At 43.3% G+C, this 962,743-nt stretch overlaps 80 protein-coding genes, 9 long non-coding RNA genes, 4 other non-coding genes and 1 pseudogene across 240 annotated transcripts, besides 5 other annotated features; 45 read left to right on the top strand and 49 right to left on the bottom strand.

Annotated features, from left to right (window-relative positions):
* Positions 1-1,991: 1,991 nt before the first annotated feature.
* Positions 1,992-2,975, bottom strand: CG2113 (uncharacterized protein). 2 transcript variants are annotated; one of them, NM_139500.2, is made up of 2 exons: positions 2,883-2,975; positions 1,992-2,824 (listed from the first exon to the last, which is right to left on the bottom strand). In NM_139500.2, the coding sequence occupies exons 1-2, from the start codon at positions 2,895-2,897 to the stop codon at positions 2,288-2,290; spliced, it is 552 nt and encodes a 183-aa protein (NP_647757.2). In that variant the 5' UTR covers positions 2,898-2,975; the 3' UTR covers positions 1,992-2,287. The 2 variants fall into 2 exon arrangements, with proteins under 2 accessions (NP_647757.2, NP_001261346.1); NM_001274417.1 differs by having other exon boundaries at positions 1,992-2,812.
* An 11,620-nt stretch (positions 2,976-14,595) lies between these two features.
* CPT2 (Carnitine palmitoyltransferase 2) lies at positions 14,596-17,125 on the bottom strand. The gene is made up of 3 exons (NM_139499.3): positions 15,961-17,125; positions 15,105-15,899; positions 14,596-14,987 (listed from the first exon to the last, which is right to left on the bottom strand). Exons 1-3 carry the CDS (start codon positions 17,022-17,024, stop codon positions 14,843-14,845), a joined length of 2,004 nt encoding a protein of 667 aa, NP_647756.1. The 5' UTR covers positions 17,025-17,125; the 3' UTR covers positions 14,596-14,842.
* A 4,818-nt stretch (positions 17,126-21,943) lies between these two features.
* On the top strand, positions 21,944-22,629 carry lncRNA:CR44530 (long non-coding RNA:CR44530). Its single transcript, NR_124766.1, has 2 exons — positions 21,944-22,020; positions 22,079-22,629. It is a non-coding gene; the product is annotated as a long non-coding RNA:CR44530 (long non-coding RNA).
* Positions 22,630-24,002: 1,373 nt separating this feature from the next.
* Positions 24,003-31,369: a mobile genetic element.
* A 2,989-nt stretch (positions 31,370-34,358) lies between these two features.
* On the bottom strand, positions 34,359-36,613 carry Or63a (Odorant receptor 63a). 2 transcript variants are annotated; one of them, NM_079171.4, is made up of 10 exons: positions 36,273-36,613; positions 36,117-36,213; positions 35,908-36,052; positions 35,664-35,858; positions 35,486-35,590; positions 35,259-35,424; positions 35,104-35,209; positions 34,921-35,025; positions 34,696-34,851; positions 34,359-34,587 (listed from the first exon to the last, which is right to left on the bottom strand). In NM_079171.4, exons 1-10 carry the CDS (start codon positions 36,401-36,403, stop codon positions 34,531-34,533), a joined length of 1,263 nt encoding a protein of 420 aa, NP_523895.2. In that variant the 5' UTR covers positions 36,404-36,613; the 3' UTR covers positions 34,359-34,530. The 2 variants fall into 2 exon arrangements, with proteins under 2 accessions (NP_523895.2, NP_001163331.1); NM_001169860.1 differs by having other exon boundaries at positions 35,486-35,858.
* Positions 36,614-37,097: 484 nt separating this feature from the next.
* On the top strand, positions 37,098-38,425 carry CG34025 (uncharacterized protein). The gene is made up of 3 exons (NM_001038898.3): positions 37,098-37,546; positions 37,607-38,133; positions 38,200-38,425. The coding sequence occupies exons 1-3, from the start codon at positions 37,144-37,146 to the stop codon at positions 38,245-38,247; spliced, it is 978 nt and encodes a 325-aa protein (NP_001033987.2). The 5' UTR covers positions 37,098-37,143; the 3' UTR covers positions 38,248-38,425.
* A 142-nt stretch (positions 38,426-38,567) lies between these two features.
* On the bottom strand, positions 38,568-103,130 carry Shab (Shaker cognate b). 10 transcript variants are annotated; one of them, NM_001202108.2, is made up of 13 exons: positions 102,863-103,027; positions 100,718-100,903; positions 74,224-74,591; positions 72,671-74,072; positions 56,523-57,366; positions 55,492-55,581; positions 50,134-50,270; positions 49,255-49,668; positions 46,040-46,153; positions 42,301-43,462; positions 42,042-42,235; positions 41,711-41,981; positions 38,568-40,816 (listed from the first exon to the last, which is right to left on the bottom strand). In NM_001202108.2, exons 4-13 carry the CDS (start codon positions 74,063-74,065, stop codon positions 40,614-40,616), a joined length of 4,824 nt encoding a protein of 1,607 aa, NP_001189037.1. In that variant the 5' UTR covers positions 74,066-74,072; positions 74,224-74,591; positions 100,718-100,903; positions 102,863-103,027; the 3' UTR covers positions 38,568-40,613. The 10 variants fall into 10 exon arrangements, with proteins under 10 accessions (NP_001189037.1, NP_001189038.1, NP_001261345.1 ...); NM_001202109.2 differs by lacking the exons at positions 55,492-55,581; positions 102,863-103,027 and adding exons at positions 41,274-41,326; positions 101,360-101,404; NM_001274416.1 differs by lacking the exons at positions 55,492-55,581; positions 102,863-103,027 and adding an exon at positions 103,053-103,130 and having other exon boundaries at positions 50,134-50,345; positions 72,671-74,069.
* Positions 46,529-47,973, top strand: CG32846 (uncharacterized protein). Of its 2 annotated transcripts, NM_001202111.1 has the most exons (3): positions 46,529-46,651; positions 46,707-46,889; positions 46,953-47,973. In NM_001202111.1, exons 1-3 carry the CDS (start codon positions 46,624-46,626, stop codon positions 47,810-47,812), a joined length of 1,071 nt encoding a protein of 356 aa, NP_001189040.1. In that variant the 5' UTR covers positions 46,529-46,623; the 3' UTR covers positions 47,813-47,973. The 2 variants fall into 2 exon arrangements, with proteins under 2 accessions (NP_001189040.1, NP_728784.1); NM_167968.2 differs by having other exon boundaries at positions 46,529-46,889.
* Positions 62,033-70,253: a mobile genetic element.
* CG9970 (uncharacterized protein) lies at positions 81,493-83,123 on the top strand. Its single transcript, NM_139497.2, has one exon. The coding sequence runs from the start codon at positions 81,559-81,561 to the stop codon at positions 83,011-83,013; it is 1,455 nt and encodes a 484-aa protein (NP_647754.1). The 5' UTR covers positions 81,493-81,558; the 3' UTR covers positions 83,014-83,123.
* A 2,850-nt stretch (positions 103,131-105,980) lies between the features above and the next one.
* spz5 (spatzle 5) lies at positions 105,981-114,506 on the top strand. The gene is made up of 6 exons (NM_139496.3): positions 105,981-106,280; positions 108,902-109,046; positions 109,103-109,257; positions 111,195-111,458; positions 111,739-112,251; positions 113,888-114,506. Exons 2-6 carry the CDS (start codon positions 108,984-108,986, stop codon positions 114,054-114,056), a joined length of 1,164 nt encoding a protein of 387 aa, NP_647753.1. The 5' UTR covers positions 105,981-106,280; positions 108,902-108,983; the 3' UTR covers positions 114,057-114,506.
* A 240-nt stretch (positions 114,507-114,746) lies between these two features.
* lncRNA:CR44531 (long non-coding RNA:CR44531) lies at positions 114,747-115,333 on the bottom strand. The gene has a single exon (NR_124765.1). It is a non-coding gene; the product is annotated as a long non-coding RNA:CR44531 (long non-coding RNA).
* Positions 115,334-118,988: 3,655 nt separating this feature from the next.
* Tet (Ten-Eleven Translocation (TET) family protein) lies at positions 118,989-211,940 on the top strand. Of its 6 annotated transcripts, none has more exons than NM_001274414.2 (11): positions 118,989-119,614; positions 125,397-128,206; positions 128,558-128,698; positions 134,087-134,104; positions 146,451-146,588; positions 201,466-201,855; positions 203,113-205,645; positions 205,710-205,914; positions 205,978-206,141; positions 206,202-206,715; positions 206,870-211,940. In NM_001274414.2, the coding sequence occupies exons 2-11, from the start codon at positions 126,437-126,439 to the stop codon at positions 209,595-209,597; spliced, it is 8,601 nt and encodes a 2,866-aa protein (NP_001261343.1). In that variant the 5' UTR covers positions 118,989-119,614; positions 125,397-126,436; the 3' UTR covers positions 209,598-211,940. The 6 variants fall into 6 exon arrangements, with proteins under 6 accessions (NP_001261343.1, NP_001261344.1, NP_001246581.1 ...); NM_001274415.1 differs by having other exon boundaries at positions 128,390-128,698; positions 201,469-201,855; positions 206,870-211,660; NM_001259652.2 differs by lacking the exon at positions 134,087-134,104.
* Positions 211,941-212,136: 196 nt separating this feature from the next.
* Positions 212,137-215,892, bottom strand: Pgant6 (Polypeptide N-Acetylgalactosaminyltransferase 6). 3 transcript variants are annotated; one of them, NM_167966.2, is made up of 4 exons: positions 215,592-215,892; positions 214,675-215,409; positions 213,646-214,411; positions 212,137-213,151 (listed from the first exon to the last, which is right to left on the bottom strand). In NM_167966.2, the coding sequence occupies exons 2-4, from the start codon at positions 215,244-215,246 to the stop codon at positions 212,489-212,491; spliced, it is 2,001 nt and encodes a 666-aa protein (NP_728779.1). In that variant the 5' UTR covers positions 215,247-215,409; positions 215,592-215,892; the 3' UTR covers positions 212,137-212,488. The 3 variants fall into 3 exon arrangements, with proteins under 3 accessions (NP_728779.1, NP_001261342.1, NP_647749.2); NM_001274413.1 differs by having other exon boundaries at positions 215,651-215,892; NM_139492.3 differs by having other exon boundaries at positions 215,734-215,892.
* Positions 215,893-216,041: 149 nt separating this feature from the next.
* On the bottom strand, positions 216,042-217,248 carry mRpS35 (mitochondrial ribosomal protein S35). The gene is made up of 2 exons (NM_079169.3): positions 217,017-217,248; positions 216,042-216,953 (listed from the first exon to the last, which is right to left on the bottom strand). The coding sequence occupies exons 1-2, from the start codon at positions 217,132-217,134 to the stop codon at positions 216,091-216,093; spliced, it is 981 nt and encodes a 326-aa protein (NP_523893.1). The 5' UTR covers positions 217,135-217,248; the 3' UTR covers positions 216,042-216,090.
* Positions 217,249-217,469: 221 nt separating this feature from the next.
* Atg2 (Autophagy-related 2) lies at positions 217,470-223,809 on the bottom strand. 2 transcript variants are annotated; one of them, NM_001274412.1, is made up of 2 exons: positions 223,654-223,809; positions 217,470-223,579 (listed from the first exon to the last, which is right to left on the bottom strand). In NM_001274412.1, the coding sequence occupies exon 2, from the start codon at positions 223,452-223,454 to the stop codon at positions 217,734-217,736; it is 5,721 nt and encodes a 1,906-aa protein (NP_001261341.1). In that variant the 5' UTR covers positions 223,455-223,579; positions 223,654-223,809; the 3' UTR covers positions 217,470-217,733. The 2 variants fall into 2 exon arrangements, with proteins under 2 accessions (NP_001261341.1, NP_647748.1); NM_139491.2 differs by having other exon boundaries at positions 223,661-223,809.
* Positions 223,810-224,139: 330 nt separating this feature from the next.
* CG12093 (uncharacterized protein) lies at positions 224,140-225,587 on the top strand. The gene is made up of 3 exons (NM_139490.2): positions 224,140-224,748; positions 224,843-225,042; positions 225,101-225,587. The coding sequence occupies exons 1-3, from the start codon at positions 224,245-224,247 to the stop codon at positions 225,537-225,539; spliced, it is 1,143 nt and encodes a 380-aa protein (NP_647747.1). The 5' UTR covers positions 224,140-224,244; the 3' UTR covers positions 225,540-225,587.
* Positions 225,588-225,821: 234 nt separating this feature from the next.
* On the top strand, positions 225,822-229,681 carry AhcyL1 (Adenosylhomocysteinase like 1). The gene is made up of 3 exons (NM_139489.2): positions 225,822-226,879; positions 227,656-228,105; positions 228,170-229,681. The coding sequence occupies exons 1-3, from the start codon at positions 226,358-226,360 to the stop codon at positions 228,761-228,763; spliced, it is 1,566 nt and encodes a 521-aa protein (NP_647746.1). The 5' UTR covers positions 225,822-226,357; the 3' UTR covers positions 228,764-229,681.
* A 73-nt stretch (positions 229,682-229,754) lies between these two features.
* Positions 229,755-231,148, bottom strand: Non2 (Novel nucleolar protein 2). The gene is made up of 2 exons (NM_139488.4): positions 231,005-231,148; positions 229,755-230,930 (listed from the first exon to the last, which is right to left on the bottom strand). Exon 2 carries the CDS (start codon positions 230,877-230,879, stop codon positions 230,145-230,147), a length of 735 nt encoding a protein of 244 aa, NP_647745.1. The 5' UTR covers positions 230,880-230,930; positions 231,005-231,148; the 3' UTR covers positions 229,755-230,144.
* Positions 231,149-231,610: 462 nt separating this feature from the next.
* Mrtf (Myocardin-related transcription factor) lies at positions 231,611-280,532 on the top strand. Of its 3 annotated transcripts, none has more exons than NM_001259651.3 (5): positions 231,611-231,889; positions 268,678-269,502; positions 269,587-269,727; positions 273,405-273,470; positions 274,089-280,532. In NM_001259651.3, the coding sequence occupies exons 2-5, from the start codon at positions 269,493-269,495 to the stop codon at positions 278,357-278,359; spliced, it is 4,488 nt and encodes a 1,495-aa protein (NP_001246580.1). In that variant the 5' UTR covers positions 231,611-231,889; positions 268,678-269,492; the 3' UTR covers positions 278,360-280,532. The 3 variants fall into 3 exon arrangements, with proteins under 3 accessions (NP_001246580.1, NP_001137879.3, NP_001137878.2); NM_001144407.4 differs by lacking the exon at positions 231,611-231,889 and adding an exon at positions 235,977-236,524 and having other exon boundaries at positions 274,089-278,732; NM_001144406.3 differs by lacking the exon at positions 231,611-231,889 and adding an exon at positions 263,467-263,725 and having other exon boundaries at positions 274,089-278,458.
* Positions 242,433-246,636: a mobile genetic element.
* Acp62F (Accessory gland protein 62F) lies at positions 257,919-258,397 on the bottom strand. The gene has a single exon (NM_079168.3). It carries the CDS (start codon positions 258,372-258,374, stop codon positions 258,027-258,029), a length of 348 nt encoding a protein of 115 aa, NP_523892.1. The 5' UTR covers positions 258,375-258,397; the 3' UTR covers positions 257,919-258,026.
* A 5,924-nt stretch (positions 280,533-286,456) lies between the features above and the next one.
* Positions 286,457-342,732, top strand: Fife. Of its 4 annotated transcripts, NM_001274409.2 has the most exons (18): positions 286,457-286,795; positions 300,221-300,451; positions 308,209-308,658; positions 313,459-313,594; positions 315,586-315,926; positions 318,280-318,528; positions 318,678-318,934; positions 318,995-319,249; positions 319,368-319,609; positions 324,437-324,561; positions 324,863-325,082; positions 325,254-325,318; positions 331,089-331,270; positions 331,500-332,236; positions 332,766-333,229; positions 338,925-339,670; positions 339,772-339,933; positions 340,475-342,732. In NM_001274409.2, exons 3-15 carry the CDS (start codon positions 308,623-308,625, stop codon positions 332,828-332,830), a joined length of 2,910 nt encoding a protein of 969 aa, NP_001261338.1. In that variant the 5' UTR covers positions 286,457-286,795; positions 300,221-300,451; positions 308,209-308,622; the 3' UTR covers positions 332,831-333,229; positions 338,925-339,670; positions 339,772-339,933; positions 340,475-342,732. The 4 variants fall into 4 exon arrangements, with proteins under 4 accessions (NP_001261338.1, NP_001261340.1, NP_647742.1 ...); NM_001274411.1 differs by lacking the exon at positions 332,766-333,229; NM_139485.2 differs by lacking the exons at positions 331,089-331,270; positions 331,500-332,236; positions 332,766-333,229; ... (1 more) ...; positions 339,772-339,933; positions 340,475-342,732 and having other exon boundaries at positions 308,215-308,658; positions 325,254-327,539.
* CG33234 (uncharacterized protein) lies at positions 334,525-336,525 on the bottom strand. Of its 2 annotated transcripts, none has more exons than NM_001104013.3 (9): positions 336,442-336,525; positions 336,062-336,386; positions 335,873-335,994; positions 335,561-335,819; positions 335,399-335,500; positions 335,208-335,328; positions 334,877-335,151; positions 334,691-334,818; positions 334,525-334,631 (listed from the first exon to the last, which is right to left on the bottom strand). In NM_001104013.3, exons 1-9 carry the CDS (start codon positions 336,473-336,475, stop codon positions 334,570-334,572), a joined length of 1,428 nt encoding a protein of 475 aa, NP_001097483.2. In that variant the 5' UTR covers positions 336,476-336,525; the 3' UTR covers positions 334,525-334,569. The 2 variants fall into 2 exon arrangements, with proteins under 2 accessions (NP_001097483.2, NP_995980.2); NM_206258.2 differs by having other exon boundaries at positions 334,525-334,625.
* Positions 336,646-338,508, bottom strand: CG33233 (uncharacterized protein). 2 transcript variants are annotated; one of them, NM_206256.3, is made up of 5 exons: positions 338,399-338,508; positions 338,016-338,340; positions 337,447-337,953; positions 336,828-337,378; positions 336,646-336,764 (listed from the first exon to the last, which is right to left on the bottom strand). In NM_206256.3, exons 1-5 carry the CDS (start codon positions 338,436-338,438, stop codon positions 336,718-336,720), a joined length of 1,470 nt encoding a protein of 489 aa, NP_995978.2. In that variant the 5' UTR covers positions 338,439-338,508; the 3' UTR covers positions 336,646-336,717. The 2 variants fall into 2 exon arrangements, with proteins under 2 accessions (NP_995978.2, NP_995979.3); NM_206257.3 differs by lacking the exons at positions 336,646-336,764; positions 336,828-337,378 and having other exon boundaries at positions 337,402-338,340.
* On the bottom strand, positions 342,692-346,059 carry CG42304 (uncharacterized protein). 2 transcript variants are annotated; one of them, NM_167963.3, is made up of 3 exons: positions 344,490-346,059; positions 344,241-344,429; positions 342,692-344,177 (listed from the first exon to the last, which is right to left on the bottom strand). In NM_167963.3, the coding sequence occupies exons 1-3, from the start codon at positions 344,787-344,789 to the stop codon at positions 342,969-342,971; spliced, it is 1,698 nt and encodes a 565-aa protein (NP_728769.2). In that variant the 5' UTR covers positions 344,790-346,059; the 3' UTR covers positions 342,692-342,968. The 2 variants fall into 2 exon arrangements, with proteins under 2 accessions (NP_728769.2, NP_001286924.1); NM_001299995.1 differs by having other exon boundaries at positions 344,490-344,853.
* Snup (Snurportin) lies at positions 342,692-346,059 on the bottom strand. The gene is made up of 3 exons (NM_001144405.3): positions 344,490-346,059; positions 344,241-344,429; positions 342,692-344,177 (listed from the first exon to the last, which is right to left on the bottom strand). Exon 1 carries the CDS (start codon positions 346,011-346,013, stop codon positions 344,958-344,960), a length of 1,056 nt encoding a protein of 351 aa, NP_001137877.1. The 5' UTR covers positions 346,014-346,059; the 3' UTR covers positions 342,692-344,177; positions 344,241-344,429; positions 344,490-344,957.
* A 237-nt stretch (positions 346,060-346,296) lies between these two features.
* Positions 346,297-347,986, top strand: ProRS-m (Prolyl-tRNA synthetase, mitochondrial). 2 transcript variants are annotated; one of them, NM_139480.3, is made up of 4 exons: positions 346,297-346,491; positions 346,554-346,805; positions 346,867-347,128; positions 347,187-347,986. In NM_139480.3, the coding sequence occupies exons 1-4, from the start codon at positions 346,399-346,401 to the stop codon at positions 347,954-347,956; spliced, it is 1,377 nt and encodes a 458-aa protein (NP_647737.1). In that variant the 5' UTR covers positions 346,297-346,398; the 3' UTR covers positions 347,957-347,986. The 2 variants fall into 2 exon arrangements, with proteins under 2 accessions (NP_647737.1, NP_001261337.1); NM_001274408.1 differs by having other exon boundaries at positions 346,554-346,813.
* On the bottom strand, positions 347,942-350,099 carry CG1246 (uncharacterized protein). 4 transcript variants are annotated; one of them, NM_001202107.2, is made up of 6 exons: positions 349,977-350,099; positions 349,553-349,734; positions 349,360-349,483; positions 349,130-349,291; positions 348,942-349,075; positions 347,942-348,890 (listed from the first exon to the last, which is right to left on the bottom strand). In NM_001202107.2, the coding sequence occupies exons 2-6, from the start codon at positions 349,613-349,615 to the stop codon at positions 348,060-348,062; spliced, it is 1,314 nt and encodes a 437-aa protein (NP_001189036.1). In that variant the 5' UTR covers positions 349,616-349,734; positions 349,977-350,099; the 3' UTR covers positions 347,942-348,059. The 4 variants fall into 4 exon arrangements, with proteins under 4 accessions (NP_001189036.1, NP_001261336.1, NP_647736.1 ...); NM_001274407.1 differs by having other exon boundaries at positions 349,553-349,925; positions 350,002-350,099; NM_139479.4 differs by having other exon boundaries at positions 350,002-350,099.
* An 855-nt stretch (positions 350,100-350,954) lies between these two features.
* CG1143 (uncharacterized protein) lies at positions 350,955-352,779 on the bottom strand. Of its 2 annotated transcripts, none has more exons than NM_001274406.1 (2): positions 352,683-352,779; positions 350,955-352,514 (listed from the first exon to the last, which is right to left on the bottom strand). In NM_001274406.1, the coding sequence occupies exons 1-2, from the start codon at positions 352,704-352,706 to the stop codon at positions 351,648-351,650; spliced, it is 891 nt and encodes a 296-aa protein (NP_001261335.1). In that variant the 5' UTR covers positions 352,707-352,779; the 3' UTR covers positions 350,955-351,647. The 2 variants fall into 2 exon arrangements, with proteins under 2 accessions (NP_001261335.1, NP_647735.1); NM_139478.3 differs by having other exon boundaries at positions 351,542-352,514.
* Positions 352,780-354,722: 1,943 nt separating this feature from the next.
* Positions 354,723-355,963, top strand: CG14949 (uncharacterized protein). Its single transcript, NM_139477.2, has 2 exons — positions 354,723-354,952; positions 355,260-355,963. The coding sequence occupies exons 1-2, from the start codon at positions 354,801-354,803 to the stop codon at positions 355,732-355,734; spliced, it is 627 nt and encodes a 208-aa protein (NP_647734.1). The 5' UTR covers positions 354,723-354,800; the 3' UTR covers positions 355,735-355,963.
* Positions 355,964-356,162: 199 nt separating this feature from the next.
* On the bottom strand, positions 356,163-366,432 carry MEP-1. 7 transcript variants are annotated; one of them, NM_167959.2, is made up of 9 exons: positions 366,231-366,432; positions 366,026-366,170; positions 364,338-364,609; positions 358,594-361,079; positions 358,275-358,532; positions 357,876-358,121; positions 357,631-357,810; positions 357,221-357,569; positions 356,163-357,135 (listed from the first exon to the last, which is right to left on the bottom strand). In NM_167959.2, the coding sequence occupies exons 4-9, from the start codon at positions 361,012-361,014 to the stop codon at positions 357,131-357,133; spliced, it is 3,459 nt and encodes a 1,152-aa protein (NP_728762.1). In that variant the 5' UTR covers positions 361,015-361,079; positions 364,338-364,609; positions 366,026-366,170; positions 366,231-366,432; the 3' UTR covers positions 356,163-357,130. The 7 variants fall into 7 exon arrangements, with proteins under 7 accessions (NP_728762.1, NP_001137875.1, NP_647733.1 ...); NM_001144403.2 differs by having other exon boundaries at positions 366,026-366,432; NM_139476.3 differs by lacking the exon at positions 366,026-366,170.
* Positions 356,163-366,432, bottom strand: CG42245 (uncharacterized protein). Its single transcript, NM_001144404.2, has 9 exons — positions 366,231-366,432; positions 366,026-366,170; positions 364,338-364,609; positions 358,594-361,079; positions 358,275-358,532; positions 357,876-358,121; positions 357,631-357,810; positions 357,221-357,569; positions 356,163-357,135 (listed from the first exon to the last, which is right to left on the bottom strand). The coding sequence occupies exons 1-3, from the start codon at positions 366,333-366,335 to the stop codon at positions 364,404-364,406; spliced, it is 456 nt and encodes a 151-aa protein (NP_001137876.1). The 5' UTR covers positions 366,336-366,432; the 3' UTR covers positions 356,163-357,135; positions 357,221-357,569; positions 357,631-357,810; positions 357,876-358,121; positions 358,275-358,532; positions 358,594-361,079; positions 364,338-364,403.
* A 1,021-nt stretch (positions 366,433-367,453) lies between these two features.
* lncRNA:CR45660 (long non-coding RNA:CR45660) lies at positions 367,454-368,313 on the top strand. The gene has a single exon (NR_124764.1). It is a non-coding gene; the product is annotated as a long non-coding RNA:CR45660 (long non-coding RNA).
* Positions 368,083-396,692, top strand: Pxn (Peroxidasin). 5 transcript variants are annotated; one of them, NM_079167.5, is made up of 10 exons: positions 368,083-368,233; positions 368,621-369,006; positions 386,144-386,359; positions 386,437-386,508; positions 386,590-386,831; positions 386,988-387,653; positions 389,503-389,709; positions 389,828-390,006; positions 390,273-390,454; positions 393,868-396,692. In NM_079167.5, exons 2-10 carry the CDS (start codon positions 368,837-368,839, stop codon positions 396,515-396,517), a joined length of 4,584 nt encoding a protein of 1,527 aa, NP_523891.2. In that variant the 5' UTR covers positions 368,083-368,233; positions 368,621-368,836; the 3' UTR covers positions 396,518-396,692. The 5 variants fall into 5 exon arrangements, with proteins under 5 accessions (NP_523891.2, NP_995977.1, NP_995976.1 ...); NM_206255.3 differs by having other exon boundaries at positions 368,563-369,006; NM_206254.3 differs by having other exon boundaries at positions 368,551-369,006.
* lncRNA:CR45982 (long non-coding RNA:CR45982) lies at positions 369,129-370,106 on the bottom strand. Its single transcript, NR_133163.1, has one exon. It is a non-coding gene; the product is annotated as a long non-coding RNA:CR45982 (long non-coding RNA).
* lncRNA:CR45981 (long non-coding RNA:CR45981) lies at positions 375,518-376,426 on the top strand. Its single transcript, NR_133162.1, has one exon. It is a non-coding gene; the product is annotated as a long non-coding RNA:CR45981 (long non-coding RNA).
* On the bottom strand, positions 396,611-397,816 carry CG16986 (uncharacterized protein). Of its 2 annotated transcripts, none has more exons than NM_139475.3 (3): positions 397,702-397,816; positions 397,188-397,325; positions 396,611-397,126 (listed from the first exon to the last, which is right to left on the bottom strand). In NM_139475.3, exons 2-3 carry the CDS (start codon positions 397,275-397,277, stop codon positions 396,785-396,787), a joined length of 432 nt encoding a protein of 143 aa, NP_647732.1. In that variant the 5' UTR covers positions 397,278-397,325; positions 397,702-397,816; the 3' UTR covers positions 396,611-396,784. The 2 variants fall into 2 exon arrangements, with proteins under 2 accessions (NP_647732.1, NP_001189035.1); NM_001202106.2 differs by having other exon boundaries at positions 396,686-397,126.
* Positions 397,817-397,904: 88 nt separating this feature from the next.
* Positions 397,905-398,850, bottom strand: CG16985 (uncharacterized protein). The gene is made up of 4 exons (NM_139473.4): positions 398,767-398,850; positions 398,646-398,711; positions 398,315-398,459; positions 397,905-398,250 (listed from the first exon to the last, which is right to left on the bottom strand). The coding sequence occupies exons 1-4, from the start codon at positions 398,788-398,790 to the stop codon at positions 398,036-398,038; spliced, it is 450 nt and encodes a 149-aa protein (NP_647730.1). The 5' UTR covers positions 398,791-398,850; the 3' UTR covers positions 397,905-398,035.
* On the top strand, positions 398,568-402,305 carry CG12182 (uncharacterized protein). Of its 3 annotated transcripts, none has more exons than NM_001299993.1 (3): positions 398,568-398,882; positions 399,077-400,953; positions 401,005-402,305. In NM_001299993.1, exons 1-3 carry the CDS (start codon positions 398,828-398,830, stop codon positions 401,155-401,157), a joined length of 2,085 nt encoding a protein of 694 aa, NP_001286922.1. In that variant the 5' UTR covers positions 398,568-398,827; the 3' UTR covers positions 401,158-402,305. The 3 variants fall into 3 exon arrangements, with proteins under 3 accessions (NP_001286922.1, NP_647731.2, NP_001261334.1); NM_139474.4 differs by having other exon boundaries at positions 401,005-401,180; NM_001274405.1 differs by having other exon boundaries at positions 398,568-399,022; positions 401,005-401,180.
* On the bottom strand, positions 401,149-402,366 carry CG16984 (uncharacterized protein). Its single transcript, NM_139472.3, has 2 exons — positions 402,172-402,366; positions 401,149-402,115 (listed from the first exon to the last, which is right to left on the bottom strand). The coding sequence occupies exons 1-2, from the start codon at positions 402,275-402,277 to the stop codon at positions 401,298-401,300; spliced, it is 924 nt and encodes a 307-aa protein (NP_647729.1). The 5' UTR covers positions 402,278-402,366; the 3' UTR covers positions 401,149-401,297.
* Positions 402,367-402,556: 190 nt separating this feature from the next.
* On the bottom strand, positions 402,557-408,733 carry dos (daughter of sevenless). 2 transcript variants are annotated; one of them, NM_167956.2, is made up of 8 exons: positions 408,595-408,733; positions 406,534-407,945; positions 405,661-405,985; positions 404,828-405,594; positions 404,648-404,759; positions 404,346-404,586; positions 403,682-404,282; positions 402,557-403,625 (listed from the first exon to the last, which is right to left on the bottom strand). In NM_167956.2, the coding sequence occupies exons 3-8, from the start codon at positions 405,809-405,811 to the stop codon at positions 403,101-403,103; spliced, it is 2,397 nt and encodes a 798-aa protein (NP_728757.1). In that variant the 5' UTR covers positions 405,812-405,985; positions 406,534-407,945; positions 408,595-408,733; the 3' UTR covers positions 402,557-403,100. The 2 variants fall into 2 exon arrangements, with proteins under 2 accessions (NP_728757.1, NP_523890.2); NM_079166.3 differs by lacking the exon at positions 406,534-407,945.
* A 530-nt stretch (positions 408,734-409,263) lies between these two features.
* Positions 409,264-410,691, bottom strand: RpL8 (Ribosomal protein L8). Of its 2 annotated transcripts, none has more exons than NM_167955.2 (3): positions 410,634-410,691; positions 410,257-410,571; positions 409,264-410,063 (listed from the first exon to the last, which is right to left on the bottom strand). In NM_167955.2, exons 2-3 carry the CDS (start codon positions 410,392-410,394, stop codon positions 409,431-409,433), a joined length of 771 nt encoding a protein of 256 aa, NP_728756.1. In that variant the 5' UTR covers positions 410,395-410,571; positions 410,634-410,691; the 3' UTR covers positions 409,264-409,430. The 2 variants fall into 2 exon arrangements, with proteins under 2 accessions (NP_728756.1, NP_524726.1); NM_079987.3 differs by having other exon boundaries at positions 410,257-410,396.
* Positions 410,692-411,606: 915 nt separating this feature from the next.
* Positions 411,607-443,300, top strand: msn (misshapen). 8 transcript variants are annotated; one of them, NM_079940.5, is made up of 19 exons: positions 411,607-411,744; positions 412,409-412,542; positions 418,627-418,692; positions 430,333-430,777; positions 430,859-431,101; positions 431,214-431,713; positions 431,772-431,945; positions 432,526-432,546; positions 433,452-433,750; positions 434,188-434,329; positions 435,304-436,215; positions 437,852-438,031; positions 439,758-440,354; positions 440,420-440,575; positions 440,639-440,806; positions 440,862-441,011; positions 441,071-441,205; positions 441,281-441,355; positions 441,418-443,300. In NM_079940.5, exons 2-19 carry the CDS (start codon positions 412,465-412,467, stop codon positions 441,589-441,591), a joined length of 4,515 nt encoding a protein of 1,504 aa, NP_524679.3. In that variant the 5' UTR covers positions 411,607-411,744; positions 412,409-412,464; the 3' UTR covers positions 441,592-443,300. The 8 variants fall into 8 exon arrangements, with proteins under 8 accessions (NP_524679.3, NP_995973.1, NP_995974.1 ...); NM_001274402.1 differs by lacking the exon at positions 411,607-411,744 and adding an exon at positions 411,893-412,110 and having other exon boundaries at positions 433,392-433,750; positions 440,112-440,354; positions 441,077-441,205; positions 441,418-442,373; NM_206251.3 differs by lacking the exon at positions 435,304-436,215 and having other exon boundaries at positions 412,415-412,542; positions 433,392-433,750; positions 440,112-440,354.
* A 554-nt stretch (positions 443,301-443,854) lies between these two features.
* Positions 443,855-492,902, top strand: Spn (Spinophilin). 11 transcript variants are annotated; one of them, NM_001259642.1, is made up of 16 exons: positions 443,855-444,089; positions 456,744-457,170; positions 461,929-463,436; positions 472,429-473,548; positions 483,817-483,837; positions 483,950-484,451; positions 484,509-484,938; positions 485,002-485,354; positions 485,416-485,615; positions 485,675-485,852; positions 486,216-486,269; positions 486,384-486,984; positions 487,572-488,385; positions 488,647-488,783; positions 489,282-489,508; positions 489,574-492,902. In NM_001259642.1, the coding sequence occupies exons 3-16, from the start codon at positions 461,936-461,938 to the stop codon at positions 489,838-489,840; spliced, it is 6,405 nt and encodes a 2,134-aa protein (NP_001246571.1). In that variant the 5' UTR covers positions 443,855-444,089; positions 456,744-457,170; positions 461,929-461,935; the 3' UTR covers positions 489,841-492,902. The 11 variants fall into 11 exon arrangements, with proteins under 11 accessions (NP_001246571.1, NP_001246570.1, NP_001246578.1 ...); NM_001259641.1 differs by having other exon boundaries at positions 489,574-490,100; NM_001259649.1 differs by having other exon boundaries at positions 489,240-489,508; positions 489,574-490,100.
* CG32295 (uncharacterized protein) lies at positions 471,174-472,348 on the top strand. The gene has a single exon (NM_167954.2). The coding sequence runs from the start codon at positions 471,220-471,222 to the stop codon at positions 472,294-472,296; it is 1,077 nt and encodes a 358-aa protein (NP_728755.1). The 5' UTR covers positions 471,174-471,219; the 3' UTR covers positions 472,297-472,348.
* On the bottom strand, positions 479,745-480,986 carry lncRNA:CR45170 (long non-coding RNA:CR45170). The gene is made up of 3 exons (NR_124763.1): positions 480,844-480,986; positions 479,978-480,543; positions 479,745-479,846 (listed from the first exon to the last, which is right to left on the bottom strand). It is a non-coding gene; the product is annotated as a long non-coding RNA:CR45170 (long non-coding RNA).
* Positions 492,903-493,749: 847 nt separating the features above from the next.
* On the bottom strand, positions 493,750-494,358 carry lncRNA:CR45425 (long non-coding RNA:CR45425). The gene has a single exon (NR_124762.1). It is a non-coding gene; the product is annotated as a long non-coding RNA:CR45425 (long non-coding RNA).
* Positions 494,359-494,540: 182 nt separating this feature from the next.
* On the top strand, positions 494,541-498,775 carry CG16758 (uncharacterized protein). 6 transcript variants are annotated; one of them, NM_001274401.1, is made up of 5 exons: positions 494,541-495,004; positions 495,424-495,552; positions 497,006-497,077; positions 497,685-498,456; positions 498,524-498,775. In NM_001274401.1, the coding sequence occupies exons 1-5, from the start codon at positions 494,874-494,876 to the stop codon at positions 498,608-498,610; spliced, it is 1,191 nt and encodes a 396-aa protein (NP_001261330.1). In that variant the 5' UTR covers positions 494,541-494,873; the 3' UTR covers positions 498,611-498,775. The 6 variants fall into 6 exon arrangements, with proteins under 6 accessions (NP_001261330.1, NP_647727.2, NP_001246569.1 ...); NM_139470.4 differs by lacking the exon at positions 495,424-495,552; NM_001259640.2 differs by lacking the exon at positions 497,006-497,077.
* Positions 498,776-498,920: 145 nt separating this feature from the next.
* On the bottom strand, positions 498,921-620,492 carry Svil (Supervillin). Of its 31 annotated transcripts, NM_001299990.1 has the most exons (19): positions 609,366-610,155; positions 591,548-595,592; positions 561,919-563,521; positions 558,317-558,648; positions 555,187-555,711; positions 554,309-554,757; positions 554,060-554,159; positions 552,046-553,648; positions 537,994-538,556; positions 536,879-537,001; positions 532,570-533,044; positions 513,310-513,583; positions 512,919-513,074; positions 502,995-503,136; positions 502,418-502,928; positions 502,189-502,346; positions 500,111-502,129; positions 499,801-500,048; positions 498,921-499,741 (listed from the first exon to the last, which is right to left on the bottom strand). In NM_001299990.1, exons 1-19 carry the CDS (start codon positions 609,378-609,380, stop codon positions 499,502-499,504), a joined length of 13,581 nt encoding a protein of 4,526 aa, NP_001286919.1. In that variant the 5' UTR covers positions 609,381-610,155; the 3' UTR covers positions 498,921-499,501. The 31 variants fall into 31 exon arrangements, with proteins under 31 accessions (NP_001286919.1, NP_001286915.1, NP_995968.2 ...); NM_001299986.1 differs by lacking the exons at positions 555,187-555,711; positions 591,548-595,592; positions 609,366-610,155 and adding an exon at positions 568,718-569,237; NM_206246.3 differs by lacking the exons at positions 552,046-553,648; positions 554,060-554,159; positions 554,309-554,757; ... (3 more) ...; positions 591,548-595,592; positions 609,366-610,155 and adding an exon at positions 539,872-540,244.
* CG1146 (uncharacterized protein) lies at positions 505,534-509,343 on the bottom strand. 4 transcript variants are annotated; one of them, NM_167950.2, is made up of 2 exons: positions 509,138-509,343; positions 505,534-507,167 (listed from the first exon to the last, which is right to left on the bottom strand). In NM_167950.2, exon 2 carries the CDS (start codon positions 507,022-507,024, stop codon positions 506,077-506,079), a length of 948 nt encoding a protein of 315 aa, NP_728749.1. In that variant the 5' UTR covers positions 507,025-507,167; positions 509,138-509,343; the 3' UTR covers positions 505,534-506,076. The 4 variants fall into 4 exon arrangements, with proteins under 4 accessions (NP_728749.1, NP_728750.1, NP_647725.1 ...); NM_167951.2 differs by having other exon boundaries at positions 509,257-509,343; NM_139468.2 differs by lacking the exon at positions 509,138-509,343 and adding an exon at positions 507,659-507,927.
* On the top strand, positions 519,699-521,888 carry Cyp4d20 (Cytochrome P450 4d20). The gene is made up of 5 exons (NM_139466.5): positions 519,699-520,001; positions 520,071-520,457; positions 520,634-520,703; positions 520,766-520,962; positions 521,029-521,888. Exons 1-5 carry the CDS (start codon positions 519,839-519,841, stop codon positions 521,742-521,744), a joined length of 1,533 nt encoding a protein of 510 aa, NP_647723.2. The 5' UTR covers positions 519,699-519,838; the 3' UTR covers positions 521,745-521,888.
* CG16762 (uncharacterized protein) lies at positions 522,533-523,480 on the top strand. Its single transcript, NM_139465.2, has 2 exons — positions 522,533-522,966; positions 523,030-523,480. The coding sequence occupies exons 1-2, from the start codon at positions 522,553-522,555 to the stop codon at positions 523,378-523,380; spliced, it is 765 nt and encodes a 254-aa protein (NP_647722.1). The 5' UTR covers positions 522,533-522,552; the 3' UTR covers positions 523,381-523,480.
* Positions 541,490-550,587: a mobile genetic element.
* Positions 607,158-608,564, top strand: CG32298 (uncharacterized protein). The gene is made up of 4 exons (NM_167947.3): positions 607,158-607,664; positions 607,724-607,878; positions 607,962-608,246; positions 608,307-608,564. Exons 1-2 carry the CDS (start codon positions 607,212-607,214, stop codon positions 607,871-607,873), a joined length of 603 nt encoding a protein of 200 aa, NP_728742.1. The 5' UTR covers positions 607,158-607,211; the 3' UTR covers positions 607,874-607,878; positions 607,962-608,246; positions 608,307-608,564.
* CG32299 (uncharacterized protein) lies at positions 607,158-608,564 on the top strand. 2 transcript variants are annotated; one of them, NM_001144402.2, is made up of 4 exons: positions 607,158-607,664; positions 607,724-607,878; positions 607,962-608,246; positions 608,307-608,564. In NM_001144402.2, the coding sequence occupies exons 3-4, from the start codon at positions 607,962-607,964 to the stop codon at positions 608,424-608,426; spliced, it is 405 nt and encodes a 134-aa protein (NP_001137874.1). In that variant the 5' UTR covers positions 607,158-607,664; positions 607,724-607,878; the 3' UTR covers positions 608,427-608,564. The 2 variants fall into 2 exon arrangements, with proteins under 2 accessions (NP_001137874.1, NP_728741.1); NM_167946.2 differs by lacking the exons at positions 607,158-607,664; positions 607,724-607,878 and having other exon boundaries at positions 607,913-608,246.
* On the bottom strand, positions 608,497-608,882 carry Mzt1 (Mitotic spindle organizing protein 1). The gene has a single exon (NM_001202099.2). It carries the CDS (start codon positions 608,809-608,811, stop codon positions 608,563-608,565), a length of 249 nt encoding a protein of 82 aa, NP_001189028.1. The 5' UTR covers positions 608,812-608,882; the 3' UTR covers positions 608,497-608,562.
* Positions 620,493-620,590: 98 nt separating the features above from the next.
* Positions 620,591-621,663, top strand: CG15877 (uncharacterized protein). The gene is made up of 2 exons (NM_139461.2): positions 620,591-620,871; positions 620,927-621,663. Exons 1-2 carry the CDS (start codon positions 620,715-620,717, stop codon positions 621,601-621,603), a joined length of 834 nt encoding a protein of 277 aa, NP_647718.1. The 5' UTR covers positions 620,591-620,714; the 3' UTR covers positions 621,604-621,663.
* Positions 621,659-624,419, bottom strand: CG9004 (uncharacterized protein). Its single transcript, NM_139460.2, has 2 exons — positions 623,472-624,419; positions 621,659-623,418 (listed from the first exon to the last, which is right to left on the bottom strand). Exons 1-2 carry the CDS (start codon positions 624,349-624,351, stop codon positions 621,734-621,736), a joined length of 2,565 nt encoding a protein of 854 aa, NP_647717.1. The 5' UTR covers positions 624,352-624,419; the 3' UTR covers positions 621,659-621,733.
* A 23-nt stretch (positions 624,420-624,442) lies between these two features.
* mRpL23 (mitochondrial ribosomal protein L23) lies at positions 624,443-625,303 on the top strand. 4 transcript variants are annotated; one of them, NM_001274396.1, is made up of 3 exons: positions 624,443-624,462; positions 624,703-625,018; positions 625,080-625,303. In NM_001274396.1, the coding sequence occupies exons 2-3, from the start codon at positions 624,725-624,727 to the stop codon at positions 625,236-625,238; spliced, it is 453 nt and encodes a 150-aa protein (NP_001261325.1). In that variant the 5' UTR covers positions 624,443-624,462; positions 624,703-624,724; the 3' UTR covers positions 625,239-625,303. The 4 variants fall into 4 exon arrangements, with proteins under 4 accessions (NP_001261325.1, NP_001261326.1, NP_001137873.1 ...); NM_001274397.1 differs by lacking the exon at positions 624,443-624,462 and adding an exon at positions 624,469-624,519; NM_001144401.2 differs by lacking the exon at positions 624,443-624,462 and adding an exon at positions 624,469-624,550.
* Positions 625,271-625,948, bottom strand: CG8993 (uncharacterized protein). The gene is made up of 2 exons (NM_139459.3): positions 625,684-625,948; positions 625,271-625,621 (listed from the first exon to the last, which is right to left on the bottom strand). The coding sequence occupies exons 1-2, from the start codon at positions 625,863-625,865 to the stop codon at positions 625,375-625,377; spliced, it is 429 nt and encodes a 142-aa protein (NP_647716.1). The 5' UTR covers positions 625,866-625,948; the 3' UTR covers positions 625,271-625,374.
* Positions 625,949-626,207: 259 nt separating this feature from the next.
* Positions 626,208-630,304, top strand: CG1317 (uncharacterized protein). 3 transcript variants are annotated; one of them, NM_001299984.1, is made up of 3 exons: positions 626,208-628,041; positions 628,099-629,517; positions 629,722-630,304. In NM_001299984.1, exons 1-2 carry the CDS (start codon positions 626,485-626,487, stop codon positions 629,506-629,508), a joined length of 2,967 nt encoding a protein of 988 aa, NP_001286913.1. In that variant the 5' UTR covers positions 626,208-626,484; the 3' UTR covers positions 629,509-629,517; positions 629,722-630,304. The 3 variants fall into 3 exon arrangements, with proteins under 3 accessions (NP_001286913.1, NP_001163328.1, NP_647715.2); NM_001169857.2 differs by having other exon boundaries at positions 629,722-630,133; NM_139458.4 differs by having other exon boundaries at positions 628,099-630,133.
* A 5,156-nt stretch (positions 630,305-635,460) lies between these two features.
* CG13801 (uncharacterized protein) lies at positions 635,461-637,590 on the bottom strand. Its single transcript, NM_139457.2, has one exon. The coding sequence runs from the start codon at positions 637,579-637,581 to the stop codon at positions 635,509-635,511; it is 2,073 nt and encodes a 690-aa protein (NP_647714.1). The 5' UTR covers positions 637,582-637,590; the 3' UTR covers positions 635,461-635,508.
* A 14,757-nt stretch (positions 637,591-652,347) lies between these two features.
* MsR1 (Myosuppressin receptor 1) lies at positions 652,348-675,454 on the bottom strand. Of its 2 annotated transcripts, none has more exons than NM_139456.3 (5): positions 675,399-675,454; positions 674,652-674,847; positions 659,158-659,398; positions 654,397-655,499; positions 652,348-654,295 (listed from the first exon to the last, which is right to left on the bottom strand). In NM_139456.3, exons 3-5 carry the CDS (start codon positions 659,223-659,225, stop codon positions 654,030-654,032), a joined length of 1,437 nt encoding a protein of 478 aa, NP_647713.2. In that variant the 5' UTR covers positions 659,226-659,398; positions 674,652-674,847; positions 675,399-675,454; the 3' UTR covers positions 652,348-654,029. Both variants share the same exon structure in this region, with proteins under 2 accessions (NP_647713.2, NP_001261324.1).
* Positions 675,455-678,227: 2,773 nt separating this feature from the next.
* Positions 678,228-678,761, top strand: lncRNA:CR45426 (long non-coding RNA:CR45426). The gene has a single exon (NR_124761.1). It is a non-coding gene; the product is annotated as a long non-coding RNA:CR45426 (long non-coding RNA).
* A 1,785-nt stretch (positions 678,762-680,546) lies between these two features.
* lncRNA:CR45427 (long non-coding RNA:CR45427) lies at positions 680,547-681,016 on the top strand. Its single transcript, NR_124760.1, has one exon. It is a non-coding gene; the product is annotated as a long non-coding RNA:CR45427 (long non-coding RNA).
* A 16,186-nt stretch (positions 681,017-697,202) lies between these two features.
* Positions 697,203-715,264, bottom strand: MsR2 (Myosuppressin receptor 2). Of its 3 annotated transcripts, none has more exons than NM_167945.3 (4): positions 714,899-715,264; positions 700,424-700,672; positions 698,874-699,994; positions 697,203-698,384 (listed from the first exon to the last, which is right to left on the bottom strand). In NM_167945.3, the coding sequence occupies exons 2-4, from the start codon at positions 700,483-700,485 to the stop codon at positions 698,101-698,103; spliced, it is 1,467 nt and encodes a 488-aa protein (NP_728735.2). In that variant the 5' UTR covers positions 700,486-700,672; positions 714,899-715,264; the 3' UTR covers positions 697,203-698,100. The 3 variants fall into 2 exon arrangements, with proteins under 3 accessions (NP_728735.2, NP_001261323.1, NP_647711.1); NM_139454.3 differs by having other exon boundaries at positions 715,111-715,150.
* Positions 715,265-720,108: 4,844 nt separating this feature from the next.
* Positions 720,109-721,597, bottom strand: yellow-g2. The gene is made up of 2 exons (NM_139453.2): positions 720,697-721,597; positions 720,109-720,638 (listed from the first exon to the last, which is right to left on the bottom strand). Exons 1-2 carry the CDS (start codon positions 721,547-721,549, stop codon positions 720,343-720,345), a joined length of 1,149 nt encoding a protein of 382 aa, NP_647710.1. The 5' UTR covers positions 721,550-721,597; the 3' UTR covers positions 720,109-720,342.
* Positions 721,598-724,331: 2,734 nt separating this feature from the next.
* tRNA:Cys-GCA-3-1 (transfer RNA:Cysteine-GCA 3-1) lies at positions 724,332-724,403 on the bottom strand. The gene has a single exon. It is a non-coding gene; the product is annotated as a tRNA-Cys (tRNA).
* Positions 724,404-725,377: 974 nt separating this feature from the next.
* Positions 725,378-728,266, top strand: yellow-g. Its single transcript, NM_079164.3, has 3 exons — positions 725,378-725,896; positions 727,008-727,204; positions 727,639-728,266. The coding sequence occupies exons 1-3, from the start codon at positions 725,456-725,458 to the stop codon at positions 728,180-728,182; spliced, it is 1,182 nt and encodes a 393-aa protein (NP_523888.1). The 5' UTR covers positions 725,378-725,455; the 3' UTR covers positions 728,183-728,266.
* Positions 728,244-729,322, bottom strand: CG32302 (uncharacterized protein). Its single transcript, NM_167944.3, has one exon. The coding sequence runs from the start codon at positions 729,305-729,307 to the stop codon at positions 728,366-728,368; it is 942 nt and encodes a 313-aa protein (NP_728732.1). The 5' UTR covers positions 729,308-729,322; the 3' UTR covers positions 728,244-728,365.
* A 234-nt stretch (positions 729,323-729,556) lies between these two features.
* Positions 729,557-730,289, bottom strand: obst-I (obstructor-I). Its single transcript, NM_167943.3, has one exon. The coding sequence runs from the start codon at positions 730,275-730,277 to the stop codon at positions 729,618-729,620; it is 660 nt and encodes a 219-aa protein (NP_728731.1). The 5' UTR covers positions 730,278-730,289; the 3' UTR covers positions 729,557-729,617.
* asRNA:CR45829 (antisense RNA:CR45829) lies at positions 729,587-730,425 on the top strand. The gene has a single exon (NR_133161.1).
* An 81-nt stretch (positions 730,426-730,506) lies between these two features.
* On the bottom strand, positions 730,507-731,753 carry CG13806 (uncharacterized protein). Its single transcript, NM_139451.2, has 2 exons — positions 731,616-731,753; positions 730,507-731,543 (listed from the first exon to the last, which is right to left on the bottom strand). The coding sequence occupies exons 1-2, from the start codon at positions 731,643-731,645 to the stop codon at positions 730,680-730,682; spliced, it is 894 nt and encodes a 297-aa protein (NP_647708.1). The 5' UTR covers positions 731,646-731,753; the 3' UTR covers positions 730,507-730,679.
* A 536-nt stretch (positions 731,754-732,289) lies between these two features.
* On the top strand, positions 732,290-734,566 carry ecd (ecdysoneless). The gene is made up of 2 exons (NM_139450.3): positions 732,290-732,651; positions 732,725-734,566. The coding sequence occupies exons 1-2, from the start codon at positions 732,372-732,374 to the stop codon at positions 734,497-734,499; spliced, it is 2,055 nt and encodes a 684-aa protein (NP_647707.1). The 5' UTR covers positions 732,290-732,371; the 3' UTR covers positions 734,500-734,566.
* Positions 734,532-735,228, bottom strand: CG13807 (uncharacterized protein). Its single transcript, NM_139449.2, has 2 exons — positions 734,853-735,228; positions 734,532-734,791 (listed from the first exon to the last, which is right to left on the bottom strand). Exons 1-2 carry the CDS (start codon positions 735,172-735,174, stop codon positions 734,601-734,603), a joined length of 513 nt encoding a protein of 170 aa, NP_647706.1. The 5' UTR covers positions 735,175-735,228; the 3' UTR covers positions 734,532-734,600.
* A 254-nt stretch (positions 735,229-735,482) lies between these two features.
* oxt (peptide O-xylosyltransferase) lies at positions 735,483-739,308 on the top strand. The gene is made up of 3 exons (NM_139448.4): positions 735,483-736,432; positions 736,534-736,694; positions 737,040-739,308. Exons 1-3 carry the CDS (start codon positions 735,742-735,744, stop codon positions 738,816-738,818), a joined length of 2,631 nt encoding a protein of 876 aa, NP_647705.1. The 5' UTR covers positions 735,483-735,741; the 3' UTR covers positions 738,819-739,308.
* Positions 739,225-740,691, bottom strand: Elp5 (Elongator complex protein 5). 2 transcript variants are annotated; one of them, NM_001274393.1, is made up of 4 exons: positions 740,616-740,691; positions 740,345-740,563; positions 739,630-740,275; positions 739,225-739,567 (listed from the first exon to the last, which is right to left on the bottom strand). In NM_001274393.1, the coding sequence occupies exons 2-4, from the start codon at positions 740,391-740,393 to the stop codon at positions 739,474-739,476; spliced, it is 789 nt and encodes a 262-aa protein (NP_001261322.1). In that variant the 5' UTR covers positions 740,394-740,563; positions 740,616-740,691; the 3' UTR covers positions 739,225-739,473. The 2 variants fall into 2 exon arrangements, with proteins under 2 accessions (NP_001261322.1, NP_647704.1); NM_139447.2 differs by lacking the exon at positions 740,616-740,691 and having other exon boundaries at positions 740,345-740,504.
* A 32-nt stretch (positions 740,692-740,723) lies between these two features.
* Positions 740,724-745,403, top strand: CG1275 (uncharacterized protein). 4 transcript variants are annotated; one of them, NM_139446.4, is made up of 5 exons: positions 740,724-741,035; positions 742,325-742,608; positions 744,161-744,370; positions 744,455-744,818; positions 744,876-745,403. In NM_139446.4, exons 2-5 carry the CDS (start codon positions 742,335-742,337, stop codon positions 745,048-745,050), a joined length of 1,023 nt encoding a protein of 340 aa, NP_647703.1. In that variant the 5' UTR covers positions 740,724-741,035; positions 742,325-742,334; the 3' UTR covers positions 745,051-745,403. The 4 variants fall into 4 exon arrangements, with proteins under 4 accessions (NP_647703.1, NP_995963.1, NP_728726.1 ...); NM_206241.3 differs by lacking the exon at positions 742,325-742,608; NM_167941.3 differs by lacking the exons at positions 740,724-741,035; positions 742,325-742,608 and adding an exon at positions 741,335-741,541 and having other exon boundaries at positions 744,876-745,394.
* Positions 745,404-745,417: 14 nt separating this feature from the next.
* On the bottom strand, positions 745,418-749,512 carry CG32305 (uncharacterized protein; the record flags this gene model as incomplete). Its single annotated transcript, NM_167940.2, has 12 exons — positions 745,418-745,899; positions 745,951-746,151; positions 746,208-746,617; positions 746,668-746,936; positions 746,990-747,079; positions 747,132-747,378; positions 747,437-748,372; positions 748,424-748,557; positions 748,624-748,973; positions 749,029-749,173; positions 749,225-749,365; positions 749,423-749,512. 12 exons carry the CDS (start codon positions 749,510-749,512, stop codon positions 745,418-745,420), a joined length of 3,495 nt encoding a protein of 1,164 aa, NP_728725.2.
* A 20-nt stretch (positions 749,513-749,532) lies between these two features.
* CG32301 (uncharacterized protein) lies at positions 749,533-753,669 on the bottom strand. 3 transcript variants are annotated; one of them, NM_167939.3, is made up of 12 exons: positions 753,537-753,669; positions 753,341-753,481; positions 753,134-753,284; positions 752,737-753,074; positions 752,555-752,685; positions 751,560-752,501; positions 751,247-751,493; positions 751,104-751,193; positions 750,774-751,042; positions 750,315-750,718; positions 750,054-750,257; positions 749,533-750,001 (listed from the first exon to the last, which is right to left on the bottom strand). In NM_167939.3, exons 1-12 carry the CDS (start codon positions 753,615-753,617, stop codon positions 749,664-749,666), a joined length of 3,336 nt encoding a protein of 1,111 aa, NP_728724.2. In that variant the 5' UTR covers positions 753,618-753,669; the 3' UTR covers positions 749,533-749,663. The 3 variants fall into 3 exon arrangements, with proteins under 3 accessions (NP_728724.2, NP_001261321.1, NP_001163327.1); NM_001274392.1 differs by having other exon boundaries at positions 751,104-751,177; NM_001169856.2 differs by having other exon boundaries at positions 753,341-753,669.
* A 758-nt stretch (positions 753,670-754,427) lies between these two features.
* On the bottom strand, positions 754,428-760,539 carry ACXD (Adenylyl cyclase X D). 2 transcript variants are annotated; one of them, NM_001274391.1, is made up of 12 exons: positions 760,134-760,539; positions 759,597-759,839; positions 758,231-759,054; positions 757,887-758,168; positions 757,103-757,388; positions 756,862-757,043; positions 756,584-756,799; positions 756,204-756,528; positions 755,874-756,142; positions 755,718-755,812; positions 755,512-755,663; positions 754,428-755,265 (listed from the first exon to the last, which is right to left on the bottom strand). In NM_001274391.1, the coding sequence occupies exons 2-6, from the start codon at positions 759,717-759,719 to the stop codon at positions 757,038-757,040; spliced, it is 1,521 nt and encodes a 506-aa protein (NP_001261320.1). In that variant the 5' UTR covers positions 759,720-759,839; positions 760,134-760,539; the 3' UTR covers positions 754,428-755,265; positions 755,512-755,663; positions 755,718-755,812; positions 755,874-756,142; positions 756,204-756,528; positions 756,584-756,799; positions 756,862-757,037. The 2 variants fall into 2 exon arrangements, with proteins under 2 accessions (NP_001261320.1, NP_620469.2); NM_138984.4 differs by having other exon boundaries at positions 756,862-757,037.
* Positions 760,540-761,070: 531 nt separating this feature from the next.
* On the top strand, positions 761,071-762,863 carry CG9018 (uncharacterized protein). 2 transcript variants are annotated; one of them, NM_139444.2, is made up of 4 exons: positions 761,071-761,346; positions 761,418-762,097; positions 762,175-762,318; positions 762,569-762,863. In NM_139444.2, exons 1-4 carry the CDS (start codon positions 761,196-761,198, stop codon positions 762,719-762,721), a joined length of 1,128 nt encoding a protein of 375 aa, NP_647701.1. In that variant the 5' UTR covers positions 761,071-761,195; the 3' UTR covers positions 762,722-762,863. The 2 variants fall into 2 exon arrangements, with proteins under 2 accessions (NP_647701.1, NP_728723.1); NM_167938.2 differs by lacking the exon at positions 762,569-762,863 and having other exon boundaries at positions 762,175-762,501.
* A 30-nt stretch (positions 762,864-762,893) lies between these two features.
* On the bottom strand, positions 762,894-768,501 carry Oseg2 (Outer segment 2; the record flags this gene model as incomplete). The annotated part of the gene is made up of 5 exons (NM_139443.2): positions 762,894-766,442; positions 766,500-767,543; positions 767,599-767,885; positions 767,940-768,285; positions 768,463-768,501. 5 exons carry the CDS (start codon positions 768,499-768,501, stop codon positions 762,894-762,896), a joined length of 5,265 nt encoding a protein of 1,754 aa, NP_647700.2.
* Positions 768,502-785,643: 17,142 nt separating this feature from the next.
* CG15878 (uncharacterized protein) lies at positions 785,644-787,274 on the top strand. Its single transcript, NM_139442.1, has one exon. The coding sequence runs from the start codon at positions 785,759-785,761 to the stop codon at positions 787,097-787,099; it is 1,341 nt and encodes a 446-aa protein (NP_647699.1). The 5' UTR covers positions 785,644-785,758; the 3' UTR covers positions 787,100-787,274.
* Positions 787,275-800,057: 12,783 nt separating this feature from the next.
* CG8960 (uncharacterized protein) lies at positions 800,058-801,134 on the bottom strand. Of its 2 annotated transcripts, NM_139441.3 has the most exons (2): positions 800,752-801,134; positions 800,058-800,690 (listed from the first exon to the last, which is right to left on the bottom strand). In NM_139441.3, the coding sequence occupies exon 2, from the start codon at positions 800,605-800,607 to the stop codon at positions 800,263-800,265; it is 345 nt and encodes a 114-aa protein (NP_647698.1). In that variant the 5' UTR covers positions 800,608-800,690; positions 800,752-801,134; the 3' UTR covers positions 800,058-800,262. The 2 variants fall into 2 exon arrangements, with proteins under 2 accessions (NP_647698.1, NP_728719.1); NM_167937.2 differs by lacking the exon at positions 800,752-801,134 and having other exon boundaries at positions 800,058-800,716.
* A 4,791-nt stretch (positions 801,135-805,925) lies between these two features.
* On the top strand, positions 805,926-808,987 carry CG5707 (uncharacterized protein). Of its 3 annotated transcripts, none has more exons than NM_001259635.2 (3): positions 805,926-806,207; positions 806,825-807,005; positions 807,737-808,987. In NM_001259635.2, exons 2-3 carry the CDS (start codon positions 806,943-806,945, stop codon positions 808,757-808,759), a joined length of 1,086 nt encoding a protein of 361 aa, NP_001246564.1. In that variant the 5' UTR covers positions 805,926-806,207; positions 806,825-806,942; the 3' UTR covers positions 808,760-808,987. The 3 variants fall into 3 exon arrangements, with proteins under 3 accessions (NP_001246564.1, NP_652065.1, NP_001246563.1); NM_001259634.1 differs by lacking the exon at positions 805,926-806,207 and adding an exon at positions 806,424-806,468; NM_143808.4 differs by lacking the exon at positions 806,825-807,005.
* Positions 808,988-810,470: 1,483 nt separating this feature from the next.
* CG13810 (uncharacterized protein) lies at positions 810,471-812,217 on the bottom strand. Its single transcript, NM_139440.3, has 3 exons — positions 812,093-812,217; positions 811,779-812,024; positions 810,471-811,651 (listed from the first exon to the last, which is right to left on the bottom strand). Exons 1-3 carry the CDS (start codon positions 812,163-812,165, stop codon positions 810,498-810,500), a joined length of 1,473 nt encoding a protein of 490 aa, NP_647697.2. The 5' UTR covers positions 812,166-812,217; the 3' UTR covers positions 810,471-810,497.
* Positions 812,218-823,814: 11,597 nt separating this feature from the next.
* CG15820 (uncharacterized protein) lies at positions 823,815-825,152 on the top strand. Its single transcript, NM_139439.2, has 2 exons — positions 823,815-824,010; positions 824,166-825,152. The coding sequence occupies exons 1-2, from the start codon at positions 824,005-824,007 to the stop codon at positions 825,084-825,086; spliced, it is 927 nt and encodes a 308-aa protein (NP_647696.1). The 5' UTR covers positions 823,815-824,004; the 3' UTR covers positions 825,087-825,152.
* Positions 825,153-825,373: 221 nt separating this feature from the next.
* On the top strand, positions 825,374-826,503 carry CR15821 (annotated as a pseudogene).
* Positions 826,504-827,175: 672 nt separating this feature from the next.
* On the top strand, positions 827,176-828,594 carry CG5704 (uncharacterized protein). 2 transcript variants are annotated; one of them, NM_001299983.1, is made up of 2 exons: positions 827,176-827,324; positions 827,455-828,594. In NM_001299983.1, the coding sequence occupies exons 1-2, from the start codon at positions 827,301-827,303 to the stop codon at positions 828,436-828,438; spliced, it is 1,008 nt and encodes a 335-aa protein (NP_001286912.1). In that variant the 5' UTR covers positions 827,176-827,300; the 3' UTR covers positions 828,439-828,594. The 2 variants fall into 2 exon arrangements, with proteins under 2 accessions (NP_001286912.1, NP_652068.1); NM_143811.4 differs by having other exon boundaries at positions 827,455-828,525.
* A 444-nt stretch (positions 828,595-829,038) lies between these two features.
* CG15879 (uncharacterized protein) lies at positions 829,039-830,597 on the top strand. The gene is made up of 2 exons (NM_139437.2): positions 829,039-829,192; positions 829,363-830,597. Exons 1-2 carry the CDS (start codon positions 829,178-829,180, stop codon positions 830,374-830,376), a joined length of 1,029 nt encoding a protein of 342 aa, NP_647694.1. The 5' UTR covers positions 829,039-829,177; the 3' UTR covers positions 830,377-830,597.
* Positions 830,598-834,283: 3,686 nt separating this feature from the next.
* CG15822 (uncharacterized protein) lies at positions 834,284-844,946 on the top strand. Of its 4 annotated transcripts, none has more exons than NM_001274389.1 (10): positions 834,284-834,407; positions 836,265-836,516; positions 837,329-837,524; positions 837,697-837,810; positions 837,868-838,042; positions 839,151-839,900; positions 840,409-840,773; positions 841,005-841,513; positions 843,365-843,668; positions 843,740-844,946. In NM_001274389.1, the coding sequence occupies exons 2-10, from the start codon at positions 836,350-836,352 to the stop codon at positions 844,340-844,342; spliced, it is 3,183 nt and encodes a 1,060-aa protein (NP_001261318.1). In that variant the 5' UTR covers positions 834,284-834,407; positions 836,265-836,349; the 3' UTR covers positions 844,343-844,946. The 4 variants fall into 4 exon arrangements, with proteins under 4 accessions (NP_001261318.1, NP_001261319.1, NP_001137872.2 ...); NM_001274390.1 differs by having other exon boundaries at positions 836,218-836,516; NM_001144400.2 differs by having other exon boundaries at positions 836,218-836,516; positions 842,744-843,668.
* Positions 844,947-846,446: 1,500 nt separating this feature from the next.
* zormin lies at positions 846,447-880,681 on the top strand. 6 transcript variants are annotated; one of them, NM_001274388.1, is made up of 20 exons: positions 846,447-846,537; positions 847,866-848,402; positions 856,435-856,557; positions 856,615-857,922; positions 858,205-858,546; positions 859,677-859,853; positions 860,065-860,820; positions 861,181-861,252; positions 862,090-862,284; positions 862,397-863,822; positions 863,887-864,047; positions 865,563-867,354; positions 868,361-868,567; positions 868,918-869,093; positions 869,387-871,069; positions 871,477-872,908; positions 873,534-873,965; positions 874,468-874,550; positions 874,667-874,847; positions 875,187-875,528. In NM_001274388.1, the coding sequence occupies exons 2-20, from the start codon at positions 848,058-848,060 to the stop codon at positions 875,288-875,290; spliced, it is 10,995 nt and encodes a 3,664-aa protein (NP_001261317.1). In that variant the 5' UTR covers positions 846,447-846,537; positions 847,866-848,057; the 3' UTR covers positions 875,291-875,528. The 6 variants fall into 6 exon arrangements, with proteins under 6 accessions (NP_001261317.1, NP_001261315.1, NP_001036579.2 ...); NM_001274386.1 differs by lacking the exon at positions 873,534-873,965 and adding an exon at positions 858,042-858,089; NM_001043114.2 differs by lacking the exon at positions 861,181-861,252.
* Positions 878,580-879,649, bottom strand: asRNA:CR45802 (antisense RNA:CR45802). The gene is made up of 2 exons (NR_133160.1): positions 879,426-879,649; positions 878,580-879,364 (listed from the first exon to the last, which is right to left on the bottom strand).
* Positions 880,682-882,535: 1,854 nt separating the features above from the next.
* Positions 882,536-958,466, top strand: sls (sallimus). 13 transcript variants are annotated; one of them, NM_001274375.1, is made up of 41 exons: positions 882,536-882,747; positions 883,681-884,021; positions 891,413-892,997; positions 893,063-893,292; positions 893,355-894,719; positions 894,784-897,582; positions 897,663-903,221; positions 903,287-903,574; positions 903,640-903,871; positions 903,968-904,139; positions 904,200-904,386; positions 905,178-905,526; positions 905,588-906,899; positions 907,018-907,147; positions 910,963-916,458; positions 916,757-917,983; positions 918,344-918,411; positions 918,471-918,774; positions 918,845-918,907; positions 919,110-919,184; positions 920,007-920,111; positions 920,185-921,245; positions 921,457-921,517; positions 921,723-921,764; positions 922,463-928,075; positions 928,233-935,693; positions 935,876-936,100; positions 936,616-945,492; positions 946,151-951,289; positions 951,512-951,553; positions 951,614-951,865; positions 951,983-952,951; positions 953,031-954,698; positions 954,765-954,906; positions 955,041-956,056; positions 956,132-956,437; positions 956,561-956,581; positions 956,650-956,754; positions 956,814-957,008; positions 957,069-957,371; positions 957,575-958,466. In NM_001274375.1, exons 2-41 carry the CDS (start codon positions 883,850-883,852, stop codon positions 957,763-957,765), a joined length of 55,407 nt encoding a protein of 18,468 aa, NP_001261304.1. In that variant the 5' UTR covers positions 882,536-882,747; positions 883,681-883,849; the 3' UTR covers positions 957,766-958,466. The 13 variants fall into 13 exon arrangements, with proteins under 13 accessions (NP_001261304.1, NP_001261305.1, NP_001261312.1 ...); NM_001274376.1 differs by lacking the exons at positions 918,845-918,907; positions 956,561-956,581; NM_001274383.1 differs by lacking the exons at positions 916,757-917,983; positions 918,845-918,907; positions 956,561-956,581.
* Positions 884,696-889,841: a mobile genetic element.
* On the bottom strand, positions 908,521-909,981 carry asRNA:CR42860 (antisense RNA:CR42860). 3 transcript variants are annotated; one of them, NR_048217.1, is made up of 2 exons: positions 909,849-909,981; positions 908,521-909,081 (listed from the first exon to the last, which is right to left on the bottom strand). The 3 variants fall into 3 exon arrangements; NR_037747.1 differs by having other exon boundaries at positions 908,521-908,951; positions 909,008-909,894; NR_037748.1 differs by having other exon boundaries at positions 908,521-909,894.
* Positions 958,467-959,922: 1,456 nt separating the features above from the next.
* Positions 959,923-960,776, top strand: CG42355 (uncharacterized protein). 2 transcript variants are annotated; one of them, NM_001299982.1, is made up of 4 exons: positions 959,923-959,966; positions 960,039-960,273; positions 960,331-960,618; positions 960,674-960,776. In NM_001299982.1, the coding sequence occupies exons 2-4, from the start codon at positions 960,106-960,108 to the stop codon at positions 960,701-960,703; spliced, it is 486 nt and encodes a 161-aa protein (NP_001286911.1). In that variant the 5' UTR covers positions 959,923-959,966; positions 960,039-960,105; the 3' UTR covers positions 960,704-960,776. The 2 variants fall into 2 exon arrangements, with proteins under 2 accessions (NP_001286911.1, NP_001097478.3); NM_001104008.3 differs by having other exon boundaries at positions 959,923-960,273.
* The last annotated feature ends 1,967 nt before the right edge of the window (positions 960,777-962,743 follow it).

The raw sequence follows: 962,743 nt of genomic DNA, 5'->3' as shown, positions 1-962,743 counted from the left end.
GAGTTACCCTGTTGGCTTTCGGCAGTTTAAATTTCTGTAAGCCAATTAAGTTAGTAGGTGATGCCGAAAACGTGCTGAGCTTTAATTAACCTTTGGATTAAATTGAATCGTTTACACTTGAATCAATTGTTACAGGACTTGAGAAATGTTCAGATTTTTTTCCATTTGAAATGTTTCTAGCTGGTATTCCAGCTGAATTACCCATTTTTTACAGGTAAGCCGGGCGAGAGTGGCTCGTGGCCATTCGCATGTCGAAACGGCATTGACCCAGAAATAACCCGGATTGACCTCCCAGCTGATGGGCAGCTGGTGCCGCACGCGCCGCTCTTATCAACCGGCAAATGACAGTTTTATGATGCGGCCTCTTATCAACCGCTGCATTACTGCGCTCCGACCTTTGGCGGCTAATCAAGGATGGCTTACTACCTTGTTGTGGGCAAATCCTATGGGATTGCGCCTGTGGCGCCGACGGAAGCGGATGTGGATCAGCTTACCCGCTAGCTAGCGGCGTGTCCTTTGACGGCAACCAAGTTGGCCATAAATCAGCTACAAGTTTTGACGGAAATCCAAGACGTCAGGAGGCGCGCAGCGGGAAAGCCAGTTGTTCAAAAGGGTTTCCGCTGGGCGAAAAGCCTCAAATGAGCTGGGAAACTTAAGCTGCATCCCTGAGATGGGCGGGAAAATTTATCCGGAATATATTTTTATGAAACTGCAATTACCAGAAGTGGCCCATAACAATTACAAGGATGTTTAGCTTAGGGAGCTTCGTCAAGAAGGATTGTGGTTAAAGTTTCAAGCGAAGGTAGCTTAAAGATTTAAGTAGCTGGCGGATAAAATAGCCTAACTTAGTTGTTAAGAGTTTGCCACAAGCGTATTTAAATTTAATAAGTACATATGCAATATTAATAATGGTTTAGAGAGCATTTAAGGTTTTTGAAATCATATTTGAAGTGTACCCAACGCGAGTATAAAGTCAATAATTCATAAGCGCTTAGAAATCTACAAACATTTTCACATAAATAAATAAATAAATAAAGCACAAGTGCCGCTGCAGATCGAGTTCAGGGAAAAAAGTTAACCCCTGTGACCACAATATTTTTTCGTTCGCTTTGCTTTGGTCTACTTTTATTTACCTTTGGCTGGGACAACTTGGCGTGTGTGTGTGTGTGGGAGGGATTCAACCGGAACCATATATATGTACATAGTTCACCCGCAGGACCGAAGCCATTTTTTCGAGCCGAACAATCAGCACCTACATCGAACAATTTTGTGAGTCACCACCCACTGGGTGGCTTCTGGCTTCTGGTTTTTGGCCCTTTTGTGGCTCCACATTTTGGCCTTCCGCCACGAGTTGGCAGTAGGAAAAATGGCAAACGGATGTTGTGCGCAACGAGCCGAGTCATGACATTTGCATAACAAATTCCATTTAACCCCCGCCATGATTTTTCTTCTTTTCGCCAGGCTTCAAAACATGGAAACATGTTTATTTTAGATCATTTCCTTCTATTCCGCCCGCATTCATTCGCTCCATCATAATTATGTGTCACAAATAGCGGCAGCTCATCCATTCCCTCTTCATTATTCAATCATTTGATGCCAGTGTGCGAATTTATTGAGGCTTTAGAGCACGAAAATTGATGTTTCTGGCCGGGATTGAGGTGAGGAATCAATGGCGCAGGCTGGGGGCGTGTTCAATTCATCGTTAAATCAAATCAGCGGTACATTACACGACCGCCCACGCTCCAGCGGAATTTTCGGCCTTCAAACAGTGGGCGGAAACATCATGACGCGTTTAATTTAAAATAAATTCCAGCAGGTAATACCATTAAAGAGGAACTTTAAGACCCACAAATTGTTAGGTATATATCTTAATGGGGGAAAAAAAACACCTTTATACTTTTTCACAATGCGCTTATTGCCAATCGAGTGAATTGCCAAGAAACCAAATGACTTACAGCTTTCCCATTTACTCGAATAATTCAACATAATTTGTCAGCTGAGTGCAGGAATTCAACTAAGTCGGCTATAATTTGTTTATTTCCTGGAGGTAAAACCCCTGCGGTGTGTTATTAAAAAACCATAGCGACAGGTGTTTGCGAGAGGGCCCTCTTGTCGTATACGTGATGGGATTGGCGGGTTTTCGCTGTTGGTTAAAAGCCTTTTGGCCGGGAACCCAGACTTTAATTCAATTAGCAAAAGGGCTCAGAGGTGAACACGTGCGCGTGGTTTTGAAACGGGTCAAAGGTAGATGACAGTTTCTGGCCCACTTTTAAGCAGAAAACATCACCTAATCCTCGCGAAGCAGAGTCGGTTCCTCCGGTTTTTCAGTGAAATCGCAGCGCAGATCGGCGACCTTGGAAATGATTTCGGCTTGGAGCTCCTCGAAGGGGCGAAGCAGGCGGACGGGTTCTGTATCATCACGACCTTGAAAAAGGGTTTCTCCGCTAAAGTCTACGAACCCATACTTTCGGGCACCCAACAGAGTGGCAAGCAACTTGTCGGAGATATTGTTGTAAGTTTCAAATAGTTGCCCGAAAGCTAGTACCTTTCGGCCATCAATGGGATCATCACGACCGGATTTCTGTATCAAATCGCACAGTTGGAGAATCTCCTCCAGAGCACGTACATTGGCCTGCAAGGATCTCTGCTCGGAAAGACTGCCCGTCGGAGCTCTGCCGTATTCCTCCTCTGGAAAGGTCCTCTTGGGCATCTCGTTGACGTTGTAATGGGCAAAGGGGTTTATCATCATCCAGTTTTTATGCTGCTCAGCTTGTTGGTTGAAGAGCGTGATGCGTGACGAGACCGACGAATCCTGCGGGGATTCCTTTTTCAAGGGTCAAAGTTAATTGGCGAATCAAGCCGCTGACCGGCTGACCACTCACCTGACTTTCAGCCATTTTATAATTATGCTGGAAATTTGAACGGATGTTTGCCGAAAATGTTTGTCAGTATCGAACCGCAGTCAAGGCCTACTGTGTGTCCAGCTGCTAACCAAACATTTCAGCCAGGTGTCAAAAGTGTGGTCAACTTGCTTATTTAAGCTATGAAAATATTTTTACCCTGGAGCATATTACGTAAAGTAAAATAATTATATTATTTGGTAACTTAAATAACTAATTTTAAATGTAGTTTAGTTGTTAACATATTTTACAACAGATGATTTAGTAACTTAAAGTGATAATTGACAATTTTAAAGGCAAGGGTAGTTACGATTAGGTGGACACTTATTGCTTTCAATCATTCCACCGCTGATTGTTGGAGCCACATGGATGCAAGCACACGCATCTCATTAGAGATCGCATGAATTCCAAGCCGCATCAAAGGATTCAGGCGCGAGTTTGTCCAGGGATAATCAATCAAAGTGTCGCTTTAAATTCCCAACCCCCCCTGGAGATCCGCACCCACATCCGAGTCCACATTCAGGTCCACCCACTCGCTGGATTTTAGTGCAGCCTTAAGCCAACTCCACAGGCTGTGGCAGCCATGTGGCAAATGCGGCGGAAACAGCTCGCAAACTAGCTCCATAAATTTAAGCCTCGAATGGCGCGCAAGTCGCCGGAAGTATTTGGAGCTCAGTGCAGCCGGAAATACAAAACAAATTTCCCAGAGACAGGGAGACCGAGTGGTAGCAAAAGAAAAAAGGAATCCCGAGAAATTAATGAAACAAAACGAGGAATTGAAAGCTACGAGATAATAAAAGCTAATCTCGAATAGCACAAGTCGAGGGTTTAATATACTTTTAATTCCATCAGAATTCAAAATGGAAAATTCCACGTACACTTAAAATGATGGTTTATTCACTATATCGAATAACATGATTTTCAATGGAGGAAATAACAGCATATTTTTCATTTGTGTATAAATACGTAAACAAAAATTTTATTTGCCATATAAAATGCTAACTTTAAGTGCTGTTGAAGCGCAGAGCTTCGGATTACCATTAGTTAAAGCCAGCAAGATTGTGGCCCCAAGCAAAACCAATAAAATCTATAATACCCTCCGCCTCGGGAGGCTCCAATTAAATTCTGTCACACAATCTGCCAATCCAATTATTTTCTTTCCGAGGTCATGAACCAATAGTTCCGTCGAATGAGCATTAAGTTAAATCACGCTTTAAGCGAGGACTTCCCTCGAAGGGTATCAAAACTGTATTCCGGCGGTTTTTCTGTTACAGTTTCCTTTCCACTGCAGGAAAAGCGTGCTGGAAGCGCGGAGGACATGAAACAAAACAGACAAATGGCAAAATGGCGCCACTTCCACATCCGTTAAGCAATAAACATTAATGCGCAATTAATGCTGGTGTCAGACGTTGACTTTGGTTAGTGGTGTTGGCTGGGTGTTTCCCGGACTTTGCTCCCGCTTTCCCTTGATTTCCCCATGCGATTTCGACACAGGTCCGTTGTCTGTTCTTGATTTCCTCCACTTGCTGTGATTAACGTTTGGCGCCTCTTCTTAGCCTTTAGTTATTTATGGCTTGGCATGACAAATGAAATCAAGTGGGCACAAGGCAAACCTAATGCAAAGCAGCTTATTTCTGGCAGTCCAGCACAGCGACTTTCCACAGCTTTGAAGTCTGTGTTTGCCCACCCAACCACCTTTCAAATGCCGCAGCAACGAAAGGAAATATTTGTAGAGCAGCTTACCACCCAATGATAGGGTGTTTCTGAAAGGTTCAAGGGGCAACAGCTTTTCATTAGTGATGGTATGATTACCCATGTAGCGCACTTCCACTACTAAACACAAATTTAAAGTAAATTTCAGTAGTATTTTTATATTCTAAAGCATACTTATGAAGATAAACTATCAAAAAGAAGAGTTCTTGCTGCTTCACGTAAGTTACTTACTTGGTTAGAATAGAATAGATCTGGACTAGGGATTTTCTTTAAATACTTGTTTTCTTTAAGCTGAAAATGACGCATACTTGTCTCATAAAACTGAATCTTTGCCATCACTAGTTGTAACTAAGCCCCGCCATCTGTCAAGATGCGACAAGATGCTCGTACTTCCGCCATTTCGCCATATGTTTTTCCTATTCCCGACCGATTTCCAGTTGCATTTTCCGACCGAAGGAGTGCCAGTGGCAGTTTGGCAAGCCCCACCCCTTTTGTCAAGAGGCACTTAAGAACCTACAATGTCTGCATATGGCCCCTAAGAATTTATGTATTGTTTGTATTGGCCCCCAAGAAAATCCCCGACGCATTATTCAATTTGGAGCTGGTCGTAATGTAAAACAATTTTCCGCAAATGCAACAAAAAATATAAAGAAAAAAAAAGAGAAGAAAGAAGTGAAGGAAAACTGTCTTGGCTGGGTGAATTTTATGTGCGGCACGTTGGGCAATAAATTTTCGGGGTGAGCATTGGATTTACAAATTGCTGCCTAATTCGCCGTTTTCATTGAGCGAGAGACAAATTTATATGGTCTGCGGTTAACACCTGTTTTTTTTGGTTTCTTTTAAAGGACCCTCAACTTGTTTAATATCCTGCGATCATCGCTCGAGGTTTAAATTCCGTTTTCCGTTGTACGTACATAGTATATCCTTTCTCTAACCCATTTCACTGTGTTTGCCAAAACGAAGACAAAGCTATTCGACTTGGCCCTCAAAATTTTGTGTCATTTATAACTTGTGGACGAAACGACAAAGCGATTTATTTTGTGTTTTCCTTCGGTCTGGCTCCAGTCAAAGTTTGATAAATGAACGCATTCAGCTTCGGATTTTCCTTTTGCATACGAAAAACCCAAAGGGGACATCTGGTCGTTGCATTTTTTCAGCTTCATTTGGCAGCTGCCAGGGTCTGGTTTATGGCCTTTTTGGCCTAGTCTGTCATAATCAGAGCGTTTAATATCATCGATGTGCACTGAACGGTCGCCGAAAATCAAATTAACTTTTGCCAGCACAACAGACAGCTGATGACCTCGAAAAAAAAAAAAAAACAAGAACACAATCGAAATAAACCAAACTTCGATCACAAAAAATTAGTCAAGTCAACATGAAGTGGGAAAAAAGGGGCGAGCATTGCCACAATGTTTTTATGTCCTTTTGTTGTGATAGCTCTAGTTTTTCCCCCTCAAAAAATATGCAACAGCCGGTGCCTGAAATGTGTAAGTGTGTGGGTGATGCACTGCAAAAAACAACTTCGTAAAGAGATATATCTTTCTTTACTGGAGTTAGTGAGCTCTCTGTGTATCATACATTTGATGTATTTCTTGGCTTTGTTTTCCAGAAAATAGTTTGAATGCAACATTGTTGCTTTGCGAATTTTCTTTCTGTGCATAGTGTATGCGCTCGGGAGAATGAAAAATTGCTAGCCTGTTTCATTGATTTGATTGACACTTTTATTGACACACTGTTGGCCTTGTTGTTGCCAAGGGTTTTATGACCTGCCAATGAACGCAAAAGCCTTTAAGCCAATCGGCAGAATCCATTGAGCTTATATACGGGTAGTTTGCAGCTTTTGAAACACTTCAGCTGTAAACCCGTCCATACAGCACAATTTGTATATGCGTTTTCATATTTTTATGGGCCATTACAACTTGATTTTTTAATACTCTACATCAATTCGAATTAGGAAAAGCCAATAAAAACCTGCGCAAAAATATTATGGCCAAACCAAATGCGCGGTAATTCATGCGTTTAATATTTCATATTACTTTTACTAGCTGCAATTTATGATAGTATGTATAGGGTAGGTCATCTAGCTTAATAGATTAATGTTTGAAGTTCCTTAACTATTTTGTATTTAAATAAAAGCAGTTCATGTGGAGTAAACATAAATGTTTTATGTTCAATCTTTCAATGCTTCTTTTAATATCTTAAACCCTTATACATGGGGTATAGATAACTTTTATTTCTTTATTTTGTAATGTTCTCCTCAAGCTAATGTTTAAATGGGTTGTGCTAGACTATAATTTTTCTTTCAGCTTATTAAAAACCTCCTACGCCAGGCTATATTGAATTCCTGCGATCCAGCACTAATATTCCAACCAGCAGCAAGTAAAATGTCGGTCTAGCCATGAATTTTCATGGTCGCAACTTTGGCTTTTTATGCGTGCCACCGGAACAATGGCGGACCAAGGCCAGCAAATGTGGCCGTAAAATATGACATTTGCTGGCCTTTTGTTTGCACTGGGCAAGCGGATCTTTGTGGCTATAATTCCAGAGTTGGAAGGAGGGCGTTGCAATCGGCTAGCAATTAATCAGGCTTCATTTGCACTTAATCGCGGCCATGATTTGCACGCAACTGCGACCCAATCATGTGGCCATTGGATTCCATTATAACGGGCAGCCGCATATTCAATTTAATTTTCATTAGCCTAGTGCCATGCGGTCATCGACGAGCCACAAATTATTTTTGGCCCCCCCCTTAGCTTGGCGAAGGGAAATGGAAATAAAAACTCAGTTTTAATATGCGTTGCCCAGCAACGAGCGATTTTCCTTGGCCATTTTCCTAGCCCCTTGTCCCGCGGACTTAATTACATATTTAAATTCCAACTGCGCCGCCACCCAACGGCCAAGAAATAGCAGCAAAAATAACAGACCAGAAAATATTATGAATATTCGGGGTCTCGACTTGCAGGCCGTAGTTATGAGATACCATAAACAACATGACGTCAAAAGCGAAGAAGAGCGAAGGAGTCCATTGAAGTTGCAGTTTTGAAAAACTTCGATAATATTATATAATACTATCTGAATTATGGCCTAGTCATAAATATCATAGCCTTAAAAATCCTCTACGTGAAAAATAAAGTCTTACAATTAGTAAGGGAAATGTATTAAATTCGAGGTTACCCTTTTAGGGTAGGGTAAAACCATGCTCAAGGTCATGCCAAATGTAACTCTTAAGTGGCTATCAACTGGTCTCATTCAAAATAATAAAAAAATCATAATTTATTGTTATGTAACTGAACCGCAAATGAATTTCAAGCAGCATTGTAAAATTCTAGAACAAGATGACATAAGATTTGTTGTAGGAAATAAACTTGGAACTGCCTTTTGAGAAACGAATAAAGCTAACATATCACATAAATGAGAAACATATCACATTAAACAATTCATCCATAAAAACGTTTTAGAAACCCTTAAATTTTTTATTCAAAATTATACTCACAAATGCAAAAGCTGTAATTGAATTGAATGCAATCAAATCATAAATAGAATGTAATTACTGTCAGGAAATTGAAGTAATAGAAAAAACCCTTGTTAAATATTTAATGGTACAAGCTGTTTTAATTTGGTTTTGCAAATTAATTTATGCATTTTTTCCTACGTAATCACATATGTTGATTATTGATATGTTGATATGTAATTAATATTTATTAGATGACGCATATTAAATAGTTTCCATTAAATATTTCATTCGTTCTTTCTAATTAAATATGTCTACCAATTTCCGTTTAGCTTAATAAACTGGAATTTACGTTCATTTAATTTAAATATGTTTTAATGATAGCAATAACATTGCACTTCCTTGAACATAAAACATTATAGCGTCATTTATTAAGCCTAAATTCTGCAATTGCTAGACTTATTATGCTTTGTTGGTATAGAAATTCACATTCAGTCAGACATATTCGAAATTAGCTGGCATTACACGAGGATTAGGAATACCTCATCGCATCTGCATAAATTTTCGCAGGCTATGAAAATGGGTGGCTGCTTTTATGTGGCGCACTGCAATTTTCCTTCAATTTTCCTCGGCTTAATTTACGCGCTGTGGCTGGTTTCCCTATTGATTTATTTAGGCGTAGGCCATTCACGCCCTCTCATAACTGCTATGTACTATGTAGGAGTGTATGTATGTATGTATCTATGTGCACTCTGTGTGTTTGAATCATTCATTCATTGTTCGCTCACGCATTTCCCTACTTTCGTCGTTTTATGGTTCCCCCGTCTGGATTTCCCGCCCGCTTTTCCTTCCGCTCCGTTCCGCTTTTCCCCCCACACCGTGCAGCATTGATTCATGTTAAATTTATGCAAATTGCCTAGTATTCCGGCTGCCAGGATAAGGCTCTTCCACACCGATTCCCTTCTAAAAATAGTCTACACAAAGGAAAAAATTAGCAAAGTATAACAATGTCAAAACGAAACAGCCACTGAATTTTGCGGGGTTAATAAATAACAGTCAGCAAAGCCATTAAAGCATTAATAATTATTAAAAAAAAACATTATGGAGCACTATAGATTAGTTTGATAAACAAAACAAACTTAAGTATGATGAGCCTGAAGCCGTTTTTAAGTTAACCTACGGTCCTGTTTTCCTGCTGTGCACGATTTTGAGTTGAAGCCCTTGATTAGCTTTCTTGAAATTAAATTTTCCGTTTTCCAAAACGGGTTAGGCACTGCCTTCAAATTAAACGGTTAATTGCCTGCAACATTTAGCTGCAGCTGGCCTTGTTTCGCGAGCGGCGGACGGGGCGTATGCGTCATCTCCACTTTGCACACATCACTTGCCAGCGAGTTTAGACGACAACAATGGCATAGCTCGTGATGGGGAAGTGGGGGTTGGGTTGTTGATGGCTTACAGGAATAACCGCTTTGCTGCTTTATGGCGAAAACATGCTAGTCCCTATTTTCTTGGCCAGCAGAGGAAGTCGATGATGACGTGGCCAGAGGAGGGTCCTTCGGACCGAAGGTCAATATACTCGCGGCACGAGTGTGTGGCAATTGTGACTTCGATGCGAAAATGTTTGCGGATTTCGGTCGCCGCGGTTGTAAAATCAATTCCCATCGGCACCACCCCCACCACCACCAGCACCACCACTATTCATATTTTCCCTGTCAGCTGCATTTCCATTGCACTGAGCGATGGCAAAATCACATTTTCCCAGCTTGACAAGGCCAAAACGTTTGAAATTCCAGATCTCTGGGTAAAACGCAGCCAGAGGCAAAGCGAAATGTAATTACTACAATGAAATATGAGACACTTGACCCAGATACCCACCACCCCTCACCTTCGAGAAAATGTGACTTCCGCACGTTTGGTTAGTTTTCGAGGGTGCCAGGCATTCCCTTTTATAAAGGATACACTGGAGTAATGAAATCCCGGCCAGACGAAACACAACTGCCTCATAAAGGCCAGTAGCAGAATTATTGCATGGCTTGCAATATTCTTGGGCGAGGTCAATGTGTTTTTTGTTTATTCGCCGGCCCACAGCCCCGGGACCACGCCCCCTTCCATTCATCGGCCGTAAAGTTGGCAAGCCAACGAGAATGTGAGTGTTCTACGTGCAACTCAGCCGGATACACTGCGGAAAAATATTGCCATGATGAGCGCAGAAATTTCATAATTTAATTCTTAACGATATATTTAACTATTCAGCTGCATAGTACGATTTTTTCGTAGTTAAGTATGGCAGGATCAAGTAAGATTGCACTGTAAATAATTCACTAGACGTAATTGCAAAATTTTTCTCTATATAGCCGTGCTCCAAATGGAAAGTTACGCACTTGACGGGGGGAAATGGTGGAGTCGCTTCGGGCTATCATAACTTCTGCTCGAAGCCAACTCCCATTTGGCTGTCGCCTGGTCTTGGGCTCAGACATTTCCATTGTCCATAAATCAAATGTTGCTTTGAAGTTGGCGCTCGGTTGCTGTGGTCTCAAATACATGAAACTATATATAGCTTGGGTGGAAACTCAGGGATGAATTGTCAAGTTAGTAATACTGCGTAAAGCATTTGGAAGTCAGTGGAATGAACTAAAGATGTACAATCTTTAAGCTCTTTATACTTAAAAATCATGAAATGTATTTAATTCATTATGTTTTCGTGTTGTAGTAAATAATAACTGAAGTAAGCTTAGCTGGTTTCAAAAATTTGTATTTATTGCGTTTTAAATCCAATAAAATCAAGAAAGCAAAGTATCTCAAATGCCACGCAAAGCTTTAAATCACAGGGTGTGGGCATAAGCAAATGGCAACTAAAATTTCATGAATACTCTATGAGCCAGATCCTTCCGGCTGGAGCATTGAGCTCTGAGCATTTTCGCCCCAGTGAATTGTGAAACTTTTTGGCGCCAATGCGCGAGTGTTTCGGGGCGGACAGAAGTATTCAAAACTTTTTCGCGTTTGGTGGTAAATTGCATTTCCGAATGGCTGCTCCAATTGGACGTGTGTGTACCGAGACAATCACAAAAATTTGAGGCATACGAGGCAGTAAATTGAATTAACCTCCGCCAGGGAGGAGGTGGGGCACATCCTTGGGTGCGTGACTTCCGCTTCCTTGGCTCCAGCGAATAGAACTCAAGTTTCACTGAGTGATGAGCCCACGATGATAATAAAACTGTGGCACCGGGCATGTGGAAATGTAAACAAGTATGCCACATGTGTGACGAGGCACAATAGACTCGTCCTGACTCGAGTTGCGCAACAATGGCCGGCTTTGTGCCTCAAGTTAATTGACTTGGCCCCTTGGCTGCCACGTGGTTGTATGGGGTTAATCGTCCAGGATGCGGCAGATACGTATATGCTCCAGTTGCCGGGCAGATAGGGCACGAGCCTAAGGACCATTGTGTGACTGACATCTTAATTAAAAATGACTCATACGCGCCGTTGGCCGTGTCCCTAAACATTTGCATTTATCCCGCAACGGCGCACACAACAAGTGTCTTGGCCACATGACGCTAAGCGGTGTGTTTATACTCAAATGTTGCCGACTTATGGACTTTCTTTTGATTTTTATTTTTCTAAAATAAATACTACACATCCAATTAAAATTGTTCATATACAAGTAAGTCCCTACAAAATTATAACAATGTTCACCCAATGTCCACACAATCCAAGAACAGTTTCCGTTTAATTATTATGAAAATTTCCGAATTTATTCTGTTTGCGTTTCCATGCAATTAATTACCTGCTAATGTCATAAACATTACCAATCACTTTTGATTTTCGCTTCTTATATATTCAAAGTAGCTGCCAAAAGTTTGAATGTTTATAAGTTGTGCTTTTATTTCTTTTTTCTTTGCCCAAGTCGAAATAATGTGTAACTATAAAATTGTTTTTCTCCCCACATTTATTTACTTTTATCTATCGTTCGGCTTTTTTCAAATTGCCTTTGTTTACCAAAATGTTTATAAACAAATGTACCCAATTTCCGACTACCTCAAGTTGAATTCTTTGTTTTCCTCTCTCGGAAAAACTGGCTAACATCCAACCATCGGAAGGTGAATCAATAGCCAGAAAACGAACTCAAATAGTTTTTACCTCATTTTGGCGCATTTCTTTTTCTAGTTTTTCCCAAAAGAAATATATTTTCACCCATTTTGTTTTGCTAATTTTCCTTTGGCTTTCGTTTCCGCTGCTGGCTCATTGACTATTTGTTAATTTTGTAAATAATTACCGGCAATTAGAAATGATTATTCCGCATTGCTTTTGGCATTTATAGGACCAGCTCATTGTTTGCGCTCATGTCTCACCAAATGTCCTGCGGCAAAACCAATTAACTTGAATGCTTAACACAAGCACGAGCTGCTTGAATTGAGTTTCAAGTACTTTTTCAGACACCTGTGCAGACATTTTCCATGAATTGCTCATAAATCTGATGTTAATTACACAAGGAAGCTCGCCCCGAAAAATTGCGGCTGGGCTTAAGACGTCGTTTCCAGTAGCTGACACTTTGATATTCGAGAGCCTTTAAGACTATGATCCTTTATTGAAAATAAGGGGGAGAAAAACTGGTAATTATTTAAACGTTGTTGTTGGCTACCAACACTTGAGTACTTTTAGCCGAGTTACCTTAACCAAATTACGGTCAGCTTAATTTTAGTCATGACAATTGCCAACTGAATACAGAGCACATCCGAGTACCTGTATCAAAGGACTCTAGTAACTCATTACAAATTGGAGCATAAAATCTAACTCCGGAGGACCGTATGACCAACGGGCAGTTGTAATTTCCAGACACGTTCCCACATGACCTGGCCATTAATTCGGACCAGTTCGCAACATAATTGGCCAGGCACCTTGTAATGGCCAAAACTGATTTCCATATTAATTGCTCATTAGCCCGTGGTGCGGAAGTGCGGCTTGTCTTTTGGCCCGAGTGCATTAACATGCGGCAATAGCTTGACCAAGATTACGCATACGCACTGCGGCTGGTGGTCTGGGACACTGAGAAGTTGCTAACAGCCTTGCGGTCGTGCGGTTGCTGTGGTCGAACAAATATTATTGTTGCCGCAAATTGAAGCTGCCTGCCACGAACAAAAGACAAGTGCTTAAATCCAGCGGGGTATCCACCACCCGGCCATAAATCAATTTGCGGGCAGCCCTTGCCCAGGATAAGTTTGGCAACAGATGCCCGGCCTAATGATGCGTTCTTTAACACAGCGAGAAAGCGAAAATTAAATATTAATATTCAATTAGGAGAACAATTATTGATTTCCAGCCTGGCCTTTCTCGAACCTTTTGACTTTCAACGCAATTTTGATTAAGAAGTGGAAAGTTAAACGGCGCTCTGAGTCCGAAACTCATCAGCAGGCGATTCACGTCAGGACATTTTATCGCAGCCACATGTCGCATGCCGCAGCACAATGGACCAACAGGATGATGTACTAGGATACATATAATGCCACAACTATGTAGCCAGCTGGACGGACGGGCAGTGGAGTCCCATTTTTGAATAATTTAATGAGCTGCCGGGCGTCGGCGGCGTATGCGCAATATTAAATCCTGGCGACCGCCCATTTATCATCGACCCACATCCTCGCACACACAGACTGCGCATCCACAGCCACAGCCACATCCACATGCACATCCTTTCCAGCACGTCAGTTTAATATGTTTTTAATTGTCCGCCACTGGCAGAAGAGTCTACTTGGCTTTAATGACCTCTCCGCCGCGTAAATGTCTCCTTTTTTAATTTTTAATGCCGCCCATTAAGGCGGAATCGTGTACGTATCAGGAAGACTCGGCGAGCAAGTTAATTAATTTTTACAACGCCACGCCAGTTGGCACAAAATTTGACGATAAATCAACTGATAACGTCAGCACATTTAGCGACATCCCCATTCCCAGCCAAAAAGGCAACGTTTTGATAAACTTTTCGCCATGTTTAGGCGGAGTTCGCGATTGACGTGTGCGGCTGACACAAATCGAAAGGCAACAACTTGGCCCGAAGGGTTGGTGGCCAAGTTTTCTGGGTCAGCGTGTGGGAAATCTTTAATCAGAAACTGTTTAATGCAAGGGTTTTTCCCCCACTTATTCCGGGATAAACAAGTTGGGAACAGGGTGTGCGTGGGCACACATCTTGTTTAACTTAAGTGACAATGAAAGGTCAAAGTTTACGCATGCTTAAAAGGAGACTCAATAGTTAAACCAACTCAAAAGGGTTTGTGCCATACATCGTTCTGTGTGTTGATTTTACTTAGGAAAACAAAGGATCGAAAGATGTTTTCTTAAAAAAAAAACATTTTCTTACGCAAAATAATCTTAAATGCTTTCAACCGCTCTTATTCGATTTTACTTCAGCTCGTTTATCATAACTCTATGTTCAATTTTAATATAAACTTCTTAAACTCTTTACTTTAAAGTTGTTTTCAGCATTGTTTTAAAACGTGAGTTATTTCTCGTATTCAATTGCAAATGTCAAGCCAGCAGCATCCCAACAATATGTTAGCCAATTTATTATCCCATCAGCCGCAAAAGCCATTAAAGCAGCGGGTATAAAAGCAAAGACACAGATGCTTTAGATGGGGTAGAATGTTTTCAGTGTATAATCTATAAATTGTAGATAAAGATATTGCAATTCAGACACATGGGATACAATGTAAAAGCATCAAAATAAATCTCCCTGTTACGTTAAAGCCATATTCATTGGATTCGGGGTCGGACTCCTCACGATTTTCTCCTACTTCTTGCTACTGCTGCTCTGCTGGATGACAGCGCAAATTTTATCAAATGCCGATTCCAGACTGTCTATGAACACCTTCCCATCGGCCTGGTTTTTGTACGTGGTGACAATGGCGCCGGCAAAATCGTTCTGAATCGAATAGCTGAAAGAATAATGGGTTATCAACTGTCAGCTAGTGAACAATTTGTCGAGGCAACTTGAAAAATAGGTGCTGCATTTGTACATTCAAATACCCAATCTCGACAGGCAGTCAGCTTACCCGATTCCGAAGCCATTCTTGACCACCGGACCAAAGGAACCCGCTAGCAGGGCATCTGAACCCAGTGTTGAGGTACTAATGATGTTGTTATTAATGCGCTTGTAAGCCTCAGTCTCATAGAGATCGGGAATTGGTATTCCCTCCTTTTGGGCCGTGTGCCGAAGGGCAAAGAGATGCCGATCGAAGCCCTGGCCCATAGCCGCCTCCTTGGTTAACTGGCCATGCACCTTGCTGCAATTGTCGATCATTGCTCGTAGTTCTCCGGCGCTGGGCTTGCTCCTCTCCGGCTGGAGGATAGCTTCACAGAAGTCCCGTGTGGCATTTGTGCACGGTCGCATCGTTTCGGTACGTCCGTGTCGGAAGGCGGATGTGCTGCAGGATTCGTAGCTGCCCACATAGCCGCTGTAGGCTTGGCGATAAGCCAGCTGGAAGGACAGCTGAATGATGGAGTCCGGACTTAGGCCATACTGCTTGCATGTGGGCTTGTTGATGTGTGGGTACTTCAGCACATTCATGTCCAGATTATCTACAATGCTGGCGTTTTTATTATAAGCCTCCGAAACGGCCGACTTGGTGGCATCGTCGATTTCGAAGTTGATGGGCCGCACGTTGCTAAAATCGCCTTCGGCGGGAGTGTGCACTGTCTCCGTGGATACAAACGGCTGCTTCAAAGTATCCTTGTAGAGCTCGTTAAAGTAGCGAAGCACAGCCACTCCATCGCCCCACGAGTGCTCGAAGTTAATAGCCGTTGTTCCATCTGCACTTATAAGCAGGGAAATGGATTTGTCGAACCAACTGTAACAGAACAGGATGATTTTGTGAATCAGGCAGGCTTTACATAATGTCGACTTCTTACCGATTCTGCGCTTTTCCCGCCAGCAAATGCTTGAGCAGCGGCTCCTGCTGGTTTTCGTTAAAGACTCCATCTTCTTCGCCATCCAGACAAACGCAGAACAGAGCCGCATCCACCTCTCTCTCCAGAAGATCGGCATTTTTGGTGTTGCTAACAAAATGCTGTCTTGTCTTGGCCCACTCATCACGCTGTCCGGAGGTCAGAACACCAAGTGGCACGCTGGCTGCCTCGCGATCTGCATCAAGCTTAAGCACAGCCCTTAGTCTGCCCAGAATCACACTGGGACTCTCGATGTATCCACTGGAGTCCAGCACATTTACGGCGTACATGTGACCGCGGCGCATAACCAGAATGTGCTTGGCGTCCGGTGACTGGACCAGCTCGTCCTTGCCGATCCTAGGAATCCTAGAGGTGCCAAACAACCGGTTGTACTGGCTCATGTCCAGCGGAAAGGCCTTGAAGGCATAAGACGCGTAGGTGGCAAAGGCTTTGGGAGCCACCTTCATCCACCTGCGGTAGCTGGAAGTGTCGCTCTTCTTGGCGTTCATGTGGTACACCTCCGGCTCCAGGAGATCCGCCTGCAGAGATCGCCAGAACCGTAACGAGCTGATGATCAGGTTGGTAGCCCTAACCACCTGTTGCTGGTACTCCGGTCGCGCGTCGCTTTTCATCACCAGCAGCGGATTATAGTTGAGTGGCAGGGGCGCTCGATCGGCTAGATACATGTCGAACCAGGGCTGCGAGATGTAGCTGGTATGCTTGTTCTCTGCATCATGGCTCTTGAGTTTCGCGTGTAGTTCCATGCCGATCCCCTGGCGAAACTGTTCCACCGTTTGCTGGGTCTGCGCCTGCTCCGCCGGCGAGAGTAGTGGCTTGGTGGCCTCCAGGAAACGCCGACAGCTGTTCTCCAACAGAGGAATGGGCAATCGCGGCAAGGAGCGCTGAAAGTACAGCGTTGGCAGCTTGGAACATTGCAGGTATTGGTAGTGCTGGCCATGAGTGGTCGTTGTCCTCGACGAGTTCGTCGATATCCACGACAGATTGCGGTGCACCCGGGTCCGAAACATGGCTATCCACTCGATGGCTTTCCAAATTGAGTAACTTTTGTTGTTTAAACTCGAGAGGCGACGTTTCAAAGTCCACAACAGAAAGTCCAACAACAAGATGAAAATTCGCGAGCCAGATCAGCTGTTCGCCATTGATGATCACAGCTGATCGCCGTCATCGATAGTTACCTTACGGTATTTTTGGTATTTTTCAGTACCTGTAATGGCGCCAAAATATTTGAATATCGTATATGTTTGAAATTTACGATAAATAGATCTTTGCGGATTTTATTATTATTATGTATAACTGTACTATATTATATGGGTTAAAATTCATGTTTAATATCTTTTGTAAATTTTTTATATTTATAGCACTATAAATTGAATTTGCAATAATCAGATTCCAATCGCATGCCGGGCACGAAATTTTGAATTGTCATGATTTTATTGAATTACCATAACGACGATAATGAGAAATGAAATTACCACTCAAAATCAGCGCTGCTCTTCGCGGTCAAACATTTCGCTTTCACGGCTCGAGTTTCACATTTGGCTGACCTTATGGCTAACATTTAACATTTGAGGTCCGTGCTCGCAAAGGAAAGGGCTTGCGGATCTCCCTGAACTCCGCATAATTTCGCACTTTGCCCCGAAGGACTACGTTTCCGTATCCCTTTTCCGCATTTAATGCGCTTCGCTTTTGCACTTTCGCTGGCTTGTTAAATATTAACGCAATTTCACTTCGCCCAATTACACTGCAACCCATCCGCATCCTCATCCGCTTTCGCCGATGCCTCTTATGCAAATTTAAATGGAAAAGGGGATTCCCCTACTCACTTTACTTAATTTGAGGAATTGAGGGGCAGTGGATTTTATTCCGCAAGCGTCGACTGCAAAGTGCACAGATGAATCGATGGGAAGGAACGCTCGTGAAATTCGACAAAGTATAAAAATTTTATGCGCATTTTCATTTCTTTCTTAGCCCCGTAATTTAAGTAAACCATTTGTGTTTTTTCCGACTTACCTGGGAACAGTGACCGGTTGGAATACCCGCAGGAGCCTTTGACCCACCACGTCTGCAAGATGTCCTGACCCCTCCGAAGATCTGTTTCTTCCCCGGGAAACCCTCGTCGTCCAAGCTCCAAGCTCCTCGACCAGCAGACATCAACAGCGGGCAAACAAATAAACGCCACGCAAATGCAAACAAAACGCTGTTTATCCACGGACCAAAATCGCCAGGATGCCATTGCCAAAAAGGTGAAAGGACGCTTAAGCACTTGAGCGCCTCCGAATCGAACAAATCGATGGGTAATTGCTTTGCCATTGCCCCGCGCATTTTAAAGACCAACTGCGACTTTAAATAACTGGTGGGATAAAGGACTTCAATTGGAAAGAAAAATAAATAAATAAAATTAAATGAAATATGTTGCATACTAGCACAGATTGAATTAATGTTTTTGATATAAAATGTAAACACAAAGTTAGATTTAAAGGCGCTCTTTTGTGACATATTTTTTCCACTTTTTTCGCCGTTAATAACAAAATCTATTCAAGGACCCTTGAATGTGTTTAAAAAGCATACAATCTCGACACTCATTAACAACCAACGGTAGTATAAAATTTCAACTGTCGCCGCCAGATGCGAAAACACATAAAAAACCTCTAAAAAATCCTTTTCTTTTCTGTGCGCAGAAATCAACATTTGTTTCCAGAGTCCTTTGCCGGACAATAAAACTGTTGACCATTCTAGCACGCACAGCGTGACTGGGGATCCAGATTCGAATCCTTCCTTCCTTCCTGTCTTTCTGCACCTGAAAGGTGTGGCGAATAAGTCGCTTTCGACGGGTTGACAACTGCGTAAAAATCAGGCAAAAGCACGAGGTGACCAGATGGAAGAGTTAACTGGCAAATTCCATTTGCCCCATGATGACAATGGCAAATGGGCTTGGGTTTGGGTTTGGTCGACCTTCGGACAAACGGAGATTTGCATAGATGGCTCAGCAAAAATGCCGCATTCCAGTCGAGCAAATCATTGACATGGCCATGAAGAACGGAGATAGCTCTCAAATGGCCGCGTTGACAGCCCCAAAGAAATGGAGGCAATAACTCAGGCCTCACTGTAGGAGGTTGCACTGTAGAATGGGAATGCGATGGTCGAGGTGTTGGAGTTTATGCTACCTTTAAAATATTTAAATAGGCATAAGGATAGCCTAACCATTATTTAGTGCAATTTATATAACATGTGTTCTTTTATTTTTATTGCAATACATTCCAATAAGCACATACTAAAAGTTAATTGTGCTTACTAATTAGGATTTATTTATTATTCTGCCACACACTAGCAATGCCTTATTTTAATTTCAATTTATTGAATACTTTTCAGAGTAGTGCACATTGCAGGCGGATTAAAAAGCTAAATCAAATGTAGCCAAAATATAAGCAAAAACGACGAAGCTGGGAAACAAGGACGGCATGCTGTGGAAAGTCTGGGAAATTTGCTCTTGTTTTTCCCGAGTTGTTTCCCCGCAGGCAGGCGCGGTGGGGGGAATTCAAATTTAATTCACCAACCTGTACGTGCATGACAAATAAAGCAAGCAGATTAAGTCAAAACCCACACGCCGAAAACCGACGAAATACACAGGATTCCACCCACTTTTTGAGACCTTGAAGACATCGTAGGCTGATGAATATGTAAAAGCTTTTTGCTGCCACAGTTTGCGGCTCTTGTGTGCTATTGTGCACAAACATGTTAATTTTCATAATTGCCTGGCATGCCCCAAGAAAATAATGCAGATAATTGCTGCAATTTTAGGGACACTGAACCCGAGCCATTAATTTATGATCAGCCACGAGCCACGATGGCCAGCAGCATAATTAATATGCCACAGGAACAATCGCTGGGGAATCCTTTTCCCAGGCAGCAATGTCAAGGTTCAATGTCACCAGCAATCAATAGCTGCTGGCCACAAAGTTTATTGATATTCTTGGGTGTGGCATGCATATATACGGGGGCATTGTGGAATGCTGGGAAAATGTTTGGAAACGTGGGCATCTATAAATCTTGGTTGCCTTAATAAAGTGTGATAGTGAATATTATTAATCAGCTTGTATGAAATTGTCGAGTAGTTTTACTGCCATTTAAACAGACCTTAAAGACCCTTAGCAAAGCAATGCCAACACAATCCCAAATCGTTTAAGGAGCTACGAAAATAAAGTAATGAAGGCGAAACGCCTTCTTCAAAATCAAGGCCCAAAACACACAAAAAAAAAAATAAAAATAATGGGTATACCAATTACTAAATATGTGTAATAGCACGCATGTATGTAAATCCACGCGAAATTCCTTAACTTTTGCAAAAAGCCAAGTCTGGGATTCCGCCCACTAAACAACCGCCATTGTGATGATTTTCCTAGAAGGCCAGACAAATTGCTAGCTTCGTTTTTTTTTTCCTCTATTTTATATGCTTTTTTTGGCTTTGGCGTGGAGCAAAGCGAAATCATTTTTCACAAGAGTGAAACAACGGCTACAAGAACACATTAAATTGCTATAAAGGCAACGCCAGGTCTCAGGACTCGCCCAAAGGAAGCGCCGCCGACATGTGAACTCCTGCCTATCGTTCTCATTTTGTGCACTTGGAAAATATATGCTTTAAAAATATCCAGAAAATCGAAGGACCTTCGGCGCCAAGGATAGCCATAACAGGTCTAAAATAACATGCATCAGGATGGTTCTACATTATAGGGCTACTTGTTTTTTAAAGTGTAAGTTTCAGTCACCGATTCCCTGACCCCTGATCCCAAATTCCTGCTGATTCCTGCTCCTGGCCCTTAGGCTCCAGTCCCGCCATGACGACATGTAACTGATGTTGTTTGTTGTAAATTTAATTTTCCCTGGCTGAGTGAGCCTTGTGCTCCTCGTTAGGCCACGTCCAGAGTCCAGAGGACTTGGCCTTCATCCTGTTCTCAGCAATTGCGAGCAGATTGAATTGTTTGATTTCCCCTCGCGCAGGACGAGCAGCAGTTAGTTCGCGTGCCGGCGCACGTTTTGGCCAATTTTATGGTCGGCAATTAACAGGTCCCTAGAAGTAGGCAACACTTTTCACATGTCGTGCTGACGACCATTAATCAGGCGGAATGGGGGTTTATGGGGATTGGGAATAGCCAGGGAGCAGCAATCGTAATGGAATCGAAATGAGCGGAAATGCGCACAAATAAATCAAGTTCACATAAATTATGAAAACAGGCGCCGGACCTTCCGCTAAAAATAGCAGAAAACGGTCCACTATTTGCGTCACCGAGCAAAAAGGAAAATATTTCCACAGGCCTGCGTCATGCTGTTGTTATTTATTCGCGGTTCTTCGTTGATCACTCAAAATATTTTGAATTATTTTTGCAATATTTTCCCCCATATCCGCTCTTAATTTCGTGAAAAATGCGGACATGACGTCAGCCTTGTCCCTCTGCGAGGATTTCGTGATATCAGAGGACATGTGGGGGTAGGAATCCGTTTGTAAACGAATCCCAATGGCCGGGCACTGCAATTGCGAACATTTTTGAAGCGATTTTCATTTGCCAGAGCCGAAAATGTTCAATTGAGTGGAAGCCAAAGGCAGACGGACGGATTTACGGGAGTTCAAACAAAGTTTGATTCTTTTTGAAGGGCCATTTTCGAAAATTGTTATTGCGGCTGGTTTTTGAATGGCCCAACCATTTGTTCAAATGCGAGTTCTAATGGAATTTATATGGCTGCAAAAAGAGCATTTAGCAATCAAATGGAATTAAGTTGAATACGCAATAGAACGAAATTGCTAAAACATACGACACATTCTTCATTTGTAATTTTTAATAATGTTTATATTCCCTTGACAACCTTTAATTATTCAATAGTTTCACAATGAAAAGCTGTCATATTTTGTTTACACATATTTCAATATTTCAGTACTGTTGTCCATTAAATTACCTTACTTCCTGTGCCGAAATGGAAATATATGCAAATCAGATCTAGGCACGAACTGTGGTAAATTGGTATTTATATAAAAAAAACACTAGTGTATTCTGTGTCCATTCGATTGCAGCTTAATTTCCGCGTGGGTGGAAAATCGAAAAGAAAGACCCTGCAAATTGAAATGCAATCAAACAAAACAGTACAAAAAGGGAAGACAACCGAGTGGCTATGGCACTGAATTATGTATGCCAAGGATGGCAGGACTCTGGATCCTGTCGCAGTTGCATTTTTGCGAGGGCACGTGATTGCACTTGGCCGGTCCCATGCATTTATTTGCATATTTACCGCCGGCACAGACGCTGCTGCATTTACTCTGCATTTACTCTGCATTTACTTACTGCATTTGCATTGACTCCGAGATTGCAGGCTAGCAGCATCCACTTACACACGTCGGAATGCCGGATCTTTTGGCCGCGCACAGAATGCAAATTGCTTCGCCTCGGCAGTTGTCAACTCAACTCGCTCAGGACTATGTATGTATATAGACACAGGTTTACCCTTAAGACAGCAATCAATCCGGTTAAACGGAATGCTGGGCAATAAGTTCAACAGTGTTTAGTGCAGTCAAGCGTGTGCAGAACAGTGATTTGAATTCCAGACAGTATTGTGTTCTACAGGTGTAAAAAAAATTAGCATCCAACAAGGCCTTGTTTGCTTTATTTAATAAATTTGCTTTGCTTAAGCTTATTTTTCGTTTTAAAAACAATTTCAGAATTAAAGCTTAAAAGTGACGATCTGCTAAAATTGTGACTGATGCATGGCACAGAATAGCAACCGCTACTTAAAGGCAACTTTTTGGCCATTGCAGCCTTCATTTTGAGGCAACATGAAAATGCTTTTTGGCATCAAAGTGGCAGCGAAGGTCACTTTTTGCTAGCATTCTAGTGTTATTCAACTAAAACATTCTATATTAAAAGCTTGGCATATTTTAGGTTGTAAAATTTTTTTAATACGTTTTTGGACATTCCAGCGTTAGATTGTAAATCATAAACTGCTTATAAAAAAGGGACGATTCAATTTGTAAACAGCGAACATACGATTATCCCCTAAAAGCTTTCGTATTCAAACTTCTTTAAATTATATTCTCAAAATTCAGAACGCCCTTCTCTGCGTAAACACAAGTTATAGAAGGGGGCGTGGCATATCGCATAAAGTGGCAAGTGTTTTTGTGTGCGTCTGCCATGGAGATGGCAAAAGTATTTGCATTACCTTCTTGTTGCCACCGAGTTAAGAACAACAATTGACTGTTGCTGCCGCTGTCCTTATCCTTATTGTAGTTGCCATTTTGCTCTTCATTTGCACTGCAAATGCGCGAGGAGGAAAAGCGGAAAAGTCGGCGGAGGCGGGAAAACGGGAGTTGCAGAGGGCGGCAGCCAAAGAAGGAATGGCGAAGGAGATGGATCCTGCAGCTTAGCGTTAATTCCCATGGAACTCAAACGAATGTGCGGAGTGGCACGCAGACACAGACACAGTTACGCACACACATACACACACACACACTTGCTTAAGGATGCCCATATACACGCATAACCAAGGAGCATCAAGTGCCATTTCGCATGACTAACTTGAGCGAAATTAAAAAAGAAATTGCAAGAAAACTCGCGAACCACACCAGCGACTGAATAAAATGAAATGCTGCCCGCGGAGGAGTCAGAAAAAAAAAGAATGGAAAATCGTGAAAACTGCAAAGGAAAAAGAAAAGCGCCAAAGTGGCGCCTGCAGCTTAAAGTGCAGCAAATTAAATTTCTCCCCGGAAAAGTTGAAGCCACACTTTCCACAGCCGCCCATGGAAAGTGCCTACAGCCGCAAAACTGTCTGCTCAATTGAAGCGAACACGTAGAATGAAAAAATGCTTAATAAAAAAATTAACTTTTTTATGTACAAATCCTAAAAATCAAAAAATCTATTGTTGACATTAAAACAGAAGTTTCTAGTTAATAAGCACATAATAATAAAACCAAGTTTATATTTTAGCAAAAAGTACAACAATATATTGTAGTTAATTAGAATTCCAATACTTCTGATGTAGTTAATAAAGTCTCAAAACGCAGTTGGTCATTGCAATCTTTATTTGGTTTCCTTTAAGCGAGCGTACATTCCAGATCTATTCCTGATTTATATCTGATCTTAGTGTGGTCTACAGGCAGATCTCTTGTGACAGCCAAGTGCTGACACTAGCAAATTCTGCAATATGTATGTATGAAGTTCATACTCGATAACCAATGGGAGTCGAGTGCGACCCCTAAAGGCGTACATGCTGAATTCGCATATTTAGTATTAGGGTGTATCTAAAGATCTACTAGGGTGACCCTAAGGAATTAGGGTGGTCCTAAGTTTACTTATTAGTCGACTTATTATTATGATTCATATTATAATTATTATTAATATTATTATTATTATTGTTATTATTATTGTTATTATGTTCGTATATACTACATCTCCCTCCTTTTGAAAAATAACGTAATAACATGAAGTTATTTTCAAGTATATAATAATTTTTTTTTTTTTTTTTTTAAATGTACATTAATATTTGAAATGAATGATTAAAGAGATATTAAAAAAATATATATATTTTCATTATATTTTGCAAAGTAAAAGTTTTGTATTATAATGTTTTTATTGGTTTTTATTTTATTTGTGGTTTTTTATTTGTGGTTTTTTATTTGTGGTTGGCCAACCAAACAAAATGTATTATGAATTAAAAATTTTTAACCTATCTTTATGGACTATCTGTTTTTTATTTTTATTTCCTATAATTGTAATGTTGTCATTATCTCCTATTTCTGAAACTAAATATGGTCCTAAATAATTATTGTCAAGTTTATGACCCGTTTCGTTTTTAAGTAATATCTTATCTCCTATCTTTAATTCAAAGTTACTAATATTTCTATCATATTTTATCTTTCTATCGGCTTTTGCCTTGTCTAACATATTTTTAGCTCTTCTATATGCTATTTCTAATCGTAGCTTAACTTCTTTTGAATAGTCATCCATGTTGTAAATAGGATCTATTCTGTCTATCCTGTTAAAATCTATGAACTGTCTTGGTAATCTTCCAAATACTAATTCATATGGACAATATTCATGAACTACCGATGGTGTTGTGTTGAAACAATAAGTAAAATATTGTATCCATATATCCCAATCGGTTTTGTCAACAGATATATATGAGCGAACATACTCGTTGAAAGTTCTGTGACTTCGTTCTATTGTTCCTAATGTCTGGTGATGGTGTGCTGTTGAAGTAATGTTTTTTATCTTCATATATTTGCATAGGTCGTCTATAATTTGGTTTTTATATTCCGTTCCCATGTCCGTTATGATTGTTTTCATTGGACCGTACTTTAGAATAAAATTTTCGAATATAGCCTTAGCAACTGATTTTGCACTTTTATTTGGAATTGGTACCGTTACCAAATATTTTGTTAAATCGCAAATGATAGTAACAGCATACTCATTTCCGTTTTCTGATCTTGGCAGTGGACCAATGGTATCTATCAAAACTTTATCAAATGCTGTTGCTGGCGTTTCTGTTATTGTCAACGGTGTTTTAGTATGTTTTGTAGTCTTGGCTTGTTGACATTTTAAACATGTTTTAACATATTTACTTATTGCCTTTGTCATTTGTGGCCAATAATAATAGTTTTTTATTTTCCTCAGGGTTCTAGAAATTCCTGAATGGCCTCCTTCTGATGGATCATCATGATATTTAGACAGTATTGCTTTTATTTGAACCTTATCATTTTTATCTATCTTAGTCACCTTGTTTAATAGCGCTATTTTTAAATTTTTTAGTATTTTATTGCCCTTTTCTTTAAAATTCTTTATAGTGACAAATTCGAAGATTTGTTCACTTGGTGACAATTGTGTTTGAATGATGCTATTTATTCTTGCTTCTTCATTAAGCCTTTGAAAGAATTGATCTAAATCGATTATTTCATTAGAATAAAAATTAGTCATATCAAAACGTGTTATAATTTGTTTTCCTCTTTTCAACAAACACTTATGCTTGTCTATTTTGAGTATAACATATTTTTTGGCATCAATGTTATTGATTACCTGATAGATATTGGGCATTTTTATATTTTCTTTCTCATTTGGTTCATGCAATTTTTCACCTGCGCAGGTATTTTTCTGTCTTGTTGTTGATCTTGTTGTTACCTTTAGTATCTGTCTATTTATTGCTTTAAGTTCTCCGATTGTTATTCGGGACAATGCGTCTGCGACATGATTATCTTTCCCCTTGAGATATTCTACTGTGAATTCAAACTCCTCCAAGTCTAGTCTCATTCTGGTTAATTTTGAACTGGGGTTTCTCATTGAAAAAAGATATGATAGTGGCCTATGGTCACTTTGTACTAAGAAATGTCTACCATATACGTATGGTCTGAAGTGATTTATTGCCCAGTGAATAGCTGCTAGCTCCTGCTCTGTAGTGGACTTATTACTTTCGCCTTTTGTAAAGCTTCTTGAAGCGTATGCCACTGGTAGCTGTTGACCGTTATGGTCTTGAGATAGTACCGCTCCACATGCTTGTTTACTAGCATCTGTGGTTATGCAAAATTGTTTGCTGAAATCTGGGTACTGAAGGAGTGTTGGTTTCATTAATTCCCTTTTGAGATATTCGAATGCATCATTGCATTCGCTTGTCCATTCAAATGGAACATTCTTTTTACAAAGCCTCGTTAAGTGGCGTGATTTCTCAGAAAAGTTCTTAATAAATCTTCTGTAATAATTGCAAAATGCCACGAAGCGTCTAGCTTCGTCTGCGTTTACTGGTTTGGGGTAGTTCTTTATTACCTCATATTTAGAGTCATCTGGCAATATACCTTTGTCAGTACACTTGTGACCTAAATAAGTAACCTCTTTCATAAAGAAAGTGCATTTTTCTGGATGTAATTTTAAATTATGTTGCTTACATAATTTGAAAACGTCGGTTAGATTTTTAAGCATGTGCTTTTCAGAACAGCCTATGACTACTAAATCATCCATATACAGAAATGCTTGCGAAGGCGTTAAACCTGAAAATGCAAGGGTCATCATTCTTTGGAAAGAATTTGGGGCTATTTTTAAACCAAATGGTAATCGCGTGTAGCGGTATGCTCCCGTTGAAGTTGAGAATGATGTTATATTTCTTGACCTTTCGTCTAATTCTATTTGATGGAATCCTGACATCAGGTCTAGGCACGAGAAATATTTTGCTCGGCCTAATTGATCAAGAATATCTTCTATTCTTGGAAGTGGGAATTTATCTGCTAGCAGTTTCTTGTTTATTTGGCGATAATCGACTACTAATCGCCATCTCTTTTCCTCCGAGTTAGGCAGTGATTTCTTGGGTACCAAGAGAAGAGGGCTATTATATTCTGAAATAGATGGTTCGACAATGCCATCTTTTATTAATTTGTCAACTTGCCTTTGAATTTCTGGTTTTTGACTTTCTGGCATTCTATAGTTTTTGATATAGACTGGAGTTTTGTCATTTAATCTCAATTTTTGCTTGTAAAAATTATTAGCTGATATGGTTTCTGTTTCAAGACCAAAAATATCGCTATATTCGGTGCATAATTTTGTTAAATCGCTTTTGAATAACGATGGAAATTTAAGAAGTTTTAATACTTCTGAAGTTCTTTGTGCACTATTTTCTATATTTGCGTTGTATACATCATAATCATCCAATGATTCGCTTTTTATATTTGCGCTACTAACTATAGCGTCTATTTCAGTTGTATTAATAATTCGAATCAAGACGTTCTGAGTGTTTACGAGTGCACTTGCGATTATTATGCCAGGTTGTAATTCCTGGTTGGGGATGAGGACATGTGTGTCAGTAGATGTTAGTTGAATCTTTCGAATCACTTCTGATCTAGCTGGCAAAATTATTTCATTATCTAGTGAATGTATAATAGGAATGTTTATGTTCCTGAAATTTTTGGGCCTCAAAGTGAACCAATCTTCTTGGTCGTGGAATTCCAAAATACAATTGTATTTCTTAATGAAATCCAAGCCAATTATACCATCCCCTGGTATAGGAAAATTGTTAGGTACGATATGGAATTCATATGGTATTGCTGCATTAGCAATACACATTTCTAAATGTAGTGTACCTAGAGACTGAATTGTCCCTTGCCCTATTCCTGATATATTTGTTGTATTTTTTGGATTTAAATCGTTAAGATTATTGTTTCTGCATTTAAGCAGGGAAATTTCTGCACCTGTATCTATTAAAAGAGTTACCCATGAATTGGTACTCATATTCTTCAATCGTATAAAAATGCTTAAATTGAGATTAATTTTGTATAATTTTATTGTAGATTGTCGCTCAAGGGGGTATGTTCGTTTTCCGATTGTATGTTTCGGACATTGTGGGCATGACTTGTTTTATAGTTATGGTTTTGGTTACCTCTTGAGTAACCTCCACCTCTATTATAATTTTGGTTACCACCTCGTCCTCTGTTTCCACCATGGTAACCACCTCTGCCTCTATAGTTGTTATTGTAGGAGTTATAATTTCCTCGGCCATTACCTCTGTTTTGGTAATTTCCTCGGTAATTATTACCTCGATAGTGTCCTCTATTATTATAGAATAATACACTATTTGAATTGCCGGTCATTTCTGTACTGCAGTGTATGTATTTTTCAATCACGCTATTCATCGTGTTGAAATTTCCAGCTTCCAATATGGTTTTGAGCTTATCGTGCCCACAGTTCTTGGTCATTGCAGATATGGCTTCCTTTGTAGCGAATTTGTCTGCATTGTTGGAATCTAAACCATCATCTATATAGGCTGCTTCGAGCAACCCACGTAGGTTTTCTATCTCCGTGGTATATTGCGCTGCAGTTTTGCCGCGCTGTTGTGTACTAAGCATTTTTGCTTTGATGACATCGGGCGATTCGCCTTTAACTGATGCTTTTAATAGATTTATTATACCGATAATGGTCTTTTCATTTTCAACTTTGTGTGATAATGGACCAAGTATCTTTGTCTTGATTACCTCAACCGCTAGCATCTCCTGATCTCCTTTTGTCAGATCTATTAGCCGGAGAGCCGTGAGGAATCTATTCAAGTTTAACTTTTTGCCGTCAAACTCAGGTATTGTGGACGAAATTTGTCGCACATATTCCCTTGCTGTTGCGGCAGAGTCTGTCATTTTGTCCGTTTCCTGTATTCTTATTCCTGTATTTGAATCTGAAAGTTCTTCTTCAAGTAATTCGGGTAATGTTATTACCGCTGGAATTGCAAGATCGTGGAGATCCTCTTCTTTTATTTCTATTTCTGATTCTCCTACACTTTCGATATCCTCACCGATCTCAGCCACTATAGGTGTGCTTAAAATCGTTGGGATTGTAATATTTAAGTTGTGTCTGTACTTGACGTTTAACAAGTTCTCACGGAACCTGTTTAGAAATTTTACTGCTTGTGATAAATGATTTTTTGTTAATCTTTTCCTTTCTCTGTAAATTAATTGGCGTGCTCCATTAAAGCATCTTACCAATATCTGCGCATGCTTGTTGAGAGTGTCTTGTTGCACTTCTCTATTTGGTGTCATGCATTTATAAGACTTGTCAAAAGTTGTTTTAATTTCTTTAAGCTCGTTTTGTATTTCTTGCCAGTCCATTTAAAGAATACTATGGATTTATCTATGCAATCGAACTTTATAAATTTTGGCCTCTTTCAAATAGGTTTCTTCAATAATCTTTTTTTTTTTTTTTCATTCTAGTTTTCTGATATTAAAAATAAAAATTTTAGATCATCTTAATTCAAAATACATTTTGGATGTTTTTTTTTTTTTTTTTTTTTTTTTTTTTAAATTTTATCCAAACTATTCTCTGCTTTGCCTATATAACGCCTCTTTATTATCTTGTTATGCTTAACATATAGCGTTAATATAAACTGAGCGACTGTTACGATCGTCATGATCAAAAGGAGTAACCACAGTGACTGAATGTCATCTGTATGGTCGACTATTTTTAAGTTATTGACCACATTGGCCGTATTATCTTTTGTCTGACTATCGTCAGATCCAAACCAACCCATTTTTGTATATTTTTATTTTTTTTTTTTTGTTTTATTTTTGGGTTTTTGGTTTATTTTACTTTAAAAATATGTTGTTTTGATTTTTTTTTTTTTGTTCAATATAGTTACATTTTCCTACCTAGTTGGTGTATGGCTTTACGGGCCATTCTTCTCATCGGGCAGAAAAAGTTCCGCTCAATGTTACAATATTTTGTGTAATATTAATATGCAGCGCAGTGCATCGAGGGTGGTGTGCCACGCAGGGCAACAAAAAAAAAATATTTTATTTTTCAGCTCCTATTTGCTTCACTCTGACCCTCCTTGCGTCAGCTGGACGTCGCCGGGGTTGGCACGCTGACACTCCCTCGATGACGTAATGAGCGGGCTGCTCACCACGTTGATGATGATTTCCTCATTTAGGGGTTATGTGGTGGAGCTGCAATGTCTGCACGTATGTTCACAATGCGGTGTGAACAGTGGTCCCTCGCAGTCGTTCGGGCATCTTTTCTTGAAAACAGGCAGGCTTTTCGGATTGGGAGTTGGAGTTTTGTTAATTGTTAATGATTTTATTTGATTTTCTGAGTGAGCGCGTGTGGTGGGGATTTTTTTCTTGAGATATTCGACACAGTGGTCTAGCTCAGCTTGTAGTTTTTGAGCTTTCGACCATTGGGGTGGTGGAGTGTTCGTATATAATAGCCACTTTATGTGCGCTATTCTCTTTTTTATATTATGTCGAACTCCGCCCCTGTTTTTTCCCATCACACTGACACTCTACTCACTCAGATCGCTTTTTTCTTCATAATTGCCGCCGTCTTGGTGGATGAGCATCGAAGTTGAAAATTATCACAAGCGGTTTCCTTTAGCTTCTGCTACAACTTATAACGATCCTTTGTCACGGTCGCCATGTAGTTAATTAGAATTCCAATACTTCTGATGTAGTTAATAAAGTCTCAAAACGCAGTTGGTCATTGCAATCTTTATTTGGTTTCCTTTAAGCGAGCGTACATTCCAGATCTATTCCTGATTTATATCTGATCTTAGTGTGGTCTACAGGCAGATCTCTTGTGACAGCCAAGTGCTGACACTAGCAAATTCTGCAATATGTATGTATGAAGTTCATACTCGATAACCAATGGGAGTCGAGTGCGACCCCTAAAGGCGTACATGCTGAATTCGCATATTTAGTATTAGGGTGTATCTAAAGATCTACTAGGGTGACCCTAAGGAATTAGGGTGGTCCTAAGTTTACTTATTAGTCGACTTATTATTATGATTCATATTATAATTATTATTAATATTATTATTATTATTGTTATTATTATTGTTATTATGTTCGTATATACTACAATATCATATTTTATATAAATTATTTAATTACATTTTTTTTAAGTTTATCTTAAAGTTTTCCCAAGTGTTTTTCCTCTACATAGGTCAACAGGGTGTACATAGCCTTGGTGCAAAGGACATTGTTTCGCAACTGAGGGACACTTCCCGTTGTAGGCCTTCGAAAGTGGCCGGCTTCACACCTTTCACGTTGCAAATAAAAGGCGATGCAATTTTCATGGAAATCCTGCTACGTCTGCGGGCCAAAAGTTGGTGCAACCAACCTAATTTGGCCTTTGTGTGCTCAGATCTTGAACGGTTTGGCATTTCTTTTGTCCGTGCACCGCCGTTTACTCAATTTCATTTAGCCAAAATGGTTTTGGTGTGCCTGGGGAAATTCAAATATGCACTTTTTGTTTTGTTGGAAACTGAAATTGGTTTAAAAAAGATACGTAAATGCTACAACTCAATCAATTCCGGAAAAACCTTCAAAACGGGAAAAAGTCACATGTAAAAACAGCAACTAGCTCTACAGCCAATACTTCTCTGTTAATAAACGGAATTTTTTTTCTGCGCAGAATTTTAACCGATTTAGATGAGAAAAATGACAACTTCGTTGGCCAAATTACATTCCAGACAAACTATATTGATTGCCTCTAAGGCTATTGCAGATTGCATCATGTAAGTCATTTAAAGGCTTATCTTATTTAGTTTGTTTTTCGTAGAATTCTGTTAACTTTTATGGTGCACTTTTGGCATAGCACACAATTGACTAATGTTCCTGAAACTGGCCAATGAAGACCTAAAGTCGACATATATTTCCCCAACACGTGCTCACCCGCCTCCACATTCAGCCGTTTGGGTCCTTTTCGAGTGGTGGGATCAAAGGCAGCTCCTGCATACATATACATATGTATTAACTCCATTATGGCCAAGACAATCCAGCTAATGGAGCCAAAACAGAGCCAGGGAATAAGGGTTCTTCCTCTTGGTCCTTGGCTTGGGATGCCTCCTCGCACATTTCCTCCGCTTTCTAATGCGACACCCAATCGGATTTGTCAGCAATGTCCGGGCAGATGGTCGTAGATGAATTCTGTTTGTCCCACTGATTACGCATCAAGTGCCATGGGGAAAAGGAGCAGACTGGGCATAAGCAAATTGTGGACAAATGGTGAAAAAAGTCGAGCTGGGCACTCTGAATTCCTATGGGACAAACAGTAAACATGAATATTGTTTGCCATTCTTGGCGTTGGTCAATATGTAGACAGGATACTTCGAGCTACGTGGGCAAAGACGAATGAATTTTTACCTAAAATACATCCATATGCAGTATGGGTCGACAGCAGTTGGCGGAAGTAAATATAACTGATTTATTTTTGGATACTTCTGCCGCCTGAACAATGGAATTTTTCTTTGACATTCAAGCTGGGAAATGTAATGGAAGTTGTGCAAACATACCTTCCCATTTACTTATTGCTTTTTTTATATGTATATTTTCTAGTCTATTTGTTAACCTCATTTTCTTTGAATCAAGTAATTACGCTGCACGTTGCATATTTTCGCACTTAATTTCGCCAACAAGCAAACGCAGCGAAGTGTTAATGAAAATATTTCGCTATTCGCATTCAACAAGAGTCTCGTTTACAGCAAGTGCTGCAGTTCCTGCGGAGTCCTTAATATACGTTGCATTGCGCATACGCTCCGTGGCTCCTTGCGGCAGACAGACTGACAAGCGGAGCATACGCAAACTCGCTCGTTTGTGTGCTAGACAAACAAATGTACAGCTTTACAGGAAGGGTATTTAAGGCTGAGGAAGTAGAAGTGGGGCTTCAATGTCCTGGGAACCCTGGCGTTCCCACGTGTGCATTCGAGTGCAGCTCATTTATCATGCCAGTCTTTGACTCGCCTCCTTTCAGTGTTGACTTTTAGCCATTTCCCACGCGAACGAATACATTTTCCTAGGAAAGCGCAAAGGAAAATAGCAAACATTAAAGGTACAGTTGTCCCTAATGAGCAGTGGTCGGTGAGTCAACAACTTTTTATTTCATTGTCGGTCTAATTGGACAATTAGCAGCGAAGTGAGAAGTGTGAAAAAAAAATAATAACAAGCAAACAGCTGTGCCGCAATTTAATTTAAGGCTGCAAGTGTCACTTCAAAGGACTTACACTGCAAAATAAAACAAAAGCCCAAACTGTTGCGAAAAAGTGTTCAATATCTGTGGCTATTTAAAGTAATTTTGCCCTAGCCTTTAATATAATAAATTTAGCAATTTTATTTGGCAAGTGCGGAGTTTCAATATTTCACTCCCCCATAATGCCTGGCGAAAGGAAAAGGAAACACAAACTGGATAACAGCCTTCCCGCAATGCATAAAGCATCGTTGTCCTTGGGCAAATATAAAACATAATGCGAAAAATAAATGCTTGAAAAAGCGAGTAAACGGGATATAAGCAGCTAAAGAATATTCATGTGCCTCAATAAACCGAAAAGAAAAGATGTCCTTTTTGCGCCAGGCACTAAAGCGAGGAAAAATGATAAAACTGCGAGAAGAAAATAAAGAAAACCAAACAAAGGAAGCGCAAACAGCAAACGTGCATTAAAAGTATTGAAAGTCTGGGAGTCCCCGCCGAAACTAACAATTAAAGAAGCGATTCGCTGGTAGCAAGGCATTTAAAGCGGCTTTTATATTTATTGTGATATAGAATGCCAACAAAAAGACAATCGCCGCAGTTCTCTTTTCCGATCCGCTGGATGCCCGGCCAAATAAATAAAATTGATTAGAAGCGGCAATGGCAGCAGGCGGCATCGATGCTTCTTATCTGCCGGCAATTTCATTATTTTAATGCGCCACACGACCATCAAAACTTATGGGCGGAGCAATCTGACTGACAGCAATGGACGCAGGACAACAGACATTGGACATTCCAGTATTGATTGACCGGACTCCGCATCCTGTCAACAGTTTCAGTCAAACAAAACAGTGCGAAAAATAAAGAAGTTCAATTTTGTTCTTGCCTTATAACAGGAGTAAATACTTCATATTTTAAAAATTTATTATACAATTATTTTTACACCCAGTTCATTGCCATACATTTTATTTAACTGTTGCCCTGAAAATTAATCCATCTCAAAACAATACGCATTTTCGTCACTGCACACACGACGATTTTATTCAACTTTGTGCCCTATTTCTGGTTGACGTTCTGCAGCAGCAGGAAGTACTGTCCACTTGTCCGGACCATCTGCGAATCAATCAAGTGGAACTGGCTGTAGGAGGGGACCCTTGGGGGTGGACCTGCAGGACCTGCAGGACCTGCAGGACCCCTGCTCTGCTCTGCTCCGCTACTCACCGCCATCAGTGTGGGCAAGGACATTTGCATGAACCAGGACACGTCCAGCCTGAATCCCCGGTTCGTGCGCATCAGCATCATGCGGATGAGGTGGCGGAACTCCCTGGACTCTCCGTACCATCGCACCTGGTAAAAGGCGTTGGCAATCTCCTCGCTCTGCAAAGGGGTATTAGTCACGCAATTAGACATCAATCAGAGCGCGGATTCCCCCGTTACGTCACCCACAGCAGTCGCAAATCGCTGGCCATTGTAGCAGTACACAACTATCTGATAGCCGGCTGCCACCAGGTACATGGTCATCCGGATCATGGTGATGCTGCTGTTGTTGCCCTGCGAACAAAGACGTTAAACGGTGAATTTCTCATTCTGTTAAGTTCCTTTGGGGATACCCTCGGATCAAGGGCTCACCAATCCGACGCTCATTTGGAACAAGGCCAGGCCCCAGTTGAAAAGGCTAAGCAGGAACTGCGTGAAAGTGATGTGCCGAAAGCAGTTGTTAACCTCGGTTGCAAAGCTGTAAAAAGAGTTAAATGAAATGTTTCATTTTTAATTTCGTCACTTACTTCGCCACTCGTTGGTACTGATAAATACAGCATCGCAAGTATTCAACCCTGCGATCTGGAGGAACCAACTCAGATGTGGCTTGTTCCACCATTTGGTTAAGTGACCTCATAAGTCCCACGCTATGAAGGCACAGGACAATAAAGACTCCATCAAAGCTAACGGCACCTGAGAAAAAAGTATTTATGGTTGATATCTGAAAAAGGAAACCTCATCCATATGGACTCACACATGCCGCAGATATACAGAGAACAGGTTTCCAGGTACATCTGTATATGATAGTAGGGAAACTCTAATCCCTTGTGCTCCCAGGCGGGATACAGAGATGGCAGAGCTTAGTATGGCAAATAAATTATTATTTTACATTTATAAAAAGTATTTGTTAGTGGAATTATTGATTTATTTACGTAACATTATGTCGTAGGATCCTTTCGGTTTAGTGAAATAGCGATAGAGGTTGATTACGAAGGAGTTGATAAAGTAGTTTGTAGTAATACAAATACAGCTGTACAAATAGATAAGAATTTGCCGACGAGTGCTGGCCCAGTACCGATTCATCGTGGACTCAACCTGCTGGCGAATCTCTTTGATAACAGGTAGATCTGAAAGAAATGTATCTTTAGTGGATTAATGCGCACAACAGGAGCTCACCTGACATCCTTTCAAAGAGCTCACACTTTTGGAGTAATTCATGGCAGCGCGCCTTTCGTAGCAATTCGTATATCTGTCTATGGGCAAACAGAAAGTACCACATCTTTGCTATCGATGTTAGGAACTGCAGGGCAGTTCCAGCGGTCTGAAAGATTAATAATTAATACTCGCATAATAATAATAAGATTTTAGGTATAGTTTTGACGCACCTCTCCAATGCGTGGAATATCATGAATGTACCTGGCTAACATTTGCCAGTGCCCATAAAGCGATGCCAAGCTACTCACGCTAAGGACAATTGTCCAGCTAAAGGCGTTAGAATGTGTATCTATTATTAAGATATACCCAACCTTAGAATTACCCACATTCTGAGCACCTGTCCGCATCGGGAAGGATCCAACAGGTTGAAGCCCACCGTATAGGAGAGTCGGATCATCTCCCTGATGCTGCGATAGTTGCGCCTCTTCAGTTCGGCCGCCTCTTCCGGTGAGTACATGTCGCCTAATCGCGGCCTAATTGTGTTAATCGCCCATTTATAGGGACAATGGAGGGGGCGTGGCTCATCGGTTTGGTTTAATTAGATAGTTCAGTGCCAGAGGCAGGAAACCACGCCCAATTACGTGGGCAAAGTTTCACTAAATAATTGAAATACTTTGCACTGGCAGGCTGGGAAGGGTGAGTGATGTGATTCTCGACTTGTCCTGTGGTTAATTAGTCTGACCAGTAACTAGATCCACGTCAAGTTCGTTCGTTATTGTATCCTGTGAAAGCTTAAAGGACTTTTGGGTTCTAAGCTCTTCATTTCGCTTGGTAAGAGAGGTTTCCCACTAAAAGCTGCGAGGTTGCAAGCTTTAAGCTGCAAAATATTTCTTCTTTGCAAACGCCCAGGTTGTGGAAAAGACTAAATATGCTTATTTAAAATATTTACATAGAAGTTTTGATTTTTTATAATCTCTTGAGTGATACCTAGCAGGTACTTTCAGCTATCGCATCCCTAGTCACCGAAAGTGATAAGAGGGACGCCCCAGATTAGCAAATATCTCAATGTATTGTTTTGAATCCTTAAAGATAAGAACACATTCTTTAGAGTACTTATATCCCAAAGGTTATAGAGGCTGATAGCCATCCGCATTTCTTCTCTTAGATATTAATTTCCCCTATTTATATTCCTTCTTCAATTGTTAAAATACGTCAGTTGAACTTAAATCGCGTAGTTGGAAACATCTTCGAGCAGAAATGGTTGACTTAAATATTTTAAATTTGAATGAAGACTGTCTTCAACACATTCTTAAGTATCTAAGCATCAAAGATCTTGTAAATTTAGCGGATACCCTGCCCAGGTTTCGACAGATTTTGTTGGACAGACCGCCAACCTCGTACCCAGTACATCATGGAAACGATCCCGATGGTGTGAAACCAGTATTGTATTACTCAACAGTTGCCATCAAGCTGTTGAGGATCGTCAAGAATAACGTAAAAACTTTGGGAGTTATCCAAGGACATAGTTATGATAAGGAGGATCTAGGCAACTTTGTCAAAGACTTCCGAATTCTAACACAAGGAAGAAACAAAATTGATCTGAGGTATTGCCTTGGAGAAATGTCCAGACTTGAGGATATGTTTCGATTTTCGTCTTGCTGTAAGATCAACTATTTTATAAGTCCGCGAAAATTTAAATGATATCAATTTTTGTTTTTAGCTCGTGACTATTTGAGTGTAAACGTCCCATCTTGTATTTGTTACCTTGCGGATTTTTTTCAACTTATTCCCGGTTTGCGGGAGCTTCGACTTTCCGGATTTGCCAAGTGTTCGGATTGTGTTAAAACAATTTTGAAATGCTTTCCCAAGCTGGAGGAACTCTGGATTCGGGGAACCTGCCTCAAACTTCGATCTGATTATGAGCTGATATCGCAGATGAAATCTTTGACGAAACTGTCGATAAATGTTGGTGGTTCTAATTGTCTAGGGCCTTTGACCAATTTAACTGAACTCCGATCTCTTTATGTGGAGAGTATCTTCAGCTACATATCTCCAATTGAAATTATAGAAATCATAAAGAAGTGTAAGAAGTTGCAATTCCTATTCTGCTACTACATAAATCATGGAGAACAGCCACACGATTCCATTGCAAATATATTCAAGAGCATTAGATCGACTCGAGATCCTAACCGTCAAACCCCCCTTCAATTGCACACATATTTGGATCCACCATTGTGTGAAGAAAATGTAAGTGCTCTCAAAGTCTTTTAATGACATTAAAACAACAAAATTTATTTTATGCTTTTTATTCAGAGACAACTAATTGATGAAGCCTACTTCGAATATCGCCGGCTGCCTTGAAAGGACTTGCCTTATTTAGAAAGGACTTCAAAAACAAATACTCACCATTCTTTTATCGTCGCGAAAATAAGGACCACTCTGAAATGTTACTCAATGATTTATATATTTTCATGACTTTTCGCTCATATAGATTTAAATACGCTTTAATAAATTTGTATGCTTGTCAACGATTTCCGTTATTCAATTTTGCTGATTTACAATCGTCGTCGCCATCAGACTACATTAAAATGTATGTATCGTTAGGTAAATAATTTAAATATTAATAACATTTTGCTTTTGCACGTGTATTTGCTCTGCTCGTCATTTACTTAGTATATCTCGTTAGTTTGAATTCAAGTACAATTCGTTTGCTGCTGGCGTAAATGTTTTACAAAATAATATAACAGAAACTTCGATTTAGGGTCTTGTATATGAAATAAATATTTACAAAAGTTACAATTAATATTATGCAGTGGCGGAATGTGGCCGGTGCTCACCAAAAAACCGTGTAGATAATCCTAAATGAATTGCTTACAAAATTTTTGGATGCCTCAAGCATTTGTTAATACGTACACATATTTCTAAAAATGTTTAACTATATTACCTCGAGTTCTTGGCTTTAACATTAGTTATCGAATAAGGTTTTTGCATTGGTATTCTCTTTTTTGCTTAGTTCTTTTGTTCTTTGCTTGTGTTCTTATCGAATTCGAAAAGCGGACGTTGAGACATTTTATTATCGTCTCGTAATAAAATTTGTGTCGTTTTCTTACAGTGTGGTGTTTATTCGTGGCTTTGGGTGTGGGCGTGTGTATCTGTGAGAGGTGTTAGGTGTGGGTGAGAGTGGGTGTGTGAGTGAGTGAGTGAGTGAGTTCGTAATCCCTTTACTGATATGTTTCTAAGAGGCTAACTCGCATCCTGGCTCATCGCTGGCCGAGCAGAGGCAACTAAACAGGACAAACGCAAGCCAGTTGGACAGATCGGTTGGGATGACCCATGGAGGATATGGAAACCTGCCAAATCGGTATACTAGCACACTTAAGCCGAAACACTCTCGCACGCATACACTGAATGGAATGTGGAAAAACAACTTGGGTTGCAATAATTGACTAACACGCTCCTCGAACGCGGAAAAGTCCCTTGGCGAGGATTTCCAATTTTATTGCTTACGTATTCGGAGAACGGACTAGTGAACTAAACATCGACTCAACTATCTAACTAACTCAACTAACTAACATACATAACACTCACACGCTTCATAACTAACTAACAGTATGTGGGTTGGTACAATGCGATCCCTTGGGCTCCGATAGATGGGCCACATAAATGGCACCGCAATCATGCTGCCCTAGAATGGCATTATCATACCCACATAACAAATAACAACATCTACATCCAAGCAATATTGCATTTTCCCAACCAACCTCAATCTCTACATCATAGGTGGCAACTCAGATTATATCAGGGGACTAAGCCAAGCCAAGCTTTATCGATAAGCTCTAAGCCCTACACACACGCACAAGTACTTATAGATATAGAAACGAACCAACGATTTTCAACTACTTTTGACATTATGAATTTGAACGATACGCGAACGAACGATTTACATACAGATATATGCATGGCCATGCGATTCTAATTGGGATCTAATGGGATGGGCTGGGGTGGCGTGTTGCATCCCCTCCTCGTCTGTAACTTCTCAAGCCTCCGATCTGCGGGGTTTGGAGCGCGGTTTGAAAAATAGTTGGAGCTATATTTATATATCGCTTAGTTTGTATATATAATGTGTAAATATGCGAGCTGCGATTGCGATGCGTGTATATTCTATATTGTATATACTTATAAGTTGCATTCAAAATATGAATATTTCCGTTTCATTTGTTGCTATTTAGGCTTTTTTGGTGACTTCGTCAATATACTTTCGGTTAGCTGTGTCCTGAAGGCGGTAAATAAAGGTTGCTCTGTACACGAGTGGATTGGGCTCTGCATTATATACACTGTAGCTTTACGTTTAGATTTACTCGACCTATTATCGTAGGGTATTAATAATATTTTGCTGTTTTGCTGTTTGTACGACTTGCGCGGCTCCGAATCTCCTACATTGCAGTTCGGGTTGCTCCTTCTCTTCTCTAGTTGTAAAAATACGCAGATCGAATTCCGGGGATCTGCTAGGGATCGTCCCACCATCTCTAGACTAGGATACTGTTCATTGCTTTTATATAATTCACATTCCATGTTTGCTAACTTTGCTATCACTTTGAGTTTTCCCTTTGTATGCTTTGTGTGTGTGTGTGTGTGTGTGTGTTGTGGGGTGTGAGGGTTTCCCTAGGAAAAGGTTATAGGTTATTTTACATTTTCTAGGTGTCGGTTTGTGTGTGGATTCCTAATTGCTACGTGCCCTCGTTCCCCGCCCTCTTCGCCTCCTCGGTGTCGGCTCCTTGGAGAAGGGCCCTCTGCTCATCGTTGGCTTCTGCTTCTCCCTCCTCCTCACGATCCTCCTGGCCAGTAGCCACTGCAGCTTGGCTCGGAGGAGCTGTCGGGGGATCCTCGCCAGCTCGATGGCTCACGGGCGATGTGAAGGTCGTCTCCGAGTCTGTGTGGCAAGATGGGCTAGATTAATCACTTGATTATACAGACATATCAGCACAACGGATGACACAGGATGAGTAGTAAGAGTCCTAACCCATTTTATGAGAAAGCAGTTTATACATATTCGTGATCGGTGATCTAACTTTTACAAAATAAATATTACTTTGATTTAAAACTTATGTTCATTAAAGATTTTCCGACCATAAAATGGGTTAGTTCTTATCGCAGTGCTAAACAGGAAGCGGCATATGGGTGATTTTGGGTGAGGTGTGTAAGTGTGAAGTGCGTGAGCTCAAGTTCTAAAGCTGTTCATATCGATCTGGCGCTCGGATGTGGATAATCCCAGCTGGGTGCTAAACGAGCCTGGACAATCGAACTGGTGAGTTTGGTGCGGCACGGAAGCGATCGATGCGGATCGATCACCAATGGTAAGCACTATAGATCGGATCGGTAATACTAACAGGTCGCCCGCCCGAAGATCTCCGCTCTCCGGCGAGATTTAATGTGTCAGTGTCTGTGGGTTCATGGGATCATGCGGTGTTCATGCGGATGTGGGTAGCGATGGGTGGAGTTCGGGAGTTCAGAAGGCGGCATCGAAGACGGTGACTGACAGCCAGCCAGCAAGCGGGGGAAACGGGAGAGATAAAAAGACAGTTGTAGATGATTTCTGGTTTCGTCATGGCCGAAAGAAACCCCAGGATGCACTTACAGGATGAGATAGAAAGAAAAAGAGGGGGAAAGAGACAAAGAAGAAGGAAGCCAGCCGACAGTGATGGAAAGTATACCCCATATAATATATATAGAGTTATCTTAATTATAGGACTAATTCTATTAGTTAAAATATCATGGCGTATCCTTCATCACTGCCAGCTGGCCACCTAGTTCAACCACCACCTACCCAGACTGCTGTCCCTGGTCTGCTGGCCATCCGCCGATCCTGCGGATGCGGATGTAGAAGGAGTTCCTCGCGAGAGCAGCGGCTTCACCTGGCGCAGCGCCTGCTCCTCGGGATAGCGTGGGGTCTGGAACTTCGTGGGCTTCGATTGCAAGGTCGCTGGTCCTGAGCGCTGGTGCATTAGGGTGCGGTGCCTGAGTGGTGGTGGGGATATAGACTTAGCTAAAACTGAATGAGGTAATTTATTCGGTGAGTAATCGCTGCCGGATTCGCCCTGTAAAACAATAAAGTTAATACTCGAACTAAATACATATTACTATATAGGATAACGAACCATAACGGTGCCGTTGTCGGAGACGCCGGAGCCGGACATGTTGTCCGCCAGGAGACGCTCGCTCTCCGGATCGGACAGGACGCGCGAGATATCAGACTTGTTTTTCAGGATCGACTTGGAGCGCCGGTGGTGCTCCAGATTGGGCGAGGCGTCAATCGAGTCTATCGATGAGGAATGCTTGCTCTCGAACTTGGCTGTGGGTCGAGTTTTGATTAGTTTGATAGATCATTAACTTTCGGAATAAATGAAAGCCACCCACCTTTGGCGCCCACATTCTGTATGCCAAACAAATGCTGGTTGATCAGTTTGGTGGCAGTGGCTAAGCTCTTGCCCGGCATGAATACCGAGCGCTTCTTCTTGGGTCCTTGACCGCTTAATCCGCCGGATCCGCTGGCCGCCGGGCTACCGGAGCCTCCGGCCAGTTCTCCTTCCCTCCGACCGCCCGTCTCGTCGTCCAGCTTGGTGTCCTCGAAGCGGGCGCGAGGTCGCATGCCCCCCAGGACACTGCTTCCAAGGACTCCGGTCGCTCCACTTGGTCGCATGGCGGTGAAGCTCTGCTGGAACCGCGTCTTCCGATGCTTTGGCACTGAGTTCTCGTTCAAGCTGACTCGACTTCCCCGCTCCTGGACATCAAAGCTCTGGTAGACGTCGTTCAGGGGACTTAGACCGCCAGCTCCTACGCCTCCGGCGGCCAAGTTCCTAAGGGCCGTATCGCCCGAGGCGCTCTTCTTCACCTGGGCACGCGGTCCACCCGATGAATTGGTGCTTGGCAGGCCCACAATAAAGCCTGTGGAGCTGCTGATGCCCTGGTGCTGCTCCCTTTCGAGTGGATTTATGTACAGGTTATCCATGTCAATGTCCAGGGCGCAGGCCTCGTCATTAAAGTCGGCCGTGAGGTCTCCTTGGGACAAAAAGGGATGCGTCTGGCAACTGGCATAGGTGTCCGAGCTATCCACGCTGGCCAGGTCGGCATTATTGTTATTGCTGCCGTTGTAGTTGCCACCGAAAAGGAGCGTCCCATTGCCACCACCGCCCACTGTGGTGGTGTTGAAGTTGTTGTTGTAGTTATGGTTAAAGTTGGACGAACTGCAGATGGTGGCCCCGTATCTGAGGGACACATCCAGGGGCAGGGCGATGGTGGTGGACGTGGTGGTGCCATAGGACGACGATGTGGACGAGGACTGTGAGATGGCGGGCAAGAGGACGGCGGCGCAGGACGTTGGGGGTAATGGTGGTGGCGGGGGCAGGGCCAGAAGCGGTCCGTGGAGCGGCGGTAGAGGGGCTGGTAGTGGAGAGAGGAGCCCATAGGCTCCTGCTTGACGACCTGCTGCCGCCAGTCGCATCTCCAGACAGATCGGCTTGTGGAAGTCGGAGGTGGGCAGCGAGATCACGCCCTCCGCGTCGGTGAATTCCTTGAAGTCCTGCAACGAGTGGGTGTTCGGGATGGGAACACAGTTTCAGATACAGTCGCCAAAGCAAACTACAGGCCCAAGATATAACAGATATGGTAGAATCGGTCAAATTAGTTGAGTTCAATAAACCCATACAACATTTAAGTGAATCCTTACTAAAGCTGGACCATATCTGTTTTATCTGGGACCATAATTTCATACATTATATGCGTGTTTTGGGATGTTTTCTGGCTGCTTATTAGTGTCGGATTTAGTTCGGTGTACCTGTTGTCTGGAGTTAGCTTTTTATTGTGTGCGATTTGTTTTCTTATTATTTCGCTTGAATAACAAAAATTAACATGCAACTAGGAGGCGCCAAGTAAAACTTAAACGTGCAGCGCTATTTATTGTTAACATTTAGTCATATTTAATAAATGAAAACGAAGGCAGTGCGAGTTCTCAACTCGTTATTGGAGGCAGAGAAAGTGATTACCTATTTTATAGATATATCTAGTATAGAATATAAAGAAATCTTATATAAGTATAATAAATCATTTCAAATCCAAACGTATATTCAATTTGAATAGTTTTCAGAATTTATGCAATTTATGACTTTCTTTTAATGTTTCAAAGATCGGATTGGATCCCCAAGTTGAGCAAACGCACGAAGTTCAATCTTTCAGTACTCAGACGTGCGAACCTCTCTCTTACTTACCAAACCGCTGAAGTTGCCTTCGAAGTGGGGTTCCATACTCGAACGTTAAATAAAGTTAAGTACTCTTATCGAGATATCGAAACCAAAAAGGAAAAGTTCTAGGCGAGCAATACGGAAACAATCAGAAGAGATAGTGGAGTGCCAGAAAGTCGAGTGCGAATAGATAAACTTGATCAACAGAAATTGATTTGTTGGTTTTGTAATTTTATTTGCATAATTTGTTCATTCGGTTTGTGGTTTTCTTTGTTTTGTTTTGGATGAGTGATAACAGAAAATAAACGACTAATAATGAAGAGAGCTATAACATTGGTAGTTCCAGTAACTAAACAATTGTATATTTGGTATTTATAGTTATGTATGCATATATTCGTTGTTTTGTTGGTTTTCTGGTATTTGGCGTTTGCAAGTTGCAGCTACTATAATTAAGGCTTAGGCCATTTTGCTAGGATATAAATATTTAGGTATTAGGCTAGTTGTAATTACGTGCTTAGTGTAAATGAATAAAAGAATCGATTTAAACTTTCGTCAAGGCCTCAAGCTTCGGTCACTTGGTACAGAGTTAAATTAAGTATATAAATTAAATTAAATAATAACACATGCTGCTTTGTTTTGCTTTGCTCTCCACTCCTGGTTGCGTTCTAGATGGTAGATTAGGCTTTAGTTAATTTAAATAAATTCTTAGAATTCGCTATGTCTTTCTTTAGCTTTCACGTCACGTCACGCCAGGCCCGTTGATAATAATAATAACAACAGTTTAACAGTATAATCGTATCAGTAATAATAACATTTAGTTGTAATTTGTTGGTTTGTTGATTTAAAGCTAGTTATCGTCTAATCGCAATTCGCAGTGCCGGTCACGCATTCGATGCGCCCGACTGACTAAGTACTCTCGATTTCTATATCGAACTCGTCGGGGAGAATCTTGAGAATCTGGCTAAACGCTATTCGCGCGCAATGGAATACACTCGCCATGGCATCCCGGCAAACCCTTTAAGAAAAGAAACGAAAAAGAAACAAGGTCAACATAAAATTTTCATTTCCAATCCAATTCCAATCTCACAGGAAGCCAAACAAAACCAAAAGAAAAGAAACGAAACGAAACGAAAGGAAAAGAAAATCAAAAGTGAAACATAACGATCGTAAGGATGGGACAACACTTTGTATTTTAATGACGTGTCCTGGCTGTTACCATCTCGGGTGCTACCGTTATGCCTCTCATAGATAGTATATGTCGATGGTGCCCTCCTCGAGCATCCGCTTGAGGGCCATATAGTTCTTTGGCGAGGGCGGCGGTCGGGCCAGCCGCTTGATGCTATACTCCTTATCGTGGAACACACAAATGCGATCCTGCAACAACGTTCGGTTGGTATCGTAATCGCTGCTCTACCAATCCAACTACTTCGGGTCGAGTACGGGGTCGCCTATTGTTTAGCAGGACCTATGCGAGAAGCTCAGGGCTCTACTGATTTAAAAAAAGGGAAGTGCCACAGAAATGTACCAAAAGTGTAAAATTTCTAAATTGAAACAAAAATAGATATACATATATACGCAACTTAAATAAGATTTCTGTGACACTCCTGAACTTAAGGTCTTGTCTGGATCGGAGTTCAATGCGCTGGGGTTAACAATTTCACAGTCTGCCAATGGCGGTTATGCGGCGCTATATACAGGCTGAGCATGATGTTAGTTCGGTTTAGTTGAGATTAGTCGGAAACGTAAACGCAAACGTAAACAAAGAGCACTGATAAGGATAAACGGGTGCAGACATGCGACTAAACACAGAGCACAGTACACGGAAAAGCGGCTCGAACATTGCAAACGGGAACATTGGGTGGTCACAGCTACGTTTTTGGGGTGGGGTTGGATTCTGCAGGAGCCAAACCCCTCGTTACCTTGGTCGTGCAGAAACAGCACTCGAATTCCACGGGCACGTCCTGCTCCAGGTTGTCCATCCGCTGGTTCTGCAGGTTCTCCAGGGCCACCTGGCGCCGCAGCTCGGCCACTTCCTATAAATAGTTGGTTGTGGGGATGGTGGCATCACGTGAGTGTTTCGTTACGCTTCGCTCGTAAACAATTGGAATATATATATAAATCTACGTTTATGTACAGAAGGATCACCGGATGCTGGGCATGCCGCATGCATAATAACTCTCGGGTTAGAAATAGTTAGGTATTTGGAAGAGAGGTTAGCAAGAAAAGGGTATAACAGTCCTGTTTGCATGCGGCTCAAGCTGTGTGAGGGTGTTGGTGTTGCCTGCTAGTTGTGCTACGGAGCTGATCTTTTATTGCACACTAGAAACAACTACAACTACGAACCGTATTCAAACACAGTAGGTGAACTTTTGATTGCCATATTCCCCTAGATTTATTCCTGGCGAGCACTTAATGCTAACCTATGTAAAAATTACTGCTGATATAATTATATAGAACCCAATGGTTGCTGAAGCAGACTCACACTGGTCTAAATGTGCTCTAAATGCGCCTAAGCAATCTACTTTGGATCGGTGAGTTCAAACCCTTCTAGGACATTATTAGGTATTTGATACGATGTACCAGCAGTTCAACTGTCCATAATTATCTGCGCAATCGGCATAGAAGCTCAACCAAGCGGTATGACAAATCGCGAAAAGATCCATTCCTTTCAGAACGAAAATTTCGAGGCAAATGCCTGTGGAAATATCTTATCGAAGCACAGAATGAAGCGATCAAATCCTGAAGGCCTGTTGGATGATGATCCCAATGGTGGGTAGACAAGTTTTAATTAGAGGAGATCTTTTTTAGTCTTAGCTCCACTGATATCCTTAGCTTCTGGTATGGGCTTACCGCCATCGGATCAAAACACCTGCCAGATGAGCCCCAATCTTGCTGCCCAGAGCCTATCCCCAGCTGTCCCCGTATCCTCACTTTCGGACTACTACCAATCAAACTGGCAGCAGCCGCAACAGATGGAGTTGCAGAATCAGCAGCCGCACGGATGTGGCTTAGGCAGGATCAACCAGGGAACACCCAATGCCTACTACGAGCACGATGAGACTGAACAGAGGCGCCAGGAGCTGCGCAATCTCGTCCAGCATTTGTACGTGGCCCAGGCGAGGGTCCAACTGGAGGCCACCGAGATAAGGAAGGCTCAGTCGGTGGCCTCGGCTGCGCAGGCGCAACTGGAGGAGTCGGCCAACCATGTGCGCAGCATCACCGCCTCCTTGCACACTGCACAGCAGGAAGTGGCTGCCTCGGCGATTCGGGCTCAGATCGCCCAGCTTCAGCTGGCGGCCCATGATCAGCTGCTGTTCGCCGCTCGCCAGGATGTGGACGCGCTGTCCTCGCAAATGGTGGGTCTCCAGGCGGCGGAGGGCATTGTCCAGCCGAAACTCACAGTGGATCTCCATGCTCTTTTGGACAAGCTGAAGCAGCCACTCCAGAATTATGATCGCCCCACGGCCGTTCCCCTTATTGCACCCAGTCTGCCGGGAACATTAAGCCATCAGCAACAGATGCTCTTGCAGCAGCAACAGATGGGGCAGGTTCAAGGTCAAGGGCCGATCCAAGGACAGGGCCAAAACCAGGATCAGGGACAGGGACCTGCGAATCCCTCAAATGGACCTACCCCCAACGATTTCATTAGCTTGCCTAGGGCTCATCACTATGCCAACATGGATTACACTTAGCTGCAGTTAAATATTCCGAAGAATTATTTTTTCTATATTTTGTATGTTTCCTTTGCCCACAATAGTATATTTCATTTAAATTTGTAAGTGATTTTTGATCTACACTATTCGCGTTGTTGTGTGGGTTTTGTCTGATTAATATATATATGTTTTTCAGTAATGTCGATTCATATTGCATTGTGTTTGTGACGGTATGTAAGTGTATGGTTTAAGGATCAAATCTTCTTTAGCAAAAATGTATAAGTTGTACAAAATCAATTCGCATTTCTTTAGATGAATTTTAATTTCTGAGGTAATGAAGTTAGCAGAGCAAAAATATTGGCTTACAGACTGGAAAAATGTTAAAGGCAGAATCACAATTATTAAATTTCAAAACTATATATTCTTAAAAGCAAAATCTCTTATTAAAAAATAGTATCTACAATATACACATAAAACACTTTTCTTCCAAGGCGGCAGCATTTTTAAAATTGTTTGAAAGATATTTATATCTGATAAATATTTCCAATTTGGAATATAGAACCAAAATTCATTTCTTGTCATTTGTAAATTAACCAGAACCCAGAAAATAGTTGTAATTCAGGTTTGAATCAAATATCGAAAAATTTTGAAATTATCACAAAATAATATGGTTAAAAATCATCGATTCTATGCAGCTATTATTATTTATTCGATCAAATAGGCATTCAGGTCGATTTGGAAAATCCATAAATGCAATTTCACGTTCGCCCAAAAGAATAAATTTTTGTAGCATTGGTTCAGCCACTGAAAAGAAGACAATCAATCCGCAAATCCATTCAAAATAATCGGTTGGCAAAAAATCGAATACATATTAGAATATATAGCTGTGGCACAAATGCATTCGAGTTGAGTAGAGTAGAGTATTAGAGTAGGTTGAGTTCTTTGTGTATACTTTGAATGTACCTCCTTACTGCGTCCCCGTAAAATCTAAAAGTTGAAATGTGTGAATGTTGTTAAAGAACTTGATTTTCTCCTCAAGAGTCTTAAGTTTTTTTTTTTTTTTAATTCTTTTGTTATTTTTCTGGTTATATTTTGTAGTGGTTGGAATTTGTTTGAATAAACTCAAAAGAGAACGTGAAGCTAAACAGACTAGGGATACTAAAACTACAAAAAGAGGCCGCCAATGGGGGAAACTCAGGAATACTCAACCAAAGGACACCAAACTTTGTGGTATTCAAGAACTGAAACTCAAAACGAATTTACCCGTCTAACAGTTGGCAAATGAGGAGGAACCAAACGTGAGTAATAATTGGGATATAATTAGAATTATTATTTAAATATATTTTGATCCAGTTCAAAGGCTTCACATTTACTAATACATAGGATTACGATTTAGGAACTTTGAAAACATTAAGATATTCAAGAAATACGATTGCGAGTATGGCAATGACCAGGTATCTCCCCTTAATTCGCAGACTTACCCCGGGCGTGATCATCATCTGGATGGGCAGTCCCTTGGCCTGGGAAAGGTTGTCGTCATCGACACCGCCCCCATCTCCATCACCGCCTCCCTCGGCGCCCTCTGACCCGGGGGCGGTATTGCTGGCATTACTGGCATTGGTGGCGGTGGCCACGGCTGTTGCCGCACTTGATGCGGCCACCATGGCCAGGTTGTTGGCCACTCCTCCTCCGGTTGCACCTCCATTTCCGTTCGGGGCCTTCTGCTGAATCTGTTGCATCTGCAACATCTGTTGCTGCTGCTGTTGCTGTTGCTGCAGCAGTGCCTGTTGCTCGCGCCGATAGCTCTCCATGGCCATCATGGAGGTCTGGCGGGCATTGGGATTGTCGAAGCTGTAGGGCGGCACTGCATCCTGCTCAGAGCTGGATCCGCGTCGCTAAACAAAAGGGGAATTGGTTATAGTATAGTTCGTTCTCAAAAAGAAGTGGTAGGCACTTAGGATTGAACTCTTTGCAACACAATTTAGGACATTTCGTACTTACAAGGAATGATTCCAATTCTTTAAAATGGGGAACCATGAGAAACTTATACTTAAAATAATCATTCGAATTAAATATAAATTGGGACTAATTTAGGAATCATATCTTAAGTCCCTAAGTTGAAGTTTAGGGGTTTCTAAATCTAATGCTACTAATGTTGGGCTTATCTGGGCAAAAACAAATTAAATTGTTTGTGCCCATTTCATATGTCATCTGAAGAAATGGAAACTACGTAAATGATCTTAAAAATATATAGAATTTTATATATGTATCACTTCTAAAACAAAGGAATACTTAAGTTTCCGATATTAAAGAGACCTTATAAAGGACCCTAACCCCGAAGTTCCTTGAGGCTGACTTACGTTGTGCAGGTTGGAGTTGCGCAGGTTGGCTACGTGGTCGTAATTCTTATAGCATCCGGTTCCGGTGGTGGCCGGATTGCGTCCGCTGGTGGACTCGCCTTCGGTGCTGTTGCCGTCCGTTTGCGAGAGATTGTGGCCTGTGGGCGATCGGCGGAGCGCGTGGGTTAAACGGTGCCAATTTTTGAGTGATCGTGTGTGACTCTCGCGCTTTTCTGCTTGGCATTCGTGTATGTGTGGTGGTGGTGGGTGGGTGTATCGGTGTGTGTGGGTGTTAACGTGTTAACGTGTAGACGGATTAGATCAGGTTATATTTTCAGATTCACGATCGGTTTTTTTGGTCGTTTGGTTCATTGTTTCGGGGTTCACGCAAAGAAGCCATGAATGCATTTTGTCGCCATTTCGTTTCGCATTTGTTTAGCCGACAGACGCCAGTGGTGGTATATACACAAGGTTATATATATCGTATATAGTTTAAAATGAGTTAGAGCGGGTTTTGGATTTTATCGGAGCGCAAATGAAGGTGTTTTATTTGGTTTGGTTTGGTTCGTTTTTTCGTTTCAAATCAAAGGAGGGAAAAAAGAAAGAAAAATGAGTTCCATGAATGTACTTATTTTTCGCTATATTTTGGTAAATATTTGTTACGACGACGATGACGACGGCGACCACAAAAACGTTGGGGGCTAAGTTAGAATTAGTTTAGTTTAGTGGGATACAGTGAGAACAACATTGAAGAACGACGTCTATAGTTCAGGTTTAGTTTGGGGCTTACTCTTGGGTGTGGTCAAATGGGTTAGAACAACATTTAGTTAACTGGTTATGCTATTGGCTGATTAACACTACTATAACATTAGAATATAGTTTAGATTGCTATAAAGTTAGTAGTCAGACTAGGCTAATAGTAATGTTTCTATTAAATATAGTAGATACAAAACTGAAATAAAACGGAATATCCTGCGGAAACTTTATTGAATTTAAATTTAACTTTACTGTGTTTTTGTCCAAATAACCAATACACTTTGATTGAATTTTAAGTGATTAAATTGCTTGATTGGCTATGTACAGTTTTAAGTAAAAATTGGAGAGAATGTCCAGTGAAAACATTTAGTATTTATTTATTAAAAATAATTGAGCTTTGTACAGAAAGTATGACAGGACGTAAGAAAATTCTTAAAAATCTGAAAAATATTTTGAAAAAATATGTATCTTTTACTATCAAACTTGAAACTATTTGTGAATTTTGTGAGTGTCTGAAATGTCAAGTGCTTTGAATGGACGCGGCAAAACAAATGTGCGAAACACTGCTCTCTTGGTTTTAATTCTCAAATAGACAAAATTCCGATTCATGGTCATTTACGCCCATTCACGTTCAGGTGTGTGATCTCGTATAATTAAACCGAAATACGAAGGGAATGTTAATGAGTAAAATGGAAGGAAAAAACTTCTCCTGATGAGTCAGCGAATGAAATTGGCTCCTTACTCTGGCCTTTCCTGCATTCAAGGCTTGAACTCAAAATCTGGCCAAGCTTCAAACACCAAATATATAGACACTCATGGGTTGGCGATATGTTTGGATTAGCTGGTACAATGAAATAATACAGCGCAGTTGGGTTTTGGTTTTATTGCTAATTTCACAGACACACAAAGTTGTTTACGGCTTTAACAGTAGTACACAAAAGTACGAGTACAGTACACAGTTATTCATTTGGGTTAGTACGAGTACGAGTACGGGTACAAGTGAGTATTCATATTCACTATATGTTCTTGTTCGATCATACATGGCTTGAGCATAAATAGAGCGTACACAGTTTCTATAGATTAGTTCATAGGATAAGAGCATGCAGCGCGTTAGATTGGATTTAATTTTGGAACAAAGGATTTAAAAATGTGAAAACGAAAGATCGAGGACACACACACATATATAATAAGGTTTTATTAGTAGAAAAATAAGAGGAAATGGAAAAATATTAAGTAAAAGGCACATAAAGGCTTTTTGGAAAGTCAGTCCGGTTGCGTTTTAATAATTTTTTTTAGGACTCTAGCTTCTTCGAGCGCAATGATAGAAATGTTTGAACTATGTGGAACACAAGGCAAATCATAGGTAATCGTTCAAATATCACACACAAAAAAGGGGCTTCAAAATCTGTATATAATATGTATATAACTTGGTTCGAACTGCTCAGCTCGCTTATTAATATCGATATATATATGGTTGGGCTCACAATTTAACAAAACTTCAGCTTCGGTTGAGTGGCCTGTTGTATCTTAAAGTATTTATATATGGCTGCAAACTAGGAGCAATTTGCTTTAAATAAGGCAAGTTCTTTTGTTTTCCGTTGTGCTTATGCGTTTTTAGGAACGTATCGCCATCGTTTTGCTAAGTTTTCTGTCTCTATATTTGGAACGAGTATATTTCATTTGGTATACCTAATGCACGCTATATATCGCTGATGCGCTCACTAAATTAAAAACTAAGCTTACCCTCTCACAGCTACAACAACTAAGTTCATAAATAAGGCTTGCTCTGTTGTTGTTCGTTTTGAATATTCACATCTCTTGGGCTTCATCGATTTCAACATCGATATCGATTTGGTTACCCCATGGTGACCACTTGAAGTGTTTTATGTCCATGGAGGGAATTATTTTTGACTAGTGCGCTCGATAAATGCCTTCTTGGAGTTTACAAAGAGGTTAGGCCTAGTTATTCGCTAAGATTTAGACTAAATCAAAATTGTGCTTACGCGGATTGTATTTTCAGAGTTCGGCTCTCGAATGGCGTGTTGTGTTAGCATTTCTCATTTTCGGTTGGGTTGCATGGGGAATATGGTAATTCCTGGAAGATATTTGGCACACACATGCTGCCACACCCACTACTGCTGCAAATCACATTTGGGTACTTGAAAGTTTTGCTTGCAGACGAATTCGCGTTGGAACCAAATGGATATAGCATAAACTGGCCAGGCAATCGGTTATCAAAACAAGTAACTCAAAACCAAGAACATCAGCAAATTTGAACGGGTCTTCATTTCGTTTCAATTTCATTTAGATTTATTTTCAAGTGCTGATGTGCTGATTAGCAAAACTTTCAATATACGATAGTACGATGAAGCATACGCCTTTTGTTTTTGCATCTAGCTCTTACACACAATACAAAGATATGAATGCGGTAAGAGTTAGTTAAAGGAAATCAGGAAATAATGCATTAAAAATATAAATAATTCAATTGGCCCATCTAGCTCTTATGCGGAGTTTCAAAATAAGAGAAAAACGAACTATGGCAACGTGGCGTATGCGCGATGCATAATTACGGTTATTTAGCAGCAGCGACTGTGTGACAGCATGTCTGTATGAGTGTGAGTGTCTCGTATGCGTGTGTGTGTGGGTATGGGTATGGGGCGCCTAAAAGCAGTTACATTTAATCACAACATTCAATTGGAAAATAAATCAAAAATGGAAGTACACAATTCATTTGATTTCTGATTGATTCGAAGCTTTAAAGCAAGCCTACGCATTTGGGCTAACTGCTAACCAAATGTTATTCATTTTGCTTTTTGTTTGCTTGTTTGGAAGTACTTTCGCTTAAGTCTAGGACTCTTGTGTGTGTATGTGTGATTGATTCGTGTACGGGTGTGTGTGTTGTGGGTGTATTTGTAACAAATTGCATTTGCTCTCGACTAATTTACATATACAATAACAATCGCCTGTCATTCTCTTAGCTAATTTAGCTTAGTGTAGATGGTTGTAGGTTTTTTTTTTTTGGTTTTTGGGGTCGGGTTGTTGTTGCTGTGGTTGCCGCGGTTTGCCAGCGTTTTTGTGGTGATTTCAGGGCGGATTCAGCGGCTGTCTTCGTTGTCACTGGAGCTGTTCTGCTGTTGGGCGTCCCGCTCCTCCAGCAAACTGCGATTCAGCTCCTGGATTCTGGCGGAGAGGGCGCGGCGACGGGGCGTGCCAAAGGAGGGCGGAGGGGGCGCCTCGATCAGCGTGTTTTTCTCGCCTAGGTCAAAATCAGCCGCATTTAATTTAATTAACGTTTTTAATTCATTTGGTGTGATTTTTTGCAATTTTTCAATATTCGTATGTGTTTGTGTGTATAATGTTTTGGATTTCGAAATGGTTGGAAAATTCAAAGAATGTCGTGAGCAGAAAGTAGAAAAAGAAGAGCAGAGAAAAGAACACGTTGTAGGTAGATATTTGGAGGCTAGTATTTCTAGGCATAGGTCCCAAAACGACTTCGATTCGCTAAATTACAACTACATTTGGCTAAGAGAATGAGCATATACATCATATGGTTTCATGTGTGTTTGTGTTCGCTTTATATATATATTTGTATGTAATCAGCACTTGAAAATTTTCTAAAAATGTTTGTTGTATTTATAATAATTTTTATTTCTTTTTTTTCTATTTGACATTATCAATTAAGATCGAATGTTGAGCATTCAAATTTGCTATGGTTGTGGCGGAATCAAAACAAGAATCAAGCAATGAGTAGCAAAATGTCATCATCATAATTCGCAATTCTGGGCAAACGTCCAACTGAAGTCAGCAATTAGGCAAACTCAATTTAACTGAAGGCAAACTTAAACCGAACAACGCAACGAATTGCAATTGCCTAGCTAATCACTAGATCCTTGGCTATATATACAGGACGACTCGGGGTTTAATATATGCTTCGGATTGCAGCTGTGCAGGGAAAGTTTTCGGGAACTTATATACTAAGATTGATCGATTGCCCATTGTTATCAAATCTTATATTTATTTCTACTTTACATTACATGAAAATATGTATAAATATGTGTTCGAAACTACTGGATAATTGCAATTCAACTTAGATGAAATAAATGTTACTGTATAAATAAGAGTATAATGTTTAAGCTTTTTTTTTTCAACTTTTCTTGAAATACCCAATATTTAAAACTTCATGTGTGATACTAGTAGAATAATGTATATTTTAAATGAAGTCATACAAAATACTTTCTGATATGAAGTTTACGTAACAATTTATCAAATATCCCTGCACAGCTGAAACTAGCTAGAAAGAAAGCTGAAGCCGGGTGGAATCTCTCCCTGCACTAAGCTAAATCTGTAGGACTTTACTGTAACTTATTGAAAATACCAAAAATACACTAAGAGAAAAAGAGAGAACTCCAGAAGGAGGGAGAGAGAGTGTGCGAATATTTATGGTACAATAGTGTGTAGCTGTATTCGGCGCGTGTGTGTGTGTGTCTGTGTATCGTATCCGTGTGTCTAGGGGCTATTATTATTGGAAGCGATTGTCAAAGGCTACGGCATTTAATAGAGTTGAATAATACGAGTTGTTGGGTGGCAAAGGTGGGCTAGGCTACGTATACGCAATGTAGTCACCTGGGGCGCTTTGCACATCGAGGGTCTGCCTGCCTATATTGGGGGTGCTTTGTCTTTTACCCTTCGGATGCACGACATTTGTTTGCTTTCCTAAAATAAAACACAGTTCGGAGGGTTGAGAGGGTTAGGGCTGCGGGGTTTTTGTTCAGCGGGGCTTTTGCCGGCTTTAAAAGGGCCGTGAGATTCCATTGCCTACTTCTAGGCGCGCGGCTTTTATACAGCAGAGGTGTCGATTTAAGGGGGTTTCGGGGGTTCGGGGTGTGTGTGCTTTGTACAAGTGAAAACCCCACTAATTTCGCGCTTAATGCGATAAGTACAAAAGCATTTGCCTAATTGACCATTATTGTGTGACGCTGGGGGTGTTTCTGTACTGTAGGGTTTTTTGTGGGTCTAAGGTCTACTTAAGGGAAACTTAAATGTAACTCAAATCGCTTAACTAGTTTACAATTGATCACTCGAACGTAGGTCTGAGCTCGGAATAATCAACGGTTCAACAATTTCTATCATCTTACGGCTCAGCAGTCGCAGGACTTACGTCCGACTTCTGTGATTGCTATTTACACGCCTCTAGGCTGGATTTTAGATACAGCTTGGTAACGGAACGAAAGTTAAACCAATCTGAACTGATAGTGAGAAAAAGCGAGAAACAAAAGACCATGCCAAAAGTATAAAAATATTAAAATGATTACTTAGACAGCTAACGCCCAAAACTACACAAGAGTAAGCTAAGTTAAAAGGAAAGGGATTTTTGGGTACTTGGGTGATGTACACATAAAAAAATATGATACGATTTCACATAATTTTGAGCTTTGTTACACGTTTTCGCCATAATGAAAATTCGTAACACGGCACCGTCAACTATGACATATCATATAATTTTTGAGTAGTTATAATAGTTAGTTGTAGGATAATAAGCATAGCATGAGGCGTAAGGATCGAGTTAGCAGATCCCTTCAGTCGGCTAGTTTAGTGTTAGTAGATACGTAAGCAAGGCACATTCCTTATATCTAGTGGTAGGGGATAGATCTTACCTGTGTCGACAATCACATCGATGAGATCCATGGACTTGGCGAAGGCATCTTTCAGATTGATATGATGGAAGGAGACAATGCTGCCCTCGCGCTTGGCACGATCGAGTGCCTCGCGTCGCTTGAGGGCCTTTTCGCGGCGCATCTGATTCTTATAAAATTCAGCAAAATTGTTAACGATGATGGGAATAGGCAAAGCGATTACCAGAACACCGCATATGCAACACACAGTACCAATAACCTTTCCCAGTGCAGTTGTGGGATAGATGTCCCCGTAGCCAACAGTTGTCATTGTAATACCCGCCCACCAAAATGTTTCCGGTATTGAAACGAATTTTGTATCCTTTTCATCCTTTTCGGCAAAATATGCCAGCGAAGAAAATATGAGAACGCCCATGGCCAGGAACAGCATTAGTAGACCGAGTTCCTTATATGAGTTACGCAGCGTAAAGCCTAACGACTGCAGGCCCGTTGAGTGACGGGCCAGCTTAAGGATTCGCAGGATGCGCATGATGCGAAAGACCTGCACCACCCGACGCACATCCTGGAACTGGTCCGTTGCATTCTTATTCGTTTCCAATAGAAATAACGAAACAAAGTATGGGAGTATTGCCAATAGATCGATTATGTTAAGGCCGCCCTTAAAGAACTTCCACTTGTCCGGCGAGGCGCTAAACCTAAGTATGTACTCTAGAGTGAACCACGTGATACACACGGCCTCAACCATTGCCAATTGCGGATTATCCTGTGGTGTACCGTTGTCAATGTGTTGTAGTTGTGGTAGGGTGTTCAACGTCAGGGCTATGGTAGACAGGACTATGAATAGTATGGATATCACTGCGATAACCTGCGAACGGTAAAGAACAATCGAGACTTTGTCGAGACCATGATTCAGCAACGATTCAATTTCAATGCAATCAAATCACAACGATAATAGTAGGTAGGTACGAGTATTTGTAAGGTATTTGATATTTGGTTTTGGTTTTTATATTTGCTATATTTGGTAGGCACATAACACGATACGTTCATTCCATATCAAGTCTGTCTTTAATACACATCAAGTTTTGGTTTTTGGGTTTTAATTAATTGTAAAACACGGTCACAACAATCAGCAAATGTCAGCGAGTTCTCTCCACGAGAGTTCACTTTGATTCTGTATGACTATCTATCTGCTTTTTAATTGGGTTAAGTTGACCATCTGTGTTAGAGTTCTGGTCTCGAATCAAGCTTCTTCTGAAGATTGTTAGTCGTAACTGGGTCTGTTAATTTTGGTTGTAACTATATCGTTTCATTGGGCAGGGGTTACGCTTCATTTGGGGTCTTAGTTGGCTTTCCTAAACAGTTCTTTGTACTTTTCAAAGGCTGCTGTACTATATGTGAAGTATATATTTATTCGTCGTGAATCCTTCTTCGTAACACAAACCATAAGTCAAAATCAAAGGTTGGCAACAAACGAAAACACAAAAACATAAAACATGGGTTGGGTATCCTAGGTCTCGAAGTTTCGGGGTCTCTAGTCTAGATCAACTCTTTCTCTGGAAGGTGTGGGTGTAAGTGGTTGAGGTGGTTCTGTGGTTAGTGGTTTTCGGTGGCTAGTGGTTGGTGTGGTGTGCGTGTGGTTGTGGTTGTGGTTCGGGTAATAGTTGTGGTGTGGGTAACTGTAAGTGTGTGTTCTTGTTGTGGGGACAGATCACATGACGCAACACAAGGACATAACACACCTACATACTTATCAGCTATACGTGTGTGTGTCTGAACGGTTCTAAAATGGTATGAGGGTGAACCAGGGGGGGCACTCCGTCGTTAAATAAGAGACGCTACCCTTGGGGTCTGCAGTCGACATAATTGTTAGATTATAATCTTATCTTTAAAATACTACATTCTATGGTATGGTATAATCCTCAGAAATCACCGATTGTTACGCTCTTTCGCTGTTTGTGTATTTGTTTTGGGTTTGACTTGTTTTCTCTTGGAATATAATGTTTGGAAAACTTAAGTGGTTCAAATTCATGATTGTTCTAGCAAATGACAAAGGAAGAAATCCAAATCTAATTCAAATTCAAATGCATAACTTTCGTACCAAACGAGCTAGGAATTACAATTACGAGATAGGGATTCCAAATCAAATCGAAACGAAATTAAATTAGAAACTAGAAACCGCCAGTTGGCCATCAAATAATTGCATCTGTCACGGAAACACAAATACGCCGTGAAATTATGCATTTATTTTCCGGCCAGTCCGATGGATTTCTCTTTGTAAACAAACACACTTAAACAATTTTAATTGCTTGTCTCTAAATAATACATTTAATTTACCAAAAACTGCCAATTGCAGAGATTGAAGTGTTCGGAAAGGGGGAGAAAATGGATTTTCGGGGCACAGGAGGCCTGTCAGAAATGCAGAATTTCAATTGCGATTTCAATGCCAGATGGATTGCCATTGCCGCATTAGGCCACATGGCTTCGTATCTTATTCCGAAACTGAATCCGGGGTTCATGTGGAATGTGGGAGGGCTGAGTTTTGGGTGGAATGTTGTTGGGTGTGCGTGTGACTGACAGTCGAGAGGGGGTTCAGAGATAGATATAGAGAAAGAAAGAGAGACAGAGAGAATGAGAGGTTGAACATCTTGGACATGCCACGCCCCCAAAGTGGTATGCATAGATAACTCTTCTGTGAGTGTCCAGATCTACCATAGTAGGCCACTGTACGCAACCACGCAGTTCTGGTTTCGGAAACGGATTGGGTTCGGAATAGGAGCATGGATCATGGATCATGGATCATGGACTTTGGACTTTGGACTGGGGTTTGTGGTGGGGGAAAGCTAAATTTCATAGTTCTGCTTCGTTGGATGAGCTGACTTCTCTATTTATGGCTTATGGCTTGCTACGTATAGATACAAAAGTTAAAGATACAGATTATGCAAGTATTAGACAAAAGATACATAGTTAAGAAGGAGTCATTACGTAAGGATAAACAAAACGCACTAAAGGATACACAAACCAACAAAACCGAAAACAAACCAAAGGAGAGAAAACATTTGGATGGTGCTAGTTAGCAACGATGAGAAATTGAAGGAGGAGTTGAATAAAGTCAAAGTACAGATACTAGATACTATAGTTATAGATAGATACAAGTGCGAGAGGGCACGCGAGGGGGCTTAGAAATAGAGAAATAGAGGGCATAGACATACAGATGGGTTCATAGAGTTTAAGGGGGGATGTTCTTGCATTGAAGTGGTCTTGGTCTTGGACCGTCAAACTTCGGGAAAGTTAATTAAATTTCCATAGTTTCGGGAGATTGAGGATTGAGCGGGTGGGGCTGGGCGAGGTAGGGCGGTCGAGGGTTTCAACAATCTACTTGAGATGGTGGTGAGGCTATACAAACAAATTTACTTTCGATTCTTATTTCGCTTTCGATTGAACAGAATGCATTGGAGTTGAGTTTCGTAAACAAAAAAGCTTGTGTGCGAATTATCACTTTGGCATACTGTTGTTTTGGATTTTGGAACTGCTACCATTGCTGCTCAGTCATGAAGGTGGTTGGGGGTTTTTGGGGTATGGATAGGTTTCGCTGGGTTGAAAACTAAACATGATGTCGCAATACTCCTAGCTTGCTTACTTGATTACAGTCTCCGGAAAAAAAAAGTTGAAAACGTAACTAAATATGCACTAAACTCACAACAACTACAAAGTTCAAAGCGTAGCAAGTCGTCTAAAGCGGTTTCTGCTGCTTGAGGCCTACAAAAATCAAAACTCTGTCTATAAAGCCGTCGACAACAGAGCCATAATATGTAAAAAACAAAATATATATGTATATATAGCAATACATTAAGCTGAAAGTCGGTGATCCGAACATTGTGGATACTTTGCAAAGTTTAATCTTAAAAAAAAAGTGTATACATTTGCTTGACAAACTGGTGACCTTTCGGAAATTGCGAAAAGATTGGCAAATATTATGTAATTATAGAAAATACAAAATTTTGGCGGATATTATTGAGTATCCCAGACATATTAAATGTTATTTACGGTTTTTTATTCCTTTGGTATTATTTTATTGGCTCCCTTCTTTACAGGAAAACGAAACCTTTGCAAGTGCATGAAAAAGGATAACAAATTTGAATTAACTTCCCTGAACCAGGCTGAAATCCACTTGAATAACAAGTAATGGAAGGTCGATGGATTACAGAGCAAGATCTCAGGGGCGAAGCAAAGTGAGGAGATAGGTAAAGGTGAACAGTGAAAGATAGGTGATGAGCTGAGGTGTTGTGGAAAATAAGGACAATATACAGTCAAAAAACAATTCATGCGACAAGAAAATCGGGACAAAAGAGTTTCGACTTAAATATATAAATATAAGAATAATTTACAAATATACAAAGGTTTACATAGGGCACTCATCGCAATCGCTGTACAATCCAAACTAAATCTAGATCAAAAAGGGTAAACTTCACGTCAGTTGAATACCAGAACTAAAAATCACATTCAATTTTAATTCAAAATAGGGGAGTGCAAAACTTGGAGTGTTTTTGCTCAGTGTTCGAGTGTAGTAGTGTGAGTGTGTGTATCTGTGTGTCGATGGGAACTAAGTTCCGGCTAAAATATTTGATCAGGTTTGCATTTGGTTCACGTGGAGTGTTTTTTTTACGGGTTGTACGTTTTGTGGTTTTGGTTTTTCGGTTTTTTTTGTGGTTTTTTGGGTTTTATCAGGGGTGGGGGAAGTGGGCGTGGGTGTTTTCGGTGGGTGCATGAGTTGGTTCGCATACTTTGTTCGACTCACTAAAAAACAAACAAAATTCGATACAAACGGCTATAGAATTCAGTACGAATCGACTACGAAATTCTATACTAGTGGCATTCAAATGCAGCAAATTTGGTGGGTTAATATTTCAAGTAGGAGATTTCGTTCGATCGATATATAGTTTGGTTACGGGTCTCGTATACCGAAATCAAAAGGCTAAACTAAAACTCAAAACCGAACAGAGACGATGAATTTTACATGTGATACCCCTTTGGGATATTGGAATAGATAAATTCGATTTGATGCTAACTCAAAGAGGGGACTAAGACTTCGAAGGCACCTTAGACGTTTCTCAAAGTGTATACATTTGTGTGTGTGTGTGTGTGTAAGTGTTTTGTGTATATGTTCGAGTGTCGAAAATTGTAGGTAATCAAGGTCCAATGTTTACGAAGGAATTAGGTTAAAACACAATAACAACGAGAGTTAAATAAATTTCTTCCTTATGCAATACACACGAGATTACAACATGACATCAAATATATAGGAAAAGAATACGAGGGTTTATATACGACATACAGATATTTATATATATCATCGCCAATGGAAAGGAAAAGATCAACGCAAAAGGCAAACAACTTAACAACAATTTGGATATCATATTTTTCCAGTTTTGTTATTGTTGTTTTGGTGGTGTATACAATAAATAAAATAAACGTTTTTGAATATTTTTGGAGTATTTTTTGGGTATTTTCTGTATCTTGTTTGTCTTGCGAGCGAGTTACCACCCCACCCCCTAAACCCCCACGCCTCTAAACAAATCATCGGACACTCAACCGGGAAGACGGCAACTGGAACACCGCATCCGGCCGAATGCTGACATTCCGGCCGAATGCTGACATTACACAAAAGTCGCACTGCAACATTGTCCCCAGCTAGCCAGCCACATGCCGAGTCGGCATGTTCATTATGCTTACAATTAAGAACCTATGTACTTATGTATAAGACGAAAACGGAGGACTCGAGTAGCCACTCTCTGACAATAAACTTCATACTGATTTTGAACTTCAAGAAAGTCAGTCGTATTCTTTATTGGAAATCTTCACACTACAACTATCTGCTGAAACTTAAAAACCTTCATACATTTACACATCATATCTTCACAAAAGGCTCCACCCTCGATCACGGACTTAACTGGCGCAGCCGGTAGGATGTCCTACCTATTAATAATTACCTACCTGTAAGTAAACATGTAAGAAACGAAACAAACTATATGCAAGATGTCGACTGAAAGTGACTAGGAACAAATTTTTATAAAACAAAATTGAAGTTGTGAAGTACCAAATGAAACTCAAACATATATTCAAACACAGGAAAAAAAAAGAGAGAGGAAAAATGTAAAATAAATAAATATACAAAAAAAAAGTGCAAGTGTACCGTACTGCCGCGCTGACGTGGAATCTATCGCTGATCATCACGCCATCGGTATGTCCATACTCTGCCAAACGTCATAATTTTTATAAAAAAAGTGCAAGTGTACCGTACTGCTGCGCTGACGTGGAATCTATCGCTGATCACCACGCCATCGGTATGTCCATACTCTGCCAAACGTCATAAGTTTTTATAAAAAAAAAAGAGTGCAAGTGTACCGTACTGCCGCGCTGACGTGGAATCTATCGCTGATCATCACGTCATCGGCACTTACATACGCTGGCCAACGCATCGCCAAAGCCTCTATATACACTTATATATGTGAGCATACAATATCAACTACAATCCAATACATCCACGTACTGTACCGCCTCGTTGGCATGGAATCAAACGCTGATCACCATGCCACCGTGGTAAACAAACAAAGCACCAAAGCCTCTCTAATACATTGTACACTCAAAACGCACACTGCCATACGTCGGCGAAAAATCAAAACATAAGCAAAAATCATTTCAAACCAAGCGAGGCTCATTCTGCGTACCACAACGACAACGACACTGCATGTGTAGTGGCGCACCCATGTCTGGGTAGCCGAGGTAAGGGGAAAACGCTTGAGTATCGTCAAGTGTTCTTGCCTTTCACTCTTCTACAATGGGTTGCTACGCTCATGTATTGCACATTCAAAATAACCAAAACAAATGTACTAAAGAAGTCGACATATACAGATATATTTTGTTTCCTTTCATTGTGTAATTTTGTATATCAAACAAATACTAATACCAATCACATTGCAGAATATAAAAGGGAAAATATAAAGCCAAAGACAGACACCCATACACTCTAGTAAACAAGAAATTTGTTCATTATTTTTCAATCATACATAATATACTAAGTAACCTCAAATTTAATGTCAAAAAAGTTCGTTTACAACCTTAGGAAAACTACACGTTCAGTTGTTGGAGTTCCACCAAACACTAATAGGCCCCCACATCCCGTTAGACGTCCTGACTCCCTTCTCCCGATTTCGGAAGAACCCAAATCAATATCTTCCCAAACCCCCAATATGGACTCGGGAAACGATTCTGCCCGCCCCACTCCATCCCCTCTGGCGCCCACTGTCAGTGGTATTAGCTCCTTAATTTCAACTACGTTCAAGCCTAAAGATATCATGGCATTTGTTGAGCATTTGCCAACCTTTGATGGTACACCTCGTCTATTGGACAGGTTTATCACTAGCGTAGAAGAAATCCTGATGCTCATCAGGGGAGCTGACCAAACACCGTATGGCCTGCTTACTCTGAGGACCATCAGGAACAAAATCATTGATAGGGCCGACGAAGCCTTGGAACTGGCAAATACCCCCTTGGTTTGGGATGAGATTAAAAGCAATCTCATCCGCCTCTACTCGAGCAAGAAAAGCGAGGCCAACTTGTTAAGCGAGCTTAACACATTTTCGGACAACCTGACCTTGGGCCAACTGTTCTTTGGTATATCAAAGGTGAGAAGCCAACTCTTCTCCATACTCAAAAACAGCGAACACAACAACACTGTTGTAGATGCAAAAAAGGTTGTCTACAACGAGGTTTGTCTCAATGCTTTTATGACTGGTTTGAAGGAACCTCTCAAGACTTTCGTCAGGATAAAGTCCCCTTCTACACTTGAACAGGCGTACGAGCAATGCCAAATAGAGCAGACCTTATATAGGGCACAAAACAAGCGAACCAACAGACCAGAGCAGGGACCCAATGGATCAGACAATAAAACCTACCGAAATAGCTACGACAGCAATTACCGCAGCGGACGTAACGACCGAAATGACCGTAGGGGACCCTACTCTAACTCTAACTCTAACTCTAACTCTGGCCAAAATAGACCATTTAATTCACACAATCGCACACCCCAATCCGGCACCAAGGACAACCGGGCCAATACATCAAACCCCTTTCGAGCACCTTCACATAGTTTGAATAATATAGAGGAGAACCCTCAACCTGATTCGAATTTTCAGCAAACGGCCTCGGGAAACCAACAGGGTACATAAGCCCAGCCACGCACAACCCCTCGCTTCCTTTTATAAAAATCAAACTATCCCAGACAAACCCCCTGAAGTTTTTAATTGACACAGGCTCTACACACTCCTTCATCGACCCAAAATATGTCGACCCTAGGAACTGTGTGACCTTAGATACGCCCATAACACTCAAAACAGCCCTGAACAGTTTTAAAATATATCAAAACGTCTCTATACCATTTCCACCGGAATTCCAAATCACGGGCAAAATGACCCTTCTACCTTTCAAGTTCCACTCTTATTTTGACGGATTGATAGGAATGGACTTATTATCTTACCTAAAAACAGAAATAGATTTACTTAACCTAAATCTAAAAACCCCAAGTACCATTATACCCTTATGGACCCACAGTAACTCAACTTCAAACGTATTTAATATCTCTGGACATACGAAAACTATTTTGCCACTACCAGTGGAAACCAAACAGGGCGACTTCTACATCGATTCAATTACAATCAATGATGACTTAATAATATCAGACGGGATTTATAATGCCCAAAACAATATTGCTAATTTCGTTATCACAAACTATAGCGAGAGGGATCAGTTATTGTACCTCGAGAGCCCGATAAAAGGCATGCCATACTCCACGGCCAACAATGTTGAACTTTTCAGTATCACTTCAGACACCCCACAGCCCCAAAACTCCGCAGCGTCGTTACAAGCCCTTGGCGTCGATCACCTCTCCTCTGAAGAGAAACAAAGCCTACTTTCACTTTGCAAAAGTTATCTAGATATCTTCTACAATGAAGACAAATCATTGACCTTCACCAACAAGATTACACACACGATTAAAACCACGGACGACACCCCCATTCATACAAAATCTTATAGATATCCTTACATTCATAAAGAGGAGGTCAAAAAACAAATAGAGGCAATGTTAAATCAGGACATTATCAAATCCAGTTATTCCCCGTGGAGCGCCCCCGTCTGGGTCGTCCCAAAGAAAATCACTCCTACGGGAGAGCAAAAATGGCGTCTAGTTATCGATTATAGAAAACTCAACGAGAAGACTATATCCGATAGATATCCAATACCTAACATCGCGGATATCTTAGACAGATTGGGCAAAGCCAAATATTTCTCCACACTTGATCTGGCAAGTGGATTCCATCAGATAGAAATGAATCCCGACGACACACCCAAAACTGCATTTACAGTAGAGGGGGGCCACTACGAGTTCATTAGAATGCCGTTTGGCCTCAAAAATGCCCCAGCCACATTCCAAAGGGTGATGGACAATATTTTTGGAGACCTTATCGGAACTATCTGCCTAGTTTACCTAGATGATATAATAATTTTCTCAACCTCCTTACAAGAACACTTCATACACTTGAAAACTATTTTTGGAAGACTCAGATCTGCCAACTTTAAAGTCCAACTCACAAAATCCTACTTCCTCAGGCGGGAGACAGAATTCCTTGGCCACATCGTTTCACAAGAAGGTGTTAGGCCAAATCCCAATAAGATCGAAGCTATAAAAAACTTTCCATGTCCCCACAGTAAAAAGTCAATTAAGTCTTTCCTAGGCTTGTTGGGATATTACAGAAAATTTATCAGAGATTTTGCGAGACTTACCCAACCCATGACACAAAAATTAAGGGGAAACAATAAATCGATCATAATAGATGATGAATTCAAAAAGGCCTTTGAATATTGCAAAACCTTACTGTCTAACGACCCAATCCTCCAATACCCGGACTTTACAAAACCTTTCACACTAACCACGGACGCAAGTAATTTCGCAATAGGAGCTGTCCTATCCCAAGGTCCGGTGCATAGTGATAGGCCCGTATGTTTTGCTAGTAGAACCTTGTCGGCTGCGGAAACAAATTATTCCACAATTGAGAAGGAAATGCTGGCCATTATATGGGCGGTCCAATACTTCAGACCCTACCTCTTTGGCAGGAGATTCACTATAATCACCGATCACAAACCACTAACTTGGTTAATGAATTTCAAACAACCAAATTCTAAAATAGTTAGGTGGAGACTCCAGCTTCAGGAGTACGATTTCGAAGTCGTCTACAAGAAAGGCTCTCAAAATGTAATTGCTGATGCTCTCAGTAGACCAGAGGCCTCTGTCAACCATAACGAAGCCCTATCAATTCCTCAAAATGTTTGCCCCATCTCAGAGAAACCCCTTAATGATTTTAATATTCAGCTCCTGTTCAAAATAACCCCAGATACAAATAACGCCACACTGACCCCGTTTAAACACAAACTTAGGAGGGAATTCTGTAAACCCAATTTTCAGTATGACGACGTAGTTTGCATTCTTAGGCAGTCGTTAAAACCAAACAAGACATGCGCGGTATTTGCCCCCGACCACATTTTTCAAATGGTGGAACAAGCCTACCAAACCTACTTCTCAGCCCACAGTCAATTTAAACTCATTAGATGTTTGATCTTCCTCCCCGAAATTACTGATAGTACGGAGATCGAAAAAATTATAACCGACTATCACTATAATAGTAACCATCGAGGGATCGATGAAACATATTTACACATAAAACGACAACAGTTCTTCCCACATATGAAGGAGAGAATAACTCAGTTAATTCGAAAATGTGAAACATGTTTAAAATTAAAATACGACAGACAACCTCAAAAGATCACTTACCAAATATCCGAACTACCTTCAAAACCGTTGGACATCTTACATATAGACATTTATACTATTAACAAAAATTATAACCTTACTATTATCGATAAATTTTCTAAATTTGCGGCTGCCTACCCTATAACTAATAGGAATTGCATTAACGTAGTTAAAGCCTTAAAACATTTCATTTCCCAATTTGGTATTCCCAAAAAGCTGATCTATGATCAGGGAGCAGAATTCGCTAGCGATATGTTCAATAAGTTCTGCACTCAATTTAACATTGACCTACACGTTACGTCCTTTCAACAATCCTCTAGTAACTCTCCCGTTGAACGGCTTCACTCGACACTAACTGAGATTTACAGAATAATACTTGACGTCAGGAAACAACAGAAACTCAGTAGCGAGCATGACGAGATAATGTCCGAAACCCTAATCACATATAATAACGCTATTCATTCTGCAACTAAACATACCCCCTTTGAACTATTTAACGGACGTACTCATATATTCAACCAAACAATCCAGTTCAATAACGAACACGACTACTTAACGAAATTAAATGAATTTCGCGAGAAGTTGTACCCCCTCATCACGGACAAACTTTCAAATGACGTAGTTAGGAGAACCCTAAAATTAAATGAAACCCGAACAGACCCCGTAGACCTACAACCAGACACTTTAGTCCTTAGGAAGGAAAACAGACGTAATAAGATTACACCCAGGTTTTCGATTCACAAAGTCAAACACGACAAAGGTCATACATTGATAACTGCTAGGAATCAAAAACTACACAAATCAAAAATTCGAAAAACAGTTTTGAAAAAAGACAAAAGCAACAACGTACCCAACACTGATAATAACTGACCCCACTACCTCTTAACTTACCATTTCAGGTTCACCCTTGTGCCAACTCAGGCTATCCATGTCCATTATTTAAATGATAACGCCCCTATAGCCAAGATAGAACTAGGGAAAGCCTTACTAATTGAGAGGTACAAAATAATTAGTCATGTAATCAACCTACAAGACTACAGCAGATGTATGGAACAATTCCATCTGACCATTAATAAATTTAACCCCGATTCCACGTTGACGGACTCCGTCACAATTTTAAAAACCAAATTAACCCAAGCCCAAGTAAAGCTCAAAGCCCTTACACCTTCATATAGAAACAAACGGGGTTTGATTAACGGATTGGGGAGTCTAGTAAAGGTGGTTACCGGCAACATGGATGCCAACGACAATAAAGAAATACATGAAGAACTTGACAATATAAAGAAAAATTCCGAAGTCAGTAACGACAATCTCCAAAAACAAGTAATGTTTAACAACGAAATACTTATCCGGTTCGAAAATATCACGGACCATATAAATAATGAACAAATTTTGATAAGTAAATTCTTTGATACCTCACAAAACAAAATATACAAACACTTAAACTTACAAGATACCCTTCTGGAAGAAATACAATATTTAAATAGGATTAATTATAACATAGAATTATTCATTAACCACCTAAACGACATAACAGAAAGTATGCTATTGGCGAAAATAAATATAATTCCCAAGTTCATCCTAAATGAACAAGAAATGGATAAAATAAAAACAATACTGGAAAAACAAAATATCACAGTCAAAAATGAACAAAGTATATACAATTTCCTACAAATGAATACACTAAATTACGAACAAAAGATTATTTTTAATATCAAAGTCCCAATTTTTAAACAACCTTTTCATACCCTCGCCAGACTAGTTCCATTACCAATAAATAACACATATTTTGTAATAACCCCAAATTACCTAGCTTATAATATTAATAATAAGAAATTTCATATGACCCGTAAATGCCCCAAACTGGATAATACATTCTTGTGCGACGAGAACTTCTACGTTGATACACCACAGAACAACACATGCCTGGAACACCTTTTGAACGGAGAAAACAGTTCCTGCGATGTACGGGAAACCGGCCCCATCACCGACGTGTTCGAGGCAGAGAGAGGTTACATCTTCGCATTCAACGTGAACAAACTGAAGGTATCCCTAACAAACGGCTCCGAGCTCTCAATAATGGGGTCAGCCATCATCAGATACATTAACGAAACAATACAGATTAACGGTATCGATTACGACGGCACGGTTGACACGTTCCCTGAACAGACGGATTTTGATCTTCCCCCCATGCGAAAAGTAACTAGGAATACCACTATTACGGTACTAAGCCTAGAAAAACTGCACCTCGAAGCCACCCAAACAATGGATAAAATCCTGGCCGTCCATCACAATACTATACAGCACACCTGGACACTCTACACTCTGCTCGGATTGGTAACGTTCCTAGCAGTCATCTTATGGCTGCACCGACGAACGAAACACATCGTCCACATCCACGAGGATCATCACGTACCAATCTACGCGTCATCCATACCTTCGCTATGGCCGTCACTTCGAACTGGGGGGGGAGGAGTTACCACCCCACCCCCTAAACCCCCACGCCTCTAAACAAATCATCGGACACTCAACCGGGAAGACGGCAACTGGAACACCGCATCCGGCCGAATGCTGACATTCCGGCCGAATGCTGACATTACACAAAAGTCGCACTGCAACATTGTCCCCAGCTAGCCAGCCACATGCCGAGTCGGCATGTTCATTATGCTTACAATTAAGAACCTATGTACTTATGTATAAGACGAAAACGGAGGACTCGAGTAGCCACTCTCTGACAATAAACTTCATACTGATTTTGAACTTCAAGAAAGTCAGTCGTATTCTTTATTGGAAATCTTCACACTACAACTATCTGCTGAAACTTAAAAACCTTCATACATTTACACATCATATCTTCACAAAAGGCTCCACCCTCGATCACGGACTTAACTAGCGCGCTTTGGTTTCTTGCTGAGTTGTTTGTCGCTTTCAACGAGGCGAAGATATCAACTGAGATTTCTAACTGCTTTTGTTATTAGATAAAAGCTAGATTTGTTGGTTCTCATATTTATCATTTCGTTGAAAAAAGGATGTGTTTAGGCGTGGTATTAAAAATAAACCAAAAAAATACAGAACTAAAAACTTTGTTAGTTTCTTCTTTATCTCTGACAGAAAATCGAGTTAGTTATTGAAGAAAAAACATAAATAAAAATACGATAAAAGTACAACTGCAAAGGGCTCTGGAAATTTTTCATTACCTTTTAAATGGAACTAAAAAGTTTAAAAGTTAAACAATAATATATATGGAATGGTTGCATTCTGGCAAAAATCCAAATAAGGTTTTAGACATTGAGAATACATTCCATATATTTAATCAAATAAAAAAAAAATTAAAAATTGTAAACCTAAATGAGTTTTAAAATAAAAAGTACATAATTTAAATAAAAAGGAAATCATAATCGAATGAAAAATTATAGGAGATGCACCCAAATATGTTGTAATTATTTCCATTCTCCCACCAATATTATTGGTTAAAGCCAAAGCTAACTGAATAGATCGAGGCAAATAATCGGCTGTATAATACAAGCTGAAGCCAAACTGAGATCTTTTGAGTGAGTGTTTCAATGGTGATATTTATAGATGTGTGTGGTTGTGTGCCCGGGTCTTTAAAGCTGATCAAGGGGTATATATTTATATATATATATATTTGGTACATGGCCAGCCAGAATGAGGGACCCTGGGTCCTCCCGAAAATTCTGGTCTGATCGGAATCCTAAGCGAATTCTCCCCCTAGCACATGGAAAATGGAAATGTATTACAACACCGTTTTGGCCACTTCTCCCCAGAGTCCTTTCTCGTTACAATATTTTCGAGGATTTCTACAGCACACCTGCCGCCTGGTCATATCGCTTATTGCCCATTCCCAAACATGGTTACAGTGGGGTGTTTGGGGGATTTGGGGAAAACATTAGAGATAAACAGAGAGAGATTACTTCACCATCATCATCAACAATTAAGAGATATACGTATTAATAATATTCAGAGTAGATATAAATAGTTTATATATAGTTGTATGTATACAGGGCTTGTCAATTTCGCAATTATACTGTGTGTGATGTAAAAAAGACTGGATTAGAGAAACGATTAGTAAACAATTTTGGGCAGTTATGATTGCTCGATCAGTACTGTCTTGATCTTTTGCTAATTTGAACTCTCTGGGTGTCGTCGCGTGTTTCGATTACTAAGACTCGAACTAGAAATGAAACTCAAACTAAAACATAGTATGCATCTTAGTCTAAGAGAGGTTGTGGGATTGGTTAGGCAAAAGCAGAAATTAAGGGTTTAACTGAATGAAACTCAATGTAAATGGTGCCGTAAACTCTTCATCTTCCGATATATCATTTCCTTTTTTTTTGGAGGTTACTCCTCCCAGATCTCTAAGGACTTCCAAGATCCGTTCGATGGAGGAAGACTACTGTCCTGTCCCATCTGTACGATACATGACACAAAAGCTTGAAGCACTTCGATATGGGATTTACACATGAGATCAGCCGTATATACAACACCGATGTGGATCCCAGAGGATCTGCGCGCCAAGCAGCTGGATATATAGTAGTTAGGCGATATCATATCTTATGGTACAGATAACTGGCGGACATTCGATCGAGTAGCGAGTAACCAGTAACGAGTAACGATAAAAGTATCGAGTATATATCTTTTCGGAGTGCAAGCATATCGGTTCGAATCGCAAAAGCAAGTGATGAATTGGCAGATTTGTACAGCATTGAGAGTGGGTATTTGATAGAGAGAGTAGAGATAGATATGTTGCTGTTATCCTTACACTATTTAGTACTCAGATCTGCTCGACGGCTGAGTTATATTACAAAGTGCAAGAGCTGGCGATAGTGTAAAAATAATAGTGACTTTGCACAGAACCAAAGTTCAACTACATAAGAGTAACTCAAGAGGTAATCAAGAACTTAAAAGTTTGAAGAGAAGTTGGTAGTTGGAGGAGGGGATTACCGGGATTTGGTTATCGAACTTAATAGGGTTTCTTACGCTTGACATTGACACGGTTCACAGTTCAACGGTTAGAAACACAATACGAACACATCTATGAGAATCTTTGGGTATCGTTAAGAGGAATTTGGGAGGGCACGGAGAAAAAAGATAATCCATATATACTACAATTTTGAGAGTTTTTAACAATAAATAATAATAATAAATTTTGTAGACATGGTACACAGAAAATATCTTTAAAATCTTGAATAAAAGCATCTGAAATTAACGAAATATATATATTTTTTCTCCGTGCTGAAGTTAGGACACTATAGACTACCTTAAGGACGGGGCAACCGACTGGACTTACCCGGGCGGCGAAACTAGTGTTAGGCTTCTCGAGGAGCTCCCACAGATACTTCTGGTACTCGGCGCATTTACCTTCGCCGAATTCCTCCTCGTCGCGCTGCCGCAGGGACTCGGCCTCCTTACGCATCTCCTCGTGAACGTTCTCCTTGCGCTGGTGGTACTTGTGCTGGCAGCAGGACTCCAGGTACAGTTCGTCGACGCCCCAGTACTCCAGGTCATCACTAAACGCGAGCACGCACATCTCGTCGACGATGTGCAGCTTGCCGGTGCGATAGAAGTTCAGGATGGAGCTGAAGCTCTTCGGATGTCGGTCGAAGAAGTACTCGTTGTCCGCCAGCGAGTAGTCGTCGCACAGCTCCACGATGGCCTCGTGGGTGGTGCACTCCCTCAGCCGCCCGAGCCGCGTGTGGGGCAGCCGCTCCAGCGTCCTCCACAGGACCTCGTGCCTCACCCCGCCCACGTTGATGGACACGCGGCTGTTGACCGCCTTCGACTGGGCTATCATGAACGGCTCGGGCGGCGGTATGGAGGACATGGATCTGGAATGTGTCCGCTGCAGAGCGCCGGTGGTGTTGCTCTGGCTGTGGGTGGGAACACCGCCCGAAATCGACTGGCTGCTGGCACCACCGACGCCCACGCCACCGACGCTGCCAACGATCTGCTGGGAGGTTGTGGGAATCGAGTGCGTTGGTGATGCGACTGGGAAAGGGGCGTAGCGAACTTCCTTGCCTGCTGCTCCACTGCCCGATCCAGATCCGGCTCCGGTTCCTGTTCCTGTCCCTGCTCCTGATCCTGATCCCGTGACTGATGCTCCCGCACCGGCTCCCGCTCCTGCTCCTGATCCCACAGCTCCAGCAGGAAGACCGGCGGATGGGCCAGCAAGGTGGCCGCCATCACCGTAATCCAAGTGACGAGAAACGAGGCCTGCGGGATTAGCTGGCCCAAGGTGATAAGCAGCACCGCCAGCTGCTGGTAGAGATCCGATGCCGATGCCACCATATGCACCAGCTCCACCGGCTCCCATCGCCCGCTCCCAATCGACATTACCGCTTGTATCGTAGTACGGCTGATTATCGCCGATGTCGGCAGGTGTTGCAGCCTGCAGTCCGCGTGCAATTGCAATTGCCTCGTTATGTTGCTGATACAGGATGTCCTGTTGCTGCTGCTGATGCTGCTTGAGTTGCAGTTGCTGCTGTTGCTGCTGCTGCTGTTGCTGCTGCTGCTTCGAGTGTTGCTGTTGCTGAGTCGCTTGTTGCTGTTGCTGTTGCTGGCCAGCAGCCTGTCCACCTTGCAATTGCCCGACCATTTGTAATACTCCATTATTGGTTTGAAGCGGTGTTGATTCACCCGTTGCCCAGCGTACCGCCTCACGGTCCCTGTCGCGTTCGCCGACCATAAGTCTGCTGTAATGGGATAACCGAGATTTATTATCTATGAAAACAACAGTGATTTATCTGGAAAGTCATTGAATTTCGAATGCAATTTCGGTACACCATTTGTATTTCTACTTGAGTTGTTATTTTCGTTGTTCAAGTGAAGTGTTTTGGGACTTACCGCTACATCGCGTCAATTGTCGTCATTACAGCCTCCTTTTGGCGAATGTGCTGCTCTGTTGTCCGATGTCCTGCCCTTTTCCTCTGCCGATTGCTATCGCCGGGGAAATTGATTTTGGTTTCCGGTCGCGGTATTATCTGCCGATCTATAAATCGCTCAGTTGCGGTCTGGCAGGCTGCTGGCTGTGTCCCCGGATTCCCTCATCTTTGGCTGTGACGCTGGTTCTCCTGGTTTCCAATGGCTTTCCTCCGGCACCACTATCGTTGTTATGTCTATGATCACAGTTGTGTTCTGGTTCTGGCCCTAGTTCAGGTTGAGATTGAGATTGAGGCTCAGGCGTGGTTTGGCAGCATTTTGTGGGGCAATAGCTGCAATTTATGGCCAGAGATAAAAAGAAAGCAATCAGTAAAGGTCGCTTATTGCAAAGCAATTATATCTAACCGCATATCGATGGCTGATAAGCCGCATAAATTCCGAGCACCTCAATTATGCGTACCGTGTAATCAAACACACGGCAGCACAGTGGACATATATTGTCTCAAATAAAATATAAAATAATGTTTTGTATGTTTATAAATATATTCCTTACTAAAAAATCAAAATGGATTGCCATACCATTTCTTTTTTGAGTTCACCCATGAGTCACTATCGTTGATGCTGCCACACCCACTGTGCCACCGAGTAATGAATCAATAGTTGCGGACAACTGATAAGATAGCAAACCAATGGTGGGATAGGCTTTCCCCTTCCACCTTTGCCCTTCCATTTTCACATCGACTCTTCCTTATTTGTAGCATACATTTTGGGGCTGGGAACCTTGTGGCAATTATCGCATAATTGCGTATGCAAATGAATGCAATTGTTGGTAAATCGTGGGCCACACAAATCGAGGACGCTTTCTCTTATTTATTAGCGTTAATTTGCAATCGCCAAAAGGCGCGGCCTTTTGCATTTAAATGCCTATTTTTAGTTTCCTTTGCATATTTGGCCTTTGCCCAGATTTTAGCCCTATAATTCAGTTTCTGCCGCATTGCAATCAAATTTGAATTTTTACGCCCCGCCGGAAATGGCAAGTAATATGCCTAACGGTCTGCGAATTTTTCAAATGGATTGCCATGCGTAGTGCCCTGAAAAATGTTAACTGACCTCGGACGGTCGTTTCGAACGTCTTCATTTCGTATTCATTCTCACATTCGTATTCACATATTCACATTCTGGCCCACGTGAATACCGATTCGCATGCAGATTGCTGATTTGTGCGCCACCTGTCACTCTCACTGCCCTTTCACCTCGCGTGCCAGGGGTCAGAGTTCGCGAGTTATGGCTGCGACGCAAATTATATAGTTTTGTTGCATTTTAGTCCGACTAAATTGTTGTTTATTAGCTACTTCTCCGAGTGCCCACTTGTGCCTGGAGTTACGTAATTGCAAACGGCAACGCCAAAGCTTGAGCAGTCACATTTTTGACAACATTTCTGGCAAGTTTGAGTTGAAGGGTAATGCTTTCCAGCCGGATATGATGGAATTGGGGGTAGATATGAACAACAAATTCGATAATTTTGACATACAAATACCATTTCAATAAAAATGTGTTTTTATGAGCTGTAATTTGCCCTTTTCAATAATATATTATCATAGTTTTCTAACAATCCACGTTATCCACCGGGTACTAATTGCGTTCACAGCCACATTTTTTCATTAAATTGAAAGCTTTTGCTGGCACTGCTTGCATTTTCCATTCATTTTAATCGCGTGGAGACGAAAAGCAAAAGTTTTCCTCCATTTTTATAGCAATTATTTCTGGCGCAAAATGAAACTAAACTGCATGCAAACTCTCAGCTCTTGTTTAAGCTGCCTTTTATATTTCTGCTGTTTTTTTTTTCTTTTTTTTTTTTGCTAAGGATGCATGCAACATGTTAGCCCCGCAGCTCGACAATTAATTCCGTGATTGTGTGAGTGGATATCTGTGAATGTGGGTTCAAGTGTGTGCGAGTGAGATGTGGGCAACTTCACCTTGGAACCTGTTGATTTGCCTTGAGGCCATGGCAGAATGCAATTAATTTTCCATTTTAATGAGGTGAGACCTTTTCGTTGTTCCCAGCGAAACTTGGTCAAAAGCGTGTGAGAGGGCGAAAGCCATTTCTTTTGGCTGCTTCTGGCCTTGTCATAAAAACTCGGCCAGATAATGGCTGCTGAAATTTATGGCAGCACACACCCGCCCACACACACGCCCACCCACATTCAGTGAAGCCCATAAATCTGCAAACATAATTTGCTAAACACGTATGCAGAACATTACAAAATGGCCTTAATTGCCCTCAAATGGTTTGACATTGTCCATCGCCAAGCAGCCTTGACTCTTCCCAGACATTTGGGGTTCGGAAGAGGGCTACTCGGGTTACTAAACTGGGCTAAAACAACAGCCATATAGCCGTGAGGACATTATAAAGTTGCTGGCTGAATTTCATGACAGGGCTGAAGTCTGAGCAGCCTCATGTGTGATTAATGATTTCTTTGCTTTGTTGACGCTAATTGAAAAACGTTGGGCAGACATCAGCGAAAATAATTAGAAACTTTGGTTACTAAGGGGAAATAGGGGGGGTGCACGCTGACTGATTGAAAATTTAAAATTCAAAGGAGGTGAGGCAATCAATTACGAAGAAGCTGTGTGAAATGTCTGAATAATGAAGACGTAAGATTCTAACACGTGAGAAAAGTTAACTTTGGCAGACATCAATGCATCTAATCAAGAATGAATATGTAGAACTGTAGGCACTGAGGACTTCCCTTTCCAGCGAACTCACCGCTTTGACAAGATACATTGCATCAAATGCCAGAAATCCACTTAAGTGCTAAAAGCAAGCTTTTCCATTTGCATATTGCATGGCGGAATGCTTCCTGTTTTCGCCGGCAAGGGAAAGGGGTGAAAAATAGTCAGGACGAAACTAAAACTAAGACCGAAACAAAACTAAATTTAAGGCCCGCTGCAACAACAATATGTACAACAAATATGTACAGAAAGCGTGTCAATGTGGCCCAGACCGTAGCTCTTCCTATGCCAATTGTTGTTCCGCTTGCGAGTGGCAAACATTTATTGCCGACTCTCCAGCGTCGCCATTGCCATTGTCTAAATTTATGGGTGCCATTTTGTTTTGTTTGGTGCAAGCATTTTGCAAGTCAAGTGCATTTATTTTTAAATGCTCTACAAGGGCCGCGAAGGGCGTCTCTTCAGAGTGCGTCAGCGGCAACCTCAACACTTTGGCCGTTTTCTATCTGTGTCGGTGTGCCCGACTTCCTTTTGCTGGCGGGTCTTCCCCAATTCGACGCCATCGACTTCCGGCCACATCCACATCCGCCAGTAGCTGACCGCAGTCTGCATAGCGCGAAAAATCCAGTCAGTTTAAGACCACAGATCTGCTATAGCTAAGTTAAAGAAAATAACCTAATAAATATTGCTCTGAGTAAGCCACATTGTGCTCTATGAATGTAAACTGTGAAGGTTGTTCACACTAGGTGATATTTATATATAACTCTTAGCACTTAGAAAAGTGCTTGTTAGTTTCTTGTACTATTTCTCCCAGTGTCGTGTTCTAATTTTATTTGGCTAACAAAATTGTGCGAGGGGCGCTCAAGCAAAGTTAGTGTGAAAGTCAGTACTTTCCATTTTCTGTAAATTTAAGCAAGTTACTCTAATTGTGTTCGCCGCTTTCCTCTGACTTTTCCCCGAACTTTTCGGGGCTTTCTTTTGCGTGCCACGGCGACTTATTGGCCATTGGCATGCAAGCTGATTCTACTGCTGCTGCTGCTGCTCTGCCTCTTGACCAACTTGACTTGGCCTTGGCTAACATTTAGGGTCTCTCCATGTGTTGGTGTGTGCTTGTTTTCACTTTCACTCCGTTGCTGCACTTGGCTCTTTGCTAAAGGGGCCAAAACAGGGAGAGCACACTTTCCGGGGCATTCGTGTATTAACTTAATTGTTTTTATTGGGTATTACGCGGCTTTATGGCCCCGAGGTCCTGCATTCCGACATGGCGTCATCTGGATCTTGAATCCCTCGACCAAAATCGATGGCAACCGGGTGTGCCAGGCACCGTATTGTTCGAGTAGTAGGTGTCATTAACCCGGCACAAATTGCTGTCTGCTGCACACCATGGTTAATGGCTGCACTGCGTTCGTTACCTTTACGGCCCTCATCTGTTGGCCATGTCAACTGCGCAGTTCGACGGACTACATCAAATATTCATAATCAACTTTGGGCCATTGCCCAGCGGTGACCGTATTCCTCATATGTGCCAGCCGCCTTATTGATTTTCGATTATGGCCGCAGCGCACCCTTTCAATGGGTGCACAAAACAGAAATTTTGTTTATTTTAACACATAAACACACTATTTATTTATCACGAAACTGTGCCTGCAATTGCCTGCAGTTTCCAGTTAGCAAATGATTTTAATTTTATATTTACTTTAATTTTCTTGTCTATCATCAGTTATTTTGCTCTGTGCACTTGCCAACCTGTTAGTCGTGCGTGTTTGGCCTAATAAGTCATAGATGTTAGCAGAGGGGTAGCTAAATAATGCATACTATACCAATTCGAATCGAGTATTGATAGTGTCTTCGATTGGTTCATTGCAAAGGAGTTTATTATTTTTTCAAGAGATTACCACCCACAGATAGGCAGCACATTAGTGATTTTGGAAATTCCGCTAAACTTGCGGCCATCAAAATCGATAATGATAAATAAGTTCAGTAAATGGAGAAGATACAAACATATATGTGTAAGTAAGTAAGAGTATCTGAAACTTCGGCTGACTCTATCCCAGTTTGGTTATTTATTTCAAGGCTCGGAGCATTTATCAAGTCTGTGGCATTAACCGACTCATGAATGTTTCAAATGTCCGCTGTCCCCTGATAATGATAAATGATTTCGATGCGTCTCACCTCCAACGACGATGTAAGTTCATTGCTGGCCAAGTTCTTGTTTTGTTGCTATTTTTGGCTCGATTTATTTCACCCGGCGATCTCGAAGAAAAATAAATAATGACTAGCAAATCGCTTAAAATTCCACACCACCGCACGCAGTGAATTTTCTGCTCAAAGATTAATTGGCCATCCGAAAATAGTTGGCCGGAACCCGCTGAGACTGAGATTGAGTTCCTGGGGGCGTTTCGGAATCGTGGGCGAATTCGCGTGCCTTTTTGCAATTAAAACCAAAGTCAAATGTTTCGGCGAAGCACGTGTTTGGCTTTTGACCCCAAAAGCACCTTGTTTTAAAGACCTATTTCTGTGGAAAATTAAAATTCGCTGAAACCAAACCAGATTTCCTCGCTGAAAGCTTTTTAATAGCGGAATAATTGCCACTTAATGCCACAATTTTTGAATTACTAAATGAATAGTTTGTAATCCTACTATTGATTTATATGTATATGTATGCCGACATTAAAAGTTAGCATTTCGATTTTTCCAAAAAATGTTTTTCAACTATAAAATGTTACCTTGCCCATAGTTATGTTAAGTTGTTTTTATTTCCCAAATACACCTACTCGATAAAGCGCCTCCAATTCGTTGTGGCAAATATTTTTGTTATTTTTCCGTAAATTTCCCCGGCGAGCAACAAATTTTCTTCTGCACTTCGTTCGGGGCCTTTTTCTGTGTTCGACAAATGACGCCATTAATATTTTTGTTTTGCTCTTTGTTTTTCGCATGGATATATACGCCTTTGTTTCCCCGGCTTCTGGCATCCGAATGCACATTGGATTTTCGGTGCAGGGATTTCTGTGCTGGAATGCGGCAGAAAGTAAATCTTTGAACTCATAAAAATCGATGAGCGCACGCAGCCAATTTGTTTATCCATCAGATGCACAGATACGAAACAGTCTGTACGTCTTCGTTCGGTTTTCTTCAATTCTCATGCAGGTGACGTCATGGAATACAGATCATTAATGTTTACAAAATATTTCCAGAATTGATAGAAACGCAGGCTAGTTTTCTTCGAGTTATTGGCAGTTTTGACTGGCCACTCAGTCGAAAATTTAAGCTCTGGCAATTGGCCAGCTGAAAGTTGAGCTAATTTCTTAGGTACAGGAACATTTTTCTAGCTTCCTGTTATATCCTTAAATACTAATAGTTGTGTGTCAGCTGGCAAGAAGAACAACAAAATAAATACACAATTTATGATAATAACTTAAATTAATAAGTCACACTTGTCATTGGCAAAGTGTGACCAGATCATCGGGAAATTCAAAACCTAAACAATTTAAGTCTGAAATATGGCCCCTGGCATTTGGCCAGCTGAAAGCCAAAGAAATTGCTTTCAGACGGCGACATCCTTTGCTCCTCCTGCCATATCCTGCCACTTAGAGGATTTCTCTTCTTGCAATTATGCCAGAGGAAAATATGGCTCAAGCTGCGAGGCACTGATCTGGAAAAACCAGAACACGCAACGAGGAAAAGAGGGGAAATCTCGCCGCCGCCGGGGAAACTGCAAGCCAAAGAAAAAAAAAAAAAAAAGGGGGAAACCAACAGCGAATACATAAAGCCAAGTACAAATTGTATATAATGCCAAGGACACTGACGACCTCAAAGCAGCGCAAGCTCACTTCACAGATTCATCTTTAAAGCAGTTTCCATTCAGAGAAAATCAAGAGTATTAATTCACAAATATGAAATGTACCTTTTGCAGATTAGTTTTCGGGCTCATGCCTTACCAAGGGGCTTAATGCACGAAAGCAACAGGAAATTGAAAAACCCTGAAGTCGGAAGAGTCCGGGAAGTGAGCAGGGAATGCTTGGAACACATATCACGTATACGCCGCGTATCACTTACTCACACACACACACGAGTACGCACACACAACAAGGACGGTGCACATACACTTTAATATGGCGGGTATACGTGCGCAAGTGGCGCGAAAGTGTTGCGCATATTTGGGGTCTTTAATTTCGTGCAACGTCCTTGAGACACTGAAATTGAAATTCATAACAATAAAAATAATACCAAACGACTTAAAGGCAGAAGCCGAAACGGCTTCCTCACCACGCGGTCAAAGTGGCGGCTTCTTAATACGAGGAACTGCCAAATTGAATCGCACAAACGGAAGTCAATTCACATATTTTTACCCAACCGCAGCCAATAGGAGAATTTAAAAATACAACTTTATTTGCTCACCGAAAATGAAAATATCCACAATTTGATTAAAGGTCTGGAAATGTGTACAAATGCACAACACTTCCAAGCTGAGAATAGTGTCCACTGGCTTTAGCATCAGTAGACCTTGCTTCTTATAACATTTAGCTTCTATTTTAGGTGCCTTATTACCAGTTCCAGATCAGTATTACTATGGAGCCTAAACATGGTGTTTCAACCACTAGCTTTTCTTCCACGAAAACACTTGTTCGTGAAGGGGAATCAATACCGCAAGACAATAATAAGTCGATAAGCTCAACGATCGAAGAGGATCTGTTGCAGCAAAATAAATCCGAGAAGGAAAAGACCAAGGGCACATCTACCGACAAAAGTACCACTACCGATGGCGACCTACCCACGGTTAAGATGGACAAAATACTACAGCAACAGCGGGCCGAACTCTTGTGGAAGACGTTCACGGATGAGGAGTACAGCGACTGGAAAACGTTCAAGGACAGTAACTACAAGGTCCCGCTGCTTTCTGTTTTCTCCTACGTCAAGAGTAAACCCTTCATAGCTGAAATACCCAATTTGCCGCCCAAGATATCGGGGCCGCAATTGATGACCAATATTCTTAAGAGCAACTATGGCGCCCTCGCCCTCGTTCAGATCGGAGAGAACAAATTCAAATGCATTCCCTGCCTGCTCAGGTGCTTCTCGGTGTGGTTTGGTATACGCGACTGGCGGATAACCCGGTTCAAGTTCAAGGAGAGAGAGGTGCCTTCCGGCGGCTTCAAGGTCGTCTACGAATGGATGCGCACCAACAAACTGCCTGAATTCGACGAACTGGTGCCCGCTCTCCAAGTCGCGTGCCACTTGAAGGTAACCCTGCTGGAGAAGGAAATCTGGCAGATCCTGTCCGATGAGTCTGTGCGGGAGAAGGTTGCCTTCCTGGTCTACCTGGGCGCAAGGCGGATGCCGGCGCTCGGCGCGCTCTGCGAAGCTATGCTGTTCCGGTTGAGGAAATACTTCCTGGCGCTGGTGGGTAGCCCACACTTCGTGCGTCTGAAAGTGGACGTTCTGGAAATGTTACTGCGCCAGGACTCGATCGGTGTTAATTCGGAGATGGAGGTGTTCTTTGCCGTGATACGTTGGCTGGGGCACTCTCGCGGCCGTAAGCGCCGGGAGCACTTTCAGCGTCTGATGAAGTGCGTCCGCTTTCACCATATGCCAATGACTTTTTTGTTTAGCCTGCGCGAGTCTTTCAACCATCCGGAGAAGTTTGACCTCTTTAGCAAGGAACCCGGGATGTTGGCATTCAATACGGACCCGGAGATGATGGAATTGCTGGAGCACGCTATATACTTTATCAGTGTGCGCACCCAGTGCGATGATATCAACGAGTTTTTGTCCACCTGCGAAAGCCACCACATAGAAGTGGTCTTACCACGTTGGTGGGTCTATCACGTCAATTGCCCGTTCCACCTACGCACCATTGACTTCCCATACCAGCACCGCTTCACAGCCACGGATTTTGGCGACTACATTGACAGCATCCAGAAGGTATGGTCTGGCAAGGGGCCGCCGGACGACGGAAAGGACCTGGTTATCGACCTGGCTCTAGATCCTCTGCGAGGCGGGCAGGTGGATGGAAAGGCCAAAGAGTGATATAATCTATATTTCATATTTTCTTACTGCTTCTTAAAATTGTTTTCGAAGTGGGTCACCTCTTTTTCGAACTCTCGTTTAAATTAAAGTTGTTTAACCAATCGGCTTAGAATACGTGTGGTTAAGAACTTTGCCAATAGCAAACACCAACTACAATTTGTTCTAGCCGAACGGAGACTCAATTGGCCCGGATCAGTCAGATAGAAACCCCATTGGCAAACTCAAATATGCCCGCATAACCCATGGATATGTTAATTATCTATGTTATTTGAGCGACGAAGCGATTAACCGTGTCATTCCCGCATATTTGTTTGCCAAATCTGGCAGTTCCACCTAGCATGTGAAGGACATGAGTCCTTCGGATGAGGCGGGATTGGAAAATCTGGCTTATTTGCATGCAAATCAGCTGCGAACGCATTTAAATTGGGTAGCAGAAAGCCGCTGCAGGGATTTGTCTTTGCTTAATGCGAAATTAAAATGAAATCCATTTGGCAGACGAATGAAATTCAAATGGGATTAGTGAAGATTTTGTCATCCACTTTGGCCAGTAGCCTAGCGCAATTTCCATCTCACCTGGCAGAATCGTACAAAAAGTTGAAAAATTATAGAAATTATACATATATACATACATATATGTATATCTCGACAAAAACTTAAGCGAAATTTAGGGCGCAAATGGAAAGCGTAGCTGAAGCGCAATAAAAGCACGTAAAATGTAATAATAATTCCAATGTCTCAGTTGCCGCTACGCATGATACCCTTTTACCCCGCCCCCTTTTGCCAACATATTATACCGCCCAGTAATCCCGCCCATCTCCTAGCATTTGGCTACTTTTTCTACTGTTTACTGCAATTTGTTGTTGTCCTTTTGGTTATTCCAGGACATCTAAAGCCGACGACTCCAATAACTCTCTCTCTCTCTCTCTGCTCAATGCGCAGGTCCTTTCCAGCCCAAAAAGGGAAATTGCTCCATTCATTTGCTTAGATCCTTTGATCCGCCCGTGAATAACTTCATGAGCATTATATTGGCACTGTACGGGTATTTTAAAATAACTGTTTATTTATTTATTTATTATTCTGAAATGCATAATTAGCTTACAGGTAGTTCCATTGCCGGGCTAACCTCTGACATTTGCACCACCCACCCACCAAAGGCCACCCACCTCGTGCGCAGCCTTTACAAACGAATGAGCAGGCGAAGGCATACAGCTCAACCAATGACGTCATCACTGCTATGTGTGCGTGCTTTGAATGTGTGTGTGTGTGTGTGCGTAGGGAAACTCGTAATGAGGTTAGGTGAAGTTTTTCGTCCTTTTGCAGCTCCTTGTTCGTCGTGCTCGCCTTTGTGCCTGCCTTCGCTCCACGGCAAGGACAGACGCCACGACCTACTTTGGGATGTAAGTTGGTGGGTGGGTGGTTGGTGGGCTATAGGCGATGGGAGGTGTGTAGCGGGTGGTGGGTGAAGGGTGCACACGAAGTGCGCGTGGAAGTGGGATACTGAATGAAAATTGGAAACAGGATACAACTCTGCTAAACGAGCGCTGTTTTCGCTGTTTTCACAGTCGCTACACTTGAGGGAAATCGCAATTTCGGAAACGAAATGGGGAGTTTTTGGGCAATGAATATTTAAATAAACCTGATTCATTTTTTTTTTGTGCTATTATTATTGCAAATCTAACAGTAGAAAAGAAGATTTGTTTTGATCTCAATTGTTTTTTATACTTTGTTTTAATAATTTCTCTCAGTGAAGTTTTGTAGCGCTAGTGCCATGTTACTTGTACTTCTGTGGTTGCCTTTGCTACTGCTGCTGTGACCAATGCCACGAAAGTTGGTTAGTTGGCAATCTCGGAGCCCCTTTTCCATTTTCCCAGCTGGGTACGCGTGTACCCAGGCTCGTTTTCGCTTCCTCGCCCGTGTGACAGGTGAAGGTGCAGTCACTCCACGAGGTCACCATCTCCACCACCTTTCACCCGTTTGGGGTCACCTCGCAGCTGGAAGTTATGGCCGTTCCCGTTGCCTGTGGTTGAGTTCGAGTGTCTGATTCAAGGACACTGGCAAGGAAGCCCATTCCACGACACTACCACCTTAAATCTCGTTCCGCATCCTGCCACCTATGACCTGTCATACTCTGTGCTGCTGATGCGATTGGACTGCGAGTTGCTCAGTGACAAAAGGTAATTCGGCTTCATTTGTTGGAAAGATTTATCTTCTATTATTTAGGGATATTCTTTACTTATCTTATTATGAAACTATTGAAATTCATGAAAATCCCAACTTGTTTTTAAAAGTTAATTTGTTTAACTAAGAGTTCAGCTTTCAAAAGAAGAAGCATTAAAAGCGCCGTACTTGCATAAAACTGTCTTGTTAAACTATAACTTTTTTAAAGCTGACTCCGAACTTTTTCTTTCGACTCTTTGCTTGGGAATTAATGCCCCTTGTTTATGAATTTTCTCGTGGAAGTTTGTTTTGCATCTGAACAGAAGGGGAACAATTTCAGAGCTCTCCCACCCTTTCATGAATTTCTTTTCGAACTGCAAACATTTTTAAAGCTAAATTTCTAAACTTTTTCTTCAGCCTTTTGTTATCCGAAATGCTGCCTTTTGTTTATGATTTACGACTGAGAAGGGAAAACTCAGTTCGTTCTGCCTGCGCTGGCTTAAATGGAAATTTCTCGCAGGACCTCGAGGAAGCTTGTTTGCTTGTTGGTTACATCAGACCGCACATAACTTCAAATTACGAGCCCCTGACCACCGGAATTGAATAGCCCATTCTACCACTACTACCACTACTACTTCTGGCCATTTCTCAGCGCTGCGAGAACAGGGGAAATCACGTTGAGAGTTAATTAAACCAGGGATGGATCGGATTCGGGTAGCAGGATCGACCCCATCCTGTCCTCATAATCCACTTGTCTCCTCCACACTCTTGCCTTTTTATTACGACTATTGGGTGTGTGTGTGGGATCAGTGTGTGCTTCGGCTTTTCGTCTTTGGGCTTCCGCTTTCCACTGCCTTTGTTATCCATTATTAATTCGGCACAACAATGGGGCCGAGTGATACTATTGAATGATTTTTATTGTATTCAATTCTCATTTCCTGCCTGCTTGCGGCTTCGGTGGCCAAAGTAACACAGAACCACAGAAACAGAAACCAAAACAAAGCAAACAAAAATTAATATCGTTTTGCTATTTTTGGCACAGAGGTCCGGACTGACTGGAGCCGGCGATGGATCAGCAAAAACTACGGCACACTTATTTATTATCAGGGGTCAGAGTTCGCTCGTGAGGGGCCATAACTTCGTCACTGGCTGTTGACAGGAATAGAGACCACTTTCGGCTTTTTAATAATGAAGAAAACCAATCAAATTTGATGGCCAAAGTATCTACTTAAATGCCTGGCGGCGAAATATTTAAATATGGTTCTACGAAATAAATAATAAAAGTAGGCAATACCAACGCTCCTCTTATTTGAGTAATTAAATAATTTATTGTACAATTTTATTTCCTTGAGTACGAACATTTATTCAGCCATTGGCCATTAGTGTCCTATATACAACTAAGCAGTGTACGAAAACTAATAGTAATTTGCTTAATGTACGCCTATTTAACATTTCCGTAAACACATTTTTGGCACTAAATAATCATTGATACAACGTGAGAATTTATAGGTGAAGCCATTACCTAAAAGCTTGTGGTTGAATATTAAACTATTTTATTAGCCTAACAAACATTTGTGTAGAAATTGGTAATCCATTAAATTAAATAACAAAATGTACTGTGGCAATTTGGGCTGTTTAAACCCACTTTAATAGAAAATCCCACCCTATCGTTAGTTGCACGTTTTTCTACTTTCCTGTTAGCATTTAAATATATGGACAGATGACGGGTTTCAGTTTTTGTCTTGGGCTTTCAGCCAAATGAATCAGAGCATTGCTGGCAATTCGCGAACAGATTGAGTTTGAGATAGATGAAACTGAGATTTGCTAGATTGAAGAAAAATAAGTAACAAAGAATTCGCTTTAGGAAAGAACTTTTAGATATTATGGAGGAAATTTACGGTGGCTACTCTTCTTCAGAACTCTATATTATAAGAAAGCGCAATGATTCACATCCAAATTCCACGCACTGCTTGTAATCATCTTGTACTTGATGATCACTTCTAATTGCTGCTGACACACCTAATTGTAGACAAGATGTTCCACTGCGTCCTCCACGTGCCGCATATCCAGGCCCTTGGCTTGTCGCTTTTCCCACAGAAACTGGGCCAATTGCCAAGGAGAGCCGCCCCGCAGATATTCCGAATTTGAAAATTGTTCCTAATGTACACATTGTTGTTTGAATGTGACATGTCCGCACCGACAACATGAATGCGCCAAACGTTTAAGTCCCCCCAGTCGCCTCGACATTGCCAACTGCCTTTTTGGCTTTTGAAGTCCCGTCAGAAGTGGGGACATCTTTCCGGGGTCTGCATATCTGTGTTTTCCGCACCCATGACGTAGCGGTCACATGCCCGGGCAAGAAAAACTTTTCCGCAACTTTTCGCCAGGCGGCCAGATGCAAATACTCAGCAATACTTTCGCAAATGATTCATGTGTGCGCCGTTCGGGCCAAATTCGTTCCTAATCAATCACATTTTGTGGCACACTCGAGTGGCAAACACAACAGGAATAACATATCGCAAACGTGCGAACAGCCGCGTGAAAATAATTCCAGAGAAAATCTATAATTTCCTGTACTTTGTAGTGACTGTTCATGGAACAATTCAAACGGAAAATTATTAATCGTTTAGGGGAAATGAAAAATGTTCCATCTAAAAGTAGGCGCTAATTAAATTCATAAGAAAAATTAATATGTGATTTCATTCTATGCTGTTTGTATACCTAAAAATTAGTTTACCATCATAACATTAAGGGATATGTTATCAAATTGTAAATATATTTTTAAAGAATCAGATAGACAGACAGTTAGCTGCCATCTGATTAAGAAAACATTTTCGAGGGCATCTTAAGTTGTTATCGTGTAAATGGATTCGTGAAATCCGCAGCATGAGGAAATGTTTTCCATGGAAATGGAAAATTTGCCATTAGTAATAAGTGCAAATCACCGCCGGTTCCGCAGGCCTTCGCAACACCCTTCAATAGTTCTCTGGCTCGAGTTCAAGCAGCAACGTCAAGGTGGCCAGCCCCTCACCACCCCCCTCCACCCACCACCAACCCAGCCGCTTAGTAATGAACCAATTTCAGTTTTATTTTCGTTTCGGTTTTCGTTTTTTTTTTGCATATCTAGTCGTCGTCGCAATGCCTTTACAGCATTAATGGTCGCGTAGGCAGGCCAAAATACTTTATGGACCAGCTGACGATGCTCGATGCCAGCTATTTGTGGTGTTGTCGCACTCCCCGCCACCCCCCACTTTTGCAACGCCCACCCATGCCACATCCACCCACCGTTCACCACCCTCATCTTGCCACTCCCATCGCCGAAGTGGTCGCACATTTCGACGCATGATTTTAATTGGTTTTCCACTCGATTCGATTGTTTATAGCGAATCGATGGGGGAACAGCTGATGCTAGCAATGAATGAATTGCATGAATAACGCATACGCAGCGTTGGCACCATAGGAATGTTTTCGGGATGAAATTGAGAGTGGCCATGAAAATGACTTCAAATACAGAATACGATTCTGCTTAAAATTCAAAGTAAAAAAGTATTGAATAAAATATATATATATATAAATATACTTTGTTATTTTGCATTCTTCTATTTACACTATCTATTTACACTAACTATTTACATTATGACTGTTAATTACAATTAAAAATTCATTTAAATTGCAAATGTCATTATGAGGGCACTTTTAATAAACTTTTCTATTCATGAGTTGTTCAAATATTACTGAGCATTGCACAAGTGCGGCCAAATTTATATTATAAATGCATTATTTTAATTATGAGTCGCGATTGTGGCGACTCACTCTTGCTAATTCGAAATCTACTGTAAATTATAGCGCAAATTGGTAAGATTAATGCCCCTTTCATTGGCATGAGATGGTCAAATGGGAAATTTCTTTGAAATATACTTTGAGATTTTCCACATACGCGATTTTATATTCCTTATTTCTGGGCACTTGAAACTGCCATGGCCGGGTAATTTATCATGGACACGGGATTCCGTTGTCATTGCATTTTCATTTTTAATTTTAATTTAATGTAGTGCACTTGGCAGTTTTAATTGCGCATTACCCGACGAAAGCAGGACCATAAATTCGTGTAGTTGGATGCCGTAAAGGCCATTTTACAGCTACTTTTTATTGGCCAGCACATCCCTTAAGTCCCACCCTCTTTTTCCTTTTTTTCCCCGCCACCCATGTGATTTCCCATCCATTTTTGTCCTCGCTCAGTTTTGTACTTTTCGCTTTATTTTGTTTGTGTTTGCGGTCGTTTGCCGATTTTCCTGCCCAAGCCTGGGCTTTCCACCGCACTCACATGCGGGAAATTCTGGGCGGAAAATGGCAAAAGGGGGGGCGTCAATGTATGCACAAACATGAAACGCCCGTGGCCGCGATGTTGAACACTGCGTTAACGAGCCGGCAACAATTTTTGACACATAATTAAGTTTTTATGTTTAAACGCGTTTTTGGCCAGTGTCCGCTTCCATTCAGCGTAAATGGTGTCAGTAGGGTTCAGGGATTTTCGGGGAGAAAGGGGTATGTCTCTCGAAAAACAAAAGATTTTTTTGGGGTACTTGGTGCCGAAATGGAAAGCTGTTTGGCGAAACAAAAGAACGGCAATCGGACTTTTTCGTTTAATTGGCAGTCAGCATCCTTTGCTTTCATTTCAAATATTATCTTTGTTTTCTTCACAAACCAAATATTTACTTCACCTATTTTTCCTTTAAAATGTACATAATAATAAACATTGAATAGTTTTCGCACTTTATTACACTTACAATCAGAAATTCCTGTAGGAATGAAAGAATTCATTTCTGCCACTCAATTTATTTGTCATTTATTGCCACCTGCGATGACGTCATTTGTGGTTGAACCACATAAATCAATAAAGCCCCAACAATGCATCGAACATTCAACATTGAACAGGTGTCATTTGGCCAGATGACTGTTGGCAGGTGCCATTAACGGGGGAATTCCATGAGCTTCTCACCTGAGCCAGCGACATTTCCATCATTCTCGACATTCGCAATAAGAGAAATTGCTACCCATAAGTGGTGCAAAATAGAGGTTGCACAATATGAAAAGTATGCGATGTCAGGGTCTAACATTTTTGAATTAACAGGTATTCCGAATAGCATAGAGGTCTAAGCCGCATATGAGCTGTTTATAAATGAATAGAAAAATACAAAATATATGTTACACAAGGATATGGACTATTATTAGTTATATTCCAACCTTTTCTTTCTGTGCGCACTTGCACACTGTGCACATTTTAGCGAGGTGTGAGTTTCCGCCTCCGCAATTGCACACATTGCGTATACGCAGCGCGGGCCAAAATTACCAAAATGACACAATCTAAACGGAAATAAATTCACAGCGGGAAAATGCAAATTTTGTGCGCTGGGGGAGGAATCTGGCGAGTAGGTGTGTCGACCAAATAAGTTGCAGCCAGCGGACACAATGACCTTCCGCGCCTGCCAGCGAATTAGTGGAAAAAGCACCAGAGGAAAACCCAGTGGCGAGGCACACATTTTCCGCACCACCGACTTCTTATCAGCTGCACATATTTAAACTGATGACGCCACCGATGGAAAAGCGAGGAAAACCAAATAGGAGCAGGACAAACCGTTGCAATTGCCATCTAGTTGCTGTGTGCCGATGTGATAAATTTGAAAATGAGCTTTTCCTCGTTGTACAAAATATAATTTTTTTTCTGAAACGTTTGCCAAGAAGAACGACGCGAAATTTCGCAATAAACAATTGTACAAAAAATATAGGTACACAAGTGCGGATAAATATCGGAAGAGCTGATTGAACGAATGAGCATATGTTAACTATAAACAGCTTTCATTGCGTTATGGAAAATTATCTACACTCACGTCCCGGCTTCTTCGATGTGTTTGTACATAAACAAACTCGTCGAATTGTTTATACTCAAGTCGTAGAGCGTGAATGGCCAGAACAATAACAATAACAACAACAAAGAGAGCGAGGGAAAGGCAGAAAATCGAAATGGAAAAGCAAGTGCACTTCGGCCATTGCGCATACGCAGCGTTGACAGGCATTGGAATTAAATATGCGAAATTATTTATACGTCTGTCTTGTAAATAATTAAAAACACACCGAGCACCGAAGGCGACATGAGTAACAGTTTATTTTGGTGGCCAGCGTTTTGTTCAATTTTGCTAAATCAAAAATAAAAACCCACGCGGAGAAGGCGAAGGGGAAAGAGCATAGTGACTGCATCTCGGAAAACGCAGAATAGCCGGCTATATCTATATATATATCCGATGTGGCCCACATAGCCCCGACCGAGAGCCGGAGAGCGCCAGCGGAATCTCATTGAAAACAATCGCTATTTATAGGCCTTTGGGAAACCACCTGATAAATGGAAATTCTCCGCCAGACGCCCCGAAAGACAAACGCATTGTGTAGTACGACTTGATACCGAAATGTTTGCTTTAGATTCCCAGTGCTTAGCTCCCTTTGCCATTATTTACATTTCCCTGGTCGTAGCTTTGTATAAATTATAAGAAAAGCGTATGATGATATTCTGTGGATTTATTGGGAATTTAGTTCAAGTTTCCTACTTATTTGCACTGTTCATTAAAAATATCTAAGAGGGAGTGTAGTTTTGGCTGACTTATAGGATGCTTAATGTACCAGCTCTCGGTTTTGGTACTTCGAGTATTATACATATGTAGGGCACATCGTTTGGAACACCAAATCCAGCACATGAAACCAACTTCAATGGACCAGAAAGAAAGTTTTCCAGTAAAGAGGGAGAAGAGCAAACAATTGCAGTTTGTTTACAATGCCCAAGGAATTTTCAATTTTATGCAACCCACTTGCCCACAGCTCCTCGTCATTTTCCGATTATTTTCTTAGGGCGTGTGTGCGAGTGCCTGAATGTGAGTTTGCTTTGGAGTGCATCTGTCATCTGCCGACTGCACAATTAAACGCCCGTTGTTGCCGTCGAGAGCGTTGAAACGGAATACAATGGAGTTGCCTTTGCATGCGAGCATCAAGATGTCTCCCGGATCCCCAGGATGCAACTTGTCGCTGGATTCCCAGCGACCCAGAGGACAACAATGGCCAAAGTCAAGCTGGGAGTGCAGCCAGGCAAGAGGCTCAGAAACACACACGCGCTGCACGTAATTGTTTTTCCATTTTCTCTGCCTCTGCCTGGCTGAGTCCTTTGACAGCCCGGTTACAATGAGATAATCTGCAGCAATCTGGAGACAGGAGACGAGAGACTGGAGGATCTGGAGGGTCCCTTGTCGTGCGTTTTTTTTTTGCCAGCAGTATAGCAAAAAGTGCTACCTACTTGCAGGCGCAAATTGCACAAATTTGTGACATTCCGTTGGGGGAAAAACACATAAAATGAAATAAGAAACTTTTGGGAATACAACACTTGCACGTTTCAAGATCTGTAGGTTACTAGACGGACTCAAATAATAGAATAGAGTTCACATAAGGTTTTTAATAACGTTTGCGATGATTTAGTTTTAAGAAAGTAAGAAGGTTAAGAAATATATATTTAGCCTTATATCTTTGTGTATTGCTATGTATTGCTACATTTCTTAATTCTGTAGAACGACCCAGTTCAAAAGAACTTTTCTATAAACATAAACACCCCACCGCCAACGTTCGAGGCAATTTAATTAAACTTTAGAGAAAGGGCCGGCACTCCAGACCCTGGGGGCTTGAAACCGGAGGCTCCTTTGGTGGGGTGGGCAGTTGACAGGACTCAACTCAGCGCCGTGTCCGGTGGTACATCGTGCATCCTGCCGTGGCCTAATCGATACAGCGCGCCACGGGCGGTCGCCTGTTTTGCAAATGTGCCACAAAATGCGGCAATTGTCAATCAATTTCATGGAAATTATGTGCAAGAGGGAGGCAGGGCGTTGAAGGGCGCCTGTCAGTGGCAAGTGAGCAGAAAAAAGTGTCAGGACATGTGGCTGAAATCCACAGGCAAATAGAAAAAGATGGGAAAAGCGGAGGAAAACCTCGCCACTGCCAACTGGCAGCTCCGCACTCGAGACTCGGGTAAACAGTTTTTGATAATCTCTCACTCGAGTGCCAAACACTCGGAGAAAAATAAAAAGAAAACCGAAAATATGGGGAAAATCAAGCTAAAATTTGAAGAACATTTTCAAGCGTCACGAATGACGGCAATGATAAGTACGTCAATGTTGTTGATGACTTGGTCGAGTGTGATTATGCGGCACCAGCTTAAAGCCTCGAGAGTTCTCGAGCGGTGCACACAGATATAGCCAACACACACACACACACTCTCGCACTTAGGCACTTGCACACTCAAACAACTCTGTAGAAGTGCAAATACAGGTCTAATGCTCTAATGAAAGCACGTTTATGGGGAGCATGTTAAAATGATCTGAAAATTATTATACAAATAAAGATGAAACCACAAACTTTTAATAAACTAAATTCAATAATTTATTTTCACCGATTTACTCGATGTTAAATGCTCTAGGATAACTGATCCTAATCTAGCACCACGCATAAACATCCCACATAAAAGGAATTTTTTGCGACAACCGCCTTAAGTGCTCCGCTGAGCCATTTCAATTGGATTTTTCAGTAGTGGGCCTATTAGACCTAATGCCATTTGGGATTTGGCTTAAAGCCACTCGTTTTGCAGCTTAGCCAACTTATGTCTAGTGGCGGTAATTTGCCATTTGCCCGGGAGCACATATATTTGCATATTGGGGAATTGGAAATGCGTGCAACGATTAATGATGATGAAGCCGTAAAAAATACAAAAAAAAAAACAGAGCAATTTATGAGTGTTTTATGTATCTTAATATTAGTATTTATATTTGTAGCTTTCGGCCTTTGTATCTCATCGCACTGATCAAACAAACAAATCGGGAATTTCTGGGCGGAAGTTTTTCATCATGAAGAATCACTCGCCTGGGGAATGCGTTCTATTCTGGCATTCCTATAAACATAATTTCATAATTTTTACGATAAGTACTGACTGCAATGGAAGCGCTCGTAAAAACTGATTTGTATATTTATAATTCAAATAAACATTTAAGTTTTATTGATTTGTTTGCAATCGCCGCGAGTGCCTATGTTGATTTTTGTTGGAATTTTATTGGCAGGAAATCCATATGATTCGAATGGATTATCAGCGGGTGCCTTCAGTCAAAAAAAAAAAAGGCAAGCCTCTTAGCGAAATTAATTCGTAAACTTGGAAAACAAAAAGGATACGTCTGTGGGAGTTATTTATAGCGCACGGCCGTAAATGCACCCAAAAGGTAAATTTAGAAAATTACAAGAGTTGGGGCATCGCAGAGCAGCCAAGTTTTCCACTCAAGGCGCCTGAAAATAGGAGAGGATTGCCCCGCTCTTCCACAATCCCCGCATTTTCTATTTTAACGGTGACTGGCAGAATCCTCCGCAGGATGGGAATATATTCGTATCTACACGCCCACAGAAACCTGCGGCTGAGTGCTCATTAAATAGTAAAGGACATGCCCACACAAATACAGAGACACACAGACACACATGCCGGTGGAAAGCGTGCGGGAAAAGCTCGAGTTACCGTTGCAGGCAGCCAACTGGAATCGTTAGCACACATTGACCGGACTCAGACACTATTAATTATTCGTGGGCCTCCCTGAACCCACCACTCCATTTTTTTTTTTTTTGCCTGGCAATACAGCAACAGGAAGCATCCAGTATACTCTTGTATCTGCATCCGTGGTGCCGCACCTTGAGTGCAAATATGGCCAGATACAAGATACTCATGTCACTTCTCCATGCAACTCACACAGATACTCGCAGTCACCTGCGGCCGTGTGCTAGTGTGTGTGTGTGTGTGTGTGTTTTTAGAGCTGCCCGTGGCGCATTTCCCTTTTAGTTTTCGCCGGCGTCCTTTCAGTTAAAGTGCAACCATATATTGTCGCAGAACTGACTTGCAACATCCTCGTATGTATGCAAAATAACTACCGGTACAGTAAAGCTTAGATCTTTAAATTTTATTTGTATTTTCCAAATGAAACTGGTATCGATATTATATTAGCTGTTTTCTTTGAATCTTTTTATATTTCCCCTAAAATTTAAACACTTCTTGTCGCTTTAAGTTATCTTTAAAATATTAATGACAATAATAGTTCATTGCCGCCAAACCCATTAAATAATCATGAAATAAAAGACACTCCAGAGGTTTTACCACAAAGTTGGTAATTTAATAAAGTTAGTGAAAAGTTTATCATGAAGAGCATTTATCATGCATAGCTAATAGTTTCACATAATGGTTTGTACAATGGCAGGAGTTCTACCTCTCTTTAATGTTTAATAGTTTAGCCAGAGTATTTGAGAAGTTGCTTTAAGAAACCCTAAGTATTTAAAACCTGTAAAATCGTATCTTATAGTTTGAGCTTTCAACTTAGTCGGGCCAACCTGTGCCTCCTTCGAGCACATGACGCTGCACATCCGCTGGGTGTAGGTCCTTTTGCGGGAGGAGAAGTCGAGGGAAAAGCAGCAGCAGATGTGCCATAAATAAACCAAGACAGTAGGACCAAAACCCGTGGAGTAAAAGCCATTGCCGTAGACATTTCCATTCCGAGCTCTTCCAGCGAAACTCCTCCGTTTTTGCGCCGCAGGAGACGTGAGGCGTAAAACAACAATGAACAACGGCGGTGCAGATAAAAGTGGCAGCGACACAAAGCGTGACCATTATCCCAAAGGGAAGGAGAGAGACGGAGAAAGGCGGGTTTTTAACACGAAATTTAAGCCTTGTTTCAACCTCACAGATTTGTGCTTTTTTGTGCACCCAACTTGTTTCTGGGGATTCTCGCTTGCCTTCGCTCCCACGGAGTGCGAAAATTTATTTTTCAATTTCCTTGAGCAGCTTTGATCTGGCTCACAGGCCAGGATGTCGCCAGCAAAAAGCGAAAACTTTGCGCCAAGTCCTCGAAGCCTCTGCCCCGGTTTCCTCAACGTTTCCCTCACTTTTCCCCTCACTTTTCCTTGACTTTTTCCCATGTCTTCTCACAATCGTGTGCAGATGACAGTAACAAGTTGGAACAAAAAGCGCCAGCGCTTTTAACTTTATTAAGATATCACAAACATACGCAAGGCAGCCATGCCACGCCCACTTTCGCAGAAGAATTTTCTTTTAATTTCTAGAAATGACAAGAGAAAGGGTTTCACTTAATTGAATCTCGACGCCATTAAAAAAGAATTATGCCAGAATGTGAGTGGGGTGCAGAAAACTCATGTTTAGGTACTTATCACTTGGGTGGGGGAAAAACCGAGGCAGTCATGAAGTTTCATTATCATTTCTTTGATAATGATGACGCTAATGGTGGCTGCAGCAGCCTTGGCATTTTCACCCCTTTTGCACGCCCCTTCCGACAGCAGAAACCGCCAAGAAAGGCGGAAAAGCGTGGTCTTACTGGAAAATTCGTGGTGGCAGCTCGGATGCAGCCAAAAGATTTCCAAGAATTACACTCCATGAAACTGAGTTTAATTTCGTAATGAAACTTGCTTGATGTGCGCGGTGATTGATTATCGGTATAATTACTTGTCTGGCCTTTAATTACTTATTTTAGGGAAAGTTACTTAAGGATTGTTCTGTGATTGTATTGGGCCAACTATATTTAATTATCAGGATATTTAATTAGCTAGGGCAAACCATAATTAGCACTTAGCAAATTTATAAATAAATATGAGCATATGAGCATTTTGTTTTTAAGTAATTAGTAATATTAGATGAAATTCATTTAGCTGCGTACTTTTTTATCTGCTACTTTTGCAAGTTGAAAGCTGGTGAACAATCAATTCAAATATACCTCTCAGTCTAATTAAAGTTTTGTTTTACCTTTTCCCCGTTCGTCCCTTGACCAAGTTTTCTCTCTGCTTCCATTCTATTTTCTGCATTATATTTATTTTTCCCGTGGCATTTCCAGTCTTCTCTGTCCATTGCTGTGTCATTAGAGGTGTACCACATCGCACATCGAGGCACAGCCGCAAAAGCAATTGCATTTGAGCATTTTGCCACACATTCCCGGTAATGTTGTGTGTTTAAGTGCAGTTCTCCGTGAACAATTACCCAGACAGGACAAAATGAAATGGCTGAGTGGGCGGAAAATCGAGCCACCCACATGAAGGAAGAGTCAAGAGGCAATTAGTTTCAAGTTGTTGCCGCAAACATTTCTTGGCTGGCCATTTAGCATAAATGCGCTGGCACTTAGGCCAAAACGAGTGGCCGCCTCCAAAGTGGGCAAAAAAGTGGAGCCAAGATGAACACGACCCACAATTAATCTTGCACAGTTCTTTTTTCGCCCAATCCCCTCTCGACGAATCCATGCTAATGAGCTCCGTTTTGGGAGGCCAAGATTAATCGCGTTGCGTATACGCCGCGTTGCCCAAGAAATCGAAGCGGAATTCCTTAGGCGTGAGCAATTGGCACTCCATCTCGGAGGCAAATGCAATCCATTCGAGGTACATGAATAAATAAGCCAGCAGGCTTCGGCTTGGAAATCGGAACAGGCTCCAGAAGTCTGTGACAGCCTGGCAGGAAACTGAATACACCGAGAAAAATTGGGAACCTAAAATAGTAAAAAAATCTGATTTCATATGAGCGAACACAAATCGAAAGCACCTTTTCTAAATTCTTGCAATACAAATATTCTTGCACTGTACAAGTGTTTACCCGTCTTGACCCGCTTTGCCGCTCTAGTTCTCCAATTGAAAGGGAAAATTTGTGGCGCGCTGCCGGTTTCTTGGCAGCTCTGCCTTGACAAACAGGGCTCGGTGGAAAAAAAAAGGAGGACAACAAGCCCCAAAGTTTTGACTGCTCGGGCTGCTTTTCCACGATTTTCGCCGCTTTTCTCTGACATCTTGCCTTAAATCCAATTGTGATGTCGTCTGAGCGCCGGGTAACGCCCACGCCAGAATCTTGCACCTGCAGAATGCAGAATGCACTTTGCGGCCCATGTCAGCAGAGCGGCGACTTTTGAACTCCCACGCTCCGTTCCTCGGAGAAAGCAAAAGAAAGTGGGTGGAGAAAGCGGGCGAGTAGGCAGCGTGGCATTGCATGTGTGCCAAAAACTACGGGGCAATAATATCCGTAGCCTGTGACTCGCTGACTGCCACTGCCATTGATTTTTATCGCCTCGGGGAGCTGCACAAAGCTAAACTAGCGACTCCGACAAGAAGTTGATTTGCCATGCCGAAAGCGGATTTAGAGAATGAAATTAGAAATTATGTTGCATCGGAGATACCCTTATAAAAAACTTACAGAATTTTACGATATATTTCATATAGCAAACCATGCCACTGAAATATATAGCCTATTCCTATTCCCGAAGTCAAGCTGTTTTTGAGATCCTAACCTAGTTTCGCTGAATTGCGGCAACAATTTCCAACTCAATGCAGCACTTAGCAGCAAATCAACTCCACTGCCTACTTTATTTATGCAAAAGGGTATCGCTGGCAAAAACAAAATCCGTTTTTGTAAATCATCAGAAGCCCACTCAGGCAGGATTCAATGGGCTGATGCACTTTGCTGATGGGATGGCAATGGGCCTCCACGGGCCCCTAGTCCCCGTAACACTTACACCCCAATACCCCAATACCATCTAGCATATAGCGTACATATATCGCGTAGTTCTGGGGCCTGTCGCTGTTTGTCATATGCGATTCGGCTGCTTGCCAAATATTGATTATGTGCCCCCAAACATGAATGGAAGCGCGCTTCGCTGACTCCGCTCAAGTGGAGGTAGAGTCCGGGTGATGGGGCGCAGTCCGGAGGTCTGGAGTATGGAAAAGGGGCGAGATAAGCAAGAACTTTGGCGTATGCACGTCATCAGGACGAAAAAAGCACATCCGGGATAACTAATGTGCAAGCAAAAAACTATAAACGAACGGATGGTATAGGGGACTTCTATCCTAGGGGTAGCCTCCAATCCAGTTAACAACTTTAATGGGCCAAAAAAGCGATGCCACACTTGGCAAACTCCAATAAAGGACCAACTTGTCGGCCTAATGGGCCATAAACATTAACAAATACAGGCGAACTTCTCTCAATTCATTGTTTGTTGAAATAGCAAGAGCTCAATGGGTTGACAAATCATTTAAACCCACAACAATTTATACATTTGAAGCCGCAATTTACTTTGGAAAAAAATTATGGTAAATGCCCCAGAAATGCACCGTGGAATTTTCATTCAGCTCGTCCTTCTACTATTGCTGTGCTGAATAATTTGGAACTGCCATAAAAATGTCAGACTGCAACGGTCTGGTATTTATTTCGATAGCCAGCACAATGCATAGCTTTTAACTGGCAACTGTGTGCAAAGATAAATAAGTACAAGCGAGCAGACCGAAGTCCAAATTTATGGACAACCTTCAGGACCAACTTTCAGCTGAGTGGCAGTTCCAGATATTGGCTGGATCATAACAAAGCCAAATAAATACAAATATGCCAAAACAGCTTTTTCGAGCCGAGTATCTATTCTAGTTCCCAAGCGTTTCGTTTTGTCTAGGTTGTCAAAGTCACTATTGGTAGTATATTTTATGTGCACCTGAGATCCAATAGAAATCAGTTTATTTATAAATCAATTTGCTAGTATAAGCAAACCACTGATTGAAAACATACTATATTACGGGTGGAAAATATGTTTACCTGCTTCCCCAATTTATAAAACAATGATTTGTAGATTATGAGAGCGTGCTTGAGTGCACTTACTGCTGTTTTCCATACTTGTAACAGGCTTTTCCGCTTCACTAGCTCCCGATAATCCAAACAATCCTGTCAATCCCTTTTGGAAACCTTTCACTTGGCCAAAAATTGGTCTGAATATGGGCCACGCCTTCTGAGCACGGAAACAAAATTGGCAAATCATTAAGAAGCGTGCACTGTTGTTGTTTACACATCTAAAGCAATTTTATCACCTGCGAACAATGTTTGGACTAAGTATATTTTATGGCCCAGCCTCGCCCAATTTCCACCATAAATTCCCGAAGCATTCCTAGGTTTCCCGCTTTTTCCGCCCGTCCCTGCTGCAGGTGCAAAGCCCCTAAAAGGGGCGAAAACGCTCCGCCTTATCACAATATTTGCGGCACATCCACATCGCTTGATTATTGGCTTGTCTGTCAACTAGCATGAGTATTATATTATTTTTATTCCTTATCTAGGTTGTGGGGATCCCGCATAGGTGCCATTAAGGCCATTTGACAACTTGGGAAATGTGTTTGCGCAGCTCGGGTAATTGTGGCCGATTAAAACGCCAACGCAAACTGGCTCCAATGAAACTGTGGAAAACCTGAGCAAGTAGCATGTCGAATTACAAACGCTAATTGCTTCGTAAAGTTTCGAGAAGTGCGCCACGAGCCGAGGTATTGATTATATTAGCATAAATTCATAAGGAAATATATGCAGGAAACTAACTCATTTCACCAGAAAAGTGTATAAATAAATGCTGCACAATATTCTGGCACTTCCTATTGGTGCTCTTTACTAAAAATAACAATAGTACAGTACATAACCTTTACTTACCAACTAAAGAGTATTAACTGCACTCGCGTCTTGTTTGGGGTTTTGTTTAGGGGTTTAGTTTAAGCGTTGATTAAGTTTTTGATTTGTGTTTATTTATTATAGCATAGGAATAGATTTACTTTACATTTTCCAATTGTATTAGGAGAATTTGTGTTTTAGGGAAAATATTTGTCACAGACACACGCGCTGGAAAACAAAGAAAACTCATATTACTTTACACTTTTTTTTGTTTGAATTTTGAATGGTACACTTATTTTATTCGTCGCATTAGCATTATGGTAATGCCAGTCCTAGTGCGGACTTTTCTTTTCCGCCAGCCTATCTGTTTGCCTTTCGGGCCTTTTTTTCCTTTTCCCGTCTGTATTTGTATGCGTACGTATTTTGGGTGGTACACGCCTTACTCCGCCGAGGGAAAACACTTTTCTTGCGGCCCCGACACTCACAATTCAAATGAACTTCAATTCGGTATTATATTTTCTGTTGTTTTGTTTGCTGTTCCATTGTTTCGATTTTATTACACATTTTGGCCTGTGGAAAGTGCGGTGTAAAAGTGTGTGTACGGTGTGTGTGTGTGTTCGGTATGTACGGTGTTGTAGAGGGGGCAGGGTGGGGGCGTTTTCCGATTTTCCGCTGCTCACGCACACAGTTTTTCCAAGCACAGCACGCTCCAAAGTCTAGCCACGAACTGAAAGCGTCGGGGAAACTCCAAACTCGAGCAGCAGGAAAAGCGGAAAACCGAGAAGCTTCCAATGTCAATGCGAATCCTTTGTACGAGGAATGTGTTATTTTGGAAGGCCCAAACCTCCTGGAAAAGCGTGGCTCTCGCTCTCGTGCTCTCACTCTCTCTCGCTCTGCTACCGCTGGCTCGGAAAATTCGTTCTCTCTTATTTGGGACTTTACTCTCTCCCGCTGGTTTGTTTTCCCTGTTGTGCGTGCGATTTGACAACTACATTCCGCCCCGAAAGAAATGAGTTTTGAAGTTTTCCAAGTAGATTTTCACTTGCAAAGTTTAATTAATATGAATGTCTCGCAGACCCATCTACTTATATGTTTTTCGATCTCTCTGTTTTCCTTTTTATTTTTCCTCCTTTTCGCTGGCTTCTCATTTTCTGGCTAAATTTATTGGCCGTGCGGGCGTGCTTTTTCGTTAAAAATAGCCGCCATAGCCTCGCGATGCGTCGGCAGCCTCAGCGACAGCATCAAGTTCAGATGGGTTCTATTTTCTTTTTCATTTTTTTTGGGGGGGGGGGGGGGTGGTGGGAGGACTGTCTTTCTGGAGAGAGAGAAAGACAACTTTTGACCTTAGTCAAGCGAAAAGTGTGCTGTGCCCACCTGTCTTGGCTTATTTGTGTGCGTTTTAAGCGACTAATTGGCCAAGTTGCGTTGTGGCTGCCAAATAATTCAGGCAACTGCAACTACTCGGCTAATTACGACCCATGAATGAATAATCAAGGGGAGACTTTGGCCCCCAATTCAAGAAGAACAGAGCAGAGCGGATCAGAGCGGAGCAGAACCCCCTGGAAAACCGAAACCGAAACCCACCAGGAAGCCCGAATCGCTGTAACATGAATTTATGATTTCGCTGGCCGTGTTGTTATTGCCTTTATGATTATTGCGACGCCGCGTCTGTTGTCTGGCTTTTCCGACTATTCAGACTTTTCAGACTTTCCCGCCTGACGCCAACTAGCAACCCCCGTTTAACCGTTGTCAATCATATGACCCTGTTTTTCGTTGCTTCGATGATCTGGTATCTGGTATTTGGGCTTCCGTTTGGCAATTTGTTTTGTTACCCCGACAAGCGAATCTTGTAGTTTTTGCGTCACAAATGCCCGAAAATGCTGGCCTGGCATTATTAATGTCCTGTGACCCCAAAAAAAAAAAAAAGCTACAAATTCTTGGAGTTTTCCGCACCAGCTTCTTCTCGAAAGAAAAATCAATTGATTGACTCCGATGGCCACATTTTCTGCACTTTTGAACGCGTCACTAGAAATTTAGATTTCGTATTAGACGTTTCGGCATTTGTGCTTTCTTTTGCTTTCTTTTCGGAAATCTCTCTCGTGTCACACTTGATTTATTTTCGAAATTTTTAATTTTTCCTCATTGACTTCTTGGCATTTTTTCACGACTTTCTGCGCACACACACACTTTTTCCTTCTTTTTTTCTGCCTTCTCGCCAGGCCAGTAGTTGCATTAGATTGGTAACAGTTGCTGGCCAGCCGCCGCCGACTGAATGAATGCCCAACTGACCAAGTGACCAACCGACAAACATCCAGCAAAACACGACCGCCACCGAACGAGTCGTCCAATGTTAAGTATACGCCGTGCGACACACTACCGAAACGAGTCCTCAGGCACTAGAAAGGCACCCACCACACGTCCGTTCTCAGCTGTGGCCCAGCGCTTTTGAGAGCGTTCCGCCGGAGACACTGCTGCCGGATCCGGCGCTGCCGACGCTGCCTCGCCGACGTCGTGGTGAGTTTGCGGCCAGCTGATGGCCGACGAGTACACGGCGTTTCGAAAAGTCGCCACTGGCGGAGGGCCTGGGAAAAGCACCAGAACAAACGGGGGCTAAGAAGCGGAATAGCTGGTGCTTTGTGTGAATACATTACATACCATATAGGATGAATAAAAAACTAAAAACCAATTAAACATACCCTGTTTCTGATGCCAAAGCTACTTTATACAGCAAAACCCATCTTCTCAAATGTCTGCGTCAAATTCTTGTTGAGTTTTTGGAAAAAAAATCCTTTATAAAACCCATTCAAACTTATTAAGTTCACATTATTTATGGGCGTTTAGTTTAAATGACAGGCGTCGACGAAGGAGAAACACAAGACAGTTTATCGTGCTGAAATCACAGGCATATGCTATTCTTTTGTGCTATCCTGTTTATCTGAAGGACATGTAGTGAAAAGTTCCTGCCGCCCTTCGGTTTCCCCCTCCTTGGGTTTTCTTTGGCCGCCTTGACCAGTCATGAATATAAATTATGCCCTAAGTGACAGGAGGAGGCTGTTATGGCAAAACAATCATAAAAGACACCCGGCGAATCGCTTTTAGCTTTTAATAGTGTTGCCTATGCGCAACGCAGAGAATAGCGTTTGATAATGTATGCGAAAAAATATTTTCACATTATTTTATAGACTGTTAAAATATTTACCTAGTCATAAAATAAAAGAGATTTTAAATATGGCTTTGCAAATATTATTTATAAGTAATACTATTTTTTAGTCCCTTGAAGATGGTCCAGATAATTAAAAGGTAGTAAAATTAAGATAATTATTAAAAAATTTTCTTAATTATTTGGAGTATTAAAATTGATAATTAGTAAAATTGGTCCGGGTTTTTAATCAACATATAAACAATAAATAAACAAACTTGTGTAATATTACTTAGCTTCTGTCAGCTAGCAATCGAAGATCACAACCAAAAGGCGAAACGACCGAGTTTTTCTAGCGTTTTCGAGGCGGTTCCGATACGTTTCTTGGTTTAGAGGAGATACTTCATAAAATAGGCCGATCTTTAAGCGGATCGACCCTAAGCACCTTTAGCCATTACGTCACGGGCAGCGGGTGATGTTCGGCGAGCTAGTGGGCCAAAAATAATGGAAAAGAGGTACAAATTGCCCAGGGCAATCGACGGCTTTAATGGTTTCATTGGCCAACCGGCGGCATTGAGTTGGTGGACCCAGCCCCTAATTAACCCTTTCGCAATTGCAGCTAAGCCTTAAAACGGCGGTGGGAAGTTGGGGGAGTGGCCCCTCCACGTGTTATATACATATGTAGCCGCGATAGTTTTAGGTATAAAATGATACCTTTGGTCCCGATACCTTGGGCTCGGAGTTTGATTAATGAGCGGCTTAAGTGAATCTCAAATCGAATCTGAGCCTGCTCGGCCGGCAGACTGATGAAGTCACTAATTTGACTTAAAAACGCATTAAAAACCATTTTCGATAAGAGCTTGGAGCCCCATATTGTGATTTCGGCGAGGGTTTTCCCGTACTTTTCTGTCTAGGTCTCGTCTTTGTGAAAGTTGTGCAAAATTGGAGCCAAGAAACCAAAATTGAACGATGAAGCACCCAAGGCGACGGATAAAATTCCAAAACCGCCTCGGAAGATTTGAGAGTGCAAATCTCTTGCTATTGGCAATCAGCTGTAAACATAAATAATGTTCGAGTTTGCGGAGAGTGGACTAACTGGATACCCAGTGAGTAAATCATGTAACCATACTCATTTTTATCACTAATTATCGAATTTAAATAATTCATTTCATTTTCTGAAAATCTTGAAAATCTTACTAGATATATTTCGGTCTATTTGGCTTATACTTTGAACCATAAAAATAATTTAGGCCTTTGATAGTTTAAAACTATTTTACGGTATACATCTCTTTCAACCTTTTTAAAAATTAAATTTATTTGTTTTTTTCTAATTATGTACACACATATTGCATATTCAATACTTTAAAATAAATTGACAGAGAAATTACTGCTCAGCGCTTTCTTCTTGGTTAAAAAGTATTGTAAATATTTATTAGGAATGAAAAAAAAAAAAATAATTCCCAATATACCTGTGCTGAAATATTACCCATAATTCCAGCTTTGGCAACGCGCAAAATTGATTTAAATGCCTTCGACGAGAGACAAAATCGGAGGTAACTCCTACAATTGTGCGTGGTCTTGGCCATTAAAAGCCTTTTCTTGCCAACATTCAATGTCTGTGCCGGAGGCAGCGCCAAATCAAATCAACGGCAGCAGTCACAAATCTGCGACAGATAAAAGCTGTTAACTGACCTTCATTGGCCATAAAAATCCAAATTCATCGCCCGAACAATGCGCCGTATCTATGGGCCAAAACCGGCGGCAACGACGAACAACAATTGGCGAGCAGAAAAATTAACAATTTAAATAAATTCACTTTATTGCAGTTCGCATATTGGCGACAATGTAAAATAAACAATAAAAGTGGTCAATAAATAAGGCCCACGTCATATCGAATGGCCCGAACCACTGGACTTCCGGTCTTGAATCGGGCCAAAAAAGAAAAAGAAAACCGCACCACATATCACATTATACTATGTGGCCAACGACATGAATCACGGGCCAAAAAGTTCAAAGTTGAGCGGGCTAAATTGAGAGATTAGCCTGGGAGATCAGAGCCGGCTATATCTTTTGCTATATAGCTCTGCTCTGACCCAAGCTCTGCTTTTCTCTGCCTCTTTTCCCGAGTTTGCGGCTCTGGGCCGCTGTTAACTTGGCTAAGACCGCTCAGTTGGCTACGAGCTGCCGCCGTGAGCATTGGCAAACGCGTGAAACGGAAAAGACGAAAACGAAATCGAAATCGAAAACCTAAAGTCCAAAAACCGAAATATCCGCGCTCTTCGGTACGTGTTAAGTTTTTTAATTAGTAGAATTTTCAAGTGAGTGTTCGGTGGCAAAAAAAGAGAAAATATTTCACTGAAATACAAAGAGCATAGCTAAGCTCGACAAAAGTGCACATAGTGATCAAAAACATTTGCCAAATACTGTGAAGCAAAAACCCAAACAAATCTACAAGCCGCACACTAGGTGAGTAATTATTAAATTGAATACTTTAATTCCCGCCATAAGTTAATAAATTTCATTGGTTCGTCATCGCAGCTCTGATTTATTATAACGCTTGATTGTTTTCCTTCTTTTTGTATACACTTGTAACCAAAATGTTAGGAAACCAGCAAACACAAATTAAATCAAAGCGATCACAAAACAAAATCCACAAAAAATGCAGACAACACTTTGGGTAAATACAAACAAAATATAATCAAGTGGGGAGAAAAAACCTTGAAAAGTCGTGCTTAATTTCTTAGCTAAATGCAGGCATAAAATATATGTTTAAAAAATTATAATGAAGCTCAGCTATTTGTCTGCCTCCAATCGAATCCATTGTTTTAGTCCCTAAATTAGCTTCAAATAACCCAACCTCTTTGTGAAGGAAAATAATTCAGAGGCTTTGGAAAAAATGCCCGAAGCAGAAGTCTGTCTCTTTGATAGTTTATTTAATGGATAGAAGTAAGGATAGATATTGTGGAAAGTATACAAGTTTACCAATTAAATAAACTAGAGAGCTTAAAACTTTCCTGTGTCAAACACTCGCGTAATAAAAACTTAATAAGCAATCATTATTATTAAATAGCTTTATAATTAATTAGCAGCATTTCGTTTCATTCAGCTCTTTTTTTTAGCCTGCTAATGCTTCAATTAGATGCCAACAAAATATTTTATCCCCTTAAAAAAGTGCCAATCGGGTGAATAAGTGAGAATGTCTGGGCGAGACAAAGATAAAGATCTGACAATCGATCATTACTCAGGCGGGATATAATTAATTAAATATAGATAGATGATTTTGCGGCCAAATCATTCAAATAAATTGAATGGGGCCCAGCGATTTTGAGCACTCAATTTCGAAAATGATGCCGCAGCCAATGGATTAGCCGCTAAAGCTTGGTCAAAGATCTTTAACAATTTCATTAACTTTTGGCCCGTCGGCCTAATGATGTGCAAATGGCCCAAAACACACCATAAAACACGCTGCCACTAAAGTTGCCAAGGGAAACAATGCCAAAACCCATGTCCAACTTCTTTTGGCTGCTCTGTGATTTATGAGGTGATCGCCTGGCGCAACTTTGGCATCGGGGAAATACCAGCAATACGTGGGTGTAGCCATGTGCAAGACTCCATTAGCAGATCGCAGACACTAAATCTGGCTTCGATGCACAGCAGAAAACATGGTTGGAAACGTGGTTTCAAAATACCTAAGCTATTTTAATCTCAGAGAAATATGTGTTATTATATGTATATATAAAATTGTATAAGCATTTAAAGCCCAGCTCAACTACTAAACAACATTTTGTGTTTCAAACTTCTGTTTGATACTTTAATATGCCGTGAATGTTCATTTATTATAATTGTTTTCTTTATTTTTTCATTTTTAATATTATTAATATAATTATTTCCTGTGTACCTTGACGGACACTTTGTCATTGGCTCTTGTTTGTTGACTGATTTGTTTTGCTTGGCTCGTGCAAAAGAGCCTGTGATCCCGGAAATCCTATCGCAGCTTGTGGCAGGTGTTTTTGTATCGGTATAAATTCCAATTGATTCTTGAATGCTCGCTGTTTTTACAGGCACCCCATGTCTGAGTGTTAAAGGCAATTGTTATTGCTTTTTGTTCTATAAATAATTGTGGTACACATTATATTGAAACTATAGCAAAACTTGACACGAAATCCGGTTTTTACCATTGACTGTGACAGCTTTAGATTTGATCACTTGTTAGCATTGTTACATTATAATAATTAAAATATTTGTATAACATTTTTTGTTAATTTTTAGCTCACTTTCGTTAGTTATGTCAGCTGTTAATTAACATTTAATTACGGGATTTTTAATTTTCCCAGATTTTAAAAGTTGATTTCATACGGGAAACATGTTGGGAATTTTTCTTTGAGCTTCTTGTTCATATAAAAGCATTGCTAACTATCGAAATCTAGTCAAAGTTATCTCATAGTTTCCGCAATAAAAACTGCTTGTATTATTATATATATATTCTCTCCAACAGTTGGTAATATATCACTTTAAATATGCAAAATATCTTGCATTGATCTAAACTTAAATTGTCTATAAAACATCCGATTTAAATACCGGCATATTGAAATTCCGTTTTAGAGTCCTAATAAATCATTAGAGTTTATAAGTATTGTCATTAGCTGACAGCTCGGGTCGCCAATTGAGAACGCCCCCACAATGCATGGGGCGTGTCCAGTCCATTATCTTCGCGGCGTATACTTAATCTGCGTATACTTAATCTTGTTGTCTGGAGCTTGTTCGTCACTTTCACTTTTGGCAATTTATTTTCGCTATTTACGGGAGTTGTTCGAGTTGTTTGGCTGTTGTTTGCTCAAGAGGCTGTCGGTGGTGTAGTTCGTGTTTGTGTTATTGTTTTAGTTGTTGATTGTTTAACTTAACAATAAGCCCAAGTGAACTGTGGGCAACAAATAAGCACTTTGAAGCATTTCCGCTGCGGAAAAACCATCACTTATTGTCTGTTTCGTGTCCCAATGGAAATGGTGCGAGAAATGGTCGTGTATTTGCCATTTTTTTGCGACTAATATTTGACCAAATAACTCATGGCAGTTTCTCTTTCGCTTCAGGTTTCCGAATTCACGTTGAAGACACTGGCTGAATCGCAATCGAGTCAAATGCAAATGCAAATCGACGGCGAATGAATTGACAATGACAAAAAGTATTAAACGTCCGCCCCCCTTTAGTTGTAAACAAGTTCTTCTTACCTATGTGGTGAGTATTCCTTCTCCCAGTACTCCTTATTATACTTCAAAATCTCCTTTCTCCAGATATTAGCTTATACAGTAGCCGCCCACAGCTCGCCCCCGCCATGTGGCCTTTATGGAGCCCCGCCTTGCCAGTTCCTCCCGGCGCCACCTGGACAAACGCCCACCTGTGCCCGTCCAGGAAAGACGTACTGCGAGCACGCCGATAACTACCCCACGTGAGTAGAGTACCCATAATAGTCCCCCATTGGAAAATTGTAGAATTCTTTTATCACATTAAGCCCTAAAGGTTCCATAAGATTCCATAACTGATCATAATTATGTGATATTGAAAACTTAAATAGAATCGATAGAGACACCCAAAACTACCATACATATCGCTCTAATCAAAGTTCAAATTAATGTACCGATAATGTACCGTAAGCATATGAGCAAAAATATCAAAATGGATAAAACAAAAGGGGTGGCTCTAATCAATATTCGATTCATTTAAATGCATTTCAAACAAATGTTTGGCCACGAGACAATTTGGGCTCCAATTTAATTCGCTATAGAAATCGAAACTTGTTCGCTGGCATCGCATTAGCATAGGAGCATCGAGTGAGTATCTTTTGTGGCTGCTTCCGCGACAAGCTCTCAGATACTCAGATGCTGAGATACTCGGAAACTCAGATACTCGAACTGATGCTGTTTGGGTGCTTCTGCTCTCAGCCAGCTGGGCGAAATGCCTTGACCCAATAAACTTGAATTGACAGTTCAAGACACTTTTTGTTTGGCTCCTACTAGCACAAATGTATGTAGTATCTGGTATAGCTTTGGCGACTATCCGACGACTGGCCGCGTGCTTCTCGAATATTTATGAATGCCTCCAATGAATAATCGTGTCTGCGGGGCATCATAAGTTGCTTAGACCGGCGTTTTGGCGCGTGAGCCTGGGTATTTTGGGTGTGCTTCAGATTTCTTCGCAGAACAACGTGTTTTATTTCCAATGAATAAAACATCTAGCTTATATTGATGTTTTTCAAATTTTTGTGTTATATATCTGATAAGGCTTGAAGATATTGTCTTGTTCGGAATCCAAGATATATACACTCTTCTTCATAAGCCAAAAGCATTATTAAGTTGATTTTCGAATATAAATTCCAGTTTGATCATGGCTGTAAGATCTTAAGAATGTAATGTAAAAATTCTTAAGTTCCTGCCATGGTTTTGAATATTGCTAAAGGAACTCCAATGAAAGAGCATCGATTATTCAACACATAACCCTATAAGTGCATCTTTTGTCTTTCGTGCTCGAAGATGGCTCTCAAAAGCTGTAGTGTTATCTGTTTGTTTATCATCCGCCTTCACACGACTGGTTGGCCATGTTTGTTTGTCTATTTTTAGACCATTTCTTCGGTTCGGATTTAAATAAAATGTGCGTTAGTTGGTAATGATAATGCGAATGGCTTGATAAGCCCTCGGCGCCGACGCGGCAATTAAATAGGCATTTTTATTACAATGCTTGCATTGGAATTTCTGTGTCTTGCATAATTTCCAAAAAAAAATTAAAGATATGGGAAAGCCCCAAGCGGGTTTTTACTATATAGATATAGAGGTGGGGTCTTTTTCGCCCCTTAGCCCTCACCTTTTACTGCCTGTTTTTGTGGCACGTGACGCACATGCGATGCCTGTTGATAAGAAAAGTTAAATAAATATAAAACCGAGCCATTGCCAATTTATTATTTACGATGTCTGCGCCTACCAATTTTTTTTTTTTTTGTTATTTTGGCCTGCCCGGCGGCCGCATATTAATTATGATACTCATATTTGATTTGGCTTGGGCAACGCCGCAATTACCATTTCCATAGCAATTTTCTGGCACTTGTCAGTCAGCCGCTCTGTGACTTGCATAATTTGTGGCTCCGACAAGTGGCGATGCTTTCCCAGCCTGTTAACCATCGCCGCTTGCATCACTCATTGTTTCCCACTGCACGCAGGAAAAAAAAAATTTTAAAAATAAGGTCATTTTCCTCTTGTTATGAACACACAGAAAACAATTTCATTCAGACCCAATACAAAAATATAAGCTAAAGTTAAATTGTGTTATATATATATTTAAGATAAACTTTAATGTTTTATTTACCATAATACTATTTTAATATATATTTTATAGGTATCTCATAAAGAGCCTCGTTCGAAAGTGGGGCTATGAGGCCGCCACTCTGTTGGTGGACGAAACCTGGGAAGATTTTGCGGCTGTGGCGTGGCACGATACTCCCGTCTTCTACGATCCCAAGTCCATCTTCCCGCCCCGGGATCCCGCTGCCCAGGACTTTAATGGATATAGTTATCAGACACCCTTCGGAGGTAATCCCCAGAGACCGTCTGGGGGTGGAAACCCGCTCTTTGTCAGCAATCCCTCTACGGAAGCACCCACGTAAGTACTCGATAAAGATTAACCAGCAACTTAAACTCGCCTGTTGTTCAAGGTTTTCATTCAGATTCCATTTGTTTGTACCACAACAAAAAAAAATAATCTTGACCTTGAAAGTAGTATTTTTTGAAAATGAATCCATGAATGGATTTTAAGAACCTAATTAAAATTGTATTACTCTCAACACAAATCCTATGAATTTCAAATTAAAAATGGTGACTTGATGTTTTAAAGAGTTGTTGTACATATGTTTGTATAAATCTAAATCATTTGTCACTTTAAGGTATCTTCTGTACACCTCCTCCGGTGGAGGTCATCGCTCGGGTCACCGGTATAACTCCCAGGGCGGAGGCACCTCATCTTCTGGCGGTCACTTGTACATCAATCAGAGTGACAAGTCGACTCCCTACAATGCCACGCTCTGGCTGAAGCGCTTGGTCAGGGATCTCAGTCGGAAGCAGAGGCAACCCGACGAGGTTCAAGCGGAGGTGGTGGAGCCGGTGAACGAGCAGACAGAGGAGGCCGAGGAACAGGACAACCCGGCAGAGGATCACCCACAAAGCAAGCGCGATGTCTCGCTCAACATGGATCTCTTGGATATCGTGGGCGTGGAAGCCCCCAATCCGCTGAAGAAGCGTTCGAGGACAAAGCGCCAAAGTCCGGGGCGCTCCACCCTCTGCCAGACGACATCGCAGTTCATCACCCCGCAGGCGGCACTGAATAGCCGCGGAAACTGGATGTTTGTGGTCAACGAGCAGAACACCGCTCGCCAAATGGTCAAGGCGGAGCTTTGCGCGTAAGTACTAGTACGGGGAACCTAATTCGACGAAAATTCGTAATAGCATTATTGTTATTATACGACTTAAACTTTGAAATATTCTATTTTAAATCTGTTTTACATAAATTTTACATGGGGTTATGTCTCGGCTAATCGTATTGTGCACTGCTTGAACGTGCATGGTTTGAATACATGATATAGGTCTCTTTGAATTTTTATTTGTATAATATAATACAATTAAATTCAAATTTTTGTAATTCCTGCACTGAAATGTTTAACCCTAAAAATATTGTCTCTATTGGTCCCGAAACGTTTTACGTCAATCAGCGAACTTAGTTGCCTTATTTCTCTGTATTGAAAGTAATGCAGTAGTATTTCGTTAACCTTTTAAATAACAAATCAAATGTTATTTGTTTGCATTACGGATTAATGTTTGTGACTTATGCAGCCAGCCGTTCTTGAAGTAGCCTTCCTCACTGATTACTCGGATTTATTCCTCCTGATCCGAAGGTTCACCCCTTAACGTTTTCAGCACTTGTAATCAGTGGCTACTAGGTGTCATGTCAACCCCATTCCAAAGTTAATAATTCGCAGCGGGGCGCAGTGGTTTCCCCCTCTATTATATATATATATATTTGTTTTTGTTGAGACTAGGGGAAGTCCCTTGCCGGCCATCTCTTTCCTGCATCTGCATCCGTCCCTGTCGCACCTTTCGCACCGGGCACGTGGTTAGTGCAGGTCGAACTAAGGCCGTTTATACGCTGTCATAATTGCGGTTAAACGAATTATCACACCCCGAAAAATGAGTGAGAAATACCGAAGCAGGGCACAGACTGCCATTAGGCCATGTCCTTGTCCCCTGTGTTTTATTCCCCTCTGCTTGGTCGTTCCCCTTTTTATATATTTTTTTTGGATGCGTACGCTACTCGAAAACCTTTCCGCACACATTCGGAAAAAGCGCAAACAAATAGCAGGACCAGAAATTGGGGTGAGGTGGTTTCTGGTTCTTTGGGTTGGGTCAACGCTGCCCTAATTGTTGCCCGTTCGTCCCGCTGCTCAGTCTCGAATCGAGTCCCTTTCTGGATGCCGAATCCCTTCCCCGTTTCCAATGCCACTTGTTGTTAGCACTGAGCCCGGTACTTGGCGCAATTTGTTTAACCAAATGGAGTACCTACGCAGGCGCGCATAAATCTTTGCCGAAGAACAGCTGGGAGCAGAGCTACACACAGAGAAATTCAATGCAATATATATATATTTTAAAATTAATTCGAAACAGCAGAAGTTGCGATTTTCAGAGTTATGAAACCTTTTTTTTGTAAAGTATAGGAATACAATATTTATTTTAATAGAAGTTCCAGTGCTCGATGATATTTATTTCCAGTGCAGGGATTGTACCGTTTCTGCTTCCGCTCAGGCTGCGACTGCGACTCCTTATCAATTACGTACGATTCCCGTTTTAACGAGTTCGTTAAACTTTCAACTCTGGTCCGCCTGCGACTGAAGATCTGAGCACTTCCTCCTTCGAAGGAGCCGCAGCCGGCGCTCCTTATTTACGGCCAGCGGCCCACAACTAAATTCTGGGCAATTGTTGATTTTTAGCATTTGGTATTTCGCATTCGCATCGGCACTTATTCCGATTCCGTTTATTTTCCAGCTCGAACACCTGCTCGAACCTGTGCGAATTGCCCAACGGCTACAACTCGAGATGCGAGCAGAAGTTTGTGCAAAAACGCTTAATTGCGCTCCAGGGCAACGGGCAGAATCTGTACACGGACACGTTCTGGTTTCCCAGTTGCTGTGTCTGCACGATAGCCGCCAATTAAATGTGTCCAGCGGACGAAGGACGAAGGACGAGACCATACTCTCAGCGGCGATTTTGGCAAATTCATATCTGATAACTATAAATGATACGAAAACACACACAACACCCACACATGAAACACTCAATATCTCTCATGTTGTTACACAAACACACAATGTAGTTCTTAAAAATGTAATTTAAAATCAAAAACATCGAGTGAGGCATGCAAAATTGGATTTATGCCCACACAATCCCTTTGAGTTTGCATAGTAGCATTAGTCTTACCCTGTGAGCGATCTAATGGATATCAAATAAACAAATATTCCACGCGATGCTTTTTCAAGTTAAACGAGAGGCACTATTTTATTTGGTCTAAATAAGTTTAAATAAATATGTATAAATTCACCATTAAGCTCATAAGCTCATAAATCTCCATAAATCTGCAATAATTAAAAAGAATTCATTAAAGTTTAAATTTAAAGGGGTCATTCAACTCTTGGCAGTGCAGCAAAATTGCATAAATCCGAGTAAGCTGCATTCTTTCGAATGCGAGTCCTGCACACTGCACACATTTCATTTCCGGTACAAAACACATAATGACACAGGTAGATTTTCAACAAACAATTTTATTAAGCCCTGGGCATAGTGCAAATCGGATTTTGTGGTTTTTAATTAATATAGTTATTCCTTTGGCCGCTTTGCCAACGCAGCCCCAAAGGATTCGCAACTTTTAATTGTGCAATGGCGAAATGGGAATTTCCGCAGCGGCAAGAGCAGCAAAACCGGCAGCAATCCAGCAACAACACCTGCCGTGCTGCAAATGCAATTGCGTTCCATAAATCCAGAAACAATAATCGTAAAATAACATCAGGTGTCACGCGCACGAAACGCGGTTCAAAAAAGGGGGTCAGTCATGCATGGATTGTTGGGGATCGAGGGATGATGAGGTTACGGATGAGGACTGGAGGCCTTCGAGGATACGGCGGCGTGGCTTGTCAGAGGATATGGAATGGATGTATTGATGGTCGGCATTATTACCCGATGATGTATGCCCACGTATCCGTACATCTGTGGCACTGAAAGTGCTCCAGATGGCCCCAGTTGGTGACAGAATGGTGACTACACGAGGAGCAGCTGAAATTTGGGGATCCTGGATCCTGTACAACATACATTAGTTCTTTATCGGCATAAAGCGGAAATATGTTTACAATATATAACTACAATATAAATGCTATGCTATTAATATCGAAGCCTTGTGGGTAAGTACAAGAATGTCCTTCACCGAACACCATTCAACGTCCCAGGTGTCTTAATAAATACCAGTGAACAATTATGAGTACTCGCAGCCAGTTGTGCAATATTTCCAGTTGCATAACCAGTGCAAATTATATTGATAAGTCAGGGTTCGAGTGTGTGCATGTTCGAAAATCTCAATTAAACTAAGGTGCAACAGCCTCGTCCTGTTCTACTTATCTTTCGTACCTGTTGTGGAAAACTCTGCTCTCCAACCTACACACAGTGGGTATTTTCAACTGGCAGCGATTCAAACTGGCACAGTGGGACGGAACCCACCCACAGAGCTGCATTGAGTATTGAGGCCCATTCCACACCCCGTGACTCTGCCGAGGGTTAATTTGTCTTCTATAAGGATATGTATGTGAGCGAGAGAAAAAGAGTCCTGCCTGCTTGTATTGTGCGGAGTTTTAGCAATGATTAGCATCACGAAATGGAAAACTATTGTTCCAATACGCAGTCGAAAACCAGGTAAAAAGGTATTGACAAATCAGGTAAGGATAAGTCCGCAAAACAAAACATATCCAACTCACATGCTATGTAAAGGTGAAACTGTTGCAATTAGGGTTTAAGGGGAAAATTATAAAAATAAGTTTGCAATACAGCAAATTCGAATGTTTTGTTAAATTAATCCATTTCATCATCATTGAAATTAATATAAAATTCATGTTCCATAAACAAATATCTAAGCACATCGAACTATTATTTTCTATAAAATGAGCCAGCTCCAAATTTGATTTTGCCAGTGAAACTTTTTGGGTTGCAGGCTCCTCTAAGGACGGTCAATATCCATATTGCCCCCTACCCACCCCTCTCCTTTTAAAATCCCTTGAAAACCCAACAACTACAACAAGAACAACAGCAACAGCAGTGAGCAGCTGAAGTTTCTGGCAGTCGAACAACACCAGTAGAGGCGGTCAGAAAGAGAGGGCATCACTGGCGGCTGCTTGGCAACCGAATCGCGAGTGAAAGAGATGTCCTGCTGATGACGAGCAGTGCAGAATGCGGCATCAAAAGCAACAACAGCAACAACAAGTCAGAAGCAGCAACAATGCAGCGGCAGCGCTGCCAGCTTAGGCGTTGTTGCTGTTGTTGTGCGTTGTGTATAAAAATTTAACATCTGCTCCTTTCATGATTTCAGTTTCGGAAAACTCAAAACTCGTACAACAACGAGGGCTGTAATGGCACAAATAAAAATATATATGTATGCATCTGTGCGGAGTGTCTATCCCTCTCTTTCGCTCCGGGTATGCCCCTCTCTTTCTAGCGGCTTGTTGTTGCTGTTAATGCATTTGGCTTGCTTTACTCGTATTACGTGTGCATTTGCCACTCCGAACTAAAAAAAAAAAAAAAAACGAAGAAAACATTGAGATACTCGGATGCTGAGATACCGAGATACTCTGGAAATGCTCCTTTGGAGCTGTAAGTTGATAAAAAACCGGCGGCCAACTGGCGGATTTTAAACGGAATGAAATAAATTAAAACGTGGCGAGGAAATGCAGCCACAGGATGCTGTAGTCCTGCTGGGTGTGCCATGCATCTTATGGTGCATTCAACTTCAGCCAGTGATTTTCACTCTTCTTCAGCGTTTGCCCTTGGAGAAGTTAGTCTGAATACACGCTGGGTACATGGAATCGATCTAGGAGATGGCTGCACTTGAAGTTGTAGTTAAAAAATAAGCTAAATTTTATTTTAATATTCTTATAATCAACCTTATTGGCTAACATATCTCAACGTGCATTCGTTCCTACACATTTGCAAGCATTTTATATGATTAAAAGGTATACATACTTGAAATTGGCTAATAAATCTTACCCCTGTTTTCAGTGTATTACATTTATCATTTTTTTTTTTTTTTTTTTTTAATATTTTATTTTTCTATTCATGTTCTGTGCGCACATTTCATTCATTTTTCAAATACTTCTGCAGCACCAACTGTCAGATACATTTCTGGTTTCCTTTGCCGCACGTCTTTTTATTGTGGCTGCTTGCAGTGTGAATGTCCTTTGCTGTCCTCACAAAGGACACGCAAAAGCCAAATAAGAGCGAAAAAAGTAGAAAAAAACGCAAAGAGCGGAATGCAGAAGAACGAAGAGAGACTTGCAGCAGCTTCGAGTGCAGAAAACCCAACTATGAAGAACTTGTCTGCGGATCGTGAACTTAAGAACTATCTAAGAGGAGAAAAGGCCGGCTGCATTTTGTTGTTTGTGCAGATGTTTCTTCGAGGTTCCTCGAGGGATTTTATGGGTATGCGTTGCGTATGGGACAGGTCAGTGTTCGGAGGATTCGGATTCAGATTGAGATTCGGTTCCGGAGGATTCGAAGTCGGTTAAGGGTTGTGCCCCTAGGTTGAATGATTTTCCATTACGCAATGCAAATAGACAGCAGCGTTCCGCGTACTCGCTTTGTTTTGTTATTTTCTCTGTCAGCGCCAGGCAACAATGCAACTGTCAAGGTTTCCATTTTCCGCCGTGGATTGCTCTCTATGAAATGGCGAAAAAATGGCAGCTCCACTAATAGTTGGCATGAAACGAGGTTGCAACAGGACCGCCACGAGAAAAAAGTGAAATGAAATCAACCGCCCCCGCTCTTTGCGCAAAAGTAAAAAAGGGGCAAAACATGGCAGGCAAATTGTACCAAAATCCCGCAACGGCAGCCAGTGCAATGCCAGGATATATGGCACATGCCCACAAGGTCCTGCCTCCGTGTCCTGCGTCCAGCGCAGCAGTGGCAGCAACAGCACCGCAGCAACGTCCACGGCACCGCAGCAACAGCAGCGGGAAAGTAAAACTTATTCGGCTGGTCGAACTGCGAATGCCCTGAATTTCGAAACACATTTTGCGAGCTTATCTATTCTGATAAAATTGTAAATAAATCAATAAACTATACGCCAATTACCATATAATGCATGCTTGAATTCAATGTGCTTAATTGCTAAGTAAGCTAAGTAAGCTCCTTGGTTAGGGTATCAAAACAAAGGCAGCAGAAAATATCTCGTAGCGCACATAGATTGCAAGTTCGCATTGTGAGCGCGAAACTAGGGAAAAAAATTTTTAATTGGAACAACAACTGTACAGCGGCGCAGCAGCAGCAACAACAACAAAAGCGCACTTCAAACGCCGCATGTTCGTATCCGTGTCTTGTTGCAGCTGTGTGTGTGTGTGTGTGTGCTTGTGTGTTAATGAAAGAGAGAGGATGCAGCCGTAAATGTAACTGTGTGCGTGCGGCTGTGTGTTTGTGTGTGTGTGCCAGGACTCTCGAGCCAAAAGTTGCAGGCGCAACAGCAACAAGCAGCAGTTCGAAGTTAAATATTTAAGAATTTACAAAACTTTTTAGGGAACATAAAAATAAATACAAATTTCAAAACGAAAGAATCTTGCTCTTCATCTTTTAATGATGGTCAAACTGAAAAATAATATATTTTACGAATGACTAATAAGCACAAAAATAAATTAAAAATCATTTCTTAAAAATGCTTAAGTATTGAATGAATTATACAATATAAAACCGCTAGTTAAGAGAATTCGGTCGTCATGCTTGTTGTATTCTTAAGTTCGAGTGGAGCCCGCATTGGTTCGATGCGAACATGAACCTGTTCGCTTCGAGCACGAACTTGTTCGATACATTTTATGTTTGCTCCTTCATTTTCATTTTCATTTTCAGTTCAGTTAGTTCAGTTGTTGTGTATCCTTCGGGTGAAAAGTTTCCTACAAAACACGGACTTTTGCACCGCCGCCGCCGTTCGAGCGCTAGAAACGAGTGCGAGTGCGTGTGAGACTTACTAGCTAACTAACTGATTCTGATTCTGATTTTCGGGAATATACTATCCCTTCGGTGTGGGTGTGATCGAGTTCAAGGACTCGCGACTAACTTGTTCCAGTTTCGAAAACAGGCAGCCCCAAATAATGTGACCAATGTGACCAGTGAATTAGAATATCCAAGAGCAAAACAAAATCAAGAACTCCCGCAGATGCCGCACTTGCAGCTCCAAGTTCTTCAGCTTTTCATCCAAGTCCCGGTTTAATTTGCAGCTCCAGTTTCGCGCTCGGTTCTCTGGGTTTCCCTGCAATTTCCGCGATTTCCTTCTTTTGTTCCCTTCGTTCCGTTTTCGCGTCGCGGTTTGTTATTGTCAACTTTCGTTTTCGTGCGGTTTTTCGCGGCTTTTCTAACGGTCCAACGACGGTCGGCAAATGGATAGTGAAACTGGCTTGGATTTCCAATAGCTTCTAAGTACTCAACATTTTCCGAGGAAAAAAACTCGTGAAAGGACATGGATTAACAACTAAGGTTTGTAGTAGGGATTTAACAATATACATATATTTAAGTATATATAAATCGGGATGCTTTATGTATACCTTTTATCTATATATAACTATTCTGCGTATATAATCATTTTATTTGTGGTACCAAAGAAAATTAAATAAATGGTTTTTTTTTTTCATTAATTAAGCATAGCCATCAAACAAAAAGACAAATAGCCGCATACAGAACATAACTAACTCTTTGAAAACGAATCGTAAGGAACGTTTCCAAGAAACCAAACAGAATGGCCATATCCCTTTCATAAAACCGACTCCAATTAATAAAGCCAATTGAGCAAATGTATAAAAATGTTGAGCTCCAATCAAATATAAAACTCTACGCTTTTGTTCCTAATCCCTCAATTAAACTCACCTCTCGACCGAAAGCCAAAGAAAAACAAATTTCCAATTGAAATTTGCATTTGGGGCACAGGAAATACTTTCCAAGCGTAAACATGTAAACAAAGAGATAACAATTGTTATTGGTCATCCGAGGATCAAATTACAATAAGTGCAAGCTCAAAGAAGACCCAAAAAACAAAATCACAATCACCTAAGCAGGCAATTTCAGCGAGCTTTATTTGTGCAAGACAAATAAACAAAATAAAATAATAATATTACAGTAAAGGCAGAGGCTTCTCTTTTTGGACCGCAAACACTTATGGCAATGAGTAATGACTTTTAAAAGAAGAACTGTTTCTGATAGATACATTTTGCGTTTGTCTTAGCGCCAACTTAAATTAAAAAGCAGCGGGCTCTGAACTTCTTCTGGTTGTGAAGAGTTGAGCCGAGGCCCTGAAAACGTGCCAGAAAGCGACACACAGAGATACAAAGATACAGATACTCGTAACTAACAGTAACGTGCGTACATCTTCAAGATACTTTTTGGCGCGCTCAGAACAGAAGCGCCGAAAACAGAAAATAAAACAAGGAGAGTACATGGGAACGAGAAGCACAACAGAAAGCGAAAAGCTAAGAACACAGAAGGAGATACTTGTGCTCCTACAAGATACAGCTACAGATACAGATACATGGCAATAAAGAGAATTTAAAGAAAGATAAATAATAAAACCAAACAAATTGAGGCGCAGGCCGCGAAAGAAGTTCAAGTTCAGCGAATGTATCTCCGTGCCAGTATCTGTATCTGTTGGATGCAATTTGTCGGCCGCCTGCAAGTTTATTACCGTCTTACCCCCAATGAATCTATATATAGCTGCCATATTTTGTTTACAATTTTCCGCCGCCCACGATTCATTCATAAAACACATCAGCCCAAAATAAAAGTTGGCAAAAGGACACGCAGGCAAATTAAGGCTTTGACCTAGAGAAAAATAAACAACACCCAGGATATAACCCCTGCCCCCGTCCTCCCCCCCTCCACACACTCGTTAACAGTAACGTGCGTGACTTTGAAAGCAGGCAAGGCAAATGACAAACTCGTAAATCTCAACACACTCACGGGAAGTGGGTGGTGCGTTTTTTTTTTTGGGATGTGGGTGAAAATGCGAGGCATAAGTGCCCCTACTCCCATTCATATACGCTTAATACTCAGCCGCGTATGCCTGTCCATGGACTCCTTGCATGGCTTCATTGGGCCCCACAGCACGTTTCATTTCATCCACACCTGCACCGCCGCACCACTCCGCGCACAACCCATCCCCACACCCAAACACCCAAACACCAATACCGCCAAGCTTCGGCACAACTCAATTTGCACGTGACACAACGAGGAACGAGATGTGGAGCAGGCACTGCCAGGCGAATTAACTCGCGTCAGGAATTTAAAGAAAATATCTTTCAGATACTATATATATTTTTAAGCATTCAAGTTCTAAGCTAGAACGAAAAAATGTTATATGAGAGCTTGAAATTAAGTTTTCGTATTAATATTCGCCATCATTTATAATATTGTAATAACTTGCCTTTAAGAAATTCAAACAGAGAACCGACAGAGAATAGTCGCTTAACTAAAAACAATTTTATTGCATTTGATGGCTTGATAAACAGCTTTCACTAAATTGCCTGCGTTCCATAGTATTTGTCTTGACTTTCAAGCTACCTTCCGCACAATATAAACTCGATTAAGTACATCCACCACCTTCGCAAGGAATGCAATTTCAGCCGTCTAGTTCGTATCATTAACATAAAATGAAATAATTTCCCCACCCATTTGCCAGTTTGTGGGGCTTCTTGAAATGCTACCCGGCCGAAATGATGCACCCCACCGAAAGTGGAATGGAATTTTATTCATTAACTTGCTGCGCTGCACATTTGGCAATTGTATAACATGCATAAATATGCAAACTTATTATGGCCCGAAAAATAGTTTCGCAATAGCGCAGTGCTGGGGAAAAATGTTAATAAATATTTAGCCCAACTGCTTTTGAACAATCCTCATATGAGCAAAAGTTGTAAACAAGCGCACAATGTTCGGATAACATATTAAAATATTACATTGAAGAGGATGAGCTGGGAAACTGGTTATGGGGACGAGGAGGAGGACGTGGGTTTCAGTTGGGAAAGGGGAGCACTTCATTTGCACAAATGGAGCGTCAGCTTGACAGGCAGACTGTTGAGAAGGCGGCGGAGGCGACGGGGGCGTCCTGCAGGATCCTGGGAAATGGGATGTTCGGAACATGCTGCTGCCCAACTGTCGTTGGCTGCACTTGTTATCAAAAGAGGTTGCTGTGGCTAAGAGTATTCGCACTAGTGTGGTAGGATAGTATCTGTAGGGTTTGTAGTGAATCCAATTGTTCGATTCATAATTTATACGACTCTATTGCATGGTAATACAAATTTTCAGCTATTACGCATGTTTGAACATAGTACATGTATGCCATTACATTGATTAACTATCCTAGCCCAAAACAGGCTAATATTTGTAAGGGTATCGCAAAGTCCACAACTCCATCTCGAATTTCCATCATATTTTCCACTTTTCTCTGCCATTTCTGGTGGCTCGGCTTAGTTCAAACAAATGCGAAGTCAAACAACGACAGGTAGCACCGGTAGATGGTTTCCCTCTGGATACAGCAGAAACCCCAGATTCTGCTCCTGTTTCTGTTTCCGTTTCTGTTTTCGTCCTGTGGCTTCACGTGCTCTCCGCCTCCTCTGCACATGCAACGCTCCTCTGCATGTATGTGTATGTGTGTGTGTGTGTAGCCTAGTTCCTCGTTCTGTGAGGCTCCCTGCCCCTCCACATAATACACATATGTATATACTGCCAAAAAACAGCCCTCGCAGTCACCTAGATTCTAAACCGCCTTCTGCCATTTTCATTCCACGACTCCGCAGCGACTTTGTTTTCCAAATGACGCATTGTTCAGTCACACATACATACATGGTCTCATATATGTACATATATAGTGCTTCTGTGTGCGCCTGGTCTGCGTGTTTAAATCGCAAATTCAAAATGCGAGAAAATAAAGAATGTTGTACGTACATTGTACATACATGTTGCAAAAATGTGCTGCATTAAGAGCAGCAAACAAGAAATTTAAGTGAATTGCGGTCATTGTTTCTGCTTTCAGTATATTTTTTCCATACACCAATACTGGCACAGTTCTAAATAGACATCCCTGTCAATATAGACCATCCCGTATATGCATAACATTGAAACTTCGCCAGCGAGCTTAGCTCGATAAGATAAGATAACAACTTTGAAACTCGATCGGATAAGGGTTTGACAAACAATTTATATAATTTTCAGTGTTATATCACTACTTGGTGGCAACGGAAACGCCAAGGAAAGTGTTCTTCTCTTTAAGAAATTCATACATTTAACTATCAACAGCTATCTAAACATGGCTTCATAGCTGAGGATCCTAAGTTTTCAGTACTTAAAGAGATGGCATGGAATAGATCATAACTTTTGCCTTCGAAGTTCGGATTTGGCTTGGGCCAAGAAAGAAGGAAGAGCTAATTGCAGGCTGCACATGTTGCCATTTTCCCAACTCCTTGGCCCAATTTCGGACCAAATCGCGAGTGGTCAATGGTGCGATCGGTGGATTGGGATCGGGATCTTTATCGCGCCATGTCGAGCGTAAGACTCGTAACTCGTAGCTCGTAATTCTCCCAGGAAAGAGTGGACCAGAGGGGCCGGAGGCGGAGGACGAGTCCAAAGTTACAGCTGCAGAACAGGACAGGATGAAAGGCCAGAAGTGGAAACGCGAAACGGAATCGCATAAAACGGAAAGTGCAGCAAATTGTGGCAGCTGCAACATTTTGTGTTTTTTTTTCCTCGCTGCAGGTTCTCTTCTTCGCTTTTTCCTCCTTTTTTTGTTGGTTTGCTGCGCTTGGCCGTTGGCCTTTTACCGTTTTTATTGAAGGCACTGCCACAATGATAATGTGAGCGAGACGGCACTAGGGGTGCAAGCGGGACGTGGCGAAAGGGCCGGGGACGGGGCAATTGCAGCACGCAAATTGCAGTCGACAAAATAATCAGACTTTAATTGTCGTTCTGCAACAATGTGCAGCAGACTCAAGGCAACGCGAACCTCAAGGAACCCGAAAGAAATTAAGGCGAACGAGAACAATGGGGCAGATGACTCAGTTGACAACCGAAATCAGGCGAAAAGTTTCCCCATTGCGAAACTTCGGGGGTGAAATGTGCACGGGGATGCAAGAAGGTTAATTTTGTGGGAAATGTGTGGGAAATCTTAAGGGAAACATCTTAGGTACCAGCGCGCAATGCCAGATAGGATTGCTGAAATATGATGGTATTTAATACATTCCAAACAATCTTTTGTTTTGTATTTAAGTTGTATTGCTTTTGATATAGCTTACTAATTAATATATGCTTCATATAAAATTCATTTCCACGCACTGAGGAATTGGTTAGTTCAAGAATCTGTATAGTTATTTGCCTTAACCTCCTGCACTATGGTTAGCCGAACTTATTAATATTCCATTTTCACTCACTTTAACACCTCAAAAGTCATGCATTAATGCAGCTCAGCTTGCATTTAAAAACTGGTGCAGCTCGAGGCGCATCCAGCGCACACATAATCATCATCCTCGCACATTAAAATCAACCTCATCAACATCATCATCATCTTGGCCGACGTGGTGATGAAAAAGCCCAGGTTCCGAGCCCAATGAACTTTGTGAAGCGCAACGAAATGCTCGCTGGCCAAATGCAAAAAGCCAAAGGACGCGCTCGGCAACAAAAAAAGAAACCAAAAGTACACCTGTGCCACAAAAAATAAAGAAAATAATAAAAATAAAGGAAAAGATACAAGAGCGGGCAAAAATGGCGAAAAAAGGCAAGAAAATGACAACGGCGTTGAAGGCAACTGAAATACGCTTATGTGATTGTGTGAGTGAGTGTGTTTCGCAAGTGAGTGTGCGATTGTGTGTGTCTGTGTGTGTGAGGCTTTACAAAGCCAAAACCAACTTGGCAGCATAACTTACAAGCCAAAAAAGAAAAAAAAAACGAGACAAAACAACAACAGCAGCGGCAATAAAAAGCCAGAAGTGAGTGTCCTTTAGCTCATTTTTTTCGCTGTTCGTTTTTTATTATTATTTTTTTTTTTTTTGCCGCTTCCTGCCTCGCTGACTTGGCCGCTCATTATATAGTCAAAGACCATAATTATGTGTTGAAGTTTGTAGATGTTTGAGGCCAGTGAGGGAAAGAGAAACAGGGAAATTAAAAAAAAAAGCATAATGGCCAAGAAAAGTTTTCAGCAAGGATATTTTTATAAGAAACTCAGAAACACCTCCGTCTGAAACTTTACTAACCAAATTTATTTTTCTTCTCATTTTTACAGCTTTCAATCAAAGGATTTGAGAACAACGGCGGCCACAACAACACAAAATACTTTGGAAGCTCTTTAAGCAACTTACAAAAACAAAAAGAAACCTTTCGGCCCAAAATCAAAATTGAAAAGCAAACGAACAAAAGGCGTAAAATGAATTAGGCTAAACACACAACTTATATGAAATATAAATATTATTACTATTAAAGTCAATAACAAGTAACGCGCTAATGTTTAATTAATCGTTAAGTCCAGAACCCAAACAAACAAACAAACGGAAGACAAAGATTTTTAAGCCTACGCATAAGTACAATTTACTAGATGTAAATACTTAAATTATTTTTATATCCGACGACATATTACAAGCAAATTCAATTGAGAAACGAAGCATAAACCAGAGTACAAAAACTTAATCAATTTACAACAAGCAAGCGTCAAATATTATCAACCACAAACAGCAAGTAATTAATAACGTAAATAAAACAACAACAACAACGCATACGAAATACAAATTTTACAAATTACAAATTTACAAAGATTTTTTAAAGGAAAAACCAAAACCAAACCAAGTCTGCTACAAATTAAATCAAATATCAAAATACAAATTTTTGCCTAGCTGCCGTTTTACAAACAAACAAAAGAATAAAGTACAAAACAACCAACCACAAATCTTAAACAATTTTTAAACAACAATTTAATAAAGCACTTTACAAAGAAGAACACCATAACAAGTAAATATTCAACTTTGCATTCAAACACGCAAAACCAGTGAGTTCAAAATAAACGAAATACAAATCTTGGAGTAGCTTCAACTTATATTATAGTATACAAATCTATTATACGGATATAATCATAGTGTTTTACACTAGCCAACAAACAAACCAGTCGAATCAGAAACATTTTTACGAAGAACTCTACCTCAAAAAGCAGACGAACAAACGAAAAGTGAACCGATAAGTGTACAAAAACTAAAAACGAATCTTCGAAAAATCAGTACAAAGCCCCGCAGTTTTTCAATACAACTGCATAGCCATGCCAGTGTTTGTGCTTAAATGGCGTCTTCAATTTTAGCCCAGAGCAGCACAGGTGCTACCGTCGACAGCAGCAACTTGGGAGCAACTGCAGCAGCAGCCACATCTGTGGAGGCCACCGTGTCCAGCCTGCACAACACCCATCTCAACCAGCTGAGCAGCCTCAGCCAGCACTATACCACGCCGTACCACCATCCGCATTCGCATTCGCATCCGCATCATCACTACCAGCAGCACTATCCGCAGCAGCAACATCTGCAGCAACAGCAACAGCAGCAGCATCACGCCCAGCAGCAACATCAGCAGCAGCAGCAGCAACAGCAGCAGCAGCAGCAGCAGCACTGGGACTACTATGCCAGGCAGCAGCAGCAACATCAACAGCAGCAGCAGCAACAGCAACAGCCAGCGGCCGCCACCGGCAACACCAACGGCAACAGCAGCAACAACGGCAACAACGGCAACAACGGCAACAACAGCAACCCCGACGGCAGCAATACCACGGTTCCAGCGCCTTTGGGCAGCAGCAACAACAGCAGCAGCAACCATGCTAATGCTGCAAGTGGAGGCAACAGTGGCCAGCGGCACGGCGATGCCAATGCCAATGCCATTTCCGCCGCCTCCGCCGCAGTAGGAAATCCGGGTAACCAGCAACCGAACAACTCAGCCGGCAACGCCAACTCGAATTCGAACTCCAATTCCAACTCGAACGGCAGCTACACGCGTCCCTGGGAAATGGAGTCCAAGGACAATGGGCCACAACCCCCCCAAACGCAACCCCATCTGCAGCTGAAGAGCGGCTTCGAGCCGTTCTCCAAGCTGCCGTCGTTTCAGAGCCAGTTCCATGGCTTCAATGAGCAATTACTACCGGATGGAACACCAATGCCTGTGCCCATAGGAGCAGGAGTGCCACCAGGATCGGCAGCTGCAGTAGCAGCTGCAACAGGTTCCATACCTCCTGGCTCCGTAGGACCCAATTCAGTAGCAGGACCCGTGGGACCCACCGCCATGAGTTCCCTGCAAACGGTGGCCATGTCGCCGGCCAGCATTTCGGTCAGCTCGCCGGGCATGATGAGTGTGGGCTCACCTTTGACCCAACTCTCGAGTCTGCAGACCAGCATCACACCGCCATCAGCGGGCAGTTTTCCGGCACCACCGCCGCCGAACGCCTTCGCGCACCACCACGCCCTCAATCCGCACCACCATCATCGAGGAGCCAGCGGTTATCCCACGCCCTACGCGGAGCTGCCACTATATCCGGGATTCACCCCGTTGAGTGTCAAGAAGGAGCCGATCTCGGGCGGCAGCGACTTCGAGATGCTGCTCAAGAAGGAGGACTTTGATCTCAGCAACAGCGGTGGCGCCGGACTGATCCACCATCCGCTGCAGCACGGCCAGCCGCATCCCATACCAATGGGCATGCACACGCCCACCTCGTATGATGGCAACAACAGCAACAACAGCTATCCGCAGGCGGCTGGCGGTGGGAGTGGCAGCCACACGCCGCACACCACCACCACCCAGCCCACACCCACCACCACCACTCCGGTCAAGGTCGAGAAGTTGCTGCAGTCGCCGATAGCTCGGCTAGAAGCGCGGAAGAAAGAGCGCCGGAAACAGCGGCCCAATTCGCTGGAGTCCAGTGCCGAGAGCGAGGCCAGCGGCATGGACGTAGACCCCAGCAATCCTGGCCAAGTGGACGCCGTCTCCAGCACGGCCAACTTCAAGAGTCCGTTGAGTGCCCTGGGCATGGGGGATAGCAACGATGCCAATGCCAGTGGATGCGACAAGCAGGTAGGTGATCGAAGGGTGGGGATGTTGAAGCCGAAGGTATATATCGATTGTACGATCCATTTGCATTACAAACGAGAAGCAAAAGAAGTGAATAGTTTTTGATCGATAAATATCGGATATCTTCGACAACCCCACCGATAAACTTGCGAAACGGGGCGAACTGGCAACCGCTGCGATTAACAGGACTACGGTCGTCGCCACCATCTTCCGCCACCCACACTGAACCACCCGCCAATGACACTGCCACCACCCACAATCACAATCACACCCACCACTCACAACCATAACCACCAGAACCACAACCACAACCACTCCAACGACAACAACTCCTCTTCCTGCTCTCTTTTCCAGTCCAAGAAGAAGCGCAAGCGGTGCGGCGAATGCGTGGGATGCCAGCGCAAGGACAACTGTGGGGAGTGCGCCCCCTGCCGAAACGACAAGAGCCACCAGATCTGCAAGCAGCGCCGCTGCGAGAAGCTCACCGAGAAGAAGGTAAGTCTGCTCACTGGTTTTCCATTCTCAGATCCTGTCCCACCGAATCGAAGTACGAAAGCGGTGGGGAGTATCCCACAGATTCATTCACGGGCAGCGCAAAAGTTACTCAATGAAATTGGCGGGCACAGTGGTTTTACGGGCATTAAATCACTTTTAACTTCTTTTCTGTACGAAATGTAATGTAGATAATCAAATTTAATAATGAAATGTTTCTCCTGCTATCCTACTATCCTGCCATTCTTTTTAATTGAAATAAGAGCTTTATCTTCGGACTTCAAATTGTTGTTAGGTGGACAAGATTTGAATCAGATAGATTACCTTTTGAACCACTGTACCCAAACGGGCAGCTGGGAATCGGTGCAAACTGGTTTTGGTCCTCAAACGAGCGCCGGCGGCCAAGTCGCATCCACATGAACATTCGCATTCGAGATTCGCGGTCTTTCGCACCAGCGGTCAGTCACTCAGGATTTATGTCAGCGCAACAGATGTTCCTTGGCCAAGTGCCTCGTCCCGTCTCTTTTTGTCGGCCCCTGCGGCAGCCGTCTCTTTCTCCAGCTGCCTCGATTTCAGATTTAACTAGTAACCTACAATGAGTGGAGTGTGTGTGTGCCCAAGTGCCTGCGTACGACGTGCACTCAAGAATTCTTGTATCTGAGTATCTGAGATCCGACATCCGCGCATCCTCCAGATACTTTTACCGCTTCCCAGCTCCTTTTCGAAATCACTTAAGATGCCGCTGGCACAGGCACAGCGTGTCCTTTAAGCGTTTGGAAATCAGGTTGCACATGTGTGCGTGAAAGGTTCCCGAATCTGGGATCTCAAATTGCGCTGCATGTCGTCAGTTTGAAGTTTGGATTGGGTGGATTCGAGGTGAAGTGCGGGCTTGAGAACAAGTTCAATGGCCCAAGGACCACTAAGGATTTTCAAGTGATCTGTTGCCAAGGATATGTGTACATCTTAATTTTCCACACATATCAATTTTAAAGTTGAATGAGCGGAGTACGTATCTTATTAAAAGAAATACGACTTCTTTAAGAACGACTTTACTTTATTACAAACGACTCTCGTAAAAAGTCATATTACGATACTAAATTTGAAGGTACTAACATGACTTTTTATAATCCTACCTACGGTCGTAAAGTCTATGGTACTCGATTTAACTAGAATTTCTTTCCTTGGTAAACTGGTGTCCAGTTTTAGGATTACCCTTAAACTTTTCCCACATACTTTATAATTGGCTGGGCCTCATAAAATTAGAATTTCATTCGTATGCCGGTTACCCAAGGTCTTGTTCCAATTTCCCCCGAACTGTTGGCAAATCTCGAAGCCCCGCCAGATAATCAGGGTATTTGGAGTATGTCCAATATTGACAGACGCTTCCACATTGCGACGCTATTTTCTCGGGGCCTCAGAACACAAATACAGACGTCCGATGGCAACAACAACAGCAGCAGCAACAAATGCCCAATATGCCATATACACACATATATATACATATAATAAGAACAACAATAAAATAACGATAATAACGAAACGAGGCAACGAAAACAATAATAAAAGGAAAGGAAAGGAGCAGATGTTCACATGTTACAAACGCGGCTTTTGATCGCACACTCACACACAGATACAATACACATACCAATACACGCGAACAAAGCGGCACACACAGATACACGCAGACAGACAGATAAATAAATAAGCGAGTAGTGCGCAGCGTTTTGTCTCTCAGTCGCGATCAGCGGACTGCAAACAGGAAACAAAAAAAAAAAAAAAAAAACTGTATGGGAGAGTGCGAAAGAGAGGGGGATATGCTGCAGAGAAAGAGACGGCACGAACGGACAATTAAGGTTGACAGGAGCGAGGAGATCGGACGCTATACAAAAGGCCGTCAAACGAGAAAATGGCACGCAGAGATCTCAACTATAGACCCCTACCCCACCATATAGCCCTCCCCCTCTGTAGAGCCACTGGTTATAAGCCGCTCCCCCCGCCGCCGTTGCTACCCACCCCTTCACTACAGACGACACACATAGATAAAGTTGTAAATTTCGCGGTTTCACCGAGAGGAGCAACAGTTGACATGTCAATATGGACAGGGTATCTACAAGATACAAGATACGCGTCGCGATAGTGCAACGCCAATTTGGAGCTATATTCCTCCGCCCTTCCTCTTCCTCCTGGACAATTGACGCTTCAGTTTTACGACGCATCTTCCTTGCTTTATCATCGCCATCCGCAACATCATTATCAGGGCTTTCATTGACCAACTGCCTCACATGTCGGCTGAGCTACTGGAACACTATGTCACTAGGCTGGGGTTTATCTAAAAGTAATTAAGTGCTTAAACTCTTTAACCATTCAATAGATGGTATAAAATAGAAATTCAATATAAATATCAGCAAGAAGATACTTCTACTGTTCCGCGTTCCAATTACTTGAGCTATACATTTTCGGAACAAGCAAACTGTACTCTCTTTTGTAGGCCAGTGTATGCTGAAATTACTCATGTGCTCATATATTTATGCCTTTGTCCATGGACTTTATAATGACACGGTTTTCGCGGTTTTTTTTTCAGCCTGAAAGTTCTCAGCTAAAACTCACAGCTGGTCCCATCTGTCCAACTTCTTTGGTCCGGTTTTGTTCTTAATGGTGATAAATTTTGATCGTGAATTATTTCATTCTTCAGTTTCCCATCGATGGCGGATCAATGCACTTTTCGACTCATTTCTTTTCCATAAATAACTCATGCTTTAAGATGAACTCCAAGTCTGTCCCTTTCCGGTGTTCTGATTTCCCTCTTGTATTTTTTTCGTTGAATATTTTTTGTAATTCCTTCTTTACTTTCCCAAATCAGCTAAAAAGACCTTCGGGCATAGTCATTAACTTGGCTATTTGAATTGCTCAGCGAACTCACTCCCAACTCCGTTTTCCATCTTTGCCACAAAAAAAAAAAAAAGTGAAATCCCTGGTCAGGCCTATCTAAGAGGATATTTCCTGTGTCGCTCCATTCGTCTGGGGTATTTTTTTTCTTCTTTAAATATGCAGTTTTCTTAGGAATTTTCTCATTAAAATTTGAACATTTTTTGTACATTTTTTTTTCGCTTTCACAAATAAGAGAAAAACCAACAGCAAGACGGACAAATATTGAAAGTGTTTGAGCAGGGGGGAAAGTTAACGAAAGCCAAAGAAATCAACCCCGAATGTCCGTTTAGAGTCTAGTCAGGGTTTGAGTGATTGACTTCATTGGGCTGTCCAAGGATGCTTCCCTGGCATCTTCCGTGGCACTCCAAGAGGCTGCTCCCTTTTCGTTCTCATATTCAATTCACGCTGCGCTCCAACTTCATTGAGGCAAATGCACTGGAGTCACTAAAAACCAGCATACAGCCATAACAACTTAAAGGTTTTCGCTTCATGCATACAAAATACTCTGTAACGTGCATATGCTCACATGAAACCTCGCCGTATCCTTATCCTTAGTCCTTCTTTGGGCCAGGACGAGTGCATTGCTCCTACTTGAGGCCACACACACACACCCACACAACAGCACTCCATGTTCGTGACATACTCTCGGCAAACACACACTAACAAATGGAGAGCGTGGGCCACTTGCCAAGGTGGCTCATGCACTGTGCAAAAAACTTGGTTCCTAAGAGAAAAACTCATATCAGTATTATATGATAAATTGCAAATTATATTAAATAAGGTAGATATTTAGAGAGCTTGGGTTAAAACTTAAGACTCAGCATTCAGAAGTTGGGATACTATTTATGGCAGTGCTTCGTTTTTGGCACGTTGGCTTGCCAGCTCCTGGAAAACAGGATAATACCAATACACACACTCTCCACTGGGATACTTGAGCCACGACTGCAACGCATGGTGGTGGCAATGATGACGATGATGATGATGTTGACGCTGGCAATAATGCGCTGTATGTGCTTCATTATGAGCATGTTGTGCAATCTGATACTCGGTCGTGGTCGTGCTCCTTGAATATCCAGTTGCACTTGGGCATCCTCTTTCATCCTGCCAGCAGCTATCTCTTTCCCCGGCCATTAGCTGTCTCTTTCTGGCTCAGCTTTTGGCAAAAAACGGAAAAATAAGTTGGTCAAAAATGTGTTGTCTTTCGGTTAATTGTCGCTTGTGGCCAGGCACACGACTGCCGCCCTCTCTTCCGCTCCAGAAATCCCAGTCCCTGTCGTCCGCCAGTGATTCAATCATTCGATCTATAGGCAGCAATATGTGCGTTTGTCATTCGATAAGTCCCAAAAGATGCTGCCAGGCATGCCTCCCATCTCCATCTACTTACCCCGGAATTTTCGGTTTGAGTTTGGGTTTTTCAGTTTCAATTCGAGTTCAATGCTCTGCACTCAGCTGGCAGATAAAGTTTTGTTTTAGGTTTCAGCTCAGGTACACAGCAGAAAATGTAGAACCAATTTCATTTAGATACCAATATTACATTCCAGCAAAAACTATTATTTTCTGGATCACAGTGATTTTAAGCTATACATATATTTTTAATTAATTTTTTTTTTTTCAATTTTGGATTCTTTGTGTTTTGAAAATAAATCCTGAAATATCATAATTTCCGACTGTATCTGTAGCTCGTGTCCTGCGGCCGCCGGTCCACAAATCCTATTGAAAATTCCAGGCAGCTTCCGTTGTTTTATTTCCTTCTCGAAGGATTGCATATTCATCTGTTGCAGGAGCACACACACAATATCACTCGTAGGCCATCTGCAGAACTCGCTCGCCTGCACATCTGTTCGCATTGTGCTCCATGGCATAGGAATAGGAATCCGAATCGGAATAGGAATCAGGATAGGAATTGGAATAGGAATATGAATCCTAAGCCAGAACAGAGTTCTGAGAGCAGAACTTAAGCCTCATGCTGTGGAAACACACATGCACGCACGTCCATTTAAATGGCATTGATGAATGATGATTTTTGTGTATATTATTTTATTTTAAGCAGCTTAGGCTTTGTGGGGATTTATGCGTGCGTTCTTTAATTGCCAAAATTTAAATCATAACTTTGAGCACCATCATTTAGAACGTGCATTGTTCTCATTTTAATGGGTTCCTATTGGTGAGGCTACTCGGGCACCAAATTGCTGCCATGACAGCCAATTAGTGCGGTTATTTTCTGATAGCCCGCCAGTCGACGGTCTATATACACTTTTTCTATGTGCCATATTCCATGTACACAGTACATACGCGGTTTTATTATAGCAGTTTTATTATCCAGCGTTGAGTAATTTTTGGTTGGCCAAACTCCCTAGTGCACGGATTTATTTAATTTGTAATTATTGCTAATTATTTTATGCATCACAGCTTATTCGTATTTACAGTTGATTTATTTTCATTTCTATCTTTTTTTTCTTTCAGGAACCCAAAGCCAAAACCGTACGTATACATATTAATGTTATTTATTTTGCATTAAGCATTAAGTTATTGTTGTTTAATAGTTTTGAAACACAACAAACAATCTAAGTAGTGGTCCAATAGTGGAATGTGTTATTTAAGCCTCAAAATGTTAATATTTTCACATTTTTCTCAAAAAATTATGATGGTACGGCCTGCCAAAAATTCAAGAAATTGCAACAAAAAATATATGCAGCGGAAAGGAGTTCCTATAAAAGCTGTAATTAATATACGGACTATAATGATGATATAATTTGAACTATTGAAGCGAATGAACAATCCCATTTAGATATGTAATTAAAATTCAAGTTCCTAGAACTCCTCGGCCATATAGTTTATCTCAATTATTTGATCAATGTTCTGCAGATTTGGTTCCCATTCGTTTTTTGGGTTGTTTTGTTTTGCAGAATGCCTATTGTTTACCCTGCAGATACAAATGTATCTTTTCATCTATGTACCGATAGCTATTGTGTGGTTGTTTCGGTGCTCTTTTTTTACCAGCAGAATTGTTTGTTCTGTTGTCTCCGCATAAATTAAATAATAAAATGCTTGACTCTGTCCGTGTGTGAGTGTTCGGCAGTCTGCGCAATTGAATGCTTTTGTTGCTGTATTTATGGAACAGATTTGCCGCTCATGTGCCTGAGGATGATGGGATGGATGGGTTGATCTGGTGGCTCTGATTCTGATTCTGAATCTGATTCTGGTGGTGGTTCTGCTGCTGCCCGATGACAATCAGTCGGGTCGGGCTGCACTCACATTTATATAAATCTGCGCGCTGATCGTAAAGCGTTGTTAAATTTTAATAAATAAATGTTCACATCCTTGTTAAGTTCCCAGCGGCGAGAACATTTGCATTGATTGCACTGGCACAGACAAGCGGAAAGAGGCGAAAAATGCAAATTAATGTTATATAATTACGCATGGAAGGGAACACGCTGCGTATACTTGATGGTGATTTGCATAAGGACAAGGCTGAGAAAAAGAGGGACTTTGTGAGCACTTATCCTTGTAATAGTTAAAGGACAAAAGTGCCGCATTGCCTGTTCTTTGCACCTCTATACCCTCAATAATGAGTGCAAATCAGTTGGTCCCTCTCTTGCTGTCCATTCTTTTAATGAGAGTCACAAAATATCCATTCCGTAATTAGGTCCTTGGCTGGTGAAGCATTAAGCTGAGATCCTTGGGGCGGGCAGGTGCAATCTAGCAATTAAGCAATTTGTTGGCTGTTATTGTTTATTAATAAACAAACAACAAAGCGAGACACCGAACTGTGGCGCTAATTGCCACAGCAACCGGTTGGGAAAATGCCAGGACCGCTGCAGAGAAGCAGTCGGTTCAAATGGCTCAAATGGATCAAGGATATCCATGCACATGCCGAGTCCTAGAAGCGTGGTACCCACGGAACCCACGGAACCCTTTTTTTCTATTTTTAAAGTGCATTCCACCCGGTGTCGGCCCCCTCAGAACTTTTTCACTGCCCGCTGGCTCAATTTAAATATCAGCGATGCATGGCCAAAAGGGGGTTAAACTTGCACTTTGAGAAATGGGCATGCTTTCATAAATATGATCACTATGCAAACATAGAAATGTATGGAAAATCAAACAAACAAAACAAACAAATACCAGCATATAAGCGAGGCTCTGCCTCAGCTAACGTTTGGATCACTTACATATAAATTTATTTCTAACTTAGCCCAATTTCCTCTCAGTGCATCGTTGCCGTTCATGTGTATCTGTGTGCAAGGTGCAATTGCAGTGCATTTTTCAGCTTGACCGACTCGTCGTCGTCGTCGTCGACGGCGGACCCTTTTCACAGCTTATTCCTAACTGCGCGACAAACTAAGCAAATTCGCACCCCAGCTGAAATGTGAAATGCGGCAGGAAAATGTGGAAAAGTGCGGGGCGGCGGCGGGGGAGGAGGAATAGTCGGAGTCGGAGGAAACGGTTGTCATTTAGTCCAGTTTCCGAGGGGTTAAATGCAGCCAGAGGCGGACAGATACACACACGCCTATTTGAACGAGAATACTTAACTGTAATGGCTCAGAGGGTCAGCAGGTTACAAAACTTACTAATTGCTGGCGGCCTTTGGCACAGAATGGTGGAATAATGGTGGAAAAGTCAACTAAATGGGGCACTAAATGCGGCCAGAAGTTTCCAGCAGGGGATGTGCGAAGGATTTAAATATAATTACATAATTACGGGTTCCTGCGTCCAATTAACAATAAAATGTATCGGTTATTCATAGGCTCGAACGTTGCTTGATTTTATCTTTTGCCTACAATTTAATACATTTTAAAGGGTCAAATTATCGTTGAACATAAGCATATGAGACACGCATTCTGCCACTTTTGAATTTCAATATGTAACATTTCCTGCATTGCCTGCCAAATTTTTCGTTTCCTGCCTTCCGCTGAATTCCCTTTTTTGGCCAAATCCGTTTAAGTCAAGTGAATCAAACGAAATCACAGAGAGTATAAAGCGTAGGGCCAAAGCCCGTTGCCTTACAATTTCAATTTCCAAATGTTTCCCGGAGAAAGTTGTTGCTTGTTTTTGCTGTTTTTTTTTTCGTTGTGCTTTGCTTACAAAGTGCCTATCAAGCTGTAACAACAACAACCAAAAAAAAAAAAAACGGAATGATTGCATTTTGACAACAAATGGGAAATGGAAAACTCTGGCATATTGTTACAACAAAAACGAGGAGCAGAGTAAAAGTGAGCAGAACAGGGACGCACTTTCCAAATCGATTTTTGATTATTTTTGCTTATCATTCTGTTTGCTCCTTCCTGCTTTCGGGTTTTCCACCACCCCCCGCGGGAGAAAAACAACAAGGAACCGCCGTAAATTCAATTTAATTTTCTTTAAATATTATTTGAGACAATTTCGCCGGCATTACAACGAGAACGAGAAAAAGTGGCACACAATTTTTTGCGTCGCTCTGTGCGGAGTTTATTTTATCATGTTTACTTTCAATAACTTTCAGATATATCCCCCATTTCGCGCATAAACCTGGCAAACACAAAAAAAAATGGGGAAAACATCACCGCGTTGTGGAAAACAAATTTCAGTTCGTTTGCTATTTATTTTATTTATAGCTGAGAGCCTTTTTTTGCATTTGGCGGACTTTTGTTTGTCGGCGCAAATTGAAAATATAATTGAAACAATAAATTGTTATGTTGTCGAGCGCTGAAAGAGTTGCCGGGGATTATATGTATTTGTCCGTTTTCGCTCGACTGCCATTCCTCCTGCAAAAAGGAACGAAAAATCAATTTAATTTCAGGTTTTTTTCGCCTGACTCTGGCAACAACTAAAAGTTGGTCTCACTTCTCTGACCAAAGTCAAGTCATTTGCCAAAGTACGAAAGTCCTGCAGCGCATAAACATCCCCTAACGTGGGGGTGGTTTGCAGTCAAGACACCAGCGAGCGAAGGAAACGCAAAAAGAAAGAATTAAAGAAATGTTTTTTTCAAACAAAGCAACAACAAATAAAATAAAGTAAAAACTCCACAGAATCAGCGGCAACAACAATGAGCCGTACGTGCAACATGAATGCGCTGGAAAAATTTCACAGCACGTAGCTGGCTGTTGTAAAGGACACTGAAAAATATAGGGGCATACTCTGAAGGAAACTCAATGAAGATTGAATGTTATGATTAATAATATTCACATTCGCTTAACTTAATGTTAAGGTTTTGACTTAGCCATGCTTATATTTAAGGGCAAACTATCACTAGCCAGATAATCTATCTTGAAGAACAGAGTGCGTTTTCAAGTTCATTTTTAAATCAGAAGGGATAAGTGATTTAGTGTCCTTTTTGCCTGTGCAAGACTTAAGCTTCTGAGCAGGACTTTGCACTTAGTATTTCGCAGTGTGCGCATGTTGGTGTGATATCAAACAATTTAGCGCATTGCATTACAAGCTGTTGGCGCAAAAAAAGTTGCGATGCAAGTTTTCTAATTGCAGTGGCGCCCCCAAAGGATATTAGGAGTGCAGATTAGGAGGGGGTTAACAGCAGGGCTTAACCGGGGGTTAAGTGATGGTTAAGGGGTGCCGGGGTGGATCTCTGCGGGGAAATGCGGCTGGCACGCACTCACAAAGTGTTCTTGTTGCTGTTGCTGCTGGCACATCATCAGCTATGCAAACAAATACGCATAAATATGCACGCACACACCCACCCACCAAAGGCTTTTTGAAAGAAAAAAAAATGGGAAAAAAATGGAGGATGAGGATAAATAAGAGGAAGCTCGCGCTGAGGGAAAATAACAAACTCGACACGCACACAGCAGCTACAGCGAGCGGTACATGTGCAAATACACAAATACAGGCCCGCATACATCACCTCCGCACCCATTTGCCACTTTCACCAGCTTTTCGAGCTCCTTTCAAGCTTTCTCCCTACGCACATATTGCGTGCACAACAACAACAGCAGCAACAGCAACACCAGCTAGAAGAGGGCTGCAGAAAAATGAAAGAAAGCAACGCACTGCAATGGCTTCTTGGCTGATTCCCTGGACCCCTCACCTTTCCGCACCTCTTTTTAAATCTTTAGAGCATAACCCTGCCGGCATTACAGTGAGTAGGTGATAAGGTGAACGGCAGTCGCGATGAGGGATATTTATGTATTCAGACAATAGTACGATTGATCTATTACAATGTTCATTGTTCAAATTCAGTAGCTTTCAATAGGCGGTTTAATTATTATTTCTAGTTTCAATCCAATCCTTCGATTAACACTTGGCGACAAGCGTTGTCGATTTAAGGACCTTCGCCAAGTGAGCCACTCCAAAATCCTTCTTACATCAAACGCACATCAAAGCGGTGTGAACCCTTCGAAAGCCGGCTAATTTGGGACCACGTTTTTGCTCTTTTGAGTCGGCGAAGTGTCGAGATGCCGAATTGCACTTAATTGATATTCACTGTGGCCCAGGATGACGCACTTTTGCGCGTGAGGCACTTGCCATTCTTCCCCAGCGTTTTCAAGTAGTTGGTATAAATATTTGCATTTCACAGGCCGCCGCAGAGGGAAATAGGGGAAAAACCAGAAGTCTTGCTTCGACTGGCACCCCAAAAGGAAAAACTGACGGGCAAATGGTGAGGGATGGGGGTGGGGTGGAAGAAAAAGGAAAATATAGAAAAATTACCATAGCCTTCGTTGGCATCTTGCCCCATCTGATAAACAGCCGATGTTTGCCATGTTCGCCATGTTTGAGATGCTGCGATGCATCTGCATCTGCATCTGCTGTGCTACTTTGTCGCTGTTAATTATAAAAATTTTCCATTTTCCCTCGTTTTAGCTGGCAAGTGGAGGAAATTTTCTAAGCGAGCGCTCAAAAGCATGCTACAATTTTCCCCCGTTTGCGGCAGCTTTTGTCGAGCAGTATATATATGTATGTAGTACATAGCTAGCGTGTACATAAGCACGTACATACATATATATATTTTTAGACTTGTTTGAGCAAATTGCAAGCTGGCAGTTTCTGACGCCGGGCGGGGGGAGGTGATTTTCACAACAAAAGTTTTAGAAAAAGAAAACTGTGCAAATAAAACTTTTTGCTTTCGCTGGCTTTCCACTCGCTGCAAAAGTCCTTGCCAAGGGTAAATGCAAAGTTCGCACACACTCTCACACATTGAGAAAGTGGCAGTGGCAGTGGCGAATGAGCGAATAGGGGGAAATGCGTGTTGGCCAAAAGGATGTTGCAGGATAAAAAAAAAATAAAAAAATAAAAAGAAGGTGGAGGGAAAGCGCTGAGAAAAAGAAAAAGTGAAGAAAATGCCAAATAAAATGGTGGAAGCTGGGCTTTGATTTCATCTCGCAGGAGCGGGTAGCAGGACCCGGAGCAACCAGGACGTTTGCAGTTGGCAAAACGCTTCACTGCACTTGACTATTATTGAAGTTGGAGCCCAAGGACCAAGCAACAGAAGCAGGACCCCGGACCCCAAGTTTGTCCTTGCAAATAGAGCTGCTGGGAAACTTTTGCCTTGGGGCCTGCGAAAGCAAAGGCAACATCTTTGGCACTGGCATCCTAGCATCCTGGCATTCTGACATCCTCATCCTCATCGTCCTTTGCATATTTTAGCGCGCGATTCGTGCCTTCGCGTTGCATTTTTTATGTGTTGGTAGGTCATTGCACGTACAAAAGCCACTTTTACTGCAGCTGCCACTGCTGCCACTGATGCTGCTGCGAAACTTTGCTGCTGCTGCCAAATTAAACAACATTTCTGCTGCCAAAGCGCGCTGTTGAATTTTATTTTCAATTTATATGCCATGAAAGGAGCCCACGGAGTCCATAAATTCTATCACTCGATTGGCAGTCATTAGGGAGCAATTTATTCATTATGCAGCAGGGGTGTTAATAGATAATATCCATTTGTTAATAATCAAAAATGATTTGCAGTCTGTTTTTTTTTTTTTGCTACTTAGGTTTAAAAGCTGTGGAATTCAGAGTATTTTGATTTTCGGGTGTGCAAAATGCTTTACTTTCGTTTAATGCATTTTAATGGTCAGTCTTTTAAGGGTGGTGGCTAGGAGAAACGCGAACCGAGTTCTGCGGCTCTATCAAATGCAATTTGAAGCGCTGTGCCACGCCCCCTCATCAGCCGCCGCCCCCACCTTCTCACTTGGACGCTGTCAACTCGAAATGCATTATTTGCATTTCTTGTTCGGTCCACAGTGGTCGCGAAAAGTTTCTAGCCCGCACTTTAGACGGTTTTTTACCCGCTGCTATTTGAATATGCAATGGGAGTGGCTTTTTAATTTGCGATTCGAGCTGAGCATAAATCATTTTTGGATTTCATGCGATGAATTAAAAATTAATGCCATATCACAGGGACGGCCGAGAAGTGCAATCAGCAGGAGGATAGAGAGATGAGGCCTTCTCGTATATCCTTTTTTTTCCAGGATAGAGGATGAATTTGCTTTTTGCACATAGCACCGGCACATTTTTATCGATTTTCCTGTGGCAATGCAGGCGCTGAAATTTTTGCAACCCCAAAAACGAGTCTGAATTTTTTTTTCCTTTTTTCACCCCACTCCTTGTCGATGGACCACGCACTTTTGGAAAATACCAGAAACGCTGGAAAACTGAGAAAAAAAAGGAGCAGAGTGACTAGAGAATAGAGAATAGCATCGAGAAGAACAGAGTGGGTGGAGTGCGGCATGATAGTGCGTGCGTGTGCGTGGAACATCGAAAAGGGAGAAAAGGAAAAAATTCGCAATGAGGGTTGAAAATAAATTGCTTTTAATTTGATTTCAACTCAATTAAATCTACGAAATGGAATTTCAAATTAATTCTTTTCTGCTCGCTCGCCTCTCGTTTGCTCACTTTCAGTGGGAGTACTAGCCCTTCGGCAGCATCCACAGTCCATTATCCTTGGTTAGTCCTGCCACCAAGTCCAGGTCCCAGGGCTAATGCACTTTCATTAGCACGCATCTGCAGTCCCAACCAAGTCGAATATAACTAATTAAGTTCCGTTCTTTGGTCCCTCGGCTCTCCTGGGGATTTTCGGCCAAATGGCACAGCTGTCCTTGATTATTGGGCATCGAGAGGTGCTCAGCTTAATTGAGAAAGTTTTTAATTTTAATAATAAGCCATGGCAATTAGTTGTGTTTATGACATTTTACAATTAATTTAAAAATGACTTAACTACATGATTTTCGCTGCAATAGATTAAACTCATGACAGTTCTGTAACCATGTAGCGACAGAAAAGGCCAAGAAATTCAATAGATATGAAATGCTATTCCCTTATACGCGCAAACCAATAATCCTGTGAAGCCTTCGAGTCCTGGCTTCACCTTGGCACAATTGTTTCCCATCTCAATTGTTTTGCATTGGCAGCATAATCGGCTCAATTAACACGTAGATTCCGATGCTAGTTCCCCCATCTTGGCGGTCATAATGAATCCGAACCCAAACCCAATTCCACACCCAAACCCATCCAGAAGCAGACCCTCGAATTGTGTCACAAGGCAACCGAATGCCCTTTGTTGTGCTTTACCCCTTTTATCACTCATTTTGTGGCCTGTGACTTTGGCTGATGCTTTTCCGCTTTTTCCGCTACCCCAACAAACAATGAGCGCTCCCCCGTTCTGAACTTGACCTTGATAAATTTGTGAAGTGAGCTTTTTAGCACATATCAAAACGGTTACATCTCAAGGGGGCGCACACCGAAATCGTGAAGAGGGGAAGGTTGACATTGAAAATTTCGCATCTAAATTACGTGTAACAAATCGTCGGATGACGCATCTCGCCCCCAGAGAAAGCAGATACGTAGGTATGTATCCGGCTGGCTATCCAGATACATAATACATATAGGGGTGGCTGCAATTACAATGCCAAATGAAACGAAACTCACCCTCGTCTAAAAGTACAAATGTACATGGACGTGTATATGCAGGAAGTCAACCCCCGAAAAACCAGAAGAGAAAGAGAAAAGTCTGACAGCCGCAATCAAAATGGGATATAAGCCATAAAAAGTAAATCCAACAGGCCTTGGCCCTGGTGAATCATCATCATCGTCGGCCTCGTCCTCGGCCTCATCCTCGTCCAGAATTTCTCCAGACGGAATTTGCGGCAGGACTTCAAGGACGCCGGGCTAATCAGGAAGCTCTCGCCTCCCCCACGAAAGTGATAATCAAAATAAACAGGGCTCAAGGTGGCGAATGTTGTGGGGTTTTCGAAGTGCGACAACCTTGAAATGTTTTGCCTACGAAAATCGATGTCGCTTCCCGGAGGCTGACTGCTCCCAAAAAAAGGGTTGTCCTTGGCGCGGAAGTAATTAAGGCTTTTTTTTGACACAGGTCAAGGTTGGGAATTGGGAATTGGGAATTGGGATTAGGGTGTGCCATTCTAACTTTTGGTTTGCTCTCAATATTCAGGTGACCTTAGATTGAATGAAAACATTCCACTGAAGATAAGGAATTTCATTTGGGTATGAAATGAAGTTTAAGTATTGTAAATCAATATAGGTTGTTACCTAATACTTGATACGATACTTGAAGAGAACCAATTCATTTCTCCAAAAGCCGGAGCTATATTTTATTACCCCTTATTTTTCCACAGTGCCTGCCCAAATTGGAGCTGTTAAGTGGCTCGATGTAGGAGCTTTATAATACATCAGCCCGAACGAAGGGTTGCCGAAACTCTGAAGCACACATAAAGCAAACTTTTTATGGCTCATTAGGAGGGGTAGGAAATGCCGAGGGGTTGCTGCCGTTGTTGTGGTTATTCTCCAGTGGCTTCGCCCCCCCCAAAAATTGTGTCATAAAAAGCGAACCGGCATCCGTTGGCATCCGGATCCTACCACAAACCCAATTGGCCTAGGTCAGTGCTCGCTTTTTGGCCCATTTTGTGCGGTGTGCGTGTGGCCCATTGTGCGGTTAACTCAAATTCGAAATGGGGGCTACCTGTTGCTCGGCTCCCGTTGTTACGAGAGCCCCAGGAGCAGGACTTCACCTCCCTTCTGTCCATTGTATAAGTGAACCACCGACGGGCTTTTTGAGCTGCTCATTATGGCATCGCAGCAGCTGCCACCTGCCTTCCGTTTAATAAAAACTAATAGCCCCAATTAAGTCGACATGCGTTTTGTGTTTTCCCATTGTTGGCGCTAATAAAGTCGGCACAAAAAAAAAAACGCGCTGCACTTAATTGAAAAAAGCCTGGCTCCAGGAACCTTTCAACAGGAAGCAACGAAAAAATTGATTTAAAGAAAGAAGGTTTCGTTTTCGAGGCTCATAAACTGTCATCGATTTTTTTTTTTTTTTTTTGGCGAGGAAATGACGAAGCTTTCATCGCAGGATTTTATGCATGTGTTTTTCTTTCTCCGTCTGCAGGGCTGTTTCCTTTTTTTTACGTTTCTTTGTGTGCTTTCTGGGTTGCCTACTTTTGGCCCTATTTTCGCAGGTCGTTGGCCTTGTTTTTACGGCCTTTTTGGGGCTTCTTAAAGTCGATTGTCTGTGTTCAGCTTTATTCAGTTTTGATGGGAAGTTTTGAGTTCTTCAATGGCAGGGATTTTATTGACTTGGCTTGGAATGATAATTTTATTAGTAAATAAGCTAATGATGTTGCGTGTAGCCAATCTGATTTGTGTTCTTTATAAACAAGTTTTTTGTAATCAAAAAATCAGCGCCTTCTCCAATTTTCTACTCAATTAATTCAAGCTAAAGTATTCTAAATGATTAATTAACCAATTTAAGGCTGCCAGCATAAAATACATACGCCTACAATTCATTTGTAAGATTTATGGCTCAGATTGAGTTTTTTTTTCTAAGCAATATCCTAAACAATCATGGTTAAAGTGAACTTTACAAAACAAAAGTCTTGAGTATAACGAAAAAAATGGATTTCCATTTTAGGAATCGTACAGATTCACCTCTGAAATATTTCCTTCCACTTTAAACTCGCAAGACTTGTGCGTGCCGTGCACAACTGTACCGATTCCACTTTGTACGTAACTTTGTCGTATCGGTTTCACCCGAAAACACCTCAAGAGTTCCCAAAGGCAGCAACTAAATTTAGACGCCACCGAGTGCAACCCCAACTCACAGTAATCCCAGATACCAGATACCAGACTCCAGCAGCAATCCCCAGTCCCAGTGACATCGTCTCCATCTTCCATTTTCAATCTTGTGGCAGTCTTTTCATCATTGGGGGGCTGCAACTCTGGCACGCTCTCAACTGCGACTGTGTGACTCTTACTTTGGCTCTGCATTAAAATAATTGCTTCCGAAATGACAACTGCTGCTAAAATTGAAAAGAGCCCTGTACGCAGTCGCATTTCGTTCCCAATTCCCCGGATCCGATCCTCCGATCCCCGATTCCCAGCTCCCTGATCGCCCCCAAAAGGTTGACGTTCTTGCAACATGTGTGCGCGCCTGCGCGTGCCAACAATGTAAATGCAGCTTGGCGATTGAGATGGCAGTGGTGTACATATACCGCTTGGTGTTGTCTTGGGGAGAGAAGAGGTCACTGAGAAAAAAGTTGTTATAAAACAAAAGGCACACGTGACGAGATTGAACCAACGTTGGAAACTGCATTTGCAATATTTTCTATTTATTGTATATTTCCGCATTTTCTCGCAGTGTCTATGATGGCGTCGCGTATTTACCGTTAAGATGCAGCGGCTGTCAATCAGCCACCGAAAAGACTCAGACAAGGGCATTCCGCAGGCACTCCTGCGAAGCTGTCTGGATCCGATTTGGATCCATATGTCGGCCCCGCCGGTTCCCTTGGCCCTTGTCGATCTATTTTGGTACGAATGTGGAGCTGGGCACGCCTGCGCACACACTCAAATGTGCATCCATAATTTACATTTTCAATTTTAGTTTTCCGACTTTACCGTTCGCTTCTCCGCTTTCCCAGCACTTTGCCTAATGGTTCTTCTGAGACCCGATCGCGTCTCAGGCTCTTTTTTCCACGGCTCTGATATTTATGACCCCGCGCCGGAAATAGACTCGGAATTTGGTCCAACAGGCGGTTCACTTGCAGGCTGCTTCATGCTTATTAGAATTATCTATGGTTTCGATAACCATATGCTTTATTTTACTCTTAAGTAATTTAATTTGGCAGCCAGTTTCCTCTGCGGCTTAATGCCATTATTCAATATGGAGTTTTGAGAATGTGGAGAAGAAATTATTTTGTTGGAAATCAGGATGCGCAGATCAATTTCGGGGAACTTCTTCATAGACAAGCAATATTAGTCGGTTAAATCAATAAGAAAAATCGGCTGCTGATTTGATTGTTAACTATACGGAAAATTTAGCAAATCTTAAAACTCTAAATAAAGTTTTTATTTCTTAAAAACCGAATAAACCATTATATTATACTACTCTCAGAAATTAACATTAAAAATTCCTAAAAATATAATTTTTGTTTTGATAATTATTACTCTTAATACAAGAAAATTGTTGTATTTATTGAAATTGCATATAAATAATTTGTGGGAAGCCCATTAAAATTCTACATTCATTCTACATGGTGCGCCATCTAGCGGCCAGCCACAGCTACATAAGCAGTCCCAAACTTTGCCGACAGATGCCCCTTTCAGTAAATGTAAAATGGCTCGACAGTTGAAACGCCCTCTATGTGCAGAATTTTATACCAAATTTTGGTTTGTGTCCAAATAGCTTACTCCGCATGTAAAAAACTATTTTTACATACAAACTAACGATATTTGACATATGAGTTGACTTAACGAATATTTATGTATGCGGCATCTCCGGAAATATAAATTTCCACTTATTGAATCATCCTGATAGCTTATTTAACACATTTATCATATATTATCTCAAAAATAAATAATAAATAAATTCAAATATCCTTATTTCTTTCAGATCGTATTCGGTGCTGATGGTCAGCCCGTTCGACCCGATTCGAAACGCGGCCGAGGCAAAGGAAAGTCGTCTGGTTCCGGAAATGGAACGGTTAACGCCACAGGTATCGCCGCCGGCAATGGAACACCAACAACTGGGGTAAGTGACGTCACTTTGACTTTATTGCCCCAAACCGAAAGCCCACCACTTCACATTTTATTCATGGGAACTAATTAAGTCACGCGACGACACTGGCAGACAGACTGTCTGTGGTCGAGGGATTGCCCAGGCCCATTCCTCATACTACAAGCCAGACCCTCATCCACATCGAGACCCCGAGCCCCAAGCCCCAGATTCCACGTACCCAGATACCCAGACCCCTTCTCGGACCACCAGTTTTTTTTTTTGTTACGGCATGCCGCAAAAACGTTTTCCACGTCATCACGCCCGTCGCCACTTGCTTTGTTTGTTCAGGCCAATACACTGAGAGAAAAGAGTAATCTCCTTCATAATTTCGTCATTTCAATGAAGGTTGGCTTGTGCACTTAAGTATGATTTAGTCTTTGTTTTATACAAATAAGATTGTGGAGTAAAATATTCAAAATGACCGAGTTGTTTTGAGTGCAGGGTAGTCATAGCAACCCAGGTCGGTCGGCTTCCCCGAAAGCCAATCCCAGTCCCACTCCCAGCTCCAGATCCAGTCAAAGTGGCGTTCCCAGCCACCGTACCGGCAGCAGAGAATCCCCAACATCCCAGACATCCCGACATCGCAGACATCCCAGACATAATCTCCGCCGCAGGCCACCAACCGCACGTAGCTGGGGGTCACCACCATAAAAACCTGGCAGTAGAACGAAAGGAAAAAAAAAACACAGGCGAGCGAACGGGGCAGACAAAGTTGTGCCGCCGTGTTGACTTGCTCAAAGGCGGGCTTGTGCCACTTGTGCTATTGTGGATGTGGCAGCCACAAGCCGCACGTAGCAGCCAGAAACCAAAGGCAAAAGACCCAGGAGCCAACAGCCAAGAGCCGAGGGCCCGCAGCCCAGAGGATAGCTACCCAGCTACTTATTGTTGCCACGACGAGGGTCTGAGTCTGGGTCGGGGTCTGGGTCTCGGTCTCTGTTGCTATTTTCCCGTCTCCGACTCCGCATCCGTTGCGCTGGGAAACTCTCCATGGGACGACTCACTGACTTTGCCTTTGCCTTTCTTGGGGTAAGACCGGGGAAAGCGTCACTGGCTGCCACTGCCGGTGACTTTGACCTTTGACGGGACAGGGGATTTCCCTTTCAGCAGCTCACGCAACAGTCCTCGGTGTCAGTCCTCCATGTCGTTGCGATTTCAAGGTCGGGAGCGTCGTAAAAACATGACACAAGCTAATACAGTGAATGAATGTTACATAATACAGTGAGTGCCAGTCACAACGATCTTGTGGTTTGTTTGCGGGTCCATTTAAATGAGGGATACCACTGCAAACAGTCATGGTAATCATAATCACAAGAAAATGAGGAGATTGTTTCAGATTTTTAAGCTTGTGACTCTATAATGAGTTTCATTCATGATTAAATCCACTTCCAACCACCCCTGTTACCCCTGTGGAAGCAGCTCTCCTCTTTGTGGCTCATCACTCACGTCACTTTATGCGGCGTGGAGAGTGGAATGGAGTGGCATCCCCATGCCATTCGTCTAAGCCAACGATTTGTTTGGCAAGTGGCTTGTGGCAACATCTGCGTCTGGAGGCGAGTCTCCTCCAATGGAGCGTTGATTATGTCGTCACAGCGATTGCGACTTCTACTTGGAGACTCCCCGCGGTGGCACACATAAAAAGGCAAGCAGACATCCCCATCCAGCTGGATGTGTATCACGTGTGGCTCTGCTGGCCATAAAATCAGCTAGATGGCAACAGGTTGTCCTGGTCCTTTGCCAGCGTATTTCCCAAGTTGCAGTGTCGGGGGGAAACCACTTGAAATTTCCTCAAGTTTTGCGTCAGCCCTCTGTCTTTGCCTCTTGATTTTCCCCCGCCGATTGCAACACTTGCGAAGTTTTCCTTTGGTAAATTTTCCACAGGGGGAAAGTGAAGTGAAGTGAAGTTTTTGGTGGCCCAGTGACACGGACACAGAAACAGAAACACGGCTACTACTTCATTTTTCCCTTGCTCTTGCTGTTGCCACCGAATTCAGGTCGCGTTGCATTTGCCATGAAATCCTCCTGCCACGTCCACCTTTATTTCCATTCCACTCGCGACCTTTCACCGTGCGATAGGACAAATGGAAAAAAAAAGAGTAATAGAGTAACCGGCAAAGGCAAATCCACTGACGGCACACGGCGCTTTGGGATTTGGCCAAGGACGAGCCCGAAAAGCTGCAACATTTCCATGGTCAGGGCCATTGCAGTCCTGGCTGAAAACTCCACTCCACAAAACTCCGCTGGCGGCACGCTTTGACGCCTGCAACGCGGACCTGGGCATCGCAGTTTACACTCGAAAAAAATGGGTATAGCTTCTTTGATCAAAAATTCAAAATTAAAAACTAATAATCAAAGATATCTTTATATCTTTTAATCAACTAGAGCACTTACAAAACGTAATTAACTTTTTAAATAAATCTCAGTTTGGCTATTGATCCAATTTAAGCCACATATATTTAAATATAATATCTAAATATTAATATGATTCTTGTGAATCTACTTTGCTTAGACATGAATCTTTATAATAAAATAGTTGGAATTTCGATCAATTCCTTTTTCCGTGCACCTTTTGGCCTTCATGTTCATGTTTGCGTGCAGTTACCAACATTTTTGGCCCGACAGTCAGCCAGTTGGCCATTGTTCAGTCCAGCCGGGTCGCAGATTGGGTCGCATTGGGTTGAAATGGAGCCGTGCCGCGTCGAATCGGGTTTTGGCTTTGATGGCCTCGAATAGTCCGGCTCCACAGCTCCACAGGCGATTCAGGGTCGCCATGTCGGCTTTGTCCTTTTGGCCAACGGCAACATCAGCGACAGCGACTTGTTGCACTTCCCACACTCTCCCGATTTTTAACCAGGTCTTTATCCTCTCCCATCTGGCTGCCAATCTGCATATACATGGGCTTATATGTGGAATGTGGCTGGTGTTTGTCATCCGGGCCAATGGGGACAACACTATGTAGCAGGAAGTGGGTTTCCCATGAAAAGAATGCCATCTGTAGATAATTTATGAGGATCCTTCAAATCAATTTTAGGAAATATTTTTTGTTAAGAGAAAAAGGTATCTTAGAAAATTATTACCTATGGAAATTATTTTAGTAGTCATAGTTATCAATCAAACTTTGCAGCTTGGTGTTCTGCACATCCGCGTTGCATTTTTTCCAAACCTCTACCCCTGCACGACCAACCACCACCCACCATTCTTGTTTTTTATGGCACTGGCGTTGTTCAAGCTGGGAATGGGGCCATCCCAGCCAGCTACCGAATGCCGCCGACCAGCGACCACAGTCCAGCGCCCCTGGCAATTAGTCAACACATGCCCGGCGATGCAATCGGGCTGTCACAATGTTTGGACATGGACATGGCACGCAAAGGGGGCACAGGGGCACGGGCTGGGGTCTTTGGGCTGAGGAGGTGCCTCTTCAATTGGCAGCCGACTCGTGCACTTAACGTCTAATTAGGCGGCGCCCGCTGAAAAGCCGCTCAACGAGTTCCTCGCTCCTCTGCTGGCCAATGTCAAAGCGAAGGCTTTTTAAGACTTTGGCCACACCTTGGCCATCACTCAACGAAAAAGCAAGGCGGGCAAAAACCAAAACAAACAGAAGTTGCAGTCTGTGGGCCAGACATAATCGTAAATGCCAACATGTCGGCGCCAAGTCGGCTGGCATGGCTCTGGCTACCTCAGTGGCACAGTACCACCAGCCGTGACAGCAGCAACATCTACGGCAGCAGCAACAGCAGCAAGAGCAGCAGCAGCAACATGAAACACCAAGGGGACTCCTACGTGCGATGGCGATACAAGAGCTTACAAACAGCTCGTAAAAAACAGAGAAGCAGACCCACGGCCCGTGGCATCAGCAGCACCACCACCAAGAGTTGCAAGAGCCAGCAGCAGGCGGCAGGCAGACAATTTGTCGTCCAACTGTCCGCATTGGAGGCACCGGCAACAGCAGCAACACCAGGAACAGCAACAGCTACCCAGCAGCAACACTTGCTGCACAGCGAGAAAATGGGGATAAGAACTTAGGGATGATAGCCGAAAGAAAGTGCAAATATGAAGCGCGTATGTTAAACAGATTAGTAATCTTTATATGGAATGACATTGCAGTAGTCAAAATAATTCTTTATTAATTATTTAGTTTCCCTTTTCTAAAATTCATATATTTCCTAGAAATACTCTCAGTGCATTGGCTGGTGTCCCAAACTGTAAGAGGAGACGGCGACAGAGCGACTTTTGGCACACGCAGCACGTGAGCCGGGGCAACCTGTCTGCGGTGGCTCTGTCCTGCTGTCGCTCCTGTCCTTCTGGCATGGCACTTCCCCTGCTCCTGCCCGCTCTCCGGCTCGTTTTTCCGTTTATGAAAGACCAAAGAGACGGACGGACGGGCGGGCGGTAGATCCCGTGTGGGTCTTAAGTCGAACAATGAAAGCGCTGAAAGCGGCCACGCAACTGTTGCTGCCACTGCCACTGTGGCTGTTGCTGTTCCGAACGGGACACGCCTGCGGCACCTTCATTGAAATCCAAGCCAAGAGGGCTGGGGGAAAGGCCAAAATGAAATAAATAAAAAAGAGGCAAAGGAGCACAGGGAAAGCAGAGCGATCCAATGTCAAGGTTGCGGCGTTCGTTGTGGGTCAAGGTCGGCGAAAGACCGTGAAAGTACGCTCAAAAAGCGGGCAGCACGCCTTCGTCTAATAATAAAAAGGGCTTTGGGCTTAATTTAACCCTTTTCCGGGTTGATGTCCTTGCCGTCCGCACGAAGTTCTCGTCCTGTGGCTCGTCCTTCCGCCACGCGCCGGGGCACTTGACCCTTTTTGGCCGGCGACACAACACTGTTGCTCGAACATCCTTGAGAGTCAGTCAACCCAAAATAAAAAAAATATATAAAAAGGTCCTTGCCACCGCATCCTTGCTGGTGTCGTCAACCTTTTGTGAGCGGCTGACTCGTAACTTTCTGCTTTCTGTGGAGTCTTTTTTTCTGCGTTCTTTTGGCTGCTTTATCAACTGTTGCTTGGGGCATCATTTGCATGTCCTTTTTCTGCCGAGCTATCCTTTTTTCTTCGCCAGACAAGTCTGCCGGGCGTCTGCCCCGAAAGGTTTCCTTTTTGGCCAACAAGTTGAGTGACCTTCTTCAAAGGATTTTCACTTGTGCCTTTGCCATCGCCAACCCATTTCCTTCTCTTCATCCGCTTTTCGAATTCCTTTTAATTATTTAAGGACATTCCTGTGTGCTTGAGACATTTGGCAAATGAACACTTCAACTCGATTTCCAGGCTCAATTTTGCCTTAAATTTTTTCGTTTCAATTGTCTTTTTGCTTAATTAATTTTCTTGGCTGCTACAATGAAATTTACAACTTTTAACGCACACTCTAACACAAAAAGGACGAGCACTTCCGTTTCCTGCTTACAGCCACACACACACAGAAGCACACACACACTGCAGCACAGACTTACACAGAGGCTAAATTGCTGCAATAAATTTGAAATTCAATTTAAAATGAACATAAATTGCTTCAACTTTCGAAGCTTGTCATTTTTAAAAAACATTTTTCAACTAACACACAGGCAGAAAGCAGCAACACCCAGCCAACGCACACAAACATAAATCGCATTAAGCGCTTTAAGGCACAAAATACTGCCATAAAAATCGTTTGCTCGTTAATTTCTTGTGTATTTGTGTGCGTGCTTTATTTTTTGTTGTTTACTGCCTTGTCTTACGCTCCCCCAGCCACCCACTGCCACCCCCACTTCCCCATTTTTCCACTTTCCCCGCCACTGCCCCGTCCTTTCGCCGTACATAATGGCAGCCAGCTACAGCTTCAGCTTCAGCTTCCTCTATATACACTTGATAAATGTGCATGGCAGCGACACATACACATATAGCAGCGCACACATTCAAGGATATATACACTCAAATATATATATAGATTTCTATATGTACTTGTGTATACCTATTGCTATATTGGACAAAAAGTAAGCGAAGAAAATGAAGGCAAAACACTGGCAAGAAAATTGAACTCAATTGATACCCAGCAGCTTTTAGAGTGCAGAATGTGGTGGGTTTTTTAAGTCAACGTATATATATATATAAAAAGATTTTTCACAATAAGTTTTTTAAAGAAGTTTTAAATGTTTGTAGAAGTTTCTTCAACTTACTAAGCATGGAAGTTCAAATACCTTGTTAAGTATCCTTATACGTCAATATAAAATAACTAGCGTGCAGAATATTTCGGCATACCCCTATCAAACTCAAGGGGTATTCCGCAAGTTGTAGATGGAAATGGAGGTGGCGATGGCGATGACGATGGCAGTAGTAAAGCTTTTCAATTGCCACCCCCACACAAATGCGCGTCTATAATGCCTTATATAAACCAACTCTCTCCGCCCACCTACACCCACCTCCAGCCCCTCATGTGTGTGTGTCTGTGTGTGTGTATCTGTGTGTCAGTCTGAGTGCTCAGCTCGGTGGTGTTGAGGTTGGGTGGTTTTGCGAGGGGGTGGAGCCGCTCGCTTTAATTTTGGCATGCATTAAGTGCGCTCCTGGGGGTTGTTTCCCGTTATTATTCCGTAGATATTTTTTGTGTGTGTAATTTATTTATTCGCAGTCGCCTTGAAGTTGCAGGGCAGAGCTTTAAATTTTTCATTGCCTACTTACGCGGGCATTTTGGCTAATTGCCCGGCCGCACATTTGATGTTGGCCAATTGCAACCTTCTTAGCTCTGCATACCCTCTTCTTTCCCTCAGTCTTGCTGTCTATATCTAAACGGGAATGTATCCTTCTACTCACATGTGAAATCTGCCAGACAGACTCACCAACACACCCACACAAGGACTGGTTTTGTCTGCGATTAGTTGCAACCCTTAAAATGCCTGCATTGCTCATACGACACGTTGAACGCTTTTTGCCGGCCATTCTGCTTTGTTTTGCCCGTCTGCGTCTTCTGGCGGAGTCAACTTTTTGCCACGTACATGCTGCAACTAATTTTCTTTGTTTTTCAATATTCCTGCGATTCTCTTGGTTGTCTGGCGTCCATTCGCTCTCTCTCTCTCTCTCTTTCTCTTTCTCTGTATGTATAAGTATTTATCTTAACCACCTAAATTGGACGAAACTGCCAAAACGGTCATAGACATAATCGAAAATGCACAGGGTGTGGGCAAGAGGGGTGCAAATCTGTCTGGTCCTGGAGCTGTCTCGTCTGTCTAATGCACATTTGATGGCATTCGCTAATTGCTTGATTAGCAATGCGGTTCCCACGCCCGCCACCTCCTCCGCAGACTTCAAACGATTTGGCGATTATTCCGCCCAGAGTTCAACATAAATTATAATTAATACGGCCAACACGCAAGAATCGGAGATGAGGATGCAAGATACACACCCCGGGATCACGACCAAAGGGCGTGGCAGTGAAAAAATGAAATGTAAAAAGGCAAAAGCAATATGCGAAAGGGTTAGGCCAAGCCAAGCCAAGAAATAAATTAAACATCAAGGGCAATATCTGTGCGATCTGCAAATATGAAGATAAGCCCGGCCAACAGCAAAATCAATTAAAACCATGCAGCTTTTCAATTTAAACACATTTACACGAGGCCATAAAAGATACAATAAAAAGATGTAGCATAAACCAAAATCCTTAAGAGAAGAATTGCATACAAAGTGCATCAGTTAAAGCAAAACTACACGAAACAAGTTAGACAAGAATTAACAAACAATTATAAAAATAGCAGAAAACGCAGAAACTTGAAGATGTGCAAAAAGTACTCTCAATATTTGCGCTGCATTAAGTTTCATTTTAGTTCTGCTGCATCGTTTCTCGCACTTTATGTTGCCGTTTTTCCCGCACAAAAGCTGCAAAAAGAAAACCAAACATGCAGGCCAACAAAAAAGGGGCATGGCGAAGGGGGAGGGGTAGGGGGAAAAGCTGAGAAGTGAACACATAAATTACAGGCGAGCAGCGACGAGAAAAGCAAAAAGCTGAAGTTGAAGAAGATGAAAAAAGCCAACAACATGGAAAACTGAAAATGATAAATTGCAAACTGCACATAATTATGCAATTAAAGTTCGACGTTGTACCACGTTGTACATTGTACATTGGCTGCTTTGCTGTACTTGTTATTATTATTATTATTATTATTGCCTGGGCTGGGCCAACTTGTAAGCCAAAATCAACAGCGAAGGCAAACAGTCAGCAAAAAAGGAACACGAAATAATTCGCATAAATAAAGGAGCTGCAAGTAAATGCAACAGCAAAACGTACTGGACTTTGCCGATCGTTTGGCCCTGATTGTTGCCACTGATGGTTTTGTTTTTGCGGTTGCACCAAATGTAAATAGCAGTAAAAAGTGGGGGAAACTTGCGCATCCCACATTCATTGCACTTAAAGGTTTTTAAAGCCTGCATAACTCTCGAGGAACTTGCAAGATATTGCCTCCAGGTGTTGTTTATTCAGCTCCTGTTATTCTTAAGAATTTAATTACAGTCAACGAAAATAGTCAACTTTACTTGCAATGCTAGCCAGCAGTAAGGTCCTGCAGCGAAATCGCATTAATCGGTAAAAAAAAAAACACCACCGAAATTCATTTAATTCAGATGCGTGTTTTTACTTTTAACCGCCATTTACTTGCCCAGCACGCACACACTCGGGAAATGGGGAAAAGCGCACATTACCAGTGTGCTTGTGTGTGGGCGGGTGAAAATGGAAAGAAAACTACGAATATTTTTCGTATGCACGCCCAATTTAAAATTAATTGCCAGACACAAAAGAACACTGGCAAAATGACGATGACAAGGAGGGAAAAGTGGGCAAAAGGGGCGGCAAAGTGCGAGCAAGTTTTCCGAGGGCGTTGCTATGTGTATGGGTGTGTGTGTGTGTGAATGTCCTGGCTGTGCACTGAAGTATGCATGCAGAAAATTAAAATTAATAATTTATATATTTAAAGCACACCAGCACAACGCAACACCATGGCAGAATGCCGACAAGACGTCGATGCAGGAAGTCAAATAAAAGTGCAAATAAAAATACAAATAAAAATAATGCCATAACAAATAAAATGGCAAGAGTAAATTCATTAAATGAAAATCCCATTTTACTGCACGCTGTCTGAAGCTTCACTAAAAATAAACATAAATAAAATAAAATACAAGGGCCTACGGCGGCGGCACGAAAACAGAAAACAAACAAATTAAAAAATTATTTTTCATAATTGAGCAGCGGCAAAAGCAAAGCCAGCTGCCCCCTTCTGTCCAAACAAGGGGCGTGGCATGTGGCAGGGGCGGGAACGGCTGAATAAGAGACAGCGGTGCTAAGGAAACGTTCAGCAAATTGCAGTAAATTATGGGGCGATGGCCAAAAGGGGGCGTGGCAGGGGTGGGGCACAGAACTGGTCGCCAGATTGACAAGTTCCTTAAGACAACGGACTTGGGGTGTTACCATACCACAACCATTACTAAATCGAAGGGTTCGAACGCTTTTAATATTAACCTGATGAAGAAATTATCTGAACCTGAAGTTTTTATAAATCGTTTCTAGCCATAATTGGTTTCAAACATAATGATAATCTGTTGATATTTTTTCTGTTTGCTATGTTAATACATTTAAAAATTAAAACTTCAATCGAATTCAAAATAAGGAATACATTTTTAAGCAAATTCCCGACATACTTGCACAAATATTTCACAAAACTTCACCTGAACCAACTTTCTATTAATGTTTTTCTGCTCCTTTCATTTCTCATAAATTTTAAAAATTTGCCAGCGAATTCGGCCCATTTAAAATGCTTTAATACATGACTGAATTCGAATTCTCGGTAAAGATTCTAATCACTTTCCTAATGGAGGGTGAAACCCCCCAACCGCAGTTATTCCTTCCTGCCACCACGAATAAACAAATGGTTTTTTGTTTTTGGTTGCCCTGCCATGAAGAAGCCAACTCCCATTTTGCCATTAACGTTTGGAAAAGGGCTCTTGGAACAACCCTTTTAGCTAACCGCCACCCCAAAATGGCGCACTCATTTCATTTGCTTAAAATTCCAATTCACTTGAAAAACGAAAATTTGAATATTTTGCATATTTTATGTCTGTGTGCAGCATTTTTTTTAGTCGATGCTTATTTTGTTTTTTTTTTTTGTGTCGTTGTGTTTTGCATTAAGGAAAATTGTCGGATAAAACCGGCCACTTTTGTGCCAGAAATTCCAGCAGCTAATAATAAAAAAATATAAAAAGAAAATAATGTTGTATGGCGGCCATAAAAATTGTTGCTTATGTCGATGGAGGGGGATTTCTTCAGGCTTATAAATAATTCATACGAATCGCGCGTACAAGAAATTAAAAGAGAGAAAAGCGCAGAAAAGACAACTGAAAACTTTGAGGAAGTTTATTGATTTTCCTACGTGTCCGTATATATCTGTATATATTCATAGCTATACGTTCGTATATTGCCAACCCCCTTTAAAGGCCTCGCCCCAATAAAAATGTAAAATAAAGGCAATTTTTATTGCAATTTGCATGAATAAACTATAAAATAAGCATATAAATATAAATAATGTGTGTTGCCACAGTTACAACAACAAAAACGAGAATAACGAATAACAATAATAAGCCACAGCAATTCAGGAAACTTGGCAACAAAATAAACAAAAATGAAAATAATCGAAGCAGAGCTTCGCAGAGACAAGAAAAACAATAAGAAGTAGGGAAAAACAAAAGTAAATAAACGAAAATTGTTTCTACTTCCCTCGACGACCCCCCCGAAAACCCCATCCCAACGCCTCTTTGCCATCTTCAAGAAATCAAGAAAAATAACAAGAAGAAAAACGAAGAGCAGGAAAAAAGGAAATTTCTGCTGGAAAACGAACCGAAGAGAAAATAAAATAAATTGCATCATAAAAACGGGCCGAAAGTAGGAGCCATAAGACGGACAAAGATGGCAGCAGAAATAAATAGCCAAGTTAGAAGAAAAATAAGCAGAAGAAGCGGCAGCAGCAGTTAAATTAGAATTTTATGCAAATTAGATATATTTATAGACGAGATAAGACGGAAAAATATCAAGAATGAAGCAGCGGAGAATGCGAAATGCAATCGAAACTGAGGAAATTGAGCAGCTAATTACGTATCCAACTATTTGTAAAAAACTAGCCAAGCAAATATCCCAACCTTACTATCATATTTGTACTATTATAAAATAGTATCTTATATTTTTGGGTTTCGAGAAACCCACAAAGCACATAAAGTTTCTCCTCCAATCAACATTTTCGAGATACCCCATTTATTCGCCATACCCGGCAACTTCAATTTCCTGTTCCGAAACTATTCCCAAAAGCTAATGACCCGAAAACTTTGCTCGACCAAAGAAAAATATCCATAAAAGCGGCAAAGAAAATAAAGAAAAGGTCAGAACTGCAGGGTAATAAAAGAGGGGTATATGAAACATGTGATATAAGTTAAGTGATATATGTGCTCCAGAGTGCACAGACCCTATACTCACCCCCACCCTATTCACCCCTACCCTCACAAAAAAAAAAAAACCCACAACCCTTTAGATCTCCGGCTGTAGGTGCATTAAAACTTTGATAATTACATAACTTTTATGTATATGAAATCTCGCAAAATGTTTGGCTGCACATTTTTGCCGCAGGCTGCAGTCCAAGGGGGCGTGATGTCATACGGCGGCAGGGGCGTGGCAAAAGGGGCTGTGGGGGTTCCGTAATAAATAAACGTAAATTTTGCATGTGGCGAGTTAATGCAAACACAGACTCACACACAAGATACACACAGATGCACAGATACAGAGATGCAACCTTTTGGATGGGTTTTCCGTTTTTCGAGGAGCGCGGGCAATGGCAATGTTGGTCCAGGAAAATGTAGAATTAATGCATAAAGTTTACAACAATAACAGCAGCTACAGCATAGACAGCAGCTACAACAACAATGTCCACAACGACAGCCACAAAACTAACAAAAGTGGAGCCAGAAAGAGAGGGGCACGATGGCCAGGAGAAAGATATTACGAGTAAATAATGTTTGCCGGAGCAGCGTTGATAAAAACTGGCATACTTTATGTTTATTTAGGTTTTTCCTACTCTGCTTACACTTTTCCCAGCAATTTTCCCGTGCAATTATCAGTGGGGCAGTGGGATTGCGAGCGAGAGGGCCGATTAAAACCGGATGCCGGAAGTTGTCAAATAATGATGTCAAATGAATGCTCGCATTTCTGTCAATTGAAATGATGACTTTTACAATGAGGCAAATACAACAGAGTAAAGCTACTTGAATTCACTGAATCCTTATTGAAACTTGTTAGAGCAAACAAAAAAGACATAAAAAAGTAAGCTGACATCTTTGATTCCAAACTGCATAGTACTCGTATGATTTGGTTATGAAGTTATAAATCAGTCTTACACATTCTGCTCAAGCATTGTCTAGAATTTCTAGTGAGTTAGCCAAAAAAGCCATTATTGCGTTAGCCCCAAACACACACAAAAGATTCGCTTAGACTTTCCCTTAGACGGCCATAACCAACTGCAGTATTTCAGGTTGCTTTGTTGCCCAAAGCACAGACAATTAACCATCAAGTGGAATATTAACATTTTTGTATCTCTCTAAATGCAACATCTTGTTGCACAGAACGTGGGATGCAAACAAGCGCAAGCAGATATAAACAGTTTTCGCTTTTAATTTCAAAGTTTCGCCGAGCTGTGCAACATTTTGTGGGTTCCGACGGGGGGTGGTGTTTCGTAGAGGGGGTTCCTAGGAAGGGGTTATATGGTGGTTATATGAGGGGGTGGGCAGTTAAGCAGCCAGCGCAAGCTGCTTTTAATGTTCCATTAAAACGTGGCTGCGTTGCTGCTTCGTGTTGTTGCTGTTGCTCTGACCCAGCGGCAACAACGATAGCAACAACATCAACAACAACATCAACGTCTGGAAGCGAAACTAAAGCCATAAAAGCGACAGCAACAACACCAAGCCAGAATATATTGCGTTCTGAAGCTGAAGAGCAAAGAGAAAAATCACAAACCAAATGGTATAAAAAAAGGAGGGGAATACCAAACAAACTGCACATTGCCCGCCATTTTATATTATTATTATTTTTGTGTATTTTCGCTTGAAAGGCAGCGAAAAAAGTCTGAAATCCATTGAAAAACTATCATTACATATTTTGAACCCTTGAATAAAAATTGACTGAACACCTTTGGAGTTTCTACTTTTCTAATCGAGATATATTATTTTAAAAATCATTATATTCCACACTATATGGACATGATGTGCAGAATCCGATAATACCTTTTTCTCACTGCACCCACAGAGAGACAGAAACATTTTTAATATTGCCATGAGTTTGTGTGCCTGTGTGCTGTTTGTTTTTCGCTCTGAATGTTTCTTCTGTGTGTTTTTTGCCTGAGAATTGTCGGTTGTTTTTATGGGTTTCAATATGTACATCGTATAATTCAATGTCGGGGTTCCATTATATGTACATATATATATGTATATGCAGCTTCTTTTGCACCATCTTCGGAATTCCGCTTAAAGTCATTGCATTTGCAGTTCAAGTGTCGCAAAAGGGCCAAAAGGAGCCGAGATGAGATGAGAAGAAGAAACGAAGTTCCAGATAATTGCCAAACACGAAACACGCTCAAAAAGGGCCACTCCCCCAAAGGAATGGAGGAGGAACTGGGCGCGGCCACACCTACGCCCACATATATAGATACACCCTCGGCAACCTTTTGTTTTGTTTTTTTTTTGTTCTTCCTCGACTGCTTGCAATTTTCATATCATTTAATTAAAATCGCAAAATTTCGTACACGTTTCCATTTTCGTTTTCCTTTCCTTTCCGTTCCGTTCCTTTGCGTTCGAGTTTAAGTTTTATTTTTATGATTTTTATGGCCCGGTAAAAACGTTGAGAAAAGTGCAAAAGGCAGAAAATTAAAAATACTTCTTCGATGCGCAAGAAGCGAAAATAATAAAAATAAAAAGGGGCACACACGAAATGGAAAAAACGTGAAGAAGAGCCCGCTCGCTTCGCACAGCAGTATTCAATTGAAATGGATCGAGCAGCTTAAATAAAAATAAGAATAAAACAAAAAAACAAAAATAATAAAAATAAAAATTGAAAACGAAAATACAAATACAAATATCCCCCATATTCGTGGCCCCAAAAGGAAGCGGGCGTAACATCATTAAAAAACAGAATGAGAGCGAAAAATAAGAAATATATGCATATAAAACCGAAGTCCACCTTTTTTTTTAGCTACCCGCTGTGCTGGGCCCTTTTTATAGCCCGGCTTGATTTATTTGCCCGCCGCCACGTTTTATTTGCCAAAACACAATTTCCAAATGCAATCAACTGCTGCAATCAAATTATTCAATAAGCAAACACGAGGCGAAATCGAAAACAAAGGCAGGCCAAAAGAACAACTTTGGGTCTCGATCGAAAAACAAATAAACAAACCAGAGGAGAGACTCCTTCGAATTGCTTTTGTTGTCACCCAAAAAGGGCAACAATTGTTGCTCTTAATTCGAACGATAAGCTTTCGATCGAAGGATATGTGTTTAGCCAAATTGTAAGAGATCTGGAATTTCCTTGAATCCCACAAACTATTTTAAATGCCTGCCAGAAATTGCTAAAAACCTCAGAACTCTAGATCTAGTTACTTGACCCAAAGATCACTCGATTTCCTCCATGAAAAGCCTTAATTACAACCATTTTAATAGAAAGGCGATTCAAACATAGTAATTCTACCAAACTCATCGCAATTTATTTCGTTCGCAGAATGTTGTAAATTTAGCTCAACTCGGTTTTCCGTTTGAGCAAAGCATGTTTTTAATTTCATTTTACTTTTAAATCAAAAGCTTGCTGGCAGCTCCTTCGCCTTCGTCTTCTTCTTCTGCTGCTGCTGCTGCTGGCTTTTCCTTACGCTTTTCAGTTTTTACTTTTGTTTTTCCCCGCCCTACTCTTTCGTATATATGTATATGTATGTAGTGTGTGTTGAAGAGAGATGCAAAAAGCAAACTAATCAAAAAATTCAATTTCCTTGGAAAATTTAATTTTGCTCAGGGAAAATTCAATTTGCTTGCCTTCGCCGGCGTTTCTTTTATTTTTTTTTTTTTTTTCAAGTTCTTTTCGTGTTTTCGAGAGCTTTTCAGCGGTGGGAAGAGCGGAACTGGTCGCTTTTGTGTGGATTTTCCAAACGATTTTCTTTTTTCGATCCCCCCGCTGTGTGTGTGAAAGATAAACACACTTTTAATGCCATTACTAGCAAGTGTGTGCGAGTGTTTTTTGATCATTAGGCGCCACAAAGTATGCAGCTCTGCGCCGGATTATCGTTTAATTAATATTTATGCGCGTTTTAATGAAGCTGACAGCCCGCGCAGCGAAAGGTCACGGCCAAAATGTAAGCGAGCCAAGTTCTGAAAACCAGCTAAAAGCAGCAGCAAGTTGGCCAGCTGCAACTCACAACTCGCAACTCGCCTTGAAATTGGCAACAATGCCACAGCAGCAGCAACACCAACAGCAACAAACTAAAAACGAGTTTTCGATTTGCCCCCCGCAGCTCCCCACCAAATGTTCCTGGCCTTTTCTGCTTTTGCGCCTTTTTGCTCTTGCCATTTTATTTTGCCTTTTTGCTCTTGCCATTTTATTTTGCCTTTTTGCCTTTTTGGCTCTGGGCGCGATTTAAACATATTTTTAGCCTTACACACGGACAGACAACAATTGCATGCATATTAAATAAAGGAAAAAGAATGCGCCTTGGGGTTGCAGCCGCAGACTCATGAGATATGCTGACCCCGCAGCACTCGTTTGACTGGTCTTCTGGGTCGCAGTGGGGGAAAAGCGCCAAATAGGGGGGTTTCAGTATCGATGGCCAAAGATCTATCTGCGATTTTTGGGCGTCAATAACTTTGAGTGACAATAAAGGTAGAGATTTGTTTGCAGTAGCCATAAAAGAACTAAAAAGAATTTTTGGGATTTATAAAAGATTCGAAAGTGTAGAGCACTAAACATGGTATTTCTAAATTGTTTATCTCCCTATATCGCCCTAATATCATGCTGAGAATAATCCGATCTTTTCACCAAGCCCTGTTCATTAAAGCGACCATCGGAAAATATTAAAAGTGAAAATGCAATTTATGTGTCCATTGTCTCCGTGCAGCCAAAGGAACAGCAACAACAGCAGGCTTAACGCCTTTTTGTCGTAAATTTTTACACAAGTTCTTTCTGTGTTTTCCGTCTGAGCACAGTGGGGAAAAAATACAAAAAAAAAATTTAATTTAAATTAAATAATATTAAATATTAATATTTTCGCAACTGCAAACTAATGTGACAGCCTAATATACAACGTAATCAGTCGGGAATTTAATATAAATTATATATTTATATATCTTACTTTAATTGTTATTATAAAGATCCTCAACAGGCTGCTCTCCCAAACAAATCTTTTTCTATAATATTACAGTAAAATATATAAATAATATAAAATTCCCATTACCACTGTGCATTCCCTTGTTTTTTTTTTCCAATTTTTCGCACATTTCTTAGCTCCTGCCCGCTTGTTGCTGCTGTTGTTGTTGCTGCTGTTGCATGCCCTTTTTGAGCTTTTATGTCCTTTCTGTTCTGCTGTTCGCTGCAAAATGCACTTAAGCTCCGGGGGCAAGATGGAGCTGCAGCCCCACACTGCTGCAGCCCCTGCTCTCGAATTCCCTTTGTTTTTTGCCCGGCCAGCTCAGTTGTGCTGCCTTTTTGTTGCGGCTGTGATGTTGCCTCCTTGTACCTTTTAAATATTCGCAGGCATCCATAAATCATTCGAGGTTATGTTGAATTTTTAGACAATTTTTGTTGTTGCCGACCGTCGGCTGACCCGCTCCCCCACCGATCCCCCCCCCCCCCCCCATCCAATCCCTAGCCACCCTTTCGGCCTTTTCTTGGCATGATTTGTAGTTTATGGCCGCATTTTGCCTCGTTTTTGTTGCCATTCTTCGTTTCCTTTTGCATTGCGAGCCATATAAATAAAATAGTGGCAAAAGTTGTGGGTCCTTACTCTTCGTCTGGCAACCGAAGATTCCCATCTCATCTGAATCTGAGTCGGTGTCAGAAACGAAATGGAAAATTAGTTCCTTTTTTATGCCTTTGATATGAAAACGAATGCAGAAACTCAGTCCAGACAGGCAATTAAAAAATGAGTTGACAAGGCAGTTGAACGAAAGCTTGTGGCTTAATGATATTTGTGCAGAAGAAGAAATCGTAAATCACTTGCAGGTTGATTGCAAAATATATATTGTTAATTATTATACAAATGATAGCCTTTGAAATTGCATTTTTATCTCTATTACTCCATGCAACGATCTGTGAGTAGATAATAGTGATAATATGGCCAAAAGTTTTCCCTTCAAAATGTGAATAACTTTCCAGTATAACCGCCTGTTGGCCACGTGCGGATTTCGTTACCAATTTCGTTATTTTCCCAGCTCGCCTTTTTTTTTTCTGGCCAACTGTCTGGCCGTAGTTACCACACTCCACGCACACATTTCACTCCACATTTTTCGCGTCCCTCACCCGGCATTTAAATGGATGAAAGCGAAAGGATTTCGCCAAAGTCCAAAATCAAACAGCAAAACATTTTAGCGACGCGCCAATGCGAAAACAAGAGGGCCAAAAGCAGGCGGGAATGGAGATCGGTGAGCTTGGTATATGGCCAACAACCAGACAGGCTCAGGCTCTCTGTTATGGCTGTTGCCTTTTTTCCAGTTGACCAGGCTCGCGGCAGAAGCGAACATAAAAAAAAAAAACATAACAGAACAGAAACAATAAAAAAGGCCAAAAGCGCGAAAAAGGGTAGAGAATGAAGAGTCTGGTGTGGTCTGGAGGCTGGCTGAAAGTCTGATATTTGTGCGGTGGTTTTTTTTTTCATGGATATGCGAGTGTTTTTAATTAAGTGCAAAATAATGAAATTTTTTGCCCGAACGAGGGGAAAGTGAATTTGGTCACTTGCCGGCACGAGCTGGCACTAAGTTTCAACTAGGGAAATGTGGAAAAGTGTGGAAAACGATGTGCTGTGAAAATGGAAATGGAAAATGGCGCTGGGCTGCATTTAACCTCTTTCGTTTTGCCCAAAATGATGGCGACTGACTTAATGCAATTTCTCGCTTTTCGTTCTCAGATCGCGTCATGAATTTTCATTACTAGCAGCGTGCATTTTCGCCATCGTCCAACACTCACACACACACACACATCCGCATACACACAAAAGCTCACATGAACACCACCACTCGGAAAATCCCCGCACCGCACAGCCACGCCCCCTTTGCACCGCCCATCTTGGCCCATGGCACGTAATTCAATTTCGAACTGAAGTTAAAATTCAATTAAAATGAGTCAACTTGAGCGTAATGCAATTTCGCCAGCCAATGCCATTAGTGAAATATTAACGCAGTAAAAAGAGCAACACGAAAAATAAAGAACGCTGAGAATCAGAAATATCCAGCAAATATATCCAGACGATAGCAAAAGCCAGCTGGATAAATTATGATTTAAGCAAGGGGATCTGCAAAAAAATGGCATAGCTTTTTAGCGTTTTTTGGTAGTACAAATGTACAAATAAATACAAATTTTTTATAAAATACAGCGAATTGATGGTCAAAAAACTTTAATGTCGAATTAAAACTTTTGGTTAACAAAAAAAAGGTCAACTTCTCGAAATCACAATCATAAAAGAATTCCTTTCAGGTCACACAACAAAAGAAAAGTACTTAAAAATATTATCATACCAAATATGGCTTTGAAGTATCTGGAAAACCTTTCCATTTAAAATTCCAAGCAGATTCCAATTTAAATATGAAGCTTTTAAAGTAATTTTGGATAGCACCATTACATTAATGGGATCTAGCAACTTTCCTTGGACGCTTTTCCCAGCTTCTGGCAACCAATTTTCCCTATTTCCCGCACAGTTTTCATTGCCCAACCCCCATTGGCGTATTTCTTGTTCGCCGCTTCTTTGCTCACATATTTTTTTGGCCTTTCTTTCTCTATTTCCGCTTGGCTCGTTATGTAAGCCATAAAAGCTGAAATAATGCCTGCCCTGGCACACGCCTAAAAGTATGCTATAATTCAGACCACACATACACAAGCTCACACACACACACACACTCAGCAGCACCAACACACGAAGACAAGTCGATTGGGAGCCATGTGTGTGACTATAAAAAATGAAATTATTAAATTTTATGTAGCGTAAATTCTTTATGGCAGCACACAAAAAATAATAACCAACAATTTCCTTACACATGAGCTATTTGAAAAGGATTCTTTACATTTACCCCATTTTGTTTTTGGGCTACATATGCGGCATGTAAATATCACTATAGATTTTCTGCGCTCTTATATAACTGACTGACCCCAAGGAAAATAATAAAAAAAAAAAAAATGCTCGAGTAATCAGCAGAGCAATGAAAAACCTTTTCGTCTGACATTGAAAAATGCGCGGTCACGTTTTTTTCGCATTTTTTTTTTTTTTTAGTTGGCGTTTGGTTCGATTTCGTTTCGTTTTATTTTTAGAGCGCATAATTTTTGTTGTTCTCCTTTTGGGCCAACTTCGCAGACGAAATTGTTTTTTCCCTCGCACTGGCAAAATGTTTATTTATTTATTTATTTGCCTCTTATCCTTTTTTTTTCTGAAGCTGCCTCTTCTGCCAACGGCATCGCCATTGTTGAAGCTCGTGACTTGCCTGTTTTTTTCTCTGGCGTATTTTTCTTTTATTCCTTCCTTTTTTCCTGCTTTTTCTGGCCATTAAAACGACGCAGCATAATGGCAGGGAACGGCGGACGAGACAAAAAGCGAAAATGCAGCAGGAAAAAAATAAGAAAAGGAGTGGGATCACATCGAGCATTCACATAAATTAAACTACCTGTCGCTCTAGAGCTGTTTTCCCTCTCCCTCTGATCCGATTCCCCTTCGAAATTAGTTTCATCTGCTCCAATATCTCACATTTGACTAATCATTATCTTAATTGCTTCTTCTCATTCCAGGTAAGTCGTCTTTCCTTTTCGATGCCAGCTGAAACTGTAGAACAGTAAGTAGCGAACGCGATCTGACTTTGGGTAATTAATAATGCAGAGGAATTAATTTATAGCAATATGAGTATCACAAGAAAATGTAGCCCTCGATCATAATTTATCATTATTTTCTGAAGGTGCTTAAAAGTATGCTACCGAATATTTTAAGCCATAAAAAAATACAATTAATTTCCAATTGCTGTTCTGGTGGCCATAAAAGTAATTCACAACACAAAAATTCAGAACATTTCGAGACTGCAGCATTTAGGAAAGGATGTTGCATGCAATTTGCAATGCATTTTACCACATGCAATTCTCGTTGCTCCTTCCTCCTTTGTGAAAAGTTGCCGCAGGATATTCTGCGCATCCTTCACATTGGAGAGCACAATCAGGCGAGAGCGATAGCAGCATAACGAGAGAGATTCCTCACTCAAATATGCAAATAAGCAGCAGAATGCATTTACCAATTTCTGAACATCGAACAGTGTTGCAAATGGCAATATGTGTATGGAATTGCGAAGAAAAGTCGTGAAATGAAAGAAATAACTTAATGCCAATAAGAGCGTTGTGCATGTACCGTAATTGGCAATAATAACGGTAAAGTAAGCTATTTACATTCTGAGTAAATATTATTATTGACGGATAAAAGGCAATCAAGTGAACAGGGTTGGTAAGGGGATTAATGAAATTACAGTGTTGTAAAGAGAGCGTAATTCCCAAATGATGCAATATGAAAAGAAACCGATTATTGTAATCTGAAATAAAGTAACCTATTTTAAAGCCTCTAGCTCGGCTAGGTTTTTCGTCTTTACAACTGGAGCACATTGAGTTCCCCGAGTCCCCATCCAATTACGTGGCCAAAACTCAATGGCTTTCCACCACCGACATTGGCGCACTCATCAAAACCGACTCAACTGAAAGTCAGCAAAACAAATAAATTTTCGAAGGCAGTAAGAACGCTGGAAAACAAAGCTAAGCTAAGCCACGAGCAAAAAATGAGTTATTAATGGCAATCAATCAAAAACTGGCAAAACGCTCAAGCTGAACAACAAAGGACAACAAAAGAGTGAGGCGGAGTTAGGGGGAGTGAAATAAAAAACCGCGAGGAATTCATAAATTGATTGATTGATTTAATGAATGATTGATTAATGCATTTCAGTTGCAAATTCCCCCATGCAGAATGCAGCAGCATCATCAGCCACATGAATCCGATGCTCAATGCACTTTAAAAGATTTTTGTGTATTTCTTTTTAACTTTAATAGATATAAACCAGTTTATATCTACTTTTACAATTTCGTTGTTCCTTAATATCTCGAGAAAAGATTTTAAATTTAATTTTTTTTTTCAAATTTTGAAGTTTAAAAATGGTTTTTTTCCGTGTTAAGCCAAGGCTGGAGTGTGCAGATTGTGGCCTTCAGTGGCAGCCTTCAGCTGGCAGCTTGCAGCCTTCTGCTCCGCTCCTCTCGAGTGCCAGACAGGCGGGCGGGGAGCGGTGACTTGGGGCGGTAGGCGGGGCCGGTGGGCGGTGGGAGCGGTCCGGAGCGATGGCAATTATTGCAGAAGGAAGCTGAGCTCCGTTTGGCCGTGGCATTGTCGGAGTGCCTGGGATTCAGGAAAGCGGAAGGAGCGAATGGAGCTGCAGTCGCCCGGCAACTGCTTTAAAATGCATTTTCAATTAGGCATAATTTCAGACAGCTCCGCATACATTTGCCCCTGCGACTTGCCCCTTTTGAGTCCCCAACCAATGATGTGTGAAAACATATCCATTTGGACGTGATGTACGTTGAGGCCAAGGGATTTGATTCGGCTCATTTTGGAATTAGTTAAGGCCAATCCAATCCATATTGTGTTCAAAGAATGATTGGAATATTTTCCGTAATTGACTGCGGTATTTGATAATCAATTGTGAAATATTGAGGTTCGCTTTGTATTGGTTCTGATTTAACTTGGTTTGATTGCATTTAAATTGTTAAAACTACATTTACTTCGTGATGTAATCATAAAGTACAGGACTAAGGCAGGTTCTTATAGGTTTCAGTAACAAAAGTTCTTAAAGTAATAAAGCAACAATCACCTTAAACTATCGAATTCTTCAGCACAGCTCAATTTCTTAATCGGTGAAACTTTAATGAGAGTGCACATAAAAATGCTTTCCGCAAGCGAAACAAATTAGAGAACACCACGCCAAAGCCACAAGACTGGGAAATCCGGAAAAGTCGGTGGGGGTCGGAAAGGTCCTGGCCATATTCTACCCATTCTGCAATATAATATTGTACCAGAAACAAAGACAACGCAACACAAAAAAGGGGAAAAAAACGAACGGAAAACTTGCACAAGGTTTTTAATAACGTGGAAAACACAAGGAAAAAGCAAATATTGATGCAAGCCGCAAATTTCAATTAAGAACAGGAAGAAGAAGCAGACAGGACATCGACGTCGGCAGAGGCAGCGACGCGGGCAGCCAAGCAGCGCCAGCGACGGCGAGAGAGAAAAGCGAGCTGAGAAAAGCGAAGAGAGAGCGAGAAGAGAGGAGAAGTGGCAGTAAAGCATTTGATATAATAAAATAACGTATACGCCGGGGTGGCAGCGGCGAAAGGACGCAGGACGAGGAGCGAACAATAAGAGCAATTTAAGCCGCAGGAATGTGTGTGTGTGTGTGTGTGTGTTGGAAAAGGCCGGAAGTGGAAGAAAAGGGGGAGGCAACCGGAAGAGGAAACACCACAAAAAGGGACCCCCAGATAAAAACAAAACCCGACAACGAGAAAAGCCCCCCCAGAAACCCACTCACCATCGAAAATAATTACCACGAAAATCAATGGGCAAAAAATTGGCAAAGAACAGAGCCAAAAGAGACAGCGTAAGACGGAAAAGTAGCGAAAATTGAGCGCAAACTCAAAGGAGAAGCGGAAGAGAACGCCAAAGCGGAAGTAACGCCAAAATGCGGAGGAAAATGGCAAGAAGAAAGGCGAGGAGAAAGGCGAAAGCAAGTGCCAAAAAGGGACGATGACATGACGAGGCAGCCGAGAGTGTATATGTGTGTGTGCGTGTGTGTCTATGAGTTTGCACAACATTTTGCTACCCTTGCTGGCTGACAACCCCCAACTTTCCACAATTTCCACGCGGCTGCTGTCTATGTCTGAGGCATATCGATTTTTTCCGCCTTCCACGGGCTTTTCCGACGCTATTTTCCTCCTGCCTTTTTATTTTTCCTTTGGCGCGTCTCCCAGGAAACACGCTTTTTATTCGTGGCGAAAAGTTGACTTGTTTTGATTTCTATTTATAGCGAGGGGAACATGATGTCAATGAACCTGAAGGATTGCATTTAGTTAATCAGCTGAGCTTAATTAATGGCCAGCTTTAATGTAAAATGCAAGAGGGAATGTTTGTAATTAGGAAAATGTAGTATATACGTGAATCAAGCTCACAGATGGGTGGATAGTAAAGCAATTTGTTAATTAGAACAAAAAAAAAATAGATAAAACTCGTAATAGGAAATCTAGCCAACACTTAGAACATCATTTAGTCGGAATAAAAGTTAAAAATAACAAAGAACTTTCAAAAATCCCTAAAGTAAATGTACAAAAGATGTAATAAAGTGAGTGAAAAAAGTTTATAAGTAAAAGGGGAAAAATCTTAGGAATGTTGCAGAACTCAGCCACTTTTGCCTTTAAGTGGTAGCTTCCGTTGTAGACAAGAAGTTTCCATTTTGTCGCCCCAAAGAAATTGCATAACAAAGGGCGAACAGCGCGGAAAACTGGAGAAATTCAGGCCAGAACCAGAGGCAGAGGCAGAGCAATTGTTGCAATAGCAAGATGAAAAAAAGGGTGGCAAAAAAATTGCTCATCAAGCGGAGGACCGAGGAAAGCAGCAGGAGTAGATTTCCCCGGCCAGGATGTAGATGCAACGTCATGGCAGCGCGTGCGAAAGTAAAAACCGGGAACCCCCGGCGGCACAAAGGAATCCGGGAATCTCGTGTCTGGGACTTCGGGGACCTCAAACCTGCCAGCTAAACGCTTTCACGCTGTCTGCGTTAGCCGCTTTTCCCCAGTGCGAGTGTGTGTGCGTCTGTACGTGTATGGCTGTGTGTGTGAAGGTTGACATTATGAACTTGAAAGTTGTACATAAAAAAGCGACAGCAGCAGCGTGGAAATTGTTATGAATGAATCCATGTGGGCGGGGGACGAAATACGGAAAAAACAGCACCTGCATTGCCATGCCAACCGCCAAGTATTTATTGTTTGTTTTTGGCCGCGACGCCGGGCATATAAACAAATGTCAGCTGTTGGCCGGCCATCAATTACGCATGCAATCGCAATCGCAGGTTGAAACGAGGTCAAAACTATCGGCAAACACAAAAATTCGCGAGGGAAAACCAGTGGGGAATGGGCGAAACTCGGTGGAAAATTCACAAAACAAAGCACCTGCCGATTGAGCGATGAATGAACCACACACTCACAAGCACACTGTCACGCACGCGTCACGCACACATGTGCAATGGCCTGCAGTTCCACAGATTCATTCACACACACACAACACCATACAGCATGTAGCACATAGCATCACTCATACGCCGCGTGGTGCAACGGCGGGCGAGCCATAAAAAAGAAGTTTCGGCCATCGAAAGAGAAACGTTTTTTGGGCCAAACGCGAGGACCTTCTGGTCCCCATTTTTTGTTTTTTTTTTTTTTGCCACGATGCTCTGGGAATGCAACTGGCTCTGTGACTGTGACTCCCTGACCTGCTGCTCCTGGTAGTCCTGGGCATGCCACTGCGCTAAAACCTTGTCCAATTCCCCGACTGGCGAGGACATTTGCACTTTTATTTTCAGTCAGGGCCAGTCAGCAATGCGTTTCAAGGGTTGCCAAAGGTCGACTGGCACTGCCACACAAAACGCAACCAGTTTCGAGCCATTTTCAGGGTGGGTTCTATGACATTCTACCCAGTTTAGAATACATAAATCTTGAGAGGATTATAAGGTTTAGATTCGGGACAAGCAGTAAGGCTCTTTAAAGATTTGCATATTATTGAAATTGAAAAATACATTACAAGGTATATAAGTAGGGGGGTGGGGGAACCATCATCTTTCTATTTCGAGAAATCATTCCTACAAGAGTGCATTTTCGATTTTTCATGGGTATGAGCCAGTCGACTATCAAGACACTTTGGTTCATTGTTAGTTTGGCGCTGGCCAGACGCGAAATTTGAATTTTTATGCAGCGGCAGCAACAAGAGCAGCAACAAGGAGCGTGCCGCAAAAGTTTGTCGACCTATATAACCGATGGCTGCCGACACCCTCGCTGGAATGCCGTGGTCCCTCCTGGACCCCGAATCCGAATCCCCCAAATACCCCCTCCGTCATCACGGATCTGCGGCAGATACGTGTAATGCAAGTTCAAAGCAACAGCAGCAGCAGGAACTCCAACTATTTGGGGCGTCACGTATTCGAAATGCAACAACCTGTTGTGGGAAAAATCCAATGCCAGACTTTGGACAGAACAGCGTGGCGGGGGAAAAGTTCTGCTGCAAAATCTCGCCATCCTGGACTTCCTGCATATCCTTGAGCATTTGCCGAGCAGTGAAAGTCGTTTTGTTGAGACACGGCCCAAGAACTTTTATAATTGCAGGACAATCAATATCGAATTCGGCAAGAAGTGGTGGGAAGTCACCCTCCTGAGAGTTTCCAAGCCCCACCCCATTTGCTCCCCACCCATAAAACCACACACACTCCCTTTCTCCACTTTTCACCCTCCACCCCAGTTTCTCTATTCTTTTGTAGAAGCACGTGTACACCATAAGAAATAGATGTGCACAATAAGAAAAAAGGAAATCATCATGGCTAATCAATTTGAAAGTGATTAAAATATCCCGGAATCAACTTTCAAAGTATGCATCGTATTTATGTGTGATTTCCATACGTAAGATATTAAAATAGAAACTTCCTTTGATCCACATACGAAATCGCTTATTTTCCCTGTGTACTCATCCCCATTTTCAGCGAAAAGAAGGTGCGGCCCAGGTTGGGAATTTTTCAAAGAATGCCTGGGGGTGGCAAGGTGCACACACACCCACCCGCAAATACGCCCAACCACCCCCCACCCACCACATCGCCCGCTTTTAAGCCACCCCCCACCCAAAGGGGGTGAAAATTTTGGGTGGCGCTTTAACAAACGATAGCAATTTAGAAGATGCCAGAGGTATGCAAATTTATTGCCGGAAATGTAATTTACAAAATACGCTGCAGGCAAATGGAAAACAGCGACGTCGACGGCGACGCAGGCAGCGAAGGCGGCAGAGCGACTGCAAGCTGTTTTTGCATTTTTTCATTGTCTGCTGCTTCTGCTTTTGGTGCTTTTGTTGTTATTTTATTTGGTCATTTTTGGGGGAAATAAAAGTTGAGGTTGGCCGAAAAAAGAAGGGGAGAAAAGGAGTAAGAAGGAGAAAAGGAGAGCCTTGAAAAGCGGAAAAGCAAGGATCGCTGGGAAAAACAGGAGGCGGGGCAGGCAGAAAGCGGCTTACAACGCGTTTACATTACACAAACAATCAAATGCAACGCATGCGCCGATGAGAGCGCGACAGAGAGGGCCGAAAGACAGAGAGAGTTGTGGGAGGAATGTGTGTGGAAGAGAGAGAGCAGCTGCATATTAACTCTTCTTCGCCACGAAGAAAGTGGGAGAGGAGGCGAAGAAAGGGGGATTGGAATGCAACAAAAAATCTAAAATAAGCTCAAAGCTAAACTAACAAAATAAGAAAATTAGCAAGGCGGCACCAGAAAAGCAATACACCTACGAAAGTAAAGAAAAACAAAACAAAATGGATAAGGAATACAAAAGGGAAATTAAGAGAAGCACGAGGAGATGCTGCTTATGCAGAATGCACAGCAAAGGGCTAAAACCCAAACAACAACAACTAAAGCAGACGAGACAACAAAGAAGACCAACAGAGACAGATACAAAAGGGCTATCCAAGAAGGAGGTGGAGATTGGGGTGCAGAAGTAGCAGGAGCAAGGGGCAACAGCACAGCGCATATGAAGGAATAGCCAAAAGGCAAAGCGCAAAAAGAACGCCAAAATGCAGCGACTGCGACAGCGACAGCGCAGCAGCAGCAAAACCAAAAGCAGAAGGAGAAGCAGGAGATGGTGATGGAGAAGCTAAAGCAGCTGCTCGGCGACAGTGCACAGTGGGGTCAAATAGCGAACAACATTGAAAAAGTAATATATGTAAATAATAATAAGTTGATGATTTACCAATTTGTGTGTCTTAAAGCATAGAAAAAAGCTTATTGGTCAGGCACTAAAATCTAAGAATTCGCACATATAATTCCAAAGAGCTCTGAAGAAATTATATTTGACTTTGTTGATCTCCCACTCCCACTCATGATCAGTTGACCCAATGTGCAGGTCAAGAAAGTGCAAGAGCACGAGTTGCATTGGTATGGGTGTTCCCTGCTATGTGTTTGTATGTGTGAGTGATAGCGCGTTGGTGGCGCAGGAGGCAGTTTGTTGTTGGTTTTGACGCTGTTGCTGTGTTGCCCCCAAAACAAAAAAAAAACGCAGAGCCTTGCTGCCTGTACTTTTTGCTTTTGGCATTTTGCGGCGATATTCGCGAAATGCGCGCAGCACTCACACACAAACACATACGCGAAGCAGACAAAAGACGAAACAAAGTGCAAGACGCACACGGGAATAATTGAATTTTATTACATTGTTTGGAGAGGCACAACAACACGAGCTGCAGGAGCGAAAGAGAAAGGGCGCAAGGCAGGGAGGGGCGAGTAAGGGCGTGAAAGAGAGACGGAGAGAGTCTCCCCAACTGCACTAGTGTGCGTGTGCAACCACCAAGGCTACACACACACACACATGCTGCAGTGACGCGACTCGAAGAGAATAATGACCCCAAAGGCTTGTCGATTGTTGTTGCTTTTCCTGCTTTTATTGACTGCTATTTTCGCTCTCCCGCTCAGCGACACTGCACGCGTGTGTGTGAGTGTGCGAGAGTGTTGCAGTTCTTGTTGTTGCTATCGCTGGCAGAAGAGCAAGCAGCAGCAGCACCGCCAGAAGAAGAAGAAGCAGAAGAAGCCGGCATATGCTGCGGCTGCCCCAAGCCAAAAAACACTACTCCCCACCGCCCCCTAAAACACACCCACTCCCCACCATTTGGCAAAGCCTACCGCCCCCCAGCGATTTCCACGCCCCTGACACCACCCTTGCAGCTGCGGAAAAGAGGTCGATGATGGTGACTGCACTGCGGGAAAAATATCTAGACATTCATTAGGGATTCTGTAACAAATGGATATTTTGTAGCGTATACGCAATTCAACCTTAAAGTATGCTACACATTTATGTATCTATTAACATAACTTGTTTTAAAAAATGCAGTGCCAAATGCTGCCATGATATGTTTTAATATTTTTACTTTTTATCTCAGTGATGAGGCTACGAGTAGAAGTTTCGGCTCTTAAAAGGCGTAGACACAGGAAAAAAGAGGAGATGGCCCAAAGCGAAGGGAGAGGGCGGCATTTGGTCGGTTACAAGGTAGTGTAGGGGCTAGAACGCTGCGCAGCTGAAATGGAAAGATGAAAAAAAATAGGAAAAAGAAACAACCTATGAGGCAGCCAGCGAAGACAACAAAGGCGAAAATCGAACAAAAAATAAACAGAGAGAAATGCGACAACGAGCGGAAAAGACAAGGAAAATGCAAAGACAGCAAATGAAAAAGAAAAGCCAAATCAAAATAAAGAAATGCAAGACAACACCTGCCTTTTGCGAGCGGGTTTTTGTGTGTGTGCTTGTGGAAATTATAAAAGCATTTTCCTGGGCCTCAAACTTTGCAAAATATAATAATAATAATAATAAAAAAAGGAAATGCCAAAAGGCCAAGGAAAATAATAATAAAACAAAATTGAAATTTGTAATGAAGCCACTTTTTTGCTCCCCCCACAAAAGCACTCTCACACACACAGGCGCACACACATTTGTATCTGTGCGAGGGGGCGGAAATTGCCAGCAGAAGTGGGAACGGGAGGGAAGTGGAGTTGTGGGTGGCTATATATGTACATAGCTATAGCTTAATGGGTGGCATGAAATATTGCCGGCTAAAGTTTTTTCCAAAATGAGTTGCGTGGCAAAAGAGCAAAAGCAAAACAAAAAGCCAGATAGAAATGGGCAAAAACAGAGGAAGTTGAAGTTGCAAACTGTTGGGGGAATGGCAATTCAAGGAAACCAATTTAAATTGAGTTTGATCATCGTCCCAGCTGCCATAACGATATGCGTACATCCCACCCGAAATCAATAGAAATGGCACAATATAAAGTTGCCCCTCGAAGTTGGGGCGCTAATTCAAACTCACTCAATATTGATTCCCGGGAACTAAAGTGCCAATTAGAGCAAACAATACTCGTCATTTGTTCTAATAGAAATAATTAAAAGATTTCCTGGTATTCCCAACTATCAATTTATTTCGTCGCATTTGTTGTTTTAGCTAGTTGAAATACCTCAAGTAATTTTTAGGTTTCGTTACCAAGAAATCATTAAATAATTATATATCTATTGTGGTTAATTCTAAGTACTAAAAATAAAATATGTATTTTATATACTTTAGGGAAACGATATATAAGCTCCTTACAGCACAATGAACTTTGTTTCTTTGCAATTTGTATACCCAATGCAATTACCATCGACGGAATTTGCGATCCTATCTGGATTTAAATTCAGCCCATCTATTTTCCACTGCTTGCCCGGCTTCCACCAGTTTATTCTGCTTATCTAATCGATCTTTGATTCTTTCTCGTTTCAGGTAAGTTAAGTGCTTATCAAGATGCCAGCTATTTGGCCTAAAATATATAGTCCTGGTGCGCTGTAAGTAGCCTAAAAATATGCAACAAAGGTGGAGATCGGTTATCGGAAAGCCAATTCCCAAGACTTTGCACATTTCGCTGTCAGAAATGGCTGAAGAAATTGAAAAGAACTTAAGAAGTAAGAATTTAGGGGGCATTAAGGGGGTTATGGGTGTAGCAGCGGGGTAATGTGGGTGGCAATGTTCCCCCGTTTTCGTTTTCAGTTTTTGTTTTCTATTCGGTCGTTCCCCGTCTTTCCTTTAATTTTTTTGTGCCTTTTTCGGTTTACCGCAGTTATTTTTTACTACCTTTTTGCCGTAGCAACCGCACACAGATACACGCACACCAAGTCGCAAGACGCCGACGACGGCAGCGCAGTCGTCGAATGCCGGCGAGAGAGCGCCGCTCTCGTTCTCCCCAATGGCGGCAAACACGTTTCTTCGGCTGCGCTCGGCTCTCTCGCATGCGCTCTCGGCTCCACCACCACACGCTCACACCCGTGGCCGCACTCACACACCCAAAGACAAACGGCGCTGCCGAAGTCGTCGCCGTTGTATCTGTATCTTTTACGCTGCTTACACTCCACGTTCAGATTCAGATTCATTCTGTAAACGCGATTCCTCGAGGACGTAACGTGAAACGTCGGCCGATCAGCCCGGTTTTTGAGCAGCTATTCAACGGTTACGCGCCCACCACCCACTCACCACTAACACCGAAGAATCAGCAACGCCCCACCCCCCACTTCGGCCGCGCTTGTGCATCTCAAAGATACAAAAGTAATTCAAAAGATAAATAAGCGGGGAATTATCCGAAAAAATTAAAAGTAAATTCCACAAATACGAATCGTGTGTGCGAGTGGCAAGCTGATTGGATTTACTGGTGTGCCTGCGTAAATTCTTTAACTAAAATTGATTGTTTATTTCCGCTGCAGCAGCAGAAGCAGCGGCAGTAGCAGCTGCACGAGCAAAAAGATAACAAACACAAGCAACTAATGAAATTTGGGCCAGTTGCCAATTGAAAATGTGATTTCCTTATCAGCAACGGAGCACACAAACGAAAGAATACGTATATTAAGCCAGCGAGTAAATAAAATTAATTTACGCGCGCTTCGAAATCAAATTCAAAATGTCATTCCAAGTGCACAGCGAAAAAAAAACATCAACAGCGAAAGCGTCATTAAGTAAATAAATAAAAACAACAAAGCCCAGCAAATATTGTTCAACAACTAACCAGTAATTGTGTAAATAGTATCCAGCATAAACAATTTAATTGTTTAATTGTGTTGTGCAGCAAAGTAAATTTAATTATATGTAATAAATATTCAATGAATACGTAGTAGGATAATAATAAAGAAGTATAATCTGATAATTCCGTGCAATCTATTTCTAAAATAACAACACATCAACAACCATCACAGCCATAAAGTATATTAATAACTCAAGAACCAAACCCGATAAGAGCCAGAATCAAATTGAATAATAAGCAGCGTTAAAACGCAAAACTCATAAGGTGCATCCAATAGAAAAATTCGAAATCGCGAAATCCGACCTAGACTTGCCATATTGCGACTGAAACCCATATCCCCAGCAGCTTTAAATCGTGATAAAAAGTAAGTGATCTCCCGGCGTCTATCGAACGATATTAAAAACCCATTTAAGCCGGACACTCCCATCAACAAAAAAAAAAGCATACATCAATCATGGCAGGATTTTCTTTGGTCTTTTATCCGCGCTCACCTCTGAGACTTAAGTGAACTTATGTAGATTATTATTGATCGAATTTCCCACCCCAAAGGGCGGCACATTGAGTACGCAATGGAAGGGGACAAACAACCCTTGAAGACAGCAAAGAAATTCTAGTCATTCGAATCGTTTTGAAAGAGGGAATTTGTTTTACATTTTAATTAAAAACTTTGTCTGGGAAAATGTATAGGTCGTTTAATATTTAAAAGGCACTTTGAATATTATTTCCCTAAACGATATATAGTTTTTACAAGAAGCCATTGAATTAAAGGCTAGTTTATCATAAATCAGAAAATAAATGAGATTTCATTACCCTTCTGAGAAACGGGAAATACCAAAAGTCACGGCAGGTCGTGACAATGGTACTTTATCCGATCGAATCCCCCAACTTCGGGATGTCGAAGGTTATGACTCCGGATTCGGATTCTCCAAGGGGCTGACTAAGCCAGCTGAGAAATCACATTCTGTCTGTCATCGCAGACTCGGTCGATGGAACTTCAATCACTCAGCGACGATATCATCAATAAAAGTACTCGAGTGGAGAGTTGGAGGAACAAACAAACCGAGGAATCGAGAAACAACAACAGCATTTTTGCATTAAAATCAAAGCGTAACGAATCGAAATTGAATTGAAGACAAGATAGATGAAAGAAGCAAATAAACGAAATCAAGAAAAAAGCTCTCCAGCATTGATTACACTTGCAAAAATCGCGAAAGGGGCTGTCCGACATCCGGGAGAACCTTTTTATGAATAAATAGATATAGATATGCTGCCCTGTAGCTCTTTTTCTATTAATAATTCATTTGCTTAAAGCGAGCAAAGCATGCAATTCCTACATTTTTAATGAATTAATTAAGTTTCCCGCTTGGAAACGGTTGGAAAACGTGGAGAAGAGGCGAGTGCCCAAAAAGCCAAAAAATAGACCAGCGATCCGCCAGATACACTTTGTGTTACTTTGTATCTGCACATTGCATGACGTCGATGAGGCGTGCACCGCTCGAAAAGTTGTTTGCCTGCAACACTTTGCCGCAGCGGAGCGAAAAATTGGATTTTCTTCGAGTTGGGCAATTGGGAATGCATGGTTGTGAAAACTTGCAAAATATAGACATCATAAGGGAATTTATGTGATTATTTTTAATTGCTCAACGAATTATTGAGTAGATAGGTGTTTGCTGAGTTTTGCTGGGCTTTCTCGAAACTTTAATTCACAAACAAGAAAATCTATTCCAATTAACTGATAATGGAAAGATGAAAATGGTTTTTAGGGTCTGGGATCGTCATTTTATTGTAGGGCAAATAAAAGTTTATAGATGCATATTTAAATATTTTATTCTTGTGCTTGGAACTTGTAGGTGTAGCTTCTATATAAGTTTAATTGCCACACATTACAAACAAGATAACATAACTTTACTTCGGTTGATTACATAGACATTTCATGAAATATTCTGATCTCTTAGGAATTTTTGTTTCTTCCTATTTAATGAAAGATCGTATTTTCCGAACTGTAACTGCAATTGAAACTGCCTCAATATCAGAATTATTTAGGCCCCCAAAAGCGTAATACAAAATGGCGGTTCGCATACATTTTGTGTTGAGTCAAAGAAAATACCAAAAGGAGGCAGAAGAAAGGGTTAAATAAATGAAAAAGAAAAGGAATATTTTGCCAGAGATGGGAGAATTTTTGTTGTTTATCCAGGCGAAGGAACACTCAGAATGGCAAACATGTGGTCCGTTTCTCCTCATTTTTTGCTGCCTCTCTTTTCGCGAAACTATCTGCGAATGTGCGACTATGTATGGGTGTATCTGTGTGTGAGAGCGAAGCGCAGACAATTAGTTTTATTATGCTTTGTTGCCGAGCTTCGCTGAAATGGCACGACATAAAAAACAGTAAAAAAGACCATACACTCACTCGCCAAAAAAATAAATAAGAAAAAACAAGCTATATAAAATACGGCGCACAATAACGAGATCGTATGTGTATATATAGATTTTATATGATGTGCATCTTCAAGATACATTTACTAAAACAACCGATGCACTAATTTTCCGATGGCCAGCAGCCAAATGTTCAAAAGTAACACAAAATAAATTAGAAAGAAATACGAAATGCGAAGTACAAAATACTGAAATAAATACTCGAGTTAGGGGAATTACACGCACAGGGGAGGCGGGAAGCCAGAATTACAATTATGCAGGGCAGGCAACCATAAATATTAATTTATTAGCGTTGCGCAAATTTATCTGCGCAATTTAATTTTTTGCGCTACACTCATACAGGCACACACGTGCTCGTATCGCACACAACCGTAAAACAGGAAGAAAGTAATGTGCCGGTAGTGCGAAGTCGAACTAACAATACCCTACTTGTTATTCTGATTCCGCTTCCTTGAAATGTTGCTCTCATATGCTTCCTAAAAGTTAACCACGGAGATACTTAGACACACTAAATATCCGTAATATGAAAACTTTTTTTAAGCCAGTAAAATTTTCTGCCAAAAATGAAATGACAAATTCCTTTGGCCTCGCCTTATGCTGTCTTCTAATCTATCATTGGAATATTTCCCACATTTTACTGCCAAAAATAACAATGTCGTTCTACCTCACAATACACAATTTATATTATGTCACTTGTTTACATGCACAAACTGATGTATTGCCAAAAATTAAAATTAAAAGTGCCAGCCGTGTTCTCATAATATAAACAACATTGCAGTCTGTAAAATAATGAAATGCATTATTTCTTTTCTAAATACTCTTTACTATTATGTAGTTTAATTTTTTACTAATTTTAAATACTTATTTGAATAGCAAATAATATCATTGAAACCCCTTTCGAGCCCAGGAATATACCCCTCCAATGGCGCAATTAAATAGACTCGTATTTATGCGTGGCGGCATTTTGGCCGCGACTCAAGTTGCGAACAAAAGCAAAAGGATAACTCATAGTGTGTCCGTGCGGCGAAGGGTGAGCAAGTGTGCGTGTGTTAGTCGGGGATATATGCGTTGCATGTGTGCGAGCGAGCGGCATAACCAAGATTAATGACCAGGCAAGGGCTGCAGGCCGCTCCGCTTTGGCTCATCGCACACAACAAAAGGCAATAAAAACATAATAAATTACCATATCAAGTATACGCCCGGTAACCCCCTTCTTCTCCACCCTGGCTGTGCCGAAACCCCTGCATTTCCGCATGTCTCTGTGAATTTATCTGCCTGGCAATAGGCGCTACCTTGAGATCTCTCTTGGCTTTGCTTTCCATCCTCCCGAAGAACAAAACTTTTCCCCACATGATTTATGCAATTCAATTCATAAAGGTTGCTTTCTTTTTCTTTCTCAGTTTTTCACTACGCATTTGTACTTGCAGCCACGCCCACAATTTGTGCACGGCTCCGCCTTCTTCTGTCATTTTTAAGTAATTTCTGTTCTACTCTGCTGGCCGGGTACGAACAACAAAAAATGAACAAAAAACTTTTCCCCAAACTGTCATAAATTTTTTTTCGAATGCTGCACAAAACTTTGAGTCGCCTGGGAAAAAGTTTTCCCAGCTTATAAATCCATGTAAAAGTTTTGCATACACACGCGCAATTTCTCAACTTTTGCTCTTCCCATACACGAAAAGTACATAGCAACAAACAATTATGAGAGCAAAAACAAATTTGGCAATCAAGTTCACATGTCTTCATAAGAATCCCCCTTTTCTCCCCGCAAAAAAAAAACTCATTAAATTCCGTTTTTTTTTCTTCTGTTTAAGGAATTTTAAAAAAGTTATCTAACCCTTGGGCAGAGTTGTTTCAGGTTCTAATCGAAAATTCCTTATCAACCCTTTTTTTACGGCCTGTCTTCATTGTACCCCTACCCTCATTAATCTCAGGTATTGCAGCTGCTGCCTTCTAGGGAAAATCTCCCCTACATCTATCTGGTTTCACCTTGGGCTAAGGTCCATAAATCCAGCTGAGTGCTAGTTGGGATGTGTGTGTTATCCAAATTGATTGGTTAGGTGTTCTCGTTTCCTAATTACTTCATTGTAAGCTCGAAAAAATTAATGATGATTAATTAGACAGGCTTAAATCTCAAGTGCTTAAGTATTAAAAAGTAATAGGTAAACCCTAAATGCTAAACCCTAACTTTTTTCATAGCGCAAAAGTAAAATGTTACAATGCGCCCCAAATTGATCAAACAAATACAAAATTAAACCAAAGAAAATTATACAAACTAAATAGCTGAATTTCGCCAGCAATCAATAAAAATTCATGGAAAACTTCGTCCATTGAAATAAATGCCTGACATTTGCGCAAAAGTTTTTGCGCCTCCGCCTTTCGCCTTCATTATTTTGTTGCCAAATTTTCATTACAAAATAGCCAAGTGAAGAAAAAGAAAGAAATTTTTCATGAGTTTTTCCGGCATTAAATTAAATTTATACATAAATTAAAGTTTTACTTCGTGCAAATCATTAGAGGCACTACAAGAAAAATAAAAACAAAAAATCCATGTGAGAAAGTCAGTGGAGGCAGCTGCATGTTGCAGTTAGCTAACAACCAAAAATGTTGTTGCATGACTGGGAGTAAATTGACGAAATTTAGTAAATAGCTAATTTCGAAATATTGCATTACGGCAAGTGCACATACATACATGTATGTATGATAAAAGGTTAACTTTAAAATTAATTATAATTGAATCGAACTATTTTGAGTTCGACAAATTTCAAAGGAAATGCGCGGACAGCTGACAACGAGCATTTAGAGGCTAATAATACCCATTTGGCCATTATGCTCGACCATGGCGAATTCAATTAGCATTCGAATGCTATTCCAACAATGTTGTGCGAAAAACTACACTTGCTCTAAATGAAAATTGAAATTTCTGTCAGTAGCAGAAAGAAATTGTTGCATTCAACATTATAAATTGGCCTGTAAAATGTATTTCTTGGTAGTTTTCCTACACTAATTTTAGAAAGGGGAAATTTGATAAAAATATCTATATGCCAGCGCCTGAAATATATACACAGCATTTACAACTTTCACAATAGCATTTATCTAATGCCCAATATAAATCATTGTAATGAGCTGATACGAGAGACGAGCAAGAGCAACAAACAAACTCATAAATAATGCGATAGTTGAACCCCAAACTGCTTCCCCTCAAAAAAAAAAGCATGTACTATACGTATATATTCGTATGTATATATGTATGTACAGCAAGGTTCTGGTAGATAAACCCACTCACACTCACACTCGCACATAAAAAGTACTTACCACAGGCAGTAAATCAACTGCTTAACTTCCCAAGACATAATAGAAACTTTTTATTTGGTCTCAGAAACGAAACCAGGTTGGCATAGTTCAGATCAAATATTTAGGTTTAGTTTTGCATTTAATTTTTTCCGTTTTTAGTTTTTTACGAAAAGCAAACACGCTCAAGGAAGCCGTCAGATGTATCTAAGTATCTATAGAAAGTTGTCGCAACCAGTTTGCCAGCTTGTTGGTGAGAAGAGGGTTTTAGGGGCAGACTGACAGGCTTGGATTTATGCTGCACGTTTATTATATTTACATTTAATTTAACTCTTTCACATGCCTTTAAATTACTGTGACAAATGGTAAAAGCAAACTTAAATGTATAACTATAAATATGTACCACTATTTGTGGCGAACTGTAATCGAAAGAAAACAATTTTCATGTAATCTAGGACATCATCATAAATTACAGCAATTTCGAGAGCCATTTTCGTGTTTCTTCCTCTTCGCTTTAGACCATTATGGCCACGTTCATACGTTCACACAGACAAACCGAGTAATATACGTACACAAACGGATGATTCATGTATAAGTAACAGCCAGCGACCAAGTAAAGCCTTAATAGGTAATTATTTAAAATTTATTACGCTGGCTTTTGGTTATTATGACCAACAATTTGGCCCAGTAGACCTTATAGAGACAGCTTTAGTGCTCCACTAAAGGCCACAAAGCTAACTGGATATTTTCATTAAAAATGCTGTCAAGGAAAATGTGACATAATTAGTTTTCAAGTCACTAATAGTATTAATAAAAATACGATACAAGCGTTCAAGGTTTTTGCAAAATTATGGTCAACCTTGACTACCTTTAAAAGTAATCATAATTTCGTAATCTTTAATCGGAATTAAGCAGATAAGAGAAGTTATATTTTCAACGATATTTAATTTCATCATAGACCTGCTTATAACTTAGGCAAAAAAAAAAACCCATAAATCAGATAACGAATAGTTCTTATCTTTAACCAGATACCAAAGCCGATAAACTTCACCCGATGTCTTTATAGAGAAGTAAAATTACCCACAATTGCCTTGAGTCACCAAAACAACACGTCGAAAGTCCGAAATTGATGAAATTGATGGCAAGCGATCGAAATATTCCAATTAATTATGACTTCAAGGAAAGCCACTTGAAATTAGACATATTATCATACTTCTTCGCTGGAATTTTTTTTGCGAATGGAAACCCTTTTTCCCTCGGACTCTGTCTTTTTGTGGCCAGAGTTCACTTGAGTTTAAGTGCATTTTTGCATCTTTATTTGCACTCTGGTATTTGGTATTTGTTTTGTTGTTGCCAGTATATCTTAGACTTTTGCCATTATACGCCGACACTTTTTCATATCCTGTCTGGAGCCCTCCATATACGAGTAGACTATACATAGTCTGAGTACGACGCCCCTCCCTCGGGATCCTCACTTTTGATGTGAGAAATGCGGCTCCATGACTTTGCTAAAAACCGAAAAAGCGTGCAAAGCAAAAAGGCCAAGTAAACTGTGTGTATGCAGGAGGAGGGAAAGAAACGAAATGGTTTGGGCCAGAATAGTGCACAAACAATGCCAAAAGCGCTAACAAGCACTTGCAGGCCATCTCTATCGCACAGCCATCTATCGCTCTCCCTCTTCCTCCCTCTCTCTCTTTCTGTCTTTTGGCATGGAGTACAATTTGTCATCGCTTGTGACCATGAATCGGGTCAGGTGTCAACACCGAAAAAGCCATGGAAAATCCAGTGGAAACTGGCTTTCCAGATACATTTGTATCTATGCATCTGCCAGCTACTTTAATGCACTTTCAGCGCTCAACGTCAATATGTCAAATTGATAAAGCAAGAAGATGGCACGAAAAAATCGGAAAAAAATGGAGAAAAAATAATAGTTAAGTGTTTTGCATGGCAAGGAGGCGGAGATGCAGATTCAAGTGCCCTTTCCTTGGCCCGCAGAGTGTTGCCAAAGCAATTCTCTGGTTTTTTCTATTTTTCCCACTTTTTAGCTGTCTTGTAGTGCCAAAACCCATGATAACTGCTAACGATTATCGAGTGCCGAGTTGGGTGGAGTGGGAAAAAGATACAAAACTAGCGAACGTGCAGCGTTTTCCCATAGATACACATATCGATATGTGCGGCAGGAACGTGGTTGGAGATGGGCTTCGGCCTTATCAGTGTCTTAGCTCAGGTGTGTTAGCTGATTGTCCAGTAATCTATACGACACCATGTTTGCTCCTCTTCTCCTCCTTTCCAATATATCTACTTACATATATGTAGATACGAAAACACAACTGCCTTGCATTTGTTTGCTCAAGGTAGATTATCAGGAATAGTTTCTGCCGGATTGCCAAGCAATTTACCTGAAATTGGATTCACATATCTCCCTCATTTGCAAATAGGTTACAGGCAATTGCTCCTGATACGCTGAATTAATTCCCAGATCTTTCCAGTTGACTCAAGCCAGAGTTTCAATGTACTATTTCAAAATAAATTTGTTGCACAAACTATAGTATTTAGTGTTTAAAATTACATTCGATTTAAATGAATATTGTTTTTGGCACAAGAAGCTTCATCTCTTTAGAACTCTACAAGCTTACGCCAATTATTGCCTCAATTTAACACCTGCCCAAGAAATGGAAATTTAAAACCTGCAATATTCTTTAGAGCCAAAAGTGCACTGCAGGCCATCAAAATTCCTCTGGCTCCCATTTGGGTGCATAAGTTTTAGCCTGGCTTATCGATTGCAAACACCTGTGACAGCAATTGCATTTCAATTGCAGATTAATTGAATTGGCCAAATCGAGGAGCTGCCAGCCCAGTTGGATGAAATAGAAAAATATACAATATTTGGGCAAACATCAGACGAAGAGAAATTCTGACTTTTCGTGCACGCAAGCCCCATTTTCCCCCGATTTTCCTTCGCTTTCACCCGACAACTACAATTGTGGGGCCATCGTTGTATTTTCTGCTTTATGTTGGGCAAATATTGACATTCGTTTATTAAAATTCCTGCAGAGAGCCGAAGACTCAGTCGGCATGATGGGGTAAAGACTCAGAAGAAGGCGCTCCAAGCCAGAGAAGGTATAGAAGGGGGCGTGGCAGGGGGCAGGCAACATTTTATGTCATGTTTGCATATGTAAATGTGTCTCGCTCTCTTCCCATTTTCTTGGGCTGGCAATATTTGCTTTTAATTTTTGCTTTGTTTAAACTGCAGTTTAATTTTATTTTCCACAAATATGGCCAAAAGAAATGCAAATTGCTTGAGCCAGAGAAACGGGCTGAGATGTTAAGATACGAAGATACATCTAGTAGATACTTTGCAGTCAATTGCCAACTGCTGTTGCACTTCAAATTTAATTGACACATTTCTTCGGCCATTTTCTACTTTCTTGTATTCGGTCTGCAGAAATAGTTTTCCACATGAGCAACAATTTTCACATACACAACTTGCGAAATAAATTTTCATTTAATGCCAAGGGGCCGCAAGTCAGCAGCCAAGTTGAAAAAATAACAAATGCACGCCATACAAATTCAACAAAAAGTGCTGCAATAAAAATGGCCAACAAAAATGCAGTAACAACACTAAACAATTCAAGTGACAATCACAAAATTGCAATAACAATGCAAATAAACTTTCAACTTTATGGTTTCTGCATTTGCATTCATTTTAATTAAATTCAAGTGCCAACGAAAATGGTTTCCAAATGAAGTCGAGGCTGCAGAAATACCTCTTAAGGAAGAATTTATTGTTAACTATTTTAGAAATATATGCCAGTCATAACAAAATATGATCACAACCAGCATTAGAATAACTAACTAAGAGGTAGCCAAAAACCGCCCAAAATTTATAATTATTAGCTACTTTTTGCCTATTTTGCATACTTGATTTGTGTCGTTTTCATTTGGATCTGACTGCCGGACAAAACAATTTTGTGTGTGACATAATAAATACTTTAATGCTGGTCACTATACGATTTACATTTATTTGTGTTTATTTTCCCCCAGTCCTCCATTTCTCTTTGCCATCGAAATAGACTGTTTTGATTAACATTTTCCTCTCGTTTTGTATCTTTTCTCGTTGACTGATTGGTTTTCCTTTGTTGCCAAGTAAGTCAACACACAGGAAATGGGATATAAAAGCGCAGCTCTAATTAAGCCTTAAAGAAGGGTGTGTGCTGGGCGAAAATGGAAAAATACAGACCCTCCTAGATTAAATTGAATAAAAGTGCAAGGGAAAAGCACAAGTCATCATCGCTTGATTGGCAACTAAATCGAGGCAGGAAATGCCATTAGCCAAAGAGCATTCATTATTGTTGCGGTTGGGGTGTTATTACTAAAGTAAATATTTTAAAAACAATTAGGAAATATTTCCATCGTTTTGAGTAAATATAATTTCGTCTGTCAACATTGCATCGGGTAACTAGTTTCAATGGTTGTTATAAAAATGTGATAGTGATCACGGGATAACCCCCTAAAAAGGCCATAAAAAAACACCTGTGATATCTCAGCGAAAATTTCCCTTACAGTCTGCCGGAATCTTCCGCCATATTTCTCGATTTTTGCTCAAAACTTGGTACCATATCATACCTACATATGTACATCATATTACTAAATAGAGAACGCTTATCAGTGCCGAAATTGCCTTCAACAGAATGTTTTATGGGACCCCTTCCCTTATCATCATTCGGATTGTTTTTGTTTTGCTCGATTTCGGGGAAAATCTAGGGCAATTCATGTTTTACTCAATTAGCTGTTCAATGTCGATTTGGGAAGACATTTCATTAATTCCGCCCGGCGCAGCGGAAGTTGCCAATTACAATGAGTCACAAAGTGAATCGTACCAGTTCCCCCTCATGTAGATATAGAACACAGGTTCTATTCGAAGACCTCGGATCGTGAGGCATTCTGGTTTAATTAGATTTACTTTTATGTATGTGTGGGTCTGGCAGGGCTAAAGCGCTCCCTCGGGACGTGGAAAATGCAAAGAGATTGGAATACGACTTCGAGGGCCATAAATAACGATAATGCCTATAATTGCCAACAATTCATTATTATGGTAAGATAATTTGATATAAATGGGGTCTACGTGACCCCGACACAGCCTCAAGTGTCCCGTCCTCCCTCGGTTCGATCGTAAAACATCGTCTTAACCTCTTTGGAACCTGGGAATGCACATGGCCAGAAAGAAGGAGGTGTTCGCGACCGTGGCCCAAACACTTGGCCACTTTTATGGCCACATTCGCCGCGCCGATGAGCGAATCAATTATTCCCGCATCGTTTAACTGCACTTTTAGCCAAGGATTCCTGGGATAGAATTCATTTGCTAGTTTTATTGATTTTTTTCTGCTATGCTGTAATTAATAGGTGACATAACATGTTATTTGTGGGAAAGTTAAAGAATAATCTTTTTATGCTGTCATAAAAAAACGTAATATTATTTATAACCAAGTTCCGTTTGAGAAGCTGACAAAATTCCGTAATTATTAATAGCTTGCACAATCTGCGGGCTTTGGATAAATTGCCTAATTAGTTGGAAAGTCTACAGGCAAAGGAGGAGAATCATTCGATTCTATTACAATATTTCCTTCTTCTTAAAAGGGAAGTCGTTAATATAAATATGAATTGGTTTTAAATATGTTTTACGACTCCATTGATTGCATCTGCTACGGACTGAAAAAGATATCCATCCATTCGCTTGAAAGGTGGAAATACAGAACGTCGATGATTTATGATCCCTCGTTAAAGTCAGCCGAAAACGGAAATAGAACTCGTTTAATAAAAAACACTTTGCATTTTGGCAGACACTCGAGGGCAGATGAAGAGGGCCGTCTGGCCTGGGACGAAGTAAAAACTTAAAATTAAAACAAAAACCCAAACGTTTAATTGCGGGGAAACAAAGGAAAGAAGCCAACAGAAAATCAAAAGAAATTCCACAAAATAGGGTTTCAAAAGGGGACAATAAAAAAAGTAAACTAAGGAACAGGCAAATGTCGAATTAAAATTAATGTCGAGTTAATCGAGTTTTGTTGTTGCTGCTCAGTTTCTTTTCTCTTTGTTTTCCAGTCTTTTCTTATTTTGTTTTTTTTTTTTTGTTTTTTTGTGCTCTTCTGGCCAGCGAACAAAGCGCAAAAGGAGGAGAAAAAAAGAATCTGATTCTCAATCTGAAAGCAGTTTGTCTTCTTCCCATTTTTTAATGTGCACTCGCCCTCTCTTTCTGGAGCCTGTTTATGCTGCCTCCCTCTCTCTCGCACTCTTCTTCACTCCCTCCCATGCCGTCTCTTTCCCTTCGCAACGACCCCCCTCTCTCTCTCTCTCTCACACACCAATCCGATCCTATAACAGTGTTTACCTTGGCAGCGCGCAGCCGCAACCTCCGACTTCGCAGCCTCCGCGGGCAGCAGGCATTGTACTATTTCAAGGATAACCACTAGCCCGAGGTTCTCCTTTGTCCCATCCGATTCTGGCCTTCGGATCTGCTGAGTATTTTCCTATAAATTGCAATCGATTGATATAATTACGGGGGATACACAACCCCAAAGCGAAATCCTCATAGGGTGATGTACAAACTATTATGGAAATATATAGTTAAAATAATAAAAGTTCGAATACAACAATGAAAGTGAAAGGAATCCAAATCAAAGTAAAATCCCTAGTGGAATACATCTCAATCCTAGATAAATGGACCATATTATATACATAATTTAAGTTCGACCCATATTGTATTGAATTGTTGCACTTAGGCATACATATATAATAAGCACTTTTTCTTGATTTCACTTGGCCAGCAAACGACTTTTACTAATTAACACTTTTTTCGCTTTCCCTTGCAGGTAAGTTCTGGACATTAACCCAAATCGACGGTTGGTAAGGAGCCGAGAATCCGAGTCCGAATTCGAATTCGAATCTAAATCGGAATTGGGATTGGAATCGGAATCGGGCTAACAAGACAAGTCACTTAATGTCTGTCGCCAATTTATTCGCATTTTTTGCACCGCTCTTTGTTTTTGGGGCCAATTAGCGAAACGAGTTTCTGGTGTAAACGTTGAGGAAAGGAAAACATTTCCGCAAAATAAATAAAGTAAAGCAAAGTGCAGAGAGTGGTGAGGTGAGGCGGAGCATGAGAGAAAAGGCCAAAACCAGCTGGCCGAAACCAAATCGGAGGTATGAGTGATTCATGCGAGTGCGAGTATCTCTTAGTACGCTCCAACTCACATCGGGTTCCCCATTCCCAACCTCCAGTCTCCAGATCCACTTTAGTCTGTAGTAATACGACGAGATAATGAGTGGGGCCGTAAGGAAATTAAATACAGTGATTAAGTAACTTAATGACGTGGGATAAGCCACGGAATGAGCAGGCTTAGGGGTTGGAACCGGCCAGAACCGGCATTCCGGGTGTAATCCCAAAAAGTTACTAGATAAGTCTAGGATTTGGAGCACCACTTGAATCGTTCGGATCTGAAGTTGATCCGCCTCTTAGCCTCTTAGCTTCAAACTCAAGAGGCTCGTACATAAGTCTTGGCCAAAAGTTCACTTATTCGGCGGTCAGTGAACCTCCTACTTCGTCTTCTACAACTTCTTCCTCATTTGCATTTTGTGGCAGCGAAGAACCATTTTAATTGTGTTTAATTAGACTCTCGGCTAACCGAAATAATTATGCATAATTAAAAGGAATTTTGCATTTTTAAGGCGAATTTAAGGCATTAACCTCGACGAATAAATTATGCATGTCACGTGGCATTTAATTTTGAAAAATATCATTTGGATTTATTATATCTCCTCATCTTGTCATCTTTGTCTCATAAAGCAAAACTTAATTGAATCGATTCGAAACGAATTGAATCAAAGAGATGATATCACCTCGAATTCCCAGCAAAATATACCTCATTTTATTAGGTCATAAATTTCAATTATAAATTATTCATCACTTTTTAGGGAAAGTTTTTAATTTAGCGACAGTTCAATGAACCGAAAGTAGGCAATAGTTTTATTTTGGCCAAAATCAAACTACTATATACTCCAGCAAAAGCTACGAAAACGAGCCAATATTGCAGAGCAATTTGGCTTTTTCTCCTTCCTATTTTTTTGAGAATAAATTGTTCAATTATTTTGGGTGTGGCAAGTAGATATCTGCTGTCATTTGCATTGACTTGAAGTTAATGAAATTTTTCAAATATTCATTCAGCTTATTTGTGCGTGGGTGGCAGTGTGATATGCATATTAAAAAGTCCGCAGAATTATTATATCTGTGTAAGTCCAATTGGAATGGAGGACGAAGTTTGGCTCAAAGATTTTACATGCTAGTAGTTTTGGGAAGGGGATTCGACTCGTTGTTACCCCTTAAAAATATATATAAATTATGTTGTATGCTTTTTACTTTCATATTTAATACTCGCAACAGTCATGAGAGATCACTTTACAACATTTTAGCCGACCAACTGCCCCATTAACCCTCTGCATACCCCTTGTTCATGGGCTCACCTGGCACATATCACTGCTCACATACCGGCGCATATCAGTTTGTATGTTAAACACTTTAAACGTGTTTTCATTTTGACTTGTTTGCTTTGCTCTTTACCTTCTTTTTTTAAACTTCTTACTACACAAACTACACGGCAACTGCGACCCTTTTTCACTTTTTCATTTGACTTCGTTTCGTTGTCGGCGCTGTTGTTGTTGCTGCTGCCGTTGCTGTACAAAATTATATTTATTTTTGCATTAAGCACGAGGTCAATTAACCTCATGCCGCGTCGCGAGTTCAATAAACGCAAAGCACACACAGCGCGCCAAATACAAGCAAAACTTTAAACTACACACTCGCGTACAGCAGAATTTAACATTCGCATGAAAAAGGCAAAAAAATACAACAAAATGGCAAAAAAAATGCAAAAAACTGTGTTGTGACGTCGTTGTTGTCGTTGACATTTTGCGCATTTTACAACAGCAGCAACAACAAGAACAACGAGGCAACGCGGATTTTTTACAACGTTTTTGCAATTTTTTTTTTTACAATTGTAAATTGAGTCATTTGGTTGTAGTTGCCAGTTGTCGTTGTTTTTCACCCCTTTTTTCATTATTCTCATTTTTGTTATGCACTTGACAACGACAACATTTGAACAGCAGCAACAACTGCAACAACTGCAGCAGCAACATCAGCCAAAAACTCATTCATCAACACTTTCAAAGCGCTTTGAGATTTTGTTGTTTTTGGCCTAAGGCCACTGCTTTTTGAGGGGGGATTTGGGGGGCTCGAAAGCCCACTGGTCATTGATACGCCGGCTCGCGTGCCGTTTTGTTCTTTTTTCCGAGCAGTTCCCCCCCTTTTTTTATTTATTTATATTTATTTGCTTGGTTTTTTTCGGGGTTCTGTCATTTTTTTGCCCATACAAATTAATTGTAGTCGTTTTTTGCGGTTTTTTGCTTAGAGTGCCGCGTTGCCACGCAAAATAATAAAAAAAAAAAACGCGAGGCAAAAAGGTATTTCTGATTTGGTTGTTTATTTTGCGCCCAGCTTGGTAACCGATGACGTTGAAAATCGAGGGCGGCACACAGGTGTGCAAAATGAATGTTGAGTGGGGTAAAAGCGAATGTGAATCAATAATCGAGGCGGGGGGAAGTGCAAAAATGCTAAGTAAATGAAGACAAATTGGGTGAAATTTGTTTGAACAGTTTATTACGGGCAAATTTGTTGGCAGAGTGCTATAAAAAGGAATGAGGAAATGCTGGGAAAGTATGAATAAAACTGGAACAAGTCTTTAAATGCAGTGCAATAAATATTCAACAGGAATTGAGAGGTTTTCGAAAACACTCTTCTCACACACTCGGAAATAACGTGTTAACTAAGCCATTAAACTTAAAAATACATTTTACTATTCTTTTTGGCTAAAACTCTGCAGGCAGCATAAACATTTTTTACGATGGCATTTACAATCATGTGAAAATGTGTATAGAGAACAACTTTATGACTTGTACGCAATTATCTAGCATAAATAAAATATATTATGTTGCCAACAAACCCACCTAATTGACTAAAATATGCAAATTACTCGATTCATTAGAAGATCACTCAATTTGACTTTCAATCGATGTGCAAAACAATGAACTCGTTAAATGACTAAACGCTCGCAGCTCATCAAAATATAAACGCCATTCGCCGAAGGCGCTAAAAAATAGATACATATACGCAAAATACCCAGGCAAATCAGATAAAAGTGATTCATGGTGTCAAATTACTCAGCTCCTCAGTCGAGGTATAGAGTATAATTTTAGCTACCTCCAAATGCGGCCAGTTTGGCATTTCCGTTGGCCGAACAGAAACCAATAAGTTAAAAGCTTCCCCATTCCATGACTCACAAATATCACAAAATATACAGATAGATTTATGTGCCGGCAATTAGCCAAGTTGATCTAATAAGCCGAGCGGGAAATTTGCGCGGGGAAAACTATTGCAAATACTTACATTTCCACTTGGCCAAATCGCGGCCAAGCCACAAAACTAGTTTACGTAAAAAAAAAAAGACACACACAGAAAAACTAACACAAACTAGTATTATAATAATGACTTCAATTTTCAGGCCGGCCAGGCAAAGAGATTGTTGTAAAAATAATAATAATAACGAAAGCAGAGTAGAGCAGCGCACAAAAAAAAAATGTATTTGGCAACTTTAGCAACGAGATTCTTTGACGTGAATTTATGGCAATTGAAGACAAGTTTTTAATTATGTTTCTGCCGTCGTTATTGCTGTTGCTGTCTTTGTAGTGGTTGTTGTTGTTGTCGTTGTTGTGGCTGTTATGGCCCGGCATAATAATAATTTAAATATGGCCAGGACAGCCTGAAAATGAAGTGGCACACGGCATTAAATCATCGCGTGCAGCTAAAAAGGATAAATAAGCGTAGAGGAAGCAGAGCAAATGCTGCCTTCAATTTACTTTTTCCAATCGCAGGAATCGAATCAATTTCTGTTGCATTACTTATCGCACACAATAGCCGATTAAAATGATTTATCTGGAAATGCAGTCGAATACACTTGAAGAATAGATAGAAAGAAAATAAGCAACATTTTAGCCACAATTTTGTACGAATAAGGAGAAACTTAAATTTTGTCGAGCTGTAACGAGTAGTTTTTATTTTTTATCCACACTTCACGACCATAACGATGGCTTTTCAGTGGCCAATTAAATTCATAAAAATATGGTTTGAAAATACCAATAATAATGCAAATATGCAGTGCAACGGCAGACGGGATATAATTTCGCTTTATGTTGTGGCCTGCGAAAAATCTTCTCCTTCTGCTTGTAATTATGCGAGACTTGTTCTGCATTGGGGCTGCTGTTTTTGCAGCTTTTGTTGCTGCTTCTTCGTCTACATTGCAATTTGTATGCAAATGCAATCGGCAATGCAGCCACACATACACACCGCACACATACGCACCACACACACTATCGCAGCATAAACAACGTGATTAGCATAACAGTCGACGAGGCCGTAAATATTGCATTTTAGCATAATTGTTTATACTTTGCAGCAGCTGCCAAACGAAAGCAACGCCTCTTCGCAGTTGGGCTACTTTGTATTTAGTAAGCCAAGTAATTAAGCCAACAGCATTTCGGCATATAACTCGACTCAAGCACACTTAATGAGTTTTCCAGCCAAGCACACTACTCCCATTTGGGATCAGGACTTTGATTAAGCGCAGCATTTGCATGAATTTGGCAGGCAAAATAAACCAAAGATGCATTTAAATAATTGAACAAGATCTGCTCCTTTGAATATGTAAATCAGGAAGAAAATCCTTAAGCATTATTGCTGTTTCAAATACGTTGTAAGTTAATTAGTGGAGAGAGCATCTAGTTCTTTGAATGGAATAAAACATAGGCTTGTTTTCTCACCATTTTCCATTATTTGACCAACCCGCTTTGTCGCTATTTTAACTGCATTTTCGACTGCATCATGACAAATTTCTCACACTAGTGTCAACTGCCGACATCTACGATCGCTTTCGGCACTCGGCTTTCTGCTTTCGGCTGTCGGATGTACACAATCTTCTCGGCGAATCCAACAAGTAGAGTGGGGTCGACAGTTCCCATTCCCATTCCCAAAACCCATTTTCCATTTCCCATTCCTGCCTGAAAGTCGAGTTTCAACGAGCTGTGCTAACTTTCTATTGTACAATGCGATCCAGTCACTTGTTTTTGGCCCCATTGCGATAGTGTGTGTCCATGTGTGCCAATTGCCGCCAATGTGTGTGTGGTGTATCAACAATGCCTAACTGCCTGTGACGTTGTTGGTGTTGGATATTCTCTGGTTATGCACTTCGAAAAAAAACGCTAAATAAAAAGCAGCGCCAAAAAGAAGTATCCGCATAATATGGTAATCCTAACATCCCACGTTGGGCGCCAGTTATATTAACCGCGCAAGCTCTTCAACATTCTTAGTAATTACGCCATACTTATGTGTGGATATAGAATGCAAATAGGACAAGGCATTTTTTTACGTGCACCAATGGATAAGTATCGCTTCCAATGTGTTGCTGTTGCAGTTGCAATTTCTTTTGCAGTGTTGCTGTTGCATGCTATCCCCGTTTTGGGGGCTGCGCTTTGTTCGTGTTCATTTGGCAGTTTCCGCGCTGCAAACTTTGTAATTAACTTTTGTCACGACGATGCCAAAGTCTTTCGAGGACTCTCGGCCGAATGTGAAATAAAAACAAACAAAAAACTGCATTCTGTGAGGTGAACATGCATAAGTAATTATTTATTTGCGAGATGACAGCAAATATTTCTTAAGTATGCAACAATTAGCAACGCCAGCTTAAAAACCGATTAAAGACAGCAAACAGAAATTAAGGCCAAAAGGAGAACAATAGAAGTTCCATGGCGTGCCAAAAAAAGGGGAACAAAATTAAAGTAGAATAATATAATATAAAGGAAATGAAAGAAAAGAGAGGAGAGGAAAAAAGAATTGCCAAGGAATTTGTTAACGACTCGACATGCCAAAATTAATGGCATGCCTGGCAATAATTAAAACAAAAACAAGGCAGCACGAAGCTGACGCTGCAGAAAAAAAAGAGCAGACAGAGATGGATGGCGGCGTGGAGAAAGAGACGGGAACAGAGCATCCAAACAAGTTTTCTGACAAAACAAAAAAGCGGGGGCAGAGTAAAGCGAAATGCATTATATAACAAGCATTTCCATTCATTTCCAAATGACTTTTCAAAATGTAAAGTCTGCTCACCTTTTTTTGGATGCGATTTGCAAATATTTGATCTATTGATTACCAGCCAGTAATGTTTTATTAACAGTGATGGAAAAGGCTTATGTAAATGTACCTAGTTTTATTGGGTACCTTGGATTTTTATCGATTTTATTGGTAAACTAACAAGCCAGTACCTAAAATGAATATTTATCAGGTGTAACATGTAGCTTACCTATTCGAATTTGGTGGTACACATTTACCTTGTACCTTGCATAGTCGAAAGTAAACAGTACCTTTCGATCACTGATTATAAATAGCCCGACACAGAAAGCTGCAGTAAATGTATACTTCCACCGCCCTTTTTCAATTTAATTTATCGCAAATATGCAATCGGAATGATGATGTGAGTGGAAGGGCATGCAATCAATGATGGCTTGATGAATAGCCCTTCGGGTTGACCAACAGGAACTTTAATAATTCAGCAGGCGTAAATTGAATTAGTCGGCCATTTCTTGGGGCAAATGTCATGTCAGTGGATTATTTCAAACTTAGTTAAGCTGCCGCAGAAGCGAGCTGCTTAAGAATGCAACTGTCCGTGCTATGGACGAACAATTGCAGCCTAATTGAAAGCTAAATTGAATAAAACACACCCACACACACACACACACACTCAATCGCCGAGAACAAGCCCTCGACACACAGACACATGCTAACAAGGCAGGAGAGAAAAGAGGGAAAAAAGTGTAGCCTGCTCAACGGCGCACACTCGACACGTACAATTACAGTACGGCACACACACATATGCAATCGCAATTACTTGTGCGACGGTGTGTGTGAGTGTGAGAGGAGATAGCCAGACAGTTCGCTAGAATCTCAAGAGCCTGCAACTGTGGGGCACTGCGAGAAATAACTTTTGCTGCATACTTTTGCACACCTTCGTAAATGATATAAGGCCCTTGGTGATTTCAGTGCACCTGAGGAAAATGGCACATTCTAACAACTAGTGAGCATTTGAAAGCAATCTTTCTTTCAATGCAAACAAATAGGGTTTTTCTCTGTCTGTACCTGCATAGCCATGCCAAAGGCTGCAGGATAATGGAATGGAAAAGAGAACGGCGGACACGAGAAGAGAAACATTCTGTGCACACAAAAGGGGGCCAAGGAGCGGGTGGGAGTGGGCGGGAAAATTGTGGAAAATGCAAAATTAGCATGAATACGAAATACAAGTTAAATATTTGAGCAGCCCAAAGGTGTTTCAAGCGCCAGAGAGACGAAACGAGCATAAGAATGGAGCATTAGGAGCGGGGAGAACCGAAAAACCAGGGCCAGGAAAATGGAAAATGGAAAATGCAGGCGAGCAGGCGAGATGCCTGGATGCAATCATAGAAATTGCATTTGCCGTTAGAGCAAATGGTGCTTGCGAGTCCGAAAATGAAGTATTCTGCTGCATAAGCAGAATGGGCCTGATAAAGATTTGCTTTAATTGCTAGCCATTATTCCAAAATGGGATATGTGTGTCCAGGGGTCCTGAACTCCAAGCTGTAAACATTTAATCAGTTTTTGAGCTTTTAGAAAGTATCGTAAAAATGTTGGAAAATTCTCTTCTAAACAGTTTAAATTAGGTTTCCTGTAGCTAAATCAAAGAAAATAAGATTTCTTCACATTCTAAATTTTCATTTATTTTTCTTGTAGCTAAACAACAACATTTTTTCCATTTTCCAATACTTGCTCGACACGACAGTCTAGATAAATAGACTGCTGATAAAATTTGAAATAAATAGGAACGCACACCAGCACTAGCGATAACTAATAGTTGATTTATTTACAATTTACCCGGTGCATTTTCTTTATTTTCGCTGTCCTTTACCTTTTTTTCCCTCGTTGCTTTGTTGATTTGCTTTCCCATTGCGCCGCCTCCTCCCTGCGCCTTATCAGCAGACTTTGACTTTGGGGACATGTAAATAATTTATATTGTATACTCTGTTATGTGTGTAATTTATGACGGCCTCGCTGGCACACTATAAAAAACGAAGAGCGGAGAGGTGTTATATGGCCCTTATCAGCGTGAAAGTGGGACGGGTGTGCTGGTAACTTGGCTAGTGGCTTAGCAACAATATCAGCATGGGTTTATAACTAAATTAGCATGTATGTATGTATGTATGTTTAATGCAAGGCCAAATTGGCTTTTAAAATCAAATAATTCGGGTTCTGTTAGTATTAAGTATTACAGTATTATCGAATTAAACAGCAGAAGGAGAAGTCTAATTCAAAACTAAATTTATATTGTAAATAAAATATATTCAAAATTTTTTTGATTTAATGACTGAACTTATAGTTCGCATGTAGGGTATTTAGCGACTGTCTTGCAAGTGATTTTACCTTTACTTAACCTTATTTCGCTGCGTTTCGTTTGCTGCTTATCAAGGCGATGTAACGCACACAAGCATAAAAAAAAAGACACACACTCACGCACGAAGAGATAAACGCACACATAGCCACACTAATTGCTGTTTACTCAGCGCGCAATTTTCTTTCCGACACTCAGAGAAAAAGTGGAGGCATAACTCGGAACGCCGAGGGCCATTGCCCGCAGTGCTTGTTGTTGTTGTGGCCGTGTCAACTGCAACTCACTAATCTCGCACTATCTCACACACAGATACTCACTCACACACGCGCACGCCGTGTATCTGCGCGGTGCCATCTTTCTTTGGCGTTTTATTTATTTTACCAAGAAACAAATAGTTGCCGCAATGCAAACGGACGATCATAAAAATTTAATTAACTTTTATGAACTGGGCAAATAGTGTAGGAAATGCATTAAACGCAGCGCAGAAAAAATAGAAAAACATTTACCCAAGATTCCCCGCCGCCACTGAAAGATCTATTTACCTTTTTTACGATTTTTCATTTGCGCCGTGTTTGTTTATTTGTTTGCCGATGTCTAAGCAAATGTTTTCGCCAGTGTTTGCAGAAGTTTAATTAATATTTCAATGCTAATATTTAAGGAGGCCCAATGAACAGAGGGGGTTAAGAAAACAGTCAAATTGGCAACGATTTAACCATGAAAATATAAAATCATGTATATCATGTATTAAAATGTATTACTACGTCATGGTATAAACAAATTGTTACCTTTTGAAATGGTCCTAATTCTTTGCACACATCTGTGGGTGTGTGTTTATTTTGGGACTGTTTGCTCGTAAAATGCAAAAATTTAAATGTAAGCAAAACTAATTGGCAATTTTCAATTGGAAATTGCGTGCAAATTTATTTTAATTTTGCACCTGCGTTTGCCAGCCCCATCGATGTTGGCAATGCAAATATTTTTAGAAAGCAAAAGGAGGGATAACCCATCACCACCCCCCACCCACCACCACCTTTGCCATTTTCCTTTTTCCAGCCCGGTGTTTGTTCAAGTTATTTGGCTGCTCGGCTGGCACCTGGGCCCGGAGATAAGGAGAGGAATTCGAATTTGCCAGCTCGCATTGTTGGATTTATTTGCATGGCATTATGCGACACATACTATGCATACCAGATAAATCCATATGGACACTACACCCACCACTGGAGGAAGGTGCCCCCCTGCCAAGGTGGCAAATATTATTTCACACATGTGTAAAATATAAATCACTTTATTGCAGCCAATTTGCACAAACGATTTGCTTTGACTGCGATTCTGTTGGCCATGTATGCAAATCGTGTTTGTTGTCTGCACAAAACTCCCAGCCACATCAGCCACTTTAATTGGAAGCTGCCTTTTTGGGCCATTTTTGATTTGTGCCTTTCGCAATTAGCAGAAATATTTCGAGAGATATTCGTTTGCCCTGGACGGACCCAAGGAGTTTTGTTTTTGTTGATTTATTGCAAGAAATTTACGACAGCCACAATGTTTATTTATACCCCTGCCCCTCTTTCATCAGGATTCCGAAAAGTTTGTCTGATTGTGTAAATGCATATTTGCACAGCCAGCATTTTAAATGTTTGCAGAGCAATGCTTCATTAAAAGGGCGAAAACGCTTGCTGTATCGATAATTTCATATATCTTGTGTTTGCCGAACAACCATATACCAATATTTAAGTGGGTTCCCTCACTGTCGGAAGTTCTGTAAGTGTATCCCACCCATGAGTAGTTGGTTCCAAGTTAGGCCACAATATAAACTCGCTGGCTTAATGCAAAAGTATCTGACCTGACATTATCGATGGACCTGTCCAGAGCAGCGAAAAACTATTTTTGCCGTTTTGCATCCCTTCGCCAGGAGAGGAAAATGTAGAAAAAGTAAAACTAATAAACGACGAGAAGCAACGACAGCGACGCTTTTATGAACATAAATTTTGAAAGACTTTAATGGCGAGCGGGCACAACGACAAAAACAAATGGCAACCGCAGCTGTTGCTACGAATTTTTGCAACATTTTTCCTCTGTTTTCGGAATCGGCTGCACAAATAAATTGCGCATAAATCGTGGGCAACATAAATTTTACATGCTGCCCGGCGTTTGCGGACTGAAAACAAGTTGAAATTATGTGAGCGTGGCGGGCATAATTTATGCGATCGGATGGGGAGGCAATTAAAATATTTGTGCCAACTAACAAATATCCTTAATTAAAAAATATCTTGAGCTATGCAATATCGAGTTGGAAATTGTAGGCACCAAAGTGTAGCTCAGTCTTCAACTCTGTCGAAATTAACTTTATTTAAGAGCTGGCTAAGCGAGTTATTTATAATGCTAAGCGTGCTTATCAAAAGTTTAGAACTAACTAACTTTCGTTTCCCCTCCGTTTTTTTTCAGCAGTCACGCGCCCGCAAAAACTCCACCAAAGCAAACAAACTGAATGCAGCCGCTGCATCAGCAACATCGCCTCGTCTAAGTCCAGTGCCTGCAGCAACACTGTTGCCGCAGCAATCGCCAAATACCACATCAGCAACAGGCAACCTGCAGCAGCAGCAACAGCAGCAGCAGCAGCAGTACCAGCAGCACCAGCAACTTTTGTCGCAACAGCAACTACTGTCGCAGCAGCAACAGCAATACCAGCAGCCGCAGCAGCAACAGCAGCACTTCCAACAGCAGCAGCAGCAGCACTTGCAGCAGCAGCACGCACAGCAGCAACATTTGCCACAGCAGCAACATCAGATAACCGCACAAATCCAAACCATGAAGGATCAACCGCAGCAGCCCATGGTGAGTCAATCGGTTTCGATTTCCTATGCAATGCCATTGAACTTTTCGTGTTTCGAAACCCCCCCTACCCTTTCCCGCTGCTCAGGCAGCTTTGATTTCCATTTCGTTTTCCATTTCAAGGCAGCCAAATACGAAATGCAAAATACAAAACACAAAAAGCCCATAAATCCGCATGGCCACATTGCGTATACGTCACGTGGCCCCGGGCCCAATCAATTGCAGCTGTGCAAACTCATACTCGCCGCAGCCAGACATCGTGTATATATATATATATATATAGTAGATATAGTTCCCCATTCATTCATAAAGATTTTGTCGATTTTTATCAATGATTGCTAAATGCTTTTGAAAACAAAACCACACACACGTGAGCCAGGTGCAGATAAATTTCAGACGCAGGAAGCCAGCTGCCTGGCAACTCAACTTGCCTGCACTGAGGCAAAAAAATGTGTCGATCACAACTACTTACTTAAAATACATTGAAGTGTACATATTTCTAAAATAAGATGGGCACAATAAGGTGAATTTATGTGAGAACTTGACTTATATAAAGTGCTGAGTATCTTCAAAGCATACCAATTACTTTTTTTTTATGTGTAATCCGAATTGTGTGTGCTTTAATTTTTTACATTTTATTTGAATTTCATTGTGGCCGCCTGCCACTGCTCCCCACTTTCACTTTCATAACTTTTCTGCGCGCTCGTAAAAATGCAAATGAAAACGGGTTGAGTTTTTGGGTCTGGCCGGCAGTCTGGCTTTGTTTTTCTGGCTTATTTCTCGTTTTATTTCCTTTCATGGCGCTTCCTGTTTATTCAGGGAGCAAAAATGTAGCATAATTTGAGGCGTGTTAATTAACAGTGGTGTTTTGTGTACGCCGCGGAAGTTGTAACTCAGGCAAAAAGGAAATTTCTGTTTTGGGTTTTGGAGCTTGCTACCAATTAGACTGAGCCTAATTAGGGCACACAAAATATGATTTATGACTGGCCAATCCAGGCTAGCTTTGGCTACATAATTCATGTCAGTTTTCAACTGTTTTTATGGCCAAAATGCTTATTTATGAATGGTGTTGCAAAGGAGGTAATGGCATTGAGTTGCGTTGGTTTTTTGTCTAGACCTGGAATTAATGGGGATATGGGTATAAAAAAATGGCCAGGAAGCGGTTATTACTTCACTTATTTTATTTTACATTCAAATTGCTTTAACTTGAAGTGCACATAATTGAAAGATTATTAATGTTCGTTCCATCTTTGTTTCCAGGCACCCATGGCCTTCTACCCCACATGGCAGGCGGATCCGTCGCAGGGCTGGCAGAACCAGTTCATACAGCAGATACCACAGAACACACCGGCCATAACGTCCTTGAACTCCCTGGACTTCCAGACGCAGTCGTATGCGTATCCCTCGAACGGCTATGTGCAGTCGGGATTGGGATTCGATCCCAACTACGGTAGGTCGCCATATGCGGCGCCAGTGCAGCGCTACGACTTCCAGAGCCAGCAGCTGTCCACGGCTCCGTCGGCCATCAACCAGGTGGGTCTGCAGAGTGTGGCGGGATTCGCGCCCAGCTACGCAGGACAGGTGTCCGCCGCACCAGTGCCGCCGTCGCAGCAGCAACAACAGCAGCAACAGCAACAGCAGCAGCAGCATCTGGGAGCGGACCTCAATAAGACGATGTCGGGAAACGACACGCCTGGATATCCGCGGGTGAGCAGCGTGCCGCCGCGCTCACTCAACTGTAACGGGTATTCAGGCGATTACAGCGGTTCCCCAGCCACCAACAGCAACAGCAACAACAACAGCAGCAGCAACACCAGCAACACGAACAACAGCAACGCCAGCAACAACAACGCCACCACAGTGGTCAGCGGAGGCACCACCACGCCAGCCCCACCTCCTACAGTGGTGGCCCAGCCCGCCTCCTCGCCCATGCAGCCACCTAACCAAGCGGTGCCCCAGTCACCCACGCGCAGCAACATGCTGCAGCAGCAGCAGCAGCAACACCAGTCGCCCACGGGCAACGGGCTGCAGCCCTACGTGGCACCGCAGCAGCAGCAACAACAACAGCAGCAGCAACACCTCTCCTCGCCACCGATGCAGGACTGGAACTGGCAGCAGCAACAACAGCAGCAGCAGTCTTTGGGCGGCGAGGGCTATGCCCAGGGTGAGAGACTTCATCTGAACACACGCATCAAGTCGATGATTATGCGCAAGAGCGATCCCAAGGATCCGCCGCCAGACCTGCAGCAGCAGCCGCAGCAGGTGCAACAGCAGCAGCAGACCGGTCATTTTTTATCGTATAGCCACCATCTCCGGCCCGAAGCGGCGCTGAGCGCCAACGGACCGAGCAGTGCCACGCCCACCCACCCACTGCCCAACCTGCAGCAGCAGCAGCAGCAAGTGCAGCAAGTGCAGCAGGTGCAACAACAGCAGCAGCAACAGCAGGCGGTTGGTGGACAAGTGGCTGCCGAGCCGATCGGAGGTGGTGGCGATCACATCTGGAAGCCGCACCACGCCAACTCGTTCAAAAAGCCAAGCGTGGTTAGCGGCTATCCGGCATCACAGGATGCACAGTTGCAGCTGCAGTTGCAGCAACACCAGCCAGGACAGCACACGACCATCAACCACTCGGTCGATCCGCCAGTGGTGCCACCACAACAACATCCTCCAGTAGCCGCCGCCCAGCCTAAGAAGTCGCGAAGTCGCAGCAAAGCCAGTCGAGCAGCGGCGGCGGCAGCAGCAGCAGCGGAGGCAGCGGCGGAGATCGATCGTGATCGAAACTCCACGGATCCAGGAGGTGGTGGCCTGAAACCGCTCAGTGCTCACTATCCCCCGCATCCACATGCCGCCGGAGGACCGCCACCGGGCCAGGACTATCACTCGCAGTACATCAAGACCGAGCCTGGCTTACTTGGTCCTCCGCAGCCAAATAAAATGGAGGGCTACGAGCGGAACTACCAAAACTTCATCCAGTACGCGGACTTCTGCCAAAACGATGGCCAAGGACAGCCCGTGCAACAGCACCATGGTCATGGGCAGCAGGACTACGCCGGCTATCATCACAACTCCGCCTATTATGGCGCCGGAGCCAGTAGTTTTCAGCAGAACTTCCAGCAGAATTTTGTCCCGGGATACCAGCACTCCACCTACGGTGCCAGAGGGAAGCCGCCTGCCAACCAACCGCACCAGATCCATGGGCATGGTCAGAGCTTGATGGAACTGGACCGCAAGCCGGATACCAACAGCATCATACCACTGCCCACGAACTACGAGAAGGATATACCCGCCTATCCCATTCCGCCGCATCGCTATGCTTTGGGACACGGAGCTCCTCCGCACTTGAGTCACCACGGCATGCTGGAGCCCAAGATCGAGGACATGGGAATGCTGGGACACGGTGGAGGCTATGCCTATCTGGGGAGTGAGGGAAAACCCCTGAACAATGGGTTCTCCTGCTGCCGACAGGGTGGCACTCGTCCACCCACCGCCGAGCACTTAAAGGACGGAACCTGCCTGGGATTGGGTATACAACCCAAGGAGGAACTCATCGACGAGGATGAACTGATCGACACCCATGGCAATGGGCTCAAACCCATTGGTGGTGTGGGCAAAGCCAAGGGAAAACAGAAGCCCGATGAAATCCCTGAGATTGTGGTGAAGCACGAGAAGATCAACCCCATGTTTGACACCACGGATCGTCTGGAGAAGGGCAACAAGACAGAGATTCCCGAGTGCGAGTGCTTCCAGTCCGACAAGAATCCTCCGGAGCCGGGTACTTACTACACACATTTGGGTGAGTTTGGCCTTAATCCATTTACATCAGAACCTTAAACTAATTACAATGCATCCTGGTTTAGGCACGGCTTCGTCTCTCATGGATTTGCGAAGAGAATTCGAGGAGCGTTGCAACCTGACGGGTCGTCAGTTGAGAATCGAGAAGATCGTCTACACGGGCAAGGAGGGCAAGACTTCACAGGGATGCCCGGTGGCCAAATGGGTCATCCGGCGGGCTGATCTCGAAGAGAAGATTCTGGTGGTGGTCAAGAAACGACCGGGTCACAGGTGGGTTTCCTACATCATTCACTACTTCTTCAAGATTGATAATTTTGTATATTTGTTATCCAGATGCATAGCTGCATATATTGTAGTGTGTATGGTGGCCTGGGATGGAATGCCCCGTCTGGAGGCGGATAACGCTTACAAGAATCTGATCCCGAAGCTGAACAAGTACGGCCTGCCCACCACGCGAAGATGTGCCACCAATGAGAATCGCACCTGTGCCTGCCAAGGTATGTACCACACATCCAGTCCATGGAAATTGGGATAGATATAAATATTGGTTTCTTCAGGACTCGATCCGGAATCGTCGGGCGCGTCGTACTCCTTCGGCTGCTCCTGGTCGATGTACTACAATGGCTGCAAGTACGCCCGCTCCAAGACGGTGCGGAAGTTCCGGCTGTCCGTAAAGAGCGAGGAGGCGGCCATCGAGGACCACATGAACCTGATTGCCACCCTGCTGGCGCCGGTGTTCAAGCAGGTCTGTCCGCGATCCTACGACAACCAGACAAAGTACGAGCACGAGGCCAGCGACTGCCGGCTGGGTCTGGAGCCCGGGAAGCCCTTCTCCGGGGTCACCGCCTGCCTGGACTTCTGCGCCCACTCCCACAGGGATCTGCACAACATGCAGGATGGCTGCACGGTACACGTGGCGCTGCTGAAGCCCGGCAACCGGGACACCCGCCTCCCAGACGACGAACAGTTCCACGTCCTGCCGCTCTACACGATGGACGGCACGGATGAGTTCGAGAGCGTCGAGGGTCAGAGGGACAAGCACCGCACCGGAGCGGTGCAAATGCTGGACAAGTGAGTGTACCGTTGAGTTTTGAGCAGCCGCTCCCGGGCACTCGGAAGGGAAATCGATCGAAACCTAAGGATCTCGCTCGATTTTTGTTCTGAGTGTACTTATTCTAGTGCCTTGCTAATATGAACCTCCATTTTTTGCCTCCCAATCATATAGATTTCCCTGCGAGGTACGCGTTCGATCAACACCTTTGATACCGTGCAGAAGGCATGGCAAGAAGCGAAAGGATGGCGACGAAGCGGCGCCACCAGACGGAGACCAGGACGCGGTGGGCGATGCCAATAGCCAGAGCAGCTCCAGCAACGGTGCCCAGTCCCAGACCCAAGCCAATAACCAGCAGAGCAGTCCACCAGCCCTGGGAACCGCACACATCAAAAAAGAGAACGGCAATGGTGTGAACGCAAATGGAGCTAGTAGCAAATCGAAGGGCAAGGGAAAGTCCAATCAGTCCAATAATTCGAGTGCTTCCACGCCGGGATCCGCGCCTCCCTCGACTCCCTCGCCGCGGTGCCAGACTCCAGTGACTAACAATCCCAGTCCGGCGGGCAGTGCTTTCAGTACACCACCCGTCCACGGTTCCAATGCCAATCCCCAAAGCAATGGTGGCCAAGGCACGGGCAATCAGCCCGGACAGCTCATGAGCTCCAACTCCAGCCTGATGAACATGGCCACCATGATCGACACCTTCACGGATGCCCAGCTGCAGTCCAACCAGATCTCAAGTACTGTCCTAGACTCGCCGTACTCCTATGACTACCAGACGGCTTCCTACATAGACTCCCGGAACTACTACGGCCAGTGGCCAACGCCCCATGCTCCGATGGGCATGCAGGCGCAGGTGGGTGGACTAGGAGGAGGAGGTCCAGGAGGAACGGTGGCAGGCGTGCCACCTCTGACACCCAGTACTCCTACGGCTCAACCGCAATTGGGTGTTCCGCCGGCGACTTCCATTGCCGGAGGAACGACCACAGGAGCACCAACAGGAGCTCTTCCGGCCACAGCTCCTCCTACGGCTACCCCAACACAGCTGGAAACGAGCAATGGCTATGGACCTGGCAACTATCAAACCCTCGTCAGTAATCCCGCCTCGAATCTAACCAATCCCGGAGGAGTAACCACGGAGGTGCAGCAACAACATCAGCAGGCCCAGCAACAGTCCGCGCTGACAGGAGGAGTGGGGCCCGGTGGCCTGCCCGTAGTGGGTGGGGCACCTGGTGACCTCAAGGGCCGACTGGTCAGCGAGGAGAATCCCGACTCCACTACCTTGGTCAACCACCATCACCATCATCATAATCTCACGGAGAGTAAACTAACAGCCTTGACGGCCATGCAACCGATGACGAACCTCGCACCGCTGACGACCTCGCACCATCCGCAGGAGGGATTCGTGAAGCCAAAGCCACCGCCCAGCGACTATACGGCCCAGTACACGGCTCAGTATCCGAACAACTATCAGATGTACCCGCCTCCACCACCACCGCCGCATTCGGCGTACTCCGCCTATGATGCCTATCAGAATATGAACTATAACTATGGGTATCATCAGGCGTACTCGCCGTACGGAATGTATCCACAGCAGACGCCTCCACCCACGCCACCTCCGCCATCGCCCAACTGGAACATGTATGGTCACCATCAGACGGGGTCCGTGAACTCAGGCTATGGCAGTGCAAATCCTGCTGCAGGAGCGGGTTCCTTGATATCCAGCCATGGGTCAGTAGCCTCCGCGGGCGTGGGCCTCCAGAAAGCGATGGTTCCAGTGCCAGGACCACTGCATCATCAACAGCAACAGGTGCTACAGCAGCAACAGCAGCAGCAGCAGCAACAGCAACAACAGCAACAGCAGCAGCAGCAGCAGCAACAGCAGCAGGTGCAACAACTGCAACAGGAAGCTCCGCAAACGATATTACCCGACCTGAGCAATGGCCAAACCAACTCCGATACAGTAGCAACGCCCACGCCGACTGGAGATTCATCCAGCAATGACGCGGGACCTGGCAACCCGGGTGCTGGAAACCAAGCGCCCGCAAGTGGAGCAGGTGCAGCAACAACGGCACCTCCCATCGCCTCGCCAGGTAGCACCAATTCCACCAAAATCGAGCCCATTGGCGAGGTGGCCGAGATCAATGAGAACATCGAGGCCTTCCAGGATCCGCAAATGGGCGGCGTGGCCATAGCTCTGAATCACGGCAGTGTCTTGATAGAGTGCGCCAAACACGAGATGCACGCCACGACGGCGGTGCGCCGGCCAGATCGACATCACCCCACGCGGATGACCCTGATCTTCTACCAGCACAGGAACCTCAATCGATGTCGCCATGGCATCGACGAGTGGGAGGAGAAGATGCGGGTAAAGAAGATCAACACGGACCTAGACAACAAAGCCAAAGAAGAGCGCGAGCGACTGATAAAGAAGGCGGCTGGCGAGGATATGGACGAACTCGACGAGGATGCACTGATGCAGGACGAGCCGGTGCCCATTAAAAAGGAATCCTCCGCCAATGGCCAGCAGCTAAAGAACGGAGCCAGCGGCAGTAAAAAGAAGAAGAGCAGCGATTCCAAAAAGTCCCAGGCCAACGAGCAGTCAAAAAACGAGAAGGTTGCCCTCCACGCACCAACACTGACGACCACGTCGTGGACGACCCTGTTCCCCACGCATCCGTGCGTGGTTTCGGGGAAATACCCGGAGGGCAATAGCAGTCCGACCTCGTCCACGAACAACGCGCCCAACGGTGGTGGCTGCCCCGCCCAGCAGCAGCAGCATCTGCCTCCACCGCCTGGCAGTGGGCTCATCCATCCACCGCCGGGCACGCCCACTGGCACCGCAGCACCGCCGCCGCTGCCCACTCCGCATCAGCAGCTGCCGCAGCAGCAGCAGACCTGAATCTATTCAGGCTGAGGGGCTACTACTGGTAACCAGCCGCCGGAGTCCGCTGCATAGGCCTAATCTTAAGAATCCACACAAATCAATCCTGTTCCGGGTTTGAATTACGATTGAATCGGGCGGATCGGATAGTAATAAATTGAACACATTTCAGATATATTTGAATTGAATTTGAAAAGAAGAGTTTCTTGAACTTCGATTTAAAGCACTTTCAATTACCAAGTTTTCAACGCAAAGTTATTCCAAAAAGCTAGATTGAAACCAAAAACTTTGACAAATACATAACAGCACTAAATTTTTACTCGATTTACTTCACAAATAATGAGGAAAGTAATTGAAATTTTTTTCCAAAACCGCCAAACAAATCGAAATTAAACTGAAGAACAGGGTTGTATGACTGAAAATTCACTCAAAGCAAAGAAAAGAAACAGAGACAGAGGATTTAATTATTTTTGTAAATGCGTTTGATTTAGTGTGCCATAGGAGGAGAATTAGAAGAGTTCCCGGAAAAAGAGTTGCAGTTGAAAGAGTACAGTTGACGCTGCCGGGCCAGAGTTGTCACCATTCCACAAGAAAATATCCCAGATACATCACACTTCACTCAGCAAAAATCACACAAAAATAACAAGTTTCTAAACTGAATGAGCAGTTAGTTTAAAATCAACTATTAACTTTAGTTTCTTAAGAGCCAGCAACAAAACGATTTCTGTTAAATGAGTTATTTTTAAAGACAAGCAGGAAGCAAACTACAGAACTACAGAACAAGAACAAAACGAATACTACTAAAACAAAAACTAAATAAAGAAATTTTTGCTTAGAAACAAAAAGTCAGACTAAGAGTTAGTGGGAGTTGAAAAAAGATCATTGCCAAAAGTACAAATAAACCATTTTTTAACAAGCAACTAGATGAACGTAAAGAATTTCGCAAGACAACAAAAGAAAATAGTTGGTAACAGAGAAAAACAGTTTTTACAAAAGAACTACACTACACTACAAGAGTTTTAAATTTAGTTAAATACCCATTTTCCAACAATTTGACTATCCTTTGGGATTGGCTCGAACTTGAGTGGCAGTGCCAATCGAATTTAAATTGTATGAACGAAACAGATGGCGAATTTCTGTCATGAAAAATTATGTTTACACTGAAAGAAATTCCCCATATGCTCAGCTGAATTATCATTCGATACCAGACCACAAGCAGGAAGTTTAAAATGGTGCGAGCAGGACAACTAGAACTACAGCTAGAGAAGAATTGAATATTTTTGAGCTCGGGAGAAAGAGACAAACAGAACGGCACACGCCAGCTGAGAAAGAGATAGACCGATAAACGAGTAAGGCAGCAAGACATTTTTAAACTTTAATCATAATTTAAACTAAGTTTAAGCAAAACACACACACACACACACACGTGCAAAACACGAAAGTTAAATATATTTATTTATGCGCAAATCGACGGCAAATAAGGGGTTTAATTCTAGTTATTATTATTTCTGCAAGATTTAGTTTGAAAAACCCAAAAAGACTCGAAACCAATCAAGTATTAAGCACTAAACAACCAACAACTAATACTAAACTTATTTGCCTAACCATTTGTAATTGTTGTATAAAACTCAATGAATAATTTGCATCCATCCAAAAGGTAACATACAATTAAAGATTAGAATGCAAATGTGGCAGCGCAACTGAATTTCAAATCAAATTAGTCTACATATACATATAAATATATTTTGCACAAAATAAAACAGAAGAGCGGAATGAAAAGGATAAGCAAAACGGTTATTGATAATACGATCCTTGATGATCCTGGACGAACGGACATATAGATCGTATGTAAACTGTACGTAATGTAATTTAAATGTAAGGCAGCGAAGAAGACTTTTGAGCAACAAGAAAAAACATGTTTTGATAAATATTTAAATGTTTATATAATATATTAATATAACTTATGATAATTGATAATTGATTAACTGATTACGCAAGCCAACAACAACTATTATAGTTTGTAAATGCTTTTTTTATCATTTTCAAATAAAAGCAAATCCTTTGCCATCATTAAGTTACACACCCCAAAACGACTTTTGAGTTTCGCGGGGCGCTCGGCGTACACCTTTTACATAAACTATACGTATATTGGCATATGATAAAGCAGAAACAAAACCAATTAACACTCAACACTGAGCAGCATAAGTAATAAGCGGAAATAAGAAATCAGAAATTAGAACTCAGAAATCAGAAAAGAGCTCGAAGATATCGCACCTGACTTAGCGACATTCGGGTGCAGAATCAGATAGAGATACGATATAGCGAGATACATACATATTGTAAAACGATATACAACCCGAGAACGTATATAAAGATTGTGAAGCACGAAGCGGATGGATGAGATGGATGAAAAACGTAATTATATTTATTTAAAGTACGCGCATGGAAAGCAAACAGATATTAATATTAAATAAAACGAAAACAAAGTTAAGATCGCCAGACTGCATTTTTCATTTGCAACAACGGGGGGATACCCATACCAGCACTTCTGATAATTATTTAAAAATATTCTTTATTGGAAAACACTTCTTGTGGAGTACAAAGTCATACGGTTGTCAAACTTATGACAATTTAGAGGCTAATACTAGCATATTCGGAATCCTGTTTGAAACCAAACAAAACTCCAAAGCATACGTAACGCTACAAATTATTTTTGTGGCATTTGGAATTGGTTTGAGATGCACTATATTTAAGGTAAAGATACTCTCTGTTGCATCCTCTGTTGCATATGTGCGCTTGAGTCGGGGTAAATTGTTATGTGGCCAAGCGGCCGTACAACCTATCTAGCCTAGTTATTTACATCGAAGTGTTCTAAGTACATGGCAAGTGATACTATTGCAGGGCAGCGGTTACAGGCTGAGGACGAGGTCCTGCGAGTAGTTGTCCAGCGCTGTTTTGTTGAACGAGCCGAAGTTCCACTGCTGGAACCGATTGTCGGTGTCGCACTTGTTGGCCACCACCTCCTGGGAGAAGGGCAGCAGCTCCAGGCACCTTCTGCCCTCCGTGCCGTGCTTGAGCTGCTTGTGGCGGTAGTCGTAGTACCAATACTGGTTGCCACCCTGGCTGTGGCAGTCCCACAGCCAAACGGGCGCATTGGCATCCCAGATCTGGACGTCCAGGCACTCCTTCTTTCGCCGTAGGCGAAGGTCTCGCTTCCAGCTCAGCTCCCAGAACTGCGTTCGCTGCGGAGTCTTTATATTGTCGGCACACGCGTACATGCCCATCTTGTTGTGCTTCTTTCTGCCCAACGTGTCCAGGCACAGATTCTGATTGCCCACATTCTGCAGAGCGCCCATGGCATAGGACGGCGGATCCACCGGCGGATAGGTCTTCATCAGATCGAAGGCCACCTCCTCCATGAACCATTTGAAGGACTTGCAGTTCAGCTTGGTGCGGATGGCCTTTTGCTCCGTCAAATCGCCAGGATCCACGCTCTCGTACAGACCGTCTCCGTGGCTGTACAGGTAGTTCTTGTACTCGTCCATCCACACCTCCGCCACTCGCTTGTAGTTCTGCAAAGTAATCAAGAGTTAGTCGATGGGTCTAATTAACTGATTGATTGCCTTGATAAGAATAATAATTACTGCGAAATCGTTGGCGAAGAAATCTTAAATAAAATTTGTTGCCATGGCTGCAATCAAGTTAACTTCGAAAGCCATAAACCCCTTTTTAAATATGCGCAAATATTTTTCACAACAATGTGTCAAGTTCGGATAGCTACATGCCAGAGTAAACAAAACAAAGATATAAAGATATACCACGAAGAGGCAACATATAAATTTCTAATTAGAACCAACACGCCAAGTTTATCCGCCAAAAACAAAAACATAAAAATAAAAACTTGTAAAATGAACTAGCGAAGTTCAGAGACAAAAGAATTTTATGAGGTCTTAAAAAAATTAAGAAACTAAATGGGAGTGTCTGTTAATGTTGGATGAAACCCGTTTATGGCTCAATTTCCCATTCGCCATTTAGATTACTCTTTATTCTCTACTGCTAAACTCACCTTGTGCAGGTAATCGCCCTTCCTGGGACTCGGCTGATGGTTGCGAGGTCCGCGATAGATATGCCCAATGCGGGAGCAGGGCGCATCGTACATTTCACCACCACACATCCAGATCTTGAAGCTTAGCTCATACTGTTCTCCGCCCCAGATGTCCAGGCCCTCGTCGTAGCCGCCCAGTTCCCAGAAGAACTCCCTAGAAATGGCAAATAGACCGCCAGCCATGATGGGACTCTTGAACGGATCGGCCGGATGCTTTAGATCCTCTGGCAGCAATGGCAGGCGCTTGTAAAAGAACTCCCAGTCGAACGCTCCTCGGGCTCCCTCATCCTGCGCCCGGTAGTGGAAGTTGGTGTGGTCAATCACATCGATAAAGGGACACACCGCCGTCCGTTTGTTCAGGGCAATCGGCTCCAGCAACGGTGGCAACCAATTGTAGTTGGCCTCCACGTGGGAATCGAGGAAGATGAGCACCTCTGCAGTGGCATTCCTTGCGCCCGCCGCTCGGGCACCAATCAGTCCCGTGCGCCTTGGCAGCCTCACCACGCGCACCCACTTAAAGTGTTCCGCTATATAGGTCTCCAGCTCCTTTCCCAAATATTCGCGGTCACTGTGATCGTCCACCAGGATTATCTCCTTCATCAGCTCCGGCGGCGAGCGATTAATCAGACTGTGAACTGAGCGCATCAGCACGCTCAGGTATTCGTTGTAAAAGATGATGATCACACTGACTGTGGGCAACTTCGCTACGTACTCCTTCTTGCGACATCTGCAATTGAATTAATAGATTAAAATAAATTGGAATTGGCAATAAATTATTCGTTAACAGATATCACTGCACTGATATAATTAATTCAATATCTTCCTACTATAAAATAATAAGCATTTCAAGCAAGCAAAATGGTCTTATCTGACTTTGAAAATAAAACTGATTTGGAGCGTCACATTAGAGAAGTGCCCATTTTGGGAGCCACTGCCTTATCTCGACTCCTATATTTAGCGAAACTAAGTGCTTTTTGATGAACAACTCACAGAGGGTGGCGGATGTCGGGCACCGAGCGGTTAACCGATATGGAATCCGAGAGCAGGGCATTAAATCCATTTTCCAGGGACATTCGCTTCTCCAAGTCTCGCTGGGACTCATCGTCGAGCGTCGATGCCTTTCCGCCCTCCCCGAGGCCCACGCGCTTGGCATCCTTTTCCATGAAAGTATAGTCGTGCCAGTCCTTCTTCACCGAAGCGTCCGCCGGCGCAGCCATTTGGAGCTCCTCCTGGGGCTGCTGTTGCGGTTCGTCGTCCGCCGGATGCGGATTATCGACTTCTTCCTCCACCGGTTCGGGCTCATCGATCTTCTGCAGCTCAGGATCCTCTTCGAAGTCGGGTTCCTGTGGTTTCTGAGGTTCTGGTTGCTTTATAGCTGGCACCTTCACCTTGACATCGCCGGAAAGGCCAGCCTTTTCGGGCACGGGCTCCACGCCATGATGGACTGGCTTGTTGGTGTACGGAGTAGATGAGATCCAGCTGGTTATCAGTACGAAGAGAGTCAGTGAGATCAACAAGAGCAGCGAGGCCTTCACTATCCACTTGAGATTGGGTCGCCGCATCTTTGCCGGATATCCGTGGCTACGTGTGCGCTCTACGGGTCTCTACGTCAACCATTAATGTCGGTGAAGTATATCTCGCGGTAATGGTGATATTGGTTTGTTAGCTCAGGTGCTGCGGATGTTTGCTGGCTTGTCTCTTTATCTGGCGGCACTGCAACGTGGTCTGTGGGTGAAAGAGAATAGTAGAAAAGTAGAAAAATTCAGAAACGTAAGCACATATGTATCTTTTTGGGTCGCACATACAAAAAATACAAGATAAGCGGCGAGTCATTTTCACCAATACGAAAGTTAAGATAATAGAAATGATATTTAACTGCGCTGAAGGAACATCCGCTGGATAGTTACCTTATCGCAGACATATGTCAATGAATGTACTATAACTTAGAAACACTTCAGCGACTAACTTTGTTTATAATTCCGGATTTTATAATTTTAATCAGGTGAAACGTCATCAGCAGGTGAATTCTTATCAGGAGTTTGTTCTCACCTCTCTACGACTGTATTCTACTCAAAGCTCCATCCAAACGGGGTTGAATAAACTTATTAACTACTAAAATACTAATTAGCATAGCAAAACAAAAGTTTGCTTCCACGTCCGCGGAAATTCGGTTTTTTTGGTTCTGTTCTTGGCGCTGTTCTAATGCCATTCACACGGGCACGCCTTCATTGTAAACAGCTGTTCGGACATTCACAACGAAGGAGGGGCGTCGTAAAGGGGGATTACATGGTTGCCCAGTTTCAATTCAAAATTATTAACAAGATAAATATTGTAACATTCAAATACTTGTTATGATTATTTTTTAACAACTTCTCGCTTTATTGGTTCACTCAACTATCCAGTTTCCTAGGCAATGTTCAACATCTTCTTGACCTCCTCCTTGTATTTGCCCAAGTTGTACTCGTTTTCGCCTTCGTTTATCAGTTTCTCCACGCATTCAGCGAATGACTTGCTGGGAACCACTTTTGGAGCACCCTTCTTGGCGTTCCAGTTGAGGATTCCCTCGGCGGAGACCTTCGACTGGTTACGCTCGAACAGATAGACCTCCATGTCGGCCTCCGATTTGGTGGCCTCCCACGGCTCGGTGACAAAGGATTCGTGATAGCAAGCGGTGAGCAGATACAGGGCGTAGTCGTAGTTCTGCTTCTTCTGCGGACAGCGATCCGTGACGAAGGTAACGAGGTCCGTGTCCTTGTTGTAGCGATCGCCCACCAGGCGCAGGAACTTATCCCTGGCGTGCGCATCGAACTTCAGGTCAGAGAGCTTCAGGGTAATGGTGACGCGCCTGGCCTCCGGATTCCTGATCGTGGGCAAACTCTGGCAGTAGTCTGTGGTGGTGACCTCCAGGGGGAAGTGGCGCTGCCACTTGGCCTCTGTCTCCAGACCCTTTGGCCATGGCGTGCAGAACTTCTTGATGGCTTCGCATTGCTGACGGATGGCCGGCGGTGTCAAGTGCAGAAAGTTGGGTATCTTCATCAGCTCTGCATTGGCGAACTTCGACGGAGCTGCTGCTCCGCGTTCCGTGAATCCCTGCCGCAGTGGCAGAGGCACACTGGCCGGGTGGAACGAACGTGGTCCTGGCCAAACGGCCGTCCAGTCCTGATCCACCGCCATGCGGCCAGTGCGCGGCGGTGTGATGGGATCCCGACGGACCTGCTGGCGCTTCTGCATCTGCTGCTTCACCGTCCGCAGGCTGAGCACTCGGAATTCTGGCCGATCAGGAAGATATATCCATTATAAAACGTGTAAGCCAGGGAAACTTAATTGTTTACCTTCATCATCCTCAATTTCTTGCCGCTGCTCCTGGTTGGAAAAAACACGAATACCGCTTTGCGCCGTCTGTTTTTTCAGTGGCAGGCGCTCCAACAGGCGAGTCAGCGCACTGGACATGGTTTTATGTTTAATTTTAAGCTTAGATACCTAATTTTAACTAATATTTCCAGCGATTTATGCGGCTTTTACGTAAACCATGCGCCAACGAACATTCATTCGCGCCGAATAGCAAGCAATCAGCTGTTTACAGAAACTTGCCATTCACAGAGAAGCATACAAATAAAAGTAACGTCTTTTTAAATCATTTTGTAAACTGCTAGTTGTTTTTATTTGTACTTCATTTTTAGCTGAGGGTTTAATAAATTCTGGTAGTTCGGTTAAATTTTGCTAGAATAGTATCCGTTCTTAAACTTTTAGCAGCACCATGAAGAAATACGTCATCTTTTTCTTTTATATATATATATATTTATTCAGGTAAAATAATAAAAAATATAACTCTCATGTACTGTAATATGGCTAAAAAGGATAAGTTCAATCACACCCATGTCGGAATCACCGTTCGGGATCCCAAATCCCTCGTCACCTCGCCGTCTCGTGCAAGTGCTCCTTTTATGTACATTATTTATTATTAGTAAAACAATAGAAAACATTGCGTTATGCTGTAAGCCCCGTGAACTATAGCTACCGTTAACCTAGTCGATCTGTGAAGCAGTTGCCTAGTGGATCTCCTGCTTCCACTTGTCGCGCGCCTCCAGTTTGGCCTCCGGAATCAGCGAGCTCTTGGCGCCGCCCAGGATGTTGGTGGTGGCCTGGGTGGCCAGCACCGCCGGGCAGACGACCAGCTGAGGGATCTGGCGTACCACCGCGCCCACCGCTCCGCTGTAGCCCTTCTGGTCGTGCTCCGTGATGGCGGCTTCGATGAGTGTGTTGGCCGATTCGTTGATGCCCTCTCTCACTATGGTATAGGCGTTGGCCACGCCCTCGCGCAGGTCCTTGGGTCGTCCCTGTCGCCTCCGTTTGCCCTGCCTGCCGCCCTTCCGCTTCTTCATGGAAGGACCTGCAGATAGCATATCGAAGGTAGTCTCCGCCGTGAATTGCAGCAGGTGTATAATCCTGGAGGTGATCTCCAAGGCAGCCAGCGCTGTGCGAGCGGTGAAACTCTGGGCACCCAACTGGAATCCCCTGATAATTCGTCCATCCTTGTTGTACTGCTCGATGGGCAGCCGGAAAAGATCGTAGATACCCTGGAAAAGCTGCAGCACCGCATTCGTGGGTCCAATCCCGCTTAGGATATTGGGCAATTGATTCCGCTTGATGTCCTTCAGCCACTCCTTGGCCAGGAACTCGCACAGTTTGTTCCATCCCAGAATGCCTCTGCGGTTCACAATTTCCCTCAAATTAATTCCGGATCCCTGCAGCTGGGCAAGACCCATGATTAGGCCGGTGACCGGTCCGCGGGAGAGTTCAATCCGCCGTCCATGATAGTCAAAGCAAATGGGTAGTGCTGGACTGAAGATCACCTCGCGGAAGAACACAGGTGGAGCCGTGGCAGGATCCTCCTCCAACTCCACATCCAAGCTGTTCTCTTCAATCAGCACATTCAGGTTCCTCTCCACCATCTCCTTAACTTCCGAATCGGGCAATTTATCGGATAACTCCTCCGGCATTTTGCTCACCGACATCACCGGCATATCCGTGGCCGACGAACTGCTGCCCTCCGTTTTGGTGCCACCAGCAGCACTAGCGGAGTTTCGGAACATGCCCGAAAAGAAGTCCTCGAGAAAGAGCAGAGTATCCTGGTCAATGTTGAGTTTTATGGGCAAAATGGAGACCCTCAGGGAGCACTCTTCCGCGGAGCTCTTTTGCGGATTCGGACGCACATTCAGAGCCTTCACTATGACCATGTTCTCGTCCGGCTTATGGGATAAATTGTTGCCCGTCGGATGGTACAGAAACTTGTTAATGTCCGAGGAGCGCAACCTATCTCTTATTTCAATTTCCGACACAAGGAGCACCTGACGGGACGAGTACATGGAGGTCAACGGATAGGTTTCGTAGGAGAATCGAATCTTGGAGAGCTGCATCTCCACTAGAACCTCCAGATTGCGCTGCGATCCTTTGGGTTGTTTGAGCAGACCCTTCTTGGAACCCTTTTTGTCCTGTTTATCCTGCTCTTGAGCTTGAGACACGCCATACTTGTAGGTATCGGACATGCCAAAGCCACTGGTTGCCGACGAAGAGGATTTCTTGAGTGGTTCATCGGGGAAATCCCGGCCGCCATAAAGGTGCCATGTGAATGTCATCTCGCAAAGGGTGTAAGTGCTCTCGGCCACTGGGAAATTAGATGGAGGCCTAAGCAGGTCCACTTTCTCATGCGGCAGCTCAAAGTGATTGTCCACAATCTGCAAAGGGTCCTCGGAGATGTAAATTTGCTTGACACCGAACTTGTCCATGCGTGAAATCTCCTCGTCGTGTATGATGTCGAAATCCCGCTCCTCCAGGGACGCGTTGCCCAGGGAACCCAGCTCCTGCTGCACCTGGGAGCCCAGTGATGTCTGCGGTTGCACTTGGCTCTGGTGGTAGTAGGACTGCAAGATCACATTCGATTCAAAGTCCAGGATGTCTCCGATGACCGAGGGACTCTCGACCATCAGTGACTTGGTCTGCAGCTTGGCGGACGTGGATTTCCGTTTCTCTTTGGGCTCATCCGGGAAGTAGAATATCTCAATGCCCTCCTCCCGACCCCCTGGAGATTTCATTGCCCTGAGATTGGGCGAGGACTCTACGTCTATCACAGCATCGGCCATCAATTTGCTCACATGGTTCTGGGTGTGATCGCTCATCTCATGCTCCTCGTTGGGTTTCGGCTCTGCAGGCTTAGTGTCCTCATTCAAGATGGGCTCCTCTGGCGGACACAAGTCCCTGTCGTTGGCCACATAGGCTATAAGTTGGGCCAAAGCTGCTGCCGAATCGTAGCAAGTCTTCAGATGCATATCGTGGATGGAAGAGCGCAAATCCACTCGCGGTTGTCCACTACCTTCTGCATTCAAACGGAAGGATATATTCAAGAGTCCCAGATTCAGCACAGGTATCAGGGAGTCGTTGGACTCCTCCTTAACCAATCCCAGTTGCAGGACACAATCCTCGGCCAGCAATCGCAAGGTGCAGCCACTCATCGATGATATGATATTGCTGCTCAAGGTACAGTAGCCCAGATCCAGGAACGCACGTTGTGGAAAGAATTTCGGGCGATAGTCGATCCCAGCATTCCACACATGCAACTGCAGCTCGGAGACCAGAGCAAACGGTTCGTATTCCTCGATGGGAAAGTCGGCCACGTCCATAAAGTCGATCAGTTGATTCAGCCAAGAATGCTCCGAGTGGCAGGAGTGATGCTGCAGAATGGCGCCACATATCCCGAAGGACATCTTCATTCTCTTGATGCGCTGCTCCGGTTGCTTCTTGATCTCAGCCACGAGGGATAAAACCTCCATTCTTTTCCTGTCCTGCTGCTGATGAACACTTGCAAAGTTATAGATGGTGGGCAGCAGCTTTTCATCCGCCAAATCACTCCAAGCCAGCTCCAAATCCTGCAGCGTATTCCCGCAATGCAAGGCATCGATCTCGCCCAGTTGGATGGAAAAGAAACTCCGAGTCGAATCGTTGTCCAAGCCATTCACTGTAAACAAACGCAGCTCCTTTAAGTTCACCTGAAACTTACCGCACTCCTTGGATCGCTGGTTGGTCTCGGGATCCAGAAGATGCGAGAACAGAATCAAAGTTCCCTGCTCTACAAACAACTCAAAGGAGAAGGCTTCATTACGCACCGGTGGCGCCGGTGGAGCAGAAGCCGTTGGCTCCGCCATGGAAAAGTAAATACTACTTTCCATGGCGCTCGTACTGAGCAACAGGTTTCGTCTAAACTCTTCCAGCTGTGGCTCTGCGTACAGGTCTTTTGACTCTGGGACTTCGTTATCCGGGCTGATGTCATAGTGCGGAGAACGTGGTTCCCACATAAAGAGATCTCCGTTCAAGCGGTTGTATATCAGTTCGTACATGCTCTTGGATTCCAGCACAACTTTTACGTGCGGTATAAACGCAAATATCTTCAGCTTGGAGGACTGTGTGCAACTGTCGCAGAATTCATTGATCTCCTCCGTTTCGCCGGGTAAAAGGGAATCGGTTTTGTCCACGCTACCATCAAGTCCCTCCACATGGGAGGTGTAGCCAAAGGTACATTTTGAGCTAAACGGAGACTTCCTTGCCTTCTTTTGGCCATCCGAGGTGTCCTTTAGCTGCAGTACGTCAATTTGGATCTTCTTGTTCGGCTGCATTTTTTGCTGGCACTTCAGGAGATGCACGGCACTCTGCTTATCCGCGTCACAATAGAACACATCTAGTTCATCCGAAACGATGCTTATCTGAGACCTCGAACTAACCACCAGGGAGCGGAACTCCACTGCCAAGAAATCACGTCGCACATTCTTCTTCCACCAGGGAATCTTTAGCGGATCGTTGGCGGCTCTGCCATCCACCACAGGGAAACGCAAGTGAAGACGGAGATTTTCGGACTTCACCACAAACTCCGTTTGGTTGGGATCATCTGGATAGGGCGTTGACGACGCCGAATCCCCGGAAAACGGAGAGCTCCCAAAGAGCGCCCCTAGTCGATCGTAAATAGATATATCCAATTCCGCCGTACATTCATCCAAACTGCATTCAATTTTGTTAGAGCAACGATTGTGATTCTGCTTGAACATGAACGATGAGCTCTGGGTGAGCACGATCTCCGGTCGAATGTGGTAGCCATCCGGGCAGTTTCTCTGGCGGTCGAACTGAAGCAGATGCTCCTTGGAATTGTCCAGGACCTCGATGAGATCCACCGCAGTGGCGGAGAGAGTAGTTCTCGATGTGAGCTCCTGGAAATAGCGCTGCTGGCTTCCACTAACGATTATTGGGGCTGCTCGTAGCAGAAGGTACTGCTGATTTTGCAGCGGGATGTGATTCTCCAGGAGCGTGCCCAAGAAGAACCCACTGGCAGTGTCCGAGTAGCGAAGGTAACTTGCGTGATCGAAAACCGTGCTGCAACTGTCGATATTGGCCGTGTTCTGGATAAGAATGTCCTGGTGCAAAGCAATTCCGTAGATTTTCGAGATCTGCACCTTGAACTTGAGGATCTCGCCGGACTTCTCTGTGTAGCCCAACTCCTGCTGCAGAGTATTGGTACAGGAGGTGACCATGCTGTTTGTGGATTCGCTCATCTTTCGACTCCGTGCGTAACCGCTCCTCGGGGGATTTCCGTAAACGGAATATTCGGAGGGATCCGCCTCTGACATTCCTGTACACCAGTCTGCATTCTGGCCCAGAATCCCCGTCATCCGGGTGGGCTGCTGCAAACTGTGCATCTGATACTCACTGGGCGGAGCCGATTTCAAGCTTCTGCCCTTTTTGGGTCGCTCCTGCTGACCGCCGCAGTTGAAGCCCTTTGAGAACTCGATGAGCAGGTGAATTTGACGCGGCGTTAGCATGAAGTATATGTCGTCCAGACTCAGTTCTAGGCTGACCTTGGGCCCCACTATATTTTCCGTCTGCTTGATGTTGATCTGGATGTTTTGCGCGCCCTTGAGCTCCACAATCTTGCAGAGCTGCTCGTAGGGAGTGGGTCCAAACTGGTGATCCATCACATCAAGCACTTCGGAGGTGTGCAAACTAAGTCCCTCGATCACCAAATTGTGCTTGGCTATCATGGGCAGTGCATTGAAGCTGCTATTGGGATCTTCTTCGGTTTCAGTGTCCTGGGAGGTGGACATGGGCATCTCGTAGCCCGTCTTGTTCTTATACTCCACATGGCTGGCCTGGAAGGAGAGCACCAGCTTCCGGTCCGATCTGGGCAGTATGTACTCAATGTTCAAAGTAGTATTTGTCAGCTTGGCGCGTATGCGGTTGAGCACGTTGTCGATGGTCTCTGCGAACTTCTCCAACCCAATCAGGGCGTTATTGTGGTTCAGGAAGGGCACATCGTCATCCACCTGCTTCATGCACTCCTCGGCCATTTGCATCGAGCTGCTCACCGACGACCACATGGACTCCAGCATGGTGGTGCCGCTCTGGTAGCGTGTGACTGGCCTCAGTGTGATGGTTAGATTGTGGATCTCCAGGCTACTGTCGTTGGTCATCAGCGCATTCCACGGCACCACGACAGTCAGGCGGCCAATGTGGCCCGAGACCACCTCGAAGGCCCAGCCCTGGTCCTCGAAGAGATCGTTGAAGGCGTTGACCTTTAGGAAAATGTCCTCCACCACAGCCTTGCCATTGTAAAGGTCCACCTTCAGCTGCTCCAGGTTCAAGTTATTCTCGAAAAACTGGCCCAGGTATCGCTGCAGCAGGTAGCGACACATTTTCGTTTTGAGGCCATCCCAGGGATTGAACCACGACATCGCGACTGGGTTGTTGGCCTAACTTTCCACGTTCGCCTTCTTTGTGCGTTTTAAAATTTTATGCGAGTTGTTTTTCCAGCGCAGCAGCAGCGACAGCAACAACAACACCCCTTTGTTATTGTTTTCTGGGTGGCGAATCACGGAAACGGAAGGGAATTGAGGCTTAAATTGTTGATAAGACTCTGGTAAAAACGCTTACCACTCACATTTTTCGATTAGCGGGGGCGCAGAGCGGCTGTGGGCGGGTATATATGTGCATTATTTTGGAAAATAATGAATTAATAAAGCGCAGTAGCAAGTGACCATCAAGTTGGCCCTTGTTCTTCTTCTTTTTGTAGCTGCGACCAGTGTGGCCAGGTGTGGGCACTTCGTAAAATACCCCCTGGTGTGTGCAATGCGGGGGAGCGTTCGCAGGGGGCATTTGAAAATAAAATGATTTATTATTATGAGCCGATTTCTGGTGAGTAATTTGTCATTTAACCTTAGAATCCAGTCTGAATATTTCAAATATACATTGATTTCCTTTTAAATCTGCTTGATTTAAGTAGTCATTTTAAATTAACTTTATTTACTTTAATTTGGCGTAAATAATTTTAATTTAGTTATTAAAACAACACATAATTATCATCGGAGATTTATGCAAACTCCAAACAACCTGTTGCTACCCTGCAACAAAGTCATGCTTTGACCAGTGTTGAAAAACGCAGCTCCACAGCTGTTTTGCCAAGTTCTTAATTATATTTTTGTTTGCTTATTTTGCGCTTTTGTTTTTCTTTTGCTTGCAATTATTATGTTTATTTGGCATTACTTGACCCTCTTGTGCCTTGGGTTCGCCCTCATCGATGCGAAATCCATCAAGAAGTCGCAGGCCAATCTGTTGGAGCCAACTCTTGATCCTGATGAGAAGCTAGGGAAGATTGGGAAGTCCCCACCCGACATTTCCAATGATGTGCAACGTGTGCAGGTTCCATTAGGTGCGACGCCCGGCAAGAATGGCTGGCAGGGCAAGTGGTTTCCCCATGCCCCTGGACAACAGCAGGAAGCGATTGAATTAAAAATGAAGAGCACCACGGAGGAAGTTCCTCCGCTGGAGTTCACAACCAAGGATGGCTGGCAGGGCAAGTGGTTTCCACAAGCTCCCGGAGAGCCGCACTTGGTGAAGAAAAAACCGCTGGTCGATAACAAAACCAAGTCGGGGAAGTCCACCACACAGGATACTTGGCAGGGTAAATTGTTTCCGCAGGGTCCCAATGAATCGCACAAGACTAAACAAAGCAGCTGTGATGATGGCAAGGTGAGTTTGGCAATATAACTAATACTTCCCCTAAATACCGATGAATGCTTAGTATTAGTCATCTTTTTCTATCATTGTTATTAACAATTTTCAGAGCAATCTTGCCGTGGACTTCGATCCAAACGACATCCGTGACAGCCTGAATTTCCTATGCATCAGTAGTAATCACAGCTTGTACCAACCGGATTTGTCCAGAGAAGCCATTCTTACGGAGCACTTTCTACCTAGCGCCTATCTGCCGCCTGCCAAGTGCCTTAATGAGTCCATTAGCTACTCCCATCTGCCTGCCACCAAGTAAGGCGAACAATATTATAGTTTCCTGCTAATTTCAAATTCAAATCTGTATTATCAGTGGCCCCTATCGCCCGATGCCCGCTGAATATGGCACCTATTCCTACTTGCCTCCTCAGCGATACGTGCGTAATCTGGCGGAAGGTGCCATCGTAATGCTCTACCATCCCTGCGCTTTTCCCGGCCAAGTGAAGCAGCTGCAAGACATCGTGGGTGGCTGTCTGTATCGCCATCTGGTGTCACCCTCGCTGGCTCTGAGTCCGCAGCGACCGCTGGCCCTGCTCGCCTGGAGTCGCAGCCTCGAGATGTCCGTCGTGGATCGACAACTGGCGGCGGACTTCATCCAGAAACACGCCAAGCAAGGACCACTTGCACCGGAGGAATTGTCGCGTTTGATTGTCAAGAGACAGACCTACAAGGAGGGCCTTCTTAGGGAAGCGCACTTGGTCAACACGGCGGACGACTACGAGCTGTGCGGCTACCTACAGGAGGATATGTAGGCCAAATGTGTTAACTATTTGTTTTTAATAAACCTCGAATACTTTGCCAATTTCTTTTTGACTCATTAAATTATCCAGCTACCAGATTTAAAAGACTTGCAGCTGAGGAGTTGTAAATCACACTTTATTTACTTTGCTCATTAAAAAATAAACACATAATTAATGGTAAGAAATTATAAAAATTAATTTTTAGACGATTTCAGTTAAAAAGTCGTTACTTTGGCCTTTCTTCAGTGGGAACTTACCACACTTGCAGAATAGCACTAACGCCTTCTGCTTTTGGTATTTTCGCGTGTCTCGCTTACTGTCCTCGGTTCGGTTTAGTTCTCTTTTCTCCGGATAAAATCAAATTCAATAAGCGATCGCCAAACGATCCCCCACTTGGTCGCCACACAAACAACGTCGCCCGAAAGCCGACGGCTGCATCATCATCCCCTCTCCGGAAACTCCCATCAAGCCCCGGATCCAAAGTGTAGCCCCCCATTCGCAAAAGAAGAAGAAGAACAAAAACAATAGTGGAGAGGTGAAACAAAGGAGACTCGCACTAAAAACAATTAATTTAGCAATTTGTGGTCTCCACAACGTCGATAAATCACGTGATTGTGCAGTTCGTATAGACCCAGGCCACACCACTAGCCATTTGCAGCGCATCCTGCTTGGATTTCAGACTTTACATAACATCCAAGGCGCCCATTCAAAGGAGCAGCGGAAAAGGATTGCAAGCTCTGGAGTCGCAGAAGGTGGAACACTAGGAGCTAGAGCAAGGAGCCAATTTAAGGGATAGTAAGGAAATCCCCAGATTACCCTCTACTTCCACCATGAACAACCTGGCAGACACTGTGGTAGTTGATCCTGGATTCGGAGGCGGCGACAAGCAGCAGCAGGCTGGACCGGCGCCGCAGGATGCCAGCGTGGTGGTTCCTCCGCCGGCCACCAAGCAGTCCTCGGCTCTGAAGAAGACAAGTCGGTACAGGAGCCGCTCGCTTAGTGCCTCCTCAACGGATTCCTTCAGCTCCGCCAGCTACACGGGCAGCAGCGAGGATGGCGACGACGTGCCGCCCAGGGAGAAGGTCCAAAAGAACTCCAAAGGCAGCTCCGATTTCTGTGTAAGGAACATAGGCGCCCAGCATGCATTTGGGCGCAGGGAGATCGAGATTGCGGAGCAGGAGATGCCGGGCATCATAGCGCTGAAGAAGCGGGCGGCCGAGGACAAGCCTCTGAAGGATGCCAAGATCGTGGGTTGCACACACATCAACGCCCAGACTGCCGTGCTCATCGAGACGCTGGTGGAACTGGGCGCCAGCGTGCGCTGGGCCGCCTGCAACATCTACTCCACGCAGGTGAGATGTCGTATGAAAATGTCATAGGGTTCTTACGTATTCATAGGCTGCTTAATGCATTTAATGGAATCTCTTAAGAGATATCTTAACTCATTTTCCTATATTTATTTAAATTCATATGCATATGCGTGCTCGGTCACTTGATCTGCTCGGTCGCTTGGAGACAATTGTTGTCACGCCAGGCGACGCAAACAAATGATCAATCAAGCCATGTTAATCAATTAAGCGCCCGCGGCTCAAGTGTTTGGCAATCGCTGAGTAATTGATGTGCCCTGAATTGGGTCGCCATACCATTGGGAGTGGAAGTTACGGACGCAGTTTTAGTTCCAGCATTGGATCGGCTGCGGTTACTCGATCTGTTTGCCTATTCCTGCGGCGTGGCTGATGCAATTATCACGAGTCTGCTGACGCTAAACAATTTATGGCTTCTCTAATGAAGCGATGCGAGTGCGAGGGCGAGCGCCCTTCCCCGATCATTTATGCACCCATCCGTGCCAGCTTTTATCGCCCACGGCCCCCGACAGCCTGTCACGCTGATTCACCTGTATCGGCTGGGACTTATCAGCCAAGCTACGAGTGCCGTGCTTAGCGAGAATGGAGCCCGATGCGTTATCAGCTCGATATAAGTCAGATATTAGCAAATGTTTACGCCGCATTAGGGTGACTCGATTTATCAGGCCAACTCTCGAGGGTTTTACCTGTTTGACAATCATTTTATTAGCCTTCAAGGACTGTCATTATTAAAACAACTCAATATCGTTGCTTATTATTTTTAGAACGAAGTGGCTGCTGCTTTGGCCGAATCCGGAATCCCGATCTTTGCCTGGCGCGGCGAGACGGAAGAGGACTTCTGGTGGTGCATAGATCGCTGCGTTAACGCCGAGAACTGGCAGCCAAACATGATCCTGGACGATGGCGGCGATGCCACGCACTTGATGCTAAAAAAGTACCCGACCATGTTCAAGTTGGTCAAGGGAATCGTCGAGGAGAGCGTCACCGGAGTGCACCGTCTCTATCAGCTCTCTAAGGCCGGCAAGCTGACAGTGCCGGCGATGAATGTCAACGATTCGGTGACAAAGACCAAATTTGACAACCTCTACAGCTGCAAGGAATCCATCCTGGACAGCCTCAAGCGCTCCACGGACGTGATGTTCGGTGGCAAGCAGGTCGTGGTCTGTGGCTACGGCGATGTGGGCAAGGGATGTGCTCAGGCTCTAAAGGGGCAGGTAAATGGCACCCACAACCATTAGTATGATATACCTTTGTCACCTTTTCAATCTCCAATCGTAGGGCTGCATTGTGTACATCACAGAGATCGATCCCATTTGCGCCCTGCAGGCCAGTATGGATGGCTTCCGTGTGGTCAAGCTGAACGAGGTGATCCGCAACGTAGACATTGTGGTGACGGCGACCGGCAACAAGAACGTGGTGGTGCGCGAGCACATGGACAAGATGAAGAGTGGCTGCATCGTATGCAACATGGGCCACTCGAACACGGAAATCGATGTGAATGGCCTGCGCACACCGGACTTGACCTGGGAGAAGGTGCGCTCCCAGGTGGATCACATTATCTGGCCGGAGGGCAAGTACATCATTCTTCTGGCCGAGGGCAGGCTGGTCAATCTGAGCTGCTCCAGCATCCCCTCGTTCGCCGTGTCTATCACCTCGGCCACCCAGGCCCTGGCCCTGATCGAGCTTTTCAATGCCCCGCCCGGACGCTACAAGTCGGATGTCTACTTGCTGCCCAAGAAGATGGACGAGTATGTTGCCAGCCTGCACCTGCCCACCTTCGATGCCCATTTGACGGAGCTGAGCGACGAGCAGGCCAAGTACATGGGACTGAACAAGGCCGGTCCTTTCAAGCCCAACTACTACCGCTACTAGGACGCAAGGCGGGCGGATGCGGACAATAACACCAGCAATTAGAAGAAACAACAACGCCAACGAAAGTATTGTCTTTGCGAAGAAGTAAAACTATTTAAAACAATTGTTGACACACACACACACGGAAAACACAAAAGGATACGGAAAGGAGAACACAAAGTTACTATTACCATTGTATTGCTTAGTTTAGCTCGAGCGGAATTCTTGGTTGCTTTTCGTTAGCATTTAAAGTCTTCGACATAGTATTTAGCACTCGCTTTAGCCGCAGGAGTATTCTCTCCGTTCACCTATCCAACATGACTCTCTAATCCCCAAAACTAATCTTGCCCCAAGAATTTATCCCCATCAACATTTTTTGTAGCCAGTTACTTGAATTTATTTTAAATACTTCGAACGCCTGTCAATCAGACTGCAGTAGCTCAAAAGACGCGATTAGTTCTCTAAATGTATACTTCTAATTCGGAATTGATAATATATTTAATGGGAATTGACTTGTATAATGGTTTCTAGCATATTTGCATTACATTTCTATAACTTTTTCGCGTGAAATCCATGTACATTTTAATGTTAACGACTTTCCTGACTAATCCCTTTTTTGAGCTACGACAGCTGGGCAATAAGTGATCGATTTAACCTCTCGTATTGTTTACGTACTTAATTTGTTAATGTTTATGGCCCCCGCTTATGATTATGATTATACTTTTGTACTTTCGTTTCGTCCCGAGAGCGTTAATGGAACAGCAGTGCAAGGTATTCCATTTATTCAATTATATACACGCTGGCATATATATCAGATCGAGAATTATATATATATATACACTGCATATACACCTAATATGTATATTAGAAAAAGTGAAAAATGTTTGTAAGAAATTTGTGAGAAACGCAAAACAATAAAAAAGGGATTCTTTATTGAGCAATTAGATCTGTTCCACTGATTGATTTCTCCCCCAGCAGCCCCGTCGAAATGAAAACCAGGAAAAGTTGCTTTCGTATTTTTCAGATGCATCACTCGTCTATTTCTCTTTTTATTACTCGGTACTTGCCTTAAACTTGTTATGTTTTTCTTTGATATTTTATAAAATGTAAACTACACGAGTTTGTCATAAAAAAAATCATACACATTATGTATTATAATCGATTTTTTTTTTGTAATTTTCCGTTCATCTGAACTATTCCTAAAATGCCGTAAAGTGCATAATGTGCAAACCCGTCCTAATTAGGGTAATGCTAAACACATGCGTCAACTAAATCTTAATCAAAGGTTGTGGAACAAACAAATCCAGGCGGAGCCGAAAGTTACAGGGGATTGGTAAACCAGGCTGGCGGAGAGGCATACACATATATTTGCATCTGGAGAGGATCGGAGGGCGGATCTGATCTAATCGAGAAAGTGCGGCTTGAGATGCTTCAGCATGCCAAAGGTGCGGAAGCGGCGGATCTTCATCACCTTCATCAGCTCGTCGTCGCAAATGGCGAACTGCTTGTTCTTGGGGTCGTACAAATCGCGCTCCTTGATGATGGCCCACACCTTCTTCACGACTTCGTGGCGCGGCAGGGAGGACTCTCCCATGAGGGCGCTCAGTTCCGGTGATAGATTGTATGCGCGTGTGAAGCCGGTGCTCTTACGTCCCGATCCTGTTCCCCCGGCCGCCTTGGCCTTCTTCTTGGCCGCCGGCTTCTTGACCACCTCGTAGTCCGAGTCCGAGCCGGCATCGCTCTCGGTGCCGGAATCGTCGGCATTTAGGGTCTTGCGCTTCTTCTTGGGCGCCTTGTGCTTCGTGGGCTGTGGCCTCTTCTTGGGGCTCTGCTTCTTCTTCTTGGCGGCCTCCTCCTCGCTGCTGCTGGGGTCCTCCTCCTCGCTGGGCTCGCTCTCATCGTCGGGATCGGCATCGGGATCCTTGCCCTCGTCATCGTCTTCGTCCTCCTCGTCCTGCTGCTCGTTGATCACCTCCATCACGATCTTGTCGAACTCCTTCTTGCGGCTCAGCAACGAGCAGTTCAGCTTTCCCTCCACCTGCTCGCGCACCCTCTTTGCCGAAATGGTCGCCAAATCGGCGTCCTTCAGAACCGCCTGAATTTCACGACGCAGGTCCTCGCTGGAGATGTCCGACATCTTGGTTCGTGGTGTTCCTCGTTTTCCTGCGCTACACGTAGGGGTTTCAGCCTGCGGGTCACATTGTGGGCATTTTCAGTTATTCCATTGTACGCACAACCTAATCCCAGTCATTTTCAACTTACCGGAGATCCGTTTTCGGTGGTATATTCACGTTTTTCCGGATTCTTTGCGGCGCTTAAAAAGACAAATCTTTTTCGTTTTTTCTTTACACCAAGTCCCGGCGTCTCTATAGGGTTGCTACTTGATGAGAGCTCCTATCGGTTTCGATTAATGCGGCAGTGCTGTCGAATCTAGCTAGATGACAGGTATGTGGAAGTTTACTTTACAACTGATTTCGACAACATTAAGGAATATGTATTTATTTTTTGTTTTTAAAAATTGCGATGCGTGTGTTAGATCCATTGCACTTCTTAATAATGAGGTTTTTTAAAAGAATACTGATTTATAAAGGCAATAAACGGTGTGGTTCGGTTTGGCAATGTCCAAAAATCTGTCTCACCGCCAAAGTCTTTAAATTATTCATCTAAAATTGATTAATGGATATGGTTTTACTTTTTCATATGCAGTTTAATATATGTTTATGGTTTTAATTTGCCTAACTTTGTACCTACTCTTGTATTTGCTTAAAGTGCTATCGATTGTCAATCGTCATTGATTCAAAATTGCATTGAATCTGGTCACCCCAAATCAGTACTAAGCTGTTGGCTTATCGATAGTTTCAGTTAAACATCGATTCTTGTACCAGCTCTAAAAACGTCGCGTATTTGTTAAAAACTTTGTTAAAATAATATTTAACAACCGACTTAAGTTCGCCCCGCGCCGACAACGCCTCTCCGATGTACAATAAGTTCTTGGCTTTAACGTTGGCCGTCTACGTGTCGCGATATTCGCTGCGATTTCAGCAGCTGCAGCAACAATAACAATATATATAAAAGATACCAGCAACAACTACAACACACACACACACACACACAACCACGGCAACAACAACAGCAACGTGCGCTGAGGTAATTTTGCTATTTTTTCTGCTTCTTTTTTGTTTATTTATATAAATGAGCGTGTGTGCGAGTTTAGTGCGTGTGATGTGCGTGAGATTCCCGTCCAAATTTGATTTTTGCTGCAATTCTCATGTAGGCCCCCTTTATTTAATTGCATTTATGTATATCTATCTGGTGCTTTTAATTCGCTTTTAGCCAGAGATTCGCAAGTTTTCCCATCTCTCAATGGCTCCTCTTCGTCGGTTTTCGCTACTCCGCTTTGTGCCGCTGCTTCGCGTCTTTGTTTTGCCGGCGTTTCGACGGCTTTTGTTGTCTTCTTTTGCTCGAGACTGCGACGCCCTTTTTCCAATTGGAATATTCGCTCTCCTTAACTTACGTTTTATGATTGGAAATAAATATTGAACTAAATAAAGAAATCTGTAGCGTACAGTATAACATATAACGCGAAATTTAAAAATTTTTTATACAGTGGTCTCTCGCATGAATGCAGTGAATTTTATAGGTGGGCTGACTGTACTGTGCCTCACAAATTTATTATTGTTTTTTATTATTTCTATTTCTACTGAGTCAGTTTCGTGGGCAAAAGGCATTAGATCCAGTAATTCTGTAAATGAATTACCCGGCAACGATAAAAGTGTTTGGTGAGATATGCACATACATACGTACATCAATACATACATATTAGTATGTAACTATAAAACTGATAAAAATACACAACTCAAGATAAGAGATTAGAGTGCATGTAACTTAATTCATTCTTTGTATAATTCAGCATCCAAAATGCAATGACCCGAGGGATATCTCTGAACATTATCAGTAGAGAGAAAATACTCAAACAATTTTAAATAACTTACATATTTAATACGGTATCTTTACACATATTTATGAGTGTTTTGTAACATTATTATTGGCCGATTTAAATATTTATTTATTGCAGCGGGTGTGCTTCGTGGTGTCAGGCATCCATTTATTATTTTTTGTTTGTTTCTTTTTTATTTATTTTATCTCGTTGTCACCGCACAGTGTCTGTCAAAAGTTTGTACCCGCTACCTGTTGCTATGTGCCGGCTACGAAAGTGATCGCTCATTTTTCGCAGGCAGTGTGGAAAACAGATTTGAGATTTCAGTGTTTTTTCAGACCAATTATATGTTCTTGGCATAGTTTTTGTTTTTCTTTTTACCGATCTAACATTTCTCATTTAAGTAATCACATAAATTATCGCAGATTTTGAAATCAGGCGACGAAATAGGCAGTTTAAAAAGTATTTTTTCATTTTAATAGATCCCTTAGGAAAAATATATTTAATTATCACTTGAGAAATATGATGTTATTATTTGTATATAACATTACTAAATAAAATAAATTGCAGTTAAGAATGGTTTTCATTAATAATTATAATCTAAATATTTGGTAAAAACGAAAAAAAAAGTAAAGGAAATAATGGAAATCTCTTGAAGTTTCCCGCTGTTTCGAATCATTTTTGTTTATAGCTGCTTTAAAACTAAATGCTCGCTGTGCCGTTTCGTCATTATGAAACGACGTCAAAGTAAAAGCAGCAAAACTTTCGCATGGTGAAAAATGTTTTCCAAATTCCCGCCGCTGCTCCTGCCCCGGAAAAAAAGGGAGAAAGACTTTTTTCGCCCACGCCGAAAATTCTGACGCGCTCGATTTGTGTTTGTCTTGCTGCCGTGTTCCCATACTTTTTATGCTACCCGCTAATAATTTATGCACAAAAATCGAGAAATAAATAAGCAAAGCTGCATTAAGGCGATCCAAAAGTGAGTGTGTGTGGGGTGGTAGAGGGGAGTTCTTGGTGCACAGTGGGCCATAAAAGTCGTCCCACTCATAACTCAGGTGCCAACTATTTGTCTGTGACCCTGGACGAGGTGCTTGACTGCGGCAACAATTAGATTCGAATGGATGTGCATGTATCTTTTTATGCTTCTAGCATGTGCACCATAAAAGTGTGCAAACGCCGAAATTCGCCAATAAATTCCCTTTTTTTTCGGTGCACTTCGTTTGGCCCTGGCATTGCACTTGCAGCATGGAAAGTGTGGAAATTGTGCAATCGCCGCAAATGGAAAACTCACATGGGCGATATTTTCGCATGAAATACGCTTCACTTTGTTTACGACAAGTTTCCAATGCAAGAGCGAGGAATCGAACGCTTTAAACCGAAAAAGATTTTGCCATAGATACAGTGGCCAAAAACTCAAATACAAAGTATTCGAAAATTAAAAAAAATTTATTTAAAAATTCTTACTAAGATGTTTTTGCTATTCAAGTACTAATTAAGTGACTAAATAATGTTACGTATAATAGCTCAACAACAATGTCCATGATATGCTGGTATCCACTGTATTAAAGGGGGGGCTGGTAATAGTTGTGTGACTAAAGGCGTCATAAAACAACACGCCCACAACCATGACACAATCGAAGATGATGCCTGGTGATCCGCCGCCCATTCGCGCGATTTTCCCCGGGGCTCTGAAAATGAAAAGCCTTTTGACGTTTGCGCCCAATTTGGCCATAAATTTGAGAAATGATTCCCAACTAAATTCTGCACTTGTCAGTCGGGCGAAGCAAGAATTTTGTGTCGCTAAATCAAAACGAACGACAGCGAAAATCAGAGCTGAGTCAATTTTATTATTTTTAGTTGCTGCTTTCGGTATGTGCTTTAATGTTATACTTTTAAGCGTATATTTCTATTTGCGAATAATAAGAAATATATATATGGGCGCTATATTTAACCCAATTAGTTGAGGCGTTCTAAATTTAAATCTGCGATTTACTTTGATTTTCACTCGCCTGCATTCCTCGGCCGCAAATCAATCGAAAGAGCAAATTCGATGGGGATACTGATCGGGGATTAGTCATGCAGGTGGTTTTTTCACTGAAACTTTTGGCCAATTGATTTTGAAATCAATTCGCAGCTCGGTATGTGTTTAGATTCTGAACGAATCATAAATTATATTTTATGGCTGGAATCGATTCCCCCACGTCCAATTGCCCAATTTGTGAATTTGTTTATTGGCAAAAAATTATGCTGCGATCTGGCGAAAGTTATTTCAGAGACGTTGCTTTTCAAGGTCGTCGAAATGTTTGCAAAGGATTTTTGCAGTTAAGATCTCTGCTTTGGATGCTGGCCAAATAATAAATATGATTTTTTTCGCATTTTTCACTTGGCATATCTTTTTGTTGCTCCTTGCGAAAGGGGATGGGGCTTGGGGCATAAATAGAAGGTGCTGGGGGTTGGGGACTGGAAAATGAAATGGGGAAATATATTTTATGAAGTCAGTCGTAAATAAAATATACTTAAAGTGTACAGGCTATATTCAGATAGGAGGACTGATTGGGTTAAGATGCTTTGAACTTTAAGGGGCTATATTTGCTGACTGCCTAACTAGTTTTGGGGATAATGGGACTATGAGTACAAAAAATCTGAGTCATGTTCATATAATCCTATTTGGTAAAAATTATATACTAGGTATCACTTAAAAGACCATTAATTGCTATATGGTGACAGCCAAGGATTCGCCACCAATCAATTTCAACCTTTGGGGGACCTTGGCGCATTTCCCCGAAACCGAACCCACCCGAAGATGATTGGACTAAGTGCAGGCAGGCGCCTTGACCCACAAACCCACTTAGGAACCGATCCCAAACGATCGTAGGACCTCAAATGCCCGACCCAGTGAGCAACTCTCCTTAGTGTAGGGTGCTCGGGAAAGTAGACCGAAAACTTAGAAGAAAACTTTTCGAAATTAAGAGCCGTGCGCCGATCGCCGATCGCCGGACTCTCCGGCGAGAGGATCTTGAGTTCTATTTTCGAAAAAGCGTTTTCGAAATGCGGAGAGTAAAAGAGCGAGCAGCTCGACGAATCGGTTGTTGTTCGTGTAGGAAATGTGAAAGTTCATTGTTTCATTGAGGAAAAATGGTGAAAAAGCCAAATTATCTAACATTGGCGAGCCGCTGCTTCTGCGGCGGAGAGTCGTTCGAAAATTTTGAAGATTTCGAATTCGGTATTCGAAATGGGAGCAGATCGGCGTGCGCCCGGAATATCTACACTCAGTGGTCTCTGCGGAGGTTTCACGTTTGAACGTCTCTCGAACGAAAACAGACGATTTTCACGGAAAAGCGCAATGTGAAAGCCAAAAAAGACTAGAAATAGCCTGGCGTGACGTCCCACACAGACGACAGACAGCAGAACGATTAGCACCGTCAGTAGCGGACTATAGCGAACCGAGAGAGGATCTTACGCCCGATCTAACCGATCTAACTGATCTTAAAGTGTTTAGCCTAAGTTACGAAGTGTTACGAAAATGCCAACATTCCATTGCTGAAACCGCTGTTAAAAGATTATCGATCGATCGAGATTGAGAGTTCGAGAGAGAGAAACCATAGATTCCTGACAGCAGGTGGTTGTGTCGCGCGAGTGTTCCTAGTGCCGAAACCGCAGGATGTGTCTCCTCTAATTGCCCGCCGATCAGCGCCGACCATCGAGCCAAGCACGATCCGAGAAGAATCTCCGAAAGGACTGCACCACCGGGCTCCAGTGGTTCGAGTGGTTCGCGGGGACCATGCCGGTCATTGCCGACGCCGCCAGCGATGAGCCACCAGCAAAATGTTGCAAACATTGTGAGGGTATGCCTAGATCTTACATCCAACCTATCCAGCCTATCCGAATATCCAGATATCCACCTATCCACCACCGTTCTACATAAACAATGGCCGGAAAAGTGCAGTGCAGCGGGTTCGTTAACCGATTCCGCCGCCGCTGTTCTTGGCTATTAACTCCGGCCCAAAATCCAAACACAATTGAAAGATTTATGCTTGATTTGCCACCCATCCCCCTGCGCGCTCCCTGCTTCCCCCGCCACTTGACTGACATTAACTTTGCTCTCCATTTGTTTGTTTTAATTTTTGTTGCTCTTTTGCCCTGCGGCAGCAATTGCCGGGCACTTAGTTTTTCCTGCTACCAAAGTCAAATTGGAACAAAGCTGACGGGTCTACTTAAAATTTTTCGGCAGTAGTGGAAAATCATGACAGCCAACGCCAGCGGCTGCAAAAAAATAGGCCTCGAGATTAGCTGGGGAAAAATGGACTTTTGCCGGGATTTTGACAACATTAAAATGTGACCGGAAATGTCAAAATATTTCGCTCAGTGAACTAATTTAATTAGTTTTTCCTTTAACTTTACCACTTGCTTGTATTCTATATTCTATATTTTGTGGCTACTGTGGCAAATTAAGCCAGATTAAAATTTCGTTATTCGCTATTTAGTAAATCGCTAACAGAAATAAATGGTTTGTTTGTTCCAATTGAAATTATATATATTATCCACTTGTATATTTCTAAAAATCGTTATGTTGCGTTGAGTTTAATTTCTTAAAATAATTGGGTCGAATGTGATTGTATTCGTACAATAATTTAATACTTTAAAAAACCTCTGAGATGCATTTTAGTTAGTTTAGTTAAATTAGGCAAAAGTGTTGTCCCTAATGAGGGGAGGCTGTTTTTTTTTTTTTTAATTCGTTTTTGCTGCCTTTTGGCCGTGCGTTTTCTGCTTGGCACGCGCTCAATGTCAAACTGACCAGCCCACCGTCCCCGCCCCCAAAACATCCCACCGCCACCCACCACCCCCAGCCCTTCTCCGCTGTAGCTAACGAGCTGTTAAAAATAAAGCATTGTAAAATGTTGTCAACAAATGCAGACATTGTATGAATATATAATGTAACGAGGAACCCAGCATATGTGCTAAAGTTAAACAAAGCGTGGGCGAACCCCAGAAAACGCAGTCGCAGAATCGAAAATCGTACGGAAAATATTTGATATAGACAAATGGGAATATGCAACTCATATAGGAAGCGATCTTTCGTAACCGAATGCCTTTTGAAACAGAAGGAAAATCTTTTAAAATAAACAACAAATAAACTTTTATGCAATATTTATGAAATCAATAAATAAATATGCTTTCCGATAATATTTCTAATAGTTTCGATCTCAAATCCCATGCAACCCTTCAAAGAAAACTCCTTTTATCTTCGAATAGGCCAAAAATCCATGATAACACTTGTTGAAACTCACAAAAAATAAACTTTCGCGTGAAGCGTTTAAAAATAAATAAATTACTCTAATACCCAGAATTAATCAAACTAAAAAACAAGCGAACAACAGGCTAAGCCAAATCATCTTGGCCATATAAACGACTTGTTTACAACAATGCAATCTTGTTTACAAATAGCTGAGAAGAGGAAAAAAATTCCATTTCTTGCGGCTAATCGGAACGTAAAATTTTCCAAGCCTTGACACTCTTTCAATATATCGCGCGCATATATATATATATTTTTATTCCTTGTGATATATAGTGAATCTGATGGCTGTGATTAGACAACTGCAACAGAATGTTGGATAAAATTTAATTTTGGTTTTTTCGTTTATGGCTTTTTTATTTACATGATAAACGAGGTGGGCTGGGCAGGCAGCCTGCTCGACAAAATTAGCTGAGCCGTGCGACCAAAGCCAGAATAACATGTAATTTAATGAAAAAGAAAAACGAGACATCCACAGACGAATGCTGTCCCTTTCCAGTCTGCTTTTCTTTTTATTTTCCCCGGTTTTTACGACCATTTTCAATGTAATTTTTAGTGCTGACTGGGGCACAAGGTGTTGTCATTTTGTGTTTTCTGCGTGTGAGCGCTCCTAAACACTTTAAAATGAGTATCGCTGGGGCTATTTACAGTCGCCTTTTGCTGCAGCTACCCCTTGCCACCCATTGAATTCCCTTTGTCCGGGCATTCCTGACATCTCATTCGATTGTTGCTCTCTTTTGGGGGGGTGCGGAAAATCGTGCTGAACTGTGAATTCAAAAAGGGGGAAATTTTCATTTTAGGTTGTTCAGCCGAAGAATTTGGGGATCAATCGTTGATCGAACTGCCAAAGCTCATTGAACTGTTTGTTGCACGGCGAAAAAATGTTAGTAATTGTTTGTTAATAATATCTATAATTATAACTATATATGTACATACATGCTTTTTGGTCTGTAAAAACTTAATAAATTCAATGAAATTTCTATTATTATTTTTAATAGAAATAATCCATAAAATTTTCATCTATAAACTTAATTCGATTTCTCTCCGTGTGGCCCCAAAACTACTAACCCAAAAGCACTCAGTTTGCAATTGGAAAATCAATCAACTTGGAGGCTTTTCCAGCCAGCCGCCCAATGGCAAAAATTCAAAAATTTCACTTACAACTCGGCGAGCCGCAAACAAAGTGGCAAATAAATTTGCACTTGCATCATCATCATCATCTTTGCTATGTTATATCGTATCGAAGGGAATGAATAGGAATATGAATACACGACTACACGAATACGAGTATGAATATTGATATTCCATGGCAGCCACAGCGTCGTGTTCGATTGTTTTTCCTCAGTTTTCCCCACAGCGCGCCAATGTGTGAAAAACATGCCGCAAAATTGCCGAAAAAGCCAAACGCACACATGGAATTGTGGCCGACTGTGTGTATTTGCATTTTGCCCATTTTTGTAGTCAAATTTCGTTTGTTTTCTGAATCAGCCAGAGTTCGGATCCTCCGTCCCACTTTCGACCACATTTTGCCTCACTTTCTGGCGTCTTCTATGTTTTGGGCGAGCGTGTACAACGGGGCGTATGAATGTGTATAAATTTATTACTCCTGCTTCTCTGGCTGGTTTTGTTGTTGTTTCCAGCTTGCGCAATGTTTACACACATTAAATGGCAGCGTCCAGTCAAAGTCAAAATTCATGTACGCGGTACAAAGTAAGAGAGGAGAATCGATCGTTGGTTTTTTTTAAGGAAAAAAAACAGAACTTACATTAGTCATATAATTCCCTTAAGATGAGATCATACTTTAAGACAATTATTAAGTATACTCGTACTAAATTAACAATTTCGCGTGCATAGTAGAGCTAGAAAAGGATTACAGTTTCACCTCCCCCGCTTTACTCAATGTGCATTACTTTTGCATGTTGCAGACACATGTTCTCGAATGGGAAACCTAAACAACAACAGCAACAGGCAGTTTTTCGTGGATATATATGTAAATCCGCAGCGTATGGCAGCGCTATATAGCCCACATTGTCCAGTTTTACCTCGTTTTGCAATTTGGCCGGCCAAGAAATTCGTTGGAAAATTCGAAAAACGAAAGCGCACGCATTTGTGCAAATAAACAATGTGTGGGCGTGTGCGGGGGTGGAAAACAGGTGGGGGTGGGTGGTTTTTAAAGGGGCGGGCGCAATGCTACATACATATGTACATCTGTCTGAATAATTCACAATGGGTATTAGGCCTACAAGTGGGCGTATTAGATATTGAAATCAGTATGAAATATTTACGAACTTTGATGATCACATAACAGAACGTTAAACACTTTCTCAATTATATGATATTTAATTATATATATTAGATATAAGTTATCTAAGTAGCTAAGCTTATCAGCAGCAACAATCCAAGGCCAGTCTGAATAAACATTCGTTCCATTTGCATAAGTAGCGCTTTTCCTCTGGTGCTTTTACTCATTTTCCCTGAAAGACAGCAATAATTTGCTATTGCCACTGGAAACTACTGCATTCCAATCTCACAATAGAATCGGGAAAAATGTGGAAAATACAGAGAAGTGTGTTGAGTGGAGGAAGGGGGACTTGTCTCTGGGATCTCGAGCTGGCAATCTGCAGGTGTTCCTTTCGCTGGATAAACAAATTACCTGGCTCCTCGTCGCCCCTTTATCTTTGTATCGTTAAATTCCCCTTCTGGCTTATTGGCGAATATTTTGCCCGGTAATTTAGTGAAGTTTTCATGCGAGAAGCGTGCGTCTGTCTTTGCAAAGGTCATTCTTCATGTTTCGCATTGGCTTTTATTTAATAAACTGATTCGCCTTGCCCCGACTGCATTTATTCGCCCGTTTCGCTTATTGAAATGGAATCCCATGAATTTTTTATTGTAAATGCAACAATTTGTATTCATGGCATATCGCTAGGGTCGAGTTCAAGACCCAAGTTTATCGAGACCGGGATGATGTAGCATGACCATTATGGCCGAAATCGGGACGCGATGGCGGCGGCGGCCTTGATTTTGAACTCATTTCAATGAAAATTGCAGCATTAAAATCGAGGCCAATGGCTGGGCGAAGAACGAAAGATGGTTGGGAAAACTCGAGTAGGTTGCTGCAAGTGATTTAGGTGAATGGAGTGTAGTGGCACTTACCTTCTGCAGATAACTGAATGCAGTTCATTGCAGTTTTCTGTGCCAGGAAATGTAAATGTTATTTTCAGGACATACCCATTTTGGCTGATTTCCAGTCCATAAACTTTGGCTAAACTTTCATGATTATCTTGTGTGTGTGTGTGGGGGATGGAGAGCTCACTCGTGCAACACTCTTGCAAATGGCATCCCCAACCAGGCCCATTTAGCCCGAAAACACCCACGAAAATACACACATTTCGGAACAGAGTCCGGCGCACGCCTCATTAGAACACCTTTCAGTTTGCTGTGTAATTTTCGCAACGTTTTTAATGGCGTGCGGGGACATTTTGGCACTCGAGTGACCGTGTGCGTTTTACCTACACCCCATCCGTGCCGCATTTCCCTGCGAGTTTCCTCGCATTTTCCTTGGTTTTCCCTGGTCGCCGATTCTGCTGCGTCGCACGCAAAACTATTTAGAGAAGTGTCAAGAAATGTCTGCATTTTGCTGCGCCGTGGCCATTGCATTGCGTTGCAACATCGTAGTAGCAGCAGTCACACGCCTGCCACAGCAAATACTACTATACTATATGTATACTGTATAATATGTGGAATATACATATATATGCGATATCTGGTGCGGGCGGGCGTTGATAAATTACAAAACATTGCGTTGGCTATTTTAAATGTGGCATGAAATTTGCTTTTTGCATATAATTCGCTTTTTTAGCAGCGCTTTTTATGCTGTCAACGGAATCGCGTCTATATCTATATGGCATCTATATCCCAGGCTGTCTTTCTGACTTGACTTTCTGCCTGAGCGAAAACTATGTCAGATTCCCCAATTGCTTTCGAGTGCATAAACGAACACTTCTCTTAAACAAAAGCGTCCAAACACGCAACGCAATTGTCGAGGCAAAAAAAAAGAAAAAAAAAAAACAATAAAATGAAAAAAAAAAAAACCGAAAACCAAACGAAATTGTCATTTGCGTTGCGTTTTGTTTGTTTGGCGTTTTGTGATTTATTTTCGCTTTGACAAATGCACAAAAATTTGACCATGGCATGTCAAGAAGTGTGGTCATTGTATTTATAATGCCGCTCCGATATAGATAAATTGGCCGACGGATGGGACTGCTGAGCGATAGATGACTAGTAGATGGGTCTTCCAGAAAAAGAAACTGATTCGAAAAGGATTTGTCAGAAGCGTGATCCGAGTGGCTAATTAGTCAGGGATCCACGAAAATCTACGTGAAATGTGTTCGAAATTAGGCTGGGATTTTTCACATAAGGCGTAACAATCAGTTAAGTAATTATGAAAAAGATACATTTTTTTTTTTTTTTTTTTTTTTTTTTTACTTTGCTTTTATTTATTGAATCTTCTTGTATAAGAACTAACAATAAGTTTAAAAATCTTAACTATAACAAGTATTTTTTGAACAGTTGTATTATTTTTCCAACTGTTCTATGTTTAAACGGCCCTAATAATTTATTCGCTGGGTTGGTAGGTCCTTTCGCCGGAGACGGGAACGGCTGCTGAGCTGGATTAGACCTCGCGCTAGGTGGTTGGGGTGCGTGTGAAGCTTGCTATGGTATTTTTCCTTAAGTTCCGTGATTGCGTTGGTAACTGATGGGATATTTAAGTCTCTTTGGATGTTTTCACTCCGAACGTACCACGGTGCCCCAGTGATGGTTCTCAGAATCTTTGATTGTGCTCGCTGAATGATGTCAATATTGCTGTTGCTGGCATTGCCCCATAACTGTGAGCCATAGGTCCAGATTGGTTTCAATATAGAATTGTAGAGCAAGACCTTGTGATCTAGGCTGAGCGGAGAACCAGAGTTGATGAGCCAGTGTAAGTTGTTGGCTTTGAGTTTAAGTTGGGTTTTTTTGGCTTCAATGTGCCTGCGCCATGTGAGTCTTCTGTCTAGGTGTACTCCTAGGTACGTTACCTCGTCTGCTTTCGGGAGTGGTATGCTGTTCAACAAGAGCGGAGGACAGTCTTGTCTGTTTAGCGTAAACGTCACGTGCTTGCATTTTTGCTCGTTTACTTTTATTCGCCAGTCAGAGAGCCACTTCTCGATGTCGATGAGGTACAGTGCCAACTGTGCTGTAGCTTGGATAGGGGACCTTGAACGGCTAAGGATAGCTGTATCGTCGGCAAATGTGGATACCGTTAAGCGACTATTTGTAGGGATGTCGGCTGTATAGATGAGGTATAAGGTTGGCCCAAGAACGCTGCCTTGGGGGACTCCAGCCTCAATTGTATGAACAGTGGAAGTGGCAGTGTTGCACCGCACAGCAAACTTTCTGTCATAGAGGTAAGACTTTAGAAGTTTGTGTGTGCTTTCGGGTAGGGATGTTTTAATTTTAAACATTAGGCCGTCGAGCCAGACTTTGTCGAATGCTTGGGATACGTCTAAAAATACTGCTGTACAGTATTCGCGATATTCAAATGCAGTTCTTATTTCCGTTGTAATACGATTCACCTGTTCAATGGTTCCATGGCTTTCGCGAAATCCAAATTGGTGGGCTGGGATTATATTGTGGTATATCAGATGTTGATTAAGTCGGATCAGCAGGCATTTTTCGAATAGTTTCGAAATGCATGAGAGTAGACTTATTGGTCTGTAAGATGAAGCGACTGTGTGGTTCTTACCAGGCTTTGGAATCATTATGATCTTCATCATCTTCCATCGTTGTGGAAAGTAACCAAGTTTGGTGATGGCATTAAAGAGCTTGGTTATGTAGCGAACTGCAGAATGTGGCAGCTGGATGATCATTTCCGGTGTTATAAGGTCGTAGCCGGGGGATTTTTTCGGGCTGAGATTGTCTTTGATTATTTTAGTTATTTCTTTAGGACGAAACACAATTGGGGTGTGTTGCTGATGGCGGTTTACGGGATAGGACGGTAGCGCGAATGTGCTAGTAGCCTGGTTTGGCGTGAACACATTTTGTAGGTGAGCGGCAAATGTGTTGGCTCTGTCTTCATCACTACGGGCCCAGCCACCTGATGAATTCCTTATCGGCAAAACGGTTTCAGTCGGTGGGCGAAGAGTTGAGTGGGCTCGCCACAATGACTTTTGTTTTGTGCCTGTTGGTGTGAGTTGCTCTATGTATCGGCGCTGATCGTCGTCCTCTTCTTGTTTCAGAGCGTTGGCCAGTTTCCGTGTGGCTACTTTTAGCTTTTGTTTTGCAGTTGGGGATCTGGAAGATTGCCATTCTCTGCGTAAGCGACGTTTTACGTGGACGAGTTGCTCGATTTGTACGTTGGTCTTTTTTGAATTAATTGTATTATTTGTTATTTTGGGTGTTGCAGTAAGAGCTGCTGCAGTAAGGATGGATTGCAATGCACACGTGCAGCTCTCTATATCAGATTCAGTATTGAGTTTTGGGCTTAGCTCAATATGTGAACTTATATATTTTTTATACCTGAGCCAGTTTGTTTTGCTAGAGGTCAGTCTGGTTGGTGGTTTCACGTTTTCTGCGTATCGGCGGAGGTGAATTAGTACAGGCGAGTGATCAGATGAGAGATCCGGCAGACATTCAGCTTTAACCAAACTGCGGGAAATATTTTTCGTAACTGCGAAGTCGATCAGGTCTGGCAGCTTATTGAGGTCTGATGGCCAGTATGTAGGACTCCCGGGGGAAACATGGTCAAGTTTATTAGTGGCTTTTATTATCGTCTTATAAAGCTGTTTTCCTTTTGGGTTCACAAGTCGCGATCCCCAGTGAGTATGTTTAGCGTTGTAGTCGCCTGCTGCAATGAAGTGTGGCCCTAGTGCTTGGAAGAAATCCAGGAATTGAGCTTCTAATACTGTGAAACGGGGGGGGCAGTATACGGCCGCTAGTGTAAGGAGAGTGTTGTCATCCAGCTGAATGTTGATAGATGTGGCCTGAAGATGATTTTCCGCAAATTCTTTGTAAAAGTGGTGCTTCATACGGTTCCTTATGAGTATGGCGGTGCCACCGTGTGCTTTTCCGTCGGGATGATTTGTACCGTAGAAATGGTAGTCTCTTATTTGAAAATTGTATTTGCTTGTGAGATGAGTTTCCGAAAGAAGCATTACGTCGATATGCTTCTCATGTAGGAATTGAGCTAGCTCAAGTTTGCGCTGTGAGACGCCATTGGCGTTCCACGTAGCTATGCGTAAGGTAGCCATTATTTATTTGATTGTTGGGCTACAAGCATTTGTATCAAAAGGTTTTGATTACGCATCATGTCTTGAATGGTGGTCTTCATAAATGTCATAAATTCCATCATGCTCTGTTGTAAGGCTTGCATCATAGCTTCAGTTTTTGTTTCCTGCTGCGCAGCTGGGTGATAGTTTTGTTGTGTGTCTAATTTTGTGTGCACTTCATGTGGAGTTCGGGAGTTTTGGGTTGGAGGCGTCATACCTGATTTTAAAACGTTAGCAAATGTTGTCTTGTTAGTGTTGAATGTAGGCCAGGGAGCGAAACTAGCTGCTTTCGAGAAAATTACTTCAGGATTTGTCTCTGATGGTATCAGGGTAGCTGATCCTTGGTGTGCCCGCGCCGTGTTCATTCTTTTGTGAAGACGGATTTTCAGCTCTTTGTAGATTGGACAGCCTCTGTAGTTTGCTGTGTGATTGCCCCCGCAGTTATTACATTTTTTCTCGCATGCATTTTCTTTGTTAATTTGACACTGTTTGGAGTCGTGGAGATCTCCACAGACTACGCACACCGGGCGAAGTGTACAATATGACCTCGTGTGGCCATACTCTTGGCAGTTTGTACATTGTACAGGAGCGTTGCGTTTGTGCGGCTCTTCTACCGTGATCCTACGGTGCAAAAGGAGCTGGAGTTTGTAAATTGGGTGAACCTCGTTTTTTCTAGGAGGCTTGTTTTCTGGTTCAAGCTCAATCTTGAAGAGTGGTTGGGGCTGCCTGTTTCTGTTTTTGATATTGAACACGTTTTTGGCGTAAAATCCCTTTTCCTTTAGCGCCTCAGTTATCTCTTCGGGCGTAACATCAGACTCAATGCCCTTCAGGACTACTTGCAGGCCCTTGCTGCTTTTAAGCTGGTAGGTGTAGAAGCCTATTTTTTGTGCGGTAAAATAGTTTGTGACTTTTCTGTAGTCGTCCTCCGTTTTCGTCTGAAGTTTGATTTCGTTGATAGAACCTCTTACGAGGGGAGTTATATGAAAGCTATCTTTCCCAATAAGGCCAATCAAAGTATTTACAAGACGGCTTGTGCTCTTCTCGCGGATGTATATTGGCGGAGGCTTTGTTTTCTTCGGTTCGATATCAACGGATCCCAGCGGCACGTCCTCAGCGGTATCTACCAGCAAGGCAAATCTGTTGGTATTTGCAGGGGCTACATTTTTGATCAAGGTAGAGTTATCGCGTGTATTTTTCGGCTTGTTTCCCAAATCTGAATTTTCAGGGCTGAGCTTTCGCTTTATTGTAATGTAGCGGTCCATTCCAGTCTGCCAGGTCGACCCAGCTTTTTTGTTTACGTTTTCGTTTTGTTTTGCTGGCAGTGCAGCAGTACCGTTTATTGCTACCGTTTATTGCTAACAATCAGTTAAGTAATTATGAAAAAGATACATGCTCTTGGTTGCTTTGAAGGAAATAATTTATAATATATTACACACATTTATTTTATTGAAATCTTTAAATCCTTTTCAAGTACACCGTATGACTAAAGGTGCAAAATTCTCCTTCTCAACTCAAAGTAGCCTGGCTAATATCCTTTAAATGCCAATTAGTTCACTTTGCGAACAATTACTGCCTGCTTATGCAGCTTCGTATCTTTATGCAGCTATGCAGTTATGTATCTTTAATTAGAGTAGTTGCCGCTCGTGCAGCGGGCAATTAATGCCGGCAAGTCGGATAACTTCATTTCCGCTGAACAAACAACAACAGCTGGGCGGAGTTGTCAGATGCATATTAATAAACATGAATATTGTCAATGTGGGTCAGGCAAAGAAAAAAAAAAAATAATGGAAAAATGGCAGAATGGCAAAAAGGGAATCGAAAGAGCTAAAACGCCGGGAAGAAATAAAGACCAGACGCTGCGGGCCATATATAAAAATAGAAACGACGCGAATTGAAGTTGAAACAGGTGCATGTTGCACGATTCGAGTTCTCTTTTTGACATTTTTGTTTGCTGCAATATTTGCTCTTGGTTGGGGGTCAATTTAATGTTTGACTCTTTCGCACTTTTCAACTGTGGCAGACAGTTTTTCGCACCAGCGACTTTGTTTTTTTGGGGAATTTTGAAAATGCATACTATAGTTTTTGCCACATGTTTGCATGTGCAAAACAAATGTATGATATAGGTGTGTGATTAAATAAAACAATGTTATTGAAAGGAGTGTCAATTTAACTGCAGCTTGGCCTTTTCATTCCATTATTGTCCTTTTGTGGCAGCGAAAGAAATTGCATTTTACACTCGCTGACATGGCGCAAATCTCTGGAATCTGGCAGCACAAAACTTTTCAATTTCCCCCACAAATCCCATGCACATGCCAGTTAGTTGGCCCGACAATGCAATCAACATAAATACAAATCCCTAAACTATTTTAATGTCGACTTGACCCCAAAAACTAGCTCCTGTCCTGTTCTCTTTCGGCCCTTCCTGTGCCGTGGCTCAAAGTGTAGTGGTGTTGATGTGGTAATGGAAAAGTTTGGCCAGCAAAAAATAGACAAAAATTGGCACTCAAAGAGCCAACTTAAAAACGCATCAAAGTCGGTTTTTGGCCTTTTGCCAAAGCTGCCAACCGGGCGTATACGTAATCAGATGTGTTGCCGTCGCCGAGGAAAGTATCATGCGATGGCTTTTGCTCTGGGGAGTCAATTGTTGTGCATGAAGGCGGTAATACACTTTGAGGTTTCCATTTTCGGGTCCATTTCATAGATTATTTAGCAAGCTAACTTCTAGCGTTTATTGTGAAAGTGTCTGCCAAAAGCGAGCCATGAAAAATTACCCATCTCTGGGGATGAAAACCTTGAAGGCTACTTTAAGATGATAAAGACCTCTGGAAATTATATATATTTTGCTTGTGTTTTATCGCTAATTTCTTGTAAATATAATTTACTTTGAAAGATTCATTTCGAGCTTTATGTTCAATATAGAAAAATCTGCATTGGCGCACACTGGAAATTGGTTTTTCAACAATATCATCAGAACGTTGAACTTTGCGCCCAATAAACATGTATATCTGGTGTGATATAAGGGGCAGATATTGCTCCTGTTGTGAAACACATGCAGACACTTCAGTTCATTGACATCTAGCTAATATTTTGCCATTAGCCCGCGAAGAAGCTGTGTCCCAATTTTATGGTGGAAGGAAAAAAAAAGGGAAGAAATATGGACACCATAATGAAAATGTAAACGCAGACGTGGCCCAATATTTTACAAAGATTTTGCATAAATTGCGATGTTTGGGCCGCCAGTGCGAAGGCGAAACAATCAAATGGCAATTAACACTTTTCAGCCAAATCACATGTTAATGCCCCATTCCGATAGATATGGCCTGGCCATCTTGTGCTTTTGGGCCTAATTGATGGGCCTGGCCAATAACCTCCGCCATCTAGTTTCTGCCCACAATTAGTGGAAATTTGTTGATTTGCATAAATTTGTTTTTCCTCCCCCGATTTCTGTTCCTCCTCAATTCCACTATTGTTTAGTTCGTGATCTGTCTGATTTTGGGCTGACTTTTTTATTGGTTTCAGTTGCGCATTTCCCATCGGAATTGTTTATGTTTATGCTGCGTATTGTTAACTTAAATATTTGGCTGCCATTGCAGGCGGTTCATTAGTCACAGATTAAACGTTTAGCATGTTTTCTTGTTCTGCTAGTTTTATTAGCCGCAACTGTTGGCATTCTGTTCAGTGAAACAGCACAACTGACTTAAATATCTATATAGAAATAGATTAGATTAGAAACTCCGCATTTGATGAATGTCGTAGGGAAGTAGAAGCAATGTATATCCCACTTTATTTTCAGTGTATCTGTGAATATAAATATCAGTACTATTTGTGTATCCTTCGAGGGGGTCCAACCTTTCCACCTCGAAGGTTTAAATTATTTTTTTTCGGGCTCCCTGCCGTGGTTGTTAATTGCTCGAACAGAGCCAGCGACATCATAACCATAAATTTTGATGGGCCTGCATTTATTTTTAACCGAATTTCCCGTCGGTCCATAGTTTTTATATCAATGACGCTGCTTTACCATACTAATACTAATACTATACTATACTATGCTCTAGTATACTCTATATATGTGTGTATGCTTTTTTATATGCTTGTCAGCATTTTATATGTATGTTGTGTTTTTCATACATTCCGCTGGTTTGTCTCGGCTGTTTCATTCCTTTCTATAAAATAATTTCGTTGTCTTCGCGGCGAGGGAGGCTGAGTTTTTTTATTTTATATACTTTGTTTTTTTTTTTTTTTTAGACCCCAGGGCGGTTAGTCGGTTGGTCGAGAAAGCAACAGATTTCTTCGCTTCACACGCATTTGACTTTCAAATGAAGGACAAATATTGTATGGGCGAACGGGCGGGCAGCAACAACAAACAAACAAACAAACACACGCGGGAATTGGAAAAGCGGGGTGGGAGGGTGGTACCGTTCGGTTGGGAGGTGAAAGTGCGAGGGCGTTCTGTAAAAGTTTTGCATTAGCTCGGATTTTCCATATCTTCTGGATGCCTGAGCCTTTCCCCTTCCCCCGCTGCCATCCACTGCGAGCTTCTTCTTGTTCGAGGCTGTGCATATAAATTATGTGAGTAATTCGATTTTAAACTGTCTGTTATGTGTGCCGGTTTGGCCCTATTCGAAAAAGATTGTTGAAAAGTGGAAAAGTTTGCCAAGTAATTGCCAGGATATACATTTATTGTAAACATTTCGAAGCATCTAAAACGTATGATGTACGCCACAAATGGACTTGGATTGGTAATAGAAGTGTAGGAATTCATTTTGCTGAGAAATAAAGTTTGTTTTGGCCACTTAAAATATGAAAAGTTTTTATTGATGAGTTCTGAATGAATTTAAATATTCCAAGATTCAAAGATTCACTGTAGAATGTGACTTTTGTGAATGTCAAGCAATCATAAACAGTCGGCAAATAAGTTTCAACAAGTTTGAAAGTAATGTATCTGTTATTCCAAAAAATCCCATAATTAATTTGCAGTTGAGTATGCAACAGATTAGTGCTACTTAAATGGCATTTATGCAAGTTGACCCTCCAAGTGCCAAACTACCAAAAGTTATGTGCTTCTTGTGGTTGCTTACTTTTTTACGTTCCTCAATTTGAATTTATGCTGCACACGTTGAACTGACATAGCAATGTGGCAGAGGCGTTGTTTGCAACGTCCGGCGGCCAAACGAAAATAGATGGCACTTAAGCCGCCGCGGCAGCATTTTATCGACACGAGCCAACTGTCAGTCGGATTTGAGATTGGGGATTGGGGATCGGAGATCGGGAATCGGGGATCCTAAGCATTGTCAGACTCTCTGAGCCCAGAGCAATGGCAATAGGCCTGCTGCACGTTTTTTAGACCAAATAAGACCAAATAATGCGGCTGCAAGGCAAATAACTTGGCACGCATCTTGTCGACGCCGTCGTCTCTGCTTGACTTTATTTTTTCCCCATGGCTTTTCCCATTTCTTTTTTTTTTTCCTTTTTCTGCATGCATGAAAAGCAGATTCTAATGCATTTTCCCTGGTCTGGCCGAATAATTTCGAAACTTAACTTGTCCGCTTATGTCGGAAAATAGCAGAGGCACTACGGGCTCCATGTCCGTGCAGTTTTTGGTCTTGTTTATTTAGGACTCGGGTCGTCTGTTGGATAATTTTCTACTTTATTCTAGCTGGGTCTGCATAAAAAATGCAAAAACCAAACGTCAGACGAGAGTTTTATTTGCTGTTTTTATTATTTTGCCTGTGACTTCTGCACGTCCCTCCCTTGAATTTCCCTTTCCCCTGTGTGTGTGTGTGTGTGTTTTGTCTTCTGTTTCGTTTTGTTTTCGGCTTTAGTTTGGTTTTGCTTGGAAAATTGTTGTTTTTTCGGCTTCCCCTTGCCCAAATGTAATTAATTTACAGGCTACAGGCCAGCCGCAAAAGTCCTTCTCTAGTTGAATCTTTATTTGGCATTGCTTTCTATACATCTGCGGCTGACCACATCGAGAATCGAAGGGGATGTGGATGTGGACGTGGACGTGGATGTGGATGGCATCGAATCGGATCGGATCAGCATAGATCAAGCGCATTTTCTGCGTACCTAAATGAGCATTGGCGAAAATAGCACCGTATTTAGGTTTTAGGTCGCGAATTGCTCATCGATCTTGCGGCTCTGCTGCATGAAGTAAAGAAAACATTTCTCTATTATCAGATTTACCTAAAGTGCAGGCAGAGAGAGATTCTCAGCAAAACTCTATAAACCCAAATGTATGCTGTTTATGAATGCAACAATTCAATTTTATTTTGTGCGGCTTAGTTGTTTTTTTTTTCCCCCTGGTTTACATTTGTAAATATTTGCTACGCTCCAACAATCAGCGTTTCAATCAAACCGCTGTTAGCCGCCAAATGCAAACACACCCACCAACCCAATCCCAATCCAAGCGCCAAACTAAGAGATACACGCACGCACACAGATACTCATGCACGCAGACATGGATACATGGGGGTGGTCGTATGGAGTATCGCTTGCGAAGCTCATAAAAGTAAAATGGCGTTACACAAAACTAAACCGTGTTTCGCCCACCAATCCAGCTTTCAGTTAGTGATGCGAATCAAATGAGTGCCAGAACGTGACACTGATTTCAGATTGTTTAAAAGCCAAATAATTAATTAAATGGCAATGCAGAGATAAAGTTATATCAGTTACCATATGATGTACTTTATTTATGAACAGATAGTAATGAAATAATCTTTATTGGGTTGTTAGATTTAGATATGAAATCAGTATCAACTGAGGATAGGATAGCTTGTTTGTAAAAACCTAAACTTTAGCTCTGTCTGAGCTGAATTGCCATTCTTTCGTGTCGCGGGATCTTTATCGTTGTCATTGTCAGCGCAATCAAACACACCTGAGAAATCAATCAATCGATTTGTTCAGCTGAAACTGACTTGCCAGTTAGAGCGAGACGGCGAGTACAATCAGAGAGAAAGAGACGGAACAGCTAAGAGGGAGCGAGAGCGACTTTTACAATCAGTCGCAACATGTTGACAACAAATTTTGAACATTTGATAAAAACGAAGGCAAAAAACTGCCGACTAGCTGAGTGTGTCGCATAACCGCTGGCATTTTATGCTCGCAGGGGGGCTAAAAAATAAATAATAGCAGGGAAAAAGAGGAAAACTGAGCGAAAAGGGACAGCATCGTCAATTGTCAGGCGGCGACACATGTAAATAACTTCAAACGCAAAACAAATGCGAAATGAAAATAAAAATAAAGAAAAGTGTCAACAAACGACGAGGCCTTGCGGCCAAAGAGCTTGGATTTAAAACGAAATAGTCTTTTTGGTTTTGAGTTTTTCATGTGAAAACCGCTTCAAGAAGTTATCATTTGTAAGAAGGTAACTAATGAAATATATATATTCGCTTTTGATGCTCAATCCATTTGATGGACTCTTTAAAGACCCAAGTTGATAGGTTTGCACTCATTTTTGGGGAATGCAAGAAGGGATCCTCGCTGCAAAATTCTCCCGCATACTTGAAAATCTTGCCGAAAATCTGGTCGAATACCTTTGACAGTTGCCTTCAAAGGGAAATGCAGTCGGGAAAGCGGAGACATCCGAAGGGCTGCGCCGTCTTTTGATTTACGCCGTCCGGTGTGGAAAATTTTTACGCACACACACACATGAATTCCCAGGGGGGAAAATCCGGCTACACACATTCCATGTAAATATTTGGAGCAGCGAAGCAGCTGACAACTGTTGCCCTTGTGCAATGCCTGAAAAAGTTCCATCGAATAGAGATAGACACGAGTGAAAAAGCCCGGGCAGCTGGACAACAAATCAGCTTAGACGGAATGCCTCAATAAACTTTTACACTTTTACTTCTACTTTTTGTTACCAACTTTTCGCCTGCCGCCGGCAGAGAAGTCAACTCAAATCCATCCGCCTGTCTGTCCCATTCTTTTGTGCCCATCTATTTTCGGACGGAGATTTGTGGCGTTCCCATTTCACGTTTTCCCTGAGAAGCTCCAAGTTTTTACCTTTGACGCTGCCTAAAGGTGGCACTAAGTATGCGCCACACTATATATACTCTAGATATATATATATATAGATATATATATATTTTATAGAGATCGGTAGAGAATTCTGGCAGTTTGGTGGGCGTGTTGAAGAGGCCATTCCGAATCTGATGATTAACTTCAGAAATAATCGAATGGGACTTCGAATGAAAGAAAAAAACAATTTTTATTTATTATAAAGTTTGTTGTTATTCAATTCATGAAACATTTATTTAGCTTTCGTTGAAAAGTCCTGGCACTAAGCTGTTTGATTTCAAATTAAAAGCTATCAACTAGCATTTATAAAACCATTTTGCCTGTCGAGAATATTATGTGAAATTCGATTTATTGCTAGTTTTTTTGCTACCTCATTCCAAAGAAATGCAAATTAATTGATTTGTCACAGCAGTGAAAGTGCACGAAAGCAGGCGTAATAAATAAATTAAATGCTAATAAATTGCCAATGGAACAGGCAGCAGCATTGCTTTCTGCTGAGCTGCCCTTCTTGTCGGCTTTTTGAATTTGAATTTGTATTTGGCATAAACAAAAATGATTAATGTCCAAATGGGGGGAGCTGAATGAACAGCATTTTAGAACAAAGGCGAACAGCAGTCATCAATTGGCGAATGTCGCACGCACATCCATCATAATTATGCACATATTCGAGTTGTCTGGGAATATTTGACAACTTTATTACGCGGTCCGCAGAATGTTGTGTTTTCGGTATTCTGCATTCCGCCGGCGAGATGAGATTTACAGGTTTTTAATTAAAATCATTCCATGCGAATTTATCAAATGACGGACTGTCGCCTCGTCCAGTTTGTTTCGTGGGCGTCATTTGCATTGGGTTTTTATTTTGTGTCTTTGGACATTTGGCGCTCTTAATTTGCTTCATGTGTCACAGATGGCGCTGCACTTTGTTCGCCTCGCTTGTGGTGCAAATTTCTTTAGCGACAATTTCTTCTTTTTTTTTTCTTGCTGTTTTGTTTATTTATTGCGATTTTAGGCATGTTTCACATTCACCCGCCTCTTAATTGAGATATTTATTCGTCGTGCAGGCGATGTTTATAATTTATGAATTTGATGGCTGGTAAATTGGAAGCTGTTTTGCGCTTAATGGAAAATTAGCTGATTTAATGGGGAGCTGCTACATTTTATGCGAATCAAGTACGCAAAAAGAACAAGAAATATGAATATATATTTGAATTTGATTTAATATTACTAAAATGTATAAAAGTCCAAGTCCAAGGAAAATAGTATTGTAACGAATCTTAAACAAAATTCTAGATTTATCGCACCTATAAGCAGTGACTATTTCGTTTGAGAAAACAAATTCATTTTTTCAAGTTTAAGCAGCTGTTCCTCTGACATTCTTTGTAGTTTTATCATGCAAATGCCTAAAATTTATTAATCACTGTTTGCACAAATGTTCAACACTCAACGCGCTCGAATGTGTTTAGTTTTGTGTTTTTCGCCTGTTTGTGTGTTTGGTATTTTTAGCTTTGCCGGCCGGTTATTTTGCAAATTTTCAGATTAATTGAGGCAGTCCGCAAGGTGGGAGTTATTTGGAAAAGTGCGCCTTCAAGGTCCCGAAATATTCCAATTATCGACCACTTCTTTGTCTCCACCAGTTCGAACTTTTCAGTGAGCACTAAGTTTATATTATTTACGCGCCTCTAAGCCCAAGTGGAATAAATTAGAAAGAATAATGCTCGCCATATAGATATAGTATAAAACAATAAGACTTTGTCCGGCGTATATGTATCTTAATGACCCTCATTCTTTTGGCGGTGGAAAGGGGAAAATATCCGAGTAGCTGAGCTGCCAAGAAAAATAACATAAAAATTGCCGCAAAATATTTTCTAAATATTTGTATTTAGCGCAAGTTAAATAATCAGACAGATTACCAAAAACTGAACAACAGCACAAACTGCAGATCCAAAAGCGCCAGCTTTCGCTGTGCCAAATATATCTACGATTGTGGACACGAATTTAGAAACTAATTTTCCCACTTATTGCTTAAGTATTTTAAAACTGAGTTACTAGTCTGCTATATATTGTTAAAAATACGAAATGTTTTCCATGGGGTTACACGATTTAAACACCCACGCACCCACTTCTCTGCTATATATATATTTAAATGCATTTCCATGTGCAAAAGCAACAAACACCTGTAGCCGCGAATCGACAAGGTTGCTCCTGATTTAGCTGGTTTTCCCTGGCAACATTGCTAGCAAATGCGCTAAGCTCTCAATTTTTCATTCGACAATGTTGCAGTTGGGTGGCGTTTTCCGCCAGTGGGTGTGTGGGTGGCTCATTCACCTGCGCTGCACCTGTTTAGCCATTGAGCCGTTGAGTTCACGGTTCACTCAGCCAGGTAGCTTGTTGTCGTTTCGCTGGCAAACACGTAACTTTCAACATCAAACTTAAATTATGCAAATGTTTGCTCTAAGCGGGTGGGGAGAAGCGAGATTTCGGCAAAAAGGCGGGGCGAATCAAAGGGAAAAGTTAAAATGAGACGATGCAAATGGAAAAAGTGTGTACACAACACGAATTATGCAATGGTATATTTGCCCAAAAATTAAAAAAAAAAAGTTTAAATTGAAAAGTTTACAGAGCTGAATTAAATGTGGCCAAATTAGATGCATGCATTTCGAAGGCAATTACACTCGTTGCTTTGGTTTGCACACTGAAAGAAAAGGCGTACATGATATATAAAAGTATATTGAAGTGATTTATAAGAGCTATAGCAATAATTTGTGGGCCATGAAAAAAGAGACGTTTTCCTAAAAGAGTCGAAAGTATTGTTTCCAATGCACCAAGTGAAAAGAATATTTTTCAAAATATTTACTTATTTTACACAAATCTCCTGAGCTCTCTGAAATGGTTGCATTCAAGAATGGTATCTAACTAATTAAATTGACTCGACAACTGTCATGGAAAGTATTTGGCCAAGGACGATGCTCGCTTTAACCCCCTGTTGCCCCCTGTGGCTTCTTTTTCAGTTGCATTTCTTGCTTTTACGCTGCTAATTAATTTTCGAAGAGATACTCAGCACAAAGTCCCGCTGAGTTTTGTTTGCTTAGACCAAAATAGCTAAAAATATTCGTGGCACAAAAATAATTCAGTATTTATTTTGGCCGAAAATGACACATTTTTAGGAACTGTTGCGACTAATTGCTTTTGCGGACTGCCGGGGAATTCGCGGGTGCAAAGGTGACTGGGTGACAAATGCCCCAGAGTTCGCCATTGTGACAGATCCCAATGACGGTGATATACTCTGGGCTGACAGCTGCTGTTTGGATGCGCGGATGCTGCAGGCAGTCATTCAAGAAAATCGTGAAAAACCCCTAGTGACGTGCGAAAAGAGCAAGTGAAAAGTGAAAATTGGTATAAGCATAATGGCTGATATGGTTGCCTTGTTGTGACCAAATTTGGATGTTCTTCAACTACTAGAGTTTCTTAATGACAAAATGAAATAGCCCACAGAAGTCTTATAATTGGTTTGACCATTTTTCTTAAGCCCAGTTCAGCTGCGATTCGGATGGTGATGATGATAATGTTGTTTTTTTTTGTCCTCTTAGCCTTTGGCGTCATCGACAAGCGTCTTACCTGCTAGCACAATTAAGTTTTCGACACGTAAATGAATCATTCAAATGGCTTTTCTTTGCCTTTCTTTCTCCCTCTCACTCGCTCGCATTTTCATTTAAATCTCATGGCGGGGGCGAGCGTTGCGCATACGCCCCGTTGTACGGCCGTCGGCTCGTGTTGTGTGCAATTAATAAATTTAATTAAGAAATAATGCACAAGCCGCGATGCGAACGGGCGTCGTCGCCGTGGACGTCTTGTGTCGCTCTTTCAAGTGTGAAAATTATGATTATTTCTATATATCATTTTCGTTATTACGCGAAATTTAACATGCAAAATACAAGAGAATTATACCACGTCGGCGGCGCTTTAAAACTATTTGGCTTAAATCATAAATCAAAGTGTGCGCCGTTTGGTTGCTGGCCCACTAAGTTTTTAATTAAATCCCAATTGCAGCACCATGCATCACCGCGCCTAATCTGGCCAGCAAATACAAAGTATTCATTCTGTGCATTTATTGTTCAGCTCGAAAAGCATGTAGGAATAACACAGTTCTAAATAATTCACAGTGAAATTTCCGATGTGATTACCATATCGAATGTGTTCCGCGTTTCGCATGGATTGGTGCTGAAATCCCCATTTTTCTGTGTCCCCCAATTGCAGTCACATAGTTCCGCCCAAATGACCCGTAGCACACGAGACCGCTTGCCAAGAAATGCGTTTTCTTTCTCTTAATAGCCATTGTAATGGTCATGACTGTATGTGCGGGTGACGTGCGCTTCTGTGGCTGCCAGTGGGCACATGGCGGTCACAAACACAACCAGCCGCCTGGTAACAGTTGCACCGCCACATTTGCAGTGGCATTTCGGGCAAATGAGAAGTGGGCAGGACTTGGCTGGAAAACTGGGCAGCAGGTGGAATGAAGATTTCGAAAGTATTCTTATAGGTTGCTAGTACAGCAATACAAATTATATTTGCTATGCAACTTCGTTCCAGTTACGTAATTAGTGCAACTAACATTTCGGATTTCTTTTACTATTTGTAATTATCTTGTAATTATAGCTTGTAATTTACTACACATTTATTTACATTTTATTGTAATTTAGTTTAAAGTTTAGCTGCCTTCCTAATAAATTTCTATGAACAGTTGTAATTTCTGCTAAAGCACTTAAAGTTCGATACACCCAGTAGCATATCTTCCTTTCGAACAACATCTTTTGGGCAATCGGATCGCAGAACACAGGCCGGAATCCTCTCATTGATAACATATCCCGGCTTACACACACAAGGAGCTCCGCACATCTTGACGCAGGGTCCATTGCCGGAGTACTCGCAGGTTTCAGGACATGCTACAGGACACTCCGTCTGAGTTCCGTTGGCCGTACAGTCAACTTTAGGTCCTTGCCATCCCATGGAGTCGATGGGTTTGAAAAGTAATAGAAGGCCCAGACAGGCACAGATCTTCAAGCTCCACATGTCCGTCATTGTAGATGGGGAATACGTCTACCATTTTACCCTGATGTGTGCGCCCTATTTATTTCCATCCGTCTGATATTTTAGTATAGAAATTGAAATTAGATTTGCTACGCGATTTTGTTTCAGACCATTATACCATTTGTGTGACTTGCAGATATCAATGGAAAGACAATAAATCTTAAAAAAAAAAAAATAGTGTATTATGTTACTTAAAACAAAGGCGCGTCAGTGAGGGAAATATATTTAGTTTTCGTTGATCCTAGTATAAAATAAATGCTTTTTGGCAGCAGATTGTAGATTGTAGAACATTTTACAGCCTAATTAAACGATTAAGTACTATAAGTGTAGCCACTTTGATTTACTTCCCACCAGCGATTATTTTCGCTTAATCACTGTCAAAAACGAATATTGTGTTTCAAATTGATTCGTTTTGGCCTAAAGCCTTGAAATAGTTTTGAAACGGTTCGGCCAATTGAATAGAGACGCGAATCCTGCCAATTGACTAGCCCATCATGACTAGAATAACCAGACCCAGGAGTACCTCCTCAACCTGTCAGATTTCAGTTCATCGCATCGGGATGCCCAAGTGCCATGCCAAGATGCATAATTTCCCACATATTTTTTATATGGCTATAATATTTGGTTTTGCACTCTTGAGTCATCATTGCCGCCGACTTATTGCGAAACTATGCGAACTGCAAATTTCGCTGGCTATTTTTGCAGTTCTTATTGTTGGCATGCGCTGAGTGGCCAATAATATTTGCAATTATTTATTTCGCCTCTTGGGAGGGGGTGTGGAAGGTGGGGGGCTATTGCCAAACCGCTGAAATATGCGCCATGAATAATTCTCGGCGCACAGTGACTGCCTCCTCCCTCCGGCCCTCCTTGCTCTTCACCACCATGTGCGGAACGTGCGAAAAACTTTTATGTTCTAAAGATTCTGCAACTTTGAACTTTGGCGGCGACGCGGACATGACGACATAATTGCAATATGGCTAATGCAATCGCAATTGCGATCGCAAAGGCAAAACTCTTGCAACACACGCCCAACATTTGCTAGCAATTAATAAATTGAGTTCCCTTTTTTCGCTCTGGTCCCCGTATTTTGCCATGTTTATGAATGAAAATGCGCGCTTTCGTCTCAATTGGTGTCCAATAAATTGCAATCACACTCGTGCGAACACTAATTAGTTTGTAGATCAAAAATTATGATTAGCGACTAGCGCGCTGCAGCTGCTTTCGCGTTTTCGCAGCCTTGGAAAGTGCGTTGACCAACGCGGCGTATGCGCAATCAGTTGACAACCCACACACAAGCTCACAGTCTTGTTCTTGTGGCAACCAAAAGAAAATCGTTCTTCCTCCCATTCGGCTTCTGAATTCTGATTCTGCTTAGACAAATTACATTCGTCTATGCTCGCTGGCTTTATTGCTAATTATTTTTTCTTTTTGTATCTTTGCAGGTGAGTTTCCTTTGTGGCCAATCGATGGGAATCCATTCGAGAGTGAGATGTCATTTATGTTTAGTAAGAATTACAGTGCACTTTCGCAAATGAAAACCAGGAGTATTTTAAGAATTGTAACATTCAATTTGCACTTCATAACTGAGTGCTATTTAAAAAAGATATATTCATACTAGAGTGATCTTTTGAAACTCAAATATCTGAGTATAGGATTTGAAGGGTATTTCCAAATGTGGAATTTCAACTGTGTTCACTGTAATCTCCAGCTAACGAGGCCTTGTCTAATCGTTTCTCACCTCGTTCCCATATTGAATGTCCTTGGTTTCGCCGATTTGGGGGAAGGGTATGGCCACTGGAGGCATCCATGCAACATCACAACACAAACTTGACCGCCGACGCTGCCGAAAATATTGTTGTGCCTGCCATTAGTATTACTTTTTTCGGTGTTTTGGGAAAATGTTGACGTGCAAATTGCACGGCAAAAGTTTTCTCAATTTTCGTGTTCCTTTCTTTTTTTTTTTTTGCCGTCTGGAAAGAGTACGTCATTAGGAGGTACAAAATATTGCTGGCTATGCTGTTTATTTGTTTGTTTTACCAACGCGCGCTGTTTAATCGAAGGGGAAGGGAAGGGAAGGGCAAAGCCGATCCACGAATTCTCCGTTTTGCCATGAATTATTCATCCCTCGCTGGATGTGAGTGAGTGTATGTGTGTGTGCGTCTTGCTTATTTCAGTGTTTCATGCATAATTAAGCATTTCTGCAATTAAATGTGTGCGTGCGATTGTGCGGGTTCCAAAACTCAAACCCCAAACCCCAAAACCCTTTGAACTAACCAAACTTTATCATGGCACTCGATATTTATCCATTAACTTTGCAAAGTCCCAAGGATAAGCGTCAAATGGGATTTATCTTGACATTTTAAATGCCTTTGCTTTGTTTTGTTACTTTAACTCCTTTTACTAAATTTAAAAGATCCCATACTAAGAAACACAAAGAGTGTCACCTTGTGCATCTTATTAATAAATATGTTTAAACTATAATCACATTATTTGTATATTTCGTAATGTTTACCCAATAACTTAGAGATGCAAATCCTTGGGATTTCCTTTAAATTAACTACAAACAGGAAGAAAACAAAAATATCGTATGATTCGCACACAAATAATGCGGGACTTTAAATTGCTAGAATCTTGATGATTTTATCTAGATTTTTCCTGTTGCCACTTGGATACAAACTTATGGTGTTGTGATAAAAACTCAACAAAACAATGAAAATATTTAGCCCTGAATTGTTTGCCAAAAAATGTTCATTTTCATCTCCTTTATGCTTCGTTTTTTTTTTTTTTTTTTTTGCTTTCTTTTTGTAGTTTTTATTCTTGCCTGCTTATTATGCCTTGTTTTTTTTTTCGCCCATTCTAGCATTTTGCGTTGCCTTATTTTGTTTTGCCGGCAACAATAGAATAGCAGGCAACAACAATGCAAATTGAACGTAGCAAACTAAACATAACACACAGGCAGCCGCCTGCCTGCCTGTGTCCGACTTTTTACACAGATGTGTATATATATAGTACACTATATGTATATAGTATTTTTCACACAATAATGTGTAGAAAAACTTGCGAAATATTTTCCACTTGGCACGCAGCATGGCCAAAAGTCGTGTGTGTTTGTGCAGTTTACACTTTTAATTTTATTTATTTTTAATGCGATTTCGTTTGGTTTTGATAAAACAGAATAGAGAGTCGTCAGCTTACTCGCACAAAATTTAATGCAGAACGAGAATCCGGTCAAGTGTCTAGTCTTTATTCCACTTGGGGGGATCTGGAGACTGACTGCTTTTCTGGGTGACGATGCCAGGTCCAGTTAAATCTGAACCATTTCGTATGTAGGTGAGGTGTTCCTAGAGCTTAGCTAGTCATCCAGGGTGAGGTGAAATCTCGGGAAAATAAAACCCAAGTCCTATTGCTTCTAAATAGTGTGCCAAACATTTCGGCTCATGGGGGTGGATACACATATCTAAATAAATCTAAAATATCGCTGGGCCCTCGCCTTGCTATCATTGAAAATTCAATTTCAATTATTAGACCCGACTGTGTGTGTTTGTTGTTTGGCGAATAGTTTGAGGATGCTGGCCCCCGGCACTTAAATGTCACATTTTCCTATGTGGCTCATTTTCTTGGCTCATATTTTCGCAAATTAAATTTTATTGAGCGTATCGTTTGGGCATAATTAATTTTAATTGAGGACACTACCCACACAGACGGCCACACCCTTACGAAAAACACGGTCGTTTTGGGTCTATTTATACGAGTTGTTTCTCGGAAGGCGGATACCCTATGCAAAATGGGTAAGCCCGAACGAATCCCCCAAACTATTCCCACATTTTCCCGGAACATTCGGTCAGCACATCTATCTCTCTCTCTAATTAACTTTCAATTCAATCAGGCCTGCGTCCTGTGCAAAAATGGACAACTGACCTGACCACCGCCCATTGTGTTCTGCAGTGTAACAATCCTGCATGTGCATCCTGTTCCATTCGCACAAGTGCACTATCGAAAACGAATTCAACTTAGAGGATAGTTAGAACTAAGTTTAATTTGATTGCAAGCCAGATACTTGGATAAATAAACTATATCTTTTGATCTTAAGATGCTCTAGGATACCCCATTGTATTTCTAGTAATTCAACTGGATTCTTGTCAGCTATGATTCAGAAGGTTTTTAGATTCCACTGCTATTTTCTTTGAGTGCACACACGCACCTCACGCATGCAGCTACATAAAAGACCAGTCAACTTCAGTGGGATCTTTGTATGCAAAGCATGTCCGACAGCCGAGAGGAGTCCGCTTTGTTAGTGTTTTTGGGTTCTGTGTGGTGTGCTGTGCTGTGCTGAGTGTGTGTGTGTGATGTTGCGTGTGTCGCCCAATTGACTTTTGCTGTCGAGCAATTGTTTGGTTCAGGTAGCACTGAACCCCATCGCCCAGCAGCAACATCATCATCAGCAGCAGCAGCAGCAGCAGCAACAGCAACGCTAGGAGCAACATCAGAATCAGCAGCAGCAAGTGCATGGAAACCGCAGGCATTGAAGTCGACGCAGCCGTCACTCATTTGCATGCAACAGTTGAACAAAAGCAGCTTTAATTCAATTTCAGCTTCTGTTGCACTCAGTGGCCCGCCTGGCGCTTATTAGCTGCCATTGTTCATGGGAAGGAGCCACTCTGACTGCAACTGTGGCAACAATCAACGCCATGAAGCGCAAATTTGTCAGCACAGGCGGCTAAAAATCATTTTTCATCGACCAGTCGATCACTGAAAACTAATAACAGTATAATTACCGCAAGGGAATGCTTTTTCTACACGACCTAATATAGTTAATGCATCTTTAGCTAATGTTTTTTAAACCGCTTTTTTAATGTAACATAGATTACTCCATTTCTCGCAGTGTAGCGCAGAACTTGAGTTTAAAGAGTGCGAGAGAGAGCACGTCGCATAATGCCAGTTAAGTCGCTGACGCCCACCTGTGTCACTCAGTCAGTTGGTCAGGTGAACGTCACTTGGCCATTTCCACAATCGAGCAGCGCCCCCAAAACATTAGCCGCTCGACCAGTTTCAGTTTCAGTTTGTGTTTTTTGTTTTCCTATTCAGTTTGCCGGGTTGCTCTCAACACGCCGGACGCGAATCAAAAGCCTTTCTATACCTGCGACTGATAATGGCCTTATGAATCAGAATCAGTTAACGATTTGTGTTATCGCGGCCTTTTGTTATTGTTTACCCTGCTGATATGCCAGTGGTCGGGAAACTAATTCTAAGCTCAAAAGTAAACAGAAGCAACACCAAGAGTCTAAGAATAAATATGTAAAAGTGATAAGGAGCCGCACGAAAGCGTTGAAAGTTATTGAAAGGTGTGAAAATTTATTATTAATTCAAACGAAATTGTGCATTTAAGCTAAAACCAATTAAAAGAGAAATTTAATTAAAATTATGCAATTTAACTGCCGTCTGGTGAAAAATAAGTTAGGCATTTTAAAGTTCTTAACTAAACTCTACTTGCATTAGGAAAAAGCAACACAAAAGAATCAATTAAAGCCTTGACAAAGTGATAACTTAAAAGCTTTAACCCATAAATACCCAGAATTTTGCGATAATAAGTTATACTCAAACTAAGTGTGCATAAAGAAGTCGAATAATAATTCTCCTCCAAGAAAAAGTTATTAGTTTATCTTTGCAACTATAACTTGTGAAGGTCAAACGTGTCAGCAGCAATTAAAAGTTTGAAATAAAGGAATAATCTCAAGTGAAGAAAAATAAATCTAATACTGGCTTTTAGTTGCTAGCCACTACCAAATAGACATAAAAATGGTTTCTTGTTGGACAATCCCCCACACAAAAAAAAAAAAAACACGAACTATGTAGTGACTCATTCCATTGATAAGGCCAGGGGCCCAAAAGCAAACGTAACTGATTCGGCCAAAATAATATTTCTGATTTCAATGCCAGCATAGAATAGATGTTTTGTTGATTTGTCCGATGATGTATTTCCCCGCACCTCAGAACATGCTCCTGAAATTTGTTATTGTAGTTCACACATATTTGTTGCTTGATTGTTTGGTTGTTCGGTTGTTGTTGGTAGCTACCTGACACTTGTCAAGTTGCGATAACATGCGAAATTTCTGGCTAAGCTGCACCAAAAAGGCAATACCACTCTATGCATATTAAAAACTATAAAATAACGCTCGCCATAGATTGTTTTATTATATATCGTATTAATCTTTGGATTGTCGAGTGGAAAAACACGTTTTCAGTATTATGACCAAATTGGTAAAGAGCTCATTCAGTCGTTTATGCACTCAGAGAAACTTCTGCATTCTTTTTAAAAGATATAGTTTCAAGGAAAAGCTTATTTCGTGCAAATTTATCTGGTACTTACTGGTACTTACGACTAACTATTAATACTTGTTTCTTTTAAACCTTGGTCGGATGGCAAAATTTTGCGCAGTGCATTGAAACGATCGACGCAGCTTCTTGGCTCTTTTAATTTGTGCTGCTGGTGATCGCTGGTACTAGCATTTTTCCGCTGAATAGTTGTTGCTGGATGTTTTTCCCATTTAAATGAGTTTTGTCTATGACGTCTGCGTATTGTTTACAAATATACGTTTCAATTTGCAGCCCCATATACATGTACATTATACTATACATTATACATTATCCACCCACCCAGCGACACATGGCAAGCGATTTTCTGTTTGTTATTGCTGCGATGTTTCCCCCACGGATCCATTTGATTTTTCCTTCCTTTCTTTTTTTGGGGGTTCTTTTCGTACTTTTTCTATTTTTTCTTCTTTTTTTTTGGATTCATGGCGCTTGCATAATCCTCGCTTGTCGAAGCTGTCAGCAATGTTGCCACTGCAGCTGTTATTGGCATTCAAATGAATATGTAAACGTCGCATCTCGTAGATTGTTTTCGCCAAATCGAAACGATAAACAATGCGAGTGGTCACGATTCGAGGTGCAAAAGTCAGCAGGTAGCACGTTTCTAATAATTTAAATGCAACTGCTTCTTGCGCGCGATGAGTCACTTGATAAGCCAGACAAATTATGAGTTCTTGAGTGGGAAACCTTGAATGTAATCTTTAAGTCAAGAGTCTGCCTTTTTGTAGTTAATTTATATGTGAAAGTAATCCCCTTCTTAGTACCCCAAGAGGTAACAAGGATCAATTTATTTATTTCGGTCACAATTTGATTTACTGCGCGGCTCGGAAGATAAACTGCAAATGAAAGTTAATGTTTATGCAGCCGCAGACAAATTGCCAGGTTAAATGCGATGCCTCGTACGACAAGCATCGATTATGTCGAATTGTAACGTTAACAGCATCCTGTTTCCTGTCTTGCCAAAAGGAAGTTGGCCCACACAGACACGGACACCCACACCCACACCCACACCCACACACACACACACACTTACACTCAGGGGGCAACATCAATGTAGCATACTTTGCGGCGCGTTGATTCGTGTATGGCTGCCGGCATACGGCATACATAATTGATGTGTACTCTGAAGTAACCATGCCAAACTACCACACACACTTCTGCGGCTGCGGAAGACTGGGCTACAACTTCCGCCACAACTTCCGCTCCGCTTTGAATGATTAGTTTTGGCCATGGCAGTGCTCCTCCTGGCCGTGAAATCAAACTAAGTGCTGGGCCAAAGTCCTTTATTTTTCAACTGTTCCGCCTGGCTGGGCTCCACTCCCTCCCCGTCCCTGTCCCTGTCCCTCTTCCTGTGTGTGTGTGTGTATATAGTTTTGCCGCTCAAGGTTTTAGTTTTGTCAACATCCCTGGGATATTGTGGAGTGTGTATTTGTTCTATTTATTGATTCGTCAAGGGGTTGCTCGTCCTTTGATTATAATTTACATAATGGCAACAAGTGGAATGGAATATTCGGAAATGTTTTCTCATTTGATTTCGCCAAACTTGCGGGTTCTACAAATCTAGATTATAATTTAATATAATTTCATTTGGGATTAAATGTTTTAATCTTGTTGCAAATTTGCATTCGTAATACTTATGTTAGTTTTTAGACTTGTCGTCAAAGGTATTACAAAACTAGTATCTAGTTTATTTTGAGCAAATGGCCAATTCCGCAATTGTTTTTCTATTTTAGTTGAAATATTTTAAGCCAACTAATTCTGGGCAATTGTCGCCTGTTCAATTGTTCTTTTCGATTCATTAAATTTCGCTTTGATGCAGTGGTTTCCTTTTCATTCTCGGTTCCTTTGTCAATTTGATTGTTTTGTCATTGCCCCAGCAGCAGCATTGCGCATACGCCCAGTTGACAAATTGTAATGGCCAAGGCGTTCTTGCTCTTGTCGCCGCCGCCATCTGCAGAGTGGGCGGGGCAAGGCGGTTGGCTGTTGGCGGAGGGTGAAGGGTGAAGGACAGAGGTAGAAGGAGATTCCCTGGCGATCGGGGCGGCGACGTCTTGGCCAAGAGAAACCACTTGCATTTCGCTGGCTGCTGAAGCGAAAATAGAATTTGGCAATGGCTTTGGTGGCTCCCCTAGTCCGTCGTCCGTTTATCTCAAAAGCATGTGGCTGCGTGTGGACATCATGTCGCGCCATCGCACACAGAGAAAACCAAACGCCACATTGGGGCATGCATCAAAGGTACACGGGGAGAAATATTAGTTGAATATAAACATAATATTGATGTTTCACTAATCTACGAACTTCTTTTGAAAAGTTCGCTCGAAAGATTGTCTTTTACTTAGGCATAAGATAAAGAGTTTCCTTAATTGTTTTCTGTGCATCCTGCTGCTGGGCAATGTGTTGTTGCTGCTCTGTTGGATGACTGGTATGTTTGTTTTGTTTGCTTGTTTGCTTGCCTGTTGCAGCGGCTGCCGCTTTTCCTGCTGGTTTTCTTTTGCTCTGGCGCTCGACTTAATGACCAATAAATGTCGCAGCGCATGCAAATGCAGCGGTCGGCACAGTTATCCATTTATTTGCGGAGCAATTTCAAATTTAGTTCAGATAAACAAACAAGGCGGCAGAAAGCAGAATGTGTGACAGATTCTCCGCCCACGCAGTGTTAAGAAAAGATATTTGGAGGCGACCTAAATGCGACAATTCGGCGGAACAGTCGAACGAACAGTCGGCGGGACCATCGTCGTAACATTCGACGGAACGAACAGTCAACGGGACAGTAGGCTGGACAGTCATCGGGACAGACGGCGTAACAGTCGTGATCCTCACTAGATCTCTAAAAATACCCAAATTCGGGGGGCGACAATGTATGAGAACCTTTTTAAGCCAACCAGAAATAACAATCAAAGGAAAAGGAAACAAAAATAAGTGCCAGAAATAGGTGGACATTTGACAAGTGCATGTCAGTTGGCTAAGAGCTGATAGATTTTGGCCATTATGCTGGGATGGTAGCTATTTTCGCCGCCGATCGGCTCTAAATAGTCGCCAGATATCGCCGAATATTGCATAATATGAGGCGTGTCTGGGAATGTCGCTTTCGCATGATGCAATGCATCCGCTTGCCAAGATTTTCGGCGCAATTTCGCCACTCGCAGTTCGCCAGTTCGCATTACTGTCGCCACCAGTTACGAGTAAGTGCAGCAGTGCGCCCAGTGATTCGGCAAATTGCAATTATACATTTATAATCTATGTATATCTCTCGGGCAATTCCCAAGCCAAAAAGTGCCGCAAAATCTCAGGCAGAACCAAAAAACCCAAGGCACACATCGACTAGCAAAGAATTTGAAAAATAAATACCAAGTACGCGCTTTGCTATGTTTTCTATGCGGGGGCGGCTGTGGGGACTGGGGATTGGGCCAACAAACTAGGTTACTTGGCAGTGTTTAGCATAAATAACTAGCACACCAGTGGCCACATCATCAGCAGCAGCAGCAGCAGCAGCAGCAGAACATCATCGGAAAAGCCACATTCAAATAAATAAATGTGAGCGTGGGCAGGAAAAACAGAGAGCGACCGATGAGGAAAGTGGAAAATCAAATTAACACCGAGTGTTAAGCCATTGCAAATTAATGAATTGGGTTGGCTTTAACTATCAAATGTGGGTGAGCTATGAACGATGAACGGGAATGACAATGGCAAATATTTAATGATGTCTTTAAAATATCAAAAAGCTTACTGTTTCATTAGCAAACAAGTTTGATTATGGTGAATTATTTAATAAGTACATTTGCCGCGCTTTTTGACAATTGGGTAAAAATGATAATGGTATAATTATGAGCCACAAAATATATTATTTTCAATTTATATAACATCAATATTAAGCAATTTAACTTTTCGAACCTTTAAAATTCAAATTTCTAATTCTAATTTGCAGAGTCGACGCAAAGCGTGGACGGCGGACCTGCATCGTGGCGTTTAACGCTCGATCAGGATCTAATTGACACGCTCAAGGGCAACTTTCCCAGCTGGTTCCAGGGCTCAGCCGGCGGAGGAGGAGGAGCAGGAGGAGCAGCCAGCAAGCAGAATCCGCAGCAGCACAATCACCAGCTGGCCCAGCAGAAGCATCACCAGCTGGTGGCCACCAGTGTCATACCCATAACCATTGACACGAAGCTCGCCGCCAGCAATACAAATACACTCCAGCAACATCAGCAGCAGACGGCCATCCTGGGCCACAGTTCGTCGTCAGCATCGCCCGCATCCTCCGTCAGTTCCAACTCGTCGAAGAAGTCCATCAGCAGCAGCCTGAGCAGCTGCAGCAGCAGCAGTAGCAACAGCAGCAGTTGCGGCAGCAACCATTGCAACTCCAAGTCCGTTTCCAGTGGAGCCAAGGGAGCCGGTTCAGCGACGGCGAGCAGGTTCCTCAACAAATCCACCTCGACGTCGCCCACCAAGAGCCTTTCGAGGACTTTAAAGGCCACCCAGAAGCCGAACGGCAACCACAAGGTTGGCCAGCTGGTCAAATCCGCCTCCCTGCACAGCCTGAGCAGCGGAAGCAGCGGGAGCAGCAGCGGAAACAGCGCCAGCGGCAGCTCCTCGCTGCTGGCCACCATCTCCACGTCGCCACTGACCACCGTCGAGCTCATCTCGAGCGCCGCCTGCAGTGGCCTCCTGGCCACCAGGCTCAGCGGCAAGGATTTGGAGCACTCCTTTCAGGACATAATATTGCTGCACGAGGCCTACGACGACATGTCGGAGGGTGAGTTGTGTGCCGCTCTTGAAGGATCTCCCTTGGCATCCGTCTCCGAAATATGATTTTTCTAATATCTGCTAACATTTCCAGGTGAGCAGCGTTTGCATGCGACGTTCCTGGGCAGCAGCGATGATGGCAACAACTCGGATTGTTACGATGCCAGACAGTCACCACCAAAGGCCATCGTGGACTCCAGTCCGCTGCAGCCAGCGATGGACAAGAATAAGGAATGTAAGTTGAACTAAAATCATAGTAATTCTGCGTTTTATAGCTAAAGACAGAAAGCTAAATATATAACCATCTAGTTAGCTGACAGCTGGCAATCAATCTACTTAAAAAAGCTTCACTGTACTCACAGAACCCTTCGGTTGTTAGCTCTTCGCTTGTTTACCCAATGTTTGTCGCCCACATTGGTCATCTTTCGGCGGCTGTTTGGCATTTGTCATCTGGTGCCTCCTGCTTAGTCATAAATGCCAGCCATAGCAGCCGAGCTGCCGAGCTGCGATGCCCATCACAGCGATCATCGGTCGCCAGAGTCATCATCATAATCCTCGGATGCCCGCCTCATTATTGACGTTCGCCTGGGGGGCAGTGAGTGGGGCGGGCGATGGTGGCTCTTACAAGGCGCACACAGTTTTAATGAAGCTGTCACGGCACAACAGGCACTTAAGGCGTACACTTGAGGTGCCACGCCCCTTCGCCAGCGGCCAGCGGTCGAAAACTCATTCAAAAATTGTTTTTGTATTTTGTCAACAGTTTTCCGTTCCGTTCTTGTTGGCTGGCCTACATATTTGCTTGGCATTTTGAGTGAGCAGAAATATTCTTATTAATTTTGAATGGCCCAAGATGACAGGCCCAGTGTGTGGATATAGCATATACATTCGTGTACTATATGTGCTGCATAGTCGCTAATAGTTTTGACAGCTCTTGTCGCTTGCACATGCACGATTTTCGAGGTGTAACCGGAAATGGGTGATAAACTTCACACGCCCTGACCCTGACCAAAAAGACTCTGTGAATCCGAATGTTTATGAGCTGGCAGGGTTTATTTCTCGCCGAAAACTGCCAAAAATGTATGGTGAAAATTTCCGGCAGGCGCTCAACGAGTTATCCAACAATAAACTGCATATTTAGCAACAACCACCAGTTCACGCTGCCTGTTGGTCAGTTCGATTCAGGGTGTGTGTAAACATTTTGCGAAAAACATTTATTATAAACACATGGCTGGCAGTCAATGATGGCGGCGCTGCAGAAATGTTTTGACAAATAAACACGATGCACGCGACTCGGAAAAGCAGGGAAAAGCGGAAATAGACGGCGGCAGGGTGACAGTTGTAAAGGCATTTTTACATGCCACTGCACAGTGGTTCGTAATTACCATATACATATATATTAACTTGATTTAAATATAATAAGGCTTTTTATATAAGTATCAATAATTTATCAAATAAAAATTTGAAAAAATGTTAATACTTTTTCGAGCAATCTACTGCGCTTACTGGCCCACTGTGCCTGCCCCTTGCTGGGTTTTTTTTCGTGCATTTGCTGGGATGATGGCGTCTTGGTTTACTCAGAGCAACGTTGATCACGTAATCGATTTTATAATACAACATATAGGCACGCAGTTAGGCGAACTCATTTGTGTGAACTCACTGTTTCTCTCTCTTTCGGCCAGCTTTTCCCGCTCTGCGTGGAGATTTTCAGCACTTTTTTCGACAATTGTTTACCTGACCTTCGCCACAGCCACTGGGTTTTCTCGAAGGCGAAGGGCAGCTGACCGCAGCGAAATACACACATTTATTGCCTATCGCATAAAAACTTTTATGTGTTTAATTTGGAATTTATGTTATTGTTTTTATCAATCGAGGGTGTTGGATCTGGAGGTGTATGTGGTGTGTATCGACGAGCAGCAAGAGCACATTTCGCGCATAATTAATTTACGTTGGCGACAGTGTTTCGTCACCGAGAAGATTTTCCAGTGTTACAAGGCTAAAAACTCAAGTGTTTTCCCAGTCTGCCATAAACAACAACAAGAATTTGTTTTCGGGTATTTTTTTGTTTTTCGCTGCTATTGCTGTTGGTGTTTTGCACACATTTTTGTGTGGCACACTTCAATCGTAAAATCGCCAACAGCTGCCATCGTCGTCTGAGACAATTACGCGCCTTGGCAGCTCTCTTGGCTTTTTATGATGATTTCCGTCAAAGAGCCCAAATTACTTTAATAACGTCATCGTCACTTTGATGTCGACTTTGTTGTGGCGTCAAGTGTTTTTTCGGTGTCTACCTAGGCAGCAACAACACCGAAAATTAAATACAACGACTAAAATTTTGCGACTAACCCACTTACTTAAATTGCACACTGAATGCACACCAACCGCAGAAGTCGAAAGTGCAGGATACCGAAAGAGAACTATGCACTACTGTGCACTGTGAAAAATGTTGCTCAAATAACTTCACTTTTAATTGGCTTATAACGAAAAAAAAAGGCAAATAAGAGTAAATTAAAGGCAGTCGTTTGGGAACTTAAAGGATATTCCTGTGGTGAGCATCGAAAACCTCTCCCAAAACTGTATGAGAAATGGTTAAGAATTTCTGCTCGTACTGCATCTCTGCAGATTTCCGGTCTTAAATGCTTATTCCTGGTCTTGGTTAGTAGCCGCAACCACACCAGCCGGTGCACTGCCCTTCGCCTCCGGGTGGCTTTTGTTGCCCGGAATCGCCGTGGGGGCATAAGATTTTGTATTTTCGTTTCATTTGCGGCTTTGGCTTTATTTACCTTCGGCTACTTCCAGCCTTCTGTAGATGGACGGTGCCCACTCCTCCACACTCCACACTTTTGCCAATGACCTGCGCCTTAATGGGCTTTATTTCGTTTTAATTACATGGCTGGCTGGCCATTTTGTGAATCAATTTCGACAGTGCCCGGAATGCTAATTGAAGGTAATGATATTAGGACAGCAGGTCGTATGCTTAATATGCCAAAACATTCTCTCGAGACTGAAATTACATTATACAATGCTCGCACGCATTTAATCGGCCATTCGGATTTAATGTTGAAAGGATAATGTCCCATTAATTGATTATTTTATACGCTTTCCGATTATAATTAAAGCAACTTCGAGAGAGCATTGTCTCATCTTTCAAAGTCAAATCGTGAGCTTATGGAGATTCCTTGTTCCTCGTTTCCGATTATTTATTTTCCATCAGTTTGTCACGCGGTCCTCGCTTCACAGCGGCTTCCATTGACTGGATGCCACGTTAATTGACATCAATCTGTTATTTAGCCGCCCGGAGCAGTGGCAATCTAATCAGATTATTACGCATACGCCCCATGGGGCCACACCTTCGTCGCCAGTCGGCAGCTTCTGACTTTGGCTTCGGTCCGGGCTTAAATATTTAATTTTCCAGCCCGAACTTTTTACTCTTGGGTGTGCGTATATATATATATATATGTATATATTGTTCACACCATAATAGCCCGCACATAAAGATATTAAAAACTTTTCCTTTTTTCGCGCTGCCTTGCTCCTCCCATTCACAGCTGCCTCTCGACATTTATTGCCATTGCCCTGGCATTGTCAAAAAGCTAGAAAAAGGCAAAGTTTTCGCCCAAAATTATTTCCCCCAGCTGTTTCGAGCACTTCTTTATGGGATTCCTATGCTTGATCTCCACTCCCCCGCGAATTGTTCTATAATTTATGATTTTTGTGGTTTTTGATTTGTTGCTAACAAGTTGTCGGCCAGCTATGGTGCTATGCAGCTTACCAAACTTTTTCTCCCAGATCTCAAATTGAAGTTCAATAATTTATTATTAGGCATAGAAAACGTATATTTTTACATCATTGATTGGTTACTAACACTATTTGTTGCTTAACTAACTTGCTTCTTTGGTTCTCCATATTTTGCAGCGCTCAAAGTGAAGCTCATGGTGCGACGTCCACACTCGCAGCTCGTCGAGCAGGGCATCATACCATGTAAGTAGAGGGTTCCGAAAAGCAGATTCTATTCCTGCCCCGGGTCACAGCATTTAGCCGCTTAGTCAGATCGATAAAATACACATTAACCTCACTTAGCCGGTTCAGAGCATCTGCTGGCGTCCAATTCATCGGCAGCCAAAAAGGATATGCAAATACTGCCGTCGAACATTTCATTTCAATGGCTTTCAAATTTATGCGCAAGGAAAAGGCGAAGCCGAAGAAAAGAATCCTGGAAAATACGCAAATTTACAAACTAATTCAAAGCCCTCAACGCAGCCGAAAGTGAATTTGAATTTAGATGATAAATTTGTAGCAATGCTGAGGCGCCAAGAGCCGGGGAAAAAAAGCTGAGCCAACTTTTGGGCACTGGATCAGAAATACATTTTGTGTATCCAAATAGGAATAATAGGGGTTCATCGACGTGGCTAGGAAATGCATTAAGTGTATTAGATGTTTATGAGCAGATGATGTTTTCATATTCCCTTTACCTACATTTGTAAGCATCTGAAATAGCATCTTCCTTTTTAGGGAAACTAATTTCTTTGTTCATTTAAGTAACTTCGTTTAATTGTAATTTCTGAATTGCCTAACCAAATGTTTGTATATATTCAACAGCTCTGAAAACCTCGCCCGCTATCCACGAACAATGCAAGCAACTGGAGCGCGCCAAGACCAGCGATCTGCTGAAGGCGAAGATCCAGCAGCGACCGAATCGCGAAGATCTCGAGAGGCTGCACATTCTCGAGGAGGACGAGTGCCACATCGATCCCAGTTTGGCGGAGAAGCAACGGATGCTGAAGAAGGCTCGCCTAGCGGACCAGCTCAACTCTCAGATTCAACACCGTCCTGGTCCACTGGAGCTAATCAAAAAGAACATCCTGCATACGGAGAAGCCGATCGAGAAGATAGTCAAGGAGGGACTCGTATCCTTCAAGGCAACCAGCGAGGGCCTGCTCACGAGGCCGCAGCATCCGCACAGTTATGTGACCTTCGATGATGATTCCCTGAGCTCAGAGAGCGATACAAGGCAGACACCGCCGCGTTTGGATGAGGCTATGGTTGCCACCTCTAGTTCACCCACCGATGTACTGCAGGCGGCGGCTGCCTCGGCGGGAATAGTGACCATGGCATTGACCATGCCCACAGCTGGTCAACTGGTGGTCACCTCGCCACAGATTCTTCCCCAGCAGCAGCAACCGAAGGCTATAGTGGTGCCAGCACCAGTGCCACCACCTCCGCCGCCACCACCACCACTGCCCATGGCCAGTATCATCAAGGTGAAGCAGGAGACGGCCAATCTGTACGAGGAACTCTGCCAAAGTGTTACTGGTACTACGGCAAGTCCGGTCAATCATCTGTACTCGCCCTGCTCCCTAGCCTCTAGTACTTCCACACTAAGTCCGCTGTCTTCCATCGCCTCTCCGCCACCACCACCGATGACCACCACACGACTGCACCTTGCTCCCGTGTCCGTGAAGTCTGATGCTCCCGGGAAGGATAAGAACCGTAAGAAATCCAAGTCCAAGCCCGTGTCCAAGGCGCGCACCATTAAATTCCACGAGTACAAGGGTCCACCGAGTGCCGCCGGGCAAAAGCAGGATCAAACGCAGCCGGAAGAGACCTCCTACCAGCTGATGTTGGAGCAGCAAAACTGTCTGCTAAAGTTCCTGGAGAACCTCAACAAGAATCAGTCCATCATCCCAGCGCCCAGTGCGCCGGGTGTTATGCTTCCAGCAGCTCCTGGTGCGACCAATAACAGCATTACGGTTACTACAAAGACGGTGCCAGCATTGGCCTCGCAATCCGCTCCAGCTCCAGCTCCCATCAGCCTGCCCAATACCATATCCATAACGAGCAGTTCCGGAGGAGCCCCACTTAATTTTGGAGATGCCACCATGTTGACGCCCACGCCGGCGGCCACACCCACACCGCCCACTCTGTCGCTGATCGCTGCACCACAACAACAGTTGCAGCTGCATCAGCAACACCAGCAGCTGCACCAACCAACTCCAGTGCAACACCCACCACCACTGCCCTCGCCAGCGCTTTCGGTCAGCTCCTCGATTCCGCCCAGTCCGGCCACCAGCTACGCCGAATCCACCACCAGTTCCATCACAGACTTGGCCCGACTGGAGAAGATGAAGGTCTCTGACCTAAAGCAGCATCTCAAGCGCAGGAACTTGCCCGTTTCCGGTCCTAAACCACATCTGATTGAGAGGCTGAAACCGTATCTGCCCCTGGAGCCACTGGATAGCAATGTAACACCCGCTCCGACCTCCAACAACAGCAACACCACGCCCGAGGTGATCACAATTAGCGATGCGATGGACACGAGCAACTGCGGTTTGTTGGAGCAGCCTCCACCGGTGACCATGTTGGTTTCAGATGCAAGCATGGAGCACGAGCAGATGGATGTGGTGCAGCAACAGATGGATAACACACATCCAATGACGCTGCAGACCATTCTGCCTCCACAACCGCAAACTGCAACCATAATCCTGACCAACGAGGAATTGCTGAGGGAGCAGCAGCGCAAGATCGACGAGTTGCAGAGGCAATTGCAGCGATCGCAACAGGAACTGCAGAAGATACGCCAGCGGCAACAGCAGCAGCAACATCAGCAGCAGCAGACGGTTACCGCTCAAGTGGTGAATGCATTGCCTTCGCAGCAAATCACGCTGATCACCACGACCTCGAATGGGCCGCAGCAAACACTGACTGTAATGCCGCAGCAAGTGGAGAAGAATTTTCCCGCCAAAGTGACAGTGAAAGCTACTGGAGGCAATAGCAACCATAAGGTAAATGGACTGCAACAACAGGGATCCGCAGCCAAGAAGCCAGCCAGCAGCAACTCGAACAGCAATAGTAACATTTCCTCATCGAATCCGCCACCAATCAACCAGAAAATGGTGGTCAAGCAGCAGCTGGAGGCTAAAATCCAGAAGCAAAAGGCAGCGGCAGCAGCCGCCGCACAGCAACAGCAGCAGCAGCAACAACAACAACAACAGCAGCAGCAGCAGCAGGCACTGCAGCAACAGCAACAACAGCAGCAGCAACAGCAACAGGTGCGCCTGCTCACGCAAAAGACACAAACTGTATTCATTCCATTCAACAACAACAATCACATAAATAACGCTTCTGCCAAGACAACGACCAAGAAATCCAATGTGCCCGCCAACAATACAAATACAACCACCGCAACCATGATGCAAGCAGCCAAGCCGGCGGCAGTTGCGGCGGCAGCAGCCTCGCCAGGCAATCAACACCACAATAACTTGGGCCTGCTGTGGAACGAAGGAAATCAGACCATACTACTGCTGGGTCTGAATGATCAGCACATGACGGCGCACACGCTGGGCAATATCAGCTTGACGGCCACCACCACGACAACAGCAGCACCGCCAGCGGCTACTCCAGTTGCAGCATCTACGATAGCTCCGCCAAAGAAGATACTGAATGGCCACCAACGCACAAACTCCCTGCCCAGCATTGTCTTTCCCATCGAAACCAAGTCCATCATTACACAGCAACAGTTGCAACAACTCCAGCAGCAACAACAGCAGCAACAGCAATTCCAGCCTGTCCAGCAGCCAAAGCAGCAGCAACTCAACCAAGTGGACATCAAGCCCGCACCAGCACCACCGCCGCAGTACGAAGAGGCCACTAAGCAGCTGGCGGCCAGTAAGGCGGCAGCATTGAATGGCCTCCTACCGCTGGTCAAGATTAAAGAGGAGCCCGTTCAGTCGCCCGCTCCTAGTGCAGCTCCTCTGCCGCAGACAGCTCCTCTGTGCAAACGCAAGACGGCAAGCATTAAGTCCGAACAAGTCAGCGATGTTCTGGACATACTAATCAAGCAGGGTGAACTGCCGGAAAGTGCTGCTCTGGAGCCCATTACACCGCTGACGCCGCTGCCCGAGTTGTCCATGTTCAATGGAGCCACGCCCACCACTGCGGCTGGTGGAGCCAGCATAGTACCGCTGGTGCCCAAGCTGGAGACGCCAGTCACGCCAGTCCAAAACCTCGACGTGGCCATGGACACAAATGTGCAGCATGTAGGCTTCGCCAGCAATCAGGCCCCGAATCATGTGTTCATCGAGAGCATAGACATGGCCTCGCCCCTGCAGACCGATTCAAGCGCCATTGATGCTGAGAGCGTGGCCAAGACCTTAGATATTTTCCTAGAGCAGCATCATGCCACGCCGCCACCGAGCACACCGCCCAAAAGTTGCCACAGCGGTAGTGAAAAGCCAAACAGCCCGGATGCCAAGCTCAATCACTTTGATGAGTACGAGCTGCTGGAGCTTATGTCGCAGCAACTTGAGATGGACATGGGAGATGACTCCAGTGGCTATTGTCACGCCTCGGCGGCGAAGAGTAGCAACAACAACGGCAACCTGCGACGCGATCTCAATCCCAGCCTGCAGCCGTCCATCAATGAGCTGCTGGATGCGAGCAGTCCGGACAACGTGCTGCTGAACAATAACACGGGTGCCGATGTGGACTTCGACGCGGATAGCTTTGTGGCCCAACTGAGTCAGCACGTCACTGGAAATGGCAACAGTCCTGGGGTCAATTGCAATGGATCCATTGAATCCTCGTCGTCGGCGGTGAATAGTCACTTTGGGAGCCACAGCACACCAATGGATTGCGATGATTTCGAGAGTACACTCAACTCTTTTATGCAGGCGGTGACCCAACCGCAGGCGGGCCAACACGTCGAATACGCGACGTCGACGAGCATGGCCAATGGAACCGGAGGAGGAATGGGCGTGGACAACGGCACCGGTGGGGCAGTGGACGCCTTCAATGCTAGTGGCGATATATTCGATCTGTTCAACATGGACGATTACAAGATGAACTGGGCGGCGGGAGATTTTACAGTCTAGGCGGTTTTATGTATTCATATGGCCCTCAAAGCGGCAGGGCAGAATTTTCTAGAATTCATTAATATATTTTCCCAACTTTGTTCCGTATCGAGAAAAAACAAAACTCACAATCCAGCGTGGTGCTCACTTTTCTGAAAATATTCCTGAAGAATTCGTTTCGAAGAAAGCAAACACACACACACACAAACAAAACAAAACAAAACAAATCCTATTTATTTTCTAAATGCATTTAAAACATTTGAACGTCAGTTGAAATTTCGAAACTTTACTATTTCCAAGAAAAACTAAAAAGAATGCCAAAATTGCCGGGAGTTACACTCCAAAACCATACTTTTGCACCCTTTCCTGTATAAGCAAGAAAAACAAAAACCACAAAAAACTACAAAAAACAGCCAAAACATTTAGAAAAGCATAACAAGTAAAACTTATCATAAACTATCATTAAAACGTAAGCCTAAAATGTTGTAAAGATCGATAAAGAGAGAAAAGAAAAAAACAAAAGTACATGTTTCTAATGAAGGTCATTCCAATTTGAGAATAATGCGAGTGAAATCTAACTAACTAAACCGAATGGAAGAATGAATGAGTTGAGTCCAGGATGCGGATGCGGATCTGCAGAAGAAGAAGAAGAAGGAGGAGGAGGAGGGAGAGAAAGCGGCAAGGGAAAGAGAAATTAAGCTAATCAAAAAATTTATGAAAATCGTAAAAAAATATATTCTTGTTGTGAGAACGACTTAAGTGAAACACATTCAGTAATTTTGTTTTAAGTTCTATTTAAAATGAAATGAATTAAATTATTTAAAGCCTAGGCAGTGCTTAATTCTAATTTTAAAGCAAAATTAAATGAAATATTTAAAACACGATTTGAGAAGTATTTCCTGAAAGGAAAGAAAAAGCCTTTAAAGTAGTCGAAGCCACAAACCAGTTAAATTAATTTTAAACTCGGATCAATTTCATTTAAAATGTTAGCCAAAATATATATTCATATTTCTTTTGTTTTGCATTCTTAGGCACAGCGAATTCCGTTACTTAAACTAATTCTAATGAAAATATATTAAAAACAATTAATTTAGCTACTTCGTAAAGTAGTTAAATCCTGCGGCGTGTACTTAACGCACATTTTGTAACCGTGTCTATCGCAATTCGGAATTGTAATCGTTCATCTTTCGCAAGCACGCAAATTTGGCTAAGTGTATTTTGTAAATTGGGAGCATGCCAAGCATTCGGACGTATATTTGAGTGTAGGGCTCAATAAAATAAATTATAAATGTAAACTGAGAAAATTAATTGATAAGCAATGGACACATTTCAATAGGAAAACAGCAGAAGAAAAACCCCAATTCAAAATTGCAAAATGTGAGGAACTCAATACACCAATAAATATATATATATTTTTGTATAAGCAAATATATATACTCTACGTTTAGATCTAGTCTAAAATTTCACACAATTCACCCGCAGAGAAAAAGTTATTCATCACTCAACACTTGTTTACATTTGCAATAATCTGATTTAGAGTTGGATTGTAAGCTTAAAGTATATATTTATCATCGACGCGCTTTAAACACAAATGAGAACGTTTCCATTATAACAATTCATATATATTAATTTAAGGAGTACGTTTATTGTTAGTATCAAACTTAATTACCATAACTAAGCTTATTGTTTGATTAATTCTAAATTTAATTACCTAATTATCTAATTTAATATGTTGGCTTGAACAATTTTTGTGCGTTGCGTTTAAAAGAGATTTCATTTAAATACAATACAGAATAAACTCAATCACGTCATGAACTATGTGTATTTTTTTGCAACAAAAGGATAAGAGTCCATATAATAATACTACATACTACAAGTGATATACCGATATACTTATGTATACATATATAGATACATATGTGCATGAAATTAATGCGTAAATAAAACATTATTAATTTTTCCAAAAATTCAGTGGCCAAAACACTCGGACTTCATTTACTTACCAAACTGATTAGAGAACGCAAACAAAAACGATTTGGCCCAGTGCCTTATCAAGCTTTGAACTCTGCGTAGGATAATAAATACGCATTTAAGCGCATTACGCCCCGTCGCTAGTTTAATTCCACATTAAAATTAAAATCAATGACAGAATAATACGCAATCATAATGATTTTATGGCAGCCACAGCGGCATCAACAACATCAACAAAACAAGGCTTATCATTAGCCAAAGCGGCCATTCCTTGATTGGCGGCCCACCGCCCACTTTGGGCGTTGGGGGCGGGGCCCTGGCCGAAAATCTAGTTGAGTTGAGTTGTTTATTTTTAGACCCGAAACGAAATCAGCAAACAATATGACGCAAAATTGCAGCAGCAGTGGCAGCCATGAGTAGCCATGGCAACAATTGTCGGATATTCCATAGTTGGACGTCTGCCAAGCGTTATGGCTTACAGCTCGAGGACAAGAAACGAGCACTCTGGGCAGTGTGGAGCACAGGACCTCCTGCTATGCAGTGCTGTCCCACACAGACCCAATCTGCTTCAGAATATCCCTTGAAAGTGAACCTGTCTTCGTCGGCGGAAGGAGGTGAATCCTGCCTATTCGTCGGACTTGAAGTCAGATTTCAGTTGGCTTTGATTGGAGTAACAATAGGTTTGCATAATTTTAGACTGTTTTCTGCATTTCAACTAAGCAGCTATATTTAATTTTGAATGGCTTTCAATTAGCTGCAAGGCTCTTTGTCGATTTCCTCTATTGTACATTTGTTAAATCAAACTGAAATCAATAATCAGCAATCCAGGTATAATTAAGCATGGCTTCAACTAGTCCTTTATGAGCAGCATCCCATTCACTGGTTTAATTAGGGGCTCAAGTGCCTACCCGCAGAGTTCTGTAGTATTAAGCTTAGGTAATCAAGCATTGTTCGAAAATTCAATACTGCTTAAAGCATTTAATTTAGAATCGTTGTCCGATCCGCATTCTCACCAATTAAGCCATTACCTTTAATATCCATGGCAATTTATGCACCTATTCTGCGTTGTTTTCGGCCATTGTTGCTGGCAGCCACAGCGAAAACAACGGCGTCAACATTCCACAACAGCTGCAATATGTGCCAGCAACAGTTGCCCAGCAGCAGCACCACAAAAAAGCCATCCAGCATCACAGCACCACCGCACCACCCACGCGAATCCACGACCACCCATTGCGAACTAAATTTATACAGCGCTGACTGTAATTTGCGTTATTAAAATGGCGTCAGTTGCTTACCAAAGCGAAAAGTTTCACCACGCCCCCATCATCGTCAGCAGGTCCTTGGTCCTTGGTGCCTCGTCCTGGGCGCTGAGTCCTTGTCACAGGAGCCCTCTGCTGCCGTTTCCACGCTCGTCTAATTGTGTTTGAGCTGCGCTACAAATAAGCGACCTCCGATGGCCAGTCGAGTAAATTGAGATTTATTTCTGCGAATTTCGAGTTTAGCTAAGACACAAATAGGTTTATGGCAGGAAACCAGCAGAATGGCTAGTCCTGTGATGATGATTGGGGCGCCTAGTTGTGGGTGTCTCTAGTTATATTTCCCTTTGCTAATATTTAAATTAGAGAAAACACTTACTCACTATTTACCATTGCTTAAAGTGTAAGTATTGCAATCTATACTCTTTGCCTTTAGAACCTTTGTCCAACTTATGGACTTATAGTGGAATCCCCTGATCACCGCCCTATAGAGGTTTCCTAAACTGTTCTAGTCGAAGCCCCCAGGGAGGAGCAATGTGCGTACTTCTCCTTGCCTTTTGCCTTTTGACTCGGCCAACAGCAACAAGTTGACTTGGCCATCATCCTCCAGGGCCATCTCCACTTACCCCTGCCACTGGACACCCCCGCAACTTGGCCCGCCCCATCCATAAGTCAAACTGTTGCTTTCATTTCTCTGGTGTGAACTTTTCACTTTCCTGCCAGCTTTGCGCTCCCACTGATCGATATCAATTGATTGAGCCACGCAGCAGAGGCACACGTTCTTTGTGTCATTTGATTAACAAAAGGAATTTGCAGTGCCCCACAAATTATGACCCATTCGCCAGCAATTTCCCGGCACATTAATCAGAGTTAATTACATTGTCAAATAAAGCGTTTTGAGCCACAGGAAAGCCATTGCCATTGTTCCATCTGGCTTTGGTGTGAAAATTCAATTAACTTCGCGTTGAAAATAGGCAAAATAGCCAAATACAGTCGAGCCGAAAATCTGTCTGGCAAACTATTTGCATTGAACATTCAACAAAACGGCCAGGACAACGAGGACGAAAACAAGCCAAACAATGGCACTCGCGATTTTTGCGTCATTTACTCAAGTTTATGCTGAGACCACTTGTCGTCCTCGTAAATTGTTCTAATTAAGAAGACCAAGTTGGCGACGAAGTTGGCCAAAAGGGACGATGAGCGTAGGGGGGCTGGGCGTTCGGGCAGGTAAAATGCCAAATTAAAATCGTAATGAAGCACTTAAGTTGTGTTTCTTAGACCTTTTCTGATACCCTAGCAATGAGTGCTGGGATTATATCGGTGGTCGGAAATATTTTGTGACTTTTGGTGAAGTAAATATAGACATATGTATTCTACTCAAATTCGTTTCTTCGCTTTCATAGAAAATGTTCTATATCCTTTTAATAGTGGTAGTTGAATATCATAATTAATAGATCGCTTTTGAAAGGGTATTAGACACTCACTCACAAGTTGACGACATTTTGTATTTGGTGCCTCTTAATTCAGCCATCTTGGTTGCTGGCTAGCGAGGATTTGAGATTCAAGTGGCCCCGGCATTAGCGTCAAGTGCTCGGCTGTCTTCCTTAGGGCTTCCACATAATTAAGTTGTAGCCATTGAAAGTGCGCAAAGGATTATGCCTGGTCGTCGGATTTTAGCTCTCCGACCGCCGCCCTTGGTCCTTTGGCACTTTTTTTGCTCCTGGCTGTCGCCATTAATTGAGTGTCATGGCGAATGCAAAATAAGCTTACGCATTTAGTTGGCATAACTGTCGGGGATAAGCTACCAGCTGGTCATCCAACTCCATGACAGTTGCACTTGCAATCGGGCATCGGAAAATAGATTTTTAAGCCAATCTAATGGCAGGCAATTAGCCGGGTTTTTTCTCATTTCGAACAGATGTAATGGGGGTTAATTTTCAAACTAATGCTTGGATTTTGCATGTGGGCTTTGATCCACTCTACCTATGTTTAGCATGATGTAAGAGGATAATGCGTAAAGTTTGATGAGTTCTATTATTATTTACTAGAATCCGTTGTTTAAATGTCTTTTAACTACAAGTTTTTAGATTTAGTTCCATTGCTAGTTCAGCTTTGGAGACTTTAAAGCTCAGCCCTGAAAAGTAGGCTACAAATCGTGCATAGACTGGCATTCCGAAGTCAGGAGGCTCGAGTGCGGCTCTGGTCATCTGGTTTTTTAATCGATCCACCCCGCTGGTCCGACCCCTTGCCCTCGACACCCGACCTCTGACCTGTCGGTCCGCCTGACCGTGGGTCAATATTGGTTTGCTTTACTGCGCTCGGTTTGATTTTGTTTGCTCTTGGCTGCGAGCGTGCGGAGCGAAAACTTTTGCCGCAAGACTCTCACACGCGCAGGATTCTCGGCGAGAATGTGTGCAAATGTCGGGGATATTCCATGGTAAACAAAGGCATTTGCATGAAAATGTTTTACTTTTACTTGGAGTTTTGTGTGTGACGAGCAAACGGAGGGGAAAGCAGCCCAGTGTTTGCCCTGTGTTTTTTCTTGCCTTCCTTTTTTCCCCTCGATGTGCACTGCTAATTGAAGCGGAGTCCTTGCAGCACCCCCACGATGTTAATGCCGCCTGTAAAATGGAAAACTTAATCTGAAAAAATCAATCTGCAATAAAAATAAAATTAAGGCGCGACGGAAGAACCCATAAAAAAGGAAGAGGACATGCCGGAGGCGTAGATGGCGACGGAGGAGACATAAAGAGGAGCCGAGAAAAATGGACGCACGCAGGACCCTTGGCCAAAGGCAAAAGGTGTGCGTCAGGATTACGCGGCATTTCACCATTTCAGCATTTCGGCATTCGAGCGGCAGTGGCGAGGGTCCAAAGGATATTCATAAATAAATATCTGCAGGCATACAAATTGATAAGCTGGCAGCCAGGTCCCGACCTAAGCCCCCTGCCACACACAAGGCCGTGCCCAGGATTCGAGCCCCCAGAACCTGGCATCTTAATCGACAGACGCTGCATACCTTTTTGGGGGCCTGCGAAATCGCCAGTCAACTTCCCGGCCGAAGGGATGGGGCTCTCGAACAGGTCCAATCCAAACATCCCCCGATGACTGGCTGGCTAACAGGTAAACACTGGCTACACTCGAAAATAAAATGGTTCGGAACATGCATGAAAAAATCAACCTTATATAATCTTATGTTATGAGGATAACATTTCGAAATTTAGGCTTATGTATATGATTTTATCAATAGTAATTAGTTATACTTAAAAAACGTTCAGATTTTAAGTAGATTTTCTAAGGTTTTTAGTGATTTTTCCAAGTCTACCCCTGCGTGATTTCTTCTGCAGCATTCTGATGCCGTTCGTCCTTCAACAGACGCTGCTCCTTTCACACGCAACGCCTCAGCTCGCGTCCTTATTTTCCCTTTTCCACCTCGCGTTGGCACATTTTCCTTTTGCTGCCTCCTCAGCTTTTTTTCGCAGCTCCCCCTCGGCCCCTCACCACATTTCTTGGGGCCCATTGAATTTCATTGTGCGCTCAAATTGTTTTGGTATTCAAGCTTAAAGCACGCGACTGCTTCTATGCCTGTGGTCGGCCATCCTGCTCCTTGGCTCCTTGTGCTGCCACTGTTCCTTCTGTTTTCTGTTTTCCTTTTTTTTTGTTTTTTTTTTTTGCTGCTGCAGGTCCTGCCAGCGAGTGTGCTGGTGTGCGTGCGATGTTTTCGTCCTCGGCGATGTTCTCTGCCTTCCAGCGTATCCTGTTGCTTGCGAAACGCAACCAGTTGAACATTTCCAGCAGGACTCTCTGGGCCTCGGCTCCGCTCGGCTTTCAATATCGTCCTCCGGCGCTCTCTCGCGCTCTCGGGAAAGGATTTCTCTGCTTTTGCTCTCTCTGTTATTCGGCTGTTGCTTGGCACATGTTTAACGCGCAATTATTTTGGTCCTGTTGCGCTTTTTCCATCGCCTTTGTGAGAGTATGGGTGGCTGGATGGCTTAGTTTGTATTCAGACAAAGTCAACTTAAAGTTGCTAAAATAACGTAATTAATTCTGTTATTGAGCACTCAGAAATACACTTAGTTTCTGGTTTTAGATGGATTTTTAAAGTGCGTATATAAGTCCCTAAGGTAGCACTGGTAATCATTACTCCTTTTATTTAAGGATGAATTTTTTAAATGAAAATTCCCTAATACTTTGAATTCTAAACAAACGGTTCTTATAATTTGTTTTACTTTTAAAATTTATACTATACTTCCATTGCACAATTTAAATGTGCACCGAGTCATCAATCAGGTTGTTCCTCATTTTATCACTCGTTTATTTTAATAGAGATTAATTCATCAACATTACGATTATTATTATTATTATATTATATTATTCAATAAGTTCCGCTCCTTAAAAAGCCCCTAAATATCGTGATACCACCATCTCCATGGACATCCACATCATGATGGCCATCAGCATCATTGCTGGGCATGCAACAATTATGAAAAGTCTCCACTCGGGTACGCTTGTCCGCTCGTGTAGACCGAAATCGGCGGCAGGATGGCCGAGTGGATGGATAGAGAGCGCGCACCTTGTGGCAAGTGCGTGTGCGTGGGGGGGCGGGGCATGTGCGATAGGCGACGTTCGCAGCTGCCTGCATCCGCATCCAGGGAAATCGCTTAGCTGTTGCTTCGTGTGCGACTCGCAAGGTGGAAATTGATATTACTTTTTAATGCTGGGCCAGCTGGTGGCTGGCAGGACTTCCAGTGCGCGACAGGGAGGCGGTTATGCCGAGGAGCGGCCGTGCGACAGAGAGGGCGCGAGAAGCGAGAGCGCACTGCTTCGGCTCGAAGGACCAAAAGTGCCAGCCTCGTCACAGTTCGAGTTGAGCCGTCTCGCGAGCAGGACACCAAACGCGGAGGCTGACATATCCTGTCGCCAGGAACTTGGCAACTTGGGTACTTGGGAAACAGGAACCCAGGCTATAGGAGCTATAGCCTTTCTAACTTCTCCCGGCCAAGGTGTGCGTGTGCGCGAGTGTGGGTATCCTGGCTGTTGCTGCTGCTGTAACGGTGTGTGCTTTGTGCGTATGTGAGTGTGTGCGTAGCCGTGTTGTTGGCCAAACAAAAGCCAGAAGAAGTGACGAATAAATTTATAATCGCGCGCTTAACACACGCTACCTGAAAATATACATTTTGCAAAAAGTACTACTCTCACTTTAAGACTAAAAAATTGTTTAGACGCGCAGGTGAGTTGAATTCGTGTGTGCCAAAAATTGTTGTTATGAAAGGACTCGCGTGGCAGGCTAGCAAATAGTTTAATTTCCGGTCTGGCCATCAGGCGCACATCCGGTTTCAGTTTTATTTCCGTCTGTGCTCACTGCTCATTCACATGTTCCAGAATATATCTGCCAATTCTTAAATTCATTTCATAAATACGAATAGGACTTTTAAATTTGAAAGGGCAAAGCAATTTTTTCAGAGGTACCCACCACAAACTTAAACTTTTAAGCAGTAGTTTTCTTTTTTTGTTAAATCATATTTGCTATTTAATATTTAAGAAGAGTATATTTATGTGCCTTATAAAACTCCCAAGTACTTAAGAATTTTTCAAGACCTCGAATCGTTACTGCCAACTTTGTATTGGCTGGAAAAGTGCTTGGAAAAAGAATAAATGTATTGCAAAAGTCCCTGTCTGAATTTGATAAAATACCATTACACAAAAGGTATTGATTCCTGGTCCTGGCCCCTCCAACTAATTCCAAACGTATTAACCAGGCTTATGTCTTAGCCCTTGGGGGCTTTGAGAAAAGACGGCGGACAAACACCTCACAGGCTGGAAAATAAAACAACTTAATGAAGCAAGAAATTGAAAACATTATCAAGGCGATTAATTATTGATACTTTGATGTTGCCGGCCCCCGTCTAATTAATTTATAATTAAGTTAAGCATCTGCCCGGAGCTCACTCTTTGGATTTCGCTGCTTGAGCTTTAAGTCGAGGATGAGGAGCAACTTTAAGCTGTCTTCGGCACCTGCTTCAGCAATTTTTGCGATTGAGACTTTATGGACGTGACCCGCCTGCCGTATCGATGGCAATCAGATTGTTGGGCTGTTTGGGATGACTGGGGTGAGGCTTGGCTAATGCCTGCTTCTGGCCAGCCAACTGTCATTACTCTTGGCCCTAATCCCTGGCCGAGTTTGTGGCGCTCCACTCGAACGGATCCTGAGCCCCACAGCTGAGCCCCTGCACTTACACCTGCCATCGCGTCTGGTCGAGGTCTGCTCCAAAGTGCCTTTATTATGCCATTTTAATTTAGATTCCTATCAATCAGTAATAAGCATTGTGTCCACCCGCACAGACAGCAAAAAAAGCGTTAAAAACGAAGAGATATTAGCTATTAGGGTCAGGAGCATTAGCTTAATATCCGCTTGATTTTTATTACAAAAACTTGATTAAATTGGATTTCCACACTCAGCGGGCAAAGCGAAAATTGGGTTTAAAGTAAATTTCAGATTTATGAAGTCAGAGAATTTTGGGCTTTCTCTTAATCCATTAAATATTACTCATATTTCCGAACATGAAATGTATTTTTCCCCTTTCAAGGGTGAAACATCAATGTCATAATTTACGAATTCATTTGATTGTTTTTACAAGACTCACAATTTGTATTGATATTTCCCACAGTTTTCGCAGAAAGTTTTATAGCATTCGAAGGGAGTAAACAAAGTTGTTTAGTTTTCCTGTTTTGAGCGGATATGCAAATCAAGCGGCAAAACTCATTTCAGTTTCCCCACAAAATCGCCAACAACAAGAAGACAAGGGAAAAGTTAACCAAAACAACAAATGCTAGGCGAAACTGATGAAAAAAAAAAGAAAACTCATTCGGATCGTTTGCATAAATTTGCGTCTTATTTTGTTGGCAATTTATATGCGCAGCCGAATGACACACGCATTTTAATTGAAAGCAAATAAAAGACTCTATAATACATAATATGACAAGCCATAATCCTGACAGCAACAGTTATGCATGCTGACAGCTCGCAGCGTAGGGAAAATGTGGGGAAAAGCGTGCCGAAAACTGGGTCGGAAAAGCGGTGGACTGCCGCGGAGTGGCGGACAAATCCGGAAAATGGACAGCAGGCAAATGCTGACAGGCTGGCCAGCCCAGCGAGTCTAATGGCATTTTAAACAACTGAACTGATGGCCAGTTAGCCCGCTTTTCCCTCGCATGTGTGTGCCCATCGAAATGTATTCATTAATGTCGTCTGCAAAGTCAAAGTGTTTAAAATGTTCAACACGCCCGGGGCACATCCTGGTATCATTATATCCTTGGCCCATCAAGTACACAAACACACGCACGTACGTGTGCAGCCCCAGGATGCCCGCAAAAGGATTAGGCCCTTTGTTTTGGCCCTGCCTAGCAGATTTGGCTCATTCTGGTTGCGCTTTAATCAAAAGCAGAAATTAATTAACTTTGTGCCGAGGATTCCAGACTTATCTCTTCACGGCGTGTGTTGTGAATAATGAACGTTTCCCGGACTCTTGGATTGCGAGATGCAAAATACCAAATTGCCGCTTCATTTGCACAACAATTTTTAATAAAGCAGCAGCAAAGTGAACGAATTTTTTCCCGTCGACGACTTTTGACCGGGTTTTCCGGACGTAAACAAGCGGAGGACCCAAAAAAAAATAAAAATAAAATAACCAAAAAACTGCGGGCCGCAGATAAAAAACGCGTAAACAAATAACCGACATAAAGCGCATAAAGTGAATGATGCTGGCCACAGGCGCAAATATTTATTTTACATTTTTAAATAAGTCGCTCACATTTGTTGTATTTGGCCTGATGTCGACATCCCATTTGATATATACACATAAAAAACTGATGCAGAGTAAAAAATTCCGTTTATTTACATGCTTCTTATCTGCTTTAATGCATTTACTCAAAACATTCAATACATTTTTATATTCATAAAAACATACTGTTGATTTATGAATCAGCTTAAAGACAACATATAGGAAATACCTTACTGACTTTCTACCTTTTGGGCTTTAAATCGGGTGTATATTAATACTTATATAATTATCGGAACATAAGTTTTTCTTCAGTCACTTTGTGTTTCGTTTATCAATCTTTTAAGCATCCAAATTTCTTTTTTATATCTATTGCTTTCAGTGGGGAATTTAACTAATTGAATTTCGTTGGCATGTCCACTCAACACGAAACTCGGAGGCCATTCCCTTTTTTTGTTGATCCTTTTGCAAGTTACGCATGCCAAACTGTGCAAAGTGCAGACTTACGCAAAAAATCGAAGGCTTCTAAGTGGAAGGAGTTGAAGGATATGGGCGCTGGGTGGGGGTGGGTGAATTGCGCCCCACTCACATTTTCCAGCTTTTCCCACTCACAGGAGGCTGTCGTGCAGGGGAAATCGGTGAACGGAGCACTTGTCGTTTGCACGCTCCTCTATTTACTTTCTGCGGCTCGACGAATTCCCAATTAAAATGTTTGCCCACAGTTCTGGCAAGTAGGTAGTTTGGAGCAGCTCTTGTTCACTGGTAATTTGCATACGTGGATGCGTGACTATGTCCCGAAACACAATTTCTCGTTACGGGCCCCATGAAAAGCAACTATCCGACTCCAGGGTGCAAAAAAAGTGTTGGCTGGCAGAAATAAATTACACTTTTTCGCTCGATTTTAATCCTGGAAATGCTGAATTTTTCCCGTGAAATACAGCAAACTTTGAGTGAATTAAAGAGAGCTTTGACGTAAATTACTTTTATGTCTTGCAGCTTTTTAATTTATTTAACGGAACCAAAACAAATTGCATTAGAGTTTCAGTTAAAAGCTACAGACCATATTAATATTTAGAAATAATTTTTGTGTAACTGAGTTACTAGATTAGAAACACTTTTACTTTAGTAACCATGATTTTTAATTATCATGTTACATACAATTATTTACCTGTCCCCATTTTTATTTGACAGTCTAATTTAGATATTTCTGCTAGAAAGCCAGCGAAACCCATAGGGATTTTCTCCACTTGTCTTAACTTGGCCAAATCGCCGCTACACGGACAGTGACAAAATGCTACAAATTTTACAATTTCCCTGTGCCATTTAAGGTCTTCTTCTGGATGATAGCATTGTCCGCCGGCTGTTGGCGTTGCTATTACCGTAACGCGGAGTATCTGTAATATCCGGGCGCCACAAGAAGTAAGGAGGAGCAGGGAATAGGATACCTAGGATATATAGGCCATCCAGGCAGACAGTGACAGAAGGTAGATAGCCCAGGCACTGCGCTACTTGGTCGCCCTGTGTTTACATTTTGTTAAACGCGACCCTGACCCGCTTCCAACTCAGCCCTAGGTGTTTTGCTTCTCCTGCTCCTGCTCATCCTAGTCCTATCCCAGTCCCTTCTCACAACGTGTAATCGCTCAAAGCAGCTGATAATGGCTCCACTGGCTGCTGACGCCTCTCCAATCCTCCCAGCCCAATCACACTTGAAAAAAAAATCATTTCAAATTTCATTAATTAAATTCTTTTTAATTTAAAGAATAACCTTGTACTTTTATAGATAGATTTGATATGGTTTTATTTCCTCTTCGACCGGCTTTCAATGCGAATATATTGCATTTTGGTCCCTGTAATGAATGAAAGGACCTCTTTCTCATTGTGCACGGTAGGCAAACAAAATTTGCCGCATTGTTTGGCCTTTCTAGCTCTGAGTTCTGCGCAAAATTGACATTTTATGCCCTTTGTGTGGGTGGAGCCTGAAGTGGATTTTCCTACGGGTGGATTGCCGCATCGAATGGATCTGGGCTGGCCTAATGAAATATTTGAGCCAGCTAAGAGTCGTGTTATGAGCGCAGCTTACGCTCTGTACTTTGATTAATGTAATTGGCGCCCAAGGGTCACGGTTACAGGGGAGTTTGACACTTTGAACCGGCCGATCTGGCTGAGCTGCCTCTGTTGTGTACTCGAGATGATTAATGCATGTGCCCATCCAGCGGGCAACAGGCTGAGCTTAAAATCCAACAGAAAAGATGACGGCCTGAGATGGCCTAACTGAAAATCGAAAGTAATTTTACAGAAATGCAAAAGTTTCCGAGCGGAACCTTGGGTCAGCGAGCTGTTTACCAAAAGTTTTAGGTAAATTTGCCTTATTTTTTGGCCGCTTTTCCCCATTTTTTGGCTGACACAAAACGATATCGCTACAATGCAATGTGAAAACCGAGCGCCGAGCAACAGTTTGGCGAAAAGTTGGCACAAACATTTATCAAACGAGCTAAGCAAAACTTTTCGATCCCCGAAAAGCACGCTGTAAAAACGGAAAGAGGCAAAAACTATTTGCGGTTCGTTGACAATAAAATACCCTTTATGGCTAAGTCATTTACTCAGCAGACCTTCTGCGTTCTTTTGGGGAGCTGGGTTTTATTATTGCATAAATATTCCCCTCGATTCGGGCTCATCTCTCATCTTGTTTGTCAACCCAAGACATTAACTTCCTTATCGAAATGTATTCAATTTAGTTTGATTGCCTCAGCTCAACCATCGCAGGGTATTAGTATCGCATCCCCAACTTGGCGCAACTTTTTTTTTTTTTTGGCTTTTTGTTCGCTGGGTGTTCTCTAGAAAGTCGACATTTTTTCGCTTTGTTGTTTCTGGTTTCGTGGCTGTGGCTTCTGCGGTTTTGTGGGTATCCTTGTACCGCGATGTTTCCACAGCTCATGTGCAGGACGCAAATTACAAGGCGGTTGTGCCGGTTGGGCAATTGCCGCTCCCAGAAACAGCCAAAAGGATTGACAGTTATTAAAAATGAAACGAGGCAATTACGTTCTGGTTTGGCTGCCAGTTGTTTTTGAGGCGTGTTTTTCTGGCATGTTTAACGGGCGCTTACATTTGCATACTTCTCGGTGCGGCGATGTCTATATGGGTGCCTCTATATTAGGGTGGACCAAGGGGCTTTCAGGACTATCGAATTTGTATTTTTAGTATTTCAATGAATTAGGATGTGCACTAGGCTATATTTAGCAAGGAAGTACTTATAACGTTCCTAAAACACATTGTTATTAATATTAATGGGACACCCTGTCGTATGCGTAATATTATATCTTCACTAAAACGATGCTATTGTACTGCTATATTAGAAGGCACCTATTAACAGAGGTATCTCAACGTAGTTACTAACACCCTACTAATTTGAAAGGATTTCCCCAGTGCTCGTTGTATGTTTGTTTGTTTGTCTGAGTGCGCCTTTGCTTGTGTTTGTTTGCGTGGCCGTGCATATGCTGATTGGTGCCGAGCCTTCGTCTTATCGCAGGGCTTTTAAATTGGCAAAGCCAAACGGCACAACTCGAAACTTTTCACTTTGGCTGCGGAGCTTGGCCATAAATCAAATATGTGTTTAAATTTAGCTCGTTACTTCTTTTTGCCTTTTTTGTTTGGCTCATTTTTCATGGCGCAGCAGCATTTTTGTGGCGCATTAAACGTCGTTTTGCCGAAATTCCGGCCGCACCATTCCCGGGAAATTGAATTCCGCATTTCGTTTTTGCCGCAGGCTTTAGTTCACTTTATGTGCAGTCATTTCTGTTGGTCGACCCACCAGCCAGGCCAAATCCCAGGCGTGTGCTTAGCCAGAAAATGAATGAAAATGGCGACGAGGATGAAAACGAGGACGAGGACCATATTAAGCGCGGGGTCGGCTGACTGGCCATATGCCAACGTCTGTTTGGGCCACTCCCCTTACAAACATATAGTAGGCCAATTAAATCGAGGATTGGGGTGTGTAATACGACCGACTGTTGCTCCTGGCGGCCCTTAAACAGAGAGAAAAATGTGTTTTAAAACTACTTTAAATTGTTAAGCAGAAAGAATGTTTTGTATATATTTACTTGAAAAATTATTAGAGACTTTTATTTAAGGGAAATGCTTTAAACGTGAACTTAACCTAAAATGTTTCGTTTCTTTTTAAATTTCTTTAAAGGATGCATGAAAAATTCCAAAAATTCTCAATTTAAAGCAGCCGTATTTAAATTGTTCCATTCAAGAAAGCTATCCCCGATTTTAAGTTAGTCTTTTTGCCCGCAGTGAAGTTGCTCAACTTACACATCCGCAGATAGCGAAAAACTGAAAACTTTGCATAATAATGAGCAGTTTATTTGCCTTCCCGTGTGCATGTGTGTGTGTGTGTGTGTGTGCGAGTGCTATTGTGTGAGTGGTTTCCGGTTACAAGGTCCTGGCTTGTTCGTTTCCCGATTTTCCCGGCCACCCACAACGAAACTGAATTCAAAGTCCCGAAAAACTTGGCCGGATTCTCGTGTTTTTCTTCCATTTGCTGCAGAAATTGTTTCGTTGTTTTGCTAGCTGCGCCGCTTTGATCAGATTAGTCCTATTTTTTTTGCACTCCGTAGGTAAGGGGAATGAATCATTTTGCTGGAGGCCATTGATTTAAGGACCTGCACCTGAAGTTTTGCTTAAAGTGATGGCGTCGCTGAGCTCGAGAATGGTTGAAAACAAATGTTTGGTTTCTTTCTAACAACTTTCGTTGGTTTTTGGCCATGTGTGTGCTATGTTTTCCAAGTGGCTCTGTTTGCCATGCACTTTGTCTGCTGTCCGAGGAACTTGCACAGCAGGATGTTTGCCGAGGTCTTTTCGGTATGCGGTGAAGGCACCACCACCGACCCACCACCCACCCGCAAAGCACCCACCATCCACAGACACTGACACATGCACAGCAGGCGGTGCTCTTGCCAAACAAAACGCACATCAAATTTGCATAATTTTGCGCAAAGTAACGTTTTGCACAAACAGAGGGAACCACATTCGCATTTAACCAACCGAATGGCATATCCTTCCTTCGCAGCCCCCAAAAAATCCCAGCAACAGGCAGCAGTTCCAAAATGCGTGTAACTTGTGGAGCGCATTAGTTGGTGGATTTTATGAGTCATTTTGCATTTAACATGTGCCAAGCAGTGAAATCACTTCCTCAGCCCGTTGAGCGGGGTCCTTGGGCTAATTAAAAATACAGTTCACCAGATCTAACAATGATTTTAAAATGAGCTGTCGGCTGCAGGATGTTAGGTAGTGAGGAAAATGGGAAAATTCTCTGAGTTTCCGTCAACATGTGACTGCGTAGGTGGAAGCCACCACCACCCTGATTGAATGCTCCTGTCAACTTATTAAGTCAGAAATGTATGGCATCGGGAGCCCACGCAGCTCACACTTTTCGAGTGAATTATTAGCATTTCTAAAAATATCGCTGCGAGCTGCGTGGGAAAGTGAAGCTTGTCAGATTTACTCAGCGAAATTTTTCCGGCTTTCTGGGTCAAAGGTTGAACTGTTTCTGGAAACGAGATGCCTATTCGGTTCCCCACATTGTGTAAAGTTGAATACAAATCTGATTACAAAGCGTCGTAAAAAAAGCGCCAAGGACTTCAGATTTTAATTAAGTGCCCTTCACTTCAGTGTGTGAATCTGTGATTTGTGATGTGTAAAGTAAAAGTGTATGTTAAAATAATCCATACACAGTTTCAATTTATTAGCTGAGCCTATTTACTTAGTGATTATTCTACCAATAAAAGTAACTGCAACTTTAGCATAACTTGTTTCTTTTGAGAGACAATGGTTCAAGGACAAGGATTGCATCCTTATTAAAAACCAAATCATTGCTAAGGTCAAACCAAACCGAGAAATGGCATTCGGCGGCATTTTTCTAAAAGTTTTACGAAATAAGCCTCCTAAAAACACACAATTTCAGTACGGGCGCTGTAAATAAAATACTTGAGGTGCGTCTAGCCCTCGTGACCTTAGGCATACAAATGTGGCTATGTGCAAACATACGCCTTTGTATTTTGTATAAGCATCCCAGCAGTCAAGTTGCCTTGACATTGAGTGGCGCGCCAAATGTTAATGATGTGGCCTTAGCTGCACTTGTTGATCCCCTCGGGCGGCGTTGGCCACACTGGCAGGCTCACTCCCATTTCCACAGCGAATGTTAATGTGAATGGAAATGGACGGGGCGAATGTGAATGTGAATGCGAATACGAATCGTTTGCGGTATCCTGCCATCCGGGCACTTTGCGCCCCGGCAATCCGTATTGATTATTGCGTTTATGGCTGGCAACTCGAGCATAAAGGCGAAATCGAACACAGTACACATGTATCCTGGCAGCGGGGATCTAAGGTCCTGGCATTGTGGCTCGCACCAAGTGCAAACACAAATACTAGTTCGCTCGAGTCGTAGCAGGTCGCAGCTGTCTTTGATGGCAGGTAAATCAATATTTTCCAATATAAACGCATGAAGGCAATATGTTTTTTTTGTGTCTTTGGGCGAAAATCTTATGGCACACAAAGGCAGCTCAAAGACTCCCGCATGCAAATCAAAGCCTTTTCCTTTTTATTATAAATAAGGAGAGAAATTGAAAACGGAAAGGGCACAAAACCGAATTGCTTATGCGAACTGTGAGGAATTTTTGTAAGGAAAACCTAAAAAAAAAGAATTAAATAGAAGTATTTTCTTACTGAATAAAAATCACTTTTTCTGGTTAGATATTTTGTAAAAATATATTTGACCTGCGCAAGCATTTTAAATATGTGCAAGGTATAGAAAATATTCTGTATATCTGCTTTTATTTCAATCTGAGCTCATTTTTCTTAAATCTGAATTGGAATTTCTGAAGTAAGGACACGCATTGTGCGCTGATTTACATGGCAAAAATCATCAAAGAATATTAGATTTTGAAATTTGATTGCCAAAAACTCTCGTCTCTATTGATGTGCCTGTCCTAAAATCCTCACTCAAGGACTATTCAATTTCGATATCATGATTGCCGAGAACGTCTCGATTTCCCAGAAGACTCCCCTTTAAAATAAATTCCACTAGTTGACGATTATGCGATACTGTGAGTTGCAGCCCTGGCTTTTACCGCAACCAACTGGAGTGCGGAAAAACGTTTCCCAGAACCGGAAGTGCCGAGAACCTCTATTGGGGCACTTAAATCCGCTCATTAGGCAGCAGCTGCAGCAAGTGGCAGCTTAAAATGATATTTATATAAATGCCTTCTGCCGGCTGCTGGCAGAGGGATAATGCGACTCTGGACGCACCCCTTTCGGATGGGCGGAATATAAATTAGGGGTCTAATGGGTGCAGGAATGGCAGGAATGCCAATGGGTGTCTCCACACCGAGACAGGCACGGAAAAACACGTAGCAGCATTGTCAGTTCTCCGCTGCAATAGCGTGCTGCATCCTATGGGCTGCTTATTAAGGTACTGGCATTTTCCATTACAACTTGAGTGGTGCTGGTTGGAGCAGCTGTCATTTGGCATGCCTCACTGCATTCTGGCTACTTTCCTTGCCTCTCCATTATTATTTATTTCGAGGTGAGGCAGGAGGCGGAGGCAATATGATCTAGGACGACTACGTCTTGAGTAAACATTATTAAAATTGGCAGCGTTGCTGGGAAATCCTAAAATAACCATAGCACCAAACCAGAACGTCGAGTGTCGAGTGGAATGAAAATGGTCGTTTTCATGTGGGGAAAAGGGCCTTGAAAAATGGCAGGCATCATGGCAGCCAAGGTTATCATTATTGCTAGGCTAAAGTGGACACACACAAGGATATGGGATATGGGGATATGCCATATAGCATATAGTGTGCACAACTTGTTGCTCCGGCCTCTTTATCCCTGTCGTGCGCGCTGATTATCCTGTTTTCTTTCTCCCTTCGGGTTTATTAGAAAACTGTCAGCAACTCTCCGCATGCTCCGGCGCACACTTGACATTTATTTATGCAAAAATGTGAAATCATTTGTGAAACTTGCCGTCAACGCACAGCATCCACATCCACACACACACACACACACACACACACATCCACTTGCACATACAGCTCGCCTTTCACCCACAAACGCCCTCAAAAGGGACTCGATTGCGAAAGGATCCACGCCTCGTTGAATGTTGCCTACAAGTCAGTGGTGGACCGTAGAAAAAAGTGCGGCCCATGAATCAAGTGTTTTTTGTCTGCCTTTCTTGTGCTCGCATGGCTAAAACGTCGCCTAAAAAAGTGAATGTCGCTCCACAAGTGAATGGTTTTCTTTTTTCGTTTCCACTTTGAGCTTTTCCTGCTCGGAAAGAGTGGCTGCTAATAACTGATGATTGGATAAAAACTGGGCTGAGCTACTGCTACCCAAACCAATTTCTGGGAATTTATTAATTTGCAGCCATAGGAAAACTAAAAATATTTTCCACTTCCTTGGTCTTCTGTTGTACAGAAATTTTCTTTCTTTTACAGTAACATTTGAAAAATGTCCTTGCTAATTGGCAGCATTTGTTTGCTCGACCAGTGCTGCCAAGCAATGTCACGAAGCAGATATGTTTCTAAATTCATAAATTGTACCATACAATTTAATAGCAACTCGGCTATTTTTGGGTCAAGAGCCAAACAAAAGTACACGTCTTCATATAATCTCCAGAGACTTTAAAACAAAGCAATATAAAATTTAATTTTGCCTCTCATTGTGATTTGTGTTGTAAAATGTTTTATGACACCTAAACAACTTTCGTGAAGCCCCTAGAGATTTTACGTACAAGTCATTCATCTCAAGCCGTGCTACTCGAAAACAAGCTATTAAGACAAGAATAAGCCATGAATCGTAAGAAAGGAAAGAAGACTTCACGCCTGATTGTATTCGTTACACATAATCCTTGGAGCCTGAACGCTCCCCCAGCCCCCTGCACATGGAACTAATTTCTTTTGTCGCATTCAAATCAAAGGCACACGTGTGTCCGGTGCTCTTCCGCCGCCAGGAAGCGAAATCCGGCTGAAAGGATGGCTCATTAGACAGGGCGGCGCTCCAAGTGAAATACTTGTTTGCCAGCCCGGTTATTGCTCCATCAGCGAAAGTACGCTCTTTGTCATATTTCGTCTATTGAGTGATACAGTCATTTGCCCATAAGTATGTCTTTACCTATTCGATTGCAGTGAGAACAATATGTAGATACTTATCCTGTATAATTTACTTACAAACAACAATTATTACCACAAAACTGTGAACATTGTCGTAATAATATGTTCTAAATACTCGAATGTATTCGAATGCTTGTTACTTGTTGGGCGAATTGTGTGGCCTTTTCTCGCAGTGCACAACTAAATGTTGTAGCTGACGGAGTCACTGGGAGCAGGCCTTAACCCGAAATGCCTGGACGCATATCGGGCGCAAATATCTTTGGCACACTTCACTTCACTTAGACAAACAAGCGGGCGACAGCGGCGCTGAAGGCCGAATGAGAAGGGTGTGGGTGGGTGGCACCAACAATGCCTGGCAATAGCTATATAGCCCTGTTGTTGATTGAACAAAACAAGTTAGCAGGGGATCGAAGTGAAGTGGCTACGTGGCCCGGGTTAGCTTTTCGCCCAGATCCAGACGCAGAGCTCCCGGCACGTTCGTCCAGGATGTCTGACTGGCTGGCTGACTAACCGACTGGTTGGCTGCTTGACAGGAAGACCGGCAGTCTGGCAATTTTAACGAATTTGGCAGTGCTTCATAATTTCACTCCGGCCTGGCCGGCTTTGCATACTTTTGTCCAAGTTTTTCGGCTGTGGCCCGTGTGCTTGAGTGACTTTGATGCTGTCGAAAATGGACTCGTAGTTGGACTTAGACATCCTCAGATGCCTTTGTGTAATTTATGCCCTTGTTTTTCGAGCTGTCGACGGCCTGACAACGAACGACATCGTCAGCTTCCGGCCAACAACTACATTTCTCATTTACTAATTTAAATAAACTTTCAACAACACAACTCCGAGTCGCCCAAAGTTTTGGCCACAGAAATTCTGCATTCTGAATGTGCCACTTGAACGTAATGAGGATGTCCTGCGCCAAAAAATATGCCCACACCATGGCCATGATATCCTTCAATTTCCGCATATACAATTTGCTGTTGCACACTTAGGGGCGCCAAAATAAGGAGCACCATTGTGAGGAACTTGAATGCCCCAGGGAAGGCGCGACCGCAGCCCAGTTGGCCAACTTTCATAATTACGAGAGTAACGACAACAGCCACAAGAAGCCTTCAGATCCAGCCACATCTAGTATATATCTTTGTATATATATATATTCTGTATACACATAGCTACAGCTATAGCAACAGCAACAGGGCCGCAAATGCCGCACAGCCGTCGAAAAGTTTTCAAGTCAGCCGAATTTATGATAGAAATATACTTTCTCTGCACTTTGGGGGCTTAGTAGGTACTTAGTACCCGGAGTAAATGGAGAAAAGTCAGCTGTTGTGATAAAGTATTAATAGAGAGGGTATTTCGCAAAGTGCCCATTCAAACCGAATCGATAATGGAAAGTGTCACGAGCGCTCAATTAAATTTACATATTTCCTAGGCTAAGCAAAAATTTTCTAAAATAAATACAATTATCCCCTTTATAGAAACTATAGATCGATGAGCGTGGAAATTAAATTTACGTTAGTTAACTAAGATTGATTCAGCTCGAATGAAAATTGATAAATTTGAAACATTGGGATTGCCTGCCTGCCTGCCGTTCAGGCTAAGGGTACTCCACCCGGCCGAATATAACATTTGATTTATGCCCCACATTTCACATTCGACAGCTGTCTAATGCCAGGACATGCTCACCACAACACCCCTCCGCTCGTATCCTTACAGACCTCCAGTCCCAGCCACGCAGGCCGATTTCAAATCAAAAGGCAAAAACCGAATGCACATCGACGGCGCACAACAAATCGAGCAGCACGATGCCGACTCAATGCTGATGATGATTTAGATGGCAAAGGATCTGGAACAGTAGGTGTAGTCATAGTCGAAATCCCGAATCCGAGTCTGTTTATGAAACTGAAGGCGGTGGCGGCTGAACGGAAATGAAATCAAATCGCACAGGTAATTGGTTGCCACAATGGCCAGGTGAGAGGCCTGCCTACAACTTACTGCGGTATTTCTGGGCTTACACGGAAAAAAACTAGGACAACCCTTGGGTTCTCACCATTAGATGCATTATAGACATCTTTTACAGATAGTATTTTTTAAGAACCTATACCAAATGTGTTTCTGTCTTGTATACGAAGTTGCCTTTTATGAAATATATACCAATTAAGGCATATTTTCTTTCCCCCAGTGCTTCCTCCGTAAGCCCCGAGTGAGTATGCATTACAAATGATGGGATTACTCTGCGCAGATGATTAGGTTTGAGTTGCACAATCGAGGACCCGAACAATATGCGATGCCTGTGGCAAATTTACAAGCCAAGAGTGGAGAGTCCTGGCAAGGATGTGTGGTCGAATAATGGCCTCGGCTGGCGTCTCTTTCAGTATCTGCGCGTCCTGGCAAAGGCAAACCGCAGCAATTACTTCTATTCCTTTGCTATTGCTGGCGGATCAATTTAAATTGTGGTGTTCAATAACCGAATGCCTTCGCTGCGGTTTGCCACGCCCACGCCGCCTTTGATTAATATGTATGTTAAATACATTATCATGAAAAATGACTTGAGGCTGTGACTGGCCACGCGGCGTATGCGCAATATGTTACACAACGAAAACATCAAACGCAGGGTGGTGTTTACTTTCCTCGATTTGTCATAAATTACCAGGGCTCTTGTTGATTTTTGCGCGACCTTGTAATCAATATGGCCCAAGGCTCTCGCCTTTCGCCGATTTAATTGAATTCGCCCCGGACAGACGACCATGAAATCGGAGCTGGAATCGCATGTAATTAGCGCTTCATCAGACCGAATTAGTCCAATTTGCCATTTCAATTCGCTCACTCCCGCTAGAAAGTTAAAACCAATTTGACAGACCATATGAAAAATGCATAAATTCGGATCGCAATCAAATTAATGAATATAAGTGCTGAATATTTCATAAATAATAAAGCAGCAAAGGGCAAACTATTGGGGCGGATTGTGTGCAATTGTGGGAATTAAATATGTGTCTGTCCACTGGACTGACATTTGACCTTCCGGCAGCGCAGATTTGTTTAATTTTCCGAGCGAATTAAGGATTGAAATTTGCATTCGCAATGAAAGGTTATATACGATTCTTTGCCGTTGCAAATAGTATTTCATATTTATATATTATATATAAATATACTTTATGAGTAACTGAACTTTTTCAATTAAAAATACCTGCCAACACAAGACTTTTTAGTTGAGTAAATATTGTAGTAAGTTTGGATATTTCCGTATAACTTTTATTTCGCTTTAAGTAGGAGCATGTGGAAATATCCTGCACTGACCTGCTTTTGTGCTATTTTCCTCCGTGAATACCCGAGTACTTGCACTGCAATTCACAGGACTCCGCCTCCTCTGTGGTGCCATGCAGGGAATGTCGGAATGGCTGCGGTGGCAGTGCTGGACTCCAGAGGAGACAGCTGGAGGCGGCCGGGAAATGGGTTCCTGCAGCACCGCAGACAGACAGCTGCGACAGCGCAGACACATGTTATGTGTGGCACGATAAGTAAGCACAACAACTGGAGTACGACAGTGCGAGCAATAACTGTAATGACAGCATACGCCCAAGTCATGCGTATCGATGGTAGACATGATTATGCGTATTGTTGAGAAGAAGCCACAGCAAATGGATTAAATCCAGGTTGCGAGGTTGCCTGGATATCCTTGGCAGAAAGTGTATCTTGTGCTCATTAGCATATTTATGACAATTTATTTAGTTTGCGCTCATATTTTTAATTGACTTTGCTGACGCGCCACAAGGTCGTCCTTCTAAGGACGAGTTGAAGGCAGCTGGTTGAGAGGAGTGGAAGGTAGAAGTTAGAAGGCCAGAACGACATTGAATTCGCATTAGATGCGCTGCTAAAGTTCATGAGGCCGTTGAGCTGCTTTTACGGCTGGTTTAGCTGGCCGACATTTCGACATTGACATTGACATTGGTACATCCTTCATGCGTATGCTGAATAATTAACTGGCAATATGTTCGAGCACAAAGGCTGGGCCCTGACAGCCCTAACAGCTTAACCTTTGCCCTGCCATTTAATTACGCAACGAGTGCCTAGCACTTTGTATTATTTATTGCAAGTTTTCAGCCTAAAGAATATCCTTTCTAAGGCTACACTTATCAAATGGTAAAGTATTCAAGCGATGCATAAAATATTCTAAGAGTTACTCTTTAATCTAAAAGAATTATTACCAAGTATCTACCTAAATTCGAGCTTTTGGGCCTTGTTTTATGAGTGTATCTCGTTTGGCGAGCACTTGCTGAAAATAATTATAATTATTTTTTATTGCCAGCGGCATTCGCCGCCTTGTGGTTAATTAATTGCGGTCACTTTGCTCTCTTTTTCCCCAGTCCGCTGAAATCTTTACGGTCGTGCCATCGCTTAACGGCCATTAAGCCTTTCTGTTTCTGGCTGGTCGGGGTTTTGTTCTTATGCGGTTCGTTTTTTACAACGCACACTTTTTGTCCTACGCTCCGTTTGATTTTATTTTTAATGCCAGCCGTGCGTAATTAATGTCAAGTTTTTGCAGCACATAACTCAAAAGATGCGTAGAGATGATGTTCTAATAAGAATTTAAGCAGCATTTTCCCGCTTGTTACGACAATTAGGTACTGTCTTCGTCCTTAAATTCGGATGAGACTGTGTCAAATTTCACGCATTCCTAATGAGTTGGCACGTTGGCGCGACGCCATAAATGCGTCGCTTCCACATTCCAAGGGGAAGGTGGCGTGGCAGCGTTGCGTGTTGTCATGCAAGAAAATAGTCGTCGAGGTGCACATTTTACAAAGCGGCAATGAGCGTCTGGTGCGCTCAGGGGTTTTGTGCCCATATCCATATCAAGTTGATTTGGCTGGAGGTTTATTACTCTGCAGTGGAAGAACAATCTCATTGACGTTAAAAATATTAAAATATATTAATATACTTACTAATTCGTTTTAAGAATTAAAAACAATAGACTATGAAAAAAATTGCATAGAACTAGTTCTATATATTGTATATTTTAGAAAATCTTATCTAGGTGCAAGAATACTTACGGACAATTACCATTTTTCTCTCACTGTCGTAATATGTGATGTGCACACGGCGTATGCGTAATTTCCCCCAATAGCAAACAGGGCGTATGCGTAATATTTGCTAAGCACTCGCACAGTCGTTTGATGTTGACTGTAGCATTTGGTACATTCGAGCGATGGAGTCCGTTGTCCAATAAGTGCCCGAGCAAGCTTTGTGTAATCAGATCTGAAGGAGGAATCAAACGCATTTTGGATTGGACAATATTGGTTCCATAATCCAATCGCCCAAATGGTGGCACGCAACTTCTGTGGGGATTGTGAAGTGCATGTCCTAGTTTCGGTTTCCGAACTGAAATCATAATCAAATATCCCCACACAATGCACGGCCAATTCCCTTTGGGCCAGGGGCACAAACAATGTGAAAGAGAGCGAGACGAAGAGCAAATAAAATTTTCTAATAAATAATTTATGAAACAATAAGCCACAATACCAGCAAATTGAGTGTAAAACCCGGGACCAAATACAATGCCAGGTCATTAGTTGGTGGCAACAGTTGGCCAAAAACAGATCTCTCGAACAATGCGTGCAGCAGACAATTTCATTTGTTGAGTGAAAACACTTTGATTCGATTTCAATTAAGATGAAAGTGAGGATACAGGCGATAGGATATGGAGAACGACGACGTGTCAACAGTTTTGTGGCCACGCCGCAGAACGTAGGTGCTTCAGATGAAATCGAGCCATGAAACTTTTGAAGGACTCTTGCTTAGGCTTTTGCTTTGGCTTTGATTAAACGTCAGGTTGCAAGTATCGTCGTGTGCGACCGCAAAGCGAGTGCCACTTGAGGCACATGAGCCTTGCCACGCCCCTTCTCTACTCCATGCCACGCCCCCTACTCCAGTGATAAGCACACACCCCCCCCCCCTCCTCCCCTCTGGCATTTGAATAATTGAGTTTGCCAGCAGTTTAAACGATTGCCAACCTTTGTTTGTGCTCCTGCGAAAAGCTCAACGTTTGCAGTGGGCGTAGTTTTATTTCATTTCGACGCGTACGTGTTCCGCATTACGAAAATCCTGAGGACGATTGTAAATGGAAATGGCCATGTCAATGGGAGTACCATGTGCTGCCCGCCGATCCATTCGATTCACAATCAGAATCAGTGGCGGCAATCTGTTCGACCAGTCCTCACGCATTCCATCCCCCACTTTGGTTTATTTCCAGCAATTAAACCTTTCCAAGGACTTTCGAGGCGGCAGGAAACACGGCCCAAGATCGTGTAGCCGCCACGTAAGCCCGTCTCTGTCAATTAGCCAGCGATGGCGTTGACATCCAGTCCTCCGTCTGCCACTTGCCACTTGGCAGCTTCAAGTCCCGATGTCCTTTTGTCCTCATGACCAGAAGCAAACAGGCAGCGGTCGCTGGTTCATTAAAAATCCAGTTCGGCCAACAATGTCGCCTGTCGTTGTGGCGGCACTGTACCAAAATCTGATATCAACAGATCACAGTGAATTAATTGATGGGGAAAAACATACAACACTTAAGGCTGGCAACCTTATAAAATATATATGGTGAAATATCAACTATTTCTAATGGGCAACTAGCACTCAACCAAACATTTATTCGAGGTCCATTCAAAATAAACTGGCTAAACTCTTTTCTTTCAGTGACTTAGTTGAAAAGTTGGGGTTCATAAAATTTGTATTTAAAGCAGCTTGCACGTGTCTTTGGATTGTCCTGTCGCTCATTGAAAGTTCCACTGCTCTCGAAAGTTTTCCCCTCCAAACTTTCGCTTGTTCGCCAGGCCAAATTAATTTCCTACCAGATCGATAAACTATGATTCTTCATAGTTTCAAGTGACACACACACTTTTTGTGCAGGCACCTCAAGTAGTCGGAAGATGGAGTGGGTAACTCGGCACTCATCTTATCCTGGCTCGGGTCCTTGCTATGCCCAGCATCAGAACACGGAGTGTGTTAACAAGCCGAGCAACAAGGCAACAAGAATGGAATGGGAGGGGTTTGCACTCTGGGTTTGTAATCTGCAGACTCGCCGGGGAAATCCCTCATCGCTTGGCTTTGTTGACAACGCTTCATTCATGCCAGTCATGAGGTCGGTTTCCCAGCTGGTCTCCACTGCTGCTGGTGATTCTGGTGGTTCCAACGATGCCCCCTGCTGTCCAGTTTATTTATGAACTGCGCTGCGATTTCTCAACTGCAATTGGACCTGATGCTGTTCAGGGTGAATTTTTTGTTTGGTAGAATTCCGGCTGAAAGGCTGTTGCGCTTCATTTGGCCGAGGAATTGCTTCTGCCGTATTTTTGCTCCATTTATTTCGGACTGGCGTGCACTTCATTTGTGTCCCATGCACGTTCCGGCATAACAATTCACTTTGACACCCCGTGCAACGTTGGTCCCAATAAATCGCCGGACATTGAAAGTTTGCTGCAGCCCACACACGGAAGAATAACAAAATCTAAATGGGCATCCACTAAGAAAAATATAGTATTGATTAAATCGAAGTGTGTTCCCTACAGTATATATTTCTTGTTGAGTTCGTGTAAAGAGTGTTTCATACTATAAGCTGTAGCTCGCCAAGTTAGTAACCTAAATTGAAGTGATAATTAATTAATTGAATACTTTTTTCTTTCTATGTATTAGCCTCTTTTTATATTCGAGCGTTTCAATTTCGATTTGCTTCAGTTTCGGTCTGTTTTTTTTTTTCGCCCAGCTTTGTTTGCCTGTGCGTGACAATTGCGATGTCCTTGGGTCCGGAATGCTGCACAGGATCTAAGCGTGTGGGTTATAAATCTTGTTGGACTTTATTTAATGCATGTATTATTTCCAACCAAACGCACACCAGGACACACACACACACACACTCACACGCATACACTCAGCGACCTTTAATGCTAATGGCAATCTGATCAGTTTCATTAGCATGCACAGGACGAAGGCTACGCGCCCGCGGGGAGCTCACTTTTGGCCCAGAGCCCGATTCGGAAACTCATTCTCCCAATTTCGCGCTAATTAACTGGGTGCCAACTACAGCCGACAAAGTTGGCTGGAACTTTGCCAGCATCCAGCCTCGTCCTTGCCTCCTGTCGTCCTGCAGCCCCTCCCTCTCTGTCACTCTCTCTCGTCCTGTTGATTTCGGAATGTGTGTGCTCATGTGATTTCATGCTTGTTACCAACACCAACAACGGCCACGGAAAGTTACAATTTATGAGCACATCCTTGCGCGCTAAGCTTGTGTAAGCACGAGAGCCTGTCGTCGCTTGCCCGCCCACTTTTCCACCCAATTTTCCGCGCCCACCTTTCCGCTTTGCCTCCGCCGCCCCTCCACCTTCAATTGCTGAGCAAACACTTGTAACACTTTGCCTTACATCTTCCTCCGAAAATCGTCCGAAAATCGTCCTGATTTCGCTGCGCGGAATGCATGTCCTGTCGCTGGCATTTTGACAGCTTCAAGCGGCAACTAATTTTCATTTCCCCAAAATACAATTTAAAACTTCGTCCGCCATCCGCCAGCTCATTTGGCGTAAACACATTCCCCATGTCGGAATCTATCTCGAATGACTTTTTATGAACTTTTCAAGTGCTCGCAGAATGGCCAAAAAAAAAAAAATGGGATAGTAGCCCTTGTCAACGAATTGCATTCTGTGTGAATGACTTGGCCAAAGTTTGCAACTTCAAACTTGATCGGCATCCCTCGCTCTTAATCCGTTGTCCTGGGAACATCAATGGGAACTGGGAATTGCAAATGCCATTGCACTGGCTTATCCATACATATAGATAAATAGTGCGAGTATATATCCCCAGACCGATGCAGCTGAAATCGAGCTTATAGCTCGACAATTGAATTGCTATGTGGGTCATTTCATTTAATAATTCCATTTCCACAGTTCTCCTGGTTCCCCCCTTTGTTTGCAGTGCAGCCCAGCTGCAGTGAACGCTCGATAAGCTGGCCAAAGCATTGTGATTGCACTGCTAGATGGCGACGATCTAGAGCAGCTTATCTGGCAGCCAAAGAGCTTAGCACAGCAGCCAAATAGTTTGGTAAAACAAAAAATGTATAGTCCCTCTTTGATAGCATTGAAAAAATAAATATTTGATAATCTAAAAAATAAATTTAAGTAATTTTCATGTTACTTTGTTGTTTAAACATGACAATGTTTTATACTGGGTGTAAAAGTAATCCTTATATGCCAGCAATGAACTTCAGTAACTTAAGTCTTTATAACTCCAGCTGCAGACTGGCTAAAACAGTCTTATTGAAAATCACATTCGGGCATTAACTTTAAGGTTTCGTTGGCTAACCCACTTAGCAGGGCCAACATATTATGCAGGTCAATGGAAAAGGGACGTTTGCATGCCAGGCGACACATTATTTCCGCCTTATAAACTTTTGCCGCTCGACTTTTCACCACTTTTCCGCATGTGCGTGTATGTGTGCGAGATGGTTTGTGGCTGCAGGGGAGCGGGGAAACCCAAAACACTGTTGATGGTTATCGTAGGGAAATTTATGGAGCCCGGCTAAGTACGGTGTAAGCCGAGCGGACCATTACACGTCCGTGAGTTGAGCACTTAAAGCGCTGCGTGCAACTTTCTCCCACTGCCAAATGACTAATTATAATTTTCCGCCTCTTTCTCGGTTTATTTTCCATGTTTTCCGCCAAAAGGAGCAGCTGCAGCCGGCGGCAATAATACCGTTTTTGAGTTATGGCCAAAGTTAATTAAAAGCCAAGTGCGCAACTAGAGCTACACATAAATCAATCTGGATCGAGAGCTGGCGCAACATGCAGAACTGGTATGCCAATATACCCCTGTCAATGCCTATTTACATGGCCAATGAAAAATGGCCATCAGAGGAGAGAATAAACAATACCTGGCCAAGAGAAATGAAAACAATCCAAATCGAAATGACTTAATGCGGCTTACCAGCTTGCAGCAGAAAAAACGAACATAACGTATATAACGTATACGCACCGTCCAACACGGCGGATGCATGATTAATTGCACTTTAAATACACAAGCGAAACGAACGAGAAACGCATTTTCAACCAAGGAAAGGGCCAGTAAAAACAACCTTCAAAATGTTGCCAACAAATGTGATGTCATTCATGAAAAAGGTAAGTGACACTTCGATATTTAATGAATATATAAATCACATAGCCCCAGCATTGTTGTCACTGGCAGAAGCTCGTAATTTATGCTTAATTTCATTTTCATTCGCCAGTTGTGATTCCTTAATTATTATTCCCCCGATGATAATGAGTAGCAAATGAAATGCAATAAAAGCGGAATTTTAATTCATTTGCCTTCTGCCCACAAAGTGCGCGCACTTAAATGTATATCGTTAAGAACTTCTTTGCGCAGGCTTCATAGCCAATCAATGGAATATTTTTAAGGAATTCGTCCATTTTATAAATTCCAATATTACGAAGAACTGCATAACGTACGGACACGGCTGCAGGTAAAAGTTCGTGCATTAGCAATCGCCTAAAACCTTCTCGAACAGGCTTCAAAAACAAACGCCTGTCGGAAGGGCAAACAAAACTTTTTAATTAAAAAGCCCTTTAAATGCTTTGCCCGCCCGACTGATTTTCCCTTTTGTTTATGCGCTCGAAAAATATCAAAAATTCACAAAAAAATAAACGCAAACGGACTGGCAACAATCGAAGTGGTTCAATTATCCTGCGAAGCACCTGCCCCGCCGAGTTGGTGTCCCTTTTTTTAATGCGGAAATTGTTTTCGGGATCGGGCAGGCAAGGGGAAAATGAGGAATAAAATTATACATGGGCGTGTGAAGCCCAAAATAACACAAAAATAAAAGGGAAGGAAAGGGAAGGGCAAAGCAAAGAAAAGAAAAGAAAGGAAAAAGAAAAAGAAAAGCCCTCGAAGAGTGTAAATTCCGTAGAAATTCCGGTTTGGCAGAAAATACTTTGCAAAGTTAATAAAAACCAAGTTCGAAATGAAAGGCTGGGGAAATGCCGGCTGACAAGCAAATGCCAGCCAACTAAATGCTGCAGATTTTTGTGTTTTCGCCAAGTTTGATTAGACCAAATGAAGCACGAAATCAAAGCGGCCCAGCTTCCAAGCCAAACGAACCCATCTCAAAACAATGATGAGCCGTTGACAGTCCGTTAGCAAGTCTGTTGGCAAAAAGGATTTGGCAAAGTTTTTTCTATTTGCCATTCAAATGCCTAACAACCAGTCGGGCCATTCCGTTCTGAAATTTGGCGACAAATGCGCAGGGACCGCAGGACATCAAAGGACACCACGGGGCACTAGACCGTGAATGCAGAGCACGAGTCCTGCCAGCTGCACAACCTCCTGCAGTTTATTTGCAGCAATTTCCTTAATAGTCCGGCCGCTGTAAAGTTCCCTGACCACTGCCGCACTTGGCTCGTTACCCATTTGCTTGCGGTGGCGCCTAGACTCGCCTGTGGACAGATCCTGGCCAGGCCATCCCGACCATTTCATTCCATTCCGGCCATTCCATTCCATCCTGACCACACGTGTCCCAGTCGGTTGCCCCTTGCTGTCAGTGTGCTGCACTTTATTGTGCCTGGGTGCAGGCCATAAACAGCAACAGGCGGCAGGCAGCTGCAACTTGCAACAGGCAACTCGAAGCCTTGAGCCGAATGACAAGCACGTGCCTGCCCCACAAACTACTTGTTACACATGGGGAAAAACTAAATGTTGTTTTGAATAATATATTAAATAAAGTGATGATAATCCCTTTCTATCGATTGAATTTACACATTTATTTTATCAAATATATTAGAGGATAAACTGGTAATAGGTGTTCATTAGTTGGCTGCAACAAATAATAATTAAATTTAAAGTCGCTAGTAATTTTCTTGCTTATTAACTCGGTTGCAATTAGAAAACTTTTTACACCTGAATAAAATATTCATTGAGCTCTCAAACTTTATATTACTGCTCCAAACTTTTCAAAACAGTCGTGGTGAGCAGATAGCAGCAGTTTTGAAAACTGTTTTGAATTCATTGAATTGGATAATTAAAATTTAATACATTCCGTGTACAAAATTAGTATTCCCAATTAATATTATCTCCAATTTGAAATTAAATTCAGAAAACTCGCAACGTGTCCTCACTATTTCTGCAAGACATTCGTTATAAACTTGTGCGCAACTTTTAAGTGGTAAAATATTTGCTCGCAGCTTTCGTTTAATTTGCTATTGATTTCCATTCCGACTGCAAGGATGTCTATCCTGGCGGAATGCAAGCGCATTCATTCACGGCTGACAAGGCGCAACTTTCTCCCTGCTGGCGACCAACTTTCTCCTCATCTCTTTTCGCATTGACTGCTGTTTTATGTAGCATACTTTGCGGCCATAAAGGGCGCACATATTGCGCGCCATATTATTGTTGTGTCGGGGAAAAGCGAGTGGAAAAGCGGCGGGAAATGCGAGGGAGGGCGAGGATGGAAGGGAACAGCAGCTCTTAAACGTCAACACATAATTTTCGGCACTAAACATGAAACTATTTGCGGCTTCGGGCCATAAGACCCAGACCGGGCCAGACGGAGCAAAAAATCATAATAAATGACAAAATTAACACGGCAATAATTGTGCGAGGAGCTGTGGGCGGAGCTGAAACCGTGAGGAATGCCGAGTAGTTTACCCGTGCGCAAGAAAAATGGCGTCAGACACCTGAGCACATAAATTAAGTGGGGTTTCTGGGCTGCAGGTGGGATCTGGACAGGAAGACCGCCGAGCAAACAACTATACATTACACTAAGATTTCATGGGCTTCCCGGCAAAGTTGGCAGGCAAAATGTAGGAAGAAAGGAGCCCATAAATCGGCAGCATGAATATTACCAGGCCGACATCAAATGACATCATCAAAAATGTAGCCCGGGCTGAGCACAAAGCGGCCATAATCTGACAGTAGATGCCGCTTAGTTCCCGCCAGAGTAGGATCCTGACCCCCTGGGCACTTCCCGCACATCCCGCAAAGCCCGCTCTTAACCCTCTAAAGCCCATACCCACCCACAAAGGTAGGTAACCGAAAGCGCTGCAGCCAAAGCACTTAGCGTAATTTGCGCTGTGCGAACGAGATGGCTGCACTATATGGATCGTCCTTAATGCATAGGAAAAAATATTATAATCCATTGTAGTACTTAATCCCGACGTTGGATTATATATTAAACAGACAGTGTTACATGGTATCACTGGTAAAGTAATTAGTTCCAGGCATAACATGCTGAGTAACCAACTTTAATTTAAAGGTTTAAATGTATAGAGGTTTTTTCGAAGATACTGGCTAAGAGCTGTGCCACCATTTGTTTTCTGTGTACTCAACTGTGCGGCTGTTTGTTCCGGTTTCGTTGGCGCTTTGGCAAATAGAAAATTTCCACTTCATAAAATGCTGACATAGCAGAGCAGCACTTATGTTTTCGGGGCTCGGCTGGTCGGCCAGTCGCCTCCAATTGTTATCCTCCTGCCCGGAACACAACACACACACACACAAAGACGGCTAAGCCCGGTGAAGCCCCCTTCTTACAGGCTGTGTGCATTAAAAAGAATGACGGTAATTTTTGAAAGACTCTCCGGCTGGTGGATTCCGCCTTTGGTGCCCCGTTGTTTAATCAAAAATTACTTGCCACACTTTACGATTTCTTGGCAATTTGTTGCGCTTCAGACGCCTCCAGTGGAACACAGAAAAAAATCAAATAAAACGCACCGCGTTACTTTCACCTGCGTGCCCGTGATGACTGCGCAAAAAAATCAGAGAAAATCTGAGGAACATCAGGGTAATAACCTTGCTCACAGGGAAAACTGCTCCCTGGCTGGGAATTTGATGATTATATTCGTCTAGTTTAGATAAGCTAAGGGTATGAAAATGATCACTCACGCTAAGCTTAAAAGACAAAAATGGTGTGTATTGCTTTGACTTCATCCGCCAGATACCAAAAAGGAGTTTTTTTTGTTAAAGTCTCATAAAAAATGAGGCCAACCCTTAAATATTCATTAGTTAATTTGGCATAACTTGGAAAAAAATCGCCAGACGGCGAAAACTATCAGTGTTTTATGTTGCTTATAAACCAAACTAACAGGCCCTACCACTAAGCTTTTGATTTAAAAAAAAAAAATTTTTTATGCAATTTTTCCATTTTTAGATAGGGGTTACATCATCAATTTTTCTGAAAATTCGCAAAAATTTTACATTTCAAAGTGTGAATTACACTTTATTGACATGAAAATTACGAGTTCAACGATGTAGGACGTTTTATTTTTCTATCAATACTTTTATTACTATAGATAAAATACTGTTTATTTTTCGCCCAAAAATGGACATAGAAATTTTTAGCATAATTACAATATTTATGTAGGATTTTTTTCCATAACTTGGCAAAAAAATGGCACAGAGCAAAATCAATGACTGTTTTGTGCAGCTAATAACCACAACTAAAAAACCCTATCACTGAGCAACTGTTTTTGAAAAAATAATTTTTGACCAATTTTTTCATTTTTTGTAAGGGGTACCATCATCTTTTTTTTCAAAAAATTCACAAAAATTTTTTTTTTTATTTTTGAATGCAAATCGATTTGAAATTTATTTACGAGCACAAAAAGGTATTGCATGTCATTTTCGGCAAAAAAATATAAATTTTACGAGCTATATTAGGTAAATACCACTACTAATCAAAATAATATGGTTTATAAACATTTTTCAAATGTTTTAACTCGTATAGAAAGGAAACCTGGTTTTGTAATACACGCCAATAATCCCGTCATTTTGCTTCGCGTTTTACGTTCATGGCAAGCCAAGACCGAAATAAAGATTTACGGCTGCAGAAAATCAAACCAACAGCGCGATACGCCAATATTTATCCACATTTCCTTAGCCCCGCGCGCTGACCTCTAACTTTTCCGCTTTTCCTCTTCTGTTTTCCGCAGATGGTGGCCACCGACGAGCAGACCAGCGAACGGCAGCAGCATGCAGCGGACTCGGGAGGAGGGGCCTCCCAAACGGGGGCCCTGAACAAGATGAAGGCTACGATTTCCTCCTCGCTGCTCACCGTCACAGATAAAGGTAAGCATGATTGTAGTTGTGGATGTGTAGATTTAGGTGTGTGTGCGTTGTTTTCTGTGCGGTTATCCTTGCCGTAAGTGCATACGAATTTATGGCATGAATTTTCATACAAGTGCCCGTAAAGCTGCTTGCTAAACTTTGAGCAAACTTTGTGTGTGTTTCTGCGAGAGCACGTAAGTCGCAGCAATGAGCATTCGGCGGCTAACGGTGCGTATACGCAATATATTTTCTGCTCACGCTCGTTTGCATCGCATATTGAATAATGTAAGGGGTCAGTGGATGCTGCATGCCAAGTCATCGCCATTCACACTGTCATTGTTATGGAGTCCATAAACGCTGCGACAAAGTCAATAAAATCGGTGACTTCTGTTTTTAGCACCACCCAAGCAAACAGCTGAGTTCAAAGTAATAGCAGTAGTTCACTACAAACGATGCCAAGACTATAAATTCTTATTGGCTTCTATATATTGATATATAATAAGTGCAGAGCAAACACTTTTGTATATATGTATATCCAGTGCTAAAAGCTTGAAGAAATGTGTTGAAGTAATGTTAAAACTACTATTATCTTGAGCATTGGTGTATTTATTTAGTGCTGAAAGAAGCAGCGGGAAACATGAGAATGTTGTGTTGACTTTTGTGTTATTTTTATCACAATTTAGTTGGCCACCAGCTAAGCGAAAGCTGTGGCTTGTTGATTTTATTGCCGAGCCATTCGATTTATTAGAACGAAATGAAATCTTATTTCACGACGTTTATTTAGCAGGATCGTAAAAGAACGAGACAGATTTGTGCACATAATTTGGGCAAATATTTTGGCACTCGAGTTCCCTTCGACTCCCCAAAGGATGCAGCTCTGCGAGATTGCTCTCCAGCTAGTTGGCAAGCTCCCAGATTTTTGTGGCCAACCACAGTGAAGAGCTGACACATAATTTAAAAGCAGAAAAACTTGCAAATACTTTAATAGTTGCGCAGTTCTTTTATCTTACCTGCCACCTAAGTGCTCCCTTGAGCAGGTGAAATCGCTTTTTGTAACAAAAAGGGAAAAGGTTTTTCCTTGCCGGTTTCTCTCTCTAGCATTGTTTTATATTTACCATGCCACTTTTACGGCTGAAAATGTCAAGCGTGACTTGCCAAAAGGTGAAAAAGCACGAGGTGCAACTGTGCGTATGAGCAATGCCAGGCGCACAACAAAAGCCCGCCTTTGTCCTTGTCTCCTGACTGTGACTAATGCACCGCGACTTTTTCCGGGCCGCATAAACTTTTCGCCAGTTTCTCAAGGGTGCAATATATATAAAACACACACGGTGTATAAGCATATAATCATATAAATGTGTGCCAGTCCTGGGGAAAAGGTTTCACTTCTTCAGGTAGTTCCGCTGCACAAAAAAAAAACGCACTCGGAATAGAAAATTAAACGTTGCATAAGTGATTTTATGTAATTTAAGAGAGTGCTTTAGTAAGCTTTTTTTTCCATAGTTTTACTCCACACCAAACGTACATGTTAAATCGGATATTTGTTTTAGATTGATTATATAAGTATTTCATTAAAGTATGTGCATATATTAGTGAATAGTTTTAGTGCAATTTGAGAAACCAAATACATATTTAGCATTAGCAATTATCCGATTTAGCTACCATTTACACTACATCCTTTCCGAGCATCTCGTTTAATGAGTAACGAAGGCTGTCAGAAATGTCCGTTTTATCCGATTATTGTTTTATTTATTGCATTTGCCTGCCTGTCGCTTGCCCAATTAGCAGACCAAACAAATTATGTGCGCTGACAACAAATTAAGCATAGAGCAGAGTGTGCGGCTTCGGGTAAAACACACACTGCATTTGGGTCAGTCCACAGACTATAGTGCATGCAATCAGCGGAAAATCAACAAGTTTCCATTGGACAAGGGGCTGCATTCGCTGGTTGGTTGCTCGGTTGCCTCAGTAATTGATTACATAGCCCGTCCGCTTTTCCTCTGTCTCTTTTCCAGTTAATAAAATGTCGCCACGCCCCTCGCTGGTGCCGACGGATGCGGATACCAGCGGCAGTTACGGCTCGCCCAGCTATCAAAGCCAGCAGCAGCAGCAGCAGGACTACGGCAGCAGTCTGAATAACAACAATAACAACAGCAGCGGCGGCGGCACGGCGACAACGGGCGGCGGTGGAGGTGGGGCGGCGGCCAAACAGGAGCCAGGACGAAGGGCCGGAGCCTGCCGGGTGTGTCTGAAGTCCTTCAAGCCGGACGACTACCACAAGACGTGCTTCGAGTGCCAGCAGCGAGTGTGCGAGGACTGCGCCAGCTACAGCAAGCTGGACGAGCACGAGGATGCGGTAAGTTGCCAAGTTGCCAGTCTATCAGGCTGGCAGTCAGCAGCAGGATGTGGGTGCGGCCATGGGCTGGCCAGGATGCACCTTCCGGGCCACTAGGCAATGCGCCATGGTCGCGCGGTTCTCGCGGCAGATATAAACACTGCTTGCCGCGACACTTCATTAATAAGAAAATAGTGGAGGGTCACAGAGGGAAAATATTTCCAACCATGGAAATATACATTTAACATAGAAATTAAATATGCATTAGTAGTACTTTTAAAAGTTAGACGATGCAATTCCGTTCGGCATAGCTGAAAAAGTCACTAAAGCAATCAAAGCTTTAAAGTTGTTTTTTTTTTTTTTGCTGTGTTTATGACTACGGGGGGTGGTTACCAGCGATGGGTGTCAGTGCACATAAATTAGATTACTGGCACTGCAAAAGGGGTTCGGTGACAATGGCCAACTGGGCTTAACTGCGGCCTATTCATCGCGGGACATTAACAAGATAAAGGACGAATTAACGAGATTAAATGGCATCGCCGGCAGCGGGTAGCTGCCCTTCTCTGCTGCACTCCTCCGATGTGCTGCTCCTTACCCTGTCGCTCCAACATCCTATCAACACTTGCCGCATAATGATCATTGATAACCACACCATGCAACATTGTCTTCACCCGAACTTGTGGTAATTTGTCAAGAAGCCACGCCAACGCCCTGAACATAAAATTTAACGTTTGTCTGTCAACCTGGCCACTTTGGCTAATTGAAATTGATGTTCATGGGCGTTGACTACAGCACACAACCAGCCCACAACCGCCTGTCATACCCACCCAGTGTAATTATGGGTATTCCGATAGAGCGGATGGAGGTGGAGTCGGTTGCTGTGTATTGTGGTCCCATCCCTGGACACTTGGAGGCTTCCCTGCTGAAATAATCATTTAGAGCATGCCACACTGAGCACTAGCCAGCCATTTGATTGTTCATGAACTCCAGATATGGTCGATACCAAATGGAAATTTGATTTCAGTCACTCGGAGGAAAAGGCAAAGTAGATAGCTATGAGTACGCTCTTCAAACTAAACCGAAATGAAAATCTCTAAAATTTGTATTGATTACCATGGCAGTCTAAATCCAGGCTAGCATATCAGGATTCAAGACATATATCCTTGAGTGCTGATTATTTGGAATATATTTCCGAAAGTGCTGATTATTAAGCAATGTGGTATGGCTTATTTGCCGCTTCATGGTAGACTTCCTGCTCAGAGCTCAGCTCTCTCAGAAAAATCGATTTCCGCATGCCTTTGCATACGCGATGAAAGCAAAAGAAATCTTAAATTTTCATAAACGTGCAGCGTGCTTGGTTGCTCTTTGCTAACGTTGCTGTGGCAGCTAGGAAATAACTTTTCAGTCGATTTCTCGATGGGATCATGAACTGGCAGCCACACTACACCATCGCCATGTAATTACAGAGCACGCAACTGGGGAGCACAGAGGCAATAAACCAGAACCGGGCTCTTGTTGCAGCTGTTGCGTACAGTACAGGCCATGAGCATATGTGCACCGGAATAAAGACCTTTCTGAATCGGTATATACAAAAACTGTCTGAAAGCTGGCGGCTATCATATCATATCATTCTTACACTCTGGCGAACTTTTGGTGATTTTAAACTTATAAAGACTTGACTTTCATATTTCGAAACATGCGAATGTTTTCAGCTGATTCCCTGTTTACTCACCACAAATACAAACAATTTTGATTGCCTTTAAACCGAATTGTTGACACTTTTCGGTGGTTTTTCTCTGTGCACTGACTTAATTACAATGGCGGCAGCTTCCGCCAGTGCAGCCATTGAATGTGGGAGGAAAAAAAAGGTTGGAAGTGGGTAGGAAAGCACGAAAAGGACGTGGCTGCCACACATGACGATTGAAGCCGCCGGGCAAAATGAATCAGCAGCCAGGTGGAAATGTAACGAGCATTGTGCGGGCGTGCCGCGGAAAAAGGAAGTGGAAAATGCAGCGAGGCGGACTTGAGGGGATCGCGATGCAGGCGCACCTGTGTCCCCCATTTTCCGTGCGGATGCACTGGGGCAGGAGCAAAAGCAGGAGCGCCTGAAGAAAGGATTTTGTGTAACGCACTACAACACGCCGGCGGGTGGGCGAAAAGTTTTGTTCTGAAAGTAATTAATATTTATTCTCGCTGCCCAGCATAATGGGTTTTCTTGAGCCCTCGCCGACCACTAATAAATAGTAGAGGACGCCGTGTGGGTCCGCAAATAGATCCCAGCGCTAAGCTGGAAATTTTTAATTAGCACAGCGTGCACTGCCTGCCGCGTTGCCACAGCAATGGAAATTGATTTTCCGCCCTCTCGATTCCGCAGACCATGTGGCGCTGCAGCGTGTGCCGCCGGAAAATGGCCTCGCGTGTGTGCATTCCGCAGGACTCGACGGACTCGATGCTGGACGTTCCGGTGCTGGAGGCACTGCAGCGGCGACACTCGGACGCCAAGCTGGGCAGCAGCACGCAGACCCTGGCCCCCAGCAATGGAGCAGCCCTTGCCCCGCCGCGAAGTCCCGAACTGCGACGCCACTCGGATGTTTCGCCAGCCTCGCTGAAGGAGTTGGAGCGGGTAAGTTGAAATTTGGTATCTAGGGATCGTAAAATATAAGGACGTTTAATATCTTCATACTCATAAAAGGGTACTCAAGTTTTCTACTACAGATGGATTCTTTAACTAAACCCACATTTTAATTAAAACCCATTTAAAATGTATTTTAGCAACTGAAAGGCGGCCGCAGCATGGCGCCCAGTCGATCCAATAGTCCGCCGAGGGGCGAGGGCCCAGATGGACAGCCCCCCTTCGGTGCGCCCCTGTCGCGCATGCAGTCGCGAAGGGGGTCGCGGGTGGCACGGCAGCACAGCTACGATGACGACATGAAGACCGGACCCGTGGGTGGCAGCATGGGCGGTGGTGGTCCGGCGCTGGGTTTGGGTGCGGATGGAGCGGGCCTCGGCATTCCGACCATGCCACGCAGGTAGGAGGTTGATTTTAAGGGGTCAACGGAGCCAGATTGACCCGCAATTTCCCCCAACAGGAAGTCCGCCTATGATGTGTTCGCCCCCGGGCTGACGCAAGGTGGTGCCACTCCTGCCACGCAGCTGCAGAGATCGCCCGGCGAGGGTGGCATCATGCCGCCCATCCAGCTGCCCGGATCCAGGCGACCCTCGTTCCGGGTGCCACATCCCTCGGAGGACATCCAGAACGACGACTCGCCCGGCTCGCCGGATAAGGGCAGCCCCGTCCTGACCGTCGACGATGACCGGCGGATGCGGCGACGCGGATCGCAGCTGTAAGTGTACCACTACCTTAAAATTCATATTGACTTCAGAAACTGCGTTGAAATTAAAATCTTTTATTATATATTCAAAGTTGTGGAAATTTAAGAGCACATCCATTCCATCTTTCAGACCCGATATAGCGATGCTGCAGAATCGTGGTGCCCTGCCTGCGGTTCCGCCCTCCTCGATTCCGCCGCCCATGGCTTCATTTACGGGCCCCAATCTGGAGGATTTGGAGGCGCCGCGACGGCAAACATCAATGGACGGCGAGGCCATACGGATCGTTATTCACGACGTGGATTCGGGGCCGATTTGTGCATCTAAGCGGCGCATCATTCTGCGCCGAGATCCCACGGACAAGGCGCACCGCAGTGAGTACCGAGCTTAGGGACTAAGACACAAGGTAGCGAAGACCCGGGCTTAGCTTAATGTGTTCCTAAACTGGCGTGATGGTGTGTGTCAGTGCACTGGAAACAAATCAGGGGATAGAAGCTGTGATCTCCACAGATACAGATACAAATTGTGTATCATTTCTTTTCATTAAAACTATAAGTTAATATTGAGAATTCTGTCGATGTGTGAAGGGGACTGAGTTCGGTTTGTTTGTCCGTTCCATCCGGCACCGGTTGATGTCCTGCCCTTGGAAGCGCACCGGAAATGGGCGAGTAAACAGGACGCATTACGACGTTTGGTTATGCTAATTCGCCGGAGCTGCGGTGAAGTCGGTTGTGGGTATAGCTGGGTATCTGCGTGGTACCTTAATTCCCCCAGCAAAGTGCAGGAGCTAAGGGAGAGCCGGGTTTAGGACGGCCAGGATAATGTGGTTTGGTCCCCGTGGGCCTTAATGAAACCCAAAGCGGAAGCAGACTGGTAGCAGATTAAGCAACTGAGCGGATTTCATCGACATAAAGGCACCGAGAGCTCCGGATTCCGAGTTACGAGCTTTCAGTTCCCAGTTGCAGCAACAAGGACACCCAACACACACACACACATATACACATACAAAGGACATTTAGCTGTTCGGCATTGTTGGCCAATGTCATTTGGGTATGTACGTGTGTGTGAGTGTGGGCCGGGGTTTTTATTTCCTCGCTTTGTTTCCCACTTCCTGTCGATGTATTTTAATTATATGCATTTTTGTTGCATACCTCAAGGGGCCAGTCTGCCAGGATAGCAGGCCAAATGAATTTTTAATTATCGACAGCGGACTCGGAGCATAAAAATCAATACGAAGAGGTACGTGAGCATGTGCATTAGGATTCAACGCCAATTTAAATGGGGCATTTTTCCCCCACCCAATCGAATGGGAAATAGAAATAGGAATAGAAATGGAAAACTTCACGCCTGCTGGCCATAAATAATAATGCCCCCGAATGTTTGGCATATGCATGCATGCATGGCTGGCTCTCTTTTGGCCAGTTCATGAACACATGCGGCAAAAAGTGGCCAACATCCTGGCCAGAAGGCCAGAGGTGAACGAGAAAGGCACACTTTTCTCCTCGACACTTAAATGCACTCTCGACAAGGGCAAAGCCAATTTTCAGATTTCAAGCTGGTAACTAGAAAACGAGGTCTTACTTTCCATAATTAATATTCACAGAAATTCCCATAAACGATTCTCATAATATTCGCTGGATTATTTTTGTTCAGCCCAACTATGAAAAAACTACTTTAAATAGCTCTCAAAGCCACTCATAATTCTCTTGGCGTTCGTGGTATTTGGTAGAATCTTGTGGAGAGCTCTTAACGAGCGCCTATAATCCCAATAAAAATAACTGGCCGCCCTGCAGGCTTTTTCCCCATTTTTCCCAACGGTTAGCCACCTGTGCGACGTGCGCTTGCTAATATAAAATTTCAATTTGCATATCATAAAAAAAAAAATGTCAATACCCAACAAATACGCACAGAAACCAGCAGTGCAGGCGAATGGAATGTATTCTATACCACAAGCGATATCGTGAGTTAAGCCCGCTCTCAAGGACCTTGTCTATATAACCATACATACATATATAAGAGTATATCCATGCCCCAGTAGTGGCTGCTTAGCTCGGCATATTTGATATGCAGCGAAGCAAGTGGAATTTTAATGTGCTAAACCATTTCCTTGGTTGCTCCTGCTGGTCTTTGTTGTACAACACACCTGCACGGCTATCCGTATCCTCGTCCTTATCCACATCCTTGTGCCTGACAGGAGCGGCGTCTCCTTAACCACAGCGTACACATATACACACACATGGCTTGTGGTTGTGGCAGCTGTGCTGCAATTTCGTCTTGATGTATTGACTGAGCTGAATGCCTTGTAATTTGAGCGCTGCGCCCATGAAACATGCTACACTTTTTGCGTTAACATTTGCAGGTGCACACGCAGGTGAGCGTAATTAGCCGCTGCACTCGCATGGCTAATTAGGCATCCGATGGCGATGTGTAATTCAATTGTATCCAGGCAGCATTTCGGCGAGCTTTTCAATTATGCAGAGCTCCGAATGTTCCGATAGCAACTGTTAATCGCGATGGGGGTTCTGGCCAGGTGAGAACAGGGGCCAGGTGTAGCGGCAAATGGCGCCCTAACACGCCTAATCAAATTTAATGCAGTCTCAAGAGCCACACACACATACACCCATTTATTGGGGCGAATCACGAACCTCCGGCTTTGGCATTGCGTGCTCGCTTTCCCCAGCTACAGGTGGCCAAGTGCCACGCCTCCTTTTGGCCCACATCGTACAACTGTTCGCTTGGCTGCCCTTCATAGTTATCCGCCTCACAAGTCACTCAAAACGAGCCATTTCCTTCTATGCTACACGAAAAAAAAGCATCCTTTGTGAATAACATATAGACATTTGAAAGACCTTTGCTTGCTCAGATCCTTAGATACTTTTGAATGCAGAATGTTAAAAAAGTGAACTACATGTTTCAATCGAAGGATGTTGGCATTTTTTCCTGGCTGCTGCCAAAGGATGCTCATCGCCTTAAACGGGTTTATTAGTTTAACCCACTGAAATCCTGATAGCCAGGACATACGAGTAGTATCCTTGCTCGTCGCTTGCTCTGCTAGTTTAATTAAGAGACAATTTTTATAGCAGCTGATAGAAGCCACTAAATCGCTTACGCTCATGACTCCATGACTCGTTTTCCCGGACAGGAAAAGGATGCTGGGCTCCAGCGAGGGATTCGAGGGACTCGAAGGATGCAGGCAGGTGTGCATCGATTAAGTCGTTCGATGTGTGTCAGCTAAAAGTTTGCTCACTTAATGCCATTACGGCGATGTGCAGCATGTGTCTGCCAGGCAGAGAAGATGCAAGGACATGGCACGAATTAAAAAGTTGCCAAAGAAACGCAGGGGAGAAACTTTAAGGGCACTGCTCAGGGATAGTTTTCCAATTAAAGTGACTTAGGCCAGTTAAAGGGTACCGGCCTTCAAAGTGAATCCTGTGTGCCTAAATAATGACCTACATACAAATGTTGATTCAATTTGCCAGCATGTTTACGGCTCATGGCTAACAAAGGAAACGGATACCCAAAATAGGAATAAACCCCTGCAACCCCTCCGACCCGCTGCCCATAAACAACACACCTTTGTGTGTCTGTGCTGGGCGGCTTATTAAATCCCAATGATGGCCACATAAAAAATCGTTGGCCATCCGGCAAACAAATTGTATCATAAAAGTCTGGCCCGGCCAGGAATGGCAAATAAGCACGAAAAAGGCCAGCGGACAGTGGGCAGCGGTACAATGAGACAAAGGACATGGAATACGGCCAAAACAAGGACCTTACCTCCACTCATGATTTTTATGGCCAAAACGAATCGAAAATTTCACTCAGCTCCATGTTAAGTGCGGGCTTAAAGGCAAATGGCAGCACTCAGAGAGAAACTTACTCAAATGTTACTCAAATCGGCACTTGATTCTATTTTCAAAATAAATATTAGACTTTTAGTATCACACAAGTGGTTCTCTTATTCATAGCATTGTAATTCTTGTTTTAATTTTTTAAAGCCCATAGTACTAACCGAAAACATGTGTTATATCTAACTTTTTTAAGTGCATCAATCGCGATATATCCGAAAACCGTGGCGTCATCGAATAATTTGGGCCTTTTCCCCACTGTCAGCAAAAGGATTTGCGTTTTATTTATATATCGTTTTTATTGCAGTCTTAAGGCGAGGGTCGAAAAAAAAGTTTTGATTAAAAGACACTCAACAAACAGCGGGCTGTAAGAAAATGTCGCTTTATCCTAATTGGGTATCAATGCGCCTGAATCAACAGCGATGGCGGATGCGCAACATTTTATTGCATACTGGCCAAGTTTGCCGCCATTTCCTGCGCAAAACTTGGACCTGCCATGCTGTCCTTCCGGCTCCCTTAGTCCTTTATCTTGCGCCCTCCTTCCAGATCCCTGGAGATCTCACCTTGGAGACACAAATTCATTGTCATCGCTGCTCCGGTGGCTGGTTAACTTTCCTGGCCATTGTCTGCAGCCCGTCCTACGGCGACGGAAATCCGCTTTTCCAAGTTTTCGGTGCACAAATTGTTGAAATTAGTTTTCTGCGCCAAATGATAAGTACTTGAAACTGAACTGCAGGCCCCGAAATTGCAATTAAATTAATTAAATTGTTTGGATTCGGCAAACGAAATCTTTTCAGTTGTCGAAGACATTTTGTAAAACTCATATATTGAGGTTAAAGTTGTACTTTTCGGCGGAAATGTTAAAATCGCTAAATCTGGTGCCATCTTTAAAGCAGTTTGGTCACTTAAATTGTTATAAATGTCCGCGGGGTCAAGTTTAAGTTGGGGAATAAATTTGTGTCAAATTTGGGAGAAAGAAAAATACTGGAAAATGCACAGAAGCGCACATTCATCTACACAGCAAAACTCGCTGACTTGGCAAAAAAAAGAACTTAGCAGACAAACACAAACAGGGCGGGCGACATGGCGTATACGCAACGTGGGCATGGCTGGGTTTTTTCGGTTCAGTTTGCGACTTCTGTGGCACTGCAAAGTGCAAATGAAATCAACGCAAATTGTTGCCACATGCCCGAAATTTGTATCTGTATCTGCGAGTACGTGCCTAGTCGCAGTCCCCGATTTTTGGGCCAGTTCGAGAGCCTAACTATTGATTATTCCGTCCTCCTGGCCTCTTCGCCTAATCGCTCAGCGCGTCAGTCAGGCTCTTATTAAATCTGACATTGTCTACTCCCGCAGCACGTGGCTTTGGAATGCGCGTCGTCGGCGGAAAAACAGGAGCCGATGGCCGTCTCTTCGCCTACATTGTGTGGACCGTTCCAGGAGGAGCGGCCGAGAAGAATGGCCTGCAGCAGGGCGACAAGGTGAGTATGGTGTGTGGGTGGTGGGTGGTGTTTTGGCCAGCCTGCCATGATTGGTAATGACTGAAAGGGTGGTGGCAAAGTGCGGCCAACCGCGTTGAGCACTCGGCCAGATGGCAGTCCCAAATTAATAGCACATGATTGATGATTTTCGACACGAGATACTGAAAGTACACAGTAAATAAAATGACAAACTTCAGCAAATAACATTTGGTCACAATCTTTTATTACATTTTTACATTCAAGTCTCTAAGTAGGAAAGGATTATGTAACTAAGATCTTATGGTATTATCTCCATCAATAGATACTCGAGTGGAATGGAATGTCGCTGATCGACCGAAGTTTCGAGGAGGTGTGCTCCATCATGGACCGAACCGGAGACGTTGTGGAGCTTCTGGTGGAGCATGCCACGGACTTCCGGATGTGCGATCTCTTCGATGAGAACCTACCGCCCGGCAATGCCGGTGGCCAAAGCGGACCTCGGAGATCCGGAGACGGTCCCGTCGGACTGGGCCTCATAGCGGGTAAGTGCCGTCAATGGAACCCAGTTGATTATCCTGTACATAATGTACCCAGCAATTCAATATAATATATATATTTATATGTACCCTGCAAGTAAACATTCACATAATTTTCCTTTGTTGCTCTCGTTTCTTGTTACTTCTTATCGCGACAAACGATTTACCGAAAAACAGAACCCGAAACCACCACAGACAAATCACCAGCATCGCCAACTAGACGGAAATTACCAAAAACTCCGGTATAAAACAATTTCGTTATACTCAGTTGTGTAAGAGAATCCAAGCTGCGGCAGCAGTCGAGGAAGTGAACATACTATATTATTGATTTAGAGTTACTACCGCCTAATGAGAACACACCGAGCTATGGGCAGCAAGCCAAGCCAAACCCAACTAAAACTGAAACTGAAACTGAAACTAAAACCTAAACCATATGCATACGATATTAAGTAGCTATTAAACGCAGCTTAAGCATTGGCAGCAGTTTTTTCACACGATTTCAGCTTTCACAAAGTGCTCACGAAATGAATTGAACTCTTCGTACTTGATTGCAGCTTCCATGCTATATAATATATATATATATATATAAATACTCGTAAACTCACCTTTTCTAGTCACTGATTCAACGATTTCCTTTGACCTCTTCGTTTTGGTACACATTCATACCCGATATTTACAGTAGCTAACCGAGTAATATACAACCTGATTTCTGTGTTCCCCTTGATTTGTTTTCGATTTGAATTTGAGTTTTACTTTTGAATTCTACTACAGTTTATGATTACTAACCATGTGAAATGGCTAAATGTGTTCATTGCTATTCTTGTCATATAACCACCAGATGTACTTACATATATTTATTTTTCGGTGTTGGTAGAACTTAGTGATTTCGAGAAATTACAAATATATTACTAACATGCCCAACTAACGTATGTAGACGATTAAATAGCCACTAAGCGATATATTGATAGGAGTGGATAGTCGAGCTAGCTCAAAGAATTTGATACCGATACAGTCAGTATCGAGTTGTTTTCGTTTCCAAGTCTATTTTTCCTTGGTTCAACCTTCTTCTTCGCGGGCAATCCAATTGCCTCGAGATCACAGTAAGAACAAAGCACCAACAATAGGGTTTTAAGATATTAAAGTTTTAACGTAACATTCGTGTCTATGATATCTCGGCCCTCCGCTGGAGATTCACTCGAGAAACGAAATAAGTTTTGAGCTAATCCCCAGATCAAAAACAAAAAACAAACACCGCTTGTGTAGAACTTATCTTTAGGCTCTACGAATCGATACAATAATAACAAAGGAACAAGACCTACTGAGAATCACAAGAAAGTAACTAATGTAATGGCTCGGCTTGGGCCAGTTATAATATAGTTTATAGATAAACCGAAATCTTTATAAATGTTACTAGTGCAAATTTGTAGCGAACAGAGTTTAACAATATTTGTGTGTGTTTTAAATGTTATTGACTTTATGATATTTATATATATACTAACTTATATGTAATTGTAAGCAAATCGAAAACCAACCAAATTGGACAAAACAAAACCAAAAGAAAACATATAGACAAAAATTAGTAGTTTGTTGTTGAAATGTTTAAATGTGTTTTTAAGCCAAAGTACCCGAGACACCTATATCTGTATGGTACACGACTAAAGTCCGAGAGTTGTGCGCATTTGTAGACCCCGTACTCTCTATATGTGTGTCAGTCAGTGTTAGAGCTGTGTTTGTATATGTCAAATCGAAATTGAAATTGAAACTGAAAGTGAAACCGAAACAGAAAGTGAAATGGAAAGTGAGAGCGAAACCGGAAACGGAAGCGCAGGCGAACGCTTGGAGCCCACCTACATACAACTCGTATTCGTAGTTAAGAAACACATTAACGAAGTGCTAAACGGAGGAGAGAGATAAGTGCAGAATCATTTTCGAGAGCTAACTGAATTTACTCGTTTACCTTATAGCAGATGCTTTGTAGCTATGTAACTCCTGTCAGATGGGTGATAACTTAACATTGATTTCGATCACGACACATTGTATAGACTACCTACTTCGTAATCGTAACTCGTAACTGTAACTGTAACTCTAACCTTATATTGTAACTGTAACTAATACCTGTAACTGAATTATGTACTAAATTTATGAGAAACCTTTACAAAAGTCACTTGGGCAGGTGCAAAGGTCCCTGAAAAGAGCTCCCTGGGAGATGGAATTGTGAAAAACTGATGAAATTTTTTTAGATTATCCGCACTAACCGCCGCTCGAGGTTGAGATATTCATTTCAAAACCAATATGTATAAATTTACAACTCAACGCTATACGATACTTGAATATATATCTATATACAAACAGTTAATAGTCACTAATGCGTATACCAGCGTACCGAAATGTGCTAGCAACCTAAATTTAACTGAAAAACGGCTAACAAAGAAATGTGAAAATAAAGTCTCTCTATTTAACTGCAAAACAAAACGAACATCGTGCAAACAATTGAGAATCTCTTGCCTGGACTAGCCTTCTATCCTTTCGCAGCAGATCCGCTCAGACATCCAGCATCCACCATCCACCGACGATCCATCTAAATCAGCCAACCCCCGAAGCCATCAGTTAAATGGTAAATGAACAAAGCAACTCTATCCCAAGTACCCTGTACATTTAGCATACCCAAAGTCCAATGAATATACGTACCTCAGCCTCTGTACAGTTTTAGCACCCAGTATATCAGTATGTCCGTATATCCTTAGCGAACAAACAAAACTATTATAATAATAATATATACCTGACCAATAACAACCAGTGTAACATAGATAGGTTCTATAAGATACTTTGTAAAGCCCTACCCTCAGCCAATGATATGTATTGTAAAGTGCGCTTTCTCTTGTTTTTATGTAATGCTGCGTTATTTTCGCCTTGGTTCCATTTTATTTATTACGTATACGCCCTGTTTTCTCTTTCCTAGTTTCCTGCTGCCGCCACGCTGTATCCCCTGTACACAATTTCCACTTCCACCTCTCTGTCAATTTATGAGCTTTTGTTTGGCTTTCGCTTAGCAAATGTTTACCTTTACTTTCGTCTCGATTCTACCGCTTCGTTTCGTTTGGTTTGGATCTGTCTGTTCAGTTTGGCTTTGCATAATATCCGACTCTACTACTCTTTAATTTTGCCGCTCTCCTGCAAAATACTATATATATCTGTGAACCGTATAGTGCCGTAATCGTTCGTCTTCCGAAGCAAAGCCCTATACCATACATATTAATACATTAGTACACACACACTTTCCGTAACGATTCCTTTCAGTTTGCATTTGCTAACCGTCGAAACAAAAGCTTATTGTGCGCTAATGTACCACCTGATGTTCGTGTTTAGATAGAGACGATCAACCCAGGTTTTTGCTACCAGAAATACCACTTTGTCCAGGGTCGCCAGAGTACAGATTACAGAGAACCGAAGAAGAGACACAACACCATATAACATTTTCAGTTCGATTACTTTGGTTTGCCTGATTTGCGATTCCATTTGAGTTAGTTTCCTCCTAGATTCCTTGAGTACATCACTTTGATTTGTTTGCATTTTGCCTAATTTGCATAAGCCTACGCCTAAGTTTGACTAGCATTTAGTGGCTCTTGAATCTTAAACCGATTAGCATTTCTCCTAAACGACTAAACAACTAAAATCACTTACGAATATACTATATAGATAACAACATGTGCTGATTGTATACAAACTCAATTTTCATTTCCTGTACAACCAATGTAACCCCAGCTGGCACGAGTTATGGCTAAAAACTAAAAAATACCAATGAAAACAGTAACCAACCAAGAATCAAGACCTCGAAAAGCGAGGCGAACAACAACCGAAAACCGAAACAATCTAAATATATGTACAAAATTAAAACCAAGAGTAATACGACTGTCATCATTTAAATTGATGGCAGATTGATTGACCCCAGAGCTGTGCTGCTTCCACGCGACTGATTGATTGATTGATCTGTTGAATGTAATCAGTTAACCCACAATATGCATACGACTTTTAAAAGTATAATCAATTCGATTTGAATTTGAAGCAGTAAGCCTTGTCTTTGTTTCCCGCCCCTGTAAATATCCGTTGAACGTAGCATATGGCATCTGTAATAAGTGTTTAATACTTCTGTATATATATATATATATATATGTGTGTATATATGTTTCTGTGGCCCACCAAGCTGTCTATGTCTATGTGTTTCCATTTACTGGCATGCCTCTGTTTATTATTCATACGCAACTTTTGCCGCAAACTTCTGTGTCACTTTGAGTTATCTTCCAGAGAAAAAAGGGGGAATTGCGTTTGCCGAAAACTTTGGAGCCCACTGAAGTGCCACCAAAACCACCGGGCAGGTGTCAAGTGGGCGTGTGGGTTTCCCATAGCGGGGGGGAAATCATCTCCCGAAGGAACCCGGTGACTTTTGTCTTGGCGGACTTGTCAGCAACAGGTGCTGAAGTCCTTTAATTGACAGCTGGGAGGCATAAAATGCTGCAAATGCTGGAAATGTCGAAAATTAGAAAACTTTTAACAACAATTCAGCCCCGAATTCCCTTTTTTCGCCTTTGCGGGAGCCTTCGTCATTATTATTATCGACGACAACGACGGGCCTCAAAGTTTTCAAGTGCTTAAGCTTTTATCGCCGGCGCCTGCCTGATGCCTGATAAACTCCAATAATCCAGGCAGTACATGTGCCTGCTTACCTGTAGATAAAAATAAACATGCCCCACTCCCACTTATAAGTCAGTCCCAACACGAATTCGATTTCCACAGATGAAAAGTGCGCGGCATAATGTAATATTTTTTCTTTTCGCTCGTAAAAAGTTACCGAGCAACAGTTCGCAGTTTCGGCATACACACACACACAAGCGTTTGCTTGTGTGTGGGCTCCATTTCCGCTCGCAACACGTTATTGCAATATGGCGGCTTCCGCTGCAGATCCGCCATAGAGAAAGTCAATTCGGACGTGTGGTTGTTGCTGCTGCGCATGTACACGCCATGAATATGTTATGAAGCCACCAACTTACCAACCTACTAGGACACGGCAAAAAATAATAAAAACCCATGGGGAATTTACAGCAGCCGATGGATATGATTTTCACTGGCTGAGAACAATGTACACCTCAAATACAAAGTAGGCTAAACTTTAGGACACTTTCGTTGAAGTCTGGACAATCAACTGACCATCTAAACAATATTTTAGTTTCGAAATTTAGGGGTTAGCTTTATCAAGACATGAAGATTAGTTGCTAAGCAATTGAATCAACCGAATTCCCAGTTGAGGGGAAAAGAGTTGACATTTTTCTTGGTGCACATGGAGGAACGTATCACCAGTTTGGGCAACAACTACAGCAACAATTGCAACCTTCATGCGCAACTGCACCGCAATGACTTCCGTTTTGGGGCATAGAAAACGCTAGACAGAAGGCCCCGAGCAGATAGCATTTGCGGTCCGCTTTGTTTATCTGTGCATGGGCATGTGTGTTTTGCCTTTTGTAAATAGAGAACACATGCACATCGTTGTTCCAGTGTGCGAACATCATAATTTGCATTATGTTTATGTGCCTGCCTTTCAGTTTCGTATTTCGTATTTGTGTTTGCCCCCAGGGGGATGCGTTGCAATTTAACTGGCATGCTGCACCAACCACGCCCCGCCACCGACCCTTCGTTCTCACTCGTTTAATTAGTTTTATTTACGTTTTGATTGCTTTAATTTGTTGTTCAGTTATGTACACACACACATCGAGAATACAACAAAAAAACAAAGCGAAACAAACACGCAAATTTTCAGAGAACAAGAAACAGCCGAACAACTGTAAATAGGCAAGGCAAACAAAATGCTTTTGTTTAGGCTCTAGGCGAATAAATCTAGACTATGCCATATCTAAATATACATATATTCCTAGCGATTGTTAAGAGTTGAATAGCGACAGGCATTCGCAGGAGGAGGAGCCTTTGTGATCCGTGAACTAACGAGCTTTTTGGTCGCCACAGGAGCAAATTGCCCGCGAGAAGCTGGTCACCGGAAGGGTTCAGATCCAGGTTTGGTACCATGCGGAGCGCAGCGAGCTGGTCGTCTCCCTGATGGCCGGCGACGACCTGGCACCGCGGGATGAGGCCTACGGACATGGCAATCTGCCCGAGGCGTACGCCAAGGTCCGCATTCTGCCGAAATGGTGAGTGAAAGCAAAACGGTCCCTGCTCGGGCGCCATTACAAGATGGATAAATTAAAGAGAACATCTTAATAACTCTAGGGTTTAAAATTTAAACAACACAACGCTATTTATCTCACTCTATACTTTGCAGCACTTGCAGAAATTTCACACAACCCTAGAGGTTTCTCTGACACGCTCTCTAAACTTTTATTAACTGTTTCAAACATTAAATTTTATTCCCACCTTCAGTGGAGATGGCAGCGTGCAACAAACGGAGGTCAGCCGACCCACACAGAATCCCATTTGGAACGCTACACTGACCTTCGGCCATGTGAAGGCCGACACCTTGATGGTTCGCTACATAGACATTCAGCTGTGGGACCTGGTACCCCACACCGAGTCCATTTTCCTGGGCGAGTGCAGCATCGAGCTGCAGCAGGCCTTTCTCGATGACCAGGCAATATGGTGCCGCTTGGAGGATACGAAGGGGCTGCGTGGCATAAGCATTAGCAAATCACCGAGTGTATCGCCACGTGGCTCGATTGCAGCCGGCGCAGGGGCGCCCAGTGGCGATGTGACCCGGTTGCTGCGTCGCGACTACAATATGCAGCGCTCCAACTCCGATGACGTAGACTCCATCGGAGATGGAACTTCACTGCTGCATCCGGATCACGCCTGGATAGCTGGCTCGCGACGCGGTTCCTCTCAGTCGGAAACCATGGAGGTGGAGGTCTACCAGCTGGGCAAGGACTTCTCGCGCTCATTGCCGGGTTCGCGTCGATCGAGCTTCCAGGATGCCGAAAAGAATCGGCTGGAGGAGGACGCCATGGCCACGCCGCCCACCTCTTATCTGGTGGGCCGGCGCCGTTCGTCCGTGGCTCGGCGCGATCCGGATGAGATCTTGAAATCCTTGAAGGCTGTCCGCGGTGAGCTGGGGCGCACCATGAGTCTGGGTACCGAGCAGCACAAGCGCATGGGATCGAGACGTGAGTAGGGGGAACCACACTGAAAACAAGTAGGGCGACATAAGGTAATGCCCAAGAGCAGCAAGCCAATAGCAAAATTAAACGACTGATTCAATTGTTCTTCTATTGAAGTTCGTTGTGTACGGAGCCCTCAAAAAAAGGTCCCTGCTTGGGCGCCATGTTAAACTGATACTTGTAATCAAGATTAATTATGTTACGAGTTGAAAGCTCTTGGGAAATATATTATGTCATCGAAATTGGGAAGCGGGTCTGAATTGCTAAAGGAAATCTTCTCAATTATTATGATTTTCCCTTCCACAAAACCGAAATCTGAGCTACTCACTGCAAGAAATCTCTTGCTGCCTTTCACCTCTTCTATCTGCTATATTCCTATGTCTCTTTGCATTTCCTTCAATACCCACTAAACCTGAACTGTGCCTTGCTGCTACTTGCTATATGGACACCCACTATATCTGACATTGCATCTAACACATATGAATCTGCCACTGTCTCTATCTAATAACTTCTTCCATGTCTTTCCCTATATTAGCCACAATATCGGTGTCGCATTATCAAAGCTTTGACACACCCTACACAAACTGGACAAAACACTAAACGAAAGCCCAGCAAAGCCACACAGAACTTAATTAAATCGAAAATCAAATAAACTAAAGCACTAACTAAAGCCACTTATTTAAAGCCCTCAGCACCTGTCAGTTACTCGTAATTCTTTTGCTTAATCTAATCTAATGAAAAGGGATCACTCTCGAGTGGGCCAACAATCACCACACTGCACCACCAGAGCAACCAACCACAAATGGTAGAAAACAGAAAGCCAAAAAAAAAAACCAAAAACCTTAAACCCTTTTGTAAGATATACAAGAAACCAACATAAACTAGAAATACCTGCAAATTGAGCTTAGCAGCAAGTATTTAACAGACATAAAATGCAATAAAGCAAGAACTACAGTATGTACCACACTAGAAACACCACCAAAACATCACTCACCACTGGTAAGAATGCAAAATGAACTTGAGTTGAGATTGAGTTGCGTTTGGCATTTTGGTTTCTTCTTTTTCAATCTTAATTAGCGCCGTAAACCTGGAGTTCTTGATTCCAGCTAGCTGCATGCAAGCCACCTAATTAACGTCCACTTTCACACACAATTACATAGTATTGTAGTATCCGTCTATATGTGCTCGCATGCATGTTTGCCGAGCAGCGAAAAAGCCGAAATCTCATTACACACTCATCCAGGCTCACGTACTGCTTGATAATCCACCGGAGGACACCCGGGACACATGAAAACTTCTCGTCTGCGGTTGGGGCTTATTTAAGCTTATTGATGCCATTTTCACAGTCACAAAAAAGTTGCCAACCGAAAAAAAAAGCAGGAGGACAAAAGCCAGTAACTCGCAGTAAATTTGTGCTTAAAATGCAAAGCTCGGAGCGGGAAACCCGCTTATTACCTGTTGGCTTCGCAACAGTTCGCCGCTCACATAAACCCTTCAACGCCCCGGCGAAATAGCTGAGCCTTGAAATTAACTTTTCAAAAGCAAAAGCGGGGCGGCAAAGGCGAAATATGAAAACTCACGGCGACAGAACGCAGCCGAAACTCGCATTTTCCAGAGCCACAAACAAGCCGTTAAATATGAAAATAAGCAGAATCGCTGTCTGGGAAAAGTGTCTCTATATACACACATACATACATATATGTATTTTACATACATATATGTATTTTACATACATATCACGCCATATACACGCTGTACTCCAAATCGACGATTCCATGCTCGCTGGAGATCCTTGCTGCCAAGATGTCCCTATTGTAGTGCCAGTTCAGCAAAAAAAAAAAGTTCCCTGTCTTTGCCAATATGTTTTCTTGCTTCTTGCTTCTCGCCTTCCGTTTTCCTTTCCATTCCATTCCTTTCGATTCGATTTTCTTGCTCGACAGTTATTATTAAGCCGCTTAGCGATTGCCTCGCCTTCCGTTTCCGCTTTGCCTTTTACGCACACTCATATCCGCTGGGCTCGAGCAAACCAACAGAGAAAAATCCACTCAAGACTATATAAACGCAGCTGTCGCCAAGTTTATTTGACGTTTATTTTATTTTCGGCTGGTGTACAAAAATATTTGAACTTTCGCCATAATCCTTTTTCCGCTCTGAGCGCAGGGACACATCAAATTTGTACTGCGTGCTGTGCGCCCAATTGATTGAATGATTGATTGCCCGATTGGGAAGGTCGATAGGGAAGCCCCCTTGTTGAAAACCCACATATCACGCATGTAGCAAAACGAAGGAATGCTGACTTTCGAAAAGTAGCTCGCTATATAAATTTATTTACGAGAATATTAATTTGTAAAGCTTGTTCGTTGAAATTCAGATGGCAACCAGTACACATGACAGCCTGTGACTATTCAAATAGACTTCTTAATCATATCATTATGTCATTATATCAAAGTTCTCACTTACCTATGAGCACTAGAATGAAAATATTAAAGGTTACATAGCAGATGTACGACAAGGTGTATCCCACATACACACTGGTTATCAAAATCCCGGCCCGGCCCGTCATACTGATTAGAGCAAAGACCTTACCCCTTGAAAACAAGCATAGAAATTTATATTGCGATATTCTAGGGATAGATGGGCTCTTACCGAAGGTGAGTGGGTACGAGATCTATGAGCATGGAACCTGCCAACCTAACGCTGCATATGAGCGGATCGATTATGGCGAAGAAACTAATCAGTATCAGATTAGGATGCTCCATAAAGTTAAGGGCCACGCATCCGATAATTGAAATGCAAATATAGCCTATAATTACCCAACGACGACTTAGCCAAGTCAAGATAACACTGGTGACCACAAAGAGAGCCAGGACAACGCATCCGTGAATCATCGGATCCGTCATTTGCTCATAGGTCAGGTGGCACTGCAAGAAACAGGAAGTATAAAGGGTTCGGAATGCGCTGCAATATCCAATAGAACCTCTGTACGGCCAGGCGAATCTGCTTTAATTCCATCCAAGTGAGAGCACATCGTATCCCAATCAGTGAACGTGGCCGTAAGAACCCTTACTCTCAGCATCCATATTGGCAGGGCAAAACCTCTTAAAAGGGAAAGTGATAGATAGAGATAGATAGAGATAGGCCAAAAATCATCATCAAATTTGGGCTTACAGTCCCGACAGGCTGAAGAATATGATGAAGAAAAACCACATGATTTTGGCATGGTTTAGCAGTAGCACTTTGGTTTCGTAACACGACCCGTGCTTCTCGGTTCTGGCAACAGAGATTAGGAATGAGTTCGGTCCCCAAACTGAATCACAACTCGATCCTTACGGTTGGCGCAGGCGCGGCTGGGTTAGCGACTCCACTCCCAGACTATTCAGAGTAACCTTCTTGCCCTTGTTCATTCGGCAGATTTTTTCCATGACTTGCATGGCCTTCTCCTGGTTGTTAATCGACAGATAGTACTTTGGACTCTCGGGCAGGAATACCAGAATGATTATTCCGATGATTCCGGGCACCTGGTTGCACAACAGCAGGATGCGCCAACTACTGGGCTCCGTTCGCAATGGCAGCAGAACACCGGCCAGACCTGGAGGACGGAGAAATCTGCTCATGTGAAGATAGTAGCGAATCGATTCTTACATGGCACGTAGATCATGCTCACGCCGAGCGAAAAGCTCATAATGGTCAGCACCCTGGGTCGCAAGGAGATCTTTGTGAATTCACTCAAGTATGTCATTAAAGAAACAACTGACGCAGCAATACTAAGCGGGGGAGAGGGGAAGGATTAAGTTGAATCGATGTAGACTTGGACTACTCGCCTGTACTCACAAGAAGCCACCCACTGAACGAAGGAAAAGGAAGCCCCAAAACTCCGGCACGCAAGCCGAGAGAATGGACACAATGTTCGCAACGGTTGACGTAATCATAATGATTTTGCGCCTTCCGTACACATCCGCCAGCTCGCCCCATAAAAAGCAGGATACCATCTGGGCGGCGAAACTTGCAGCCATTAACCAGGCCAACCGCCTGTCGTGTATTCGCATTTCACAACTTGCACCTGCTATTATTACTCCAAATCCCAGCTGCTCGTTGGTCATCCAAATTTGCAGATTAAAGCAGCTTAATAAAATGATGAACTGCATCTTGCCGAAACCTATCAGAGCACAATGATCAGGACACAGAATAATCGTACGGAGCGCACCACTTACCCAGCTTGGTAAACACCTCATCTATGTCACTCATCTTTGGTACCAGCTATTATCATTATATTTCTTAAAACGTCCTACAACTGGCTAATTTTTAATGTATATACAACTATTTGCAACGAATGAAACATAAATACAGATTGCTAGACTATTTCCTCGCGAACGGTAATTTTTATGGTCCTGAGCAAAATGGCACTAATAAAATTTCGTTAATGTTTAAAACTTTATTCAAAAACAATCGACATTGCAACACATAATAATTTAGACGATCAGACAGCATTATGTCACTATGTCCTTGGGTTGAAAGACAGCCAAAACGACGCAAACTGCGGACAGTAAATGTCTTTAGAAAACGAACATTCGTCTTGGAGCACCAAAACGATACTTACTTGCCAGGCAGAGATTGAAGATGTTAAAGGTTACATCACACGTAACCCTTATGAAGAGCCCAATCATGGTGCTGCCCAACACGCCACCAAACCGCGCCAAGGATCGCACCATACAGAGTGCCTTTCCTCGCAAATTGACGGGAAGACAATCGACTAGTACCGAGGTGGCCAGTGGGATCAGGACACCAGGCAATACCATCATTAGCACGAAGAAGATTAGCACCACTGTCGGCTGCTTCATTATATTAAGCGAAATTCCCAGGATCATAGAGATCAAGATGTGCAGGGCAATTACATACTTCCGGGTCATCCAATGTACCAACACCGAGGCCAGGATAAAACATCCAATGTAGGTAAAGCCGTAGTAGACCGGATCGATCAGGTTGGTCATCTCGTCGTTGCACTTTGGTGACTCCGAATCCGTTCCATTGGTATCATCCGCTTCATGATTTATAAATGTTGGATTATTATTGACGAGGTCGCATAAACGGTTGGAGCCAGAGTTGTCCATGTTGCGGATAACTGGAAACCAGATGCCCAATCCAATGGATCTGCGTAGTTAGACAAATTCGTTAATAACTGCCCCTTAATCGTAAAGGTAAGTTGCAGTTGCACTTACGTAAAAAATATCCCAAAAATAAGAAAGAGACAAATAAAAAACTTGAAGACGTGAGGTTTGGAAAAGAGCAGCTTATACTCGTACCACACAGTCTTCCAGAAGCCTTCCTGATCGTTTGTGCTTGATTTCTCTTCACTCAAAGTTATGTCGACGTCCTCCCACTTCTTCCTGTTCATCCGGCATATCCATTTAAGGGCCAGGAGGGCCTTGTCCGGCCGATTGACAGACATGAGAAAATGTGGTGTCTCCGGCACCAGACAAATTCCGACGAGGGCCAACCAGCCGGGAATCATGAAGAACATCATTAGGAATCGCCACACGCGTAGGTTGTAGCTGCTGCTGAGGTCCACATTGAAGTTGTTGGGCAGAATAGCCATGGCCACCAGTGGACAGTAGATGAGAGCTAGACCCTGAGATTGGCTACAAATGGCTACCGTTATTGGTCGCCACTTGATTGCGTGGAACTCTCCGAGGAATCCTACCTGCAAAGATGCAACCGCCGAGAGGCTGTAGGAGATATTGGGAGATGCTTAGACACTGTGCCCCATTTTGTTGCCCGTGCCACATACAAAGTTCCAACAATAATCCGAATCACAGAAAGCGAATAGAGATCCGGCATTAAAGCAGAAATCACCGAGAAGGACAGCGCTCCTACGAGTGCCAATCGGATAACGAACTTGCGTCCATACCTGTCCGCCAGGAAGCCAATGAACAATCCGGAAGCTACCATCCCTCCCAGCAGGGAATTGGCCAATAGGGTCTTCTCCTTAGGCGAGGTATCGAACTCGCAGGAGGTCAGGACCACCAGATAGCCAGCAGTCATGGACTCAGTTACGGAGTACATGTATATGAAGAAACTCACCATGAAAATGATCACCTGACCAAGCCCATAACCTGGTGAAGACCAAATGTTATCCGTTTGGGGGGTCAAAAGCTCTATATATTCTTTTACCTATGGTTAAGAGAGCAGTGTCCACATCCATCGCCGGCATCTTTAAAATTTAGTTAACTATCTTTGCGAAATCAACAAGAACATTCCAAAATATGCTAAAACGAACGAACGAATTTCCAAATCGTAAATGAATTAAGTGTTTAGCTGCATGCTTTGTTCAGTGTAGCATTTCCTTTTTCTTAACTTAGTCCTAGTCCTGCAAAACCTTCCATTCTAGTCTGCCAAATGCCAGTGATGGGAAACTCTGATTAGAAATTGAAAAGCTTAGAGGAAAATTTCATGATCATATTTACTAATACATATCTATAATTAAATTTGAGATGTAACCTTTAGCTGCATGATGCCCATTCTCTGGGCTTGTTATTGATCTCAACTGGTAGTTGGCCGTAGCCTCTGAGTAGATAGACTTATATTAGTCGATAGTTTTCCCATCACTGTCGGTATTAATTAATACATTGAGTTGAGTTGAAAAGCTAAAGAAGATAACGTAGGGGAACGCTCTAACTTAAGATTTCCACATGAACAGGTGCCAGTCGCGTTGGATTGCCGAGCGGACCGAGTAGCCGGAAGAGTTCCGTCTTAGATTTGTCGCAGCAGCATCAGCAGCAGTTGCAGCAGCTGCAGCAGTTGCAGTTGCAGCAGCAGCAGTACCTGCAGCAGCAGCTGCCCATGGGAGTGGGCAATGCCGACACCAGTCCACCGTCCGAAGACGAGGATAAGCGCTACAGGCCGCGCTGGAAGGGATCGGTCAGCCAGTTGCCGCCGCAGAGTCCCAAGCAGGCGCTATCCCGGCTCAAGCAGGCCGCATCCGCGTCGAACGTGGCCCAGGACACGCAGCGACAGGGCCAACTGCTGACCACCAACCCACTGCAGCAACGCAAGAGCAGCATGTTCCAACTGGGCGAGTCCCAGGCATCGCCCCCAACGACCACCACCACCCACTTGCAGCGGAAGGGCAGCATGTACGTCGCCAAGGTCACCGAGACACCGCCCCACGGTACGCCCACCCGAAAGGGCAGCGTCTACCAGAGAAGCGTAGTGGGACTGAGTGTGGATAGTCCCGGAGCGGATAGCCCGCAGCGCAAGCAGAGCGTGGTCAAGACCCTCAGCGGCAGCTATGTCAACATATGCCCCCTCACGGGTGGTGAGTCCAGCTATGGCCTGAAGCTCGGACCCTCGCAGATCCATCCCAAGGGCTACCGCCTGACCACCGCGAGGTACGGCGAGCTGAAGATGGGCTTCCTGAAGATCAAGGGCAACGTAGAGGTGGAGGTAGGTGAAAAATATCCAGCTTTAATGAAAATTAAAGATACCCTGGATCTGCCATTGCGTATCCATTTTTATTGTCCTTCTTTACTGCACCTCGCTTTCAGCTAATCTGCGCCCGTAACATTGTCAACGAGGACTGCGAAACTCCGCCGGACACGTACGTGAAGTGCTACATCAAGGACGGGGACCGCCTGCGCCACAAGAAGAAGACGCGTGTGGTGCGCCACGCGGCGGAACCGCTCTACCGCCAGACCATTAAGTACCAGGTGAGCAAATGGCCCATTGTTGTCACGCCCGGCAGGTGACGATGATAATGCGGACGAGGAGCCAACACTCCGCCATCCCGATACTGGTCGCGGCCACGTCCGGATGTTATTACCAGCCGCCTGCATTGTAATGCGATTAATGGCCACTGGCCGGCCGAGCCGCATCGACAAGGCCAATTTCCGCGCCCTGCGGGTGGCTGACAGGTGGCCCAGCCTTAACCCTCTGCATGCCCACGTCATCGTTTCGCTTTAAACACCTACTATGAAGAACGCCAGGGTTTGTAGGTCCCAAATATATTTTTTTTAGTCTGATTTTGCATATAAAATTAATAATCTGCATGCATCTGAGAGTTTTCGTTGGTTTTACATTTTTCTTTTAAATATGTAAATTTAAGAGTATATCATATCTAAAGACATATCTAAAGTTCCGTGGGCAAGCGGAGGGTTAAGTCGCTGTGGGTGGTCCATATTTTTATTGGTAGCCCATGTAATTACCCAAACGAGTAACCCGTAACGATAATGAATCTCCGTGAAAACGCAGAGCTCGGACGTCTTTGGCCGCAACATCGTCATCATGGTGTGGCAGCGGTGCGTGGGCTTCGAACACAACCAAGGACTGGGCGGCACGGAGGTGAATCTGGACAAGCTGAGCATCGGCCAGCCCATCAGCGGATGGTACCCACTTTTCCCGATGCACAGCTACGGAGGCTCCGACTCGGACAACTCTCCCTGACCGAACAACCCGGTAATCGCAGTCCACATGCAGTGCCGTAATCGCCTGGAGTCGGACGTGATCGGAGTGCCACTGCACTCAGCTCAATTTGTTAGCGCCTAAGTTATGGACACCATATACGCGTACACTGTTACCCAAGATATCCATCCCCACACCCCCCCCCCCCCCTGTATGTATTAGTCATAGTTAAATGAGCTTAGCACTTTAGGCTGGCAGGTGGAATCGGGTCGGGTTATGTTAAACTACACTAAATTAAATACATTATTCGTGGTGAGAGAGCTTTGTAAGTAGGGTACACAGATAGGACAGCACCAGGATGGGGAATGGGAATGGGAATACGAAGAATACCCATATCAGACAGCACAATAATTGAGGAATCGCAGTACCAGAGGCATATTTACTCGCGTTTATATATTTTTGCTTGTTGTGTTTGCGAAATTTTAATGTTGTTCGCATTTGAACGGAAGTGGATTAGTGGAAATACATATATGTGGGTATGGAAAATGGAAACGAAACGGGCACCAAAACAATAATGTCGAAACTTCGAGGCAACGAAGTGGGTGGATCTTTCGCCCACAGAGAGGGATTTAAAGCTTGGTAGCTGACAAATGCATATTTATCCGTGTAAGTGTTAGTTAAGTGTTGCGCAGAAAAAAAAAAACCAAACCAAAACCAAGTAGGCTAGCCCCAACTATCTGTACAGCTGATAACCCCGCCAAGGTTTCAACTGCTCCACGAACTGGAAGTCCGAGTATCTGGACAACTGAAGGTCTCTATCTATGAGTATCTGAATCTCTGCACATCTGAATGTCTAGTAATATCGCAAAATCGGGAAACCAATCAACGGAATCTAGTTTAAATCGACAATCTTAATGGGTGTGTGCTTGTGTGGGTGCGAGAATTGAGTGCGATTAAAGCGTGATTAAGACGAATTTACTGTAGTCATTTTATGGTAGGACATTGGTTGCAACACAGCATGGTTGAAGATTAAAGACACCCCCTTCTCCACTTCTTCAAACTCTCCAAACGCTTCAGCCACTCAAACAGGACAATCTCGTGTAGTGAAAAGTGAAAAATTTACATTTTCGGAACTTGTGTATAAATCTAATATATCTAATCAGCGTTCTGCCAAGCGACTTGGAGTTTCAAACTAAGATTACAAACACATTAGATTTATTTATACAACGCCTACACTTCAGTCTTACTACCTAGAGTACTTAAACTGCGAACAGTTTGTGGAACTTTTACGGTCCTACCACTTTTACCGCCACTTACGTTGGCTAAAATGTCCTTAAGCTCTCTGTAACCATGACGGCAACTATATAGTATGTGTATCTATATCTGTATCTGTTCAAGGGCAGCCGCGGGCCTTCCTTATTGTTAGATGTTGCTTTAAAGATCCCAAGAGAGAAATACTTAGTAGCAGATAATCCATTGTTGTATCTTGTAAGTACTTGGTAACTGTCAAGGTAGTCAGGGTAAAAGATATATACTCGTACTCGTATATATTATATTCCTGTGTTTCTTCGGTTGGCTAATTACTATTCACAATCTGGCTGTTGTTTGATATACCTAGTTGGGTAACGAAAACTAAAATGGTTGTGCTATCTCAAAATTAAAACTACTTATTAATGTTCTAAATTCGGCACAGTGCGCTGTATCAAATACTCTTAGGTATGTTTGGTCTTTTCTACTTGCTCTAATCTACGACTACTATTATTGTACTTATTGTACTTGGCCGGAGGTGGGCATCGAGTACTTTGATATCTGTAAAAATAACACCATATCAGCGTGTAGCGTTGGGCTGGAATCTGGGGAGGATTGCGCTTCAAAAGTGCCGAGAGGGCTGTAGCAAGGCTTATAAGAATACAAATCCACTACTTGTTAAAGAATAACTTAGCCATTACCTGCGTACACTATGTAAAACAATATACAATACAAACATGAATATGAACGTACATATTATATATATATACTATTATATTTAAAAAAAAAACTGTAGAAAAACCAAAAGAGACCCACACTATATGTATATCAAATTGAGTTTCAATAAACATCAAATATTTATTTGAAGTTGTCTATTACTATTGCAGTTTCTTTCAATACAATTCTACGTTGGACATGATTAAATGTTACGCGCAGAAATAGACATGAAGGTTATGGGCCGCCTTTTATGGTTTAAAGTAAAATTGCTGCTGTTTTCAAACTCATAAACATGGAATTTCATTTAATCAGCAACCTAAAATCACCGTTCATTATTGGTAACAAACAAGCATAAGAATTATACATTAATCTACATTAATTAATTTCTAAATTTTGCGATGTTGCTGGAAGTGGAGTTGCCTGTAGGAGTTGCTCCCACAACAGCTCCCCCGTTGTTCAGCAAGGCCGTAAGTGTGGCATGCGAGGAGCTGAGCGTAGAACTTGCAGCCAGCTTGGTCTTCAACGGCGTTGTTGTGCTACCCACCACCTGACCCTGCAAGCAAGGAGTGGGTGATGCAGCCGGGAGCTCCTTGAGCGCAGTTTCATCAGACGGTGGTGTGGCTACCTGTTGTTGGTGCTGCTGCGCTGAGGCGCCCTGGAGAAGGGCATTTCTTAAATGACTGTTGTTGGTATTCCCTGACTGCTGCTGGCTGGGCAAAATATATGAATTCGTTATAAGTCCGCGGCTCTTGATGTTCAGGTCCACGAAGAACAGCCGCATCTTGTGTATCATGGCATCGGTGACGCTGAAGGTGAGCATCATGCTAAGATCTATATTGGTTTTGTGCCTATACAACTCGTGTGTTTGCTGCAGCCGGCACACTTCATCGTAGATGAGAAACAAAAACCGTGAGCTTCGATTCTCGGCAGGAATAATCCCACGGGTGGCCAACCACTCCCTGTCCTCGCCATCCGGCAGGTAGCGTATCAATTCTGGATGCTTGCTGGCTAATCGTTCCTTGCCGTCGGTGCCAAAGCCAAACGATAGGTTAGCCTGCACATCCAGCACGAACTTGGTGGTAGTCGAAATCTGCGCGGTGTTCCAGAATATCTGCCGGCGCACAGGAGTGGGCAGAGTGCCGCCCACCAATGGAGTAACCGTGGAGCGATGCTGCGGTTGTTGTTGGTTTTGCGTTTGTGTTTGTTCCTGTTGCTGCTGCTGCTGAAGAGGTTGAACTGGTTGCAAGTCCGGTTGAGAAAGCAGGAGAGCCGCAGGGTTTTGGTTCTGGGTTGGCAATTGGTTGGCCGTAGTTGCCGTGCAGGGCATGGGTTTGTTTGGCATAAAACCCGCGTTACCAGCAAACACTTTACTAATTGGGTTGAGATCCTGTTTAGCTGAGCGTTTGAGCGCCAAGCGCTGCTGATCCGTGGCGTTAGCAACCAAACGATGCTGGCGCACAAAGTTCGTGTACTGAGCCTTGGCATTCTCCAACAATGCACACGAGGACATCTTCTGAAGTGTTTCCTCATTAACAGAATGCTGGCCCAGGTTCTCCTTGATGTTGCCAAAAGCGGGTTTAAAGTAGTTCTGGGTCAAGTTAAGAAAGACCAATTAGAATTCGGTCACATTACCAAGAAGACTATTACCTACTTGCATATATTTCTTAATGAGCTCATTCACCTCAGCATCAAAGGCTTGCTGTACACTGATCCTCAAAAGTTCTAGAGCTCTCATCGCGGACTCCGCACTACCGCCACTTTCCATATTGTGAGAGCCACCAAGTCGCTGGCGAATGCGTTGCAACATGTTCTCGGCCATGTCTGGTGTGGTTACATATTTCTGCGGGTTAAATAAATATTAGGAACTTGCTTGCACAGATATATCGACTTCATTCTCCACCTGCGAGGACTCTGCATCAGAGGATGTGGATTCGCCCAGCAGGGACAAGGTGATTGTGTTGGTTTCGGGTACCACATCCTTTTCCGTCTGCTTTCGGACACCCTCCACCGGACTGGCCACCCGTGTGTCCATCGAATGTGTGGTTTGATTAGAGCAGTCGGAGTCGTCTGAGGAGGAATTGGCTGCCTGCAGTTGCATGCCCGGAGATGAACGCTGCTGCACCTCGTTAGCTGATGTGGTGCTGCTGTTTATGGAACCCCCCACGTCAGTGGGGATCTTCCAACTTCGCTGAATGACCATGTTTGGTTAGAAATTTTTTAACAATTTCAATAAGTTCTGTTTGCTGGTGGGCTGGCCGCAATCTGGGTTTTCTGATTTTCCTGGGCGCGAGCTGAGGCTATTTGTCCAGGGCCGTGTTTTCAAAGCGTCTGCGCAGAAAAGCCACCCCCACACCGCTGCCCATTTCGCCTAGCAGCCATCAGCTGATGGCGGCTCCGCACAGTCCATGTCGAATTCACCTAGCTCCAGACGTCGCTGTTGATCCAGTACTCGCTTTAAGCTATCGTACTCATCGCTTTCGACATCCTCTTCCGCCTCCATGGTGTGTGGATCCTCCTTCTGCTCGTTCACTTTCTTTTTCTGCTCTTTAAGAGTCCTTCTGTGCTCTGCCAGCTTTTGTTCAAATGCATCCATATATTGCAAAACATGGCTGGGTTGGTAATCCTCCGGGGCCTTATAGCACTTATTAACGGGCAAGCCAAGGACATCCTCCATCATAAATGGAAACAGCCAGCATACTAAGGGAGTTTCCCGACACACATAACTAGCCTCTTTATGATAAAATAGGAAGCCATCTAGGTCTGGCTTGTTCTCCGGGAAAAAAGGATACTTATGCAGAGCCTGTTCTACTGCGGAGGGGTCCTCGAAGTCGAAGTGATCCAGGAGCTTAAATTTCTTTTCGTTGTTCTCGCTAATCTTGTCATAATCGTGCTCCTCGAATCGGGCGCGCAACCAATAGAAACGAAAGGACGCCTCGCACTCCTGCACTTCCTGTAGCCCAAATGATATGGCATCCAGCACATAGAAGGTGTCCGCATCCTCAACATACACGCAGTCTAGTATTGTTTCACCCTTTTGGAGCTGCCAGTCGCCGGGCAGCGAGGATCGGAAATTCACGAACATCCAGCCCCCTTTGGAGTACGCCTTGGTGATCCCCTTGCTTGCCACCACGAGGCACCTTTTGCCCACTGGACAAGGTACCAGCAGCCACTCGTTGAGATCGTCGGGCTTATGGCGCAGCCACTCCGAGAGTTGTGGTCTGTACGGGATGCCTTTTTGGTGACCAGAACGTTTCCCGCTTTTCTTTCTTGGCACCGGTTTCTCTTGATTTTGCAGCGGACGGTAGTCATCCTGTTCCTGCTGTCGGCGGAGTTTCTGCTGCTTTAGCAGCTCCTTCTGGCGCTGCTTCTGCTGCTCACCTATATCCAGGCCTTTTTTATACAGCTCCTGAAAACTCGACTCCATATTGAAGAGTTAATCAAATCAATGTGCCGGCTAGAAATCAGTGTGACCGGGCCGATAACGATACAAAACACATACACTACAAAAAAAGTGTTCAAGCACCATTATAGTTTTAATAAAATATGTATATATAAACCATTTATTTAAAATAAATAACTTTAATGTGTTGCACCTATATTTACACAAAGAATAAAAAAATAAATTTAAAAAATAATAATTATCATTGTATTCAAGTAAATAGGTTATGCCGTTTCTCAGTTAAATATGTAGGTATATTTTGATTACCTATTGCTGGTCACACTGGGAATTCATATTATTGTTTTGCATTTACTTTGCCGGTCTTTTAATGGAATAATAGCAATAAAACAATATCAATTAAGTATAAAACATGAATAAGGCATCCCGAATTTTCTGTCCAGCCCTGATCACACCCAAAAATGCGGTGGTCAAGCAAACGGAGCAACTGTCCCGCAGCCAAAAGGTAGAGAACACTTCCATGGTGTTACGAAAGAAGTAGTCATTGAAATCATACAAACATTCCAGCTGCTGACAGAACTTGGCTTGGTAAAATCGGGCAGCAATGGCACCTACCAGATAATGCCCATGGCCCAGCGATCGGTAGACAAGTGCATTGACTTGGTCCAAAGCAACATGCAACAGGCTGGTGGGCAGAAGATCACCCTGCCCATCCTGACGCCCACAGGACTTTGGAAGAAGACGGGGCGACTGGACGGCGATATATCCGAGTTCTACATGGTGCGGGATCGCAGCGGCAAGCAGTTCCTCATGAGTCCAGTGAGAGAGTGAGCAGTTTTCTTCATTTCCGATTCCAATAAACACTTATTTCATTGATTAGACCCACGAGGAGGCAGTGACTGCCATGCTGGCCACCACCTCACCTATTTCCTATCGGCAGCTGCCCTTGAGACTCTTCCAAATCGGTCCCAAGTTCAGGGATGAGCTTAAGACTCGATTTGGTTTGATGCGAGCCAAGGAATTCCTAATGAAGGACATGTATTCCTTTGATGTCAGCGAAGAAACAGCCATGGAAACTTACACACTAGTTAATGCTGCATACGATAGGTTGTTCAAACAGCTGGAGGTTCCTTTCGTTAAGGGTAAATATAATTTCCGTACCGAAAAAAACTGCATTACTAACATAGATTTCATTTACAGTGAATGCCGCCACTGGCATAATGGGTGGCAGTGTATCCCACGAATACCATTATGTATCGCCCGTGGGCGAGGACAACCTACTGCAGTGCAGTTCCTGCGGCTTTGCTGGCAACTCTGAGGTTGTAAAGGCCCCAGCTAGCTGTCCGAGCTGTAACAGCTCGGATTTGAAAGAAGTTCGAGGAGTTGAGGTGGCCCACACCTTCCTGTTGGGGGACAAGTACTCCAAACCCTTGGGCGCCACTTTTCTCAACACCACTGGCAAGCCGCAATCGCTGGTCATGGGCTGTTATGGTATTGGCATCACTAGGGTTATTGCTGCCGCTCTGGAAGTCCTCTCCTCCGACCACGAACTCCGTTGGCCAAAGCTCCTAGCACCCTACGATGTGTGTTTAATAGGACCCAAGCAAGGAAGCAAGGAACAGCCGGAAGCGGAAGTGATAGAGAATGAACTTCTTCTGAATGTAGGAGAGATTTGCGGCCACCAGGAGTTGTTGCATGATGATCGCAAGGAGCTGACTATCGGCAAACGTTTGCTGGAAGCCAAGCGTCTCGGACATCCGCTTACGATTGTAGTGGGAGCCAAGTCAGCCCGTCTGGATTCCCCCAAGCTGGAAGTGCACACCAGCAAAGGAGAAACATATGAGCTCGATTTCAGTGAAACCCTGAAACTGGTGGCAGAACATAGCCAGCACAAAAAGAGTCTAGAACGAGGATGTTTTCAGAGTGAAACTGAAGAAAGTAAAAGTCGATCGGTTGGCCATCAGCTTTAGCTTTATGCAATAAAGGTAACAATAACACACAACTTTTTACAACCGCGCATCCAGACTGATTAAACGCAAATCAACGCCCGAGCAGCGTGCACTACTATAATGACTAGTGATCCGCGTAGTCGGGTTCCGGAATCTGCGGGTAGATCTGTACTTGAAGTTGTGGCTTGCGTGGCGGCGGTGGTGGCTTAGTCACCATGCTGGTGTACGACCAAGGCATCTGGTTGCGCAGCTCTTCGCTAACGCGGGGATTTACGGGAGCAGGATATATCTCGCTGTAGCGATTGTTTAGTGGCGACGTCACCGCCAGTTGTTGGACAGCCGGCGAAGGAGCACGTGGAGTTTGTGGCTCCGAAGGTGGATAGTTGAGGTGGTCGGGATGAGCCTCGGTGGTGCGATAGGTGTTGATGTCAGGCTGCGGGGACACAACATCTCTCTGCTGAGGAACTTGTGGTGGTAGCACCATCACCGGCGATTGCAAAGTGGTGCGATCTCCGGGTGCGAACTGCTGGGAGTTTGGACGCTGGGCACCCTGCTCCGAGGGAATGAAAATGGGCAGCGGCTTGGGTCGGATCTGCTCCGGATATTGAGGGCTCTCTTGCGGGGCCGAAGGCTGAATGGATTCCACTAGCGTGGCCTCCACCACCGGCTGGACTAATGCCACCGCAGGCTGTGGTGTCGGCTGTCGGGTGGGAGCCTGGCTCCTGCTCAAGGCGGCTGATTTCGCATTCTGCTCCGCCATGATTCCGGACAACGAGAGACAGAAGGTAACTCCAATGATGTTCAGCAGCCAGATGATGGCTACGCGACTTGTGAGGCACAGTAGAAGAATCGATGGCGTCGAGAAGTATACGCCGAAGGGCTCCATTAGAGTCCAGACATTACTAACAATTTCGCTATATGAGACTCCAATGTAATCAAGTGCATCTTTCATGGACTAAAATGTAAGAATTATAATTTATGAAGACTGGAACATAGTTTACCATACCGTTGTATGACTTATGTCGATTCCATGATACACCGTGGCCACCACATCTAGGATACTGCCAGCTAGCACGGATAGGAACCAGGGCCAATAGACCACTCCGGAGATCAGCTTGGTGGTGCGATTGCACAAAGTGGCTGGAGTGGATCTTGAGTTATTATAAAAACTAAATGGCTTTTTGCATAACTCACTTATTACCAACACCGAAGTGGCTACCCAGACTCCGCTAATAACTGCGTAGGTTATCATGAAGATGAACTCCCGGTTGGTAATGGCATAGGACGTCTGCCAATCTATGTTCAAACTAAATTGTTCGTCTGCCACCTTCAGCACCGGCTCACCACATTCCTCCTCTGTAGCGCAATTGAATAATATGTTGCAATAGCGTTCTGTGAAACCTTTGAAACAAACCCATACTCACGTGCAAAGTAAATGAGCTCCATGGCGTACTTGAAGGGATTTTCGCTGAAATCAGTAACGCCATCCGGACAATCTCGGAAGGTGATGCCCCAGATGGACAAGCCCAAGTAGGCAACTCCCTGGACCTAAAATATATATCAATGATGTTACTGACTAGCGCAATTGGAATGTTGAGCAATCTTTATGGCACTCACGAGTATGACAATTGCCATGAAGAGTATAAAGCACTTGGAAAATCCAGTGCCCATGCCGGCCATCTTGATGGAGTGCTATTCCTTCGGCGCGGGATTTTTGCTATTCCGGGTAATGGGTTGTGCAACCTGTGATCGCTGGGCCAGCCAATTGCCTACTCGATAAGACAACGCACGCTTTGGGGCTATAAATTCAATTTGAAATTACAATTCGTCAATGCGAGGTCTATCTAATCAGCTTGATTAGTTTTTTGGTGGATTTTGCATATGGAATCAGGATAGCTCAATCATTCCTAGCTCTTTCCTTGCCACACTTGAGGACAACAGACTTATCATTAGATTGGATGAATCACAAAGGGAAATTACGCTGTCGTCACTACAATAAAGTATACGCAATGTTGGCCACAAACAACGGAAACACACTCACGCCAAATCACAAATCGTTATCTCACCGTTGGAATTGAATTCGCGGCTTTCTCGGAGGTGGAATATGGTAGGCAAAACGCGTTCGCCGGCTGCCTCCTTTGGACTGAGCTCTTCCATCGAATGGCCATCGACTCTGGGTCTCCAAATGCTTCGCTCTTCCAAAGCGATAAGATAAACCTAATGAATTTAAGGGTTACACCTGTTATCAAAAGCACCAGAACGGATAGGTGACTACCCCAGATTGTGACCCGCAGTTGCACAATAGCTGCGCTGAGTGCAAATATCTTTCTTATTTTGTAATACAAATTGAGTGCGTTATCAACGAGCTTTTAGGTTTATCATTTGTAAATATAGGCGAACCAGCCCCTAGTCGGGTAAACAAATAAAGGTGTCCCACCAGTTAGCAGGAACTAAATTTTAACTCACAGCTGATGGCGAGTTTATCGGAACGACAAGTGACTGACATATCAAGTTGGACGCGCACGCTGCGTATACTTGATATTTGACACTCAGTTATGTGACTCGTGTGCTTTGGCTATCGTCTTTATAAGTTGTAAGTGATTGATTGGGCATCGGGGGTTTTCTTTATCAGAACTGATTCATAATACACCCAAAGAAGCACCTCAAAAACTACATGCAGCGGTAATTGTTTTGATAAACCTTGTTTACTCTTTGTACATGCTGCCACTGGGAAATTAAAGTTTACTCAATAAAACATATTCACACCTTGCAATTCAATTGAATTATACCATTTGTATAATATAATAATATGGTTTCTATCACAATAATGGGCTTCTGGAAATTGGTAGTAGATTATTTAAATAGAAATAGGTAAAAATAGTTTTTTGTATGATTTGGCTGTTTAAGAGTTTAATCTCTATAAACATTCTCAAAAGCTGCCTAATAAAAGTCAACAATAAATTTGCAAACATAAGATAAAGAACGGAAATAACATTTTTCTATAACACAAATTCACACCCTTCAATTGTGCATTACTTATTTATTTACAACCTCCGTCGTATAAATGCTTGAGAAATATTATCTATTGTAAGATAATTAGGGTCGTTGATTTGAAAAGTATTTGGCCATATCAGCAATAAACAAAACCTCATGCCGCTTTCTCCACAATTTTTTTTAATCAAAGTGCAAACAATTGATTCGCAATTCGTTGACTAATGACATTGGTCATCGGGCTGAAGCTGATTAACACTTTGGGCCATATATAAACACATCGATTGGATAGTTCGCGGGCTCCAACAATTTGGCAATGTTTTATTAACCCAATTGCAGTCCACATTTGCAACACGCTTTGAGAGAACATACAGTATTATTTGCTTGGAAGCGAAATATTTGCATACGTCGTGAGTTTTTTCCCACCGGAGATTCTGGGAAGGTTTCGGATATATCGTTCATGCCTGGATGAACCGCTAGCTTCATTAGGGCCTGTGCTTATCCGAGCAATTAGAGCCTCAATTTTGGCAGAGATCCCCGGGTAGACCTGGCCACCCAGTTCATCACTTCCCGCAGCGTGTGAATTGGAAATGCAAATAAAGAGACTTCGGATCTGATCAGATCACATGACTTTAATTGAACTTGGCGTGTCATAAATATTCGAGTGGCGGGATGAGTTGGAGATGAGGTTTACAGCTAGAGAGTTCAGAGGTCGACCGGCTTAAACGCGAGCCGAGAGAATGACGGGATCGGCCTCCACCTCGGCCACCTTCTCCTTCAACTTCTCCTCGTCCTTCTTCAGCTTCTGAATGGGCTCCTCCGTGGTGGTGGTGGTGGTGGTGGTGGGGGTGGAGCTGCTCACAATGGTCAGGATAGTGGTGGAGCTCTTGTCAGCCTCCTCCTTCTCGACAGCCTTTGTGGTCGTCTCCACCTTGGTGGTGGCTTCCTCGGTGTTTGTCACAGATCCAGCCAGGGCCACCGCCTCCTCTACACTCTCAATTGGCGCCGTGGACGTAATCGATGTTTTGGTGATGCTAATCTTGGTCTGCTTGCCATCGCTGCTGTCGTTATTCGAGTCCTCCTTGATGGTGGCCGAGATCAGCTTGGTGTGGTGCACCTGGAAGGTGGGAATCAGTGGCAGGGCACCACCATTGTGTGGCTGCACGGACACATGATCGATAATCAAGTGGGCGGGTACACCATCCTCCCCATCGGGCACCTTCCTGGTGGTCTGCAGCAGAATCTTGCGTGCCAGGCCATCGTCAGCTGTGGCCGGCGTGGACTCATCGGATCGCTTGGTCAGCGCGTGCTCCTCGTCCTCAGTGATCGCAGCCGGGGATTCGGGCTTCACCTCTTCCACCTCGCTGCCCGGCGCACTGGCCTGGTGCAGACTCAAGGCGGACGTGAACAGACTGTCCTCCAGATCTCCGATCAGGCCGTGGAAAGAGATCTGCTTCAGCTCGGCATCGGGATTGGCCTGCACCTGCCGCTTGACCACATCCTGTTTCTCCAGCGGCTGAAAGCCCGAGAAGATATCACCCAAATCGAAGGGTGCGGCCAACGAAGAAGCCGCCAGGGTCGCCAGCAACTAAAACATAAGTAGAAAAGTGAACAATTAGATAAGTTCAGCAACAACATGACTGAGCTTTAATATTATAATTCTCAATTCTCAACTAGGTGGACATTCCGTAGTTTCTTTGGTGTAACCACAGTGATTAAGTTCATATCTTAAAGTCCTTGAAAGATCTTCACTCACGGTGGTTAGCAACGTGCACTTCATGGCCACTGCTACTGCTGCTTTGGTCCGGTTGGTTGTGTTCAGCTCCAAGCTCAGATCGGAAATAAGTTTACAGCCCAGTGGACGGTGAGTTTTTAAAGTTTTTCGGCGCCCGCCTAACCGCCGACTGAAAGTTGCGACTAAGCTTTATTATAACGTTCAGTTAGCACATTAATCGCTTGGTTTGCCGAACTTGTTTTGGTGCCTGCGCGTGCTACTCCCTCAATGTTTGGGCCCAAACCAATTCTACTTGTCATTCGTCCGTGTTCTGTTTGTTGTCCAGCTTCACTTATTCGACACTGTAAAAAAATCTCTGGAACACTGGACCATTCCTCAGATCTAAAATATAGGAATGCAATGAGTGTAGTTTTCAAGTGAGATAAATCATACTCAGCGCATAATCCTTCTATCTAGTTAACACATCTTCATCAAAATATAACTCCTCTTTCAAATTAATGATAATATTTTGAGCCTTCATCACTCAAATTTGTATCAATTAGTTTAAATATATTCCAAGGACTTACATGATGTGACCCAGGAGTTTTAAAAACACATCTTAGAGCGGCGCTGTTAAGTCCAAGTTTGATTGTCTTAATTGCGCAAATTAACATATATTTACTAAAATTAAATTTCCAAGAAGCCGATCAAAATAAAAACAAGATCAGTCTGAAGACGTTGAAAGGCCAAAACAAGCGCACAGAAAGAGAGACCGCAAATTATTTTCGGAATATGTATGTATCTTCGAGATACTTTTACATCCCTGGGATGAGTGCACTTTGTTCCAATTACAACTGCGCCTCTTTAACACTTCATAATTAGAGCGGTCGCCATGAGATCACCGGGGCACAAAGTTGATATGCGAAATGTGCAAATTAATTTCAAAAATTTTCCGCTGAAACAAAGGTCCATGCAGAGGTGAAAACTTGTTAAAGAAACGCGCCTGGAAATCGATTTGCCTCCATATCGTAAAACCGCAAACCGTTCACTGTGCCTCCGATTTGCGGGAGAAAGACTGGCGACCAAAAAAAACGCAGAATCCGGCCAATCATGAATGAAAGTCAAGATCTGGCTGGTTATGCCGGAGTATGGGCGGCTTTAGGCGGTTAACTCTAGTGTGGGTTAACTCGATAACTCGGCGAATTATAAAAATCACAAATTTTTAATTTAATTATGAATCTATGAGGCATTCGGCGGGGGATGTGCGCAATATCTCCACATCTGCTCTCTAGTTCTCGGCCTGAGTCAACGAAATATTGGTACTTTCAAATTCTAAAGTTCTCATGCCTAAATTGTACAAAGTACCTTGATTAAAACCGCAGTAAACTTATTATACTATGAAATAACGAATCAAAGAATTATAGCCATTTCACATTTCATACAAGAATAATATTTTACTACCACACAAGGCGTATGCGTGATTTGGAGAAAGATTCAAATTGAAAGAAGCTTGGCATGTGATGAATAAAACTCTCACATTGCATATCAAATGCAAACGATCTTGATATTCTGCGATCGAGGCACAAGTGTACGTCATACGGGGCGTATGCTTAATGTGAAATAATCTTAGTAGACGGGCGCGTGTCCAGACCACATGCAATGATCCCGACAAATGCGTCACCGGAGGTGCAATGTTTATGGGCTTATTTTTGGCCAGAGCCGAGGAGTAAACAACGGCGCGAGAATTGCGTAGACAGCCCTTGCCAATGATCAATATTGGTGGGGATCCGACTGGGGGACAGTCCCTGGGACACGCTCCCAAAACGAGCACAATTAATTAGAGTCTGGGCCGCTCGAAAACAATCGTCAGTCCAGCCGAAACGGAAGCCAGGTCCGAATCCGCGCCTAGAAACCGGCGACGCAGACCCCGGAGAGTGGCAAACCCGTCGGGCAATTAACAGATGCCGATAATTACGCGGAATCGCGCCTCGCCAGCGGACGCGGCCGAAGCTCCAGCGGCACAGTCGCTATAAAAGCGCTCCGATCTGCACTAATTAACTTTAAACGCGCGAAAGTCAGGCGAGCCACCGGAGCCACTATCCCAGCAGAGCTACAGCAGCAGGCCGTATTCCCTTAGCCCCAAAAAGCCTAAACCTTAAGATGCAGGTCCACCAGGCTGTGTTTGGAGCCGCCGTGCTCGGCATGCTGTTGGCCATCGGCTGTTCCCTGCCCGTTTTGGATGCCAGTTCAGGCATCGACAACGCCACCATCGAGGAGCTGAGGGCCAGCGTCAACGATACGCCCAAGAATCTGTAAGTCTAGAAAGGATAGTTATATCCAATAGTTGGAACTCTTATAGCCAGAATATCTAATAAAAGTAGTAACAAATAAGTGATATATTATAAACTTGAAAAGATTGTTAGAAAAATTCAATATTAGTAGTTAGTATAGTCATAATATTTCCACGCATATTACTTTGTATTCTTACCTTAAAATAAATTGTGCTAATTGAAACAATACATATATGTAGAAAATGACGTAGAAATCACCAGAATTAACTAATTAATATATTTTTGGTCACGTAGAAAGTCTTCTAATCGTTTCTTCTTTTCCTTCCAGCTATGTGGTCAAGGCGGTGGTCTATGAGATCGGCATCCTGACGGAGGTGGGCGAGAATGACACCAGTTTTGAGAGCCAGGAACGCGTGGATCTGACCTTCTACGACACGCACAGCAACAAGAGTCACATTGACCTGGGCAACATCCCGCTGCCCATCCAGACCAATGTCACCGGTCAAGTGCTGACCGGCATCGCACCCGTGAATCTGGGAGCCTTCAGCAGCCCCCAGGAACTCCTAGAAACCCTTCCCCTGACCGGAAGCATTGTGAACATCACGCACAGCGACACCGCCTTCTATCAACTGAGCAGATCGAACACCAGTGCCGCGGACAAGCCACAGATTCTGGATCAGGATGCGCTGGCCAAGCTCACGCACGCGGCCCAGTTGTTCCCGCCATCGTCGCAAATTGGCCAGTCGGTGCCAGTGAACCCAGCTGCCGATAACGAGGTGCCCCAGACGGAACCCGAGGATTAGGCTTACTCCGCGGAATCTCATCGTGATGCAGTGCGTTGCTCTCCAAGCAATCTATAAATACGTATACTCTAGATCTACTTAGTTTTATGGCTTCACACTTAAGTACCTACAGTGCTAGAAAAGACTGGACGAGGACAAGAGATCGGCAACATTGCCGTGGTCACATCACAAGGTTGGAATTTCACTTTTCTATGGCAAAGTAAAAATAAATTTCGCATTAGTGCTAGGTAAATGAGGCGTCTCTCTTCTTTCCAACTGGTGTTATCTGGTCTTCGGATTGTGCGAGGTGGTCATAGTCATGTGAGTGGCGAATGCTAAAAGCATTTCCATCACTTCTCACCTCTGACGTCGGCGGATGGTGGAGTTGAGCAAAGTCGGAGGCCCGGCTGGAGCCCCTTGAGGTGCAATGAAAATCTGCTCTGGTCGTAGCATTTTATATTAACTAAGTTTTTAATTTTCTCATTTTCAGTTTGTTTGTTGTTGTTTGCTTGCTTGGTTGGTTGGTTGGTTGGTTGGTTGTGTGTGTGTGGTTTTGCATTATAACTGTAGTACATGGGGATCTTAGGTGGTAATAGATGATATATATTTTAATATTAATAGATAATGTGTAATATAAATATAAGTTTAAACTTGTACACAAAAATTAAAATGTCGAACGTCTCGTCGTCTCTCAGATCAGTTTAGAAGAGTCCTTCCCCCCCACGCTTCGCTTCATGCAACTTCCTCCTCTCTGCCTCATCATCATCATGACTGTTCGTACAAATAAGCTAGAAGATTCGAGAGAAGAACGAAGCGAGGCACGTCATCTATCTGCGGGGCGGGGACCTTTTCAAAATGTATATACATACTGCAACACACATTTGGATACTCGTAGTTCTCGTATAAATAGTTTAGTTTTTAACTAATTTACATAGTCATCATGCTGACGATGCGCTCTGGCGGCTTCTTCATAATATGCTTTAAATATAGTTAAATATATATGTATGTATGTGGTATATTTTAGTAGTAGCTACAACTTCAACTTATGTGCACACTCCAAAACGTATGTAACTAAAATCCGTAACTAGTATCTCTAGTGAATCTATGCCGTTAGCGTTATGTGTATCGCGTATCCTGTAGCCGCAGCAAGTGACGCTGGCTTGTCCCTCGTTTTATCAGGTCAGGTGGTCAACGGCTTCAACGGCGACGGCTTTTGCCACTCTGCTTTTCCCTCACCATCCGCCCCAATTTCTGATTATTTTCTTGTTCTGCATACCGACATCCGACTTACAGAAGTAAAGGAGCGGGACCGTGAGGCGCCAATGTCGCGTTCGGCTTAAAAACGAAACTAATGTTAAAGCGCTGTCAATGCTGCAAACGTTGCGAGATTAGGTTTTTGGTTGATCCAACATGCTCTTTAATCTGCAAAGACAAAAACAAATTATTAAAATATTATCATAATGTTACTCTAAACATTTTCAATCCATTGATCTGGAAAATCACGTACCTATGACATGACTCTCCATATTTGTGATGCGTGGCTTCGATGCGGGCTGTGGTATGATGGTGATCTCATCGTTGATCTTAAGCGGCTTCAACAGAGAGTCATTGGCCGCTCCCAGCGAACTGCGCGACATCCCTGCCCCAGATCCCGACCCGCTGGACTGCGCACTGTTCTTCTTGCTGTCCATCGCTTTTCTGGCCACGGTACTGTGGGCGGTGTAAACGTGCGTCTCAAACTGTTTGTACATGCCGAAGGTCGCCGTGCAAACGGTACACTTGTAGGACAGGTGAGCGGGCTTCAGGGTCATATGATGATCGCGCGACACGTGATTCAGCAGCTTCCATTGGTACATCTAAAGGGAGAGCGGCGATTTTAGACATTGTTTTCATCGTCCATTTATACGAAAAACTCACCCTTCCACAGACCGGACAGCGACCAGCATCCTTGCCCTTGTTGGCAGCCTCCTGCATGGAACTTGTGACCAAGCCATGTGAGCCCAGCAAGTGTCGCTCCAATCCCTGATCCGTAAAGAACCGGAACTGGCACTTTTGGCAATTCAAAGGCGGCCTATTGTAGATCATCTTGGGGTGAATCTGTTGCAAAACAAAGCATTTGTTAGCAAAGGGGAAAATCGGGGAAAATGGAAACTCAGCTCTACCTTCACTTTGTGCATCCACTGCATGTGGTTGCGCAGCTGCTCCAGATCCTTGATGTAGCCATCGCAGATCTCGCAAATAACAAATTGCGCCTTATTGTTACCGCTGGGACTCTGGCCGGGCTTCATTCCTGCTGCCGCTTGGGGCGCTTTGCTGGACGAGGCACCCGCACCGGCGCCCACCGAGCTCTGACGAGGTAATGGCGTTATCGAGATGCTGGGCTGTCCGGCCATCGGCTTCTTGGATGCCTGTATAAATAGATCGATATTCGATTAAAACCGGTTTTTAATGGGAGAGTCTATTTTGGTACAGCTAAACATGCTACACATATACCCTTTAAAACCCAATTCCAATGTTTAAATAATTTAATGTAGATTATAGAGCGTATAAATGTAGTTTACCTGGACAAGCTGTCCGGCTGCCAGCTGATAGCTGTTGGGTAACGAGAGTCCCGCATTCATCGCGTTGCCTCCGCGCACAGGCGCCGGATTTCGCACTATGTTCTGTTTGGGTGGCTGCGGGGCTCGCTGACGCATCTTGGCCGCATTCTGGGCAGCTAACGCGGCTGCCTGGAGGTTATTCCTCGCCTGCGCCGCCGCTTGCTGCTGCTGGATGTTGGCCAAAGCGGCCTTTTGTGCCGCCGCCTGTGCTGCCATAGCCTGGAAGGGATTAAACCGATTATAAACTTATTGCAAAAGACTTAGGTGTAGATATTCCTACCTGATAGGCGGTGGCAGTGCCCACAAGACCATGACGAGGCTTAATGCGCGGTATCTTAGCCGGTGCCTCCCAGTCGTTTGGCGGCGCCAGGTTAAGCTCCGGCCGGAACTTCTTAGCGCAGACGGGCTGATGTCGGGCCAGCTTTGCCTTGCCATTATCCTCAAAGCCGCAGTTGGGACACTGGTGGTAGGGCAGTGGCTTTATAAGGCGCGCCTTTATGTTGTGCACAGCCTCCATGTGGTAGACAATCTCCGTGGCGTTCCGTATCTCAAACGTGCAGAAGTTACACTTGTACAGCACTCCGTTCATGTGCGGCGTCTCGTAGTGATTAGCCATCGCCATGGCAGACTCCGACTTAAAGTTGCAGAACTCGCATCGCTTCATCCGGAACTTGAAGGGCGCGTTTTTCGTCTTGGATGCCTGCAGGTTGCCAGAGAGCGCATTGATGGCCATTTCAAACTCCTTGGAATTTTGCACCTGCGCCTTGCGCATCTTGCGCTTCTGCAGACGCAGCAGATCCGACTGCACGTACTCCTGCACCAGACCCACGCCAATGTCCATGAAGAACTTGCCCAACGGACTCTCAAAGTAGTTCTCCTGTCCTGGCTTGTTGCCGCCCGGATTGTTTACCGACACTCCGCCCGCTGTTGCCAAGGCAGCGGCGGGCTTGATGGCCACCTTCAAGGCGCTCAGGTCATCGTTTGCCTCCTTGATCAGCACCTTAGTCCGTACGCCCGACTCCGAGTCGTCGTCGTCGTCTTCGTCGTCATCATCGTCAGACTGCTCCGACCAGGACTCGTCGTCACCTCGCTTTTTCTTTTTCTTTTTGCCGCTTTCATCGGCCTGATCCGCTGGCTTGTCCTCTTTGTTTTGCTCGGTCATCATGTCGAACTCGTCGCCCTTGTCTGCCTCGGCCAAATCCTCAGCCGACAGCGCATACTTGGTCTCAATTGCTTTGACGACCTCGCAGATGTTTTCGCGTGGTGGCTTTTCATAGATGTAGGGTACAATGAAGGAGGGCGCTTCCAGGACAAACATGTCGTCAGTGAGACCGGGCAGCAGGTTGGCGTTGTTGGTCATGCTGGGCAGCCCGGTAAGCGATAACGTTGGCGGATTCAGCTGCACTGGACTGGCGCTCATGCCGCCCGCCATGGGAACTAGCTTAGGCGGCACAACACCCAGATTGGTGGCCGCTCCCGTCACAGCATTCGTTATGGTCACCGGGTAGATAGAATCTCGGGGACCCGACACAGAGCTCGGACTGCCATCGAGAGGCATCAACGAGCGGGCATCCTTAATGGTCAGCTGGCCCATTCCCGAGGGCGTCGAACTTCGCTGTCTCTTGTGGCTGGGCTGTTGCAGCTGCAGGTCATCTAGGTCGCTCTTGCGCTTGCCGCTGGGCGAAATACTTAGCGGTGTGTCATCTTCAATCACGACGCAGTCGTCGTCATCATCATCATCCTCATCATCCTGCACGGGCGGGGGCGGGATGGCCTTGACAACTGGCGGGAGCTTCTTTACTGGCGGCGGTGGAGCTGCGGATTCCGTATCCGAATCGGAGGCTATCAGAACAGCATCGTCGGAGGATTCACCACCACTAGAGGAAGCCGGTTTGGCTGCCTTTTCGGTGGGCTTGGCCGGCTCCTTGTGCTCCGTAATATCCTCCATTTCCTCGTCACTATCCTCATCCAGGTTAACCACACCACCATCGGAGGGAGCTATTGCCGCCCTGGCCTCTGCTATGCTGGCTTGGCCGTTCTCCTTCTGGTTGGGACTGGCCCCAAACCCATTCTCCTGCTTTGCTGGGGGCTCTTCCTCGACGACCCCTTCGCTAGCTACGCTCTCCTCGCCATCTAGGTGCGCTTTCTTCCCGCTGGCCAGTTCATCGTCAGGAACTGTGACTGCTCCCAGGGGATCTTCGGCCTCGCAGCTGTTTTCCGCTGTGCTACCGATCTTTTGGGCATCGTCTTCGTCCTCTGGCTCGTGATCTCCATCTCCGTTTGTGGTAGCCTCCTCGTCTTCTTCATCCAGTTTTGGCTCCTTCGAGCTGCTGCTGGTAATCTGTGAGTCTTCGTCGTCGTTCTCCACTTCGTTTTCCTCCACGTCTTCGGTCCCGTCCACCTCCATTATCTCGTCGGCCACTGGAGCTTGTGGAGATGCCTGGGCAACATCCTCTTTACTGATATCCTTGCCGCCCGCGGAAAGCAGCTCGAGCTTTTCATTGGAGGGGGCCTCCGGCAAGTGCACATCTTCCTCCTGCTGCTCCTCGACCACCTGCTCTTCATCGTCCTCCACAGTTGTGACCTGCTGCTCAACATCATCTGCTGATGGTTTACTCTGTTTTGGGGAACTTGATGCGCTGGCAAGCTTTGTCGTGGGCTCGGCCACGCCCTCCGGCAAAACGACATCAACTTCAGTCATTTGAGGTCCGTTCTCTGCTCCGTGGAATGTGCCCAAGTCGGTTTTTCTTCCAGCTGTTTGTGTTTCTGCAAGAGACACAATAAAATTGAAGAATTATCAAAACTGAGTTGGGAATTTAAATTTTTACTTAATTTTACTTAATGGCAGCTTCTTCTTAAGACCAACCGGAAAAATTGGCACGTAAAAGAAAACTAAAGTATCAAAAAGCAACGAATGAGCAGCACAAAGCGCAGCGGGCGAAGAGTAAAAATAAAAAGAGCTAAAACTGCAGAAAGAGGACGGCGAAGGGGCGAGGCGAGGCGAAAAATTAACAATCACCGAAAAATATTTGAAAATCTAGGTGAATTAAGAAGGTGAACTCAAGAAAAGGCGGACCAAAAACAGGGCAGCAGCGGTAGGGCAAGGGGAGCGGGGGAAGTTGAAAGAATGGTTTGATACAAAATGGCTGCCATATTGGATTAAAACTAAAATACAATTTAATATGTAATGTAAGTATGTAAATGGCTTTACACTGCAAGAAAAAAGAGAATGCAGAAACGGGGGGGGGAGTTATGGTTTGGCGATATATGCAATTTATATACTTTGGTATTAACACACTTGCCTATAAATATATATTAAACATATATTTATATATGTTTATGTGAAATGTTTGTATGTACAAACGAACAGTTACCGAGCAGAGCCAACAAAACGATTGACATACATACAGACACAAACGCACACACACCGCCTGCACACACAAATATACAATCTATATATACGGCACATATATATTTGTACGCTTGTAAGCACAGGGGGAGGGACGCAGGGCGGGGGGCGGCACGGATGACGACGTTTGGCTTTAGCTTTATTTTTTGTAGTTGTTTTTGTTGCTCGGCTGGCGGCGTGGTGGAGTATACTACCGCTGTTGTTGCTGGTGTTGTTGTTGTACTTTTTGGTACAGGAGCGTGTTTTTGCGCTAGTGTTTGTCCCTGTGTGCGTGTGTGTGCCGCGCTTGCTTGCGTATGTGTGTGTGTTTTTTCTGCTGCTATGTTGGATCTCACCTTACTTTTCAATATTCTAGGTTTCTTTCAAACTAAAGACGATTTTCAGCGGCATTTAGCATTGTTTTTGTTACTTGGCGGCACTTACATTCACATTTTCCCCTCACAATCGGCAGGTTGTTGTTTTGTTTCGCCTCCCTTTTGGTCCCTTGATCACAATAAACAAAAAACAGAGCTGCCAATAAATGAAAGATCGTTTTCTTTACGAAATAACCAGGGAAAATCCGAAAATTTTGCGTGGGGTTTTTTTAATTGGAGAAAAAAAACTGAGCAGAAAGAACGCCGAAGGCGGAGACACAAGAGACGAGGAACGAACAAGCAGGCAAGGCAAACTGGAAATGTGTGAGGCGGAAAAAGCAAAAACAGAGTTGCAACGAACAGCAGGGCGCGCGCAGGGTTGCACGGCTTATCGGTTATCGATTACCGGCCATCGATAGTGAGCCACCCAAAGGTGCCAATTGCTGATTTCGCAATTAATTTTTAATTTAATTCATATTTTCGCTCATTTTCCTTCTCTAGTAACGGTAATAGCTTTTACATTGCCGGCTATGGAGAGGGCTCTCTTTCACTTGAACGCCTCTCAAAAATAGCGAATAAGCGTGTGAAGCGCATGGCCCGCACACATGGGCCTTTGTGCATGTGTGTGTGTGTGCATGAATGGAATGGCGTGGAATGGGAGGGAAAACAAATTTGACAATTGTACGCGCGCCACGAACGAAATGAACAAAACAAAACTGAAACGGCATTGCTTGTCGCCGGTTTTACTTTGATGGATTTATGCGAATCGGCATGTGCGGAAATTCAAACAGAGCGCGCGAAAAAGTCTAGATGGCTTTAAATATCGCAGATAAATATGGCAAATTGCAACTCCCCCGCCGCCGCACCCCTCTCACCAACACACTCACTCATACTAGCACACACACTAGCGTCTTAAACTGTATACTCATCACGATACTTTTGCTGATGCTTCTTCTTTCTCCTCCAACTTATTTCAGATTACGCTGTCCCTCTCTTTCGCACCCACGGCCCCGGGGTATATACAATCGTACATATCTATCTATATGTATACATACAACTAAATATGTATGTCCGTATGTAAGTCGCCCTATGCATGTGTGCGTGTGTGTGTGACTGTGCGATTTGGTCTATATGCAAGTACAAAATTTGAAAGTAACCCGCTTCTGGCGCATTTTCCATCCCCGTCCCCTGACCTCTGCCCACCCCCTCCCCCATGATCGACAACTTGGTAGAGGTCGAAGGGCATCCGGAGCAAGGAGCAAGCCACCTAACCAATCGCCATCATCATTAAAGACCCCGAACTCAAACCCAAACCCCAACTTTATGTTATACATACACGTGACCCTTTTCGATATCGAGTAAATTAGCCAATTCATATTTTCCAGTGCAAATTTACAAAGTTAAGCGGAAATTACTGTGGCAGTTGGGTCTTAATATCTTAGAGGTGAAGTCAATTGAATCGAAAGTAAAGATACAAGATACTAATTTAAGAGATTGATCGCATGTATCAAAAAGGACTTTACCACATTTCTTCTAATCAAGTGATTAAATTATAAGATATTAGGTATCAGAGTTTAGATAATCCTGTTGTCCGAGGACTTTCTCTAGCAGATTTCGGACTTTGATCAAGATTTAAGATCAATCTGTATTGGGATTGAATATCAAACCCAACTAAGAACTCACAATTGAAATGGAAAAATGTAACATTAGATACATTAAAAAAAAGAAGAAAATAACATAAAATTTCACCACAAATATTCGGTTTTGAGTCACTAATATTTTTCCAAGTAGTATGATTCACGTAAAGTACATTACGTGATAATAATAAATATAATTAGTATGCTAATAATTTACTTAAAACGTGTAACACTTATTTAAAAAACATAAATTTGGAAAAGCTTTAGGAAAAAATCATGTTGTAGGAATCTAAGGGATCTTTAAAGAATTCTATAATTATTTTTACGATCGACGTGTCAAAACCATGATCTAATCTCAATGATTCATTTCTAAATAACAATAAATCAGCAATACATGCATATGTTTAATGCAAAAACTCAAATATATACTATATCATATCAACTTGAGTATACAGTTTAGTTCTTTGGTGAAAAATCTACAATCTATGATGACAGCGTCATTGCGAGTTGGATTTTAACACATACATATGGAAACCCCATTATTAAACTCATAAATTCACATGGCAACAAAGAAATACAAAGCATAGTTAACAATCATTTGCTGTTTTTGACCTGAATTTCTCACCTTAATCATTCGCTGCAGGTTAACTTGGTTGGTTCAACTTATAGCCAGATAACTAAGGTGTGATCTTCAATCCTCGGCAGTCTCGTCCTCCTCGTCCTCGTTGAAGGACAGCTTACTACTGGCGGCCTTGGACTTCTTGCTCTTGGATGTGCTGGATTTTTCGGACTTCTTGTTGGTTTCAGATTGGGACTCTTTTTTCTCGATGTTGGGCTGCTTGACACAGTGTTTGAAGACTATTGGCTGCGTCAGATCCGCTCGCTTTTCGGCTAATTCTGGAAGATTGAAAATGGGAGTTAGTTATGGGTCAGCAATCATCTGTACTTATTATGATCGTAGTAAAGCGTGTAAGTAAACACCTATTTACAAGTTAAATGGAGTATTTAAGTTATATAAACTATCTTAGAATGAAAAATATTTTGGGGAAAGTAGTATGCACAAATTTAGGGAGAAAAATGCCAATACATATATCAAAGCTGATATAAATAAAATAAATTTAAAAATTGCATTAACTAAAAGGAATACAAGAAAGTTTTTGAAAATTGATCTGCTTATAAAATTGCCAGGAAGGTGACTAATATGCCAGCAATTCATTATTGGATTGGAAAATGTATCTGGGTTTTAAAAACTGCAGCATGACAAATGGGGAGGAGGGAGGTGTAAATCAGAACAAGCCACCCACCGACCCCCCCCTTTTCCAAGCAGCACCCACAAGATGTTTTTCTCGGCCCTGGGAAGCCCCTTCTCGCCCGACGCTCCCGCTTCACTCCCCCTCCCGCTCCACCCACTGATTCGCAACCCGCCCCCGCTGTTCCGCCAGCCCCTTCTTCAACGCCTACCCCCTCCCCGCAGCGCCTTTGCCACCGCCACCACGTCGTCAAGCCACTTTGGCCCGCTCTTTTCCTCTTTGCTCGCCTGCTTCGTTCATCATTGTCTCTCCGCTTTGCCCGCCTCCTTCATCCGTTCGTTCTTGCACACGTTGTTTTCACCCGATTTTCTGCGCTCTTCCAAGTGGGGCTGAAAGGGGCAGGGGGGCGAGCGGAAGAGGCGGACAAAGCGAGCGGCGGCAGCTGCTGTTGTTAACTTCTTTGCCGGCTGCTTTATCGCCGCGCCCGCTTTGCCAACGATTTTCATCACATGCTCTGCTTTGGCGGAGCCCCCAATGAAAATGTCAGTGTGTATGCCTCGTCGGCTAGCTGCTGCGGGTGTGTGTGTCTGTGTGAGGGGTGCTCCGCTGGGCAAAAAAGGGAATCTTTAGGACGGAAATGACCAAGATTGCCATGGCAACATAGGGCTTTAAAAAGATTGAAAAACCGAAGGTGCTTTTCGAAAAAAAAAACACATACTTCTTGCAACAAACTGCTGTTTTCGCACTACCGTTAGATTTTCATTTGGCAAAAATGCACAAGCACACGCGCGCACTCATACATAAGCAACGGTATATACGCAGTTATGTATATATACATATATGATTTAGATATATGTAACGCCGGGCAGAAGAAGACAACCGCTCGATTCTGACTGAAAAGTTAAACTGAAAGACAAACTACAACATCCTACCTACGCACACACGTGCAACTGCCGCCGCCGCCACCGTGGGCTATATGCATGTGTGTGTGCGTGTGCGAGCGTGTAAGTATGTATGTACTACAGCGATATGTATGTATGTATGCTTGTACATATGTACCGACCTTTGGAGGCCAACAGTTTCTCCGTTTTGGCCTCTTCGGCGGATAGATCTCCCGGCCTAAGGACGACCACCTGCGGCTGTTCGTCCTCCCGTGAATCTTCCTCAGAATCGTAGTCCTCCTGGTCCTGCGGATCCAATCGCTGACGCTAACCAATGGTTATATATCCGCATTAGAATGCTGCAGAGGCCTTCCCCGTAGAACTCACCTTGGTCTCTACGGTGGGTCCCTCCTTGTAGCCAATTTCAGCCTTCAACTTGGCCAGAAAACTAGGTTCTTGCGGCTTTACGTACGTTATGTTGCGCTTGGACATATCAGATATGGCGGCTATATCATTGCACTTCTTGACCGATTTAGCAGCGGTTTTTGCACTTTTTATTTACCACAAATGTCGATAAGAAAAACATATGCTTATCGAGCAGTGTGGGAAAGCGCGCGTTGACAATACTAAATCGATTTCAACTGCTATACTTTAAAGTAACGTAAGACAATTGTAAATCCAGTTTTAATAGTTATAATGTTAAAGTTTAAGCTTGCTCTTTTAATATTATTAGTCCCAATTTTTGAGTCCTTGATATTTATCGATAGCACCGATAAGTAACAGCTGTACTGCCGTGTGCATAGTGCTGCCTGAAAACCAATTGTAGATGGGCAGCACTGTTAGGCAAAAGCGGTTACTTTTTGAAAATGCTTACTGTTGATAAAGAGTTAATATTTCTTAAAAATTTCTATAAATATATAATATTTATCCTATTATTTTTGATGCATTTCTTTAAGTATCTTAAGTTCCCATTTCCAACTGGCATTTCCGCTGAGAAAACCGATTGCCCCGAGACGTGCCATCAATTTGCGAATCCTCGCTGCCAATCAAAAAATGGGCGCATAAAACTGTCGCATAACTTGCAAATTTTCCGCTTCACCTGGAATTCCGTGCTCCAAAACAGAAATTTGATCGCTTCTGACAGCAAAACAATACACAGCGGCATTCATCAACGTCAGTGGCTTCCATTTGCAATGTCGTATGCACAGACTCCTCCTCGATTGAAGCCCCCTATTCGTTCCTGGGAACATAATAAATCATCTGCAAATTGATTTCAAAACTTCGACAGCTAACCAAAAAAGAGCTGCCGAAAAAAAAAGGCAAATGAAAACTGCAGCAAAGCGGAGAAATTTTATGAGCTGCAGCATATGTTGGCAAAAACACAAATAGGATGCACTGAGAAAACAGCGTTTCATATATTTAGTTTAGTTATAAATAAAATACGTGAGAGGAGCTAAACAAAAGTTTTTTTTTTTTGGTTTTTTTTTTGCATAAACCCAAACAAATATCTGTAGACTGACAGATAGAGAAGAATTAAATTAGTGTCATATCCAGTGAAAAATATGACAATAAAACATAAATTTATATTTCAAATATATTCCTTTTGTTTTTCCGTGAACGAATTCCCCATGAAAAACTCCGATTTCTGCATTCTGGCACGCGGCAGCAGCTTTTCCCCCGAAGGATTTTCGTCGGTCCCCGAACTAATATCAAATTGATAGCTTTTAAATTTGATTTCGCGTCTTATCACCGACCGCTTAAGCGAACAGTTTCGGAGCTGCAGCCCCCAATCGCTACGCAATCCACAGCGATGGTTGGAAAAACAAATGGAGTGTGGCCGGGTGGAGGGAGCACCCCCTCATGCATTAAAAATGAGGATGGCAGGGCATTTGATGCTGTGCAAGTGCAACGTGGCGTATGCTTGTTGTGTTTTGTTTTGCTCGCTTTGCGTCCGCATTGAAAATACATTGAAAATGCCGGTGCAACACAAGTGTTTCGGCCTTGATACGGATACGATGCTATATGCTGGATATAGAGTCATCCATCCGACCGTCCCATTCAGAATCCATAGGCTTCAAGTCACATGCCGGCCAACTAATATCGAGCACTCTTGAGAACGCAGAGCCTCAGGAAAATGTTATCACAGTCTGCATCCGGCACGGAGTCCTCCGCCTCTGCCGAAGTGCAACTCGGCGATTCGGTTCAAATTCCGCTTTACAGTCTCTGCTCCTCGGCGCTCAGATGCTAGTCGGCATTTGGCGCGTGCAGTTCAGTTCAGTTCACTCGGTCGAAAATTGCCCGGACTCGTTTAATAGCGGAATATCGTTCTAAAATTAAACATTTCGCGGAGGCACTGAGAGAAAACTATCGCTCGAATCGCTAGTAATTCGGTAATTTTGCTTAGCAAAGCGAGGACCAGAAATAGGAAGAAAATATTTGTTAAAATAAAAAAAATAGTTGTCTAATGCCCAAAACAATAGTGTTGGAAAACAAATGAACAAATTTGTAAAATCCAAGATAGTATTGAAGAAAAAAAGAATTTTTTAAATATTCCCTTTGGAATTAGATAGGAAATAGATTGGATTACTAAAAATTATATTAAATTATATTCGTTTTATAGATACGTTTCCAAAATTTTTAAATTAAGTTTTTCGAATATTTGCTGGATTTTGACAGCTTATCAGTTACTAGCCCTTTAAATCCATAGGTTATTTTTTAGGAGCAGATAAGACCGTTTAGGATACCGAATGTTATCTCTTGGAATTCTCTTTGTGCAGCTGCCTGAGCTTCTGTGAGTCGATATGTGAGCCGCAGTGCCACAGTGTTTTAGGGACCACACTTGGTGATAACCGCCGTCCAGCGGCCCAGTGATAAGCGAGTGGTTCGAACTTCCGCCCCTCGCAGGCGATTGTCGTCTCGAGTCGAGTTGCTTGAACAGTTCTTGGACCAACATCCAGTTGGTGAGAAGTGCGCGAAACTAGACTGCCCTCGAAATGCGATTTATGCTGCTCATGCTGCAGCTGCTCGGCCTGCTGCTCCTCCTCGCCGGCGGAGTGCAGTCCGTCTACTGTCCGGCTGGATGCACCTGCTTGGAGCGAACCGTGCGCTGCATCCGCGCCAAGCTGTCCGCCGTGCCGAAACTGCCCCAGGATACACAAACGCTGTAAGTACTTCATGGACTTAAGATCCTCCTCCTCCCAAATCAATACATATATATCACAAGTGGGGTTTAGAAATATCGATATTTATTCAAAATACATAAACAGTTCGATAAAGATTTATAGTGCTCCTTGAATTCCAAGCTTAAGTTCAAAATTGACTTTTATACGTTTTCCAATTTGGGCTTCTTTTCGTCGAGTGTACATAAATCAACGCGGGAGTTGGCTTGCAAATCCATAAATTAGTTTTTAATGTTTTCTGTGCACGCTGCTAAAAGTTGACGGCGTTAATTTGACGCCACCCGTTTCTGCTCCTCCTTCCGTCGAACCGCCCCAAACCCACTCCCATGGGGCCTGCTCCTGCTCCTGCGGAATCCATGAATCTTCCGCCGAGCTGCGCTGCGATGTTGACTCAATTAAACGGATGTCTAACCGGCAAAAGCTGACTGCGATTTGTGTATTTATCACGCTGCCTGTCGCGTATTTGCATGCATGTGCAATATTTCTGACGTTGCATTTATTTTCGAAAATGTCAGCAGTTTTCGCATGAATTTTGGGCACCACAAACAACCCTTTTCCGCATCCAACGCAAATAACTTGGCAAATGTTTGCGGAGCATATGCATATTTATGTAGGCCGTGGCATGTCCCAAGCCGGAGGAGCAACCTCGCATCCCGGGCAGAATGCACCAGCTGCTGCAGCCGGCGGCAAGTTATCAGACAGAAAAACAGTCTCCACTGGAGGGCAACAAGATATAACCGTACAGACGGGTTATACGGTTTTCGTGGTATTTACGGAGAATTCAATTTCCAGCGGGGTTGAGCCGCATTTGATGGCCGGGATTCGGGGATTCGCAGAGCGAAAATGCTGCGAAGGATATTCACACACGCCCGACAGGTGCAAATGGTGGTCCTGGTTCTGGGAATAGGTGAAGCCACTCACTTCACGTGTCAACGAATCGAAAAGCCTTGAACAAATCGATTATATGGCGCTTTCGAAACTATAAAGTGCTCTCAACCGGTAAACATTATTCGCTGATTCGATGTTTTTTGAAGCACTTTCGAATTTAATCTGATACAGTTTAAATCTAAAAAAAAAAAAAAAATGCAAATGGATTTTCCACTCTCAATGATGGATAATTCAACGCTCATGAGGTGGAAAAAATGGCATTAAATTGCTTGATTAATTTATATAAGCCGAAAGAAAATGTTGCAGCAAAGAGGTGGATTTTAAAACTCCTGACAGGTGGATAAATTCCACCTGTCCGTAAAATGGGTGAAACCAATTACTGCAGCTGTCATCGAATTTGGAGTCCCCAAATAAATGGATTTCATTTCATCATCGGTGGAATTACCCATTTTTGATCATTTGGTAATTTAAAGACTGGCTTCAAATTTAAATAAATATTTTATTCCATTAAGTAGCGATTGACACAACAAAATAAATTGGTGGTATTAGATTATGCATTTAAGCTCGCTCGACAGGTGACAAAAGCATGAAAGGTTGGCTAGAATAAAACAAAAAAAATCGAAAATGTTATATGCAACTAGAAACTTCTCTGACCGCAGCCGAATTCATAATTGAGTTAACCAACAAAACTATGTGCCAGCAACAATGCCTTTGTATTTAAATATGCTATTGTGCAATCCACTTCTCCATCGAATCCACATTCATTTGCAATCTCACCAGGAGGATCACATACATTCTTTGCCATTTGTTTGGCTCGCCGCACAACAATTTCTCAAAATGGGCAAAAGCTGTGGAAAAATGGTTTGGGTAGCCAACAGCATTTGGCAGTACTTAAATTAATCTTCATTTTAAATAAGGTGATGGCTGCATAATTTATCATGCCTCCAGAGCAACAGCATTCGCACACAACAATAGAAAAAAGAAAAAAAAAATAGAACAAAATCTGAAAAACACTGAAAGTCTGAAAAAGAGAGCAACTTTTCCGTTGCCATTGCGATTCGCTTTTCATTTATTACGCAGCCGACCCGTTGCACACTTTTAATTAATTTGTTTCATTTATTACTGCATGTGTCTAAAAGTTGCTCTTGTTCTCCACCCAAAACAAGTGCATGTTTGTGCATTTCGCTTTTGTCTGAGGCTGTCGACTCAGATTCCAGCTTTCTTTCCATAATTCTCGTAATGTTTCTCGGCAGTCGACGAAAAATATGAGCACACATTTTCCCAGCCAGAGACACTAGCATTTTATAGCTCACACATGCCGGCATTTCGATTCAGACATCATGAAAATATTCTTGATTTAATTTCCTTAATGGCGAGAATATTGTTTACAATTTCTGTCGGGAGGTCAGTGAAGATAAATGTCGGGCAAATATGAAAGAAACAACGTCGAAATGGTAAATGCCAAAATAATCGAGCTTAGGTAAAATGGAAATCAATTTCGAGTTAAATTGGACAAAGAATGGACAGAAAATGTGATATATATTTTTAAAAAATATGAAAATAATATGATAAAGGATTTGCCTTTTGTATCCAAGTATCTATATCTATAGTTCGGTCAGTATGCTTAACGATCTTCAAGATCAGTTTTAAGAGCTTTCCATTCAAAGATTTTCCAACCAAACTTACAAAAGCCTTTTCAGTGAATTCTCTTCTATTTTGCACACTTCAGCTGCCATTCCTCCTTCAATTTGATGCTGCAGCAGCTTCAGTCTGCTCAAGGCCTAAGCCACATTTCACTTCTTTCAAACTGTCCATCCATCAGGCATAAAGTCGCTGCCTTCGCAGCCATTGAAAGTTCTCGCCGAGATGGGGCCATAAAAAATGCTGCTGCAGCTCCACATCCACACGAAACATGCCTTTTATATCCTTGACTTGCCTCGAACAAAGGCCCAAACATTTTTTGGCCCGTCCCGTGTGTATTTAAACTGGCAACTAAATGGAAGTCGAAACTGTGTAACATACGGCATCATTCATCTTGCCACGCCCCCACGCTGCACCCGCCCGCCTCCAACCGCCCACTCACATGGCAGCTTTTTTTCCCCTTCCCCCCCTCAACAGAGCTAAATAAATGCACTTGATTTCATTTCATGATGATGCATTTTTAGCTGACCTCCCATAAAGCACACATCTCGACTTGCTCCGCCGTGGAGGCAGTTGCTTTGTCATTATACCCGGGAACGAGAAGCTAGCCCAGTGGACCACCAGTTGGCCCCCATCCATTCCGGACTCCTAAGCCAGTACTTACTTTTAAGGACCGAGAAAAAATTGCTTTTCAATGGGGCAAAATTGGTGAGGAAGCAATTTGTGTGGCAAAAGGTCAAACGAGATTAGATTCAAAACAATTATGCAATTTAAAGCGGAGAATAGTCATTATTCACTAAAAAAAATAGAGAGTCTTAAAAAAAATAAAGGGAAAAAGAATTATTAGATAGATTTTACTAAATTTAATAAAAATATATATAGAGAAACTTAATAGGAATTAATTGTAATAATATATTAATATACAATTTTTGATCTTTGATTTCTTTGCCCCCTTTTCGCTCAGTGTATCCTCAGTTGAAAAGACGAGCACATAAATCGCACATGTAGCCAAGACATATGAACTGAATCTGCTCGCCGGCAGCAGCTACGCCACACATGCTATCATCTAATAACTTGGCCATTATGCACATATGAAATATATCTCATAATGCCGCACCGACTTGCCACGCCCCCCCCCCCCTTGCTCGATGCCCACTGCCGCCCACTTTGCGGCGGTGTGTCAAAACAAAAGTCGCCGCACGTTGCATGCATGGCATATTAAAAAGTTTGATTAGCGTCCAGTTCGCTGGCTCTGCCACGCCCACCCCCACCACGCCCACTCTCGGACAACATGCCACAAATACAGACACACATATGAGCACAAACATAAGAGAGTATGAATACAAATACATATACATATGGACAATATTTGGCTCGACTTTTTTTGCGAATCAACTATTTGCGAAAACTATTTTGCTAGCAAAAATGTTCCAACTCCCCTGTTGCTCCTGCTGCTATTTCATTCACCCTCTTTAGGCTTCCCATATATACATATATATATATACATATATAGGGAAAAACCGGAAAAGCCCCGATTTTGCCGTTATACTTTCCTGAATTTCTCATCTCGTCGAGCGCATTTATGCGTGAGAAATGCCTTGTATTTCGAAGCTGGTCTCCATATCCTTGTTCCTGTTCCATATCCAGTTGCTGCTGCCATGTTGTTATTAAATATGCATAAATTTCCTTTTTGCACAGGACTTTTGCATTTACATTTGCTGTTTATTTGTCGGTGGGAATATTGAAATTGTTACCAATGGATAACAGATTCCAGCCAGCACAGAGAACTTGTTTTCCGGTGGGCCACATGGAGTCGGATCTTCGGACTCAGGTGTGGATGAATACCTCTACCTCGGTTGGGCGAAGGTGGGAGTTGAAGGACACTGTATCTAGATCTATCTATCTGGGAATGTATACAGGATATTCAGGATATGCAGGCTGGATGCGGATAATTATAACAGCCGGCAAGTTGTCGGTTCAAGTTTCTGACCGATTTGTGAGTACTTCACTTCGTTTGTGTCGAGTTATGAAGCTTATAGTTTTGCAAATAACTTGCTAATGAGATTTATTATTAATAACCATAGTGCTTTTGCCGTTTCTCAGAAATTCTGTGTATTTTGCACATTATTTCTATACATTTTATGCAGTTTCTGCATGAGTTATGACCAGCTTATTGAGTACTGTATAATTTGAAAGTATATGTTTCATTAAGACCATATTTCGATAAATCAAATTTACGAAATGCTGCCTATTTCCTCTGGCTAAATAATAATTAATAATAGGTAAAGATGTTTTTGTGAAAACCTTAATGCGAATTAGTTAAAATTATTCATGTTATTTATGGCTTTACGGCTCTCTGCAGCTTTTAATTAAAATGTGTCGTAAACAAACAATATTCTTGGTAATAACAACACATTAGATGTGTGCACAATACAAAATTCAGACTGCTAAAAAAAGTGGTACACTGATAAAGTGATTATAACAAATTTACATAATTTCTAAAGAATGAAATAAACAGGATTAATTAAAACTAATCTTTTGTTAGATATTAAACAATTCACTTAAATTCATTTAATTACGCATTTCCGTTGGATTTAATTTCACTAAGTGGTACTTGCAATTGAAAAACTCATCATTCTTCCGAACATCGCAGTGCCATCAATCAAAGCTGTCTGCGTTTGTCTAGTGATAAATCCTCTAAGTGCATTCCGAATCCAATTACCAATCAATCAAAGAGCATCCAATCGTCGCTGTCTCATTCGCAGACTGCCACGCCCCAAAAAAAAAAAAGCGTCGCCCCTTTTTTGTGAAATATAATATATATTGTTGTTACGGTTTTTTGCCCTTGCCGTTCAGTCTGGTTTGACTTTTCAATTGTTGCCATATTTTTGCAGAGCGCAAAAAAAAAAGCAATACATGGAAATAAAATTAAATTGCGTGTGTAAAATTCTTACCATTCCGCCACCCAAACAGTAATATGATTTGTAATTATGCAAATGAAGCGGTAGACCAGCGGACTCACTTGAATGGGCGATGCATTTTCCATTGATTAAAGCTGAACGCTGACGAAATATTCACTTTTTACATGGCAAACGTCAAAGGGAAATCCCCGAAGGCAAAGTTTTTGCCAATCAAAGCGTATGCATTTTTAATTCACTGTCACAGGCAGAAGTGGAAATGGAGCTGCAAAATCGACTGGCGTCTCTCGATTCGTGAATCGAGATACGAGATTCGAGATTCCGGTGCTAAAGACTCGAGGGTCGAGATTACGGATTCCGCCAAGGAATCTGTCTGCCAGTCAGCCAGGCTTCGCTTCACTTTGACATAGAAAAATCTTCTATTGATTTCCCGAAACTCCCCCTCAATTTGCATTTAAAGTTGGACGCTACCATTTCTCCCACCTCTCGCTCTCATCCCGCTTTAATGCTACAAAGTGCCACTTGGTTCATTTGCTAGCAGTTCTCCTGCTCCTTCGGATCTTGCCACTGCCCCATGCCACTGCCCCATGCCACTGCCACGCCCACCAGCTTTGTCATTTCGCATGCTCGTTAGTGCGGAGCAAAGAATGCAAAGTAGCAAGATAGCAAGAGCTGTGTGGAAAATACAGCAGTAGCAGCAGCAACATCATCGCTGCACAAACACATGCCACAATTTATAAGCAAAGTTATTCTGCCACCGAGAAATGGGTGGCCAGAGGGGCGGGGGGCGGGTCTGTGGCATCTAGCAACATGTCAAAGTGGAGCAATCGGCATGTGCAACGGACACAGAACAGGACACTGAACACGGAAAACAGGCGTGCACTGCGCCAAAAATGAGGAACAAGTTGCGGCTTTCCAAGGCAATATTAAGATGTTCTGGCGCCCACTGAAAGTTTTCCATCAATGAATGCAAATGTTGCACAGCTACTGAATCATGAAAGTAAATATACTTTATTGTATCTAGCTTTAAAGAGGCAGGCGAGCTATTTAATGTTGTCTCACAAATTCGCATAATAATAATCCCTCCTTCGATAAAGGAATAGATTACAGTCAGGTATAGATTACAGTGCAGTCCTGGCAACTGGCGGCGGTCAAGCATAAGAAACAAGCAGCATCAGCAGCAGAAGAATTGCAGCAGAAGCGTAGCTGCAGCCCATAAGTATGCTATGGCAACGGAGCGAAGCCCAAGGAAGCGAAGGAATAAGAGCGCAAATAAAAACGGTAGACGGCGACTGCTGGATGCGGAAAACCTCGTCCTCAACTGAGCTCCTTGCCAGGTGAGATGCCACCGCCATGTGGCACGAACTACAGTCAACAGCAGGCGTGATGGCCAAGCCAAGAAAAAACAAGTCAGCAAGACTTGAATGTAGCTTAGCGAAATGGGAGATGCTCTTTCAATGAATCAACTAACGATTTAAAAAGCAAACATTTAAATCGAATATTTCGTTTATTAGAAATTAATTAAGCAAAGAGCTTATCAGTTTCATTTTGAACCTATATCAATTGGCTTGAAACGCAGGACCTTTCAAAAGGGTATTTCCGGGCGTCAAAGAAAAAGGACCTCGTTCACTGCTCAACCAGGCGGCAAACCAAGTGGTTCGGGGTCCATGGAGTCCAAGTCCGAGTCCGAGCCAAGTGGCACACCACGTAACCAGCAGATAGCAGATACAAGATTGCCGGTCCGGGTACGGAACTTGCCCCAGACAGATGCATAATAATGTTAATGTAAGCGCGAACGACTTGTGGGCTGTGGGTAGAGTATGGGTTACCATGGCGTATGCGTAATATGCAAGCAAATTTCAAGCTATACTCGGGCGTGTGAGTTGCAGGCCAAATCGTAAAGTGAACATTAAATACTTGGAAATTATGTAGTTAGTCATCTGAAAATTGGAAAATTAAATTTAAATTTCTTTAAGAAATTAATAGCTATCCTTTCTAATTTCTAATTTCTCGTGGGTAAATACACTTGAACAATTTTCATAGATTTAGAAACGCTTTGTTATTTGTTATTTCATTTGCCCGGAATATTTATCAATTTTCATCCAGCCCAGCCAAATATATTTATGCCCCACGAAAGCCGAAATAGAATACTGCATCAAGAGGGCTTTAGTTAATATTCGCCTTTTATACGCATATTAAACCGTTTCCACTTGAATGGCGAACTGATTTCATTGCATTTTTATAACGCATATATGTTGCATGGTCGGCGTGTGGGCTGAGTATTGCCTTCTCAAATAAAAACGAAGAGCTGCTCATGCACCCAGCTCCATGCTCGACATATAAATCTGCTGTATAATTGAATTTCACACGTTGCTGGGGCAAAAAAAAATAATACCAAAATGGTGCACAGAGAATAAGAAAAAAAGTGCATAACCAGCGGCAGCGAAAGTTTAAATAAAATTTATTTCAACAAAAATACACACACTCGTTGGGCAAATGTGTGTGCAGAGATGGCAGTTGGCTGGAAATGTGAGAATTATATATTGAAGGGCGCACAGGTAGTAATGCTGGTGCAGCTCCTCCAGGTGGCCACTTTTAACCATGAAGGTGTTTGCCTGGCCAAACTGGAAGCAGCTTAAGCATGCCACAACGAGCAGCCAGGATGATGAGGGCGGGCTCCAGCGATGGAAGGACGATAGAGGACTCCCTTAGACAGCCGGCAATTGCATGTGTGTGTGCGGGTGGAGTGCACTTGTGAGACATTTACACCTGTAGAAGTGTCGATGGGAGGGGCGGCTGAGCTGGGATATGAGCCACGGCTGAAGGAGCTTTTCAGGCGCAACACATTAGCAAAAGTATCGTAAAAGTATTCGCTGCAGCATACGAGCTCCAGTCCTCACGAACTCAAAAATTATACTTTGCAAGGCAAAAGTATTTGGTTTGTTTTATATTTATTCTTATTGCAAAAGATGCTAACAAGTTTTTAATATGGTTATACTCATGAGTGACAATGAAACGTAGTTCAGAGCAAAAGGCTAGCAGAAATAAAGGTGTTTGAAAGTATGCAACCTTTTTTTTCATCACTTTTGGTTTCTTATTTAATCTACTGCACTTCAAAATGCACCAATCTTGGTGATAGGTTTTTGGTTTTTCTGGAAAAACTTCAGAACGGTTAGGTCAAAAAACGGCGGAGTGAGACAGCATTTTTAAGTAAGAGGAAATTTGTAGACCGGGCATTTCGTTGGCCTTTCGTTCTACCATTTTGTTTTCCTATGCTCCGAGGGATTTTCCACCCTTTTGCCTCCCCTTTTGATTTTCCTCCGCTGTCAGGAGTTTTTCTTTCGGTGGCAGCCCAAAAGTATGCAATGCAAGTTTAGATGCCTCTTGTTCTTCCAGCGTCCTTTTTGCTCAAGAGTGTGAGTGCCAGTCTGTGTGAGTGTGTGTGTGTGTGTGGGACGGAAGTGAATTTTCTGCACGTGGCTTAACTTTTGCTGCCTGCTCTGGCGTGTCATGCAGTCAGCAATCTTTATCCAACCCAACCCAAGCAGCTCTAGTGGGCGCCTTTCATTCTTTTCTTGCGGATTTCGCTCAAGGATTGCATTTAACGCAGGAACAGGAAGGAAGGAAATGCCATGTCGACGCTAAAACTGGGTTAGCTTACATAACGACAACATTAACGACAACGTTTTCCTTCCGGTGGGCGGGGCGCCCGTGGTTGGAAAATGGGTGGTATGGCATTGGCTTCACGCTTCGTCGCTTATTGGACATAATTACTGAATATACCACTAAAATGGGGGAGGAAGTCGCATGTGGCACTCGGAAAAAATGCCCACCAGGAACTTTGAGAAGTTTCCAATTGCATCACAAAACTGCAAATGTCTAAAAGTATGCACAGAATTCAATTCATAGAAATTTTGCATTCAAAAATAATTTATTAAGAATGCCAGGTGTCTAAAAGTATGCAGTGCATATTCAATTCGACTTTTGCATTCAAAAAATGTGCTTGCATACCTTTAGAGCACGTTCTTGATACTCTCGAGATGCATCCTTGATTTCGCCTAGTGCATATCCTTTCGCCATAGCCACTTGTGCGTAACGGCAACGCCAGATAAGTGCAACAAAAGCCACGGCGGCGGATGCAACCAAGCCAGGCCACATATCAATTCCATGTGAGCGGACTAACTGGTGGTCCTGGTGCAGTCCTAGTTCCGGAATGTCCTGCTTGCTTGGTGGTCAGTCGGAGTTGGTTGGGTGTGGTGGCGGTGGTGCTTTGGATCCCTTATCGCTTACACTTGGCCAAAGGCGAGTCACCCGCACACAGTTCACTAGTCGCACTGGTTTTTTGTTCGCCTGCCGAATCCTTAAAGTAGCGCAGCTTTGGTCCAAGGATTTGTCGTAGCAAAGTTTTGTTCTTTGTCAGTTCGGGGAAACAATGTTAATTGCTTTGCAGTTTACTTTTCGCAATCCGGTTGACTGGCTCAACTTTTGGACTTTTCGGTACAGGTGAAATCCACTAAGCCGTAAACTGCGGCTCTCAAGTGCTTGGCTTAATTCGTCGAAAGTCCGCTGGCGAGCTTTATGGAATAATTTTCTCTTTCTTGAGATTTTAGATGATTCCAATTACTCTGCAGTTTCCTTTGCTGATGTCATTGCACTTTCCCGTAGCAGGTGAAATTCATTAAGCCCTGATCTACAGCTCTACAAACTCTTTGGCCAAAATCTTTTGTTGTTCCATCTGGGCTAAACAAAGCGTTTTATGCATGCACACTCCGAGCCAATTACGCAAAGTGCTCTAAGTATCTCAAACAGTCCTAACTGGACACAATTACATTAACAGTTTAGCACACACGTAGCACGGAGATATTGGGGATTTGCGGGGGATAACGGGTTAGATATAGCCATCGTCAGAAGTGAGCGAAATTGGGGGTAAGCAAACAGGACGAAAATTAAATCACAGCCCCAGCTGCAAAGGCTCGAAAATAAGTCCTGGCGAAAAGGAGCAGAGAGCAATGAAACTACTACGAGTGAGTACTCCAACTGCAGCCACTACGGTAACTAACTTTAACCCCGGGATCATGTAACCCGTAACGCCCATCTCCATTAACCCACACACACACACACACAAGTGACTGGCTGACTGACAGCTGAACTTTTACGCACACAGATAAACAGTGTCAAGGGTTAACGGCGATGGGTTGGAGGTGCCGAGCGGGTGGCCTTTGTTTAATAATAATAAAATGTCACTGGGCAAAAATAAACGGCTGAGGAGCCGAGCGGCTGAAGGATTACATTGCCAAGTGCTCCCCACAAGCACACAAACTCATAGTCAGGAAGTCAGTCAGAGCAATTGTCATGAGTCCTTTGGACTATCGTCACTGGCAAATCACCTGGGCAACCTAATGGCAAACAGGATACTTGGCTGCGAGAATGTGAGTCTCGGCATGCAAGGATGCGACCGCTCCGCACCGCCGGTGCAGGCACTTTTATTCCTTTGGTTGTTATTGCTGGCCATGTTGCTGCTGCCGGCGTGTTTGTAAGCCATGTTATTACAATAATGTGCAATCCGAGTCTGAGGTGGAGCACTGAGAGAAATCATCGTATACTTTTAGACAACTCTTTAACAGCTTTCAGGCACCAGCAAATGATTTATACATTTATACATATCTCAACTATAAGAAACGAAACTCAGGATCAGGATATGAGCAAATCCTTGAACATATGCCATTTTTCTCACTCTGCTGGCGAGTGCGGTCTCTGTGGTGGCTTGCTGTGGATGTGAGTGTGCGGCAGGCCAAAGTTAAATCATGTTTTTATTGTCACATTTGCCATAAAGGCAGCCGAGGGACCGTCAGACCGTAAAAGGACTTATACTCGCACAGAAGCAGTAGGATGAGCAGGAGGAGGAGAAGGAGGAGCAAGAGGCGTCATAAGATGCCGCCTAAGCTGCAGGCGCACGTGGGATGGGGAGGCGGGCAGATGGGCAGGTGGGTAAGCCAGACAAATCATAATCAGAGCACAAGGCAACAAGCTCAACAAAGCCGGAATCACCTTAACAGCCAGGTGGGCTGCTCTTATCCGTGCTGTTGGCTTGGTGGGTCGGGTGTATGAGCTGATGCCACTGATAAGGCAGCGCATAGGTGGCCTTTCCTTTCCTTTCCTTTCTTTCACCTACGGTTATGGCCTTGTTTACGTTGCATACTTTATGGCGCAAAGCCGAGGCAAAAGGAAAGCGTGTGTGCTAACGCGGAAAAAAGCGAAACGTAAGCGTTAACGCTAATGAAAATGCAGTGAACTGGAAAATATACTGACTGCATGATAAAAACTAACTGAAGCTGAAAGCTGGCAGAAACCAATTTCAGAAACCTTTAATTCATTTATAACAGCCACAAAGGACCAAAAGGTTTTAGAATCAGCAATCGTTTCTAAACAGAAATTATAGATGCTAATGAAAATATGACGATGTTTACCAAACCGAATTTAATTGTATTTCTTTGCACATTACAAATAAGTTTACTTCATAATGTCTTTCATGATTTTCACTTAGTGCAATTGCTAAATTCCAGTTGAGTGAAATTTCGCTGTAATAGGGCGCTCGGATTAACCCGAAAAACCGCAATCGAGGCAAAATAATCAAACTGAAATCTCAAAGCGGACACCACAAACATACATACACTTGCCGAAATTACATGGTCCCCCTTTGGCATTTCGCTCGTACCCCCAGGAAATCTCCACTAATTTACTTGCTGCGGTTTTTCCTTCACTAATTGTGACAACTAATTGAAATCAAATTAGTGAAGCCACTAAACAGCTTAATGCTCGCTGAGCACGAACCAGATTTTCCACCTCGGCGTTGGGTGAACTCAGGGGGGGGGGGCGGTTGTTGGGTGAGTTAGCGGTTGTCCAGTGGTTTAACCATAAACCCTACACAATGCTAATTGTTTTCATTCAATTTACTGTCTGCACGCCGCTTTAAAATATCGCTCTTGGCTTCAGTTTTGGCTAACCATAAATTTTCGTCATGGACATCAAAGCGTATACGCAATATGGGTGCGCCAATGCGCGTGTGTGTGTGTGTGTGTGTGTGGCATGTCCTGTTTGCAAGAATGTGTGTGTGCAGTAGTGTGGGTGTGCAGGCATGCGTGAATAGACAAACATGCCTTTGTCAATAATATGCATTAATTAAGTGCAGACATGGATGCGAGAGGAATCAAACCAAGGATATCCGAGGTGCATCAATGGATACCCAATCCCGCGCCACACGACAAACGAAAATACGGACATACGGACATACGTATAAGCGGACACACACAGCCATACGGACACACGGACACGCAGGACTCACCGTCAACACTGCGCATTGCAAATTTAATTGAAAATATCGAATAATGCGAAAATGCAAATGTCATTATCAAAATTCAGGCCGGCGGAAGTGTCACAAGCGCTGAAAAGAAGTTTCAAGATTCAATTTCCGTTTCCGCACACATGACGTGCATTGCAGCAGGTGGGCATTAGGGCGTGGCAGGGGGAGGGGGGGCGTGGCAAAGTACGGGTACGGGTACACCGCCCCACAGCATCCCACAGTTATTTATGTCTCCGTTCGGGTCCTTTTTTAGCAGCTCCGTAAATAGTTGCGCAAACTGACACGATGCCATCCACGTCTATGAGGCCATTGCATCGGCGCTCCGCTGAATCCCCATTTAACTAGAGAGCAACTCCAGCACGCACTCGGTCAGGAGTGGGTACTGTTCCGGCATATAATCACTGGGAAAAATCATGGCTAACATTTGAGTTCTACTTATTTTAAGGAGAATTCCATGCTTTAAAGCTGAGGAAAAATTGCATGCCTTATCCCCTTTTTTTCCCAGTGCAGCACATTTGGGTAGGCTCGATGAGGCATTGGTCTGGGAATTCCGGCTGTCCGGCTGTCCGGAGTCCCCAGTCCAAAGTCCGGAACCCGGACACGCACTCAGCGTGTGTGCACATTGAAGTGGACCATCGTTTGTCACTCGAGGTGGGTGTGGAAGTGGATGCAGCAGAGGCATTGGAAGATGAGGAGGAGGACACGGGCACAGTGGTGCAAAGTGGAGAGGTGTTGGCTATGCAGAAAGAGACTCGGCAAGTGGCTGGGAATTTTAAAGTACTCTCCGGCTGAGCAAATACGATAGCGGTGTGCGAGTCAAAGGGCCAGTTCCTTGTTGATTCAAATTAGACCGATCCATCTGGCGGCACCACTCTTGGTGGCTTGACCCACTGTGAGTCTGAATCTCAATCTGAATGTGAGTGTGGATGTGGCTGTGGTTGTGATGCAGGCTCTGGATGTGGTGATATTCCTTGTTGACTGTTGGTGGCGGGGCTAATGGAGTTTGCAAGAAGTGGGCAAAAATGTGGATCAAGCAGCCGCACATGCACAAAGCACCCCACCAATCTCCGTTCCGCATTCTCCGGCGCTCCTTCCTTGCGGGAGAAATGCGAGCAACTTTGCAAATTGTTGCCGCCACCCGAAGCCCAGCCAGCATATCGCTGGCCCACTTCCTTGGACCCACGGCAACTGCATGAGGTTGCCAAGTTGGTCCACCAAGAAAAATATTTACCACAACTTTGAAGGCACTACAAAAATTCAGAGGATTACATTTCAAATCACTGAAGTAGTATGAAAAACTAGTTCCAGACTTAAGCTTATTAACAACGAAAAACAAATATAAATATATTTTTCATAATTTCATAACAAAGTTTGTTCTAAAAGTCTTTATTGCGCGAACAACTTTTAAACAATCTATAATAAAGTAGGGCAGTAGGGGTACTGAAGATAAAGTGGTACATTTTTTTTTTTTTTTGAGTGCAGCTCTAGAAGCGGGGTTACCACATGAACACCAGTGGGTCGACCGGCCTCGGGCCGTGGCTCTTTCATCAGGCCAGAACCATAGTCGTAGCCATAGCCGCAGCCGGAGCCAAGACCGAAACCGAAACCCGGAGTGGAAAATGAAGGAGGAGGGTTGCTGCTTTGTTTATGTAGCTCCATTTGGGCATATGCATGACCCACTCAACCACCCATCAGAGGCACCCGCCACCATACTGTGGTTGCTGCTATTGTTGGGCGGGGGCCTCAAGCTGCACGTGTGAGTGGTTTTAGTGTTGTTCTGGATTCGCGTACCTCTTACTTGCCGAGCGAAAGGGTATATTCAATTGAGGACTAATTAGTAATCTAAAGATTACAACTCTTTCTAAAATGAAAGGCTTAAAGCCTAGATTAAATCTAAATCTAATGTGTTCTACTGCCCAAAAACGCCATTTATCTTATTTAAAAAAATAAATCAAATTAATCCCAATTCCCTGCAGACCTAAAAGGTAGGTTCACCTAGTAGGGACTACAGGGTATCATTTAGTCGCACCCCTCGACTTAAGCGCTCTATCTTGTTCTGGATTTTTAAGTTGTTTTCGTTGTCGTAGCTTGTTTGTGTTGCCTTTTTTGTTGTCCTGTGTGCGAGGTTTTGCCTTTTTCCTGTGTGTTGCATCCTCGTCTTTAGTTGCAATTTGAGCACAGACACAGAAACAGCCAGAACTGCACTTGGCCAACACACACGCACGCACACACTCACACACACTCACACTCGCAGTGAAATGCTGACACCAATTAGGGTTGCAGCTTGTTGTTGGTGTTGTTGTTGCTGCTGTTGCCGTTAGTTGCTGTTGGTAGTTAGTTAGTTCGGTTGCACTTTGTGCGTTGCATGTTTACAGTGGCCACAAAACATAATTTCTGTTTAGACAACTTTAGCCCCAGCTCCAATTGCAGTGGCTTCTGGCCAAAAGCTTTGCGAAGAGGGGTGGAAAAATAAAAAAACAACAAAAAAAAGGCTAAAACAAAACAGGGTCATAATTATTGCGCCAACAAAGACAGCAAAGCAGCTGCAACATCGGCCAGCGGTAAACGATGTTGCCAGCAGGCAGAGGCAGATGGCGCCCATCTCCAGCTGAATTTTCGGTATAATTTTCACTTTGGCGAAGAAACTTTTTCGCTGCCGCATTGAATTTGCAACCAGCGAGCGGCTAAAACCCGACCAAAAGCAGCAGCAACAAAGTTCATGAGTTGATTAGAAAGTTTTTTAACCGCTGTTGCAGCTACATCCTTAACCCGCTGAAATCCTAGAGGCATGCCCCCAGCATATCCTGCACTCGAATAAATATTATGTTATCCGCTTAAGCTGATACATAAAAAGGTTTTTAAATATTCAGTGTATATATGGTAGTTTAAATATAACAACAATAAATGTGAAACTTTTATTTATAGAAATTTTTGGTGTGCTTTATCACACTGGCATTACAAAATGATAGTGGCGTTTCATATGTACGAAATACTCTTTACTCTATGATGATATCCAATCATTTTCTTGTCGAATTTCTTTGAGTGAACTGTTGCTAATGGCAGCTCGTAAGCTTGGCATATGCGAAAAGACCTCAATCCGCGGCTTAGGTTCCCAACACCGCACTGCATGCCACATGCTGTATGCCTTATGCCGTATGCCACATGGGTAGTACGAGTTGGTTGCCGGGGTTGCTGGCTTATCGCTTGGCTGCTTTGTCGCCGGGCAGGGGCATAAACTATGCGAGCATCAACTTTTTGTAATTAATTTTTAATGTGTGCAAAATGTTTGAGTAAACGAGCATGTTGTTGTTTGCCAAGCACCGCCATATCAAGCGGATGTCGTTAGAACGGTTTATCAAGCGCTCGAAGAGGCGGACAAACTGCGGCTTCGGCGAGGGGATCTACTATACACTATATACTCTATATACTATTTAAGTTTGTGCTTAGCCGGGGTAAATAATTGGATTGCGCTTAAAAGTGGCGGCTGCTGGAAGCCAAGACTGCCAAGGCTTCTGGTTATTCAAACGGAATTTCTTTGCACTAATTGCATATGACAATGCTGCAAAACATCCATACATTCCCACCTGACGCCACCCCCATAAAACCACCTAACACCCATTGAACAACTTTCTAGAGTGCGAGCGAGAGGTAAGAAGGAGCAACGCAGACCGCATGACGAGAATTGGCAACTTGCTGCAATTTGCCAGAACCAAAAATTGATTTACCCTGAAATGCAAGTCTTCCCGCCTTCGCACAGCTTTCAAGGCACTTGGAAAAATGTCGTGTTGCTACTAAATACCGATGTACGATGGCAATCTGCATCTTAAACTTTGGTATTTATCAGAATTTTCAACACTGGCAAGCTTGCGTACTTTGCAGAGTTGGCATCATTGACAGCCTTGCATTTTTGGCAGCAGTGTTTTCATTTCCGAGCTTCTATCTTTCGTTCAGATAAAACTATGTAGGGTAATTACGCTATATTAAAGAATATTCAAATATAATACGATAGATTAGTTCAAATACTGGCAGGCAACAATGTGGTTATTGGAATTTTAGAGTCTAAATAATTGGCATCTTTGACAGTCGTTTCAATTTGATATCATGCAGTGAAATACTAAATTTCAGAGCAAGTTTTTCCCCAGTGTGGTAAACCCAACTCCCCGTTCATTTTGCAACCCGACTCGCATCCATCCATCAGATAAACGTTTTGCTATCTGCAATCTGGGAATCGCATTCTGTCCCTTTGTCCACGCCATCCGCATCCACTCACGCTATGTTCGTTGTTCTTGTTTTTTTCCGGCCAAATTTTTGCAGAGATTTGCGTTTCAATCACATCGAGGAGCTGCCGGCCAACGCGTTCAGTGGTCTCGCCCAGCTGACTACGCTTTTTCTGAACGACAACGAGCTGGCTTACCTGCAGGATGGGGCTCTCAATGGACTGACGGCGCTGAGGTTCGTCTATCTGAACAATAATCGGCTAAGCCGCTTACCGGCGACCATCTTCCAGCGGATGCCGCGCCTGGAGGCGATGTAAGTGAACCCTCCTTAATTAAGGATCCCCTCTCGCAATCGCCTTACTTAACATCCTCCTCCTGCGCCTTCTACAGTTTCCTGGAAAACAATGACATTTGGCAGCTGCCCGCCGGGCTCTTTGACAACTTGCCGCGTCTGAATCGCCTGTAAGTCGTTGATGGTTCGATTCCCCTTTCTTTTTGGGTGGCCTTCCACTAACTTTCTGCACTGTCCTTCCCTCCGTCCAGGATCATGTACAACAACAAGCTGACCCAACTGCCTGTGGACGGATTCAATCGACTGAACAACCTGAAGCGCCTGCGACTGGACGGCAACGCCATCGATTGCAATTGTGGCGTCTACTCGCTCTGGCGTCGCTGGCACCTGGATGTGCAGCGCCAGTTGGTGTCCATTTCGCTCACCTGTGCCGCTCCCCAGATGCTCCAAAACCAGGGCTTTTCCAGCCTGGGCGAGCATCACTTCAAATGCGGTAATTTGAAATTTCCATTTAAGTAACAGCATAGAGCATGAACCAAGTTTATGTTTACGTACACTTTCCATCACATTGAAAGCACGATTTCTGATGTGCGGCGCAGATGCATTTTAATATCGAATTGATGGCCACTCTGGTTGAAATTACTTGCAGCCAAGCCGCAGTTCCTGGTGGCACCACAAGATGCCCAAGTCGCTGCCGGGGAGCAGGTGGAGCTGAGCTGCGAGGTCACCGGCCTGCCCCGCCCCCAGATCACGTGGATGCACAACACGCAGGAGTTGGGCTTGGAGGAGCAGGCACAGGCGGAGATCCTGCCCAGCGGCAGTCTGCTCATCCGCAGCGCGGACACCAGCGACATGGGCATCTACCAGTGCATCGCTCGCAACGAGATGGGCGCACTGCGTTCCCAACCCGTTCGCCTGGTAGTTAATGGCGGTAACCACCCACTCGATTCGCCCATCGACGCCCGCAGCAATCAGGTGTGGGCGGATGCCGGAACACCCATGCACGGAGCAACGCCACTGCCATCGCCATTGCCATCGCCACCGCACTTTACCCACCAGCCGCACGACCAAATTGTGGCCCTTCACGGCTCTGGACACGTGCTGCTCGATTGCGCCGCCTCCGGCTGGCCACAGCCGGACATACAATGGTTCGTCAATGGCCGCCAACTCTTGCAGTCTACACCCAGCCTCCAACTGCAGGCCAATGGCAGCCTCATCCTGCTGCAGCCCAACCAGCTCTCTGCCGGCACGTATCGCTGCGAGGCTCGCAATTCTTTGGGCAGCGTCCAGGCCACCGCCCGCATCGAGCTGAAGGGTGAGTAAATGCCAGAGATGCTCAATGTTAAGTGGGAATTTGTTTCAGTACAGGTACATAAGCACTTTAAAATCAACCATAAAAATATCTAAAAGTATGCCTGAATTTTTTATTATAATCACATCAAAAGAGCTTTATACTTTTAGACATCTCATTGAATTATGTCCCTGGTCGAAAGTTCCTTTTCAATCTACCCAAATGTGCACCCGAGTACTGCACATCTCTGGATCAGTCGTGGTGCAGTACCCACATAGAGTCCCCTTTCAGGCCACACTCCATCGCCCTGTGACAGCCACACAGTTGCAACCCGGAATACGAGTCACAACTGTCGCGCTTTACTCAATTTGCAGTCGATTTAATTTGTTTTCGTCTGGGAAAAGGGCGAATGGGGAACGACATGAACGCTGACCAGGATGCTGGCCAGGGCAACTCAACTGATATCGGGGCATTGGGACTTTGCGGATGAGTTTGGCCGGCGGGAGAAGGACTGCCGACTGTCGGTTAGAAATATTGCAACAACTTTGACAGCAGGTGGTGCCGGTGATTGGATGCAACTTCATGTAGACAAATCAAATCACAAAAGTTTGTGTTTTTGCACTCGGCAAATTTGGCAATTTGTTCAAGCAAAAAAAGTTCTGTAGAAAAGTTCTCAGCGATATTTCCAATAATTAACGTTTTATATTCAACAGCAAATAATATATATTTTTAAAATTGTGCGGAAAATAAATCAAAAAGAGGTGATATAATTTAGATCTACCTACATATTCCGCATTATTTATTATAGATAGCAGGTTTTTTTTTCGGTGCTCCGACTTTAGGCGGTAGTAAGTAAATGGCTCTGGGTTTGATTGGAGCACATTAAGCACTCCCGCTTCGTAGCTTCTTGGCCATTAAATAACCGATGAAGTGCATCCCGGCAGGAGGTTAAACCCGAAACAACTTGGCACTTGAGCTTTTTATGTTTTTCCATTCGTTATTGCCGTATTTCGAGCGTTTGTACGTGACTGTACTTTATTGCGCAATAGAAGCGGCCAACGGGGAGTGAAATTTATAAATATATATTCTCTGGGGCATGGGGATCACAGACGGCGAAAAGTGCAACCACCGCCTTGATGCAGCACAATGGCTCATTATAATTTGTGGTTGTCGGCACAAAATGAAGTGCGAAATTTATGCATTATTTGGCTGAATTAAGTGCAAAAATTATAAACTATTATGTGCGGCGAGGGCACGCACAAATTGTGCGCTGTGGCTTTAAAAACAGGGAATTGGGGGGAAATGGGGAGCGGCGAAAAGGGAACTGGGGCTTAGGGGATCACGGCGGATGAACTGTTTATGCAGTCAGGCGTGGCGCCTGGTCAGCATAATTAACCCGCCAAACGCATAAACAGACACGGGCAAACACAAATATTCGTACACAAGTAAATATGGCGGCCATGCTGAAAAGTATGCAGCGCGAATTTATATTTCATATTACGCATACGCCCCCTGGACAACGAGCAACGCACAGTGGTGCCACGAATTGCAACAAGTGCAAATTGCGTACATTACGATATGTTTTAAATGTTGTTTTAAGTAATATTGATTAAAAATATAGCATGTTTATTTTAAAAATATAAATATTTTGCTTTGTATGTCAAATTTTAAACATGACTTCCCACGGCACAGCGTTTAAAGCGGGTCAAAAGGCGAACGTTTCTGTGTTGTTGGTGCTGCGGCAACAAAAGACTCATAGAAACCGTACCAAAAAGCCAGGCCTCGCTTTACTCGCTTGTTGCTGCCATTTGGAGCAGTAAAATTGCTCGAAAATCACTCATTCGCCCCGTTGCACCGCTTGCCACTCTTGCAGAACTGCCCGAAATTTTAACTGCACCGCAAAGCCAAACAATCAAACTGGGCAAGGCCTTTGTGCTGGAGTGTGATGCCGATGGCAATCCGCTGCCCACCATCGACTGGCAGTTAAATGGAGTCCCCCTGCCTGGAAATACGCCCGACTTGCAGCTGGAGAACGAGAACACCGAACTGGTGGTGGGCGCTGCCCGGCAGGAGCATGCCGGTAAGTAGGAGAAGTGATTGCCAAAACGGTTTACATTGCATTTCATTCGATACCTTGGACATAATACCGTGAATCCTGTCCATTCTGCTCCACCACCCCCCACCCCCCTCATTCACAGGTGTCTATCGCTGCACGGCGCACAACGAAAACGGGGAGACGAGCGTGGAGGCCACCATCAAGGTGGAACGGTCGCAGTCGCCACCGCAACTCGCCATCGAGCCGAGCAATTTGGTGGCCATTACGGGCACCACCATCGAGCTGCCCTGCCAGGCCGATCAGCCGGAGGACGGACTGCAGGTAAACTCACTTACCGGGATTGGCCACGGAATCGGAAACTTTTTATTTACCCGCCACTTGTTGACGTTCCCTTTTTGGCCTCATTTTCCGCTTGGCCACCGGAAGAAGTGTATCCCAAAACTGCATTCATTTTGGTTTGAAAGTTATATTTTTATGAAAGTTAAAGTTATACTATGAAAATCCGCTGAGCGTTTCCCTTACAAAGTGACCAATTTTTAAATGGAATATAAAATATGTATATGATTTTTTTCACTGCAACTCCTCAGATTTCGTGGCGCCACGATGGCCGACTCATTGATCCGAATGTGCAGCTGGCGGAGAAATATCAAATAAGCGGCGCCGGCAGTCTGTTCGTCAAGAATGTGACCATCCCGGATGGCGGACGGTACGAGTGTCAGCTGAAGAACCAGTTTGGCCGGGCTTCCGCCTCCGCACTGGTAACCATCAGGTGAGCGAACGTAGGATTCCGAATCCGAAATCAAAATCAAATAGCTCAACTTTGGGCGCCGACCGCAACTTTAATTGCGCTGTCGGCGGCGTGAAGGGCGGATTGCATAAAACTCCATTAAAATCAAAAGGGAAAACTTTTGCTCAAAGGCGAAAAGAACGAGGGAAACTGGCAAAAGAAAAGGCCTCTGCCCGCAGAGGACGCACTTAAAATGCGTTTAAGTGCGCGGTAAAGTTGCTTAATTAATTGAAAAACAGTTGGGCCGCAGAAAAAACTGAACAGAAAGAAGTTGGCGTACATTTTGACATTTTTATGAAGGCAGCTTGGTAAAGTCACTTTAAAAACCCGAAGGGTGCCTTACTTCATTATGAATTTCAAATCAAATCAAAATGCTTTACAATTATTGCCAGCAGACATGAACTATGTACGCGTAAAATGAATTCCACTGAACTAAATTGCTGGGCAACCACTGCCGCAAACTATGAAAAGAACATAAAACCGTAAACTAAAGCTGCTGGCTAAACTGCAGCACAGTGGCCAGAAAACGGGTAAAAACTCCGAGAAAATCCCAGGGGATAAACATCAAACTCCGACTGGCTGTTATCAAAAGCAGTTAGCAGCTGGGCAAACTTGCTAATCCTCTCCAGTTGCCAAGGCACTGGGATCCACTGTGTTGTCAGCTAAACTGCAAATAAAATATGCACCCAGGCTCCAACTGCAACATGAACATCAAAAGGCGGCGAAGGAAAGCACAAAAGTTGTCGTCACCCTCGTCAGTTGCCAGTTGCCAGTTAGCAGTTTTCAGTTACCAGCTTTCTGTTGCCAGTTGCCAAACTGAAAAACGTGCTAAGCCCGGAAAAGCTACGTGCCACACTCACACTTACATGCCTTCTGAATCGGATGTAGTGCGGGGGGGAGGGGGCAATGGCAAAAGACACAGGCAGTGGAAATTCCTCGCTGAGGCAACCGCACAAGTTATCCAAATTGCCCAAATTGAAATTGAGTTGACAAGTTGCTGGCTGCGACAAGAAAAATAAGTGCTACACACCAAATAAAATGTATCTTTTCTTTGCAAAGGAATTTAAGGCGGAAGAACTATAGAATATTATTTCTTATGGCTGTAGTATATAGGTTGATGTGAACCTAAATACCTATAAATCGAACAATTTATTATTGAAATTGCACATGAATTTCGTGTATTTTTCTTGAGGTGCACAAAGACTAGAACTAGTGCCCATCTTGTACCTCAACTTTTACACTCCTTTTGCGGCCTTAGAAGTTTTCGAATTGTTTGTCCCGAAAAAAGCGACACGACGTGAATTTATTGAGCAAATGGTCTCAGCATCCATACGCCACAAGCCGTAAATCAATTTGAGGCTGCAAAAAAAGGGAGCCGTGGATGCTGACTTGGCCATTAACCACCGACTGGCGAACTGGAGACCCAATGATGGGCCACAAAAGAACCGCCGGAGCGGCTTACTTTCTGCTTACACAGCCATTTTCCCGATGCATAATGCAGCAGAAAAGCGGGTGGATAATGGTGCCAGTCCGTGGATTTCCATGTGTGGCTCCCATGGAGCATTTAGTGCCCAGAGATGAGGGGTCGAGGCAACGACGGGACGGAAGCTGAATCGGCTTACAGTTCTGTGCCGGTAGCATTAGAAACTTTACTCATTACGCCGGGAAAACCCAGTCACCAGACCGCAGCAAAGCAGCGGGGGCGGAAAATTATAAAGAAAAATCCAGAAAAAGAGTGCGAGAAAGCCGGGCGCCGCCAAAAGTGAAAAACTATGTTGGAAGAACGCAGGAGTTGCAGGCATCCAGGAGCAGATATCCTGGCCCATCATAATGGGTGTGAGTGAAAACCGCTGAAAGACCCCGACGAAACCAGTGCAACAAAAAAATGGGAAAAATAACAAAAATACCAAAACACCCAGAAATCCGCCTAAGTTGTGGGTAATGCTGGGCGTAAAACAAAAGCTTATCCTGTTACTGCCACTTTTGTTGTTGCCACCGCTCCTGTGATCCTGCTGCTGGCAAAAAGGCTAACCACGGAAATACATTGCCGTGCGCCACAGCATGTGGCAAGTGGGGAGTGAGCAGCGAGACGGCAGCCAGGACCAAAAGGAGAAACTTTACACCGAATCGGGCCACCGCCAGTGGTGACTGCAGGATACCCTGACTTAAGGATTTAAAATGTGTTAATGTGTTAAAGTGAATAGTTATAGTTACTTATACAAATGGGTAGCTGAATTTGAATGTAAGTCCTATTTATAAACCTAGTTATAAACCAATTGAATTGTCTTATGGGATATAGCAATATGATTCCTGCGTAATAAGATATTTTCGTAGTCTCCTTTTTCGCTTTCCCTTCTTCACTGAACTTTGTGAAAACAATTAATTTTTATTAAATTTAATTGGATAAACTATTAGCGTGTAAAATGAATAGCACTTGCCAGAGGTAATGTTTATAATTTCCTAGAGATACTTATACACTGCGAACTCTTTCGCTATGGCTTTTCCACTTTTAAACACACTTTGAGTCACCCGAAAATATGCATTATATGCTGAAACTTTCTCCAAAAACTATCAATGTCCCAAATACCGTGGGCAATTGTCGGCTATGGAACAACGGACAGCCCGTCGAGTCGCCCGAGGAAAAGGACATCGCCAGAGGGCAGCCGCTGAATGGCAGCGTGGAAATATGTAGTCCTTGGCGCCGCAATATCCACTGACACTGGTGCAGGAGCAGCAGGACGCAAGAGCAGCACTGGCAACTGGCAACTGGCAACCGATAGTGGCAGACTCTGGTGCAACAGGGTGTATTATGGTCGTTAAGTTATTACCTACAGCAGCGCCTCCGCCGCACAATGCCAAAGTTTACACAGTCGAAAGTTTCCTAGAGGAGCATTCCTTGCCAGCAGAATGCCAGGCATGAATTGTTGTTAATGCTGCCCTCCATGCTGCTCCTCCATTCGGAGTCAAGGCAAGGCGATAGGCAAGGCGCGGATTTTTCCGACGATTTTTTCCGCTGCACAGAGAATGCAGCATAATTTGGTTGGGAAGACAGGCGCAGAAAGGGGAAATGGACTGGCTGGCATTTTTATTAGACAGCGCGGCCCATTTGGGCGACTCCTGCCACTGGAATTATGGTAATTAAAATGTGCAAATGCCCTGGGATATCTTGATTGTTTCCACGCTTTGTGTTCTTTATGTGCGTGTCAACTTTTGCCTCTAGGCATTTAATAAAGATTAATAACAATTTAAGCCGAAAACTTGGGGAGTAATGCACTTAATAGTGCACAAACCAAGACTTGGGGTCACCAAATGCTATGGCTTGGGTCACCAACTCTCTTTTATCAATCAAACTATCTGCTTATGTTAACTAATCTTTTGTTTTATAATCCCCTCAGAAACAACGTGGATTTGGCTCCAGGCGATCGGTATGTGCGCATCGCCTTTGCCGAGGCAGCCAAGGAGATTGACCTGGCCATCAACAACACCCTGGACATGCTCTTCTCCAACCGATCCGACAAGGCGCCACCCAATTATGGCGAACTACTGCGCGTCTTTCGCTTTCCCACTGGCGAAGCTAGGCAGTTGGCCCGTGCGGCAGAGATCTACGAAAGGACACTGGTCAATATCCGGAAACACGTCCAGGAGGGCGACAACCTGACCATGAAGAGCGAGGAGTACGAGTTCCGGGATCTGCTGTCACGAGAGCACTTGCATCTGGTGGCGGAGCTATCGGGCTGCATGGAGCACCGTGAGATGCCCAACTGCACGGACATGTGCTTCCACTCGAGGTACAGAAGCATCGATGGCACCTGCAACAACCTGCAGCATCCCACGTGGGGAGCTTCACTCACCGCCTTCCGGAGATTGGCGCCACCGATTTACGAGAATGGATTCAGCATGCCCGTGGGCTGGACCAAGGGCATGTTGTACTCGGGTCATGCCAAGCCAAGTGCACGATTGGTGTCCACCTCGCTTGTGGCCACCAAGGAGATCACACCGGATGCCAGGATAACGCACATGGTCATGCAGTGGGGTCAGTTCCTGGACCACGATCTGGATCATGCCATTCCATCCGTGAGTTCGGAGAGCTGGGATGGCATTGATTGCAAAAAGAGTTGCGAGATGGCTCCACCGTGCTATCCCATTGAAGTGCCTCCGAATGATCCTCGTGTCCGGAACCGCCGTTGCATCGATGTGGTGCGATCCAGCGCCATTTGTGGATCCGGCATGACGTCCCTCTTCTTCGACAGCGTGCAGCATCGCGAGCAGATCAACCAACTGACCTCCTACATAGATGCATCGCAGGTGTATGGCTACAGTACTGCTTTCGCCCAGGAGCTGCGCAATCTGACATCGCAGGAGGGACTACTCCGAGTGGGTGTCCACTTCCCGAGGCAGAAGGACATGCTGCCCTTTGCTGCTCCCCAGGATGGCATGGATTGCCGCAGGAATCTAGATGAGAACACCATGAGCTGCTTTGTTTCGGGCGACATCCGTGTGAACGAGCAGGTCGGACTTCTGGCCATGCACACCATTTGGATGAGGGAGCATAACAGGATAGCCAGCAAACTGAAGCAGATCAATTCCCATTGGGATGGTGACACCTTGTACCAGGAGGCTCGCAAGATAGTTGGTGCCCAGATGCAGCACATCACCTTCAAGCAGTGGTTGCCACTGATTATTGGCGAAAGTGGCATGGAGATGATGGGCGAGTACCAGGGCTACAATCCCCAACTGAATCCCAGCATAGCCAACGAGTTTGCCACGGCTGCCCTGCGATTTGGACACACCATCATAAATCCCATTCTCCACCGCTTGAACGAGACCTTCCAGCCGATACCCCAGGGCCATCTGCTGCTCCACAAAGCCTTCTTTGCTCCCTGGCGTCTGGCCTACGAGGGTGGAGTGGATCCCCTGATGAGAGGATTCCTGGCCGTTCCCGCCAAGCTGAAGACCCCCGATCAGAACCTCAACACTGAGCTCACAGAGAAACTGTTCCAAACTGCCCATGCTGTAGCATTGGATCTGGCTGCCATCAACATCCAGAGGGGCAGGGATCACGGAATGCCCGGCTATAATGTCTACAGAAAGCTATGCAATCTTACAGTGGCCCAGGACTTTGAGGATCTAGCCGGCGAGATCAGCAGTGCCGAGATACGCCAGAAGATGAAGGAACTGTATGGACATCCGGATAACGTGGATGTTTGGCTGGGCGGGATCCTCGAGGATCAGGTGGAGGGCGGCAAGGTGGGTCCACTATTCCAGTGCTTGCTGGTTGAACAGTTCCGCAGACTTCGGGATGGCGATCGCTTGTACTACGAGAATCCCGGTGTCTTCTCACCCGAACAACTGACCCAAATCAAGCAAGCCAACTTTGGTCGAGTGCTTTGCGATGTGGGTGACAACTTCGACCAGGTCACCGAGAACGTGTTCATTTTGGCCAAGCACCAGGGTGGCTACAAGAAGTGCGAGGATATAATCGGCATTAATCTCTATCTGTGGCAGGAGTGCGGCAGGTGCAACAGTCCACCGGCCATCTTTGATTCCTACATACCGCAAACCTACACCAAGCGGAGCAACAGGCAGAAGAGAGATCTCGGCAAGGAGAACGACGAGGTGGCCACCGCCGAAAGCTATGACAGTCCGCTGGAATCCCTCTACGATGTGAACGAAGAAAGGGTCAGTGGTCTGGAGGAACTGATTGGTAGCTTCCAGAAGGAGCTGAAAAAGCTGCACAAGAAGCTGCGCAAGTTGGAGGACTCCTGCAACTCCGCCGACTCCGAGCCGGTGGCTCAGGTGGTGCAATTGGCGGCGGCACCGCCCCAGCTGGTTTCCAAGCCCAAGAGGAGCCACTGCGTCGACGACAAGGGCACCACACGGCTGAACAACGAGGTCTGGTCTCCGGACGTCTGCACCAAGTGCAACTGCTTCCACGGCCAGGTCAATTGCCTGAGGGAGCGGTGCGGCGAGGTCAGCTGTCCGCCGGGCGTGGATCCACTGACGCCTCCGGAGGCCTGCTGCCCACACTGCCCGATGGTCAAGTGAAGACAATGGTCAAATGAATTACGCATATCGACGTTTATCCGTAGTAGCCACACTCACTCTAATCAAAACCAAAATGGAAACACACCGGCAATTGCGCAATGAGCATGTTTAATTGACAATTAACTAACAATGTACTGCTACACGTGTAATAAAATAAAGCACATTAATAACCCATAATCATTTATTTGTACAAATTATGAAACTTACTTGGGGCGCTTCGAAAATATTTTTCAAAACGAAGTAGCTCCCAATTTGAGACTATCTAGTCTAGTCAAATTTGATATACTTTAGATGTGTGCCCTTGGCTATCACCAAGTCGTCCTTCTTGTGCTTCAGGGTGCAATCGATGAAGGCAAGGTACTTGCCCACCTTGGACAGATTGGCCTGAATCACCACATCGTCGCCCAGTTTGGCGCCGTTTAGAAAGTTTACACTAAGATCTACCGAAACTCCGGGATGACATGGCTTGGACATTAGGGCGTAGGTGGTTATCAAGTCCACCAGGGTCATGATATAACCGCCGTGCAAAAACTTGTACAAGTTCACATGATCCTGGTCCACCTTTAGCTCAGCAGTGCAGGCTCCATCGCCACCGTCTACGATCTTGACCTTTAATGGAATATAAGGATGAGATAATGATATTGGTAAGGAGACTCTATGGTGATCTAACCTTCTGTAGGTGACTTTCAAAGCCCGTTGACTTGTTGATAATCTCGGTGATGTGTTTAGCGAATTCGAGTCCCTTCTTGCGAGTTCCCATATTATTTATTGATGTTGCTTTACAGACGATCCGCTAGCTTCTATATAACTACAAAATGAATTAGTTTGTCCGATCGGAACGATTAGAAATATACTAGATTTAGTTTTGTAGATAGATAAGTAGTCGTAACGTGCACTTATATCTCAAGTGTCAGATAGTAATTGTTTTACAATAGAACAATCCAACTTTATTGTATGTATGACGTGTGTAAGTTTGGATGGGACTAAATCCATTAAAAAATAAATCACAGTAGTATATTAACAAATGGATTGCTTTGATTTTTTCAATATTTGATTTCATTATCTTCGAGTGCAGTTTTCCGCTTTTCGATGAAAAGTAAACAATTAGCAAGTATCAAAAAATAAGGTAAACATAATATAGCACGATATTATGAAATAGTTAGTATTTAGTTAACGGATCCTACCTAACTATCCCCGTACTGCCCGAAATTTACATAAAAATCTGAAAATCTAACGTAACACCTAACAAAACAATTTCAAAACAAACAACAGCTGTTTTGCGATAAGCAGAATCGCCAATCGATAAGTTAAAAGGGCAAATCGATATGCAAAGTCCTACCTATTTAAAAATTATCCGTTGGGATTTCTATAGTCTTTCATCTATTTTAGTTTTAAATATCTTTATTTTGTAAATTAAGAAATAACTAACTTAAGAAATAATAAATAATTAAACTAGTACGTCTTAAGCAGAGGTTCGAAAGATTTTATTTCGTTTTCTGACGATCTACAAAAATTGTTTTAAAAATCCAGTTTTTCCTTGTCGAACTGAATGTACTTGACCTGTCCGCCCTTGGCGATGATCTTTCCATCGGACTTACGCCTCAGAATGCAGTCCAAATAGGCCATTTTCTTACCGGCCCGCACGGTATTACAATCAATTTCAATAAGTTCGCCAGGTTTCGCTGCTGCAATGTAGCTTACATTCAGGTTGGCCGTAACTCCGGGATGGGATCCTTGAAATTTAAAAAAATTTCATTGTAGATTCTATAGATTGTAATAAACAAACTTTCAAAATACCTTTCGACATAAGGGCATATGTGGTACAATTATCAACAATTGTTGCCGTAAGACCACCGTGCAAAGTTCCTTGGCGATTCAAATGCTCATTGGCCACAGTGAACTCCCCTATTGCGCGACCATCTCCACCGCCTGTAATTTTAATCTGCGAATTGAAATTTGTTTACATTTTTGAATCTCTGAAGATCCCACGAGAGAGGTGAGCACTTCACGGTTATCGATTGCAGCGAGCTGAATTATGTAATACCATCACTGATGACAGTCAGCTGTTTTTGAGAGACTTCGACGGCGTCGCTTTAAAATCGGCTGCACAAATTGTTTAGAATCTTACCATTTTCAAGACGCGGTCGAATCCATTGGACCCGCTGGCGTACTCGGACATCTGCTTCACAAAGTCCTTTGAAAAGAAAGAACTTCAGTTATCTACTCAACAAGTTACATGGTGCTCTAACCATTCCCAGTTTCTTGGCCGCCATTCCGGTGGATTTGGATTCCTGAACTGAGCACGACGAAATGACGAAAGTTACTGAGGGAGAAATTTCACATGGCGTTCAAGATGTCGGGAAATGTGAGTGTATGCGTGCTAAATAGATATACCCACACATCTGAGATAGTGATTGCCGATTTCGCGCGGTTTGTTGTGCTCGCTCTGTTCGCACTTACAAATAATTCCTATTCTTCAATGAAATAGTGTAACTGGAATATCTTGTAATATAATTGCAGTTTGTTATTGCAATTAATAAATGTTTAATTTCGTTCTAGATTATCTGGATTTTCACCTTCTAGCCAAAGGATTCGTCCGCCAGGACTCGGTACACGACTTTGTAAACAGCGATTCCGATGGAGACTTTATAGCACTGAGCGGCTCCAAATCGGAAGTGATCACTCTGGAATTGAGCAGCAAGTTCATGGTCGTGGATCCCTTTCCGTATTTTGTGGCCATTTATGATTCCAACGCTGCGGAAACACGACCTCTGGACGTTTTGGCCAACAAAGTGGATCTGGTTGCCATATACGACAGCTGCGATGTCCTGGAGGCACAGCACTTGGCCCTGGACCCGGCATACACGGCTGTGTGCTCCGTTGCCGTGCCACCAGCCAGACTAACAGCTGTTAAGCGAGCACCCAAGCTGGCAGCTAATGGAAATCTCCTCCTGGGCTCCCTCAACACTTATGGATCCTTGAGCCTAATAAACAAGTCCGCTGAGTACAATCGTTGGAACCCTGTGGAAGGACTAAATATCGCTGAAACTCTGAGGGACACTCTGCTGCCTGAAGTGGACATCGCCAAGATAAAAGACTTTAAGAGCTATCAAGAATATATTAATCCCGCCTGGATCACTATGTTTGCTTGGTTACCTGATGATGCAGATGCCACTGGCCAGCATGTTTTGGTTCTGGGAACAGCCGCAGGAAGTTTGTGGTTGCTCACACTAAGCGCCGATGTCAAAACTCTTTTAAGTCATCAAGAAACGAAAACCTCAATGGGTCGTATCTGCCATATACAAGCTTTCAAGGACCTTCTACTGGTGGGCGATAGCAACGGACTCATTCACCTGTACCAATTGCCAGCTAAGGGAAATACAGCTCTCGCCTTAGTGAAGCCCTTGTGGGAGAAAGCCGATCGCATGGGTCTGCAAATGGCAGTGATCACTGAATGTCCCAGAATGGATTGCTATTATATAACCTGCTGCAAGGCGGCGCACCTGCTGACCTGGAGCATGCCAAGAACGGGGAGCACAGACTGCCTGCAAGCTCGGATCTATGTCGGCGGAATGAAGATCACCGCTCTCTGCAGCCTGGAGAACAGTAGCTACGTTGCAGGAACCGCTGGAAGCTGTTTGTCTTGCGTACAAATTATCCACGAGAATAATCAGCTTAGCCTGCAGATGCAATCGATAGCCATGGGTGTCCTTCAGGATTTCCAGGTGATGGGACTGTGCACCAGTAGGCACAAGAACTTAATGACCCTGTTACTCTACCGCAACAAGGAATATCTAAATGAAACTGTATCTCAAAAGAACCAGTTGGTTATGCAAGTGCTCAAGGTGGGGAATCAGGATCCACTTGATCAGCTTGTCAGGCATCTGGAATCCAATAAGCCCATGAATCACTATACCGATTTATTAGCTGGACTACGTCTGCACGTTTTTGCCGAGGAGAATTGGCAAAAATTTATGGACTTTTGTCCATTAGATTCCATTGAATTTGCCGATACCGCCACTGAAGGTCAGCTGCAGCAGCTGCAAATTAAATTTCATGTTCTTCAAAACGTGATTCGCCTGCAATCGAGCCACCTCCAGCTGACAGTTCACATCCAAAAGTCCCGGGATGAACTGCAGCTGCTCCTTGCGATGCTGAATATCACACACATAAGACTGAGGCTCCAGTTTATTGGGTCATTAAGTAAGAGATCACCATTCCAGGAGCAGGCGATAAAATGTATGTTCGAGGAGGCCCACAGACTGATAAATAAACTCAATGACGACTTCACGGAAAACCATGCCCTAGGATCCACAGCAAGGACATTCGTTGAACAAATGGGCAACCATATTCAGCACTTGCACGAGATGCTAGGTATACCTGTGATATCTAATCCCCAGAAGCAACTTCATCGATGCAGTGTGTCCTTTGTGGAGGTAAGAATTCACTAGAATTCATTTTAAGACAAGACTACAGTATCCGTACAGATCTCCCTCAGCTTGGAGCGACGCTACTGCAGCCTCTGCAACCGCCAAATCCTATTCGAGCTGGACAATCTGCAAGAACTCTACGAGTCGGGGAGACATCTGACATGTCCCGTTTGCCATGGAAGCTTTGCCACGGAAATGTTTAATGCATAAACGTTAAATTTATTCTCAATCTTAATTACGAAGTGTTTTGTGTGTCCGCCTCTAAGAGCAAAGCAAGTGAATCCATGGAGACACCTCACTCGGCTTCCAGATGCCGACACACATGGTCAGAAAAGGTGTGTGTGTCATTGTTAGTACTCGGAAACATAGATAATGGGAGTGGTCTCGATTAGCAGAATGTCCTGCTCCACCTGGCGAAGATCGGACTCCAGCTTGCTTTTGCGCTGCCGCTTGGCGATGCTGTCGATAAGGAGCGACATCGACTGATACTGCTTGGTCATCTCGGTCAGGCTCAGTCGCAGTCCCTCGAGGATCTCATTTCGCTCGGCCTGCTCCATCACCCGCATACCCGGCATTGGCGGCGGACCACTTGATTGGACGGATGCCCTGGTGAAACCCTTGATACCGCGGCACAGCTCCAGCAAACGTGCCTGTTCCTTGGCACACACCGCATTCATGTCGGCCAACATCCTCTTGGTTTTCTTGAGGTAAACAGGCACCTTGCCGAAATCCTTGCGGCAGATAAACTGCGGTACCAATCCGGAATTGAGTAGATCGTGACGAGCTCCCACGGGAGTGTCTACATAACGAGGTGGCGGGGGACAGGGAACCGTTTGTCCGGCACATATCTTGTTGCGTTTGATGAAGTTAGGTACCATTGCCGGCTTTTTGCCGCCACTGCCCGGTGGTGGTAGTGGGGGCATTGGCGGCATCTTGGGACACTTGTGGGTGTTCTCTCGCCGCCATTTGATGCCCTGGCTCTTGCGCAAATAGGCGCACGGTGGGTCAATCGGAGTGTGAGCACAGCCCATGGTGCGGTGGGCTGATTTCTTGGCCTCTGTCAGGACGCGGGTTCCATCGTTCTGGAGGATAATCGATAGCTTCTTGTCCTCCTCGTTAAAGCGTTCGCGAAGTCTCTTGGCATACTTGGCTGCCCTCTCCACAACAGCTGCAAAATTGCTTAAAGTTAGGTGGGAGGTAACGATTTTTAGTACGAATCCCTACGATTTTTGTAGACAAAAATTGATTCCTTAGGTCCTTGGGCCTTCACAAAGTCCTGCTCGCACTCGAGAATATTCTCATCGTGATGGGTGATATAAACCAGGGACATTGTAATACAAATATGTAAGGATGAAGGTAGGGAACTCGAAAGCGTGCTAGTTTACTGACTATTCGTTTAATAATAACAGTCTGTTTGGTGGAGACTCCTGCGTTGCCAAGTACCTCTGCGTTGACTTGGATTGATTTAACTCGAAACAAAGGTTGCTATAGGATTTCCAGAATAAACAGAAGGCAACATCGTTTCCTGGTGATATTGTAATATTCAGATATTTTCTAGCAATCGGAATTCGATATTTGTTCTGGATCTTTTAGGAGAACACACAAAATTGGTATTATTGTATATATATTTTTTAAAGCACAAAATCAAGCTACAGCTTGTGTCGCACACGAGTTACATTATTAAATTGTAAATAATTTGTTACCATATAAAATTCGTGTATATAAATATTTCGCTTGCGTATATAAAATAATTGTTTGCATTGTAAAATTAGCACTAAGATCGTTTGTCATGGTTACATTTTGATTCCGAAGCTTAACAATAAACATGGAAGTGTTGGAAGCACGATTTAAATACGAATACGACATAGATTCAGATACGGGTTACAGATTACAGATTCAAAACAGCACACAGAAATGCTGGTGCCGTCTTACAAGCTAGATATGTGGTTTAATGAATAATGAATTTGACGATGTTAACGAATGTAAAAGCCACTCGAAATTTGCACTGTTTTTGGATGGGGTCAGCTCTCCTCAGCTGACCACCAATAGGCACTACGAAAATCTCGGATCAGCAACATGGTCCTTCCTTTGCTATTGCACGTTGACAAGTAGATGTACTGGAGATATGATTTCATTTAGCTGAACCAGCAGTTTCACTTGTTGCCGCTGCTCTCGCGCTCCTCTCGAATCCTCTTAAATGCCTCCGTCTTGACAAAGTCCACGGATCTATAGACCACGCTGCTAGGCACTGGCGCTCGAGCTCCGCCAGCTTCGACGCCTGCGAATCGCATTCCACTAGCTCCATTTCCGCCTTGTGAGTACAGATTCCCCACACTCATGCTGGATCGATTTAGCAATGGCGGTTTGTTGGTCACATCCAGATCAAAGTACTGCAGCTTGTGCTCAGTCTGCGCCGCCGCTTGCTGCTTGGGAGCAGCTGCTGCCGTCAAGCTCATCATGGCAGCCGCTGCGGAGGCGGTGCGCTGATGTTGTACCGACATGCTGCCGGGACTGTTCGGATGATGCCGATGCTGTTGGCGAGGCAGGGTGCGGGTCTCGTGAAAGAAGGCGTTGGCTGCCGCCGGGGAGTGTACATCCGTTTCATGCGGCAGCACCATTGAGAGAGGGGCACCGGAGGAACGTCGCGTTGCCGGCGACATGGTAGCCGAATTGCCCAACTAAAAAGAAGTCATTAGTAAATTGAATATGGGTGTGCACAACGTTTGTCACTCACCTTATAGGCATTCGGTTTGCACTTCCTGTCCACACTGGGCGGTCCAATGGGCTGCTGCAGTTGGGCTGCACCCAGTTTATTGGTTAACTGATCTACGCCCACCGGGGGCTTTGCAGGAAACTCCTCCGGCGGTTTGTCCTCTACAACTGGCAATCCACCCGCCACCTTTGGCTTAAGTTTCCGGTTAACCGGCGGGCAGTCCGCCTGCTCCATGAAGTCGTATCGAAAAACATTGCCCTCCATCTTTGTGGGAGCTGCATTGGTGTAGCAGTGTCGAGGCAATGTGCGCGCACTGGTGGGCGATGATGCGACTGCCTGTGCCTCACCCATCAGGCCGGGATTCGCTGCCGCTGAAATTGCGGCCACTGCACCCAGATCGGCCGCCATGAGATTCGGTGTGGATGCTGCAATGGGATTGGAATTGTGCGGGCTGGTGACTGGTCGCTCGCCCAGCAGCTGGTTGACGTTGTAGTAAGGCTGCTGGTGGGACCTTGGAATGTCATAGCTTTCCTCGATGAAAGCGGAGTGCGCGTTGCGGCGGGCCACAATGGCCGGCGAAGTATTTTCCGTATCCGACAGCTGCGGCAGATCGCGAGGAATTCTGTCAATGCGCAGGATGATTTAGTAGGCCGTTTAAAATTGAATTGAGTGTGTGTTAACTCACTTTTCATTCTCCTTAAAGTCCAATATGAGATTATTTTTGTTCTTCAGCACCTTGGCCAGCTTATCCAGCGTTCCCTGGTCACCAGCCTCTGGCAGAGATGCTGCTCCTGCTAGCTTGGAACTCTTTTCAGCTGGTGGCACGATCGCTCCTCCTTCCTCGGGCATTTTAGAGAATCGCTGCGAGTACGTTAGCACGAATGATTCGTTTTCAATGGAACTATCCGAAGGTCGGGTACTGCGATCTGTGAGAAATCTTTGTTTACTACGAGAATTCGCTTTGATATTTGCCTTTTGAGTACTTACCCACATTCTCGCGCAGTGGCAAAGGATGAGCCCACTCATCGTCATCGGTGAAAACGCTTTCCGAATCGGAGTCGGAGCGTTGTTTACTAGCATTGTTATTGGCCAATTGTTGCTGAAAGGCCAACATGATAATTAATTATAAATAATGCTTGACGCGCATCGTTATCGCTATCAACTTACCAGACTCAAATTGGTTATCTTCGGTGAGTAGGATTGATCGTTGGTCAGATTTAGACCTATGTTATTATGACTACGCGGCGTATCGTAGAACTTGGGATCCAAGTTGTTCAACGGCGTGGTGGGGTTGTTTGGTATGGCCAAATCTGCGCCGGGCAGTGGAACGCCGGGCAGGAATCTCGGGCTGCCCGAGAAGCACTCGCTGATGGGTATGTACGGTCCGGATGCGGTGCTCAAAGCGGGTGAAGCCTGTACGCTGCTGTGTTGCTGGGCAGCTGCCTCCGCCAGGGTCTGCTGCGTGAGCACCAGATGCTCCGGCAATTTGCGCACTACTCCGTTGGCACTGACCGCCAAGCGAGCAGCTTGTTGCTGCTGCTGCTGCAGTTGCTCGGCGGCTGCAGCTGCCGCCTGAGCTTGGATCAAAGCACTGTGGTTTAGATAAAGAGCCGTGGCCGGCGATGGAGGCGGTTGCTGCTGGGCAGCCGAGAGCAGTTCCTGCTGATCGAAATTGGCATCGCAGAGCATCGTCTCGCGATTGCTGTACTCCGTGTTGACATACACCGAGTCTGAGTTATTGTTGCCGGCATTCGAGGGCATCGGTTGCTCTTCAATGACCGCCGGTCGTCGCAGCTGGGCAGATCCTCCAGCATTTGGGACCGAAGCCTGAGGCGCTGTGGTTCCGGCCGACGAGTGCAACGATGTGGTGGTCGTATTTTGAGTGGAGTTGCTTAGACCGCCACTGGAGCTCGTGTGTTGGGTGCGGTTTTCGTCTGGGTGTTGCAAGAAAAGAAAAACTTAAGAAGGGGTTCTTTGGACATGGGCTTGCGGACACTCACCTGCACCCACAGCTCCTAATGGCAACTCATTCGATTGCTTTGTGTCGTGTAGGTGACACACCTGGCAGATGCAGTTCACCCAGTCGCGCATATCCGCCTCCGTCTCAGCAGCCAGGTAGTAGGTGCGCTTGGGCGTCTTGATATCGAACATGTACTGAAACTTCTGCTTGCGATTCTCCAGCCGCAGGCCACAGTCCACCTGCTCGCACTGATCCAAATCGATAACGCCCTTCAGCTTGCGGCAGTTGTGGTCGGTGTAGTATTCGAGGCAGAACTGCTCCGGTATCTCGCCCTGCTTCAGCGTGAAGTAGCGACGCCTCCAGCGCTACAAAGATAATTTGGAAACAAGGCGTTAAGAGTTGCAACGAGGCGTACAGTTGGAAAAGCAATAGTGATTTCTCCTATGCCATTACACACACAAGATTCCTTCATAGCGACATATGTTAAATGGGTCGTGGAATTGCAAATATCACACGATAAACTGTCTTTGTTTTTTTGTAGCAAAACAATTCAACAAAGTCAAAAATTCCCCCAAAATGAGATTTGTAGATATTGCTTCTTTTGCAAAGAGTCTGAGAATATTAAACAAGATTACACTGTTACAAATTGTACTAAGATGCCTGAATAGTGATGACTAACTTCATCAGGTAGTTACTCATCAGGGCGAAGAGCAAATGAACAATCTTGATGCTTACAATATCATTTACGCATCAAAAATGTAATTTTCCTAGAGATCTGATAATGCGGTATTTATGATTAGAATATAGTGAATCATTAGCAAATTTTCTAGAATTTGCGACACGCCAAGGCTTTCTTTAAGTCTATCTCTAATTATACTATATCTTGCAGTAGTTTAGCTATATATAAACGTACTACGCGAGTGTACCGATGTCTCCGTTCTGGATTAAGATACCCTTACTGAGCGATGGACTCCGGTTGTTGATATGAGGGTAGGGTACGGCTGATCAGCTCAACGACTGAGTACACTATCACTGCTGGTGAGTAAGCGGGTGATGAAGCCCGAGTCAACAGAGACTGCAGCGGCGCTGCTTTTCCGCGAATCATATTTTGCATTGGCATTTTCTTGGGTAATCAGCAGACACACACACAGAAATAACACCCCCGCCCACGTTACCGTTAAGCGGTTAAGAAATTAACAGCTGAGAGGTTCGGGAACCCGCTGAAAACGTAAAACTCCAGCTGATAATGGATGGTTTTTTTCGGACTGTATAATATCAAGCTTAATTGAATTATAAACAATAAACATAATGCCGCACACAGGCCAGAAATTGGCACCCCGAGGCGCTGGAAATACGCAGCTCATTTTCTCGAGGCATCATTAGAGTTTGTTTATACAATGGCGCTCAAGATATTAGAAACGCAAACGAAAATGTGCGGGCAAAGGTTCTATTTTTAAAATGTTTCTAAATTTGTTTACTTTTAACGCGCCGGAAAGGGTTGTTTTTAAAATTAGATAGCTGCTGTAAACCTTTACAACAAAATATTCCATATTTTGTACGAAGTTTGATGTCAAGAGGTTAGTTATTTAATTTATATTGTATAATCTTAAGCAGTTTTCAAAATAGTGTGATTGAATACTACCATTTTGGACGCTATTGCACGCCTCAACATAAGCAAACAAATTGAGTACAGTGAAACCATAAAGTGGGTTTGCTGTAACTGAAAATTCTGTGCTGCAGACCTTTTGATCAACGGTTTGGGTGTTCTTGGAACTGTCGTATCCATTATAAGTGGTTTCAAATGAACGCTCTAGAGATGGGCACACTACAGAGTGTCGTGTCACGAACTCCTGAGGGAGAACTTCTATATTTTAGCTTTACTAGTTTAAAATCCAGTAAAATTTATTTGTCTGAGCAAATCATTCTATTTATATTTAATAATATAAGCAAACATACTTTTCAACTATTCATCCCCTAAATGTTTAAAAAATAATTAATCCAAAAATCTAATAAGTCATACATTATGATGGACTGTAAATAAAAATTATTATGCTGACACTACAACAGCGCATCTCTAGCATAGGCAAAATCAACAACAACAAGGAGCTGGAAAGACAAGTGCGTCATTGTTTTTTTGGTCATCGTCGGTAGTTTATGTTGCTGTTGTTGCACATTGTTTTGTGCTTGATCCGGCTTATCGTCCGTGCACATAAAAAAGCAAAAACAAGCACATATGCGCATAAAAAACATGCACACACGAAATACGGGGCAAGTAAATTTGATTAAACGCAACAGTTGGCGGAAATTTAATACACGAACGGCTCCCTAAAGTAAACATTAAACGAAAAATTAATTAAGCGTAAATTTAGACCAGGGCAAAAGAAAAAAACACGTTCCCACGCCAAAAGCAAACATAAACAGAAAGAAACTGGGTGACGGAGAGGGTGGTGGGGAGAGAGACAGAGAGAGAGAGAGGGAAAAACGCAGAGGAAGCCATCGTAAATTCATTCACATTTTGCAATTTCTGCTGCGGTTTTCAACTTGTTTGCATTCCAATCAACTGGAATACTGGAATTGCAATCCCTCGGCTTAATAATGAATTAAATCATACCACAAACAACAACGCCAAACAAACCCACACACACTGAGGCAGGCACCAATACAGGCTTAGCGTAATTGTAAAAAAATGCCACTTCCATTATCCATCGTTTTTTTTTATCATTTTCGTGAGTCAATCGATGGACAAAGATTGCGGTATTTCTCTTCCGGCTTCAAGTTTACCGTTAGCCAATTGCGACTCTCTTTTCTTTGCACATTTCACTAATCAGTGGACATTTCTGATTTGATTGGATCAGAATTTTCATTTTGATTTCGTTTTGAGCTGGGGTTTCCAGGAAAATTCCTTAGCACTTGCACACACGCACACACGCTCAGGTTTTCGAAAGCCTACGTTTTTCCATTTTCGGAAACTTACTGCTCGCCAAATGCGCTTGGTGGGCGGCGACTTAATTAGCCAGCCCTCGTAGAAAGTGCGATCCATTATTTTGCAGCGCTCGACGCAATTTACTTCGATTTATTTCACTCCACTCCGCGCACACCAACTAGAGGTGGGCCTCACGCTTGCGATAGATCTTCCGAGGCAATATCGAATAAGTATTCGATAGGCTTAAGCTAAGTCTAAGATATATCGAAATAAAAGATGCGAACGCTTATATTCGGCGGAAAGTTATTATTATTTATATATTTGTTTGGTGTAAGCCCCATTGCTTCAAAACTTGAACTTAGTGTAATATACCGTTTGCTTCAAATTGTTTTAGATTAGTGTGACCGTAGTTGACATTACCCAACACTGGCACTATTTATAATTTTGAGTTGTAAAAATTAAGTATTTACAATCTTGTAAAAAACAAAACAAAACCTTTTTTGGTTGCCATATGAAACGTGTTCAATCTAGTATTTTAAAAATAAGTCCACAAATAGCCCATATAAAATATGTATACATATTTCAAAAAACACAAGTATTTCTTTGTTTGAAAACAAGAATTTGCAGATAACATAAGTATTTACCTAATAAATCAGCATAATAAATCCAAACAAAAGCTAATAACTAAAATCTTAAAAACTTTAAATGCAAACGAAGTATAGTTTTACAAATACGTTTTATTCTGCCGTGTCAAGCGTATGCCTAGAACATACAGATTATCCATGTAGAATAGCAATTTCTTCCACGACGCCGCACAGCAGAGCACGACCACTACCCAGATCTCAGGCGGAACCTGCGCCACGCCGGAATCCTGCTGCAGCCAGAGCTTACTTGTCCTTGCTGTCGCCCTTGCCACCACGGATCCTACCGGTACGACGGGCAGCGATGAGACCGACCTTGCGACCGGCGGATGTGCCTCGCTTGACGGTGGAGGCCTTACCAATGTGCTGATGGTTACCACCACCGTGAGGATGCTCCACGGGGTTCATGGCCACACCACGCACCTTAGGCCAGCTGTTGCGCTTCACCTTGTACTTGTGGTAGGCACGACCGGCCTTCAGGATGGGCTTGTCGATACGACCGCCGCCGGCGACGATGCCAACCATGGCGCGGTTGGCCGAGGGCACGACCTTCTTGGCGCCGGATGGCAGCTTGACACGCGTCTTCTTGGTGTCCTGGTTGTGGGCAATCACGGTGGCGTAGTTGCCAGAGGTGCGGGCCAAACGGCCGCGATCACCGGTCTTCTCCTCCAGGTTGCAGATGATGGTACCCTCGGGCATCTGGCTGAGGGGCATCACGTTGCCGATCTGAAGGGTGGCCTTGCGGCCGCAGTACACGAACTGGCCGGTGTGCATGCCCTCGGGGGCGATGAACAGCTCCTTGCGGATCTTGTAGCGGTAGGGGTCGCGGAAGTGGACGACGGCCAGAGGAGCGCCACGGCCGGGATCGTGGATGATGTCCTGAAACATGGAAGAAGTACGATTCGCTTAGTTACACTTCAAAAGCAGTTAAGCCAAGTGAGCTAAGTAACTTCTAGTAAGCTGGCACAGGTGCTCAAGCACGTCTCTTGAATGTGGCATGGCCAAATGCAAGTGATCTCATCCACATTAAACGGATAGGTGTAGTTGGTGATCCTAGGAGCACGTTACTCACCTTGACAACTCCGCGGATGTAGCCGGAACGCTCGGCGAAGTCCAGGGAACGCAGCTTGGCGGCTCCCTTGCGCTTCTTCACGTGCGCCTTGAACACGGAACCAGCTCCCTTACGCTGTGCACGAATAACGCGACCCATTGCTGCAAGACAAATTCACGGGATTAGTACTCGAACTCCATATTGCAAATGCGGCGGTTTCACTAAATAAGATGGCCATCTTCAATGCAACACGCTACGGAATTTCGATCTTATTCGAATATTTTGACGGAAAATTGAAATATTCCATGTTACACGGTTATAATGTTAAATTGCGCACTGTAAACAATTTCCGCAATTGAAAACACCACCAAATTTACAAAATTTAGCACGTGGCTTACCGTAAAATTAAAATTGCCCAATACGACCACTCCGGAAACGGGGCGAAAAGAAAAGAAAAGAGGAAGACATCCTAGAGGTGGGCAGGGAATAGTGTGGCTGTGTTTGGCGTCTGGCGTCGTGACTAACGTGCTGCTGGGGAAAGAGCTGTTTCTCACTGCTATTTTGGGTATTCGCGAAATTGTTAATTTGCTAATAATAATAAATAAAATAATAAAATTTATCATATTAAATCTTCAAATTCAGTTTTCGGAAGTTTTACTAATCAGTAGCTCACTTGCCCAGAAAATTTGGTTTGATTTCAATCTTCGCAAGGTCAATTTCGCTGAAATCTGCTTTACCTAATCGAAACGTTTCTAAACTGGATAATTTTAATATAAGTTAATCGATTTTATATATGTATATAATAATTCAATTAGATGTATGAATAATTCGAGTTGAGCTGGAAAGTTGTGTCGAGCACTTGCCAATTGGATGAGAAGTGAAAAAGGCGACCCAATCAGAAATAAAATAGAGAGTGAAAAGAAACCAGTGGAAATATTCCGAAGCCGAAAGATATTTTGGACTATGCTATGCGTTCCACTGGCGTACATTTTTAGACGTCTTTATTTAACACATCTAATCTTCGACCATACATATCTTATTCTTATATTCCAATTCTGATTATTATATAACTTTAATAGGAAATGACTCAACGATTTGTGTTACCCTATGAAATAAAATATTAAATATGTTAATATTTTTTATTTTCCCAGCCTCTTTTTTCTAATTGGAATTAGTAAATGTCTATAATCTAATTTATTGATTACAGTTGCAAATTTGTTAATTTGCTATTCTGAAAGAGAAGAATATACGGGCACACGAATTGGCCTTTTACGGCTCGATATGTTTGCGGTATGTGCGCAGAAATGAGAACGGTAATCGCGGGGTATTTTTCAGTTCGCGATGGAATAAGCTGCCATCGGCTAATTGGTCACACTGTTGGAATCCGTCGGGGTTTTGGCGTCGCGTAAAACGGAAAACCGTTCTGATTTTCACTGAAGTTGGGAAATTGAACTGTTCAGCTGGTTGTGCGATGCAAAGGCGATAGGCGCCCATCGCTGTGCGTGAAGAGTACGTATTCGCGGTGCGCCAGTGAAAATCGCGAGTCCTGCGCGAGAACGCAAAACGCAATCGGGAGGAAAAAGCGAGTGGCAGATTTTTTCTGTCTACCTACACAAACACATACGCAGGCTACTGCACTGGTGTGGGTGTGTGTGTGAGGCTGGTCCATCGGAGCGCCGCAAAAAAAATATTGAAATTGTGCAGTGTGTGCGAAGTAGCAGATGAATCGGCAGTGATAAATAAATGGTTTAAGGGCGAGAAAAGATTTTATAAAGTGCTGGGGAATTAAAAGAGCCGCGCCCCGTTTGCCAAACGTTAACTAACACACACAAACACTCCGTCACAAAACACACATACGCACGCAGAGCCAGAGCAGTGAGAAAGAGAGATGGAGAGAGACAGAGAGCGAGAAGAAGAGCGGAGAAGCGAAAAGAGAAAAGTTGTATGACAGCAACAAATAGTTTGTTAATTGCACGGGTTTTTTATTGTGGCATTTGTCATTTAGAGCGTATAAATCTTAAATCGCGGTAAAGTGCGTATAAATCTAAAATCGCAGTAAAGTCCTGCGGCCGCTCCTTCTCCACTCTATTTCTCTCCCCGTTGTTTTGTCCCCTCCCCCCGTTCACCGTCTTATTTGCATTTCTCCTCTCTCCACCTCTTTCTGCGTGCGAAGAATCAGCAGCAGCAATTCTCCAGATCCAGAAGAACAAAATAAAATAGCAAATCAAAATGGCGCACCAGCAGCAACAACAACTGGCTCCATCGGTCAACTGTTCACTGGACGATATCGATCTGACGGCCCTAAAAGTGAGTCAATAAGCTGCGGTTATCCATCTCGAATGGAAATGGAATACGACTAGAAATAGAACCAGCAGCAGAGCCCCCCGAAAATAGAGCCCCCACATTGCCCCCTCCCCATCAGCTATATTCATTAACAAGCCTCGCCCGATTAACGGGAAAGTGACCGCCCCGTGATTATTTTCCCAGGTGTGGTCGTTTACACTCCAATTTCCGTTCGTTATTTGTTAGTTCGATTTCACAAACTATTTACACTATCTGAAAGGTTTCACAATCGATTAGTTTCAAAAAGATGTAAAATATACCGAGATGCAACCAATACGAATTCTTTTTTTTTGATATTATGATGAATTTTTTATTTTATATTCCTGCAATTCGCAAAGAAGCCCCTTTACTCAGAACTTGGTTCCAAAAATACCCCACAATATCTTACCCAACTCGATTGGCCTTTCCAGTCGTCAAACCCTCGAAGGTTTCCCCCGCACATTTATGCAAATTGTTTAAAAGTACAACAAAAGCGAGTTCTTTTTCTTTGTGTTCTTCCTTTTTTGCACTTTGCCATGGCAACGAAAAAAGGTTTTTTTTTCTGGATTTCCGTTCTCCCCCTCGAAGCAATCACAATAATAATCGAGTTGATAACTGCACATTGACATTTCGATTTCATTGCCTGACAAAAAACCACCCAACTTGGCACCACCCACCCTGTAAGTTTTGAATGTGAGAGTGGTGTGCGCAACTTTTGACCGGCCGGTGCCACCTTCTCCGCTTTGCCAAGCTATTTTTTGTTTCGCTTCGTTTCTCAATGAATTTGTCGAGTCTTAACCCCCTTTCGGCCGCCTTAGCACCCCCCTTTAACCCCCCTGTGGCCGCACGCACTGCCGCATGCGTTTGTTGCCTTTCTCTTTCACCAAACATTCACCACTCTCAGCACTTTTGGTGGCGGAACGGAACTCACCACGCCCGCCGGCCCCACGTTGGGCGCCATCTCTTTTGCTTTGCGCACCCACCGAAAGTTCAGTTTGGCACAAGTGTGTGTGTGAGTGTCCGTTTGTTGACTCTGCCTGGATGTGGTGGGTGGTGGGGGGGGGGTCAATGTGGAGTGGGCTGGTGGTGGTGCTTGGGTCGTCGCCTCGCTGCTACGGCATGTGCGCCGCTGTGGTTGTGTGTGTGCTTCACCCACAGATGAGGCCAAAATAATAGGCTTTAAGGCGGCCTTAAAAAAGGGATGTTCCGTGAAGTTCTATAAATTAAGTTAGCACTAAAAATCTGGAGTCAAATTTAAGAGATCACAGCATTAGTTTGGGAAGAGTTTTAGTTGGCTTTCGTACGGATAATATTACTTGTTTGTTCGTATACATGAAAATATACATATACAAACAAGTGTATTTTTCGGATTAAAGGCTCATTGCCGATTGACTTATATTCACAGTTCTTTTGAGTAGAACGAGGCTCCGCAGGCACTATTATTGTAGCCCCAACTGTTAACCCGTGTGTGTTTATGAAAAATTGTTCATAGTCGATGCAGAGCGACGAAGACGAGACAAAAACGAGACAAGAATGAAAATTGTTTAGTTTACTTTATTAAAAGGCGGCAGGCAGAAGCGAGCAGAGCAACACCATGCGTGCTTTTGTATCTATGCGAGTCGCATGTATCTGAATCGCTGTGTGTGTTTGTATCTGCGCTGCAGCAGACAGCTTGAAGATGGCGATAATGTGGACTCAAATGATAATGATGATGAAAACGATGATTAAGATGGGGCACACACACAACACCGGCTGCCAAGAAAAGCGGCGACGAACCCAAAGCAAAATCAGCAAAAATGGCAGCAGGCATGAGAATCATGAATTGTGATGTGTGTCTTGTTTGAAGTGTTGTTTTTATTTTTGTTTTATTTCTGTTTGGCCTTCTCCTCTCGGTGAGGGGCGCTAAAGTGGGCGTGGACGTGGGCGGCCCCTCGCCTGCATGTCTGCCATATTCCGGTGACCTGTCTGTGCGTGGCTTTTAAAGGTCATTAAACACAATGGCCGAGAGAAGAGAGATGCGATAGCTGTGGAATGTCCCGAAATAGAAAACGACAAAAGGTCAGAGTCCTTAAAGCTAAGGTTCTTTCTCTCGAAACTGGCTCGCTTTGTTAGGCTTCCGTTCTGGTTTCTGTTCACTCGATAAGAACTCCACTCCCCTCCACTCCTTGTGTCTGATAAGATACCACAAGCTGCATTCATCAGCACAAATTTCATTAATTATTTCTGGTTTTTACGACTCCCCATTTATTTGTATTTGGTGCAGTTTCTTTTATTCTCCACTGATAAGCATTCAAACGCGGTTCGTCTTCATTTTGGTGTGGCTTCCACTTCTTTATGTGTATTTCACTCGCATGTGCACTGAAAGAAACCGATCTTCAATCAGTAATGTTTAGTATCTAGGATAAACAAAGGGCTGATCCAACAACTTGGTTCTGAAGAATTCACGAGGTGGGCTTCTTCTTTTAAGTGGCACTATACTGCGTTTTAAATTTAACTTCATTATTTTAAATCTCTTTCTTCGCAGTGTGTGTTTATTTTAATCAACATTTATTGCATTTCGTTAGCTGCGATAAAAACGTGTTCGCCCACATTTGTTCGGTTTGTTCCATGTGTCCGTCTGCGCTGCAATTTGCTCTGAGGAGTGGAAAAAATCGAAATATCCACACATGTTTCAGTTTTTGTGGGTTAAATCAACATTGGGCCCGGTCCCCGGGAAAATACTTTTTATAAAGTTCAGGAAGAGGCATCTCTTCGCAATCGAACGTGTGTTTATAGAAGCAAATTTCCCCGGGGTGTTGGGAAATCATTTTGTTTTCCATGTGGATCTGTGGAAATCGCTAGTTAAATAATCAGCTCTAATCAGAGTTGGCTCATGTGCTGATACCCGAAAAGTAGGTAAATGGGCTTCGTGACGTCAGCTGAGTGCATTCCTAATCGAATTGGCCACGCGACCCACACGAATTAAGCCAACAAAGAGAAATAGTTTGGGTCACTGCGAAAAAATAGTACACACAGTTGGGCAACTTAACTTGGGATTAAAAATCAACTAAACCAAATCCAAGAAAACACTCGTTTCAAAAATATAAGTATTTCAACACAGTTTTCTAGTTCTAATTGGAATGTTTTCCAAGGTTTACCACATTTTTTCCTAGTGCAGCCACTGCATCTGCATAAGCCAGCTCGATTGAATTGCATGGGCGTCCTAATATGCAGTCAGTCCTGTTTTAAGCCACTCTCCTGCTCTTTGCATTTTTTACTGCTAACTGGGCCAAGCCTTTTGCAGGGGAAACGGGCCAACTGGTGGAGGGGTGCGGGGGTAGTTCTGCGCTTTTAGACAAACAAAGCAAAACAAAACAACTCAAAAAATTCCAGTTTGCCAGGCCAAGCAAACTGTAGTAATGAAGCAACTAGCCAAAGAGACTGACGGCGACAAACTTCTGTTAAAAGACAGGGATTTGCCGATTAAGAAAATGTATTTAATATAAATCTAAAGGACTTAAACATTTAGACTATAATACTCATCCCAAACGCAATAATCACACTTCTTTATATTTCATTCTGTATTACATGGATAAACCAAGTTTTATCTATAAAAAAAAACATATTTATTTGATGTATTTTTTTTTTTGGAAATCAGATTGAAATCTATAGTCTTACAATATCAAAGGTTTTCCTAAAGCAATCTTCACTGTACCGCCAGCGACTGCGTTGGTCGGCGACTCGATCTTTCGGCCTCCAACGAGTTGTTTAGTTTTAGTTTTAGTTGTACCCGTTTGGACAAATACAAAAACAAACAGCGGCAACAACAATATGGGGGGCTGGCGAGGAAAGGCAAACAAAAGGCAAAAAAGTAGGAAAGGGGTGAGGGGCGGGTGAAGGGAAGCGGGTGGTGGGAGGGGTGCGCTGGTTTTCACATGTGGCGGCAGCTGGACAATTTCCAAAGAGAGCGGCAGGAATAAGCTACAATACGAACAACATGCGAACCAGCCTGTTTTGCCTGCTGGTAACTGATAACTGTAACCAAATCTACACTGCCAGAAAATCTAAAATATGTTGTGTTCCTACCTTTTATTCCTGGAAGGTACCTTATTCCTGAGATATATATACAAATATCTAATACTTGAGTATAGAATGACCAAGGAAACAGATCGAAATTTATAAAAAGTACTATGATAATTTCTCGCAGTGTGCGATCGCTGACCACCGACTAGAACTTTTTTCTAACGGCTACCTGAACCCGGTCATTCCCGCTCCCCGTCACTCGGCCGTTGGACTGCTCATTTCGTGGGGATTTGTTTCTGTGTTGCTTAACATGTCAACGCTAATGAGTCATGGAGTGGTTCCAGCAGATACTTTTCTCTCGGTTTTCTTTGTCGTTTTCCTCTCCGTGTTCAGTGAGTTCATATTTTGTGAATTTTTAATTGATTTTTACAACGTGAAGTAATCAGCCATAAATAGCAGTAATTGCCGTCGCACTCCCAGCACGTTTCCTTTGTCTTTGGGCTGTTTTCTCTCTTGTTTTTTGGCTTTTCCCCGCCTTTCCCTTTATCGCATGTGTTTGACACACTTTTCTGGGTCTCGAGTGGTAAAAAAAGGGCGGGGGGTGCAGCCATAAATCTACTCAAAGCGGCTTCCATAGTTCTTCAGCTTTTCCGACACCCCCCCCTCTCTTAGATTTTCCCCTATTTGTTTATTTCGTGGTTTTTACTTTACTTTTACTACACTTTTTTTTTTGGCTGTTGACTTTTTGTCTTTTGGTCTCTAATTCCTGCAGCTTAAGGGAGCTTCCACCCCGTGGAAAATTATGGGTGAATTCACCCGGGGGGGTGGAAAACTGCAGTTCGTTCGTGAAGGGGATTAAAGCTGCATAAAGCTGACAACTTATGATGTGCCATAAATCAATCGTTTGAGGATGCCAAGAGTAATATTCCGCGATACAGTTTCTGTCAAAAATCCCTTAGGCCCTTTTCCCCAACTTGTAAGACTTCAATCAACCTTCTTTCGAGTTCGCCTGCTCAACTTGTTGTAGAAGTTTTGCACAAAGTGAATTTGGAGCACTAACTGCAACTTAATAACTTTTCTTATCCATCTACACTGAAACTAGAGGATTAGGATTATATACTTCATTGCAACAAAGATATAGCTAAAATGCATGTCATAGCTCAGTGAGCTTACTTTTGTGCCTCATGGCTAGAGCCTTCAAAATATTATCTTCGTTGTCCCAGGACAATAAGTCTATCAAAAAGCCATATTAATTTTCCGAGAATAGCTACGACGTAAGCCTATTAAATCAATATTTATTGGGCACAATTTCTTTATGTGCGCCTCGTGGCTGTGAACCTACAACCTCTCGAACCTTTGAGCGTCAACGGGGGCTGTCGAAAAAGTCAGTTACCTGTTGAAATGGCGGTGTTCTTGTTTTTGTTGTTATTTTAATTGGCATTGCCTTACCTGTCGTTCTGGACGTCTTTGTAATCCCAGTGGCCCCATTTGCGCCCTGCTCCTCCTCCATCACCTGCGCTCCAATAAAAATAGAAAGCATTGTGCCTGCCTCCTCTTCTCGTTTTTTCGTGTCACGCCCGTGTCACGAGCTGCGTGTCAATGAACTCGCATGCAATTTGTATGGCTTTTGGGAAACGAGAATGGGCATGAAAGTGGAATATAAGGGATATCAGATGGGATGGTGTAGAATGGGTTTGGGGGGTGGGGGAATCCAAATCGGAATTTGGAAATCGAGGATTTTTTATTTTTAGCGCAGTGCGAGTGCCTCTGCGAACTTGTCTCTCCTTATTTGTATTGTTATGCCTTAATAATTTGTTTACAAACAACCCAGAAACAAAGGGAAATCCCGGACTGGTTCGTGTTTAAAGGTTGTTTAAGTGGTGCGGGTTCCGAAAAAGAGGGTTTCAAGAGGGGCATTCGAGGGTTCTTTGTTTGCGCAGTGAGTGTGTGTGTGTGTGTGGCAGCTGGGCGGAATGAAAAATAAAAGGATTTTATTTGGGCGTTTCCACATTGATTTTCCCCAGCTAGTTAATCCATCACTCATGTTTTCCACATTCTCTTTTTCAGGATCCAGCTGGCATCTTTGAGCTCATCGAAGTTGTGGGCAATGGCACCTACGGTCAGGTCTACAAGGTAAGCGAATCGTTATATTTTATGATCTTGATATTTTGCTCGTGCGAAGTTTTTTTTTACGGCTTTCTTTTCATAAGCAAATTTTCGCCGAGAGAGCAATGATCTCAGACTTTTGGCTTCTGGGAGTCACTTAGTCTCTTTATAATTAGCAATCGTTAGAGTTTATGCTTGACTGACGTTTGACGTTTTGTTTTAGTTTTGCAAAGTTTTTTTTTTTTTTTTTTGCAAAAGAGATATGTATCTGGGTATCTGTATCTACAGGGCGACGCCTCATCTTCCGTCTTGTTCTGGTCGCTTTAATTAGTTTGTGTCCGCTATGATGTCTAATAACTTAAAGCGGCGAACAAAACAAAAAATGACTACAAGCCAAAACAGAAATGCCGAGAACGGATTCTTCTCACACATTAACACATTTTTCTGGCTCTACGCCTGCCGGGGTAATATAGTGATAGTAGAAATAATAATAGAAAGAATAAAAAGGGAGGTCAAAACGCTTCAAATTCGAAGTTGAAATGCCCTTAAAATTAAGTTAGAGACCCGCAACTTCACGTGCTATCTTCTATCAATTCTATCCTAACCAAGCTTATAACTTTATAAAGGTTTTTTTTTTTTTTTTTAATTCTGCGTTAGTTTACGAATTGAGTATACCCTTTTAGAAGAGTATTAGAAGCAACAGGAACAATCATCATCATAATCACGCAGCTAAACAATGCCTTGACTTTGTGCCTGTATTTAAATTATAAGTTTAAAATGTATCTGCAAGATACAATTGTGCAGCAGCAGCAGCAGCAGCGGCGGCGGTACAAAAATAGACATTGCTTTTGTAAATTACCGTTAGCTGTTGGAAAATCAGAAAAAGCGGAAAAAGTGTGGCATGCGCCGCTTGGGAGGCCAACGGCAAGTTTTGAATGTTGTTGTTGTTGTTGTTCTGGTGCTTGGGCGTTCGCAGTGCTGCAGTTGTTGTTGTTGTTGTTGTTGCAGTTGCATGTTGCTGTTGCACTTTGTGGGGGTCGCCGCCGGCATCTCTGTGATGAATGCAACCAAATTGAGTTGCCGTTGCTGCTGGATTTGCCTCAAGTTGTTGTTTATCGCCTCTACAGATGCTAATGTATTTTTATACCCCCGAAGTGGGTAATTTGATTTGGGAATAGGTTTGAAACTGCATGAAAAGGAGTAATTTGGGCGCCATAAAGTTGTACAACTGTTGGTTGCCATTTAAAACTAAATTGGGAGAAGGGCTTGTTTTCTTTAAAGTCAAACAAAGGCAAGATAACTACAATCAGCAAGTTTTCTAATCGTGCGAAATACTTTAATGATTTGGTGTTTCAAAAATTAAAGAGTATATTGCATGGCACAAAGCTTACTTATGTGTCCCTGAAATACAATCTAACAAGTTTGTGTATTTTTCTTGATACCCCATCTAATACGAGTTAATCATCGCAGAGTTTAAATATCTGGAGAATGAGTAATCCAGCCAGTGAATTTCCACATTTACCTTCAATGTTATTGCGCATGGCTTCATAATCTCCTTTCCATACACATATATTCGCATTTGATTTCTCGAAATGATCAGCTCTTTCACATGTGCCCTTATAAGGTTCTTCAGATGGATTAAGGTCTATCGGTTACACCATTTCACGAAATTCTGCTGTCAATCAGTTGGCATTGGCAGCTTTCAAAAGTCTCTGCAATTTCATATCTTTATGGCCTACAATTTTGCCAAAGGAATGCCAGTCAATTGAAACCTCCCACACAACTGAAGTGGTTAAGGTTTTGCAGATTATATTGTAAAACACTTTTGAACAAGTTGCCATGAATAAATAAAATATTAAGAATATTTCTTTGAATCGAATATAAAATTTGGCGCAAGTTTTGTTTGCTGTGTACCCGCAGTTCTTTGAGAACTTGTTAACTCAACTCGGCGACGACTTTGGCGCTTTAAGTTGTTCATTATTCCGCAGTGGCCGAGCATCTGTGTGAAATTAGCATGAGTAATGCCCCCAGATACTTTGTGTATCTGATTCTGATTGTGTGTTTCTGTATCTGTATATGTATCTGTATCTGCATGTGACGACTAGGAACTCGAACGCACTCAAAAAGTAACGGATGCGACGGAGTCCATCCACTTGCTCGCTGTATGTCTCATTCCGTTGGTATTTATTTGGCTATGGTTTTAGCCGACTTTACGCCGATTACTTACTAACTGACTGACTGACTGACTGACTGTCCAACCGGTTTACATTCGCTATGGCTATTGAGCCGCGATTCGGGGCGAGAGTCACCTTTTTGGCCCCAACAGCTTATCAAACGTCACAGAATTGTGTTGACCAATTTTTGCCATTTGGTGGCCTGCTGCCGCTTGCCTTAATCATAATTTCAATTTGGCCAGGGTGTTTTTTTTTCTTTTCTTTTTTTTGGGTATTTTGAGTTCCAGTCAATGACGATCTTTAGCATGACTTAATTTCGTTTCTGCGAATCTTTTCGCAAAGCTCCATTGATTTATGACTATCTGTCTCGCCCGTTTTGTTTTCGCTTTCGTGTTTGTTTTGTTTAGGGCACTTCCGTTTTATTGATAACTCGATATTTCCACCAACTGCGCTGTTTGTTTGCCTGCTTGTAGCGCACTTAATAAGCTGGCCAAACTGTCGTCCAGTGAGTCAGAGGAGCTGAATTGGAATGGAATCGTGGCGGAGGAGTCGTGGGTGAGGGTAGGATCGGATCGTTAGCCACATGCGGTTCCGGGGAACACGTACAAGTGCAACGTGTTAACGGTCTTATGGCAAGTGCACTGATTTCTTGCTGTTGGCAGTGGGGGGCATTGTGGAACTTATAATGAGAAGTCTGACTTTAAAAACGTGGTCAACTGGAAATTGAGAACGGTGGCCAGGAGGCAAAGTTCAGACAAAGAAACTTTACAAAAGTTTACGAATGCGAAAGAAGTTTACTTGCAGCGTAGCTGTCTAATATATACTTCTAGTTCATTGCCTGCTTCATTTCGCAAGAAGTTGCAAGACTTTTTACTAACTAAATGTGGCATTTAGTTATCGCTAAAGAAATATTAAATTAGTTTAAATTAAATAAGTGAATAGTTTTTACTTGAACTGTTCGAATGTGCATAAAACATTTGTCATGATTTAAATGAACTAAGTGCATATGAACGTGTTGGTATCCAAAAAAAAAAACTCACACAAACGAAGCCCAATTTCCGCAATGTTTATAAATGTTATTTTTGGGGCTTGGCTCCCGTTAGTTTCCGCCCACACAATAAAAACAATGACAGCGGCCCACAGTTGTCGTATAATTAACATTTTTCATAGCTGGGCGAACTTTGACCCAATTACGTGGAACTCGAGATGGAAGCAGTTGGATTGAGGAGCAGGAGGAGGTGGTGGTGGTGGTGGTGGAGGAGGGGGAGGAGTAGGAGGAGGCTGACGAGGAGGTGGAGCTCCAGTTGGAGACAGACAAGTGCAGACAGCAAGACCACAATACATATTTATGAGCGAGACATGATAATAAAGCACGCAAGCAAATAAATGGGGGGAAAGAAATTAACCAACAGCGCAGGCGCAGCGAGGCAGAAAGAAACTGAAGCCGAAGAGGCAGAAACTGCAGTGCAGGGCAGTCAATAAAATAAAAACACGACAAGCGAAACATGCAAAATACATTAAAGCCAATAAACAAATCAAGCAGGAAGCCACAACAGCAAAAGCAATAGTAAAGACAAGGCGAAATACAGAGGAGAAACTACTCACACACATAAAATAGCCATAGCAATTAGTGCACGAGTACCCAAAAAAGCATAAAACGGCTCTCTCAATGTCACAGATATAAAAAGCAACTAATTATTACGCAAATAGTATCTGTTGGGTAGGCTCCAAAAGCATTTAAGCAAACACAAGTCATTGACACGTTCACAGAGCAGCGGCTACACTCAAAGAAAAACTTTGGAGGAGATATAAGATCTAACAAATCTCTTTTTTGATCATCCCACTAAAGAGTTATACAATTGATGTCTAAAACTAATCTTCAGATACCTATTTAATCTTAGAAGTAACTGAAAGATACTTCAGAAAGTTCATGAAGTATTTTCATTAGCAGGAATGTGCGCTAACTTAGTATGTATTTGCCATATCTTAAGGAATGTATTTAAATGCATTAAACTTGCAGTGTAGCGGAGCCTCCTTTCTCTTTCCCTGTTTCAGAAGAATTTAAATGATTCCCTCGCTATCTTTGTATCATTGTATCTTTAGTGTAGAGGTTCACTAACTCTGCGTTTGCTCTGTATTTTGTATTTTGGCTTTTGGGTTTTCAGATTGCTGATCTCGGGCTGGCTGCTTTGCTTTGTTCGCTTAATTAAATCTCTAGCCCTGACACTTTTTCATTGACAAGGCAACCTGTGCGCTCCCTGCCCCGCAGCTTTTGTGCCAAAACAATAAATGGGATTTTGGGTTTACGTTTTCGGGTGTTTTTTTTTTTTTTTTTTTTTGCCAAGTGCGAAAAATAAAAGAAAGGCACATTTTGCTGGCCGCAGCAAACGGCGATGGGAAAGTCATCGAATCTGAGTCGAGGTGGGGGAATGTGGCTCATACATAGCTATAGATACATATGTATATATATATATATATATATATGGACAGATGTCTATATGTGTGGGGGCAACCAGTAACGACCTTGGGAAGTTGCCTCTTCTTCTTGATGGCCGGTGAGTTGGTGTCGAAGCTGCTAAGTTATGCATTTTTTATAATCAGTCTGCGTGGGTTGCTGTTTTTTTTTTTTATTTTATTTTATTGTGGTCCCTCCGCTTTTTATTTATTTTTTAACAGCTTTTGTTTTTGGCTCAAATTATATATGCATGTTGGAAGTTGAAAATTTATCACTTTCGAAGGCGGCGTGTGAAATTTTTGTGGTCTGCCTTCTCCGGCAAACTGAAACCACAAACACTATTTAAAAAAAAGAAAAGGTTGATCAAAGGTCGGGTTTTTGGCCATTTGGTGAAATAAATGTGGCAGTGCTACCCTCTTTGATTTGCTAATTGGTTCATTTAGAATACCAGGAAAATCAGCTTTTATTTGAGTTCCGTTTAAGAGGGGAATTAATATTTCTTAATTTCTTTATCACAAACACTATGATTCACTTAAAGCGAATGCTTTTGTGGTGTGTTTCTTTGCATGTATCCCAAGTACATATTAATAACTATATGTAAAACAAAGACTTTGTATATAATTCAAAATATCGATTCCAACTCAACCCGCTTCAAATCGCTTTTCCTTTGTGTTGATGGACAATTGACCTACTTTTTCAAATAAACTTTGAAACCCATATGTTCAAATTACCGCCCACAAATCAGCAAATGAGATAGCTCTCTTTATCTTTATGTTTGGCCATTATTCAGCAGCAATTGCCACAAGTATGGCTTGTTGTTTTGCCTACAAGGTTAACTTCGGCAATAAGCAAATGTTTTAATATTTATGGTTTGATTAAATATGTAAACATTTCGCTGATTACTCAGAGTTTTTTTTTTTGCGGAATTCCACGATTTCGTTGGAACAACCACTTTTGGGGCATATTTAGTTTTGTTTCGCCACTCTATTTTATTTTTTCTGTTCGTTGTTGCTGTTGAACAATTAATTTATGAGTGAAAGTTTTGTTTGCATGCATAATTTGCTGCAGGCAACAGATAAAAGTCTTTGTCTTTTCTCCATAGGGAATTGAACCTATCTAACTGACGATACAGCCTTTTCTTCTTCTGTAGCTGCTGGCGGGACCCTTATCTGCATATTGACTTATAATGTGACATCGGAATATAGTATATATACATACATACATACTATATATGGGATTGCTTGATAGTGGAGTATTGTCCATGTAATTGCGCACACACAATCGAGGGAGATGGGAATACGAGTGAAAAGCGAACCCGTTTGACCCGCAGTCGTGTTGCGGTTGGAAGTTATTCTTTTTTCTTTTTTGTGGACCACCCTATCTGTCTTTCCGCTTAATTCATTTAATTTCCAATTACCGAAATGGGGATCGCAATTTGACAGCTCTGGAGGGACGGACTTTTGCTCTCAATTAATTAGAATATAAACCCGGGAAGTAATAATACACACACACAAACACCCCTAAGTGGTGGACATTTTCAAAGGAACCGGAAATTGTTGACACGCAAAAGTGACGTCATTATCGCACAACACATTTGGGGTTTTATTGAATACAGCCTTATATACCGCCATTCCGAGCCCCACATATGCCAAAATTATCTTTTGGCACAATTTCATCGCTCGCTTATCTCTGGCAAATAAACACTTTGACCGTCAACAATGAAAATAGAGTTCATGAGTCAGTTCTCAAGGTATACTCAGCTGATAAGACAATCTGGCCATGCAAAATTGTTCTTGTGATCGATCGGGATTGCCAGTAAATCTAATGAATAAACCACAATTGTGCTGGTAATTGATTGGGAAGTGGGGTGAAATTGTTCCGATTACAAATGAGAGGGTAAATCGTAAATGGGGTTTGGTTTTAAATGATTTATTAAAGGGAACATTAAAATGGAATTCTTATAAACTTTGTACTTTATTGATCAATTGTGTAGTAAAATACATAAGATGTGTGTAGCCAAAATAAATTCCTAGGTGAAACTCGATTTATTCTCGGGCTTTTAGTGGCGTACTATCAGTTTTTAAATTGTAAATGCCAAAATTACATTTACCCCGGCACTTTGGCTCCGAAAATAACTGGCACATCAAACAACAAACTTTGACTAACTAGGTTAACCAGGTGGAGGCTACGGCAGCAACCTGGCAATAATACAAAATGGAAAGCTTTTCCAAACACTTTGAACTCGGTTTTTCCTGGCACTGCTCCATGCCACAACACTCCACTCCACTCGAATTCACCCGCTCACTCAGACACACTCCTCTGCTGACGGCTGGGAAAATTCAATTTAATGAAATGCAGCCAAGTGCTAAAAAGCCTGTTAAGTGGTTCAATGAACGGGTGGAAGGGATCGAGCGGGGGTAAGTGCAACTATTGGCCTGGCTAACCTTTGACCCAACACCCCACGTGGAACTTCGAGCGCTGACCAAATGTGAGCCCCACATATCTGGGCATAAATTTAAACAAAAATTTCAAGCACTATTGCTCCTTCATTGCTGTTTTATGACCCAGCTGCAAACACTGGCAGACCAAACGAGATACAGCAACGCGGGTACCAAAGTACAGTAGGCCCTCGTTAGGCGGTGCTCGGCACAGAATGGCTTTCCAAAAAGATATCCTTTCGATATCTACTAAGCTTTCTTTTCAGAACTATAAGTTTTAAGTTTTTTATAACTGAAATTTCCATCTCAAAATGTATTGACTGTAGCACACCTACGAGTTTTCAGTTTTTTTTCAAAAAAAAAAAAAAAAAACGTTGATTACCCAAGTTAATCAACGAAACTAACAACAATTGCTAATTGATGAGCGTTAACCTTCCCGCTACCCCTCGTTGCCCCCCCTAACCCCAGTGTGGTCCACCTAATCACCTTTCAAATGGAGTCTACAAATTTGCACACCGATCGACTGGCAGCGCAAAAAGTAGTCGAGATGTACAATAAAAACTATGCACAAATGTTGCGTAAGTTGGCCAAACGCAGCTGTGTTGCACTGCTGCTCCGAACTGGAGGTGCCCAACTCTGTGGGCCAGTGGGGCAAACTGGAGGCTGTTGCCACTCGGTGGGTTTTGGGTCGGTGGGTTACTTGCGATACCCAACTTGACGCATCGCACGGGCGTGGTGATGTGGTCGGATCTCTGCGGCTCGCAAGTGTTGTAATTGAATTGCCTGTGTGCGGCTGTGTGGGAGCTGCAAGATTCAGTTGGATGCAGTTGCCACAATTAATATGCCCACAGAGCTCACTGAAAGGTGTCAGCAGCATCGACTGCTGAAGTAGAGGAAAAAAGTGGTGTGGTTTGGCCGGAGCTCTTTGGGTTACCCGACACCAACGACAGGTGGGTGGTGGGTTCATCGATGAAAATTGCTTGGAAATGGGGAAAGTGGAGCGGAAAGCTGCTTGGTTAAATAAATTCTAGATAAATTCTCTTAATCTCTGAAGTTCTGGCGAGCCATAACTTTACTTTCTATGTTTTTTTTTGATTCCAGCTAGCTCTCGGCTAATCTATTCAAAACATTTCCATTTCCTCGTTTATTTTCATCTGCTGATCGTATAGAACACATGAGTTTTCTCTCCTTATCGCAAACGGAACACAATTTCTTCCAGCTAACCCGATTGTAGTTGTATATTGTATACGAAATGCACTTCCCTTTCTCCTCTTTGTTTCAAGCGATTTGCGTGCCAAGTTGGGGGCAACTTGAAAAACATGTCCAAAAGTTGATCTGTTTTGGGCCACTTTTTAGGGGAGGCACTTGACAGCATTTTTGCCTCTTATGCAACGTCAGTTTCCGACTTGCTTTTAAATATTTAGTTTTTTTCCCTCTTCTGTTATCAGCCAGCTTGCAGACCAAAATCATATTTTTTCTGTCAGCGTCTGTTGCGAATTTTTCTCGCATTTTTTCTCTGGGATTTTTGTCGACAATTTACACGACTTGCATAGTTTCCGAACGGGGGTAGAGTGAAGTTTCCAAAACAAGATATTGCATATGCTTCTTACGTATATACTATTCACGATCTGATATATACAATGCTTATGAGAATATATTTCCCACCTTATTATGCAGTTTTCTATAGACACAAATGCAGTTTACGGTGGACCTTCGATTTTTGTTATAAAGAAATTTTATGAAATCAAATGTTAAGTTACTATGTAATCAAACTGAAGTTTAAATAAGCCTCGCTCTGTTAAATTGCTAGCCTTGTTCTATTTAAAGAAGTAAATCCAATTCAAGTATCTATCTCCACGAGACAGGTCCACCCTAGCGCCCAAGTATCTGTATATTTGTGGCATATCATCGAGTTGATTGTTTTATTGTTTGGGTTTCTTTTCACGCTTGATTTTATTTGCGCCTGTATCCGTATCCGTCTGTTTGTGTATCTGTGAGTGTTATTGTGGATGTGGCCGGTATCTGACAGATACTCGTGCTCGGTGTGGTAATCATAAACCATCTCTTGTGCATAGGTAGGCAAATCCAAACTCGAAACGGACAGCTGCACCACTCGAGCACCGAGCTTCATTCCATTGTTGACTTTACCTTTAAAACATTTTCACATTTTGATTATATTACAAATTCAGCGATTTTTCTCTTTTCCTCGGTCGTAGCTTTATATGGCAAAAGGCTTGTCGTCGGTCGCAGTCAGTGGCTTTGTTTATTTGTTTCAGCGAATTGTTTAGCTCTATTTGCTTTGGGACTTTTAAGAAGAAACCGACGGGAGGTGGAGAAATGCCAAGGCGAGTGCGACCGCACTGAGTGATTCACAAATATTTTTCTTTGTATTAATTGCGGCAATCATCTTTCGTCTTCGATTACATAGCTACGTAGCTCGGGGCGGATTTTGAACCCAATCAAAAATCGAAGACGACAATTTCCTGGTACAAGTATAATACCACAACGCTCCGTCTAATCGATTTCTCTATGCACAATTTTGTTCTATTTCGCAAGTCAGGCTCCATTAGTGCATATCATTAATTTGCATAAAATCTGCAGCACAGTTAGAACCTGACGATGATGCGATGATGGCCAAGACATTCTCATCCAACTCCTTGCGCTTCGTTTGGTCATTTTCTTAATAACATTTTGATAGGATCTAGTCATGGTGTAACGCCTCGTCTAACTATTCAATAAGCGGAAAAAAATGACAGGTTTTTGCGCGCTGAGTTATGGAGTACACTATAAATAATGGCGTTGCATATTCGGATTTCCATCCATTGCAGTTGTAACTGTTTTGTAAAATCTTGTGATATTTGTTGGATATGGTTCTCAAGCTTCATGATTGAACCGATCTCTCTATCACCAGCTATATAGAGCTGTAATGATGTCTATTAAAGGTGCCCAAATACATCGATCAACTCGAAGCTATTACAGATCTAGATCAGCGCATAGATGTAGTTTCCCTGTGGGTCGGGCAAACCAGAAACCAAATCGTAATCACCCTCTTAAAGTGAACATCGAAGAGCCGACGGGCAACATTTCATACCATACCATACCGCAACATGGATGCATCGTCATCGTCTGACTATCGTCACTTAAATTGTTATCATCTCTCGTTAAGCATTTTGATTTATGGATGGAGCCGGAGCCTGATGCTCCTGCTCACTCAATTAAAACTGTATTAAATGTAAAATGACTTTAAAAGCGGCTTAGGCGACAAGGCAGCCGCAACGGAGATGCAGCCGATGGCAGCTGATGAAGCTGGGAGCTCTTTTTGCACCCACCAACCGGTTGGTCAGGACAACTCAATCTTGGCCAGAAAAAAAAGGGGGGTAGAGAATAAAAACAATTTGCGAGTTTGATTAAAGTGGCAGGCTAATTGAAACTAGTTGGGGTTGGTCTGAGCACCAGCACTAAACGTCGAAGATGCAACGTGACTTGGAAACTTTGGAACTCTTGAATCTCTGGTTAAGTTCTTTGAATTGGAGAAAAAAAATTGTCATAAATTAGAGAGTAGAGTTGAATCTTAATTGTAAGATTGACTCTTTTCGGAAGAGAAGCTGAAATCTGTAGTTAACTTTGCCTGTAAACTACTCCAAAGACCTTTGAATCTGCAAATTATTTCCTCAGTGCCTCAATCTTTTTTTAGTTTCCCCCCATCCAAGTCCTGATTTAGTCACCTTCGTGGCGCTCTTGAATAGATATTTGTGGCATGTTTACCTTAACTACTTGACACTCTGATTGAGCAGACACATTACCCCACTCGAGGTTGATGCTCCTCTCCAGACAGAGTTCCCTGCCCTCCACTTGCGCTCCTCCTCGTTGCGTTCTATTGTTTGATTCCATTGGAGTCGATGCCGATGCTGGTGTTGCGGCTGCTTTTGTTTACTTAATCACTTTTTATGCGTCGCACTTTGTGGACGCCTGGCGGGAATGCGGGGGAGGGGCCAGACCCACAGACCATATAAAATATATAGAATATATACAGCGCTGCACTAGCCAACGCCTCCATGGTCGTCGGCAGCGTCATCGCCATCGTCTTGTTGTCGTCGACGGCATAATGGAGGGTGCTGAAGTGCATTAAACAGCCTCAATGCCGCAATGAACCGAGCCGAGTTCTGGAAACGCAGTAAAAACCCCCAGGCCTGACCTCGATCATGGCCAGTGCTCAAGACCAAATCGGTTGGGGTTCTTGGGACTCGAGAGTGGTTTTAAATAGTTTTCAATATTCATATGTATAATTTCCGCATTCAAAGAATATAAATTGCGATATAACTAAGCAAATAGAAATGCAAATGGCGAATGTAAAATCCCGTTTTTGTTTCAATTGAATTTCAAACCAGATTGTTTGGTGATGACTTATGTGACGGGTAAAAAATAAATTAAATGCGTCAGTTGGTCTTCTTTATTCAGAGATTAATCATATTTCGCACATCGAAAAATAAAATGTGAACATGAACAATGCCGAAAGCATTCTCCTCAACTATTAAAGATTCCATATTATAAGTGCAGTTCTATCAAGACTTTGTTTTTAACATCGCTTTTCTATTTACAGGGCCGTCACACGAAGACTGGTCAATTGGCTGCCATAAAGGTGATGGACGTCACCGAGGACGAAGAGGAGGAGATCAAGCTGGAGATCAATGTGCTAAAGAAATACTCGAATCACCGCAACATCGCCACCTACTACGGAGCCTTCATCAAGAAGTCGCCACCTGGGAAGGACGATCAGCTCTGGCTGGTGATGGAGTACTGTGGTGCTGGATCGGTAACGGATCTGGTCAAGTCCACCAAGGGTCAGAGCCTGAAGGAGGAGTGGATCGCCTACATCTGCCGCGAGATTCTGCGGGGCCTGAGCTACCTGCACTCGAACAAAGTCATCCATCGCGACATCAAGGGGCAGAATGTGCTCCTCACCGACAACGCCGAGGTGAAGCTGGTGGACTTTGGTGTCTCCGCCCAGCTGGATCGCACGATAGGACGGCGCAACACATTCATCGGTAAGCTAAATGAGTCACCTGCCACCGTCGATCCTACCTGCTAAACTGGCTTTCGTACGCTTCTCTCCCCCTGCACCATAGGTACTCCCTACTGGATGGCCCCCGAGGTCATTGCCTGCGACGAGAATCCCGACGCCACGTACGACAATCGCTCCGATCTGTGGTCGCTGGGCATCACCGCTCTGGAGATGGCTGAGTCACAGCCCCCGCTCTGCGATCTGCATCCGATGCGCGCCCTCTTCCTGATTCCGCGCAACTCGCCACCCAGGCTCAAATCGAAGAAGTGGTCCAAGAAGTTTCACGGCTTTATTGACACGGTGCTAGGTGAGTCATCTGTTTTTATGGTAGCAAAAAACTCTTCGGCCTTTTGAGTCATCCGATTGCACTTTATAAAATCGCATAAGATCCATAACTAAGTGTAATGTTTCACCAACAGTTAAGGACTATCACCAGCGGCCTTACACCGAGAACCTGCTGAAGCACGGCTTCATCAAGGACCAGCCCACAGATCGCCAGGTGCGCATCCAGCTGAAGGACCACATCGATCGCTGCAAGAAGCGCAAGCAGGAGAAGGAGCGCGAGGACTATCGCTACTCGGGCTCCGACAACGACGACGACGAACCACAGCTGGCCGGTGAGCACAGCTCCATTGTCCAGGCACCAGGCGGCGATACGTTGCGCCGCAACTTCCAGCAGATCCAGGAAGGTCGCCTGGCCGCCGAGCAGCAGCAGCAGCATCACCTGATGGCCCAGGCGCAGGCTCAGGCGGCTGCCGCTCATGCCGCTGCCCAGGCCCAGGCGCAACTCCAGCAGCAGCAACAGCAGGCTGCGGCGGCGGCAGCAGCGGCGGCCCATGCAGCACAACAGGCTCAGCAGGCCGCACAGCAGGCGCAGGCCCAGCAGCCACAGGCCAATCGGCAGCCAAAACCGCCATCGGTGAGTAGATGCCCATGAATGTGGCCTTACAATACTCAACGCTCTTATTTGATTACAGCGCCAGCAGGTTGAGGAGCCGGGTCCGCCAGCACGTCCGCCACAGCGCCTGATCGTGGTGCCGGATCCGCCGCACGCCAATCGGCCATTGCCACCGACGCCCAAGTGCGGCGAGCCGGCGGGACAGACGCCGCAGCAACAGCAGCGCAATTCGCAGAATAACTTCAAGCCATCGGTGCGTATCGGGCGTAGATTAACAGCGAAAGGGCAGGGCCGATAAGGCGGCAATCGGGTAATCCGATCTCAAGGGGAGGTCTCCTCTCCAGAGCAATGACTTTCAGGCGAGAGAGCATAGCAGTAGCATAGCAGTTGTGAATTGCCCCCAAGGATGCTCCATATATGCCCCGTAATTTGTAATACCCGCCCTGCGTTGTAGTTAGTGTTTAGTTTTATCCATATGATGTAAACCATGTAAAAGTCGAAACCATACCATGTCTTATCCTAATTTATATCTCTTTTATTTTCATGTTATGTGCGCCTTCATAATCTCTAAATATATGTATATATATATATATATCTATATAACGTATACAAATATGCATTGATAAACCCGTATATACCATATGCCGTATGCGCCATATACATATGCCATATGCCGATTTATGATTTGACTCATGTGTACATCATCCCGTTGCGCCGTTAAACCAACGTATGATTTCCGAACCGCACACGATTACGATTACAACAAAACAAACACTTGATATTATCAAACACAACAACAATCACGACTACTACTACTACTACTACAACAACAGTTACCACCAAGGAGACCTGAGGTATGTCCTACGATTTTCAGTTTTCAGCCTGTCGCATCTTTTCTGTTTCGTTTACTGCTTGATTTACCTATAAAGTTTGCATACATTTGAAATTGGAGTGCGTTTCCGAAGTGCCGGGCGTTGAGGAAATGCATTTTGATTAAACAGATCATGATAACAGATTTAAAACTAACACATAACTTCGGCAACGCACTCTGCATTGATTGTTTTCCATTTGTGTAAACCCCTCAAAATAAAAATCCCCCCTTTTGGACCTTAGTCAAAATTGCTCTAACGGAGGTACACAAAACCCTATGTAACTCTCGAAACCCGAAACCAACACCTATATATTGCACGTGCCACTTTTGAACTAAGCTTCCACAGCGCAAAGATTCTATAACTCTACCGATTTGACTAATCCCCCTCCCAGTAGATTGATTGATACACCTGGAGCATTGAGTTTCCTGTGTGATTGATGCGTTTCTAATGCGGTTTCGAGCAAAGCGAAATGCCGAAACGGAACTATACTTCCAACTAACGTAGATAAAGACTAACAACTGAGCTTTCTAACCGATTCTATGTAATGCTCTGCTGGATCCAAAAACACCTTTTCGCCTGGCGTGCGTTTGATCGTTTTTATCTATAAGTACCGTATCGGAGGAAAATCCAATCTAATGCTCTCTTACTTTTCGTTCCCACCCCCCTCGAAATGAATCGAAAACCCGTGAAAAACTATGGTATCATGTGCAATTCAACACACACCCAACAACAAACACACAATAAACACACAACAAACACACACACACAAATCCTCCTGCCCCTGAAACGAAAACAACAAACCAAAAAAATGTATTGTAAAACTGTAGGATCATTTGGATGTGTTAGCAGCACAATTAAGTGAATTGGGCGTGGTCTTCTCCCAACAGCCACAGCCGCAGACGGCCGCCGGTGGTCAGGGATCCCAGCAGCAGGCGCAGCCGGAGGCGCCGCCTCGCAACAATCGCCAGTCGAGCGGTCTGTCCTCCTCCGGCGGATCGGCATCCGGAGGCGGCGGTTCGTCGAAGCCCGCAGCCGCTCTGCCGCAGCAGTCGAACAATCATTTGGGCCAGCCGGTGAATCCGCTGGATCCCTTGGACAGCAGCGATTCGGACAGCGAGCCGGATGAGCCCAACGATCGGGCTAGGAACGATGGAACTCTATTGGCCAGTGATCCGCCCAAGCCACTGTAAGTACGAGCACAAAGAAGGGGCGTGACAGTTTGCAGTAAAATTCCACAAATCGAAGATGCAACCAAGTAGTTCACTATCGAGAATCAGTTGACAGGGATCGCAAATGAAGAATCAATCAAGTAAAGAATATATTTTAAAATTAATAAAGCATAATGGAATCTATTTGCGGTCCCTGATTAGAAGCAACACATCATCTCTCTATTGATACTAACCCCACTTCACAACATTCTTGTCTCTCACTTGTTTAAACACCTCATTGATTACCCGCCCGCCCACCTACACCCTACCACTTCCACTTCCGCATCCACTGCCACTCCCATTTCATTTCCATGTCCATATCCATTGTCGACGACGATTTGCCGCCCCTTTTTCGTTTTCGATTTGTTTTTGGCTTTTTGGTTTTCGTTACGTTCAGACCCGAATTCTCATATAGGCCCGGCTTGGGACCCGTCTCCGAGGACGCCAACACGACAACGCCCTTGAGTCACGGCAGCGGTGGACCGCCCAACCGCCCACTGCCGCCCACGCCCGACGACGACGATCAGGCTGGCGATCGGACTTTGATCATGAAGCGCGTAAGTTGCAACCACATCTTCAGAGCTCAGCTTCTATGCCCTTACTATATACTTATGAGTACGACTCTTCGTTTAGTTTAGTTATTAGTTTTGATTTTTTTTTTTTTTACCACCGATGAGATGCGAACCGAGAGGGTTAGGCCAGAATCAGCATTAGGAATATGCCTTGTTGTGAATCGGTGACAATTGTACAAATTGTAAACTAGCTTTTGCCGGGTTAAAGGTTAAAAGGCCAGCCCAAACAAAGGAAACTAGGATTACGACTAAATCAGATAATATACACTAAGTTCAACCTGGTTGTGGTTCTCTAAATTAAAGATTTACTTAGACTAGCCTAAAATATGATTTGATTTTCCTACTAAATTTATTTGAATTTGCATTAATCTTGATTTGATATAATCATATATATATATATATATATATACTTTATAGTTTTTTAATGGCGCAAGCAGCGTGAAATCTTTTTCGTGAATTTTTCTTTCTTTGTACAAATTTATTTTCCAAATTTCCGTTACCAACTTGTTGTATATTTTGAATGAGCCATGTGTGATGTTGCATCTATATAAACATTAATGCACTGGTGCATAGAATGTTGACACGATCGAGATATTGTACATACATGGAATATATATATGCACATTTGCACACACACACACCCCATATATCTTTCGAATAACTACATACCTGGGTTGGTACATATATTTCTGAGACAACTGATCAAAATCAGAGATATATATATCAAAACCCTGTGTATTTAGTAACCTACCGGAATGAAGAGCAGAATTCATGAAAAACTTTCCATGCTGTGGTGGGTGGGGACGAAACAAAGCTCTCTTTTAATCGATATTTAGATGCCTCTAAGTATTAAAAAAAAAAAAAAAAACAGACCAACCTAACACCATTCTTCTCTTGCTGCGTACTTACTACAACAACAACTACTACTCCTCCTACCTGAACCCGAAATCCCCAAATAGAAACTAGAGCAGAACATAAACCGCCTGCAAAAGTCCGCATCCACATCGCAAGCCAATGTGACACCGTCGCGTCGCGGCGACGAATCCAATTTGCTGCGGGACTGGGACTTTGATCGTTTCTTCCCCAAGAACGCAAACGGTCCGAGGGGCAGTGGACGTGGTAGCCCCACAACCACTGCCAGCTTGAGCCGAAGCTCCCAGCTGAGCACGCTGAAGGTGGATACGAAACTGCAAAGGGCCAGTGTGGCGGAGGCCATCACGAGACCAGTTCCCCGGGGCTATCAGCCGCTAAAGGCCGAACCAAGTGCCAGCCAAAGTATTGCCAAAGAACAAGGATCAGCATCAGGATCCGGATCGGGATCGGGAAGTGCTAGTGGTAGCGGAAGCGGTGGTAGCACCAATTCCCCAGCGCATAAGCGCCAGGATTCGGACTCCCGATTGCCAACGAATTTTGAGCGCGGTTTTCGACGCGAGAACTCGGACTTCTTCCCGCTGGCCAAGAGATACTCGGCTGTGTTCAGTGGTGCAAGTGCATCCGGATCAACAGCTGGATCGCCGTCAGCACAGGCTCTTCAGAGGTCGAGCGCAGTGTACCAAAGGAACAGCATTTATAGCAGCAGCATCAGCAGTAAGAGCAAGGAGAATGACGTGCCTGGAGCGCCAGGAGCAGCTGCAGCAGGAACTGCCACTGCCAGTGCCAAGCCAGGACCAGCTGCAGCCACAACCACTGCCACCAAGGGAGCTGCTCCAAAGACCTCCAAGTCCCTGGCCAACTTTCATTTCCTGCGACCGCGTCGCGAAAAGACTGAATCCGTCATTGTGCTGCAGAATGCTGCCGTTCGCGCCCAAAGGCTGCAGCAACTGCAACAGCAGCAGCAGCAGCAGCAACTGCAGCAGCAACAGCAGCAGCAGGTAAACGCTCTCAGCTCGCACCAAACAAGCAAATCAACAGAGAGGCAAACATTTATTCAAAATATGCTGCGAACATAACTCACCAAAAAAGAATATTGCAAAAATAATTATTCCATTAAATTGTGTTTTGTCTTGGCGCCAGAAAAGTAAACCAAACCACCCGAACTACCAAAAAATGGCTGAAATTTACCATTTGGCTCGCTATTTCCATACTCACCACATCCACACGCACGCACTTTCAACTAATAGCTCGTAAATAAAATATTAAAACAATACACGCCCATTGTTGCTAATCGAAAAAAACAGCTGGAAATGTAAAATATACATTTAGGGGATAGCTAAACGATGTGTTTTTCTACTTTTCATTGCTTGAGCATGTTTGGTTTTATTTGGTTTTTATGCTCGATTTTTTATTGCATTCCCATTTGTTTTGCATACTTTCATAATCAATCAGAGGCCACACCATTTTAGGACATAAGCTAACCGCAACCCTAATTAAGACTATCTAATACGCTTAAGAACACTAATTAACTTAAATGCAAATAACCGGTAGACAGTCGAGATCGGTAAACTAATCTGTACATAATCCTATAAACCCCAAAAAAGAGGCAAAAGTATCGAATGCTAATGAGATCAGTTAATACCCGTAGTGCTGCAGGTGTTAAAGCTTTCCTGAACTTCCTGTTTAAATGTTAATAATACGGTGTCGATAAAGTTCTATGACTGAGTTTTGGTATTTGAGGCAGCTAGAGATCCAACTTGAATTAGTTAAATGATACAATTTTCATATATTTGGGTTTAATTGGTACTTCTAGATTGGATAAAATATTTAACTATACTCAAAAAAAAACCGAAATAGTTCGTATAGTTAGTATACATTTGTTGCAATAGACTTGCAATAGCTTCTACCAGTGCTAATTATTTAATAAATTCTCTACTTTGCTGCCTCATGTAACTCTGTAAATTTAGAATGCTGCTCTGTATCATCTGTAAACTCTACTGCTTTCGCTCAAAATTGTTTTAAAGCTTTTGCTCTGAACAACAATGAAAAACTCGGAATCAATTACAAAAAGTTTTGCTGGTTTGGTATGCAAGAGTAAAAGTTAATTAAGGAACATAAATAATACAACGCCCCGCCTGAGAGAGATTGTTTATGCAAATTGAGCCAACGTTTTGCCTGCTGCGCTGAAACTGAAATGTTGCAAATTTAGTATAAGTGTTAGCTTTAAAACAATTTTGACGAACCCAGCGGACTTGATACCTAAATGTTATAGTGTTTAAGCTCTGTACAAAAGGATATATATACACACACACACACCCCGCACCCAGAACTCTGTCTATATCTGTACCACCTACTATAAACCCATATGCGGCTAAAGTCGAGGCTTAGTAGTGGCGGGGTCATCATTAGGCAACGTCAAATGTGTCTCATTGGCATTCATTTATTTTGTGCTGCTGCTCTTTTGAATCTCTTTTTGTACGTTACTTGACTCATTTCGTTGACTCGTTTCGTTGTTTCTCCTACTTTTCCTTAAAGACATTCTATAACCCCATTTTTCCCTCTAATTCCATTGCAATTGTTTGAGAACCTGCATTTATTCGATATGCTAACGCTGTGTCATGTGTTTCCACACAGAATCGAGGAGGAGGCGGTGGCGGCGGCGGCGGCGGAGGAGGCGGTGGCAGCAGCGGCGTGGGCGCCGATGGCACTGGACTGGGAACTCCTGGGACAAGGACCAGCAGCGTCCTGCCGGATCTACTCAGCCAGGCATCGCCGGCAACGCCACCACGCCATGATAAATCATCCAGTGAGGAGGTAAGTAATGTGGCCAATAAATACTCCACCACGTCCTTCTGTGTTTTTCGTTTTAATCGATTTTTCATTGTGTTTTTCGTTCGTAACCCATGTGTCCACGTTGAGTTTATTTATTGTGATAATATATCTTGTTGTATCGTTCTGTTGTTCGGGCCGATTCATTCCCATTATCTCTTCTCTGCTAGGAATCATGGCTAAGAAAATATAACTCGAAGTTCTTCCGGTTTGATAGCAGAGTCATAAACAAGTTCATTATCAGTCATTAATTTTAGAATTCCACCTTGAGACGTATTTAATAACCATTGAATCAGAACACTTGCGATCAAGGGATTTATACTAACATAAGAAATAATTTTCAAGTCAGGGAAATTAAATTTTTTGCTTAGAAGTAAAGTACAGTTTTTTGTTTAGAACTTTTTATTTCGGCATATTTTATCCCATTCCTAACCCCAAGTATTTATGTGACTAATCCCTAAGATATAGAACATCTCTAGCATAAACATATCTCTTTGACGTGGAGCAAAGTTCATTATGAAGAGGGTAAACAATGAAAATTGGTTGAGAAATTTTGAAAATATGAAAATAACTTGCATGCTCGTAATGAAGCTCTCACCAAGTGCATGACTGAGTAAAACTGATTTATCGAACACATCAAAAAGTAAAGATCCAAAATGTTTAAACAAATTTCTTCTTCTTAATTGTGCTTTGTCTTTCCGCAACGTTTGAGCTGATGGCCACTACGATATATTCTAACAATTTACAAATTACCAATCAAAAACAAACAATCAAAACATTACAATAGTAAGTATGAACGATTAGTCCCCCAACGACAAAGTGCTCCTTATTTTGTATAATTTGCTCTCTTAAAAAAAAAAACCAACCAAACCCAATAAACAACTACCAAAACAAGAAAATACGTTTGTGTATAGTTATAATTCTCTTCATCTTATGTGTTTTCATCACATTTTTTTCATAATGTGCCATACAATCTGTAAGTTTTCTTCAAGGGACATGGAAATCTTAAATATAATTTTTGCACATCTTTACAACTTTTTCCCAGATCTGGGAACACTTTTCCGTGTTATTCTGTCAATAAAACAAATTCATTTCAATTTCAACTTGGGTATTCCCTTTGTCTTTTGCGTTGTAAGCAGCCAATCTTTTGTGGCTAACGTTTCGTCTACTATACATTACACACATACCACATACAACACACACAGGTTCCAAAGTAAAGTATGAAAACACAACACATTTTCAATGGGTTTCTTCTTTTTACCAAAGGCCTCTGGGGAAAGATTAATCACATATTGATTTATAATTTCTTCTGGTTTAATCTTAACACACTTCCGCCTTTTTTACCACTGTTAACATGGTCTGAGTTTCGGCTATATTTTCATTTGTTGTTAGTCTAAGCATCCACACATAACACTTATAAGCACACAAGACACTATTGTAATGCTCTCTATGCTCACATAAACCGAAGCACACACCCAATCCTCGCATGTGAATATTTTTTAATTTATCTTATTTTTAGTTGACATCTTAAGACTAATTACAATTTTTCTGCACTTTTCTATTTTTCTTTTCTTTCTACATAAAAAAAAAACGTAAACAAATCAAAAACCAATGAAATCCTATGTAAAAATATAAAAATAAATAAATAATAATCGATAACGTACGCCAATAAACTAATCGAAATAATCGAACTGTGTTATCGATTAAGCAGTATCAAGCGGCCATTAGCTCATCCGTGCATTCCACGCCATCGAAATCGTTTATCGCCAGCAGCGGAAGCGGTGGTCTCGGTTTGGGGGGCGGTACCGTTGTGGGCGGCGTGATTATCAGCAGCAATCACTCGCCCCAATCGACGATATCGCTCGCCTCTTCGTCCTCGAATTCGCGCCAGAATTCGCCCAAGAATTCGATCAGCAAGACGCGCTCCTCCAGCAGTATTACTAATCTCTTGCACAAATCTGCTTCTTCCTCCTCCGCGAACCTGCACCACCTGACGCCCTGCTCCTCGACGTCCTCGGCCTCGATCTCCAATCCGCTGCCACCGCACGCCTATGCCCTGCAACAGAAGCAGCGCAGTTTCCTGACCTTTGGCTTCGGCGCCGGCGGCTCTGGTCCTTCGCGCCGGGAATCGCACGTCAATGTCAATGTAACGCCCACCTCCCACGAGGCGGCCAACGATACGCCCGAGATCCGTAAGTATAAGAAGCGCTTCAATTCGGAAATCCTGTGCGCAGCGCTATGGGGCGTCAACCTGCTGATTGGAACGGAGAATGGCTTAATGCTGCTAGATCGATCCGGTCAGGGCAAGGTAAGTGATTTATATAGAATGAAATCATGTACCCCTCTAATGCACCATTATATCTGCTGCCACAGGTCTACCAGCTCATCTCGCGACGCCGTTTCCAGCAAATGGAGGTGCTAGAGGGCCAGAACATATTGGTCACCATATCCGGCAAGAAGAACCGAGTGCGCGTCTACTACTTGTCCTGGCTAAAGTCGAAGATCTTGCGCACCGACGGACTCTCCGATGTGAGTTATTTGAATTGCCAAGTTAGCCATTCGACTAATAATTCGATACGATTTCAATTGCAGCAAGTGGAGCGTCGGAACGGTTGGATCAACGTGGGTGATCTGCAAGGTGCTGTACATTTTAAGATTGTCAAATACGAGAGGATTAAGTTCCTAGTGATTGCATTAAAAGACTCTATTGAAATTTATGCATGGGCTCCCAAACCATATCACAAATTTATGGCATTTAAGGTGGGTCTCCGCAAATCATTATGAAAGTTTTCGAGTCATGGTTTTTATTTCATAGAATTTTGGTGAACTGGAACATCGCCCGCTTTTGGTCGATCTCACCATTGAGGATCAGTCGAGACTGAAGGTGATCTATGGCTCCGCCGAGGGTTTCCATGCGGTTGATTTAGATTCAGCTGAAGTATACGATATCTATCTTCCCAAGCATGTAAGTTGGTCTGATGGCAAATGTCGTAATTGATTGCTAAATAATTGCTATTTCTGCAGACTCAGGGTGCAATCATTCCGCATTGTATTGTGGCGCTTCCCAACTCAAATGGCATGCAACTGCTGCTGTGCTACGACAATGAGGGCGTCTATGTGAACACTGTGGGCCGCGTTTCCAAGAACATTGTACTGCAGGCAAGTCATCGGGGAATACTTCTAGCTATTTAGTTGGCCAGTGTGTTAATACACTTTTTTTTTACTCCTTCTTAGTGGGGCGAGATGCCCACCTCGGTGGCCTACATCGGCACTGGACAAATCATGGGCTGGGGCAATAAAGCAATAGAGGTGAGTGAGCATGCTTTTGGGACCTCGAGTAATCATTTTAATGGTTTGTGCCCTCATTACAGATACGTTCCGTTGAGAGCGGCCATTTGGATGGTGTGTTCATGCACAAAAAGGCGCAGCGCTTGAAATTCCTTTGCGAGCGAAACGACAAAGTATTCTTCAGCAGTGCCAAAGGTGCTTCATCGTGTCAAATCTACTTTATGACGCTCAACAAGCCGGGCATGGCCAATTGGTAATCGAATCCAATCGAAACCAATCCAATTCAATCCAATCCAATCGACGATCGATGATCGTGGCAGGCAGCCTTCGATCGACGGCCCAGCGATCGATTTGCTCAACCGGCAACAAAATCAACCCATAAACATTTTCTTCTTATTTTACCACAAAAGGCAAACGAAAATGAATGAAAGTATCTAACGCGAACACATAAAAGATAATTAGCTGATTTAAGTGAAGAGTGCATAACGATTAAGTGAGATATCCTAAACAAACACACCAACAACAACAACAACAACAACACTCAACAACATACCAACAACCCGAGGTCATGAACTTGTGCTTATGAAATTCACCACGACAACGTTTCAATTAGTAAATGTGCTAAGAAAACTCGATCAACGCGAGTCTATATATATATATATACATATATATATATATATATATATGTGTATAAAATAATCTACTTAATATTTAGAAACGAACATTTCAAGCTCACTCGTCGAGGTTTTTTGTCAGATCTGGTCAGAAAAAAAACCGCAATTAAAGCAATTCGTATCCTCCATCCTTTCGATGTATGTATATTAACGTTACATAACTGAACAAACACCCAGCACACACGATTCAGATTCAGATTCATTTCAAATGTCGTTTCACGATTGTGTATGATTTCGCTTACAAGTTAAACTTAAGTTGAAAGTTAGCAACGCAGCATAAGCCCACAAAACATACAAGTATATCGAATTTTCTGCGCACAGCAGAAAATATAGAAGAAAATATATGCAGTTAGTTTTTGTTCTTGATATTATCAAATAGAATTTATTTGTGCGTTTCTGATAAATACGTGTTAGTGGAGAGAGAGCAGAGGAAATTTATACATTTTATGCAAATGCAAATGCAAATGGAAATCGAAGCGAAGCGAAGCAAAGCAAAGCAAACAAAACCCACATAAAACGCCATTGTAAAAACTAAGTGATAAACAAGTAAATAATTGATTAATGTAAAATAAAGCCGAAAGCAACACAAAACCCAAGCAAGCTTGCAACAATTGAGGAAATCCAATGGAAGTATAGAAACGCACCACGTCGTTTGCGAGGAGAGCTACCTTAATAACGAAATTGGAGGGAATTACAAAACGAGAACCTAGTTAAGCTGCATTTTTTACTGAACTTTTATACAGAGCCAAGAGAATGATGAAAACAAAAGCAAAAATAACGGATGAACGAATCGAGGAGGGAAATTAAACCAAAATTCTATAAATCGTAGCATGTTAAAATTGATAACCATCTCCGCTTTTTGTACTGTGTGCATTTCTTTGTGTTTTCACTAGCTTCAATATCAAAAGTGGTCACGTTGCAATATCTCTATATCGAGTGCATATAGAAGAATCTTGTCCCCAACTGGCACACACTCCAATGTCCCCAATGAAACACTAATTCTGCCTTATTTTATGTTGTTTGCGTGATTTCGCCCCACTCCCTTCTCTTCCACACGAAAAAGTCTCATGAAGAAGTATATTTAAAATATTGTTTGTTTTTGTGTTATAAACTGATTGTACGCCCCCGTATTTAGTAATGTTCATCCAAGCAAAATGGAAAGATAAGTGCACCAACATGCACGTCTAAAGCAACAAAAAAAAAAAATAAAAGAATTAGTAATAAATGCTTACTTTATTTCTAAAATAAAACAAGTAAAATGGTACAGAAATGAATGTAAATCTAATTATTATATATATATAATCTCAAAATTAAAAAAAAAAAATACAACAAAAGATCCGCATTTTATTTGCCGGTTGGTATTTATTATTAAGAAGTTATTTTAATACAAAAGGTATTTTAAAATTCGGTCACCAAACGAATATTTCAATATTTAACATGAATGTAGAGAGCTTTCTACTGGTTTGAGTCTTTGCTAGTTTTTACATTACCTTACAAATGACCTAAAGTGAATAATACAGATTTACTATAATTTTCTTAAAAACTTAAGCTCTTTAAATATTAAATATTGAGCTGCATTTTCAAGCGTTGTGCGTTTCCTAAGGAAAAATAAATTTGAATTTCGTAAAATGGCCAAAGCAATGCCAGTTTAGAACACAAACTTTTTGAAATGTAGCGCTGATTGCTCGAATATAAGTGAATAAATCGAATATTATTAGCAAGTTATCAGTGAGACCGCACTTGAATCGAGAATTAAAAACCCATAGCGCCAAAACAATTCACCGATAGTATCGAATAGTCGTCTCCTATCGTACCAGCTCTAAAAAAACAAAGCAAAACCAAAATCGGCCCGAAATTCAAGCTAAACGGACGCGTTTTCGTCGCGAGTTTAACCGCTGCAAAAATATCAACAATAAGTATAAATTGCCGCGGGTACTGAGTTCATATGATGATCGAGTGATTTTTTTCATCGTACAATTAACGTCCTTCGAAATAGGATATATTCGAGTATTCCGGGTCGCGAGTATTTAAAAAAAAGGATTTGTGTATACCGAAAGGGCTAAACAAAAAGCTTTTTAAAGGTAAATCCCAGCAAAGGAGTGTTAAATGGAGTTTGGCGAAAAGCTAATGTGCCGGAAAAAAGTACAAAACAGTGCGAATGAAAATAAAAAGACGCCGACTATATGTGTATAAGGTCCATGTGTATGTGTGAAAAAATCCTGGACAACGCCACTCCTTTTGCGCAAAGAAATTTAATAAAAAAAAACGCAATGAAGCTGTATATAGAGAGCAAAACGAAGCTGCGCCGGAGTTGAACGAAATACGAAGTGTAAATTGGGGGTGTGGGTGCCACACAATTCCGGGTGTACGCAAATATTTTGAAACGAAATCGCCATTAAATTCAGGTTCCGATTTTAGTGCAAATACAACGGTAAAACAATGAAATTGCATTTGGAGTAGCGGCATTTTTAGGGGTGTGTGTGAGTTCGAGTCCTGTCGTCCTGCTTGCACCCTCTGCGCAGAAGCAGGACAGCAAAAAACCCCCGAAAAAACAATTGCAAATTGCAGAATTGCGAGCGAAACACGAAAATACGAAAATAGTTTCGGCCAACAGCTGGCGAAGTTTCAGACACCTGGCGAAAAAACCAACATGGGACACTTAAACAGTTAAACGGTTCTCCTTTTTATGGCTTTTAATAACTGGTTTCGCAGAGCCTTTTCGCGTAGGTGCGAGCGAGCAGGAAGTATGCCCCAACCAAAGAACCGTTGATCGCAAAATGCAACTCCGATCGGGTGGGAATGAGTAAGAGAAGCGGGAGAGAGGGGGAGCGAGAGCGAGATGGAGACTGGGTGATAAAAAACCATAACATAACAAAACAAAACAAAACGAAAGCAAGTGACTTTTGTTTTTCTCTTGTTGTCTTAGGTTCTGTTTGCATGTGTGGGTTTCTTCTGATAATTTCGCTATCGTTGTTTTGGCCTTATTTATCGCCGTTCTTTGTTTTGCAATTCTGCGAGTGGCCGCAATTTATGCAAATATGCAGAAATCACAATTCTATTTGCACTATTTCCTCAATAAAAAATCGCTGGCGAGGCCAAGAACATTATATTGTTGTTAAACTCAGCTCTTCGCGGGTACAATTTCACCCTCTTTTGTGCGTCGCGTGCTCTGCGCTTCTTTTTCTCATTTGTTTATTTTTAGTTGCGGAATTTCTGGTTACAAACCGTATTTAATTTCAACGACTTCCCTCTGTTGTGCTCCTTATTCTCCACTCCCGCTTCCACTTCCTTCGTCGTCTTCTTCTCTCTCTGCTCCTTTGTCTCGCAGAAACAGTTGCGCTTCATGTCAGTCCCCAATACACTGAGAAAAAATGTGGTATCTGATGCTTATCTCAATTTAAAGGTCTTGTATTAAAATTAACGTATAGTGTGTGGTAGAGAATAAAATTTTCATACAATATCTTTATAGATAAACCATATCTAACGCTTTTTCCAGTGCACTGGAAGAGGGAGCTCCAAAAGATACAATAAGGGGAGTTTGGGGTAGAACACAACAAGATGAAGGGCCCGCCTTTGTTTTATGACTTCTGTGTATATTTATTTATAGTTGCTTCACTTTAATGTTTCAATTTTTATTTCCACACAATATCCATCGTCAATTTGTCGGCGACTTAAAAACTCATAAAGTATTCAGCTATTTTCCGGCGTCATTAAACTTTCGCCCACGCTCGAGCAATTTGCATAAACTTAATTAGTCAAATGCAGGCACAAAAAGTTATTCAACAAATTATTCTTAATTAACGAAACAGCCAAAATCGCATAGCATTTGACAGATTGAACATTCAAATGCGTTAATTTTCATGCAAATCTGGGCATTATGCTAATGCCTTTGAGTAGCCAAAAGTTAATTCAACGCCTTGAATTTATAGTTTCACCATTTTGGCATTTATGGAAAACTTTTGCAACGGCTTAAATGTTCTCAAAACTGCACCGAGTATTTCAAAAAAGTTGTTCTTCATTAAAAAAAAAAACCATATAGGAAGCCAGATGACAGATCAAACATTAAATAGCAATAATCTTGATTATGTGCCAAAGCTTGAACATGAATAATTGTTTCATATTATTCAGTTTTGTTTATGGAAAATCTTGACATCTGCTGATCAGATTAAAGAATTTAACTTTTCAAAAAAATTACCAAAGTTGAAAGACTTTGATTTATTGCTTCACATTTATGCTATTTATTTTACTTCTGAATCTTGTCGCAACTATTTCCACAGAAATCCAGATCGCAGATCTGTGTGAATTAAATAAATCAAACGCAAACAGACAAGAGAATAGTTATTCAAGAGATTATTCTTAATTAAAGAAGTAGACAGACTCTGTTTTCGTGTAAATCTGAGTTTTATGTTAATCACTGATATGTATATTGTTTTTTTTTACTTTTCGCATTTATGGAAATCTTTTGCAATGCTGAGACCGGCAAAAAGTCAACTATTTCGAACGAAATCGAGATCACAGATATCTCCGAACTCTTGAGTGTTATGTTTTTCCGTTTGTTTTTGTATCTTTTTTCGGTGGCCCACGCGCAGCTGGCGAAATCAAGTTTAGGAATTCCCCCGTAGCCCCCTAAAAAAATATAGATACCCCTGACTTTATCTCTTGCGTCACTTGATTTGGCGCAAGCTTAGCACACGACTCTTTTGGGTCCATTTTTTGCGCCATATGATCTTGGATCTCTGGCATTTTTAGTCGACTTTTCAATGAAAACCCATAGCCACAATAGTAGCTATAGGTGTATATATCTATGTATCTCTACTGATATTAACAGTCGCCGCAAAATGTCGCCTTTATTTATTCATCCACTTTTTTTTCCTACCTTTTTTTATGAGGCTGCCGTTTGGCGATCCGCCATATAAGGCATCTAAATTGTGTGCGCGTTTGGGTCTTGGATTTTCGGTTGATCAATGATCATGATTCGTTCATGGCTTGGGGCCATTCGGCTTTTATTGTCTGAGGAAAAGCGATATTAGCTAAGCCTAATGTGGCCATTTGTGGCTTGATTTTTATTTGATTGTTACAGGGTTCACTGAACCCAGGTTGCAGTTCAATTAGTCGGTCGAATTTGGCAGAGAAATAGTGGTAATACATGTTAGAAAAACTTGAACTTGATACGAGTACTGACATTAGACTATAGTAGGATTAAATAAGACTTGGTGCTGTTTTAAACTTCTTTATATCCAGAATACTTTCATATAATTATCGTATGCCGCTCCGCATGAGATTCCAATGATTACGCCAGTTGCATTTAGGTAATTGATAGTTGGCCACAGCTGCAGTGGTCCATGGGGCCGGAGCGGACCCCATTCCCGCCCAGAGTTCAACCCACACCTCTCTAACGGCCATGCAACCACTTGCGCACCACTTTGTCCACTTGTCCGGACAGCAAACTGAAAAAAACCCTGTGGAACAACTTGAAATGTTTGTGTAACCCACGGCGAAACAAAACCGAAACACAAAACCAGAGAGGGGAAAACATGCGGCAGGCGAAGCTTTCGAATCACATAACGTACAACACCGAAAATGGGTGGGTTATACTGCCCCACTTGAGGCACTCCTCCTCCGGATGCCGCCTCCTTATCCCCGATCGATATGTATATGTATATGTACCTAATGAGCCTGCGGGCTCTGTCGTTGGGCATTATTAACATACGTTTGGTATGGACATCCCATCAAGTTTCTGTCTGCCAGGCGTTTAACCCTCTGAACAAAAGAGGATTACTTCCCTTAATAAGTCAAACGAAATGGCTAGTTGGGAATTATAAGGCAGAAGAGTGGAAATGTTTCACTATATTTCCCACACTATATGTTAACATAATGTAATGCAACGTTGTTAATTTCTTAATTAACAAGTTTTTAAGCCAATTACAAAAACATTACTGTAACTTTTATAAGCTGTCGCGTTGTCGAAGGCTTTAACCCTACGTGGTAGTTTCTGAATTATGCAATTTAGCAACCTTCAGTGGCTGCAATTGCAACTGCAGCGAGATTGAAACGAATGAGTTAGGAAAAGAGCTGAGATAGAACTGCCGAGCATGAGATTCCGAAGTTGCATGACTGGTCTCTCCGTCGCAGCTTAGTTAACAATGTAAATTGCACCATCCATCGCCACCTTCAAGGTTCATTCTCAGCCCCACCCACCACCCACTGCAAAAACAAAAAACACGCAAACTTCAAGCGAAATATAATACTGTTCATAACATTATGGATCTGCGTTTGGTCCTAATTAATTGGCAGCTAATTTAGGACACCTCCCCGCCTGGTTTCAGTCCTCATATCCAGCCAATCCCCATTTCCAGCTGACCCCATTTTCCAGGACCTGACCACAGAAATTAGGCCCAATTTGGTAAATGAACCGTGTTAAAAATAAACATATTCCCTGTCAATATTCGGTGGCTCTTCACGGCACACATTTATTGGCTTCATTTGCCTATTTTGGGGTTGCATTTGAGTGGGGTTTTCATAGGGGGAGTGGTTTTTGTTCAACGATGTTTTGGTTTTATTGAATTCGGTTTCCTTTGCTTTGACGAGTTATTTTTACACATTGAAAGAACACAAAAAAAGTGATGGCGAAAAGTTTTTGACAATTCACCAGATAAGCGAGGCTGGGGAAATTGTTTGATGAGAGGGACAGGAAGTGGGGGCGGTCGGGAAATTTAGAGAAAGCACTGCCTGCATAATGACAAAAGTTTTTCCAACCGCCGGCTCACTTTTTCTCCCATTTTCGCACTGTAAACTGAAAACTGAAAACAGAAAACCCATTGGGAAGCTCTTCTCGCTTTGTTTTGGTTTTGTGTCTGGCTTTTCATTCAATTTCCTTGCAGTTACCGGTGTGTGTGTGTACCTCCTTTTCCTCCTGCTTTCCATACTTTTCGTACACGGTTAAAAATTGGTTTTTAAAGTAAGGAATCCCTAAGCCCTATTTTAAAAATATTTCACAATTTTCAATGTGACAAAAAAGCTCTTAAAGATAGCAATGCAACACTGATGCATCTTAATCCTTATCTTCTTAATGCCATTTTTTCTCAGTGCATGCGTCCTTTAGTGTCTAAGCTTTTTCGCTAGCTTGCATTTCTAAGGGTTGTTCCTTTGGCTTCCATACCATTGCAGAGCAGCCTCTGCAAAAGTACAGTAGTACCGGCAGGGGCAACCAAGAACCCTGGGAACTGCCAAAGGAGGCGGGATTATATTGGTAAGGAGGGAGGATGGAGGCAGGACAGAGGGACAAGGGGACAGAGGGACCCACGGACGGCGACCCTGCCAAGTGTGAAGTGTCTACTTAAGGTTGAGTCAACTTTGATTCAGCCTTTCTTTCTTGGCTCTGTCTCCACCGTCCTGTGGCATTTGTAGTTGTCACGCCTGCTGCCCACAGACTGCAGTCTCAGTCTGCATTCTCCAGCAGCAATCCATCTATCCGTACAGGGGGAGAAATTTGTATATATTTCCATTTATATCTTCGTGCAAGAAGGACTCAAAATCAATCCTGGAGTGCTGGATTTTTTGCCGTGCCATCTGCACGTTTCGGTTGCAACTTCAAGTTCTACATCGCTGTGGCACTTTATCTTGACAGTGACAGGCGACGCGTGGCCATAAATCAATAATTTGCCCCAAGCAGAAGACACCCTGCGAAACCTGCGATGTGACAGGAATCAAAAGCTGAAATGGACGAGAAGGGATTCTGTGGATCGAAGCTTATTTTGAGTCACTGCTGCGGGCTGAATGCAAATTGGAACATTTGGGATTGTCAGCCAGATGCAATTGGGATAACTAAATGGGGATAAGAGCGAGGGAATTATTTGATTGGAGGGATAATGAAATGAATTGGATATTATAAGGGCTTAGGGCTGACACAAAGTATTAATAAGCAGCAAAGGAAATGCTATACATACTTAAAAGAACATAAATCATATTGGCTTGTCACGCTCATTCAAATGTTGTGCATCCGCTACCCCGAAATTTATTTAAATCAAGAACAATTCGTTTTAAAGTTCCTTGAACTTGTTTTTGCGCCCCACTGCAGTGGCCATTAAAAATGTGTGTCCACTCAGCAGTTATGAGAGTGCTCCACATTCGAAGGCAACCTTTGTGAGCAGTTGTGTAGAACCATATACAAATATATATTCAAATATGTATTTTTCAGTGGTCAGATGACATTCAAACAGCTCAATGCTAATGTTTGCATTACGGCAGGATTCAATTAAAAGCAAACAAACAATTGACGAGTGACAATTGAAATGGGTACTCTCAATCGGATAAATATGCATTCATTAAATCGCAAGTGGAGTTAAACTTTAAACATTCAAGCTAGCAAACAAAGGCACAGAACCTACGCAGTCTGAAATTAAAAAAGCGATGATGACGGCACAAAGTTCATGTGAAACTAATCGATGAATGGCAGATGAATTAGAACCTGATAAGTAGAAGTGCGCCTCTGTGCCGTGGAGATAATGCTAGTGTTGTGCGAAAATTGGAATTTAATTGGTGTGAATCAGCTGATAAGCCAACGCAACCCCATCCCCCATCCGCCATCCAATCCAACCCAAACCAAGTTCAGTTCTAGACATCGTGACTGTCACGAGGATTGCACAAGTCGGGGGAATGGAATCGCAGCTGGGCCACACGTAAATTACCCACTTTGCGGGGGCTTGGAAATGCAGAGTTTTTCCATTTTGCGTCTCAAATGTTTGACTGCACTTGACTCGAGTGGGAAAACAGCAGACATGGGGGGAGGGAAAATGTGGAAATTGTGGGTGACTGAATGAGTAGTTTACTATCCAGCCAACTTGGCAATTGCAACAGCTTTGCCTTTTTGCACTCTAAGCGGATTTGCTGGATTTGCTGCTTTCCATATATTCCCAGCCGTGTGTTTGTTTTGTTTAGTGGGGAGAATGGAAAAAAAGTATGGCAAAAAACGCAAACTGCATTGCAAATGAATGGAAAACTTCGGCTCTATTCTCCCCTGCCTTTAAATATTATGAAATATTCTGAACCGTGTGTGTAAAACCTTAAAAGTTCAAAGTCGCCAAATGCTGAACTTTGAATGGGGTGCCAAAATGGTTTCAGTTCTGTGGGTGGGTGGGTGTGAAATGGAGCTGCTTGAACTTGCAGACGAAAGCGATTACGACAGGAGATTTGTGTAAATATTTGTTGACCAACGGAAATTGGGGTTAAAGGATGGAAAAGTAATGCCATTTGTGGCTTGCAGCAGCTCTTTAGCTAACATCTGAAAAGTTTGATGATAGAATAAAGTACGATGGTTAGAATAGTTCTGGAAATGAAAAGTGAAACGATTGTCTATGTTATGCCATATAAATAGGACCATATGTAGCTATATATTTCATTGATTAACAAAATTAATTGAGGGAAACCTAATACTCCCAGGTGGTCACACAATATTTACAGCCATGTGTGTTTTCTCATTGAGCTTAGTAGACCAAACAAAAAATCGTATACGTTTTCCATTCCCATATCAGCTTACACTACGAATTTCATCTACACCTTGTGATACCTTGATAGTCGCGTAGTCGAAACCTCCATTAGCCAAATTACACTTTCCGCATTGGTGAAGAATACTTCCCATATCTTTACTCAAGATTGAAGCCACCAACTATTTTTGCTATCTCAGCAATCGTGCATTACACGACACTTATAGGAAACTGCAAGTGATCTTTGTCACATTTAACACGAAAAAGACAAAAATTTAGGTTGGTATAATTGTTGTTTTTACTTTTTTTTTGGATTATTCAACTTTTGCTTTTTTTTTTAGGGCCAGGCGTTAAACTCCATTCGGCCACGCTTTAACTGGTTTTGTGTGTTTATTCATAATGTACTTTGTACTTTTTCACTCTGTTGACATTGTCACGCTCTCACTCGACAAGAAGGGGGAGTTTGGGAGCTTCGACCCTCGGAATGATCTTAGTTCCGACGGCTACGTTCCACGGTTTATTTTATTTCACTTATTTATTTTCGTTTTCAGCCATTCGCTTTCATCTGGCGACGGGTGAAAGGGGTTAAGAGCGACGACCAGCTGTCTGCCACGCATTCGTCGTCATTTATCAAAAACGTCAGGAGGATGGGAAAGACGGGGGAGAAGGAGAACTTCTGGGGGAGATCACAGTCCCCAAGACCTTTGGTCATGGCCATGGAGTCTAGTTTTTGTCACAGTCTTTATTACGAGTTTTTAATTGGCTTTATTTTCGAGTCTTGAAATCGTGTTAATCGGGTTTTGTTGATTACAACTTTAAGTCGGTATTATTTATGAAGCTTTTTATTTGGGAATTGGCATAACATTATGATCGACTTTCTTGGGCTAAACCATAAAGAATTCGTCCAATTTTATGAATCTTAAAAGTAATTCAAAACACTTGTTAGATGGTTGTCCCTTATTTCCGCTTTTAACAAAGCCTTTAATTTACATCAAGCTATTGGACACCTCGTTTTGGGGTCTGCGGTTGTAATCCTTTTTGCGCCTTTGGGTTTTTTCTACTTTTTTGGGTCATTCTATACCCAAGTTGATTCAATTTCTCAGTTGACATTTCATTTCATTTCGTTTCGTTTGCTGAGTGGGATATTGACCGTTGTCAAGTGGAGGCTTAAAACACGAGTTCCGTTTGGTTGTGGCTTGGATTCCTTTTCTATGGAAAGCCCTGCCATCTACGGACGTGGCCTTTTAAGTCTTTATGGTTAGGCTGAGCTGTTGTCTCTGTTGGCTGGAAACTGTCATTGCACTGAAAAATTCAGAATCTAAATTGTATTTCAACATAAATTCCTGAAGACCCAAAAACATTATTAAAACCTAATACCTATTACCTTAAGTATTCGCAACAATTTGATTTATCTACAATTATCTGGCGAGATCTATTTTTCCCGGTGCAACTTTGTTCATCTCTCTTCTGCACAATTAAAAATTCTTTGTGCACTGACCACGATTCGCACTCTGGCGGAGATTGAGATTGACTTGTCCCAACATGGAAGGCATGAGAAAATGTGTGCTCCTCCTCTCGGGGATTCACTCGTCCATCAGGTGGGTCAGTCCATGTGGCATAGAAGGCATATGGTAAATGTAGAAAAGGGGCGGGGTCGGTCACGCAAGGCGGCAGTTAGAGGAAACCCTATTAATGTCAAGTTCATTGCCACAATCCATCATTTGAAGAGTGAGATCGGCGAAAGAGGGGGGAGGTGTGTGTGTGCAGTGGATGGATGGCAGCAGCACTTTGCTGTTGGTGGATTTATTATTATGGGCAATATTGTGCAAGCTGCAACATTTCATTAACTTGGCCGGCTGCGATGGAAACTTGTTTGCAGAGAGTTCCGTCTTTGCTGGCGGATTTGTCCAAGTTGGCCGAACTCGATATTGCTCAGACTTGATTTTGAACTAAATATTCGGCTTATCTGGCGATAAGAGCGCGTGATTTTGGCCCCAATCAATAATTGTCGTCCAATAAAATATTTATTCTGTATGTATAATTTGGTGTATCTTATCTGGGAGCCACGTGCTGCCGCGATGGCGCGTCAAATTCAATTTGACAGCGTCGAATGTGCAATTAAAATTGACATGCAACTTGTACTTGCATAGCTGCACTCCTTGCAACTCACTTTGCAGACCCAGGAAAAGCAATTTTCCGCAGCGACAATAAATTATGAGCTTGTCTAGAGGAGGAAAGTGGAAGAAAGGCTAGTAGAAACGGGGTGGAGCACAGGACTTGTGAAAGTTGTTAGAGGCCTTATTTTATCACCGCCACTTTGCATGTTCATCTACTTTATGTACGGGTAACGCCCTGAAATGGTTTACCTATACCTTTTCTGTAGCTATTTTAATGCTGCATTTCTTACGGGATTTTTTTCAATTACTTTAATGGCTTTCGTAGCAATTCCAATTGTAATTGCAACTCCTGGCTTATGGCGTTTATCTACTTGGCTAGCCATAATTATTATTAACCCATGACGTTGGGGTATTTGGCAATTAAAATGGCCGTCCCGCCTTCATTTAATGTAACACTTACATGCTCGACTGCGCGGGTAATTTACCAACATTTTTGCTCAATTTATTTCGCATGCCTAACTTATTGTTATTATCATTCCGATTTTCGCACTGCGCCGCAAAATGTCTTGCGAACGCGCACTAACGTGGCTAGAAACGGCTTATTGCGAGCTTAACTGTGAATTAGAAATACTTTTCCCGATTGCTGTCAAGCTGCGATGATGGGGCATGCAATCTGATAATTCAGTTGATTATGAGGCGGAAAATGTGTGGAATGTCTTGGGAGAATCGGAAATTGAGAAGCACTTAACAGATAAGTTATATAGAACGAATGCTAGCACTGGGAATTAGCTAGCTAGCGACGATTGCTGAAAGTTTAATAGTGAATGGTACTTAAAAGATCCGCAGATACCTCTTGTAATGAAGAGATATGTTTATATCTCTTTTCTAAACGACCTTTCAACAAACATCAAGAAGCCACCCACCTGGTTCACTTGGCTGCCCATTTAATCCGTTTGGAAACAAGAAGAGGAAGGTTTCTAACATTTTCCCACTGCCTGTCGCTTTTTATTGGTCTATCCGGAGTTCGGTGGAGCAGACATCCCACCTAAAACTTGGTAACTTGACAACTTGGCTCTTAATAAGGCAAGACAGCATCGGATTGGCGGCGGCGAGAACTTTTCTGGTCTAAAACCAATTTCTGGCATTACATGGCCTCCACGGCGGCGGAGTCAAGCTGCTCATCTGTGTTTTAGTTTCAGTCTGGCTTTCAGTTTTAGCTATGGATTGGGCAGCTGCTTCTGATTCTACATCTGCACCGTAAAAGGTCATGAAAAAGTTGTTTACTTCTTCCTTCTCAGACATCGGCCTGAGCTTATGAGGCCATAAAAAGCCAAAAGAATGGGGAGTGCGATGGAGGAAAAGACCAACACCTAACCGGGTTCGTAATAAAACTAAAACACGACATGTAGGTAACATGAATGTGTTTTACACGAGAAACTTCAAACGAAAAAGGCCAGCGCGTTTGTTGATTTGTTTTTGTATTTAGCAAGTCTTGTAAGAGTTACAGTGGAAATCTTGATCAAGTCATGTCGATCGGCCTTGATGCGAAGAGCAGTCGAAAGGAAATAACCTCCAAGGCGAAACGAGCTCTTGACGCATTTTTGTGATTGAAAGTTATGACATCTAATAATTATAATCAAGCCAGCGAGCTATTTTCGCTGTTTCGTCGACACGATTTATACGCATCTCGAAAGCCAACTTGGTAATCACATATGGCTCAAACCGACATCAAACCGTTATGAGCCGACGCAACCGCACAGACCTCTTTTCCTGGATCACTCCTAGTGCCAATAAACCCGGCCAGCTAATGACATAGGCTTTTGGCCGAGAGAAATCTGATTGATTGTAATTAGAGGCCACGCAAGACAGCAGATTCTAATGCCAACTTATTGGCAATTTCAGCCAGCATCTAGTTTATGAATCGCAAATGTCAAGCGGCAGTTGACGGAATTGCATGTTGATTATGAGGAGGATGTTGTAAATGGGTTTTGAAAAGCAGGCAATTTGGCTAGAACGACTCCGTTCACTCTGCTCGTAAACCTAAACCTAAGTAAAACACATTCCAATCCTACAAATATCACTGAATAAATTGGCTATATTCAATATAAATAATTTGTCTTCCATCCGTGACTTTCCCTTTCCATTCCACACTCTCTTACTTACTACTACTGTATATTAGCAAATTAAGCTTTTGAGGCTATTATCTGGTATCTGACACAACTTTGCGACCTGCCTCAAGTAACTGATTTAACACAACTCGCATTTCTTCTTTATATTTCTTCGTTTTGTTTAGCCACTTGATTACACCCACCACGATTTTCTCACGCACCATAAACGAGTGAAATTGTTTAACAACAATAAATTAGACAATTACAATGCGCTGAATGATTTTCAGCTGGAGTTGTAGGCGTCAGCAAAAGACAGAGGAAATTTATGAGCTTACCTTGGGTCCAAAGACCCCCGAAAATAGAGTTTGTAGGGGGCAAATTAAGACGACACTTTGATTACCAAAGCTAATAACATTGTTATTGTTGACTGATGGCTGCTGACGACTCCAGCTACTGGAAACACGCTGTCTGTTTATCAATTGGCCGGACTTTCTCCACGGTTTTTGGTTTCAGTCGATTGGGCTCGTCTTGAACTGTTGCGTGGTGTTTTTGTGTTTTCTCCCCTTTCGAGTTGCTGCAGCTCCAAATGAAACTAATTGCTTCCGTTGGCAACATTTCACCTTCAATTTTTCTGACGAGAAACCCTACGGCAAATCCCTCGAAGGAGAGCCCAAACTAATTTCGTGTGCCCCGGAGGGCCAACTTAAAAATGTGGCAATTCTAGTGGGTTTCGTTGGCCAGCTTTCGGCTGTTTTTCGGTTCATTGAACCTGCAAGTGCACTGAGAAAAATATTATAATATATAAGAAGAATCTTATAAATTGATTTTAAAATGATATTAAATGTAATCAAAAGAATGAGTATTAAAAGCACGTACCTACAACGCCTTCAAAAATAAATTGTAATTTTAAGTAGCGACCTAGTACAATTGTTTGCCATGCATCACTTAAGTTTCCATTTCTGTTAACTGCATTTTCGCTCTCCTAACTCTTGTTTGCGTTTGTTTCTCCGTTTGTTTTTTTTTTGCAGAAATTTGCATTTTCATCTTGCGCAAAAGGCAAACCAAACACACAAAAAATGCTGACACCGATGAGGCCAGCGGTGGGTTGATTGGCTGACAACCACGACGACGTCCACGGACGAGAAGAAAAAGCTAGACACGCTTCAGTGCATCGAGTGGGAGGAAGTGGAAGTGGAAGCGGATTTGCAGTTGACAGTGGGGAGCCGGAGCAGCATCACCTGGCTCCACTTGAGTACGAAAAAAAGTTTGAAAAAAGAAAAAAAAACTGCAGAAAAAGAGCACTACAAACATCCCGCCACAATGACAAATGTTTGGATCGGAGCCAGGCTTTAGGTGTAGAGCAGGTTTAATCAAACAACAAAAAGAAAAGCCGAGGGGTCCAGCGAGGAGCAGGAGGAAGGACACCACATAGCACCTGAATTGACCAGGAGAAAGGTGAGTCAACTTTTGGCTATCGCCGGGCAATAAATCCATGTGCCCAGCGGGCTTATGGAGAGATTACTGCAACTGTGGAGTGCTCATAAATTTCAATTACACATCCCATATATTAGTTTTTAGAAAATAATTACACCTTGACTAACATAAAACACACATTTATGAACAATAAAAGTCGAATATTTAAAGATTACATTAATTATTTTAATGGTTTTTACCGCTTTTTTCCATAAACTAGACTATTATAGTTGATGAAGCATAATCCCATCTGACAACTCGTATGCTTAGGATATGGAACATTTGTTCCATAAGCCGTGGCAAGTCCGCTTTCCAAAGCGGCCACAACTGTTTTTTAGAAGCCCATCTCCCAGTTAGACCATAAAAAACTCGCTAGCACATACACACGTAGCGAATCCTTAGCCAAGTTTGTAGATCCCTGGACTCCTTAATTATGCGCACATGAGACTCATTCGGGGAAAACGCGAGGACGATGGCGCCACGTTGAGTTCTAGTTTTTATTGGGACAACCCTCGAGGGCAGCAACAAGAGTTTGGCAAAATAATAAAAATGACTTTCTGAATATATTCACAATTTTTATAACAAGCAATTACAGGGTAGGTAACTTCTTGGGTGAAATTCTGATTGAGTTCCATTTTTAGATCAACTTTTTTTTTTATCCCAAATCTGCATTTTAATGTAAATATTTTAAGAATATGTAGCATATGGAATAGGTTGCTACCTGAGGTGGAGTGTATGCAAATGCTGTGCCAGCATCCTGGGAATGCTTAAGAATAGTGACTCGCCAAGCCGGCGACGACAGTTTCCATCCGATTCCAGGCCACTGACTCACTGGCAGTCATTTGTCAGGCTTATAAAAGTCAATCGGTTCGATTATGCAAATGGATCCCGGATCGATGTGTGAGGCTCTAAACACTTTGGAGCGCTGAGGACGTATCTCAATTGGTTGTGGACTGGGATCGGTGGAGTGTGGTGCTGGAGCTGCTCCACTAGTTATTCAATTTGGCAGGGCGCATCCTTTGAAGACCCGTTCGGTGGGGCATGCATTTTTTTTTTGCTCTTGCACGTAGGCACAATCCAGTTTGGATGCGGAATTTCAGAAGTGGGAGACGGTCGGAGTGGGATCGCGAAACCCACTCTTGGGGGCCACCTCGTGCAGACTTGCCAACTTGTTTTCCCACCGTTTAATTGGCATAATTTGTCTAACAAGACCAGCGAAGCACAGACAACACACAATATACACACAGCGCACAACATCGAGAACAACTCGTTTCGTATTCATCGCCGCTGCGGTAGCAAGGCGACCGTATCAAAACATCTTGAATTGTTGTGTTCTCGTTTAATAAGTGAATGTTGTTGGCTGTGTTTTTTTTTTTTATATTTATATTTCTCTGTTCCTTCGTTAGTTGTGTTACTAACCAGGCCTACGCGGAAAATGTACCGTCGGTCTACAGGTCTGTAAGTCTGTAAGTCTGTGTGCCAGACAGTTGTCACGACCAGCGAAGGTTGGGCTTGGAATCGAAATGAAAGAAATACAACTTGTTAAGCACACAAAAGCTGGAGAATAATACTAGGAACTACGGCGACTCTTTGTGAAGTAGAAGTCCAAGGTTGATCTTTGAATTAAGAGTCATAGATGTAACTAAAATACTGACACAGAAAATCTGGAAAAAATACATGAATGAACTTATCTATCTAACATCATTACAAAAGTTATCGCAAAGGAAGTGTTTTTTTTTTTTGGCAGACACAACAGCATCTTTGAATTAGTTATATTCTTTTTAATTTAGTTATTTACTTTAGATACAATGTATGAATGAATTGTATAACTTTGTTATAAGAGGTTGTCCGCTTGTTAACCCCGATTTGATTGCTCACAGCAGTGACTATGGTTCCAGACACTATCATCATCATGTCGTCATCATTACTGCTGTTCCGATTCCTATATCCATATCATATTAAGAATCATTGCCCTGGCGCCAAGCTTTAATTCGTGTGAACTAGTGGGCAACTCCAAGACCTCCCAGCGGGGGGTTGCCATCCTATGGTATGGTATGGTGGAGTACCATCCACAGATCCACAGAGCGCGTAGGTAGGTGGCTTCACTAATTGCTACCAATCTTTTGTGCCCGCCACTTCACTCCACTTGCACCCGGTGTGCCACTGCCATTCACAATGGGGCCATCATTTCATTGTTGACATTGTTTTCTTGTTCACGCTCAAGAGACTGAATGTTGACGCAATTATAACACATGGCGTCGTCGCTGGCTACCTGCTGCTCACCTGGCCCGGCCTCCTCCTGGTGCTAGTTCCTCCTCCTCCATCATCTCGCCGGGATCACGTGTTTGAGCTAACGAGTGCAATTTAACATTTTGCCGACTGCAATTAACATTTATGCAAAAATTAGAGAGACAGGGGTAAACTAGTTTTTTGTCATTTGCAAGGCGTAAATTGCAAATTATGATCGTTATCGTTATGATCGGAGGCATTTAGCGCTGATTACAGTGCTTTAATGGGGTGTCTTAATCCGTATTTATGCTAATGATAATGGTGACAGTTGTGCTGAGAAAGAGGGTACGGCTGAATGGATTCTCTGTCGTTTTTATAATGCAAATTACTCGGAAACTGTAATAGATATTATGGTTCGAAGTTGGAAATGGTGTGCATCTTTTAAGAGTAAAACTATTTTGACTGTATAATAAAAATGGCATATTGAACCATAAGGGGATATTAAAATCAATAATTCTCTGCAAATCATATAGAGACTCTATGGGCTATTCATCATTTTGCATTCACCCTTGAAAGCGCTCAATGGGAGATCTTACCATGAACTGTGTGCTTAAATTGCGATGCCAAAAAGCCAAGGACAAGGAGCCATGGAGAACCCCATGGGGCTGTTATAAATAGCAGTGTAGTCTGCCAAACGAACAGCCAATACCACCCCAAAAGCTGCTGGGATTGTGCACTTGAGCAGCTTGCTGGTCGTGTCCATGTCGATGTCCTTTCACGTCCTTGCCTCTCTGGCCACTTGTAGTGCCATTCATTTATAATGAGGGTGGATGGATGGATAAATGGAGAGAGGAACTGTCATTAAATCAATATCAGCTCGGCAGCCAAATAAATCTGCAAGCTCTTTAAACATTTACCACGGATACTATGCACTGAGTGCAATGTTGTTTTCCCCCGGGAAGAAGCAACGCGGCGGATGCGTAATATTTTAAGTGATGCTTTTATGGTTCAACTCATCCGACATGTGGTACGGGTGATTTTAAATGATCCGACGAGATCATCGGCTATATTTATCTCGCCGTAATCTTTATCTTATCCACCTTATTCTCCATCCTTATTTCGCGGTCACATGCATTGTGCATTTCGATTAGATTAGATTAGCGCCTATCCGTCGCCATTGTCTCGTGTTTTGGGGCTCTGACTTTTGCGTCGCTTCCATATTTACAAGACACAAGACCCCGGGCAGATATTTGCATAGTGCGGCCGACTGTTCAGATCCGACCTTTGTCTCGATTTTGGTCGCTCCTCCTAATTGTGTGGACATGGGTGTGAGTTCACTATCGGGCAATTTGTTTACCTCTTCTTCGCTTGTGTTTGCTCTTTTCCAGCTAGTTAGACGCATATTCTTATTGACTTTGCGATAAGTTTCGACTGTCTCTGCTCCGTTCAGATAGTCTGTGTGGCACAAACTGCGCTTTTTTCGCCTCTCGCTCTCACACACAGAAAATACACAGAAAATTATGATTATAAAGAAGTTAGTTTTGTTCAAGCGTCTTAATTTGGTCTGGTTGGGGTAATGTTTATAAAATTAGCCTAGCTCATTAGCGGAGATTAGTAGTTATAAAATTCTACGAGCAGGGTTAAAAAGCTTTACTTTAACTTTAACTTTACTGGAGATTGTTATAAACCATTCTTCATAGGAATATTTTCCATGGCCAGTAGGGCATCTGGCGGTACCAACCTAGCCCAACTCGTAAATCAATACCGCCCGAGCCGATAACGGTAACCACTACCCTATATCACCTACACCTCATCGCATAGCTTTCAATGTCGCACCGACATTCCCCACCTCTCCGGGGCTCTACGGTTCTCTCGCGGCCTCTCTTCACCTTTCTGCAAAGAAAGCCCCAGTTGGATACCATATGGCAATGCCGTCTCTTTTACACCCAAATCGCCGAGGCACCAACAACTGAAATTTGTTCACTTTTTTAAAGACTTTCACACATTCAACACCTGGGAACTCAGCTGAAAGGCGAGGGAGAAGGGACCGGATATTAGGGGGCCCATCCATATCAATGGAACCTTAATTGTGTTTGATGTGCAGAAAATAACAAATATACGCATAACAAAGGAATAATCATAGAAATCAGCAGAAAGTGAAGGTGAAAATCGCCGCGAAAGTCAGTCAAATCGATGAGCAAGAAAATGGCAAAGGTAAAACTGCAATAAGCGTTATAGTTACCCATCGATTTTATCAGTTTGGCCATTAGGGTGCGGCTGGGTGTAATTTGTATCATAGATAACGGAATCTCATAATATACACGACTTCCGATAGTAAAGGAAAAATACCGGAATTCGCATCAAACATTGTGTTATAAGTCAATGGATAATTTATGTTAATCGGTGGCAAGTTGGTTTCACCAGAGAAAACGTTGCATTAAATTGTAATATTGGATAACGAATGATTGCACTTACGAATTCTGAATAATATTTTCTTTGAATTCTTTGCAGTTTAATCATGGAGAAACCGATGCATCATGCACCCGCTCCCGTGGGTAAGGTGAGCCAGATAGCCAACATCTTCCAGCGCAAGCCCATCGAGATCCAGCCGGTGGAGCAGCTAAGCGCTGTGGCTGCCGCCCACGCCGCTGCCGCCGCCGCTGCTGCTGCTGCCCACCACGCCCACGTCCAAGGAGCTCCGGCAGTGCGAACGGAATCCCACTCCGCCAGGTTCAATAACGCCCGGGCTCTGTTCGAGAAATTGGGCGTTGAGTCCAACTCGAATGTTAGCTCTCGACTGTTGAGAAGTGGTTCGCGGGAGGACAACTTATGTGACGGCTCGGATCGATCGTCCTCACGCTCCTCGGATCGCTCACAGTCGCCGCCCAAGCGGAGGACTCCGTTTCCCTCCGGGGTATCACTCGTTCACAACAACAACAATGCCGCCATTGTGGCCCAGAATGGAGTACCACCAGAGCAACGCTTGAGTAACAGCAAATTTATTGTGGAACCAGCGGCGCAAGTGGTCCCCACCTCGGTGGTCAAGTACCCGCAGCACAATATATCCCGATTGAAGTCGGAGGAGCCATCGCCTGTTCCACCACCGGCCAGCGGGTCAGTGAGTGCTCTGTTCGCCAGTTCAGGCGGTGACAAGCCGGAGAAACCGGAGCGAAAGTTCAATTCACGCGAGCTGATCGAGAAGCAAAAGAAGTGGACCTCCCATTTTACCAAGACCAAAACAACTCGGACGCACAGCGATCTAAACCGCTGCGATATAATACGTACAGTGCCCGGAACCGGGCTGATCATGGATAGCGAAAAGGTGGCCAAACCGGCAATGGAACCGCCACAACCTCCACCAAATGCCAGTCCCAATCCGCCAATGCGAGCACAGGCTCCGCCAGAAATCAAGCCAAGGAGCGGGAAGATTGGCAGTCCGGTCAAGTCGCCGCCATTGCCGCCCATTCCGGCGGTCAAGCCAAAGAACGTGAGCCCGGTGAAGTTCAATCCGGACAGGTTGCGTCAGTCGCCGACTAAAACTGCGGATAATTCTCCGCCACCACCTCCGGCCAAATCGGCAGCTGTGCTTCAGAGATCCCTGATGCAGGAGCAGCAGGAGCTGTTGAGGAACTCCTGCGATCAGGGCGTAGCCCCCATTCCGCCGGAGAAGCCGCGCAAAAAGTCCGTAGATCTCATCGAGGACACTCTGCCCTTGACCAATTGCTCCACGCCCTCATCCTGCGCCTCGCCCACCAGCTCATACTTAATGCAGCCGGCCAAGAGGGGATCGCTGGACGGCGGATCCGGAAACGGACAGTATCCCGGCAATGGACTCAGTGGCAGCACCAATTCGGCCACATCTGGCTCACCGGTGGCCAGTGCCTCCTCGGGACCTTCGTCGCCAGTTCACACTGAAGATGAAAAGCAGGAGAACGAGTCCACGGAGAAGTCGGAGATGGAGTACTACCACGGAGGCAACTACAACAGTGTTCCCAGGCGACGACGCAGCGAAAATGAAGGTGAGCACTTTGAAAAGATAATATAAAGCATTTCGCGCAATCCAAATTATTCACAAACATTTCGGGTAGACAAAAATGCATACAAAAGCAAAAAAATTTCTAAAGAAAAGTACTAAAAAGCCAAACAAAAAAAAACCCCCGCTGATAACGTTGACAAGGTGACAGCCCAGAATATTTTCATGATTCATCATGGAGCAGATAGTATTTAGATTAAATGTGTATGTAGATAGGGGCTTGCTAAAAGGGCTTTCCAATCTTATTATACGCCTTGTCTGCGGACATCAAAGTCAGCTAATCCAAGGAAGCTCTAGTTTCCATGTTGCTCCATTTTGTTGTGGTCTCTTTCCTTCCTTCTTCTGGCCATAATTGATAGCCTTTTGAATCAGGAACCAGAAGCAACTCGTCTCAGGGCATTCTCGAACTTCCTTCATTGCGAAGTTTTGAACTTTGCTGGCTTGAGTTCAAACACCTTCCAGACATTCTCGTTGTGTGTGTTGTGCTTTGTGTGTGCTGAACTGCCAGGTCGACTTCATTGTGCAGTGGCCTCCTGTTGTCCTCCACTGGCCCCCAGCTCATCCCCAGCCATTCCATTTCATTGCATCCCACATTCATTACAAGTTTTTCTAAGCGGTGTACAAATCGTGACTTGCGCGCCGCCCCAACTCCGCCCTTCCACCGCCCAAGACCCTTCCCTGTCCTGCTGACACCACCTCTTCAAACTCTACTCTGTTGCTGTTGCTACACTGAGAGAAATAATCGACTTTTAATGTCGATTGAGAGCGTACTTGTCGTGGGCAGATCAAGGGAGTTACCTTATGAACCTTACCTTATTAGTAGTAAGTCGTTCGACTATGTGCCTTATAGAAAGTTACCTATATTTTTCTGCGTGTGCTCTGGAGGCAAATTCCAATATGGGTCAAACACAGCAGGCATATCAAATGCAGCCCCCAACGACAACGGCTCGACAACATTCCAAACGCTGCTGCCCGCCGCCATCCGACCATTCCGCTGCCCTGTTCCCTGGTGCACTTCATCCTCCTCCTCGAGTGCAATGCTCACAATCTGTCGTCGCCCATCTTCATGGTCCGAGGCTCGTTGGCGTTTGGCGGATTTTGTTGGGATTCCCGCCCCCTCTTGGGTTCTTCTTCTGGGACTCTGCTCTTCCAACGACTCCACACATCAAATTGTATTAATGCCAGATTAGGAATTCAATGATGCGTTGCTTCTCTGCCTTCTCGTCCGCCATCCCAAACCATCCCATCCTGCTGCTGATTACAGAATTGGAATTTGCACGCCGCACTTCCGCCAGCAGCCTCAGTTCTCAATCTCAGTTCGATTCTCATCCCGAAGATACCACATTTCGATGCTCTTTCGGAGGAGTCTTATGACTGGCGAATATTTTCTGACTTAAATAAAATTTAGTTTATATTACAATGGATGTTAATTACATCATTGTTGGCAACATGCCCGATTTATATATAAAAATATAGCGTATAGTTGGCAAATTAACATATTTTGCTTGCTAATTATCTGAAACTTGGCTGTATAATAATATAGTATGGTTGAAAACATAAGCACTTTGGCACTTAAAGTACCCTGTAATAATTGACTTGTAAGGGTATTGATAAATTTTGTAAAGTCTTGTTGTTTCCACTGTCTGCTTTACTCCACGAGTTGTAGCTTCTGCCGATTATTGGTTATCTGGCGATGCGAACTGGGATCTGGAAGTCTTTTTAATTCATAAATGGCAGTGTTGTGTGGTTCATGAAGGGGGCGTGACGCACCTTGATTTATTGATTTCATTGCTGAGGAGTTCGCAATCGAATTAAGTGGATTGGATTATGTGCTCAAGTTGGGGTAGGTTGTGTCTGCAATTGCCTAGTATGTATGTTTGAAGTCCAAGTTTTTCTTCTTTTTGCCCATTTCCCTGTACTCCTCACCTATTTCCTTGCTCTTTTAGTAGACCAAACACAATTTTTACAGCATTTTCTTGTCAAATCGCTGACACAGCACACGTCATTTGCTTAGCGCCATATAAATGCAAATGGGAATATGCTCTATAAACATCTACATCTACAGTGAAGACACAGTAAGCTGAAATTGTGTCATCTTTTGATATAATTTTATTTAAACTAACCACTAGTAACCACTAGTTTCTTAAACACTCGGCAAAAGGAAAGTTTTCAACTGATATTTTTAAATGAATCACTGTACCTTTGGCCATACCCTTAACGAGTGTCAGACTCGAGACATGACGAGCACACATGAAGGGGGCATGGACTCATTGGTGGTAAAATTGCTGGGATCGGGGGCGAAGTGAAGAGAAATAGAAACATAGAGTCGAACGGAAGGCCTAGGCTTCTGTGCTGCATGGCACATTTTGAATGGCCTGCGTCCGCCTGTCACATTCAAGAGTTTATAAATAACGCAGAAAATACTACTCAAATACAAACGACGACGCCAACGAGAAGAGATGGGTGCTTTCAGGTGGGGGAAAGTCCCACTAAACTGTGCACTAAAAGAAACTTAAAGGAAATCAAACTTCCTTAGTATTATCGATAAAGCAATAAAGTAAATATTTTTGATTGCTTAGCACCAAAGCACTAAGTTCCCATAATTACAGAAGACGCTCTATATTAGCTTACACATTTTTCTTTTAGTGCACAATGTCTGCCGCCGTCTGTCAGTAAATTATGCCTGCCAAAAGTTGCTTGTGCTCCACTTTATATCAGCACAATGAAATATGATGGGCACAAATGTTTTATCATTATATATTGGTTAATCCCAAACGGAAGGTTTTATTTATCACAAATTAAAAGCCGCTCAAATATTGACAATATGTTACGAATAGACTGTGTAAAACGAGGGGGCTCGGCTGCATTTGTGTTTGTGTGCCGCCAACGCAAACAAAACGAAAACAATGAAGACAACGGAGCACACAATTTCCAACAAACGATGTACGCTTCTATTCACAAAGAGCACTAATGCCGACAAATAAATGGTGTCTTTATCGCTTAAAAGTTCCTTCTATTGAAAGTTATATATTCTTTTTCTTTTATAATTCTATATGAAATGCTCATGACTAAAGCCCCTTTTTTTGCTCAGTGTATTTTGCCAGAAGAGGGTTTCTGTCTTCGCTGAAGGCACTGCAGCCCTAGTATTGGTTCAGCTGGTTCGTGTCTCAGCTAAACTCGTGCTCTTAGTTTGCTAACACACCACAGCTAAGTCTGCCCAACAACAGGTGGCGCCAGTGGCAAAACTGCTTGCACTGCTTACAACAACTTTCGATTATATTATGTTTTTATTTTTAAGTACAAATAAAAAGCATACACAATTTATTTAAAACTTGTCAACTGATAATAGTAAAAATAACTAGTTAGTTGAAAATATAGGTTTAATGTTGTGAATTTTATAGAACAATTTACCGCAAGACTTCAATGCTCCAATGTCTCAATAAAAGGCGCGTGGGTTTTTCGACAGCCACTTGCAGACGTTTCCCCTCGCTTTTCCTCTTCTTTGTTTGCCTACTTTGACCACCCAGCATCTTCGCATTTTTCTCATTTATGTTGTAGTTTTTCCACTGTTTTCCGTCACTTCTTTTCACGCCAAACTGATGACGTCCATTGCGAAAATGTGCTGAAATATGTTCACATCGAAAAAATCATCAACGCGACATTTTGCAAGAGAGAAAGCTCTTTGGAAATCGCCACAAACGCTGCGTGTTGTCCAAATTGTCAACTACACTGAGGGAAATTGTGTTAATTTTCTTGCAAATAATTAATTTAATTTGCAACTCTTATTTGTTTGAACAATAAAATGATTATTTTGAATGGTTCCAAAATGATATACAGCTAATTTCCTACTCTGCTTCCTTGTGCTGAAAATCGTTTCAGGCTATTTTCTTTAAATTTTATTATTAGATATCACTAGTCGAAAAATCTGTCTCGACACTTGACTGATTCTCCCGGATTTCTGGCCTTTCCCAACATTTCATTTTGCGGATTTTGCAATCTGGCAGCTTGACAAGCGGCGACCCTCGAGAAGAATGTGTTCGAAAGTCACTCGGAATACCCTGTAACTTGGCTGCCACATGTCTGGCCCCAAAAAACGCACGGCGGAGAGAGAATGATGCGCCGATTCGTCGATCTCGGCTATATGTGCTCATTTTCCACGCTCTTTTCTTTGCGGCGATGCTGAAAAAGCGAAAATTTTCTGCGGTCGTTCTTCAGTTGATGTCGCGTTGATAAGCGGGCAAGAACTTTGGCAATAAAATCGAAAAAAAAGATTTCGAACGCGTAATCGAAAGAATTCCCAAAACAAAATAATTCAAAATATATAGTCTATAGTACAGTGAAGATAATCCGAAGCTGTGCAAATCAAAACAAATTATTTGCCGCACGTTGCCCCGTGGCGAAGAAATAGAAAATCGAAATATATAGTAACCATGAGCTAGGGGCGTGATTGTTGTGGGTTTGTTCGATTTTCGAGGGGCACGTGAGGTGTCAGATTTGGCTTTTTTGTCCCCCTTGGCTGATAACAGATCCTCGCCTTCGGAGTCTGGAAATGTCTTGAATGGAGCGGCGAGCTCTGGCTTTTTCTTGTCACCGTCGTTTTGATCAGTTGACAATTTGAACTGCGCCGGGAAAGTGCTTTTATTGAATGGCGATCCTCTTTTTGAATCAGATCTAAGTGTGGAGGTATATTCATTCACTTGCAACTTTACGCATTGCGTAATTGATTTGAACTGAAATTAAATTGCAAACTGCCCGAGTGACCCTAATATATATGTACATATGCGGCAGTTTCGTTTTCAAAAAGAGTTAATTGATGGCGTGCAGAAAATACAGATGTACAGATACGAATGTGCGAAAAGAACGCAAAAGATGCAAGCATCTGCCAGCTGTAAAGTATCTTCTGGATATCGAAAATTATGGAAGCCTTTCTTTGTTTCGCCGGAGGTTCAGCGAACTGCATTTTGTTGTGGCGACAAACAAAATATTCGAAAAATTCATTCACATTTGTGGGAAGTTTTTCCTGGCATGGCAACAGCTATACCAGAGAACGTTTAAACTTTTCCTATACTATTTTTTTTCACATTTTTCTCGCACTCATCCGCTGCTTTTTCTCCTTTCGCCGAGTTTATTTTCAAATTTGAAATTGTATGCCAAAACAACAAAAATGTTTGCGATTGTCATGTGTTTGCAGTTTTCACCATTCAGCGGTTGTAAAATATTTCAGTGTTGCCTTTTGTTTCCTTAGTTTGCCTGTTGCTGCTGGACAGAAACAGGAATGTGGCCAAAAGATATTCTTCTCCGACTTGCATTGAGATATTTTCCTTGGGCTAAAAAGTGTCCTCAAGTATTTAAAATCAATTTCGCTTTTAAATGCATTGAAATATTTTCTTCGCTTCCATTTATATTTTGTTTTGTCGTAATTTAGTTTAGTTATAGTTAGTGAATCGTGTTCACTTTGAAATAGTTTTTTGTCAATAAAAACTTTTAGATATAAATCAAAATAGGATATTAAGAGGCTGTGCCTATTTAAGAATTATTTATTTTTTTTTTTGAAACTCTTTCATCGTCATAAACGAAGTATTTAAATTTGCACATAACAGAATTTTATCTTCTATGGAAATTTGAAATATTTGTACATTCGTTCAGATTGCTGTTTATTTTTGCTTTAATGAATTCCCAGGACTTTAGCCTGCTCAGCTATTTTGCAGGACATGCAGAAGATATTTGTGCCCTCTTTTTAGCCACAGAGATTTAAGACTCTCCTTTGTTTTGGTCTCGTTTGTGTTTTCATTATGCATATCTGCATTGTCAGGACTTTTGCAAGTTGACCCAACAAGTACACAAACGCCGACTTTCTATATCACCCAGCCAGCGTACGCATTGCAACTGCCTTTCTTCCCGGGGATTCCCCTTCTTATCTTTGGGTTTTTGGCACATTTTGACAGCAACTTCCGTTTTTTTGTCTTGACATTTCTTCTGGCGTCTCTTGGAAAATCTTCCTTTTCCCTGTTTTTGGCTTCTCTAATTTGCCGTTGCTTTGTTGTGGTTCCTCAAACAATTATTTTTGCATTTTACTAGGCAAATTTTTTCATGGTTTTAGTGGTCGTTCCTCAAAGTGAAAAGCAAGTGCCTACATTTTTTCACCCATTTTTTTTTTATAGCAAACTCAAATCGATTTTTTGCCTTTGATTCATTGAAAGCGTTCGCTGAATATGTATATATGTAGTTGCATTTTTTCTATTCATTCATTTTCATTGCTTCAATTACTGGGAAAGTTATTTATAAACCTTGATTTATTGGAAACTTTTTCCCATTTCATTTAACCCCCTTTTCTGATTTGCCATTTGTTACTTCTCATTAATTGTCTTTTGTTTGCTTTTGTTTTTATTCTTGTGCTATTTTTTGCAAAGCATTTATTTTTGGCCCGGTTTTTCATTAATTTTCGCATCTCATTATACAACGCACACACAGAGCGAACAAAAGTGTGATTTTCCCCTTCGATTTTTCATCGATTTCAATTGCGTTTGTTTACGCCTCCACCACCCAACGGCCGACCTTCGGAATTTGGCTTGAATTTTCATCAAGTTTATTTACTTGAACCGAAACAGAAATCACACATACGCCGCATTGGCCCTCGTCAGCTGCTCTCGCTCGTCCCGCTCCCCAAACTGACCTCAGTTACCCGTTTGCATTAAGTATTCATGCTGGTCTTAATTAAAAGCGCACGCATGTCTAATTGGCATTAAGCATACGCCAGGGTGCACTTGACCAGATCCAGCAAGCTGGCCAACTCTGGCTCCTGTGGTCGGTCAACTGGCGGCACCCGAAATCCCAGCTTTGCTATCATGTCTTCGGCAGGCCCTCTGCACTTTACATACAATGAAGAATTGGTTTCAATTCAAACTCGGTTGAAATTTATGAACTTAAACCAGATGCTTATTCTAATCATGGTTACTATATCGGAATCCGTGGCAACGTTATTGTTTTCAATCTCAACTTAATTTGCCATATATTTCTATTTAGTAATCACAAGATGTGTGTCTCAGAACATTGATAAGTGGTAGTGAATTGAATAAAAAATGTGTCTCAGTTTGCGAAAACTTTGTCAAGCCTGTCGAGGTGGGTACTGGTAAAAAGAAAAACGTGTCTGCATAAAAACTAATATTTAAAATACCTCGAAACTTTTATATGTCTCTGCGCCCAAGATAATTGGCAAACTTACAAAACTTCTAAGACATTCCACTGTCAATTGGAAAATGCCTACACGTTTTACAAAAAGACCAAAATATATATGTACATATGTGTCGCATGTCTGCTCCATCTCCCCAGTAAAGATCCCCAAAGGTCCAATTCAGAGATGTATTTATATATATACATTCGTGTATTTGGAGGCGTCTATATTTATGCCTTCCGTTGACAGCTTTAGCATCAGCACCTACACACGAAAATAGTCTGCAAAGTCCCAAAATACAAAAATGTGTATATGAAAGTTGCGATTAGCTCTGATCCATTAAGGCATTCGTGTTCCCCCACCAAAATTTGTGCATAAATAAATAAATTAGGAAAGTGGACGATTAATTAAACAATTCATTGAAAGTGTCACAACATTTAGCGATGAATCTGTGACTCAGCTATCTATATTTTAAAGATAAGGAATATGCGAACTATTTTAATATCGAAGGAACCAAGAAGAATTCTCTGCCCTTGACATTTTTAGATTGTTCGATCAAAACAAAATTAAATACACACCCGAATAACACAAATGAATTATGCCAGATTCGAAAGTAGTGGCGAGTGATAGAAGGAAGAGTAATAGCCATGCCAGCCTGCTCCTGACCACATCCTCCACTCATGTGCAGCACGCGGATAGCCATCGAGGTAATGCCAGGACACCGGATGAGAACGATCAAAATAGCTCGCTGCTCTCCAATGACTTTGTCCTGATGCTAGACTGCTCGCCAAGTCCACAGGATGTGTTCTGCGAAAATACGCCGGAGTTTAGGACTTCGTGGCTGTGGCTCAACAAACTGACCACCATGCATTGCCACACTCTCTACGATCTGCGCATGCGCAACGCGTACATGAGTCACTTCAGTGTTTGCCTAAACCAACGGCGACTGACTGGCGTTTTCGAGGAGCCTCCGCCAGCGGAGTTGGCTTGGGTCGACTTCACGGAGAAGCCAGAGGATCAGCAATGCCCAAACCTGACTGAAATGCAGCGTTCCTGTGATCTGAATCAATCTTCTCTAGCCGCAGTGCCCTCCTCCGCTTTGTCATGTGACTGCAGCGGTAAACGGTCGACGTCTGAGTACTGGGACACCTTCTCGAATTGTGCTCGTCCTTCCGGCGGGACAAGTGTCCCATCCATTTTAAAACCACAAGTGCAGAGGAGCCGACGGCTCCTCCGTCCCGTACACACGACAAGTGATGACGAAGTGCGTCAGCTTTACAAAAACCAAAAAGCGAATTTCCGTTTAAACCATTCCTCTTCTCCCTCTGCCACGCAATCGTCCACCAGTCGTTCCCAATCCTCGCCGCCCAAATTTTCACCCAGAAGTAACCAGAAGCCCAACGCTTTTCAAAATTCCGATAGTCAGAAGTCACCCGAAGATGTTCGAAAACGTATGATCGATTTGATGGAGCTTATTCGAATGGAACTGCGTGGTGAACCGATTCCGGATAACAAGGACATTTTGGAGGAGGAGTTGAAAAGATATAGGAATTTTTTCGATCTTCATTTGCAGGATGGTTCGGATTTTGACCCACATTCCAACTCGGGGCGCGTTCGTGTGCTTCTCAACATGCAAAAAGATCTGATAAGGATGCTCAAAGAGGATTTGGCATAATGACATATGTTTCAGAATCAGTTTCATAATAAAAGATGCCATTTTGTATAATATTTAAAGCTTGATCTTTTGGGATGTAGCTTTCATTTATGTAGCTATGTATACATTAATGGGTAATTTTTGTTTTTCCAGGTCGCAAATCTGTGGACGAATCTTCGCCATCGGCCAACAACTCCCAGCAACAGCAGCAACATTCCATTCCGGGCTCCGCCGCCGGATCTCCACAGCGAGTGGCCAACAAGCGTAGCAGCATCACGGTGAACATGCCGGCCGCCGGTCTTGGCCAGCGTCCCCCGAGCATTATATCGACCACCAGCCAGGACGAGGGTGGTTTCAATGAGTCCGCGCCCGAGCTGAAGGCCAAGCTGCAGCCCGCCTACGACCAGACGGAGGAGCAGCCGCATAGCCTGAATTACGTGGACGTCGGCTATCGCCTGAATCCCGATGGCAGCGAAAGTCGCGAGGTTTACGGATCGGAAGCTGAACTCTACGACACGGCCAAGGTGACCGATATGCAGCGCAAGTTCCACGGAGCCAATGGTTTTGGTCAGGAATCGAGCACGGTTTACGCCATTATCAAGCCTGATGTGCAGGAGTCCCAACCAGTGGCTCCCTCAAGAAGCGTTCTCATCCAGTCTCCAAATTCCTCCAGCGTGGAGGGATCTCCACTGCATCGCGGGTCGTATAGTTCCCCACCCGTGGGTGTGGTTTCACCTATAAGGCGGCGCAATAGCAGCAATCAGGATCAGAGTGTTGGTGGTGGAGGCAGTGCCAAAACCACGCCCCAATGCTCTCCCGCCCGTTCGGCCTTAGTAAAGGGCATTGCCCCCATTGCTTCGATCGATGCGCACGAAGAGGAGGAACTAGATCTCGTAGAGGAGGACGAGCACCTGGCCGTGGAGTATGTGGAGGTGCTGGAACTCCAGCAGGACGAAGAGGAGGAAGAGGCTCCGGTCCTTCCCGAGCGACGAGCTCCGGCTCAAGGCTCCCTTGAGCTTCAGGACTTGGAGTATGCCGATACCAGCGCTGGCGAGGATGAGGAGGACATCATAAACCATCTAAAGGACGGCGATGTATTGGATGTGGAACTAATCGACGATGTCGTGGATGAGGTGATCAAGGTTCATGTGAATCACAGTGTGGCCACTGCCCCTTCGATTCAAGCTGCTACACCAGCTGCAGCGATTCCACGGGAGGATAGCCTGCCGGATGACATGACCGCCGCCGAGGCCGAAAGATTGTTGAGCTCTAGGTGAGTCACTTTAAAGGAAGTTTATTTATTTACAATTTATTGTGTGTAATTTAGGCATGTGTCTTGTTTCTTTTATGTATTGTAATGTATATTTTGTACTTACTTAGTATGTTATTATAGTTTTTGTCATGTCAATTCATTATCTATTAATATAAGATAATGTGTAATTTGATGATTTTCTTTATTTATTCCTACATACTTTACATTTATGTATTACCTAGTTATTGTGTAGTTTATTGTAGTCGCAGCATTTTCTTAGATTTCTCACAATATCTGCCGATATTCATCATTGGAAGCTAAGCTATTCCTAGTTAATCAGCATAAGTAACCAAATGAAATAGCAACATTTGCCTTTGCCCATTCTGTTGATGCTAACTAAGCCATCTCATTAGCATTTTATGTATTACCTGTAGCCAATAATTAATCCAGAAATCCAGGCATTCCAGGTAGCAGGCGGTATGCAGTTTCCCTGCATTTTCTTGGCCCTGCTTGAACTTTATTCACTCGCTCACATATTGAGCAAATATTTACTTTGCAACACCCCACCGACGTCTCCTCTCCTCTGCCAGGTTACTATTCATCATCAGCTTAGTCACCTTTCAGCGCCGGCTTTGTTGTAATTGTAAGCTAATCTGTCGCTTGTCAACTGCTGATGCACTCGCCATCCGGAGTCTGTTCCGCCCGGAAGTGTTGACTCCGGCGGAGTTAAAGTTGCAGTAGCAGTTGCAGTGTGAGTGCACGTGAATACTCGCTTTGGTGGAGCTGAGCTGATGGCCACTTTAAACTGACAAACTCTTTTAACTATTTCCAACTCTAATCCCGTCAACTAGTCCCAGTCGTTGGTATTAGCTCAGGTAGTGGATTTGTTTGTGACCACATTCGATACTGGATTTCTAGAACTTGAAAGATTGAAATATACTTAGACGCTGTACGCTGTATTCATGCAGTATAATGTTTAACCCTTTGAAAGAAAGCAGTCCAACACTGAGTTCTTCGCTTGTGAACCCAAAATGCTCGAGTTCAAACACGGCGGTTAAACGTTTAAATATATCTAGATTTTCGCAGTCATTTATTCTCGGGGCCTGGCTTTCTGCGATTCAAACGATTCGTGGCTGCTCCCAGAATTGACTTGCCATTGATTTATTGTCTGCTGGCCGGGGAACCGGAGCTCCCACCCCAACCTCCACCTTCTGCAAGCTATTGCACATATTTAAATGCAATTTTCAAACGATTTCCCAGCAAGTTGTTCCCATTGCAATCGTTATAGTTTTTGCGCTTATTTGCGTTCAAGTTTGCGTTCGGTCTTCGACGCTTTTGTTTCGTGGCAATTTATTATGAGCCATTGCCGGGAAGAGGAATTACGTATCCTTGCCTTGGCTTTTTTTCGCCACCTCGTCCCGGAATTTTCACGTTTCGCACGCAAATAAGCAATTTCGTTTTGGCCGCGGAAAAAATTACACTTAACCGTAGTTTCTTTGGCAATATGTGTGCTGCGCTGCATACGTCAATTAGTCGACCGTTTTTTGGCCCTTTATTTATGAACGCTTGCCGTGCTCAACTTGGAGTGGAAACAAACGAACGAACGAGGCTTTCCCGACGCTTTTCCACTCGTTTTTCTCTCGTTGTGCTCGTCGCCTGCACTTTCCACTCATTTTTCGCTCCTGCGTGTCCTGTGCAGTTTTGTCCTGCATTTGCGGAGCCACTCGAATCACATGCCCGCCGCTCGTTCATCCTGTCGCATGGCTGGAAAATCGTAACGCTGCCAAAATAAGAATAGGAAAACGCATAGGAACGACAAACGGGAAATTCCGCGCGCGAAACGAAATCCGTTTTTGGCTGGCAAAAATAAAGTGGCAATGGCGGAAAAACGCACGAAATGTGAGGCAATCTCTCGCCGAACATCGTTTTAATTAACATTTTCGTGCTCGGGCGCAGGAAATAAGTTTTAATTAAACTTTAAGTCGTCCCGAGTTGCCAGTGGAACTGCAGCTGGAGAAGGAACTGCTGAAAAGTGTCAACACAGTGTGGGCTCCTTTGGTAGGTGAAAAATATTATTATCAATATTTAATGTTCGCCATCGCTGGCACTTTTCTGCCTGCTTATGACATTTTGCCGCTGTTTCGATGATGATGATGATGATGACGAACGGATCCCATTGCGAGGATATATCCGGTTATGAATGGCATTATCAGTGCCTTGTTGGCTTTTAATTAGACGTCTGTCGTGTCGGAGAGTCGCACACATGCGTCGTAAGTCTCGTTAGTGGCCAGTTTTCAATTTTCCGATTTCGGTGTGTCAATAGGCAGGCGTACTTACGGCTAACCAAAGCGATGTCTACTTACCCATTTTACCAACTGTCCAATTGGCCAGTTTCCGTACTTTTCCCATCGCATGCATTAATGGCAATTGGTCCTGGCCCTCTACTGCCTATGATTTGTTTGCCAACAGGCAACGCTTTTGTGGTTTGACATGCTCGTGCATTTCAAGGATATTCGGAATGAGGCTTTTGCGGTTGATTTGGCACTCGGAGTCGATTAGCCTAATCACTGTATATCACATTTAATTACGAACAAACAGTTCAATGATTGATTCACAGTCTATTTACAAAGCTACTCTCTGTGATATTTAAATCTAAATAGTTACAGAAATGCTTTCATATCGGTATAAAATTAATATTTCATTATATGGTATGGTATTTATTAAAATTGTCATGCGTTTGACTGCGTATTATGTTAATCAAAATTGTATTAGCTTCATTTGTTAAATAGTTATTACTAACTATGCTCGCACTTTTCTGTTTCGCATTAGGGTAAATCAAAAAAATCTTTGAAACATTTCTCTTACCAAGAACAACTAATTTGAATAGACCATCATTTGACAACTTCACTTGCCACCCATTTTCCTGATTAAACATTTTAATGAGTTTTTTTTTTTTTTTTGCTGATTATGCAGCCCGTCTCCTTTGGCCATTTAGTTTATTCAAATGAAATTTGTGTTAAGTGTAATTCGAGCGCAATCACAAAAACCAACAAACGGGGAATCCCAGCGCTCTATCCCATCTCCTCCATCATCGTCACATCCTGGACGACATTGCCAAAGGCATCAACAGGGCGACAAGTGCTAATCGCTCATTTGGCATTCAATATGCTGGCTTTTACCCGCCCGAATCTCTGGGTTTTCCCCCTTGGCTTTTTCGGTGGCGGGGTGGAAAAATCTCGGGAAAATGCAGAGAGGTTGGGTAAAATGCATTTCAGTCAAGTTTGCCTTTGGTCTTCGCTGCGCTTTTAAGCTTATTTAAATTGCGGCGGCGACTTAAGCCACAGGGGGTGTGGTGGGGGGTGGTTTTTGGGATAGAAGATGGTGCTGCCTAAGTGGGTGGCTGGGAAATGAATAGTGGGCTATAAGTGCATTGTGCAAGTGGTTTCTGTGCTTAGTTAAATTGTGTACGAGTGTCTGCTTTTACGTTCAAGTGACAGCAGCAGGAAATGAGTTAATGTGGGATCGGATAAGTCAAGGATTTGTCCTGGAAATAAAAAGCAGTAAATGCCAGTAAATAGACTGAGATGGCATGACATGACATTATGGCAATACTACCATCATATACCGAAATAAAATGTAACCAATTGATTTAATACCCCAAAGAGAAGTGGTGCAGTAAACTCGAAAAGTTTTCCAACCAGTTGTTATGGCATACTTTTCTGCACAATTTCCCTCCTGCACAATGAAAATTCTACCCAACTACTATGGGACCCTCATGCTTTCGAGAGTCCTTTGTGTAAAGTACAATCTCCCCATGATTATCGCCTGTACAATTAACATAACTTCAGGGCTGGAAAAATGATTTTATCAGGCGCATGGAACTTTCGGATGAACTGAAATAAATTGCATAATTTCAGCCTGGAAAAAAGAAACAATTTGCCTGCGAGCGGCAAAAGTGCAAGTTGGTCAACTAATTGAAAAACTTCACGCCCCCTGGGAATGCTTTTCGAAATGCAAAATTGAAATTCATTTGCAGTTGGCAAGGGCAGCAGCAAGCAGAAAGGAGGAGGCCCAATGAAATCGCACATACGCAGCGTTGTCACAAGTGGCAATTGCTTAACTCTCTGATCTTGCCTTTTTGGCATACAACTCTTTCTCTCTGGCACTGGCTCTTTCGGACTAGCCCGCAATTTACATAAATTGCAGCAGCGACAGCAGTTACGGCCATGTGTTGATGATGTCCATGTTGTCCTTGGCCAAAAGTCGTGGCCAGAGGAGCAGCAAGGACCGGGACCAGCTGCAAGTCCAACTCTCATTTATCTTTCGGCCAAATGTTTGGGGCTCAACAGGAGCAACTCTTTGTGCCTCCCTTTTTTTTTTTTTTTTTTTTTTTTTTTTTTTTGGCAGCCTGCCCAGCTGAGCTCGCTGTCCCCAAAACGTTTGTCCTTGACACAAGGCCTGTTCTGCGCCACCACCTCCTCCTGCTCCTCTTGAATCCTTTTTCTGCGAGGCAAGTGGGCCAAATTTTCGGGCAATTTGCTGGTCAATTGTGGGCCATTTTCGGCATTGGCCTGTGTAATTGCGAAGTACTTTCAACTGCACTCCGAACAATCATCGTATAGTTCAGAATAGTTTGAAAACGCTTAGAAAACTAAAAACGATAGGTAGGAGTCCTTAAAACAATTAAAACAAGCTTTATTTCCTTGCTGACACTTAGCAAGTGCCTAAAAACTTTAAAACCCTAAAATATTTTGTAGATGATTGTAATAAAGCTTTTTCTTGAAGTGTCCTTGTTGCAGCGGCATGTAGAACTGAAACTGATTGGAGAATTAACTTTCTTAGCGGCTGCTACTTCTCTTGGATGACTCTAGCTGTTGGCCATTTTCTAGTTAACTTGGCCCTTTGCTCTCAACATTTTTTCCGCTGCCCGTTCGTTCGCTGGCAACTTTCCTCTTTTCACGCTTTCTCAATAATTTTTTGTATTCGGCGGTTTTAACTTTGCCTTCTATTTTTTTTCATTTCGGTTAGTTTCTGCCTTTTTTCTCCTGGTTAGCTTGAACTTTTGCTTTTGACTGCATTTAAAAAAAAAAAAATTTCGGTTTCGCGTTTTTAGTGCTAGTATTTCTTTCGCTTTTATTATTGTTGCCCCCGTGCTTTGCTGGGGCGTTGTAATCTTATTTGTGTGCTTGGCTTATCGCACGCCCCTGTCCTGCCCACTTTTGTTTTTTATATTTTTAGTGTTTTTATTTCCACCCGCTCAAATGCAACCAAAATGGCAACAAAGTGGGCGGCGCTGGGCGGCGAGAGGAAGTGTGCCGCAAGTGCAACGCAAAAGTTTCGAAGGCAACTTGGAAATGGAGCACGAATGACGCTTTGGCCCATTTGTTGGTATTTATTTCAATAGTTCTTGAGATACTCTACGTTTAGAAAGGAAGCTTGAGGAAGTGGTGACTATCTGAGGGGATTTAAGTGATTTCAATAATATTTACTACCTAATAGAATAATTACAAATTAGAGTTAAGATAAATTATAGTTTGTGTGCGAAGTGAAACACAAATTCTATGAAAAGTAAATTCATGATTTTACAACTACTTAATGCTTTCTGCTCGTTTAACTCGCTTACCCTATTTACCGAGGGAAAGTTCTCTCAAAAGTCCGGCATTCAAAGGCTTGGAAATCATTGTGAAAGTCCCGAGGGGCTTTTCCCAGCGACTTGTGACTCTGCGATTGTTGCTGTACCTCCATTAGTCGCCTCCAGCGATTCCTTCAACGTCGGTCCACTAATGCTGCCCCCCATCCGATATGAAAGCAGCTCTTCAGAGGCGACTTTATGGGTGGGACGACGCACCTTTAGCACTTTGTTTTGTCCTGCTGTCTTGCAGTCCTTGGTTCCTGCGTTCCTGGAGTCCTGGTGACTGTTTACCCAGTTGTTCGCATAAGTTTCCGTTTGAGGCAAATACTGCAATTTATAGCCGTTGCGTGCGATGTGTGACGTTCCTACTAATTCGGTGGGTAAAGCCGGGGTGATAAAGATAAATAGGTGAAGAGCCCGGGTGTTTTTATTTGCCACGTTGATTGCCTGCAAGTGGGAATGCATTCACTTTGCTCGGGCAAAGTTTCTGCAAAAGTTTGCATTTTAGTAGCAAGTTATGGAATTTTTATCCTCCAAATGGGAGTTTTTTTTTTTCCCCCCAGCATTGAGTTGTGTGAGTTGTGTGGGCGAGTTGTGCCCAAAATTATATTTAAAACAGTTTTTATATTCATATTTGTGTATGCAGAGCACTTAAGTTGTTGGCATCTGGTGGCGGCACACCGCGCCCTGAAAAAAAAGGAATGAAAAAAATTGAAAGTGAAGGAGGCAAATAATGTAGGCAGGTAACTTTCGCTTCGAGCTGATTAAAGGTAGAAAAGTTTTTCATTTTTCTGTTGATTCTTCGAGCGTTTAATTACCTCAATTTCCTGCACAATCTACCAATGAATGGGCAAATGCAAAACGTTGCTGCTGGATGTTGGAACAGTTTATCGCATTGTTGCCACTTGAATCGAATGGGTTTCCAATTGAACGTTGCTCATACGCCATGTTGATACTGTTGACATTGTTGTTTCCATTTTCTTGTTCATATGCGGGACAACACACAGCCGCCCACACTCGTCCTGGAATATAATTGTTGCCAAGTTGTCATTTTTAACATTGTCATCGTGCTCGCTGCTCACTGCTCCTGCCACTCCACTCCCCTTGATGTCCTTTGTCGTCCTGTTATCATCCTGCGTTTGTGATTTTTCTTGCTGCATACTTTGGTGCGCACGCAGTAAATATTGTTCCCGCCTGATTGTTGTTTCTGCCGGAGTTCTGTAGCTGCTGTGGAATTTGTGCTCTTCCCGTACGTGTTCGCCATGATAAAATGGGGTTTTTCAATTTTCATAGTTGCCCTGGCGAATGCGATTCGCTTTGCCTCGCCCGCCTCTGTGCATTCAAATTGATATTGTGTATGATTGAGAGCTAAACGGGTTAACCTCTGATGTGTTGGCCCGATTTATGCAGATAAATCCGAAACGATAATGGCACCAAACAATTGAAAAGTCAGCCGCAGAGGTTTTTCCATGCATATGCGCAAGAAATATACAGAAATATTTAATAGTCACTTTAAAAGAATACGATTATATTCGTATGTCCTAAAAGTATCTTATTGACACTATGATACGGCAAAAAAAAAAAGTCATTTTGATAACCGCACCCACTGCAAACACTAGCCAATTTGGGATATATATCTCGCCTTAAACACGCACATCCTCACATTATCCTCGTCATAGCTCACCTTGACTTGGTTTTGGCCAACAACTTCCACAGTGTTCTCCGCTCCACTCCGCCAAAGACAAAAGTGACTTTGAAAAGTGCTGGCAAACTGGACGAATGCAGGATGGAATCTAGTCCAGCGCCTCCCAATTCGAGCCAACTGCTATTAATAAACGAAAATGCTCGTTTTAAAACTCACGAATGACTAAACATAAATTCTGTTAAATTTATCACAACAATGGAGGGCTAACCGAGTCAGACACATGACGTCATTGTGGGCCAGGGCCACAGCCAGGAGCAGCACATGGAAAACTCACTCGGAGAGCGAGTTTTCCCATAGGGAAAACGAACGAAGCGAACGAAGCCCGCTCTTGAGTGAGTTTAATCCGCTCTCAGTTTGTGGGACAAGGCTTTTGCATTGCGGTTTCCCGCTGGCCGTTGTTATTTAAATTAATTATAAATGTATGACGAAACAATGAGCAGACTGACCTTGTTTGCGGCTCTCTGTGCAAACGCTTTTTAATGGCACTCTCCATATGTCTGTTGCTTTTTTCCTAATCAACTTGTGCTCCAATAAATAGGAAAGGAAAAGTGTTGGAGCGCACACACTTCCATTTCTGCGTTTTCCGGCTTTTCCGCCTTTGTGTTTACTCGGCACAAACGGAGAATTCCAAGCGTCGCATAATTGCATTTGTCTTTCGCATTTTATTTTCGCCGCAACTACAATGGGCAAAAGGAGTAGTTTCGTGGAGAGAACTCTTTTGTCATAGAAATAGTCGTTCGAAATCTTAACCAATATAGATTATAGATATGACACTGCAATATTTTATAAACTTGCATACATTTTTGAATGTTCTTAAAGTTTGATGCCCATTGCCAGATTTTTTTTCCTTTCGTAATTATTTTCCCGCTGCCGTCGACGATGAAACTTTGTCATCGCTATTTCGCTCGTCACACGCGGCGTATGCGTAATATTTTGTTATGCATGCAACTGCGTTTCGCTTTGGGCAACCTGCAGAGGTGTGGCTAAAAAAGGAATCGGGGTGTCCCACATTCCCAAGCAATTAAAAACGGTAGCGTGTTATTTTTATTTTAATTAAAAAGCCATAACTCTATGCTAATTCCTTTTTCGTTTTTCCTGGCTGAGGGGATCATTTGTGAAGGGAGGAGGGCTTACCTCGGACCAAATCCCTCCACCTCCACTGGCAAACCCCTCTCGTAAGCCGCTTAGTTAGCTGCTGGAATACGTTTTGCAGTTTTTGTTTGGACCATTTCAATTGTTTTTGTTGATTGTTAGTTTTGTCCAAGTGGTCACGAAATAGAGAGAAGTATAGAGATTTCGTTTGCAAATCGCTGGCTAATTGTTTTATAGCATTTTATTGGATTGCATTGGGGCTATCGAAACATCCAAATTGTTTTTCAATGGACCACCGCTTTCAATCGAAACCAGCGTCAACTGTTTGCAGTATCGTTGAATTTTAGGCCATTTGCAATATGTTTTTGAAGCCAAGCTAATTACAGTTTGCTGCGCTGCGTGTGAAAATGCCAATTGCAATTGCAATTACATAAATGCACTGCAACTCCGCTGGAAAACTCATTTAAATGCATGGTGTATCTGTGTGTCAGCACCTGAGGGGGAAAATGGAAAAGTGGAAAAGCGGGAAAGTGCCCACTTTGTGCCGTTACTCGACTGTTTGTTGTTGCCTCACTGTCTGCCACTTGGCTCTCATTATCAACAACATAATCAACCACTTGCAACTACTAAGGCTCTGTGTGTTAGTTTCAATGATTAGCCGTGTTCTGAATGCACTGGAAGAAAACTATTTCCCATTGAATTTGGCACTAAAAGGTATGACAGAAAGTGTCATTTATTCACATAAATACCTAATAATACACCCACAACTCTGAAAGGTATATAATATATATAACTTACAATTCCTTTAATTGAATGTACCTTTTTTCTGGATAAACAAACAAATTAGATTTTTATTCCTGCTTCAATTTCTCCCGGTGTGTGGGCTCGTCCTCGTTGTCGTTGTCGCTGGCAATTGTTGGTAGTAATTAACAAACACTGCGATGTGTAGATATCCACCTTACACGTGACGTCACGCACAAGTGAGAGTGACAAACACTTAAACGTTAAATGCACCCAGCTAACTGAACTGAACTGAGCTGACAACTGTCTGCCTGCTCTGGCTGTGCTACCTGTTTTCCTCACTTCAGGTGCCATTGCGTGTGCAACACGGCGTATGCGACATAACTTTTCACCCGATTTTCCACCCAACTCGCTTGGGGCTACGTGCCCGTGTAAGCGTGCATGTTTAATTTGGCATTGCGTACTTTGCGGCGCTGGCTGCATTTTCACTCAGTCCTCAGGTTTACTATTTTATTACGTGCAATTAAAGGGCGTCTTGTTATTAATTTAAAATGAAATGACGGAAAATTATCAGCTTAGAACTAAAAATAAAACATTCTATTGGGCGTGCTCAAGAATTCGCGAACTATGTTACAAAGCTATTAGCCGTCTTTTAAACCGAAGACCGTCTTCTTCAAGAGTTAGCTTGTTAAAGTATTTAATTTAAGCATATCTGCGATTGAAACCGATTTGAGGTAACAAATTGGTAATTGGATGCGAAAAATGGAACTGGTTGCCTGGGAACTGGGAACACCAACCGCTGGATGGTGTGAATTAAAAGTGCATTACATTTTAATTGCACGCACTTGTCGACCGTTGGGCTCTCCACTTAATTACTGTTATTATTATATGCACTTTAATTTTATTTACATGCTCGTTGCGTTCGCAACGTTTATAAATCTTTAAGCGCCTCATGTTATAGTATGCATTTATTTGTATTATTTAAAATGATTTGCATGTTTTCGTAAATATTTCATAATTTTGCATTTCTCACATTGTTTAATTTTATTTATTTATCGTAAATTGCCTGTTTCTGTTGTGCTTGTGTCCTGTCCTGCATCCTGTATCCTGTCTGCGTAGCATTTTGGAAAACAAAATCAGGTTGGTCCTCTGTCTATTCTGTGCATTCGTCGCCTTAAATTCATCTTGATCCAAAGAGGAACGTTTGCTAAATCTCTATGTTTTATCTGTTCTTGTTCTTGATCCGCAACAGACAACAGTCGCTGCTGTCGGACGAACAGGCCAAGGAAGTCGAGCAAATACTCAACGCCGCCCCCAGCGTGGGCGTGGCAGTTGCTACCGTTGTTGCCACAGCAACATCGCCGACCAGCATCAAGAATCTCATTGAGGATTTGCCCGGGCAATCGGCAGTCGCCGCCAGCGCTGCCAACGGGGAGCAGGACATTCAAATCGCAGCTGTCCCAGCAATTGTCGAGGAGGACGAGGACGAAGAGGAGGACTTCCCGGAGGACGACGAGGAGGACCACGCCAGGGCCGATTTTGATGCCAACGGCGGTGACGCTGACGGCGATTCCGATGACGTTGAAGCCGTGGACATTGTGGGCTATGGCCATGCATCCACAGCTCTGAATGCCACCTTCGTCAAGGCCGACAGCACAGAGACAGAGACAACCACCACTACACCTTCGACAGCAACCACAGCCACCACTCGCCACGACGACGACGAGCCCGAGTGGCTAAGGGATGTCCTAGAGGTAGCTCATATCAGGCTTGCTATAGAAATGTATAATACCACAATTGTCTCCCCTTAGGCACCCAAGCGCAGCCTAGAGAACTTGCTTATCACATCCGCCACTTCGTCCAGAGCACCTGGTCAGCGTGAAGAGCTGGAAAACGGCTACGATCTACATGAGAAACATTCCGATCTCAATCAAACGTATATTACTGGTGGGGAATCACTGCACGAGTCGATAGTTTCCGTGGAGTCCACGCAATCGGATGCCACACTCAATCAGACCACGACCATCGACGACAGTATCATCTCCAGCAAGCACAATTCCACCTACTCCCTGGCAGATGCCGAACAGGCCACCAGCTCTACGGTTTTGAGCACTGGCGTTACCGAACTCGACGACAGTCAGTACTACATACCAGAATATCCGCCAGTTAGAAGCAAGGAGGTTCTCGTAGAGGCCGGAGTCCATTACTTCGAAGATGGCAACTTTTGGATGGAAGTGCCTGGTGAGTTGGTCATTCTTTTCTATGAAGCCTTCAGCGACTTATTTCATTTCTAATATTTAACAGGTCTCTTAGACTTTGACGACGACGACTGCTCTTATCCGCCCATCACTGTACGCAAGAATCCCAAGGTTCGCTTTAGTTCCGGACCCATCCACGTGTACTCGACTTTTTCCGTAAACGACTACGATCGCCGGAATGAAGATGTTGATCCGGTGGCCGCTTCGGCGGAATACGAGCTCGAAAAGCGCGTGGAGAAGATGCATGTCTTCCCCGTGGAATTGATGAAGGGTCCTGAGGGTCTGGGTCTCAGTATAATTGGTATGGGCGTTGGCGCCGATGCAGGCTTAGAGAAACTAGGAATCTTTGTGAAAACCATTACCGACAACGGCGCAGCAGCCAGAGACGGTCGCATTCAGGTGAGCGTTGGTTTTTCTCATTAAGTCGGTAATGAAGTAACCATTTTACTCTGATTCCCAGGTCAACGATCAGATTATCGAGGTGGACGGCAAGAGTCTCGTGGGCGTTACACAGGCATATGCAGCATCAGTACTGCGCAATACTTCCGGTCTAGTCAAATTCCAAATCGGACGCGAGCGCGATCCTGAAAACTCTGAGGTAGCCCAGCTCATACGACTGAGTTTGCAGGCCGATCGTGAAAAAGAGGAGCGCTTGAAGCGGTTAGTCAGTTAGGGATACGGCTAGTCAACCGATATTAATTGAACTAAAGTTATTTCAGCCAACAAGAGGAGTACCTGCGCCGCACTCTCGACTATTCCGAGGACTCCACTCAGCCGGTTTCGGCCAACTCGAGTGTCTGCGAGGGACCCTCGAGTCCCGTCCAAGTGGAACATCCAATGGAGGTGGAGGCCACCCACTCGCAGGAGGTAGAGTCGCTCAAGCGGCTGCTACAGGAGGTAAGGATTCTAGGGCGTCCTAGGACCGCCAATCCCGGAAAGAATCTCTCTTACAGCCGTGCTTAACTTGTGTGTTTGTGTGTTCTCTTCTCTCTCCTTTTGCTGAATTTCAAAATTGTGTGGATATTGAAATGCAGCACAAAGCGGTAATTGGATTTGAAAATATCATTGAAAACAAAATTTTAGATACTCAAAAAATTGTAGAGCACATTCTTAAAACACTTTGATACCTATTTAGTTTTTTTTTTTAGTTGAGATGTTTGTTTTAGGTTCGATGAATGAGTTAAATAATCAATTGTATTTAGTTGTTTCTAGTTTTTAGTATACTTATTATTTTCCCATTATTTGTTTTTATTTTCCCAGAGCGAAATGGGTTGCCTGGTTAAAGAGGAGATTATTCAAAATCTTAAACGAAAGGTTTGTTTTCTGTTATTTTATTTATTACTTACCTAACATCATCTCATCCATCAATTGCACAACCTTTTTTAAGAGTAAAGTACGGTATACTAATATATTTTTACACATTCCCAGCTGGTCAAGCTCGAGACGACGGGCAATGAGAACGAGCTGCTTAGCGAGCGACTGCGGCAAAGCGAGCGGGAGCTGGGCAATATCCGGAAGGAGGCGGCCAACCTGCAGAACATGCTCCAGCAGTCGCAGGGTCAGTATATGGCGCTGGACAAGAAGTACAACAAGGCCAAGCGGCTGGTCAGGGAGTACCAGCAGCGAGAGCTGGACATGTGCCATCGCGAGGAGTTCTACCAGCAGCTGCTCCAGGAGAAGGACACCGAGTACAATGCGCTGGTGAAGAAGCTGAAGGATCGTGTGATTAATCTGGAACACGAGCTGCAGGAGACGCAGCGCAAGGCCGGTTTTCCAGTGGGCCTGCCCTACGATAGTGCCACTCTGAAGTTGACGCCCCAGATGATGCGTAAGACGCCGCCAAAGCCGCTCTTCCACAAGCTCGAGACGGAGCTGTCGGATACGGAGATATCAGATCTCTCACCCGACGGCGATGGCGTTAAGACAGCCACTGTGGAGCGTAAGGTTCCGGTCAAGGACGAACTGGATGCGGCAGTGCCGCAGCACGAGCTGCTGGATAACTCGATTAACAAAACCAAAATCGATCTGGGTAAGTCATCACCATAAGATATTCTCTTACCCAAGCACCTTTTACTCATTAACTACAAGAATGTCATGGGTTTTAAAGAAAGTATGCTTTGAATATCACAAGTGCACTGTCGTTAAGGATATTCTTTTTTAACTTTAATCCAAATGAGTTTCGTTACTTATTCAATGCTAAAGTTAAGAACCATGATAATCCTGTTTTAAGTGAGCGTTACGTTCTTTGTGCTTTGAGCTTTGAACTGCACCTGAGTTAAAGATTCGACCACTGCTCCTCCTCTTCATTTCCCTTTGCTACTTTCTTCTTTTGTGCTCCGTCATTGTCATTCTGTGCTAATTGTTATTCTCTTTCTTTCCATTTCTCTCGATTTTATTTGATCTCTGTGTGCCGTCTGTTCACGTTCGTTATATCGTTGTTCATGTTTGTATTACGTTCTTTGCTCGTTGTGTTCTTGTGACTGCCACGCCTACACGCTGCGCCCTCATTTTGCCCTCCAACTTCAACAAATCGAAAAAACCAAAATCAATTCGAAAACAACACCAAATCAAACCAAAATCGCACCCTGCCAATTGAAATCGGTTTTAAAACAAAAGCCTCCCGTGGTGGTTTAGCCAACCGCCAGTTGCCCTCAGCAAATGGAAACAGTAGCACATCGAATGGAGCCGCCGTTGATCTTGGCCAGCTTTCGAATGGGAATCTGCTCAAGCGCAGCCGGAGCAACAGTCGCAGCTCGGACTGCACGCTGGATGACACGGATGAGGAGGAGGAGCGAGAGGGCTCGGCATTGAACCTAGCAGGCGCTCCTGTCGCCCATGAAACCATCAGTCTCTCCAATGGCAACTCGCATCTGCTGGCCAACGTGAATAATCTGCTGCAGCACCATCCGCCGGCAATGGCCACAGTGATCGCCACACCTTCAAATGGCCACCTGGGCACCACCACGCCCATTCTGTTGAACTCCACCTCCTCCGCCTCGTCCAGTTCGTCCAACCAATCGACGGCACGTGAGGCACAGATCAACCAGCTGTATGCCCAGGTGCACAAGGATCCCAGCAAGCAGCAACATCAGCAGCAGCAGCAACAACAGCAGCAGGCCCAGGCCGTGACCACCAGTATTCCTAGCATTTTCAAGAACGCTTTGGGTTCTCCGGCGGACAATGGACTCAACGACTTTCATCGCGGCAGCATGACCACCTTTGGAACAGGTCCAGCCACAAGCAGCAATCGTGATCTCAACAGCTCGTACGACTCTATCCTGGGCTCCAACGATAAGCTAGCGGAGAACGATCCCGCCGAGAGTTGGATGTATCCCAGCAGGAGGCGAGTGGCACCGAATGGCAGCAAAGTCCCACTGCCAGGATCCAGCTTTACTGATCAACTCAACCAGGCGCTGTCCGATCGAGAGAGGTGGGTTATGGATCCATAAAGAGTTGGTGGGACAAGGAGTATTAAGCTCTCGAATGTGATTTCTTTAGAACTAGCTACTTTTATTTACTTGAAAGATCTAATTAGTACTAGGATACAAAACAATTTATTTCTCACAGTTTTGTGCAACAATTTTTTTTTACAATTATTATGACGAGCTTGAAACATGTTAGAGGGGAAAACTAGCAAATGGATTTAATAATAAATTATGAACTCTGTTATACGGTTGCTCGTGCTTTGCAGGCGACTCGGCGATGGATCCTCGCGACATTCTAGCGACGATTACACGGAGATTAACAAGAGCCAGAGCGCCGCGGCCATCAACTGCAAGACGCTGATCAACGAGATCCGCCAGGCGGTGAACGAAGCACAGCCCAAAGGTGAACTATGACCAATCCAACCAACCAACTAGACCAGCACAATCCTCCGATTCTCTCTAGCAAGACCGTAGACTAACCCGTAGATCGAACCCAATCCCCAAGAGAGCAAAAGACGTATCATGATCATCATCTCATTTCATACAGATCTGTACATATGTTTTACTGTTCAAAAGACTTACTTAACTAATCCAACACCGTTGTTTCGTTATAACCATTTTTAATATGCGAAGGTTTTTGAGAGTTCATTGCAGCTGTTTATCCGTTTACATTACTCGCATTTCCCCATATGTATATCTCTATAAATATCTATGAATGTCTAAGCTAATCCGTTCAACCGATACCATGTGCTCTGCGTCGCAATGCCAATGGATCCAGTGCGATCTTACTAACTCTGACTTTTCTATCTCTCCGCTTCTTTCTCTCTCGACTAACCCATAACCCGCAATCGTTCCAAAGTTAAACAAGTCGTTCCACAATCACTCTCCCCGCCCGGCACAGTGCCCTGGCAGCAGCAGCACCACCAGCAAATCCAGCAGCAGCCGTCCGCCCACACCACCGGTCCGCCGTCGCCCACCAGCATGTCCTCGGGCTGCTCCTCGCCCGGATACTCCCCCAGCCGCACCCTGGACCTGTCCGGTTCCAGCTCTAGTTTCTCCGATCGCAAGGCGATGGCAGCGGGGTATACCTACAAGGGTGGCCCTGTTCATGAATGGACCAAGGATCAGGTACGTCCAAGGATACTACATCACTCTGCTATATCCTCTTTAATGACTCCTTAACGGCACACTAGGTGGGACACTGGCTGATGGGCATCGAGCTGGAGCGTTACATCCCCGTCTTCAAGGAGAATAACGTGGAGGGCGGAGCTCTTCTTACCCTGGACTCAAAGGACTTCAAAACCTTGGGTATCTGTGGCGACGACAAGCATCGTCTGAAGAAGCGTCTTAAGGACCTGAAGGCCAACATCGAGAAGGAGCGCAAGGATATGGAGAGGGAGCGAAGGGAGCGCGAAAAGGCCATACGCAAGGCCGAGAAGAAGGCGGCCAAAAAGAAGTAGTTGAATTCTAGTTGATAAGCATCAAAGTAGCCAAAAACCAAAAGCATACGCAGTATATATTGTAGTCTATATACATACATGCATACACAACACACACAAGGAAAACACGCGCGTATATATAAACATATATCTATTCGGTTATATATTTATATGCATGTAATGATAATATAATTTATTTGTACAACATACATCTATTATACATACGTACTACATTTTAACCTATCGAACCTAATGGCAACTAGACGTAATTATTCTAAAAGAAAGAAAAGCAAGAAAAGCAGCAAGTAGCAGATCAGGGTCAGGAGTGGTAGTGTAGCAGTAGATCTCGGTTAGAAATGACCCCGAATCCCACACTCAAACCGGGCCCAATATCCAACCGATGGCACTCAGACTTTCCCGACTAAAAATCGAACTCACAACCAAAAGAAGAAGCTAAGTAACTAACAAGAAGGCGTTGGACTGACTGATTTTATGATTAATTTAAAAAGAAAAACAAACAAAAGGAATTCTTTTTTAAGCCAACCAAAACCAAAATGAACCATTTGAATTGGAGTTGCAAACAAAAGCATATAGAACACTTAAGGAATTCGCTGAACAGACTTGAACGGTGTAAGAGCTGCTTCAAATAAAATACGGAATATAAGGTTAATATTGTAATAACGTTTAAGTTAATGCAAGGCAGCACCCAAGGGAGTGTCTCGTTTTTCTAATTATTAATCTGTGTAATTTAATGACTAGCGCATATTCAATAATATTCAATTCTAGATATACATATACATATGTGTGTGCAACAGTTATATGTCAAGACATTTACGGAACGTACTGTACTATCCCCTAAAAATTAATGCTAAAGTATTGTACTGTATGCTATGCCTGAAAGTCATTTAAGTACTTAAGTGTAGAGAAGCTAGTGGAAGTGTGTGTTTTCTGTTACCAACCGGGCTGCCAGGAAACTAACTAACTAACTGAAATGCAGTCGGTTACATTTCGAGCAGTTTCAGCAGCCAAATCAATGCAAAGTGTCCACCCAAATTTGTTAAGCAGCCAAAAAAGAAAAAGGAAGCAAGCAGCTTCAAGAGCGATTTCTATTCGTTAGCAAGTATGTCTGTGTGAATGGGCGTGATTGTAGCTTTAATTTCAATTTACTTTTTGTATAAATATTTATGGAACCTTTAGTATTCGTATTTCATATTCTTAGTTGTTTGTATTTACTTCGTGTGTACTTGTGTTGTGTACGTAGTTTTATTTACCTTATAATTTCGAAATGTTGCAATAAAACCGCATACATATGCCGGTGTATGTATAACAAATCAAGGCTCATTCTACTTATCAGATAGCATCTGGTTGAATAATTCGACTCCCTGTGAATGCAACACCACCTAATCGAGGGCCACAACAATCCAACCGACTTTGATTTATCGAGGAAAAACCAAATTTAGCAACTAGTCCTTGGTTGATTACCAATTAGCATATAATACTTATCAACATACGTATATACGAATACTCTCTTCTCTCTATCACTCTGTCTCTATTTGACTTTAAGACCCCGGCCGCGGCCAGAAGGAGACTCCATCCCACCGGAATGGAGGATCCTGTGGACCTGACGGCCGGCAGCGCATAATCACCGCATGTGTCTCACTCGTCTCGTCGCAAGTCCTTAATATAGCTTTTGAAAAGCTCGCCTCTAAACAGTGCCACCAACGAAAACAAAAGAAAATCAACCGTTATTACTTACGAAAAAACGATAAAAAAAACACCTTTAAAAACGAATAACTAAATCAGTAAATTCAGAGGCGGCTCGCCTGCGATTTTGAACGCAAACTTCCGGTTTTTCTGGGCATCCGGCCTTTCGAAAAACCGGTTTCAGATCGCAAGCGTGCCGTATTCCAAGATAATTGTTATTTTTTTGAATATGTACCTCGGTTAAAGTTTATTTTTGGGTAATTGTTTGTAAGCGTTTTTTACACCATCAAAAAAGAAAAGAAAAAAATGCAAAAAAAAAAACTAACAATCAAAAACCAGTTTGAAATTCGTAAAATTAATGATACAAGTAATTTAGCTGTTGCCCCGAAATTCTTAAAGAGTAGGGGCCAGTCGCATAACATAAAAAAAAACGAAATGTTTGAGCCTACGGAACACATTCGTGCCTTTTTCATTGCGAAAAACCGTCCCAGAACCAGAATAACCGATCAGAGGATGCGAATGCCATCTATTCGGGTCTCCAGTGGATACCGTCAGCATCCGAAATCGTAGAGCCCGAGATTCTCTGTCACGAATACGTTGAAACACCTAAATCCCGCAAATGCCTTAAATCAAGAAAATTATATTACCCATTAGATATCCAACATTACTCAGTTCGCTTGTAGGTTTTGAAGCATTTTCGAAATACATATTTTAGTTCTCCGTTTGCAAACAAAGTTGACTGGATTTTGTGTCCCCGACACGTAGAGGTGTGAATTTATCTGGAGTTTCCACAAACCATTTCTCTCTTTTGAAATATTCCGAAAACGTTCTTCATTTCTTTATGTTTTCCCAACATTCGCTTCGTATTTGAGTTGGTCCTTTTTTTGTTTCGTCCTATCAGTTCGGTTTCTATATTGGTTTGTTCAAATCTATTGCAGTTTGTGTATTTTTTGAGTGTACTGTTTATATTTGCAATAAAATTAAGGCGGTCCCAGGAGATAATTAATACTTGGGCCAATCCCCAATGAGGTGGAATTAAAAAGATATTTATACAACTATACAAAATAATCTATTCGTCGATTGGTCAGCTTGCTTCAATCTCTGTTGCCATTTTATTGATACTTTCACGCATATAAATTGGAAATTAGATTACCCTTCCCTCAAATTATAAAAACGGAATTGGTCAGCGCAAAAAGTATTGTGAAGGTTTATAAAAGAAACACTACACTTAGCAATTAATGCGACTAGCCAATTATTATTGATGACAGCACTGCAATTAGCTAAACAAGTAAATTGAAAAGTAAAAATCGCAACCAAATCTTTCAAATCATGGAAAATAATAAATCTCAAAATCAGTGCTAATAAATATACTCTGAAATAAACCTAAATATGAAATGAATTTCTTGTTTACTCGCCTGACAATCTCTTATCTGTAATCCTGTTTTAAAAACAACATCTTAATGGGTTTGTTGTACTGCACAAGCTGGGAAAATGGGAAAGTCAGTCGAAAATCGAACATAGGAAGATATGTACATACATGCTTCATGGGAAGAGGCCACCAACAGATACAAAATTCGGAGACTGAGTCTCGAATCTTCCACGGAAACATGAATGGAACATTTTTAAACATTCGTGGGGTTTTTTCTTATCATCTGGGAATTTTCCACTGACTTGGGTTGCCTGCATCTTGCGCAGAGGTCAGTTTTTATGGTCTCTAACTAATGTTTCGATTTTGGTTGGATAAAATATGATTATTCAGAGTATTCAAACCTCGGCTTTGTTTCCATTTAAATATAGTTCTCACGGAATCTTGTTTTGATTAAATTTCTGCCTACGGTTGATAAGTGAAATTGAAAAATACTTTTACGAACAGAGAACTTAGAAACATATATATGTACTATTTTTTCGATTCCGAAATTGATTATTACTCGAAAACAGCAAGTGTCTAGTAAGAGTAATAGCATTTTCCTTGATAAACTGTAAGCTGTAATTTTTTAACTGTCTGGGTATTCAAATAATATTGTGCATTTCCATGTGCATCTGATGCTGATTGCACTTTTGCGTAATGCTATCAAAGTTGTTTACAGGAATAATACTATGCTATTGCCATCAAAGTCACTGCGACTAAGCGCACACGACAAATATGTGCCCCCCCATGAAGTGATAAGCTCTTTCATGTTGCATCCTTATCAGTGTTGATTTTATTTTCACACTTTTTTCAGGCTTATTGTTTTGCTAAAGATCTCATTATTAGGTTAAGTACTTACGGGTGCGACTGGGATCTGCTTGGCAAATCCCTTATCGCAGTGATGAATGGGTTGCTGGGTGATTCAAAAGCGATTCCATATTACAACAGACCAAATCGTGTTGATCCCAAGGTGTCTGATGACCTGGTAAAACTTTCCGACTAGCCAACTGATAAGCCAAGTCAGAGGTTAGTGTACGAATTATAGAAAATTCTCGGCAAGTGGCATGTTTTTGAAAATGATTTAAAAATAGATTCACAGATTATTTTGCTTGGCGAATATTGTGTTTCTTAAAACAATTGACAAATGACAATATTTCTCTATAAAGTTGACTTAATTCACTTGTGCTTCCCAGGTGTTTCTCAAAGAGCTATACCATATCATATCAGAAGTCCATAAAAATCTTATCGTAAACACTTTTGCGAAATCATTTATGGTCCTCTCTCACGTTTCTTATCGAATGTGTAACTAAAAGAGTTGTTTTCCTTCTCCGTCACACACTTTCTTTTAAATATTTAAATTTGCTCAATTCAATTAGTTAGGAGCAACGATTCCGGCAATATTCGCGCTAAACGATTTCAAATTGAATGCTGAACAACCAGCGCCGGCAGAGGCTCGACAGAGCGTCGCTCTGCATCCCCGAGATTCCGATTTCGATTCCGAACCCAAATCCGAAGCCGAATCAAAGTCAGAAACAGAATCTTTTCCTGAAGCAGTACGACGTCGACTGCGCCGGAGCTCCAGTTTATAAACCCTCGTCCACCAGACGGCAGCGTTCACTTTACAATCAGCGGTCGAGCAGGCAACAAACGTGAAGAAAGTGCACATAGTACCATACCACATATATGTGCATACCATATCATCGAGTTCTGGACGCGGTCATAAAATATCATTTGTGAAACGTAACGAGATTACAAAAGGAATTCCAGTTCCAGATTTCTAAATTAGTTTTGATTCGCGAAATAGAAAACGTGCACAGTTGATTTTATCATAACTTGAAGCGCGAAATTCACATTTGCATAACCAGAAGAAGCGCGTCCGAGGCGATTATATAATTGCAGTGTATTTCGATTGAGCAAGAGCATCTCCAACTTCAGCTGCACAATGACGGGTTACAAGGTGGCCAATGGCAATGGACACAGCAATGGAAATGGAAACACGAAGGGAACAAATGGAACCAATGGACACAGCAATGGACACAAGTCGGCGGACTACACCGCCCAGGAGAATCCCACGTAAGTGGGGAGAGTTGTTGGTTCGAAGTTCGAGCCGACATAAAAAGGGGGTATTATATCGGAGGCCCTCACGCCAGCGGCTCGTTAACTACAATCAGCTTTAATTGAAACTTCCAATAGTTCTGGCTTCAATGCTTCGCGGCTTCGCCTTAACCCCACTGCACTGCACCACCTGTCCTTCTGCACGCCCCTCTCCCTTCCTTCCATGCTAAAGCTTTTGTGACCCGCTTTTCAAGGGGCCAAATCGATATGGCCTTGGCTATCCAGTAGGCCCTGCCAGTAGCCTCACTCTATGACTGAATCAGTCATTTAGGAAACTCGCTTCGGCCTACAGGAAACCAAATTCAGGCACAGACTCCATCCAAAATTCGCTGCCTAGTACGTAGTTGTAAGGGCTAAGACCTCCAACTAACCCGCAGAATGTGCTCCCGCGACTGTTGCTCCGGACCAGGTGGCTCCAATCGAGGCAACACTTGCTCGGACAAGAAGGGCGCCAAGGCCGGCAGTCTCACTGGCGAGAAGATCATACCCACTCCACAGAGCCTGCTGTAAGTTGATTTTGGTGTCCAATTAGGCCTATCCTTAGCTGTCAGTCTGGTTCGTTCGTTCGTTCGATACCCAAAAACTATATCCCTCGGCCCCAAAATGTGTAACGCCAATTGCTGTTCGAATCCCAAAGGCAAGGCTGGCACCAAAACCGCCATCAATAATACAAATTGGCCAGATATCATACCAACTCCAGAAAGTCTGCTGTAAGTCCAAACTTTGTTTACTTCGGGCAATCTAAATCAAAATTCAAGTGACGGAGCTGGATCGTGTCCTTGATCTTTCCGCCGCTATCAAGAAACGAGCTCAACTTAGATCTCTTGAATTTGAATATAGACATTCCAGTATTCCAGGCTTATCAATTTTCGTCAGTCGACGCTGGCTACTCATTAAAATCCCATTCGAAGAATCTTTAATCTGCATATGATTATATGGAGTGGTTTCGCCTAGGTAGAAATACACAGTAGAAAACGTATATGTATTCGAAAGAGTCAAGTGTTCAGGAAATATTTTTTTAATTAACTAATTTCCTCATTATTTTAGAGTTAATATTTTTAGAGCACGTTTTAAGCAGCTGGGCGCTCTTCAGAGTGCCTTGTTTTAATTATTTATATTTTCTCTGTGTACCAAACATTTTGCTGATAAAAAAGCCAAGATTGCCAACTGCTTATGTAAGTGTTTAATGGCCAAGTTAACTGGGAAATCGGCTCCCGCTGATTGGCTGCGCAAAACGGGTGTGTTCCCTGATCTTGACATAGGCCTCCACTTCGTAATCTTTGCCTCAGATACGGGTAATTGGCCAATGGTTCGATAAAGAACGCAACTAAAACATGTTGCCGCATTGATTAATTTCGAAACTAGTTTCCATTCCGATGGAATCACAATGCTGAATATTGATGAAGCGGCGAAAAAGCCGCGTCGCGTGTTTAGATCAAATTTCCATAAATGTCTGGCTACTGAAAGACCAATTTATTAAGGAATTGTGAATAAAGTTCCCAATTAGTGCAAGTTATGCGTGATTATATGTTCCCGTCTTAATGACGCACTTTATGTTTACTGTTCGAAGGCCAGCTTTTGTTTTTTCCATGTAATACTGATAATGCTTAGCATCGTCTCATGCCCGGCTTATCAAATCATTTGAACTGATCCGAAAACAAACACGTGGGAGGTCGTGAGTTCAGTTTTGGTAACAACATCTTAACATAACTCGACTTGCAGTTCAAGTTCGAGCAATTTAACCCAGAACCAGGTGAATTCTTTATGGCTCTAATAGCACTTAATTGCTGTTTTCAAGTTACTCGATAATAGCAAGCGAGTCATGACAATGTTACCACATTCTTTTGATTGCCAAGAAAAACCATAAATGATAGGGGGTCCTTATCTGGATGCCTTCATATCCGTTTATCACAAACCTTTGCCAACCTACTCAGCAACAAATCTTTTCCACAATTGCAGCGGAAATGGAAAAATCCAATGCGAGCTTACGCACGAAGAGCTAAGAGCCCTTCGGGTTCTCAACGAAGACACGTTTGTAGACCAATTCTTCTGAGTTCTGTTTCTCTGTGTTCAATTGTCATTTACTTTATTATTAAAATACATGTATTCACAGTACTGTGATTGGCATAAGGCTGATAAGAATCTTCAAGAAGACACTTTCAGTTCTTCAAAGATATTCTTATCCATAAATTCGATTTTTGTTTTTGTCCTTTTTAAGAATATCTATGTAATTCGATAATGAATTCATGTGTCCATGATCTCTAAAGTTTTTAGTCTTCTGAGTTCTCACTGTATAATATTTGTGTTGTTTTCTTATCATATCATCGAACTGATTGTACATAAATGAATTATTTGTTTTGATAAAACTTCGATTGGTGAATTGAATCTAATTATATTCCTGTGTGTGGAACTTCATCAATTGGTAAATGTATCTTTTTTGTTCCCTCTGGGAATTCCATTCTTCATTTCATTGTTTACCATCGTGGCGAGTAGATAAAAAGGATCTCTGGCCTGTTAACATGTACCCACCCAAATTTATCGCAGTTCACTCGTATATTGTTTACACTTTTATTAGTTCAAAGATCACCCTGCAATACTCACCCAAACAAGATGTAAAACTAATTTTGGTTTTCGACAGGTATCCCTATGAGGTCATCGAGGAGATCGCCGACTTCATTACCAAGGGGTCCGGCATGCGCCCCAAGATCGGCATCATCTGCGGCTCTGGGCTAGGCTCATTGGCCGATATGATCCAGGACCCGAAGATCTTCGAGTATGAGAAGATCCCCAACTTCCCGGTATCTACAGTTGAGGGCCATGCCGGACGACTGGTGGTCGGCACACTCGAGGGCGCCACTGTGATGGCGATGCAGGGCAGGTTCCACTTCTACGAGGGCTATCCGCTGGCCAAGTGCTCAATGCCGGTTCGCGTGATGAAGCTGTGCGGTGTGGAATACCTGTTCGCCACCAATGCGGCTGGTGGAATCAATCCACGGTTCGCGGTGGGCGACATCATGCTGATGCATGACCATGTCAACATGCTGGGCTTTGCCGGAAATTCTCCGCTCCAGGGACCCAATGACCCACGCTTCGGACCCCGCTTTCCCGCCCTGGTGAACTCGTACAACAAGGACCTAATCAACAAGGCCATCGAGATCGCCAAGGCCATGGGCATAGAGTCCAACATTCACGTCGGCGTATACTCCTGTCTGGGTGGTCCCAACTACGAGACCATCGCCGAGCTGAAGGCCCTGCGCATGATGGGCGTGGATGCGGTGGGCATGTCCACCGTACATGAGGTCATCACTGCACGGCACTGCGACATGAAGGTATTCGCCTTCAGCCTCATCACAAATAAGTGCGCCACCGAGTACAGCGATAAGAAGGACGATGAGGCCAACCACGATGAGGTGAGTTCCTAGAGTCCTACTAGTTGATTAAATTAAGCCACTAACTTTCATGTTTATCACCATCTAGGTTATGGCTGTGGCCAAGAACAGGCAAAAGGCCTGCTGCGAACTGGTCTCCCGACTCATCCGGGAAATCCACTTGGCATCCGCTTAAGTAGCGAAGCGAAGAAGTAGCGTTGGATTCTAAATTTAAAAATAGTTAATTCTCTGAGCTCGCATCTAAGACTCACATGACACGGATTGTCCAAAATCTTACAGTATAGGCCTAGGGAATAGTTTAACTAAATTATGTAAAATAAACTAGCTATATCACAATTTCAGCACATTTTGTTTGTTGTTGGGTAAACTTTTAAAAAAGTCTACGATTTGATTGCATACTTTTGCGCGGCGAACAGAAATTCCAGAACAGTTCAAGGTGATCATTCCCCTGGTCACCCAAATAAAAAAAAACCCAACGGAAAGTTAAAATATAATGAAATGTTATTTAATAAAAATTAAATATGCGCAATAATTTTTAACATATTATAAACACAAATACATAGTTATAAAATTAGGGAAATAAAGCTAACATTAAAATGATTTCGAATTGAAAACAATGACATAACGAGAGAGCTCGTTGGCTTTTTGGTGTTTGCAGAGATTGAACAAATGCAATTTCGTTAAATCGATAAAATATTAAATAAAATAATGGTAAAACAACTCAACTTAATATTATGTACAGGTATACGATATAATAGAAGAACTCCAAACTCCGCACAGCTACCGAATGAAGCGAGTTGAAATTTATTGCCTGGCATCGTGCACTTGCATAGTAGTCGTTACATATATAAAGGCTATGTAATATGTGTAAAATAGAGAGTACATAGGGATATGCGCACGTGTGTATATGATATACTAAATAGGCCTATAGAATACGATAGTTCAGATCTGTGTCTGTGTCCGTTGCAAAAGCATCGCCGCCTACAAAAAGTGCTTATAAAAGTGCTTGGTTTGTGTTTTGTGATTGTGTTCAAGTCTATAAAGTTGCATTGTGCCTGCCTCTCTCCTAAAACAGCCCTCGCTCCTTCTTCAGCTTGGTCTGTTTCCAGATGGGCAGCTGCTCGAATTCCGCCCGGCTGCATCCCAGTGCCGCCTGGAAGTCCTCCGCATTAAGGTAGACCTCCAGGCGGGTGGGCTCCACACCTTCGGGCAGCGGTCGGGCTTTCAGGACTTCCAGGGGATACTCGGTCTGCGTCATTTGTGCCAGCATTGTGGCGATCGATATGGAAGCATCAGTTCGCCCATCCTGCAGGGGGAACAAAAACAATAAATATTCTGCATATCATTTGCTACTTCCCAACTTACTTCTTCGTTGATTTCTCTTACATCCGGACGTTCTGTCCAGTCGGGAAACAGCGCCTTAAAGGCCAGTGGCTCCAGGCCTGCCCACACAACCTGGCCTTTGATGCCATGGAAGGGTTCATTCTCGTTCTCGCCGTGCTTGGCACGCCAATAGTCAACGGCTGTCTCGAGGGCAGCACGTCTCTCTGAGATCCAGCGATTTACTCCAGCGCGATTTTCGTTGGTGGGACTGCTTCGCTCATCGGTGTTTACTATGAGAAAAGTAAAAAGGTTAATTACTATCCAAACGCATCGTTGACTATACAGTACGTACTCTTCACATCTTCCAGAGGCCACCATCCCATCCAGAGCCACAACTCATCGCCGTCGTCCAGCAAAAAGATAGTCGGCTGCCTTGCATTGTACAGCTGCGACTGGCTGAAGGGATACGGACTATGCAGATCCTGGCAGCGCAGCGGATCGCTCAGTTCGAGGGCTTTGAAAACACCCTGAGTGCTGGAGAAGTTGAAGATCCTTATTTGGTAATCGAACGACTTGGTGGACTTAAGCAGGCTGCCATATTCATTTCTTTCATCCTTCAATCCCAGGGCCTTCTTGCACTGATCGTCGTCGGAACCCTCCTCCACCTCAGTTAGGTTGGCAGTTTCGGCGCTGAAGAGATCTTTAGGCACCGTCTTGATCAGATCCTGAGCAACTCCTACAGCCACATTACGCGTATGAGGAGCACTCTTCGATCCATGCCAGACAATCACATTTCCCTGACTGCCGTGAATTAACAGCATGGAGCTGCGGGATCGCAAATGGCTGGACTGGCAGACGACTTCCTTGATGATGGTCTCCTCGCTGACGTTGCCCTGCAGTTGGTAGAGCCTCCACTCGCTGTGCCTCTCCAGACATTGCTCCTTGCGTCCACGATGTTGCCACATTTGCCGGAACAGGCGGACGAAGGCTGTGCACTCATCTCCTTGCGACACCCGCATCTGTGCGCCTTTCTCCTTGTCCAACTCTACGGTCAGCAAAGCAGCTGCACCCTTCTCGTTGGCACTTGAGTCCTGTCCTTGCCAGGTGAAATAGACACACCTGTCTCGACCCACTGTGCTTCTGTTCGACACCTTGCCACTGAGTTCGCGAACTGTGACCGAAATCTGGTAGATCCAGCGCACTATATAGCTCTCCGCCGAGTAGAAGTGACCGTAGTCATCGCGATTATTCGCCGCATCAAAGTTGAACTCGTGGATCTGCCATTTGTCCGTTGACTTGGTAATCACATCGAAGTGCCGCATGGTGTCCGTGTCGTAGTAGAAATTGCCACGCCCCAAGTTGGCCTGCTCGAGCACCAGATTTGGTTCCTGGTAGGGTTCTCCCTTATGCAAAGCGGTGCCGTTTAAAGCACGCACCATATGCACTCCGTTTGATAGGTAATCCTTCTCCAGATCCTCGCGTTCTATCTCTGGCCAATCACTGAACTTCTCCTTGAACAGCACCGTCTCCATGTTCTGGGTGATCTTGCCGAGAACACACCATTCTGGACGCTGTGCGCACCTCTTGGCATACTTGGTGTTCTCACGACGACCCACTATGGCGACATAGTTCAGGGGATTCAAGTAACAGTCGGCATAGTCCGCCGAATTCTCAGCACCAAAGTGTTCCTGGGCCAATCTCATGGCAGCTCGCTTGGCATCGGAAGGGGCATTCTTGCCATTCCACACATACAGCTCGCTGCCAAAGTCAAAGACCAAAACTTTACGCGTGTCCAACATGTCCACCTTGGGGATGCAGCCCCAGAATTTCTCCAACGGAATGAGCGCCTCATCCTGGTACTCGTAGATCTTGTTAGTCTCGATCAGGCTGCTCTCGAACACGTCGTCTTCATCGGCATGACCGCATTCAGCTATATCCGATTGATCATCCTCTTTTTTGCCCAAAAGCTGCCAGAACTGACGCCACTGGCGCTCCTTCAAATACTTGCCATCCGTGAGGATCACCTCCTGGGTGGCGGTGCAACCGAGATCCTTGTTTTCCACTATGGCAGCGCAGATCTTCTTGCTCCGGGAGATCTCGATTACGTTTGCAAAGGATCCAACGTAGCGGAAAAGCTGCGATCCGGCCACCAGGATGAAGCAATCACCACGGTTCAGGGAGGTATGCACGGGTTCCACCAGTCGGGTTTGGACATGTGTGCGCCCCTTAACATGGAGTAACATCACTGGCTTGTGGGGTAGCCACATTTGCTGCAGTGGAATCGACGAGGAGCGCAGTGCCACCGACTTGAAGTCCTCGACGGAGGCTAATCCGGCTATGGCCTCTGCAGCCAAGTTGGCATTATGACCATCTGTGGAATCAATAACATTAGTTGGGCTTTTATTTTGACACGATGTTGGCTTCACTTACATGACTCCAACTTTAGGCGCCGTAATTCTCGCTCGGCTATGCCCGACCTCATTTCGGTGTACTCGGAGCTAATGTCCTCACGAGCAGCTAAACTCTTGAGAGGATTGCGTGCAGCCCGTCGACCTTTGGGACCCTGTACGTGTCGCTTGCTTACCAAGCTGTGTTAAAAAGAAAATTTGTATTTTGAATTTGGAATTCACTCTCTCTCTGAATGGCATTTGATACTTACCGCTCAGTGGGCTTGATGTCATCGAAAGCGCTGATCTCCAGCTGAACGTTCTCCTCCTTCTTCGGCTTGGAGGAGAAGAAGTTCTCGAAAGTTTCCTTGTCGTCCAGCCGGGGCACCTGAATCCTGGCTCCCACATTGGTGGGTGCTGCAGCACTCTTGTTGTTGGCCAGCTCCTTGTTCTGCTTGGCATTCTGGGGGGATTTGCGCTCTCCATCGGACTCCGAACTGCTGCTGTTGGAGCGACTCAGGCTGGTGGGTCCCTCCTCCTCGGGATTGACGCTCAGGCTGCGGAGTGCGGACTTGCTGGTGCTATTGGTGCTGGTGCTAGAGGTGACCATCATGGAGGGGCTCTTGGCCAGCCCAAGCTGCGGCTGATTGGCGCTGCGCACCTCCAGCATGGGACACTTTTTGGCCGCATCATTGGCAGAACGCTCGAATTGAAGCTCCACGGGGGATTGGGCCTTCTTTTGCAGTCGACCGGCGACTGTGAATTTCTTGGCATCGGTTTGCTCTGCACGGTGTGCATTTCATTAATATTGCTCTCTTTCCTCTCTTTCCCTAGGCTATAAGCACTTACCTATGCGCTGCTTCCAGTTCTCCGAGTTGCACTTGAGTTTGCTCAAACGATCGGAGACCTTGCCGCCCTCCAAGCTGGTGGGTATCAAAGGTGATGGGGGCAGTGGTTTGTCCGACAGCGAGTGGGCCAAAGATAGCGATTCCTGAAAAACAAGAGTTAGACGAGATCGTGATTACATTCACTTTCCAAAAATTTGGGACCACCCACGCTCTAAGGCCCAAATATGAACGCGTTTATAAAGAAATTAACCAAGTTTTAATAGCCTCCAAAATATATGGTCAACAGTCTCGCGGCCTTATCGGCTGGGTTGTTCCCAATTCGAATGACTCACGGGCCAAAACGCTTCTGTTTGCCAAAGGTTTTTGTATTGAAGGAAAAAGCTTTTACCAGTTTTACTTTTTCCATGCCTGCGATTTAATAGCTTGTTTGTTTATTATTAGCGATTGGCGATTTTCCAGCTGCTGCGTCGCATTTCCCTGGCACACCTCGAAATCTGAAGGCCTTTACAGCCAAGTACGCTCCATTAGTGACCCGCAATGGATGCGCCTAAGTATCGGGAACTCGACTCGAGTGCCGTTTGATTTGCTGCCAGCCAGCACAATGCCAATCTGGCGACTGCCAATCGACGCTTGGCTAATTGCGCACCTTCGCTGAAGCTCCAGTGCTCTAGACCCGCGCTACTGGAGAGCTCCGGCGGGAGACAGTGCGCGTCATTCGATTAGATAAGGCTGCACTGCGAAATATCGGGCAGTAGAAATAAATCCTTGGTATATGGTAGAAAGAGTACAATTACATTTTATTACATTTTTACAAGTTGCTGCGGAATTTGCATTGCTTCCTGTGTTTATCTCAAGATAAATATTTACGAGTCCATAAGTCAATGTTTGCAGTTATTTCTCCTGGTGTTCTGTACTCTCAATTCAGTGGAAAGATAAGAAACGAATAGCTGCCGATATGGAGCGTGGTGTCCACTCGACTTTCCTGCACTATTGATTTGTTTACATTCTGAAACTGTCAACTGAAAGTGCCAAGCGAAAAGTTAATTCATGTGTTTACACGGGCATCAGCATAAGTTATAGCATGACTGAAATATCGATAAAGATACATGCGTATCTTATCTGACCAAAACTATGTCTTTGGGTGAAGTTCATAATCGCATTATCTTATTTAATGTTGTCAAATCTGTGTTTAATTTGCTTATGCAATGTTTAGGAATGTTTGTGTATGTTTGCTCGACTTCAGCCTTATTTGTTATTTGTCTATCTGAACTCAGTAATTGTGTTCTACAATAAATTATGATAATTTAAAGCCTGAATATCAAACGCTGCAATCGAAGAGACAAAAATAGTAGCCAGCGTTGAGGACCCTCTTAACTCTTTCGCCACAACGACGTATTTCTCTTGAATTTCAGCGTGTGTCATACGAACCTCTCGGAATGAATCATCCATTCCATACATAAATTGATAAAACAAATAATGAAACTCAATGTGGGCAAGAGCAGAGGGGGCTAATGGACAAGGAAAACAAAGCGGCGGGACAACAATTTGATTAACGAACGATGCGATTGAAACCGAAAGGTAGAATTCTTCCGCTAGAGGTGGGCCCAAAAAAGTGATGTGACCACATCAACCAAAAGATATGACGCCTCAGAATCTCAGCCAATAAAGGCCAATTTACAATATTTTATTGGCCGTTGTGCTTATTTGCGTCGCTGTATTTGGTTTTTGCACGAGATGAAAAATAGATATATTCAGCACAACTACAGCAAATGTTAAAATTAGCATATGAACATATACAGTTTTCTCTGTTTTTGGTCGATTTTGGCAACCGGTAAAACTAAGCCAAGCCAAGCCAAGCCAAATCAAATCGAATCGTTGCCAATTAGGCCAAGTTGAGGTTGCCAATTGCTTTATGGTCAAGATCAAGTGCGGAATGCGTGGGCATCTGGCTAATTTTGAGGCTTCGCTGTGGAGAAATAAACTGGAAAATTTCCCGGAACTCGTGTATCTGTAGAGCTGCTTAATCTTTAGTTCCCTGGATGCGGCCCCATCAACTGAAGAGCAGCATAATGGGATTGATAAGGTCGCCCAGCTGCGGATTTATTGTTCGTTCTTGTTTGTATTGTATTGCAGCGGCCACTTGTTGCACTATCCAAGGTTCATTGGAACTCACATCCCCAGAGACCTTTCACCGTAGGGTATCTGGTGTATCTTCTGCTGTAGCTCGTCGACATTATAAATCCGCTTCAGAGCCTTCGCTCCCCATCGAATCAATCAAAAGCCACAGCAACGAAATTACCTCACATCACAATCGTTTTGCGGTGAATACTTTTCCCAATTCCCATCTCCCATCTCCCAATTTATAATTAATGATCGCTCCAACGTTTTGATTTGCGTCAATTTATTTGACAAATTGTGTTTGGGGCCAAGACACGCTTGGATGGTCTTGCTAGATTTTCCAAACTGAAAAATAAATTAGTTGGCAGCTGTGCGCCGGGCTAAAAAGGTGCAAGAAATAAATAGATGGTCAACGTTCATCTAAAATTGTTCGAATGCCCAGGCGCAGCTGTGCATACAGTGTTTTCTCTTTATTAAGAATATACGATAATAAGGTGTGTGTGTGTGTGTGTGTGCTGCATTTAATACAGTTTTCATTTACAACATATAGTACATTTAACGATAAGTAATACTACCATACAAATTCATGTTTATTCATAAGTTAATACGTACAATCAGCATATTAGTTTAGCAGTACTGTTCTCTGTGAATGAGATGCTTCGCAATTTGAATTCGGTTTCCTGACACAACTAACGTTTTTTATACAATTGATTGGGATTCTAAGTACAGGCTTCGATTGCCAATTGCGATTTAGGTTGGAAAGTCTTTACTTTGATTTGCTTAAGTTTCCGTCGATTAAACAAACAAAATGCGGGCGTTTTCCTGTGGACTTGGGGGACTTGGCAAGGTCTCCGGTGGCTTTGTTTCCTGGACAAATGCCTGGTTGGGATGGGAGTTCACCTGGTTGTTCCATCTGACCCTGGGGGATGGCACTATAAAACGTTCCTTCAATCCCACCGTGTTCCTCATCTGGTTTCGTTGATGTACGTGGTCTCTTCGATACACGAGGCCTGCTCTTCGTTGAGGAGATCGGTGATGGAGTAGGCGGACAGGGGGCGTGAGAACCTCCGCTCGGAGAGAATATCATCGATGCTGGTCACCGGCGAGAGGCACTGGCAGTCCGGGCAGTCTTCCGGCTCCTCGGCACTCCGGGCGATCACCTGGAATATATCCTCCATGCTGGTCTGCAGGCACAGGGAAGGCGGCTTCCTCAGGAGAACCGGAGATCGGGAGTGCTCCAGTTCCGGGGAACTGGAGAGCGGGGAGGCCGTGGAGGGCGTGGCAGAGGTACCACGGGTTCGTCTTGGAACCGGCACTGCCATGGGCTCCCAATCGTTGTGGCTGGATGCCTTCTTGGAGGGCTCCTCCTCCAGTTCCTGCCACAGGTGCATCGTCTGCTCGATGTGCTGCAGCTGAGCCGAGAGCTGACTGGCGATGCTGGTTTTCCGCGAGACGCAGGGCGTCGAGTCTCTGGACTCATCGCTTGCTCCGAACATCCTGATCTCGGGAAGCGTTATGGGCGCAACGCGGCTCACCTGGCGCGTGTTGCCCGTCTCAAACATCCTGGCTATCTTGGTGACGTTGCTCCGCTTAACGGGCGCTGGACTAGGAGGTGGTAGCTCCGCTTTGGGCGCCACCTGCTGACGCTTGGGATACACCCGGGTCACTGGCTTCCTGGCCTTGGGCTTCACCTTTCCGGCGACCTGCTCCTGGCCCAGAACGTGGCAGCATAGCTCTGGGCCGTAGCAGCGGTGAAACATGTTCCTGTTGGCCTCGTAGTCCGCGTCCGCGAAGCGTTTCATCCGGATGAGGGACTTCGGCAGCAGGGTGACTACCACGTAGGAGACGAGGAGGTAAGGTAGCCATTCCGCATACTTCCAGGCGGTTTCCACGTATTCCGTGTAGTCCGTCATGCTCGCTTTGTTATCACAAATTGCAATTCGATTTGCTTGGCGGTATTTATTAACTTTTACCTCGCTTTTCCGCTGATATCGTTTTTTTCACTTTTTTTTATATTGTCGATAAGGGCAAAGTTTTATTATGACATCACATCACTCTGCAAGGGGATTGGTTAAATAATGGGATATTTCATTTATTTATTCACTGCTGGCAGAACGGAACACATTGCAAAATATTTACTTGGAGTTTTTATTTATTCAGCAATGTCTTCCGTGACTGGTTTATTTACTTAGTTCGCGTTTTTCTTTTTGTGTCCACAAAAATATATGTGTGTATGTTCTGAAAATTATCCAGATCTCATTGGACGTTCAGTTTCTAAAGTGTTTTCAAGAGCTGGTCATTACACTTCGAAGATTTTGATTCTTTCTTTTCAAATATTTTTAGGTATTTATGTATTAGTTTCTTGTTTATCCAAGCTTTGTTTTCGGGTTTGCAATGTTTTGTACCGGTTCAGCTTGAGTTCAATTTGTTTTGAATAAAAAGAGCTTGGTAAGACATTTAAAAAATTATGAGTGACATTCAAAACATTGCAAACTCCTATCCAAAGTTTCGTAGTTTTAAGGATAACATTCTCACACACCCACACACCTTTCTTCAAGTGGTGTCCACTGCGTTTTGCACTTTGCGACTGCCGCTTGCATTAATATTTATATTTATATTTCCATTAGTGCGTATTTTTATCTTGGCCCGACATCTGATAGCCCGAGCTTTATTTATTTATTTATTTATTTAGCAGCTATTTAGTTTTTTGCGAGCTGTTTCGGATCGGATTCTTTTGTTTCTTCAGCCGCTTTTTGTATTCCGTTGCGCCTCGCGGTCGTTCTCCTCTCTTCGGCTCCTCTTTTCGAACTCAGACGTGAACGCGAATGTCGATGCGAAACTCAGCGGTGCGATGCGAAACTGCTCCCCAAAGCGGGGAGCTTTTGCTCTCCCCCACGCTCTCTTGCTCGCTCGGCTGCTCTCTTTGGCGAGCGCAGTCGCCTTAAGCTCGCTCTTCAAGAGAGAGCAAACCTGCTGCACTTGCGCAGAATTCTTCTTGGCAATCTGATGATGCTGTTGCGCTGTTGTTGTTGTTCGGGCTGCCATTGTTGTTGTTCTGGTTGGGTCAAGTAGTTGGTCATGTCTGATAAGAGCGTGCGCGTGCGAGGGAGCCAGCAAATGGGCAACTTTCATTTCAAAGAAGTTCTTTTAGCAAACCTTAACCCTTTGCGAAATTTATACTGTATGTATAACACTGACATAAGTATTATAATTTTTGATTCTGAGTTTTGTAGTTCATTAGTAGCATGTTATATTTTTCAGCTTCTTTTAGGAATATATCTCTTTCAAAATTAGTGTAAATATTTGCTGCGGTTTCCACATTTCCACTGCGCTCTGTATCATCTTCGGTTTTATTATATTTGCCTGGTTTATCAGAGACGCGACATATGCAAACAGCTCACGTAGGTAAATAAACCAAATATAGAAAGGCACGATCAACAACAACAAACGGAGCAACTGGGGTGCCTCTTTGTGATTTATGGGAATTAATTGCTAATTGTTGATTTTGCGCCCCTTAGAAATTTGTGTCATCTTTTTGTAAAATCTTCCCATCTAATATAGACATTTGCATCGCGACTAGATGTGAAAACAGATGCGCCTTTCGGATTTCAGAACACATTTTGTGTCGAGCAGAGTGAAATACTTATTTCTGAATCATTTGCGTGGGTTCTGGTTCTTTTCTACGCGATTTGTAATGGCCAAAGAGATTGCGGTCACTTCGGAGATTTCATGTCAAATCTTATTTTATTTTGACAGTCGCACTTTGAGAAAGTTTTGTATTTACAGGTGGGTGGGTAGTCACGTATGTATGTGTGCTTATTTGTGCACACAAGTGGAATAGCCAGCCTTGAAACACTTTGGTATTTATATATCGCTTTTCATAATTTCATATTTCACTTTTTCTTTTCAGCCGCTGCCAAGCGAATGCGAACAAAAAACAAAAAATAATAGATAAGTAAAAACAGTGCCATTCGCTTCCTGCTGCATTCGACAGTTTATGCAACTCAGGAAACCACTTCGCATTACTTTTTATGCAACTCGCAGCGGGCCTCCAGTTTTATTTTTATTTTTAGTTGTCGCTTATCAATTTTAATGTCAATTGAAACCGGCAGCGGGTAATAATGCATACTAATAACAATAGCAACAATGTCTGGCGAATCGAGAGCTCAAATCAAACTCGAATTGCCGCTGCGAAGTGCGAACCACTCGCTTCCAAGTCGCGATTGAAACTGCCTCGTAAATTTACAGACCGCCGAAGTCGGGAACTCGGGATCGCATCGTATCGCATTGGATCGGATTCTTCAAAAGCCGGGTCTTCGAGGAAAACGAAGCTCCGAGTCTCCGACGACGAGGAGGAAGACGAAGCTGCCAAGACGACAGCTAAGAAGGCTTTTTAAATTAAACTAAGCGTAGTAAACAAGATCATTGTGGGCATGCCGTGAAAAAGGGTAAATTATAAAAAGGGTGATTTTAATGTGACAAATATCAGCTATGAAACTGAACAAGTAATGGTTCTTTGTAATTACTACTCAATTCTTATTTCGAAATACATTATTGTTAAGGAAGCTGTTTTAAGTCTTACTTTTACATGGTACCAAAACTTAACAAAAATTCGATCGTCTGTATACACACACATTTTCTGTACACTTCGTGACTGGAATGTGACCAAATAAAAAGGGACAACGAAATTTTTGGGCTGGGCCCACATCTGCCCAAGCTGATGAGATGAATCACCAGAGAAGAGAAGAAGGCAGCCAAGAAGGCCTAACGCGAAATTCATTTAGTCGCACTAAAAATAAACCAATGCAAGTTCAGCAACTTGAGGCACAATGATGTAATTGTCTAAAAATTCAATAGCTGCCAAGAAACTAAGAAAAAAGGTAGAGGATCGAGAGCAGCAAGCCACCTTATCTCGAGAAGTAATGAATCACATACAGAAGCAATAAAAGTAATCAGCAATAAGCAGGCATTCTTGCAGCTTGTAGATACATCGGCCAGATACAGATACAGCAGCAGATATATATATATACAGATACAGATACAAACGGGGAAAACAGAGGGCCGCAGTTGATTTTAGAAGTTTATGAACAGCTCGGGCTACTGCTGTTTTTCTGCCCCTTTCCGCCGCTGTTGTCACTGATGCGAGGGCATGGACTAATGAACAAGTACAGCAGCAACATCAACAGCACCGCAGCAACATTGCAGCATTGCAGCAGCAGCAGCAACTGCAACAATGATAATGAAGTAGACTGCGGCGAGCCGGAGCACAAAACTGCAAGTATATCAAATTTACAAAACAATTTACAACAGCAGAAGGCGAGGCCTGCAGCTGGAAGATGAGCACGTTCAAGATCTCCAGGCGGAGATCAAATGCTGCGGACCCTGCGAAGCCCCTAAAACAACAACTTCTGCCAGTTAGAAGCAGTCCAAAAGCAACCTTCGTTCGCCTCCTTTTCCATCTTTATTTCTTCACTTTGTAATTGTTGCTACAGTTAGGGAAAAAAGGTAAGTAAACTGCCCAAAAACATATATTATTTCCAAGAGCCAAGTGTTTGGTTTAATCAAAAAGTTAAAGATCAGACAAATATATTTGAAAGATATATTTTTTCTTTTTGCTTAGGAAGCAAACATTAATTTTCCAGTTGACACATTTTTTCTCTGAGTGTCTGGTCTGGCTGCTGTAGTTGCCTTTGGTTTGCTTTCTCAGATGCTGCGCTTGCCACAGCCCACAAGGCAAGTTTGGAAAATTATGGCAAAATGTAAGTTGGCAGTTGCCTCCAAATTGTGAAGGCAGGAGTAGAAAACTAGACACTGTCTATATATTTTTAGCTGCCCTCTTGGAACCGAAACTCCTGGATGCGAGATGCTGTGTGCTAGATGCTGTATTCTGGATGCGGCACTCTGGCGAGCCCTTCATTACTATGCGCATTTTCATTTGCTCCACTCCGTTTGTTCACTCGCTTTCTGCGATCGCGGCCTGATAAATTGTGCTAAATTACAAAGATTTCTTTCTGCCTTGACACGCGCTTGGGGACTGCGTCAAAGAGTTGGGCAGACTAATTGCGCATACGCCACCTGGGACGTCTGCCAAACAGCGCATGAATACGAGTGTCTCGCGTCCATCAGAGCAGAGAAAACAGAAATTCATCTTAATTATTAATAAATTGTACTATAATGGGCGTCAAGTGTCGTGGGGCGGAAAATGAGGGTAGAACTTTGGGTGGGGGAACAAGCGAAATGGGCACTCCCTTGCAGATGATCTATCTTCTCTAAATATATGCTCTGCACATTGACCTTGTCCCACTGTGCTGTCGTCAAGCACACAGAAAATAATACTTTGTAGTTTGCAATACAATGCAATATAAATAAAAGTCTAGCAATGGGAACCCCCACAATTAATTCGCTCAGTGTACTGAGCCACCATGAAAATAGGGAACCCAAAACAGTAACAGCTGTAGCAACCACAACAATAACAAAAGCGACAGCACTTGAAAACTCATTTGGCCTGAGAGTGGGGAATATAATATGCATTTTGTTTGGTGTGTGGGTCAGAAGATCGCTCTGACACGATTTCCTCACAATTTCTCCACCCAACAGACGATGGGATGGTGGGCACCATATATGTATATACATACATATAGAAACTCGTATAAGGAGGCGGAGTCCCAGTAATTAAGTGTGATTACTTTGGGGAAAGGCGCGAAAAGGGCGGCCGAAGACTGCCCGCATAATTATGAACCAGAAGTAACCGTTTACCAGAGAGAGTTCACTAAACTTCATGTCTCGCCAAAAGCTAGCGGCAATTTTCAATGGATCGGCTAATTGACAGTCCAAACGGAATCGGATTTTAAACCAGGTCTGATAGCAGCCGCAAAGTGCCCATGCCCATAAATAATAAGGCAAAATCAGCCGAAGCTCTTGGGTTGGCTAGTGAAAACAGCAAACTTGCCAAGCTTGCACTTCCCCCAAAAAAAAGGTGCACAAGTTTGTTTTCGTTTGAAAATCAATGCAAAGTTTGATCGTGGTCACCCTGAAAGTATGCAATAATTCTTACGAGATTCGAACACGCCGTTTTGCCCGTGTGTTGCCGATATGCCCGAATGTATGCAACGTTTTTGCGTATACGACATGTAGTCTACACGACGTATACGTAATGTAATGTAAATGTAAAACTAAGAATAAGCAATACAATTCTTAATTACTTAGCAATATATAATGTCTTTTATAGAGAATTAAGATGTCAGTGATTCAGTTTCTTATCAAATATTGCACTTTAGTAACCGTGAGATACTTTACAGGTATTTCTGTTCGGTAAGTATAGAATGGCCTTCTCTCGCATTATGATCCATTCTGATTATTCATAATACACACAATTCGCAGCAAGACACCTTATCGCGGAACCCACTTCAATTACGTCATTCCCCTTCCTCGGATGTAAGTCACAACACACATCATCCAGATAACACCCCCATCCTCATCCTCATCCTCATCCCTCCGCGATCGGTATCACTTGCACTTTTCGCATTATTATGTCATTGCCGTCAGGTTTAACGCTCAGTTGGCATTGCACGAACAACGGGCGCATTGCAGAAATTGCAGAGAAAAGTGCAACAACGTTAATAAACAAAACGATTAGCAATAAGGAAACCATTTTCACGCAATTGCGATCGAGATCGAGATCGGATTCGTTGCGGTCCACAGCAGACCACCGCATGCATTGCAACTTAACCTATCTTCCAGATACCATAAACACTACATACTCCATATTCACGATTGCAGATACCAGATACAAGTGGTGGGTACTCACGTTTACGAAGTTTTCACGGTGCACATCGTCGACTTCGTCGCGCTTCGAGATGCGCTTCTTCCAGTCGTCCTCGCCACTTTTGTGGAGTGCCGCCAAACGCTCCGCAATGGAGCCGGTCTTCGAAATCACCAAAGACCGCTGATCGGGGCCCATGACCTGGATAAATGGATAATCGATAATGGATGGTTGGCATCAGCTCACACGTGAATCGGTTCAATTGACCGACACTGGGTCAGATACAATTAGGGGGGTTTCTGTATTGAAATTATCCAAGGGAATTGATTCGTTCTTGACTCGTACTGAGCAATGGTGATCACATTTAAATGATGTGTAGATAATTACAATAAAAAGGAATCTTCTAACTTCTTCCTCAGATGGATAATAGACTCACCTCGGTTGATGATCGTTGGACGCCTTGAAGAAACTGTGGCAGAGCCGTTGGGTGCGATGAGTCTCCCGAAGCTTCTGCCTGCTCCTGGCGAAGATCCTTCTTATCTGGCGATTCCTTGGCGGAGGATGTGTTGCTGCTGCTACTGGTATCCTCCTCCTTGGCTACATGACGCAACTTAACAAAACCGCCGCCGAGGGGAAGGGGTGGTAGCTGGGGGCCAAGGCCGATGGGTGCTGATATGCCCGAGTGACTTTTGCTTTTCGCAACGAGATTGCTGCAAGAGAAAGAAACAGACGATAGACCGTTAAAAGTGTGCATAAAGTGTGGCAATTAAGGTGCGAATCCACGAGATATGAGATAAAGAGCTTCGAGTGCAGATACGAATGCATGCAGGAATGGCTGAAAACGTGCGTTTTCCTCAATGGTCTCCACAATCCGTTCCCATTTTCCCCATCTTAATAGGAAACTCGTGACATGGCATTTTCCCGGCCACTAATGAACGAGTGGAGCTGCCTTATTCGAACGTCCCTCTTCGAATAGAATGCACAGGAAGCGATCGACAGTCAGTCGGCCTTTTTATTTCTGCTGAGATGTTTTGCCCTCCTCTGCAGCCAAACCAAACCAACTTTCTCCTTTAATAGGCGACCATCCATGGACCATTGAACCATGGATTTTATTAGGCGCTGGGCAGAGATTTTCCTCACAGTTGGCAATGGTATTTTCTGCTGCAAATGGTCATCGGATCGGTTATTGTTATGGCTGAGTCTCATTTTTATTGGCCGTCAGACGTTGACGTTAAAAAACCGCGGGCGGCTAATGAGACAAGTTGATTGCTTGGCTCGGGGGATTATCCTCTTAGCCATTCATTTTCCTTGTATCAACTGACATTTGAAAGCATTTAAAGACGGTGGAAGTTGGGAACGGTCTATGATTTAATTGGAATTATGTTTTGCCAATAGAACCAATTTCAAATACTTGTTGAGGGACAACACAATTCATTATTATGTTCGATCGAAATGGCATAGAATTCCACTGGAATCATTATTATTTCCCGCACATTTCATTCAGCACTTCCATTGATCAAAAGCTGGGCTTTGTCTCAGCAAAACAAGATTCTATCTGTATCGAATGGAAACCGCCTGGTATATTCACTGTTTTTTTTTTTTTTTAGCAGCACCGTTAAGAACGACTCGGAGATTTTTCATAAAATTCTGAGCAGACGCTTATTAGTCACCGGACACGATTCGGTACATTTTGATTTCTGGATTCTGACCGCCTTGAGAAATATCTCACAGCGTGAGTCAAAGTCGCGCGGAAAACAAAACCCCAACGAAATGGGCCCGGCATTAATATATGTCACGGATTATTCGGAACGACAGGCGGCATTCAGAAACCGCTAAGAACTTGTTTGCATTTCGATTTGGCAATGGCCATGCAAAAGGGAAAACAAGGCGCACTCACATTTGGGAAATCTCTGCACGTGTTTTCCTAACTCCGAGAGGCACTGGAAAAGCGATTGAAAAGCGAACTGCACGCGACGAGCGAACAAAGACGAATGAGCAGACAGCATGGATTGGGTTCCAGTACACTTAGGTATACTGTGTGGCCCATCTGAGTTCCAATCCCGACGAGGCTCGGCACCTGCGGCACCTACGGCAGGTAAACAAACGGCCAAACTGCTGACAGCTAAATTGCATATTAATTTGGACAATTTTTGACAGACCCGCGACAGGCAAACGCTGACCAGGTGCTGGGTTTTCGGAACTCATCTACCTAAAATGTCGGACAAAGTGTCCACTGTTTGCTGATCGTGTGTAAATCCGTTCAAAGGTAGCATGAGGACTATATCACATTTTATTATATTACTTCAGAAAACCGAACAATTTTTGAAAATATTTCCTACGCAGTCAGGAGAATCTCAAAAATCTCAGAATGTGTAGTACATCTCTAAGCTAAAATCGCCAATTGAAATTCGAATCAAACTGAAACTCGATTTCAATTACCATGCATAACCGCATGGAAAATGGCATTGGTAAAGTTCAAAGTTTAGCCACAACCGCTGAGACGTGAAATCAAAGTAAAAGCCTGGCTAATGGAATAATGGCAGAAATTGCAGACTCGGTGGAGTGAGATTGGTAGTGGGGAATATCTGCTGGCCAGGAGCCATAGGTCAGAGGGCAGACATGCGAGTGGCTCCTGCCGGGCTTGAACTTCTCCTATTTCCACAGTCGATAGCTATAGTTTTTAGTGCAGTAATTGCCCTTTGGAAAGCGTTTAGCGAGCAATTAGTTTGAGTGCCAAACTCCTGGGTGCGGTGAATGGACATGCTGAGCCACACCCTTGAAGATACATACATATGTATATAAAAAACCCAGCCGAAAACACCTCCATTCCACACGACTGACTGACGGACAGTTCAGGGAGCTCAGGTTCTGCATATAATTAGAAGCCATTCCGGGGATCGTTGATCAGCTCACTTGCGTTTTGTAATTGAATTACCCAGTGCGGTAATTAAAATTGAAATTTCTTTGGCCAAAAGTGAATGTGAACCGAGACTGAGAGTGATCACGCGATCGGTTTGGCAATGCGGCAGCGGTTTATGGGGACTTAATGATATAACAAAATGAATTGTTTTATAAACTATTTGGCGCGGCATAAAAAATGGCACGCCATCAAGCCTTCGCTTTATGAGGCCCTCACACGGAATGATCTCTAATGGAGTTGTAAGCCCACAGATTCCACATCAAGGTGTTGAAAATGTATGCAAAAATACCTCATATAAATGATGTGAAGAGTGCCTGCTGCACTCCCGATCATGATCAATGCCAACTCCCCGTTCCTAGAGGGTCTCTGTCATTGTCTCTATGTCAAGTACCCGGTTCGAGTTAAACGATTTAAAGGCAACCATAAATCAACGGCCGTGGCAACTGTTTGAGTTTGAGCGGTTTTTAGCAAGGTTGCAGCCGCAGTTGAGGCTAAATAAGTAAAAATAATAATATCTCACAGCTAATAATACTAAAACATGATATATTTCCAACAGAAGCATCTGACTTGATGGCAAACCGCAAAATGATATCAGACAGGCCATCGAGTTGGATCGTGTGGCGACACTTAGAAAAATCTACAACTATAATTTAAATTGTATTAAATTTACGTTAAGAAAATAAACACAAATATTTGACCATGGGACTATTTACAATTGCTATAAATTTAAGATCCACCTTTTTTTTTGCCAGTGCAGCCATATGAAACTCAGGTGAATTGCCGGTAATGCATCGCGTCATATAAATCATCAGGTAAGCAGAAATTGACTTATGCAATGAATTATGGCAGAAAGCGAATGGAACTCGCAAAAGTCCCAAGAGCAGCGATTTTGGCAGCCGAAAGAGTGACAATTACCCACGAAGGCGCCAAGCCAAGTTGATGAGAGCAATGAAAGGCAATGAAGATCCGGACAATGAGCAAAGATCTCAGAGATCCAAGAGATCCAAGATCGGAGATCCCAGATCCCATAGTTGGCCAGATTCAAGATCGCGTTGGGGTTGACTTTCCCACGCCGCAGTTTGCCCGCTTTTCAAGTCGGAGGAGAGCAGTTGAAGGCGGCGGTAATGATGCAAAATTACGACGTCAACATGGGCTTACAGCTTTTTTCGCTTTTTGCCTGGCTGCTTGGCTCTTTTGTCTTTTGTCTGGCCATTCGACATTTCATTAGGCCGACCCAGTGGAAGGTTTAAAACAAAAATAGTTACCAACTCTCGGGCCTTTTGTTCAGCAGTTTTGCTTATTCGCCCAGCTGAAAAACTTGCTTAATTGTTACTCTGAGTTAAAAGCTACAATTTCACCTCAAGTTCAAGGTGTCGCGACTTTTTGGTTGCTTTGTGAAATCGAAATTTGGCAATGGGTTGCACTTATCTTAGCAAAAAAAAAAAAGGTGTTTACCTCATCATTCGCACTTGGCAGATTTTCCCTTGCAATAGAAGTATTTTTATACTAAGTGTTATATTTCACATATTGTTAAATCTTACAACTTTATAGTTTTTCGACCTTCAACCTTTCTGGGGTTAACGCTTGTCAACATTTGCCTCCGCAACTTTGTTGCGGAACTCCTGCAATCAGCTGCTTTTGTTTTTCCACGAGCAGGCGCAGTATCCCAGACACGTGCTGTCAGGGCAGAAGCAACCCTCGAGTGAGCAGCCCCCGCCGACCACCCATCATCCAACGCCCAGAGCCCCACCCACTTGGGGGATCCCCAGACGTGTTTTTCTTTTGGTTCCTCGGTTTGCCGGTTGCCGAGACAACGCCGAAAATGCGTCAAAACAAAACTCAACCCGGCTCTTTGTTCGATGCCAATGGCCACGGGTGGGGATGTTGAATCCGGGAGAGATTGGGTGGATTTTTGGGAGTTTGGGGCATGGGTAAATGTTGGGTAAAAGTTGAGTGACTCCGTGTTTTGACTGCAGCGGAAGCAGGAAACATGCGTTTTTTGGGCAGGCCAGACAAAGGAGTTTCATCGAATCCCACTTACAGCTGGTTAAGATCTGGGATGCAGCTCTATATGAATCCCATTAGGGCGGGGAAATCCATTTTTCACTGGGGTTGTCCGTACTACGTACGTGCCTGTCACGGCTTTTTCCCGGTCTTGCAGATGGGCGTGCACTTATTGATTAAGTTTTCCTATATATTTTCCCCAACTCTGGGACCCACATAATTACCTCTATTACTCCACCATGAAACTCTTGCGCTCTCTGCTTCAGTTTCCCTGGGAATAAAGTGAGTCGACGTTTTTCAGATGGTCTACAATTTGGCCGACTGTTTGCTTTTCTTTCTGCTTATATCTGGTATCTTCTATACTATACTATATATATATATATTTGATGTGACGCTCCCATTTACCGTTTCGCTGGTGTCAGAGGAACCGCGTCATCGTCGCGGAAAAAGGTAAACTTCTTTCGGTCTTTTCAACGTTTTGATAACTTGTTTTGTTTTCTGGCCAGGCCCATGACCATGTCGGCGGAACATGTGCAGATGTCATCCGAGTGCCTTAATTGACCGCCAAGTGAATGTACTTGCTACGACTGTCTCCGGTGTTCCGCCGACTTGTGCGCGTCCATATCGTAATATCGCAATGGTTCCGAACCCATGCCCCCATCCCGGTCTTCTACTTCAACTCCAATGAACTCTGCCGCCAGGTTCAACGAGTTAACCGGGAACAACGGCAAACAGAACTACGAGCAGCAATCGCAGTCCATTCAACTGAAGACCTCATACACTCGGAGAAAAAAGCATTTGGTAAGCAAAGCAACATAAACGAATTTATATCTATTAAAATAAAAATAAAATAACCATTATCAACTTTAAAAACAAATTGAGTGGATTAGAATTGATATTGCTTTCGCTGTATTGTAAACACATACGGATACATAGTCATTAAGCTATCTTTATATCAAACAAAACAAAAGATAAATCTTTTTTATTTCGTTTTATTATTATTACTGCCCGTTTTTCGAAGTGTAGTCTTGAGGTCTGGTCTCGTGTCTTGTCGCCTCGCTCCGATTGTCACAGCTGTTTTTTCTGGCGGGTTTGGTGGGATGAACTGAGAAACTGAAAGCCCTGGACTGGTGGCTTGTCAAGTGCCTTGTTCTGCTCATCGAAAGATGCTACCGTTTCCTGAGTGCCCTGCATGTCGCCAAGTCGCGAATTTGCTATTTTCGAGGGGTTGGTCTGGTGCATAAATTTACCTTTAATTGCTAGACAGAATTGAGGTGTGAGCCTTTTACTCGATCGGCAACTTCACACAAATGCGGCGAAATGCTGTTCTCATTTTGAAATTGTTTAGCTTGGGGTTAAAAAGCTCAGTAATTGTGTTTAGATTACGAGGCAAAACAGAAAACGAGCTGCATTTTTAATAGGCAACAATGTACTGTCCAATGACAAGTACAATAATCAAACGAAAGAGTAGACATCTTTTTGCAATGGCTTTATAAATAATTAAGATTATAATTACTTTAGTAATTATACTTAACTAGCAAAACTGGTATTTCAGCACACATTTAAACTTATACCAATACTCATTTTATTCACCACATCGATCGCTCACTGTATGTACACACTTTCAATATCAGCACTTGCTCACTCGACTTGGTCACTTTGACTATCTGTCAGAACAAAAAGTCCGCTTTGAATGCGAATCGCATACCGCGACTTGCAACACTCGGACTCATAATCAAAAAACGACTCATATGTTTCAACCAAAACCAGTTCCCCGGAGAGGAACGTGCTGAGAGCCGGAGAATCCGATTATACAGAGAATATACTATACGTATAGTTTTAAAAACTGAACTGAAATTGCGCTTGGCTGGTCAAGCGGCCGGTTATCATCGCTCGGCCCAAAACAGTTGATCTACAAAAGCTGCGGCATCAACAACGCAGAAAGTGAAACCGAATTAAAACAGCTAACTCTGAACTTTGATTCGAGGCTAATCCGCGGATTTAATCACCCGCAAAAGGTCATCACAACAGTAGCCAGAGCATGTGGCTGACCTTGATCACGGGAGCTCTGATCTTGCTCCTCACCTGGGACTTTGGACGCAAGCGCCAACGAGTCCTCGCCTTTGAGAAGTCCGCGATCCCAGGTCCCATTTCCATTCCGATCCTGGGCTGTGGTCTCCAGGCTCTGCACTTGGGAGCAGAGAGTGAGTTGAATCGATCACGAAAATAATACTTATATTTTAGAAAACTAACACTTCTAACACCTTTTTCAGACATTATCGGATGGGTGGGAGAAAAGTTCGACAAGTATGGCAAGACCTTTCGTTTTTGGATATTGGGGGAGTCCCTGATCTACACGAAGGACCTGCAGTACTTTGAGACCATCTTGAGTAGCACCACTCTCCTGGAAAAGGGTCAACTCTACGAGTATCTGCGACCTTTCCTAAACGACGGCCTGCTTGTCAGCACGGGTCGAAAATGGCACGCCAGAAGGAAGATTTTCACACACGCATTCCACTTCAAAGTCCTTGAACACTATGTGGAGATCATGGATCGACATAGTAGCGTCATGGTGGATAATCTGCGAAAGGTGGCCGATGGTAAGACAGCGGTGGATATGCTCAAGTATGTGTCGCTGGCAGCTCTTGACGTGATAACAGGTGAGTCGAGATGAGATTAGGATAATTTAAGGCTTCAATGAAAATAAATTAAACTTGACTTTTAAATAGGTCGCACCTGAATTCCGAGAATTGGTTCTGTTTACTAGACATGTATAATTTACTGCAGTAAACAACATGCTTATATTTAGTATTGACTTATTCAATCTTTTTTGCAGAGGCTGCCATGGGTGTACAGGTGAATGCCCAGAACGACCCCGATTTTCCCTACATCAAGGCGCTGAAAAGGTGGGCATTACATATAGTAAACTGAAACTTGCCAAGACTTTCCCCACTTCCACTCCCTATAGTGTGGTCTATATCCAACCGGATCGCATGTTCAGGTTCTCGAGGCGCTACAACTGGCTGTTCCCGCTGGCGGCACCTTTGCTGCACCGGCAACTGCTGAGCGATATCCGCGTCATGCACGACTTCACCGACAAGGTCATCAGCGAGCGGCGAGAAACCGTGCGGCGGGCTAAGGCCGACGGCACCTATCGACCGCTGAGTGGGTGCACTGACTCAGCAGGAAGTCATATGTAATCACTGCTGACTTTTGTCTAATCTCTTGCAGGTCTGGGTGATGCCGAGATCGGTAGCAAGTCGCAGATGGCTCTGCTGGACATCCTGCTGCAGTCGAGCATCAACAATCAGCCCCTGTCCGATGCGGATATACGCGAAGAGGTCGACACCTTTATGTTCGAGGGCGACGACACCACCAGCAGTGGTGTGTCCCACGCCCTCTACGCCATCGCCAGGCATCCCGAGGTTCAGCAGCGCATCTTCGAGGAGTTGCAGCGTGTCCTGGGCCCGGACGCCTCTGCTCCAGTGACCCAAGCCCAGTTACAGGACCTAAAGTACCTGGACTGCGTGATCAAGGAGACCATGCGACTGTATCCTCCAGTGCCTGCCATCGGTAGGCACGCGCAGAAGGAGCTAGAGATCGGAGACAAGACCATTCCCGCCAACACAAGCATTTACCTGGTTCTCTACTACGCCCATCGGGATGCGAACTACTTTCCAGATCCCCTCAGCTTCAGGCCAGAGCGATTCTTGGAGGACCAAGAGCAAGGCCACAATACCTTTGCCTATGTGCCCTTCAGTGCGGGACCCAAGAACTGCATTGGCCAGAAGTTTGCCGTTCTGGAAATGAAGGTCCTGATCAGCAAGGTCCTCAGGTTCTATGAACTGCTGCCCCTTGGAGAGGAGCTCAAACCCATGTTGAACTTCATCCTGCGCTCAGCTTCGGGCATTAATGTTGGTCTAAGGCCCAGGAAGGCATTGCGTTGAGGTTTCGGTTTAAGGTAAATGGGATGTTCGTGATACTTAGTAATAGTAAGCATTATTATCTAATCGTTAAGTACTTATAACACTGTTGATTTATTGGTAAATAACCGTAGCGTCTATTAAATAATTGATATTGACATATTTTCCAAACACAACCGTATTTTATTGATGATCCATGTATATGATTATTAGCTTAATTACTCTAGGGTGAAACCTGTTAATAGTTCTTAAATAAATCACTTACTCATCCGCCTTTCATTACAACCCCTTAATCGCAATGCGACTCGCCGAGCCATTGTTTCAATATTTGCGATGTTTATAAAATTAGGCCCCCAAACAAAAGGTATTTGAACAGCGGATGAGCGTGGCGCGCCATAAAGAATCCCGAGTTTATCAACGTAAAATACTGTATTTACCTAAGGCCAATATTAACCAGCTACTTAGAAAGCGTTCACACCGCGGAAAGTTATTCGCGGCCATTGTGAAGTGCTCTCCAGCGTCATATAAAATATGAATGAGAGCTGTAAATGGAAAAAGAACTGGAATTCACGGAAGCAGTAAATTCTCCGAGATCCCAATTCAATCATTCCAGCAGCCTGCTGTTTATCTATGGTTTATAATTGACCAAAAGATAATGCGCCAAGGCAATAGAAAAGTTTTGCAAAACAGATAAGAGCATCGCGAAAGGAAATCACATAACATTCTTATCAACGCGCCTGTCAGCCGCATCGGGTTTGCATATAAAAGACCACTACGCCGGAGGCAGTGCGTCAAAAGAGCTTCTGTCTCCGGTGAATGGTGTATATCTGCAATGTGTCCCGAGATGTCGTCCGTGAAAATCCTGGCCTCGCTGGCCATGATCGGTTTATTGGTTTTGTCTCCTGCGGAGGGTATCAGCCGACCATTGCCTCCATACGTGGGTCTGCCCACCCAGGATGGCCTCACGCGTCTGTTCCTTAATTCACGGGTCACGCAGACAGATCCCTTCGCCTCGGTGGCATGTTTCGGTGGCTACATCGGTGAATCCAACCTGATCGCGGAGCTGTACAGTGCCAACTACACCAAATGCTACAATGCGGCGGCGGACTCCAGGAAGGGTATCGATGCCGACTTCCTGGCCACTCGCCGGACTATCCGACTTTCATCCGAAAGAGTTTGCAGCGAGCTCAGGGCTTGCAACGAGCTCAACACAACCCTCGAATCCTTTCAATGTCATGCCAATGTGGTAAGTGGACCCATTAAACTATGAAACAAACTTGCTTCTACTGTAAATTCCCGATCATTTTAGGGCTCCAACAACACTGTCTCCACATACAGCATCTCGGGTAACGCCTCGGAGTCGGCCAGCGTGCTGGAGGAACGCTACCGAGTGGTAGATCTGCGCCATGGGCAGTGCTGCCAGAGGGCGGAGCGGCACTACGTGGAGTCCACTGCCAGGAACTACAACTACCTGCAGGCCTGTCTGGATGGTCGCGCTAAGCCGAAGCCCATGCCCAAGCCCACATCCACGACCTCCACATCGACCACCACCACCACCACTACCACGACCACCGAGGCACCCACCGAACCACCAACCACCACCGAGGCACCTTTAAACGTCGAAGATCAGTTCAAGCAGCTTTTGAATTTGTTAAACTAATGCCTACCAAATTGTACAACTTTCTGAAGGAGAAGCTTAGTAATTAAAGACAGGGCAGTCGCCAAGCAAACAATCCTTGGGCAAACATTTGCCCAACTCGAAATTCAACCCTCTGGCAAATAAATTAACCCTGCAAAAAGGGGTTGAAGGATTGAGTTTCGCAAATGGCAAAGAAGAAGGAATTAGCAAAATATTTAGACTAGGAAGAGGAATATCCTGGCAATTTGCTTGTGTCAGTGGAAGGGCTTTAAAATTGTTGACCTTTAACTAAATAATTTTTAAGTGCAAGCTATTGCTGTGCAGTTTCGTAGAAACTCATGAAACGCACCTCGCTCGCCTATAAATGAGCATAAGTTTAGAGCATGATTGATGAGATCCGAAAGAAAGATTTTCAAAACCAGCCCCAGGCTCTTCCGATTTCGACACCTCAAGGCGGAAACGCTTTGATTAATGATATCGTATAAAGAAATTATCTAAGGCAATAATGAGCCAAATGCGAAATAATTCGACAAGATCTTGAGATAGGAAGAGATAGACAAAGGCGAAATTATTATGCCATTTATGGCAATGAAAATCAAAGTGGAGGAGCACACCGAGTTGGCCAAAACTGGAGAATGGCCATAAGCCATTGAAGCTGGCCGCTCTTTGGTGCCAATCCCCCATTCCCAATCCCCAGTCCGCGATCTCCTGCCCCTTTTTACCAATCAAAAGAACACGTTTGGCTTTTATGGCTTTCGGGTTTTTGTTTTTTTTTCGTTTTGTGCTTCTTTCCCTTTTAAGTCGATGGCCAAGTCGGCTTTTCTTTACTGTGACTGCCTCCGCCTTCTAGGGCTTGAGTAGCAGAATGAAAGAAAAGAACGAGATTCAGGGGAAAACAAAGACATGGCCATAGACGAAACACCTGTTGGGCCCAGAGCAAGTGGCTCATTTATTAGCACAATTGGCGTGGCATTCGACGCTAGACTTTTTATGAACCGGCCAGCAGAATCGCGTAGCAGTATGCCACTTATGTGCAATTCCCGGAATGCGATTACGTCAATCTGGATGCGTTTTACTGCAGACAAAGGGGAGTGGCTGGCTGGCTGGTGGGTTTCTAATTTACTTTTGCTGCGAAACTAATTAAAATGCAACTTGTAGTTGGGTGTTTACGACGTGGCCTCCGATAATTGCCGGTGAAAATCCCAAGGAATGCTCAAGGGGTGTGGCGATTATGCTACGGAGGCTAAGGTGATAAAGATTGCAATTTATAAGCACCACAACTACACAACTACAACTCTTAGTTAATTAATTTAAGCACTGCATTAAAACTTAATTGATTTGACCGGCCGCCATTACTCAACTGCACAAATTTCCCGCACCGGCTTTCATCCGATACGACCGATGTTGAAATGCGAGAAATTAATCACCTACTCATGTGAGAACTGGAGAACTCCATTCCTAACCCACATAGACGGCACAATTTACGCGCTTCATTGAGCTCCGCTTGAGACTCTGAGACTCTGGACCCACTCAGCCATGGCGAAAATTGTACAAAAAATAAATAAACAAATGCCGCACGAAAATCTGAGGCTTGTCAACGTTATGCATAACCAAACGAAACGAGTTTTCCTCGACCGAAAACGTGAACTTTTCGTTTTCATTGGGCCACTGGCTGAAAATTGGGGGAAATGTGTTAATGCAACGTGAGAGCGCCAGTGAAAAATGCTCAATAAATATTTGCGTGTGTTTTGCATAAATAAATGAAAATTGCTTATGCCAAAAACGAAGCGGGCTGACAGCCTGGCCAATTAAGGAAAAGTTGCAAGTGCGATGGCGGCATCGTTGTCGCCAAAAACAAAAGCCAAACATGTGGCAGGGTGTCGCATCAATTAGATCCTGTATGAACTATAGCCTCTTACTCAAACAACTTTTAAGATTTATATAAATTTAACAATGCCCTTGCTTTTTATAAGGCATGTTCTATGTACACTTTAAATATTACCACCATAATGTGCCCATTATCACAATATACCCTTGCTATCCGTCTGTTTACAGGGTATTTAAACAACTGTACGTAAAACTAGTTTGCCTGAAGCTGAAAAAACCAACAACTGAAAGCGCAGAAAAGGAAATCGTCGCCCGTCGTCATCGAAGTTGTGCTTCTTGTTGTTGCTGCTGTTGATGCCTTTTAAGGCTTTTTGGCGTGTTGCGCATGCGCCGTGTATGCTATCAATTTCAGCGCAGCTGTATGGGTGTGTATATCTATGTGTCGGTGTATTCGGGTCATTCGCATTTTCACATTTTAAGGCGTAAGTTGTTTTTGGTTTTGCATGTTGATTTTCTTAAGATTTCTGCCTCGGAGCCTGGCCTGCACTTGCCGCCTTTTGCTGTTACTGTTGCTGTAGCTGCCAGTTGCACGTTGCAAGTTGCTACTTTTACTGTCAGTGAACACACAGGGAGCACACCCCGCCCCCTTTTCCTGCTGTCTTGGCCAAGTTTGTGGGGCCGCCTGTTAATGGGTAATGGCATGTTGTTGCTGCCCGATGAAGCGATTTTTGCTTTGTTTGTTACTTAATTGCGCCAAAGTCATTAATAATCGATTAACAATTTATGGGGCGAGAGGATGCTGATGATGATGGCCAATGGAAGCTGGAGGCAAATCAAATCGCAGGAAACTGGGGAAGGAAGTGCTCGGGCCTTCCTTTTTGATTTAGAGAGAGGCTATCATTATCGGTGCGACAATAAATATCCTATTCTGCTGTCAGGCGATCCACATAAGACATTTTATGGAGACATCATTTAATGACAAAGACTTATTAGATTTGCTACTTTCCCCCTTTCGAGGATATTCATTTTTAAAAGTTGCTTAAAACTTCTCGATAAATCAATGGAAATATTTGATTTGGTGACTTTTATAGTGACGCTCACTTATCGACATATGGAAGTTCGTCTGCGAATGCCAGCTGTCTCGCTTTTCAGCGTAGAAGCCTAAGCACCGAGCAACAGGTGTCTAATTGATTGACTGACAAGCGACAGTCGACAACCGACAGCCAAGATGGGTTGATTGGGGGTCTGGGAGTTGGATGGGAGCTGCAGCTCCTGGTGGAGTTGAATGTGCAAATGGAAATGGCAATGTACTGACAGCCAGGGCCAAACAATGCAATTCAATATATCAAAGGAAACCAGCTCATTGTTTGTCACTCTGTCGCCCAGAAATCGATAGTACGCGATAGCAAGTGGCCTGAATGCTGTGCACATCAAGGAAACCAAAGCTGCAATACATGCCACGTAGTACGTACAGAGGAAATTGAATAGCCAGGCACACGAAGATGCTGCGCCAAACCAATGATGATATCTATGACAGGGCAGACAGACAAAGGAGCCAAGCCAGCAGGCCCCAGCACAAAGAGTTGCTTTCAGCTGCTGGAAGATGGAGAACGCAATCGAGGGCAGTGGGCAGGGGATGGGGCACCTCCACTTTGCATTCGCTGGAAGTTGCACACAGAGAAAATCAGAGATTGCAATGAGAGTGCATGAAGTTCCAAACTGACAGTTGCATCTTATAGATACAATTTGATCACAAAAATACAGATATAACTATCATTAAACAAAATGCATGAATATAATTTATTTTAGGGATTATGCTCTTCTTTCGATGAAAAATCGTGTAATTAATATCCCAAGAATACCACAAATATTTTTCCAAGTATGAGGACCAGCTGCAGTTGCAGATTTATGAGCGCTTGTCAGACAACAAAAGTAGCGAATGCGAGTCCACGAATCCGAGTTGCAGGCCAGAACTTTGTCCGAAATGAGTTCATTGTACGGGGACGCAAAGGAGGTGGCATTCCTCCCCAGAACGTCCTCCTTGAATGCCCCGGCTAATGAGTTGTCAACTGGGCTGATGAGTTTTATTTGCCAGCCAGACAGGCCAGGCAAACATAGCATGCAAATAGTGAGCAGCCCTGCGGATTTGCATATTATCCTGGTGGGTTTGTTGACTTCGCGAGTGTCAAAGTCAATGTCGGAAAAACTCCGTCTGGCACTGTTGAAGTGACAGTTTAAGTGCATCTATTACGTCTCCTGCGCCCTAAAAATATAAAATATGCGCCCACAAAGCGGCGACTCACGTTTCCGCTTCTGGCCATAAAAACGAATAGATTTATGGCCATGGCCACTATGGTGGCGTCCAAGCATAAAAGGATGTGATGCGCTGGCCGAAAAATGACTCATGAAATGTGCACTAACTGCCTGAAAATCGGAGGCAAAGCGAAAGGAGAATGCAATTGAGTAGCTATTTATTTGTGAATTATAAATGGGCTTAATGTGAATGGCTAATAAATAACAGACTATCGAGTACCATAAGCTAGAAACATTAAAAAGCTATCATTCAGCACAGTACAATTTTTTATTGGTTTCCAATACTCGAATCTCCTCCAGAAACTGCTGAGATCCACAGCGTTTCTATCGCCTCCACCAGTTGGCAATTAGTCCTCATTAAAGTCATATTAAGTCAGCTAAATCCACGAAACCAATTTTTGGGTTTCGTCATTTCCTGCCAGTGGATTTTCTAGTTCGCTTTTTTGCTAGTTGCATTTTTGAGTAATTCGAATCCAATTGCGAAATCTTCAAGTTTTTGGAGCCCACGAGCCATAAATTAGCTGGCCCAAAAAAAACTGAGGGGGCATTGATGGGGTATTTAATGAGCTGCGAGTGTGGGAGATGTGTTTCATAATGCATTCGATCAAGGGTTTATCTCCCCAGTAAGTCCAATTAAACGATAGTTGGACCATCAACGCCGCAGGCCAATTTGCCCCGAAAGCACTTGCCCAGACAAATTGAGGAAGCAGAGCATTTGAAACTGACAGTAACAGCTAGCGGTAGATACATTTTCGATACAGAAACACATAGATACAAAGATACACAGATACAACAGCTGTGCAAAGCGTAGCCGAAAGGCCAGAGAGAGAAGCAGCTAAGCAAACAGGGTATACAACGAAAGGAGTCAATGTACCAGAGCCCAACGATTGTGTAATATTTTAGACAACTTTGGGAAGGCAAACGCGATTGGATCGGGAATTGGTTGGTCGCAGGACCAGGACCCATAAAACTTTCCCGGACGCGAACAACTTCATCAATCGACAATGTTGCTGTTGCTGCTCAGATTTTTCCAATAAAAATAATATTTATAGCCCCGTGGTGGGAGCAGAACAAACCGAAGCGAAAACATAATTAATGGATCAGTGCCTTGGAATTATGTGAGTTTAATGGTTGTGTAATCTGGAAATGCATTCTCCAGCACGCAGCGCAGCATCAAATAACATGCCCCCAAATGGAAATGTTTCTCCACTCGATTCGGGGGCGGGGATATCGGCTATACTATATGCTATATGGCTATGGGATCGCATTGTTTTGGATCGGTTCAGCCGCAAAGCTTTCCGTTTGATAATGCATCATTCGATCACGCGGCGACGGCGGTGGCGGCATTTTTCAATTAATGCCAGTCGATCCAAGCCGCCATATGCACTCAAGCAAATGGCTTTTAAACATAGATATCTGAAGGCAGATCTTTTGTTTAGAAGCAAATTACATATCGGTCTAGAGAAGATTATGCATAACATCATATGTATGGTCTTATGGTATGATTTCTACCATGTCTAAAGAGCTTACTTCTTTATGTTTTATATATATTTATATATACTGGGCGAGGCCCCTTAGTTTTTCCAGCTGAACGAACTGGCTTCTCCCGCAGAACTTTTGTTTCAATCCGCCTCGCTTATTTGCTTTGGCTCATTAGCGTTTGGACTCACGTTTTTCCTATACCGACGTGATCGGGCATTGCTATCTCCATCTCTATCCCTCGGCTAGTTGCCCTCTCTTTCTTCGTTGTGGGTGTTGTGCATTTGGATTTGGAGTAATAGTGATGCACATCCACTTACAACACTTTCCCATGTGTAGTATGAAGTGAAATTAACCCCAAGTGCCCCTCGACTATCATAAAAATCCGAGGCGATAAGCAGCACTCGACTGTCTATTTATGGCCAATCTATTGTTTGTTTACAAATGAGCACTTCGCCATAAAAAGGGAAAACGAAGAGGCAACTTCTTATCTAGGTAAGCTACATAGGCATATTTTCCAAGTGTAGGGAAACCTTCCTCAATTACTTTTCCGAGTATTTCTCCCTGTTGAACTATCAAACAGAGCTAATAAAGTTGCTACTAAACAAATGTCAATATCCCTTGAACAAATTTGATAACCAATAGGTATTTATTTTTTCAGATCCCCAGGTACTGACCAGTTGAATAATCATAAGTGCTGAAATTTGAGACTAATCGGTTTTCCTGAAAGCAGTGACTGAACTATTTTCACTGGCGATTAACTATTATTTAATTGGTTATGGGCAGACACGCTCGCCATTAAAACACTAATCAAAATCAAACAAATTGCAAACTAATTTCGTTTTCATTTCTCGCCCATCAAATGGAACCGCCAAAAGAAATTCGCCACGGGCCAAAACGAACGAGAAAAAAAGGTGAATAAAAGTACAAATTATGCAAATTCATTGAAAACGAAAGGCATTCTCCAACAACTTAAACATTTGATTCGCTTCGCATTTGATTATTCATTAGCTGCGATTTTATTGGATTACCTGTTTTGTGGGGGAGTTCACTGGCGAACTGAGATTATGCAATACAACTCAGAAATATTTGAATAAACAAATATAGAGTTAAAATAAATTGCTGGAGGTAAAACTCTTATAATTTTGATTGATTTCATTTTTCAAACGTGACTGCTTTGGATATTTATGCAAATACTGGCCTAAATTTTGGACCTTGAACTCAGGAGACAATAGACACCAAACACTTGATAATTAAAATCGACTAAGTCAACAAAATTTGGCTAAAATTGCTCAAGCGAGTCGAACTCTAAAAACGTGGAAAGAAATAAAACCAAAACAAAAGCATCGGCTGCAAACATTTTTTCGTACAGATCGACAGAGAGAAAAACAATAGGGAATCCAAGTGCAAGCAAACACGAAAACAACAACAATGTCTGGACAAGAAGCTGAGCAACAACAACAAATCTGTGGCGATAGGGTAATACACTTAAAAAATATACAGGCCGTTAGAGATTTGCGAATTGAATTCTTCAACTTGAAAGGAATTTCCCGAACTGATAAGGAAGTACTTGTATATTTAAATTCTTGCTTAAAGCATTTAGTATTCTAAAAAACCATAACTTATAAATTTACTTTACTTCAATAGCACAATACTTTTTCATCACTTCTTAGCCCCAACTTTTTTCAGTGCACTGAAGTCTGCAAAGGTTTCGGTGAATCAGCAAAATGTTTGAATGGAAACAAAACAACCATTTTACAGTTTTTTTTCGGCTGTTCGACTGCAGGTAAGACAAGGAGAACGGGAGTTAGAGCGAGACGGAACCAGGCAGATGCAGCCCTTGCGAAAAAATATAGGAACTTCTGGTTTCTGTGTGAATCCTCTCCAATTTGTACAAACCTTTATGGGACTGCAATAAAAGCCACTGTTTCCGCTGCAATTTGCACTTGCACTTTCAATTGCCAGCAATTGTTTTAATTAAGAAGCAACACCTTCTTTCTGCGCGTTGCAACGATGAATTATTATTATATTTAATAATTTTTTTACAACCGGCACAAAAACGCGCGCGTTTGCAAAAGGTAAACAACTAAAACGTAAAACACGTATTTGCACTGAAACGTATTAAAATCGTTGTACATTTACTACAGAATATATTCCATCATTTTTGTGCGGCACTAATATCTGTAACTTTTGTTGTAATGTTTCATAAACAAAAACCGCGGCGTCGCAAACAGCTGTGCGTCGTTGCTTCTTCTTGCTCCGCGACGCTTGAAACGACCGTTCGGCGCGAAAACTGTTTAAAAATCGCGCTGAATTCCGGTTTTTGCCTGCTTATATACGGCACAGAGTGACCAGTTTCTATGCGGCAGATAACGCTTATTACTTTTGCATACGCTACTCTAAACCTCTCTTAAGCACACTTTCTTACTCTCTTTCTGTTAAGTTGTACGAGAAAAAAGCGCCAGTGCGGCAGAAGTTGGAAACTTGTTTCGATGGTTTGAAACTACGGAATTACCAGAAATGTTAAGATTGACATTCTGCTGGGTAACATTCAACTAACACTTCTGTTAAAAGAGTGAAACACTGTTAAGTGAAAGAGAAAAATCGATTCGTATCGTTATCGATTTCAAGTTTGAAGCAAAAAGGGAATTTTTAATTTCCACATTTGAAAGTTTGGCGCGAAACGACAATTTATAATACCTCATACTTTTGGCTGGGAAATGTAAGCAGTAGATTATATAAAACTTCATGCTGTTATTAAACATTCAGTTAGTAAGAAAGAACAGTTAGTGGCCAAACAAAACTACAGTTAAGTAGGATTTCCGTCAACTTTATTAATGTTTCTTTTTATTTGCTTTATCGGCTTTTTTGCATCACGTAAAAATATATAATGTGGCATAATATATCGTTTAAACAAGTTTTCGATAAAATATATTATTTCTTGTGTATATATCAGTTAATTAGTTTTTGCACAAACGGTAGTAAGCAATGCAAGTTTAAACTTATTTTCTAATTTTTTACAAAATGTCTGGGCTGAAGAAGCTTGTATAGGGGTTTCGGTTGCTGCTGCATGAGCAACACTGGCTGCTGCTGCTGTTGGCCTTGTTGCTGGGGCGGATGCGGCTGATGTTGCTGTGGCCGCTGGTCAAGTGGCCAGTAGTAGTAGCTCCTTGCCACGGGCTGCACTCTGACTAGGAATCTTTTGTTCGAGTGCGGAAAATTGGTTAAATCGAAAGCAAAAGTCTCTTCGGCAAACGAACACTGGGTGTGGAGTGTGCGGAGACATATACAAATGTTCAATACAAAGTGATGAACGTCTAACTAATGTAAATTTCATCTCAACTCGACAATAATTGTAAATATTTAGTTTTACTTTTGGGAACCAGTCTTGAGGAGCACACACATTTGATGCATGTATGTTGCTGTCTAAACGTTATGTCTACATATACGATTATAAAACCACAATGCCGCGGAACGTCGCACACTTACAGCAGGTTAGTAATAGCTATGGGTTAGTGCACTAACACACGGAGCACAGGACTCAGATGCTGGACGAGGAGGAGCAGGACCAGGACCAGGACCAGGACTCACCCATCTGGCTGATTCTGCTGCTGCGACTGCTGCTGTTGCTGCCGGCGACGTCTGGCCACAGCGCTGTTCTTGATTATGGCCTCGATCTCGCGGCCCCCCGAACTCTCGCCTTCGGATGCCGAGGCACAATTCCCGGCTGCATCGTCACGGGCCAGCGATCGAGGTTGTCCCAAAGTAGAGAGATTCCGCACTAGGCTCACGGCATCATCGTGCTTCGGCGTGGAGTTCTCCTTGGAAACATTCCTCAGGATCTGGGCTAAATTCCTCTGCGGATTGTCCACCTCATCACTAGCTGCTCTAGTGGCATCTGCCGAGGTGGCAGATTTGCGGAGATTGGAAACAGTGGCATGTGTGGAGCGTTTGAGCCGGTTCTTCAGCTCGGCATTGAGATCCACAGGCATTAAACCGCGTCCCATACCCATCACTGGCATTCCCGTCTTAAGAATGCTCTTAAGTGGTTCGGTGCTGGGTTTTCCTATAAAATATAGCAATCATCACAAATTAATTCATGTTAAATTTGCCAAATAATGACGTTTGTGAAGTCAGTACGAATGCAGCAAATCAATCCTTAAAAGCAGGCAAAAATCATAAATAACATGCTCAGTCACTGCTTACTTACAAATTTGAGAAGCGCAGAGTAAGGCTCGAGGCAACAAACATGCTCAAACACGATAAAGTACTTACTCAGCATTTGAATTTTACCTAATAGTATGTAACTCCCATTCTTTAGCACATTTCTTGTATTTATTTTCTTGGTGTAACAACTTCCAATTAATTAAATATTACAATAATAATAATAAATGTAATACATACTCATCATAATATAATTCCGTTTAAGGTACAATTCGTTTTTAAATGTAAATAAAAAGTAGTGTATTATGTATAAATAAGCACAAAGCTGTTTCGCATAATAATAATATAGGATAAAGGTAAACTGGAAGGCTTTGCTGGCCAGACATAATTAATATACGAGCCGTTGGGAATAAAACTGTCTCTCGGTTTAAATACATTTCTAACATACATAGTTTATTTCATTTATTACTTCGTTTTCGCTTGACATATCTGTGGAATTTTCGTTTCGTTCAGTTTGTTTTCATTATTGGGATTACTATGAGACAACTAGTTAGCTTAATAGCTTGGAATCAGGATCGGACGCATCTATCACACTGAGCGCGGACCCACACGAAGAGAGCAATATTTGTGTTTGTGTTTGGGATTTCGGGGATTTGGAAAAATTGGGAAATTTTGAATGCTCGGCCAAAATAGACAATTTTTCAGCCCAATAACTCGCCGTACAACAGCTTGAAGTTCCTGCCAGCGGCCCGGAGTTCATCCGGCGTGACCTCAATGTCCTCGATGCTGGAAATGGCGGCCTTCCGCCGGCCGACGGGCGAATGTGCTCTCTTGGGACTTGGCATGGCTGTGGGACTGGTGCAGCCGCTGGAGTAGTGATCCATGGACAGGGGTCGCGTCCTCTTGAGCAGCTCGCGCCGTTTGGAAACCACGGTAGTGATCTGCGGTAGTTTCACGTGCGCATTGGTGGCCTCAACTTGGCTGGGTGGCAGCGATTGCGTTTTATGCACGGTGGTCGTGCTGTTGCAGCTCTCCTTAACACCAAAGTACTTGGCAAAGCGATCGTCCACACTGGGCGAACGCGTTCCAACGGTCACGGAGGTGATCTCGGTGGTGTGCCGCCGATTGACGGGCTGTGGTTGCGGCTGCTGTTGTTGCACCAGTCGGCTGATTTTCCTCCGCATCTCGGACACCCTGGGCGGAGCTCGATCCTCGTCCTGCGACTGCTGGTGCTGCAGATGTTCCTGCTCGTTGGAGGCGCAGTTCTCCTTGCCCGAATCGGAGCCACTGTCGCTGGTTCCGTTCGCTAGCTTCTCGGTGTGTGGTTTCTCCTGCTGCTTTTCAATGAATGGCGACTTAACCTTACCAATGGTGCGCGAATGAACGGACAGGCTAACGGGCTCCAAGCTCTGCAGCTTGACCATGCAAGTGTTGCTCCAGCTGTTGCTCCCACTTCTACTACTGCTGTTATTGTTGCGATCGCCGCGGAAGGTATCGGGCAGGACTAGCTTTCCCACAGTCCGTATGCTGATGCGCAGGGGCGAGGTGGACGACGGCGGTTCGGTGGCGGACCTGGTCAGCACGTGGAAGCCATTGTGCTGGGAAGATTCCCTCTGGACTGGCTCCTTCTTCCTCAACTTGACCTCATCCTGGTCCACCTGCTCCTTGACCTCCTCCTGCTCGGGCTCGATGATGCTCTCCAGCGTGAGACTAGATGGCTCCTTGTCGTGGGGAATCGGAGAGTAATCCATGGGCGTGGGCGTCATACTGACACTGCTGGCGGTGGTGCTGCTCCTGGGAGTGGTGCGATCGCCGGGCGGACTCCTTGAATAGCTGCTGGTGCGACTGCGGTACCTTCCACCGGCACTGGTACTCCCACCTCCTCCGCCGCTCTCGCACAGATTGCTGAAGAAGGCCAGTCGCTCAGCCAGCGACAGGGATGAGGGTTCTATATGGGGTTTGGTTTTAGAGATTAGTTTTTGCTAGAGGAGTTAATCCTTGTGGCCTTTGCACCACTTACGCATTGCATTTGCTCAGTCTGCTCGAACTGTCTGTCACTAGTTGAAAGTATATTTAAGTCTAAATATTCATTGCTGCTGCTCTGGCTGCCTGTGGTTTCTTTCAGATGCGGCGACTTACAAGACTCAAAGACGAGCTGCGCATTCGGTTATATCCGCTGCCCACACTCAAATGCTGTCGCTGCCGCTGCTGCGATAATGCTATACATTTCCCGCACTACACTATCATTTGCAGCTGCCTTTATCAGACACTAAACAAACTGACCGACCAAACGACCGACCATCACAAAAGATGATTTGTACCCCCGCATAACTGAATCATAGAAAGTTTGTCTGGCGTTTGCAAAGCAATTTCTATAATTCGCCACTTTTTGCGCCATTTACGCTTTTTGCTTTGTCCACCACACACACACACACACACAACTGCCATCTTCTCGATTTTCATTTTCATCTGTAACTTTCGATATTGGTTCTTCCACAGCGCTTTCAATTGATATGAACTTTCTTTGTAAGCGTTTGAGTGACATATTATGTGTGGGTTGTTTGACTGATAAACGCAAAGAAATTATGGAAAATTTAGCGAGCACGATTTCAAATCTTAAAACATTACTTATAAAGAACTGGCCATTTATTGAAGAGAACTTCTTTTAGGCTTAAAGAAAGCACAAATAAATAAATCATGAAACCATATAAATCTAATCATATGATAGTTTCGCGATATGGCCAATAGTGCAAGTAAAGTTTGTACATTCACTTATTAAAGAGATGAAACAAACAGCTTATTGATTGCTAATATTTTCTTGTTGAAGGCCCTTTAACATTTGTGCATGCTAATTATATATTTAACTGGCGTCTATCAAGGTCAACGCCATTCCATCTTATCGGCAATACATTTTACTGCCTGTTTTTAGGCCAAACCACAAAGAACATGACGTCAGCTCGCACCCATTTTCAAGTGTGTCAGGAGTTGTGGTGAATGACTTTCAAGGAAGAAAACGCAATTTGGGTAGGCGTAAAAAATGTTGTTAATTAAGATCGTTAAATTATGAACGCTTAATTAATTGCGCTAAAGAGCTCGATGGAAATGTGGCAAATAAATATGGAAAAATAAATCACGCGCGTCTTAAATTACATAAAAATACAGTTGTGGGGCATAAATTATTATTAGTTTTCTCATGCGGCAACACAACAACAGCAATAAAACAAGTCAAAACAGCAACAATAACGAGGAGTTAATTCATTTGTTAGAGAACTCAAACTGGCGTAAATAATGAAAAACTCGTAAATGAAAACCCAATGTACGCACATGCATGGAAAACCGAACTAGAGTACAAATTTCTTTTGCAGTTTTTCCATTTCTTTCATTGCGCAATTTGGCGTGGCTGCCTTTTTTTGCATCCCGAATTTGGCATTGTTTTTTTTATTTTTTTTTTATTTTAAATCGGCCAATGCGAATTTGTTCAAGTTAATTATGAATTAGTCTCAGGCGAGTCAATGAAAACTATATGAAATTATAGAAAACACAGACACAGTAAGCAACAACAATAAGTATTTTGTACATGTTTTATCATTCCAAATGAGCATCGTGCAAATCAAAAGAAAACGTAAAATGGCCAAGATGAGGGAGGAGTTGAGAGCCGGAAAAGCTGGAATCACCAGCTTATCGGAGTATCAATCTCCTCCCTTAAGAATCGACTAATATCCATATAGTTACTCACCGAATTCCGCATCTATCGTTGCATTTGGCGTGGACCGCTCGTCACTGTGCATGGAATTGTCGGCTGCACTTGAAGACACCTCCGCCGACGACGCTGGTGGAGATTGACGGGAGTTGGTGGTTCCTGAAATGGATGATTTGATTACAATGGTTGTACTGTGCCGCTTGATTGTGGTAGGCATATCTAAGTTAATAAATCAAATGATGCATCCCAAACAAGAATAATAAAATTGTTTTGTGCTTTCTCGTCGAGTGTACTACTAATAACATTTAAAATTTGACATAGTTCTCCAGGCGGGCTTGGTTACTATATTACATGACTTCGATACGGGCTCGATAACGAAAGTCTAATCTAAAGTGACCTGCACCACAAACCCTCGACTACCCCTTCCCGTGGTGTCCCTGGTCACCTGGTCACAAATGTTGCGCAACACGCAAGCCTCAATTAGTTGTTGATTGCCGGAGACAGCGACTTTCCGAAGTGCGGGTGAGTGTGAGGCAAGTGACACACATTTTACAGCTTATTAACTTGGCCAACAACCATGAGAGGCCTGCCGCAATAACACCGAACTAATGGCAAAATCTGGCAAGCACTCTGGAGTGAGCTCTACACACATTGACCAGCAGGGAGGCTTTACTAATTAATATTCGCAAAGGTATGGCTTTTGGCTGGGTCTCTCAAATGTTTACGTGTTTGCTTAGTGTCATCCAAAGTGGCCCATAAAGTAGAATTGTCATAAATTATTTATACGCTAAAACACTATCTATTTATTTTCCTATCAACTAACTTCCTTCGGTACAATACTGCAAACTCCACAAAAAAAAAAGTACTGTGGCCCTAGCCCAACTCCAGCTCGAATCTACTCCCATTCTGGCCACTGTGGTCTTGGCCTTCTTGTTCCGGTCGGCTTGCGACATGGGGCAACCAAGTTCGCGGTGCCACCGGTTCACTTAGCGGTCGCTGCTCGTCTGCTTTATTGCTTTATGCTAATTTCTGCGAAGCCAGCGAATGACGATAGGTGGGCCGTGGCCGTGCTGATAGGTGGGTGAATGGCATCCCGACCCACAAACTCCCCATCAGCAGACCTTTGCTATTTATTTGGCTACTTTACTAACCCGTTGCCCGTTGGTTGCGCGACTGCTCCTGCAATTGCTGGAACATATTGGCCCTGGCCCGAACGCTGTTGCTCCGCGTCAGGCCACTGGGCGGTGTCATGGTGGTTGCAGTGGTCGTGGATGTTGAGTTGGCAGATGCGGAAGCGGCTGTCTCGTCGCTCAGCGACTGAATAGCCGAGTCCTCCTCCAAAGCGGACATCTCAAAGATGTGCTCGCTGTCCGTGCCGATGGATAGGGTTAGCTGCTCGCTGAGATTGATGCTGTCGTTCACCGAGTTCTGGCGTGCCAAAGCGGAGCCACCAGTAGCCTGACCGGCCAGGTGGACAACTCGCGGCGACTGCAGCGGTTGGGTGGAGCTGCGGGCCAGACGGAACGAGGATCCCGCTCCCGAGTTCGTCGACGAGGATAGCAGCAGTGGCGCGGGCACGTGGCTGAGTGGCTGTCCGGTGATCGGCGAAATCAGCGGTGCATGCGGTGCGTGGGTCAAGCGGATGTCCAGCGGCTTGGTGGGCTTGAAGGCCGATGTAGCCGAGATGTCGAAGGGCGCGGAGTTGGCTTTGAAGCTGTAATAGAAGAATATATGTACAAATCAATAAGCATCAATGTTTTGGTTTCATGGTTTAATAGCATGTTTTTATATGTCAATATTATAATTTAATGTGATTAAAATATGAAGAAATATTTGCATAGCATATAACATTGTTTGTTTTTTGTCTAAAATCTCTTGTTTCCCCTCGGCGCAGAAATTTACATAACAACAGGCTTAATACACTGTGAATCTCTTTGTGAACATTCATCTCTATCATTCTCCCTCGGACATAATTATAATTATAGGCAATTTTGGCCAACTTAATTATGTTTTGGTGGTGAAACTTTGCCGCTGCCGGCTGCTGCTGTTGTGGATTCACTGCGCGCCTCCAGGGTAGCGAAGGTAAAAGTTTAAAAGGCCGACGATGGCCAGAAGAATTAGCCAAACGGTTTCGGCAATATAATGCCAGCAGTGAAAGGTAATTGAATTGATGATAAGAGAAATAAAAGCTAAATATATGTACTGCCGATTGTGTGTATTTTTCCACACAGGCTCTTGTGCATAAACTTGCAAGTTTATCACCCTCCAAAGGCCTCTTGAACATTTTCCTTCTATATTTAGTACCTCACCTACAACTTGTTCGACTCTCGAGTTTTTCCGATATTTGTTTTGTTTATCAGGCCTATTTTCCACGCCTGGCGCACATCGAATGTTAAAAAGAGGAAGCGGAAAATAACAAAAAGACTAAAAATATACAACAATTTTAATGCAACAACTGGCTAATTGGATTTCGGGTGAGGGCGGTGAAGGCAAAAACGCTCCGTGAGAATTCTCTCGTTCGAATTTCGAACACTTCGAGGCTCAATAAAAAACAAAAAAAATAATGATTTGCGACAACAGTTGTCGAGAATTATAGGAAATATATACGACTGTAGATTTCGAGTGATCTAATCGAAGAGCAGCGGCGTTGCTATTTGGCCAAAATATACAAATATATATAAAAAACAGCTCACGGATTTTGCCAATCTAGCGGGTACACAAACCACAAACAGACATTTGGCGGAATATTTCACGGGCAAAAAACACACACATTTAGCACGCAAATTAATGCAGACACTGTCAGCGCTGCTTAGCTCTATATAATTTTAAATATATTTCGCAAATTTGGCAATTTGTGACAATCGAATGTTGGAATTTTCATTTGGCTGCACGACTGCACACTTTCATGGAATTTATTTTTAGCGCATTACACAATATATATACATTTCGAGAGCTAGCGATTCGTCGTGGCACACATCTTCTCACTGAATTTTCACGGATTTTCCCAAATTTTATTTTTTATTAACTACCTCTTTTTCCAATTCACACGCGGTTGGCGAGCCCGTCTACCGGCAACTGGGCAAGAATTTCCGAAGGGAACGTGGTTTTCCTTCCACTAAGCACACATGCGACTCTATAGGGTATACACTATACTCCCTACTATCTGGTTCTGCACCTGATAACGCGAAGACCGCACCGCCGAGAGCCGCACCGCGATTCGGATGATAAATTTATCAGTTAGTTTTTCGATTTCTTTAACACACACTATTCACTGTTTATTTTCCTATCTACGAGGCGAGGAATCTATAGTTTTTCGATACTCAAATTCGAGTTCTTTGCGTAAAATACAATTTATATTTCAGCGCTGCTTCGGGATACGTGAAAAGTGAAAAAGCGATCGCGAGCAACTAAACTGAGCGCAAAAATTGTACAAACAAAACGCCGAGCAGAAGAGCAGAGAACGTCGGCAGAGGAAAGTGAGGGGTGGTGCGGCGGGGCGCGCTGAGTGGTGCGGTGTTTTTGGTGGTGCGCTGCTGCTCTGCCGCAGTCGACGTCGCTGTCGGCAAATTTAAATTATTTTCAGCTTTATTTTCTTGCCTTTTTTTTTATTGCCCGTGCTTTATATTTATTTTGGTATGGTATTTTCCTTCTTTTCCGCCGTCTGTCTGGGAAATGCCTTCGTTGGCTTTTCTTTTGCGGTGCATTTTCTTTGACTCTTTCATTTCGGGAAAGAGAAATCTTCGGCAAAGGCAAAGAGCAAAGCAAATATAATACAGCTATAATACTAAAAAAAAAAAAAACTGGACATCATTCAAAGTACATTCTAATATGACTAATAATAGTGTTTAAAAATGGCAAAGCATAAAAAACTGCAACATAAAAAACTGCATTGTTTTTGGCCCTGTCATATTCATTATACTCATTTAAAGAATTTGTGAATGGTCCATTCCGACCGTCTGAGGTGTGACATACATGATTTATTTATAGAAAATGCAGACATGCAGACAATTTCTCAATGGGCGCATAAAATAATTATTTCCCCATAGGAAACCTGCATACATCTCGCCGCAAAGTTCGTTTTTTTGACATGTTTACGATTGGGCTATTAATGTGATTCTTTTTTAGCCGTAAAACCGAAAGGCAAAGTCTCGTTTGTGGCTGACTAACGGTTACTTTTACGTTGGCTATCTTATCGGGAGATTAGTAAAGATACAGCATAACTTCGAATTGGACATATATGAGCTGTATCGATTTAATCGGCCAACACATGTCAGCGTGCACTTTTTTTACTATCTCAATGCCGGCGATTACAATTCGAAATTTTTTTCGCTTTTGCTTTGGACATTTTTTTTGAGATTGATTTTCGGTTTTCTTGTTACCCCGTTTACCGTTTTCTGATATACGCCTCAAACATTTTTTCGCTCTGACGTCGCTGCAGCAATAACATGGAACGACTATCGCCCTTCCGGGGAATCCTCCTAGTCCAAAAGTACAGACACGGAAATTCCAGATAGAAGATACAAAAGTATCTGTATCTGAACGCGTTCGCCCGCTGCAAACTACTGAATGCAACTGCAAGCGAATATTGGACAGCATAAATTTCACGCCACGAAGCGTCGGCAAAAGTGCAAAAGATATTGACAATACTGTAAAGTCCCAAATGAGAAGACTTTACTCGTTGAGTTTTTGTAAGAAACTAATTTTATTTGGAAATATCTTCGGTTTAAATAGGTGACATGAGAATCGCATCTTAAAGTAAATGGCCTACGCAGAGGCCTAAGTAAATAGTCCCCGCCTTATCGAGGTCCCACGCTCGGGCACATCTGCCTATCTTGAGCGGCGAGGACCTTATCTGTGGTCTCCCACTAAGGGACTATTTTAGGAGGCGGGGAACGATCTCAAGTGACTGACTCATGTAGTGTGCACTTAAATTACATGTTTTTGAGCAATGCACCCATGTCGCCTTAGATAACAAAATCCTAAATATAATTTATCGCTCTCGATTCATTTACATAAGATATGAACGGAGCCCAAAATTGTAAGTCTTTAAATATATTCGTGTTCATGTGTGAACATTCTGCCAAAGGGCCAGCAAGCTGAGATGTACATTAGTATATTAGTTGCATTTATAACAGTAGTGGACTGTATTTATTTGATATATGTTCATTTATTTTGCAACTAAGATTTCAATGGGCCTAGTTTTTCTGGCTTTTAATTTTATTGGATTACAATTGTGGTTTATATTATTTTTAATTCAACAATTTGTACTCAATTAACTTATTTTAAACATTTTGCTTTTTCTATGTAGAAGTACATTTTCTATTAAACAACGATATAGTGGACTGTATATTTTTATTTGTTATATTATTTTATTGTTTATTTACTATTGATATTTATAGTACTGGCAACGGACCTGCAAAGGTTATTGCTTGCATTCTTTGTTGCACAGCACATTTCCGTATGAAATATATTATTAATACTATCATTAGTATTAAAGCAATAATTAATCCAGCATGTCCGGAAATATGATGGAAATGTAAATCTTTCAATTTTTGATGGTTCTCTTTCATAAATTTAATTTCATTATTCAATCGTTCAAATTCCTCAGTATGATTTAATATTGATAGTTTCAGCGGATCCCAAATAATCTTCGGCGCTTCACTAATTTCTCCTATATAAGGTGTTGATAATAATTCTTCACTTTCGGACTGAATGTTATGGTGGGCAACTAGAATTTTATCGTCGGTTCTTGCCGTACAATATGGCGCAATGCTTAAAACTCCTTGCTGAGGCAAATCAAACAATTCAATTTGAGAGCCAGTACATTGCAGACGGACTTTTGAATTCGCAGGAACCTTAAACAACCAACTACTTTTCTTTTCTAACTCTACCCAGTAACTTTTAGAGTCGACTACTGTTTTATAGATGCAGTTCGCCGCTTTATCTGGCTTTAGAGGCTGAATCTCACATGCATTATCATTCGCTGAATTCCAGGGCCAACTTCCTTTGCATATTCTCTTATTTAGTTGCCATTTCTGACATTGATTTAATGTGGCTTCCGTCATTATGTGATAGGAATCTATCTCAAAATTATAAATTAAATATTCGGACGTTGTATGCACCATTATTATCCGATCTTCATTTCGAATTGGCACCGGAATAAGCCTGAACAATTTGGATGGATGCCTGCTAAACAGAGGCACTTTTGCACTAATGATCAATTTATCGTCGATGAATAAACCCCTGGCTGTTAACAGTGTATACACTTCCTTAAGTTCCGTACCTGACCGTTTTCCTGGAATTACTAGGTTCTCCGAAAGACTCTGCTGAATTTTGGCAATTTCTTTTTTAAGCTGATTTGGCCTGAGAATATTTGTATTTAGCCTACCGTGATTAATATCAATCAACAGGCTTATAATGCCTGCTTGAATTTTTTCGCCTTCTTCAATCAATGAGTGTAGCTGTTTCGTAATCATAAAGAATTTTATTGATTCCTTATAAACATAATAATTTTCTTTAAGAACTTCTGTCATGTTCTCAATTCTTATTTGCATACTTCTAAAATTGGAGTTAACATCTTCTGTTGTTCTCTTTAATAGATTAGAAGTTGAATCAACCACAGATGTTTGTTTTTGAATTAGTTTATCAAGGTTGTTCTGGTTATCTAACAAATTCTTCATATTTTCTTCTAATTGCTCTCTATCATCTTCATCCATTATACCAAATAAAATATGATACAAGGAACCCATAAATTCGAAAGGAGCACGCTTGCTTCTAGATCTAGACTGTATCATAAACAATTTATTGTTTTCTTCAAGTTCCGATAACTGACTTTGCATATTATCTAAGACTAGACTACATTGCTCTTCAAAGCTATGAAGTCTTTCGCAAACTTTCCTCATACTTTGTATAAGCGCATTACCCTTTGTTAACATTTTAAAATATGGATCCATTTTATAATAGATAACCAAATTCCAAGAAGTACTCACAATCTCAACATCTCCTAGCGGGTCTAGATATATTGCTGAGGTTTTATTTATTTTGTCTATAGAATATCTTGGTGCTATATCTTTAGGTAATGCGCTAGAAACTTGACAACTTAACACAAACAACAACATTGCCATAATGATTCCGATCTTGGACATTCCCGATGTCGCTCTAGTTCGTCTTTTTGGCTCTTGGTCAGCCTCATTTTTGTCAACAGACTTTATTCCTTCCAAGGGACAAATTTTAGTAATGGGTCTAGTGATATATCCTTCCTGCATCTTTACTTTAGCCACTCGGACCTTATCATCATTCCCCTTATGCACCTTTTCCACCTTTCCTAAAGGCCATCTTGCAGGATGACAATTCTCATCCTTTAATAAAACTATTTGCCCTTCTTCTATATTAGGAATTTCCTTTTTCCATTTATTCCTTTGCTGGAGCGTATGCAAATATTCACTTTTCCACTTAACCCAGAAATCTTTCTTCATTTTTTGGATAAGTCTCCACCTATCCAAATTTCCGATTTTTTCATCTTCCATTGGTTCGACTATTTCTAAAGGTGGTCTTCCAATTAAAAAATGCCCTGGTGTTAAAACTTCTTGTTGGTCCTTCTCACTAACTATAGTGTATAATGGCCTTGAATTTAAGCATGCTTCTATTTGACATAAAAGAGTTGACATTTCTTCGTAAGTCAAAATAGTGTCGCCGATTATACGCTTTAAATGGTATTTCATTGACTTAACTCCAGCTTCCCAAATACCTCCGAAGTGAGGTCCTGCCGGGGGAATAAAATGCCAATCAATCCTGTCCTTTTCAAGCTGCGCTGCAATCGTTATATTTTCTTGTATTGCATTAAATAACTCTTGATCTAATTTTCTTGCAGCTCCTACAAAATTTGTTCCGTTGTCTGAATAGATATTGGAACATTTTCCCCGTCTAGCAATAAATCTTCTGAGTGCTGCTAAAAATGCGTCTGAAGTTAGATCGCTTACCATTTCTAAGTGTATGGCTTTGGTGGCCATGCAAACGAATACAGCAACGTATCCTTTAAATGTTTTTTGGCCACGATTTTTTGAACATTTAACATAATAAGGACCTGCGTAATCTATTCCAGTATTAAGAAACGGGAATGTCATCGTCACTCTATATTTTGGCAAGTTACCCATTATTTGCTGAGCTGTATTTTGTTTATACCTTGCACACGTTACACATTCTCTTAAATACTTTTTCAACGAATTTTTCAACCCGAAAATCCAATACTTTCTTTGGATATAGTTTCGCATTAGGTTTATCCCTCCATGCAATGTTTCCTTATGAGCATTTTTTATTAATAAGCTTGTTAGGTGGCATTTTTCTAAAATGATTGGATGTTTAACATTAAATTCTGCATTGGAATTTTGCAATCTTCCTCCAACTCTTAGAACCCCATCCTTGTCCAAAAATGGATTCAATGACAATATTTTATTATTTGTCTTGATTTCCTTTTTGATTTTAAGGCACTTTATCTCTTGCCTAAACTGGTATTCTTGTTGTTTCTTAATAACAACTGTTTCCGCTATTCTTATCTCCTTTACTGAAATAATTGATGAATAGGCTTTATTTCTTGTTTTCATCTGCACGAATCTATTTATGTATGCTATTATACGTATAAGTTTTTCTATACTGGAATACCTTTCTATTAATTCGTAAATAGGATCATCTATTTTGTCATTTAATACCGTATTTATTAAGACAGGTTCTTCTACAGACTGCTGCCGAGGCCAAAGTTCTTTTGGGTCTGCTAGCCATTTCGGACCTTTCCACCAAAAATCACAGTTGATCAACTGGTTAGAATCCACTCCCCTGGATGCTAAATCTGCTGGATTATCCTCTGACTTAACATGATTCCATTCAGTATTTTTTAATTTCCGAATGTCATCCGTTCTTCTTTTTATAAATTTGATCTTACTTTGACCACTGTTAATCCATGCTAAGGTAATCGTGGAATCACTCCAAGCATAGATCTCCATTATATTGTCAATTGATCCTTTTAGTCTTTGGATTAATTCACTAAGCAGGTGAGCTGCACACAGCTCGAGTTTGGGAATTGTCTTCCTATTTTTTATAGGGTTGACTCTACTTTTGCTAGCTATTATATTAACATGAGGTCCTACTTTAGCATAGACTACTGCAGCATATGCTTTTTCGGAGGCGTCCGCAAATCCGTGAATCTGAATGACTGAAGAACTGTTTGAATTAATCCACCTTGGGATTCGAATATTCTCTAACAATAATAAATTTTCTTTATATTTTTCCCAATAATTTTTATCTTCTATGGATAATTCCTGATCCCATTCATTTTTATTTATCCAAAGTTTTTGAATAAAAAGTTTTCCTGAAACCGTGACTGGTGCCAACCATCCTAACGGATCAAATATTTTTGCTAGCGTTGATAACACAACGCGCTTATTTATATTTTTTGATTCATCATTACAATTTACGCTGAACTTAAATAAATCCTTTTGAGGTTCCCATTTTAGTCCTAAAGTTTTAACACATTCATTTTCGATAATATTGAGAACCTTATTGTCCCCTGTGTCCTCCACAGTGGTTAATATTTTGGAATTGTTGGAAATCCATTTCCTTAAGTTGAATCCAACTTTCTGCAATTCATGGGGAATTAATGTTATTAATTTATTAGCTTCTTCTACCGAATCAGCTCCAGTCATTAGGTCATCCATATAGAAATCATTCCTAATTATTGCACTAATAACTTGGTTTTTACATTTATCTGCAATATCTACCAGAACCCTGGTAGCCAAATATGGTGCAGATGCAGTTCCGTAAGTGACTGTGGTTAATTTATATGTTTTAATTTTTTCTTTTGGAGAATTTCTCCATAAAATATATTGATATTTTTGATCATTATTATCTATTTTAATTTGTCGGTACATCTTTTCAATGTCTGCCGAAACAACAAATTCCCATTTTCTCCATTTAATAATAATGTCAAAAATATCTTTTTGAACTCGTGGCCCAACCCACATTATGTCGTTCAAACTTTTGTTATTCGTAGTTTTTGCTGAAGCATCAAAAACTACTCTCAATTTGGTCGTAAGGCTTGAATCTCTAATCACTGCCTGGTGCGGTAAAAAATATTTGCCTTCATCACTCACTTCAATCATGTGTCCTAAATCCATGTATTCATTCATGAATTTAGTGTAGTCAACCTTAAGTTTTTCATTTCTTTTTAGTTTTTTCTCCAGATTCATGTAACGAGCTATCGCTTGTTTCTTTGAATCTCCTAAGGTGACATCCTCCTTGAATGGAATTGACACAATGTATCGCCCATCTGAATCTTTTTTTGTCGTTTTGATAAATTTATTTTCACAGATTTCAGACTCGATATCATCTTTTTCTTCTTCTTCCACTTCCCAGTAGCGATCTAACTCTTTTATTTCTATTGTTGTGGCTACAATGGTTTCTTTTCCTTTGGATTTTTTACATCCAGAAACTATCCACCCGAAATCAGTTTTTTGCCCAAGGAGACCGTCTATTTTTATAACTCCATTTTGCAGAATGTGAGTATATACGTCTGCTCCAATGATTAAATCAATGCGACCCGGTTTATTAAAATCGGGGTCGGCTAATTTAAAGTTCTTCCATTTTTTCTGATCAACATTAATCGTGTTGACTGGAAGTGCCTTCATAAGTTTTGGGAGAATAATTGCTTCAATTTCTAAATTTTTCGGAGAATTTCTTATCGAAATAACCGCTTTGTGCTTGGAGATGCACGTTCCTGTGGAAGATACTCCACTTATTTCAGTATGAGACCGAAATTTTTTCAATTTTAGAATCTGTGCAGACTCTTCTGAAATAATTGTGCTTTGAGAGCCACTATCAATCAATGCTCTTAATTGTTCAAAGCCTCCATACCTCGACTTTACTTGAATCAAGGCCGTGGCCAACAAGGCTTGACCTGTTGTTCTACACGTATTCACTTTTTCTGGATTATGACCTGCAAAGTGAAGTAACGTGTGGTGAGGTTTACGACAAGTCGAACAAAGCTGCTCGCTTATACATTTTTTACCAAACGGATGCCTCAGACATCTTAGGCAAATCCCATTTTTTCTTACCCAGTCAGACCGTTCTGCTGGATTCATTATTTTAAATTTATGGCATTGAATTAAATAATGCCCTGGTAGTTTGCAATATGCACAATTGTCACTATAATTTTTATTCTTGTTATTATTAATCATTTTCTTTACAGGTTTTACTTCCTGTGAGAATGATGATATAGAATTGAGCCTTTGCTCTAAAAAGTCCATGACATCAGAAAGTGCCTGTATTTCTTTTGTCTTTTTAACATGGCTTTCATATAAATTGAGTGATTCTTTATTGAATTTCCGAAGAATTATGTGAGCGAAAATTGCATCCACATCTTCTGGTAATTGTGCCTTTAATTTTATAATATAAATTGACTCGTTAATCGTGTCAATAAATGTCTTTATTTGCTTATTGGATTCTAAATTTAAATTTGGCATATCCATAAGCCTATTCATATGATCTGAGAATATGTTTCTTTTATTCTCATATCGCTTGGTCAAAAACTCCCAAGTGGCTTCATAATTTTCTCCAGAGCCGAGCAGTAAATGAGTAACCACATTTCTGGCTTCTCCTTTTAATGCTGACTTTAGATAATTAAATTTGAGAGAAGGACTGAGATCCTCTCTCACATGTATGAGCTCTGTAAAGAGTTCATTAAAAAGATCCCATTCTTTAGAATCACCAAAGAAGGTGGGAATCTGTATTTTAGGCAGGGTTGGTAACTCCTCCGCCTTAACAACCGTCGACATTTCAGCTTTATTTATTGTGCCACTGAGTCGACTATTAATGGCTGTAAGAATATTTTGTTTGTCAAATTCAAGTTCGCTAATTTCTTCTTCGAATAGCGAACTCTCAAAATGACTATTCACCTGTTCAATCAGGTTATCTATTTTATGCCATAAAAATTCAATTTTATTTTTCCTTATTTTAAGGAAATCTGGACTACTGTCTATTAGTTTAGACGTATCTTCTAGATATACTCGAAATTGGCCAACATTATTACGAAATGCCTGCTCTACTTTTAAAGCGTTGTTTTGTGCTATACCCTCTTTTTCAGGGTGACCACGCATTTCAAGGTTTAATGTAGGGGGAGGGTTTGATTTAGGGACAGTGTTTGATTTAGGGAAAGTGTTTTCTACCGACTCGCCCTTAATTTTTTCATTTTTATTTTTAATTTTTTCTAACACCATCATTATTAAATCATACTGCTTCGCGTTAAAATATTCATGATCGACAACGCCGATCTTTAACAAATTGCTATGATTAGCAATGAAACATTTTTGAAGCTCATTTAATTTTAGAATTTCTACATCTGTTAATGTTGGTTTTACTTCCAACTTTCTAATTTCCAAAATAATTTCGGACTGCTTCTTAAGGAATTGAATAGTCTTTTCTGACATCATTTTGAAAATTTTTTGTAATTTCTTAATATATATAGTACGTGTATATGTATTTTATATGTATTTATATATATATGTGTGTTTGGATAAACAGAAAATTCTTGTTTTGACTTAGCTGATGTCGTTGTTGTTGCTGCTGCTGTTGCTGCTGTTGTTGCTGCTGTTGCTACTGCTGTTGCTGCTTCTGCTGCTGCTGTTGTTGCTGCTTCTGCTGCTGGTAGAGGCTCCTTTGAATTTGACTTCCTTCTCTTCTTTAAGGCTCCGTCGATGTTTAAAGATGATTTTTTTTTTTTTTTGGCACGTTTTATTATTTTTGTAGTCCAGTCAGATTTTTTGTTTTTTAGCCATTTATTTCGGCATTTATGCTCTTTTGGCATATACACTGCACTCTCTTTATGAGCTGATTTAATGCTATTAGAGCATTTATAAGGCACTGTTTTCAGGCACTTTTTATTTAATTAATGCTCTTTTGGCATATACACTGCACTCTCTTTTTGAGCTGATTTAATGCTATTACAGCATTTATAAGGCACGTTATGCACTTTTTAATTTCACAATTGCTGATGTATGGCCTCAAGCACGCCTTACCACAATTTATAATGGTACACAAAGCAACCTTTAGCTATAGACTATAAGGTGCTTGTTTTAAAACATAAAAGATTCTTTTGTATCTTTTTGCTTTTTATATTTATACTCTGTTCCTTACCTTTGGTAGGGGGAAACAAGAGTTACTTATTTTTGCTACCTTTAGCTGTAAGATGCTTAAAGGAGCTGGCCTTTCTCTGAGTTCCTTACCTTTGGTAGGGGGAAACTGCAGAGTCGATTAAAGGCTCGATTGACCAAATGTAAAATCCCAAATAAGAAGACTTTACTTGTTGAGTTTTTGTAAGAAACTAATTTTATTTGGAAATATCTTCGGTTTAAATAGGTGACATGAGAATCGCATCTTAAAGTAAATGGCCTACGCAGAGGCCTAAGTAAATAGTCCCCGCCTTATCGAGGTCCCACGCTCGGGCACATCTGCCTATCTTGAGCGGCGAGGACCTTATCTGTGGTCTCCCACTAAGGGACTATTTTAGGAGGCGGGGAACGATCTCAAGTGACTGACTCATGTAGTGTGCACTTAAATTACATGTTTTTGAGCAATGCACCCATGTCGCCTTAGATAACAAAATCCTAAATATAATTTATCGCTCTCGATTCATTTACATAAGATATGAACGGAGCCCAAAATTGTAAGTCTTTAAATATATTCGTGTTCATGTGTGAACAAATACCGTTCGCTGAATGCAAATGTGACAGCCAGCGAGAGTGTGAAACAAAAACAAAAGCCTTCCAGAACAACCTGGCTTATACAGTTATTGTTGGTTGATTTCGCTGTATTGTTGCTTTTTTTTGAGGGAAGGGAGTGCCAGAGTGTGGAACAAAGGCCCCCCAAAACACAAAACACAAAACAACAATAACAATAATAACAGCCAAACACTCACTCATCAACAAACACATAAAATGCTGACATAAAAACACAGTTAAACAAGAACGGGCAACTTTTGAGGCGGTGCAGGTGGAAGTGGAAGAGGTGCCACTCTATCTTCTAGTCAAAATTCTAAAATGCTTTTAGCAAAGAAACTGGGTTTACGAGCACGACATTGGCCAATCCGCGATTCGCAGAAATTGCCCATTTCAGGTGGGAATTTGTGGTAAGAGCTAATTGTTTGCGAACGATGGTGTGATAGTACTTGATGGTATCTCATTTTGGTTCTAGAAAGACTAGAAATAGTTCTATGAGCATTAACACAACAAATATTGCTATGGATGCCCTCTTGCAAACTCGCGAATCCAATCGACCTTCCATTATCGCTGGCCATTACTAACCTTTATTTGTATTTCGCGCAACGCCGTGTTCTTGTTGGCCTCAATAGTTGCGCAGGTAATTAGGCAAGCAATAAGCTGCTTAAGTGACACCAGCAACACAGCCAGTCGTCGGGCCAATAAAAACTAAAAGGCGGCAAAGAAAAGTGAATGATATGACAGCGGATCGAATTGAGGTCAGCAGCCATGGAGGATTTCAATGGCTTGTTCGCCAACGAAACTTGTTGACATTTGGTTGCGGAGCAATGGGAAAGCAATTAAACTATTGCCAAAATAGCCGCGGGCAAAATGTGTTCAAGTTTTCATCAGAATCGGCTAGTTTATGGCTACGTGTTTACCGGAGTATGTCCACAGTAAAGTTAATTAAGCCGATCATGACTGGATTATAATGTTGGCTACGGCGCATGAATGGCCAAACAACTGGTACATTTTCCAGTTGACAGTGAGGCGGGGGTTGTGGGCACCATGATGGTATAAATATTTATAGGCTCGGCCAAGTGCCAGCCAGAAATGTGCTCGGCGGACCAAAAATAGCAATGAATGCGAGTATATAGACAAATATTGTACCACGCAAACACAGATACGGATACGGATTGGGATTCGGATTCGGATTCGGGGGCTGGAATTCTTGGGGCCATCGAAGCGTGAACTGGCGTTCGCTGCAGAATCAGTTGACAGCTTGACGGGCCACACGACGTATGCGCAATTTGTGAGCGAGAATGTGGCAATTTGAATGGAAATTCTGGAGAATACTGCCCCGACAAGGATATTTATGCAGTTTCAGATATCATTCATATGTATAGGGTTTTTATAAAGTGTAATACTTCTAAAACGGAGCAGTAGCAATTAGTTTTGACTTACAAGCTCATCTCCTCGTTGGTCACGGGTTGCGTTTTGTACCGCTCCCTCTGCAAATCTCTGCGCAGCACACTTGGCTTGAGAACCCTTGGGGTGGTGGGTGCTCCATGCTCTGCTGACGATGCCTGCAGTGGCGATTCCCAGCTGCTGTTGGCCCCACCCGCCGCACGGGAAGTGGGCGTCGACAGCATCTCCATGCGCTTGATCCGCTCCGCCACCGATATACTTGTTGGTGTGGTCACGAAGTCCACCGGGGTGCTGGGAGTAGCCTGTGATGTGGCGATGGCATCCAGTGCAGCTGCCAAATCCATGCCAGGCTGGACATCTTGACGTTCCAGCGAACGGGTGCGCCTCTTGAGCATGCTCGGGGAAGTGGTGGACTCCTCCAAATCATGCAAAGCTGAACCGAGCGACCGACGCTTGGACGGCGAGTCTGTCTTTAGGATTGACGATAGGGAATCGTTGACCTCGTTTTCCAAGCCACTCAAATCGAACTCCTCTCGACTGCTTTTACGAGAGCTCTTCAATATAGGACGTATTTCGTGTTCATCCGCCTCGCCAAAGGATTTCTTTTTGAGTATGGGCTTTGGCGGACGCACAGCCTCCTCGCTGGAGGTGCTCTCCTGCTTTAGGATCGGTCGTATCTCATGCTCCTCACCATCATCGAAGGTGATTCCATCATGGGCAGCCAGTTCAGCAGCAGCTAAAGTTACAGCTTGCGATATAGAGACATGCTTGTGGCATCCTCCGTCCGAAGGTGTCGATAGCGAATCCTTCTTTTTCAGGATACTGTGTGGCTGGCTCTCCGTGGCCGAAGGGCAGCCGTCGCTCTTGCTGCTGTCGTAGCTGCTCTGCTTGAGGATTCCATGGGCCTGAGCCGGACTCAATCCAGTGCCAGCTTCCTCCAGGGAATTCCTCCTGGCCGACTTAATGAGAATACTACGTTCGTCGGGTGAATGCGATCGGGAGTAGTAGCGCGATTCATCTAGACTCGATCTCTTCTTGAGTATTCCCTGCCGTTTGCACCGGCCAGCTCCAGCCAAAGGATGATCCACCACGCTAGAAGAGAAGGTCACCGGCGAGGGATTGCTTGAAGCACTGGAGTTGCACTCGCCAAGTCCATGTTCCTTCTTCTTCAGTATGGATACAATTTGGTTTGGGGCAGGTGGTGAATTCTGGTTTGTTGCCCCCAAAGCTGATCCACCCTCATCCGTGCTCTTCCTGCGCATTATGGCTGACATTTTCTGGTTATCATCCACCGAAGGCTGTTGCACCTGCGCCTCCGATTGCTCAGCAATCTTCTTGATCTCGGCCAGATCTGTTTTGGTCCTTTCATTGAACTTCTGGCTGACGTTGCGGGCCGCAGGAGTATGCAGCGGTCGTGGTGCAGGCAGCACAGCAGTCATGGTGCGTACTGGAACCACCGGATGACGAACGGCTGGTATGAACTGGAGATGGGGTTCGGATATGGAGTTGGTTGACTCGCTGCAGGAACTCTTCTGCGGCGTTAGCAAATCTCTTAGGGCGTCATCATCGCCCGGAACCAGGGGACGAGCCATTCCCAGTTCACGACGTCGGCGCCGGCGGGTCGAAGAGGCAACCTCATCTGCAAGAGAAGATCAGGGAATTAGTAACCACTTATGGGAACTTAAGAGCTAAATAAGCAGATTCTGGACATAACACGTGCATAACAATAAGTAGGGACTCGGCACAGCTTGGATTTTAACATATTTTACACAAGTTCTTTCGGTGGAAAAGCTTTCTGGAGGCAGCACAAAATGATTTAAATGAAAATGTTGAAAGTGGTATTTAAAATACGTATTATTCTGAGGCGGTGGTTGCCACATGACGCTCGAAGATCGAATGAATCTTAGTGAGGTCTCTTCTCTTTGCTGCGGCCTCATTGAAATGCCTATTCAAGCTTGAAGGCGTTCCAAATTTGGTGCCCCGCTGATCATCTCCCCTTGCTGTTTGCTGTTGCTGCACTGCATCCGTTTGCTGTTGCCAGCCAACTTACCGCCATCCTTGGTGGCTTCCTCGGTCAACGAACGATTCAAATTCGATTTCCGTTTGGCCGACTTGTCGCGATCTCCGAAACGGCGTGGTGATACTTCGGGCTATAAAATATAGATGGATTAATACAATATAAGCAATTACCGAGAATTAAATTTCAGGAGACAAAACCACTTTAGAACGTCTGGTTTCTAACTAGACTCTTTAATCTCTAATGTGGTTTCATTTCATGAAAATTTCAGTTTCCGCTTACCGTTCGCTTTTGCTTTTGCACAGGACTTAGTTGCAGATTAGCCAAGTGGTCACGTCGGCCATTCTCCGTGTTCTCGGTGCTCATCGTGGAGCTACGTGGTCGCATCCTTAGAGTGCATTCCGCCGTAGCCTTGGGCGGACTGACTGCTCCACCCGTGAAGTGCAGCTCGCTGAGACTCTGCTTCATGGAGATGCCCGAACTCACGGCCACCAGAGGCTGTCGCCTTTGTGTGGGCGGTGTGTCCACAGGATGGGAGGCAGATCTCGTCGGGACTCTGTTCGCTGTGGCTGACGCGACTGGCTCCGAAGTGAATCCACTGGCACCTGGCGACTTGGGCGATAGCTCCGAGTTGCTAAGACGACGTTGTGCTTGGACTCCGCCGTTGCTGGAGGCTTTTGGTGAAACGGGCGAACTGTAGCGATTGCGTTGCTCCTCTTCCTTCTTTTTATCTACGGGTTGGGTTAGAAAAAGGGGAAACGCACACGATATTGAGGATGATGAAATGCAGGCATGGCAACACAGAGGAAAACGTACAACCATTCTCTAAAATAACTATTACGAATTTCAACCGAGAGTTGGTTATAACATGAATTGAAATCTGATATTGTTATTAAATACAAATTTAATCTTAAAAATTGTGATTATACACATTTTCATATATAAAATCGAATATAAAATATATGAAGTGATTTTAAACCTTTGTTTATGGAGGTTTGCTTGCATGAGAAAGTTTGTGAATTACCAAAAAACATTAATGCACAAAAAACAAACTACAGTGCTTAGGCTACGGGGGTAATGGATTTGGACAGATGGAAAACCTGATGACCTCCACCAATTCGGGGATGAAGATGGGCTGTTAGGAGGAGGAGGAGACTCACCAAGCGCGGCGGCGCGCAGACGACTCGCCTTGGTGGTGCGAACCGCTGGCGAGGATTGGGGCGAGGTGGTCGAGGAGGAGCAGCTGCCGCCGCTCAGGAGCGGACTGGCAATGGCCTGCGGAGGCGCAATGGTGGACTGGCACTGGCTGCCGAGGAGCAGCGGCGACAGCGGATTCTTGCGACGCTTGATGGGCGAACCAACACCACCAGATGTTGCTGCCGTGCCGCTGGATGTTGCTGCTGCGGCAATGGACGGCAATGCTGCTGCAGATGCGGCTGTCTTAAGCACAATTAACGGGGCTTTGTTGGCATTAGCTAGGGGCGGCATGGGCGTGGCGTGTTGCTGTTTGCTATTGTTGTTGCAAGTGCTTTTGCTGCTGCTGCTGTTGCTGCTGATGGTGTTGTTGCTGCTGATGTTGCTGCTGTTGCGTTGTCGCGCGTTGCAGTTGTTGTTGGTGCTGTGGCTGTGGCTGTAGGTGCAATTAATACTGCATTTGCCAGCTTTTCCTCGACTTTGGCTCTCTGCTGTAGCATTTTGATGTGTTTTTTTTTGTTGTTGTTATTATTTTTTAGGAGGGTAAAATGCGTGGAGTTTTAGTGAGACATTAAAGCTTATGATTGCTGCTTGTTGTGGTTGCTGCTGTTGCTGTTGTTGTTTTGGTTTTGGATTGCATAATGCAAATATGGGTGTCTGGGGGAAAAAAAACTCGGCTCCAATCTAATGGCTAGCTGGCAAAGATTGATTGGTGTGGTGACAAACACGAAATAGTTGCGAAAGTCTCTGGGACAAAAGAAATGCATTAGGCGCCAAACGAAAGTTTTCGAGTCGATCTTAGGTCATTAGGTATCTATTTATTTAACGATGATGTATTAGCTTTGCTCACTTTATTGGACATTAAACTGACAGAGCCAGCGATTAGATTATCGTCCAGCGATTAGATTTCGTTCACAAATAAACCAGAATTTATGACTCGCTGAAGTGGTGAGTGTGGGAACTTTGTGTAATGGTTTCGAATCGAAAATACCATAAAAAGTATTATCTCAAGTCTGGACATTCACTTGATGAGGAATCTGTGATTTCCCAATAGATTCTTTGCAAACAAAAACAGCTGGAAGCACTGTAATAATCCATTTCAACTTTGATGTTTTGGCCCCCAAAGTGGTGGCTTATGTAAAACCCCAACGATTTCATAATCCACCCAGAAGACGGGCAAAAAGAAAGGGGCGAAAAACATTTTTCGGCAAATCATCTGCCAGCATCTCCGGGTTCCGCCCGTTCATTGCCTTCTGCTGGCTGTCAGAGATCAGTGAACGCTCTAAACTTTCCGGGCGATCGTTGGCCCTCTAGACAGCTCGCGAAAATCAAATTAATTCCACATAAAATGAATAAAAAAAAATTGCCAAATTGGTAAATATTGAAATCAATACGCGCAGTGGCAAAACAAAGGCCGAAAACAATTGAAACGAAATCGATACGGCTGATCGATCATAGTCGATCATCATCATCATCATCATAGTTGTTTATTGATTTTTTTAGCAGCTGCACGTTCTGTGTGGTCGCAAATGCTTACTAAATCTTTTCGATTAAACGGAAACTTCCCATAATCATCGGATCTATGTCAACGATCTTCGGGCGGACTTTCTCAATCCGTTATGCCAGACACACAGAGACGACTGTCAAAAATTTATGAAACCCTCGTCCAGTCATTGATAATAAACCCGGTTCCAAGCCGATCCGATCCGATCCGTCCGATTCATTCATTGATAAATAAAATGAAAATTGGGCACAGCTCTCGTCGTCGGTTTGGGTTGGGGTCTATTAGCAATTTTATGGCATCTTTCATTTGCCTAAGTTGCGTGAAGACTGAACATCGATTTTATCAAATGACAAACAATTTTATTCATTTATACAGTGGGGAGTTTGCGAAAAAAAAACATTTCTTGAGAAACTCTGACACTCATAATGCGAATAAAAATTGCGCAAATTATCTTATATAATAATTCGGAATGTTAGACTTTTCTGACAATCGAGAAACCTCGGCAGTCAAAACATTTTGGAATTGATTCGACGACTTGAATCGAATTGCTCAATTGCAATTTGATTTAAATGTTTTGACCGAAGGTCTCATGAGCCAAATTAACATTTGTCTAGAAAACGTTTTCGCTTGATTGGCAAGCCGACAAAAATCTAATTTAGTTTAAATTGCTTTTAAGTGTTTCAAGCAAAAGAAACAGAAACGAAGCCACGCGGCGACTCGCCTCTTCCGATGATGGAGTTTTTGGCTTTATTTCTCGGCTAATTTGCAGAAAAACGTTGACAGGCTCACGGTTCAGGGCTAAATCGGCATGGGGCGGGCTAATTACCGAACTTTGGTTGGGAAAGTTTCACCAAAGAACTAATGAATTTGTAATGTTCGCAAAGTGGGGTAAGCGAAGGTAAATTGAAGTGTGAGATCAGAAAACGATCAAGGCAAATAATAGCCAGCCAGCAGAGAAGAAATGATTTGTATAGATTTTGATACTAAAGGATCGTCTTATAATGTTATAATCCAATAACTAAATGCATCATTAGTCATATGTGAGCCTTGACAAATGGATGGCTAGGAATGATGAAAGGCTTAAATATGATTACATATAGACCAAATGCGTGGCCTAATTTAATGATCTACTGAACTGTGTAATTAACCTGTACCAATATCTAAGCAGTAATTAAGAAGGAAATTACGATCATATAACTACAATTTGATTGGTGTTGATCTACAAATTTATAATGATAAATGGAGCACAAAAAGGGTAATTTGATATTAATATCCCAAGTGAAAAGCGATAAAAGAGATCTATATGTTGCTATGGATATAAAAGGTAAATGGGATTCTCCTCCTAACAATGAAATTTGAACAGGATGCGTGGAGTAAGCGGAAAGAGAGTTTCTCAAGGATAATAAAGAACTCTGCCAAGGCCATGAATGTGGAAAACTGCAGTTTGGAAGCAAAGGATCAGTAAGCGGGGTAGCAAGGACATAACAAAACGCTCATGGACGAACTGAAACTCGAAACACAAACAGGCAACACAGAGACGTCACGCAAGCAACAACGAAACACAGATACAGATTAGGGACTCAAGGACTCACCTGAGTGGGCAGATGCAGTGGGGCAGGAGCCCAGGACGATGTCTTCTGGCTGCGGTGGCTCGACGTTTAGAGCCTTAGGAACTTCAACTGGAGGATCTCGCTGCTGGTCATGGGTCATCACAGTGGTGGCTGCCGTCTCATAAGCGGAACTATTCCCGTTCGCCGACGATGATGGTGGATCTGTGGCGGCAGGAGCACCACCTGGCTTATTCCGTCTGCGTGTCGGTGAGGGTGAACTGCTGGAGGAGTCGTCACTGCGATGCAGCGGCGGAGGTGGGGAGTGTCCGGCGGAACTCTGGCGACTGGCGGAACGCGTGGTGCGCGTTATGAATCTGCGGAGGCGGTTGGATTACGTTATTATATTTGTTGGCTCAAAACTCCCAACATAAGCCGTTTTCTAAATTAATTTAGTTACACGGAAATAAACACGCAATAAACACGCTGCAGCAGAAGTATCAGAACACCGAAACAAAATACAGTCGCTGTGAAACGAGATATCCATTCGACAGATCGCAGATACAAAGATACAACTCTCGAGAGTTCCGCTAAATGCGGCACGGCTAGACGGCAGCAAACACGCTCGGCAACTGCCGCCGGCTCGCCCAGCAAACACTGTGGAAACCCACGGAGCTGCTTTTTTGTCGGTTATTTGTTTTTGTTGATTTTCGTTGTTGTTGTTGTTTTTGTTTTTATTATTTGGGTTTTGCCGCTTGGTATCTTGCAGATACACAGAGAACAGCAACAAAGTCACTCCGCCGAGCAGCGAATTCACTCAAAAGCGAAAAGAGAGCGCTGCAAAATTCGCACATTTGCGCCAGGTAGCAGCGGTATTTGTCAGATACAAGATATATATGTGTATATACACAAACCATGGCTCTATCTTCCGACCGTCAAAGAACAAAGCGTAACAAGTCTGTTATTGTTATGGGGATTGGTGTGACTATTGCACGCATGCGCAAAAGGCGGTGCGCAGGTAGCTAGCCAAGAGTATCTCAAGCGAAGTATCTCGAGCAAAGTATCTCAACGTCTGGTAAATGATAGCCACATTTAGCTGAGCGACTTCCTCATCCTCGGCTGACAATGCATCTTTTGCCCATATCTGTTTAGCGAGCGAGTGAAGAATTTTGCAGCTTGTCGCAGACATTCAATCAAGCGCAAGACTTCGTCTAGCTGCCCGCTTTGTCCGTCAGTTTGTCGGTTTTGTCTATCTGTGAGTTTGCTTGTATTTCCTTTGGTTTTTGGTCAGGTAGACAGGCTGCATATTTAAATGTCGCGACGCATCAATGTCACTCTTTTTGCTTTGTGTACTTTATGATGTCTCGTGCCTGGCAGTCTTATGGATACACAGATACAAAATATCTTTCAGTCCGTCCTTGTAGAGAGGTAGGGCATGATTATATCGATCGTCAACACGGCAAAATCTACCGAGGGAGTGATATTCTAGTATCGCGAAAATAGGTTAGGGGATTAACCCAAAGAAAAATAATATGTCTGACTTTAGGATAATATTTGTATAAGGAAGTGCCGCGATAATTGTTATGAAAACTGAATAGTTGGATTGAGTTACACGACTTTGAGGGCTTAGGATGTCTGCTTCATTAAAATGCATAGTCAGATACTTTGAAAGTGGAAGTAGGAAATTAAATCATAGAAATAACTCGTTTAACTGAAAGGGAATTGGGTTGAATTTAATTGTTTTCTAGATTTTGATACCGCAATTTCAGCAATTAACATTTGGGCTGGACTTCTTGGAATCTCTTTTTCAAGGGTATTCCCCGGGCCTTCAATCTCCACTGTGATCATCATTACGATCTTCGTCTGCCATGCGCTCAGTTTTATATTCTTGATGCTTGACTTTGCCCGTCCGTCAAATGGAAATTTCCATAAATTGTATAAATTGCTAGAGACACATATGACGTATCAGCTACTGGATGTCCGAGAACTTTCCAACCCGTTGGGAAATCTCAGGGGAAGAAAAGGAAAAGTGATAATAACCAGTTCGTGGATGCTGTTTTTGTTTTTTTCATTCATTTTGGTGGCTTCACGTTTTTTTTGGGAGTCGCCACAGCTGCGATGAAAGCGAAACCAGGACTAGACCATCGACAATCTGGCCAGGCTAACTTGCAATCTGGCCACCAACTGGCTGGCCATTAAACGGATACCCAAGCAAACGCAGCAGGTGATCGGATGACGGTGTTGACACCGCAAACGGCCCAAACGGGGCCCCAGATAAATTCCACACTTAATTGCTGTGCATTCAAATTTTTCCTCGTCGAGATTCTACATTGAATGCATTTTTAGAAAATTGTCTCTTTGGCTCTTTTCTTCTCTTCCCCAATCTTCATTTCTTTAATGCTGCGCGTGTTTTTTTTATGAGGCATTTTTGTAGCGAAAGCCCATTGGAAAAACTTGTCGCTAGTTTCGGGTTTGGCTGTAAAACAGGTGCTTTCTACGCCGGATTTCTATCGGCGTATCCAAGGAGGATGAGGAGGAGGAGGTGGTGGGTCCGAGGTTGGGGGTCATTTTCGGAGACAGCGACAACAGCGTCAATGTGCCATTCGCTTTGATATATCACATTATAATTGATGGAACCAAACACCGGCTGCCGCTGCGAATTGCACTCCACGCACTGACGCGATTGTCGAAGATGTCGCCGCCGCGATACGATACGATCCCAAACCGAAGCCCAAAGCCCATTCCCAATCCCAATCCCAATCGCAATCTCAACCCCAAGACAATGGACCACGTAACACTCGACAGAAAAGAGGCGAACAATACATGGATTTCGTTTGTTAACAAGCCCCCTGCCTCTGTGAATCTCGATTTGTTTGGGGGCCCGGCTTAAAGAGGGCCGCCAAGTCGCATTGTATAACGCGACGTCGAACAATATGGGTGAAGATGGCATATGGATCTCAACATGAAAGAGGTGGACCACAATACCAGCAATTTGTTTTGATTGTGCGCCAAGGATTATGGCGGTGCCTTAAAACGGATTAGATCCACAGAACAGCTTCGAACTAAGTTCCAGTTTTAATAAAATTATACACAGAACCATCATAATCGCATTACATTTGCTGTTTAATCAGCCACAACTTCCGAGAACAAAACGCTTTCACCCTCAACGGTAATCAGCTTGATGACCCTCGAGTAATTCCAATCAAAGCACACACACAATCACAGTGGCGGTTAAAAAAATAGCACGCAAAGAAAACAATGTGGTTTAGAAAAACACTTTCGTACTATAACCACTAATATAAGTACTATAACAACTCTAGTTGGAAAGAAAATAGGTTTAGAAAAATAACTTTAGATTTACAAAAAACAAACAAATTAATTATATATAATAAATTGCTATTTTTTTAAGCTACCGCTGTTCATCGATGCGTAATTAACCGGCTAGGAATAACTAAACATGGGGTGGGGCGTTCAATACCCAATAACACCTGCCTGTAATCAGGACAACCTTTCCTCGGCTAACGACTGGCGAAAAGGAAGCTAATTATGCGCGTTATTGCCACCGCAACAGATAGAGATACATTTAGGTACTTGTGATGTTTTTGGGGAGGTGGATTCCATGCGGGGATGGGATACCTCCGGCTTACCTGCGCGCATTGGTGGCCTGGTGGTGCTGATGATGATGAGACTTGGGTTCTACTGGCAATGATTGATGTGCATGCTGATGATGATCGGTTTGATGGTCGTCCTCGGGATCAGATTGATCGTGGCCATTCGCGCAGTTCAATAGATGTGCCCCCAAGCTGACACCATGGCTCCAGCGTTCCAGGGTATCGTAGATATCCCCCTGATCGAACTGGGTGGTGCTGTCGCACTCCTCAATATCCAGGTCGTGATCGTCAAGAGAGTTTCGGATGGCAGACAGTGGTATCTTGGGCGGTTCCACAAACAATCGATTGGTATTCACAGGCTCCCCAGCATCATAGCTCTGTACTTCCTTGGAGGCGGATGCAGTGATATTGCGGACTGAGGGCTCCAGGCTCCTGGCCAATCGCAGATTCAGTCGGTTGGAGGACGACTCCAGGGAGACATCACCCGAGAGTCCTTCCTCGGGTGGCAGAGAGGTGGACTTGGCATTCAGATTGGTCACCTTGCGACTGGAGTGGAGAGTCCGCAGGGATCCCTCTTCATCGCTGCTGCTGCTGACCGCGGGCAACTCCTTTGATGCTCCTAGCACAAGATGTGTCTGGTGTCCCAGCTGCTCTAGCTGTTGTTGCTGCTGCTGCTGCTGCTGCTGCTTGGGATTGCCACTGCTGCCGCCCGAGTTGCCGCTGCTCATCGGGGGATTGAGGTAGTGATGGTGCAGGGGCCAAAAGGTCGCCAGCTTGTCGGTTGTGGTCTTAGGCTGCTCCTGATCCTTTTTCTTCTCCTGCTCGTTGCTGCTGCTGCTGCTGCTGCTGCTGTTTTCCAGGTTCTTCTCCTTGCATATTATGTCATAGAGGGCGCTAATCGGACGCGATTCACTGCGCACGCGCACCGCTCGACGGGATCGACTGTGGAAACGCTGCTTGTGCCGGCTGTTGCGACCGGATCCGCTGGGATTTACTACGTTTGTTGGTGGTGGACTAGCCTGCTCTACGGGGTTACAACTACTGATGGTGGTGGTGCTGGTGGATGTGATGGGGGAGTGACTGGCGACAACGGGTGGCTGCTCACCACCTTCGTGGCCGATTGGAGGTTCACCTTTGGTAGGGCTCACAGATCCCTGAGAGTATCTGAAGAAGCGTCCCTCGCTGCCGGTTCTCTGCTGGCTCCGACGGAGTCTTGAGTGACTGTCGCTGGACGCAGAGTCGCCACGAAAAAATGTTCCCCTAGCCGGATTGCTTATGGGCAGCGGTGGATCCTTCGTGGCCGTGGAGCTCTTTGGAAACGATCGCTGTTCCACCAGCTGGGTGCTCGGAGTACTGTATACACTTCGATAGTTCTCGTTCAAGGCGCCCACATCCGATGCGTTCGGCGTGTGAATTCTCAGCTGAAGATCCGTGTAGTAAGCGGGCGTGGTGTGATGGTGGAAGTGCGGATGCTGACCACGATACGACTGGACTGGAGCACTCTTCTGTGAACTGGAATCCTCCGAGTCCTTGGTGGTCTGCTGCTGCGGTGGCTTCTGTTTCAGTGGCTCAGGTGGCTGGCAGCTGGTCTTGGCAGTGGCAGGTGCTGTGGATAAGTCACTTGAGGCCGCAATGGTTTCTGCGAATGAAAGGGGAGAATAAAAAAACAGTGAGTCAGAGTGGGCCAAATGAAAAGTAATGTTAACTCAATTCCCCCAATGGCATTTCCGCTTAATACAGCAAGATGTCCCCCCACTGGGGATTATTACACTTGGCAACCAGAAATTTAAGAAACAGTTGTGAAAAGTATGCAATGATTAAATTCATTTTAGATTCAAAATATGCCGATGCATACCTTTAAAATACACTTTCATTACATTCTTATTAAATTTAAATTAATGTATATTACTTATTTTCATATTTTATTTTTTCGAGTGCAAAATTCCCCCCTTCGTTTGCCGCCCCGTGTGTTTGCTTTTCTAATTCACTTTTCCCGCACCGCACTTGGCGCGTAAAAAAAGCAAATCTTGGCAGCAATTAAATTGCACCTGAGCACTCGGATTAATATATTGCATGCTCTACAGCCAACCCAGAACGCCCCCTCATCTTGGCACGCCCCATGCCCATCCCCACCCACTAAACACCTACAACCGTGTCAAGGTGAGGTGAGGGTTGCCTGCTTTTTATAGCCAAGCATCTGCTCTGCTCTGGCAATGAGTGCAGTTTTTGCTGGCCGCGTACTTTTGGCAGTGACTGTGTGCATGTAAATGCAAATCTCATTTGACAACTGCCAAGGTATGAGCGATTAGTTATGCTCTGTGTGTGTGTTTGGGTAAAAATTGGTAGAACAGGGAAGCGCACGAGGGCCTAATTAATCTCATAAGTGTGGAGAGCGGGAACTCAAACGAAAAATTCGGTTATTTTGTTACAGAAAGTAATGCAAGTTGTTATATTATATAAACCACTTATGTATCTGACAGCTGCTGCGCACATTTCAAATGCCAAGTGCCCAAATGGAATTTCACGAATGTGCTCAAATAAAATACCGGCCTTTTTGGCCAAATGCTGAGCAAATGCAAGAGCTCAGCGAATTTTTTGTGCCTAATTTATTATGACAGGCAGTTGAAAATGAGGAAAAATTATACAAATACAATTAGCAGGCAAACAAGAGAGAGTGGATACTGATCTGTGGGATATATTTGGCCAGCAATTACGAATGCCCAGTGAAATTCAAATATTGAAACAGTTAGCACATCTCAAGTGGGCAAATAGTAGTATAGTAGTAAGATCGCATATCTTATCAGACGATGAGAGGAGCAAACAGTCACAAAGCAAAAGTCAATTTGTCGATCGAAAAAAAAAAAATAGAAATACACAAAAGAAGCCGGTTTGCGATGAAAAAAAAAACATGGCCTGCAATTAAGTCAACAATAATCACAAACTTATAAAAAATTATATGTTTCGCATTGTTTGTAAATATTCATTTCAAGTAAATTGAAACCATTTTAATTAACAAACGATATTAACAAAGTATTTTATGCTACAAAAAAGTACAAACACAAATATTTGTAATTCAATTTGCGGAGAAAAAGCAGACGAGTGTGGGCGAGATTATGTCAGAGCGTTAACTTTATGAAAACAATAAACCCCCCCTGTAATTCCAATCAGAAATTAAAGGGCTTGTTTAACCCCTATGCTGCCGCTGCTTTCGTGTCACATCCCACGCTCAATTAAAAAAGTAAAAAGAAAAAACATGTTGCCAAGCGCCATTCTTTTTGGGTTCTCTTGATTAATTGTAATTTTTTTTCTTTCGTTTTATTCTTTCGTTTAATTTCTGTCTGAATTAAATTCAGCAAAATCGCACGGGATTCCTAGTCGAGTCTATTTTTTTATCACCTGCATAACTTTTCTGTGCCAAGTCAAGTGCATGAATACATTATAATTGGCAATTGTAGAGCCAGCCGTATAAAGACGACAAATCTGGTGGGAGCTGTGCACGTGTTAAGCAATTTTCCGAGAATCGCAAATGCCATGGGGTGAAGAAAACTGCATATGTAGTTCGGTAAATCGAAAGTATTGGTTACAATGTAAGGCGGATGTTTAGTGGATATTTGACATAAATAAATATAGAGTTTATGGTAAATTAAAGAATATTTTACCCGGCTGTAAAACGGAGAATGTACATATATAAAAGAATGAATATTGAACGCAAAGATAAACACAAGACTTGCGCACCTCTCGTGCTTATCGCTAGCCAATTTCCTTTCCGGGAAAAAACAGAAATAATTGAAAGCAAATATTAGCGCTGTGGTTTTTGTTTTGCCAACACGACACAAAGATGTGAAATGTTTAAAAACACCAAGTCCGAAAATGGCATTCTGGACGACAATGGCCGAGAGTTGAATGCACGCAGCTCTATGGGGCTGCGCTTTTGAATAAGCGGATCAGAAACGTGGTATAAAAACATTTCGTTTTCGCCAAAATATTTTATTTCCCGAATATGCATTTACGCAATGGCTAAATCTGGCCATAAACAAATTGCAAATGAAAATCCTGCGAGGCAAGTTGCCAGCGTGGGATTCTCCAACATATATGAATGGGTTGCATGCCAAAATCCAAATCGAAACCAGAAAAATAAATAAACCAAGCCGTTGGCACGTTGCCTTATGGGCTATACGAGAAAAGCGATTTGCAAACAGCTTTTGGCCAATACATTTCTTACGGCCCAACTAAGAAACTTTGACTAATTATTATGGGCAGTAAAAAAAACAGCTGGTAGTTCGGTTCGAGTAACCAAAACGCTTCCAGGCACAATAACAATTACACATGCAACACTAAAAACAAAAAAAAAAAACAAAAAAAAAAAACAGATGCAATAACAAAGTGCTGTCAACATTTTTGCGGCTTCGTTGCGTTGAATTACCAAACGCTTCTGTGTGTGGCAGCCAGCTCAGCCAACTAACTGATTGATCGATTGGCTCTTGTCTTCTTGCGTCTTGTGCCGCAGTCCCAGGTTGCATAATTAATAAGGGGGCAGGGACAGGGGCACGGCTTAAACTTGCTGCAAAAATATCATATTGTCAAGGCAATCCCAGTCGGAGGCAGACCAGAAAAAAAGCTGCACTGCTAGAAATTAGGCTCGAAAACAGCACAGGTCAATCAAAGCCTATAAATTAAAAATTTAGTCAGAAATTTTATAATTATACTGGTATTTTCATTCTGATATTTGATTCTGCATTTCAATTAAACGCATTTACTTCAAGTTTATGGCACATCATTTTAAAGCATACCCCCGTTTTATTTTTGCAAATGTACTCAGAAAAGCCATCCAATGCCTATAAATACGTGTGTGGCTGCAACGCGAGGGAAAAAACGACGAGGGACAAAAAAAAGTCAGAAGTTGAATCAATATTGAGGAAAAAAACTGCATTTTACAGAAGTGGCTGCCGTCTCGTTGTTTACAGTTTGCTGTTTGCCACAGAAAAAGAGAAGAGGCAGGCAGCGAAATGTTGCAACGTCGTTTGGGATTATTTTTAAATGCAAGGGCATGCTGCCCACGACCAAATGGACTCCCACTCCTGCCCCGCCACCCGTTGTGGCTCACTTTTTTATGCAACAAGCACACATTTAATTATCAACAGCCAGAAACCCCCTTATCGACAACATCGGTCATAAAGTGGTCCGGGTTTTGAATGGGCTTCCCTTCTTGGGAGAATCTTGGGAAACTTTTGACGAGTGCATCATCAAATTGTGTAATTTCATGTTTGGCAATCAAAAGCAGTTAAAAGAACGCCTGAGACATGTGGGTTTCAGCATCGCAGGAAATTGGGTTAAGAAAAGTTCTTGAGCGTGGGTTGCAGTCGATGGAAGTGGATATTAAGCCAGGGTATTCCTCATTGTATATCATTTAATGAATAACCCTGGGCGAGTGACCGTCAATAATGCTTGAGTCAACACATTTCTTCAACTTGGTAATCGAAACCATAAGTACTCAGTTTTCGTAAGCTGGTGAAATTTACACTCGAGGAAAACTGCTGTTTCCCCCGATAAGCTATGACCAAGTCATGCCTAATGTTGGTTTAGTATGCATCATCCTCCGAATGAATTGATAAGTAGCGTTTATCGAAAGCTTATTTATAGATCATTTATAGTACACACTTAACTTCTTATGATGGCAATATATTTATTGACCAAAGATATTTTAAAGCTTTAACCAATCCGGGCTACATATGTCATTTCTAACCATTTATAGCATTGCAATAAATCTCGCATCATAGGACCAGTTTCAATCATTTAAGGTAGATTACATAAATAACAAATTAATTCCTCCTAAGTAAATTACTCCATTGATAGCCATCGGCACTAATCCGCTTGGCCAAAGTATCTTTCTCGCTCGTTCTGTGCCCAAGATTGGATAACAGGTCGTTATACACAAATGACCTCTGATTGGAACAACTTTATAAGCAGGTTGGGGAATCGAACTGGAGCCCTCGTCTTCTCAGCACTTAAGCCCTTTACAATCAAATAAAATGGCCATACATCAAGACTTAGAGAGAGAAATATGCACAGACAATCGAAATGAAATAAAAGCTGGCCGGGTCGTCTACAAAAACCAACAATCGAACGTAAAACAAAGGAACACCGCACACACCATAGACAAATGACAAAATCTTTCTGGGTCTCGCTTTATCGACAACTTTGACAAAGAAGAAAAAATGTAAGGTAAAACAATACTCCAGCAGGTGAACAATGGCAACACAAATCGTTAACAGTTATTAAACAATAATCCAGTAAGAAAAACAGGCGCATTTATATAGGAAATAATAACGATAGATGGACAACTGTTCGGCTGTGCGACGCCAGCGTTTAAAAATAACCAATTGGAATGAAAACTGATTCTTTCGGGGCACAGTCTAAAAGTTGCCATAACACATTGATAAAAAAAATTGCTATAAAATAGTAAAACTAATGAGCAATCATTAGAACCCATGAGTAATTGATAATATATAATATAGTTAAAGTTAGATTGATTCAGACGGCAGAAAATCACTGCGAAACGAGTCTATTTAGTTTATTTGATCATTCACAACTGCAAATATATCTGGCCAGCGCACTGTGTATCTTACAGATCCGATCTTTCAGATTAGAGAATGATTGTGCGACCTATAAATAGACCTTATTTTAAGAGACATATTGGATCATGGAATAGAAGGTATTTTTTTTTTTTTTGCTATATTTACAAACTGCCAACCATCTATCTCATAAAAGTGCGGCCGTATCTGACAGATACCCGCTATCAACTGCGTAATGCTGTCCGGAATGTTTGGATACTAACTGCGATATCGGGGAAAATCCATGGCGCCGCTGCTTTTGCTGCCGTTTAGATGGTACGGTCGGTACTTCTCGGGGCTGTCCAGATTGAGAACACCCTCCCGTATGAGGCACTCCTTGAGGGCCAGCATTTTGTCAACCTGGCTAAAATTGGCCCGCCCCAAAACGCGGTCGTCTAGCTTCTTTTCTCAGATCTTCTTGCGGATTTTCTTATTTTATTTTAGAAAGTAAGACATACGCGTCAAGTGTTTATTTTGTGTAAAAGCGAAACGTTGATGGGGATTTTTTTCTATTTTTTTCTTCTTTTTTTTTTTTGTTTTTGGGTTTTGCCGCAACGAGGAGGCTGCACTTGAGGCGAAAATAGAAAAGCGCTTTTCACTCGCGTCAACGTTACAACAAGAGACACTCGACGTGTCGTCTTCGCTTCGCTGGTGTTTCAGCGATTTTCCCGTATTTTTTTATTTTGTTTCGAATAATTTCCCAACGGCTTGGCCGTCCGTCTCGGCGCTAAACGATTTTGCGACTGAGCGGCGAACGCTAGACAAAAGTATCTAGAACTCGGGGCTGCCTGTGTGTGTGCGCTGCGTTTTCGTTCTTTATCTCTTACTCGGCGAAGCAAAAGAATTAAAACAAAACGCGAGCAAGTGTTTGTGAGTATCTGTGTGCCCCGAGTATTTGTATCTGTGTGTGCGCAGACTGCCGCTGTGTTTGAGAGCTCCGTGTAGAAGCAGCGAAATCAAAACAAAATAGCCAAAACAAAACGAAAAACGTGCTGCAACGGTAACTGCCACAAGGCGTGAAAAACCAAAATGCCGGAGATGGCATGAAAGTGGAGATTGGCGGGGGGGAAATGCTGTGAAAACTCAGAGGCCAAGATGCAAGTGTTGAAAGAATGCAAAGGCATCGATCTGTTGATGGGTGAGTTGGAAACATGATGCACGGTGCAATGCTATCAATTTTGGGATCAATTTAATTATTTAAACACAAGCATATAACGGTTACAAATTTGTGCATTCTCTACCTAACGAAGGTAATATAGTGTAATAAATGTTATTTTATTTGCTGGTAAAAGAAAACTTAAGCATAAATGCAAATAAATATTAAAATGGAATGGAAAATAAATAATATTGTAGTTGCTTCTCCGATAGCAGATGCTAAAACGGTGGCCATCCACGTGACACTGTGCCACTTTGCAGAATTGCAACGGGACCAACTGCAGATGGCGGTGCTTGTCACCATGCCACACCAGCAATCCAATTCAAGCATCGGGAAGACCTGGAGACTTGGCCAGAGACCGTGGCAGGAAGGGATCGGATGGGGGGACGCGGGCATCGTGTGCTCCACATGATGGCTAAAATAGCAGCAACTAGAAACAAAGCTCATTAAACGGCAGGAGAGCCAAAGCCAGCAACAGAAACAGAATTGCGGCTGAGGCATTATCTGGTTTATGAGGTTGGCCAACGGTAAACGCAACTTGGGGCGTCAAGGGGGGAGGGGCGTGGCTGGGAAGGGGGCGGCGGGGTAAGCGGGATGCAAGAGCGGACACTAATGAGTGCGTGCCATAATTGGTGTAGCCCAGCTTGGAGGATGCGTTGGTTCAGCTGGCAACTGGAATTGTGGCAACCTGTTTGCGGCTAACCTGTCGTATACTTAATATTCCGAAAACAGCACAGTCCCCATTACCACTAAAAAGCCACCGAAAAGTTTAGTTTTTACCGTGTGCATAGGGAATAAAACATTTCACATTGAATGCATTAGATTAAAACGATATTCCAATATGTAGTGCACATTTTCGCTAAGTGCCTGAGTAGCATAGAAAACTTTTACTTTTGGCAAGCTCGCTTTTCAACCTGTGTGACACGGATTGTTTTTTTTTTTTTTTTTTTGTTATTTTTAGGGGCCGTTGGTCGTTTGTGTGTGTGTGTGTGTCTTATGGCAAATGTCAAGCGGTTTTGTGCTTGAACTTTGACCTCCCTTATACCCCGATATTTGCATGTAAGCGAGGACAACTTCGCTCTCTCTCTCCTCTGCTCTCTCGCTCTCGCTCTCTTTTCTTCGAAGCGTAGGATTGGATTTCCACAATTATTATATCAATTTCGATGGCGAACCAAGGCGAAACTAGGCGTATGCGCAATCTGGCAGTTCAGGCACGTGGCTCTGGGGTCAACGCAGAGTGACGTGACCTGATACACACTCGTCTATTCCACGGCGATATCGCATCGGAGCCCCGTCAACAAATTGAGTTTGCCTCTATGGCGAGAGAGCAAAACAAAAACTTCCGCTGTGGGTGTCAATTTATGTGTGTTTAATATGACAAAAGAGCGGTGGAAAGCTGTGAAAACTTCCTGCCACTTAAGCTGCTGACAAATTGAAACCAGTAAGCGCCACCCAGCATCGGTTGCATCTTGATTTATTCAGCGAAATCATTATGTCTGAAAAGCAGCCATTTCTAGCCGTGTGTGTTTAGATCACTGATTGCGCTGGCTCGTTTGTCTGCCCACTAGCAATATTCTTGCGCGTTCATTTCCGTAATGAGTTTGCACTCCTAGCTATTTTTTACATATTTATTACACCCGCTACGAATTGTATTTGCACAATTTCTACAGCGGAGGTGAAAATAATAGTACTTAAGCATTTCTATAAATGATATTAGTAATGAGCTAAAAAAAGTCTCCAAAAACTAGCGTATTCAAATAAATTAAGTATTATTTAATTGTGTATATATATATCATTTATAGTATTATGTATTAAACCATAACTGTATGAATTGAACTCGCTTTACCCGAGTCATGGCCAAAAGCGGCAAGTTGTTTTCCTTTTGCCCGTGCTCGCTTTTGTTGTCTTGCTATCTCGCACTGTTGTTGAACATTTATGATGTAAACACGAGCGCAGGAAGCGAGGGAGGCAGGTGGGGAGGTGGGAGAGAAAAGCGGTCCATTAGAGTGGGAAATGTACATGCACGCGGCCAGTTAATTAATTAATTATTAATTCCGAGATTACTCCACCCGCCAGCGAGTTCAGTGTGTGAGTGTGTAAGTGATGTGAGCGAGCGACAGTCGAGATTTTTCGCATCCCATGACGCATGATTTATGCCAATAATTGGGCTTTATTAATATGCAGCATACGTGTCGTATGATTGATGCGCCTGCGAAACGCACTCGCGCAATTGAATAATGCATCACACGACGAGGTTCGTTCTATAACTCAAGTGATGTCAACTGACAAACCCAATGTACTGGGAAAAAATACATATCCAAATGCCGAAGAAATATTCCAATAACTTGCCATTTAATAAAGTTATTAAATTTAGCTTTCTTTCGTTATGACCTTTTGCCTACCAATATCCTCCTACACATATCCCCCCGACTGACATAAACACCAAGAAGTCGGGACGCAAGCCAAGTAAAGACGAGACCAAACAAACCATAAAAGTGTTTGCTTTTTGGTTTATCGACCTTTTCATCCATCACTGGCTGCGCCCTTTCCACTTCACCACTTTGCCACTCGCAGTTTGACAGCCACTGGGAAGTGTAAAAGTAGGGGGCTAGAATGTGAATAACATTTAGTGGCGCAGCCACAGAACGCATTATTTAGCAATGAAAGTGGATTAGTTGCAAGCACACCTGATGCCACCTGACCGCAGCAACCTACTTTTACTCACAGACGAGACGAGGTAGGCGGCTGCCAGGAAAACCATGTCAATACCAGCCACGCCCATTTAACCGGTTTAAAAGGCGTCAAGATGAAACCAACGACAGGATGCACGTGCAAATCAACATATAGATATCTTAAAGAATGTACTTAAATATATACTTTAAAACTAGATATTTAAGGATACCGCATACATACAGAGTAGATATTCCACTTGGAACTCCATTTTATAGTTAAATATTTCTTTCGAAAAACTCTAGTTTTTCTTTCCATGTTCAACCAGATCCCAGTGAATCCCACCAGGAGCCTGTTTTTTTTTCGAGTCGAGTGGGCGGAATGGCATCAAATGGAAAGTGGGCGAGCACAAGGTCGCAGGTGGGCCATTTTGATAGCGGTTTTCACGCCGTCAAGGCTGGGATGCAGTGCAGCATGGGAGATGGCCGCGGGGCAAGTAATCAAGCCATCGAATGGAACGCGTTGGCCGTCGGGCAACTAACTTGGTGCCATCATTCAGATTGAACGGGCCCATCCAATCCAAGCTGTCGTTGCAAATGCCCGCCTTGTTCGCACTTTGGCGCAATTAGCCAAGACAATTAAAGCAGCGCCAGAATGAGCAATGAGTTTTAGTTTAAGTTTGTAGTTTATACAATGTGCATGTGATGCATGGCGACGGCGATGGAGAAGAGTGCACTTAAACAGACACAAAGCGACAAGCCAGAGACACCAAATGCAGTTGCCATGACAGGCAGCTCGCAAAGTAAATTAGCCGGGCAGAAAACGAAAAAAAAAAACAGGGGAAAAACAAGAAAACCCGAGGCAGAGGAAGCAACTAGCTGGCATTGCTGAAGAAATAACTTGATCAACAATGTTATAGCATAATTGCGCAGTGCCATTTAATCACAATTAAATTATATTTAATTTGCGGCGCATGGCAAGAGCAGAAGCTTTCTGGAACAGCCAAACAGGATATCCAGGCAAATCAGTGGGGAAAATTTCAGCAAATTGCAGCTAAGTGTTGATTTGCGCTGCCTTGGTAGTTTTTATTACCAATAACTACGTTCATTAGAATAGAAACTTAATGAAATGAAGTTAGTATGTAAAATAGCTCAAAGTACGGCTTATTATTTCCAAGTATTCAAGTTAGATAGATTGCAATTTCAGAGAACCTGCTAATGAACTCACATCAACCGGAGCGTTGCCTCCCCCGGTGAATTCTCCTTGAGTACATTTCTATTTGCAGATAAGCAATCCCTGGACTGATAACTCTCGGCCACTGATGATGCTGATGATGACGTGGGTGCCATGTGGTTATCCGTTGACGGACTGACGAACATTGCTGACATCTAACCGCCGACAGTGAACACCCGACAAAAAGAACCACAACTTTTTCCCCTAGCCTTTTTCGAACAGCGACATCGTTAAGCGAGTAAACAGTTTTTGCTGTGGGCGCCGGAAATAAATTGTGGTACTTTTTCATTTGGATTTTTTATTTTTGCAAGTTTAGGGATTAAACTATTTATGTGGGCGGTTGTAAATGGATTTTGCATAAGCCAAAGTGTTGAATAAATAATAAATCATGCAGAATGCAGGAAATTAACATACAAAAGGCCGCTGGCCATTAAAGGCAAAGATTTGGGCGCTTTAATAATTATTTAGTTTAGTTGTTTGTTTCAAGGAGAGATTGCGTTGTTCAATTTCGCCATAAAAGAATCTTTCCTACATCCAGCACTTGACATGCAAAGTCCGATAAAGTGATGTCATTATTGGTTCGGTTTATTTATCCATGAAATTGGTGTGCCTACCTTAGCGGAAAACACTAAAACTCTTATCTAACAAGGCGCTTTGTTTTTGGCTCACAATATTTATTTTTTGCAACGTTCCCGAGTATTAGGGTCAAGTTTGCCTTACACGTTTATTTTTTATATTTTGTTTATACTACCATCACCATTTTTGCTATATTTTCATTCTTATTTTTCGCTTTTCTGGCCGTTTTTTCCCCCTCTGCGAGCCGTCTTTTGTTGCTTTCAATTGAAATTTCAGCGTCAATGCACGTTGCAAATTACGTGGCCCTTGAAGGTGACGAAAAGTGAGAAAAGTGCACTTTGTGATGACTAGGCGATGCATTGCACTTAGGCACAGGAGTCCCCTTGCCATCGTATTATTATGTTAAAATATCAAGTTAATATTAAAGTGACTTTAAATCATTCATATTCATTTTAGTGAAATCAAAATGCTCAACAAACTGCTTGAAACTTCTGATCTCCGTGTTTTATTTATAAGTTACTGCCTAAAACAATGTTGCTAATCAGCTAAAAACAAAAAAATGAAATGAATGAATTGCAAATTGAGCGCAAATCACGAGCAGATAGCAAAGCGTTCGGAAAATGATTCATGAATGCAAGCAAATCTGCTGCAATTGGCGGCTGGGCCTGGGAAAATGTTCACGGAAATGCGAAAATCAAATTTGATTGTTTGCAAATTGAATTAGGCTGCTGCTAAATAAACCGATAATTGACTTGTGACTAAGCCAACCGCTGATGATGCCATCGTGAAGGGTCGCCTTCCCCTGGGCCAAGTTAATAGCGTTTCTGTGAGTGAACCAGTTCCATTTCCACCAACATTTTCCCACGACCGTGCATAAATTTAAGGCGCCTATCGAGCCATTCAAAATACTCGATTGGAAACGGTGCGAAATGAACACTTTTCCATAAACGGACACACACATAATTGATTGATCAATAAACTTAAATTTATATGCAAATTGTTCCAATTACGAAGCGTTAAAAACACAAATCCCAAATCAAAGCAGTTATGCAATGAAGACGCTCGTAAATGGTAAAACAAAATAAAAGTAAAAACAAAAACAAAACCGAGGGGCAAGCAGACAAATATGCAAATTTAAAAATGCAACTTCGTTTCATTATGCTTGAATAATTGTGAGTGGAAGTTTGAATGCAAGCCGAAATGAAGATGTGGCTGCCGAGCAGCGAAAGAGATTGTTCAAAACCTAATTAACAAGGCGTGACATAATAATCAAATCCGAATAGACAGCGAAAAGATATCCGCCCCGTTGAGATATAGGAAATATGAATAATTTGATTGAGTCTTTTTATTAGCATCCAAGAAGAAAGAGAGAAAGGTAACGATTATTGATGTTATCGTAGCCTACACTGCTATTAAGTTTAATCTTTGAAAAACTCTTTAAAAATGGGGTTAAAATGTAGGTAAACAGGCCGAAACAAAATGGGAAAATGTAACTATCTTCTGCTACTAAGGATTTCTTCATTTAAGTGGACCGAATTAGAAGCTTTTGTTATTAATGTTAATAATAACCGAACTTGGCTATAAGGTACGTTGTTTAATCAACCCTTATAGCCATCATTAACTTCATCATCAGCTGCCTGAGTGGGCTTTTGATGTCCAATGTCGCATATCGAATTGAAAGTTTGCCAACTGTGCCAAAGTCGCGACGGAGGGTTGGGATGAGCTGGGAAATGCAATTTGAAAGTTATGCTTGCAATGCACTTACTGGGGGCGCTGTTTGGGAATGGGGGGACCTTCGGAGGAAGTGGGTGGACCAGGGACTTAGTGTGCCAAATAATTTCGGTAGGGCAGTGAAAATATGCAGGCGGCAGGAAGTGCAAGTATGGAATTCAATTATGGCTAAGTGCCCGAGAGCCGAAAAGCTTTAAAGGCAAAATAATAGTATTCTTTGGGTTCAAGTTTATTGCGCTTTTAGCAACGAGAGTTGGGTAATCCAAATGCGGTTATAGCATTTGCTTTCAAGAACCATTATCACGTCATATTACACCTATTTGAGGCCTCACCCACTCACCACCTGTCACTCAGCTTCAACTTCCATCAATTTGTAATCCCATTCCGTTTACTCGAACCTCATTCATTCGGCTGTCAAAGAAAAGTTCATTACCAACCCTTGGAGCCCAGCCGCATTTCCCTTTTCCGTTTTACCAACAAGGACGAGGCGGGGGAGCTGTCAAAAATTGTATCCCTCACACTCTGGGACAAAAGATGAGGCCACAGAGAGCAAACCAAGCTGAAAAGTATCTTTGCCAGCCGTATCTTTCGATGCCACATTGACAAAGAATTATTGTCGTCGACTGCTGGTGCACGAATCATGGATGAGTGCACCCAAAAATGTTGGCCAAAAATGGCTGTCACCGAAATTCGCTGAGCTCTGTCACCTGACAGGCGATCCTGTCGTGCCCCGATGTCCTTTCCCGTCAATACGAGTCCTCGATGGGCCCCAAGTGCTTATGGCACATTTATCTGCCCCCACATTTGTGTTGTTTGTTTACTTAATAGATGTTAGGGCTTGAGCTCTGCTTTGTATATTATTGACAGACAGCGTCTAAACAACAAAAGGTCGAAGGACAACACAGGGAGAAAATGTGTCTATAAAAAGTTTATATGTAATTAGTTGCAACATATTGCGACAAAGTTAAAAGAAGTGTATTGAAGAGATTATATATAGTCTTTATAACTAACGTACTGTTTTCTGAGTGTAAGGACTGCTAAGGGGATTCCACCGACGCAGCCTGACATTCGTTACAGTCAGCGAGAGATGGGTGGTGGGCTTTCGTCAGTCAATTGAGCTGACAGCTCACAGGAAGTGAGCGAAGGGAAAGGAAATACCAGCGGAAGGAAGACACACTCAGTGAGGCGACAGTTTTACATAGTATGTCTGTAGTCGGTGGGTGGAGGGGGGGGGGGGGGTGAGGGAATCTCCATCTGCTCACGTTGAAAAGTCGCGCGTTTTGTAAATGCTATTTACGGATTTATCGATCGAATTAATACGTTTAAGTGCTGTTGGGACAAGGCACGCTTTCTAAATTGGCTCTACACATTTTAAAGCAATCGAATTAATCAATGAAAGTGAACTACTGACATTTGGCATTTCGCCTGCTGCTTGCAACTCGTCTCGTCAATCTGCTCTTCCATTTTGTTTATCCTTAATATTACTCATACGCCACGTTGACGGCACACATAAATCACAGGCGCCTAGAACTCTCGTTAGCTATTGATGGCGACGGGAGAATTTCGTAATTAAGCGAAGCAGAAAAAATCACCAGAGTGAGATTTATTAAGCGTAAGCAAGAAAACAAAAACGCATAAACTTTTTGTTTGTCATAAAATAGGAGGGCATAATAGCGGAAGAAGGCCATCCAGCACCGCCAGCACCACCTACTCCGCGTTGCCTTGGCAATGGAATAGCCAAGATAGAGTGGGTGGTTGGGTGGACTTGAAGGTTACTCTTGGAGGAGAAAGATAACCCCAGCCAACTCGGAAAGTCAAGAAGAACATTTCGCTAAGGGAAGCGCAAGTCGGGTGACCTTTAAGGCGCTGCAATTGTTGCCACAGAAACTTTCAGTTTTTGTCATGGCCACAAATGAAAGTAAAAGGTCGCATATTGTTGGGCGAAATTTTCAAGTGAAACCACACATATGCTAAGTGCTATTACTTACAATTATAATTTGGTGTGGATTATCGGGTAAAAGTTCTCAAAAGTACTCACATGGAAATATCACACAATATATGCAATAATATATAACTTATGGTAAGTGAAATGTCGAATATTGTCAAAGTGCGATGGTAATGAAAATCCAAATTATTCACAAGCGGAACCACATTTTCTAATTTCAGTTACGCCTACACAAAAAGTGAAAGAGCGACTAGAAAGAGTACTATAATTAAATAAATGAAAATTAAATGTATTACGGTTAATTATTGACTTGCTGGCGGCTTGGAATAATTAAGCAGAGCAGTGCTGCGTTTCCAAAAACCAGATACATCTACCATTTACGAACAGATAGAAAGATACATCCCAGCCACTGCGGTAGTAAAATTTTATGGCATTTCGCTGATGGCTGCGCAAAACTGCATTTTGTGCCGCGTTTCAACCAAACCAAGATGAACAATTAACGCGCTCAGGGGCAGACAAAATTGCAGTTGCGGAGTCCGCCAAAAAAAGCCAACTACCAACAGCCGCCAACGGGAAAAATTGCAACAAATTCCTTTAGTTTTGTAATGGAACGAATGGATTCTAATAATGGCAGTAATGAGTGCCATTTTTCGGCAGATTTGATTTGCAATTGTGCATTGTGCAATGCAAACAATTGAAAACAGCCTTGGACAAGAAGTTTATGAATTCAATGAAAATTGAGAAGATAATGTTTGGCGGAAATGACAAGAGCTGCAAATACAAAGCAGAAATATGAAAGCAAAATAATGTGGGTTCTTTTGATAATGACAACATAAATAATCCAATTTTAATGAACTAAACGAAACAATGGAAATATTATTCAGTTTACCATTACGTCTATTGTATTTAGATTTAGATTAAAATTCGTGTTTTCAACCTACTATCAGTTTCTAATTAGAGAAGACTAGAAACGAAAAAATCGACCGAAGGCCTAAACTTTCCAAAATTAAACTGCAATCGTCTAAAATGCAGTTGAAAGTTGGATTTTGCCATGGCAACAACATTAACAACAATCAAAATAGTAACAATAATAGTAGTAACAATAGGAGTACAAACAACAATAAAACAAAAATAGCAACAAAGGGCGCGCAAACAAAACGCACGCCTCAATGCTCCAAAAATAACAGCAACAACTCCCCAACAAGAACGAAACAACAACAAACAAGCAGCAGGTGACTCCACCTCTCCCTATGCCCCTCCCCCCAATACAATCTCCACCTCTTTTCATCGACAGCTGCGTTCAAAATAATAATAATGACAATAACATACAAGAGATTTTGACCGAAGTTAATTTTTGACTATTCAGTAAATATTGCTTCTTATAGCAAGACCCACTACTTCATACATAATAATAGTATGCAAAATTTACAAATCCCCTAAAGAAGCTACTATTATTTTGCGCATAGCTGTATCTTTATTCTCAAGGTTCAGATGGAAAAAAACGCGATTCTTACGCTCGTCGAGCAGTGAATTAAATTAATATAAATTCGCGCAATAAAACGCACATGAGGAATGTGTACATTTATGTTAAAGTAGCCTAAGCTAAAAATAAAGACAACTTTTGATAAGCCGCCGCCTAAAAATAACAACAAGACAGAGCGAGCGAGATGGAGCACTCGAGAGTGACAGAGTAGGTCATAGGCTTAGCGGCCTCTCGCTCCCTCTTTGTCGGTCAAGTGTCGATCCAAAAAAAAAAACATTACAAAAAAAAAAAGGAAAATAAACCGAATTTAGAGCTTTCAATTTTACCGTTTATACGGATTTAAGAGTGAGTGAGAGGTTGAGGGAGATTTCAATCTGTCACATTCTATTTTTTGATTCTGTTATTAGCTTTTCACACTCCAAAAAATGTGGTCTACTTTTCAAGGTTTAAATCTTTTTCAAAAGAATTAATGAAATATATTGAAAACTTTTATTTGTAAGCGGTGTTTTCTTGTATTTACTTACAAGTCCTTTTAATTCAACTCGAAATTCTGATGGTTTGCCGTGGTCTGATGTGTTAAAAATGTTATATTTATTCATTCATTAGTAAACTGCAATTATATTTTTTACCACATGCATTTTATATTGCATTTTTTTCGGTTTTAGTTTGGCCTAACTTTTGTGAATTATATGTGTATTTTTCCGTACTGCCGCAACTCTAAGCGGTTAAATCGAGCATGACAATAAGCGAAACAATCGGCGCGGATTTGAAACGCATTGCTAAACTTGTTTACGGCAACAACAAAAACACACACTAGCACACGCGGCCGGAGCGGAAACTCTGATCAGAACAGAGACAGAACTCTCCAATTGCATTTGCGACGTCCAATCGGAAGCCCGACGATCCAACAGCGAGCAGGGCAAACAAAAGACTGAAGCCAGCTTTAAGTTGGAAGTTGCCGCTGCGCCAAAAAGTTGCTGCCGTCGGGCAACAACAACAGCAACAACAACAACAACAGTCACAATGGCAACAACGACAACGATCGACCGATCGTGTCTACCGATAGCAATTGTACGCGTACACCGGAAACAAAAAGGGGGTCAAAAGTACTTTAACAAAGGTAATTTATTTATTGCTACAGCTATGGTATTTAAGTTCCCCGACCGATCCCTAATGTATTTATATAATATGTATCAGTAACCCAGGTTTGAATAGCTGAAGATAACAATATTATTTGCTTATTCGAGGACGTAAAGAAAACAATAAAATATAAAATATTATACAGAAACAAATATAAATAAATGATTTAAAAATTTTCCACATCATTTATAGCATTAATTTAAGCCTAATGACCATATTTATGTATATACGATAGATATGTATCTTTTTTCTTGCGGTGTATCTGTGAGTGGTACGGGCGAGTGCGCTTGTGTGGGTGTTTGCAGTGCCAGAGTCGAAGCAAAGAACCAGCAACAACAGTTACGAGTATTGCTGAAAAGGGAAAGGGCGCTCGGCTCTGTCATTGCGAAAGGAGAGGGAGCGAGTGAGAGAGATGCTCGCCGGAGATATATCAACAAGTCAATGCCAAATGTTTTTTTTTTATTTTTATTACTTTTTTAGTACCAGACTAATTAACCTATTAATAGGGCACCCATACGAAAGAGAGAATCACAGACCATGCTTTTAGAAAAATTATAAGCCTATACTTTACTAAAATAATTAGTACAATTGCTTAATTTGCAGTTTTATGAGTGCTTTTGTGGATAGATATCATATAAGCACTTACATATAGTTGAATGTGATTTCACACATGAGTTGTTTTTATTCGGTTACTGGTTTTTGTGCTTATAGATGGGCACTACCTATAATTTATATGCAAACCAAATCTATTTGAATGGGGAAGCTTAAAATTTCAGATAATTCAACCTTTTTGTTGCATACTTTCAAACACTCGTTTTGAGATTTCAAAACATCGGCGAATTGAAGAAATCGAACCCAGTTAATTGGGTTAAGAAAAGTACACAAGTGACACATAGAAATCATGATCTAGAAAATTACACGTAATTAAGAACTCGAAGAATTTCTAATTCTCGGTTGACCAGTGCATTGCCCACTGATTTCCTACTATTCCGCACAATTTCCAGTGATCACTGCACTCGTCGTACCTTAATGACAGAATCTGTTGGCCAATGAACACCTATGTATGTATGTACATTGCACAGGTGAGGAAAGTTGGCAATGCAGGTGCCGTTATGAGCGATGCAATGGTCAAGAATTGACCATGATCTCGCTCGTTCGTAATAATGATGAAAAAAGCTCGGAAAGCACGGAAATGCCATAGAAAATTGCTTAATGAACCGTTTCGCTGCGCGTCTGCTCCAAATGGCCTTCGTGGTCATAGAATCTCTCGCTCGTCACCCAACCAGTCCAATAATGGATCACAGTGGACCAAGCCAATGCGAAAGCGAACCAAACCAAGTCACAGAGCAAGTTCAGTGCCATTAGGCAAACTGCCACCGAGAACATTTCCACAAACTATTCCCCGACCGTCCATAAAAGTGGTTAAATATGTATAAACACAGAATACTTCACATATGTACATATCTCCCGGCGAACACGAGAATATTTATTGCGTAGGAATCGACCGAGATACTAAATGTAAGAAAAGCCAAACACTGCACACTGAATTTTCCGGATTCTACCTGCAGCTTGCACAGCTCTCTTTTATTTTTGTGTATTATTTTATTTATTTTTTATATATTCTGCGCAGGCGGCACACTTCAAATTGCGATTCGGTTGGGATCGGAAATCGAAAAGGGGGCCATGCCAGTTGGCCGTAAAGGGGATGCGGACTGGAGCAGTCTCGATGACTGCTGGTGATGAGGGGCCAAGTTTAATGGTTGTAGAAGAAAAAGTTTAAGATGAGATTGCATTTGGAATTGGACGAGCCAGCGAGGCAGGTAAATCAAACCAGATGCAAATAAGTGGAGGCAAGGAAAATTATTGAAAACACTTCAATCAAACTTGCTCGGATAATGAGGCATCCATTGGAAATGCGGTGCATAGAAAAGTCGAAAGAATCATTCAGAAAGTATGGCCTTAAAAATGTGTAAATCTAATGGCATCCGATGATCTCAGTACCCTGTACTTTCACTGCTCAGGGCGCTGCTCTTAGCCCGATTTTGGTTTAGAAACATATAAAAAAAAGCCATTGCGAATACCTCAGTTTACCCCAAGTCCCGCCATTTTTATATGGCAAATATTTTCCTTAAACGTACGTTTTATTTTCGAGTCATAAACGCTTATACGACCTGCAGTGCCAATGCATTTTCAATAAACGGTTCTGTTTTCATACCGACCATAAAAAGTTAAATCGCAGTAAACCCTTAACTCACCCGAAAACAGAAAATAATAAATAAGACAGTCGTGGGGGCGAAGGTCGAGGTACTCAAAACTGGTCGTGACTCACCTGTAAAGAGAAGGAAAAACGAAAAATGTAAGTTATACTAGTTTGGAAAACTAATCATAAATCATTGCATGTTAATAGGCGACGGCAAAAAAAAGTTACATATTTCAACAGATAAATTGGAGTGTTGCGAGAATGATGAAGTCACGTCGCGAGTCTTGTGGCACGTGCCTCAAAAAGTAGCAAAATAGCGACAAAGCATAATTAACTAATTAATTTGCCAGACAGCCGGCAACTCAAAATGAAAAGTTCAAAACGGAGCGGTGGGAAAAGTGGGGGAGCTAGTTTTTTTTTATGGGTGGGCGTCTGGCTCATTTGAGTGAAAAGCAAAACTTGAGTGAGTGTTTCGATCCGGTTCCCTTGTAACTCTTTCGTTTGCCATTCCTACGTTTTTTTTTTTTTTTAGTTTTTATTTGCAAATATTTCAATTGCTATTTGTCAGCGTTTTAGCTCTTAGTTTGCTCCCTATGGTTTATGCCTGTTTGCTCGCTCTGACTTTTTATGACTTATTTCGCTTTGGACTTTTAATTAAAGTCCGCTTTTATGGCCCTTGCCAGTGGCCAAAAAGTCACGTGACATCGTCGCACAAATGTCCATAAAAATCTGGGCAAGGATGCGAGGACTTGGATTACTGGCGCCTGCTGAATGATCACCCGTCTTATGCTAAAACGGATGACTGTATCATATTTCATCCCGACTCGGATCAAAGGGGAATGGGTCGGTAGTCATCCATCTCGACAGAAGTCTTTAAAATGCTGTTATTAAATCGTCAAAAAAAAAAAAAAAAAAAAAAACAGGAATGAGGTTAATCCAATTAGGCTTTGTATGGCTCAAAATGATTGAGTAACAATTCACGAACAAAAAGATGTGAGTAAATGAGCATGACGAAGTTCGTTTTAAATTAATCAACAAATATTTACCCATATACTCCGTAAAAAGGTAATTTGTTTTATCGTTTCAGACCCATTCGAAAGTTAGATCTTCATTTAAAATTAATTACCGAGAAGTACTACCCCAACCCAGCTATATATAAATACATATATGAACACATCCATCGTTCTTAAGTTAATAACACTCGGCAGAAATGCAAATTAGCAACAAGAACTGGCCAACTTTGTAGTGAAATTTTTAGGCAAGGGAAAAACTTTCTGAACGGCCTGCCTAAAAATGTTGAATTATGTAGATTTTATACCCTTTTCGGGGGACTAAAATCGCAATCATACGCACACAGGACCCACTTCAACTGAAGGACACTTTTTGTGTGCTTATTTTGTGAGCTTACCTGCACAGACCAGGAATTTGGCTCTCCTCCCTTTTGACCTTTAATGCCCACTAATTGGCCACGGGTTCAATATTACCAACATAAAAAAATTCTTGCGTAAATGTCCGTGTTGAAGTGGTTGGACTGGTCAAAAGTTCCGAGTTCGTGGAGCGTGTCTGGTGTATTGTATTCGAATCGAACAGTGAACGTCGAACGGAAAATAAAATCTAAAGATAATCATAAAAACATATTTTTTGTTTATCTTAATTCTTTTTAAAACAATAACAGTCGCAGCAAAGCTACGCTGATCGAAACTAAATTGTTGAAAATGCTTCATTAAATCGCTTTATGTTGCGCATCTGTATAAAAAGATAGTAAGTTACTATCGAGAAAATCGCAATGGCTTAACTCCTATTTAAGACCCACATTTCCAATTCTATAGTATATGAGTGCAAATCGGTGTATCTTTCTATCTCACCCACTTTGGCTTAACTTAATGATGCCGCGCGAATGCCGAAACCATCGAAACAATCAGTTGGCAATTTGCTGGCAGAGCCAAATGAATGTTGAAATACTTTTTGGCTTTAACTGTTACTTCGTGCATACGTGCACAAATAACCGTTATAATGCGGCTTTATAGCCACATCTGCCGACATCCAGCCGATGATGAAACATAATTATGTTGAATCACTCACGTATCCGAAGGATACCCAGAGCAGCGAAACGGTAAAATGTATCTGTAGGTGGCAAATGACAGACGAAACTCTGAGAAACTCCCCAAATGAAAGTGAACGGAAACACCAGCAATTATACGTGAAAATTCCTAAGAAGAACCAATCAGCTTAAAGTTTGTCAATCAATTTGCTTCATTCCCTTCAATTTTTTCTTCAAATTTGTACCTTAAATTCTATGATGAACATTTCTCTTGCATTTTTACTCATGCACTGAGAGGAAAACCTGACAGGAAGCTCCCTTTTAAAGCAATATTTAAATGTCTTAAGTACTTAATATTCAATGGTAATATATAGAACTCTAAAAGCTAAAAATATTCTGATGACGTCCTTAAATTTCTTCCTGTTCAGCAACATTAAGCCGACATTATGGCTAGAACCAACTGAGCAGCAAGTTGAAAAACGTAAAAATAGCTACATAAATGTCCTTAGCCACACAATGAGTAGCGGAAAACGCCGAAATGGAAAGAAAATCCCAGCGTCCGCTCATTGAAATGAAAATGCAAATAAGCCAAAAGGCTGCAACGAGAAGCTGATGAGTCGAAAGGAAACTTCTGCACTCTAAGCAAAAAGAAAAGAAAACCCAACTACTAAAGCAGTAACAAAAGTGAACTTGAGCCACCAAAATGCGTTGAATATCGCGGGGGCAGATGGCAATGGTAATGGTGATGGTGATGGTGAAAGGGGGAAAAGCCAAGCGAGTTCAACGCACCAACAAAGGCGGCAACGGCAACGGCAACAATGGAAATTGGCCAACAAATGTCAGACGGATCCAAAACAGGACAAAGGCGTGCGGAGGCGGGCGTCGACGGGGGGCGTGGCCATGAGCATATAGGAGACATGAATTACGCACTAAGTGAAATGAATTGCAAAAAATTATACGAAGCAAAGCGACCAATCAAAGCGGAAATAAAGTAACTCCACAACTTCAAAAAGTCGTTGTGCTATACATTCCGGAAAATTCCGCATAACTGTTGCTGGCCAGAACGGATTTTCCAGAGAGGTTTTGGGGTTTCCCTCCACGCAGACACGTGCATTTCCCACACACTCGAACATTAAGCACCGCCGACAATGTGAAAACTTTGACAGAGAACGCACCTTGTTTGGCTTTTGTTTCTTAGGGTTTCCTTTTTTGTTGTGGGTTCTTTTCTCTAGGTTTTCCTTGCGTTGCTTTTAATGAATTTCTCTAATAACTTTTACGATGATTTTTCATACGGGTTTCGCTCTAGATTTACGTAAAGTACCCGACTCGAAGGACACGAATCACTTGCTTGCGCCGCCACTTCCGATTCGTTGGAGAACTCAGCGCGAACTGAGTTCCGATGAGATGATGACTTGGCCACAAGGCTGCAAAGAGACTGGTTTCCCATGCGATTTTCGCCACCATTTGGGCAGTAATAAAGAGGCAACAGCAGGAGCGGCAGTAACTGCACTGGTGACGACCACGTCGACCAAGTCCTGAGCGGCCGAACAGCTGACTATCTTCAGCCGGTTTTTTGTAAACGGCGAATTGGGAGGTCAGAAAGAGAGAGAGTTAATCGTAAGCTCACTCTTAAAAAGTGACGAACAAAGTTCTCCAAGCAAATACACATTTAAAAACTGGTTGAATTTGAGAGGAAAATGTTTGTACCCTCAAAGATTGAAATTCCATTTCCTTACTTACAACAAAAGAAATCACATCAAATTCATATGCATTGATAAAATTGTAAAATAATATTGAATTAATTGGTTTTTTGTATTTAAAGTATTGTTGTGAAAACTCATGGTTTTCGCCTGGCAATGATATTTCAAATGCTCTCTCAGGACTCTTTTTTGGTTGTCCTTGCAATTCGCCCTGGCCAAAACTCTCTCTCTCTCTCTTAGCACATTTTGTTTGTACCTGCGCAGTGGCAAGGACCTCGCAGTTCCCAGCCCCTGTCAGCCTCCACCCTCCGTTACGCCCAATAAAGCAACTACTACAACAGGCTACACAAAATTGAACATGTTGCCTACCCCGAAAAAGAGTTGCTCCTTAGTCTAAAATTATGTTTGTCGAAGTTCCCGACTGTAAAATTTTCTGGCGTGCCCCATTTGATCACTTTGGGTGGGCGATGGGCAAAAAGGGGACGAAAGGGGAGCCTCGAAGAGCAACCACAACAATCTGCGCAACAGAAGCGACGAAACAAACACAACCCACACTTGACCACAAGCCTCGAGTCGACTGGCAATCGAGACCACAAAATATTCAAGCACTGCGGGAAAAATTGTCATCAAAATTGGTAATTCCAGTGGTATTTATCTACATAATAAATATATAGAAAAGGATGAAACTGATTCGAAGATTTTAGATTTTATCGTTGTTTTGCATTCATTTAAGTATTTTGAGCGTTTTGATAATCAATTTGTTTCTCTGTACTTTTACACACATGATTACGAATGTTGCGGTGTACCACGCGGCGTATGAGTAACGCTAAAAAGGGGAACGCCTGTCTTGCCTGATAGTAATTATCGTGCACAAAGGTTGTCAATGAAGCGTTTGCCGCCTCCGCTTCGACGCCCACTTGGACACGCCCCCTGGCGCGGGGGGTTTCATTCAAGCGAATATCGCTCATACGCCCGCTGGGCTTACCAGGCACATTTAATGGGGTTAAGTGAGTTATGATTATTTCAACGATAGAAGGAGGCAAACATGCAGAAAAGGAACTCCAGGACATACACACTCGCACGCCCATGTGGTTGGTTTATTTATGGCACAGCCCTCCTTTACTTAACCACATTTTGAGGTCCTTGGAGCTGAGCTGCCTGCCAACCGAGTCCCGGCGTAGACAAAAAACAAATTAGAGCCGGGTGACATTTTTATTGCTATTTAGCCTGGTGTGCCAGTGATTTTCTGTGTGTTTGTATAACGAGAGCAATGCTCGGCTTCTAAGGTAAATGAACTCTTTGTGGAGAATTTTTCTTAGCTGAAAACCTTATTGTTGTGACTGCTTTAAGTCGAGGCGAACACTTCCGTTGGCCAATTTTCAATTTTCAATTACCCAAGAATCCACAGAGATTGACGACATAAATCATGGCTCGAATCCCACAACGACAAACGGATCGATAGCAGAGTTTTAAAAAGAAATATGTACATCCCATGGGCCTCTATACCCTGCGACTCCCGACCTAGCTTAAATTACCCGACGAAATCATACACCTCATTAGGCAAAAAAGGCCAAACATAATTATGAAAAAAAAGGACCCAAATACAAAAGCCATAGAACACAACAATAAGATGCCAAAGCAAACTCAGGTCATGCAGTTTAATGTCCTTTTTACGCCACAACATCACGAACCGATGGAGGGCCACAAGAAAAGTTTGAGCAGCTCCTTGAATTGGTTTCATTATGCGGCCACGACTTTCCCTTTTTGTTGCTCCTATTGCCGTGAGAAGACTTTCGGCTTTAAGCTCTAACTTTTCTATTTTGAATGGGGCTTAGGCTCTGAACCCACGAGACAGACAAATTGTAAACAGAATTTCATACACATTTATCTATACGTCCAAATTTTTTCCCAACATGCCTAACTTTTTTATTTGTTTTTACACTTGCAACTAAGTTTGAGCTAGGCAAGTTTTTTGGTTTCTACTTTGCCCACTAAAAAGTTTTTTATTCACTCTGTCTGGTTTGCATTTCTATTTAAAATTAGGTATTTCGTTCATGAAAAGTTTTCAGAAAGAATTAGGGCTGTGCTTTTGAAAATTCCTAAAATAATAAAAAATTCTTTCTGTGATTGCCCACTAATTTAACTTTAATATTGTAACTTTATACTCCACATTAATCCCTGGTGCAATTTATTTATTTAGCTCAAAAGTATTTAGTATCCCACACTTATTTGACGTACTCTTCTACAAAAATTTAACACGGGATTCTACATTTTGTAAAGCGCCACCTATCTCTGAAAAAGCACAAACAACTAGCAAAGACACAAGCCAACAGAAACAGCTTTTCTTTCAAATAATTAACGCTTCTCTGAAAGTAAATGATTTTGATTGAACTTAAAGTAACATCTGAAAATTCTGTAAAAATATTTGAGCAAATTTGCAATAATATATTAGCGATAATCCATTTTAGCGGCGGCAACAACATTTAAATAACATATTCCTTACGATTGGCGAATTTTGATTTTTTATTACGAAATGTGTTAGTCAATCATGAAAAATTAAATGGGGCAGGAATAGGAAACTCAAACTACACACAAATATAAATAAATCAAAAGCATTAGCAACGCAGTAATGGAAACTAAAACAAAAAGTTGTCAGAATCGTAGATTGTTTTTTTAAATAACATTTTATTAATATTTTGCATTTGCTTCATGGCTCCTGCTTCCATTTGTCTGGTAAATTATATAAACATTTAAATTATAGCGAAATAATGAATGCTACGTAAGAAATGGTTCGCTGTCAAACTTAAACTATTAAATTTTGAGCTGAAAATATACAAAGAGATTTTAGAAAATATGTTATCATTAGTAGATGGTAAATTTCATTTGTCTTAGTTCATTGGTAAATTATTTTCGAATTTCTCGTTCATGTGCTTAACATTATTTTGGAGAGTACATATGGTGGATTAAGTATTTAATTGAATAATTAATAGAGCATTATTAAGTAAACGTATAAAAATCATTGGCACAAGTTGCAGTCAAATTAACAATTAATTAAGAAGGAAAACGAGGAAACTGTGTTAAAGAACTAATTTGTTTTTACCACGGTTAGATAGCATTGATGAATGGTATAATTTTCGTTTGCAATTGCACAGTGGGTTTTAAAAAAAATATAATATGCATAACTTTCGATTCGTATAGTATATGTAAATTGCACTTAGCATAAAAGTTGAGAATACTTTTGGTTCTGCGAAATAAAAGCTAGTTTAAACATAAATGTACACAATTGTATATAACCTAGACTAATTACTGTAAGTGGAAATTTTAAGTGCACTTTGTGGCTAATTTATAAAAAATCATAATTTTCTCTCTTTCCAGTTTCAACCATAATTACAACAAACAATATAACAGCAACAACAGTCGGGCCATAAACGGCGCACTCAGGTGAGAGCAATTGCAATAATGATAATCACACCAATTACGATCAGGCACAAAGTGAGCAAATCGTTCGGTGTAATCAGGCCCACAGTGCAGGCGACAAATACGTGCTCGAGTGTAGTCCAACCGCCCCGCGTTGCACCACCAACTGCTGCAGCTGCCTCTGCCGCCGCCGCCTGTGGTGCCACAGTTCGCACCTCGCCAAAAACGGAAAGAGCCTTGCAGCTGGTGGACGGCCGTTCATCATCATTAGCGGGATTCGCCGGAAGTCCTTTGCACCGACGACGATGTGTCTGGGTCTCAGTTACACTGTTTTCCTCTTCATCTACCTTCTCTTCACTGCCTGCCTGCATCTCCTCGTCGCCTTCATCGTCGTTGTTCATCGATTTAATGGCTTCGTTGAGTGACTCTGATTTAATTACTGGCTCCACTTGCGTTTCGTAATTCACTTTTAGTTCGGAAATGCTCAGGTTAAGTTGTGGCGTTTCGTAAACGATGCTCTTGCGCCGTGTGAACGGCATTACGGAGTCGCTATCGTCAAGTTCTAGTTCCTCCAGCTGGTCATATGAAATTTCGTTAAGTCCAGTGGCGTTAAGTTCTGTGGCATCAAGATCTATGCTGTCCAACTCGTTATAGGTTTCGTTAAATTGGCATTCGCTCTTTTGTTCGTCGTCAAGTCGACTTTCGTCAAGTTCTGTGTTCTCAAGTTCTAATTCGTCTAACTCGTCAAATGAAGCCTCAAGCATTCTGTCTATGATTTCCGATTCGTCCAGTTCCGTTTCGTCTAGTTTAAAGTGCATCTCATCAAATGCAGATTCGTTAAGTAAGCTTTCGTTAACCTCAATTATAGCGGAACTTAAGCCATCTATTTCATCTGTCGCTATTCGTTGCAGCGCCTCAGTGGTTACATTGTAAACCTCTTGACTCAGACTAACAGTTTCATTCAGGTTCAATTCTTGAACTACAGATACCAATTCTCCGCTACTCTCTCTAGCAATATTTAAAGTGCCCCCACTAAGACTATCGTTAAGTTCTATTTCTTCCCGTAGACTCTCCTCTAGCTCTTCTTCTGTGGGTAAAGGTGGAAAGTCTTCTGTGTTCAAACGATCAGCATCTCTTAAGCACTCCGTGTCCGTCTGCTCCTCATCCGTTGATTCCGAAGCACTAATGGAAACCTCGGATACGTAATGCTCCCTCACTTGAAATCGACTATTGTAAGCGGTCTGCAGTTCCAGGGAGGAATTCGCATGGTTAGCCAGGGGATAATCCGTGAGACTAACATTCCCAGAGTCCGGATTGGACGAGGTCTCTTCCAGAGAACTCAAAGAATCGAATTGAGTTAAAGCAACATTAGCTGCTCCTTCCGGCAGGAGACTTGCCTCTTCATTGCGATCCATTACTATGCGAATCTTGCTGGCATAAATCCTATTGAAGTTCGGCGACAACTTTAGCGTGGACTCCACCTCCTCGTGATCCTGCTCCGGAATCGTCTCTAGCTTATAACTATGGCTACTACAAGTGCTAGCATTATCGTTAGAGGTTGGATGGGTGGTTGAGGCTGAGGTGGAGGTGCTAGTAGTAACATCAAGTTGAACATTCATAACGGGATTAGTAGCGCAATTAGCTGAATCGAGCTGGGCGGGATTAGTAGTATTGGCATTGGCATTGGCAGTATCATTGGCGTTGGCGGAATCGGAATCAGGCGAACTCGGGGCCTCAGTGGTGGCGGGATCATCTCCGTTACCTGTGGCATTATGCGTCTGCCGACTGCGACGCTGCTGTTTCGGTTGCTCCTCGATGCCAAAAATGGCGGCCAGCTCCTCGCTCGAGTTGTACTGTGAAGGTGAGGATGTGGAGGAGCAGGAAGCTCCCCGCTCCCGGTTCCTGCCCCTCCGATCACCCACTGGCGTCAACTGGAGGGGTGGTGGCGATACCGACGGGGCGGATGGCTTGGACTCCACACTCGGATTAGTAGTGCTACTGATCGTGTTGCTCTGGCTCGTGCTCATCGTATTGGTGCTAATGGTGGTGCTCTGCGGTGTGGACTGCACCTCGTACGAGGTGGTGCTAAAGGTCTTGATCGGATCGGTGCTTGGTGCATGGCAATCACTGCTCTGCGACTTGATGTAGTCGCTGGAGGAATATGGATTGAAAGAGGTGATGCTCGAGGAGAGCGGACGGCTGGCGCGCGAAGGACTCGACGACTTGGCCAAACAGTCGCTGCTTGAGCTGAACGAACTGGCGGTGGTGCTCACATTGGGTGGGAAGCTCCCGCTGCCACTTCCACTCGTCAGACTGGGGGCAGTGGTGCGCTGATCATCGGTGGTCGTGGTTGAGCTGCTGCTCTTCGCCTGACGCTCGCACTCCTGCATGATCTTGTCAATCTCCTCGAGCGTCTGGCTCTTGGCTTGGGTCTCTGGAACGGGACAAACGAGAGTGGCATCAGCGGCTGCTCCACCCGTTGCGTTGGTGGTGCTGTTGCTCATATTACAGGTGGCCAGGTTGTCGTAGTCCGGATTATTGGCCAGTTCGCTCAACTGCCGCATGCATCGTCTGGCAATGTGCTCGATCTTGTCGGATTGTATGGGATCTAGTTTCTTGATAAGATGCGGCATCACCAGCTGTTCTCCGCCTGGTCCAGTCTTTGTGGTCTGCCTCACTTGGAGGGCCTCCTGAACTACCACCGGTGGTTCTGTGGTCACAATGTCCTTGAGGATCTTCTCACAGACCGCATTAGCAGCTTCGGACACCTCATCGATAGCTCGTATGAGTTTGCCCTCCTTATGTAGCTTCCTGAGGGGCTTATCCTGAGGTTCCTGACCCTCCTGTCCCGCATCTGGCAGAGTTTCGAGCAGCATTTGGCCACAACGTTTGGCTGCCTCGGAGACAGCTTCTATCTGCTGCAGTTCATCCTCTAATCTCTGTTGTTCGGCATTCAACTTTGGTCTCGCAGCTGTAATCAATGCCTCCTTGCGAAGTTCATGGAGTTCCTGACTCAGCTTAATGCTGCTGGCCTGCGCATCCTGGGCAATCTTGTTGAGAGCATCATCTAGCATGGGTTCAGGAGTCAGACTCTTTCGGGGAGCTGGCACAGGCGCTGCCTTGGGTATTTCCTCTTTGGACAACCGTTCTGGCAGTTGGGCAATAGCTCCTCCCTGACTGGGATGTCTAAACGGTATGGGGTGATGCTTTCTAGCCAAATCCAGTTCCTCATCCTGAGCTTTCAACTTTCGGAGAAGATCCAGTGTGGCGGGTACATCTTTGGTATCACTGCCATCCTCACCCTGCAGATTGGACATGCTGCCAGCTCTTTCCAGGTTGCGAGTCAGCTCCATGTAGCTCTTAAGATCTCCACCAGATGGCTTGGCAGCGTCTCTTTGGATCAGATTGTATATGTTGGCCGATTGGGTTCGAATAGCCCGTTGCTTCTTTTGCATTGGGTAGACAAAGCTGGATTTGGGACCAGGAGGATCCTTTCTCAATGAACGCACAGCAAGATCATCTTTAATGATGTCAGGAGAGCCACTCTTCTTCTTCACCCTCACTGGCTCTACGTGAAGATAATCCGACTGTGGAGCTGGCACAATGGGTCCCACTGGGATGCCGAATGGAGGCTGCTTCTCCGATGGCCGATGTTGCAGATTGGCCAACTGTAGGTTCCTGAAGGCCACATCATCTCTGATTGGATCTGGTTCTCCGGTTGGCGAATCTTCATCCTCGTAGTCATCAGCATGCGCCAAGGCGAACTTTTCAAAATCACTGGGAGTTGGCACACGCATCTTGGAGGAAATATCCAGCTTTGGTTCCTGTTTGGGCTCGGCTGGTTCAGTGAGTCCTAGAGACTTGTAAATGGCCTCCAGTTCGTTGATGGCCTCCTCCAAATTGGCAGGCTTCTTGCGAGGGAAGTAAACAGGAGGCGGTGGCGCCACTGCTGGTGTCAAGCTCATTTTGCGCTCCGGATAAACTGGGGGTGGTGCCTGTTGATGCTGCTCCCTCTTTTCTGCCACGTACTCCTCATATTTGTTGGGTAAATCCTCGCCAGATCGCCTATTCTGATAATGGTGCGGCATTGAGTTGGTCTTGTGCACATCCCGATGACGAATCTCCACATAGTTTTGATTTCCATGCTCTTGTGTGGGTTTTATGTGCAGACTCCCACACACTATGTTATCCTGATTCGGCGAGGGATTGACTGGTGGCGCATTCCTCTTAGGTTTCTGCACCTCGGAGTACATGGGCATGGGATAGGTTCGCAGCTCACTAAGTCGCGAGCTGGAGAACGACCGCGGTTTGGCCAAGGGCTGCTGGGGAGCAGGACTTGGTGTGGGCAGCCCACTCTTAGAGGTTCGCAATATACCACTGGATGCTGGCACTCCTGTATTGTCCATCCTGCCTGCATCCATCATGTGTATGGGCTTCCTGGAGCGTGGCGTTGCATCTGCCACATAATGGAAATCAATACCATTCGGCAGGGATTGCTTGCCAGGATTTGCGTTCCTCTCGGATCGAGTTATGAATCTCCTGTGGTGCGGTTGCTGTTGACTCACTGGTGCACTGACTATTGACGAACTGGGCTGGGAGTTGAGCGAATGCACCGACTGGTAGTGGGGTGGCTGCCAAATGCGATCATCCGACGCACAGCGACTATTGTGATCGAAGGCATAGGACACGGGACGCAAGTCTCCAGAGCTGGATCCAATCTTCCCGGAACCTCCAACATGCACTCTCCTCAGTGGATCCCTTGGAGGCGGTGGCGGTGGCAATGGCTTACTCTGCATCCTCCCATTCATGTTCTGCAGGTGTATTTGACTGTCGTAGCTGATGCTTCGCTTTCCATCGTTCTGCATCGCATTCTGCAGGTTCTTCTGGGGCTGCGGTTGCCACTGGACATAGCCAGTGGACGCGTTCGTTGGCTGGTAAATGGATAAAGGCAGTGGCTGGGTTTTGTATCGCTGCTGGGCTACAACGGGTGCTCCGCCATGACTCGGTTCGCCATCCCGGGACAATCTCTTGTAGTAACGCTCATTGCGGGCCGCTCGACTGCGTCGACTTTGTCCAGCAGCGGAACCCAAATGAATACTCTCATCGCTGCGGTATTTGGAGAACGTGGAGGAGTTCAGCGAGATCAGTTCCTCCTCGCTGGAGTGAGCTCCTGGTGGCTTGGGACCTCGCTGCGCCGATCGAGATTTGGGCTGCTGGTAACCATTTCCCTGAACTCCAGGCTGCATTAGTAATCTCCTGTCCAGCGAGTTACTCGATCGTTGATAGTAGCCCGGTTGATTTTGATAGTAGGGCTCCGGTTGTATGGCCTCCAAGGGCAAGAAGAACTCATTGTCGATTTGCGGTTGGGGTGGATGTGGTGGAGCCTGCTCTTGCCGCTGACTCACCACAATGTGATCGAATTTGCTGCAACCTCGCGATCCTTTGCCATGTTTTCCCTTCGGCTTGCTGGCTGACTGGCGCTGGGCAGGCACAAATCCCGCCTTGCGATCTTCTTCGCTGGAGGATGCACTCTCCGCCTCCTTTTTCTTGCGAAAAAGTCGCCCGAAGGACCATTTCTGTTTGCCAGAAAGCTGCTGCGAGGATCCTCCAATGCTGTGATTGCCCCTTAGCCGATCCATATCCTCTTCCTCGTTCTCCTCCTGCTGGTTGTGGTGATGGATGTCCGCTGTGGTTGTGGTGGTCGTTATCACCTTTGAATCGTGGTGGTCGTCGGCGCTATTCCGGTCATTGGTCAGCTGAAGCTCCCTGGGCAGCGGCAATTGTGGCCGCCAAGTGGTTTGAACAGTCTGTAAATGAAACGAGAGAAATAGAGAGTATTTAGTTGAGTTCACTCAAACGCAATCAAGATAAATGAATGTTTTATTTGCCCGCAACTCGCGGAACCGCGAGTCTGATAAGATTTCGTGGTTTCAACTTGTGTTAACTTGGCCCGAAGACCTCGAGATAAGCAAACTCAGAGAGTCTTTAACGATCTTTGCGGCTATCTAAAAGGTTTAAGCTTTTTTACGACCTCACGTCGCTTGCATTTACATGACAACCAGAAATAAAACTACATCTGATTCAGGGTCGTTGGACCCTGGGTTTAGAAAAATATTTAGGGCTCCTCATTTCTCCCAGTGTAAGAGACATCTAACTTCAATTTTTTTTCCACGTGTCAAGTGCGGTTTTTTTTTCTTCCTAAGCGAAATCATTTGCATACGGCTCCCACACAGTACTTGTACATAAATACTTTTTTTTCTGTGAATTCAGAGCGGAAGCAGCTTATTATCATAGCAAATTAGAAGTTTTGCGAGTACTTTGAGAAGTGACTTACATACAAGCTATCTAGATAAACCTCTTGCCATTTTGCTTATACATAATGCATAATGTATTGTTTGGTTCCTGGAAACATTTCAGCCAATTCACTCATGATCCATCAAAGCTTTTAAGACCCGAGGAACTATTTAATCTTATCTGCCAATCCCATTTGCCAATTGAAAGGCCCCGCAAACAAATGCTGAAACTAATTAATTTAATTTATTTTACAGCCCTCTCCATACAATTTTCATTCCGGTTTTCAATTCGTTCATTTTTTTTTTCATTTTCGAGGATATTAAACGAAAATAAACCAAATTGCGTGTGAAATTCAATGGGGAGGGCACATACATATATAATATTTGTTTATACAGAAAGCTCTGCAATTGGTCCGATTTTTGGGGCACCAGACGGCGTGTGGGATCTGGACGCATCATTTCCGTTGCTGACGCCATTCGAAATAGCTAAGGATGACGGCAAATGATATCGGGGCAGAAGAAGATATCCCAAAGGGTAACACTTGCTTCCCTTCCAAGTGGTAAACAATGAATGGGGAAACATAAGCATAAAGAGATTATGCTCGTGTCGAATGACATTCGATATCGTTGGCATCTGTAAGCGAACTCGAGAAACACTTGGAGTTTTTATGGAAAACATTGGCTTATTACCACCATTCAGTTTCAATTCATTTGCAAGTTTTTTTTCGATATTAAATGATCATTCTTCAACCAAATAGATTACTCGCATCCATTATTCATTGAGTAAGAAAGCTAAAAGTCTCTTCATATGGTCGTTTTTTACTCTTTTAGAATCACATACATACATTTCCATAGCCTTAACATTTTTCTTTCAGAACAATTCAAAGTCTCGTAAAAATTTTAAGAACTTTTTCGATAGAATTTTGAAGAACTTCCCAGAACACATGTCTCATCGTGTGGTCACCACCATTCGCTCACTTGTCAACTTTGATTTACAGATGGAAATATATGCAAGACTTCCCCAATGATCTTTGTTTTTTCGGCGTCGTGATTCACAAACGCTTTTTAGAGACTCATTATAAAATTTGATCTAGACTATATTTATGTAAATTACATGAGAACTTTTACTGGGGAATTTACGGTCTCCTAAACAGCTGCGTAATGTCGGGCAATGTGCCAGTAAAAATCATATGCGGCTGGGTAAGATGGCCAACGCAAATCACTCATACGCAATGGCGCAAGCCGTACCAAACAACAATAGGCACACATATCAAACGTGCGATTGTATCTCTGAGGAAACTATAAATAAGCACACGCAACAACTCCAGATGCGAAACCGAACGAGATTCCCGAAACTCAAATGGCAAATCCCCAAAAAAATAAAAAAACGACGGGCAAAACGAGAAATATTTGAAAAAACTTATAAATAAAACAGGCAGCAAAAGTACAAACTGGGTGGAAATAAAATTCGCGCGATATAGATCGAGGTATATAGAAGGTACAATCCGATCCGATTCGATCCGTCACGAGCACTCGCGCTTTCTAGACTGATTACGGCTAAGGAAAAACTTTCCGTAAAGATCGATTCGAAGGCGACTAAAAAGCTCCCAAAAGAAGCTCCCCAAATGGGCAGAAGAGCAACCTAAAGAATTTAAGAGAACCTGCCAATGGGGTGAAGAATTCCCAAGAGTGTGTTTTACATGGTTGTGGCGAGAGCGGCGATGATCTAGAGGAAATCCCTTTAGTTAGTCCCTAGGCTAGATTTCAATTAAGTAAACAGCAAAACTGGAAACTAAATTGATTTTTCTAGCTTGCCCAAATCGGGATCATTAAAAGTGTATTACGATTGCGGGCAGTCAATGAACTTTTACCCCGCCTTCGGGCTTTTTAATTAAGGCCGAAAATACACAATTCAATTAAGTGGGCAGGAAAAACTCTTCAGGTGAAGGCGGTTCATACATGCATTCAACCTCCAGAGCGGAAAAAACACAGGCTGCACTCAGAAATAAATTACCCCAAGTTCCCTTCTAAATATTGTGACTAGATTCTAGTTTTTTCACAATTAATTCTTATAAAAATTGAATTGAATTCGTAAATTAGAACTTTAAGACCATATATCAACCAACTATTTGTATGAGTGTATGTCACCTTTTGTTTGTGGTTCTGTCAACCGATTAACAAGATCATTAATTTCGGGAGAGGCGAAGGGAATATGTGACCAACTTCTGGTTATGAATGTTCCCGAAAATAGCATCTCTATAACACTGATCGAAGATGTTCCACTTGTGTCACATAAATATGTCCGAATGATTCACTCGGCTCGTATATAAACGATGGCTAATGCAATTAACTGAAGTCCAAAGGTAGGAAAACTGTTTAGACAACTTGGAAAATCAAAAAACAAGCCCCGAGCTATGCGGAAGATCTAGTCGGTGGCGAAACTAAAGTGCACTCGAAAGTGGGTGAAGTGAGTGCCATCTAATTATAGTCGGACATTTGCTATATATATACACTGGGGAAAGATCAGACGATCGAGGAACGCGGCAATATGGGTCACAATCCTCGAGAACTTGGGGTGGAGAGAACTACCTGGGCAAATTTGGATAACCTTGGATTCTCAGCTTCAAACGCTTCAATAAAAATGTGTTCAAATCGGTTTCGCTAATTCCTTATTCGCAGCTGTGCGCCGAGAAGTTAATGAACTGAAACACGAATTTTAATTACATGTTTAATGACTTCAATTTAATATTATCGCTGCTCGTGGGGCGACTTCAAAGCTGGCTAGATTTATGCGAAAAGTGCTGTACATTTCGAGGGATAAGTGAAGTGTATTTATAAACTTGGCAGCGTTGTTTCGAATACCGTTTTAAGTATCTGCCACATCCGCTTGCAAAAGCAGCCAAAAGAAGTTGAAATATCTGTGTCAGAGCGAAAAATCCCCCAAGCTTATCATACACATTATGCAAAAAAGCCGCACACTCAAATGCCGAGCTGAAATTAAGAAATTTCTGCGCAGAGCTGAAGTCTTGAGGCTGACAGAAACAAGTGGTTGGGCTCCACTTGGCTCCACTTCTAATTCATTCGGGATGGCCCACGACAAACGAATGTCTCTGTCTTCCAGCGGTTCGAGCATTCGAGCATGCATAATCTATACTAATTTCTATGCTCGAAAACGCGGGGTCAACAACACGCCATTAGAACTGACCAACTCGGCTGGAAAAACTTCGGTTAAAACTGCCCCACACTCCACCCGGATTTTATTATTATTATTTATATTTATGCACAGCACGTGTTGCACTTCTCGGCTGCAAGTCAGCATGTTTGTTTATCCCGACGAGCAAATGACTAGTGCGTGATATCGCTGATGTTGCAACATTCCCATTGTTTCGGTAGGGAATCGCCGAATCGAGGAGTATCTTTGGGATAGCCGAGTGAACCAGGAAGTACGCTCAGCTAACATCGATCGGAGCAGCCTTCCACGCATTTCAAATTATGCATATTTTGTTCATTTTTCACGTCGGCCAGAGCCGAAAAATGTGAGAATTTGTTATGCTGATATGGTAAGCTATGTTTTCGTGTTGGGGTTACTCATGGTTACTTATGGAAGCCAACTACGGAATATAATTCTAAAAGTTCATTTTGATAATTTTCCTTCAGCTAGAAATTGTTTGCTTACAACTATTTTCTCCTACAATCCACAAATTTCTTGTTATACCCTAGCAATTTTCAACTTGGCCAAAACATGTTTGTTTTTTTTTTGTAATTTCTATATCCCATATATATTCAAAACTTTTCGCCACTCAGCGCCCAACTTTAACAGACCATGAAAGCGAAAAACAATTTTTGAAAGCAGCCGCCGGCATTAAAAGTGTTTTGTGGCTGCTGTAATTTCATAAGAAAATAAAAATTCTGCGTGGCCAACGCATGAGAAAATATTTTGCATATCTAAACGAATAAAAAAAACACATAACACATAAAAACAAACAGACGAAACTTGTCGCTTTCGTTTTCAAATATCGGGGCGTTGAACTTTTCCCAGAAAAGCCGCGTTTGACATGAAGATCTTGGGCAGTCGGCCTGTGGGCCCCCGATTTTACCTATTGGTTTACACTTCACCTTTCTTGCTGTTTGTTATACAAAACCGACTTTCACTGGAAGTCATTAATTTTCACCCAAACTCGAGTGTGAACCAAAGAAATCAGCATTTGATCCACACACACACACATGTAAATCGATTTTTAATTGCTACGAAATGTGCGTTGGGAAATTGGGGAGCCTAACAAGCAGGTGGTAAGTATGCATTTAAATTTATGAAAATTATTTGTCCGATTATAAATTCACCTTCTGGAAAGGGGTGATCACAGATTGAGCTGCAGAGCCGGCTAATTTGTAGCGTTTAGTTAACTTTGATTCGATAGGGAAACACAAAATCTGCATAATTACGCGAAACTCTCGAAGGTCTTTTGCGTAAGCTTATGTTTTTCGATACAGAGTCGTGGGATTTGGGATTTCGTTTTGGATGAATGAAATGTTAATCGGAGCAACAGGTTCACCTGAGATGGCTCAATCTGAGCTTATGTCTCCGATTTGAAACTCTGAATGAAGAAATTGGTAATAGTAAGTTAAGTTCTTGCGTAAAGTGTGAGTTTAATTAACACCAAAAACTTTGAACACAAAGCGTACTAAACTAAATTGATTTTCTGTCTCAGAATGGATCTGCAATTAACGCCTTTTTGAAGATTTGTGTGTTTGTTTAAAGAATTCGTATCCTCTTCTCGACACAAAAGACAGAACAAAGTCTTTCAAAGGAAATATTAAAAGTTTGTTTAGCTTTGCGTGGGCAGTGACTGAAGATATATAACTTTAACGATCATTCAGGGCTAACAGGGAAAATGCCATCAACGGCTGGAGAAAGATTTCAATATAAACACAGACAGCAATCTTTGTTACAGTTCACAAAGCGGAGCATTTTATTGCGAGACGAGCCAGAAAATGCATTTTTTGCACGCTTCGCAGTCGCTTTAAGCGGTTGAACTTGTTTTTTGTGCTGCTTTGTGGGATTAACAAGCCATTAACACGTCTCGAGTACTTTCAGTCCCAAGACCTTGACCCAGCCAGCTCTGAAAAAAGGAGGTAATCAACTTCAATGTCGAACGGGGCGGGGCGTATGACGGAATTAATTATGAATTGCTAAAGGCACTTGTTCGAAAATTGTAAATTATATACATACAACAACGCATTACTAACACGCAAGAAACATGCATCTTCTTGCGCTACTCAGCTATTTCCGTAATATTTTTCGGGTTTAAAATACTCGAAATGGATTTTGCCATGGCCCAAAAAAAAAAAAAAACAGTTCACATCATCATTTTGTTTATAATGCGTACACACAAAAATTGAGCGGCAGCCAACGGAGATGTTGAAGCGTATTTTTTATTTTATTTTATTTTATTTATTTTGGAGGTGTGTTAGACGAAGATTGAATAGGTTTTTTTTTCGGTAATGAATATTTTACATTTAAAGTTGTGTACTTAAAGTAAACAATGTGTAAAGTTCTTCCTTGTAAGAGTAAGGTGTCAGAAATGTATTTGATTTTTTACACATTTTTTTTTTCATTTTTACTCAGTGCTTATTTTTAAAATATTATTTTTGTGTGTATTTCGTTTTCAATTTTCTTTGCTTTGCTGACAGACAGTTCAGTTAAAAGCTAGAAGAAATTTCTTTGCCAGAAAATCGAGATGTGCAAAAATTATAAAATATATATGCAAAGATCGCATAGGAATATATTTAGTTAATGCCGGCAAAATCTTCGAGTCTATATGTATACACCTGAGATTTTCGGATGAAAAATGTGAATCTTTCGCGAATGAATCACTTTTGAATCAGTTGACTATACTATGTGTGCCGAATCAAATAGTTAGTTCTCGTTATTTACGAGTTCCGAGGGCAAGGCCAAGTTTGGCATCATTTTAGACTTTGGCTAGACAAGAGACTAGTACGAACAGAAAGGAAGCCGACAATTTGCATGTTAGACCAAAGGCATTAAATTAATTTCGCATATCGCGAAGCTGTTTCTAACATCCTTTTGAGCGGTAAAAAAAAATAGCCGGAAGCTAGCATTTTACATTTCCGCTCGGCAACAAAGACCGCAATTGAACGGACAGTGATTACGACGGTTCGGTTTAGTCGAGAAATTATATGGGTAAACTTTCAATCTTCACAGTCAATGCATGCCAAACAAACTGTGAACATGGATACATTGGTACATTGGCACATGGATACATGACAGGTGGTCTAGATTTTGTGGCCCAAGGTTCGAGCCTTCATTGCGGATTAGTTGCAATTATTGTGGCCTCTTGACATTCTTCTTTATGAAAGACAACAGCGGTCAACACAAAACTCAGCACTTACGCACTATCGATTTTTTTTGCCCGGGCTTAAACCTATTTAAAGCCCCCACTTCCAAAGAGTGTCATCGATTGGTGTTTGTTTGTTTGACAATAAAAGTAGCCGACATCATCGAATAGAAGGGACGGCACTAAAGATACATCAGCGAACTTGCCCCTGAGGGGCTTCAATTAAATGACAAAATGGCCAAATGACCACAGGGACTGCGATAAAGAGCAATAAACTAAGGGCTAAACCGAGTAATTAAAGAGCAGCCCATTTGATTTTGTTTGTTTTTTTCTTCTTCTTCCTTTCCACCAAATTGTTATTGAACTTAATTGGATTTGGTAACTATTGCTATGAGCCGAAATGGATGAGAAAGAGTAACCGAAACCCCGACGAGCAATCAAAATTGGAAGGAAAATTGTTTTCTTTATATAAGTGCATTGAGCAACGAATATGGATTCAGTTGATTTTAATCGGATTTTAAAAGAAATCGTATTTATCATAACAAACTGTTGGTGGTGAGCCACAGAAAAGTGCAATGAAAGCAAATTGCACAGTAAAACGAGCTCAAAAACTGCAGAAACAATTGTGCAATAAAGTAGAAACGGCTAAAGAAAACTGCTGCGATTCAGAGTTTTAAATCAATTTAATTTCTAGATCTAACGATATCAATCTAACTCAGTGGACCACACAGAGGTTTTTCTTAGTAATTTTCCATTTTATTTTCCATCTACTTTTTACGACACAATTTTTCCACTTAATGCCAAAGATTTACCTCTTCGTCCGCAACGATCACGTAACAAATTTAATTTACTCAGCCGACGTGCGCTTGAAATAATAAAATCAATTGGAATCAGGCTAAGAACAAGCCAACACTTTTAGTATAGTATAGTATACACTTTACTTAGTTACTGAGAACTATTGAAGAGAAAAACTTGTCCCTTTCATACGCTTTTATCTGAATAACGAGGGAAAAGAATCGAAACTCCATTCGACATGCCATTCAACGTGAGCCAACAATTACACAACTCTCGGGCACCAAAAACATGGCCATAAAAAGCCCATTTCATCAATGTCAGACGCAGGGGATTGCCCTCATCCCCCGATACCCCGATCCAGCTCCACCTGGCATGTGTCATGGGTACACGGACATGCCCATCAGCATCAGCATATGAAACGTTTTTCACATTTTGTGATTTCTTTTTTATTTTTTTTTATTTTCCAGCTGGCACACGTGCGGCAATTAAACGAGCAGCCAATAATTTTGCTTAATAACACACAAAAAAGACATCGGACTGGCATGGCATGTGGAGTATAGTGGTTCAATCGAACGTAATTATGGTACTTAAGCTAATGTTTAATGTTTAATGTGCATTTCTTTGCAGACTTTTGAAGGTCATTGGGTAGCCCGTACATGAATAACTGTCGAGCATTTGCATCGATTAAATTAAATATAGATAGAGGCACAACAATAAAAGTAATGCCTGCCTCGACTCGTGGCCTCAGTCATGCCAAGTTTATCGATGGAGAAAAATACGAAAACAAGTTTTCCTCGTGGCTCTATCGAATTACATGGGAGCGTGAGTTCCGCTTTTAATACGATTCTAGGTGGGAAATATATTTAAACGCCTGATTCGCTACGTTAATGTTAAGACCCGTAAAAACCCTTACGCCTCCACGAAAACACCTCAACAAAAGGTTTTTGATTGTAACGAGAACCACGCCTCAAAGGCAATGAACTTGAACCCCCGTAAAATATTCAAATTCAAAGGTTTTCGTCTTTTCCCCAATTGATAGGGCATGAAATGAGTTTGTCAAAGATAAATCATCCTCACCAGATCGAGAAGAAAGGCCAGCGAAGAAAGAAACAGGTAGGAATCAAAATCGTATAGTATTTATTCTTTCTTTAGCCTGACATTTCAAGGAATTACAGAATCCTGTTCTCTATTTTCAGGTAGTTGTAGGTGTGTCGTCTTACTGTTTCTTGCTACATCATAAAATGTTTGTTTCGAAACGAAGGTACAAACGTATTTTAGGGATGGTTCGGAAAGGGGTTCCTGAACTTTAATTGCGTGTTCAGGACCTCGAGGTAATTAAATTGATACATATTTCATGTCAGTGGAATGCGGAATTATATGGTCCACACCCCAGAGAGAAAAAGGAATCCCAAAGAGGATGAAAGCCTCGCCCAAAACACAAACAAAATTCCACACCGCTAAGCCAGGGATTTATTCTGGCCAAGATCAAATGGCCAGTGACTCCTACAATAAGGCTCTTATTACGCACCGAGACGAACCCATCCCAATTCGAATCGAAAACCACAGACGACATTTGAGGATCAGCAATGCGCTCAAGTGTAAATCTGGAGCAAATCCGTATCAATATCAATATCAATATAGATCGTCTCAACTTGCCCAAGTTGTTGACCCAGTGTAACGGCAATCCAAGGTTCTAGCGATAGCCTAAGCATCACATTCACTTTAGAATTTTTTGTTGGCTCTTGCAATAAAAAAAAAAAAAATCTTGGAACAAAAATATGTCGCATTTCTGATGTATGAGGCTTTCTGTTCCGAGTTCTTATCGACTCAGCCGCAATATCATTTGTCAAAGTGTCAACTCCGGGCATTGTTTGTGTTTATATACTCGTATAGTCTGGTGTGGCATCTTCGTTTTGCCCTTTGTTTTTCGCTGTCTGTCCGAAATCTGAGCATTGAAAATTGAGTAATATGCACGGGTATTCGGTATGCGGGCCTCTTTGGAGATGGGTTAGTCGAGATTGGCGGCCAGTGATGCGGCATTTTATAATAATGCTGAGAGAAGAACGATGAGGCGTACTATTCGAGTATTGAGGATTGGGGATTGGCTTTTTGCCGTTGCAGGCAGGTTCACAAGATTGAAGATTCATTGCTTCTCTGACAAGGCCGGTAGCCCAAAGTGGATAAGGGGAATGCAGTTAAAAATGATCAAGATTAGCGCTTGATGGAAAGTCAAGGTGAGCCGGGTTTGAAAAGTTCTTAGATAGTCTTCGGCTTAAAAGCTTTTCAACAAGAAACCCATGGATTGTTAGATGTAAAGTGGTGTATTCAGAGTTCAAATGTATCTTTAGCCAAGCAAACAGCGCGGTAAATCTTTATAAATGAATATGGTTGCTTTAATTGATCTTTCAGCCATTTCTACAGCATCAGAAAAAGTTTTCACTCGAAAAAATCACTGTACATAACCATTTCAAACTCATAAATTAAGCAACGTCCGTTAATGTAATCAAAACTGTTTTGGCAACCGATCTCCACCGAATTTTGCGCACTTGACACCTGAAGTGTCGTCACCTGTCACACGAGCAGACCTTTCACGGAAACCCAGACATTTACAGCTGTCAATTGATTATACAATTTACCAGTAAAGTTACCAGTTAATGGTTTCTATCGAAAATTTTATTAACATTGACCGCAGTCAAAGTTGCAATTTCACACGATTCGGGGAGTGAAAGAGAGTATAAGAGTATACACCCACCTGAGCAGACTAATTGCAGGTGGGCCCAAAAGCGAGTTGGCGTTTTGGCCAAAGAAATTTCGTTGTGGTGCTGATTTATGCTCGAGTGTTTTGGCAACAGGCCGAAGACTTTCAAAACGATTTATTTGGCTTTTGCAAATCATTTTCCAAATTGAAATTGGGTTAATTGAGCTTGACTTTGAACAGTTAAAAGGGTAGAGGCATTTTTGTGTGTAGGCCGCAGTTTCAGAGAAATGTGGATAGAATACTGAGAGACGGAGAGTTTCGGAATCGATCTGTGTGAAGTCGTAGAAATGCAATTTGTGGTTTCAAAGCGTCTTGAATGAAAGCCCCATTCAGGCTCAACGCTTGAGTAGTTTGGTCTGAAGATGCTGGAAACGGGGAGAGATAATGGCTTTAAAATGGTAATGCTGATACTCTCAGGTAAATAAGTGGGCAAGTGGATCAATTCTAAGTCTTCTCAATTCATCCGCAGATGCAGAGAACTGTTAGAGTGTTAGATGTCAACTTTCCACATGATCGATGAACCATCAGGAGTGGCTTAAGAATATTCCAAACGAAGTCCGCTAATCAAAGAACTATCACAATAGAACCAAAGATTTTCACTTCATTAGGTGCGTCTTTGTCCCGGCAAAAGCCATACAACTCCATGCTGTCGCCGAAGGTAAGCCACATTTTCAACCGAAAAACACAAGACCCAGTGGAAAGACTAAAAACACACAATGAACTGATGAGACACCTGCCGTAGTCCGAGCCGTTAGCAGTTGGCCACTGCCACACAATGGACCCAAGTCGAAGTCGAGCTGGAAGTGGAAGTGGAGGTATCTGGTATGCAACCTGTAGATATGCGCTTTATAATTGCATGAACCGCTGCACCAACTGACCCACTTCGGCACCACACTGTACACCATACACCATATAGACTATACTCGTACTCGTACTATAGAACCCCAATCTTGGGCACCCGCAGTCCGGCAATAATGAAGCTTGTTCTGCGGCTTCTGTGGGCCCCCAAAATAAAAAGACAGAAAATAGAAAAATGAATAGGGTAAATTAGTTTAAAACAAATGTAAGCCCGCATGAACGAACGAGTTAAGGCGATAATTTATGCAATTGCCTCGAGTCTTTGAACTTTTCAAACGAAACCAAAAACCCAGCAAGCTATTCTTGTTTGCTTTGGCACCTTTGGGAAAATTGAAAATTAATAGTCAAAAAGTTCAGCTTTTCAGCATGGATTCGCTGCTCCAGAAGATCTCAGAGCTGTTTCATAACTTTACTTCCCCCATTGCAGCGGTGGTATACAGTCCTAAGAATGTAGAGAATGCACAAGAAACCCAAACCACTGCAAACCAAATACCAGAAGCTTCGAGCCAGGAAACTGGGAAGCCGGACTCTGATCGAACTGCACCTGATACCACTGAACCCCTAACCTCTGGTGATATTCCAACCCCAGATGTCAAGTTGCAAAAGTTTAGGGAACAAACGGCTCCAGCTTTAAACTACGAGCTAGAGTTTGTTGACTTCGTAGATCGCAACGCACCTCAGGGTCTATCGAAGAAGATAATTGATATATTGCCCTATCTGGAGGTCAGCTTTTTGTCCTGGCCAGCGTTTTGGATTTGGCGCGGCTACAACTGGCAGTCCGCACGAAAAACGGAGAGAATCGCATTTTACATTCAAAGGGTTTGAAATATAGCAGTCTACCCCGTGCAGTCTAACCTATTGAAAACTATTCATTTCAGACCTATCAACAGGCCAAGCTAATGCAGTTGGCTATCTTAGCCACTGGTCTGTTCACGATATCAATGGGTCGACCTGCCGGCATACCAATAGAAATGCATACAGTGCACAATAATCAGGAAGAAACAGCTGACATCGGAGACTCCTCTTAGTTCAGGTAAGCCTTGATATATGTTTCTGTCCAAACTTTACACACACACACAATACACAACTTTCGGTCGAAAATTAAACCTTTCCAAGATGGGCATCCAAAATTATTACGGCAATCTGAAGGAGAAGTTCTCGACGAGGCTTAAGCGAAAGGAGGAGGAACCAGCCAAGGCAATAGCCCACCCACCTCGGATGCATAATCTTGGCGAGGAGATACGTTTACTGGTGCATTCGCAATCCTTTGAAAAGGCCTACAGTACTGCAGCACCATTTCTTTTCGCCAGTTTGGGGGCGTGGCCGGGCTATTGGCTGTTCAGAGGAATGGATTACCATGTTCATCGATCGCACATTCCATTGCCCATCTATATAAGACAGGTGAGTCGTTTGTTGCTTCGGTTTGCTATAAGCTTTTATCTAAACACATTATCATCTTAGACCTACTATCAAGCCAAAGTGGTGCAACTTTTCATTATCATGGCCGGCACATATACCGTTTTCAGAAACGCCAGTCGCTTGCGTTTGATGAATGCAAATAGAGTGGCGAAGTCTTCTTGAAAGCCTTCAAAAATCATGCAATTGGATGTCCAAGAACCAGCGTCTTACAAATTTCGGAAACAGACCATCGGAAAGTTGAACTTTTAATTTAACAAACACAAAATATAAACACAAAAATATATTTTATATTCATTTCCTACAAAGTTGAGTCTGTTGATGCAGCCGATTCTCCGGAATCATCACTTTCCTTATCTTCATCATCTTGAATCTCCTCTCTAATGGTTCGAATTACATGTGCTAGTGCTCCACCACAGACACCATTGTCCACCAGTTCGATGCAGATTTTAAGGGCTTCCTTGCTGAGACCAGAGTCCACTACATCCGATAAGGTTTGCAGGATAGTGAAGCGATCGTCGGATTTATGTTGTGTCGGTTGTTCTGACATACTTATTCCACAAATTTTGATATAAACTCGGAATAAATCTCTAAATAATTTAGGGCAATGCTGACAGATAACTCAAAAGCAATCGATTGAATGTATATCATTTACAAATGATTAATGGTTATGTCAAAATATTTGAGTTCCCTTCATAATCTCAGGCCTGCACATTTGTTCTGCTAACCCGAACCCCGATGCCTAACCGTAATCCATTACCAGCTGTAAATCGTAACACCGTTTCAAGTTCAAAGTTCAGTAATGAGGCACCTGCTCCAGTGAACCCCCCCCCATTTGCTCGACATCCGATCTGCCCGCTGCCAAGTGGAAAGATAAATTAGCTACAAATTAAACAAATTATATACGCCAGAGATGCGTGCCTCTCACAGTCATTTCAAACGGAGGGGAGAATTGTAAATGCTGAAAATCTCAGCTGGCGGACAATTAAAAAACGCTTAAATGAAGATCTTTTTCAGTCGGCAAGTGCAGTGCCGCCAGCATGTGATAAGTAAGAGCAAACACTTAATCGTGAGAGGGGGATCCATTGTATCGCTTGGCCTCACCTGTATGAGATACATTTTCCGCTTTTTTTTTCGACGCTCCACGCAACGAATGCTAATTATGCAGCATCTGATGTTGTGATGATGAAGTGGTTACTGTCTTGCTCTACTTGGAATGCAGCCTCACTTTGTATATATGTTTTATGGGTCTGGTGCAATTGCGATCAATTGGAAACCGAAAAGAAGACAATCTCGGGATTTTTTCACTTAATGAAAATCAATTGAAAAACGTTTTCGCTGCGAAAATGTAGAACTTCACTTGGTAGCGAAGCAATTTGCAGCTTTAACTGAGGCGTTCAAACTAAAACAGTTGGCCGTGTCTTATTGTACAGTTTTATATAGTCGGGCTATATAAACGCAATTAGTCAGCAGCACGTAAACACAAACTTAATGCTTGTCTTGTGGTAGTTATTATTCGACCGATCGAAGGGGGTAGTACATAAACTTTTCAGAGGGTGTTTCCCAGCTTAACACACTTTGCTTGCTATGGCAATAGGTTTGCAAATGCCTTTACAAGGTGTTCACACCGCACAAAATCGATCAAACAAATAATTTCAAACACGATTGGCCAGCTCAATGTATGGGAACTTGAGCGGTCTATTGGTATTTCGAGGTTTCTCTTCGCTGTTTGTTTATACTTTATTTATTTACACAAATATGTACAGTTCGTGGATTTAGGTTTAGTGCGTGGTTTAGTGCATATTTTAGTGTATTTATCATTTGAATATTATTTTAAATTATTATTCGTTAACGCGTTTGAATGACCATCGTGTCTGTGAGTTGAGCGCGAACTGAATTGAAATTCCGCTGGGCTGTAGCTGCAAAGCAGCTTGTGGATTGTATCTTATGGATTCCATGCAACCTCATCATGAGGTTCGCTTCGAACATGTTTGGAAATATCTTTGATAACCAACGGATCAAACAGGTTGCGGACGATTGGGAATGTTCGAATATGTTCCCAAGATTCCCCGGGGCTGCACTTGAAATCGCTTCGACATTTCTTGATGTCACAACTTCGGAATTTGGATTATTCTGGGGATGGAGGCGCCCACTAGGAATTTAGTTAATTTGTTGATTATTCCGAGCACCATGGATGGGGCAGAAATTGGGCTTAATGAATGCTAAATGGTTTTAATGGGTGAAAAGACTAAGGGATGAATAGCATGGGGCGAACATACGTGAGTTGGTCATGGGATAGAAGTGGATCATTCGTACTTTTATGATAGTAAATAAAACTAAATATATAGTGTCAGGCACCCTTTGGAAAACCAAGATTGGCTAGCCAAACCTAAAACCTCATAACTATTCATCTCTCCACACCCAGGCGCATATCTCAGCTTGTGGAACGCATTGCAACAGGTTCGCTGGGCATTAAAAATAAAAGCTGCAGAAATCCGTAAGGCGAAACAAAAACGAGACCATAATAATAATTAATACCAATCGGCCGAGAAACCCACCGAACTCCGCCAAAGGAGAGAAGTGCGTAAGTGAAATGAAGAAAAACAGGAAATTTTTCGCAGCAAAAGTTGCGAAATATTTCATAACCTGCCAGCGAGAGATGACAAAACTGCAGATGGATCTGCATGAAGAAATTTCACTCAAATATCATGGCGAAAGGAGTGTGGTGTCTTGGCCAATAATCGTTCACCCTTGAAATCGGCTTGAAAAGCAGCATTCAATTTGCAAAAAAAATGAAAATGAAAAGGAAACTTGCGGCCAATTTCATTGGCCATGCCCGCCCGATTCTCTGGCATCTTGTGGCACAAATGTGTGGCACCGTGATAAATGCACCGAATAAGACGGGAGAAATAAAATCAAAATGAGCTAAGACAAAAAACCTGCAATCAGCAAACGAAAGTGAAACAAAAGCGTCGACGAGCGAGCAAGAGAGACAGGGAAAAGACATTGGGAACGCTCAGCGAAAAACTTGCAATTTCCATTTTAAATACGCAACAACTTTCGGCTAGAGGCAGGCAGCCACAGCCACAAGGAGTCCACCTCGTTGTACTCCCCGCCCCTCATGCAGCTGCTCAAAAAACCATAAAGGAAGGGGCGGGAGGCAATGGAACTTAGGACCAGATCCAGACTTACACTTAGAGAAAGTGGCACGAATAAGTGTAGTAAATTCAAATATCTTAGTTATTAAGAACGAGCTACATAATAATATACATATTTCCAAAGATTTTACTATGTAACACATCGTTTTTTGCGTGTATCCATGAACACAGAAACGACTTGGGCCGCAAACTCCTTGACTCGGCGATTTGTTGTCTGTGGATCGTCTGGCTCTTGATTGGAGCTGCCCTCCAGGAAGCGGACGAGGAGGAGCAGGAGCAGGAGCAGGCGAGGTAGAAGGAGCTTGTGAAGCCGTAGGAGTCTGGGCGGATTGGCGCTCTTTTGTTGGGTATGTCATCAGCATAAATTTCGCCTCGCATTCATCATAATTTTCATGCATTTAATTTGTATCATAAATTGTCTGCTTTAGACTCCTAGAGTCTGACACTGAGATTGCAAAGGGCCATAAATGCTGAGTTATGAAATCTTCAATTAGTTCTGAGGGTCGGCAGAGCTTTGCTTATGCCAAGTTCCCAGCAAGTTCAACGAACGACTGGCATTTTCACTTTCACTTAAAGCAGCAGGGAAATGGGAAATGGGAAATGCAGGTTCAATGGTCACGCACTTGGCAAAACAGCAGCCGCAGCAGCAGCAACATAAGCTAATTGACATCCCTAGCCGGTGTCTGATTACCCAGCAGATTTTGCAAATGAGCCGGACAAACATTGGTACAAACAATCCCATACACTTGAGATACAACGAAATGCATTCGCCAGATACAAAGGTACTGCGATGCAAAGATACAAAGACACAAATTCACTCGACGCACGTTTGAATGCTGTGCAACACGACGATCAATAAACAACAAAAGACTGGCAGACTGTCTGGGCCGAGATGGCCGGGATGGGATCGTTGTTGGTCAGGTTAAAGATCGTTAGGCGCGACAAGGGGTCAGGTAGCAGTGGTGGTGAAGGAGATATGTTCGTATGATGGCCACGATAATCAAGGAGTGGAGTGTATCTCCGTTCAGTTCATTTTCCACTTATTTCGCTAGCCGCCTGACCAAATGAGCCAATAACTTCATTGGTGAGCATAATTATGGGCTGCATTGATTGGAAAATCCATTATGCGCCTCGCTTTTCAGACTGCACATGCTAATGGCTCCCTTTTTACGAGCCACTTCCTCGCAGGAACCGGGGATTACGCAACTCCTCCCCCGGGGGGGAAGTCCTAAGTAAACAAATCAACTCCGTTTTTTATTGACTTACGCAATGATTTCCTTTAACTGCCTATGGCCCAAAAACGATAGCAGTAAAACTTACCTGCGCGGAAAGGAAGAGCACAGACAGATGGCATTAGTCATATGTATACGAGGTGTACATGATATGCGTGGAAATGATTAAGCAATTTCCGTTGACATGCCATTTTCCAAATGGACCAGCCGAGAGTGAGAGTGCGGCGATAGCGAAATATATACGTATCTGCAACTGCAATCGCTCATAAATCAAGTTTGCTCCATCGAGACTTACGTTCATTCGGTTTATGGCGACAGATTTTGTGGCCAACCAAATGCAGTTAATGGTCAGGAATGTGGCGAAATGTGGCGAAAGGGAACTGCCGATATAATAGAGAGTTTCGGTTTCGTGCCGTATTTGACTGGTGTTTAAGCGAAATGATTAGGAAACCCGCTCACTAACAATTTTGCTCTAGATACTTGGGTAATTATACAATAGTAATCAGTAGTATACATAAATTGGATGGTAATACCCTTAAGATAATATACTCGAATATAAGTAGTGTAAGGATCGTTTCCTATATGCCCATTCAATATATATGTTATAATAGTAATACCTTAATTTCCCACGCCAATTATCCCTGATCTAACCATGCAGCTTCCTTGATGCAATTCGCCTTCATTTTCCCACACCTTTCTGATGTCTCAACTGGTAGTTCTCGAGGAAAACAAACCGCAGATCATCTGGCTCTACGCCTATGAGTTCCACCCCCAAACAACTCAAACACCTGCTGACCTGTGGCGCAATCTTTTTCCACCGATTGATGGATGGGACACTGTCAGGTAGTCGCGGGCATCCACCAATTCAGCAGATACTTTCTGCCACATTGGTGTGAAATTTTGTTTCGTCTGAGGCAGCTCAAAGATATGTCTTTGAGGCGTTTTTGGAGCCCATCAGACCCACTCACTCTGCGCCAAGTTCAATGGACGCTGGTTGGCAGACGCAGAAAAGGGTCTCCTTTTATGCTTCTTCAATTTTATGGACAGTTAAACAATTATATTTGGTATTTACAGCCCGCCAGACGACCATTCGAGATACGCCATGAGAAAGATGATGCAATGCGGCAATTGACCAGCCACTGGCGATCAAAAGAAGGAGGAGTAGATGGCTTCAATCCAAGGAGCCGACCGGCAATCCGACAATCTGCCACTTGGCACTTTCGATTTTCGCTTTCGCAGTTAAAAAAGAAAACATTTTGTTGCATTTTTTCCAACTGGTCACGTAACGAGACGCCCAGCCAGCCAACCAACCATCTGACCATTAAGAAATTCTCGAGGATTGGGTGGGTGCTGCAGTGCCGGGGTATTTGGAGCTTAAGCAACTGCACCCGCACCCACCAAATCGAGCTGCCTCGCCCGGGCGGCATAAATCACTGGGGAAAAGCGCAGCCCAGTGTTGCCATCGCAATTCCATGGTGTGTGCATAAATTTAATCGGGCGTTTTATATCAGCACCTCGACGTCGAAACTAGAAGACAATGCGCAATTCGCCTAAATATAGCACAGACTTTGAGTCCGTTCGTCATGCCAGATGCAATCTAAATGAGAACCGACTCCCGCTCCGGATGGACAGCACGTCCAGATCTCAAGTTATGATGGTTTATAGTTGAGGAAAAATACGAGTACTCTACATAGTCTCATGAATTGCAACAAGAAATTTAGAAACGAGTGATTTCTTTAACAAGTAAAACTAAATCGTTGATGAAATCTAGAAATTAAGCTGTGAATTCCACATTCACCTACTACTTAGGAATCTGCCCTACCCAAAGTCATGTCCCTTAAACCTTACGCATGTCTCGTAGAACGTACGCATCGATATGAAGAGACAGCAAAGTACGTTTGAATATCAACGAAACAAAAAAAAAAAAAAAAAAAAAAAACAAGATTTACCTATCCAGCTGCTGGTTTTGATTTTTATTTTAATTTTTTTTATGGGCTCTATTCATGTATTTTTATGAAATCTGGCGTTTTTGTAGGTGCGCACCTATGATGTTGTTATTTCTGGTTTTTGGTTTTTCTTAACGATTTCGGTTCATTTGTAAAATGCTCACGTGCCACGATTTCTTGTTTGCCTAGACAAAGTTGAAATTGTGGAAAAATAAAAAGTATACGTATAAGTGTATAATGGTGAAAAGAATGCCATGGAGAGGCACGTTTCGGGCTGAACGCAGTTCGAGAAATTTGTTTGCCTATTTTATGTTGATTCCTATGACGGACCCTAATCCGCGACATGCATCCTATGGCCCATGGCCAATCCTTGACGTCTGACGGAGGGGAGTGCCGCCTCGCAGTTTTTGCAAATTAATTGCCAACTTATATGCAAATATAATCATAATCACCATTCTTCAATACAAATTACATGGCTGGCGCAGCACATAACGATCGTGTATTCCAGGGCTCTCGGCTACATGCAAATTGAATTTGATCTTTTCTGCATTTCTGTCGAGTAACGAAAAACAAGGCGCGAAACGATTTTCTAACCCACGCAACGATATCGAATAACAGCAAACGTGTTTGCATGTGAACTTGAATGAAATGCCAAACTCGAATTGGGTTACAGACAATTGCCAGCCCGTAATTATACCAAAAGCCCACAGAGCACCAAACAATCTTGTCCCCAGATGCTGACAGCCGGATTGATTGCTCGGCCAGGTTTTTGGGATATGAGGAGCAGCGGGGCGATCAAGCTAATAAGCGGGCAAATTGGGGAGAAACCTCCGAGCATTATGGCATTTTAAACGGAGAAGAACGAACGACAGAATGGCAGCTGAAAAGCAGAAATGTCGATCATTTGCTTTGCTGTATGTTTAGACCACACGAAACTCATTTCTTGGTAGGGTTCTTCTTGTTAATGGTTTACTAAGACAGTAGGAACACCAGTAACCTGAAAATATGGTCAACAAAAATAGAAACTTCTTCATTTAAACCAGTAGAACCAAATCGAGAATCAATCTGTCAAGCTTAGCAAACAGCGATGATCATCTATCATAATCAGGTGAAAACAAACAGAAATCTTAAATGTGCTGCGACCCAAAGCAAAGTCATTAAGTTGTCTGAAGTCTAAAGCATTAACTTCTGATCTAAAATCGGATGAGTGTGAAATCTAGCCCAAATCGCTGTAATAGTGATCCAAAATTAACAAATTCATAATCAAATTTGATATGCCGAATGTTAATTTGTATCAATTTGCGGCTGACCGCAGAATGAAGAAAAAACTACTATTTTTCCAGTTTTTCGCCAGGCACGCCAAATCAATCAAACCTTAGCAATCGCACATGGAGCAAAACAATCAAAGCATTATCGCAAAAAACGCCGGGGCTGCAAAAACCAAAAGAAAAAAAAAAAGAAAAGATTAATGAACAGAAATGTACATTAAATTGGTTGGCCCGACGCACACGGACTTTCACTTTCCTCCATCGAACGGGGCCGAGAAAAACCGATAGGGCAAAGAAATTTATAGTTGGGAAACTATCCATCAGATACTACGAACATACTTGACCCATTAAGACCCACCAAACAAGCACACGCAATGCAAAACGCATTGAGATATCGCTCGTTGTCCCTGGCAATTGTTTAATTGGATTGTTTATTGGTTGAATGGGGGTGGTTGCCATGCTCCCAGCGGGTTGGCCTATCTATTCCCGACCTCGATGTCCGCGAAATTGAGTCAACCCATGTTGCTCCCTTTGTACTGACCCAGTTCGCCATATTTCATGCTCAATTTTACTCTTTCAGGGTCACGTGAAACCAAATGGACTAACTAACTAAAAGTGCTCGTATTTTTGCAACATTCCCCAAGGTCTTCCTATATCGCCACCGATGTCGTCAGATCGGTGGATTATTTTAGCTATCCCGCTGTTGTTTGTCCATTCTATATCTGTCTGTCGGTCTGTCTAGTAAATTAATGGAATTCTTTCTGCAAAATTTATTTAAAGGCAGTTTTTAAAATCTCTACGAAAGCATTTTAAAATATGTGGTTTTTCTTATGAGAAACAATATATAGAGAAGATTCTATTCTAAGGAATTCGCTATAGTTTTCGATAGATCTTAGGAAATTTTGGTCATACAATGCACTTTTAAGAGAACCCTTGTTCTTTAACAATAATTTGTTAAAAATTTATAAATGCCTGCGAAGTGACGCAGATCATTGTACTCTTCAAGAGTATATTTAACAATTTTATACGGCTCGTTACAGCAAGAATTTTCACACATTTCATTAATCTTTGTGGACGTTCCATTATATGTACCCGTCTTGACCGTCTTGCTCTGTCTTGGCCAGACAATTTTTCATATTTTAACGAGCTAAAATTACGCGACTTATCGTAAAGGGACCCTGATATTATATAGCTATTGAATGCGGTCCAAGTGTCCACCACCAACAATCTGTCACAATTTATTTAAACACTTGCTCCCCCATGTCGTTACTCTGTCGGACGAAAAACAAATTGTATTTGTTTCGCTTTATTATATGTGGCGATTGTTTTTTTTTGGGATTTTCTCTGAAAACATTTCGGTGACGGAAGTGCGCGTGTCGGCGCGACGCCATTTAAGCCAAAAAATGAATATGGGCCTTATAATGTGTATTTAACGATTCGGAAAACAGGCGAAAAGGCAGGCGGTGCATTTCATATTTCAGTCGCGTTTCGAACGCGCAAATCTGCGACGCCCTCGAGTCGCCAAATCCTGACTTGCATTGTGAATCGGAACGCCGTTTAATTTCCCTATATAGAAATCGCAATATCGGCAAACAGTAGCACATTGTACATACATATATGTATGTAGATATCCACATATAGAGAACATATAAACCAGCCGGCCATCAACTAAACGGCCCATGGCCTGCATAAACAATTTGACGTCAATTCGAATGGAAAGAGAACAGAATAGAACAGAACAGAAGTATCTGACTTCGAAATCGAGCAAAATCAAAATAAACCATATTTACGCCTCACTCGGCTTCAGGAAATAAATCATAAAAGCTCATGGAAAGAAACCATTTCAAGCTAAATTATATACTGCAAAGAAAGCCGGCAATTTGTTTGCTCATAGTCTGGTCAGAGAATTTACGACCCAACTATCTGTGGCGCTTGAAATTGCACTCAACCCTTATGGAGAATGACTCAACCATTCGACAACCAACCACCGATGAGCCAAAGGGCGTCTTTTCGTTGGCCAACTTGCCAAGTTGCAATGGGCAACATTGAAAAATAAGTATGCAAAGAGCAAAATGCTTAGCCGCTGACCCTTAAAAAGCAATATTTGACATTTGTGCTCGAAATATACATTTAACGAGTGCCGCAAGGCAAAGTGAAAGTACAAAAGAGCATTTAAGGTGCAAGAAATCCATTATGTGCTCGAAATCCAGGGTATACTCTTCGATTCATTACTCATCAACATGGAAAATAGTTTATATATTAGTTTCTGATTTTTTCAGAACCTTAGAAATTCCACTATAGCCCAAACTTTCAGGAGAATTTATGTGGAGCATCGATTCATTCATATTAGACGAACGAATGAGTTTAGTTCGAATACATATATCTTATTTTTGGGGGGGCCTTAATTGCCGACGAACACTGATCCATTTTTAGAGGAAAACTATTGGAAAAACACACAGCAGCGTAGAACGGCAGAGGTGGAAAACGATTCAGGAGATGCGGCTGCCAAATAGATACAAGTTGCTAGCGCATACAGTAGATACAGATTTGAATCCGAATCAGAATCTGAATCATGATGGACGCACACAAGTGGACCTCGTCCACACCTCCTCGCCTCAGCTGATGTAATAGTCGTTTCGACGGATGTGCCGAAATGTTTATAAACAAATAAGGAAATTGCACAGCGAGAAAATGAGCGTACAGATCTAAGACGATTTTAAATTGGATCATATTAAGTTGTGTTCCTGAATTTTTAGACTATTATTAATATTATGATCTTTAGTCAGGGGGCGGAGGATGTATTAGATTCAAAAGAAATGGTGGTTGACTTGCACTTACACTTATAGCGCGTACTGTCGAGCATTTACAACATGCCGAGCTTTATCATTCCAGAACAGAAAGTTGGACGATATTTCCTGCGTTCCGTTTGGGGTTGGCCTTTCAGGTGGGTTTGTTTAGGCCGCTCACGTTGTCACAGAAACCGCAGTCAGCGGGGGTTAAGTTAAAAGTAGGGTCCGCGGGGCAGAGCCGCGGTGCCGAAGTATGTTAGAAAGTAAAACGCGCGCAAAACAAATGCCACTATATTGATTAGTGGAAAGGCACAGGGAAACACACGCGTGCAACCGGCGAAGTTAACCGGAGTCGTTAGCCTTATTCTTTTTTTTTCTATTTGTTGTGACAGCTCGCTGTCTGCACTTTTGTTGTTGTGACTGTGGGCAATCCAATTAGCCAGTAAAGATGCCGCCCCAACAATCAGATAGTGGCAAATAAGCCAAGATATTCACGATAAATATCTCGAAACGCTTGTACACCACCGAAAAATTACTGAAATATCTTTGGGATTGTTTCGATTCGGATCCGAAAGAGATTTGCTTAGAACTTGGGATAGAAACGCGTGGAAAGCCACCGAAGACCGCGACGGAAAAGCGGAAAACGCGAGGGAAAACGCGATGCGACCGGGAACACAACCAAAGCAGAACTGAATGGCCAGCGGAGGAATCCAATGGCCAACAAATTCTGAGGCGATCCCTGAGTGAGAGCTTTTCTCTCACTCGACATGGGCGGAAAACTGAGGAAAAGTCGGAAAATGCTATTTTAGCCCATGCCGGAAAACCACTCAAAGAGCCAAAGCATAATGAAGAAATTATGTGTGAACATTTCGACGTTGCAATTTGTTTACAATGATTTTTGTGTGGAAGGCGCGCCGGCGTTCAGCGGTTAAAAGGAAAATCCCAATTGGCGAGGAATTTTTGAAAGAAATATTTCCGGGATATATATTTTAGAAAAATTCGACATATGTGTTTTATAGAAAATTTTTAATTTCAACTATAACTTCTTCATGGATTCAGTTCTGCCCACCTAAAGATATTTTTTGTTCGACAAGCATTCATTAACAATTAATTTCTTTTGGAATGTATATTTGAAAACATGATAATCCGCCCTCGCAAATCAAAGTTAATGCGGTAAAACGTGTAATTGCTTAACTTATAACGGTAAGTTTTGATGGCGACTTACACCCACACTTGTACGTACCTTGAAAAATGCAGCCGGAACGCAGGACCTTGCGACCACTCCACCAAGCAAACAACAGCTGTTGCAGGACACCCGCCTTTGCTTTCATCAATATGTCGCCTTTCCTTGCTTTTAAATTTACATTTGGATATTTCCTCGTCGTTTTAAAACCGATAAACAGGAATTTTCATATTTATTTGCCGGTGACACACACATACGCGCACGCACTGCCGAAAACACAAACACACGCGCAAGTAAACAGTTGCATTTTGCCGGCTGGATTTGTTGTTGCCGCCGCGGATTGAAAATGGTATATGTACAAATTCGCAATAGACTTACCTGTAATATGGCTAATACCGCTCTATACCTTAATCAAAGCTTAGTTAACTACTTAATCACTCTTACATTAATTAATCACAACTATCACACCGGTTTTATTTACGCGCCTTTAGGACGACACGTATTTCGTTGATTTTGGCGCGATTTCGTTTAAAAAGAGACGGTGGGATGGCATAGGCGCTGCCCATACACACGCGAAATGCACTTTTTATGATTTATAGCTTGCTTATTTTGTTTTGATTATTTATTGTTAAACGAAAGCTAAGATTTGGCATTTGTTTGGCGCCGTTGCCAGATTGATTGTGGTTAGTCATATGGTGAGTCTGGTGCCAGACTGCGAAAGCAGCCCACTTTTCAGTGTTGGCTAACAGCGGTATTCAGGCCCAGCTTGGCAACGCCAGACAGAAACACATTTTGTTTGTAACTAAAGAAGTTTTTTAAATTTTCTTTTGAATAACCTTGGTGTACAAAGTTAATTTTTAAACGACACGCTTCTAAAATGGCCCGCACTGAACTGGAGAAAAAGGTCAAGCGCCAGGGCAAAAAACGCAAGCACGAGGTGACTAAGAACCCTGAGCATGCGGCCAGCGACGACGAGGTGGCCAACAAAAGTCTAATTCTAGCTCCACAGGTAGATCAACAGGAGGTTCCAACAGGTGTGTTTCAGCTCAAATCTATATCGGCTTTGTGTAACATGTCCAACATTTACAGATAAACCCGCCAAGAGGCGGCATAAAGAATCAGAAGTATCGGCCACTAAGAAACAAAGCAGGAAAAACCAAGCGGAGGAGCAGGTGGCCACCAGTGGAAGCGATGAAAGTCTTCCTCAGAAGCCTCAGAAGAGAAAACAAGTCCAGGATGCCAACGAAACCAAAAAGCTGAAACGCAGCAAAACGCAGGAAAATAACTCGGATGAAGACGACGATGTGGACTCCCAGCCCACAGCAGCGCAACTAAAAGAAGCAGCTCGTCCGGAGAACGCTTATGCAGTGGTTACAGTGCGCCAAAAGAAGAAACAGAAGCACCAGCAGCGCCTCGAGGCCCAAAAGAGTCAGAGCTCCAACAAAGATGCCAAAGTCAACAAGGAATATCTTCTAAAATGGAAGGAATCCCGCCAGGATTGGAAGTTCAACAAACTGCGACAGATTTCCATACAACAAACCGCCTTTGATGTGGAGAAACTGGATGACGAGCTGTGGCCAACTGCTCTGGAGTATTTGGCCAGTTCCCAGGGAGCAGCGCGCTCAAAGATCAGTCAGTTGGCCGAGGAGGTGATCCAGAAACTGGACAAGGAGGGCGAAAAGCTGGAGGACGAGGCGGAAAGGCGAAAGCTAATCGAGTCCACGCAGTACCGGCGGGCACGCGATCTCCTCCAAAGCTTCGACTAGTTTATTATGTTAGTTGTTAATTTTTGCCTTAGGAATAAATTACACATGCCTTCCTATTTTACAAAAACTTGTCCTTTATTTGTTTTATAGCATCCTCATTATGAATATTTTACAAATTTACAACTTATAACTACAGGTCCACATAGGCTAAAAGTTTGTCTATGTGATCAACGCGCTGCTGCAGAAGCTGTCGATCCTCGTCCTTCAGCTTAAGTTTGTCCAGCTGTTCCTCTTGCAAAAGAAAATGCTGCAGGAAGAGCCTTACGCTTTGCTTAAACTGCTGCAGTTTGGTGTTTTTGGCAACTCTTTCGAACGTCTGATAAATCTCGCGTTCATCGTTAGCCAAAAGCAGCCTGACCATCACTTCCTTCATAAAGTAAAAGCTGAGCTTGTCCAGCTGCATAAAGTCGACTACTTTGAGCACTGACAGCTGCAGACCAGCAGCTAGGATTACTTGCTGCAGAAAACTAGCCAGGTTGCGAATCTGCGGCTTGGAAAGCTTTTCGATATCATTGATTCTGTCCCAACTGGCAAACTGGAAAGCCAGTTGATACTTTCTGTTGAATTGACAGAACTTAAGTGCCAAATGAGCGTAATAGGGGTTAGCACGCTTCTCATTCAGAGCGCAATGGATGATCACGTAGGCCACCGCTCGCTGGTCCTTCAGAGACAAATGCAGAATCTTCTCAAAGGCGTCCACATAATCGGCGGCGCTCATGATGATGCAGAAGATATTCCTCCTTTCGGCTGTGTTCATCTGCTGCTTTCTGGCCAGCTCCAGTAGCTGATCCGCAAAACCTCCGTTGGCAGACTTCGATGAGTTCTTATCCTGCTTTTGCTTGGCGGATCCCATCTCATCCAGATTTCCCGTCCAGGCAGAGCCCACAATCCACCATTTGCCCACTTTATCAGCACGCAGGAGGTCCTCCAGGGTTATGTTCAGAGTCACCACGTAGCGATCATTCTTCAGCATGGCCTTCAAACGCTTTCGCAGATTCTCCGCCAACTCGGGATCATACTGCGGCAGCTTTTGCATATTGTTGTTTTTGACTGCATTTAGAATATCGACCATGAAACGCAGGCGTGGATTCTCTTTCAGTTCCAGTGGGGCACTAGCAATTTGCGATTGAACTTTTTGCATCATGGTCTTAAAGGCCAGTGGATCGTCCTTGCGCAGCCGGAAGCCAATGGACTGGAAGATCAGCAAAAGGCACTCCACGCTCTTCTCGCAAAGCTGATCTGACAATTTGCCTATGAGCTCCATCAGCAAATTCAGCTCGTAGATCTTGAAGAGGTACATGTAGCAGAGCACCAGTACTAGGTTATTCAGCTGCTTATCCTCCACCTCCAGGGTAGCGATGTTCTTGACATAACCATCGAATAACTCCACAAAAGTCTGCAGGAAATGCGCTCCAATCTCGCTGCCAACCTGGGCATGTAGGTAGGCCAGCAGCACCATGTGTTCCTGTACCATTCGCTCGTTGGTTCGCGTGTAGCCGAGAAGGGCTTCTTGAATTAACTTGGTTAGTGTTTCGTTCATGTTGTAGCGGGAGTTTTTCATGTACAGCTCCTCGATGCCGGCGGCAATCTTGTGCAGATTCGCTTCTGACAAACGATTGAGCAGACCCTTGCATTGCTTTAGAAGGCGAGCTAGTATCTCTGCCTGTTTTTCACTTGATCCCGCGCTGGCTGCCATCAAAGCTCGCTGATGTGGCGGTATGTACTTTTGACCGGCGGCTGAGGCCTCGAGCTCCACGGGATCAGGCAGGATGTTTCCCTCGGCGTCGCGTTTGCGTCCGTAGATGTCCTCTTTAACTGTAATTAATTCGTTAATTAAATGAAAAACTCTAAACGATGAATGTACTCACTCTTAGGTGCATTCTCTTCCTGCTCCGAATCCTCCTCGCTTTGTTCTTCCTCTCCAGTTAGGTCTTCATCATCATCTTCACCCTCAGAGCCACTGTCATCTTCTGAGAAGTTATCCATGGGCTCATCCCTGTCCTCCTTATCCTCTTCCTCATCGCTCCACATTCCCGCCTCCTCCTTTTCTTGCTGCTCCTTCAGCTTTTTCTTACGTTCCTGCTTCTCCTCCCACTTCCGCTTCTCCTCCTCGTCATCCAGGACAAAGTCAAGCAGGTAGTCCAGGCCATCATTGAACATCTTCCGCACCAAGCGGTTTTTGTCCTTGGATTTGTTGAGCTTCAGCTTCTTTTCCAGCTTGTTGATCTCGCGATCATCCTCCTCGTTCTCTATGCGAAGTTGCTTGATTCGCTGCTTCTTGGACTTGCTCTCCAGTTCCTTTTGCTGGCGCAGTTCCTTCCGCCTGACCGCCTCTTCATCCTGTCTTTGGATGGCGCCTCCTGTCGTTTTCTTGACCTTTTTTCCCAGAGGTTCATAGACTTCCATCTTTTCCCTTGCGGGCAGCAGAGCATCCACCTCCGCATCGCTGAAATCCGAATCTATGGACTCGTCATCGTCGCTGTCTATTTCACCGGACAAAAGTTGCTCCTTGGGTATTTCATCTGGATTTATTATTTTGGGCTTCTTGCTCCGTTTCTTCTTCTTGTTTTTGCCCAGCTGCGACTGCGCTGCCAACGCCTCTGCCGCCGCCGCCACGCGCTGTGTTCCGTTAGTTTTGCCGGCGAAATAAAGTCGTTTATTCTGTTTTTTGAACTCCGACTTCTGTTTTCTCTGCTCCTTGCGAGTCAAAGGTTTAGCTTTCGCCTCCTTTTTCTTTATTTTTGCCATTTTAAACGGCCTTTACCAGAGATTTCAGCCGGACCGAATTTAAAAATTGTTGTGGTTGACAATCAGCTGTTTAAAACAAGTGTTGGACAACCCACGTGCTTTTACACGGGTGTAGGTAACAGTTCTTTGAGAGGAATCTAGATTTAGTGATATTATTTTTTAAAAGTGGTAAAAGTGTGGAATATTTTATAGTTACAGCGTAATAACTTAAATTAATATATACGTTAAGTTTTAGTTAACAATCTTATGCGACCCCCTTGCTACGCCTGTGTCCGCCCGAAACCTTTGGCCTTTTTTAGTGCATTTCATAAACGCACAACAATTAATTTAATTTTTGTATTCTTGAATTAGAATCTTAGATCCTGGCTAGATCATGTCCACGAGGTGGTATCCCATCTATCAGCGCGGCAATCCGCAGCTTCGCGTTTTCCTTCCCAACTTCTGGATGAAGCTAATCCGACCCACGGAGGAACAGCCACCCAATGTGGTCACTTTTTCGGTGTCCATGGAAATGACCAAGTACGATGTGCGTAACTATCTGGAGAAGATCTACAAGCTGCCGGTGGTGGATGTGCGTACTCGGATTGCCATGGGCGAGACCAAGAAGGATCAGACCTACGGCTACATCACCAAAAAAGACGACGTGAAGCTGGCTTATGTAACATTGGTATGGCCCACTACAAGCCCCTGATTCAATGGATATTTCCAATGATATTTGTGTATTCCAGCCCAGGGAGGAGTCCTTTGTCTTCCCCGACTTCTTTTCCGAAAAGGCTGAGAAGCAGGCCAAGGAGGAAAAGTCGCTGGATGAATCGAAAGCCGGTTTCCGCAGATTTCTGGACAGGAACAAGAAGCGACCCGGCACGCCGGGCTGGTTTTCCATTTAGTTTTTAGTGTGTAATCGTAGTACTTTTCGTTTCAACGGGTAAATAAACATTTATTTCGAAAGTCCGAATTAACCTAAAGCTCAGCTTTATTTGCGAGGAGGTCAACCTCCACTTTTTTTTTGGGATTTCTCAATTATTACTTGGCCTGTTTGACGGCGGCGGCAACCCAGGCCCGGATTTTGTCCTCGTCCTGGAGTCCCACCATGCGCTGCACCTCCTTGCCGTTCTGCAGCACCACTAGCACGGGCACGGCGGCCACATCGTAGTCCAGAGCCAGTTCGCTGTGCTCATCTATGTCCACCTTGGCCAGCTTGATGGAACCGGCCTGTTCGCCCACAATACTCTCGATGCGCGGGGTTAGCAGCTTGCAGGGATTGCACCAGCTGGTGGATTACAATATAAACATTAATTTGCCATGTCCTCAAATTGAAAATATAAAAATTACGTTGCGAAGAAGTCCACAATCACGGGCTGCTGGCTGTTCTTTACTTTCTTGTCAAAGTCCTCGGCGCTCTGGACTTTGAAGATCTCCTGTCGCGGCGCAGAAACTGACAGCATGCGAATTTGCTGGCCGCTAGCCAGGCGACGCGTCGTCTGTCCCAGAATGTTAATAATCTGTCGCTGCATGGCTTATTTTCTACAATTTCTCAGTGCAAAAAGTTCAGCGATTGATTGCAAAATAATGACAAGAGAATCAGAACAACAACAATGAGTGTGGTGGGGTTGCCAGATGGATTGGTATTGCCTAATGATGTGTGCACACACTGTTTCATTAACTGTTACTTCCCGGTCATGATAATTTTGTTTTATATTATTTAAGTTAAAAACTTATATTTATTAACCATAACTATGTAATCTTTTTTAATTTTCAATTTATGATTAAAAAATGAATAACGATATTTCGTTCTCTCAATCTATCGAACTAGTTGGCATCTCCGTTGAGAAAATAATCAGCAATTTCATGGTGTGCACACATTGGCTCTCCTTTTTTTGAGAAGTAGTCTTGTTTTGTTTTGTCGTAATAATATCCCAACTTTTCGGTTAAAATTCAAGTGTTACAATCGCATTACGGTCCGTAATCATCGAAAGGTTAATTGGCGCACATAAAAGGCGGGTATAATCGTCTTAAAACCCCCGTACCCTCGGGTCAATTACGGAAATTGTCCAGCGAATTTCGCAAATGACCAGTGGAACTTTAGTAATTCAGTCAAACTGAAGACCCAGGATCCGGGAAAAAGTTATCAGTATGGACGACCTGTCGCAGGGCGACATTTGCCGCGTGTGCAGATGCGAGGCACAGCCGGATAGGCCTCTTTTCTACCCGTGCATCTGCACTGGATCGATCAAGTACATTCATCAGGACTGCCTGATGTTATGGATGCGCTACTCGCACAAGGAATACTGCGAGCTGTGCAGCTACAGCTTCAGCTTTCAGCCCATCTATGCTCCGGATATGCCGCGAGTCCTGCCGATAAAGGATGTCCTTGTGGGACTGATGTCCGCCGTTTTGGAGGGCGCTCGCTGCTGGCTTCATTACACCCTGGTCGGTTTGGCCTGGTTCGGAGTGGTGCCGCTGTCTGCCTACAGGACCTATCGGTACCTCTTCCGGGCGAGCTCCTTCGATATGATTCTCACGCTGCCCTTTGACATCTTCTCCGTTGAAAACCTGGCATCGGATGCCTTTCGGGGCTGTTTTGTGGTCACATGCACACTTTTGTCCTTCATAGGATTGGTCTGGCTGCGCGAGCAGATCCTGCATGGCGGCGGACCCGATTGGCTGGAGCGGGACGATGCCCCTCTACAGGCAGCGGCTGCTAATCCTGCGCCTGATCCCGCCGCCGAGGCAGCTCCACAGCCTCAGGACGACAACAACAATGCCGACGACAATGAAGCGCCGGCTCCAGCGGACAACGATGGGCAGGATGCCCAGGCCCAGGATGCCGCACCAGCGGCTGCAGCTCCCGTCGTGGACGCCGATGCCGATGAGCAGAATTGGAATCCCATGGAGTGGGATCGGGCTGCCGAGGAGCTTACCTGGGAACGCCTGCTCGGACTCGATGGCTCGCTAGTTTTTCTGGAGCACGTCTTCTGGATCATCTCACTGAACACCATGTTCATCTTCACCTTCGCCTTTTGTCCCTACTGCGTGGGCAACTTCATTCTGAGCTCCATGGATCTTTTGCAGCCCGAGAAACCACTGCTACACTTTCACGGCCTGATTACCACGCTATTTGGTTACTGCTGCATTGGATTGACCCTGGTGGTGCTGCACTTCTTCTCCAGAGTTTTCCGCCTGCGGAGAGTCTGCTGGTTCATTGGATTGTGCTATATTGTGGTCAAGGTGTCGCTGCTGTCGGTGTTGGAGATCGGAGTACTCCCGCTGATTTGCGGCTGGTGGCTGGACATTTGTTCGTTGCCCCTACTAGATGCCAGCCTCAAGGATCGTAAAGAGAGTTTTAAGGCTGCTCCGGGCACCTCACTTTTTGTCCACTGGATGTTTGGCATGGTATACGTTTACTACTTCGCTGCGTTTGTATCGTTGTTGCGCGAGGTGCTGCGACCGGGAGTGCTCTGGATATTCCGCAATGTCAACGATCCTGACTTCAGTCCCATCCAGGAAATGATCCATGTACCAATTGTGAGACACATCCGGCGGCTGGTCGCTTCGGCTATGATCTTTGGATTTGCAGTGCTCTTGATGCTCTGGCTGCCCATTAGAATTCTGCAGGTGGTTTGTCCGGACTTCTTGCCATATGCACTTAGTGGCGATTCAGCGGTTAACTTGCAATTGCTGCTCTTACAAGTAAGTTACCCGCAAACTTATTTGAATAACTTAAACAATCTAAACTCGCCATTCCAGATCGTTTTGCCGGGCTTCTTCGAGCAGACCCAAACACGCATCTGGCTAAAGGGCTTGCTGCGCATTTGGTGCACAGCGGTGGCCTGGTTGCTGGGCATACGAAGCTACCTGCTCCCAGCACCGGAGCCGGAACCGGAAATTCCCGCTGCTGGAGAAGAAGGCGTGGAGAATGCCGCTGGCGAAAATGAAAACCAGGAAGGTGAGGCAGCGGATGCGGCAGCCCAACCACCAGCACCACCTCCTCCACCGCCACCGCCAGTGGAACCGGCGCCGGCACCACGAAACCTTGCCGCCGCCCATCAGGCCATCATGCAACGGGATGCACCCGTGGGATTCCAGCCGTACGACAAGCCATCGCTGTTCGCTTTACGTTTGTGTGCCCTGTTGGCACTCATGTGTTTGTCCATCGTTTGTGCTGCCATGTTGACGCTCACGGTTCCAGTCTACATCGGTCGGCGGCTGATGTTGATCTGGTCCTCCCAGCCGGATGAGAAGGCAGCTGGAGCGGCAGCCGCAGAAGGAGCGGGCGAAGTGGTTGAAAATCTAGATCCAATCGATCCGGAAGGAGCCAGAAAGAACGAGCGACTACTGCGCTCGCATGAGCTGTACACCGCTGAGCTTGGTGGTTACCTGTGCTGGATTGTCTGCCGGGTAGTAGCTGCGGTGGTCACCCTGCTGCCACAAGGCCGCGCGGCTATTGTCGACAAGATAAAGCACTGGGTCCGAGTGGCATTGCAATATGCCCTGCCCGTTCTAACACTCCTGGGAATCTTCGTGCTGGTTCCGTTGCTGATTGGATTGCTGATCGAGTTGGCGGTGGTCATTCCCCTACGCGTTCCACTACGCAAGACACCAATCCACTTCCTATGGGAGGATTGGGCGCTGGGAGTGCTCTACTGCAAGATAGCCATCGCCTTGACGATGATGGGCCCAGATTGGCACTTGAAGCGTGCATTAGATCGAGCCTACATGGATGGATTGCGCGATTTCGACTTGAAGTTTGTGATGCGAGACTTGGCTGTGCCGGTCGTTACTACCATTGGTCTGGCCCTGGCCATACCCTATGTCATGGCACATATGATGTTTCCGATTTTCCTAGCGGACGCCTATGCTCAGCATGTCGTCGCACGGCTCGTGTATCCCGTAAGCTTCATTGTGGTGGGCAGCATATGCATCCTTTTGTTCCAGATCGATCAGCTGAAGAAGCTCTATCTGTCCATCAAGGTGGATAAGTACCTGGTGGGTCAGAGGCTGGTCAACTATGAGCACCGCAAGAAGCAGCAACAGCAGCAGGAGGAGGAGAAGGAGCAACAGCGGGCGGCCCGGGAATTAAGGGAGAACCAGGAGAGAGATCGGGAGCGAGAGCGGGAACAGTTGGTCCAGGAGCTCGAGTTGGCTGAACTTCTGTAACGAGATCAGGTGCGAAGCGTAGGTTTTTCAGTTTCTAATATGTGCGACAGGAGGAGGGGAATCAATAAATTATCAGCTCATGGAGGCTATTAGGTTCTCACGTTTAAAATTGTTAAACTCTTTGAAATATTTAAGTTTTTCTATTGATAATAATGATGGCAATCTTTTGTTTCTATCTTAAGAAATTAAAGCATGTCCAATTTCTATTTAAAGATTTTTATTTCAACCCGACAAGGAGAAGGACACCAGAATGTTGAAGCCGTTGAAGTATTCGTCGTGCTTTTTCGTCGTGGAGATGCTTCTGCTGCTAATATATATCCCCTGTTTAGTATCTATTGCTCTGCGTTACGCAAGGATTTGGATTTGGATTTCGTTATAGCTTAGTACCTTTGTTTTCCCAATCTTATTATCCTTTGCAATACGATTAATTTGTTAGCTGCAATTGTTGTTAAATCCTTACGCTGCACAGTTTATAGATCCTAAGTTGTATGATATTTTGACTTCCGCCACATCCTTACAAGCACTTACAGAACTAAACGATGGGCAGCGATTAAACCTTGTATTAGAGACGTATGCAGAAACTACATCTGAGAGTTGTCAACTTTAGGAACTTTAGAGAAACCCCAAAAAAAAAAAAAAACCAAATCCCATATGGTAAAAGTGGTGAAAAATGAATGGATAGTGGAATAGAAAAATGAACATTTTCGAGTTAGCTTTACGAACTGTAAAAATTACATATGTAACATTATAAATATAACTGATTTAAAATTAATTAATAAATTAAACTTTAAACTTCAAAAGGAGCATTCGAAATTGTTTATAGCTGATGGGGACACAATATTCCTGCAAACAAATTGATCCAGGCATCTGTTGTGCCACGTCGAAAAGTACAAGAAATATATACAGACAATTAATCAACGTCCAAACATATTAAATGAAGCACCATAATGTAAGTGGAGTCAATGGATGAGCGCTTCGCTCAAGTGAGCTAATCATTGAATTCCTTCTGTGTTGGCCATGAGCGAAGTGAGGGGCGATGTCAATCATACGCCCTGTGTGCCACCGGCAATTGACAGAAACGAGTCTCGCCCACGGCAAACGGAGCGTATGAGGGATGACCAGCTGGAGGGAGATCGACAGCAGGGAGATTTCAGGATGTACGCCCCGAATATTCCTTGTTAAAAAAAATGCTGAAAAGTTGTTCGCTTTCCCCCAGAAAGTTTCGACTGTTGCGAATTTGTTGTGCGACAAATAGAATAGAATAGAAAACAGAAATCGAAAACTTTTCAATGTTTGCAACTTAAATTGTTTTGTGGTTTGACATGGCCACGACGACCGCTCCATGCCGCACAGAAAGCCAAGTGGCTTATGTGCCGTGGCTATTAAAATGTATGGCAGGTTCTCATCCACCGCCATTGCCCATCCATGACTTGGCCAAATTAAACACTTAGCAAACTTGCAGATGGCCGAGTCGCAGAGATAAACAAATAATAAAGCGAAATCAAATAATTTGCATTATGTCAAAGTTGAAAGTTGCCGAAACATTTTCCCTGCCAGCGCGTGCTTAAGTAGAGGGCCCAGTCGAATGGGAATACGTCGTTTTAAAGTTGGCAAACTTTGGCGCGTGTTGGAGTGACCCACGACGGGATCGGGATAGTGGATACATCGCCCAGATTTCCTCCGCCTGCTGCCAGGAAGCGAAGGGTTTGCGTTGCGGTTCATTGAACCAGTCACTAGATGCGAGTCTGTAAAATGGAATAAATTCCTTTTGATTGACTTGAATGAATTCTTTCTTAAAGGTTTATAAACAAACCACTTTGTAATAAATAGTTAAATAAAATATTTTGAAATATCTGAAGCTGCTTGATTGGAGCCCAAAGGAAATAGTTCATTACGTTGAAATAGCTGCAAGTTGAAGTACTTTTAATTGGATTTCCAACTATGCGAGTGCCTTGCATCGTGGATGAGATGCAGCCAGCACATTCCCGTCGCACCTCCATAAATCAATAGTCATCTATGTCGTTGGGCCATTAATAAAATCGCACATAATTCGCAAACATTCTCCCGGCTGACATGGCATCAAAATGCAATGCAATTTTATGGCTCTATTAAGGTTGGGTATAAAAGTCCATATTACATTCGTTGTGTTTTGGGCCAGCAACTTGGTAAGCGTAAACGGATTTCCAGCTTTAAGCTGTTGCCACATTAATGCTCTTTTCCTTTTGAGGGGGACACAGAAATTCCGAAAGGACCACAGAAAATGCCACAAAATGCCAGCAGCCAGACAAATAAAGTTTTGAAAATGCCACTGGTTGGGAAACAAAACTCTCGCCACTCCAGTGGAAAACACACGCATATCACACAACAGCACTTGCCCAACTTGCTTTGCCTATCAATTTATTTAGAATTTCATTTGAATAATTAAACCGTCTCGCTTTCGGCCATCCATCATCCATCTGATTTTGACCATAGTGCAAGGAGGGGGGGGGAGGGAGTGTGATTTGATTACTTTTAATAATGTAAACAGTAAATGTCGAGTTGTGGCCAATTCGAAATGTGGCTGTGCTGCAAATTGCATTACTCATTTCCATTTTAGCCCATTTGGCCTTTAGTTCCCTTTGCTCCCTTTTGCTGGATTTAATTGCCGCAGAAACCTTTCAATTACCACTTATTAAGTGTTTCGGCTCTATTTGATTATAAAATAATGCAAAAAATTGCTTTGTACTTGCACTTCCGACTAGCTTTCATTCATTGCGATTATTTATTTATTATGACATTGCGCTAATTTATCCTAATTTGCGCTCGGATTTCCGCGGTTAATTTTTAATTACCACTGCCAAAGTCATCAAATTTATTTTCCTGCCTCCCCGCAGGGAAACATTAGGCAATATCACAAGTTGCAGAAGTTGAAAAAAAGAAGAACACATTCAGATGAAGATTTCAGCCACTCTTGTCAACAATGCCTAATGTCATTCGCTTTTTCATCTTGAACTCTGAGCCGAGTGTTGTTGTTGCTGAAAATTAACAACTTCATATGTCAGCCGTGATAACTTTGTGTCTCTTGAAGGGTGGAAAAGCATTCATGTATGTATGTAGATCTCAGGAGCGGCTTACGCGGCTTTATCATTTGTCGCGCATTACGGGGCGTATGCGTAATGTGGCAGGGCGAGGACTTAAAGTCGAGCTCATTTGCATGAATTGTTCCACAGTTTGTTATTGTTGTCACTGCCGCTTGAGGCTCTTATCAAGCATAACCAACACTTCATAAATTGTCTAAAATTAGCCATAAAACAAAGCAAACAACCCGTCCAAGTTGTTGTTGTTGTAGTTGCCACGGTTGCAGCAATCTCAAGAGTGTAGCAACCTGCCCCACCACCACCATCAGCAGCAGTAACCCACCCACCCACTTGACACCCGCTTTAAGCTCGTTATGCTTTATTATAGCCATCATATCCACCCGGAAACCCTCCAAATCCCCCAGACGTGGCAACTATGTATCCCTGGAATGGATATCGAAATCCAAATATGTCGGTTCTGGTTGCCACACTCTCCCATCGCTGAAGTGGCCTTTTGATTTCCGTTGCCATAATTTATTATTTCTGCCGGCGCAAATAAAATAATTTGGATAAAAGCATCGCCATGGGAAACGCGAGAGCGGTCAGTCCTTAAAAAAAAAAAACACAAAATAGTTAACCACCGCAGAACGAAAACAAAAACAGGAAAACAGGAAGTGGAGATGGTCACTAGGCGAATTCCCTTCTCAAGTAATCCAAATAATAGTTTATGTGGTTTTGCGTAAGATTGCATTTCTCCTAAATCTTATCCTTTGGCTTTAATCGTTATTTAAGCCTGCACAAATGTGGATTTTCAAGGACTCATTTTTAGCAATAAAAAGTAGATAAGTTTTATATTATTCAGGAAAATCGTAATTCTAATTTTTAACGACGTTTTTATTAGCAAGGAAACAATTTTTGAGTTGTAAAGGAGCCATAAACAGTGATCAAAAGTTTTTACATTTTGCATATCTTACTTCATCGTTAATATACCTCAATTTCAAGAAAGGGTATCTGGTTTACCGATAAAGGAAGGGGATTTGGGAAAGCTGAATACCCAGGCGTATTTATTTACTTTCTGGGCTCCTGCCAACCACAACAATAGACTGAAAAAAAGAAGAGCCCAACCCAAGTTCTAACGCCACCTTGAAGACACATAAAAAAGTACATCCGCATCGGACTTGCTGCGGGTTAAAGTTCGAGTTCGGGGTGTTCCTTTTTTTTATGGCCAGCAGCCGTTGGCAGCGTCTGATTGAGCGTGAAGTTGTAAAACTTAAGGAGTGCTAAGTGCCCGTGGTGCGAGTGCTGCTCCTCGCCGGGATTATGGCCCATAAAGCACGCATGTCGGCGCCAGGACTTGGCAGGGCCAAAAAAATTAAATATGCCTCACAGAATGGGACAAGAGAAAGGTGTGCTCGTGGACAGTGTCCATTGCAGTGGTGGATGGGGCAGATTTATGAGTTGGTTGGGATCAAGTAAGTGGCTACTAGATGGAGAGATTAACCCGGCTTACGAGCCACTTGTTCCCGCAAGCTTGTAAACTCATTTTTTTAGTTGACCATAATTTAGGTGGAGAGAAGGGTAAAGGAAACCCTTGTTCCCTTTGGGGACATTTTTGGGACATTAAGAGGTGTTAAAGGTGTAGTCTCAACCGTTTAAAAGTAAAGAAAAATAGAGCTACAACTAAAAATATGAATTGAGAGAAGATTGGTTAAGAAAGAGTCATCATGTGGGATTTTTCCGATATCTTTACAAGCTATACCCATAGATAATTCTCTGAACCCAATAATAAATTGCTGATTTGAATAAATGCCCAATCATAGCCCCATATAATAAACTAAGTTATCTCAACAACATCTGCTTGATATGGCCGAAAACTGATTTTTCTCGATGCCAACTGGACATATTTGTGGCAATCAAATGAAGCTGCATAAGCCCAATATGTAAATTCACAAATATAGCACTCGAATGAATTTTTTGTTTGGCATGCAATAAATACAAAAGCCATACACACACACACAACTGTGAGTAGGAATGCAGTCAAATTATATGCCAATCGGGTCGAGAAGGGGGGAGCAGCTCAATAAGGACTCCAGATGTTTTTCGCTATTATTGCGACTGGGTCACGCACTTTTTGCTCGCTTTTGAGTCCTGGACAAAGCGACGCCTCTGTGGAAGCCATAAAATTCGAACGCACATAGCGCTATTTCGCCGAATTGTCTGGCGTCTGGATGTTAGCATACTTTTTATGCAAAACGAATCAAAATCCAATTATAAACCGAGAGCGTGTGTGTTAGCCGAGTGTTGAGAGGGGCAAGGGGTGTCCTTCACGGGTGTCCAAAGGACACAACAACGCCAACTGCATTGCAAAAACCCAACAACAGCACTTGGTCAGGCGGTAATGAAAAATTCAATTTGGTAAACAAAAGACGCCAGCGAAAACGCGATTTAATATACATGCGCCCATATGTGTGAGAAAATGCATCGATACGCATTTATGCACTGTGAAAAATATGCCAGCCCTGATGTAATAATATAGTAATATAGTAATATACAGTATAGGATTTTATTTAGTACCTAAATCCTGCATGAGTATTCATTCAGAGATAATACAGCTAAGAAAGGAATATGGCTGCATAGCACTGTTTTCTCTCAGTGCCTGTGTGTATGTCCTGCATGCACGCGTTTTCCAGGCGCCAAAAACTGATGGCCCCTCCGACTGGAAAACAATGAAACTCATTTGCATTTTCCCCCGCTGGTCGGAAAATGGTGTTGTGCCCTAAACGGCAATTGCAATGGTTTCAGCAAATATTTGGTGGGCCAGCAGTTACCGGCCAACAAATTTCGTATAAACTCATACATACGGTAGAAAATTTTAGCGAAATACAAAACAATCTTTAAAATGTAGTATACATATTATTATAAACAAATGAAGGCCTAACCTAATCTAATGCCAATCAAAAATTGAGTGGGCAATAATTAGGAAAATCGAGCAGATGACAACGGTGAATAGCATGATTAGGAAACCAACCACAAAGAATGACCTGAAGGTGATCTTGTAGCCATGAGCTTTGCCCACCACCGCGGCGAACTCGTTGGCCAGGGAGCCCAAGAGAGTGCCATTGGCACCGTAGCTGGTGCCCATGCTTGTGGCCCAGATGAGCGGCAGTAGGGGCATCTGGACCTGGTCATATACGACCATGTCAGTGCAGAGTTTCACCATGATGGGTGCCACCGCCGCATTGTGAATAAAGGCGGAGAGCAGGGCCGAAAGCCAGAGGATCAGGAGCATACCGACCATGGTCTGGTATGATTCGTCCACTCGGAGGATCACAGACACCACCTGAGAGCCCAACCAGTGGATGAGGCCCAGTTCATCGACGACCATGGTGAAAATGAAGAGAGAAGCGAGCAGCAGCATGATGCCCCACTCGACGCTGGCCATGACCTTGATGATATCCTTCTGGTCGATCAGGATGAGCAGCAGAAAGGCGGACAGAATTGATATCCAGCCCAGAGAGGCTCCGGGAATGGCCCATGGAACCGATTGCAGAATGAAGCAGAAGGCGGCAAAGCTCAGGGCCAGAAGGGATTCCACCAGCAGCACCTTCTTGCGGACAAAATTGCTCGCCTCCAAGGTTGCCAGTGTTATGAAGTAGCTCTCAGCTGGAGGGATTACCTTGCTCCTTGGCTGTCTTCGCAGTTCGGCGACCCTCAGCTGGATATCAAAAGAGGTTCTGGTATTTTCTCGCCGCTTCTCTGCTAGGTTCACCTGATCTTCGTCCAGAATGTAGATCTTCTTACCCATGGTCCAGTAGATTAGGCCAAAGGTAGACGCCAGGCAAATCAAAGCAGTCGGAAGCATGAGTAGCGAGAAACGAACAAAATTAATACCTGCGGACTCCACCATCTTATTGGTCGCTATGATGGTATTGGGTGGCCCACTCACTGGGGTAATGGACCCACCGATATTTGCATAGATTGCTACAATGATGAGCACCAAGGTGGTCCTCAAGTCCATTACCTCGCACAATCGAATGACGGGTGGGCAGAAGAGAAGCACCACGGTGGCATTGTCCACAACAGTCGAGGTCAATCCCACGAAGAATCCCAAAAGACCGATCAGCAGCCAGGCATGGCCCTTGGAGATGCGATAGGCGACCACGGCCAGGTAGTCAAAGAAGCCTGTATCTGCCATGCGCGATGTTATAATCATATTGCCCAGCAGGAGCATCATGGTCTCCCAGTCCACCCAACTCACAATCGTTTCCAGAGTGGGCCTGCTCCCCAAAACGGTGAGCAGGGCGAGGGACATAGCTGTTATGAGCAAAGTGCTTAGAATACGGTCCGAAAATTCCCAGATAATAATGGCATATAGACCGATTAGCAGAAGGGCGGCATACAGTATACCCAGTCCGTGCTCCAACGGAGTGCTGTTCACCGTCATGAGCAGACCCACCGGATCCTTGCTCATGCTCTCGAATGAGATCACCGTCTGCGCAAAGGCCCAGTCATAGACGGAGTTCTCAAGACTACGATCAGTTGGCAAAGTACGCTGGATCAGGGACCTCTCCTGTTGCCATCCTGAAATGGAGAACTGAAAGACCCTATTAACCTGCAGGTACTTCTTCTTATCCTTGTACATGTACACCATCCACATGCCAGTGCGCCAAAGGCTACGATTCATTCCTCGATCCCGCCACTCCAATCGAACTCCAACAGCCGAAAAGTTGGATGTCCTAACCCTGTGGTTAGTCAGATACGCATTTATGGCACCATTCAGGCGTATCTCCACGGAATCCTGCTTCATCTTAACATTCCGGAAGGCCGTCTTGTTGGGCATCACGGTCACCATCGACGTGGCGAGCTCTTCAGGCTTGTGGAGAAACAGGATGATCGTGGATCCGGTCCAGAGAGACAATAGAATGACAATTCGGATGATGCGAAACACATAGCCAATGGTCGAGTCCCGTTCAGTTCTCCTTAGCCTCAGGCGATATTTCTTGATAATTGGATTCATGGTCGTTCATATGGATCAAAGTTACTTTGGGAATGCATTAATATGAACATTTGAAGGATAAGTCAAGCGCACCAGTTTAAGCTTCGAGCTACGAAATAATAAAAAAAAAATATTAAAAATACCAGTTAAAGTAATTTAAATCCATTTGATTAGAAACCCAAGTTAAGGCACCACAGATTTTTCCCTTTGAGTTTTCAGCACTTTTCCGTTCAAGATGCTGTGGCAACATCAGTTGAAATGTGGTCTGGCTAACTTAATAAGGGAACTCGAACCCATTATGGTTACTTTCCAACCCGTCAGCATGTGGGTAATGTGTAGCCACAAACTTGGAAAAATGCAAAGGGAAAACTTGAGTTCAGTGTAAGTAGGCCAAAGTAGGTGAAAGCCATTTTCCCAGCTGACCATCAAAATTGTAGCCGTGATGTGTGGAAAAGCAGAAAATGTTCCATTGCAAACTTTTTAATAACGCCGCAAAATGGACGGAGAATGGAAAATCCGACATAAAGCAGTAGCATGGGATTGCCATATGGAAATGGACAAAACAGTATTTGATGCATGACAAATCTGGGAAAATTGTTGCTATTCTTTCCTGCTGTTTGTTTCCATGTATATGTAGAGTAACTTTGCTGGCCAAACAAACAATGGGTGTCATTCAAGAGAATTACTCAGGCGGCAAAAGTTCTGAAAATATAGATATTATACCCATGAGTTGGGCGAAAAGTATCTTCAATACATTCAGCAACTTTACTTGCATCTTTCGCCTCAAGCTGGGTAATTTTTCGATTTTCCCTGTCCCCGACGGTGCATATAATCCACTTTAGTTTGCCCCACAATTTGTCGCCATGCACGTTAATCTAAATCAGTTCTTTCAATCTGGTCGCTGCACGTGCCGCAGATGTGTGAGATTTCACATCCCAGATCCCCCGGCAATCTGCAACAATTTGCCCACTTCATTCGGTTTGTATTTCCATTTTTTAATTCCCACAAGTGGCCTGACATCAACTTTAAATGGCAGCGCGGTTAATTGGAAACGAAGTGCAATGCAGACTGTCTGAGATCCGCTTCAAATAGCAGGCGGCGTAATGAAAATGGTCACCGACCCATGCAGGTGTTGGTTGTCTAGGCAATTAAATCGGATTTTCACATGCCATCAATTTATATCACTTGAAACAAGTCAAGTCACAGCTCTGGGAAAATAGCTAATCTGGTGACGAATAGGACGCACAATATTCAAGGCTAAAAATCTAAATTATAACCGACAGTTATTCATAGAACATTGCCAAAAGGACAAGCAGGACTGAGATATAATTCAGCTTTAAATGTGATTCCTTAATTAAGTAAGGCTTGAATCTAAATCAGTTGAGTACAGAATTTATTTTCTGTGTACTGACAACATTTTATGACTGAATTTATGCAGTTTTTGGCCTAGTTTTTCGCAGCTTTATGTCTGAGAGAGTTGTTTTTCCTGCTCCATCCACCGATGTTGCTGCCTAATTAGTCAAGTGGGCGAAAGGGTGGGCGGAGTGTAATGACGGTTACAAAATGTTCTGACCCTAAGCATCGTACAAGTGTTGTCACCCCAGTGTTTTAGCCAAATGTCGACAGCTGGCAAAGCAAACCCCAAACGAGTCCAGTATGGAGCACCGAAGCCCCAAAAAACCAGACGACTGGCGGGTCGACACTTTGACAGTTGTCCTGTCGTTCGAATTTCGCACGGGTCACGCCCACCTTAATGTGAGTGTGTGTGTGTGTGTGTGTGTAGACTGCGAATATAATACGCATAGTCATGTAGGGCAAACGATAATGGATACTCTATCAAAGGAGATTTTATGAATTACTTGCAAATATGTCATAATAAAAATCTATACAATTATTTATAACAATAAACAATACTACATAGCAATCAGTAACATAAGAAAATCAAATATTCTGAGGGTGTGGAGTTCCTTTTTTGAAGGAAGGTTAGAGTATTCGGGACTAAAGCTACCTTCTGCCATCTATTATGTGCTTCCGCAGGCCTCTTCTGCGTAAAGGTGGCCAAAGTATCAACTGAAAGCTCCCAAGAATGACTTAGGCTTCCATCCAGGAGCTCATTACCAAATACCACCGATGCAGCGGCAGCAGCTGCTGTTAAACGCCTTTGAAGTCAACGGCTCAGGGGCCAAAGGAATGTTGAGACCCAAGGAATCTGAATCCCACGAATACTGGGACCAAGTTATACAGGCATTCGAGGTGAAGATGTGGATGAACTAATGGTTATGGTTATATTTCGACGGCGCAAGTGGGCTTATTCGAATTTATTGTGGGAAGTCGCCCAGAGCTGAGACTCGGATCAAAAACAATAATTTACTTGATTTCACTTTCGTTGCGCTAGAGTTCAAGTGGCGTGGCTCAAATTGCCTGGAATTAGTGGGTGAAATGGCGGGGATTATTATTCAGAGCTGACTCCCTCGGCTAATTGCCAACCGCTGGCATTAGCTAATGAAAAGTTTGCCAATTCGGGTGAAAACGAGATAAAGGAACTGAGTCCGTTCGCCTGTAAACTTATTTGAATTTCGAATGCATGGAAAGCCCATCTACATTTCCAATTGGCAAAGTTTCGGATTGATATATCGCCGCAATAAATTGTTAAAAATTCAATGGAAAATTGGTTCACTCAGCTTCATAACATATGGCCCTGGCTGAAATTCTAAAAAACTCCACCACTCGCTGACTGATTTATGAGCGTATGTAAAGCCATCGAGCAAAAGTTGGGCGGTAAAACTTTTCTGTACGCATTATAAAGATGCTAATCCCAGGAACAAGTGCTCCTACTGGCCGCCGGATTATTATCCTGACGTCAGCCTGGCCAGAACAATGGAAAAAGCAGCCGGAGCTAACGAACTCTTCAACAAGTGCTCATGAATGCAAATTGTTATCATGTTGTTGCGGCCATTATATATGTATCTCTTACTTCTACGATGTGGATTATGAAAATAGGAATGGTCATTTGCATAATTGATTTTAAAAATACGAACAGTCAGTATACTCGGAATAGACGTGCTCTAGCTCTAGCTGTCCTTTAATTGAAAAATAATATGTACTGACTCGAAGAGACAGAAGGTGGAGTCCCCATTCTCGTCCTCATCCGTCGGTTAGCTTGAGCTCCTCCTTCCGGAGGCCACCTTCGTGTGGACACATGGCATTTTATATATCTAGCCTGCGGTGGATATTTCCATTTTGAATGGGGGAAAAGCGGGCGGAAAATAGGAGGAGGTAGGAAAAGCGGCTGCTTTGGGTGGCCTGTGAAAAGTTAATGATGTTGCCAGCTAGCTGGGAGCACACATCTTTCAACATTTACGTTTGTAATTAAATTTTGTAACAACTGGCAGGCATTTCGCAGTAATTGCATTTACCATTACCATGTAGGCTCGTGCTCAATTTGGGTCCTTTTAATATGCAATTAAACGGTTATCGTAAGCCTTCCTGTCCAGAAATGGCCATCAAATGTGAGTTTCATCTTTCAGCGATGGGGCAATCTTGGCTAGGTTCTGCAGATAATCATTAAATTTAATATAGATTTTATAGGGTAAACTGAGTGCATAAAAACATATTTTTTATAATATTTTTACTATATTATTACAACACACAATGATGGAATTGATAATGAACAAAAATTATCCAATTTATTTGAAACATTTAGCAGTAAGTGTATGATTCACTTCAATTATGCGTTTCTCTCGCAGATGCCATTTATCCCGACAGCCATAATTCGATTTGCTTCATTTGTTTATTAAAATATTATTATAAAGTAATGCCGCACGTCATTCGATGGGCACAACAAAGGGCTCGTTAAGAGCACGTCGCCTGATTAACTCGGCGGTTAAAATTGAAAAATAAAACGAATATTTAAACACGTGCGGCATATTATTATTATGGGACAACTTTCCTGAATTTTGCCCTGAAAAGCAAGCTGTTTTTTTTTTTTGTTGATTTGGTTTCTGACTCCGTTGTTTGTGTTTTCACCAACTACGAAAATAAACACAGAGATGTTGCGCTGATTAAATAAGCAAAAATTAAATAATCATATATGTAAGTTTCAAACAATTATGGAAATGGTTAATAGACAAGCAAATATGCAAACAATAAAAATCGGTAATTTGGCTTAAAATAATTAACCTACTGATTTTTACAGCTGATAATCCAATAATTGGCAATTCCCTAATTACACGCCAGTATCACGAACTAATGCAATTTGAATTGAAACTAAATTTAGCATTTATTGTAATTGCTGATTAAAATAATGATGCTATGAATACACATTTCTCTTACATATTTTTCTAAATTTAATGTCTTAATTTTAGGTGACCCTTTTTGAGGGCCAAACACACATTTGCGACAGTTTGTGTGCCTTTGTTTGGCCAAGTTTGTTTTTAGGCCCATCATCATCATTAGAGACAACCCACGTTTCATGTCTAGCCAGCCGATTGTCTCATTTGTTTTTGTTTCATTTTTTGCATCGTTTGTTATTTCTATGGTTTTTTCCATTTGCCATTTTTGGGTTTTTTTCTTTGGGTTTGCTGGCCGTCGAAAGGGATGTCCTCCAAGCTTTGGCTAATTAATGGCAAATTTCCTTGTCCTTTGTTGGCGAAACCCACTTAAATTGATCGATGACACTAAACTGTTGTCATATCAAACAAGTGGGACAGAAATGTTAATGAAATGTTCGGCCTAGAAATGTATCTGCAGCGAAATGGGAGAAAGTGGGCGGTTAAATATAAATATTGCCTAACAACCACTAATGATGTCACACTTTATGGCTAAAAGTAAAAGTAATATATATATATATACATTTTGTAAGCGTACTGCGTTCAAAACTATATTCTATGAGTTTCCATTTAATGTTATAAATAAACGCAGTGAGTACATGCGGTTATATCTTGTGAATATCAGGATTTAATATGTTTTATAGCCGCCAGAAATTGGAAGCCTGGGATTACGAGCTTAGTGCCGAATTTTCCGCAACACCCTGCACATCGAAATTATTTCCGCAGGCAATAACTCTTGTCGCCACATCATCATCGGCATATTGCGATGGGAGTTGGTGGGCTGGATGAGCAGGACCACCCGGCCAAATGGTTGATAGGTCAGAGGAATCTAATTGATTCGTTTTAAGCGCAATGATTGCGGTTTTTTTGGTCGATGGAAAACATCGATCCATTGGATTTGTGGGCGACGTCGACTGTGTCATAAAACGCTGGCCCCGATAGAGTGGGGGCTCAAAAGCCTTTCGGGCTGCGTAAATAATCTAATTAAGCAGGCCCAGATTGAGATTGCTGGCCATAAATAAGGCAATCTCGGTCCGCAGGGCAAGTCATTAAATTTATGGCCACTGACCGCGCCGAATCAAAGCATTTCATTTAGATTTTATTGGCCAACTCCTTAAGCAGGTCCTGTGCAAATACTGATAAGCTGCTGCGGCTGCCGTGTCTTAACGCGAAAAATCAACACGAAATTGACTGACAGTGCCAATTAGCATTTTTCACAATTAATTGGTAAACAGCGTGTGATTTTAGTCCCTCTTATCGGCGCATTCAACTTTCAGTTCCCCCTCGAGATTAATTAAAAAGGTGGGGCTTTAAATCGAGAGTCGTGTGCAAAGGTTCTGGCCTGGCAATTAACTGGCCTGGGGATTATCGGATGTAGTGGGTTAAAAATGCAATGTCCTGCGCCAGGCGAAGGTGTCATAAATCTGTTGGCAGAAAAACAGATAAACATGCTAAGGGAGAAATATTGAAAAACTATTTAAATCACAAAGGCAAACTCAAATTGTCTCTGTAAAGTTATTAAGTTGCTATCTCAGTATGAAGTGGTTCTAAGAAAATAACAATGAAGAATCCAATTGGCTAAAAGATTGCCATTCCAATAGCAATTTCTAGTCCAGCAATAACTTGTTGCCTTTTCCTGTCCTTTTGTCCACCTTGCTCGTTCTCGACTTGTCATGCAATTTGTCCAATTATCACAAGAAAAACAGTTTTGTGCAAACGAAATTTAATTGAAAATTTTAAAGACGCAAAGCAAATTGGCAGAGAGCAAGAGTGACAAAAGCCAGCAGACTTTGGAATTTATTTAGTAGACCAAACCGAAGGGAATAATTTCGTGCATAGTTGTCAGCCATTTGGTGAAATGTGAATGTAAATTTCTGGGATTTTCGTTCAGAGGACTGAATGCTTAATGATGATTCAATTGAGGGACTTTCACGCTATCCCTGTAATCCTGCGACTGAGTCTGCTCAACAGTTTCTTATTCATGGAGTGCATTTTATGCGAATTTTATGCAAATTAATGGTCCTTTAAATACAAGCAGCAGCCGATGGATATAAATGAACGAAACCAATGAAGCTCCAGACCACGAACACGTCTGGGATTTGGTCAGTATTAAGTGTGCTACAATATTGGATAATTAATTTGTGAGTACCATGTAAGGCGACACTTCAATTCGTGTCCTTTTGGAATAATCGAATCACATAACCGGCCCTTCAACCGCCTACACTAAGGGAAAGCCGGCGCACATTCATCCATTCATCTTTCACCTGCTGCATAATTGTTGTAAAATGCCGCCAGCATCGAAATTTTCGTCTGCCGCCTAATTAATTCTCAATTGATTTTAGGCACACGCCGGCGGCAGATAACTTTTGAGATACTTTGTCCTCCGTCTGAGCTGAAAAGTTTTCCGACCCTCCGTTTTTCCGTTCTGCAGTCGTGGACTGCAGTTAATAGAATGCATGTTTTGGCCAAGTTCTCCTAATTAGCTGGCCCGTACTCGAAGTTTTAATTATAATCACTTTGCTCGGCAGCTGCTGCAGTTGCCTTTACTGACAGTTAATTGATATTAAGTATGCGCAGTGTGGGCGCTGCAAATTTTCTCGGCTCCTTAGGCGGTATAGTTTGGCCCCACTAATGGCCAACGTCAGGTTTTCCGGTTAAGAGGTAAGCCCTGGCATGCAGTTTAATTAAGACCCGTCCGATGACACCTGACACATTGACTTGGCCAAAGGACCGCCCAGCAATCTGAACGATTTTAATTTTCCTTTTCTTGTCTCAACTTTCACCCCAACTTGCAGTGCTAGTTCCTCGTTATTTCTTCCTCGTTTTTCCGCTGGTCCAGCGAGGAAATCGCGGAAAGTGGCAGGTGGAAAAGCGGAAGATATTCGAGCAAACTGCAGCAAATCGTTGGAGTGGACATGCAAACACAGGCTTTGCGTGTCCTTTAGTCAGCAGTAAATCTCACGACCAAGCGGTGGCCAACCTTTATTGCCGCATCCACCGTGCACCATCTGCCGGGAAAAAATCAGTGATGGGAAGGATCTAAGACAAGGTGCGCTGTGCTTAAGTTTGTAATATTCATCATCATATGTTTACTAAAACATTGTTTTCAATAGTTATCATTTATTATAAGAACCGGTTTTAATAATACTTTTTGCAAGTACCTTTAACTTTACCTTTGAACAAAGATCTACTTCTACCATCACTAACAAGCAATTGGCAGTAAACGAAATTCCCAACACGAATACCAAGTTCAAGGACTCGGAATTGTTTTCATTTGCTCCTTCTGCCTTTTTTTTTATGTTATTGCATTTCGTTGGTAGTCAGCTTAAGGTGCGATTATCTGCCAAGTGGTTTATGCTAATAGGTTTTCTGGCTTGTTGTGGTTTGTTTATACCTGTTTGCAGTCCGAGCCCAACGCAATCACTATTTATGGCGCCCCAAAGACTAATTTCAAATCAAATGTATTCAAAACTATGGAGCTCGTTATCTACAATTGTTGGCCTAAAAAGCCAATTTTAATGCGAAAGAATTTAGAATATGTATCGGCTAAAACTGAATGTGAAATGCATTTTAATACAGACTTACTCACATAGACCAATCAATGCATATGCGAGTGTGTGCAGCTATTAAACACTTTATGACATCCTTTTTTGGCATCACACAGAAACAGGATCCCATACCAAATCCCATTTATAGCACGCAATCAACGAGCTTAACAGGTGAACAAACACAGAAACCAGCTAATGACAAAATCGGACAGGAAACAAATAAACGGACACAAACACAGCGGAAGTTGTTATGCAAATTTGGGTTTGCCAGCGTAAATCCCTTATCGGTCACCAGAGCCCATAGCCCGTCCAGTACGACATGATCGAGGTCGGTCATGCCAAGCGCTCCGCGGATTATACAATAAAAGGCCAATAGCTGTCAGCTCCCTACCATCCACTTTCAATCTATGCATATTGTTTAAGGCCGCGCTGCAGCCGCTTAAAAAAAAAAAAAAAAACCAGCAGATGAAAGGGAAAACGGGTAGCGAAGTCCACGACAACTTAAGGCGATTGAAATGTCAACGAGCGGGAACCAGTGCTGGTGATGTCGAAAGTGGAAAAGCGTGGGATGCAACGCCATCTAGGCTATAGCAAAGATTTCATTTCGACGGTTTTTTTTCCCCTTTAGAACATTTTTTGGGCTACCATCATCTCAAGGATATCGTTGTCGTTTAGGCAAGCCGAAAATTCCTAGTATGCAGGTGGAAAGGGGAATGCTCTACAAAAATTTGAGTTTCAAAGATCATAATTGATCTGTCAATAAAGCACTTTTTCTTGCATTTTTAATTGGAGCATGGTCACACCAATCGTTTGACGAAAATAGTGAGACCAGCTGATTAAATGTTTAAACACGTTTACGTTTAATACAACCAAAATGAAGCGAGCAAAGCCCCATGTCGTTTTACACTTACATACCTCCGTTTTGCGTGCTCTTTTTTTTTTCTATTTGCAAGCATTTTTTGGCAAATTGCCCGCGTCATATGCGGCGTATGCGTAATATTCAGCGTACGCCACCAAGAGTCCTTGGCTGGAAAATCTCCCTAATGGCACTTAGGAGCTAAGTGAAAATTTTGAAGCTTAAATTTTTTCACCCACGTTCAGATAGCTGGATGTTGTCATGACAGCATCGCTTTAATTAAGCCAGTTAATTGTTACACATACGCCCCGCCGCACCTTGAACAATTAATTTAAAAAAAACGCCAAGGGTCAAAGTTTTAAAGTTTTTCCTTAGCTCGCCAGTCAATGCCAGAAGCCCAAGAGGAATACTTAGCCATTGTTTTTCGAACTTTTATTTTGTCTTTGACCCGGGCAGATTAATTAAGGGTATTTCGTACTTGACGCCTTTTTTTTGCCAGCGGCGGAAGTGAGTGAAAAGTTTGAAGAATATCCCGCTGCAAAACTAACTTTGCTCTAACAGACGCCATAGTTGTTTCTCTTTTTTTTTCAGCTTGAATATGTTTACTATGTTCGAGCACTTAAAGTTGAGCACCCGTCAGATGGTTGAGTCGCAAAATGTTGAGCAAATTTTCACACCACCGACATAAGTGGCAACAAACCATCTCTATATAACCATAACGAGTGTGCACTGCGAAAATAAATAGTTATCTAAAGAAAATGTTAGGATTATTCGTTCACTAAGGGGGCAATGCCAATGAAATTCACTGCCAATGTGTCTGAACGTATGCTGTATTAATAGAAATGATTATCTCAAATATATTGTTGCATAGTGATCATTTTTCTTGCTCTGCAAACATTCACCATCATGTGTGTGTTAGACTGACTGACTTGTTCGGCTTCTTGCCAGGTGTTAAAAATGATGGCTTTGTTGCTGGCTTTTAGCTGTTGCCTGTTTGTTGAATCTGCCCCAGCAGCTTGTTGCTCGATTTATGCAAATTGAGACGGGAACACGAGTGGTCTCTAGTAGTGGCAAGCTGATTTTGCAGCTTTGTAGATTGGCCCCACGCGGATGGCAAAAAGATGAATGAATGCCGAACGGAAAAGTGCAGCAAAATGATGATTTTTCCTTGCCGAACAATAAAATGTGAAGTGCATTGTGAAGATTCCACGTTTGACACAAAATTGCATTGACATCTAAAAAACTGTCGGGCACAAAAAAGTATAAGTTGTCAAGAGGGAAACAATAAGAGCAAATAATCCAATCATCTCAAATTTTGAAATTGTAGCTGCGCTCGACTCTTTCTTTATCGCATTTTATTTCTTTGACATTTTCGTGTTTTTTCCCCCTTTTTTCGTATGAATTTCCAGCCACACACATACACATATTTTCATTCCTCGTTACCGCATAAAATATCTTTAGCCATGGTTACGAGTTCATGCTTCTCTGTACATATCAAGTATCATGCCAAATTAAACTAAACCAGCCAAAAGACAGTCTATTTGCGATAGGATTCAAAGAGGTGAACAGCAATTATTTTAAATGTGGTTTAGGGCAATTGCTTTGATGTGCCAAAAGTTGGTTATTGGCATGGAAACCAGGGGATTGATGGTGAGTTAAAACTGTTGAAGTTACTCGCACCGTTTGGTTGCCAAGAAATTGAGCCGGCTTTAAATATTGAACATATTTCGGTGTCTAATTCATTCGATCAAAATTTAATCGAGTCACAGAACGCGTCACTAATTGTATTAATTAACTATTAATAACATTTCAAGCTGTTGCGCGTATTCATTTGTTATTCAAAATGTGCAGAAACATTGACTTGCATTAAGCGAAACCGTTTTTTTTTTTTTTTTTTTTTTTGGGAATTTCGTGAAGAGTTGGCCAGAGCATGGCAGCATTCTGACTAATTTATGTGCGCGCACTTCCGACGCTAGTTTAAGCCAACAAAAAGGCTCGGGAGTTTTTGGCCATTTTATTTGTGGCAATTTCGCTCAATTACCACAGTTAATTCCTGGCCCCTTTTTTTGCCCGCTTTCACCAGTGGGTGGGTAGCACGGTTCATAAAGCTAGTAACATTTGGCCACTTTGATAGAGCGCTCTATGGGGCAGAAATCCCGCCTGCTCGTACTCTCGAAATCTCTCAGGGCTTGTTAATTATTTACATCAAACATTTTTTGGCCACTTCGTGCTGCCGTTTCGTAGAGGTCGCCATAAATTTCAAACGGCCAGCCGGCCATTTTTTCCGTGCTCATGTTTCATTTTGTTACTCGGCGGATAAACACAGGTAATGAAATGGCATTTAGGTAAGTCGAGCGCGACACTTGAGTTTCTATGCGAGCAAAATTAATTGCCAAAGCGGAAGGTAAATTAATTGAAAGGTGAAATTGTCTAAGAAAAGGAATTTATTTCGGGTCCAAGCACTCGGTTATTTATCTTAAAAACAATGGTAAAAAAAATGGATTCATTTTGGTATAGGCTTAAATCAATTTTACGGGTCACAAGCTTTTGACTTTGAACAAAGAAGCTAAAATGGGCTTAACAACTTTCTATATGTAAAATAATAAAGAATCCACAGGAAATGAAACGAAAACAATAGCCTGTCCTAAAAATGGTAAACATCATAATAAATGGAATTTATGTTTATTGATTTAAAGAAAAACAATTGTTTACTAACCATTTTCTTGGGGATTTTAAGCTTGTAAAATGGGGAATTTGTTTCGAGGTCATTTATGCAATTATTACCAGTTATTTTCGGTTTGTATATGTTGTTTTTGTTAAAACGTATCTCTTTGCATGTCCTTCAACACTCAAGTTTTTTAAACTAATGCATCTGGTGAGGTTCCAAGTCACTCGAGCGTGGCGTTAAATCTCAAGACACAAATCTGCTGACCGAAAGAAAATCCCACCAACTACAGCTACTGACAATTGACAGTTACATGAAAGCTCTGCTCGGAAAGCGGCAAAGACATTTTCTTTGAAAAATTGTTGGCTGGTCGGAAAAGCAATTATATGTAAGCTGAGTTTCGCCCAGACAGGGTTTTGGCCCATCTGCTGCTGCTGTCCCGTTGCAATAATTTGACAAAGATTGAATATCCCTAAGTATGTTATTTTCCAGTTTCTGCGAAATGGCCGGCAGGCTAAAACATTAAGCTGATTTCCACCTGAATTATTTAGGAATGCATTAGGCCCTGCTATACGTCTGCCATTAGATTAATTGCCGTGGCTCCGCTCCTATGGCTCCATCAAATCGGATCATCACGAGTCTGCAAATCAGAAATGAGTCTGGACCGAATCTCTGATTCTGGGTTTTCGATTCGATTCAGTGCAAAGTGCATTTGACAAATCGCTTTCGGCTCAGTGATTTGCGTGGTAGCAAAAGTCTGCTGGACCCAAAATATTCGACACAATGTATTTTTTTTGTCATCTTTATCATTATTTATAGTCATGTCAAAAAGTTGCCGCAGGATAAGGAATACTTGCCCAAAGTGACCTCGAATTTGATCCTCTGAATAATTATAACAAATAGTGATTCCCCGAAGCGACTTCATAAATTAGCTGCTAATCTGTGGCCACTCTCTGAATTTTGCCGAATTTTCGCTCGGTAGATATTAATAAACAAACTGCTTTTGGCATCATACGAACTACACATCCATGTGGCAAGCAATGGAGTGTGTGCACACACAATCCCTCATCATCGTGGTAATCAAGAGGCAGGGATTTTTGCCAGTTATATGCCAACATGACGTAATTACGTTAATGAGCCTCATTAGATGCGCAGTAGCTGCAGCTGCGGGATGTGCAAAAGATGAGCACCGAAATGGCAACAGTGGTTGCTCCACTGTTGTTGGCTCCATAATCCCCCTACCACGGTTAAGTGGCACGAAAAGTATTTTAAAGCGGCTGCAATTAGGGGCACGATGCCAGGTATTAATGCAGAGTACCCATGCAAAGGGTTAAAGGCCTTGGGAGACATGCACACAGAAGACGTGGTCTGGTATTTCCATTTCCATTTCCATTCGTGTTTCGTATTTCGTGTGTCGAGTGAACTGAATCCGGCTGCCAGGATGCTGCAATGATGCAATGCACAGGGACGACTGCTGCTGTCAGTCCCTTGGGCTCGGATGAATCAAGTTCACGGCTGTGTGGCTCAGTGCTGGCAACTCATGGTTACATAAAGCGTGGAATTGCTCGTAATTAATTTAAGTACTCAGCGATTCAAATTTAATATTCAACTGCCAGATGAGATATGAATAACTGGTTAACCTAGTGTATGCAACGAGCTATTCAACAATGAAGCCTTTGGACCTTCGAGCTCATACTGAGTACTCATAGGCACATATGTTAATATTATAGGTACATCTGAAGTTCTACAATGAAAGATAGCTCAGCTGCGATCGAGTCCGGAATAAGACCCGCTGCTGGGCCATTTTGAAATCATGTCATTGACAGAAGCAGCTGCAGCTGCCAGCTAATTGTAGTCAAATCCATTATGCAAATGGGCGCGGGATGAGGGGTTTGTGAGCAGAGGGGCTTGCGGGGCAACTCCCTTTTGGCCAACGTTTAAGTGGGGGAATAGAGGAGGAGACTGAAGATTGCATGCGCCACATCCCAAAAAGGGAGAGCTCTCGGTTGCCATGGCATTGTGCTGCCCGTTGTGTTGCTACCAGGAATTTTCTTTTACCACCGAACACCCAAGTGCAGCATAGCAGGTGGAGGTTTTTGGGTTGCAGCCCTTTGAGGGCCAGTTCGCTTGTGCAAAGTTTTTCAATCAATTTTTCATATGGAAAGTTTGAAGCAGCAGCAGCGCCGCAAGTTGCCAAGCCCACGGTGCGTATACTCAACAGGTGAACATATGACAAGATGCATTATTAAATTAATATATAATTTGTCTATGAAGGGAGGGGCATACGGAATGAATTCAAGGGCACTAAAGACCATTTAAAGGCGGTTTAAAATTTTGCCTTTTTCTTATATGCAATCGTATGGCGTTCCTTTCCAGTCGCAGCACGTTCGAATAATGGCCAAAGTTTGGGCCATTTCTATGTTTTTTTTTTTGGCCTAACTGCCTTCGATAAAATGTGTTTATGAGTGCCGCAAGCTGGTCCCGCACCGCTGCATTTTATGGCCTGGTATTCAAGGGCCAAGTTGCGATTCATATTTAATTGAGCACGGGCAAATAAACAATGGTGGTAATAAAAGCGTAGCCAATTGTAGACGTCAAAATGGAGCATTAATTGCAAAATTGTAAACTTATCGGCGGACAGAAAAGGAGGCCCGAAGGTGGTAGCCTTATAATTGGGTAAAAGTAGGCCCAGGTAGGCGTCAATTGAGTTAATTAGCAGATTAGAAGGGAACAACCTTTAAATGGCTTCATAATTCAATAAGCAAAAGGTCGGAAATCGAGTTGGGTTGCGATACTTACCAGTACTCGTACAGATAATGAGGGGCGTCAAAAGATGATTATCCTTGGTGAACCCGTTCAACTTGGCTTTCCCTCTTTTAATTTTGCACTAGAAAGTTACTGGGAATTTTCCGCTGAACGCGGTCCGCTAACTTTAAGCCAAATGAAATGTTACAAGCCTCGAGTCTTGACCGCAACTAACTTGTCTTTTAGACAGCAATTTCCATGGCTTATCAGGGCTAGTGCAATCTGAAGTAATCTTTTATTTTGCACAACTACTCGGAACTAGGAAAAGTTGGCAGCCAGCATTTCTCATCTTTCGCCGAACTCCTGCCACGTTTTCCCAGCTCGTTTTGGCCATAAAGTTTTGTGGCCCATTTCTCATGCTTATTGTTTTGGATTCCCTTTCCTCCGACGAGTAAATATTTCTATACGTTTGTGTGAACTTTTCCCTGCGGTTCGCCGTATTTTCTGGCTAATGCAAATTAAACTTTGCTAAAATATGTTTCAAAGTGGAGCTCTTGCTCGCTTTATTTGGCCTGTTTTATAAATAATTGAAAAACTCGCATAAGTTATTTAAAAATTACGTCGGCTTGTAATGAAACAACTTTTGTGTGTTCAATTAAATTTTATTATGTTTAGCGGTTGCTTAATTTAAATACCAATCAGTGAGCTTTTCAATTCGATTTAAATCTTTTTAGTTATATAAAACTTAATTACGCTCTAATAAACCCTTTGATGGCTCTCGATTGGTTAATTGAGTAGCTTAAATCACACTTATCCGTCAATCTAATTAGGCATAACAAACAACAATTAATCTATTATTTATGCTTACTTTCAGTAAGCAATGTGGCAACTTTATAATTTAATTCATTTAATTTAATATAATTTCTTTTAATTTAGCAGCTAATTTAATCGTTGTTCAAGCAACATACAGTTACATACAATATATTTGGTGTATTCACATGTACCTATTCGTAATTTGATTTATGTATTCATTATTAACGAGATTGAAAATATTTGTCGGGGCTCAAGTGCAAATACTTCAATCACCATAATTTATGCGTTCGCTGGCCATTTGTCATTCGTCGTGGGGCTTAAGCGATTTGCAATTACAATTTTCGCAAGTGTGGAAAAACTGCAAACTGTTTATGCAATGTTTCATTGGATTATTCGGTCAGCTGCAGTGACTGCCTTAAATTATTTCCCATAAATTCAGTAACCCACGAAACGGAACTGAATTCTCAATTGCGTTCAAGAAAACTATAATTTCATTCACAGCCCAAATTGCGATTTCCAATAATAGAATTCGCAAAGTATTTCATTTATCAACGCACCGCACTGCAACTGCCACTTATTTTTCCAATGCCTGCATCAATATCAGGTCAAAATTTCTAGGACTTAATTGCCATTATTAAAGATACGGACATAAGTGTGTGTGTGTGTATATATAATCTGTACAACAAATGGCAAATATTCTGCTCAAATCGTTGCCGAAAATTCGTAGTTTTGAGTGAGTACGTGTGCTGCATACTTTATGCGAATGAAATCAACATGAAAACGCATGGGATCAAAGTGGAAAAGATGCAAAAGTTTACTATATTTGATTTGATTCATGCCGAAAAGCTGAACAGTTGCGCACAATTGGGTCAAGTGGGGAAAATAAAACATTTTCCATGCAAGCGAAAGTTTCTGAATTGTGTTAGTTAAATATGAAGATAGATTTATGAAACATTTTACAAAACTATATATTTTTTGACTTTGATCTATGTTGTGAAGCCAACCCAATGGTAACTATTATTGTGACGCCAGCTGTAGCGTATACGAGCTCGTTTATGCACAGCATTTTTACAGCTCCTACTTGACTGTGAATGTGGAATAGAGTGAAGTCAAACGGTGCGTATGAGTGATGAACCAGCATTTTATTATTATGACTGTACGGGTTTTACGATTTCCCACCAAAGTATGCACATAACTTGTGGTTATCTGCGATTCTTACACAACTAGTTTACTTTTTACAAGGATAACTAGGCATATAATATGTACTACTATCAGGGTTACTACGTCACAATACGAGCTTGCTCGGCGGTGTACAGCTGATTCTCCGTGGCACCGCTCACCTTGTCCACCACCACCACGATGGCCTGGAACGCTGGTTCCACCGCATCGTTGCCGGCCAACGGCGCACCACCTCCTCCCACGCCTCCTCCTTCGCCGGAGGAGCGCCTTCTGCCGCGTTTCAGGACACTCAGCAGGCGACTGAGCAAAGTTCGGCGACCACGACTCCTCCTGTGCTACAGATTTGTCACCTGCGTGATGTTGGTGGTCGTGCTGGCCATCACCACCTGCGGCTGCTGTCGTCCCTTTTCCAGGACCGGTGCCACCGCAGAGCGTTCAGCTCGAGCAGCTGCCATTTCGTCCTGCGCCACCGGCAGCCACTTGTCCAGGAATTTTGGACGAAAGAGCAGCGTGAACGTGGTGCGGAATTGCTTGCTCATGGAGCAGTACAAAATGAAGTTGATGCTGGAGTTGATCAGGGCCAAGATATCCATCAGGTCACCTGGTGGCAAAAGGCAAAAGGCATTGGGTTATTACATCTTAAAGTGAAATGGGAATCTGTGGAATTTACTGTGGCGTTATGCATAGTACATATTTACTTACTCAGTCTTAGGTAGCACTGCAGATAGAAGACATCTCCGAGCACAGCATTCAGCAGACCCATAATCCCTTGTGGAAATTCAGTGATGAGAAAGAGGAGTAGCACCGCCAGCAGCATTCTCGTGGTGCGATCCGTCTGCTTTTCCTTTTCCAGAGTTTTGCTATTTTTCCGGGGCCTATCCGCTGCTTTACCATTGGCCGGTGATTTGGTTCCATTACTGGCACCCGGAGTGGCGGGCTTGCTGGTGAGCTTCTTCCGCCGCCGCTTGGCCTCCAGTAAGGCCAGGATCAATCGAACCGACAGAATGGTGAGTGCTATGCATGGTATCAGCTTAATCACTACACTGTATATGAGAAATGTGGCATTTTGCAGCGAGGCATTGTGCAACGCCAAATCGCTGTGGTATAGCCTATAGACAGTAACATTTCGCACCACTGGCGATGGCGTGGGTGGTGCAGCGGTGGTTGTCGATGTCAGCAAGGTGCTCGCATTTAACCACACAGTTTCGTTCAGTGGTGCACTGGTGGGCGTGGCATTCAGGGCAGCCGTCCTGGCACTCAGTAACTCATTACGATAATCGATTACGTACTGGGTCATGGGAATGGAGTTTATCACTTTGCCATTCATATCCAACTGATCGACATATTCGGTTATAGCCGTGATCAAATAGAGCGACGGCGACACCACCAGAACACACACCACATAAGCGGTGGTTATCGTTATTATGGTGGTTCTCATACCGCACCATACGCGATTCTTTTGCGGATAACCCACCGCTATATAACGCCAAACAGCCAGGGTCACCGTCAGCCAAATGGAAATGGTGTGCAGAACCTGGGCGAAAATCGAATGGAACTTGATGAAGCAGGCCCAGCTGTAGCTGAGCTTCTCCTCCCGCGGCAAACTGTCCGTCAGGATGTAGTCGTGTATGGTGTAGGGTATATACTCCAGCATAACTGCCAGGTCGGCCACGGCCAGACCCGTGAGTATGGCATTCGTGGGGGAGCGCATCTCCCGTCGGGTTAGCACAATGATATTCAAGGTATTCGCGATGGTGCCCAGGATGCAGACCACCAGCGAAACATAGCCATGCATGTTCTTGTAGCTGAAAAAAATGAAAAATATGGGATTAGCTCCGAGTTATCTCTTCAATTCAACAATATTTGAAGATGGTATAATAGATAGATGTATATACTTAACTTCCTAAACTTATTAATCCATTAAAATTGTTTGAAAAACCACCTCAAATTAAATTAAACAAATTTTATTTTTAAGCAATTTCCCAACTCTCTGCAAGGATCCAAAAGTTATAACCCATCACGGCAGAGAAGTGTAATAAAGACACAAATCGAAATGTTGTCGGTGAGTGGCAGGCATTTCCCAAATTATGTTTCTGATGTTTCTGTTATTATGCTCTAGTTAGCCTTAACCAATTTGTTACTTCCATGTCTAGTCCGCTTTCTCGCAGCAAAAGTAGGCAATAAAACCATCCGAAAGCCATTTCCGTTGACTTGCCAAGCAGCAGCGTTTGCAACACTGAGGCAATAAACTCTCGGGTGTCTAGGGCTTAAGCAAGCCACGCCCACACCGCCCCCTTCTGGGATAAACATTTTACCAGCTTTTGTTTAGTTTTCGTCGAGCGCTTTGAGGCTAAAAAAAAAGGTGGAAGAGGAAAAGCCCAGGCGCAGGACTCAAATTTATGTGCAAAGTTTTAGGGAATTCGGCACAGGAAAAAAGCGAGGCAGCCCTCAACGGTTTCGGTTGGGTTTTGGCTTTCGGCATTTCGCCCTTGTTTATTTTTTGCCTTTGTGCAAGTTGCAGCCAACAAATTAGACTTAGCATAAAATTTATATAGGAAAATGCGAGGCGAGACCGATGCAAGTCCTGCGGCTGACTGGTGGGGAAAAAATGTTTAATATACTCCAAGCTCTCCAAATGGAGTGACACGTGTGCGTCCTGCTGGTGCTGTCGGTGTCAGGACTTTAGTTAAATTCTTTATTGCTGTCTGTCGTGCGAAATTCCCCATTCACTCGAAACAAAAAAGGGGATTCCTGGCCGAACGACAGTTTTATTGGAGAATCTAAGCCAAATTTGTGGACAACTTTTTAGTCATGTTAGCCCACACTGCAGGTGGTCTTATGCAATTCTAGCCGGAATTTCCATTCCAATCTACATAGATGAGAGCTTTTTGCCCGAAAAATGCTTGCCAGTTCATATTAATTTGTTTGCGAACCAAATTTTTCCGAACCAACTGAAAAAACTTTCTGCACCGGCAATGCAATCAGTTGTAGTGGGAGGAAAATGTCTCTATTATTTTAGGTAGCTGGGGAAAAAAAAAACTGTGCCCAACTTGGCATAAAACTCTCGATTCTGAACTTATACCTTTCGAAGGGATTTCATTGAAAAAAAAAAAAAACCGGTATCCCCCATATTACACAGAAAGAAAGAAAGAAAGTTTATTGACAAAAGGGAATTAATTTCATACTTTTATATGCATTTTCAATATTTTATAAATGTGAAAGCTTAAAAGCCAAGCCTTTTAGGTAAACTGATGTAGTTTTTACAATGATATGCATTTCCGGTGTACTACTGTTTGTTTTGCCTAGTTTTCTCGGTATTTGGGTTTCATTTCGGCAGCTAACTATGCCTGATTTCTGGGCCAATAACTTTGAGCCAGTACGTCCCACCTGGAGCCCCGATGCCATCCTGGTGCAAAACAATTCCAGGACTTCATTCATGTCGTCGACGTTGTTGTCGTTGCCGCCATTCATCAACATGGATTATCAAAGGCCATAAATTAGACTCAGGGATGGCTGGGAGTCTGGATTTTTAGCCAGGTGAAATCCTGCGACGACGAACCCAAGACCGTACACCAGGCAAAGTTTTTGTGAGTTTGATGAATGGAGTTGTAAATTCCCCAGGAGTTGGTCGACAAGACGAGGGTTGTGCCGCCAAAAAGTGTCGCCGGCATTCGGAAAGCGTTTCAATTTCGCTGTTTTTGTGGCACGTAGACACACACCTCACTTCGTATATATATTTTCTGTATCCTGTCCATCAGCATGAGAAGCCTTTAACATGAAATGCCAGACGATGTGTGCCTATTTGTTTTATTTGTTCGGGGCGTACACGGCCGCAAAAAGCGAGCATGCATTTGGTAAATTAAATATTTTCCGAAATCAATTTTACACATTTTTTGGGTCTTCGGTTTTTTTTTCGGGCTTTTTGGCGTTTTTTATTCCTTTCGTTGGCTTTTCTCTTTGGCAACGGAGAGCCGAACGCCTTTGTGCGTTCTTTATTATTTATGTTAATTGCTTGTTTTGTGCGTGTTATGCTGCGGTTTTTCGTTAGCTTTTGAGGCCCTTTTCGCTTTGCCATTAATATTGCGTATACGTCACGTTGCCGCCAGAGAAAGGGTTCTTCTTCGATGTGACACATTGAATTGTATACGCGTTTGAATTTTATACTTTTTTTTCGAGTCTTCTGGCGTTCTGTGTCCTAGTGTTTTGGCGTTCCTTTGCCGCTTGAGTGGCGCCTGGAGACGGCTGAGTGGGTGCTTTTGGGCCGGTCTGCGTCTGTCTGGGGCGTGACAGCGTCAAGTGTCGCCTCCGCTGGCAATTTGGCACGACTTTGACACAAAAGTAAATGGCCAAGTGTTCTGGCTACACATCTAATTGCCATACAGTCATCTTTCAAACTCCAGCTACTACCTTTAATTAAAGCAAATGCGGCATCGCATTCTGGGATGCTGATCCTGTGGCCAGCCACTTTGTGGTCATTAACACTGCTGTTGGCCAGGCTGGCTCTAATTAAAACTAAAAGTCCTGGTCTAAATGTTGACCGTTGGTGGCTTTTTTTGCAACCGTAGAATGAGTAATTCGCAGTTCACACGGAGCACAGTTTCATCACGGAAAATAAATTGCTATCAATGATTTATATGCCGATTGGATTATGTTCTTAATTTATGAAACCAAGAGCTCCATAATAAACTAGACATTTTTGTGTGGCCCATTAATCAGTACAGTTTATTGCAAAAAATCCAAATTATTAAATTTAAAATTCTGTTGGTTTTGGCAAAAGAAAAGTAACATATTTATTCAAGAGTAACTAAATAGCTTTGTGGGAAGACTAGAACTAGATTTCCTCTACAGAAATCAGCATTGTCACTTTAATCAAAGTCTAATCGTGGTAAATGCACAATATTAATAGGTTTATTGGCCAATTGACTTAACTATTTATTATCGCTTACATGTAAGAACTTCGAAGAATGGTGACTCGGCTTAAATTACAGGAATTGAATTTCCTAAACCGCCATTAAGTTTTTAGGGCCGCTTTTAATCATCATCTCGAGGTTTTACGACCGCCTGCCATGCAACGAATATATAAATAATCGCAGACCGGATTCACTTTTTTATAGGTGCAGCAGATGGCCACTTGGAGGGCCCGTAGGATATGGTCAATTAAATTGATTTCAGCCATCAATTGTTGACCTTGCTGTTGACAAATCTGTTTTTTGTTTTCGTTCTGCTTCGTCGTTTAATCGCCCGAGAAAATTGTACGGCAAATCAAAATAGAAGCTCCCCCGAAATGGGGCGATAATCGATTTTTGAACGGTTCCCTTGCGCCAGCAGCTAATGGCTATGATGTTGCCACCATCGCCTCCGCCCCCGACCACGCCCCCAACTGTTGGCTTATGGTATTGTTGTCGCCATGTCTGGTGGAAAAGCCCCTTGGCCTTGATCGTGACATTGGTGAAAGTCGCTTACCTTGTATGAAAATTATCCATGCCGCTGCCGCAGTAGAGCGGCTCAGTTTCATTGTTGCCACTGGCCATTGTTGCAACAGCAACAGCAACAGCAATAGCAGAAGCAACGGCAACTGTTGCAAGTCCTTTGTGATTGCCGCCCGTCACTCACCGATGTTGCAACTGGATTTGCTGCCAAGGACAGCCGTGCAGTGCCGCCTTCCCAGCAGATGCATTAATAATTTATTATCAACGGGTGTCCCCTGCAAATAAGGATAGAGATAGAGATACATTTAGAGTGGGATAGTTAGAGGCGCCATTGTCCAACTAGACGTATAATTAATGCAAGTTGTAAATTGTTGCGTACATGGCCGTTACCCCATCAACTAATGTGATTAAATATTGCATGGAGCACACTGCTGCTGCTGTTGTTGTTGTTGTTGTGGTCGCATGGTGGCTGCCCTAAGCCGATTAGCGAATGCTGGCAAAATATATATATATATATATCTTTCCCAGCATAGTGTCTGCAAATCGGGGGCTTTTCCTTTTATCTACTTCGTGCAACGCCTGCTGAGAAAGCTGCCTTGCAACTTAATTAGCAGCAGGAAAAGTGCACTTGCGGCGAGGATAAATGGGGAAGTTGAGATAAGGACTAGTTAGCTACCCTCCGTAGATATTTATGTGGCAAGTAGCTGAGTAGAATGCCAAAGGAGTGCTTTCTCTAATGGATGCAATGCAAAAAAATAATAAAAAAAAAAAAAATCACAGGCATTGTTGAGCCGCAAAGTTCAAACCCTTAAAAAACCAAATTCTCACTGACCTAGGACTGCCCATAAATAATTTCATTTGGCCAACGGCTGGGCTCATCAAGCAAGCTGGAGGAGATCAGGATGGACCGCAACTGAGTGGGGAATATAAAATATCTGAAGCCGTCGTGTGGTCTAAATTAGATTTGTATGGCTGGAGCTTGGCCAGAGATAAATCCCATTTTTCTTGGTTCTCCTTTTGAGGGATTCCTTTTTTTTTTTTTTTTTTTTGAGTTCGCCTTGTCCGTACAATTTCAGCCGGACGTGGGCAATATGTTATCTGCCGCCCCGTTGCTGCCACCAAACTATTGCAGCACATACAGTACGAGTATCTCTGCGTGCCTGCTGCAACAATTTTCTTGCGCAAAGATTTTAATTGCATTTGTTAGGCAGCTACAGCTGCAGATGGCAGCGGAAAAGCGCTGGAAAAGCGGGCGAATGTGGCCGCAATTAACACGTTCCATGAGGCACAGAAACCGCAAAGCCAGCACACTGTTTAAATATGCATAGAGGGCAGAGATACAGTGGAAAGGCGAAAGAAAAGCGGCGGAAATTCACGGAGAACGAGCAGCTAATGTGCAGGAAGCTTAGTAATTTGATTTGCAAATTTCCATTTATTTTTTGCCGTAGCCTCTAAATGAACCAAGGGCTAATCAAGTACTCAAGTGGCTAAAATGCAATTTATTTGGGCTCGCTGCGTGGAAATTAAATACCGTAGCCACAACAAATGGCGTTGAAATTAATTGATTGATATTTTGCTCCGTTTGACTGATGTAATTGTTGTGCCCATTATTATGACACAAGACAAATGGCTAAGTAATATTAATTAAAATCGTGCCGCGCCATAATTCGATTATATAAATTAATTGCCGCTTGATGAACGCGGTTATGTAAGAATATATGTCGCTCAATCCCCATGGTTCATTCGAAATTCGATACAAACTGCTGCCGCCCAGCGGAAATAATTTTGTATAATTGCGAATATATATAGTGGCTATATGAGGCCGGATGATTGCTCCGTTCATCACGAGTGTGCCGATTGTGCGGTTGTGTGTTGTGTGTGTGTGCCGTGTGTGTGCTGGTGAGGTGACAAATGAAATGATTAATGAATGACAGCTGCCGGTTGGCCGCAGATGTATGCTATAATTTTTGCAAACAATGGCAAAGAATAATACGCTGTTGCTATGCAGAAAGTCTGACAGCTCAACAGATTACATGGTAGCGTTATGAGAGAAATTGGGAATGCTGAACTTTTACAATAATTATTACAAATAATTTCTAGGACATTTCTTACTTTGCAAATGTTGTACACCTCAAGTAAGTTCTAGCCAGAAACATATTATTCATTTGTGCAGCTATGTTAGTAGTGACTTATTTGAGATTGAATATTTTTGCTGAGTGTGGACCATGAAAAGCAATCTAATGGCGGGCCAGAAAAGCATTTTCGTTTCAGGACATAGCAGCAGCAACAATGAGAGCGTAAATAAGGCCGTCAAGTGGGTATAAGGTGAAAGCGAAAGAGGAATTGAAATCAAAACTTATTTCCGCATGACAAGAGGGATGTACATACATACATACATCTGCTCGATAGTCGATGGTCCAAGGACCTTGGTGCTTGGTCCTCGTCCGATAAACCAGTTATGTCACGCCCATATTGAACGGATTCGTGCCGCCATCTAAATCGCAGTGGCAGACAGGACAGCAGATATGTACATATGTATGGGGAATACTTGGAGAAGAAACAACATAACACAACATATCTTTGGATGCTAAAGGTGGCAGGGGAGCCGGAAAAATGGCCAACAACCGCAGCGAAATGAAATTCAAGCTGCGGGGAAATCTTATTTTTGATTCAAGCCAGCATTGAGTTCCGCTATTTGCTGCTCTTTAAACTAATATTTGCTCCTTATTGATTATTGATTGGTTACTTTGCTACCCTGTTTACTTTACCTTCGCCAGCTGTTTGTTCTTCGCTCTGTATTTGCATTTTTCTTCTTCACGTAAGCAAACTTGTTATTCGCTGCTTGTTTGCTTCGCTTTCTGCAGTGGCATTATTTTAAATTGTTTTCTAAATGGTTAGCCAAAAAATAAGAAGGCAGGAAGTGCAAAATATCGAGACCGGAAATAAGCAGAAGTCAATCCCCGCCACGCCCGCCATGTGAAGATGGACAGCTGGAGTTGCTGCTCGAGTTGATCAAATTTAAGATAAGTGCTTTCGCCAGCCAAGTGAAAGGAATGCTTACCCTCCAACAATTTGGCAAAGTAAACCTTAAAGCTGCTGACCGGGAATTTAATGAGCGAAAAGTCTTGGCAGCTTAAAACTCGCAGGAGGAAAACAAAAAGATTAGAATTATACTATGCCATTAGTGCTCTCAGCTTTTCAGCGTATGCAGCGTGTGTGTCAAGTGCGTCGAGCGAAGATAATGGCCAAGGTCACACGGTGAAAAATGGGAAAATTGTAGGCATTCTGTGGCATAACGTCAGTCTTTCACATCCCATTTGAAGATGTCTAAAAGTGTAATTTATTTTACACACGTCAATGGGAATTTCATTTAAACTCATTTCAGGCTTATACAAAATGAAAGTTTTCTTTGAAACCAAGACATATTTTCCACTGCACAGCTTAGCCTTATGAGAACTCAGCCAGCGCTGCTTGAGACTCTTTTGCCGGATGTTTTTGGGGGCATACGGGGATTCCCCGGCGAACTTTGTCACCCAAACCGCTGGAGGGCTGCAGTCGTTTGTCACGACGATGACTTGATGGCGACGCCACTTGGCTCACTTGGACACAAGCTGCCAGTCATGACAGCAGTCTGAGAACACAGAGTGTCTAGCCCGAGGAATGAAATGGCGGTTGTGCATGGGCACACAAGTATAAATACAGCTAGAGACTGCTAATATTTGTGTCAGGATGTCTGACTTTCCTGCAAACATCCTGTCAAAGTTTTGTTTCGCTACTCCACGAGAAAGAATCGTCAAACAAAAATCTGTTCTTGTCGATGTAATTAGACGACATGCGAAACGCTCGTTCGCCATGATTTCGGCACGTTACTCATACGCACAGGTGGCCGCAGAAACCGCAACCTTGTGATACACATGCTGCGCAGGCATAATTCAAATGTCATCCAGTTGTCATTGTTCGTTTGGCAAATTGTTCGCTGCCTTCGCCAAAAAAATTTCCATGGAAATGCTGTCGCAGAAAGTGGAGTATATGTTCGCCTTATTTCAGCTGTTTCGCCTGTTGACTGGAATTTGTCTATCAAGCATACGTCATGTTGTCTTGCCTGAGTGAGTAATTCGCCAGAAATAACAAGATGGTATATTGGTTTGAAATGGGGAATACTACTAGGTGAGTGAGTAAGCCCCGTGCTAATTTTAGTCTCAAAGAGTTTTAAGTATTCAGAGCAGGGAAACTCGCAGAGACGAAATGTAATTCTGTCTGCTGGGAATCAATTGTTCTACAAATGAGATTGAATTTCCAGTAAGCGGATCATACAGCTTTGGCATATTCATAAGCAGGCAATGGTAACATTAATCATACTAAATTATAAGCTGACTATGTTACTTGGCTGTATTTTAAGCCAGGTATGTGTAATTAACTTCATTGTTCGGCCAGCAAGCAACCGCATTAGCTTATCAATGCAATTACACATGAGTTCATATTGCTCCCACCCTCAAATGTTTGACACAATTTCGGTTTCGCTTTCAGTCTGCTGGCCAACATTTTATGCTCGAACCTCAAAGAGATAACACTGAATAGGATGCATATTTTGGGCCGAATTGAAACGTGTTGCCTGGCAGACCAGCAATTTGTTGCCAAAAACTTTGGCACATGTGCAAATAGTTTCGGGTGGCAGTGCAAGTTGCTTTCACTTTGAAACAATGCTGCTCTTAATTGAGTGGCAGAAAGACGAAACTCATGGTGTTGAAGAAGGTTAAAGATGTAGAGAATGGTCCTTTGATTGCCAGCAATTTGGTCGCCCATTGGGCTTGGTAATTGCCTATCCATTTCACGGTTCTGCCAACAAAGTTATTAGGAAAGTAAACACCCATACCTATTTCAATAAGCTCAAATCAAGCATGAAGCACGTGTGCCCCGCGGTAAAAATACCTGCTTTGATATTGGTTTAATTTTTACAATTGCGGTCAAAAAAATAGTGCTGCTATGTAGTTGCTTCAATGAAACGTAGTATGTGCAAGGATATACAATCTAGAGAAGGACACTAACCAATTCAGCATTCTTCTACACATATACAGCAATGAGAAAACTTTAGCATCCTTATTGTTCATCTCATTAACGAGGTAATAATCTAATCTAATAGGTATGTAAAGTCATGATGTGAAGGCGTGTTAAAAGGACCATTACATCGACCTTTTCTGTTCGCTAATAAGCAGGTGGTTCTATTTCCCGGCTTTGGCCCGGCAATAACAATTGGCCAGCTTGTCAAGTGGCTGGCTGCCTGGTTTTTCCTGGACGCGCCTCCTTTTCGGCCCGCCCGCCCTATTTGCTTAGCCATTTTGTTGAATGGCACTGCTTGACTGGGTCGCCTGAAGAGCCCGTGTCTTGGAGTGGTCGTCTTCTATCATTAAAGCGAGGCATTGGGGCGCAACGGAGCCTTGACAAGGTCGGTCTGTCAGTGCACTCGGTGCCACCCACCACCCACCAGCCACCGCCCACATCCAGCCATTGAAAGAGCGAGACAAGGTCAGGGCGAAGGTGTGAACGTGAAATGAAATTATGTAAATAGCGAACGGCAAAGAGTAATTAAAAATTTGATCTCGAGAAGTGTAAATTTGTTCAGGCAAACGGCGAGTCGTCAGAATAATTGAAAAAAAATTCCAGCTACTGTTTGTCTACTTCTACTTTTCTCAAAATTTGGTTAGCAAAGTAATCACTTAGCCGGCTACATTTAAAGCCACTTTTAGTCAACGTCTTGCACTTCCTACGCCAGAAAATTGTTTGCATTTCGCCACAGTGCTTTGGGACAGGAAATGCGTTTTCTCTTGCCCGGCAAACAATGGAAATTGTAAAATAAAAATGGTTTGCCTGGCCGCAAAGTGCAGATAATGACGACAGGAAATGCCATAAAACCAGAACGCAAATGACACTTATCGCTGTGTAGGGTGTAGGGATATTTCCAGACCAAATTCAAGGCAACTCAGCACAGATTTAAAACGTACTTTAAGGACTCCTCAGCCTTCATCCACCAGCAGGTGGATTCTCCAGAGGAGAATCGGCCATTGATACCGAGATAATAACTCAAATGAATTGGTTGTCGAGGGCCTTGGGGCCCAGGTCCTTTGAGACGCTCATCGGGCCCAATAAAAACGCCAGTATGGCAGGACATTGTGCACTGATTTGTGCAACAACAACTGGGGAAAACAGCAAGAGCAAACAGAGAAATCAAATGGGGCATTCCAAGGAGCAAACTGCAAAACAGATGATTCTGGCATTATCATACCAGCTCAGTTGTGGTTCTACTGCTACTGTTGCTCAGCGTTAAAGTAAACGACATTAATGGAAACATCAAAGTAATTTGATTGCATTTTCTCCCTCACAATGGATATGAATGAACAGTGCGACGCTCTGGCAGCCCAGCGAATGGAGGAATTCGCATATATATGTGGTATATTGTATAAGTTGATGGTTACACAGGGACAAAGACTATCTAAAATGGTAACGAAATAAAAGTTATTCCAAGAATTGAAAAAAGATACGGAGGCATACTTCTAGACACATTTATAGGGAATTTTAAGCCCCTAGTAAATTGGTTTTCCTTTCAGTTTCCAATTCTTTAAAGTGTACACATTTTCCGCCGTGTATCTGTGTGTGTCTACCCCTGGGGTGTTTGTGTGCGTGTGGGCTGCACGCATAAGTAGCAGGCATGGAAAACGGGCTTCTACCAGTCTCTCCCGCTGTTCTGCCATTGATATTTCACCGCCTGCTGGGCCAGCGCACCGCCCCCTTTTCACCAGCCGCCCTCTTAATGGCATCTCATTTTCATGTGTGTTTTCCACGAACTACAGCTCGCTCTGCCTCGATTTTCTCGGTCTCTGTTGATGCTGTGTTAATTTCATTTGGCCAACACAAAAATGGACAACACGAAATGGAATATGTCCAGCAATGTAATTGCCATGACCAAAGCAAATAAAATTAGTGCCAAGTCCGAGGACGATACGAGCTGAAGGCCACACTTAAAGTAGCTTTAGCCGAAGGACTCGACATATCTATAATCATAACTCATAGGCAGATCTCAACAGCAAATGGTAGAAAAGGCTGCATGGCCACAGGCAATAAAAGGACTTGCGATGCCAAAGGACGATTCAGTTTGTAGGCCGAACTTTAAGAGGATTTTGAATACTTGTAATCACCACACAAAATTATGCAAATTAGAACGGCTTATCAGCAAATGGTTAAGTACGGAGGTTTTGCGCTACCCAAATCTCTTTTTTTTCCACAGTTCTGAACCCTTCGCACATAAATTATGGAAAATTAACCCTAAACGACTCATTTAATAAACATTTTGGCCTACAAATGCACTCAGCCGGCTTAAACATACCTGAGACTTCCGAGGTGTTTGTCATATTTATTTATGGGCCCGACACCATTTTATTTATTTATATTCAAATTTATGGCAGTACTGCTTAAATCAATGTTAGTTCAGTTCGCCCCATTGTTCCTGGCGATGATGGCACTCTAAATTATGCAATACCAAGTCCTTTTGCAGGACGACAGAAGTTGTGAGTCTTCTGCGCCGCAGGCCTTATCAATTCCAGGCACAAACACATGTCCTTATTTTCGGTATGCAAATGCGTCCACCCACGCAGATGTTTGCGATTGTTTGTCTCAACTACACTTTTTTTCGTCTCAACTTTAAGATGGAATCGCTTTTTGGGGCAACCGTTGTGTCAGCTGCCTGGGGTTTGCTTGACATTTGAGTGGTTGACGGCGTAGACAGAGAGTTCAGGCCAGGGGTCAAAAAATAAATCGAAACAAGAAGTGCGGTTTGTTTCAATTCGAATCACTCAATGTTCTCATGACGCTTGAAAAGGCAAGTCTATAAAGTTGAATATGAAAAAACGTGTTTACCTAAGCTCAATCTTGACAGGTTTAATGGAGCAGAAAAACTTTGAACTCTTTGATAAGTTTAATAAAGTTTTAGTATGGGCACTCGGTCTATTTATGTTTGAAAAGATTCTTTAATGACAACATTTTTTTAATAACACTGAGTTGAAAATGAAGACATAGCATTTGCTACAGGTGCATTTAAAAGATCGTACAAATATCTCATTTAATCCAGGAATTTGTGGTGTGTCAATGCCGGGTGGCGTGCCTTCATTTCCAAGTTATCCGTAACTCTGGAAATATGTCTGAATCGCCAAGTCTCAGTCTCCAACTTGTATTATTTGCTTAACCCCTTCTGGCCTAAATCAACAAGCCCACAATTCACGTTTTACACTTCACACCAAACAAAAAGATCAAGCTAACAACACACAGACCGGCAGCCAAGTATTTTCACGCGCATTAGCTGCTCGTTTTCAGAGGCTTTTCCGGGGCAGGAAGTCCCTGGGAAAATATTTGGCCTACGTAAAATATGCAGAAAGTTCATCATGAAAGCAAATAAAACGCATACGCCGCGTGGGCCCTGTCCAAGGGGTGGCTGTCAAAATATGAATAATGGCGCAGCCAGACGAGCACCTCGGATTGGTTGCCCTTTTTTTTGGGGGGCCTCATATTTCCCTACGCTTTTCATTTCTTTTTTTTTTTTTTAATAGCAGCTGTAAAAAATTAAAAGCCTGCAGCTGCCTGCGGCTGCACGGGAATAAAAAGAATACTGCCAAGTCAGCTGTAAATAGCCGAGCTCCTTCGTCCTGCTTCTCTGGTCGCCAGGTCCTCGTCATTCGCTGAATAAATACCAGCAAGGTCAAGAGCGTGAGTGGGCGCCTATTTTTTTCTTTGCAGAGTACAGAGAAAAACATTTAAAGTACAAATTCTTGGCTCGACGACATATTTTAAACAACGGGAAGGGAGGTGGAAAATATATGATTAGATGAAACATTCCTTTAATGAAATCAAATGCATTCTTGTAACTACATTTTCAGCGGATATAAGATTGATGAACTGCTTTTTATTTATCTCAGTGCATCAGATCGTGGGAGGTCTTAGAATATAAATTTTGCATGAGCCCCCCGGATGGTTTCGGTGTTTTCTGCTGACCACTTGACAAAATTTGGGACTGCCTTCGATGGCGGAGGCGTGGAAAAGTGAAAAGCAGTTCGAATTTTATGTGCCTACGTGTCGGCCATAGTTAATTTATTATCCATGGCGGGGTCCCGTATTTGTAACCCCCACTTTAAAACATTACGGCTGTCTGTGCTGGCAGCTTTAATCAATTGCTGGGAAAGCTTTTTATCTGTGCTGTCAGGCGAAAAGCAAATTATGACAAAATGTAACCATAAAAGAAAAGTAGCAGAGAGTGCAGGCGCAAAAGTTACCCTGGCCCCAGAAATGTGCATGAGATTTGTGTTACAAATGCTGGTTTTATTAAGCCATGGCTATACTTAGCACCTAACTACCCGCCATGATGACACTGCCAGTGGCAGAATTCTGTGTCATTAATCTCCCATTCCACGTGAAAATTGGCCAGGACCAGCTAATCGCATCGTATAGCACCTAAGTCCTCGCTTCTGATTGATGGGTATCCATTTGCAGAGCTGTTTTTGTTGCCTTTATATATAGACGCATAAATCACATAGTCTGGTGCGTTCGTGCATGCAATTTGCATTTAATTTTTAGTTAAGCCCTCGATGAAATCTAGTTTCGGGCGATTATTTGTCTGACTCAGTTAGAAATCGGATCGAATGTCGTCGCCGAGCGATAAAGTGGGTGACAAATTGAATGGCATTTCCCGGGTATCCAAGGATTCGAGTGATTCGGTGTTACTTGGAAACCGGAGTTCGGACTGCGGACTTTTGCTTAATTAAGTTGCCCATCTAATTTCGCCAGGCAGACGGACCAGAAGGCATTAGCACTTCTCTTCACATATCATCAGCAGGACGGGCTGGACTGGCAGGACTCCCTGGACTTGCGCCAAATGTCATCAACACTAATGGAATAATTTGAAATCTACTTAGCTGGAAAGCAAGGACAATGGGTGGTCGAGTTGGCCACTCTTCCCGAAACTTCACCCCCCCCCCCCCCATCAACATCTACTATCTTAGCTGCGTTTGTTGATAATAACATTATTTATGTTGTTTTAATTATTTTACGCATTTTACCACAGAGCATTACAATGAACTCGCAGTGGGCGTGCCGCTCGCCGCCCCACGCTGGGCAGGATTCTGTCTTGCCCTTTGCTCGCCTTTTGTAGTTCTCATTAAGGACGAGTGGGGCTAATTGAATTATGTGAGTGATGTGAGTGGCACAGGGTGTCCATTAACTTGTACAAATTGCCAAGAAGTGCAGATTCGAAAGGCTTGAAGACAAACATGTTTTCGCACTTAGGAGATTTGTTGACAGAGTCGAGAAACTCGCTTGTAAGTTTCCATGTACTTGAGCAAATTTGTATAAGGAATTGTCATTCAGCTGGGGGCCCTAAATTGTGTACATTATTCGGGTTTCATATTTATTGACACCCTATATATACATGGTACGTGCATGTCCTATCATTCGATACACAAAGTAAATACGGCATTACTCTGCATTTACACTAATCGCAAGTTTACTACTGCCGATAAACGTGACAAACTTTCATAACTCTTGGCAAAAAAAAAAAAAACAAGTAAATATTTACGAAACATAAAAGTAAGAGCTCGCATAAATTGATTCACTCGTTTGCTTATTATTATAGCCAACGATAGGCCAGTAAAATTAGTTCGAAGGAGTGGAGAGCCAATTAACTTGGGGCCAAGTCGAAGTTTGTTTGTAGAATCGGTAAAACAATCATCAAAGCAGATTATTGTAATTGAGAAACTGTAATGGGCACAAGGTCAAGGCAATTTTTGATTAGAAGGAAATGAAGCCGAAAGGATACAAAATAATAAGAAATTCTGATTTGCCTAAAGGTTATGAATAAGCTTTAGGTGCTTTTCTGTAAATTATGAAACTAACTAACTATCTTCTTAATTATATTTTAAATGCAATTAAGTAGTCTATCTTGTTGCACTAATTTGTACATTCCTATTTCGATTAGAGACTAAGACCCTGTGCAATTGCCCCCATTCACCAATTCTCCGTCTGTGATAAGAGGGCTCGGAATCCTTTGACATGCGAATATCGTACACAATTCCCTTAATTATGCGCCGCCAAGTGAACCGATTGCACTTTATCGGAATGAAGCACGCACTCGAAAAGGTCATCAGCCGTCATCGATGGCTCGGATCCGGATCCTTGGACTAGTTTATGACCCAATTATGCCAAAGTGTCTGGCAGTTGGCGATGCGTTTTCGCGCTATTGTAAAACCGCCTTTACATCAGAGCCCCCAGTTCGGGCTATAACCATGATTTGTTTGCTTGACTTGGCTGACACGAAGCCAAATGGCACACGCACACAGTCTGATGTAGCCAGGCCCTTTGGTCCGGAAAACTTTGTTCCAGATACTGGGAAAACCACGGAGGGAGCTCAGTAATATCAGAGACTTAAGAGTAGGAATTAATATTGTTAATATCCTAAGGAAATATCTTTAATAATGACTGTGTTCTATCGAACATTTAATTCTTCATTGGGATCCAGTCTAGTTAAACCATTGTGCCAGCTTGGAATTTATAACTACTGATTTTTCGTTCTCTGCATAGCGGAGTCACATCGCTTTCGCCTTGATTGCTGCAATTGCTTGGCAATAAATAAATGACGGAGGCGTTTGTAGTTCCAGAATGCTGTCTATTACGTGCCTGGCAAGAAACTAGTTAGAAGGCGGCAGAGTTCGCCTCCCATTGAAATGTAATTTAAATGGGGCTCCGTAGCCCCGTTTTACGTGTTGGCCTGGTCGGATCGCTGCGGTGGTGGTGACATTTATGCTATTGCCATTCGAAAGCTGTTATTTCGAGCCTCCAGCTGTGGATTCGTGGAAATCGTGGAAATCGTGAAAATCGGGCGGAGGAAACCCTTTGGCGTTTGGCCATCTGCCAAGCAGCGGAACGTCCTGTCATAAAGGCAACTATTACGGGGACACTTGATGGCGTCCTGGACGACGGGGATATGCTATAATCAGTAGCAACGGCGACTAATGGCAGCACTTAGAGCTTCTGGCCAGAACCTTCTGGCCGGACTCTCATGAAACTGTGATGAGGGCAGGTCGAAATGATTTCGGGCATACTGTTAAATTCATTGGACACATTCAGCCGCACTTTTAATGGCCCTTTGCTGTTGCCAAATGTTGCGGATCCCGATGACGCAGCTTCATTAAGGTATCCTTTTTACGGGCTTCGCTTCCAGTTCTGAACGCAGCTGAAACCAGTCATCTTGAGATTGTATATAAAAACATAATCCTTAAGATTTTGATTGTATTATCCGATTTGAACCGAAAAAGAAGCCAAACTAGCATCGCTGATTCAGTTCTGTCACGTCGCAAGCATTTTGGCTCAGCTTGTACGGCGTTTAGCAATTAAGGGCGGAGCTTTGGCCAAATGTTGCAAATCATAATCACAGTTTGCGCATCTTTTAGGCGTTTTTTACTTTTTGCAAAAAAATTTGTTTGCATTTTGCCGCGCTGCTTTGCAGCTTCGCTCCACTCGAGCGCTCATAAATTATGCAGGAGTCGTCCTCTGGTTATTTTTGTTGGCTTTTTTTTTTTTTTTGAATTTATGATGCCAACTTAAATCGCGAATATTCCGCTCTCTGTTTGTGTTCACTCGAGTTGGTGATGTTGTAAAGCGCCTCAAGTGTTGGCCACCAACATTTTTTGTCACAATTTTTGCTGTCTGGGCGAAAGTTTTCACTCTTTTTGTTGGTGTTGTTAATAAATTGTCGGTTGAAAAGTCCGAAACAGGAGTCAACTTTTCTATGACTGTGTTTTTTGGATATGGAACGAACGTGGCTCGAGGCAAATGCGTGGGCGGAAAAGTAGCCTGTGCAGTTCAAGTTTTCCGAATCGTTTTCCAGTTGCCATGGTACTATTTTTTTATTGTGGATAGTAAGCTTATCAAAAAATATGAAATGCAGTGCTAACTTTTTTGGTATTTCAATTTTACTGCCATTCAACAGCTTCAAATAAAGTTCTTCGTTCGAGCGGCAGAATTGTGTAAACCAGTTTTTTGTTAATGGAATATAGTTTGGTTTCATAAGTTTTTAGTTTAAATGGAATTCGTACCACAGCGCAAGTAAACAGAAAAAGTTGTACTGTATCTTCTGTGTTGGAAGTGAAAGTAGCTCAAAAAAATAACATGCGCGATATTAAATAAAAATGTGCCTGGAGGGAAATTTCTGAATATTTATTTTGCTAGCAAAAATGTAATGGTAACATGCACCGAATTTAATGTTTCAATTGCCTTAGCCATCTTAAACGCTGTCGCCCGTTGGCAGGACTGAAAGTAATTTTAATGTAATTGGCATTACGTGAGGGGGATTTGCTTGGTATTTTTGGCATATCATTTTCATACAAATCTGATGCCAGGCACAAGCCATAACCATCCCACAGCCACCCATAACGGGAATACCACCCTTCCAATCACGACAAACGAGCATAAAAAATAAGCATTGCCTACAACTAGGCGCTCTCACCAACACAGACACACACACACACACACAAACGCACCCGCAATGATGTCAAGGCAGGTCAACTTTACGAAAAAAAAGAGGAGAAAATTTGGGGAACAAATTGGAGTATGGGAAAACAATCGAAATCAGCAGCCCCCTTATCACAAATCAACTCAAATTACGAACTCAAACACGCAAAAAATGAAAGCCAACGGAAATATTTGTGCGTGCATAAAACAAAGGCGAAAACAACCACACCTACACACACATAAGTAAATAAATGAAATTCAATAGGAATAGAAAGAGCCAAGGAAAATCTTTACAAAATTTGACTGCGCAAATAAAGTAATATACAGTCAATAAGGCAAATCGTCAGACTTGATTTCGATCAGTATTACGCATACGCCGCGTTATGCAAATCAGACAATTTTCTCTCTGAGCTAAAACAGCGCTAGTGAACTGGATATAATTTATAATTTATAGAGGAAAAAACGGCCGAAAACCAAAAAAGTAACAAAGTGCCATATCAAGTTTGACGAGGCAGTTTCCACCAACTTTTAACCAAGGCAAAGTTTTAACTGATTTTTGATTAAAATCTTATCGTATCACGGCGGCAGCAGGAAGCAAAAGTAAACCGAAACCGAAACCGAAACGGAAACTTTGATGAAATTTCCCGTCAAAGTCATCCGCAAAGTCTAACATATTGAGCGCCATGAAGAGGCTTTAATTAAATTTTATTTATTTGTTGTTTCAGCAAATTGACAGATGACTTTGTTTTTCGTTTTTGATTAGTTTTTAGTAGGCTAACGAGGAACAGAGAAAAATCCTCTGCTTACCATAAAAAAACATATACTCATGGCAAACATATTCACGGAACGGCAGTGTATTCTATTGAGCACTTGTTTATTTTGTGGAAAATCTTGTTTTTCCAAAAATGTTCACAGATTATCGAAGAAATAACGAAAACGAAAATGCGTGCATATTTCAAATGAAGTGTACAGCATAAAAAATGTATTTCTTTTGCCAGAGGATTATTGTTGTAGATATATTGGTTTCCCAAAAATTTAGCAATTATTAGTAGACAAGTTTATTGAGCTAAGCGGACTAGAGGATTAAATTGTAGATGCACTAAAATCTTCAATTTGGCATATAATTCAGACGCTTGGATTGCCTAACGCGAACAAAACCATTTGCAATTAAAACTAAGCTAAAACATTAGTTTGTTTTGCCAGTTTATTTGCCGAAGGCTTTGTTTTGCATTTTCTGACACTTTTTTTCCCACTCTCGAATTTCCTTTTATGTTTTCCGATGTCACGTGCAAGCGGTCAGCTCTTGTATTTGCCTAGTGCCATTTTGTGATTGTTTGCATTGTTCCAGGAGCAGGACAAAGTCACTGTTCTGTTGGCTGTTTTTATTTTTATCTTTCGTTGATAGAGAATTCACTAGAACTTGATGGCGGCGGGTACAATGGACTGACGAAGGGATGGCCAACGGAAGTCCTTGAAGGGTTCCTGCGAGCGCTGCGTAGGATGGCAGCTAAAGGACCTGACCCCTTGAAATCCTTCTTTTGTCAACTTCCAAACTTCCACTTGGGAGGCAAGTGTTAAGCAGAAATGCCTCAACACTCCATTAATTTCTCCGCTGGAAAATGGTAAAAAAAAGGAAGCAATCTCGTTGCCCAATTGACTAGACTGACATTAAGCCGGATAAATTCCCTGGAAATCTGCAGAAAATGCGATTTAACATTACTGCAATTGTTTGATAAACGTTCAATTACTCTCATGTCGAAGGACTTTCAAGTCGAGTAGGAGTCTACTTCGAGTGACTTTAAGTTTCTCACAATTTATGAGAGCCACTTGATCGGGCTTTATTTTATCGGTGCCCCAATTTGACATTTAACTATTTACAAATAAAAAGCACTTCAGCTCGCATTCCTGTAGCTTGCAAAATTTATTGCACTGCGCACATAAGTTGATAATTTATTGCCACAAATAATTTAATGCGTTGACACTTACTGCAAACTAGAGCCCAAAATGCTGTTCCCACGACGATTTATGCAAATTATTCAACAGCTGTTTCGCGAATATTTTATTTTGCCTAATGCAATATTATCATTTAAATCTTGTGTTGGTGTTCACGATTTTTGTTTCATTTACATATTTATCGATTTCTTGTAATTCATGTGTTTCTATGTAGTTTATTCACTGATTACTGTGGATAATAAAATATTTTTATTATATATTTCATATAGAAAAGAAAATGGCTTTTACAAAAATCTATACACGGTCAATAGTTCATTATCATTTTAGATTTTGGTAAACTTAAAATTAAGATTAATTGATTTTTTTTTAAATTAAATTGAACATTTATATTATTAATTTGTATTTTTACTTTCACTTACAACTCTTCAAAAAAAAAATTGAAAATAGGCTCAAAAATAAGTTCCAGCTTTTCGTTCAATAAATGTTATTAGCGATTTATTTATTTTTAAAATTTCCTTAACACCATTTCAATAAGTTATATGTTTTAAATTTGTTGAAAATACTTTTCACTTGTGTTAGATAAATCACTGGAATTCAGCTAGTAACGCAGCCGCAGCGCACGGAACGCAAAACGCAACTGAGCCGAGTGCATGGAAGTCAAGAAATCTGCAGCGAACGGGGTTCCGTTGCGTTCAATTCAGTTCTGTTCTGTTCTGTTCAGCTCAGTTCGGTTCAGTTCAGGATGGTTCGGTTCGGTTGGGCATATATTGTAGTATTTACTTGGATGTACCGAAGCGCCGACGATGCGAACGCCACCGAGAGGCGATGAAGACTGTGCGCGAGTGACGGCGGCAGAATCCGCTGTCTCGGTTCGCCTAACTGGCAGTTAATGCTGCGTTGCCAACTGCTTAATGTGGATCGCATCCTTGGGTTCCACACGCAAAGACAATGAGCAAAGTCAAGCACGATGGCGGTCTGCAAAGGGTCGCTCTTAAGCCGGAAGTGGCTCTCTTAAGTGCGTTTGTGCTGCGCGTGCGCTCACCGCAAACAGCTGTTCCGTGCAGACCATCAGCTGCTGGGCACCATTTTGTTTATGTTTTTGATGGCGTTTCCTTTTGGCTTTCGCTTCGGAGTTTTCCTTTCGCTTTTTCTTTTGGCTTTTTCTTGAGACGAGGTTAAGGTCAGGCCAAATTCTAACAACAGATGGCGTTTTGTTGCCGTGAGGGCCACAAAAAGTGTCGAAGGATACGGTTCCCAGGAGCACTGGTACTAATGGTAATGGCTTCCACTAATTTATGCACTATGGCCCACGTGGCGTATGCGTAACACTGTTAAGTACCAGTTAGTCATAAATCATCGCTTGAGTTAAAGGTGCGAGTGCTTTGGTGGTTTGGAAAACTTTAATTTATTGCTGGTTTGAAATAATATTTTCAAGGCTGAATAACCATTTCCAACTCATTGTGTTCAGTACGAATTGGTATTATCCTGTATCAAGTATCCTGAATCCTTGAATTCGTGCTGCTCAAATTAAGAGCGGTACAAATGGCATTCTTTCTGGTTAAACTTAACCCCCGAACAGCGGCCAATCTGTGGGCTCGCTTCTAGTACTTTACCTAGTCCCAAATAGCCGGCCATTTGTCAGGCAAACACCCGCAGATTTTAGTGGCGGCTCAGACGCTTCTCAACCGTCTGTGTGCTGAATTTATGGCCGGTTCCCTTTATGCAAATGGGGCCGGAGAATGTGTCCAAGTGGGAGTGGAGACGCCAGCGGAGAAAGTGTCGCCTGCCATGTTCCAGGCGCATGACAATCACTTTTGCTTTTACTTGTTTAATCCTTTAAGACGTTGTCTGTCGCCCCACAGGCAGTCCCTTTCTTTTTCGCCCTTCTTTCTTTGCGCTGCTGTTGATTTTGGCCAAATTGAATTTATAATGCTGGCGTAGGTTACTCTCTATACGCCCCAGACAATTAGAAACCCAAAATGCGAGCTTTTAAGTTGCTGCATAACCAAAAACATACATATTTAGCTGTGCTTAAAATAATGATAGGTAACATTATTGCGCCTTGAAAAATATTATATTCCTACTCCTTTAAAGATTCGAATTCATAATAATTTCATAATTTAGTTTATATAGCTATGTTTTGTGTCTAGATGGCAGGTATATTTTGGCCATCGTAACCCAAAATGCTGTGATTGCTAACGAGGGGGAGTACTTCCGCTACGGCGAAAAGTGCCTCCGGATTTGGAACCATCAAATGGCCGCTGGGAATGCGGAGAAAATATATTTCACAATGTGCCATCGTTTTTCGTCGTATTTTTGGGGGGTGCAGCAGATGCCCTAATGTAGGCAAAAAGTTTTCCCAGCTGCAGGAAATGGTTGGAAACTGCAACAAACTGCATAATTAGTGAAAAGCTGGGTCAAATGCAAATGCTAGAAAATGCTGATTTTTCAGCGCTGAGGAAGCACTGAATTTCTGTGAAATATTAATATGACGATTAGATTGCTTGGCCCGACCTTAAATATGTTTAATGGGCAAAACGTGCGGGGTAGAGTTTTTGATAAATAAATTTAGGCAGCATTAGCTAAAAATTTAATAGTGTGTTAATGGGGAAACAAATTTCTAATTAAATTATTCAGGAGTAAACACTTGCTGACAGCTAAAGCGAATTCCTATAAAATATTGTTGCTATCTATTGGTTTCCACGAAAAACGAATAAAATCTCCATCGCCTGGCATGTTTTTCAATTAAATAAAACAATTTATCGCTGCATATTCTGCGAATATTTGCAGCCATAAATAATGGACCAAAAATTGGAATGTAAAAAACAAGCATTCTTGCTCAACGAAGCAAAAGTGTATGAAGCCAACGAAGTGGAAATTACCTTATAAAATTAAAAAAAAAATCAAAATCAATATGGAAACGATTTAACTAATTTAATAATCCTTCAGTCATATGTGTTAAAATTTCAAATATATTTTTATAGAAGTGTACTGATCTGCTGCGTTACTCTATTCGATTTTCCACACGTATTTGGCTTTAAGCGAGTGTGCATTTTGCTGACAGCTGGGCCAAAATTTGCATGGCACGCGCATATGTTCATGCCAATCAAGTTGGCCTAAAACAAAAGGCAAGACCGCAAATCTATATTAATATTTTCCTTTTAATTATACCATGGAATTTTTGTTTCATTTTTGGGACCGAGATATGCACTGTCCTTTAATATTTGAGTACTTTGTATTGCTTATCTGATGCGAATAGCAGTTGACCTATTGAATCGTGATAAGCCCACTAAATGATTCGGCGAATTGAAGCCTCATAAATATTTAAACTACAATTCGTTTACTTAATGTTTGCGTTACACAAGTTGTCATTTTGCGGAGGGGGATGAAGTGCATTGTTGTTTACAAACAACACGTCAGCGGAATACTAAACATTTTGCTTGTAGAAAAAAATGTGTCAGCCAATGTTTCGCCCAGTTTTCAAACAGGAATTGCCAACGAAAGTCAACAAATCCCAGGAGCGGAACGCGGTGTTTTCGGTGCTGGGAAAGGGTGAATAACTTTTCACTTTGCAATATTATCTTTCACTGGTTTATTCAGCATTTTTCCCAAGGCTCCACCGACTCCCCCGCTCCAGTTCCTGAAAAAAAAAAATGTCAGAAATTCCAGCTGTAAACAAAAGCGTATAAAATAGAATTGGCGCCCGCTGACAATATCCATATCCGACAGCCGAAGACAAAATTATTTACAATAACAGCCAGGCATAAGTCGTGGCGATTTCGATTTGCATTTTATTCGGAGCGTTGGCGTTTACGGCCACAAGGACACTTTCCACTTGCTAATCTAAGCATAGGAAAAGTACGGCGGAAAACAGGAGCGTGGTGGCACATAAAATTATGGAAATGCCCAAAACGTAAAAGTTGTCACTGGCAGGCAAAGCCACAGAAATGAGTTAGCACGTTTTTCGGAATTAAAAACGCTGCTAAGGCAAACAACACAAAAGGCAAATAGAAGCTCGACGGGCAGCAAAGAAAAGCGTCTAAACAAGAAGAGGAATAAGGAAACAAAATACGACAGTAAATTTCGCAGTTGATGGAAGCAGCGTGCTGACCCACGTTGCCCAAATTTACTTTAATGCGGATGAAGATTTAAATTTATTAGACGAGCGGAGCAAACTAATTTATGCGAGCGACCACAAAATGGCAGCGGAAACGGAAGTGACGCCTACCAACGCTGGGCGTGGCCATGCAGCTGAGCGGGAGTCCTCGGCTTTAGTGCCGCGTCCTGTCAACAAATTGTGCGGAGTCCGTGGTCAGTAAGGCAGAAACTTAAAGATGAGCAGAAACAGACCGAAATGAGTTTCAGTTAATACACTTGCTAAGTGTGTTGCGCATTTGGCTACTTTACAGCTGGTCACAAGTTATGAGTTGGTAGCTGGAAACTAGGAAACTTAAATTTCCAAATACTTTTTGACTGGCTTTAGTTCGTTGTATGGCTGCAAGCCACATTTGTGTTCTGAGTGCGCCAACACTAGTCCTTGATTTTTATGTCCTTGAACAAATTTTCCGCCCTGACTGTATCTCTCGACTTAAAAAACCCAAATGCAGCGCCCGGGGCTGCTGTTCATTTGGTGTAACCAAGTCGAGTGCTTTTCCAGCTCCGCACTTTCCTCAAACAAAAGCTCATTAAAGGACCTCAGCCTCATTTTCCTTGCTCGGCAGCTGCTTCGTTTGTCATGTTCCGCCGCTAAGTGAAATGTTGTGCCATTTGCAAGTTGAGTGAGTTGGTCTCTCCTGCGCTCTGAGTTTGCTTTAGATTCAGATACAGCAAACGCACTGCACGACTTGTGGCGGATGCGTAAATCGGGTCACGGACATAATAACAATAAACCCGAATTGTTCAGTTGATTAATTCAAACGGGAGCTGGAAAGAATTTGCGGTCACTTCGGTGACAGTTCCTTCAACTCGCCTCTTTGTGCGTGTCAATGACTGTGGGTCGTCGTCGCTGGAAATCAATCTTGATGCCATGCGCCCATTGAAATCGAAAGGCGACACGTAGGCGTCGTGTAAACAACGGGCATTCGAAAACGTCAGAAGTTAAAGAGTTTGCTAGTTCTACAAGTTCTGAATGGAGCTTTCTGGTGATAAATTTTAACAGCATCTGCAGCTGGCTAACTACACTCCTCAGATAATTGGCAAGCTGGTCAGGTGTCAGCCAGTACTCATTTCTCTTAATTCTTATTGAAATTTAATTTAGTAAAGAAAACTATGGTCGTTATAAATTTTAAGATGAATGTTATCCCCTTGATCTTTCATGAAATGTTGATACTGGAAATGTTTGAGTACTTTTATTGCACATCTGCAGCAATTTGGTTGTGGTCAGTTCTCGTTCCATTTTCGTCCTTTTTTGATGCAAGTCCTTGGGCCTCGTACCTTGGAGAAATCTGCGTAATGGCGACGTGACGGAAAAGCCAGTTTGCATTTTTCAAGAGCTTTCAGCTCAGGCCGGTCGGTCCAAGTGTTTTCCTTCAATTTTCCACCCGCTTCGTGGGCGGTAATTTTTCTTGGCTTTAGTCTTGACGGCTAGGCGTATTAATTAAAAGCAACAGCTGCATAATTTAGAAGCACGGCGGTAGAATAATTTAATCAATGCCCTTGGCCCTGCAGGTGTTCCTACCGGGCGTATACGTGATTCAGTAATTCAGCAATTCACTTGCTAAATCAAATGATAAAAGTGTTGGATAAAGGTACAAATTAGTCCCAAATGCAAGTTTGCTGGTTGCTGGTTGCTCATGCAAAATTAATTATCCAGCCTGTGAAGTCGTTTCGCGAAACTTTTCCGCTGAGAGCTTGTTAACTGCTTATAAATTACTAAGTAGAGCGTATAACTCAATTAAAAGAAAAATGTCCAAAAATAAATCAGTTTCGCTTGCAGAACTTATTCCTTAGATTTTCTAATCGGAATTAATGTTATTTCTGACACTCGAGTCTCATGATTCATGGCCTGCTTGCATTTTAAATACGCATTCTTAAACGAGAACCCCAAGCATAACGACTCTTGTGACAAAAGCACGGAATCCATTCTGTGCACTGAATTATAAATAAACCGCATAAATAAGCCCGAAGTCAGCAGCAAATGTAACACCCACCAGTGCCACATGCAAATGTGCCAGGCTAACAAAACACAACATTCATTTCAATTTCAGCTAACTGCGACACTCATAAAAATTCCAAACATAAATCGAATTAGTAGATAAAATTGCAAGTGGGTCGGAGAGAAAACGTAGAAAAAAATAATATAGAAGTCTTGCCTAAAAAGCAAAACATTTCTAGATATATCCCCTGATCGCAGTCATTTTTTGAACATTCTAAACAATAGAAGTTCTGCAAGAATGGTTAAATTCAACACATTTTGCTTTTATCTTACTTGGCAAGCCACGTTTCTTAACTTTGTAAAATAAATGCTGTTTCATAATATGTGTGCAATCCAAAGTCACTGCCAGATTAAAGACAACAATGCGGAAGCCCTTTAATCATATAAAATTAAATTGAATAACCATTTCGGGTGAAAGCCGCCTTTAAACTTTCCCATTGTGTGCAGATATGAAAGTTTTCCTGATAGTCACGACGTATAAAACTGACACGTGCCTCGGATGCGAGTGTGCATAGAAATTCGGAGCATTTAATTTTCAGCAGGCTGACTTTAGTTCACTCGGGCTTCCTGCTTGGCATTCTGGTGGTCTGCCCCTTGGGTCAACAATCGAAATTAAATTTTCGAATATGCGCTCAACATCTTGGCAAGCTGTAAACAATGAGCAATTTTCCAACTGGGACAGGCAATATCTTTTGATGAAAGCGCCCGAGGACCTCGGAAGTTGTACCAAGTGTGAAAAGCTCGGGAAATTGGTAGAATTGCGAGGATGGGGGCTGCCTGCTAAGTTATCTAGCATCCGGCGCATAAAAAACCATAAATGAAAATTAATTTGAAGGCATTCTATCGATTAGCTCCTTAAAGTCATTTTACTTTATTTTCGACTGGCTGAGTCCTTTAAATGCGCTCTCCACTGCCTTCTCCTGTTAATTACCATTATCATTTTTGCCAAGTCACCTGAAGAGTCCTTCGACGTGGGAATCCCCATCTGCACCCCCCTCTGCCAGTCTGCGGTGGCTGCAAATATTTAATTATACACTCAACCGCAAAACTCGACGATGGCTAATTGGCCTGCTGTTGCTCCCGAGACGTGTGTGTGCGGGTTTTTAGAACTGAAGCATACTTCCGGGAGTTTTGGGAAAGTTTCACGCTTTCTTTATTGCAGATTTTTTGGCAGGAAATGAAAAAGTAGCTTCTGTTTATTTTCATAATTCGCCTGGCCAACGGGCATTTTCCAATTGTTTTCACAGTACGCTCATCTGTATTATTTCTACGTTTGCTTGCCATTCAAAAAATACAAGGCAAATAATAAATTCGCCGAAAGTAAGTGAGCAAATAAAAAGTTTAACTTCGAGCAACTTAATATGTATGAAAAGCTGGAATTTTTTAACGAACGTAAAAAAAGTTTCTGAAGGTCCACAATAATGGAAATTAAATAAAAGAAAAGTACACAGCCAGGGGGAAACAGTAGAATACTTCTTTCTCGTGAATTTCGAGGCCAATTATTCTTGACTGTACCAAATTACTGTTAACAATAAAAGTCCATCGACATAAATGTACGCGAGGTGTGGGAAGTAACTTAAGACTTTCATTATTTCGGATTAATACTTTCACTGCCACAGTATTACCTCGGTATGTGTGAAGTTTGTTTGTCGAAAATCGTAAATAATTCATATCTGCATTTCCGAAAAATGAGCCTAGTCCGTAAATGAAATAAATTACCCATACAAAATAATAAATAGAATATTTGCCAAACAGATGTGGCCCTAAATTTATATTCCTTCAATATTACGTTTTCGTGATTATGTCATAAAATGCGTATTAACTGCCACAAGCCTGTGGGGCCCAAGTGTTCATTTTGGCAGCGGAACAATGACTCCCCTGAACCCATTTTAAAGTCAAAAGTTGGATGAAGCCTCACTTTCAGCCTTCGTCAGTCACGGGTCGAAAAGAGGGTCGGCGAAGTGGGCCAGAACCGCAGAACCGGCCCAATGAGCCGCTTTCGGCTTAATGGGTAGCATAAATCATAAGCCAATTGACTTGGCCGACTGCCCAGAGAGCCATGAATGACTCTAGTGCTGATCCCTTTTATGGCGTGCGGAACATTTCAGCTTCATTTCAGCATCATTTCATGCAGTGGCTCTCCACCGCCTACAACATGTTGTTATTTTTACCATTTCTCGGAAGCCTTTAAATATTTTATAGGATCGAATGCTCGAGGCCAGGCACGTTGTGATGCTGAATGAGGAAAAGGCTTATGTTGACAGAATTTTCAATTCTTTGGGGGTTTTTGTTAGCCACGAAATTAATGAGCTTAGTGCGCCTAGGGAATTCACCGCAAAAAATCTTCGACTAATGTTTATTAATGAATAAATCTGGCTTTGATTTTGTGCTGCGATAACGCAGAGTTGTTTGATGTAATCTTAAATAAAGTGGGAGCATTTCCTAAGCGTAAATTCTCCAGAATGGCAGAGCGAAACCAGAGAAATTCCTTTTGTTCTTCTTTGTCAGCGGCACACACATGGCGTATGATTAATGTTTGCCACAATCTTTGCGTGCGTTTGTGGCACAATTTCTAGATTTTAATTAACTAAGTCAAACGATTTTCTGCGGCTTAGGCAGCTGCAAATGTGTTATTATTGCCGTATAACCGAAATGTACTCGCTCAATCGAACATGCAAATATCGGGCCTAATGGAAATTTATGAAATTCCATGTGCAGTTGCTCCATTAACTCGATTAAGCTGCAACTGATGTGGTCTGGATTCGTGTTGGTTTTGGTTTGTGGTTTGCACTCGAAATGCGGAAATCAATAACCGAAATAAATGTTAGCATTTCGGATTGACGAGTAATTTATTCATCTTTTATTGCAACTCATTCGCTCGAATGGCAGCTGTACGCCATTCCGTCGAAGTAATTAACTCAACAAGTCAAGTTGAGTGCCAAATCCCGAGAAAATAAGCCCAGACACACAAAGCTAAGCGTTCAGCAAATTTCGGAGGAATACGAAAGATGGGAAAATGGGGCTACTTTCGGGCCTGGAGGAAAAACAGCAAATATGTAATGAAGTCACGTAAACATTTTAATTTGGTATTAAGGTCCCTTACTCCCCCACGTTTCATATACATACATTTTGTGCCGACCGGTGTGAGATTCCATCGCGTAACGAAATGCGTTAACGCGTTAACTTATTAATAGGGATGGTAATTGGAGACTCATAACATTTGTCAATGGACCGGCTAGTAGCGACTGGATTTTCCTGTCTGTTTTTAGTGTTGTTTGCTCCTTGAATATTTAATGCTCGTTCAATAAGTATGTGGATGCCCTTCGACCGTCTTTTTGGGTTTTTTTTCGATTATATTTATGTTTGTGGTCAAAAGGATACCGTCTTACAAAAATCAATAGATAGCTGAAAGTTGGATTTACTCAGCATCTTAACAAATTGGTCAAAGCAATCAATGAAGTTAAAGAAAAGATTTAGCAAAGGTCAACAGTTGGCTGATTGATGGCTTATATAATCTTATTTCCTTCTTTGTGTTCCTTTAGTTTGTTCCTCATCAGCCACTGTTAAAAGAATCTTTTAGTTGCCAAAGCTCATCGTAACACGTGACCCGTTCCCTTTTGATATACTCACGTTTCTATAGCTACATTGAACTCATTTGGAATTTGCATTCGTCAAATATTCTCCTAATCACTATTGATTGAATAAAAATCAAATATTATGTCAGTCTCACATTGTTTGATCAAAATCAATTCTAATGATTGATAAGCCCCTCCGAACAGCTTTCATCTCGTCACATAATCAAAATTAAAAGTACTCATACGCAGCGTGGCCCTGCGACTTTCCGAATTTTTCATGCTTCATATTTCACACGAATCTGAGAAGCTAAATCGCTGCTTAACAGATTATTTTCCATGTTTGTGGACTTAATGGAGTCCTTTTACTGTAAAAACAACTTTAACGTGGAATCAATACGCCATCAGAAATAAAAGTAACATAAAGAGGCCTTCAAACTAATTACAAAAAACCAACAATGGTCTGCGCACAGGAACATTGACAAAAAGGAAAACTTTTCCCGAACCCTAATAAAATCAGAGGCTAAAACCGCCTGTGGCCAAAAAAAGGTGAATCCTTGTGCGTGGGTAAACTTTTTAAAGCCATTAAGTGATTTAAAAGTTTTCAAAACAGTTTCGGGCAACGGCTAAAACATGTGGGCACAGCCTAAAGTCGCTAGCTCATTTTACCTTAATTGTGTGTGGGACTTATCACAAAATTTTCCACAGGCCATAGGAAATTGATCAAATTTAACATTTCCCACTTGGATTTCCCGTGGAAAGATGACAGCCGACATCGGGAATCAGCATCAATCCTAAAAGCATCGAAGCATCAAGGGTCAAATCAGACCTCACTCCCCAAGACATTAGCATGTTATGCTCTACCTAACGTAACACAGAAACCAACACGCCATCTAAAAGATGCGTACACAGAGAGAAATCAGTAGTATAACAAGATAAAATAATAAAAAAAAAAATGATGAATATCGGAGAAAATGTATTGTACAATTGTAGTTCAGAAGTACTGAAGCCATTTGCTCCAAATATCATACATAAAGTTATTTTTCAGTGTGATTAAAGCACTAAGCCAACATTCCTTGACGCCTTCAAAGGAGCCACCGCAGAGCTGTTAGACGGGAAAACAAGGATTTTCCCACCGCCGGAGATTTAGATGCAGACAACTCTGATGGGTGCTGGTTGGATGCCTGCATATTGATTTAAGCAGGCGCCAAGGCGAAAGCTCCACGGATTCGCATTTAAATTGAAATGCAATCAAATCGAACCTGTGGGGTTGCGATGAAAACAAGCGGGCTTAACAAACTACTCGCTGTAGGAGTTCAAAGACTTGGCCGGGTAAATATATGCAAATGCAGCCAGATGCCAGATCTGCTTGAGTCTCGTCACCAGGTCACCCTTGTGTCATCCGTGGCTGGCAGTGCAAGAAGGACAATCAAGCACTCCATTGAACAGAATGGCGAATGTCCTTGTAACTTAAGCCGAGGGTTTTATGCTTTGTCCAACTTCAATCCCCCTGCTATGTCCTGGCCAACGGGATTTGCATTAAAACATCATTTTTTGTGGGCTCTAATATAAATCGTTCTGTTTGACAAAGCCGTGATGATATGCAGCTTTGCGAGGGCTCATTAAAAGCAAAAAGGTAATCACAGAGGACAAAATTAATGGGCATCCAACTGTCAACTTTATGAATCTGTCTGTCATGAGTGCATCAAATTCTTTTGTGGCCATACTTTTTATCTCTGGGCAAACAGGCTTACCTTGCTAAAAAAAAATCATGGAAATCATCAAAGTAGCAATCTTCCCGACGTTCACAGAATTCACTGAATTATGTTGCTTTTTCGAGATAATAAAAACAAAAACTGGCTCTTTTATTCTTTAGTTTCATTTCGGGAATGTGAAATATTCATTTAAAAGTAGACGGTCATTTTGCACTATCAAAGAAAAGATTTTCACCCAAAATTATTTTGACTCCTCATCGTGTGGAAGGGGTACACAGAAATTTGACTAATTACAGTTTCCTGTCCCAGACAAACACACACCCACTGGTCGATGGACAGCCCCAAAGGCGAAATATTCTCTTACGCAAGAGCAGCTGTGCTAATTATGCTAATTCCTGGCATTTCCAGACCGGCCAAAATCACATTACGTCGAAAAGTGGGCGCTGCAATTGTACATCGTTCCATGTAATTTACTATAAATAACATTATATCTAATCGGACCGGGATTCAGGCGCTCCGAACCGTATTAGTTGCATTCATTGGCTGCAATTTGCATAATGATGCTGACTTTCGGGGGCACAGACATCAAGCCGGGCTCAAGTCCCAATTATGTCTGCTACATTTTGTTTAATGCCCTCAATTTACCAGCTCAAAGTTATCTCTGCAGCATGGAAAACTCCCCAGGCAAACTCGAGTTAATTGCAATCCGTCGGTTGCCCAGGATATTCGGCCAATTAGTGTCCTTGTGTGGGCTGCTTCTGCAGTAGACCCCCCCCCCCTCTACACCCATTCGTCACACGGCACGTATGCGTAATGTAAAATAATTTACGCTCAACTGGTTTCTAGCACCATGCAACATGTTATTCAAAAATAATAAATCTATGCATTAAGCTCAAGTATGCTTATGTTAAAATACCTTTTTAACTGATTTATTTACCTACTGGTTATATGTTTTAAAAACAAAAGTATTTGTTGGCTGGTGTAATATGACCTGTGACCTGTTGTCTGAGCTTCAAACTTAATGGGATTTTAATGGCAAGCGACTGAGTTGGCGAATGATCAAAAATTTACAAATTAAGAACAGATTAGGTAGGTAGGACGCCTAACCATTAAAATACTTAAAGTAGCAGGTTATATGCCTCAGCTTGAAAAATGAACAAAAAGTATCTGAAGCCTTAAGCCTAAATCCTTAAAACCTCTTGCTGCCATCGTTCAGCCCTTTGTGATATTGAACTCTTTCTACTTTACCTGAACTTCACAAAAAGGTATTGTTTTCGTTTCATCGTAATTCCAAATTTCAAGAATTTATGTCCGTAAAGTCGTCGTAGTGAAAGCTATGATTAATAAACTTCTAAATACGCAATGGAAAAACAAACCAGCACAACGTGCCATAAAACGCACATAATAAACAATAAACTTAAGCCTTCTGCGTAGTTTCCTTTAGGACAATAGACGAACCTTGAAAGGCCCACAAAATAATGTAGTTAAATGACGAACCCGAAAATCCATTTGCGAAAGAGCTTCTTCTGACACTTTTGCTCACAAAACACCCTTTCGCCGGCTGATTGGAAAATGTGCTCATGTAAACATTTTGATTGCTTTCCTTGTTTCGAGCACATTAAGATTTAATTCAATTCCCGTACTCCAGCGCAACCTTCATGAATATTGTATCACGTGCATAATGCGTGTGTCCCAATCGAAATCGTTTTGTTTATCTGCCCCGTTAAAGGTCCTGGCTTCCCATAATCGTTCTGTTTACAGAGCCTTACTCTGGGAGTATCTTTTTTTTTAGGGCCATTTCCCCAAAGTACTTGTGTAGCACAGAACCGAAAGTGCAAATTACCTTGCATACTTTGGGGTCTGGAAAACGCGGTGATGGCTCAACAAGTGAGTCGTGAAAATCCGCTCTGAAAATATTGACTGAAAATCGCGAATCATATTTATGCCACCATCACCCTATTTCAGCAAGGACCTCTGCCAGGACTTTTGCTCTAGCTCCATAGCCTCAAGGTCATGCAGCACAGCCATCGCCATTCAGATTCGATTGCAGCACATTCGTGACCTGGCCGGTTTCCGATTGCGTCGATTTGTTAGTCCGCAAGTTTGCGGACCGCTGACCTTTCTCCGCCGCATTTGTCGTACCTGACCGCAGCTGCGAAAACTTTCATTTCCGCACACAGGCGACCATGCGTGGATATATGTGCACTCAACATATTGTTAATAGGTTTTAATACAGATTTACCCTTTATATATAATATATAATATATAATATATAATTTATATAACTTCATGAATTACCCCAAGACAGTTGAATTATAAGTTTAGGGTTTTAAAAATGTATTCATTACTTGCTGAAAGTTATTTTCGCGGTGCACTTACGTTTGTGGCTCACCCCTTTTGGTTCGCGCCTGCCTGTGGTCATGGGTGGTTTTGGTGGTTGTGGGTGATGGTGCAACGACCATTTCGCAACTATTTCCGCCATGCAATCCCTGCTGATGAGTGTGTGCGTGTGCCCGTGCATTATTTTAGAAATTTTTCACCCAGCCGCACACGTATAGCTGCTGGGCATCCGCAACTCTGGCCGTAGATCTATCTGTGCGATGGAATGGCGTGTCCAGGGCATATGACTGCACCCACGGAGAAAGAAAGTTTTGGGTATCCCAGTACCATATTTTTTTTCGCCCGGAGCAGCAGCACCGTGGGAATTATGAAGAAACGCAATTGGGAGCGGGAGCTTCGTGATTGCAGTGCCATGCAAACATATCGCATAAATCCTATTGAATTGTTGGCAACGAGCGTTGCGAGTGCAACTTTCGAATCAATTTGTTGCCGGCGTGCCGTAATTAAAGTTTCGTAACTTATTTTCGTGGGGGTTACGGCTGAAATGCCATGAATTTGCATAAGCACCATACTTCATCGGATTATGAAGGGTGCTGCACAGATTTCCATATGCCAAGAGGCTCAAATAATTACATTAATTTGCTATCGAGAATGCCACTGCAATGTGATGAAATTGATTTTCTCCCAAATATTTGCGCAAAAAGGGGAAATTGTGGAGTAAGATACCCTTAAACAGCTGGACAGAGATATTTACGTATAGCAGTAATTATTTTAGGTATTTTTTCTGTAATACTATCTGCGATGGTCGTCCAATTGTTAGTAGCTTAACTCACGCACACCCTTTTGCTCGCTTTTTTTTTTTGGGGGGAAAGCAATAAAGAGAAAAACTTACCACATACAAGTTGTAATTTTCCGCTAGAATGCGATGGGTGAATATGAATGGGTATGTACTCCATCGTATTGTATATATATGCGGTGTATATGCAGGCATGAATATTAATACCGTATGAATAAAAGTTGCCTTTTGTGCGCTCGCATTCATTACGCAATTTTGTCGGCTCGGCAAGGAAATTCTGTGCGTTTTCCCGCAGCATTGTTTCCTATTAACTGCTGTTGTTTGTCTTTCGTATTAAATATTTGCCCGCTCGAAGGCCATTTACTCTGATTAATCTGCACTTAAGCAGGCGCAGCAGCTCAGTATCAGTGCGTCCAGGATCAGAGGACTTAAGCTGCTTAAGGATTCAGCAGGTGGTACAGATTTCCGTGTATGATTCATGCGCCAATTCCATTTCAGCTAATTGCCCCATCAATTGGCCTAGTCATAGCCCAAAAGTTGGAGGACCAGTCTGGTGTCCAAGGGTTCGCTTGACCCGTGGTTCAATGATTTTTTCATGATAATTAAACTCAAGTCACCCATTTCACTTAGGACCGGCGGGCATGGCAACTAATAACTTGACAACTGGCCACGCTCCAGACGGATTGAGTTTTCAATTTAATTAAATCCCGCGTCAAATGAAAAGGGCCTGGGAAAGCCGAAGGAAAACTTTCGCACCATTTGTCACAAAAGCAGCGGACCATTAAAACTGAGGCACAAGTGTCAAGGGCCAGCGAAGAAAAACCAAGAAAGATATAATGTATATAGTAAAAGGCGAAAAAAAAAAAAACTAATTCGCATCAATTTCAGGACCATCAAGTACGCGATTGGGCACAAAGAAAGTGAGAGAAAGCCATCTCAGATATCCGGTCTTGGCTTTGTCATCTGACAATTAGATCGCTGAACTCTTTATGTCCATTCCAAATGGAGGCACTTATGACTTAAATTATTGTCCAGTATTTTGCCCTCTACCAGTTTCTCTTAGCCAAATTAAATATGTATATGCAATGAATTTGTATATACACCCAAAACGCTCCTTTTTCTCGAGATGTTTCCCTACCCGATGATTCAAGAACAAAGCATTTATCAATGCACAATTCCGGTCCCTATCAACATTTACTCCCTATTACGTTATTGCTCATTCAATTGCTATCAATTTAAAAATAATATTTACACACCCGTATTTTACATTTCCCTTTTCCGTACTCTTAAGACCGATTTTGCCGCAGTTCAAAAAGGGAAAACTGGAGGGTAAAACCCAAACACGAGTCGCATATAAACTCTCGCATTTTGTAGCCCATATGATTTCGAAGACTTGGTGGGTGGGGATTCAGTGGGTGACGATTCAGTGGGTGGCTTCCAGTGGGTCGGTGGTTTGCGGCAAGGCAGTTTGCCTGCTCGCGACATGAGAGCTCGCACATTTCCCAAGTGTTTTTTGGTGTTGGCGCTGCGGTTATGAGCTGTTTATGCAACATTGCGCGGTTCTATATTAATATTATTAAATATTGAGGTTCCTCGATATTGCCAAGAAAGTGAAGTGTATTGTAAAGAACACGCGGTGATTGCAAGCTAAAATTCGATTCATCAAAAGTGAAAGAGTGTGCAAAATTGAAGTGTGGTTGCTAAGGTAATATCTTCAAAGACGAATTTAACGAACTCAATTTTAAGGACTTCATATTGAATAGGTCTTCCAGTTTTCTCTTTAAAATGCAGAGTAGTTGAAATTCGTTTAGACATTTGCTTGTTTTTACCCTCTAATTCCGATTAAGCAATGCATGTAATTCGCAGTATGCGCATATCATATATATGTACATGTGCTCCATTTGAATTGCTTGGCTGGGATCTCGGAATAATTTATTTGCTGTGGCATTTTGCGAATATCTTTCCAAGCAATATTTGATTAAAAATATGCATCTTGTAAACATTGTAGAATAAAAAGAATGCTCATAATTCAAATACATACCTTGAAAACAATATTTCAAATTGTCCTTTCGCTTTTCCGGCTGTCGGCAGTCCGTTACACTGAGCTCAAAAAGTTTGCACACTCTAATGTGTTTGCTGTCAGCGTGTCAGCTACGCTGGGCAAATATCCTTTCCATTGTTCGACATTCCTCGCTGGCTTATATCCTGGCTGGATGGCTGGATGCCACGCCCCATGTCCAGGTGCAGTTGGAGCTGTTGTCACATAAATAAAATTAAATACCCGGCATAAATAGAATGTCAGTTTGCTGAATTTCAGTGCTGAAATATGGCAGCTGACCACATTGCGACGTTTTTTTTTTTTTTTTTGTGGCTGGCAGCAGCTGGTTCGCTGCAAGCCTTTAAGCCTCAAAAGCTCGGACGTGTCAGGCTCCGGTTTTGCCCAACACTCAGTTGAGCCATCAAATCTAATGACAGTCATCTAAAACAATAAGGCGCCCGGCTCTCGTTCACCGAGCAGTTAATTCTATTAAAATGTCAGTCGACGACAGCTAGCAGAAGATCTCGTTGCCAGCTGCTCACTGCTGGCCTACCGTTGTCTTCATTTGCATGTAAATACTTGGCAAAGGACACTGGGAAAAATAACGCTTACAAATATGTGAATTGAAATAGGTGAAATATATGGTATATATTCCAAGTCCAATTTAATACGCCAATATGCATCAAAAGGAAACATTTTGCTGAATATAATCTAAACTTGGTCATATTCGTCTTAATAATTTGTTTCAGTGTATAAATCGAAGGTTCTTAGTGGTGTTGACTTGGCGAGGGAGCCTTGTCGGTTTACTGAAAGTGTTTCTCGAACGATTTTCCACTCGAAACGCAAACATTTAGGTGCTGACGCAAAACGTTCATTGCCCAAATTATACAAAATAGTTTAGAGATGTAAATTTATTTGGCAAGCAAAGTATCTGTTGTTCGTCGGGGATGTGTTCCAGAGCGGCACGTGGACAAGTCCGCTTCGCAGATATTATTTGCCTGTATTTTTCGGGGATTTTCTTGGGGCTGCCACACGGCTTTAAATTGGCGTAGCATCAAAAACTGTTTGACACAACTGGGTCGGTCCTCAGCCTTTATTTTCTGTTGTTATGCTGGCAAACTGGTTCAAGGAGACAAACAATTGCTACGCCGTCGTCACCGCAAAAATGTCGTACAAAATGGAGCAACAACTCAGTTAGCGGTGCACCCACTCACATCTACGCACACATGCAGCCGCGAACGACACACAGATACACACCCATACAGCCAAACACGGCACGTCTGTTGAAGTATTTTCAGGGCGCACGGGACGTATGAGTGACAACATTCAGTGCAACGATGTTTTAATGAGTTTGGCGAATTGCAAAACAGAGAACCTCTGATTTACAGGAGTTTAGAAATGAGGAAATCTACCATATGTATTTACATTTTTCTTTGAAAATTAAATGTTTTACAGAATGTTGCTTGTATTATCTGCATGCATATATTTTAAGCGGAATTTAAATTCAGTTGAATGCCCAAAGTTCCAACATACCTGTAAGAATATCTAGCACAGACCCTGCTGACAGGTGCTTTCCAAGTTACCCCCTGCCAACTTTTTGTTAGCTGTTCCTTTTCTTACCTGTAGACACCTTCAGCCAATTGGTGGAACAAGAAAAGCAAAAGGCGAGCCCAACAATTTATTCAGCCATAAACAAGGAAAGTTTTGCCCATTTTCGCATACTCCGGAACAATTGTTGTCGAACGGTCGGTGGTCACGCCCCCGCCGCCTTTAACTGGGACACTGGCATCCTCCGTTCGCAATTCGAAATGACAAATAGCACGCAACAGGGCATTTGTTGCAGTGTAGTGAAGTATTGTAGTTGTTTAGTGTTATCCTTGTTTCCGTTTGCCGACTGTGTGTTTAATGAGATTTTGGCCCGCACCAGTTGTTTGCATTTTTTTTACGACTTTTTGGCTCGACATTGCGTGTTTTCCACGGATCGGCAGGCAAGAACTTTGTTTTGTTATTGAAAAGCAATTAAGTCGGCTTTAAGAGAGAGAGAGTTGGTCCTTTACTTTATGGGGTCAATAGCTCTTTAAATTCAAAGGGTTTTTCCCAAGCATTTTTTCCAAGAAACGCTCCTTTAATTTGGAAATAAATTGGTAACCTCTTTAGGCTTTAATCATAAAGCGCGCACCAAAATGCGTGAAATGAAAATTGAAAACGCTACGAGAATTTTCGGATTATGCGAGGTGACTGCTGTTTGCTTATCTTGTCAGCTGTTGCCACGTGTTTGCTTACAATCAATCAATTACCAATGGCACGTGCACTCGTCTGGCTTCGCTGGCTCTGATTTGGCAAATAAATACGAGTATTTTGCCATTTCCACGAGCCAAATGCAAATGCCTAACCATAGGAAAACATCAGCATAAATCAGCGCGGCCTCTGCCTGTCTGTAGCTGCCGGCTTATCCGACTTTCGCTGAATAATTTAGAATCTTTTTCGTGGCTATTCGACATTAGACACACAAAAAGTGAATATCAGATCGGGTGATAACAACTGATTCGTTTAACTAATGAACCACTCCAAAGGGCAGAATTCGTTTTTTTTTTTTAGTTCGTAATCTCTTAAGTAAGGCATTTTAATTAAATCTCAAGCCATTCCTCATCCCAGAGAGCAAACGTCTTCCCTTCCCTTTCGTCACCTTGACAACGAAATTTTCGCAATTGAATATTCCGTTTTGGCCACCAACTGGGGCGTGGGCCATAATTAAAACATTTATCAACTTTGTTGACAAATGACTACAGTTTGTTTGTTCTGCGCGGCATACGAACTAGCGAAAAAATCTATTGCGATTTGGGTTTTTTGCGCATTTACGGGGAACATTACACACAGGTTGCGTGAGCGTTTAAAAAAAAAACCTTCTCCCTTAAAAGTCCCCAAGAATTTGATTAATGATCAAGGGCAAGATATTGTTGCCTGCTAGTATTGGACATTTTGGTACAATCTATCATGTTCAAGTGGTGGGAATGCTTTTGAGTTACCAATTTCCTTATCGTGGCGTGGATGTATGATAATATTTTTCCCTCCTTCTACCACTTCACAAAAGCCGGGCTTGTAAACAATATTCACATGTTGCGAGGGCGTCAAGAGCCACAGCTGTCAATGGGTTTTAGCTAACGACTTGGCATAAATAACCGCTGGCAACGCTGCGTATGAGTAATAGAAATGGCCGTGCAGCACGAACAAATTCGCGGAGGCGTTAATATATGAATGTTAATATATGAAAAGAATTCCTTTTAGGCGGTGTAAGTTCCAGGAAATTCTTGTTCCCAATGCTACAGATCTAAATATTATTTCTGCACATAATGCAAAGCCATTTTTCCACATTTTGAAGCAGCATTTCAACTGGAATCCCTCAAACTTTGACGTGCAGTTGTTTGCCAAACACGTTCACACATCGTGGGAGCATAAATTAGTTGCTAATTAGGGAGGAGCCATAGGAAAATCTGTTGCCGTGCTTCTCCAATTGAGTTTTCTTCCCAACCCTCCGGGCAATTATGGTAATTTTTCTGCCCTTTCTGCTTGGCCACCAACTGGCGCGCACATTTTGGCCATTGTTAAATAGCCGAAAATTTTCACAGCCAAGGACTTTTGGCCCTCCATTTTTTGGCCTTGATGTGCGCTTAATTCAATGAAATTTGTAGCAATTGCATTTAAAATGTGCCCGAGGTGGATTTTATAATTAAGGCTACTGGCGTTGATTCAGCGAAAATTGGTGTGGAATATTAACATATTTCGTCGGAATTTGTAATTTGATTTTTCCGCCCAGAAGGTTCACTAGTACTACTAGTTACATAATTAGCTTTGCTGCACTTTAATGGCTAGGAGTTGTTCATTTATTGCAAAAGTTTCTGGGGTTGAATAAAGAGGAAATGATTGGAATTGTTTTTTTAATGGTGGATTTTGTTTATTTTGCAAGTGAAAAATGCAGCACTTTAGAAATCGTTATGCAAAAATGACCGTAATTTATTAATCAAACTCCAAATAGTTTAGTTCTTCAGCTTAATTTATATTTAAATACCGCTCCAGCGTAGTGTGTTCATTTAATACTTTAAAGTATTCCGCATGTTAGCAGCACTAAAGTGACCCCAAATTGAACGAAATGCATGGAAAAGTTTCGATGTTGCCGAACCACAAACTTTCCAGTAACACATGTGAGACGAGCTAGGGGAGCTTAGGGATTTCAGAGACTAGTTTTATTTTCCATGTTTGTCCTTTGACCCTCGGACACTCGCTAGCTAGCCCAACCCCTTTGATTACATTTTCATTTATATCGCTTTTCCCATCCTGTCCACACTTTCTAACCGACGCTCCACTTCTGTACCTTTGGCAGTCTAAAAAGAGCTGCAAACCGAGTTAACTTGACAATTTCTATACACAGAAAAAAAAAAGAAAATAAATAGTGAATTCAATGAACTTGGTTTGAATATAAAATCAAACACAACGCTTAACACATAGACTTGACAACCCAGAATGTTCTATTAAAATTAAGTTCGTTTATCTTATTTATTTTAATTTAAACTATTTCAGTGTCCTTTCGAACAAAGAGTGAATTGGCCAAGCTGGAATCGTTAGAGTCTGTATGAGTTGACGACCATATCGAATGGCCATTCATATACTTTCAATGGCATTTAACTGGCTATGCGTTGTAAGAGATGAACTCTATTGATTCGAGGCTAGTGTTTTTATTTCATTTCATCGGCTTGTGTCTGCAAATTGTAAATACAATTTGGGGATTTACAGATGGCCCCCAAACTGTAATTTGAGGCAAATACCTGAGCTTCGGCTTATTGGATTGCAACCATAAATTGGTTTCTAATTGTGTTTTTAGAGAGAAAATATTATTACAGGGCCAAATCTAGCAGAGTTCCATGAAACTGCAAATGAAAGCAGAAACCCTTTAATGCGAGCTGTTAATCTACTTCGAGAAATATGACTGCTCTTTTATGATGGCTTTACAGGCAATCGGCATCTTAATGTGTCTTAAATTATGATGAATTCAACATTTATGTTCTCTATCTTGTCTGGATTTCATCACAATCATCACAATCATTTGCATAATTCAGTTCATAAAATATGCAATCCCCGTTGTGAGCCAAATCCATTGAACAGATTAATAAATTCATGGAAGCAAATCAATGAAATCAGTGACAATTACAAATTAGGCAAAGTCTTGAATTTATGCACTTTAAAGACCCTAATTTGGAACACTAAATATGAAGTTGTTATGCAGGGAAATGTCTGGCTGGGAATTGAATGCCCAACAGGTACACCCACTCAAGATTGGGTGGTCCTTTATCAGAAGTTATGGCAGGACCCTCGGGACAGAAGCATGAATAATGAGCACTTAGCATTTTGTAATTTTAAATTTAACTTTTGACGTCGCAATCGATGCCGCGTACTTCCTGAGTTTGTAGCCCCTTCGATTCAAGTTATACATCATATCTATAGCTAGATCTTTGTCCTTGAAACTGCTGGCCATTAGCAGCTACGAATTGGGTCATCAGTTTTAGTCCTTTTATTTGTTTCTGTGCGTGTTCCACTCCCACTCGAACGCTGTTGACAAATTCGCCTCGCCCTTTGATTAAAATTACAATTAATCAACGCCCTTGACGTTCTCAACGTTGCCATTTGCGCTCAGTCACTTTTTACTGTCAGTTGTGCGTTTATATTATTCGTCCTTATGCCAGCAGGATTGCCTGAAGGACCAAGGCAATACGGGTGCTTGATGTTTGAGTGCCAATCACTGGGTTTTTGTCGGCAGTAAATCTCCCGAAAATGAAATTCAACGACAAAATTAAACAGCCATTCGCCGCAGCCAAATGCATTCAAAAGCATTCGTTTATCAAAGTTCAATATAAATTCCGTTTAATTAAAACAAAGTGTCGCAATAACACTTACAATAAGTGAATTGAATCAAGTTTACTTCGAAAAAACATTTATTCAATATAAAAAGAAATTTAATCTCTTAGCTTCCGAATTATTTCATCAATATATCTTAATTAATAGTTAGACTATGACTAATTCGTTTATATCTAGAGACGCGCTTAGCACTTACACAACTATTAAGGGGGGAAACTTAGTCAAGTATATCACTTATCAAATGTGGTCACAAAATGTTGCAGGCTGCTTCCAGGGAGTCCTTTCAAGGAAAATCCACTCATTTTCCAGCAAAGCAAAGTCTCAGCGAAAGGGGCTCTCGATTCGCCAAGACAACACTGGCGGGAAAATAATGGAATCAGCGCATAACAATTTGTCTCAATAATTGGTCTGTACACGGTAGTTAAATATTAGTGGGTACTTGGATAATTTACAGGGCGTACAAAATGGAAGTGAGGGGTCGTCTCACAGCCAGAGGGCGTCAATGGCGTCTTCCACATCCTCGTCCGCTGGACTCGGCGGCTGTTCACTGACCAAAACCGCCTTGGCTTTAACCTCATCGGAGCTGCTTAGTAATACCATTAGAAGAACACTGCTGCGCCTGTTGATGGAGCTCTTGCCCAGCTCTATGTCCTGTTCGGAGGATTGCTCCGTTTCTCTAGCCTTCTGGTTACGCAGCTTTCTCAGCCAGTCCGTCGTGGGCCAGATGCACTTGGTGCCACTCCCACTGCGCCGCCTTCGATGCTGGCCACTGGATATCGCAGTCCCCCTTGGACTGGGCTGCAAATGTAGCTTCTCGACCAGGCTGATGTCGTTAGTGGAAACAGCAGCATCGGTGGCAGGCGGACATCCATCAACATCAGTGGCTGCCAGGGCCAGAGCCACCGATGCAGCTGCTCCGCCGGCTGCGGCTGACATCGCCGCCCGGCCGCTGCTCTCCTGCTACACATTTGTCACTTGGGTCGTCAGCCCGAGATCGATGGCCATGCTCTTGCTAACGGCATCCGTGTGCAGCAACCGCTGCCGTCCATATCCGCCGTAGCCGCCCAGGCCGCCACTTCCGCCCACCCTCCCTTCGCCGTCGTGCTGCGACAGCGGCAGCCATTTGTCCAGCCAGCGCGGACGGAAGAGGAGCGCGAACGTGCTCCGGAACTGGCGGCTCATCGAACAGTACAGGATGAAGTTGATGCTCGAATTAATAAGCGCCAAGATGTCCATAAGGTCACCTGAAACGAAAAAATCGAAATGCCATAAATGTCGGGTTCCACCAACACGCCATCTATGGGCAGGGCTTTCATAAAGTTCAAGGGCGATTAGATTTTATACCTCCTACACTTGAAAAAACATATGCTAGCTAAAAACTACATATTAAATGTTTAAAATATTTTTTTTTCAATTTTATACTTTTACTCAAATTAAAGAAAAAAATCTCTCAATTTAATAGTATCTGCGAAGTTTTAAATGTAAGACTACTTTATTTTGGGTGTACGAGATAAACAAAATGTACACTTATTGAACACGTCAATGCCAGGCCTTCATTGAAGCCTCAAATTTGTGGTGCAATTATGGCAGCCAACGGTGCGTATGATTGATGAATGTGCCAAACTGGGCCCACCTAAACACCAACCATAAATTCAGTCAATTATCATAGCCAATAAAGCAATTACGGGTTACAGACAGCGGAGGAGTGGGTGTCTTAATCCTAAAATACTTACTCAGCTTTAGGTAACATTGCAGAAAGAAGGCATCGCCCAGGAGCACATTCAGCAGACCCATAATGCCCTGTGGAAACTCGGTGACCAGGAAGAGCAGCAGTACCGCCAGAAGCATCCTCGTGGTGCGATCGGTCTGCTTCTCCTTCTCCAGCAGTTTACAGCTCTTGGGTTGCGTCGGAATCACCACCTTTCCATTGACAATTGGCTGCATATCGTTGGCTGCATGACAGGCCAGGATCTTCCTCCTCCTTTTGGCCTCCAACAGAGCACCGATGAGCCGCACAGACAGAATGGTCAGTGCGAAGCAGGGTATCAGCTTGATCAGGACACTGTATATAAGGAAGGTCGCATTCCTGAACTGCCGATCACGCAGCGCCAGTGCGCTGTGATACAGCTTATAGACAGTCACATTGCGCTCACCCAACGACGAGGATGTGGTTACTCCAGTGCTTAATGTGGTTAGGGGTATCACTGTGGTTAGACTTAGCAAGCTAACTGCAGTTCCATTGGCCGAATCACTTGGTATCGCCCAGGAAACATCTGGCGTTGTACTCGACATGACCTGCATGGTCACCTCATCCTGCCGATTGTAGTCCAGAATGTATTGACTCAATGGCACTGAGGCAATCGTCTTGCCATTGGCATCCAAAGTCTCTAGGAACTTGGCAATGGCTGTGACTAGGTACAGCCAAGGTGACACTACCAGGACACAGACAACATAGGCCGTGGCTATGGTGATCAGAGTAGTTCGCATTCCACACCAGATGCGATTCCTTTGCGGATAGCTTACCGCTATGTACCGCCAAACTGCCAGCGTCACCGTTAGCCAAATGGAGATGGTGTGCAGCACCTGGGGAAATACCGAGTGAAACTTGATGAAGCACGCCCAGCTGTAGCTGAGCTGCTCCTCTCGCGGCAGCCTTACACTGAGGATATAGTCGTGCACCGTATAGGGTATGTATTCCAGCATCACAGCCAGATCGGCGACAGCCAGACCCGTGAGTATGGCATTTGTGGGGGAGCGCATCTCCCGTCGGGTCAGCACTATGATATTTAGGGTATTCGCAATGGTTCCCAGGATACAGACAATCAGCGAGAAGTAACCGTGAAAGTATTTGTAGCTGTTGGGGAGAAAGACAAAAAAAATTGGGATAAATATTTAAAACCAGTTTCACTTGAGCACAAAATTGGGTATGATTAAATTCTTAAAGTAATTAGAGCTTATGTAGAGAAAGAAACCGAATAAACAACATGGTTGGTTAGATTGAACTCAATATATTTTTCAAAATGTTCATCTCCGACCTTTAACATCTGCTTTATGGATTTATGCGAGTATTTGTTCAGTTTAATCCGAAAGGGGCCCATCCACATTAGGCACACTTCGTTAGCCTTTTTGCCACCACGGCCGTAGGCAATTACACACATGATTTCATTATGCGCCCCCCGGCTGGCAAATCATTATGTAAATTACACTTAAAAAACTAATTAATATGCAGACATACCCAGGGGCTATGTGCCCAGGCCTAAGTCCACGTCCTCGTTCTACTCACTTTGTGTGGAAATCATCGATGCCGGTGCCGCAATAATGCGGCTGCGACATGTTCGTGACCATGGTGTCAATGAAGGCCAGATGGTAGTCGGTGGTGGGATGTCCTGCAAGGACTCCGTTTGATTGACCGCGGTGTCCGGCTGCCAACTCAGTGCGCCCCGCTGCTCCTCTGGCGTTTCATTTAAATTCCCTTTTCGGAAATTCCAACACTCAAATATGCAGGCTGCGTGGCGAAAGTGCTACCTGCTACCTGCAAATAAACATCAGGCGTTAGGTGAATAAAAAACGAATTCAGTGTTGTGGTTTGAATTTTACCAGAATTTAAGCTTCGAAATTCCCCAAATACAATGGCATTGCATGCCACATGCAAAGAACGATGTCCAAGTTCAGGGCAGGTCAAAGGTACGATTTCAAACGAATCAACAATGAAATGTCATTACCATTTGTCCGAAATGGTAAGAAAACAAGGCCTCGTTCCGTAATCAATAATACGCATACGACTAGTGGGCCGGCAGAAGCAGATGATTTTGGCAATTTGTGGGAAAACGTGTAACATGCAACAAAAATTCTGGCTTACATGTTACACGTAGACGAATTTAAGGCATTCTTATGCATTTGTCTTTAATACAAACAGAGTTAGTGTACACACTTTTACACTTACTTACAGAGAAGAATTTCTTGGGAATAGAACATATTTTGTGAGTGTAACACTCACGCATTTCTTGGTGACATAACTCCATTAGACAAATGAGAAAATACGGAGAATGCAATTTGTGCTGAGATTCAAAGGATATATCTTCACTTTTGCTTTTAGTAGCAACCGCAGTAGCAGCTGCATAGCTGCAGTAACCTCTAATTAAAAGTTACTTTCTTACTGCAAGCAAAGTGACAATTTTCCGGAGTGTTTTTTGTCTCTAGACGGCAATAAATCGCCGGACAATGTAAATTGTGCCAAATGTTTTGTCAGCCTTCAAGTGATGATAAAATCCTCTGTTTTCCATTCATATTTCTTTCGTTATGTTTGTGATTTGAAGCACAAAATCTGGTTTTTGGTTTTGTAAGCCGGCCTAACTTCCATTACAGTGATTAAGAAGACTTTCGACCGGGGGATTTGGCCTAGATTGGGCTTATGCCAAGTCACTTGGAAAGGTCCAGCGATGCTGACTGGCAAAAATGTTGGCAGGATAAGCGCTTTCTCTCATTTTGGTAATTATAAATGGTATGTCTGTGTATGAAATTATTAATTAATTACCGTCATAAATATTGAATTGGGGATAAAGAAACAGCATTGCTGATTACAATACCATGGAAGCCTTTAGGGCAGCCTCAAATTCCTGGCTAATTCGAACATGTGGTCAGGGCTTATAATTGAATTGGACTTCGTTGCAAGACCAGGGCCAAATTACAATGCAAACACGCAGAAGTAAAGCAATAAACAAATGTCCCACTGTCTCATTTGGTCGCCACTAATGTAACTAATACGCACCGTATGCCGCCCATTACGGAAGTTTTCGGCGATTCCTGTGGGTGGTCTTCCAGTGGGTGGCTGGGCTGGGCTACCAGTGTCAAGTGCCTGCTGACCGAAGGACTAAAGGCCGTTAAAGTTGCGCCCAGTCACGTAAATGCGAGTACTTGTTGACTGTGACAGAAACAGCGGAGTATCTTAAGGGGCTTTGGCTGCCCAAAGTGCCTGGCGATGGCAGCTGACAGGATAAAGTAGAGAGAGAAATTAGGGGGTCAAAGGACCTCAGACAAGGAACAACACTTGCCGCTTAATAGACAACACCGCACAACAAAACATCCATTTAAACGATCTAATTAAGCCATCGCCAGGCTGTGCCATCTGCATTATTAATGCCACCCACCTTCGTCCGGCACAATGGAATCACATAATCAGGACACACTCACCCCATCCACCGCCTTATTTTAATTACCGAACCACGCCCATTTGACAGTTGGCCAACTGCAAATGTCCTTACAAATGAAGGTTTGATTGTGTTGGACCATTAGCGAAACAAGGTGTAGTGGCAATGGTATCCGATTATCTGGCAATGGGATCAGTGGTAATTGTCTTTAAAGTGGAATCGGTTACTGACCAGCACGTAGAGTTAGGAAAGAAGTCGTTAGAATAAGAAAATAGAATCGTAATTTCATATAACTGCAACTTAATGTAAAAAATACTTAAATATGTACTCAGAATTGCTGATTATTTCTCTGCCAGCTAAAGCCACAACAGCGCAAAAGCCAAGTGTATCTTTTATGTACCCCTCGAATTGGGTTCAAGCCATCTTCTGGCCAAGTACAATTACATATTTGGCCTGTCCTCGAGGCAGGACCTCACAAGCGAACAGAACACTGATTCCTTCTGTTTTCCTCTTGGCTTTGGGCCATATAATGAGCAGAGAACATAGAACTACATATTTGTGTAGTCCCTGACCCCTCGTTGGATGCCATGTGAGCTGGCTCATTTCGCTGGCCGGAAATACTTTGCCAGGATGGTGGAGAGCCCAGGAGAGCCCTTCATGTGCGGTTAGAAGCGCCGTGAATTTATGAAACGAAAAGCTCTGGCACACATTTTCAGCATTCCCAGGAATCACTGGGGATGGTAGCGGCAAATTATGCCAAAAGGTAACAACAGCCACGTGCAGCTGCCCCGGCTCACTTAAAATGCTCAGTTTTTTGGGAGTCGGAAATCCGGTTTTCAAGCTCACACGCACACATTTCAGGCATTTGAGTTTTTAGTTAGCGAAAAGTACTCTCCCTTGAAGAAAAAAAAAAAGGAAAAACGTGTAGGAAGCCACAATATCGAAACCGGAAGCCATCATCAAGGACGCTAAAAGGGACGATGTTGGCAACAGCTAAGCCCATTTAATTGAACACTTGTCGTGGTCACAGGCGGCGTATGAGCAATATTCCGAAAGAGCCAATCAAATGCTCATGCACAACAATTTTATAAATTTATTCTCTACCGTGTGGACGACAACTACAAGCATTGTATGAAATGTTGTGGTTTTCAGCCATCAAAACACAATCAAAAATAAAATCCAATATGACTTGCGGTTCAGGCCAGAAAAAAAAAACACAGAAAAACGTAAAAATAAAAAGTGGATAACATCGCCACTTTTCTCCTTGTATTGGACATGGCCAGCGGCCGTTTTCTAATTCTCAATTTTTTCATTCCCATTTCTTTCTCCAACCGCTTGGCAATTTCATTCCGACCTCTGCATGTGAAAATTTTCTTGGCTTCTCTGACTGCCTAATTGCTGTGGCTTACTGCGAATTTTCCCACTTCGACGTAATTTCTGTACGATTTTTCCCTCAACTTTCTTGGCATTTGCTGTGCTTTTTTTTGTAGAAATGCTCTCATCACCCACAGTTCTTAAGCTGTGTGTCGATGAAGGTCTCCGGTAATTTGGGAGAAAGTTTCGCCTCTTTAAGTTGGAGTTTTCGGGGAATTTATACAAATATATCTATTATTGAGTGGGTCCGCTTCAATTAGCCGTACAATTCCTTGAACGTTTGATTGACAGCTGCCGTTCATTGATTTGGGTTCCTAGGCAACTGAAGATAAGATTGAAGGGCATTAGGAAACGTCTTCTTCTGACACGTATGCATATCAAGTGCCAAGGGCACTGTTTTCCCATCCTGAATGCGCTTAAGAGCTTTTTGTATTGCTACATCCCAACTTTCTTTGTTCTTTCATATTTTTAGCTTCTGTTTTCGATGGAACGTTGGATACCAAGCTATCCACTGTTATTGCCCTACACAGAAAGAACTGAATGTGATCCCGACTATCAAGTTCAATAAGCTATTAGTTCCTTTCAGTATAATACATCTTTAAAATTTGCAGGCCATGGTTTCTTTAGTGAACATGTCCCAATTATTTGTATTTGCGTAGCAGGCCATTGGCTTCGTGGCTATTTGCTCATTGATTTGACTGCTTCTATAAATGTGCGTTGCGTGGGTGGAAAGTGTCAACATGTCGAATGCTAACGCTTTCTCACTCAAATATTTGCCGAGCTGAGGCGCCCCGAAAGTCGGCGCCCAAACATGAGCGCATTTGTAATTAAGCATTCATAAAACGCTTTGGCTCAACGGCAGCAAACACGGACAGCTGAATGTGGTCGTGTGGTCATGGAGGATGGATGGAAGCCCAGGGATCAGCCACAAACATGTCAACGGTTTTCCCTCACTCGACAATCAAGCCAACGCTGCGGAAAACAGGCGACACAACTGCATATTTTAGGGCCAAGTCCGGAAAATCCCTCTTGCGCTGGCAGCCTTCAGTGAGTGGCGAATGTATGTATCTCTACAGATATTTAAGAACAATGAATAGAAACTACGGTTATGAAAAAGGAATATGATAGTTGGTTAGTTTAGTCTGAAAAGTTTTCTCATTTCTCTCACTAATAGTGGACTCAAATTGAAGGCATCTCTGTGCCATTCGCTTAGTTCAAGGTAATTGCCAGTCCATTTAGGCCACAGCTTGAGTTGCAGCCAACTTTTCCAGCCATTGTGCTGCTTTGCACTGATTAGTTTTCCTGTTCAGTTTCCTTCACCCCACCTTCTCGGTTATTTTAATTTAAAGTGTTGTTGAAATGGCAGCAGCACTACTTAATTGGCTTTGATTGAAGCGCAATTCATTATTTTAATTGATGTGAATAGCGGGACATAGCTATATAATATAATGATAGACCATTTCGAGGGTAGTAAACTCCATTTATGGCTAGGAAGTGCCTAATAAACCGATATTTCATGAATGATTAACTATTGCTGCGCAGTTAGAGAACAACCGCTGAATTAATATTTCAATCTGCGTTAATTGAAACTGCAGTGGTTATGAATACGCATGCCGATGTGTGCCAAGTGTCACGCCATTTACTTCGATTATACCACCATTATCCACACTACCCCATCCGAGTGGAGCCATATGCCATGGTGCTGGCTCAGCAATTCATTTCAATTTAGCAGCTATCCGTGTGTTTGGCTGTGCAAGCTGGCACTTTTCCATTTTAATTTGTTTGCCCAGGGCCCACGGAATATGATATTAATCTGGCCGGCTTATCGGACTTGTTTATTGTTGTAGTCTAGGCCATTTCATCCCATCGGTGGTTTATTGCTCATCGACATGTTTATTACAGCGAAATTCTGCCCTGCCATCGGCAATCGGCAGTTGATTAGCAGCATAAGCCCCGGCTCTCCAGCGATTATTCCCTTTGTCTGTTGCCTCTATAAAATATCAATAAATTATTACACCCACATATGCGGGGCACACGGGAGAAAGTCGGACAGCGATAAATAGAATTTTTCACACCTCATTGTCGGGAATGAACTGCTGACTATTCTATTCTATTTCTGGAAAATTCGGCCTGCCTAGTGCAGAATTTTTTCACCAACAATGAGTGATTAAATCAACATTTTAGTCCCAGCAACATTGTCAATGAATCTAATTCCATTGTGGTTTTTTCGATCAGTAACTCGCCAATTTAATTGGCTCAATGCGCTGTTGTCAATTTAATTAAAATTGTTTAAACAAAATGTAGCAGCTCGTTATGAGAAATCGTAAAGTCAATACAAATCGTATGTAGCGACTTTAAACATTTTTAATTATCCTAATGTCATTGTCAGGAATAATCATAAAAGCACAAACTAATTTCACAGTTTATTGGCTATTAATTGTAACACTTCATTTGCGGCCATTAAAATTCCGCCCGCTAATCGAATAGTAAATGTGTGGCCTGCAGTAAAAGTTAATTTCATTTTTGAAAAGCAATCAACTTCCGCTGTTCCACAGCAGCTGTTTCACCCATAAATTGAGTTCAGTTCTGACTTGAAGACAAAACCATGTCGTCTAAGAATTTATAGGGACTTGGTATCTTCAGCAATTGCCCGGCTCATCGAGAGCGGAAACTCTTTGGTTCAGTTTATATTTTCCGCTTTCGAATGCTGGCTGTCAAGCTAGGAAAATAATATCCGTTGCTGCCATATAAACCTAACAAGCAAACCAAATTTTGCGAAAATAAAAAAAAAGATTGCAAAAAGGGGGAAATTCGAGTGCAAGGATACCCTTTTAGGAAAATGCTGTTTTGCAAACATCCTGTTGCATGCTTAAGCCGAAAGCTGCACTTTGAGAAACCTCGCTGCTTAAACAGAGAATTTGGCACTCCTTGAAATATAATCCTTCATTTTGTAATAAATAATGAGTAAGTAGAGGTTTATATTCACCCCATGTCACGTAGGTATCTTTCCTAAGGTAGCACTTTATTCCCAGTGCATGGACTCAGCAATTCTGCCAATGATACAATCCCAGGCACTTGTGGCGAGCACGTCCTCATGTCGCCATGACCACGAATTTCGATTGCGAGGACATGACAGGCAATCCCCAAACAAGAAAGCAATGGCAAAAGGAACGCAAGGAGGAAAAACTGGGGCAAAGTCTGCTCAATATTATTTTTCAATTTATTATCAAGTACCTGCTGCCACCGCTGGTGGTTTCGCGGTTCGACGGTTTTTATTTCCCAGAATTTTCTTTCTATTAAAGCGCCATCAATTTGGCGGACAAGCCGTCAGCTAACAGCATTTAGTGTGCGTCGAGGGGCAAAAAAAACATAATGGCGTTAACTGAATTTCCAGACGCCTTTCGCTGCTCGCCGACTAGACGACATTGCAAAAAAAAAAAAAATGGCCAGCAAAAAGTCCCATCCATTTTCGATAGTCAAACATTTTAACTGCCATGTCATAATAAAATTAAATTACTTGCCCGAAACCAGCTGGCCATGGCCAATTGTTTGTCTTTGGTTCGGGGTAAATTGTTGCTGATACTGCTTTATTAATGCATAAATTTCACATCATCCAAGCTGAAGTTGCTAAAATCCACAAGTAATGGATATATTGCAGAGACCATATAAATTACAATAAAAGCACTTGAAGCCCAACTGTCTGCTGTGCGTGGAATGTTTTCCAGGCATTTCTCATTAATTTGCCTGAAAAGTTTCCGAGCAGAAATGCAGAGCTCGCAATTAAAAAGTCCTGTCCCGAACTTTTTCGCCCCTCCTTGCGTTGCAGAATCGACCTGAAAGGCCGCGGCTGTTCAATACTTTCCCGAATAATATTTCCTTTCCCATGAGCTCTGTCTGCCTGGATAACTTTTCATTCTGACATCAGGCCCTGGGGGCAAGTCATAATGCCCCGTCTTACCGTCACCTTTGGCTCCACCTGATCCTGATCCCCTCATCACAGACGGGGCATTAGGACCCACGCCACGCTCCATTTAACTACGAGTCACTGCCATGCCGTACATACTAATACACACTAATCAATGTGTGAGGATGATTGTGGGTGGCAATTCTCGCAGGACAATGTTAATTTTGTTCTGCATACCTGCCGGCTGATGTCCTTTGCCTTCGCGATTTGGCGCATGTGTGCGAATAATATTCATTAGAAAATTACACAAATTTTTTACGCTAACACCATTTATATTTGGCGCACACCTGCACACTCGGAAAAACTCAATACCAATCGAAAATTCAATACTTAACACTAAGGCTGGAAATTCACTCATAAAGGTGACTCCAAGTATGGAATTGCAGCTTGCTTTTAAGCAATATTGCTATGATAGTTTTTTTCATAGTGCACACACCACCCGACCGTTAGCCTTATTTATGTTTATTTGCCAACAGCTTCCACCGTTTTTGCCTATTTGAAACACATTTTAAATGGCATTCTCACATGATGCGTGTGATGGCAGCATGTTTGTCGTGTTTTATGGCCAGTTTTTATATTCCCATCGACTTGCGGAACGCGTCACGACCAGAGGACGCAGCATAAATTGCATTTTTGTTAGTTTTTCCCAAAGCAGACATGCACACACATAAAGCGACGAGGGCATTGGAATTAAACGGGGGCTTGTGTTGGGGAAAGTCTGCGCCCCTTCTCCCTTCCGCCCCTTCTCCCACCCTGCACTCACCTTCGACTTGTTGGCGTTATATTGCTCATACGCACTGTTACCCAGGCTCAACATGCTGCAATTAAGTTTTCTCCCCAGGGCTGCTGCGGTGTTGGTCCGCTCTTGAGGTTTTTCGCATTTTATGGCGCAGGCTTTTGCAATTTCAATGGATCTCTTCACGTGCAACCCAACTTACGAGGATTTACATTTACCGAGGGCTGATTGGTCCACGATTAAAGCCACGCAGTCATATAGAAAAGCTCCATTCAAATACGAAAACTTTAAGGCTCTCATAATCTGCGACTTTATGGAATGTTTATTCAAGTCATCTGAACCTTGCTAGCAGCAAGCACTAGTCCTGCACCGCTGACCATCTTATCATCTGCTTCTGAAAATGCATATTGAGAAGGGGAATTCTAAAGCGAGTCCCGAAATTTACACAGCTCTTGTCCTTTTGACCAAAGGTAACCAATTCAGGTGAGACGACAAAGGCGAGGCGAACAAAAGACGGCTACAAAACGCTCGGTTACCTTGAAGTGACAATCGAGCTGAGCTGCCCAAAAGGACACGAAACAGCTACAACTGAGCCAAACTGAACTGAATGCCCAGTGGCTGAACTGCCGTTCCATTTGCTTTCCCACTTTGTCCATTTCCACTTTTCCGGTCGGACACTTGAATTGTTTCGGGGGCTTTGCCTGCACCAACTAGCAACTAAGCTAAGCCAGAATCAAAGCAAGTGTTTTAATTAAGTTAAAGTTGCACAAAAAGAGAACTTAAAGACTCGAAACTAAAATCTTTGAGGGAGCTCGAAAACAAAAAATTGGGTCAAGCAGCTTTAGGCAACTCGAGAAAATTACACTAAGCCGAGTAGTATTCTTGAATTTGAATGAATGTGAATACTGAATAAAAATGGCGACTGCTGCATGGTGAGAGATTTGCTGTAAGACAAGGCCAAGTGGCCTGTAACGCACTTGAGGGTCCTCGAGACTAGCACACACAGCAACACCACATCTCTCAACACCCCCCTAGTTTTCCTCGCGGGACTTTTCCGGGTGGCGCGCGGAAATCTCAGACTGGTTGAGTGGCTGCCGGAGAAGTCGAATAGCAAAGTGTTTTTCGGACATGTTACTTTTAGAGCAATCCTATATTAAGAAACCTGAACAGGAACTACTCTTGGCAGTAGCTGAGAGCCCGAGGAAAGTACTTGGTCCTAAGTGAATGCCAGTGACTGTCAGCTCATGCTGCCACGCCCACCGCCCGCCGCCCACAACTTGGGCCATTGACATGCATTTTCGGGCTGCACAGGTTGTGGGTCGCCAATCCGGCCATTATTCTCCATTCCCGTGCTTGTTTCTCACGTGCGAACATCAAACTTTGGAAGAGGGATTGGGATTTAATAAATTGCCAGGCCTCTAACAAAAGCAACAAAGCTACACATGGACCAACGAACTAGAACTAAAGTCTTAACTTTACAAGTTATGAGCGCTCAATATACATGTGTATTAAGGACTCAATTACATTTATATATCTATTAAGTTTAATTGCTTGCTGCCATAAGAAATTCGCTAGTACATACAATATAATAATTTTTATCCGTGACTTGCACTTAGCAAACACTTTATTTTGCTCCGTGCACAAGATGTAGCTTTTTGCAGCATGACTCACGGAATGATTTGTTGGCCCAGGAGAATTGTTGGCCAAGAGAAGTTGGTCTACTGCCATCAGAGCAATTGAACCATTTGGAGCGATCGATTACGATGCCAAAGCAAGGTGCGGGCTCACGATGAATAAATGAATGAATTAGGCGTGTAACTGCAGAATGGGAAAAGTAGATGGCCAAGGGCTCTGATGACTGACAATGACATGCGGGTTTCGGCCATCGGATTACGGCAGAAGGTGCTGCCGTAAATGGCCAACTGAAGTGCAAGTCACTCCTTGTTAGAACGCACACAAGTGGCCTGCAACAGATGTGGCACAGTGACGTGATTACCTGCTGCAGCAGCTATAGATGAAATCTCTTTTCAGCCACTTACAAAGCTCTAAAAACGTTTATGCTGCACGGAAAGAAATGCTGGGAAATCAATTAGGATTTAATCGCACATTTTGGGAAAACAAACCGGCAAAGGTAGTATTATTTGAACATGAAAATCCTTTTAAAAATGAAAGTAGCTACATGGAATCGGTGTATTTCTACTTGTGCATCCTTAATTAACGCAGAGATATTTAAAGTCTTTGGGGAACCAGCATGCTGTAAAAATAGCATGGAACAAGTGCTCAGTGGGCGAAAGGGAGGACCTTAGATCTTCTGTGAACCGAAGACCTCACGTTCCATGCCTGGGTGCCTGCGAAATGTCAACAGCAGGTAATGCGTCCTTAGTGCTTCCTGTTTATGCCGCAAAAGTCTTTCCTTGCCGACAACCCTTCGTCCTTCCGCCCCACAGCGAGGTCTTTTTCCCAGAAGTTTTGACTTGCCATCTGTCTGACTGCCGGGAGCTTGTTGATGCCTTGTCTCGGTGCAATTTCCATTCCTTTTGTTGCACAAAAGTCTCGAGCTGAGAAATTGGACAGTGAGAATGATATGTGGTTGGCGGGGCCTGATAAGCATACGAGTATGTAAATTAGAGACCTGACTGAAAATCCCATTTGTATTTTGCCAGGAGCATAGATCTCTCTCATCTTTCTCTGCTGAACGTGTTTATGTGACAGGACAAGAAACTCATAACTCAGGGAAAGAGCTCTTTAAGAGCTGCCCACAAAACTGGACATAAACATAAAGGAATATTGCTGAATCGTAACTTTTCCGCTGCGACTGCCTGATAACTGTTTCTGATTCTGTATTGACAGCCAGGCACAAAAAAAAAAACCGAGAATGCACAAAAAGAGAAATAATGAAAGCCATCTACGATACGACTTCCACTTATGCTCCGTGCCATGTTTCATGGGGCATGAGCAACAGTTTGTCTGGCCATCAGACATTCACATCCACATCCACCCACCCGCAGCGATCCACGCTCCTTTTATAATCTTTTAAGGACTGCTGTCTGTCGCGTCTTTTGTCTATTTGCCGCTGCCATTGACTTTGTTTATTTTCACGAGCGTGTCGGTCCAAGTACCAATCCACATCCACGTCCAAGTCCAAGACCAAGTCCAAGTCCCTTGCCCCCAAAACAAAGCGCTTGAGCTTAAAGAGCCGACCAAAAATAGTTGTTTCTGTGCCAGGCGCCATCAGAATAATTGCATTCGATCTATCTTGTCGGCGGCTTTAAGCTTCTATGCTTCCATTCATTTGCTTGCATTCAGATGCTAAAGTTTATTTGCCAATTTCACAGCCACACATCCTTGCAACTGGCTGATAAGTTGCACAGTGATAAAAGGATATTACAGTACAGCAAACTTTGAATTACTCTTTATAAATGCAATCTGTATATGTCGTACTTTACACTTTAAAGTGCCTTAAATTCAATGCCAGTCATTGCCATTGTACAAAAACTGTAAATCACAGTAAAATCTGTAAATCTGTATTTTGGTAAGCTGTTGAGCACCTGAATGAAAGTCGACAGTAAGGACTTATCCACTAATGGTTCTTCCCTGTACTTTATCTACTGACGCTCGTAGTTTTCTCTTGTCTGGTGCTCATGCGATGCAACATCCTTTCCTTGTCAGATGCATTTAATTTAATTAAACAAGCTCCCCGAGGACCGAATAATTCACACCGACTTTTTGGTAGAACGCATCGGCATAAATAACATTTAAATGCAGTCATCATTTATGGCTGAGATTTGCAGCGCGCTGCGCTGACAGATGGCAAGATGATATGGCGCCTGATATGGCTTCCGCCCGACCATGCTGCGTATGCGTAATATTTGCCCAGATTTATGCAATGCTATTTTCCGACTGAGATAAAAGGCAAAAGCGCAGGGGAAGGAAGTGATATAAATACGAGATATGATTATGGACCGCTCATGCATGGCATATGCGAAAACTTTTGCGATTGCGATTATGATGGGGGCCTCTGGTTTTGACCTTGCATATATGTAGATACATATACATATACATACATACATATATGTAGAAGTATATACCCCGTCCAGCCCCGATTCTCTAGGCTCGGCGCTTGCCATGTGAATTATTGATCCATTCGAGGGTCTTCCAACATTTTCCTATTTTCTTTGGCATCACGTGCCTAGATAGCTGATGAATGGCCCGCATTCGGTCGTCTTATTTTTATCGGACTTCGGCAGAAATGCGACTCCCCAAAGAAATGAGCATAAATCTTTGGATCCGCTCTCATTTGAATTCAGTTATTTTTGCTCACAAACGAACCTAATGGGCGGACCGAAACTTTTGCAGGGCTTAAACTTTTAAACAGGCTGTAAAGTGTCCCCACTTCCTTCATAAAAAGAGCTAACAATTTGTGGCAGACACACATGCGGCTCAACTTTCCGACCTTGACGTCGCTTATTTGGCTTAAACAATGGAAATTATTATCCAACGATAATGGGAATTATGATTTTACGCTCTGGCGCCTGGGACTTAAAAGTCCGTGGACCATGTGGCGTATGCGTAATGCAGTAAAGCTAAATGACACTTACGTGCTGTAGGACAATTAAGGCAACTTGTTACCTTAATTTTTAATAATTTCCACTTACTTATAGTGTAGTATAATGTTTCTTAAGCAACATGCGAATGCTGGAGTCAGACAAACGAGTCCAAGAACATTAAGATACGATGTAATCCAGAACTTATTAATTGAAGGCCCGACAAACTAAATGTTTCTGCATTCTTTTGTGAGCTAAACTCCGGCAATTAATTTAAATGATACTCAAAACCAAGAACCCGCCGACTACGCAACCAAAGTTTGCCTTAACCGAAAGCCGCAGGCAATTGACTCGGCTTGGGTTTGATCCAGTGGCACGTGCTCCGTCTTGAGCCATCGTCCTGGCCTGGCCAAAACCGAACCACAATGGACAATTACTGTCTCATCTGGGCTGAGACACCGAATCCCGAACTCTGGCAGTGGCAGCTGGCATCCAAATTAATTAGCTGCCCAACTTAACCGAGACCGAAAAGTTCAGGTCTTCGCACAATGGACTCGATGGGATTTGGATTTGGAAAGAGTTTGGGATTGGGATCGAGATCAGGATTGAAGTGCATGGCAGCGACTCTTGACACTGGCGTTCCATGATGGGTATGCCAACTATTTGGTGCCGCAATTTACGGCCTTCTGCTTCGGCTAAATGTGTCAACAATTCGACTGGCAATTAAAGCCAGCGGGCAAGTGCATAAATTAGTTGGCATTATGGCCTCTCGACAGCTGCGAGAATTCCGCTGTCGCACATGCGACTAATTGCTTCGAGCTGTTAACCCTCTGCATGTCCATAAATTGAAAGTTTTATGCATTGTGTGTCCTATTGAGATGACTGGATGTTTTCGAAAGGTTTGCGCAGCCATTTCCTTGCGGGAAATTAGAAAACTTTGCGCTATCTGGACTGTTTGGTGATTTTTTGCTTGCTACTTTGCGACTGTGCAAATATTTTCGCAAGCCAACCTTTTGTCCATTGTTTGCCAGTGCCCCCCTTCTACTCTAGTTGACTTTTATTTATTGTGGCCATAAAAAAGCAGCAGGCATTGCGCAAAGTTGAAAGAAGCCCAAAAGGAATCTAGCACGAAATGCCAACAATTTTTGTATACATTTGTTTGAGGTTTACTTTAGGTTTGTTTCCCTCCACGGTTACTTGACTTTACCCATATTTTTCTTCGAAATTCAAATTTCATGCTCACAACACTTTTTACGACTTTCCCGCATTTGTACAAACAATGTTTGTTGTCCCATTCCCATTTCCGTTTTATTTGTTTATTTGTTCATTGACAAGATGCGAGCATCACATTTATTTAATGTTCGTTCGGCATGAGCCTTTGCAGGTTTTCCATCGGTTTTTCCAAAGTACTCCCCAGTTGCCAGTTGAGTCTGGCCCTTGGATTGCACTTTTGCGGACGCATTGATCATAAAAAGCCTTTAATATATTTCTTGCCGAAATAGAGCAGTAAAGTTCCCCGAAAGTGCAGATAGGTGGAAAGAAAGTTGTAAGAAAAATGTGTCATTTTGGTTGCATGTTGCAAAGTCCACATGCCTTCAATTAATTTCTTAAGTTTTCTACGATGGGAAGGGGTACGAATAATTTCGGAAATAGTTTTTATTGTGCGGAAAATATATAGAATCCGACATGAAATTTGAAATCAAAAAGTTGTTGCTTACAGAACAGAATTAAATTAAAAACAAAAGTTTCTATAATTCATAGCACCAAGTTCATAATTATATTTACCATATTCTGAATACCTTTGGGTTCTTTTTCAAGCAAAAATTCCTTTAATTAGGGCTTCAAAAGAGTTTACTAAACGATACAAATATCTGTTTAGCTGCAGGTTCACTTTACTCATTTAAAACGAATTTAGATTTCTATTAAGCATCCTTTCTTAATCATTTGGCCAGAATTTTCTTTGTTCTTCGTAACTTATAACTGGGCTACCTACATCAATCACTGGTACACACCACAATTTTCTGGGAATACAATTTTCAGGACATTAGGCACAGTGTCCCCATGGATGTTGTGGCCATTATGCTAATCAGATAAACCTTTTTTCGGCCATAAATGAAATATAAGTTGGGCGAAATGATACCAAATGCCAATAAACTGACCAAAAGTTCACTGACCAGCCGATGAAAATTCGTGACGGCAACTTACACAAATCGCAAAACTTATATTACGAAAAATTCAATTCAACGCGCTAAACCGAAAATAACAATTATTGCGATTTTTCATCTTATCGGCACATTTTCGACGTTTTCGAATTATATTTTCAGCCGGGAAAACTCCGAGACACGTGCGTACGGCACCGCAATGAAAAACCAACTGAAAAACTGCGAAAAACTCGAGCGGCAGCTGCTCGCTATTTTCTCCGAGCTCTCAGGAAATCGACGGTCGGCTTTTCCTGCGCGCCTGTCGAAAGTGTTGCCAGCTTTCTGGCGTCGACGCCGGCAGCGACAGCGTTGAATCAGCTGTTCGGAAAAGCCAGCGAAAGCCAGGGGAAAACGAGTTCCACCAGAAGCAACTGGTGTAGCTGGGCGGAAAACAGCTTCCACTTGCCATCCACAGACGGCAACAGCTGGACGACTTGTTGAAGTTGCAGAGTCTGTGCAAAACAGAGAACCGGAAAAACGAGTTTCCTTGAAAACAGAGAGAGAGAGAGAGAGTGTAAAATGTTTTCTTCTTTCCTTTGCAGAAGTTTGGCTTTTCCGTTTGCTTTTGCTGCTTTTGCAGTGGATCCCATTCGATTTGTTTTTATGAATGAAACGGTTTTCTATCGACTTTCAGCGCGCCAAAAATAAATTTAGCCAAAACCTTTTTGCTGGTCAAATTTATGGAGCTTCAGCCAGTCCATATGGCAGTTAACCCTTTTTTCGGACCCCTCGGCGTATGGGTAATAAATCATCAAATGAAATGATAAACTGCGACGACCACCTTCCCAACCCCTCGAATTTTCCCAGTTTTCCCAACTACAACGGCTTTTTAATAGAACCTGCTGCGAATGTGTTTAAAATCCCCTTCGAGTGCTCGTAAAACGTTCGTTTATCTTATTTCGGCTGGTATTTATTTACTTTTTATTCTATCTGGCGCATTTCCCAACTGCTTCATGTTAGATTTATGTGCGGATCTATTTGGCGAAATTTATGTTTGCATTTCAATTTACTTCCTCCATCTTACTCACTGTATTTTATTTTAAAGCATATGTTGATTAACGTCAGCAGTTTATGACATGGTTCTTCTAGAATTTCTGTGGGTTTTATCCAAACAGAATTGATTGTAAAAACAAGCCATGTGAGAAGTAATCACAGATTCTGATTTAAAACTTATTTTTTTCGCTTTTAGCTACAACTAAGTTCACTTCTTTAAAGAAGATATTAGGATGTATATTGAGAGAGAGTTTAAGTTTAAAATTTAAATCGCGCTTTCGTTTATATATTCCTGCCACGTTGGGTTTCAGTTTGAAAAGATTTCTGATTGACAAGCCCCCGAAGGCAGCATTAACTTTCCCAAAAAAAAAAGAAAACACAGATTTCCCTTTTCCAAATCATTCTTCAATTTATGTCACATTTCGCTCACGACTCCGACGTTTCCAGCCCAGGACTCACACGTCTCTTTTCCCGGGCCAAAAAAGTGGGCCAAAGGCGAGGATCTCAATTATTAGGGCCTAAGTGCCGTTAAAACCAAATCAATAATTTTCCTTTTTCCCATCTTGCATGGCCGGAGGAATGCGAAACGATGACAATGTGGAATGCCTGCACGGGGCGGGGATCCATTAGATATGCGAGTTCCCGCCCAGATCCTGCTCCTCCATCCTTAACCTTCTCCTGGTGCCCACATGCCCGCACATCCATGAATTTCCAAATGACATTCAATAAGCGTTCGATGTTCAATGTTCAATTATTTTTCAATTGCATCGATTTGCCGTCAAACCACAAAAGAACTTCGATTATCCTTCGGCCGAAAATGATAAATGTGTACAGGAAATAATAAATAGTTAAATAATCTTAAATATGATACCAAAATGTTAATATTGAAAAATATTTATTTAAATGAGTAAATGAAAAATGTCACATAATTCAAATTATATTTTATATTTATTAGTGCTATGAGTTATAAAACATAACTTTTCATAGCGAAACATCTACAATTCAATTATTTAAACAGGCTTAAATTAATAACAAACTATATAAGTATGCTTGAAAAACCCATAAGAAAATTCCCGTTTTTCCGCCTGAGCATGATTCTGCCATTGTTGTTGATTTTCCTGCCAGCACGTGACCCCTTGAAAATAAGCCTGGTCGGAAGTCGTTTGGCACCCATTTTTTGCCCACGCTTTGGCCATTTCCCATTACCCACTTCCCACTCCCCGCCCCCCGCCATACACACCGGGGGCGTGTCTCTAAACCAGTTAGCTACTTTGCATTAACGCTCGCCTCGGGAGCAGCGTTGAGTGGCCCAACTATATCCAATAGAATCCTATAGCACTCAAACGCCGCCCGTCCAGTCCGCTGTCTCTCCATCCAGATTCACATGAAGATGGTGATGGAGATGGATGCGGAGACAGAGATGGAGATGGAGATGCGTTGACGTGTTAGTGGAGCGAGGCTCGGGGAAATTCGTGGAAAATGGGTGAACAGGATGTGCTGACTTGACAGGGACATAGCCCGAAAAGCTTCCGCTGCTATGGCAGCCCAACCGCAGAACAGGATTTCGTTGCGGGCAGTTTTTTGGAACCCGTAGCGATAATCCTCTTGGTCCATATGGAAATGCATGAACGACAGACAGTGTGAGGGAACATACACTAGGAGAAATCAGGGAATAATATGCACTTACACTTTGTATTAGCTATTCGTTTACGTCCAATAAAAAAAACTTACTGAAAATATCAAAATATAAAAAGTGCTGTATCTACAGTTTTGTACAATTGACAGTGTATTTGTTTCAGTGCAGTGTTAAAGAAGATACAACATCACCTTGGGCAACACAAACTATCTGCTCGAAAGACTTTAAAGGCTCCTTGGAGGTGGCACAGCTGCCGGCGAAAGTTGTTGATATTTTGTTAACAGATTTATTTGCGCAATTGAACACGAAGTTCACGCTTTCATTTGCTTTCATTTTTCCACTAGAGCTCGATTCTCTGTCGATTTTCTCGCTTTTCGATTAACCGGAGAAGTGGTGCCTCGAATGTTTTGTCCCATTCAGGCGGCGGAGCACAAAAGAAATCAAAGCATTTGGGGGAAGCTGCCTGCCATTCCCTGTCAAACCCACTTCAAGTGGGCGCCACACAGTAGTGTCCCACCGCTCCTTTGGCTCCGAGGAGGTCCTTTTGTATTCGGGGATTCGGTGGTGGCATTTTGACAGTCCCTGTCCCTAGTTCCTCAGTCAGTTTGCGTGCCGAAGCAGAAGAACTCTCTCTCTCTCTCTCGTCTGTCAATCTCCTGCGGATTGAAGTTGATTTAGTTGATTTATCCTGGCGGCAGAGGCTTTAAAGTGGCTTTAGACATCTCTGAAATGCCCGGAAAGCCCAATGAAAATGTTATTTGGCCAGCTTAACTTGTGCTACCGAAATAATTCTGGTGTGCAAATTTAAGGGGCCTTTAAAAGTTCCCAAACTTCAGGGCTTTCCACTTGGCTGCGCCCCTTTGAAAGTGTGCAGGAAGAATTAAAATATTCATACGGCTTTTCGGGGCATAATTTAATTACTACGCGGGTTTTTTGTGCATCTCCTCGACTGAAAGGCCGATGAGGCTGGGGAAACCTGTGCAGCGGAAAATCGTTTGTCACTCCCGTCAGGACTTATGCTTTCGTTCCTGACGTTCCTTTGACTGCCTTTCGACTGTCTTTTTGCCGCTTTCGTAGAATTCGGTTTTTGCTTTTGACACAGAAGGCATTAAAACTGACTGTCTGCGGGCTCCGGTTATCTTTTCGGTGCCTCAACAAATACACAAAAATATACTTATTGCGTATTTTGTCACATCAAAGGGCATAATTTGTGATGCCCCTTGGGAAGGGATTTTATTCGCAGAACCTCAAAAGTTAATGAGTTTTGCAGCTACTCATTTTGGAGTTTTATCTGTCATTTCCACCTACGGACCTCTGGGAGTTGCAACTCAAAAATACTCTTCCATTTCAGACCCAATTAGGTCGAATTATTGTTTGTTTTGGTACCAGTTTCTTTCTTTGACTTTGGGTTTGGTTACCAAGCGAGATTGTTATGGCCATTTTAAATTGAATTGTTTAGCCTGTTTGTTTCTTTAGTTTTGATTCAGTATCAAAGCTGCAGGCTTATTGGAGCTAATCCCACTCTTTTCTTTTGGTTGTTAAGTGAACACTTTGGTGGCCAAAACACCCACGTTTAGCATTTGTAAATCAAGCGAGAGCAGAGAAGTTTATCACGGCCTTTTCGGTGGCAGCTGCTTCCACTCCCATCGGTTGGAGCTGATTCCGGTGACTTTTATTCCGTTTGGTATTTTTGGAGCTCAGCTGGGTGGCATTGGCACATTTATTGGGGCTCCATGGGCTGCAGCGTGATCCGCTTCAGACTGCGAGTGGGCGTAGTCAACACGCCACGAAGCCATAGCGCAGCCCCCCGGGGCAAAGGTCACACTCGCAGCGCACAGACAAGAGTTGCTGATTAATTGATTTTATATCGAGCGCAATTTCCCGCGGCGCCTTGTGGCTGTTTTTCCGATTGAGTCGACGAAATATACGGAATCGGAAGCCACTGCAAGGGATGCCGTGCAATTTATCAGCCAACTTCCAATTAACACTTGCCTGGCCTTTTCCACACCCAACGTCTCCAGGTTACGAAGTTCGATCCTCTCGATTTTCCGTCAGTGAGGGGCGAAGAGATATGGGAATGGCAGTATAATCTGTGCACTTTACTGACTACTTTAACACGAGGACCAGTTCCAATTAGCTTAATTAATGTCGCTGTTGTTCCCAAGTTTTATGGCAGAGTAAAGTTGCCAGAAACAGTAACAAATAAAATTAAGTTTTTAAGAGGTAAAATAAAGTGCAATAAAAGCAATGCAAAAAGCTATTAAAAGAGAAAAACTGCTATCCATGCATATACAGTGTATGTGGACTACCAATTTACATATTGAAATATTCCATTTATCAGCGACAGTAGCCCCAATTATTTAGCCTCTCCTTCTGTATGAATATGAAACGTTTATTTGCTTAGCTTAGATAACAACAATAGCGACCAAAGTCGTTAGTTTATGTACAAAACACCAATACCAAATACGAAGAGCACTCGAGGGTCCAAAGAGCGACCCATTCTCGGTTATTGCCAATCTAACTGCAATGGCATATTCAGTTTTTCAGCTTTCAATTCGGATTGGCTTGTGGAGGACGAGTGGTGGCCAAAATGGGGTGTTAACATGGTTACCAACAGCCCTGCATCAGACCCAGCTGCTGAATGGCTCCGCATCCAACGCGGTTCTGCATGTAATCCGGAAAATTGCTCTGCAGGACTCGCATCGTGTTCCGCTTGTAATCGGGCACAGCATGGGTCACCAGCTGGCAGGTCTGACTGCGGTAAACCGGCTTGAAGTTGGCCTCCACGAATGTGGAGTTCGTGTCCCAGCGGTACACCTCCGCGTCGCCCTCGTTGCGGAAGAAGATCGCCGAGCCGTTGTCCGTGCCGATGATGACCATGCGACTGGGCTTCTTGCCGAGATCTGAATATTATGATAACTTAATAAATGTTTTCTTTGAAATTCGAAATATATAACTCACCCAAGATGCGTCCATCGGCCACTCCACTCCTCAGATACTCTGACTTCAGGGAGAACAGTTTGTTGGTGCTCAGGTAGGTGAAGTACAGTTCCGTTGAGCCGCAGTCCCGGCGGATGAGGGCTATGTAGAGGACATCCCTCGACCGACAGCCGGCGGTAACGGCCTTGGGCAGCACCACCCTGAATCCCCGATCCGCCTGGAGATTGTACACGATGATGGCCCGATTGGCGGCATCGCTGACGTAGACAAAGCAGCCGCCATCCGGAGCATAGTCCACTACCAGATATTGGAGACGGGAATTGCTGGAAGTCAGGCCCTCCAGCGAGACGGTCTTCAGAACCTTGCCAGTCTTCACCGACATGGCCACCACTTTTGGTGGGCACTTGCGCACCGGAGTCTCCAGAGTGTTCACTATGCCCGTGTCCAAGACCCAGAGCACCTCGTTTTGGTCTACCACCAGATCCACCACCGATTGCAGAGCCTTGCAGTTGCCCTCCTCCTGGAGGTCCCAGCAGGGATAGGGCTTAAAGGTGGTGGAGCAGGTGCCCGGCTTGATACTGGTCTTCACCAGCGTGGCCGGAACTCCCTTCCTGTAGCGCGGCAGAGCCAGATAGATGGTGTCTCCAATGAGCTGCGCCCGCGTGGCAATCACATTCTTGGGTATAAACTTTCCGGAGCTCTTGAAGAGCGACTTGGTACTGGCGCATGGGAACTCGAATTGCCCGCCCGTCCACTGGATGGGCTGAGAATCGGAGTGCGCCCGATCCGGAGTCCACAGTCCGTACTTGGTGCCCTGCGAGCGGGCCCAGCCAACTAGGCAAAATCCAAGGATCAGGGCCAAGTGCAGTCTCATCGTGGAAGCAATTGTTAATGGTGCGGCAGCGACGTGCGCGTTCTGCTCCCCAAATTGGCCAAGTGGCGTGCTTATATAACCCAACAGCCCATAGAATTTGACCACAAGACGGCAACGTGCCTCGCACCCAATTCTTAGCTTTTAAACTGATTTTTTGCGAACTTTATGACCTTGGCAAGAGTTAACCAGTAAACGATGGTAAAAACTAATGACATTTATGACTGAAATTAAATCATTAACTTGTGCTATTAATATGAACTTGTATACATTAATTGAATAGTTTCAATTCCATTACATAACTAAAAGCCAGCCATTCCCAGGACAGAAGCCAGGGAAGTTTTCGAATGGAGCCAAAGGACCAAGGCGAAGGACACATTCCTCCCGCAATTATCCAATCGACCATAAAAATGGCATTGCAATTATTGCAGTCAATTGAAAACGGAACCCCAACAAGTGTCTCCAGATTGGTGGCGATATTTTTAGCTAATTAATTGCGGGCAACAAAATGACCTCAATCTGAGATTTTGCCAGCCATAAGTTGGCCCATAAAGAGTGATTGAAGGAGTGAAAGAAAAATCTCAGCATCCCCGGGATTTCCCTGCAGAATTCCTGGGCCATTTCGCCATTTCCATCACCATAATTGCCCCTAAATAGGTTAAGGCCCTCGATACGGGCAGACAACCCGGAATCGCCCCAAACCAAAACCAACGTGTTTGGCATGTTAAATTGTCAGCCGAAACCCGCATTCCGGTTGGCTTTTTCCCCACCCACCAGAATGATTTATACGAGACAAGCGCACATATATACATATACATACATAGATGGAGCGCAAAAAATTGATGACAAGCATTTCCGGGCTGCTCATCTGACATAATTTATGTAAACACTTACCTCCCAGCAACAAAAAAGTTTTGGGGGGTAGATAAGAGACTGCCGGACGACTGCCGACTGACCCCCATTAGCTGGGGAAACTCCACTCACTGCTCGGCAAAACCATGGCCAGACATTCCGCAGGACGTTCTCCACACATTACATTGACAGTTCTTGTTTATGGCCCGTTAACGGGGCGTATGCGTCATCTGCAAAGTCGGGGGATTATGTGCGACTTCTTTAAAACGCGCTGCGCAACAAAGCAAAGTTCAACTTTTTATATGTGTGCCAATAAAAATCCAATTGAAAACGCAAATAAGCCAATAATTTGTCGTTCTTTTTTTTTGTCCCGCAGCAGCGGAAAAATGTACAAAAAAAAAATTGTCTGTGGTCACGTTTGATTTGTTTTGGTAAATGGGCCAAATGAGGTTTATGCTTTTTTAACTTTGTGCTGAGGAAAGCGATTTTCTTTACCGGGAATTTCACATAAATTCAGACCAACCTTTTCTGGAAATGCTGAACTCCAGGGTGGATTAATAACGTCATTTAAAATAGTATTTTTATGATAGTTATAGTTAACTAGCTATAGGTAATATATAGGTAATTTGATTTAAATTGGTTATCACAGAAAGTTTTCAGGGGCTTACAGTTGTAGTACAGGGTATTAAAAAGTCATCAGCTGCGCTTAAAGTTAATCTTCCCATAATTTTTTGGCCGCTCGCCTAATTTATGTGCTTTGCTTTCACTTTGCTGGCTTTCTTTCGTCGGCCAAGTTTTGTTTACGTCTGCTTAAAGTTGTCCACATTGGCTCTCAACCTTTTGCAATCGCCATAAATTATTGCCTTTATCCAGTGGCCCATCTTGGTTTAATTGTTTTGCAATAATTGAATTCATTGAATTCATCCGACAAATTGCTCTTGGCAACCCGCTGCTACTGTGTGTGCATATGAAACATTCACTTTTTGCACCCAATGTGCTATCAATGAGTTTACATTTGCCATTTAAACGCATCTGTCGATATCAAGGAGAAAATATTTCCAAATGAGTGCGGACAGTTCCCACAAATACACAAATACACTATCCATGGAATATGTTGCCAAATTTGTTGAGTTTCAATACACAATTTTATTGTGAATGGTCGATTTTGATATCTTAATCATTTAAAGTCTAGAGATGAATAAATGATTGCTGATTTCAAGCTTTGCCATAATCGTATCTGTAAGCTGTTTTTGCAGAGTAAAAGAGTCTTAGCATCGTCAAATTTCCATTTGCATACTTTGCTTTTATTTATGTTGGAGCACATAAATATTTATCCACAGATTCGGCCCGACTGACAATCCCGCCCACATATCACAGCACTTATCACATCCGCCTGCTTTTGGGCATGTGTGTGCCATAAATCGGGGGATTACGATCGTGGGAAGGGGGGTTTGGACCCATGGCAGTTTATTGAATCGGAATTCACAAAAATTCAATCTGCATGTAATTTGGCATTATAGACAGACCCTTCCCATTCCGCCATGCGGAAGGAGCAGCCAGTCTGACCCCCGATGAATGGGTTATCAAAATGTTGACCCGCCGATGGTCATTTGATGATGGGCAGCTGTAAGGAGATTAAACATTTTGTGATTTAATGTAAGCCCAGTGCTGTCCATAATTCGCTGCACGAGCTGTCCCAAACAAAAGACTCTTCAGCTGGACACCGACTCCTCCACCGCTTGCCCGAATGTGTCAAAGATTTTTTATTCGCCGCTTGGCGATATGTGGGTTTCTACGAGTTAACGGGGTCATCGACCACGTCGGGCGGATACACCTCTAATCCCCCCGCAATCAACGTGCAAAAAAGTCCACCAAAGTCCACAAAGAGACTTGAGCAGCCAACAAAAAAAAATATGGCAAAAAATGTAGTTCCAGGGGGCACCCGGATTTGAACCGGGGACCTCTCGATCTGCAGTCGAATGCTCTACCCCTGAGCTATACCCCCGACTTGAAAATGGCGAACTCAGAGCGCCTTTTAAAGTTCCCTGATGCGATAAAATTTCGCCTTTGCATTTATCTTAAAATAGAAATGAAATCAATTTGGAACAGAGTGACTGTTCCGCGAAACTGTGGGTGTGATTCACACGACGAATCTCCGGCAACTTGCAATCTTATCTGCGAGTAATGTGCCCCACCAACTCCCCGAACTTTCTCCTTTCGCCCGCCCCCTCCCCCAAAAGCAAACTGATAGCTAGCTGCAGACGGACGGACTGACAGATGTTTTTGTCATCCGAAAATAGCTGGTAACTCGAGCCAAGAAACTGAAACTTTCTCGGTCGCAGATATGCAGGTCACAGACGTCAGCATTGATATTGAACTTTTGGGCCACTTTGGCAAGTGTTTCGCAGCGACCTCTGAACTTTGCCTGCCAAGGGGTGAAACTTGCTACTCTGTCGGATGCACAAGAGCGATCGATGAGTGACAGAAGCTATTTCGCAACTTGAACCCATTTTATTGAACGGACTTGAGTGACTAATTAGCTGCCTATAAATGGCTATAATAGCACAAAGTTATACTCAGAAAATAAGAGCAATAAAAGGAGTAGAAGTGATTAATTAGACAGGCATAGATTGCCATAATAGAACAAACTGTTATCAAGACAATTAAAGTAAAAACCAGGGGAGTTAAATTTGATTTGGATGGCTTAGGAAGAATCGTGTAATCTAGATAGAGGGAAGGGGTTAAGTTTGCATTTCATTTCCGCATCGCTTTCCGCATTGCTTAGAAACCGAGCGGGCTTAGAGGTCTGGCCGACTTCCGGCGTGGGCCAGACGTGCTGGCTGGGTGGTAGCCACTCCAGACAGACACTTGTTCCCCCCCGTGTCAAGCAACCAACGACCTTGCCGCAACACGCTCCACATGCTGGCTGCATAAGTCGTTGGGTATTATATATAAATGCAGGTCTACCATCGCTCAGACAGTTTTATGTTCTGGCCAACGTGGTGAATCGAGTGCAGAAGCTCTGTTTGTGGAAAGCGCAGAAAGAAACGCCGAAAAATGTCGCAGCTGCAACTGCTGCTCCTCGTCGCTTCGGCCTCCGTGGTCCTCGCGGGATACAGCTCCTCCACCGACGAGTCGACGGACGCCTCCAACTCCATTGGCGGCACCAAGTGCGACAAGAACCCGCTGAACGAACTGACCTTCCAGCTCAGCGGCAGCAGCCTCCACTGGCCCTGCGAGTCCACCAAGAACATCTACGTCCAGTCCGGCCGCTATGTGCCCCGTAACGTGATCGTGACCCGGGCCCAACTGCAGCGGGACTCCGCCTTCGTGGCGCTGCCCAGGTACAAGCAGGGCGTGCCCTTCACTCTCGGCAAGGTCAATCTAAAGAAGGGCGAGTGCCTGACCAAGATCGCACCCTATCCCTGCTGGGCCATTCAGGAGGAGGGCAACTGCCAGGCGCTGCAGTCCGTCGTGGACATAGCCGTCGATCAGAATGTGAGTGCAATTAACGCCAGTATTGTTTGGACCATTTTTTTTTTGGGGGTCAGACAAGTTGTCTCGTCCAAACTGCCAGTTCTGCCTTTAATTACGGACTGCTCGTTGTTGGCCACCATGGAGGCATAGCACTTTAACCCACACCAAATGTTTAATTCATATTTGTATCGTGGGTGGATTACAGGGTAGCATTGAAATGCTCTTAGGGCTATTCACTTTTTTTTTCTAAAAATGATTTAGTTTATCTTCTGATATTGATATTGATGTGCAGTCGCAGTGTTAAATATTTGCTAGCCCTTACAAAGTCGATCAAAATCGGGAGTTTAGCTCCAGGGTATCGTTTTCGCATTAACCCCTTGCCGGACGCACTTTTTTAATTGGTTAGCCTCGCTGTCGACCAAATATTACTTTTTTAATCAAATAAACGGGGCCACAAAAGTGAAGAGCTCCAAATAAAATTCATGCCCGTCAATTGGCGGCAGCAATTTAAGGGTAGAATAAACGGATACGGAAACGCCGAAAAAGCTGTGGGGTAAATGGAATATTATAAAGGACAAGGACTGCAGCTGAAAAGTGACAAGCAAATGCAGTGAAAAGTTCTCGAAAATAATTTTGGAAATGCTGGGAACAGGCCATCCAGCCGTGTTTTGTGCATTTCGATTGCACTTCAGAAGTTCTCAGCTTTAATTTTAAATGACAGATGCATTCGCAGATATTACAATGATGCTATTAAATATTTACATGACCTACTTACGATTGCGAGCATAAGCTGCAACTTAATAATTTCCTTCAATTATTGTTGGCGTCGAATCGTTCTCATTTAAATGCCATTCCCGTTTAGCTGCATTTATGCAAATCATTTCTTTATTTTATTTACACAAAAGTCGACGAAACAATAACAAACGGCAAACAAACGAGGCGACTGTATTTATTTATTTGCGCAATTTTCCATTCAGTGCTTTTCGCTGATACTCATTTTATGGCCACATATTTGCGAATGTGGAATTTTTAACGCCGCCAACATTTCAATTAGCCGCCAAATGAAAACATTAACAACAATCAACACGAGCTGCAATTGATAGCAATTAATAATTGCCTTCTCCGTTCGCAGGGACTTCTGTGGGCCTTGGACGTGGGCATTGTCAACACCCTGGAGCAGCCCATCCGCAGATGCAGTCCCAAGATCGTGGCCATAAACACGGCCAACCACAAGGTGGTCAAGAGCATCGACCTCAGCGACCTGGTCACCTCCGAGAGTCGGCTGCAGTTCATCGTGGTCGACTACTCCAAGGACAACAAGCCATTCGTGTGAGTTCCATTGCCTATACTCTTTTATTACCCTTAACTTCATCTGTGAAATGAGTTGTACTTAATCACTTTTTGAAATACATCAACTATGAAATTAATACCACACATTACATTATTATTAACCATTATTACTAACCATTATTTATCAGCACAATGATATTCAGAGATTCATATTGCAGTCATAAAATATTCGTTGAAATCATCGAACTGAATCAAGAGTTTGGAGTACTTTTACCACACACTTTCAATCATGCTTTCAATCAGCGATCATTGAGCCAATCAAAAGGGCATTAGCCACTTTGAGGCTCATATCTTATCTGCTCAAGGTAGTTCTCAGAAGTGTGGCTCATCATATACCAAATAAAATCGATTTGTATTGCATACATGATATCTAATCTCATTCCACATTATATTTCCTTCACTTTCAACCATAGCTATGTGGCCGATGCTGGAGCACGTAGTATCCTGGTATACGACATCACCGGCAACAAGTCCTACCGCATCGTCCTGCCGAAGGCCACCGCCCCCACCAGCGATGTGCTGTACGTGGCGCTCACCTCGAAGCCGGACGGCACCTCCACCCTGTTCTTCAGCTACCTGAGCTCCCCCCGTCTGTACTCCATCAAGGGCGAGTACCTGCGCGTTGGCCAGGGAGCGGGCTCCATCATCGACGTGGGCCCCAAGCCCTATGGCAAACAGGCGGTGCTGCTGGGCGCCGACGGCGGCACCTCGCTCTTCTTCCGCTACAAGGGCGAGAACGACATTTACCTGTGGGACTCGGAGACCTGCTTCAAGGCCGCCAATCTGCAGGAGGTGCAGCGGGGAGGCGACTGCCGGCTGTCCACCCAAGTGCTCCCGGGTCACAAGCGATTCATGTGGGCGCTGGAGAGCAACTTCCACGATTTCATCTCGGATCGCACGGGCTGCAACGGAGCCTCGATCGTCCTGCATCCTGTGGTGCGGGAATGTGACGATTGAGTCCGTATCCCTCCACTTTCTTAGGCTTAAGATTCAAACTGATTTGTTGTCGTTACTGGGTCTCATTAAAATTTTGGTGAATATTTATAGTTATTTGTAGTTTATCTTAAAATGTTCAGAATGATTTCAATTTTTTAAATAGGCATTTACTTGAATCAATATTGGTACCATGAAAACAATTCATTACTCTGACTCTGATTGGCACTTTCGAGTCTCAGCATTGAAATACTGTCCCATTGGACAGCTGTAGATCTGCAGCTGGTGATCGATGCATATGCAGTACTCATCCTTGGTGGAGACATTGGGACAGCTGAGGATCTCAAAGTCCGAGCACTGATAGATCCTATCAGTCACGCAGGTCAGGATCTTAGGATCAATTTGGAAGCCGGCGGGACAGGTCATCACCTCCAGTTCTCCATCGACGCACTTGCAGTACTCGATCTCAGAGGTTCGGAAGGGGCATTGGTACCTATCGTTGTTCATGCACGTGTGGGACTCCATCGCCTGAATGCTCCTCATGCTCCTGGTGTCGGGCACACAGCTGTAGCTGTTGAAAACGAATCCCTCGTGGCACTTCATCATCAGCGGATACAGCGAATTGGCCGTGTCATTGACGCAGACGTAGAAGTACCGATTGTCGGGCGCCCATCCACCCACTTGTCCCGACCGACTGCAGGTGAACTGCTCCTGGATGCACTGCTCACTCTCCCGTGGCAGAACACAAGTGCCCGTGAGTGTGGAGTAGCCCGCTCCGTTGGAGCAGATGCGAGGGGTGTCCACACTCTGATCGCTGCACTCGTGGTACCGCCTACAGTCGTACGGATCCGGGAACAGGCCCGCCTGCTGACAGCTGAAGGGACCTCTCTTGGGCACCTGGCACTGCGACTGGAAGGTGCATCCGAAGGTACCCTCGTCGCTGCAATAGAAATTGTACTCCGATTGGCAGCCCAGCATCGAAATCGTTTCCCAGCTGCCGGTGGCATCGCGGATGCAGTAGCCCAAGGTGGTGCAGTTCATGCAAACGAAGCCGGGAATGCGCACATCCTGGCAGGGATTATCATTAGCCCACGCCGATCCCAACGCCAGAGCGAGCAGGATTAGACAAACCGGTACTGAAGACCTCATCTTGAAGACTGTTGGCTGGGTCATCTGCGGGACTAGCTTTTATAGCACCACCTAATCAGCCAGGCAAGTGTCTTTTTCTTAATTAAACAGATAAGCTTCTCTAGGTATTATCGATTTGATAAAGAACCAAAATTTTACGACGTAATAATAAATTTAGAAAACTTACTAAGCGTAGCTAAAATTGTAATTATTCGAAGAGTATCATCGAAACTGCGAACTGATAAATCCGGAATTCATTGAAAATAGTTTAATCAGTTTTAATCAGTTTTATTCCAAGATAGGCTAGCTACAATAACTATAATATGTTGGGTCAACAAGTTCCAGTAACGCACGCAAAGGAAATTAGATTGAAGATGGTTCCTACCGAGCATCTGAAATACTCAATATCACTGCCCTTTTCGCGACAATGATAGTACCCAGAGCAGTCAGCGGGATCACCAAACAATCCAAGCCGCTGGCACTTTCCAGACGAACTGGGCAACTCGTCGTCATCAGATCCTGTGTTCAGGCAAATCTGCAGCTCGTCATCAAAGGTAAAGCCCGTTGGACAGTAGTTAAGATGCCATTTGCCATCGATGCAGAGGCAGAAGACATCGCTTGCCGTGCTGTTAGGACATGGGGATGGAGTATAATCGTCCTGGCACTCAACGCTTCCCACCCGGCAGACCAATCGGTTGGCATCGAAGTAGGTTCCTTCAGGGCATTTCCAGATCTGAAGGTGCTTATCTTTGCACACGCAAAACTCGTCCATTTCTGTGGCCATCGGACATTTGCCGATTTGGTGATTGGTACAGCTGGTAGTGTCTGTAGATACGCAGGCTTGGATAGTTTCGTTAAAGTAGTAATCATCTGGACAGGATTCAGCAGCTGCATCCAATCTGAGCTCCAGATAACTGCCGTTCCCCAACCCTTTTCCCGTTTGAAACAACAGAAAAGTTAGGAGGCAGATAATCAGGCGAGATGAATCCATGTTGCAAACTTTCTAAGTAGACCTCTTCACACTCCGCCTTATATAGTACCTCACAACCAAACGCAGAATGTTTCGGTATAATTAATAGATAAACTGCAATGTTGTCACGAAAAAAACATTCTATGGAACATTTATGACCTAGTCACAGCACTCTTAGCAAGAAAGAACCAAGACAGTACTAGTCCATTTCTATTGCACTTTTATTGGAAAAAAACAAAGAACTCATTCTGGTTTAATTACCCACGGACATGGTGGTTGAATCTTTATTATCAAACTGATACCTTTTGAAATGGGAATTCATAAATTCATGTCAAATAGATTGTTATTCCAGGGTAAACATGAGTTGTTTATTAAATGTAATCCATTGAAGAGGAATAAATAAAGTGCAGGAATGCATCTTCCTCAGCAGCTTCCCAGGACGCAGGAGGATAGCTCCGGTCGGTAGTAAGTCCCATTGGGGCAGTCCATGTGCCGCAGGGTGCCATTTAGAGCCGAGCAGTAGTAGTACTTCCGGCAGTCGTTTCCATCGGCCATCAAGCCCACGTGCTGACAGGTGTTGGGCAGCACCGAAAAGTCGTCGTCGTTGGGATCCTCGATGATCACCGAAGGATCATCGGTGCTGGGCGGCAGGACATTCGATCCGCTGCGGCAGACGTAGTCCACGAAGGTCTCGCCATCGTTGCACCTGTGCAGCGAGGGGTAGATGACGATGGTGTCGTTCAGGTTCTGGTTAACCGTCGACTTGCACACGTAGAAGATATTGGGATTGGTGGGCCAGGCGGCCACGTGTCCGGCATTGGGGCAGTAGTACTGTCGCTGCAGGCAGACGGAGTCAGTCAGGGTCAAAGTGCACTGGCCAGTCGTCGCATCGAAGGCCTTGTCGTTGCCGCAATCAACGGCAGCAGCCACCAGAGTGGCCCCCACGAAGTAGCACATGTGGTACTTCTGGCAGTCGTACGGATCTGGAAAGATGCCTTGCGAGGTGCACTGAAAGTTGCCCTCGATGCCGAACGGATGACACGGGCCCGTCTCGTTGGTGCAGCTCCCCAGCCGGGCGTTGCAGTAGTATCCATTAGCCACGTCGCACGATTCCACGGGAATGTTCACCCATCCGTTGGAGTGACGCACGCAGGTGGCCAGCAGCTCGCAGGACTCGCAGATGGGCCCGGGACTCTGACGGCCCTCGCAGGAGTTTGTCTCCCGCGGCTGGATGCGCCGGGTGGTAACAGTGGCTCCCATAAGCAGAGCCACCAGGTTGAGCAGTAACTGTTGGGCGGTGGGGACATAAAAATCAAATGCCATTCACTTAAGTTTATCCTATTCTGAAAAACTACCTACCACGCTCACTAGTATTCTTTCCAAGAACATGACGATGTATTTCCCCTTTTGGACTTTGTTTCTGGTTAGTTTAGGTCCAACTTCCACGAGAATCTTCGATTGTCTGATTCAGACTCATATGGTGACAGCAATAAAAGTCCCGAAATAGCAGACTTTAGATAGCGTTTTATATCTTTTGGGTGTCTGTTTGTCTATCTATCAACTTTGAAAAGGCGATGGGAGTTGGGCAAAGTGGCAAACGCAGCGGCGTTTCTAATTACAACAACTACGCGGATCGGAATGCCGCAATGATGGGTGAGTGAACGACATTTACTAAAAATTGGTCCAACTAGCTGGAGTGTCAAGTGGAGTGGGTGTTTAATGTGTAAACAAGTCGGGATTTTGTTTGGCCGACTTATTCAGAGCACTTTAAAGTGCTCTCGAGTAAATATTTAAATACCATTTCTTTCAATAAAACTGACCGCTAGCTTTTGTAAATATGCACTTTTAGTAAAGGAATTTAATGCCTAATCTTCGGTTCATACCTAATCTTCAATCATAAAAAATCGCTGAGAGAAATAACGGGAATGGGTTGGGTCACCGCTAAGCGCTTAGCCACGTCCTCCACCGCTCTGCTGAAGCGGAACCCTGCTGCGCGACCAGTGTGAACGAACTTCTTTGAACGATAGTCAGTTCGGAAGCACGCACTCATGTCGATAGTGTCACCTCGAACGCCCTAACAAATAAAAAAAAGGAGGAGGAGCAAAAGGACAAAGGATGAGCAAGATTCCAGGCAGCAATCTGGAGTTCGTCCGCGAGGAGGACTTCGTGGAGTACTACATCTTTCCCAAGATCCCCGACAACGTACAGGATGAGGGCGCGCTGCGCAAACTGATGCTTCAGATCCGCAACGAGATCTCGGCCATTGTAAGGGAAAAGTCCTTAGAGCGCAGCTATCTGTGGCACAAGGACGAGTTTCAGCTTCAGGTGAGGCTGGGCGGCGCCGAGGAGCGCCTGCTGAACGAGGAGACAAACCCGGAGGAGGAGGCGGAACTGGGTATGCGCACAATGTGCTATAAATAGCTTTGTTTCTGCAATTCGAAATCATCCATTTCCATGTCCCCGCCCAGGCGACCTCCCACCGCACTTCCACGGCGTAACCCACTATGGCGACAACATCAGCGACGAGTGGTTCGTTGTCTATCTGCTCACGGAGATCACACGTGCACGCGGCGACTGCATTGCACGGGTGAGCGATTCGGATGGCGAGTTCCTGCTCATCGAGGCGGCGGACGCCCTGCCCGACTGGGCGTCTCCGGAAACGTGCGAGCAGCGCGTTTATCTGGTCGGTGGTCACCTGCAGCTTCTCCAGAACTCCGCCGCCAGCAGCCAGGACAAGCCACTGACCATGGCCATGGCTGTGCAACGTATACGAATGAATCCCACCCTGTACCGCTGCTCGCAGGAGATACAGTCGTGCATTGACGCGCGGCTTAAGGAGTACCAGATCGCTCAGCCGCACTTCTCCATTCATCGCCAGGTGCTGGAGCTCCCGCATAGCGCTGCACAGCTTCTGAAACAGAAGCCAAGGCTGCTCTCCTCGGCGGTTAGGGCTTTCTGCGAGCGGGACTCGCTGGACATCAAGGCACTTCGCACCATGCGATATTTCCCACCGGAGGCCACACGCGTGCGCACCAACGTGCGTTTCACCCGCTGTCTGTACGCCATGTTGTCGCACCAGCAGTATCTGCCCGAGAAGAGACTCGGCTGGCATCTCACGGATCCTGTATCCGAGCCGGAACGATATAAGGAACAACTATTGGGCTTGAAGCTGGCCAGTGGACTGGAGATCCTGGCCACTCAAGCCAAGCGGGTTGAGGGCCAACAGCTGGAGGACCTTCCTGCCTGGCGATCGTATCTGCGGAGCTTGCTGAGCAAGGGCTACTTCCGGGACAACATCGAGGGCAGTGCCGAGTACCAGGAGCTGCTGAACAAGGCCAAGGTGTACTTTCGTGGCAACCAGGAGCGTTTCCGCACAGCCTCCAGAGCGGGTGCCGAGATCCTCGACCTGTTGCTCCATCCAGCGGAGGCTGCTTCCGAGGAGCTGCGCGATGAGGAGAACAACCTGCAGCCCAGCGACTCGGATGAGTGGTTGAATATCAGCGCTGAGGATCTAGACTCCATGCTGCAGGATCGCTACGGACCCAAGAAGCTCTACAAGCCGAACGGACAAATGAATGCCGAGGAGTTCACCAAGCAGCTGGCGGAGTTCTTAGATCGGCAGTCCAACTACGAGGGCATTGAGCACCGAGGGCTCGAGGAGCCAGAACTGGACTCAGACGATGACGAGCCGCCGCCGCAGGCAAACGGTTCCACAGGACTGACAGCAAAGGTCAAGAAGAATCCCTCCATGCGCAAGGCGTGCCAGCGCAATTCCGTCATCCAGCCGGAGGAACCGGACAGCACCCATGTGCGGAATTTCCTGGATTTCGTAATACCCGAGGACAACTGGGACTCCACCTCGGAGATGAGCGACTACGCGGACGAGGACGACATGGAGAGTAATCTAAATGCACTTTCTGGAGGCGGCAGTGTGTTCCCACTCGATCGACAGATTCAATCGTATATGGAGCAGATGGACCGCGAGTTGGCTCAGACCAGCGTGGGCAAGTCCTTCCACGGCAAGAAGAAGACAGCTCCACAGGCGGACGAGGACGATTTCGATGACATTGAGGACTTTGAGCCCATCAATATAAACGTAAACACGCTGCGCAACATGATGGATAGCTACCAATCGCAGGTTGGCGGCGCAGGTCCTGTATCCAATCTGTTTAGCGCCATGGGCGTGGGCATGTCGGCTGTCGAGGACAAGGAACAAAAGGATATATCTGAGTCGGCCGTTTAAGCGGGATTACAGGAATTAGTATAGTCTTAAGTCCATTAAATAAACGTCAATGTGAATATTTCAATGTAATGCAGAGTATTCTTATTTGATATATTCGATAACTAATCCTTGGATGCAGGCACAAAGTTTCCATAGTCGCGTCTGACCTTCATGGGTGGTTCGTTATTGGGAGTATCATTTCTCTGGTTATGATCATGGGAGCGCTTGTAGCCTCCAGATCCTCCGGACCCTCCGCCTCCTTCGTACCGATTCCGGCGATCGATGTGATCGTATCTGTTGTTGCGCCGGTTGTCTGTGGGAACAAATGCGTTGGTAAGCTATAAATAGAAACTGAGCTTCTTCCCGGGTATTACCCCTGAATCCCCTGTCCTGGTTGTTGTGGTAGCCAGCTCCTCCTCGTCGCTGCCAGCCCCTGTCGCCGCCTCCTCTGCGATGTCCGTTGTAGCGATTGTGGTAGGGATGACCACCGCCTCCTCCGCCCTGGAAGCCGCCTCCTCCTCCGCCACCTCCCATCCAGTTCTCCACAATTGGCGGCTCCGGCACAGGCTTGCTGCAGTGCGCCATGAACTCTGGGTCGTCGTCAGTGAAGCGGTCTGCGAACTCAAGCTCGCAGGACTCCAGGAAGTTCAGGTCCCTTTCGACCAGACGGTTTATCTTTCGGTTGGGATCCACCATTGTTTCGGTATTTATACAAATAAACTCCCTTCGACTGAATTTTTCAACACAGCTCAGCTGCGACAGCTGTTTATGTGTTCAGCTGCAATTCTGAAGTAACAGTGATTTGGTCAAGTCACGCTATCGAAATAAATACACCTCACATAAGCACACACATATATCGGAATCAATTCAGGTTAAGAGAGTTATTAAATTATAATATATTAATGGTGACTACAAATTAATTTTATTAATTCCTTGCACCGCCTTACAAACTTGAAATCACTGAATCAAATCACTGCTGAAGGCGCCCATCGCTGCGATGTGGGTGCAGTATTTAGCCTCCCGCCGTAGTACGGTCACACTGCTCGAGCGGGGAGACTTTTCCGTGGAAAAATGTTATTAATTAGCCAGACGAACCAGTCCAAATGCTTTGCCCGCCAGCACTAGAGAGCAAAACATGTCCCCGCCTCGTCTCCACAGCTCATCACGGATCACAGCCCACACGCACGTCCAGATTCCAGAGGAGCAGCATCTCGTCTTTGGCAGCGGAGGTTGGAGCAAAAGCCCCTGGAGATACAACTAGCCATGGAGCAGTCTGTGTCCGCCCGCTGGCTGAAGCGCTATCGCGCATTCTTCCTCATCCTGCTGCTTATCGTGGCCATCCAGTTGTTCCTGGCCTACAAGTCCCTGGACATCGTAGGCGGCGGTTCCGGTTCCGGATTTGATGCGGCTGAAGCGCCTGCCAGTCCTCCGCCTCCGCATGCTCAGGCACGGGTCCAACCGCCCGCCAGGACCAAGCTTACTGCCCAGCAACTGGGCTTCCAGCCAGAGTGCGACATTCTCGCCAGAGAGGCCATCTCCGCCCTGCAGCGCGCCAAAACGAAAGACTGTCGAGAACATATCGCGCAGATCGCCTGCGCAATCCAAGCCGGACGCTTCTATGCGCCGCAGCTCCGGAGCAGCTGTCCAGCTGGTAATCACACGGCGAACGTTTCTTTGGGATGCTTCAAGGATGAGAAAGATCGCCGCCTTCTGGCCGGCTACTACAGCAGCTCCAAGACCTCCAATTCTCCGGCCAAATGCGTGGAGCTATGTCTGCAAAGCGGTTACCCGTACGCAGGGGTGCAGTACGGTCGCGAGTGCTTCTGCGGTTACGACCCGCCTCCTAAAGCGTCGAAGCTGCCGGACTCCAGTTGCAACACCAAGTGCCTGGGCAACGCCAAGGAAATCTGCGGCGGATTCTATGCCATGAACATATACGAGACCGGAATAGCCAGTGAGTGTGGAGTATTATGAATCTACATTCATTTATGCTTATGCTAAGTTGGTAACATAATCTTTAAATTGTATATTTGAAAATTTTTGCATCTCTTGCAGAGTTCACCGCTCAACTGGCGGCCACCACTCCTTCGGAGGAAACGAAGCGCGTGCGGATCGCATTTCTGCTGACGCTCAACGGAAGAGCGCTGCGTCAGGTGCACCGACTTCTGAAGGCGCTCTATGCACCGGAGCACGTTTACTACATCCATGTGGACGAGGTGGGTCATTGGCCGGAACTCGGCAATTAAAGCGCGCGCGATTAATTGCGCTAATTTGCACAATTTAACACACTGGCGGCCAAAATAGTTGGCCACTGATTGAGATGTTTATGGTACGTCGACGGCAAGCTATTTCAGACATGCCTTGAACTGCATACACAGTTACTGGTTATTTGAACTGGCTTGTCAAGTGCACAATCAGCACTGCATTTAATTTACATTGTACTCTAATTGCCCAGCCCACTTACAAATTGCTGGTGTGCGTTGTGCGGCTTTTAAAAAGATATGCGTATCATACTCGTAGTATTTGGTTTACTTCAATTTAACAGTCTGTTTCTTTATTAGCGCCAAGATTACCTGTACCGAAAGCTGCTGGAGTTGGAGTCAAAGTTCCCCAACATACGTTTGGCTCGGAAGCGATTCTCCACCATATGGGGTGGAGCCTCTCTCCTGACCATGCTGCTCCAGTGCATGGAGGACCTACTGCAGTCCAACTGGCACTGGGACTTTGTGATCAACCTTAGCGAAAGTGATTTTCCAGTGAAGACCCTCGACAAGTTGGTGGATTTCTTGAGCGCCAATCCTGGCAGGAACTTTGTTAAGGGCCACGGCCGGGAGACACAGAAGTTCATCCAGAAGCAGGGCTTGGACAAGACGTTCGTCGAGTGCGACACGCACATGTGGAGAATAGGAGATCGGAAGTTGCCAGCTGGCATTCAAGTGGACGGAGGCAGTGACTGGGTGGCGCTATCACGACCTTTTGTGGGCTATGTTACTCATCCCAGGGAAGACGATGAGTTGTTGCAGGCTCTTCTAAAGCTCTTCCGACACACGCTCCTGCCGGCGGAATCGTTTTTCCACACGGTCCTCAGGAATACCAAGCATTGCACGAGCTATGTGGACAACAACCTGCACGTCACCAACTGGAAGCGGAAGCAGGGTTGCAAATGCCAGTACAAGCATGTGGTGGATTGGTGCGGATGCAGTCCAAACGACTTTAAGCCAGAAGATTGGCCCAGGCTGCAGGCCACGGAGCAGAAATCACTGTTCTTCGCCCGCAAGTTTGAGCCCGTTATCAACCAGGCGGTGCTGCTCCAGCTGGAGGAGTGGCTCTACGGGCCATACACCAGCGAATACGCCAATCTGCACGGCTACTGGCAGTCGCTGTATCACCACGAGGATGTCCATGGATCAGGAGACGACTTGGCCAGAAGCATTGGAGATAGCGTAATGCGTCTGTCTGCGCGTCAAGCGAAATTGTATCCCCTGGAGTTGATTGAACTCACTCACTACCTCCACCGGGACCAGTACAAGGGGTTCCTGGTGCGCTACAGAGCCAGAGGATCTACTGGAAAGCCGCTGCACTTGGAGACGAGAGTGCGACCGACGCAGCAAGGAAAGCTGGCGAGGAATGCTCGCTTCAGCAAGCGATTACGCAACTTTGAGGTCTCTACAGATTTCGATCAAAAGGAGCAGATTGCCCGCAACTTTGGAAAGCTCTTGGGTCCCCAAAGTGACTTGCTTTTGAGCTACACACTCCAAGCAAACGCAGATTCGGGCGCCGCTTCCCATTCGTACAACCTCACCCTGCTGTGGATAGATCCGCTGGGCCGATTGCAAGATTTTAATGAATTGCATGTTGAGGATTCCACCAGCGATGTGATAAACCACTCGAAAACCCTGCTCAAACACCCGATCACACCGGGCATCTGGACAGCCAAGTTAATAGGCCGCAATTCGATCTATGCGCAGTTGAAATTCCTAATAGCTCCACTGGCCTACTACAAGGGCTATCCGCTAGCAAAGTCCTCAGATGCTGAGGCGCTAAACGCCGGCTTGACTGTAGCTCTGCCTGAAGATTTTGAGATGCCCGTGGAGTGGCAGCAGCACCTTCAAACCGACGACGAGCAGTTCACCATGCGCGAGGAGTCCCTGGCCAAAGGGAAAATGCTGGGACAGGAGCTGCACAGCTGGATTGACGGATTGGTGGGCCAATTCTTTCAACTGCGTGAGAGCTGCGTGGTGGAGGCGGACAGCGAGGTTTCCCTGCCGCTGTGCAGCGATGCGCCCTGGAGCTCACTGGCACCCGACCCCAAGAGCGATGTGGATGCCCTGCTCAAATGAGCCATTGCCATGCATTAATTTGTTATTAATTCTCTAGTGTAAATACTCGCCAAGATTTAGATGTCGAACCGCAATTAACGATTTTTTGATAGCTCCTTTTTCTTCTCGATGTTTTCGTATAGATTGTTGTGATAATGTGAACTTTTAAGCGCCATTTTGACCGGAAGCGGAACTCCGCCGCTCCAATTGTATTTGATTTTCATATCAATAGAGCATAGTAGCACTTTGGAACTAGTTAAGTTAGTTAGGTTGAACGCCTTGTAAATACGCCACGCACTGGACACCAAAAGATCGCATTGCAGCCAAATATCGTGGAGGTAATCGAGAGTTAACTGTACATAAGGTTAGCTAGATGAAATTCCTTAACTAAGTCATAAGCTAGGGCACCACCAGATAGCAATTGAATCAGTTGTATGTATTCACAAGTTTCTTCGATTTTTTGATTCACATATCAAGTTATCCAAAATAAATGAGCAATTCTACGTGTACTAAGTGGTCGTTCAAAGATTCATTCTGCTCCTCTGGCGAGGTTGAACACACCCCTAGGCGGAACTTTGGGGCCGGAATTCCAGGTATTTTATGGTTTTAGTAGGTTAGACTTAAGGAGACTTAAAGCCAAGGCTATTTGTACTGCCGTTCGCTGCTGGCGGGCAGCCTAGATGCACAGATCCTCGTCCGGATCCTCCTCGTCGAAATCGTCGTCGGCATCGGGCGTGTATATTATGTTTCCCTCAGACGGCTCGGATGTGCTATCATATATACGAACATATCAATAAGGAGATGTAACGCATAGAGAATGGTTACCACTCACCGTTCGTATGGCAGGGTGAGTGCATTGCGGGCCAACACTTCATCCTCGTCAAGCTCGATTTTGAAGGTGCTGCTGGCCGGCTCTGTGGTCTGCTCCGCCTCGGGCGAGGGCTGCTTGGGGGAGGCACCTGCAGGCAGTCCTCCGTCCAGCGGCGTCACCTTGAACTGGGTTTTGCTGACTTCGCAGGAGTAGCGCCTGTTGGACACCCCTCCGCCCGGCTTGCGTGATATCAGCGAGAGTAGTTTGTCCGATTCCAGTCGGAGGACCAGCTCGGCCAGGTACTCGCAGCCAGCCAGGATGTAGTCGGCATGCGGATCCTGCAGGTGCTGCGGGGAGGCCCAAAGGAAAACCCGACGCACATTGTCCGAGCGGCGTAGGCGGTTGAGGAAGCCAAATATGAAAGCAGGCGTCTGGTAGCACAGCAGGTCTGCCAATGTTGGCAGGATGACGTTAAAGCCAGTGGAGTTGGAATCCGTAGTACTCCCAGTGTTGTTGTTGGCGTACTTGTCGATCAGTGCCTCGAAGGTGGCCACGTGCTTAAGGCTGACGCCGGTGGGCAGGGCCTTGATGGTATCCGCCCCCTGTCCCTGCTCGTGCAGCAGACTGCCGATGAACTTGGGGGCAATGCGCTCCCGATTTAGCTCATCTGTGGATGAGGCGGGAGATTGGTGGTCGCATTATTTGGCAGACGATGGGGTAGTCAGTGTGTACTCACCTATTACGAGGACCACTTTCTGCTTGGTCACCACCAGGTTGGAGAGCATTTTGTTAGCATTTATTGTGGGACTACCTAAATATTATTTTAAATTGAAGCTTTTTGTTGGAGCTGCCAGTGCTGCCGAGCTAAAGGCGTTAGCGTGTTTCAGTCGTGCTCAATGGGCCACACTGGCGGCATAAGGGAATCCAGGGTCTCGAAGTAAATGTTTTCCAAGCTCTAGTTAAATATGAATATAAAGTTTGTAAATTTTTAAAATTAAAACTCACACAGTCAGTACTTTCTATCATCATGTGAACGTATATTAAATGCACACTATTTTTTCAGCACACGCAGCTACAGTATGATTCTCGCATCCCTGGTTGTCCCGCTTTTTTCCAAATGAGTAAACAGAAAATCGAAGCGGTTAACAGATCGAGTTACAGTTTAAAACCCTTTGATAGTGAAAGTTTGACCGTGTCCTTGACTTGCTGTACTAAATTAAGTATCAATGAATGTGCCGCTTTAAGTTTAACTTGTTAATAATAATGCTGACGTAGTAAATTCGCACAGCATTCCGCTCTCTTATGCTGCCAAATTATCTCTTTGTGTTTGTGCCGTTTCTGTTTGTGTTCTTGCCTCTTCCGTTGAAGACATTTTGGAAATATTCCAAACAAAACACATTATTGGATTACTGATTCATTTCAAATCTGTAAGTTTACCTGTTTCTATTTCAACTACGTCTTTAAATGTAGTTTACAAACAGTTATAATTTGGTTGTGGCTTTCCATTAATATAATATCCAACAAGTGGTTTTTCTACAGTGGTGTGAGCCCGAAAGTTTGTTTGCATGTGTGCTTCGGCGTTTACAGTTCTGAGCTTCCAACGAAAAGCTCGTGGAAATGCCAAATGAAATGGCCAAGTGCGGCAGAGTGGGCGGGGCTTTAGGGCTTTCACGCCCACGCAGCCTGTGCAGAATTTCCACGGCTTTTCCTCCATATGGAAGGCCCAGCTTCCTGCATTTTAAGCAGTTTGTTCAACAAGTAGAGTAAAGTGCGTGGCAGTAGCCACGAAAATCAGAAGTAATCGCGAAAAACCCATCGTCATCGCTTTAAAGTCACTAATTGCTGCTAAAGATAAGAGCAGGCGGTATTGAAACAGGCATTATCTGAGCAGAGTGAAGCATCAATCAAGTATACGCCATGTTGTTCTCACTGGGTGAGTTGAAGTGCACATACAGTCATTATTGCACAGCATGAACTTAAGCTCTTTAAGAGGGAAAGCTACTTGTTGTCCTTAAAGGTTTCACTTTACTGTAGATGTACTTTCGAAACTAAGAACAATATTGAAATAGTTGTTACTAACAAATTTTACCCAAAAACTTTTTGTAAACCCTTTTACGTTTTGGATTCCACTCCTTCTGGCAAAAAGTAGTTCCAATTGAAGCAGTTCCACTGCACCATCCCATTACTATGCACAGAACATCAAAGTCAAAGTCGCAATTGAAATGCCGCGCAGTGACAATGGTTTGAATAGATCCGAGGAATGCGAAATGCAAATAATCATCAATGCACCCCCTTCCCAACCAGAAGCGATCGACCTGGTCCGGCATACTAACCAGCATTCGTTGGCACCCAAAGCCAAAGGCAAAGTCAAAAGCAAACCCAACCCCACTGGAATCCTATCCGCATCGAGAACCAAACAATTATCCACACCGAAATGAGCAATATGTGTGTGCGATGTCGCATGCGAGAGATTTGCGAGCGGAAAAAGCTTTTCCTAACCATCGCCGGGCGGCGGCTGGAAAACTTTAAATTCAGTTGCGCATTGCACGCCGAAGTGTTCGGTTGTATTAACGGGGTGTCGTGCGGATTAGTTACTAGTAGTTAGTTACTAGCATTTACCAGTGTTTTTGTGCTGTGTCTTAGGGCAATTAACACCGTCCATTATACGTTGCATGTCTTTTTGTGGTTGAACCATTGGTGAATTATTGATTTAAAGTGCACAGACCATGTCGAAGGACGCGGACGTGGAGCAGGCGACCAAGCCGGAGAGCGGAGTTGTCCAGGTGGAGCCAGCGATTCCGGAGCAGCCACAGGCCGCCGTTCCGACCACCATCTCCACGGCGACCACAGTGATCGCGGTGACTAATGGGGAAAAGCCAGCGGCAGCGACACCAGCAACAACTGCAACACCTGCGACAGCAGAACAAGTGCAACCTGCAACAACCATCGCTGGCATTGAGTTGGCCACTCCAACGGCGGCGGCAACTTCACCACCAACAGGTAGACTGTGCATGGCATTGGATTTTGGCTGCAAGTTTGATTAGTGCCAAGTAAAATAAACCAACAAGCCGAGTGTTTAGTTATAGTAAAAGTTAAAGCAAAACGCACCGAAAGACAGACTGCAGCCGTCCCCTTTCCCCGCCGCGGTTTTCACCATCACCATCGGCATCACGATCCGCGATCAGCAAGCAGCCACTAGTAACCAGTAACCAGTAACCAGCTGAATTTCACTTTGGTTTTCCAGACTTTATTTATTTTGCTCCGCTGTCTTCGGACTTGTACGCTTTTCCAAATTCATCCAAAGTCATCTGCCCGGGTTTTACTTTCGGTCTTTTGGTGCGCCTATGTGGATTGTTTATTTCAAATTTTGCGCACGATCTGCTGCAACGCTTTGCTGGTCAGCGTCTTTGGCACGCCCACTTAACCCTAATAATTAACAGTCATAGTCACAGCTAATGTGCCAATTAATTTCACTCGGAACCCAGAGCTGCGTCGAAATGGAGCACTCCAACTGGAGCCCATTGAGTAACCGGGGACGCGTGGCTGCTGCCAGTTACCAGCATTTATAATTGCGATTGCCAGCTACAAGTGTCTCCGGCGCACTTATCAGCCAATTTACAAGCCAACACTTGGCAGTTTGGCTCATTTGCTTATTATTCGCCCGAGTCGAAATTAAAACACCATTTGCATACCAAACGCCAATTAGGGCGGCTGATAGCGGCCCTTATCGAGTGCATCTGCACCTACAAGTTTACTAGCCTTTTAAACTATCTTAGTCAAGTCCAATCTATACTATACCAAACTATGAACACGGCTACTTTCACTACCCGTACGTTCCGTAAAATGAATCGAACTTTAATTTATTTAATGTATCATGCTGCAACATCAAGCACGAGGAACTTGTACGATGCTATTTAAAGCGATTTAATATCAGATGTTCGGACTATCTGGAGAACATACTGATAAGGCGACAGATAAAGTGGGCAGAACGCTCTGGCGTTGAAAATTAATGTTGGGTAAACAAGCGCAAATGTTTACGCATGAATTAGCCAAATTACGCCTGGTGAGTGGCCGGCGAAAGGGGTCGTGGGTGTGTCCCAGTGCCTGGGAACAGGCCGTTCCCATTAACTCAGGGCCCAGTCGATATGATGAGATCTTGTTTATCGCAGTATCGGATGGCTGGCGGCAAAGGAACTGTTTGTTTACCCAACGAGTGCAGCTGCCATCGAAGCGGATCAGATGTACAACTGTTAAAGTGGGTTTTTGGGAAGCCTATTGGCTCCCTAAACTTCTGGTCGCATGTTATCAGCAAGTGCTTGGGGGTTATTTTAATCTGCGGGCAGGTGGAACATGTAATTGAATCATGTTTACGTAGCAGAGGCTATAAACCAAAAGTATGGAAAATATAAACGAGTGCTTGAGATCCCCTTCCCCTTTCGATGCCCCGATATCTCTACCCTTGAATGAGTTATGCGATTAGATCGCCAATGCGTGCTGTGCGTAAAATGGCCTCTATTTTTAGCTCATCCCCAGCTTTTATTGGATTTTTCAGGCAGCGGCAAGGCCAACATGGATCCAGCGCTGATCAACTTTAAGGTGCTCTATGTGCTCACCCAGCTGTGCGGCCTGACCATGATCGTCCTGGTGGCCACCTGGATTGGCCAGCACTTCGGCGGTCTGGCCGGCACCTCAAATCCCGGCGTGGAGTTCAACTGGCATCCGCTGTTCATGACCATTGGCTTCATTTACCTGTATGGCAACTGTGAGTAAATGCAGCGGAAGAGGTGCCACGCCACTCCCATTGACTAGCTTCGAAATGGTAATCCAACTCAATTCAATCCCACAGCCATTCTGATCTATCGTGGTTTCCGCACCACGCGCAAGAAGACTCTGAAGCTTACCCACGCCGGCATCCACATGGGTGCATTCATTCTGACGGTGATTGCCCTGAAGACGGTCTTCGATTCCCACAACTTGGCCAATCCGCCCATTCCCAACATGTACTCCCTGCACTCTTGGCTGGGGCTCTCCGCGGTGATCGTCTTCTCGCTGCAGTATGTGGCCGGATTTGTGGCCTTTTTGGCGCCGGGGTTGAGGGAGAACTACAGGATCGCCATGATGCCGCTGCACATCTACTTCGGACTCTTTGGATTCGTTCTGGCTATTGCTAGTGCCCTGATGGGCATAACCGAGAAGGCCATCTTCGCCATGTAGGTGTATATGCATTCTAGATCGATCACTTGACTAATCCATGACGACATTTCTAGCAAAACTCCGGCTTACTCCACTCTTCCACCGGCTGGTGTGTTGGCCAATGTGATTGGAGTAATGTACGTGGTCTTCGGGGCGCTGGTTGTCTACCTAGCCACTGAGCCCTCCTACAAGCGGAAGCCCATTCCCGAGGACACGGCTCTGCTGAACTCCAGTTCTGTCAACGAGTAAGGGCTATGCCCATGCCCCAAATCAACTGCAATGCTTACTTAAGCTAAAAACTGTGCACAAAACCAAACGAAACCGAACCTGATCACACGGATGGTGCTTTCTTAGTGATGGAGATGGAGATTCGTCAAGATGAGTGTATTATCTGTAGCATGTACATAACCTAACGACTATGTATGACTCTGAATTATGAACATACGTATACTTTGGTCACCAGTTGTGCAATGATTTCAGCGAGTGCTCAAATCATAACGTATTTAACCTCAAGAAAAACATTTGCTTTGAACTGTACGAATACATCTATATATGTGTGTTATATATGCTTAAATAAATATATATATATATATATATCTATTAAAATAAATTTAAATTAATGAAGGTTCCCGGCCAGAAAGATGCCTCCCTTTTGGCGCTCATGTATCGAGACCTCCAGTTCATCGCCTTCAGATACATTTTCCTCGAGCTCTCCTTCAGCCTCCTCTTCATCCGAAGTGGAAGACTTTGGGGGCACGAAGCTCGGGGTGAATGACAGTGAAAGAGTGTCGATGACCCAGCTTTTTGAGTCCTTCATACTCATGCTCACTTGGTCGTGATCTTGGAATGTGAGATCCGGGTCTACGACCACCAGGTAGGTGGGCACCTTGCCCACTCCCTTTACCTCCGTGTGCCCTCGGTAGTTGCAGCGGATGTTAAATTGTCGCAGCACCTTTGCCGTGTGCCGAGTTACTTGGATGTTGTCCAGCAATCCAGTGGAGGACATCCGGGAGGCCATATTGACGGTATGACCCCAGATATCATAGTGTGGTTTCGAGAGTCCAACAACGCCGGCCATCACGGATCCATGGGAGATGCCTTAGATATCATTGGATGGATTAGGATAACGGTGAAGGTAATGCAGCCCACCTATCTTCAAGCTCCCCGTTAAGAATGTATCGTACTCCGAGAACACGTAGTTGTACCGAATGTCGTGCATGATGCGAAGTAAGTCCAGGGCAAACTCGGTCATCACCAGGACGGCGACATCTTGCACTTGGGCGTAGGGCTGGCTGACATTATCGCCGCTCATCTCATCGTCCTCGGTACTTCCAAAATGGACAGTCAGAACTGAATAGATGTACCTTTTACAATTGTACTCTAATCTAGTCGTGGGAAATAGTCACCGCTGGATCCTCGTCTAATTTCGGAATCAGCTTCCGGTTGCTTGACCGGAATGTCGATGGAGAAGTCCGTGTAGTGGTCCGTTTCGAGGCCACAGGCCACCATATAGGTCCAACCCATTACCTTGATCTTTTCGATTTTGTACCTGGTCTGGTAGTCAACCAGGAGGTCGTCGAAGCAGCAAATGATCTCGTGCAGGATCCGTAGGCCCGCCGTGTCGGCGTTAAAGTTCTCGATGGAGGCGAACATCACGGCCACCTTGGAGAAGTTCTCGTAGTAGAGCTGGTCGTGGGGTCGTCGCACCTTGTACACCTGAGCCACGTGGGTGGGCAGGATGTTAGCCATAATGATCTTGATGGAGCGCAGCTTTTCATCAGTTTGCTGGTGGGCTTCCTCGTAGCAAACGCGCATGCTGAAAAGGGAATGAGGAACCGATATACACAAAGATCTACACACACTCACAAGTAGTTAAACTTCCGAAGGTAGTTAACGTGACGTTCCCGCAATACGAGAACAATGAAGAGAGCCACCAGATACCAGGTGTGGGCGTAGTCCGACTTAAGTCCCAGATCAGTGGTCTCCGATCTCTCAAAGGCGAACCCGTAGTATAAATGGACGGTGCCCAAGTGGAGTCCAAGGATGAGCAGGCCGGCGAGTATCTTTATCACCAGCGGACATCCCGGGACGACAAACAGAAGACTGATCACGATGACCACACAGTAAGTGACAGTCTAAAAGTAGGAGATGTTTTCTAGTTTTCAAAATTGTAGATAGTGAAACCAACCCATGGACCGAAGCACTCCGCATACGACTTCTCATTATAGAGATGGGCTTCGATAATACTCAGTTCCAGTTTCGCTACATCACAGGAAAACTGTAAAGGATATGCAGAGCATTGTTTTTGATCACAAATTATAAATACTCACCACTGCTTGAGAGGACATAACGTAGAGCAGGAGCAGTACCACCATGGTCAATGGAATCCTTACGAACAGAGAGTCCTCGATTCTTTCCGAGATCCTGAGAAGCCATCGACTCAGGAAACAAGAGGGCTGCGACATGGGCGTTAGTTTCTTCCACTGCAGCCGAAGCTTTTTGTATCCAGCCAGAATGCACAGGATCAGTAGTATGAGAAGAATTCCGAGCAAGACCAGAATATCAGGGTATGTAGCTCTGTGGATCAAGAGATAAAGTGCAGTACTTGGCAGATTAACTAGCAGAGTCGTCTTACTCTTCGATTAAGTTAATGCTCATTATGGCCAGTCCAGCACAAAGAACTAAGAGCATGGTGTACTTAATCATGAGGTCAGGCAGGTTATGAAATTCCCACTCCCTCTTCCAGCTGCGGAACACACCCAGCACAAGGTGGATCTGGTTGCTAAACAGGTACTCCTCATTGAAGTCCTGTTTCTTCATCGAACTGCTCCGTCTCCATTCTATGAAGCAGTGCCCTACCGCCATTTGATCCACCTCCTTCATTATCTCGCGCTGCGCCTTGATCTGGATCTCTTCGTAGTATCCTCCGTAGCTCAGGCGGCATGAGTTTATGGAGGCGCTGCTCAATTCGTCGTCCAGTTCGCCGGGCTCCACTGCATCAGGAAGTCGATTGCTGACCAGGAAGGTGCGGATCCCCGCTTGCTGCAGGATGGGATCATTTTTGGCTGCCTCGGTGCCCTCTCTGAATATATAGTGCTCGTCCAGCATGCTCAGCGTCCGTTGGGAAACGTGCACCAGTCCCGGCAGCCCGGATGACTCCAGCCGATTGGTGATGTCCACGTCCTTGGACCAGATGTCAAACTGCCATTTGGTGTGCCCAATGATTCCTGCAAACACCTCACCCGAGTGCACACCAATTCGAAGGTTAATGTCCAGCTCGCGCCGGCTACTCACACCCTGCGTGATATGGATCATCTCCAGCGCCTGGTCAACGCAGCAGGAAGCGTGGGCGGGAAAGTAGTTCGGGATGCCAGCCACACAGTTGTAGGAATCTCCCAAGAACTTGATCCGCATCGCTCGGTTGCGATTGGCAGCCAGGTCAAAGTTCACAAACAGGTCGTGCAGAATCTCTACCAGTTGCGGTGCCTCCAGAGTGGTGGTCAGATGCGTGTAGTTCACCATGTCTGCTACCAAAATGGAAACATTCGGGTAGGGTTCCAGGAACAGTTTTCTGCAATTAAAACTAACAGTAAATGCATTTTAGAACATCGCGCATACGCACCGTAAGCCCGCCTTAGAAGGAGTGAAGTTCTTATCCTGATCCTCAATTCGACTACAGATTTCCTCCTGCAATGTGCGTATCATTTTGCGTGGTAAAATTGACTCTAACAAGCCATTCTCCTTCTTCATTACCAACTGTGGATAAGAAAGATGAGATCTTATATACTAATCACTTGGAAATAATAAATCTGGATGGCGAACCTGATAGACAATATTTTGGTATACCAACTGGTAGCGGCTAAGTATTGCTCGTCTAAGGCCGTAGTCCCTGATTATAGTGAAAAATGAAAAGATCAGGTTGAGGGTAAAGAGGTATATAGCATAGGAGGCGAGTAGGTAAAAGGAAACTTGATCGTTCAGATACTGCATATAGAAAGCGTAGCCGATATAAATTATGGATACCACCATTCCCAGGACATATACTGAGCTTCCCTGGTAGAATGCGATGGGTAGAGTCATGTAGACACTGACCAGGACAACATGGTCGTAGCAAGGCACAGTGGGATACGCTGCACCACTATAGATGGTCCCCAGGAGGTCAGAAACGAGGTCTGCAAGGAAGAAATAGTTAGAAGTGGTAGGACTATGATGTACCAACCACTTCACCCATAGAGGTTAGAAAAAGTGCCATCAGCCATGAGATGAGCGTATTCGTAATCATCCCAACGTTATTCTGCATGCTCAATAGCATAATGAAGGGACTGAAAAGCATAACCGCAAAGTAGGGTACCATGGTCACCAGTATAATATCCTAAGGAAATCGATGTAGTCTTACGCAGGACACTATATCAGATGGGACTACCTTGACTAGGGCTAGCAGCAGAATCACGTGAGCTACCATCAATAGTTCCACATGCCAAATAATTTGAACCACATTCGACATCAGGGCCAGCTCACGAAGGCGAGAGCAGGCCAATTCCAGGCGTAGATTCTGACACTTGTTCTGAAATTGGTAACAATCTTAGTGGTTAAGCCACACAAGATGGTCTACCTGGCCTACCTTCAAGTGCCGCCATTCCAAATCCTTTACGGTGCTCAGTGAGCGGTAGGCAACCACGTCTTCCTGGTAATATGGGTTATCGTTATCCATTTAGACTTTGAAAAATGTTTGGCGAGAACTATTTGAGTTTACTATATATATACTGTGACTTATTTCTCAAGCCAAAATAGAGCAGATATTCCTTAACTCCAATCATATATGTATAACTTTGCATTGAGACCTTAAGTGAACCACAATATTTCTATCTTTCAGCTCTTTTTTCATCTAACCAATGCACGGAGACTATGCTGCCCTTGTGCGAATCGTTATCTGGGCTATGCTGTTGGAAGTGTAGATTCTCGTCCAGGTCGACAAGGTAAGTGGGCACTTGGCCCACTCCCTTCACAAAGGTCATCCCTCGATAAGTGCAGCGAATGTTAAAGTCGCGCAGAACGTTCGCAGTGCTTTCGGTCACGTGAATGCCATCCCTCACTCCCGTGGAAGTCATCCGGGAGGCCATGTTGACAGTGTGTCCCCAGATGTCGTAGTGCGGCTTGGAGAGTCCCACAACGCCGGCCATCACAGGTCCATGTGCGATGCCTGAGATTGGGAGGAAAGTTAGAGTCGCAGACGAAATAAATATTGGACTCACCAATCTTCAAGCTGCCAGTTAATTTGGAATCCTTTTCGAAGAAAATTCCCTTGGAACGGATATCTCGGAGGATGCGAAGTAAGTTCAAAGCGAATTCAGTCATGACCAGGATTGTATTATCATCCTCGTTCGTAGTTGCCTGTGTGGGGTGCAGATCCTTGATCATTATCTCATCACCATCCATGGGGGCAAAGCGAACAGAACCTAGGAATGCGCAATTATGAGACCACCTTAATCATGTATGAAATAAACCGGACAAACCAGATTTCTGAAGTTTATCGGACTCCCGATTGGTGGAGATGGGAACGCTGACCGAAAAGTCCGTGTAGTGATCGACGTGCAGGCCGCAGGCCGCTAAGTATGTCCAGCCCATCACCTTGATCTTCTCGATTTTGTACCAGGATTGGTAGTTAACCAAGAGTTCGTCGAAGTAGCAGATCATCTCGTGAAGAGCTCGCAGACCCGACTTATCCGCCTCGTAGTTCTCGATGGTGGCAAACATCACGGCCACCTGGGAGAAGTTCTCGTAGTACAGTTGATCGCTGCGCCGACGCACTTTGAACACCTCAGCCACATGGGTGGGCAGAATGTTGGCCATGATGATCTTGATGGTTCGGGTTTTGACCTTGGTCAGCTCGTGCTTCTTCTCGAAACACATGCTCATGCTGAGTAAAGTAGGTAAGTATATGAACTAACAAACTAACCAACTAACTAACTAACAAGTAGCTCGCCTTTAGGATGTAGTTGAGGTAGCCTTCGCGAACCACTACCACGATGAAGAAGGCAACCATGTACCAGGAGTGGGCAAGGCTCGATGTCACGCCTATATTGGTGGTTTGCGATCGCTCAAAGGCGAATCCGTAGTAGGCGTGTACAGTGATCACGTGGGAGCCAAGGATGGCCAGGCCCACTCCTAACTTTATGATCAGCGGAATGCCAATGATGACCAACATAAGGCTGAGCACGATGACTACGGCATAAGTCACTCCCTAGTGGGATAATTTGAACTGGATTTGAAAAAGCTGATCGCTCTTAATTCGAAATACCAACCCAAGGCATGAAGCATAACATCTGGGGTCTCAAGTTATGCAGCTCGGAATTTATAATCTCCAGCTCGAGCCTGGCTATATCACAGGAAAACTATGGTAGCTAGTCAGTCACTTATGGAACTCAGAGGTACGAAAGGGACTCACCACTGTTTCCGAAGACATCACATAAAGCAGGAATAATACCATGATGGCCAGTGGTATCCGAACGAACACCGACTTCTCGATCAGATCGGAGGCCTTGATGAACCAACGACTCAGGAAGAAAGTGGGTTGCGTTATGGGCGAAAGTCGGCGACCACGTAGCCAAAGCTTTTTATAGGACGCCAGCAAAAGTGGCAAGAGGATGAGCAGAAATAGGCTGAACAACATGGTATAGTCCATGGCTTCGCTCCTGAAAACAAATAAAAAGCAGCAGCAACGTAGCGGATTTGCAATTGAAATAGTATTATAAACTCACTTAACGAGTAGGTCCATGGCTATGATCGTGGCTCCAGCGAAGACCATCATCCCTAGGCTGTACTTCATTAAAAGGTCCCGCATTTTGTTGAAGGACCACTCCATCCTCCAGCTGCGGAAAGTGGTGAAGAGGTAGTACGACTCGAGATGGAATCGATACTCCTCGTTGATGTCCTCCTTTGCTATTCGGTGCATAGGTCGTCGAATCTTGCACGTCTGAACTCGGTTCACCGGCATGTGCTCCACCTCGAGAATCATGTCACGCTGCGCCTTAACCTGGATGTCCTCGTAGTCCTGACTGAAACTGAAGCTGAAACGGTAGTCGTTCAGCGAGAAATTATCGTCCTCCAAGTCGTCGGTGTCCTCGAAATTCGGAAGACGACTTCTTATCAGGTAGGTACTCAGATTAGACCGCTGCAGGAGAGGATCCAGCTTGGCCGTATCAGTACCCTCCTCATACACGTAGTGGTTGTCCAACAGGCCCAAAGTGCGGCTAGAAATGTGCACCATTCCAGGAAGTCCACTTGACTCTAGCCGATTAGTGATGTCGACGTCTTTCGACCAAATGTCGAACTGCCACTTGGTGAGCCCAATGATCCCAGCTAGTATCTCCCCCGAGTGCACACCGATCCGAAGGTCGATCTTCTTGTTTCGTCGCTTGCTGACTTCTCGGCTTATCTCAATCATGTCCAGAGCCTGGTTCACACAGGCGTTGGCGTGGGTAGGAAAGTAGCTGGGAATCCCAGTGACGCAGGTGTATGAATCGCCCAGGAACTTGATGCGGGTGGCCCTGTTGTGGTTGGCAGCCAGATCGAAGCTAACGAACAACTCGTGCAAGATGGCCACAAGATCCGAAACTTCCATGGTGGTGGTTAGACCCGTAAAGTCAACCATATCCGCTTCTAGAATAGATACTTCCGGATGGGGCTCCATAAAGAGATGTCTGTGAGCAATTAATTGCTTTCAATCAACTGCCTTTTAATCTGTATAACTCACCGTGTTTTCGTAAAGGGCATTAAATTAGACGGATCCTCTTCGATGTGACTGGCGATGGCGTCTTGCAAAGATCTCGCCAGAGTTACTGGTATAATCGAGTCCAGCAGGGCCTTTTCCTCTTTCATAGCCATCTAAGAAATTGTTATAAGGTAACTAGCACATAGAAATTTAGATTTACTCACTTGAAACACCAAGTTCTGGTACACCACCTGGTAACGACTCAGTATTCCGCTTCTCATGTTGTACTCTTGGAATCTGGAAAGGAACATGCACAGCATGTTCAGAAAGAACAGGTACGCCCCATAAGCCGTCAGCTCCCACACTTTATCCAGTGTGCTAATCTTGTCTATCAACGCCATGTAGCCAAAGTAGAACAGTGAAACGGCCAGGCCCAAAAAGTAAGCCCTGCCGTTTTTCACAAAGGCTATTGGAAACATCAGGTATATCAGGACAATCACAACGTGATCATAACTTGGTACTAGGGAAAAGGGCCTGAAGTAACAGATGGGCAGTATCAAGTCTGAAATGGATGAGATCTTAGTGTGAACCTTGGATACGAGTGTCGCAGAAATCACAAACCCATCGCAGTCAAAAGCAGAGCCATTAAACAGCTGACCAATATGGCAATGGATTCGTATTGCTCGACGTTGGGCTCCCTGCTAGGCATCAGAATGGATGGAGTGAGTAACATGACCGCGAAATAGGGAAGTACGGTGAGGAAATCAATGTTCTGCATCGGAGGAAACCCAGTTATTTAAAGCGATGCGATTGCGGTATTTTTCCCACCTTAACCACGCTGAACAGCAGAATCACATGGATGAGCATCAAAATTTCGATGACTATAATAAGTTGGGTCACAAGGGCCACCGAAACCAGGTGACAATGCCGATGGTAAACGCCTTCCAGACGCAACTCGCGGCACTTGTACTGCAATTGAATGGTACTTGGACACTTGGAAAGCTATTTCCGCAACATGGCATACCCGCAGGAGTTTCCACTCGTAGCCCGGCATGTTGCCAAGCGAGCGGTAGTCCACTACATTTTTGCTGTAGGCCGGATCCATTTCGTCAGTGTGTATATTGTAAACAAATTGTGTTTTTATAATAAAGTTATGACATAAAATAAAAAGGGTTTTTTTATTTTTCACTTTTGTCACTTTTACAAAATTCTTGGTTTTTAGGCCGTTATAAACGGTAGACATTTGAAATTCAAATAAAACGGGCAAAACGTATTTAAATTTCAGCCAAAACTGTTGCATACTTTTGGGCTTGGCGCGGGACAAACTTATTTAAATTTCACCCAAAACTGTTGCATACTTTTGGGCTTGGTGAGAACAGTTCAAAAAATACGGCCACACTGCACAGTTCACTCCGCAGATACGTGCAGCCCAAAAGTATGCAATGGAATATTAAGTATTAAAAATTTCGACCAGCCACCTGCTGCAGATTTCTGTTCGCCTGGTATCAGGAAACAGAATTTCTTCGATTTAGACCGACCAATTTGCGGCGATTCGTGGGACATTCGTGGCTTTTAACACCAAGTAAACATAATCTTTAACAAGCTTCTGTTAGGAATCAATTGGTCACCTTCTGCGATTTCTGTTCGCCTGGTACTTAAATCGAAAAATCTCCCAATTTGCCCAACCAAATTGGCCTCAAGTGAGCGCACATTTCCAGGTTTGCTGCACCAAGCGATCATAATCTGTAGAGCAAGGATGCTGGGAAAATCAATGGTCACCTCCTAGTGTTGCTGTTCGCCTGGTATTGTAAACGGCAATCTCCCAGTTGTGTGCTCCAATTTGATTGACTTTTGACACACAGCCACCGTATTTTTTCCCATAATCAACAAAATAGAAATTCTGAATGCAAGTTTAGTTCGAATTACAGCTTTTATTTGCGACTGTCCTAAACCTATTATACTCTATATTTACATACATGCATGTCCTAAATCTAATCTCTGGTAAATTTCAGCTAGTCTTCTTTGGTTGGCGCGGCCGGGCGATGTGGCAGGAACTGGTATTCGCTGTCGATGCCGATGATGTAGGTGGGAATGTTGCCACGCCCCTTGACGAAGGTCATGCCGCGGTAGTTGCACTGAATGTTAAACTCGCGCAGCTTAAGCGCCGTGTTCTCGGTGACCTGAATCTGGCCGGGCACGCCGGTGGAGTCCATGCGCGAGGCCATGTTCACGGGATTGCCCCAGATGTCATAGTGGGGCTTCGAGATGCCCACCACCCCGGCCATGGCCCTGCCGTGCGAGATGCCGATCCTCAGCATGCCGTAGTCGGTGCTGCCCTCGTACTCCGTCTGCATGTTCTCCGTGTTGAAGCGGCGCATCGTGCGCATCAGGTCCAGGGCGAACTCGGCCATCACGCGCACCACCTCGTTGCTGCTGCTCCCGTTGTGGGTGCTACTGATGCGCGGCCCGCTGGTGATCACGTTGCCCTCGTACTGACCCCGCTCCAAGTCGAGATCCAGGGCTATGTTGCTGCCGTTTCCGTACGGCACCCGCTGCACTCCGTCCGCATTGGAGCTTCGTGCTCCGTCGTAGCGACTCCTGCGCCCGTTGGGCATGAGGGAAACGTTGCGGAACTTCATCTGCGGGGCGTTCACCTGCTCCGAACGAGAGACGTCTAGGCCACAGGCCGCCATGTACGTCCAGTTGGCCACCTTGATCTTCTCCACGCGCAGACTCTGCGAGTACTTGTTCAACTATAAGCGGAGAAGCGGATAATTCAATTAGATATATTTATTTCTTTCTATTTATTTATGGTTAAGGGTTCCCTTCAATTGACAAGAGTGGAGTTTATCTCAAAAGAATGCCACTGCTATCTAATTGAAGACGCACTTCGTTCCATTACGATTCGATAAGATTGCTATGCTGCGTTACGAAGTGCCTAAATTTAGGTACTATTTCTAGGGGGGATTCACGGAAAACGATGCCAGACTACTACTCACCACATCGTCAAAGTCGCAGATAATCTCATTGAGCACCCGCAGTCCGATCTTGTCGGTGTCGAAGTTTTTGATCGAGGCGAACATCACGGCCACATTATCGTACTCCTCGTAGTAGAGCTCGTTCTGCAGTTGATTCGACAGATAGAAGTCGGCTGGATGGGCGGATGGAGTTAGTATGTCACCAGCTGGCCACTTGGCAAACTTACCAACATGTGTGGGCAGAATATTGGTGAGGAGCACTTTAATGGTGTCATTGGTGATCAGGGCGTCCTCCTGCTTCTTAATTAGCTGCCGTTTCCAGCTGCCAAATGAATTATGTGTGAGTAAGCGATTCTCGTAAGAGGTGAGTTCACTGTAGTTACTTGTAATCCACTTTGGCAATGAACTCCGTCTGCCGCTCCATCAAGTGAAAAATGCCGAACGTTATGATCATCAGCAGGATATGCGAGTACTTGGCGTTGAAGTTCACATTGGTGGAGGGGCTGTTGGCGTAGATGAAGTTGAACTCGGACACCACCAGCACCGCGTAGCCGATCATTATCAAAGCAGAGAAGCAGGACTTGATGATGAAGGGGATTCGCGTGAAGAGGAAGGACATGCCAATTACCAGGGTCATGCAATTGGTGAGTATCTGCAGGGAAGGTAGTTTGTGTAATTAAACTTTTCATCACAGAATCTGGGGACTCTCCCACCCAAGGATGAAAGCACTGAACCCGCTCGTCGTAGGTCGGATCCAGATCCGCGTAGTCCTCGTCACTGCTGCATCCCACCACTTGCATAATGGCCACCGCGCAATAGGAGAAGATGATCAGGAAGTACATCACCACCCGGATGACCACATTGCGCTGCATCTCATCCGACATGCGGAAGAGGAAGCCACTGAGCCGGCCGTTCGGCGAGGACACATCCGCATCGGACATGTACATGATCCAGAGCTTCTTGTACCAGGACACGATCAGCAGCATGGTGAGCAGGATAATCGTGGTGCCATCTATGTACCAGTAGTGATAGCGAGCACTGAAGTGGACATCAAAGGTAAATAACTAGTGGACTAAGGACAGCCATCACTTACTCCTTGCTCAGCAGCTGGATGGTCAGCAGACCCATGTAAATGACCCAAGCCAAAGCAATGCTGTACTTGAGCATCACATCCGGCTCCTTGATATACTGGAACTCCCAGTTGCGGATGCGAAAGAACAGACAGCAGGAGCTGATGTTGCGTCGAAAGGTCTCTTCTTCGATTTCGTCCTGGGTGAGCCGAGTGCTTCGCCGGAAGACTTTGGTGAGCCTGGAAAGAGGACGTCCTTAAGTATTGCATTACATTTTGAGGACTTGCACAGGACTACTCACTGTATCCTGCCGATGGGCATCTTGTCCAGCTCGCGACACATCTCCAGCTTGGCCTGGTTGCGCACCTGGTTGTACTGGTGGAGCGTGGAGTTGTGCATAAAGTTGGCCTTGCTGGCCTCGCTCAGCTTCTTCACCTGCCGCTCCCTCATCCTGCGACGCGGGTCATGCATGGGGGCCTACAACTTTCGGTTCGAGATAATGGTGCTGGCAAGGAACGCAGGGCCGTTCGGGGAATACTCACGCGCAGTGACTTGATAAGGAAGGTGCGAATGCCGTGCTTCTGCAGCACCGGATCCTCTCGAGCCTTTTCGGTGCCGTCCTCGAAGAAGTACTCGCCATCCAGCAGGGATAGGGTCTTCTGGCTCACATGCACTCGTCCTGTGGCTCCAGTGGCCTCCAGGCGATTGGCAATATCCACGTCCTTCGACCATATGTCAAACTGCCACTTGGCGGCTCCAATTACGCCGGATAGGACATCGCCCGAGTGGACGCCGATTCGCATGTCGATATTCAGATGGCGCTTCTCTCTAAGGAGAAAGTAAAATAAGGATTGAAAGGATATACTTTTTGTTTTCCACAAAAGCACACAATAAATAGCTATTAGCAAGCCAACAAACGACTTTTATTGGTCAATTTAATAGGGCTGCCTTTGGGTACTAGGTTTCCATTTGAATTTGTATGCCTTATCAAGTTTGGTAAAGTACGTGGGTCAATCATGACATCACGTTCAATGCAGCACAAAATTCCAGTTGAAATGGTTAAATTCGGGAAAAGGAAGAAGGAAAGTTTAGTCGAGTTGAGTCGCTAGTTGAGTATGAAAGAAATATATGCCTGATACTTAACAGCTCAAACTCCTTTAATTCCATTATGATAGATTGATTCGATTGAACAGTTCCCTCCTAATCGTTATCAGTAATCACAGCTTTCATCCGGCCGCATGAAATGCGAGTTATCAGTGGTGAGTTATCACAACACGGCCAATGACATACATATTTTAAGAACGCTTAGCATGAAGCTGTGCCCACCTGACATCTCGAATGTCCTTGATCATACGCAGTCCCAGATCCACGCAGCACTTGGCGTGATCCGCATTGGGATTGGCCAGCCCAGCCACGCAGTAGTAGCAATCGCCCAGGAACTTGATCCTCAGCACGTTGTACTCCTCGCTGGCAATGTCGAAACGCACGAAGAGATCGTGCAGAGCCTCCACTAGCTTCTTCACATCCAGGGTGGTGGTCAAGTGGGTGTAGTTGACCACATCCGCGTAGAGGACGGTGACATCTTCGTGGGGCTCAATGAAGAGGGTGCTGGAGAAAGGCAGAATTGTTGTAATATATGCAGTAATTTAAACTGGGATCATCCAACTCACCCATGGTCCGGTTGTCGCCACCTTTTAAGGGTCTGGCTATCCGCACTCCTGCGCAGATCCACCTGCGACTGCTGCTGGTGCTGCTGCTTGGATCGCTCGATGCGGTTCTTCACATCCTCCTGCAGCCGATCGGCGATCTGGGCAGGCAGGATGCTAAGCAAGAGACTCCGCTCCTGATCCCTGGCATAGCGCAACAGGAGATTCTCCTCCACATACTGCCGGCGATCGAGGAAGGTGGTGCGTAGCGCTATATCCCTCATCAGGCGAAAGAAAATGCCCAGTAGGTTGACACAGCTCAGGTATATGGCCTCGTTCAGGATGCTGTGCATTTGGTTGTCATCCTTGGCGGTGATCACGAAGCTGTAGTTTATTATGTAGCAAAAGGTGACTGCCGATCCAAGGACAAACGGCTGCAGCAGGTACGGCACCGGCATGAACATGTATATGGCGTACAGCGTATACGCATCGTAGATCGGATTCAGGATGTCGTTGTGGCTGGTGGCGTGGTAAACATTCAGTCCGATGTCCATCAGGACCATTACACACACCGCCAGCCAGGAGGTGGCGTAGACCACCCAGCCGTGCTTGCTCACCAGCTCGCTGCGAAAGTTCACGCCCAGCACCACCCAGATGACCAGGCCGGAGCACATGTAGGCCACCATGTCCACGTACACGTACTTGATCTCCGGCGTGGTCAGCAGCAGCAGCGTGTGGATCACCGTCACCGCCACGTGGATGAAGATGAACAGCGACAGGTAGCCGACGCGCAGGCGACGCATGTATAGGTCGTACGAGTCCTCCAGCTCCAGGTTGCGACATTTTCTCTGTGGGATTTGAGTGATTAGAGGTATGAGTATGACATATGGAAAGAAGAACCGCCAGATGGTATCAAGTACATTGGTAAACGTTGTGCCTGGCTTTCATTACAATATTAACTGTAGAGTAGTTTTTACGTTATATATTTTACTTTTGCCCTTCGTACAGACTAAGATTAAGTTCGTTGCTAACGTTGCTCTAACAAGTGCCATTCATACTTGTCTAAAATGGCTGTCATCATTAACCTTAATTGAGACTTTTCAAACTGGACGCTCGAGAAAATACTATAATTCAAGTTGAAATAATTTGCATAAGTTTTCAGTTCAGTAAAATAGATTTTTACTACATATGCAACGGTGAATCACTACCTATTCAGCTGTTCTATAAAGCGCAGGAACTTTGCATTCGGTTGCAATTGGGTAAACTCAGATTTTAGTGATGGCTTATAAAGATTGGCGGACCCATATAAAGATAAAGCTACGCGGGAATAAAACTTTCCACCACTGCAGTGCTGAATGTTTTCGACGCATCCTTCAGACGAGGCACTCACCACAAGGTACGACCACTCCCAGTTCTTCTCGTTCTGCACGGTTTGGGCCTGGCTGCTGGTCCTGGCCAGGCTGATGGGGTTGGATCGATTGTACTCGATGGCCGAGTCGAAGTAGGAGTCCATGATGGCGCCAGTTCAGTTCAGTTCAGATTGGATTGGGTGGATGGGAGATCAGATGATCAATGTGGCGGGCTCATTTTCGGTGGCAGCTACTCAGAATCAGAGGCTGGCTGCCTATTTCGCCTATTATCGGATCAAACAATTAGCTAGCGGCTATCAGAGTTTCAGCCGCAAAGTCCCCCAATAGGCATTGAATCAGTCAATTGAGGGGCTTCGCTTATCGGAGCCAACAGAAAGAGGGAGGTGTGCGGAGAAGCTCTCCGGATTTTGGATTTCGGGCTGCGAGCTGTGCGATTCGTATGTTCGTATGCATGTATGTATGTGCGTATATGGTGGCGAAAACAGCAGCTAATTTAGCAATTTGTCTAATGTGCCGTTGATAGTGGTAATAGCTAATGGTCTGTAAATCAAACTCACCCGCACTCGCACTCCAAATCGCAATCGAAATGGGAATGGGAATCGATCAGGCGGAATTCGTCTGCATTATCAGCTGCGGTGGGCGAGAGCGAGTGTAGAGGTAAGGATCAGGGCTATATGGCTGTGTAATTTATTTACGGGCTTTGCACGTACGGCCGGGCACTTGAGGCGACCGATTTCGCACTTCACTTTCGTTGGGTAATAAATACGATAATAATTAATAAAAAATTAACACCACTTAAGCGCGTTGCGCTCCAACAAGCCAATACACGGCGGACAGGTATCACAAATTACTCTTTTGCCGCGATAAGCGCTCGCCCCGATTCGATTCCGTCCGACTTAATTGCCCGCCGGAGCTGCTATCAACACACGCGACCGACTCCAACCAACTGCTGCGACCAACTGAGGGCTCCAACGAGCCCACCACACCTGTCCAATCGTTCGCACTTGGATTCTCGATGGTTGAGTGCTGAAAGTGGAGTGCTTATCAGTGTGAAAAGTGTTTGGCGGCGCTGGCACTTGATTGATGACACAGCCGTAGGGTGCTTGCTTGTCAAGTGAAATTATTAAAAGTCTGCTCTGGATTATTGTAATTTATCAAAACTAGTTAAATAAACCATAATTCTGCTTGCTCTAAGGTTCAAATTCAAATTTAAATTTTTCTGGCGCCTCGTACTGGCTCCCTCTAGCGGTTTACGTTGGAAGCTGGTATATTCAGCCCTATTTGTACGGCAACTCTGCTTTGAGGTAAAATCAATTACTTTAAAATGTATTTCTTGCAAAGTGTATTCAACAACCAACTTTGCAACTTTCGAGAACAAGACAGCAAAAAATCGAACAGGAGAATTTCGGTTGAAATTCGAAGAAAACTGATTTCCCGCCACAGCGAGTGTGACCAGTTGCCGTAATTTGAAGCGGCTTGCGATCTAGCCGTATTTGGTATTTTGGTCAAAAATAGATACGCATTCCAAGCTGTTTATTTTTCAGAAACTTGCAAATATTGCAATCGTTCGACTGATTTGATAATAAGTACGGAAAAGCGGCGGAAAAGCAGCAGCAGCCATGTCGGCCTTCACGGATTCGGCGCTACTCAAGAAGCTGGCCGAGCTAAACAGCAGCCAGCAGAGCATCCAGACGCTCTCCCTGTGGCTAATTCACCACCGAAAACACAGTGCAGCGATTGTAAGGACCTGGCAGCGGGAGCTGGAGAACGGTGGGTATCCCCTGGCAGTTACTGGCCATTCAGTGCAGCACACCTACTAATACACATGCATCCCCAAACAGTGCCGGAGCCTAAGAAGCTGACCTTCATGTACCTGGCCAACGACGTGATCCAGAACAGCAAGAAGAAGGGCCCGGAGTACGGCAAGGAGTACAGCCTTGTGCTGGGCAAGGTGTTCGCCCACATTGGCGAGAAGTGCAACTCGGACAAGTTGCTGGGCAGCCTGGGAAGGATCCTAAACATCTGGCTGGAGCGGGGCGTCTACGATCCCAAGACCATTGCCGACTGGAGGTCGCGATTACACAAGGAGGCTCCTGGCAGCAGCTCCAGCAGCAATGGCAAGACCAATGGCGATAGTGAGAAGCCCGAGAAGGAGAAGGATCACGGCGGCAGCGGCAAGCCCGAGAAATCCGAGCGCCGCGAGAAGCGCAAGCACGAGGATCGCCACTCTAAGTCCAAGCGCTCGCGCCATCACGTCCAAGGCAGCAGCGCGAACTCAGCTCCTCCGACGGAGGAAGTAGTTTCTGTGGAACCCGAGAACGGCCACACGCCACCCTACTTGCCTTTGGGAGAGCCACCGGAGCCCGAGGAGCTCATCAGGGCCCTGACCAGCATCGAAAACTCCGCATCCAGCGATGCTGTGGTGCGCGAACGTATCGCCAAGCTGCCCCAGGAAATATCCGAGATTAGCTGCATCAGCAAGCTGGAGGATAAGGACAAGGCCAAGGAACTGGCCATACAGGTGGGGTCAAAATCCAAATGCACTAAGATGTGGTCAAAATAATCTTGATTGGATACTATTAATCAATTTCCTCTTAGGTGAACGAAGCTGTGGATCTGCTGAACGACTACAATGCTCGGTTGGCGGCGGAGATGGAGGAGCGCTCCAAGTTGGCGACCATGCTGCGAGATTTTCAAGCGGAGCAGAAGGAACTTCTCTCCCAGGCTGAGCAACGCCTCGATGTACGTTCTTCATGGTCTAGGCAATGCATGGTCCTTGGGGTTGTTAGATAAAGATCGTTATCCAAAAACTATGGGATGTTGTTCGTCACTGCCTCTATTTTATGTTACCTAGTCTAGTCGTTTGTCGGCTATCCACATTTTGTATTAATATTTTATTTGCATATTAAAAAAGAAACCGAAGCTAATCTAATGCAGTCCCCTTTAATTGCACGTCTTGAACATCGTCGGCTAATTCTTTGTGTCTTTGCAGGAACACAAAAAGAAGCTGGCCAAGATGTTGGGCCTGCAGAAGGAGATCCACGACCACCTCTCCAACCTGCCCGACCTGACCCGATTGCCGGATGTGACTGGCGGACTTGCGCCCCTGCCCTCCGCTGGCGATCTCTTCAACGCCCTGCATTGAAGGAAACGAAGGAGTCACTTTAAGATTACATATATATTTGCAATTGTCCCCCTAATCGCACCGCGCCCACAAATCCCCTGACTGTAATCCAAGCACACACAAGAATGACGATTTCAATATAGCATCTAATTGCAAGCAACTTACATTCTTGGACTTCTTCTTCTGTACATCTTCAATGCATCACGTAGTTGGCTGCTCCCTGCCATTTTTCGGTGAACGAAATGATGTCGGCAATTCCGCTGCCCGGTGACATCTTCAAGGCGACCGAGAACTTGCTCCACACGTCGCGGTTTACCTGGTTGCTCGATCCTTGAAAGGTCACCGGTTGACGGCCTCTTACCGGGAATCCACTCAGCATGCAGGGCAGATCGTTGGGCCCCAAACTGGACTCGTACAAGCCGCGATCATCGGTGGGCAGCTGTTGGTCCACTTGCTGGTCCATGCTCACGGCGAGAACCCATTCACGCACCTCCTCGTGAAGACTGGGATCGTTCTTCAGGTGGATATCCTCCGGCAAGGGCACGGAACTGGGAAAATCGGTGCTAGCCAGGTCGGAGTGGTCTACCAACTGACCGGAACCCTCCTCAATGGCCTCGCACACGTCCAGATAGTGGTTGAGCATAACGAAGGCCTCGGCTTCGCGACCTGCCTGGCGGAGATCCATCCCAGCTTCGTAGAAACCCTTGTCCACCGGCAGCAGATCCGTGTGGCGAAGCAGAGCCAAGGATAAGCGCAGAGCCACCGGTTGAAGCGCCTGTACCTCCTTGCATGCGGCTCTGGTGGCGTAGTAGTGGGCTATTAACAGGAACTGCTCCATGCTGGCTGCAAATTTCGTCTGGGACTGCGCCGGAGTGGCCTTAAGAGACTGCAGCAAGCGGAAGAGAAAGTCCCTCAACTGGCGCCAAGTGGTGCCTCTCTCCGTTTGCTCCTCCCTCAGAGCCAAACAGTCCAGTGCTATCCTGGTGTATATATTAAAGTGAGCTTCGATCGGTGGCGCTCCGTAGCTTAAGTAGAGCCCCAGGGCTGTGGTGCAGTTGCCTTCCCGAATAAGTTGGGCTGCATAGACGGCCACGTATTTCTGCAGCAGAGCGGGATTCAGCCCTTTGGCCTTCTCCAAGCAGCGCTGCCACTCACCATGCTCCGCCAGGAGATCTAGGGCGGACACTATGTCTATGTCCGCCAGCTGCTCAATGTTGCCCTCGTGCTTGAGGCTAGCCTTCTGCTGCTGCTCCACATAGGCCAGAAGCTGTAGATCTGGATCGATCTCCTTGGCCAGCCGACGAGCCTTGCTCCATTGCTCCGTCTTGATGAACACGTCCACCGCCTGCTTGGGCATATCCGCCGCCAAGTAAAGCTGAGCTGCAGGTCCTATCTGCTTTATGGCCAGTAACCGCGGTCCCAGCGACTGGGCCAACTCCTGGGCATCCTGACCCTCCAAAAACTGATTGCAAATCTCAGCGGCTCGTAGCAGAGCTCTTTCCAACGTGGATGCATCCTCGGCATTGGAGGAATCTATCTGCATGAGGCACTCGGCCGCCTTACGAAACTGCTCCTTCTTGGCAAACTCTGCTGCCTTTTGCAGATAAGATCGCGAAATGGAGGCGGCATCCTCGCCAGCTTGTGCCTGCGCCTGTCCCCGTTGAAGTTGGGCTTGAAGACGCCGCAGGTCGTTCAGTGCCGATGGATAATGTTCCTCGGCGATGCGAAGGGCATCTTCGTAGAGGGATTCCTGCTTGTAGTGCTCTATGATTAAGTCCGGACGATGGGCCCTCAAAAGGAGAGCTTCGTAGTCCTTATAGTTACTGGTTTCCAGGGCAGCCGAAGCTTGTCCTATCAGTACTTCTCCCACAGCATCGGGCAGATGATTTTCGGCCACATTTAGGGCCGCCTGCCAATCGCCTGCATGCTGGTACATCAAAATAGCCTCCCTGGGCTTATTGGCCTTCAGGAATTCCGCCTCCGCCGCCTCAAACTTCCCCTCATCCTCCAACGACATGGCGATCTTCAGGTGCACCTCATCCGTTGGCTTCCCAGCGAACTTGCACAGCTCCATGGCGAATTCGAATTGTCCGGAATCACAGGCGAATCCCACTGCTGTGTCCAGCAGACCCAGTTTACTCAGCAACCTAACTGCACCCTCTGTGGGCATTGACTTGGCCCACATGTAGGCCACTTGCTGGCTGGCTCCCTCGGTGCCCTTCAGCTTTGCCACCCTGTAGCCATCCTCCCAGCGACCAGAGGAGCAGTACATATGCACGGCGGACTTCCAGTCCCCGGAGGCTACGAAATGCATCTCGGCGTTCTTCAGCTTACCACGGGATTCCAGTTGGCGAGCCAAATGCAAGTGGGTGCTATCCAGCAGATCCTTGTGATAACGCTCCACCAATCGGATCATGGAGTCGTACAATTCCCGCCGCTTGTACATAGCTATGGCCAGGTCGGGTTCGTTGACCGCTATCAGGACCTTCTCGGCATCCCTAAACTTGCCCTGCTCCTCCAGCGTTCCAGCCAGTTGAACGAAGAGCTCACGGACTTGCTCCGCCTTAAGGTGTTTCTCGCCAATCAAATAGGCACGCTCCCATTTGCCATGACGATTGAGTAGCTCTATGGCATCCTTGTGCAGGTTGGCTCGCACCAACATATCCTCTGCTCCATCCAGATCTCCCGCGAAGGCCAGATGCTTGGCTAGATCCACAGCATAACGCTGTATTAGCTCCGGTTCATCCAGGACTTTGGCTATCTGGACTGCTTTGCGCCATTGCTTCGCGCCCACGGCGGCTTCCAAGGCCTTTTGCGTGGCTCCCGCCTCGATGTAGTGGTTTATCGAGGCATCCAGTTGTTTGCGGCTCACCAACCAGTCGCCCCACTCCTCCTCCAGCGCCGTTACCTCCTGTGGGGCCACCACTCGTCCTATTTCCAGTGCTCTGGCATATGCTCCGCCCTTTCTGTAAAGAGCTAGTGCCGCTTCGGGCCGGGATAGCCGATGGGCTATGTCTCCAGCCAGTTCATAGAGCTCGGAGCGAACAAGTCCCTCAGTCACTTGCAGCATTACCTGCTCATCCTGCAGGATGTGCGGTGTCTTCAGAGCCAAACGAGCAGCCCTCGCCGGTTTGTTGGCCTTCATGTACAGGGACATCGCCTGCTGGAGATCACCTTGCTCCTCGAGCACCTGACCAGCCTTCTCCTGCTGCTCGCTACTCAGCAAGTAGTCCATGTGCTGTTGCTTCAGCTCGGCGATCCTGTTATATCCACGCCTCTCGGCCAGAGCCACTGCCTCATCCCACATGCCCAGCTGTTGGTACATCTTCAGAGCTGACTCTATGTCACCTTGCTCCAGATATATACGCTCAGCAGTGCGCAAGTCCGAGCCGAGCAGAGCCAGCTTGGCGCGGACTTCCGGGCAGAGGATGCCAGGAGAGCCAGAGGATTCCTCGAACTCATCTGCCTGCTGGATCATTCCAGCCAGGTAGTACGCTTTTGATACGTTACCCAATGCAGCATAGCAGCGCTGGGCCACGCGAAGGTTTCCATCTTCCAAGGCGATTAAAGCCAGATTGTGCCACATGGCTTTTGCTGCCGGTTTGTCACCCAGGGACTCCAGGAAGTGCACGGCTCTTCCGAAATCACTGTCATTTACGGCAGTGCCGAACTCCACTAGCCCCTCATCCAGCTGGTAGTTGTGCTCGCTGGGTCCGTCTTGGGAGCGAACCACTGTGCGGCCCTATGGAAGTTCAGAAGGATATATTGAAGGATTTGGAGTATCTCCAGCATAACCTACATTTTCACGGAGAACCTCGATGGCTTCACCTCGCACGCTTTGCATGGTCACATGCTCCGGAAGATCAATGTTGTACCAGATGGCCAGGTTTGAGTTGCTCTGGGCCACCACAACATCGCTCTGGGGGACCCACTGTACAAAGGATATGTTGCTGAGCAAGGTCTGCTTCTTGCCAGTGTAATTATCCACTAGGATCAAGCGCAGTTTCTTATCGCGGAACAGGAGCTTATGGGCAGTCTCACTCAATTCCAGCCAGTCGATTTTCGTCTCATGACTGATCTGTCCACTGGTCATCCTGCTAATCAGATCCACCACACATATGGTCTTGGCATCCAAGAGGAAGGCCAGTTTCTTGTTTTCCTTTGCATTTCCTCGCTCGTTCAGACGCACTGAGATCACGTGGGGATTCACGAATTCCGTGCGTACCGATCCCAGGATGGAGTTCTCACCGTACTCCACCAGGCTCAATTCGCCCACATTGAAGATCAGGCAAACGGTTGGATTCTCGAAGTAGAAGCGTTCATGGTGACCAGAGGCAGTCCAGGGAACCTCACTGCTCAAATTTCTGGTCAAATCACAAAGGATAAGAGACTCCTCCGTTCGGGCTACCAGGTAATTATCCCGACCCATAATCCTAACGTCATCGATCTCTAGACCCAGCTGCGATTCAATAGTGAGAGCTTGCGAGGGCTCTGTCAAGGATCGGACCAAGAGCTGACTGGGCGCCACGAAGATCAGCTCGAACTTGTCCTGCCACACGGTGCGTCGAAGTACGGACTCAAAGAGGAGCACAGCTCCACTCACGGATCCCAGGGCGAGTCGGGCTCCATCTCTTCGCCAGAGGAGGCTGCTTAGCGTGTACAGGCAGGCCACCTCCTTGGTTGCGCTTTCGCTCCAAGCTCCTTGACGAGGACTCCACGCGAAGATGCGTATCCTGTCGAAGCTGCCAAAGGCCACCGCCTGTCCATTCGGACTACAAGCGGCCACCGTGAACTCCCGTTCGCCTTCCGTCCGGGAATGATCAAAGGTGCGTAGTTGACGACCCTGGAAGTGGTGGCTTAAGAAATCTCCAGAGGACGTTATCTCGTTAAGCACATACCATACTGTCATAGAACACTATTCTCTGATCACAGCCACCGGCACAGAAGCCACCCTGTGGCCAGGCTAAGGCAAACGGTGGAACTGGATGTTGCACTACTCTGCCCAGCGGTTCGGTGGCCTCATCCGTCATGAAGTAGCGTATGATGGTGCCATCGTTGTGGCCGCTCAGAAAACCCGTTCCCTTGGTATTGGCCGCCAGGGATATGCAGATGCTGTCGCCGCCGTAGAGACTCTGCGATTTATTGCTCTTGCTGTGCAGGGCACGCACTTTGCCGTCCTCGAGTCCTGTGGTAAATACCTGATGAAATATGTTCATTTCATTTGGAAACGGTGATTTACCTGCTATTATGGATCCCGAGGTGAGCCAAATCAGAGCAGTCACTGCACTGGCCTGAGGAAACTTGTTGCATATGACCTTCTTGTCGTTCCACGACTCCCCCAACTTGTACACATAGACGATGCTGTCGCTCTGGCCAACCGCCAGTTTGGTGGAGTCCGGACTGAAGGCCAGTCCCCGGATGACATAGGAGTTCTTACCATTCGCGGGATTCGCTGGCTTGGTGCTGAACTTATCGCGTCTTTCGCCAGCATCATCGTACAGTAGAATATGACGATCTGCGGTGGCTATCGCCAACCTCTGCTGATTGGGGGACCAGGCGAGTCCTGCTATTCGTTGGATTTGCTCCTGGAAAAGAAAGCAGTTTTAATTGTTATATAGAGAGCCATCAAGCTATTCTATGCGATTTCCAAAGATTTCTTGCATACAATGATGAAATAGGAGAAATCAAACTTGAAAATCCGAATACATTTTCAAATGATATAATTGAATATTTTTAACGTTTTCTATTCGTTTACTGATTACCTGGCCCTCCAGCAAAGTTCGCAGATATTTCAACTGCATTTCACCAAGTTATTCCTTCAGTTTTCTATTACTTCTCTTAAAATATTAAATCGAACACGAATTCGTTAATTTTCCGACGCAGTATTTGCCGTTGTTGTGGTCCGAGTTAGTTGTTGTGGCAACCGGGAGCCAGGCAACCTGCCCTGCGCCACCCACTTCCATTTCCACTTCCACATCCACACATCCACCCCTTTGTGGTGTCGTGTGCTGTGGTGTTGTCTATTTTCTTGGCGCTTCCGCTTTGCGCTGCCATTCTAAATAAATGGCCTTTGTTTTGAGATGCAGCAGGTGCCGGGGCTGCCACAGGATGGGCCAGGATGTGCCTCTGCCACGCTGTTGGGGGTGGTTGGGCGTCCCACCCCCTGGCACGAAGCTGTTGCTTGCTCTGCAGACAGCGCAGTCCTCTGTGAGTTGTCCTAGTCCTTTTAACGAGCAGCGGAGAGTCCTCTGTCCACGGCGCACGCTCTGCGGAGAGAGCGAGTCGCAGGTGGGAGGCCAATTCATACAGGTGTGCTGTGTTGCGAGAGCGCATGACCTTGAGGGTGGGTTTCGGGGGAGGCTAAGTCCTGTCTGGTCTAAATCAGCCCTCTATCGGATTTTTTACAAAACATGTAAGATTACTATAAAGTATAACAGTCTTATGGCAAAAGCAATCCGATTCTATAATTATTGTTATATATGTTTTCTTACTGTATAAATACTAGATATATTTTTATTATAATTATTTTTTTTATAATTTGATTCTGTTGAGGGAACCATTTTTAGCATTTCAGCTTATGTGTTACCATACCCTTGCTAGATTAACTGCTGGCTTGCTATAGCACCACTTGCTTGCACTGCTTTCGCATGCTGTTTTTCGTTTGCAGTAAACTGCTTACAGTTTTACGATTAACTGCTATCACCCCCTTTTTAAGGGACGATTTTCGGAGTGCTATATGAACTTTCACCACCATTTCCCCAGAATGACTCTCAGCCAAGCTAATCCTCTCCCAGTTCTCTCTGTTCGCTCACACTCTCTTCGGCTTAGTTCGGCTTTCGTCCTGTCGGCAGCTCTCGTAAATCTCTCGTTTCTCGGCCGGCGTCGTTCGCCTTGGCCAAGTCAAAAGGACTTACAGCGGCAGCTGGATAAGGCGGCTGCTGATTATTTTATTCAATGGCGGAGGCCAAGTCAGCGCCAACGTGGCTAATGTATGGCCCAACGCATTGTGGCAGGTCAAAGCGGGCAATTCAGTCTGGTTTCTGCTGCTGGTTCTAGTCGGTCCTTTGGTCCTTTGGTCGTTCGGTTCTCTTAGGCCATCCTTTGGCCTTTTCCCGAGCTGCTCAGCCACTCTGCTTTGTGCCAGTTGCCTGGTTGGCATGCCTTTAATGAGTTTCATTAATTAAAGCTACTTTGTTGGCACTGCTTGCTCCTTACGACCCGTGATCTATGTGTGAGTGGTGGTGTGGGCGTGTGAGTGTGCATGAGTAAACATGCAACATGAATTTTGTCCTTGACTTTTAATGGGTTTATGACAAAAGCGCTGGCACCGCCCCCCCACCACACCCCATAGAAAAACCCCCTGGAAACGTAGCTAATGTGTAGGGCGTTCTCAGATGTGTCCCTATACAAGGATATGTATTTGTGTATATATATACACATGTGCGGGAGTGACTGTGCGTGAGTGTGGGTAAAAGAGTTGTTAAAGCGGACGTCTGCCGGAAGCTCTTGTGGGTGCCATTTTGGTTCATGTTCCATGCGACGCACGCCATTTTTATCTCGCTTCCTTTTGCCCTGCCTTAAAGCATTCGCCAGACTTTTGTCTCTAGATCCTGGCTGCTTCCTTTGGCTCGCCTGTCATTGTTTGCACGGTTATCCTTTTTACGTTTTCCCTTTGATATTGGTCCTGTGGCCAAGGCCGGTGGCATTTTGGCTGGCACTGCAGTTTTAGCCATTCTAGTCATCTTAGCCACATCCACATCCGCATCCGTTTCACGACGCCGTCTTTCGCCTTCGGGCCGGGCTTAATTTGTCGACTTACAATTTTTATCTCGTCGAGCAGGCGAAATGCGCTCAAGATGCTATCAATTAGAAAGACGCCACTCGGGATGAAGCCCCTGGCTTTTCTTTAACCCATTTGGAATTGAAAATGGTTGGATAATTCTAAAACTTTGGAGGCTGAGATTTCTTAGATGCACAGCTTTATATATAGTAGAATAATCATTCCACGACTTTAGACACACTTTCTGCAGTTTACCTTTAAGAAGTCCAACTGCCATCCGCTCCATTTTAATGTGGCTTTAAGCACTCCTGACCGAAATGGGTTAAGCCAACTTTGGCAGCCGCAAGAGCTGCGCTAATTCAGCTTTAAGGCAACAATCTGGTTAAAACTCTCGCAGCCGCAACTCAAATCTGGGCATTAGTGGCCCGCGTACTTTTTCGCAGCGCCAGGCGAAAGCGAAAACCGAAACTTTTCCTCAACTTTGGGTCAAACCCACACACTGGCGGAACAGCCAGTCTCCCTGCGATTTCCCAGACCGTGCGTAGAAAGTGCAACTGCAACAAACTCGAAAAGTGCGGCAGGAAGTGCGCGAAATCACAGCAGAACAGCAGAACAGCGAAACAGCGTCAGCCGAGTGCAACTTCGAGTGGCAAAGGGGCAAGTGCTATGCATAATGAATAACATTTTCAAATTAGTTTCCGGTCAGCGAAGATTTTTACGCAGCATTTCAAGCGCATGAAGCAAAGTCCATGGGGTGCTTTTCACCGAAAACAAAGAAAAGCAGCATTGAAATAAAGAAAAGCGTAGCTCACGAGAGTTTAATGAAGAATTTAAGCCATTTAATTTTACTACATTTTGAAGTGATAATGTCACATGTATAAATGGCAAAGTATGTGAGCACAAAAGATAATAAACCCTCCGAATAATATCGAAAGTCCAATCTATTTTCATTAAATGCCATTTTAACGAAGGCACCCTTCGTCCTGGCTGAAATTATAGTCCCCCTGTCAGGATATAATTATATGCTGCTAACGTGCAATCAAAGCGATTGCCATAACAATAATAGCAGCGACCGGAATGGAGGAGGTAAATGAGGAGCCTAGGTCAATCATTTAATAAGCCCCCATGGAGAATGTATACGAGTACGAATACACGACAATGGGGACGGGGGAGGTGGCTCGGTGTAAGCAAGCAGAACGTAAAAATACAAAAAGGAGAGGCATAATAATGTACATAAATGTCTACATCTGGCCATTATAATGGGGAATAGCAACGGGGCCCTGAACTGGAAACGCTCTGCCGGCATAATGAAATCAAAATATGCTCCTGCCCACGTCCGCATTTCGGCCTTGCCAGTACAGTACAGTACAGTACGGCATGATACAGTACGTACGGTATGTGTATGGCAATAGTTTGCGTTAAAAATTGACACAACAATTGCAAAATAATCACCTTGGAGAGCTGGAGATTTGTGTGTCGGGGAGTTGGAGCTCGCCTAGTTTGCCTAGTTCCACTTGGCCAACTCTGAGCTAGTTTTTCCGCAAGTGCGAATCCCCAACTGACCAGAGAAGCCAGTTAAAAGTATTAAAACTGGGACCACAGTCCAGCCAGCCAGTCTGCCAACTGCATCCCCAACGCATCCATTCAATCGAAAAAGTGAAGCACTCGTTGTGATAGCTCACGGGCGTCATTTGCGAGGCACTCGAGCACTCTTAGCCAAATGAAATGTGGCACAATGAACTTGGCCGGCCAAGTCCTTTGGCCTTTTTGGCTCGCGGCTCAAGTCGTAATTTTGCAGATGCGGAAGATAGATGGCTGGCCAAAAAGCTAAGCGTTTGTACTCATATTTTGCCTTATCTGGGGATGAGCTGAAAATTTTCACGAGTCCCAGTCGAATGTTTCCTGGGGCAAGAGGCAAAAGTTTGGCCAATTCGGTGATTAACAAATGACCCCAGGGGGATATCTCTCATCCCTGGCCATTAAAGTCGAAATTAAAATACTCGGAATCGACTGGCGCAGTCCATTCGATTGCCTTAATAACATTTCTCGATATTCATGGCCACATTGTGGTCTGTTTTGCAGGTCGAATAATCGGCCCAGTAGAAGCATGAAACCAAATCAAAGACGAAGTCTGTATACATTCGAGGACCCCTGAAAATGGCTACTGGCAAGAAACCCTTTGGACAAGAAGTGGAGTACACAGGAAGAAATATATTTTAGATGAACCAGGGCTATGGTTTTATTAACAAACTTTTTTTTGCGAAAGTCTGATCATCAAAGCAATAACATATACCCCTTTCTAGTTAAACATAAACTTCAAAATTCAATTAGTGGTCAGAGATAAACCAGATATAGATTGGAATCTACAAAATATACATATATCGGAAATGTGCGCTGTGCACACACTCGCCATGCACGAACAGTGTTTTGGGACTTTTATTGTCAAACTGGCATTTCTGCCCTGATGCTTTTGGCCAAACAGTGGGCCAGTGTGAGGCGCTATTAGCCAAAAGGCCTGCCAAATAAAGGCGAAACATTTGTACCAACACATGGGCATGTTTTATGTCGCGATGTCAGCATGAACACTTTACGTTTCATATTTGCCAGGCCACTGAGCATACACCACATACACCATATACACATATACACATATACACGGTCACATCGAGAGAGAAAAAGATTGCTGGGCGTTACATTCGAGTTTCGTTTGCGTTTTCTTTATGCAAATTAGCCTTCAGTCAGTTGGATTTTTTCCACGTCTTGCCGCTGCCACTGTTGCTCTTTGCATAAATTTTAAATTTCCTTCTTTATGCCTGGCTTCCTTGGGTCGTATTTATTTGGTAGCATACCCATAAAAGTATGGGCGCGCTGGCTGTGACAACTCCTGATACGTCTGGCCCTGTCTCAGGCTTATTTATGCACTAACATTAAGAATTATTAACTTTGATAACTTATTGCACTACGACCTCGGCTGTGTCGCCGTCGCCGCCATCACCGCCGCCCCGATTTCTTTTCATTTTGATTCCGTACATGTGCGGAAATTTTATGTGACACTTGAGAGATTTATGTTCGGGGCCAAAAACCGAAACTGAATGTGGCGGCCACTTGTGGGCGTGGCATTCTGCATTGTTCAGTTTGAAAAGTGCCGCCGGAAAAATGCCAAACACGTGCGACTACCGAGCGACCGCCGGCCAGCCCTCTAAAGTCCTTGAAGTGGCGGACTGGGCCATATTAATCATACGCACCGTTGGCCGAACAATACACAAGGGCGTTAATTAATTCGGCGCTCTATCTGAAATATCCGACGACGTTTAATTCGAGTGTTTACTGAGCTGACAAAACTTGGCAATGAAATGGAACGAAATTAATTTCTAGATTTGTTTGCCTCGCCATCAGTCTGTCTTTCTGTCGGCTCTTTGACATTTATTCGCACAAAAAACACCTTGGCGACAGGCGAACATTGTTAAACAAGTTTACAAGGCTTCCAATTTAAGCCAATTTGCAGTCTGAAATTAGTTTTGCGTGCTGGTTATTAATTAATCCCGCGAACAATCAATCTAAATCGCCTGACAGCGCATGCCATAAATTAAATGTCCGACTATATGCTGGATTTCCAACGAGTCCATTTCGCGCCAACTTCCAACGAGATGTCCTGTCCGCTTTTCAATTAAATTCCAATTGACAATGACTGACGGGGGGTCTAAAATTGTCGGGGTTTCGGTTAATTAATAAATAATTGTGTTTATGAAAATGTAGCGCAGCTAGGTGATAATTATCATGGCTGTCCAGCCGCAGCAGTCTTCTATTTTTGGTTTGCTAATGTCGCCACATCACGCATACGACGCGTGGCCAGGACAAGCCATTTCTGTCGCAGGCGGAGGCCAGCAATTCGGGCACGCCCATTGTCAGTGGAGTAGTCCACGTTTTGATTGATGGTTGGTTATGTCGGTTTGTCCGCTAACCCTCCAATTTGGCCCCAGATCCGAAGCCAACTCCCAGCGGCGGCTGCATATTGTTTCGCCCTTTTTTTTTTGGTTTGGGGGACATGCTGCTGGGTGGCTTCTGGTTTTGTTTTCTGGTTATTTGGACGAAGGGTCATGAATTCGTGATGCGGTCGCCGGGCCAACAAATTGAAGTGCTCTGGGTCCAGTTCATTGCGAGTTGAGCTGCGGGAATGTCCTTGATGCAGTTGCGGTTTCTGGCCTCGAAAAGAGCACCGGCACTCCTCGCAGTTCCATTTGGCCGCTCAATAGGTCCCATAGTTGCTCACTCTGATTTGACGGATTCTATTAGGCTTTGAGGTGATTACGGCGCCTTTGTGCTGCCATGACTGATTGATAAGGTCGCCAGTGTCAAAGACCAGCTGCAGACGTAAAGAGTGCCCGCCTCGTTGTGCACATCAACAATAACACGAATCTCATTAATCATACGTATGCATAATGGTTCGTGTCGTACATGGATGATCGGGGGAATGGGCGGATTTGAGCCACTGGACAGAAAGAGAGGACCAAGACTAATGTAATGTGCCACAATATGTTACCAACTGCGGGCGGGGTCGGTTGGATGTTGGCCAGGTCAAAGGTGGTTGCGGTGTTCCCTGCTCTTACCTGTCCGCTGCTGTCCCACCTGCTGGCTAAACATAATCATGTGTCATTGTCGCTGTCGCTGTCCTGGCCAATTCCCTCCTTCCATCCCATTCCCCTTTGCACTTGGAAAAACATAGTGGCGTTTTTAAACTCCACATTTGGTTTGAAAAATAATATATAAAATAAACTTTTTAGCAAAATTCGTATATAAATTAGGAATACTTCCCAAAATCCTTGTAATGGGTAAAGTGGACCCAAAATTTTTTACAAAAATCACGTTTTTTTATGGAAATTTTGAAAAATACTTGCCAAAATGGAAATTTATACCTTTCTGAACTCCTAATCAATGTTAAAATCAAATGGCATTCAAATCCGAACATTTTCATTTTTGACCAATTTTTGCAAAATATTGTGATGTAACCCCTTATAAAAAAGTTAAATTTGGCCAAAAAAAAATTTTTTGGAAACCTTCCAAAAATGACATGGTTAGTTAGCACAGGTAAAAAGTTGCACAGAAAAGTGATTAGATTAGTTGAGTGACTTTTTTCGACGGAAATATACATAGCACATATACAAAATTAGTACAAAAATCACGTTTTTTTATGGAAATTTGTAAAAATACTTGCCAAAATGGATCTTTATACCTTTCTGAACTCCTAATCAATGTTAAAATCAAATGGCATTCAAATCCGGGCATTTTCATTTTTGACCAATTTTTGAAAAAAATTGTGATGTAACCCCTTATAAAAAAGTGAAATTTGGGAAAAAAAAAATTTTTTTGGAAACCTTCCAAAAATGACATGGTTAGTTAGCACAGGTAAAAAGCTGCACAGAAAAGTGATTAGATTAGTTAAGTGACTTTTTTCGACGGAAATATGTTCAAAAACCCGATTTTTTAATGAAAATTCGAAGCTTCATTTTGCCAAAACTAGACTAGCAAAACATTAACATATCTAACATTTGAATCAAAAGATGTTATACAGTTTTCACATCCATCAAGTTTTTCCTGAAAAGGTGCAGTAATAAATACACAACATGTATTTCAATCGCTCCATCAGTTTAAGAATAACAAACTGCATTTGTGTTTTTTCAAGTGCAGCGCTTACCTTGGCTTGGTTTTTGTACAAGCCATGGCTTTGCTTACATTCAATTTATCCCCGCCCTTCGCAGATGCCTAACAACCATATCGTGTTCCCATTCCACGCGTGTGACGGGATAATTAAAAGGGATGTCAGCTGTGGCCTCTCTGTCCACTTCATCAGGATCAGTCGGGGCAGTCGAGTGTCCTGCAGCAAGCTTCCCGCGTTTCGCAGGGCAGCCACCAATTAGTTTTGGGTTAGCAAATTTAATTATACTCGTGGCGCACACCTTTTCGGATTCGCAGCCGGATTCAGCCGGCTTCATTGGGGCATGAATTATGCGTTTTTAATTGCTGACCCCCACGAAGGGAGCTCGGCTTGACCCGACAATTCATCTTGCAAGAAGGGATCCGGGACATGACTTCATTAAAAGCCGCTTAGCTCGAGTGGGAAACACTTTAAATTCCTCGCATCGCCATAAATTCACACTGCAATTGCAGCTCGACATTGAGTTCTGTGCATTTTGTGGCACTTTTGGGCACTGAGCGAAATCAGCATCCATCATTCAGACACTTCCGCTTGGCTGGAAAATGGAAAATGGGAAAACGCCGAACAAAAAAAAAAAGAAAAAAGAGGGAAAAACGGGCCAGGCAAACATTGACATTGCCTTGTATTCCGCACTCGCTGTCGATTTTTGTTTGCCATCTCGCAATGTCAATTTATTCGGACTGCAGTCGGCGATAGAAATTTAAATGTTCGAGCGGCAGGTTTAGTCACTATTTTTCTTTTTGTCGATTTCGTTTGTTTGCGGTCTTTTGGGGATTGGCTGGCATCGAATGGAAAACCCTGGTAAAACACCAAAACAGTAAAGCAGCCAAACAGAGCAAAAGACAGCGAGTTAATCGTGCAGGAATCCAATCCAGGATATGCTAAAATATCGCAGGCAATGGAATTATGTGGATTAGCCTTTGTTCTGTTGCCAATTTAAATATTTTATGGATGAACTTTAAACTTGGTCAAAGGAGTAAGCCAATGGCGCACATAAATTCTAGTTTAATTGAACCCAACTTAATATTCAATATACTGCTCGGCAGAATGGGCTGCAACTATAATTTATCCGACACGCAAGTTTATCTATTTTCTGGACCAGTGCACATTGCTCATACGCCGTGTGTGCGGTCAGAGTGAAAACTATCCAGAGCCGAAAGATGTACAATGGCTAATAAAGCAGAATATTTCCTTGCGCACATAAATAACCAAAGTGCTTGAGCATTTTTGAGCAGCAGGCACACTTGGCCTTAATAACTCTGAGCGGGGTAAATAGGTGTTTAGTGGCTATTATCATCCCGGGACGAGGACGGCATGTGTGTGTGTGTGTTTTGAACTCTTTAGCATCAATATTTTATGTATTATGCCAGCAGATTATGATTTATGGCTTGGTGTTGAAATGGCCATGGCAATGGCGCTTCTCCCCGGAGAGTGCGACGGCGAAATCATTGTCTTGGCCCGCTTAGAATTCCATATTTCACAGCTCCGAGCTTCAATTCGCATTCCCGCTTCCTGGGGCGGTGCGAAAATTGCGTTTAAAAGTGTTTAAGTGGCGCTCGCGCTAAGTAACAAGTTGAAAAATTGCGCAGCTCGCTCGTAAATTTGCTCGGCAAAGTGAAAAGTAATAATATACAGGCATTATAAATGGCTGTGCGTCCTTGAAGTTCCAGTCGTCGGGTAGTCAGGTGAGCAGCAGATACATATAAATGTATGTATATATATATATAAACTCATAGCTGGCACTACGGACGGAGCTATGAACCGTGCACAGTCAATGGCCGTCGTCACCGAAACTCCTTGTACACCTTCTTTTGATATTTAGATACCACAAAATAGCATGAAACAAACACACGGAGAACATATCTATTTATCATATAGAACATCCGTATTTATCTACTCAAATCTGCCATCATCAATGGCAAAACATAAAAAAAAGGTAGAAGTATCTTCTAGTCATAATGAGAATTTGTTTTATTTTATTTGAAACAAGTTTTACTCTTTAAAAACTATTTTTTCCTGTGCATTTCTGCGCGAGAATCAGTGAGGCAAATAGAGCAACAACAAACGCGACGACAGGACACAGACACATTCACCCACACATATGCATATGTCCTGTTTCTGTATATGTGTGTGTGTGTGTGGGTGGGCAAAGCATTTCAAAAGTAATTCAAGCAAGAAAAAAGTTGGGTAATTGAAAGTTTGCCCATAAAAATTTGTCGCTCTGCGTTTTGCCCGCTTGAATGAAGGGCAGACCGTCGTCTCCTCCTTCCAGTTTTCACCCAACCCGATAACTGGCAACTTTTCATTATGCAGCCCCGCCCCACTTTTCACCGCCCAAAAACTACAGACTCGTGCCATTATCTGGAGCACTATCGAGGCGCCCAAAACTAGTTGAAGTGCTTGAATTGTTTACGTTGATAACTTTCCTTTTTTATGGAACCTACCCCAAATTGTGTAGGGTATTTCGCAGAGCAGGACTATTCAATCTACTTTTTTTTACTGGTTTAAAAATACAGTATACTACAAATAATGTTAAAATGTGCTAATTGATAGAACAGGGAAAACACTGAGAAAATTGAAAATCATTTTACTTTCTTAGGGTACCCACCTGGTCTAGTTTTTATTTCACTTATTGACCAGACAATACAAAGTTTGTCTTTGGCTTCAGCCGCTGCTTTTACTTTGTTAGAAGGATCGCTATTTTTATGGGGCCGCATAATGAAAACGCGAACGCGATTGCAGTTTAACTGCACTTTCAATGACAACCAGTCAAGTGCCACGCCCACGCCTTAGCCCCCACCGCCCCTCTTAACCCACTTCATTAGTCAGGCACTTGGAGCACCAACGAATTGCCGGCCTTGATAAATGGCAGTCGTGTGCTCAGCTGAGATGTATCTACGTAGATATTCGGTTCAGTGGCTGAGCATCTGAAGTTTCAAAGTCAGGACAGGCCACAAAATAAGCGTAAATGATATGAACACATAAAAGTGGCAAATTGGCAACTGAAACAGAAAACCCAAGACCCCTGATGCACTCAGAAAAAGGGTAAAGTATATTCTAAAATCACAATTTGAGATTTTAATTCATTCTTCAAATGTCTCAATTTTTGTATTTATGTTTTGCTTGAAACCCCTATCTCCAGCATAAATATTGTAATAAACTTTTTATTTCTTTAGCTGGAAAATAAATTTGCTTTTCCTACCGAAAGAGAATCTGTTTTGTGGCAGGACTTAACACCAAAACCACATCAACTCACTCGAACTGAGCGGCTGATGGCTTAAAACTGGACCACATAATGTAATAAATTAGATTTACCGAATTTGAAGCGAGAATGCCGCCAAATGTTTAACACCAATCAACATGAGCATGGAAAAAGTTTCAGCGGCAACAAGAGGGCAACAGACATGGCCTGGAAAAATAGGCGGAGAATGGAAAAACTTTGCCCTTTCCGTTGGGTTTCCGCTGGGCTCATTGTCTCGAGTTGGCCAAGTCGCCTTCGCCTTGCCAAGACGAAAGGTGTCAACAATGACAAACACTTTTAACTAACCAACTTTTGCCAGCTTGTTTCGCCAGCTCTTCGGTTCCCTGGTTGTCTGGATGTCTGGCTGATTGTGTTGCCCCGATAGCGGGCGACAGTTTAAGCCACGCCAACAAACTTGCGGGACACTTGACACAGGCCGGTGAATACAGTTCCAGACTTTGGGGATAAGGATCCTAAAAAGATGTGTGTATCTTGGGGAAAAATGGGACCAATAGCCAATGCCCCTTTAATATACTCAATATTTCAAATTTATAAGTTACATATATAGCAGGGAGAATTATCGTAAGTTAAAAAAGTTAAATTGAAACAAAAGTCTTGCGAAACTTCCTGAATAGTAATGATTGAAATGTAATATGGAAAGTTCTGCCCGAAAGTGCGTGGGATTTATGCCATCCCGAATCCTGGCCATCGGCGAACTCGCCCACCTAATCATGCCAATGGCAATGACTTCAATCTCTTCTTCGCCCGTTGCCAAATGGGAGCCATCAATTTTACAGCAGCTGGGTCGAGAGGTGGAAACAGGTAAATCAATCACACGCATTATGCGATGGCTTTGCCCGTGAAATATGCCAAGGAATCCGAGACTTAGCGGGGTTTTGGTTTGGTTTGGGTTTGGGTTTTGGTTCGGTTTGGTTTTATTTGGGCTTTGGCTTACCATATACTTTTTATGGCTCACATGGTGCTGGGCCTCCGTTGATTTTTACGCCGCTGGCTCTTATTACTTGTAAGTGGGCGAGCGGAACGACGTTGCTCATACGCCCCGTATAGCAGTGCCAGTGGTATTGCAGCCATTTTACGGCCAGCTCTTCCTCTTTATGTATATTTCACGTCATTTGCTTTGGCTTTGTCATTCCGACGAAGTGGAAGAGGGGGCAGAAGAGGGAAGAGGCAGCGAGTGCTTAGGCATATTTATTAGAAGTACTCTTACAAGAGCTTCTTGTTAGCCCGGATGAGATGAACGTAATTGATAGTAACTTCTTGCCAGGTCGACGATCTTTGTGAACGCGAAGGCGTGGAGCTGGGCACATAAATTATTGTATTTTAATGATATATGCATTCATGGCTTTGTTTTATCTGAAAGCTGCTCGTTAAAGCCGTTCCCAATCCATTTGGCACAAAGGTATTGCGTCCAGCATGCGAGTAATTGCATCAGACCAGAAATCTGCTAACAAACTTTGTTATTTAGTTTGCATTTTTGTGCTCGGTACACTTAAATTCCATTATTATTGCGACAAATTGGGGCCGCAAACAAATGCTGAAATTAAAGCACGTTTCGAATGGCAAGTGCGGCTGGAGTTTCGCTCAGGTGATACCCTCTAGAAAATATTTGGTAATATAAACAAAGTCTCTTTAAATGTACACTTATATTTATTCTTCTGTACAAAGTATAAACACATTTTAAAATTTGTATCCTTAATTTCATGTTAAACAAAATCGCGGACCATACAGGGTACTTGCCACCTTTCAACGGATGACAGCTTCTGCTGCTCTCTCCTGTGGCCTCGCAACCTTGCAACCTCCGCCCATCGCCCCCCTGACCCCTGCGACCCTTAACCCGCCGCTGGTGCAACGCAGCCATGGCTCGTAGATTTGAATAATTGTGCAGCAGCGTGTAATGGTATGGTGGGAGTGCGTCGGGGATGGGGGTTGGAAAAGTTGCAGGGAGTGTGTTGCATTTTCCCCGTTGCCGTTGTGTTCGCCGCTTTTGTTTTTGGGCCGCGGAAAAGTGTGCTCTCGCACAATAACATTCTTTCTCTCACTTTCCATTCCACAGGCGGCCCTCAAATGTATGCTACATTTTGTTATTGTTAAATATGCTACGGTTTGAGCTGCACTTTGTTGGGAAAATAAAACGCTTTTTTTGTTGCTGCTCAAATTAAAAATGATTTAGATGCCAGCAAATTGAGTTCACTTTGGATAGAGTTTTGTGTGCAACTTTTCGCTTTCGTTTCGTTTCGTTTTCATTCTGGCGTGTAATTTAATTGTTTGATATTTGCCCGCACATCCACAGAACTACGAAATCGTATACATTTGTCCCCGTATCGCAGTGCTTCAATCAAGCTTTGCGATTGTTTGAAGTCGGCGGGGAGTCCCCGTGGAGGAAATACAATTTTATTGCAACTGTATTTCAGCATTAATTGTACTTTTTTATAGCTATAAATTGGACACAGTCGTGGTGCGAATATTGGCACTGAGTAAGAGAAATTTCAAGTAGTCTCAATCCCTAAATATTTCTATATTTTAACTTATGCTAGTCAATTATTTGAAAAAAATGCATAAAAAAACATGTCCCATCTAAATTGCTGATTTCTTGACTGCCACTGTGTAAATACAATTGTGAAACTGCTGTTTGTTATCTGGCCTCGTTTGCTTTTCAAATGCCAATTGCTGCTGGCATTGCAATTAAGCATGCGAAACATGGGCATCCAACACTTATTCGAGAAAATTGCAACCAAACAGTTGTGGCAACAAAAAACTAAATATTCGAGCTATTTCATTGCGAAGAGGCTTTAAAAATCTCAACCAGCGAGAGGCGAAAAAGAAATGTGTGGAATGTGTGTCCTGGATGGCCAACCCACACAGAGGCACAAAGAAATACACTTAAGAACCGGAAGTGACATTCTGGAATGCCACAGGAGATGGAATGGGGTTGGGGAAAAGGTTCTCTCAGATGGGAACAAAAGAAACACATGTGCCTCAAGTGCTCGCCAAAATCTCATTCGATTCAGGTGAAAAGGGTTAAAGTCAATATGGTTTAGGTCATTTCTAGGGATTTCAAGTGTGGTTAATCCTAACAGAGAAATAAAATGCCCTTCGATTCGACATGCTTTTCACCAACACTGGACACTTCACTGGACACTTTCACTTAAAGCCGAGTTGGGCTCATAAAAGGCTTTCTTTGGCCGCCATTGTGGGCCTCCATTCGTTTTATGATTTGTCTGTCCCGGCCATAAAAGATTGCCGAGCAATTGAATCCATTGGTCACACAGCACGAGCCTATCCGCCGGTTTCATAATCAAATACATAACTTTATTTATGCTATCCCATCCTTTCGCCAGAGCCCACAAAAAGTTTCCACCGAATTTGCTTACATTGGCGAAACAATAAAATTCCATTGTCAGAAAGGGATGCCTCGGTCCCAGCCGGATGCTATTTTGTTAAGTGCGCGAATGTTGGCGCATAAATAAAAATATAATTGAGCTGCCACCCGCCGCCTCCATTTGCCCCGAACTCCAGCGGATCCAGATCAGATCCCTGGGGCCATTGGCTACGATGATGAGGAATTCGATGCACAGGCCAAAAAGTTTGCAATTTCATGCTTAATAGCTTTGCAAAGAAAAAGACTTCCATTTATATTGAATTTGTGGTTGGAAGTTGATACTAGAATATATATTTTAAGCAGACAACTTGTTTTTCTCCGTGTACGCTTTCACTCGGGCCCATTGTATTGATTTTCGGGGCAGTTCAAATAAATTAGCTGCCATTAATTGGAAATGCGGGCGAGCGATTCACTCAAGCAATGCACAATGTGGACCAAGATTCGATTCGTTGCCAAGGCTTAATTGATTAGCCTTGGCTAAGAGATCCTTTTCCCAATCGGTAAGGACCGGCCTGTCCGCACCACCCCGCCATCCCCGCCAAGTTGTCATTGCATTTAATTGCATTGCCAAAATAAGGATTCGGGCAACAACAATTAAATTTTATCATCGCACCTGGACGAACTTTTCTGCCAGTCAGGCAAAGGCAATCGAGGGCCGAACTTGTGCTGCTGCTGATGCCCCGTATAATTGAATTAATTTAAAATTGCCTAGAACAATTTTCGCTGCCGGGCTGTCATTAATTTTGTAAAAAGCAAAAGTTCTATTCTGTTTGCCAGCCATTTACAATTTTAATTGAATTTATCGCAAACTATTCAGCATTTTGATACCGCAGCAGGGTGATGTCGTGCGGCGGATTTAGTTCATAATTGGGATAAACAGGATGAGCCCATCGAAATGTGTTGTAAAGTGGTGGGGATTTGGGTGTGGAATTGCATTTTCATTGCAACTATGCAGTTATTAGTAATCACTTATTACTTTGCAACTCCTGCTGAATTAATTAGATATTTTAAACATCCTTTAAAACTGTTCAATGTTTGGAGTCTAAGCCAACTGTCGAGTGTTAATAGCCCGTGGCGTTGAATGTCCAATTAAAGACCGTATTAGGTTGCCATCGTTTGGATGAACAATTTGCATTTTTCTGGAGAAACAAAGGTAACGACAGCAAACACTCCTCTCACGACATCAATCACTTGGCCACACACAAAAATGCCAAGGCACATAGATCGCAATTAATTTACCCAAGCCAACCAGCCAGCCACCCAGCCTCAATTTGGCATGGAGTCAGTCAGCCCGTGTTTGCCCTCCTCCTGTTGCAGCTGCCAGTTGCATCTGCAACCGAGTCTATGCCGGCACAGTGTCTCCTCCTGGCAGCAGATACTCTCCGCTTTCAGCCATTCGAAGAGGACACCCATGGAATGCCGGCTCCATCGGAGCCATCGTTTCCATAGGATCCATTGGATACATCGGCATGACGTCGTCTGCCGTGTTTGCCTGCATGTCAAATTCTCATTTCATTGAAATCGGCAAATATTGACTAAGAACTTCGATGCAATCAACGCTGCCGGCGACTGTGACAAATGGGCGTGGCATGTCGACATCTCGGAGGCAAATCGATGTTGCCGGCATATTTGCATGGCAACGAAAGTGAAACTAGGCGAGCTGGAAAAGTGAAAAGTGAAAGCCCAAGGGAAAGCTTAAACTAATAAAGCGAGCAAAGAATCAACGGTTGAGTGAAAACCACTTGACCCAAAAGTCGTATTTTTCAAACTGACTTTGTGGGTCAGGTATGAAAGATAATATTGTTTTTAGGCTACAGAGCTCACCGCCAAGCGAATTAAATTAAGGTTACTATTTGAACTTCTAACTTCACTTGCATATGCATTTTATAATAAAATTCGTTGATTCTAGAATAAAGTTCTTAAGCACATCTGATGAGCTCTTAAAAACTCCATCTTATTAGTCCGGAAAACGAAACCACTTGGTTATTAAAACATTGCGGCAAATTGCTACGCAACTTTTGGAGTCAATAAACTAAACGGCCAAAACGGGCGAGGCCACTCAGGCGAATCCTGGCGGGTAAGGATAATCAGCACAGCTCAGACATCCTTTGAAGCCAGGTGGGGCGGAAAGAGAAACAGAAACACCTGGGAGCGAGTCAAAAAACAATTTCGCCTCATTATCATTTCAACATATTGTATGCCCAAGTGTTTCAAATTGTTCAAAGAGAGAGAGAGAGCAGGAAAACTCGAAGGACGAGTTGGGCTCCTGATGAAGAAGTTTTCCCTTTTCGTCCTCGTCTAAGGTTGTTGCTGGATGTCGGATGTTGCGGGCGGGATGTTGGTGGGTGGCAAGTGTAGGTGCTGCCGGAAATCACTATGCTCATAAATGCGCCATGAATAAATTAACTCGCTGAAAAGCAAAAGCCAAGCTAAACTAAAAGCCGAGCAAAACAAAGGCGAGTGGCTGAGCAGAGCCTTAGATTTCAAACGAATGATAATAATAATTGAAGCAGCGACCCAAGTACTTGCACAATGGTTAGGTAATAACGCTGTACATGTACATTAAACAAGCAAGAGTGTGCTGTGTATGAGTCGGCACTGAGAGAAAAATGTGATAAGATTGTAATTTACGATCATTCATTTTTCAAAAGGAGTTATTTTCCTAAAATTTTAAAGATACAAGAGGGAGTTAGTGGGACTTAAATTGGTGGCAGTTCCTTGATTCTATTTATTTATTTATTGATTTCTTCTATTCATTCCAGAGCAAAAAAGCAACGTAAGCGATAACAGTCTAAGCAACCGCTTAGTTGCTAGACAACATCAAAATTTCCAGAAACAACAGCTTTATCGATATTCCTGGTAGACCCCGGTGACCCTGGGAGTGTGTTCTCGACCCCCGACAGGAGCAGTCACACCCCGCCAAGATGTCCTTTCACCGGATCAATGTCAAACAAGCTTCCATAGCCGCCCGCCAGCGGCAGTCGCGGACGACCAGGATGACCCGGCACACCATTTTCAATTTGAAGAGACCCATTACCTTCCAGGTGCGCAAGTCGTTGGTGGAGTACGTGGACATGGAGCTAGCGGACATGGACACCTCCGTGTTCTATCAGCGCATCTTTATCCTGGCCAAGAACTGCCACTTGACGCCAGTTGTGTCCAACGAGGAGTTGCTCGCCGACGCGGTGGTGGAACAGGCTGAGCCTGAACCAGATGAAGCGGCGCCCATACAGTTCATGGAGGATGTGATCTTCGACAACACTGAAACGGAATCGCCCATGAACACGACGGCGGATCCAGCGCCCATTCCTGCACCGGAAGAAGGTGCGACGGAAACTGCAGAAGTAGTTACCCACATGTTCCGTTTCAGTGAAGACGATCCAGAAGAAGACTTTGTCGAAGAGGAGGAACTGGAAATGGACACCCAAGCACCCGATCAGCCCAAGGACTTCTTTGCCATCTTCAGCGAGCGCCTGCAGGAGCTGCATAAGCAGTGCAAGGCGCTGGCCATCACGCCGGATCCCATGTGCGGATTGTTTCTCCACATGGGCGAATACAGCATGCTGATGCTGGAGTCCTCCGAGGACATGATCGGATGCTTCACACGGGCCCTGGCCGATTGCTGTGAGACTTTCTGGTTGATGAATCGCGTCTTCCAGATCGAGGATCACGTGCAGGAGCTCTATACAAAAGAACTTATGTTTCGCCGCATCCCTTCCGTCTTTCTGAACGAGAAGTTCCCCACCTCCACGCCCACCGATGAGTATCTCATGGGAAAACAGCATCTGATCATCAAGGATAAGCTGCTGACCATCTGCCGGCTGCTCTCGGAGGGTCAGCAAGTGGATCCGGACGGGATCTCCACGCGAGAAAGCGACATGGAGGACGATATGCCAAAGTCAAAGTCCAAGAGCTCAATCCTAAGCGAACACTTGCCGGTGGAGGTGTTCCGGAAGCACCTGCCCGAGATCCAGCGCATCGAACTGGTTTTGGCATCCACACGATTCTACTACGAGTTGGGAGAGTTCGCCTGGCTCTACGGCCGGGTACCCTTCTCCCCCGACGAGGACGGTCTCTTCTGGCCCATACAGAGCAACTACACTCCTCCGAACATCTTCCGGCGCACTCCGTACGACATAAATCTCACATTTGGTGAGTATGCCGCGGAGGCTAGCAAGAGAAAAACCCAAGGAAGCCTGGTCGGAAGTATAGCTGACGAGGAGGAGGCTCCACCAAATGAAGAGACCCCGCCAAAGACAGAATAAGTGGTTCGGTAATTTGTAGTTGTATTTTAACCTTAGATTTTGTGTCCATTGTATTTTCTAAACCGTCAAGCGAACAAACTGTCAATTCTAAAGAATTCGCGCCTCAGCAAGTATGTTTGTTTTAGCATAAACCTAAAGATTTCGCGTACAAATAAAGAAATCCCATTTATAAAACAAGATTTTTGGTAAATATACTTTAGAAGCCCTGTTTTTTGAGTGTGTCGTCATCAAGAAGGAGCAGCAGTTGTCGCTGTTATCTCTGAACCTCGCGCTCGGTTACAATGTTTTCGGCATTGTGCACATGACTGCATCTCATCTGAGGGCAGGTGGATTGGATGGAGCTGGTGGCTGTCGGGTACATGAATGGGTGTGGGGTTTTCGGCTGTTATGTGGTTTCAGCCCATTCGGGGCTGTCTTGTTTTGGCTTGCCACTTGAATGGCTCGACTTTGTTAACATAAACATAAATTCGCGGTGTGAGTGCGCACATGTGTGGGCTTGGCTGGCGAATGGCTGAATGGTGCGCCTTTTAACATAAACCGCATCAGACGCCAGCTGTCAGTTGTAATACCGTCGGAGCTCCGGGCTTGCAGCTGTCAAAAGCCGCTGCTGCCATTTGGAGTCACTTGACAGTGGGCCAAAAGAACACGGCAGCTTATGGGTGATTGCGTGGGCTTAGGGTGGGACGACTTCGATGGGGTTAAGCAGAGTTTGGCTCGAGAAAGTTCCCTAATAAAGTGGGATATTTACTCACGATTAATCATTCCCTGGGGTGAATGCGCGAAGGCGTTGAATCGTTAGTTTGTTTAACAAATCGAAAACAAGTTGTTATGTATGTGTTTGCTCGTTACTTGTAGAGTTCTTTATTTTTTACATATACCCACCTTAAAGCCTAAGTAATTAAATAAAATTACCACTCCGGGCTTAAAAATGGCTGCAGCCGCGAGAACATGTTTAGCAATTGTGCTAAAAAAGTTAATTAAACTTTGGGCGACCCCTCCTGCTGTTGCTTTGCACCTCTGCACCTGATCCTTCTGCATGCTGCATGATCCTGCTGTTTGGCAAACGGTGGACATGCAATGACAAGGACACAATTCAATCAAGCGCCGCAGGAGCTGCGGCTCCTCGTGTGACAACAACTGCCGAATAGACAGCGAGTGTCACCGCATAAACAAGGACATTGCACTCCTGGGTGACCAACGGCCTGCAGGTGGCTTTCCCTCGTGCGAGAGAGAGAGAGAGAGAGGAAAATCCAAACAAACAGCCGCTGCAGTTTTCATAAACTGCCAGACAGCATCGTAGCTGAAGGGGGGAAAACCACATCAAGGTTGGCCCAGACAATGGCGATAAGCCGACGGTGCTGCAGTGGCTGCTGCTGCACTCCGTGTTTTCGATTCCGGACTTTTACTCGTTCCCCGGATTTTGGACTACGGACCACGGACTCGTGGCTCTGGCATGAGAATGTTACGGCTACGTGGTGTAGCCCACAACTTGAGGCGCAAGCTCATAAATTACAGAGACGGGAGAGAGGGCCAAAAAAAAAGGCGGCTAAAATGACATTTGGCTGCTGTACCGTTCTGTTCTGTTCTGTTCTGGCTGCTGCTGCTGTTTTTGGCCCATCAAAAGTGAAACTGTTTGCTGCAGTCGCTAAGGGGGCGTTTTGGGCGTGGCCTTAGCCTCCGTTTTACTCGGTCTGGGGCGCCAAGACCAGGCATAATTTAAGCCAAACTCAATTTTCTTATACTCTCGCAATAGAGCGCTATAAAACTAAAGGTATTCCGAAATCTTGAAGCTACGTGAGATATTTTATTAGATTTTAATTAACAGAAAATATAGAAAAAATGTTAAGTGCTAATATTTCCTAATGGGTATTCTGCATGTTTCAATATGCATTTATAAAATCTGCAATTCATTTATAACAACCTCTTTGTGCATTGTTCAATTTATAAATAATCATATAAACGCAATTTAATTGACAACAAATAACCTTTTTGCTAACTGAGAGTGCAATTAAAACTTCGGTTTTCTAAACTTTGGCACTTTTCGTTTGCTTATAACACTTTAAAAGCAGACAAAAGCGGCTGGGAAATAGAGAGTGCAAACTAACTAAAATATATATTATGTGTTGTGTATACAAAAACGAAAACAATTTTGCGGCGCGATAAACGAATTTCCCGGCCTTTGTTTTTGCCAGCTGCCCCTGCCAGCTGCTCCTCTTTCCATTTTGGCACGAAAAGGATTTTTGGCAGCAAAGGCGAGTCAAGGATAACATGGCAACGTTTCGCAGATTTGCAGGCAACAACGGAGGGGCTGGCCTAAAACGGCGAGGCAGTCTCCCCGACACGATACCGAATTGCATTTCCCGGATAACGATTGCCAACTAAGTGCCAGCGAAAGGAACGACTCAAAGGAGGAGGACTTGGGTCGGGATAAGATCTGAATCGAGGCGAGGGTAGCTGCAATTAGTCAAATGAGCAGGACGTGGGCCATATTTCAACGGGATAAGACAACTTTTGACTTACGGCTGCCCAGTCGGCAAACTTTTCCACAATTTATGCCTGCCAACTTATTGACTTTTGGCTGAAGAAATTGCGTGGGCCGCTATGGGCCACATTCATCATACGCCTAGTGGTGCAGGCTTTAAATCAAATTGAATGCCTGGAGTTTAATTCCCAAAACAATCACAAACTTTTGCCATAAAAGGGACGCTACGCATGTCCTTAAACCACAAAAACGAGTGCGGAAAATATGAAAGAAATTAAAAATAATAGAGCACATAAAACCACAAGCTGCCTGGGGAGGCTCGGAAATTAAGCGTGAAAAAATCAGTGAAAATGCCTGGAAAATAGAGCAATGCCCAAGCCGACTGTTTGGATGTTTGGCTGACTGGTTGACAGTCTCGTCTGGCCTTGGAAATCCGACCATTCAGGCGCGCTTAATTTCGACCATTAAGTATATCTCATTTCGAGGTTGCTTACATGCGTGTGTGCCGCCCCTGCCTAAAAAAGCACTTAGAGAAAAACATTTAATATGCAGTATAAGCATACTGAGAGCTTCGAAGTTTTTGAAAAACAAAATCCCCGCTGAATCTTGAATTTGATCGTTTTTGAATGTGATTTTTTGGCAGTGCACTTATGCATATTTGTCTGTTCGCGCTTTTGTTTATCTTGAATTCGGCTGTCGCGCTTTTATTTTTTACACTTTGCCCCACATATTTATTATCATGTCGGTTTCGGTTTGCGTTTCCGTTTCCGCTGCTTTCCCGCTCTAATGAAAACCTCCGACTGTCCTTTTTTTCGGGGCTGGCATGGCAAATGTTTATTATGTGATTATGCTCAAGTTTAGCGCCCGTAGCGCCGAGTTCTATCCCAGGAATTCCTGTCCTGTCCGGGTCCTTTCCTTTTCCCGTTTGCTCCCTGCTGACTGCTGACCGGCGGCAGGATTTGGCCTTTTGCCTGAATTTGTTTGTTGTTATTGTTAGACTTCCATTTTCCTTCCCACTTCATGTTGTTGCTATAAAACTTTTGACATTCCTTATGGCCGGTTGTCGTTGGATCAAGACCCTGCGTTGTCGTTTTAAATTGCATAGTTACAAGTGTTTCCTTAATGTATCTGCCATCTCTGGCAGTCCTCGTCTTCGTCGAAAAATTGAAATGATGATTTATTTATTGGAGGCTGCGGCTAAGCCTGCTCGTAAGGTCAAAGTTCAGGCAGTAGATCAGGTTCTAAGCAGTGTAATTGGAAGACCAGTACACCCCAGGGGTCACTCATTAGGCCAGCACTTTCTAGAATTCTTTAAAAAAAGGTTTCTTGAAATTCCATAAACAACGCTCGTCGGGATAAATACTCGCCGCCACTTAGGTTAAGTTCATTGCGCCACGAGCATTCCATAAATATTTTTAGCTCGCTTCAAGAGCTAGATTTAATTATATACGAGTATACGAGCATATCTGTATAAGAAAGAGCTGGGCAAACACTTCGCAGTGAAACATTTGGCAAAGTAAACATCTAGAGCGATGCCATTAATAAGCATTTCCCAGTTAGGACGCCCAGCGGGTGCGGGAAATGGATGGGAAATGTATGCGGAAAATTGGGGGAAACTCGGTGGCATTGTGCGAACAGTCAAGCAGTGTTTTCGGTACGCAGTAATTAACTGGTCTGTCACATAAGTCGCATTAACACAATGTTATAAATGTTCTTGCAGCTGCTTCTTCTAGTGCCGAACATTGCATGTCAGGCACATTAAGTATACGCCACATGCGGCGCATTTACATAGATTTGCAATGTTCGTGGCATACGAAATGGCTGGCAGCTTATTAATTCCTCTTCCACATGACTGCTGGGTGTGCGTGTGCAAAAAGTTTTTGTTTCCCCAAAGTTTTACGAAAAGTCTTCAACTTGGCCAATCTCTTCCATGCAAATTAATTAAAGCCGGATCCTGTTAAAGGTTCACTCTCGGTTTTTGTTCAGTTAATTAAATTGCCATGTGAGCGGCCATGAATTGAGTTAATTTGCGCAAATCCAATGCACAATCAAAAGCCGCAAATTATCTTCAATATTTTCCTGCCGCCTGGCCGTGTGCAGTTTTTCCAGCGTAAATTGACCGGATAAAACTGCAAAAAAAAAAAAAAAAAAAAAAATCGAGGAAAATAATTCCGGCTGCCTTTTGATTTAATTTTGCGCCCGTTGGTCGTGACAAACTTTATGGAAAACGAATCCCAAGTTTAAATTAATGATTGCAGTTTGCGTTTGAAATGACTCGTTTGAAGGTGTCGTGTGACTTTATTTCCTTGTTTAACTGATGGTATAATATTTTATTTTATTTGAGTGCTTCTGTTGTTAGCTTGCGTAAGTATTTGATTTCAAATGGGAAATCAGTGCGTGTAGAAACTGCAACCTTTAAATATCTTTGGCTGATTATCAATAACATGTTCGCACAGTTGGTTAAATAAAACCAAAACACGCACACAATTATCGCCTCAAAATATTGATTATTAAGCGCATTTCAAATGCCATTTAAGTGCCACGCCCCCTCGCACCGTCTCGCATTTCTAGTTTTTCCCTTTTGTATCGTGTGACCTCTGTGTTTGCCAATTTTTTGCTCTGCTGCTTTGCATAAAAAGTGACAATCCTTGTGTCTGTGTGGTTGGTTTTCCACCCCCCTTCCATGGATTATTTTCTGCTCGCCCATTTTCCCCTACAGTTTTTGCACACTTGTTTAGAATGCAGAGCGCCATTTGCGGCTGCTAATGAAGTAATTTCCAGGCATATCACGCATAATCCAGGGCACGTGAGCTACTTACAATGTAATTCGTTGTCTATTTGTCTGATATTGAAAAACGTTCCTCACGACACTGCTCACGGCGTAAGGGGGTTAAGCCACGCCCTCTAAACACCCGCTCAATCAACCCACTGCTAATCAGAGTTGTTGACAATGGGTAAAAGTTGATAAAAGAAACAAATACCCAAAAAGTTAAAAACCTAACCAGACATAGAACTATGATATAAAAATCGTATATAAAATTATATTTATTGTGTCCACTTTACTTCGCTTTGTTACCTCTGGCTAGAAAATAGCCAACCGGTCAACTCTATTGCTAATGCCATGGAATGCTGCATACTCTCAGGCGCACAGGGTCGACTGTTTGGACTGTTCAAGTGCAATTCATTGTGATTATTACGTGCCATGGCATTGAAAACGCTTACTTGCACACATCGATGGTGCGGATGGCATCGATTCGATCTTTGGCCCCCGGAATGTGGATGGCCAAAGTGGGCGGGAGTGGTGTTATTAATTGCTTACAGCATATTTCAATATGCGATGTAAGCCGGGCCACACAGCTTGACCATCAGAGCCAAACAGCTTAATAACTTAATGCTCGGAAAAGTTTCACACCCGGAGAAATGAATGCGGGCGGGGAAAACGGACAGTGAATGCCGAGCTGTGAACCACCAATACGCACAATAAGTAACGATTACAATCTCAATTACTTCGACCTTCTGCGGCTGCCACGCCCCTCTTTTCGTTGGGCCAAATTAACTAGAATGGATCCATCGCCCGGATCAATGAGCAAACCCCAACTAATCTCTGGGGCCGAACTCACTCTAATTATACGCAACATAAAACTCACTTCGAAACAGAACTTGCTTCCGCCTCGAGTTCAATATTTATTGACTTGACTTGTCTGGGGACTGAAGTCAAGGATTGCCTTAGTTTCTCTTGCTTTTTGCAATTAAAACTTTGTTCTATCGTTGCTCGGTTGCAAATAAATAAAATAATAGAGTTATATGTATTGATAGGTCAGTGGTTCTTGTTTAAGCATAACTCCCAGTCTCGTTTCAATCAATTATATTCCTCTTTCTGTGGTGAAAGGAAAAAGTATAAGAACCTGTGACAACATAATTGGCCATTGCATATTTGAGTAGTTAAATAAAGACACTTAAAGGCAATTAAAAAGGTGCGTAGCTTACCCAAGAAACATTGAAAATTGAAGACACTTTATGGCAATTTGATCCGGTATAATTGATGTGGCAATTGAGACAGGCATTTGAATAAAAGCTGCATCGAATGCATTTGATTTGCATTTGAAAAGTTGAGACCGAAGTAGTCATGTGACATTTGATGATATGAAAATGGTTGTTACAGAATCATTAAAATTCTTGTCAAAATGGGCATAACTCGGTGCCGTCAATGCCACGTTAGCTCTTTAGCCCTTTTTTTTTGCCCCCAGTTATTTGTGTCTTTTTTACAAGCTGCACCACTTGCAGCGTAAAAAATGCAGAGGGTTAAGGCTATCTCTGCACTGTCTGCAGAAGCGTACCACATGGCGTACACGCAATTTATGACACGGCCAGACCCTGGGAACTATGTGTTTATTGGGTCCTGCAGGAGGCGGAGCTGGGGTGACTGGACCGGAACATAAAAGTTGGGCGATAATAACGAGAGCTAATGCCGCACTCAAAACGCGTTCGTCTGCACTGGGAACATTTTCTAAAAGTCAAAATCTAGGAATTCCGTAGTTCTAAGTACTAAGTATATCACTATGGAAGGGGGAGTTCTGCAGCCGAAATACAAATAAAAAGATGAGGATTACAATGTTATGTCCCTGCAAGGATAACACTTTTCGCTGAGTGTGGACTCATAAACTTGCCCTGCATAATCTGTTCCTGCATATTCCTGGTATTTTCGCAAGCAACTTAATTTCTTTGCTGGCAAGCTGACTAAAATGTTCCACATAAAGCACTGCAGTCCTTAAATTTTCCTGGCTTTTCCTGACTCCTCCAGCCAAGTTGTCAACAATGTGCTGGGGGTATCTCAACTTTGTTGTGCGGGTTAATCATATGCAGAGAAGCCACAGAGATGGGGGCCACATGCGTCACTCCGAGATTGTCCGAGCGTGCGCTGAAAAAGTGCATTCAATCTTCGTCCATGTGGCTTTTGGGGGTCTCGAATGTGGCACAGATTGCCGGAGAAGGCAGGGGGAGTTTGGTGTGGAGGAAATTGTGCCCGGAAAATATTTGCAATGTGTGCCAGGCATTTGTCGTTCATTTTGATTGCGCATTGTGTGTGCAGGAGCTTTGTTTTGAATTTTTATTCGAAATTTAATGGAATTGCTGGCATGTTCCGGCTCTGCTTTATGCGATTTATTGCTTGTCACATCTGAAGCCATCAGAAGTGCAACAGTTGTGGCATTGGACTGATGACTCTCTGATTTCCCGATCGGAATGCAACCGCCGCCTTGAACTTGCGCAGGGAAGCGGCGTGAAGGGGAAATCGCATTAAAACGCATTTTTAATTAAAATGAAAGCAAAGTTGGTGGCTTAAGGGAAAAGCGTCTGCGGTTTACGTTGCTCCGGAGCAATGAAGATTTAAGCTGGCCGCAGAAAATTAATTAAAATTATATAAACATTCCCAGGGACAGTCGGGCATAAAGAGGAATAAACATGGCCATCCAGCCTCCCGGCTGCTGATGATGATGCCTATAATGAAGGCGATGCGGATGCGAGTGCGGATGCAGATGCGGATGCGGATGGATGGATGGTGGCGACGACTGCGGGCAATATCAGCAAATAATTCGCATGCATTCCGTCCGAAACTCACGCTGTTTGAATTGAGCAAATCGGATTTGTACGTGCCTACAAGCCAGAGGGTTTGGAAGGGCACGGATTCTGGATCCGGGTGTGAGTCTGGGTAAGCTGGACAAATGTTTGGCCAAGCGGTTCGCCTCGGTGTGTGCTCATATGTGCGGTTGTTTGAGCCAACATTTGATCCGCCATCTCCAACCCATACCCGTGACCCCAGACCCTAGCGCCTAGCCCCTGACCCCTGACCCTGCATCTTCACATTTGCCTTTGGCTCCACGCAGTCGCACACACACAGCTCGGCTTTATTTACTTGCATTTTTTTTTGTTTGATTTCGAATTTAGCGCGCACAATTTCGCTCTCTACCAGCTCTTTGTGTTGCATACTTTGCTGCTGTACACTCTGAATAAAATAGACATTTTTAAATACAACAATTAATGTTTATTATAATTTATATTCCATGTGAGCATTTGGAAATGTTAGAATGGCATGCAGCAGTAGAAAGTTTGTTCTGGAAAAATATAATTTATTCCACTTAGCATTTAAGATATAAACTTTCTTCTAGTTATACTTTGAAAATAAATTTAACAACAATTTTGAAATAAAATGTTGTGGTAGTGTAGTGTGCGATGCACTGGGCTTGGCAAACGTTTTGGTCGCCTGGCTGACTGCCACTTTGACCCATTTGGCAGCAGGAGCCAGCCAAGTCAGCGCAGTCACAACGAATCCTCACGGCAGTCCTGCTCGCAGTAGTCCTTCCATTTGCATGCAGCACAACGAGGCGAGTCGTAACGAGTTGAAAGTTACCAAGCCAAGCGGACATGACAGTGCCAGCCGAAAGCTGGCACCACAATGCGCACACTGTGTCAGCCAATAAGTGCTGTTTGCATACTTTCGCTACGCACTGTGCGGCATTTCTATGTGATCGTATTATCGGCAGCGCAATTTATAGGCCTTCGATACTTTATTGAGTGGCTTGTAATAAACATTTCTGGTTTGGCCTCCGCGCACCGCCGACCACACGGCGTATGCGCAATGTCCATACATGTGTTTATGGTGGCAGGACTTTGGCGCCGCTTCGACGACAAGTGAGTCGACTAAATAAATTTGCTGAAAAGTCAGGGAGCACATTTTAAAATACTCCTTGGTATTAGTGTCACTTAATTGATTTTTAATATTTAATTCGTAAGGCATGCCATGTGTCTTGCGGCTTTCGTTGAAACGCGACTCCGACTGACTGATGTTCTTTTGAGGTTTATTTAATTTAATTACTTTATTTATGAGCACAAGCCATTGTGGCTCGGTTTTTGTGTGTGTCTTTCTGTGGCCACACATATATCGACTCGGGAAGCCGCTTAAAATATAAACAGTAGCGTTCAAAATACTAGGGAATCTTTGAAGCTTTAATATGATTGATAGAAATAAGAATAAATCACACCGAGGCTACTTATTGCATTTAAATGATTTAGAAATATTTATTTTTAAATACTAATTCAAACATTTTATTGGCTTGAATGCTACTGTATATTCATATGCATTTTCATACCGATTTAAATATATGTATTTTTATTGCATTTACTAGCGCTGGTAATTTCATCGAATTTTAATTTACTTTCCTCTGTTGCATATTGTTTTGCTCCACTTTGGTTGATTTAAAATCGAATATTTATTTATTATGCCATGGCTACCGGTTTTTATTTCGCTCGCCTCGTTTGGCAATTTGATTAAAGTTTATCCCAGCATTTTTTGTTTGCATTTGTGCATTTGCAGTTGGCATTTCATTTGAATTTTTGTGCTCTTAAAATGCAACTCGAATTTTGTGGCAGCCGCCGCTTCATTAGCGCCGCTTAATTGCCTCATTCAGAGCTGAACGGTTTTGAAATGGGTTTCTTTGCTTTTCCGCAGCCGCCTCAAGCCATTTTCAATTGGGGAAGGAAGGAAGTACGGCAATTTGCTGTCATTTCGCAAATCATTTACATGACTTCCCCATCCGCTGTTTGCTTTGCTAATTATCCTTGCCATGTGAGTGCAGGAATTTGCCGAAATTTTCCACAGTCGCTTTTACTATTGTTTGGCCATAGGAAAATGTGCAATCCCAGCGTGTATGGCATCAATTAAAGACTCAATAAAATTCAATCGAACGCGCTGTTTTTCCCTCGATTGAGCCACTAATTGAACGTCCATAAAAGTCGATGCGGCTTAACTAGTATTGAGCCAGTGGCTGCCAAACTGTTGGCGGATTGCTAAATTGGCAATTTGTTGGAAAAGTCAGCGGAAAAACTGTCAATAGTTGCACGGGATTGTGCAACGAAAGTGAGTGGGATTGAGCCATGGTGTTTGATATTTGCCGACATTTCTCACTATATACATATAACAAAAAGAGCTTTCGTTTTACATTTTTTAGATCTAGAGAAAACCCATTAAAAGTCATGTAAAAAAATAAGGAAACCGCAAAATGGAAGCTCAGGAAAACTGTTGCAAACAAAATGACAATAGAGTCCCCTATCATTTTTGGTAACATTGCGCGGAGCAAAATGCTTGGGCAATTAATACAAATGACGCTGATGAGCGGGAAGGATGCGGATGCATCCGCAGTGGGAGATGCCGAGGAGCAGCTAAAAGCCAGTCCAAAACGAAATGAGCAAGGCTCGATGAGGGGGAAGGACGAGGGCGAAGGAGAAGGAGAAGCATCTGCAATCTCAACTTCACATGCATGAAAAATGCAGCTCATCTTCTTAATGCGCGCGACGTGCCAGTGGAGCAGTGGAGCAGTTGGGCGGCAGGACGGTAGGGCGGGGATCGCGGATGGAGCTGAAGATGGAGGGCAGGATACGAGAGGATTCCAGCAATGAAAGCTGCTTACTCACTCTCATCCAATGCCCCCTCCTGCTACCACACGCCTCTGACTTGTTTGTTTGGCTGGATTTTGCTATAGCTGTTGCTGAACATGCTCTTTTGGCTGCCTTGGCAAATTACCGTCAATGGATATTGTACACTTCAAAAATGGGAAGCCACAACGAATTTTAACATATTTTATCCAAATGTTGCAAACATCAGGATTAGATAGCTAAAGACGATAGTAAAAATGTGGTAGTTGCATATGCACACAACTACTCTTTAAATCATACAAAAAGTACGAAAAGGTCTAATTTCTTATAGTGCTCAGCAGCTGTGCTTGTGTTGGATAGCCAAAGGGTTTTGGTGCCAGTGTATGTGGATTAACGCTTTATAAATTGTTAATTATAATGAGTCCAGCAGCGCACAAAACTACGGAACTAACAATAGCGACATGATTTACATCAGAGCTTAACGTTTTATGCGGGCACAGCCACAGATGGAAAAACTGGAGCACGTAGCGGGCAAAGGGGTGAGAAAAGTGTCCAGCGGTGTCGATGGGATATGGGTGGGTTATCCTCTCGGAGCCACCTCATTATGTCCAGGAAGCCTGTGGGCGCTTATCCGACTGACATTTCATTTTTACACATCAACAGCTGCCGAGGAGCGCACATTCCACAGGGCGTATGGGCGACACCACATGGCGTATGGATAATGCCCAGAGCCACATAGTTATGGAATTAGAATTACAGCAATAACAATCACGACTATAATGTCGTGTGGTTGGGTGGCTTGGTGGATGTGGATGTAGATGAATGCTTTATTTGGCGGGATAATTTATATGCAGCTCGAGCGCTGATGATGCAGCTTACAACTTAAAAATTTTCCTTCATTTATAATGCAATGCAGAGAATGTTGCACGCTCACACATTGTCTCCGCTTCTACAACCAGCTTAGCAGCGACGGAGACGGCTATAAGCGGGTGAAAGAGACGGGCATAAGCGGGAGAAAGAGACAGGCACTCACACACGCATTACAGACACGTGCTTAGCCAGATGATGATGATAGATTTGCTAACAATTGCTGCGCTCGAGCCGAGTCCTGTTCCTCCCATCTCCGTCCTGCCATCTCCGTCGTCCTTATCTTGGCCAATGCCGAACAATGGAAGTGGGCCACTGTTAGTGGCAACCTGGAAATGCCCTGACAAAGGGGGGATTAAGAACCCTACACAAGTTTTGGGGATTTGGGTAATGCTGAGCCATATTATTACCATAGAGTAACAGAAAACTCAGGGAAGGTAAATAGAACAGGTGCCGAACTTCACCGTCCAAATAAATTGAAAATTCAACCAATCATAGTTGCACAATTAATGAATAACCTAATTAACATACGCTTAATGCCAATTAACGTAATAGATGACATCAATAATAAATACAGCGAGAAATATATAAAATGTTATTGCGTCCATTATTAAATGTAAATTAGCTTTACGATAAATACAAACTATGTACTACTAATAATTAATTGCGCTCATAATTTAAATATAGTGCCACATTAAACTAATTCAATAATTTAGGGCATATTAATACATATACCTTACTTGCGCCCCTTTTGGCAAGAGTATTTGCAAATTACTTCAGCATATTGTCTGACATTGTTGCTGCTGCTGCCAGTCAGTCCCATCTTCCAACTCCAGCTCCGCCTATCCCCAATTCCCATCCTCTTCTGCTCCATGGGCGTTCTGCTACTTTGTGATAAATTTGGGGCCATTTAATGTTGCTGCAACACCCACGCGATCAGCGAGGACGTCTCCTCCGCAGGATATCATTTTTCAAGTGGAATAAAATCCGTTTCAGTCGCTATAGAAATCTGCCTCAAAGTAAAAATCGAAGTAAGCAGAACAGTTGCAGATCACCTTAAAGTCAATCAAAATTGACTACAAGTAAAACATTTTAATAAGAACTAAGCGAAAATTTTGTGCATAATCACATCCAAGAGAAGGAATTTAACGAAACTATAAAAACTATTTTTTTTCATTTTTTATTATGGCCAATAATGCGCTTTGATGACTGTACAAAATAAGTGTTTGTTGTTCCATGCATTAGATATTATTTAGACTATTGAAGAAGACTTGGATGTAGAGGGATATTTGTGGATTGGGTTTGATTTTGCTTTGCTGGGCTCAATTGGCACATTGTCATTGACATGCTGGGATGTCAGTGGTTCCCTTTGGTCGCGGGCAACTAACTAATTGGGATTCAGCTTGACTTCAGCAGTGGCCGCGTTAAGGCGCGATTTGGTTGGGAGGTTACGCTCCTTCTTCTCCACAAAGATCTGGTAGTGACCCTCGCCGTAGCCGAAGCCGTGCATGCTCTGGTGCATGGCAGCTGGGATGATGGTGAAGCCGCCGCGGCGCTTCTGGAGGATCTCCCTTTCCGGCAACTTGACCTCCTTCTCCTCTTCCTCGGCCGGATGAACGGCGCGGTTCTCGATGATGCAGAAGAGCTGCAGGCACTTGCGCATCAAGTAGATCATCAGCAGGATGATCAGGTTGGTGGCAAACAGATGTTTGCGCGGCGCTAGGAATAACATCCTGGGCACTTGGCACTGGGTCTAACTATCACAGACTCAAAAACTCACGCTCTCAACGGACGACGATTCGGGGCTGACTATCGCTGTGGAAGTACATCGACGGAATGAAGGATTCCCAGCCAAATCGCACTATATATACTATACCCAGATAACCTTCCTCTACCTAAGTACCTTCTGTTGGATGGCTAGGTAGACCAGTAGGTACCGCTGGTTTTTCACGGGATAGAACTGTACCTTAGGAAACTACCAGGTAATGGTACATTTAGCATTTAGTCCTTCAGATTAGGTAATCAGCCAGAACGGCAGCGACCAAATGTGTTTATGATTTTGCGGAAAATATATCCATTCGGTATCGACCTCAACGACAGGCAACGAACGGACCATCAGCAGAAGTATCTGCATCTGTGGCCGTAAATACAGCATTAAGTTTCCTTCCACGGAACGGCAAGTCTGAGCAAGATGCTAACAAAGGTCCTGTGCGGCACAGCGAGAAATTTCAAGCTAAAATGAAGTCCACATTTGTATGACTATACTTCCAATGCTACATTGTAACTGCTTCTCTTCCATAAACAAATATTGCAAGTAAAAGTATCTTCATTCTTATTGCATGTCAATAAGTTTCACTTCATCTTAATATCAAAATTCGTGCATATAATCAAGAAGTTAGTCTTTTGGGTTCTTATGCTTTACTATTCATCCTTCCATCTACCAATATTTCATTGGCATAATATTATCTAAATCATTTTTAAATATATTTTTCAACAATCTGCTCCTTAGAATCTCTTCGAAATCCTCTTATCAGAATATCCACTCGTTTAGCTCTCAGTAAGCCCATCAAGTTTGCCCCCGAGCCCCGAATCCCCGACACATTTTCGCCTAGTGCACTTCTCACATAGCCTGCTTCCTGCCCCATTGATGCAACTGCACCAAAGTGAATTTCCCCCGGCATTGTCGCCATCTTCCCCGGCAGAAAAAGTGGCATAAATTCACAAATTGAATATAAATAAATTTCCTGCCAGGCAATCGAACCAAAAAAAGGGAATAAATATGCCGTAGGAGGCATCCACACACTCACTAGTAGATATAGATATAGATGGATAGATATGTACCCTGTAGCACGTGCCACGCCCAGTCAATTGAATTTGAATGTGAACCAAAAAGCAGGCTGGGCCATAAAAATGGCTAAAATATGTTGGACAGCAGAAAAAGAAGATGGGAGAACAGCTGGCAGCAACCTCCATTTAATCAATAGCCAAAGTACCACACTCATTAAGAAAACTAAAAGTTTTCTTTCGCTTTTCACCTGCTTAAAATGCGCTCTGCTGCTGTCACAAAAAAAAAAAAAAAACTCTGGTAAAAAGGGGAATCCCCGAGGAGAAGCTGAGCAAAGTTTTGAGAAAGACCTCAGTTGAAACAACCTCATTGGCCGCTGCGGCGACTTTTTGCTTTCTGGCTTCGATTTTCCGCACACAGTGCATCCCAAAAGTCCGGCACCAGCTGCGGCCCCAGCAATTTGCCATCATTTGTTGACTTAATCATTTGATTGCGTTTTTCTGCACGCGCTGATTGAATTTTCCAGCGCAACCGCAGCCCAAAAGGAAGCCGAGAGCCAAGGCGAAAGTTTTGGGCGTGTCCCTTCGGTCGGGCAACTCTGCTGGGAAATCAAGCTAATTAGTTTAATTGATAGTTGTGACTCGGATCGCCCGATTTGGTTTTGCAACTTCACTTTGCCCCAGCGAAACACGCAAACAAATCTGAAAACTTTTCACCGAGGGAAGCACCAAATGGTTGGACAGTTGCAGACAGATGACGATATGATTGGGATAAAGAAAATATCTCTTCTCTCTTTGATTCAATTGCTTGATCGTTAAAGTTTTGACAGTGCAAACATTTATGCATAGTTATGGTGATATTCAGAAGATGAATTTTATTTTGATATTTCATGAGTTAAACATCATAAGTAGACTTGAATTCATATTGCCCAACATAAATCCACGAACACCATTCATTCTAGCCACATTTCTCCTCCTGTATATTATTTTATTTCCTCCCGAAAATAAATCAACAATCAATTGCAGATAAATATTTCGCCTCAATATTTATACGTGCCGCATGTGCCGGCATTAAAGATGAGTTTGGCAAGGACGCACAATAAATTTGGGCTACCATTCGACGGTGTTTCTACATGAGATGCTTTCGGTGCTACGTGCCCGGCCAAGCTTTTCATAAATATTTATGATGCGCCACCGATCTGCATCCCAACCATTGTTCTAACTGATTTTCCGCGCTGCGCATAGAAAACACAAAATAAAGTCAACAAAAAGTGCGCCTGGCTTTAACCTGCTTGCTTGCCCCGCTGGCTGTTTCTCAGTTAGTTAACCGTGGCCAAGTCAGTCCTACAATAAATTATGCATTAAAAAGTTCAACTGGCTTTTAATGTGCCGGGGTCCATGCTCCTTTAGAGTAATGATGCTGCGAGTTACACTTGCCAAAACTCGCAGTCACATATTTATATGCCACTTTAAGGATATAGTTCGTTGTCTTCAATGATTTTAGCTGTTCACAAGGCAGCTTGTTTTGCATATTTTGAAAAGTCACGAGTGAATTTTGGCTAGGAACTTTTCTGAAAGTGCTTTTACGAATATATATATTTACCTTTCACTATCTGGGCTACCTGACGCCAAAGTTCGCCGCTCGAGATGCCCCGTCTAGGTTGGCCATTCTAAGGACATTATTCTGCAGTTGCAGCCAAAATTTATTCTAATGCGATTTGCATTTATTTCGCTTGGCGTAATCCTCGCTTCCCGCTCGACAGCAAGAATCAGGCTTAAATTCTATTGAAATTGCCATTTTCATTCGGTTAGACAACACTCAGCTGAACAGGCCAGTTTATGGCCTTTCAACTGACCATAATGCTAAAAACTGTCTGCTTACTTAGCTGAAGGATTGACACAGCCAACAGAGAGGCACGCGGCAGACGAGACCATTAGCCAAAGGTACACAGCAGGCAAACTAGCAGAAGGAACAGGATCGGGAGTCCGAGAACGAGGTGCATCTGCAGCTGCATCCATCAGACCAAACAATTTCCGTCAAATTTCCATGCGCCGACAAAAGCTTTTCACTCGAGTGCCAGACAAAAGGCCAGACCAGAAAACAGGAGCTCAGAATGCAGGATGCCAGGCCGAACTGCCGAAGAACGACGATTATATGCCCTATTTGCAGCCAATTAGATTACATGACTCACTAATTATCGTTTAGTAACTAAGTTAGTTAGAAAGAAGGTACTATCCTCTAGAATTTACCAATTGCCAACATTAACCTCCAATGCATTTAAAGGGTATTTACATATTCGACTGGACCTGCTTGCCGGATTCTATGGCTTGCTTGGCAGGCATTTTCAAAGCCCATTACTTTGCATTTTGCACCTAGCAGCAACAATATTAGGGCGGAACACGTCACTAATGGGCGTGGCAGGCACCACCAATGCCTTTACTTTGGCATAAATCCAGAAAATACCAAGTGCAAATCTTTGGCCAAGCGAGACGTGCAAATGATTCCGTGATGAAGGCTGTCATTCCGCTTAGATACTTTTGACCCGATTTCAAAAATTAGTTGAACGAAATGAATTTGAAAACTAACTGTAATGAACACATTAAAAAGAGCTAACAAAAGTAGCTTTAAATGTAGTTCCAGTTTCGAAACCACATGTTAATTTGGTCTCATTCAAGGCAATGCCGCCGGAGGGGATCCGGAGTCATTAGCCAAGTTCGCCTGCATCCACCAATGTCATTCGAATGTCATTAGTGGCAAGAGGGGCGTCGTGTGGCAGGTGAACTATGTCCTGTGACCGGGGCTGCATGCAGCTGCAGCGTAATTTGATTTCACTGCGAGCCCCCAAATGCCGAGCGGGTCGATAAGGTGCTAACAGGATTCGGGATTCCGCCACTTGGTCAGCAGCAGATGCATTTGATTAAACACCGCACGGGTGTTTCCTTTCTTGGCCAACCAACCATTTCGCTTGGCCTCTGATCCTGAATCGTGTATCGTGAATAGTGTAACCTAGCCTTTGCCATTTTAATTGCATTGGAAATTAAAAAGGCTTTGCATACTTTTCATCGCCGGATTTATGGTTTCAATTCGTTATTTATGGCACTGCGCGAAACCGTCGCTGGCCATTCCTCGCGGCAACACATTCAATTTGCAGTCCATGAAGATTTATGATTTGAGCCACAGCCCCGAGCGAGTGCAATAGGATTCTCAAATGGTTTCCATTTAGCAAAAACTAAACACATTTATTGTGTAAACTGTTGTCGAAAGAGGCCAATGGTTTTTTGAACATCTGCCCAACAAAATAGAGCCAAGTTTTATCTCATCCCTCGAGAGTTAAATAAATATTTATTGATTTGCTCGTTTATTAATTTTTGAACCGATTGTTGGCTGCGTAAAAAATGCTATAAAGAACACACAAATCGAATTCATTTGCATTTTAGTGCAATGCGTGAGTGCTCTTTTTCTGCCAATCTCATAAAAATTAATAATAAAATATGAAAAGTTTAATATTTTTTCTACCTACATACATATCTTCGTAGTTCGATCAAAAAGCAATATTCTGGAGTGTGCTTTATTTTCTGGTTTGGCATTATGAGGTTTGGCATGTTTGCATCAATTATTTGATAGTCACTTTTGGAATATGAAAAATCCATAAATATTGATGTTTATCTGGGTAAATATTCGATTTTATATGGGTGAGCACATATTTTGCGTTATGAGCATTGTAATTTCAATGTTATCCTTGGTCTCTGTTTATTCGAAACCCAATAATTTGATTTAATTGGCGTGTCACTTAGGTTTTTTCTATATACGGTTTGTTGTTATACGCAATTTGTGGATTTTTTAATGTGCGCGCAGTTGTAACATAAAAAAATACTGTTTAAAGATGTTAACTTTCAGTGGATGCATTCTTAATTAGTTAAGTGGCGACATTACATATATTAGTTGACTTGTTTCATTTTCAGCAGATATATTTTAATCAATGCTTTCAGTTTCTTTTAACTTTTTAACCTTTGATCCATAATAAATTTGTTGTTAGTTAGGTCTGCATGACATTGTAGAGCTTTTTCCCCGCTCACCGATAAAGACTCTCTCATTCCATATCGCAACCGAAACTGACTAAGCATATATCTTCCCCCCAAAAGCTTTCGATGGATCGCTTTATTTAGTTCTCCCTATGTAGAGTCTCTTTATAGGGTCGTTTCCCATTCTCTTGAAGCAGTTCTCCCGTTTTCTGATTTGGAAACACCGCTGATTAAAGTTCGGCCTCAGTTGGGATTTAATCGGCTTCTCTGGCGAAATAAGATTTAGTTTTATTTATGCCCCGCTAGCGGGCACTTCTCTTCGGCTCGATCTCGCTAGTGTTCAACTAATTTAGTTAGTGCAGTATAAAAATAGAAAAGTTTCCCACAACACCTTGCGTATATATTTTCCGACACGGCGTGTGTCGGAATTAGTTGGGATTTAGATTGTATTATTCACCGAGATTGCCAACTAAAATGACATCGAATTCCGAAGGTCGAGGCAACCCCATCGAGACGCATGAACAGGTAATTATATGGAGTTGATTAGATCCCCGGCGGGCGTCTATTATAAAGATTTGCTAGACGTTTGCTCGTCCTGTTATCGAGCTAAATAGATCGACGGATCAGACACGTTTAGCTGCCCCTTCGCCTTTCTTACCTTTGAACGGAATTGCATTCTTATCGCCTTGGACTCTTCGAACTGATAAGATTCCCGCTAATGCGGAATCAAAGTCAATGTCTACTTGGACCCATCAGCTACCGGCGGAATGTTGTTCTGGTTAAGTGGTAACGGGGGCGAAAACTTTAGTCATAAACCACTTATACACTTATAATGATCTAGAAAACAGCGCTGATAATGGCTTCATATCATAAAGATATTAATCTGGACTTGTAAATATAAAGGCAAAAGTACAAACACCTGATACAATAGAAACTTTGCCGTCCAATTAATCTTTATTTTTTGACTCCAGCTTTTTGCTTGGTGTACGCTAATGGGTTCAAATTAGTATTCTTCGATTATCTAGCTCATTAGGAGTTCATCAAACAGTCGGGCGGATGCTCTAAAAGTTCTCCGTTCCATCTTCCTCACCCTCTGTTATATATATATATATGTATTTACCCCTCGGAAAATGTCGTTACAGTTGAAAGTGCTCGGCGCTAATTTTCAAGTTGAGCGACCGTGCTAAACCGAGCTCGGAAAAAGTTTCTCTGTGGTGGCAAACTACGAAAATCCATTTGTTCGAACTTTGCGGGGTTTGCATGTGCAGCATCAGTCAATTGCAGTGGATACACAATCGCTTATCGATTGGAGCCCAAAACAAAGTAAGAACTAGATGATAAATTGTGGCCCAGGCAGCTAGTGGCACTGCGGGGCCTCCTGTCCATCAGTTGACACCTGGTCCCCGTCCGAAAAACTCGCTCAGTTGTCAGGCACTTCAACTTTTTCCAGCAAACCAATTGATCAAATCGCTGGGGATGGTGAAATACGCACCAGTTCGCACGGGCGGAGATAAATGATATGGCCATATGACTTGGGTCATCAAAAGGGCCTGAATGAAAGTATTCTGCCAGCCGATTTAATTTTATAATACTTTTTATTGAACGAGTCTCTGTAAATGCGAAAGTGTTCGGTGCATAGGAAATTGCAAATAAGCATTCCCAAAATGAAGTTTGGTAAACGCCATTGGCGCATTTCTTGCCTGCCAGGCCAGTCTGTTCGGCATCCTCTGCTAAACTGAAAACCCATCTAAGCCAACTGGTTGACAGCGGGCCGAAAGCAGCTACCAAGTTGCCCACTGGCAATTAACAGCTAACAAGCTGGACAAATCCCCTTCCCTTTTCCAAAACCACCTCTTTGCAACCAACTTTTTCCCTCATGCAACTCTTTTTCGGTACTTTCCTACACCAGGAAAAATAATATATAAATAAGGTATATTGTAGTGATTTGTTGCCTTAACGTTAGGTTGCGTTAATGGTGAGACACCTTAGTTGTGCATTGTAATTGTGATATTAGGTGAACATTATTCTAAGCAATTTCTCTCTGTGCATTTCAGGAGCCCATGGACGTGCGCATCGACATGCCGTGGGGTTATGTGGTGGGCAAGTGGTACGGCAATCGGCAGGTACGACCCATCCTGGCGCTGCATGGCTGGCTGGACAACCTGGGCACGTGGGACAAATTGCTGCCCCTGCTACCGAAGCACCTGGGAGTGCTGTGCATCGACCTGCCCGGCCACGGATACTCCTCGAAGCTGCCCGAGGGGATTGCCTACCACTTCGTGGACTACCTGTGCGTGATCCTGCGCGTAATGGAGGAGTACCGCTGGCAGAAGGTGTCCCTGATGGCCCACTCAATGAGCGCCATGCTGTGCTTCGTATTCGCTTCGCTGTACCCACATCGCACCGACATGTTGGTCAGCATAGATATAGTGAAGACCCGCTATAGGAAGCCCCCCTCGCAGATCGACTATCTGCGCAAGAACATCGAGGGCTACATTGTGGAGGACGAGCGATTTGCGAATTCCAAGCGCCAGGAGCCGCCGGCCTATACCTACACAGAGATGGAGCAGGTCCTGTACAAAGGCACCGACTACTCGGTGGAGCTGGAGAACTGCCGCCACATCCTGGAGCGCAACATCAGCCGTTCCACCAAGTTCCCGGCCAAGTTCTTCTTCTCGCGCGACGGTCGCTGCAAGTACTACACGGAGTTCCATACGAGTCCTCCCTTCGCCGCTGAACTGGCCAGGACCATCAAGAATGTGCCCTACTGCGTGATCAAGGGCTCCGAGTCGAACTACATAGACGAGCAGAGCGACGAGGTGATTGGCATCCTCAGGGAGAACAACCCGCACTTCGAGCTCCACGAAGTGCAGGGCACCCACCACGTTCACCTCAACAATGCGCAGGGTGTGGCGGCCGTCATTAATCCCTTCATTCTGCACCACCGCCCACCGCATCTGGAGAACTGGACGGTGGACGGGACGGATGAGACGCTGCCCGAGGTCGTCAAGGAATTCAAGTTGGCCGTGGAGGATTCAGAGAATGTCAAGCGGAGGAAGAGAAAAAGCAACCTATAGCTGCTGCCAGCATCTCTGAGATTCAGTCAGCAGCGCGATGCGAAAATTTCCGATGCGAAACAAGATATTGATTTCATTATGCCGACGTGATGCTTTCTTCAAGCCTTAACGCTTTAGAGTAATAATATAGACAATTTTATACGATGTTCAAGATCCTAACAAGTTGGATAGATACTTTGCTTGTACTAAGTATTCTAACAATAAATAATGTTTGATTTAATTAAAACCATCTGTCGAGCTAGCTAGTAACTGATTCTTTGGGCCACCACATAATCACAAATATGATAAAATGGAAGCATCCTCCTCCCTATTTGGAAATACTACTTGACTGAAAAAGTTTGTGGCATCTGCCGTGAATTTAAGCCAATTTAAAACGTAATTCTTTTGGAGTGTGTGGTGAGATACACACACTTTTTATCGCTCTTAACCCCTGACCGCACAACATATTGGAATACGGCAAACCGCAACCTAAATCGGTTTAAATAATTTCTCTCATTTATTTTCCTCACCGGTGGTGTTCTGTGTTCTTGTTTGGGTTGCGCACCTTTTTCGATCAATCAATTTTCGGCTGGCCATTTAATTTCGCTTTAATCTTTGGGGCTACAGTTCATTGGCCACTTCATTAGTGATAAGGGCATCGGAACTGCCGGTGGCTCCCACTTTTCCCCGAACCAATGCACCAGGAACAAAGGAGGTGCCGGCATCCACTTAAAAACAATGCTAAAGCAAAAACAAAGGAACGTGGAGCGCCGCCCGGAGCGGAGGTTATATGGTGTACATACGTATATATGGGTATGGACATCCTTCGTGTGGGCGGATTTCCAGCGGGTCCGGAAGGTATGCCGCACTCTAAACATTGGAGCGGATGGATGGAAAAACAGGGAAATCGAATCGAAAACCCACTGGCTGGATAGCTGGATAGCTGGGTGGGTAGGCGGTGAAGCCTGCGGGGAGGCAGAATACCCGGCGGACTTGCGAGGCTGGGAAAAATAAACAAATTTAACGCTTTTATTGCCAATGCACGTTGCTCCGCTCCGGTTCTTGGGCTCCGGTTCGATTCTCTACGAAAATTAAATTAGGTAGAACCGGAAAATTTCAGCCGGCAACAGTCGAGATGCGATTACGCTCTTTCCGTCGTTACGGAATTGATAGCGGATATAAATGTTTAATGTTTCGGCAATAAAAATGCAGAGCGAAGAAGCCGCAGCGGAGGAAGAGGGCTGATAAAGCGACTTTATGATAAATTCAGTTTGCGGTTTACGCACAATTTAATTTGCTTAAAAATCAATAAAAATCATTAACGTCGCTGGCCCACCCGACTGCACAAGTTCGTCTTTCAAAGCCTTTTTTCCGACGGACTTTATTTCTATTGAGCTGTCGAAATCATAATGCCCGACTCATAAATAATTAATAATCTCCGAGAACGGCTTATTACAAAGCAATGGATTTCTGAGCGCCTGAAGCTTAAAAATGCTTTATAAAAAGCAAAATTATATGGTGGAATTAGTTGGCAGATGGATTAAGTGTATTTGTGGTACGTAAAGAAATTGCTTCTTCGAAAAATGTTTAGGTTTATGTATTAAATAGAGAATATCTGACAATGACTTTAGATGCCACTGTACACTGGCGATGAATATAAATAACAGAGCAAATCCAATGACAGCACTACCGAGATTGAGTAATGATTGGGATATATAAAACACAATCGCTTGGCGGTTTAAAGTGCAACACTTTATTATCAGAACTTGTCGCCTTTGTGGTTCTCCGCGGTGTCACTCCCGCTGATCGGATACTGCTGAAAGACCCTGCTCCTGCCCAGCTGCACGGATTCCAGCTGGTTGGCGGGCTTGTTGTGGGCCAGAAAGTGGTTGGTGTGCCAGAACTGGGTCTGCTCCGGGGGCAGCGACTTCCGTCGGATGCCCAGCAGGCGGTTGCGTACATCGACAAGGCTGGCGGAGTGCGGCTGGAGCCACTGCACCACAGGAATGGCCAGGGCAGTGAGTCCCTGAGTGATTACACTCACTATTATCAGGGCAATCCATGTGTCCGTGGCGTAGGACTCGTATTTGGAGCCCTCCATAACGCACAGTTGCAGAATGAATCCTGCGGCCAGGGCCAACTCTGTGTGGAGAAAGGGTGAGCACTCCAGGAGCCAGTGGATTCCCTGGCTCGAAAGCACACCCATTGTGATGTATATGAGGCAGAGGAACAGGAAACAGTGTTCCGACTGCTCATCGCTGTAGATGCACAGCAGAGCCACAATCGAAGTTATCTGAATAAGTCCGAAGAGTAGGTACACCAACTTGGGGGTGTATCTCATCAGGAGCAGTGCTCCAAAACTGGTGCCAGCCGAGTACAGGACAAAGGGTATATAGAGCTGGGTTTGCTGCAAATAGCCCACCGTGCTGCTCCACGTTAGCTGCATGTAGGTGGGTGAGAAGAGAAGGCAGCTCTTCTGGAGGCACACCAGCGATCCTCCCAGGATCAGCACCAGCCACTGCCGGCTTTCCTTCAGTTCGTAATCCGTTCTGTCCACAAACTGCGCCAAAATCGCCTGGCGCGGCAGAAAGACCATCTTCTCCTCGTTGAGTAGATTAAACACCAAATCCCTTGATTCTTTGTAGTTAATGCAGCCAGTATGGTGCAGCAGCTCGTTTAGACAAACCAGGCAGAGTAAGAGCAGATTAATTCCCAGAGCAATCAATCCGCTACGCTGCGGTTCCATCTCGTTGAAAATCACAAATCCTGTGGCCATTCCTCCGGCATACAGTGAGTTGGCCAAAGCGATTCTGGACGGTCGTGATCCTGAGGCATCACAACGCAGGCTCACGTAACTAAATCCGGCCAAGTACTGCACACTCAATCCCACGAAGCTGAAGTAATAACTAACAGCTGGCAACAAGAATGGAAAACTTAACCAAAAGGTTTGCAGATGTCTCTGTTTTTTATATGTCAACCCTAGCACATTCGTAAACATCTCTCTGATTTTATCGGGAAACGAATTCCATCGATTACTCACCCAGCTGTCTAGTCAGCATGAAGCAGCTCCCCATCAACGAGCAGAGAAGCCCATAGAAAATAATATAGTAGTGATCGTAGCTGTACTGCTGTTTCTTGTGCTTTCTGAGGGTCCAGCCCAGGGTTAGAGCCAAGGCCACCAACCCGCCCACCAGGGCGTACCAGTGAGGCCACAGGTTGTCGTACACATAAGCCGACTTGGCGTAGTAACCCAAGGAGAAGCCACTGGCCCACAGACAGCCGAGGACTGGGAAGTGGCCAGATGGCCAAATGGAAAATAAGAGCTTCGGGTAATAGAGCCTGCAAGGGTCTTACCCAACAAATCCGGAAGTGACAACATGGCCATGAAACGCTTCCACACGTTATCCACCATCGATGGCAGCCTCATTCGGTTGGAAATTTACAGCACATCTACTCCAAGCGGAACGCGAGTTCGAAATGGAGATGCATTCGAAGTTTTGGTACTGCCGCCAGGTGGTTATCATCACTCGATACCCGATAGCACATCTTCTTGGGAATGTCTCCAAGGGAGTGGATAAGATAAGGTGTTCGGAACAAGCGACACCCTAATTAAATGCAGATGATGATGATGATTGGCCATAGAAACGCCAGCAAAGTATGGGAGCAGAGTGAATGAAGTTTCACAAGCGAATATTTATAGTTTTGGCTGGGGAAGTATGGCTATATATAGCTAACAGATACAATTGAACTGCAGCAGGGGGTCCGAAATGTATCTATAAGTTCTACGTCAGCGGCGGTCTCGATAACAATGTTATAAATCATGATGACTACAAATTAATATCATATGTTCCTGATTAATTCAAGCACTGCTTGAATCACTTTGTTTAATCGTGCTCTTATCACTATGACTCTATTCCTCATTCCAATTTATTGACATAATTTATAACATCGAATATCCCCGAGGGTTCGCATAGGAATGATAAGAGCGGGAGTAGTGAAACACAAAGCCATTTAAAGCCAAAAACAATCCTTTTATGATTTAGTATATTAGCTTTGATAGCTATTTTAAATGAGGTATCATAACTTTTATTCAAGTAATGACTTAATTAAGTTGTCGATAAATCTTGTAAATGAGATATTTATTATATGCATTTCATAATTGCTCAATATGGCTGCATAATTGGTTTTGCCGAAATATATTCTCTATCCTCGTTCTTACAGCTTCCCAGAGGTAAATAATATTCCCTGTTGGCCACAACTAACCCAAATTAACCTCTCCTCCCATCATGACATACTTTCCATCTTTCCATCTCCTAAAGTCCGGTGCTCCCCTTCAAAAAAGGACCCATTCGCCCGTCTAAGCAAGCTCATCTGAAACCCGACGCTAAGTGCATTCTTATTTACCACAAGCCCAAAAGCATGCTACACATTTTTGTGTGTTCTGCTGGATCCCCGGGGGTTTTATATGCACAAGATGTACAAGATGTACGTATACAGCAGCACCCTCTTCTCCTTCCTTCCCAACCTCTTTACCTGGGGCTGCATCACGCTAATTAGTTGAAGTTGTGTTGCAAGTGTTGCAGTTAATTGACTTTTGACGACCCGTTGTCCGCTGCAGAGGAAGGGAATCTCGTCATGAAGGAGGACGAGGAGAAGGAACCGGAGCTGCAAAATCCTCGGTTAACCCCATAGCTTTTTATGTGAGGGTTTTTTTTTTCTAGCTGCACTCTTTCCACTATCCGGGCGAAGGATTTTCGCTAAAGTTCACTGGGATTTACTTTTCGAGACGCTTATGAATTCAATGAAGCAAACACTAAGCTGCCTCTCAGCACTGCTCCTTTGGCCCTCGGAAAAGTGTTGCCTTTTCGAGAATGCTCGGGGCCAACTATCTCGCTTTTTCGCTTTTCCATTCGTTTTCCCAGCTTCTTCGACTGCTTAACAAGATTTGCGCTGTAATTACGCATTAAATAAGTCCGGGGAATGCAGTCTGCTGCCCGCTACTCCTTATAAACACTTCACGTCTTGGGCCATAAAACTAAACACATTGTGCGGCCATAATAATAAATTCTGTTCACTGGCAGCTGCAAGCTGCAACCAGCGTAAATAATAGCAAATGAAATTATTTTCTAATGGTCTAGAATCGACCGTTTGATGGCTAGTAATATAATTTAAGCACCGCCATGGGAGATAGCGATGGCGATGGATTGATTTAACCACTAAATACTCTGGAATTGTTTCCGTTCAGCCGTTAAGTAGTTAAAGTTGATTTCTCTTGGAAACTATAGAATATAAACTTTTATTGAAGCATAGATACATTGATCCTTAATGTGGTTTTGCCACAACGAAGGGAGTACCTATAAAGTGCATTCTATGGGAATTTCGAAAGGTAATGCAATGCACCTTTAAGAGTAATATCATAAGCTTAGTGCTTTCTGTGGCACCTCCGCTTGCCGCTTGGCTTGCCTCATGCAATTTAACTAGAATATCAATTTATGCGATCTGAAATACCCAGCGATACCCCGTGGCCATCGCTTGCAACAACTGCGATGACGACGACAACAACCGGGAAAGTGCATTTAATTTCGCTGAAGCGGCCACTTAGTGGCCCTCGACAAGTCGGAGGAAGGGAAAGCTGGTGGTGGTGCTGTTGGAGGCGCCTCCTTTCGTTGCATAAATTAAATTAAAGCTGCGCCAGTGAGCCACGGAACCGCCGCACAACAATTACTCAGCGGGCAAACGCCTAAATCATGTTGCACAGCTCGCTCGGGGTCCGCCCCGCTCCGCCCCTCTCTTCACCCATGACCTTCAGACATTTGCAAATGTGTAAACATTTTTCAGAGGCACCCCCACCACCCAACCACCCACATCCACCCATTTGACCGGGTGGCCAAAAGCCAGCACCTACGAGCCGTGCTCTCCATGTGTCACAGATACTTTGCACTGATTTATGCAAATTGCCTGCGGGCAGAGCGGTCGGCTGCGGGGGAAATCATGAAAAATCGTTAATTGTGCAAAGTGCTGGACGTTTTTCATTAAAGTTTTCCCCAGCTCTCCCAGCAACCCCCTTCCACTGCCATTTCCATTGCACACATTCGGGCCAAGGGGAAGGGGGTTCGAATGCGGTGCCTCTCGCCTGACTTTCAGCAATTATGTAAATTTTTAAGAGTGCAACAAGAGTTAATGCTGCTTGCTGCATTTGCATTAAAATTGATGCACTTTAAAGCATTCGGCGGCAAGTCAAGGAAAACGCATTATCCCAATACCCATTGCAAGAGGAGTTTGAAGAGTTTGATGGGCAGCGATATGAACATACTCATTTATGGTAGCACTAACCTTTTTCACACACCATATTAATTAAAGTCATCTATTTATCTATTATTGGACTTTATTTAAAACTGAATATATTTTATGATCATGTTTCATAATACATTCGTTGAATGTATTTTGTTTAAAATTTATTGAATAGTTTATATTTGAAGTACCAGCCAAGTCGTTGCTTTCTTTCGATTCTTAATTTCATTTCGCAGCCATTGCTGGCTTTGCTGTTCTTATCGCTGACCATTTTTGTTTCTGCAGTAATTTTATGCAATGCAGCTGCAACAAAGTGCATTTTAAATGTCTGCCTCATGCGATTTGTGTGTTAATTTTTCATGAGTCAGCAGCTGAGCTTGATGTGGAACTAGGCTGTCCAGCTTAAGGGGAATTGAAGCTCATTAAGTAAGCCCTTTAATCCTGCTGACGAATTGGAAAATTACCCTTTTCATATTAGTTTTTAATTAAACTTTAGCCTCAGTTAAAAAGTAAACGTAAAAAGTAAAGTTCAGTAAAAACGACGTGACCTCATCTATTATTACCCCAGTTCGTTCCTTCCTTGTTTTATCCCTGTTTATTTTGTTCATTTTGGCGCCGAAGTGAAGCCTTTAATCAAACAACAGGATATGAATAATTTTATGACTGGAAATTATTTTTATCTAAATAATGTCAGTCTAAAAACAGCAGAAGCTAGCGCAATTACTCAAGTTCAACGAGTTCCATGAAAGTTATTAGCCAATCCCAGGACATCGCGGAACAGCAGGCAGCCAGAGAGAGAGAGAGAGAGAGAGAGAGGGAAATTCAAATAAGGATAGAGACGGGGATAGGGCAAGAAACAGAGACGGCAATAACGTCTGGCTGCAGCTTTTATTTGCCAGCAGATAAGATTTATGCATCCATCACAAAGATAGGTGTTTTTTGTATTCGCATGTATTTCGTTTGTGCACAGCAAGAAACTTTAAGAAATATTTAAATCACAACAGGAATTTATAATCCTTTGTTTTTAGCTTAAGGGTGATTGTTATTTCTTGATCACCATGCTAACTATTAGATCATAATACTGCAGTAAATATACTATATTTTTTTTCAGTGCCCCACAGTGTGTGACAGTTGAAGTTTAATAAACAAGAACGGCTGCGAAAGAGTGACAGGAGGTTTATGATAAAACAACAAAAAAACCCAACTACAGGCCATTCACGTCGGCATAAAAAAGGTTATGGAGAAAAACCTATACTCCCATCCTAGCTTCAAATTGCCCACTTTTTCTGGACTTTTTATGCAGCCCTATAAATAAAGCAATAACATCATTTTGAAGTATCTCATTACGTGTTACGGCAGTCATGAGTGCGCCACTGCCATTTTTTACGACTCGAGCACATTTTCACTCTCGTACTTTTGGCCAAGCAGAAGTTCGAGTTGAAAGCCAAGACGACGGGCTGCCATTTATGCAAAACTTTCTCCTTCAGTCACTTTCGGGCAATTAGTTTTTTTCTCCCCCCTGGCCAACGCACACATTACAGATATCCGCAGGGCCATTTCCTACACTTTGCCAGCCTTCCTTGTGGGTCATCAAAATGATGGTCAACTATCAAATGGCCAGGCACACATTTGCACAGCTGCCGCAATTAGCACGTTTCACACATTGATTTCTGGCCATGGACGGCCATGGAAACCCAGGGAAGCCACCCATCCAATTGCCATGTGCCAAGTGGAAACTTGAGTGGGCCAAATGATGTGATGGGTTATTAAAATGCCTTGCCTCTCTTACCCGCTCGTCCAGCGGTACATCTCTTATAATTATTAATTATGTAATAAGTCGAATGGATGGACATTTGCTGAGCCCGGATTCTATTTGGCTTTGGGATTGGGATTCCGCTCAGCCACTCCAGTTGCGGCCAAGAAAATCGACAAGGAGATGGAACAGACTTGGGATGGCCCAACGGAAGCTCATTTGGCATTTTAAGTAACGTTGATGGCTTGGATGGCAAAGGAAATTTGAGAAGTTGGAGAAGTCTTTGACCGGAAATGAACATTCAAAGATGTGTATTATTCAGAATTAAATTAAAACTAAATTGAAGGGAAATTATTATATTTGAGGTTTTATTTCGGGAGTGTGAGCAAAGTATTTTTCTGTACACAATAATGACTGCCATATTTGCTCCTCCGCAGAAATGGGAAAAGGGGAAAGTTACTTTCTATGAACAATACATTTTTTAAGCAGATTGAAAAGTTTAAAGTTACATCAAAAAGTAGTCGCACAACTTTTCCAAAATCTGTTCAACAAAATGGCATCGCTTCCTGTGCCAGTTAATGTCTTATCTACTTTTTTTCATTTACCAGACCGCCCAAAGGACTTTTTACCACTCCCCAAATTAACTTCTTGCCTCGATTCAAACATATTCGTTTCGCTTCCGTCTCATTCTCGTGGCTCCTTCTTCCTTTCAATAATATTGCGATGCCGCTTTGCCGCTCCACATAGTCGTACAACATTTCAGTAATTTGCATAAAATTTCAATTTTATTTATTTTATAGCCCCCGGAACAATAATGTCCAACGAGATGCGCGATAGGAACAATGCTCATTTAAGTTTTCGTCAGCAGAAATTTTGTCATGTCGCTCTACTTGTTCAATTTAAAGTTGAAGTACGGGTAATATTAGAATTGCATTTATTGAGGAAAATACCCAAGAAATTGTTGATTTTCAGCAGCGACATGGCATGACTTTTTGCACAGCTGGATGCTGTCTAGACTGGCCGATGAAACCCTTGGACAGGACCTCAGTTCAGCTCACTTACACACGCACACACACACACACACATGGGGCACGTGCCTGACAGCAGCAGCCAGGATCCCGATGATGATGACGACGACCTCCTGCCTGTCATCGTCACATCTGTAATTGTCGCCAAGGAGAAGTCGTCCAACTGACACAATAATACACTGCTACTGGGAGAAGGTCTTAAAGTGAGAAATGTTATCTCAAGAAATAGCTGAGCAAAATCCAGATCAGTAACTTGAGCTGTTAATCAAAGGTTCTGTACTTCTCGTTTGCTTTTACTTCAGATGAAATTGTTTTCTCTGTAAGCTCAGAAACTAGGTGGGCATTAAAAAAGTGGGCAAAGGCGCTCGCTGTCAGGACTTTCAGAGGCGAAAACGCTTGAAGAGTGACAGGACATCAGCGATGAGAGGGGTTGAGAGCAGGAGTGGCTGTGGCATGCGTGCAAATGCCTTGCCACTTACTTAGTTGCGATCAAGTTGGGCCGAAAAGTTTACATTCTGCACTTAAATGTGCGCCGACAATCAAAAGTGAGGCAAGTTTTTTGGGGGAGAGTGTAAGTTCATGAATTTGTTGCATGTTCACATGTGAACCCTTATGTGAATACATACATGGGGTAAGGAAGTCCTGCCGTTCCGCCTTTTGGTTTAGTTTAGTTAAAAACTTTTCCCACGGGCAATATAAAAAGCAGACATAAAGTTTGATCGAAAGTTTAACATCCTGCAAAAAAATTGTGTTGATATATGTACATACCGCTTTAAGTTTAAGTTTAGTAAAGGAATATGATTTTCTTTACTTATACATGACTTATTTCGTTTTTAAGTTGTGATCCTTAAATACTTTATACATATGCTCCATTTGGCTTCAGATTTAAAGGGTATTTACTACACTTCAGTTGGCAAATTCAGTTTGGCTTTCTCTTACTTTTTTTCCCAGAAATTTCCTCGCAGCAATTTGCTGCATGCTTTGCAGGCAAATTAGCGAGCAGCATCCTTTCCGTTCACGTTTGGTATTTCGCCTGCTCCGCAGTCCGCTTGAGTAGCAAAATATTTGCGAAACAAATTAAAATTTACATTGATACCAAAATAAACCAACCGACGCGAGTGAACATTCGAAATAAAATGCTGAGGAAGAATGGGGAAAACAAAGTTCTTGTGCTGCTGCACTTGATGTTGATGTTTTTGAGTGAAATTACACGGCCATCGCCATTGGCAAACAGAGAGCAACGAGCCAAGAATTGGGGGAGAAAACGCCAGAAAGTGGAATAAAAGTAAATGCAAATGCAACGCAAATAAACAATCCGAAGGATGCAGCGAACGTGCGGTTACTTTTGCCCGCCACTGTGGCACGTTTCACTGGAAATACTTGCGGCATCGTTCGCTATGCTCATTTATTCATTCGAGTTGTTTTACTTTTTTCATCTTACCATTTTGCTTTGTTCTTTCCCATTCGAAATTTGGCCAAAATACTTGGACATTATCTTGATCGCAATCACACACGCCGCCGGGGCACAACAGTGCGTATGCTTAACTTTAGTCTTTTCACTGCGAAACAGCACTCTGCAGATGCTTCGTAGATAAAAAGTTTAATTGAATTTCATGCAAATTGCATTCATGAATTTGTTTTTAATTAGAAAAGTTGCCAGATCTTTAGGCAGCAGGACTATGAATATGAAGTGGACCCAAAAGCGAAGGGGTCAGGCAAAATATTTGCACATCTAAGTGACTTGGTTGCAATTTTACAGATGAAATGCCAAAGATTTATGCTTTTCTCAGCTTGTCACACACAAATTCGACCCCAATTAAAACCGAAATAGACCCCGAAATTTCGTTCAGTTCTCGGCAAAGACAATGTTAGCAATGAGAGATTGTAATTAGATTGAAAGTTGAGCTGTGTTTGTGACATTTTGTCGAGTTCAATTACTGGTCAAAATGTTAAAAGTTGTTGCAGACAGCCGACAACAAACACACACAGATGTACATATACTCCAGACGGATAAATTGGCAAACGCCAGGCTCTAAAAACTGAATCAAAAAGTAAACTTTGAATGGCAAACTTTTTCAACTGCAATCTCCAATTACAAACGGGGGATCAACAAAATGTGCAGAGGCCAGTATAATTTCGAAAGCCCAACAGAGAATCCAATTCTCCATGGCTCGGCTCCAACCCCCTCGGAATTTTCTCAGTATTTCCCCTCCGGGTTAAAAAGTAGGGTAAAGCCACCTACGGAATTTGGTAGCAGAGGCAGCAGTTGCAGGAGTTAACCAAAAACGGAAATTTATGACCAGACAAGATCCGATATACGGTAACAACACAGTTGAGGCAACAGTCGCATGGGAGGTGGGAATTATGGGTGGGTCCCTGCATTTTTGATAGTTCTCACACTTGCAAAAATATTTGGAAAGTAATACTTATTTAAATTTCTTATAAGCAGTTTGAAACTACTGTAAAAAGAAAGCTACAATATATATGGATCAATCCTGGTTGGAATACTCGACTGGAATACTTGACTTCCTTGCGCTGAATATTCTTTGCTCTGAACATTCTGACTGATTTAATATTTTTAAAATTTAGCTACTTTTTTTCTCAGTATCCGCCGCACACAATTCGCTTTGGCATTACGCACAAGTGCAGTGCGTTTTTGGTTTGGGCAACCGTAAATTACGATTGCCGGTTGCTGGAGTTGGCTCAAGTGCGAAATGCTGGCCGGGATTTGAGTCGCCTTCGAGGCTTCGATAAACCCCGGTGGACAATACACCAGCTGGCCATAAATCGAAAGATTTGAATTATGAAATCCTCCTTTGTGCCGCCCTTGCAAATTGAGTGCGAGGCAATTGAGTTCTCGTAGCGAGCGGAATGTAAACAATCGCTTATTCCGCCTGTCAAGTGCCACGCCCCTCCCTGCTGCCATTAGTCAGCGTATGACAATGCATAAATTATGCGAATTATTTATTAAGCGCCAGTAGAAACATTTGGCCACAAATAAACGAATAAGGCCGAAAGTAATACAAAGTCGTGGCCAAATCCTCGAAAAGAGGCGCCAGAAAAAGCGAACTCATTGCGGTAATAATCATAAATTTTGTGGTTAATTAATTTATTGACATTGAGTCGAAAAACGTGCCATTTGACTTTTGATTGTGGCTCTTATGGGCACTTGATTAACTGAATATAAAAACAAGAAATTGCATACTTAGGTGGGTAGGTGGTAGTGGATGGGGAAATTCATAAATCTTTGAGGTGTGACCTTGGTAATCAAGTGGATTAATGACATACTGAACTCATAATCTCTAAATGATTTCCTATTAAGTAGTTCTGTGTAATGGATAGTTCAATTTCATGCCATTTGAGCTGGGGTATTCTACATTATATTTCTTGTTATTTTAATCAAATTTGCACAACGTACCTGAAATCTCCGTTTCTTTTAATTATGACACCCAAGGATTGGGATCTCAAAACTCAGCATCAAATATCATGCCAGAAAACTCCGGTTTACATTTGTAATTCTGTGGAATTTTTAATTGTTAATTGGATGTGTGTCCGTGTAAGTCTACCCGACAAAACTGCATGTGAATTCAAATGCAAATTTGCAGCTCTGCTGTATAATTAAAGGAAATACAATTATTTATACACACATGCAAATGCAAACACCGTCGCTCTTATGTGCTATGTATAATAGTCAAATTCATTAGCCAAAGAAATGCTGTTAAGCCCGCACACCCAGAAAAATGCAACGACTGAAACATTCTGGCTCAAATAATTCATTTGAATTAGACCCGCAGAGCCGTGCAAAAGCTGTGAAAACCAGGGAAAACCAAGGGAAAACTCCATGGAAACCGCCACAAAACGAAAATGATTTCTTAATGCAATTCCACACACACTCGAGTATTTTTGTTCATCTATTGTTCGGGCTTAAATCTCACTCGCTCTTTGGGTCTAAAGAAATTCTGGCTAAAAAAGCAAAATAGCAACACATAGAGAGCATAATAGCCGGGATGCCCGACTTTCCCCGCCGCTTTTCCTGCCATTTTCCCTGGATTTTTCTCCTTTTTTTTCGGCAGATGCATGCGTATCAGCTCAAGACTTCCGGCGGTGTCTTTGTGGAGCTGATACCCGGCTCAAGTTTTTTTTTGTTCGGGAGCTCCGCTGACAGGTTGAAAGCATCATATATAGTACATTACCGTACACTGCTACAATATCTACCCATCATCTTTACATATAATAATTTAGATAATCTAACCCTTTCAATGATATAACCGTATAGAGAGAGCACTTCAGTTTGAAAGCATACAAAATATTTGCAGTGCAAGACTAAACATTCTTCAAGTGTATCCTTTATTTATTTATTTACTTTTTTTTCGGAGAAAGGAAAATATAGGGGAAATGGGCAACCCTTTTTCCTCGTTCAGCACAACTATCATTGGGTATCATAAATATTTATCAAACCGAAGGTGAGCTGCTTTCCCACTTAAGGTGACCCGAAAAACCGAAGCAGATCCGGTTGAAAGAAAAAGAATTAAATTTAATTTGCATACGTTAAGTGGCAGAGGCAATTAAAGCCGCGCGGAGAAAGCTCGAAGGACAAAGGACTTGGCGCGCCCTTTTGATTGAGATGTGAAAGGAGCCGCGGCAAGGGACAAAAGAAAATTGGGTGAAAAGTGGGAAATCATAATTGGCCTCCAAATGCTTGAACTCAATTATGTGCGCACAATTTTTGGGCCACGACGACAACGACATTGCTTTGCTGCCGTTGACAGGCAAATTATGGATTCAGATTCAAGGCCAGTACACGCACATATTTCGCCAGTGAAATGGCACTTTCACTTCGGGGAAAGCTCGGTACAATTTGCATTGTCCGGCCAAATGCAAATTTTGTGCTTTGTGCAGGAATCAGATGATATTGCTGCATAGAAACCACATCCAGTCGAGGGGAAAGACAGCGGAAGGGAATCACACTTGGGTGACAGTCCGGCAGGACGAAGCCTGAAGTTCGTCTGAAATGGAGAGGATAACTATAACTACTTTTGTGTACCACATATAGTTGGTTGTGGGATAACCAGAAATAGGCACATCGTCCTGCATTAAAGCAAAGAACTACTCTCCCATGGATTAGTTTAAACAAAAACAAGAAGGCATCTCAGACTTTGCACTCCAATGAATTTTTCCAGGTAAATGTCGCCAAAGCCCTTACAGAAAAATGGAAAAACGTGCTCGTTGGTGTTAAGAAAAAAAAAGTCCGAGGAAAAAGCTGAACTTCAACCAGGCACATGACCACTCCAGGCCAACATGGCGTAACCGAGTGCATCGATGTGGACACGGCAAGTGGAAAACTCGATTCTACCTGAGAGTCACGTAGTAATCGACACATTCCCAAAATCCCACGGCAGTTTATTGAGACCGGACGTCGATGACCGACCATCAGGTGGTCCAAACTGGGCAATGTCATGCTACAAGAGGTTTGGTGAAGAATGTAGTGATTTTGAAACTGATAAGAGGATCATCGCCCGAATTTCAAAAAACTAAATGCAAATACATAACAGCACAGTTGAATTGTGTTTGTTTACATACACCACTCAAAGTTGTTCCCTAATCTCAGAAGTATGTATATACTTCGCTCTTCGACCTTAACCCACGTATACCTATGGGCGAATTTGAGCACGAAACCTGAACGCCGAAGAGGAATTTCATAAAATATAACAAGTTCAATTTATGTAAGATAAGGTTCAACAAATGTTTAAAAAACAATAAGTGTAGCTATGTTTATATTTTTTTTATTTAATTCAACAGTATATTTTTAAACATATTTAAATTCTTTTTAAAATGTTTGGTAGCCCTTTTTTACAATGGGTTAATTCCTGTTTTATTTTTTCACTACCATCTGTCTCATTTTTGCTCATTATGGTATATATTTCACAGATTTTATATTGCTGGGATGATCATTGTCACGAAAACAATTTAGTCGCTAAAAAGCCGTCGCAGTTGAAAGTCGTTGCTACAAATTTTGGTAATTCACATCGGTTGATGTGATATGAATATAAGATAGTAAAGATAATACTCTGTCAAAATAACTGGAACAGAACTTTGCATTGAAGGCAAAGATCAGAAACGGTTGTTTGAATAAGAATGAAAAAAGCATTTTAGTAGAAAATTACATTTTCGGTGGAACAAACTACAAGGAAGCAATGCATGTAAGTAATCAAAACAAAAAGCAGAAAAGTGTGTACTTATGCCAGTGGAATATTTCATACTCTTGCACTTAAATCAATTTTGCAATAAATTTATGTAGTTTATCCTGTTAAAATGAATATTCAATTGAATATTGATTTCTTCTATATATATTTAGAAACGCCTGCAGTATGAAGAGGTGATGATTCCAGCACCTTGGGGTCACATAGCAGGCCGTTGGTATGGCAATCGAGCTGATAGACCCATTTTGGCAATTCACGGATGGCTGGACAATCTGGGAACCTTCGATCGGCTGATTCCCCTGCTTCCCGACTACATAGGCGTGCTGTGCATCGACCTACCCGGACATGGTAGATCTTCTAGGCTTCCGCCGGGTGTGCCCTACAACGTCTACGACTATGTGTTCATCATACCGAGGGTGATGAAGGAGTTCGGCTGGTCCAAGGTCTCCTTAATGGGTCATTCCCTCGGAGGTGTGATGAGCTTCATGTACGCGGCCATGGCACCAAGCACAGTCGATATGATTATATCATTGGATGTACTGCTGCCGCGGAGAATCGAGGATCCCAGCAAGTTGACCAAGGACATAGAAGGTTATTTGCTGGAGGAGAGGCGACAGGCGGATGGCACCGAACATGAGCCGCCATCGTTCACCTTGAGTAAGCTGCGTGAGACGCTCGCCAGGAACAGCAACAACTCGGTGCCGCAACACCTGGCCGATCACATGCTCCACCGCCAGGTGGCCAAATCAAACATGTACCCGGAAAAGGTATTCTTCTCCAGAGATGGACGTGTAAAGTTCTATCACATATTCGACATTGAAAACGGACTTGCTCTTGAAATGGCGAGGCGTATTGAGAAGAAACCCTATCTGGTAATTAAGGGATCCCTTTCACCATTTGTGGGACCTCGATGCAACGAAACAATGTCCATTCTGTCACATGATAATCCCAACTTTGAGTTCTACGAAGTGGAGGGCGGCAAGCATCATGTCCACCTGCATGCCGCCGAGGAGTGTGCCCGCTATATCGTTCCCTTCATCCGAAATCACAGACCTCCAAGAAGCAGCAAACTTTAATGTGCTATTTAAGTTTTAGGAAACACATATTTGGAAATAGTAAAATAAACTAGAAATTGAGGAAAGATGCAGAGTACAATTAGGTTCCCCTGCTTTAAGATTATATTGTGCGTTTTGTAATCAAAAAAGCTTTTATGTGGGAAGCTTTTTTTAGCGTATCTCGATTACTGATATTGTAAACATTAGCGCCAAAAAGCAGCAGCAACATAAAAATTTAAAGAAGTCGTTGACTGATCGTCAAAGCAAAAAGACGTTTGAAACGCCGTTTGCTGCATAAACTAAAAACCATGTTGCAGCAACTTCCAGTTACCGAAGTAAGTAAGGAACAGATGCCGTATAGAATTTCATAGAAATTTCATTATGCCTACAGTGCAAGGAACTGAAAATTCCTGCTCCTTGGGGCTACATTTCGGGAAGATGGTATGGAAATCGAACGGAACGCCCCATCCTGGCACTACACGGATGGCTGGACAACCTGGGCACCTTCGATCGCCTGGTTCCACTGCTACCCGGTCACGTGGGAGTGCTCTGCATCGATTTACCAGGACATGGAAGATCCTCGCCTCTGCCACTGGGAATTCGATATGATGTGTACAACGACGTGTTCATTATTCCGCGGATTATGAAGCACTTTGGTTGGGAGAAGGTTTCGCTCATGGGACACTCATTGGGCGCCTTCTACAGTTTTATTTACGCGACAATGGCACCCGATACAGTGGACATGGTCATTTGCATAGACTGTGTGCTGATGCCGAAGTTCGACAGTGACATTGCTCTCGAAAGCTTCCGCAGAAACCTGGACCAGCACATGGCGCAGGATGAGATCCTGGCGAGCGGATCTCTGCGGGAGCCACCCAGTTACAAGCTGCCGAAATTGGGAATGGCTGTCGCCAATGGCACGCTGAATTCGGTGACACCCGAGTTGGCCCAAGGAAGGAGTCAGGACTAAATCCGGAATCGTTTTACTTATCCATAGATAGGCGGATCAAGTTCTACAACTACTGGGACATTGGTGCGGAACTGGCTGCCGATATGGCCGGGGGCGTTGGGAAGAAGCCCTTTCTCATTATCAAGGGATCTATGTCGCCCTTTCTGGGCGCTCACAGTGACGAAGCCGTTTCCATTTTGGCCCAGGATAATCCACACTTTGAGTTCTACGAAGTGGAAAACGGTACCCATCACGTTCACCTGGAATTCCCCGAGGAGTGTGCGAAGTACATGTGTCCCTTTATTCAGTACCATCGACCACCGATGGGAGCAACTCTGTTCCAAGGAAAGTTATAGTCAAATCCAATCGCAATTAATTTAGTTTTAATAGCAAGAGCATAAATTCCGATCTTGCGATCGCGAGTTTAATCTAAGAATGTGCAATAATCAGTGTTAAAATTAGAGTCATTAGTACTTGGCAGTATTTATGAATGATTTTGTTGTTGTTACGCGTTTTTCATTTCAAAAGGTAATAAAGGCGGAGCTACTTTGTTTATAAATAGACGGTATTTTTAAGTTAGCAATCTACAAGCACTTAACGTGCTTTTGTAGGCTTTTTGGTTTATGCGGTGGTGTTCATAATTTCAGCAGATGACTTTGATTACATGCTTTTGACTTAAATTTGATACAGACCAGTGTATCAATTTCATTTGCTACTTGAAATTCGGATTATAAACTAAATCCAAATATTTGGATCTTCTTTTAGGATACAAAGTAATATTTAAATTTAACAGATCTCACATTGACATTCGCCCCGAAACACTCGAAAGCTTTTTCTCTCATCGAAAGCTTGCTTATTCATGTTTTTGTTATGTCAACTTAAGCGCTCGCGAATTTCTAGATATTTGTATTTTAATAAATGAAATATAAACTAATGTACATAAACAATAGTTAACAACAACTTGATGTGATTAAGAACACGAAGATCATTCTATGCATTTTATACACTGTAATTGGAAGTTGTAATAAGAGCTCGTGAGAGAATACAACTTAGAACCCAATCTTATCTCGCTCTCTTAATTATTAATTAAGAGTTAATTAAGAGAATAGCAAGATCTCTTTTTGTTTGCAGTTTGAGTAATACCAAACCCAACTTAATACAATATGTTAGTTTGCGCCAACATGTTAAAGCAGAAAGACGAGTAGACAATCAAACGGAATACAAATGATTTAGAGCAAATTAAGATAAGCAAAAACCAGTACTACTTAAATCGAGAATTAAGAGCAATGGGAACTTTGTCACTGAGCGATGTAAGTACATTAATAGATTAATAGACAACCTTTACCCACCAATTATTAATTTGTAATCTTAAGTGTAAGTCAACCATCTGTTGTGTGACCATCTGCTAAAAGTGACTAATACAGTTTATGCATCTTTCAGTTCGAAGCTGTGAAGATTCCCGTACCCTGGGGTCACATTTCTGGACGTTGGTACGGAAATCGGAACGAGCGACCCATCTTGGCGATTCACGGATGGCTGGACAACCTGGGAACCTTCGATCGGCTCATTCCCCTGCTTCCTGACTATCTAGGAGTACTCTGCATCGATCTGCCAGGACATGGAAGATCCTCGCATTTGCCACCGGGAATGTACTACAGTGTGTACGAGTACGTGTTCACTATTCCACTGGTCATGAAGGAGTACGGATGGTCAAAGGTCTCTCTCATTGGACACTCACTGGGCGGAGTCCTGAGCTTCATTTATGCCTCTCTTGCTCCTCACACCGTCGATATGATCGTCTCCCTGGACATACTGCTCCCCTTGAGAAACGACATAGACTACATGGACCTTAGTATAGAGAAACAACTAGTGAATGTTGAGCGACAGAAGCTGGGAAATTACATTGAGCCGCCCTCCTACACGCACAACCAATTGGGAAAGGTGCTGGCTGCGGGAAGCTTTAATTCCGTATCCCCCGAACTGGCTAAGCACCTCCTCCACCGCCAGTTGGCCAAGTCGAAACTGTATCCCGAACGGTTCTATTTCACTAGGGATATTCGAGTAAAGTACTACCACTACATAGATATCGACGATAGTCTGGGGGCAGAAATGGCGAGGCGGATCATTAAAAAGCCATATCTAATCATCAAGGGCTCCTTGTCACCATATCTCTCCGTCCGCAACAACGAGGCTATATCGATTTTGGCCAAGGATAATCCGCACTTTGAGTTCTACGAGGTGGAAAACGGCACCCATCATCTGCATCTCCATGCCGCCGAGGAATGCGCCGGTTACATTGTGCCCTTCATCCAACATCACAGACCTCCTGCTATGACCTCCTGGACTGTGGCCGGAAAGGAAGATAGATCGAGAAAACCAAAGCGATTTTTCACATGGACCAACAAAAAGCGCAGCAAGTTGTGATAATAATACACTGTAACTTTAGTTGTAAAGGTTTTAAAGTTTGAGAACGTGAACACACGACAAGTATTAAATTTAAACTATCATATTAAACAATATGTTTTTGATACTTAAGATAATTTTGGAAGTGGACTGGACCCAGTCTAAGAATCAAAGTGCAAAGGGCTATCGTCTTTTGAGATCTGTGTCATTAGGCGAATGAGTAAGCAAATAAATAAAATCATAACAATAGGAGATAAGAACAATGGGACCATACCACCCTCGCTATGCTTTTTCAGTGAACTTTGGCTATTATCATAGTGCCAGCTACAATTTTAAAATATTTTTACGAATTTCGAAAGAATAGGTATTCAACGAGCTCGTATTAATACACAAAAAATATATCAACATTTAAATAGACAAACGCGAATGTAAACAATGCTAAAAATTGGTAATACTTTTAATCAGCTATTTGAAAAACAAATTCTTCGCTCTCTTATAGTTGGTGATTTGTTTCCGCGCCAAAAACAGCTACTCTTTCTATCGGCGTTTTTTCTCTTTCGTTCGCTTTCAAAAGTGAAACAACAATTTTAGAAATTAGTCGTTGATCAGCTGTTGTAGCCGAAAGAGGTGCGAATCGCCGAATCGCCGAGTTATTTGCAGGTGTTTAGATACTTAAGATAACGCGGTGCCTTCATTTCTGGATTTCGGACCAATTTACAGACGTGCAAAGGTCAGCAAACCACTAATCGATATGGGAACTATGTCTCTAAGCGATGTGAGTATGCCAGAAATAATATTATAGACGAAATACGAAGATAAGCAACCTTAATCCGTGTACCGGCAAATTTTGTTTACAGTGCAGAAACTGAAAGTGTATAGTAAAAAAAAAAACTTTAATTCATACTGATTTTAATGAACATAGTAACCAGTATTGCTATTTTGTAGTTCAAGGAGGTTAGAATACCGGCACCTTGGGGTCACATCTCCGGTCGTTGGTATGGTAATCGAACGGAGCGACCGATCCTGGCGATTCACGGATGGCTGGACAATCTGGGAACCTTCGATCGGCTGATTCCCCTGCTTCCCGACTACATAGGCGTGTTGTGCATCGATCTTCCCGGACATGGAAGATCCGCTCACATTCAGCCTGGAATGCACTACGCCGTCAACGATTACGTGTTAATCATTCCTCGAGTGATGAAGGAATACGGCTGGTCAAAGGTCTCATTGATGGGCCACTCATTGGGTGGCATCATTAGCTTCGTTTACACATCTTTGGCACCAGATACAGTGGACATGGTCATCTCACTGGACATATTGCTGCCCTTGTCAAAGGACCCCAAAACGGTTATTAAATATTTGAACCACAGTTTGGATAAGCACCTGGTGGAAGAGGAACGTCAGGTGGAGGGAAACCTGCACGAGCCTCCCTCCTACACCCTCGCACAGCTGACACAGGTCCTCGCCAAAGGAAGTGACAACTCGGTGACGCCAGAGTTTGCCCAACACTTGCTTCACCGGCAGGTGTCGAAGTCGCAACTCTATCCAGACAGATTCTTCTTCTCCAGAGATGGACGAGTTAAATACTACAGCCATTTGCAAATGGAACCCGAATTTGGTGAGGCGTTGGTGAAGCGAATTCGGAGAATACCCTGTTTGATCATTAAAGGGTCAAAGTCTGATTTTGTGGAAGCTAGAACCGAGAAGGCGGTTGCCATCTTACGTCAAAACAATCCGCACTTCGAGTTCTACGAGGTGGAGGGAGGTACCCACCACGTTCATCTTCATGCTGCCGAGGAGTGTGCCCGATACATAGTGCCCTTCATCCGACACCACCGACCCCCGGCACTCACTTCTTGGTCCTTGAGTGGCAAGGAGGAGCACCTAAGTGCCGAGGAAAAGCGGCGACAGCAAGAAAGATTCTTTAAAAGGAGCACACACGCTAAGAGCAAGCTGTGATGTATTCTTTATGAATCCCTATGGTATAAAATTCAATATTATATACTAATAAGATAGCTTCATAGGAATATCTAGAGCATATATAATGCATTGTTTACGTTAAATCGTACAAACATATATATATCTCAACAATTTTTTAAGGCTATGGTATTACAGCTCAGGTATAGCTACTAATAACTACTAATGAAATCAATAAAACAAGACTCCAAATAGCGGCTTTCAAATAAGTTTTTAAACTTTTCGCATGGCAAATCCTTGACGTCTTTAAATTAAAAGGACTCGTCTTTAAATTGCAAACCTTGTTTCCCCTACCTACTTACACTAAGTGTTCAATAATCGCTGCCAATTTCTCCAACTGCTGCGTAATTGTAGATTATTTCCTTAGTGACGCCAATGGCTCAGAAGGCATATATGCGAATATATATTTCCTCCATTCAGGTTCTTGTTAGAGAGTTTCCTACTCCCCCCCTGCTGTTATTCAACTTGCAATTTAAGCAATTTTAAGCAGCTTACAGCTTGAGCGCATTAGAACAATTAGCGCAGTCGATGCCACAGATATCGATGCCATGGAACAAAAAAAAAAAAAATTAAGCAGCATCCAATGCCAATAGAAATGATAGGTAGTCCTTGAAATGGAACTCAAAAGTATGGCAAGCTTAAATAGTTCAGAATCCGAGCTATAGCTTGTAATCAGCCAACCAAATGTATGCAAATTAAATTCCAAAAATTCCAGCGAAACTTTTTTGTCATTGGAAAAGTAGACTGCTTCATTGAAAATGTATTTTCCAGCAGGCGGAGTGGATTTTCGTTGCCTACCTTTAGGGCGACGCCTAGTAACGAAATGCGGGAAAATGCGATTATTAAGTGGGTGTGGAAACCGGAGTGGCATTTATTAATTTAAACACTTTGTTGTTACCCAGGAAGTTGTTGAATTTTAAACATTGGTATCGCATAATTTTCTTGTCATTTGTTTTGATTGGCCCATATTAAGTAGCTCCATTTTGTGTCATTGCTTGGCTGGCTAATTCAATCAATTAACTTTAGAGCGAAAAGTCCAGAAAATACAAGAAAATTCCCTCCTTACACACTATCGATTTTGCAATTTCAGAGAATCAAAACTGCACCCCACACATATGCGTACCGCATACACGTGGCATATTTCGCCTGTAATCAGAGACGCCACGGGGTTCCCACATTCATTTTTTGGCGCTTCGAAGGTGGAAGCCATAAAACCTTTACGGCATATGCCTAGATTTGCAAATTAAGGTGGGTTGGTCGACGAATCCCGACTGCCTGGCTGCCTGGCTGCCAAGCTGCCCGACTCGTGTGCACTCCAATTTCCTTTGAATGGGTGAGCAGCAACTCGAACGCTTTCCGCCTCCGATTTCAGCAACAATTTCTTTTGGTGTGATATTGGGTTAAGCAGCCTTAAAGAGGTTAAGGAAATCGTTTGAGGAACGACGGATCTGTTGGTGTTTTGGTTTCGGGTTTTCCTGGCTAATGGCCGGGAAAGTTGATGAATTCGCCGGGGCAACCTTGGGCGGCACTTAATGAAAGTGAAAGAAAGCCACCGTTTTCACTGGATTAACGTTTCTGTGAAATTAAGATTTACGGGAATTCAGCCAGGAAACTTGCGCATACCTTAAATCAAACTCGGTGTTAATTGCAAAAAGTCGCAAGAAATATTATTCCCCATTTGCGTTGCATGTTTTGAGCTAAATATATTCTCAAAAGCTCCTGTATAAAATTCAATGAATGAGGTAATTTACAAAAAAATAGAACGGCAAAAAAATATGAAATACAGTTGGATGAGAAAACCTAGTTAAATAAGATTTACCAACCATAAACTTTTACCGCAAACGGGAAAAGTGTTCAAGGTGAAGTCCGTAAATTTTGCCGGCAAACTTTAAAGCGATTCTGGAGCACTTTCGATGCGGCATGCATACGTCCAATAAACATCACCTGGCACTCCTTTAGACGGGCCCATAAAACGGCCAGAACTACCACACTAAATGATTTAAAACGAGCCACGGACTGCCGAGAACTGCTCTGCTCTCTCGGCCTGATTGAAATGAATTGGTGGAAAACCCTTAAACCGAATGAATTATGCAGAGGCCTGGCGTGGGGCTTAATAAACCAAACTTAACGAAAACTGTTTAAAATGCGAGCCGGCCATCTCGAATATTTCCAGCTCGGTGCAATAAATCTGGGGCCACAAACTGCACTCGATTGCCCTGCCACATGCAACGTTCCCGCTTTTCTCAGCCAAAACGTGTGCGCAATTTTCGCAATTTTCTAATAGCCGTTAAAGCTGTCGGTGGGAAGGGATCCATTCCTCGTTCTCCACCAGTAACATTAACAAAAACAAAAATAAAAAGGAAAACAGCAGCTTTTCACGTCCGATGATGCCCAGTTGCATGACTTCTTGTTTTTTGCTCGAACGGAAGTCCTTTCGACGCCATTTTGCGGTCGGCTATTGCAATTGAGTGCAGCCCCGACTTCATCAGCTTCCAGTTCCGTTCTCCTCAGCCCCAGGGATCCGGATCCCTCGAGGAGCTCAAGGATACGTGCCCGGGCACTCTGGCACGCACTTTAAGTTTCATTAAACAAAACCATCGCGCCTAGGCCTTCGAAGATTGCCTATAAATTCATGGAAGTCAGTGAAATGGAAAGCAAAATCTATGGCGGACGCAATTTGGTACAGTGTGCTGTCGGAAAACAAGATCGATACTAAAATTCCAAATGCTGATACAAATAAGAGTAACTAGAATAATGAATTTTTTTGTTACATTAAAAATGTTTTTTTTTCTTGTTCGTTAACTTTTAAGTCATCTTTCGAAGCTTCACTGTATTTCTCGCCGTTTTCCGACGCTGCTGACACAGCAGTGGAAATCCGTTTGCATTTCAGTGAGTCCAGGCTGTCGGGTGGGATTCCTATTGCCAGACCCACATTCCTTGGACGACCATTAAATCTGCAACAATTTACTTGTGATTGACATGTTTATAAGGGTCGTAACCCACAGAACCCCTTCCCTAGACCATTTTTCCAGGGAGTGACCCTTTTCTGGTGGAGATGTTTGTTTTTGTCCCCTTTCATAAACGAGTGAAGCCTAAAACGGTTCTGGACTGCTCCTTTTTTTCATTTATCACGCAAAGAGAAATAAATCTTTGATATTTGTGCTGTCAAGGAAGCATACTAAATATCCTTCTGCACTTTCCAGTACTTTTCCTTGGCGAGGCGGAAGATATTGAAGTGGACAACAATTCGTGGCATTGTCTGAAAACTCTCAGCACACACAATTAAAAGTTCCCACGTCAAGGGATACATGAATAAAACAACAAAACGAGTGCGTGAGGAAGAAAACATAACTGAATCGAACGGATAATACCCTAAAAAACAGAGACAGATATTAGTGAATTAATTAGGAATAAAAATCACAACTTATCAACTTTAGAACTCGTATTTGAATAAACTTTCCAAATGAACATCCATTTAATTGAATTCCCACATATAAAACTCTCTTGCCAAGTTCATCATACCCATAAAAGTAGAAAAGAAGTGGAAGCAATGAAAATAAAAAAAAGTGTTCCACAGAATCTTCGATATCTCCATTGGCGGACAAAACGCGTGTTTTGTTTTAATTTTGCACTTGGAAGAAGAAAAGAAATCCCAACCGGTTTTCAAAGGCGCCCCCCTAAAAAGGGCAAAACGTGCGGGTAATCATCAGCCAGCGCAGTAAAAAATGAAAATACGAAATACTACATACAGTTCACGATCAATTGAAATGCAACAAAAAACAGCTGACATGCAAGCAACTGCAACTCGAACGCACTTCGAGCCGCAACTCGAACCGAAAAACCAGGTTGGCACCGATCGTGGCTAAGATCGAAACAAAGTTTGGAAACTTTCAGTTGAGCGCGAGAATTCCACGCGGGCGGACGGGGCGGATGAACGATATCGGTGTCTTGTCGGTTTTATTCTGGTGTCGAAAAGAGCGATAAGAACTGAATTCGTTTCGAAATACTGAGAAGTAAGACACCAAAACGATAAGGAGTCGCCGCTCTGCATGTTAAAACCAAGTCGAGTTACTTCACATGGAACAACACGCAAAATGAACTAAAAACTCATTTCGAAACAGCTGAACACATTTGTCAGCTGGTTAAACAAATTTTGTGTGGAGAAATGCTAATGAGTTCCGTTGCTGTTGCCGCTGAACTTTTCAATTAATTTAACAGCCCATCGTCGTTGGCATAGATCTTATCGCCATATCATAAAACAAAAAAATAAAAGCCCAGCCGAGGAAAACAAAACCCAAAAAAGGTTCTCAAGAAAGTTTAACGAAATTGAAAGAAAACAACACAGCAGCTCAAACGGTTTTTGTTGCTGCCATCTATTTTGGAAGCGATTTTTTCTTTTTTTAGGCCGAAAGGTGCGCCCGATTCCAAAGATTCGAGGCATTACGAGCCCCGCGGGGTTCTCAATTTTCAGCTACCCTTTTCGTGAGTTTTTCGCTGAGCTCAGTGGGATATAAAAATATAGACATAACTCTGCTCATATTTGCAAGTATTTTTCGTACTGACATTTGAAACCAGAAATATGTATGCCCCATCCCAGAGTTGCTGCTGCAAGGTTGTTTTTTTTTTACCTGTCCTCTGCCATTAATTGAAATCCAATGCGGAAGGGGCGTAGTAAAGTGCATTGAGAAGGGGTTTTTGGAAGGGGGCCAACCGACCGCTAGGCTATGACAATTATTACAGCTTCCCAAAAGCGGCCAAAGAAACAGGTTGCTCTCGCTCCTGCCATCAAAAACTCGCAGTAAAGCCAAGTAGTGCAAATTGGTTAGCATAGAACATAGAACATAAAACATAAAAAAGGGGAAAGGAAGTTGGGCCTGCAGTACCGGGTTTTAAATACACTTTATAAGGCAGAAAATCAAAAATATACCATAATTTAAATAAGTGCCTGCTGCAAATGTCACTTTCTATAATAGCAAAGCTGGTCTTATATAACTAATCTAATCTATAATTTCTATCAAAACATATATATATCAAGACAAGAGTTAAGCAGATCTCCGAATACTCTTTGGTAGAGTAAAGAAAAAGCGGAGCAAGATGGGGCTGACTGAGAGACAGGAAAAGAGGCATCGACCACTTACGCATAACTGTAAGATAGACTGGCAGCAAACAGGATTTCTGGCACGTACTTCTGGCTCACAAGTGAAAGAATTACTTGGCTCTTTTCCTCCTCTATGTAGCATATATTGTACATACCATATAGCGTTTGGGTCTGCCGCGCCCCTTATCAACCGACAAATTAAGTTCAAACTGCTGCTGCTGGCCGGCATGGAAAAGAGCTAAAACTCCAATTTGTGTCAAAATACTCATGCGCAAAAATGGAATTTTTCCATTAGGCCAGAGAGACCCAAACTGAAAAAGCCAACAAAAAACTCCTAAACTAACATGAAAACAGTGAAAATCATGTGGAGAGACTAGCTAGGCACTGAGAGAAATTGAGTAGATCGTAAAAGTATTTTACAATAATGCCATTCGTAGTTAAATGAAGTAAGCGCTGGTTGCTTCGTTTAAATGGCCTGCAGCTATTTAAGCCAAACTATCGTTTTAAGGGTATGAGCATTTTCCTCAGTGTACCAGACTAAAGTAAAGTAAAGGCAACCAAAGTTTCAGGCTGCAACTTGTCAAACGTGTTCCCCAACAAAGTCTCGCGGCATTTGGAAATGTGCAGCATTGTGCAGCGGCAAGAAAAACAGCAGCAGCAGCCACAGAAACGAAAACAACTCGCATAACTGTGACTTGTATTAATTTTCAAGCTTTTCCAAACAGCCAACTGCAAACAAAAAGAAAATCCTAATACCGCGTTGTCTCAGCAGCAAAATGTTCGCGGCGACAAGAGGCTCAATTAGCATTTAGAAAAGCCGCATCGTCATCGCGATCCCATCATTAAACTCCCTATAGATGGAGGAGGACGTGCTGAACGCCCTGCAGACGCGGAGTGCCTACTTATCCGGCGGATTCGATCGCCAGAAGCGCATCGTCTTCGTTGTCAACGCATTCAACGATCTGCAGCTGTGGAATCGCCGCTATCTGCAGGTGACTCTGGACTATCTGAAGCGGTCTCTCAGGTGAGAATCGGGAATTAAGTGGTATTAGGCATTTGCCATTAGGCACAGAAACTTTAGAAACCGGCAGTGGAAATGCCGACGATTCATTAGCATATGGCCGAAATATGCAAATAGCCCGCAGATGATGAAGGTTCATTTTTTGTCGTCTTTAATGCATTACTTTTCATTAGACACGGCTCTCTGGGAGGGGTCTTAAAACGGGTCTCGAAAAGCGGAAAACACCTAACAAAATCTGGTTATTTATATGCTAAGTGTCAGATATTTAAAGCCAACTAAATAATTTAAAGTTTCTGAAGTCAGATGATTTGTCTTGAATGGAAAACATTGTTAATATCCACTTACATATATTACTTCAGAGTAACTTGATACAAAGTTCGGTCAGTTTAAGCACACTTTCATTTTATAAACACACTTTACAAGCAACATATGTAAAAATAGTAGTAGCAATAAATGTACCCTCTTAAAAACCTTAAGATAATTTATGAAAATTATATACCGTTCGTAACCTATTTAAACAACTACCTATGGGCTTTACGCCCTTCTTTTGTTATTTCCCATTTAAGTTTGTTTATTTATTGGCACAACAAGCAAATTGTTTAAGTTTACGAGGTAGGCATCAAACAATCTTTTAAATACAGGGAAGAAGCCACATGAATTATGGATATATTGATTGTGATCAATCAACTGGCAGTTCCCCTGAAAAAAGAGTGTCTGATTAAAGCCAAATCCTAACTGGCAAGCTAATGAAGCGCTTAAAGACGCTTTCCTCCAGTCCCAAACCGATTAACCAACTTGACATTAATCTCTTTCAGCGCTTCGGTGTTGCAGAATGGCGTGAGTGTGGTGGTCAATGCCCAGGAGAGCAGTTCGCGGATATCACGGCAGCAGGTGCGACAGATTTACGCCCTCTTCGGGGGCGACATCAATGTGGATCTGTATCTAGTCAGGGCGGAGGGCTTCTGGGAGAAGCATGTGGAGCCGTGCACCAAGTCCCAGGTCAAGGGAGAGGTAAGCTAATAGCTTAGGTTGGACACAACTCAAGAAGTGAATTAAAGATTTAAATAGCTTCCCATTAAATCGATTTAGTTCCTAATAAAATATATCATAACCATAAACTGCAACATAGTAATTAGAATTTCCACATTGAACTCATTAATTTCTCACTGTGCTCTCTTAATAGCCCCTGGTGCTGTCGAAGGCGAGGCTGTTCAAGTTCATAGAGCCGCAGAACCTGCCCGAGGAACTGGGCGGCACCTTGCAGTTCAACTACGATCTGTGGCTGCAGCAGCGCAAGGTAAGTGCCCCAATTTCTGTACCGTTCGAACGGCACATAATGGCTATATTTACGCAGTCCATCGACGAGTTCACCAAGTCGCATGTGCAGACTTTGGCTTCGATGGAGAAACTGTTGGCTCTTCTGCGGGAGCACAAGTCTCTGCGGCCGGCGGAAGCGGATGTGGAGCTGAAGAAGTGCGCCCAGATGCATGCCGGTGTGCAAAACGACATAGAGACCGCCATCGACTTGGGTGAGTCGAGTTCGTTGCTTGAGTCTTTTGTTTTTTTTGGTCTGTTCGCTAGTCGTTTTTTGTTTGCCCCGCGAGCAATTAACATAATTCGGTTTGCCCTCGAAGCAAACGAGTTAAGTGAGACAGACAGAGACGGAAAGAAAGACACACAACATGTGACAAGTAAATCATTGAATTTTGTGTGTGTTTTCAATTAGAAATGCGCCACGTTTGGCAAACTCGTTTTTCGCGCCGTTTGTTGTCGATTTTTATTGTGGGTTGATTTTAACGGCACTGAATAACATTGAGCTTGGATACTGAGGCCTACAGAAGGTCTTTTAGGTAGAAATGCGTCTTTTGATAAGATAATTTTAAAATCTACAGTTCCATACGATGTTGAATAGACTTGGCTATGATTTGACAATTGAGAATTGTTTGTGAAATTAGAAAGATTGATTGATTGGAAATGGCAGACATCCCGAATATTATCAAAATTTTCGTAAGACTTTAACAATCATGACTTCATGAATTCCACATATTAATTCAGAATTTATGAAAGCCACAGCTAAGAATCAAATACTTTTCTGGCTTCATTAAGTTATTTTCGAGAATCATTTGCGGTTGGGGATCATTGTGCCCTGAGCAAACCGTGTTTCACAGTGTTCACACTTCAATTTTTGAACAACGACTTCAAATTCGGAAGAGTTCTGGTTTGAGTGCGTGGGTTTGGCAAAACGACAACCAAAGCAACAGCAACAATCGTGACCTTTCACTTACAGCCACAAAAATCGGTGATGCGCATCGAAATGGTGGCACATGCCACAGTCCAAAGAGCTAGACTGGGATTAAAAAACCACTCCGGGCGTGAGTTTTCACTTTTGTGGATGTGTGAATAGCGCTAGATCCGATCCCCGCGCAATGAAAGCCCAAAAATACACTCCGAGAAATACGATGATTGATGTTCTAAAATTCTAAGGAAATATTTATTTTATGTCTTCACCAATTCCAGTCAAGAATGTATTAAATAAGTGATTGGGAATAGAAAATGTTTTGCAGGTATAGATTATTTTTCAGAGTGCCATTTTCTCATCCCCTTTCCCTTTTCTCTTTGCATGTCGGCATTGTTCAGGTAACGCGATCTTGGCCCGCTTCAACGAGGTCTACGAGACGCATTCACCGCCGCCACAAGCGGTCGCACCTGCCTCGGAGTCCCCTGCGGGTCCCCCGCCCATCGCTGCCCACTCCGCCAGTGCAGGTTCCCCCCAGAAGCCCCTCCTGCCACCCGATCTCGCCTGTGAACGCACCCGCATCGAGTTGCGATTGAATGAGATCGAAAAGAAGCAGACGGCCATCCGGACTGCATGGCTGGAACTGCTCCGATCTCTGAGGGAGGCACGCGAACTCAGCACTTTGGAGGATGGAGTGTCCTTCGTCACCAATTGGATCCTGCAGGAGGCCGAGCTGTTACTCAGTCGCCAAAGGAGCGTTGCAGGTGATGTTAGGGGATGTGAGGCACTACGTTCTGCTCACGACCAACTGGAACTGGAGTGCCGGGAAACCTACGGTTGCTATGCGGAGTTGCTCTACAAGATCGAAAAGTTTGCCGCTGAAAGGCAGGCATCTTCAAAGGACATGGACCGATGCCAGGATCTTCTTTCGCAGCGAGACTTCATGCAGTTTGTGTGTCGCTCCTTTGCAAAGCGATTGGAGCGACGAAGAAATGTACTGATGACCGCCCTGAGGTTCCATCGCCTCCTCGATCAATTTGAGGATTTACTGGCCACCGGTAACCATGTGGTGGAGGTGGACAGTCGATCGCTTGACTGGCCCGAGGCAGAGCAGTTACTCATGCAGCTCAATAAAAACCAGGAAATGTTGGGTGAGTTTAAAAATATTAACAAACAAGTGTAATTTTGTATATTGCTAAAGAAATATTTATGCAGCCTTGACAACTACACTCGAAATATAGCCAGCGAACCTTGAAATAAGCTAGAATTGCTCTGATAATTACCATGGATATGACAAAAAAGTATTCTGAACAAAAAAATCATACCAAATACTTTCAACAAGTGTCACGCTTTCAAATTTAAATGAATAGAAGGTTAATATGAACGCATTCAAAACATCTGCTGGAACTCGATCTTTTGAGATCGAACACAGCATGATTTGGCTGCAACTCAAATAGTATACATCGAACCAATACTCTTTCTAGCATGGAACCGTTCCTAATTAGCTTAAATAATCGTATCATTTGAAATAATATACATTTTAATAAAATCATAGTTGTATATTTAGGTCTGTCCGAACTCGAGCCGTAAACAACAAATCTCTAAACATGCTATATCCAACATCCAACCGATCTCTAAACATGTTTCCAACATCCACAGGCCACGTCGAGCGCGAACTTGTGCGTGAAGGTGAAAAGCTGAGCGACATGCTGGCCATGCCAGTGAAAGACGCTCTGGGCCGTGACCTCCAGCTGGACTACAGTGCCGAGATCGCCCAGCTGCGCCGGCAGATCGACGAGAGCCGGCGTCGTCGTCAGGTGTGCGGACATCGGCTAGCGCTGCAGCGGCTCACCTTGGAGCAGGTGACCCACATCCACGCCTACGAGGAGGACGCGCGGAGGGCGCGGGACTGGCTGCAGGAGTTGTATGCCGTCTTGCTGCGCTGCCACTCCCATGTCGGCTGCAACATCCACGAGATTCAGCTGCAGAAGGATGAGCTGCAGGGGTTCGAGGAAACCGGACGGGTGAGTTTTCCCCCGTTTTTCGGGCGACTTCATTTTTTTGGGGGGGAAATAAGATGGAGGGAATCCATCCAGACTGCAAGACAGAGACGGGGAGTGACTGTTTGGCCAAGGTTTCTATCTAGCTGTATCATATTTATTAAAAACTATCTACATATTGCTAGGATATTGATAAAATTATCCTCTGATTTTAAAATTTTTGCATATATGTACTAATTATGCTTTCTGCTTTAGAGCATCTACCACTATGGCTGCCAATTGCTGGAGGCTTCCCAAACGCTGCGCCTCTGCTGCAAACTGGAACCATCATCATTTAGGTCACAAAGCAATTCCAGTCAGGGTTTCATTAGTGACGAACTGCAGCACACGTGGCACAGCCTACAGTCTGTGGCCCAGGAGCAAATGACCAGACTGCGCGTCTCCGCCGTTTTCCACCGCAGTGTGGAGGCCTATTACCGCCAGTTGAGGGAACTTCGACCCCTTTTGACCAAGGAACTGTCCGCCCAACTACAGCAGCAGCAAAGACAGCAGCACAACCGCAGCAGCAGTGGAATAGGTAGCGATGCCGAGGCAGAATTGGAATCGGAGCTGTCTCCATTGGGGGAGATGCCTCCGCGACTACAGAGGCACTTGGTGGCCAGGGAGCAACTGCTCGTCGAAGTGGGCAGAATGGTCAGACTGGGAAGATTGCTGAAGAAGCGTCTCAAAGAGCCCTTCGTTCTGGACGCATTAACAGGAAAGAGGTGAGTTATAGCGACTAAAAATCTATAATACTTTTGCAGGTGCGTGAGTGCATGGACTTTAACTTTGTATCGGCGGCTACTTCATTATGCTCAACGCATAAAACTCAGAAACAAAAACTGCAAAACGTTCTGCATATCAAATAAAAATGAGAAAGATTTCCACTAAAATCCCCACGAGTTCGCGGCAAATTAACTTAGAAAAAGAGCAAAGAACTAACAAGTTGCTAGAAATAAAACTAAAAGAAATGATAAATTGTATTTGGAAAACAAAGTACAAAGGCAACTTGGCAATAAAAATATAAAAATCATGATAATCAGGTTTTAAAAAACAGACTTCATTTATGAACTCAATGCTGTAAATAAAACCTGAGTCAGAAAGTTTATTATTGAGATAAATATCCCATACAAGCCTGAATATATTAACATCCTGCCCTACGACAAATAAAACGATTTCTTCAAAAGCCATTAACACGTGTACAACACCTACCAAATGTATTAAATCAAATATAACTTGTTCGCTATCAAAAAAAATTATAGTCATATAAAAGCAATTCGAAGTCCATCAAACCGAACCACACTTCCCAAGTAACCACAAACTAGACAGCCAAAAATAATTTTTGACTGAATGAAACAAATGTCAAGCTGCCGCGACGCACTCAAAAGTTCCACCACCCAAAATTCGAAAGAAGCACAAAAAAAATATTGAAATAAAATAAAAGAACTATTCTATATAGCAGCTCATTCCGTCCAAGATTCGGCGTCCAAATCCAAGCAGTCTATTTCAGTGCGTGGTCCAGTGCGGTTGTCGTTCGGTCCTCCTTTCTGTTTTCCGTTTTTCGGCACGGAGCGGGAAAACTCAAGAAAACTGTCGGTTTGTCAAAGCATATATGTATGTATAGAGCACATATCAGATAAAGAGTGAATTTGCTGGAGAACAGGCGTGACAAGTGGGTCACAGCGGGGAGCATTGTGATAGGAAGGTGATAAATATAGAAGTGTCTTCATGGTTCCACTCTCGAAATATCTGCATGCTTATCCCGGCAAAGTGAATAATTGAATCTACAATTATCAGAGAGACGTAGCTCACTTCAACTGGCCACTAGCCAAACGCGTGTTGCTGCCCCTTACGTCAAACTAATTGTTCCACGCCCAAAAAAAAAAAAAAAAAAAACAAAAAAAAAGAGGCGCCAACTAGGCAGCGAACCCAAAAAAGCTCAAAATGTTTGCCAGATTTCGTAATTTGTTTGCCAAATCAAAGGGCGATGAGGAAGTGGAGCAGGAGGTTGGACCCAGGCCGGAAGTGCCCAGCATTGTGGTGGATGAACCGCCCAATGAGGTGGAGATTCCGGTTGAGGAAGGTGAAAATAAATCCCTGGATGAAGCTGCTTATCAGGCTAATGCCTCTGCTCCTTTGGCCAGCGAAGAGGAGGATTTGGTACAGAGCCCCCCTGAGATCCTAAGTGAATCCTCCAGCGATCTAAGTCGACTTTTGGACGCTATCAATGAGGCCAGTAAGCTACCCGAACTAAGCAGCGAAGATGGCCAAGGTGAAGATGAGGACTACGAGGATGAAGACGATGATGAGACAGCCAGTACTTCAAGTGTCAAGACCAAAATAGCCAAGGCCTCAATAGAAAGGGATATTATCTTGGAGGAAACCGAAGAGGAGGAGGATGAGGTGGATTCGGGTCCGCCGCTAAAGAGTCTGGACAAGATCAAGGCCCTCATCCGCAACGACAGTGAAACATATCCGCATAGCGACTATACCGACAATGAAACACCATCGCACTCACGCACTGCCTCAGTGGATTCCGGAGCTCCCGATAATCCCCGTCTCTCTGGTGATTTTAGTGTCGTGGCCGATGAACTACCCCTGGATTGCACTGCACCAAGTCCACTCCATGACAGTGGAAGGACCAGCAGTGCTGGAAGCGAGATACCCGTGGAAACCCTGCCAGCTACTGTGCAAGTGGTGCCCACAGGCAGCAACGAACTGGCCTGCGCCGCCATTTCCCACAAGCTGGGAGCCATTGCCGAGGTAGCCGAGTCCCTGGACGCAGTCATCCGGGATGTCCAGCAGCAGGAGGGCGTTGTTAGCAATGGAATCAGCAATGTCACTGGAGGACATGGCATAAAAAAATTGGGAAGCATTGAGGTAAGTTTAAATAATAAAAATGTTGATTCTTTTTCCGTTTGTGTAAAATGGTACTAATCTCGTCGCTTTAGGATTGGCAATCGCGCTCCACCGAGGACGAATCCTTCGCCACTGCCTCCGAAGGCAACTTTACGCCGAACTCGCATTCCTCATCCTTTCAAACAGCCTCAGGACGCACTAGCTCCTACATAGGATCGGCCAAGAACTCCTTCGATGAGGCGGACGACTCAACTTTAAGCACATTCGAAATACCCGAACTACCACCTTCGCCAGTCAATATGTCCTTTGATAGCTCCGAAATGAGCTACTTCTCCGACCGTCAGCAGAGGATGAAAAGTGAAGATCAGGACAGTGTGGCGGGCATGGCAGAGCTGCATAGTCAGAGTGTAACGCCCACTCCGGACGAGGAGCAGCAACACCTGCTTCTGCCACTACCATTGCCGCAGGCCATCGAATCGGACAGCGAGGTGGAAGGATTCAATTTGGCCACTGGCATTACGACGGAGCTGGCGCCCAGGATGTCCAACGCCCACACGCCGGAGGTGAGCTACACATCGGCCAATAACACCGCTCCGGCTTCAACTAACCCCAACGAATCGAAACCGCCGCCTTCTTGGCGACGCAGCAAATACTACGAGAACATAACGAAACAGACGATCAAGGGATTTCTCTGAGAGATCTGGACAAGCTGTCCCAGTTGAAAGATGAACACAAAACGATTTCCCGCCCAATTAACCAGCGCCATTTGCTTCTCTGCCGATCCTCGACATTCTTGCCATTAATTAGTTGGCATACTATTTTTGCTGTTTTCCCAAAACCAATTTTAGCCCATGAGCTAAAAGTTTTTGTCTTTTTTATTTTGTTTGCCATTTTACTTTGCATGATTGTTCACTGTTTTCTACCAAAATTTATTAGTTCGATTGAACTTTAGCTTAAAAGATATACTAAAATGCCTGCGCAAAAGGTTTTTAAATATTTTATGTTTGAAAAATGTCTTTTGCTTATACTTTCTCTGCTTTAAATATAGTAGTAGAAATATTTATTTAGTTAGTTCAAATTAAGTCTAAGGCTTGCAAAAATTAGAGAATTCCCAAATGGTTAGAAAATATATTTAAAGTAAGAATTTAAATTCACTTACGGCCAGTCGAAATTTTTGCCATTAATCATATGTTTAATATTTATTTATAACTATTTCTCCCACACAGTCACAGTCACAAAACATAGTGCAATTAATATCGAACATGTTTTACCCCAAAAATAAAGCTAATCATTTATAATTTTTTTCAATACCTCCTAACTTTTCAGGTATTTAGTTTTAAATTTTATGCTTAAGCAAGTAAGTAACTCGTAACTGCAAAATTTGAATGTAATCTCGAAAATCCATGAAAACATTGCATAACTTTGGGCTGCATCCGTGAAAAGTCATTGCCATCATCTGCACTTAACCCTTGAGTGCTCTTTTGGACTTTTCCACCCTAAATAATTTTTTTCAATTTCCCTCTGTGGGTGGCCCTTTCCCCCAAACATTTAACAAGTGGTCCTCAAGTGATTTCAATTATCTGAAATGTGAACTGGCAGTGGGTGCAGCGGGGAAATGGGGTTAAGAGGGGTTGGCTGCTTTTGTGAGCTTCGTCAAGTGGCTCATTAATCTCAATTAAAAAACATATAAATAAATCGCTCTGAGTGTGGTGAGTGAGTGAAAAGAGTTTATACTTAACGAGCTGATCATCCAGAAAGGCGAACCAAATATCTATGAGATTCTTTTCATGCCATTCGACCAGATTTTCTGACGTGCCGGCGCTGAAAGCATAATTCGATAAGTTCGAATCGTTGATAGCGAAAAATAATAACACACATCTGCAGCGCATTGATTGCCGCAACTGCTGTTGCACGCAAGAAGCGTCGGATGTTGCACGTTGAATATTGCACGAAATCCGGAGCCAAAGCCAAAGCTGCAAGACACGCATTTTGGGTGAAAAATACTTCATAAATTGGGGTATAGAGCATCATGGGTGGTGAGGGGATTTAAATGCGGGCGGTCAGTCAGTTTGCCTTGCATTAAGACACGATATCGTCTGGTTTCCTCCGCTGCTCTGGTGTTGTTATTTTGATCTTCCACTCTTCACCATGTTATTAAAGTACAAAAGCTGCACTTGAATATGTTGTGGTTTAAGGTACCTCGTCTTATATGGGGTGTATAAGACCAACGAGGAAAAGGTCTAGCCAAGGGGAAAAATCATCCACACATAAGATGTTAAGTTAGATGAATATTCAAAAGTAAATGCGAATAAATAAAGTGAGGGCATAAGAGGGTAGCAACAGTTCGCTTAAAGTTACCCTTTATCATCAGAATTACAGGGTACAAGCTCGCTTCATATCGCTTTACCTTCTCTTCGTATTGTAATTGCTGAAAAGCCGGGCGCAGGGCATTAAAAATTGAAATCATGAATTAACGACGCCGCGAATGCCAAGAGCACTTGTTTATTTATGTCGTCTCCCCTGAAGCCCCGCATCTTGCCTCTTTCTCTAGCGTCTAGCGTCTCCAGCCCTCTCTTTCACACTCTCTCATTTTCAAAATACAAGCCGGCTTTTCAAAACTGAGCTTAGCCAGTGTCAAGAGATCAAAACAAGAGAACCGCTACCTGCATGAATGAATTGAGCGAATCGGTTAAGTTTCATGGGCTGCACGCTCTTTATCTCTTTCTGATCGGCTGTCTCCCGTAGAATCTGCTCAGTCTTCGGTCTCCGGTCTTCAGTCTTCCGATCATTTAGTCAGTCTTGTTCGAAGTTCGCGGCGTTCGGTTGTTCGGCTGTTGGGAAAGCGGCGCGCGCGTTTTGATTTTCCACATCTCCACCGCTCGAATATAATGTGCGAATAAAAACATATCTATGTAAATTAAGTTAGGCAGAAAACGAGGAAGAAAACAATAAATTTGGCACTTCAAAAAAAAAGCGAAATGAAACGTAAATTAATCAGCCATAATTTACCTAGAACATTTTTGACATTCAAAAATGCTTGGCGCTAGTTTTTTTTGCGTTCACTCGTCTAAAGATGAAATCAACAATCTGTGCTAAATTTATTGTTGTTGTCGAATATTCAGTTTTGTGACGACCCTCAGAAAGCACAAACAAAATGTTTAACAAATAGAAAACGACACAGAATGCGCGAAAAAAATATTTTTCAAAAATATTCGGTGACCTGATGCATTGAAAGCTTATTTGTTTGAGTCATGTGCATATTTCAATATACTACAACAGTCCACGCCCCAGAAAATTTCAATCAACAATTTTCCATTTTTTTTTCTTTTAAATTTTTTGGACAACAACATATGGAGGCAAAGCATTTCCTCGATTGCGCTACTGTAAACTTTTATAAAGGGAACTTGTTCTTCCCAATTTTTGGTTTGCTGCTTATTTTTAGACAGCGCAAAGTACAATTAAAATAGTTTACATTACGCCAGCAACGGCGGCGACTATTAAAAATTGAGAGAAACACCAAAAATTACCTAATGGAGGCAGCTGGCTGCACACGAGCATACGCGGCGTATGCGTAATGTATTCAAAAATATCGAAAAATCCATGAAAAATGACTGACTGGCGACGACTTCTGCCAATGCAATTGGCACATGTTACAGATTTGACGAACATCCGCGCGCTTTATCTATTAGCTATAGTAGCCTGTATCTGTAGCATCGCAGTATCTGAGTATCTGGGCTAGAACAACAGTTTAGCTTCGTGGCAGAAATCGCCGCAAAAAATTACTCAATAGTTTGTTGTTTTAAAAATAAACGCGAATCGAGCATTGTCTTTGAGTTTTGGCGGGGCGGGGGGCTACCGAGGTTCTACAACGAGACTAGCACACGCATCAAAGGCAATTTTCTCAGGCTCAATATGCAAAAAGTACACACGATTCTCTCGGCTATATAGCCGTATATATAGACACTACGGAATAATAAACAGACACTAGAGCGACAGGGAGAGCGCGAGTATGAAGTCATAGTCATCGCGGCGGGCAAAAAGAATTCTCCGTTTCGAAAATCTACCGATTCGCGGAGGTTCTCAGACGATCGCCGGCGTTGATAGCGCTCGCAACGAAACGAAGGAACCGCCGAATCGAATCCCCTGGCTATAACTAATCCCAATAAATTAAATCCGAACGCGAGTGACTCAATCTAATAGTTCCACTTTTTCGAGCAGAGTTCAAAATGCAAAACACGAGACACAAGCAGGGGAAGTAAGCCAAAATACGAGAAAAACTAAACGACAGAGATTATAAAACGCCCACGCAAAACACACCAAACTACAAGCACTCACTCAATCCTCGAAAGTTAGTCAAAAAAAAAGAAAACAGAGAGAAGTAGAGACGAGCAGATAGAAAGAAAAGCAACCATGGAACGCCGCCAAGCCCTAGACTCATCGATGTCTTCGCTCTACTCGGTCGCCTCCTCCTCGAATCCCAATCCCCGCCAGCCGCACACCGGCCACCAACTTCAGACGCAGCAATCCCAGCAATCTCAGCAGTCCCAGCTAGACGCCTTCAATTATTCAGCAACAATGTCATCATCGTCGCCGACTCCAAGTCAGGCCATGTCCACAGCCATGTCCACGGGCACGGGCACCGGCACCGGCACCACCCACACCACACCACCATCCTCCTCCTCCCTGAGAGCCACCACCATTGGCACCGTTGTCGTCCGATGCGGACCCATCCAGCTGGTGATAGCGCTCCTACAAGTGAGTTGTACTCTTGTACCCCGCAAACAATAAAAATAGTAAACTAAAAAACGAAACGAATCCAAACAAAAAACACACAGCAAAAAGGCCAAGAAATGGGAAACAAACATGAAGAAACATTTATCTAGATACGGGAGAAGTGTTCGGAGAAAGCTCTTGAAGTGCGCGGAAATTTATGCGGAAGGCGATCTGGGAGGACTTCAAAAGAGATTTGGGACGGGGCATTGGGAGATCTTGAATAAATCATAAATCTAGAAGTGCAGTCAGGTTTCGAAAACACGGGGAAACATCTAGGATAAGCTGTGGTCATTGAAACATCTTATGAAAAAAGTTGCATTCGACTCAGTTTTATGTGAAGCTATAAAAATCCATAACAACCAATTAAGCCAGTCTAAATATATTAACCTTTTTTTTCAATATAAATGAGCTTATCATTTGAATGACGACATAATCTTTGTTCATTATTAATGACAGTGCAATTATATATTTACATTTTTTTCATTTTGCGTAGTGGGGCAAAAACAGTCTGAGAGATGTAAAGCAAAGAAAATAGTTCAATAGATACATTATCTCAGATTGTTATCAAATCATTTTTCAATCAATTTATCACTATAAAACAACGTTCGACTATTATTAAATGGCCCAGCCTCCAACCAAGCAAATGTTCACTACCAATCGGTCGACATTAATTGATAAATTTCTATAATTATCCCATAGCTAGCCCCTTCGGATCTGAGGCAAAACTATGTGACTTTAGCACTGAAAAATTCATGAACTTCTAATGCCCAAAACTGGCTTACAATTTTCGATTGTTTAAACCGGCTTCCAGCGATTTCCGCGCCAATTAGCACTCGAACAACGAAAGCAAAAGTTGTTGATAGCGGTTATAAATATTTGAAAAACGGCAGCAGAAAAACAAACGCCACAAAAGGTTCAAGGTTGTCTGACATCAGAGCAAAGACACAAAAGCCAACTAAACGTGACAAAAAGAAATGTATCTGCCAGATACTTTCGACAATTAGGCGCAGCTGCTACCTGTCTGGGTCCATTTCGAGCTGGCAGAATCAGTTTCTTCAGAGAGAAACTTTGTTTGGGTCTTCTCCGCAGATTTGCCCCCTTTTCCAACCCCTCCAAATCGCTCGAACTTGAAGATGCGACTTGAACTTGAGATTGAGAAACATTTCTGATGAAGCGCTACAAGTTTTATGCCCCGAAACAAAAAACATTCAATAATTATGGGCATCGGTGAATGGTTTATGGGCTTTTGCGGCAAGGGGCAAGGGGACTGTGCCCCTTTTTGCACCACCTTTTCTGTTCATTCAACCAACGGATCATTGAAATTTCGGTGTGCCACTTTGTGCCATTTTTTTTTTTTTTTTGCTGGCCATCAGAATAACTATTTTTGCTTCATATGCCATTCGAGACTCACGGCTCCATGTGTTAAACATTTGATTTGATTTACAACTTTTTCCCCCCTCCACTTTTGATTCTGAAAATTATGCAAAAACATTTTACTGACGAGCCTTTCAACACGTTTCTGTTGTATACGTGTACTCGTGTTTCCATGAATTGAAAACTCGCGACCCCAAAAATATACAGATTTCTTTAAATTTCCGCTGGCCTGCTTGGAAACAGTATTGAAATTCAAAAACGAAACTAAATAATTGCTTACCTGTCGTTGTTTTCGTTATTCTCGAACTGGTCCCAAAAATGCTGTTGAAAATAAACAAGAGCGATTTCTCTCCCCGGTTCTCGCAGGTAAACAAATTAGCAACGGAACAGAGCCAAAAAAAAAGCTGAAATAAGAATAACAAAAGTGTACAAATAAATACACAATATTCCACAATAAAAGCCAACAGATGTGCAACAAACACACACAAAATGAAACAAATGTATGAGCTAAAAAATGTTCGATGAGCTCAGCTCCTTATTATTATTGTTATAAATTCCACGTGGGCGGTGGGAGATTTTTTTCTAGGGGAAGAAAGGCGGCGGAAGTTCTTTAAACTTTGTGCTTCAGCATAAGATTAAGGAAACAATAAGTTGGCAGAACCCCCTTCGTCCCGCGGCTCGTAGCTTAAAACTATGCAAATATGTCAAAAGTTTCCTTCCTTTCTGGGTTTATTTTTCGAAACAGACAACAGACAATTCTTTCAGTTAGTTTATTCTAAACAGAAAGAAATTTCAAGTGGCAAGAAATTGTATTTAAGTATTAAATCTTGGCAAGGATAGTTTTGCTACTATTTTTAAACAATACTATCTGTAATGCGGATATTCATTTTTACCAATTTAAAATTATGAGACCTTAGAACTTTACTTTTCTTTCTGTGTACCCATACTCCACAACTCACAACAAAGTTGAGTTATTAAGATTTTGAATGTTAAGTGCTGGAAGAAAATATGAATATCTACCAAGTTTTTAGTGGCACAATGCGATTCTGTGGTGACTACTTAAATGACATTTATTTGCCTGTGAAAAACAGTTGAAGATATTCCGTTGAAAGAAATGTCTAAGACATGTGGTAAGTTCCACGAAGATACAACGAAGTACGTTGTCTGTCGGCAGAGCGTTTAATTGGATCTTTATCTCCATGGGCAACCCAAATCATCTTGTATTAAAATCGCCCTGACATGATTTACATATCCACCAAGGAAACCTATCAACTTCTTGGACGAGCCCCACCCAGAGCTAATTAACCAAGACGATTCAACTTCTCGGCCATCCGGGCATCAATCTCAATGGATGATGATTCGGTTTTGGCTCTGACGCAAATTTCGATTACAATGTTTGTTGATGCAACACGAAAATATTTACAAGTGTTTGAAATGAGGGAAAAATTTTTTGGGCCTGGTTACAAAACGTTTCTTTTTATGTTCTTCTGGCTCGCGAATGAAAAATTAGCTTCAAGGCAATTAAAAGGCTGAAGCAAACTGGAAAAAGAAACTTCAAAGGCACAAGATTTACATGTTTGCCTAGCTAAACTCTCTCTAAATAAATAGATTTTCCGCTTTTCGTTGAAAATGCGAGGCGTGCCACGAATGCTGAAGATCTCTTTTAATTGAATCTAATGCGCGAAACTAATTTGAGCCTTTGCTTTGGCCATAATGAAGCAATTGGGGCGCGACTGTCGACCTGCTTTGGATTTTCGATTCCAGATCTTGGGTCTGCGCAATCTCGAATCGCATCGAATCGGACTTTTGGTGCGATTTGCTCTGATTTGCACAAGAGGAGGCGCCACGGGAGGAGTAAGACGTAAAACTCTAATTGAATTTATGGCGTTTTCATTTGTAAAAGTCGCAGCATTTCACTCATAAATTGGCCAGATATATGAGCATATACTTATGCCCGGCACTGTACGAGCCATGTATGTATTGTATATGTATGTGCCATTGCCTTGGGCCTTCGGCGTGGGTGAAACGCCGCAGCTGCGCAGTGCGCACTGTCTAATGGACGAAAGAGATGGCATCACGTGCAGCGAAAGAGACGGGCGATAGAAAGCCGCACCAAGGCTCAAAAGAAAGAAATGTTTACGACGCTTGGCAGGCACATAAATTTACGCATGAAAAGCTGCGCATTCCGCCCGCTCTGCACAGAGTCGTCAGGGTATCCCATTTTGCCAGAAACTGCGACTTGGTCGCGTTTAGAGCTGCCATTCAGTCACGTGATTGCGATTTGTCACTGTGATTTATGATCGCTGTTTCGAGGCGAACGGCAAGGGCGCTCTTGTCACTTTCTGGTTTGAAATTTTGTCAGTTTTTGCTAAATCAATTCTCTTTTTGAAGTAACTATTCGGAGTCTGAACAAAAGCTTTTTTCTTGCACATTTTATTTTAGCTTATAGCAATTGCGCACTAGCTTTAATAAGATGTTTTAATCTAATCTGGTTACAACCATAAAAAAAAAGATTTAAGTCCACGCCTAATGCAGGCCTACGAAAATATATGCATACTGTGCTTTCGATGGCACTTCTTCATTTGCCCGATGGCGTGTCACGGGAATTGGCCGTAAATCTTATCAGTAATTGAAAAATTCCAGCCCTAACTGACAGTATCCAACACCAAAAGCGTCGTCAACGCTTTAAAACGCTAAAAATAATGTATTCTATGCGCAGACGCAGTCCGCTGTCTCTTTGCCTCTTGGGTTTGGCTAGGTGTTTTGCGATTCGGATGGGTCTGCTCATCGGATGGGGGCAGGAGGATCGGGATCCACTCGAAAGCCGGCTGGGGATATGCCGTCAATCGGTGGCTTTAGTGCAGCTGCTACGTAGCGCAACTGACAAAACAGTTTGGCACGCACTGATTGATAAGCAAGGAAAGCGGCTCGTGGAAAATTATGCAAAAGGGGGGGGTTTTCCACGAGGAGAAGCATACATTTGCAACGCCAAAGTATACAGTGAGCTCTCAGCATATGCGTATCTCATATAGTACGATGCGATTTAAAACCATACTTTGTATTTAACCAATTATTATCCCATTATCGCTGTTGATCGCTCTGCTAAATGCAAAATTCTTGCATCGACTCAATAGAGGCATACACGTTCAATTTCATGGGATAGTTTCAAAGCAGAAGATACCCCGCAATTTTCGCTTTCCGGCGGTCCACTGTAGGGGATCCAGCTGCTGTAATTACCGGAGTGGAAGCGACGGCTCGGTGGTTTTCAAGTTAGAGACGCGAAATATATTGCATGTTTACATGGCAACTGATAGTCGCCGATAAACGTTCAATGAAAGTCGCGCGTTGCAGGCGACTCCTGCTGCTGCAACTGGAAAGGCGCAACAGCCATCGAGATGTTGCCGCTGCAGATGCTGCGGATGGTAGATGCGAGTGAGTCGTGGCCAATAATTTGTAGAAACAATTATAGAAATTATCTTTTTTGTTGGCCGCGAATTAAATTGAAATTTAAATTGCATTCGATGGCAGCAACGAGATTGCCCAATACGTGTGCTCATAATTCGCCGTCGGCCTGGGAAAGTGCGACCCACAAAAACCTGAACAGAAATTGTTTTATGTTCGCTGGTATTTATAGAACCCAAAAAGTCTGACATCACTCGGCCACACACAGCTGATGATCGCGGCACAAAAGCTGAACCTCTGCTAAGTGAACAATAACAAAATAGCTGAATACTGTTTTTTGTTTTATGACAAAATCAAGTTGGGTTTAATGGAGGCACAGGGTAAACGCGTCAGAGCGTGCTATCCACAAAACACCGAAGTAGATTCAGTAAATTCATTTGCATATGGGTATTTGTACAATACATTAATGCTGTTTGCTCTCCATCAAACCGCTCACACACACACACACACACACACGAATATTGATGCGGTTTTTTATTAGTCTGTTTATACACACTTTTTATGGCCACTGTGGCCTATGTTTGATCAGGAGCAGAACAAACACTCGCGAGCATTTGATTTATGTCGCTTTAATTAGCCAATTTCAATTTGTATTCAATTAGCTCACCTTTATGGGAGCACTCGCCAGCACAGCCACAAAATGAAATTGTTGCAAAAAGCCAAACAAACATGCGATGCGTAAATGTACCTAAATTGCATATTAATGGCCAGACGAGAGAGACATTGGATTTTGGGTCAAGGCTGGCTGCTGAACTTTTGCGATGATGAAATGTTCGCTTTCAAATCTATATTTAAGTCAGAACTCATCGAATTTTGGTCAATGTATTCAAATAACTAAACAGCTGAAGAAACTGAACAAGCTTAAATAAAGATGAAAACTTCATAAGCAATTTATTAGAAATCACCAGGATTTGTAAGTAATTCCTCTTGAAAAGGATGCTACACATCTTACATGTGGCAATCTGGTCAAATAAATCAGGTACAACAAGCCAACGCCTTCGCAAATTGCGATTCCCAATTAAATATTTGGGATATCGTAGCCAATGGCCGTAATGAAAGAGCCGAGAAGGCCGGCGCTCTATAAAAATGCGCAATGATTTCATACAAAACGATGGCAGCAACAACAACGGCCACAGCATCGAGGTAATTTCATATCGAAATCGTGTTCTATCCGCTCCGCAAAGTATTAATTTAAAAGCCAAAAACGTGTTTCACGCTAAGCGCCTCGAAGAGGACGCTTGTTGCCCCTCCCGCCATCCTTCTGCCCTAAATCATTCTATCCGGCTTTGGTAGAATCAGTGGTAGATACCCTAACCAGCTTTCAAATGCAGGGGTAATCATTCAATGAATGATTTATCCCATTAGTGAATTCAAATGACAACCAAATGGCAGATCATACACATGATGTTCCATATGACAGAACTAACACAATTTGGATGGATTTGGGATAAATTTCAAGATTGGAAAGGGTATTTCGATGGTCGTCTTTCCACCGCGTGCATTCCATTCCAGGGTGTTATTGTTTTGAACCGCCGTTGGGTCTTTCGGCATTATATCATCGCCGTCATTGTCTGGTCTGTGGATGGGGGCATAGCACTCCCACTCCCACTCCCACTCCCACTCCCACTCCGACTTGGCCACGATCTTGGAGCACTTCCGCCATGTGGAGCTGCACAAGTGCCGGGCGAAGACGCGTCTAAATGTCCAAATGCATATTACGAATCTTAACGGCTGGGTGCGTGTTCGTGTGCCACTTGAAATACGATTCAATTTCGCAATGAGTGACGTATGCATATTTGTGGGGAAGGGAAGTTGTGAGGCGCCCCGACCATATGCATAATGGTTTATTTTATGCTTTATACGTACATAAGCTTAGTTATGGTCGGCCTGTTTATAGTGATGTCATGCCATTTATGGTTCATATTTCAGTTAGACGGCGTGATTATTCCCCCACTTCCACCACGCCGCCCGTTACACTTCGAAATATATTCAGATTTTCGAGAATTATTGGTGTGCGCATAGCATATTGAAAACTCACTCACGTCGCATTGAGTCAGCGACTTCGACTGGTTTTTCTAATCGGTTTACATCGCTGCCAGTGGGGCAGACAATTTAATTTAATAGCCGGGTTATTAATTTGTAATCCAAATTGATTAATGGCAGCCGCAGATCTAAATCGAAACCCTTGAGCGACTAAATTGGAAGTCTACAGCGCAACATCTGTGGCAAGAACCACTTTCAAATATATTTAATATAGGGGATGTCTAAAACGAAGAATTCAAACTTACATTGAAGCATTTTAAAATTTAAAAAAAAGTATCTTTAGTTATCGGGATAGGGAAGTTCCGTTTACAGAGTTACTACTGTACCGTGCCCAAAACTATTTCGTCGAACAAATTAACGCCCACGCAGCTTTCCCTAAACATAAAACCCAAACCTTTTAACAGTTTGCTAGCCATCAGGCGAGTTCTTCATGGTTCGCCATGGCATGTGGCACTTTTCCCCAGCTCCAGCTCCAGCCGCATCACCATCGACACATGCTCATCCCAACAGGAAAAACTAACGGATGCCATTACCATAAACAGCCGATGCTGACCTTCATTGCAATCAAACAGAGCTGAGGTTGTGGTGCCACTTCTGCTACTTCTGCTACTTGTGCGAGTTCGGAGGCAGCTTCTGGTGGTGCTACCAAAATTAGAAGCTGCTTCGGGAGCAGGTTTGCTTTTCCCTCGCTGCACGAGATCATCGCACACGTCTCCTGGCCACCGATGTCAACTGCGAGCTGCATGAATGGGAATGCAGCCAGCTGCTGGGAGCCCAGGAACGTGACTGGAACGGATTTGGGGGCAGGCGAGGAATGCAGCGGACCCTTGTGGGAGAAAATCTTTGAATTGCTCATGTCCTATGCGATATCCCTGGGAATTGCGAAAACAACGTGTGGGAATTTTGGGGCTCCAGGCATATAGAATGCGTAAACGATACTAATAGAAGGGAAATTTTGAAAGTATAAAGAATATGAAACGAAATCCAAGTACTAATTACTAAAGATATTTTATGTTAACGTAAGTGAATGGGAGAATGAACTAAACAGTCTTTGTCGTATAATACTTTAAAACCACACTTAAATCCACTCAACCGCGTAGCCATAGAATATCTTAAACATCATCAACTCTTCCAGAGTCCGGAAAAGATCTACATCAAAGTGGTAGAACTGGAGCCGAAGATCACAGCGCTTGGGGAGAATCTGGATGAATCTCTGCGCATGCAAAGGGAGCATGATGAAACTCTTCGCAATCTACAGGTGAGTCCATCTTCAATATCAAATTAAACCTTTAAAATGACCTCGAACATCTTTCAGAGCCTGCCGGGACCAATGGATGAGTTCGTCCAGAAGGCGGACAAACTGTTGGCCAGCAAGCGCATCAGTTCCGAACTGGTGAATGCCATGGCCGATACGCTCAACATCATTTGGCAGGACATACTGAATCTTCTGCAGGATCGTCAACACCTTCTGATACTATGCACACAGTTCCACGACAAGATGACGCAGTGCTTCAGGAAGATGGACCAACTGGAATTGGCCTGCGAGGAAACACTCCATCCACCGGATGTGCCCCGTGTCCAGGAATTCCTGAACAGATTCAAGCAGCTGAGAATAGACATGCTCACCGGGGTAATGGCAGCCCTGAAAGATGGCAACGAGCTGCTGGCCCAACTGGAGGAACTGGAAAAGCTGGAGACCCTCGACACAAGACCGGAGCACATTAAACGAGATGCTACGAGGGCAGTTCACCAAGTTCAGCAGTGGTTGGAGGCCCTGCATGACCGCAGAAACTCCCTGGAACTCGCCTGGCAGACGAGGAAAATCCAAATGGAGCAGTGTCTGGCATTGGCTTTGCTGGGCAGAGAATTAGTCGACCTGGAGGCAGCTCTCCAGCAAGCCAGAATGGAGCTGAATACCATGTACAGCCTGGGCGAGTGTGAGCACACGGCCAACGAAATGCTCACCAAATACAGGGAGTGGAAACAGCAGGCCCTGCTCCTCCGGGATCGAGCTCTTAAGATCACGCGAGCCAAGGAGAAGGTTCAATCCGCTGGTCACTTCACCGAAGAAGACGCATGTGCTAGGGCTTATGCGGTCTTGAGTGGCTGCACAGAGCACTTGGATTTGGTGGATCAGCGGGAACACTGGCTGCATCAGTCCCGGGAGTTTTTCGCCAAGGCTGAGCACACTGTAAGTGTCCTGGAGAAACTAGAACTGGAGCTGACCAGCGTAAAGCTGCCCCCTCATTCACCGGAGAGTTATGCCATGTTCTCCAAAGTGGATCGAGATGTTCGCAACTTTACCGAGGAACCTTTGCGCTTGGGTTACGGCATTCTCGACGAAGTGGGACGCACTCAGCCGGAGACTCAAGGTGTGAAGAGAGTCCTTGATGAGTTGGAAAACAGAAAGGTTTACATTCAAGGCATCTGTGCCAACAGCAGTGAGGATCAGCAGAAGGTTCAGCGAGCACTGAGTGAATTCCTGAACCATCACAATGAGCTTTTGGCCTGGCTGAGAGCATCCGGCCAACATCAATTGCAGCAAAGCGTGGATATGGGCGGAAATCTCCAGCAGGCCAAGCAGTTCCTTCTCCAGCACCATGAACTCATGCAGGATTTGGAGGTTTGTGGTTTTAAATAATACTTATATCTATCTATATCTATATCTATCAAGCGATATGAATCAGACTACCTACGAATCGAAAATCTTTATACAAACATGGTTCGACAAAAAACTTATAGACCGAAATGCTTTATAAAGAGTTTCTTTACGTTTGTTGTGCGATTCAGGTGGGTCTGGAGTACTACTTAAATTGACCGCCATGCTATAACATATATAGAACGATGTATTTTGTTGAAGGAGATACCTAAGCTAATGACAAAAATCACCTTGATTACCCCTTAGATAAAAGGCGAACTGATCAACCTGCTGCTCGAATCCATCAAGGTCCATCTGGAGTCCCTGAGTCCCCAAGAGCGCTACGATGTGGACTCCAAGGCGGAATCCTTGCACAAGCACTGGATCGAACTTAAGGACCTGGTTCTGAAGCGTGTGGATTATGTGTCCCTGCTGATAGACTTCTTTGAGCTGGCCAACGAGCTCTCCAGCCAGCTGGACAACTTGCAGCGACAGCTGCAGCAAACTCCAGACGAGCACAAGCTGCAATTCCTCCAGGCCACTTGGACGGGCATCGCATCCACCTTCGGCGAACTGAAGTCCCGCGGACAGCGATTCATCAACCTAAAAGTCTGTATCGGGGGAGGGGGTTGACCTGACACACTACCTGTTAGTTTCCTAAGTTATTTAATCTAAGTTTTGTGGAATTCTCTAATGTCAGGGCGGCGCTGCTTGGTTATGCATGCTGCACTCTGTTTATGCTTCATCTATGCTCGCAGACTTTGCTTATGGAACAACTAACTGCTGACAGCTGGCGCATTTGCACGCTGTCCATCAGCTCCCAGAAGCAGCTTGCTGACGTTGCACAAGCAATCGGGAAAAGTTGGGCAGGATGGGCATTCTGACATGGAGATCTGGGAGGAATGTACACTACACAACATCTTTGCTTTTCTGTATGACCACAAAACCTAATAAGGTTTATAGAGATGTCCAAAAGTATGCAACAATTCGGCAGCAAGTCTTTAATTTTTCCGAAAATACAATTCTGCGAAAAATTGAAGAGCTTAAGCCAATGAAATTAGTTCTGATTTTGAGTTTTAGACAACTGTGTGCGTTCATATCACAGCCGTATTCGAAAGGGTATTCCAGTTCGCCACTCCCAGACCTCCATTCATATTTTGCCAGCCCGCTCGGGGACTATAAATTATGAACAATATGATTTGCTTGCCCATAAACATGTATTCAAAACGACAACGTCATTTCGCCCCATACGTGAACATAAAACCGGGAAGATGCGTCCAAACAGGCGCAAAAGAAATTTTTTGAAATTAGAAATTTCGCTCTTTGCGGAGATTCTGCTGCGTGTTTTGTGCGTCGCGAGTTGTTGGCTCGACTCTATGCGACTCTATACTCGCGCCTCGACTCGACTCGACTCGAGTTGAGTCCATAAATAAAGAAAGCAATTTGCGCTGCCGGGCTATAGATAGGCTGGCTGTATGGTGCTGGTCGGGTCGGTCGGATCTGGCCTGGCCTGGACTCGAGCAAAAGCGGCAGCAGTGGCAGAAGGCACCAGACCCTGGCCACAGTCAGTCACAGAAGCGTGCCACGCGCCGCCTTTTCTCGGAAAATTCCCTTCTTGCCCGCGACAGAGAACGGCAGCCAAACAGAAAATAATATAAAACAAAACGCGACCAAAATCAAATAGAAATAAAAATAAAAACCATCTATTTCCATGCTATTTTTAACGGCGCGCCGCGCAGATTGTGGATCCATATCTCGAGACCAAATCCTCGGCACAGGCGGTCCAAGAGACGCTGAACGACTTCAGTAAGCGGCAGGTCGACGTGACGAGCAGTTTGGAGAATTGGACAACGAGCATTGCGGAGAAGCGAGAAGTCGAATACCTACTCGAGAAAGTCATGAGCGACAACGAGGAGGTGAGTGGATCCGGGATCGGGGATCGGGATCTCTGAGTTTAATTGCGTCTAGTCAGGATTTAATAGAGTAAATGTATATTTTTAAAAATTCGCAACTAGGGTAAAATGCCAATTAGATTTTGAGAGATTTTATGATGTGCCTCCGTCTTCAGATCAAAGAATCTGCCCTTAATTTCATAAATAATTCCCTGTCTATAATTCCTTCTTCAAGACCGTGGCGAAGAGCACCCAGGTGGACACACAGTTGTATCCCGTATTCACGTCCCAGAGCGTGGACTCCAAGCAGCTGCTGATCAGCACCCGCGAGAAGCTGACCAACGTGATCCAGGATATCGAAAGGGCCCAAGATGAGATACAGCAGCGCATCCAGACCACGCTCGGCATCCAGACCAAGGATCAGCCATCGCTGGCCAAGATCGAGCAGGTGATCAACAACCTGCGCATGCTGAAGGCCAAGTTGGACGGCATCAAGTACGACTATCGCACTTTGGTGGAGAGCGTAATTCAGTTCCTGGAGAACATAGTGCAGCTGCGGCGCGAAATCGACGACTACTTCGCCAGGCAACAGAAGGAACCCGCATCCGGCGCGGATCGCAGCATCGCGGAGCACGAGAAATTCCGCGATCAGTGCATGGATAAATTTAGATCGCTAATCACACAATCCGAACTGCTGATCGATCGGGTGCGCGTACTGGAACCGCCGGGAGCCCGCGAAATCGACACCGACCGCATACTGAAGCTGCTCGAGAACCTGCGCCTGCACTTCGAGTCCAACAGCAGTGCACGCATGTCCACCCTGGAGCGTCTGGAGAAGATCGAGCAGTTCCGCTCCGATCTCGAGGACATCGATCGCAGCCTGGACAGCGTCAGCCAGCAGCTGCACGAGATCAACAACCAGAGCGTCGACAGTCTGGCGGCGGCCAAGACCACGTCGCTGGCGTTTGAGTATTTTGAACGGACCATAGAGGTGAGTGAACTGCCTTCGATCGGATTAGTGAGGTGGGTTAGGATCATTCGGATCGGGCGATGGGTGGAACTATTTATTTCTCTGCGTAAACAAGATGCAACAAAGTGTTGAAGTGCATGGGTTCTGTTCGCGCTCGATTGCAAGTGACTACAAATCCAGATTAGATCCAACTACAAATGCTAGAAAACACGTATGTTTATATGTTTAAAAACAAATTCAATCGTAGAGAACTATAAATTACGAAAATAATTTACATATTTTCTTTAATGATGACACCACACGACGTCGAACAGATCTCTGATAGATTTCGGGACGACTTTGATGGGCTTAAAATTATTGAATGATCTAATCCCATTCTAGTGTTCAATGCCCAGGCAATTGAAATCAACGCGCCATCAGCGACGCTGGGGCCAAACAGCCCACACGATCGAGGTAGCAATAGTCATGGATATATAGCTATAGATCATAGATGTATAGATGAATAGATACAGACCGGATCGATCCCTGCATGCGACTGAGTTGTGTGTTGGTCTTTATTTTTGCATCACTTCCCGCTTACCCTTTTGGGTGGATGGGTGACCACCCATCTAACTGGCAGGCACACAGCATTCATCAAATTTCCAAATGGGAAACGACGCACTGCCGGGATGACATTTCGAAAATATCGCAACTTTCAAAATGTTGTCGCTGTCAGCGGCGGGCGATGGGCTTTAGACAGACAGCGGCAGCTGTCGTTAGTTTGTAATTAAAAACTCTGGGCCAGATACATGAAATACAACTCAGAGAGATACGGATACAGCAGATACAGTAGGCCGAAACCGAAACAGAAACACATTCAGACCATTTTTTAATGCACTTATACTTGCTGTTGGGCATTTGCTGTTATAAATTGCTTCTGGCGTTCCAATTTTAATGACCAGCTAAGCCAAAGTGTAGATGGATGTGGAAATGCACGAATGAGAATTGGAAAATCGAAAAAAAAATTTGTATCACAATTTTATGCAGTTTCCCAAATCATTTCCGATGGGAATGTCCAAAAAAAAAACATACACAATGTTGCGTTTTTTTACAATTTATATACATTAAGAGAGAGCCTCTAAGCATTTTCTTCCGTGTAAGAGAATAGATTCCCGCTTGGCTGCATTTCGCCTAGACACACTACGCTTTAGTTGCTGCCTAATGGGTTAATTTGCTGGCAATAAGCGCATATTTTTCCGGCTGTCTCTAAAGATTACCACATCACTTGTCTCTCACCCACACACAAAATAGCTGCTCGAGAAGCGGATCGAGAAGTTTACGGAGTCCACGAGCCAACAGCTTTTTATTACCAATCCCGAGAGCGAGCGGTACGTCAAGGACGAGCTGCGTAAACTCAACGAAAAATGGCAGAGCTTCAAGGATCAAGTGAAGCAGAAACGAAAGAGCCTCAACCAGGCGACCGATTTCTTCGAGGTGGTCGAAAAGGTGGGTAATTAAAATCCCATAAATTATATGTTCATTTATTTAGAGACACACGATCTTTCTTTTCACAATTAAGTGTTCACTTTGATATTAATAACCTGTTAATATTTCCCAGATCGACGCGGAGTACCGTGAGATTAGCTACTTTTACACCAGCGTGTCCAACAAGGTTCCATATCTGCGCGACTCCGTGGAAGCAGGAAATTTGGTCAATGATATCGAAAACTATGTGACCAGTCGGGAGGCGGCTCTGCGCTCCAAGTTGGACAGTGCCTCGCAATGTGCCCACGATATGAACAAGGTGTCTTCCTTGTACAACGATGTAATGAACATCTTCCAGTCCTTCATCAAGCTCAAGATGGACATTAATGTGGTGCAGGAAAGGCTGAAGCAGGAGCAGCGCCAGAAGGAGCAAAGGGAGCGGGATGCTCGTGATCAAGCCGAACGGGAAAAGGCTATAAAGGAAGCAGAGGCCAAGGAAAGGTTGCACAGAGAAGAGCAATCCCGACTAGAAAACCAGCGCCAGCAGGCGGCCATTGAGCAGGCTCAACGGGAATTGGCAGCCAGAGAATTGGCTCTGAGGGAGCAAGCTGTCCGGGAGGAGGAGGCCAGATTGCAGGCCATTCGGGAGCAGGCCACGCGGGAACAATTGGCCAGGGAACAGGCTGCCCGGGAGGAGGAGCTGCGTATACAATCGCTCAGAGATATTGCCCGCAGGGAAGAGGAAGTGCGTCTCCAAAACATCAGGGATGAAGAAACCCGCATTCGCCGCGAGGAGGAGGAGCGTATCCGTAGAGAAAACGAGTCACGATCGAAACGAGAGGAGGAAGCCCGCATCCAGCGTGAGGAGATCACCAGACTCCAGACCCTACGCGATCAAGTGGACCAGCAGCGAATTGTAACCGAAAACATCCGAAAAGACATTCAGGTTAACTCCATTTTCACGGAGCTGCGATATGCCTCTCCGCTTTTCACTCGGCCTCTGAAAGATGCAGTTAGCCGCGAAGGGGACCGATTTGTCTTCGAATGCGAGGTTACGGGAACTCCAGAACCCGCCGTGGAATGGTTCAAGGATGGCATCAGTATCCAAACTAATTCCGATTATAAGACCACCTTCGATAAGGGTATCTGCAGATTGGTGATCGAGGAGACCTTTGCCGCAGATTCAGCACGCTTCAGTTGCCGTGCTTCGAATCTGGTGGGTACATGCGATACTAATGCCACTTTATCCGTTCGGGAAAATGCCGCCGAAGTGCAGTTGGTTCCACCACGGATCCTACGATTCTTGCAGAGCGGCAAGGCCACTGAGGGAAGCTCCTTTCAGTTTGCATGCGTGGTGGCTGGAGTTCCCTTGCCCACTGTTCAGTGGTTCAAAAATGACAAGTGCATCGACGATTCTCCCGATTACGTGATCAGCTACAATAATGGAGAGGCCACTCTGAAGTTCGAGGAGGTCTTCTTGGAGGATGACGCGGTGTACACTTGCAGTGCCTCCAATCCGGCGGGCATTGAACATTGTTCGGCTTCTCTGATTGTGGAACGTAAGTAGCAAACTTATATATCTGAAGATCTTCTTTTTCGTAATGCTATATGTTTTTACTTTAGCTCTGGAACCCACAGAGTTACCCAGTTTCAAGGTTCCCCTTTCGAATGCCATGGCTCGTGTGGGTCAGAAAATCAAGCTGGAGGCCATCGTTGGCGGAATTCCCAGGCCAGAAGTCTATTGGCTGCACAATGGCAAACCCTTCCAGCCGCGCGATTCCAAGGTGAGTTCGATGGCTGTTTAATGAGAAGGTCAAAAATCTCGTGAGGTAAACTGTACTGGAAATATTTCTCTGGGCATAAATGCTTCGGTTTTTTTTTGTTGGTAGATCGTAATTTACCGAATTTATTTTTATAATCTCTGCGAATGTTTTGGTCTTTGCCAGACGACCAATAATTTGTCCCCTTTTGGGATGCATAAATTAAAATGAACAGACAAAGTGTTGACATATAATTTTTAAGGAATTTGCAAGGAATTTGACATGAAAATTGAATTATTTTACCCAGAATATATTTTTAAACCAGAAAGTTCAATTATACTAAACACACTTTTGCCTATTTTTCCACTGCAAAAGATTACTCAAATGATTTCAAGTAGAAAAACCAGCATAAATATTTTCATTTTAATTGGCTTCGAAAGGAAACCCCCAAAGTTTTCCGCCGACTTTCTTCCGATTGTTTCCAATCAGTTCCCCCCCGCAAAGGGTAAACAAATGGAGGAGCAAACATAGCTAGAGCAATTTCCCCAACTATCTGGCTATTGACCATTTCCATATACATAGAAAGAAGCATTGTGTGTATCAGATGTGAAACTTTGACTGGAAAAAGCAAACCGAATCCATATATTTTCTGCGGTGGGCGTTGCATGCTCCAAAATTCGAAAAGAAATGTTCGGGACTGACGTCAGTCACGCAGTTTTTCTCTGTCCCTCCGCAAATCGTTGATCGTTGGTCAAATAGAATTCAAGGCAATCGTTTTGAAAACACGCCAACGCACTTTACGGACAGATAGTGCGCTTCACAAGTCGGTAAAGCATATAGCCGCCATATAATAATAATATCTAATAGCTGCAATTTTTGGCAGCTCCTCCGAGCTGCAACGAGCCATGTGAGCATGGCGAATTCAATTCACCACAGTCAGGCCAGGCAATTTGTTTATTGTGGGCGCCAACATTGTGTATACAAATGTGCGCACACATATTTGCAGATTTTCATTTTCATATTGGCGAAGAAGAAGCAAAATGAAAACGAAAATCTGGGCAAAATTAAAAATTGGGCAATGATTTCATTGGCCGCACTTTTAATTGCCGCCGTCGCCGCTTGTTTGACAAAACATGATCTCACTGTTCTGTTCTATTCTGTTTGATGAATTAAACCATTTCAATTATGCCAACGAATCTTCGATTGTTCTCCATTGAAGCGTTGAACACCTGAACTCAGGTGCTTCCTGCAATTTGGGGCAAAACAAAGATCATTTGTTGTGGAAAAATAAACAAAACCTGCTCGCGTCTGCGCCTCCAATCCGCCGGATGCGCCTCATCCGTGCACACAGACAGACACTCGTAAATAAGATTAAAATCGGTGTAAAAAAGAAGGAAAAATTTAATTGCAAAAAAAAAGCACACAGCTAGAGAACGAGACGAAAGCATTCAAAATCCACCAAATTTTGTTTTTGGGGTGTGGTGAATACCGAAACTCAAACTGACTTGACTTTCCGTGCTTTTCTCTCTGTACTTTCAGTACGAATACGGCCGCGTAACGCTGATAATCCCGCAGGCTTATCCCAACGACGCCGGATCCTACGTCCTGAGCGCCAAGAACCTGGCTGGCGAAGCCTATACCAGTTGCAACGTGATAGTAAAGGGTCGACTGCCCAACGAGACCTCCGATTCCGAAATGGCCAGCGATATAGAACCGATCAAGCCCGCCGTTCACTTGCCCCTCAAGGATGTTTCCATATTCGAGGGTAAGCCAGTGAGGCTGGACTGCGTGATTGTGGGTCAGCCCGAGCCCGAGGTCATCTGGTATCACAATGAGCGACCTGTCAAGGAGTCTGCCGATGTACAACTGCTGTTCCAAGGAGACAGATGCTCCCTCATCATTCAAGAGGTGTACCAAGAAGACGCAGGACACTACAAAGTGGTGGCCATTAATTCGGCTGGCGAAGCTTCGAGTAGTTGTGAACTCAAGGTTACTCCTCTGAATCAAGCGGAACCTGCCACTCGGGCGCAGGCGGAGAGGCAATCTCTACCGAAAGATTCGCAGCCCAAGTTCGAGAGACTTCTATCCGATGTCTTGGCCGATGAAGGCGAGCAAGTGGTTCTCGAGGTGCAGGCCAGTGGTGATCAACCCCTGACGGCACAGTGGTTCCTGACCAATAAGGAACTTCAACTGGATCAAAGGATTACCACACAATCCGACTCCGAACTGGGAGTCTTTAAGCTCATCCTGAACAACGTGAGCGGCGATGACAAGGGAGTGTATACTGTTAAGGTGACCAATCCAGCGGGAGATGCCAAATGCTTTTCGCATCTCATAGTGAAGTCCGTGAATGCTCCCGAAAACCGTAGAAGTAGCCAATCATCGGTTGAAATCATTGAGCGTCACCAGTGTCCCGAATTCAAAGAACTGTTCAGTGACAAACAAGGTGAAATCGATGAGGTGATCAAGTTCGAGTGCATAGTCAAGGGCAAGCCCACACCAAAGGTCCACTGGTTCTTCAACGATCAACCCGTCCATGGTCACAATTTCCTGGTCTCAACAAGTGGGGAACGTCAAGTGCTAACCATTCAGAAGCTAACCCACGATGCCGTTGGCAAGATCAGCTGTGTGGCTGAGAATGAGGCGGGCAAGGCCACCTGTGTGGCCTTTTTGAATATCCGAGGAAGTGGTTTGCCCGCCTCTAGTGATGTTCAGACCGTGAGTCAGGAGCACAACACCGAATCCTCGAGGGTCACGATCAAAAAGCAGACCTTTACCACCACTTCCACATCGCAGGTTAATTCCTATGAGGGAAATGCTCCTCAAACTGAGGTTCATCACTCCTCCGCCCACATCGATCAGTCTCTGAAACAACTTGGACAACAACGACCGGAGATCGTGGAGAGCCATCACTACCAGGAGTTGCACAAGAGTAAGGAGATGAGCAGCCCCACAGTGCAGCAAAAGTCCTTTAGCTTTATTCAGTCCAGTGGAGCCAATGGACAATCCGCAGTAGCAATACCGGACTCCCCAACTCGCCTCAGAAGAGAAATAGCTCCCAGGTTCACCACTCCACTGAGTGGAAAAATCGTTGATCAGGGCGCCGATGTCAGCATGGAGGCCATTTACGATGGCTTTCCTTCGCCCGAAATCAAGGTGGAGAAGAACGGAGGTCAGCTGTTTGAGGATGCCCACACTAGGATCTCCAACAAGTGCAATCGCGTGACCATCGAACTCAAACAGGTGGGCGTGGGCGATGCGGGACGCTACGCGGTGACCGCCTCCAATACTGTGGGTCAATCCACCAGCACAGCGGACTTGGTCGTTAAAAGTGAGTACTGAAACGATTTCTTTAAGGGAACATATTTAGTGAACGATTCAATGCATTCGGACTATACACAACTATAAAATCCTTGGCCATTTATTTATAATTTAATTGATAGCGAAACATTCCTAGAAAGCATATATTTGCTCCTTTTAATGGCGCCGCAACGTTTGTCGATACGCGACCTAATTTAGCATATCAAATTACCAGCACGCTCAGATATTTTTTTAAGAAATCAATTTCCTAGAATTAAATGAACTAAAAAGCTGTCGAAAAGTGTGCACAACTCGAAAAAAAAAACACATACACACATGTTCCCCGGAATATGGGCCCTATATCATATGTTGGCGTTTGTTCTGACCACATCAATCAGTGGAGAGCATTAAAGTGTCATTGTCGAGGGACGAGGGGCCTAGACCGTCAATAGATCTTCAAACGTCAATGCCTTGAACGCCGCTCGACTGCTCACGAGAATATTGATGAGTTTTTAGTGGTCGACGGGGTTGTGAGGATGATGATTTTGGCTATATTGTTTTTGTTTATATTTCAATCTGTTCTGTTGGTCGGTCGGGGTTGGCTGGTGTGCCCGGGTTAGGGGGAGATGAGATCTCTTGGCCAATGCAAAAGATTTTCTTACACAAATTTATAAATATTTTCTGGCAGCCATGGGGGTGGTGGTTCATCGGGATGTGGACGTGAATATGGTTGTGGATTGGGGTTGGGGCTGTGGGATAATGCCTGCAATTATTATTATGTAAATCGCGTTGAAGACCGAGATCGTTTATTTACTCGGGCTGTTTGCAGATTTGTCGCTGCTGCCTGAAATGTGTGTTTGAGATTATTTTTACTGCCTGTCGGCTGTCTGAACGAATTATTCATTATGGCCGATTATTGGACGGCTGTTCGAGTAAATTATTCAGCTACAAATCTGTTGCAATGACACACAAAGGCTGCTGATATGTGTTAATGTTAATGCTCATTGTTTTGGTTTTCTTTTCCCCGAAAAATCTAGAGACCATATTCCCGCCTGTTTTTGGCCGACGTCTGCAGGCTCAGGTCAGCAAGAAGGGCGAGAAGTTGACTATGGAGGTGGAGGTCACCGGGTTGCCCGAACCTACGGTCACCTGGCTGAAGGACGATAAGCCACTGAAGGATGCTGGAATTTCCGAGCATCGCTTGCTAGCCCAAGGCAACTCCTACAGGCTGATCATCGAAAAGGGTAAGTACTTATATTCTATTATAAATTGTATACATTCGTTTTCCGTTTAGAAATTTCACTTTCGAAATTAGCCAGGAAATGACAGCCAAATGGCACAGCAAGATTTTTGTTTACTTAACCCACATTTTTGCAATGTTTTATTCAGCACTAAAATGTTTTCGCAAACATCTCATACAAAGACTTTAGGTCTCAAAACATGTTTATATAAGCTTTCATTGGCTTTTCATTTAATTTTAGTTGCGCCGGCAAATGTTTTTCGTACAATAGAATTACTAATGCCAATACGTTATGTTAATTGATTTTTTGATTTTAAAATGCACCTTTTAATGTTAATACATTTTTGCTTTTAGCACAAACCACGGACTCCGGAAAGTACATGGTTCGCGCCACAAATGCGGGAGGTGAGGCCAAGAGCATTGCCGACTGTGCCATCCTCGAGCCTTCGCCGGAACGCTTGCAGGAGGTGGTCAAGACTATTGTCTATGAGACGGGTCCTGTGGCTCCGGCCAGCGAATTCAAAACCGAAGTAAGTGTGCATGTGCTCAATATCTAACCACCGACTACTATGCATTATCCTCCACGATCACCTACAACTCTTTCAATCTACTCCGATCTATTTTTCTATCTTTCTTTTCGACTCTGTTAACTTACTTACTTTACTATCGATCAATATAATAAACCAAACTTTTGTGAATTTTCTCCTCTCATGATGTCAACGTCGTTCGTTCTTTCGTTTCGCTTTGCTCATTCCACGGGTTATCAACACTCCATCCTGAAACAAAAAAAAAACAAAAAACACATTGAAACCAACCGATTCAGGTGCAGAAACAAATTCAGAATAGCGAAAACCAACAGTCGTACCAGAATAGTCAGACCGAAGTGACTAGTGCCAATGATCTCCACGGTCTGTCCGAGTCGAAAGTGATCACTGAGCATCGTTGCACTACCGAGGCAACCATGCGTCTAGAGCACAAATCGAACTATCTGGATCTGCCCGAGCTGACCACGCGACCCAAGACACCAACCACAAACGATACTATCACCATCACTACAAACACTGCCACCGTCAGCATGGATCAGCCAGATCTGACACAACCCACCATCACCAACACCACCACCACCAACACCACCAAAGTCCCACCGCCAGTGCCACCCAAACCCTGTACGCCAGTGGTGGCCACCACCTTTGGCCAACAGCAACAGCAACCACCGCAGACGCTGACCAGCACCAGATACGAGCAGAGCGAGCACAAGTCAACAACCTCGTCCTCATCGTTCGACTACTTCAAGAAGATCGATGAAGAGACCATCATCCAGCGACCGAATCCATTAACATTTAAGCCCCTGGACACTGTCGTACGACAGCCTCAGGCGCAATCTCTGGCGGAGGAGCTGAGGAGTCTTAACCTTATACCAGGTGATGCCCCAGAGTTCTGTTACTCACCGAAAACCGAAAGAAGCGAACCCAAGATACCTCTAATTACTGAGAAAATCAAGATACTTTCTGAAGTCCAGCCCAAGGAGCCACCACCACAGGGTGGTGTACCCGTCTTTCCACCACCGCTGGGTCTTCAAACAGTGCAACACGAAAGCACAACCACAAAGGAGGTAAAAGTGGAATATGGACAGCCAATTGTGCGCCCTGCGGCGGTATTAGCTACTCCTGCCCAGCAGAACCCACGCTCACCATCTCCAAAACCCTCCGCCGAAGGAGTGGCCATGTCAAGATTATGGACACCAACCGGGGTTACTGGTTATACCAGTGATGTAGAGCAGAAATCGGAGAAAACAGTAATCTCCAAGCTGGCCACACCAACTCCAACCAAGGAGCTGAATGCACCCTTCCTGGTAAATCAGATAGCAAAGAGCATACCTCCAACAACTGCTCCCGTAACGCACTTGGTGAATGTGGAACTGGAACCAGGGACACCGCCAGAGATTTGCTTTGCACCCAAGGTAGAAGAAACACGTCGTCGCTCTTTGGTCGAAACTATGGAGCAGAAGCTGGAACAGAATTTGATCCAAGGACCCAGCAAGGTTTTGCCGCACTCGGTGCCCACACTTACACCAAACACTGCAGCACCTGTTCAGCCTAAGCCTTTGGGTAACACCACTTACAGACCACCACCTCCTGTTCTACCCACCCGATTGGGAGTCTACGAAAGCGACTATGAAAGTGATCGGTACAAGTATAGTGGCAGTGAATCGGATGTTGAGCCCGGTATTCGCAAGCAGCCACAACTGACCACCATGGAGACTTCCTTTAAGTCCAGTGGCTATACAGCTGATACAGAGGAGCATTCTAGCTACCGCAAATCGGAGTCAAGTTTTTACGAAACCAAGTCATCGTCCACTATGGGAGGCGCACCTCAATTGCAAACGCAATTCCCGAAATTGCAGCCTGAGCCACCGGCACCGATTTACTTCACGGCGAAGCCACAACCGCAGGTGCCACCTCAGGTGCCACCATCTCAATCGAATGTTAGCAGTCAGGAGGCGAAGGTTCGGATTAGATCTTCTCTGTGTCTATCTGTGTGTCGTTACTATTGTCGTTCATTGTCGTTGTTGCTAGCACTGGGAGGTCAAAAGATTGCTCCCATTTACACCAGCAAACAGCCTCTGTATCGTTGTTGTTCCCATCAGCTAACTAGCTAACACCTAAGCTCCACAAAAGACTTCGATTAATCACTATGCTCCTTAATAATCATGCACATGTTACATTAAAATTAAGGTTCAAACTCAGTTCCTGTTCGTTCATTTGATTGATGCTTCATTTACCCCACTCTAAACTGATCAAATTAATCGAGTTCAGCATCTGCCTGATATCCGTTCGTTAACTTGCATAACCCTTTATGTATGATTTATTTTAAAATTATCATATTTATTAACATTATTTTGTATTCCTTTAGGGCTACAAGTACACCTCGTCGAGTATGACCAGTAACTACTCCCACAATATGCAAAGCAGCAGCAGTTCCTCCCATCACGAGACCAAGTTCTCTTCAACATCAGCACCGCCACCAGTGGTTACCTATCCCAGTCCTATTCCTGCCCAGAGGAAGACCCCGGCGGCGGAGTTCAGTGACTATAGCAGTGAGATTGACGAACGATTCCGTTCCGTATCCCGCGCCAATGAATCCGATGCAGAGATCAAGGGGTATCGCGTGGTCTTTCCACCCACGCCTACTCCTCGTACAAACATCGCCACCAATGGCCACAAATCGCCAGTAGTGGTAATAACTCCATCGCCAATGGAATTTGAACCTACTCCTCAGGACTATGCCAGGCCCAAATTTGAACCGATTAGCAAGGAGATACGCCATGAAATCAAGACGGAGACTAGCTCCAAGCAATCCAAGTTTATGCAAAACCAACAGCAGAACCAGCCCGTGTTTAAACCAAAACCTGTGGCGGCCAAGTTTATAGCGGCAACCCAACAACAACAGCAGAAACAGCCACAGGCCACATCCCGTCCGACCATGTACTACAATGCTGTTGCTGGAGCTCCGATGCACGTGGCCAAGGTGGCCACCGAAACGAAGAATGTGATGCAGATGCACGAGTCCACTGAGAGTTCACAGCGCGTGGTGAATATGCAACAGACCAAGAGGATAATACACTTCGATAGTCCGCAGGAGCAGAGGGATCAGCAGATCCTGGAACCCTTCCCCTACAGTCCCGCCACCAGTCGTACGCCTTCGAGGCAATCCCATCTGCCACCGCCAGCCACGCCCACTAAATTTGTGCCCGGAGAATTCCGGGAGAGTGATTACGAGAGCGAGATTGATGGAGCTCGCATCCAACCATTGTGGTCTCCATACGGCGATGGTATGACTAAAGGATTCAGGCGAGTGGCACCACCTCAAGGAGCTGGAAGATCGTGCAGTCTGCCACGCACCTATGAAAGGGTCTTGTCCCCCATGGAATTCGATCGTGGTCCCGAGATGCCTAGCAAAATCCACGTGGATATAAACACCCTAAGGAAAGAGCAACGCGGAGGCAGTACAGTGACCACCCAAAATCGTACTCAATCCTTGAACAGGAACACCACCATGAGGCAACAGCAACAGCAACAGCAGCAGCAGTCCATGGATCAGATCGATAGGGCCGGAACTCTGCCGCGATATGGTTATAGTTCCCTGCAACAGCAGGCAGAGAATCAGGGTCGTCGCATGGGCTCCACCTTTCTCCAGAAATCGCATCAGTTCGTCGACGATGTTAGCAGGGAGATCAGGAGCTCCGCTTCGAACGGCATCCGTCCGGGTTTCAAAAGGGCACCCAGCGAGGGCAGCAGCCAGCAACCGCAGGCCTTCCGGGATGAGTCGCGCGTCTCTCAATACGGTGAGTCCACACTTTACTTCAATCTCCGGACCACATCCGCAGTAGAGATTTGGAGGCAGCTCCCCTCATTTGAATTGGTATTTGAGATTTGAAATTTGAATATTGAGAATTCGGTTAAATTGGATTGAGAAATTTGCATTCGTTGGACATACCGGACCCACTACTAATCCGTTATCACGTTGAGATCATTATTATTATTGTTTACAAGGTTCAAATTACAAACATTTCATAAAATAATAATTTTTTACGTTATGAATTAATAAAGTTTCGAGTATTACATGGAACAGTTTATATACAAGAAGACATTTACTAACCTGTATATTTTTTGTTAGTTTTGAATCCGAACTAATCTCAAATCTTATACTTATAATTTTTAAAATCATTACATTTATATATTTAAGACAAGTACCATATCTTTTTTATGTTTACTTTTAAGTTTTTTATTTGTAAATTTGTCCTTAATTTAATCACCACCCAGGAATCCTTCCTTTTATTCGTCATTCATTATAACGCGTTCATAAACTTTGGGAAATGTATTTTCCCTTTTTTTTTTTATCGAAACCTAACAACTCCCAACCATCAAGTTATACTCTATCGTGTATGTTTGTCTGTAAACTGTAATCAGGAACCAAATGCGTCGATCCCAATACCGGTTTGATATACTTCAAGTATGATTTTGGCTATGAATTTGGCATTCTTTTCCCTGGCGAGGGTCACAAGTTTGTCAGTAGCCAGTGGAACAGCAGTGGCAGCAGCAATAGCAATGCCAAGCCAATCCAAAATGGACGTCACTCCCCATATCCATTGAAACTTCCCCCCGGAAATGAGCTGGTGATTCCTGTTCAACACGAGAGATCCGCTCAAGGATATAGTTCAGATAACGAGGTGCAGCGAAGAAGTCAGACCAGGAACTGGTCGACTACCAAGCCAATGGCCCCACGAACTATCAACAGCCACAAGCGCTATAGCCTGCCCAGTGGCCACAGCCTCGACATCCATCTGGATCGCCTGCATGCCCAGGCACCTCGGTTGCCTCCGGATCAGATGATCCGCACAGGTACTGAAGCAATCAAAAATCGGAAAGCTGTCATCAGATGAAAGCCATCAATCAGAACGGCTTACCGCTATCGATGTTGTCAATTAGTCTAGGACAAGTTTATGTTGTGATCGCGATTGTCGCTGGCTCAGAGATATGAACTAAACTAGTTAATCAAAACTAATTAATTAAAAATAGTTCATATCTTTTGAGCCTTTAAAAAAGGCAATTGTGGCTTTGTGCCCTTGTGATTAACACCCAAAATGTCATCGCCTGTGTAAATAGGCAGGTCCTGTTGTTCTAACCACCAAAATTCGAAAAAAGCATGCTAACCCGATGAAATTCAGCTTGCCGCCTTGTTTTTGCATGAAATTTGCGTTTGTTTGCGTTTTATGTGTTTAAACTTTAAAGTGAATCGTACGTCGGAGTGTTTGTGTTTCGTGCTTGCCGCGTGCTAATCCCACTAATGGATGCGCTTTGAAAACGCTGAGCCAGAGATTCTAATGGTTTTCCCACACTTCAGTGCCGGAGCTGCCCAATACGGAACCCGTCAATGCGCATCTGAGTCGCGATGAGCTGGCACAAAGGCAGCCATTATTCATAACGGTAAGCCAGAGTCATTAACCCACCACGACCCACGACGTGTCCAACCGGGAATACTGAAACCCCACAATTTCTCTCCCAATTCCTCGCACTTCGCTCCGCCGCGGATAAATGGACAGCCGCTGAAAGACATCGCGGTCGGAGTTGGAGGCACGGCGCGCTTCGAGTGCATTGTGCAGGCTCATCCGCAGCCGCAGGTCAACTGGACGCACAACGGCGGTCTTTTGGAGTCGGGTAGCAGGCACTGCATCGAGTACCGGAACGGCGTGTGCCGGCTAACCCTGCCGCAGGCCTATCCGGGTGAGTACGGCGGACAAGCTGGTCAGCCAAAGGTGCACAGAACCAAATTGTGGGCACTATTTACATGGAGTATCTAAGACCTGCAGCTAACTGTGAACCAGCTGTGCTTTTGTTATATGAAGCTACTATCATTATAAAGTTAGCTGAAAGTGCAATCCTTGAGATACTGATAGATTGAGATACATTTCATGTGCAATTTCCCCAACGCTAGAGTTCTACACAATTTCGTTCTGTGTACAATCAAATCGGGCCAGCTCATTAATCGTTCTACCTTCTCTATTCCTCGCTTCCTCCTGAATGAATGGTTGGCATCCTCTGGAATGGCTCGGAATCCGGCAGATGACAACGGCAGCTACGCCTGCACCGCCATCAATCCTCTGGGAGCGGCCACCACCAGCGGAAATTTGACCGTTTCGAGCACAAACCGCGGCTTTAGATACTAAACTTGTTTAAATGCAACTATTATTATTATTATTATTTGCTTTATGATTTGTTCAATGCCAAAGTTTCGCCTTATTGTGTGTATGTATTTATTGCGCCCCCGCGTCACTTATTCGTCTTGTGGGCTGATGATGGACTTACAAAATGTCGCCCAAAACAACCCATTATACATGCATACAACAAAGGAATATAGTATTACTTGTGTTTTTGTCGAAAATGAAATAAACAAATATTTAAACGAAAAGGAACGTTTTTCATGGGATTTTTCCTGCTTTTCCTTACTCAGCTGATCGTGAAAAGCTCAATGGTGGCGCTCTCTACATTTGGGATCGAACCATAATTTTCGAAAAAGCTGGGTACGCATATTCGAAAAAGCTTTCGAAATCTTAAGACGTTAGATGGCGCCAATATCGTGGATATTAGAATATTAAAAAAGTAGGATACAATTTTAAAAAATATAGCACATTAGCCACCATTTCGAAAATTAAAACTTAAAGCCAAATAAGATTAATTACACTATATAGTGTATTTTTATTTTAATCGATCCCTTAGATCTTTTAATTCACCAGATTGATTTTGACATTAATTTTGTTTTGCTTTGATCTCTTTTCAAGATTAATTTTCACTTTATATAGCAAAGAACTTTTCAAATTAGATTTCTAAATGAATTACAGAATTTTAAAGTCCCATTTATCATGTTAAGCTCTTAGTCCATCAATTAATTTCAGTCATTTGCTTTTCATTACTCATTGCCATATAAATGTTTTAACTAGGCCAAAAAACTACATTTAAAATCGGGTCAGAAAGTGATTAAAAAAAAATTTGAAAGGCATCATCTGAACAAATGTTTGGATATGTGTGGAATAAAATATTTTGAGTGGGCGGCTGACAGTCCGAACGTTTCGCTTTTGCTGCTCGCAGATGATTTATTTGCCTTTCGGCAAATGTTTATTTATCTAATTTTCTCGGCATTTTCTTTTTTGTCGCGATCGCTTGCCAAGAAAATCACTGGCGAGTAAAACGCGCGAAATGCGAAATATTCAACGAAACAAAAGGGGCATCGCTGAAACTCGGACAGGCCAGACATAAACACTCTCGGCTGTCAAGGTAATTGAGTACACATGGGCCCAGTATATGTAGGCCTTTGCGAGTCCTTGACACTGACACCAAACACAAATCACCGGCAGTGTTGCCAACTAGTGCAACATGGCAGAAAGTAGCCAGGGCAAATAGGATTTAATGCTTTTTTGTTAATTATGCAAATAATATTGAAACTATGTCCTTGGGTTCAATGATCCTTGGGTTCAATGAAACATAATTCTTAAATTAATTTTCTTGGGAAAACCAACTATCTTATCATATCATAGCCAAAACTAGATGGACACCAACACAGAGCCTGACTTTGCCACTCACTTTGGGGCATATGACACACTTCTGCCGTTTCTGCCGTTGATTAGTCGCCAGTGGCTGGTGGGTGGGTGGTCTCTGGCTGACTGGGTGTTTTGGGGGGTTCAAGGTCCTCCTCCTCCTCCTCCTCCTCCTCGCCTGCCAATCTGCCAATTCTAATTGTGTGCTTAGTGCCTGGCCAGAGTGTTCGAGTCATTAGGCAGCGGTCCAAGAAACAAATTAGATCCTACTCAGAGGCCAAATGCAGGCACTCATTGAGTCATTTGCAGCATCATCATGGCCAGTTCTTAGTGCATCTTTTACGAAAATATAATGGCGCGGTAATTTCGATGAGATCGGATTTTGAATGCGAACATATGGCCAGATATTGCACCTTAATGATTCAGAAAATTGCTTACCGCACCGATAAAACGCTGTCAGATGTATGTATGTGCATATATTATGAAACTATGTCAAAATAAAATTCGAAGCGAAAATATGAAAAACATCTCGCGTGTGGCGTTCTTCAATGCGAAACTGAAATATTCGGGCCGTGTCCGGCTGTTTAGTATATATTTTTTTTTTTTCATTCGTTGTACCTTTTTATTTTTTTATTTGGCACATTCGCAAAATTTCCCTCGTTGTAGAGCAAACACAAATTCTGTGTATCGTGTGGCAAATATTTTGCCAGTGCGAATAGGTAAATGTTATTTCGCCAGATTCCAATACCCAAAGCCAAACATTAACGCTTCTACGAATGCGTTTTTAAACTGCCTGGATTTTGGGCACCAGTGCCAGAATATGTGCTACATTTTGACCACCAAAGTGTCCCATCCACATTTTTTTGTGATGAGTCTTTGCCGCAGCTACAAAAACATTCGCATTGTGTTTTTTTTCCCAGCTCTGTGTTTTCCTAAATTAATTGGGTAATTTTCTTAAAATAGCAAATGAACTCAGCGCAACAAGTCACAAACCAATTTTCCTTTGCCACTTCAGAAATTCGTTCATATTTTCTTAGTTTTTCCTTGTTTTGTTCAGAAATTTGTGGATGAGGAAACAATTTGGTGATCCATTAGATGGGATCTTTCTGTGGGATCCAGTTGAGTGGTTTATTATGATATTATATCAAATTGGTCAGGGACATGACAAAGGCGTGGTCACACTTTATATAAATGCATAATAATCTAGATTCTTTAGCATCGTAACAGACCTAATGAGCTGCTTACTAAGTATATCCTTATGCTAACTACGTAGTACCGACGAAATATAGATATTATTTGTCTAATACGATTAATATTTTTCTGGCAGAGGTTTCCGTATGACCGCCGGCGCACTTGCCGCAAATAAATTTTAATAAGACTGTTTCCGCTTTGGTTTCAGTCAAATTTTTTGGGCTGGCACGACAATCTATAGGCACATTAGCCAAACGTATAAACATATACATATATGTTTATAAACTGGAAAAGAGCCAAAGGCATTCGAATCCGATACTATAAAGTAGTTGGGATGCTCGTAAAATTGTTTTCCTCACACCCACGGCCAGCAGAAAAATGTAATAAACCAGCAGCAGTTCGAGAGAGAGAACTAGAGGAATTGGCCCAAAACTGCGCAGATGTTGGCCAAAACCATTTAGCACTTCAGTTCGCAAACATGAAAACATTCAAACACGAAAATATTTTAATGTCTATATGCATAGATTTAATCTAATTGGGCGCAGCAAGCTGAGAGACTGGCGCCCTGAAAGATCCGCGAACTCAGTTGCATAATCCCCGATGACAGGCCGCCATCATCTTAGGAATGGGTTGGGTTATCTTGGGAATGGGATCCGAAACATCCGCGCCGCCACGCGTTGATGACCCTGGCCAAGTCAGTCACTCTGTTCGAGGCGAAAGGAATAGGAATTTTGGCAACATATTTATTTCTACGCACGCTGTAAATTAGCAAACAAAACAGCGAACAATCGCAGACAATAGACAACTGGGTGTGCTGAAAATGTGCAGCGATTTCTGTGCCGTTGAAAGCACGGGGCTAAGTTTTAGGATAAACACGAATTCGCCTAATTGCCAGAAAGGCGCTAGAATTTAATTGTTTTCAGCTAATTGAGCAGGAATATAAAAACGCAGCAGTGCAGTCATAAAAATTGAAGAAGCCAATCATTTCCGCGTTTCTAACTCGCCAAAATTCCCAGTCCTACACTGAACGGAAAAAAGGGTCGAAAATTCGAAAGCTTGTTCCATTACTTAATTACTTAATTAACATGTAATATCTTAGGCTAAGTAAATTAAATGGTGATTTTAGAAATATACGAAACACTGACATTTCTTTCCGTGCACATTTCTGCAGATCAAGGCACTCAAACGGATAGCCTGCTAATAACCGAGGAGGAACCGGCGCCGGAGGCCACGGATCAGCCCCTGGGTAATGGCGTCAATAAAACGCCTTTGCGCAAATCTGCGTCGTTCTCATCCACGTCGACCAGTTCGCCGGCCAGTTCCTCCATGGGTTCGGCCACATCGACCATGTCGCTGCGCTCCTCGACGCCACTGAGAAGTCATAATCACTCCCAGTCGAGTCGTGCACTGCGAAGCGACACCATCAACACATTCCAGAAGTGGGAGACTACGATCGAGTCCATCAGCTATGTGAGCACCAAGACCGTGTCCATTTCGGATTTTACCCAGGAACCGCAGCTACGTGAGCAAACAGGTAAACAATATCAATCATTTCAATGGCATTGGCCCATTAGTTTACATTGAATGCTGTTTCCATATTGAATCCATAATTAATCATCGGCTAAATGCATCATTTCGATCCTCAAGCGATCTGGAAAATTGCTAGCTACAAAATGGGCAGACGCGATCGCGATCTCTCAAACAATCTTGCAACCATTTGCCATGTCACGCAATTCATGCACACATATTTCGAATATCTTTGAGATACCGCATGTAAAATCACTAAATATAGATTACAGCCACCGCTCTGCACCACATTGCAACTTTCATTTACCAGAAAGGGAGGTTCGACAGAGGGACTTTGACTGCGACTCGTGTGTCTAATTGTATAAACAATTGATATGAAAAGGCTAAAGAAGCAAGTCGTGTAAAGTCGACTTTGGGATGCTCTTTAAATTATTTAAATATACTTGTACTTGCTTTTAGTATATTTCTAATCAACGAATTAATACATTTTTTATAAATGCTTTACCTAACAAGTAATTCGTTAACATTTTGTACTATGATTTTTTGCCTCATGTACTAGACTATTCCGATACCCTGTTGCAAGGTTCGAGTCGACCAGGTTTGGACATTTTATACCTAAATTGCCGCTTGGCATGCAGTGCAGTAGCCGCAACATCGTAGTTGTCGACATTTCGTTTCGGTTTTATGGTTTTGCTGAATGGAGGGGCTCAAGACCGGGACTGGGACCTGGAACTTGGATTGGGATTGACTTTGAGATTGAGGCTGGCTGCAATGGTCGCGAAATTCGATGCCAGACGAAACTCTGGCAATGCAGATCTGCTAACGCGACTCATTACATCTGCGTTAAAAAAAAAAAGTACAAAGCAAAGAAAAGAACATTCCGTAGTGTATTTATAGCATTAAGATGGGCTTGGCTTGGCTTGGGGTCGCCAGCTCGGCTCATCGGCTTGGGGGGGTGGCATTCTCATACCATAATCCAGAGATACTTTACATTCATCTTTCCCACTGCCTGTTGCATGTTGCATGTTCTGCCCGCCCGCTTGATTCCAACGCTCAAGTGTCAACTCATCCAGCATCTGTTGTTCCATCCTGTCGATCTGGTCTTCTGTACGATCGTTAATTGAACTCGAATTCTTTTTCTTGTTTGCAGTAAATTGAATGCATCGCCCGTGTTCGAGAGCCCGTGGCTGGGAGAAGCCAAACTAATTTTTGAGCAAAACTAAAACGAACTAAACCTACTGTTGCCTTATTATGTATACTAAACCATTAATAATACTAATTAAAAAGACAAGTGAAATGTTTTCTTGTACAAGTGTTGTGTTTGTTGGCACATTCTCGGGCAGTGACATAATTGGGCGAATTTTTTTGCACAAAGTATCTGCGACGGCAGATAAGATACAGATACAGCCTCAGCCTGGTCAGATAGATAAGTGCTCTTAATCTTACGGACAGCTGTCAAGTGAATGGTTGCTTGGAAAAGCTGTGCACTTGAAAAAAATAAAGTGACAAATTTCAGCTTATGATCAGCCATCTAATTAAAAGATCTATACTATATGTAGTAGTTATCAAAAGCGTAATGAGTTTCGAACTAATTTTATAATGTCGGGCAATGTACCATTTAAATGCAAATATTTCTTTCACTGCATGCCATTCATTTTCGTAGCGCATCGCTGCTAGCAACAAACGCAAACTGTCTTTGCAATCTGCCTTGCAGAACCGGCTAACTGTTACTGCTGCTGTTGTTGTTTCGGTGGATATAATTTAGCCAGAACCAGAAGAAAGCTAGCCGCGATGCGTGCTGCCTGTTTCTGTTACTCGGCTTATCTCTGCACGGGGCACTTAAATGCCTGTAGATACATTTGCAGATACATTTGTACCTGGTCGGTGACAGTCGAAACTTTGCCGTCGCTGCGCCTGGCTGCCTAGAATCAACTTTGCCGAGTTTGTAATTTAATGATTATGTTACTGGGTTGGCTCTGCTACTCTACTGCTGGCCAGTGGCCATGTTAACAATTAATTTGTGCACAATAAAAAACAATATTGCATGACCATTGCAAACCGGGTTGCCGTATACAGCGATATAGTGGCTGCCTTGGGACAACGACAACTCCGCGCCATAAAAGGCCAAAGCCAACTGTCGATTTAGTTGCACTTTGTATTTTCGGATTTTCTGAAATGGCGAAAAAGAAATAGAAAGTTGCGACATTTTTTCGCCAATTGGTCACTGAAATACATCTCGGTGCTGATGATTAAGAGACAGAATGAATAATCAAGTTATATGTATCAAGAGGCGGGCGGACGAGCCAAATTTTATACATATCTATACATCTTATGTGGTTTTAAATTTAGACAAACAAAATAAATTATGTGGAAAATGTGAAAAAAAAATAAACGCGAAGGCAAAGCAAACATGAGCCAAATTTGATTGTATTGTGCAAATGATAATTCCAAGATCCAATTGCAATTGCTGTCTTATTTATTTATACAAGTTCAACTCTGATAGATATTTCCTTCTGATTTTCGGTTTCGGTTTGGAGGGCAGCATTCTAAACGAATCTTTAGCTGGAATCAATAGATAGGGATCTATCTGTGCCGTGTGTATGCATTTGACTCTAACAGTATCTAGAATTTCTGTAGGATGTCTTCGTTTTCGTGCACACAATGTTGAAAAATACGTGTCAAAAATAAATCGGCATATATTTTTAGCCAACTTACTCAAAGCCCGAACACTTTTCAAAATCCTCAGAGATATCTCTCATTGTCGATTCAACGAGAATGGCCAAGACTCTGGGACGATTTTCCATCGAACTACTGGACACCCAGCAATTTAGTTTTGATAAATATCCCAATAAGAAAACGGAGTACGGAGTTATTGAGATTCACAGGATAAGGAAAAATTTGAAATAGAATATCTACAGCAGATTTGGAATAATATATCAAACATGCCCGGAAAACCTATACACCCCATCGTGCTGTGTAGTGCATTAAAAGCTGTGAGACTGTTTTCCCGAGGAAAATGCAAAAATATCTCATGTGGAGCAAGATTTTCTCTCTCGGCGGGAGATCGTTTGGAATCGTGTCGATTCGGGCGAGATTCGGCTGGGCAGGCACAGCTACTTGATCGCATTTTCCGAGAGATTTTGTCATTCTTCGCTCGCACCTCAGAAACGATCGACGTCTTGGTTTCAGTCTCGGGGATTATGACTTGAAACAGTTTGAAAATAGATATTTTTTAAAAGAATATACATATATCTATATCTAAACGCACCACACGGTACAGATATATGTATACGTTCGCAGCCATTTCGTTCGCTTAGAGCCCCGCACAAACGCAAATATATATATAGAACGTCGAAAGGATATCGCAATTTCGAGTAAGGATCAGTGTAAAGTGTGAAAATTATGCAAATCCTGCAGGAATTGTGAATGCAAAAAGTGTTCATGAAAATTTTCTCTGGTTACGAAACCACTTTGAGAAAAATGCCGAAAGAATTTTTCAGTGCGCTAAATATCTAAAAATATCGCCCGATCGGGTGCTTCGTTTCGGATTCCGATTCCGATTCCGATTCGGATCGTATCGTATCGGATCGGTGCTTCGGTGGCTCCACTTCGTGGGTCCGCACCCAATTCAACGAATGGACTGTGAAATCGTGTGCAAACAGATATCAAGCAATCTATATATATATAGTCGAACCTGCACAAATCAAAAGATCACGTATACGCGGCTGTGCCATGTGTGCGATATGCATTATCCTGGCTGATCCCGGCAAGGATTATACGCTGGAGCAGCCAAGATAGTGTCTGAAAAATTGTGAACATTCTTAAACGGAGATCACTGGGCCAATGCAAGGTTTTCCTATAGGAGAAACCAGAAAAATGTTTATTAATAGCCCCGTGAAAAATAAGAAGCTACCACCGACTGTGTTTCTTTGTGTGTATGAGAACAAGTGTGTGTGTGTGTGTGAGTGCGTATCTGTGTGTCGCAGTGTATTCTCGGGGCTAAAAATAGTTGGAAATGCCTCACAGGCGAAAGAATATGAAAATGAATATGAAGAAGGATGGCTGATATGAACGTCATGCGAAGATCTCCGATCTCGCCTGATTTATATCTACTCGTATATCGAGAAGGAAATTTCAAAGCCATTAAACAAAATGTGTGACAGCCAAACATTAAAGAAATTCAAAGATGCAAGGCAATAAAATGAATATAAATGTTGGCCGAAATCGCAGTGATAAATAACAAGTGCCGTGAATTTTCGTTGCCTAATTAAAGTGAAAGTTCCTACCAATTATTATTTCTATTTCAGCAATTTAAAGAAGCGACCAAAGAGATATAAATATATATAGAAGTATATCAAGTGAAGAAGCAAATCAAAGAAAGAGTGATCGCGAGGTGTTCAATTCTACAGTGCAGTTCATTCTGCAACGATTTGGTTGTCATTTTAAATGATATATAGTGATATATAACGAAGCAAAATGCAACGACAAAATCCGAACCCGTACCAGCAGCAAAACCAGCAGCACCAGCAGGTGCAGCAGTTCTCCAGCCAGGAGTACTCGCACTCCAGCCAGGAGCAGCACCAGGAGCAAAGGATTAGCCGCACCGAGCAGCACGTCCAGCGCAGCCAGGTCACCACCCAGCGGCAAGGTCAGTCCTCGTCCCATGTGTCCTTGGATGTCCCCCGTTGAGGGAGACGGCCGATCTCAGGGAAGTTTGCGAGGCTCGGTGGGATTCACACCGTGGATTTAGAATCCCCACTGTCCCCAAGCAATTTCCGCTGAATGGCCGAAGGATCCAGGACAAAGCATTTAATCATCAAGCTCGTTCCTTTACTGCTTTGGCCTTGATATCATTCATTTCTTGCAGGGCGAATCTAAAAGTTCTTTCAAAAAACATAAGCACATACCTAATCCTTTGGGTTTTATGTTATGGTCTTTTAATGGGTATAACTTGATTTAAAGTGGATTTTTGTCTAAAAGTTTTGCTAATAGATTTATGGTTAAGGTCGTGTAGTTTTTTTTTTCAATAAGTCGCTATGGACCAATTGCTAGTATTCCTAGTCCAGTAGTCTAGTCCAGTATTCCGTCAATTTTATCTTAGTAAGAATATATTCCATAGGATTTTACTTTCTGTTTAACCGAAGCTCCGTATTGGAAAACTTAAAAGATTGATTTTATTGAATCAGTCGAAAGTTTCTTGGGAAAAAATCAAAAGACTGTTTTATGTTGCACCTGCGTCAGAGATTGTTAAATTGTTATAAGCTATTGAGGTTATTGTTGCAGATATTATGAACTAACTTTATTTACTTATGCTTTTAGAACTGTTGGAATATACTATTCAACCTACAAAAATAACGTTAAACAACACTACTTTATATTTGATATGAATGGCCACACCTTTTATGCCATAAAACATATTGTAAGAGAATACCACTCTTTTTATTCCTTCTTTCCTTCTTGTACGTTTTTTGCTGTGAGTAGGTCGTGGTGCTGGTGTTGCAGTTGAAATAACTTAAAATATAAATCATAAAACTCAAACATAAACTTGACTATTTATTTATTTATTAAGAAAGGAAATATAAATTATAAATTACAACAGGTTATGGGCCCAGTCCATGCCTAATAAACAATTAAATTGTGAATTAAAGATTGTGAAAATAAATTGTGAAATAGCATTTTTTCACATTCTTGTGAAATAGCCTTTTTTTTCACATTCTTGTGAAATTATTTCCTTCTCAGAATTTGAGTGAAAAATGGACAAGGCTAAACGTAATATTAAGCCGTTTGATGGCGAGAAGTACGCGATTTGGAAATTTAGAATTAGGGCTCTTTTAGCCGAGCAAGATGTGCTTAAAGTAGTTGATGGTTTAATGCCTAACGAGGTAGATGACTCCTGGAAAAAGGCAGAGCGTTGTGCAAAAAGTACAATAATAGAGTACCTAAGCGACTCGTTTTTAAATTTCGCAACAAGCGACATTACGGCGCGTCAGATTCTTGAGAATTTGGACGCCGTTTATGAACGAAAAAGTTTGGCGTCGCAACTGGCGCTGCGAAAACGTTTGCTTTCTCTGAAGCTATCGAGTGAGATGTCACTATTAAGCCATTTTCATATTTTTGACGAACTTATAAGTGAATTGTTGGCAGCTGGTGCAAAAATAGAAGAGATGGATAAAATTTCTCATCTACTGATCACATTGCCTTCGTGTTACGATGGAATTATTACAGCGATAGAGACATTATCTGAAGAAAATTTGACATTGGCGTTTGTGAAAAATAGATTGCTGGATCAAGAAATTAAAATTAAAAATGACCACAACGATACAAGCAAGAAAGTTATGAACGCGATCGTGCACAACAATAATAACACTTATAAAAATAATTTGTTTAAAAATCGGGTAACTAAACCAAAGAAAATATTCAAGGGAAATTCAAAGTATAAAGTCAAGTGTCACCACTGTGGCAGAGAAGGCCACATTAAAAAAGATTGTTTCCATTATAAAAGAATATTAAATAATAAAAATAAAGAAAATGAAAAACAAGTTCAAACTGCAACATCACACGGCATTGCGTTTATGGTAAAAGAAGTGAATAATACTTCAGTGATGGACAACTGCGGGTTTGTCCTTGATTCTGGTGCTAGTGACCATCTTATAAATGATGAGTCGCTGTATACCGACAGTGTGGAGGTTGTGCCTCCACTTAAGATTGCAGTGGCCAAGCAAGGCGAATTTATTTATGCCACTAAGCGTGGTATTGTCCGACTACGGAATGACCATGAGATTACACTGGAGGATGTACTCTTTTGTAAGGAAGCTGCTGGTAATTTGATGTCCGTAAAGCGTCTCCAAGAGGCAGGAATGTCGATCGAATTTGACAAAAGCGGTGTAACCATTTCGAAAAATGGGTTAATGGTTGTCAAAAATTCAGGTATGTTAAACAATGTACCTGTGATCAATTTTCAAGCATATTCTATAAATGCTAAGCATAAAAATAATTTTCGTTTATGGCATGAGAGGTTTGGCCATATAAGCGATGGCAAATTATTAGAAATAAAACGAAAGAATATGTTTAGTGATCAAAGTCTTCTAAACAACTTAGAGTTATCATGTGAAATTTGTGAACCCTGTTTAAATGGTAAACAGGCAAGACTTCCTTTTAAACAATTGAAAGATAAGACCCATATTAAAAGACCACTTTTTGTAGTACACTCAGATGTCTGTGGGCCTATTACTCCAGTTACTTTAGATGATAAAAATTATTTTGTGATCTTTGTTGATCAGTTTACACATTATTGTGTAACTTATTTAATTAAATATAAATCTGATGTGTTTAGCATGTTTCAAGATTTTGTAGCCAAGAGTGAAGCTCATTTTAATTTAAAGGTTGTGTACTTATACATTGACAATGGTAGAGAATACTTGTCAAATGAGATGAGACAATTTTGTGTTAAGAAAGGAATTTCTTATCACTTAACAGTGCCACATACACCTCAGTTAAATGGTGTTTCTGAGAGAATGATAAGAACCATTACGGAAAAAGCTCGAACCATGGTTAGTGGTGCAAAGCTAGATAAAAGCTTTTGGGGCGAAGCAGTATTAACTGCTACTTATTTAATCAACAGAATTCCTAGTAGAGCACTTGTTGATAGTTCAAAGACCCCATATGAGATGTGGCACAATAAGAAGCCATACTTAAAACATTTGAGAGTGTTTGGTGCAACTGTTTATGTGCATATTAAAAACAAACAAGGAAAGTTTGATGATAAATCATTTAAAAGTATTTTTGTGGGCTATGAACCCAATGGTTTTAAGTTGTGGGATGCTGTAAATGAAAAATTTATTGTCGCAAGAGATGTTGTTGTCGATGAAACCAATATGGTTAATTCTAGAGCTGTTAAATTTGAAACAGTGTTCCTGAAAGATAGTAAGGAAAGTGAAAATAAAAATTTTCCGAATGACAGTAGGAAAATAATACAAACAGAGTTCCCGAATGAGAGTAAGGAATGCGACAACATACAATTCCTGAAAGATAGTAAGGAAAGTGAAAATAAAAATTTTCCGAATGACAGTAGGAAAATAATACAAACAGAATTCCCGAATGAGAGTAAGGAATGCGACAACATACAATTCCTGAAAGATAGTAAGGAAAGTAATAAATATTTTCTGAATGAGAGTAAGAAAAGAAAGCGAGATGATCACCTGAATGAAAGTAAGGGATCAGGCAACCCGAATGAGAGTAGGGAAAGTGAAACAGCAGAGCACTTAAAAGAAATTGGAATTGATAATCCAACTAAAAATGATGGCATAGAAATTATTAATAGAAGAAGTGAGAGATTAAAGACTAAGCCTCAGATATCCTATAATGAAGAGGATAATAGTCTAAATAAAGTTGTTCTAAATGCTCACACTATATTTAACGATGTCCCAAATTCATTTGATGAAATTCAATATAGGGATGATAAATCTTCTTGGGAAGAAGCCATCAATACAGAGTTAAATGCTCATAAAATTAATAATACTTGGACAATTACAAAAAGGCCTGAAAACAAAAATATTGTAGATAGCAGATGGGTATTTTCTGTTAAATATAATGAACTTGGAAATCCAATTAGATACAAAGCTAGATTGGTTGCACGAGGATTCACTCAAAAATACCAAATAGACTATGAAGAGACATTTGCTCCTGTAGCTAGAATTTCAAGTTTCCGATTTATATTGTCATTAGTAATACAGTATAACTTGAAAGTCCATCAAATGGATGTAAAAACAGCTTTCTTAAATGGCACGTTAAAAGAGGAAATTTATATGAGACTTCCTCAAGGTATATCGTGTAATAGTGACAATGTGTGTAAATTGAATAAGGCAATTTACGGACTCAAGCAAGCGGCTAGATGCTGGTTTGAAGTATTTGAGCAAGCATTGAAAGAGTGTGAGTTTGTAAACTCTTCAGTTGATCGCTGTATATATATTTTAGACAAAGGTAACATCAATGAAAACATATATGTATTATTATATGTAGATGATGTGGTTATAGCTACAGGAGATATGACAAGAATGAATAACTTCAAAAGGTATTTAATGGAAAAGTTTAGGATGACTGACCTAAATGAAATAAAACATTTTATTGGAATTAGGATAGAGATGCAGGAAGATAAAATCTATTTAAGCCAATCTGCATATGTTAAAAAAATTTTAAGTAAATTTAACATGGAAAATTGTAATGCAGTTAGTACTCCTTTACCTAGTAAAATAAATTATGAATTACTTAATTCAGATGAAGACTGCAATACCCCATGCCGTAGCCTCATAGGATGTTTAATGTACATAATGCTTTGTACACGCCCAGATTTAACTACTGCAGTAAATATCTTGAGCAGATATAGTAGCAAAAATAACTCCGAATTATGGCAGAACTTAAAAAGAGTTCTTAGATATTTGAAGGGCACTATCGATATGAAATTGATTTTTAAAAAGAACTTGGCATTTGAAAATAAAATTATTGGTTATGTGGATTCTGATTGGGCTGGTAGTGAAATTGATAGAAAAAGTACAACAGGGTATTTATTCAAAATGTTTGATTTTAATCTCATTTGTTGGAATACAAAGAGACAGAACTCAGTAGCAGCCTCATCAACTGAAGCTGAGTATATGGCCCTATTTGAAGCCGTGAGAGAAGCTCTATGGCTTAAATTTTTATTAACTAGTATTAACATTAAACTAGAAAACCCCATTAAAATTTACGAAGACAATCAAGGCTGTATTAGCATAGCAAACAATCCCTCATGTCATAAACGAGCTAAACATATTGATATTAAATATCATTTTGCCAGAGAGCAAGTTCAGAATAATGTGATTTGTCTTGAGTATATTCCTACAGAGAATCAACTGGCTGACATATTTACAAAACCGTTGCCTGCTGCGAGATTTGTGGAGTTACGAGACAAATTGGGTTTGCTGCAAGACGACCAATCGAATGCTGAATGAAATTTTTTATATATATTTTTCAAATTTAAATTCCTGTAAACATATTTTGTTACAATGATCTGATCGGGTTTTTCTGGGTTTTCCCCGTATCCTCGCAGCAAATGCTGGATCAGTTAACACTTCCCAGAATGCACACCACCCACATTTGATAGTTACTAATGAATATTATTGTTATGTTTTTAATTATAGACGTTATTTTTGAGGGGGCGTGTTGGAATATACTATTCAACCTACAAAAATAACGTTAAACAACACTACTTTATATTTGATATGAATGGCCACACCTTTTATGCCATAAAACATATTGTAAGAGAATACCACTCTTTTTATTCCTTCTTTCCTTCTTGTACGTTTTTTGCTGTGAGTAGGTCGTGGTGCTGGTGTTGCAGTTGAAATAACTTAAAATATAAATCATAAAACTCAAACATAAACTTGACTATTTATTTATTTATTAAGAAAGGAAATATAAATTATAAATTACAACAAGAACTTTCTTTATTTTCTTCCCCGAACAAGCCCTATAATTGATTAATCGCGTATCATATTTGTTTAGATATGATCCAAACGGAAGAATTTAAGAAAGATGTAAAACTTTATCCATCTTTCACTAAGCCTAATATAAATCTAGGCCAAAAATGGTTTACACAGTTCTGAAGTAAACAGGAAACTATTAATTGAAAATAACTATTTAAAAGATTCTAGCAATTGAAATACATTTGTTCATTTCAATTGGCTTATAATTCAGATAAATCTGGTTTATGTTTATCTACCAAGTTCCAAGTCTATTGAAAATTTTGAAAACAACAATATTTTATTAATATCTTCCTGATAAAATCTTACATTCCGAATGTCCGACATTTTTTCCAAAAATATAATTCATGTGTCAACTTATATTTCATCATTTAAATCTTAATTGACGGATACAGGGAAAATGTGGTGTATTTATAAGTTTATCTATTCATCTCCCACGATTGCACTGACATACATATGTCGATGCTATATATAAATCGTATAAGAGTTTGTATACCTCGTCATTTGTTTACTGTTTTCGTCGAGTGAATTTATTCAGTTCAATTTAAAACCAAGTGTCAAAATACAACATTTCAAAAAACGACGCTTTACAACACTGTGCGTGAGAAAAGAAAAGCGAAAATAGCGAACAGGCTGCTTAAAATTTTCTCTTCTCAAATTCTATGCTTTAAAACTAAAGATGAGAAAAATGTTCTCTTTTTGTAGAAGAGAATGAAGAGAATCTCTTATACTCAAGAACACGAAGATGAATTCCCGAAGTGAAAAGCCGAAGCTGATATTGTTATTATTTGCTTCCGATCAGCTGTTTTAAAAGTCATGAACCTATATATATGTACTTTACATTCATGACACACTTAGAGATCCGCAAGTGATAAACAAATGCATATATATATATATATATTATAAATATACAGGTACTGATGCGAATATAGATATATAATTAGAGTTGTTTACTTCTGGGCGACTACAACTATAAATAGTTACGTACGTGTGCAAACTAAATATACGCAACAAAATAAATAAACGTTTTGGTTAAAGAATAAATCATAAAGATAGTGCAAGTTTGACATACTTTTGGACTATGAGTTAGATTTCAGATTGGCTTGGATATGAACTATTAAATTAAAAATAAAATCATTGAACAATTGAAATATGACTGTGCAACACATATTTTTTATTAGCTTAGAGAAATTTGCCACTTGAACTTTATATTTCGCTTGTGTTTCAAGTTATTCATAAATAAAAAGCATTTAATACTTTTTTTTATATATTTTTATATCTTATTACAAAACTTATTATTTACAAAATACGATATGAAAATTAAGCTGACAATAACGAATGGGTTAGGTTCTTTACTCGCCGACTTTTCTTTTAAATTTAATACATTTGAAGGTAAATTAAAACCGTAAGAAAATTTTAATGTCCTTTAAATTTGTTTTTTTTTTTTTCGCCACTTCCGCTACCATCCATATCCACCCTACACATACAACCTATCGATCCTAATGAGAGTGCTTTGATCTTACAGTGCAACAACATCATGGTGGCAGCATCGGAGGCGCCTACGTGCCCCCTTCGCTGACACACGTGTACGCCCAGGGCGACATCTCGCCGCCCGTCTTCGAGCAGATCTTCAAGAACGCTCGCTTCGCCCAGGGCGGCAATGCCCTGTTCGAGGGACGCCTGCGTGGCAACCCGAAGCCATTCGTGACCTGGACCCGAAAAGGCGCACCCCTTCTCGAGTCGCAGAAGTTCCGGATGAGCTACAACGAGGCCACCGGCGATGTGTCCCTGCTGATCAATCAGATCGGACCCGGCGACGAGGGCGAGTACACGTGCACTGCCCGCAATCAGTATGGCGAGGCCATCTGTAGCGTCTACATCCAGCCGGAGGGAGCACCGATGCCCGCCCTGCAGCCCATCCAGAATTTGGAGAAGAACATCTACTCGAACGGATACTCGTACACCTCCATTGAGGAGGAGTTCCGTGTGGACACGTTCGAGTACAGGCTGTTACGCGAGGTTTCCTTCCGTGAGGCCATCACCCGTCGATCTGGCTACGAGCAGGACTCCCAGCTCTCCCAGGAGCTGGACCGCAATCAGGGTCCTGCGCAGGCGCCGCAGATCTCGCAGAAACCGCGTAGCTCCAAGCTAATCGAGGGATCTGATGCCGTGTTCACCGCACGCGTCGGCTCCAACCCCAAGCCCCGGCTCACCTGGTTCCATAATGGCCAGCGATTGGTGGCCTCGCAGAAGTACGAGATCTCCTATTCGAGTGGAGTGGCTACGCTTCGCGTGAAGAACGCCACGGCTCGCGATGGCGGTCATTACACCCTGCTTGCCGAGAATTTGCAGGGCTGCGTGGTTTCATCCGCCGTGTTGGCCGTGGAACCCGCTGCGGAAACCGCCTACGAACCGAAGCCCGTGGACGTAATGGCCGAGCAATTGGAGGCCGGCAAAGCATTGCCGCCAGCCTTTGTGAAGGCTTTCGGAGATCGCGAGATTACCGAGGGTCGTATGACCAGGTTTGATTGCCGCGTTACTGGCAATCCTTATCCCGAGGTCTTTTGGCTTATCAACGGCCGGCAAGTGCGCGACGATGCCTCGCACAAGATTCTAGTCAACGAATCGGGCAGCCATTCGCTGATGATCACCAATGTGACCCGATTGGATGCCGGAGCTGTCCAATGTCTGGCTCGCAACAAGGCCGGTGAAGTGGCCATCGAGGCACAGTTGAACGTGTTGGAAAAGGAACAAGTTGTCGCACCACAATTTGTTCAACGTTTTAGCACCATGACTGTGCGCGAAGGCGAACCGATCACCATGAGTGCCAATGCCATTGGAACTCCGCAGCCACGTATCACCTGGCAGAAGGACGGCGTCCAGATCTCGTCCACCGCCGAGCGCTTTGTGGGCATCGACGGAGGAGCCACCTGCCTGGAAATTCCACGCGTCACTGCCAACGACGCTGGATGGTACCAGTGCACCGCCCAGAACATCGCTGGATCCACAGCCAATAGGGCCAGGCTGTATGTCGAGGTTCCCAGAGAACAACCAAATTACGAGCAGCGTCGTCTCAATCTCCCGAGACCAACGAAAGTCATAGAGCCAGAGTACGTTTTACTAACCCATTGTTACAAATTACAAATTATCTAAAAATTTATCTTTTCCATATTAGACCCATTCCTGGCCCTGAAATCATCTACCTTCGCCATGTGGAGCGCGCCAAGCCCCATCTGCGCCCTGGTGAGGAGGATCGCGTCTATCCACCGCCTCAGTTCATCATCCCGCTGCAGAATGTGCAGCAGACCGAAGGTGGCCGTGTTCACATGGAGGCCCGCATCGAACCAGTTGGCGATCCGACCATGGTCGTCGAATGGTACCTCAATGGACGTCCGCTGGCAGCCAGTAAGTTTTCTCATTCACGGAAATTAAGAATATTATCTAAATTATTCCATTTTGATCGCTAGGTGCCCGCGCCACATCCGTTTTCAAGTTCGGCTTTATCGCTCTGGATCTTCTGAGCATTATGGGTCACGACTCCGGCGAGTATATGTGCCGCGTGACCAACGCCAGCGGAGTGGCTGAATCTCGCGCTATTCTGTCCGTTGTGCAGCGCCCCTCCATTGAACAATCTTCGCAGAACCCCAACAGTCTGCAGTACATCAACCAGTTGGAGGACTACTCGCGCTACCAGCGCACAGAGAGCATCGATGAGCAGCTCAACCAGGCGCCTCAATTCATCCGCCCACTCCGCGATCTCGGCGAATTCGAGGAGGGCAAGAACGTGCACTTTGAGGCTCAGGTTACACCTGTGAATGATCCCTCCATGAGAGTGGAATGGTACAAGGACGGACTACCCATCACGGCTAGCTCCCGCATCACTGCCATCTTCAACTTCGGCTATGTCTCCCTGAACATCTTGCACCTGAGAGCCGAGGATGCTGGCACCTACACCGTGCGGGCAGTGAACCGCATTGGAGAAGCCATCAGTCAGTCCTCTATTCGTGTCCACTCACGTTCCCAAGTAACTGCTGATCTGGGTATACCCGAGCAGCAGCGATACATCGAAAAGGTGGAGGAACTGGAGGATTACCGAAAGTCCCAGCAGCGTCGTCATGTCCAAGAGGCTGCCGAGGCTATTGCCCCGCCCCAATTCAAGACACCGATCCAAAACCAGTTGGATCTGCGCGAGCACGCGCATGCGCACTTCGAGGCAAGACTTGAACCCGTTGGAGATTCAACCATGCGCGTCGAGTGGCTGAAGGATGGACAGCCTCTGGAAGCCAGTTCCAGGATCACCACCTACCATAACTTTGGCTACGTGGCACTGACCATCAAGCAGCTGACCATCTATGACGCCGGCACCTACACCTGCCGCGCCTACAATGCGATGGGTCAGGATACCACCGTGGCTCAGCTTACGGTTATCTCCAAGAACGAAATCGTTTCGGAGTCGCAACACCCAGGTGGTCTGCAGAAGATCCAGCATCTCGAGGACTCGTCGCGCTACGGACGTCGCGAGGAGGAGGAGACCTACATCACCCAGGCTCCCCGTTTCCTCGGCCCCCTCAAGGGAACAACCAAAATCCTCGAAGGCCAGCGCGCTCACTTTGAGGCCCGTGTTGAGCCCCAGAGCGATTTGGGTCTGGTGATTGAGTGGTACCACAACGGTCGCTCCATCACAGCCGCTAATCGCATCCAGACATACTACGATTTCGGTTATGTCGCCCTGGACATTTCCCAGGTGCGCGCTGAAGATGCTGGCGTCTACCTCGTGGTGGCTAGGAACAAGCTAGGTGAAGCTCAGCAGCAAGCAACGATGATAGTGGAAAGTAAGTTCAAAACCCAGTACTAATCCTTCTGAGAACCAATGTCAATTGACTTTTATCTTGATAGCTCGTTCCAGTATCGACACATCTAGCATGCACCGCGGTCTGTACGAGAAGACTCAAAACTTGGAAAACAAGCCGTTCGTGGAGCCTCAGTATGACATCGAAGAGATCTCGAAGTCCAAGCCAGTGTTTGTGACACCACTGAGTGATCCAAAGCCTATCCACGATGGCAAGAACATCCATCTGGAGTGCCGCCTTGAACCGATGGGCGATCCCACCATGCGCGTCGAGTGGTTCCACAACGGTCGCCCCGTTACTGTGGGTTCCCGATTCCGCACTTACTACGACTTTGGTTTCGTAGCTTTGGATATTATCAAGGCCACGGCCGCCGATTCTGGCGAATACACTGTGAGGGCCACCAACCATTTGGGTACTGCCCACACTTCAGCCTGCGTGCGTGTAATCGACCACACGGACGTTGTGACTGAGACTCAGAACGAACAATCGCTGGAGCAGATTCAATTGCTCGAGGACTCTAGGCGCCGCCATCACCAGGAGGAGGATATTACCATCATGCAAGCGCCCCAGTTTACCAGGGGCCTGCACAACATTGAAACTATTGAGGGTACCAACGTGCACTTGGAGTGCCGCCTTCAGCCCGTGGGAGATCCTAGTATGCGCATCGAGTGGTTCGTAAATGGAAAGCCTGTTAAGACAGGACATCGATTCCGTCCAGCGTACGAATTCGATTATGTGGCTTTGGACCTGCTTGGCTGCTACGCCATCGATTCGGGCGTCTACACCTGCCAGGCCAGGAACCAATTGGGTGAAGCCGTAACCTCCTGTTCCGTGCGAATTATCGCTAAGAATGATTTGATTTTGGAGACCCAAAACGAGTCGGGTCTTCAGAAAATCCAATACTTGGAGGACTCGACACGCCATCGCCGCAGCGAGTTCGTCGACGAGGTTGTTAACATTCGTCCACGATTCCTTACCCATCCCAAAAGCTTGACCAACACCCGAGAGGGTGGTCACGCTCACTTCGAGTGCAAGATCGAGCCGGTGACTGACCCGAACCTCAAAGTGGAGTGGTTTAAGAACGGACGTCCCATCACTGTGGGTCACCGCTTCCGTCCCATTCATGACTTCGGTTATGTGGCCTTGGATATTGTCCATTTGATTGCGGAGGACTCGGGTGTCTACACTTGCAGGGCCGTTAACCTGATTGGCTCTGACGAAACCCAAGTGGAACTGCAGTGCCGCAGTGGTGAGCAGATTGTTACTGTCACCCAGAACGAGGCCGGTCTTGAGCAGATCCATTACCTGGAGGATCGTTCGCGCTATACCCGACGTGAGGAAATCGATGAAAGTACCAAGCAGGCTCCGGTGTTCACTACATCACTGAAAAATGTTGAGATCAAGGAGAACCAGAGGGCCCACTTTGAATGCCGTCTGATTCCTGTTTCTGATCCCTCAATGCGTGTGGAATGGTACCATAACAATCTTCCACTTAAGTCTGGTTCTCGTTTCACTGAGACCAATAACTTCGGCTTTGTGGCCTTGGATATTATGTCCACTCTGCCCGAAGATGCCGGAACTTATACATGCCGCGCCTATAACGCTGTGGGTGAGGCCATTACCTCTGCTGTAGCTGTTGTGCACACAAAGAAGTCCATCTACCTGGAGTCCCAGCATGAAACAGCTCTGCCACGTCTGCAGCATTTGGAGGATGGCTCCAAGCGTCAGCGCATCAGCGTTCAGGACGAATTCGTGTCCCAGGCACCTGTCTTCACCATGCCGGTAAGGGATGTGCGTGTGGCTGAAAACCAAGCTGTGCACTTTGAGGCTCGCTTGATTCCAGTGGGAGATCCGAAATTAACGGTTGAGTGGTTGCGAAACGGGCAACCTATTGAAGCCTCCAACCGCACTACCACCATGCATGATTTTGGTTATGTGGCTCTCAACATGAAGTATGTGAATCCCGAAGACTCTGGAACCTACACCTGTCGGGCCGTCAACGAGCTGGGTCAAGCGGTTACCTCTGCCTCGCTCATTGTGCAATCTAAGACCTCCATTCAACTGGAGACCCAGCACGAAGCCGCCATGCACAAGATCCATCAGTTGGAGGATCACAGCAGGTACCAGCGCAGGGAGGAGGAGGAGTACACGGTGACCACCGCCCCGGTATTTGTTACCAAGCTTATTGGACCCAGCAACCTAGTTGAGGGTCAAAGTGCCCACTACGAGTGCCGCATTGAACCCTACCCAGATCCCAACCTCAAGGTGGAGTGGTTCCATAATGGTAAGCCACTTAGCACTGGTCATCGCTTCCGCACCACGTACGACTTTGGATTTGCGGCTTTAGACATCCTCACTGTCTATGCTGAGGACAGCGGCGAGTACACTTGCCGAGTCACCAACAACCTCGGTGAAGCCATCAACTCGATTGTGCTCAACGTCACCTCACGCTCTTCCATCATTCACGAGACTCAGCACGAGGAGGCTCTGACTAAGATCCAGCATCTGGAAGATACTTCGCGATTCCAGAGGAAAACGGACGAGGAACAGTTCCATGCCGAGCGTCCTCAGTTCGGCCGCCCTCTGCGTAATGCCAAGGTCAACGAGGGAGCTCCCGTCCACCTGGAGGCCACATTAATTCCTGTGAATGATCCTACCATGAAGGTGGAGTGGTACTGCAACGGTAGGCCCATACAGACTGGTCACCGCTTCAAGACCACCTACGATTTTGGCTTCGTGGCATTAGATATTTTGTATGCCCATGCCGAAGACACCGGCACCTACATGTGCAAGGCCAAGAACGCTATTGGAGAAGCTGTCACGACTTGTGCTGTAAACGTAACAGGTAATGCAAAAAAAAAAAAAAAATAAAAATAACCTGTTCGTAATTCACTAACCCACTTTCAAACTTTTTTTCTTTAACAGCAAACAAGACACTCGATCTGGACACCTTGGATGCTCAGCGTTTAGAGAAGATCCGACAACTGGAAACATATGCGCCTCCTCCTAAGCCCGTCGTGGAGGAGAAGGGCCAGAAACCCATTTTCCTCACACCGCTAAGCAACCTAGAACACTTGAAGGAGGGCGAGCACGCCCACTTGGAGTGCCGAGTGGAACCGATCAACGACCCCAACCTAAAGATTGAATGGTTCTGCAATGGCAAGCAGCTGCCCACCGGTCACCGTTACCGCACTACCCACGACTTTGGTTACGTCGCTTTGGACATTCTTTACGTCTATGGCGAGGATACCGGCACCTACATTTGTAAGGCCACCAATCAGCTGGGTGAGGCTGTAAACACCTGCAATGTGCGCGTGTTAAACCGACGCAGCATGATCCTGGATACCCAGCATCCCGATGCTCTGGAAAAGATTCAAAAGCTGGAGTCTAAGGTGCCGAATGCACGTACCGAGGTTGGAGACGCTCCGATCAGTCCACCTCATTTCACCGCCGAACTTCGCGGTTCCACTGAGATCTACGAGGGTCAGACCGCTCACTTCGAGGCCCAGGTCGCTCCAGTTCACGATCCTAACTTGCGCATTGAGTTCTATCACAATGGCAAGCCTCTGCCGTCTGCTTCTCGCTTCCACATCACCTTCGATTTTGGATACGTGTCTTTGGATATTACTCATGCTGTGGCCGAGGACGCCGGAGAATATTCTGTGCGTGCTGTTAACGCTTTGGGCCAAGCTGTGTCCTCCACGAATCTGCGCGTCATTCCGCGTGGCACCATCATTTCGGACACCCAGCATCCCGAGGGACTGGAGAAGATTCGCAAGCTGGAATCGACTGCGCCGCATCAGCGCCAGGAGCCTGAAACCCCCGGCACTCGCCAGCGCCCAGTGTTCACCCAACCTCTTCAGAACATCGACAGAATCAATGAACATCAGACGGCTCACTTCGAGGCGCGCTTGATTCCAGTGGGAGATCCCAATCTGAAGGTCGAGTGGTACCGCAACGAAAAGATCATTGAAGATAGCTCCCGTATCACCAAGCAGCACGATTTCGGTTTTGTGTCCCTCGACATCTCACATATTCGCAAGGAGGATGAGGGCGTGTACATGTGCCGCGCCGTCAATCCACTGGGTGAGGCAGTAACCACCGCCTCTATGCGCGTGGTATCTGAGGCCAGCATCCAAATGGATACTCAGCATCCGGACAGTATCAGTCGCATCCATCAACTGGAGAAACCACTGGCACCACGCCCCACTGAACCAGAGCGCCTGTTTGAGAAGCCCATCTTCACTCAACTGCTCACTGGACCTTCGGAGTTGTGGGAGGGTACTCATGCACACTTCGAAGCACGAGTCGTGCCTGTGGGAGATCCTTCTCTGAAGTTTGAGTGGTTTATCAACGGCGTGGAGCTTCAAATGGGCTCTCGCCTGCGCACCACACACGACTTTGGATTCGTCACCCTGGACATTACTGCAGTGGTACCAGAGGATGCCGGTGTCTACATGTGCCGTGCTTACAACGCCGCCGGTGAGGCTGTATCTTCTACTGCCATGAAGGTTAAGACCAAGTCGAATATTGATGGTCAGCCTTTGATTCCGGAGTCTTGGGAGGCTATTCGACTGAAGGAGGCTGCCATGAATCGTGTACCAGAGATGTTTGTTGACTCGACACCCCAACAAGCTCCGGTCTTCACCACGCATCTGCAGAGCTACGACAAGCTGCATGAGGGTCAGCACGTCCTTTTGGAAGCCCAAGTTGAACCCCGCGCGGATCCCAACCTCCGCATTGAGTGGTTTAAGAATGGTATTTCTCTAACCACTGGCTCCCGAATTCGCAGTACCTTTGACTTTGGACTAGTTACACTGTCCATCAACGGATTGCGTGCTGATGACTCCGCTATTTACACCTGCAAGGCTACTAACCAGGTTGGCGAGGCTGTCTCAACCTCATCTCTTAAGATCGAAGATCGCCATTGGCTTCAGGCCGAGTCTCTGCACCCAGATTCGTTGCCTCGCATTGGAGAGCTTGAGGCGCCCAAGGAGGGACGACCAGAGGCTCCAGAGCCCACTTATGAGACTCCTGTGTTTATTACTCATCTTAACAACATTGAGTGCAAGGAGAGCGACAATGTACGCTTCGAGTGCAACGTGGAACCGGCTCGTGATCCTACCATGTCCATCGAGTGGTTCTACAATGGACAACCGCTGCAGGCCGCTGCCAAATTTAAGTCCATCTACGATTTTGGCTACTGCGCTTTGGATCTGACCAATTCTTATGCTGAGAACAGCGGTGTTTACACATGTAAGGCTACTAACAGCAAGGGATCTGCAACTACCTCTGGCACTCTTAAGTGCACTGGTGGCAAGACCATGTTCCTAGACACCCAGCATCCGCAGGGAGAGGCTGGTCTTGAGGCTGTGCAGGAAACCGAGGAGGAGCTGGCCAATCGCTACACCAGCAAAACGACAAAGCCCGAGACACAGTATCCACCACCAGTATGGACGAAGCCACTGCAGGCCGAGTTCCATTTGTCGGAGGCCCAACCCATTCATTTGGAAGCCAACGTGGAGCCCAAGGAGGATCCCAACCTGTTTATAGAGTGGTACTTTAATGGCAAAATGCTGAACCATGGTTCTCGCTTCAAGATGACCAGTGAATTTGGTTTCGTTACCATGGATATGATCGAGGTATATGCGCGCGATCAGGGTATCTACACTTGCAAAGCGTACAACAAGGCTGGAGAGGCCTTTACCTCCACCACCATCTTCTGTTCGAGCAAGGAGAACATCATCGAGTCAACTCAGCACCCGAAGGGAGCTGAAGGCCTTGAGCAAATCCAGGACCTTGAAGACTCCCTGCGCAAGGACGGCTCTAAGCCAGAACAGCCAGATCTTGGCATCCCACCACGCTTCACCACTGAATTCGTTAATATTGCAGACATCGGGGAGGGTGAATTGGCTCACTTTGAGGCCAATCTCATTCCTGTTGGTGACCAGAGCATGGTCATAGAATGGTTCTACAACGGCAAGGTTTTGGAGGCCAGCCATCGTGTGCGTACCATCTACGCTTTTGGCACGGTTGCCCTGGAGGTTCTTGGCACCAAGATCGAAGACACCGGCACCTACACTTGCCGCGCCACCAACAAGCATGGAACTGCTGAAATAAGCTGCAATCTGGAGTGCGTGGACAAGCCGAGGGGCCAGAAGCCGCGCTTCACGTCCCACATTCAGCCGCTGGAGGGCCTGAAGGACGGACAGTCCGCTCACTTCGAGTGCACTCTGATTCCAGTCAACGATCCGGATCTGAAGGTGGAGTGGTATCACAATGGCAAGCTGATGCGTCACTCCAACCGCATCAAGACGGTTTCCGATTTTGGATACGTCGTTTTGGATATTTCCTATCTGCAGGATCATGACAGTGGAGAGTACGTTTGCAGAGCCTGGAACAAGTACGGTGAGGACTTTACCCGTACCACCCTCAATTGTGGAGGACGTGGCGGAGTGTTCTATGATAGCTTGCAGCCGGATTCACTGCAGAGGATTAGGGAGCTTGAGTGCCCACAAGGACAACAGGCAGATACCTCGGCTCCTCTGGTCGCTGAGCCCCCCAAGTTCATCACCCAGATCGTCGATGTAACTAAGCTGGTGGAGGGACAGTCTGCTCATTTCGAGGCACGTTTGACTCCAATCACCGATCCTGATTTGGTGGTGGAATGGTACTTCAACGGCAAGAAACTACCCCATGGTCACCGCTTCCGCACCTTCCACGACTTCGGTATTGTTATTCTGGACATTCTGTACTGCTACGAAGAGAACTCTGGTGTATACGAGGCCAGGGCTCGTAACAAGTATGGAGAGGATGTTACTAGGGCTTCGCTCAAGTGCGCCTCGAAGTCAAGCCTCATTTTGGACTCCCAGTTGCCTCGAGGAATGGAAGGTGGCTTGGAGAAGATCGCCAACCTGGAGTACAGCATGGTCCGCACTCGCGAAGAGACCACCGAAGAGACCAAGGGCAAGGCTCCCGTCTTTACTGTACCACTGGAAAACATCGAAAATCTGCGTGAGGGTGAAAATGCCCACTTTGAAGCTAGGATTACCCCGGCCGATGATCCCAAACTGAAGGTCGAGTGGTACTGGAACGGTCGTCCATTGAAGGCCGGTTCTCGTTTCCGCACTTTCTGCGACTTTGGCTTTGTCATCCTGGAGATTTCTCCTGTGTATCCTGAGGACTCCGGCGAGTACTCTTGCCGCGCAATCAACGAGTATGGTGAGGCGGTGACCACGGCCACCATGAAGATCCAGGGTAAGCGCAGCATCATCATGGAATCTCAGCTGCCCAAGGGCATGGAGGGAACTATCGATCGCATTGCCGAACTGGAGGGCTTGGGCTCCCGCAGCACCGAGTTCGTACCAGATGATGATACTGGCAAGCCACCAGAGTTTATCACCTCTCCCTTCGATATGGTTATCGGCGAGAACGCTCTGGCTCACTTCGAATGCCGTCTGCAGCCGATTAATGACCCATCGATGCGTGTGGATTGGTTCCACAATGGCAAGGCCTTGTGGGCTGGTTCTCGTATCAAGACCATCAATGATTTTGGCTTTGTAATCCTCGAAATTGCTGGTTGCTATCAGCGTGATTCGGGATTGTACACTTGCAAGGCCACGAACAAGCATGGTGAGGCCACGGTCTCTTGCAAATTGCAGGTTAAGGGTCGCCAAGGCATCGTTATGGAGCCCCAGTTGCCCTCCAACTTCCGCACCGGCACTGAGAGTCTGCAGAAACTTGAGGAGACCATGCATAAGCGTGAGGAGCTTGTGACTGAAGACGAGCAGCCCAATCCCCCGAAATTCACCGAGGAAATAAAGGACAATTTGGATGTTCCTGAGGGTGGTCCAATTCACTTTGACTGCCGTGTGGAGCCTGTCGGCGATCCAACCATGCGCATTGAGTGGTTCTATAATGGTCATGTTATGGCTACTGGATCTAGGGTCCATCAGCTCAACGACTTTGGCTTTATTGCTTTGGATGTGGACTACATCTATGCCAGGGATTCAGGCGAGTATACTTGCCGGGCAACCAACAAGTGGGGCACTGCCACAACTAGCGCAAAGGTCACTTGCAAGGGAAAGCACAATATTGTGTACGAGTCGCAGTTGCCAGAGGGCATGACCTCCGAAAAGTTGAAGGAGCTGGAGCGAGGACGCATCCCAGAAGCGCCAAAGGTGGTTGAGGAAGTGTTTGGACCACCAAAGTTCACCACACAGATCACTTCTGTGACTGTCGATGAAGCCGAGGCCGTTCGCTTTGAATGCCAGGTGGAACCCAAGACGGATCCCAGCCTGCGCGTCGAATGGTACCGCAATGGCAAGCCCTTGCCTTCTGGACATCGTTATAGAAATATTTTCGACATGGGCTTTGTTTCCCTGGATATTCTGTATGTCTATGGAGAGGACTCTGGAGAGTACGTGTGCCGTGCCATTAACAACTACGGCGAGGATCGCACCAGAGCTACAGTGTCTTGCAAGAGTAAGTTAGGATACACAGACATTGTATTTAACGCATTCAATATAATATTTGTTTTTTTTTTTCAGAACTCCCTACCATCTTACTCCAGAACCAAGTTCCTCGCGGCATGAAGCGTTCAGATGCTCTAACCCAAATGGAAGCTACCATCAAGAAATATACATCCGAAGTCCATTTGACAGAGGATGATCTATTCGATCCTGATCGCAAGCAGCCTCCTCGCTTTGTCACCCAAATCAAGGAGCAGCTTACTCTTACCGAGATGGCCGTCACCAAATTCGAATGCCAGTTGGCTCCCGTGGGAGATCCTAACATGAAGGTCGAGTGGTTCTTCAATGGCAAGCCATTGCTGCACAGTAAGCATTACGATTGTTTATTGCTTAACTCGAACGTTGTCTAAGCAGTTTGTAACTCTCTGCAGAGAACCGCTTCCAGCCCATTTACGATTTTGGTTATGTGGCAATGAACTTTGGCTGGGTTTATCCCGAAGACAGCGGAGAGTACGTGTGCCGTGCCACCAACTTGTATGGCAAGGACGAGACTCGTGCCATCATTAAGGTTTCTGGAAAGCCAGGAATTGTCTATGACTCCCAGCTGCCCGCTCACATGCAGAGCATTGACCGCATCCGCGAAATGGAAGCCTCATGGCAAGTGTAAGTATGAACCAAAACCGAATGTCGCACAGATTTTCGGGAGAATAAACATTGTCCTCTTATAAACCCATTATTATTATTTTTCTTTCGCTTTAGGGTACCCGATGAGGTTGATCCCGATGCCAAGCCCAGAACCAAGCCAGTGTTTGTGAGCAAACTGGAGCCCCAGACTGTGGAGGAGGGTGACCCAGCTAGATTCTGTGTTCGTGTCACCGGCCACCCACGTCCGAGGGTTATGTGGCTTATCAACGGTCACACTGTCGTTCATGTAAGTTTTAATGGAATTTCGTTTTGAAACAATCTTGAAACTAGGTAATCGTTATTTCAGGGCTCTCGTTACAAGCTGACAAACGATGGTATGTTCCATTTGGATGTCCCGAAGACACGTCAGTACGACACTGGCAAGGTAGAGGTGATTGCTCGCAACTCTGTGGGCGAATCGATTGCCACCACTGAACTGAAGGTTGTAGCACGATCGGACGATTATCGCAATGTGCTGAAGAATTCGCCACGTCGTAAGTTTAATTTTGAAGACACCCCAGAAATTCTGGAAACACTACTTATTTATCAGCTATTAGAGCGTTAACCATTTTTTAATGCAGTAGTCTTTAACTGAGAAAAACTAAATATGGACACTACATGCTATTTCACAAACAAAAACGCATTGTAAATATAAACATTCCAACACACAATACGCCACACAAGTTTAAGTAGCCGTAGCACCCAAGTTTATTTCACTATAACCACATTCCAAGTAGTTTGAACATTTTAAACAACAAGCACAAGTATACCCAAGTTCCAAAAAAACAATCCCGATATGTCCCAAGTCCCCAAAAATCCTCCAAAAGAACCGATTGTCGAACTCCAGTCAGCGAGAGGCTTCAGAAGAGGAAATCACGCAAAGGAAACCAAGGAAGTTGGCTCCCTAAGTATTGCCGGACCCGGGGTAATATGGTTATGACGTAGTTTTGCGTGTGCACTTTCCGTCTGTTTTAAACTCTGGTTATCATCCAGCTAGTCATTGACCTTCTCTCTGTCTCTACTCATTTGCTGTTCCCTCTGAAGAAACCAAAAGAGCTTGTGAACCTCTGTGAAAGCCCCTTTCATTTCTAAGCCTATAAAGCATTATTTTTCTTAAGTCGCCCACTTGTAAATAATTTTTAAGTTCTTAATGCATGCTAGTTTATTTGCTAACGCTTATGGATCATCCGAAAGTGCATGTGTTTGAGCTATAACTGCCTTTACCAAGAATTATTGTATGAATGAGTTCTGGTCGGCACTTAATAATGACCGCATTTTTGTTTAGCTTGGTACGATTACGAACTAGCTGCCTATCAGAAGGAGCGCCAGGAGAACGAGTTGGAAAAGGTATTCGATGAGCGTAAGCAGGTCCTTTCCGAACAGAGCTCCCACACGTTGAAGGGCGTGGAGCACCTGAAGCCCAAGCAATACAAGCCACCCACTCCGGACTGGCAGCAAAATGTCAAGGCCAAGAAGAGCGAGGACTACTACAACAAGCTGCAGACTCTGGAAACTGAACAGCTGCTGAAGGAGACCAACCTGCGAAGGGATACCCATCAGTACGCCATTCCCGGAGAGAAGGTTGTGAGCAGTTCTCAAGCCAAGGGAATGGCCCAGTCTTACGAAGAAAATCTGTGAGTACCTACTACATTCCTTAAAAGCTAAAACGGATCAAAATGACTGCATCCATTCTAGTCAAGAGAAAACGAGCACCACTGAAGTGCAGGCTGCTCCACCCAAGGGTATTGCCCAACCATCCGAATCATCCGTCCATGGTCGCGAAGTTCACATGAACAAGCAACAGCAGGTGCAGAAGGAGATCCAGGGTGACCTTGAGATTACCCGCAAGATAACCGCCACCGAAACAACCGAGGTTGAGCATAAGGGAACCATTCAGGAGCGTGTCGTTCAGGGACCCGTGAAACCGGCCAAGGCTCCGGTCTTCACCAAAAAGATCCAGCCATGCCGCGTCTTTGAGAACGAGCAAGCCAAATTTGAAGTGGAATTCGAAGGAGAGCCCAATCCTACGGTTAAATGGTACCGTGAGAGTTTCCCCATCCAAAACTCTCCGGATCTGCAGATTCACACCTTCAGCGGCAAGTCAATTCTGATCATCCGCCAAGTGTTCGTCGAGGACTCCGCAGTCTTCTCGTGTGTGGCCGAAAACCGTGGAGGAACTGCAAAGTGCAGTGCCAATCTTGTTGTCGAGGAACGTCGTCGCGCCGGAAAGGGTGGCATTCAGCCACCTAGTTTCGTGACCACCATACAGAGCACTACTGTGGCCACCGGCCAGTTGGCTCGCTTCGATGCCAAGGTTACAGGCACTCGCCCACTGGATGTGTACTGGCTTAAGAACGGCATGAAGATTCAGCCGAGCATCAAGTTCAAGATGCTGGAGGAGGACAGTGTTCACACTCTACTTATCATCGAGCCGTTCGCCGAGGATTCCGGTCGCTATGAGTGTGTGGCCGTCAATGCCGCTGGAGAGGCCCGCTGCGATGGTGACTGCATCGTGCAATCGCCCAGCAAACCGGAGAAACCTACGACTCCGGGCAGCGAGAAGGCGCCACATATTGTGGAGCAGCTTAAGAGCCAGACCGTGGAGGAGGGAAGCAAGGTTATCTTCCGCTGTCGAGTGGATGGCAAGCCCACTCCCACCGCCCGCTGGATGCGTGGCGAGAACTTTGTGAAGCCATCACGCTACTTCCAGATGAGCCGGCAAGGCGAGTACTACCAGTTGGTCATCTCGGAGGCCTTCCCCGAGGACGAGGGTACCTACAAGTGCGTGGCTGAGAACAAACTGGGCAGCATTCAGACCAGCGCTCAGCTCAAGGTTCGACCAATCGAGAACCTTGACGCCCCGCCCACTATCACAGCCCTCAAGGATGTCTCTGTCACCGAGGGCATGCCCGCTCAGTTTAAGACGACGGTGACCGGCAAAGTGAAAGCCACCAGCGTCCAATGGTTCCGCGAGGGTCAGCTGATTCCCGAAACACCGGACTTCCAGGTGGGTTGCGCTTCTCAATTCTCAACCTTTTTCTTTCAGCAGGGTGCAAGGTCAGGGTAGAGTTGTATATACATATGTACGTGCCCTTAAAACTGATGCCCTTCTTCCATACTTTCAGATGATCTTCGATGGCAATAGCGCTGTACTCCTGATTGGCACCACCTACGAGGAGGATTCGGGCATCTTTACTGTGCGCGTAACCTCGTCCACCGGCCAGGTTGAATCCTCAGCCAAACTGACTGTTAAAAGTAAGGATTAAACTAAAACTAAGCCAAAACCGAAACCAGAGTTCGAAACCTAGCAAAACCAAACGTAAGCGAACCGTGTTCAAACAAACAAACCAACCAACATCAACAAACCAACTCCAAAGAATGCTCAAAAAAGAATATATGAAATGAACAAAAACAAAACAACGACCGAGAAGAACTTTAACTATTAATCCCCGAGTTACTGACGTATTACATACAGTTACTACTACCCCTCAACCTATCTATATATACATATATGATCAACTACTAGTCGTAAAAGTTTGAGTGAAGAATATTTTAGAGCGAGCCTGTCGAAACTTTCAAGGATTTTTCTAAACTATCAAACGAACGAGTTATATTTACTAACCATTGCAAAATGTAAAAAGTGAAATGCAGCAAAAACAATAAACAAAAAAAGGATTAAATTAAAGATATCTAACACGAAAACGTAACCGAAAAAGCAGCACAAAAATATGAAAACAATTTTTAATTGAAAAATAATAAAAATCATTACAAGTATTTTGCAACATAAATATTTATAGACCATTTTTCTTTCTGGCACAGCCAAGACAACAGAAGCAACAACAACAACAGCAGGCATTAAATAAAATTTAAAAATTTTCTGTAGCGAGTTGAGTGAAAGTGGAAGTGACTCAAAACCAAATGTAGCATATCGTATAGAAGATCTCTAGCCCCTCGAGTTGAGTTATAAATAAGGCTGCTTATGTACAGCTGGCCACTTTAAGCACACATAATAATATTTTCAGTACCCGAGCCGTCGTCCGTAAATATACTTAAATATACCAATATAGCCATGCACATAGGTATTATGTGCCCCATCTATGAGTAGGATAGTTTTGGGTCCGTGTGCAAAACGCACATTTGTCCCGCCTCCGCTCGAGCGTGAAAGTTGTATTTTTCATTTGAATATTAGCATAAAATATTATGGATGACACATCTAGCGCACACACACCGCGGGCTTCGTGGCGATGCCAGTGGTGCGCTATCTTGTATCTGCCAGATACACATTTCCCATATTCTATTTTTCATCTTCAATTTCCCCCTTCGAACGTGCGCAAAAACTAGCACGAATCGTTCAGATAGCAGCAAGCAGTCAGTTTGTAGAAAAAACAGAAAATATCGAAAGCCTTTCAGCTGCCAACCGAATTTTCTCAGACATATTAAGACATACGTACGCCCAGCGGGTGTTCTATTTTCAATTTCTTTTTGGAGAATGTGAATGTTTGGCTTTCGAGAACTAATTTCCAATAGATTAGCGTTCGAAATCCGTTACGCTATTTTTAGTCACGCTGTGCTGTCTGGATTTCAGGCTTTCAGCTACAATGAAAAACATTTATGTATTTTCTCAAGTAAATCTTGAAATTTATTTCAATTTTCTTTCAATAAAACACAAAAGCACCGAAACAGAATAAATATATTTGCTTAGGCATACGTGGATGGTTTATAGGTACCTAGAACATATCTTGGTTCTAGGTTCTATAGGAAAACATCATGATAAATTACCTCTTGTTGTTGCTACTGCTGTCTATAAGGTGGATCAGGCAGAGATGAGAGATATACCGATGTTAGTCGGGCGACTCATCCTCTTGGTCATTAGAAAAGAACATGAATTGATGATTCTGTTTATGGTGCAGAAAAGAATTTAATTAGATTAATCAGTTACGGCTGTTCAGTCATCAAGCCGCGAGCCTCTGTGATTCATAGATGCACCGAGATTTATATTTATATTTAGCTGCCAGGCAGATTTCGGCTTTTAAGCAATGATTAAGGTTCCGTAGTCCCCCTGAAAGTGAAATCATTGTTAGAAAGGCTTCGACAGGAGGCTTTAAGATACATTACAGCATATATGACTTTTACCAGAAACTCCGAACAGACAGTCGTACGCTCCAGTCCTTCAGTCCATCTTATGATGACTTCGATAGTAGACGATGTTAAAATGATTATTGTATTGTTTACTTTAATTGAATTTACGTTTAATTGAATTTTATTTATTTTGTAGTGATGTTGCATGAGATTTTATTATTCATTTTTTATTACCGCTTTTTATTATTACTAATTCGTTTCCTTACTCTATTGTTTGTCACACACTTTCGTACTCGATCGCCAGCAATCAATCATACATTTCGTGTACAAAATCCAAACGAAACTCGAAAGTAAATGCCGCTTTTGCCGCCAATTTTAATACTTTTTGTTACACGTTTTCCTTTGTGGCGAGAAGCTTTACTAAAAAATTAATCATAAAAACTCATGCGACCTTCGTTTTAAGTCTTATCTGTCTTTTATCTGTCATGTTTATGTTTACCCGATATGTTTTTATGTTCGATCACTTTACGATGACTTTAAAACTTAATTGATTTGTTTCCATTTGAATAATTGGTAAGAACCAACACTCGCGTACACTCTTTTGTTGTTTAATTGTATCTCTCATGTATTTAATACTTAAAACAAATACCGCGTCTATAAATAAATCCAAGCAAAATGCATAACGATTGGAAACTTGTTTTTACAACTGCCAAATGTCCTTCTTGCCACATTCCTTCTGCTGCTACTGCTAAAATTGCACCGCCGCTGCTTGCTTCCCGTCATCCACATGTCGCCCGGAATCTCAGGAGTTTAGGGAATACAGGTAGGTAGTGTCGATGCACGGGGTATAAGTATGTCCCCAACTAGATCTGTCTACCTTGTGATGTGTTCTGTTCTGCTGCCGATTGTTGTCTACATCCGACTGAGATCGTTGGAGTGCGCCGCACTGCGCTCTGGCTATACGGCTGGTCTGTGTCTATATGAGCCCCGAGAACATCGAAGCGGACACACCCCGCCCATAAATCTGTTGTAGCTCTGCCGATGGTCGAACTGAACAGCCCCACCTGGTGACGTAGCCGCCACTAATCAGATATCTATTTTTGGCCTTAATGTATACACAGGCATTTGAATTGTTTGCTCTCAATTGTACACTTGCCTGGCCACAAGCCCAGACGACCCCCTCCCTCATTCTATCTATCACGATGACGAGGATGATGAGTTGAAGTCAAACGAATGTCACTATTCGTTACGATGTACCCAATTGCTGCCATGACAATGTGCCAGATTTAGGTGCAGGCTAATGCAGTTTCCATTACCACCAAGTGGATTCGTCACACACGATTAGTGAATCACGAAACATAGATAATCGTCCTACTCACTCACTCCACGCCACTCTGACTACTCGCACCTATTTTTATCAATGCCAATTATCAAAAATATGTATTGACCTAGGGCCCAATCCCATTTATGCTTTATTCACGGTCAACGCAGATGAGCTGTCAGCTGGCGAAATGTGATTTGTGGTCGACACACGCACCTTTCAGATGGAGGGTTTTTGGTTTCCTCGAGTCCGAACAGATATTCAGCATACGAATTTTAATGGCTCAGAATAATAGATAATATATATGTTTATGTACGTAGAGAGAAGCAGGTAAGTGGTGGAAAATTGCATCTGGATGATGCTCCTTGGGGCATTACATTAAGTGGCTTGCGATCTCATTGCGAATGAACTAACTAGCTGTTTAGTGTTATTTATATATCTAATGAATACTCCTTGCTAAAGGTTTAATTTTATAAAATTTGCTTAAATGGATTTTTTTCAATAGTTCGCTTTTTATACTAAGCTCTACTTGAGCTCTGCTCCTATATTAAGCGCATATGACAAACTATTATAATTATTGTCCCATTCGAACTCTGGATATGTTTTGTTAGTTATCCCACCTTTAGACTTAGGGATATATTAAATAAAGTCTCCAATTAATCCCTCTTAGAACGACGCATCTCGGCCTTTCAATTGCGAACGATTGATTCCGCCGAGGATGAGTCCTCTTCCTCTGGCCGGGAGGACAGTGCCCCCGAGTCGCCACACGCTTTCCAACCTGGCCAGCAACCAGGCCAGCAGTTTGGTCAATTCCTGGGCGTCAACGGGCAGGGTCAGCATCAGGGAAGATCGCGGCAGAAGAAACCCAAGGTAAGGAGCAAGTCCCTGCAGCCGGCTACAAAGGTGATACCATGGCGCAAGTCATCGCGTCCCACTCGAGGTCGTTCCCTGGACAAGGGAGTCTTCCTGCCAGGCTTCAAGCCTGAACCGGTCAAGTCCTGGACTGAGGAGACTATTAACTTAAAGGCCACGCCAATTGAAAAGAAAAAGCCCGCACCAAAACTTGAGGCAGCAAAGGTTGTACTGAAGTCTATCAAAACCGAACGTGATCAGGGCATCATGAGTCTAGGCGCTACCCTGGAGCAGATCATTGCTGGAAAAACCGAAAAGGAAGCCATTCCTTGGATCACTATGCGTGAAAAACTTAAGGCAGTCGAAAGTGTTCAGCAACAGCTCAACAAATTCGATCTGGATGAGGTCTATCTGCAACCACTTGAAGGCCAAATTGAAACTGAGGGGCAGCTGCCACAACAGGCTCAGGTGGAGCAGGTGCAGCGCACTAAGGAAATCCAGCGCCTGAAGAGCATGGAAAGCGTTGAGATTATGGAGATGACTGACCAGATCGATAAGCTGATCACCCAGCAGCAAAACGCTAAAGATCTCATTCCCTGGAAGGAGATGCGCCAGCAGCTTAAGAGTGTCCAGCGGGTTACCAAGCAGATTGACAAGTTCAAGATTGAGGAAGTCGAGCTCCGTCACCTGCAGGCTCAACAAGCCATTACGGAGGAATATCAAACAGGAACAGCCGAGGAGACTGTCGTCATGATTGATGAGAGCTCCAAGGGCTCGATCTCTAAAGTGCTTCGTCGCGATGAACAGCTTCAGTATGAAGATCAGTCGAATATCTACAAGCAGAAGTTTATCACCACTGAGGATGTTAACATTATGCATGTTTCGGAGCGCGAGAAGCTAGAAGCTCAGAGATTGATACGCGAGCAGCAGGCTGTAAATTGGCGCCAGCAGCAACAGCGCCCACAGTTGCAGCCCCTGACTTCGGTTGAGGATACAGTAATCTCTCAGACTTCTGAGAGACAGAAATTGGTGCAACAGCAGAGCTTCATCGAGGAGGCTCAGCGTCAGCAGTTTGTGCAGGTCGAGGACTCCCAGATGATGAGCCTCGAGGAGTATGAGCACCAAAAGATAATAAACCAGCGCACCCAACAAGAAGCGTTTAGCTGGCGACAGCCTCGTGAGCCTCAAAAGTTTATTCAGGTGGAAGACTCCACGTTGCTTCACTTACAGGAACGTCATGATACGCAGGAACAGCAGCTGTTGCAACAACAGCCTGTTATGTGGGACCGTGGCAGAAAAAAGCCAGATCAACCACAATATGTGCAACCCCAGGAGCAGCGTGTTAAAGAAGAATTCGTGGAGAAGCCAAAAACGTACGAGGAAATGCACGACGAGCTGGTTGAACCAACTCCGATTGAACAACCTCAGCCGGTGCCAGTTATGTGGGAGCGAGGCAAGAAGAAACCTCAGCCCCAGGAGAAGACTTTCGAAGAGGCGCACGACGAGTTGGTTGAACCCACGCCTGTCCAGCAACCGGAGCCAGTGCCTGTCATGTGGGAACGTGGCAAGAAGAAGGTGGCTCAGCAGGAAACAGTTTTATCACAGGAAGTTGTGCAAACATCACAGGTAGTCGAGCAGCAGATCGTTGAGGAAACAAAGAAAACGGCTGTTAGACGAGTGATTCCACCAAGGGAGCCGGAGCAGAAGGTGGAGCAGGTTACCTTGAAACCAACACCTCGCCCTCGTCCTAAGGAGGCTGTAAAGGCTGAGGAGATTCAATTGAAACCCTTGAGGAGCACCAGACCCGTACCACAACCAGTGGAGGCGGAACAGAAAGCCTACGAAGAAGCTACCGATGAGTTGACTGAAGAACCCATACCTCAACCGCAGCCTGTCATGTGGGAGCGTGGCAAGAAGAAGCCCCAAAAACCCCAAGAGGAAGTGACCGAGATTCCGAAAACTCTTGAGATTGCAGTCGACACGCTTGAGGAGGAAGTGCCGAAGCCAACAGAACCACAGCCACAACCTGTTTTGTGGGCGCGTGGCCAAAAGAAGCCTCAAAAGCCTGATGAGCAAAAACAAGAGCTTCCAAAGAGTCTGGAGATTGCCGTCGACACTATAGAAGAGGATCTTATCAAGCCCGTTCAGCCTGAACCACAGCCTGTTCTTTGGGAACGCAAGAAAAAGAAACCGCAACCTCAAGACGTAATCGAAGAAAAGTTGGATGTAGCTCCGACCAAGACATACGAAAAAGCAGTCGATGTTCTGCCCGATGAGCCTAAGGTTGAGGAGAAGCCAGAGCCTGTCCTATGGCAGCGTGGTAAAAAGAAGATTCCCAAGTCAGAGCCCACTGAAGAAGTGCATCCCGATGAGGTAGATGCCCAAATAGAGACTGTAGTTAAGGAAGATGAAATGATTGTCGAAGAAAAACGCCGAATCAAGAAAACCAAAAGGCCCAAGTCGACGAAAGAAGTTACCGAGGAGTTGTTTGAAGAACAGCCGGAAGAGGAAATATCTCCAGAAGAGGAAGTGCCGCAGAAAGAAGTTATTGAAGAAATTGAGGAAATTGTTGAAGAAAAACGTAGGCTTAAGAAAACAAAGAAGCCCAAGCTTACACAGCAGGTGACCGAAGAAGAAACTCCCCATGAAGAGATAATCAAAGAGTCTGAAGAAGTTGTTCAAGAACAGGAAGAGATAGTTGAAGAAAAGAAGAAGGTCAAAAAGGTTAAGAAACCCAAGACAGTCGCAGAGAAACAGCTCAAAGAAGAAGAAATCCCAACAGAGGAGACTGTTGAAGAGGAAGAAACTGCTGAGGACCAGCAACTAGTCGTTGAAGAGAGCAAAAAGGTTAAAAAAGTAAAGAAACCAACTGGGACAGTTGAAAAGACTGATGTTGAGGAATTGCCAGGAGAGGAAGTTCCAGTAGAGGAAGTTCCAGTAGAGGAAGTTCCAGAAGACGTGGCTCCAGAAGAAGAGCTCATCGAGGAACAGGAGGAAATCGTTGACCAAGATGAAATCCAGGAACAAAAGCGAAAGGTCAAAAAGGCAAAGAAGCCGAAGAAGACTATAGAAAAGACCGAAATAGAAATAGAAGAAGACCAACCAGAAGAGGAGGTTCTGCAAGAAGAAATAATTGGGGAGCAGGAAGAAATAACAGAAAGGCAACGTAAAGTAAAAAGTATTAAAAAGCCCAAGAAAGTTGTAACCGAAAAGACAGTGGATCAGACAGAACAGCCAGAAAAGCCGGAAGAATCGCAAGCCGAAGAGGTGAAAGAAACCGTAACCGAAGAACCCAAAAAGCCTAAGCCTGCGCCCGAAGAGGCAAAGGTTGAGCAAGTCGAAAAGATTTCACTGAAACCTGCGCCAAGAAAACAACGTCTTCTGCCCGAAAAAGAACAAGTGGAGGAGGTCTTGCTTAAGCCCGTGAAAAAGATTGTTGCTGTGTCGGAAGCGGAACAACCCGAAACACCTGAAACGGAATTCGAGGTGAAAGAGTTTGCCATCACCACTACAGAGGATATACTGGATGTAACAAAGAAGCGTGTTAAGAAGAAAAAGCCCAAAACAAAGGTTGCAGCTGAAGAATCCACTGAAGAACCAGCTGAAGAAACTGAAGAGTTTGAAGAAGAGGCAACCCAGCCCGAAGAAGTGCAACCAGTTGAGGAAATTCCGGAGGAGCCACAAGTAAAGGAAGTTGCTGACGAACGTAAAACGGCACCTAAGCCAAAGCCTAGAAAGGAAGAAATCATCGAGAAGGTTGAAGAAGTTGCTCTAAAGCGAGTTACTCGGCCAAAGAAGGAGCTACCTCAAGAGGCGACCATCGAGGAAGTGCGTTTGAAGCCTACTCAACGCACTTCTATCAAGCCCGAAGAAGTCAAACTAGAGGAAGTGGACTTGCAGCATGTGGAGAAGAAAGAGGATGAAATCGTTCAGGAAGAGAAACGAAAGACCAGAAAGGTTAAGAAGCCAAAACACGAAGACTTGCCGGAAATTCCCGATGCTGAGCCAACGCAACTGGAAGAGGCTGAACACATTGAACTGGAGAAGCAACCAAAGCCCGAAGAAGACCAGCCACAGGTGCCATGGAAGAGAGGTGAAAAGAAACAGCCTGTTGAAGAAGTCTTGGAGGAAAAGAAATGGCCATCTGGTAAACGCCGTCCACTGCCTGAACAGCAGCCGGAAGAAGTTCAACTGAAGCCAATTCCATCTAAACCAATTGAAGAACAGCAAAAGCCAGAGAAGGCCATACCTGGTCCGCAACTTGTGCCAGAAGAAAAGCCTGAAAGCGAAGAGGAGGAACTGGAACTTGAACCGCTCAAGCTGCCCGAGGACAAGAAGCCAAAAGAGCCTAAGGCTAAGAAAGAGAAGAAGAAGAAGCCCAAGCTGAAGAAGGCCACACCATCAGTAGATGAGGTGTCCGAGGAAGTCGCCGAGCCCTTCGATGAGCCCATTGCTGAGGAAGATGAAGTGGAAGAGATGCCAGTGGACGATGTCAAGGTCGTGGCAGTGTCGGAAGACGTACTGCCCGAAGAGGAAGTTGTGCCCACAGAGGAGACTCCCGAGGCAAAGCAAAAGGCGCACAAGAAGCGCACAAAGCGCCTAAAGGAGGCCTCCGTAGAGGGTCAACCTCAGCTGCTGGAAGCGGCTATTGCTGAAATCGAAAAGGTGGATGAAATATCCCAGGAGATCTCACAAAAGACTATTACCCTACTCAAAAAGACTGAAGACACAAGACCTCAATTCATAACGACTGAACAGCTTATCGAGCTGGATGTGGAGGACGTCCGACGCGATCTAGAAATGAAGGTCACATCGAACATCATTAAGAAGGAGAAGCGTCGCGTGGTGCTGGACGACAGTCAACCGTTGCCTGAGCTGGAACTGATTACCCAGAAACGAATCCAAGAGGGCATAGACAAGGTGGCCGATGAGGAGCTTATAGAGGACCAGCAGTTAATCCAAAACCAGCAGGAGACGACTACCTCTGAGGTTATCGGCCAGGAGCGCAAGCTTGTCAAGAAGAAGAAGAAGGAGATTAAGCCTCCAAGGATCACCGAGAAATTGCGCCCACGCCAATGTGTTCCCGAGGAACCCACCGTGCTGGAGTGCAAAGTGGAAGGAGTTCCGTTCCCAGAAATCAAATGGTACTTCAACGATATTCTCCTGTTTGCTTCTGAGAAGTATGAAATCACTGTCATGGAGCAAGTGGCGAAGTTGAAGATTGCCAAGGTCACGCCCAGTGATGTTGGCGTCTATACATGCGAGGCCAAGAACGAGGCTGGAGTGGCCACAAGTCGTACCAACATTATTTTAGGTAAGGTTGCAATAACAATAGTATTTATTTTAAGAGCGATTTCCGTGCCCAAGCTTGACGACATTATATTTAAAATTTCAAAAAGTAATTTTTTTATCGCGCTTAACGGAAACTGTTCTTTAATCGCCATATCATTGTAATGATTATTTCTGTGGTGCTTTTTCAAACGATCAAGCGCTCTTAACTTAACTTAACTTACCTTTAATCCGAACGTTTATGTATATACTTCCCTAATTCCCTGTAATTCTACCAAGAGCACACAAAATATTTAAATTCCACTTATTCACATTGAATACAGAAAAAGAACAAGGAGTTCCCCCCCAGTTTACAAAACCACTTAAGATTGAGTTTATTGAGGAGAAACAGCCCGAGCGGCTTAAGGTTACGGTTACTTGTCAAGTGACAGGAAAACCAAATCCTGAGGTCAAATGGTATAGAGGAATAGAGGAAGTTATACCCAGCGAAACAGTTCAAATGTTCTATGACGAAAAAACCGGCGATGTGGCCCTGGAGGTTATTAATCCCACACCCAATGAAGCAGTTGTCTACTCTGTGCAGGCGCAGAATCAGTTTGGACGTGCCATTGGCAATGCCAATATTCTAAGCCGGGTCGATGAAGTTCCCCGGGAGATACTAAAGGCCCCTACCGTAACTCCACTGAGTGCTGTTGTTGTACCCACAGGTGGTACTCTCTTCTTTGAAGCAAAATACGATGGCTTGCCTAGGCCAGAAGTAAAATGGATGCGCAATGGCCGTGAGATTATCGAGAATGAGGAGACCATAATCGAAACTACAGAAACAACCACCACAATAAAGGTTGTCAATATGACTCGCAAACGAACTGGCAAATATGAAGTTTGGGCTAAGAACAAGGTGGGTGAGGCCAAGTCCTCGGGCTCGGTGGTGGTTTCAGATCAAAAGCCCGATGAGCAAATTAAGCCGCCGAGATTTATTCAGCCCTTGGAGCCCAAGTACTTTGGCGAGCACGAGGTGGCCATTATTGAAGCGATTGTGGAATCTGAGCCATTATCGTCCTTCCAATGGTTTGTGCACAACGAGCCCATCAAGAGTTCAAACGAAGTGCGTATCGTTAGCCAGGCCAATAAGTCAACGTTGCTGATTGAAAACTTCCAAAGCAAGTTTGTGGGGCCTTTTACTTGCCGGGCCGAGAATGTGGGTGGATCAGTGACGTCAACGGCCACCGTTAACCTAATTCCCCAAGAGGAAGCCGAGGAATTTGAGTCGCCGCGTTTTGTTGAGGAGCTCGTTCAACCCGTGGAGGTTATGGATGGCGAGGCATTGCTGCTGACCTGTCAAGTAACAGGAAAGCCCACTCCTAAGGTAGAGTGGTACCACAATGCGGAGAAGATCACTGAGAACAAGGAAACTACGATATCGCAAGACTTGCAAGGCGTTTGCCAGCTGCAGATTACGGAAGTTTTCCCCGAAAACGAAGGCCAATACGAGTGCGTGGCTACAAATAAAATTGGCAAGAGCGTCAGCAAGACAAACGTTAAAATACAAGGTACTTGTAATGGTATCTATCGGTAGTTAAATAGTTAACCGGCTGGAAGTAGTGCCACTCTACACACTACATGCATCCCACACCTAGATAGGTTATCCACAATAACTACACTTTTCCCTGACTGAACTGAATTTTCTAAATCCCTTCCATACTAACTGGCCTTGTCGGCCTGCATGTGATTCTACTCGTTCAAATGCCTTACTGTCTATCAATTCCATAAAATATGTATCTCCAACTTTTCCGATCAACCCACTGATCCCGTCTTTTGTAAATACTTTTTCGTTTTTTGAGTTCGTTTCAAGAAAGTTCCGTGCCGAGACACGCTTATATTGATAACGCTTTCAAATGTGTATTTTTTAGCATTTGAATATATCCCCGATTCTGAAATCACTGGACTCACAGGATCTGAGGAGGATCTACTTGATAGAGTAAGCGTAACTGTTGTACTTGAGAACTTAAACCAAGGATTTTTCGAAAACCATTTTAGACCCTCTCAATCGACGAACAAGCTCCGAAAATTATTAAAAAACTACCGGAGAAAATCGAGCCAAAAGAAGGCGAGCAAGCGAAGCTGGAGGTTAAGGTCGTTGGAAAACCGAAACCGAAGGTCAAATGGCTGCGCGACGACGAGCAGATATTCGCCTCCGAGGAATATCAGATCGAAAATTTCGAAGATGGCACCTCAGTGCTGGTCATTAACCACGTCTATCCCGATGATTTGGGTACAATTAGTTTCGAGGCATACAATCCACTCGGTGTGGCAGTGACTACGGCGCTCTTTGCGGTCGAAGGTACTAATATGGTTTATTCGGCATATGATGCAATCTTTAATATGAATCAACTGTTATTTGGCTTTGTTAGTAAAATTCTTTTTCAGATGTCTGGAGCTGCATTATTTATGTTTCCCAAACTCTCTCGAGTCCAGTCTCTCTTAATTTCCCTAAACCCCCCATAACACTTTAGTTTTAAACACCTGCAGAATTATACACCAAACAAACTTCAAATAGGCAATACTTTTCTAGTTTAAGGAATACTGAACTAAATTTACAAATTTCTTTTTTCAAGAACACGTTTAATTGAATTTGTTTTTATTACTTCCACTATGTTTTCATCTATACCGAAAAAGGCATCGTGGGTTCGAAGGATTACCGCAAGCCGGAATGGGTGTCTCAAATGGAGGAAATGCAGGTGGCTCTCAAAGGTATGTATTCTCGACTAATGCCAGCTCTGTTACCACTGTTATGTGTATATGTGTTTTAATTTCGTGTTTCCAACACACAAATGTCTACTGTGCCTTTGTCTTAAACCACAAAACTACAAAAATTCACAAAGTCTGTCCTCTGTCTCCCGTCTTATTCTATTTTCTGTTTCTATTTCGTATTTGTCCATGTATAATACAATGTATCGTACAACAGCAACAAATAGTTAAACTTGTGAATTGCCCTACTCAAGATATTGTAGCTTTGTGATTGTCTCAGTCCTTTACTGCTCTAAGGCTTGACCCCTCCCCAAACCCAACTACGCCCATAATGAGTAATATTATCCGAAAAGTAAACGCCAATATAGAACTTATAGTATAAATTTAAATTAATTATCATTCGTATATAAAATGTATCTCTTACAGTATCGATATCTGTATATCATCTACAAGTAATTGGTTTATCGAATTCATTGCGTTTTATTCTAAATTTTAACTAACCAACCATTTTTAAAAAGTGTTCAATCCAACCCAAAGAAATTCTATAACATTCCCAGAACGCTGCTTGCTCTTCAGATCATTTTGTTGAAATGAAGCCAATGTTGCATGTATCCAAAAACATTTAAGTGTTAATAATTATAGCATATTTAATTATCACACGACTAAAAACAAACAGACACCAGAAATATGCACTCAAAGTCACACGAAAACCAACATGTTGTAAACCGATCTGTGTAAGTACACAATGTAATCATCCCTCTACCGCTTTTAGAATCTCCCTTTAGAGTCTAATCTATAGATATTATGCCATCTGTGTGCTTATAGCTGCTAAATGCTCGCCTTCACTACTAAACGAAATGCGTGACTGCCGTGCTGCCTTAGGTGAAACAGCCAAGTTCTCGATACAGTTTGCTGGCAATCCGATACCAGGTATTGTATGCCAAAGAGTTTTAGTGTCGGGACCTGATGTAGCTTGGTTTCGTTTCTAACCCTTTGACTTTAGATATTCAGTGGTATTTCAACAACGTTCAGCTTAGGGCATCCGAAAAGTATCGCATGGTAGTGCAGGAACAGGAAGCTACGCTAGAAATAATGAAAATAACAAGCGAAGACTGCGGTTACTATAACTGCAAGCTCATAAATGAGATTGGCATGACAATGACTCGGGCCAAGTTCGACATATCATCCACGAGCACCATAGTTGAGGAAACCAAGGCCAAGACTACCGTCAAGAAGAAGTCTGGCAAGAAAACTATGGTGAAAAGATCCGGTGCCTCAGAGTCCCAGAACGTGCAAAAGACAGAAATCCGTATTATTCCAACTAGCGCGGTAGAGACCAGCATGAATGTGATCAAGGTGAAGCAACCCGTATCCGTACTCGTAGAAAAGAGCGAAATATCTGAGGTTTTAGTCGTTAAAGATCGCGAGGTTGCCGATGCCGAAGAGCGTAGTAGCCAATTAATTGAAGAAATAGAAGAGGAGGAAGAGATTGAGGAGAAAGTCCAGCACGACGAGGAGGACGAAGTTGAGGTGCAAGTAGAGCAAAAGGAAACATATACGTCTAGCAAGAAAATAGAGATAACTAAAACGGTGGAGCTAATACGCACAAAAATTAGCGAAAAGATCATAACAATTGAAGATGTTCAAGTACTTTCGCATCACGAGGAAGTACAATGGCTGCTCGAGTCCATCGAGGCCGAGTCTTTCGGCCAAATTGGCGAGTCTGCCCTTAGAGATTTGGCCACTATTGGACTGCTATTGCGCTATGGCTGTGAGCACTACGAAATCACATATATGTATGAGCAAAACATATTTATATCGCTGAAGAAACCAGAGTCGCAATCGGCCCTGGTGCAGCTCGTCGAGCGAGAAGGCCACGAAGAACTGATCTCCCAAATACTGAGCGAGTCTTCCAATGAGGACGAGACCATCCTAGCAGCAACTGTGGGCTTCAAGGCCTTCATACGCATGATTCAGACATACGAAATCACGATTGAGATCGTCATTCGAAAGTTTGTTAGGGAGGACTTCATATCACAGGACTGGAAAATTTGTGGAAAGGAGGTTTGAAATTTGTTCAATGTGTTTTTGTTTTGTTTGAAATTTGTTGTGCAGATAGTTGAAATGCTAAAAAAAAAACGTTTTAGAATTAATTTTCGTTTCCTTTATGTGGGTTAATTTTCGCATTTCAACTTAATTATTGTCAAAAAAAATGGGCTGATAATTATTTACAAATTTTAAACATTTCTATTTAATTTGATTCACTGAAATCTAGAGAATAGTAGAGACTTCGCAAATAATTGAAAGTCACGAGGCCATCACACATGTGAAAATAGGTGAGTTCCAGGAAAATATTCGGATTTTCCTTAACTTAAAGCTAAAATCGATTAGTATAAAGAGACTTTTTTAATACGCATACTGAAAAAAGTTTATATCTATTTCTTTTTTTTTTTAATATGTAACTCTGCTTTGTAAACTTACCTACGCTTTTCGCGCCAATCCCAAAACATGGCCAATAAAATCCCATAACAAATCCGAAAGAGGAAACATTTGTCGAGGAACGAACGATAATTGTCCAAGAAGGTTTGAATATAAACACAGATGTCCTGTAAAAAAAAAAACAAACCACCAGTTATATAAATCCCACCAGTAACGATGTACCATCCCACGAACTACTCAACTACAGTCTAATAATATTATTAAAAAATACAAATACAAAAACAATAATAAATATTGTGTATACAAATATAACAATTAAATTTTGTTAAGCCAAACCAAGAAATCATGTGTATATTCTAAAAAGACGCCACCGAATAATAAATATACCCATTAACCGCTAATCGCCACCACTAAAAGCTATATTCACCTGGTTTTAACTTAAATATCTTGCTGCTACTTTGTACCATATAAGCTTAACTATTATTGACTATCGCACACTCTAATGCTTTTGCAATATGCATTCACTTTTAAGAGTAGAAGAGCTTTATTCCCTTGCACGCCAAGCTGGACTTCTTTGGATGTAAATTGAGGTAAGGTCTATCTCCCATTTCTGTCTGTTTGAAAATCATGAAAAAAAATGTTTAAGGAAAAATGTATCATTTCTTATCCTATCGTTTTTTGTGCAACTCATTTCGCATTGGCTGTCTCTATTTGGCAAGACATACTAAATGAATGATGCCAGCACGGCTTATAGCTGTTCATATCATTGTTTTATCGTTGTTATTAACAGAAACACAAAGAGAGGTCGACATTGTCATTGTTTAATTACATTACATTCACAGAAACAGCAACCACTAAAGTGGAAAAACTATTCAAAAAGCAGGAACAAGAACATGTGCAAAATCTAGAACAACAAGAACAAGTGAAAATTCAGGTTCAGACTAAACAAATTGCGCAGATGAACACTAAAATCAAAAAGCATAAAAAACACAAACAACAAGAACAGGAAGTTTCCGAGACAACAATTCAATGCGAACAGAAAGAAACACTGGCTCACGAAACAAGCGCGGAATTACCACAGTCAGAAACTCTTGAGCAAATTGAGGAGTCTCTGTCCACATACGAAACACTACCCATACAAAATCTTTCAAAAGACACGCTTCAGACCGTTGCAGTTTCAGTCACCACAGAACTTTCTACTCCAAGCCCAACGGCGTCGCGGGTACAGGAGGAGATTCTACCTCAAAAGGTATTGGCCATCAATGAGGAGGTGTTACCACTCGATGAGTTTGGCCTGCGAAAAGAATCTCCCAGACCCAAAGAAAACAAGCTTACCGAAAATATTGAAGTAAGGCTAAAGCATGCACTTAATGTCTCACATGCAAAGACGGCTGAGTCTTCAAAGGAATTGCCTTCCAAAATACCGAAATCCGTGAAAGCCCAGCGGAAGATGAAAGAGTCACGCTCCTTGGTGGTTGAAGCTCCAAACGCCGAAGAAGCTATCGAGGATCTAAAGCCACTGAAGGCCGTTTCGCAAGAGGTACAGAGCGACATATTATTCTCGCATGAGATAACCGAAGAACAGCACCAAGCACTGGAGACCATTGAGAAGCTAAAACCCACCTCTGCCATTGAGGACACCGTTCAGCAGAAACTACTGAGCCAGGAGGAGTTAATTATCGCGGAAGTTTTACCCTCCGAAACTGTGGGAAGGGATGTCACTGATGTTAGGCCACCGGGAGAAACTATTTCGCCTCGACTTACCCCCAACATGAGCCTTTGCATTACCGAATGCCAGCCGGAGGACTCTATAGGCGAAATGCAACAAGCTGCTAAAGAACGCATGGAGACACCTTCGATGTCGGTAACGGAATCAAAGGCAGTCGGTGGACAAGAACTGGAAGTTTTGGAGAACGTGGACCATATGCCATTAATAACCCAGCCTACTAAGGGATTAGCTGATTATACCATTAAAGCCGAGGAGGTTCCCGTTCAGGTGCAAGAAATTATCACTTTTGATAGTTTGGAAAGAGAAACGGTGGCCAAAACACAGACTGCCAAAAGTAATGCATTGGAATTATTCGAGTTATCTGAGGGTCTAGTCAGTAGCACCGCTGATTCTCATAGTCCAATAGCCGAGGATTTGCCTATTTTTGAGAAAGATGTAAAAGAAGCCACTATAGATATGCAAATGCAGCACCACGTAACAACTTCCGAAACAGTTTCCAATGAAAATGCAGTTAAGGATTTGAAAGCAGTTGATACCCCGAAAATGGCCGAGGGCACATTGGGGCAATCAAGTGCGTTAACTATTGGGGAAACGCAGCAGATGAATCTTGTAGAAACGACAGTTGAGCTTATCGAACCAAATGTAGAATCGACAAAACCAGCTAAGGGCGCCTTAACAGAGGCATATGGCACAGCCGAGAGTAACGAAGAGACCCTCCTCGAATCACTCGGTTTGGTACCAGACGATAATCGCAAGATAGAACAAGGAAAAGTAAATATTAGCGAAGGGGAGTATGTGGCAAAAGTTCAGACCACGACGGTGACTGACACTGAGGGAGAATTTGTTTCCGTAGCTCCAAAACTGGTGAATCCCAAATTCGATTTCGTCGAGCAATCTGCGTTGCAGATTAAGCAGGACACGACAGTGGAGAAGGAGGAAATTCTATCTTCCAATATAGAACTGGCACCACAGTTAGCTACATCAAATATGTTTCCTGCTGAGTTAAAGGTTACAAGCATATACGAAGTTCAACCAGGTCTGACATCAAGTGATATTATTACGGAGCAAACAAAGTCTGTATCAGCTAATCAAGTCTTTGAGACGATGTCGATTGGAGTTACTAGTAAGCCAGATATGTTAGAGAGTACTAGTCACATTGATGCCTTTCAACATCCTGAGTTCAAAACGGGGGACACAATTCTAGATGAAAACCAACAACCTTTGGAAGTAACAAACGTGCAGATAACCGAGTCAAGTACGGATATTATTGATGTCTTACCTAATCAAAAGCTTACTAAAGCCGAAACTGTCACCGATGGATTTAAATATGCTGAGGGCCTAGTTGTACTTCCGATGGAGTCGACAATCGATAAAACCGAAGATACCAAACCGACGGCGGTAAATGCAGATATTAGCATGCATCAACAATTTGGAACAGATGTTAGAGAGCAGGAGCCGCTAGAAAGTACTCTAACACGCACAGAGGATCTAAAGCCTCAGACACAAACAACAGAAAGCCAGTTTGGGTTGCTGCAATCTCTGGAAACCAGCTCATGTGTTACCTTAGAGGGAGAAAGCGTTCTATCAGTTAAAGAGCGCCATCCTGAACAAAGCGCTGCCATTGGAACTTCGTCAGCTCTGCAAGTGGCCAATATCACGAGGCCCCAGCATATGGAATCTTTGGATAGACTAGATGAACAGAAGGTGCCTTATTATCAGGCAAATGTTAATATTGGGGAAATCACTTTACCGAACGTTGAGAAAATCGATTCGTTTGATGTTCTAAGCGATTTGAATACACCAGATTACAATAAATCATCTAAAGGTCGTGTACAGTTAATTGAAAGCACAACATCGTTAAAAACGACAACAGCTGTTGTAAGTGAAAGTACAGAAGAATTAAAGGACTTAAACATTACTCAGCCAGTTCATATTAAGCCAAAGCCTTATGAATCTGATCAGAAAATCTCCATTTCCGAGCAGACAAATGTTCTCGAACATGTTTCGAGCCTGAACCCAGTATTACCCGCATTGGAAACGATCCAATCTTCAATAAAAAGTTTGCACGAGATAAATGTAAGAGAGACTGATATTTTAGAGAAAGAGGAGTCCCTGAAAGATGTTGATCATATAAGTGGCCGTCTGGCTAAAATTATTTTGGACTGCACGACAGGCATCGCACAAGTTCGACAAGAAGAAACACTCGAGCATGAGGAGGACCTTAAAGCTCCCTTAATTCCGCTGGAGAAGGCAATACCTGCTTCTTCAGAGTTACATCGGTTGCCTCTAACTGAATACGTGCAAGAACAACAAGGTACCAGTGACATGACGGACTTTAAAGTTTCAAACAAATGTGCATCTCCTAATATTGATCATTTATATGAAACAAAGTCATCTGAAATGATTGTATACGACTCTTCGATAAATTCAGTTGATTCCGAGTTTCCAGCTGGTATAGTGCCTCAAAAATCTCTAGTTCCCTTTCGGCATACAATGGTGACAGAAAACGTTGCCTTTAATGCATCTGAAAATTTCGAAATCTTATCTGCCGATCAACAAATTGCCACAAATGTGCAGGATAGCCTAAGTCAATCAATAATCGCAGAGGATCAAATTGCATTTGAAACTGAACAAAATCTGGGTCTTGAAACTACACCGACCCACAAACCCAAACTTCTTAAGGATGACCAAAATCTTCATGCGAAGCTCGTGGACGAAGCAACAGTATATGAAGCCATGGGACAGGAGCAAAAAGTTGATAAATATAACATACAACAAGCGGAGATCACTCACGATCTACCTCAAGTTTATGCAACCGATCTCCAACAAACTTTTGAGGCTGAAAAAGAGATTACGACTCGTGAGCAATCTTATGTGGCAGCAACAACTGATATTATTCCATCGCGGCTCGGTTTAGCGATGACTACAAAGACGCATCCTGTTGAAGGAATTGATGTTCTGTTAAGTTCGCCTCCAAAACCATCGCTTGCGCAGACAAACTATGAAGAAACACAGCATGAAGTACGCGTCAGAGAAACCCAAGCGATAGAGGAATCCGAGGAACTCACAGATGGACGATTACTTCCGGTTTCTGCTGTCGAGTCGATAGACAGTACGTTTAAGGTGACATCAGATTCTCAACAACCACCAGTTTTCGATAAGGAGTTGTCAATACCGACTGTATCTCCTTTGGAGGCCAGAGCAAAACCATCTTTAAATCTACTTCAAGGCACCACCACATTCGATGTCATTCCCTTAGAATCATCTGTACTTCTTAAAGATACGCATGTCGCTGTGCAGAAGGCGCAACAGGAGTATGTCGCTCAGGTGGAGTCAAATAAAGTTCACGTTCAAATGGATAATCTAGTTATGCATAAGGAAGATATTTTTGAAAATGCCGAAATAGAGAATTTTTGTAAACCAATTACCGAAGGCACTCAGCTGGAAACAGTTGTTATTGAAGTGGTGCCAATAGATAATGTGGGTGGTATTCATTTAGCCCCACAGCCATCTACATTATTAGCCACTTTAACGTCTACCGATATAGTCAATCAATCGCACGTTATAGATACACAAGTTCCCTTAGAAATGGAAAGTGAAGCTCAAGCTCCTTTAGACAACATTGCCCAAGCTAGGATTAAATCAGCTGAAGACCACGTACACACAAACGTGTCTGAGGTTAATGTTTACGAACAAACTAAAGCAATTCAAGATCAAAACAAACATGGCTTATTTGTTAAGGTATCGAAGAATTCTGATACGAGCAAAGCTTATTTAACAACAATACAATCGACATTCTTAAAAGAGGACATCCTACCTAAACCTAACATTCTTCAGGACACAGCTCAAGCTGCTGCTGATGAACTTCAATCTTTGGTAACCGAGGAAGTCGTTAGCGTTAGCTCTATTCAAGAAACATATGAACTTAAAATTCCACTGCAAAAAACAGCTAACTTAACTCAGCAAACTCCACAGAATTCTGTAAATGTTTGTCAGCAACTTGCTTATGAAGAAACACCTGATATTGCGTTTGAGCCGCACGCATTAACGCGAGCAACTACTAGTTCTGTACCGACATTTCTTAAGCCAGCCGAAAATGCAACTGTTAATATTTATGAAAACATTGAAGGGCATGGTGATTTTAAGCCGGGAACTGTAAACCTGACTTCCAATTCAAATTTGAATTCTGAGTTAGTGGTTTCGGTAGTACAAGAGGTGACATCGGTACCATCTTTGGGTAGCCTTGCAACGGTCGAACCCCAGGAGCTAAAAGCAATGCCAGTTACAAAATCATCCACAAACCTTGCTTACAGCGAGGAAGGTGGGATTCCATATGTACAGATTACTGTAGAAGAAGCTAAATTGGTTAACACTCGGGCAGACGTAGAAGAAAACATAACTTCTGTCACGACAGAACAACCCAACATGTGTATTGCCGCATCGATTCAGTTGCCAGCCATAGAAGAAAAAAAATTAGAAAATGCTTTACAAACTCCACAATTTGCATCAGAGTCGATCCTAAAAACTTCACCACAGATTTCCCGAAATGCACACTTTGAAACCAGAACACACGAAGAGGAATATTCAACGACCACTGAATCACTAGTAACAACACAAGCCTTAAGAGATGACATTGATAGTACTCAAAAAAACGTAATGCAGGATGTTCAAATGTATAAACATTTCGCGACAAAGAGCTTAGATAAAACGGTAAAAGTGGAAACGGGTAAGTATATAGTTAGATTATATTTAGTTAGTTAAAAAAAGGCGTATTACTTTCACTAGCACCGTCCCTTCGAACCCAAAGCACATATTACACAAAACAAAGCAATGCCACAATAGCAATACAATACAATATACTAAATGCACACTTTTTTACACAGATACAAATCAAGCCACAGACACAACACACATAAAACAAAAAACACCAACACATAAACTAGCATCCAGCACGACTCAAATCACAGAATCGCCAGAAATTATAAAAACTATTGAAACAATATCTGAAGACGGCTCCCCGAGCAAAAAGATGATTCGAACTCGTTTAATAAAAAAAGTCAAGGGTAATAAACAAGAATTCACCAAAATTGAAACCGTCGAGGAAGACGACAAGCAACCCGAAACAACGGTCACCGTTGAGGAACTCCCGTATGAAGAAGAGAAACCTGAGGAAATTCAAGAGCTTCCAGAGGAGGTTTGCGTCGTTGAAACCGTTACGGAAGATGGCAAGCCTAAGAAGAAGAAGATCCGTACTCGTGTTATCAAGAAGGTCAAGGGTGACAAGCAAGAAGTCACCAAAATTGAAACCGTCGAAGAGGACGACAAGCAACCCGAAACAACGGTCACCGTTGAGGAAGTTCCGTATGAAGAAGAGAAACCTGAGGAAATTCAAGAGCTTCCAGAGGAGGTTCGCGTCGTTGAAACCGTTACGGAAGATGGCAAGCCTAAGAAGAAGAAGATCCGTACTCGTGTTATCAAGAAGGTCAAGGGTGACAAGCAAGAAGTCACCAAAATTGAAACCGTCGAGGAGGACGACAAACAACCCGAAACAACGGTCACCGTTGAGGAAGTTCCTTATGAAGAAGAGAAACCTGAGGAAATTCAAGAGCTTCCAGAGGAGGTTCGCGTCGTTGAAACCGTTACGGAAGATGGCAAGCCTAAGAAGAAGAAGATCCGAACTCGTTTTATCAAGAAGGTCAAGGGTGACAAGCAAGAAGTCACGAAAATTGAAACCGTCGAGGAGGACGACAAACAACCCGAAACAACGGTCACCGTTGAGGAAGTTCCGTATGAAGAAGAGAAACCTGAGGAAATTCAAGAGCTTCCAGAGGAGGTTCGCGTCGTTGAAACCGTTACGGAAGATGGCAAGCCTAAGAAGAAGAAGATCCGTACTCGTGTTATCAAGAAGGTCAAGGGTGACAAGCAAGAAGTCACCAAAATTGAAACCGTCGAGGAGGACGACAAACAACCCGAAACAACGGTCACCGTTGAGGAAGTTCCGTATGAAGAAGAGAAACCTGAGGAAATTCAAGAGCTTCCAGAGGAGGTTCGCGTCGTTGAAACCGTTACGGAAGATGGCAAGCCTAAGAAGAAGAAGATCCGTACTCGTGTTATCAAGAAGGTCAAGGGTGACAAGCAAGAAGTCACCAAAATTGAAACCGTCGAGGAGGACGACAAACAACCCGAAACAACGGTCACCGTTGAGGAAGTTCCGTATGAAGAAGAGAAACCTGAGGAAATTCAAGAGCTTCCAGAGGAGGTTCGCGTCGTTGAAACCGTTACGGAAGATGGCAAGCCTAAGAAGAAGAAGATCCGTACTCGTGTTATCAAGAAGGTCAAGGGTGACAAGCAAGAAGTCACCAAAATTGAAACCGTCGAGGAGGACGACAAACAACCCGAAACAACGGTCACCGTTGAGGAAGTTCCGTATGAAGAAGAGAAACCTGAGGAAATTCAAGAGCTTCCAGAGGAGGTTCGCGTCGTTGAAACCGTTACGGAAGATGGCAAGCCTAAGAAGAAGAAGATCCGTACTCGTGTTATCAAGAAGGTCAAGGGTGACAAGCAAGAAGTCACCAAGATTGAAACCGCCGAAGAGGACGACAAGCAACCCGAAACAACGGTCACCGTTGAGGAAGTTCCGTATGAAGAAGAGAAACCTGAGGAAATTCAAGAGCTTCCAGAGGAGGTTCGCGTCGTTGAAACCGTTACGGAAGATGGCAAGCCTAAGAAGAAGAAGATCCGTACTCGTGTTATCAAGAAGGTCAAGGGTGACAAGCAAGAAGTCACCAAAATTGAAACCGTCGAGGAGGACGACAAACAACCCGAAACAACGGTCACCGTTGAGGAAGTTCCGTATGAAGAAGAGAAACCTGAGGAAATTCAAGAGCTTCCAGAGGAGGTTCGCGTCGTTGAAACCGTTACGGAAGATGGCAAGCCTAAGAAGAAGAAGATCCGTACTCGTGTTATCAAGAAGGTCAAGGGTGACAAGCAAGAAGTCACCAAAATTGAAACCGTCGAGGAGGACGACAAACAACCCGAAACAACGGTCACCGTTGAGGAAGTTCCGTATGAAGAAGAGAAACCTGAGGAAATTCAAGAGCTTCCAGAGGAGGTTCGCGTCGTTGAAACCGTTACGGAAGATGGCAAGCCTAAGAAGAAGAAGATCCGTACTCGTGTTATCAAGAAGGTCAAAGGTGACAAGCAAGAAGTCACGAAAATTGAAACCGTCGAGGAGGACGACAAACAACCCGAAACAACGGTCACCGTTGAGGAAGTTCCGTATGAAGAAGAGAAACCTGAGGAAATTCAAGAGCTTCCAGAGGAGGTTCGCGTCGTTGAAACCGTTACGGAGGATGGCAAGCCTAAGAAGAAGAAGATCCGTACTCGTGTTATCAAGAAGGTCAAGGGTGACAAGCAAGAAGTCACCAAAATTGAAACCGTCGAGGAGAACGACAAACAACCCGAAACAACGGTCACCGTTGAGGAAGTTCCGTATGAAGAAGAGAAACCTGAGGAAATTCAAGAGCTTCCAGAGGAGGTTCGCGTCGTTGAAACCGTTACGGAAGATGGCAAGCCTAAGAAGAAGAAGATCCGTACTCGTGTTATCAAGAAGGTCAAGGGTGACAAGCAAGAAGTCACCAAAATTGAAACCGTCGAGGAGGACGACAAACAACCCAAAACAACGGTCACCGTTGAGGAAGTTCCGTATGAAGAAGAGAAACCTGAGGAAATTCAAGAGCTTCCAGAGGAGGTTCGCGTCGTTGAAACCGTTACGGAAGATGGCAAGCCTAAGAAGAAGAAGATCCGTACTCGTGTTATCAAGAAGGTCAAGGGTGACAATCAAGAAGTCACGAAAATTGAAACCGTCGAGGAGGACGACAAACAACCCGAAACAACGGTCACCGTTGAGGAAGTTCCGTATGAAGAAGAGAAACCTGAGGAAATTCAAGAGCTTCCAGAGGAGGTTCGCGTCGTTGAAACCGTTACGGAAGATGGCAAGCCTAAGAAGAAGAAGATCCGTACTCGTGTTATCAAGAAGGTCAAGGGTGACAAGCAAGAAGTCACCAAAATTGAAACCGTCGAGGAGGACGACAAACAACCCGAAACAACGGTCACCGTTGAGGAAGTTCCGTATGAAGAAGAGAAACCTGAGGAAATTCAAGAGCTTCCAGAGGAGGTTCGCGTCGTTGAAACCGTTACGGAAGATGGCAAGCCTAAGAAGAAGAAGATCCGTACTCGTGTTATCAAGAAGGTCAAGGGTGACATGCAAGAAGTCACCAAAATTGAAACCGTCGAGGAGGACGACAAACAACCCGAAACAACGGTCACCGTTGAGGAAGTTCCGTATGAAGAAGAGAAACCTGAGGAAATTCAAGAGCTTCCAGAGGAGGTTCGCGTCGTTGAAACCGTTACGGAAGATGGCAAGCCTAAGAAGAAGAAGATCCGTACTCGTGTTATCAAGAAGGTCAAAGGTGACAAGCAAGAAGTCACGAAAATTGAAACCGTCGAGGAGGACGACAAACAACCCGAAACAACAGTCACCGTTGAGGAAGTTCCGTATGAAGAAGAGAAACCTGAGGAAATTCAAGAGCTTCCAGAGGAGGTTCGCGTCGTTGAAACCGTTACGGAAGATGGCAAGCCTAAGAAGAAGAAGATCCGTACTCGTGTTATCAAGAAGGTCAAGGGTGACAAGCAAGAAGTCACCAAAATTGAAACCGTCGAGGAGGACGACAAACAACCCGAAACAACGGTCACCGTTGAGGAAGTTCCGTATGAAGAAGAGAAACCTGAGGAAATTCAAGAGCTTCCAGAGGAGGTTCGCGTCGTTGAAACCGTTACGGAAGATGGCAAGCCTAAGAAGAAGAAGATCCGTACTCGTGTTATCAAGAAGGTCAAGGGTGACAAGCAAGAAGTCACCAAAATTGAAACCGTCGAGGAGGACGACAAACAACCCGAAACAACGGTCACCGTTGAGGAAGTTCCGTATGAAGAAGAGAAACCTGAGGAAATTCAAGAGCTTCCAGAGGAGGTTCGCGTCGTTGAAACCGTTACGGAAGATGGCAAGCCTAAGAAGAAAAAGATCCGTACTCGTGTTATCAAGAAGGTCAAGGGTGACAAGCAAGAAGTCACCAAAATCGAAACCGTCGAAGAGGACGACAAGCAACCCGAAACGACGGTCACTGTTGAGGAAGTTCCGTATGAAGAAGAGAAGCCTGAGGAAATTCAAGAGCTTCCAGAGGAGGTTCGCGTCGTTGAAACCGTTACGGAAGATGGCAAGCCTAAGAAGAAGAAGATCCGTACTCGTGTTATCAAGAAGGTCAAGGGTGACAAGCAAGAAGTCACCAAAATTGAAACCGTCGAGGAGGACGACAAACAACCCGAAACAACGGTCACCGTTGAGGAAGTTCCGTATGAAGAAGAGAAACCTGAGGAAATTCAAGAGCTTCCAGAGGAGGTTCGCGTCGTTGAAACCGTTACGGAAGATGGCAAGCCTAAGAAGAAGAAGATCCGTACTCGTGTTATCAAGAAGGTCAAGGGTGACAAGCAAGAAGTCACCAAAATTGAAACCGTCGAGGAGGACGACAAACAACCCGAAACAACGGTCACCGTTGAGGAAGTTCCGTATGAAGAAGAGAAACCTGAGGAAATTCAAGAGCTTCCAGAGGAGGTTCGCGTCGTTGAAACCGTTACGGAAGATGGCAAGCCTAAGAAGAAGAAGATCCGTACTCGTGTTATCAAGAAGGTCAAGGGTGACAAGCAAGAAGTCACCAAAATTGAAACCGTCGAGGAGGACGACAAACAACCCGAAACAACGGTCACCGTTGAGGAAGTTCCGTATGAAGAAGAGAAACCTGAGGAAATTCAAGAGCTTCCAGAGGAGGTTCGCGTCGTTGAAACCGTTACGGAAGATGGCAAGCCTAAGAAGAAGAAGATCCGTACTCGTGTTATCAAGAAGGTCAAGGGTGACAAGCAAGAAGTCACCAAAATTGAAACCGTCGAGGAGGACGACAAACAACCCGAAACAACGGTCACCGTTGAGGAAGTTCCGTATGAAGTAGAGAAACCTGATGAAATTCAAGAGCTTCCAGAGGAGGTTCGCGTCGTTGAAACCGTTACGGAAGATGGCAAGCCTAAGAAGAAGAAGATCCGTACTCGTGTTATCAAGAAGGTCAAGGGTGACAAGCAAGAAGTCACGAAAATTGAAACCGTCGAGGAGGACGACAAACAACCCGAAACAACGGTCACCGTTGAGGAAGTTCCGTATGAAGAAGAGAAACCTGAGGAAATTCAAGAGCTTCCAGAGGAGGTTCGCGTCGTTGAAACCGTTACGGAAGATGGCAAGCCTAAGAAGAAGAAGATCCGTACTCGTGTTATCAAGAAGGTCAAGGGTGACAAGCAAGAAGTCACCAAAATTGAAACCGTCGAGGAGGACGACAAACAACCCGAAACAACGGTCACCGTTGAGGAAGTTCCGTATGAAGAAGAGAAACCTGAGGAAATTCAAGAGCTTCCAGAGGAGGTTCGCGTCGTTGAAACCGTTACGGAAGATGGCAAGCCTAAGAAGAAGAAGATCCGTACTCGTGTTATCAAGAAGGTCAAGGGTGACAAGCAAGAAGTCACCAAAATTGAAACCGTCGAGGAGGACGACAAACAACCCGAAACAACGGTCACCGTTGAGGAAGTTCCGTATGAAGAAGAGAAACCTGAGGAAATTCAAGAGCTTCCAGAGGAGGTTCGCGTCGTTGAAACCGTTACGGAAGATGGCAAGCCTAAGAAGAAAAAGATCCGTACTCGTGTTATCAAGAAGGTCAAGGGTGACAAGCAAGAAGTCACCAAAATTGAAACCGTCGAGGAGGACGACAAACAACCCGAAACAACGGTCACCGTTGAGGAAGTTCCGTATGAAGAAGAGAAACCTGAGGAAATTCAAGAGCTTCCAGAGGAGGTTCGCGTCGTTGAAACCGTTACGGAAGATGGCAAGCCTAAAAAGAAGAAGATCCGTACTCGTGTTATCAAGAAGGTCAAGGGTGACAAGCAAGAAGTCACCAAAATTGAAACCGTCGAGGAGGACGACAAACAACCCGAAACAACGGTCACCGTTGAGGAAGTTCCGTATGAAGAAGAGAAACTTGAGGAAATTCAAGAGCTTCCAGAGGAGGTTCGCGTCGTTGAAACCGTTACGGAAGATGGCAAGCCTAAGAAGAAGAAGATCCGTACTCGTGTTATCAAGAAGGTCAAGGGTGACAAGCAAGAGGTCACGACAATTGAAACCGTCGAGGAGGACGACAAGAAAGCGGAAACAACGGTAACAGTCGAAGAAACTGAATTAAGTGCTCCCAGTGTAGGCAAGGTTCAACTTAAAAAAAGGGTAATCGTTCAAAAACCCGAAGACGCTGTAACGGTGTTTGAATTGCCTGAGCGGAAATCAGTTATACTTTCAGAAAAAGAAGATGGAACTCCAACCAAAACTGTTATTAAAACAAGAATCATTAAAAAAATCCAAGGGCCGAACATGGAGGTGACAAAAGTTCAAACCGTTGAAGAGTATGAGAAAGCACCACAAACTATAGTATCAGTAGAGAAGTTTAATACCCCATTCCCAGAGCTTCCTGAAGAAAGGCTTTCTGAAGTAGTTATGTTACCCGATGAAGTTTTTGAGTCTGAGGCTGTTGATGAAGAAGGCCGTTTAAAAATGATCAAAACCAAGAAGCGTATCATTAGAAAACCGGCACTTGATAACACTGAAGAAGTAACTGAAATAGGAATTATTGAACAAGACAATGTGGAGCCAATATATTCTGTTAAAATACAAGAAAGACCCTTAACTGAATCGAAGCCAGAGGATAGTAAATTAATCGAGCTTCCCGAACATGTGACAGAACTAAATGTTATTTTGCCCGATGGTAAAAAAAAGAGAAGGACCGTTAAGTCCAGAGCTTTCAAAAAGAGCCTAGACGATGATCTTGACGAAGTTACAACTATCCATATAATAGAGGAGGAAGATAAGGAACCACTAACTAAAGTTAACATAGAAGTTGTGCCTTCTGATGAGATATCAATCACGCCCATACCAATAGAAGAACTGCCCGAGGAAACCGTATTTACCGAAGAATTAGACGAAAATAAAAAGCCGAAAAAGAAAACTACCAAAACACGAACATTTAAGAAGCGAGGTCCAGATGACGATGAATATTTCCAAATTCAAACAATTGACGAAGAGGGCAAGGAGCCCATCTCGCTTATTCGAGTTGTTAGCGATGAAAATATTGCTGATATTATCGATATTAGTAAACTTGATGATGAAAAGGTTTTAAAACACAAACAAAAGCCACACAAGCATAAGGGTAAGAACACAAAGAAACACAATTCAAACACTCAATTAGCAAAAACCACTCAAATTTACATTTCATTTCATAATTGTTTTGTTATATATCTGTTATTTTTTAATACTTAAAATAGGCCTTAATAACATATTTTTTTGATCATTTTACAAAACACAAACAAACATAAAAATACCTTAATACAGTGGATAAACCAAAGGCCGATAACACAGAAACGGAACACCCGGTTTACATTACGACATTTAAGTCTGTACAAAACGAAGATGGAGAAACAACCATACAAACTGAAAACAAGCGAATTTCTCAGGAGGAAGGCATCGTTGTTGAGGAAGTCCTCAGCGATACAGAACTCATTCCAGAAGACAAAACACAATTACACCTTGAAATAACCGAAGTCAGCGAACCAACAGGTGATTTTTTCTTTATATACACGTTTTTACAAGAAATTTGCACAAAAAATTGTAGGTAACTTTCAAAGTTTTGAAAAATGTGAGGTTTAAAAAATTTATCAGGCTAGGATTTATAGGGATAATTTCATAACAAAACTGCATACATGATCGATATTTTGTCAAATTTATATCTACTAACTTATCTAATGTACGTGGGACATTAATTTAAAACTATATACCGTTAAGTGTGACATGGGTTAAGCTTTTATAAACTAAACAGATTTCAGGTTAAACAGAGATTTGCGACAATATAAACTATCAAAGTATTTTGTAAATATTTTTTATAATGTGGTTTAGGTTTATAAAAGAGTAACCCGCCATTAAATAAAATCAGTTTTCTAACCAACTCATCTCTAAGCGCAAAACTTTGTTCTTCATACAAAGTTTGTGCGTTGTAAAGCATTATATAAAATGCAAATATAAATTTAAAAACTAGTTTAGTGCTAACACAAAACACATAATTTTTTCTTAAACAGACCAATACTACAAAGAGTACACTATCACTGAACCTGAAGAGGCAAGTGCAGACGCCTTACAAAAACCAACTAAAGACAAGACACCAAAACAGAAAAAGACACTAGAAACTCCAATTGAGGAAGTTGACGAGACTGTTATCATTGATGAGGGTACAGGGGAACAAACTGACCAGATAGCTATAAAACGAAAGCCAAGAAAGGTACAGGGTAACGTTCAGGTAGAGGCTGTCGATGAAAAACCAATTGAAAAGAAGGAAAAGGCAAAGAAGAAGAAAGTGGTTAAGACTAAACGAGATGAAATGGATGACTACATACAATTTCTCATACACCAAGAAATCCCAAAGACTGTTCTACAACCGTACCAACGCACCGAAATGGAACTTCCACAAAGGGCACGTCGTGACTCTTCTTTTAAGCAACCAGTCAAGCTTACTCCAATGAAAATTGAGAAAGTTGAGTTCAAAAAGCCCAAAATGGTTGAAATAAGTTCGGTGGTAGAGTTCCCACAAATGCTCAAACTTAAAGCCCCTAAACAACGTCCTCAGGAAGAGAAAAAGAAGAAGAATGAAGCTTCATTTAAAAACAAAAAGTTAAAGAGCTGGATAAGATTTGTACCATATGCACCATACTGTTTCCCGTATGTAGTTACCGAATTAGAAACTAATCGCGAAGTAGGGGAACTTTCACGAAATGTTGACGAAGCGGAAGAGGTATTGAAATTGCGTCCAAAGAAATTTAAGCATTCGAAGCCCGAAAAGGCTGAGCTTGAAGAAGCCGATTTAGGTGCATATGAATCTGATCATTCCGACAAATCAAACAAGGAGCTATTACACCCGAAATACAAACGCGGCAAAAAGGAAAAGATCGAAACTCCGGATGAATCAAGGAAACTTAAGTTTGGAAAGGGCAAAGTTCCACAAAATGAGGAAGCTTCTGAGGAAGTTAATTTGAAGCCAGTAAAGCTTGATATCGCAGAGATTGAAGACGCTGAAATGCCAGTAAGGACACAGGAAGAGGAAGTTGTCAAGAAGAAGAAGCCCAAAAAGAGCTCCAAGCCTGAGGAAGGACTTCAATTCGAGCCCATTGAATTTGAAGAGATGGAGAGAACCTCTGATATCCGAGAAGAATCCGACACATCTGTGTCTGTAGATACTTCCACGCAGGAGAAACCTATATATAAAAAGAAAAAGAAGGTGACACCTAGTCCACAGAAAAACCAGTACAAAATATTACCAGGGCAACCAAGGGAATTTGAAGAAACTCCTGAAGATGACCTTAATCTGCGCAAACGCCAAGGTGAAAGGCCTGATGACGATAAGGCAGATACCAAACTAAAACCATTTTATAAGTTCGAAGTGCTTGATCTGGAACCCGAAGGCGTGCAAGCTGAAACAGTACCTTTAAGTGAAACAATAGCAAAGGAACCCAAGAAAAAACGAAAGATTAAGGTTAAGACGGAACAAGAAGATAACACCATTGAAATCGTACCACTTTCTCCTGAGGATAACGATGAACAAATCTTTGAAATTACAGTCACAAGCTCAGAAATTCCGCAAGGTGACGCAAAAGCGAAAACAATTGGTAAGAAAAAGGTAAAGCGAATGAACAAACAGGAATTGGATGATTTTGTCACAGAGTTACAGGAGGAACCAAATCAGGAGGTCTATGAGACTAGAATGTCAGATTTCTATGAGGTAAAATTAACCGAATTGCCGTCAGAGATGGACAGTGATAAGCCTACGAAACGTATTTTAAGACATGAAAAGGGCGACGAAGTCCAAGTTCTGGAAATTGTCGAAAGCGTGGTGGCCCCCGGTGAAGAACCGTTCTATGAAATAAATGTAATATCTAGTGCAAATACCGAAGGAGACAGTGAAGAAATAACAACTGATAAGATAAAAAAGAAATCCAGAAAAATTAAAAAGGATGACCTCGATGCATATATACAGCAACTGATCAATGCCGAAATACCAGTAACAGAACTAGAAAAATATGAAAAAATCGATGTAGATGGTAAAGCAAAAAAACCGAAAAAGCTAAAGGCGAAGACCAAGAAACCAATAATTGATGAAGGCGAAACTCTTCAAGTTGGAGTCACAGAGCATGAGCCAACCAAAAAATTAAAAACAAAAAAACCGGAGGAAAAGAAAAATGTAATAGAAAAAGAATTGGCTGAACACGAAGCAGTTCCAGAATACGATGAGTTCCTTATCAACAAAACCGAGTCGGAACGTCCTCAAGAAAAAAGAGTTGAAGAAACGGAAAAAGATATCGTGCCGATCGTAGATAAAGTCTTGGCAGATTTAAATGATTGCCTACCTTTTGTGGTAGTTGAAGAAGACTTGAAGGATATGCCATTGGCCACTGATGTAATCGCCTTAGAAGATGAGAAAATAATAAGGAAACGAAAGGTCAGAGCTAAGAAGGACTCGAAACAGTACGAAATCGAAATAATTGAAACCGAAAAACCTGGTGACATCCCTGATGAAGCAAGAGTTATAGTTATAACCACAGAGGTTTCTGGTGATACAATCGACGGACCTGCTCCTTCTACTACTGAGGCACCGAAAAAATCTGTCAGAAAGGTGAAGAAAGAGAAACTAAAGGAATTCATTGTCAATATAGTCGAGGAAGCTCCATTAGATCACGTCTCTGAAATATATGAAGATGTTCTAAGAACTCCTTTCAGAGAAAGCTCGGAGAAAGAGGATATCCCTTCATTCACAACTACGGTGGTTGAGGACGAAATAGTAAATCCTGTTCTGCCCGAAAAAATAAAAACCGTGGACGATGTTCGCGTTCCAAAAGATAAGAAAAAGAAAATTGATAATCAGAAAAAGATAAAAATATCTGAATTTGAACCTACTCCAACCTCAGAAGATTCAACCATCGAGGAATATACTCCAAAGCTCTCAGAACATGATGAAGATCTCCAAACCGATGAATATTCGGTAGACGTGAAAGATAGTTTGCCAAAATCGAAAAAGAAATCTACAAAGAAGCAAAAGAAGGAATCTCTTCCTGGCCCTATATCGCTTTATACAATTCGTATTGAGGAGACAACCCCAGAACCTATCACCGAAAAAATATATGAAGACGGGAAGGAAGTAGTACGCGTCATTAACAAGAGAAGAATCAAAAAGAAGGCGGGGCCGAAGGAATATTTAATCGAAGTTATTGAAACATATGAAGATAACAATCCAGAAGCAGATGTTGTTATTCGAACCATTGAGACAACTCCATCAATTGACTCGAAGCCTCAGGAGGACCACAAGATTCAAGTCGTACAGGAAAAGAAGCCAAAGACCGAAAGCTTGGACAATTATATTCAAAAACTGATAGATCAAGAAATTCCTCAGGTAGATCATAAAGAATTTAAGGCTACTGTACTAGAGACCTCTCCAGAGTCTAAAAAGGCAAAGAAAATCAAGAAACATCACAAAAAAACTACCGAGGTTATCGACGGCATTCCGATTACTGTAATTGAGGTAACGATACAAGAGACTGAGACTGATGATGAAGACTTTAAGCCAGATGAAGTCACTCTAAAGGAAATTGATCATGAAAATGCAGAGGAGGCTCCCAAAGTTCTGAAATCAAAGGTCTCAGAAGAAAAGCCTAAATCAAAGAAAGAAAAATCGTTAGAGTTTAAAATCGCTGAAGAAGACAAACCTAAACCAGTACTTGAAGATATATCAGAGGATGTGCAAGTTGTACAAATAATTGAAGAAGACGGCACACCAAAACAGGTGGAAATTAAGAAAAAGAAGGTATCCCGCAAACATGGTCCAAAGGAACAAGTCTTTGAAATCACCGAAACAAAAGCTATCGATGAACCTTTGTCTGAAGTTACTGTTGTGGAGATTACAGACGAACAGCCTCAAGAAGAAGTCTTACCAGCTCAAGAAAAGAAACCTATTAAAAAACAAAAGAAACTAAAGCCCGAAGATGTCAATACTTATGTTGTCAAAGTCCTTGAAGAGTTAACTGAACCCACTCAATTCGAAACAATTCCGGAAGACGCAGATGACAAGCCACAACCAGTAATTGAAGATATATCGGAAAATGTGCAAGTTGTGCAAATAATTGAAGAAGACGGCACACCAAAACAGGTGGAAATTAAGAAAAAGAAGGTTTCCCCCAAGCATGGTCCAAAGGAACAAGTCTTTGAAATCACCGAAACAAGACCTAGTGATGAACCTTTAGCTGAAGTAACAATTGTAGAACTAACAGAAGAAGGCTTGAATAAAGACATTGTTATACCTCAAGAGAAGAAAACAGTGAAGAAACCAAAAAAATTGAAGCCTGAAGATATCCAAAGCTATGTCATTCGAGTTCTGGAAGAGTTTAATGAGCCTCAATGGCCTGCGAGTACCGAAAAACCAATTATTGAGGACATTGCAGAATCCATTGAAATCGTACCAGTTACTGAAGAAGATGGCATAACCAAGGAAGTTGAGGTTAAGAAGAAAAAGGTTTCTCGCAAACAAGGTACGAAAAATCAAGTATTCGAAATCATCGAGACAAAAACTAGTGATGAACCTTTGGCTGAAGTTACAATCCTCGAACTTAGTGGTGACAAGTCTCAAGAAGTCACTATTCTACCTAAGGAGAAGAAACCAATCAAGAAAACAATTAAATTGAAGCCTGAAGACGTCGAAAGCTATGTCGTTAATGTTTTAGAAGAGTTTTGTGAGCCACAAAGCTTTGAGAGCCCTGAGCCTACTGAGGGAGAGGCACATGAAACTAAAACAAAAACGAAGAAGCCCAAGAAGCCGATTGTGAAAGCACCAGAAAATGTTATCCTTATTGAAGAAATGGCTCCTGAAACGGTCATAGAAAATATTGTAAACGAAATAGGAGAGGAAGTGAAACAAGTTAAGACAACGAAAAAACTTAAGAAAAAGGAAGGCCCTAAAGAGTATCTCATTGAAATAAAAGAAACCTATGAAGAAAACAAGCCAGAAGGCGACATTGAAATAACTACTACGGAGTTGGTACCTGAGGGCTCTCCTGATGCCTCTGATGATCAACCAGTCATAGTTGTCCAAAAAATTAAAAAGAAGAAGCCTGTTAAAGACGATCTAGACAAATACATACAGCAGTTAATCGAACAGGAAATCACAAAAACTCCTCTAGAAGAATATGAACCAACTGAAATGGATTCAAAGAAGAAGCCCAAGAAGAAGGTCAAATCTCACAACAAAAAAACCATTGAAGTTATTGATGGGCTGCCAGTTACCATTCACGAGTTCAATGTTGAAGACATAGTTTCAGAACCTGAGGATATGGAAACACCAAAGACTTTGTTGGACGAAATTAAGGAAATACCACAACTGCCAGACGATTCTTCCAAGTACCTTGTTAACATTTCTGATGAATTTGGTGAAGCTGATAAGCCAATAAAACAGCCTACTCAGGATCAACCCATAAAAAAAGAAAAGCCATTAAAAAAGAAAAAGGACGTTGAGTATCCTGTTTCATTGGAAGCATTTGATCACACTGTTAAAGTCGTTTCTGAACCTACGCTGGAGGGAACTGTTAAAGAAGTAACTGTCAAGAAACGAAAAGTATCGCGGAGAAAGGGGTCTAAAGATCACATCTTTGAAATTACGGAAACAACAAGTGAAGATCGGCCCACGGCTGAGGTTACAGTTGTTGAGTTGTCAAGCGACGAGGTCCTAGATTCTGAAGAAAAGCCGAAGCATGAAAGGAAGATTGTTAAAAAGCCAAAACAGTTAAAGAAGGATGACGTTGAAGAATATATAATTAATATTATCGAAGAATTCATACAGCCGATTCCAGTTGGCCTAGTTGAAGATGAAGTAGAAAAGGTGCAGAAGGAAGAAACTAAAAAGCCGAAGAAATCTCCAATCACGTACATTGCCACAGAACAAGAAGACAACGATAACAATTACGATGCGTTGGTTAAGGAAGACTTAGACCAACCGATTGAGCGCGCTTTAGAGAAGCCTTCAAGCCCGCTCGAATATACCATCAGTGTTGAAGAAGATAGCGTCGGTGAAGAACAAAAACAACCAAAGCCCAAAAAGATAAGCAAGCCCAAGTCCATCAAGCAGCCTTCTGTAGATAAAAGCCCAGACTATCTTGTAAATGTGATTTCTGAAGAAAGCATAATAGATGAACCAATCCCTGAAGATTATGTCGTAACCGAAGCTGCAGAAGAAAAACCCTCTGAAGAACCAACTTTCAAGGTAGAAGAACTCGAAACTGAAGCAGTGGAAAAAGAAGTTACCGATGACGATAAAGGAGAAACGACAAAGCAAAGTGTAACCAAAAGAAAAATCAAAAAGCTGGTTGGCCCCAAGGAAGAAATTATTGAAATTGTGGAAACTAAGACAGGTGACACTCCGGAGTATGAAGTCATTGTGACTACTGAAGAGGTTCAAGAGAAGAGCAAAGAAGCTCCAGAGGAGAAAAAAGCGAAAACAGTCCGCAAAGCTAAAAAGATTCCAAAAGATGATCTTCAGGATTATATTCAGAAGCTTATTGAGCAAGATATTCCAAAAACTGAGCTGGAAAAATATGAAAAAATAGACTTGGACGAGCCCGTAAAAATGAAAAGAAAGCCTATCAAAAAGGTCAAGCAATCTGAGGAACAGCCAAAAGAAGAAACTGAAGAGCCAATTGAAGATAAGCCCGTTGAGAAGATTTCGGAATACTCTGAAGTTGACAGTGACGAACCAAAGCTAACAGTTGCTGTTAAGGAATTTATCCCAGAAAAGCCAGAAGAAAAGCCATTTGAAATAGTAGTACTTGAGGAAACGGTAGAAAGCAAACGGGAGCCAGATGAAGAAGGAAAAGTAAGAGAAAAGGTGGTTAAGACTAAAAAGATAAAGCAGAATAGAGGCTCGGTAGAAGTAGTTCATGACATAGTCGAGGAAATCGATACGGATACAAACGAATCTGTAATAACAGTCACGACCACCGTTCCCACGGAGACACCTGATCAGGACCAACCGTCAGTAAAACAAAAACGTACAAAGAAAATTAAGAAAGACGAAGTTGAAGACTTTGTCAAACGAGTTATTGAGGAGGAGGCACCACAGCCGGAAGGATCCGTGGACCTAGTGGTTATCGAGGATTTCGTTCCCAAACCAAGTTCTGAGAAGAGGAAAAAGAAGCCAATAAAAGATAAGCACACTTCCGTTGAGGAAGAAACACCACACGAGGATGAAGTTCTCTTAATTGAGTCCGTTCCGGAGGACTCTCCCTTAAGTGATGATCTTATAACTGTGGTGGATTCCGTACCAATCGAAGAAGAACCCGAAAACAAAGTTAATCAGATTGAAGATACTAAAAAACCCGAGAAGAAAAAGAAACCAAAGCCTTCAGCTAAAATTCTAGAGGAAAATGTGCCAGAAGATACTGTTGAAAAGCCTTTGGAGGCTTTACATACGGATTCTGATCTGGAAAAACCAGATGTTCAGGAATTTAGTATTTCTATCAAGGAAGAAGAGCAAAAGCATACTCATCCTGAAAAGAAGAAATCTTCTAAGATAAGTTCCGAACAACCAAAACAGCCTTCTACTGAGCAATACGAAATATCAGTAACGGAACATGACCTGAAGCCTGAAGAAGAAAAGCCGTTTACAGTTCAGGTAATACAAAGCGAAACAAACGTCGAAGAAACCAAAGATGACACCGGAAAAGTACATAAGCAAGTTACTACAAAACGAATGTTGCGACGACCTGCTGGCGAAGGTGAAATAGAGATTATTGAAGTTGTTAGGGATGATCAGCCTGAGGCAGAAATAACTATTGTGGAGTATGAGCCAGAACCTGTGAACCAAGACGAAAAACCCAAAGAACCTAAGAAGAAAACCAGGAAGGTTAAAAAGGATGATATACATGACTACATACAAAAGTTAATTGAGTTGGAAACACCAAAGACGGAGCTTGAAAAGTATGAGAAAATTGAATTCGAACCAATAGTCAAGGACAAGCCATTGGATAGCCCGATTGACGTTTTGGACGAATCGCCAAAAGAAGTGCAGAAAAAAGATAAAAAGTCAAGGTCTACAAAAGTTCCGAATGAGGAAACTCCTGTTCAAGAACAATATGCAAAGGTCAATGTTGTCGAAGAAGAAGCTCCTGAGCAACCCGAAATACCAGTGCAAATTCTAGAAGTTAAGCCCGTAGAGGTAGATGTTAAAGAGGTTATAACTGAAGATGGCAAGCCGGTTCAAGAAAAGACTACTAAGCGAGTTTTAAAGAAGATTGGGCCCGAGGAACAAACCACTTTTAAGATTACAATGATTGAAAGCGAGGACAACGATTCGGTTACAGTTATTGTTGACGAAGAACCGGAAATAGCTTCTCCACAGTCTATCGAAGAACATCCAGAACAGTCTAAGGAAAAGCTAGCTCCAAAGCCCAAGAAAACTGTCAGAAAAGTTAAAAAGGACGACTTAAGCGATTACGTAAAGAAACTAATTGAAGAAGAAATTCCTAAGGTTGACCTTGAGAAATATGAAAAGGTAGAAATGCCAGAAAAACCAGTTAAACTAACTGTTTCTGATTCCATTCCGGAAGAACCAAAACCTGACAAATCCCAACCAATATCAGTACTACCCGACACAACGAAACCCAAGAAAACGAAGACTCCCAAGACTCCAAAGACAGAAGACACAGACCAGCAAGTTCCGGACGAACCGACAGAGACCACTGTAGACACTACTGACATACCAGAGCTTACACCAACCCAAACTGCACAGCCCGAGGACACAGCCACTGCACAAATTACACCAAGCGCACAAGAAGAGAAATCTACTCAAGATGACACTAAAGATACAATTCAGAAAACAGTTAAACATAAGAAAACAAAACCAGACACACAAAAAAGCGTTGAAACAAGTAAGTTACTAGAAGAGAGTTATTGGAGCCACCAAATCCTGCTGCAGTACCTTCTGCTCCTTTGTCTGTGTCTTTCGCATTTGTTTGTCCCCCTTGAAACACACCGTTGATTTCCAATTGTTACGCCTTTTCCCACCTATGTTTCTCTTCTCTTTTTCGCTGTTGGTCTCGGATCTCTTAATTTGAGTCCTAATCTTTTCCAGTTAACCAGTCCCAAAAACAGTCACTTTACATAACAATATCGTATGCATGTTAAATGTTTTAAACCATAAAAGTGTTGTTCTATAGTCCTAACACATTCTCCCTACCATCACGATTTTCACGCATTAATAGTTGAAACAAATTATAAGCAGTAGAACGAAATTAACATCATAAAATTTTGATATTTATGATTCCACACTAAACACACACTAAACCCACATGCCCACATATTAATAATGTTCGTCTTTAACAGTTTCCTTCAAAAATCTAATTGTTTATTTTGGTTCAGTTTTTAAATGTTTTCCTTCAACTGCTGTCCGTGTAAATAAAGCCTCGAATTATGTATTTTGTCCAGTTCACCGAAAAGCTTGCTTTGCGAAAGCAATGCGTGGTTCCACGGGTTTCTCTACCGTATTAAGCATTATTCATTGAAACCTTAATGCATTTTTTATAACAGGTGAACTACCAGAGGTTCATAAAGACTATCAAATTAGCATCATCCACGAAGAGCTTGTCGAGGAAGAGCAGCCCGAAAAGATTTTGGAGGTTAGAGTTATCGATGAAGTCGCCGAGGTGGAAGAATCACAGCCCATTGTGGAAGAGGTAGAAGATGAGGAACCACAGCCAGCTACAGAAGAAACTGTTGAGGACGTCACTAAGCCTAAGTCTAAAAAGAAGAAGGTGGTTAAAAAGAAGACCGATGACCATGACGAACTCATCAAAAAGATGTTGGAGCAGGAAATAGAGAAGACGGAACTGGAAAAATACGAGAAAATTGAATTTGATGTTCCCAAGAAACTCAAACCAGAATTCGCTGCTCTCGAACCAATAAAAATAGAGCGCAAAGAACAGAAGCCAACAAAGGTGACTATTCTCGATGCCACTGATGTTCCTAAAACCGTGAAACTAAAACCGAGTAAACGTAAGGAGAAACCTGCCGAAGAACTGACCGTTCAACTTCCAAAGTTCAGACTTAAGGCCCGTATGGTCTTGGTTGAATATCCTCCAGCTCCCCTTATTCCTAAAACCACTGATATTGGCGCCATTAAAGACAATGGCGAATTGTCTCGTAACATAGAAGAGGCTGAGGAAATTCTGAAGTTCAAACCGCATAAGACCAAGAAAATTAAAAAAATCAAGGATGATTTAGAAAAGGTCGAGCTCGAAAAGTACGAAAAATACATTAGTAGCGAGGAAGAACCAGAGGAAAAGACTCCTTATAAGAAACCGGAAAAGGCACCAAAACCAGAGGAAAAACAAGAGGATGTGAAACTTAAGTTGGGCAAGGGTAAGAAAAAGCCAAAGGAGGAAGAAGCGCCCGAAAATGTTACTCTTAAAAACATTCCGCAAAAGCCACAAGAAGTTGAAGAAGAAGTTGAACTTAAACAAAAACCAAAGGAGGTTGAAATTGTTGAGGAACAAACAAAGAAACCCAAGGACGGAGAGTTCGTGGTGGAGCCATTTGAACCATCTGAGTTTGATCGTCCTGAATATGTACCCGATGAACTTGAGCAGATCGAACATCCAGAGATACCCGAGAAAGTTAAGAAGCCGTCTAAGACCAAGTACAAGCCTAAAGATAAATCTAAGTCAGAGCCGGAAACCATTGTATCGGAGATTGTTGCCGGAGTTCCAAAGGAGGAAGAGGCAATTCCCGAACAGGATGTTAAGTTCCGTAAGCCCGAGAGAGACGCTCCGGAAGAGACTGATTCTGAAATTAAGCTACGTCCTGTACCTCAGGCTTCTAAGGATGAAAATCCTGACGAACAAGCGCTAGTGACGCCTAAGGCAGAGGAGCCCATTCCGCAAGAAATCGAAGATAAGGCCATTGATGACGAAAAGAAACCGAAGAAATCTAAGCCCAAAAAGGTGCAGCCGAAGGAGCAAGAGATTGCAAAGGAAGAGCCCGAAGAATTTGAGGTATCGGTGAAAGAGGAAGAAGCTCTAGTGGATAAACCCATTGAAATCGAAAAACCGAAAGATGTTAAGGTGAAAGAGAAGAAACCCAAGGAAGCTCCTGTGTCCGAAGTAGTAGTTATTGAAGAAGAGCCGAAACCAGAAGAAGTACCCGAGGAAATACCTGTGGAGTACAAGATAACAACTACAGTCTTGGAACCAGAGGATGCACCAAAGGAACATCAAGTCAAAGTCATCGATTTTGACGAGCGTCAAGAAACTACGGAGGAGGTAATTGAAGAAAAGGTCGTGACGCGCAAGAAGAAACCGAAACCACAGCAACCTGAAGAGTTCGAGGTCACCTTAAAGGAGCCAAAAGAAGAACAAATACAACCGGATGTAGTTTCAGCTGAAATCTCGTTGCCAATTGAGGAGCCCGAACAGAAGCCAGAACAGTACGAGGTCGAACTTAAAATAACCCAAACTACACCAGAAGAGCCCAATGATGTGCAAATCGCAGTCAAGGAAAAGGTCAAGACCAAACCTGTTAAGAAAGTCAAGGAGGATAAAATTGTCGTGGTTGAGGCAGAAGAAGAGAAGCAACCAGTTGAGGAAACAATCGTGGAGGTTGAAAAGCAGGAAGAAAAGAAGAAGTCGGAGAAACCAAAATCTTACGAGTTCAAAATTTCAGAGACGCAATCTATTGAAGAAAAGCCAATAGAAGTGGCTGAAGAAGCTCCTGAGGAAACACCAAAGGTTGTAGAGAAAAAGGTTGCCGAGAAATTCGATTCCTACGAATTCACTCTAAAAGAAACTGATGAAGAAAAGGTAATCACAGTTGACGACCAGCCCGAGGAAGAAGCCCCTGTAGAGGTTGTATTCAAGAAAAAACCCAAAGAACCTGAAGCAGTTGAGGCCGAGTTTGTAATGACTGAACCCAAGATTGTGGAAGAAACGAGCGTGGAAACTGCAATCAAACAGAAAAAGACGAAAAAACCGAAGAAGGACGAAGAGGAAGCTCAATTAGCAATCAAGGTTGTCGAAAGTGAAGCCCCGGTTGCCGAAGAAGTGTTCAGTGAAGCTCCTGAGAGTAAGATTGTAGAGGAGGAAGTTATTGCAGAAGAAAAGCCTAAAGAGTTCACAATTCGCGTTTCTGAATCAGAACCCAAGCCCGAGGAGCCAAGTGTCGAGCAGTTCACAGTTAAAAAACGCAAGCCTTCTGTTACTTTCGCCGACGAACCTGCCACTGAAATCGTTATCAAGGAAAGCAAGCCCGCTGAAGTTGTCACTGAAGACGCTCATATCAAGACCAAGAAGCCAAAGAAGAAGGTAACGGATGTGGAAGCTGAGGAGCTAAAGATTAAGATCACTGAGGAAGTTCCACAGGAAATTCCCATATTGGAGGAGGTCTCGGAGGAAGAGGTGATCACTGAAACCAAGAAGACAGCGCCTGTTGTTGAAGAGAAGACATACAAAATTGGTATCAAGGAAACGGAGCCGGAAAAGCCTGCCGAAGCAATTGTCGAGGAGGAGGAGCCGGTGGTAACAGAGCCAATTGAGGAAGCACCGAAACCGGAAGTCTTTGAGGAACACAAGGTTAGAGTCATTGAGGAAACACCTCGGGAATTGGTCGAGGAAGTCATTGAGGAGGAGGTGAAGGTAATTCGCAGAAAGAAGCCTAAGCCAGAAATTAAAGAGGAACCCGAGGCGGAAGTTACTGTTTCTACTCCAAAGCCTGTCGAAGAAGTGGAAGCTACGTCCAGTATTGCTGTTATTCCAGAACAACCGACTGAGGAGGAAGCCGCTGATCTCAAGATAACAATCATTGAAGAAGAAACACCACCACAAGAACTAGTTCAGGAAATTGAAGAAATTGAAATCGTTGAGGAACCAAAGGCCCCTGAAGAACAACCAACGGATTTCACCTTCGCCACAAAGGATTCCGAAAAGAAGCCGACTGTGGAAGAGCTGCCCGAGGAACAGGTCACGATTCAAAAAAAGAAAAAGAAGGCACCAGTACCAGAGGTAGTTGAAGAACCCGAAGCTGAGTTTTTGGTTAAGCCAAAGACGCCTGTCCAAGAAGTTACTGAAGAAGCTAAGATAACGAAGTCTAAGAAACCTGTAAAGGAAGAAGAGGCCGCGGCAGAGCTTAAAGTAACGATCACTGAAGAAATTCCCACTGAACCAGAAGTTCAAGAAATTATCGAGGAGATCGAAGAGATCGAGGAAGAAAAACCCGCAGAGTATGTGATCGAAGTTAAGGAAAGCCAACCAGAAGCTGTAGAAGATAAGGAAGTTAGCTTACCGAAAAAGAAACCTAAGGCTCCAATAGTTGAAGAGCCAGAAGCTGAAATAACTTTGAAGCCAAAGGTAAAGTCGGAAGAAGTTCAGGAAGAAGCAAAGATAGTGAAGAAAAAGCCAAAGAAAATCGACGAAGTTGCAGTAGCCGACGAGCTTACGGTCAAGGTTGAAGAAGAGGTTGTCCCAGAGCCGATTGTTGAAGAAGAAGTGATAGAAGAGTTCGAAATTAAAAAGAAACCAAAAGAACCGGAGCCAGAGGACATTGTCGATGCTGCGATTGTGAAACTAAAGAAACCAGAGCCAGTAGATGCTGATGAAGTTGTGGCTGAAGTTACCCTTAAGCCAAAGGCTAAAACGGAAGTTACAGAGGAAGAATTTTCTGTTGATGTTAAGCTGCCAAAGGAAAAGAAGGTTACAGAAGAAACTTCAGACCAAACTGTACAGCTCAAGAAAAAGAAGAAGCCGCAGAAGCCGGTGGAAGAGGCTGCGGACGAGCTTAAGCTACAGCAAACTGTTGTCGAGGAAAGACCTGTGGAAATTGAAGAAGAAGAGATCATTGAAGAAGCAGTCGTCATTCGCAAAAAGCCAAAGAAGCCCTTCGAGCCGACGGTTGAAGATCTCGAAGAAACAGAGTTCAGTCTCTCCTTCAAAAAGCCCCATACCATTAATGAGGGTGTGGAGGAGGCCGCCACAGTTCTGAAAAAACGACCAGTCAAGCCCACTACTCTGGATGAAGCTGCAGCTGAACTTTCTATTAAGCGTCAGGAAGAAGAATACGAAGAGGGCGAGGATATCGAAGAGTTCGTCGTTAGTCAGCAAAGAAAGCCGAAGCCTTTGCAAATCACAGAAGAGGATGAGGAGGCCTACACAGTGAAGAAACTAAAGCGTCGAAAGCAAGTAGACATTCCCGAATATGCTGATGTTGAGAACGTCACATTCCGTGCGAGAAGTACCAAGACCAAGGAAGATGTCGATCAAGAATTCAACATTGCCCTGGACTCGTATGCCGAGGAGGAAATTTCCATGTCTGGAAAGGTGAAGTTAAAGAAGCCTATCAAGAAGACCTTCTCTGAAGCAGCCGATGAAGCCAAGATCAAGATCATTCAGGACTTTGACGATGGTGAAGAACCCATTATCGAAGAAATTCGAGACGATGAGGATACCATCGATGAAGTCGAGGAACCAGAAGAGTACTTTGTTGAGGAATTGCCACCAGACGAAGTGGACTTCAAGCTTAAGCCAAAGAAGCACCCCAAACCAGCATATTCTGTTCAAGATGAAGAGGAAGAACAATTCCTGATTGGCATTCGTCATCCAAAACGCGATTCGGTTACATACGACGAGGACTCTCTTACCTTTAAAAAGAAGCGTAAGGTTGTGCAACAACTTTTCAATGAAGGTAAGTCGGCTTATGTGGCCAGTAACGGTAAATTTTGTATACATCAAAAAATGCTTTACTTTTACATAAATAAATATCAGCTTATATGATATCAGAGTGGCAAGGTAAAAATACCCAATTTAAATGTTGGTTGCTAACGCTATAACAATTCATTGCTCACACCTTAAAAATGATTAATGTTAGATTCAGATAAAATAGTAATGCCAAATTTTTTTTGCACAGATGGAGCTTCGCTTAATATTACCAGAGAAATGAATGTTGAAGGTATGTAAGCCTATATTATAAACTGTTTAATTAAATATAAACGATTTCATTTCAACTTAGAATCTGAGAATCTCAACATTATGTACTCTATCTGCAACTATATTGCCGACAACAATGAGGCTATAAACCTAGTCGAGGGTGAGAAGGTGACGGTCGTTGGTCGTCACAGCTCTGAGTGGTGGTACGTCAAGAAAAGCACTACGGAAGAGGAAGGATGGGTTCCAGCTCAATATCTGATGGAGCCCGAGGAATACGCGCAGTATGTGCAAAATAAGCTACACGAGAAAATCGATAAGCTGCCCGTATTTGAACGTAAGTTATTGCCCAAACAAAAGGGTTATATGTCAACCATTAAAATTATTTGTCACTGTCCGCGTATGGTCTATTAACAAATTATTTCGTGTTTTGTTGTGATTGTCAATTGTTAAGGTCCTGGACCGGAAGACAAGCCCATTGCCCCAAGATTTATTGAGAAACTACAGCCGATTCATACTCCTGACGGCTACACGGTGCAATTCGAGTGTAAGGTTGAGGGCAATCCACGACCACAGATTGCGTGGTTCCGCGAAACTGCCATTATCAAGCCCTCCCAAGACTTTCAAATGTTCTATGATGATGACAATGTTGCAACTTTAATCATTCGCGAGGTTTTCCCCGAGGATGCTGGCCAATTCACAGTTGTAGCAAAGAATGCTGCTGGATTCACTTCCAGCACAACGGAACTGATTGTAGAAAGTCCACTATCTGATCACGGCTCTGACGCCACAGCTCTTTCACGACGCAGCATGTCTCGTGAATCCTCGCTGGCTGACATTTTGGAGGGCATTCCACCAACTTTCTCCAAGAAACCTAAGGCTCAATATGTCGACGAGAATACAAATGTGATTCTTGAGTGCCGACTGGTGGCCGTGCCTGAACCCGATATTGTCTGGACCTTTAATGGCGAAGACATTGACGAAGAAGAGATTAAAAACGTACGCATCGTTACCGAATCCGACATGCACATGTACTGCAGTGTGGTGCATATCTCCAAGGTGAAGAAATCGCAAGAAGGTACCTACGAGGTTATTGCAACAAATCGCGAGGGCGAGGCACGTCTGCCAATCACCCTCAAGGTGCGCACCACCGACAAGGAGGCGCCGCAAATTCTGGAACCCTTACGCAACATGGTTATACGTGAAGGCGAGAGTGTTGTACTATCTACGCAAATTGTAGGTAATCCACCGCCAAAGGTAACCTGGTATAAGGATGGCAAGCCCGTTAAGAACGCCAAGTCCGACAAGGATTTGCATACCCTAACACTTATAACACCACAAAAGTCTGAGAAGGGTGAATACACGGTAAAGGCTGTAAACCCCTTGGGTAGCGTGGAGACCACTGCTAATCTAACAATCGAAGGTAAGTTCTGTGTTTCATGTTTAGGTCTACTATAAATGTTGTCGCACTATGTACTAACAAGACTTATTTCCAAATTCAGAACCCGCTGGCGGTAATGCTGAGCCACCACTTTTCGTGGAACGGTTTGAAGAGCAGAATGTTCCACAAAAGGGCGAAATTCGCTTGCCAGCCAAGGTTTCCGGTAACCCGGTGCCTGAGGTTCAGTGGCTCTTCAACAACACACCATTGTTCCCCAGCGAGCGCATCCAGCAGGTTTACGATGGCGAGAACATCGAGCTTATCATCAAGGATGCCAATCCAGAAACCGATTCGGGAGACTACAAATGTATTGCAAGTAATCCCATTGGCAAAACATCCCATGGCGCCCGTGTGATTGTCGAGGTCGATGAAGTGACGTTTACGAAGAAGCTTAAGAAGACCATCACCATTGAAGAGGTGCAATCTCTTACCCTGGAGTGCGAGACCTCCCACGTAGTTACCACCAAGTGGTTCTTCAATGGCAAGGAACTTAGCGGAATGGATCATCGCGTCGTGGTTGAGGATGGCAAGACTCACAAGTTGGTGATCAGAAACACGAATCTACGTGATTCTGGAACCTATACGTGCAAGGTTAAAAAGCAAGAAACTCAATCGACTGTCGAGGTATTGCAACGTAAGCCGGACTTTATCAAGGTTCTGGAGGATTACGAGGTAACCGAAAAAGATACCGCCATTTTGGATGTGGAGCTTACAACCGAGGCGACTGAAGTCACTTGGTACAAGGACGGCGAGAAAATCACACCAGAAAACAAGAACGTCGAGTTCATCAAGGATGGAAAGGCTCGTCGGCTGGTTATCCGTGATGTCACCATCCATGACGAGGGTCAGTACACATGCAAGATCGAGGGACAGGAATGCAGCTGTGAGCTAGTTGTAATCGAGCTACCACCTGAAATCGTGGAGCCACTGAATGACGTTGCAGTGACCAAGGGCGAGAATGCTGTTTTCGAGGTTGAACTTAGCAAGGGCGATGCCCTAGTCAAATGGTTCAAGAACGGCAAGGAAATTGTGTTCAATGAGCGTATTCAACTGGCCATCGATGGCAAGAAACAATCTTTGCGCATTGTGAAAGCCAAGCCCGAAGATGTGGGTGAATACTCCGTTCAGGTGGGGGAGCAGACATCAAAGGCAAAGTTGACAGTAGAGGAGCCTCTCGTAGACTTTGTCATCCGCCTGCCGGATATCACGCTTGCCACCAAGACAACGGATGCCGAGTTCACGGTGCAGTTATCACAGCCCGATGTCGAGGTAACATGGTGCAAGAAGGGCAAGCCAATCAAGCCCAACCAGAAGCACGAGGTATTCGTTGAGGGCACTGTCCGACGACTGGTCATCCACGATGCTAGCGACGAAGATGCCGGTGAGATCAGCTGCGTTGCAGAGAACGTCACAAGCAGCACTAAGCTGTGCGTCGAGGAGCTCAAGCTGCCACCCGTCATTACCTCTGACAAGGATCAGACCATCAAGGTAAAGGAGAACGATGACGTTACCTTCACTGTCAAGTACACAGGCGTACCAACGCCTGAGGCCTGTTGGACCACGCGCAAGGTTGTCATACCCAAGTCAAAGCGGACAATACCGACCATCGATGAGCAGTCAGCCAAGCTAACCATCAAAAAGGTTGTTGACGATGACGAAGGCGAATACACCGTCAAGCTTGTCAACCCGGTTGGCGAGGCGGAGGCCAGCCTCCATTTGGTCATAATGCGTAAGTAGCCCTGCTTATATTTGAATTTAATTGCCACGGAACTGAATACCTCAATCAAATACTTAGGCAAGCCAACGGCACCTGGCACACCCCAACCCCTTGAGATAATGCATGACTCTATTACGCTCTACTGGAAGGCGCCAGAGGATGATGGCAAGTCGGAGATTATTGAGTACATTCTAGAGTATCAGGATGTTAAGGAAGAAAAGTAAGTAATCAAGTAACCAAGTTTAATCTATCTATTATTAGACTCCATGTCTATAATAGGGAATTGACATTCCTATATTGCCTATAAACTGTACGTTGAGAACTTCATTTAATTGTTATTCCTTTTATCCAAAGATGGACTGAAATTAGAAAGATCAAGGACACCACATACACGATAAGCAAGCTGAAGATCGACACGGAGTACGTCTTCCGTTCGATTGCCGTAAACGAAGTGGGGCCATCGCCGCCCTCGCCGCTATCGCCACCCATCCGACTGGTGCCCAAGGTTGAGACCAAGGCGCCCAGCGTACAAGAACCACTACAGGATGTGGTTAGCGAACTGGACAAGGAGGTGACTCTGTCCTGCGTGTTCGGCGGCATTCCAGAGCCAAAGGTAACGTGGAAGAAGAACGGTCAGGTGTTCGAATCGAGAAGCATACGCTACGAAAATCGCGTCGCCAAGTACACCATTGAAAAGACAACCATTGAGACTGAAGCCACCTACACGTGCGTGGCGACCAATGAGAAGGGCTCCGCGGAGACCTCGTGTCGCCTGAAACTGCAGCAGAAACCTGTCCTCGAGGTGGAGGACAAGTACTTGACGCAAAAGCTGCGCACGGGCAGCATTCTCACCATTCCAGCGACGGTCCGCGGCTATCCACAGCCCACTGTGACCTGGCACAAAGAGACTATCGAGCAGAAGACCACCAAGTCGGTAACCATTGAGACCACGGAGACCACTTCCACCTACACGGTAAAGAAGGTGACCCGCGAACAATCCGGCAAGTACAAGGTGACCGCCACCAATGAGTCGGGCACTACGTACGTAGAGTGCACTGTTCAGGTGATCGATAAACCCAGCAGACCCCAATCTCTGGAGATCAAGGACATTAAAAAGGACTCCATTGTCCTAGAGTGGACCCCACCTGTCGATGATGGAGGTCTGGATATTGAAAAGTATACGCTGGAAAAGTGTGACGTTCAAAACAATGTTTGGATGAAGGTGTCCGACTTTAACAAAGACATTAAATCGTATGCTGTTCAAAAACTGTCGATGAACGCGCAATACATGTTCCGTGTGGTGGCCGCCAATCCTATTGGCGAGTCTGAGCCAACGGAAAGTGATCCAGTTACTATAACGAAAAAATTCGGTAAGCTAAAAGAAACAGGGTCAGATTAATTAAAATTCAAAATAAATACATATATTTTCTACTAAAAATGAACAGAAAAACCATCGCCTCCTCGTGGTCCTACCACAGTGTCGGGCATGAACGACACGTCCTTCAATTTGGCTTGGGAGCCATCGGAGACCGACGGCGGTTCAAAGATCATAGAGTATATTGTGGAGATAAGGGAAGAGACTGAAACCACCTACCGATCGGTGGGCGTAACCCTGGGCACTGTGACCAACATCCACGTAGAGAAGGTTGTCAGAAACAAGGGCTACTTCTTCCGCATATATGCGAGAAACGAGGTTGGCACGAGCGAGGCGTTTGAGACCACGGAGAAGATTGTCCTGGGCCGCAAAATTAGTAAGTCTCAACTGGTTTTTGTATTATCACAATTGCTTATTGCTTATGGCTTTTGCAAATTGCTTTCTTTTAAACGCCACTAATGCTTGAAAATGCGCAATTCTAACCTCAAAACGACAACAGCTAACGATAATGAAGCTTTAGGTACGTAAGGAGCTCAAAAAGTTTCAAAATGCTTGGATACTAATGGTTTTCGATTGATAAAATTTCAGCGCCGCCATCGCCACCTCAAAACTTGAGGGCCCCAGATGTCACTAGCCGAAGTGTTACATTGGATTGGGAGGTGCCAGCTCGCAACGGCGGGTCAGAGATCACGGGTAACATAGTTTTAAGAAGGTGTCCATCACCTCACTCATACTCATAACTCTTCCGACAGGCTATTGCGTGGAGAAACGTTCCTCAACATCTACAAACTGGACAAAGGTTATAACACTGGATGCTCACCAGCTGCACTACACGATTGACAATCTGAAAGAGAAGTGCGAGTACTGGTTCCGTGTGTCAGCGGAGAATGAGGTTGGATTAGGTGCACCAGCCGTCACCGAGAGCATATCGCTTAAGACACATGCTAGTGAGTTCATATTGGTAGTTCGTAATTGTGGATCCTATACTGAATTTGGTTTCCTTAAAGCCGTACCCTCACCACCCACCGGCCCACTGGAGGCGCGCGTTCTCGCCGCCAATGCCCACATATTCGAATGGGGTTTGCCCGAGTCAGATGGAGGTGCGCCTCTGCTCGGCTACCACATTGCTATACGGGACATGAAGAAGACCATGTGGATCGAGGTGGGTCGTGTGCCAGCTGGCGTGCTGAAGTTCCAGATCAGAGATCTGCAGGAGAACCACGAGTACATGATTCGCATATTCGCGAAGAACGAGATTGGTCTGAGTGAACCTCTGGAATCGGAGGAGCCCTACAAGGCAATGACTGCTGGTAAGTGGCGACGGTCATATAAACATAGATTCACACTTACCAAAACCAACAACTTGGCTAAGGATAGAGGTTGTATTATTTAACAGTTTTTAGTGTCGATTAATTCTTCGACTGAGTTACACCACCTATCCTCCATTGCAGGACCACCTGTGATCCTGACAATTACTCAAAACTTACATTCATTTCATTCTTTTCAAAACCAGGTCATGAGAGCCTGCCGGACGAGCCGCGTACAGAGATGAGTTCGTGCAATACCTCCTCGTGGCTGCGTGACCATCACATGGATGCGGATATCCATTCGTATGCCCGCGGCAGGCTGCTTCAACGCGATGAGTACTTCTTCCGGTTGTGGGCGGAACTGCCCAAGAGCAAAAAGAAGAAGAGCTCCAAATAGTCGGTGGACGACAACGAAATAAGAAACACTTTAGTCTTAGGTTAAGCGTATTTCAATTGTATTTTATATAACAACAACGCAACGGGGAGAACCCCCTTGATTTTCTAGCTTTTTGTACTTTAGTAGAGATGACGAATGTGAGGATGGTGTAATGTAATGTAGCATCCCATTGATAGCGATGCCCACGACCCCCGATCAAAGAGTGCGAGCGAAGAATAAACTTAATGCTCGGGTGCGTGGGCGTGGCTCAATGCATTTGGATGGCCATTACGCCATCCAATTAACGGACATAATTTTAGATTTTTCATTTGCATAGAGTTCATTTTTGGTTTTATATTGTTTTACTTGTGCCTTATTTTTGTAAGCTGTGATAAATCTATCAAAATCGAAAGCGTCAAACGAAGCAACAAAACACTAAACTGAATAAAAATGCCACCAAGCGCCAATCCATCGGCATCGGGCAACGGGAGCCAACGAGCCACAGCCCACCAAGCCCCAATGCCATCCCCATCTCTGGCAGCGTAACTCAATATCCTCTAGGGAGACAAAACAACAAATGGTGCAATTCGATATGAGTTATTCCTGGGCAGTGTGTTGCGAGTCGCTGGCTGCCGTTGCCTTTGTCCTGGATCCGCCTTGGTTTAAATTTATGGCATAGGAATATGAGAGAGTATATACTCGTGTGTCTTTAAAGTTACCAGAGCTAAATAAATAAAATGTATAAAATATAACAAGGCATTTTTACTTAGCTACAAACCCTGTGGGCCTGAAAACGCGCTACATATGCACGCCAGTAAAATTGTTTAAGAGTTATGATCGAAGTGACCATACAATTTAAGATTTTCAGACTAAAAGTCAAATTAAATCAATTGCGACCGAACGGAATCAAGTAAACTAAATAAATTAATCGACGAATTTTCAATGAATTACGACTTGGAGTGGTTTCTGGTTTGGCGAACGCTTTTTGACTTCATCTGAATCTTACTAATTAATTCATTAGACTTGCCTCCCGCCGCATAACTTTGTGGAAAACTTTTCTCCATTCGGTTATTTTCGAATTCTAAAACTTAAAGCGCAGGTCTGGACGGGAAAAAACAAAAGCTAAAACTCCCCGGTCCACATGCGTGTGTCCAGGCGGTGGAAACTTATCTGGTGACATGGCACAAATGCTGCATAAACTTTCCAGCAGAGAATTGTGTGCAAATTTAATTAAAGTTTTTGCGGTTGCCACTAATCAAAAGATATTATCTTCATAGAGGAGCTGAGATGTTACTCTCTGTGCGGCTAGACGCAGTAATTTGAGCCAACTTTTTGGCCAGAAATGTCTGTGAGAGGACTGTGAGAGGTCCGATGCGCAGAGATGCGCCCATAAAGCTGAAGCATATTTCCGGCTCATCAAATTGCAGAAGCAAACAAAGCAGCCAAACAATCGCAGGGCACAGTCTCTTTAGCCTGTTATTCAGTTATTGATACACTAAACGATCGAGAAGGAAGCTGAGTAGGAAGAGCTCAAAACGGAAATTTCATTTACTTGTTTGCTTTTTTCCTCTCCGAGGGGCCGGTCCTTCACTCAATTTTCCTACCGTTGTTATTGTGCGAAATTGAAAGCTGCTAAGCTGCTTTTGACGCTTTAAAGGCGACTGCTTCAAGTATTTTGCAACATTTTCCGCACACACACACACAAACGGATACTTCTGCTTGTGCGACCCCATTAGTTATGGTTTATTAAGGTGAAGACGAGTCGGAAAGCTCTCTGCCGCAGTAACACAATTGTAAACTTGTAATAGAATTTGGCAAGTTCTGTTGAATGCATATAAAAGCAAATTACACATCAACTTTATGGTGTGCACGTAGAAAATTGAGGCCCATTCTGGTTTTTCTTTTCCTATCTCTCCAGCGCCTGAAGTTTTTCTTCATTTTCTTGTTGGACATGTCAAGGCTCGTCAAACGTGATGGCCTAGGAATAAAAACACCAAATGAAAACGTAAGAAAAGACAGTAGAAACTTTGCCTAATTACTTCCCAAAATAATAAGGATGACTCGAGAAGAACAACACAATTTTGCAAATAAATTTAATTATCAACTTGTGAGCCTGAATCATGCCTAAAGAAATAGAGCTTGGAATTTGACTTCATACAGTGTAGGAAAATTAGGAGGCATCGATTGTACACTTAGTATTCGGATGAACACAATATTAATAGGTTACCTCTTTAACAAATTAAAAACGAAATTTATGTTAAAAATTCCATATAATATAAGTTTGGACATTTCAGATAGTTATTCTTTTTGGACCAAAACTGTTATGGTTTCAGAGTATTAAAAGTGCACTTTATCATCGCCATGGGAGCATCGACAGTTAAGCCCTTTTCTGAAGCGGAATGCAAGGCTATCAAGAAGTTCACGAAGAGTTACAAGAAGCATCATGCCGACCTAGACGAAGACGAGGTAAAAAGGTCAGCAGAAAATGCCTGGGGAAAGCTTTTGCCCCATCAAAAGAAGTATTTTGAGGTAAGTATGAGCCAATTGTGCTTCTACGCCACAGTATTTACAACGCCGGTTGACCAGGTGAGACCTAAAGAAACCCCCGTAAAAAGAATGTTGCCGGCCGCCAGGAAAAAACCTAAGAACCAGAAGAAGAAAGCAGTCCCCAAATGGCGTTATCGTTCGAGGAAAAGACCCATGGCCAAGCCCACGCCAAATCCCAATAATCCTGCAATGAGCACCGCGTTCATTGGATTTTTGCGCGAGTACCAAAGGAGGAACACCATCGTAGACGTAAAGAAAAGGCTGCAAAGAGCAGCCAAGATGTGGTCAAAACTATCTAAAGCTCAGAAAAACAAATTTCGCACGGCGGTAAGTATATGCCTAAATTTCCAAAACCCTGATTCTAAACCAAAATGTTTTGAAGGGAGGGAGGGAGAGCTTTCTCAAGAATTAACAACAATATGACCTGGACTTCTAAGCACTTTTTACAAGCCGACTAAATAAATTGTATTGTATTAAGCCAACATACAAAACGTTTTTTATTATGACTAATTTCCTTGGCTAAACGATGATGGTAAATGTACCAAAAAAGGCATAAAATGTTACATGTTTATTATACCATTGCTCTAGCCCCCATAAGTAGTATCTTGGTCAGACATTAGCCCTGTTAAAGCATTCTTACTCATTTACGATGCGCAACACGGTCAGATTCAGTCCCCAAATAGTCGGAACGGAGCATATACCATGTGTAATTGGCCAGGCCAAGGAGTTGTATGCAATAAAGTCAGGAACAAGTTGACAGGCCCATACATGCCACAAAGTGCAGTGCCATAAAAGAAATAAAATAAAATAAACAACGGACAACTTCCGGAGCGACTTGCAGTGTCATCAGGATCAACCGATTTCCGTTGAGTAAAGTGTGCAAACATTTATGAAACATGCCATAAACGGTATCGAATTACTGTGCCCAGTGGAATGCAGCTCGCACCGCCAAACTAAATTTCAAACTGAATCTGGATGACCATTATGAATTCAACTGGCGAATTTAACGATTTAAATAACAATACAATTTCAGCATTTTTACGCCCAGCTATTTGCGAGCAGAATCAATATGCCCGACTTGCTGCAGGCTCCCAGGAGAGCAGCATATTGTAAATATAAAATATTTATTGCCAGATTGCACACGCATCCCACAGCAGCAGTTGGTTTTATTCACCAGCACCTTCCTGCACAGTAAGGAACCGGTTACGAAAGCTAGCGCCTTTCAATGTATTTATTATCCTCGAAATGTCCTTGGAAACTTCGAATGATAAAACCCCTTTCTATATTTAAGACTTTTGAGGAGGAGAATTTCAAGTCCGTCACAAACACAATTTAAAATCCGTTAAAACCGTTAAAACTTCTTTCTGTGCACCTGATTCTTTTCACCGACAGATATGCAACACACACCCGTCCATTCAGGCGCTTCCTTCCCAATGAATGCATAGCATTGAAAGCATCCGCAGCAAGAACATGGCACTTTTTTCAGCTCGTCCTCTTTTTTTGCCTTATATGTGCATTCAGAACCTTTGGTGGCAATTCATAACATTTACCAGAAGACCAATTTAAAATGTAATAGAGACATTTCTGTACAAATTAACAGCAAATTTGATTGCACTCCCTTTCGCTTCTCCAGCCATTTAAAAATCAAGAGAGCTGAAAATTAAATATCACAAACTGTTTTCACTTGTGAAGGAGGTAGAGGAGCTGCTGCCATGTAAAGACTTTTAGTGGCTTCCGCCATGGCAGTCGAGCAACCCAAAAACTAATGAAAGTTCCTTCCTCTGTAACCCCCTGACTGACCCACTGAATATGTACTTTCTTCACACATCTGATGACATCGTGTGCTAACACACACTCACCTAAAACTCTGCATGACTTTTTGGCGGCGAAGTAATTAAAGTCAATTGCCATTCTGCCAAAATGCGCTCAACGTGGCGTATACGTAATGCGATTGGTGTATGGCTCTGTTCCCCCTGCGCCATCTCTCCACCAAAACACCATTAGTTGCGTTGACTTTTCAGCTATTAGCTAACACCACAAACTGTGTTAAATTTATTAGAAAACCGTCTGTCAAAATTCAACTTAGCAAAATGTTATGGCTTAAACGTAAGATTTATTTGTAATTTTGATTTCATACTTTTGTGCTGCGCTCAACGTTTTTGTTTAACATCCGCCAATCTAGGTGCTATTCCAAAGAAAGCCGGATATTTTATGACTTTGTAATGCCATCGTAAAAGTTCAGTTTGTGGCCAAAGCCGAAAACCATTTGCATTTATCCGCAAACAACTTTGTTATTTTGTGGGCTGGAGTTTGGTTGATTAGCCCATTATAGAGTGTTTTGACATTTACGAGCATATTTTTTGGTAAATGGAGATAACGATGGGCAACAGTTTTGAATATGAATCAGCTGCTCAAGAGATCCATCATTTAAAGCGTACAAAATCAATAGCAT

The sequence above is a fragment of the Drosophila melanogaster genome, chromosome 3L (assembly GCF_000001215.4).
Source record: "Drosophila melanogaster chromosome 3L".
NCBI classification, from domain to species: Eukaryota; Metazoa; Arthropoda; class Insecta; order Diptera; family Drosophilidae; genus Drosophila; species Drosophila melanogaster.
Note: the sequence above shows the minus strand (reverse complement) of the source record. Positions and strands in the feature narration are given on the sequence as shown.

Coding starts and splice junctions, on each gene's coding strand:
- CPT2 (NM_139499.3), bottom strand. CDS start 17,024: ATGTTTCGGACCCGGGTGCACCGCAATCTGTCGTGGATATCGACGAAC. Junction 15,900..15,960: donor GCGGGAAAAGCGCAGAATCG/GTAAGAAGTCGA, acceptor GTTCTGTTACAG/TTGGTTCGACAAATCCATTT. Junction 14,988..15,104: donor AAGAATGGCTTCGGAATCGG/GTAAGCTGACTG, acceptor TTATTCTTTCAG/CTATTCGATTCAGAACGATT.
- Or63a (NM_079171.4), bottom strand. CDS start 36,403: ATGTACTCACCGGAAGAGGCGGCCGAACTGAAGAGGCGCAACTATCGC. Junction 35,591..35,663: donor ATCCTACGACATAATGTTAC/GTAAATAAATCA, acceptor TGCCATACTAAG/CTCTGCCATCTCTGTATCCC. Junction 34,588..34,695: donor CCTTGCCCACACTGATGGCG/GTGAGTAGCGGA, acceptor ATTGATTCGCAG/ATGGTCCGGACAAGTGGACA.
- CG34025 (NM_001038898.3), top strand. CDS start 37,144: ATGGTTGACTTAAATATTTTAAATTTGAATGAAGACTGTCTTCAACAC. Junction 37,547..37,606: donor GTTTCGATTTTCGTCTTGCT/GTAAGATCAACT, acceptor TTTTGTTTTTAG/CTCGTGACTATTTGAGTGTA. Junction 38,134..38,199: donor CACCATTGTGTGAAGAAAAT/GTAAGTGCTCTC, acceptor CTTTTTATTCAG/AGACAACTAATTGATGAAGC.
- CG32846 (NM_001202111.1), top strand. CDS start 46,624: ATGCGCCTAAGCAATCTACTTTGGATCG. Junction 46,652..46,706: donor AAGCAATCTACTTTGGATCG/GTGAGTTCAAAC, acceptor ATGTACCAGCAG/TTCAACTGTCCATAATTATC. Junction 46,890..46,952: donor GTTGGATGATGATCCCAATG/GTGGGTAGACAA, acceptor TGATATCCTTAG/CTTCTGGTATGGGCTTACCG.
- Shab (NM_001202108.2), bottom strand. CDS start 74,065: ATGGTCGGCGAACGCGACAGGGACCGTGAGGCGGTACGCTGGGCAACG. Junction 55,582..56,522: donor CGATGTGATTGTCGACACAG/GTAAGATCTATC, acceptor GTTTTATTTTAG/GAAAGCAAACAAATGTCGTG. Junction 49,669..50,133: donor GCAACTCCAACCTGCACAAC/GTAAGTCAGCCT, acceptor CCTTTTGTTTAG/CGACGCGGATCCAGCTCTGA.
- CG9970 (NM_139497.2), top strand. CDS start 81,559: ATGGAGCCTAAACATGGTGTTTCAACCACTAGCTTTTCTTCCACGAAA.
- spz5 (NM_139496.3), top strand. CDS start 108,984: ATGACAAAAAGTATTAAACGTCCGCCCCCCTTTAGTTGTAAACAAGTT. Junction 109,047..109,102: donor AAGTTCTTCTTACCTATGTG/GTGAGTATTCCT, acceptor TCCTTTCTCCAG/ATATTAGCTTATACAGTAGC. Junction 111,459..111,738: donor CCCTCTACGGAAGCACCCAC/GTAAGTACTCGA, acceptor TGTCACTTTAAG/GTATCTTCTGTACACCTCCT.
- Tet (NM_001274415.1), top strand. CDS start 126,437: ATGGCGTCTTCAATTTTAGCCCAGAGCAGCACAGGTGCTACCGTCGAC. Junction 146,589..201,468: donor ATGGAACACCAACAACTGGG/GTAAGTGACGTC, acceptor TTTTTTCAGCAG/TCACGCGCCCGCAAAAACTC. Junction 205,915..205,977: donor AAGAAACGACCGGGTCACAG/GTGGGTTTCCTA, acceptor TTTGTTATCCAG/ATGCATAGCTGCATATATTG.
- Pgant6 (NM_167966.2), bottom strand. CDS start 215,246: ATGCGGCGACCCAATCTCAAGTGGATAGTGAAGGCCTCGCTGCTCTTG. Junction 214,412..214,674: donor CCCGACATCCGCCACCCTCT/GTGAGTTGTTCA, acceptor ATTCAATTGCAG/ATGTCGCAAGAAGGAGTACG. Junction 213,152..213,645: donor AGGGCGATTACCTGCACAAG/GTGAGTTTAGCA, acceptor ATTACTTTGCAG/AACTACAAGCGAGTGGCGGA.
- mRpS35 (NM_079169.3), bottom strand. CDS start 217,134: ATGTCCAGTGCGCTGACTCGCCTGTTGGAGCGCCTGCCACTGAAAAAA. Junction 216,954..217,016: donor AGAAATTGAGGATGATGAAG/GTAAACAATTAA, acceptor CTGATCGGCCAG/AATTCCGAGTGCTCAGCCTG.
- Atg2 (NM_001274412.1), bottom strand. CDS start 223,454: ATGTCGTGGTTCAATCCCTGGGATGGCCTCAAAACGAAAATGTGTCGC.
- CG12093 (NM_139490.2), top strand. CDS start 224,245: ATGTTTATTTGGCATTACTTGACCCTCTTGTGCCTTGGGTTCGCCCTC. Junction 224,749..224,842: donor GCAGCTGTGATGATGGCAAG/GTGAGTTTGGCA, acceptor AACAATTTTCAG/AGCAATCTTGCCGTGGACTT. Junction 225,043..225,100: donor TCCCATCTGCCTGCCACCAA/GTAAGGCGAACA, acceptor CTGTATTATCAG/TGGCCCCTATCGCCCGATGC.
- AhcyL1 (NM_139489.2), top strand. CDS start 226,358: ATGAACAACCTGGCAGACACTGTGGTAGTTGATCCTGGATTCGGAGGC. Junction 226,880..227,655: donor GCAACATCTACTCCACGCAG/GTGAGATGTCGT, acceptor TATTATTTTTAG/AACGAAGTGGCTGCTGCTTT. Junction 228,106..228,169: donor CTCAGGCTCTAAAGGGGCAG/GTAAATGGCACC, acceptor CTCCAATCGTAG/GGCTGCATTGTGTACATCAC.
- Non2 (NM_139488.4), bottom strand. CDS start 230,879: ATGTCGGACATCTCCAGCGAGGACCTGCGTCGTGAAATTCAGGCGGTT.
- Mrtf (NM_001144407.4), top strand. CDS start 236,461: ATGCCGGTCATTGCCGACGCCGCCAGCGATGAGCCACCAGCAAAATGT. Junction 269,503..269,586: donor CTACGACGACATGTCGGAGG/GTGAGTTGTGTG, acceptor TAACATTTCCAG/GTGAGCAGCGTTTGCATGCG. Junction 269,728..273,404: donor GATGGACAAGAATAAGGAAT/GTAAGTTGAACT, acceptor CATATTTTGCAG/CGCTCAAAGTGAAGCTCATG.
- Acp62F (NM_079168.3), bottom strand. CDS start 258,374: ATGACGGACATGTGGAGCTTGAAGATCTGTGCCTGTCTGGGCCTTCTA.
- Fife (NM_001274411.1), top strand. CDS start 308,623: ATGTTGCCAACAAATGTGATGTCATTCATGAAAAAG. Junction 318,935..318,994: donor ATTCCGACCATGCCACGCAG/GTAGGAGGTTGA, acceptor TTCCCCCAACAG/GAAGTCCGCCTATGATGTGT. Junction 325,083..325,253: donor CGGACTGGGCCTCATAGCGG/GTAAGTGCCGTC, acceptor ACCGAAAAACAG/AACCCGAAACCACCACAGAC.
- CG33234 (NM_001104013.3), bottom strand. CDS start 336,475: ATGAGTGACATAGATGAGGTGTTTACCAAGCTGG. Junction 335,820..335,872: donor GAGCATGATCTACGTGCCAT/GTAAGAATCGAT, acceptor TCCGTCCTCCAG/GTCTGGCCGGTGTTCTGCTG. Junction 335,501..335,560: donor CAGCCGCGCCTGCGCCAACC/GTAAGGATCGAG, acceptor CTCTGTTGCCAG/AACCGAGAAGCACGGGTCGT.
- CG33233 (NM_206256.3), bottom strand. CDS start 338,438: ATGCCGGCGATGGATGTGGACACTGCTCTCTTAACCATAG. Junction 338,341..338,398: donor CACTGCTCTCTTAACCATAG/GTAAAAGAATAT, acceptor GGTCTTCACCAG/GTTATGGGCTTGGTCAGGTG. Junction 336,765..336,827: donor CTTCAATCTCTGCCTGGCAA/GTAAGTATCGTT, acceptor TACTGTCCGCAG/TTTGCGTCGTTTTGGCTGTC.
- ProRS-m (NM_139480.3), top strand. CDS start 346,399: ATGAATAAGGCATCCCGAATTTTCTGTCCAGCCCTGATCACACCCAAA. Junction 346,806..346,866: donor AGCAGTTCCTCATGAGTCCA/GTGAGAGAGTGA, acceptor TTCATTGATTAG/ACCCACGAGGAGGCAGTGAC. Junction 347,129..347,186: donor GGAGGTTCCTTTCGTTAAGG/GTAAATATAATT, acceptor TTTCATTTACAG/TGAATGCCGCCACTGGCATA.
- CG1246 (NM_001202107.2), bottom strand. CDS start 349,615: ATGGCCGGCATGGGCACTGGATTTTCCAAGTGCTTTATACTCTTCATG. Junction 349,292..349,359: donor GGAGCTCATTTACTTTGCAC/GTGAGTATGGGT, acceptor ATTGCGCTACAG/AGGAGGAATGTGGTGAGCCG. Junction 348,891..348,941: donor TCGACATAAGTCATACAACG/GTATGGTAAACT, acceptor CTTACATTTTAG/TCCATGAAAGATGCACTTGA.
- CG1143 (NM_001274406.1), bottom strand. CDS start 352,706: ATGAAGTGCACGTTGCTAACCACC. Junction 352,515..352,682: donor AGTGCACGTTGCTAACCACC/GTGAGTGAAGAT, acceptor CTTATGTTTTAG/TTGCTGGCGACCCTGGCGGC.
- CG14949 (NM_139477.2), top strand. CDS start 354,801: ATGCAGGTCCACCAGGCTGTGTTTGGAGCCGCCGTGCTCGGCATGCTG. Junction 354,953..355,259: donor AACGATACGCCCAAGAATCT/GTAAGTCTAGAA, acceptor TTTTCCTTCCAG/CTATGTGGTCAAGGCGGTGG.
- Pxn (NM_079167.5), top strand. CDS start 368,837: ATGCGATTTATGCTGCTCATGCTGCAGCTGCTCGGCCTGCTGCTCCTC. Junction 386,832..386,987: donor CGAGCATCACTTCAAATGCG/GTAATTTGAAAT, acceptor AATTACTTGCAG/CCAAGCCGCAGTTCCTGGTG. Junction 387,654..389,502: donor CGCCCGCATCGAGCTGAAGG/GTGAGTAAATGC, acceptor CCACTCTTGCAG/AACTGCCCGAAATTTTAACT.
- CG16986 (NM_139475.3), bottom strand. CDS start 397,277: ATGGGAACTCGCAAGAAGGGACTCGAATTCGCTAAACACATCACCGAG. Junction 397,127..397,187: donor TTGAAAGTCACCTACAGAAG/GTTAGATCACCA, acceptor ATTCCATTAAAG/GTCAAGATCGTAGACGGTGG.
- CG16985 (NM_139473.4), bottom strand. CDS start 398,790: ATGGCGGCCAAGAAACTGGGAATG. Junction 398,460..398,645: donor TCGACCGCGTCTTGAAAATG/GTAAGATTCTAA, acceptor TTCAATTCGCAG/ATTAAAATTACAGGCGGTGG. Junction 398,251..398,314: donor ATATGCCCTTATGTCGAAAG/GTATTTTGAAAG, acceptor TTAAATTTCAAG/GATCCCATCCCGGAGTTACG.
- CG12182 (NM_001299993.1), top strand. CDS start 398,828: ATGACGAAAGTTACTGAGGGAGAAATTTCACATGGCGTTCAAGATGTC. Junction 398,883..399,076: donor CGTTCAAGATGTCGGGAAAT/GTGAGTGTATGC, acceptor ATTTCGTTCTAG/ATTATCTGGATTTTCACCTT. Junction 400,954..401,004: donor GCAGTGTGTCCTTTGTGGAG/GTAAGAATTCAC, acceptor GTATCCGTACAG/ATCTCCCTCAGCTTGGAGCG.
- CG16984 (NM_139472.3), bottom strand. CDS start 402,277: ATGTCCCTGGTTTATATCACCCATCACGATGAGAATATTCTCGAGTGC. Junction 402,116..402,171: donor AATTTTTGTCTACAAAAATC/GTAGGGATTCGT, acceptor GCAATTTTGCAG/CTGTTGTGGAGAGGGCAGCC.
- dos (NM_079166.3), bottom strand. CDS start 408,660: ATGGATCGCACTTTCTACGAGGGCTGGCTAATTAAGTCGCCGCCCACC. Junction 405,986..408,594: donor CCAAGCGCATTTGGCGAGCA/GTAAGTTTCCGA, acceptor TTATCTTTGTAG/CGCTGGAGGCGTCGCTACTT. Junction 405,595..405,660: donor ATTAGGAGCTGTGGGTGCAG/GTGAGTGTCCGC, acceptor TGCAACACCCAG/ACGAAAACCGCACCCAACAC.
- RpL8 (NM_167955.2), bottom strand. CDS start 410,394: ATGGGTCGCGTTATTCGTGCACAGCGTAAGGGAGCTGGTTCCGTGTTC. Junction 410,064..410,256: donor ACATCCGCGGAGTTGTCAAG/GTGAGTAACGTG, acceptor TCCATGTTTCAG/GACATCATCCACGATCCCGG.
- msn (NM_079940.5), top strand. CDS start 412,465: ATGGCGCACCAGCAGCAACAACAACTGGCTCCATCGGTCAACTGTTCA. Junction 432,547..433,451: donor TACCACCAAGGAGACCTGAG/GTATGTCCTACG, acceptor TTCTCCCAACAG/CCACAGCCGCAGACGGCCGC. Junction 434,330..435,303: donor GGACTTTGATCATGAAGCGC/GTAAGTTGCAAC, acceptor ATCCCCAAATAG/AAACTAGAGCAGAACATAAA.
- Spn (NM_001259649.1), top strand. CDS start 461,936: ATGGAGAAACCGATGCATCATGCACCCGCTCCCGTGGGTAAGGTGAGC. Junction 473,549..483,816: donor GAAAGATTGTTGAGCTCTAG/GTGAGTCACTTT, acceptor CTGTCTGCGTAG/CATTTTGGAAAACAAAATCA. Junction 488,386..488,646: donor GCGCTGTCCGATCGAGAGAG/GTGGGTTATGGA, acceptor CGTGCTTTGCAG/GCGACTCGGCGATGGATCCT.
- CG32295 (NM_167954.2), top strand. CDS start 471,220: ATGCCAGATTCGAAAGTAGTGGCGAGTGATAGAAGGAAGAGTAATAGC.
- CG16758 (NM_001274401.1), top strand. CDS start 494,874: ATGACGGGTTACAAGGTGGCCAATGGCAATGGACACAGCAATGGAAAT. Junction 495,005..495,423: donor ACCGCCCAGGAGAATCCCAC/GTAAGTGGGGAG, acceptor ACTAACCCGCAG/AATGTGCTCCCGCGACTGTT. Junction 497,078..497,684: donor CGGGTTCTCAACGAAGACAC/GTTTGTAGACCA, acceptor GGTTTTCGACAG/GTATCCCTATGAGGTCATCG.
- CG1146 (NM_167950.2), bottom strand. CDS start 507,024: ATGACGGACTACACGGAATACGTGGAAACCGCCTGGAAGTATGCGGAA.
- Cyp4d20 (NM_139466.5), top strand. CDS start 519,839: ATGTGGCTGACCTTGATCACGGGAGCTCTGATCTTGCTCCTCACCTGG. Junction 520,002..520,070: donor TCTGCACTTGGGAGCAGAGA/GTGAGTTGAATC, acceptor CACCTTTTTCAG/ACATTATCGGATGGGTGGGA. Junction 520,963..521,028: donor CGGCACCTATCGACCGCTGA/GTGGGTGCACTG, acceptor AATCTCTTGCAG/GTCTGGGTGATGCCGAGATC.
- CG16762 (NM_139465.2), top strand. CDS start 522,553: ATGTGTCCCGAGATGTCGTCCGTGAAAATCCTGGCCTCGCTGGCCATG. Junction 522,967..523,029: donor TTCAATGTCATGCCAATGTG/GTAAGTGGACCC, acceptor CGATCATTTTAG/GGCTCCAACAACACTGTCTC.
- Mzt1 (NM_001202099.2), bottom strand. CDS start 608,811: ATGTCAGAACAACCGACACAACATAAATCCGACGATCGCTTCACTATC.
- Svil (NM_001299990.1), bottom strand. Junction 558,649..561,918: donor CAGGCCACCAATGCGCGCAG/GTAAGCCGGAGG, acceptor CCGCCTCCGCAG/ATTCATAACGCGCACCACGC. Junction 502,929..502,994: donor GAACTGGAAGCAGCGCATAG/GTAAGTGCTTAT, acceptor CACACCGTGCAG/AGCAAACCGATGCCAAGAAA.
- CG15877 (NM_139461.2), top strand. CDS start 620,715: ATGGCCCGCACTGAACTGGAGAAAAAGGTCAAGCGCCAGGGCAAAAAA. Junction 620,872..620,926: donor TCAACAGGAGGTTCCAACAG/GTGTGTTTCAGC, acceptor CAACATTTACAG/ATAAACCCGCCAAGAGGCGG.
- CG9004 (NM_139460.2), bottom strand. CDS start 624,351: ATGGCAAAAATAAAGAAAAAGGAGGCGAAAGCTAAACCTTTGACTCGC. Junction 623,419..623,471: donor GGAAGAGAATGCACCTAAGA/GTGAGTACATTC, acceptor AATTAATTACAG/TTAAAGAGGACATCTACGGA.
- mRpL23 (NM_001274396.1), top strand. CDS start 624,725: ATGTCCACGAGGTGGTATCCCATCTATCAGCGCGGCAATCCGCAGCTT. Junction 625,019..625,079: donor AGCTGGCTTATGTAACATTG/GTATGGCCCACT, acceptor TGTGTATTCCAG/CCCAGGGAGGAGTCCTTTGT.
- CG8993 (NM_139459.3), bottom strand. CDS start 625,865: ATGCAGCGACAGATTATTAACATTCTGGGACAGACGACGCGTCGCCTG. Junction 625,622..625,683: donor ATTGTGGACTTCTTCGCAAC/GTAATTTTTATA, acceptor GTAATCCACCAG/CTGGTGCAATCCCTGCAAGC.
- CG1317 (NM_001299984.1), top strand. CDS start 626,485: ATGGACGACCTGTCGCAGGGCGACATTTGCCGCGTGTGCAGATGCGAG. Junction 628,042..628,098: donor TGCAATTGCTGCTCTTACAA/GTAAGTTACCCG, acceptor TCGCCATTCCAG/ATCGTTTTGCCGGGCTTCTT.
- CG13801 (NM_139457.2), bottom strand. CDS start 637,581: ATGAATCCAATTATCAAGAAATATCGCCTGAGGCTAAGGAGAACTGAA.
- MsR1 (NM_139456.3), bottom strand. CDS start 659,225: ATGGCCAGTGGCAACAATGAAACTGAGCCGCTCTACTGCGGCAGCGGC. Junction 655,500..659,157: donor ATGGATAATTTTCATACAAG/GTAAGCGACTTT, acceptor CATTTTTTTCAG/CTACAAGAACATGCATGGCT. Junction 654,296..654,396: donor GCAGTGCTACCTAAGACTGA/GTAAGTAAATAT, acceptor TTTTGCCACCAG/GTGACCTGATGGATATCTTG.
- yellow-g2 (NM_139453.2), bottom strand. CDS start 721,549: ATGAGACTGCACTTGGCCCTGATCCTTGGATTTTGCCTAGTTGGCTGG. Junction 720,639..720,696: donor GGCCGATGGACGCATCTTGG/GTGAGTTATATA, acceptor CATAATATTCAG/ATCTCGGCAAGAAGCCCAGT.
- yellow-g (NM_079164.3), top strand. CDS start 725,456: ATGTCGCAGCTGCAACTGCTGCTCCTCGTCGCTTCGGCCTCCGTGGTC. Junction 725,897..727,007: donor ACATAGCCGTCGATCAGAAT/GTGAGTGCAATT, acceptor CTCCGTTCGCAG/GGACTTCTGTGGGCCTTGGA. Junction 727,205..727,638: donor AAGGACAACAAGCCATTCGT/GTGAGTTCCATT, acceptor TTTCAACCATAG/CTATGTGGCCGATGCTGGAG.
- CG32302 (NM_167944.3), bottom strand. CDS start 729,307: ATGAGGTCTTCAGTACCGGTTTGTCTAATCCTGCTCGCTCTGGCGTTG.
- obst-I (NM_167943.3), bottom strand. CDS start 730,277: ATGGATTCATCTCGCCTGATTATCTGCCTCCTAACTTTTCTGTTGTTT.
- CG13806 (NM_139451.2), bottom strand. CDS start 731,645: ATGTTCTTGGAAAGAATACTAGTGAGCGTG. Junction 731,544..731,615: donor AAAGAATACTAGTGAGCGTG/GTAGGTAGTTTT, acceptor ACCGCCCAACAG/TTACTGCTCAACCTGGTGGC.
- ecd (NM_139450.3), top strand. CDS start 732,372: ATGAGCAAGATTCCAGGCAGCAATCTGGAGTTCGTCCGCGAGGAGGAC. Junction 732,652..732,724: donor GGAGGAGGAGGCGGAACTGG/GTATGCGCACAA, acceptor GTCCCCGCCCAG/GCGACCTCCCACCGCACTTC.
- CG13807 (NM_139449.2), bottom strand. CDS start 735,174: ATGGTGGATCCCAACCGAAAGATAAACCGTCTGGTCGAAAGGGACCTG. Junction 734,792..734,852: donor CCAGGACAGGGGATTCAGGG/GTAATACCCGGG, acceptor TTGTTCCCACAG/ACAACCGGCGCAACAACAGA.
- oxt (NM_139448.4), top strand. CDS start 735,742: ATGGAGCAGTCTGTGTCCGCCCGCTGGCTGAAGCGCTATCGCGCATTC. Junction 736,433..736,533: donor ATACGAGACCGGAATAGCCA/GTGAGTGTGGAG, acceptor CATCTCTTGCAG/AGTTCACCGCTCAACTGGCG. Junction 736,695..737,039: donor ACTACATCCATGTGGACGAG/GTGGGTCATTGG, acceptor TTTCTTTATTAG/CGCCAAGATTACCTGTACCG.
- Elp5 (NM_001274393.1), bottom strand. CDS start 740,393: ATGCTCTCCAACCTGGTGGTGACCAAGCAGAAAGTGGTCCTCGTAATA. Junction 740,276..740,344: donor GAAAGTGGTCCTCGTAATAG/GTGAGTACACAC, acceptor CCTCATCCACAG/ATGAGCTAAATCGGGAGCGC. Junction 739,568..739,629: donor CTCACCCTGCCATACGAACG/GTGAGTGGTAAC, acceptor TATATATGATAG/CACATCCGAGCCGTCTGAGG.
- CG1275 (NM_139446.4), top strand. CDS start 742,335: ATGTCGAAGGACGCGGACGTGGAGCAGGCGACCAAGCCGGAGAGCGGA. Junction 742,609..744,160: donor GGCAACTTCACCACCAACAG/GTAGACTGTGCA, acceptor TGGATTTTTCAG/GCAGCGGCAAGGCCAACATG. Junction 744,371..744,454: donor CATTTACCTGTATGGCAACT/GTGAGTAAATGC, acceptor TCAATCCCACAG/CCATTCTGATCTATCGTGGT.
- CG32301 (NM_167939.3), bottom strand. CDS start 753,617: ATGGATCCGGCCTACAGCAAAAATGTAGTGGACTACCGCTCGCTTGGC. Junction 752,502..752,554: donor ATGCCCTTTACGAAAACACG/GTGAGTTATACA, acceptor AATTGCTCACAG/ACATCTCTTTATGGAGCCCC. Junction 751,043..751,103: donor TGTTATGCTTCATGCCTTGG/GTTGGTATTTCG, acceptor TTATCCCACTAG/GGAGTGACTTATGCCGTAGT.
- ACXD (NM_138984.4), bottom strand. CDS start 759,719: ATGGACTCCTACTTCGACTCGGCCATCGAGTACAATCGATCCAACCCC. Junction 759,055..759,596: donor GGGAGTGGTCGTACCTTGTG/GTGAGTGCCTCG, acceptor CAAATCCCACAG/AGAAAATGTCGCAACCTGGA. Junction 757,038..757,102: donor TCCTTATCAAGTCACTGCGC/GTGAGTATTCCC, acceptor CGAAAGTTGTAG/GCCCCCATGCATGACCCGCG.
- CG9018 (NM_139444.2), top strand. CDS start 761,196: ATGTCGGCCTTCACGGATTCGGCGCTACTCAAGAAGCTGGCCGAGCTA. Junction 761,347..761,417: donor GCAGCGGGAGCTGGAGAACG/GTGGGTATCCCC, acceptor ATCCCCAAACAG/TGCCGGAGCCTAAGAAGCTG. Junction 762,098..762,174: donor CCAAGGAACTGGCCATACAG/GTGGGGTCAAAA, acceptor ATTTCCTCTTAG/GTGAACGAAGCTGTGGATCT.
- CG15878 (NM_139442.1), top strand. CDS start 785,759: ATGTCCTTTCACCGGATCAATGTCAAACAAGCTTCCATAGCCGCCCGC.
- CG8960 (NM_139441.3), bottom strand. CDS start 800,607: ATGTTATTCCTAGCGCCGCGCAAACATCTGTTTGCCACCAACCTGATC.
- CG5707 (NM_001259635.2), top strand. CDS start 806,943: ATGTGCAGCATCAGTCAATTGCAGTGGATACACAATCGCTTATCGATT. Junction 807,006..807,736: donor CGATTGGAGCCCAAAACAAA/GTAAGAACTAGA, acceptor TGTGCATTTCAG/GAGCCCATGGACGTGCGCAT.
- CG13810 (NM_139440.3), bottom strand. CDS start 812,165: ATGAGGCTGCCATCGATGGTGGATAACGTGTGGAAGCGTTTCATGGCC. Junction 812,025..812,092: donor GTCACTTCCGGATTTGTTGG/GTAAGACCCTTG, acceptor GCCACTTCCCAG/TCCTCGGCTGTCTGTGGGCC. Junction 811,652..811,778: donor CATGCTGACTAGACAGCTGG/GTGAGTAATCGA, acceptor TCTTGTTGCCAG/CTGTTAGTTATTACTTCAGC.
- CG5704 (NM_001299983.1), top strand. CDS start 827,301: ATGGGAACTTTGTCACTGAGCGAT. Junction 827,325..827,454: donor GAACTTTGTCACTGAGCGAT/GTAAGTACATTA, acceptor TGCATCTTTCAG/TTCGAAGCTGTGAAGATTCC.
- CG15822 (NM_001144400.2), top strand. CDS start 836,350: ATGGAGGAGGACGTGCTGAACGCCCTGCAGACGCGGAGTGCCTACTTA. Junction 836,517..837,328: donor TATCTGAAGCGGTCTCTCAG/GTGAGAATCGGG, acceptor AATCTCTTTCAG/CGCTTCGGTGTTGCAGAATG. Junction 839,901..840,408: donor TAAAAACCAGGAAATGTTGG/GTGAGTTTAAAA, acceptor CAACATCCACAG/GCCACGTCGAGCGCGAACTT.
- zormin (NM_001274388.1), top strand. CDS start 848,058: ATGGAACGCCGCCAAGCCCTAGACTCATCGATGTCTTCGCTCTACTCG. Junction 858,547..859,676: donor AGCGATTCATCAACCTAAAA/GTCTGTATCGGG, acceptor CGCGCCGCGCAG/ATTGTGGATCCATATCTCGA. Junction 864,048..865,562: donor TCCAGCCGCGCGATTCCAAG/GTGAGTTCGATG, acceptor CTGTACTTTCAG/TACGAATACGGCCGCGTAAC.
- sls (NM_001274375.1), top strand. CDS start 883,850: ATGCAACGACAAAATCCGAACCCGTACCAGCAGCAAAACCAGCAGCAC. Junction 904,140..904,199: donor ACGGTCACACTGTCGTTCAT/GTAAGTTTTAAT, acceptor TCGTTATTTCAG/GGCTCTCGTTACAAGCTGAC. Junction 918,775..918,844: donor GGCGCTCTTTGCGGTCGAAG/GTACTAATATGG, acceptor TGGCTTTGTTAG/TAAAATTCTTTTTCAGATGT.
- CG42355 (NM_001299982.1), top strand. CDS start 960,106: ATGGGAGCATCGACAGTTAAGCCCTTTTCTGAAGCGGAATGCAAGGCT. Junction 960,274..960,330: donor ATCAAAAGAAGTATTTTGAG/GTAAGTATGAGC, acceptor CCGGTTGACCAG/GTGAGACCTAAAGAAACCCC. Junction 960,619..960,673: donor AAAACAAATTTCGCACGGCG/GTAAGTATATGC, acceptor AATGTTTTGAAG/GGAGGGAGGGAGAGCTTTCT.